This window comes from Cupressus sempervirens, chromosome 5 (genome assembly GCF_028749045.1).
Source record: "Cupressus sempervirens isolate cs-2001-9-10 chromosome 5, ASM2874904v1, whole genome shotgun sequence".
NCBI classification, from domain to species: Eukaryota; Viridiplantae; Streptophyta; class Pinopsida; order Cupressales; family Cupressaceae; genus Cupressus; species Cupressus sempervirens.
In genome coordinates, this window is record NC_143122.1 from 716,034,905 (window position 1) to 717,188,337 (window position 1,153,433).

The following is a 1,153,433-nucleotide window of genomic DNA, read 5'->3' on the forward strand; positions in this document are numbered from 1 at the left end:
TTATAATGATATTATATTACTTTAACATAATATTGAGTTATTTAGTTAGGCAAGAGCTTGCAACACAATGGTGAATTGTGAGCCTCTTAATTAGGAGGTCTTAGGTTCAAACTTGCTCAAATTCAACTAATAATTGAAATAACTAATCAAAATAAATAATAACTAACCTTTCCTTTGGCTTCTTTCCAATCAAAATAAAATATTGAGTTATTTAGTTTAATTATTTAGTAATGTTGAACTATTTTTGAAAAATTTGTGGATATATTAGATATATTTAAAAATAAGTAAATTTATGTGTTAAGCTGAATATCAATTATTTTTGAATTTTTTACCATGTGTTTTATTCAAATTTTATGATCAACAAACTTGAATTTGAACTTTACAACTTTGAGTACATATGATGACCAACGTTTTGGTCTGCTAATGCTTATGTTATTGCACAACTAGGTCTATTAGTGTATAAAGAGATTAGGTCTTCTTGTTGTTCCCAAGTCCCAACAACCTCCCTAGTACTAGGATATGGGAAATTAGGTTAGGGATGTGTCCTTGAATATCCCTTCTTATCTGTATTTTAATCATTCTTATATGGACACCTGAGGTTTAGGTACCTCATAAACAATAGCCTAATCTGAGGTAAATAGGCTTAATTCTTTTATGGGACCAATTGGATTATGAATTTTAAGTGAATTATCATGTATCTTAGAATTTGAGAAACCATTCGCTATTTACATTTTGGGATATACCTTTAAAATGTGTTGCCCCATTTTTCATCCTATACCCATTTTGCAAAATTGGAAAATTTTGTGTCTTAGTTTGGTCTAGGTATGTCTAGGCCTAGTCTTTCCTCAGGTGAAAAGATTCTCCATCAAATTTCCTATATTTTCCTTCTCTTGCATTTCATGGCTAGGTGGGTTTCTCCTTGATGTTGTATGGGTAGCTTAGTACATAATTTGATGGAGATTCTTGCATTTCATGAAGTTATTTGCAAAACTAGACTTGTTCACGACTTGTCTTACTTTTCCCATGAAAGAATGACACTTGTAGAAAATCAAATATGGCCTTCTCCTTAGTGGGTTTTTAGCCCATGAAGGTGATTCCCCACAGTGGTTAACAAATGAAGATCATGGATTGAGATAAGAAGATAACAAGTTGTTTTATGGAAAATCCTTTTTTTTATTGTAAAATTTTAGTTTGAAAAAAACTTGGGATCATCATGATGCTGAAAATCATCTTATGTAGAAAACCTAAAGATGACTTCTCCTCGACAGGCTTTCGACCCATGAAGTTTATTTTCCATTGAAAATAATTGCAAAGGAATGAGGCAAAGAAGTGGGCCCCCCTTTAACCTTTCACAATCCTTTTGTGGTTTTTTGAACCTTGAGAAAAGGTTAACTCAAGAGTTAGAATGTAAATAAAGCTTGAGAAGAAAATTGAAGATCGCCTTCTCCTTGGTAGGTTTTCAACCCATGAGGGTGATTTTTTGCATTGAAAAAGAGATCAACTTTTTAAATAGATTGGGTTTTCAAATTACGCATGAGGCATCTCAAGATGTTAATAGAAACAATATAACTACTCATGGAAAGGTATACTAGACAAAATCTACCTAAGTAGATATTTCCTTACAAAGTACTATGTTCTTAATTTTTTGAAACTAAATGGAAATGGGAAGGTAAATATGAAAGGAAAGAAAGTTACCATTAGGCCAAAAAAAATAGTGAAAGGACACCAAAATGTCAATTAGAGGCTCCCACATCTATTGATTCAATAGATTTATCCTTTAATTTGTTTGTGCAGTACAGATCTTGAAGATTAATGGGTGAATTAGGATTTCTATATAGAGGGAAACATAATAGTTTTTCAAATTAATGCTTTTTCCTGAACTATTATGCTATTAAATTGCACAATGTTTTCAAATCTCTTATACTTGCAAATTCAATCCTCTACACTTCATTCAAAGTTCAAGATTTTGATTCACTTCTTCCTTAGATAAAATGGCAACTAGATTTGTTTTTTTTGACAAGCCTAATGGAATCAAATCTACATTGTAGAGTTTCATAGGTACCTTACTTTGTTTCTATGACATGAAATATTTTCAAAGGAGGATCAGGTCAAAGCCAATTCATCCTATAACTGTGAAGCTCCAAGGAAATGGGCAAGTGGAAGCAACTAGGTTTCTAGTGGAAGTTCAAGCTCCTTAATTCATTGTTGAATGCATAAATCACTACAACTCAGATACCAAACAAATTCTTCAACTTGACCATATAGTTCTTATCTCTATTGATAGGAAAACTATGGTGAATTTCTTCTGAGTCTCAAAATGAGAGGAGCTTTCTGAGTTGATAGTAGGAGGAGCAATGTCTGAGTTCTCCTTGAAGAAGATTGTGTGGAGAAAATAAATTATGTGATACTAGTTTCAAAAACCATGGGGCACCAAGAGTAAGGTTCCTAAAACTCTATTTGGCACTGATCTCAAACCTAAGATCATAGACATTCTGATTCTCTTGCATAGATTGAAAGGTGAGGTAGAAAAACTCAATTTGGTTGAACAATATTTCTTTCTAGCACAAATTATCTATTTAGATACATAGTATGTTAATTGGGCCTATGAGGTAAGTGAGCATCTATCCATAGCCCTTAGCACTGTGAAGTTTTACAACACCTTTTATATGTCTTCTTTTCTGATTTATATGCTAGCTTCTCTACAATTGTGGCCAGGCCTTCCTAGAATAGAGAACTTTCTTGATGATGTGAAAAGCTATGAGTTCTATCCATGTTTGCAATTGCAAAATAGTTATGGAGAATATGTCAAGGTTAATGACACATTTATGGTAAGAATTTATAGGGGACTCCAAGGATGCTTGAAGAAGAGGTTTAGCCTAGAGGCAATGGCACTTATTAGTTAGTTTGGTAGCTATTTTATCTAGTTCTCATCCTTCTCCTATTTGCATCTTGTAGCTTTTGATGGATTTCCTTTGAAGCTGCCTAGGTATCTAAGTGATATGATCGTGCTGATAGAGATCATGAGGCAGGTGATCCAGGTGAGTGCATTAAGTGAAAGCCTAAAGAAGAAAGGGTATGAATTCCTTATGAAGAGTGGACCTTATAGTTGTGAGTATCATTTTGATGTAAAAAAAATGCTCAAAGCATTTGAGAATAAATATGAATTAGAGGTGTATGAGGTCGTGAGACCTATGTTCGACCCAGATGGTTATGCAAGAGATGTGTTGTAGATTGGGAGTGTGATCAAACATGTTAGCACTATTGAAGACTATTGGGTGAACTATAGAGATGAGCTTGAAAGTAGAGATCATGCTTTCACTAGGCTCATAGTGGAGTAGATTAAAATGTATGGTATCAACTTTGATGTAGAAGGCTTAGAAGACAATGGCCAAAATATATATATAGTAATACATATTTAACGAAGTGAAGGGGTATTCCTATCAATTCAAAGTATTTTGTAGATGATGAGGAGAATTTGGATATTATTATGGTTGGGGTCATCAAGAGAACAAGGAAGTGAGTTGAATGGACAACCAAGAGGAGCTGGAGCAAAGGTGTAGCCACTCAAGCTTCTCCAACAACTGTAACACATTCTTCATTCTAGAGTGCTACACAAGGCATAACAATAGCTACTACTAAAGGACCAACTCAACCTTCAAGTGGAGGTGATCAACCTCCAGACAAGAATGCCCCCTTAGCCAAGAACTATCATGATGGCTCCCTCCTAGTCATTGGAACCTAGACTAGTGCTACTACCCCTATTCTATCCCCACATGTCACACTAGTTGCATCACCTCATGTTTCTCTAATCCCTTCTCCCCATACCACTCTAGTTCCCTCTCCTCATCATAGCCCTATTCTGGTAGCAAGTGCTACACTTCTTTAACCAAGTGGATCTACAATAAAAATAGTAGATTTGGTGGATAGAAAGAGTAGTAGTAGTGAGTCTACTGAGTTTAATGAATTAGCAAAGAAAACTCTAGAAGTAGATAAAGGTCAGAGTTCTTCCAAGCTCATCTCTTCAGATCCAAAGAATCCTTTCTCTTCAGCTACTATGCCAATAACTCCAACTAAGAGGAATGTGTTTAGTATAGAATCACTTGGGATAGCCTCCAAGGTGATAGGTATAGACTCCTAGTTGGAGGATACTTTGCAAAGGAAGAGGAGAAGAAAAGATGAAAGCACTTCTATAAAAGACATTGTATCCCTCGTAGTTCATTTTGGATTTGCATTAGCAAAAGTAAAGAAGTAGAAAACCTTATCCATAGTTGGGAAAGATCCAAAAATAGGGTGCCTAACAATGGACATTGCCAAGCCCAAAAAAGAGGAAGGACTAAAGACATGAGTACTGATGATTTTACTCTACACTTTATGGACCTTGGAGAATCTAGGCATGACACCAAAGTTGACTTATGGATGTCAACCAACAAGATGATTGAGGGACAATTGGAAAGTTTAAAATTGTTCAAGACCAAAATGAAGGCTAAGATAGAAGAATTGAATAAGTTCATGAGATAGTTAGTCACTCCATTCGCAACCATCTCTGGAGTATTAGTGACCAAAAGTCCTACTGTTGCTAAGGTTCAGGCTTTCATCTCTCAACTTCAAGATGATAGGCATTTTGGTCAAATTGGTAAGGAATGGATTGAGAAGCTCAAATGAAAAGGAGGTGCTATTATAGAGAAGATTGGTAATGTTATCTTAAGGTTGGAAATGTAAAAAGATAACATCATATCAAATAGCAATGCTCGAGCTAGAGAAAGGGTGAAGTTTGATGATTACATCTCCTTCTTGAAGATGATCATTCAGATGAAGGCCAAGGAAGTAGTTAAAGAAAAAATCTTGCCAAAAGGAGATAAACATCTATTTGAGTGCATTCAAAGCATGCAGTTCAAGATGGACATGATCTAGTTAGTAGAGAAAGGGCTTAAAGAAATTGAGGATAAAGTGAAGAAGACACAAGAAAAAGGATTTGAACTTATGAAGGGATTACATACAGATTCACATACTAGTGGCCAAGGAAAAGAACTCATTGAGATCAATGTCATGCAGGAGAACTTTTCCAAATTTCTAAATAGTTTGTCTGATGTATCTTCCAATAGTCAAAACATTGTTACTAAACTCCAGGCACTCAACAGATGCATACACATGGCCGTAGAAGAACCACCAAATAACCTAAACCATGTGAAGGAGTTGGCTAGAGAGCATTCCAAATGGCTCTTAAGGTATACCAATATACATGTGCCTAGGCATGAAGAGCTCATCCCAATCATAGTTGCCACCAAGGCCTATAGAGAAAAAGTAGAAAAGGGGAATAAGTCAAAGTGATTCACATTCTACCTTTTCTTTTGTTTTCTTTTGTAATTATTGAAATGTGACAAATTGGTGCCTTGCCATCTGTCATTTTTGAGAAGATGAAGCGATTGAACTTCCATCGTAATGGTCATCTCAAAATTGTAAATGTATGAGATTGAAATATTAATAAAAGGTAGAAGAATTTATGGTGTGAGATACTTTATGTTGTAGAGACAATTGAATAGTATTTTATATCAATTTATTTTTGTTCCAGTTCTATCAGATTTAAAGAGAGGATAGAAAAGAGTTTCACTCCCCTATTTTGAAACAATGAATGAATGGGATAAGTAGTAACATTTTTCATTCAAAGAGAAATACCTTCAGCATTTTCCATTTGTTAATCATAGTTTAGATTCAAATTAACTTAGTTTAGTACTGCTTATTACTTTATTAAGCTTTGTGAATTCATAGGACATATGGATTCATAAATTGATTTAAATCTTTAGAAATTTTTAGTTGCCTAAGTTAGATCCTATTTAGGTCTGGTTTGGTTCTACCTCTTTTGTTCTCATGTTAAGAATACATCCTAAATTAGTTTTAGGAGGAAAACATAAATCATTGCTAATCTATTATAGGGAGTTATACCTACAAATTTAGAGAAAAGCCAATCCATACATAAGTGGCTTTCAACTATTTGTAATTAGATATTGTTCCAAGTTTTGGGTATTTAAGAGTTATAATTAAAAAGAACAAATCTGTTTACCAATAGATTTTTGGCATCTTTACTAGGGATACAAATAGTTTCTTGACTAAAAATCATATCTCATGAGGAAAAAAGGTACTATCTCATGAGAACATTATTCTAGCACTCCAACCTAATCTTGGTTTTCAAGATAATCAAGAAGACATAATTTCATCCCTTAATACATTTGTTTGGAGATATAGGAGGAACACTAAACATTATATGAACACTAGCCAAGTATTGGAAAAGAGGAAAAAAGAGCTGAAGCTTTGGAAGGAGCTATTCAAAGGAGGGACATCCAAAGAGTAGAAAGAGAATTGAGACAAGCAACTCAGAGACAAAGTTAACTTAGCATCTCGGAACAAGCAAGGTTCCTCAGAAGTACCAAGGAATAGGGTGAGCAAGACCCTATGTTTGATAAACTTACAAAGCTTGGTTTTCCCATATTATACATTCCAAAGTGGAAAGGAAAAAATAAAAGTCAAAGTAGACCACCTTACCTTATTAGTAATCAAGACACTAGTACTTCGCATTCTACCTGTCAGGTATTGGCCCTGCATGGAATTGCTACTCCTCAAGTTGTTAATTTCTTGCCACACTGCTAGAACAATCATGGATTCTCCATGGACCACAATAATAGGATCATTAGCACTAATAGATTACCATACCCTCTGAGGTGGTTCAAGGAATAATTTCCCAAAATTCTCAAGAGATTGGAAGGTTACTATAGATGAACATATTAAAGTGGCCTTCATCATAGCTACTCATGTCTTAGGTGTCAGACACATGGATGTTGTCATTAGATTATTTGTGGAAACCTTAATAGATAGTGTAGTAGACTAGTTCTATCATCTAGATGATGACTTAATAACTAATTGGGATACAATGAGAACAACCTTTGAGACAAGGTTGAAAACTGTAAAAGATGAACATGCCTTGTTAACATAGTTGACTTCCATTAAAAAGAAATCCACCATGAGTATGAGAGATTCTGTTGCCAAGTTCAATAAGACTATTAGCACAATTCCAATTGTTGATAGACCTACAACTAGTAATTTGAAAACCTTCATTATCAGTGCAATGACTCCAGATGTCAATTATGATTTGAGAAGAGAACATCCCATAGATTTAGTAGACACACAAAAGAAGGCAATTGAATTTGAAGATGATTTCATTTCCATAGGAAAATGGAAGTTAGAATTCAAACTAAATGAAGTTCCAGTAATACTACATCATCTGATGAAATGATTCAAAATTTTTTGAATGAATTGATAGTCATAAAAAGACAATTACCTGGATTAAGTAACTCTTGTTAGTGGAATTATCAAAATTTTCTAGGAAAGAACAATGATGGAAAATATCCACAACTCATAGGAACACAACCTAGGTTGCAAATTGAAGTAGCACCAAAGAAGGGAAACATGTGCATCATTCACTTGACCATAGATCACAATAGTGAGAGTTGTCCAAAGACTAGTAATATGATGTAGTTATTATCTACCAATAAATTGAACACTACAACTCCTTGTTTAGAGTCTAATTCATATTCAAATGGTGACTTTGGAAATTTAATTTTGCAATAGGAATTAAATTTTGAACCAAAAGGTGAATGTTATGCAACCATTGATGGAACTTCATATATAGTGCTTACTTGGGGCCAAAGACTAAAGAATCAATCCTCCAGTCATGCTCACAAGAATGATTCCAATTCTTCAACAAGTAATGTTCATATTCATCAAGGAATATACACCTTCCAAATGGGTAAGGAAAAAATACCTTTTGATTTTATTCAATTCTATGAAGAATTAAAAATGCAAATTTCCCCTATAGATTATTTGAAATCTCACCCTTCTAAGTCAAAAAGACTAGTAGATTGGTGTAAAGAGAACATATCAAATTTGAATCACAGTGTGATTTTTGGAAAAGGAGATGAAACTTTGACATCTAGCTTGTTTAATCAAGAGGATTCTACTATTTTAGCAACATCTCCTAGGAAAAAACCTAACCCATTTTATATTTCATTGTATATCAATGGGTGCAAGCTAAGCAATTGCATAATACATTCAGGTTCATCAGACAATGTTATGTCATATTTCGTAGCTAGAGCCCTAGGTCTCAACCTTACTAAAGTGCATAGGAGGTGTTATTTTATGGATCCTAAACAAGTCCCTTTGCTTGGGAAAATCAAAGATGCTTAAGTAGCCTTGGCCTCACATCTAGAGAAGAAACACTTATTAACCATTCTAGTAGTAGGTATTCTAGCAAGCTATGGACTTCTTTTAAGTAGGAGTTTCTACTAGGTTGTTAGGAGGAGAAATTAAAATGGATTGGTCTCATGTAGTTATACCTTTTAGGAATAAGAAATTCAAGTTAGAACCCAAAGAAAAGGAAAAATGTATGGTTCTAAAATCAGATGATCCTAAAGCCCAAATCCTCTATCAAGAGCTAGAATTTGGCAACTACATGTTACTTACTGAAGAGCCTCTAGATGAAAAAAGAGATGGAGATCAAAGTAAAGGAATTCTAAATGGGGACAAAGATGTAACAAGAATATAGACACTTGAATTTGATGGAAGTTGTGCCTCCTCAAGGTCTAGCACAGGTGTAGTGTTGATACCCCCTAAGGGAGAACCTGAGCCCTTGGCTTTCAAATTAGAATTTGGGAATATGAATAATACTATAGAGTATGAGGCTTTTCTATTAGGGATAATATCAGCAAAATAAAGAGGAGTAAATATCTTGAGAGCTTGAGGTGATGCAAAACTCATTGTCAAGGCAAATTAAAGAACAATATTTCATGAAAAATCACAAGTTAAAGAACTATAGAAATAGAGCTTGGGATGAAATAGAAGGTATAGATGCCTTTCCTATTGAAGCAATGCCAGGGGAGATGGACACCAAAGTTAATTCCCTAGCAGTTTCTACTTCTTTTCTATTACCTCATCTAGAATTCAAGGATAAGAAATACTAGATTGAGGTTTTGTGTCCAGCTTTTGTTCTAGACAATGTAGAGTCCTAGCAAGTTTTTGAAGATGATAAGAGCTTACAACTATTCCTACAAAATGACAAATTTAGCTCTGTACACAAGTCTAAGAATGATAATCAAGAAATTTCTAAAGTTGAGAAGAATCAAAATGATAATGTTCAATTGCGAAGTAATATCATTCCCCCATACTTTGTAGCCTTGGAAAAATTGTTCAATAGACATGATTCCTACAAAAAGTAGAAAAGGGAAGAAAGGGGACCTACCATTGGAGAATATGAGGGGTTAAATATTGGAGACACTCATAATCCTAAAATGATCAATATTGGGAAATGTTGTTGATCTGAAGAGAAGGAAACTACAAAACACCTCTTCATGGAATATCGGGATGTTTTTGTTTGGAGTTATGAAGATTTAAGAAGCTATCAAGGTGGGGAGGTAAAAAATCAAATTCCACTCAAACCTAATGCAATTCTTTTCTAAAAAAATACAAAGGAATTATAATCCTAAGGTCACAAATGCCACTTTTTGGGAGGTTGATAAAATTTTGAAAGCAAGAATCATCTACCCCATCCATCACTCCACCTAGGTAGCTAAGATAGTACCAGTCAGAAAGAAGAATAGAGAAATAAGGATCTACATTGATCTCCACAATTTGAACTAGGCATCTCTGAAGGATAATTTTTCCCTTCCCAATATCGATTACTTACTACAAACAGTGGCTGGATCTGAAATGATGTCTATGCTTGATGGGTTTTCAGGTTACAATCAAGTAGAGGTAGAAGAGAAAGACCATCATAAGATGATATTTACCACTCCTTGGGGTACATTTGCATACCATAGAATTCCCTTTAGAATCATTAATGCTGGTGCCACATTCCAAATATATATGAGAAAAATGTTTGTTGATCTAAAGGATTGGATTATAGTTATATATCTAGATGACCTCACCATGTTTTCAAAAAAAATTTAAAAAATCACATGGAAGATTTAAGGAAAGTCTTATAGAGATGTTGAGAACATGGAATCTCACTCAATCCAAAGAAATTAGTTTTCTGTGTCATAGAGGGAAAGCTCCTTGGTCATATAGTGTCTCAAGAGGGCATTAGAATTGATCTTGAATGAGTAGAGGCCATTCAAAGGTTAAACCTTCCCTCAAATAAAATACGGGTTAAGTCATTCTTTAGGTAGGTGAATTTCTTCAGAAGGTTTTTATCAAATTTCACAGAAACCACCAAAAATATTGTGGACATGATGAAGGGAAATTCAAATATCAAAAGTAATGAGGCAGGAAAGCAAGCCTTTCAAGATATAAAAACTACTATTGCTAATGACCCAATGTTGAGTCACCCGAAATTATAAGTGAAATTTCTTTGTTTACTGTTATGCTTATGAACTAATTTACCAGCAATAGTTATGCAAGACAATGATGAAGGTGTACAAGCTCCAATAGCTTTCATGAGCATACCCCTAAAAAATCATGAATTGAAATACTCATAGATAGAGAAGCATGCTTTTGTAGTAGTTAAAGCACATAAAAAAATTTGGTTTTATATATTGCATTCACATTTTGTTGTTTATGTCCTAGATGTAGTAGTGAAAAGTGTGTTGACAGTGGATAGTAGAAATTAGGCCTACCAAGCTAGAAAGGGATAATACAATGTGTAAAGCAATTGTAGAAAACAAGATCATTGAAGAATTAGAAGAATTAGGAGAAATGCAACTAGTGTTGGCAGTAGGTCTTCATGATTCATGGTTTGAAAATATTACTTATTTGCTAACATATGGAGAGTGTTTGGAGGGCCTAAATGCAAGACAAATAAGAGATCTTAACTTGAAAGTAGTTAAGTACATAATTTGGGACGGAATTTTTTTTTAAAAGGCTATTGATGGCACTTTTCTAAGATGTGTAGACAAATGATAGCAAGAAAAGTTGTTTAAAACATTTCATGATGAAGCTTGTAGAGGGTATTTTTCATCCTTAGTCACAGCTTTTAAAATATTGAGACATTGCTATTACTAGCTTGGGATGTTCAAAGATGCCTATTCCTAGGTGGAAAAGTTTGAAAAATGTAAGATGTTCACTAGGCATCCTCAATTGGCTACTCTACCATTAAGGCATGTCATCATTGAAGGACCCTTTCAACAATGGGGTCTTGATTTTATTGGTCTTATTAGTCTAACATCCAATGCTGGCCACTATTACATGATAATTGCAATGGATTACTTCACTAAGTGTGTGGAAGCTAAAGTGAAAAAGGAAACTACTTCTAAAGTAGTGTGTGAATTCATTAAGGAGAACATACTAGTCAAATTTGGCATTCCTATCAAATTAGTAATGGATAATGTGACCTACTTCTCTTCAATTGAGATTACTAATTTTTTTTTTGAGTATGGAATCACTGTTAGTCATTCATGTGATTATTTTCCACAAGGAAATGGTCAAGCCAAATCTAGTAACAAGAATTTGATAAATATTGTTAAGAAACTGGTCTTAGATAATCAAAAGACTTGGCACAAGAAAATTCATGAGGCACCGTGGTCAAACAGGGTGACACCTAAAAGAGCAATTGGCATATCTCCTTTTGGATTAGTATATGGAATTGAAGTTAATCTACCATTACCTTTAGAATTGGCTACAAATAAACTCATAATAGTAATCAAAGATGATATCTATAAAAATGCTCTAGAGAAGAGAATTTTGTATCTGAGAAAGCTTGAAGAGGAAAGAAAAGAAATGGTGCATCGCATCATACAATTCTAGATGTGGGTGAAGGATCTATTTGATAAGAAGGCTAAGACCACATAAATTCATGATAGGAGATAGTTTGTTACTTTGGGATAAGTGAAGTGCTCCAAAGGGTATGCATAAAAAGCTTGACACCTTGTGGAAAGGTCTATTCAAAATTCATCAAGGATTTGAGAATAATTCTTTCAAATTGGCTTATCAAGATAGAAAAGTACTACTTTTGACCTATAATGGGTAGGATCTAAAGCTTTATCAAATTGCAAATTGAGAATAGATAACCCCTATATTGTATTATCCTTAGGTTTAGTTTCCTTTCACATTTCCTAGTTAGTTTCTCCTCTTTCCTTTGTTTTCCTATTTTTCTCTTATTTTTGTTTTGTTGTGATCACCATCTTTTATTTTTTCAAAACCAAATATTTTGAGTTCCTTTCTTGGGTATGCTCTACTCAAGTCCCTAGTCAGAGCTAGCTATTGCCCCATTTTTCGTCTTGTACCCATTTTGCAAAAGTGGAAAATTTTGTGTCTTAGTTTGGTCTAGGCATGTCTAGGCCTAGTCTTTCCTCCTTAGGTGGAAAGATTCTCCATCCTTTCCTCCTCTCACATTTCATGGCCAAGTGGGTTTCTCCTTGATGTCCTATGGGTAGCTTAGTACCTAATTTAATGGAGATTCTTGCATTTCATGAAGTTATTTTCAAAACTAGACTTTTTTGTGACTTGTTTACTTTTCCCATGAAAGAATGATAGTTGCAAAAAATCAAATATTGCCTTCTCCTTGATAGGTTTTTAATCAATGAAGGTGATTCCCTGCAGTGGTTAACAAATGAAGATCATGGATCAAGATAAGAAGATAACATGTTGTTTTATGGAAAATCTTTGTTTTTATTGGTTTTACTGTGAGAAACACTTGGGATTCATCATGATGCTCAAAATAATCTTAAGTAGAAAACCTAAAGATGACATCTCCTTAGCACGCTTGCGACCCATGAAGTCCATTTTCCACCAAAAATAAGTGTAAAGGAAAGAGGCAAAGAAGTGGGCCCCCTTTTCAAATTTCATAGTCTTTTTGTGGTTTTTTGAACCTAGAGAAAAGGTTAACCCAAGAGTTAGAATGTAAATAAAGCTTGAGTGAAAAATTGAAGATTACCTTCTCCTTATTGGGTTTTCAACCCACAAGGATGATTTTCCACATTCATAATGAGATCAACTTTTTAAATAGATTGGGTTTGAAAATTACACATGAGGCATCTCAAGATGTTAATAGAAATAATCTAATCACTCTTGGAAAGATATACTAGACAGAATCTGGCTAAGCTAATATTTCCTTATGGAGTAGTCTATTCTTAATTTTTTGAAACCAAATGGAAAATGGGAAGGTAAATATGAAAGGAAAGAAAGTTACTATTGGGCCAATGGAAATAGTGAAAGGACACCAAAATTTCCATTAGAGGCTCCCACATATACTAATTCAATGGATTTATCATTCAATTCGTTCATGTGGTGTGGATCTTGAAGATTAACAGGTGAATTAGGATTTCTATATAGAGGGAAACATAACAGTTTTTCAAATGACCGCCTTTTCTTGAATTTTTATGGTATTGAATTACACAACATTTTCAAATCTCTTATACTTACAAATTCTATCCTCTATGCTTCATTCAAAGTTCAAAGTTTTGATTCACTTCTTTCTCAGATAAAATGGTAACCAAATTTGTTCGATTTGACAGACTCAATGGAATCAAATCCATATTGCAGAGTTTCACAAATACCTCACTCTATTTCTATGACATGCAAAATTTTCAAAGGAGGAGGTTGAGGTCGAAGCCAATTCATCCTATAACTAAGAAGCTCTGAGGAAGTGGGCTAGTAGAGGTAGCTAGCTTTTTGGTGGTAGTTCAAGCTCCTGAATTGATTGTTGAATGCATGAATCACTACAACTTAGATACCAGACAAATTCTATTACCTAACCATATAGTTCTAATCTCTATTGATACACAAACTGTAGTGAATTACCTCTGAGTCCCAGAATGGGAGGATTTTTTTGAGTTGATAGTAGGAGGAGCAATGTCTAAGTTCTCCTTGAAGAAGATGGTGTAGAGAAAAGAAATTATGTGATCCTAGTTTCAAAAGTCATGGGGTGCCAAGAGTAAGGTTCCTAAAACTCTATTTAGTACTAATGTCAAGCCTGAGATAGTAAACATTCTAGTTCTCTCATATATATTGAAAGGTGAGGTAGAAGCACTCAATTTTATTCAATAATATTTCTTTTTGGTACAAGTTATTTGTTCAGATATACAGTATGTTGATTGGGCCTTTGAGGTAAGTGAGCATCTATCCAGAGCCCTTAGCACTGCAAAGTTTTACAACACTTTTTATATGTCTTCATTTCTAATTTATATGCTAGCTTCTCTACAATTGTGGCCAGGCCTTCTAAGAATAAATAACTTTAATGATGATGTGAAAATCTATGAGTTCTATCCATGTTATCACTTGTAGAATAGTTATGCAGAATATGTCAAGGTTAATGATGCACTTACAATGAGAATTTGTAGGGAACTCTAAGGATTCCCAAAGAGGAGGTTTAGCTCAGAGGTAATGATGGTTATTAGTCAATTTAGTAGTTATTTTATCTAGTTCTCATCCTTCTCATATTTGAATCTTGTAGATTTCGATGGATTTGCTTTGAAGCTTCCCAGATATCTGATTGATATGATTGTGCTGATAGAGATCATGAGACCTATGTTCAATCCAAATGGTTATGCAAGTGATGTGTTGTAGATTGGGAGTATGGTCAAACATGTTACCACTATCAAAGACTATTGGGAAAATTGTGATGATAAGCTTGAAGGTAGAGATTGTGCTTTTTCTAGGCTCATAGTGGAGCAGATTAGAACATATGGTATCAACTTTGATGTAGAAGGCTTAGAAGAAAATGGCCAAAATATGTATAGTAATACATATTTAACTAAGTTTAGGGGCATTCCTATTAGTTTAGATCCTTATGTAGATGTTGAGAAAAATTTGGATATTAGGTTGACTAGGATCATCAAGAGAATGGGGAAGTTGGTTGAATGGACAACCAAGAGGAGCTAGAGCAAAAGTGAAACCACTCAAGCTTCTCTAGTAGTTGCAACACCTTTTTCATCCAAGAGTGCTAACTTAGGCATAACAATAGCTACCACTCAAGGACCAACTCAACATTTAGGTGGAGGTGATCTACTTCTCAACAAGAATGTCACCTTAGCAAAGACCTTTCATGATGGCTCCCTCTTGATCATTGGAACCTACACTGGTGTTGAAGGAAAGAAGATGAAGGAGACAAAGAATAGTGTTACTACCCCTATTCCATCCCCACATGTCACACCAGTTCCATCACCTCATGTTTCTCTAGTCCCTTCTCCCCATACCACTCCAGTTCCATCTCCTCATCATAACCCTATTCTGCTAGCAAGTGCTACACTTCTACAACCAAGTGGCTCTACAATAAAAATAGTAGATTTGGGAGATGGAAAGAGTTGTAGTAGTGAGTCTACTGAGTCTGATGAAGTAGAAAAGAAAACTCTAGAAGTAGTTAAAGGTCAGAGTTCTTCCAAGCTCATCTCTTGAGATCCAAAGAATCCTTTCTCTTTGACTATTGTGACAATCAATCTAGCTAAGAGGAAGACTTTTAGTATAGAAACACTTGGGATGGCCTCCAAGGTGATAAGTATAGACTCCTTGTTGGAGGATACTTTATAAAGGAAGAGGAAAAGAAAAGATGAAAGCACTTCCATCAAAGATACTGTATCCCTTGTAGTTTTTTCTAGATCTATATTGGCAAAAGTAAAGAAGCATAAAACCTTATTTATACTTGGGCAAGATCTAGGAATAGGGCACCTAACAATGGAGATTGCCAAGCCCCAAAAAGGAGGAAGGATTGAAGAAATGAATGCCGATGATTTTACTCTTCACTCTATGGACCTTGGAGAAGGTAGGCATGACAACGAAGTTGGATTATGGAAGTCAACCAATGAGGTGATTGAGGGAAAATTGGAATGTCTAAAATTGTGCAAGACCAAAACGAAAGCTGAGATAGATGAATTGAATAAGTTCATTAGATAGCTAGTCACTCCATTGGCAACCATTTCTAGGGTATCAGTGACCAAAAATTCTACTGCTACTGAGGTTTAGGCCCTCATCTCTCAACTTCAAGAAGATAGGAATTTTGGTTAGATTAGTAAGGAATGGATTGGGAAGCTCAAATCAGAAGGAGTTGCTATTGTATAATAGATTGGTAATGTTATCTTAAGGTTGGAAATGGAAAAAGATAACATCATATCAAATAGCAATACTCTGGCTGGAGAAAGGGTGAAGTGTAATGATTGCATCTCCCTCTTGAAGTTGATTATTTAGATGAAGGCCAAGGAAGTAGTTGAAGAAAAAATCTTGCCGAAGCAAGACAAAGCTCTATTTGAGTGGCTTTAAAGCATGCAGTTCAAGATAGAAATGATCTAGTTAACAGAGAAAGGGATTAAAGAAAAAGAGGATAAAGTGAGGAAGACACAAGACAAAGGATTTGAACCTATGAAGGGATTACATATAGATTCACAAACTAGTGGCCAAGGAAAAGAACTCATTGGGATCAATGTCATGAAGGAGAACTTTTCTAAATTTTTGAATAGTTTGTCTGATGTATCTTCCAATAGTCAAAATAGGGTTACTAAACTCCAAGCACTTAGTGGATGCATACATGTGGCCACAGAAGAACCACCAAATCAACTGAATGTTGTAAAGGAGTTGGCTAGAGAACATTCCAAATGGGTCTTAAGGTATACCAATATACATGTGCCTAGGCATGAAGAGCTCATCCCAATCATAGTTATCACTAAGGCCTATAGAGAAAAAGAAGAAAAGGGGAAGAAGTCATAAGTATTCACATTCTACCTTTTCTTTTGTTTTCTTTTTTAATAATTGAAATGTGATAAAATGGTGCCTTGCCATTTGTCATTTTTGAGAAGATGAACTAATTGAACTTCCATTGTAATGTTCATCTCGAAATTGTATATGTATGAGATTAAAAGATTAATAAAAGGTCAATTTTTTTTTGGTGTGAAGTACTTTATGTTGTAGAGACAATTGAATGGTATTTTATATCAATTATTTTATGTTCTATTTCTATTAGATTTAGTCTTTTGTTTTCTCTTTTGTTTGAATTGAAGAGAGGAAAGAATAGAGTTTCACTCCCCTATTTTGAATCAATGAATGAATGTGATAAGTAGTGTCATTGTTCATTCAAAGAGAAATCCCTTCAACATTTTCCATTTGTTAATAACATTTTAGATTCAAATTAACTTAGCTTAGTAGTAGCTATTACTCTGTTAAGCTTTGTGAATTCATAGGACATGTGGATTCATAAATTGATTTAAGTCTTTAAAAAAATGTAGTTGCCTAAGTTAGATCCTATTTAGGTCTGACTTGGTTATACCTCTTCTATTCTTGGGTCAAGAAACCACCCCAAATTAGTTTTAGGAGGAAAACATAATTGATTGCAAATCTATTCTAGGGAGCTATACCTAGCAATTTAGAGAAAAGAAAATCCATCCATAAGTGGCTTTTCAAGTATTTGTCATTAGATATTGTTCCATGTTTTGGGTATTTAAGAGTTATAATTAAAAAGAACAAATCTATTTACCAAGAAAATGTAACTGCTAAGTACAATGGGTAATTTCTTTGCCTTTGTGAGTTACTAGAACAAATAAATATGCAATTAATTTTAGTTCTATAATAACTGGATGCAAATGGTATGATTCCTCAAATTTTGTCATTTACTTAAGTGGAGGATGTGAAATGTATTTTTTAAGGCATGCGACTAAAATCAAAAGAAAAAGAAATTCAGCTTTGAATGAAAGTTATTTGTTGTTTCTTTTCCTTTGACTTATTTTTCTTAGTATATGAAGACAATTTCAAGATATGACTCACTTCTATATTTTTAATTATTGTAGATTTAGTTTGATGAAATAGGATCATCAAAGAAATAAAAGTATCATGCTTACAAGTTTTCTTTGAGATTCTAATAAGGTATATTTGAATTTCACCAATAGATTTACTGTGGTAAGACCATAATTTTCACCTTTAAGCACAATGTCCATTTCCAAGAATTTTCTAAATGTTTCTATTAGGTAAACTACTTGAAAAAAATAAATCCAAAATCAAATTTGGTTTTTTTTGTCCATTAGGTATACATGTCAACTATAAATTTTTACAAAATAAGACCAAAATATGATCAATTGCATATATTTGTTTAGCAAGAATGAAACTCTATATTTTTAGCATTTTCAAAAAAATAGAAAACAAAGGTTTTTTTTTAAATAATAAAATTTTCTCTCAATTTTTTTAAAAAAAAATGCAAGTTCATCCAATTTTACACATTTTGTTAGTTTACATCATCTTCAAATCCTAAACACAAATACCCCTTTTTTGTCATTATAGTTGAACAATTTAAGTTCTAATATCCTTTTCCATTGTAAAACATGACACACGTTTTTAATTTTACCCTAAAGTGATTATTTTCTTTCATGATGGAAGAAAATTAGTAGTTTAGTTTCCTATTAGAGGTGAATTTGAAAATAGGGTTGGGATTCACCCACTCTTTACTTTTTAAAGATTTTCTATTTTTGGAGATTTTATTGAGGAAGGATAGAGGTCTCTTCTCACTTCGGTTCATTTTCCATTACTTAGAGAAAGGTTGAAACTTTTTCTATATTTGAGGAGTTATGTATTGTATTTTTTTCTACATAAAAGTTTTGTAAATTTTTCTATAGTTGCCTTTGTGTATTGTTCATTGTCCATGTTGTATTGCTCTATGTTGATAAATTTCTATTGTCTTTTTTTCACTTTAATTTTGAGAATATGATTTCATGGGTGTGGAAGGACATCACTTAGCCTTTGAAGGAAAGTAGAGGCCTTCGAGTGAAGAGGTTAGTTAGGCCTTTCTCCTATGTGCATAATATCTTCCCTAAAGGAAAGATGTATAGGCATCTAGTATGGGTTGCATGTGTAAATACATTGTTATGTAGTTTGGTAGTGGTCAGGGGAGAATCTTTGTGAGAGTTTGTATTTATTTTGTATGCCTTCTAAAGGAAAATTTGATTTTTTTTGTTTAGATTTTCCTTGAGCTTTTAAGCACACCTTCACCCATTCTATTGGCTTCAATGGTAATCTATTGTATTGGCTCAAAAAATGGTGTTAAATGTTATATCCTATAATAGTTGTTTGATGTCTTTTTTCTTGATTATTATCCAGTTGCTATCAGTTCTCCATGCATAGTGGGAGGTCTCATAAAGACCTAGGTTGGGAGGTGACCTCTCCATGGTTTTAAGTTTTGTTTTCTACATATTCTCAAAATAGGTTTTCATTGAAGAAAAGCTTGGAAGGTTTCACTCTTTGTTGAGTATTAAGGATGAATTATTATGACTATTTGTAAAAGTTATGTATGCAAAGATCACATGTAGATCTTCATTTATGCAATTGTGATTTGTTGTAAAGATCCAAATATGGTGACAATATTAGAAAAGAAATTTCAATATGTGAATAAATTTCACTTCTAAATTTTTCTTTCAATATGATGTGAAAGTAATTAAAATTTATATCAATAATTTGTTAATGATTTGATATAATTTCTTAAAGTGTTTCAAAAATTAAAATTTAATAATGTGTGTGTGTGTGTGTGTGTGTGTGTGTGTGTGTGTCGTGTTCAAAATTTGGGAATGATATTAACACTATCAAAGGATGGGAAACTATGGTGAGAATTTTGAAATATTTTTTTTCAAGTAGTTGGGAGGAAGAAAGCCAAGGACTTGACAAGTAGGCAATGTGCACTTCACAATGCTCTTTTTGAAAATTAATAATGCATCCAATCATCCCTTAAACTTGGATGCCTTGGAATCATTTACCTTAACCAAAGAATCCTTGAGATGATTATATAATTCCAAGATATAGGGAGCCAAAATGAAAGAAATCATCAACTAGTTGGAGAATGGAGAAAGGGGTATGAATTTTTCTTTTATTTTCTAAGTTTAGATTTATCATATATGTGAAGGTGGAAAATCACATTTGTAATAATGAAGACATTCCTTAGGCCTTTTTAAATTTCTAATCAAAGTTCTTCACTTTGAAAGTTGATATGGTTTCAATGGAAATAATGAGGGATAACATCTATAGACCTATTCCTAGGATGACGATTGAAGATGATGGTCATATACTCAAACAACCTATACATTGGGAGGAAATTATAATTCTATTATGAATGCAAGTAATAAAAAGGCCCTAGGACCTAATGGATTTGACATTGACTTCAATAAGACAAATATAGATTGGATTTGAAATAATCTTCAATTATATCAACTTAAGCCTTATAAAATCATACATAAAGATGGTGATAAAACATTGATCAATAATGGGAGACCAATCAACTTACTTAATGTGTCTTATAATATCCTTACTAAGACCCTAGCTATGAGATTGGAAATAATTCACCATGAAGTGATCATATCCACCCAAATTGGGTTTGTCAAATGAATATTCACTTTTAAAATATGATTACTTGTTGGAAGGACATGGACTGGGAAAATTATTTAGGACAACAAGCATGCATATTTTTTAAAGATTATGGAAATCCTATGATAAAATCGAATGAGAATTTATCATGATGATGATAGAAGGATTTTGTTTCCTAAGATTCATTAATAAGATTGTTCTTACTCTCATGATTAATTCCACATCCTTGGTTAATATTCATGGGATAAGATTGAGTTCTTTTTCCCTATCTATATACATTTATAAAGGTTGTTTCTTGACTCCTACCTTGTTTTTCATAGCAATATATTGTGACATATAAATCCAAAGAGACAATTTAATATTACCAAGGGTCAAAGAGAGTGGACTTCCCAACCAAGAAGAATTGGAAAATATTCAGTTTTTAGAAGATATAGGTATTGTGGTAGAATTAGCTAAAATGAATGTTAAAAACCTACTAGCCAAATTGGATACCTTTTTTTCTAATCCATGAAAAAAAATATTAATAACTAAAATCTACCATAGTAGGTTGGGAGGAACATCCGCCAAACTGGTATGATGGCTTTTTGATTTCCTTGGGAGGTATGAATCAATAAGCAAGATACTTGTGGATTCTTTTTTTGGTTAACCCTAGCCAAAATGAAATGTGAGAGTGGTTAAACTATAATATTGAGAAGAGAATATCCAAGTGGAACAATAGGTTTCTATCCTTGGTTGTGAGAATTCAATTTTGATAGAAGGATCCTTTTAAACACATTGTTTACTACTACTCAATATGGTTCTCAAATAAAATTCATGTTAACTATGTTCAAAAGATGGTCTAATAGAAAGGGTAGGAAAAATAAGAATGTTGTTAAGTGGAATGGGGTATAATACAAATTGAGAAAGGTTTCCTAGCTTTAGAGGATGTAAGGTGGTAGTGTATAAAAGTTGTAATCAAATGGATGTCTAAGTATATTAAAGGGAATGATCCTTAAAAATTTATGACCAAGAATAAAATTTCTAGGGGTGGTATTTTTATAGAAATAACTTCGAAAGGATTGTATATCAAAAAATGTCATCATATAAAATGAAGCTAAAACTAGTAAGTCCCCTAGTGTTTCAATCTATATAGAAGGGTTGGGAGGAAGTTAGGCAGTTTTTGATAGGGAAAAACTTGGTGGATCAAGATCATAAGATCTGTGGGATGAAATCATTACCATAGAATCTTAGGAATAATAATAAGCCACTTTATTTTATTTAGCATTTATCTAAAAGAAAATGGAGCACATCTGGTATTATCAAGTTTAATGCTATCATCCTTTCTAATACCCCGCCAAGGGATCCAAAGAATTAACCTCGAATTTCACTAAGTTTGGTAGCAATTTTTTTTTACAAGAAAGTAAATACCACTTTATAACTTATACACAATAAAAGAAGCAATAGAAATGTCCATCTAAGAGTAAACATAACATACACAATAGATTACATTCTTGAAGGATCCCTTAATGTTGCATTACATCTAAATCAACTAACATTATTGAAATGATCTATCACAACAACCACATGAAATAATAATGAGAAGTCCAATGTTTATACATTACATTTCTAAATGCCCAATCATCCATTGTACATGTCACAGGGTATGAAAATCTTGAAATAATATACATATGTGGAATAAAGTACATCATCCTATTCTAATCCATGATACATCAAAGTAAAGATAATCACATGATACACATGATACATCATCATAGAAGATATAAACATCCATCATAAAAGATCAAACATAATAAACTAAGTGCATGGTTCCTCCCAACTATTAATAGTATCATTAGAACATCGTGGATCCTAGCCATCCCTCCGTGCGTAACATTTCATATCACCAAAGAGATCATCGGTATTAACATAGTAGGAATGTCACTCCTAACATATAGTACACCATATGGAGAAAGTAATCTAACATGCAAATAGAAGCATAAGATAACATCATCTAACATATGCTAATCATCAAAGAAAGGATACATATCCACCATCATGAAGGATGCATTAGCCATGATGTCTCAATAAATCTCAAATGATAAGAGTGGAAAAACACTACCACCCAATCGCGTGGTACCTAAGTGGTCCACTCCTACCGTGCTGAGGAGATAACCTGAAGTCCCAAACAGGCTATCCAAAACACTTAGCATAAACCTCTATAAGTCTAGGAATCCTAAAAGTATACTAACTCAAAGGTTCCAAACACAAAATCGACATCTAATTCCCAAAGATGCACAAAGACATGTAGGAACCTACTATGCAAGCGGGAAAGTATCATCGCATATATCATGTAGAAGTTACCTTGGTAGTTAACTAAACTCCATGGGTCCCTACTAATCCTCATGCGGCCACTAGTATCCTCTCATACTTATAAGGCATACTATGGAATGTAAGGTCACAACCATGCGTTCTCACTACTCCCATCCTAGTCTGTACAAGCACTCGAGGCATGGGCGAGAAAAAAACAATTATCTTTTTAGGTTCATTTAGTCAGTATTAGGTGTGAATGTTTTCACTTTTTAAACAACTTACAATTAGTTACCTTGGTAGCCTCTTAGGGCCTCGACCCCCATTCCAAGCCACTTCCCAACACTACAAGCAAATAACCTACCCTAAGCTCATGGAATCATAAATCTCAAAATCATTATAATCCATAATAAGAACATCAAATATGCACAATAAAAGCATCAAATCTCCATGAGCAAGCATCCATAGAAAATCATGACCACAATAGCTCCCTATTGGCAACTGAAGCATCACTGATAATCAAAAGTATCAATTGGTTCTCAATAAAAAATACATATCTCAAATCATACTGATCGAAGACTAAAAAATGGTTGAGTCAAAACATGTCACAACATGACATCATAAATCAACATTTTAGTCCCATCATGGTGACTAGAAAATAACCAAGGATAACTGATTGATGACTCAAAAATGGTTAGGTCAAATGTCTCATACATAAGAATTTCAGCTATAACAATCAGTAATTGCAAACATTACATAGAGCATTCCATTACATAACCATGGTTGGGTTAATAAAGATCAGAAATAAGACATCATCATGACATCACAATCATAACCCCCAAGCCTCTGGTAGACGTCCTATAATTGGTCAACACTAGTCAACCCAAAACCCAAAACAAAAGCATAAAGAAATGCACAATGCAAGCACATGTTTTGATTTTGCTAAAATTACATACTTGAATTAAGTGTGGAGGTTTCCAATTTTCTGTTTCCAAATTTTAGATAATAAATGGAGGAACATTTGTATGTTTTTCCCAACCCATGTATTTTTTAGATGGATAAAGGTTTTCCTTTATAACTCTAAAGAAAATCTATTTTCCAATAATATTTTATTTGTATAAATTTTATATTGAAAACTTCCCCCATTAACTATCAATTAAATTTTAAATCTTAATAGTTGAACTGCAATATTATAAAATAATTCATCATTATCAAAATGAACCTTTAATTTAAATCATTTATCAATAATAATTTAAATTTATTAATAACATATTTACATATTTACATATATACATATATATATTTATTTATATATAAATATATATATACATACATATATATATATATATATATATACATACATACATACATATATATATATATATATATATATATATATATATATATAAATACTTATTAATACTAACATTTCATAAAAAATGAAATTTAAAAATGAATATAATGTTCTCTTTATACAAACGTTGCCACATATGAATACAAACCATGGCACGCATGCCAGTACCCTGCAGTTGCAGGGGTACGTGGTACTTGCTGATGTCGCAATTCCTACGATCACAGGTACCCTATTGCGAACAAGTGCGGGTGCATGAAAATTCTATCCCCACTGCGCATCATAACTTATACCATATTGTTATATATATATTTTAAAAATACATTTTGAATAACATTTTTAAAACGTATTCAATTAATCATGATGTGATTTTATGAATTTGCTCACTGCAATATATGTGATTCGACTTTTTCAATTAAATATATATATATATGTATACATATTTATATATGTATATATATATATATACATATATATATATATAAATGTATATGTGTATAATATATATATATATATATATATATATATATATATGTAGATTTAAAAATATGAACATGTATATTTTACAATGAACATATACATAATTTATTTAAAGGTTTCAATTTTCAGAATTTTCCCATAAACTATTTGATCTCTAAATTTACTCAATAATTTTCTAATGGATTTGGCTACAATTTAAACCCTGGCCCCGTGTTCTCTTCAGATCTATGCATATGAATTTTTCTCAAATAAATCTAAACTACCTATATTGAGAAAGCATACAACCAAAATATGGAATTCCTTAGAAAACATATGGAAGACAAGAAGAAGACAGGAAGTGCAAGATGTGGAAATAGCATAAGTAAAATCACAAGAGTCTACTTGGATTTTGATGCTAATTCGCTCTTCCTCAAAAAACCCGTAGAGAAAGCTCCTGCCTTCTGCAAAGTTCCTGAGTGCTCCAATGCTCCAAAACACTCTCCAAATGCTCTCCCTAAGCTTCTAGGAATGCTTGAATATAAAGAGCTCTCAGGAAGCACCTAGAGTGTCTCTAGAAACAACTAGAAGGTGTCACCAACTAAGCATGTGTCTTTTCCAACCTTCTAGAAGAGTCATAAGGTTATAGACACCATGTGGTTAATTGGTGCACTAACCCCCGTGTTGTTGACATATGAGAAATAAAAAGGTACGTTAGCTCCTAGGCAAGCTTATAACTCCTATTTAATTTTTATATAGCTTTCATTTTAATTTTTATAACTTTTATTATTATTATTTATTTATTACTTTCTTAGTATTTAATAATAATAATAAATTTAATTTCTAATTTTCTTTTATTTAATTCTTTTATTTCTCAATTAATTCTCATTTAATTAATTATAATCAAAATATCAAAGATCATGATATGATATTAATTTTCTCCAAATAATTAATTTATTAATTAAATCCATTTATTAAGACTTAATTAATAGAAAACTCACCATAGACCTCCAAAATAAAATATAAAAACCCGTCATAGAACAATGCACACAAAATTAGTCTAAAGGGTTAAAAATCAAGAAATATGTCATCTGACACATTCGGTGGGTAAATATCTAGATACTTGTCCTACCTCAATAGGAAAAAATGGTTTAAGGGTTTAGGATTTGGACTTGAGAATGCATCTCCCTTCTCTTATCATTGAGATAGCGTAATAGGGTACACTCATCCTAGCAATTTAGGGAAGTCGATACTCGGTACTTGCAACCTGCATAAAAACCATGCATGTACATACAATATATATAATACTAAGCTAAACAGGCAATGGCAGGAAGTGGTGCATTGTGTAGATCCCGACTAGTAGGTGACTACGACTCCCTTCCTTAACCACATCGAAAATGCCATACAATAAGAACAAACACACACACCATACACATGCAAGTATGGGGTAAGTATCCTTAATAAATAAGTATCCTTAATAAAACACATGAGATAATAAACCATCTAACTAATCATCATCAATAACTGGAAGCAATATAATAATCATCATGCATACATGAAATGTAAAGTCTAAATGATCTCATCATATATCAACTGAATCCATAACATCATATCTAATAGTCTCGAAACAATACCACTAATCCATAAAAGTAGTCTAGCATAGTCTGATAATAATAGCAACAATGTATCTAGAAAGATGTGAATGAGGGTAGGCACTACATCTATGCCCCCTTGGATTAGGCTTACTCCTGGAAGCCTACAAACAAGTAGGGATATAACTCCCATAATCTAGTTGCATCCTCCCAAGTAGTTGAAGAATCATCAGTAGGGTCCCATTGGACCCTTACCTGCTCGATGGTTCGACCCCTGAGGGTCAACTCCCATTGCTCAAGAATATGAACAGGCTCCAAAGCCTGCTTCCTGTCCTCTACCTGCAACGCATTCCAATCAAGAACATGTACAACATCAGGGATATACTACCTAAGTACTGAAACATGGAAAACATCGTGAATGCGAGCTAGGTTGGGTGATAGAGCAATGTGGTAAGCAACCGAGCCAATCCTCTCTAGGATTTTGAATGGTCCCACAAAGCAAGGTGCTAGCTTAGAACCCTTTCCATATCAAATCGAATTATTTTGCGGATGCACTCTTAAGAAAACCTTGTCTCCCATAGCAAACTGCTTATTTGTCCTATGTGCATCAACATACTTTTTCTGCCTATCCTATGCCATAGTCAAGTGCTCATGGATACGCACTACTTGTTGCTCCATATCACGAAGCATCTCAGGACCCAATAGGATGCGATCCTCAAGATTGTCCCAACTCAATGGTGTACGACAAGGATGTCCATATAATGCTTGAAATGGTGCCATGCCAATAGAACTATAATACCCTTTGTTGTAAGAAAACTCCACTAGGTAGAGATAGTCCTCCCAATGTGTCTTCCTATCCATCACATACATCTATAACATATCCTCCAAAACCTGATTCACCCTCTCTATCTGACCATCTGTCTCTGGATAATATGCCAAACTAACATTTAATTGCACTCCAAGCTCATGCTATAGCGATGTCCAGAATGCAGATGTGAAAATAGGATCCTTATCAAAAATGATCTTTCGAGGAATACCATGTAATCTCCCAATGTCACGCATGAAGATATTAGCTACAGAAGCTGCTGTGTAGGAAGACTTGATTGGTGAAAAATGTGCCACCTTAGTCAATCGATCAACGGTGACCATGATAGAATCATAACGACAAACAGTCATAGGTAATCCTACAATGAAATCCATGGAGATGATATCCCACTTCCAAGAAGGAATGAGATTTGGCTGCAAAAGTCTAGCTGAGTGCTGGTGTTTTGCCTTGACTCTCTAACACTCAAGACACCTAGCCACAAAATCAGCAATGTCTCACTTCATCCCAGACCAAAAAAACAAATGTCTTAAATCAGCATGCACCTTCTTGACACCTAGATGTGCTGAGTAAGGTGTACGATGGGCCTCTGCTAGAATCAAGGTGTGTAGCTCATCCAAAAATGGCACATAAATCCTTCCCAAATGTCTCAAAAGACCATGTAATTCTTGAATGTAGCCTGCAAACTTACCCACCAAAGGTCTTCCTGAATCTATCTCTCTGCACACTTCCTGATACCAAGAATCTGTAGGAAGTACCTGAAGAATCCAACTCCTCAAATCCACACTAAGAGTCATAGATGATAACACATGTCTCCTACAACTCAAAGCATCTACCACCACATTCTCCTTTCCCTAAAATTACTTTACCTCAAAATTATACTCACATAGAAATTCCATCCATCGCCTCTGGTGAGCATTCAAATTAGGCTGAGTGAAAAATGTACTGAAGATTGCGATGATCACTGTGTAGCTCAAATCTGTGCCCCAACAAGAAATATCTCCACCTTGTCAAAGCATGAATTACTACTGCTAACACAAGATCATGCGTAGGATAATTTAGCTCATGATCCTTGAGCTTGCATGATTCATACGCAATCACCTGTCCATTCTGCATCAAAATTTCTCTAATCCCTTCTAGAGAAGCATCTGTACACACCATGAAATCACCTTCTAGATCAGGTACTACTAAGATTGGTGCATTGGTCAAAAGCTCCTTGAGCTTTTGAAAAGCTTCCTCACATTTCTCCATCCACACAAACTTCTTTCCTTTCCTCTGAAGAGAAGTGATAGGATGCGCTATCCTAGAGAAGTTTTGGACAAATCTATGATAATAACCAGCTAGACCCATGAAACTATGAATCTTTGAAACATTAGTCGGTGTAGCCCAATCTATTATCACCTAAATCTTTATAGGATCCACTGAAATACCATCACCTAAAATAACATGCCCTAAATACTGAATCTTTGATTTGAAGAATTCACACTTAGCGGCATTGGCATAAAGTTGATTGTCTCTTAAACACTATAAAACCAATCGCAAGTGTTCCTCATGCTCCTTTTGAGACTTAGAATATATCAATATGTCATCAAGAAACACAAGTATAAACCTATCTAGATAAGATCAGAACACACCATTCATCAAACTCATGAAAACCGATGGAGCATTAGTCAACCCAAAAGGTACCACTGTAAACTCATAATGCCCATAGCGAGTTTGAAAAGCAACCTTGTGAATGTCAGCTTCCTTAATGTGAAGCTTGTGGTATCCTGACTTAAGGTCAATCTTGGAGAATACTGTAGCTCCCTTGATCTAATCAAATAAGTCATCAATCCTAGGTAGAGGATACCTATTCTTATTAGTCACCTTATTCAACTATCTATAATCAATACAAAGGTGTGAAGAATCATCTTTGTTCTTCACAAAGAGCACTGGAGCTCTCCATGGTGATACACTAGGTCGAATGCTCCCTTTGGCCAGAAGTTCCTCTAGTTGAAGACGTAGCTCACCCAATTCCTATGTAGACATACAATAAGGAGATTTAGAGATAGGCTCCACTCCAAGAATCAGATGAATACTAAAATCAATGTCCCTCTTCTGAGGCATGCCTAGAATCTCACTTGGAAAACCATCTATGTACTCTTGTAAAAGCAGGTGATCTAAAGTCTTCCTTACATGATCTTCCTCATCAAGATCATTTACCATAACAACAAATATCTGACATCCCTTACAGAAACTTTTCTTCAATTGCATAGCAAAAATCATCCACATAGATATAGGCCTTGGTATCCCAACTATCTTCACATCATTCCCTTGGTCATCTTGGCATATTATAATCTTCTTCCTGCAATCTATACTAGCTCTATGAGATCCAAGCCAATCAATGCCTAAAACCACATTGTAGGAACCAAGGGGTATGACTCGAAGATCCACTATAGTAACAAAGCTTCCTAAGCTAAGCCCAAACTTATGAACTATAGAATCTGTGGAGACCTTAATGCCCAAAGCTAGTTCCACTTACCAAACATGATCTTGCTTCACCACATCTAGCTTACACTTAAAAACTATAGATGGTGAAATAAATGAATTTGTAGCTCCTTAATCTAACCATACTAAAAGAGATATACCTTGAATAGCACCTGTGGTCTCAACCACTATTCCCTGATGATCTGCCTGATGGTGATCTACTGCTACAAATACCTTATGAGTTCTACCTGCTTCACCAACTGTAGGCTCTGAAACTGTAGGCCTAGGTCTTGAAAACTGAGGTGCTCATTGTGGACATTGAGATGCATAATGCCCAATTTGACGACATGAAAAACATTCTGTATTTTTGCCAGATCTTTTACCCATAGGTGGTACATTCGATTGCTAATGATTGTTCCTGCTAACAAAAGGCTAACTGCTTTAAGCTGGCTGATTGGGCTGATTTTGTTTATTGTGCTAAGCATTGCAGTTGGTCTTGGAGTTAGAACCTTTGCCACCACCTTGAGCCTAAGAATTTGATCCCTTCTACTATTGCATCTGCTTAGATTTCTACTGATACTAATTCCCCTTAGAAAAAGAAGGCTTCATGTTACCACCTGAATTGTAGTTTCCTTTAGATCCTGATGCCGCTGGTGCTCCTACAAAGCCCCCTTGACCAAGGTTGAGACTTTTCTCAACAAGGATAGCTCAACATACCGCATCCTTGAGGATTTTTGGCTCAAATACCTTGACACCCCCAATTATACGATTATTCAAACCCCTAATAAAGTGTTGTGTCAACTAAGTTGAATTTTCACTGAATCCTAAAAAGGACATGAGCTCATAAAACTTATGCTTATACTCGGTCACTGACATAGTATATTGTCTGAGATTATGAAACTCATCTACCCTTTGTTGTTTCCATTCATCTAGTAGGAATCATTCATGGAAACTCTCTAAGAATAATTCCCACATGACATTGGTCATATTGATTCCTAGCTTCTTCTCCTCAATTGTCCACCAAGTGGCCCCAAAATTCTCCAAATTGGTGATCGAAAATCTTGCCTTAACATTGTTGTCGAAATACTGCATGGCAAAAATCTTGTTGAGGGAAATAAGCCAGTGTTCAACCACATAACTAGAACCTTGCCCATTTAAAGGCTTGACCTTGGATCTCGAAAGATCCTTCATCCAAGTGGACACAATGGACCTCTAATGATCCTTTTGAGGGCTCTAGACCTAGGTCTATGCTCTTGTTCTGTCTGAGATGCTTTGGGCTGATCTTGAATAGGAGGTAGATGTTCAAGAATAGTTTGTATCATTTGTCTCAAATCAACCTCTTTAGACTTAGCTTGGTCCTCTCTATGGCTCTCTTCCTGCTACCTACTAGCGTGCTCTCCTTTGCTCTCGTCATGAGAAAATTCCCCATGGGAAGACTCATGGAAACTGATAGCTCTACCATAACCACAACCTCTACCATGGCTTCTAATAGAAGACCTAGTCCCAAATACCATCCTACAATAGTACAAAGTACTATTACAATCAAGTTCTATTTCAGTTCACCTAGTTTCAAGTTTGAAAATATACACTTATCAGTTCAAAGTTCTAGTTGTTCTAAAATACCCAGAGTTCCCACTGTAGAAACTCGGGCTCTGATACCAAATGTAATGCCCCACCAAGGGATCCAAAGAATTAACCTAGAATTTCACTAAATTTGGTAGCCTTTTTTTTTTACATGAAAGTAAATACCGCTTTATAAATTATACACACTAACAAGAGCAATAGCAATGTCCATCTAAGAGTAAACATAACATACACAATAGATTACATTCTTTAAGGATCCCTTAGCATTGAATTGCATGTAAATCAACTAACATTATTGAATCCATCTATCACAACAACCACATGAAATAATAATGATAAGTCCAATGTTTATACATTACATTTCTAAATGCTCAATCATCCACTATACATGCCACAGAGTATGAAAAGCTTAAAAGAATATACATATGTGGAATAAAGTACATCATCCTATTCTAATCCATGATACATCAAAGTAAAGATAATCACATGATACGCATGATACATCATCATAGAAGATATAAACATCCATCATAAAAGATCAAACATAATAAACTAAGTGCATGGTTCCTCCCAACCGTTAATAGCGTCACTAGACCATCATGGATCCTAGCCATCCATCCATGCGTAACATTCCATATCACCAAAGAGATCATCGATATTAACATAGAAGGAATGTCACTCCTAACATATACTACATCATATGTAGAAAGTAATCTAACATGCAAATATAAGCATAAGATAAAATCATCTAACATATGCTAATCATCAAAGAAAGGACACATATCCACCATCACGAAGGACGCATCAGCCATGATGTCTCAATAAATCTCAAATGATAAGAGTGGAAAAATACTACCACCCGACCACGTGGTACCTAAGTGGTCCACACCCACTGTGCTGAGGAGATAACCTCAAGTCCCAAATAGGCTATCCAAAACATTTAGTATAAATCTTTATAAGTCTAAGAATCCTAAAAGTATACTAACTCAAAGGTTCCAAACACAAAATTGACATCTAATTCCCAGAGGTGTACAAACACATGTAGGAACCTACTATGCGAGCAGTAAAGTGTCATTGCATATATCATGTAGAAGTTACCCTAGCAGTTAGCTAAACTCTACGGGTCCCTACTGATCCTCATGCGGCCACTAGTATCCTCTCATACTGATGAGCCATACTATGGAATGCAAGGTTGCAACCATGCATTCTCACTACTCCCATCTTAGTCTGTACAGGCACTTGAGGCATGGGCGAGAAAAAAACAATTATGTTTTTAGGTTCATTTATTTAGTATTAGGTGTGAATGTTTTCACTTTTCAAACAACTTACAATGAGTTACCCGGGCAGCCTCTTAGGGCCCCAACCCCCATTGCAAGCCACTTCTAGACACTACAAGCAGATAACCTACCCTAAGCTCATGGAATCATAAATCTCAAAATCATAAAAGATAGTCCATAATAAGAACATCAAATATGCACAATAAAAGCTTCAAATCTCCATGAGCAAGCATCCATAGAAAATCATAACCACAACAGCTCCCTATTGGCAACTGAAGCATCACTGATAATCAAAAGTATCCATTGGTTCTCAATAACCAAAATATATCTTAAATCATACAAATCGAAGACTCCAAAATGGTTGAGTCAAAACATGTCAGAACATGACATCATAAATCAACATTTCAGTCCCATCATGGCAACTAGAAAATAACCAAGGATAACTGATAGATGACTCAAAAATGGTTAGGTCAAATGTCTCATACATAACAATTTCAGCTATAACAATAAATAATTCCAAACACTACATAGATCATTCCATCACATAACCATGGTTGGGTTAATAAAGATTGAAAATAAGACATCATCACAACATCACATTCATATCCCCCAAGACTCTGGTAGATGTCCTATAACTGGTCAACACTAGTCAACCCAAAACCCAAAACAAAAGCATAAAGAAATTCACAATGCAAGCACATGTTTTGGTTTTGCTAAAATTACATACTTAAATTAAATGTGGAGGTTTCCAGTTTTCTGTTTCCAAATTTTAGATAATAAATGGAGGAACATTTGTATGTTTTTCCCAACCCATGTATTGTTTAGATGGATAAAGGTTTTCCTTTATAACTCTAAAAAAAATCTATTTTCCAATAATATTTTATTTGTATAAATGTTATATTGAAAACTTCCCCCATCAACTACTAATTAAATTTTAAATCTTAATACTTGAACTGTAATATTATAAAATAATTCATCATTATCAAAATGAACCTTTAATTTAAATCATTTATCAATAATAATTTAAATTTATTAATAACATATTTACTTATTTACATATATACATACACACACACACACACACACACATATATATGTATATATATATACGTATATATAAATATATATATATATACAGACGTATATAAATATATATAAATACTTATTAATACTAACATTTCATAAAAAATGAAATTTAAAAATGAATGCGATGCTCTCTTTGTACAAACGTTGCCACATATGAATATAAATTGTGGCACGCACGTCGGTACTCTACGGTTGCAGGGCCCGCAGAGATAATGGTACATGGTACCTGCTGATGTCGCAGTTCTTGTGACCGCAGGTACCCTATTGCAAACAAGTGTGGGTGGACGAAAATTTCGTCCCCACTTTGCATCATAACTTATACCATTTTGTTATATATATTTTTAAAAAATACATTTTGAATAACATTTTTAAAATGTATTCAATTAATCGCGATGCGATTTTATGAATTCGCTCACTGCGATATATGGCATTTGACTTTTTCAATTATATATATATATATATATATATATATATATATATATATATATATATATATATATATATATATATATATATATATATATATATGCAGAGTTTTATCAAGTATCACAACATATATATTACAATGAACATATACATAATTTATTTAAAGGTTTCAATTTTTAGAATTTTCCTATAAACTATTTGATTTGTAAATTTACTCAATAATTTTCTAATGGATTTGGCTACAATTTAAACCCTAGCCCCATGTTCTCTTCAGATCTATGCATATGAAGTTTTCTCAAATAAATCTTAACTACCTATATTGAGAAAGCATACAACCAAAATATGAAATTCCTCATAAAACATTTTGAAGACACAAAGAAGATAGGAAGTGCAAGATGCAGAAATAGCATAAGTAAAATCACAAGAGTTTACCCAGATTTTGATGCTAATTCGCTCTTCCTCAAAAAACCCGCAGAGCAAGCTCCTCCCTTCTCCAAAGTTTCTGAGTCCTCCAATGCTCCAAAACACTCTCCAAATGCTCTCCCTAAGCTTTTAGGAATGCCTGAACATAAAGAGCTCTCAGGAAGCACCTAGAATGTCTCTAGAAACAAGTAGAAGGTGTCACAAACTAAGCATGTGTCTTTTCCAACCTTCTAGATGAGTCATAAGGTTGTAGACACCATGTGCTTAATTGGTTCACTAACCCCCGTGTTGTTGACATATGAGAAATCAAAAGGCACGTTAACTCCTAGGCAAGCTTATAACTCCTATTTAATTTATATATAACTTTCATTTTAATTTTTATAACTTTTATTATTAGTATTTATTTATTAATTTCTTATTATTAATTTAATTTCTAATTTTCTTTTATTTAATTCTTTTTTTTTCTCAATTAATTCTCATTTAATTAATTATAATCAAAATATCAAAGATCATGATATTATATTAATTTTCTCCAAATAATTAATTTATTAATTAAATCTATTTATTAAGACTTAATTAATAGAAAATTCACCATAGACCTCCAAAATAAAATATAAAAACCCATCATAGAAGAATGCACACAAAATCAGTCTAAAGGGTTAAGAAACATGGAATATGTCATCCGGTACATTTGGTGGGTAAATATCCAGATACTTGTCCTACCTCACTAGGACAAATGGTTTAAGGGTTTGGGATTTGGACTTGAGAATTTATCTCCCTTCTCTTATCATTGAGATAGTGTAATAGGGTATGTTCATCCTAGCAATTTAGGGAAGTCGATACCTGGTACCTGCAACCTACATAAAAACCATGCATGTACATACAATATATATAATACTAAGCTAAATAGGCAATGGCAGGAAGTGGTGCATCATGTAGGTCCCAACTAACAGGTGACTACGACTCCCTTCCTTAACCACATCAGAAATGCCATACAACAAGAACAAACACACACACCATACACATGCAAGTATGGGGTAAGTATCCTTAATAAAAGACATGAGATAATAAACCATCTAACTAATCATCATCAATAACTTGAAGCAATATAATAATCATCATGCATACATGAAATGTAAAGTCTAAATGATCTCATCATATATCAACTGAATACATAACATCATATCTAATAGTCTCAAAACAATATCAAAAATCCATAAAAGTAGTCTAGCATTGTCTAATAATAATAGCAACAATGTGTCTAGAAAGATGTGAATGAGGGCAAGCACTACATCCTTGATGGTAAGATCATGCAGTGGCATTAAATTATGAGAAAAATTGACATTCCACATTGATATTTGAGGGCATATTTTATTGTAAAGGAGGATTTTGTTGTTGTTAGGATCCCTAGATTCTGCAGTAAAGTTTTTCATATGATCCTTATGATGAGGTGGCTAGATGGCATCCCCTTACACTACACCAAGTCCAAGTTTGTTTAGAATCTCCTTTCCAATACCCTTGGTGATTCTGACCACCTCAAATGTAAATTGATTACTAACATTGACCCACAAATCTATAATAAGACTCTTTTTAAGAATTTGCATTCACCCATTGAACCTATAGTTCGGTCAAGATATGACATATCCATATGCACATACTTATTTTGTCTAAGCCTAATGATGAGCCCAATACTTTCTTTTTTCCTTAGCTCCGTAGATCTATTTTGCATATAATTTTTAATTTTTCTTTTTCAAGGGAGTTTATAATATCTTTGGTATTACTCTGTGTCATGAATTTTCTATTTTTCAAATCATATATATAGATATATATTTGGAATCGATAACACATGCAATATATTCTAGTATATTTTTTCTCCTCTCTTTCTTTGGTACATCTAGAAATTAATGAATGGGAATATTTTCAAGTATAGTCTTATAATTATTACTAAGTATATCTAGAGACTTGTATTATTTAATATTTCCTCTCATGTTACTATGACTTGACAAGTTACAAAAGAGACACTACTCAAAGTCATTAATGATAGTATTACAATATTCCAAATAGAGGGAGTTCCTTATGAGCTCAAGTCCAAGGATAAGGTGGACATTGACTTTGACTTCTCATTAAATTAATTCTTAGATCAAATAAGGAATAATATATTTATGGGGACCTCTTCCAATGCTCCCTCACTCTTAGAGGCCCATTAGATAGTTGTTGCGACACATACTAGCAATAAGATTCAACTATGCTTGGTTGTAGGCACCCCTCCACCACCTCCAACTCTTTCATGGGAAGCATAGACAATGAATCCTTACAATGTCATCATATTGGATGGGCTTAGTATTAATTGGGTTGATGGTCCTCTTCCATGGACCACTTGGTTCAAAATAGAATAAAAACTATGTATAATATTTTTTGTATAATTTTGGCATTGGCTTGATGATATGTACGTAAAGATAGATCTAATAGAGCCACAAATATTTTTGGTTTTTGTTATACAATATATACTATGGTGTATGTATATGGACATTCATGTAAAAAACTATATATATCTCTCTCTTTTTACCTTCTCTAATTCTCCCCCATTTTTAAAAGCCCCTTCAATAGCTCTTGCTACACCTACTAGAGACAATAGTAACCATGCTTGGTCTCAAGGACCACTCTAGAACCTTCAACTCTTCCATGGGAAGCATAAATGATGAATCCTTATAATTTCATCATATTAAATGGGCTAAATCTTAAGTAGGTTGATGACCTTCTTGCATGGACTCCTAGTTTAAAATAGATAGAAAACTATGTGTAATATTATTAGGATAATTTTGGCATTGTCTCTCAAATATGTATGCAAAGGTAGATCTAGTTGAGGGGTAAAAGTACAAAGCTATGTCACCTTTCAAGCTGACTTATCAAAATGATTGAATTTGAGTATTTCTATCTAAAAACCAATTTTGTTGAAACATATGATCTAGAAAAGTTCACTCTAGCTAAGTTATATATGGTCTCACACTTTTCCAATTGGAAGTGTCTATTAAATGCATGTTTTATACTACTTTGTATACAATTACTAAAGAAATATAATTATCTTAGAAAAATAATGTTTCAATAAATCTTACTATTGTTTATGATATTTTTTAATAATATATAAACATAATTTTATAGAGTTCAAAGTCAAGAATATTCTCATATAGATTTTATATTGTTTTAATTAGATATAGTATATTGTAATTAAAGAGTTCTACAAGTACATATTTTAATGATTGAGAAGATGTCAAGTTTGAGAAATGTAAAAATATTAAATCATATCAAAAAAAATTAAAAATCACATCACATTCTAGAGGAGAAAATCCTCTTTAAGAATGTATAATTTTTCTTTTGGTTAAAAAAGATTTGTTTCCAAAAATGTGGTGGGAGATGAAAACTATTGATTTCAGATGAGTTAATTTTGAATCATTATAAAAGATAAAATATAGATTTAAAGCCAATTTTTATTTTTGATTGCTCTAGCTATTTATGTTATCTATGAAATAATCTAAGATCAAATGGAAATAAGTTTATTTTCACATTATTTTGTGGTGGGAACTAGATCCCTAAATTTCAACATTTTCCAGCAAGTAAAAAATTGTATTTAAAATTAGGAAAATATATCAATTCTCATCCCAAATAATTATTAAAAATTATAATCCTAAAACTCATCCATTTCTACACATTTCATTAGTTTACTTCTTTATCAATTTCTAATTAATACTACCAGTTTTATGTCATTGAAGATGAACAATTATACTTTTGTTAGCCTTTCCCTTTATAAAAGGGTGACACAGGTTTGTACTTTTACCCAGAGCCACAAATATTTTTTATTTTTGACATACAATATATACTTTGGTGGATGTAGTTAGACATTGATATAACAAAATGCATCTCTCTCTTTACCTTAGATAATTAACAGAAAACTATTTGGTAGGTTGATGTAAATAAAATTTAGATATTAGGCAAATCCTTATATGAATATTAATATATTTCTTGTGATCTCTACACATTTTTCAACACCCTAGTTGAAATTAAATTAAAATATATAATTGATGTAAGTTGAGCATTTATTTTAATTGTATATTTATTATATTAAATAATGATTATTTTCATATGGCTTAGAAAGGGCATGTGAACCAATGCTAAACAACTAAAACCAATCTAGAATAGCAGCCTATTGGTCTAAGGAAAAGAATCAAAATAAAGAAACAAACAGTAGAAAAGATGTTCAACCTACCAATATCCATGCTTGAGAATGAAAATCACACGATTGGTTTCTACAAAGTATGACTGGGGAAACCCCTTCCAATGGAGAGTTTTCTAAAATTATTTTAAATGTTGTATAAGTTAGTATAGTTTAGTTGATTAAAAAAAAGTAATGTTTTAGAGGTAAAGTGACACAAAATAACTAATCAAAATAAAATCTTTTAACTAGACACTAAGAAAATCTAGAAAAGATCAAAGTTTAAAAGTTCATCTTTGTAAAACATCAAGAGCATTCTTCATAAATTATCTTTAAAATGAATGTGTTTAATTTCTTGGTACCTTTCATAAATAGGTCTATATAAAAAGTCCCACAATCAATAAAATAATTCTAAAATGAGAAACTATTCAAAGGTTAAACCAATTATTTAAAAGATAAAATAAGAAAATAACCTATAATAAATATTGAGGTCCACCTTAACTACTTAAATGGTTCCTACAACTTGTAAATTGATAAAAACTAGATACATGCAAAGCCCCAACAAGCTATCAATTAAGAGCCCGAATATAGTATTAAATTTAATTTCATATTTTACAAAATAATAATTTGCAACAAAATAGTACATATTTAGTACAAAATAAAACAATTTAGGCTTCTGATGAAAATAGTAGCTATGAAAAATAAACAACTATAAGAAGTTTGGCAAGATGTGGATTATAAAGTTCATATTATTGGAATTACAATGAATGACACATATGTTCTAGTTATTTTATAATAGTCTCTATTATGGCCTTGTATTCTATGAAGAAATACTTCAACGAAAAAAATTTCTCGAAAACCAAGTGAAACAATGGGCGCCAGGTTGCTTGGCACCTTAATGAGCTAAGTGATAGGTAATGCCAAGTTGCTTGGCAATAGTAGGCACTGAGTTACTCAGTCATTAAAGGAGATTCCTTAGTAACAATGGGCTCAGTCAACAATTAACTGAGTAAATTTAGTTAATAAAGGAACCAAGTGAGCTCAGTCAACTCAATCATGTAGTCGACTGAGTGAGCTCATTTGATATAATGACTAAGTGGTCTTGGTCAACACTAAGGTCAAATGGTTTGGTAAACATGGAAAGAACTCAGTCAACACTTCAATAAAGTTAGAATCAAAGAGCTCAATTGAAAATGGTATTGAGTAACTTTTTGATTATAGTCTAGTTTCTTCCACCATTAAAGCATAGAGATGTGAACAGAGAGTTACAACTCTATTTTGCACAAATGACAACCACAATGCATGATAGATAGAAATGAAGACCAAAAAAAGCCAAATAACTAGAGATTGACTAATATTATTCCTTACTTACTTTCTATTCAAAAACTTATTCAACTATTACAAATCTAGGAGCATATGGCTTCAAACCATAATCAAAGCACTTTAACATATTCTCTCTATTGATAATATACTTGTAGCACTAAATGGTTGCATACAATAAAGCCTGAAGCAATCATTGCTTTGAGAAGATAAACAAACTAAGCTTATAGAGAACAAGGAGATAAAATCCTATGTTGTTGCACACTCTAATCTTCTTCCTTCTTTCTTGCATCTTCCTTTTGCTCTCTGATTACTCTTCTCTTTTCAATTGATCTTTGTTTTCCTATTCTACATAATGAATGAGCATTCTTCCCTTTTTTCATGTCTCAAATTTTTTTTCCCTCTCATTTTAAATTTGAACTCACTTATCATGTTTAATGTTTCTTCTATGTAGGTGGGTTTTTGGCTCAAGGGACAAACTGCCAGTCTTCAACACTCCCCCTTTGTCCCAAGCCAAACAAATAAGGATCATTCCTAATCTAAATCAACTACACTAAGAGTTCTTCTTAAACACACATAAATTTCTATGCCTAATGGCTTAATAAAAATGTTTTCTAGCTATTTCTCAAACTTAAAAAATTCCATCTTGATTTCTCCATTCTCCACTAAGTCTCTAATGAAATGTTATATGATCTTAATGTCCTTTCTTCTTTTATGAATGTCCTGATTATTTGACAATGCAATTGAGGAAATATTATCACAATAGATTGTGGTTCCATCCTCTCACCTTTCATTTAAATATGCCAAAATTCTTCGTAGCCAAATAGCTTGACACATTGTTGCATTCGCTACTATGTATTCACCCTCTTCTGTACATTGAGAAAAAAATGGTTGCTTGTAGGTTGCTCATGAAATCACACCTAAACCCATATGAAACATATAGCCAAAAGTTCTCTTCCTATCATCTAGACTTATGTCCCAATCATTATTAGTGTAACCAATCAACCTAAAATCATTATTAGTATTATAAAAGATTCCATATCCCTTAATACCATTCACATACATTAGGATCCCTTTTATTGATTGCCAATGGGAATGCTTTGGAGTTTCCATGAATTTGGAAATCACACTTAGTGTAGGGATTATGTCAGGATGAGTTGCTATCAAATACATTAAACTTCCAACAATGTTTTTTTTATAATATTAGGTTCACATTTTTTCTCCAATCTTCCTTTCTCAACTTTCAACATACAATTTTTGGTGTTGGGGTTTCCTTACTATTTTTCATTTTGAATCTCTCCAAGATCTAATTTTCATATTTTTCTTGAGAGATGAAGATGCCATCATGCATTTTTTTTACTTCTATGCCTAGAAAGTACTTCAAGAGACCCAGGTCTATCATTTCAAATTCACTCTTCATGGCCTCTTTGAACTTACCAATTACATAATTATCATTTCTAGTGAAGATTAAACCATCTAGATACAAGACAACAATCAAGACCTTGCAATTTGTTTTCTTGATATAAAGTGTTGGCTTACCATCACTTTTTCTAAAGCCATTTCTCATCAAGTATGAATCAATCCTACTATACCAAGCTTGTGGAGCTTGCTTGAGCCCATAAAGAGCTCTCTTCAACTTATATACCTTTTATTCCTTACCTACAACTTCATAACTAGGTGGCTACTCCACATATACCTCTTCTTTCAATACTCCATTCAAGAAGGCATACTTCACATCTATTTGATATACCCTCCATTTATGTTGGGCTGCAACTTCTATGACAACATGCACAATTTTCGTTATTGTAACAAAAGCATATGTCTCATCATAATCTCTGCGATATTGTTGTCTATACCCCTTGACCACTAATTGTTCTTAATTCCTATCTATGTTTCTTCTAGAAATGCACTTGGCCTTGTAAACCCATTTAACTCCAATTACTGGTTTCTTAAGAGGTAAAGTAGTTAACTCCAATGTTTCATTTCTCTCTATAGCATCTATTTCCTCATCCTTAGATTACACCATTTCCCTTCTTTCATAGCTTATTCAAAATATATTAGGTCACTATGAGAAAATAATGCAAAATTAACACTCTCATCATAGTCTTCATTGTACCTTTCATCTTGGTATATCTCCCTTAGGCTCTTAGTCTTTCTTGGAAATGGGGAGGCAAGAGTGGGATTAGAATTTTTAGTATTTTTGAACTTCTATTATTTTGCATACCTACTTGGAGTTGTCTAGAGCTACTAGGTATTACTTCTCTACATGATTGATGTTGATTCCCCTTTTTTTATTTGTCCACAACTATGTATATTTGTTTCTCCATCATCTTGTTGATCACAAACTTCATCTTCTTCATCAACAGTCAACACTTTTCTTGAAGTTCTCAAAGATTGGTCTACCAAACCATCCCATGAGTAGTTTTTAAGAAACTCCACATGTCTTGAAATGATGATATTCTTGGTGATTGAATCATACAATCTATAACCTCTAAAGATGTACTTCGCACATTTTTCATCTAAATTTTTTCTTTGTTCATTTGGCACATGTGCATATGTTACATATCCAAACACTCTTAAGTGCCCAACTATCCATCTATGCCTTGACCATGCCCCAAGAGGAATCTTGTCATAGACTTCCATTGTAGGAAACTTGTTTATCAAGTATATTGTTGTTGCTAAAACCTCTCCCCAATACTCAGTTGGGAGCACCTTTTCTTTCATCAGGTTCCTTCTCATTTCAATAATTGTCATATTCTTCATCTCAACCAGTCCATTTTTCTATGGAGTATGACTGGTTGTATTCTCCTTCTTGATGTCATTTTTCCTACAAAAATTTACAAAAGAATTGTAGGTTTACTCCCATCCTCTATCCAACCTTAAGAAATTTACATAGTGTCCACATTCCTTTTCAACCAAGGCTTTAAATTCAACATATTTATCAAATGCTTCAGATTTTCTTTTCAAAAAAACACCCATTCCATATGACTAAAATCATCTATGAATATCATAAAATAAGTACTCCCCTAGTAGAAGTGGTTTACATAGGGCCAACTAAATTAGAATGCACTAGTTCCAATGGTGCCCTTGCACTTCTAGAATTACTAGAATTAAAGGGAAGCCATGTTGCTTGCCCAAAATACAAGCCTCACACTTGTCACATGAATTTAAAATATTTGGAAAACCTTCTACCATTTTTTTCTTGGACAATAAATTTAAACCAACAAGGGCAAGATATCCATACCTAAGATGCTAAATCTTGGAGGGGTCTTCAATCATGCTCTTTAGATCTTATTTCTAATGTAATATTGTACATGCATGCTTGGAAAATGCAACAATGACTTGAGCAGAGAATCATGTCTTTATAGTTAATGGGAACATTATGTTCTTTGTCATTTGCACTTGTACAACTATTTTTTTACTCTCATTCTTTCCATGAATGACACACTTGTAATTTTTCATCAACACCTTGTAACCATTTTGAATAATATTTCCAAAACTCATCAAATTGTGCTTCATAACTAGGGAAAAATAAATATTTTGTATCTCCATCTTCTCCCCTTGCTTGGTGAGGATCATGATAGATATTTTACCCATAAGTTTTGTTATTTCCCATTTTTATTTCAGACTTGAAATTTCTATCAATAAATGAAAATAAACATTCATTACCACTCATTTGGTTATTGCAATTACTGTCCAAGTACCGTACCTCAAGGTTTCCTTCTTCACCAATGTTACACATGATAAAGGCTATGGGATTGTTTGCATTCCCCATATTCGTTTCAAATTATTTTGAGAGTTTCTTTCTCCCTTTTGATTTCTTGCTCATCCTAATATTTCTCCTCTAGCATTCCTCTAACCATTTCTTTCATAACCTCTACTTATTGAGCCTCTACTAGAACCATTTCTTCCTCTCCCCCCACCTCTTCAATTTTCTTGACCTTTGAAAGATTGTTCTAGGGAAGATGTAGTTAACTTGTTAATCTAGTACTCATGGTTTTGAAGAGTACACATCAACTCATACATTGTCAATGTGGTGAGGTCCTTTTCTTCCTCAATGGTCATCACAAGATTGTTAGACTATTGAGGTAGACACCTCAATATCATCTCCACTATCCTTTGTTCTTCATACTCTTCTCCATTTGATTTGAGTTGGTTTATCAAACTACAAATTCTTGAGGTGAAATCTACAATAGGTTCATTATCATTCATTTGAAGGTTCTCAAAATACCTTCTAATCATTTGTAGCTTCACTATTTAGACTTTATCAGTCCCTTTGAAGTTTTTATCAATGATATCCCATTCTTTCTTTCAATAATTATTTGCTTCTATCTTAGGAAAGATTATTTTTTGCATGACTATCTCAATCAAGCTTAATTATTTTGCATCCCTTCCTCTTTACTCCTTTAGCTAAGTCTTTTGATGGTTTGTGAGGGAAGAATATTGTTCTAGGTTAGTTACACCGTTAAACCCATTCATCACAACATCCCACAAGTCATTTACAGCCATTATGATTCTCATTTTCTTTTCCCAAATGTCATATTTTTATCCATTATAGGATGGTGTCTATAGCATATCTATTGCACAATAATGTCAAAAACACTCAAAAAATAATGCCCAAGCTCATGAGGTTGTGGGGCCTTACAACTTTGATACCATGAAAAAAATTCAAGAATTTTTTTTCTCACCAATCAAGTGACACAATTGGTGTCAAGCTACATGAAACCTTAAGGAGTCAAGTGAGAGATAATGTCAAGTTTCTTGGTAGCAATGGGTGATGAGTTACTCAATCACCAAAGGAGATTGCTTGGAAATAATGGGCTTGATAAACACTAAGCCAAGTAAACTCAATTAACAAAGGAATAGAGTGAGCTACGTCAACTTGGTCAGGCAGAAGACTAAGTGAGCTTAGTCAACACAAAGACCAAATAGTTTAGTAAACATGGGAAGAACTCAGTCAACACTTGAACCAATTTAGAACCAAAGAGCTTGGTTAAATGGGTACTAGGTAACTTGATGACTAACTTACAGTTTAGTTTCTTCCACCACTAAATCATAGAGATGAGAACATAGACTTGCAACTCTATTTTTCACAAATGACAACCACAATGTGGAATAGATAGAAATGAAGACAATAACAAGATAAATAACTAGACATTGACTAAGATTTAATTTCTATTAAAAATTTATTCAATTATTACAAATCTTGGAGCATATGGCTTCAAACTAGAATCAAAATACTTTAACCTACTATCTCTATTAATAATATAAACTTTTAGTGCTAAATGGTTGCATAAAACAAATCCTAGAGCAATCACTTCTTTGACAGGACAAAAATAATGAACTTATAGAGAAAAAGGAGAAAAAATCATGTGCTATTACAAACTTTGATCTTCTTCCTGGTTTCTTGAACCTTACTTCTACTCTCTGATTACTCTACTCTCTTCAACTGGTCTTTGTTTTGTTGTTCTACATAATGAATGAACATTCTTCCCTTTTTTCTTGTCTCAAAAAATTTTTCCATCTCATTTTGAAATTGAACTCACCTACCATGTTTAATGTTTCCATCGAGTAGGTGGGCATTCGGCTCAAGTGTCAAACCACCAATTTTCAACATTCTATGCTTGAGAAGAGTAAAACATGTAAAATAATATATATTAATATCTTGTATTGTATTCATGTAACAAAATATGAATACATAAGAAGAACTAATTCTAGGTTTTTTGGACATCCATAGGCCAAAATACAATAGAAAATTACATCCTATCTTTCATGGAATATTTTTTCATAGATACATTTACCTAAAGATCATGGAAACTAATTGCCAATCCCATTTGATCTTGATATTACAAACAAGAAAAGTTCCTCTATGTATTATGTACACTTCCTCTACAAATATATCACACAAGTACAGTTTTCATAACATTTCATCTTTACAACTTCATTAAATAGTGACATAATGGAGAAGAATAATAGTTTGAAATGTATAGGAGTTTTTATTGCAGTTCTCTTATCATTAGAACCTTGAGTGGTTAGTACATTTACTATGTGGTTAGGGCCTAGTTGTAACATCCATGATCTTTATTTCAATACTTGTAGGTGTTTAAGCTTACCCTTCCATGGAGGGTATGAGTTTCAGTATGGAAGATAGTTTATAGATCTTTATAGTGCCAATGTTTATCAAGGTCTAGTCGATACTCAATTTAAAGCCACTTCATTAAGCAACTACACTAGTTTTTCTTAGAATAACATCTCTATTAAATGCTAATAATTTTTGTTTTACCATCTTATCGAATGACCATTCTTATCAAATAATGATTGTGGCTATGAATAAATAAATAAAGTGTTTTGGGTTTCTTTGATTGCCTATGTCATAGGAGAAGACTAGAAAAGGTAAGATTTAATTGAATAGGATCTCCATTCACTACTAACAAATGCATGTTTTATAGTCTTTTCCATCATACTTATCAAATGATGCTTGTGAGTATCAATAAAGAAAGTGTTTTTTTTTTTATCTAGTTGTGTACACTATATGAGAAGATCAAATATGCATCTTTTTTGCTTAGGTAATTTTATAAAGATTTGTAATATTTTTTGATTGAACTACATCTTTATATAAAACTTGATTTGTCTCTGGCCTTGTTGATTGATGGATATTTTTCAAGGTTTATTTTAGCTATATTTACCTTAGATATCTTGTCATTTCAATTTACACAACATAGGTTATGTATGATTATGGTTCAGGGGTATGTTTTCTTACATTTGTTCTAGGATATGGGAATGTGTAGGATCATGGTGTGCCAAAAAGTGACGATCTAAAAAATATGTAGTACTAAAATGCCTCACGCATTTAAAAATTTAATCTTGATTTTTTCCAACATATCCTAATACCAGAACAACATATTAATAGCTTTATAAGGCCTAGTATTTCTTTGGATATCTATCCTAATGGTCTACTTAAAAAGAGTCTCAAAAACATATTTTTGCCCTGTTCTTGTGCATTTCTTACTTCAAACATGTGTCTGATGACTTCATTTCACCCAAATTTGATGAAATAAAAAGGGTTTCTAAAGCATGTTCTTATCTTTCCATAAATGTAATGTCTATCAAATTACAACTTTAGTAAGTAATTATTATTCATTTTATAATGGAGTTACACATAAAGTGCTAGTGACACACTGATTGCAAATCAAATATAACTTTCAAATGATATAATATTTTAAAATCCAAAAAATGTGTCACATTATATACTTCTTCTACTATAATAGAAATAAAATAAAAATTAAATTATGTAAAGTTTCGAATTAGTTAAGGTTATCAGACACAAGAGTTTTATTATTCTAAAAATACTATAGTAGAAAGTTCATGATTAATTATCTTTTTGGAATAAAATAACCAAAAAATAGGTCTCACATTCAAGCATGAGTCTACTTCTTATGTCTAGAACCTTATTACAATATATATATATATATATATATATATATATATATATATATATATATTTTGTTAAGATGGTCACACATACGCCTATTTATTATTTTTGTCCTAAATTTTTTGTACTATTGCATCAAAACTCAAAATATTGACTAATGATTTTTTTCTTTCTTCAGATAAGGCCTAGTAGTTCAAAAATTAAATTCAATTTCCTATAGATTCTTTTCTCAAAACTTTTTAATTGAAAGTCCATAACAAGTTTAAAATTGCACATCAAGTTAATATAACCTTGAATTTCTAATTTTTCATTGCCACTTAAGGGCATAGTTTGGTTGACTATGATCTTGCACATACTCATATAATTTTGAAGAAATATTTAATTGAATAAATTTTAGCCTTTTTCATTAAAATTGAGGGATTTTTTTTTAGTGAAGTTATGTAAACTTAATTTTTAAAATAAAATAAAAATTATATTTAGTTTTTAGAATGTGATTTATTTTTTATGTACTTATGTAGTAGCCAAAAGAGGGGACTTACCCCCCTACTATCTAACCAATCCCTTTTCTAGATATATAAAACATCAAAAACATCTTAATGTTTAACCCCCTAGTATCAACATTCAAAGCACTAGTACCCACTTTACTACCCTTAACATTAATACTATGCCAAAAAAATAATGAGCAGTTGATAATACAAATGTTGCTTATAACATTATTATTATCAATAATAACTAAAAATGCTACCAAGGGCACAAAATTCATAGTTAAACATAACATTAAACAAAATAAAGTAACATCAAGCATAGGGGCTAGCTCTCCTACTTCTCCTCCAGGTCCTCCTACTTCTTTTCATAAAGATCCACCATGGTTGGTTTCTCAGCCTCCACCTTAATAGGTTTTTCCTAAAGAATATTGAGCCAATCATCCACTACGAAGTTATAGAGAGAGCGGGTGATCTCACTCTTTTTTACATTATCCCTTCTGTCCTTTCTCACCTACAAAAAATAAAGTGGTGGCCACTAAGTGCATAACTTTAAAAGGGAGTTCCACTAGGTTGTCAAACATTTGGCATGTGGTTTCCTAATTATCAGACGGGTCATGAATCATATACTCTAGTCTATCCAACTAGGTTTTACTCTGATCCTACCCATGGCTATGAAGCCCCTTCTCCCCCCTACTCTTAGCAACATCTTGTGTTGGGGCTGTCACATGTTCTCCTAAACTTCTATCTAGGGACAAGTTAGCTTCTAGGGTATTCAAAATGTAAGATGGGCTTGGAACCTCCTTAACCATTGAACCAAGTTGCATGACCTATCTCTTTCTTTTGGCAGACCTCCTTTCACTTTCTATGGACTTAGAGCTCACCTCTTGCTTGGGAGGTATCTTAATTTTTTCCATTTTAAGCCTTTTACTAGACCTCCTCATACATTTATTACTTTTCCTAGTATTAGTATCAGAGTCAATAGCTCTTATGTTTTTCCTATTACTCATGGACTTATTGTCCATAGTTTTTTAGGTTGAAATAGGGCTATAGTCCATGGAGACTTGGGGAGTAATCATAGCAAGAGGGTTAACTAGAAGAGCCAGATTGAGTGCAAGTTCGAATTTGTAAAGTTTGAACATGAAGTCCAAGTGTAGAATAGAAAAGGATTGCCTGTCCTCCCTCTTTCTCTTAACTTTAAACACACTATTCTTCATCAAATAAAAAATAAGATGCATGAAAGAAATCAATTCCTAGTTCCTAAAATGGTTTAGAATAGGAAAGTGGTAGTAATACAACACGTGGTGTCAATCTTCAAGGGTTATGTAGTGCTTAATTGTATAACACACAATGTCTCATGGTTTGGGTAGGTCCTCCCTCAAAAAGCCACCCCTCATCGTAACATGCTCCTCCTTGTGGAAAAAAAAGTTTCTCACTCATTTCATTGAAAACACTGGCCTTCTTTTGCCAACTCTTGCCCTCAAGAGACAACCCACCAACCATTGCAACGAGTTTCTCTATTCTTTTGAACACCACCCCATTAATGTTCACCTTCCTATTTTTCATATGCCTTAGAAAAGGCTTGTGAACTGAGGCTAAAAAACTAAAATAGTTCTAGAATAGCACCCTGTTGGCTCATTATTATATAAGATAAATAAACAAAATGAAGGAAAAAATGGTAGAAAAGAGTTCTTAACCTACCAATATCGATTCTTGAGAATGAAAATGTCATTATTAGCTTTCACAAAGTGTGATCAGGGAAACCCCTTAGTGTAGAGGGTTTTTGCAGTGCCTACCCCTAGTTTACATTCAATTATTATTGTCAAACACTTTTAGGCTAGTTTATGTTTATGCTTGATGATTAGTATCATTAGTTTCTAAATTATTGGGTATTCTTTTCATACTTAGTTGATTATGTGATGAGACTACTTGGTATTACTTTACTTCATGTATGCATGATTATACTTTGAAGATGATTATTTACAATGATCTCAATTATATGGTGATGTTAGTTAGATGGATTATTTACACATGATTTCTTATGAATACTTATGCCATACTACATGTGTATGGTGTGTATGTATGTTTTCTTTATGTATGACATTTTTTATGTGGTTAAGAAAGGGAGTTGTAGTCACTTGCTAGTTGAGATCTACATGATGCACTACTTCCTACCATTTCCTCTTTAGCTTAGAATATATGTGTTTGTACATGCATGAATTTTATGCAGATTGTAGGTATTGGGTATCAACTTCCCTGAATTGCTAGGATGAGAGTACCCTATTGCAATATGTCAATGGTAAGAGACAGGAGATAAATTCTAAGTCCAAATCCTAACCTTTAAACCAATTGTCCTAGAAAATTAGGACAAGTATCTAAGATGATTACCCATATAAATTCATCATATGACACAAATTCATGATTATAACCCTTGAGTTTGATTTTGTATGTGGTACTTTATGATGGGTTTTCATATTTCGTCTTGTAGGTCTTTTGTGATTTTTTTGTTAATTAAGTCAAATTAAAAGATTAAGTAATGACTTAGTTTAATGGAAAAATATTAAGATAATTTCATATTTAATTATACTTAATTAATTGGGAAATTAATTAAATAAAAATAATTAAATTTAAATAGAAAATTAAAGTTCTAATGTTGGAATGTAATAAAATTTATTTAATTTAATAATAATATATTTAGGAGATCATTTTTAAATAAATGCTAAATATTATTATTACTTAGGTTAATAAATATTATATTAAAAATGGTTTGAAAATTAAATAAAGAGTGAAAGAGAAAGTAATTTATAAAAGATATTTTAAATTGCATAAAGTATGCATGGATATTTGGAAAAGTTAATAAAGAGTTAAAAGACTGAGATCAAGGAGTTCCTTGGGTTGATCGCATAGTCAGTGTCCTAAATTTAGTAGAGAACTCCTTATCAGCAATGGAGGGTTCATTTTCTAGGGATCATGAATTTTGGAGAATGGAATTTTTCAGAGATAAGGTTTTGAGAGAAGATATTTCTCTGACAATCTTTGGGTGTTTGTGAATTAGTATCTGAACTAGGTAGATCCTTCTATTTTTTTCACCCAATTAATTATGTAATTTAATATTCATATCTTCATCATGATTGTGAATTTCTTTTCAAATTGCATTGTGATGAACTCTTAAATCCTTAATTAGAATTTACTAGTATTCATATCATTTGTTTCTATATATGTGAGCATTGAAAATATCAGTCAAACTCTCATTTTGTAGATTTAAAATTTGTAAATTAAACTGAGAAGGGTGTTGAAAGAAATCGATAGTTTATAATTTAAACTTTGTTGGTTTGTCATATTTTTCCTATCAGAGTATTGATACAATGTTTATTAAAATATATATATATACATAAAATAAATTATATAATGGGGGGCTTGTTCTACTTTAAAAAAATATATACATACATACATATATATATATATATATATATATAGAGAGAGAGAGAGAGAGAGAGAGAGAGAGAGGGGGGTAGGGCCATTAATTCCCCACACCCAAACCTCTTTGTCATAGTCATTACAGCTTGTGGATGGCAGGTGGTACTGCTACACATAGCAGTAGTAGTACTATTGCTCGTGATAGCAGTAACACCTATGGCTATAGGGATCAAAGGTCATCAGGCCTTTTTAAAATAAACGGATTTTTATTTTGTGTTCAATTTTTTTTTAATTATTTAAAAGTTTTGAATTATATTATAATTTATTTGTTAAAATTTTAATTAAATTAAAATTTAATTTAGTTTAAATATGATTTAATTCAAAGTTAGTTTTAATAAGATTTTTTAATTTTTTTTGGATCAGTAAATGACTAAAGCTGAGATTCTTTATTTTTATTTGTTGTAACTAGTTATTTTTATGTTTTAAGGAAATTTGAACCAAAGACCTCCCCCATGAGAGGCTCACAAGTTACCATTATGTTGTAGGCTCTTACCTAATTTTAATAAGATTTTATTAATATATGTATATATTTTTTATCAGTAAGAGCCTGAAGCCAAGGTTAATTTTTATTTATTTATGATTATTTATTATGATTATTAGATAATTTCGAGTAGATTTGAACCCAAGACCTCCAAGATAAGAGGCTCACAATTTATCATTGTGTTGCAGGCTCTTGCCTAGATTTTATTAAAATATTTATTAATTAATTTATTAATATATGACAAATAAATTAAAAAGGATTATTATTAAAATATAGTTATAAATAATTAATTGAAATAATTTAATTATTAATAAATCAATTGTTGATAGAACATTAAAAATTGATAATAGGGATTCTCTATTTAAAATTTAATAACATTAAATAATTTTCCACTAATTATTTAATAATTATTATTTAAAATTTAGGAAAAATCTTGATAGAGATAATGCTTGCTTTAAGAGCTTAAGGTAATAAGGCATTCATATTCAAATACGAGAATGGGTTAAGTTGTTAGGGTATATTGTAAACTTCATATATTTGAAAACTTACATGGAAACAAAAAATTAAACCTAATTATAAACTCAAACTATGTGTTGTCAAAATCAAACCAAACTAATAAACTGCATTGTTGTCTATATGATGCCTTATGTTTTGGGTTTTAGGGTTTGAATTAGCTTTTACCAGCCTTAGGACATTTACCAAAGGCTCAAGAGTTTTATGTTTGTGATGTCGTGATGATGTTTGATCTTGATCCTTTTATACTCAACCATGGTAATATCTCTGGTATGCTTTATGATGAGTTTGGATTTATTGTTCGTTATTGCTTTTAAGTGTTCTTGTGTGAAACTAAGATGAATGCCCTAACATTTTTGACTTAACCTTTTAGTCTTTGATCAATTATTTTTGGGATGCTTTACAACTATTTGTAAAGAACTAAGGTGTTATTATAGATTATCTTTTGATGCTTTCTAGTCACTTGTAGAGGACTAAGGTGAAAATTGTGATTCTTTGATTTGTACTTTTATGAGCCTAGGGTAGGTAATTTGTATGCTAAGTTGGGAAGTGGCTTGCAATGGAGGCCAAGGCCTAAAGTCACTCCCAGAGTAACCCATTATAAGTAGTTAATAAGTGAAAACACTGCACTAAATGAGAATAAAATTAACCTACTAAGAGTCTTGTCTTTCCTTGCCCATGCCTCAAGTGCTCATATAGACTAGGATGAGAGTAGAGAGGACACTTGGTTGTGACCATGCATTGCTAGTATGCCTTGTCAGTACACAAGGATACTAGTGCCACATAGAGTCTCTACGAGGATGAAGGATTGAAAGACTAGCCGAGTAACCCTAGAGTTTGTTTGTATGATGACACTTGCCCATTAGCAGTATAGATTTCCTATGCATCTTTGTTTTTATCTAGATCTAGAGGTCAATTTATCATGGAACCTTTGAGTTAGATTACTTTTAGGGTTTTCCTTGACTTAGATATTACTTTTTTATTTTTGGGATTGATATCCTATTTGGGACTTGAGACTATCTCCTTAGCATGGAGGGAGTGGACCTTTTTGGGTTACTATGAGGTTGGGTGGTAGTGCTTTGTATTTTTACCATTGAGATCTATCTGAATATTTTGTAGCTGGAGTTTCTTGTTCTACATTTCCTTTCATTCTATCTTGTGTATGATAATGGATAGTTATATCTTTATGGTGGATGATTTTTCTTATTGTATTGTACTTTGTTTCATTGATCTAAAAGGGATGATGTAATCTATTTTATAAAGGTATATTCTTTTAGCCTTTCATACCCTCTAACATGTACAGTGGATGATTGGGCATTCTCAATTGATTACCAAATGGCATTCGAAACAAATTTATATTATTTAAATGGACTAGACTTGTAGTTATTCTTTCATGTGGATGTGTTATTTGTTAGATTAAGTATTAATTAAATTTAAATGTGACTCAATGCCTTGGGATACTTAAGGAATGTAATCACTTATGTTTACTTATGTATGAATGTATGTTATAGCTTCTACTACTTTATGATTCTTGTACTTGTTATTCTTTGAAAAAAAAATGTTTGGCCAACCTAGTAAAACTTTAGGTTTAGTTCTTTTGGATCACTTGGTGGGGCATTACATCTGGTATAGAAGCTCAAGTTCTACATTGGGAGCTTTGGGCATATTGGAATGCCACTAGTTGTTAAATAGTTGAACTAAAATGAGATTTACAATGTTAAGTATATCTATTACAAACCAAAAACTCAAGAACTAGTTGAACTAAAAAAAAACATAAACTATTAGTTGTATATTCTCAAACTTGAATACTTAGACTTCAAAACTGACATATACTTAAACCTAAAATAGGCAAACTGAAAATTGAACTTATATTGTTTTCAAAAAACTTGTCTTTTATGTATGCCTTATAGTAGAATGTTTTATAGTTATTATAGCACCTTGTATCTTGAATATTATTGTAGGATGGTATCTGGGACAAGATCTTCAATTAGAGGTCATAGCCTAGGCCATGGTAGAGGACATGGATGAGGTAGAAACATTAGTATACATGAGTCTGTCCACGAAGGCCTTAATCAAGAAGAGGGTAGGGAAGAGCATGTTAGTGAGCATCAAGAAGAGAATCATAGAGAGCAGCAGGTTGACTTAGAGGAGGTTGACCTGAGGCAAATGATGAAGACCATCATGGATCACCTACCTCCTCTTGAGGGTGTTGGTCAAGATGGAGCACACCAGACATGGAATGAGAATAGACCTATCTCTAGGAGCCCTTGGAGAGACTAATAGAGATTAGTTGTAGCTACTTAGATGAAGGACCTTTAGAGTTCTAAGGTCAAACCTTTTAATGGGATGGGTTAAAGTTATGTAGCTAAGTAGTGGCTTATTGCTCTTGATAGGTTTTCTGCTATCAAAGACTTTGACACAATGTCAAAGTGAGGTTTGCTATTACTAATCTGGAACTCTTTGGAGCCACCTAGTGGGCTATCAAAGAGAAGAAACTAGGTATAAACATGAATAATTTCACATGGGAGTTATTACTAGAAAACTACCATGAGCGATTCCTACCAGAAGAATGGAACCAGCATAGAGAAGATGAATTCCACAACCTGAGATAGTTCACTATGACTATAGAAAACTATGAGTTCAAATTCTATGAGTTCATGCCCTATTTGGGAGTTAGTAATAAACCAATAGAGTTGGCTCAACATTTCATCAGAGGCTTAAACAACCATTTAGTTGGGGGTGTTAAGGTATTTGAACCTAAAACCCTCAAATATGTGGTACATTGAGCCATACTTATAGAGTAGAGTGTTAAACTAGGATAGGGGGCTTTGTGGGAGCACCTATAGTATCAAGATCTAAGGGTAATTAGGGAGCAGGTGGTAGTAGGAAACCTCCTTTCGAAGGTAATCAGCAATAGGGAGGATCTTATCCTCTAACTCAGAGTGGTGGTAGTGGTTCTAATGCCAAGAGCTATCATAACATTTAGTATAATAAGAAAAATTAGAACACTCAAACTACACAGAGAAACTAGACTTATGCTAGTGGGGGTAGTGTTCAATAGTCTAGTGCACCTAGAGTGCAGAGGAGTTTTGACAAAGAGTGTTTCTCATGCAGACAATGTGGACACAAGTCCTCCTATTACCTTTATTGGAAATCACATTTTTCAAATCAAAGACCTTCAGCTTCAAAACGTACAATTCCTAGAGATTGGTCTTAATGGAGTCATATCCTCCTATAGGGGGAATGTGTCCAATGGGACCCACTTAGTGAGTTCTTTAGTTTTACCTTTCTTATAGGCTTTGAAGAGAAATCCTAAGCCTAGGGGAGGTAGATGTAGTACCTGCCCCTAGTTTATATTTAGTTATTATTGCCAAACTCTTTTAGGCCAGTTTATGTTTATGCTTGATGATTAGTAGCATTATTTTCCAGACTATTGGGTATTGTTTTCATACTCATTTGATTATATGATGAGACTATTTGGTACTAGTTACTTCATGTATGCATTATTATACCTTGATGATGATTATTTACAATTATCTAAGTTGTATGATGGTGTTAATTAGATGGATTATTTATATGTGTTTTCTTATGGATACTTACCCCATACTATAGTCAATGTGGTTCAAGAAGGGAGTCATAGTCACCTGCTAGTCAGGATCTATATGATGCACTACTTCCTACCATTGCCTATTTCATTTAGAATATATGTATTTGTACATGCATATATTTTAAACAAATTGTAGGTACTAAGTATCGAATTCCTTGAATTGTCAAGATGAGGTACCCTATCGCAATATCTCAATGGTAAGAGAGGGGAGATAAATTCTTCATTCCAAAACCTTTAAACTAATTGTCCTAGAAAAATAGGACACATATCTAAGATAGTTACCCTTCCAAATTCATCATATGATGTAAATTCATGATTATAACCCTTGAGTTTAATTTTGTATGTGGTACTTTATGATGGGTTTTCATATTTCATCTTGTAGGTCTTTTGTGTTTTTTCTATTAACTAAATCAAATTAAAAGATTAATTAATGATTTAATTTAATGGAAAAATATCAAGATGATTTCATATTTAATCAATTGAGAAATTAATTAAATAAAAAGAATTAAATTTAAAGAGAAAATTATTGTTCTAATTTTAGAGTGTAATAATATTTATTTAATTTAAAAATAATATATTTAGGAGATCATTTTTAAATAAATGCTAAATATTATTATTACTTAAGTTAATAAATATAATATTAAAAATGCTTCGAAAATTAAAAAATAGTGAAAGAGAAATTAATTTATAAAAGATATTTTATATTGCATAAAATATGCATGAATATTCAAAAAAAAGTCAATAAAGAGTTCAAATATTATGATCAAGGAATTCCTTGGGGTGATTACATAGTTACTACCCCGAATTTAGGAGAGAACTCCTTATCAGCAATGGAGGGTTCATTTTCCAGGGACTTAGAATTTTGGAGAAGAAAATTTTTTAGAGAGAAGGTTTTGAGAGAAGAGATTTCTTTCACAATCTTGGGGTGTTTGCGAATTAGCATCAGAACTAGGTAGAACCTTGTGTTTTGTTCACCTAGTTAATTATGTAATTTAATATTCCTATCTTCATATGATTGTGAATTATTTTTCCAAATTGCATTGTGATGAAGTCTTCAATCCTTTATTAGAATTTACTAGTGTTCATATAATTTGTTTCTATATATGTGAGTATTGAAAATATCAGTAAAACCCTCATTCTGTACATTTAAAAGTTGTACATTAAATAGGGAAGGGTTTTGAAATAAATGGATATTTTAGAACTTAAACTTGCTTGGTTTGTCATATTTTTCCTATTAGAGTATTGATATAATGTTTATAAAAAGAAAATATATACATAAAATTAATTATATAATGGGGGGCTTGTTTTGTTTTTAAAACAAAATAAAATTTTTAAAAATATAATTATTGATTGAGGTGGGGGTAGGGCCATTAATTCCCCACACCCCAACATCCCTATCATGGCCATTAAAGCCTACGTGTAATAGGCGGTACTACTGCACACAACAACACTACTACTACTACTTGTAACATCAATAACACCTATGGCCACAAGGGTCAAAGGCCAACATGCCTTTTTAAAATAAATGCATCTTTATTTGTGTTCAATTTTTAGTCAAAAATTAAATTATTTAAAACTTTTAAATTATATTATAATTTATTTATTAAAATTTTAATTTAATTTAGTTTAAATATGATTTAATTAAAAGTTAATTTTAATAAGATTTTATTAATATATTTATTAATGAATATATCAAAAACTTATTAACATGTGATAAATCAATTAAAAAGGATTATTATTGAAATTTAGTTATAAAAATTTAGTTATTAATTAATTAATTGTCGATAGAACATTGTAAATTGATTATGCAAATTCTCTATTTAAAATTTCATATTATTAAATAATTGCCAACTAATTATTTAATAATTAATATTATTTAAAATTTAAGAAAAATCTTTATAGGGATAATGCACACTTTAAGAGCTTAAGGTAATAAGGCATTCATATTCAAATAAAAGAATGGGTTAAGATGTTAGGGTATAATGTAAATTTCATATATTAGAAAACTTACATTGAAATAATAAATTAGACCTAATTATAAACTTAAACTATGTATTTTCAAAATCAAACCAAACTGTGAAACTACACTATTGTCTATATGTTGCCTTATGTTATGGGTTTCAGGATTTGACTTAACTTTGACCTATCTTAGGACATTTACCAGAGGCTTGGGAGTTATGTGTTTGTGATGTCATGATGATGTTTGATCTCGATCTTTTTATACTCAACCATGGTAATGTATCTAGTATGCTTTATGATGAATTTGGATATATTGTTTATTATTGCATTTTAGTGTTCTTGTGTGAAATTGAGATGAATGTTATGACATATTTGACTTAACCTTTGTCTTTGATTAGTTATTTTTGGGATGCTTTCTAGTTGCTTGTAAAGAACTAAGGTGTGATTGTGGATTATCTTTTGATGCTTTCCAATCAATTGTATAGAATTGAGGTGAAAATTGTGATTCTTTGATTTGTACTTTTATGAGCCTAGGGTAGGTAATTTGTATGTTAAGTTGGGAAGTGGCTTGCAATGGATGTCAAAGACCAAAGTGGCTGCCAGGGTAACCCATTGTAAGTAGTTAATAAGTGAAAACACTACATTAAATGAGATTAAAATGAACCTAATAAGAGTCTTGTCTTTCCTCACCGATGCCTCGAGTGCTAGTATGGACTAGGATGGGAGTAGAGAGAATGCTTGGTTGTGACCATACATCATTAGTATGCCCTATCAATACACAAGGATACTAGTGCTGCATAGAGTCACTAGGAGGCTAGAGGATTAAAAGACTAGCCAGGTAACCCTAGAGTTGGTTCATGTGATGACACTTGCCCATTAGAAATATAGATTTCCTACATGTATTTTTTTTCCTTTTGATCTAGATGTTGATTTATCTTGGAACCTTTGAGTTATATTACCTTTAGAATTTTCCTTAACTTAGATATTACTTTTAATTTTTAGGATTGATATCATGTTTGGGACTTCAAACTATCTCCTCGGCATAGTGGGAGTCGAGTTGTTTGGGTTACCACAAGGTTGGGTGGTAGTGCTTTTTACTTTTACCATTGAGATCCATCTGAAGATGTAGTGGCTGGTGTTTCTTGTTCTACATTTCCTTTCATTCTATTTTGTGTATTATGATGGAGAGTTATATTTTTATGGTGGTTGATTTTATTTATTGTATTGTACTTTGTCTCATGGATCCAAAAGTGATGATGTAATCTATTTTATAAATGTATATTCTTTCAGCCTTTCATACCATGTGACATGTATAGTGGATGATTGTGCATTCTAAATTTATTGCCAAGTGGCATTTAGAACAAATGTATATTATTTAAATGGATTAGACTTGTAGTTATTATTTCATGTGGATGTATTATTTATTAGAGTTACTATTAATTAAATTTAAATGTGACTTAATGTCTTGGGATCCTTAAAGAATGTAATCTATTATGTTTACTTATGTATGGATGTATGTTAAGGCTTACACTACTTTATGATTGTTGTACATGTTATTCTTTAAAAAAAAATGTTTGGAAAACATAGTAAAACTTTAGGTTAGTTCTTTTGGATCCCTTGGTGGGGCATTACAGTTTTCTAAAATTAATTTAAATGTCATATTCAATTTAATATAGTTTAGCTGATCAAAAAAGTATTCTTTTAGAGGTAAAGTGACATAAAATAATTAATCAATTTTTATTTTTTTTCTAACTAGACACTATCAAACTCTAGAAAAGATAAAAGCTTAAGAATATCTTTTGTGAAATATCAAAGAACATCATTAGTAAAATACCTTTGAAATGATCATATTTAATATCTTGAAATCATTCATAAATAGATCCATACAAGATGTCCCACAATCAATAAAAAATTATAAAATGAGAAACTATTCAAAGAAAGATAGAATAAGAAAAGAACCTATAATAAATATTGAGGTCAATCTTAACTACTTAAATGGTTCTTGCAACTTGTAAATTGATAAAAATTAGATACATGCAAAGCCCCAACAACTTGTCAATTAAAAGCCCGAATACAATATTAAAATAATTTCATTTATTAGAAAATAATGAGCTATAACAAAATAGTAGGTCAATATTTGGTACAAAATACAAAATTTAGGCTTTCGATGACAATAGCAGCTATGAAGATAAATGACTGTAAGAAGTTTGACAGGATGTGGACTATAAAGTTTGTATTGTCAGAATAATAATGAAGGACACATTTGTGCGAGCTATTTTACAATAGTCTCTATTAAGACCTTGTATTCTATGCCCAAGAAGAGTAAAACATGTAAAATAATATCTATAAATGGCTTGCAGTATGTGCATGTAACAAAATATGAATACATAAGAAGAAACGATACCAATTTTTGTGGATGTCTGTACACCAAAATACAACTAAAAAGCAAAAGAGATTCTAGGATTTCTTTTTGAAAGTTTCTAGTGGTGCTCTACTAGGGTTTCTTGCTTCATGCAATCTTTCAATTTTTTGTGTACAACTTTTGTCTGAACTTTCCCTCTATTAGCTCCACTTGTCACACCGCATTTACAATAGGAGTTTTTAAGGCTAGGTTATAATGGCTCTGGCCAATGGTGAACTAGTTGTTTCTTGTGGTTTTCAAAAGGTAATCTTGACATTATCCTTCCTTTGTAAGAATTTGATGCTCCATGTGATTGGTTAGAACAACACACCTTGATAGGTTATTTTGTGGGTAGGCCTCCCCTTGAAGCTATGTTCTGAGAATGGGTTAACAAGTGCTGGACTCCTCATGGAGTCTGCCTTGATGCTATGCAAAACCTTACCAAAGGTTATTTTATTTCGCTTCACTAACCCCTCGTAGGCAAACACGGTCTTTAATAATAGACCATGGTTTTTGCGTTCTTCCTTGCTTTTTTTTCAAAAATGATCATGAGACTTCACAGTCTCAAATGATAAAAAGCTTAGGGTTCTTATTTGGGTCGAGTTCCTAGGTTTACCCCTACCTTGTTGGCCTTTCATTGAGTCCATTGCCAAAGCCCTTGGAAAATTTTTCACCAAGGAGCCTAAGAAATTCTTCAATGTCTACTCGCAACAACACATTTGCATAGAGGTGGATCTTTCAAAGGATCTCAAGGATTCTATGGAAACTCAAATTGGGACTACAACCTTCTCTCAAAAGGTTCTTTACTTGAACCTCCCCAACACCTATTATAGGTGTCAGTCTGTAGAACACAAGATCAAGGACTACCCTCTGGCTATGCCTAGGTTCAAGCCCATGCCTAAGGAGGTGCCTATCAAATAGGTCGACAAGAAAAAGGAAGAATGGGTTACTATTGGGTATAAGGGAAAGACTCCCTCAAATACCTTACCCCGCAAGTAGTCATATGCTGCACTCATCACAGTTCCTCCTTTCCCTATAGGAGCATCAATTCTAGTCAACATAGGGATGCAAGCAACGGACAAAGGAAAGACACCTGAAATTTCATAGGTTTCAAACCCTGCTAGCTTGCAGGGGATTAAGGCATTTGCCAAGGTTTCTACCTTGGCTGGGGTGCATAATAATCTTGTTGCCTCTTCCATAGTACCATCAGTGACACAGAATTCTCACAGTCCTCTTGGACATGTAGAGATACCAAAGGTGAAGCATCAAGCTGTAAGTCTAGAGGGTTTTCCATCTGACTTCAACCGTGATTCTACCTTCTTAGAGAATAGCCATTCCTCTCTTGAGGATGAAGATGATATGGAAGAGTTCTCATGAAATTTCTTTCATGGAATGTTCAAGGTCTCATAGACCTCCCCAAAAAGTATTATGTTTGGGATGTTCGTCATAGACTTGGTAATTTAGATTTTCTCTATCTGCAAGAAGTTAAATTTCTAGTTTCATGCTTGCTTTGGCATGCCACATAATTTGGCAAGATGGCATGATGTTTTCTTCCCAGCACAAAGCTAGCTGAGGTGGTGTAGTTACTCTCCTATCACCTCACCTTCATTCTTCTATTATTTTGCATAGTTCTGACTCCACACATAGAATTATTTGGCTTTTTCTTTCCATTAACAATCATTCTTTTGGAGTTATTAATGTTTATGCTGTCAATGATGCTATTGAAAGATCCTAGATGTGGGCCTGGTTGGCTGATAATTTTCCTCCATCCACTTGGGTTATGTGTGGGGACTTTAATATGGTTGAACGGGCCTTTGACAAAGATGACATTCTACCCTTTCACTGGAAAACTAGGGAAAGACAATCCTGGTATTAAATGCACAATCAATTGGGCCTTTTTTATCCCAATATCAACTGCTGCTAGGATAGTGAGGTTTGGCACACTTCGCCCAACTTTTGAACATCTTGATCGTGCTATGGTCACTGGGCAATCTTTTTTTTCATTTCTTGGCAAACTACTGTCCCCAAGGTGACCTAGTCTCAGTTCTTCCTCAACACATCTATTCTATTGCATGCTTCCACCCTCTCACACGTCCAATGTCTCTGGAATTTGGAGCATTGTCTGCATTCCCCAAGGGGATGGATTCAATGGTGGAATGATGCCATTACTAGAACTACTTAGTTCCTATGCATCTATGGGCATCATCTAGCTATATTCAGAATATAGTCTTATGAGGACAACACCCTTGCCCTCAAAAAAGCCTCTAAGGCTCTCACCTTCAACCCCTTTGATGTGGATCTACAAATTCAACTTGCCAAGCTTCACCATGACAAACAAATTGCTGACAACTATGCTGCTTGAGGAGCCCAAATCAAGGCCTGTCTCCACTAGTTGGAGGTTAGCGATAAGGACTTGAAGGAGTTCTTTCAGGCTCTCTAAGCTCGTCATACCAATTTTGGGATTAAGAAGATCAAACATGGAGCAATTGTTCTATCCAATCTCCCTAACATCTTGCAAGCATTCGTTCATCACTATGAGAATGTATTTGCTTCACAAGGAACTTTGGTTGCTTATGAGGAAGCTCTCAAAATGTGTATCTCTGTTACTCCAAACTACATAGTAGTTGACAAATGTACTTTCTGTGAGCAACTTCTTTCCCTTAATGACCTTAAAGAAGTAGTTTACTTGATGGCAAATGAAAAGTCCCCTAGGTGTGATGGATTTCCTTGGGAATTTTACAAACACCTCTGGGAGAAAATAGGTTCTAATCTACATAGAGTCTATCTCATAGCATATCATTTTAAAAGCTTAGGAGAAATTAAAAATTAAGGGAATATCAAATTCATACCTAAAGCTGGTGATCCTGAGGACATATGGAATTGGAGGTCATTTACCCTTTTGAATGTGTCTTATATGATCATTGCTAAGGTACTCTCTCTCAAAGTCAGGCACATGTTGCCTTTAATTGTGTGGCCTGAGCAAACTAGCTTCATCAAGTCCAGATATATTCTTGACAACATCATTGTTGTCTGGGAATGTATGGAATGGGCTCACAAGTCCAAGCAGCAAGCTATCCTTTTAAAGATAGATTTTTCTAAAGCCTATGATCACATTGAATGGCCCTTTATCTTGGCTATGCTTTACACTCTGGGTTTTGGTCCCAATTTCCTTTAGTCCATAGAGATGCTCTTTGGTGATGCTAATGCTTGAATTACCATCAATAATTTGCAATTTGAGGCTTTTGGACTTTTTTGTTCAATCAGGCAAGGTTTCCCTTTAGCTCTAGCACTTTATGTCCTTGTTGCTGAAGGTTTTGGATATTTGCTAGCTAATTCTCTATCTTTAGGGTTGGTTCATGACATCTCCTTGCTTAGATCTTCCTCCCAGTTAGTTAATGGACATTTTGCTGATGATTCCTTTCTTACTCTTCTTGAGGATGAAGAAAATATTCAAAATGCTTTAAATTGTTTGGACACCTTTTGTCAAGCCTCTGGCTCTACCATTAAATGGCATAAAATGCTCTACTATTGGTAATCATTCTTGCCAGCTCCACCTCGGCTCAGCTAGTTTCAATGGGAATGGGTTTCTCATAGGGAAATCTTTCACTTTCTTGACATTCCCTTTGCCTTCCAGGCTTCTCTTGTGGAGCTTTGGAATGATGTGCTTGCCAAGATTAGCAAAAAGCTCAAATATTGGATCACCAAGCTGCTTTCTCTTGCTGGTAAATTTTAGATTTGTTCAAAGATTCTAGTAGCCACTCATGTGTACTATTCTTCCTATTGGGCTCCCTTCAAAGCTTCCTATCTTAAGCTGGAATGTTTGCTCCAACATTTTCTTTGGGCTTCTGGTTTTGATCATCATGGTTTTCAGAGAGTTACTTGGGATTTTTTTTGTCTCCCAAGAGAGTCTGGTGGTCTTGGCCTACTCTCCACTTAGAAACAGGGCCTTGCTCTTTGTGCTAAATGGATTATCTGAGCTATTTCTAGAGATGAAGCCTAGAAGATTCTAGTTCGGCACTGCATTTCTTTGGACTCCCCTGTTAACAGGCCTACATGGAAGGGGATTAGTTTTCAAACCCTTCTCATCATGCATGAACCCATGGCCATATAGGGCTCATTTGTTATTAAGAGCATTTGGAAAGCCTGGGAAGCTATTAAGACTTGGCTTCATTAGGTTGGAGATGAGTTTCACAATGGGCTCTCCTTGAATCAATATAACATTTGGTGGTCTCCCCTATTTTCCATTCAAGGTACTTCCTTCACTAAGACTCAAGGTGCCAGTGCTTTGTTTTTTGTCAAACATGGCATCCAAACTCCTAAGGATCTCTTCTCAAGAGTCACCATGAGTTTTAGGTCATGGGAAGATATGCAAGCACAGTAATGCCTTGTCAGTATAGATCAACCAACTTTTGACCTTCTACTATCTTCCATCCCTATGCACTTAGTTCATAAGGTGGGGATTCAGACTATCCATCCCTGGTGGCATGATTAGAAGTGGTATCTTACCATTCCATTTTTCAATTACAAGCCCAATATGGGGTACATATGGCTTTCACCCCATCTTTTGATGGTGGACATGCTTAACCAACGATGGCATTAGCAATCTTTTCTTTCTCAATGGAGAAAACATTTTGACATCATTTGGAGTGCTATTATAGCACCCAAGATTGCCCACTTTGTTTGGTGCCTTCCCTTCCAAGGTCTTCCCCTAGGGCCTCAGCTTAAGGACATTGGGGTTCCTGATCCAAGATGCCTTTTTTGTGGTCAACCAGAGTCCTTTTTGCATATATTCTAGGTTTTTAAGCGTGATCAAAATTATTGACATTGGATTCATGATTTTTTCAAGCCTTTCAAGCCCGAACCATTTTCATGGCACATGATCCTGCTACTTGATTCCCCTAGAATTCCTCAGAAGTTCACCCAGATTTGGCATACCTTCAGGATGGAAATTAATTTTTCTCTGTGGAAAGAAAAGAATGCTATTATGTTCACTCATAGTTTTTTGGACGTTAACATTGCTATGTACACTAAGGCATGCATTTGTAACAATGTTATTATGCAGATCCAGGTGCAAGCTAACAAGTTTACCCTAGAAGTTGCTCACATGCAAGAGTTTTTAAATCATTGGAGCAATGCTCCCTGCACTATTTCCAGAGTGCCTCCTGATGCTTTGGCTGATATCTCGACCCCTCATGCCCTCATGGCTTCCATTCTTAGCACCAATCCTCAGGCTGCCACTCGCACATGCTGCACTCCTAGGATTCTTGCTACTACTCTCCTAGTGGTGGTGATGGCAGATGGAGGCACCGCTTTGCTTCCCCACCTGAAGTGGTTCTAGCTTGTCCTTGGATCCTCCTCTTGGTCCTCGGTGGGCACATTCTAGAAACTATCCTAACCTAGCCTTGGTGATTTCTCCTCTATAGCCCAAGGTTAAAGATACAGAGACTACCACTGATCTTGTTGCTGCTAATGATGACTAGACTATTCCCAACTCACCCCACAATCCCATTGATGCATGGGGTTTTATTAACAAATTTAATCCTCCTCCCTTAGCTGGCATTGCTTTGGCAGCCTGAGGATGCTTATTATGTTTTTTTTTTTGATGAATAGTTGTTGTTTCTAGTTGAGGCCATGTTTTTAAGTCTAGCTTCAGCTGTGTGAACTCTTTTATGGGGTGATCTTGTATCCCTCAACCTCTTTTTTGTGAATTGTATTCTTAGTATATTTTTATTAATAGAAAAGGACTATTCATAAAAATATAACAACTAAAAATCACATCCTATCTTTCATGGAATATTTTTTCATAGATACATTTACCTAAAGGCCATGGAAACTAAGGAAATCTAATTTGATCTTCACATTTCAAACAAGAAGAGTCACTATATATATTATAGCGATTCTTAACATTTATAATCATACAACTGAAGCTATCTTAACATTTCATATTTACATCTTCATTGAATAGTAACATAATAGAGAAAAATAATGATTTGAAAAACATAGGAGTATTGTGTGTCATGCTCTTGTTCTTAGTACATTTATTGTGTGGTCAGGGCCTAGTTGTAATGTCCAAGGTCTCTATTTCAGCATTTGTGGGTGTTTTAGCATACCATTCCATGGAGGGTATGAGTTTGAGTATGGAGGACAATATGTAGCTCTTTATAATGTCAATGCTTGTCAAGGTGCAGCCAAAACTCAATTTGGTGCCACTGCAAGCAGCTGCACCAGTTTTCCTTAGAATTGTGTTTCTAATTGAGATGTATCTTTATAGAAGACTTGATTTGACTCTAGCCTCTTTGATTGATGGATATTTTTGAGGGTTTCTTTTAGTTATGTTTACCTTATATATCTTGTCATTTCAATTTACACAAGAGAGATCATTTATGGTTATAGTTCAGGGGTGTAATTTCTTACATCTATTTTAGGATATAATTTTGAAGAAATATTTATTTGAATGGATTTAAGTCTTTGTCATTAAAATTGATGGATAATTTTTTAGTTGAATTCTATAAAATTTAATTTTTTAAATGAAATAAAAAATTGTATTTAGTTTTTAGATTGTGAACTATTTTTGATGTATCTATATAGTAGTCAAATGAGGGAGGCTGACTCTATGTTATAGAGGGTTGGAGACCAACTAGAAGTTACCCTCTACTATAGAACCAATCCTTTTTCTAGACATATAAAACATCAAAAATATTTTAACTTTTAACCCCCTAGTATTAAATTTCAAAATGCTAGTATCCACTTTACTACCCTTAACATTAATACAATGCCAAAAAAAGAACCAACTACTAATAATACATATGTTGATTATAACATGATTAATATCCATAATAACTAAAAATAACACCAAGGGCTTAAAGTTCATAGTTAAACATAACATTAAACAAAATAACGTAATAACAAGCATAGGGGCTAGCTCCCCTCCTTCTCTTCTAGGTCCTCCTCATTTTCATCATGATCATCCATGGTTGGTTTGTAAACCTCCTCCTTGATAGGCTTTTCTAGAAGACTCTTGAGCCAATCATCTGCCAATAAGCTATAGAGGAAGTGGGTGATCTCACTCTCTTTTCCCTCATCCTTCCCATCCTTCCTTATGTAGAGAAAATAAAGTGGTTGTTCCTGAGTACATCACTTTAGTAGAGAATTCCACTAGGGTCTTAACCTTTTGGCAAATGGCTTCCCAATTATCAAATAGGTCATGCATCAAATTATCCAGTCTATCCAACTCAATTTTACTCTAATCCTGCCCATTGCTATAATCACTCTTCTTCACCCTACTCTTAACAACATCCTTTCTTGGGAATGTGATATCTTCTCCTAAACTATGATCCAAGGATGGGTTATCTTCTAAGGTATTCAAAATGTGAGATAGCCTTGGAACCTTGTTAACCCTTGGACTAGGGTTTATGACCTTCCTCTTTCTTTTGGTTGACCTCCTTTCCCATTTTGTGGACTCAGAAATCACCTCTTTTTTGGGGGTATCTTAATTTTTTCAATTTTAAGCCTTCTACTAGACATCCCCATAATTTAATTACTGCACCTAGAATCAATATTGTAGTCAATAACACTTATCTTTTTCCTAATTCTAAGTGGCTTATTCTCAACCTTCTTCAAGGTTGAACTAGGGCTAGGGTCTATATTGACTTGGGGAGTAACCGTGATAAGAGGGTTAAATAGAAGAGGTAGGTAGAAGGCAAGTTGGAATTTGTAAAGTTTGAGGATGAAGGCTAGGTGTAGAATATAAAAGGATTTCCCTTCCTCCCTCTTTCTCCTAACTTTAAACAAACTATCCTACATCGAATGCAAAATAAGTTGCAGGGAAGAAATCAGGTCTTAGTTCCTAAAATGGTTTAGAATAGGAAAATGGTAATAATAGAACACCTAGTATTGATATTTTAGGGTTATGTAGCAGATGATGGCATAGCACACAATGTCCCATGGTTTGGGTTGGTCCTCCCTAGAAAATCCATCCCTCATGCAAATAGGTTCCTCCTTAGGGTGAAAAAAAATTATCATCCTTTTGTCATCAAAAACCCTGGCCTACTTGCACCAACTCCTACCCTCGAGAGACAACCCTCCAACCATTGCAATGGGATCCTCCATCATTTCAAACACCACATCAATAATGTTTAACTTTCTATTTTTCCATGTGTCAATAATTTTTTGGGACACATGTTCATCATACCCTTATATGCCCTCCATGAATGATAGAAAACCACCTTCATGAAGATAAACCCACACCGCCTCATACTTCATAATACAACCTTTGATCTTATCTAGTTTAACATAATCACTAGCACCCATGTCTTCAGCAAGTTTAATTACCAAATCTTCATTGTGTTCTGACATCCCCTTGTTGTAGGAGAGAACTCAAAATCTGGGGTCATTTAAAGATATTGTTAGTTTGTTTTGACTGATTAGGAAAGTACTATACATACTTCATAAATTCTTTGGGCCCTATTTTATTGGGATTTTGGGCTAACATGTAATTATTAATTATAACCCTAAAGCAGTAAAAATACTTGTATAAAAGAGCTTCGGGTTAGGGATTGTTTCATAGTTGTGATGCGAAATTGGTTCTTGCAACAGTATTGAGTTGTAAGGGATTATAGATTGTAATCAGGTTATAATCACTCGATCATAGTAATTTTGGACTTGTTGTCTGGTGGACGTAGCCCAGGGATTGGGTGAACCATGTTAAATATTGGTGCCTTGTATTCTTTTCTATGTGATCTATTATTTTTTGTTATTGGTTGTATTTGCATGTAATTGTTATTTATGTCCGTGGTTTAATCCTAACAGATATAATGTTAACAATGAACCGAAGAATGCAATTGATTCTCATCATAAGCTCACAATGCTTCTCATTTTCCAATCCCCTTCCATCTTGAACACATGTGAATGGTACCTTTCCCATCAAATTTAGCCATTGCTAGCTATGCATTAAGTGTACATAAGGGAATTTCCATTATTATTATTATATGCATCTCCCATCTATGGAAGACTTATTTTTCTAACTAAATCCACATGGATCATCCTCTCACCATAGAAGTTAATGCTCATGATGATGGATCCAAAAATTAACATAAACACAAAATCTTTCCAAATCTCAACTTTATGATTTTTCACTCTAGGGTTCTCTTGCTCACTTGGCTCAACATTATTTCACTATTCCTTGTACTTCATTGAATTTCACTGCATAGAACATGTTATCATTCCACCATCATTTGTGTGGATGTGGGATTTAGATGATTTCATCCCATTCGTTTATTCCTTCAACTTTATGATCCACTTTGCCTAGGTCATCCACATTGTCATTGCCTTCTTGATATATATGATCTATGTGGACTTTAAATTTCCCATTCAACACACTATCTTCCAATTCTACTTGCCATCTCCATACATCATAGCATTAATAATCAACATTCAATCTCTCTCAACAAAATTTTTATCGATTCTTCTAGACTTTGCTATCCTTATTCTCCATAATGGAGCCAAGGCTTCTGCATCATTTTTTGTCCACCCTCCCTACCATAGTTCCTAGCAAAGAAAACCACCACCTTTCTAGTATTATCCTAAATAACACCTCCAATTGGTGTTATCCTAGCAACGGTTAACCCATCAAAGTTAACTTTTAAACAAAATTGAATGAGGGTGCTAGACCGTTTTACATCTAGCATTGTCTTTAGAGTTGTCAAATCTTGCCACCTTTAGACCTAGGTCCCAAGAATTATCTCATCTCATATCTTGGTTCCTTGAGGGGTTCAAGGGGGGTTTCCAATGCTAGATATTACTATATTCTTTCAATAGACTAATCACTTGTTGAGCCACCACTTCACTACGAGATGTCTTGTAGTCAAATATGTGGTTTTTCTAGTCCGTCCATATTTTGCACACCATATAGGGGTGATGACTCTCAATAAGGTCTTGAGGTATGGATGGTTAGAGGGCCCATCCCAATAAAGAAATTGATGGAGTTTCTCATTTAAGAACCATTGAGTCTCCCACAAGGAGAATATCTCCCTCCAAAGCTCCACACCAAAGGGGCAATATATAAGGAGGTGTTGAATGGATTCCACAGCTTTATAACATAACACAATAATTACCCAGCTAGAATCCTCTCTTTTGTAGATTACCAATTGTGAGAATTTCCCTATGTAAAGCCTTCCACCACAAGAAATTTATCCATGTTAAGATCTAGGGGTGTCAAACATTCTTCCAATTCTTCAGGGCTTCACCATCCTCAAGATAGCAGGCATTAGAAGATTTCACCATGAACTCTCCAAATGTGGTAAGTTTCCATATCAAAGAATCTTCCAATGAGACATAGGGGATATGATAATTCTATAGCATCTCGTAAAGTTCCATAAGCATCCTTGTTTCAAGATTGTCCTAATTTTAAAGTCTTTTCCATTCATTTTCAATGTCAATATAATTACAAACGAGAGTACCATGGAGCTTGGTATAAGAGTTAGGCCTTACTAGGCCTAAGTTACATTGATCCCTTAGGAGGAGTGTTCATGGGAAGAATAAGGCCTTAGTTGGTGAATTAGGTCTGGTAAAGGGCTCAAAGAAACTTTGTGAGCAAAATCTATTTGTTTGGGTTGGGAATTAGTTTATTCCTTTTATTTTGAGTTAATTAAATCTATGTTATTGGAAAAAGTAGGGTAGTTTTATTTCTTGAATTGATCATTTGAAGGCACTTGGTGCATTAGGAACACCCTATCAATATAACGATTTTCAAGAATTTGAAGAATCTCTTTGATCAAGTTATCTTGAAACCCCAAGCTTCTACATAAAATTGTTGTGTTTTTTTATTAGTTTCTTAAAAATATAGGGTTCTTTCTTGAATTCTTTTAGTTGATCCTAATTCTTTGAGGGAGTATAATCCTTTTGTAAATCTTTTGAGTTGAATTGGTGTTCCTTAATGGTATAATAGAGGGCTCTATATCAAGTGGTAGCAGAGCAAGAAAATGGCCGAGGATGTGGGAGTTGGAAACCTATACAGAACAAAACATGGAATTGACAAAGTCTAAGAGAGAGAGATGGTAGATTTATACAAGAATTTGAAAGGGCTTTTATTTGGAGGAAAGAAGAAGACAAAAGGAAAAATAAAGTCAAGAGGATATAAGAAATTTTAAAAGGGAAAAATAAGCCCACATAGTAAGGAAGGATAGTAATTATTCCATATGTGAAGAACAAAAGAGGAAGAGGTTAAAAAGAGATTAATAAGAAGATGCAACATTTCAAGAGATCAAACCTAGTTGGTGGTTGAATGTTAGTAAAAATAAAGTAAGATAGCATGTTAAGAGGCTTGTGACAAAGAGGAGAGAGTCGAGTACGATTTTTAAAGAAATAAGGGAAGAAGAGGTTCATGAAGAAGCCTTAAATGTGAATGATGAGGGTGACTTGGAATGCCAAGAAGAATGGCATAAATGTGAGTATCAGTTTGTGGTTGATGTGGTCTGATATTTAGAGACTAATGTTGAAAAGGTGTGTTTTGAGAAGACTCCTAAATTGTGGTATGATGTGTTGAGAAAGGCCAACAATTTCTTTGTGTTATGAGGGCATTTAGATTACAGATTTGGGGAGAAATGCTTCTGATAATGAACATGATGGAATGTTTACTAAGCTGCAACAAATTGTAGGGTATAAATTTATTGCTTAGAAAGAGTAAACCTAAAGTGATGATAAGGGATATAGAGAGGGAGAAGCAAGCATGTAGAACCAAGGTCAAGCTTGAAGATCTATTCATCCCTAAAGTTAAAATGAGGCCTAAAATTTTCTCAAACATATTTTTCTTGTAAATGTTTCCAAGAGGACTTGGAAAGTTTTCAAACTTGGGAAGTATGGTGTAGGAGCACCTTGGACATGGAAGTTTACCAAGGGGTCACTTGGATGAGCCAAGGCATATGAAGTAAATAAGGACCTCAAAGGTTTCAAATCAATTTAATTTTTTCCATCAATGCCTATCAAATATAAAGGGATTCATAAAGAGTCTACATAGTCAATGTTGTCATAATAAAGAAAATGCCATTTAATGATCAATGGATCCAAAAGTATGAAATATAAGAAATAATGGAATGGGAGTCATAAAATAGGTATTCTTAATTATAGTGATAATAATAAAGGAAATTTAAATCCTTTTGGGTCATTGGAAAGAATTAAAATTGAAAATGAGGAAAATAATAAAATTTGAATTTAGAATGCATTTCCTAGTTAGTCATACATAGGACTTAAGAGTCTTTGTCAAGGAAAATTGTAGTATCAAATATATGGTTAATACCAAATGAGAAGTTATCAAATTGAGTTTTGGTTAATCCTCCAAGAGGCCTTAGTTTTCAAACTTATTTGGTGAGGGTTTTGTAGAATGCATATAGAGAGAGTTGCAAGGTCTAAAATAATTGGAATATCCTTGGTTTGGGAACAACTTATGATAGTGTACCAATTTTTAAGTCATTCTTGTCATTTTGAAGGGCACATGCTTTGTAATAGTGTCCAAATTAGGCCTAAAATAGTGTCAATGTTCCTATTTTGTATAAATTATCCAAAGGAAGGGTATATGCATTTTTTACATGTTATAGTACGTATAAATGAGTATTCAAAAAAGTAATTTATTTTTCTAGTGTTTTTGATAGTTTGGGTAGAAAAGGAGAAAAATAGTCCAAACAAACCTAGTAAACATGCCACAACTTGCATTGAATATGAATCAGCTTGCAATCTTCTGAAGTAAATATGAAACATCAAAATATACAAACTACCTACCTGGATTTTGTACACAATCACAGTTTCAAGTGTTATTTTTACAATAGGATAGATGATTTTTCATGTGAACTTGAATAGCTCCTATCTATAACACTCTTAGCTTAATGTATAAGAGTGTAAGCAAAAATCTAGGGTTGTTAGGAGCCATAATGATGTAGGAGTATCCAATGGTGTAAAGGCAGTCCTGTATCACCCAAAAATATGCTTAGTGTTAGTTTATGTTTAAAGTGTTTTTATTTCTAGATACCCATTTGGGTCAAATAAAGATTCCAACTCTCATAGTTCCACTATTGGTTTTTTGGGTTAGAGTTTTTAAGCACGTTGCAATAAGTGCCAATGTAGAAAATGGGTTATTTTGTAATTGAGCCATAATTATGATAAGTGAGAGGGTGTAGGCTTGAGGGATGGTTATATTTGTAGTTTTAAATACTCCACAAAAATAATTAGGTCAAAAGGCTTTATTGTATGAAAGTTATTATAGTTTTATTTTTCCTGGAGACCTCGTAAGAGAACTTCAAAGTCAGATTTGAGGCACTAAACAACCTTGTACGGGCCCAAAAATGGGGGACAAGTGAAGCTAGTCCATAGGGATATAGATTTCTTTTAGAGCTTTCCAAAAATGTAAATGGTTCATCAATCAAAGTCCCAAATCAAAAGTTATGCCTCCTGGAATTCAAACTACCATTTCTAGATTCTTCTAATTTTAGACTAGCTTTTAACATAATTTCTAAAACCTTCTATTTTGGTAGTGGATGCCAAATGGCATATTCTAGAATTTATTTCTAACCCTAAACATAATTTGGGTTTATTTAAGAATATTTTTGGCATTGTAAAGGAAGTTCTTGGTGGAGTTTGAGAGAGGGTACTGTGAGGAGGACTTTTCTCTAGGATCTAACCATTGTAAGCCCATAGGGCATGTCTTTGGGTCTACTTACATGTATTGAATGTAGTAGTAGAGTTTACTAATAATATTATTCCACTTTTTCCCTATTGCATTCATTGTCATTATGGTTTGTTTCCTCATCACATAAGTAGTCTAGGAAGATGAATACATGTTAGGAACTAATAGCTCGGAGGAGTTCAATCAAAGAAAATCCTAGGAAAGAAGTACAAATAGGTTTGAAAATAGATATCAGAGCCAAAATTGGTAGAGGAAAGGCACCTGAAGATGGGCACTAAGTCGGTACAACAAAACATCAAACACCAAGTTTGTGCATGTAGTTGTAACACTACAACATAATGATGCTACAAATTGGCTTGGTTATTTGGAAAAATCATTTTTAGGACCATCACTTTATTTCATCATCTATTAGAACCCTTGATAGTAGAGAAAAGTTCAATATAATATTGACAACAACAAATTTCAAAAGATTTTTTACCTTCACAAAATTAGGCTTTGATCTTTCAAACAATATTTGTTCAATCTTTATGTCATAAATTAAATTACAAAATGCAAGATACAATTCATGTTGGGTGAAATCTAGTGAATGTATTAGTTTTAGAAAATCTTCCTTAGGCCCAATCCTCTTCTTGATAATATCTCTTTTATGTAGTGAAGGAAAAGTATGATTAAGAAAAAATGTAATAATCAAGTTCTTAACTATTTCCCATATTATGTTATATTAAGGATCTCTATACATAAATTTCTGGTTTCTTTTCAATGTAGTATCATTCAAATTAATTGTCCTTTTCAAATTTCATGTGATATTGTCTTCCTACTATACCCAATATGAGATGAAAGTCTAGATTTTACTTTTACTAGATTTTTTTCTAATTTAAAATAGATGTTAATATCACTCTTCGTGAACTGTATCTATTTGGAAATATAGTTATTTTCCCAAAGGAATGCAAGACTTCCTTAATACTTTCAACCATATCATTTTGTAGGTTAGAATTTTTACTCTTTTTCAAGCTTGTACATATACCCAATAGTTTTAATGGAACTTATAACTAATCTTTGAGAAGTGAAATTGACAAAAGTTGAGTTTTTTCTAGTATATCAAAATTATCAAATTATGCAATTAGTTCATTGTCTTTTTATTCAATGTCCTTTTGGTAGTATGTGTACATTGTTTGGGATGGTACCTCAATTTTTTCACATACATTTCAATCAATTAATCTATGTTTTTGTAATTATGTTTCCTTATCAGCCTTTGAAATAGATTAAAATTCTTAATTATTTCTTAAAATTTTGTTGCAAGACTTTCTTTTTGAAAAGCAACCTTAAGAGAGTCTTAAGGGGACATGTATGTTCAAAAAATTTATAATTATCCCAATGAAATTTTTGTATTAAAGTAATGAGAAAGAGATATGCATACTTGTTTGACCTTGCAATGACCCTTCTCCAATATCCATTGCTTCAATTTCAAATTTCTCATATTTGACATTTTCTTCATGCAATTTTTCACACAACAACAACAAAAAAATTTCTTAAGGGGAAAGGTCTTCAAAATACATATTAAGTACAAAGAGATCACGCGCGCGCGCACACACACACACACACACACACATAGATATATATGTATGAATGTATACACACACATATATGTATATGTAGATACACACACACACACATATTGTGTGTGTGTGTGTGTGTGTGTGTGTGAGAGAGAGAGAGAGAGAGAGAGAGAGAGAGAGAGAGAGTACTTACAAAACCACTAAAAGGGGGGAGAGAGAGGGAAATCTCAAAGGTCCTAGATAAATTAACACATATTAGACTGTATACATAGAGCCTTATGGTGGTCTAGATATAGATAACATCTTAAGGGGATTCTGAGAGAGAGAGAGAGAGAGAGAGAGAGAGAGAGAGAGAGAGAGAAGTGTATAGAGACATATTTTGCTTCTCTCTCTAGTATCTTGATGATTGTTTTGTTCTTTTTCATGAAATCTTCTTCATCCAACCTTATTAGATCTTTTGTTTTCATTTCTTGTCTCTTTTGTTTGCAAGATTTGACAAAATAGGAAAAATACACTCCAAATGTCTTCCTTCTCAACAATGACAATTATCTAATAAATTTCAAATGTACAAAATGAAAAAAAAATGACAATTTTTATATATGAGAACCTAAATTGCCCAAAAAAACATGAAATAGGCAAACTCAAGTTCTGACCAAAAGTATGAAAGTACTTTTGATCCAAATAACTAGGTAAAGTTAAGCAAGAGCCTATAACATAATGGTAAATTTTCAGCGTCTCATCTAGGAGGTCTTGGATTTGAGGCTACTTGAGCTCAATAATAAATAATAATAAATAACCACAATACATGATAATAATTAATCTTCGCTTTGGCCTACTATAGATCTTAAAAAATATCTAAGAAAAGTTACTAAACTTGTTAATTTTACCCATGGACTTTTGATAGAAAGTACTTTCTATCAAAAGTAATTTCTTTCAATCAAAAGTTCTTTCTATCAAAAGTACATGATTAGGCCTTTTTTCCAAAGGCCAGAATCATCCTCCAGTTTTTCATGACTTTGAGGCTCAATTAGAAAGTTTAGATAGGATAGTGAAGATAAGCTATTCTGCATGATACAAGTTCTTAGAACGAGATTTTTGATGACTATAGATTTGATAAATTTTGAGCTATATATATATATATATATATATATATATATATATATATAAACTAAATATAGGTTTGCTAATAATAAAAAACCTTTCATATTTGACATTAAAAGCACCAAAAAATGTAAGAAAAATAACCAAATTCTTCATATCAAATTCCTCTTTCTATAAGAGAAAGAGATTCTAAAAATGAACAAATATGCAACAAGTTACATTCTTTCAATACAACATATCTAAAAACTAGTCTTAGGGGAACTTAAAACATTAGTAAAATATGAAATACTAAGGATAAAGAGACAAAACTAATTCCATTATTTCAATATAGATTCTATAAAAAAAATTAAAAAAATCATGTAGATATCTATTATAGAAAAATGTTATACATTTTAATAATAGTGTCATTCTTTTATAAACATTAGGTCTTTAGAAACATACTAATTTTTGTGGGAGAAAAAAACATTGAATCAAATAAATTCAAATACATACATACATACATAAACTTATGTATGCATGTGTGCGTGCGTGTGTGTGCGCGTGTGTGCGTGTGTGTGCGTGGGTGTGTGTGTGTGTGTGTGTGTGTGTGTGTGTGTGTGTGTGTGTGTGTGTGTGTGTGTGTGTGTGTGTGTGTGTGTGTGTGTGTGTGTGTGTGTGTGTGTTTGTGTGTGTCTAATTCTAAAACACTCTAATTTACTTCATCTTCAAATTTTTAATCATTTAGCAACAAAATGCATCCAAAAGTGGATGTTTTTTTTTTTTTAAATGTTAGTTGAGTGCCTATTTAGGCATAAAAGTGTAACCCACAATTGTGAGTCCACCTAGAAGTGTAAAATATTATTATTTGTCCCATATAATGACATTTCCTTTCTAAAAGGAATTATTTCTAAACATCTCTCTTAAAATTTGGTCGTATACTCTATTATTCAAATTAGTTACAAAAGGGTATGACTAAAAAAGAAAAGTGTAGTTATCATTTTGTATTTGATGCTTCATACAAATGATGTGATTTTATCATAGGAATATTAACCAGATGTAGTGATAGATCAAAACTATAGGAAAAGAAAAACTACTAAGACACAAGATGAAGTGGAAATTTTCATATACCTTCACCAAAAAATAGAATCCTAGTATGATGATAAATATCGTCAGATTTCTAATCCTAAAGGGGAAATCCAAGGGGAAAGATAGGATGAAGTTACTCAAAATTACAATGATGAAGAGGAAGATGATATTTAGTTTCTAGATTTTTTATTCATCACACAAAAAGTAATATTACACCTAAAGATATGATTAATAATAAAAAAAAGGCCTTTAGGGACTCATTAGATCATTCCAAATCAATGCAGAAAACATAAGTCCCCGTAGAAAGTTTGTTGCAAGAAATCCTTAATTCATGTATGGATGTTAATATAGGAACATCCTAGGTAAAAGGGAAATCTTTTTTCACCCAAATATATGTTTGTTTCTATCTTTTCAATTAGGGTTGTTTCTACCAAGAGTTTCTATATGTAGAGGTTCATACATGGAGGTTCATCTTAGATATATCATCATGCTAGTTGAGTTTCGTTGCCATATCATATTTATCAGTGAATTTGTTGAGGATTCTTAGCATAGATTTTTTATATCAAAACTTTAAGCTCAATTTTGAAGATTGTAGAGGCTCCAAAACAAGGTCAAACCCTAATAAATAGGCACTTGTGTTAGTAGCTATTGTAAGTTAGGACTTGTCATTTCTAAAAAGTGGTTCTAATAGCCCAATTGGTCTATAGTTAACAAGTTGTGACTTTTAAAAGTTGGGCTACATAAAATTATAATTTGAAATTTTTTTGGGCTAACTCTATTTAATAAATATGAAAAATAATGTTATTTTAGGGTTTGGTCGCCTTAAGGATTGGGCTAAATTCCAAAGCCTTCCTAAGTAGCAGAAAATTTCCTATATAAGGAAGGCTCATAGGGTTATCTAAGGAAGTTCTAAGTGGTTGTTTATGGTTTTGTCTTATAAAATATTGTAAGGAAATGTCCCATGTACCTTTGCATATTGTATTTACAAAGTCTATAATTCATTAGTTTCAAAGATAATAAGAAGATCATTTTATGTTCTTGCAAATTGCTATTGTTTCTCTATTTTTGTTTTTCTTTTGTTATTAAGGAGAGTACCCTTTATCGAATACTATTGGATTAGTAGTTCCTAAGTGTGTAGATAGATCATTGATTGTGACATAATATGCACTATGACCAATTTTTACATTTTACTAATAAGTGTAAAAATGCCTGCACTAAGGGAAATTAGTATAAAAGTCAAAGGTGTGACACCAAAGGTTATAACCCTCCATATACAAGTGCATGCATTGGAGGAAGAGATTTAAAAGAAGATGAATCTTGCAATAAGAGATGAAATTGAGGATGAATTAGAGGAAGAAGGAAATTTTTTTGATAAGAAAAATAGGTTTTACAAGGATCCTAAAACCCAAAAGTTGTTACAAGTTAGAGGGTTGTAAATAGAACAACAAAAGCCCGTAAATAGAACTACAGACAATAGAAAGGCTAGATTGAAAGAAAAGAAAAATTCCAAACAAGAAAAAAACCTACAGAAACCAAGAAAGCCAAAAGACAGAAATTGATAATCCTTTACTTACTCCTCCACCTTCTTTCCAAGGTCCTTCATAATTGATGGGGAAGGAGAAGGACCTAAGATTAAAGTCACCACATTTTTTGGAAAGGTTAACCTAGAGGAATTGATCAACTAGATGAATAAATTAGAAAGATATTTTGAGGATGACAGATTGAGGATCTTGGTAGGGTCAAGTTTGCAAAGGCTAGAATAAAGAGTCATGTGAAGATCTAGTGGTAGAATATTCAATTGGAGAAAATAGAAGATGAGAAAAGAATATCACAAGATGATATTGGATGGTAGAGAAATATAAGTGACAATTCATTCCTATTGATAATGAGCTTGATCTACTAAAGAAAATGCAAGGGTTGAAGTGAGTGAGAAGATCTATTGGGGGGTATACAATAGAGTTGTATCAAGTCCTCATCAGAATAGGCCATGCCAAAGATGACAATGAGAAAGTTTCCCAATACCATAATGGGTTGATGCCTAGTATTTAGGAAGATATAAGTCTAGTCACAATGAAAAGTACTAAAGATATATTCTAGTTTTCCCTAAGAATATGTTAGAAATATTTATAATAACTAAGATGGGGGTTGAATCAGTTACTCAAGGTCCTTAAGTACCACTTGAACAATTAAACACAAATAATCACTATTCTTGTCCTATTTTTTCTCGGTCTCTATTGTAAAAATATTGTCTTAAACATTATAACTTGCTTAAATTCATAATGAAAACATTATCAAATGTAAAGCATATAAATCATTCAACATAGATTTTGATAGTAGGATTTTATGTGGAAACCCAATTTGGGAAAAATACAACCAACATCACCACTTTTTCACTCTTTTGAAGTGAGCCCTATTAGGAGTGAACCATGTTTAAGGTTACAAAAAAAATTGTTAAATGTGACCTTGTTTAAGAATTTAATCACCCCATTGGGAGTGGCCTTGTTAGAGGACTTTGATCATTCCATTTAGAATGTCACCTTGTTAAAGGATTTACATAGACTATTAAGTCTTCCAAGTGATAGTTAGGTTAACCCTATCAAAAGGATTTCAATACAAACTATTTACAATTATTAGAAAGAAAATAGTAGGTTTTGATCTATGTGATTACAACTCACTTTTGCACATTCAGATCTCTATCCAGTCCTTATGTTGACTCACTAATAAGCCTTCCATTATCATCTCTAATCCTGATTCACTTCACAACCCTTCAAGCAATTAGTCCACTCTTCTCAACAATACTTAAGCTTTCTTCTCAGATTCACTTCTCAATATTAGCATCATCTATGTAAGCTTTCTTCTTTATCTTTGCATTGACTCACACACTTATGCATTTTTGACCCACCTCTATTTGTATGTTTCTCTTACATACACTTGCAACCATACTTCCTTCTTTGTTTGACTTTGTACCTCTTTCAATATGCAATTCATGCTTTGTTGTTGTCTATCACCACTATAGATCTTAGGGTTTATGGTTAGGTTCAATATGATTCATTGTATCTGTCCATGTTTTTGATATTCTTCTAGAAACTTGATCCATATTTTAGGTATTTACCTCATATACTCCTTGAATTTAATGATCCAATTCATCAATCTTATCTTCAACATGATTTGTAGTTGCAAAGTAGAAGTAGAAGTGGGTAAAAGTACAAAGTTGTGTCACATTTTAGGCTAATTTATCAGAATGACTAAATTTGAGTATTTCTATGTAAAAATCAATTTTTTTAAAACATATGATCTAGATAAATTTATTCTAGCTAAGTTATATATGGTCTCAAACTTTTCCAATTAGAAATGGCTGATAAATGCATGTTTTATACTAGTTTGCATCCAATTACTAAAGAAGTGAAATTATTTCAAAAAAGTGGAGTTTGAATAGCTCTTACTATTTTTATGATATTTTTTTAATAACATATAAAGATAATTTTATAGAGCTCAGAGACAAGAATATTCTCATATAGATTTTATAGTATTTTAATGAGAGATAGTATATTATAATTAAAAAAATACTATAAGCATGTATTTTAACACTCAAAAAGATGTTAGTTTTGGAAAAGAAAAAAATATTAAATCATATCAAAAAATCTAAAAGTTATATGATGTTCTAGAGAAGAGAGTCTTCTTAGAAAATGTGGTGGGAGATGAAAACTATCAATTTTAGATGAGTTGAAATTTGAATCATTGTAAAAGAGAAAATATATGTCTAAAGTTGATTTTTTTAAAAATTATTCTAGCTATATATGTTATCTATAAAATAGTTTGAGATCAAAAGGAAATAAACTTATTACCCTATAGTTTTGTGGTCAAAACCAAACCCCCAATTTTCAGCATTTTTTAGTAGCTAAAAAATTGCCTTTAAAAATTAGGAAAATATATCAATTATTATTCCAAATAATTATTAAAATTTATAATCCTAAACTTTATCCAATTCTATACATTTTATTAGTTTACTTAATTTTCAAATTCAAAATAATAATACCAATTTTATGTCATTGAAGGTGATTAGTTATACTTTTGTTAGCCTTTTCCTTTACAAAAGGGTGACACAGGTTAACTCCCAAGAAATCAACTTTGTTGGCTTGATCTAATGATTTCTTTGAATTCATTCTCATAGTGTCACTTAGAAATCTCTAAATTCTAATAGTCGGTCATCACTAACTTACTCATTTACTATAAGGCTTTTTGGCTTGGCATCAACTATCTTGCTTGTTTGATGCTAATGCTCTTTCAACTCTTGATTTTAGTAGCACTAATTGTAGCTCATTTGACACTAGCATCACTCAACATTCCTTAGCCTTTACTCTATTTCTCAGCTTGACTTAGCTTTCTTGACATAAACAATTCTTTTTTTTTATCAAAGTATATCTAATCAAATGTCCATTGTATCTTCCTTTTCATAACTCAAACTCTCCTCTAGGTGCTATTTTTATGAAAAGCTTCTCAAATCCTCTTCATCAATCAAATAGATATGACATTTAGACTAGGTAGCAATATGTTTTATCAATAGATTTGAGATTAATGAAAAAATAAAAAATTGTTCCAATTGTAAATTTCCAACAATCTCCCTCTTTGGAATTGATGGCAACTTCACAATAACTCAACATGTAGCAATACCAATTGTTACCATACAATCCAAAAGATTTCACTTTGAGCCTCTTTTTCTGAATTTCTCCCTCTTTGTATATTCTTTCAGTATCTGCCTCTTTGACAATAATCTTTTTTTTCCCCTCATTGTAGCATCTCTCCTTACTTATATCTTATCTCCCTCTTAACTATCTCTTTGTATCAATCTCTCGTTCTTTGACAATAATACAATAATCCCTCTTAACTTCTGAGTTATGTAGATTTTGCATGCCTAGTTGATTCCTATCATTTGTCTTTGACTAATCTAGTTATGTTGTACTAAATTATCTACCTTAGGCATGTCCCAAAGTAGAGATGTATTGCATCACTATGTATGATATTCTAATTAGCACATGTGATGCAATGCACCTCATCTTCTTAAGTAGCTTTGGTTAGGGAAATCGCCCCTAGTGTACCTCTAGGATATTCATGAGTATCTTTAGGTAAGATTTCTGTGAATATGTCAGCAATTTGTTCCTTGGTATTCACATATTCTAGCTTCACTTCTTTTGAAGTCATTCCCTCAATTAGTGATACTTGATAGCAATGTTCTTTGTCTTACTTTGAATCACTAGATTCTTTGAAATGTTGATAGAACTTATGTTATCACAATAGATAATCATTAGATTTGTAATTTCTTCTTTCATTCATTTTAGTAATCTCTTGATCCACATAATGTTTGAACAATTCACTACAACTTCCACATACTTGGCTTCAACTATTGATTGGGAAATACAATTCTACTTTTGCTTGTCCATGACACCAATCTCTTTCTTAGAAGGAATGCACCTCCAGTAGTGTTTTTTTTGTCATCAATATTCCCTGTCCAATATGAGTCAATGAATACCTTTAGTTAAAAATTGTCACTTCTTTTGTAATACAATCCATAGTCTTGTGTACCATTCAGATATCTCATTATCCTTTTCATAACTATCATGTGATTCTCCTTAGGATTCGCTAAAAATATAGCAACTATCTCAACTGCCAAAGCAATATTTGGTCTGCTATGAACAACGTACTATAATTTTCCAATCATGGATTTATATAAGGTTTGGTTCACTTTAGTATAATCATCATTATTAGATAAATTATTTCATTGGACATAACTGTACTTAGTGGCCTTGAATCTAGCAACTATCCTAAGAGACAATTCACTACTACAAAGGGTCAAAGAGATTAAGCTTTTCAACCAATAGGAATTGGACAATAGTCAAATTGTAGATGATTCAACTATTCTAGTAGACTTATCTAAAGTGAATATTTTAAACTTCCTATCCAAATTGGATAATTCTTTTCTACTCCATAAAATAAAATATTAATGCCTAAATCTATCCTACTAGGTTGGGAGGAATATCCCCCAAACTAGTGTCATAGTTTTTATATTTTCTTGGGAGGTCTGAATCACTAGGTAGGATACTTGGGAACACTCTTGTTGGGTAATTTTTTCCAACATAAAATATGAAAGTGGGTTAACTATAAGATTGATAAGAAACTCTCCAAGTGGAACAATAGGTTTCTATCCTTGGCTATAATAATTCAAGTTTGATAAAAGAATCAATTTACATATAATATATACTACTCATCAATATGGCTCTTAAAGAAAACTCATATTAACTATGTTGAAAAGATGGTCTGACATAAAGGGTAAAAGGAAGAGGAATGTTGTTAAGTGGAATGGGGTATAAGACAGAAGGAGAGAGGTTTCCTAGGTTCAAAAGACTTAAGGTGGTAGTGTATAGCCAATATAATCAAATTGATGTCTAAGGCTAGTCAAGGTATTTATCCTTAAAGGGTTATGATCAAGAACACAATTTCTAGGGGTACTCCTTTTACAGAAAGAACTTGTAAATGGTTGCACATGAAAACCTATTTTCAAGTAACATAAATCTCAAAGTGGGAATTTCCCTAGTGTGCCAATCTATATTGAAGAGTTGGGAGGAAGTTAGGTATATTTTGATAGGGAACAACTTGGTGGATCAAGATCTTAAGGCTTATGGGGTGAAATCATTACCATGAAATCTCGGGAGTAATAACAAGTCACTTTATTTAATTTAGAATTAATCTATGAGAAAATGGAGCACATATGGTATTAAAAATTTCAATGCTACCATCGTTTATTGTAAGATTATGGAGTGGCAAGAAATTATGAGAAAATTTGATATTCCCCATTCATAATAGAAGATAGATTTTACTGTAAAAGAGGATTTTTTGTTCTTAACCTCATTAGATTTTGTAACGAAGTTGTTCATATGATCCTTATGCAGAGGTGGCTAGACAACATCCCCTTACACTCCACCAAGATCAAGCTTGTTTAGAATCTCCTTTTCAATACCCTTGGTAATCGTGACCACCTCAAATGTAAATAGAGTATCAACCTTGACCCTCAAATTTATAATAAGACTCTTTTTAATCTTTGGAATTCACCCATTGAGCCTAATATTTGGTTAGGATATGGTATATCCTTATGCACATATTTCTATTGTCTAAGCCTGATGGTGAGCCTAGTACTTTCACTTTTTCTTAGCTCCTTGAATCTATTTTGCATATATTTTTTAATATTAGTTTTTCAAGGAGGTTTGGAATATCTTTGGCATTAGTTTGTGTTATGATTTTTCTATTTTCCAAATCATCTCTAGATATTTATTTGGAACTAATAAAATTTGCAATATATTCTAGTCAATGTTTTCTCCTCTCTTTCTTTAGTACATCTAGAAACTAAGGAATTGGGATATTTCAAGGATAGTCTTAGAATTATTACCGAGTATCTCGGGAGACTCATATTCTTTAAGGGCCTATTTGACTACGAGAATAAGAATATGGGAATAGGAATATGTATTATGAATTTGTTAATCTAGAATAGAAAATGAGAATACACATTTTTATTCTTTGTTTGGTTAGACAAAATTGAAAATTTTAAGTGGATAAATTTGATAGTGTTCTTGAACTTGTATCCAACATCAATTTCTATGACTATGGGGTTCTCAAAAAGAAATGATTTTTCCTCTTGGTGTCTCCATAGGCATTTTGCAGCATATTGTGGAAAGCTATGATTTTTATTTGGCAAGGCATGATCACAAAATCAACTCTCATATCATTGTAGAAATGCAAACTGATTATGAATGAATATCACTATGACGCATTGCAAGAAAGGGTAGGCATGGCTCAAAGAAAGTGCCCATGAAAAAATTCTTCACTTGATGCAAAAGAAAATGACAAAGGCCAAAACAACACATAAAAACTTGAGCACAGACCCAAAAAAATAATATATTCTTTTTGAAAAGAAAAGTGGAATAGGAATACATATTCTAATTCCACCTATTTAGGTGGAATAGAAAATGCCTTTTTTTTTGGCTAAAATTGGAATACATATTCCTATTTCCAAATTTGATTTGGTGTACCCAAACAAGGAATTTAAAATTTTAAGAATTTACATATGCCTATTCCACTTTTATTCCCATTGCCAAGTGGGCCCTAACATTTCCTCTCAAGTTACTATGACTCTACAAGTCACAAAATATATGTTGCTCAAAGTTATTAATGAGCGTACGACAATATTCGAGAGTGAGTTCCTTGTGAATTTAAATCTAAGGATAAGGTGGAGATTGACTTTGATTTCTCATTAAAGTAATTACTATATCAGATAAGGAAGAATATATTGATGGAGACCTCTTCCAATGTTCCCTAAGTCTTAGAGTGTCATTAGATAGTTGTTGCTACACCCACTAGCAACAAGAGTCAACCATGCTTGTTCTCAAGCACCCGTCCAACACATCCAACTTTTCCATGGGAACTATGCATTATGAATCCTTACAATGTCATCATATTGAGTCATCATATTGGATGGGCTTCGGATTAAGTGGGTTGATGGTTCTCTTCCATGGACTACTTGGTTCAAAATAGAATGAAAACTATGTCTAATACTTTTTTGTATAATTTTGGCATTGACTCAACAATATGTATGTAAAGGTAGATCTACTAGACTCACAAATGTTTTTTTTTTGGTATACAATATATACTATGGTGGATGTAGTTGGACATTGATGTAACAAAATGTATATCTCTCTCTACCTTATAGTTAATAGAAACCTATTTGGTAGGTTGATGTAAATCATTTTTTGAATATTAATATATTTCTTGTGATCTCTGCATATTTTTTAACACCGTAGTTAAAATTAAACACAAGTATATAATTGCATACAACTTGAGCAATTATTTTTTATTGAACATATATTAAATTATATACTGATTTTTTTATATGGCTTAGGAAAGGCTTGCAAACTTGTAAACCAAGGCGAAACAACTAAAATAAATATAGAATGATACTGTTGGCTCATTCTTTATATAAGGAAAATAATCAAAATGATGGAACAAAGAGTAGAAAAGAGCTCTCAACCTACCAATATCTATGCTTGAGAATGAAAATGACATGATTAGTTTCTACAAAGTGTGATTGGGAAAATCAATTATCAGAGAAAGTTTTCTAAAATTATTTTAAATGTTGTATTCAAGTATCATATTCTTTTAGAGATAAAATGACACAAATTAATTAATCAAAATAAAACTTCTAACTAGACACTATCAAACTCTATAAAAGATAAAAACTTAAAAATATCTTTTGTAGAATATCAAAGAACATTCTTCATAAAATACCTTTGAAATAAGTGTTTAATTTCGTGATATCATTCATAAATAGGTCCATACAAAATGTCTCACATTCAATTAAAATTTTATAAACTGAAAAACTATTCAAAATTAAACCAATTATTTAAAACATAAAATAAGAAAAGAACCTATAATAAATATTGAGGTCAACCTAAACTACTTAAATGGCTCCTGCAACTTGTCAATTGATAAAATCTCGATACATGCAAAGCCCCAACAAGCTGTCAATTAAGAGCCCGAATATAGTATTAAAACAATTTCATATTTCAGATAATAGCGATCTACAACACAATAGAAGTAGGGCAATAACTGGTACAAAATAAAAGAATCTAGGCTTCCGTTGACAAATAGTAGCTATGAAGATAAACCACTGTAAGAACTTTGACAGGACGTGGATTATAAAGTACAAATTGTTGGAATTGCAATGAACGACGCATCTGTGCAAGTTATTTTACAATAGTCTCTATTAAGGCCTTGTATTCTATGCCCGAGAAAAGTAAAACGCGTAAAATTATATGTATTAATGGCTTGTACTAAATGCATATAACAAAATATGAATACATAAAGAAGAACCGATGCACGTCCGTGGGCCAAAATACAACAGAAAAATCACATCCTATCTTTCATGGAATATTTGTGCATGGAGACATTTACCTAAAGGCCATGGAAACTAAGGAAATCCCATTTGATCTTGACGTTTCAAACAAGAAAAGCCGCTTTATATATTATCCACCCTTCCTCTACAAATACATCGTGCACAACTGCATCTGTCTTAACATTTCATATATACAACTTCATTGAACAGTAATATAATGGAGAAAAATGATGCTTTAAAATACGTAGGATTATTGTCTGTGATGCTCTTGTTTTTAGATCCTCGCGGCTGCAAGGGTTTTGCAGTTTGGAATAGCATCTCCATTCAATGCTAATAATGTGTTCTTTGCAAGCTTTAACAACGATGATTGTCAGTATGGATAAATAAACAAAGGGTCTAGTGTTTCTTTGATTCTGCCGTCCATAGGAGAAGACTAGGTCCAGGATAAGGTTTTAATTGATTGGCATCTCCATTCACTGCTAATAATGTATGCTTTACACGCTTTTCCATCATACTTATCCAACGATGTTTGTGAGTATGAATAAAGAAAGTGTTTTGTGTTTATCTGGTTGTGTACACTGTACGAGAAGATTAGAACTTTATAATTAAAGTATTTGATGTGTTGGTTAATAGTAGATTGATCAACTTGAGAGGATTTTGTTGATCAAACTCAGTTGGATAAGAATATGAATCAAAAAGACCCAAATGAATCAAGATTCAAAAATAAAAATCTAAGTTATGAATGTAATGATCTTATTTAGTATTTGTAAGAACCATGTCCTAATAAAAAATGCCACATCACATAAGACAAAAAAAATGTGGAAAAGAAACCAATCACATCCAAAGCTGAAATGTCAAGAACTCATACATAATCCATTATAACAAATTCAGTTTGTTTATCAACTCATATGAATTCAGCATAACACTATGGTGCTGACTTACAATGCATAAGCATTATAACTTACAAACTATGGTGCTGATTTACATTGTATGCCCATCTTATACATTAAGAAAAGTACATCTCAATCTTTTAGGATTACATTACCCATTAACCAGAGATTACATCAATTCATCAAGATTAAGGTACAAGACCATGAGAAAGGTTACTAGAAACTTGAGAGGGGTCCTTCAGTGTAGCTGCTCTCCAAAGCCATCAAACATCGTCCATCTGCTATCTAAGATGGGAGTATGGCCAAGGTGCTTTTACCTTGCCAACCACGGAGTGTTTACTCCCCTAGGATTCTTCCTAGCATGAAGAATACCCTAACCCTGGCACGAGAAGCCTAGATTCCTAGAACAAGATGGATGAATTGTGTTTTGCTTCTCTCAACTTGTTAGGTTCTGAAAAGTAGGACTCATTATGTCTTGTCTCTCTTTTTAGTATTGTTGACGAATTTATAGATTGGCCAAGCCATATCAATATTGCATTTAAGTAGTTCTTTTAGTAACATGTAGCATATATGCGTGACTATGCTTATTTCATCTTGCATGTGGGTAGATATGCTTTAATTAAAAGAAATGTACATGTGGGTAGATATGATACAATTTTTCTTTCATTGTATATGTGTTGATTTGTAGTGCTTTTTCCTTTTCCCTGTCACATTCTCTGATTAGGGTACTAGGCACAGGGATGCATGTAGTATGTTTCATTGCTACACCAGATCCATCCCACCCATCTTGTTTTGGGAAGCTAGGCTTCTCATGCCAAGGTTGGAGTGTCCTTCATATCAGGAAGAATCCTAGGGGAGTAAACACTTTGTGATTGACAAGGTAAAAGTGACTAGGCCACACTCCCGTCTCAAATAGAAGATGGATGACATTTGATGGCTTTGGAGAGAAGATACACTGAAAAACATATGTCAAGTTTCTAGTAACCTTTCTGACTGTCTTGGACCTTCATCTTGATGATGAGTTTAGTAACATTTAATTGATGTAATCTCTGGTTATTGGGTAATGTAATCCTAAAAGATTGAGATGTACTTTTCTTAATGTATAAGACATGTATACAATATAAATTAGCACCATAGTTCGTATGTTGTAATGTTTATGCATTATGAATCAGCACCACAGTGTTATGCTGAATTCATATGAGTTGATAAATAAATTGAAATTATTATATTTACTTAATGGATTATGAATGAGCTTTGGACTTTTCAACTCTAGATGTGTTTAGTTTCTTTTCCATATTATTTTTTTCTTATGTGATCTGCCATTTTTTATTAGGACATGGTCTTACATATGGAATCAAAGTTGTGTTTAAACCCTAGGCCCTTGGGCACTATGCTAACTCACCTTGATGTGTGTTAGCTATTTGAGTTATCACCTTGGCCACAAAAGCTAACCATAGAGGTGGGTCAAATAGTGGTGCATAGGCTAAGGAACCTAATGAGAGATTAGATCAGATATTGGTACTATTGACCCAATAGGAGGCTTTGTTACAACAACAAGGCCAAAGGATGGATAAGCTAGAGCATGAGGCTCGAGGTAGACATATTGACGAAGAGGCAAGTAAGTGTGATGAAGATTTGTGCTCTAAGGGCCTACGTAAGCTAGACAAGGAACTGAGAAAGAAATGTGAGGATGAGAAGTTGGTAGAGGCTCTTAGGAGATTTGAGGTAGAGTAGAAGGTAGAAGTCGACTATCAAATTGCTCTCATTTATACTGATAGGGTACATATAGTAGCTAACTTGAGAAAAGATCTCAAGAAATTTACTGCACCCATGTTTCATGGTAGAGATTCCAGGGAAGATATTGAGGCATGGATTACCAGTATGGAGAAGTATTTCTTAGTATGAAACTATACAAGAAAATCTAGAGAAGTTTGGGCCAAATTTCAGCTAATGGGTGAGGAAGCTACATGGTGGGAAAACATATGGGCTTAAAAGAGATTTCAGCATGGGGAGGTAAAATCGGAATAATTTCTATAGCTATTCCACAAATGATGGTTACCTCAACTATTTTATGACAAGAAATCATGAGATTTCTACAAGCTAGTTCAAGGGAACATGAATGTTACACAATATCATGAACTTTTTTGTCATTTGGAGGAGTATGTTCCTCAGTACTAGCATGATGAACTGTTTAGAACTTGGAAGTTTTTCATGAGTCTACAACCTAAGATATACACTAAGATCAAAATGTAGGAGCCTAAGACCATGGATTTTGCACTACGTAAAGCCCTTAGATAGGAGTAGAGACTAAAAGATGCATCACCATGTAAATCTTACAGCTAGAACTATAAAAGAAATTTCCACAATAACAAGTCATATCAGGATAATAAGGGTTATCAGGATGACATGCAAAAGTGAAATGTAAAGAAATAAAAAATTAGAAACATGAAGGATAAGGGATAGGATAATTGTGATAGGAACAAGAATAAGGAAAACTGGAATAACCACAAGAACTAGAACAATAGAAATAATATAAATGAAAATGGAAGGAATGGAAACAATAGGGGTGATCAAAACATGAATGATGATAGGAGAGGTGCTATGATAGGATGTTTTGTATGTGGTGGTAACCACTTTTTCTAGTCCAATTCCACAACAATTTGAAAGGAGTGACTTTCCACCACAACACCACATTCATGTTGCAATTGATCATAGGAAAGAAGACTATCAAGCCACTCCTATATAGATAACTAGTACACTTTTTGGTTAATGTGTGTCTATTGTTATAGATGTTGGAGCTACTAAATGCTCTTTAGACCCTAAGATAGTGGCTAAGATACCTATTAGGTTTGATTTTATGCATGAACCTTTGCCTATATAATATGGTAATAGGGTTGAGTGCAGGTTATAGCAATGCTTATTTTGCAGTGAGTTGGAACTCCCTAATTTTTAAATAGAGGTCAACCTATACATAGTGCCTTTGGGTTGAGATGATGTAATCCTAGACATCAACTCATTAAGTGAATATAAAGACTTAGTTAATTATTAGGATAAGGTGATTGAATACTTCGATGACACAAGTCATTCAATGATACTTAATAGTATTGAACAACCATTTAAATTGAGATAAATTTCAGCTATGCAATTGAAGAAAGTAAAGAGAAAGGGTTGTCAGTTACATGTTTCCCATCTTAATAATCTCAAAGAGATTCCACCTTAATTATAGCATCATCCTATTTTGTAGGAATTTAGAGACATGTTTCCAAATGATTTTTCCAAACTACCACCTAGGAGGGAGTTTGATTTCTCCATAGATCCGGTGCTAGGAGTAGAACATCAATCAAAGGTTCCCTACTACATGACTTCCATAGAAATGTATGAGTTGAACACTTACCTACAGGAACTCCTAGAGAAAGGTTTCATCTAACCCAATGTATCTCCATCAGGAGCTGTTGTAACCTTCATCAAGAAGAAGGATGGTACCTTAAGGTTGTACGTTGACTACCATATGCTAAACAAGGTGACCATAAAGAATCATTACCCTCTCCCACAAATTGATGAACTATTTGATTAGATGAAGAGAGAAACTACATTCTCTAAAATTAGTTTGAGATTTGGATATCACAAAATTTTGATTTGAGAGGAAGAAATACCTAAGACAACATTTAAAGCAAGGTATAGGAATTATGAGTTTGTAGTCTTACCTTTTGAACTAACAAACACACCTATCACTTTCATGAACCTAATGAACAAAGCATTTAGAGATTGTTTTGACAAATTCATAGAGATATTCATTGATGAAATCTTAATATACTCCAAGAATTTAGAAGAACATAAAGAGGACTTGTGCAAAATCTTACAATATTTGAGAGAGAGGAAACTATATGAAAAACTCTCCAAGTGTTCATTTTGTGAAAAAGAGATCCACTACTTGGGGCATATTTTATTAGTTGATGGCATAACAGTGGACCCCATAAAGATAAGAGTCATCCTTGACTTGCTAACTCCATAGAAAGTGAGTTAAATTAGGAGCTTTATGGGTCTTGTTGGGTATTATAGGAAATTTATTGAGTTATTTTCCAGCATAACAACACTAATCACATCTCTTCAAGAAAAGGGTAAAATATTTGAGTAGATAGAAGCATGTGAGAGAGTATAAATCAGTTGCTTGAGCAAAGGGTTACTACCGCTTTGATCTTGATTATACTGGATCCTAATGGAGACTTTATTGTCACAACCGATGCTTCACAAGATGGACTTGGGGGTGTCTTAATGCAGGATGATAAGGGTGTTTCCTATGAGTCTAGGAAGCTCAAATTGCATGAAGTAAATTATGCTCCACATGATTTAGAGTTGGCTATGATAGTACATGATTTATAGATGTGGCAGCATTACTTATTAGGGAAGCCATTTGAGATTAAAACTAATTATATAGGGTTAAGATATGTTTTTACTCAACCTAATTTGAATGCTAGACAGAGGTGGTGACTTGAATTACTTATTATATATGACTTTGGCATAAAGTATATTAAGGGTTAAGAGAATAGGGTAGTGGATGCATTTATTCATAGGGGGCATATCACCACTATCACTACATCTTGAACTTGTATGAGAGAGTCTATTCTTTAGTACCTTCTTGGAGATACCCATTATGAATGGGTGAAGTAAGGTTTGGACATCAATGCCTCTCGTTCATGATTTGATGATGACTCTTTTGATGATGATGGTGTGCTTAAGTACCAGAACATGATATATATTACCAATTGTGAAGGTTTATAGAAAGTCGCTCTTGAGGAGATGCATTGCACTCCATTTTCAAGGAACCTAGGAGTAAACAAGATGATGGCTGGTTTGAGATCATTGTACTTTTTTTTGGAACTCAAACAAGATGTGATAGAGTATGTTGCCTATGTTTGGAATGTTAGCATGTCAATTTTGAGCATATCCATTTGGTAGGTCCTCTATATCTACATAAGATTTGACGATATAAATGGAAGGTTATTAGCATGGATCTTGTACAGGATTTACCCATGAATTAACTCAAGCATGATCTCATCTTGGTTGTAGTCGACAAATTAACAAAAGTTTCCCACTTCATTCTTGGAGTATAAAGGATGGATCTCTAGTTTCGCCAAGGAAATTTATCCAAGAGATATTTCAACTATATGGTATTCTAGAAACTATCATCTTCAACAAAGATACCCGAATAATTTCTAGGTTTTGGACAACCTTGAACTCTACTTTGGGTACATGCCTGAACTTTAACACAACTTACCACCTCGAGAGTTACAAGTAGACTAAGAGGGTTAACCAGGGGATCAAAGATCTATTGTACATGTACTACATGGATCAGTAGTAGAAATAGGATGAGTATATTCTATCGATGGAGTTTTCCTATAACAAATCATATCATTCTTCCTTAGATATGGCTCCATTTGAGGCTCTTTATGGATGGAAGTGCAAGACTCTTATCAGTTGGGATAAGGTCAAGGACATGATTAGTATGGGTCTTTAGATGTTAAAAGAGATGGAAGAGTAGGCGATCTTAACCTATAGTTAGTTGCAAGAGGAAACTAATCGTCAGTAGAGGTACGTTGAAAAGAAACACACTTTTTGATAGTTCTAAAATAAGGATAATGCATTTTCAAAGGTTAGACTACAAAAGAGTTCAATCTCATTTAGAAAGAGCTCAAATCTTGCCCTAAGATTTGTCGTCCCTTTCCAGGTTTTAGAACCTGTCAACCCAATTTCTTATTAGCTTTCTCTTCCACCTCCATTAGCCCACATTCATAATATTTTCTATGTTTCTCTACTTTAGCCATATCATCCTAAGATATGCCATGTTCTTGTTGTAGGTACAGGATATAGAGGTGATGGCAGTTCAGCCCACCCGACTCATTGAGTAGTATACCATTAGGGTATAAAATAGAGACATCCTCTAGTATAAGGTCCAATGGTACCAATTTGGTGTGGCTAGTGCCACTTGGGAGGATGCAAAGAATTTATAGAAATCACTTCTCAATCCTTTTGTGAAGCTTGTTTTATTTTAGTTAGATATCAGTTTTGGATGTGTGTGTGCTTAATTTGTTGTGATTTGACATTAGGATGATGCCTCTTACTAGAGGGGAGGGATGTCATGTCTCATCTTGCAACTTTCCTTTTCTTTTCTTATTTGGCAATCGAGTCAAAGTTTGACCAATCAACCCTTTTTGTTTTCTCAACAATTAAGAAATAATTAAGTTATTTACCAATTTTGTAACTTAAAAACATTAAGTTGATTCAATGAGTAATCTGATTTAGAGATGGATGTATGTTATGAGAAGACACATTATATTCCTTATGTAATTTCATTGTATGATTCATGTTATGCCATTCACGAGTATATTTAATGTCTTATATCGATTGTATTATGTGTATTATTGACTCTTTTCTTGTTGCAAGTATTTGTGTGGTTGTAGGATCGACGAACTGAGGATGTGGTTGAGGTAGAGAGGGTTAGCCTCTCAGAAAAAGATGAGTGAGATGATCTTGCACCTACACCCACACACCACTTAGTTTAGCCTGATTTATTTAATTATTCTTTTCATGTCACATCTGATTCCTGAGGAAAATACATGTTAAGATAAAAATATATCTATGTTCAAAAGATAAAAGGTTCAATTTAATTGTTTAAATGTTTTATTTTTAGACTATGATTATATTTCAATTTCTAAAACAAATTGGGGTTCAAAGCTTGTACACAAATTTATGTAATTGTACTAGTTATGAAGTTATATATGAGACTTGACTTTCAAAATAATTTGGGATTTTTGTTTTTAAAGAACACAAAATTAGGCCAGTTATGTGCTTTTAGAGGTTAAAAGAGGGAACTCGAAGGCAGTCAGGGCTGCAGCTGAAACCGAGGAGTGGATGAGAAGCTGAATCAAGGAGGCAAGGAATGGACTTGGAGGAGGCTCAAGTTCAAAGGGAATAGACGTCTTTAGAACCCAGGTTCCTCATAATTCCTATGTACTGTAATTTTTAATCATAGACGATTATCTCCTTCTTATTTTGAAATAAATGCTTGATGGGAATTTGTGTTGGAACCACCTTTAAATTATGTGCACATTTGTTTTACATTATTGATCACCAATTCTCTAGGTGGTTGTATGCTTCATTGATATTCACCATAGAAGAAAACCAGAATGGTCACTAAGTTCAACAAGTTGAATGTCGCAGCTCCTCACATACAGTCTTTGGTTGAAGAAAAACAATAAGCTAACCCTGTGGTTAACTATATTAGTATGGAATGGTTGAAACCCTATGCTATGCCTCGAACAAAACTGTGTAATGTCGCTGGAACAGAGGATGTTATTTTATTCAATTTCATTTTGGTTTATCCTGTTGTGCCTTGAACTAGGCATCCAAATTCAGATGAGAGTATTGTTAGTAAAACACATGATAAAAGAGAAAAACACATCCTAATCTGCGGCAGCCAATAAATCCACCAGATTAGGAATGGTAACACAAATATCCATAATCACATGGAGGGAAGCGTTGTTGTTCTTTTTCTTATGGATAGCCAAGCTCGTGGTCAGGTTAGGAATGTACGTGAATCTCCGGATAATTTCTCTAAAAACTACCCAATTTCATCCAAGGAATGGTTAGGATTGTACAACAAAATAACAAGGATTTAAGGTCATAGTGTTTTATTATTTTAGGATATTTAGTTGTTCCCTTTTCACCAAAACTAAATGTTGAGGTTTCAGAAGTTCATTCTGGTGCGATTCAGATATTAGGAGCTTCTACATGAGATTGCTGGTTCATTTGATTCTTTGTTGATATTAAAATTATTGGAACGTGGTCACTCTGATTTGTTTTATACAGTTTCAAACTTCAATGTGAAGACATAATTTTTATTGAATTGGTAGTTGTTGCGAGTAGTGAACGGTAACTTGTGTACTATATTAGATAATCATAAAAGTAACATCGTGTACTGAATTAGACAATGTTGTTAAAATAGTAATAATGCCAGTTGATAATTCCTAATAGCTGTGAGTATTTTTGGGACTTAGTACAGATTAAAACTTGCCACTTTTTACCAAAACTATGACTATAGTATGTCTTTATTGGCTGGCCCTAAGGTTGTGTGTTGTTTCTGAATTATAAGTCCTAAAATGCCTATAATAGTAATACAAGAGCCATACTAATGCGGATATATGATCTCATAGAAACGTCTTCTACTTATCTTTTAGATAACTTTCTACCAAAAATGTTGGATTATGATTTGTTTCATGTAGTGATGTTGTGTAAAGGTAATCATTCGAGTAAAAACAAGGTGATGTGTATTTTTCAAGAATGTACCATCTATAGTTCTTAATGAAATGCATTTTATAAATAATGGTGGTGTGATTAGTTAACTGGCTTAATTTACATGACTGCTACTATATTTTATTTATATTCATGATAAGATTATGTTAATATTAGAAATCAGATTGAACAACTTTAGGTTCATCCCTTGCTCTTAATTGAAATTTACATATGGTATAAATTGTTTTTCGAGAGTGATGAGTATGAACACACACAAAGATGTTATTTTAAGAAATTTTGTCACTTTTTAGGTTCCTTAGAGATGTTGTTCTATCTTAAAACAATGGCATAGAATTGGAATCATCTTTTATTTCTATAATTGACTGAATTTGTGATTTCTTTGTTTATGATGTTTATCTCCTTGATGGTTAGGTGTAATGTGGCAATTGGGATAGTGGGGATGGATGCATTATGTTTTGCTTCTCTCAACTTGTCATTTTGATTACATTTTTTCTCTCTTTTTAGTATTGCTGACGAATTTAGAGCTTGGCCAAGACATTTCTATATTGCATTTAAGTATGTTATTTTCTAACATGTAGCATATGTGTGTGACTATTCTTATTTCATCTTCCTTATGGGTAGATATGCTTTAATCAAAAGAAATGTACATGTGGGTGGATATGTTACAATTTTTCTTTCACTACATATGTGTAAATGTGTATTGTTCTTTGATTTTCTGTTCCTACTTCTATGATTAAGTTGCTAAGAACAGGGATGCATGTAGTATATTTCACAGTTGTACCAAATCCATCTAATCCATCTTTTTGTGGGAAGCTAGGCTTCTCATGTCAGGGTTAGACCATTCTTCATGTCAGGAAGAATCCTAGGGGAGTAAATACTCTATGGTTTTTGAGTTAAAAGTACTTGGGCTACACTTGCATCTCAGATAGTAGATCGATGATGTTTGATGGCTTTGGAGGCTAGATACATTGAAAGATACCTATCAAGTTTCTAGTAACCTTAGTCATGGTCTTGTACCTTTGGTCTTGATGATGAGTATAGTAAAATTCAATTCATGGAATCTCTAATTATTGTATAATGTAATCCTAAAAGATTGAGATGTACTTTTCTTAATGTATAAGATGTACAAACAATATAAATTAGCACCATATTTGTATGTTGTAATGTTTATGAGTTGTAAATTAGCACCATAGTGTTATGATGAATTTATATGAGTTGATAAACAAATTTTTATTGTTATATTTACTTGATAGATCATGGACGAGTTCTTGACTTTTCAACTTTGGATGTGTTTGGTTTCTTTTTTGCATATTTTTTGTTCTTATGTGATGTGACATTTTTTATTAGGACATGGTTCTTACAATATTCTTTAAAATGGAATTATACTATCATATTGTGTGGTCCAATTATTTGTCAATATTTTTTTATCTTTAACATTTAATAAGTTTCCTATAAGTTTCCACGAAGAAATCCCAAGAGATTATTTTTTTATGTAAAATTTATAAGATTAATCATGAAACATATTGGAATGACTTTACATTCTTTTCTACACTATAAATTATTCTTAGGCCAAATTTAATATTAGTATATTTATGATTATAAATGTAACATGGAATGACTAAAATAGAATTTCTTGAGCTCCTATTCTCAAACCCTAATAAAGCTTGTTGCACATAAGAAATGGTGAAAACTAAAGATTCTTAGACATCGAAAGTAGCTTCAACTATGTCTCAACCTATCCATGACCCATGTGGTTGTCTATAAATAAAAAAGTGAGGGAAAAGGGATTTGTAGATTATTCCAAGGGTTCTTTTTAGAATGAAAGGATTTGTTTTGACGGTGAACCATCTATATCTGATCTTGGGGTACTAGGAACAAAGACCTCAGGTTCTTCTAGTATTGGGCCCCAATATTCATAACCTAATTTGTCCAATAGATAGAATGTTGTCTCTATGTAAATTAAAGGAATAAGGGTCAACATGCATAAACCATCAACTCCTCTAGTAATAAGTCAATCACATTTGAATTTTTGGATAACATTGTAGATGTGATAGATGATCATAAATGAAGATTAGTCATTGTTTTCTTCTTAAAAGGCATCTCATCAAAGAAAAATTCTTTAAATGGACCCAAGGAAACTAAGATAAAAAAGGCTAGCTAATAAATTATTTAGAGTTCTTGGTAGGTGATATGTAGATTATGCATTTGTTAATTCAAACCATGCTTAAAGAAGTCATCCATTGTGTGTCTTAGATAATTTGTGGTCAGAGATGTTATCTTGAAGCCTGGGATATGTATTTCCACCTAGTAGGAACCTCTAAATCTAAATATCCTCTATAGATGGAGCTACCTATCCTTAATCATTTTTTTTCTTTTTATCTTTACGTACAACATAGTTTCTCAATTAGGAAATTCCATGTCATGTAAGCCTAGTTCAAATAAATGGGATAGTTTGAAAGTTTATCCAAGGGTTTGTGTGGAAAAAGATCTAAACCATCCCCTTACAAATTCCATCAAGCTTTTAGGACCTAGTTTTGATTTCACTTAGCAGATTATTTATGTTAAAAAGCATAATACTTGATTTTACTATTGTAAAGAACATCTCATTTGTGATTTCCTCACCACAACATTCAACCAATTTTGGTTATTGAGCCTCATCTCTGAATTGAACCTTCAACTTCTAAATTCCTCTTACAACACTCTCCTCAAATCCTTATATTATTTAACATTTACCCAATACTACAGTTTATCCACCTTTTTCTCTCATTTATGATAACACCCATTTTAAGGATGTTCTACAAAATGGGAAAAGAAAATGAAGAGAACTCATCATGCCTCCCCTAGTCTCTAATAAAAAATACATCACTACCCCCTCTCAACCCTTTGCACTTCTTAGATATCCACCTACTAGCCCAAAATGCTCATTTACATATCATGATAGCCTTATGAAAAATCATATTTCACATCAAGAGAGAGACCTCCTATGAATGACTCTCTTGATCCTAAGTCCTATTGTCATAAAATCATATTAACACTCTCCTCAAAGATGAGGACATTTGTGACTCTCAATGATCTACTATTGTTAATCTCATTGTAGTTTTGAAAAAGTAGTGACAAAACACTTAGTCATTATGTAGCAAAGAATAGTGTAAGCCGAGTGCGTAGTGTATGTAAAGCATAAGTCTCTAGACAATACATGTTGAGTAATATGACAGTTGGTACCAACCAATCTAGCAATTGTTAATCTATTTAGGAGATGACTATCAACATAAAGAGAATAGTGAAGATCAAGCATCAGAGTCTATTGATGCCAAGTTACTAGTCTTTTACATAGATGTTTTTTATGGTAAAAATTTCTATTTAAATATTTTTTGGTTGATATGACCATGAATTTTCAATTATAAGAGATAAGGATATAGTCATATTACGAATCCCTATGCAAATACATGTAGCCAATCAGATAAAAGAAAGAATTAGGTGGCGATAAGGATCAACCACAACTATTGATTATGACGTAGCCCATTTCCATAATTCCTACTTAAAGAGGTAAACCCTAAAAGGGATTTAACATTATATGAAGAGAAGTATTACATGTACAAGGAGAGGAATGCTAAGAGAATAGTGAGCATTTCATGGTGGATATGATGGAAAAGTCATGGAACTACAATATAGAATTAGTTTAAGAAGAACATAGATAAGTGGTTAAAGGATAGAGGAGATAGTTATAATAAGGAGGAACATGAGATAATTAGTAAAGAGGAGATCTGGCATCAAGAAACAAGGTATTAACTGAAGGATCAGGTGTTGAATCATTTTGACAAGTGATACATAGTACATCTTTTTGCACAATATTCCTAACAAACTTTTGTAAATATCCTAATAGAGTGCTTACTTAGTTGTGAGTTTAGATCCTTTAGTCAAGGTGAGACCTAATATTCTTGTAATCCTTTAACATGGGAGAACATTCATAGGGTAGATCATAGCTTGTGATAAAAACTTTGTAGCCATAATTGACCACACTTTAAAACTACAGTTGTTAAAATTTGTGGGTGTCATCCCCACCCTAGTTTTACCTTCTCATTGGAGGGTTTTTGGGTAACCAAAATCTCATGTTTTATGTGCTAATTTATATTATGCTTTGGATGTGATGCATATTTACTTATTTCAATTTACATGATTAAGTTATGAGAAAGATGAATGGTGAATTATTTTTATCGTAAAATTTTGAAGTGTTGGTTCACTTGTTAGGAACCTGTGTGTTCCTTCTGTTTATTTTGTTAGAGTAGTGTTGTTGGACGCATATGCTTTGTAAGTCGTCCCGTGAGTATATTTTATTATCCCACATGCATAGGTAGTATTACTTTTCTAGATCGTACCCAGTATATAAGAATAGGTTGAGGCCCTTGATGGGCACGGACGAATTTATTGTATTGAGCTTGCTCAAAGGAGGTTACCCCCTCGAAGTGGCCTGCGATCAGTAGATTCATTCTGAGTTCTGCTATCACTTTGTATTCTGTTATTTCGAGCATTCTCACGATATTGCTATAAGGAGGTTCTTCACATCTGGTATCAGAGCACTCTCTTGGGCTCGCTGGGTGGAAATTACATCAAATTTTTTTTTTTCGGTCGTGGCCTTCAGGTTCCTCTCACTTCTAATATCTCTTGTTATTGCAATAACTCTTTTCAGTTGTTCTGTCTGTGAGTGAATTTTTCTAAGTCGACTGTTTGCTTTCTGTTTCTGCTCATACTTCCGCAGAACGTCTGCAATATCATTTCGCATACTTCCTTCCTTGGCGACCCAACCCCAAATTTTACATATCAAAGCCCTAAATCCCTCATTTATCTAATTTTAGGGTTTGCCCTATCTTTTTCACCTCTCATCCAATCGCCACCAAACTGAGCCACAAGATTCAATTCCTCATTTTGCTCCCTTATCCCTCTTGGACTGTTCGCCTCATTTCGCCTCCCTACCCTTGAAACCCTCATTTTTCTTTTTCCCTTGTCCCCAGATAGTCTCCCACCACCTGTCGAACACCCATTTCCTATATGAGTTTTACCCAAATCCAAGTTTTCCGTAACTAAAAAAGTTTTTGTTTCTCATCTTCTACCCATTCCAAAAAAAAAAAAAAAAAAAAAAAAAAAAAAAAAAAAAAAAACCTTGTTTTATGGTTGTTACGCGTACAGGAGCAAAAATCATGGAAGAGGAAATTGCATCCCTCAAAACCAAACTTCAAGATCTGGATGACAAAATTCTGGGTCTTAACTTTCAGCAGTCAGCCATGAGCCGAAACCATTCAGGAGATACTGAGTCCTCTTCTGGCAATTTCCGTGGACCAAAGCTTGATTTTCCACTCTTCGATGGTTCTGATCCGACTGGATGGATCTATAGGGCAGAGCAGTATTTCAGCTTGCATAATACTTTGGATAACCACAAAGTCCCCCTTGCATCTTTTCATTTGGAACATGAAGCTCTTCAATGGTTCCGTTGGTACATCAAGGCTAATGTAGGCCCAACGTGGAGAGAATTGTGCACCCTCATTTTGGAGCGCTTTGGCCCTAGTTCCTTTGATGATTTCACAGGAGCACTAACTAAACTGCGTCAAACAGGCACTGTAAGAGAATACCAGACAGAGTTTGAACTTACTTTCCCATTGTTATTCCCAATAATTGGTATCAGAGATTTGTTCTCTAGAAAGGAAAGTTTGACATATTTGGAGGAAATATCTTGAAGGTGGAAGTTTACAAATTGGAAAAGACTGTTGAGAACTAGAAGATTGAAATATAGTTTTTCCTACATCAACTCAAGGAGGCAAGAAATGAAGGGTAGTAGGCATTGAAGAAAAGAAAGGAATTGCCCATTCAAAAAAATGACACTCAATATCAAGAAGAACACACTACTAGATTGTTTGAGGAAAGGAACTCAAATGAGTTTGATGCATCAATTTAGATTTGATGGAAAATAATGGCACCCTAAATGAAGAAGTTAGGAATCTAAAAAGGGAACAAGAAACTAAATTAGTATTGTTATGTGAGACAACTAAATTGAAAGAGAAAATTGAAGAAGATAGAGTCATGATTGAAGAAGATAAAAGACTACTAGCTCCTAGACATGAGGAGAAGTCATCTGATGTGCAAAAGTTATTAAGCATTCAATTGGATTTAATGAATTAGCTAATGCTTGCAAATCAAGATCTAAATAAGAAAGGCATTGAGATTACAACTTTGAAACATAGAATCTCTTGCTATAGAATTAATGAAAGATAGAAAAGGAAAATCTTAACAAGCCTAGTGAAGCCATAAAGTTATTTGAAAATTTAATGGAAGCACCAAGATCAAATAATGACACTACTAGATTGAGACATTCTACCACTGAGCATGGAGAATTGTTTAGAAGCAGTTAACAAAGGAACAATAAGGGAAATAACAACAACCCACCTATCATCACTATTGAAAATTGGGTCACACAACAAATGTCTACAGGAGCAACACTTGAAATCAAAGCCCTAAGAAGAAATTTAAGGGACATTGTCATAACAATAAGAAGCAAGGACATTAGCCACATGAATGCAAGACAAAAATACCAACAACTAGCGATTTGAAGGATACTTTTACAACTGTTAGAAGTATGGACACAAGGCATATGAATGCTGATCCAAACCCAAGTGGACATCAAACAAGAAAACCAAGGTACATCATCATAGGAATTCTTATGATTGGGATTACAATACAAGGTATAATTGTCATTATTTTGGTGAGTATGGTCATATTTCTATAAATTTCATTAGGAGAAATTTTAGAGGTAATTACAATAGATGGCTAAATGAGATTCTATGCTTTAGTTATCTTAAGACTAGTCATGTAAGTAGAAACTATCCAATGTGGTCACCTGCACTAAGAAATGAATTCATAAAAGGTAAAGGAAAGGTAGATGCTGAGAAGGTAAGGACATAGATAAAAAAAACATGGAAAAAGAAAGAAGATTACAAAATATCAAGTCTAAATTATGTCACCTTATCTAATGGATCAAGTGATCACTCACCCCCAACTAGACAATTAAAGGTATGTGTGGAGCTGACATCTAAAATGATACTTTTGCATCAGTTCCAAGCATTCAAGTAATGGAAAGGATCTATCAACACATATTAAGATGCAATAAACTGATTAGAAGAAAGAGACAATCTATTGTTATGTTTTTTTCTTTGTTATTGCTGAGTATTGGAAGTATTGCAGTAAGTGTTGAGTAATGAGATACTATAGTGACTGCCAAGCTAACTATGATAGCTGAGTGAATTGAAAACCCTTTAGCAACCAAGCTTATAGTTGTATATGCATTAAGCAGTAATTGCAAGGTTTTGAAGGCTATATATTCACTTTTTTGAGTTATTTTCATTTACTAGAAGATCAAATAGCATGAAGGTGATTTAAGAAAGGGATTTTAGTGATTGTATACTAGACTCAACTACTACACTGTATTTTACATCAATTTGAAAATTCTTTCACTTGTTCCAACTTATACTATTTCACATTTTGCAAACCCTACAAAGTGAAAAATGGTAGCATGTTGAATGGTAGAAGTAAGAAAGGAAGGTAAAAATGTTACCAATGTACAATTGATCAGTAATGATGTTTTCCAACCACCATTTTGTGCAATTGCTGATATTGCATAAAAAGAAGATCTATCTAGTGCATTATCAACTATTTTTCCCAAGGTTTTGATCATTCAAGATGTAAGATGTTGTTACATATGCAAGGTTGGAGAGGTTGGAGACTTAGAGATTAGAGAAATCTATCAAAAGCTATATGGGAATGATGTTTTGAATGAAGAAAACAAATTGTAGAGTGAAAAGAATTAATGCATGCCTTATATTTTCCTCAAGTTTTTAAAATAGAATAGATAAAGACTGTATTGATCCAAATAAATGAAAATCAACTATGTTTAGATAATGGACCTATCAAAATATCAAAGAGGATTATTCATAGAGTGATAGGGTATCCTACCCTAGAAGGCTGAAGACATTGACGAGAAATGCACAAGAGGTAATTGAGAAAAATACTGGAGTTATATGGTATAAGAGGGGAATATAAATTGATACAATTGAATACCCTATTATTTCATTCATAGTAAGAGTGATAGAACATATATTCTACTAGTTGATCCAACTTAGTAGTGTGCCATGAATTGCTATTGACCTCGGTTACAAGATCACAAAGAAAGATTGGTGCAGGGGCACCTAGGTGGGCTTGTGATAAACCTATGGCTCCTAGGGTACTTTTCTTCTAGTGGTTCTAGCCAACACCACTAGTTGAATAAGAGATGTAACCTATTTAGAGATTGAGGTTAGTTAAGATGGGTAAGTGTCCAAAGGTTTAAATTGCTCCAAGTTGCTTAATTAAGCTTTATAAAACATTTTTGTGCTGTAAAGGGAAATAAGTTAAAATAGGAGTTTGAAGGTCCTTATTGTATGTTTTCTTACTAGGTAGGGTCTTTGGAAAGGTTTGGTGTCATTTGGAGAAAGTGTGAGAGTCATGATTGAAGAAGACAAAAGATGACTAGCTAATAGACATGAGGAGAAGTCATCTAATGTGCAAAAGTTATCAAGCATTCAATTGGATCTAATGAATCAACTAATTCTTGCAAATCAAGAACTAAATAAGAAAGACATTGAGATTATAGATTTGAAAACATATAATCTCTTACTGTAGAACTAATTAAAGATAGAGAAGGAAAATCTTAACAAGCCTAGTGAACCCATAAATTTATTTGAAAATTTAATGGAAGCACCAAGATCAAATAATGACACTACTAGATTGGTACATTCTACCACTGAGAAAGGAGAATTGTCTAGAAGTGGTTAACAAAGGAACAATAAGGGAAAGAACAACAACCCACCTATCATCACTATTGAAAGTTGGGTCACATAAAAAATGTCTAGAGGAGCAACACTTGAAATCAAAGCCCTAAGAAGAAATTCTAGGGACATTGTCATAACAGCAAGAAGCAAGGACATTAGCCACATGAATGCAAGAAAAAAATACAAACAACTAGAGATTTGAAAGATACTATTACAACTATTAGAAGTATGGACACAAGGCATATGAATGAAAATCCAAACCCAAGTGGAAATCAAACAAGAAAACCAAGGTACATCATCATAGGAATTCTTATGATTGGGATTACAATACAAGGGATAATTGTCATTATTGTGGTGAGTATGGTCATATTTCTGTAAATTTCATTAAGACACATTTTAGAGGTAATTAAAATTGATGGCTAAATGAGATTATATGCTTTTGTTATCTTTTAAGATTAGTCATGTAAGTAGAAACTATCCAATGTGGTCAACAACACCGAGAAATATTTGGAATGTCAGCAAGTTAACAGTTACAGTTTTATGCTTTCAAGCTTTTTGGCACTTTAATGGATTAGGTTAGGAACTATAGTTCCTTAAAGTGTTAGTAGAGATAAATATGAGATTCTATTCATTTATAGTTTTTGGTTTTGTGAAGTTCTAGTTGCTTGTAGAATTTATTTTGGTTTTTGTGTGTTTGCTTTTCTAATCCAGTCTTGGAGCAAGATGAAGTCATAACTCCTTCTCCCACCATAGGATTTGTATGACCTCTAGGGATATGGGAGGTGACTCCTTGTACATATATTATAGAAAATAAGGGCCCTTGGAAACAAAGTAAATGGTTTTTATGGTGATGCCCTAGGTGAGCCACAATCTGATGCAAAAGTGTTAGGAGTGGTTGAATATGTGTAATACTTCAACCATGGCATGTGAAGTGTTTATGGAAGGAGTGGAGAAACCCTAACTTCAAAAAAAGACTTTGGAAAAAGCTATATAGAGGGAAAAACCTTCTTGTTTGCAAATAACCTATAAAGCCCTTAAAGGGTTTTAGGCTAAAATTATGGTCATACTGTACTAACAAGTTGGGAACACTAGACCCCCAAAATCCTTAAGGTATCTAAAAAGGGTGTCAAGATCAGTGATTTGTTTGATCTCTTATTTAAAAAAATTGCAATTTAATTGAGTCCTACTTCATATAGAAGGCTAATTGCTTGTATCCCCATTTTAGGCAATTCAAGGAAATCTTGCATGAACTTTGGAACTCGAGTAGGATTTCAATATTTTTTGATCTTGTGGACTTTGTGGGTAATCCAAATGCCTTCTTAGGAGACATCTATCTATTTGTTGCATCTTTCGAATATTTGGAGTTAGTTGTAATGAGGAGAGTGATTGGTCTAACATTAGTGTGCACCTAGTTGAATTACCTAGGACCTCATTGCTAGTTTCCTATGGAGACCAGGGGAAGTCAACAACCTTATTAGGTCAATAAGAAGACCTAAGGAGACCCTAGAGGAAGATAGGGTGGGAGAAAGATTGGGTGTCACATTAGAGTGGTATTAGAGCAAGTTGAGGACTTGGGAAGTGGTGTATGTTTGTAGTTACTAGAGAGTCAGTGGATGAGTCAAGCATGGTGACTAATGTAGAACTAGCTAAGGAAGTTGATAAGAAGAAGGAGAAAAATAGACTCCTTGAAGTAGCCTTGGAAGAGGTGAAGATAAATATGGAAGAAGTTGTTGATGCAACTAAAATGAAGGAAGAAGAAGACAATGAGAAGGGTAATGAGGTAGCAGAAGATGATTTTGTACCTAAACCAAACCCTATCTTGAATGTAGAACCTTTCTTCAAAGCTATTAAAGCCCTAGAAGGGAAATCTTTGGAAGGTATGCCACTATTTAGTGGAAAGATGGATATAGATGCAATGATGGATTGGTTGGATGGTATGGAGAATCATTCTAAGTGTAAAGGGGTATTAGAGGCACAACAGGTCAAACTAGCTTAGTCAAGACTTAGAGGCTTGACTTCGACATGGTGGAAGTATGTAGAGGATAAGAGGACCAACAAACTAGAATGCCATGGTTACCAAGTTGAAGTAGAACTTCCTACCAAAACACTTTGAAATCCAACTTCATAAAAGAAGATAAGGACTAAAACAAAAATATTTAAATGCGGCCTCTTATATAGAGGAGTTTTAGAGGTTATGCCTTAGATTCAACAAGAAAGAAGAGGATTTAATATAGGTAGATAGGTATTTGGCTGGTTTGAAGTGAAACATCCAAGAGGAACTTAGTTTATGGGCACCTACCACTCTTCAAAGGTGCCATCAGCTAACCCTACAGAAAGAAAGAAATTAGAGAGAACAAAGAGGAGGATACAAAGGCAGAGGTAGTGAGCAGAGGAATCAAGGTGAAAACAAGTTGACAGAGCAAGCCATTGAAAGCACTCCTAGAGGGGGTTATAGCAAAGGGAAAGGTAACCAAGGAGGCTCTAATAGGGGTAGAGGATTAGGTAGAAGTAACCCATACATTTCTAGTATGAAATGTTACATCTATAGTCAATTAGGCCACCCTGTATATAGATGCCTTGATAAGCCCTCTTCTTCTAACCATGACAAGAGGATAACATATGTTCAAGAGGAAAACTATAGAAAGGACTTTGAATTGGACCACATAGAGTTAGAGAAGGGTGAAAATCCTATGTTTAGGAGGGTACTAATCAAGAAACTAGCTCATGATGAACCTAAGCATGGGAGGTCACTATTTAGGAATAGATGTAAGATCTAATGGAAGGTATGAAAAATGGTAGTAGACTCTAGATCTACTAATAATATAATATCAAGGGAGGTAGTAGAAAAGTTTAAACTAACTAAGGTGCCACATGTGAATCCCTACAAAGTGACTTGGCTCAATAAAGCTGGATAGAACTTATAATTGTGAATGAAAAGAAATGGGTGGATTTTTCTATAACAAGGTATAAGGATAGAATGTTGTATGACACCCTACCCATGGATGCTTGCCATCTACTATCAGGAAGACCTTGGAAATTTAATAGAGAAGTAGTATATGATGGAAGGACAAATTCCATGTCATTTAACAAGAGAGGTAGGACACTAAAAATCCAATCTTTATTGGAGGGAGAAGAGCCACAATCTATGGTGCCTAGTGTTTTGTTATGTAGTAGAAAGGAATATGTCCATGATCTCAAGGATGAGGAAGGTTAGGGTTATGTAGTAGTATTGAAGTCTGAAGGATAGGAGAATCTAGTCAAAAATCCATTACCAAAGGAGGTATGAGAAATGCTTGAGAAATAAAAAGACATAGTAAGTGGGTAAAAGAACAAACTTGTGTCACCCTTTGTGATATCTAGATGTGTTACATTTGAAATGCTTATGGTCGTACGAGTTATAACCAAACATGTTTCTATTGTACATACATGGTAGGTTTCCTTGTCAACATAGCTTGTATCGTTATGACAAAAACCCTTTCAGCGAAAAGGGTTTTGGCCATAATCGAGACACTTTATATAAATGCAAAAATCACTTTTGACTATTTTCGGCTATCATTTTAACTGCTAGTGGTTTAATAGGCCAACAAGGTTACTACCAAAATTGTTGCAGTTGAAACCATTTTGGCTATAAGGGTTTCGCAACATCCTAAGTGGCAGCCACACAAGCAAAAATAAGAACTTCTATAAACATCTCACTTTGAAGGCCAATTTGACCTACTAAAATTAAGGCATTTTAAAAACAAAAAATATACTTCTATAGGTCACAGAGTCAGGATTATGATTGTATAATTTTATTATTATTTTGATTATGGTTAATATGTTATAATTTGAAAATATTACAAGTAGGTATTTTAAGATTCAGGAAGATGTCTATTCAAAAATAGAAAAAAAATAGTAAAACATGTTAAAAATTTATTATTTTTTAATGCTACACTAGAGGAGAGATTCTTCTTCAAGAATATGTAATTTAAATATATATATATATATATATATATATATATATATATATATATATATATATATATTTGATGGAAAAAGTTTGACAAGAGAAAAAAAAATGTCAATTTCTGATAACTTTGACTTTGATCAATTATAACTTGAAAAATATTATCCAAATTTCAATTTTTCTTTTTTGGTGCACTGGGTATAAATTTCATCTCTAACATATTTCATAATCAAACCAAAATATGATCAATTACATATATTTGTTTGATAGGAAAAAAACTCTATATTTTTCAGCATTTTTAAAAAATTAAAAAATAGACTTTAAAAAATTAAAAATAAATAAAATTTGCACTCAATTAAAAAATAAAATTTATAGACATAAAATTCATCCAATTTTACACAATTCATTAGTTTACATCATCTTCAAATTGTAAACAAAAGTGCCACTTTTATGTCATTAATGTTGAAGAGTTTAAACTCAGATATCACTTTCCTTTATAAAAGGTGATACAGGTTTGTGCTTTTACCTAAGTGATTGGACTCCTACTACCCTACTTGCTAGAAGAGTCATAAGCCACCAAATAGACTTTGTTCCTAGTGCATCCCTACTCAAAAAAGTAACATACAAGCTCACTCCAAACCAAAACTTGGAAGTGGCAAGACAAGTGCAAGAATTGATGGACCAAGGTCTAATTCTAAAGAGCATAAGCCAATGTGCAGTCCCCATTTTGCTAGCATCAAAGAAAGGAGGGAAATAGAGATTATGTATGGAAAAAAGAGCCATAAATAGGATCACAATAAGGTATAGTTTCCCATACCTAGATTTAAATATCTCATGGATTACCCTGGAGGAGAAATGTACTTCACCAAACTGGACTTGAAGAATGGATACCACCAAATTCAAATTAAGAAGTGAGATGAATGGAAGATAACATTCAAACCATAGATGAGTTATATTAATGGCTAGTGATGTCATTTGGTCTCTCTAATGCTCCTAGAACATTCATGAGGCTCATGAAAGAAGTGTTAAAGATTTCACAAGGAGATTTGTGGTGGTGTAGGTATAGATGATATACTCATTTCTAGGAAAACAAAGTAGGAACACATCAAGCAATAGGAGGTAGTATTGTAGAGAATTCATAAGGAAAAGCTTGCTATCAACATTGAGAAGTGTGACTTCTTCAAGAATGAGCTTTTGTACTTAGTATTTATGGTGTCTAAAGTAACCTTAAAGATGGATCAACATAAGGTTGTTGCAATCCTAAACTATCCATCAACTACTACATCATTGAGGTAAGGAGTTTTCATGGCCTTACTCAATTTTATAGGAAGTTTATTAGAAAATTTAGTTGCATATGTGCACCTTTGCTAGAGACCAAAAAGGGTGGGGTCAAGTCCAAGTTTAGGTGGACCTTAGAAGATGAAAAGTCATTTGAAATGCTGAAGAAGTAAGTAGCTACCCAACTTGTTTTAAAACTAGCTAGTTTTGAAAAAAAATCTTCATCCTAGAGTATAATGTAGTTGGCCTGGTAGTAAGGGGAGTGTTGAATAAAGAAGGTAGATGAGTAACCTTCTTTAGTGAAAATTTCAATGAAGCTAAAAATAAATATTATTCCTACGACCTTGAAATTTATGCCTTAGTTCATTTCCTTAGGATGTGGAGGTACTATCTATTGCCCAAGGAATTTTTTGTATTTACTAGTAATCAAGCATTAGGTAACATCATCACTCAAGAAAGGTTGATTAATAGGAACTTGAAGTGGATGGATTACTTGTAGGAATTTCATTTCACAATCAAGAAAAAGAAGGGGAAGTTGAACAAGGTAATAGATGTCTTGAGAAGGAGGTTGTTATCTATCCAAAAGTTTTAGCTACATAGCATTGGGATAGAGTTCTCTAAGAGTCTCTATAAGGAAGATAAAGAATTTGCAGATGCATACAAGGTATGTTCTAATTTTGAGAACCACTTTCATAGCTAATTTTCTTAATTCACCTTACAAAATAGATTTCTCTTTAAGGGTAGTCAGTTGTGTGTACCAAGTGGATCCATAAGAGAGAACCTAATATAGAAGGAACACAATGGGAGTCTAAGTGGCTAGTTTTGTGTAAGAAAGGCTCTAGACTTGGTCCAAAGGTTCTAATATCAGCCTAAATTAGTCAGAGATGTAACTAGTTATGTGGAAAAATGCATGGTATATATGAAAGTTAAAGGAGGGCTAAGTAATGTAGGTCTCTATCAACCATTACTAGTTTGAAATAGGCCATGGGACTGTGTGAGCATGGATTTCATAGTTGGTCTAACCAAGATAAAATAGGACTATCATAGTATCTATGTAGTTGTTGATAGGTTTAGAAAAATGGGGCACTTCATTCCATGCAAAACTAACAATGATTCTTGGCACATTGCACATTTTTTCTTTAAAGTGGTTGTGAGGATTCATGGCCTTCCATTAAGCATAGTTTTAGATCAGGATGTGAAATTCATAAGTCACTTTTGGAAGACTTTATGGAGAAGACTTGGCACAAACTTGTTGTTTATATTAGCATACCATCCTCAAATTTATGGTCAGACTGAGGTTGTAAATAGGGTGCTAGGTAATCTCTTGAGGTGCCTAACTAAGGAGTATGCAAAAACATGGGATATGGTTAACTCTCAAGAAGAGTATGCATATAATGATAGAAAAAATAGGACCACAAGAAGAAGCCCATTTGAAATTGTCTATGGCGTGCATCCTGGAGGTGTGCACAAGTTCAAAGGTCTTGGAGGCATGGAATATAGGAGTGGGCATGTTGATGTTTTTTCTCAAAAATGAAGGAAATAGAAGAATAAGTGAAGAAGTCCATCCAAGATAATACTCAAAAGCTAAAAACCAAGGTAGATGAAAGGAGAAAGGACATCCAATTTTCCATTAGAGATTATGTCACGGTCCACTTAAACAAGACAAGATTATAGAAAGGTGTACCTACCAAGTTGTAGATGAAAAAGGTAGGACCTTGCAAGATCATAGAAAAATATGGGGCAAATGAATACAAGGTTGATCTTTACCATCAAATCTGGGCATATCTTCCTTTTTTAATGTGCAAGACTTGGTTTAGTTCAAAGATCCATGGGCTACTAATGCTCACAACAGTCAAGGACTTCAGGATGATTTGGAACCTACAATATTTTGTTCCACTAACAAGTTAGAAGTTGATAAGGTATTAGACCCTAGAGTCAAGAAAGCCACTTGGAACATGGTGTACATGGAGCACCTTATAAAGTGGAGAAATGAACTAGACTTAGGAGCCACATGGATTGTTGTAGAAGACTTTAAGAAGCTAGGCATCATCACAAACCCCTTGTCTATAGGAGTGACATAGCTTTTTCTCTACAAGGGAGTATGGTGTAGGTGAGCCAGGTGGGCTTATGAGAAATCTACATCTCCTAGGGTATTTTAGAGTAGTGATGCTAGCCACACCACTAGGTGAATAAGAGACCTAATCTAGTCCTCAATTAAGGTTTGTTAAAATGGGTAAGTTGTTGGAAATCTTCAAGACTATGCTAAGTTACTGAGAGGGGAGGGGTATATTAGTAACTTTTATAACTTCAACAATTTCAACTCTTAATCCAACAATCCAATTAGAATTTAATCCGTCGCATATAATCTGATCTAATTACATGCATAAGAAACTAAGAAAAATAAAGCATTCATAACACTAAGACATAAATATTTGGTGACCTAGAAACTTTCCAAATAGAAAGTGAAATTGAGGTGGGCATGATACCCATAAACTTTAGTACTATAGCATAAACTTAGCTTGTTAGAGCTTACATTGATCACTTATAGTGATCTACCTGATTAGGAGCAATAAGGACTACTAGGTCCACCTTGTGAAAGGATTTACAAACATACAATTAAGTATGCACTCAATAAAGAGATTTACAAAAGACTGTTAGGTTTACCTTGTTAAAGGATTTGACTGATCCACCTATTAGGATGAAATAGTAGATGATCTTTGATTTGCAACTTGGTTTGTTGAATAAGATTCTTTAAGTACAAATCACCTTGCTGTGATAGATATGACTTTGCTACTCCTTATACCACTATAGCCTTTGTAATTCACTCCTGCTCTTCTCTAATTATATTCACATAAATTTCATTCGCATTCACACTCCTTACTTATTTGGATATATGATACAATTCACTACATATATATACCAATCCAATTATACAAATTACAAAGTTGGCCACTATACAAGTTAACACAAATATTACAAAGTTGGCCCACATGAAGACTGTCAAGTTTTGAAGACTGATTGGGTGAAGTTTTGATACTTGGCATCCATTGTTAATGCTTGACATCATCATGCTCTTGGTATACATAGAAGCTCAATCCATACTGACCACTTCCAAGTAGTCTTGAACTCGGTCTACACTAGTGACTCAGTAGATATTATGAAACTCGTCATATAAACTGTCTCTTGATTTATATTGTATGACTTGGTAAATAGTATCACTTTGAGCTTGGTATAAATTGAGTTACTTGGTTAACACTGAGAAGCTTGGTTAACACTACACTCATATCACATACACTACAAACTTGTTAAACACTGCACAACTTAGCTTGCACTAGTAAACTTGGCATATACTAAGATGGACGATTTATATTGCTAATCTTTACTGTAACTGTACTACTTAGTAACTAGTAGAATTTTTCCAAAGGACTCAATAGCAATTGTAGAACTTGGTGACAACTAAAATTCTTGGCAAACACTGATAGCTGTACAATAAGTTTGGTAGCTATATATAATTCGAATAAGTGTGGACCACTAATATAAAACTTTATTGATATGTCAACAATCTCCACCTTTGGCATTGGTGACAAAAACACTTATTAGCCAAAACTAAATTCAAAAAGTGTCCTAAATACCTTTCATCCATCACCTTATGATACTAGCTTGGTAGAGTATATTGTTTTTGAGATTTTTCAAAATTTATTTTTTAAGGTACATATTTATACATGGTAAGGTTCTTTCATAAAGTATACTATACATCTTCTTAATATATACAACATATCTTACTATACATATCTTACTCCCCCATTGATTTTTTCAACTTATTACATTTTCTCTCCCATAACATATGTCTTTCTCCATACATATATCTTTCTCCTCCTTTTTGAAATTAATGCCATAAATATACTTTAGTTATTTACACAATAGCACCAAAATGAGATAAAAAAAATTGAATGTATCTTGAGAATGATTTCCAAGGTTTTATCCCAATTGCCTTGTAGGACCTTACATGTGTGAAGTGCAATTTGGAATTTTGTTGATAATTCTATCATATGGCCTAGAATGGAGAAGTTATTATCATGGATGAGATATTTTGAATGTAAAAAATGTTTCTATAGTGTATCCATGTTGGGAAGAATCATATTTTGTATATCTATCAATGTGGATCTCATCCTTGCTTCTACTCTAAGCAATTCTACTTGCATATTTGACAAAAATCTTATCTTCTTGAAATGTGTAGAGCTTGAACTAGGTCAAGTTGCAGCTACTGAGCACTATCCTTTAGATCTTCATCTATTTTGGACAATTTGTCCTTTATTTCCTTAGTAAACTTAGAAACATCACATAGCTTTCCAAAAAGTGATGACACATTTGTACAAGATGCTTCTAAACTACCCAAAATTGTAGAAAGTTCTACTTGATTTATAGCTATTTGTTGAGAAATGTGCTCTAGCACTTTATTATCAAACTATTTTTCTAATTTTTGCACTAGTTTTTCTTGTCCATCAGTATCTTCATTAAATTTATGGACTGCATCTACTAGCTAAAACAAAATTGGTTGAGAAGAATCAACTTTAATACCTATGGCCTCTTCCAAAATGTTCTTTGCATCTTCAATAATTTTGAATTCCTTATCTCTCTCCTCTCTTAGTCTTTTCTATTTAGCCTTCTTCTAGAGGAGTTCACCAAATGACTACATTTGGTCTGGAGTAAGCTTGGAAATTTCCCAATTTGGGATTACAATTTCTTCATCTAAATCAATTTCTTCCTTTGGCTATTTTCCTTTACTCATAAAATTTTGTGCTCGATTAAACCTTGGCCTCAACTATCCTTACACTTATTCCTTTTGTACCTAAAAAAAAACTAGTAGTAGACATGCTAAGACTAGCTAAAAAAATTGATATTGTGCTTATTGAAGGAATATTTATAGAAATACTTGAAGAATCTAAAATTGATGTACTCAAAACTAGTGTGCTCAAAACTAAAGTAGCCAACTCAGTTGATGAAGCAAGAGTTTGTAGCTTGGTAGATGAAGTGGAGGTCACTTTTGTTGATGATGTGCTAAGCTGAGTAGGAGCATGGAGTGATTGGACATTTGGATTGGTACTAGTGGTCACCATAAAACTTGTTGGGGTTGTCTCTGTGCTTGATGTTGTCACTAGTTTGCTTGGAGAGTGAGGAAGTTAGGAAATAACTATTGTGGCTATCTTAACTAGATTAGTTTCCTAATCATCTTGGTTTACTTCATCAGTGGCCTCTTGTCCTTGATCCTCTACATCTTCTTTGTTTTCAAAATGAGTTACTTCTTCAATATTTTCCTCTTCATCTTTCTCCTTATCCTCTCCATAAACATCATCATCATCTTTAAGATCAATTGGAAAATCACTTGGTTTGTGTAGTAGATAGATATTCTTCCAAGTGTTTATTACATTCTTTACAACATGTTCAATATCCTTCATCAAAATCATATAGGTATTAAATTTCAGAGTCAATTTTTCTTCATTTTTCTTCAGTGACTCTTTTACCTCTACATCTAATATGCTCGATAATAGTTGGCTCAAGGTTTTCCCATATATGCCTTTCATAGTTTTCATAGAAAATTCCCATTTTGGCTTCATATTTTCCAACAACTCATTAGGAATTTGAGAAACAAGCTAGTTTGGTGAGTATTTCCATTTTCTCATGTTATCCATCACCGGGTCTTCAATCTGCTCCTGCTACTTTGCTTTCTTGATTTCATACTTCAATGTTTTAAATTTTTTTATTCTGGCTCCTACTTCAAGATCTTTTAATCTATCTTGGAATGTGGGTGGAGGTTTTCTGAATACAATGCCTCCTCCTTCCTTTTTAGATTTCTTCCTTTAAGATCTTCTTGTGAATACTACAGTGGATGGCTTTTGTGGCTTGGTAAGAATCACCTTGCCTTTCTTACTTAATGGTTCTTCTTCCTTGGATTCTACCTCCTCCTCTACTTCCACATCTTCTCCTTCCTCATCTTCACCTTTTCCCTTAGAAAAAGTGTAGAACTGGTTTTCAATTTTGTAGTTCTCTTCTTACCTTTGTTTACCACTTGAGGGAGCTTTATTTCAAGTTCAATCAGAGCTTTTTCTTCATCATATGTACCAAAATATGTTTCCTTAGGATCAACTAGCTAATTCACAAGAGGTTAATTGACATCTTTAGTTTCATCAATATTAACCTCAGAACAAAGAGGTTTTACCCACACAATTCTAGGCTTAACTACTTGAATGTACACTTTGTCACAATCCACCATGAAACATAGATCATCCTTATAATCTTCGACTAGTTTCTTGGGGATTTAGAACCTATTGTTCATTTCCTCTTTGAATACATCAACATAATTATCCATAATACTATTATAGTTTTTACCCATTTCAGCAGTAATGTCATTTATCTTATATAACAAAGGCACATCTTTTCTCCAAACAAAAGTGCCTTTTGAAGGAAAGAACTTTTAAACATAAAAGAATAGACAAGTTGATAAGAAACCAAACTTACACAGGTTATTTTTTGATGCCCTTATGCTTTCCATATTTTTGTTGAATTGTTTCAACAATAGCTTGGCAAGGTCAAAAGATAAATTGTTCTTTACCACCTTGTATGCCAAGTCCACAACTTCACATAACACATTGTTCAACCTACTAGAACTACATATCTTATCCACAATGATATGAATACCAAACTTCAATTCCATATTTGAAACACTACTAATTTGCATTTCTTTGTCGTCCCATTCTACTTGGGTTTTCTTTTCAAGTTCTGCTCAACCTAGGGTTTTTGTCATTTTGGCTTTGGCTAGAATTGGGAGACTAGTGATTTGATGAATCATCTTCCTTGTGATCAATTCTTTTTGTTCCAACCACAACTATCCATTATGCACTAACCTAAGGATAAACCTAATCCATTTAACTTGATTTCATAGCGCATGTGAGGGATGGGAGTTAACCCTTTGGTTTCTAGGTGTTGGTCCTTAAGTTTCAAAACTCCATTTACACATAGTTGGCCTAAGGCATCATCTATTTCCAAAGTACTAATATCTTGAATAACACATTTGAAATGAGTGCAAATATCATTGATTAGAAGTACCTTTGAAGGTATTTGAGATTGTACTCCACTTGGATCTAGGGTTTCGGTGATTGTAGGAGTGAGCTTGAAATATAGTGCCTTCCATTACACTCCATGAAGCAACATGTCAAATTCATGCTTAACCTTGCTACTACTAGATGCCATCTTTACTTGGTAGGGTTTGAGAGAATTCAAAAAAATTCATTGGAAATTCCCTCAAATCGCTTGGAAGCTCTAAAGATCACACTTTCACAATAGCACTCAAAATTTCAAGGTAAGAAATGACTTAGATTTCATGCCTTTTGTTAAATTTTTTCCATAAATGCTTTAGTACAAAAGGTGGATTGACTGACATCATGTTGACAAATTGTCATCCACTATGATTGCATTAAATACTTGGCAATGTCTTTATGAGTTGGTAACCATATGCATCTTTATTAGTCCCAACCTTGCTTGGTAGAGTCTATGACCCAACCTTACTCGGTAGAGAAGATAAGCAGGTAGACACTTGTACTCAAAGATCCCTTTGTATCCTAAATATAGATTTGGATCTTTTTGCTCTTTCAATCTAGAACTATTTTGGATGTCTTCTTTGATGACCTTGTTGGCTCCTGATTTAACAGTTTTGAAAAGAACCAAGAAACTAGACAAATGCATCGAAGGCTAGCAACTTCCTATGATGAATGCACCTAACTGTAGTCTTGGGCCAACTATAAGGCATAACTCCTTCTTCACTTCAGGTTTTGCAAGACCTAGGTGGGTTAACCTCATATTCAATCGATATGGTACCAATGCAAAAACATATTCTTGAATCTATTTATTGTAGATTACAACCCTTATATCTCCTAATAACTCATGTAATAACATAGATCTATAGTAGCAAATTGTAAATCCCATGATATTCACAAGTTGAGTGAGGGCATCACATTTAGGTTCTTCAACATGAAAGGAAAATAACATCTGATTAATAATGTTGAATTCAACAAACCCTCAGATATGTAGTAGTAAGACTTAATGATCCTGTACCTGACCAGTGCCTAAACCATTGGGCAATTCCATAATTAAAAACATACATATGGATATCTGAAACATATATCTATCTTTTGATATTTGATCTATTTATTTAACTTGTAAATAGACATCTATGCTCAATCTAAATCTCATTCTTACATGATATCCTTCTCAATAAAATTGCAACCCTATTGATTCCCTAAAGAATTTACATAACTCCTTGAGTCATAAGCAATAATAAAACAACATACAACCTTAAGGGACTGCAACTATGACCTAAGCTCTTTGTTTAAAGATCATAAAACATTGAAAATTCACTGTGACTGGAGACAAAAATTAGAATGAAACTAATGAAATTCTTGCTCCTTTGTATTCATTTGCTTGAAATAATACATTCATATGCATGTAATCAAAACATGAAAACACCTAACACATTGGAACTTGCTTGATTATCCTTCCTATTATTGTTCATACAAGAGAGAATATGTTGAAAAATGGTTTCACAGTCATGGGAACACATCAAGACTGGAAAAAAAACTTTGGTATCACAGTAGTGTGCAAATTTTATCCAAAAGACCAGAACAGTTACAATGAGAAAGAAAGAGAAAGATATAGGAAGAAGTGAATTCCCAAATTTGTTATGCAACTAACATCCGTCCACTTGAAATTCAATCTCTTGCAACTGAATCACCTCTCTCTTCTTTCTACCATTGATCTAATTTTTGTTTTCATCATTACTTTGTAACTGATTTGCAAATATCTTTTGTTCAATGATGAAAACTCCTTTTGTTTCACCAAAATATCTAATCTGCCTCATGAAATGCTAGTGAAATATCAGTTTTTACTAAGTGAATGTGATTAGAATTTGATCTTAACTACATTTTTACTATGTTTTACTAATCCTGCAACTACATTTTCAGTTTTAGCTCATTTTACTGAGAAGGCCCCAAATTTCACGTTTCTAGCTATAACTTGAACCCATGAACTCCTATGCAAAAATGAACTCCATAATCAGAAAGTTCATCTTTTCACGATTCCAGAGATATATAACATTACATATTTAGCCTACCGAAAACCTCCTAAATTTTAGTTTGAAAATTACCCCACTCTACTAAAAACTCAGGTCTGCATCCTTGATACTTTAAATTTCAAAAATTTAAAATTGCCTAAAGTTTAAACTTTGGAAAATGACACTTTTAAATTTTAAAAAAATCTGTCGGGCATACCTACTCTTAAAGAAACAATTTAATAAATAACATTTTAAAGCTACTTGTTTTTTCCTCACTCCTTTAAATTCAGGGTCAAACTGGTTTGACTGCCCTTTTGCCACGTGGTAGTTCATGATTGGCTGATCTCTACACACCTGCCACTGGATTACCACATCATTACCTGAGTGGGCCCACTACCACATGTTAGTCACCTGCATACCTGCTTCACTTAAGAATCAAGCACTTCCATCTTGTGGGGATGTGTGGACCGTTGATCTGTCCACGTGGTAGCATCTTGTGCGTCTACCTTTGCCTGCTCTTGTGGCGCCACCTCACCATTAGTTAGGACCCATGCCACATGTCGACAGCCCACTTTCTCGCACTCATTATCTCCTAGGAACTTTGCTTTTGTGGGCTTGCGCCCACTGCATGATTTGGACACTTGGCACGATCATAACAAATCTTGTCACATCAGCAGCCTTTAGGAACCTTGCTTTTGTGGGCTTGCGCCCATTGCATGATTTGGACACTTGGCACGATCATAACAAATCTTGCCACAGTCTTGCATGTTTGTTTAAATTTTTTGACATCCTTGCCTCCCAGCTGACACTCATGTCTAACACATGGGGCCCCACACAACCTTGCACCTTACAAAAGCCTCTCACCTTCAATTCATATCTTATAGAGTGTTGTTGTATATTTAAACAACTCTAAAAATGTTTCCACAAAAATGTGGGATAATGCTCCTTTTATGCCGCTGCCTCTATTTTTTAATACTCTATCGATCTCGTCCTGTAGTTTTTGGCTGGCACCCATTTTGACTTTTAGTGATTCTCACAGTTCTTCATGGTTTCCAATCTAACCACTCAAACACAAAAACAAGAATCATTCTTTTTCACTGCAACCTCAATCAATAACAATAGCAACGGCTGCAACTTATGAAAAATGATGTTAGAAAAGTTGAATTATTTAAATATTTTGATGAATCGCTCTTCTTTCATTGTATGGTTTAATTTCTTGTGAGAAGGCATTTGCAGATGCTTCAACTAGAGCTTGCCTCACTTCTTACTTCTCCTCAACCCTATTCTGCGGCTTCTCCTTGGTGTCTAAATGCTGAGGGTTTTTCATTTTTCTTTGACTACGTGGCCGAAATTTGCTATGGTTGGGCGTGGACTGGGCTGAAAAGATGTCGCCCCTACTCTTTGGTTATCCTGCAACTCTGCCCATGTGGCTTTCTTTTTCTAGGCTGCCTGCTACTACTGGTATGATCTGCCTTCTCTTCTTTCAGTTTGTGAATTCACCTCTTGATGTGTGTGGGCTGTGTTTTCATGCTGGTGGCTTCCATATCTTTTTAACTGGTTGAAAATATCCATGAAGATGAAAGCCTTCAAGTCTATGTGGGATCTCCTGATTTCGAACGGCTGTTGTTTGATCAGTGATGGGGACTGCCTTGCTGTTGACTGTTGGTCCTCTACTATAAAAAATGCCCTTGCTCCATCCGTCATGGACAACTCTATTTATCCTCTGACTACAACCTTCTTCTATGCAGTCTTTAGTTATTTATGCAAATGTGGATGCCTCTGTATCTCGAGACTTCATGATTGGTAGTCTCAGTTACCTATCGTTCTTCGTCTTCTCTCCTGACAGTGTGAATTATCAGCTTGAAGATTGTACTATGAAATCGAACCATAATTCCTCGGACATCCTAGAAGGTTTTTATCTCCTCTCTTGCCATTGCTTTAAAGAAGACATTTTCAATTTTTTGAAAATAGGGTCTTCCTCTACCCCTCACGTCTAGCTTCCATGGTATTTTCAGAATATGTTTTCAAGTCATTTGTTTTATTGGGTCCACCTTGAAAGCCTCCATGAAATGTTAATTTTCATAAACTCAATTCCACCACCGATGACATCAACAACAGGAGATATTGGCCCTTTTTAAATAGGATCATCAATTATACAGCCCATTAACCAAAGCATAGTAAGTGACATAACCATGAGATTCCAAGCTTGGACTCAATCCAAATCCACCATCATATGACTGACAACTTAACAATATATCTCGATGCTTTGTGCACATCCATCCCACTCCAATCATTCAGCATCGGTATGAAGAGGAGTAAAGCTTCCACCAAAATTTTGAAGATTTTTCATTGATTTTAATAGGACCTTTTTATCCAATTAAGCTAGATCATCACCCATAGTTCTCAAATAGATAAAGTAGAGTAGATGCTCGCCAAGTGACCATCATTATTAAAGTTACCTCCATCCATATCCTTTATTATGTGGACTGGAGATCCTTCGATGCCATAAAAAAATTCATTTTTGTCCTCCTTATCTAAGGGTAGAATTTGCAAGTGATACACCCAATTGGTAACTTGTTTTGCATTCAACCTACACTTCTTAGTGCAACATTTTGTTCATCTAACTCTTCTCCAAACAAATTTAGCACTTTGCAATACAGTGTGCCTGAAGTCCTCTTTGACCTATAAGAGATTGAATCATCTTTATCCATAAAGTATGGATATCGCCTGTGTCTTAGATAATGTGGCATCAATGGCACCTTCCTATTTTAGGAAAATCCATAGCCTTGGCTACCAACTTTGCAAGTTTAAAACAATCCTCATCAAGTGCACCAAAATCACTTAGATCTGCCCTAACAATATGTGCATTACAAATAATGCCCAAACTATTGAAAATATAAACTTTACTTTTTAACTCAATTGGAAAAGGGCTAAATGGACAGTTTCAATCATGCATAACACTTATACATTCCTAGTTAATCTAATGTGGATAAGTCAAGCCCCAAGGTCGGTCTAACTAATTTTTTTTTTGTTTCAAGACAACTGATCCTTAAAATTAATCAATTTAGCATATCGAATTGATTGAAAACAAAATCCATCACTGAAACATCATTAAAACTAATTTTACCACTTATCTGCAAACTACAACTTTCTGCTCATAGGGGCTATCGGCTAGCTTTAAAAACTGACCTGAACATCTGACCAAGCTTTGAAATCTGACACGCTAATTCTTTGTTCCACACACTTTTACCATTTTGAATCTCATCTCATGAAGAATTCTTAATCAAAAGATATTGACTATCGAAGTTTCCTTCTTAAAATCACCAGCAGATAAATATGTCAGAAAAGACTAAATTGTGTTCGGATTTGGCTTCAAAAATTGGGTAAACTGACACTTGGGGGCACGAAAACTGGGGTATTGGTTCTTTGTCATGAGGAGAGTATGGATCTGTGATTTGGGCTCGTGAAAAATAATAGGACGTGAATGGCAAGCGCTCAAAGTAGGCTACTTGGAATTGCTGACTGGAAAAAATGGCAAAAAAACACTTTTTTGCAAACGGAATGGACTTGGAAAAGTGTGCAAATGGATTTTTCATGATTTGAAACTTAGCACACTTAAAGTATTTTTAGAGGAAAACACAAGGGTACAATCCATTTGACTTGAACTATCACGGATCTCAAGATATAACCGATCAATCTGCAAATGCTGACACCAGTAAAAGGATAGAAATTTTATTTGGAATCACATTTGAAAACTGATCAAAGCGATTCATCATAAGCTCAAACTTGAAACATAACAAGTATCTGATGTCTAAAATTCAAAACAATAGGAATTTTAGCATTTTGGTCAACTAGTCAAAAGTTATAACATGTCAAACAAGGCCTCCCAAAATTAGGTGCAAAGTGCAAATGCATGAAAATAGTAAATGACCAAGTTTGAGGGATTCAAAACCTAGTCAAATAGATTCGAAACGACTCAAAATCTAAAACATAGGTTCTTCGGTATGGACACTAGATACTCTCAAAGAGACAAGTCATAAAAAATTTTTGGGCATGAGATATTCAATGACAAACATAGCCTCCTATCGTTATTTGACACTTTGGTGAAAATGCAGATTTGACACTAGCTCAAAATGAGATTTCATAGAATGGCTCAAAATCTCAAATTAGCTTCATGAAATGCTTAGACAGGCTAAATGGAAGGTTCTAGAAACATTAAACACCTTAGGGGCCTCGAAGGTACAACCAGGTACATGTGCATTTATAGGCATTCATAAGGCTTGATTTGACTCAAAATTTTTAAAAAAATGCTCAAAATGGGAACGCAATTTTGAGCACCAACAGACCTAGTTCTAGTTTCTCCTTTGAGAACTTAAGTAGAAATGGCAGAGTCACCCAATTCTTGAGTGAATTGATCACCATTGCTTGGACTTGTATCCTTGGTAGATTTTGGAACCCATTGTTGTGTCATCAATTTTCAAATGTTATCAGCCTTTTTTTTTTCTCATCTTTAATTCTACTAGTATTCATGTAGTTCTTGGAAAGATGACCAAGTTCTATAGAAATGAATCATCTTTTATTAGTATCTCTTTTTTTCAAATGATGCTTTACCCAATTTATACCAATGTGTCCAAATTCTCCACAATAATGACATCTAAACCTAATGTTGTAGTCTCAACCAAATATTGCTTTCACAATTTATTCTGCTAGATTTAATATCTTGGTTTTGCATTTTGATTACTTGTGTCCATGTTTCTTGCATTTGTGACATTTTCCTTCAAATTTTGGTTTCTCTTTATGTTAATTAGCCTTGTGACCACGCTGATCGCAATTGTAGCACTTTCCATTGAATTTTTCTTTTTCATAGCTCCAATATTAGTTTGATGTATGACCTATTTTACCATAGTGATTGCAAATAGGTCTTTGATTCTTTTGAGCTCCTTGCTTGGATGATTCTCCTTCTTCTATATATCCAATTCCTACCTTTCCTTTTTTTCTATAGAGATTTTACTCATTCAATTGATTCATGTTTTCTTGTGATTTTATCATTCTTTCATTGATTTGCCTCCCAGAGTTTATATCATTTCGTAATCTTTCATTGATTTTCCTTTTAAAAATTAGATCATTTCTTATTCTTTCATTTTCAAATCTTAGGCTCATGATTTCCTCATTTGCATTGGAAAGCTGATCAATAAGGTCTACTTGTTGAAGGGATTGATTCTAGATTTTATTGTTCCTTCCATCTATCTCTTCTTTTATCTTGTTTCTGTACTCAATGATTTCACATAGTCTTATTGACTAAATCTCTTGCTCTCTTCTTAGTTTTCTTACTTCTTCTTCCAAGGGACCATTCTTTTCTAGGATTTCTTTGATTGCTTCATTGGCTTCATCTCAATTGGTTGAATGAAGGTCTTCAATTCTTTCTTCAATGTATAAATGATCATTCATTTGAATTGGAAATTTTTTTCTTCTTCTTAGGAATTGAGAGAGTTGCTCCTTTTCTTTCTTGAGTTGGTCAATGGCCATTTCCAAATCTAGGGATAAAAGCACAAACCTGTGTCACCCTTTTGTAAAGGAAAATTCTAACAAAAGTATAATTGTTCACTTTTAATGACATAAAATTGGTATTATTATTTTGAATTTGAAAATGAAATAAACTAATGAAATGAATAGAAATTGATGAATTTTAGGATTATAATTTTTAATAATTATTTGGAATAAGAATTGATATATTTTCCTAATTTTTATAGATAATATTTTAGGTGCTGAAAAATGCTAAATATTAGGGGTCTAGTTCCCACCATAAAACTATATGAAAATAAATGTATTTCTCTTTAATCTTAGAATATTTTATAGATAACATATATATCTAGAATAATAAAAAATAAAAATTGGCTTTAGACCTATAATTTCTCTTTTATAAGGATAAAAATTTCAACTCACCTGAAATTGATAGTTTTTATCTCCCACCACATTTTTAGAAACAAATCTATCCTAACCAGGAGAAGAATTACACATTCTAGAAGTGGAATCTCTCCTCTAAAACATTATATAATTTTAAAATTTTTTTGATATGTGTTGAGCAGTTGTTATGCTCGATGCTAAATGATAGGAATTCTTTCAAACTCCTCTCTTGAAAAGTCAATCTTTTGAATCAACTCCAAGGTTTCAGTCAATCTTGTGACCTACTAAAATCCTCTCAGTTGAAGATAAATGTTTTTGTTCACAAGGAGGCCTATGCTAGTTCATTTGATTTTGGATGAGATGTAGAATCTATTAGCTACTTCAAAATAAACATGCAAAAAAGAACTATGTTTTTGTATTTTTTATGTTTTCCAATGAATGCAATCTAACAATGCAACTAATATGAATTCTTAATTTAACAAAGGGTTAGTAAAGAAAATAACAAGTACTTTAAAGAAAATAATGTGAAAGTAAAATTCTAATGGACATAAGCTACAGAAACAACACATCTGCAAGTTAAGCTTTCGAAGAAATTGGTAGGTAACCAATGAAAATAGGAGCATTGCTTCCTTGATTCCACTGATGTAATCATCGATGGGAAACTTAATAATCATATGACGTTTCACTCTTTATCAAATCGCAAGGCCATAGAAAGTGTGCTCATTCTAGACAATGAGTTATGCAGGCATAATTTGGTGACTTCTTCTCGAGCTAGATACATTAGCAAAATTTGTAAAACCAATACAAACACTAGAATTAAAAGATCGCACAACTAGAAACAACACAATAACCTTTTGGTTTAATCACATTTCAATGAACACAAATTCACAAAACAATGACACATTTAGGTAATAATCACTACACTTCAAATGCAAGCACCAAAAGAATAATATTATTGTAGAATAAAGATGGCCCTAAATACATATTACAATCTAGTATTTATAAGAAATCATCTCCTCAATTTGTGTTGAGAGTGAGAGATAACTTCATGCAATAATATGCTTTTAATTTAATAAAAGAAACTAATTATATATAAAATAATAATCTAATTGGTGCTTAGTAGGACTCCGTCCATTTTTTATATTTATTAATTAGATGCATGAGCCTTGACATATCATAAAACAAAGAAATTATGAGAGAAGAAGAAGAAGAAAGCCTTCAGTTGAAGTGGAAGTGTCTGAAAGTATCAAAAATATAACATAATCCTTCACTGGACATTTTTTAGAGTTAAACTACTGTTAGAATGCATTTTTGGTGCATGGACAACTCTAATTTTGGAACTAGTAGTTAACTATCAAAGAACCTCTTGAAAAGTGCACCTTTGTAGAAGTGCACCAGCACACCTACTCACCTTTGATTTCTTCAAAAATCCTTCCAACACATTTTTGCCAAAAAGTGCAGTAGTTCACCAGCTCACCAACTCACCTCTAACTTCTCCAAAATTCTTCCAACACTTATTTTCCAAGAAGTGTAGCGACTCTCCAACTCACCAGCTCACCTCAAAGGTCCCTAATTCTTCCAACACTTTGTTGCCAAAAAGTGTAACAACACACTAGCTCATCTCTGACTTCTCCAAAATTCTTCCAACACTTTATTGCCAAGAAGTATATCAATTCACTAGCTCACCTTAAAGGTCTAAAAGTGCAAAATCTTACTAAGTGTCAAAATTGAAACTCTAGCATTTGGGTTTCTCTGTTAGGATCTAAACATAAACTAGGAGACTAGATAAGAATTCAATACAACTTAGACCTTGGACCAAGGCCTTTAAAAAGCCCAAAATAAAGTAGGGAGTCCCTATTCATGCTAGGTAATGGGGCATGCATTGTGGAACCACAACAAATAGCCTCACAAAAAGGAAGAAATGACAAAGGAATTTTTTCATCAATAAACATTCATTTGACATGTGTCAAATACCAACTGAATCGTAAACATTCAAAGCAAATTTCAAATGACTTCACAGTCAAAACTTCAAGTTTTAAAACCTTCAAGATCAGTGTGTTTTTACAGTATTTATTTCCTTCAATATCTCAGGATATGGTCTATCAAAATCTTCTAACAACTCATAAATAATCTTCCAACCCTCTTGGTACATTCATCGGGAATCTCCACAAAGGTCATTTTACTGATCCTTTTCTTAACCATATGAGAGAATTAGTTTTAGGGACCTTAGCAAGATGTCACTTTTCTTTTAAATTTCTTGGTAATTCCTTGAGTAATTGCTCCATGTAGTTCATAATGATATTATTTGATTCTTGGATGAAATAATGTTTTCATTTGTATCTATTTATCAAATTACCCCTTTTAGATCCTTTAGAATCCTTCAGTCTTAACATCATTCTTTCTTTCTTATTTTCTTTTATTTTCTTCTATATCGTCACTATGCTTAGACTATATAGCTAGGACATCCGTTTCATTTCTTGGATTCAATCTTTGGTGAACATCCCTTGCATTCCTCTTTTAGAACTTTTGAGAAGCTCTCACACCAAATAGTGATCTTAGAAATCCTTTGAGAATGCCCCTCTATTTGAACCAATAGGAGTTTTGACCATCCCTTGTTGCTTTCAACCTTGGTTTGATAACAACTGAGACAATCAATCTTTAAATTTGCAAAGTGTTGAGAACTTGTTGGTCTAGAATCCTGAATTCTAGACTGAAAGTCCCCCATTACTGCAAGTAACATCCATTCCTCAGTTGGTATAAGACACACAATTGTCAAAATGTTATGAAAAATAAATACAGCTTCTTGAAATCAGAACCAGAAGAGTAGTTATTTAAAAATCTCAAGACAAAATATCAAGTGAGCCTACCCCTAGACTGACACAACTTTGAAAATAAACATGTGACTGAAATAAAACACACAACTGAAAGCAAACACACTTGAAGAAATAAAATCTAACTAAATTTATTTATTTTAAAATAATCTTCTAGGCTTCAAAATAATGTTTCAAAAATTTCCCATTAACTGGCAATGGAACTAATTCCCCCTATAAGGAGCTAAGCCTAAAAGTGTTTTTGCCCAAAATTTTTGCGATTTGATAGGGACCAATCCACAAGCGTTGGAACTTGGTGTGGCTGCCTAACTTTTCTTTTGGCTTATCTAAAAGTAGAACAAGGTTGGAAATTTTGAAGGATTTTATTGTGGCTCTCTTGTCAAACTATCTCTTCATAACAATTTGATGTTTAGCCATGTGCTCCAAGGTGGCTATCTATTTCTCATCCATCTCTAAAAGATTCATCAATTTGATTTGTACTTTTTCAACATCTTCAGCATACCCACTCATGAATTTCAAAACAAGAATTCTAAAATTAAGTAGGAACACTGGCTCTTGTCCATAGGTAAGCAAATATGGAGATGTGCCCAAAGTGTTCTTGACCCATACATGATCTGTCCATAGAACATATTTGAGTTGATTATGCCAATTTTTAGGATTCTCTTTCAATAATTGTCTTATTACTGTGATCAAGTTCTTGTTTGTAGATTTAGGTACCACATTTCCTTATGGGTAATAATTTGAAGAGAACTTGATGATAACTTGGTTTTCAAATGCCTATTGAGTAAAGAATACTAATGCAAAAGCTGATTCATTATCACATACCAAGGTAAAGGGAATTTTGAATCTAGTAACAATGTGCTCCTCCAAGAAGTTCATTACCACCATAGCAATGCAATTTTTGAAAGTTTCTGCTTCTGTCCATCACATACAATAATCGATGTCTACAAGAATAAAAGTGTGTCCAGTTGACGATGGTGAATTAATAGGATCTATGAAATCTAGCCCACACCCTATGAAGGGGCGTACCTTATATACTGGCTATAATGGCATTGCTAGGTGTCTTTCTCTATTAGCACTAGTTTGGAAAAAATGACATGAACATACATGCTCAAAGGTGTCTTTGAATATAGTGGGCCAAAGATAAACTAACCTTAAAATAATATGAGTAGTTGCTTTTGTTGAACCATGCCCTATACCATACTTCTCATGAAACTATTCAAAAACTTCCTTTGCTTCCTAATGTCCTAAGAACTTCAGATAGATTCCTTCATAATTTATTTTGTACAACTTTCTGTCATGCAAAATATAGGACTCACACTTCATTTTAAGTCTCCTACACTATGAACTATTCATCCAACTAGGGCACTAATTCTATAGGAGGTAATAAACAATATTCTAGTACCAAACATTGGTCACTACACATTGACCAATATCAACTTGAGATACGATCATTTTCTTTTAGTCATTCTCATTCGCATTGTCAAACCTAAATTCCTTTTCATCCTAAACCTAGTTATCAACTATCATTTTTTATAATCCTTGACCTGCAACCAACCTCATGGGTTAAATTTCCAAATCAAATTCTCATAGTATTTCCATCCATTTCCCTCATCTTTCACCAAATTCCTTTTGCATGAACAATGCCTTTACTACCAAATTAGGTACAATTGCATATAGCTTACCTCTTAGTATGTAATGATGGAACTTATTCACCACCTTTATCAATGCAAAAGATTATTTATTGAGGTTGGAATAATTCAAATCATAAAAGAAATTAGTCTTTCATTTGTTACAGGATCCTAGCACATGAATGTTCTGAAGAAAAAGAATATATCTTAAAAGGTAACACATAATCAGGACTTACTAGCACTAGGGCTATAGAAATGGCCACTTTGATATCCTCAAAAGATTTGCTAATCTCTAGAACCCATTCTATCTTGGCCCCCTTTTTGAGTAAATCATTAAGGGGATGAACTATTTTTGCAAATCCACTTATAAATTTATTTACAAAATTTATCTTCTCGAAGAAAGACTTGAGTTCTTTTAGACTGTGGGGAGGTGATAACTTCAAAATAGCTTTGATTCTATTAGGATCAATGGAGATTCCATCTTTAGAGATAATATGACCTGTGAGCTTTGCTTTAGTGATCCAAAACAAACATTTCTTGGAATTAAGAGATATGTTGTACTTATAACATAACATCTATTAAATACCTATCTTAGATTTGCAATGTGAGTGCTTCTATCCTTTGAAAAATGGTTAAGTCATCCATGTAGATAACTATACACTTATTTATTAAACCCTTAAAAGATTCATCCATGGCTCATTGAAATGTAGGCCCTTCATTAATCAGTCCAAAAGGCATTCTCCTATAGGCAGACATCCCCCATTTAGTTGTAAAAGTTGTCTTTAGTCAATCTTCTTCATCAACCATTACTTGATTATATCCTGAATATCCATCCAAGAAAGACATCATATTTGAACCATTTACAATTTTTAAAACCTCATCTAGTGAGGGTAAAGGATAATTGTCCTTTTGAGATGCAAGGTTCAAGTTATGAAAATCAACACAAAGCTGAATCTCTCCAGTTTTCTTCTACACGAGAACAAAAATTGGCGACCCATGTGGAATGATGAATAGGGAAAATGATCTTAGTGTCAAGTAACTTCTTAACTTCTAACATTATTAGAGGTTCAAGAATAGGATTAACAAGTCTTTTTCTTTGCTAGAAAGGATTGGCATTTAGTTTCAAAGGGATACCATGGGTTATAATCGTAGGGTCATATTTCTTTAGCTCTTTGTAGCTCCAAGCAATAACATCTTTATACTTAATAAGTATTTCGAGCATATCTTCCCTTTCTTTAACATTGCACACTTTCCCTATCCAAACCATTCTTGGTTCTTTGTTGGTTCCCAAGTTGTATGCATCACATTCCTTGATCCCCTTTTCTTGGGACTTTCTTTTATTAAGCATTGATTCATCACAATCAAATATGCGCTCTACCTCAACCATTCCCTTAGGAATAGTGTTGGTTTACAAGTTTAGGATCCCATCTTCATCTTCAAGTTCATCATCCTCAGGTTTGTCATCTAGAGTGTCATCAATTTATTTCCCTTTAAAGTTGTTGTTGCACATGATAAACTTTGCAAGTATGTGTTAATCATGTTGAAAGACTTGAAAGTTTATAATATTGTTCAAAATAGATGGATCAGCAACCAACTCTACTTAAAATATTTTCAAGTTCATTCTTTTGATTGGTTTTAATGTACTTTCTAAAATAGCAAGAGCATCTACTACCATGTTTTTCCTCCTTGGAAAGGACTTTATGTTTAAAGCTTTAATACCATCCAGTAAATCCCATAATCTTTTCCTGTAAGCAATCTTTATCATTGTAAGAGTATAGCAATTTCACTTGTCATTTAACCAACTGAGAGTCTCCCTTAATTATGAGAGTTGTAATTCATTTCCCCAGTGCAAAGAGAATTCCTTAGATTAATGCTTCATATTCTGTAGCATTGTTAGTACATCTAAACTATAGTCAATATGCTGCATGAAATACTAACCTTTTGGGTTGACCAATTCAATACCTATGCCAACCACTAATTTGTATCTAGAACCATCAAATGAAGTGTCCAAATTGGATCCTCCTTAGGTTTTCTAAACTTGTGTTTGTTTGTCCTTAGCTTCTTTTTCACTTAAGCTTGGAACGACTATTTCTTGGGGACCCATTGTAACTTCTTGTGGGGTGGACTTTACGATTCTCCTTTATAACTTCTTGACAGAGGGAGTGTATATTTTTTCTTCTTTGTCTTGAATTTCCCCTATTATTTTTTTGATTTCATCAACTTTAGGTTCAGGATGAATGACTATTGAAGTCCACCCTTAACCTTTCATGTACCATCTTCTTCTTTGGACTTTGATCATTCTTGGGGGAGGAGAAGATAAACCTCCACCATCTGAAGAGGTATCACTATATGACAAATTTAGATCTTCGATTTCTTCTTCAATCCTTTCCATAGATTTAGATGAGTTTATATGACTTCAATTTTCCATAGGTCCATTTTCTAGAATTTTATTAACCTTGTCTTACATCATATGTGTTAACACCTTTGCAACTGCTTCTTAACACAATGAGCATTCAAATTTAGAGCTACTAACTTTATGTAATTGGAAAAGTCCTAGAAGTAGGATACAAGGGTTGATTTCCTCTCCTAAACACTATAAATTAGCCACCATAATATCTATGAATTGTGGCATGATCTTGTCCTTTGGGATTGGTATCTTGAGTTCTTTGTCTTGATCACTTGATATTTTGGTGGGAATTGTATCAAATGTTATCACTTTGTATGAGCCCTGATTTGATTATAGGAATGCCACCACATTCAAAGAATTATATTTTATAATCATTATCTTTAATTTGGGTTTTGCATCCATCTTAATTTGATTTTTCAATCCCTTTCATAGTAACCATAATTGAGTGAAATCTATAAAGAACCATCCTCTTAAGAATTTTGTTCATTCTCTACTCAAGAGTAACCCATATGTCTCTAGAATATCAACCACATGTATATCAATGTCATCTTGAATTTGGGGATCGACTGTCAATTTTATCTAAACATCTTTTAATATGCCAATGACTTTCACCTTCATTTTGTCCAACTATATCACTATTCAATTGGAAGGTTGAGTACTGAACCCTAAAATTTACACTATTGACAGTGACATGACATTACATGAGGCTCTTGAATTAATCAAGAAATTGTGAAGATTCTTCCCATATATTCTAATGTTGAGAAAAAATTAGGGCACCTCCACCTTGTCTTTAAACATAGTGGGCATTGCTTCCACAACATTAACTTGTTGGGATACTATCTTTTGAGGGATAGTGTTTGTATTATAAGGAGTCTTCATATGATCTAAATTCTTCATGAGAACTTCTCGTTGTTGTGGAAAATTTTTCAACATGTCAAGCATGGACATATTGGCCTTTGTTCATTTCAAGTCCTCTATCGCACTATACTTTTTAGTAGACCAAGAAAGATTTTTAATATTGTTGGTACATTTGCTTGGCTCTAATTTTCTTATCCTCCATATTGGTGGCCTAATTGGTGCAAAATTGTTACTTGCTCTTTGATTGGGGGGAGTTGGTTGTAAAGTAGGATGAATTTCATCTATCATATGTTATTTTCTACTTTTCATATTGTATGTATTTTGATTATCATTGCAGAAAACAAACATCTCTTCAGGCTAAAGGTTAGGTTCCTGGCTCAATGGGAATGATAATTCTTTGTTGGTTGGCTATTCTACTTGTGCATTCTATGCAAAATCATAGGATTCTAATAGCATAACATTAAATTATATAGGAGGAGAATTGTCATTTACTTGTGAACTTTGAGTTATCCCTTGATTCTCGTTATAGTACAAACCATCATTATTAGACGCATTTTGACCATTGTCATACTAATTAATATTTGAATACTAAACATTATTATTCTTATTGTTGACAAGAATGCTTTCATTATTCAGATGAGTGTTCCACTGTAGGTTCTATGTTTGGAAGCCATTATTATGATCAAGAGGATTGACATTGTTGCCCCAATTGTTGTTTCCTACATTATTGTTTTTGTTTCCACTTTAGTTCCTATTATAATTTTGGCCATAATTGTTATTGTAAGTACCAGTGTTGTTCCTTTGGAAGTTGTTATTTTGTCCTTAACAGTCTTAGATGATTCAATTTTTTGTTCATTTGCGACATAGTATTTTTCATCTGACCAAATTCGGAAACAAAGCTATTATCTACTTCAGTAGGTACTGTTGCCTTTTGCTCTTGAAGATGGCAACTTTTGGAGGTTCATACCTTGGGTATGTTAGAGTGGGGTCTTTTAGAGTAGGTGCCTATTGTAATGGAACTAGATTCATAGGTATGAATTGACTAGGCATCATGGGTACTCTGATAGGGTATGTTGGCATTCTTGTAATAACTTAAGTAGGAAGCATTAATCCTCCTCCATTAGGATTAGCTTGCTTAGTGAAGGTAATTACTTCTATGAAGACTTTATCCAATGTGTCAAAGTTTTCTATAGGAAGTCTTCTCAGAAAATAGCAGTAAGATGGTCCATAGAATTCTAATAAATCTGAATCACAACTTCAATTGGTATAGTGTATGGTGCTTCTAGCTTGTGATATTCCATGCGAAAGCGATGGTTGAAGGCATGAAATTGTCTTGGATAGGTCCCTATTGATTGATATGAATTTTTCATGTATCACAACTAGGTTGATAAAAGTTTTGAATTGTTCTACGAATAATTTTTTGAAAGTATCCTAATCTACAATACATCTAGGTAGTAAATTAATGTACCAATTAAAAGCAATTTCCCCCAAAGGGTAGGAGAATAAATGAAGAACCACATCTGCATTAGCAATCTATTTTCAATTGTAAATTTCTTTGAACACCTTGATGTGATCTTCAACAATTCATGTTTCTCCATAAATGAACCTTGGGAAAAACTTCTTGGGATTCTTGGGAAGGCCATGGTGTGTGCCTCTCAAGTTTATTGATTAATCTACAACATTTACAAAAAAGGCCATTGGAGGATTTGGTAGAGCTAAAGGTGGTTGTTTTGGAGGTGGAACTGTTGGAATATTTGGTGGTCCCCCAGGTGGTTAAAGTGGAGGGGGAGTTGAAGAAGATGATGAAATATTGAATGGAAGTGGTTGAATTCAAGATATTCCTTTGTCACTATGTGGTTTGAAAAAATGGGTAAGCTCAAGAAACTCATGTTCAATTGGTGAAGACCTTAAAGCTCATTGAAATAGAGATTCTAGATCGAAACCCTCCAATTTGCATCAACTCTAGAAAATAGCATACCTCTATAGAAGTACACTTTCTCAAAAAATGAAGCACACCATAGAATTTATTGAAGCAACAGACTAGCACATCAACACACTAGTGTACCAGCTCACTAGCTCATCAGCACACAGTGCACTAGCTCACCAATGCACCTGAATTTCTTAAAAAACTCAAAAATTTATTTTGAACTTTTTAAAAGGTGCAGAATTTTGAAATTTTGACAAATTTTTGTTCTTATTCCAAAAATCAAAACCAAGCCCTCCTTCTAGCGCCACTTCTATTGAGTTGTGATTATGCACGATGCTAAACCATAGGAATTCTTTCAACCCACTCTCATGAAAAGTCAATCTTGTGAATCAACTCCAATGTTTTGGGGAATCTTGTGACCTAATGGAATCTACTCAGTTGAAGATAAATATTTTTTTTTCATGAGAAGGCATTTGCTGGTTCATTTGATGTTGGATGAGATGTAGAATCTATTTGCTACTTCAAAATAAAACACACAAAAAACAACTATATTTTTTATATTTTTTATGTTTTCCAATGAATGCAATCTATCAATGCAACTAATATGAATTCCTAATTTAACAAGGGTTTAGTAAAGAATATAGCAAGTACTTTAAAGAAAATAATATGAAACTAAAATCCTAATGGACATAAGCTATGAAGACAGCATGTCTGTGAGTTAAGCTATCGAAGAAATTAGTAGGTAACAAATGAAAATTGGAGTAACACTTCCTTGATTCCATTGATGCAATCATTGATGAGAAACTTAAAAATTGTATGATGTTTCACCCTTCATCAAATTGCAAAGCCATGAAAAGTGCACTCATGCAAGACAAAGAGTTATGCAGGCATAATTTGGTGACTTCTTCTCGAGCTAGATACGTTAGAAAAATTTGTAAAACCATAACAAAAACTAGAATTAAAATATCTCACAACTAGAAACAATTCAATAAACTTTTGGCTAAATCACAATTTCATGAACAAAAATTCACAACATAATGACACATTTAGGCAAGAATCACTACACTCCAAATGCAAGCACAAAAATAATAATATTATTGTTGAATAACGGTGGCCCTAAATACATATTACAATCCAACATTTATAAGAAATCATCTCTTTAGTTTGTGTTGAGATTGAGAGATATCTTAATACAATAATATGCTTTTAATTTAATTAAAAATAATAATTATATACAAACAAGCAATATAACTATTGCTTAGTAGGACTCCATCGATTTTTATATTTATTCATTAGATTCATGAGCCTTTACATGTCATAAAACAAAGAAATTATGAGAGAAGAAGAAGAAGAAAACTTTCAATCGAAGTAGAAGTGTCTAGAAGTATCAAAAATAGAAGCTAATCCTTCATCGGGTATCTATCAGTGTTAAACTACTGTCAGAATGCATTTCCAGGGCATGGACAACTTTAATTTTGGAGCTAGTAGTTAACTATTGGAGTGCCTCTGGAAAAGATCACCTTGGAAGAAGTGTACCAGTGCACCTGCTCACCTCTAAATTCTTCAAAAATCCTTGCAACACTTTGTTGCCAAAAAGCTTAGTAGCTCACTAGCTCACTAGCTCACTAACTCAAGAGCTCACCATCTCACCTTTGACTTCTCCAAAATTCTTCCAGCACTTTGTTGCCAAGAAGTGTAGTAGCTCACCAACTCACTATCTCACCTCAAAGGTCCAAACTTCTTCCAATACTTTGTTCCCAAAAAGCGCAGTAGCTCACCAACTCACCAACTCAAGTCTGACTTCTCCAAAATTCTTCCAATAGTTTGTTACCAAGAAGTGCACTAGCTCACCAACTCACCTTAAAAGTCCAAAAATGCAAAATATTACCAAGTGTTAAAATTTAAATTATGGCTTCTAGGTTTCTCTGTTGGGATCTGAACACAAGCTAAGAGACTAGATAAGACCTTAAAATGAGTTAGACCCTAGACTAGGGCCCCAAAAAATCCCATGATAAAGTAGGGCATCCCTATTCCTACTAGGAAATGAGGCATGCATTGTGGAACCACAAAATTATGATTTAATATTTTTTTCTTTCTCAAAACTGACATCTTTTCGAATGTTAAAATATGTGGTTGTGGAATTTTTTAATTATAATATACTATATATAATTAAAACACTATAAACTCTACATAAGAATATTATTTACAATAAGATCTATAAAATTGTGTTTATATGTTATTAAAAAAATATAATAAAAAATAGTAAGAGTTATTGAAATGCCACTTTTCTAAAATAGTTTTATTTCTTTAATAATTGGATACAAACTAGTATTCAACATGCATTTAATAGACATTTCCAATTGGAAAAGTGTGAGACCATATATAACATAGTTAGAATGAATTTAGCTAGATCAAATGTTTAAAAAAATTCAATTTTAGATAGAAATATTCTAATTTAGTCATTTTTATAAGTTAGCCTGAAAGGTGACACAACTTTGTACTTATACCCCTACTCCTCATTATTAATAGCTTTGTCAAGTTTGAATATCTCCATGGCCTTGATCTTTGCTCAAGCTATTAATCTTTCTCCTAAGAACAACAATGCTCTAATACAATTTTTTTGAAATATTCATGACTATGCTAAGTTACTGAGAGGGGAGGGGTAAATTAGTAACTTCTAGAACTTCAACAATTTCAAGTATTAATCCAAACATCCAATTAGCATTTAATCCATCACATGTAATATGATCTAACTACATGCATAAGAAACTGAAAACATGAAAGCATTCATAACACTAAGACACAAAGATTTGGTGACCCAGAAACCTTCCAAATAGAAAGTAAAATTAGGGTGGGGTTGATACCCACAAACTTTAGTACTGTAGTATAAAGTTAGCCTATTAGACCTTACATTGATCACTTCTACTGATCTTCCCTATTAAGAGCAATAAGGACTGCTAGGTCTACCTCAGGGATTTTTTTAATGGCTATTATTTGCCAATTGGCTAATATGTCTCGATTGGGCTATAGAAATTGGCTAAAAAAAACATTGTATACTAGTTGACCGATTCACCCAGATTTTATAAAATACTCATATATTGGTCAGAACGTTCACCACTATTATTATGTAATTTCAATTTGGTAGTCAAGTTCTTCGCCCATATTTCTCTTTAATGTTTACTCTTATTTTCCATGGAATTAATTGAGTGTCTCTTTTGACGATCATCATTCGCCAAATTCCCATTTTCCTATGTGAATTTGTTTTTATGAGTGACACTGTACTTCACAGACAACTTACCTTGATATGTGTCAACATTTCGGTGACTACCTCGACAATTCTTCTTCCTTCAAGAAATGTTGGCCGAAATTACGCCTTAGATATTGATCTTGGATCATTAGACAGTCTGAGTTCTCAAATAATACATTTAACATAATTACATTTCAAAACATAATTCACCATCAATATTAATAATTTTATTAAAGAAAAAAATTATAATCGCCATTATTTTATAAAAGTTGTCTAAACTATTAAAAAATTCGCCACCAAATATCCATCGATTGACACATAATTCGCCAACACTATTAATTTTTTTTCACTCAAATGACAGGTGATTCACCACAATTTTATAAATTTTGGGAGGGTGGGGTTCCTTAAAGTTATCCTTGGTCCACCTTCTGAAAGGATTTATAAACATGCAATTAAGTATGTACTTGATAAAGAGATTTATAAAAGATTGTTAGGTCTAGATTGTTAAAGGATTTGACTGATCTGCCTGTTAGTAGATGATCTCTAATTTGTAACTTGGTTTACTAAATGAGATTCTTTAAGTACAAATCACCTTGATGTGATAGATATGACTTTGCTACTCCTTATACTAATGTAGCCTTTGTAATTTTCTCTTTCTACTCTTCTCTAAGTATATTTTCTTACATTGCATTCACATTCAAACTCCTTCCTTATTAGGATATGATACAATTCATTACATATATACCAATCCAATTATACAAATTAAAAAGTTGGCCACAATACAGGTTAACACGAATATTACAAAGTCATCCCACATGAAGACTCTCATGTTCTGAAGACTGACTTAGTGAAGTTTTGATATTCGACATCCACTGTCAATGCTCAACGTCATCATTCTCTTGGTAGACATAGGAGCTTGGTCCATATTGATCACTTCCAAGTAGTCTTTAACTTGATCTGCACTGATGACTTGGTAGATATTGTGAAACTTGTCATATAAAATGAGTCTCTTGATTTACATTGTATGACTTGGTAAACACTATCACTTCAAGCTCAACATAAATTGAGTCACTTGGTTAACACTAAGAAGCTCAGTTAATATTGGACTCACATCACATACATTGTAAACTTAGTGAACACTATATAGCTCGGGTTGCATTGGTAAACTCAACATATAGTGAGATGCACAGTTTACATTGCTGATCTTCACCATAACTGTGACTACTCAGTAACCACTAGAATTTGACCAAATGACTCCCTAGTAATTGTAGAAATTGATGACAATGAAAATGCTTGGGAAACACTGATAGCTATACAATAATTTTTGTATCTATATATAATTTGAATAAGTGTGTGTCACTAATACCAAACTTGACTGATATGTCAACATAAGTGTCCAAAGATCTAAGTTCCTTCTAGTTGCTCAATTATGCTTTATAGAGAATTTTTATGTTTCGAAGGGAAATAAGGTCAAATAGGGGCTTTAAGGTGCGTATTATATATTTTTTAAAACTAGGTAAGGCCTTTGAAAATGTTTAGTGTCATTTAGAGCATGTTTGAGCTCAAAATTGCAAAAATTACTTAAAATTACTAATGTTGTCATTGACAACATTGAAAACTTTTCATACAATCAAGAAAATTTCTAGTTGGAGACCTATAACTATTTGAAGAAATTTGGATATGAGTTAGGATGTGTTTATAAGGTCATCCTTGACCTTTTTTCAAGGTTGGGAGTTTCGAGGAATTCTAGTTTGTATAGACTATTAGCAAGTTAATAGTTATATTTTTGTGCCTTCAAGCTTTTTGGAACTTTAATGGATTATATTAGGAATTATAGTTGCTTCAAGTGTTAGTAGATATCAATGCGAGATTATGTTAATTTATATTTTTTAGTTTAGTCAAGTTATAGTTTCTCGTAGAAATTGTTTGGGTTTTTGTGTGCTTATTATTTTGAATCTAGTCTTGGAGCAAGATGGAATCATAACTCTCTCTCCCACCATAGGATCTATATGGCCTTTAGGATATGGGATGAGAGTCCTTGTACATATTTTACAGCAAAGGAGGACCCTTAGAAACCAAGGAAATGGTTTTTGTGGTGATGCCCTAGGCAAGCCAAAGTTGCATGGCTAGGGATCACAGTTTGATGCACAAGGGTCAAGAGTGGTTGAATGTGTGTAGTACTTCAAACAAGGCATGGGGAGTGTTTAAGGAAGGAGTGGAGAAACAAAAACTTAAATGGGAGAAATTTTGAATATTTCTATGGATTTTGAAGCCTTCTTGTTTGTAGACAATATGTAAAGCCCTTAAATCCCTCAATTTTAGGCTAAAATTGTGGTTGTATTGTACAGACATGTTGGGAACCCTAGACCCCTAAAATCATTAAGGTCTCTTAAAATGGTGTCAAGATCAATGATTTTATTAACCTATTATTTAGAAATTTTTGCAAGATAATTGAGTTTTACTTCATGTGGAGGGCTAATTGCTTGTAGCCTCATTTCAAGAAATTTGAGGAAATCTTGCGTGAGCTTTGGAACTCAAGTAGGATTTCAAGATTTTTGGTGCTTGTGGAATTTATAGGGAATTAAAATTTCTTATTAGGAGACATCTATCCCTTTTTGGTGTCTTTCTAGTACTTGGAGTTAGTTGTAATGAGGAGAGTGATTGGTCTTACATTGGTGTGCACCTAATTGAATTACCTAGGACCTCATTGTTAGGTTTCTAAGGAGACTAGGGGAAGTCAACAACCCTATTAGGTCAATTGGAGAGTCTAAGGAGACCCTAGAGGAAGCTAGGGTGGTAGAAAGATTTGGTGTCACATCAAAGATCATTCTTATGACCTAGTCGAGTTATAGCTTCAAAAACTATCTAATAACCTAGAAGCTATCAGAAAGGAAAAGAGTTCTTCATGTATATTTAGTTCACTCATTATCTACACATTATTTTATGTCTAAAATAATTTTCCTACATTTGGAAAGGTACTACAGAAGCTCGATATATCTATTACCCAACAAATAGGTGAATTCACTTAGTGGTTAGGAGAAAATTTTGATTCAATAATGACTAGTTATTTTGAAGATTTCAAGAAATCAATGAAGCAGAGATATGGAATTCATATATCTATAGTGGAGAAGCATTATATGAAATTTTTTCCCTGGTAAATGCCAATTATACCTATATTTAGGCAGCTATTCCAAGGGTTAGATGGTTGAGACCATTACCATATGAGATAAATGTTGATAAGGCATCCACAACTATCACTGCATTGTTGTTAGAAGAAATTAACAAGGTTGCTAAATCCTTTGGGAATTATGATGAAGCCAAATAGAGGATAACTATAAACTTTTAAACAACCACCACCATCAGAAAGAAGAACAAAATGGTAAAGAAATTGAAATAAAATTTTGGTAAAAGAGAAGAAGAAGAAGAAGGTCAAGGACCTTTATAGCTTACACAAGGACAAGGAGAAGATCATGCTTTAGAGGATGAAGGGAAGCCAATAAAGAACAAAAGAAAACTGAAAAGAAGAGGAAGGAACAACAAAAGAATTTAGATAAACCAAAGTGGAAAAGAAGGAAAAATAGAAGCCAACTGCACCTTTGACAAGGTCAACCACAAGGGTTGTCACTACACAAGCTAAGGAAGCTCAATTAGAAAAACATGAAAAGAAGGATGATACAATAGAGCCTAGCATTCTTACTAAGAAATTAAAGAGGAAATTGAAACTACAAGAGGGATCAAATAATGAGAAGATTGAATATGATAATAGTAGTCAATTCAAAGTGGTAAGCCATAATCCTTCATTTGATATTGAACATATATGTGACAATATTTAAGGAATACTGTAGATTTGTGAGGTTTTGAACATGTTGATTTTGATAAGTTAGGAAGTGGAAATTATAAAAATATTGAAGAGGTTATCTACAATATGATAGCCATTTTTAAAACCACTCTATTGGAGATTTCTACCTCTATTCTAAAAGACATATATGAGAGAGTTGAGTAAAAGTGGAAGTTTAATTTGACAACTGAAAAGAAAATCAGAGAGGCTACCTTAGCCCAGTTTATGTCTTCTTTGGATAAGAAAATGATTTCTAAAGCTATTGAGAAGTATAAAGGAATATTTTCCCCTAAATATAGAGCCTTTCACATTTTGAGAAAATAATTTGAAGAGATAGTAACCCTGAATGCCATACTATGGAAATATATCTATGGGTTGACCACAATAGTGTTGGAAGAGAAAGGGGAACAAGTGAAGGATGACACAATTGAGGAAGATACACAAGACGTCAATGTATCAAGCACCAATCCTCCACATGGAGAGAAAGAGATTCAATAGGACTTAGTGACTATTGTGGGCATCCCTATTAACTCTGTATAGAATGTAAATCCATTAAGTGAGGAGGATTTAAAGAAACTACAACATGAATCCACTAATACTATTATTCCATGAATAAATCCTAGATTGGTAAGGATTGATGAATCTCAAAATTTTGAGATTGTATCCACTGAGCCACAACAACAAGATGCATCTATTGTGCCCCTACATGTTGCAGAAGTTAAGGAGAAGGATTCCAATGAATAAATAATAGATCAAGGTGTAATCCTTGAATAGAAAGGTAAACTTGACCAAGAACCATCTTAAATGCCTATTGTTATTATTGAGATGAAAAAGAAAGGGGCAAATACCCTAGTAATATTACTCACAACTCTACAAAGCTAAGGGTTGCCAACACTTGTCCTAATTAACAAAAAATATAATGAAGGGAAAGAGGAAAAAGAAGAGAATCCTACACTCACCTCACCATAACCCATTGAATATCATAAGGAGGTTTAACAAAATAAGGATAATAAGATGACTGTTGAGATAGAGGAATAGGTAGCTATACATACACTGTTCACTTTACCAATTACTACACCTCCTCCCAGTAGCTAAACTCTTCAAAGGTTGAGTACTCAAGCTATGCCATTGCAGATATCAAGGTCAAGTACAAGTATACTTAAGAGTGATGAGAATACATCATTTGATGATGGGTGAACTCACAATAGTGGGTTACACTTTTTTGGAGGAAGAAATTCATCCAAAAATGTGCAAGACAAATTTTTGGCCCTAAAACTTTTGATAGAAACTCCTCACATAGTTTCAATCGAAACTTCTTTTGAAGGTAGTTTCGATCAAAACTAACTAAACAAATTTTTTTTTGGCCAAAATAGTTTTGATAGAAACTAAGTAGTTTCTATAGAAACTATTTTTAAGTTTTGATAGAAACTAAATAGTTTCTATCAAAAATAAAATATAGTTTCTATCAAAACTAGAAAATAGTTTCTCTAGAAAATAGATAGTTTCTATAGAAACTATTTAGTTTGTATCGAAACTAATTAGGCATGAAAAATTCAGCCTAAATAGTTTTGATAGAAACTAACTGAAAATAGTTTCTATCAAAACTATTAAAAAACTTTCAATAGAAAGTTAGTTTCTATCGAAACTAGTAAAGTATATGCATTTTTCAAAGCCTATAATATTTCCTATCATTTTCATGGCTTCCTGGCTCTGTTTCTATGTTTAGATGGAGCACTTAAGATATTTCATTTTTTAGGACACATGTACTCAAAACTAGCTTTCTAATGACTATGGATTTGATATATTTCAAATGGTTTAAGTATACATTTTTTTACATTAATTGAATAGAGGTTTATTATAAAAAATAAACCTATATATTGAATGCTCATGGAAAAATAGTAACTAAGAGAATAAATATTTTGAAAAATAACTATAGTCTCCATATTTGAGTCCTCTTTCATTCATAAAAAGAAATTTTGAAATTGGATAAATCTATAATAAGTTACATGTGTCAAAATCCACATATGTCCAAATTAGTGTTAGGTAAACATTAAACTCTAATAAAATATGAAATACTAAGGATAAAGACATTAGGTCACCTCTACGGTTTTTCTATGGATGTTAACAAGCTAAATTTGAAAGAATCACATTGATATCTATTGTAGAAAAAAAGTTGTGTGTCAAAAACAATGTCACTTTTTAAAAATCAGGTTTTTTTATAACATAGCAAATTTTTGTGGGAGAAAAATTAATTCAATCAAATAAATTCAAAAATAAAAATAAAATATATATTTAGAATCTCCATAGAAAATCCTAAAAGACTCTAATTTACTTCATCTTCAAATTCCTTACCTTTAAATGGCAATTTGCATCTGAATGTGAAAGTTTTCTTGAAAATTCACAATTAAGTGTCAGTTTAGGCAAAAAATTGCAACCCATTATTGTTTGTTCCATTTTAATTGCTCTACCCCAGTTTGATCCAACAATAATCACACTCAAAGAAATGGTTGTCTTTCAAGAGGCGCTATAGAGGAAATTAAGGCAAGAAAACTTGAAAAGGGGCATAAGAAAAAATAGGTAATACATGATATTAAAAATATTTTTGCAGATGCTTTTGATATTTTAGATTCATTTTCTAATAAGATGATCTTAGAAAAACTTGTTCATATAGGTTATAAGATAAAGGATGAAGATATAGAGACAAATGTAAAGTTATTGGAATGGTCTAAAAGAAAATTTCACACTAAGGTTATGGGCCAAATATCTAATGCCATTGCACTAAGACAAGTCAATTTAAAAACTAAGATGGAGAGTGTGGAGAAATTTTTTGATAATATTTTCTCTCTCTATAGAAAATAATGTGACATTGAAACCTTTACTAACGAAACTCAACAGTCAATTGACCACCTACAAGGAGATTTACAATTAGTATGTACTACATTGAGGCAATCTCCTGACACTAGTCAAGTTCATTTTCAAATATTATTAGTGACATAGAGTAGACTTGCCAAGTTGCAATAAAAAGGATGCAAATTTAAGATCAACTTTGATCAACATTTAGTCCATGTTGACCCCACACATGGAAGTTTTGTAGAAGGAACTAGCCTTTTTAGAAACATTGAGGAAGAAAGATTCTCATGTTTCCATACAAGAAGGTCTAGTAGATATGGCAAAAAATCTAGAAATACATATTCAATCTTTAGATGCAACCAGTAATAATTGGGATTCCACTTTGGGAATGATAATGAAACTACACAAACCATTTTTGGACAAATAAACTATAAGTGTACCACCCAAATGACATAAGTGTGAAAAATGGGACATTTAATTTTTTTTGAAGAATTTATAAATTTTGGAGAATTTTGTGAAGGTGGATATCTACTTAGAAGGATTTATAAAAATGCAATGAAGTATTTACTCGGGGGGATGATAAGGTATGGCAGACAACATCTTTTGCAAATTTTGAGAGTTTGAGATTTTTTTATAAAAGCCAAATAAAGATGATATATTGTCTAACTTATGCATAAAATAAAATTATCTAGTGAAAACTGACAATACATGCAACCAATTAAATAAAGCCACTAATTAGGCAATAATAAGGATCAACCACAACCATTGATTATGACTTAACCCATCTCTGTAATGGCTACATATAAAGGTAAACCCTAAGAAGGAATTATCATGATGCAAAGAGAAGTATTACATGTGCAAGGAGAGGAATGGTAAGAGAACAGTGAGCATTTTATGGTGTTAAGTTATGGAACTACAATAGAGAATTAGTTGTAAAAGAACAAACATAATTAGTGAAAAGATAGAGAAGATAGATCTGATCGAGAGGATCAAGAGACAACTAGTAAAGAGGAGATTTGACATGAAGCATCAAGGGGCTAATAGAAGAATCATGTGATGAATCATTTTGATACCTGTGATATAGAGTAAATATCTTAATATAGTAGTGTTAAGAGACTTTGGTAAATCTCCTAATAGAGTGCTTACTTAGTCATAATTTTAAGTTCTTTAGTCAAAGAGAAACTTAACAGTCTTGTAAGCCTTTAACATGGCATACATTTCATAGGGTAGACCATAGTTTGTGATAAAAAAATTGTAGCCATAATTGGCCACTTTACAATTGCTGTAGTTAAGATTTGTAGGTATCATCTGCAACCCACTTTTACCTTCTCATTGGAGGTTTTTGGGTAACCAAAATCTAATTTTTTATGTGTTTATTTATATTATGCTTTGGATGTGATGCATGTCACATATATCTTAATGCTTCAAGAAGTAAAACTAGTCAATCTTGTTTCGATGTCTCACTTCTTATTATTCAGAAAGAGGAGCATTTTTTCTATGCTAACAACTTGGAAAGTAGTGGAGAGGTTGTATTAGTCTTGGTCCATGGTAATCTAATTTAATTGTTTCCTTTATATTCAAATTATTGTGTGTAGGTAACTAGGGTAGTTGAAGGTACTACTTTGGGATTTTATTCTATAATTTATGTTCACACATCTTCATTTAAAAAATATACATTACGGGATTGGTTATGTACCCAATTTTTTATTATTGAGTGGTTACTTAGGGGAAACTTAAATATGGTCGATTACCTTGTTAATCACATTTAGTAAAGTCATCCTAGATTGCCTCCTATTAACTTTGAAGCTTCGAAACTTCATCAAAAGTCATTGGATGTGCATGATCCAATCTTTCCATTGTTAAAATTGAGAATTTCTCATGAGGGTGTTGGAAATGTAATGATGACTGAGTAACTGAGAGGGGAGTGTTGGCACGGAGGGGTGAATTAGGAACCACTTAAAACTTATTTCAATTAATACCACTTTATTAAATTAACTTATCTACTTAAATGCATGGAGCATAAATAAATAAGTAAGGCTATAAAATTTTGACACAAGATATGGTATCCCATAAATCCTCCATGTAAAAGGTAAAATTGGAGTCAGGATAACACCAACAATGCTTCACTACTGCAATAATAATGTTGGCCTATTAACCCTTACATTTGATCACTTCTAGTGATCTACTTGGTTAAGAGCAAGTAGGACTATTAGATCCACCTTGTGAAATGATTTATACAATACAATTAAGTATGCACTCGGTTAAGAGATCTTGTAAGGACTGTTAGGTCCACCTTGTTAAAGGATTTGAGACTGATACACTTGTGAGGACAAATCAGTAGGTTGATCTCTATTATGAAAGTTTTTTTGATGATGAAGATCATTTGAATAATATATTGATCACTAATTGTGATAGATGAGTCTACTTTACTTTTGTATTGCTTGATAGCCTCCTAATCAATCTGCTCTTTCATTTTCTTATGATAATTAATTATGCAACTCCATGATATATGTTTGGTTGAAATAAAGTATCTCCCTTAGATAACAATCCATATAATAAATATTCTTTATGTTAGATATAATAGTAATGTAGTAGTTCCATAAACAACTACCAAGTCAGCTCAATGCTAATACTTAGGTGATATGGAGACACTTGGGCAACATTGTTAACTTGGATATCTCTAGCACTTGGTTGAATCTAGATGCTCGAATCACCTTGATCACTCAAAAAACTTAGATGGCTCTATTCACACTAATCTAAAACTAGAACTCCAAACTAACTTAGTTTACACTAGGTCTCAGTTGACACTATTAGCTCAGTTCATACATGAGCTTGTTTAGCACTCTTCTGTCTGGTAGCTTGATCTATACTTACTTCTCAAGATGACTAAGTGTTTTGGAGCTAATTTACAATATGTATTACCATAGGGTCAACAAAGGGATCCTTTCATAAAATTTTTTGTTTGGATAGATTTAATATCTTGCCTAATTTGGTTATTCTTCAGGAAAATTTGTTTATCCAGACTTGTATTGTACACTTTCATATCAATGCCTCATATTCACCACCCTATCTGTTAATGTTGCTAATACTCTACCTCATAACCTCCTATAAAAATTGAACAGATCTCATCTTCATAAACAAGAATGTATTAATGGATGGATTTCTATTTGCAAAGATAAGATTAAACCATGGCATGATAAATGTATCTCCTAGTGTTAGGAATGAAAAGATATAAATAATAATACATGCAAATATATCCAATATCATAAAATAATAGTGCACACAAAATACAACACAAGAAACAAATATTTAACATGGTTCACCCAATCCCTAGGCTATGTCCACCAAATAACTAGTCCACTATTTTATTATACAATTTTTACAAACCAATTACAATCTATAATCCCTTATAGGTCAATACCACTATAAGAAGATACAATCTCATCATACATTATGAAATCCCTAACCCTAAGATATTTTATACAAGATTTTTTCTACTTACGAAATTAGGAGTAAAATAATTACAATATGTCAACCCTTGAAAAAATAGTTAAGGAATTATGGTGAGTATATAGTACTTCCATGATTAGTCTCCACAAACTAAAAATCAACTACATAGAACTAACTAGGATCTATATTAGACAACAATCTCTCACCTCGAGACTAATTCTATAGTAATACCACTACTCCATGAGGTTGCCACTAGATTGAACCACCTTGTACTCAACTATTCCTTAATTTTATTCAACCTAGATGACCAAATGAAGCTAAAGAGGAGTTTAGTTTCATCCTTGCCACCACCTTTGTAAATGTTTTAATTAGATTACCATCTATATTTATCTTGTCTAGCATTAACTGTCCATCATCAAAAACTAGTTGAATGAAATGGTACCATAGTTGTATATATTTTTTCTTTGAATATAGAGTAAAATTCTTGGAAAGTTGAGTAACACTCCAAATATCCATATGCATATAATTATCCCTCGATGGATCTCTCAGTTCTTCCATAAAGAATCATCTTCTTGGCTACCTTTGCAGAAGCAACATACTCTACCTTTATCGTGGATAAAGAATTCACCTTTTGTAACCAAGAAATCAAACTCACTACTATCCCACTAATGTAAATACATAACCTATAGTACTTCACATGGACTAATATTTTTTACCATATCCAAGTTAACATAGCCTTGTAAATTAGTAGTATAGCCCTCAAAATGTAAACATTTACTAGACAATCTTCTAAAATATCTAAGAATCCATTTGACTGCATTCCAATGCTCAATCCTAGAATGACTCATATACCTTCTAATAACTCCCACTGCATGTACAATATCTGGCATAGTATATACCATGCTATACCTTAAGCCACCTATGGATGAAGCATAAGGTATCTCTGACATCTTATCCTCCTCTTCTTATGTCTTTGGACACATCTCCTTAGTCAATTTTAAATGACCTAGAAAAGGTGTGTTGACAACTTTGACATTCTCTATAGAGAAATATTGCAACACCTTCTTAATATAATTATACTTAGATCATTTAATTTTTCAATTTTCCTATCTATGTAAATGTTCATGCCACGGAATTATTTAGCTGCCCACAAATCCTTCATAGAAAATGAATGTGTTAACTACCATTTTAAGCTCCTAATGTGATCCATGTTAGACCCAGCTACAAGAAAATTATCAACATGTAAACATAAGATAATGAAGATCTCATCATTTAACCTCTTAAAATAAATAGAATTATCTGAATGAAACCTAGTGTATCTATGTTCATGCATAAAACTATCAAATTTAAGATACCATTGGTGAGGTTCTTGATTCAAGCCATATAAACTTTTCTTCAATCTACACATTGAATTATCCTTACCTTTGACCTCAAATCCTCTTGGTCGTGCCATATATATCTAAAGGATTTGAGCAATAAAAATCCACAAGACCTAAAGAATACCTACATGTAAGAACCTATTAGAGAGAAGAAAAGACAAAGAAGAGCCAAGGGTTTTTATTTGAGAATATGGAAAATTATATTATCAAACTGAAAGAATGAATGAAATTTATAATTGTTCAATCCTTCTAGGAGGAGGCAATAAAACCTAAAATAGAAGCTCTGAGAGATAAATGACATTTAATAATTAATATTTAATTATTAAATATAAATTCAAGTGCATAAAGGGAAATCTTAAGAAGGGAGTAAAGGTAATTTAATAAATGAAATGAAATTAACCCTTTACTCTAATCCCCCCCCTTAAGATGAGAAACAACATAGCTACAAAAAATGCATGAAAAAGAAAGGAAAGTACAATAATGAAAGAAAACTTGGTTCCTAGTTACAAGTTCTAATGAGATACCCAATGACAACCAAATATCTATGAAATGGAGAAATAAGGAACACCACATGGGAAAAACCTATTCCAAAAAGGGATAGAAGAAGTTAAAAAGCAAGAAAATAAGGAAGGAAGCACTCATCATTAAGAGCTCCCAAACACAACTTCCTTCATCACAAGCATAGAGCACAATAGAAGATTTTTTAGGGATGCAAATGATTTAGTCAAGATGTCCACAACATACTTAGCAGTGGGAATGTACTCCATGCTAAGAGATCCATCCTAAATTAGATGCCTAATGAAGTGCATGTGAAGCTCAATGTTCTTTGTCCTTTGATGCTCAATTGGGTTATGAGAAATGTGTATATAACTCTTATTGTCACACCAAAGAAAGGTGGAACTATCTAAAGGAAATCCAAACTTTGTCATTAACTTTCAAAGCCATGAAATCTCCTGAGTAGATAACATAGCTGCCATGTACTTTGCATTGTATAGATGATAATGTGTGAGCATGCTACTTCTTGGAACCCAATGTGATAGGACTAGAACCAAGATAGAAGATAAATGTAGAAGTAGACTTGTGATCATCAATATCACTAGCCCAATTTGAGTCTGTATAACCAACAATATGATGATCCCCTGATATGTAGTGAATTTCATTAACATATAGTACTTTAGATATATCTCAAGGTACATTTGGAAGCTTTCGAATAACTTGTTAGCATGAATTTTTGTGATGGTACACTAGGGGAGTATCATAAGTATTAGAGATTATTGACATGTTCCATTCATGACTATGTTTGACATTGATGTTGGCATAGTAGTAAGTCTGTGAAGACTGGTCGAGTAGCAAATATATATCTTAGTTGTGTGGATAAGGTTTTGAGTGTCTTGATGATGAAGTTATATGTGCAATATGTAACTCAAATATGTATAGAAGTTGCACCTAATTTATAGAGCATAGTATAGAGATAGAGTATCTAAGAAGTCATTTATGATGTTTACATTATATCCATTGATAGTGATATAATATATTAATGTACAACATTCAACCTTGATTAAATGATTTAAACATACAAGAAAGTAAGCACTCTATTAAGAGATTTGAATAGGCATGTTAAGACCACTCTATTAAGAGTTTTACCCCAATTTATTTACTAGAATTTATTATTACATGATCCTTTGGTTAGCACTATGATACTGTATTGTAGATATTTGATTTTACATTATGATCTAGTCTCCTTATCTTATATACATTATTCTTTCCTTTATTGTTTGGTTTCTGTATCTAATAGTTTCTTTTGACTTATCAAACATATCGTCTCTTCACTTATACACTTGTCTATTTTCCCTCTCATGTTCCTTCCCTCACACAAACATACACACACATATTTACGGCTTTGACTCTCCTTAAAGAGAGATCTAGAGAAGGTTCAAGATCATGATCAATGATCCAAATTTATCCCTCTTGTCACTTAGTCCTTCCAATTATCTTATTGGTTAATTATTCTACATAGGGATTTATAACCTTTGAAAAAATGCATAAAAAACTCCTTAGCTATCTCTACAATCTTAAAATACTATCTAGAAGTTGTCCAAAATACTTTACATATGTGTTTCTACCATTAAAAATACATATGCCAATAATAGTTTACTCACCACTTGAATAACCTAAGACTCAATCATAATAGATATTCATGATGTCCCTCAGCCTCTGTATGCTTGACAATGTCTATGAAAATCAAAATGAACTAAATGTTCTTTTCTTGATGTCTTCTAACTTTTAATCACTACTTGACATAGACTAGCACTCCATCCATAATGAGCTTCTCGATAATCTAAGACTTTCTTCGGTCACATTTGTGTATAAACAAGTTTATAATCCTTGGCATTAATTGGGTGGCTCAGTCATAGTAATTAGTACTAGAATATAGTCAATAGATATAACTTGGGGAGGGGGCTTGAATCAATTATCCAACTATTATCACAATTATCAACCTTAAACAAATTTAGACATATGAGTAATATAAAATGAAACTATAACAAGATACTCATACACAATTAACAATAGATATATTAAGTAGAGAAACCCTTGATCAGAGGGAAAACCCTGTTGGGGATGGTACCCACAAGATGATGTACTAATATAAATATTCCTTGTTAGAGGATGGACCCTATTAGGAGTCTACTATAACATTCAACACATATTAGTCTCTATTAGGAGACTTTGAATCCTTGTTAGGAGTAATGTCAACCCTATTGGGAGTTATGGAAGAGAGCTAGACCCACTACCCAAACAACTTTAAGGTTAAGATCGATGAACCCATTGTCCAAATGATCTCTATATTATTCCTTTTAGAATAATAAAAATTAATTGTACTTCCTTTTTCCACTTCTATCCTCTCAACTAGTCTTGTGCTCCTTTAGATCTTGTAGATAGATCTCACAATTTGCATCCAATAATCCTTTGGATTATTTACATGTATTTAGTAAATACTCTTCTCCTTTTTTCACTTTGAAATTACTTTACAATGATTACACACTTAAAATACAAGGAAAACAAATTTCATTTATACCATATCTTTATATTAATTCCTTGAGTTGGCCTTGAGACTTTCGCAATTAATTATAATAAGATAATTAATTAATTACAATTATAATAGCATTGTTGTCTCATAGTTTATAAAAAAATTTATATGTGTGATACCATGCCTTTCAAACTCACTGATGTCATCATATGAATGTCCTCTATCACTATGTGACTATGGACTTGTTCATTGCATCTCAAATGTAAGAAAGAAATCAAACATTAGAACATTGTTCTCCAATAATTTATTTTTCTATTGATCTTAGTAAATTAAGTACAACTATTGTAGGCCACTTACTTAGAATCTATCCTCTTAACCATGTCATCAAGACATAGTCTAGAACATATCCTCAACTGTGCATCACTAGAAAATCAAACTATTGTCTATACCAATAAGATCTCTGACTACTATTCTCTAACCCTTTATAGAAACAATTCTATATTGACATCAATGACAAACATAGTCATGAATGGAACATGTCAATACTCTTCAATTTTTAGGATACTCCCCCAATGTAGTATCATGAACATTCATGCTTATAATCTCCCCATTTGGCATTGATGGCAGCATAGATGAGAAAAATCTAAGTTCCAAGAATACAAAACTATACTTCATCATTGTTGCTACTCATCTACTCAAATCCTATTCATCAATATAAAATCCTTTAGAAAACTACTCTATTCATCATCTTCTCGATTAACATCATAAGTTATTTACTAACATCTACTCAACTCAATGGGTATTTATCCTTCTTCTGGATAGACATCAAATGTTCACATCACACTAAATAATTCACAATATATCAAATGCATATTCCTACTTCCTTTTGTGAATCTTTCTAAATCTCCCTAAAGAGATATCTCTCCCTCATACATACTTATGAGTTCTTCTCCCCCAATACTTAGGAGGTTCTTTTATGTAAATTATCCTCATTTGACATCAACGTCAAAGGCCTCAATGATACATACCAATTGTTACAAATATTTCTTCAACTCTTCAATAAGCTTAAGTGTCCAAAGATAGTGTTGACTACCAAATACCAAATACCTAATGTCCTTAGTGACAGTACACAATAGATACTCCCACATACATGAAGCACGAGCATTCTGTACAATCTAATAGTAGTGCTCTATACTATTGGACTAATGAATTCTCTACATCATCCACTTAAAAATAGGCAAGGGCATAACCCCAAGCATACCTCTCAAGTACTCAAATGTATCTTTAGGCAATGACTTTGTAAAGATATCTGCAATTTGAACTTTGGTACTTACATACTCTAAGATGATCTCCTTTTCTACTACCTTCTCTCTTCAGACATGATACTTAATAGACATATGCTTCATCTTAGAATAAAATACAATATTCTTAGACATATTCACTATACTTGTTTTATCAAAGTAAATGATAACATGTCCTATAAACTCAATCCCAATATCCTTTAGGATTTGCTTCATCCACATAAATTGGTTACAATTATTTTCTACTTCAACATATTCTACCTTAGTTGTTCTCTATGAAATATAATTGTATTTCTTTCATAGCCAAGAAACTAATCTTCCTCCAAAAATGAATGGTCCGTCACTAATGCTCTTTCTTCATCTATATTGCCTAGCCAATTTACATTAGCATATGCACACAAAGTGAAATCATTTGATATGTCATACTAAGTTCCATAATCAAATGTTCTTTTTAGATATCTGAATATCCTCTTTACTACTGCATAATGATACTCTTTAGGATCAGTTTGAAATATAGCTATAATCCCAACTACATTTCTATATCTAGTGCAGTGTGAGTTAGATATTGCAATCCTCCAATCACAAATCTATACTTCTTCTTCTTAATTGCAGGTGTCTTATCCTTGCTAGATAAATCATGACCAATTATTATAGGTGTGCTAATAGGTTTTTAACTCTCTAATCCAAATCTCTTCAAAAAATCTTTTAAGTACTTAGCTTGTGAAATAAAATGCCACCACTAATCTTCACAATCTATAATCCTAGGAAAACCTTCATTTCTCCTATCATACTCATTTTGAACTCATTTTTATTCTCTAAAGAAAATTTATCACTTTCTTCATCATTTCCTCCAAATATTATATCATCAAAAAATATTACAATGATAAGTAAATCATCATCAACTTCTCTTGAATACAAATTACCATATGTCATACCTTTAACAAATCCAAGCTTTCTCAAGTACTTATCCAACCTTGTATACTAGGTTCTAGGTGCTGTCTTCAGACCATACAGTGATTTCTTTAATCTACATACCATCTCCTTTTCTTCTGTTAGAGGGAATCTATCAGCCTACTCAATGTATACTTCTTCAAATTCTCCATTTAGAAAATTTTACTTGACACCTATTTGATATACATTGAGCTTATTACTCACTGCACAAGCCAACAACATTCTTAGTGCTTCTATTCTAGCTATAGGTACATATTTCTCATCATAATCTATGCCTTCTTGCTATGAATAACCCTTGAAAACAAGTTTGGCTCTATTTCTTATAACTTCTCCTTGTTTGTTCATCTTATTCTTGAGTACCCATTTAGTTCCTAACACATTCTTGTCTTTAGGTCTAGGAACTAACTCCCATGTCTCCTTCTTTTTAGTTTGATCCAATTAATAATCACTCTTACATGCTTTATCTGCTCTTTTAGGCTCAATTTGAGAAATCGAACATAATTCCTTATTCACTTCCAATTATCTGCTCTAAAGGCTGATTGTTTATCAAATTATTGTTTGAGGTAGGAGTTGAGATCACAACTCTTATCTCATCTCTAGATTCAAGCCTCTACTCTCTTCTTTTCTCAACAAATAGCACATCATTTTGCAAATCATTGTTAGTTTCAAAGAACACATCTACATTTGGTCTAACAATTCTAGAGTTATCTTCCTCTTCATCTAAATTATAATGTACAATCTTTTCTTTGGTACCAAACTTTTCATAAATTATTACATTTTTGCATTCAACTACTATCTAAGTTCTATAGTTGAAACATTTTTATGCCTTTCTTTTCAATGAGTAGCCAAGAAACATACCTTCATTATTTCTAGGATGGAACTTACCAAGATCATCATCTCTCTTAATAAAACATTTGGTCCCAAATATTTTCAAATATTTCACTAATTGTGAGTGACCAAACCATAACTCATAAGGTGTCTTGCTCATACCTTTTCTCATATGTAGTCTATTTAGAGCATACAATATTGTATTAACTACTTCTCTTCAGAATGACCTATAAACATCATTCTCAAACAACATCAATCTAGCTATCTCTACTATTGATTTATTTCTTCTTTCAACAATACCATTTTTCTCAAGTGTTCTAGGTGAGGATAGTTTTCTTTTGATTCTATTTTCTTTAGAAAAGATGTTAAAATCACTAGAGGAAAACTCTCCTCCTCTATCTAATCTCAAACATTTTATCTTAACACTAGATTCATTCTCAATTCTATTCTTAAAAATCTTAAACTTCTCAAAATCCTTAAATTTCTCTTTAATAAATGTTATCCACATCATTCTAGTGAAATCATCAATGAAAAACATAAAATACCTTTCACCATAGAATCCTCTTGTTCTTGAAGGACCACTTGGATCTATGCGAATTATCTCCAACTTCCTTGTGGTAGAGAACTTCTTGCTAGGAAAACATACTTTCTTCTACTTAGCCAAAATAAATTCTTTGTAAACAAAATTAGTAGGCTTTTTTTAATCTTAGGCAAGTCTATAAGTATAAATGTGCTACTAACATTTACAATATTATCAAAGTTTATATGACAAAATCTCATATTCCATAACCAATTGTTATCAACTTTCACAATCAAACATGTCATTTGAGTAGGATTCAACTGAAATACATTACTTTTGGATCTAGTTCTAGTTGCAACCATGTTACCATCTTTATCCTTGATAATGTAGGTGTTCTCTTTGAACTGCAATTGATATCCCTTGTCCAACATTCAAAAAATTGTTCTTTAATCCATCAATAGAAAAAACATTGTCAATGTTAATCCTTCCATCTAAAGTAATGGATCAAAATACTATAATATGATTGGTTGCATTTTCACCAAACCTAACAATACCCCTATCATAGTTTTTGAACTTGACAAACTTATTTATAGCATTAGTCATATGATGTGAACAACATTGCCAACTATCCAATCAAATTTCTTTTCAACTTGGGAAATCATAGCTCTTTCTTATCTAATTTCTTTATCAAGATCATCTTCCTTGATAGCCACAAATCATAAATCATCATTACTTTCACTTTGACCTCTTTCATCAAATTCTTCATCTTTATTAGCATACAAATAGTTTCTATCTCTATCTCTTCTAGGCTTTAACTTTCCCTTATACGTTTTCTCTCTTTTAGGACTTTAGATGCATAATGACTAAATTCATCAAAACTCCAACATTTAAAGATTTTCTTACCATCTTTTTCTCTTCTCACAATAAGGGCTATAACTTCTTCAATATTCTTGTCCTCATATAGTCAGCTACTACTAGAAAAATCTCCTTGATTTCTTGCACTCGTTAAATTAAGTCGAATGTTTACGGTACTAAAAGATGTTTTGACTTTGGCTAGATCTCCAAACTATTTTAGATATACTTCTACAAATTCTAATCTTCCAAGTAATGTTTCCTTTGTGAAATATTTAGTGTAGTGAATTATAGGTTGAATCATCTGAACTACTTGCTTAAATGGTGGCATCAAGATTTTCAAGATCTTACATATTACTTTTTCATCTTCCTTGGTTCCATCAAGAGACTGAATTCCAACAAAAATCGATTATATTCCACCAATATAATATTTTATAGATTCATATTCCATCATCTTAGCATCTTGAAATGCACATACCCAATTTTGCAATCTCATTCTTTTTGCATGTGTATCACATTCAAATGTATGTTCTAATGCTTTCCAAATTTCATGAGATAATTGAAGTGACTTTACATGATTGTATTCATCAGCATAAAATTTAAGAGACCCCCTCCAAAAAAAGATATAAATTTTCAATCTTTCATTATTTTTAAAATAAAATAAAATTTATTGATGAATATATTGGAAATATAGATGGAGTAACTAAGATGGGGGGGGGGGGGGGGGGGGGGGGGGGGGGGGGGGGGTGGGGGGTGAATCAGTTACTACAAAAATAAATCCACAGATCCCTTACATTTCTTATAAAACTAGTTTCTACTATCACTTGGTAACCATACAGAAAATGTTGTAACTCAGTAGATGTAATGTGTATTAACTTATTACTAATCTTTAAGCATTCACAAATATGTAACATGCATGCATAAAATAAATAACATGAAAAAAAGAGACACCAGATTTAACTTGGAAACCCAATATGGGAAAAACCACCAAGTATCTAGCTACTAATTTTCATTCTTCTAAAGTGAACCCTATTAGGAGTCAACCTAGTTAAAGGTTACAAAACACACTATTAGGTGTGACCTTGTTAGAGGATTTAATCACCCTACTAGGAGTGGCCTTGCTAGAGGACTTTAGAACAATTCAATAGAACTGTCACCTTGTTAGAGAATTTACAAAATGGCTACTAAACCAACTTTGTTAAGAGATTTAGGAATCATTGCTACAATGATAAGAAAGTAAAAATGAAGTGACTTGAATGAGATGCAACTAAAATTTGTTGATACAAAACTCGGTTCTATTTCACTAGATCCTCTTTGATGAAATATAACTTGCTACTCCTCAAGGATATTTGATCCTTCTTCAAAATTCACTCACACTTTCTTCTTCACACAATCAACTCACGTGCATACTTGCTCATTTCTCTTATGAACTCACAACTTGACCTTTTATTTATACCTTACAAATTATCAAGTCAACCCATTTACAAGTTACATTTACCAATAATCATTACATTAGTCGACTACAAACATTACATGAAATAATTAAACTTAATTTTCCAAAATAATGAAATCCTTCATTGGTTGACCTTTTTCAATAAACACTGCTCTAGAAATGATTTCCAGTGTTAACCAACTAAAGCTTAGTAAACACTATGAACTTTGCAAAATCCTTTGGAGATTGAGTGAACTTGGTAAACACTAATTTTCCTTTGATCACCTTGTAAGCTTGGTATAAACTAACTTTTGTCACAAATTCTTTCAATGCCTGAGTGAGCTTGGTAGAAACTGTTTCCACAGTGTAACTTTTAGGAATGCTTGATAGGCTCTATAATTCACTTTGCTGACCAATTGAGCTAAGTAGACTCTATCTAATAACTGATATGACATTTGTGTACAACATCAAAGACAACATACACATGATCAATTATATTGAACAATCTCCCTCTTTAGCATTGATGGCAACACAACATGTCATAGCACAATGAAATTTTAGAACAAGTCTTTCTTGATAGAAGATTTCTTTCTCTTTGATTTTGTACTACAAACTTCTCTAATATAGTAATCTCCCTTTCTGAAGGAATTACATAGCTTCTTATCAAATAGTAAACTCTGTAGTAAATAGTTTCAAATTTTAGAAAGATATGATAGTATACTCTCCCTCTTTGATAACATATGCTAAAGACAACACATACCAAATGAGTAACAATGTACCTTAAGTATTGATTCATATGCAATGTTCCCTTGATTATGCTGCATCAACAAAAAGATCTTCAACTTGGTTCCTATTGATGCATCACTAAAACTTCATTTTAGTGAGCCTTAGATAGGGGAATGACCCCTAACTTACCTGTTAGATACAAGAATGCATCCTTAGGTAATGGCTTGGTCAATATGTCAGCAATTTGTTCTTTTGTATGGACATATTCCAATCTAATCTCCTTATCTTGCACTAGTTCTCTAACAAAGTGATACTTTATTGTAATGTGCTTGGTTTTGAAATCCATTACTAGATTCTTTGATATGTTAAGTGCACTTGTATTGTCACAAAACATTACGACTAGTTCCTTGATTCAACCTTCATGCCTTCCAATAACTACTTAAACCGAACAATATTAGAGTAGTTCATTGCTACTACAACATACTCTACTTCTGCTATAGATTGGGATGTGAAATTTTTCTTTTTGCTTGTCCAAGAAACTAGCCTCTTTCCAAGAAAGAATGCTCTTCCACTTGTACTCTTTCTATCATCAATGTTTCCTATCCAATCAACATCAGTAAAAACTTTCAAGTTTAGATTACCTACAAATTTTTACCATAATCCATAATCTTCAGTGCCTTTCAAGTATCTCAAGATCCTTTTGATTGCCATCATTTGATTTTCTCTTGGTTTTGCTAAAAATCATGCAACTATACCAATTGCAATAACAATATCAAGCCTTGTATGAACTACATACTATAGTTTTCCAATCATTGAATTATATAAGGTTTGGTCTACCTCTTTTGATTCAACATCCTTGGTAAGTTTTACTCTAGTACACATGGGAGTCCCAACTAGTTTACAATCTTCCATACCAAAATTTTTGAGTGTCTCTTTGATGTATTTAGATTGAGTGATGTAGATACCATTCTTGCTTTGCTAAATTTGAAGACCAACAAAGAATTTGATCTCACCAAACATAGACATCTCAAATTCCTTGTTCATTTTCTCTGAAAACTCTTTGCATAGATCATCATGCCTTGTAAGTAAAGTATCATCCACAAATATTTCTACCAAAAAAATCTTGTTATCTAGTCCTTCATTGATATATAAGATACTGTTATCATTAGTTCTCTGAAAACCAATTTGAATAAAATAGTTATAAAATCTTTCATAGCATGCTCTAGTGGCTTGTTTTGGACCATACAATTCTTTATGTAATTTGCAAACTATGTCCTTCTTGTCTAGATCAAAAAAACCTTCAAGTTGCTCAATGTAAACTTCTTCATCTAAAATACCATTGAGAAATGAAAATTTTCCATCCATCTGATAAACCTTAAATCCTTTCTATGTAGCATATGCAAGTAGGGTCTTGATAGCTTCTAGTCTTGCAATAGGAGCAAAAGTCTCTCCATGGTCTATTCCTTCTTTTTGAGAGTAGCCTTTACATACTAGTCTAGCTTTGTTTATTGACACCTTACCATCTTCATTCAACTTATTTATGAATACCCACTTAGGTCCAAACACATTTTTTATCTTTAGGCCTAGGTACAAGAGTCCCCATTTTATTCTTCTCTATTTTCTCTATTTCTTCATTCCTAGCCTCAATCCAACTTTCATTTTCTAATGCATCTTTGACAATTCTGGGTTAGAAATCATCATGTAAACAAGTACCTTTTAGCTTACTTCTTGTCATAGTACCTTTAGATTTGTCTCCAATAATCTAATTTGGTGCATGATGTCTCCTGACATACTTGGCTAATATAGGTTCCTTTCCTTTGCACTTCAACTTTAGTTTCTGGTTGTTCTGGCTCCATAGCATCTAAATGTGACTTGGGTTCCTGTAACTTGGTTTGGACTTCTTGTAACTCAGTGGCCGAAGACTTGGGAGTGGAAGATTCCTGATTGATAGATGTAGTTGGCACTATATCATGTTCAATGAAAATAAATCTCCTATAATCTTCTAGTTCTTTTTTGGTTTCTTCTTCAGTCCTTTTTGCAAACTCATCAACTTTCACATGTGTACTTTCTATGATTTTGTGAGTAGACAAATTCAAACATCTATATGCCTTACTCTTGCAAGAATATCCAAAAAATATGCCTTCATCACCCTTCACATCAAATTTACCTTTTCTAGATTCTTTCAAAATATAACATTTACTTCCAAATACTTTTAGGTAACTTATATTAGGTTTATAGCCATACCATAAATCATAGAGGGTTTTGAATAAGTCCTTTTTCAACTCTACTTGGTTCAAGGTATGAACTGTAGTGCTAATAGCTTCGTTCCAGTATTTGATAGCAATATTCTTTTCAATCATTACAGTTCTTGCACAGTCCATGATAGATATGTTCCTCCTTTAGGTGTTCTAGGAGCTGATACCTATGTTCTGATTCCCCTTTCAATGCAAAAGCTATTGAACTTATCGGAGATGAATTCACCACCTCTGTCTGACCTCAAGAATTTAAGTCTTTTCCCTCTTTCCTTCTCTACTCTGGCCAAATACCATTTGAACTTTTCAAATGCTTCTAATTTCTCTCTTAGATACATGAAAGTCATCATTCTAGAGTAGCCATCAAAGAAAAGAATGAAGAACTTTTCTCTAGTATAGCTCTCAATTCCAATAAGTTCACACAAATTAGTATGCACAATTTCCAAAATTTCTTCAGACTGATAGTTCTTACTTTTAAAGCTAGTCTTTCCAATCTTACCAATCTGATAATTCTTGCATAGACCAACATCAGGTTTCTTTATATTAGGAATGCCTCTTACTTTTCTAAATTTTCTTACTTTCACCAGGTTATCAAAATTCACATGATATAACCTTCTATTCCATAACCAAATTTCTTCAACTTGAGAAATAAAACATGAACATTCACCAAGTTCAGGATAGAACATATTACCTTTTGTTTGAATACTAGATCCAATCAGCTATCCTTTTTCATCTGGCAGTCTTGTTTCTCCATGCATGAATTTCACCTTGAATTCAATATTGATTATCTATGCCACACTCAATAGAATTTTTTTTAGTCCTTTAGCCCAGTAGGCATTATCACATACAAGCTCTTTGGTTAGTGAGATTCTTCCTCTTCTTTTTATGTAGCAAGGTTCGTTATTACCAAACCCCACACTACCACCATCAGAGTCTTCAAAATTTTGAAACTTTGTTTTGTCACCAATCATATGATGAGAACGACCACTATCTATGATCCATGTATCATTTTTTCTTATATGATAGATAAGTGCCATTTTATCTTCCTCATCATTATTAGATTCATCTTTCACAACAATGTAAACAATTTCATCTTCACTGTTATCTAAATCATTAGACTTTAGCCATGATAAATGTTTTCTTACCTTTGTCCTTGAATGATTTGAAATCTTTCTTGCCATTGCACTTGTGACTTTTTTTCTCATCCTTGTTTTGCTTTTTTGGGCACCTAGCAGCAATATGCCCAATTTCCTCACATGAAAAATAGATTAGAGGAACCTTAACATTGTATTTTCCTTTGCCTCTAGAATATTTTCTTGCTAGTAGATCTTCAACCACCTCAAGATCACTGTCAGAACTCTGTTCTAATTCTTCTTCACTTTCTAACTAAGAATCATTTATCTTCTTGCCTTTTTCTTTGAGTGAAAGCTTGGCTTCAAATGATAATTCAATGTTCTTGGAAGCTAGAAGATAGTTGTCATAGTTATCTAGCTCAAATGTGCTGGAATATTCAAATATGGAAAGAGTACTTATGAGACGGGGGGGTGAATCATAAGTATCGCACTTTAACCAATAAAACTTTTAACTGCAAGTAAACTGCGTACATGTAAATACATCAAACAAATATGAAACTAAACACATGCATCAACAACTCATAACACTAGAATTTGGTAACCTAGAAACCTTCCAAGAATAAGAAGGTAAAATTGGGGTGGGGATGGTACCCACAAAAATCACTGCAGCAATATTGTTCAACCACTTCTAAAGGCCTGCCCTGTTAAAGGCTTTACACTGTATCAATAGTGACCTAGTTAAAGGCTTTACAAACACTTAACATGAAGTGTCACCCTGTTAAAGGATTTTAATCACCTAATTAAAGGATCTACAAAATAGCTATTAAGCTAACCTATCACCATAGGATTTTCATTCTAATACAATTTCTAGAAAGTATTAGGTATAATGAACCTGATAGATTACAATCCTTGATTGCTGAATGCAGGAACCTTTTCTACTTTCTCTGATCTTGATCCTTTTGTGATTTGATAACCCTTGCTTCTAAAAGTAGATTTCCTTGTGCACCCTTGTATGTCCACTTATATTATCTTTACAATGAAATTTCATCTTCCTTATAAAGACTTCAAAGACTTAGGGTTAGATATGGATCTGCGATCCATATTGAATCTCAATTTCCCTCTCAATACTTGTCTTTTACTGATTGGTTGCATGCCTTTATCATTTTTCTTATTGGCTACATGTAGATTGCATAGGAAAGATAAAAGATTTGATCTTATCATTAAATCCTTCGAGATTTTCCTTATGTCAGCTACAAAAATTGTTTGCATCATAGTTTGTGCAATTACAAACTCTTATGCTGATATTCTGAGTTACTCGGCTCCTGAAGCATTGTTGATGCTCAGCACATGTTGTTTCCTGGATATCTCGTCACCTAAACAAAACTGTATCACTCGGCACCTACTATTACTCGGCACTTGTTAACACTCAACACTTGTTAATCACTCAGCACTTATTAACACTCGGCACTTGTTAATCAGTTGGCACTTGTTAACACTCGACACTTGTTAACACTCAGCACTTACTATTACTCGACACTTGATATAGCTCGGCACTTCATATTACTCGACACCTACTCTTTGTTCGGCATTGTTTAGTGGAAAAAATGGTTAATTATATTGACACTCAGTTGTCAAATTTATTCTTTAAGCTAACAATCTCCCCCTTTCACATGAGTGGAAAGAAAACTTAACAAAGATCCTTATGACTCCTTATTAGTTGATCCTATATGTACACTTAGTGAGTTCTATCCTGTTTTTGCATTCTGACTGATCAAAATTTGCTATCTCAAAATTTGCTCCCAAAATTTGCTAACTGCCCCTTTTATCATACTTATCATTTCATTATTTTACTTAACTCCCCCATACTTAATCTCATCTTATCACTCCCCCATACTTATTCTCCCCCTTTTTGACACTTATGTCAAGGGTCTTACAAGGAAATGCCAAAAATGTACTATTTACTTCAAGGAGTACCTTCAAAACTGCATCCCAATTTGCTAGTGCAACATCCAATGTCTTATGCTGGATGGAAATCTCTGCTGCTAGGTGTACAAGTCCATCAGATGAAGAAATATTGGGGTCTTTCTTGAGGACTGTCTCTGCATTTATCTACTCCTTGTGAAGTAGTTCCAAATGAGGAGTTATTGATGATTGAATTTGCATCAATTTAGCTTTTGTGGTTGCCTCCTCTGCTACTAGGACAGCTAACTCTCTTTGTGTGTGAAGCGATTGGGAAAAATGCTTCTCACTCTGAGCTAGATTTGTGGGGATTTGCATGCTAGAAATCGTCAAATTATTTTCCAAGCTCAGTATTTTTTGGCTAGTGTCCTGTGTGAATGTGGAAAAATCACACAACTTGTTGTATACGAAAAAGATGTTTCCTAGTACAGTTTTAACTGTTTTAATTTTCTTTGCCAGTTCTTCTTGTGAGAGTACTATATCACTAGATATTTTATTATTTACCTTGCCTTGGAACTTCCTTTTTGACCATTCGAGCAATCTGGTGTTTGTTTCCTAGTCTTCACTAGTCACCTAGTCAACTATATTAGATAGTTGCTCTATAATTGGTCTTGACTCATCTAGAGACTGTAAGTAGAAAGCTTCTATGAATATGTCTTTGATTTCATTCAAGGTAATCTTATGCTTGTGTTCTTTTCTTAATGCTTCTTGTCTCCTTCTTCTATCTAATGCACGAAGAATTTCATTGATCTTTTCTTTAGTAAGAGTGCTAGATTCATAATATGGGATCTTTATTTCTTCATCAAGCTCAGGAACTCCATAGTGAAGTTTCTTGCCTACCTTTGATGAGTTCAATCCTGGTGTCCTGATTTTGGTAATGCAACCAGTGTTTGTATTGCAGTCTCCTCCTTCTTCTTTGTCTCATCTTTTTCTTCAGCTTGAGTATCCCTTTTATGATCACTAGGTGGGGTTGAACTTGTTGGTTGTTCAGATGTTTCTTTTATTTCCCCTGCTGCTGTACTCGACATTTGAAGTGTATAAGTGACTACACTTGGTGAAAGTGGTGGTGGAAGAAATAGAATACCAATAGTTTGTATGGTCGAGGGTGGCACTTGTGCTTTCACCTTGACTATCTTTGTTTTAACTTTTGGATTCTATAATTCATCAACACTGACCAATATAGGATTTGAACTTAGTTTTGCTACTAGTGATGATTGGTCAAGGATTTCTAAATCTTCTGTAGTTAATGGATTGATGTTTGGATTTGAAGTGTCTGTAACATCTTTTATTTTTATAATATTTGCAGGTGTGATGGTGCCATGAGGAGGACTAGGAGGAGATATCTGTGTGTCTTGCATACTTTGATCTTGTGGCTCAGCTGTATCTTTCTCTTCCTCTTTCTCCTCTATATGTGCCTTTTCTTCCTTTTCTTCTTTACTCTTCTTCTCCACTTGTTCCTTCTCTTTTTCTTTGGTTCCTAACACCTTCTTTTCTCTTGTCTTGGCACTTGCATCTACCTTATATTCTTCATTATACACATCTTCTATTTTCTTGTAAACTATTTTCCACAATCTTGTGGATTTTGTAATTACCTCCTCAATTTTATTAAGTAATATGTTGAATGCTCTATGCTTGGGAGTGAAACTATTATTATGCCTTTTTACTGCATTTTTTACTTGATCTCTAGTCAAATCAGGCAACAATCTAGCTAATGTTGACTCCCTTATCTCCTTTTCCATTTGTAAACAAAAATGCCATTTATCCTTTACAATTTTATACAATTCTTTTGGCATAGATTCATCTAATTCTAGAGGTGTGTGCTTATATTCAGCCATCATAGCATACACAGATTCCTCTAATTTATTTTGCTCTTCTTTGGCGAGCTTAGAAAAATTTAGGTTCTTTAAACCTTTCAAATCATCATTCCTAACTTTTGAACATAATTTATCAACCATAGTCTGAGGTTTGTGTCTTACCACTTGAAATTGACCGTTGTCCTCTGACTCTGTCTTCTCCTCATCTGTTTTAGGCTGGGCAATAAATTTTCTTTTCTTAGACTTGGTAGTAGTCTTCTTTGAGTCTTTCTTCTCTCCTTTTGCCTCCTCTTGGGCTTTTTTTGCTGCAGCCCTTGTGGTAGGTCTCTTTGGTGCAGGAGCAGCTACTTTCTTCCCCTTCAATTGAGGAGCAGGAGTTGTGGCTTTTCTTTTAACTGGTGCTTCCCCGACTTCTTCTTCCTTAGCACTTTCCTCTTTATCTTCTCCTAACCCTTGAGTTAGACCTTGAGGTTTATCTCCCTCTTCTTTAATGTCTTCTCCTTCCTCTTCTGCTATTCCTTCTTCCACACCAAATTTTCTCTTGATTTGTCTCACCATTTTTTCTTTCTTCTTTACTACAGAAGAAGTCTTCAAATCTATTATCACCCTTGATTTAACAATGTCATAGGTTCCAAAAGCATTTGCATTTTTATTAGCTTCTTCTGCAAGGAGGGTTGTTATTGCTGCAGAAGCTTGATCAATATCAAGTTCATAACCTAGTGGCCTAAGCCATCTTACTCTAGGTATAACTGCTTATATACAGGTATAATCTATATCTACAAGAAAAAAAATTTCGTTTTCATATTTCTCAGTCAATGAGACTAGAATCCTCATTCTTTGTTTTAGGGACTTTTTGAAGTCCTCAAAGTAACTAGTCATTTGGGCATCAAAATTTTCACCCATCTGTTTAATGTATCCATTGATTTGTTCAACAATTGTTTTATCTGGACTCCATCTTACCTTACCCACAGAAGGGAATTCTTTCATCAAATAGAAAAATATGCACACCAAAATTGATCCAAATTTGCAAAGAGCTCCCTTGCTCTTCCTTATAGCTCCCAGATTTTCATTAATCTATAGAAACATGAGCTCCGCTAGATCATAAGTGCGATCCTTTTTTATTATCTTGTATGCAACATCAACTTCTATACAAGGTACACTATTTAACCTACTTGATTGATAGAATTTGTGTGAAATGATTCTCACAAAAAAATCTAGTAGGGGATCTGTGACTATGTCGATAGCCATTCCTCTATTGTTCCATTTAGCACCTGTGTTTTTCTCTATTACTTCCCTTTTGTCACTTCACAGGGTCTTTGTCTGATCTAGGGTTGGAATACTAGTAACCCTATGAATAGTTTTCTTGGTGAATTTTACTAGTCCTAACTCTAACCAAAAAGCTCCATCGTGTATTCTACTCAAAACTATCCGTACCCATTCTATATTGAAAAAATAAAAAATTCTAGGGTTTTGGTTAATCCTTTTGTTTCTATTATTGAGAACTCATCTTTCAGTCTTTTGTTCTCACATAGTTTTTCATATGAATTTTAGATTTCTAAATCTCCTATGGCTCCAATTTTTTAGTTATAACATCTGCAAACATCTTGGAACATAACAACTTTATCTGAAATAATTGATAATGCACCTGCAAGATCATTCGCGTATGCTACTTCTGGAATGGGCTTAAATTCAGGTAGTTTAACTTCATTGCTGACCAGTTGTATCTCATGACTCTCTCTACCCTTAGTGGTTGCTGACCTAGATGCCATTGTTTTCCAAACTAGGGTTTACAATTTAAACAATTTTATAAATTCTACGTAGCTTGGCACTTAAGTAAAATACCTCAAATAGATGAAACTTGTCCTGAATCGCTGTTGAAATCTTCACAAATGGCTTCTGAGCTGATCTTGATCTTCTCTACTCTTTTTGGCTTTGCTTCTCATTTGAATGGTGGGAAAATGATTGAAAATCAAATTTATGTACCCTTCAAAATAGAGTAATTAATGCTTAGTGCACTACCAACTGTCTACTCAGCACCTAAAGGGTTTCAACATGACTTGGCACCCATTGTGTTTCACTTTTCTTGGCTCCTATTGATATTTCATAGCTCAACATCATCTATCAACTCAATCACTATTAGCAACTTGGCACCTGAAGACAAGTTTGACAGATCTTGCAAAGTTCTCAATTTTGACTTAGCATCTTTGCTTATGCTAATTTCTTCTTTGCAGTTCTTCTATGTCTTGGGACTGATGTATGATATGACTTGGTTTATCAATCCCACACACTTATTCTTACTTAATTTGATGAAGTGTGATCACTTGACCTATTAGGTGAAGTGATCTCTGCACTTGATGTGCTCTACTCATCTTTCTTCTTCCATGTCTTATTCATTTCACTTCTGATATGTCCAACATCTATCTTTGCCTTTCCATTGCTGAATTCAGAAGTTGATGCCTTTCACGTTGTTGGGCAATTCCTACTGTCATGACCAATTTTTAAGCAATTGAAACTTGTAGTTTGACTCAACCATCTTTTTTAGTTCCCTCTAAAATGTGTTCTTATGCAGTTCTATGGTATATGTCCATATTCTTGACAATCATGACAACTGTACCTGGTGTTGTAATCCAAAAATTCATGGTTTGATGTCTTTGTTGGTTGATTTAATGTCCACATAGGCTTTGATCTACATTCAAAAGCTCTATGTCCATACTTTTTGCAATTATAACAATCTCCATCAAATCTTGATGTCTTAGTAGTTTTAGTTCTGCATTCATATGCTTGATGACCTTGCTTCTTGCATCTATGACAATGGTTTATACTTTTAGGTTTATCATGCTGATGGGCATTCTTGCTTCTACATACATTAGATGTATGTCCTTTCTTTCCACAAAAATGACATGTAGGTTTAACATCTTTACCTTTATCACTTCTTTGTTCTGCAATCTTTGATGATTCTCCAACTTCAGTGCTGTTGTATCCAAGTCCTGATGTATCATGGGTTGATCTTGGGGATTCCAGTAATTGCTCAAAATATTTGATGGCTTCACTTGACTTGTTGAGATTCTCTGCCACCTCTCTTTCTCTATTCAATTCATTCTGCATTTGTTCATTTTGCATCTTCAAAGTAGAGATCTCAATATCTTTTACATTGAGTTCATGATGAAGGTTCACCATTTGGGCAAGTGCATCCATCTGCATGTTTGAGATCCTTGTCAATTTAGTACATTTTTCTTCAAGTCTGTTTGCAAGATTTCTTTTGTCATTTTCCATCATGACCTTATTATCAACTACACTTTTCTTTTGTTTAGTAATTTCACATATCATTATGGCCTGTGATTCATGTTCCATCTTGAGAGATCTTATCTCCTCTGTTTGAGCTTTTTTTTTCTCCATCAGTTCTGCTATTGTTGCATCAAACTCTTTAGTGTCTCCGTTGGAAAATATGTTGGTGGTATCAATCTCTTTGTAGTTTATCTCATTTTCAGCTATGACTAGATCCTTCCTTTTTTTTTAATGAATTTCTCAACTTTTTTATAAATTCCTCCAAGCTATGCAAAGAAAGTTGCACATCTATCACCTGATTTTCAATGATCTTTCCAAGTTTGAAAGCTTCCATCTTTAGATCTTTTCCTCCAAGATGTTAAGCTTTTCCTTGTGAGAACCTAGATTAGCTTTGATACCAATTGTTGGAATATTCAAATATGGAAAGAGTACTTATGAGAGGGAGGGGGGGGTGTGAATCATAAGTATCAAACTTTAGCCAATTAAACTTTTAACTGTAAGTAAATTGCATACATGTAAATACATCAAACAAATATGAAACTAAACACATGCATCAACAACTCATAACACTGGAATTTGGTAACCCAGAAACCCTCTAGGAATAAGAAGGTAAAACTAGGGTGGGGATGGTACCCACAAAAATTACTGGAGCAATATTGTTCAACCACTTCTGATGGTCTGCCCTGTTAAAGGCCTGCCCTATTAAAGGCTTTACACTGTATCAATAGTGGCCTGGTTAAAGGCTTTACAAACACTTAACATGAAGTGTCACCTTGTTAAAGGATTTTAATCACCTAATTAAAGGATACACAAAATAGCTATTAAGCTAACCTATCACTATAGGATTTTCATTCTAATACAATTGCTAGAAAGGATTAGGTATAATGAACTTGATAGATTACAGTCCTTGATTGCTGAATGCAGGCACCTTTTCTGCTTTCTCTGATCTTGATCCTTTTGTGATTTGATAACCCTCACTTCTGAAAGTAGATTTCCTTGTGCACCCTTGTATGTCCACTCATATTATCTTTACAATGAAATTTCATCTTCCTTGTAAAGACTTCAAAGACTTAGGGTTAGATATGGATCTGCGATCCACATTGAATCTCAATTTCCCTCTCAATACTTGTCTTTTACTGATTGGTTGCATGCCTTTATCATTTTTCTTATTGGCTGCATGTAGATTGCATAGGAAAGATAAACGATTCAATCTCATCACTAAATCCTTTGAGATTTTCCTTATGTCGGCTGCAAAAACTTTTTGCATCATAGTTTGTGCAATTACAAACTCTTATGCTGATATTCTGAGTTACTTGGCTCCTAAAGCATTGCTAATGCTTGGCACATGTTGTTTCCTAGATAGCTCGACACCTAAACAAAATTGTATCACTTGGCACCTACTATTATTTAGCACTTGTTAACACTCGGTACTTGTTAATCACTCGGCACTTATTAACACTCGGCAGTTGTTAATCACTCGGCACTTGTTAACACTCGACACTTACTATTACTTGGCACTTGATATAGCTCAGCACTTCATATTACTCGGCACCTACTCTTTGTTCAACATTGTTTAGTGGAAAAAATGGTTAAGTGTATTAACACTTGGTTGTCAAATTTATTCTTTAAGCTAACACAAATGCAGTCAATCTTCCTACTATGGCCTCTAAATTTATGATGATTTGCTTCACATCTTCTTTCTTGAATTGCACAAACTTTAATTGCATAAATGAGAAGTAGTGTTCTAAGAGCTTTACTTACAACTATTTCCTCAATATCTCCTCCAGAAGCCTTGATAGAACTAACACTTGCTTTGGCTCTTTCAACATATTATGCAATGTTTTCATCCTCTCTCATTCTCATCTGACCAAATTGTCCTCTTAAACTTTCTTCTTTGGCTCTTCTCACATTGTCATCACCTACGTGGATTTCTTTCAACTTGTTCCACATTTCAAAGGTAATTTTTTAGTTCTTGATATCATCAAATTCTTCATAGCTTAGGGCAGATGCAATGTCTATCGTTATGGTGTTATGAGTTTTCTTCTTAGCAATGTCATTAGTAGATAATGCACCAGCAGGAGTTGTATATGCTTCATCTTAGAGATATTTCAATCTTGAATCTCAAATGGAAGGTAGATGGAGTCTCATGAGACCTTCCCATGCTGAAAAGTTATCCCTGTTAAGCCTTGGAATTTCACTCTTGTAAGACATCCTGATCTTTAGCTTAGATCCTTGAAATCCTTCCTACAAGCACCAAAAGCTCTGATACCAATTGTTGAAAATATAGATGGAGTAACCAAGAGGGGTATTTAATTAGTTACCACAAAAATAAATCCACAAATCCCTTAGATGTCTTATAAAACTAGTTACTATTGTCACTCGGTAACCACACAGAAAATGATGTAACTCAGTAGATGTACTGTGTATTAACTTATTACTAATCTTTAAGCATTCACAAAGATTTAAAATGCATGCATAAAAGAAATAACATGAACACAAGAGACATTGGATTTAATGTGGAAACTCAATATGGGAAAAACCACCAAGTAACTAGCTACTGATTTTCACTCTTCTAAAGTGAGCCCTATTAGGAGCAAACCTAGTTAAAAGTTACAGAACACATTGTTAGGTGTGACCTTGTTAGAGGATTTAATCACCCTACTAGGAGTGGCCTTGCTAGAGGACTTTAGAAAAATTCAATAGAAATGTCATCTTTTTAGAGGATTTACAAAATGGCTACTAAACCAGCTATATTAAGAGATTTAGGAATCACTACTACAATGATAAGAAACTAACAATGAAGTGACCTAAATGAGATGCAACTAAACTTTTCTGATATAGATCTCAGTTTTGCTTCACTAGATCCTCTCTAATAAAATACAAATTTGTTTCTCCTCAAGGATATCTGATCATTCTTCAAAATTTACTCACACTTTCCTCTTCACACAATCAAATCACTTGCATACTCGCTCATTTCTCTCATGAATTCACAACTTGACCTTTTATTTATACCTTACCAATTGTCAAGTTGGCTCATTTATAAGTAACATTTACCAATAATCATTACATCAATCAACTACAAACATTACATGAAATAATTAAAATTAATTTTCAAAAACAATGAAGTCCTTCATTGGTTGACCTTGCTTGGTAAACTCTACTCCAGAAATGATTTCCAATGTTAACCAATTGAAGCTCGGTAAACACTATGAACTCTAAAAAATCTTTTATAGATTGAGTGAACTCAGTAAACACTAATCTTCCTTCGATAACCTTGTGAGCTTGATAGAAACTAATTTTTGTGATAAAATCTTTCAATGTCTGAGTGAGTTCAGTAGGAACTGTTTCGACAGTGTAACTTTCAAGAATGCTCAGTAGACTTTGTAATTTTCTTTGTTGACCAACTAAGCTTGGTAGACTCTATCCAATAACTGATATGACATTTGTGTAACATCAAAGACAACACACAATTGATCAATTGTATTCAGTAAAATCTCACAATTTTTTTAATTTTAAATATTATTTATTTTGGTGGTTATTTTTGAATCATAAATTTTTATAATAATAGGAAGCTTGCTAATCATCATTGAATATTACAGATCAAAATTGAACATGTTTTCTCTCATGAAAATTATGAGGATAATTACATTATATTTTAAATCAATAGTGAAAACTAAATATTGGTAATATATCCCTAAAGTAACTAATAATTACGATGATTATTAGTGAATTAATTTAATTTATTTAATAATATATTATATTTAGGTGAATCAAATCTAATCATTTATCAAATATTGTGTCAAATCCTCTTTTTTTTTTTATGAATAGTCTTTTTCTATTAATAAATAATATACTAAGATTACAATTCACAAAAAAGTGCCAAGGGATACAAGATCACCCTATGAGATTTCATATGATCGAAGTCAAAATCAACAACTATTCATCAAAAAATACTATAAAAACAACCCTCAAGCAACTAATGTAGTGCCAGCTAAAGGGTGTGGTTCATCTCGATCATGAAATCCCCATCATCCTTTGGATTGGAAGGCAAGCTAGGAACAATCTTGCCATCAATAGCATTATTAGTGGCTTCGTCAACATCCTTTATATCAGGCCATAGAGGTGAAATGGCCAACTCCAAGTGAAAGGGCTACTTTCCAAAAACCACCCATCGAGAACGTAAAGAAGGAGCCATGGACTAGCCAATATGACCATGGGTTAGGAAAATTGAGTAGTGTTGTAATCCACCATCACCACTATTAGGAGAGTGATGGTAGAAAGCCTACAAATGTGGCATGTGTGAGAAATAGCTAGAAGAGTTGCACCCTTGATGACAACCTCTAAGTAGCATGGTATCAATTGAGGCATCTGGAAGAATTTTTGCAATAGTATAAGGGGCATTGCCCCAATGATTGAGGAGCTCTTGAAGATGGGCCAACTCAAGGGCCACCTTCTTTTCTTGTACTTGAATTTGAATCATTAAATTATTACAAATATATGCCTTAGTGTACATAGAAATATTTATATTAAGAAAACTATGAGTGAAAAGAACAACATTTCTATCTTTCCATAGAGTGATCCTAGGGAAGTCATCCAAAATAACCATATGCCAAGAAATGGTTTAGGAAAAATTGGCTTCAAAAATCATGTATCTGATGCCAATAATTTTTTGGATGTCTACAGAACCAAAAAAACATGCAAGAGAAGACTCTAGTTGGCCACAAAATGGACACCTAGGATTTGGAACCCCAATATGATTAAGCCGAGGCCAAAGGGGAAGACCTTGAAAAGCCAAGCATCATGAAAAATGAGCAATATTGGGTTCTGTACTGGTACTTCAAATAGTGTCAAAGAACTTTCTCCATTGAGAAATGGAAGAGAGCAAGTGCCATCTTTGGTTGAGTGTATCCACCATTGGTAGATGGGGAGAAATCCATCTATAACCTAGACTTGGCTTGTAGCTAGTAAAAGGAGTGGTAGGATACCACTTCTAATCATTCCACCAAGGTCTAATAGATTGGATACCCACTTTATGAATTAGATTACTTGGAATTGCATAAAGCAATAACTCAAAAGTCAATTGATCTGAACAAGAAAGATGGCACTATACTTGCATGTCTTCTTAAGATTTGAGACTCATGAAAACCCTAGAGAACAAATCTTTAGGAGTCTTTATGCCTTAGATTTTTTAATAAAATATATTATTGAGTGATTTTAAATATTTTAGAACTAAATTTAATAAAAATGTGGCAGTTTAGGTTTCATTAAATATTAAATTCTTAGCCAAATTACTAGTTAAAAATTTCTAAAATTCTCAAAATTACAAATATTCAGCACTAAAAAACACCCTAGTATTCATTCCGTAGAAGAGCTAATAGTAGGGCTTCTCTAGCTCTCATGTTACACATGAACATATCTGTCTTTGCCTCACTACATTCGTCAAGCTTATCTTCTTCCACAATCATCTTCTTATTCTTTATCAAGGACAACTAACCCTAACCCATGCATTATAGATGAGTCTTTATCTTCTCCTTCCAACATTCATAGTTAGCCACATAAAATCTAGGACTATCCTTTCTAAAAATATTTTCCATCGATCTCCCAAATTTTTTAAGATTATCCTCCAATGACCTGATGCACTGATACCAATTAATAGAATATATAGTCCATCAATCATCCAACTATTATCATAATTATCAACATTAAACACACCTAACCATATGAGTAATATAAACTAAAAACACAACAAGATACTCATACACAATTGACACTAGATATCTTAACTAGGGGAACCCTTGATTAGAGAGAAAACCCTAGTGGGGATGGTACCCACAAGATGATGTACTAAAATATAAATATTCCCTGTTAGAGGATGTACTCTATTAGGAATCTATTACAACATTTAGTATATATCAGTCCTTGTTAGGAGACTTTGAATCCCTATTAGGAGATTCCAACCCTGTTAGGAGTTGTGGAAGAAAAATGGACCCACTACCCAAATAGTTTGAAGGTTTACACCAATGAACCCACTGTCCAAATGACCTCTGTATTATTCCTTGTTGATCAATAGAAATGAATTGTACTTCCTTCCTCTATCACTTTCCTGTCAACTAGACTTCTACTTCTTAAGATATTGTAACTAGATCTTACAATTCACACCTAATAATCCCTTAGATCACTTACTCGCATTCAGTAAGAGCTCTTCTATAAGGCCCTTTCCCTAGTACCCTACTATAAAAATTAATAACATGAATATTATTAGAGATAGGAAGAGTAAGGAGATAAGATGTCATGTTTCTATCTCTTGTATATAGAAGGTAAATTATATACTATCACCATACACCTTATGATAGAATGATGGCAAGAAGATTTTAGGTTTTACATATTTCATGATTGGAATTTTCGTTATCAATAATAAACCTAAGATCGTATTGAGGCTGATATACGTTTTAGTCATTGGTGTGCTAAGTATCATATTTGGAATTACATTAGGTTGATATGCTAAGACCCTATGGAATAAAGACTTGAGGTGTCACAACTTAGAAACTATGTCGATGGGTTCATGATATTCTATGACCTATTAAGATAATTGAATTAGATGGTTATTATGGAAAGATGAATCAACAACCACACTTATGATATTAGTAATAGTCATAGATGAAATTTTTTATCAAGATTGGATGAGGGTCAACATGGGAGAAATCAAGATGACGTAATGTAATAAGTTAATTATTGTACAAGTATTATTAGGTGGATATGTTGATATTCATGAAGATAGATTTTATGGCCCTTAAAGAGTAATAAATTTATTTTATGATTGATTTTGAAAACTATATGACCATGGAAACATCCTAATCTACCTAACATAATTGATACACCTTATTATGTGTTTGATCTCATAATGATAATGAGATATTGTTAGTAATCAAACTATATTGATTCAAAGGATACTAGTCACAATGTTTTCATTTTGGTGATTTTGACCTAAGAAATGTATTCAAAACTAATTTTCTTGTTGTTTGACTTAACAATATAGATTCAAAATTTTATCACCATGATAGAAAATGAAATATAATATGATTTAGAATATTAAATTGATCATGATAGGGAAATATTAATGTTGATATGTAGATTTTGATATCTTAATGTTTTGAATGCTTTTCATATGAAAATGATTAGAAAAGGAAAGGTTAATTATGGAAATTCAAATATGTTGATTATGAAATGTTAAAATTTTCATGTATTTATACACATGTAATTTATACGATTTTTCATTTGGCTAGTAATGTTCAAGGTTAGTGTGCAAGCAATTGAACCATGGAACTTTATTAGGGAAACAAGGTCCAAAATTATGTGGACACAGTTTATCCAAGGCAAACCTTTAGAAGATTCAAAAGCCTCATTGTGATGGTTTTATTTTGTAAATATATACTTACATGTGTGTTATAAATTTAGTCTTGTAAATAAATTAGGGAGATGTCATGGTGATGTGTAATGTGTTTTAAATGTGTCACTTGACACTTGTAATTGTTTATGTGTTGATGACATGTCACTTAGGGTTTTCGTCATGCAAAAACTTAACCTTAAACAAAAGTCCCTTGAAAAGACTTAATCAAATAAACTTGGAGAAAGGATAAGATAGGTCACCATCAAGGGGAATTTCGAATTCAAACTTTAGAATGATTTTATAGGGCCAATATGTAGTCCCAAAGTTCCATTCTTGTGAAAATAAGCTACCCATATGTTAGCATAACATGCTAGGGTCCTAAATTTGATCATTTTATTGCTTAGCTAGCCTAGGGGATCCCTTATCCAATGCATTATCCCACTAATTCGAAAATTGAGTTGTCCCATGAGTCCATCCACATACTTCCACTTAGTCAAAAGTATCAAAGCTGGAAGGGACAAAGTTGTAAGAGATAGTGGAAGAGCCTTTTTATTGGAATTGAACAAACTAGTGGGGTGTTCAACTACTCTCTATGTTTAGAGACAATTAGGTTTTAGAAGGGGGAAGGAATAAGGAGAAAGAAGCTCTACAAAAAATTTCATTCTTTCCTTTAGCTTGGACCAAGGTTGGTACCGATGCCGTAATTCCCATTGCACTTGCTCAATGATATTGTTCTTTCTCATTTTGTGTTTAAATCCATGTATTGTGTTTGTGTTGAGATTGTGGATATGTGCCAATGTTTGTGATGAATTTCTCTTGAAAATTTTCTTTGTTTTTGAGTTTTGATTTTAAATGGGTGTGAAGGCTTCACTCACCCTTGGGAGGGAAGAGATGGCTTGGGTGAAGGGGTTAGTTGGGCTCAACATTGAAGTTGAGAGGTTTTCCTCTAGGAGAGGCTTTTTTTGTTCATGGAGTATGGGCTGCATTGAAGCCATATGCCTTTTGTTATGGTGGGAGCTATAAGTGCATGGATGTGATGAGGAAGATGCATTTTGATAGCCTTGAAGAGGCATTATGCAATTGCAAATGTATATGTGTATTTTGGATATGGCATTCTCCTCTTTGAAGAGCCCAGCTTCACCGATTGTTTTATGATTCAAATGGTGAATCATTGTGTTACACCTCAGAGGGAGCTTACATGTGTTGTAATGTTATGTTTTATGCATTGTTATTTCTTGAGTGTAACTCATTTAAGCCTTGTCTCCCTAGGTTGGTGGGTGGCTTCTTAAGAGCCTAGGATGGGAGGTGAGCATCCATGATTCATGTGTAAATGTTTTGCAAGTTTTGTGATTTTGGATTCAAGGAAGAAGTTTTTTTGTTATCCCCATGTGTGGGAGAAGAAGTGCAATATGATATGTTAGTTGATAATACACCTAAAAGGATGAAATCCTTCTTCATGTTATTGTATACTACATTGTAATAGTTGAACCCTTCATTTATGTTTTTGGGTATTGTATTGTAAAAGTGATATTTTCATATTATTTGAATCATTATGAAGATTTGTACCTTGAAAGGGATGAAGAAATTTGGATATTTCCATATGGGCTGTAATGCAAATTTCAATAGCATTCATCTAAGTGAAGGAATGGTAGAAAAATGATAGTCAAAGTAGTAGATAAAAGAGATTCTTTTCATATAATAGTCATTATCATTTTATGCTTAAGGCACATGTAAATATAGATTTTAGAATTATTTGACTCTTGAATCAATATAGGGAAGTGCATTTTAATATGATAAAAGAATTTCCAAAATGTATTTAGTTTGACAAGAAATTTCATTTAAAATGCATTATAAAGATTACACTATTTGGGGTTATAATAGACCTTGTCCAAATGTAAGATATGAAGTTGGTGCAATATAGAAAGTGATTGTTATGAATCAAAGTGGTAAACTACCAACTTGTCTTCTATGATTTCACAAGAGTGGTTTAAATAGAACTATCCATTGATACATTGATAATAGAATATTAGTGGAGAATTATTTACCAAAACATAAACTCACTCTCAACACATTAAGATAATGAAGATAAGTCAAGTAAGAGACATATTATTAACACTCATAAGAAAACAAAAGAAAATTTGGAAGTGTCCTTTGTATTCTCTAGAATTTGTATGGAGAAGTGAAAATAGTTCCCTTCCTATTACAAATCAATAAACTAATCAAAGTATATGCCCTAGGAATATTATTCAAAAAAATAATTTATAATCAAAGAAATAAATAAAATAAACTCCTTAAGTCTTGAGTCCCCCCCTCAAGAGAATCACATGACCCATTTGAAGTATGGTATCATGCCTTAGTTTTCAAACATTAATGAGTGGGAAATATTATATTGACTATCCCATATATTAGTTGACCCTAAGCTTTTGCTTACTTAGGAATTTGGTTAGCCAAACTAGGACAAGGACGGGTCATTATTACATAATAACATAGTATAGGAGTAGATTAGGTGGACGTGGGGATGAAGGGCCATATTCATTTGGTGGCTTCCCCTTCCTAATAAAATACCACACCTTGTTGGCCATCCCAAACTATCCTGTTAATGGCCCCACATGCCTCCCTAGACTTGGCCACTTGGAGGGTGGAAAGGTGTTGAGAATCATGTGACTATGCATGGAGGAAAATTTAAAAAGTTGTTTGGTCCACCATCCAAGACAAGACTTTGGGAAGAGGTCAACCAAGGAGAGTGCAGGGTGGTGAACGAAAAAAGTTGGTTGAATGTGTTAGTAAATATAGAGGATAGGGTAGTTAGGTGTTTATTTGTTAAGGGACAATTGTGGTTTAGGGGTAGCTAAAATAGTAATAGGAAATTTGGATTTAGTGATTCTATAGTATGTTTAAATGTTAGGAGTATAGATGGTTGTAGATTTGCATAAGATCAAATAGGTAAGTTAGGAAACATATGTTAGTAAATAAATTACAAAAAGTAATAATAGTATGTTGTAGTAGGCAATTGGCATACTTTAGTAGAAATTAATCTAAGTTGACAATAAATGATTGCTAATGACTAATGGTAATTAATTTTAGGGGATGCCTCAAAACTTTTATTATGAATTGATGGATAAGATTAACACTTAGTATTAAGGGATTATCAAGTGATTAGGAATTGTCTTTTATGCTTGTATTTGAGATTTAAATATTGATGGAGTAGAAATAAATAGAATTTGTAATGCTAACAAATAAGATGGTATTATTAAATTTTGAAAATAATAAGGATAAAATATTATGGATTAATTATAACCTATAAGAACATTGAATGAAAGGTATAATTCATGGTAGGTAATGGATAAAAGATTCTATATATATATATATAATAAAAAATAAGAAGATTAAATTATTTACTATGGGTCTTTTAACATAATGGTTAGTACTTAATTATAGGGTATCCTTTATGTTAATTATTGTACACATATATTATTAGTTGTACAAATAAGCACTAGATTTAGCAAGTTGTAAATTGTATAGCCATAGTCATAAAAAATCAATAAATCAATTATTTGAATAGGAAAAATTATTGTATCCCAATGCCATGACCATAAATAATTAAGTATGAATAGTTAAGTTGAAATGTAGTTTGAACATCTTCACATACAATGTGTTTCAAATTTTAATGGTGTTTAATACTCCATGTGATGGTAGAATTAAGTATGCACTATATCGAGACAATGGCAACTTAAGACCTTGCAAGTAAACATTCCCTTTTAGAGGATTGTTAACCAATCGATATATCATGACAAACAAACTATTAATTCTTGATAAATATTTGTAGTGAGAATTTATAAGATCATAATTGGATGCATCAAACTTAATATTTTGTAACAACAAATTGAGATATCATATCATGATGCCAAATTAGGAATAACTCTCCACCAACCTATAAGGGATTATTTAAAAGGATTTTTTGTAGTATGTTATAACCCTACAAATGTAATCATTACTCAATAACCTAGATGACACTATCTAGGACAATATGCATTAAGCTAAGTTTTATTTTTCCAAAAAAAAATTTAGTGGTATTTTTTCCCTATAATTTTTAGAATGACAAAATAAACTTAAACCACAACAAGATACTCATACACAATTAACACTAGATATGTTAACTAGGGAAACCCTTAATCAAAGAGAAAACCCTAGTGGGGATGTTACCCACAAGATGATGTACTAATTTATAAATATTCCTTGTTAGAGGATGGACCCTATTAGGAATCTATTACAACATTTATTACATATTAGTCCCTATTAGGAGACTTTGAATCCCTATTAGGAGATTCCAACCTTGTTAGAAGTTGTGAAAGAGAAATAGACCCACTGCCCAAATAGCTTCAACGTTAAGACCAATGAACCCACTGTCCAAATGACCTCTTTAATATTCCTTTTAGATGAATAGAAATTAATTGTGCTTCCATCCTCTACCTTTTTCCGATCAACTAGACTATTGCTCCTTTAGATCTTGTAACCAGATCTCACAATTCACATCCAATAATCCCTTGAATTACTTATTCACATTTAGTAAGCACTCTTCTTCTTTTTGCACTTTGAAATTACTTCACAATGATCAAAAACTTACAAACAAGAAAAAACAACTTTCCTTTATACTATATCTTTGAAATAATTAGACTTGAGTCAAAGTTGAGTCTTTCCCAATTAATTATAATAAGATAATTAATTAATTACAATTATAAAAACATTTTCAACTCATGATCTATACAAAAATTCACATGTGCAACACCTGGGCTTGCACACTCATTGAAGTTATTAAATAATTATCATCTGTGACTATGTGACTACAAACTTCTTCATTGCACCTCAAATTTAAGATAGCAACCAAACATTAGAATGTTATTCTCCAATACTCTATTTGTGTACTACTCTCAATAATTTAGGTACAAGTATTGTACACCATCAAATTAGACTTTGTGTACTTAACCGCATCATCAAGACATAGTCTAGAACATATCCTCAACTGTGCATCACTAGAAAATCAAACTATTTTTCGTACCAATAAGATCTCTAACTATTGTTCTCCCAATATTTATAGAAACAATGCTATGTTGACATCATTTACAAACATAATCATGAATTGAATATGTCAATACTCTCCAATTCTTTGGATACTACCCCAATGTAGAATCTATTAGAAATAAGAATTACTGAGAAGGTGGGGGTGAATCAGTAATCTACAAACTTTAGTTGCCAACTGGATATTATTTATTACTTTTAACCATACATAAGAATGTAAATAAGTAACACTGAATAGTAGTAGTAACCATGCACAAAGATGACTCATGACACCATATTTTGTTAACTAAGGAAACCCTAGCCAAGCAAAAACCCCATTTGGGATGATACCCACTAGGTAATATACTGAGATATATGTTCCTTGTTATAGTATGGATCCTGTTAGGAGTCAATGAGAAAATTTAGTATAGAGAATCCCTATTAGGAGACTTTGAATCCCTATTAGGAAATTCCAACCCTGATAGGAGCTATAGTACAGTAAATGTAGGATGAGCCCACTGCAAAAACATGCACTTCCAATTACAAGAAGAGCTCACTACCCAAATAAGTATTAGGCCTCTGGTATATAGATGTTTTACCTTCTTTCTTCATTGATCATTGATCTTCAACTTGATCTCAGATCACACAAATAGGTTCTCAAAAATTTTCTTATATCACTTCACAAAAGTTCACATATCATTTCTAACATATCACTTTACATCACAATTACTACACTTGAATTCACAAGATGTCCTTTGCATAAATACCATTCCTTTTCACAAGTTTTTTTTGGGTCAGCTAAGACCATAATATACTTTTACCACTTAGATTAAACATCAAGGATGTCATCCCCAAATGGTCAAGTAATTATTTTTTAAACAAAATAATTCCTTTACCTTTAATTCCACTATTCTATTTCACTGATAAAACATGAATCTCTCTTTTCTATATAGTCTATAATAATTTCTAAGGTTTTACATGTCATCATAAACATGTGTATTATGAATATCTAACTTTTCTATTCATAATATGACATTAGTGACAAGTTACATACAAAACAATACATTCTTGTAAACCAATTTCATACTTAGACAATTTGCTAGGTACCAAAAGTTAAGTATCTTTTTTTTTGAGGTTTCCTACAAGAATTTACATCATGTGTTGCCATAAATGACAAAAAATATATATCTTCATAAGACAATTTTCAAAAATCTCCCCCTTTTGCATTGATGGCAACAAAATAGGGAAAAATTGTTAAGTAACAAAAACTTGTCCAAAACATTACAGTAATACATTAATTATCTTTTACAACTTATCTATCTTACATATGCCTCCCCTTTTAATATGATTTCATACCTCACCTTATCCAAATTCTCCCCTTTACCTTATTTATAATTTTCTTATGCATCTTCTCCCCCTTTGACATCAATGACAAAGGTTAGAATGTCAAAAACTATACATCTGTTATCAAAAATTGTAATCATCTGCCTTAAGCTGATAATATTTTCACACAATTGTCAAAATTTTCCTTGAGACTATTTAGGCATTTTATCCATGTATCCTTGGTTGTTTCATCAAGGTGAAAATTGCACATAGGGCATATGATGCAATCTCAATTGTATTTAGATCAAAATATAAAATGTTTGAATAAGCATCCTTCTCTTTGACACACTCCTCCAATTGTCTCTCAATAGTAAATATTTTCAAAGCAATATAATTTCTAAATTCTAATACTCTCTTCAAAATTTGTTATTTTTGAAATTCCAATTTTCTAATATGACTAAGAACATTGGCCACTTGTCCTTCAAAGTCATCAACTTTGTTAGAAGGTTGTTATATCTAGTTTGATAGAGGTTCTAGCTCACTCACCATTCCTTCAATCTTAGTGTCAAAATTCTTGGTCAACTTATGAGATAAGGTACACTTAATGTACAATCCTTTCCATCTTGGTGACATTTCCAGAGTTCCTTGATACAAGTATCAAGACTTATCAAATCATTCTTGGTATTCTGACAAAAAGTGTTAAATTAATTACCATCATGTGAAACATGTATCTTAGACTCTACAATATTTAGCAAATTTGTAAATTCCTCATCAAATGATTTCAACACTACGTGTACCCTCTATTTAGGATCTACTTTTGTATACTTGACTGCCAAAGTACTATGCAATCTTTTAGTTACCTCCATTAAGGTTCTTTGTATGCTGTTTACTTTCCTATTCTTCTCAATATGTTTTGTTAGAGATGAGATCAAGTCAGTTTGATCATCATCATCACTTGTAAGACTAGCAAGAGAAAGTGGAGTAGATGAACGAGATGGTTCAGATTCATCTTCCCTTTACTTCTTTTCTACAACCTTTTAAAATCTTTTCTCTTCTTTCTCTTTCTCTTTCCTTTATTATTTTTCTTTTTATTTCCTTTCTTCCTCCTCTATTTTCTTCTTCCTTCCTTCCTCTATTTTCCTTTTCTTTTCTTCCTCAAATCTTCTTTTCATTTCTTTTTCAAGAAAATTCTACTTGGATTTTTCTATTTTTCTCTTTTCTACTTCTAATAGCCTCTTCTCCTCTTCAACTTGTTTTAGTTGGTCCTAAATAACCTTGGAATGAGATTCAAGCTATTTGGAACTCCAAAATTTTTTAGTATGATCAATGTTAATGGTAACCTTAGTTTGATCAATTTGCATAGTGTCACCACTTACTAGCACTTTTGAAATTCCAACTGCTAGTGAAGGTGTTTCCTTAGACTCGATCATCATCTGACTGATAGCTACAACTATATCACTTCTTATTTATCCATTTCACCCACCAAAAATAGAAATGGTCTCAACTTGTTTCTCAAGTAAGGTGCTAGATTGTTCAACAATTTCCTAACTTCTTTCTCATCATCAATCTTGCATATTGTCCTTATCATATATTTACAAATTTCTATGTCTACTTCTCAAGCTAGTGCCTTCTTCTCTATGATTATGTCATAGAACTTTTTATTTAGTATGCCTTCAATATCCTATGTTTCAATTTTTTTGTAATTATATATCTCATAGTAGAGATATATGTTCAATCTTTCTCAATATCATTAAATAGGTCATAAAATTTGTTCACTTGAACAAATTTTCCTTCATTAGAAATGGCTAAATTTATCTTGTCAATCTTTGGCTTCTAAGGTTTCCTTGATTTACTTGATGACTATTTATAAATAATAACTTTCTCTACCTATTTAACTCCTTGTTCTCATTCTTCTTCTTTAGTCTATTCCATAATTTTCAATAATTTCATTTGTCTTTTACTTGGTCTAGTGGCCTATTGCTTGACTCATTTAGTCTTTGTAGTCACAACTTCCACTAATCTTTTTAATTTCATCTTAGGCTCACTTGGTTTTTCAGCTTATACTACAACATATGGAATGCTCTATTCTAAAGATATTTATGCACTAGACACACCATATGGTTTCCCAACTATGGTTGCACATACATTATTCCTTGTTTAATGGTCTACCTAACTACCTGTGACACACTCTCTATCATAGTGGCCTCTATTAAAGCTTTCTTCATTATTATCTCAATCTTCTTGTGAGATGCTTTCTCTAAAGATGCTTGATGGGCTGATTTGTTAACATCTTCATATGTCCCAAATCTGTACTTAGCTTGGTCCTTCTTGGAGTTGAACAATAGATTAATATATCCAACTGCTACATCATCACTTAACTCATAACTTAAGGGATCAAGGAATGTGTCATAAGGTACTATGACTTGAAGATGAGTTAAATCTATGTCAACCATAATACACATATCATCTTTGAATCTTTCTACAATCGTAGATGCAATTTTGAATCTTTGTCTCATCCCATTCTAAAATGTTCTCATTATCAAATTTGAGCTCTCCGAGACTTTACTTGTTGGATGTCTTCTACATACATATGTAATCTTCTCCATGGTACATCTCTCACTACTCACAATCTTTGTAACTGATAAGTATGGAAATCTTATAAGTACATGAAAGAATTTATGATTGATCAATGATTGAAATCTAAACACACCATTCTTGGTCCTCTTGATTTTCTCTATGTTTTCAAGAAGACGCATTCTCAGAATTTCACTTAGATTAAGTTGTTCCTTCTCAACACAAATTTTCTAGGTTGCATAGATGAATCCTACTAATAATTCATCAATGTTAGAACTTGCAAATATAGAATAAGCAATGATTCTTCTCAAGAATCTTACATCACCATGTTTAATGGTGCTAATCACCATGGGATTTCCATCATAAACTACTTTTCTGTAGCTTTCAAATTTCTTCTTAACTAGTTTCTCACCTATAGGTACACAACCTTATTTTCTTAGACCAGCTACCTCATGAATAAGGTCTACTAGGATGTCAACTACATTTTCTTCCATCCATAGTTTTCCACCATGAATTCTACTTAGTATGATCTGATTCTATTCATCAATGTCCAAATCTCAATAGAAATGATATTTGAAAAGGTCTAGTTTTTTCATATGTTAAAATCCAAGCTTTACTGACATATCATGGTTAAAAACTATTTCCATATCTTTTTTCATATACTCACTCCCAATAGTTTCAATTTTTTTATTAAGATAACTTTCTACATCTTCCAAATACACTACATTGTTCAAAATAATGGATAATGTTGAATTAGGGTGTCCTTCTACAAATTTCAAAGAAACAATCTTCAATTTTGGTCTTTCCTCATTCTCACCATTATGAACTACTAACATATCCATGATTCTATCAAATATTTAAATTTTATTGAAGAAACTATGTAGATAAATGATAAAATAGATCTTTCTAAAAATAGGGTCTAATTCAAAATCACCTTGTCAAGTCACTTCTAAGTGCTCTATGCTTTTGATGTGATTGCAATGGAGTTTTAATCAAGTTTGCACTCCATTTTATTCAATGATTTCAAACTTACATTAATTGCATACTTTGCAAACAAACAAAACTTATCAATTACATTATAAAATCAAATATCTTCTCAAAACCTTTGTTCAATGTTCAAATTCTACCTGAAATTTACCATAGCTTTTTCCATCATGACAATGATTGAAGAATTTTTTCTCCACAAAATTCTCTATAAAAACATAATTTTCATCTTCTGCTAAAGAATTAACTTTCTCTGAAATAACAATAACACTTAATCCCTTCGTAACTAGTTTTGATAACCTCCAAATTGTAGGAAAGCTTCGATACCATCTAAACCTATGTCAATACACCTTTTCTGAACTTCACTATCCAAATTTTGATCTCTAGATGAAGTTTCAACTTTTGGTGTTATGAACAAGGTTAATTCAACGTAGTTAAATCAAACTTGATTATTGACTTTGATCTTGTTGTCTCTGCATCATCTAACTTTTCTTCATAAATATTCAATCCTTTCACAAATGCCTCATTAAGTTCCTTTCAAATTTCACTAACTACATTCATTTTCTCCTCATTTTATTTCTTAGTTCCAGAGTTCCTTTCATGGTCCTTCTATCATTTCTAATGTTTCTTCCATTATTCCTTCTATTTCCAAAGTTTCTTCCATTGTTACTTCCATCTTTGAAGTTTCTATCCATTCTAAAAATATTTTTTGTATGTCCAAAGTTATTGCATAACTAACATATTTGATTTCTACTTCTATGATTCTATTGATCAGTAGGTGGATGACAATTCTGAGCTATGTGTCCCAAGTTGTTAAACTTATAACACATGATCTTCCTTCTTTCTTCATAAGGTCATCCTTCTCTCAATGTCCTCCCATTAGATCTTCTTCTATATACATGGTTAGCATTTCTAGACATTCTACTATTCTTTCTATCATTATCATATTTAGGTTTCCTACAATCATTTTATCTATGACCCATACCATGACAATTATGACAATAAAAATCTGTAAAATGATTAAATCACTTATTTCTACAGCCTCTTTTTATATGACCTATTTCATTACATGAAAAACACTTACCTCTAAATTCATACTTGGTTCCTTTAGGAGATTCCACTTGATTTGCTTCATCAAATATCTCAACTTCCTTGTCTTGTGCAACTTCTTTAGTTTTATCAAAAGATTGACTAGATTCAATCTTGTCATCAGATTTTTCTTTTTCTTTAGGATCTAATATATTTTCAAATTTCTTTGTGAAAATGTTAAATAAATAACCAAGACTAGCCTTATCATAAGTAGGTCTCTATATTGGCATTGAATCATCAAGTGTTTCTTTGCTAGAATAAATATTCTCAATTTGTTCCTTACACAGAGTTAATTCATGTTTCACAATAGTGTTGTTCTTATGAAGTTCTTCATGACCTTCTTTCAATGTTTCAAATTCAAAGGTTTTCTTTACTAGACTCACACTAAGATCTATATTTTCAATCTTCAAATTAGATTCAACTTTGCTAGGATCACTCTTAAAAGTCAACTTTAGATTGGTAATCTTCAATTCATGCATCAAGATCTTGTACTCTATCTTTAGTTTTGAATAATCATCATTTCTAGTTTCAAATTTAGTAGATTTAGGCTTGGATTTGAGATGTCTAATCTTGTCCTTCAATTGTCCAATATATAATTTGGAATCTTCATATCTATCATTTATCTTATCTCTTTCTTTAGTAAGGAGATAAAACTTTTCAAGTGTTTCTGGAAGGTTCTTCATCAATTGCTCCATTATCCATAGGATCTTCATCAAGATGTTAAACCTCTTTTGATTATCTATGCTCTGATACCAATTCTTAGAAATAGGAATTACTAAGGAGGTCCGGGGGGCGGCGGCAGGTGGTGAATTAGTAATCTAAAAAATTTAGTTGCCAACTAGATTTCCTTTTTTTTTTTTTTACTTTGAACTATACATAACAAAGTAAACAAGTAATGATGAACAGTAATAGTAACCATGCATAAAGATAACTCATAACACCATATTTTTCTAACTAGAGATATATATTGATATATATGTTCCTTGTTAGAGGTTGGACCCTATTAGCAGTCTTTGAATCCCTGTTAGGAGATTCCAACCCTCTTAGGAGTTATAGTACAGTAGATGCATGATGAGCCCACTACCCAAACATGCACTTCCAATTACAAGAAGAGGTCACTGCCTAAACAAGTAATTAGACAACTAGTATATATGTGTTGTAACTTCTTTCTTGACTAATCTCTGATCTTCAACTCAATCTCATATCACTGAAATAGCTTGTCAAAATTTTTCATATATAACATATCACTTTACATCACAATTACTACACTTGAATTTGCAAGATTTTCTTTGCATAAATACCATGGCTTTTTAGAAATTTCTTTTGGGTAGGAAAAGACCATAATATACTTTTCCAACTTATAGTAAACATCTATGATGTTGGCCGTAATTGGTCAAGTAATTACTTTGTAAACAAAATATTTCCTTTAATTTAATTCCACTATTTTGTTTCACTAGTAAAACATGAATATCTCTATTTTATATTATTTATTTTGATTTTTGAGTTGTACACATCATCAAAAACATGTATACTATCTCAATCTAACTTTTTTAATCATAATATATTAGTAACATGTTACATACAAAGCAATACACTATTGTAAACCAATTTAATATTTAGACAATTCTTTGGGTACCAAAACCTAAGTATCTTTATTTTCGAGGTTTCCTACAATCATTTACATCATGTGTTTCCATAAGTGACAAAAATTACATATCTCCATTAGCCAATTGTTAATAGTATCATCAATATTCATGCTAAGAATTAGAAACCATCTCTTCCTATGAGGTGAATAAATGTTTGACACTAATAGGAAACATGACTTAAAGATGAACAATCCCCCCCTTGTCACTAGTAGCAAAATTATTTTGTTTTTCTCTACAATAATTCTTACCTTGGTCTTCATAAAGAATTCACTATATTCTACATCATATTTAAATTTCATCAAAAATGAGTAATATTACATTTTCATACCTTTGATCTTTCATCTATTTTTATTTCTGAATTTTCAACTTGTTTCCTATTGAATATCTAACTTGATTATTATTTCCCCTTTGTATATATATCTCTATTTTGCCCCTTATTTTTGCACTCATGGATTAGGTTTTTTCAAGATAAAACTATACTTATCCAAAAATGTTTTATATATCTATTAAAACATATCCAATTCATGATCCCAACTAGATCTAAAAAATTGTAAAACTTATATATTGATCTTTAGCTAAGAAGCTAGATAAACTAAATTGTTTGATGTGGAGAGATGCATATCTCTTTGAACTAACTCCTTTGTAGATGCTAGTTCTCTCTACATCACATCCAAATGAGGTCTCAACATATATTGGATAGAAATAAATTTGGCTCTCATGTCGTAATCTTTAGCCATTAACTTGGCTAATCTACCTTATGCAAAAGTCAGTCTATGGAAATGAATGGAGCTTGAAATTTCATCCATGCACAAAGAATATCTATTTGACTTCAAATCTGACTAAATCATATCAATAGACTATTGATTCTCTAAGCTAAAGAAATCATCATCACAAATCTTCTTAAACAAAGAATGAATATTTTGTATAACTTCCTATAAACTATGTAGAATGGTGGAAAGTTCAACATGTTTAATAACAATTTGTGATGAAACTTTCTCCAAAACATTGACCTAAATTTTTTTCTCAAACCACCTCATGAGATTTTCATTTTCCTTAATAGCATCATTATCACCATCTTATTAATATGAACTAATTATTTTATAATACTTATTTTTCTTAATGCATCAACAAAAATGTCTTTTATTTGATGAAATACCCACCTTTGTTGTTTTTCTCTTAGCTCCTCTTGATTTTTTCCTCTTCAATAATTCTTGCAATATTTCCATTTGATCAAATGCTTATCTCAGGTTCATACTTAGGAATTACAATGACCTTGCCCAATTTTATTAGGTTTCTAGGTGACTTGACATTTTTCTCCATCTTCCTTGAACCTAGTGTGCTAACACTCAACAATGTAATTTGAATTTTTTTTTATTTTAGCACTTGGCTTATGCATCTCTTCACTTATTATAGAAATCTCCTTCTAAGAAGGTGTAACCTATTGTATAGGTTTAGATGTTAATGTTTTGGTAGATGAGGTCACAATAGTCAAAAGTTTCACTAATGATTGTATTGCCACTTGCTCTTTAGGTTCCTGATCTTCCTTGGTCTTTTATGTCCCAACCTCCTTTTCTTCCTCAATGTGAGGTCCTAGGAATCATTTGCAAATTGATCTTCTAATTTCTCTTTCTCTTTCTCTTCTCCTTCTTTGTCAATTACAAGAATCAACATAGGTTTTGTGTGTAATAGTGTAATCATTACATTGCCCTATTCCTTAGAACTTACATCTTTAAAACTTTTCTCCTCAAATATTTCTATTGATTGATTTGGTGTTGAATCCACAATTAGTTTAATTTCATTCCTTGGATGATTTTGAATTTTTATTACCAGGGGATTGATGCATGATAGAGGAGTTTCTAAGGTTGCATTTCTGAATTATTCACTTTTGAGTTCTTCCTCGTTCAAGACATTAATATTTATCTTTGCTTCATTATGAATGTCTTCCATAGTGAAAACATCTTTTTGTTCATGTTCCTCTATATTTCTTCTTATCTTATCCTCTAGGTTATCTAGCTCATCATAATCTTCTTTATTGTCCAATTCCACAATTTTTGGCTCCTCCTCTTCTTCTTTTGTTGGAACTAACAACTCAAATGCCTTCTACTGCTACCTCTTCTATTTATTTTTTTAGCGATCTCATAAGCCCTTGTCTTTTGTATAATTTCTTTAGAAAACTCCCTTGGGGGTATAGACATGTGTGTCTTCCCTAAGTTTGGCATAGTATGAGCTAATGAATCTTCTTTGATTTAACTCTTCGTACACAATGCTCATTTCCACTTTGAATCCATCGTATTATATAATTCCTCTAGAATTACATTTCCTAAATCTCTAGGTTTATATTTAAACTTGATAATCATATTTAGCACTTCTTTCTCCACCTTTTCTTTATCTATCTTCTTGAAAGAATCATATTTAAGTTTCTTAAATTCTTAAATTCTTGCTTAATTTTTTATAATTGTCACATACCTGATCAATATCGCAGGGACATTGTCTAGGAATAATTTGTAATTTTCTCATGTTATCTAACTTTTTTTCTTTCTCCTTTATCCTCTTCATCATCATACATAATGATGTAGGAGCATCCAGAGGTATAAGGGCAATCATGTGTCACCCAAAAAAAAAGAGTACTTAGACTTAGTTTTTGTTTCATGTGTTTTCATTACAAGATACCCATTTGGGTCAAATTAAGGTTCCAACTCTCACAGTTCCACTATCAGTGTTTTAGGATAGAGTATTTGAACACTTGGGGATACGTCTAAATGTCGAAAAAAATAGGAGTATGTAATTGAACCATCATTTTGGTGAACTAGGAGGTGTAAATTGGCCAGATGAATGTAATTGCAATTTAGACATTCTAGAAAAAGAATCAGGTCAAAAGATCCCACGGTTTGAAAGTTATCACAATTTTTTAGTTTTTGGAGACCTCCTAAGAATGCTTCAAAGTCAGGTTAGGGGCATTAAATGACCTCAAAAAGGGCCAAAAAATGGGGGATGAGTGGAGCTGGTCCAAAGGGCTATAGAGTGCTTTGAGAGCTTTTTGAAAATGTAAACGGTTCGTCAATCGAAGCTATGGTTGAAAAGTTATGCCTCCCAGAAGTTTAGTTACCAGTTTTGAATTCTTCTAGATTTGCACCAACTTCTAACATGGATTCTGGAGCCTTCTACTAGGTCGGTGGATGCCTACTGCCACTTTCAAGAATGTACTCCAGTTTTGTGCTATTGTAAGCCCTTAGGGCATGTTTTGAAGTCTATTTTCTCTGTACTGAATGTACTAGCTTATTTTCATAGTTAATACAATTTCCCTTTTCCTGTTGTGTCCATTCTATGCTTGGGTTGTGTCCCCATCACATAATAACTAGTTTCCTCCTTGGCTTCTTTTACTAACAATAATCGGTCCCCTTGGTTACTTTTCTTATCTTTTGTGTTCCTTTACCCTTAAATAACCTAGTTACCTTTGCTACCTCTTTCTTTGTCTTGGAAGCTATAGGATATGCTACTTTAGATCCTAGTCTTTTGAGTCTTCTTTGAGGTGTAGAGATAGGAGGTGTAATATTTTTCTTCAAATTCTTGTTAAACATAGGATCTACAATCACAATTTTGTAATTTTTTGTGATTTTTTTTTGTCTCATAGATAAAAAAAGCCTCAGAATTTGTATGTATATATTTAGAGAACAAGGATATTATAGTTGTGGATATCTCATCAATTTTTACTTTATATTGCATAGGCCTTAGTCATCCAACCCTTGGTAATAAAGCTTATGCATAAGTATAGATAGTGTCCACTAGGAAACAAATTCCTTCATAATATTCATAAATAAATGACTTTTGGGTCCTCATCATGTTCTTCATTTTACCCTTGAACTCATCAAAGTATCCATCCGAAATAATTTCAAACTTTTTTCCTAATTTTTTAATGAAATCATTGATTTTCTCAGTTACTTGTTTGGTCCTATCCCACACAACTTTTCCAATAGTAGGTAATGAATTTTTCAAATAGAAAAATATACACATAAGGAGCGATTTAAACTTTAATGAATTATTTTTAGCCTTCCTTATGACTTCATGATTCACAACTAGCTATGTCCTATGGTCTTTCATGATAATATTTTATCCAATGTCTATTATAATTCATAGAACACTATTTAGTTGGCTTGACTGATATAGTTTAGGTGTAATCACATGCACTATAATAGTATCTATAATACCATCTATAGAAAGCCCTTGGCCTGTCCATTTTTCCTTTTTTTTTTTATTTGATAAGATTTCAAGGTGAGCATTGCATGGTCTTTACTTGATCTAGGGTAGGATACCCTATCACTCGATGAATTAATGCCTTGTTTATCTTTATTGACCTTATCTCTAGCCACATTTGCATGTCATGTACCCTACTTAACACAACCATTATCCATTTAGCTTTGAAAATCTTAGGAAAACCTAGGGCATGAGTAAGCCATTTCTCAGTAACAATACTATCCTCCACTTTGAGTACTCTAATTTCAAATAGGTTGTCATAGGTGTTCCTCAATTCAAAATCTTGAATCTCCCCTATCTCACACATATATCATGAGAAAACATCATGTACCATGATAAGGTTGGGAGGAATGGATAGAAAACCACATCATGCATCTCCAATCATTGCAACATCCAAATATGCCTTAAATTTTGGTGGGGGGCATTGATTGTTCCTTACAATCTATGCATTGTTGTCTTTCAAAACTTCATTTCCACTACCGGATGTAGATGAATCCATTTGTAACCAAGGTTTTGAAAATAATTCAACTACTTGACAAAAACAATTGAAATCAATTAACACACTTTACTTACTTATCTTTTCAATTCGTCGATGGTACATTGTTAATTCTCATAAAATTTCACACAAAATGTTCTTTCAATCACTTTGATCCACTCTATAGCTTCTCTAATTTCTTGTGAGTTAAAATGGTCTTCAAAATTTGATATAGAGCTCTAAATGGTTGAGTTAGGTCTTGAATAAATACTTTGTGCTATGATGAGTGTAGTACAACTATCTAAGTCTCAACATAAGACTTTGTTCACAATATGTTCCTTTCATTGCTTAGTCAAACCCACCACTTGGACTTGATGGGAGCTCTATGCACATAGAAATGCTTAGTGAATATAGACAATAATATTGATACTTGACACCTATTATGTATACGAACTCTATTCTCAATTCGTATTTCAAATCTATACTAGTACATCTTAATCTATGTAGATACGAACTTTTAACATATCTTATTAGGAAATAGTATATAATCTACCACTCAAATGTATACTTCCTTACATACCCTATTTTATTAATTAGAAGTAATATGATCACCTTATTCTTTGGATTGGAAACCTCAACTTCACTAATTCTGCTACTACTTTTTTCTTTGTTCTTTGCTAAGGTTTCATTCATCTAATTCCTTTTTTATTATGTATCATAATTCAATTTCCCTTGTTTTCTTCATTGTTATGTGTCAGTGACCATGTCCTATAGTTCTTTCTCACATGTCCAATCTTGTGATAACTATAGAAAAGTAAGATTCCATTCGTCCAACTCTTAGATTTACCTCTAAAAGGTGTCCTTATGAAATATTCTCCAATATATCCATATTAACCACAATAATGATAGTTATACCATATGTTGTAATGCTAGTTATATGAATTAATTTTCTTATTTGTATGCTCTTTCTTCCTGGATGTCCAATTATATTTTCCCTTGGATATAAATTCTTGACCTCTACATCCATAATTCTGACAATTGTATCAATGTCCTTCAAATCTAGGTGTAAAATATGTAGCACTAGTCTTTGATCTACATTCATGTGCTTGGTGTCATTACTTCTTACAATTAAAATAGTATCTATTGAATATTGGTTTAGGATTTTTCTTATCAATTGCAATTCCATAGATATTTTTTTGTGTCCCAACTTTCCACAATGATAATAAGTAGGTTTGGTCTTTGGTTTTGTATTTAGTTTGTCTCCACTCTTTGATGATCCTCCTTCCTTAGATATGTTCTTGCTATATCCTAGATCAAATGTGTCATTAGTTCTTGTGTGTGATCTTATAAGCTCTTTGTAATAAATCAGATATTCTTTATGTGTTTTCAACCTTTCAATGAATTCTATTTGATATTTAAGTTTATTCTTTGAACACTTTTTCTCAAATTTCAGATTAGCAATCTCAACTTTCTTTCTATTCTCACCTTGATTTGTTAAGAGCATTATGTTGTCCATATTAGACTATTTTTTATTGAGCCTTTATACTTCATTATTCTTTTCATAAAGTCTTGTAGATATATGATCTTTATCTTCTTCAGCTTTCCATTTCTACTCAGTCACTTCATATAATCTTATTGACTAGATTTAATGTTCTCTCTTTAGTGCTCTTACCTCTTCATTTAGTGTGTTATTTTTATCCAATAGGTCTTCTATTGCTACATCACTTTCACTAGACTTTCCATTGTCAAATATTCCTTCAATATCTTTTTGATATAGAGTATCATACTATTGGATAGCCAAGTATTTCTTCTCTTCTAGGATTTCCCTATATCCTCTTTTTCTACTTCAAGATGATGTTGTGTCATTTGGATGTTAAGCCTCTAATTCTCAATGATCTTTCCCCACCTATAAGCCTCCATCTCCAAGATCTTAACTCTCAAGTTGTTATATTTCTTCTAAGAGGAAAAATCCTCTACTACCAATTGTTTCAAGTTTATTGGGAAAGTAAGATATTAGGAGTGGGAATTAATCAAGATCTAAAAAATCTTGTAACTTCTTCAAACAAATAAAAAATAAAATGCATTCACCATCAACCCATCTGATATCTACATCAAGAAATATATAGTCATAAAATATAACACTGAAATATATCTAAGTGTGGATCACATCCATAAATATGAAATTAAATCTAAGAAAATAACACAAAAGATTTGGTTTCCCAGAAACCCTATAAGGTGAAGGTAAAACTAGGGTGAGGATGACACCCACAAATCTTCACTACTGAAGCAATAAAGTGTGCATGTTAAGGATACAATGTTTGGTCACTTCTAGTGATCTACCCTATGATGGATCTATCCTAATAAGAGCATAGAAGACTTATCCAATATAAATTTATTAAATGATTCAAAATTAAAACTAACTATTCACTTTGTTAAGAGAGTTGAAAAGGCCTATTAAGACCACTCTATTATGAGATTTACCTTGATTCACTTAACATAATGTATAAGTACATGATCATTTGTTTAGCACTCTAATGCTAGATTACTAATCATAACTTTTCAATTTTTTTCTAATCTCCTTATCTGATATGCTCCATTCCTTCCTTCATTGCTAGGTTTCTTTCTCTGATCTTTACTTCTCACTTATCAAACATGATGCTCCTTCATTTTTACAATTGGCTCTTTTATCTCTCTTGATCTTTCTCAAACAGACATGCATACACACACATATTTATGGATTAGACTCTCCTTAAATTTACAATAATAGGAGGTTTTAGATTGTACTCAACATTCCATATTTCTTTCTTTTTTTCTTATTCCTTCCATTTTCTAATTGATTGATCACCTTGTTGCTAGTTGGCTAGCATCCCTCACAAGATTGCAACATGGCTTAACTACCTCATTTGGTTCTATAGGAATATTGGTTGTATCAATCATTAATAGTTTGATCTTTTGGTTGAACAACAACCTTGCCCTTTCTAACAATTGGTCTCAGAGCTAGGTTGCAAGTTTGAATCTTACTGGCCATGGTGAGTGACACTAGGAGAGGATTGTTGGTAGTGGACCATCATCCCTCACAAGATTTGTGACATTGCTTAACTACCTCTTGTGGTTCTATAAGACTATTGGATCTATTAGACATTAACATGTCAATCTTTTGGTGCAATGAAAACCCTATCCTTTCTAGCACAACTTGCATAGGGATTGATAACCTTTAGCAAAACATGTAAAAAAACTAGTTAGCTATCTCGAAAATGATAAAATTAAATGTATATGTTGGCCAAATTTATTTACTTAAGTTTTCATCCCATCATAAAAATATATGATAAAATTAATTTACTCGATAATTGACTACCCTAACACTCAATCACAACTGATATTCATGGTGTCACTCAGCCTCTATATGCTCAACACAATCTATGAAACTTGAAATGAACTTAGTGGAAATATAAGAAGAGTAACTAACAGGGGAGGGGTGAATCAATTACTAGAAAAATAAATCCAAGATCTCTTTAGATGTCAGAACAAAATAATAAACTTTGAAAACTAAACTCTGTTGATGCTCGACAAACACACAAAGATGTTGTAACTTAGTAAACACTGAGAATTCTTAATATTTACATAACATGAAAATCTTTAGATGTTATTTTTGATTACTTAATACTTTAACTTAGTTTCAAATACATAAAAGAGATAACATGAACACATTTGACACCAAGATTTAAAATGGAAACCCAATTTGGGAAAAACCACCAATTGCAACTAGTTACTATTTTCTCTCTTCTCAAGTGAGCCTTGCTAGGAGTCAACCTTGTTCAAGGTTACAAAACATACTATTAGGTGTGACCTTGCTAAAAGATCTAATCACCCTATTAGGAGTGCCATTGTTAGAGGTCTTTACACAATTGAATAGAACTGCCACCTTGTTAGAGGATTTATAAATAGTTGTTAAGACAACTCTATTAAGAGCTTCAGATAACTACTACAATTGTTAGAGAGTAACAATGACATGACCTAATTTGGATGCAATTGAATTTTTGATTATAGATCTCAATTTTGGCTTGTACTTGATCCTTCTTGATCAAATGCATCCTTTTAGTTTCACAAGGATATTTTTCTTATCCTTCTAATTTTCTTCCTCTTTGCATCATTATATCTTCAAAATCTTCCACACACACACACACACACACACACACACTCAAATTCTTAATTTGACCTTTTTATTTATATCTTTTATATTGTCAATTTGGCTCAAATACTACTTAGAATAATTAATATTCATCTTCTCAGTTAGCTAGAACTATCAGATAAATTAATTAAACTCAATATGTCAAAATAAGAAAATCCTTCATTAGTTGACTTTGCTTCATAGTGTTAGTATAAATAATTAATTATTATTACAATTTACTTAAGTTTACTTAGGTTAATACAATATTTTATTATTTATTAGTTAGACACTTAGGAGAATTCATACTTGTATGAGTTGTCTTGTTGACAACACAGGAGTTAGCAGCTATATTTTAGCACATGGTGTCTACAACATCTTTTTATGTGACACACATATGTAAGAATTATCCTCTCATCATTTCACTAACTTCTTTGCTCAATGGATGATAATCCACTCTTTTTGGACATGTGCTTAGTTGTGAGGCTTATCACTTCACTAACTCCTAGTCATTCTAGAGGCCTTTATATATAGACACTCCTAGTGTGTATGTACATCAATTGAATTTCATATTGTTATTCTAATCATACATTATTGGTCTATTTTGTGCTCGCACTTCAGCTATTTAAACTTGCATGATTTTTCCCTAAGGAAAATTCTTACATGGTATCAAAGCTAAGGGAGCATCTCTTCACATGACTGTTGGAGTCCATTTTTGCTTCACCTCTCAGAGGACCATGATTCAAATCTAGAGTATCTATAGCTATTGGGAGCATCTAGAGCCAAACTAGACCTCACCATTGTGTCTAGTGGATCTATTTGGTAAATTTTCACTATAAATTTGCCTACCTTAGGCAATAGTCAAATCTAAGAAAAAATTCTTTTGCAAACTAGAACTAGAAAGCTGAATTTGCAAAATTGGTATATCTCTTTAGATCTATGAAATTAATTTCTCATATTTAAATATTTTTGTGTCTCTACATTTTTTCTTTTCAAATTTGCATTTTAATTTGGAAATTCTACTAAAAAATTGGCCTTTTAGGCCAGTAGTAGAGATTTTTATAGGACAAGATTAGACCTTGTTCTTCAAATTAGATATTGGCATCATATTCAAAAGGTCAAAAAAACCCCAAATTGACTTTTGTTTCACCAAAAATAGACATCTAAGAAAAAATCTAGAGTCAATTTCTTTTTGGAGGTGCAATGGTGATGACTGAGGAAGAATAATTGCAGAGGTGATTTGAAAACAGTAATACCACCCTCATACAGACTCCTTTTTCCAAGCATTTTTTTGTGGTATAATTTCATGATCTAAAAATTGGTGTAGGATGTTTGAGATCTCTATTCTCAAATTTGTATGCTAATTACAAATCCTAATCATTGCAACTTCAAAGGCTTAGTTTGGGCTCATCTGGACACATATTCAAGGTTCCATTTTTTTTGAAAGTGAATAATTCTTCCTCTACTTTCAAGATCTACAATCATATTATATGCTTGTGTGGACAGAAATACCACTTTCAAAAATAGGTCTCTTTTTGCTTTGTATTGCTCTAATTAAACATCAAATTTGTTTATATATCTAAGCTACATTACTAAGTACTAGATTTGAACTCCAAGAGGAAGTTGTAAATAGAAAAATTAGAAGTCCACTTTTTTCCATTTTCACAAGTGGCCTATTGTAAATGCATGACATATAAAGTGCCAAAAGTATCATTTTTGTGGGGTTATTTGATTTAATGAATAGGGGATTGTGTCTTGTGTTCTTGTGTCTCTCTTTCTCTCTTGCTCTTATTTTAATTTTTGCTTCATCGATTCACCTAAAATTTCACTTTTAACTTCATAGAATTATACTACATAAAAAGATATTGTATGTATTAGAGTAATGGAGAATGTTTTAAATCTATATGTTGATGGTACAACTGTAAAACCCACTAATCCTAATGCACAAGTTGATTGGAAAGTTAAAGACAACCAAGCTTTAGGAATTATTAGGAGTTGTGTTCATAGAGAACTCTTCTTCCACATTTACAACTTTAAGGATACTAAGGGTTCTTGGGAGAAATTTGAAGGGTTGTATGGTAAGGTGGATGAGGAAAAGTGATCCCAATTTGAGGATGATCTACTTCTATTGGATCCTAAGAATTTTGATAGAATTCAAGACTATGTCAACAAACCCAATGAATTGAGAACACTACTTAAGGATTATGGTAATCCCATGAAGGATGATAGATTGATTCATCACATCTTGAAGATGCTACCTTCAGAGTATGCCTCTCTTTTTTCAAGTTACAATGCTTATAGGTTGACCATGGGAAGTGCCTTCACTAAGCCTTCATTTGATGCATTTGCAAAAATTTTGATGTTAGAACTATCTAAGTTGATAGATGGGTAAAAGCACAAACCTGTGTTTACCCTTTTGTAAAGGAATAGGCTAACAAAAGTATAACTATTCAACTTCAGTAACTTAAAATTGGTATAATTATTTTGAATTTGAAAATAAATAAAACCAGTGAAATGTTTAGAAATGGATGAAGTTTAGGATTGTGATTTTTATAATTATTTGGAATAAGAATTGATATATTTTCCTAATTTTAATAGATAATTTTCTAGTTGCTGAAAAATGCTAAAAATTAGACGTCTAGTTCCCACCATAAAACAATATTTAAATTGATGTATTCCCCTTTGATCTTAGACTATGTTATAGATAACATATATATCTAGAACAATCAAAAATTAAAAATTGACTTTAGACCTATATTTCCTCTTTTATAATGACTCAAATTTCAACTCACCTTAAATCAATAGTTTTCATCTCCCACCACATTTTTCGAAACAAATCTATTCTAACTAGGAGAAAAATTATACATTCTTGAAGAGGGCTCTCTGCTCTAGGACATGATATAATTCTAAGTTTTTTAATATCATTTAATATTTTTTTCTTTTTAAAATAGATATCTTTTGGAGTGTTAAAATAGGCACTTGTGGAATTTTTTAATTATAATATACTATATCTAATTAAAACACTATAAACTCTATATGAGAATATTCTTAACTCTAATCTCTATAAAATGGTGTTCATATGTTATTAAAAAATAATAATAAAGAATAGTAAGAGTTATTGAAATGCCACTTTTCTAAAATAATTTTATTTCTTTAGTAATTTTATATAAACTAGTATAAAACATGAAAGTAATAAACATTTCCAATTGAAAAAGTGTGAGATCATATATAACTTAGCTAGAATGAATTTATCTAGATCATATATTTGAACAAAATTGAATTTTAGATAGAAATTCTCAAATACAATTATTCTAATAAGTCAGCCTAAAATGTTATACAACTTTGTACTTTTACCTAGATATGGAAATTCTCAAGTCATCCAAGTCTACAACATTGGTGGTAAGTAATGAGAACCAATCAAATCAAGGTGGAAATAGTTTTACCAATAGCAAGAAAAAGTAGTGAAAGCCAAAATCACAATCAGAGACTCAATAATTTTCCTCCTCACATGAACACAATTCTTCTCACAAGAAGAAGGGAAACAACAAAAAGAAGCATAAACTATGTTGTGCATATTGCAAGAAACCAAATCATGATGAGCATCATTGGAAGACTAATAGAATATATGAGTAGGTAAACCTACTTAGGAAGAACAAAATAAATGTGCCAAATACTTCCAAGGATTCAAATCCATCCACTTCATAGGAAAAATGGCAAGCACTTATGGTAAGTTCAAGCTCTTTAGTAGAATGTATTCTTGACTCAAGTGCCTCACATCATATGGGTTCTTCAAATGGACACTTTTATTTATTGAAGTAGTCTAAGGTACCTCACATCTTTGAAGGGAATGATACACAAGTGGAAGTTGAAGGGAAAGGACAAGTTGAGATGGAAAATTGAGAGTTCAAAGATGTTCTCTATGTTCCTAACCTCTACACTAATCTCCTTTAAATTTATCAAATCACTCACTATGGAGGTGGCAATAAATTTGAGTTCTTTCATGATTTAATAATGGTGCAAGATCTTAATGATGATTCATTGGTTGCAGTGGGTAAAGTCAATCATGACACAAGGATTTATTCTTTCTCAAACTTTGTTCCTAAGTCTCCTTCACATGTCTTGTTGACACAATCTCAATCACATAGTAAATTATTGCATGAGAAATATGGACATATTTCCTTCCACTATCTTCATCAACTTAGCTCAAAAAATATGGTCAAAGGTCTACCTACAATCAACATTTCTAAAGGTTAATTTTCAACTTGTTCAATGGATATGCATCTTGAAGAGAAGTGTAACAAAGGGAAGTCTTGGAGAGCATCATTTTTTCTTCTTCTAGTAGTCCTTTTTTCAATGACATCAGCTAGCAAGGGCCGCTATGTCCTCAATTTCATTGATGAGTTTTCATTCTACACATGGGTCTACTTTCTTAATCACAAGAATGAAATGTTTGATAAGTTTCTATCCTTCAAGAGTCATCTTGAGAAGCAATCAAGTAAAGCCATCAAGGTTCTTTGTATGGAAAATGAAATTAGATATCTGAACTCAAGACTTAGATAATTTTGGGAACTTGAGGGTATTGATCTTGAAACTCTAGTATCATTTAGTCCACAAAAGACAAATGTTGTAGCAATGAGGATTAGAACTCTTAAGTCAATGGCAAGTTGCATGATTCAAGCTAAGTCTCTTGATCCATGACTTGAAGTCAAAGCTATAACTAGTACCAATCACATCCTTAATAAGTCTCCTCATTATGTCTTGGATGAAATGACTCATTTTGAGGCATGTTGTAGAAGGAAACTAGTTGTGAAACACTCAAAGTTTTTGGTTGTCTAGTATGGGCACACATATCTTCAAGGAAATGCAAGGCACACCACCACAGCCTTGTACTTCCATTGGATATAAAGAAAGTGTTAAGACATATATACTTATGGATCATGTAACTCATGAGATATTCATAGAGAGGAATGTTCACTTTGAGTAAAGTTCACCTAGCTTATCGTCCAATCCTCTCCATAGTTCATACATTGTGGAAATTGATAGTGACAATAGTGATATTGATTCAACAAGTACACTTGCAGGGGATCCTATTGACAGATGTAGAATGAGGTCACAAAATTAGAAAATTTCACATGCATACATTGCTATAGTGATAGGTCCATGTAATTTAGTACAGTTTGGTACACCTTGTCTTCCAGTTCTAGAATCAAGGGATGACTACTTGATAGATATTTTAGGTTTTTTTGTAGAGTCCTACATTGAAGATTTAAGAGACATTATTGACAATATACATCTTCTCTTTGATGAAGATGATCTTTCTTTAGTTGTCATAAGGGAATACTCTAACCCTCTAGACCAATCTCTACGTGATTGACCTTTAAAGGTTGATATGATTGTGGATCCTTATGTACAGTAGTTGGAGGAGGTCTCTTTATCATTTGAGGAGATAGTTGTTTCTCTAGGATATATTCTACATCCATCCTTGCTAGATTTGAACTTGTTCCTTTTAGCATTGTTGGAAGGGATGATCGTTAGTATTGACATAGGGATAGTTGAGTAGGTTTTAGAGACACCATTCATGTTTAGGATTCTTTCTACACATTGGGGAAGCATCTCATATGTACCTATGACATTGTTTCTTCCTAAAGGTAGGAACACGATTTAGTAGTCATGGATCAACTTCTACATTCATCTTGGAGCAGCTATCACTGACTAACATTCTACATTTGGGGGGGTGGGGGGGGAGACTACCTTTGTCTCCTTTCTTCTTCTTCTTCTCTCTTATGGAAGGACTTTTTCCTCTTATATTGTTTTTTCCTTCTCATTCTTCTCTATTGTATATGCATGATGTATGTTGTAATGGTGGGGTCTTAACTACTCCATCCATTCATGCATCTTGTTTTTTCATCTCTCTTTTTGGAAGAGGTTTTTCTCCATGAGGTTTTCCCTCTTTCTAAATTTTCAAAGAGATTACATTATATTTGTACATGGGTACCTAACATGGCCTATTAGTCAAGACCTTTCATGAATTTTTTTATAGCTTTCATAAGCTTAAGTGCATTCCCCTAAGTTGCACTTAAGGGGAAGTGTTAGTGTAAATAATTAATTATGATTACACTTTACTTAACTTTACTTAGGTTAATGCATTATTTTATTATTTATTAGTTAGACACCTAGGAGTATGCATACTAATATGACTTGTCTTGTTGACAACATAGGAATTAGCAACTCTATTTTAGCACATGATGTCTACAACACAAGAGTTTGTATATTCATCTGAGTTATCATGTAGACAACACAGTTGTTCACACTCTAATTAAGCACATGGTTCTACAATATCTTTTTGCATGACACACCTATGTAAGCATTATCCTCTCTTCATCACACTAACTTATGTGCTCAATGTAGGATAATCCACTCTTGGTGGACATGTGCATAGTTGTAAGGCTTATCACTTCACTAGCTCCTAGTTATTCTAGAGGCCTTTATATAAAGGCACTCCTAGTGTGTATGTAGATTAATTCAATTTTATATTGTTATTCTAATCATACTTTATTGGTCCATTTTGTGTTAGTGCTTGAGCTTCTTGACTTTGGGTTATTTTTCCCTAAGGAAAATTCTTACAAGTAGACAATAACTTAGAAATAATTTTCCTATGTGAACCAACTAAAATTCAGTCAACACTACATACTAAAAAATCTCCTTGAAACTAAGTCAGCTAGATTAACACTAGTTCCATCCAATGTTTTCTTCATTAACCGAGTGAGCTCAGTTAACACTCATCTTCCATAGACTTTCCTTTGACACCTAAGTGAACTTAGTAGACACTGCCTTTTGAACTAGGCAAACTTTGGATTGCTCGGTAGCCATAGAAAATTATCTTCAATGGCCAATTGAGCTTGGCCTACACTAAATAGTAATGATATGTCATTTTTTTGTAATATCAAAGATGGTTCTCAATTAATCAATCGTATTCAACAATCTCCCTCTTTGGCATTGATAGAAACATCATGTCATAGCACAATGAAATTTTTGGAGCAAGAATAAAGTATGGAACATATCCTTAGTTTCATTCTAATTCTCATCCATGAGAATTCCCTCTATCATTGTGAACTTTTGTCTACTTTTAGTTTCTCCCTCTATCAAAAAACTTTTGTTTTCTAGTACTTTTGCCAAGTTCATTCTCCCTTTTGGACAATTCTTTCTAAGACAACAAACTTCTCTCTTTAATAACAAAATTTCTATGAGAAATGACATTAAAATTATCCCTCTTTGATATATCATTCCAAATACAATACTCAATGAATATTAATGTACCTCAATAACTAATTCATTTACAATATGCCCTTTCCAATTCTGCATCAACTAATTGATCTTCAATATGCTTTTGTTTATGCATCACTAAACTTCATTTAGTGAGCTTTAGATAGGGAAATGACCCCTAGCTTACCTCTTAGATATAGAAATGAATCCTTAGGTAATAGCTTGGTGAATATGTCAGCAATTTGTTCTTTTGTATTTACATATCCCAATCTAACTTCTTTATCTTGCACCAACTCTCTTAAGAAGAGATATTTTATAGCAATTTTCTTTTTTTTTGGTATGCATTAATTGATTGTTTGATATATTAATTGCACTAGTGTTATCACAATATATGGCTTCTAGATCCTTTATTTCTACCTCCATACCTGTCATTAGTTGTTTGAGCCAAACAATGTTATAACAATTAACTATTGCTGACACATATTCTATCTTTGTTGTGGATTGAGAGATACTATTTTGTTTCTTGCTTTTCCAAGATGCTAGTCATTTACCAAGGAGTAATGCAACACCACTAGTGCTTTTTCTATCATCAATACTTCCTTCCTAATCAACATTTGTAAATAATTTTAAGTACAAGTTGCCTCTCATTTTGTACCATAAACCATAGTCTTCAATATCTTTCAGATATCTCATGATTCTTTTGACTTCCATTGAATGATTTTCTTTGGGATTTGATGAGAATCTCACCACCATACTGATTGATAATGCAATATCAAGACTTTTATGTACTACATACTACAACTTTCCAATCATTGATATGTATGTGTTCTGATCTACGTCTTTGGAATCATCATTTTTGGAAAGCTTATGCCTAGTAGACATAGCTCTTGAGTTCCAACTAGTCTTCAGTCTTCCATTCCAATTTTTTTTTAGTATCTCCTTGGTATATTTAGATTGCATAAAGTAGATACCATCTTTATTCTATTGAATCTATAATCCAACAAAGAATTTTATCTTTCCAAACATAGACATCTAAAATTCATTACTCATTTCTTTTGAAAATGTTTTGCACAAGTCATCATTTCCTATGAATAAGGCATCATCATCAAATATTTCTACCAATACAATCATTTTTTTTGTTCGTTCTTTGATATATAGGCTATCATTATCATTTTTTCTTTGAAATCGATCTATATCAAGTACTTATAAAGTCTTTTATACCAAGTTTCGAGAGCTAGCTTGCGACCAAATAATGCCTTGAGTAATTTGTAGACCATCTCCCTTTTACTAGGGTCTACAAAACCTTCTGGCTATTCAATGTAGACTTTCTCATCAAGAATTCCATTCAAGAATGTAGATTTTACATCCATTTGATAAACTTTAAATCCTCTATAAGATGCATATGCTAGTAAAGTTCTAACACCTTCTAATCTTGCAATAGGAGAAAAAGTTTCACCATAATCAATACCTTCTTCTTGAGAATAACCTTTACATACCAACCTTTCTTGTTTTCAGATACTTTTTCATCTTCATTCAACTTGTTTCTGAACACCCACTTTGTGCCAATTACTTTTTTATCCTTGGGTCTAGGAACAAGAGTCTAGGTTTTTTCTCTCTCTCTCTCTCTCTCTTTGTTTCATTTCTTCATTCATTACTTCAATCTAGCTTTCATTTTCTAAAGAATCTTTGACATTTCTAGGTTCAAATTTAACAAGTAAACATGTACCTTTAAATTTTCCCCTTATCATTATTCCATCTTATTTGTCTCCAATGATCTAATGAGCTGCATGATGCCTTCTAACATATCTTGCTAACATAAGTTCTTTAGATTGACTAGTACTAATTTCATTATGAACTTTTATGTTAAGATTAGGTCCATTAGACTTGGTTCACTCTTAAAGTAGCTTGGTAGCTTCTATTTGTGACTTGGGTCCTTTAGATTGTGACTTAGGTTGCACTATCTACAACTCGGTAGCTTTTGGAGATTTTGGGGACTCGAGAGGTGAACCTTCCTTTCTTTCAAATAGATTTGGTAGGGTATCAAGTTCACAGTAAAAAAATCTTTTGTAATCCTTGAGCTCTTTATTACTTTCTTCTTCCCTCTTTTTTGCAAACTCATCAATTGTCACATGTGCACTTTCTATGATTTTATGAGTAGATAAATTCAAACATTTGTATGATTTACTTCTGCAAAAGTATCCTAGAAATATTCCTTCATCACTTTGACATCAAATTTTTCTTTTCTAGATTCTTTCAAGATATAAAATTTGCTACAAAATACTTTAAAGTAACTTACATTAGGTTTTTAGCCATAGCATAGTTCATAATGAGTTTGATTTGAATCATTCTTTAGCTATACTCTATTCAAGGTATGAATTTTAGTGTTGATTGCTTCCAATATTTGATTGCAACATTCTCTTCTGCCATCAATGTTCTTGCACAATCCATGATGGATTTTTTTCTTCTTTCAGTTATACCATTTTTCTCTGGTGTACTAGGGGTTGATACTTGTCTTTTAATTCCTTTTTCAATGCACATAATACATTGAACTCATTGGAGATGAATTCACCACCTCTGTCTGATCTCAAGCATTTTAACTTCTTTCTAGTTTCTTTTTTTACTCTTGCCAGATACCACATGAATTTTTGAAAAGCTTCTAATTTTTCTTTTAGATGCATTATAGTCATCATTCTAGAATAATCATCAATGAAAGGAATGAAAAACTTTTCCCCATTGTAACTCTCTGTTCCAATAGGTTCACATAAGTCTATATGCACAAGCTCTATGACTTCTTCAAAATGATAGTTTTTTGTTTTGAAACTAGTCTTTCCCATCTCACCAATTTGGTAATTTTTACATAGACCCATATCAGGTTTATTCAAGCTAGGAATACCTCTAACTCTTTTGTGTTTTCTTATCTTAACTAGATTATCATAGTTTACATGACATAGTCTTTTGTGCCACAACTAGCTTTCCTCTACTTGGACAATAAAACATGAACTTTCACTGAGATCAAGATGGAATAGCTTACCTTTTGTTTTCTTGCCAGATCCAACTAGATTTCCTTTTCTATCTAGCAGTTTGGCCTTCCCATTGATACATTCTACCTTAAATTCAATGTTATTCAACTATGCCATACTCAGTAGATTATGCTTTAGACCTTCAACCAAATAAGAATTACCACATATAAGTTCATTGTTTAATGAGATATGACCTTTTTATTTTATGCAACAAGTTTCATTGTTTCCAAATCTTACATTACCTCAACCATATTGTTCCACATGTTCAAATTTTCGTATGATGTGAGCAACGACTATCAATAATCCATGTATCATTTTTGCTAACATGAGAGATAAGTGCCATCTTATCTCCTTCATCATTAGATTCATTTTTTACAACGATATATACCATTTCATCTTCACTATTATTAGGATATTTAGACATAAAACAAGGCTCCTTACCTTTTTCCTTTTAGCTCTTCAATTCCTTCTTTCCTTTCTACTTATTACTTTTCTTCTCATCCCTATTTTTTGTGTTTGGACACATAGCCAGAATATGACCAAATTCTTCACAAGAAAAATAGATTAGAGGAATCTTGCCTTTAGAGTATTTCTTTGTAAATAGGGCTTCAACAATTTCAAGATCACTATCAGAACTTTTGTCATTTTCTTCTTCACTTCCTGATTGATTAGTCTTTGATTTCTTACTCTTTTCTTTGAGTGAGAGTTTGGCTTCAAATGGTGACTCAATATTTTTGTATCTAAGAACATAGTTATCATAGTTATCCAACTCAAAACATTTCAATCTTCCAACTAGAGTATCCAAAGTTTTTTTTTTTATTTGGATCACATCTCATTTCTTGAATGGTTGATACTCTAATTGCATAAATAGGAAGAAGAGTTCTAAGTACCTTGCTGACAACTATTTTATCATCAATGTCTCCTATAGATGCTTTGATTGTGTTCACACTTGCTTTGATTCTTTCCACATATTTTGCAATTTTTCATCTTCTCTCATTTTCATCTGATCAAATTGACCTCTAAGACTTTTTGCTTTGGCTCTTCTTACCACGTGATCTCCTCCATAGATGTCTTTCAGTTTGGTTCACATTGCATGAATTGTTTTACAATTTTTTACTTCATCAAATTCAACATTACTGAGAGTAGATACAATATCAATCATAATGATGTTATGATTCTTCTTTTCAGCAATGTCCTCCACTGATAATGTTCTAGTAGGAGTCTTTTATTTAGCATAAAGATATTTATAACCCCAATCATTGATAGTTTCTAGATGTAATTTCATAAGTCCTTTCCATGCTGGAAAGTTATCTCTGCTCAACTTGGAAATCTCTCTTCTATAAGACATCTTGGTCTTTAGCTTAGGTCCTTGAAACCTTCTTTGTAAGCACCAAAAGTTCTAATACCAATTGTTTGAAATATAAGAGGAGTAACTAAGAGGAGAGGGGTGAATCAATTAATATAAAATATATCCAAGATCCCTTTAGATGTTAGAAAAAAACAATAAACTCCTCAACAAATGTACAAATATGTTGTAACTTGGCAAACAATGAGAATGCTCGATAATTACTTAACATGCAAATCTTAAGATGTTATCTATGATTAATTATTACTTTAACTTAGTTGAGAACATGAAAAAGAAATAGCATTAACACATTTGATACCAAGTTTCAATGTGGAAACCCAATTTGGGAAAAACCACCAATTGCAACAAGTTACTTTTTTCACTCTTCTAAAGTGAGCCCTATTAGGAGCCAACCCTGTTAAAGGTTACAAAATACACTATTTGATGCGACCCTATTGGAGAATTTAAACACCCTATTAGGAGTAGTCTTTTTAGAGGTCTTTAGAAAATTCAATAGAATTTCCACCTTGTTAGAGGATTTACAAATAGTTGTTAAGCCAACTTTGTTAAGAGATTTAGATCACTAGTACAATGGTTAGAGAGTAACAATGACATGACCTTATTTGGATGCAACTAACTTGCTAATGACATATCATAATTTTGGCTTGTATTTGATCCTTCTTGATAGAATGTATCCTTTCAATTTCACAAGGATATTCTACTTATCCTTCTAGTTGGCTTCCTCTTTGCATCATTAGATCTTCAAAATTTTCCATGCATTCATACAAACACACACTCTAATTCTTAATTTGACCTTCTAATTATATCTTTCATATTGTCAAGTCAGCTCAAATACTACTTAGAATAATTAATATTCATCTTCTTAGTTGGTTAGAACCATCAGATAGATTAATTGAACTCAATATGCCAAAATAAGAAAATCCTTCATTAGTCGACCCTTCTTGGTAGACACTAACTTAGAAATGATTTTCCTATATTAACCAACTAAAACTCAGTCAACTCTACATATTAAAAAAATTTATTTGGCAATCGAGTAAGCTCAGTTAACACTCATCTTCCATAGACTTTCCTTTGATTCTTGAGTGAACTCGGTAGACAGTACCTTCTAAACTAGGCAAACTCTAGATCACTCGATAGCCACGTAAAACTATCTTCAATACTTGAGTGAGCTCAATATACACTAACTGATAATTATATGACATTTTTTGTAACATCAAAGATCATACACAATTAATCAATTATATTCAACATAAGTTTCTTTTTTTATGCTCAATGTTTGCTAACTTTTTGATGCAGGAGCATCCTAGGTGTAAGGGAAATCTTGCAATACCTAAAAATATTTTATTTCAAGTCTTTAATATTTTAATCAAGATAGGAGGTTACTATTTTTAGTAAGTTTTTTATACAAGCTCAAAATTTTTTGATTTTCTACATGAAGGTTCCTTTTAGAATTATTAGCCTACCATAAAAATCTCATTGCTCTAGCTTCAATATCAAAGAAGTTATTGCATATTTTCAATGGAAAATTTTGGAGGAAAATCATTTTTTGAAGGCCTTAGAGGCCCCATATTAGGTTTAGAAACTAGACAAATGGGTGCTTGTGTGGGTTTGATCATATAAATCAGAAGCTGAGGTTTCTAAAATGTGGTTAAAGTAGCCAATCAAAGAAACATTTTGAGAGTTATGGCCTTCCAAATTCAAGCTACACAAGATTCCTAAAATAAATGTCAAAGGTGTATTTTGCTAACTCTATATGAAATTTTAGTGTCTTTCAGCCCTAGATATTAAGTTTAAATGTCTAGAACCTTCCTGGGTGGCATAAAATTGCATATTTAAGAAATGCACAAACATTGTCTAGGACAACTCTAGGTGATAGTTCATACCTTGGTCTTGAAGAATACTATAATGAAGGTACCCATGTCAGTTAGCATATTGCCATTGTGAATATTGTAATTCCACATTTGTAACATTAAAAAAAAGCCCTTATTTTATTCTCACAATTGATGTTGTTTCTTAGTTTTTGTTAAGTATTTATGGTATTAAGGGGAGCAGCCTTTATCAAGTGGTATCAAAGATAGAGTTCTTGAGTGTTTGGGTAGATCATCAATTATAAGGTAGTTTACACCAAGACTATGATTTGGGATGAGCATGTTGATAGATCACTGATTGTGAGGTAGTTTGCACTAGGGTTTCAATAAAAGCATAAAGTAGCTTCCACAAATAAAGTGTGGCGAAAGAGTTGTAGGTGTTACACATAAGGCTTTTAGAGCCCTCCAAAGAAAAAATAAATAATTGGAAGAGAAAATGTGTAGAGGAATAAATCTTACTGTAAGAGATGAAAGAGAGAATGAGGATGAAGAAGAAAAAAATGCCAAAGTAGAGGTAGTTCTAAACATAGAGGAAGAGAGGATTTTTAAGACCATCTCCAAGATTGGAAAAATTCCTAAGTTTGAGTTTTCCATGAATTTTTAGGAAATATTAACCTAGAGGAGTTGATCTACTGGATCAATGAAAATGAAGAGCACATTGAGTATGAAGATATTGAGGATCCTAATAGGGTCAAGTTTGCATAGGCAAAATTGAAGGGACATGCAAAGATTTGATGACAAGAGATTTTGTTGGAGCAAAATAGAAGAGGAAAGGGAAAAAAAACACCTAATGGGATCAAATGATAGCTAAAATGAAGTGAAAAATCATCCCTGTAGATTAGGAGATTGATTTGTTGAATAAAATGCAAGGGTTGAAGCAAGTGGGAAAATTTTTCGAAGAGTATACCAATGAGTTCTACTAAGTTCTCACTAGAAATAGCCATGTAGGAGCTGATAAGGAGAAAATGGCCCATTATTTTATTATGTTAAGGCCAAGCATTCAAGAGGAGATGATTCTTCTTTGAGTGACTAGTATTGAGGAGATATGTCAATTCACCCTAAGAGTTGAGGAGAAGCTAACTAAAAATTTTGGTAGCAAGACTAATGGTAGAGGTCACAGTAGTAGATTTGGTCAACAATATTATGGAGACAAAAATGATGATTAGAAGAACAAGGATGAGGTTGGAAGTAGTAGTCAAAAGTAGAGGGGAAATAAATATAATCATTTCCATGATCAAAATAATAGAGATCAGAGAGGAAGACAAAGAGTTGCAAGGATCTAGAAGAGGGTTTTTGCATGGAAATTGTTTTCACTATAAAGAAGAATGGAATAGAGAATTTGAATGTTTTGAGTGCAAAGGAAGGATATATTGAAGAATAAAAGGTTAGGCCAGATTTGTACATGTTGGTGAAGATCTCAGATCATCACATTTTAAAGATGTTGAAAGAAGAGAAGTCCTAGTCTACAAAAGAGTCATACTGAGTGGTGAGAATGAACCTAATAAATGGAAGGAGTTTTTTTAACACTAGGTTCAAATGTGAAGATAAGTTTTGTGATGTGATCATTGATGTTGGAAGCACTAAAAATTTGGTGTTAGAAAATATGGTCACAAAGTTGAAGCTAAAGATGTAGATAACCCACATTCATATCATATTGCCTAGGTGCAAGATTACTATAAGGTTGTGGTTAATGAGCAATGCTTAGTGAAGTTCAAGATTACAAGCTACCAAGATGAGGTAGTGTTTATATCATACCTATGGACATATGACATATATTTCTGGGTAGGCCATGGTAGTTTGACATGCATGTTATACACGATGGGAAAACAAATACCTACACTCTAATGAAGGATGGAGTGAAAAATAGGTTGAAGTTATTGAAGGAGAAAGAAGAAAAGTTAGGTAGTGTTGCTAGATTATGTTTCATTGATGGAAAGGAGTTTCTCAAAGGTATGAAGCATGAGCATATGTGTTTTTTTGTAATTCCAATAGATGGTAAATAAAAAGTATAGGAAGTACCTTCTAAAGTTGCAGATATATTGGGAGATTTTTTAGATATTGTGCTAGATAATGTACCTGATAGATTACCCCTAGTGAGGAAGATCAGTCACTAGATGGATTTGATTCCAAGAGCTAGTTTTCCAAATAGTACAGAATGACACCAATAGAAAATAAATAGTTGAATAGAAAAGTTCATGAGTTTTTGTATAAGGGGTTGATTTAAGAGAGCTTGAGTCTAGGTGTCATACTAGTAGTATTAGCATTAAAGAATAATGGAGAGTGGAAAATGTGCATAGATTCTTGCACTATTAATAAGATCACAATCAAGTAGACATTTCTATTGCTAAGGATCGATAATATTATGGACTATTTGAGTGAGGCTAAGTATTTCACAAAGATATATTTGAAGAGTGGATACCATGAGATCTGTATCAGAGAAACAGATGAGTGGAAGACTTATTTCAAGATAAGGGAAGGGATATATGAGTGGTTGGTCATGCCCTTTGGTCTAACCAATGCACCAAGAACTTTCATAAGGCTCATGAATAAGGTACTGAAGAAGTTTTTGGATAAATTTTTCATTTTTTACACAAATGATATTATGATTTCTAGTAAGACATTGGAGGAGCATTTGATTCATATTCAGAAGGTGTTTGATAAGTTGAGGGAATAAAAATTGTTCATAAACCTAAAGAAGTGCATTTTTGTAAAGAAGGATTAGGTATACTTGATATTTGTAGTCTTAGTAGAAGATTTGAAAATGGACCTAGAAAAAGTGAAGGCTATCTTTGAATGGCCTACTCTAAAGAGTGCTATAGAAAATTATACATTTGCTTTGAAACATACAAGTGGGAAGTCTAATACAATTGTAGATGCTCTTAGTAGAAGACATTTTTTTTTTTAATACAAATGCAACTTGAGGTGGTTGGGTTCAAGGAACTCAAGAATTTGTATCCAAAGGATCCTAATTTTGGTTAAGCTTGGAAGGCTTATATAGAACATTTTACCCTTGATAGGACAATGTGGTTTGATTTCATGATCTAGGATAGTATGTTGTTCAAAGGAAGTTAGTTGTGCATTCCAAGTTGCTCAATGAGAGAGAATATCATTAAGGAGAAGCATAGTGGAGGATTAGATGGACAATTTGGTAGAGATAAAACCATTTCATTGGTTGCTAATAGTTATTAATGGCCACAGTTATAGAAATATGTGAAGAAGTTTGTATAGAGTTGTAGAGCACATTAGATGGAAAATGGAGTGAAGTAGAATATAGGGTTGTATCAACCATTACCTATACCAGAGAAGCTATGAGAAGATATCAACAAGGATTTTGTTCTTGGATTATCAAGGACACATTGTAGGCATGATTCTATTTTTGTGGTGGTTGACAGGTTTTCAAAGATGGGAAATTTCATTCCATGCAAGAAGACTAGTGACGTTGTTCATGTGGAAGAGTTTTTTTTTAGAGAAGTGGTGAGACTACATGGTTTATGAAGGATTATAGTTTTAGATCGAGATAAAAAATTTGTTGGTTGTTTCTAGTGTACATTATGGAAGAAATTGAAGACAAATTTAAAGTTTAGTTCATCACATCATCTACAAATTGATGGACAAATCGAAGTTGTAAACTAGAGTTTTGGAAATTCGCTAAGATGTTTGGTTGGAGACAAGAAAAAAGGATGGGATATGATTTTACCATAGGTAGAGATTGTATATAATAATTCTGTCAATAGGAATACTAGTAAATCACCATTCCAGATTATATATGGGAGTAATCCCAGAAATGCTTCTAAATTAAGGCAATTGGATAAAGGAGAGATAAGTAGTGCTAAAGTATGATATTTTCTAAACATTTAAAGAACATCCATGTAGGGGCAAGGAATAAAATTATGAAGATGAATAAATAGTATAAAAATAAGGAAGATGTGAAAAGGAGATATAAGGAATTTCAGATTGGGGATGAGGTTATGATTCATTTAAGAAAGAAGCATTTTGTAGTGGCTACATATAATAAGCTGAAGATGAAGAAGTTTGGACCATGCAAGTTAGTGAAAATGGCATGACTGAGGAAATGCTTATGAAGTGGATTTTCTTGCTGAATGGAATATTTTAATAGTATTTAATATTTTAGATTTCATAGAGTTCTATAAAGGAGGTGATTGCAATGAAATTTTAGAAATGTAGTGGAGTATTCCAACATCTAGTTTGACTATAAATGAGTTGAGGAGATACTAGAGAGTAATGTTGGAAAAAGTACATGCAATTAAATTTATGAAAATTACTTGGTCAAATGGAAAGGGAGGCCAGTAGAGGATTCGTCATGGATAGAAAAGGAGGAGATTAACCATCTTTTTTTTTCTATGAACACCTAAGACATAATGAAATCACTTCTCAAATTACCTCGTGTATCTGATGTAGGAGCATCTTGGGTGTGAGACCAATCTTGCATCATCCAAAAATATTTTTTATTTTTCACCCTTTTCTATTCTAATCAGGACTAGTAGATAGGGGGATTACTATTTATGGGATCTTACTAATTTTAGAAAATTTGTCATATAAGTTTAGAATGTTCTAATTTTCTACAAGAAGTTTCATTTAGAAATTATAAGCCTACCATAAAAATATCAATTCTCTAGCTTTAGTATTAGATCATTTATTATAGATTTTCAATGGAAAGTTTTTGAGAAAAATCTTTGAACTCCACTTGAAAGGTCTTAGAGGCCCCCAATGAGGTCTGAAAACTCGATGGCTAGGCACTCACTTGGATTCACTAAACTATCTATTCAATTCCTAAAATTTTTCTCATTATCAAATAGATTGTGCATGGATGTTTTTGTTCCAACTAATTCATTAAAATGATAGTTATGTGTTTTATCATCCTCTAAATCTAAGTAAATCCCTAGGAGCTGAGGTTTCTAAAAAGTGGTCATAATAGCTAATCAAAGCAATAGTTTGAGATTTATGGCCTTATAAAGTTGGGCTACTCAAAATTTCTAAAATAAATGTCAAAGGTGTATTTGGCCAGCTCTATATGTATTTTTAGGGTATGTTGACCCTAAGTATTAAGTTTTATTGTCTAGAACCTTCCTGGGTAACATAAAATTGACTATTTAAGAAATGCTCGAACAATGTCTAGGACAACTCTAGGTGATATTTCATAGCGTTGTATTGTAGAATACTATAGTGAAGGTTCCCATATGGCTTAGCATATTATAATTGTGAATTCTATAATTTTGCATTTGCAATGATAATAAGAAGCTCCTATTTTGTTCTCACAACTACTGATGTTTCTTTATTTATGTTATATGTTTATGGTATTAAGTAGAGTACCCTTCATCACTAGAATATAAACAAGTCCATAATCATTTGGACTACATTGGGTGGCTTGGTCATAGAAATGATCAATCAACTCTTCCTAGGAAATACATAAGTGTTTGACACTAACAAGAAACATGACTTTGAGATCAACACTTTAGTGTGTTTAGGTATTTTAAAAATATTTGATTAGTAAATAATACAAACTCTTGCTGGACTAGGTAGTACTTTTGATGTCTTAATACTCAACAATTGCATAAATTCCAAATCATAGGTAGAATATTTCTTCCTCCCTTCATTAAATTTTTAACTAAATGAATAGACATGCTTACCTTCTTGGCTAAAAATGACACCTATTCCAATATGGGAGGCTTCACATTCTACTTCAAATAATTTGTCAATTTTTGAAACTGCAATCATAGGAGCCTTGGTTACATTCTTTAAAAGATTGGAGCTTTCCTCAATATCCTTAATATTCTAAGCTCAATGAGGATATCCCTCAGGTGTTTTAGGTATATTTATTTTTGTTGAAAACCAATATGTCAACAAAATAAAAAATCAAATATTTATGACTGTAAGATCATAGTACAATATTCATGTATGTCCCCACTATTAATGTAAGTTTGGGACAAGTTATGCATGCATATTAAATGTTTTATTTTGAAAAATATTAAATTTAACTATACTATTCTATCGTTTATCTTAAACCATAACTTAAATATTTCTCCATATCATGATCAATAACCCTCTTAAGGAGCCTATGGTCCTCAATTATTTCTTTGTCTTCTATGAAGCACTCCCTATAATTTCCTTATTGGAAGGGACATTGATGTGACCACCATTATTTTTTTCTTCCCCCAAGCTCTTCTAGGGTCTCCTTATTTCATGCACTTGACCAAATAGGGATTCTACTCATCCTATTCTCCTTAACAATCTATTTAATAGATCCTAAACATTCAATTGGTGCACATCAATAATGTAGGAAAAACTTGCTTACTAACTTCCATCAACATATGTAACCCCAAATGCTCATTAAACATTTGAAATGGATGGATGGTCACATATAAATTTCTTTGGACTAACTTCAAGCTCCTCACTCAAAATAATTCTTGAAGCCCTAATCAAGTTCCTACTACTAAGTAAAAATACATTCAAATGCTTGAAATAGGGCTACAAGAATTAGCCCTCCAAATGTAGTAAAACCCAATTATCTTATAAAATACCTTAGCAAGTCATTAAAAAAAACTACCATTCCAAACACCCTTTTAGATTTCTTAAATATTTTGGGAGTCTGAGATCTCCAATTTGTCCATATAGTATGTGCACAAATAATAGCATTAAAATAAGGGTTTTGAGAATAATCAGATGCAAGACAATTTTTCCTTCCTTAGGTATTTTTCCAATTCTTCCCACTGGTCTTAGAGTTACTTCTTTACACCTTTTATCATATTCTAATCTTAGGTTAAAGTATCAAATGCATTCAACCAATCTAATTTCACTTACTCTTCTTTGTGATCCCTAACCAAGTTACTAGGATTTTCCTAGGGAATTACCTTAAAAAATCATCCACAAAATTCTAGGGCTCCATCTCCACTATGAAAAATGTAATTGGATTCATGGTCCAAATCCCTAAAATTTGCATAGATTCTAAAGTGGAATGTGGCCCTATGACTCCATTTGTATAGACAACCTGATTCAAAAAAATAGACTAATAGAATTCAAAATAATTAATTCAAAAATTAAAACGTTGTAAAGTAACAAAAAAAACTATTATGAAACTCCAATCAACTCATTCTAACACTTCTAATAAAAAAAAATCCAAAACTAATCAATTTGTAGACCAAAATAACTCAAAAGCATAATATTATTAACAATAATTTTTTGCTCAACCTGTATAATGCAAAAACTGACTTATCCAACCCTTTGATTAGGCTGAGAATGGTTTCATATAGGATTACCCTAGGTACTCCCATCTATTTTAGATAGTTAGAAGGCTCCAACTAAAAAGTTCCTCAATTGTAAGAAAATTTGTCAATGTTTTCAATGACAACATTGACATTTTTTGAGCAATTTTTGCAATTTTGAGTATTTGACACTCAAACTTTCTCAAAAATGATGTCAAACCATGCCAAAGGCATTAAATGGTTAAAAAACATATAATAAGGTCTCCAAACAGTTATTTAACCATCCTAGCCTTCAAAACCCCAAAATTGTTTAAATATCCTAATAGAGCAACATTGAGTAACTATGAGCAACTTTGCCTAAGCAACTCCACCTTAGGACTAGACCAGCCCTATTATTTACCTAGTAATGTGGCTAGCACCACTACAAACCAAAAACTTAAAGAAATACTAGGTCTTCCTTAGCCCACCTAGATTTCCCTACACCATACTCCAACATAGAGAAAAGTGAAGTCACTCCTATGGATAGTAGGTCTTGACTGATGCCTATCTTATTGAAATCTTCCTCTACAATTCATGTGGCTTTAGAGTCAGGTTTTCCTTTCCACTTGAGAAGGTGCTCCATGTACACCTTGTTACTAGTGGCTTTCTCGACTATTGATTCTAAGACATTTTTAACATCCAACTTTTTGGTGGAAGGGACTAGTTATAGATTCCAAGTCTTACGCATTAAAAACTAGAGATATGAACCAAGTCTTACACATTAAAAACTAGAGATATGAACAAATCTAATGGTAAATCCACCGTGTGTGCATTTGCCCCATATTTTGGTATGATCATGCAAAGTCCTACCCTCTTCATCTAAAACTTAGTAGGTACACCTTTCTATAATCTTGCCTTGTTTAAGTGCACCATGATATAATCCCTAAGAGAGAACTAAATGTCCTTTCTCCTTTCATCTATCTTGGCTTTATTATTTTGTGTATTATCCTGAATAGTCTTTTTGACTTGTTCTTGTATCTCTTTCATGGTTTGGAAAAAATCTTCACCATATCTACTCCTATGCTCCATTCCTCCAAGATCCCTCAACTCACACAAACCTTTATGATTCATGCCATAGAAAATTTCAAAGGGGATTTTACCTATCATTCTATTCATGCTATCATTGTAGGCATACTTTTCTTGGGGAATGATGACATCCCATGTTTTCCCACACTCCTTAGTTAGGCATCTTAAGTGATTACCTAGCACCCCATTGACCACCTTAGTTTGACCATCAGTTCGAAGGTGGTATGGTGATCCAAATGAAAAATTTGTGCCAAGTCTATCCCACAAAGTCTTCCAAAAGTGACTCATGAATTTCACATCTCTATTTGTAACTATTCTTAATGGAAGGCCATAAATTTTTACCACTTCTTTGAAGAACAAATGGGAAATGTGGCTTTCATCATTGGTTGTTTTACATGGAATGAAATGCCCCATCTTGTTGAACTTATCAACAACCACAAAGATACTATCATATCCTTATTTCATCTTGGGCAATCGTATTATGAAGTCCATGATCATACACTCCCATGGCCTATTAGGAACTGGTAAGGGCTTATAAAGACCTGCATTACTCATCCTTATTTTAACTTTCATATAAACCATGCACTATTCCACATACTTAATCACATCTCTAACTAGTTTAGGCCAATAATAGAATCTTTGGACTAGTTCTAAGGTTTTGCTAACCTAAAAGTGTCCAATTAGACTCCCATTGTGTTTATTTTGTATTCAGTTCTCTGTTATTAAACCCTTTGGTACACAAAATTGATTACCCTTAAAGAGAAACCCTTTTTTAAAGGTAAATTCAAAATACTTGCTATGAAAGTGGTTCTCAAAATCAGAACATGCCTTGTATGCCTCTACAAAGTCATCCTCCTTCTTGTAGAGACTCTTAGAGCTTTATATCCTAATGCTATGCAATTGTACCTCTTAAACTATCAACACTCTCCTAATCAATGCATTTTCCACTTTATTCATTAGTCCTTTCTTGTCCTTGATTGTTAAAGTGAATGCCTGCAAGTACTTAATGAATGGTGCTCCCCTTAATACCATCATAACAAAGACAAAGAAACAAAAACAAATGCAAAAAAAAAGTGGACTTCTTATTATCACCACAAATGTAGAATTATAGAATTCACAAGTACAATATGCTAATCCACATGGGTGCCTTCATTACAATAATTTGTAAAACTAAACTATTAACTACCACCTAGAGTTTTCATATGCAGTGTTTGGGCCTTTCTTAAATAGGCAATTTTATGCCATCTAGGAAGGTTCTAGATTCTCAAACTTAATACCTATGACCGAAAAACCCTAAAAATATATAGAGTCAGAAAAATACATCTTTTACATTTATTTTAGGAATTTTAGGTAGCCCAATTTTGGAAGGCCATAACTCTAAGAAAATTGTTGTAATTGGCTATTATAACCACTTTTCAAAAACATCAACTCTTAATCTACAAGCTCGAAACTACACAAGCACCCTTCGATTGAGTTTTTGGGCCTCACTTGGGCACTCTAAGGCCTCCAACGATGAGCCTAAAGATTTTTCTACAAATCTTTCCACTAAAAATCAAAAATAACTTCTCTAATACTTAAGCTAGAGAAATGAGATTTTTATGGTAGGCTTAAAATTCTAAAATGAACCTTCATGTAGTAAATGAGAACATTCCAAGCTCATATGAAAAACTTACTAAAAATTGTAAGCTCCTAGAAATAGTAACCACCCTATTTTCTAGTCCTTATTAAAATAGAAAGACTAAAAATAAAATATTTGTTTGAGTGATGCATGATTTCTCTTACACCAAGGATGCTCTTGCATCGAATACCCAAGGTAATTTGAGAAGTGACTTTATTACATCTTAGGTGTTCAAAGGAAAAATAAGATGGTTAACCTCCTCCTTTTCTAGCCATGATGAATCCTTTAGTGGCCCCCCTTTCCATTTGACCAGGTTACCCTTATAAGTTTTATTCCTTATAGTTTTTGGAATACAACTATCCAGTATCTCCTCAATCTTCTTTGTAGCCAAACTAGCTATTGGAATACTCGACTACGCTTCTGCAACTTCATCTCCATCACCTCTTTCATAATATTATATCAAATCTAAAATATTAAATATGCTGAAATATTCAATTCAGCATTCAAGTCTACCTCATAAGAATTTCCAAAATCATGCCTTTTAACTATCTTGCACAATCTAAACTTCTTCATCTTTAGCTTATTATATGTACCAATTGGAAAATTCTCCTTTAGCAAATGAACCATGATTTCATCTCTAATCTAAAATTCCTTATAACTCCTTTTCACATCTCTATTAGCCTTATACTATGTATTCATCTTTATGATGTGCTTCCTAACCTCCTCATGGATGTTCTTCTTCCTCACCTCCTCATGGATTTTCTTCAAACTTTTAACAAATTCTTTTTCTTTAGCATTACTTATCTCTCCCTTATCCAACTATCACAATTTAGAAGCATTTTTGGGACTATTATTGTATACAATCTAGGATGGTAATTTACCAGTAGTCATGTTGATAGAATTATTATATGCAAATTCTACCTATGGTAAAATAAGATCCCATCCTTTTGGTTTATCCCCAACCAAGCATCTCAGTAAGTTTCCCAAACTATGATTCACAACTTCTATTTATCCATCAGTCTTTGGATGATGTGATGAACTAAAGTACAACTTTGTCTTTAATTTCTTCCATAATGTATGCTAGAAATACCCAAAAATTTGGTATCTCAATCTAAAACTATACTCTTTGGTAGACCATGTAGTCTCACCACTTCTTTGAAAAATAAATCTTTTACATGAACAACATCACTAGTATTCCTACAAGGAATAAAATGTACCATTTTTGAAAACCTATCAACCACCACAAAAATAGAATCATTCCCTTGTTGTGTCCTTGGTAATCCAAGAAAAAAATCCATGCTGGCATCCTCCCATGTTATATGTAATGGCTGATATAACCTTGTATTTTTCTTTACTCCTTTCTCCATCTAACATACTTTACAACTTTGTACAAACTTCTTGACATGTTGCTACAACTATGGATAGTAATAATTCTCAATAACCAAAGCTATGGTTTTATCTTCACAAAAATGTCCAAGGAATCTTCCACTATGTTTCTCCTTGATGAGATTCCCTACCATTGAACTTTTTGGAATGCACAACTAGCTTCCTTTGAACAACATACTATCCTAGATCATGAAATCCAACCACTTTGTCCTATCAAGTGTAACAAGTTCTATACAAGCTTTCCATGCTTCACCAAAAGCAAGATCATCTAGATACAAAGTACTAAGTTCCTTTAACCCAACCACCTCTATCTACATTTTTTTCAACAAAAGTTATCTTCTAAAAAGAGCATCTACAACATTGTTAGACTTCCCACTCCTATATTTCATAACAAATGTATAACTTTGCAAAAAATCAACCCACTTCAAATGCCTTTGGTTCAATTTTCCATGACTATTCCAATATTGCAAAGCTTGATGATCACTATACAAAAAAAACTTTTTAGGAAGAAGATAATGTGTCAACTTCTTCAATACTTGAACTATAGCATAAAATTCATGATAACAAAAATAATATTTTCCTTTTGCATCATTAAACTTCTCACTAAAATAAGCAACAAGTCTACCTTTTTGGCTAAAAATAGCTTCTATTGTAGTACCACTAGCATCACAGTATACATGAAACACCTTATTAAAATCAAGAAATGCTAAAATAGGTTTCTCAATAACTTTATATTTCAATAGATTAAAAATATTATCTTCTCCTATCATCCACTTAAATTCTTTCCTATCCCCTCTCATTGTTTCAGTCAAGGGTCCTCAAATACTACTAAAACCTCTTATAAAATTTCTATAAAAACTAGGTAGACCATGAAAAGATCTTACCTCTTTTGCACTCTTTGGAGTAGGCCATTCAAGGATATTCTTCACTTTATCTAGATCCATTTTCAAACCATCTACTAAGACTACAAATCTTAAGTATACTAACTCTTTTTTTACAAATCTACACCTCTTCAATTTTGTCAACAACTTTTCTTCCCTCAATTTATCAAACACCTTTTGAATATGAATCAAATTCTCCTCCAATGTCTTACTAAATATCAAAATATTATCTAGGTAAACAATGAAAAACTTACTTAGAAACTCCTTCAATACCTCTTTCATGAGCCTTGTGAAAGTGCTTGTTGCATTTTTTAGCCCAAAATACATCACTAACCACTTGTATAGTCCTTCCCTTTTCTTCAAAGAAGTCTTCCACTCATCACCTTCTCTAATACAAATCTGATGATACCCACTCTTCATATCTATCTTTGTGAAATACTCACCCCCACTTAAACAGTGCATAATATCATCCATAATTAGCAATGGTAATCTATACTTGATTGTGATCTTTTTGATAGCATGAGAATCTATGCACATCTTCCATTTTACATTCTTCTTTGGTGCTACTATGGCTAGTACAACACATGGACTCAGACTCTCTCAAATCAACCCCTTCTGCAAATACTCATGAACTTGTCTATTCAACTCTTCAATTTAAGTTAGTGTCATTATGTGTGCTTCCTTGTTTGGAAAACTAGCTTCTAGAATGAAATCCATTTGGTGACTAATCTTCCTTATCAAGGGAAATCCATTAGGTACATTATCTGATACAATATCAAAAGACTTTCCCAACATATATCTACCACTTCTATAGGTACCTACTCTACTTCTTCTTTACTATGTTTTGGAATTATAGAAAAACACATATGCTCATGCTTCATACCTTTGAGAAACCCTTTTCCCTCAAATAAACATATTTTAGTAGGACTACATACTTTTTCTTCTTTATCCTTTAATGACTTCAACTTATGCTTCACTCATCCTTGGTCAAAGTGTAGGTATTTTCTCACCCATCATGTACATCATGCCTATAGAACTACCATGACCTACTCAACAACATATGACATATTTCCATAGGTATGATATCACATAGTACCTCATCCTAGTAGCTTCTAATCTCCAACTTTACTAAGAACTTCTTGTTGACCATGACCTTGTGGTCATCATGCACCCAAGCAATATAGTATGAACATGAGTGCTTTTGTCTCTTCAGCTTCAACTTTGTGACCATCATTATTGACACTATATTTTTAGTACTTCAACCATCAATGATCACATCACAACACTTATATTCACACCTACACCTTGTGTGAAGCAAACTCCTTTCATTAGGTTCATTCTCACCACTTAGTAGGACTCTTTTGTTAACTAGGGCTTCTCCTCTTTTGACATCTTTAGAATTTGATGATCCAAAATCTTCATCAACATGTGCAACTCTATCCTTGCCTTCTATTCTTTAATATTTCCTTTTTGGTGTAGGGAATTTTCAAATTCTCTATGCCCTTCTTCTCTATAGTGAATACATTTCCCACATAAGCCTCCTCTTCCATATCGTTGTCCTCTATCTCTTCCTTTATGATCTCTATTGTTCTAGTCATGGAAATGATTGGAATTATTTCCCCTCTAGTTCTAACTACTACCCCTAGCCTCATCCCTGTTCTTCTGATCATCATTATAGCCTCCATAAGATTGTCCACAAAATCTTCTATCATGACCTCTTCCACTGTTCATGTTGTCAAAATTCTTGCTTAGTTTCTCCTAAACTCTTAGGGAAAATTAGTATGCTTCCTTGGTACTATTCATTCTAACCAGACTTAGCTCATCCTAAATACTTGGCCTTAACCCATTGAGATAATAGGGCACTTTTTGATTATCATCTTTTGCATGGTCAGTTCTAGTGAGAAATCGGTAGAACTCTTTGTTATACTCTTGAAAAAAAAAAAATCTTGCTTCAACCCTTTCATTTTCTTCAACAATTCAAGTTCATAATCCATAAAAATTAATTATCTCTTTAGGTTAGCTATCAACTAATCTCATTCGGTGATTTTTTTATTTCCCTTTCAATTTTTCTCTAACTAAACCTCCTACCACTAGATCTTTACATGTTCCTATAGTTTCACCTTCACAAACTTGACCCTATAATGATCCTCAATATCTTCATACTCAAAGTACTCCTCTAGCTCATTGATCCAATCAACTAGCTCCTCTAGGTTAATATTTCCTATAAATTTGGGAACCTCAAACTCAAGTGTTTTTCCAACCTTGCAGATGGCCTTAAAAAGTGTCTCTTCCTTTGAGTTTAGAGTTTCCTTTGCTTCAACATTTTATTCTACTTTTTCCTCATCTTTCTTTAATTTCTTCTAGGAAGATTTATTCCTCTATGTATTTGTTCTTCCAAATCTTACATTTTTCTTTAGAGGGCTCTCAAACCCTCATATGTAACACCTATAGCTCTTACACCACACTCTCTTTGTGGAGGCATTTTCACACTTCCATTGAAACCTTAGTGAAAACTACCTCACATTTAGCAATCTATCTACATGCTCAATCCAAACCATAATCCTAGTGTAAATTGTCTCACAGTCCGTAATCTATCCACACACTCAAGAACTCTAGCTTTGATACCACTTGATGAAGGGTTCTTCCATTAATAGCATAAATCCATAATAGAAACAAAGAGACAACAAAAAATGTGAGAACAAAATATGGATTTCTTATTATCACCACAAATATAGAATTATAGAATTCACAAGTACAATATGCTAACCCACATGGGCACCTTCATTATAGCAAGCTATAAGACTAGCTTACAAACTACCACCTAGAGCTATCATAGACAATGTTCGGGACTTTTTTAAATAGGGAATTTTATGCCACCAGGGAAGGTTCTAGATGTTCAAACTTAATACCTAGGGCTGATAGACCCTAAGAATACATATAGAGTAGGAAAAATACATCACTGACATTTATTTTAGGAATTTTAGGTAGCCCAACTTTGGAAGGCCATAGCTCCTGAATCATTACTCTGATTGGATATTATAACCACTTTTCAAAAACACTAGCTCTTGATCTATAGGCTATTCAAATGGTGCAAGAACCCTTCCTTGTAGCCTTTGGACCTCATCTGGGAAATCTAAGGCCTCAAATGGTGAGCCCAAAGATTTTTTTATAAATTGTTCCACTGAAAATTTGCAATAACTTCTCTCATAATTAAGCTAGAGAAATGGGATTTTTATTGTAGGCTTATAATTCTTAAATGCATCTTTATGTAGAAAATGAAAACATTCTAAGCTCATGTGAAAAACTTACTAAAAGTAATAAGCTCCTAGAAATAGTAACCACCCTATCTACCAGTCCTTATTAAAATAGAAAACATTGAAAATAAAATATTTTTTTAGGTGATGCAAGATTGTGCTTACACCTAGGATGCTCTTTCATCAGTACATCATCCACTTCAAGTTCCTATTGCTCAACTTTTCTTGAGTATTTATGTAGCTTAGGGACTTATTATTAGTAAATTAAAAAAATTCCTTGGGCAATAGGTAGTGCCTCCACTACCTAAGGGATTGAACTAAGACATAGAGTTCAAGGTCATAGGAAGAAAAATTATTTTTGGCCTGATTAAGTTTTTCACTAGAGAAAACTACTGACCTACCTTCTTGTATTAGCACTCCCCCTACCTCTAGGCCACTTGCATCACACTCTAGGGTGAAGAGTTTTTCAAATATAGGTAGTTAAAAAATAGGTTGGTTAGTTGCTTGCTTCTTAAGTAGTTCAAATTAATTTTCAACTTTTGAGGTCCACCTAAACTTGGACCTGATCCCACCCTGATCCCACTAAAGCTTGTAATGAACTTCCTATAGAATTGAGAAAGACCATAAAAAATCCTTACCTCAATTGAAGTAGTAGTTGGTGGGCAGTTGAGGATTGCAACAACCTTCTCTTTGTCCATGTTCAAGGTACCCTTAGACACCACAAAGCCTTAATACACAAGCTCTTACTTGAAGATGTCACACTTATCAAGGTTGATAGCAAGATTTTCCTCATGATATCTCTTTAATACTCCCTCCACATGCTTCATGTGTTCCTCCTTGGATTTTTTGAAGATGAGTATATCATCCAAATACACCACTGCAAATCTTCTTGTGAAATCTTTAAGTACTTCATTCATGATTCTTATGTATGTGTTAGGAGCATTAGAGAGACCAAATGACATCACTAACCATTCAATGATCCCATTTGTGGTTTTAAATGTTGTCTTCCATTTATCTCCCTCATTAATTCTAATTCAGTTGTATCTACTCTTTAAGTCCAACTTAGTGAAGTGCATTGCTCCTCCAAGGTAATCCATGAGGTCCTCAATCCTTGGTATATAGAACCTATACCTAATTGTATTCCTATTTATGGCTCTTGAGTTTGTACACAATCTCCATTTCCCATTTTCTTCGATGCTAACACAACATGGACTACACATGGGCTTATTTTATTTTGTATCGAACCTTGGTCCATTAATTCTTGTACCTGTCTTGCCCCTTCTAATTTTCCTCTAATGTGAGCTTGAATGTTGCCTTTTTGGGTAAGGATGCACCTAGAAAAAGGTCAAATTGGTGACTTGTGACACTTCTAGGAGGTAGTTTAGCAGGAGCTCCATCACTTACTATGTCCTTGTATTTCTCTAGTAGCTCTTTTACTTTTTTTGGTAAGTGTAATTTAACTGCATTCTCTTCTCATTTGGACTTCAACACTACTACATAAATCTAGTACTCCTCATCCTTAAGGTCCTTCACAAATTCATTTCTACTACACAACAAGACACTTGGAACTTTAGTCTATGGCTCTTCTCCCTCTAGTAAAGATTAGATTTTGAATGTTATTCCTCCTTAAATGTGATCAAATTTTCCATTCCATAATAGACTTCTTCTCTATCAAATTGCCAAGGTCTTCACAATAGCAGATGACAAGAATCCATGGGTTGGATGTCACACAACAATTTTTCCTTATAGCCTACTATAAAAAAATCTACCCATGTTTGTTTATTGACTAGTATATTTTGACCCTTATTGAGTCAAATCACTTTGTAAGGATTCACATGAGGTATCTTAGTCAGCTTGAGCTTATTAACTACCTCCTTTGATATTATATTATTAGTAGATCTAGAGTCTATGATCACCTTGCACACCCTTCCTAGGATCTTACATCTAATCCTAAATAGAGCTTTTCTATGCTTAGGCTCATTAGCAGAATGTTGTTTAATCAACACTATTGTAAACACAGTATCTCTCCCTTTCTAACTCTATATGGTCCACTTTAGAATCCTTCTTATAGTTGTCTTGTTGATCATATGATATCCTTTTTTCAGGGTTAGAAGAAGAAGGCTTGTTAGGGAATCTATATGTTGGATGGCCTAGTTGTCCACAACTATAACACTTCATAGTGGAAAAATAAGAACTACTCTTACCTGATCACCTACATATATTTGAGCCTCCTTGGTTACCACTACCTCTTCCATAACCCCCTCTAGGAATTCCTTCATTGGTTTTCTTAGTAAGCTTGTTCTCACCTTGATTCTTTTTCTTATTACATCTACCTTCGTAACCTCCCCTTTGTCCTCTCTAATTTCTTTCCTTGCCTCTCTCTTTGAATTTGGAATCCCCTTTCTTCTTGTTATTTTCCTCCACCTTTAGGGCTACTTGATCACAACTTTGGATAGTGGTAGGTGCCCACAAACTTAGCACCTCTTGGATATTCCACTTCAAGCCTTGTAAGTATTTAGCCACCCTTATTGGTTCCTCTTCTTTCTTTCTAGATCTAAGAAAAGATCTATGAAACTTCTCTGTAGAGGAAGCCATGTCCAAATCCTTTTGTTTCAGTCCTTGTCTTCTTCTATGTAGTTGAATCTCATAGTCCCCTAGTAGGAAATTCTCCCTTAGCATAGTAGCCACGGTATTCCAATAGGTGATAGGGTTCTTACCCATAATAACCCTCTCATCTTGGACATACTTCCACCATGTCAATTCTGATCCTCTAACTCTTGACTTGTTCACTTTGATCTTTTGTGCCTCTAACACCCCTTCAAATTGAAAATGGTTCTCCATCCAATCTATCCAATCCATCATTGCATTTATATACAAATTTCCACTAAATAGTAGCACATCTTCCTAAGATTTTCCTCCTAGGAATTTAATATCCTTCAAGAAGGGCTTGCAATTCAAGAGAGGATTAGGATCAGGAACAACATCCTCCTTTGATTACTATTTACTCTTCTCATTTCCCTCTTCTTCCTTCTTAATTGCATTAGCAACTACATCCAACTTTACCTTTAGTTCTAATAGAGCCTCTTCAAGAACTCTATTTTTCTCCCTTTCTCATCAAATTCTTTGGCTAACTCTATGTTAGTCATCATACCAGACTCACCCATTCAATCTCTAGTAACTATAGACATACACCACTTCCAAATTTCTCAACTTGCTCTAATACCACTCTAATGTAATAACCAATCTTTCTTTCTTCCTCCAAGCTCTTCTACGGTCTCCTTAGGTCATACACTTGAACAAATAGGGCTTCTACTAATGATATGCTCCTTAGGACTCTATTCAATAGATCCTAAACATTCAATTGGTGTGCATCAATATGGTAGAACAAACTTGCTTACTAACTTCCATAACCACAAGTAACCCCAAATACTCATTAGACTTCCCAAATGGATGGATGATCACATAGAAATTTCTTTGGACTCCCTTCAAGGTCGTCACTCAAATCACTCTTGAAACCCTAATCAATTTCAAACTACTAAGCAAAAATGCATTGAAATGCTTGAAATAAGGCTACAAGAATTAGTCCTCGAAATGTAGTAAAGACATTTACCTTGTAAAAACTCTAAAAAATGGTAAAAAAAACTACCATTCCAAAAACCATTTTTAGAGTTCTTAAATATTTTTGGGGTCAAATATCTCCAATCTATTTGTACATTATAGGCACAAAATAGCATTAAAATAAGGGTTTTGAGAATAATCTGATACAAGATAGTTTTACCTTCCTTAGGCATTTCTCCAATGCTTCCTAATGGGCATAGGGTTACTCCTTAACACCTTCTAGCATATTCTAATCTCAAGTTGAAGTATCAAACACATTCAACCAGTCTAACTTCAATTGCTATACTTTACAATCCTTAACCAAGTCACCAAGAATTACCAAGGGCATCACCTTAAAAACTCCTCCATAGCATTCTAGGACCCCATCTCCACTATATTGAATGTACATGTAGTCATGTCCTAAATCTCCAACATTTGTACAAATTGTACTATGAGAAGTGGTCCTATGGCTCCTTTTGTGTAGACAACCTAATTCAGAACAACAAACTGATAGAATTCAAAATAATTAAATCAAACAACCAAAACCTTGTAAAGTAACAAACTAAAACTATATAGAAACTCCAATCAACTTATTCTTAAACTTCCAAAACAAAAAGTTTGAAATCTTATCCATTTGCAGACCAAAATCACTTAAAAGCATAATATTGTTCATAATACCTTGTTTCTTAGTCCATATAATGCAAGGAAAAACTTCTCCAACCCTTTGAGCACATTGAGAATGGCCTCATACAAGCTTACCCTAAGTTCTTCCAACTGTTTCACATAGTTAGATGGCTCCAATTGAAAATTTTCTCAATTGCACGAAAAGTTGTCAATGTTGTAAATGACAACATTGACAAATTTTGAGATATTTTTGCAATTTTAAGCATTTAACTCTTAAACTTGCTTCAAATGATGTCAAACTATGCCAGGGTAAAAGTACAAAGTTGTGTCACCTTTCAAGATGACTTATCAGAATGCTTGAATTTGAGTATTTCTATCTAAAAGTCAATTTTTTTGAAACATATGATCTAGATAAATTTATTGTAACTAGGTTATATATGGTCTCACACTTTTCCAATTGGAAATATATATTAAATGCATTTTTTATACTAGTTTGTATCTAATTAGAAAAGACATAAAATTATTTTAGAAAACAGACATTTCAATAATGTTATTTTTATGATATTTTTTTATTAACATATAAATACCATTTTATAGAGCTCAAAGTTAGGAATATGATCATATAGATTTTATAGTGTTTTAATTAGATATAGTACATTGTAACTAAAAAATTCTATAAGAACGTATTTGAACACTTGAAAATATGTCAATTCTGAGAAATAAAAAAATATTAAATGACATCATAACAAAAATTATATGAAGTTCTAGAGGAGAGAGTCCTCTTCTAGAATGTAAAATTTTTGTTTTGGTTAGAATAGATTTGTTTAGGAAAATGTGGTGGGAAATGAAAACTATCAATTTCAAGTGGGTTAAAATTTGAATCATTATGAAGGAGAAAATATAGGTCTAAAGCTTCTTCTTTTTTTCTAGTTGTTCTAGCTATATATGTTATCTATGGCATAGTCTAAGATCAAAGGGAAATAAATTTATTTCTATATAGTTTTATGGTGGGAACTAGACCCCTAATTTTTAGAAATTTTCAACAACTAGAAAATTATTTATAAAAATTAGGAAAATATGTTAATTCTTATTAAAAATAATTATAAGAAATTATATTCCTAAACTTCATCCATTTCTACACATTTCATTGGTTTACTTCATTATCAAATTTTAAATAATAGTACCAATTTTATGTCATTGAAGGTGAATAGTTATACTTTTATTAGCCTTTTCCTTTACAAAAGGTTGACATAGGTTTGTGTTTCTACCTGCCAAAGGTCTTAAATGGTTTAAAAATATATAATAAGGTCCTCCAAACACTTATTTGACCTTTCTAGCCTTCAAAACCCTAGAATATTCTAAATAGCCTAATAGAGCAACATTGAGAAACTTTGCCTAAGCAACGCCACCTTAGGACTCGACCAACCCTATTATTCACCCAATGGTGTGGCTAGCACCACTAAAAGCCAAAAAATCAAAGGAACCCTAAGTCTTCCTTAGCCCACCTAGTGCCCCTACACCAGACATTGTCTATCCAAGGCCCTTATCACATATGAGTATGCTAACATGAATAGAATATTCTAGCTTGATAACCATATTAAGAACATTGTCTTCCCAAAGGGCTCTCTTCATCTTAAGCTATCACTTTCTTCCAAAATGGACTCTCAATCTTTTTTATTCACCAAACATAAAACATTCATACTTTAAATATTATATCCCCTTTATTCACAATATAACATTCACACCCTTTGTTGGTAATTAATAAAAAAACATTCTTTAATTTTATCATAATAATAATAATAATAACAATAATATTTACAATCATAAATTACAATACTTAGAATAATTAAATGATAATAATCTTACTTATTCACCTCTTTACCTTTTATGAGTTACCTTTGAATTTGTTATCCCAATTTCCTTGTATTTATTACACTCTATGTTTTTTTTATACACAATGGGATATCTAATAGAGATGATGCTATTTCACTTCAACCATTAGTACATTCCTTTCATTTTATTTGCTACTACATATATTTTATTCCTAATTCCATCTTAAACTTCCTTTCTTTTACAATTTCCCTCCTTACATTATTTTGCCTTCCTTGTTTAATACCTTCAAGTTTGAAGTATTGTGACACTCTATATGTATTGATCCACTATTGGTATTGACCAATATGTACAAAATTATATTTACTACCTACCCAATACATCATAAGCTATTGATAATCTACAACGATATTTATAATTATATTATATTTATTTAATTAGAATATATCTATTATAATTAAAATTTTAATAATATTATTAATGATATATTAATAATTCTTTTTTTTTTATTCTACTTTATTTTCTCTATTATTGTTATCATTAATATTTATGATATTTAATCATTACTATAGGGAATACATATATTCATTTTTAGAATAATATTTGTTTAGACTATATTCATATCAATTAGCATAGGATTTTGATAGTCTATCCCTCCCAAAACAAATTATCTTCATAAAGTTATAATTTTTATTTAGTTTGTCAAATTTGAGTGAATCAATAGATCTTTTCCTCACCTATCTTGGAATCTTTCTTCAAGGTATTGGAACTAGTGTTCTTATCCATCTTGGGCTCTACCAATTTTGAGTGGACTTTCTCTACCTCTCTCATATTGACGATAAATAACTTGTATTCATGAATTTATATTGATCATTTGTATAATCATTTTTGAAGGATTCTTTATCACTTGTATTCAATAGTTTGTCTATTCTTGTCTAAGTTTTTTTATAATTTTACTTACCCTATAGGATGGAAAGATCATGCTTTTATACGACTACAATGTCACCACTATTAAAGTTAGTTTTGGAAAATCTCTACCTCTTAGAAATAGGTAATATCGACAAAAGGGGGAGGGATTAGTATTCTAAAAAGCTTTTTCCCATAACTAAGTATTGTTAATTTCTTTATAAAATGCATGTGAAAGTAAACCAACAATGGTGAACAATAAATATAACCATACACAGGAATACTCCACAAAAAAATAATTTTTTAACTAGGAAAACCTTGGTTAAGGGGAAAATCTAGTGGGGATGATACCCACGAAATGATCCACTAAACAAAAGAAACTGGTTAAATGAAGTACATATAGTGTCTCAGTCCTTGTCAGAGGACTAGGCCTTAATAAAAATCTTAGTCATGTTAGGAGTTTCTTTTACCTTGTTAGGAGTTGATATTAAAAAATGTATGCAAGATGAACCCACTGCCCAAATATGAAATTATAGAATATACTTCCTTTATAAGAAAAATGATAGATACCAAAACCTCTTATTTTTGTCTATTGTACTTTGCAATCTTCTAATCATACATCATATTTTGTGTCATATCATTCACATAGCACTTCACATATATATCATAGATCCACACTACTTTGCATAACTTGATCTTCTACTTATACCTTTTCCTTTTACAAAACTTGCCCCATCAACTTTTAAGCATTCACATGCTTGGAATAAAAATAAAAATAATTCTTTCCATTTGAGGTTTAACATCTAGGATGTAATCCTTAATTGGTTAAGTACTTATTTCATAACTAAAATAATTCCTTAACCTGTAATTCTTTTTCTACTGGTATGCTCTATTCTTCTCTATTCACTATCATTACTGATGTTTACTATATAACTCCTTCTGTATAATCTGTATAGTCTTGCACATATAGCCATGTCATCATGAAAATTTTTAATATGTGTCCTTAACTACACACATACCAAATATTACTCTATCATCTATACTCAAAAAAATTGTTGATGTGCTACTAGTGAAATTTTCTAATACTTAGTCAATTTTCTACATCTAACTATGAAAACTTTATCTATACATTGTGCCTTCTCATCTTGAGATAAATTTTTCCATAAATGAATAATCTAAATTTTCCAAATTATCTATATTTCCAAAAATCTCCCCCTTTGGAATTGATGTAAACATATGGATAAATTGGCTAAGTCTCAAAATGTTGTGAAAAAGATTTTCTTCAAAATTTGGCCTTCAATTTTTTTTAAAAACTTCAAAATTCAAAATTTTTTACCATTATAATGATATTTCCTTATAACTCCTAATAATTTATAATAATACTCCCCCTTAAATTATACTTTATACAATTTTATTGTACTTATCTCCCCCTTTGATGTCAATGACTAATGTAAATTTGGTTCTTTACTTCTTCTCTAGGTTGTTAATCAAGAGATACAGTCTACAAAACCTACTCTAAGATTCTTTAGGTTCTTCTCCCATGTATCTTTCACTCTCTCTAATATGCTAAGGATATCATATAACCCATAATATTCAATTTCGTCTACATTCAAGATCGAGTATATAAACTTATCAAAGGATGTATTTACTTTCAGATACTCCACCAGTTGTTGTTCAAGTGTGTTGATCTTAATTGATAGGTTTTCTCTCAAAAGTGAGAACATATTTACAATTCTTTCTCTATAACATTCTATTAGACTTATGCCATTACAAGTCTCATTGATCTGCCTTTCAATATCTTCAAATTTGGTGCTTGATTGGCTAAGCTAGTCATACAATGCATTAACTTCATTGTGTTTTCTTCTTACCTCCTCATCAATGTCCTTAGTGAAAATGAAGGACATGGTGAATTTTTCATACAATGTGATACCTTCAAGCTCATATCTCCCTAACTCTTTGATGGAAGCATCAAGAGGTCTTAAGTCATTCCTGATGTTTTGATACACTGTGTCAAATATTTGAGCATGATGCTTTTATTTCACTTGAATTAATGTCAATTCAAACACATTGGTGAATTCAGCATCAAAAGATTAAATCAATGCCTTAGATCTATCCTCTAGGTTAGGATCTAATAATCTCATTGTCACTATATCTTGTAACTTTTCTGCTACATCCATAAAAATTTTCTATGAACTCTTCACTTATTTGTTCTTGTTGACTATCTTATTAAGCTAGGATATCATATCTATCTAATCATCATCAAATGAGCCTATTAGAGATGCAAGGGTAAGATATGTTCTTGGCACATTTCTCTTCTTACTCTCCTCCTTTTTTTTTCTTCCTCTTCTTTTCATTTCTTCATCTTCTTTATTCTTCTTTTTCTATTCTTCCTCTTTCTTCCTTTTCTCTTCTTCTTCCTTATTCTTTTCATCTTCTTCCTTCTTCTTCTTCTTATTCTCCTTTTCCTTTTCTTTTTCATTTTTCTCTTCTTCTTCCTTCTTCTTCTTCACACCCTCCTTTTTCTTTTCTTCTTCCTCTTTCTTTCTCTTCTATTCTACATCTTTCTTTTTCTTTTAGTTTTCCTTCTTCCTTCTGTCCTCTTCCTCCTTTATTTTCTCTTTTTCTTTATCTACTTCTTCTTTAGTGCTGGAATCACTGGAGATATTGCTAATAATTTTTGGCCCATGATCCTTAACTTCAGTATTTTCAACTATAATCTTGGTACCTCCAATTTGCATGGTGTCTAATCCAATTGTGATATGGGTGTTGAAAATTGGCTAATGGAGATGTGTAATTATTGTCATTGATGGAAACACATGATGTACATGCTTATAGAAAACCTTGGAAATGAAGATACTTAGCATTTGATAATAAAAAAATTGTCTAAGTATGAAATTTGGTATACAATAGTGTATTGTTTTGTTTATAACTTGTTCCTAATGTCATATTATGACTAGTTTAGTTAGATGGAGATAGTATACATGTTGGTGATGTTGTGTATAACTTCAAAAGTTAATATGAACTTTATAGAAAAGATATATTCATGTTTTAGCAGAATAGGACAATGGAATTGAAGGAAAGGTTTATTTTGTTTACAAAATAATTACTTGTCCAACTAGGGCCGACATCCTAAATGTTTACTCTAAGTTGGAAAAATGTATTATGGTCTTAGCTGACCTAGTAGAAATTTGTGTAAAAGCATGGTATTTATTCAAAGGACATCTTGCGATGAGAAGTGGTGATTATATGTGCTAATTATGATGTTGAGCAATTATATGCAAACTTTTGTAAGAGTGATATATGAAAATTTTTGTAGAAGCTTCTTTGTGATCCAAGATCAAGCTAAAGATTATAGACTAATTGAGGAAGAAGTTATAATACCTATATTATAGAATTTTGATTAGTTATTTCTCTAGTGAGCTCTTCTAGTAATTAGAAGTGGATGTTTGGGTAGTGGGTTCATGTTACATCTATTGTACTACAACTCCTATCAAGGTTGGAATCTCTTAATAGGGATTCAAAGTCTTTTAACAGGGACTCCTTACATTGAATTTACTCACTAAATCCTAACAGGTTCCATCCTCTAACAAGGTACTTATATATCAGTATATTATCTAGTGGGCATCATCCCCACTAGGGTTTTCCCTTGGCCAGGGTTTCCCTAGTTAGAAAAATATGGTGTTATGAGTTAAATTTGTGCATGGTTACTATTAATGTTCAACATTAATTTATTACTCTCTTATGTATGGTTTAAAGTAAGAAATGATATGTAGTTGGTGACTTAAGTTTGTAGATTATTGATTCACCCCCCATCTCAATAATCTCTATTTCTAACTGTTACTATCAAAGAATAGTTACTTTGAAGAGGCTTAATAGTTTGAGTAAGATCCCTATGGATACAAAACAATTGATGAACCTTCATGAATCTCTTGAACAAATTGATCTCCTTACTAAAGAAAGAGATAAGCCACAAGATAGATATGAAGACTCCAAAGTATACATTGGACAATTAAAGGAAAAGATTGAACATCTCAAATCCAAGCCTGAATCTACTAAATTTGGGAGTAATGATGATGACTATTCAAAGATAAATACAGAGTACAAGATCTTGAAGCATGATTTGAAGATCACGAATCTAAAGTTGACTTTAAGAAATGATCCTACCAAATTTGAATCTAATTTAAAGACTAAGAATGTAGATCTTAGAGAAATTGTGACAAAGAAAATATCTAAATTTGAAACATTGAAAAAAGATCATGAAGAACTTAAAAAGTATAAAACTATTGTGAAATTTGAATTATCTCAATACAAGCAATAGCTTGAGAAGCTTTATGATAGCAAAGAAAAGCTTGATAATTTAATGCCAATATAGAGACCTACCTATAATAAGACTAGTTTTGGTTATCTAATTAACATGTCTATGAAGAAACCTAAGATAAGATCAAATCTGAAAGAAAAAGGTAAAATTGATGATAAGATTGAATCTAGTCAATCTTCTGATAAACCTAAAGAAGTTGGACAGGACAAGAATGTTGAAATTTTGAATGAACCAAAGCAAGTAGAATCTCCTAAGGAAACTAGGTATAAATTTAAAGGTAAGTTTTTTTTATGTAATGAAATAGGTCATATGAAAAGAGATTGTACAAATAAGTCATGTAATCATGTTAAAGACTTTTGTCATCATAATTTTCATTGGCATGGGTCATAAAGTAATTGATTCTAGGAAACCTATACTAGAATTCTTTTAGATTAATTGAGAGGAGGGGGGGGCGGATGAATCAGTTAATCAAGGTCCAAATGTCCAAAAATAGAACATTTCTCAATTCAGTGAACCCATTTAACATTATTAACCATGCAGGCATTCATTGTGTGTAAACCAAAATTGATATGTTATTGTTAAAGTAACATGCATAAATGTAAAGCACAAAACACAACATATCCATCAGTACACTTGACACAATGATTTAACATGGAAACCCAATTTGGAAAAACCCACCAGTAACCTACTACTCCTTTTTCACTCTTCTAAAGTGATGCCATGTTAAAGGGCAACCCTATTGAAGGTTACAACACACACTATTAAATTTGACTCGGTTAAGGGTTTTCAATCACCCTATTAAAAGTGAGCCTTGCTAGAGCACATTAGGTCATTCACTTGGAATGCCACCCTAATAAAGGATTTTCTAATGACTGTTAAGTCAACCTTTTTTCAAAGGATTTACCCTAATCTAATACAATTATTAGAGAGTAATAGTAGATTTTGATCTAATAAAACTTACAACTGTAGTTGTAGATTACAAATCACTATTCAATCCTCAACTTTGCTTAGCTTCTAGTCTTTGCAATTCTAACAACTTGAACACCCTTCAAGAACTCATCCTTCTTTAGCCTTATTGCTTAGCTTGACATAGTAGATTTCTTCATTTAGGTCACTTCATGAAGCAAACCCTCTTCCTTCTCCTTGTTAGATTTCCACATCTAGAAACTCTCTGACCTCCAACCAACCTTGCTTCATGACTAGACATCCCTACATATAAGGAATTATAACTCCTTTTCCCATTCATTATCCATCTCAAAAATTTAGGTCTTTGGTGGATTAGGTAGGATATAATGTATCTACCCCATATCTTGTCTTCTTTAGAAACTTCTCCTAAGATCCATTGGGATTCATCTCCAAAATGATTTACATAAGATTATGTGCCTACAGTTCATCAATCTTATCTTCCTCCTAATTTACAAGTTCCAAGAAAATAGACTTGTCAACTTTTATTTGGTGAATCTTTGATCTTTTTCATAATGCAATAGCTTGACATTATCAATTTACTAATGCTCAACATATACTGGGTTACTCAGCATCTACTAGAAAATCACTCGACATCAACTGAATTTAACTGGTGCTCAACATCTATTGAAATTCACTCAACATATACTACCTTGCTCGACACCTACTAAAAATTACTTTCACTTAGCTCCAACTAGCTTTTTGCTTGGCTTGCACTAACTTTGCTTGACACCTTCTATCAACTTGGTCAAGCTTAGCAAATGAACTTTGTCCAACTTCTTTCATTTGAAGTTTCTAAGTGTAGCCAAACATTTTGTGACCATAAGTAGATCATCAATACATTATGTTGTCACTATCTTAACTAATTTTTACACTTCAATACATAATCGTAACCCAACCTTTCCTCTAGGTACTTTTGTTACATCTTGTTGATCAAATCCTCCTCATTAATCAACTAAGTGATAGTACTTGAAACATATAAGCAATTGTCTTACCAATATATAGCAAGTTTTACATCAATGATAAAACAATGATTGAAAATACTTCTTCAACAATAACAATATTTCTACTCAAATGATCTTTCCAATCATATGCCAATAATCTCCCTCTTTGGCATTGATGACAAACCAAACTAATCAACTAGTCAATCAAATAATAAACTAACTAGGTTAAAATAGTAAGGCAATACAAAAAAGAAACAATAACACTTCTCTCTATCAACAACTCCTTTTTAGGTTACAAAATCTCACTTATCTGATTCGCTTTTGTCGTTGATCAGAAGAATACTAGAATATCTCCCTCTTTTTCTTTTTTGATTTCTCCCTCTTTCTTGCTTCTAGTCTTCTAATCTTCTAATACCTTTACTTCATTATTCTTCTTTTACACTATACTTTTCTCCCAAATGTACTTTCTCCCTCTTTGACAACAATGCCAAAGACATATACTCAATAGTTTGCATCTTTGATATATGCAGATATAAGCTTTTGCATGCTCTTCAATTTTCTCCCTCTATCACCTTGCTTGTGATTGATTGATATTTTAGCTCTATAATTACTTTAGGCAGTTTCCTAAAGTAAGATCCACTGCATCAATGTGTATCAAATGAGTACTAGCTTGTTTGATGTAGTGTACTCCCTCTATGTTTTATATAGCCTTTGATAGGTGTATAACCCCTAATTTACCTCTTAGATACTCATAAGCATCCTTAGGTAATGCTTTGGTGAAGATATTATCAATTTTCTCCTTTGTGTTGATATATTCCATCTTTACTTCTTTGTTTCTTGCTTGTCCATGTAACATGTCTTCTCCCTAAGAAAAATGCTCCTCCATTGGTGCTCTTTCTATTATCAATATTTCTAGCCCAATCAACATCATTGTAGGCTTCTAGCTCAAACTTTTCATTCTTCTTATAGTATAAACCATAGTCTTCTATTCCTTTCAAGTATCTCATTATCCTTTTCACTGCCATCAAGCGATTCTCTCTAGGATTAGCAAAGAATCTAGCAGCTATCCCCACAACTAATGTCATATTAGGTCTACTATCTACTACATATTACAATTTTCTAATCATGGATCTATATAATGTTTGATTGACCTTAGTTGATTCATCATTCTTTGATAGCTTGAGTGTTGTTACCATAGGTTTACTTACTAGTTTTGAGTCCTCAAGTCCATTGTCTTCAATATCTCCTTGATATATTTTGACTGAGTGATATGTATATATATACCATACTTTATTTGATATAATTTTAGTCCCACAAAGAATTTGATCTCACCAAACATTGACATCTCAAACTCTTGCTTAATCTGATTTACAAAATCTTTACACAAAGCATCTAGTCCTCCAAATATAATATCACCAACAAATATTTTAGACAATAGTATACCTTTTTCTTTATTTTTTTTCATCTACAAAATTGTTGTTATCATCTATCCTTTCAAATCCAATCTTAACAAGATAAGTATGAAGTCTTTCATACCATGCTCTTGGTGCTTGTTTCAATCCATACAAGGCTTTGTCTATTCTACATACCATGTTATTATTGTTTTTATCTCCAAACCCTTCTAGTTTTTCTATGTAGACCTCCTCTTCTAATATTCCATTAAAGAATGTAGACTTGACATCCATCTGTTAAACTTTGAAACCTTTGTATTAGCATAAGCAAGAAGAATTCTTACTCCTTCAATTCTTGCAATAGGGGAAAATGTTTCACCATAGTCAATTCCTTCTTCTTGTGCATACCCTTTGCAACCTAGTCTTTCTTCATTTCTTGTTACGTCACTGTTCTCATCTATCTTTTTCTTGAATATCCATTTTGTGCCAATCAGATTCTTGTCCTCTAGTTTAGGAACTAGGCTCCATATGTTGTTCTCTTCTATCTATTTGAATTTATTCTTCCATAGCCTTGTACCAATCACCATCTTCAAATGCATCTTTTACTATCTTAGGTTCTTTCACACTTAGCAAACATGATTCACCTCTCAACCTATTTCTTGTCATTGGCCTTGCATCCTTATCTCTAATAATTTGATTTACAAGATGGTGTCTTTTTGAAATATTTGGATAGTCTAGGCTTATTTCTTGTGGTTGCATTCTGTCTCTCAACTTCAGTATCACTATGTGCATCTCTGTTAGGTATTTTAGCATCTCTTTCATGTGTGCCAATCTCATGGGCAGATTGTGCATTTTCTTCATTTTGCAACTCGACATCTAAATACAACTCAACATTCACAGGATGTGACTCAATAATTGTTAAAACTTGTTGTTGACCTATTGCATGATTTCTAACATCTTCTTTACTAGGCATTCCTTCATAATAGTATGCAAATGTCTTGTAATCCTCTAGTTCTTTTGTAGGTTCAACTTCATGTGCTTCTATAAACTTATCAAAATTCACATTTGTACTTTCCACAATTTTGTTAGTATTAGTAATTAAACACTTATAAGCTTTACTTCTTGTGGAGTAACCAAGGAGTATACCTTCTTCACTCTTTGCATCAAACTTTCCACTCCTAACATATTTAAGAATATAGCATTTACATCCAAATAACTTAAAATATTTCACATTAGGTGGATGACCATACCATAGTTCAAAAGGTTTTGAGTGAGTACCTTTCTTTACTTGCACATTATTCAATGTGTATATTGCAGTACTTATAGCTTCTCTCTAGTATTTTAGGGAAATATTTTTCTCCATCATTAGTGTTTTGGCATAGTCCATTATAGATCTATTTCTTCTTTTAGCAATTCCAATTTGTGGTGGGGTCCTGGTGTTGAAATATAGATGGAGTAATTGAGAGTGGGGGTGAATCAGTTACCACAAAAACAAATCCATAGATCCTTTAGATGTGTTAAATAACTAGTTACTGCTATCACTCAGTAGCCACATACAAAAATGTTGTAACTTGGTAGATGCAAGTTAACTTATTAAGCATTCACATAGATTTAACATGTCTACATAAAAGAAACAACATCAACAAATGAGACAATAGATTTAATGTGAAAACCCAAGATGGGAAAAACCACCAAGTAACTAGCTACTAATTTTCACTCTTCTGAAGTGAGCCCTATTAGAAGCCAACCCTATTAAAGGTTACAAAACACACTGTTAAGTGTGACCTTGTTAGATAATTTAATCACCCTACAAGGAGTGGCTTTGCTAGAGGACTTAAGAAAAATTCAATAGAACTGTCCACTTTATTAGAGGATTTACAAAATGGCTATTAGACCAACTCTATGAAGAGATTTAGGAATCACTACTACAATGATGAAAAAGTAAACTTTGCAACTAAACTTTGCTATTATAGATCTCTACTATGCTTCACTAGATCCTCTCTGATTGAATACAAATTTGCTACTCCTCAAGGATATTTGATCCTTCTTCAAAATTCGCTCACACTTTCCTCTTCACATAATCAACTCACTTGCATGCTCACTCCTTAAAATTAGAATTCTCAAATTGACCTTTTATTTATACCATACAAATTGTCAAGTTGGCTCAAATACAAGTTACAATTATCAATAATCATTAAATTATTCAGTTACAATCATTACATGAAATAATTAAACTTTATTTCCCAAAAAAATGAAATACTTGATTGGCTGACACTACTCAATAAACACTACTCCAAAAATGATTTCCAATGTTAACCAAGTGAAGCTTGGTAAACGTTGTGAATTCTGTAAAATTCTTTGGAGATCGAGTGAACTCAGTAAACACTGACTTTCCTTTGTTGACCTTGTGAGCTCGATAGAAACTATCTACTACCACAAAATCTTTCAACACTCAAGTGAGATTGGTAGAAACTATTTCCACGGGATAACATTTAGGAATGCTCAGTAGACTGTGAAACTTACTTTGCTGACCATTTGAGCTTGGTAGACTCTATCTACTAACTAACATGACATTTCTATAAAATCAAAGACAACACACAATTGAACAATTATATCCAACAATCTCCCTCTTTGGCATTGATGGCAATACAACATGTCATAGTAGATAAAATTTTAGAACAAGTCTTTTTCTAACAGAATATTTCTCCCTCTTAGATTTTATTCCACAAACTTCTCAAATGTAGTGATCTTCCTTTGTGAAGAAATTACATAGCTTCTTATCAAATAGTAAACTCTCCATAATCAATTCAAATTTTAGAAAGATATGACAATATACTCCCCCTCTTTGACAACACATGCCAATGACAATACAAACCAAATAAGTAACAATGTACCTTATGTACTAATTCATATGCAATTTTTCCATAACTATGCTACATCAATTAATAGATCTTCAACTTGATACCTATTAATGCATCACTAAAACTTTATTTTAGTGAGCTACAAATAGGGTAATGACCCCTAACTTACCTCTTAGATAAAAAAAATTCATCCTTAGGTAATGGTTTGGTGAATATGTCAACAATTTATTCTTTTGTATGGACATATTCCAATATAATCTCCTTATCCTGCACCAATTCTCTGACAAAGTGATACTTTATTGCAATGTGCTTAGTTTTTGAATGAATCATTGGATTTTTAGATATGATGATTACACTTGTATTGTCACAAAACATAACTACAACTTCTTTGATTTCCATCTTCATGCCTTCCAATAATTGTTTGAACTAAACAATATTAGAACAATTTACTACTGCTGCAACATAATCTACTTCTGCTATAGATTAGGATGTGCAATTTTTCTTTTTACTTTTCCAAGAAGCCAACCTCTTTCCAACAAAGAATGCACCTCCACTTGTACTCTTTCTTTCATGAATGTTTCCTACCCAATCTGCATTAGTAAACACTTTCAAGTCTAGATTGCCTTCAAATTTGTACCATAATCCATAATTTTTAGTGCCTTTCAAATATCTCATGATCCTTTTGATTGCCATCATGTGATTTTCTCCTAGTTTAGCTAAAAGTCTTGCTACAATATCAACTACAAGAGAAATATCTAGCCTTGTATGAACTATATACTACAACTTTCCAATCATTGATCTATATAATGTCTAATCTACCTCTTTTGACTCAACATCCTTGGTAAGATTTAGTCCACTGCACATAGGAGTCCCAACTAGTTTACAATATTCCATGCCAAACTTTTTGAGTATCTCCTTGATTTATTTAGATTGAGTGATGTAGATACCATTCTTACTCTACTGAATTTGAAGACAAACAAAGAATTTAATCTCACCAAACATTGACATCTCAAATTCCTTATTCATTTACTGTAAAAATTCTTTGCATAGATCATCATTTCCTATAAACGAAGTATAATCCACAAATATTTCTACCAAAACAATTTTTTTATCTGATCCTTCCTTGATATACAAGCTACTGTTATCATTAGTTCTTTGAAAACCAATCTCAATAAGATAGTTATGCAATCTTTCATACCATGCTTTATGTAATTTGTAGACCATGTCCTTCTTTTTTGGATCAACAAAACTTTTAGGTTGCTCAATGTAAAATTATTCATCTAGAATACCATTGAGAAAAGTAGATTTGTGGTCATTTTCATTTATGACATTCTGATATATTATCATAATGAAAAGGAGCATGAAGAGAACCTGAGACAAGTATTGTAGAAGTTGAGAAATAACCATTTGTTTGGTAGCTTGTTGAATTGTGTGTTCTATAGACCTAAGATACATTATTTGGGTCATGTCATATTAGGTGATGGTGTCTCAGTAGACCCATCAAAGATTAGGGCCATCATGGATTGGCAAACACCCACCATTGTCACTGAAGTGAGGAGCTTTATGGGATTAGTAGTATATTACTGATGCTTTATTATGGGATTCTCTAGATTGGCACACCCAATCACATCTCTTTAGAAAAGGGGAAGAAGTATGAGTGGACAAAGAAGTGTGATAGAGATTTTCAAGAGCTCAAGAGAGCCCTCACAAGTGCACCAATCCTAGTAGTGGTAGATCCTTCTATAGATTTTGTGGTGTGCATAGATGCATCTTTAGATGGTATAGGGGCAGTCCTTATGTAGGAGGGACAACCTATTTACTTCAGGTCTAGGAAGTTGAAGACTCATGAACTTAATTACCCTACTCATGACCTAGAGCTTGCAATAGTTGTCCATGCCTTGGTAAGGTGGCAACACTTCCTTCTAGGTTATAGATTTGAGCTTCATTCAGACCACCAAAGCTTGCAATACATATTTACTTAGTTGAACCTTAATGCTAGGCAAAGAAGGTCAATGGAGTTCCTTTGTGAGTACGATTTTGATGTTCATTACATCAAGAGAAAGGAGAATGTGGTTTTCAATACCTTAAGTAGAAATCACCATGAGCTTTCATCTATGACTATTTGCACTAACTTGAGAGAGTGGATCCTACAACACTTGCCTATAGATGAGTTTTATGTAGAAGTTAGTCAGATGGTGCAGTCTTAGAGACCCTTAGAAGGGAAGTATTCAGAGTATTCTTTCAATTCTAATGGACTCTTGTTTCATAGAGGACATATGTATGTACCTTCCATTGGGGGTTTGCATGAGCTCATTGTACTTGAAGCTCACAAAGCACCTTATGTAGCACAACCCAATGTTAAGAAGTGACATGCAGATCTAAGGAAGCTATATCACTAGCCAGGCGTGAGAGTACAGATTGCTAGCATTTTTGTGAGATGCCTTCAATGTTAGAGGGTGAAGGTAGAACACCATCATCCCAATCAGTTTCTTCAGCCTCATGAGATTGTAGAGTGGAAGTGGGGTTCTATATCTATGGATTTTATTGTTGGTCTCCCCATATCATCTCACTACCATGATGCCATTTTGGTGATAGTTGACACATTGACCAAGGTTTCCCATTTTCCACCTATGTGTACCACATACACAACATGAGACATAGTTCAGGTGTTTTTGCTGGACATTGTTAGAGTTCATGGTGTTCCCTGTAAGATCATCTTTAATAGAAACTCAATATTCACTTCATCCTATTGGAGATAGTCGCAGGCAACATTGGGCACTAGTGTAGTTGCACCCCATCAAAACTAAGTGGTCTAAAGGTCTTCTAGGTCTTCACACCTTTTGATTCTAGCACTTTTGGTAATTAGACTCTTTCTTGCATATTGATCCTATTTGTGTGATCCTTTAACAACCTTTGGTGTTGATATAAACCAATTGTTTCATGAGGTCAAAATGATCTAGTAGTCTCCTAGGGTAATGATAAAGGTCTTAGGAAGTGTTAGAGTCTTTTAAAAGTCATGGTAGAGTCATAAAATCAAAATACGTTGCATAATTATGATAATAATGCAATATTAACATTATATTAATAAACTTTTATTTGTAAAAGTTCCCTCCAACGGTCATCACCTTAAAATTTTAGTTGGACCAATCAGAGGAAGGTCTTCATAAGCCTTTACATGTGGGTGGAAGACATATGGTGTAATATCTTGCTTTTGAATCAATAAAACTACTATTTTTCCTACAAAAGATGTTGCTTCACTGCTTATTGTATAGATTGTAAAGATTTGGTGGATTAGAGGATCAAGTATTATTGAAGTGTGAAGAGTTATCTTTCAAATGAGCCCACTCTAAGCCTTTGAATTGCAAGGAGGTTGGAGTTATAAGGCTTTTTGTAAAAGCTGGTTACAAACCCTAACCACCTAGGGTTTTAACTTGAAATGGCAATATCTCCCATTCCAATAGGTGGAAAAATCTGATTTTTAGGGAAATGGGAGACTTATAAGTTTACTTTATGATTTTTGAGGTTTTAGGGTAGGAGCTAATGGTGGTCATAGAGTACAAGAAAGGATGAGTTGGTATGTCTATGTGACAACTCTGCTACATACTGCAATTTGCTAAAATCCACACCTTGGGAATTGAGCCAAGTCATGAAACTTTGGAATCCCTCTTTTCTTATCTTACTTTAAATATTCCATGCATTTTTTTGGTCTCATTTCTTAAATCTTTGGCACTTCCTTTGTAAAATAGACCTAATTGGGGCAATTAGGCCTGTCATGAATTGCTATTTTAGAAGGTTGAAATGTGGATTCAGAACCTACCTTCTTGGAAGTGTATTAAAATCCATAAATTGTGCTAGGAAATATGTTTTTTCCTTAGGGTCTTTTGGAAAGTTTTGCATTTAAGACACAATTTGGTTTTCAGAGGGCTACTAGGTCCTTGCTGCATTATTAGGATAGAATAATGAAAGTGGGCCAAACTTGCTATTGGATAGTGATTCCTTAGGTTTTTGAGCATTATTTTATCCCCCTAGCATGTTGATAGATTTAAAGTGTGTGAATAAACCATTTGGTTGTGAAAAGTCAAGTCTTGCCAACCTTGAGTTGCATGGATTAACAATGGTTCCTTAATAGTGTTGCTCAAAATTTTGACCAACACAAGCTTAATATGTAAAAAGGCAATTTCTTGATGCCCATTATCATTTTATATCCTTGATGTGTGCATGGGAGAGTATTCTTGGGAAATTTCCTCTTTGACCTGCAAGTCAATATGATATGAACCCTTTCCCATTATCATTGTATATCCTTGATGCGTGTGCGGGAGAGTATTCTTAGGAAATTTCAATTGCATTTCTTTGACCTGCAATTTGATATGATATGAACCCCAAGCAAGGAGAACAGGTGATGATGATGAGTAGTCCCTAAGCAATTATAATGGATCGTAGAGGGTAATTACTGAAATCATTATTTTTGGCTATGGCAGTTTGAAGTGAAATTGTGTGTTTTTTCATGGCTATGAAGTCATTTGTTCTAGACCTTTTCTATCTCTACCCTTGGCTAATAGGGGTATGCTATTATGTTTTAAAACTAGTAGTCATGGACTGGGTTGTTATCTCCACACTAATTAGATCACCCTAAGCCCCAGATTCCAATCATATGAAGCAATCTTTCCAACTATTGCCCACAATTTTTTTTTGACTAGAAGACATGTACACTTATTCTAGTCCTCTTCTCTCATGTCAAGAAAACATAGGGTGAATCATCCCCTGGAATTAGGATTAGCTTCACTTTGGTCCATATGCTTTGTTTTTTGAGTCCCCTAACATGCAATTTCATTTTCTAGTTTTACATCTATCTTCCATTTCTTTTGTTCTTGCATCTCATCTATCATGGAGCTGCATTATCATTTAGTTTCATTTGTTGGTCAATTGATTCTATAATATAGATTTTTTATTGTTTTAATTGTTTTCATCTTTTCATTCTTATTGAGCTATTTTTAGCAATATAGAGTTCAAAAATATAAATTATGTAGGCTTAATAATTTTTTTGTTAATAATTTTCTAATTTAATTGTGTATCAATTTTTGCATCAATGCTTTAGATTGCTTTTAAAGTGCTAACAGAAAAAAATACTTACATTTATCCTTTAATCATTTTCATCATTTCATTGTCATTTTGCTTCATCTTGCATAATATTGACTTGTTATTCTATCCATTAATCATATTTATTGTTGCATTCATTTAGTTTCATCTTGCATCATACTGACCTATTAGTATATGCATCCCATCATAATCATTTTATATGACTTACCTTCATTCAAGTGCATTGCATTTAAATTTATTAGTCTAAACATATTTTCATCATCATAATAATCATCAACCATACATCATATATCTATTAACAATCATAAATACTGGTAGAAGCCATATATCATGCATCCATATATACATGACACTCATACATAATCATAATTAGGTAGGAATCTACATCTTGTATTATCTACATTAACATTATAACATTATAGATATAAGCATTGTATAGATCATCTATGTTCATATCAAATCATTCAGCCACCTATCATAACACATTAACCACCACCTACATCATCTCAACAATATTGAGAACACACATCCAGTCTCTTATCCTCTCGAAGGGACTGCCACATCCCTAATAAAACTTAGCCAAAATATTATACCCCTTACTAAGTGATTTTGTCACACAATTTGTAAGGTTTGCTTAATATTTGTAAGGTTTGCTTAATATAATCGAAGTTCTACAGTTTTACTTTGTACTTGCTGAATAATTTTGTCAAGCAGAAAAATTTTACTCTTTACTCACAAAGTAAATTTTTTATAAGGTTTTCTTAAAATAATTAATGTTTTAGTGTTTACCTACTAACAAAGAGCCATGAGAGTTGATCAAGGTTGATGTAGCAGTAGTGTTATTTGTGTTGTGCTTGTTCTTCCTCCTATCTACCCCTATAGGAACATTTCTTAGAGTTCCTCCAGCAATCCAATACCTTTGGCAATTCTTACAAAAATGCCTTGGTTAATTGACATTGTAGTTGTTGTAATAACAAAACTTGGTCTCCAAACTATCACACCTTGGACATGGGAGAAGCTTGTCAGGTTTTCTGGGCATCACTTTATCAGGAATGCTGCCTGAGCTGCTCTTTTTCCCATTTTCTGATTCACTTGTCTTAGTTTCCTCAACATTTTCCTGTGCTTTCTTTTCTTGAGACTCACAATCACTATTTTTAAATGAGGCTCCTTGATCATCCTAACTGGGTATTGAGGATTCATCATTTGTTTCCTGTGAACATGGAAAAACCTCTTGTTTGTAAGCCCATCATCAATGAATCCATCAATAGATATTTGAAAATAATTCAATCAACATCAGAATCTGAAGAGTGTGTAGGATCCATGGGATAAAAGAAAGATAAAAATAGATGTGCAAAATCTAAAATATGAATAACTTTCTCTTGCATCTTATCTACAAGTTATACAAATCTTATCACTCTCAAGAATTGAAAGAACATAGATTTATGGTTTTATTTGATAATTTAATAGCTTTTCTAACCATTTATGTACTATCCAGATTGATTTTTCTCTTCTATTTCTAATTTAACTACCTACTTACATGCCTAACAAGCAAGATTGTTAGACTCTATTGCTTTATTGAAAATTTTCTCATTCAGAATCTCAATGAATGAAATTAACAAAAAAGGCTTCAAAACACAAGACACCCTATCTGAATTCTCATGGTGGCAGTTAATGTTTATAATACTCAATTGAGTAGGGTCTATATGTTCATTGACATTCAATCCTATCAATGGTCTCCAAGTATAACTATAAAGAAAAATGATTATTTGATTATCCCTAAAAATTGATGCACCCATTTTTCTACCATGTTTTCATACCCACCATATTTTAAGTAAAAGCTGCTAGAGATTGTTGGAAAAGGAAAGAAAAAGTTGATTTTGATAAGGAAAAACATCTTTATCTTCAATGGAAGGTGTCAAGGAAGAGAAGCTTGCTAAGTTTATCAATAGCAAAATCATTGCAGATAAACACCACAAAAGCATTTGAAAGTGTAAGATCTGAGAGCACATAAACAACAATTTGCTAAATGGGTTTCCTCATACATTCTAAATTCTGATAGTAATCATATTCATATATCAAGGAGTAACTACAGGAGAAGAATATTAGATTGTGGACTATTGAAAAACACATGAACATACAATTACAAGCTGTATCAAGGTAGTGGAATTTTTTTTTCTCAACATTTGGATAAAGTTCTCAGAACATCTTTTGAAACCAACTCAATTCACAACCTTGCCCCACTCTTGTTTAAATCTTCTTTAAAATCAAAGGGTAGGTTTTTGAAAACTAAATTAGAATACCCATTTAAGCATTATAAATGTAAGTCTTGAAACCTCTTCTTCATGTTACTCTTCTGAAAGGCATTAAAATCTTAGAAACAACTGAGTTTTAGCAATGAAAAGATAAAAAAATCCATGAATTGTGTAATGCCCCGCCAAGGGATCCAAAGAATTAATCTAAAATTTTACTAAGTTTTCCAAACAATTTTTATTTTTTTTAAACATAAAAGATAAACCATTCACAACTTATACATAGTAATGGAAGCAATAGCAACAATTTAAATAAAAGTAAACATAACATACATAATAGTTACATTCTTTAAAGATCCCTTAACGTTGAATCACATCTAACATAACTAATCATCTAACATCACATCCTTATGAAATAACAATGATACATCCAACATTCTTACACCATATATGAGTGTCCTTTTTGTAATTACGGTTTAGTTTAGCTAATCATCCACTATACATGTTATAGGGTATAAAAGGCTTGAAAGAATAAACATCTACGTAAATAAAGTACATCATCATACTAACTCTAATCCATGATGCAATAACATAAATGAAACTATAATCTATACATGATACATCATCGTAAAACATATAAACATCAAAAAATATCAAACATAATAAACTAAGTGCACTATTCCTCCCAACCATTAATAGCATCATTAGACCATCATGGATCTTAGCCATCCCTCCATGCGTAACATTCCAAATCACCGAAGAGATCATTGGTATTAACATAGTAGGAATGTCACACCTAAATCATACTACATCAAATACAAAAAGTAATCTAACATGCAAGTAAAGCATAAGATAACATCATCTAACATATGCAAATCATCTATGTAAGAAACATACCAGTAAATAAATCCATCATAAGGTATATAATCTATCATAATGATCCAAGAATAGAATGGAGATAAATACCTACAAAGAATGCATCGGCCACGGTGTCTCTGATGGATCTCAAATGATAAGAGTGAAAAAATACCACCCGACTGCATGGAACCTAAGTGGTCCACTCCCACCGTGCTGAGGAGATAATCTCAAGTCCCAAACAAGTTATCAAAACCACAAAGAATAAATCTCTATAAGTCCAAGAATCTTAAAAGTATACTAACTCAAAGGTTCCAATTACAAAACTAACATCTACTTCCCAGAGGCACACAAAGACATGTAGGAAACCTACTATGCAAGCGGAAAAGTGTCATCGCATATATCATTTACATGTTACACTAGCAGTTAGCTAAACTCCATGGGTCCATATTGATCCTCATACGGTCGCTAGTATCCTCTCATACTGATGAGGCACACTATGGAATGCAAGGACACTACCATGCATTCTCTCTACTCCCATCCTAGTCTATACAAGCCCTCGAGGCATGGGCGAGAACCAAAACAATTATCTTTTTAGGTTCATTTAATCCCCATTTAGTGTGCAAATGTTATCACTTATTAACCAAACTTATAATGAGTTACCTTGGTAGCCACTTAGGGCCCCCCATTGCAAGCCACTTCCTGACACTATAATTAGATAACCTACCCTAAGCTCATGGAATCATAAAATCACCCCAATCCTATACAAGTGAATGGAAAGAAATACCAAAAGATAATCCACAAAAAAAATATCAAACATCCAAAATAAGAATCACCAAATCTCTATGAGCATCTAAAAAGCATCCATAGAAAATCATGACCACAACAGTTCTCTATTGGCAACTGAAGGCATCACTGATAATCATAAGTATCCATTGGTTTTCAATAACCAAAATATATCTCCAAATAAATCATGATATCTATTGGTTCTCAACAAGCAACCAAGAATATCTCAAAAGCATATTGATCAAAGACTCCAAAATGGTTGAGTCGAAACGTGTCACAACATGACATTACAAAGAAATAAATCAACATTTCAATCTCATCATCGTGACTAGAAAGTAACCCAAGGATAACTGATTGATGACTGAAAAGAAATAACAATCAGTAAATACAAACATTTCATAGAGCATATGATCACATAACCATGGTTGGATTTATAAAGATTGAGACCAAATAAGATCAACATGCCATCACATTCACATAACCCTCGAGCCTCTGGTAACAACCTAAGACTGGTCAACAATCTAGTCAACCCAAAACCCAAAACAAGAAGCATAGAGAATACACAATGCAAACACATGTTTTGGTTTACTAAAATCACATAGCTAAATAATGTGTGGAGTTTCAATTTTGTTTCAAGTATACTTCAAGTGTCTAAGTTTAATTATTTGACCTACAAGTCAACCCATTTGTTCCCCGATAGCATTATTCTTCCATTATTAAAATAGTATTCTAAGAATAACTTAAGGGTAAATACTTACTCATTAAACTGATCATCATTGACCTTTAATTAAATTGTTTTCTTTATTTAACTATGATCCATATTCTAATTGATTAACTCTTCTTTAATGTTACTTCAACTTTTCAACATAATCAGAGGATCATTACTCGTTATATTATAAGAGAGCTAATTATCAATCTTTAAATAAGAATATTATATAATTTTATTAAAATGATCAATTAAATCAATCAATTAAAATAGGTACACCATCTGTGACCTATTAACATTCTAATAGTTTTCAATTAAATATCACTAAGTCTCACCATTAAAATATTCTAAGGTCATTATTCAAGTCATGAGAGTACGACTTGTCAACTTCGATGTACATACTTCACAACATTGCTAGAAGAATTGATATTAGCATATCAATTAAAATTTGATTACATAACTTAATTATTAATTAAATCTAATTAATTCTAATTAATTAATTTAATTAATAATTATAAATCCAATTCTCTAATATTAATAATGACTTGTTAATATTTAATAACAAGTTATATTGGAAATCTTACTAATAAATCTATAATGACCACATTCGTCATTCTTTCAATGAATACTAATATTTCTTTGATAAAACAATTAAAACTCTATTATCAATTAAATCTAATTAATTCTACGATTAAATTAACTAGTAGCTATGTCAATAACTACATGATTATCAGTTGATAATAGTTTCGTTCATTAAGAGTCAACTATGTATCATTCCATCAATGTTCAAATTAGTACTAATAAAAAATTATAATAAATCTCCAATATTAATATCTCAACTAAATACTTCCTATGTTGGTTGATAAATAGATTAATTATACTTCTTCTACTATTAACTAAATTAAATTAGATTAGTTGATAAATCATATAAAACTAATGCATAAAAATAAGATTCTACTAAAGGAAGATTGTAATAATATCTTTAATTCATTCCATGCTTTGATATATTATTTTTATGAAGTTTAAGCATAAAGAACTCTTGGTTATGGGAAATGGAGAAATATTTGTCTTTGAATAAAGCAATTCGAGTACGAGGGCCATATCTCCCTAATGAATAGTTGGATCGATCTGAAATTGAAATATTTTAGAGAGGGCCAAGTTGTGCCAATTTTGACTAGAGCGATCGAATAAATTAGATCACAATAAAATTTTATGAATGACTGAGTTCGGGTCTAGCCAAAGGGTAGCGACAGGGCAGTTTGTGATGAATTAAGAATTTCTCCTAAATTGTAATTGTTCTCTAAATTTACCCATTCATCCATCTAATAGGTTTGTCTGTACGCATCGAAAAATATAATTTGATAGAAAGATTACATCTAACCATTCAAATTTTCAACTTAGAATTTTTATTTTTGTTTAAAATCTTGTCTATCTAATTTCACAATATAAATTTGAGCCCAAACCCGATTCAGATCTAATTTATTTTTTAAATTGAATATAGGGTTTTCTAATGAGTTCTCTATTGATTTCTTTTGCAACCAAATAAATACATATCTAGATTCCAATTTCAAATTATAGATTCAATCATAGAGAAGTTTCAGACACATATAATAGACATGATGAAGACATGAAGAGAGAGAGTGCAAATAGAATATGTGATTATCATGAGTGCACCTAGACACTAATGCTAATTTGCCATACCTCAGAAGTCCATAGAAATTCTCTTCCTTCTTCTCATACACAATTCCTCCAAAATCCAATCCAACCGAAATTTCCACCTGACTAGAAGTGCTTGAAGAACTATAGAAGCATGTAGAAACATATGAGCATCTAGAAGCATATGAGCTTCTAAAATGCATGTAAGTTTTGAAGCTTGTCCAAACACACTAGGAGAGCCTCTATTTAAAGGCCTATAAAATGTATCTAGAATGTGTTTAAAAACAACTCAAAGATAAGCATGACAACCAAGCATGAGTCTTCTCCTTCTAGATGAGTCATAAGGTTTTAGACACCATGTGCTCAAATAAAATGCTAACTCGTAAGTGTAGACAACTAGTGCATACTTAGATTGCAAACTCCTGCATTGTCTACATGACAACTCTCGAGAATTTGCAAACTCCTATGTGAAGAAACATTAAAATAATGCCCAATCATTAATATAATATTTACTTTACTCTTTCCAATTTAATTTATTTATTATTAAATCTTATGCACTAACTTTAATAATTCCACTTATTCTTATCTTAATATATTTATATTTACATCATGCAACCTTTAATCTTTTAATAATTTTAATATATTTTTCACTTTTAAATTTTATTTTCAAAACCATGCTAAAATATTTATTAGCTTTAATAATATTATTATTTAGTCATTTATTTAAAAATGAACTCCAAATATATTATTATTAAAATAAATATTATCACATTTCAAATTCAAACTTATAACTTTTATTTTCAAATTTAATTATTTTATTTAATTAATTTCTCAATTAATTAAATAAAATAAATATTAAAATACCATATTAATTTTCTATTGAATTAAACCATTAATTAAATCTTTTAATAAGGCTTAATTAATAGAAAATACATCAAAGACTCACAAGGGTAAAATACGAAAATCCATCATAGCTAAAATACATACAAAATCAAACCAAGGGTTTATATCATGAATTACGTTATCCAACGTATTCAGAAGGTACTCAACTCAGATACTTGTCCTAATTTTCAATTAGGAAAAATGGCTTCAAGGGTAGGGATTTGGACTTGAGAATTTATCTCCCCTCTCTTATCATTGAGATGATGTGATAGGGTACGCTCATCTTGGCAATTCAGGGAGGTCAATACCTGGTACCTGCAACCTGCATAAAAACTATGCATGTACAAGCACAATATATACACTAAGCTAAACAGGCAATGGTAGGAAGTGGTGCATCATGTAGATCCCGACTAGCAGGTAACTATGACTCCCTTCCTTAACCACATCAGACACTCCATACATAAGAGCAAACATGCACACCATACACATGCAAGTATGGGGTAAGTATCCATAAGAAAACACATATGGTAATAAATCATTTTACCAATCATCATTAATAATTGCAAACATTGAAAATAATCATCATGCATACATGAAATGTAGAGTCTAAGTAATCCCATCACATGTCAACTGAATCCATAGCACACTATCAGATAGTTTCAAAACAATGCTGCTAACCATCAACATAAAACTAGCCCCAAAAGAGCTCGACAATGACAGAAAAATGTGACCTAGGGGTAGGCACTACATCCATCCCCCCTAGAATTAGGCTTACTCCTGAAAGCCTACAACAATGAAAAACTAAGATACTCACTATGTGGGTCTCACTGAATGCTTTCCCTCCCGTAAGAGGATATGACTCTATTGAAAACACTACAATACACTTAGAGCAATATAATTCTGGTTTAATTATAAATCAAAAACTATATTGATCCAACATTCATTCTTTTAACAACTACTAAATTGGATCTCCTAATCCATACTAAACAAGAGCAACTTAATGCTTGCAAACATAAAAAAAGGTTTACTACCTCGAAACATAGATACAAGATACATGTTTTGCAACTAGAATGCGTTTCAATTTTCAGTTTTGCCCTCATTTAGGTTTAAGTAGAATTTTTAGTTTTGAAAGCTAAGTGTTGAAGTATGAAAAATATGCAAGTAATAGTTTAGATTCTATTTCAGTTTTCCTAGTTTCAAGTTTTCAATTTGAAAGAGATACACATGATAGTTCAAAGTTTTTGTTTTGTTCAACTAGTTGACAACTAGTGGCATTCCAATATACCCAGAGCTCCCAATGTTAAAACTCGAGCTCTGATACCAAATGTAATGCCTCGCAAAGGGATCCAAAGATTTAATCTAAAATTTCACTAAGTTTCTCAAACAATTTTTTTTTTTATAATAGGAAAGATAAACCATTCACAACTTATACATAGTAACAGAAGCAATAGCAACAATTCAAATAAAAGTAAACATAACATACATAACAGTTACATTTTTTGAAGATCCCTTAATGTTGAATCACATCTAACATAACTAATAATCTAACATCACATCCTTTTGAAATAACAATGATACATCCAACATTCTTAAACCATATACGAGTGTCCTTTTTGTAATTACATTTTAGTTTAGCTCAATCATCCACTGTACATGTTATAGGGTATAAAAGGCTTGAAAGAATAAACATCTGTGTAAATAAAGTACATCATCATACTAAATCTAATCCATGATGCAGTAACATAAATGAAACCATAATCCATACATGATACATCATCGTAGAAGATATAAACATCATAAAACATCAAACATAATAAACTAAGTACATGGTTCCTCCCAACCATTAATAGCATCATTAGACCATTATGGATCCTAGCCATCCCTCCATGCGTAACATTTCAAATCACCAAGGAGATCATCGGTATTAACATAGTAGGAATGTCACACCTAAATCATACTACATCAAATACAAAAAGTATCTAACATGCAAGTAAAGCATAAGATAACATCATCTAACATATGCAAATCATCTATGTAAGAAACATACTAGTAAATACATCCATCATAAGGTATATAATCTATCATAATGATCCAAGAATAGAATGAAGATAAATACCTACAAAGAATGCATGAGCCGTGGTGTCTCGAACGGATCTCAAATGATAAGAGTGGAAAAACACTACCACCCGACCGCGTGGAACCTAAGTGGTCCACTCTCACCGTGCTAAGGAGATAATCTCAAGTCCCAAACAGGTTATCAAAGCCACAAAGCATAAATTTCTATAAGTTCAGGAATCTTAAAAGTATACTAACTCAAAGGTTCCAATCAAAAAATAGACATCTACTTTCCAGAGGCACACAAAGACATGTAGGAAACCTACTACGCAAGTGAGAAAGTGTCATCACATATACCTTGTACAAGTTACCTTGGCAATTAGCTAAACTCCATGGTCCATACTGATCCTCATATGGCCACTAGTATCCTCTTATACTGACGAGGCATACTATGGAATGCGAGGTCACAACCATGCGTTCTCTCTACTCCCATCCTAGTCTGTACAAGCACTCGAGGCATGGGCAAGAACAAAATAAATTATCTTTTTAGGTTCATTTAATCCCCATTTAGTGTGTAAATGTTATCACTTATTAACCAAACTTACAATGAGTTACCCTGGCAACCACTTAGGGCCCCGGCCCCCATTGCAAGCCACTTCTTGATATTACAAGTAGATAACCTACCCTAAGCTCATGGAATCATAAAATCACCCCAATCCTATACAAGTGACTGGAAAGAAATACAAAAATATAATACACAAAAATAATCATCAAATATCCACAATAAGAATCATCAAATCTCAATGTGTGAGGCCTCGCCCCGACCCATCGTAGCATATTGATATATTACTCTTATTTTGTTATCCACAACTCGAGATGTCGAGACATTATCTGATGCTTAGAACATATTTTATTATTTCATGTCATGTGATTTTATTTCCAGATATATTTGATGATTGTCATTTAATGTTCATGTATATGTATGTTGATGAAATCAGCAAATGTAGGATTGAGATTTGATTTAAGATATTTCAAATGGTTAAGAATTATGTAGGATGAAGAAACTTTATTGATGTATGTTTTAATTTATGTGAATTCTGAATACATATACATTTATGTACATGTGATTTTATGGGACTACTGATGTGTGCAATGAGTGTTCAGATATTTAGCTGAGAAACCCTATGGAGGAACAAAACTGATCTCCATGTGCTAATTTTGGAAACCTTGTTGTTCGTAATTCACATAATTGTATTGTGTGATGTATGTATGCATCGTCCTTGTTCAGTGAGTGTTAATGTTCGTAATTATGTTATTTCAGTGTCGCTTGACACTCGTAAAATGTTTATGTGCCTCGGTGTGCTGTTTAGGGTTAATTGTTTAACCTTTGGATTCAAGTTAGTGTCAATTTTCTATTAGGTTCATAATTAGGGTTAGTCATCCCTAATTCGGATTAGTGCTTAATTTGCAAGTTAGAGTTGTTAGATGGACCTATCTCATTCCTAGATTTTATTTATCTCTAAACCTCTTTCCTTAGGCTTTTAACATGTTTTTATTCTAACCAAAGGGTATGGGTATGGGTTAGGGGTCTTTTCCAACCCCTAAGCCCCTTTTTTTGGCTTTTGAGGTCACTTAAAAGTCCCCTTTTTTGCCTTTGTGCCAAAATTGCAAGTGGTTGTCATGAGTTTTCTTACCCCAGCTCCTTTTAGGGTTTAACCATGATGTAGGTTGAGTTAGGAGTTTCTAAAGTGGCTAGTGGGTGGAGATAGTTATTGCTCCTTTTGGGTGGTTGAGTTGGAGGCTTATTTTAGAGGCCTTCCTTGGACTAGTTTTTTTTGTTACCCAATCTCTACATTTAGAGAAGTTTTCTTGAAGCTTGAAGGAAGGAAGGGGATACTCTACTCAAACTGGTTCATTTTCATTACCTCTTTGTGAAGGTAGGAAACTCCCATCTCCCTTATTCACTTTTTATGTTTTGTTTCATGTTCTTGTTACTTTGTTGTTGTTTCACTGTTGTATGGTTGTGGGTATGTTGGGAAGATTTTTAAACCATGTTATTTTGATTTTTTTCCTTTCTTGTTTATGTTTGCAATTTTGAGTTTCCTTGCATGGGTGTTTTGGTATTACTCACCCTAGGAGAGGGCAGAAGTGACCAATTTTGGGAGAGGTCTGTTTAGTTGGACTCCAACCTGTGTAGAGTCTCTTCTCAGGATGAGAAGAGGGATAAAGGGTAGGGTGTTATGGGCCCCTACCCGTCAGCACAAACCTGGTATGAGTATGGCAAGTTTAAATGGAAGAACAAAAGTTCTTGGTTATTGGCCCCGATTGGGCATCTGAATTGGTGTTGTGTTTGACTTCTCTAGTTGGAAGAATCCATGTCTCCCTAGTCTTGATTCATTGTGAATCCTATTGTGTAAACCACGTATGATTATGCATGCTTGATGTTCTTTTGGGTTTTGCTTGGTTGTCACCCGATCTGATATTGGTTTCCTCCAGGGTTCTTGAAATGAGATTCAGAAAACATTACAAACTCCTTGATTATGATCATGAAGAAAATTTGATTAAATTATTGAAATTTGGGATTGAGATCCTATTGTAAATTGTGTTTTTTAAACCTTATTGTTTATGGCAATGAAGCCGGGTTTTCTTCCTGATTCTTTCCCGACTGAGCCTTGAATCATGTTTACAAATAAAATTGGTATTTTGAGCATAATTGTTGGGCATGTGATTAAATTTTGTAACACATTATTTTTGATGGATGCACATCAAAAATTAGGTTGAAATGATGATAGTTTAGTAAGAAAAATTTTCTAGTTCTTTTTATGTTCAAAATGAAAATTATGATTGAGGAAAGAAAACAATGGCTATGGTTGATCTATTGCAATTCAAGTTATTTAGGAGATCAAATTTACCATGTATTATTGTGACCACCACCTTTGTGTAGTATAAGAACATCAAGGAAGAGAAGTCCATCGCAAAAATTTGGTTGTCTCATTGTCTTGGATAGAAACATCTCTCAAAAATTTAGAATACTTGATCTTTGAGTGATAAACAAAAGTATTTTCCAAACTAAATTTGATATCATAGCAGAGATAGTATTCATAGAAATGATTATCCTTGTTGATTATTATTATCATTTTGGTTCTAGTGTATAGTAGCTGTGAATGTACATTCAAATTTAAATTTGCATGAGAATATAATGTCTATCTTTGAGAAAGTGGTTTTTAAACTTCATAATGCATAGATAGGAACAATTCAGATAGTTTCATAGCAAGCCTTATCATGGAATGTATATCCATTGTATTAAGTTTAATGTTTGAATGTTAAGTGAATCACCATTTTTAAAGACTATACTTAATTTATAAATATTTTCAAATTATCCTTGCACTATTGTATATTGAGTATCCTAGATTACAAAAGAAGAAAATCATGTGTATAACATAAAATGAAAATAAGAAAGAATAACTTGTTGTAGGTGTCCATTTATCTCTCTGGTTTTTGTATGAAGAGACAATTTAATTTCCCTCATTGCAACAGAGAATATTTTAAAAGATTCCTTTGATATTTTGATTTAAGAATATAAAATACATTCTAATTTAAATAACATTTAAAATTGTTATGAGTAATTTTTGATTATACTAAATATCCTATTCCTATCCATCCTTGCTATCTGCAAAACTTTTTGCAATCAATGTGTGATGGACGTCAATTTTGGAGGGAGAGATTTTAATATTTTAATTTGGGCAGGTCATCACATGGGATGATGTCACCCCATGTCCCATCCTCCTGCACATGATAATAGCCGCAGTTTTCTTTGGTTGAAATAAGCCTTTATTGAGTTGCTATCGTAACTCATGCCTTACCCTTTTTGGCCACAAGTTTTTGTTAGAGAGGGGGCGGCTCTGCAGTTTGTGGCCTCGAGCAGAGCGCTGTTCCAAGGACAGTGCTTGGGAAGCGCTCCTTGGGAAGCGCTTGCCCAAGGGCTAGTGAGGCTAGGGTGTAGGTTAGTGTAGGGGGTTAGGGGTTTAGGATAGTATGAGTTAGATTTATTAAATTTTTTTTAAAGAGTTAATTGCTTTAGTTTCATGATTGTTAGAATTAGTTTAGATTAGTTAGTTTAGTTAAATTGTTTTTGTGGTTTAGTTATGTTTGTTTACATTTCAATATTTATATATATATATTTTTCAGTAGTATTAATTTATTAGTATATTTGAGTAATAGTCATTAAAGTTAGATTAATATGTAATTAAGTTTAGAATTATGATTGGTTGGTTTTATTAAAGTTAATTCATTTTGTTTTTAGATTAATTTAGTTGTTTTTATATTAATGTTAAATTATTTAGTTTTGTAATATAGTTTTTTTAGTATTGTTTTAGATATATGTAAAACTGAATATGATATTTAATTTAAGTTAAATTTTGGTTAGATTTAAGTTAAATCTTTGATTTTAGAGATGTTCATAGTAAATTGAATCTTGTTAATTTGGTTTTTAATAAATTGATTTATTAAATTAACTTTGTAAAAGATAGTTAGTATTAGATGTAAATATTAATGGGTTTAATTAAGATGGTTAGTCCCATGAATCATAGTAGACTAATTAACTATCTATTTAAATTAATGATCGATATCAATCTTATCACAAAAGTTTTAATATCTTAACGATGCAATCATCTTCATGTTATAACCTTAGGATGCGATGTAAGGAACCTGTACTAAAACTTCTATCTCAGTCATATCAAACGTAGAGCATGTTTAAATATTAATTATTAATCAATTTTCAAAAAAATGTTGTGTGTGTTTTTGCCCTCTTAGTTTGGGCATGACACAATGAGCATCTGAAAAGTATCCATAGAAAATCATGACCACAATAGTTCTCTATTGGCAACTGAAGGCATCACTGATAATCATAAGTATCCATTGGTTCTCAATAACCAAAATATATCTCAAAATAAATCACAATATCCATTGGTTCTCAACAAGCAACCAAGAATATCTCAAAATCATACTGATCGAAGACTCCAAAATGGTTGAGTCGAAACATGTCACAACATGACATCATCAAGAAATAAATCAACATTTCAATCCCATCATGGCAACTAGAAAGTAACCCAAGGTTAACTGATTGATGACTCAAAAATGATTAGCTCAAGTGTCTCATACAAATACATCTCAGCTTCACACATAAAGACTGAAAAGTAATAACAATCAGTAAATATAAACATTTCATAGAGCATACGATCACATAACCGTGGTTAGGTTTATAAAGATCGAGATCAAATAAGATCAACATGCCATCATATTCGCATAACCCCTGAGCCTCTGGTAACAACCTAAGACTGGTCAACAATCTAGTCAACCCAAAACCCAAAACAAGAAGCATAGAGAATACACAATGCAAACACATGTTTTGGTTTACTAAAATCACATATCTGAATAATGTGTGGAGTTTCAATTTTTGTTTCAAGTATACTTCAAGTGTCTAAGTTTAATCATTTGACCTAAAAGTCAACCTATTTATTCCCCGATAGCATTATTCTTCAATTATTAAAATAGTATTCTAAGAATAACTTAAGGGTAAATATTTACTTAATAAACTGATCATCATTGATCTTTAATTAAATTGTTCTCTTTATTTAACTAAGATCCATATTCTAATTGATTAACTCTTCTTTAATGTTACTTCAACTTTTCAGCATAATCAGAGGATCATTATTCGTTATATTATAAGAGAGCTAATTATCAATCTTTAAATAAGAAGATTATAATTTTATTAAAATGATCAATTAAATCAATCAATTAACATAGGTACACCATCCGTGACCTATTAACATTCTAATAGTTTTCAATTAAATATCACTAAGTCTCACCATTAAAATATCCTAAGGTCATTATTCAAGTCATGAGATTATGACTTGTCAACTTCGATGTACATACTTCACAACTTTGCTAGAGGAATTGATATTAGCATATCAATTAAAACTTTATTACATAACTTAATTATTAATTAAATCTAATTAACTATAATTAATTAATTAAATTAATAATTATAAATCCAATTCTCTAATATTAATAATGACTTGTTAATATTTAATAACAAGTTATATTGAAAATCTTATTAATAAATTTATAATGACCGCATTCATCATTCTTTCAATGAATACTAATATTCCCTTGATAAAACAATTAAAACTCTATTATCAATTAAATCTAATTAATTCTACGATTAAATTAACTAGTAGCTATGTCAATAACTACATGATTATCATCTGATAATAATTTCATTCATTAAGAGTCAGCTATGTATCATTCCATCAATGTTCAAATTATTACTTTACTAATAAAAAATTATAATAAATCTCCAATATTAATATCTCAACTAAATACCTCCTATGTTGGTTGATAAATAGATTAATTATACTTCTTCTACTATTAACTAATCTTAATTAAATTAGATTAGTTAATAAATCATATAAAACTAATGCATAAAAATAAGATTCTACTAAGGGAAGATTGCAATAATATCTTTAATTCATTCCATGCTTTGATATATTATTTTTGTGAAGTTTAAGCATAAAGAACTCTTGGTTATGGGAAATGGAGAAATATTTGTCCTTGAATAAAGCAGTTCTAGTATGAGGGCCATATCTCCCTAATGAACCGTTGGATCAGGCTGAAATTGAAATATGTTAGAGAGAGCCAAGTTGTGCCAATTCTGACTAGAGCGATCGAATAAATTCAATTACGATAAAAAGTTATGAATGATCGAGTTCAGGTCTATCCAAGGAGTAGCGACAGGGCAGTTTGTGATGAATTAAGAATTTCTCTTAAAAGGTAATTGTTCTCTAAATTTACCCATTCATCCATCTAATAGGTTTATCCGTATGCATCTGAAAATATAATTTGATAGAAAGATTACATCTAACCATTCAAATTTTCAACTTAGAATTTCTATTTTAATTTCAAATCTTATCTATCTAATTTCACGATATAAATTCGAACCCAAACCTGATTCAGATCTAATTTCTTTCTTAAATTGAAGCTAGGGTTTCTTAATGAATTCTCTATTGATTTCTTTTGCAACCAAATAAATACATATCTAGATTTCAATTTCAAATTATAGATTCAATCATAGAGAAGTTTCAAACACATATAATAGACACAATGAAGATAGGAAGAGAGAGAGTGCAAATAGAATATGTGATTATCACGAGTGCACCTGGACACTGATGTTAACTTACCATGCCTTAGAAGTCCATAGAAAGTCCCTTCCTTCTTCTCATACGCAATTCCTCCAAGATCCAAGCCAACCAAAATTCTCACGTGACTAGAAGTGCTTGAAGAAGCATAGAAGTATGTAGAAACATATGAGCATGTAGAAGCATATGATCACCTCAAATGCATGTAAGCTGTGAAGCTTGCCCAAACACACTAGGAGAGCCTCTATTTAATGGCCTCTAAGATGCATCTAGAATGTGTCTAGAAATAACTAGAAGATAAGCATGACAACTAAGCATGAGTCTTCTCCAACCTTCTAGATGAGTCATAAGGTTGTAGACACCATGTGCTCAAATAAAATGCTAACTCCTAAGTGTAGACAACTAATGCATACTTAGAGTGCGAACTCATGTGTTGTCTACATGACAACTCTTGAGAATTTGCAAACTCCTATGTGAGAAAACATTAAAATAATGCACAATCATTAATATAATATTTACTTTACTCTTTCCAATTTTATTTATTTATTATTAAATCTTATGCACTAACTTTAATAATTCCACTTATTCTTATCTTAATATATTTATATTTACATCATGCAACCTTTAATCTTTTAATAATTTTAATATATTTTTCACTTCTAAATTTTATTTTCAAAACCATGCTAAAATATTTATTAGCTTTAATAATAATATTATTTAGTCATTTATTTAAAAATGAACTCCAAATATATTATTATTAAAATAAATAAATTGTCACATTCCAAATTTAAACTTATAACTTATATTTTCAAATTTAATTATTTTATTTAATTAATTTCTCAATTAATTAAATAAAATAAATATTAAAATATCATATTAATTTTCTATTAAATTAAACCATTAATTAAATTTTTTAATTAGGCTTAATTAATAGAAAATACATCAAAGACTCACAAGGGTAAAATAAAAAAATCTATCATAGCCAAAATACATACAAAATCAAACCAAGGGTTTATATCACGAATTACGTTATCCAACGTATTCGGAGGGTACTCAACTCATATACTTGTCCTAATTTTCAATTAGGACAAATGGCTTAAAGGGTTGGGATTTGGACTTGAGAATTTATCTCCCCTCTCTTATCATTGAGATGATGTGATAGGGTGCACACATCCTGGCAATTCAAGGAAGTCGATACCCAGTACCTGCAACCTACATAAAAACTATGCATGTACAAGCACAATATATACACTAAGCTAAATAGGCAATGGTAGGAAGTGGTGCATCATATAAATCCCAATTAGCAGGTGACTACGACTCCCTTCCTTAACCACATTAGACATGCCATACATAAGAGCAAACACGCACACCATACACATGCAAGTATGGGGTAAGTATCCATAAGAAAACACATATGGTAATAAATCATCTTACTAATCATCATTAATAATTGCAAACACTAAAATAATCATCATGCATACATGAAATGTAGAGTCTAATTAATCTCATCACATATCAACTAAATCCATAGCACAATATCAGATAGTCTCAAAATAATGTTGCTAACCATCCACATAAAACTAGCCCCAAAAGAGCTCGACAATGACAACAAAAATGCCACCTAGGGGTAGGCATTATAAATGGTGAAGCTTGGGAATCTTATACAAGTAGAAAACTCCACAAATATCCTACACCACTCTAAAAGTGCGGCATTTTTCTAGATGGGTGTTGTATCTCAGTCTAATAAAAGGTCCTACTATCTCCACACACCCTTCTCCCATCTATCCTTACCGACATGCATCTTAGCAATGTTATGGTATTGTCTTCTATGTTTTAGGGCTTGATATGGTTGCCAGTATATATGCTCCCTAGAAGATGAGAATGCTATTGATTTTAGGTGATCAAGGGAGAATTTTGAGATGCCAGACTAAACAATTCTTTACTCTGTATTTTAGAATCCTATTTATTAAATATGTATCTTTCTGAACCATTCAAAACTTCAAAGCCACATCATATATGTGGATTGAGATGATTATAGGTATTTTTATCCCTCAATTGTCCTAGAAAATATCTAACATCGATCTTTTGATTGGATTTCAGGAAGGTTTCAATTTCTAATTCACTGAATGACCTTTGACCATTTTCCAGCAAATCCTTTTGCATAAGAAGCTTGAAAATAAAATTGTAATGGGGTATAATAATTGCAAATCTTAATAAAAAACTAGAGCCATATTATTTAACTATAGTTAACGTAACATTTTGTTCTATTGAAGTTTCATATACCCATTTGATGAGGATTTTTGTGGATATAGTTTTAAAATTTTTTTCTATTTGTTTCTTAGTAGGGTGTCAAATGAAAAATGGAAATAGAATACCTTTGACTCAGTGCCTTAGCAGAAAATCAATGAATAGATGGTTGTTTCCCAAGGATCAAGGTTTTGTGTCTAATATAATTGAATACTTCTTAGATAATTATTATTTAATTTGTATCAGTGAATTATAAAATTTCTAATTTATTTTCCATGCTCAAGAATTGATCAGCTTCTCTATGGTCCATCAGAGTGCTTGGAATATCAAATGTACTTGATAGTTGTTAGATTATGCTCCTTGCTAAAATTTGTTTTGTTTTCAGATGACGATCGACTCCACATTCTTTCACCTGGGAGAACTACTAGTGAAATAGATGTTGCCAGCATTATTGAGAAAGATTGCTTCTACAATTTAAGGAAGAGTTATTACTCCAAAATTTGCCTCAAATATTCATCATCTTGGTAGTGTGAAAGCAGTAGCTAAGCTCAGTCATAGGAAACTGGTAGGAATATAATTTTTAGTCTCTATTTTATCATGTGCCACCACACATGACTTTGTATAAATCCATCAAGTGGTATCAGATCATTAGCAAGTCTAATTGGGAGTTGATAAGTTTTAGGTTTCATCATCTAGGAGTCTTTTTCATCTTTAATGCACTGGTCCCTTTGTTCTCATCTAGAGGGACTTATCTAGTGTTCTCATAACACAAACAAGTTTCTTCATAGGATCACTCTCCTTGATCTAGTCAATTCCAAACTATATCAAAGTGCACATATCATTCTCATGTGCCACCATAGGCTCTACATCTTATAAAAATAAGCTCTGTCCCTCAATCCATCCATTGGATTCATCTAAGCAATCTTATCAACAAGTTATCAAATACTCACAATGCCCAATAGGCCCCAATCTTGTCTTCACTTTAACCAGGTATTTTCTCCACCTTCACTCACTTCATACAACTTCAATTAACCTATTCACATGGTTACCAAATCTTCAACTCATCATCTGATACCAAAACTCAATTCTAGCCCTTCATTAGGCCTATTCCCAATTAGCCCTGCCTAATCAATTTTTCACTATTTTCTCTCACCTTTCCCAAAAAACTCATAAAAAAAAGACCATATCTTGATATCCTTTTGGACACTATATAACATACTACAAATTCTCATGCTACTTCCTTGGACTAAATGCCCAAACCAACACTGATGCCCACAATTAGCCCTCTTTTAGCCCTCCTATTACAAAGCAACCACTAGGAGATATCATTCCCAAACCATCTGACCTCAAAAAGAGTTGTATCCTAACCCAAAATAAAGGATTTTCACATTCATATGATATTTCATAAATTTTTTCTTGTCCAATCATCAATCCCTCCTGTCTCGGTGCATAAGCCTAGGGTTTTGCCAAACTCACCTATCCAAACATTTCTAGACCTTCTCAATGGATCCAACACCTTCACTTGATCCTAACATGACCTTTTTTGCAATAAACTAAAGCCCTTATGTGGATGGAATCTCCAGACCTTGAGTGTTCCAACCACCAAGTGTTCCCGAACAACACTTTGTCTCAACTAGAGACCTTCTTCTCCAATCTCATTGCACATTCCTACATGAAAACAATACCTAAAAGAAGTACCATACATGTTTAACCCTCCTTCCAAAAGAAACAACCATCTACATAAAGTGGGAGGGGCTTTTACTCATTAAAACAACACAACATAGTTAAATTTGTGACGTGACTATCTTATTACAACAAACAAAATGACTTCTTTCTCTTAAACTCTAACTATCCAAATGTTACTAAGTCATGATCAAAGAATTATAAATATTTAGGATTTAAATACAAAGCTTTTTGATGCCAAAAGACTTACAAACTTTTAAAAAAACCAAATTGCATCAGTCACTATTTGTGACAGTTATAATGTGACAACAAAATACAAAATTTTATTGATTTTTCAATACTTTTACATTGAGATCTCTGACCATCATGCCTTGGACATTGAATACATTGTATTTATAAACTCCTTTTCCACCATCTAATTGTCCAAACTTCAAAAACTGACCAAAAACTCCTTTAACTATCTTGGGACAGTTTTGAACAGTTTTTAATATCTTTTAATAATAGCTCCTCTACTAATTGTTTTACCCTCGCTCTTTTAAGACTCAAATATTGATAAAACTTTTGAAACTAAGACTCTTCTAATACTTAAAGGACTTCTAGACTACTACTTAAACTCTAGACTCCATTATAGTGCCATAGGTGGCCTATTGTCAGCATTTGACAATGTTACATAATTTTTCCAATTACATTGGACCATGGAATTTTTGTTCAGGTTTCAACTTTTATTTTTAATGTTATCTGCATATAAGTTTTTGGCATTCATGCAAGGCATATGAATGTAACTTCAAAACTCATCTTACTTCGATAGTGGTACACTGGCTCCTTCATTATATTTATGGCTGTAACTTAGTTATCTTTCAACATATTGATATCTTCAATTTGCTAGAGTATATTTTGAGCTATTGGAGATTTCTATAACTCAATGGTCAAATCTTCTAGTTAAGGAGAATTGTAACCAACAATCGCTTTGAATGGAGTCATCTAAATTGATTAACGGTGTATTGTTTTAAAATTATTAATCATCATTATGGGATTTGTCCACATTTTTTGTTCATCTTCTAATTATATTCCTTAACAGGCTTTCAAGCCTCTATCCACTACTTCCAAGCCTTTATTCATGACTTTTTTTTCCCCCACATTCCATGGTGTTTCTAATATTGGAATGGCAGAAAATGTGGGAACGTGTCCTTGGTGACCGTAGAGGGTAGGAGGCCTTTTTTGTGTGGAAAAATGGGGGACATCAATAAAAAAAAGGAAAATTTTAAAATATTAGAATGTCAAGTATTTATATAATAATTTGTTCATCATATGCATTATATAAATGTTTCACATAACATTAGAGCTGAATTCAGAATTCACACAAGTTGACAAACAAGTTAATTAAATTTTTCTATTTTTGTTGTCAATGTGCACATACAACAAAAAGCTGAAGGTCACAACTACAAAATGACAAAGCGTAGAAATTAGGAACAAATATATTTCATAATTCAGAACATTTATGTATTTAGTATTACATCAAGCTAGTAATCATGCCCTCCCCCCCATGGCTTGGAAACAGTCCGCCTATGTGCTTATCCTTTGATTAAAAATCAAATATTTAAATAAATATAATAATAATAATGCACGCACCCATAGCTGGGGCTTTCATCAAAAATTTGCACCGCTTAATTTGTAATGACTATGAAATGAGCAATGACATTAAACAAATATTGTGAGAGCACTTTCTTTGTATAGGTGTATGGCGTATAATTATTAATGACTGACAATGATTATATGAGATATACCATTTAAATCTGACTACCAAATGTCAAATTTCTCTACTATATGTCTATCTTTTCATATGAACTGTAGATAAGTTGAAAAGTTGAGTCTTAAATTTATCAAGTTAGTTTTAATCAGTAGGTTTTTAATTGTGGCAATTTTTAGATTCAAATAGCTATATGTATCTTTAGAAGGAAGTAGAATGATTTTGATGTTACCAAACAACATTAATGGCAACTATAAGGAAAAATTTATGTTCGGTCAGGATTTTGTTAGTTACTTTAGAACTCTTACTATTACATTTTATCAGCAGATCCATACTATAGATTGGCTTTCTCACACAAGGAAAAGCTTGAATGTAAAATATAGTCAATGGTGTGTATTTGTGATAGTGATAGCAGATGCATTAATGATTATCCTTAGCTATAATTTGAATCCTATAGTTTGAAATCCATCAAGCATCTACAACCCATTTTGCATGTTGATAGCAATTTAACTTTCCTACATATAGTTATTATTCAAGAAACATCCTTCAAAATCTAATTTATGAATGTCTAATATGCTTCACTTAAGTTTTTCCTAAAACTTACATGTAAATCATTGATGTAAAAAACTAATGTCGTTATCTCTCTCTTGATCAGTAGGTTTTCCTATCATCCTAGTTTTTAAATTCAGCTTACTTTTTAGATCTTTATGTCTGATGAATATTGGGTCAGTCGTTGTCCAACTACTTCCATGATCCATCCTAGGTATTTGCTCACACAGAAAAAATTAGTGCTTAATTTTTCTATAATGTATTTGGCCTTATTAGTGTCTTAACATCATTTGGTAGAATTAGAACATATGAATGGACTTCGAGTTATGAGCTTTGAGCTAGGATTGGATAACTGTTTATAATCGGTTAGGATCTTTGAGTTTTAGCAATCTAGATAGGTAAGTCAAAAATAAAGAAAATAGTTTGGAATGGCTGTCTCCACAAATGAAATCCACCTATCCATGCTCTATGAGACAATTTAATCACCCCTACTTTCATACTCCACCCCTTTTTAGAAAGCCCAAAAGTAACAATTTTTTAAAAAAAATTTGTGACTTGGCACTATAGTAAAAGTTACTCAACCATAGCCTATAGTTCTAATCTTCATTTACTGTTTCGAAGATGTGTTTTCAAGCTGTAAGCCTATAGTTCCAATTTAAGCCAAGTGGATTTGCATATTTTATGTTTAGTTTTATATTTCACAACACTATCTCTATTCTATAATGTGCACACTAGGTGCGATCATTCATTTCATCCTTGATCAAATATCTCCTTGAAGCAATCTAATCAGACATGGTGTTGGATGTAATATTTCATAATTGAATTGTGATGGAAGTATGATATTTGGGACTTTGTTAAATGAATTGGTATCCTTTCTTTTCCTTTCATAGAGGCCCATTGACACCAATGTCATGAATGCCTTCAGTCAAATAATTCATGTTCTTTGTACATGTTTTGACCATTTGGATTAAAATATTTCATAGCAAGTTGATGGTGTAGAGAAGTTGCAGGTGTATCTCATGCACTGAGCCAATAGAGTCAAAGCCATTTTTGACATAAAACATTACATATCATGCTTTCCCATATGCATGTCCATCAATCAGCATTCCAAGCTCTATTTTGGGCATTCTATCAAAACATTTGATATCTTATTAATCCCATTGCACTATGCATTCCAAGTGCCAAGCTTTATCTTTACTAAGGCCATTGAATGGTTAACAATCTCTTTGATGTTTCTTGCATTTTCTTTGTACATCTATGCACTATCTCCATGATTCCATGTTTGGTCCTTAGCCTCTTTGCAATAACCACATGATTGATGATTGCCAAATAGTGCCAACATACTATGTGGAAAGGCCCTTTCTAGATCATATTTCAATGCAACAATTTATCAAATGGTGGTGCTTTGAGGGGACAATGATCATCTTCAACCATGTGACTTTGGCTCATTGCTTCAAATTTCTTAGAGGATATACAAATTTATTAACTGTAAATAGAAGGTATGTTCTTAAAAAAAAACCCACACTCACTGTAAATAGAAAGTATGGACTTAATGCATATTTCATGAGTTGTGGTTCATAAAAACCCATACTCATCAGCTTGAATTGTTTGTTTAATACCCAATGCATTGAGGTGATTCTTACAATTTGAATTCATAGTAACCATTTCTCATCAACATAAATTGTTTGTTTAGTACCCATTGCATTGAGGTGACACTTACAAGGTTGAAGTATTGCAACTTCCTAGAAGGTCTGCCCACTCAATTCCATGATGATCCAACTTTCCTTGACCATAAAGTTTTTCCCAAGATTAAGCCTTCTTAGCTTGCCATGCCATTTGAAAAACCTTCAACAAGTTATGTGCCTTATTTCAGAATTGCAGGGTTATTCTATGGGTGATGATGGTGCAAACCATGGGCATATTATGATAATAGTTGAAGGATGGAACACATGGCATAAATCTAAGATATTTATTTGTAGGTACATGAGGAAAAAGAGTAGAGGGTACAATCTAGTTGTAGGGTTTGCTAATGGAGTATTTAAAGATTGGAAGAAAAGGAAGAAGATTACCAATCCAAAGGGACTTGGATTGCTTTGATCATTGGGAGAATGATGCAGGAGCATCAAGGTCAAGGTTGAAGGCATGATAAGACATTAAAGTCTCAAGATAACCAACATAACCATGTTAGAACATTTGATGTAATAAGACCATGTGAAGGTCCTTTTTGATATGTTTGTAATAATTGAAGTTCAAGTTGTAAGCCATTCTTGGCATCAAGATGAAAGGACAAGGGTTATGTATGTAATGTAGTAAAATGTCATGGGCAAAGGGAGTCCTAGAATGTACTAGGTTGATAAATGGGGTCAACGAGTCATAAAATGCATATCAAATGCAAATAAATGCAATGTAATTGGAAAATATGTCAAAATGTTGCCAAACAAGCCACATATGGCACTATGGTAGAGTCATGGGATTAAGTGAAGGCTTATGAGTCCTTTAAGCATTAGAAAGGTCAATTAGTCTCAAAAATGTCACAAGAATTGAGTCCTAAAGCCCAAGGTTATCATAAAGGACTATTATTAAAGATATTAAAAATTGTTCTAAACTGTCCCAAGATAGTTAAAGGGAGTTTGGTCAGTTTTAGGGTGTTAGGAAATTTGAAAAAGATAAAAGAGAAGCTTATATGAAGATGATAGATGAATGTGTAAAGGTGTTGAGGAGATTTCAATGTGATAGCCTTGGAAAATCAATAAAAAAACTCTGTATTTCATTGTTAAAATTGTCACAGAATAGTGACTATGCAATTTTGTCATTTTTAATTGATACAAGCTTTATTTCACTTCAAATGTTTTCTTTGAATATGAAAATTATTGAGAAGGTTATTTTGTAAGTTTCTTTTATTTGTATACAGTCATTTGTAAAGGATTTTGCATAGGTAATAAGAGGTTGTCACTGTCACGTGACAGAACTTGACTGTCTAAGGCAAACTCAATGAATTTGACCCCTCCCACTATTGTATTGTATATTTAACTCATGGAAGAGGGATTGCTAATTTATTATGCACCTATTTGATATGATTTTGTATAGAGATATGTAGGGAGATTAGAGACAAAGATCTTTGAATGTGACAGGGTGCTATTTGAGGGTCACTAGGTGAATGGGATAGTTATGGGTTGGGAGATTCCATGCACATGAGGGGTATATTTTATTGCATAGAAGGTCAAGAATGGACCAAGAGAAGGTGTTGGATCCATTGTAAAGATCAAGAAGTGCTTGGAAAGGTTGATGTTCCAAAGAATTTCAACATCTAACCTTTATAGACATTTGAGTCCTAAATTCACGTCCCTTGATGTTAGGCCCAAATGGTCTAATGATTAATTTTTTTTAAAATTGTACAACCACCATGAGGAAAAAATTGCATAAGCTAATTGATTTGTAATTAAGTGAAATTTGAATTCTTCTTTTGACCCTTAGGCCAACCCACTTAGGCCTATTTTTCAACAAATTTCAATTGCAATTATTTCATGGCTAAAATTGTAATGATCTTAGGCTCATGAGTTTTTGAGATTTACCCATCTTTTGAGCTCACATGTTCTTGATTGAAGATTGCATTAATATGTTTCAATATTTTAGTCATCTTCATTAGTTGATGCATTAATCAGATTATTCATTTCTATTAGGATTAGTTATGGCATGCTGATGTTAGCACCTAAGTAACTTTCAGCTTGTGACATCTCTTTGAGGCATTTTGTAAATAACTAAGATACATTGTCTATAAATCCACATTTTACAAACATCTAGGCCTTCTAGAAATTATAGGATCATTTTAGTTACATTTGAAAACATTAATCAACAATTTCCATATGTGCAGATATAAACATTAACTACAACATGTCCAATTTATTTGCAGGTATATTTTCCTGTGAAGAAAGACCATGCCTAACAATATGAATCTAGAAAAAAATAATGAGACAATAGCTGCATTTTGGGCTCAGTTATGAAGAAAACCTGATAAATGTTATTGTCCTTACAAAAAGTGTAAGGGCTTAAAGAATCAAAGAATTCTAATGACAACAACCTAGAGTCATTGTAGGCAATATGGTCATGTTGAAGGGGGCCATGATTTTCGTCCATTGCTGAATGTGGATTTCCTACTGGAGGAACATGGAGGTGTGAATATCCAAGCTGAGGATAACACTCCCATGGAAGAAGATGAAAATATGCTAGAGGACATGATTGAAGAAGATGTTATTGGGCTAGGTGATGAAGAGGCTCACAATGATGGTACTAGCGAATCTAATAATAATGATGAAGATGGTATTGATATACCTTTACTTGAGAAGGCACATGAGCCGTTATATCAAGGCTCCCAAACAAATGTACTCCCGACTATAGTGTTGTTGGTGAACTTAAAGCTTATGAATAGTATATCCAATGTAGCAATGTCATGTATGCTAAGGTATGTCATTTTTGTCATCTTCAATGTTAGCATACAATTACTATTCATTATATAAACAATGCATATTTGTTTTTGTAGGTTGATTAGTGAGTTTTTGTTACCACCATCAAACATTTTGCCTCGTTCGTACCGACAATTATCTATCATTATGAATCAGATTAGAATGAAGTATCAGACAATACATGCATGTCCCAATGATCACATTCTATATCATAAACAACATGAATTTGCAATAGAATGCCTTGAATTTCATGTTAGTAGATATCAGTAAGATCAAATAACAAAAAAAGTGCATCACAAGGTTCTTCGGTACATTCCCATTATTCCACATCTTGAACGATTATTAGATGCACTAGCTTGGCACAATTTATGGATTACCATGCACACAATAGAAGTCAGGATGACATTATGCAAATTCCTATGGATGGTTCTTCATTTAAAGAGATACAAGAAACATGGTCACACTTTAAAGAAGAACCTCATAATCTAAAACTTTCATTGGCGGGGGATGGTGTCAATCCATATGGAGATATGAGATCTATTTACTCAGTATGGCCTATTTTTTTTATTACCAATAACATTCCTTCTTGGATGTCCATAAAGAGGGAGCACATAATTTTGTCAATGATTATGCCATGTATTTTATAATTTTATAGTTATCTAAATTAATTTATAAATAGTGCATGAAAATGGTTATAATAAATATGTAATGTTTAGGTTCTTTCAATTGCTAGGTAAATACCAAGTTAAAGATATGAACGTGTATATTGAGCCCCTAATTGATGAATTGTTAAAGTTATGGAATCACATCACTATGTATGACATCTCTAGATTGATAGGACATCGACAATTTCAATTCCATGCAATGCTTATATGGACAATGCATCATGCCCCTGGGCTAACTCATTTTTATGTTATGTTATATTTTTAAGATCACATTTTTTTGGTCTGTTATAGTGCTTACACATTACTATCAAATGCTTAAGTTGCGCATGATAATTGTACATGATCCAATTATACATGATCTTTTAGGTCTTTATACAAAGGGACAGTTTGCATGTGCAGTTTGTGGTCATCTTTCATTCGAGAAGTTTAGGAAAGCAAGTGTTTGATGAGTTTAGACACTTTCTCCACAATAATCATAGGTATCAAATTGCCAAAAAACAACTTTTCAAAGGGAAAGAAGAGACATCATCAAGGCCACGAAGAATGACACCTCATTTATGGAAGTTGGAATACGATCGACTAAATCATCGAGGTAATGTCCAATTTGTCATCCAAAGTTTATAATTTGTATTTTGATATTGTCTTATATTTACTAATGTTGTAATTGATGCTCATGAAGGTCATCAAGGCATCAATGACCAACTTCCTAGATGAATGAAAAGTTATCCTACTCAATTTAGTAGGTTACCATAATACAAGGATCTCCCAATCACGCATTTGTTTGATGCTATGCATATTAGAAAGAATGTAACAGAGACACTATGAAAAATGTTGGATGGAAAGCGTAATAGAGAACACATTGCTAAAATTTGTATTGACATTTATGAATCCAATCATGCACTAAAAGTTTTCATTGAATCAAATAGCAATGGAGACAACATAAATAAAAGTGCCTTTCCTTGGTTATTAATGGAGCAACAAAGTGATACATTAAAAGAAGTCATAAAAAAAAAAAATTTCCAACAGGATTTGCTACAAATATAGGCACTCTTCTACCAAAGAAAGGTGATTTTGGGCTAGGGTTGAAAATACATGATTGGCATACCTTCCTCAAGGTAAGTCACATTTTATATTTATAGTATATTTGTAAGATTGAATGTAGTACCAATCGCATTATTTAATAATATATTGAAATTATCATTTTTTAATGATTGCAGTTTGTCCTACCTCTATCCCTTTCACAACAGTTTGACAAGAGTATTAAACAAGTTATATACGATCTTGGAAAATACATGAGGTTAGAAGTGTTTTTTCTTAGATTTGTAGCTTTCTATCTAAAATCTATTGTATAATTTTATTTGAAATTTCCTTTATGTGTTTTTGCATGTTGAATCTATTTTAGGTGGTTATCATCTAAAGAAATTGATAAAAAAGATATAAAATATTGGAAGAGAAAAATTTCGCAGCTTATGTGTGAAATGAAAAAGTGTTTACCTCCAACATTTTTCAATGCTCAAGAACACTACCTCATACATCAAGTTGAGGAGATTGAATTGTGTGGACCTGTACAAGCTAGATCAATGTGTATGGTTGAGAGGCACTTGAAATTTATGAAGGGCTCGGTTTGACAAAGAGCACATCCTGAGGGTTCTATGATATACCAGACAATGGTGTATATTAGTGAATATCTTCCAAAGTTTGCAATAGGTAGATTGAGGAGTGTATCCATGTAGATCGCATTTGGGAACCCAACTATAATGAAAAATTCAAAGGGGAGTTACTAACAGGGAAAGGTAGATTGAGGAGGGTGAGCGTTAATTATAATTTATTTTTGTAATTTAACAATTCTTATCCATCATCAATATATATAAGTTGTTTCTAACTGGTGTAATTATCTTCTTTATAGTTGGTCATGAGTGAGATGCACTACACTTGTATATTGCAAACAATCTTAATTGGATGATAGTATGGATTGAACAATCTCAAGAAAATGGTCGCTCATTAACATGGAATGGTGTTGCATCATTGGTTAAAGAAGCTCATCGTAATGGAGATCCCAATGTTACACCAATGGTACTTGATCTAATACATGGCTTAAGAGATACAAAAGTATACATAAGATTACTAATCATGAGACATAAGTTTAATATTAACTCACAGATCAATGAGAAGATTCTTGACATGTTTGAATAATTGCATGTCAAACACCACAAAGCTATGTACTACCATGGCTATAAATTCTGCACAAAAAAAAAGATGAAATGAAGAAAACGTTTGATTTCAAGATAAGTGTTGTCTTCATGGTCACAATATTTCATCTAGAACTGACATACATCCTCAACAATCTAAAAAATTGATACTATGAAATTTTGGATGATATACTTGAGTGCAACTTTAATTCATTCAAAATAGTTCTATTTGTCATCAAATGGTTCAGGTTACGACTAAATCGAAATGATCCCGATAGGACTGTTATTGAATATGATAGTGAATTTACTATGATTAATACAAGGTCATTTGAGCCAGTCGGAGATGAGCCCTATGTTCTTCCAAGCCAATGCGAGAAAGTGTTTTACTTTGGTGTTCCACACAAACTAGGTTGGTCATTTTTTGTTAGACATGACCCAAGAGGAAGGCTGGTAAAGTATAATGTGATTGAAGAAGAAGATATTGAAGAAGCACAAGAGGAAGTAAATGATTATTAGGAACAACACTTACCCAATGATGAAGAAGAAGAAGATAGCAATGATTTTTGTCATGCTAACAATAATGGTGATAATGATGATGATGATACTAATGACGATCATGATCATGGTGATGAAGATGGTGATTATCATGTCGATGATGGTCATGATGACGATAGTGATCAAGAGGATGATGATGGTGATGAAGATGGTGGTGGTGATGATGATAATCAAAGTAACAAGTACGATGATGGTGATGATGATGATGATGATGATGATGATGACATGGATGAAGATAATGATGATCAATGAAATGTCTAGGTAGGATCAATGTCAACTATGATGGGGTCTTGTATGACCAATTTTTTCTTTCCAAACCATATGTGCACATATAAACATTAAGTAGAACATGTCAAATATTTTTTTAGATATTAACATTAGTTATGCTAAATTTTTAACTTAAGACAAATGATTTACATATACAATCTACTTTATTATTAATTAATTTTTGGTAAGTCTATTATTTTAATTTTTCTATTGATTTGTAAGACTTACTAATTTTTTTCACAAGGTGATATGGATGCACCATCTCAAACACCTTCAATAGAGCTAAACATTAATTATTGTAAATTTTAATGTTATTATAGAAACAAATGTCATATTATTATGTTCTTTTATTTATGGCTTTGGACTTATTTTGATGAAAGTATATGGACATTTGATGTCACAAATGATAGGAAAAAGCTACAATGATCGCTGATCAAATGCAATCTAAAATACGGAAGTCATATCTACATGACACAATGCCCTTAGTACTGACCCTATATTCATCACCCCACAAATTATGCAAAGATACACTAATGAACTTGTTAACATTATCATCAAGGGTGATAGAAGTGAGGAGAAAGAGGCACTAAGAATAGAATTGGGCTGTAGAATCCAATCTTTGAAGGTAAGTAGTAATTTAACTAAAGAAGTAATAGAAGTTCAATATATATATATATATATATTATAGTATCTTATGGATCATGATCTCTAATTTTATGTGTTCTTGTATATACATATGTGTTAGTTGTGACATCACATGGTGAACATGGTGAGGGTTGTCACTCACAACCTTCATGTAAGTAACACTTTGTTTGTTTTGATCAAAATTATAACACTTAACTTTTTTTTTGTGGATGTTTCTCGCTATTATCCCATTTGATCTTTATCCATTGCAAATGTCTTTGCTAACAATATTCTATTCTTCAGCTCATGATAAAGTGTGAACTCCTCCTTCAGTTGGTGGTCCAGTATTGTCTGCTGCATTGTCGGCACCCAGGACCATGCAAACATCATCATCTATGTCCACTAGAATTGGTAATACCTTGTTTTTCTATATTTTGTAATGTGCTATATTTTTTAATGTCTTTCTACAAGTTGATGAACAACAAAGTAGCATATTAGTGCTTAAATGATGTCTACAGAAGCTTGCATACACACACTATGCATGCATACATACATACATACATACATACATGCATACATACATACATACATACATACATACATACATACATATATACCCATACATAGAGAGATATGGACATAGGCAAGGAGGTAGACCAAAAGAGAGCAGTACTAAAATTGGCATTTAATTGTCATGATGTTTTAGTTGATAGACCACTAGAGAGCAGTACTACTGAAGCTGATCCATTTCCTGGAGTAGTTTGTGTGATTAGTACTGGTTCGTACGAAGGGACATTGTTGTTGAATAAGAAAAATATGTTTCCATTAAAAGAACAAAAGCTTCCAGGTGCTTTAAAATTTTTATTATTTAAAGTGTAAATTTAGTGTACTTTTACATTACTCATTTTGGACTAATAAATCCTTTATTTTTTTTGTAGGTAATAATGCTTTCTTTGAACATCTTTTTCATAGGACATTGAGAATATTTGGGCCCACCATACATAAAAGGTATGTAGTTTCATATCATTGCTACATAATTTTTCTTTTCTTCTATTTATTATAATATATTAAAGTTATTGATCTAACAATCTATTTGTTTTTAAAAAGGTGGAATTTACAAGCTCTGAAATTAAAAAATCAGTTGATTGCATGTATTGAGGAGAAATTTGGGAAAAACATTTTTGATACTGGCCTACTTCTAAAAAGAGTAGCAAAGCATATAAAGACTATGAGGGATCAATATAGAAGGGCTCTTAAGGATAACTCAAAGTACGACCATCCTCCTATGATTCCACCGATGGAGTGGAATGAAATAATAGAAGATGCAAAAGAGAAAAGGCTATGTGAAGATAGAGCTAATGAAGCAGCACGGGGCAAAAAGAGGTATGTCATTATAGTATTAAGTACATTATAATCATGCACTAATGATTGATATTTGTAAATATATAATGTAAGATGTTTGAAACTATTTATAGATTGAAGTCTCTCAACCTTAGGAGTCCCAAATGAATTTAATATTATATATGTTGTTCTCTTCTTTTTGATCAAATCAATGCTACATTTAATGTTTCCAAATTGCATAGCTTAATTGCAGAGCCAAATGGAAGTTGGGTGTCGTTAGCATTGAGGAAAAAGAGAGGTTGTGACACTTGTCATGAGGAGGGATGTTTTAAGAAAAGAATTAATAAAGAGTTCCGAAAACTTCTCCTAAGTGACAAGTGGCTTTCTATTACATGGTTTTAGAAAGATTCTCAAAAGGACCAAATCTTCCACCCAGAAAGTCTTGGAGTGAAATAAAGAGATAAATTTTGGTAGAAAGCTTGGTTATCTCATGTTGGATATTTTGTATGTGCTAAATAAATAATATTTATATCTAATATTATTTATGCAGGAGATATGCACAAAGGAAAGGTTTAGATAGTAGTTGCATATATACTAAATGTGGATAGTCCTTTAGGAAGCTGCTTCCTTTTGCATGTAAACTATATAAATACAAAGTCTTATACAAGATGAGACATATACTTAATTAATGATATTAATTTTAATTGTCACATGTTGTAATATAATAGTTTGAAATTTTGAATGCTTTGAAAGAAATATTAAATGTTGTCTAGGAATTGCCTAAACTAAAGTTTAGAGCTAGCTAACATCTTATGTGAAATATTTTCTAGGGATGTTGAAGTTCCATCATCTAAGATTGTTATGTTTTAGAGACTGATCAAAGGTAGTATTTTATTATGGCTTTTAATGTTTCTTTTGCATATGGTACCCATGTGGTGATACATAACATAATTAATTGTACTTGGCACAAATACAAATGTCAGTTTCACTACCATTTCTGTGAACAATATATTTGTTGTGCTTGCAATCAATTTCCCTTACTATTTTTTTTCATCCTAATTGTATAAACTTGTATAAGTATTTTCTTGTGAACCATATTGAATTAAAGGATGCTTTTCCTTGAACAGGGTTGTTATGATTTTAGCAGATGTATAAACTATCAGTGTTGGAGCTCTAGTTCTCATGACAGATTTTGAGTTTTTGATCACTTCATGTATAAATCTTTCAGGCTCTGAAGAAATTTCTGGATGGAGATGCCATATTAACATTAGATCCAAAAATAAATAGAAACCCTATTTCAAACTTGGTGATAGAGAAAGTTCTATAAGGAGTGGCTAAAAGGCTTGGAAGTGATTTGATTTTGATCAATCAAGTATACTTCATGTGTCCAGACTTTGTCTACTCAGAATTTAGCTCTTGTTTATGGCCTATTATTATTATGAGCTTTATAAGTTTATATAGTTCATTTCTCTGTTAAAAATTGCTATTACATTTTGGTTTTCTTTATGTTGTACATAATCCAAATTAAACTCATTTATTTCTTATTACAGGGCTACATTAACCTTATGCTTGAAAAAAGAAGAGGGAGCCTCATGTTATAAGAGTAGAACCACAAGAGCCATAGGAGAATGCCAAAGATAGTCATGATTTTCCTATTAGCATCATGACTATCTTCAGCATTCTCCTATGGCTCATAAGGGAGATCAGCTAGTGAAGATGCTCTATTAACTTTTAATATGCTTCATCGATGAGATTGCATTATATGAGATTCATTACTACACTCAGGAATGGGCTCATCTTCAAGATTGGAGATGAGCCCATTCCTGAGTGTAGTAATGAATCTCAAAGCTCCTTCTGCCCAAGCATATCATGTCCTTTGGATGATCTTTCTGAAGCTACATCAACATTGTATCCTTTAGGTGTTTGATTCTTCATCTTTCTTCTTTATTATTCTACAGAACAATTCTTATGGTTTAAGTTTTTTAGCATCAATTTGTAATTTCAGTCAAAAATCTCTATATATCTTTTCTTTCCAAATAAGGTTTCTTAGTTATTATGTAAATGTCTTTGCTTTTGCAGCTTGGACTTGAATTCACCACCAATGTTCTTTATACTCAGCCAACAATATATTTGTACCAAGTATAGTGCATTGTAATGGTATTGTTCATACAATGTTGATGTTTACTCAAGAAGACTATTTTTATTTAGTTTTATTCACCGAGTTTCCTTTTTAGTTTGATTTTGAGCTAGCGACGCTTGAGACTCAAATGCATACAAATGCTTCATGTAGTGTCCAGTCTCAAGCCCTGATCACTAGGCAAGCTCCTAACTCTCATTACAGTTTGCTTACTGCAATGTCACATCCAGTTTGCATGTGATTCTACTAACCTAAAGGATCCTTAACCACAAACAATAGTAGTCTCCTCTACACAAGATAATACAACTTTGTTTGGATTTAAATAAGAAATTTGCATCAACATTATTAGTGAGGATTTGTGTTTGCTCAAAAACTTCTTATCTAAGAAAGCCTTCTTGAGGGTTGTGAGTTTGTGTAATTCTCCTTTAGATCAAAGGTTCAAAGCGAGAATGTTGCTAAGACCATACTCAAGGTTACAAATGCATAGTGAACTAGTTTTTAATGCTTTTCACTAGCAATAAAGCATGTTTTATTAGCCCATTATCTAGTTGGTTCACCTTTATTTCAAATTTAATGTAGGGACAAGGAGCTTCTTGGTCAAGGTCTTACATTGAATGATGAATTAGATCACGTGCTAGGGAAACATGACTCCATTACTACAGGGTCTCCTATGACATGAAAAAGAACATCAACTCATGTGGCTCCTCTTGTCAGTGTCAACTCATGTAGCGCATGATTCATGTTGTCAATACAACTTCATAAGTTACATTTTCTATTTATGATTTTCATTTGGAATCCATTGTTTTAGTTCTAAGATGAATTTGGTAAAATTCTTTTTGAAATGAGTGAAAACTCTAAAATACTAGGATGTCCTTTGTAAGTTATTATTTTGATTATAGTTTTAGTTTTGTAACTTGATATTGTGAGTCACATGTGCGAAATTTTGAGTGAATGATGTTGAAAATTTTTCATTGGAAATATAGGCACAACCCTGGTTGAATGGAATAGTGAAGAAACTAAAAGAAGAGATCAAAGAAAGAAAATGAAAAGATGAAGATGACGAGGTTAGCATACATTTTTTTCTTTTTAAGTCCTAGTTGTATTATAATTCCATAATAAAATAGATTAGAGAATATTAACACATCAAATCATTTTCTATCCTTTATGCTATAAATTAGTATGAAGTCTCTTAATATGAATCGATCCATAGTTATACTTGAGAAAATGTTCATTGCAAAATAAGAGTTTTTAAACTTGATATTTTTAACATATACTTGATGTATGGATGCACCATTAAGTTCTCTATTATACATGCTTTAGAAAAACTTCAAATGCACCTACTCTACCTCTACCTACAATGTCATACTCTAGATTCTAAATCCTCAAAAAACACAATGTTCTGTTTAAACAACCCAAAAAAAATCTTGAATCAACAATACTTTATATCTCCTCTGAACTATACCAAGTATGTGCACCTCAGATTTTATAGATCAATAGCCACCAAATGAGGATAGAGTATAGGAAATGACATGGTGATAATTCTAGGGGAGACCTCAAGTAGGTGAAAGTAGGAGACTAAGCCTCAAAGGTGGGGCAAACAGAGCAAAGAGAACTAGATCCCTTGCTTACCAATTATGAAATGAAGAAGATAAAAGGGTGCAATAAAAGCAATGGCAAAGACGATGAAAACCTCAATGCATTTATACATTCTTTTATAGGCCCACACATTAGGGGTCTACTTTCCACCACTATTGAGACTCTTTATAGCCATTTTCCTCCTCCACCATGTTTTCTTCGTTCCTTGGAACATCTCAAGGGAAGAGCATCAACCTGAAAGTAATACTTGCAACAAAGAGAAGCACCATGTAGTTAGGACAGCAATGGGAAAAATTATGGTGCTACAACAATATAACCTTTAATATAGAAAGAATTCCATATTGGGAAGGAATGCTATACACCTTAATAATTGTCAGCAAAGATTTTTAGACTCCAGTGGTTAAGGATTGAGTGGTTCACTACTAGAGGAAATCATGAACTAATACACTACTTTTAGTTGATGATCACCAAAAATGTATGGTAAAGACAGGTCTACAACATTTTATAAAATGGATGCATAGATGATAGGAACAAGATCCTTCTTACCTTTTATGTGGATTCAAAGGATACATTAAGGTTCTTCAAGTCCTTATATGTCTCACATGAAGTCAAAAATATTGAGACTTTGTAACAACCTATTGGACAGAGTGATTCAATAGGTCAGGGTTGAGAATTTTTCCAACTCTCACAAAACACCAACTATAGTCATGGAGGGACTTATTCAATATAGGCATCACACTATTTGCTAAACTCATAGTCCAACACATTATATGGATCTGATGCTTAAGGACATCAAGAAGATTAAATAGGGAAAAAATATGGTTAAAGAGAATAGACAAATTAACAAACTTATCTACAACCATACTTGGGTCCTTGACTCCTTAGTTTGATGGGAAAACATACAATGTACATGATTTGTCTCAATCATATAACTAATTATATATTATTCATATTAGTTACTATTAATGTTTTTCAGGCATTCTATAAAATAGTTCACATGCCTTGTGTATGATATGACATTTTGCATGCATCTTGCACTCTCTCTCATCCAGCTGATGATGGATTATGTAGAGTGATCTGAAACCATGATGCTAGAAAACACAAAATCAAATCTAAAATGAATTTGCACTACAAATGGATTGTGGAAATTTGATATTAGTAAAATTGCATGCATGTCTACTAGGACAATCACAACTTAAACATATATTTGTCCTGGTAGACATGCATGCAAAATTAATAATATCAAATTTCCACAATCCATTTTTACTACAAGTTCATTTTGGATTTGATTGTGTGTGTTTTTTAGAATCATGGTTTCAGATCACTTTGCGTAATCCATTGTCAACCAAATGAGAGAGTGTAGGATGCATGCAAAATGTCATATCATAGGCAAGGCATGTGAACTGTTTTATAGAATGCCTGAAAAGAAATTACACCTAGCTATTGGTGGAAATTTCCACGTTCATTGGTTGAAATATCCACCAACACTTGGGTTTTTTCTACCTTTGTTGGTGGAAATTTCCACCAATGCTTAAATTTTTTTCTACCTTGGTTGGTCAAAATTTCCACCAATGCCTAAAATTTTTTTCTACCTTTGTTGGTCGAAATTTCCACCAACACCTAAATTTGTTCCTACCTTTGTTGGTCAAAATTTCCATCTTCATTGGTCGAAATGTCTACCAACGTCTAAATTTTTTTCTACCTTTGTTGGTCAAAATTTCCACCTTCATTGGTAAAAATTTCTAGCAACATCTAAATTTTTTTCTACCTTTTTTGGTCGAAATTTCCACCAATGCCTAAATTTTTTTCTACCTTTGTTGGTCAAAATTTTGACCAATTTTTGATTGAACCTAGAGAATGCCTTTGGATGGTTTTCAACCAATACATTGGTCATAATTTTGACCAACTAGTGAGTTGATCAAAATATCAACCAATGGGTTGGTCGAATTTGGTTGAAAACTGGGTCAAAAATTTGACCAATAAAGGTCAAAAAATGAACCCAAATGTACTAGTGTATTGTTAATAAGTGGGGAAAGAGGAAGAAAAAAATTACTTTTTTATGTTATTTAGTTATAAGGTCTTCCCATGACCATATTGAAAAAAAATATGATGTTGCTAATGATCTATCAGATTTTGATAACAAGAGAGTTGCTTTGCGACTAAAAGTTGTTTCTTATTTAAGCAAGTACAAGAATCAAAAATTTGATTTGTTTCCTCATGCCTTGGATAGAAAGAAAAAATTGAAAAATAAGGATGAATGGGCTAAAGAATTGGATGACCTATTCTGCCTAGGGATGAATAAAGTTGTAAATTAAAAAGGGCATGCTTGGTGGGCCACCATGATAGAGGAATTGGTTAAAGTCTTTTATTTTTTGACTCTTTGAAACAAGAATTTTTTGGTATTGATAATGAGGCTAACTATATACTAAAGAAGAAAAATGATATTCTATAGTTCAACTGGTCAGATGATGCACAATTTGACACCTGGATGGTAGATATCACTTTTGGTGAGAAGTTAGAAGAGGTTGGTATAGATGATGATGAGGAATAGAAAGATGAGGTGTAGATTATTGGCACAATAACACCAGATCCAAAAGATGTGGAATATAAAAGTCACCAAATGGTTATAGCTATAGGCTCAGAGACCCAAGATGTGGACATGAAAGAAGATCAACTAAGGATAAGAGTGGTTTTGATAGTTCAAAATGAAAATAGTGAGAACACACAAGTATGAGTTGATTTGCAAACATTACCACATGATTCATCATTGCTCAGCCTGGTGGCTGCATATTCAAAAGAGTCAAAATGGTGGTGGTGAATCAAGAAGAGCCAGTAACTAGTTGTGATGTAATAGAAATGGTACCTACCAAAGTATATATTGATGTGTTAACTTTTTGTTACATAAATTTTTTTTTTGGACACTTGTCATTTTCTCCAAGCCTGAAGCTTGTTGCATCTCACATTATATATGTGAGATCCCAAGGCTAGAGAAAGGGTCCAAAATTTGTATAATTTTTTTTTTGTTCAAAAAAGGTATAGTTAATCTAGTTGCATCTAGATGTGTTGAATTTATTGTCAAAGTTTTACTCTTTGATAATACATACAAATGACAACATTAGTAAGACATTCGAAGCTTCTGATTGAATTTCTATTGGTCATTGTATTAGTCATCTGAAAGGATAATACAAAGGGGTATTTGCATGAGATTTGTGTCATCAATTCCTATCTCCATTTTATGAGTTTGTTTACTTTGATGTCATTTGAACAAGGTTCAATTGATTGAATGCAATTTGGATGAGTTGTATGTTGATGCTATTGTTGCTTTTAATTCAAAGAGTTATATAAATGCTTCAGTAGATTAGTGAGGTTTATGGGTTTATAAATTGGATAAGTCATAATAATGGAAATAGGTGATTAAAATTGATGAATTCATTTACAAGTTAATTGAATTAGATCTCCCACCAATAGATAGTCTTTTTCCCAATGGATAAGACACTAGTCTCATAAATCATGAGTGAGTTGGTGTAAATTTTGCTTCTACATATCATATCAATCACAAATTCAAAATCATTCTTGTTCCATTTAATTTGGAGCTATAATGTTGGTCAGTACTCATTTATATTTTATTTCTAGATCTTAGGTAGCTGATATTCCTAGAAATAATTGTAAACTGAAGGAGAATTAGACCAAATTTTCTTATAAGGGATTCATATTAGTCTAAAATTATCATAAATTGGATAAACTGTGTATGTGTTAGGAATCAAAGATGAGAATCAGAATGAAACCAATATAATTGTTGTATATTAGTGGTTATCTAAAGCATCTCCTAGGTAAAACCACCTTGGTCTTGTAGAGCCTAAAGAGTAGGAAAACATTTTGTTGAAGTTGAAGTTGGTCCAAATGGTTTGTACATAGAGTTGTTGATAAGAAGTGGCTATTTCTTAGATTGTGTGAGTATTATCAATTTGGTATTGAGAATTATGTGGTTCAGTAGTTTTAAACACAAAAAAAATGGCGACTCTACTGGGGACAAGTGTTAGTATTAAAATTGTTAGATACTTTGGGAATTTCTTGTGGTTTTAGTGGAATTTTCTAGTGACAATCCTTGAGAATTTAAAAAGAAGAGGAACAAAAGCCCACACTACAGATGTATACTAACATGTACAGTCCTTGCGAAGGTGTCTTATCCACTAAGACAAAGTTACAATCCCAAAACAAATTTTGATTGGTTGCATTCTATTTTCCACTTTCCATCTTGACAATCCTATGACATTTTGCTCGGTCAACAAGATTATTACATTACTTTTCCCTTAGGTGGGTGGTGACTCAAAAAGGTTTTAACCAATGTCAAGTTTAAGAACATTTTACATCATGGGAAGTGTGAAAAATACACAGGAAAATGTATAGAAAAACCCAACGATTAAGTTACAAACTAATCTTGCTCCTAGAGGTAAGAAAAATGAGGCTATGCAAGGAGTCCAGATGTAGAAGGGAAATTTCTCCTAGGAGAAAATGGCAAGAGAAAATAATGCCTACCATTCTAGTGCTGAAAAGGAACCTTTCTGCAAGGGTCCTAGATCTCATCCTGGTTTATCTGATGATGATTTCTATAACACCTTTGAAATGATATGTCAAGAAAAAGTTGTGCAACCAAATGCACTTAGTCTAGAGGATAGGATTAGTAACAATCTTTTGCAGCATAGCACAAACCCTTTCATGCCATATTACTCTCCCAAAAGGGAAAGATAGAAATATTTAGATCTAGAAAGCTTTAATGATGAGAAGATCTCTAGTTTTGAGTTTACTATTCCTAACCTTGATGAGAACAAAATGTTGAGAATGCAACTTGTTGAGAAAGAAGCCATTGATAAGAAATTTCAAAAGGAAAGGGAGGAAAATATCATGAAGTCTTATGAGGAAAAGCAAGAATTACTTAGGAGAATTGCTACTTTGAAAAAAAGGAATGAGACAGTAGCTAGTGCTTGGCAGCCTAAAATTGTGGGTGAAGTTGAACAACTTAAAATAAAAGAGCAAAAGCTACTAAAGGATCAAGATCTAAACCAAGAGGTTCTTGTGATACAAAAAATGAAAATTTATAAGACCTTAGATGTTAAACAAGATGTAGAATGTGTTGATGGTGTCCAAGATAAGGGAAAACGAAAGGAAGTTGGTATTAAGATAAATGAACAAACAAAGTCCATCTAGATCCATCATTCTTTGTCACCTTTTGATGTTCAGTTAGAAAAAAGGAGGAAAGAGAAGGATGCTTTGGCTAAGAAGTTGGAAATCGTAGAAAATGAGGCATCCATAGCTGAGATGAATAACAAGATTAAGTTTCTAGAAAATTCTAAGAAATAATCTGTATTTTATCCTAAAGATAATGATAGAACAAATATTGCAAATCAGAATACTACTAATTTGTCTACTTCTTTCTTGTCTTCTTCATCATAGAAAATGGATCCCAATAAATCTATTGTATATCATAGTACTAGTAATGCTTTTAACAATAATGAAAGAAATGTTGTCAATTCTTCTAAGGTTGATTTACAAAGAAGACCTATCTAGTTAGAAGGCTATAGACAAATATGGTTTGAAGGTATTCTTGGTTTTCTTAACCCTATCCCATAGGAAATGAGGAAAAGATTGCCCAAGTTTTCTGGAAATAACGCTATTACTCATGAAGATCACTTGAGAAATTTTGTTGATATTATGATTGATTATGAGGTTGAGGCTAAAGATGTTATCATGAAGTTATTTGTTCAGTCATTAACTGAAGATGCTAGGGAATGGTTCAAGAGACTCCCTGAATCATCTATTGCAAATTGGAAAGATATTGAATATTGTTTTAAGGAACAATATGGTGACGAAAAAAACCCAAATTATATTCTAAGTGAGTTCAATAATATTAAAAAGTTGGATAATGAATCTATTTCTAACTTCAACACCAGGTTCTAGAAGAGGATGTATAAGCTAATGCAAGCCATGCTAGTTGATGACAAGGTATGTATGATCAGTTATTTGAATGCCTTTGATGGTAAAATGACATATTAGCTTAGGGATAAGGAGCCTAGAAATTAAAGAGATGCTTTTAGAAATACTATCAATATAGAAAATAATTTGAGGAGTTTAGGGAGATTAGAGAACAAAAGAGATGATCCTAGGTTATTTGGGAGTAAGGGAAATAGAAAAGAAGAGTACAAATCTACAGGAGGAAAAAACCAGGAGCCTAGTGAGTGAGTAAAATTTTGAATGCTATAAAAGGTTTGAATCTTTCTCAAGGAAAAAATGATAGGAATCCCACTAAAAATAAGGTCCCTTATCAGTCCAATTTTGGTAGATAGAATAGACTACAAAATTTCCCTTATAACACTACTTGGAATGATGGTCAACCCAATGTTCTTCCTCCTAAGAACACTAGTAACAAGGTTTCCCATGATTCTTTATCAAAAAATTCCATAAATGTGGTAGATGACCCTAGACCCACTAACGAACCCACATGGTGTTTTGTTTGTCAGTTACTTCATGCTTCTGAATATTGTGCAGTAGCTTTGTCATTTTTTGGAAATCAAACTGAGGTAGAAGAAAATCAAGAACATGGAGAAAGTAGTGATGATGTAGGATGTAATATGTTTGAGTCACTTTATGACCATTATGATAGTGATGATCATGACAGAGAAGTAGTTGAGCAAAGAAAGTTTCAAAATCATACGTAACAATAGGTATTTTCTAATGAGGAGACTGATGCCGAGGACAATGTATGTAACATGGTGTTTACTAGAGAGGAGGTGATACTAAGGAAGCCTTCTAGAAAAGAAGTTGATTAGATCACTGCTAGTATGATAGCTCAAGTACAAACTAGACATATGGGTCATAATGTTGATGATGGTAAGGTAGCCAGTATATTTATCAAGAAAGCTGACCCTAACAAAAAGGAAGTTGTAAAGCCTAAAGAAATTCCTACTATGAAGGTCAAAATTTCTAGTAAAAAATGGGAACCAAATAAAGGAGAAAATCCTAAGGAGTTAGAATTCTCAAATAATTTGCCTAAGAAATTTGATGAGAAGGCATCAAATGTGATCACTATAAATGACAAGAATCATCAAGGTATTTCTGATAAACATCATGAGAAGAAGGATATGACTATTGCTAATTCCTTAGATTCTTCTATAGATATGTTTAATGTTCTATCATAGATTACTGTTAAAGTTCCCTTGTCTAAATTATTAAGGATCCCTAAACACCAAAATAAAGCCATAGCATGGTTGGGAAATACTTATGTAAGAATGAAACAAGATTGCAATGAAATTCATGATCCCAAGCAAGGAAGCAAAGGAAAGATAAAAGACAAAGAAGTTGATGTAGTTGTGTCTCAAATCCCTTAGATTTTTTTGGATAACTCTGTTAATGAATGCTTGGGAAGTGTTGAGCCATTTTTCTTGAGTATTTTAGTGAATGGTAAAACATTAAAAAATTGCATGATTGATTTTTCTGCCTCCAATACTATTATGCCTTTTGAAATAATGAAGGAACTAGGTTTGAAAGTTGATACTAGTTAGGGAAGATGTTGTGCCATGGATAAAAGAGAAGTGACAATTATAGGTACTATTAATGCCTTACCATATAGACTAATAGCTTGCCCAAACAAAGAACTTAGTATGAGTCTGTTGGTTGTTGATATCCCACCTCAGTATGGTATGTTATTATCTAGGAAGTGGAGTCCTACCATGGGAGGAAGTTTGCAATGTGGTTTATCATTTGCTATTTTTAACATTCATGGGAATTTGGTAAAAATAAATAAAGAACCAAAGAGCATACATATGATAGAATAAGATATTGAGGATGATATTACAAATTGTGTGGATGTAGATGTCAATGCATTCAGAGCAAAGGTTATAAGTTTGAAGAAGGGTAAGCATAAATCTCAGATGGAAGTAGAAGCATATATTGTTGGTGTTTGAAAATGTTACCCATTTCCAATTATCCTAATGAGAATATGACACATCTAGGGGTAGCCAACTCCCATCTTGAACACATCATTTTAGACATCGAGCCAACTATAAATCCTAACCCATCTTCACTTTAGGCTCTACAAGACCTAGGCAGGTGGACCTAAGATTCAATCAATATGGTACCAGTGAAAAGACATACTCCTAAATCTATTAAGAAGATAAAACCCCTCATATCTCCTAATGACTTATGTAGTAACGAAGAAGTGTAGTAGAAAATTACAACTGTATGGAATGCACAAGTTGAGTGAGGGTTAAACTATTCTAGCTCTTCAACATAAAATGTAAAGATGATTTGAATTTGATTTGATTTTATATGGGAGGGGAAAGTGGATGAAGACCAAGTATGAACAACAAACTTGTGATCCTGTAACAGATCAGTGCCTCATCCATTGGGAAACTCACAAATCTCCTTCATGCATTTTGGATATCTAGAACACATATCTTATTCCAAGAGTCTAGATCTATCCATTTACCTTGTAAATTGGATATCAATGTTCAATCTAAATCTCATTCTTACCTGATATCCTCCTTAATAGACCTACAACCCTATTGAATCTTTGAAGCATTTACATAATTCCTTGAATTACAAGAAACAATGAAGAAACATATAAACTTAAGGGACTACAAGTATGATCTAAGATCTTTGTTCAAAGACCATAAAACATCATAGCTCAACTGAGAAAGGAGACAAGATTCAAACTAAAACTAAACATTTTCTATTCCTTGTGTTGATTTCCTTGAAATAATACATAAAAATGCATGAAATTAACTCATATTGAACCTAATCAACCACGTTAAAAAATGAACAAATTCTATCATACAAGAGAGAAAATGGTGGGAATGAGAAACTGATGGGATGGGAAGGAGGTATCACAGCCAAAGCAAAGCTTCATGGCCTAGAACAAACACATCCCAAATCTTCCATTTAGAATTCATCCATTCCAAGGCTAGTTCTACTAAATGTCTTCATTCTAGACAAAACTTTCCAAAATTTCCAACCCTTAAAAAAGAGAAGAAGAAAGCATAAAAAGAAAGGAAGCAATTCCTTAATTCATTATGCAACTAACATGTATCCCTTCAGAATTCCTTCCCAAGAAGCTAAAAAGAATCTCTCTACCTTCTCTCCTTAACTTCTAGGATCAAATCCTTTCATTTTACCTCTCAAAGGCATCAAAATCTCAAAAACTTGATGAAAGAATGTAACTGATTTTGGTGTTAAAATGAAATCATGGTAAAAGTGAAAAACTAGTTACAATATGACCTCTAGAATGCAAGAAAACTGCTAAAAGATGATTTTCTCCACATTTAGATCCAAACAAGCCTTTAAATATGTCTTCTTACCAACACTGATGCTCAATGATGAAAATACCCATTCTGCTGAGAACGCCCCAAAATTTACAAATTGCCCTATAACATGAACCTATGAATACCTATGCACAATCTAACCTCATATTCAAAAATTCCATCTCTTCCCAACTCTTGTGGTATATTGGAGCACTCATTTTCAATAAAAAATGCTCCAGTTATGGCCCTCTGAAGTTGAGGTCTCTGTCTCATGGTTTTGCATACATTTTGCAAAAATTTAAACCTTTTACAAAGTTCAAACTATATTAAAGTTTTAGACTTTATTTAAATGACTTGCACATTGAGGGAAAAATAATAAAATATTAAAATTTATATTTTCTCAAATTTTCCCACCATTCTCCATCTGAGTTAAACCTATTGACCAATCCCATAAAATGTGTCAAGATGTGATTGGATCGAACCTACATAGCTAGTGCCACATGGCATCACCTGATTTGTCCTTATCACTGCCATGTTATCATGCCACCTAATCTCACCACATCATACTTGCAATGTCACTATACTTAACTAGTGAGAACCTTCAGTTAGTGGCATAGCAAATGCTGCACGATCATCCATGTGTCACAATCTCAACACTCAGATTCCACATCAGCATCTCATCATCTTGTTGGCTACCACTTGGCACTACTTGTTTTACTACTACATGGGAAGCGGGACCCATGTGGTCATTTGAGTTTCGCCAGATTTTTGAGTTTTTTGGCAATTCGCTATGTCGCTAGCCAAAAAACCTTCAATTTTCCTACTAGTAAGGTAGTGACTTGCTAGATTTTGAGACTTTTCCAGCCACCTGGAATTTGCTAACATCATCATTTTTAATGTGCATGCTTGTTCAAAATATTACTTGTCTTTGACCAACATCGGGCCCACTTGTGTAAAAGGCTTCCAAAAGCCTCTTTCGTTAAGTCATACTGCATTGTTTGTGCTTTAGCATTTAAATATTAAAAACTTTTTTCATGACACCCATGTGGGATAAAGCGTGTGTCCTTGCTTGTGTCTTTAAACATTGTTTTGTGCTCCTTTTCCATTAGGTGTCTTCTTTAGACATGGTGACATCCTTCATCTTCATGCGTAGTGGGTCACCTTTTAACAAGGCATGATCTCCTTTTTAATGGCATGGAACTTCATAGCAATCTTGATTTTTCAATTTACTGTGAGTCGTGGTCTGTTCTTACTCACTTTGGCATTTCTTTCTTCAAACTCATGGGGTTTCTATTCTATTGCATGTGGCTACCTATTTATAGGCATGGATCTTCCTTTCCTTTGCTTTGACTCTTCTTTCATCATTGGCATGTTACATCATTAATTTTGGGTCTTCATCTTTGCATGGGTGATCTTTATTTTAACATGTTGTGAACCTCCTTCTAGCATGGAACTCCCTCTAAATTTTTTGCCTTTCCTTTTTTATGCCACCTAGAGTCTCTTTGTTGTTGGACAACTTGCTCCTCTTAAGCTATGGACTACCTCTTTTATCTTCTCATGACTTGGTCTTCAACACCTCCTCTTTTCATGTGTTTGCCTTGCTAGTTGCATGGAGTGTTTCCTTTTAAAAACTGTGGCTCTTGTTTATAATATGTGAACTTCCTTTTGTTTGACTGCCACTTCTTTGTTTTACTTTTCATGATGCAGTCTTCACTTCACATCCCTGCCACTTCCCTTTTTTAATTTTTCCTATTGCTTTCCTCAACTAAATGTGTGAGTTGCTTTTGTTCTTTTCTAGTGTATTCTGTAGGCCTCCTCTTTCTTAAAAAAGGGCACCCTTGTTCATTTTGGCATGAGGGCTCTTCTATATTGCTACTATTGAGTATTCTTAAGCTGTGAGTTGCCCCTCTTATGCATGAATTCTTTTTACTTTCTACATGGATGGCTTGGGCTTTTTAAATTTCCCTTTTTTTTAAAAAAGAGACTGAGGGAGAATTAATGAATTACTGATGGAGGCTCCTTCTTATGCTTGGCGACTTCCCTACTGGCTCTCCTTCATCACTTATACTTCCATGTATATGACTTGCCACTATAAAGCCATGGGTTGCTCTTAACATGCCCCTTTTAACTGCTGAAGCAACCCCTTCCCCTGTTGCCAAGCTTGAAAGTACTTCACGCTTTCAGTGGTGCCAAACAGAAATTGATCTAGATACCAAAGGTTTTTAATGCAGGCTCCATTCTGATGATTAAAATATGCATTGTTGTAAATATGAAAGTTTCCTTGTAAAAGGGGCATCTCTTAACACATGTAAAAGCCTCATGATTTATTATGAGAATGCCCTAGACCACAAAATGGTGCAACGAATACTTTAGAACCGAGATGGTGGACTCATAATCTAGGTGTCCATATGTTAGAATTTTGCAATAGAATATTAGACTACAATAGTTTCATTTTGAGACTTCATTACATTTAAGCACATCCCAACAAGAGAAACATACTTAATTATGTATTTTATGCTCATCATGCATACATGAATTTTTAATAAAAGATGCTTCGCTATATCGACAATCATCAATCCCCCTATCTGAGCTAACTTGTCCACTATAATAAAACATTGATACCCATATTATAATTGAGGCTTCCTTCAAACTATCTTAAAGTCTCTGGAGTTAGATCAACCTGACGCAATTAGTCAGGCTTTAAAAGTGGGTCTGGCTAAAAAATTATCATTTTAAAACACCTGAACTATGAAACTGATCCATTAACCATCTGGCACTGATTCAAAGCAAATTTGACCTTTGATATCTCATCAAAAACTCATTTTATCATTTTTTGCCAACTATCAAATTTGCAACAAGAGGTCCATTGTCTGGCCTTAAAAACTAATTTGAACCTCTGACCAGGCTCTGAAATCAGACACATTGATTCTCTGTTCTACATACTTATACCCTGTCAAATCTCATCTCATTCCAAATTTGGGGTCAAAAGATATTCGCTATCAAAGTTGACCTCTCAGAACTGCCTGCAAGAAAACAAGTCAAAAAACAATAAATTGGAATTGGATTTGGCTTTGAAAGCTGGGTAAACAAACACTTGGGAAAATGAAAATTGGGGTGTTGGTTCAATGTCATGAGGAGAATATGGATCTATGATTTGGGATCATGACTAAGAATTGGGTGCAAATGGTGAGCAGTTTAAGTAGGCTACTTGGAATTATTGACTAGAAACAATGATAGAAAATCAATTTTTGCAAATGGAATTGACCTAGAAAAGTGTGGAAATGGATTTTTTCAATATTCAAAAATTGGCATACTTAAAGTATTTTCAAAGTAAAACACAACAATACAATCCATTCAGTATCACCTATCACAGATCTCAAGATATAACATCATGAACAAGAATACTGACAAATCTAAAAATGCTGACACCAATTAAAAGTTAGAAATTACATTTGGAATTGCATTCAAAAACTAATCAAATGGATTCATCATAAGCTGAAACCTAAAACATAACAAGTCTCTGACCTCTAAAATACAGCACAAAAGGAATTTTAGCATTTTAGTCAACTGGGTCAAAGTTATAACATGTCAAACAGGTCTTCCCAAAATTATGTGCAATGTGCATCAGCATGAAAATAGTAAACGACCAACTTTGAGGGATTCAAAACCTAGTCAGATGGATTCAAAATGACTTGAAATCTAAAACATAGGTCTCAAGAATGGATACTAGACACTCCCAAAGTGGCAAGTCATGACACATTACTAGGTGCGACATATTCAATGACAAAAACAACCTCTTGTAACTGTTTGACACTAGTGAATTCAGAATTGACAAATGCTCAAATGAGAAATCACAAAATGACTCAAAATCTCAATTTAACTTCATTGAATAGGTATACACACTAAATGGAAGGTGTTTGAAACATTAAACACCTTATGGGACTCAAAGGTACAACTAGGTAGGCATGCATTAAAAGTGTTTAAAGGGTGATATTTCTCCAATGGTGCTCAAAATTGACCATGCAATTTTTAGTCCCAACAGATACAAAAATAGATAAGGGAGATTTATGGACCATGTTCTTGTTCTTTTATGGATCAGGTGCAAGTATTTTGTTGATATCTCCAACAAGGGTAACATAAAAAATTTCTTTTACTTTAAGTTTCCCTTGTACTAACAACATAGCAGAATATGAGGCTTTACTATTAGGCCTTAGACTAGCTCATAAGCATGGGATAAAATTTTTACATGTTATAGGAGATTCCAAATTGGTTGTATTCCAAGTAAGAAATGCTTATGCGTCAAAGAATAAAAGATTAAAACAATACATAAATGTGGTATGGGATATGATTGAATGTTTTGATGCATTTGGGATAATTTAGAAAGATAGAACTAACAAAAAAATAGCTGACTTGCTAGTAAATATAGCAATAAAACTTGATGATGTTACATTCACTGGCATATCCAAAGCTGAGACTCAAACTAGACCCTCTCTTCTTGATAATTTCTAGAATTGGCAATGTTTGAAGATGATAGGGATATTATGAGACTTTTGAACAATGAAAATGTGTTGTGAGGACAAGAAATTGATTGTGTAGCTTATGTAGAAAATATAAATGGAAAGGATACCTTTTTTGGGCAGGAAATTGTGCAGTTAAAGACAAATAAAATCCCAAATGGTCTAGTTGTTTTAGAAACTATTTTTGACAACTAAGACAAGTCATAAATTAATACTAGTGAATATAATGCCAAAGATCTAAAGGAGGTAAACTTGGGAGCTTAGGAAACATCTAAAAAAGTATATGTTGGTATGAAGTTGTCTCCTAAAATTAGGAAAGATCTGATGGACCTACTAAGGAAGTATAGGCATGTGTTTGCATGGTCATATGATAATGTAAAATCCTATAGGGAAGATCTTTTTTGGCATGGGATCCCTTTGAAACTAGATGCTAAGCCTTTTAGACAAAAATAGAGGCCAATAAATCTTACCCTCGCTCCCAAAATGCAAGAGGAATTGGTCAAGTTAAGAGATGCTGGGATTATAAAGCCTATTAGACATTCCTCTTGCATATCCAATTTAGTTCCTATCAGGAAGAAAAATGGAGACATAAAGTAATATGTTGACTTTAGGAATCTTAATATATCTTCATTAAAGGATAATTATGGATTGCCAAATATGGAAGCTATGTTGCAAAGCGTTACCGGTTCCAATGTCTGTGATGGATGGATTTTTAGGCTATAATCAAGTGGTTGTTAAAGAATTAGAATAGTTCAAGACTACTTTTACTACTTTATGGGGTACTTATGTTTATGTCAAGATGCCTTTTGGGCTTACTAATGTTGGGGCTACTTTTCAAAGGGCTATGGACATGGCTTTTGTTGATATCATTGATAAGTTTCTAGTTGTGTATCAAGATGACCTTAGTGCCTATTCCAAGGATCAGAATGATCATTGCATACATCTAGAAAAGGTATTTATTAGAGCCCTTAAGTATGGTATTTATTTGAATCCAAGGATATGTAGTTTTGGTGTTTTGAGGGAAATTTGTTAGGACATCTAGTTGGTAAACATGGAGTGAGGACTAATCCCAAAAGGTTAGAAGCAATAGACAGGATTCAAAAACCCAAAAGTGTTAACAGTATCCAATCATTCTTTGGATAGATCAACTTTCTTAGGAGATTTGTGACAAATTTTGCAGAGATTAGAAGACTTATATTAAGGATGCTAAAGAAAGGATATGAGATAAAATGGGAAGGTGAACTTAGCATGGAATTCTGGAAGATCAAGTAGGCTATTAAAGATGCCCCTATTCTCAAAGCACATAATTATGATAAACCCATGCATATCTTTTCTTTTGTCTCATTTCACACTATTGCTACAGTATTGTTACAAAAAAATGAGGAAGGTTATGAGCAGCCCATTGCAATTTTTAGCAAATCCCTATAGGAAGCAGAACTCAAGTATGATATAAATGAAAAAAAAAGCATATGCACTAGTGAAAGGAGTCAAAGCCTTTAACTGTTACTTAATGGGAGCTACTATTATTGCTTTTGTTGCTAATACTACTATGAAGGATATTTTTTGACAACAAGAGGTATCTAGTAGGAGATGTAGATGGATTAATAGGATACAAGAGTTTAACTTTGATATTCAGATTACCAAACTGGTTAGGGGTCAAGCTTTGGCCAAATTGATGACAGAAGCCAATTTAGAGGCAAACCAAATTAACCAATTTGATGATAGTTGCAGGGATAATTTTTTTCATATGGATACTTTTGATTGGTATAGAGATGTGATTTATTATTTTTAAAACATGAAATCTCCATTAGGGTTAACAAAAAACTAGAAAAGGTCTCTTAAATTGCAAGCTATAAGGTATGTTATAGTTCAAGGTCAATTGTAGTGGAGAAACATAGAAGGGGTTCTTTTTAAGTGTGCAGATGAAATTGAGTCGAGAAGGATTTTAAAAGATATGCATGAAGGTGTATGTGGTGGTCATTATATGGCAAAAACTACTACCCATAAAATTTTGAGAGCTAGTTTTTGGTGGCTAACACTTTTCAGAGATGCACATGAATTTGTGAAAATTTGTGATACTTGTCAAAGATTTAGTGGAAAGTTAAAATCTTCTAGGAGTTTACCATTGAGACCAGTTGAAGTGTAGGCACCATTCCAAAAATGGGGAATTGATTTTATAGGTGAGATTACAAATAGATCTAGTGGTGGACATTCATGGATCTTGGTAGCTACCGATTATTTTACCAAGTGGGTTGAGGTAGTCCCTACTAATAATGCAACAAGTAAGGTAGTCATTAATTTAATTTCAAACAACATTGTGACCAGATTTGGATGCCCATAGAAAATTGTGACTGATAATGCTATGTGTTTAAGATCGGATGAGGTATTCTCCTAAGCTTTAACTTCTCAACCATATCAAGAGAAACTAAATTCTTAGTAGATCCTGAATCAATAATAACTTTACATACCTTACCTCCAAATTTGCAAGTAGTGCTAAACATAGTTTTCCTTTGTGGTGGTTCCATGGTACTATGCAATTTCAAAAGTGTTCTTCTCATCATTAAAATTTCTCCTCTTTTACTTACACTATCTAAGTCAGCCATCTCCTTCTCTTGCTATTAATCATCTTGTGCCAAATGTGTTCTTCTTTCACCTTGTGAACTTGAACTAGCTTTATTTGGACACCTAGATGCATAATATTCCTCTTTATTGCAATTGAAACAAACAATTGGACTTGCCCTTCTGCCATCAAATCCACCTCTTGCATTTCCTCGTCTACCTCTGAAGTTACATCTAAAATTTCCTTCACTTTGATTGGTTTCTTTCTTTATCTCCCGACGATCTTTTTTGTTTTGTCCTCTTCCTTGGAAATTTCCTCTTCCCCTTTGATTTCTTCCTCTTCCTCTGCTATTTTGTTCTTGCCTTCTTTTCAATTTGGCTTCCATATTCAATGCCACTTGATAAAAATTTTGTATTGTATCTGGACATAATAAATTAAGTTCTTCTTGAATGTTGAACCTCAATCCATTGAGATATCTAGCAACTTTTACACTTTCACATTCACTCTGCTTTGCCCTCAAGCTTGGTTTTTGGAATTCTTCAGTATAGGCAATGCATCTAGCTCCTTTTGTCTTAAAATTTGTCTCCTTCAATGAAGTTGGATTTCATAATCCTCAGGTAATTATTTTTCTCTCACCTTGGCACACATTCTTTCTAATGAAGTTATCATGTTCTTGCCTTCTTTGACCCTTTCTCCTAGAATGAAATTCCACCAAGTGAGGGTTGGTCCCCTCAACTTTGACTTGGCAATTTTTACCTTATCATTCTCAGCTATATTTTCACATTCAAAATGGTTTTTCAAGGCTTTTTATCCAATCCATAATAGCATTAGCATCCATCTTTCTTGAGAAGATGGGTAGGTCACCTTTGGAATCCTTCTTACCAACTCTTTCAAGGGCTTCTATAAAGTATCTTTGACTATAGGTAAGTTAACCACCTCCTACTCAGGGGTATCCTCTTCTTCCCCTTCTTCCTCTTGCTCTAAGGAAACCTTTGCTTTATTTTCCATCTAGCCCTTCATCTTCTCAAATTCATCTAATAACCACTTATTGATTTTCTCCTGTTCTTGCATCTTCTTTGCCAGTTCAGCATTGGTGACCATGTTTGATGTTTTAGCTTCTAACTTTGATCTAGACATAAAATCTAATTTTCTAAGGAGCTTTCCCCAAGCTCTGATACCAAAAATGATGCAAAGATAAATTCAATGGAAGTAATATAAAAAAGGAACCAGCACCAGCAAGAAATATATATTAAAATTTCTTCTTAATTAATTCTTCAAATGAATAGTAAATACATTTTCTCTCCTACATATTTCTTCCAAAGACTTGCATATTCCAAAGACTTGCCCTAAACCTAAACCTAAATCTAAAACTCTATTTATACTTGCTAAGACAGTCTATAAAAAATTCTAGATTATTACAAAATAGGAAAACTAGTCTATAGAATACTCTAGATTGATATAGAATGGGGAAGAATGACCCCACAATGATCTGAACAAATTCAAAGAAAATATCTTATCCTAATGACAAAATTAGAATAAATTTCTTGAGTCAGTACATGCATAAAACTTGACCTAAATACTTTATGTCAATGCTCCTACACCACATCTTTGGCTTGGATCTATGAAACCTTCAGGATGTTCAATGTAAACTTCTTCAAGTCTAAGACTCCATTCAAGAAATTTTATTTGACATCCATCTAATATTGTTTGAATCTCTTTTGTCTTGCATATGCTATAAGTGTTCCAACTTCTTGAAGTCTTGCAACAAGGGAAAATTTTTCCCCATAATCCATTTTGTGCAAATCAAATTTTTATATTTGGTTCTAGGAAGAAGAGACTGATTTTTAATATTTTCTATTTTCTCAATCTCTTCATTCATAGCTTCTATCCAACTTTCATTTTCTAAAAAATATTTTCAAATCTAGAATCAACTTCACTAAGTGAACATGTAACTTTTAATTTGTTCCTTGTCAATATGGCTTTTTTCTCTTTCCAAATAATTTAATTAGAAGTATGATTCCTTCTAACAAATTTTGCAAGCCTTTGATCTTTCTTACTTGATTCTGAACTTGGTTCACTTGGTTCTTCAAGATCTTCATATCCTTTATCTTAGGTTCCTCTACCTAATTAGGTTGTAACTCAAGTAGTACTAATTGTGATTAGGGTTGTATTACCTAGGGCTACAACTCAAGTTGATCTAACTTTGGCTCGGGTGCCTTTATCTATGACCCAAGCTAAACTGCCCATGAATTTTTGGGTTCACTTTGTTTCTGATTGGATTTAATCTTCTAAGGTATGATTTCATGTTCCTCTTAATAATGGAAATAAATTTTATAATCTTCAGGCCCTTTTTTCTCTTTTCTTTACTTTTTTCTACAAACTCATCAATTTTCATATGTTTATTTTCTATGACATTATGGGTAGTAAGATCTATGCATTTGTATGCCTCACTTTCATTGAAGTATGCTAGTATATTTCATCATCACTTTTTGCATCAATATTTCCTTTCCTTACATCAATTAAGATATAACATTTTCTTCCAAATAATTTAAGATAACAAACATTAGGATTATAACTATACCATAATTCATAAGATCTTTTGTTTGTACCTTTCTTTAATTGAACTTCACTTCAGTGTATGTACTTCTATGTTTATTTCTTCTCTCTAGTATTTTGTGTAACTTTCTTTTCTATCAATAGTGTTCTTTCACATTCCATGATGGATTTATTCCTTCTCTCTTCTATTTCATTCCATTCTAGAGATTCGGGTGTTCATACTTTTATTGTAGAACTCATTGAATTCATTTGAGATGAACTCTCCTCCCATATCCAGTCTCAAGTAGTTTAAATTCTTCCCTATTTCTTTCTCAACTCTAGCTAGATACAATTTATTTTTTAAAGAATCATATTTATCCTTCAAACATATTACATTCATCATTCTAGATTGATCATCAACAAATAAAATGAAATAACTATCTCCACAATAACTTTCTATACCAATTGGCCTATAAATATCTCTGTGAACAAGTTCCAAAACTTCTTTAGAATTATAGGAATTTCTTTTGAAACTTCTTCTACTAATTTTGTCAATTTGACATTGTTTGTACATACCCATGTCAAGTTTCCTCTGGTAAGTTATGCCTCTTACTCTATTTTTCTTGTTTATGGTGATCAATTTATCAAATTTAACATGACACATTATTTTATGCCATAGCCAACTTTCTTCAACTTGAGCTAAGAAACAAGAACTTTTATTGAGATGTAGGTTATAGATAATTCCTTTAATCTGATTGCCAGTTCCACCAAGTTTTCCTTTTCCATCTAATAGTTTGTCTTTTCCATTCACGAATTTAACTTTTAATTAAGTATATTGTTAAACTATGTTACATTGAGTATATTATATCTTAATCCTTCAATCCAATAGGCATTTTCACATTTAATTTCATTAGTTAACACTATGATTGATTTTCCTTTTACATATTAGGGTTCATTGTTTCCAAATCTGAAAATTCCACTATCATATTGTTCCAAATGTTCAAATTTTGTTTTATCACTAGTCATGTGATGAGAACAACCACTATGTATTATCCATGTATCATTTTTTCTAGCATCAGAGATAAGTTCCATCTCTTCATTTTCCTCATAATCAAATTTATCTTTAACAACAATATAAACTACTTCATCTCCATCATCATCACTATCAAAATCTTTATCAATGTAACATTATTTCTTTCCTTTTCCTTTGTAGTCATTGTAGCTTTTGGAGTATTTCTTTCCTTTGAAATTTTTGAACCTCTTTTAATCTTTATATTCTTTCTTTGGATAACTTACAAAAATGTGACCAACTTCTTCACATGAGAAACAAATAAATAAAATATTTCCTCTAAATTTTCCTTTTCCTCTTGCTTCCATTCATTCTAGGAGAGCTTCAATGACTTTAATATCTTCATCTGATCCATATTTTTCTTCATTTTCAACTTATTTTCCTTTTGAGTTCCCTCCTTTTTTACAAAGGGTTAGTTTAGATATGAATGCAGTTTCAAGGGCATTCAAAAAGGAGCATAATTATTATATTTATCCAACTCAAAAGTATTGATTCTTCCCATGAGAGTATCTAATGGTAACTCATGTGCTAGATTGCATCTCGTCTCGTGAAAATCTAAAAAATTAGTTGCATAAATAGGAAGAAGAGTTCTTAGTGCCTTGTTGATTACTATCTCATCATTAATTTAACCTCTTGTAGCTTTGATTACAATTAGACATTTGATCATTTAACTGTATTGAGCAATATTCTAACCTTCTTTCATTTTCAATCAATCAAACTTCTCTATTAAGTTTTCTTCCTTAGCTCTTGCACATATTTGTCACCTTGAGATACTTTCTTTGGATTTTTCTACATGTCAAATACAATAGGACAATCTTTTATTTCATCAAATTTAGAACAGTTCAAAGAGGATTTTATATATCATTCTCATAATAATGTGATTTTTTGCTTATTTTATTTTCTCCATAGTGATAGGCTTGGGTGGTGGAATATATTTTTTCTCTAGGTAGAATACACCAACATCAACAATGCTTGATATATGAAGTTTTGCCAACTTCTTCCATGCCAAAGAAATTCTACTAAGTTTAGCAATCTTCCTTCTATAAGACGTCCTGATCTTTAGCTTACGTCTTTCAAACCTTTTTGTACAAGCACCAACTACTCTAATACCAATTTTTGGAAAGGTAAGAAGAGTAACTAAGAGGGTAGGGGTGAATCAATTATCACAAAAATTAATCTATTTCCCTTAGTTGTCACTACACACTTCCACCTACAATTGAATAGTTTGGTTAACACTAGGATATTATTAATACTTAGTTAACAAAGAAATATTATGATTTATTACACGCTTTTATCCTTTAGTAATTGAGTTGTAGAAATTTAAAGTTTAAGAAAATAACATGAACATAGATGACACCAAGATTTAATGTGGAAACCAAATTTAGGAAACACCACCTTGCAACTAGTCACAATAAGCTTCATTATTCTAAAGTAAGCCATGTTAGGAAATAATCTTGTTAATAGTTACAAAATTTACAAAAATTTACAAAATGATTGTAAACTAAACTCTCTTAAGAGACTTTCATACTACTAAAATGGTTAGAAAGAAACAACAATTTGATGTGGTGTACAAAGAAACTTTCTTTTTAAATTTAGATCTTTGTTCTGGCTTGAGTTCTAGATCCTTCCTGATGAGATGTTTGTTTGCACTTTATTACTCTACCTTTTTGTCTTCATTCACATATCCATCTTTTTCATATTCCACTTATTATGCAATTTACACTCACAACTTGGCCTTTCTTATATCATAAGCTAGGAAAAACTGGCTTGAATACCCTTTCCAAACATCAATAAACATCCAAATAGCTAGATTGAATTAATAAAATATTTGACAAATTCTTTCTATTGTCACTCAGTCAATACTAGGACTTATACATAGTTGACATTCTAACTTCTCATTGCCTGACCAATCAGTCAATACTAATCTCCTTTGATGCCTGACCACACAATCAAAACTACAAGAAGAAATTCATTCATTAACCAACTACTCAGTTATTATTGGAAGGCTTCATTACCCTATTGCTCGGTTAATATTGCGATATACATGGTTAATATTGTAAACCCTATATTGATATGTTAATACTAACATTTGTGTAAATATCAATGAAAATATACAATTGAATAATTATTTCCAACAATTACCATCTTGAAAAAGGTCCTCAGCACTAACATCCTCATATTCTATTTCTAACTCCTTATCATCAATAATATCTTTTTATTTCTTAGCAGTAATAGACAAATCCACCTTCACTTCAACTTTTCTCAGTTTACCCTTTTTCTTCTACTCCCAAGCTCATTACATGGCTCACCCATTAGATATATTATAGAATGAACAAAGTGTTACACATTCTTCTTAATATAATTTGCAATGACGAAAAGAGGGGCCTCATTGAAAATGGGCTTCCTTGACTTCTTTCTATGAGAAATAATATTTTGTATTAAAGAAAAAAGAAGAGAATATGACAAAGAAACTCTCCTCTTGTTTTTATAATGACTCATAAGCATAAAATGGAAAGAGTGTACCCTATAATACATACCATCCAGAGTAATGTACTCTTATAGGTAGAAAACCCCTACTCTAGATTAATTTCAAGGAATCAACAACATAAAAGCCACCCAATTTATTAATTTTTATCTCCTACTTAGTAAATTTTTTTTTTTTAATTTCAAAAATATCCTAATATAATATAATCATATGTTTAGTTTTAATTCTTGTTACTTCAATAATGACCTCCTCTGTAATTTGGAGACTCCTAGCTTGAGTTGTTGATTCATTAGTCCACCCATTCATAAAATTTTCAATAACCTTATCTTTCAACCATGTAATATTTTCCAAGTAAGGAGTAAGAACCCCCTTCATTGTCTTATCACAAACTTAAGGTTTCTTTCTCAAATTTTTATAGTTATATGGCAACTTATACTTTAAATAACCTCCAAAGTTGGCATTCATAGATGCACTAACAAACTAATCAATGGTACAATTTGAATTAGGATTGAGGAAAATCAAATAAATCAAGTTAAAAAACAACAACATACCACATAGAGTGTATCAAAAGATCCCAAACATGAGAATGAAACCACGTTCCGTGTAGATATTTAATATTTTTCTTAATCATATATTATTATTATAATTAATGATATTTAGAAAATAGACACATATACTATGTGCCTTACCATAAATAGTAAAAACCTTTAAATCATTTTATAATTTTTATTTCTCATGCCAAGTTATGATAATATTAGATCTTACAACCAATTTGGCAATTTTTCAGCAACCATATTCAATTTCCTATAGAAATGTGATATAAAAACAATTTTAAATTTGTTGATTATATGTTTGGCTTCAATGATTTTATGAAAAATTGTCTATGAAGGGGTGTTCTCATACTTAAGAAAATTAAGGATGTTATTAAAATCACCCTCAATCTATATCTTCCTACAATGATGCCTATAATGCAACCTATGGCTATGAAGAAGACCCATAAATTTAACTGGATGATTAGATTCAATAACTAGTAGAAACATGGATTCTTGTTTGATAGAATTTATGGATTTATACATTTTCTTTTGAAGATATATGGTTATTCACACTTATGACAAACAATTATGGTAGATTCATTTTTTTGGTATTTTTAGACATTTTATTATTCCTAATTAGAAGTTTGTATGGATGTGTATGGTTATTATTGAACATAGTAATTTTGTAGGCTTTCCACAATCAAGAAGAAACCTATGGTTTTGTGGACACTGAAGAAGTATTTGTAGACTCTAGTTCCTTTAATGTGTTATTGGATGATCTAGATTTTTAGTTCCACATACATTGCTTTTGCATATTAAGAGGAGATGTGATTATTTATTTCCATGGGTATGTTGGTACATCACTAGGCAGGTTAGCATGAATGCTAATTATATCCCTTTGGAGGAGTATCCTAAGAATTTCTAGAGCATTTGGGAGATTATTAACATGATTTACATGTTACATTTGGGTATGTGCGGAATCATGGTGTGCCAAAAAGTGGCAATCTAAAAAATCTATAGTTCTGAAATATCTCAAACCATTTCAAAATCTATTCCAACTTTTTTCCCACCCACCATAATACTAAATGAAAAAATTAATATCTTTACAAGATCAACTATATTTTTGGATACCAAACCTATATGGTCAACTTTAAAAACATCCTAAAAATGCACTTTTGGCTTGTTTTTATGTGACTTTTACTTCAAACATGTAGTTGATGACTTTTTTTCACCAAAATTTGATGAACTGAAAAGAGTTTTGTAAGAATGTTCTTATCTTTCCATAAATCTAAGGTTTGTCAAATTATGAGTTTAGTAAGTAATTATTACTTATTTTCTAATGGAGTTACATATAAAATGTTGACTGATACACTACTTGAAAAACAAGTATAACTTTCAAATGATACAATAATTTTTAAATCTAAAAGATGCATCACATTCTATGTTTCTTCTACTATAAGAAAAAATTGAATTTTAAAGAGTTTTGAGTTACTTAAGGTGATTAGATACAAAAGTTTTTTAATTTCAAAAATACTAAAGTCAAAAATTAATTAATTGTTATTTATTTAGATTAAAAATACCTAAAAATATGTGTCACATCTAGGCATGAGTCTACTACTCATATCTAGAATATTATTAAAAAATATTATCATTTGGTTTTGATTAAGGTGGTTAGACATACGTCTACTTCTTATTTTTATTCTGAAATTTTTGTAATATTGCATTAAAATTCAAAAATTTGACCAATCAATTTTTTTTTTTTGACATAAGTCCTAGTAGTTTAGAAACTAGATTCAATTTTCTAGAGATTCTTTTCTCTTAACTTTTTGATATAAAGTTAATAACAAGTAGAAAATTGCATGTCAAGTTGACATAACCCTGATTTTTTGATTTTTTATTGCCACTTAAGGGCATAGTTTGGTTGACCATGATCTTGTACATACCCATTCATGACTATGTTTGTGATTGATATCAACATACAATGGTTTATATGAACATTGGTAGAGTAGAAGATAGAGATTGAAGTCATGTGGATAGAGAATTAATGATCAGGACAACCATAGTTTGTTGGTCTTAGATTGGTTTTGACAATTGAGTGTCAACACACTTAACAAATCTCTAATTTGATGCCAAGTATAATACAAGTGATGAGCTACAATATGTGTTGATTTAGAAATCCAATAGGTGTTGACCTATTGAGATGTCGAGTAGATAGACAGTACTGAGTGACTACAGGTGCCGAGTGAACAATATGTGTTGAGTCACAATTGATGCTAAAGTAGTATAGATGCTGAGTGATGTATAGGTGTCGATCAAGATATAAATATAGTATGTGCCAAGCACTAGTAATTAGTGTGTGCCAAGCATTAGAAAATAGTGAGTGCCAAGTGACACGATTTTAACATGTGAGTTTGTGCCTTCACAAACTCAGTTGTAGATCATGTTGCATGCCAACTAAGAGACAAATTTTGAGTCCTAGAAGATAAGATCAAGTCTATTACATTCCCTATGTAATATGCATGTAGCCAATAAGATAAATGTAAAGAATTGAGTAGGAAAGATGAATGAATCTTGATCATAGATTTATACCTAACCCTAAGTATTTGTAATGTTTATAAGGAGATAAAAACCCCTTAAGTAAGAGTGATGTAGAGAGAGAGAATTTTATGGAATGCATGACAGAATGCTAGTGAAGTTAAAATGGGTGTAAAGTCTTAGAGGAGGAATAGTATTGTAGAATTTAGTTTATCAAAACAGAGCATCAACACTTCACACAAAAACTTATCAGATTAGAAAGGATTAGAATAGAGTGAGCAAAATAAGGATTTGGAATTAGCAATTGAAGATTGTAAGTCATCATATTAATACATTCTACTACATACTTTCTAACCATTATATTAGGAGAATGAAAATCCTATGAAGATAGTTTGGCTTAACAACTATTTTATAGAACCTTTAACAAGGTGATAAATCATTTGGCATGGTGACATTCCACGTGAGTATTTGTAAATCCTTTAGACAAGTCACTTTTAACAGGGTGTAAAGCCTTTACCAGGGTAGGTCTTTCACAGAGTAGACCATTGATAATGGTCAAACTTTTTAACCTTAACCAATTACATATTGATGTAATGATATGTTGTGGGTGTCATCCCCACCCTAGTTTTACCCTCTCATTCTAGGGGGTTTCTAGGTGACCAAAATCTTCTATTATGTGTTTTCATGCATGTCTATACTTTATGTTTCTTTGATATGTTTACATGCATGCAATTGATTTTAGCTAAAAGTTTTTGAGGTTAAAGTGTGTTACTTCTGATTCACCCCCCCTCTCAAAAGTAATCTTCCTACTTGTAAATTTCAAAAATCGGTATCAAGGCCAAGTTCTCACAAGGGGAAGCCTTAGAGCTTAGAGAAAAATATCTAGAGATGGATGTCTACAAACTTGGGAAGATCATAGAGAACCAAGAGATTGAGATAAATCTCAGTTTGCATTCTCTTGAAGAAGCTAGGGAAGAGCTGAGGAAATCCCTAAAAAGAAGAAGAGAGATTGCCATAGCTGAAAATGACACACGGTCCAAGGAGATTGACACCTCAAAATTTTTTTCCAATGGAGATACCAAAGAGTTTGATGTAGCACTAGAAAACTTAATGGATAATAATAGAGCTCAAGAAGAAGAGATCATATCTCTCGAGATTGAGCAAGAATCACAAGCCATGTTTTTTTGTGAAATAACTAAATAGAAGAAAGGAGTTATTGAAGATAAGGCTATGATAGAAGATGACAATAAAAACCTTGCCAATAGATTTGAAGAAAAGTCAATAGAGCTCGCAATATTTTTCAACATGCATCTAGACACCCTAAGCCAAATGATGAATGCACATCATGGGTTGAATATCAAGGACATTGAGTTCTCCACACTAAAAATGCAAAATGAATGACTACAAAATGACTTGAGAAGAGAGAAGGATATTGAATAGAGCTTCAAAAAATATAGTGAAGCCATCAAGCACTTTGAGCAACTACTAAAATCATCAAGATCCAACAATGACACTTCAGGACTAGGCTATACTAGCACTAAACAAGGAGAGTCATCAAAGACTACAGAGGAAAGAAGTGACAAAGGTAAGAATACTAAACCCACTTATCATTTCTGTGGTATAAAGGGACATAGACCTAATGTGTGCAAGAGCAAGAATGCCAATTGCCATGACAAACTTAAGAACATGAGTCACTGTCACAAGTGTAATAAGAAAGGTCACCAAGCACAAGATTGTAGGACTAGAACCATAAGGATACCAAGATTTGAAGTTCACTACTACAATTGCAAGAAGTATGGGCATAAAGCCTTTGAATGCAAATAAAAGCCTATGTGGACACCAAATGAACTAGCAAAGACCAAAAGACTTGGACATCACTACAATTGGACTGCAACACTAGGCAGAGTTATCACTAATGTTAGGAGTATGGACACATTCCTGAGAACTACATTAGAAAACATTTCAGTGGCTACTACAATAGGTGGTTGAGTCAAACCATTTGCTTCAGTTGTTTAAAGATAGGACATATCAGCAAGTATTGTCCAACTAAGTCAAAGGCACCCAACTTTGAGTTCAATAAAGGAAAAGAAAAAGTTGATGTTGAGCACATTAGAGGAGAGATGAATAGAACATGGAAGACAAGAGATGGAGGAAACACATCTAATGGAGGGATCACTTCACTCAAAAGGTAAAGTGGTCACTCTTCATCCAACTAAATAAAAGAAGGTGTATGGGACTTATATTCAATGCCTTATCATACATCAGTTCCAAAAATAAGTGAGCACTACAAAGAATAGATCATCATGAATGAAGATGCAAAATTGAAGTGTTGCCAAGTTACCTTTGGATGTTGAGTAAACTTCCTTCATATGCTGAGTTTCTTGTCAAAAATAGTGTGAGCCAAGTTAGTAGTGGAAGCCAAGTGAAAGGAACTTTAGTTGAAGCCAAGTACTGCAAAAATTCTTTGGAAGTTGAGTGGATAGTTGTAATTGCATTTAGCATTAAATGTTATGAAATTAGGTAATATGATCACATTTTGAACAATTTTTCATTATCGCGATCAAAGAAAAAGAATGAAGAAGAGCACATAATGACTTTAAAGTAGATATTTGAGTAGTTGCAAGAGATTTCAACACATATTCTACATAATTTCATTGATTTGAGGTATTTAACTTGTGCCGAGCTAAGTAGTTTTCAAATTTTTGTGTAAAAACCCTAGATAGCAAAAATGACCTCCATTTCTAGAAAAGCCCAAGAGAAAGAGACTTTTGAAGTCTAGCTAGTACCAAATGAGGTCAAACAACTTGATTTGAGGCCAATCACAGAAGTTGCATATAAGAATGACCTAGTCAGAGCCGCATCTATTATTCCTCCTAAGGTAGTCATGGTGTAGGATGTTAGGAGGTGTTACAATTGCAAGGTAGGAGCAGTAGGAGATATGGAAATTAGAGAAGCATAAGATAGACTATGTGAAAATGTCCTAGATTTCTATCATCATGTTCAAAACTTAATGGATTTGAATCATTTTGAGTAGAATACATGATGGAAGTTTATGGTTAGAGGATGGCCCAATAAAGATTTCAAAAAAGGATCATTCATAGGGTAACAAGGTATCTAACAATAGAAGAACCCAAGACATTAAGAAGTGATTCCAAGGAGGCAATTGTGAAGAACACAGGTGCTAAGTGGAACAAGAGAGGCATGGCAATTGATACCATTAAAGACCCTCTTATTGACTTTGTTTTTAGGGTGATCTCACAAAAAATTTATTAGTCTAGAAAACTTAATAGTATGCCCTATACAGAAGTGGATGTAGGTTATAAGATAGTTAAGAAGGATCACACTTATGACCTAGCAAAGCTATAGCTATTATAGATCATGGAAAACCTTGGAGCAATAAGAAGATCCAAAAGTGCACAATGCAAGTTTGGATCCATTTTGATTTGCTTATTCTTTTATGTGCAAAATGAATTTCCTTATTTTGGAAAAGTAAGTTGGAAGACTAACAGGTCAGTGGTTGTCCAAGTAAATGAGTATATAGATAAAATTGGAGCCAATTTTGATACAATAATGACTAGTTATTTTGAGGATTTTAAGAAATTCATGAAGCAGAGACGAAGGATACTAGTATCTCTTGTTGACCAACATGTAAATGATATTTTCTTCCTTGTTGAGATAGTTTACACTTATATTCAAGCTTCCATACCAATGGTTAGATGGCTCAAACCTCTTGGCTATAAGATTAATATAGATGAAGTATATGCTACTATAACAACACAATTAGTAGAGGAAATTGACAAAACTGCTAAACCATTTGGGACTTATGATGTTGTCAAGTCCAAATTTTAGATGGAGTTGAAAACAACCTCTACAATTAAGAAGAAAGACAAGTTGGTAAAGAAATTAAAGGCCAGATTTGGAGAAGGGGTAGTAGAGGCAGAAGAAAAAGAGGTTGAAGAAGAAGAAGAAGAACAAGGGCAAGGGCCTTTAGCATTAACTCAAGGCATGGGTGAGGATGCCAAGGAAGTAGAAGAATCTGAGGAGAAATATGAAGAGGAAGCTCCTAAGGCTGAGGATAAGTAGAGAAAGGCATAGAAGCCACCCACTACTCAGCCCATATGAAAGAAAAAGGCAAAGGTGAGCCCTACCAAGCCTACAACTAGAGAAGACACGAGCCACCGCTAAGGTGGCCAAGGAATAAGAAAAGAGGAAGCAATGAATAGAACAAGAAGACCAAACATAGAAGAAACAAAGGAGGAAGTATGTGGAACCTCCAAAATCTAATGATGGAAGGACAAAATATGAAGATAATAGTCAACTTAGAGTGGTAAGCCACACGCCTAAATCTAACTTGGAAAACACATGTGACAATGTAAGGAATAATGTAGATCTATTAGGATTGAAAGGCATTAAATTTAATAAGTTGTAAAGGGAACAAAAAAATATGGTAGAAGAGTCCATCTATAACATGTTGGCTAAGTTCAAAAACACCCCTCTTGAACTAGACAACACAATGCCAAAATAATTGTACTCCATTGTTGAAAATAAATGGCACTATTGCTTAAACAAGGAGAATAAAATAAGAGAGTCAAATCTAGCTCATGTAATGCCTAAATTGACAAAAGGTCAAATCATTAAGGCTAGCAAGAAGTATGGGAGCAGATTTTCTCCCCAATATAGAGCCTTCAATGTTCTTCAAAATAATATTGAAGATGTTGTGCAAAAATCAACTCTTATGTGGAAAGTCATCTATGGCCTACAAAAAATGAAAGAAGGTCAAGAAGATGCCTTTGAGGGAAGAAATGAAAATAATGAAGAGGAGAATGAAAAAGAGGAAGAAGGAGAGAAAGAGAAGGATAAGGAAGAGGTTACTATGGAGAAGGTTGTACAAAAGGACAACATGACAACAACTAATTAGCAACAACAAGAACAAAGTGTGTAAGATACACAAATGCCACCTCCTAGCCCTCCATAGGTAACACCCACACCTATAGATCCAGTGGCAGTTAGAGATGTTCCTAACACTTTTGGTTAGAATATTAACCCACTGATTGTAGAGGATCTCAAAGAAGATCCTTCACCAAACCTTCCTCTAAGCACAATTATGCACAAATCAAGTTTTGGTGAGTGTGGAGGAACTTCAAAGAGCTATAGTGGAGATTCCCAAAGAGAAGGTGAATCCACAAGAACCACCATCACATCCTCCAACATCTACAAGTGGACAATCACAAGAGCAAGTAGTACATGTCACATTTGCTAAGGTTGATTCCGCAAACCTAGATTCTTCAACTATCGAGGAACAAAAAAAGGAGAAAATAAGATAACAAGATACCTTTATCACTATAGCAAAAGGTCAAGGTGCACCTCCTCTGTTCACTATAATTGATCAAGGTAGAACTAAAAAGAATAAGGAGGAGAGCTCTAAAGAAAAAGAGAAAGAGGCAATCCAAACATTGATTAATTTTCCCACTCAAGGGAACCCCAACAAGCACTCAACAACAGTTGAACACTGGGGTAGTACCACTATAGATATCAACACTAGGCTCAAGCTCCACCAAAGTAGCAAGGGAACTTAACTATGGAGACCCTATACTTGAGAAGAAGAACCAACAAGAAATACTCAAGAGTGAGTATAAACAGAAGCAAGCTCTGATTGAAATATAAGACATATTTTTAGATGCATTCATCTTACAGGTACCTGATGAGAGAAATCCCATCATGGAGCAATTTTGTAACATAGTGGACCAGGTACAAAGTGAAGACCTAGATAACAATGCAAAATTTCTTGAATGGTCTGAGAGGAATTTCCAAATGAAAGTAAATGAGAAAATATCAGGTGAGATAGCACTATCACAAGTTGAATTGGCTAAGAAAATTGAGAAGGTCAAATTAGTACTTGGGAACATTTTCTCACTATACTCTAAACTGTGTGATTCATCACTATTCACACAAGATACTAGCCAAAGAATATTGAGCTTGGAAAGGAACTTGAAGGTATCAAGAATTCAATTACCCAAGGATCTAGCTCAAAGTGAGAAGCATTTTTCCACAATGCTTCTCACTCAAAGGGAGTTAGTTGTACTAAGAGTAGATGAGGCCAACGTCAAGGCCAAATTGTTACAAACTAAGTCAACAAGAAACCCCCATATGGAGGTACTTCACAAGGAACTAGCCTACACTGAAATTTTTTTGAAGAAAGACCCCAATCTTTCAACATTAGATGGGCTAGTACACCTTGCAGTATAGATAGCCATCCAACTCAAAACATTGGAGATTGCTCTAGATAATTGGGATGCTGGTCTCAAAATTATTATGGAGGTAAATAAAGCCTTTTTGGAAAAGTATTCTATTACCCCATATGAACCCTTTGACATAAAAGTCAAAAAGGGGGAGATAATAAACTAAGGGGGAGACAATATATTTTTACATTCTTTTTGGGTGAGAATAAATCTAAGGGAGAGATAGTAAATTTTTTGAGATAATATATTTTTTCATTCTTTTTGGGGGAGATAGTATATTTTTGAGGAAGATACCCTATAAAACCAAAAAGTTGCAGACATAATAAAGGGGGAGACTAAATAAATTGGGGAGTCAATGCAAAACAGACAAAAATAGAACATATAGAACTATGTAGTTAGGGCACACCAGACAAGGTGGAGATAAAGCATATCAACATGAGACAAATCTAGCATAAAGTGTATAATTTTTGGTTATAGTAAGGTACATCAGCTCAAGGGGAGCTTCAAATTTTGAAGGTACAAGTTCTTTATAAAATTTTGAATAGTTTTTGAAATTTTGTACATGTGCGGAACAAGTGTGTATTATACTTGTAGAGATTAGATTGAAAATTCTTACTTACATGTGTTTGACACTCATGTCAAAGGGGGAGATTTTTGGTCTCAAATTGGTTTTGATAATTAAGTTTCAACACACTTAACAAATCTCTAAGTTGATGCCGAGTATAATACAAGTTTTGAGCTACAGTATGTGCCTAGTTAGAAATCCAATAGTTGCCAAGCTATTCAGATGTTGAGTAGATAGATAGCGTCAGGTGACTAAAAGTGTTGAGTGAATAATATGTACCAAGTCACAATTGATGTCGAACCAGTATAGATGTCAAGTGATGTATAGATGCCAAGCAAGATAGAAATATAGTATGTTTCGAGCACCAGTTATTAGTATGTGTCAAGCATCAGCAAATAGTTAGTGCTAAGTGACACCATTTTAACATGTGAGTTTGCACCTTCACAAACTCAATTGTTGATACTGTTGCATGCCAACTAAGAGATAGATTTTGAGTCCTAGAAGATTAGATCTAATCTATTACATTCCCTATGTAATCTACATGCAGCCAATAAGATAAATGTAAAGAATTGAGTAGGAAAGATGGATGAATATTGATTGTAGATTCATACCTAACCCTAAGTCTTTGTAATCTTTTTAAGGAGATTGAAACCCCATAATTAAGAGTGATGTAGAGAGAGAATTGTGTGGAATGCATGAGAGAATGCTAGTGAAGTCAAAAGTTTTATAAAGACTTAGAGGAGGAACAATATTGCAAAATCTAGTTGGTTAGAACAAAGCATCAACACTTCACACAGAGACTTATCAGATCATAAAGGATTAGAATAGGGTGAGCAAAACAAGGATCTGGAATCAACAATTGGAGAATGTAAGTCATCAAATCAATACATTCTACTACATACTTTCTAAGCATTGTATTAAGAGAATGAAAATCCTATGAAGATAGGTTGGCTTAACAACTGTTTTGTAGAACCTTTAACGAGGTGATAAATCATTTGGCATGGTGACATTCCAAGTGAGTGTTTTTAAATCCTTTAGATAGGTCACTTTTAATAGGATGTAAAGCCTTTACCAAGGTAGGTCTTTCATAGGGCAGACCATTGATGGTGGTTAAACTTTTTAACCTTAACCAGTTACATATTGCTGAAGTGATATGTTGTGGGTGTCATCCCCACCCTAGTTTTACCTTCTCATTCTGGAGGGTTTTTCGCTGAGCAAAATCTTGTGTTATGTGTTTTCATGCATGTCTTTACTTTATATTTCTTTGATATGTTTACATGCATGTAATTAATTTCAGCTAAAAAAATTTTAGGTTAAATTGTGTTACTTCTAATTCACCCCCCATCTTAGAAGCAATCTTCCTACTTGTAAATTCCAAAATAGTCAAGGACATGTTTGATGCTATGATGAGATGGTTTAGTATGTATGAACTAAGTTGAAGACATGCAGAAGATATGATTGATTTACATAGTGCAAGATATAGATAGAGTACCTAAGAAACATTTTTTGATGAATGGATTATGTCTTACCAAAAATAGGATCATGATATGCAAGGTTAGAAAGTAACAATAGATAGCCTCATGATGACATTAGTGAGTGTGTAAGGTCATAGGTTGCACATGTCATAAGTTATAAAGACTGTGAGCTCACATGGTTGTTTAATTGTAAAATAATTAGTTATCTTAATGATGAGGTATTATTATAATTAATTGGGAAAGCCTTAAGGATGACACAAGGAATTTTTTTGAGGACATAATATAAAGGAAGGTATTTTCCTTGATTGTAAGTATGCATTGTGATTGAGATCCAATGATAAAGAGAAAAGTATTTGGTAAATGCAAGTAAGTGATCCAAGGGATTATTGGATGCAGAAAAGATGATTGAACTATTAATACCCTGCATTGAGAAGTTCACCAAGGAAGATTTGTTTGGAAGATTGGTAGCAGTAGAATCAAGTTTGAGGTGGTCTAAAGAATGGACCAGAGTGGAGATAGCATTTAGTACATTGAGTATTTGTCCCTATTTTACAAGAATTGCAAGCACAAATGGGGACTATGCTAGAAATAATAGATCTAGATATGAAGAAGACATAATGATTGAAGAAGGAATACCCCTTCTTGTGAGAAGAGAACTAGATGATAAGGAAAAAATTTAATGATGGAATTGTAATAAATTTGGTTATTTTTTGTCCAAGTAACCTAAAAGAGAGAAAAAGTATAAGAGGAATTTCAAGTCTAGAAGATCTAGAGACAAGTGATGATGAATTAGGATTTGTGACTATAAAAGAAGAGAATTCTGAAATTGAAGTTAGATAAGAAAAAAGTGCTAGCTTCTCAAGTTGAACATAAATCTGATTGGATTATAGACACTGGATGTTCACATCATATGACTAGTGATATGAAGAAGTTTTGAAGTTTAGAAATCATGATGGAGGAATTATTAAAGTTGGTAACAATTCATCTTGTTATGTTAAATGGATATGATCTATTACTCTTGATAAAAAGAATAACACTGAGGATTTTTATTTTGTTGTTGGATCTAAACATAACTTGTTAAGTGTTGGACATTTGGTCGGTAAAGGCTATCAGTTATAGTTTATAGAGATGAATTGCATTATCAAGGATAACTATTATAATTTGACTGGAATAGGTAGAAGATCTAGAGGTAATGTTTTTCAATTGAATCCTACTAAGATGACTTGTTTGGTTGTGAAAGTGGTTAAGATTTGGTTGTGGCATGGAAGGTTTTGTCATATAAACTTTGATAATATTGTGAAGGCCAAATGTACATTTGTAGTCAAAGATCTACCTAAGGTCATGAAGCCTACTATTGTGGTTTGTAAAGAATGCATCATGGATAAATATAAGATGGTTTCTTTTCCTAGAAAGAATTTTAGTACTATAGAGAAGTTGAAGATTACGAATACAAACTTGAGTGGTCCTACAAGAACAAGAGGATTTTGTGGAGGAGGGAACTTTATGATTTTTGTTGATGATTTCACTAGAATGATGTGGGTAGTATTTCTTAAAGAAAAATATGAGGCATTTGAAAAATTTAAGATATTTAAGAAAAGAGTTGAGAATGAATCTAGTGTAAATATTAAATGTCTGAGATTATATAGAGATGGAGAGTTTACTTCTTGAGAGTTTAACATGTTTTGTGGAGAAATTTGAATTAAGAGAAAATTGTCAGCACCCAATACCCCTAAATAAAACTGGGATACCAAAATGAAGAAATAGATCTATATTGGAGGCAAAAAGAGAAATGATGTTTGGAAAAAATATACCCAAGACATGTTTGAGAGAAGTAAACACAACAATATACACCATGAAGAGAGTGCATATTGTAAAAGGTATGAAAATGACTCCTTATGAACTATGGTTTGGACATGCACCATTGATGAAGTGTTGTTATATAAAGAGAGATGATGACATTGGTAAGTTTGATCCAAGAAGTGATGAAGGTATGTTCCTTGTTTACTCATTCAAAATAAAAGGGATTTGAATCATTTTAACAATTTAGAAGACAATACTAAAATAAGTATTCATATTATAAATACACAATAAATAAGACCATATGAAGACTTTTATTTATTATTAATAGTAAAAGTGTCATACAATTATGGATAATTGGTAAGTGAGATGTATGCCTAAAAATCAATCAAATTTGGAAAAACTTGTGGAAGATTTGTACGGACTAGAGTTCATAAAAGTTGGGCAATCCTGTGATTGAGATGTATGTCCAAAAAATCCATAAGAGATGGATAATCCCATAGATGAGATGTATGCCCATAAACTCCATATACAAGATCTGATATAAATTGAACATCTTGGCAAACAAGTTTATGTACATCTTGTCCTCTACATTAAATATGATTTGCGCCTCTATATATCCTGATCAAAGTTGAAAGGTCATGCCATTTAAATCCTTCTCAAAAATTGAATGGATAATTCAAAACTAAAATGTAATTACTTAATATAATATTCTAGCTTAATTCTAATCACAAAGTTTATAGTTCTTTTAATAAGAGGACTAAGATAGTTTTTGAAATTGGAAATGTAAATATAGATGAAAATTTTGGAGTTAAAGAGAGAATGTGTGATTATACTTCTAGTTATGAGGAAGATAATCCTATTCTTTTTAGAAAAATATTGAGTTTTTCTTTGAGACTAATAATGACTTGAAGTATGGTGTACAAATTGTTGAGGAAAGAGGATACAAGATGATTGAACCAATATAAGAGAAAAGAATTAAGATAGAAACTCCTACACCAAACAAGTTTTTTACAAAGAATGACCCCATTGAATAAATTATTGATATTGAAGACAAAGAAGTGATCAAAAGAAACATGGTACATGATGAATTATGCTTAATTTATCAAGTGTAACCTAAGATTGTAGATAAGGCATGCAAAGATGATCACTGGATTCAAGAAATGAAGGAAGAATTAGATTAGATTGTGAAGAATGAGATATGGGAATTGGTTTCAAGGCTAAAAGACAAGAATGTTAAAGCAACTAAATGGGTATTTGGGAATAAGATGAATGAAAAAGGTGAAGTTGTGAGAAATAAAGATAGATTGGTATGCAAAGGATATCAATAGAAAGAAGGAATAGATTATGAAGGAACATATGCCCCTATAGCCAAAATGGAAGTAGTACGAATGTTTTTAGCTTATGCATCAAGTAAGTAGTTTAAAGTGTATCAAATTGATGTAAATTGAGCAATTATGAATGGAGAACTTGAAGAAGAGCTGTCCATTCAGAAGCCTGAAGTATTTCATTTGATAGAAGAAAGGGAAATGGCATAAGGACTGAAGAAAACATTCAATGGTCTAATTCAAGAACCTAAAAATTGGTATGCTCTATTGGATAAGTAGTTGGAAAAACTTGGATTTTCTAAAGGTACAACATATAGTAAATTGTATTTGAAATAAATTGAAATTGTTTATTGACCATTGTGATATTTTTTGATGACATAATCTTTGGAGATAATGATGAAACAAGTTATAAGTTTTCCAATGAAATGAAGAATGAGTTGGAGATTAATATGATTGGTTAGATGAATTTTATCGTAGGCTTATAGATTGTGCAAAATAGAGATCATCTTTTCATATCACAAGCTAAGTATTTGAGGACTTGTTGAAAATATTTGTCTTGGAAATTTGGAACCATGTTGCTTAACTAGTCACAAGTTATCTAGTGAAGATGAGAAACCTAAAATTGAGTAGAAGAAGTATACATTTATGACTTGAGGTTTTCAATATCTAAGTCGCACCAAACTAGATATAGAAAATATACTTGGGATAATAGTAATATTTCTAGATGATCCTAAAGAATCTCACTATATACCAGTAAAGAGAGTTATTCAAATATCTTAATGGTACACTTAATTTTGGATTATAGTATGATGAAGTGATTTCACTTTATGTTCTTATACTAATTTGGATTACATAGGTAGTATCAATGATAGAAAAATAACTAGTGGTGGAGCATTTTTCCTTGGAGGATGATTGGTTTCTTGGTTGAGCAAGAAATAAGATTGTATTTCATAGAGTATAGCTAAAATAGAGTATGTAGCACCAACACATAATTGCAATCATATCATGTGGATGAAGTAGATGCTGAAGGATATTGGGATAGAATTCAAGTAGAGTCTATTATCATACATTGTGATAACATAAGTATAGTAAGTATAGCTAAGAATCTTATGTTGCATTCTAAGACTAAGCATATATCCATTAATTATCATGTTTTGAGAGAAAAATTGGCAATGAAAGAAATGATATTGGAGCATGTAAGTAAAAAAAAGAGAAGATTGCATATTCTTTACAATTCCTTTCCCTAAAGATATATTTGAGTACTTTTGAGGTATGTTTTAAGTTATGCCCCTCCCTAATTCTAAGTAGTTGATGTAAAGATTACATTAGTTTAGTGGTATAGAGCACTATTGTTTGACTGGAATAAATATTGATGCTTCCTATATGGGGGATCATTTGAGATAAGAAGAGTCATCAAGGACTCTTGGTAGTTGCTTTAGAATAGTGTCTTTGGACACTTCATTTGATTCAAGACTTGGAATAGATGATTAACATAAAGAAGCCTTTGTCATTCATGTCAACAAGGGAGAGTAAGCATAAAAAATGTCTCTTTCGTACTATAGTAGAGAGATTGCATAGTGAATTACCATTTATGGGGAAGAAGATCCTCTAATGGGGAAAGGATTGAGTAATAGGGGATATATTGAGATCTCCTATGTTTGAATAAAGGAAAGATTGAGTTCTTGATGTCAATAGGGTGAGAAAATGTGAAAAATTGAAGCCGATCCTAAAGAAAGAGATGTAGAACAAAGTAGTGTTCTAGAGGATTTTAGATTTGAAAAGAAGATAACAAGAACAACAACATAGTTTTGATTTGGAATTCTTTGAAATTAGATGCTTTTCATCTATGTTACTATCAATGGCAAAAGAGGAGATTACTAGCATGATTTCTAGTTTTATTCCTTTGGGGTAGTATCTTAAGCATTTCTAGACTATGTGGGAGATTGTTTCATGATTGACATGTTATATTTGTAACAAGATTGTTTCATGATTGACATGTTATATTTGTAACTATTTTTTTTACTAATGTCAACATAGTAAGGTTTTTGTGAAGATTTGCAGAGTAGTAGACAAAGATCAAGGTCATATAGATAGAGAAATGATTATTAGGTCAAGTGAGGTTAATGAGATCTTCAATTCCATTTCCTAATGACATGGTTAAGTGCACATGAAATAATTTTAAGATGTGCAAAATTTATGGTTGATTTATAGAGAAAAGTATACAAATAGTGTACCTCAGAAGCAGTTTTGGATGAATTGATTATATCTCTTAATAAAGATAGAATTATGATGTGTGAGGTGACACAAAAATAGTATACATCTTGAAGATGATGTTAGTGATTGTGCAAGGTCTAAGGTCACTTGTGTGAAAAGTTGTAAAGATTGTGAGTCAACAATGTTGTGTAATTGTAAAATAATTAATTATCTTAACAAGGTCTTATTATAATTAATTAGTAAAGCCTCAAGATGAATCAAGGAATTTTTTTTGAGGATATTATACAAAGGAAGGTATTTTCCTTTATTGCAAGTATGTATTTTGATCGAGATGAAGTGAGAAAGAGAAAGGTATTTGATAAATGTGAGTAAGTGATCCAATGGATTATTGGATGTTAAATTAGTGATTTGGTATTGTTATTAGAAGGAGAAAATAAGTTTGGTTGAAAATATAGAGGAAGTTCAAGTATAGTTCATTTCTACTATTCTACATAGTATAATAAATAGATTAGTTGGATAGTGATTTCAATGATCTTGGCACTAAAGCTGTTTGGATAGTGGGTCCATATACCTTCTACAACTCCTAATAGGGTTGGAATCTCCTAGAATGGATTGAAACCCTCCTAAAAATGATTGATATATATTGAATCCTAACATTGTTCATCCTCTAACATGGAACATTTATATTAATACTTAATTTTTTGGGTACCATCCCCATGGGGGTTTTCCCTTTGATCAATTATTTCCTTACTTAACATATCTGGTGTTTTAAAAATATTTTAAAGAAAAAGTAGAGTATCCACCATATTTTATTAATAATAATCTGACTAAATAACTCCCCTATGGAATAACTAGTAAGAAACCTCAGGATCATTGTTATATACAATTATATATTTGATAGTATTTAGTTACATATGTAGTTACATAAGATATCCAATTGGAACTTGGAGATTTTTACAAAAACTGGCACTTGAAAAATTAACCACCAACTAATGCTAGTCTATCCCATAGATTATATTTCTATATCACCCTCATAAGCTCACTTTTTTGAAAATAACATGGGTTAATGACTTTCTCTCTCAAAAAAATATACAGGGGCACTGATTGAATGAGGTCTAGAGCATTGGACATGAAGATGGTTATAAGTCAAGTGCTAGGAAAAGGAATTGTCAAACATGCCATGACAAGATTTCTTTGTTAATTACTAAGTGAGTAGTAGTCTAATTTTTTAGTGAATGGAAGACAAACATGACATCAAAAAATTCATCCTCAATATATGTAGGCAAGACCTCTTCCATCCCTAGAGCTTGTATCTTCAGTATATAATTTCTTGGCAACACATCATGGTGATACTTGCTGAGTTGTCTACATTTCAAGATCTTCCTAGTCCATATCTCCATCATTGCAAATTGGACTAAACAAAATGATTGATGTGTAAGTGTGAATGAGGAAATAAAAAGAGGGTGTACTCCCATCATTCGAGCTATAAATTACCCTATGTGTAAAATCTCCCTAAATCTTAGGGATTAATTAAGTTGATTTCCATTTGTACACTAGGAATGAACAAAAATATTCTGGGAATGCACTTCCTCATAGCACCTGCACCAATTGAAAATTTAAGTTGCCAAATTCACAATCTGATCTGATGAGGAGGTTTTCATATATGAACAAACTAGATCCTATATTTTAGGGTCCTAATTAATGAGTTCAGCAAGTGCAAGTGACTTCATGTCTTAGCCATCGCATGTTATATTAGCAAGCTATTCTGCCACTGCATTTCCCTTGTGAAGGGTATGAGATATGTATATTTCATCAAAGGAATCCAAAAGGAACCAAATTTTCTAGAAGATATATCTTAATTTCTAGCTATGTGTTTCTCGTTTTATGTAGCTATTGATTATTATCAAAGAGTCCCCTTTTATTTGTAGTCAATTAAATCCTCTCACTGTAACCAATGTGAGGCCCATGAATTTCCCATGTGCTTCCACTATGTTATTCATACCACAAGGAAGAGGGAACAATTTTAATTCTTTAACTACTCCATGATGATCTCAGATACATACACTTGCTCCTTAATCACCTAAGTTACCTCTAGAGGATCCATCAAAATTTAGTTTCACAATCCCCTCAGCTTGAGTGAGCCAATGAATTAGTTTACAATCTTGTGAATCTAATTTATGATTTCACTAATACCAACCAAATGGTACATGAATGTGTTTCCATTTCCTTGGAATCACACTATCCCAGCTTTTCATACATAGGTTACACTTAAGCTTTGAATGACTAGAGTTCACCATTTCAGAAATTGACTTTTCCAATTTAGATAGGTTTACTTCAATTATAGAGGAGATTTTGTAGAAGATTCTTTTATTGCACTCCCACCAGATTGTACACATAACCAATGGTGGTATACATGTCCATCATGCAAAAAATAAGGAATTTGGGTATAATTCTATCCAAAATTGGAACAAGTCTTAGAGATTGCTTGGCAATGGCATCAAATAATGAAGTTTTCTTCGCACAAAATTCCAACAATGTTGTGCAAATGTGTAGGATAAGAATAAATGGTCTACACTTTTTGATACTTGGCCACACAATAAGAAATTAAAAGGTTGTGCAATCTTTAGTTTGTAAAGTCTGTCACTGGTTAAAACCCTAATTTTCAATGCTAACCATGAGAAGTAGCCTACTTTGGGTAATTTTAATTAGCTTCAACAAAATTTAAGTTCTCAGTAGGAAGGAGATCTGATTTCCTATTGTTGGATGATGTTATACCTATCCTTAATCTTGTAACTGCCTTCTTTTTTAGGGGCCCAAAGCACCTTATCATTTGTATTTGATAAGTACCTTGTATTTTTTGAGAAAATCTTTTCCAGTAGTTGGAAATCCTAAGGAGGAAGATTCAAATATGATGGATCTTTCCAGATCACCTTTCTTGAATGTTCATAAATTGCAGATACATAGTTATTAGGAGTGAAACCAAGAAATTTTCTAATGCAATTATCATGTGATCCGCTTCTTCCATCATGCTTAGTGGCAAGCCCAGTTCCATGAGTCATGTGAAAATTTAACTTGATACCCACTGTTAACGTCTCAAGAAATATAGTTAGTTACAATCTCCCTTGAGGCTACCATGAAGTCCCATATTGTTGAACCTTTTGGAGGATCAAGGATGGTCAAGATTCGAACAGGATTGCTATTTTCTAAATATTTTTTCTACATGATTTGACACCAAATATTGTTGGGCTCAGAATAAATTTTCCAAATTAACTTTCCTCCAAATGCTTTTATCCTTTTATGAAGATCATGAATCCTCGGTCAACCAAGTTGTTTTTTTGTGTCATATAATCAAGTGATACTAATGGAATTTTCTTTTTTGCATTCATATTTTTTGTCCATAGGAAATCTCTCAAAATATTTTGCATTGATTTAATAACTTAAGAGGGAGATTTGAGTATTGAAAGATAATAATTTGGAATTGTTGAAAGTACTATCTTTATAAGAAGGGTTCTGGCTTGGAAGGAAAACCACCTTTCTTTTCGTACAACCACTCTTGATTTGATTCTATCAATAATTGGCCTCGAATAGCTTGTTCAGTTGGTTCCTACAAAGAAAGGAATTCCTAAATAAATTGATGTCAAAAACTCTATTGTGAAGCCTAGAATATTGACAATCTTGTTGGCAATTATCTGATTTGTATTAAACAAGTAAATCTTAGATATTTACAAATTTACTTTCTGATTTTGGATTGATGTGTATAAATCTAGGATTGTTTAATCTATTTTTCTTTTGAAACTAAAGAAGTTCCAAACAGAAGGGTGTCATCTAGAAATAAGGTGTGGGTAATGAAAATGCTTGTTTCACTCATATATGCACCTTTCCATAGTCTTGTAGTCTTCTTATGTTGGATGTGTCTACTAAAAGATTCAACCATTAGTATAAAAAGAATTAGGGATAGAGGATCTCCTTGCCTAACCCAATGTGTCGATGAGAAGAATCCCTTTGGAACTCTATTAATCACTACTAAAAACAAGGCCCCTAATACAAAGGCTCATACACATTTACACCATGCTTTTGAGAATCCAAATTTGTGCAAGACTTTAAATAGGAAATTCCAGTAGACCCTGTCGTATGATTTCATCATATCTAGCTTAATGAAAAAATTTGAAGTTTTTCCTGTACTAATGAAATGGAGTGTTTCATGTGCTACTAGTGCTTCCTCCATTGTTTCCCCACCAGGGACAAAACCACCATGATGCTGAGATACTAAACTTGGAATTAATTACTACATTTTAAAGATATATGGCTTTTGTAATGATTTTGTAGACCATATTACATAAGGATATAGGTATAAACTCTACAAAGGTCTTAGGTACTTTCACTTTGGGAATAATAGCTATATTTGTAGTATTGAAGTATTTTAGCATGGTCCTATCAGATCTTGATTCTTCAATAACTCCCAATAGGTTCCACCCTACTATGTCCCAACATGTTTGGAAGAAGAGAGTTGTGAATCCATCTAGACTTGGCACTTTATCTAGAGGAAGGGAGAAGACTACTTTACTTAGTTTCTAAGTTGTGAATGGTGCCATTAGCTTGGTGTTATCTAATTTTGTAACAATAGATGGAATGGGTGCAAGAATATTTTCCTCTCAATCAACTAAGTAGGGATGTGGGATTTGGGGGGCCAACAAGTCTTTAAAGAATCTTACCCCTTGATCTTGCATGCTTTGGGCATCTATAATTGAGGCACCTATCTCCGCATTATTGATTGAGAAAATGTGGATTAACAAGTGTATATAATAATTATAATAATTAAATATCTAATTCACCTCTCATTCTCAGTTATAATTCTAGAATTTACTTTCTAACAAGACACTCAACATTTTTTGAAATTTTTTTTGGATTCATAAACTATAGTTATCTGTGTGGACATAGCTAGAAAATTGGTTATGTTCTTGATTTAGTGATCAAGCAATGTTTTAGACTTGATTGTTATCTTTAAAATCATATTTTTTGTGTCAAATAAATAATAATCAATTTGTGTCCTACAATACTTAGATCGATGAGTTGTGAAGTTGCGTTGGTTGATCACATATTTAGGTACAATGAGATCACCTTTATGTAGATCTATATCTACAAGATTTTATTGGTGTAGTTTATTTGAGGCAAGATGATGGATAAAAAGTGACTAGTTGGATATTAAGTTGTAGGATTGTATTTCATGAATTATTTTCTCTAGTTTAGAAATCTTCATTCACTTATGTGATGTCTAGACCTTGAAATTTTTTAAGATTTCAGATATGGTGTATCATATACCTAGGGAGCTTAAAATCAAGATATAAGGCAAGATTTAGGAATGATTGGACATTCTTGACATGATGATGGATTATTTTCTTTAGTGTTGCATATATTTGGAGATATCTGTACATCCTATTACTATAAAATTGCTCCTTTATCTTTGCATATAAACCAGTTGAGGATGTGTAACATATTAGAGTCATAGATGCCCCTATAATGTTTTGTTAAGATGTTCATCATGCTTGAAAGGTGATTTTGAGTCAGAGTATGGTAATGTTATGTCATAGTATACTTTCCATTGGATGTTACTTGTTTGAAATAATATATAACTCTTCAAACTATGGTTTCCTCATTTTGAGCATGTGATCTCCAAGGTGGTGCAATTTACATCATGATATTACATTTGGTTATTGATTCATATAGTTAAAACTTCTTAATTTTTCTAGTGATTTCTTGTTGAATTGGGTTCATTTATATTAAGATTAATGAACTTTATGAGTTTGTAGAGATGTATTTAGAGCTAAAAATGGGTTGATCATTTTTCTCTAATGAATGAGAGACATGTTTGTTTGATGGTTACTATTTATGAGATGTTAGTATAATGTCTCAAGAGCCTACACCTTTGTTCAACATGAGCTCAATGGTGACCTATAATGACATTATTGTTCAATAATTTATGTTTATTTTGATATATTGGATTAGAATTATCATTTCTCACTCTTGGTATTTGTTGGAGTTTTAAAACTACGTGGTAACAAAGGCACTAATACCAAGATGTAGAGGAAAGGTCACAGTCCAAGGGTTAGCTATTCCCCATCTTCAATAGAGAATTCTTCAGATCTAGATCCAACTTTAACAAAATCACAGGGATTCTCTACACTTCAAGCTCTATAGGGCTTAGGTGGGTGCACCTTAGGGATGAAATGATTGCATGCTTGATATTCTCTTCATAATTCACTAACTAATATTATTTCCTTCAAAATCTATCCCTTATAGAAGAAATGGTCTCAATTCTTCTTAACCTATGAATAAATCTTGATTATAGAAGTTAAGACACAAAGAGAATTATTCCAAATAACTGCTGACTAGAAGTTTTATCTTCAAACAATAAAGTAAAAGTTGATTTGATTTTAATTTTATGCTTCATGCAACCCCATGATTTCTTCAATATGCAACTGAATAGATGATCAATGCCCTATCCATTGGTATTCAGAGTCTACCTAGTAAAACTTTGACCTTAGCAATTTCCTTAGAACTAATTCTATTAGAAATTAACCTTAAACCCTGTTCTTATCAATATCCTTCTTATATGATTAGAAATCTTACCAATTTATTGAAGCATTTTCTTAATTACTTGAATTAAACGAAATAAAAAATTGATATACAACCTAGCCTAGTTGCATTAACTTGCATGAACCTTTCTCATTTAATCACAAGATAATAAACACATAAAAATGAAGACATATTTTATAGTAAATAGATATGGAAAGACATTCCTTTTATATTACTTCTCCTTGGAAATCATACAATACTAGTATAAAGCCAAAATACTTCAAGACATGACAACTTATCATTCAATGTTCACATATATTCTTAGATTTACAAATTAACACATCATAAAAAATAAAACAAAGACTAACTGGACCAAATGGAGAATAGCATAACACTAGAAATTACATGGAATTTGGAGCTCAACTCCACATTCTGGAAATCCTTTTATATGAGAATTTCAAAAAAATTTAGATGGGAGGACACATGTCAAATTTTAATTAGAAAGAAAATGCAAAGATATTTTTCATTCAGTTATATTAAAAAATTCTTTGTATCTAGATACAAACTTTGGATGCAGCTACAAAACTGGCAGGTGTCACTTATCAGTAGGTATCTGTACTATCATTTTGTTGGTATTTATGCTCATATCATTCTCTTTTCTTTATCTTGTTTCCACTACCTCTAACTACATCCCTACATTACCTAGTCACTATCAACAAAAAGTAGAGATTTGATATATGTAATGACCTCCCATATGGAAATGTTAATATCCACATCTGGCCATGTGGCATCTTGGATGATATCTAAGTCACCAATATTTTTATTCCACTTAGTATCAGTAATAACTTTTAACTCTTATGTGACCTTATTAATATTTCACTCTATTATGAATATAAAGTCAATCATATCATAGACAACTATTACATCTATCTCATTATTGCAAAAATCCATAAACCATGGATGTTTCAAAATATCCTCAAAAGAGGACCATTATTGCCACTCTTTGATTATTCCATCAACATCAAAGATAGTAGGAATAAAAATTGGAATCCTTGCAGCAATTTTTTTCATCTTACCCTATATTAATTTCATTTTTTCTAAGAAAAAACTATCCAATTCTTCTACTTTTCTAATAATCTTTTTGGCATTGATAATTACTACCTTAGGAAACTCCTTCTTTTGGGGTAATAGGGGAACCAAATTATCAAATAATTTTGTATATGTTCCCCATGTTGTGAACAAAGGGGATAGAAGTTATAATGCTTTTGAGCACTAAAATGTAGCTCCTTGCATTGAGATATAACTACTATGCACATTTTGTGACCCAATTTGCAAAGCATCTATATTTGCCATCATGAAGCTCTGAATTTTCCTAATTTCCACTTCTTTGGCTCCATCCCATTCATCAATGTCCATATATTGGCTCCCTCCCATATTTTCTACATCAACCTTTATTTGGATTGCTTGGTCCTTTACCTTTATGGTAGGTCTTACAATATTTTTGATATTTCTTGTCTCTTCTTCTAGGGAATCCACCCTCTATTCTAGGATATAAGTTCTTTTCAATTATTCTTCATACTTTTTCCTAGCATCAATGGATATGCTATATGTTTGAAAGAGTTGTTCTTCTAAAAAATCCATTTTATTCTTCCCCATCATTGATGCTATATTTTGCAATTATATTTTGCAAGTTATGAGTCTAATCAATGGATACAATATTGACATTCTAGAATATCACATTACCTTGGGGGGACTCCCTTATCTCCATCAGGGCTAGCTTATTCTCCTTAGGAGTCAAACTCATTATAGTCATTGTCCTATTGAAAACGTAAGAAACTAGAGCCTTGCAACTCACCAGCAATGTTGGTTTCTTTAAAGGACATTGACATGTCCTATTTCCTGATCTAATCTAACAAGAAGGGTGAGCTAATCTCTCATCTAGGAAAGAGAAGAACACTACTTCTAGCTATAAGTTATCTAAATTCCTCTATTATAAGGATCTCACTACTGGGTTCATTATCTTGCAACCTCTACACTAACTTAGCAATTTTCTTGGGTGAGTAACCTGGCTGCAACTGTATGGTAAGCTCATTTTACTTAACCTTGTATAAGAAAGACTTGAATTCATAATATTTCATGAACTCTTGAGCTTGAATGATCTACTCAAATAACATTTGAATTTGCAATTCAGCCTCGTTTAGCATCTTTTCATGTTCCACATCCTATTTTAACAAAATGTTGTGCCATATTGTATCAAATATTTTTGATCCTTCTGGAAAAATATGTAATGAATTTCCCTCGACCTTGCTAGGGATGTCAATCATTTTTTTTTCTTCCTTCCCTTTTCCCATGAAGAAATATCTAGCTAATCATCTTCAACCTCAATGGTTATAACATCCTCCTATTAAGGGATTTGTGGCTCAACTTTATCTCTAATCTCAATAGGAACCTATTACATTATTTGATCAAAAGTGTCTAGGCACCTATTGTATATATCTAAGTAGGATGCCTCATGGTACAAATTCTTAAATGATGGATGAGCTACCTTCATGGATTCTTCAATATTTATTATCCTACTCCATCTTTGGGTTCTATCTCTACATACCTCTATCTACAAATAGTTCATTATGTAGTCCTCTTCCCAATTAGGTTTGTTGCTAGGGAGAGTATATTTTCTCATTTGCTTCAAACCATGCCTCATCAAATTGTTTGGATCATAGGTTCTAGTAGGAGCTGAGGGAAGTTTGAATTCTCCCATATAGTGGTCAATCTCCTCTATAGCATATTTTTGTATTAGAAAGTCTCCTATGTTTTTATTCCTTCCTACAAATGAGCCTCTTTTAATAGTAGGGCCTAGATACTCTTTATTCAACATAATCATTATTCAAAAAAATTCTAGATGGCCTAATCTCTAAGGGATATATTTTAGAAATACATGTGAGGGCTATGGACACCCAAAAAAACTTTATAATTGACAAATTTTTAAATAAATAGAAATGAGCACAATCATGGCTAAGTACCTTATCCCCACTTGGGAAATTAAATGTTCTATTTAACATCCTTACACCTCTAGGTACTTTTTAAGTTATATCTACTAACATAGTTGTAATAGGGAGAACAAAGTGATTGTAAAAATCAATAAAACTAGAATAAGGATTAAACCTTTGCCAAAAGTGAGTCCACATCTACATAGGGAGATTCTCTCCATTATCTTTAGTAGCTACAATGAAGTTTGGATTGATATGCCTCATTTTTTTTATAGAATGATATGCATCAACAATGAGTAGTGGAAGAATCAGAAATTCCCAAGTTTTCCATGCTGAGCAACCACTATCTCATCATGTATCCTATTTATGATATACTCCACAAAATCATACCAAACATTGTGATTTGGATCCTAAATATTTGATGTAATGATATATATGTATCCTAGGAAATTATTGGTACCATCAATTCATATCACCTTGTTTATCCCAAAGATAGTGTACCTAAAATACTTTCCAAAGAATTCCAATGGCATTAGGTCTCCTACCTTTTTTAGCATGTCATCCTTCTCCAAATTTGACTTGAGGATGTGCCTATTCATGATGTTTCCAATAAATAAATCCTTTGAATTTTTGAATGTTTCATTCATCTTCTTGATTTCAATTGCTTTTTCCATAGGCTCACCTAGGTCAAAAATCTCAATGAAGGTCTCCCTATCTAGTCTACATAGGATACACATGTCCTTCCTATGGAAAGCTTTAGTAGTTAGATTGTAGGACTTGATCAATATTTTTGTTAGATCAACATCCACTATTACTTCTAGCATTATCAAATTTTCCATATTCCTAACCCACAAGATATAGAAAGGTGTCTTTGTACATACCTTTTATGATGGAAATACCAAAAAAATTCATTTCCATTTGTATTTGGTACAATGACATCTCTACAAAAGGAATGTGTATCTCTAAAAACATGTGCATTCAAAGTATGAACATATGATGACCCTAGGAGAAAATATATCCACTCCTCTACATACATTATTCATAACTTTAGCTTTTCTTGTTCAATAGCTTGGGAAGATTCTTCCACATCAATCTTAGATATGATTTTACTTCTTCTTGTGCCATGACTTCTGTAAATTGATTCTTTACAATAAACTTTGTCAACTTCAACTTCTAAAAGCTCCGAAAATCTCTTAACACTCAAATTTTATCTATGAATTATCCAAAAGATTGTAACTCACAATGACATTATATCAACTTATTAATAGAGGACAATTAGCAAAGAAGCATTTATGTCTATTTATGTTAACATTTGTGAAAAATCTCAATTTCTTTAAAAAAAAGCCAAAATCTTCTTATACTGTCATATTTTCCAAATTCTTTGTGCACTTTTGATAGGGAATTGCTTTGAAGTCATAATAAGGTCCTTTAATAGTCATTTATTGTATTAAAACTTATAACTACAAGCTTGTGATTTCCTTTGTTCACCATTCCATAGTCATCATTTTTCGTAACACTAAAACACCAGTGACTAGGCGATCATAGCTTTACACCTATTTTACTTGCCTCATGGTCTAATTACTACTTCTAGCTCTTAACTACATGAAGGGACACCTTAAACATATGAAATTTCTTTATCTTTAATCACACAATCTCTTCATTCCACTAAATGTTATACTTATTGCATGAGACCGCATGACTTCCTTTAGTAGTAATTAAGTCATTGGTTTACACACCTTTCAAACTTTGAGGTTTTTACTCCTACGACCATACGATCAAAAAATACATGTAGTTCAACTTTAAGACTTTGCCGGGTCAGCTTGGTTTATCTAACAACTTTCCTTTTTTATTGTGTGAGAAAAAGACATTTATGCTCTTTTCATCCATTTGATGCTTCATCGTCTATCCTTACTAATACTTCTTTAACATCATGACTGAGTGATCTACTTAATTATGCTTTGATCTTAACCGATTTTCCTAGTTGAGGTTTTAATATTTCTTTTGATCATTAGTTTTTGGACCCCACAAATGAGTATTTTAACCTATTTCACTTCTATATAGTTTGTCTCAAGAATTTTCTCCTTGCGAAGGTGCAATCACATATATCTTTCTTATAAGTTGACGACATCATTGAGTCACTAACATAATTATCCATATCTTCTTTGCTAGTGTAATTGAGTGATCAATCATTTCATGCACCTTGTAGTAGTGATCACCAAGTCATGAATTATTCCTTTGACTACTTAAGTAACATCACAACTGTGTGATTTAACAATTTCCTAACCCTTTTGCCCAGTCACATTTCATTTTGTATAACATTCATCTATGACTTAACTTCCCTGACCATGCAACTAGGAATAATTTTAACTTCCCTGACCATGCAACTAGGAATAATTTCAATTATTTTAACTTGGTCTCTCCTTCGTAGTCAAACCTTTTAACTATTTAATCAGCCCTATGAGCATTTGACCAAAGGTTCTTTTTGAGCTTCTAATTGTTTCTCCTAGTCATAGTTATTCTTCAAACATTACCTTTTGATGCCATGACTATGCAAACAAAAGTATTCACCCAATCATTTTTATAGTTATTTACATCTTTATTAACTACATGACTGCATCACCACACAACTAAGGCTTGATTATTTATTTCTCTCAGCTATAGTATAAAAGGCAAATAAGATTCTGACTGCTCTGACTAGATGATCAAAAGAAACTTCACCACTTTGTCAAGTTGCACCTTAATAGGAAATTATATTATGATGAGCTTTGATATTTTGATCAACCTCCATGACCAGGTCATGCACTCAAAATTTTCACAAGCCTTCATTAAATGCTAAAGTATTAAGGAAAAATACAACTCTTTGAAATATTTGGAATTTTGAAAAGGCTAAAAAGGGGCACAAACTTAAAACAATGGTTTTCTCACTAGGGAAATTTTTTTTATAAAACTTAAAGGAAACCCTAAGTGCTAAGAAAAGGCTAATTTTATCAGATTTGGTAATTTATCCAGAAGATTAAGCATATTACATCAAAACCCTAACTACTTATTTCAATTTAACAAATTTATACATTAGAAGCTTGGAATTTAGGCAAATTGAAAATGAGGTTCAATAGTGACTCTATCTAGGGATGATGGATAACTTGTATCCAGGCAAGAGTGTAGAATTTCTAACAAAAGTAGACTAGATGTATATAAAACTCAAGATGATAAATTCTTAAGAGAACATGCTTGACTAGGCAAGGGAAATCACATAGTAAAACATTGTATAAAGAAAATAAACTATAAAAGAATATGCACAAATATTTATAGAAAAAGTAAAGAAAACCCTTACTATTGTTCATGGAAAGACAAGAATTTTAAGAAAAATGCCTCTTCAAGAACTATTCATGAAATTTTAGCTCAAGAATATCACCAGATAGTTCTTTTATGAAATATGAATCTCACCTTTGTTACCATGGATCTAATATGGGCCAAGCAAGATGGGGTCAAGTTTACCATACTTTCCTTTGTCTTCTAGTCTAACATTCCATAATAACACTAACTCTTCAGGTGGAAAATTCATCTCTGATGCTTTTCTATCATAGAAATACTTCATTTGTCCTTGTAACTTTACATTTTGTACAGAAGCATCTCTCCTTATTTCATCCAACTGTAATATGTTATCCATTCTTAGTTACATTTCATTAGTAATATTTTCATCATATTCTTGGATAAATTTATATTTTCCATTTAGATTGTTTTGAGGCAATCTTTCTTAGATCTCGTAAACTAAATCAAAAGTGGCACAACCAATAGCTTTTTTCACTATAACCCTATCTTCTCATAATGCCATAGGAACCTTAGAATCCCAAGCTTTCTTATTATCTCCTATAAACCTCTTGATGATAATGAGTAATCTTTTATTGCTTGATTCAACCTTACCATTTCCCTTAGGGTGGTAAGGTGATGAGGTAGATTTAGTCATGTAATATTTCTTCCAAAAAAAAATTATACTCATTTGACATAAAGCACAATAACGTTATTCAATATGAATATGATTACTAATTTTCTTGTTTCATTCTTGGTAGAAATTGATTCTACTGATTTTTTGAAGTAATTAGTGGCAACGAGAATCCAAGAATGCCCTCTAATGGAATTATTTGAGATTTCACCAATGAAATCAATGCCCCATTGCTAATAAGGTGCTTGCACCTTGATTGGCTTCAGTGGTAGATTTCTAAAAATATTTAACTTCCCACTAAATATTTGACATGCATCATAATTCTTTACTAATTCTTATGCATCCTTGAATAATGTTGGCCACCAAAAACTAGACCAAAGGATTTTGTGGGTTGTTTTTATTTTCCATATAATGACCCCCACACACCGCTTCATGCATGTCACTCAAGAAATTATGTTTTTCATCTTCATTTACAAATTTAAAAAGAACACCTTCCATGTCTTTCCACCATAATTGGCATTTCACAATGACATAAATGATAGATTGTAACTTTAGAGCTCTCTTCTTATTTTCTGTGAGTCCTTGTTGAACATTCATATGTTGTAGATAGAAAACTATATCTTTTTACCAATCTAAAGTGTCCATGTCACATAGATCACTCCTACAGTCTTCATCAAGTTGGTTAATCTAATTTTCTTCTAGATTAGCCTCTTCTATTAGTTTAGAAATGCCTTCATCTCTAACTAACTTGAGTAATTTGGATATCAATGTTAAATTCTTGGATCCTATTGATCAATCTACACCTCTTCTCTAATACTTATTGCTATGATAAAATGTCCTTCATTGTAACACTTGGCACAAATATAATTAAAGCGGCCCCATTAGATAACATCTAAATTCCTTTACAACCTTAACCAATGCATATGCTTGTTTTTCATTTATATCATATCTAAGTTCACTAGCTTGCAAAGATTTGCTAGAAAATGCAATTGGTTGTTCAAAGGCTTCTCCATTCTTTTGCAATAAGATAAAAACTATATGAGATGAGACAAAAGAAAATATGTGCATAGGGTTTGCATAATTTGGAGCTCTTAAAATAGGGGCATCCTTAATGGATTTCTCTATATTATTGAATGTCATGCTTGGATCTACATCCCATTTGATCTGAGAGACTTTCTTCAACATCTTGGAAATAGGCCTACTTACCTCTGTAAATGTTATGACAGATCTTCTGAGAAAATTTATCTACCTAAAGAATGACTGAATGCCTCTTTCATTCTTTGGCTTATGAATTTTATCTATTGCTTCAACTCTTTTGGGACCAATTTTAACTCATTCTTTTCCAAGTAAATGGCCTAGTAGCTTACCCTCTGTAACAAAAAATGTACATTTTCTAGGATTTAAATATATTCCAAATTTCAATTCTCTAATAAATACCTTCTCTAGGTGCATGCAGTGATCATTCTCATCTTTTGAGTAAGCAGTTAAATCATCCTAGTATACTACTACAAATTTGTCAATAATATCTTTGAAAGCTACATGCATAGCTCTTTGAAAGGTACCATGAACATTTGTTAAACCAAATGGAATTCTACTATAAACATAGGTACCCTGATGCATTATAAATGGAGTCTTATACTATTGTAATTCTCTAACAACAACATAGTTATAGCCTGAAGTTACCCTCTATAACATTGCCTCCATGTTTGGCAATCCATAATTTTCCTTAAATGAAGATATATCTTTAAATTTCTAAAATCAACACATAAATTAATATCTCCATTCTTTTTTTCTATTTGGGACTAAATTAGACACCCAAGATGAATGCCTTATAGGATTTATAATACCAGCATCTCTAAGTTTTATCTATTGTTCCTACATCTTGGGTGTAAGAGTGCGATTGATTAGTCTTTTCTTCTGTCTAAAAGGCTTAGCTCCTTCTTTCTAGGGAACTTCATGTTGAAAGACATCCTTTTTTAAATCTTTAAGGTCATCATATGACTAAGAAAATACATGTTTGTATTCTCTTAAAAAACCAAAAAACCCTTGTCTAATCTTAGGGACTAATTTATTACCAATGTATAACTTCATAGGTGTTTCACTACACTAGGCCCTAGATTTACTTCTTCCATATCCTTAGTATTAGATTCTTTGTTTTCTACTTTAGATATATCATATATGTCAAAAATAGTCTCCAAAACAACCAACCCTTTTGGGATCTAGTTGTATTTTAATTGCACAACTTCCTGACCAAAAATAGTCTCTTTACCATCAACATTCTCAACATAAGTTGCACCTTCAATTTCCTGCCCCCAAAACTAGTCTTCACAATTCATGAATCTAATTATATCCCTATCTTCTTCAAAGAGCTACATATTCATAATATTACTAGGGATAGATGGACTATTTTTTACTTTAACATTTGATACACTAGAAAATGAGATATCAACTAGTTCAGTAACTACATTAGCTAGTAGGTCCACCATTTTTTTGTTACTTCTATCCTTCTAGGCTACTCCAAAAGAATCAAAATATTCAATTATATCCCAAACAACAACCATTTATGTTTTCAATCTTCTTATTCTTTGAAATATAGACTCCTCTAAGTTGAGAAATGATTAATTTTGAATCACCAATAACGTGCATTTTCTTAATTCCATGGCTTACTGCAACTTTTAACACTAATAAAATTGCTTCATACTTAGTAATGTTATTGATACATGGAAAATTTAGAGTAATTGAACATGTAAATGTATTTTTCGTTGAAGATATAAACACTACCCCAGCTCCTGATTCCTCCTTAGAACTTTCCCTATCAAAATACATATTCCACAAGTTCTATGAATCCATATAATAGGTAACTTCTTGTGTAATCAATAATGGGGGCTTCCCAACTTCTTGAATAACCAATTTAGCTCTTAAAGAGCTAACATATGTATCCAGCAAACATGTGATATCTTTGTCAACACTATCTTCAAAAACATAAGTAACCCTTGGTTATCCATCAATTTTGATAGCCTTGTTACCTATATGAATGGTGGGATATGACAAGTCACATTGTAGGATACCTCTCATCATAGCACTCCATTTTCTAGAGAGTATAATTCCATAATGGGAGGAATATCAACTACAAGGATTGTCATGCTCATTTAAGCATCAGGATAGGCAACCAATCTAAAAGGAAATGCATTAATGGTACCTATAATAGACACTTTCCTTGCATTCATTGCTCTACACCTATCTTGCTTGGTGTCAACTTATAAGCCGAGGGCTTCCATAACTTTGAAAGTCATTATGGTATTGTATGCTCTTGAATTTATCATGCAATTTTTTAAGGTTCAGCCATTTATGACTAAATTGAGGAAGAAAGGATCAATATCTTGCAAGTAGGCTATAGATGAGTTGTCCAAATACATCTGAGGTATTTTAGACATCATTTAATTATCTTCTATTACAAGTGGTTCCTATTGCATGACTGTGGGTTTTTTCTCAACAATAATATTATTTCCTATCCCACCCAACCAAGCAAGAGCCTTATTTTTATGTTCGTCTATTCTAAAAATTTTAGACAACGGAACCTTGACAATAATATGAGATAACATGGATATCATGTCTGTTAGATCATTAATAGTAGGCTTAATAAAAATACCTAGAGCTAATACTATTTGAGTGGTAGGCACTATCATTTTCTTCATGACATTAGATTTGATTTCTTGTCTTACACACTAGCATTGACTATTTCAACATTCTAAAATTGAACTTTCTTTTTAGACTCCTACTTCTTTTCCTTACTGTCCTTAACTTTAAATGTCATTGTACTATCCTTCTTACTGTCATCAGTCATCTTATGAGTAATATATTTGATGGAGATGCTAGAGATCTTACTACTACCATTGCTAAAAGTTCTATTTCTTAGATTATAATTATAGTGCACTTGGGATATAATCTCTACTATGATCTTATCAAACTCTTCCTTGGATGCTTTTCTCAAGTTCATATGATCAAAACCTAATGATATAGTGCATACCTTGTCTTCATCATGATTTTCATCATCTAAAAACACTTGTTGATGATGTATGTGATAAAAATTTAGATCTAGTCTGCAACATCATTCTTAGGTTCTTCTAAATTTGAATCTTCACAATCATCACATAAATTTACTATGTTTTGACTTAGATAATCATGAATTATTTCTTCCTCTCCTTCCTTTTTTTGTACATGTTCAATTGTAGCAAAAAATTGAGCTAATATAGAATAGTCAGGGGAATGAGGGGATTGGTATACAACACACCAAGGCACATCATCTATCATATTCATAGTATTCCTTTAAAGAGAATCTAGTGTACCTTTCTCCTTAGTGCTTTGAGTAGGATTGGGGATAGGCTTGCAAACTTTCCTCTAAGTGGTGTATGGATAGTTTTGAATTCTAGGCTGCCTATTATAATGGTTGTTAAGCTCAATTTTATCACCATTATTCTACTTATTGGATTTATTGGCTGATGGATTCATATTCTTAAGAAAATTTAATGCTTTACCCATGGTGTCCTTCTCATTCTTCTTACTTGTTGTAGGCCTATCACCTGTTTTCTTATCATTCCTTGGATTAACAATTTAGGGCCATCTCTTCTTCCTAGCTTACAATAGGACTTTCTATTGTTCTCAATATTCATTACCATCTTGTAAGAATCTCTTATTGTCTTAGTATCCTTATCCCTTAATATGTATTTCATCTTGATATCAAAAGCATTGAAATATGTAATGAGGCATACATCTTCACCAAGTCTCCTCTCTTGGAAGAGATTATACATTCATTTTTGAAACCTTACATTGAAATTAAAAGTGGATTCATTCTAATTCTTTTTAATACATTTTTTATTTCATTCAACATGAAACCAACATTGATATTATCCCCATACTAATCTTTAAAAGGTTTCTCCAAGTCACTCCATGAACTAATGCTATTATCAAGCAATCTTCCAAACCAATCCCTAGCATCCTTGTTAGTGAATGCACAAACAACTTCATGGCCACATCTTCATGCTCCACTTCATATTCATTGAGAATTTCTATAAATGTTCTTAGGAAATCTTCACCAGTAATGGTATTGTTGACTAAAAAATTTATAACCTTATCTCTAAGATCATAGGAGATAAGATGTGGGAACCTGGGGATGCCTAGAAATGAGATCTATATATACTTTTCAATGTGTATTGGTCTTTTTTGAAAACCAACAAATTTGATGTACTTGTGGTTGTTCCTCGATTTTGGACAAGAATCTAAGGTTGTTTTATTTGATCAACAACAAGGATTTGTGTACTAGAAGTAAAAAATGAGACAAGGACTGAATGAGAAATATTTTGGCTTGGTATCACCAGTCCACAAGTGGGAATAGAAAGTGTGGTTTGTAAGGACATATCTAGACATGAAGCTAATGCAAAATTGGTTTTAATAAACTAATTTTTTCTTCTAGTTTTTAATTGCTTATGCTTCATTTTATATTTTCTTAAGTGCTTTAGCTAGATCTTCCCTTTCCTTCTTAGATTTTTCTAAGTGTAATTATAGTTTAGACATGGGAGGATTTGTAGACTTATTTGAGATATATTGAGGTTCATTTATTTGAATTCCTACAACTTTTTGTTTTCCTTTATCAGAAGTTTTTATAGTCAGATCTATAAGTTATTTCTCAATGGGTTTGTAGGATTAAATTTGGGATAGAATAGGACCTTCCTTTTCATTTAGGATTTTTTCCTACTTCTGTACATTAGATCTCAACCCTTCAAAATATTCAAATACATTATAATTTATTTTGGAGGATCTCTCTTCCAAGTTCTTGTTCTAGTCTTTCAGATTGCAACCATTCTTCTGAGCAAGTGACATCTGTCAATAAGAGTTTTAATAGTAATTTTCTCTTTTTCCTTTTCCGAATGAATGCATTTGGTTTCTTCATCAACAAACCTTCTTCTAACAACTTCTCAAAAATTAAGTAATCATGATCTATGGCTATTTCTTCAAATCTACAAGGTCATCCAAGTCTATCAAAATTATCTCAATATTAGGGACTTTCTCAAGATTTGGTTGATTGGATTCAATACTTATGGATCTGAGACATTGGTGCATCTCTTCCACAACATTGGATCTAAAAATAGTATCTCCTGCAAATGATACCATTTTGTTTTGATAAAACCCCTCTTCATGATAAGGCATTTGAAAATATTACCAAAGAGCCTAGTGGTTTCATATTTAGAGCTATGAGATGAAATCTCCTTCTTAGCTTAGGGCTAGTATTGTGGGCTATCTCTAGGTTTCCAAGTATGGCTAGATTTTCCTTTCTTTTTAGACCAATTATTTGTACCACCCTTTGGTAAATATGTATACAATGGGGTATCTAGGTTTTCTTTTACATAAGCTCATGCATCTTTCCTCGTATCATCCATATTCCACTTTTCTAATATAACCACTAGTACAAACACCTAAGATTGAGGCACCACCCACTAAGGGAAAATACCTTTATTTGGCTAAAAGACAAGGAAATTCTATGAGGGAACTTTTCTTTAAAAAAACTAACAAAAGGGACCAACCCTAATATACTTTCTATTGTATACTTTCAAAAAATAACTCTATGCAGCCAATAAGGCACTTTACAAACCCATTCTACATCATAGAGATTTTGTGGTATTGGAAATTTCAAGTCCTTAAGGTCAATTTCTTAGAAGCAACCAAAACGAAAGCACATACTTACAAAATAATAGGATTATGATAGTAAATAAGGAATTAGAATAGAGATTCTGGAACTTCAGAGTAGAGATTCTAGAACTTCGGAGTTTTTCTCTTTCATTGACTCCCTAATAGAATTCCCTTTTTGTTGGTGTTTTAAAACTACTAGGAAATAAAGGACCTACTACAAGGATGTAGATGACAAGTATTAGTCAAAGGGTTAGCTACTTCCCATCTTCAACTAAAAATTCTTTAGTTTTGGATTCAAATTTTAATATAATCAAAAGGATTCTCTACACTTCAAGCTCTCCAAGGCATAGATAGGTGCAACTTATGGATGAAATAACTAGATGCTTGATATTCTCTTCAAAATTAACTAACTAATATTCTTTCCTTTAAAATTCTATTCCATTTAGCATAAATGGTCATAATTCCTCTTAATGTTCCAAATAACCCTTGATTACAATAGATAACTATAACACAGAGATTACTTCAAATAAGTGTTGACCAACAATTTTATCTTCAAAAAGTAAAGCAAAATTTGATTTTATTTTAATTTTATGCTTCATGCAACCCTATGATTTCTTCAATATGTAATTGAACAAATGATCAGTTTCTTATCCATTGGTATTCAAACTCTATGTAGTAAAAGTTTAACCTAATTAATTGCCTTATAATTATAAATATTAGCAATTAACCTTAAACCCTATTCTTATGAATATTCTTCTTATATGATTGGAAATCCTACCAATTTATCTAAGCATTTATTTAATTCCTTGAATTAAATGAAACAAAAATTTGATATACAACCTATCCTAGTTGCATTAAATTGCATGAACCTTGCTCATTTAATCCCAAAATAACTAACACATATAAATGGAGACAAAATTTAGAATAAACAAATATGACAGATAATTTAATTTCTTTTGTATTAGTTCTCCTTGGAAATCATAAAATATTGGTAAAAACTCAAAATAATTCAAGACATGACAACTTAACATTTAATTTTCACTTTTATTCTTAGATTTACAGAGGAATACATTAAAAAAATTGACAGAAAGACTGACTTGACCGAGTGAAAAATAACATAACATTGAAAATTTACATGGATTTTGAACCTCAACTCCACATCTTGGAAATCCTTCTATGGGAAGGATTGCAACAAGCTTCAGATGTCAAATTTTAATTATAAAGAAAATACAAAGATATATATATATATATATATATATTCAAACATTCTTTGTATTTGGATCAAAAGTTTGAATGCAGTTGCAAAACTAGCAAGTGACACTTATCAACACGTATATTTAGTATTTTTTTGTTGGTCTTTAAGATATTATTGTTCTCTTTCTTTATCTTGTTTCTACTTCCTCTTACTGCATCCTTACATTGCCTGGTAACTATCAACAGATGGTAGATCTTCAATATCAACAATGACACCATCTTCAATATCAACAATGACTTCCCATATGGCAATGTTAGCATCCACATCTAGCCATGTGGCATCTTGGGTGATATCTAAGTCACCAATATTTTTGTTCCACATAGTATTTGTTATTTCTTTTAACTTTCTTGTGACCTTACTCATATCTAGCTCTATTTTGAACATAAAGTGAAACATATCATAGACAACTATTACATTTGTCTCATTATTGAAAAAAATTATAAACCCTGGATGTCTCAAAGTATCCTCAAAAAGGGAGGACCATTCTTGCCACTCTTTTATTATTCCATTGGTATTCAAGATAGTGGGAATAAAATTTGGAATCCCTATAGCAATTGTTTTCATCTTGCAATGTACTAATTGTATTTTTCTTGAGAAAAAACCATGCAATTCTTTTACTTTACTAATCATATTTCTAGTGTTAATAATTATATCCTTAGGTGGATCCTTCTTTTGGGGTAACAGAGGAACACAGTTTTCAAAGAATTGTGTATATGGTGACCATGTTGTGAACAAATGGGATAGAAGGGCTAATGATTCCAAGCACTATAACTTAGCTCCTTACAGTGAGATATAACTTCTATGCACATGCTACGATATAATTTTCAAAGCACCTATCTTTTGCATAATCAAGCTCTGAATTGTCTTGATTTCCACTTCTTTGGCTCCATCCCATTTATCAATGTCCATATACTACCTCCCTCCCACATTGTTGCATTAACCTCTATTTGGATTACTTGGTCCTTTACCTCTGTGATAGGTCTTGCAATATTTTTGAGGTCTCTTGTCTCTTCTTACAGGTTAGCCACCCTCTATGCTCAGATATAAGTTCTTTTCAATTATTCTTCATACTTTTTCCTAATATCAATATATATGCTATATTTTTGGAAATTTTGTTCTTCTAACAAATCCATTTTGCACTTCCCCATTTGCAATTTATGAATTTGACCACTGGATATAGTAGTGACATTCAAGAATATCACATTACCTTGGCGGGACTCCTTTATCTTCATCAAGGTTGTCTTATTCCCCTCAAGAGCCAAACTCCATGTAGCCATTTCCTTGATGTCAATGTTAATTTAAGAAAATCCCTACAATTCCCTAGCAATGTTGGTTTCTTCAAAGGACACTGACTTGTCCTATTTCATGATCTAATCTAACATGAAGGATGAGCTAAGCTCCCATCTAGGAAAGAGAAGCATACCTCTTCTAGCTACACAAACTCTAGCTTCCTCTATTTTAAGGATCTCATTGCAAGGATCACAATAAAGCAACCTTTGCACCAACTCTATAGTATTCTTAGGTAAGTAACCTAATTGCAACTGTAAGGTAAGCTCATTCTACTTAACCTTGTATAAGAAAGACTTGAATTCATCTAATGTGACAAATTCATCATCTTTCATGAACTCTTAACATTTTATGATCTGGTAATCTAACATCTTAACTTTACAATTTAATCTTTTTTGGGATCTTTTCATGTTCCCCAAACTATTTAAAAAAAAAGGGTGTGCCTTATTATATCAAATAATTTTAATCCTTTTGGAAAAATTTGCAATGCTTTTCCTTGACCTTAACAATCAAAGGACACATTTGAAAAGAAAAATTATCTTGCTCCAACTTTATCTTTTGAGAGATTTAAAAGGTTGCAAATTAAATGGCTTAGATAAGAAACAATTGCTTGATATAGCATGGAACAAATTGATATTTATGCATAAAGATGAATCAGAAACATATCAAACTTCTTGCCATCCTAAATTTGATTTATTCTAAGAGCATTATTGATATTACTAGAATTGATGTAACAGATATAATTATTTATATAAATTTATCTCCATTATTTAAAGTAGTTTAGATATAAGGTTTAGATGGATGATATTTGTTTGATCTAAATAACATCTACCAATGGTAAATAGTTAGCCTATCATATGGGAGGCTTTGGTTCAAATCTCTTGGAACTTAACACATAATAATAATTAATTTCAACAGTAAAATAATGAATAAACTAGACTTCAGCCCATTACCTATAAAAAAAATTGGTCATATTATGACAAGTGAGTATACAGGACAAGTGTTGAAGTTCTTCAATTGTTTTACCTACTGCCTGTGCACCTAAAGCATAAATTAATTACAAAGATGCATAGTTATGGCTACTACAAGTTGTCAAGAAAGAAAGTGTATTAAGGTTTGATGATGTTGAAATTCTTCTTACTAAGGTAAACAAATTAAATTGTGAAAAACATGTTTTTTTACGAGATTTTTTGTGGTTTTAAAAAAATGGAGATGAAGACCATGAAGAATGATTGCTATTTCTAATGAATTGCCTTTTGTGCTATGACAATTAGGGGTATCATAACCAGAAACTTAAGGATTTTTTTCTGCTATACAAGACATGTTGCTAGTAAAACATATGTACATGCTGAAGATCAGAACTCTATCTATTATTTTCCATTTTTTTTAACAAATTGAACCCAAATAGTGTTGGGAAACCTTTAGTAATCGTGACTCACTGTAAAGGAGGAAAATAGTAAATTAAAATATAGTCCTACTTATTTCCACACAAGATGGCATGTAGAAGTAAACATATAAACCTAGATCAATTAGTTCACAAAATTATTTAAACATAGCTTACTACATATGCATGCTGTAATCAAGAATATCAACTAGAGAAACAAAACCATGGGTTGACTTCTACAATTAGCTCTATACATCCAAACATTATTGGCTTGCCTGCAAGTAGCTCAACAATTATGTAACCTACACTCCATAGATCAACACCTACACCATAATTTGTAACACTTAACAAAATTTCTAGAGGATGATACAAAAGTGTAACCACTCGAGAAATTATAGCTACTTGTGATCAAGATTGTAAAATGCTACAAGTCCAAAATTAAATCACAAATTGCATTGGGTATCCTCCTCTTTTTGTACCTATTATGCACATTTCACAATTAAGTAGGGCATTATGGAGACATGATAATTAAAACTCAGCAACTAGATAAAACACTTCTTTGATCAAAATTTAAGATTTAGATGTACAATTATTTTCTTCTATTCCATGATCCTATCAAGCACATTCTACCATTAAGTATAACTTTGTTGAGAATAAACTACTCTATGGGAATGCAAAACAATCTAACAAATACAAAAAGCATTTTGAACCACTTGCAGGATAGTCATCACAAACCAAGTTCATACAAAATCTATATTCAGATAGTATTCAATTGATTTGCTAGTAGAAAAGTGACATCCCAATCAGCTTTCATTCAACTTTATTAAAAAGGTCATTTCTCAAGGGCCCTTGATGTGATCAGAATAATTTTATTATGATTTAACTTCGAAACATTAAACTAGTGGGTTCTAACCATTTCTTCTAAACTCACAAATTGACTATTGAAAGTAGATGAACTCATAGAAGGAATTAAATGTATCATCTTTGGTCATACTAGGTGGTTTAGGTGTTAAATATCAGCTTCAAGATGCCTTGATGTAGTTTCAGCCACATTTTCTCTTCTCAAGGCACCCATCAAGGTAGCTTCCAATGACTTCAACTATAGAATATGAGTCCAAAAGTAATTTATATCAGACTTCAATGACAATGATCTTTTTTCACTTATTTTCTGTATAAATATACAGATGTCAAGCACTTATAAAAGTTACATCTTTGATGAGGGAAAAACTAGACACAAACCATAAAGTTGGATTAATATTTGCTATAATTGTTGTTTTAGAGTTGACACCAAGTGACTCCTATAAAAAAAAAGGAGTAGCTTGCATTACAATTAGACTAAAAAATGAGAAAAGAAAAAGCTTGCTTCACTTCAATTTGCCCCAAAAAATAGAATAAGAAAATAAAGAAACAAGAAAGCAAGGGAGTAGCTCAAATCCATCAACATTAGTTTTATCACCTGAAGTAGAAATGTTAGCCTAGAATCTCTATATGGAACATGGCATTGCTTTCCATTAGCCACATCGACTAGAATCATAATCACAAGGTTGCACATGTAGGGAAGAAATGCTTGAATAAAATTGGGATTATATCATTGTTGTTATTCAAAAATATAATGCAATTAACTATGTGTGGTGAATGAGTGACAAGTGTGTGTGTGTGTGAGAGAGAGAGAGAGAAAGAGAATTAATATTTTGGAACTCTTGTTTATCATTGGAGTTCAATTCATTCATGCTTATCATTCATTTATGCCATTAATAAATGTTGATACTCTTCAGCTAAATATTTGATGTATGTATATAGTATGTCCATAGAGTTTCATGTAAGGAATCTTCACAATTACCCAAGAGTTGAAAAGTAATTATTGATGTTTGCAACTTCTTTTAGGCGTTCACCCTCTGCACTAGAACTTTTTTGCCTATTTCATAATAAACTAAGCCAGGCGACACAACAAGAAGAAAAAGTTAAAATGCAAAAAGTCAAGAGCTAGTAAGTACAAATATTAACAAAAGCATTTCTAATATACCTTTTTGAACTAGCAAGATCCACTAGGTTAAGCCTTTCATAGCGAATGTTGGTGATAGAGTCCCTTTCCTAGTGGCTTTCAATAACACATGTAAACACACTGAAATATTACTCTCACGATTTATATTAGTTGCTGAAACCTTTGTATTTGATGCTCCCTATCAATCATAAAGAAATAATAACAATCTTTAGAGTAAGTTGCAAACTGATTAAACTATTATCATAACCAAAATTTGATCAAGTTAAATTTATAATGAAATATATGGTGTACCAGAAACATAAGCTGAACAACATCCTGTACACTTTTAACTCCAATCTCTATAAGATTATCAACATATACACCTTTTCTAACATCTCCTCACAACTGTAAAAAGAAAAATATTTTTTGCATTTTAGAAAACAAAGTCCTATGGAATATGATCGCAAGCACAAAACATATTGTTTAAAGGAGAAAAATTATTTGGTTGGGTGAAGAACAACTCAAACATTTCTTTTGTAGACTAGTTAATGAAACTTCAATAAAAACATGGCACTGAATGCCGCAAAAGTGATAAATGATGTCCAGAAAAGTAGATATTACTTTAAAGAGGAATAATTGCCAAAAATGTTAGCATTTAACAGAAGAAAACTTATTAAAACATTATAAATTGGTGGTTTACTTGTAAAATAGTTCATTATAAATTTCAAGAAAAGAGCATTTTGAAACATATCTCAACTGCTCATGCACATGGCTTTCTTCTTCCTGCATTCACAAGGAAAGCAATTATGCCAGGCATTCACACACCTATACAAATTAAACAAAAAACCTAAAATACTGAAAATCAAAGAACAAAAAATATTATAGCTCTGATCCGTGCAAACAAGTACTCAAAAATTTGAGGAGTCACTCCACGATTTCCACTTGGTCTCTAGTCTAATTGATTTATATCACTAAGCATTGTATGTGTTTTTCCACTTCCCGTCTACACAAAAATATCTCATAAATCAGCATGAATGAAAGCAAATTACATGAATATGTGTTTTATAGCATGAAAATACCATCCACTAAAATGTCACATAACTATGTATCAAAAATAATGGCATACAATTGTGAGTCATAAATATTGAGAAGGTCCAAAACACACCTGACCATAAGCAAACATATAGTTATTGTAACCTAACATGCAGTTTTCCGCCATTGGCAAACCAGTCACTTTAAATAGCATCACCTGCATGATCAGAAAAAATTCAAATAAGATTGTAATCATAAGATGTCCGATCAAATATGTGATTATATGTATGTATACCTGTGTTGTTGTTTCATAGGCGACATGATCAAATGTGAAACGTGTTTCAAGAGGACTAAGAAAAGTAATACTTTGGGCACTCGCTTGCTTCAAACACTGACTGTACCCTTGAGAAGCTACTTATGCACTATTCAGAGGCCGTATTGGAAGTAAAACCTATAGAAAGAAATAAAACTAGAATTACAAATAGCTAGAAATGTAAGTTGAAAATAAAGTTTCTATCTTTTCAGCCCAAACACTTTGCTTAATGGGAAGAAGAAAATACAGATTCATCACCTGCACATTGTGATACATCCAAAATGAAGGATCTTCCTTGAGTTAAAAATGTGGCACTTCAACAGTATTTACCACTGTAGGTGTTATTGATGTAATAGCAAGAGTTTTACATACATGACCAGTTCTTGTAGTTGAGTTCTAAGAAGTAGGAAATCTAAAACTGTTGGTGGTTGTGCTTGTTAAGTTTGAGGATCTCTAATAGATAAAACAATTATAATGAAATGGAACTCTTACTAGTACAATAGAAGAGTAAAGTATGTCTTCAAATAACGATGATCTCTTATTGATCTGGTTCAGTATCTCCCTTTTGTGATCCGCTGAGAATATCAACTATAACCTAAATGTGATCTGAATGTTGTATGCTACTGCAGGTTAGATTTAAGTAAGATATACTGAAATTAATAACAAGGTATTATTTGCAGATCGCTGGATCCTGTATGCCATGAATCGATTACATTCCTCAGCGATCTGCTCTCTTTAAATCATGACCCCCGTAGAGTCGTGCCTCTTCAGTGGGATGACCAACTGTCCTTTAGTTAAGACAAACTAATTATAAGTAATGAGCTCGATCTCAATATAAGTAATGAGCCTGATAACAATACAAGTAATGAGCCCGATAACATTAATATGCCAATACAAATAGCAATTGCATTACTGCTTTAATATTTAGTTGATCATACTACCGATAGGCAACGTGTTGCAAACATATATTATTCCAAATACATATACACATAGACAAACATATACATACATACATACACACATATTTATTTATTTATAAGTAGCAATGACAGTTTGTCTCCAGATATTTCACTACAATTGTGGATACTGCCTTCCTTTAGTGATATTGGTTTCATGTCTTTGTGTCCAACCAAACCTATTTTTTTAATTCAAATTTTTAGTTGAGGATGGTACAGATCCATTTTTTTGTGGTGATCTAAAAGGAGGTAACTATGAATCATCAGCCTCTGCACAACCCTTCCCTTTGGTTTTGGTGGGAGTTCCATCAAATCTTTGAGAACTAGAGAAATTCTTTGAACAAAGACTTGCAAGTTTTTGTTGCTATTCAAAAATTGGGCAAAGGGGTGCCCTCGTAGAACCAGCCATTGCTGTTGAAGGAAAATTAGAATCAGATGGCTTTTCCAAGCCATTCTTAGTTTCTTCCTCTGGAGTATGTTTTTGAGAAGTTCTATGGAAAATCCTTAGAGAATACATTTCGTGCAGCATGCTATTTTTCACCCATAGAATCATCCATTTTAGTTAGTAATATAAAGCACTCTTTCAAGATTGGATGATGAGATCTAAATCATTCTACAATTCTTGAGTAGAGGAAACACCAAGGAAACAAGATAGATAATACTTCTGAAATGGTATGACAACCTCTATAATTTTCCAAAATGTAGAATATTGAACTTAAGGGAACCTTTAAAAATTGAAACATCATGTAATATCACACTCATATGTTGTTTTTCAAACCAAAGGTTCCAGACAGGAAAACAAAAAGCATTTTACATCTTGCACAATTTTTTTATGGGAAATAAATTAATCTAATACTTAAGCCAAAGTAAGAAGGCACATTCAAGACCCTATTATGATTCAAACCAAAGATACTCTTTGACCTCATGTTATTTGTGCTTGCTCCCCATGGCTTATTCTATCTTTTCTTTGTTCCTTCTGTTACTCTCTACTCTAATTCTTATTCTTCTTTTTCTCTATCTCCTTTTTATCTCCCCAAAATATGATTGTTTCTACGACAAGTTAGAATGGATCTTAAGTCAATCTAGATAGACACAACATGAGTTGTTGAATCTTGAATGAAAATGGCTTAGAGCTATGAAGACTTGTTGTAACTCTTCATGAGATATTAGATATATGTTATGATGGATGTATGGGATAGCTTGTGTTGGATGCATTATGAGATTACATGACATTCTCTTTTTATTGGAATTAGCTGTACACAAGTTTATTTGATTTTTTTCAATATACCACTCAATTATGTGGCGTATCCAATAGATGTAAAGGAAACTCTTCACCTAATTTGATTAAAGAGAAAAGACATTGATCTCCTTTGGATAAGGATGCTTCACAATTGAAAGATAGTATCCTATCTTCATTTCCTCGAAAGAATTTCAAAGATATCATATAAGATCGTCCCTATGATCTACGAAGGAACATTGTAACTCTTCATGAGATGTTGAATATAAGTTATGATGGATGTATGGGATGGATTATGTGGTGGATGTACTATGAGAGTACATGAGTCTAAGGATGACTCATGTTGGAAGTCATGTATACAGATGAGCATTATGCATTGGAATGACATATTAGATCATGAAATTTCTTTTTAGGTATGAAAGGTAGGATACCATCTTTCAGTCTTGAAGAATCTTTGTCAAACATTAGGGATCCATGTGTTTTCTCTCTTAATTGGAATCAAGTGTGTAGAAGTTGTGTTTCTTTGTTTCAATTATCACTCAATTATGTAGTGTACCCAATTGATACAACACAACCTTTGCACTTGATTCAATTGAAGAGAAAGGACATTGATCACCTTGGATAAGGATGCTTCACAACTGAAAGATGGTTTTTGCATCCATAGTTCACTGTATTTAAAGTGACAATCACATTTATTCTCCAACCTGATGGTTTGTTAATGAACAATGATCACTTATTTCTCTGTTAAAACTAATTAAAAACCAGTGCCACCAAACCAAGATGCTTTTGATTTAATATCTTAACATATTTTAGATAATGGATCTTAGAATCATCAGTGCATAGAATAGATACAACAAATTTAACTATCAGAAAATATAAATATGACTTATTTCAACGTATTTGAAGCATTTCTTACATAATCTCTTTATAGTATATTTGACTTATTTTTGAAGATTCATTTGCATAGCATGAAAGAACATTGACTCCTCACAATTGTGGTTTTTGTGGGATTAGATTTCATTAATAATGAGGAAGATATCTATGTTTTGTGTAAGATTTTTGTAACCCTTGCTAGGTAACTAGTCAAAAATTCTAATATTATGGAATTTGATAGTAAATTCAATAATCTTTCATTTGGTTTTGAATTTGCATTGAAAGTGGTTCCATGTGAGAATGTCATGATGCCCTAGTGGCTTAAAATAGTAAGATCTGTGTATTTTAGTTGTAACAAGTCTTATTAATCAAAAGAATATAAGAGTTTGTGAAAAATGACAATAGGTTAATAAGGAAGAGGAAAATTTAATGGGTGCTCTATACTCTGGGTGGATGTTCCAATGAAGATAAAAAATATAATTTACATGAAAACTTTAGTTTAGTTGTATAAATATTCACAATAATTTTGGAACATTATTCTTCTGTGAAGTTTGATTCACCAATTCATTAAGGATTATGAATTGGAACGACTAAGGCTTCCTTATGTTGAAGATTCCAAAAGTTGAGATTAAATGAAATCTCATTAACATGCTTCAAATGTTAACAGTAAATATATATTCCTTGTTATAAGTAATAGACAATATTATGTTATTGTACTTCACTGTTGATTTCTCAAGGATATTGTAAGAGTTTGATAGTGCTTGATGCCCAAAGATATCTAATTCAACATTGGAGGTATTATATAATGAAGATTATAATGTCATTGTGATAATGAGTTCACTGATTGGTTTCTGACAACAATGTAAGAATCTTGTTTGTTAGAATGCATATTTGCACAAGGTATGTTAATAATGAACCTTGGCAATAGAGTAAAGGTTTTGTGTGTGTAGGTTATAAGGACATTGGACAAGGATCTTGGATTGATAAATATGTTTGAAACCTTGAATGGACTGAATGAGATTTTATTGATAAGGTATGATTTATTGATGATTAACTTGATGATCCTTTGAACTAATGCTCTTGAGAAACATTTCAGCATAGTGAATGACGATCTTGTGAATATGGTGATTGAATAAGGGCAATAAACCTTGAAGGATATCAATTAAGGATAGGATTCGGGGACCTATTATAAGTGTCTTGAACTGAATGATTTCATGATGTTGCCTCTAGAATAATGATTTTATATAATGAAATTTAAGATCTTAAAATAAAAGTCAAAAAAGCATATAGCATGTTAAGACATCAAAAGTCATTTAGAATAAATAGCCTTAAAAGAAAGACTCAGTCCACAAATAAAAGCAAAACAAGCATAGCATGTTGAAACATAAAAGTAATTTTAAATATATAGCCTTAAAAGGAAGACTTATGATACAATGACAATTAGAAAAGTGGGAAAAAAAAATTAGCAAATTAAGTACAACAAGACCGCCAATTAGATATGTTTTTGTACCATCCTTGCATACTCATAATATTTAAGACATATTTTTCCAGCAATGCAATAGGTTGTTTGATCTACTGATCATTGAGAATCGCACAACTTAACATATAGCAAAGACCTATGCAAATATGAACCCAAGAATAATTTTCACATAAATTTATAATCTACAAATATGAACAGAAATCTAGTTTTCTTGTTAACTAAAATCTAGAACAAAAACCAAAACAAGCATACTCAGTTGACTGTAAACAATTACACTCAATACCCACTTTTTAAATATTGGGCATGGTCTTTTTGATCATGAATACAATTTCAAAGAAAAAGTAACAAATTAAATACATCAAGACCACCAACTAGATCCACCTTTGTGTGATTCATAATATTTAAGATAAAAATTCCAGCATCACAATAGGGCACTTAATCTAATAATCATTGAGAATCAAAATATTGAGCCTGGTCTTTTTTATCATGAATACAATATCAATTAGAAAAGAGGGAAAGAATAAGTAACAAATTAAGTACAACAGGACCACCAATTCGATCTGTCTTTGTGTGATTCATAATATTTAAGACAAAAAAAATTCCAGCACCATAACAGGTACTTAGTCTAATGATCATTGAGAATTACACAATTTTAAATATAGCAAAGCCTATACAAATATAAACCAAAGAATAATGAATCCCTATGGCTACAGAAAACCCTGATCCCCTGACCAGATTTTTTTGGTAGCTGTAACTTTCGACACAATTCTACTTTTCTAAGAAACCCACATTTTAACTGACATCGTGCTTTCTTTTCTAAGAAACACAACTTAAATTTTGAAGTCCTGGGCAAAAACAGAAAATGCAATAAAATAACAAAATAAAATCCCAAAATGTTTCACAATTCTCCAATTTAAGTAGTTAACTCCATTTGACAAATAACATAGAAACTCTTACAACGCACTTCCTAACAATTTAATTGAATAATTTCCAAAATTGCTTCACACTTTCATTAAAAATAATTAATTACGAACTCCTAATTCCCAATTACGAGTGGTTATAAGTGGTTATACAGCTCGCCTGCTTACAATTTCATCAAATTCAAATTCATTTGTATTGCAAGCTGTATCATGAATTTTTTTCATCAAAATATCAGATCCATCATCGGAATGATAGAAGTAAACAGACAAGGTGAAAATAGATAATAACATATGAAAAGAAATCCACACGTTTCAATTCTATCATCATGTGTTGATTTAAACGTATATCTTCAACTGAAGTCAGCTCATCTCAGATACGGTAAAGAACATTAGATCATATATGAACTTTTTCAAATGACGATTTCCATTTTCTCGTATAACTGATCCTCATATACCTCTCAAGGCTCGACGACCTCCAGCCCAAACTTATGCAAGTCCAGCAGAATCTATCACTCCTAATTTGGTAAGTGAGCATCCCTAATGACTATTGAATATTGCCAAAATAAGGGTTTAATCTAATTTAGCATCTGGAATTGCAGAAGCTGAGAAAAACGAGAAGGGAAGTTCAAATATAAAACATTAATACAATAGACAAGCTTCTTAAGCCCTTTTTTGGTTGACCCGTTAACATCATAGATGTTGATTACATTAATTATTTATATCATTGATTAATTTTCTTTCCTTTTTGGTTGACCACTCATCCAGCTTAAAAAAAGACACTAGATTTCATGGTAGAAGAGAGCTGCTAATTAAAAACCCTATGTCTGTGGCGAGGAAATAAAACTCAAAATAAATGAATAATATTTTAGCACATTAATCCACCGACAAGCAAAGCAAAAACCTCTTATTTTAATTATTAGAAGCCAATCACAACAGCGATATCAGATTCGGCAGAAAGGAAAAATAAAAGCGAGGACCAGAGCACCAGATAGTGAAAATTAGAAAGCACCCTTTTCAAGATGCGCTCAGATTATTTGCAAATATAGATCGCAGCAAGGAAGCGAGAGGGAAATAAAGCCGTCAATCAGATTAAATCTTCACATTACCATAATTTTACAAAATCAGTAAAGTGTTCTATAACCATGTCTTAAAATTCAAGACAAATGTGTGACGAGAAAATCATGTATATGTCAATAGATCAGTAAGCAAGAAAACAGCACGTACCTCACCGAATGATCTTACACCATTAGCATCCTGCACCACGCCGTTTGTTTCTTCGGCATCAACGGCAGTCCGAATTCACTTACCATTGGCTCAAATTCAATTGATGCAAGTGGGGATGAAAATCACGGTTTGTAGAGGCTTCCGTCCAGAACTTGATCGTTTGCATGTTCTAAAATGTAGCAGTAACTCATTGTTAAAACAAGACTGAAGACATGGGCAATGTTAATGAGAACTTTGCAATCATATTGCACAATAAAGAGCATTGCCATTTACCGAGGGTCTTGGTTTATACAGTGCTTCACCTCGTTGACTGCTGAAAGATGGGATCGATTCGCATTTCTAACCCTTAGCTGCCTTTACCTCAAAAAGCTCCTGCGCCAAATTTTGTCTTCTTTTTTTTTAATGTTATGAACCCGAGTTGGTCGAAATAATTTTAATCGGCATAAAACCCTAGTTTGGTTGAAATTTCGACCAACACAGGGATAAAAATTTAGAAAAACATGAAATAATAGGCCAATATGGCCTTTGGTCAAAAATTTTGGTAGAAAAACAAGGTGAAATGTACTAGTGTATAATCTCAGCAAGCACCTACAGCAGGCACTTATGCCATTATCTAATAAAAATTGTTGAGGCACATGTTGTATCTATCTAGGTAGTCTTCCTCATAGTAAAAACCCTTAAATGACAGATCAAATACCTTCATGCCTTCTTCAATCTTCATTCTCCTACTCCATGTTTGGGTTCTATCTCTATATACCTTTGTCTCCAAATAGCTCATTATGTAGTACTCTTCCCAATTAGGTGTGCTGCTTGGGAGAGCATATTTTCTCATTTTTTACAAAGCATGCCTCCCCAAATCATTTGGGTCATAGCTTATAGTAGGAGCTAAGGGAAGTTTGGAAGAGTTTGAATTCTCCCATATGCTGGTCAATTTACTCTATAGCATATATTACTATCAAAAAGTATCCTATCTTTGTATCCCTTTCTATAAAAGAGCCTCTCTCAATAGTAGGGTCTAGATACTCTTTATTCAACATAAGCATTTGCCAAAAGAATTCTAGTTGACCTAATCACTCAAGGATATATTTTTGCAATACACGGGGGGCTGTAGAGACCCAAAAACATTTACAATTGAGAAATTTTTAAATAAAAACAAACTAGCCCAATCATGGCTAAGTACCTTATCCCCATTTGGGCAAGAAGATGGTCTAATTAACATCCTTACACCTCTAGGTACTCTTTCAATTATATCTACCAACATATGTTTGCTGATACCAGAATGGTTTGGATAATTGAGTGTCAATACACTTAAGCTATTTGCTAAGATCATGTTGAGCTAGCAACATATGTTGAGTATAACATATACAAGTGTTGAGTTACAATAGATGCCAAGTTAGAAAGATAGTAAGTGTTGAGTCACTCAGGTGCCGAGAAAATAGATAGTGTCGAGTAAGTATATGTGTCGAGGGAACAATAAATGCCTAGCATAATTAGGTGTCGAGCCAAAAAAAATTCCAGTATATGCCAAGAAACAGTTTTATTAGCAAGTGCCAAGTAACATAGTATTGACATAAGAGCTTGTGCCTTCACAAACTAAGATGTAAATTTTTTTGCATGCTAGCTAGTGGATGGATCTTGAAGCTTAGAGATAAGATCAAATCTATTTGATTCTTTATGTAATCAACATGCAACCAATTAGAAAAATTGAATGCTAAAGAGGCGAAAAGGATGAATCTTAGCCTTAGATTCTTTCCTAACCCTAAGTCATGAAAACCTTTTAAGGAGGTTGAAGCCCCATAATTTAGAGAGTAGATTATGATGCAAGTGAGTGAAGAACAGAAGGAGTAAAGGGGTGAAGTGATAAGAGGGCATTCAAGGTGACATAAAAAAATAGAGGAATTACAATATCAATTAGCAAAATAGAGTATCAACATTACAACAGCTTCATATCAGATTGGCAATGATCAGATTGAAGAGAACAAGTATCTGAAATCAGCAATATTAGATTGTAAGTGATCATGTCAAACATTCTACAATACTCTCTAACAATTGTATTCGCATAGTGAAATCCTACGGGCTTAGGTTGGTTTAACAGCCATTGTACAAATCCTTTAACAAGCTGACATTCCAAGTGGATGTCTTGTAAATTCTTTAGACAGGTACACCTCTAATAGGGTGTAAAGCCTTCAACAAGGTAGGCCTTCAATAGGGCAGACCATGGTTCATGGTCAAACTTTGTAACCTTGACAAGCTACATTATTGTTGCAGTAGTAAGTTGTGGGTATCATCCCCACCCCAATTTTACCTTCTTGTTTTGGACATTTTTTGGGTGATCAAATATGGTGTCAAGTATTTTCATGCATGCTTTTACTTTCATGTTATTTGAATATGTTTCATGCATGTATTGATTAATGTTAAAAGTTTCATTGGTTAAAGGTTGGTACTTCTGATTCACCCCCCTAGAAGTATACTTCCCACTTGTAAATTCTAACAATTGGTATCAAAGTTAAGTTCTCACTAGGAGGAGCATTACAACTTAGAGAAAAGATCTAGACATGGAGGTCTACAAGCTTGGGAATATTATAGAGAACCAGGAGATTGAATATATCTCATTCTACATTCTTTGGAAGAAGCTAGGGAGGAATTGAGAAAATCTCCAAAAAGAAGAAAATACATTACCATAGCTAAGAATGATACACAATACAAGGAGATTGACACAACTAAAGTATTTACTAATGGAGACTCAAAGGAGTTTGATGCAGCAATAGTAGACCTAATGGAGAAGAATGAAGTCAAAGTAGAAGAAATTAGAACTCTCAAGATTGAACAGGAATCACAAGCCATGATGTCATGTGAAGTGACTAAACAGAAGAAAAGAGCTATTGAAGACAAGGCCATGATAGAAGATGACAAGATAAACCTAGCCAATAGACTAGAAGAGAAGTCAATTGAGCTTGCAAGAAGATCCAACATGCAATTGGATACCCTAAGTTAGATGATGAATGCCCATCATGAGTTGAATATCAAAGACATTGAGATCACCACACTGAAGTTGCAAAATGAACAACTACAAAATGATTCGAGCAGAGAAAAAGAAATTGCAGAGACCTTCAACAAGCCCAATAAAACCATCAAGTACTTTGAGCGACTACTAAAATCTGCAAGAGCCAACAATAAGACATTAGTTCTAGGCTATACTAGTACTGAAGAAGGAGAATCATCTAAGACAACTAAAGAAAGAAGTGACAAAGCTAAGAACTCAAAACCCACTTGTAATTTTTGTAGAAAGAAAGGATATACTACTAATGTGTGTAGGAGCAAGAATACAAATCAGCATGACAAACTTAAAACCATGGGTCGTTGTCATAAGTGCAATAAGTAAGGTCATCAGGCACATGACTACAGGACTAGAACCATTAGGACACCAAGATTTGAAGGAAAATGCTACAATCATCAAAAGTATGGACATAAAGCCTTTGAATGTAGATCCAAGCCTATGTGATCACCAAACAATCTAGCAAAGAAAAAAATTCATGGACACCACTACAATTGGGGCTACAACACTAGGCAAAACTGTCACTACTGTCAAGAGTATGGACATATTCTTGAGAACTTCATTAGAACATATTTTAGTGGTAACTATAGTAGACGGTTGAGTCAAACCACTTGTTTTAGCTGCCTAAAGATAGGTCACATCAACAAGTATTGCCCAACAAAGTCAAAGGCACCCAACTCTGAGTTCAACAAGGGAAAAGGGAAAGTAGATGTTGAACACATCAGAGGAGAAATGAATAAGACATGGAAGAGAAGAGATGTAAGCAACACATCTAATAGAGGGACCACTTCACCTAATAGGTCAAGTGGTCACACCTCATCAAACTAAGCCAAAGAAGGTATGTGGGATTGATATTCAAATGCTTCATTATACATCAGTTCCAAAATAAGATAGTACTATAAAGGATATAAATAACATGAATAAAGATGCAAGTTTATGAAGGAAAATCCAAAGTTAAATCTTTAAGGTTTTCATATTGTTGTTGAGTATGAAAAGTTACCTTCAAATGCTGAGTGAATGATAATGCATGTTGAGTTGTCAGCCAAGACTAGTTGGAGCCGAGTGAAATGTTGTTTCTGAGCGAAATTAATGTTAATTACTGTTGAATAATGCTAATTTCTATTGGAGCTGAGTAAGGGTAATTCCTATAGCTTCCAAGTGAAGTGGAATTTGCAATGATGCTAAGTAAAGTAGAAATTATACATAAGCCAAGTTAACAGTTGTGCATGCACTAAACATTAAATGTGATGTATAAAAGGGTATAAGGTAAACTTTTCGATCATTTTTCATCATTTGAACATAAGAAAAAGATTGAGCAAAGCGGAAAAGTTATTTCCAAGAAAAGACGAAGTATTTGTACAGATTTCAACAATAATCAAATGTCATTTCATCAATCTAAGGTATTTCTCAAGTGTTGAATTACAATGTTTCAAAGTTTGTTAAACCCTAGTTTGTAGAAATGGCCTCTAGCTCTAGGAAGCCTAAGGATAAGGAACCATTTGAGGTTCATGTAGTCAGCAATGAAGTTAAAAAAATAGATTTTAGGGCCATACCTAAAGTTGCATACAAGGATGACCTTGCTAGCACGTTATTAATCATTCTACCAAAGGTTGTTATGGTTCAAGATGTTAGAAAGTGTTACAATTGCAAGATTGGAGGGATTGGTGATCTAGAGATACAACAAGATTACAATAAGTTGTGTGACAATGGAGTGCTAGAAGAAGAATTTAACATTGTTGAGAGAAAGGGACTAACATGTACCCTAGATTTTCCCATGATCTTCAAGACAGAGTGGATTAGGATAATTTTGAGCAAAATCCATGATGAATGTTTATGGTTGGAAGGAGGGCTTGTCAAATTGACAAAAAGAATCATACATAGGGTCATAGGTTATCTAATCGTAGATTGGCCAAAGACCCTGAGAAGTGACTCCAAGGAAGTCATTGAGAAGAACACAAGGGCATAATGGAATAAGAGAGGAATGACCATAGAATCCATCAAGGATCCACTCATAGAATTTGTAGTAAGAGTCATATCACACAAATTCTACTAGTCAAGCTAACTGAACAGTGTGTCATGCATTGTAGTGGATTTAGGATATAAAATTGTAAAGAAAGATCATACATATGATCTAGTAGAATTGCAACTGTAGCAAATTATGGAGAATTTGGGAGTAATAAGAAGATAAAAAAGTGCTCAGTGTAAGTTTGGTTTGAATTTTGATATGTACATTTATTTTGTGTTCATAATGAATTTCCCTCTTTTGGATAGATAGGTTGGAAGACAAATAGGTCAGCTATTGTATAGATAAATGAGTTTATAGAGTAGATGGGAGACAATTTTGAGACAATTATGACTAGCTATTTTGAAGACTTTAAAAAATCTATGAACCAGAGGTGAAGAATTCAAATTTCCTTAGTTGAGTAGCACATCAATGACATTTGTTTCCTAGTTGACATTGATTATACATATATTCAAGTTGCAGTACCAAGAGTTAGATGGCTAAGGCCATTAGGGTATGAAATAAACATTCATGAGGCATCTATAGTAATCACAACATTTCTTGTACAAGAAATTGTTAAAAGTGCAAAACCTTTTGGCACTTATGATGTTGTTAGTTCAATAGTTGACATGGATCTAAGAACAACATCTGTATTGAAAAAGAAGGATAAGTTGGTCAAGAAACTCAATGCCACATTTGGAGAAGGAACTACTAGAGACAATGATGAAGAAGATGATGAAGATGAAAAAGAAGAAGAAGAAGAACAGGGCCAATGACCACTTTCTTTGACACAAGGCATGGGTGAGGATGAAGAGGAAGAAGGTGTTGAGTAGGAACAAGCCAATGAAGCACCTAGAAAAAATGAGCCCAAGAACAAAAAGGTTACTACACACCCTCCAACCTAGCCAAAGAGAAAGAAAGTAGCCAAACTAAGCCCTACTAAGCCTATTGTTCCCATCACAAGAGCCACTACAAGGGATACTACTCAAAAGGCATAGGAGAAAATAAAAGAAAACAAGAAGGCTACCAAGAAACAAGGACCAGTAATGAAGAAATTGAGAAGAAACTATGCTACTCAACCTAAGTCTAATGAAGAAAAGATAGAGTCAGAGGACACAAGCCAATTCAGAGTGGTAAGTCATGCATCTAAATCTGATTTAGAAAATATTTGTGATGATATTAAGGATAATACAAACTTAACTAGCTTGAAAAGTATGATTTTGGTAAGTTGAGCAGAGATGATCAGAATATGATTGAAGAATTAGTATATGCCATGATGGAAAAGTTCAAGAACACCTCACTTGAATTTGATAATTCAATGAAAAAAGATTTATATTCTATTGTTGAGAATAAATGGCATTATTGCCTCAATATGGAGAAAGAAATAAGAGAGTCTACATTGGCACAACTGATGCTAGAATTTTCAAGAGGATAGATAACCAAGGAAAATAAGAGGCATGGGAACAAATTTTCCCTAAACATAGAGCCTTCAACATTCTCCCAAACAACATTGAAGATGTTGTTAATAAATCCACAAAGATGTGGAAATTGATATATGTTTTAACCACTGTTAAGCAAGGAGAAGAGGATCCCTTTGAGGGAAAGAATGATGAGAAAGAGGAGAAGAATGACAAAGAAGGAGAAAATAAGAAAGAAAAATGGGATAACATAGTGGAGGTGAAACAACAAGGAAAAGATAAAGTAGCAACAATTGAGGAGCAACAAACAGAATAGAGTGTTCCAGACACACAACTATCACCTTTGAGCCCTCCACATGACACCTCTACACCTATAGATACAATAAATATAAAGGATGTTCCTAAAAAATCTAGTCAAAACATCAATCCATTAACTATAGAGGATCTTAAGAAGATCCTTGACCAAGCTTCATTACAAGAAAAATTGTGCAATAACCCTATTTTGGTTAGTGTAGATGACTTGCAGAAAGTTGTAGCTGATTTGATAGGGGACAAGGTAAATACACAAGAACCACCTTCTAACATCTCTATAGCTACAAGTGGACAACCTACTATGCAAATATCAATAGACACATCTGCAAATTTTGACTCCATAGTTCAAGTCATGATGATTGAACACAAGACTCAAAGCATATAGGAGAAAGAGCCTACAAAGGAGAAAACAAGATAGATGGATACTTATGTACCTATTACACAAGTAATAGGTGCACCACCCCAAATAATTGTGATTGATAAAGATAAGTTAGAGGAGGACAAGGAAAGTCCAAAGGAAAAGAAGTAGGAAGAAATTCAAACATTAGTAAATCTACCAACCACTAGAACTCCTACAATGCTTTAGAAGTTGAGCACTAATGTTATGTCATTGCAAATCTTAGCACTAGGCTCAAGCTCCATAAGAATTTCAACGTTACTTCACTATGGAGACCCTACACTAGATGACGAGATAGTCATTCCTAAATATGACTATGAAAATATAACACAAGAATAGATAAACATCATGCAAGAGGCCTTAGAGAGGAAAAAGAAAAAAAAGATACTCACAAATGAGTACAAACAGAAGCAAGCATTGCATGAGATGAAGGACATCTTCTTAAATGCCTTCAGCTTGTAGCCACCTGGCGAGGCAAAGAACATATTTGAACAATTGTCAGATATTGTTGACCAACTAACAAATGAGGACCAAGATGCAAATTTCAAACTAATGGAATGGTTTGAGAAGAAATTTCAGGCAAAGCTCAATGAAAGGATATCTAGTGAAATAACACTATCATAGGTAGAACTAGCTAATAAGATAGAAAAGTGAAGAAAGTACTCGAGAATATATTCTGATTGTACACAAAATTGTGTGATCCTTCAATATTCACACAAGAAACCAGCCAAAGGATATTGATCTTGGAAAGAAACTTGAAAATATCTAGCATGCAATTGCCACAAGATCTAGCTCAAAGTGAGAAACACTTTCATACAATGCTTCACACTCAAAAGGAACTAGCTATATTGATAGCAAAATAGGCTAATATGAGAGCCAAATTAGTTCAAATTCAAGCTGCCTTGACACCCCACATGGATATTCTACAAAAGGAACTAGCTATGGAGAAAATGTATTGAAGAAAGATCCAAATCTTTCAACTTTAGATGGCTTAGTTCACCTTGCAACAAAGATAGCTATACAAATTAAATCCCTGAAAGTTGCATTACAAAACTAGGATGCTGCTCTAAGAATTTTGATGGAATTTAAACAAGGCATTCTTGGCTAAATACTCAATCAGAGTATAGACCCTTTGATATAAGTGTCAAAAAAGGGGGAGAAATTGTAAAAGGAGATAAAGAAGCTAGAAGGAGATTTAATCTGCAAGGGGAGACATGTGAAAGGGGGAGACAAAAAAAATAGAGAAAAAGCAGAGACAAAGGGGGAATAAACAAACAATAGGGCATATTAGAACATATTAGCACAACGAGTATTAGATTGAAAATCAGCACAAGGAAAATCTACTAAGAGAGATTTTTGATATAGAAAAGGCACATCAACTTGGGGGGGTTACAAGATTTTGAGGCATATAGTCCTTCACAAAATTTTGAACAATTTTAAGGTTTTGTATACATGTCAATATGACTATATTATCGACTCATCATGTATATCGACTCATCATGTGTAGTTAAGTGTTTTTGACACTCATGTCAAAGGGGGAGATTGCTGATCTCAGAATGGTTTTGACAATTGAGTATCAATACACTTAAGCTATTTTCTAAGTTCATGTCGAGCTAGCAACATATGCCGAGTATAATATATACAAGTTCTGAGTTACAATAGATGCCAAGTTGGAAAGATAGTAAGTGTCGAGTCACTTAGGTACCGAGAAAATAGACATCACCAAGCAAGTATATGTGTCGAGTGAACAATAGATGTCAACCATAATCAAGGGCCAAGCCAAATAGAATTTAAGTATATTTTGAGCAATAGTTTTATCAACAAGTGTAGAGTAACACAGTATTGACATAAGAGTTTGTGCCTTCACAAACTAAGATGTAAACCATTTTGCATGCTAGCTAATGGATGGATCTCGAAGCTTAGAGATAAGATCAAATCTATTTGATTCCCTATGTAATCAACATGCAACCAATTAGAAAAATGGAATGCTAAAAAGGCAAAAAGGATGAATCTCAGTCATAGATTCATGCCTAACCCTAAGTCACAAAAACCTTTTAAGGTGGTCAAAGACCCATAATTTAGAGAGTAGATTAGGATGCAAGTGAGTGAAGAAAAAAAGGAGTAAACGGGTGAATTGATAAGAGGACATTCAAGGAAACTTAGGAAAATAGAGGAATTGCAATATCAGTTAGCAGAACAAAGTATCAACATTACAATAGCTTCATATCAGATCAACAAGGATCAGATCGAACTTTAACAATGATCTAAAATCAACAATATTAGATTGTAAGTGATCATGTCAAAAATTATACAATACTCTCTAACAATTGTATTAGCAGAATAAAATCCTATGGACTTAGGTTGGTTTAATAGCCATTGTATAATTCCTTTAATAGGGTGACATTCCAAGTGAATGTTTTGTAAATCCTTTAGATAGGTACACTTATAACAGGGTGTAAAGCCTTTAACAGGGCAAGCTTTTCACAAGGCAGACCATGGTTCATGGTCAAACTTTATAACCTTGACGAGTTACATTACTTTTATAGTAGTAAGTTGTGGGTGTCATCTCCACCCCAATTTTACCTTCTTTTTTGGAGGGTTTTTGGGTGATCAAATTTTGTGTTAAATATTTTCATGCATGCTTTTACTTACATGTTATTTAACTATGTTTCATGCATGTATTGATTAATGTTAAAAAATTTATTGGTTAAAGTTTGGCACTTCTAATTCACACCCCACCCCCCCCCCCCGCCCCCCTCAAAAGTATAATTCCCATCTTGTAAATTACAACAATTTTAATATAGAAAACAATGTCATTGTAAAATGAAATGAAACTAACATAATGATAAAACCTTTTCCAAAACCAAGTGCACATCTACATAGGACGGTTCTCTCCATTATCTTTAGTGATTTTAATGAAGTTTGGACTAATATACCTTATGTTCATGTACATAATGATATGCATCAACAATGAGTAGTGGAAGAATTTGAAATTCCCAAGTTCTTCTTGCTAAAAAGCCACTATCTCATCATGTATCCTATTTATGATATACTCCACAAAATCATACCCAACATTATGATTTGGATCCCAAATATCTAATGCAATGATATATATATATATATATATATATATATATATATATATATATATATATATATATAGCCTAAGCAATTATTGGTATCATCAATTCCTATCACCTTGTTTATCCCAAAGATGATGTATCTAAAATACTTGCAAAAGAATTCCAATGGCATTAGGTATCCTACCTTTTTTGGCATCTCACCCTTCTCCAAATTTGATTTGGGAATGTGCCTCTTCATGACATTTCTAGTAAATAAATTCTTGGAATTTTTGAAAGTTTCATTCATCTTCTTCATTTCAATTTTTTTTTCATAGGCCCACCTATGTCAAAAACATCAATTAAGGTCTCCCTATCTAGTCTACATAGAATACTCATGTCCTTCCTATGAAAAGCTTTAATTATTGGACTGTAGGACTTGATCAATGCCTTTATCAGATCAACATCCACTATGACTTCTAGAGTTATCAAATTTTCCATGTTCCTAACTCACAGGTGACAAATAGGTTACTTTACATACTTATTATGATGGAAATACCAGAAAAAATCATTTCCATTTGTATATTGTACAATGACATCTTTGTAGAAGGAATATTTATCTCTGAAAACACGTGCATCCAAAGTTTGAACATGAGAAGACAATGGGAGCAAATATACCCACTCCTCTATGTACATTGTTTCTAACTTTGGCTTTGCTTGTTCAAAAGCTTGCAAAGAATGTTAAACATTAATTTGATCTATGATCTTACCCTCTTCTTGTGCCTTGACCTCTGGAAATTTATTCTCTATAACAAACTCTATCAATTTCAACTTCTTCAAGCTCCAGAAATCTCTTAGCACTCAAATTTTATCTCTAGATTATGCAAATATTGTAACTCAAAATGTTCATATATCAACTTATTAATAGAGAAAAATAAGCAAAGGAGCATTTATGTTTATTTATGTCAACGTGTGTAGAAAAACTCAATTTTTGTAAAAGTGCCATAATCTTCTTGTACAGCTAGCTTTTCCAAAAAAATTATGCACTTTTGAGATTCTTTAAAAATCATTTGTTGAATTAAAATCTATCCCTGTGACCCTATGACTCCCCTTATTCACATTGTGTATTCATCATTTGCCTTAACACTTAAACACCAGCAATAGGATGATCATAGCTTTACACCTCTTTTTGTCTAATCACTTCTTTTAGCCATTGGATGCTCAACTAAACATCTTAAACATCTGACATTTCTTTATCTTTAATAACACAATTGCTTCATTTCACTAATAGTTATTCTTAATGCCCACAAGCAGTCAAATTCCTTTAGCAGTCATTAAGTCACGACTTCGCACACCTTTCAAGCTTTTAGGTTTTTACTCTTGCAACCATGCAATCAAAACATCACATGTAGTTTGACCTTAAGGCATCACCAGGTTGTAGTTTTGTTTATCTAACAACAAATTTGCTTCGCAACTATGCAAGGAAAGGATATATATGCTCTTTTGGTTCAGTCATTGCTTCACATTACTAACACTTCTTTAACATTGCAATTACGTTATCTACCAAATTGTACTTTGATCTTAACTGGTTCACCTGGTCAAGGTTTAGATATTTCTTTTGATCCTTAACTGTACAACCCCATGAATGAGAATTTTAACCTCTTTCATCTCTTCATAGCTTGTCTGAAGAATTTTCCTCTTATCACCAGAAAGGTATGATTGCATATATATCTTTCTTATAAGCTGACTACATCAATGAGTCGCTAAATTAGTTATCCTTATCATCTCTAATAGAATGACTATGGTATCAAACATCTCATGCACCTTGCAATAATGGTCGACAGGTCATGACTTATTCCTTTCACTGCTTGAGTAATATCATGATTGCACGGTTTTAATAATTTCTTAACCCTTTCACTCATTTGCATTCCATTCTGCATAAAATGACTTAAGCACCCCAATCGTGTGACTTGAAGTAATCTTAAGTATTTAATCAGCCCTGTGACCATGCAACCAAAGGTTCTTTATGAGCTTCTAACTATTTCACTCAGTCACGATTTTCCTTCAAACTTTACCTTCTGATTAACTATTTCACTCAGTCATGGTATAAAAGGCAAATGGGATTTTGACTGCTTTGAGTAGGTGATTAAAGGAAACTTCACCGCTTCATCAGGTCGCACCTTGAAAGGACATTATATTATGATGAGCTTTGACTATGTGATCAACCTTGATCACCAAGTCACACAGTTCAAATTTTCACAAGTCTTCATTAAATGCCAAAGCATTAAGGAAAAATATAACCCTTTCAAACATTTGAAAATTAAAAAATGCTCAAAAATGGCATGAACTTTAAAAAAATGGTTTTCTCGCTAAGGAAAACAATTTTATAATACTTCAAGGAAACCATAAGTGCCAAGAAAAGGATAATGTTATCAGATTTGGGGTGTTAACCAAATGATTAAGCACATTACAACAAAATGCTAACTACTTATTTCAATTCAACAAATGCACAATAGAAACTTAGAATTTAGGAAAAGTGAAAATAATGGTCAACACTACACTCAATGGTTTATCACTTTATAGTTATTTTCCTTTGTTTTTTATTAAATGGCCTATAATAATAATAGGAACCTAAGTCCAAATTCACAAATGCAAAGAGAAATGCCCATGGTCATTACAACTAAACATTTTTCCAAAACAACTAGAACTAAAGTACATATCACTCACACAAAGTGATAAAAATACACAAAGTTTTAATAGTTTAAAGTTGTAATACATCATAAGTACTTAATTTCAATTCACTTTAAAATTTCAGAGAAATATATGTTAGAGTAAGAATGGACACCGTAAACTACTTAGAACTAATCAAAGTTTTAATACCTTTGCAAGAGGTAATCAAAAGATCAAAACAAAAAAATAAACTAAGCCTTTTTAATATCATTTCAATCTTTAATTAGTAGGAAGAGACCCCCTTGCTAATCAATGACATATTTAGCCTCCTATTTCAGTTCCTTCTCGTTCTTAGTCATGTCTTCTTCCTTTATCTTCTACAACCTACTTTTCTAGTGACCATACCAAGAACCATTTTCTACATTATCTCCCTTAGGATTCTACAAATAGATTAAAAAAAAACCCCCAATTCAAGGTTTGTGATAGTATACTAGTAGATTTGATCAAGGGAATTCATTTTGATCTATGGAGAATCCATTTTACTAGAAAGCTAGTCTTCAAGATCTTTAACCTGTTGGGAAGGGCTTCTCTTTGCAAATTCCAAACACATTCTTCATCATCTTAGCCCTTTTCTAAATTTTTTGTATCACTGGCCTCAATTGGAATAGTTTGTCTCTAAGTAACCCCTCCTTGGTTAACCTCAATTATTACCTCATCTTTAACTATTTATGCATCTTCATCCTCCCCATCGTAGATAACATCTATATCATCTTAAAATGGAAGCACTTCCATTTTAAGAGTGTTTACCCCTTTGAGTAAGTTGTCTGGGGTCATTTCAAGCACGTTGAATGGGTCTTGACAAGGATATGATTATCTTTCCCCTATTCTATTTTTCTCTCTCTATTTTCAACCTATTTTTGACAAACTGCTCTATGAAACTGAGGACTTTGGCCTTTGGGTCAAGGAGATCCTTATAGGTCTAGATAGACCTCAACCTTGATCTAGGTTAAGGGTGACCTTGAACTTGACCTAAGTCAGCATCAATCTCATCCCTAACCCTAGGTTCTCTTATTAATTTCTAGGTATTCTAGGATCTCAAACTTCAAAAAGTTTCTTTTACCACTTTTGGGTAAACATTTTTAGGTTTTGGAATGGTAAACTTTTAAATTTCATTTAGTCTAGGTCTATTCCTAGGGGTTAAGGTTAAATGGGATTTAATGCTTCTATGTCGGCCTTCTCTAGGAGTTAGTGCTCTAGATATCTATATAAGAAAGCCTTCTCCTCTCATTTTTCTCTAAGTAAGTAATTAATAAGATGCATTGTGATATTAGGTGAACTATTCTCTTTCTAAATCCATTATTCCATGAAGTGAATTTCTATCAATAATTCAAGTGTTCAAGCATCTAATTCATCAAGGAGGACCATTGTTAGCCATTGAAGGATCCAATCTCTATGGAGCCCTCTTGTTGAAGATTTCTCTATCTAAACTCATCCAAGCCTTCTTTTATGTGCAAAGATATATTCATGATTCATGTTGAAGATCTAATGACATTGATTTTAGACATCCTACATCCTATATACATTCTACATACATTTGGAGCACCTATACTTGTAGATTTAAGGATTTGAATCCTCCACAAGGATTTCCACATAAGCAAGATGAATAGTTCCCTTTTCTTTATTTATGCATATATATTGTTTCAATTATATTTTAAGGTTAATTCCAAACTAGGGTTTGATTGAGGAAAATTCCCCCCATCCAACAAATAAACCATTTTACTTTCAAATAAAGTGTGGAATAATGAATTGGAGGGCAGATTTAGATACCCTTTTCATCGAACTTGGGAGATCCACAAAGAAAAAATGTGTCATAGTAGTCCAGTTCAAGGTTGACTTTTTAGGGTATAATTGTGCCCTAGGGTAAGATTGTGCCTAGCCAACAAGACCAAGGTCAATTTCTTTTCAAAAAGATAATATATTTTGACATTTCCAGTCCGGAGCCAGTTGCATATTTTCCAGAAACTTCATGTAGACATCAAAAAATAGCATTTTTCATATTCAAGGTGCATATTTGTAATTTATCTATTTTAGGTTTTTGGCACATACACTCCCATAATAGTAAGATCACACATAACCCCCATCTTTCTGCCTATTTTTTTATCACCTGATCAATTTCTACATTGAACACCTTCTTGTGTTCAATAAATTTGGATCATTCATTTTGAAAATTAGGGTTAGGAAGAGGGTTTCCATTTTCTTTCTATTCAACACTTTTGTCCTCAATATAATATGCATCCTCCATTTCTTTGGTCTCAGTCTCATCCCCCAAATTATTTATAGCCTTGAGTAACATGTATTCCTCCATACCAACAAAAATTTTCATCTTCTCATCCTTTGTTATTTTTTTTTGTTTCAGCATTTTCCATTCCTAGTCTTAGGAGCTTAATCTCTATCTTTCATAATTATTGATATTGAGATGTGGTCAATTTTTTTCCAACGATTTTTTATGAGTGTAGGATAATATTATTATCTCCTTGAGGTGAATTTTCATTCTTGTATATAGTAGGAGATAGTAGATGGCTAATTTACCAATTTATAAATAATGGGGCACATTTATCTTATTTGAGAATATTACATTCATGTAGATACTTAATGTTATATTCTCTTTAGGCTTTTGATGTTCAAAAATTTGGGATTTTTTTGTGTCTTTTCTATTGAGGGTATGGACAAGGTTATATTTGGCATTATTAATATTTTGAGCTGTTAGTAGAATGATAAGTTGTTTTTTATGTTTTGCAAGTTCTCTCTTTTGTATTGGTTATCTTCTTGGACATTGAAAATCCCTTAGCATTATCTTTTGAGATCTTATGAAGATATGGTGATCAATACTTTTTGTGAAATATTATATCATTCACTTTATTTCTTGGTGTTGATAACATAGCTCCATTATCTTTTACATTTATTGAATGTAGAAAACATGGGAGAGTCGTGGATACTAGGTTAGAGAGAACTATTTCTTGCAATAATTTTATTGTGGGATTTTCATATCTATGTGGATGATTCTTGGTACTACATGCTTATACTTTAGATTTATCTTGAATAGTATACTTTTCTTTCTTTTGATATTTTGAAATTTATTTTACCCAACTAGTGTGAGTTCTCTTTTCTTTTTTGTCTTCATTGGTTGGTTTTTACATATGACTTAAAGTTGGAGTTTATGGATTGGTTATGTTGGTGGCATGATTTTGGTGATGTTGGATACCTTTAAGGTATGGATTATTGGATGAGTCAACTTATTTTGTGGATATTATTTACAGTCATATGGCTTTATTAGTTTTAGTAGAAATATTATTTTGACCGTTCTAGATAGTATTTTATGTTTTTTTGGGTGGATTAATTCATAATTTTCTTGGGATTTGAAGTTGATGTTGTTAATTATTTTTCACAACTCATATAATAGTTGACTAGTGGTAATATTTTATAGCCTTTTTATCACAAGCATCTTGTGCTTGCGTAGTTTTGGATAGAAGTTTTGATAGAGCAAAAGAGAATTTCTATGACTTGCAAAGTTTTTTTGGTTGCTATATGATGTATAAATCCATCAATTTGACTCATTAGAATTTGATATTGTAGACTCTTTCTTGGTCATCAGAAAGTAGAAGAATGTTGGACCTGAGTTGTCTCAACCTTGGAGTTCTAATATGTTGATTTATTTAATTTATTGATTTATCTTAAATCATTGACTTCCTTGATTGACATTTAATTAGTGAGACTTCTTGGTGAGGTGATATCCTGCATAGCATGCAATGGTATCAAATTTTTCTTCCTTTTGAGGAAGTTCATGACCACTTGAAAGATATTAAGTTTTGGAAAGATATCATTTTGTTTGGATTGTAAAATGATAAATGACAATATCCTATTAAGATTAAAGAGTCTTGGTTTACTATTTCTATTAAACATTGGAGTTATATAATAGAAATTTCTATTCATGCTGAATTTTATGTTTGAGAAGTGATGTGAAGTTGCAAAGGTACCTATTCTTAGTCGTGGTAATTTAATTATCATAATTGTATTTTATGTGGAAATATGACCATTATGGATGAGATAAGTGTTCTTTCCCTAAAAATATTTTTGATAGATCATGTCTCTATGTCTTGTAGATGGTTTTAGAAACCCTGTGTACCTACCTCTTACATTGAGCTTTGTATATTTTTGTGCCTTACTTGATCTACAATGTGATAGAGTAAAGGAGTTCATTATATAGAGTTATGTTGTAGGATATTCTCTAGAATAAAACCAAATTTAAATCTCCATTCCAAGGCTTAGAGCCTAGATATTTATTGTAACTTCTTGTTGAATAATACTTTTCTCCAATATTTTCAGAGTCTTTTTTCTCTAAAAGCGTTTTCTCATGATAATTTTTGTTTCTTTTTTGTCTCATTTCTATAGTTTTATGTGTCTAAAAAATTAAGTTTTACATCATAATGGTGTTAAATTTTATTATATTGCATTCAATATTTCAACTATGGAAAATTTCCTACATGTGTTTTCACTTTTACGAACTAGAAGAGGGGTGAAAATTTATTAAGACAAAGTAAGAAACAAAAAGGAGAGCTAAACATGCAGCTCTATCTTGAGAAACAAGGTCATCTAACTCAAGAGATAGATCTAAGTGAAGCTGCCACCTATCCACAATATTCCAATCTTGAGTATGATTAGATGCCCATTTGAGAAAATAATCAGTAGCTCTATTCCATTATGGAGGAATATAATTAAAACTAACAGTCTTTAGAGAACTACAAAAGAATATAGTTTTATTAACAACTGAAGCCAATTTCTAACTAACATCCACAAGCAACTATAAAGCAAGAAAATTCACACCACTTGATAGTCAGATTCATGGATGACTTTGCACTATCTCCTATAACAACATTTCTCTGAAGCATGTAAAAGGCTAGAGCCCACATGAGATTATTATTATGACAAACCTTATGCATTGAAAAAATAAATTAAACTTCTCTAGAGCTAATTGAGCCTTGCCCTCAATGCTAGGAGGGCTTTGATTCCCCCAAGAAGAACCATCAACAATGACTTTGAGAACTCTGAGTGGAGGAGATTATCAATCACCCACATGGTTCACCTATCTCGCCTATCTCTTCCCTTGATGTCTATGATGGTTCGAAACTTTACGATACCAATATCATGTAGCCCTTGAGAACCCGTCTTGCAAATGAAAGTTGAGGCATACCCAAATAACTAGATCACCAAGATCCATACCTCCATCTAACTCAAACCTTTCCTAAATAGTTTTCTAAAGAGAGTGCCAAATCTTTCACCAAAGATACATGACACTAATTTAGACATCCTGAAAGATTCTTTGGTTCCTCTACAACTAGATATGTCAAAGAATTAAAGAGGGACCAGCAATCTATGCAACCTTGAAGGGAGAACTCTCTAAGCAATCTGAAAACAAACTATATAGCCCAAACTTTTCACCAGTTAGAAATTTTCACTTTTACGACATCGATGTAGTTTGGACATTTTTATTTATTTTTGTTTAAAAGAGACTATATAAAAAAATTATAAGATGCTTGATGTGCATACTAATTTAAAATGGTTGTATGATAAGCCCTTGTTTCCCTTAAATATTTTGAAGGTGAATAAACACTTAGGAAAGGTTTTGGACATATAGAAGAACTCACTAAATAAGAATAAATTTGTGAAATGAACATCAGTGGTGAAATTTTTTAATTTAGATTTGTCACATACTTGGAAATGACAAAAGTTCCCGATGATTCTTAAAATTTTTGAGAAATATTACTCCTTCTAGATTAGATTTCTAGCGCCCCATTTCAGCTGAAGTCATTTGTTAGTTTTTTTTTTTTTTTTTTGGTTAGAGGGGGAAGTGAAGCAATTTGAGTTGGATATTTAACAACTTTTTTTTTATTCTTTAAAGGATAAAAGTTCCCAATATTTCTTTAAAAATTCCATAAATATTCTTTTCCTTCATGATCAGATTTCTAGTGTCCCATTTTTGTCAAAGATGTTGGTTTTTTATTTTTTAGTTCGAAAGGTGGAATGAAGCAACTTGAATTGGATATTTAACAACAACTTTGTTTTTATTCTTTAAAAAAAATTTATAAATTTTGGGTTTGAGAAAATCTTGAAGTGATGTTATATATTATTTAAAGCCTAAGAAATCAAGAAAATATTCTTTCCTTACTTGCTAAGTAAAACTTTCAGGCTCTATGTGTGTGTGTGTGTGTGTGTGTGTGTGTGTGTGTGTGTGTGTGTGTGTGATTATAGTAGTAAACTTGTATTAAATTGGATTCTATTGTATTCTAGAAGATAAAGCTTGTTGTTTGGCTAAATAGAAGATCCAATAGTTGCAGGCTTTTCCCAAAGTTGGAGTTTGCTGGGTATATCTATGTTATTGTCTAATGGTGTTTGGGTTCTTCTTTTCTGCTTCACTATTTAAGTTTTACTTAATTTATCTGAAGTATTAATTGTTATAAATCAGTTAGAGTTTCCTTTTGTAAATTTATTGTGCAATTAATCAGTATTTGGGTTATAAGAAAATAACTCAGAGCTATGACCTCCGCATATAGAGCTAAAATATGACATAGATTAAAATATATATATTTGTCTTTATGACTATGGCAACAAATGATTGAGGAGATCATCCTTTGGCGTTGGGTTGGCATGGTGTGGATCTAGAGAGAATGGATGAGTTGCCTAGAGACATTGAGGAAATGATTTCTCCCATATACTAAGAGAAATAGATTTCTTGTATATCTTGTGAGGAAGATATTTCCAAGAGAAACTAAGGAAGAATGGTAGAGAAATTTTTTAGCAAGGGAAGCAGAGGCAATTATTATTGTACATAGAAATTTCTATACTTCCAACTTTGAATTTCTTAGATTCTTCCCAATGCAATTTTTAGAATAAGTTTTATTGTGCACATTCAGTAAGAGTTATTTTTGTATAACTACTATGAAAATCTTATCATTCTCTTTAAGATGGATAAAAGGTCTAGTTGTAGGTTTTTTTCGTTTGAGATTGAGTGAAAAATTGGATACTGAAGATCTAGTACTTTCCTATTGGATAAAAGATAGCAGATATAGTGACAAATCTTTGGTAAAGAATATGTTTGTATTCTTCATGGATAAGCTTAGTGTTGTGCAAAATACCTTCCTCACTAAGAGGGAGTGCTAATTTTTTGTTGTTTAGCTTGGAAGGTGAAGTGAAGCAACTTGAGTTGGATATTTAACAACAGCTTTGTTTTTATTCTTTAAAAGAATATTCTAAGTTTGTGAGTTAGTAGGAAGTGATTTTATATATTATTTAAAGCCTAAAAAGCTTTTTGTTAGTCTAAATAGAAGAGACTGAATAGAAGATCCAAATGTTGCCAGTTTTCTCCCAAGTTGGGGTTTCTTGGGCATGTGTTATTGTTTAATGGTGTTTGACTTCTATTATTTTGCTCTCGCTATTTAAATTTTAGTTAATTAACCTAAAGTATTAATTGATATAAATCAGATAGAGTTTCCTTATGTGAATTTATTGCATAATTTTTTTTAAAAATAGTAATAATGAAATAGTCACACGTAAATGGAATGTAAAGATTCCATAAAATTCAACAATGAAGATGAAAATGTTTACGCAGATACAGCCACTGTAAAAAGTCTGAAAGTGTCTGCAGATTTCATCCACTGTAAGAAACCTCCAAGCTTAAAAGCTTTCAAAAGTTTCTTTCAATAACGGAGTCCATATACAAATCCTAAACAGTGAGGATACATCTCGATCATAAGGAGAGATTAAGATATTCAATTTATTTAAGAAGAGATAAATTTTCATAGACTTAACAGACAATACAAGGTAAAAATATAGCCTCATCTTCTTGTACGGTAGACAAATTAGAAGAAACACAAATCAGCTTGTTTATTAATACTCATAATCATGGTTGTACAAGTATGGTAGTCAAGCTTGTAAAGATAAGACTATTAGCACTGAAACTCATGCTCTTCATGGAGACCCTCGACGTTGCAACCAGGCCCTGACCACACAGTAATTGTACTACCCACTCAAGGCTCTAAAACCAAGAGCATGACAGACAATAGTCTTATGTATTTCAAAGTAATATTCTTCTGCGTTACGTTGCTATTAATTGATGATGTGAAGATTGAAATGTTAGTACGGATAGCTATGTAACTGTTGTGTGATGTATTCATAGAGGATGTGTGGTATGTTGTGATGGTTAAATTGTTGAGTTGTTATTATTGTTATCAAGGTTCAAATCTAATGGAATGAGGTTTCTCATTTGTGATCGCATTGGTTCATAGCTCCAGACCAATTATCTAAAGAAATGGTCAATCTTTTTGAAATAATACAATAATATATGAAAAAATTAAATAAAATTTAATGATGCCAAAAGAAAATACACAATTTTCTCCCTTAAAATACGTAAATAAATATTTTTTAATAATAAATAGATATTTATGTATATTTAAAAGATATTTCAATTTTATTTTCTTCAAATAATATTTTTAATAATATTTAATTTTTCTAATTATATAGAATCTATTTTTTAATGATTTAGTAATTTATTTTTCTTACATACATCCTATATTATAATAATTAGCTTTTAATTTAAAACTTAATGTAAATTTTGAATAAATCTTTTATAATAAAGTTTTTGTTTACTATGAGTACACTCAAAATATCTTACTTTTAAAAAGTGGTAAGCAATAAACATTGCAAACATACAAATTACCATCGTATTATCATCCTAACTAATATATTTTAATTATTTGTAACCAACTATACAAGTCTTCACCTTATTGTTTAGTATATTCTAATTTGTTTTTTCCCTTCAAATATTTGATGATTTCACTTCATCTAATTTCCACCTTCTCTAAAATCAAAAGTAGACCTATATTTTTAACTATAGTAGTTCTCATCATGCCTAGATAACTAACCAATTATCTTAAATATTTCATGGTAACCATATTTTTATTCATTGATCCTTTTTAACTTCAACCTGATTTTTTTCATAGTTCATGCTAATGGCTCCTCCCTTTTTTACTAGGAGTAATTATCCTATTACATTTTCTTTCTATTCTTCTAGATATATTTTATTATTGCTTTGGTTTTAGAGTTGAAAAATTATTACCTAGTTTTCTCTAACATTGTGCTATTTAAAAAATATATATTTCTTAATCTTATTTGGTTTTTATACCTAGTGTTTTGTTGTCTATGGTTTCTGTTTCTTTTATGTGAAGAGTGTTTCTTAGTATTTTTCCTTTCTAACGTATTAATAAGTAGTTTACCTACTTGAATTTTAAAATCTAAGAATTCAAACTATGTGATATGGATCTTGTAGAAGAATCCATCTATATGTTGAAGAATACCGTAATCAATCCATGAGTAATTTTATGTTCACTTTTTCACTTGAAATGTAAACGATTGTGTGCTGGTATGATTGCTATGATGTACAAACAAAGATTTGATTAAGGGTTGCCAATATATATTTAAACACCAATGAAGTAAGTTTAGGAATCTCCTATAACGAGGATGAGGACACAAAAATATGAGTCAACTCTAAACTAGGAAGATGAAAGGTTCACATCAAAGTAAACTAGGAGTTAATATTTGCAAAAGGGTGGATGCGCACCAAAATGAATTAGAATAAATATTTTTAACATTAAAACTATATTATTTTTTATTAGTAAAAATATAATTGATTTCTTTAAAGAAACACATCATGCTACATCTTTTAATACTTCCCTCTCTAAAAATCATAACATGCATAGATCTTTTAATACTAATTATTCCTCTCTCCTTGCACAAGGCAAGGACTCAAGCTTTGTAGAGCCCTTGTTTAATGAGTTTTACTCTTCTCTACCATAAACTATAGACACTTAATAGAGAGTATTGTAAACTAAACGACACATATATGTCAGTAATTGAAATTCAAAAAACTTGTGGTTTATGAAGAAAAATCACACAAACATAGGAAACATGAAAGAGGTGGGAAAGGTGGATTATTCATATATTAAAATTTATTATGAATGCCCATTATTAATTCTTAAAGTTATTTATGTTCATAATCCTTTTTTTGTTGGAATCATAATTTTTTTTTAAAAGTGAAGATTATTAAGGGAAAATGAGAATAAAAAAGGAGAGCTCAACAAGGAGCTCTATCCTAAGAAACAAGATCATCTAACTTGAGACATGGCCTTAAGGGAAGTTGCCCCTTGTCCACAATATTTCTATCCAGAGCATAATCAGATACACATTGGGAAAAACAATCAGCAACTCTATTCCGTTTGTGAGGAATGTAATTAAAACTAGTAGACTTAACAGAAGTACAAAAGAGAAGAGTTTGATTAAAAGCTGAAGTCAATTGCCAATTAACATCTTCAAGCAACTGTAAAGTATGAAAATTCACAACCACTTCAGTCAGATTCACAGATAACTCTATGCCACCCCCTCAAAAAAAAAATACTCCTCAACATGTAAAATGGCCATATCCTCCATTAGATTATTACTATTATGTATTGAAAAATAAAATTGAACTTCTTGGTAGTTGCATTGGGCCACACCATCAATGCCAGTAGGACCTGGCTTCCCCTAAGAAGAACCATTAGTGTTGACTTTGAGAACTATGAGTGGAGGAGGTGACTAATGACCCACATGGTTCATCCATCTCTTCCTTTGACATCTTGGATGGTTTGGAACTTTATGATACTAATATTCTTGAGCCCCTCAGAACCCATCTAGAAAATGAAAGTTAAGACATCTAAATAGAAAGATCACCAGGATCCATACCTCCATATAACTCAAACTTTTCCTAAGTAGTTTCCTGAAGAGAGTGGGAGAACTTCCACTAAAGATGTAAGACACCAATCCATAAATCCTAAAAGACTTATTGGTTCCTCTCCAACTAGATATGCCAAAGAATAAAAGGAGGACCAATAATCCATGTAGTCTAAATAGGTGGAGCCTTGGGGGGGGGAACTCCCAAAGCAATCCAAAAACTTGGACAAGGAGAAAGCATGTTGACAATAGAAACCCCTAGCACTCCACCAAATATTCCATAACTAGGTAGAAAAGGAACAATTGAAGAAGAAATGAGATATAGAATACTCTCCATTACCACACAAAACACAAAAAGATGGGCCTTGGAACCCATGTTTATAAAGATTACCCCATGCAAGACATTGGCTATGAGCCACCAACCACATAAAGAAATTACATTTGGACCAAGAAAATGTATTCCAGTTTTTTTTCCACTAAGGGACCTCAACATCCCCTAACAATTGTCAACTAAAATCCTAGTACCTAGTAGAAACAAAATATTGACCACATAGGGTAACATCCCAAGCCAAAACATTTTTCCCTAGCAGAGAATAACACTCCCTACCAACCAAAATCCTAGAATGGTTTTGGCTATTTGTCTCTGAGACCCTAGAAGGCCAATATAAAGAGCACTTATACCTATATCCAATAACAAGACCTAGTCCATAAGGAGTCTTATAATGAGCCATTGTATCCCATCCAGCAACAAGAAAAGAATCATGCAAAGTCTAAAGATGATGGTAAATGTATAAGATGGAAGGCCTAACATCCCATGCATCAAACCAAAAAAAAGCCAAAAAAGGCCCCTCTTAACCAATTGAACACCGATCTTGAGAGTATGCCACACCATAGAGCCATGACCTTCAAGAGGAATCATGGAAATAGACCAAGGACCAATGCCTCTAAAATACTTATGAGTAACTATATGATCTCAAAGTTTTTTTTTCAAGAGTATAATTTCCAATAAAGCTTAGTAGCCAAAGCTTTGATACTCAAGATAGAAGATTAGAGGTCAAGACCACTTGCAAACAATCTCAAAACTAATCAAACTCTATTTAGATTCATGCATATTACCTGCTCTAAAGGAATTTTCATAAAAGAGAATCAAATTCTTTGAGAAATTAAATAGGAGCAACCTCAACCATGCTTCTGTAAATAGCAAGAGCCGTAATAACATATTGAAGAAGGTTAACACAAGCAATGCTAGATAGTTATCTATGGGTCTAGTTATTTACCTTCTCCTAAAGCTTGGTAATCAAATTCTACGAAAAGAGTCATGGCTTCCACGAATAGCAATAGCAATGCCAAGATAAGTCAAAGTGAAAAAACCAATCTAAAACCTTAGGGTGTTAGGAATTCTCTACTAAATAGGATCAAGGCTATTAAAGAAACATATAGAAGATTTGTGTTCATTAACTTTCTGGCATGTTGCTACTAAATAATATTCAAAGTATGCCATAAGGCTTCAGCTTATAAAACTCAAGAAATTCCCACAAAAGAAAAGTTGTCAACAAATTGAAGATGAGAAATAGATGGTAAACCATTCCTCCAATAACACCCCTAGATACAGTTCTCAAACACCTAATACTTAATGAAAATTTTCAAACCCTCTGGCATAATAATGAAAAAAGATAGGGGGAAAGAGGATCACCCCGGAAGAAACCCCTAGATTCACCATATAACTAGGAAGGTTTGTCCTTAAGAAGAATGAAGAAAGAGGAAAAAGTGATGCAACTCATATTCCAAATCACCCACTTTGAGCTAAAGCCAAAGGCAAGAAGAATATTCCTTATAAAGCTAAATTTGACTTTATCATAGGCCTTATCCATTCCTAACATAATAAACATAGATTGCTCCCTTGATCTAGCCATAGAGAATATCTTTAGATTAAATAAATTACCCATCTAAGATTTTTGTTCTTATAACAAAACCTCCTTGTTCTTCTAAGATAATAGTAGGCAACTAATTTTTAAGTCTCTCAACAATCAACTTAGTAATAACTTTGTTAGCCACACTAAATAGAGCAACATGTCAAAAAAAACTTACTTGATTAGCCCTATCTTTTTTTGGAATAAGAGCTAAGAAAGTAGAATTTAGTGCCCAAAGCATCTACTTGCTAGATTAATATTCCTTAACAACTTCTAAAAATTTTTGATTAATAATGTCCCATAATTCTTGAAATAATTCAATAGGAAATCCATCATGGCCAAGAGATTTTTTTTAAGGCATATGAATGACCACTTCCTCCAACTTAGAAAAATAGATTGGGTGCATAAGATAATCATTCATTTACTGAGAAATAAGAGTGGGAATCCAAGCCAAAATAATATGTTCTTCATTATTAGCAAGAGAAGAATCGTTAGAAATGAGTTTTAAAAAGTACTAAGTAGCCTCTTGAAAGGAAATTGGTAAGAAAGATTACTGGATACCATCAAAATTAACCAAAGAAGACATATAGCTCAAATTCCAATGAGATCACAAAGCTTTCAAGAAAGGGGAAGTGTTTCTATCACCTTCCTAGAGCCAATCAACCCTGTCTCTTTTCTTCTAGGATATTTCCTCCTAAACTTCTCATTGTTGGAAATATTTAGAAGCAAGTGATTCATCCTTAACCAAATCCTCTAAGAAACCAAGATCCAAAATCTATCTAGTAATGACATCTAGAAACTCTTGAATGAGCCCCTTCATGGAGTGAAGTTTACCAAAACAATCTCATTGCTATCTCTTGAGCTAAAAATTAAAATATTGAGGTTTTTTAGAAAGAGAAAACATAGCAGTACCAAAAGTAGGGTCACCATCCTTCTAGCAGCTAGAAATAAGATCATGAAGAGAGGAGTCTGAAGACACATGAGTTGAAATGTGAAATGAGGATTTTGAGGAATAATCACTCCATTAGCAAAAAATTGAATAGGCCAATGATGAAAACCCCTCTAGTCTAGAATTTCAAAAGAGAGGGTGAGGGCACCATGAACCCAAAATAAATAAGAAATATATCAAGATGTCCTAAGATAGCATCATCTCCTTTCCTTCTATTATTCCAATTAAAGAGAACATTAGTGAGATTAATATAAAAAAGATGCAAGAGATCAATATTCTAGTGGAAAAGATCATATGAAAGCCCTAACCAAGACAACCCACCCTACTTCTCTTCTAGAGTTGAAACTAGATTGAAATGCCCCACTAGCACCTAAGGATGGTAAGGATGAAAGTATCTAACATGATTGGTGTGCTTCTAGAATTTCACCTTTCCCACAAAATTGACAAGTGCATACACATTAGTAATTAGAATCACCTCAACATAATCCACAAAAGAAGCCACCATAGATAGAGCTGAACCAAAAGATACCCAACCAAGCGGATAAATTTTTTAAGGATCCCAAAAGATAGCAAAACCACCATGCATCCCCATAGCCTGAACATATTGACATTTCCCACAAGGCCAAATACTTGAGGTAAATCAATGCATAGAAAACTCCACTAAAAGCTTTGTCTTTTGGACTCAAGAAAATCTCTAGAGAAGGATCAATCACCAACTCATGAATAGCCTTTTGTCAAGGGATGCTATTCAACCCTCTAACATTCCATGAGATAGTGATCATCATTAAGGAGGATGGGGGAAATTAGTATCCAAGGATTTCATAACACTAGACTCTATCAACATATCTCTTGTAAGTCTAAGGTTTTCTTAGTTTTATTGGGCCCACTCTTTAGAGGATGAGTAAACAAAACCCTTTGAAAAGTTTATTGAAAGAAGCCCAAAGGGAAGGGAGACCCATTACCATTACATGAGCACATCCTAAGCTAAGTCCTCGAGAACACCAACAATATCATGAGGCACCATAGGAGTCACCAAAGCTCCACACTCAGGAGTAATAGGGAGTTTATTGGTTTGATGAACTAAAACTTGAGATTCTTCATATGAATCATGAGGTAGAGCTTCCCCATTTCAGACCAAATTAGTTGAGATACTAGGAGGAATATATCCTCGAAAACCATACTTTCCAGCACCTCACATCAATTAAAATGAAAATTTATCAGCTAATTATTGAAGGGCTTTTTCTAACCATGACCCATATCTCATAGGCCAATAGGAATATAGCGATCTTTATCCAGGTCAATATCATTCAATTGAGTCTTCCCTTTTCCTTCATTATCTTCTCGTGCATGCCCCTTAGCTATGTCATCTATTTGAGCATTATCTTTTCCTATAAATTTCAACTGACCACTATCATTGCTAGTAGCAGAGAAGTCTATCCATTTAGAAGTTGATATACAAGCTCATTGATGCTGAAAATTAACATACTCATGACATATCTTAAATAAAAAATGAATTGATTCATAGTCCAATTATTTCACCTTAGAAGAAGACCCACGAAAAACTTCTACATAATTTAGTAGTAGTTTATTTAAATCAATTTCAACACAAATTCTGGCATAAGAGAGAACATTTTTATTGAGCAATTGATGCATAATCACAACCATCTTTCCAAGTGAAGAAACACTTTGATGAAGAATGTCTTGACAATAGAATTCAAGTGGAAGATGTGGTAGGTGAACCCACACTAGAAACTTTGAGGGGAGATCCTCAAAAAAAAAATCTTGAATGCCAAGGTTTAACATATAACCCCACATGGTTTTAAAAATAAGGATCCCCTTCAAAAAAATCATCCTAATTAGACATGTGAGAGAAACCTACAAAGAAATAAAGATTCCCACCCAACGTGATCTCCATTTCTCCTTCCACATTCCATTAATGATGGATCTGAATGCAAAGAAATTTACCTATTAAGGCATGCTTAGTCCACTACTAAATGTCCTCTAGCACTGCCTCTAGAGGAATAACCATAAGTGGGTGATCATGACTTTGTGGCAGATAACGATTAACCTTTTTAAGACTAGTGCTCTCATACACATAAAATGAGTGAGATCTCATTAAATGCATGTTTAGAAGAGAAAATGCATGTGCAAAAAAGACCCATGCATTTTCAATAAGGAACCATCTATTACCACCAACGCACAAGAAATTCTGGACCCAGGATTTCAAGTAGATTTCTTATCCATGTTGTTTGGTAGAATCAAAGCTGTCATGGTAGCATTTGTACCATCTAATTCCATAATTTTCCCAAATGCCTATAGCTGATTTGTCTAAACTCCCTTCTTAGCTGAAATAGGGTTTGAAATACCTCATTTTCTAACTTGTTTCTTCAAGTTATTAGAACCTACAACCATTTTGTTTATTTCCCTCTCCTCCACTTAAGTTTTCAGCATCCTATTTCCAATTTAAAATCATGAGTATCATTTTTTCTTTTATTTTCAGATTGTTACCTTTTTAGAACTTGGTCATATAGAAAATGAAAGTGATTTTTTAAATTCTATTAGGGGTTTCTATTAGGATATTATCATGTATGTACCAAATTCTCAATGTTAAACATTTTGATTTATTAATAATATTTCTCTATGTTACTATTTTTCTTTACCTTTCAATTGGGTCGGGTGAAATCTAAATTAAAATGTTTTATCGTTGCACTAAGTGAAGTGAACATTATCAAGTTTTTTCTCAATGATGTCTTTTGTAATGATTTTATAAATGATTTATATTAAGAGTTTTTTATTTTATTAGAGTTTTGACTATTTTATTAATTTAGATGCTATTTGAAAATACTGAAATTTAGAATTAATAATAAGAGATAATCTTTCAAAGTGTGGGTTTCCATTATAGAGTGAACTAAATTTAATGTATTTTTCTAGTCTTTGTTTCTAATTATTTTATGTTCTTTTATATATTTTTTAATAAAAAAATTGGCATAGAAACTTGTCCTTTTAAATGGGTGAAGAATTTTTTGAATCATAGAAGATCTAGATAAATAAAACACTAAAAATTCTCCAGGTTAGAACATCCCTTCTTAAAAGTACAAATGGAGTTGTTTCTAAGAAAGAAACATCTCTCAAATTCATTGAATGGAAGAAATAATTGAAAGTTCTTTAAAAAATGAAAAATTAGATAAAATAGTTAATTTTTAAGTCAATTATCCATTGAAATGTTTACACAATTTTAAAAATTTTAAAATTCTAATCATTTAATTGTGTTTAATTTCCTATTCACCCAATTTATTTTTATAGGCATTAATTCTTATGATGAGGTCAATGGAGTTTTATTACAATATTCTTTACAAGATAGATAACATAGACATGCAAAAAATAAAATATAAACCCTTTCCTAGTGAGCCATTAACTACTATAAATACTAGTAATAGAAAAAGAAATTGAGAATGAAGAGGTATTAAGTATTATATATACTAGTAATAGAGAAAGAGGCACAAATAGTCATAGTTGAGAGTTTGTACATAGATTGGAATCTCAATAAATTTTTATTTTTTTTTTGGGTTAGCTTTAGGCTTTAGATATCTTTTGGAAAAATCTATTTTTGTTAATAAGATCAAAGTGATTCCTCTGTCTACGTTACCTTTTAGACTAGTTAGTAAGATAAGATACCCTTTAATATATTGTGATTTTTGCTTTTTACTTTAGATCTACTTTTTAATTACTTAATTATTATTCCTAAAAATATTCATTATTTTCTCAAATACATTATTTTCTCTATCATGAGTGGAAGGGAATTGGACATAAATATTTTTTCAACTTCAAAGTGATCCATTTTCTTTGTATTCCTCTTTTATGAACTCTTAAAATTCAGTCTTCACAAGAAGAAAGAAGAAACTATTTATCTTGGCAATTAAATTATAAGCATATCCTAAAAGGTTTGTATCTTTTATGTAAATTTTTATTTCAATTGTTCTACCTATAAGGATGCATATTTAAATTTGGAAAAAAATTATTATAATACTATTCATACGCACCCCCCTTCCTATATCAAATATTTAGAATTTTTAAAACACTTTTTGAGTTACCCAAGTTTATTTTGTAGACCCTTAGGTCAATAGCCAATGGACATGATTTAAGCATTAGATTTGTTCATTAAAATCCTATACACTTCAAACTATATCGAACTTATGTAGATTTTAAATTATATGTGTCCATGTGTATGTACACACACACACACACACACACACACACACACATACACACACACACACACACACACATATATATATATGTATATATATACATATATACATATATATATATATGTATATATATATATATACATATATACATACATATATACATATATACATATATACATACATATATACATATATATATACATATATACACATATACATACATATATACATATATATATATATATATATATATATATACATATATATATATGTATATATATGTATATATGTATATATATATATATGTATATATGTATGTATATATGTATATATGTATATATGTATACGTATATATGTATATATGTATATATATATATATATACATATATATATATATGTATATGCATACATATATACATATATGTATATATATATATATGTGCATACATATACATATATGTATATATGTATGCATATATATATATATATATGCATACATATATACATATATGTAGATATATACATATATGTATATATGTATGCATATATATATATATATATATATATATACATATATGTATATATGTATGCATATATATATATATGCATACATATATACATATATGTATATATATATATATGCATATATGTATATATATACATATATACATATATGTATATATATATATATATGCATACATATATACATATATGTATATATATATATGTATATATGTATATATGTATATATGTATGTATGTATATATATGCACACACACACACACATATATTTGTCTATATATATACATCTCTCTCTCTCTCTCTCTCTCTGTATATATATATATATATATCAATGAAATTATTCATATAAAATATAGAATTTCATTAAAATTGAATCGATTTTCTAAGACTAAACAATTAGCAGCATGGGATTTTGAATTCAAGATGTCATAACAATATAGTCATTGAATATCCTAATTAATAGGGTAGCATTAGTTCCAAAATGTCTATATAAATTCAAATAACTTTATAAATTTCAAAATTTATCCCTAATATTGACTTCATTTGAGATGAGAGATCTTGTGGATTAATGTAAGTTGAATCTGGGCATGGTGGAACATGAGGCTAGTATTGAAGTCAACTTGGGAGGCATTGTTGAAAATCAAAATGATCATAATGACTGTAATGAGGACAGGGAGAAAAATCAGGAGGAAAAACACTACACTAAGGAAGAGGAGAAAATGAACATAGAAAAGAAAGTCATTCTTTGAAGGGTTAAAGATCTAGTGGAATACCTACATGATAGCTTTGGAGCCATTTAGGATAAAATTGATTCCCTAGACAAATTATACAAACATGTCATAATAAACATTGAGATGTTAATCTTTGCTAAAATTATATGTTGTATCTAGAGGAAGATTATGGAAAGAATGGTCCTAGGGCTTTTATGAGAAAGAGAAAGAATGAGAAGGAAGGACCGACTTTTAAGGAGAAGGAAAAAATATAGGAGGCTAGAAACATTATAGGTTTGAAATTGGAGCTTAGCCAGATGATTAAGGACTTGAATGACATTAAAAAATTTTAGTCCCTCTTTTTGCTTTTGTTTTGGGTTAACCTCTTAGGTAGTTGTTAATAATTTTATTAGTATTAATTTTAACATGATTTATATTTTTATGAATTTATACTACTTTAAGCATTTTAAGTTTTTTTGTTTCTAAGAACTTGTAGATTAGTAAGACTATATGTTGTTACAAATATGTTAATGGAAGATAGTTAATAGATCCCTATATTTTGGATATATTTATGTCATTGCAAGTTATTCTTTTTCTTTTTAGTTTGATGCAATATTTAATTAATTTAATTACTATTCTTTTGATTGGTATTAGGAGTTTTGGTACTTCTTGGATGTTTTATTATTATTATGAGGAGTTACTTCTATGTTGTCTCTAGTCTTTCTTGTTACCTACTCAACTATAGTGATCCCAGGATGTGCCTTTTTGTATTTTTTATCTTTCAATTCAAAACCCTATCCCTTCCTCTTTTATCAAAAATATGAGATGAATGGTCTATTCATTGTGGTATACTCAAAAATAATTTTAAAGTTTCATAAAAAGTATGATATAATGTGAAGAAATTTTGAAATTTTAGAATATGTTAAAATTATCATTCTTGTGTACATTGGTTTATATATTAGTTGATAGTACTCTTTGATAGTTTATTGAATGTTTTATATTCATAGTGAGAGTGTCTATAGTTGAAAATTTTCTAAATGATACCCTCTATCTTATAAAAGATTATAGAGTAACAAAATATTTACAGTTCAAAATATTCAATAAAAGGTTTATGCATTATAAATTTTTGAATGACAGTTATTTAAAGCAAGAATATAATGGTCTTCAAAAATTGAGTACTATTTACATATTGAGATCAATTATACTCATTATAATTTCTTATGAGTTTTGCATGTGATCTATTTATGACAAAAATAAAAGTTAAATATTATTGAGCGTGTATATAAATTTTATACTAAAATTAAATAACTAAAAACAATAAATAAAAACCTAAATCATGTATTCAAGTATTTCAAATTTCACAATTTTTTATTATAGAATTAAACAATTCAAGTGAATATAATAATATTTAAAAAATGAATCACAACTCCCATTGTTAGAAAAAATGATTTTTAATTTCTAAATTTTAAAATAGAAAGAAAAGGAAACATAATTCCTTATAAGCACCACAAATGTCACTTGATACCCTTTATTACTAAAACACAAGTACTAATCTTAGTTTAATTTTTTCATTAAAAATAGTGGATGGGAAATATTAGGCAGACAAATCTTCTTGGATGAAGGATGTTGTAGCTACTTCCACAAGTTAGCATCTTCAATGAAGGTTTTAGATTGGATTCCCCTAGGATTTGTTGTCCTAGCATTGACAATATCTTCTCTATTCTTCTTCTTAATATTTTGGCCCTTCATTTTAGAATGTTGTAAAATGAAAATGAAGTTGAAGTCAAGGGAAGTGTGTCATATTCTCCTTTCTCTTCCAACAACATTGAATCATTATGGCCTTTACAACGTTTCTACATTAAGGACTAATCTATTTCAAATGGTCGGGTGGTCATAAGTTTTTAATAAGGATATATGTCACTCTACTTGACCTCTCTTTACACTATTGAAGATGTAGAAAATACATTTTTTTAAAGTTTAGAGTTTATAAATTAGATACTGTACTTTCAACAAAGAGAGTTTTTTTTGGTCAGGATATAAAGAGTTTAGTTTTCATTTCCTCTCTACCAAGAGTTTGTCTCTTCTTTAATCTTTCATTGAAGGAAGATATCTATCATATTGTTGTCTTTGTAGCTTTTTCTATCATAAATCTCCCCTTTGTCTTGGCAAGTGGAATCCTTGATTTCAACTTCTATCTCATCCTACTCAGATTTTCCCTATGTGGGCTCATATTATTTATTTTCATGTTCTAGGATGAGGAAGTGATTCAAGGAATTTATAAGTCTTTTAGAGATTCTTAGCTCTTGGTAATATATTACCTATTTTAGAGGTGCTAAATTTCTAGCTCAGCATGTTATCCAATGTTTGGAATATGTAAAATTCACTCTATTTTGCCAGAAATTATGCCCAATTGGTCATCACTACTCAATTCCGTAACAAATCTAAATGCCCCATTTATAAGAGCCCAAAGGGGCCAAATTATTCTACTACTAAGAAGGTCTCATAGGAGGGGGTAAGGTTTCTTATTCCGTCTCTTTTGTTCTTCTTGTTCTACCATTTTCTACAACTCTTTTAAGGTTTACTTATGTTAAGATCCACTGCAAGCCTCCCATGTCCTCCTTATTTCCTCCTCCCTTCTTCCCTATTATCTATCCTCTATTTTATTTTGAACCTTTTTTTTGTCTCCTTATTCGCCCTCCACTCCTTCTTCTTCCACCTACTTTTAGACTTCTCACCTCGCCTTCTTCTCTATTTCCCTATTATGTCCTTTAATATCCTTGTGTAGGGTTTGTACTCCCCACTTATCCTCATTTTTATAAATAAATAGATTAGGTAATGTGAGCTACCTCAAGAAGATCAAACATCATATTTCTAGGATTTTTACAAGAAGTAGTGGTGAAAGCTATTCCAAATTACTGGTAGAAATTTCTTGACCATTATTCCTTTAAATTATTAGGTATAGATAGAAATAAATAAAGATTACATGAAAATATATTCATTATTAAAAAATTATAAATAACAAAAAATATAATACAAGACACAAAGATTTAACGTGGTTCACCTAGTCCTTCAGTTATGTTCACAAAAGTGTAAGTTTGGTATTCCTATTATTGAGTGATTTTCAACCTAATTACAATTACAATCCATTGAAAGTCAATACCAATGTAAGATTCTACTCTATTATCATACATAATAAAATCCCTAGCCCTAACACCTTTTATACAATATTATTGCCTCTTACAAATATAAGGCTAGAATAATTCATCCAATATAAAAAATTAATGCATGACCGATTTTACCTCATCTCAAGCACTCTTATAGGATCATACATGTGATATTTTTCCTTACCCTTAGAATATGGGTTGTACTCCCACACCTTAGTAAAAAAAAGTGTGGAGAACACAAGCTAAATTAAGTAGAGACAAATTAACCTCTGAGTATGATTATCCTCTACATGAAGACAATATTCCACTTAGAGTCTAATCAAACTTAGCACCAATAATCAAACTTAGAGGAGTTCAACTTTTACTTTTTAATTTCCTTTGTAAATGTATATGTTGGACTATTATATGCATATATCTTTTCTAGCTTGAAGTGTCCATCATCCAAAACTCCCCAAATAAATTTGTATCACAACTAAAAGTATTTGTCTTTAAATGTAGAGGAGAATTATTAGCATGATGATTGGCACTTTTTCTATCTATAAATAGATAGTTGTCTACTTGTGGTCGAACTCTTCCATAAAAAATGATGTCATATAATCTCTTTGGCTTCCTCTAAACTAGCAACATACCCTACATCTATAATGGATAAAAAGTTCACCTTCTATAACCAAGAAATCCAACTCATTATTGAACCAGCAATGGTAAATGCAAATCATGCAGTACTCTACCTAGTATCTAGGTAGCTAACAAAACTTAACATAGCCCTCTAAATCAGTAGTAGAGCCCCAAAAAATGTAAAAAAATATTAGATGTTTATCCCAAATATCTAAGAATGTGTTTGATTTCCTTCTAATGCTCAACCTTGGGATTACTCATATACCTACTAAGAACTCCCACAACATGCACAATACTTAGTTTAATACACACCATGGTATACATTAAGCTCCATGCAACTAAAGCATAAGGTACCTTAGAAATTTTGTTCTCCTCTTCTTATGCCTTTGGACACATATCCTTAGTCAATTTCAAATGACTATGAAAAGGGGCGTTGATAGCTTTGGCATTCACCATACAAAATATTTACAACACCTTCTAAATATAGTCATCATGAGATAGAGGTAGTAATATGTTCTTCTTATCTCTATAAATTCTCATGCCAATGATATGTTTTCCTTCACCCAAATCCTTCATAAAAAATAAATTTTCTAACTATTGTTTCAACCTCTATATGTGATCCATGTTAGCCCTAGCTACAAGGATTTCATTACCATTTAGAAAAAAATAATGTATCTATCATTAGCCAACATCTCAAAATAAACACAATGGTCTAAATGGCATGGCATGTATCTATGCTCAATGATAAAAAATGTCAAATTTAATATAATATTTTCTAGGTTCTTTCTTCAAGGCATATAAAATTTTCTTAAATGTGGACACTAAATTCTTCATTTAAATAACCTTGAGAAAAAGAGTTTTAACATCAAGCTATTCTAAATGAAAATCTTTATTAGCCACAATACTTACAATAGTAAAAGTTGAAGTCATTTTTACAATTGGAGAAAATATGTCATCAAATTTAATGCCATTTTTTATGAATTTTAATCACTTTAAAAATAACCTAGATATAAAATTTTTCTTACCTCCAACCTCTTGTTTAAGCTTCTAAACTCACTTATTCTACAAAGCTCTTTTACCTATAAGAAACTTACTCAAATTCCAAGTTTTTTTTTTCGTAAGGATTCCATTTTGTTCTTCATTACAAACTTAAATTGAATCTTTAGATTTAGCTACTAAAATTCATTGTAACATTATAGTTTATCTTGATTTATTTATAAAAATGAAAAATAAAAGAGGAAGAAAATCTTTGTAGATGCTTACTTAGCCTTGTTGACCATGTAACATTCAATAGGGTTTTCTGTATTAATTGTGTTTGTTGTTATAGAGCATAAGGAACTACTGGAATATAATCTTTTGGAGTATCATCCATTAGTACACCACTTTCTCATTGAATATGACATCGCTGCTTCTTAAAATTTTATGATTTTGAATATCCCAAACTCTATAGCCAAAATCGTCAATTTTATATTCAACAAATACACATTTATTAGATTTATCTTCCATATTCGTTCTATTTTGAGAATCCATATGTGCAAATGCTTCACAAATGAAGTTTCTTTAAAAAAAGAAAATTGCACCTTCTTATTAGTCCACATTACTTCTAGGAAGCCATGACCCAAAGGAATGGAGGGAAATATATTGATTAAGTATATAATAAGTAATAGCCTCTACCTACATATTAAATATTATCTAAGAATCAAACCTCGTACTCTTTAAATGCTCCATATTATCCTAACAACACATTAAACCACTTCATTTTCTTGTGAAGTCCTTGGAATAGTTTCTTGCATGCATATAGTAATAAAGTAGAAATAATCTTTAAAAAAAAAATTCTATAATATACATTTCTAAGAAATCTTAGTCTTTTATACGTGTCATTCTTAACCAAGCTTTTTCATTTCTTAAAAGTTACAAATACATCAAATTTTTATCCAAGGAACTAAACCCTTTCTTTTCTAGTGGCATCATCAATGAATGTAACATAATAATGAGACCACAAAGGGAAGATACCCGAATTGGTCCCCATATATTTTCTCAATTTCATTTTCCTTCCCACTCTTTACAAAACTGACTCCTTTTTTTCATAAATACAACTTTCACATTAAGCCATATCAACACATTTTATACCTCACAAAACTTTCATTGACTGAGGTAATTCCATACATTTGTTTCTCATGTTCAAAATTTTATTGGGCCATAGTTCTATTTAGAAATCTACAAAAAATTATTTTATGTGATTCCTACTCATTTGTAATAACTATTCTTGAACATTAATTTTTGTTTAAATAATTAATGTATAAGGAACATTATGACCTATAAAAAGGTATAAGATGCCTACTTTCACACCCTTCTCTACTGATAAGATATCTTTTCAATCCTTCTAATGTTTATCATTATAATAAATTATGCCACCATCATCATCTAGTTACCTTGGTAAGACTAAATTCCTACTTAGTCTTGAAAAATGTCTTACCTCATGTAGTAGCCAATCATCCCTATTTTACAATTTAATCTCAATTCTTTCATTTCTAGCAATCAAATAGGGTATATTGTCTCCCAAATAAACTATCCCAAAATCCCCTAGGGGAAAATTAAAAAAATATCCTCTATGTGGAGTAGCATGAAATGAAAAGCATCCTCTTCAGATTTAATACTTACCATTTCTAATTTCTTGTTTCCATCATGTTTATCTCCTTCATTATTCTTCTAAGACTAATAGTTTTTCATCTTATGCATAGGTTTCTCATAGTTCCAGTAATTGTTTGGTGGTTTGTATTAAGATTTTTTTCCTTTGATAATTTTTTTCCATGATTTCCATAATTGTTTCCTCGCTCATTCATTCTGCATCTATTTCGTGTTTTCAAGACACTTCCTAATGTAGATCCACTTGATATTTTTCAATGCATATACTCACTTAGAATGATGCATACCACATCATCTATTTTTTAGAGTATTAAAGAAAGAAAAAAGTAGTAGCCACATCCATGACCAATCTGTTCCATTTTTAGGAAAATAATATAGAATGGGAAATTTCTAATTTCTTTATCAAAATTGACATTTACAAAAGATAAATGACTGGTAACCATTATAAACTCATTCAGATCATCAAAAACAGATCCATCCTCTTCCATATTAATAATAAATAAAGGCTTTATGAGAAATAAATTATTTGAAGTGAAAGACCTTTCATATATAATTGGCCAGGTTTGCATCAACTATTTTAACGCCTTCTCTTTCATAATATTAAATGCAACCAACTGTGTCAGAGATAAGCAAATACTTTGAAGTGCCTATATGACTGGTTCCTATTTTTTGGTCGAAATGAACTCCATATCCACATATAGTTAGATCCAAAAGAACAACACTTTTTTTTTATTTCAATATTACTAACAGTTGACATGTCTCATTAAGTAATCGAGTTATGATTAGTGTTAATAGGGCTATTAAAAGAGTTATGTATAACCTGATTGATTTGATGAAACCGATTGAAGGATAGGAATATGTGTGATAATCAAGCATACCATACAGAACATTTATTATGCACTGAGAATAATTGAATACAACTTTTTCACATAAAAGAATGAATATATACTTCATTCTTCACTTTGTATTGACAGGAGTAGATTAGAATTTTGAGCGAATTTGAGCAATTTGTGTTTTCTATTGTGGATTGAAAGTTGAGATTTTGGATTTGGTCAAGGATTTTAAGAAAAAATAAAATTGGAGTATACAGAAAGATAGTTAAGCTAATAAATCAAGTATCTACCGAAACCCTACATAGCGAAATGGCTTCAAATTATGCATCTGCAAAGACTTAAAAAGTCAAAACGGTTAGATTTATAAAGAATGGAGGCTATTAGACGCCAAAATACAAAAACATCCCAATGTAGCAGTGAACATTGATAAATGTTGTGCCCTGTCCACAAGCCTGCATTTTTCTTGTATGTGACACTAAAACATTTTATCATTGCAAAATCAGAAAAGTTAGAGATCTTGAGCTTAGAGAGACCTATGAGAAGATTTCTGTGTATGGAAATCTAAAAGAAGAACATAAAAAATTTTGAGACAAAGGGGATTACAAATCTACTTCATCTTGGAAAGGTATTTAAGACTGAATGGATTCGTATTGTTTTGAGCCATGTTCAAAATATACAAATGTAGCTGGAAAAACTGGTAAACAACATTAGAGATGTCATACATATGATTATAGGATATCGAATTATCAAGAAAGACAAAGATATTATACAAGTATCAAATAAAACACCAAAGAACAATTGGATCGTAGAGGTCTAAAAGTGGAATCCATTGAAGATCCTGAAAATATATTTTCTATCTACATTGTTGCCTATGACATCTATAAATTAACATGGTCTAATAGCGTGCCTCGAGGAGCCATAAATATGGCATTTAAATTTTCAAAGAAAGGATTAAAAATAGACCTTTCCAAACTTCAATTGAAAAAATTATCAAATAACATTAAGATAATTTAAGTTCCAAAATAAAAAACCTACAAGTTTCGATCATTGTTGGCCTGCATATTCTTTTACGTGCAAAACTTTTTCCCTGTGATTGGAAAAGTTAATTGGAAAAAAGATAAACCTGTCACCTACCATATTAATGAGTACATTTGGAGCTTAGCTTATTATTTGGATGATATAATGAAGGAATATTTCAAGTAATTAAGAACAACAATATATGAAAGATACATAATTCCACCCAGATTGGTTGAGAAGTATGGGAAAGCTATTTTTTTTCGTCTTGATGTTGATGAAACTTTTTTTTCCTTCTTGATGTTGATGACACTTTGATACAAGTTGTCAAATTTAGGTTTCTCTAGTTGGAACCCTTAGGATATGAAGTTGATATTAATCAGGCCAGCAAGGCTATTGATAAAACTATTATACCTTTTGGTACATATAAAGAATCAAAGGAGAAAATTAAGATGGACATCACTACCGCCATAATTGAGATAAAAACTTAGAAGATAATTAGCAATATTAAAGGAAAATTCGGTGAATATGATAAGCGTTCTTCTCTAATTCTTACTAAGGGAGAAGGTGAATACTTTTAGCAGAAATAATGAAAAGGAAAATAAAATATTCTTGTTGAATCTGAAAAGAAACTAGCGAAGAGAAAAGCGCAGGCTGCACTCTCTAGCCCTAAGAATCCAAGGTCAAGGATACGTACTACTATTATCGCCAAGTCACCACAAAGAAAGGAGTCTCCAGAATTGTTTAACATACACCAAAGACATATGAAAAGAGTAATCATAATTTCTAACCTTTCAGCAAACACACTCTGAGAAATAGAACGTTGATTCTTAAGGTGGAAGATGAAGATAATGGAAAAATAGAATCTGATGATGTTAATCAATTTAGAGTTGATGTACATAAAATACCCATAATAGTTGATGAAATGGAAAACACAATAAAAGAAAATGAAGGTTCATCAACTTTTCAATATGTGATGCACGATAAAATGAATGATGGAGACAAAGAAAAGATTTAAGATGCCTTAATTGATATGATGGAAAAATAAGAACACTCCTACTATTTAAATTAAAAATATGATTTCGAATGAAGTATGCGAAAACATTGAAAACAAGGGGTAGTGTACCCTAATAACTAAAAAGAAAATAAGAGAAAGATCATTGGTTGTAGTAATGCCTAATCTTAATATTATAGAAATGGTGAAAAAATGAATAGAAATAATTAAAATTATGAGAAAATTATGTAGTGTTGATATGGAAGATCAAAGAATTTGGAAATAAATATAAAAAATCAAGGATGTTGAAGAAGTGTGACAAATAGAAAAAAAATGCTAATCACATTGAACTGAATACGAAAGAAGATGAACATGATAACATTTCCCCATAATATTTCATTGATTTAGTATATGAAATATTAAGAAATATAATTTGGAGAAAATAAAATGTCACTATTGAAGGTATAACATGAAAAGATCCAATTGAAGGAATAAAGAAGGATGTAGATGTCACAATTGACACTAAGTAGTATACTAAAGGTCTAACATCTATCGAGTCAACTCATGCCTGTATACAAGGATTTGCACCTGTTATTGTTCAAAATAAATAATATCGTAAGCCTAAAGTACAAAATGTAAGTAATATTCCTGTTGGTTCTTTAGATACTTTACCTAACACCATTTTTAATGGATAAAGATGGAGAGAAAAGTGACACAAATGTAAGCCAAAATAAGGACGAAGCTTAGAATATACAAGGGAGAGATAATAGAAAAAATGTAGATACCTATAAGAATGATGTTAATACTAAGTACTGCAATACACAAATAGGTGAGGAAATAAGTGAACACAAAGAAAATGATTTGACTATAGGTATAAGAGAAATAGCCCACAGACCTGAGTGAGAGAAATATTGGTCAAGGCTAGTCAAATATGGGAAGGGAGAAAAAGAAAAGTAGTTGTCACAATCAAGATTTAAAAAACAAATTCTATATCATCATACATTGATTGATCCATCTACCACGATACAAGATGCAGAAAAGAGAGAGGAGAAATTGAAATAAGAGGAAAGAAATATAGTGATCAAACTGAAACTACTCCCAAAGAAATAGAGGATACACTTCATGTGCTATCATTAAAAACTATAATAATTATAACTATTTATCAAATTAAAATGAAATACGATGTATACAATTAGATAAATTAGGAGGCTAAATTTTTACTTCCACAACAAGTATCTGCAAGTACAAATACAGTTGACTCAAAAGGAAGCAAGTTGAAGGTGAAGAAGGAGACTACACTAACTATTAGGTTCAATCCAATCACATTAGATGATGTGCTAATAATAAATAACTAGAACCCAAACTTCAATGTCAAATGATTGCAAATGAGCCAAAAATTGACCATGTAGCCCTTGAAACTTTGCTATAAATTCTCAGTGCTTACACAGCTATAAGCTTGGCACTAATAGAAATTTTGAATCACTTGGCTTCCATGTAATTCCTACCATGCTTGGGAACAACACCAAGCTCAACCAACACTACCACCTTTGATAACTCAGCAACAACAAAACTTTCACTCAGTAGCAACAATTAAACTTTTCATGCTTGGTGGTAACATGAATACTTATAAATTTCTTCTACATTCTAACCAAAAATTTGTATCTTACTTCATGCATATATGATATTTTCAAAATTGAATCCTTGGAACTAATGTATAATTAAACTTTGAAATATCAGTCCCACACATACCTTTTGATTTCCTAGTTGGGGTTGTTGTGATCACCTGATCCATTGGATGAAGTGATCCCATCTAAGCTTGATGTGCTTCAATCTTCTTTTTTCTTCCATGTCTTGTCTATCTGCATTTTGACTTATTCAACATCAAACTTTCCTTTTCCTTTATTGAATTCACTATTAGGTGCTCTTAACCTTGTTGGATAATTTTGACTTATGTGACTAGGCTTCAAACAACTAAAACATATAGTTTGACTCAACTATCTACTGTAGTCACTTCTGAAATGCATTCTAATGTAATTCTCAGCAATATGTCCATACACTTGACAATAGTGACAACTATACCTTGTATTGTAGTCCTAATTGTAGGATCTATTAGTATGGTTTACCTTAGCTTGCTTGTTTGATGACTAGTTAGGCTTGGATCTACACTCATATGCTTTATGTCCATACTTCCTATAGCCGTAGTAGTAGCCATCAAATATTTGTGTGCTTGATGCCTTCATGTTCCATTCAGCTACCTAATGTCCTTGATTATTGCACTTATGACATTTACCCATGAATTTTTTCTTAAGGTTTTAATTTGCATTATTTCTCATGCAAACATTTGTTGTATGACCTATCTTACCACAATTACAGGGAGTAGGTTTCTAGTTCTTACTTTTCTTTCTTCTTTTATGACCACATTTAGATGATTCTCCTTCTTCAGTGTTGGTGTCACCCAATCAAGTAGTATAATTGTTAGATCTCATCAGTTGCTCAAAGTACTTGATAGCTCCACTAGGTTTGTTTAAACTTTCAGAAAATTCTTTTTCTCTTTTTAGATAATTTCTCAGTTGTTCATTATGCAACTTCAAGGTTGTAATCTCAATATTCTTTCCATTCAATTCATAAATAGTAATCAACATTTGATTCATTATTTCCAGTTGCATTTGAGAAATCCTATTCACCTCTGATCTCTTTTCATCTAGTCTATTGGTTAGGATCCTTTTGTTGTCTTCAATCATGACTTTGTCTTCCTCAACTTTTCTTTTTTTTTTCTTAGTCAACTCACATAAAAATATTGATCGGACTTCTTGTTCCATCTTCAGATTTCTGACCTCTTGAGTTAGGGCACCATTCTTTTTCATAACATCTATAATGGCTAGATGAAATTCACTTGAGTTTCCATCCACAAAAAATTTAGTAGTCTCTTCCTCTTGGTAATGTGTATCATTCTCTTTAATAGCTATCTCTATCCTTCTCTTCAATGAGCACATTAAATCATCTCTTGCTTCATCCAACTGATGTAGAGAAAGCTAGATTTCAATCTTCTAATTCTCAATAGTCTTTCTCAACTTGTAGACTTCTATCCTCAAGATCTTTCCTTAAAGCTACAAACATTTCATTTTTAGAGAAATATGCTCTGATGCCTATTGTTCGAAATAGAATAGGGAAAGTAAACTCTAAGAGGTGAGCGGGTGGGGGGGAGGAGGGGGGTAAATTAGTTTTTCTAAAGTTTGGCCATAAAATAATTCACAAACATTCATTACACAATTTTGTTTTAACTGAAATAGCTAGCTAAACATATTCATCCATAGCATGAAATCAAATAACATTCAACACATATATGACACAATATATTTGGTTACCTAGGAACCATGTAATGAGAAGGTAAAAATGTGGTGGGGATAACACCCACAAATCTTCACTGCTATAGTTGTAAAGTGTATCTAATGAAGGCTATAATGTTTGATCATAAACTATAATCTACCTTGTGAAAGTTCTACCATGTCAAAGACTTATATTATTATTAGATCTTACCCTGTTAAAGGATTTCAACACCTTGTTAGAAGTGTGCATGATTAAAGGACTAAAAACTTACAATGAAGTGAGCACCATGTTAAAGGATTTACAACAACTTATTAGGACTACTCTATTAAGAGATCTAACTGATTCACATTCACCTACAATAATGTCTTAGCAATGATCCTTTGTTTAGTACATTGTTGCTAGATAACAAATCACCTATTTGCATGTATCCTTGATCCCCTCTTATTGGATGTATCAAATCTCCTCTAACTGATTCTACAATGTATAACTTGATTCACAACTCCTTGGTCACCGTGAATGATCTATTTGCATATGCAAAATTATCTCTTTTTACATACAATTTTTAGGGTTTTTCTTCCTTAAGAAGACCTAGGTGACTTAGGGTTAGGTATGAATCAATGATTGTGGTTCATCCACATTTTTGCTTAAACCATTCATTTAACTAATTGGTTCCATGTGCTACGTAGGGATCCTCAATATAAATTTGTACTTATTATCTAGAATCACAAAACAATCCTTAAGTCAGCTAAAAAATGGTTTGCATAGAAGTTTGTGCCATTATAAACAACTATGTTGATGCATCAACTTTTGAGAGTCATAACTGTTGACTCAAATGTGGGTTTTAGCTAAAATTTTATGGGCAATTGCATGAGGAGAAATTATTTGGATTGTTGATCAAGCTTAGCTTAATAGGTGTCTGTTATGACCATTTTTTGGGATCCTAAAATTTCATCTTGACCTCCAAAATTGAGTTTTTGAATTTTTTTCTAGTTTTAAAAAGAAAAAGTTTTTTTTTCCATTTTTGGTAATTTCCAAAACCCATCCTATGAATCCTTATTTTTCCCAAGAAAAGCCCCAAAATAAAGCAAGATGAATTTTCAACTAATCCACAAAATTAATAATATTATTTTGGATTTATTACAAAAAAATAACTTTCTAAAAAACTAGAAAAAAACACAAAAACTCAATTTTGGAGCTCAAGATGAAATTTTGGGCTCTTGGAAATATATGGAAACAACCAAATGTCAAGATGATCTCATGGTAATCTGAATAACTCCTCCTCATGCAATTTTTTATAAAATTTTGGTCAAAACCCAAATCTGAGTCAAAAGTTATGACTCTTGGAAGTTGATGCATCATTCTCCCCTTCTCAAAAGAAACACATCTCCTGCAAGTGGCTATCTATGATTTGTTGCAATTTTAGTGGATCCAACTACATTACTACCTACTTTGATAACCTTGTACTTTTTATTTTAGGTTACCCATCCCACTGTATCGGGTTTCTATTTTGATGCCCATGCCTTGTGGTGGTAGTCTACTTGTTAAGAATTTCGGCAATCTTTTCTTTCTTCTTATTGGGGAGGAAATGTTGTCAATCCAATCCTTGGCCATCATCTAAATTGGGAACATCTCCATGGAATGAGTATAAATTATAAACATTAACAATAGGGGAAATGTCAAGATTTTTTGGTAAGTTGACCTCATAAGCATTAATCTTTTTGATGATTTTGCAAGGCCCAAACTTTGTATAGTTCAATTTATAACAAATTCCTATAGGAAACAATTCATTCCTCAAGTAAACCATCACTAAGTCACCAATAGAAAATATTTTTGGTCTCCAAGTAGCATCTTTAGAAATCTTGTAATTCACATTATTATCCTATAACTTTTGTCTCACATCTTGTTGGACCTAGTGAAGGTGTTCAACAAAGGCAACTCCCAAGGGAAGTGATACAAGATCTAGAACACCTTGAGGTTTTCTACCATAGAAAATTAAAAATGGATTTTTTTGGTGGATCTATTAACAAAAATATTATAGGAAAATTTGGCCTCAGGCAATGCCAAGTCTCACTATTTAGGCTTCTCTCCCACAATGCAACGTAATAGATTTCCCAAACTTTGATTAACTATGTCTATTTGTATATCCATTTGAGGATGATAAGCACTACTGAAATTTAACTATGCTCCTAATTTCCTCTAGATATTCCTCCATAAATGGCTCAAGAACTTAGTGTCTCTATAAGAGGTAATGGTCTTTGGAAGGCCATGTAAGCGAACAACTTCTCAAAAGAATAGTTCAACAACTGTAGTTGCATTGTTGGTCTTTTTGCAAGAAATAAAGTGGACCATTTTTAAAAATAGACCAAAAACCATAAAAATATAATCATTACCTCACTAAGTGTGAGAGAGATCCAATATAAAATCCATACACAATCCATGGATGGGTGGGTACTGATTAAGGTATGTATAATCTTGTATTTTGTGAATGTCCTTTAGCCCCTTGATAGATTCTACACCTTGCCACATATTTAGTGATGTCCCTCTTTATCTTGGGGAAATAATACTTATATTCAACCAAGTTTATTGTTTTGTCCTTTCCAAAGTTTATAACTAGTCCACCATTGTGAAATTCCCTAATAATATTTTCCCGCATGGATCCGCTTGGCATACATAGTTATTTAACCTTAAAGAGGAAACCATCCTACATAAAATAGTCACCTATCACATTATCCAACTTACCAGAAGATAAAGCCTTTAGTTGTTATATAATTTCCCATCAATCATCATTAGTTTCATACAAGGCTTTAATAGCATTAAAACCAATTATCTCTATTTCCATTATGGTTAATAGTGTAGCGTGCCTACGCAAGGCATCAGAAACTTGATTTTATTTTCCAAAATTATGTGTCAACAAAAAAGTATAACCCTATAAGAAAGATATCCACTTTGAATGTTGATTATCCAACTTCTTTTGTGTGTTAAGATATTTCAGACCAATATGATCAGTAAACAACACAAACTCATGTGGGACTAGATAATTCCACCAATGTCTTAATGCTTGAACAATTGCATAAAATTCTAGATCATAGGTAGAATAATTATTTCTTACTTCATTCAATTTCTCGCTAAAGAAGGTCATAGGCTTACCTATTTGGCTAAGAAAAATACCTATCCCAACATGTGAAGCATCACACTCTACTTCAAAAACTTTGTCAAATTTTGGAAATGTCAATATGGGAGCTTTAGTTACATTTTTTTTTCAAGAATTTAAAACTCTCTTTAGCATCTGGTATCTAAATGAACTCCCTTCCTCTGGTATAGTCTAATAAGGATGCTATAATGCTGCTAAAATTTTGGATAAACTTTCAGTAGAAAGTTGCAAATCCATGAAAACTTTGTACTCCTATTATATTGGAAGGACTGGGCCATTCTAGGACTTCTCTTACCTTTTCTAGATCCATTTGAACACCACCTTGAGAAATGACAAAGTTGAGAAAGGTCAAACTAGTTTGCATAAACCTACACTTCTCCAAGTTCATGAAGAGCTTCTCCTTCCTAAAGACACTCAAGATGATTCTCAAGTGTTGTAAGTTTTCTTCCTTTCTTTCACTATAGATCATAATATGATCAAAATAAACTACAGAAAACTTAACAATGTAAGGTCGCAACACTTTATTCATCAACTGCATAAATGTGCTAGGTGTGTTCGAAAACCCAAAAGGCATAACCATCCATTCATACAAAGCATATCTTGTCTTAATCTTTGTCTTCCATTCATCTCCCTCTCGAATGTGGATTTTGTGGTAGCCACTTTGGAGATCAATCTTGCTAAAGTACTTAGTCCCCACTAATTCATCTATATGTCCTCTATTCGAGGAATAGGAAACTAGTACTTAATGATAATCTTATTGATTTCTCTATTATCAGTGGACATCCTCCATGTGCCATTGTTCTTTAAAGCAAAAAATGTGGGTACTGCACATAAACTCATGCTTTCCTTAACTAGACACTTTTGCATCAGCTTTATCACTTGTTTCTTCAACCCTACATGTTGCATTGGATTCAACTAATAGGCTACCTGATAAGGCAAAATTGCTCCAAGAATAAGATCAAGATGATGTTGAATATGTCTTTTGGGTGGGAGGCCATGAGGTAGTTCCTCAAGAGAAACATCAACAAACTTCTCAACATTAGAATTTAAAATATTCTTTAGCATCTGGTGTCCATGTGAACTCACTTCCTCTAGTATAGTCTACTATGGGTGCTATAATGCTACTAAAATTTTGGATAAACTTTCTATAGAAAGTTGCCAATCCATGAAAACTTCATACTCTTGTTATACTAGAAAGTCTAGGCCATTGTAAGATTTCTCTCATACCAAATGATGCATCAACTTTTGGGAGATGTAACTTTTGAATCGAATGTGGGCTTTGTCTTTTCTTGGGAAAATTGGGATTCGTAGGATGTATTTTAGAAATTACCAAAAATGGAAAATTCTATTTTTTCCAAAAACATCCCCAACTAAGGCAAGAGGAACTGCCAACTAATCCACAAAATCAAGAATATGATTTTGGATTTATTACAAAAAAAAACTTTCTAAAAAATTTGAAAAAAAGTAGAAACCCAATTTTGAAGGTCAAGACAAAATTTTAGGCTCCCAGATAGGGTAAACTTTAAAAAGCCACCTCCAAAAATAGATATAAAATATTGGCAAATCCTTCATTATTTTGAAAAAAAAAATTATTTCTATCGGTGAATCTCTCAATTTTTATTCTAACTATGATTAATATTGTCGATTATTTTCAAATCATAATTTTTTTGTATAAAATATTTACGAATCTCAATATTAATAGGAAGTTCATTAATCTCCATGGAATATTACAAATCAAAATTGATCATTTTTTTTTCTCGTGGAATATTATGAGGATAATTACATATACTTTAAATCAATAGCGAAAAATAAATACTGGTGATATATCTGTAAAGTAATTAATAATTGTGATAATTATTGGACAATTCAATTTTATTTCTCCAATAATATATTATATTTAGGTGACTCAAATCTAATCATGTAATGAATATTGTGGTGAATATTTGAACTTAAGATTTTCAATAAAATAAATTATTGAGCAATTTTGAAAAACTATGTCAATTTAAGTTCTATCAAATCTTAAATTATTAGCCAAATTACTAGCCAAAAAAATTGAAAATTATTCAGTTTATGAGTATTAGCCACTAAAAAATACCCTGCTCCTAGAAAAATGTTGAAACAACCACTGAGCTTGATCAACAATTTGAATATGTCCTGCTCATGCAACTGCCTATAAAAATATCAACCAAAACCCACATTTGAGTCAAAAGTTATGACTCATGAAAGTTGGTGCATCATATGTCCAAAAATGTTTTATCTAGCACATGAAGTTTTTGATGCTCTGCATCAACTATATCTTCAATGTTGTAACTCAGCCTCTAATAGACTCAACATCCATTGATCACATTTTACTTAGCATTAATTGTCTACTTGGCACTTGAGTGACTCAACACTTACTAGTTACTTGGAATATATTGTATATCTCACTTGACATATACTACTTGCTCAATATGAACTAAATTTTGTCTTGTAAATGACTTAAGTGTATTGTCACTCACATGTCAAAACCAATCTGAGATAAACAATCTCCCCCTTTATGGCAAAAAAATACTTGGTCATGTATGAATATCCTTAACTTACAAGCATAACTTAGATAGTCTCCATTTAGTACTTCGCATACATACAAAACTTCAAAACTTCAAAATTTTGCAAAACTTGTGACTTATCAATTGTAAAATTTTATAACTCCCCCTGAGTTGATTGTTCTTTTTTGAATTTGAATACTCATGCTGAGTAAATCTGCAACATCATTGTATTGTTTTATTGACTCCCCCTTAGTTTGGACTTCCACAAAACTTATTGAGTCTCCCCTTGTGTCTTATTCAAAATTCATTCAACCCCCTTTTGACACTTATGTCATGGGTGGCACACGAATAGTGAATTTTTCCAATAATGATATATGGACCTCCAGTATTAGCTTTAGTGTTGCATCCTAGTTGTCACATGCTACCTCTAGATATTTGATTTTAATAGCTATCTCAAAAGAAAGGTTAGGTAGGCCTTCGTGAGCAAAAATATGTCGATCTTTCTTCATTAATGTTTCAAAAAAGGGTAGTTCCTTGTGTAACACCTACATGTGAGGGGTCAACATGGATTGAATGCTGATAAGTGTAGCCCAAATGTTGGCATCTTGAGCTTGCAATACTGCTAATTGACTTTGTGCTTACAAAAAATTTCTAAAATAGACTGACTTTGACTAGGAGATTATTGTAATATTTTACTTGTTGACTTCAAATATCCCTCCAAGTGATTAATGTGTCTCTACATTTCTTGTGTGAATAAAGGTACATCACACAACTTTGTGTAAAGAGAGAAAATGTTCTCCAACACTTTCTTTGCACCATCAATTTTGGTTTCTAACTCAACCTGACTAAGAGCAATGACACTTGATGTATTTTCAGTTACCTTGGCATGGAATTTCTTTTCAAACCATTCAAGTAATTTAAGATTTGTGTCTAGGTCTTCATCATTTACCTTCTCCACGATATTTTCCAATGACTCAATGATTGGATTTGTTTGATCTAGTGTAGATAGTTTGAATGCATAAATACATATGTCCTTTATGTCATGTAGTACTTGTTTCTATCTATGCTCCCTTATGAGAAGTTCTTGGTGTTTCTTTATAGCTAGAGAATCCTGCAATATGGCCATTTTCTTTACGGTGATGAATGCGATCTATCAAACTTTGGAAGTTTAATCACCTCATCTAAGTTGATATTACCATAATATGTAACTTCATTAACCTGATATGTGCTAGGACTAGGCCTTGATGACTATGATGGTGTAGCTTCTACTTTTGGCCTATGAAGTGCTTGACTAGGAATAGGAGTAGTAGTATGTGAACCCTAATAAATTAGCATTGCTCTTGATATTTCACAAAAGTTGTCAAAATTAGAAGAAGGATTGTGACTTACCACTTTAAATGGGTTTTTGTCATTTGACTTGTTCCTCTTCTCATCTGATTCATTTAGAGCTATATATTTTCTTCTTTTCTTCTACTTATTTTTTCCTTCCTTAGCATTTGTAATATCTCTATTTCTTTTAGGCTTTTGAACTTCTTGAGCTTTCTTAGTAGTAGCTCTTGTGCTATCCCTTGTGATAGAAATTGTAGGCTTTTATTGTGAAAGTTTCAAAATATTCTTGGGTTTTCTTGCTATTGGCTTCTTTTATTTTCTCTTCTTCTTTTCTATAGCAATAGGTGCTTCATTGGCTTCTTCTCCCTTGACACCTTCATTAAATTCTACTTCTTCTTCTCCTTGGTCCTCACCTTGTCCCTATGTGAGAGCAAGTAGTGCTTGGGTAGGTGTATCTCCTTCATCATCTTCATTATCCTCTTCCTCTTCATCTTCTTTTGCCTCTTCACCAAATTGTTCCTAGACCTTTTTCACAATTTTTTTCTTTTTCTTCATCATCTAAGCTATCTTCAAGTCCATTGTTATTTTAGACTTGGCAACATTATAATTTCCAAATATAGTAGCTTTCTTATCTACTTCCTCTTCTAGTCAAGAAGTGATGGCTGCAAATGCCTCATCCACATTAATTTCATAAGGATATAGCCTAAGCCATCTAACCCTTGGAATAAGAGCTTGAACATAAGTGAAATCAACATCAACTAGAAAAAAACTTCATTGAAATGTTTTTATACTAGTGATACTAGTATTCCCAGTCATTGTTTCATAGAATTCTTGAAGTCTTCAAAATAACTTGTCATCATAGTCTCAAATTTTTCTCCAAGTTGCTCTATGTATTATCCAATCTACACTGCAATAGACCTATTGGTCTTCCAAGAATATTTTTCAAATAAGGGAAAAGTGTTGTGCACATAGAAAAATATATAAACAAGTATTGAACCACATATGCATTGTGCACTTTTTGTCTTTCTTATGGCTCTGAATATTTTTGATAAATTTTGGAGTTGTAACCCCATATTCTTTTCAATTTCCTCTTTTGCATCAGTCCTCATAGTCCTTTTTCTATCTAGGGTAGGATAACCTATTACTCTTTGAATAATTCTCTTTATGATCTTGATAGGGTCATTTTCTAACCATACAGAGTTGTCATGTATTCTGCTTAGAACTATCTTAATCCAATCTCTCATGAATACATTAGGTAAATTTATGGCATGAGTCAACCCTTTTCTCTCTACAATTTTGTTTTCCTCTTTCAACACTCTATTTTCACACAATTTTCCATGCAAGTCTTTGATTTCCATGTCTTCTATACTCCTTGTCTTACAAGTGTAGCAACACCTTACATCTTGTATCATTAAAACTTGTGGTGGTATCATAGATAACGTACTAGACGGGTCTCTTTTGTATGCAATATTAGGAATTACCCATAAATGTTTTTATTTAATATCATTACTAATCAATTGAACATTTAAAATTAAATTTCCTTCCTTAACCCCAACAATAGAAGAGATAGATGACATCACAACTATCTAGTGTTTGCATAACATGAAACAACATAGCTTAGCCCATGATAAATACCTTGAAAAAAATGATGTTTTGTGGAAAGTACAAGTTGAATTTAATTTTTGAATTCTTGAATCAAAATCTCCAATTTTACTTATGCTCTTCATGCTCTCTTCAATATCAAATGATCACAAATGAGTCAAAAATCAACCATATAGCCCTTGAAAATTTACAATAAATGATCAATTCTTACACAATTGTAATCTTGGCTCCAATATCTATTTTGGCTCTGTTAGATTCCATGAATTTCCTACCATGCTTGGCAACCATAGCAAGCTTGACCAATACTATTGCCTTTGATAGTTTGGAAAGAACTAAACATTCACTTGGCAATAATAGTGAAATTGTTCATGCTTGACAGTAACATGAAAAATTATAGATTTCTTCTAAGTTATAACCAATTAATACTTGACATCTTACTTCATACATACATTATCTTTTTAGAACTGAATCCTTGGAATTGATGTATGATTGGAGTTTGAAATATCAATCCCACACATAGCTTTTATTTCCCTAGTTGGCGATGGTTTGATCACTTGATCTAATGGATGAATTGATCCTATCTGAGCTTGATGTACTGCAATCTTCCTTTTCCCTCTATGTCTTGTTTATCTACACTTTTACTTCTTGACCATCGACCTTTCCTTTTTCTTTATTGAATTCACTGCTAGGTGGTTTTGACCTTGTTGGACAATTTTTGCTAATGAGGCTAGTCTTCAAACATGTATAACATGTAGTTTGAGTCAACCATCTACTATAGTAACTTCTTAATATGTTCTAGCACAATTCTCAGAAGAATGTCCATACTCTTGACAATAGTGACAATTATAACTTGTATTATAATCCTAATTGTAGGATCTGTCAGTATGGTTTACCTTGGCTTGCTTGTTTGATGACCAACTAGGCTTGGATCTACACTCATATGCTCTATGTCCATACTTCTCATAGTTGTAGGAGTAACCTTCAAATCTTTGTGTGCTTGATGTATTGGTTTCATATTCATGTGCTTGACATCCTTGATTGTTGCACTTATGATAGTTACCCATGTATTTCTTCTTAGGGTTTTGATTTGCATTTATGCTTTTACAAATATTTTGTGTATGACCTATCTTACCTCAATTATGACAAGTAGGTTTGTAGTTCTTACCTTTGTTGCTTCTTTTATCACCATTTTTAGATGGTTCTCCTTCTTGAGTGCTAGTGTAACCCAATCCAGTAGTATCACTATTGGATCTAGGAGATCTCATCAATTTCTCAAAGTACTTGATGGCTCCACTAGGTATATTGAAACTTTTGACAAATTCTTTTTCTCTTTTCAGATAATTTCTTAGTTATTCATCCTACAACTTCAGATTTGTGATCTACATATCCTTTACATTCAATTCATGATTGGCAATAATCATTTGATTCATTATTTCTAGTTGCATGCGAGAAATCCTATATATCTCTAATGTCTTTTCTTTTGATCTATTGTTTAGTATCCTTTAATCATCTTCAATCATGAATTTTTCTTCTTTCGCTTTATTTTTGTGCTTGATCACCTTACATAGCAATACTAATTGGACTTCTTGTTCTATCTTAAGATTTCTAAACTCTTCAATTAGGGCACCATTCTTTTCCATCACATTTTTAACTACTACATCAAATTCACTTGATTTTCCATCTACAAACAATTCAGTAGTGTCTTCCTCTTGGTAATGGTTATCTTTGTCTTCAATAGCTAGATATCTTTCCTTCACTTCAATGAACGCTTTAAATCATCTCTTTCTTCATTCATCTGATGCAGGAAAGATAAATTTTAATATTCAAATTCTCAGTAGTATTTCCTAACTTGTAGACTTACATTTTCAAAATCATTCCTCAAAGCTATAAAGCTTTCCTTTCCATAGAATTGTTCTCTAATACCAATTATTGGAAATACAATAGGGAAAGTAAACTCTGAGATGTAGGTTGGGTAGAGGAGTGAATCATTCATTCTAAACTTTTACCATAAAATTATTCACCACATATTCATCTCACAATTTTTATGTAAACTGAAATAGGTAGCTAAAAAAATTCATCCATAGCATGAAAGAAAATAACATTGAACACATATATGACACAAAATATTTGGTTACCCAAAAAACCTTTAATGAGAAGGTAAAAATGGATGGGGATGACACCAAAAAATCTTCACTACTACAAGTGTATCCAAAGAAGGTTACAATGTTTGATCATAAACTATGATCTACCCTATCAAAGGCTTACAAGATAGTTAGAGCTTACCCTATTAAAGGACTTCAACACCCTATTAGAATTGTGTCTGATTAAAGGACTTAACACTTATACTGAAGTAAGTATCATGTTAAAGGATTTACAATAGCCTATTAGGACTACTTTGTTAAGAGAACTAATTGATTTACCTAGTCAAATATCTTAGCAATGATCCTGTGGTCATGACTCTTTCTAGATAACAAATCACCTCTTTACATGTATCCTTGATCCTCTCTAATTAGATGTGTCACTTCTATCCTCTAAATTCTTTCTTCTATTCCTCTCTAACTAATTCTACAATGTATAACTTGATTCACATTTCCTTAGCTTCCATGAACACTTTTTTTGTGCATTCAAACTTCTCTCTTTTCACATACAATGTTTAAGGTTGGTCTTACTTAAGAAGACCTAGGTGACTTAGCTTTAGGTATGAATCAACTATTGTGATTCATCCATTTTGCCACTAAATCCATTTCTTTAACTGATTGGTTGTATGCACTACATAGGGATCCTCAGTATAGATTCATACTTATGATCTAGAATCACAAAAAAATCTATAAGTTGGCTAAAAAAGGGTTTACATAGAATTTTGTGCCATTAAAAATAACTATGTCCCAAACTATTTTACTTGGGACTTGAATTCTCTAATGCTTGACATCTACTATATCTTCAATGTTGTAACTCAACCTCTGAATGACTTGGTATCAATTAAACACTTGGGATTTGATTCACTTGGCATCAATTGTCTTCTTGACACTTGAGTGAATCAGGACATATTGTATATATTGCTCAACATATACTACTTTTTTGGCATAAACTAAGTTCAATCTTGTAAATAAGTTAAGTTTACTGTCACTCATATGTCAAAACTAATGTGAGATTAAAAAATTGAAGAAAGAGCACAAGAAAATCAATATTCTTCATGATGTGGGAGACATACTACTATAAATTGTGCTAGATATTACATTGAAAGAGAAGACTCCATTGTTGGACCAATTAGTGCAAATTTCTTAGAAGCTCAATGAACCTATATCAATACTTAGTCTAAGACTTCTTATAGGACTTCAACATGAATTGTTAAGACGAGAGAATATTCGGAGAGGATATAATTTCCATACATGCAATGCATCTACATCATCTTGAGGGAATGAAGAAGTATAGTCAGATTGAAAAGGACTTAGTTGCTTCATTAAACTTATTAGTTGTGGGTCATATGAATGTGTTGGATACAATTAAGTAATTGTGTATTGTCTTTGATGTTACACAAATGCCATATCAGTTATCAGACAGAGTCTACCGAGTTCTATCGGTCAGGAAAATAGTTTATAGAGTCTACCGAGCTCAGTCGGTCAGTAAAGCCTTTTGCAGTGTATATCGAGCGTTCCTGTATGTCACATGGTGAGTTAGTGTTAACCGAGTTCGCACGGTAAGCTAAGGAAAGTTTAGTTCTTATCGAGATCACTCAGGTATCAAAGGATTTTGTAGCGGACGGTTAGTGTTAACCGAGTTTGCACGGTAAGATAAGGAAAGCTTAGTTTTCACCGAGCTCACTCGGTAGTCGAAGACAGCTTTTACCGAGTCTAGTTAGTTTCCAAAGGAAGTGGCAGGTTTACCAAATTCCCCGGTAACTATAGTTTTTACCGAGTTCTGCCGGTTAAACACAGGAAGCAGTTTTTTTTTTTGAGCAGAGTCAGCCAATGAAGAATTTTGTTTTGATTGTTAGTTCAAGCCGACTTTGGAATATGTTTTGTCAATTTGGTTGGGCCGACCTGGTATTATGTATAGTATATAAAGAGGTGCTCAAGATGCAAAAAAGTGTGGAATAGAGAGTGTATACGAATAGTGCAAGGAAGAGACTTGTGTGTGCCTAAGCAGAGTTGAGCAGAGGGAAATCTTGGAGCTGCAAAGATATATTTAATCAGTAAGGATCTTGTGGAGCTAAACTGAGATCTGTATTCAGCAAGATAAGTTGCATGTATTTTCAGATCATTCATTGTTGCTTTCTAACCATTGTAACAGTGATTCCAAAATCTCCTAACAGAGTTGGTTTAACAGCCATTCCATAAATCCTTTAACAGGGTGGAAATTCAGTTGAATTGTTCTAAAGACCTCTTACAAGGCCACTCCTAACAGGGTGATTAAATCCTCTAACAGGGTCACACCTAACAGTGTGTTTTGTAACCTTTAACAGGGTTGGCTCCTAACAGGGCTCACTTCAGAAGAGTGAAAATTGGTGACTAGTTGCTGGTGGTTTTTCCCATATTGGGTTTCCACGTAAATCTGGTGTCTACTGTGTTCATGATTACTTTCTTTTGCATGGTCGCTTATTTTAGTAAATGCTTAATAAATTAACTAAACATCTATCAAGTTTTAAGCAGTAATTTATGTGTTTACCAAGTAGCAGCAGCAACTAAGTTTAAGGCATCTTTGGGACTGATGAAAATGTTTTTGTGGTAACTGATTCACCCCTCCCCTCTCAGTTACCCCATCTTCATTTTCCAACAGAATGATCTAGTAAATAAATTACAAATAGAGAAGCAAACAATTGGGCTAGTAAAGAAAAATTGGGACAATACAATGGCCATTATGTTTAAGGATCATAAAAAAATTCTTGATCTTTTTGAATAATATTCAAAGTAACTATTTCTATTTTTTAAATTGTTTACCATAAGTGTCAAAAAAGGTAAATATTATAGGTTTTGTTAACTACATAAAGAGGGATATACATTGGTATGTGTGTATATCCATGTAAGGAGTTATAAGGATAAGGACATATAAGGAGGAGATATTAAATAATGAAATAGGAAAAAAAATACGAAAGATGTTTAAAAAGTATTTTGAAAATCACATGTTATATAGAGGAATTATGTGTAGAGGGGGAGTTGTAAAAATTTCAAGCTATTTTTTTGCATGTTGTATTAACCACTAATTTCAAAGGGGTTAATGTTAATACAATAAAATATCTATGTTTCCAATTATTATTATCCATTAGTTTATACCTAATAATTTTATATCAATAGAACACTAAAATCAAAAATAATTTTTAATCATAACTAAACCCTAAGAATGCCAAGTCACTATTAGGATTTAAAGAGACAAAAATTTAAATTACCTACAAATATAACCAATATTATAAAATAATAAAGTACTCAGAAGAGAAAAACAAAAGACAAATATTTAACATGTTCGCCCAATTTGTGGGCTACATCCACCCAAAAAAGAGTTCAATACTCTTATTATCCAATCATTACAATCTAATTACAATCTATAATCCCTAAGACTTCAATATCACTACAAGAAGCTACTATTAGCTCACACATAATAAAATCCCTAATCCTATGCCATTTTATAAAAGTTTCAATACTTAAATAAGGTTTGATTAGTTAACCTAAAAACTACTTGATGAGTTATCCTTGGCCACTAGTTGATGAGTGAACTAAAAAATCTTTGATGAGTCACTATATATTATGAAAAGCATACAATACTTCCTAAGTATTTCACCATCTATAAAATTATTCAATTTGGGGATTGATGAAGGCCCTACACTAAACTACTTCACACTTAGACACTATTCTTGTAGCAATACTACTAAAAGATGAGGCTCCCACTATATTGAACCACCGTAGACCCAATTCTTCTTTTATTTTGTTCATGCTAGAAGACCACCCAAAGCTAAGGATAAGTTAAAATTATCCCTTATCCCTACCTTAATACACATATTTTTTGGATTATTATCTATATGTGTCTTTTCCAATTTTAATTGTCCATCATCTAAAACTAACTTGATGAAATAATATTGCAACTATGTGTGTTTTGACTTTAAATGTAGCACAAAATTCTTGGCAAGAAGAATGATACAATGAACTATAAGTGTATAGATAATTATCCTTTTGTACATGAATATTTGAATCCATATCATCTCCTTGACTTCCACTATAGTGGCAACACACTCTATCTCTATAGTAAATAAAGGTGTCACTTTCCATAACCAAGAAACCTAGCGCACTATTGTCTCACAAATAGTATATACATGACGTATAGTACTCTACTTAGTATGAAGATCCCCTACCAATTTTGAGTAAACATATCCTTGCAAATCAAATATATAATTTAATGTAAACACTTGTTGAGTGTCCTAAAATATATAGAAATTTGTTTGACTTGATTCCAATGCTTAATCCCATGGTGATGCATATAATTGCTAACAACTCCCACTACTTGTGCAATATGTAGCTTAATACATATCATAGCATACATTAAGCTATGTATAGTTGAAGAATATTGCACCTTGGACATCTTATCATTCTCTTCTTGTATCTTATCTCATATATCCTTAGTCAATTTCAAAAGATCACGAAAGGGTTACTGACAACATTGGCATTCTCCATAGAGAAATGTTGCAACACCTTTACAATATAATCATCCAAAGATAGAGACGACTTCATTTTTTTCTGTAGCTTTACAAATTTTCATACCAAGGATTTATTTTTCTCCTCCAAAGTCCTTCATACAAAATGAATGTGATAACTTTTCTTTTAACCCCTTAATAGTATCCATGCTAGACCAAGCTACAAGAATATCATCAACATATTTCAACATTAAATAATGTAGCCATCATCAACCTTTTAAAATGAATACAATGGTATAAGTTACAGCTAGCATACCAATTTTTGTGCATAAAAGTTTAAAATTTTAGATACCATTATTAAAGTGCTTTCTTAAAGCCATATTAAATTTTCTTCAATCAACATACTAAAATCTACTTGTCATTGATCTCAATTCCCTATGGCTATGTCATATATATTTATTCATCTAAATCACCAAAATAAAATTTATTTTAACATCAAGATTCTCCAAATACAAATATTTATTAGCCATAATACTTAAAACACTATCAATAGAAGTCATTTTAACAATAGGAAAATGTTATCTCATCAAAATCAATGCTCTTTTTTTCTTTACAAATCCTTTTCTAATGAACCTTGGATTAAATTTTTTCTTACCTCCATATTCTTCTTTCATCCTATAAACCCATTTATTCTATAAATCACTTTTACCTATAGGTAACTTACATTAATCCCAAGTCTAATTTTTGAGCAAGAATTATATTTCTTCTATAACTATAGACTCCCACTAAATATTTTTATCATCTTTCTTGGATTCATCGTAACATTTAGATTGACTAGCATTTGTCAATAAAATAGAATATAAATAAGAGATAATTTATCTAGATGTCTACTTAGCCTTGTTGATCATGTAATATTCATTGGATTTGTGGTATTTTTTGTTGTTGTTACAAGCATAAGGACCTACTAGAACATCATTTATTGAGTGTTTTCTAGTACTACATGATAATTTTATCTCTTTTCATGTTGCTACAATAGACCTTTATACAACATTTTCTTAATCAATATGACATTCCTCCTTAAATATTTATGATTTTCAAAATCCAAAAGGCTATAACCAAGTTCATGAATTCCATATCCAACAAATATACATTTCTTTGACTTAGGTTCCACCTTAGTTCTATTTTCCAAATCTATATGTGCAAATTCTTCATTATGAAAGGTTTTGAAAAAAATTAACTCAACATCTAACCAATCCATGCTTCCTATAGAATATGACAACCCAAAGGAGTAGAGGAATATCTATTGACTAAATATACAACCGTATTAACAACCTCCACCTAAATGTCTAAGGTAAGCCTTGCATGCAACCTCATGCTATTTTCACTCTCCATTATTTCATATTCATGTGTTCAATGACTCCATTTTCATGTGGAGTCCTTGACACATTTTTTGTCTATGAATACCATTAGTGGAATAATAATTTTCACACTACTTACTTTAATACTCACCACCATTAGCAGATCTAGGAAATTTTTTCTTTTTACCAGCCTCATTTTCAACAAAGTATTTTCATTTCTTCAAAGCTACAAATCATTTCTTTCTAAGGAAATAAAACCCTAATTTTCTATTTGTATTATCAATCAATGCAACTTAATATTTAATGAGAGCCATTAAGCAAAGATAGCTAAGATGGTCCCCATACATATGTATCCACAAGCATTAATTTCTTATATTTTCTTTTCCTTCCCATATTTATTCAAAAAGCTAACTCTCTATTATTATCCATACACACTACTTTCACATAAATCTATACTAATACATTTTAGACCTAGTAAAATTTTATTTCAATGAAGTAATTTCACAACTTTTTCACTCATGTGTCCAAGCCTATTGTGCCATAGCATTTTATCAAAAATTTCTCACATATGTTTGTTTCCCTTATCAACTATAAAAAATGTTCTTGAAAATTTATTTGTATCTGAAAAAATTAAAGTAGAAGGAACAATATAACCAATACAAAGAGATAAGGTGCCTTCTTTTTAAACTTTTTCTATGAAAATGAACAATCCTTTGAGTTTTTATCATTAAAAGTAACTGTGCAACTATCATCACCAAGTTACCCTATTGTAATTTAATTTCTACTTAGCCATGGAACATGTCTTACCTCTTGTAGTAGCCACTGATTCCCATTTTTCAATTTAATCTTGATTTTTCCCATTCTAAAAATCTAACAAGTTTCATTTTCTCCCAAATAAACTAGCCCAAAATCCACATGGACATAATCAAAACAATAACCTCTATAGGGATTAGCACGAAATGAAGACCCTAAATATAAAATCCATTAATCATCAGTATTTTATAAGGAAAGAAAAAAATCACCCTCTTTATATTTATTACTTACCACATTGGCTTCATTGTTTCCATCTTATTTGTCTCCTCCATTGTTCTTACAAGTCTAGTAATATTTCTTCTTGTGCCTTGATTTCTCATTGTACCGACAATGTCTTCGTCCTCTAGATTGAGACTTCTTTTCCTTTCAATTTTCTCTTGATTTCCTATGATTTATGAAATTATTTCATCTCTCAATTGTTTTTATCTCTAAGAATATGTTATCTATTAGTTATCAATCACTTCTAAGTCATTTACTAGGCAAGATTACAAGGTCATCACTACGACTGAGTTATCTAGTAAAGGTTAAGCATATACTGCTTATACTAAGCATGATAGTGATTTTTGAGCATTTAGTAAAGACCAATAAATATAGTGAGGATAGAGAAAATTGATATATTATCAAGTGCCAAGAAAACAAGTATATGGAAGCTGAGTAACATCATGAAAGTTTATACATGATTGAGCATCATAGCATTTGAGTGTCGAGTAGTTTAGTTTTGACATATAAGTTTGTAATTGCAAAAAATCACATGTAAACTTTTTTGGATGACATTTCTATGATATTTAATATTTGTAGATCTAGATAAGAAGTTGATTTGTAGACCGAGATACAATTCAACCAATAAGAAAATGGGATGTAAGTAGAAAAAGATGATGAAGTGTAAGCCCTTGGTCAAGATATAGAAACTTCATGTAGCATATATCTAAGGTGGATTCTAACCCGAGAATCAGGTGTGTTGAGGATTTGATATGCATAGAGAGTAAATATTCTTGTAACAGAATGAAAAAAAAAGTTTCAAGGACAAATCAAGCAAAGAAAAATCATAGAAGTGAAGGACTAAATAGAGTTACCATATAAGGATATCATATTAGAGATATAGAAAAGAAGAGACCAAAGATAATCTTGCAAAGAAAACAAAGGGTCAAGTATTGAATCAATTATTATTAATAAAGATAGGGTACCTATCTTAATAGAGTACTCATAACAGATCTATGATAAACCTCATAACAAATTCCTTACTTCATTGTGAATGTAAAATCATTTAACAAGGTGGAACCTAATATTATCTTAATATTTTAATAGTGTTGACATTTCAAAGGGTAGATCATATTTTATGAGAAAATATTCTAACCCTAGTAGGTTAACTTTATTGTTGCAATAGTGAAGATACGCGGGTTTCATCCCCACCCAAGTTTTACCTTCATCTTGAAGTGTTTCTGGGTAACCAAATCATTGTGTAATGTGTTGAACTCTTTCTAGATGTGATGCATTTCATTTATGTTTCAGCATTATAGTTTGAAATTTTAGATTTAATGTATGAGATGATTTGGATATAAATTTATTAAATTGGTTTTGAAGTTAAAAGTTAATATATTGATTCACCACTTCACCCCCCATCCCACCCCTATTAGTATCTTATTTCCCATAAACTCATTCAAAAAATTGGTATTAGAGCTCATTTCTCTTGCCAAGAAGCCTAATAGCTAGAGAGGATCAGATCATGGAGATGGAAGTGTCTAAAATGGGATAAATTATTGAGGATCAGTTGACTGAAATCTAGAACATATTGTAATATTTAGGAGATACAAAAGAGGAGTTAAGGAAAACCATAAGGGGAATAACAGAGATATCTATTCATCTAAATGATACTCAATACACAAAAGTTGACACTAAAGGACTATTAGATAGTTGAAATATTGGAAATAATTATGAGGCATTGACAAAATTTCTAGAGAAGAATAGTACTCTAGTAAAAGAAGAAAAAAATATCAAGACAAAATATGAAACTCAATTACTCAAACAAAAGAATAGAGAAATGGAAGATAAGCTCATAGCTAAAGAAGAAAAAAGATAGATGGCTAGCAAACTTGAACTAAGATTATATGAAGTTTAGGAGCTTACAAATGATCAGGTAGATATGATAAATCAATTAGTAATTACAAATCAAGAAGCAAATAGAAAAGATTTGGAGATCACAAATTTAAGGCTATAGAATGAATGATTGAAAAGTGAGTTAAGGCATGAAAAGGAGCTCATGAAGAGATAAAATAAATGGAATGAAGCAATCAAGAACTTTGAAGAATGATGAAGTCACCTACAAGAAAAGACACCTTTGGACTTGGGTACATCAAGTAACGTTTATCCATTGAAGAAGCTGAATCATCCAAAAGTTTCGAGAAAAGTAATGCAAAGTCAAAATGAAAACCTATATGTCATTAGTGTGGGAAACTTGGTCATAGAACCAATATTTTTAGGAGAAAAAATGGTAAGAAAATTCCTAAACCTAAACCAAGTGGTAATTCTTTTAATTACAAGAAAGAAGGTCATCAGGAACATAAATGTAGATCAAACAACAACGATTCAACTAGAAAGGTATCTAAATACCAAGGTCAATGCCTCAATTATCAAAAGTATGGAGATAGAGGTCATGAGTGCATACTTAAGAAAATGTCAAACTAGGCACCTAAAAAGAAAAATCAAATAAGGAAAGGAAAATCCTACAATTGGGATTACAATACATGGTACAGTTATAACTATTGTGGGGAGTATGGACACATTCTAGATAATTGCATCAAAACACATTTTAGAGGAAATTACAAGAAATGGTTAAATGGAGGGATATTACATTTTTTAGTTGTCTAAAAGCTAGACACAATTGCAGAAACTATTCATAAACTAGAACATCAACACCATCATTGAGTAATGGAAGTGAAACATGAAGGAAAGAAAGCATTGATAAAAATAATAAGAGATGGAAGTAGTAGAGAAGATGAAACTGTGATCTCCCAATATGATGGATCAAGTGATCACACCACATTTCACTAAAGAAAGATATTTTGTAGGAAATATATACTTAATTTTATATTCTACCTCAGTTCCTAGCATAAAAGTGATGAGAAGTTGCATTTTCATAAATACAAATGCATTACAAACTGTTAGAAATAGAAAATCACAAAGTACCAAACATCAATAGTACAATTTATATTGAATGAGCCTTGTAGTATGGATTGAGTTATTGAGGAAGATAACATACTCACCAAGTAAATTGGTTATGATTGAGTGAATAACCTTGACCAAGCAAAAATGGAGACTAAGACAGTTGTTGTAAACTAGTTAAGTATAAAGACATTAATTGAAGACCTAAAAATCAAATATTAATGGTATTTATCAAATTTAAACATTATTTTCTACTTGCCATGAAATCAAAGATATTAAAAGATGATTTCAAGGCAATCAAAGTGATTTTAGCAACTAGAGAAAATAATCTTAGCAGATTATTAAGAAATTTGTGAAGCAAAGTAAGTACCACTCTTAGTGCCAAGTAAAATATTCAGTGAAGATATTTGTGATTTTAAAAAAAAACCCTAGTTATAAATGACACTTGAAAGTAAAATGATGAAGGATACTAGTGCATAAATCATAAGGAAAGATCAAATTCTTCCATCAAGCTTCACAAATTCAGTTAAAATAGAAACCCTTGCTGATGATATTGGATCTTTGTCATCAGTTCCACCCAAATTCTTAATTGTTCAACATATCATATTTTGGTATCAATGAAAGATTGGAGAAATTAGAGATTTTGAAATAAGGGCAGCATATGACAAGCTATGTGTTGATGGAATTTTAAAAGAAGAATTCAAGATTGTTGTTGACAAAGGGCTTACCCATGCCCCTGGATTTCCTAAAATTTTCAAGGTCAAATGGAACAAGATTGTGCTGAGCCAAGTTTATGATATGAAAATTTGGTTAGAAGGCGAGTCGATCAAGATCACCAAGGAAATAATTTGTAGGTTAACTGGGTACCCTACTTTGGATCGACTAAAAAGAGCATAAGGAGTGTAAAAAGGAATGAAAATAAATGTTTTGCCAAGGTGAAGTGGAATGCTCATGGAATGGCAATCAATGGAATTGATGATCCATTCATTGAATTTTTTTTCATGTGACTACACAAAAATTCTATCAATCTATCATATTGAACAATGTAACTTATATAGCAGTTGATTTGGGCTAAAGATTATGAACAATGATCATTCATATGATCTTGCCAAGCTACAACTTCACCAAATTATGATGAACCTAGAGGCAGTGAAGAAATCAAATCTAACATCTCTTGTAAGTTTGGTTCCCTATTAGTTTGTATATTTTTGTATGTACAAAAATATTTTCCTACAATTGGAATAGTTGTGTGGGATAGGAATAGGATTGTTATGAAGTAGCTAAGTAACCTAATAAATAGGTTGGGACAGAATTTTGAAGTACTAATAGAGAACTACTTTAAAGAGTTTAAAGTTAAGATGAAAAATAGAATTAGAATTTAAAAGCCAGTTGTGAATAAATACTATGATGAAGTATAATTGTGGACATAGATTTTGTGTATGCACATGAAGTATTACCAAGAGTAGCATGGTTAAGGTCAATGCCCTATGAAGTAAATATAGATGATGTAACTATAGTAGTCACTACACTCTTAGTAGAAGAAATAAATTCTAGTATCGAGCAACTCAACACATATGAGGTTGTTATTACAAAGTTAATTGTTCAATCTAGCACACCTAAGGCATAGAAGAAAAGTAAAAGAAAGGTTGTTGAGGCTAGTAATAAATAATAGGGATAAGGGTCAAGACAACCCACATAGGCTAAGGAAAGAAAAGGAGAAGAGTTTGCAATTCTGAAGCCAAAGTCTGCTAAATAGAAAAATGTTATTTTAATAAAACCTAAGGTCAAAGTAGACCTGAAGAAATACATCCAAGAAATTGTGACACCATAGAGGTGAAACAGAAAGGTGATTATCACATGTCTTACCTATTTATTATTAGGAATGTTAGAAACAATAGTCCACCAAGATAACCAAAAGGGGGTGTGAATCAATTATCCAACAATTAAAACATTTATATCCTTTAAGAAAACTTAACCATTCAACCAAAGTAAACAATGACCATAATAAAATACACATAGACAATTTCACCAAATATGTTGACTAGGGAAACCCTTGATTAGAGATAAAACCCTAGTGGGAATGATGCCCAAAAGATTATGTACTAATATAAATATTCCTTGTTAGAGGATGTACCTTATTAGGAGTCTATTACAACATTCAACAGACATGAGTCCCTATTAGGAGACTTTCAATTCCTATTAGGAGATTCCAACCTTTTTGGTAGTTGTGCCAACCCTATTAGTAGTTGTAGTATAATGTATGCAAGATGAGTCCACTACCCAAACATGCAATTTCAAGTATAAGAAGAGCTTGCTACTCAAACATGAAATTTAATGTTATGTTCTTCTTTCCATTATTATTTCAACTGAACCAATCACTTTTATACCTTCTAAACTAGGTCACGAACCTCAAATCCAAATATCAAACCCTAGATCCCTCAGCAAAACCTTAGAAATGAAGGTTCCTTCATGTTTTCTTTACTCTGCTCAAATTTGCATTCCTCTCTTGTACTGCTTACAAAATTACTTATTCATATCATACTTAATAAAGGAAAATGTCCTTCCTTTATACCGAGTCCATAATACAATTACTTAAGTCAATTGTTAGACCTTTCTTAATTAATCATTATAGGACCACATTAAGACCACGTTACACTTAGTGGTAACATTAATGTTCCACCTTTCAACTTGAATAACTTTCCATACATGTAATATTATGATGAGCTAACTTAGCCACATCATCACAAACATGTCTTCACCACATCCTCAACCTAGATTCTCAAAATAACAACTTTGTTAAGAGATATAACAAGTTTACCAGAACATGCCTTTGTAAACTCTATCTCAAAACAAACATCACCAAAACTTACATAACTTCTTCCAGACTTATCATTTACTCTTCTGAAATTAACTCCATATACTAGATACTTAGAAGTCTCTCCCATAACCTTGGATAGTTAGAATAGTCAATTGGTCATCTGCACCAACTTGATCTTTCCACTATTCTTCTGTTAGATACCATAGGAGACCACAATTTTGACATCAATAAAAAACTTAGTCATGAATGTAACATATCATCATAGTAGCATGTCTACAATACTCCCCCATAGGAATACATTCAACATTCATGTTTCAACAATCTCTCAACAAGGAAGTCCATCAAAGAAGAGGAAGCAAGCAAAAGATCAAGAAAATCCAATGAGAAAACTAGTTGTTGTATAAGATAAAAAAGAAGATGAAGAAAATGTTGAGTCTAATGAAAGTAGAAAACTTGAAGGAGTGAAGGGACTCCCTCCAATGATTTTGGATCAGGTATGTGCAAAACTAATAGAATAAAAAAATATTCTAGGACTCAAAGATATATAATATGATTCTTTGAATAGTGATGATCAAGGTAAGCTTGAAAACATAATTTTTGACATGATGATCAAGTTCACTCACACATCCCTTGAATTGGGAGTTGGATTTCTAGTTAAGCTATACCAAAGAGTGGATGCTATGTGGAAATGGGAATTTTCAACTAAGAAATAAATAAGAGTGACAGCATTAGTGCAAGTTATGCCAAATTTAGGGAAGACTCTTATGTCTATAGCCCTTAAAGATTTTGTCAAGAAGTTTATTCCAAGGTATAGGGAATACAAAATTTTGAAAAATAAAGCTCACAAAGTTGAGGAAGATATCACTAAAATACAAAAAGAAGCATTTGGATTTTTTTCTCCATTTGTAGAGGTGAGGGGAGGTCTATATGCTATTGAATTTGAAGATGAATATAAGAAAGAAGTAGCCAAGCTAACAAATGATATTTAAAAAATTGTCAATAGGTGTGAACAAAAATATAGTATAACAATTAAAGACAAAATTGACACCTGTCTACCTAATCCAAATATACTGATAAAAGTGGAAATTCAATGATTAATGAAAGACTCAAGAAAACTTTGTATGAATCCAATTTTGTTATATATAGTTGAATATCCAAAGCTTTAAGTCAAGAATAATGATGATGTTACTATCACATTAGTTACAGAGGCTACAAGTGTCGAGTAACTTACTAAGAAAGTATCAATTGTATACACACCATTAACTTGTATGCCAATTTTGCACAAGGAGGAAAATTTTGATGAAGTTTCAAGAATGAAATGAGTAGAAGTTGAATTGAAATAGAAAGAGAAAGATGCTACTAAATATCTTATTAAATTTTTGAGTGCAAAGGTTGCAGAAGCTACAAATGTGACACTTGTACCATAGATGATTTATACACTAGTGAAGTAGCCAAAGTTGAGATCAAGTGAAAAGGGGAAAGAATTACAATTTTCAGTACTTAGTGATATATGCTCAAGATCTCACTATAATACTCCTATAGAAGAGGAAGATCATTAGTAAGTCAACATTAATGAGGTAATTAAATTACCTAAGTATGATTTGAATAATCTTACCCTAGATAAAATGCAAGAGTTTCAAATCTTGTTGAGCCATAATGAAAAATAAGAATAATTGAGAGGAGAGTAGAAGAGAAGATAGGTACTACATATTGTCAAAGATATTTTTACAAATGCATTTGGAATCAAAGATGTAAGCACTCAGTATATAACCTTGGACAATCTAGTGTATGTCGTTGATTAAATCCAAACAGATAATGTAGCAACAATTGAAAAGTTATTACAATGGTCTAAGAGAATAATGGAGCACAAAATGTTATAGAAACTCTTAGAGAAACTTGTAAAGAGACAAGCTAAGATCTCTACATCTATTACATGATTTGAATTCTTTTTTGAAGACAATCAATTCTTTATACTTGAAATTGTGTGATGTAGATTTTTTTACAACAGATATTACACACTCATTAGAGCTATTACATGTAGACATAGAGCTAATGTTATCACATATGGTAAGATGCAAGTTCAATCTCATCCTCTTATAGTTAACTAACATTTAGTCAAAAGAGGTTAGCCAACCTCACCACTATAGTTATAAATATAAGGCACAAGTTGACATTTATTAGACTTCAATTATTGTCACATAAGGAGATAATTCAAAAGGAAATCTCTATTGTTAGAAATATTTTTAAGAAATAGAAAATTTTCTTAAACATTACAAGATTCATTGATCTAGTTTCAGAGCTAGAAATTCAATTTCAATTTTGGAAAAGGTATAGGAAATATGGAATAAAGACTATGCCAATATTATGGCAAGTCATCAACAAGTCTTTGATAACTATCAACTAGCACCAAAAGCCCTACATTCCATGAGTGAAAAAACAAGGGGAAATGATATAATGAGAAAGGGGAAGAGATGACATAAAGGTAGAGATACGAAATAAAATGGGATATTAGAATAAGATAATGTGTAGATCAAAGATCAGATATCAGATTTTACAAAATCAAACATGGTCTCAAGAGGAGTGAATGAAATGATTTCATGAAAAAATGTTTTTCCACTAATGTTAGAGCCGGATATTATTGATATCTAAGTCTATGTTATCTATTAGTGTCCATATACTTACTCATTTACTAGGAAAGATTACAAGGTCATCACTGTGATCGAATTATATAGTAAAGGTTGAGCATACAATGCTTATACCAAGCAGGATAGTGATTGTAAAGCATTTAGTAGAGATTGAACAATCTAATGAAGACCAAGCATATTGACAAGTTATCAAGTTCCAAGAAGCTAGTTATATAAAAGACAAGTAACATCATGAAGGTTTATACATGACCAAGCATCAAATCATTTTAGTGGAAGGTAGTTTAGTTTTGACATATAAGTTTGTAATTCCACAACCTCATATGTAAACCATTTTGGCCAACTTTTCTATGATATTTAATATTTGTAGAGAAAATTTAGAAGTTGATTATGCAACATTAAGGAAGGTAATGATCCCAAGGTATATAATTCAACCAATAAGAAAATGACATATAAATAGAAAAAAACATCTAGAGACTTCATAGAACATCTATTTAACGAGGATTCTAACACTTGAATCAAGTTTCTTTAGAAGTTGAGATACATAGAGAGTATATGTGCATGTGAAGGAATAGAAATAAAGTGTCAATGATAGATCAAGAAGAGAACAATTAGAGTAGTGAAGAACTAAATAAATTTATCAAATTAGGAGATCATATCAAAGATATAGCAAAGAGGAGACCCAAGATTGGCTTGTAGAGAAAAATAAGGGTCAGGTACTAAATTAGTTATTTTTAATTGAGATAGGGTAAATCTCTTAGTAGAGTCATCTTAAAATATCTATGTAAACCTCCTAATAGAGTCCTCACTTCATTGTAAGTGTAAAATCCTTTAACAAAGTGAGACCTAATAGTGTCTTAATCTTTTAATAGGGTAAAAATTTCATAGAATAGATCATATCCTATGATCAAACATTGTAACTCTTATAGGCCAACTTTATTTTTGTAATAGTGAAGATTTGTGGGTTTCATCCCCACCCAAGTTTTACCTCCACCTTGAAGTGTTTCTAGAAAACCAAATCATTATGTTATGTGTTGAACTCTTTCTGGATGTGATTTATTTCATTTATGTTGTAGTATTATAGTTTTAATTATAGATTTAATATATGAGATGATTTGGATATAAATTCATGAAATTTGTTTTGATGTAAAAAATTTAAGATCATGATTCACCTCCCTCCCCCTGCCACCCCCCCCCCCCACCCCCCCCCCTCCCCCTACCCCCTCCCTCATACTATCTTGTTTCTTATATACTCATTCATCAATTTATTCTACCTCTACTTTGTACATTTAAAAGACTCCCTGAAGTAGATCCATCTAAGTTTTTCCTATGAGTTCCCTAACACATAATAACACCATCACATCATTAAAACTTTGGATATTAGATCTAGACACAAAATTACTCACAACCATTATGAAGCCATTCCACCTTTTATGAAAAAGAATACAAAATAAAGAGATCCCTAATTTCTTCATAAAAAATTATAAAATTAAAGAAGAAAATTGATGGGTAACAATGTTAAACTCATTTAAATAATCAGAACCCAATCCATCTTTTTTCATCTTCATCGTAAAAAAATGCATTGTGATAAATACCTTATTTGAAGTAGATGGAATTTCATAGATCTTCACTAAGGCTTGCATCAACTCCTCATTTATCTTCTCTTTTTTAATATTAAATGTCACTGATTGTGTTAGACATTAATGGCTACTTCTAATTTCCTTTCTACCACAAATATACCTATTCGTATTTGTCATAATAGTTAATTTCTTGGACTTCCCTTACAATGGCTTGTAATGCCTTGCCAAGGGATCCAAAAGAATTAACCTAAAGTTTCACTAAGTTTAGTAGCATTTTTATTATTTTTGAAACATGAAAGTTAAATCATTCACATCAATGGCATAGTAGAGGAAGCAATAACATCATTCAACTAAAAGCATACATAACAGGTTACATTCCTTAAGGATCCCTTAATGTTGAATCACATTTAAATTAACTAATATTAATTCCATCTAATACCACATCCACATGAAATAATAATGAAAATTCAAATGTTCTTAAACAATATACATTTGTTCCAAATTTCCCTTAGTAAATTAATTTTTAGAATGCTTAACAATCCACTGTACATGTCACATCGTATGAAAGACTTAAATGAATATACATATCCAAAAATAAAGTAGATCATCCTATTCTAATCCATGATGCAAGTGCAATAAAGTAAATGAAACTGTATACCATACATGAAAGATCCAACATCATAAAGGATATATCATCCATTACAAAAGATAACCATACATCATAAACACAATTATCTAAGTGCGTAGTTCTTCCTAATCATCAATAGCATCATTAGACCATCATGGGCCCTAGCCATCCCTCCATGCATAACATCCCAAGCCATCAAAGAGATCATTGGTACTATTGAAATATGGATGTCACTCCTAAAACATGCTAGAACATATGCATAAAGAAATATAACATGCAATAATAAAGCATAAGATGATCCTACAAAGCAAATAACATCATCTATCACATGCTAATCATCAATATAAAGAAACATGTCAGTAAATAACATCCATCATAAGATATAACATCCAAGAATATAATGAAGGTAAATGCCAACAAAGAATGCTCTAGCCATGATGTCTCAAACAGATCCCAAATGGTAAGAGTGAAAAAGTACTACGACTTGACTGCATGAGACCTAAATGGCCCACTCGCACCGTGCTGAGGAGATAATCTCAAGTCCCAAATAGGTTATCAAATCACGTAGCACAAGTACTTTTTAAGTCTAGGAATCCTAAAAGTATACTAACTCAAAGGTTCCAACATAAAGGATTGACACCTATACCAAGAGGCACACAAGACACGTAGGAAACCTACTATGTAAGTGGGAAAGTTTCATTGCACAAATCACACTAGAGTTACCCTAGTAGTCTGTCAATAGACCTCGGCCCCCTAGTGATCCCTATGCGGCCACTAGTATCCTCTCATACTGACAAGGCATACTACAAAATGCAAGGTCACAACCAAGTGTTCTCTCTACTCCCATCCTAGTCTATACTAGCACTCGAGGCATGGGTGAGAACATATAATTATCTTATTAGGTTCATTTAAGTTAGTATTTAGTGTAATATTTTCACTTATTAAATAACTTACAATGAGTTACCTTGGCAGCCACTTAGGGCCTTGACCCCCATTACAAGCCACTTCCCGACACTACATCTAGATAACCCACCCTAAGCTCATGAAAACAAAAAATCGCAAAATTACCTCAATCCTATACAAGTGACTAGAAAGCATCATAAAGATAATCATAATATCATATCAGTTCTTTGTGAGCAACTGAAAAGAATCAAATGACAATTCACAATATCCATTAGTTTTGAATGAGCAACTGGAGGATATCTCAAAATAATACTGATCAAAGAATTCCAAAATGGTCAAGTCATACATGACAGATCATGAAATCATCAAAATCAACAAACACTTCGATCCCACCAAGGCAACTGGAAAATAATCCAATTACAACTGATTGATGACTCAAAAGTGGTTACATATATCACAACTTACACAGGAAGACTAGAAGCAATATCAATTAGTAAACTACACACACCATAGAGCATGTCATTGCATTACCATGGTTGGGTTTTTAAAGATCAAGATCAAAGATATCAGCATGACATCACATATCATAACTCCCAAGCCTCTGGTAAATGTCATATATGGGTCAACAATCTAGTCAACCCAAAACCTCAAAACAAATAGCATAGAGAAAACACAAAATGCAAGCACATATTTTTGGTTCGTTAAAATCTCATAGTTGAATTAAGTGTGGGGTTTCAGTTTTCATTTAGATTTAGATATCAGGTGAAGGAACATTTATACATTTTTTCTAACCCCCCATGTATTTGTTTTGATAGATCAAAGTTTTCCTCCATAACTCTACAAATTTTCTAAGATGTTCTAGGAGTATTTTCACATATTCACTATATGGGAAAAGACCCTCCCCCTCTTCATATTTTAAAATCAATTTCTCTATACTACTTTAGGAAGGATTATTCTTTTAAATTATTTATTGTTTTCAAATAATTTACAATCTCAATAGTTCATAAAACATCCACCTAACCCTTAATTAATCTAATTTACATTAATTTCTAAATATAAACTTTATCATTGAAAGATATCTATTAATTTAATAACTAAATGAATTTCCATTAACAAATTATTAATAATTAATAATTAAAAATCATTAATATATAATAATTAATATTTAAAAATTATTAATATTTAATAACAATAATTATTAATAACATTAATATATATATATATATATATATATATATATATATATATATATATATATATATATATATATATATATATATATATATATATATATATATATATATATTACAACACATACTAATCCCAACATTAATAAAAAAATTAAATAATGAAAAATGTACCTTCAAATTATAGGCCTGCCATGGGTACGCAGTACCCTACTATCGACACAAGGTACTAATTAAATGGGAAATTAATTAAAAATCAAAATATCATAATATTATAATTATTTTTTTCAAAATAATTAAATCATAAACTAAATATTTTAATTTAGACTTAATTAATAGAAAATTCGCCAAAGACCTCCAAAATAAAATATGAAAACCCATCATAGAAGAATCCATAAAAAATTAGTCTAAGGGGTTAAAATCATGAATTATGTCATCTAACGCATTCAAAAGGTAAAACATCTCAGATACTTGTCCTACCCTTTTAGGAAAAATGGTTTAAGGGTTTATGATTTGGACTTGAGAATTTATCACCCCTCTCTTACCATTGAGATAGTGTGACAGGGTAAACTCATCCTAGCAATTCAAGGAAGTCGATACCTGGTACTTGCAACCTGCATAAAATCCATGCATGTACACACACAATATATATATATATATATATATATATATATATATATATATATATATATATATGCTGAGCTAAGCAGACAATGGCAAGAAGTGGTGCATCATGTAGACCCTGACTAGCAGGTGACTATGACTCCCTTCCTTAACCACATTAGAAACACAATACATAAAGAAAACAAACACGCACACCATACACATGTAGTATGGGGTAAGTATCCATAAGACAACACATATAATAATCCATTTAGCTAAACATCATCAATAACTAAGAATGATCTAATCATCATCATGCATATATGAAAAGTATAGTTCAAGTAATCTCATCATATATCACTAAATTTGAAACACAATATCTGATAATCTCAAAACAATGCTACTCACTATCAAACATAAAACTGGCCTAACAAAGTTTGGTAATGATAGCAACAATGCAACTAGAAAAATGTGAACTAGGGCAGGCACTACATGGCCTTCGTAGATCCTTTTGATAAACACAATCCTCCATTTTTATTTTCTAAAAGTGAATATTTTTTCAATTAAACTTCTCAAACTTCAGCTTAGCCTCATCTTCTGCCACTCCCACAAAACCATGAGACTCTCACTCAATCATAAGACCTTCCAACAAAGAATAACCGAAAATACCCTTACTCTAATACTACTTGTCAGAATTAATAAAGAGAGAAAACAATTACATACAAATATAAACAATTTCAAAAAATAATAAAGTGAACAGAAGAGAATACAAAAAGAAAATATTTAATGTGGTTCACCCAATCCATTTGCTACATCAACCAAATAACAAGAACAATATTATTATTATACAATGTTTAGAATGAGATTATGGGTGAATGCACAAAGTCAGGTTGCAATTCTGTGAAAGTTAAATCTGTAGAATGAGACCTTTTAGAAATGGGTGCTTGATTTTTTTTAAATGGGCACCCATTTTTGGCTCTGGTACCCGACCCTAAATTTAAAAAATAGGCACCCATTTCTCAAAAAATTAAAAATTTGAATTTTTTAGAAACATGTACCCATTTTATAAAAGTTAAAAATGGGTACCCAATTTTTTAAAAATACCCGTTTCTAAAAAAAATTATTTTTTTAAGTCTTGGGGGAATTTTACATGCCACTTTTAGTTTTTCAAAATAGGTACCCATTTTTTGAATTTCAAATAATGGGTGTCGATTTCTTACAACATGAGGTGGGATTTTTTTTTTCCGCCACAGATTTTGGTTTGGGTCAAGCTTGGTGAGACCAAGCCTATGCCTTGGCCTCTCAAGATTTGGCTAAGGCATTGAACTGACAAATTCATGCCTTGCCATAATTTTTAGAGGGTCTTCCCGATCTAATATGTTTATGAAATAGAAACCCATTAGAGCTCTTGCTGTCCTAATTTCATAAATATAAATTTTATAGTGTTATCATCTTATTTACTATTTTTAATTTTTTTTTAATCAAATGTGGTACCTAAATTTAAAATAGCGACATTTAGTAGAACTTTCATAACATTTTTATTTTATGATTTTCCTTAAATTAATTTATATGACATCAATCTACATTCAATTCTTTTGAAGTTAAAAATGAAAAAATTGAAAAAAATTAAAATTTGATCAAATAATGGTGTCCCTACACAGAGGTTTTAAAATTTACCTTTATAGCCAATTAAAAATTAATTTTAAAAAAACATTCATTAAAATTTTCAAGAAAAATATTCTCATCAATCTTTCTTGTGTCAGGTAACTTTGTTTAAAAGGATTCATAAAAATTCATTTAGTTGTGTCAAATTATGGTGTTAGTATATGAGTGTGGTATATCTTGAAACAAGCAATTTGAAAAAGTGGTTTTAAATAAAGATCCATATCAAAAAAGTAATTTATCATATGTGTATACAAATAAATTACATATTCAAAAAGAAGATCCTATGCACTACAATTTTTATTTCTAAAGTCTTTTTTTTTTTTAATGTCTAAATGGCTTAAATTTTAGTATCAATTGACAAAATATTTTAAAATCAAGAAAAACACTTCAACTTTTTGGCCAAAAGTGAGACCCAACTTCTTGCACTGACCCTTATGTTCTCTAATCCCTTATAGATCGATACCACAAGAAGAAGCTATTATTACCTCACACATAATGAAATCTCTAACTCTAATCAATTTTATACAATATTTTCCACCTACAAAATACCTTGCTAGATAAATATGAAAAGTTAATCTAAAAACCCCTTGATTATTCAACCTTGGGAAATGGTTGATAATTCGATTCAAAAATCCTTGACGAGTTAGCCAATTTGTTTTCAATGTGATTCTTTAAACCCCAAAGAATATATGAAAAGTGTACACTATGTTTACTTGATGAATAACCACATATCAACAATGACAACATATTTACGTAGAAGAGTGTGTGTGTGTGTGTGCGCGCGCGTGTGCATGCACCAAGTTGTATAGAGGTCACTTACAAGTTTGAATTGGCATAGAATTTGATATGAAATGATCATACCAAGTGAGGAATATGGTTTGCATAGATTAAGGCAAAATTTTGAAAATATTTATTGGCAACTATAAATTGACTATGCATGATTGCAAGGGAGAGAAGGCCAATTACAATGAAGAAAGAAAAAGTCATAGAATTAGGATTATTCTAGATCATTGATTTTAATCTATGATACATTCTAGAAAATCATGAAACCTAAATCAAGTTAGAGATCAAAGAGGCATAAAAAAACTATTTAAGGACTTATAAGGAACACTTTAGAGTTATTTCTATGATGAGATTTGTTGTTGTAGTAAAGTTATGATGAGAAGGGCTCGATATAGAAGGATGGACATAAATTCAAGAAGCATAAGGAAAAAATTAATTTATTAGTCACAAGATATGATATATTAGTGAGAGAAGAGGGATATGATAAAGAAAAGTAGGCTTCTACTACACAAATAAATTTAGTACTATTCTCTAATCTTTGTAGTATATTAAATCAGTTCACAAGGTAGACCAAACAATCTTGTGTAAAATCACTTTACCGAGTACACACTAGTACAATGTTATAAAATACTTTAGTAAGATAGATCATAATAGATATTTTTTTGTTACTCCTATTAGTATAAGTTACAAGAAGTGACACCACATTTTAACCCTAAGAAGGAGCTCACTTACTATAGCAGTGATGGATTTATGAGTGCCAACCTTGATGTTCTTTTCCCTCTTACCAAGAATTTTTTGTATGACAAAATACTTGTCTTATGTATAATGATCTTATGGTATATGTTTATGTTTTCATATAAATCTATATTAGATAACATTCTTTCCAATTATAGGTTTCAAGATTACTGTTATATGTTTGTAGGGTTACAAAAAAGGACAAAAGCATTGCAAATTTAGTTCGTGAGTTAATTTTTTTAGAGGATATTGATTCACCCCCCACCCACCTCCAATATCCTATCTTTCCATAATAACCCAACATCAGTCTCATGTCATAATACTTAATGGTAGACTTTGAACTTTATCACTTACCAATTCTTATCTCCTACATATACTAGTATTAGCTTGTCCTACACTTGTTTAGCAATAACATAGTCTTTACCATCGTCAAATTCAAAATCATTCAGGGAAGAACCAATCTAGATATCATCAACCTATTGTGTTATTTCTTTTAATTTATTTTATCAAGTTTTATTGGAGGATTTAATGGTGCATACTAGTGTCCAAATAGTGTAATACATAGTTTTCAATTCCTAATAGGTGCAATTTGATTTGGCTTTGGATGAAGATTTATTATTATTATTATTCATCTTAGGTACCCCTCTCTTATACATCTTTGGATTTTTAGTTTAAGTCAATTAAAAATTTCTCCTTCAAGCACTTAGTTGTAATACAAATGTTAGATAGGTAAGAGGGGGTGGATTAGTTATAACTAGTAGTCATGCAAGCCTTAAAACAATTTTCAACAAATGTATCCACTTTAACTTTTAAGATAAGTATCTTGGTAGAAAAATAAAAAATCCAACTCAATCTTCTAGAAAATTGTTAACTTTTTATACTGGGTATTAAAGTAAAAAATTTTGCATACCACATTGCAAAAATATATAGTAAACATGAAAATAACATTCACAAAAAATAACATCCGTACTTAAATTTTTTAGTATTGTATTAGGAGCCAACCTTGTTAAAGGTTACATACAAATTGTGAACATGACCTTGTTAAATTATTCACACAAGATCAGCTAGAGCTTATTACTCCTAAACTTTCTATATAGTTTCATTCTCTAAAGGACTTACAAAATGTTCAATATAATTTTATCATACAATGCATTTTACAAGTAAGATTTGTTAGGTCCAATCAGTTAAGACACGTTCTTCCATAATGGTTAGAGAGTAACAATGAAATGATCTATTTACAAGAACACTACCTTTTCTTGTTTAGATCTCTACTTTTCTCATCCTTGATCCTTTTCTCATTGTGTTTCTTTCTTACTCTTCATTTTTCTTCATCCACTCAATCACACATCAACTTAGCAATTCTCTTTCTCGATCATCACAAGGAAGTTCTTTGCAATTATCCTCTAGCACTTCTCTTGATAAGAAATAATGAACAATGTGATCATTGCTTAAATTTTTTATTTATTTTTTCTACTTCACTTGATCCTTCCATGTTTTTCCACTTAATCACAATTTTCAAATATGCATCCATCTTACATTCATTGAAATCAGACATTGGGGTATCATACTTTCACCTTGACCATTGTTCATTAATTCAAATCTTCAAATCTCCTTTATCAAAGCTTCTTATAATTTCTCCAATCATTGATCTCATTTCTAACTTCATCCTTACCTTTAAAATTCTTAAATAATGTTAGTTTAATCAAATGTCAACATCAAATTAAACATTTTATGAACTATCCTTCCTTTCCATTGTTTGGTTAACACTACACTTCACTTAGCCAATAATAGAATCAGTTAAGGATGTTCTTACTCAATTAATACTACACATCCTTTACCTCATCATCTAGAGCTTAGAAATAATTGTAATAAGTTGGTTAATACTGGGATTTTTTATTCACTAACCAAACTATCTTTTACTTCATCAATTAATAACTTGCATATACACGATATCGATACTTAATCAAATTATGTCAAATAATCAAACCAACATTATAGTATCAAATTATAACTCATTCAAGTGCCTATTGAATTCCATACACTTATAAACACTTACATAATTATTCTACTTTCTACAAATTGGCTTCATCAGTTAAAATCTCTTAATTAATCAAATGATACAACACTCTACTATATTATCATATAAAGTCTAACAAATTAGGCATAACATTGATGATATCATAACAATTGATATCACTCTTTCACACACATTATCAATATTATTAGCTAGGGCTAGTGTGCTAAAATAAATTGTCTATAGAAAAATTTAGTAATTTAGGTTGGTATGGTCCTATTTAGCAAGTATATCTTAATTTTACTTTGTTACAAGGATTTCTCCTTGGTAATACTTAAAATATAGATATTCTTATTATTTTCATTGAAAGTAGCACCATATATGCTATTTATGTTTTCTACATGTCAACTATTCAAACCAAAGACCTTGATGTACTATCAAGACAAGATTTTATTTTTCTAGAGTTAGAAATTTAAAAAAATGACAATACTCCTTAGTTGAGTGGGGAAGTGTTTGTACCCTTAAAAAATTTATGCCCTTAATGTTCATGGCTCTCATTTTCTAAATATTTATCTTCTCTCCATAGTCATCAAGAATCTTCTATATTTTTTAACAAATTGAACTAAAATCATGAGAGAAAAATATGTACAAAATGAAATTGGAATAAGTTTTTGGACTACCCTCTTCTTAGTAGTTCCAACATTTGGTATTAAAATGGAGAAATCCATCCTTGGTCTCTATCAAGGTTGTCTCTGGATGTTTGGTGATGGACATTTTATTAAATTCTAGATGTATTCTTGGATCACTCAACCTTCACTGAATTTCCATTCTATCTTTCTTGTGCTATAAATTCCTACATAGAGGCTAGATATTTAAGTTAGTGATGATTTGGATACCCCTATTTCTCCCATAATTTCATGATTGAATCTAGACCATTTTAAGGATTACTTTGTGGTATTCTTTATCTATTACTTTAACTTCTAAAGTCCATAGCATTCTACATGCTTTCTCAATTGGATTGTTATTTTGCAAATAAAAACTCTTCTGAGGTCCATTTTTTATTCCAATTTGAGTGAAGAATTTTATTGATAAAAAACATGGTCTCTCAAGTTGTTTCCAAAAGTTAGATTTGATGCAAGCAAAGCATGAATAACTAGGGCCAAAGGCTCACCCAACTATCCAAACCACCATGCAAGAATTAACACAATGGAAGCAAACACAAGGAACATCAACCGAAGGAGGAAGAAGAGTGAAATAATTTTATTGATTCATCAAAATATCATCATACATGCCCAACTATAAGGCCTTTTAGGTTACAACCAAATAAAAATACATTCACATTCAAAGATCCAACAAAAAATTCGTGCTTTCAAATTCTGCTCTACAATTTGCTCCCAAAAACATGGCTAACTCTAAGCCTAAAAACTTTATATATACTTGCCAATATGACTTACAGATTATTCTAGAACATTACATAAGAGGAAGGCTGACCCAACAATGGTTTGGACACATCCCAAGAAAAGATCTAAACATAAATGTCATGATCAGAATATATCCTACAAGTCGGCTCACCAAATGATGACACTCAGCATAATTTGGGTAACTTTGTACATGAAGATTCACTCGGCATACACTGGGTAACTCAGCACATGAAAGAATTCCTATAGTAACTCGGCACATGAAGGAGTTGATAGGCACACGAAGTAATTGATAGGCACATGAAGGAATTGCTAGGCACATGAAGGAATTTCTATAGTTGCTTGGCACATGAAGGAATTGCTAGTAACATGAAGGAATTTCTACAGTATCTAGGCACATGGCACCAACTTGTAGAATGAACAAAAATGAGTATGATAACAAGGCAACCTAGGATGATCCTACATCAAGATTATTATTTTTGGTTGTTTTTCACAAGAAGATCCTCACACAAGATAAATTATAGAAGAAAATAATTTGGTAAAATTGAATCTCTATGGCTCACTTCTAGATAATCTATAGTGGGTAGGTAGGAGTGGTATTATTCAAGATGTGTGTAGAACCTTACAAGCATATTATATGGTGAATTTAGGGTTTCAAACTATCTATGTAGTGGAGGCTTATGTAGTTTACAATGGAGTTAAGATAATCATTGATCATGGTTACCAAAAACTTGTGGTAGAAATATGCATGTTAAATATCATTGTGACAAATACAGAAAAGTGTAAAGAAGGATAAAAAATGAGAAACATTTTTTTTAAAGGCATTTTAATTGTTGAACTACAAATTTTCCAATGGAGACACATTTTTGAGAGGGTAATGGAACCATGGATCATAAGACTACAATATAAGGAAGATTCAAATAAAATATTTTAATTTTGCATGATTTCTTTTTTCTTTATGAGGGTGTTTGTGTAGGGATTGGTAAAGATATTTCCAACCTAAGATATAATAAAATTATCTCTAACATTAATGATGAAAATATTTATCAAGTACACTCTTCAGATTTTGTGTTCTTTCTTTAAATTTTTTTAGTTAGAGAAGAAAAGAATCTCTAAGATAAGAAACTTTTCTATGGGTCTAGTTTTTTTCAAATGACTATACATTCTATATTATATTGAGGTATAGTTTTGTTGTTTCTCTATAAAAAGTATGGTGGGGGATTTAAATAAAAATCAATCAAACATGTATGAGAAAGGATAAAAGGATGAGGTGTGTAGAGTTATTATAGGTGGTATGTTTCACTGTTATATTTAGGGGGTTTCAGATTTTAATCCTGACGAGTCTCAAAATTTTATAGATTGGTGGTTAGTTTAGAAAGGCATATCTAGTGCAATTTTTTTTTTCTATGTTAGTCTAAACCATTTCCACCATGAAATATTTGAGCACAAAGTGTAAATAACTATAAAGAAACTCCAAGGTGAATTAGAACAATGATGTTTTTTTAAATTTTGTCTTAGACTAACTATAGAAGGTGCCAAGACTACAAAATGTATTCTCTAGAGAGAAACTATCAGATAAATGAAAAATTGTAGTGTTCATTCTTATTAGGTATATTACTCTGAAAGGTAGATAAAAATGCTTCTATTCTCATTTATTTTCTATGGTAAACCACTTTCAAGGTGGCATCACATTCTACTTATCTTTTTGAATTTTTTCCCCTTTTTTGTCATAATTTATGGCCAAGGCTAAATAGAAGGATATTGTGTTTAACCTTCAGATCTCATTTGAAGAATTCATATATCCCATTATAATAACCTACTTTAAGTTGGGTCTTCTCCTTTTCTCTTTATTTAACTTAACAATGACTCTTTTGTCTCTATTTGACCTCAAGTAATAACTCATGATTTATCCTTCTCCCTAGCTCTACTTGGGTGAATCATCACAAAGATAAATATAAATCCTTGTGTGCTTATCATCCCAATGACAATGATCAACCTAATTTTTGACTTGAACTATCTAAGGAGTTGGCTTCTCCACAATCAATTAAATTAGCATGAACCAAAAAGATTCCACAACCAAATTTTTGCAACTCAAAATTGAAGCTTTGATTTTGAGTACCAATATGAAAACCAAGTAAAATTAAGCCCCTATAAGCAGTTTTCATGCATATGTACCCAACTATCATTTTGAGGCCCATGATATGATTCATGCATCTAAAAAATTTCATTTAGTATATGCATGCATTCTATAATGATAGTTTTTCATTCTGAGGCACTCTGTGAATAACTGTCATTTGGAGCATTGCTCAAATCTGCATTTTTGCCTACATGTCAAATTGTGAGAGAAGGCCTAGTTTACAATCAAATATCTTGCACCTGGTTAAGCCTCATAAATCACTACTTTGACAATTTTTAGTATGCAAATCAGAGAACCAATGCTTTAGATTCTGAATTGTTTCAATATGGTTTGACTAGGTTTTGAATCCCTCAAATTTATTTGTTTACTATTATCATGTTGATGCATATTGTTTAGAATTCCAGGAAGCCCTATTTGATCAGTTGTAACTTTGACAAAGTTGATCAAATTGAGAAATTTTATTTGCATTGTATTCTAGGCATCTGAGACATGCTATATTTCAATTTTGAGCTTATGAAGAATCTATTTGATAGTTTTCAAATGTGATTCTAAAAGCAATTTTTGAAGTCTTACTAGTGTCCAAAAGTGCAAATTGATCGATAGCCCTTTTTGGGATGTCATTGCTTATAAAATGTATTTTTTTGAGCCAAATAGATTATACCACTATGTTCTACTATGCAAATAATTTGAGTGTGCAATTTTTCAAATCTTGACAAATCCAGTTGCACACTTTCCTAGGTTCATTCCATTTGTGAAACTCATTATCTTGCTAGTGCTTCTAGTTTTGTGATTCAAAGTACCTGTTACCTCTAGTTTTACCATCAAGAATTTAAATTTGAAAGTGCGGCTTGTGCAGCAGTTAGTCTTGAATAAGTATTTTAATGTTACAACCTGCAAGTTTTTGGCCGTCAGATCTAAGCGGTGCCTACAGTTGGCGCCATCGCGCTATAAGGGAAATGCACGATATTTATTATAGCATGATGATGCCGTGACGACACGTTGCAGGGGTGGGTCCGACATTTCGCAGGTCGAAAAAGGTTCTTAACGCCCTTGGCACTTTTTCGCTATCGCATATCGGCCAAAAAATCTCCATAGCGACATAGCGCCCGACAGAAATAGTCACGGTGGCAAGTTTCAATGACCGGCAGAATCAGGTGTTGTGGTGACAAATCAGAAGGAACCACGTGTGCTAGGTCAGAGTTCCTATCGGCACGACAAACATAGTCAGGGCTTACGATCACCATCGTTGGATCAGCTCCGATCAACGGTAAGCGCCATCGCACTATGGAGGAGTTGTGCGAGGGTTATGACAGCGACATCACGCCCTGGTGATGCGTGTCAGGTGGGGTCGTGTCTTAAGGCGATGCCAGGTATATCGACATGGAGGGCGGAAACACGAAGAATGACGAGTCCTCATGATCGTCGGATTGGGTCGCATTGACGGATGACACCATCTCGCTATGGCGGAGATGCATGGATGTTATCATGTCGACATAGCAACCATCCGCCACGTGGATCAACAGGAACAACTCTCACCAAGGATTTTCAGGTGTCATCCAGAGTGCGGTGCAGTTGCAGACATGGCGCCGGGTGGGATGGGTCCGGTCGCAGATCGCAGAGGACGACAGGTCAGAAGTTTCATGGTGGTGGGCAAACAAGTTTCACTACCAGAGGTTTCAAAAAAAGGCGAGGTGCCATGGCACATATGGAAAACCCATGCATTTTTCGATGGCGACATAGCGCCCAAATGAAAAGTTCACCATGGCAAGGAATGATCAGACGGATAGGTCCCAGTGGGTACCTTGCAAAGTGCAGTCAACGTGGTGAATCGGATGGGGACACATGTAAATCTCAGGGCACACTGTCAGTAGGCGCTATGGCGCTATGGGAATTTGGTCTCAATTTTTGCATAGCGACATGGCGCCTAGCTGACACGTGGTCGCTCTACGGATCAGGTCTTGGGTTGCAAGCTAGTGTTTCATCGAACCAAATAGGGAAGTGCCATGTGTATGAGTCAGTGCATAGTGTACAGCGGGGCCAGTAGTCTCAGCATGAATGGTGAGTCTTCACGATCGTCGGATCTACAGGGATCTACAACTGGCGCTGTCTCGCTATCGAGAGTTATCCGAGAGTTAACGTCAGTGACATAACACCCATGTGCCACGTGTCCTGGTGGGGCCACATTTCATGCCGCTGGTGCAGTTAGATTCAAGTAGCCAACAGACCAACAAGGAGATGCCACGTACCAGCGGGCCTGGCAATTCAATAGCGAAGGTGGGTCGCAGGAGGTCAAGTTTTGTGACCGTCAGATTGGAAATGGATCAGCAGCAGGCGCCATCTTGCCATGGTCAAGTTGCAAGGTTTTTTGCATAGCGACTTGGTGCCCTTTTGCCATGTGTCGGTGGGGTCAAGTCTCGCCAGGATGCGTCGCTGAGCTGGTGCCAAACAGAAGGGGCCCAGTCACACGAAAAGGGTGGTAAGCACCCAGTCAAACGTAAAAGACTGCCAGGGTGGCGAGATTGAAGGTATGATTGGCCTGCATGGCCCAGTTGGCTCGTCGAGCCTATTTGGCTGATCGATTTTGATGGGTACACAGATCATGAGTGATGAGAAATCTGAGTTTTGCCACAATCTGATAGTGAGATTAATTGCTACCAATTCGGAATGAATGCCAAGCGCAGGAAGACACTCCATCCATCCGGTTGATCCATCTACCATGTCAGGGAATGTTGTGGCGCCGATCCTGTCTTCTCCAGGCTCTTTCCTAGAGGGATATAAGATTTCTTGGTATGCAGGCCATGTTCAGATCAGATCTTTGATTGGATTCTCAGGATGGAAAGTTAATGCCAGTAGGTGAGAAGTGAATGTAATGCAGAAATCTTCAGTTATGCCTAATCTATAAAGGAAATTTGGTGATTTGTTCTTAAGGTCGACTCTTCTTGATTTTCTCTGCTGTTGCTTGCAGACTTGCGGTGTAAAATCCCTTTGTCTCTGAGCTAGATAAACATCCTGTATCATCTCTTTCAGCCATCAACATGTATGTGTATCATTTTTCCTCTCGTTGATGCATTGTTGAGATCAGTGGTCTGCATACTATATCTATCTTTGGCCTATTGAATAATATACAAGTGAAATCTTCTATTCCTGGTGTTATTCAGTTGGTCTCCTAATCTGTATGTGGTTGTTGGTTGATATAAGTCTGAATTAATGTATGACCTTGAATGTTACCCTAGTTCCGTAGTGCATATATGGGCAGAAAATGAGTCTGAACACTCTGTTTTGGTGCATCACCGCCTTAGATTAGACTAGGTAGATTTTCTTTAATGTTCTCTTTCTCCCTTTCCCTTCTGAAAATAGATAGGTGCACCCTGACAGTAAGAGGAATCCGGCCTTCTCTGGAGACTCAACCTCGCAGCTCAAGTCCCACAGCTTGGAGGTTGTTTCCATGTTTCACTAGGTTGTCCTCGCGCATAGGACTTGGACAAGGGTGCAAACCTATGTGACAAAAATTTTTGGCATGCCCGGTGGGACTCATATCAGAATATTTCAGGTCTACTGGTGTCAAGAAGAAAGAATTCCAGAGATAAATGCTAAAGAAGTAGTGCTGGCTTCAGTTTTTGAGCCTTTAAGAGGCTGATTCTTCAAGTACTTGGCAGCTCTGAACATCAAAAAAGTTTGGTTCCAGACCAAGTTTGCAGTAATTCATGCCCAGGACTGAAACAAGGGCATCTTCTAGAGGTAAATTTCAACATCAAGAGCTTTCTCTTTCAAATCCTAGGAGAAGAAGGACTAGAACTTCATTATCACTAGTTAGGGCTAGAATAACAGTTGATATACCTATAAGATCTATCTCCACTCCCCCTACTGTTCGAACTCAGCCTAGATTGCCATCAACAATCATCAATAGATCACTTGTTTATATGGCACAGCCAAGAGTTTATGCTTTTGCCAACTTTAATGGTGGAAGTCCTCTGTTGTTAGCCCAAAGACATGATATACTAGTATCTGCACTAAAAAGTATACCTGATTTTACTGGTGAAACTTCTATTTCCCCTTTAGAGCATATCCAAGAGGTAGCGAATGTCTGCAATATTCATGGTATTACAGAAGACGATGTTGCTGTCAGACTTCTAGCCTCATCTTTAAAAGGAAAAGCATTATAGTGGTATAGAGCCTTAGCTCATGGTTCCATAACTGATTGGGATGGACTAGGAGCAGGATTATGCAAACATTTTGAGGATAAGAGTGACCATTTGTCACTACTAGAGCAGCTGACTACAATAAAAAGAGCCCCCCATGAATGTATGACTGATTTTAACTACAGATTAAAAAAGATATGGGATAGAATACCTACTATAGTGAAACCTACCCCTGGTAATGCCTTCTTGCATTACCTTAGATCTTTCAACAGTGACATTGCCACCACAATTCAAACAATGGGAGGGGATACATTACCGAATGCTTATGAGACAGCTATAAAAGCTGAGAACATCCTAATACAAGGAGGAAAGTTGGCTCCAAGGCCTCCTATGCCTTTCTTTCCTGATGTTCCCAACCACCAACCAGCGATAGCCCCCCTTCCTACAATTTCTACATCACAAGCCCTTACTCCAGTTCCCCAAGCTTCCACATCCTCAAACGAAATAGATGAACTCAAGGAAATGCTCCAAGGTCTAGTGCTGAATACATATAAAAGAGAGAGGACTCTGGATAAAAAATTGCAAGAGCAGAGGAAGGAGTTGAAGGACCAAGGGAAGAGATTAGAGGATAGTTTTTCTCTAATACAAAAAATGAGTAACAAGTTGGTGGCCTTAGAAAGGCAGAAAGTCCAAAGTGGCAAGCCTCCCCAATTACAACATCAGGCTCCAAGTGGTGGTAGGCCTCCTAATCATTGGAATAGCCCTTTTGATCAGAATAGGCAAAATAGTCATGTTGCTGCTTCAAGCTCAAATCAGAATAGAGCTTTAGTTTCTGAAAATAACTTAGCCCAAGATCAAGACTTATGTCCTTCATGTAACTATTCTTATGCCTACTGCCTATGTCAGAAGGCAGAATCTTATTTGGCCCTAACTGTCCAAGAGCTCGCAGTAAAGCAATCATACAAGGAAGATCATCCCAAGGAGGCCTCATATATTCAGAGGCAGGGTGATTTCTCTTTCATGAATCACCAGATGGAGGAGCATTGTAATGTAAACCAGGATTCCGTTGCTCATAACACAAGAAGCAAGAAGAGAGCTATGGAACTTACTGCCCCCGTTTCTCCTAAGCAGGCCTCAACTTCGAGTGTTATACCTCATACACAAAAAAAAATGAGCAGACAAACACTTCACAACAGCAAAGGCAAGGTCCAAGAAAGGAGGATGCAAGTGATCCCTATGTTGCTCCATCTCAGCCTCTCATGGGTACAGCTCCCAAAGTTTCCGCCAAAATTCCTAATACACCCTTGAGTGTGGTGGAACAAATGAAGAAAACCAATGTAAGCATCTCCATGTGGGATGTAATTGCCACCATACCAATACAGAAAAGGATGCTGCAGCAAGAATTGGAAAAGATCGAACCCAAAGATCAGTCATCTACCATGGAGAGTGACACTAGTTTAGTACAACCATTAGGTAATGTGGAGACAAATAAAAAGGTTAGACCTCCTCCATTCTATGTTTCTCTGATTATACGGGGCAAGTTAGTCCATAATTGCATGATAGATTCGGGGGCTAGTAGCTCAGTAATGCCTAGGGGTGTTGCTGATGCTTTAGGAATGAAATATGAGCCCATTATTAGGGATGTGTACAACTAGATGGGAGTACTGTCAAAACCGTAGGCATTCTTAGGAATGTGGAAATGGCCCTGCATGCATGCCCTGGTTGTACTGTGATTCAAGACATATTTGTTGTTGAAGTCAAGCCCTATTTTGCCATCTGTCTTTCAAGAGACTTCACTACCCAAATAGGTGGATTCATATCTATTGATTGGTCTTATATGTCATTTAAGACCAAATATGGGGCCAATGCTTCAATTAGAGAAGAACCTCAAGCCCTTCATCACACTGAACCCTACACTCCCAACTTCATTAGTATGAATTGCCCTATTTTGGAGATGGATGAAAATGACATACTAAATGAGCCTACCACCTCCATAGTAGAGATTCCTAATTTCTTCTTAGATGAGTGGGAAAATACATGTTAGTTTGAGCCTATGTTGGAAACTCTTGAGACAGGCCTTAGTACATATTGCATTATAGAGAAGGAGGCTCAAATTCCTGATCTTGTTGGAGCTAATGGTGACATAAGTGGAATATGGAGTATGTACTTTGATGGCTCAAGGAATAGAAATGGATCAGGGGCTGGTGTTATGTTGGTCTCTCCTGCACAAATAAGATACTACTTCTCTTTTAGGCTCCAATTCAGTTGTACCAATAATGTGGCTGAGTATGAATCTTTGATCCAAGGTCTCCTACTTGCCCAAAAGAGGGGAATTCTAGCCTTGAAAGTATATGGAGACAGTGAGTTGGTAGTGAACCAAGTGAGAAATCAGAATATCACCAAAAATGGTCTTCTCAAGTCTTAAAAAAACAGAGTCTGGGATTTTCTTGAGGGTTTCCAAGCATTTAATATCCAGAGTACTCCTAGGAAAGAAAACAAATTTGCTGATAGACTTGCAGCAGCGGGTGCATCTTATGATATGCCAGGGAATCTTGAGGAAAATAAGAAGCAAAAAATAAGGGTGGTAGTAAGGCTTGCTGTTCCTGATAATAATACTCATTGGCAAGTGTTTGAGTCTGATGATCAGATTGTGAGTTTCTTACAGAATGAAGCAGAATTTTCAGAAAGAAATTAGTCAAGACTACAAGATCAGTATGGTGATCAGATCATTCACCTCAGTTCCAACAAGTTGCCCAAGGGTCTCATTACCTTGGAGAGTGTCTTTAATCCTAATAATCAGTCAAGAGGAAAAGGAATGAATCTAGCTGCAGAAAAAGATGATCATGCCCCAGTTACAATTGCGGATGGAAAATCTCTTAACATGGGGAAGGTATGTTCTGAAGTGGAGCAAGAAAATTTCATTCATCTATGTCAAGAATTTAATGATGTGTTTTCTTGGACATATGATGAATTAAAGGGGTTTGACCCTAGTTTGTTTCAGCATACCATAGATTTAGTTGATAGGGTCAAACTAGTAAGGCAAAAACAAAGGCCAGTGAATCCCAAGATTGAACCCTTAATGAGGAAGGGACTATCCAAGTTGATTGAAGCTAACATAATTTTTCCTATCAAACACTCATCATGGGTGGCTAACCTTGTCCCTGTAAGGAAGAAGAATGGAGAAATCAGATTGTGTGTGGACTTTAGGGATCTTAATCAGGCTTCCCTTAAGGATCACCACCCTCTCCCTTCTATGGAGTAAATTCTATCCAAGGTCAGTGGGTCAAGGAGGTTCTCTTTTCTTGATGGATTTTCTAGTTATAACCAAGTGTTGGTTAAAGAATCTGACTGATATAAGACAACATTTACTACTAAATGGGGCACCTATGCTTATTGCAAGATGCCATTTGGACTAACAAATGTCGGTGCCACATTCCAAAAGGCAATGGAGGTGGCTTTCAAAAGATTAATCGACAAGTTTGTCTTAGTATACCTTGATGATATAACTATATATTCCAAGAATGTAGAGGATCATCTTGATCATTTGAGACAGGTATTTCTAAGATGTAGAGAGTTTGGGGTTTCCCTCAACCCAGCCAAGTGTGTCTTTGCTACAAGCCAAGGAAAATTACTAGGACACATTGTATCTAAGGATGGGTTGACCATTGATCCAGAAAGAACAAAAGCAATACTTGTCCTTCCTCTCCCTAAACACAAGAAGGGGCTGCAAGGTTTCCTTGGTAGGATAAATTTTGTAAGAAGGTTTATTCCTAATCTTGCCATCATGGTGAAATCCCTCACAGCCATGCTTAAGAAAGATATGGTCTTCTCATGGACCAAGGAGGGGAAGGAGAGTTTTGAAGAAATTAAGGCAGCCATAGCCTCAGCCCCCACTCTCATGAACCCAAATTTTGAGAAAGATTTCATCCTCTACACTTTAGGTGGTGAGTCAAGTGTTTCTGTTGTCTTGACTCAGACAAATGACAAGAATGAGGAGCAGCCCATAGCCTTCTTTAGTGAAGGGCTCAAGGAATATGAAGATAAGTATAGCTTTGTTGAGAAGCAAGCCCTTGCAGTCATTAGAGATTTGAAGAAATTTAGAAACCTCTTATCCCACAATAGGATCCATTTGTTGGTGCCCCATGCGAGTGTAAAATATTTCTTGTTAAGCAAGGACATCAGTGAAAAGAGAGCTGGATGGATCACTAGGGTAATGGAATATGATGTTGATATTCAAATTACCAAGTTGGTAAGAGGGAGAGGATTATGCATGGAAATATTATTAGGTCAGGATTCAGATGAAGGGACCGCTATGGTAATTGCAGAGCAGCAGGAGGAAGGAAATGTTAATGCCCCAAGGAGTTGGATGGATGACATGAGGAATTTTTTATCTGGGAATGGATACCCTCAGGGATTGGACAGAGCTAAAAGAAGACAATATAGACTGCAGTCCATTCCCTATGTTGTGATTGATGATATCCTATTCAGGAAGGATTTTAATGGGACCCTATTGAGATGTATTGAAGAGGATCAGGTTGAGAGGATGATTAAAGAACTTCATGATGGCCCTGATGGTGGCCACTTCTCTGCAAGAAAAACCGCCATGAAGATCATGAGAGCTGGATATTACTAGCCATCTCTATTCCATGATTGTTATAGGTATGTGAGAAAATGTGAGAAATGTGCCTTTTTCTCAGGCAAACAAAGACTTGCAGCTCTTCCTCTTCATCCTATTCAGGTGGATCAGCCCTTCACCCAGTGGGGGTTGGATTTTATAGGCCCCATTAATCCTCCATCTAGTGTAGGTCATAAATGGATCCTTGCTGCTACCGATTATTTCACTAGGTGGACAGAGGCAGTTTCCTTGAAGGATGCTACAGAGCCATTAGTTGTTGAATTCCTTGATGGAATTGTATTTAGGTTTGGAGCTCCTTCTACTATCATTTCAGATAATGCCAAATCTTTTGTTGGAACCCAGATTTGTGCATGGGCAATGAATCACAATATCTATTTGAGCACATCATCAAATTACTGCCCCCAGGGTAATGGTTTAGCTGAATCTTCCAACAAAAATCTGATCAGAATCATAAGGAGAGCGATAGAAGACAATCAGAGGGTCTGGCATAAAAAATTAAGGACCACTCTGTGGGCTGATAGGATAACACCCAAGAGATCTATTGGAAATTCACCTTTTGTGCTGGTATATGGTAGGGAGGCCAGACTTCCAATCTCATTGGAATTCCCATCCTTGGAGTTGGCTCATCAGCTAGAATTGGTTGAAAATAGTTCTATGACAGTGAGAATGGCAGAATTGATTGAACTAGAAGAAAAGAGAAACAAAGCTATGCAAACCTTGGAGATACACTAGCAGCAAATGAAGAAGAGTTTTGATAAGAAGGCAAGGGCCAGAATCTTCAGAGAGGGAGATCTAGTTCTCAAGTGGGACTCAGACAGAGAAAAACCAGGAAGGCACTCCAAATTTGATCCACTATGGACTGGCCCTTATTTGATCTCCAGCTACAAACAGGCCAATGCGTTCTAGCTAAGCAGGCCAAATGGTGAGATTCTGCCCATTCCAGTCAATGGGATCCATCTAAAGCCCTGTTTCTGAAAAAGTTGTGAATCCTTGTACATAGTTAGTTTAGTTGCTTCCTGTTTGTTCCTGTTTTGCAATAAGTGCGCGTGCATATGGCTCACTTCTTGATTCACCAGTTCTCAAAGTTTTGACAAGTCTCAAGTTGTTGAGAAGGTCTTGTTTTTGTTTCCAAGTCACAGAGATAGAGCCAGAGTTCAAGGGTTTTTAATGTTTTGATTTCCTCATTAAGGGTTAGGGTTTCTTGCAACTCTCAGTTCCGTACCTTCCAGGCCCTCTTTTTCGACTCCATGGCCCAATGGATCATTCTCAGGCACTGGTCATGCATTGAGCAGGCTCATGCCCCCTGCAAGTCGCCAGAAGTGTTACCTATGGTTTTACCACCAAGAATTTAAATTTGAAAGTGTGGCTCGTGTAGCGGTTAGTCTCGAATAAGTATTTTAATGTTACAACCTGCAAGTTTCTAGCCATCAGATCTAAGCGATGCCAATGGTTGGCGCCATCGCGGTATAAGAGAAATGCACGATATTTATTATAGCGCGATGACGACCTGACGACACGTTGCAGGGGTGGGTCTGGCATTCCACGGGTCGAAAAAGGTTCTTAACACCCTTGGCACTATGTCGCTATCGCATATCGGTCAAAAAATCTCCATAGCGACATAGCGCCTGATGAAAATAGTCACGGCAGCGAGTTTCAACGATCGGAAAAATCAAGTGTTGCGGTGACAAATCAGAAGGAACCACGTGTGCTAGGTCAGAGTTCCTGTCGGCACGGCAAACATAGTTGGGGCTTACGATCACCACTGCCAGATCAGCTCGAATCAACGATAAGTGCCATCATGCTATGGAGGAGTTTTGCGAGGGTTATGATAGCGACATCATGCCCTGGTGATGCGCGTCAGGTGGGGTCATGTCTCAAGGCAATGCCAGGTGTATCGACATGGAGGGCGGAAACACGAAGAACGACGAGTCCTCATGATCGTCGGATTGGGTCGCATCGACGGATGGCGCCATCTCGCTATCGTGGAGATGCACGGATTTTATCATGGCAACATAGCGACCATCTGCCACATGGATCGACAGGACCAAGTCTCACCAAGGATTGCCAGGTGTCATCCAGAGTGTGGTGCAGTTGTAGACATGCCGCCAGGTGGGATGGGTCCGGTCACAGATCGCAAAGTACAGCAAGTCAGAAGTTTCATGGCGGCGGGAAAACAAGTTTCACGGCCCGGAGGTTTCAAAAAATGGTGAGGCGCCATGGCGCCAACGAAAAACCCATGCATTTTCCGATGGCGACATAGTGCCCAAACGAAAAGTTCACCGTGGCAAGGAATGATCAAATGGATAGGTCCTCGTGGGTACCGTGCAAAGCCCAGTCGACGTGGCGAATCAGATGGGGACACATGTAAATCTAAGGGCATGCTGTCAGTAGGCACTATGGTGCTATAGGAATTTGGTCTCAATTTCTGCATAGCGACATGGTGCCTAGTTGACACGTGGTCGCTCTGTGGATCAGGTCTTGGGTTGCCAGCTAGTGTTTCGTTGAACCAAATAGGGAAGTGCCATGTGTATGAGTCAGTGCACAATGTACAGTGGGGCCAGTAGTCTTAGCACGAATGGTGAGTCTTCACGATCATCGGATCCACAGGGATCTACGACTGGTGCTATCTTACTATCGAGAGCTATCCGAGAGTTAACGTCGATGACATAATGCCTGTGCGCCACGTGTCATGGCGGGGCCACATTTCATGCCGTCGACGCAGTTAAATTCAAGTAGCCAACAGACCAACAAGGAGATGCCACGTACCAGCGAGCCTGGCAATTCAATAGAGAAGGTGGGTCATGGTAGGTCAAGTTTTGTGACTGTCAGATTGGAAATGGATCAGCGGCAGGTGCCATGTCGCCATGGCGAAGCTGCAAGGTTTTTTGCATAGCGACTTGGTGCCCTTTCGCCACGTTTCGGTGGGGTCAAGTCTCGCTAGGATGCGTCGCTAAGGTGGTGCCAAACAGAAGGGGCCCAGTCGCACGGAAAGGGTAGTAAGTGCCCAGTCAAACGTAAAAGACTGCTAGGGTGGCGAGATCAAAGGTATGATTTACCTGCATGGCACAATTGGCTCATCGAGCCTGTTTGGCTGATCGATTCTGATGGGTACACAAATCATGAGTGATGAGAAATCTGGGTTTTGCCACAATCTGATAGTGGGATTAATTGCTACCAACTTGGAATGAATGCCAAGTGCAGGAAGACACTCCATCCATCTGATCGATCCATCTACCATGTGAGGGAATGTTGTGGTGCCATTCTTGTCTTCTCCAGGCTCTTTCTCAGAGGGATATCAGATTTCTTGGTATGCAGGCCATGTTTAGATCAGATCTTTGATTGGATTCTCAGGATGGAAAGTTAATGCCAGTAGGTGAGAAGTGAATGTAATGCAGAAATCTTCAGTTATGCCTAATCCATAAAGGCAATTTGGTGATCTGTTCTTAAGGTCGACTCTTCCTAATTTTCTCTGCTGCTGCTTGCAGACTTGCGGTGTAAAATCCCTTTGTCTCTGACCTAGATAAATATCCTGTATCATCTCTTTCAACCATCAACATGTATGTGTATCGTTTTGCCTCTCGTTGATGCATTGTTGAGATCAGTGGTCTGCATACTGTATCTATCTTTGGCCTATTGAATAATATACAAGTGAAATCTTCTATTCCTTGTGTTATTCAGTTGGTCTCCTAATCTGTATGTGGCTGTTGGTCGATATAAGTCTGAATGAATGTATGACTTTGAATGTTACCCTAGTTCCGTAGTGCATATATGGGCAGAAAATGAGTCTGAACACTCTATTTTGGTGCATCACCGCCTTAGATTAGACTAGGTAGATTTTCTTTAATGCTCTCTTTCTCCCTTTCCCTTCTGAGAATAGATAGGTGCACCTTGACAGTAAGAGGAAGCCGGCCTTCTCCGGAGACTCAACCTCGCAGTTCAAGTCCCACAGCTTGGAGGTTGTTTCCATGTTTCACTAGGTTGTCCTCGCGCAAGGCCTTGGACAAGGGTGCAAACCTATGTGACAGTAGTACCTAAATTTTAACAATTGCCAATTTTTTCCCAATTATTCATCATGAGATCAAAATGTGTAATCATATTCTTCATATGACACTATACCAATGCTCCAGATCTCATTTCCCCAAGTGTAAATTTGACTTTATTTTAAAACCAAATCTAAATGCATTGTTATTGTTTTTTAACATGTTTGATTGCAAGTAGTTGGAAAAATACAACTTTGAGTATTAATAACTTTTGATTGAGTTATCTTCATGAACTGATATTTTGTAGATTGAAAGTGTGTTAAAACAAGAACAAGTATGTCAAGAAGTAAGAATATGTTAAGTGTTTAAGTCCTTTCTAAAACCCAACTCAGAGGCCTTCGTGGTAGAAAATTGTAGTTTGCAAAAGAGCGAAAAAAATGAGTTCTAAAAGATGCATTAGCCATCAAGTTCAAATATAATCTATGCTAGGAATTAAATAGATTGGTATGAGGTGTCAGTTGTTTGAGAATGAAATTTTATTAAGGCTGGCCACCATGTGACCCGACTTCTCTAATTAGGATATTTTATTTTGACAAAGTATGGTCATTCGAATAATGTTTGAAATGGTAAGTGGGATTTTAATAATTTTAAGGATGGTATTCAATATCATCGAAATCAATAAATGTGCAGGAACAATATTGAACATGTGAAAGAGAGGCACATATCAAAATTGGTTACGGAACAAAAATTTAATTTAGCATGGTACAAAATTCACATAAATAAAATCAATTCTGTCTCAATTAGCTAAATGTTGTAAAACTAAAGCCATAGAGATCTCATCTACCGAGATATCTCAATATCATTTCTCTATTTATAATCACTTTTGTAATTACGTAAGTAAAAGCGACTAGCTCACTAATTCCATATGAGACCACATTATACTACCTAAAAATAGCTTCGATAGTGGTAAAGAAAAAGGGGAGTCATTTTTGAGAGTCTCAATTAAACATTTTACATTTGGTTGTCCAATGTGGATAATTATTTCAATTAGTATTAAAGAATTGCATGGAATTTTTGCAAAAAGAAATAAAATATACTAGCAATAGACTGAAATGCTATTCATTTTTGGTGAGGAGCCTGTGTCATATGTATTGAATCTCCTTTTTACTTTTCTTGACCTCTCATATCCTCTCACGTACTCAAAATGATGCCTACTCATCTTGCAAGTGTTTAACAAGGGGCAGAACACTCTGAAAGACATCAAAAGGTGATTCTTAATGCTTTGAAATAAAAAGTGCCCATTTTCAATGTGTCTATGCATTCAATGGATAGTGTAGTCTGAAGACAATATTTTTTTTCCAAACTCTTCCTTGAAAAAGATAAAGATGGGAAATAAAATGCTTGATATGTTTTGATTGGGTTGTGTATTTTATGAGAAGGATGATTTGGTAAGCATGACGTTCAGTATGAACACTAATGTATAATTCACAAGGTGGTAAGATAGATCTAATATCTTGATGTATGAGATATGTCATTGATATCCTAGATGTGTGTTGTGATTCATGGAGTACCCAATGATTAGGGCACTAATCATAAACAAGATCAATTCAGCTTGTTGTTGCATATGTGGGGTTTCTCTAATTCAAAATGAAATAATCAATTATCCATTTTCCTTTTGTGTTTAGGAGTTGAAAGGATACCCTCACTCAACTTGTGGACTTGATAGGTTTTGTAACTTTATATTGAATACCTCTTTTATTGCATGAGTATAGGAGAAATAAGAGTTTAATATTCTATGTATAGATTCAAATATATACTTTGGTAACTAGTACCATATGAGTGAATCTATAGGTATACTCGCCTAGGTTTTGTAGAGCCTAAAGTAGAAGGATTTCATCCTTATAGTTGGCATGGGTTCTTGATAAATTTTATCTATCTTAGGAGATAGCTTCCCTTATATGAATTCATGCCTTGTCTACATGGTAGTTGAAATCACTATTAAATTAGGACCCAACAAAACTCCCCCTCCAAGTTCTTCTCCCTTCACCCAAGGTCTAGCATAACTAATATGGTCATACTAGTATGCCCATAAGGTCATGTCCCTCATTCTCACCTTATTCCATTGGGAGATCCTATTTAATTCAGAGGTCATGGTGAGAAAAGTGGATGATTTATGCATTTTCCTAAATAAACAAAATGGTTGATATTTTATTTATATATTGATTGAATAAAATTCAATAAACTTGAATTTTTTACTAAGATGGAAAGAAATATTTGGGATTGGGGAAGTGGATAAGGGGATGTTAATCTCTAGGTTATAGATGATTTTGATCAAAATATTAATAATAGAGAGATGATTGTGGACAAATTATTGAGTTGAAAAATTTAGTTCTGTAGTAGGAGTAGAAAATGGAGATAATAAGTATGAGATGTTTTCTATAGCAAGTCAAATTGGGATATTGGTATCAAAATTTAAAGATGTAGTTTTTGAGTTAGACTCATTAACTTAGATGTTTCATGATTAGTGGTTGACTTGAACCCATCTATGATAAGAATAAATAGAATAGTCAACACTCCTTGGATCTAGGTGATGGTCACATAGGTAAAGCACCAAGATAGTTTGAGATATTATCCATCCCCCTACTACTCCAAATTGAGCATACTTAACTATTGAGTTCCCTCCATGATTAAACTCATTTTTCATGTAACCCAATTTGGAAAAACTTCACCAAGAGTTGTTCATTATGAAAAATTCCTTAGTAAGCCCCTCAAGCTCCTTAGTTGATAAGAAGAGATATCTTCCACAAAAAATTAGATTGTGATATTGCACATAGGATTCAATTGTAGTTTATAAGCCAAACTCATTGAACCTTATTTCATGACTAGTGGTTCACATGAACCCATCTCTCAAGAGATTAAATGGAACACTTAGCACTCATTAGATCTACATGATGCTCATAGAGGTGATACATCGGGACTTCCTAGGATGTCAACCATCCAAGTTGTACTCTAGTTCAAGCATGCTTAATTAAGGATTTTCCTCCATGGTTAAACCCATTCTTCTTGCAACCCCATTTGTAAAACCTTCACCAAGTGTTCAATGGATCTACATAGGAAATGTTTTCCAAAGAAAACATTATTGTGATAGTGTAATTATGATTAAACTATGTAGCTTTTGAGTCAAACTTATTTACCTATGTTTCATGATTAGTGGTTCCAAGAATCCCATCTTTATAAGATGATTGGTATTGTTACCAACATGAGGGAAAACCAGTCTCAACTCAACAAACAAGATGCTAAGTTAAATTACAACAAAAGTATGCTAGAAAAAACTAGAATCTCTATTAGTTCCATGCAGAGAGAGCTGGAAGAATGAAATCTTGAAGAAAGTAAAGTGAGTACAGATTATATTGTCTCTTGTCTTGTGACTTTTTCTTAGATTCATAAGCATGTCTCCTTCCTCAATGAAAGTTCTCAACAAGTAGTTGGTGGGATGCTATGTTTTTTCCCACGTTCATTGGGTATAGTTCTCTTATTGTCATTTGTCAAGTTTTAATTTTTAATTGAATTCTAGTCAGTTCATGTTAGTTTACTTTTTTGAACTCACACCCCTAGTGAATTCTATGTGGGTTGTTGTTTAAGATTTGATGTTATTATTTGGATAGAATTGAAAAAGTACTAGAGGAAATTAAGCATAACATAGGAAGAAACTTGGTAGGTAATGAGGTAGTTAAAATATATCCTTGGTAGGCAAGTACTAGAGGAAATTAAGCACAACATTGGAAGAAATGATGTGTTTCCAAAATAAGACACAAATTTCTTATCCACATGCTAACATACAACCTAAACACAACAACAACTCACCACCAATTTTGGGCTCTACAACTTTTCATTTCCCACTCAATTGATATTTTGAATTTGGATGAGTGTGGATTCCCACAAGGGGTCGGACCTAGTCTCAGATCCCTGCCTAGACCTACATCTTGTTTTGACTACTACTAGGGTTACCTAGGGGAATGTCGAAGTTGTGCATCCTATTGGGGGGTGTCAGTGGAGTCAACGACTCTATTTGTGGGCTAGGAGATTCAAATGAGTCATAAAAGGGCTCTTTTGGTGGACTAGGAGATCCAAATGAGTAATACAAGAGCTTTGTTGGTGGGCTAGGAGATTCAAATGAGTCATACAAGAGCTCTTGGTTGGAAGGAAGTGGTTCTTCGAGAGAAGGCAACTAACATCCTGACGGAAGCTCCCAAAGTGATTAGCGGTGAGGAGGGGGTAGAAATAGTGGTACTAGATAGCTTGGTTGATAGTGTGTCATCTAATCTAAAGTTCTACTTCATAGGTATATTTGTTCCTTCCACCCATCGATTGAGATGTTTAGGAAGTGGGTAAGTCAAGGATGGAATTTGAAAGGGAGTGTGATGTTCTCGACCATGTCGAGAGCCCTATTTTTCTTTAAATTTAAAGTAGCTGAAGATATGACAATGGTGATGGTTGGTTCCTAGTCATATGGAAAGCATAGCTTAGTGGTGGCTAAGTGGCATCTAGCATTAGATCCATTGAAAGAAATGAATCAGGTGGCTCTAGTCTAGGTTAGGCTACCAAGCCTTCCACTTGAATTTTGGGATAAGAGGATCCTGAAATCCATTAGGGATTCCTTTGGGCACTTTGTGGCTATGGATATGATAACTTTATAGAGATCCCAACTAGTCTTTGTGAGGTTTAGTGTAAATGTGGTGGTGGGAACTTCCTTACTTGAGTCTATTACACTAAGCTCGAAGTGGGGAAGGAAGATTCAACCCATCATTTATGAGAATGTGGGTTTGTTTTTCCAGAAATGCTCATCATTTGGGCATTTGATTATCGATTGTAAGAAGTCAGATAAGATGGCTGAGGAGAAAATAGAGGAAGAATTTGAAGGTGGGTCTTCTCCTAAGGATTCAAGGGTGGAGGGAGTTGGGTCTCTTCAAAGTGGCAAGTTGGTGAATCCCCCTAGGATGGAGCTAGAAGTTATGAATTCTCAAGTGAAAAGGGAGAAGGGGTTGGCTTCCCCTCCTAGGAAGGAGCAAAATGAGAACCCTAAATTTGTGTTAGGGAGGGTTAGGATGGAAGTGTTGGAGGGGAAGTCTTGTTCAGTTTGGGACTCAGAGAAACTTTGCACACAAGAAGGAGAGATGGGGGGATTGGACGAAGGAGAAATTTATTCTTTTCCCTTTATGCAAGGCATTGAGGATTTTCTCAGTACCCATTCAAGGAACTTGGCGATTGAGGAAGTTTTCAGAGGGGAGATTGATAAGGCCTTTGAGGAAGGCGAGGTGAATGACTCAAAGGAGGAGGAGGTCACCAGAGTCCTTTTCTGGAATGAGGATGAACTGCCAAATAAGATGGTGGATATGGCCTAGCTGGACAATAAGGAAGGGAAGTGGCAAACCCAAACAAGATAGACAAGGGTTTTAAGGAAACCTAAGATGATAGTAGAATTGAAGTTTTATATAGGGAAGTTAGGAAAAAAAGTAAGAGAGTGAAGTAGATGGAAAGGGAGGTGGCAAGTGGTAGGTAAACCACTTTGGAATCCCTAACAAATGGTAGAAAATGATTATTCTATCATTAAAATAACTATGATTAATTTGAATAATATTACAACTTATGTATGGCTAGGGTTGAAAATTTGTTATACTAAAGTAGAAGGTGCATCATGAGGAGTGGCTACCTCCTGGAACCCAGATGCTAGTAATGCTAGTCTAATCTATAATTCTAAATTCTATCTTAAATTCAACATAGTATGGGTGATAAGATATGGAATATTGCTAATTTTTATGCTTCTAATACTAAAAATGTTAAACACATCTTATGGGAGGAGCTACTGGTTTTTTTCTCTCAAAATAAGAGCACCTTTTGCATGGAAGATTTTAACTCGCCTTTGTACCTTGCAGAGAAAATTGGATGAATGATTGATTTTAATGATAGTATGAAGGATCTAGCTGATTTTATAAATAATAATGATTTATTAGATATGGAGATGCATGGTGTGAAGTTTACATGGTCAAATAATAGGAAGGTGCTGACCTTATTCAAGTCAAACTGGATAGACTTTTGGTCCTGGCAGGGTGGGAAGGATTGACTTCCTCCTCTCTTACAAGACTACCCAAGATAGTATCGGATCAATGCCCCCATCATTTTTAACTAGAAGGAAGATTCCCTATGGGCCCCAAGACCTTTTAGATATGAAATAATGTGGCAATCCCATCTTGACTTCAGCTCTAGGGTGGCTGAGTGGTGGTGGATTAGGATTGAAGGGATAATGATGTATAGACTCTTTATTAAGCTAGAGAATGTTAGAAGAAATGTGTTGCCCTAGAAAAAGATATTTTGGTGATATCTTCAAGACTAAGGTTGAGGTGGAAGGGAAGTTAGTTGAACTCCAAAAAGCTATGGGGAAGGCATAACCATATGTAGCATTTTCTAGGAGGAGAATAAATAAAGAAAAGTGTGGAAGGAAATGATGATTAGAGAGGAGACTTACTAGAAGCAGAGATCAAGGGAGTTATGGCTTAAAGTGGATGATAGGAAGACTGTTCCTTTTCATAGATCTACCTCAATTCATAAATGAAGAAGCACTATTGATAATATCAAAGATAAAAATAATGTGAAGCTAAATAAACCTAAAGAGATAAGGACCTGGGTGATGGCTTACTTCAGAAATTCATACCTAGAAGAGTAAAGAGACTTCAGGGAGGAGGAAAGGAAATGGCTGATTGATTTTATGCCCACGATGATCTCGGTTGTATAGAATAAGGAGCTAGTTGAAATGGTGACTGAGGAGGAAGTTCATAGAGCTATGTTCTCTATGAAAGCTTATAAATCCATAGGACCTAATGGTTTCTTGTCAGTGTTCTTTCAAAATTTTTGGGAGCTTATCAAGTTGGATCTCCTTCAGGTGGCTCATTATTTTTTTAGAACTAGGAAACTTCTTAAACAATTCAGTAGAACTTTCATTGCACTAATCCCCAAGGTGAAAGACCCAGAGGTCCTTTGTAACTTTAGGCTGATTAGCTTATGTAACACTATTTACAAGACTTTCTAAAAAATTCTAGTGAATAGCTTGAAGCCTCTGTTACATAAGTTCATAGGCAAAACCTAGGGCTAGTTTGCCCTAGGGTGAAAAATCCTGGATGCTTCTATAATGATGCATGAAGTCTTGCACTCTATTGGTAAAAGAGGTAATCCTGGTATGGCCTTGAAACTCAACATCTATAAAGCTTGTGATATGATCAATTGGACTTTATTGTATAATTTTATGGAAAGGATAGGCCTTAGTCAAAAGGTTATTAGAATGGTGAAGTCAACTATAGAAACTATCAGCTATTCTATGATAGTTAATGGGTCATCTTGGAAAAATTTTGGAGGGGAGAGAGGAATTAGGTAGGGTGATCCTATCTCTCCCTACATGTTTGTTATGGTTACTAAAGTCCTCAGGAGAGCATTCATGAGAAAGTTGGAGGGGTTGATAATCAAGTGAATTGAACCTACATCCATGCTTCCTCCCAAAGTGATTCAACAGTTTGTGGATGACACCTTTCTTAGTGGGGAGTCCTTGGTGGGTGAAGCCAGAGCTTGGAAGTTAGTGTTGGAGATATATGTTGTGAATGTAGGTCAAAAGATCAATTTTGATAAAAGAAAAGTGTTCTTCTTTAACACCCCCCAACCTATAGAAAAGGATTGTTAATATTCTGGCATGCAACATTAACTATGAAAGATGTGAGCAACAACTTTTGGAATGGCATTCTAAAAAGAATGGAGAAAAAGATGATTAGATGGAAAGGTAAAACTTTGAGTAGTGCAGGAAAACTGCAACTATTGATCTCCTCCCTCCAAGGATTGCTAGTGTACTTCCTCTCCTTAATTAAAATTACTCAGTGTATGGCTAATAAATTGGAAAAAAATCAATGTAACTTCCTTTAGTCTAGAGGTAGCAAGAAGATTAGAATAAATTTGGTCAGTTGGGAAACATTATTCAAACCTAAGTGCATAGGAGGAATGAGAGTAAGGAAGATAATTGATAGGAACAATGTGCTTCTCACTAAGATGGGGTGGAATCTGATGAAAGGAGAATCCAATTGGTGTAATATTATGAGATTTAAGTACCTTGAAAATTTGATGTTTTCTCAGTGCACCTAGAAAAATGATCTTCCTATGGGTTCTAAATCTGGGATAATATTGTGAATAATAGAACCCTTTTGAAGGATGGAGTTAGGTGGCTTGTGGGGAATGGTTACCAGATTAATTTCTAGGATGATTCATGGCTTATAGATAAACCTTTATCAAAAACTAAGTTTGGGTCTCTCTAGTATCACCTACAGGAATAGGGGGTCGAATGGTAGCTGATTTTATTTGCCCAAGAAGAAAATGGAAAAAAGAAAAACTACAATAGAATGATATGTTTGGAAGGGAGATTATCGAAGAGCTTAATTCTTTGCTGGAAGAGTATAGGATCCTAGGAAGGGACATAAATGATGAGTTTATTTGGAAGGCTACCTTGGCAGGGGAGTTCTCAGTTAAATCTACCTACAAATTAATGTTCGACAAAACTCTTGAACCTAATGACTAGGCGAATATTTGGTTTAATCACTTAATTGTGAAGATCAATATTTTCTAGTGGACCACCATTCACGGGAAAATTCTCACTATTGACAACTTGATGAAGCAAGGGTTTCAAATACCAAATGAATGCTATATGTGTAAGATGGAGGAAGGAAGCTTCAACCACTTATTCCTACATTGCAATTTTGCCTTTAAGGTGTGGGGTAGAATTCTTCAGAAGCTAGAGGTGAATTAGGTGGTTAATGTGGACATGGGGCATTTGGTGAATTGACATGGCCCCTTCACCCACCCCCTCCTTATAAGTCTATGGAAGATTATTCCCTCCCATGTTTGTTGGGGCATTTAGAAAGAGCAAAATAATGGGGTGATCAAGAATAAGGAGAGGGAGGTGAATGTCATGGTGGAAAGGGTCTACAAATTGATAGTCAAGAATATTACTTGCAACAAATGGAGAAAACTAGTGTTTCCCCCTTCCACCCTGGAGGTCAGAGTGGCCAAGTGCTAGTCATTGGAGGAAGGAATTATGGAGATTGATAATTCTAATATTATGGCTACAAAAAAAACCCTATGGAAACCCTCGCCTACTAATTGGGTCAAACTCAATTTTGATGGAGCTGCCAGAAAGGAGGGTTCAATAGGTGGAGGGATAGTTAGTGACAGTAAGGGAACGATGTTGTTGGAATATACTGACCTATTAGGGAAAGTTTCAAAAAAACCAATAGAAGTGATGGCTCTGTATTGAGGCTTAAAATTGGTCCTAAGTTTGGGACGGAGGGAAGTGCAAATTGAAGGTGATTCTAAAATTATTATTGATACTGCTAGAAGTAATATGTGGGAGTAATGGGAAATCAAACGGGTGATTGGTGATATCAAGTACCTATTAAACATCTTCAATAGGTTTGATTTGAATCACATATTTTGGGAGGGAAATACCATGGCAAATGGAATGGTAGTGATTGGCTTTAAGCTAAAGGGACTTAGATGTTGGAGGAATTTGAATTCTTTGCCAAATTTGGTAAGGGATTTAGTGAGTCAGGAAGTGAAAAATGATGAGTCCTAGCTGGTTATTTTGCATTTTGTTATTGATCTAGTGGGGTAGATATATCCTAGATGCATAGGTGATAGGGAGGAAAAGATCGGGTATGAGTAATAATAAATACTAATGGCCCAAAAATTGAAAGTTTGAAATGGGGTTATTTTATTTATTTCCCTATATGTGTCTCATAAACAATGAAGATAAAATAATTATTTTTTAAAGGGTTAATGTGCATTGGGAATGATGGAAATGATTGGGGAATAGATCGTGGTGGCCAACACGTGATCTTTCTTACTAATTTGGATGGCTTCATTATTACTATCAATTTCGGTTATCACCTCTACTTTTGGGTTTTTTTGCCTAAGTGTGAAGTCTTTTTTAGAAAATGTGGCTAGGTTTTGAAGAAAAAGAGAGGATAGAAAAAAATTGCAAAGATGGGTGGTGATTGATGACAATATGAGGAAGCCCTTGGTGTGGTACTTACTGAAGGAGGGGGGTTTTGTCTCATTCATGGAAGCTCTTAATGGGCATGATAAGAATTTCTCTATGAAATTTGTTAACTCTTGGGAAAATCGTAGAGTTATGATAAATGGTATCTCATTTTATGTCTCGGAGGAGGTGATTGCTTTGGTGATGGGCTTGGCTATGAAGGGTAGGAAATGACAAAAGGTGATGAGGGCGACTGATGAAATGATCATGCAATGTTTTTTTGTGGAGGGTGAGGAATTGATTTGTCATAGAGGAGGTTTCATGTGGGAGAAGCTTCTTGACCCATGGAATGAGGTTTGTTTGGTTTTGATGAAGTATCTTACCCTGGAAGGAAGGTATGGTGTCGGCTACTACTATTAGTTTCCTCTCCTTAATCATTTTCATCATCAGGGTTTTATTTTTCTTCCTTTCTTCTGGATGCATAAATTAGAGGATGTTATTGTTGAATTGAAAGAAACAATAAGAAAGGGAGTTAATTTTACCATTTTACAGTAGGATTTAAAGTTGTATCAATTCCACCTTGCCTTGGTCCCCCCTAGGATAGTGTAAATTGACATTCCAGCCCACCTGAACCCTCGCCCCAAATGGTTCCCCTTAGGATCATGGGTCCTAGAGCCCCTACCCCACAACTCTCACCTAGTGTGTCCCTGGTGAATCCCTCCACCATGGGAAAAAAAGTAGACAGGATAGAGGAAAGGAAAAGGTGCTAGTTGAGTCGAAGGAAGAGGTGAGAGGGGGTAAGAGGAGATCGGGGAGGTTAGCAAAATCTAATGCTAAGAGGAAGTTGAAGGAGGGAGTCTCACAAGAGGAGGAGTCAGATTTTGAGGATTCGGGTTGCCTCAAATGGAGAATGAAGGAAAAAGTGGTAAACTTTGTGGAGGGAGGTATGGAGGAGGTGGAAGAGGAAATTTCAAACTCTTCTAGGTCGGACTCGGGAGAAGGGATGGAGAATAAGGAGGTGTCACATATTTCAGTGATAGTGAATCTGGGGTGTGTGGACCTAAAAAAAGATCAGTTCCTTGATATGATGGATAGGATGCCTTTCCCAAAAATGATCTACTCCCCTATTAAGGTTGTTCCCATAAATGCTACTAACCCCCTAATTGTGTAGGGTACTACAAAGTCTGGTATTGATGGCCATCTGGGTGAGGTGCAAAAGGCTAGTAATGAGGTGTGAGAGAGAATCCAAGTGTTGGAGGAGTGAATGCGCCTGCTAACCAAGTTTATGGTAAAAGTGACACATGTGACTGCTACCACTTTGTGCTTACTTAAGGATGCTGAAGGGGAACTGTCTAAGGATGACTCTAAGATGCTTTTTGATTTCTTGATGGAAGATTGGGCAAACATCCTCCTAGGGAGGAAAGAGACCAAGAAATCTTAAGGGTTTCCTCCTTTTTCTTTTTATTCTATTAATCTGCTGGTTTCAGGACCTTTTAGGTTGCAAGGCTGTAATGCCTTTGTTAATAATATTTTCCTGTAGTTTCTTAAGTTTGATTATATACATTTTGTTTAAGCCTGCTGATACTTTCTTAATTATAGTTTTGAACTTTATTTTTGTTCCAAGTAGCAATAGGAGTTAGATTAGTTTTGATGATTTTCCACTGGTAATTGACCAGTTTGTCCGTAACGAACTAGCCCCTAATTTTGACTGCTTTTAATTCAAAAACATACAACCGATAAATTGAATGCAATTCCTTTTCCTCCCAGATACAGATCTTTTGTAAGTACACCTCCTAGACACAAGAGGACAGGCAGTCGGGATTTTTACATTGCGGCCAAATAAAAACTGATACAATTTCATTGTTGACGTTACAAATAATCAGAATCGCGTCGTTGCGTCAATGAAACCAAATATTTCTGTATAAATAGAACACGAAATTCCTTCAGCTATATATCTAATCATTTCTCTGGTATAACTAAATTTGATTCAGACATCATGAAGAAAACTAATGTTTTAAAGCCTTCTGTGGGTAGTCATTTTACCGTTTGGTCGGGGCCTGATTCTAGCAACCAGGCTTTTCGTTATCGAGACTCTGCGTGTTCCGACTTTTCATTCCAAGCAGGATATGAGTTTGTTTACGAAGGACAATCTGCCTCTGCTTATAGTGCTGCTGGTTGTCAGGGCACATCAGATACTCAGTTTGGAAATAGTGCAAGCGGCTGCACTAGTATTCCATTGACTAGCGTCTTCATACACTGCTGATACTGAACGCTTAATCCATAATACAAGCCCAGCTACTGTGACTGTTAGAATGAATAAATAATGAGTTTTGTTGGTCTTTCATTGTGTTATTGTCTGAGTTAGAATTCGTTTGTTAAATTTCATAAAATGTGCATCCCGTTTAGTGAGTAGAATGCGTCCATAGAGGTAAATTCAGTAGGGTTTGCATCTCTCTATTGAAACTGTTGGGAAAGCAAAGAGTGTGAAACACTTTCCCAATGTCAAATTTAACTGAAAATATGTAAGACCAAAATTGTAAGATGTTCAGTTAGATAAAATATCAGACAGGAGATACAGAGAAAACAACTGATATAACATGGGAAATCTGTTCCCAAAAAACCTACCACTTAAAACCTCCAGCAAACTTTTGTATTACAGTAACAGATTTACATAAAACAACTCCAGATTTTCACAAGCTCAGATTACCTTTACAGTGGGGTCACCTCCACCGTACAATATCGTGGATTCATACTCTTCACCACAGTACCATATGGTCGTCAATCCAACAAAACCGTGTCTATGTTAAATTTATGAGGATTCGACTCACCCTTATTTGCAAGCTTTCTTCTTGATTAGTTTTCTTTAAATGTTAGACATATGTATAAAGGTCGCCATTGTTATATGACAAAGGTTTGACGGCCACGTATGGAATTTGATGGTTGTATTGGCCACTGAATACCAAGGCATAAAATTTCTTGTACAGTATTAACAGGTTAACTTTTTATAAAATGGTCAAAATTTATTAGAGTTACTATATTTAATATTTTTTAAAATAAAAAAATTTGTTTTAATATTAGTATGTTAATTAATAATTATTTATTTATTTATTATTATTAATGTCATTAGGCATTCTACAATGGTACAATGGGTGGAGTGAGATGGTGTGAGGATGTTAATGTTAACTTTTATTCTTTTAGGTTAAATTTGACAACCATTTACATGTCAAAAGTTCAACATAAAATATTTATTTAAATCATAATATTTGGAAATATAAATCATCTTTTTTTGAGAATTAAAATAAAAAGCTCAAGTTAGTAAAAACCTAAATAAATAAAGATAAAGGAAATATAAATAGTTTTATATGTAGTAAATTAAATTATAGCATTTCTTTAGATAGATTTATTTAAGATATCTATACTAGTTTATCAAACATATGTATTTAGAAGCATACAAATATTATTAATGATTGCTTATATTATATTGATAATATGTTTCAATTTAAGAACATTATTAAGTTATTTATAAATTTAAAAAATCAAATTCGAGATCTAATAGTTTCTATAATAGTTACTACTTTTAAAGTTATGCTTATATCAAAACAAAAACTTCAAAAAAAAAATGTACCTAATTTCTATCATAAGATAAATTATTAATAAATATTTACTAGAATTATTAGATTTTAAAATAAGATTTAACTTATATAATTATAGAATATTTATTGTTAAATATTGTAAACGTGGATTTCAACGCCCCTCTTATTGTGTTTTGTGTGGTAATGGAGAGGAGTCTGTCTCCCATCTGTTCTTCCATTGCTCCTATTCTACTCAGATATGGCACCTTTGGTGGCGCGCTTGGGGTTGCTCGTGTCGGCATGCTTCCTCTTTGCCTGAGTTCTGGGCCCGCTTGGGTACTGCTCCCTCCAAGTCTTCTTTTCTCCATGCTGCTTGGATTGCTGGCCCATCTTTCATGCTTTGGCATATCTGGTTGGAGAGGAATCGTCGCATATTCCAAGATGTTCGGCTTGGTTTTTTGCATCTTTGGTGGAAAATATCACATTCTCTTCAGGAAACTATTCTTGTGAAGTGTGAGCTTGATGGGGGTATGGATCTGGTTGATCTTGCTATCTGTAATCACCTCAATTTTCATCTGCAGGATGGGGTTGCAGCTCATAGGTTTCCTTCTATGCCCAGGCAGCTTCATCATCAGAGGAAGGGTCGAGCTAACCAGGATGGGCACTGGACTCCTCCTCCCTATGGAGTTCTAAAAATTAACACTGATGGTTCTTCTCGTGGGAATCCTGGTCCGGCTGGTATTGGCGGAGTGGCTCGTTGTAGTTCTGGGTATGTTAAATTTTTCTTCTCAGTTCATAAGGGTGATTATACTAACAATCTCATGGAAGCTCAGGGTATTTTATATGCTGTGGAATAGTGTTGCTTCCGGGGATGGAGTAAGATTATCTGTGAGTTTGATTCTCAGGAAGTGGTGAACATACTTTCTTTGCAAGAGCTTGAGGATGTTAGTTGGCAGCTGGCTACTGTTGTTAAGAAGATTCTTTTCTTCTCTTCCTCTTTTCAGTTCATTAGGTTCACATATATTCCTCGTGAATGGAATAGAACTGCTGATTGTTTAGCCAAATGGGCATCTAGTCATGATCCGGGTTGGAATATTAGGGATAGGAGGCAACTGTCCTTTGAGATGGTGCAAGAATTTGATGATCTTGTTGCTCAGGATCGAGCTCCTTGTTGAGCTCTCCTTGTTGTATTCCTTTCTGTCTTAATAAATTTTTACCCCTCTTTTTGCGAAAAATTAGGTCTTTAAAAAAATTTAGTGATATTTTAATTGAATTTCTTGACCATCAAAAATCTTATATAATATTATATTTAAATTCTATATTGGAAACTATAAGAAATTGTATTAGTTATTCTATATTTTCTACTTTATTTTGTCAATCTACTCAAGATACATTGTTCATGTATATGGTGGACTACATAAAATAATTTTCATTCATCTTTTGAGTAACTATAAGTTTATAAAAAAAACCATTATCCAAATCTTAAAATTGTAATTTTAATGAATGAGATAGTAGTTAGACATTGTTAGTTGTTGGATTTTAATTAAATTGTTGTTTCATATCTTTAATTAGTACCTTGCACATTTTTTTTAATCAATGTTCTCCACAATATTCAACATTATTATCTACTACATTTAATAGTAAGTAAAATTAATAGAATCCAAGGATCTAAAAAGATCAAAATTATCTTGTCTAATAGCCAAAGCTAAGTGATAACTAACATCAAATGTTTGAATTCCAAAGAAGGAAGACTTCGTTTTCACAACAAATATCCTTTCATATAAGAAAAAGACATTGAAATTATTCATATTACTAACAATTTTGCAATTAATCTAATAGTTGATTTCCTAGAAGAATAGTTATAGAACACATAAGATTCATTGGTTATACATTTTATTCAACCATTAATGTCAAAGGTTTTATTAGCTAACTTAATTTGAGATTTTTGAGTCTCATGCCCCTAGTCATAAACTATGTATTGTATTGTGAGAGGCCCGAAAATTAAGCTTTAATCATGTTATTATTATTATTACTAATTTGGTAGGCAACAAGATTTTATGTTGTTGCATATATTAGTTTTGGCAAAATTATTCACATAACAAAGATATATGTAAGATGTATAAAATATTTATTTATATCGTGTTGAATATTACCATGTTAAAAATTCTCTCAAAGTTGAAATTTTCCTCTTATATCATATTGCATAATTAACAAAATAAAATTTGGTGACGTAGTATATACAACATCACATGAACCCCTAATAGTTCAAAAAATGATCACAAATGAACTTTTTTTTACCTAAGATAATGAAAATTGTATGTTAATGGGATGGTTGTGGCCAAGAACTCCAATTTTTTTTTTTTTTTTTTAATAAATAATGCCAAGATATCTCCTTATGATTGAATTGACTCACACATAGCTAAAAGAAAGATTTCTCCATACAATTGATTGAATTGATTGAGAGTTGTGTCACATTTTGTTTTTAAGAAAATGAAGGACAAAAATATTATTTTCCAACTTAGACCACCTAAAATTTGCACTTATAATTTCATTCTCAATTTTAGCAAATAGTCAGATATATTATTTATAGATGTAAGAAAATTTGATTAATTACAAATTTTTTTAAGTCAGGTCAATAAGATGTCACATATTTAGACCAAACTCAAAAATTATATACATTTTTCTACTTCGACAACTTGAAATGGTAACACATGGAGGAAATTTAATATTTGGTTGAGCTATAGAGCAACAACTTGAGAAATATGAAAAACATTATGTATTTGTTTATATTGGTAACATTAATATTTTTCAACAATTTGATAATAGTTGTTGAGTTTCTTTAGTTATGATGGTAGATTTTTATCATGGAAATAAAATATCGGTATTGCTAGGTATTTATTTATTTTTATCTATAATTCATAGAGGATATAGAGTTGATAATTTATGATATCGAATCTTTTGGACAAGTTATCTCTCTCTCATGATGCATTTATTAATGATAATTGTAGAGTTGGTCAAGAAGTTGGCTTATATTTCCTATACTCATATTTTCTCTTGGAATAAAGAGTAAAAATAGGTTGTAAGGGGGCCCAAAACTCATTACAAAAGTTACATTAATATTTTCAAAAAAATCCACAAGAAAAAACTAAGCTGGAGCTACTCCAAAAAAATGATTTAAAATATCAGCAACAAACATAACCAGAACCCAAACCAAAAAACTAGCAAGGAACAAAATCATAGAAGATCATGCCAACTATTTAGTAGTGGATGCCATCTTTTATTTAAGTCTTATCATTCTTGACACATCAATTCTTATATCAATGAGATTTTAATGGGGCAAAGAAGCCATCTTCTTATTGGTGTTACATGCATACACTCTTCACAACCAACAACTTGCTTAGAGGAGTCCCCAACATCTACATCCAACACAACTTTGATGAGTAAATTTGGCTCCCAAATTAGTTGTAGAATCCTAAAGGCGAGTATGAATTTCACAAAGCCTTACATTCAAAGATATATAATTCAAATTAAGGCTTTTAATAGAGTGAAAATTATTATTTTTAGCTTGCAAAAAGTATAAAGGCATACCCTTAGTAGTCTATAGGACATTGAAAGCTAGTTCTTTTTAATGCTATAAATCCTCCATGAACAGCCAAATATTTGATATAATTCTTTAGAATAACTAAGAGGGGGGGTGAATTAGTTATTCAAGGTCCAATGGAACTTTTTCTACAAATCCTTAATGGCGCATAACTAAAATTATCATGCATGCAATTTGAACATTTAAACAACTATGAAAAGTAAACATTCATCACACCATAATACTGAGAATTTGATAACCCAGAAACCCTCCAAGAATAAGAAGGTAAAACTGGAGTGGGGATCATACCCACAAAATAACTACGCAATTGATTTCAACCACTTTTGATGGTCTGCCCTGTTAAAGGCCTGCCTTGTTAAAGACTACAACACATTTTTAAATGTGACCTTGTTAGAGGATTTCACCATACTATTAGGAATGGGCCTGGTTAAAGGACTTTGGAACCTTCACTTGGAATGTCACCCTGTTAAAGGATTTACAACATGGCTATTAAACCAACCTACATCCATAGGATTTATTTTAACTGTTACATTTGTTAGAGAGTAACAATAATGGATTTTGATCTGATACAACATATCTTGCAGATTACAGATCACACTTCAGTTCAATCCTTTGCTTGGCTTTAATCACTGCAGCTCTATAAGCTTATCATCTCAAGCTTCATCACCGTGAGTCTTCTTACTCATCATACCAATGCAATCGTATCTATGGTCACCTATCGAAGTAGAATATATGTTCTCTCTTCCACCTTAGCACCTTCTTCAACAACTCATGCTTTCATGCTCGACCACTACTTTGATTCGTGACCTTATGACTCCTTAAATAGAAATTTGGAATACCTTTCCCACTCGATTCTCCATCTCCAACTTTAGGGTTTCAATAGATTAGGTAGGATACAATGTATCTATCCCATATCTTGCTCTTATCTAGAAACTTCATCTAGAATCCAATTGTATTCACTAAAAACATTTTACATAGTGTTCTATGCCACCAGCTCATCATTCTTATCTTCTTTCTGATTCACAAAATTCTAGATAACTACCATGTCTGCTCAAATCTGGTGAATCTTTGATTTTCAAAATAATGCAGCAACTCGGCATTATTATTTTACTAATGCTTGGTTTCTTCTATGTTACTCAGCACTTGTATCTTGCTCGGCACCTATATCTTTACTTGGCACATGTTTCTTGTTCGGCACCTGAAGACTGCTCGGCACCTAAAGATCACTCGGCACTTGATCTTCACTTAGCATTTTATCTTCACTTGGCACTTGAAGACTACTCAGCACTAACTAGGATTTAGTTAATCCTTGCATCTTTGATATGTCTTGGTCTGTCCATCCTCTGTGTCTTAGAGTATGTCATCAATACACTATTTCATCAATGGCTTAGCTGATCCTTATACTTCATTACAACATCATAACTTCAACCTTTCTCTAGGTACTCTAGTTACATCTTTTTGATTGCCACCTCCTTGTCAATCAACCAATTGATAGTATTTGGATTACTAAAGCAATTGTCATTCCTGTAAGTAGCAAGTTTGACATCAATGACAAAACAATGATTGAAAACATTCTTTAGCAGTTCCATTATTCTTCATTCATGAGCTTTTCAATCATTTCCAACAATATTTATCTCTTCCAAATCAATACTCTTTAGGAGAAGACTGCATTGCTCAACCTCACCCATGTCTTTTTTCCTAGATGGAATAAATACTTATTCCTTCTTGTAAGTCCTAAATTTTTTCTTCTCCTAAAAATTAAGTTCTAGGAGGGAGTAGGGTCATAATGATAAATTGAATGTTAATAATATAATAAAATAGAGCTTTCTCCTCCTAATAATCATCACCATCATCATATATTTTCTGATTATTGACACCACTCCAAGTCGGTGAAGGTGTTTCTCCTAAGACTGGGGAGAGGGAGACCAAATCTTTTTGTTAGTGGAACTAGGATGCACTTTGGAAGTAATCATCTTCTTCATAGATCCAAAAGACTACACATTCCCCTCTTCCTCCACTATATTCAAACTACCAATACGTGCCCCAATATTACCATTGTGAGATAGATCCTCAACAATAACACCATCTTTCTTCATTTTTATCTCCTTGTAATCAACAATATCTTTTTTTTTCTTAGTAGCAGTGGATAAATTTAGGTATTTTTAAACTATAATCCATATCCCCTTTTTTTTTTTATTCCCAAGATTCTTAGATGGGTCACCCACCACATGTACACTATAATGAAAAAGGTTTAACACACTTTTCTTATTTAATCTACAATGTTAGGAATAGGGGCATCATCTAGGACAAGATTCCTTTCCTTATTTCTAAGGGAAAATATGTCCTAACTTAAAGATAGAAACATTTAAGATGGGAGTCAAAGCTCTCCTCTTTTGAATAACATATCTTTTATATAACATATTTTTTTATGTAGAGTTTGAAAATATTTGTCTTTTATATTCATTGATCTTGAGTTATGGTCAAATCATTTAGGAGGATTCATTATGATCAATCGATAGCATAATTATCTACTTGAGGTGATTTTTTTAATTTCTGTTCATAGTAGGAGATAGTAGTTGGTTGATTCTCCAATTTATGGAGAATTGAGTATTTGGATTTTATTTGATGATCTTACATTTGTGTAGATACTTTACATTATATTATATTTTTTCTCTTGAGGTTGAATAGCTTTAGATGTTTTTGTGGCTTTTCTCTTGGGGATATCAATGAGGTTATATTTGGCTTAACTGAATTTTTGAGTTGTTTAGGGAATGGTGTCTTATGTGATTATATTTTGTAGGTTTTCTCTTTTATTAAGGTTATCATTTTGGATGTTAGGATTCCCTAAGCATTGTTGTTTGAGATCTTATGGAGTTATGCTAATCAATTTATCTTTTCAAATATTATAACTTGTACTTTCCTTTTCTGTGATAACATGGTAGGTCCATTATATTTTTTATTTTTTGAATGTAGAAACTATGGAAAACATGAAAATACATGAAAATACTAGCTCAAAGAGAACTATTTATTGCAATGATTTTATTGTAGGATTTACATATCTCTTTGAATAGTCCTTGGTACTACATGGTTATACTTTTGATTTATTTTGATTAGTAGATATGGTTTGCCTTTGATCTTTTTGATTTTAAAAGTACTGGGAGTTTTTGTTTTTATTTGGTCTTCACTAATTTGTTTGTACATGGATTTTGAGATTATAGATTAAGACTTCATTATGTTGGTGGCAAGATTTTAATGATATTGGACACATTCAAGGTATGAATGATTAGATGCGTTAACATATGTTTTGGATCATATTTTGAGTAACATGGTTTTTTTTATCTATATTAGAGAAATCAATTAGGTTATTATTTTAGATAATATTTTCTTTTTCTTTGTGATGGATTAAATTATAGTTGTGTTGGGATTTGAAATTTATGCTATTGATGCTATTGTTAAAATCATGAGCTTAGTGGACTAGTGGCAATATTTTCTAGCTTTTTTATAAGAAAGATCTTATGCTTCTGCAATTTGGGAGACGAATGTTGGGATTAAGATGTCTCCTCCATAGATTCCAAGATATTGATTTATTCAATTATCTTAAATTATTGTTTGTTTCATTCACTTAGTTGGACCTCTTGGTGAAATGACATCTTACATGGTAGGTTATGATATGATATTTTTCTTATTTTTTGAGGAAGTTGATGACTATCTTAAAGGTACAAGTTTTTAAAAAATGTTGTCATTTATTTTGGGTGATTAATGCATGCTATTAGACATGATGACCATTATGGATGTTGTGGAAATAACATGTTTCATAAATTATGATAGAACATACCTTTAATGTGTTATAGATGGTTTTGGAAACCATATGCACCTACCTCTTATGTTAAACTCTAATATTTTGGTGTTGTTTTTCATTTATAATGTCATAGAGAAGAGAAGCTATTTAAACTAAGTTAAGTTGTAGGATATTCTCTAGAATACAACAATATATAAATCTCCATGTGAAATCTTAGAGATGGATATGTACTATAATTTATTGCAAAATCATCTATTGGAATAGTATTTTGTAGTTTGATATTTTTTATTTAAATGAGTTTTACCATAATTTTATGTTTCTTGTTTGTCTTATTCTTCTATTTTTATAATTCTAAAATATTAATTCTATAGATTATAATGAAATTTTTTAAAACTTCCTTCAACATTTAAGTATGAAAAATGAATCATATATATTTTCACTTTTATAAAATAATAGTATGTACTTATTTTGTGTTTTATTAGAAACCATATAAGACATTAGTACAATCTAGATGTGCATACTAATTTTAGGTAACTTTATGTGATGCCTTCATTTCCCTTCACAATAAAGTAGGTCAAGAAACAATTTGAAAGATTTTGAAGCAAAACATACAAAAGTACACACTAAATAAGAAGGAATTTGTGCAATGAACGTTAGTCTTAAAAAATTTCAATGTAGCCTAGCCACATTATACTATCCCAAAAGGATAAATATTCTCAATGGTTCTTTAAAAAAGAACCAATATTAGTCCTCTTTCTAGATTAGATTTCTAGCTTCCTTCTCCTAATAATCATTGCCCTCATCATCTACTTTCTGATTATTCACACCACTCCAAGTGGGGAAAGCTGTTTCTCTTAAGGTTGGGGAGAGGGAGACTAAAAATTATGATTAGTGGGATTAGGACACACTTGGGAAGTAATAATCTTCTTTATAGATCCAAAAGACTACACACTCCCCTCTTCCTCCTCTATATGTAGACTACCAGTACCTGCCTCAATATTGCTAGTACTATGAAAAAGATCCTAGACACTAACACCATATTGTTCCATTTCCATCTCCTTTCCATCAAAAATAGTTTTTAATTTCTTTTTAGCAGGGGACAAGTTTATGTCTTATTGAACTTTAATCATATCCCCATGTTTTTTCTATTTGTACGATCCTTAGATGGGTCACCCATCACATGCACATTAGAATGGAAAATGTCTAACATAGTTTTCTTATTTAATCTACAATGAGAGGAATAGAGGCCTTCTCTAGGATAGAATTCCTTGCCTTCCTTTTAAGAAAAATGATGTTTTGACTTAAAGACAAAAAATATAGGATGGGAGACAAACTTTCCTCTTTTGTATAACATATTTTTTTTAATGTAGATTTTTAAAATATTTTTCTTTTATATTCATTGATCTTGAGTTGTGGCCAAATCATTTTGGAGGATTCATTATGATTGATGGATAGCATCATTATCTCCTTGAGATGAATTTTCATTTTTGTTGATAGGAGATAGTAGTTGGTTGATTCTCCAATTTAAGGAAAATGGAGTATTTGGATTTTATTTGAGAATCTTACATTTCTATAGATACTTTATACTATATTTTATTATTTCTCTTGAAGTTGAATACCTTTAGATGTTTTTGCGGCTTTTCTCTTGGGGTTATGAACAAGGTTATATTTGGCACAGTTAAAATATTGAGGTGTTTAGGGAATGATGTCTTATATTCTTATCTTTTGTAAGTTTTCTCTTTTTTCATGGTTATCTTTTTGGAAGTTAAGATTCCCTAAGTATTGTTTTTTGAGATCTTATGGAGCTATGTTGATCAATTTATCTTTTCAAATATTATCACTTGTACTTTCCTTTCTTGTGATGACATGGTAGGTCCATTTTCTTTTTTATTTGTTGGATGTAGAAAATATGGAAAACTTGAAAATACTATCTCAGAGAGAACTATTTCTTGCAATGATTTTACTGTAGGATTTACATATCTTTGTGGATAGTCCTTGGCACTACATGGTTGTACATTCTATTTATTTTTATTAGTAGACATGGTTTTCTTTTAATCTTTTCAATTTTACAATACACTAGTAGTGGGAGTTCTTGTTTGTACACGAAGTTTGAGGTTGGAGATTATGACTTCCCTATGTTGGTGGTAGCTTTTTAATGATATTGGATACATTCAAGGTATGAATTATTAGATGGGTTAACATATGTTTTGGATCATATTTTGAGTAACATGGGTTTGTTATCTATATTAGAGAAATCAATTAGGTTATTATTTTAGATAATGTTTTCTTTTTCTTTGTGGTGGATTAAATTATAGTTTTGTTGGGATTTGAAGTTTATGATATTGATGCTATTGTTAAAATCATGAGCTTAGTGGACTAGTGGCGATATTTTCTAGCTTTCTTATAAGAAAGATCTTATGCTTCTTCAATTTGGGAGAAGAATGTTGGGATTAAGATGTCTCTTCCTTAGATTCCAACATTTTGATTTATTTAATTAGTTTACTTATCTTAAATTATTGTTTTTTGTCATTCACATAGTGGGACCTCTTGGTGAAATGACATCTTACATGGAAAGTTATGATATGATATTTTTCATATTTTTTGAGGAATTGACAAATATTTGAAAGATATTAGGTTTTCAAAAAATTATGTCATTTATCTTGAGTGATTAATGTTTTGTATCAGACATGATGACCATTACGGATGTTGTGGAAATAGTGTGTTTCTTAAATTAATGTAGAACATACCTTTAATGTGTTATAGATAGTTTTGGAAACCATATGCACCTACCTCTTATGTGAAACTCTACATATTTTGGTGTTGTTATTCATTTACAATGTCACAGAGTAGAGGAGCTCATTAATCAAAGTTAATTTGTAGATATTCTCTAGAATAAAACAATGTATAAATCTCCATGTGAAATCTTAGAGATGGAAATGAACTATAATTTAATGCAAAATCATATAATGGCACAATATTTTGTAGTTTTATTTTTTCATTAGAATGAGCTTTATGATGTAATTTTATATTTCTTGTTTGTCTCATTCTTCTATTTTTATAATTATAAAATATTAATGTTATACATCATAATGCAAGTTTATTACATTTCCTTCAATATTTCAAGTATGAAAAATCCACCATGTCTATTTTCACTTTCATAAAATAATAGTATGTACTGATTTTGTGTTTTATTAGAAGCCATATTTAAGGCTTTCTCAGAGTCTAGATGTGCATAGTAATTTTAGGTGACTTTTTGTGATGCCTTGATTTCCCTTCACAATAAAGTAGGTTAGGAAACAATTTGAAAGATTTTGAAACAAAACATACAAAAGTACTGAAATAGAAGGTGCTAAATAAGAAGAAATTTTTGCAATGAACGTTAGTCTTCAAAAAATTCAATGTAACCCAGCCACATTATACTATCCTATAAAGCTTAAATATTCTTGATAATTCTTAAAAAAGAACTAATATTAGTCCTATTTCCAAAATATATTTGTAGCTTCCTTCTCCTAATAATCATCACCCTCATCATCTACTTTTTGATTATTCACACCACTCCAAGTGGGGGAAGCCATTTCTCCTAAGGTTGGGGAGAGGGAGACCAAAACTTATGATTAGGGAGATTTGGACACACTTGGGAACTAATTATACTCTTTATAGATCCAAAAGACTACACACTCCACTCTTCCTCCTCTATATGTAGACTACCAATACCTGCCTCAATATTACCAGTACTATGAGAAAGACCCTCATCACTAATGCCATCTTGTTCCATTTCCATCTCCTTGCAATCAACAATATTTTTTTATTCCTTAGTAGCATGGGAAAAATTTATGTCTTTTTCAACTTTAAATCCATATCACCTTGTTGTTTCTATTTGCAAGATCCTTAGATGGGTCACCCATCACATGCACATTAGAATGAAAAAGGTCTAGCACACTTTTATTATTTAATCTGCAGTGAGAGGAATAGAGGCCTTGTCTAGGATAGAATTCCTTGCCTTCTTTTTAAGAACAATTTTGTTTGACTTAAAGACAAAAAAGTATAGGATGGGAGAAAAACTCTCCTCTTTTGTATAACATATTTTTTTTTATGTAGATTTTTAAAATATTTGTCTTTTATATTCATTGATCTTGAGTTGTAGTCAAAGAATTTTGGAGGATTCATTATGATTGATAGATAGCATCATTATCTCCTTGAGATGAATTTTCATTTTAGTTGATAGTAGGAGATGGTAGTTGGTTGATTCTCCAATTTATGAAAAATGGTGTATTTGGATTTTATTTGAGAATCTTACATTTTTGTAGCTACTTTATATTATATTTTATTTGTTCTCTTGAGGTTGAATAATTATAGATGTTTTTTGTGGATTTTCTCTTGGAGTTATGAATAAGGTTATATTTGGCACAATTAAAATATTAAGGTGTTTAGGGAATAATGTCTTATATGCTTATATTTTGTAAGTTTTCTCCTTTTTCATGGTTATCTTTTTGGAAGTTAAGATTCCATAACAATTGTTTTTTGAGATATTATGGAGATATGGTGATAAATTTATCTTTTAAAATATTATCATTTGTAATTTATTTTCTAGTGATAACATGGTAGGTCCATTATCTTTTTTATTTGTCAGATGTAGGAAACATGGCAAAATTGAAAATACTAGCTCATAGAGAACTATTTTTTGCAATGATTTTGTTGTAGGATTTGCATATCTTTGCGGATACTCCTTGACACTAAATGTTAATACTTTCTATTTATTTTGATTAGGAGGCATGGTTTTCCTTGGATCTTTTTAATTTTACAATACACAAGTAGTGGGATTTCTTGTTTGTATTTGGTCCTCACTATCTTGTTTGTACATGGAGTTTGAGTTTGGAGTTTATGGTTTGTTTATGTTGGTGGCATGAGTTTAATGATGTTTCATACCTTTAAGGTATTAATTATTAGATGGGTTTACATATATTGTGGATCATATTTTGAGTCATATGTGTTTGTTATCTATATTAGAGAAATCAACTAGGTTTTTATTTTAGATAATGTTTTATGTTTCTTTGTGGTGGATTAAATCATAGTTGTCTTGGGATCTGAAGTTGATGTTACTAATGTGTTTTTTAAATCTTGAGCTTGGTGGAGTGGTGACAATATTTTCTAGTCTTTTTTACCAAAAAGATCATATGCTTGTATTTGTGATAGACTTTTCTAGCCTTTTTTATCAAAAGTAATTTGGATAGAGTAAAAGAGGATGCATTACTATTTCCAAAGTTTTACTTGTAGTTTTGATCATATTTTTTCATCAATTTGACTCATTAGAAGTTGATGTTGTAGAATCTTGGCTCATCTTTACAAATTGGAAGAATTTTGGTATTAAGATGTCTCCTCGTTAGATTCCTAACATGTTGATCTATTTAATTTATTGACTTATCTTAAATTATTGTTTGTTTTCATTCAATTAGTTAGACCTCTTAGTGAAATGACATCTTAAATGGTAGGTTGTGATATGATATTATTCTTATTTTTTGAGGAAGTTGATGACTATTTGAAAGATATCAAGTTTACAAAAAATGTTGTCATTTATTTTGGCTGATTAATGTATTGTATCAGGCATGATGACCATTATGGATGTCATGAAAATAGTTTGTTTCTTGAATTATAATAGAACATACCTCTAATGTGTTATAGATGGTTTCAGAAACCATATGCACCTACCTCTTATGTTAAACTCTACATATTTTGGTGTTGTTGTTGATTTACAATGTTAGAGAGTAGAGGAGCTAAAAAACCCAAGTTAAGTTGTAGGATACTCTCTAGAATACAAGAAAATATAAATCTCCATGTGAAATCTTAGAGATGAAATATGTACTATAATTTAATGCAAAGTAATATATTGGTCCAATATTTTTTAGTTGATATTTCTTATTTGAATGAGTTTTCCCATGTAAATTAATGTTTTTGTTTGTTTCATTCTTCTAGTTTTATAATTCTAAAATATTAATTCTATACATCATAATGCAAATTTATTGTATTTCCTTCAATATTTGAAGTATATAAAATCAACCATATCTATTTTCATTTTTATAAAATAATAGTATGTACTTATATTGTGTTTATTAGAAACCATATAATAAATTACCACATGGTAGATGTGCAAACCAATTTTATGTGACTTTGTGTGATGCCTTCATTTCCCTTCAAAACAAGTTCAACAAACAATTGCAAAGATTTTGAACTAAAAAATATAGATATACTCACTAAATAAGAAGAAATTTTGGTCAATAAACATTGCCCAAACACATTATACTATCACAAAATGAAAGAAAATTCCCATTTCTTCTTAAAAAGAAGATGTAATACTAGTCCCTTTTCAATATTATATTTCTACCATCCCCTTTCAGTTGAAGCAACTAGAGAAAAATGAAATGGTTATGAAGAAATGGAAGGTATGGATTTCATAAAATTTAACAATGAATATGAAAGTGTTTATATAGATGATGTGGCACATTTCATCTATTCTACAAATTTCCATAGATGATGCAGGACATTTCATCTGGATTTCTTAAACATTATGCACAAATAATTGACTCTAAGAATAAAAGTGCTAAATGGTCAATTTGGACTATTCAATGCTGATTTTGTTTGAAGTTTAATTTGTTCCTTAGTGTAGCCCATTTAATTTCATATAAAAGAGAAGCCTGAATATTTTTACACAAACAATGTGACACATTTCATCAACTATATAATGAGAAGCATCTAAACTTAAAAAGTTTCTAAAGTTTCTTTGAACAACAGATGCCAGATACAAATCCAAAGCAATGAGGATACATCTTAATCAAGTGAAGAGATTTAAATATTCATTTTATTTTAGAAGTTTTGGTAAACAAATTTGTCACCTAGAAAATATGTGATTTAGCCCAATAAAATATTTGGCAAATAAATTTCTCCAATTGTTGGATAGGCCCTTGATATCTGGCCTTCCTCTGAAACTCTCTCATAAGATAATATTTTGATTTTTAAATAACAATGATTACAACTTGAAAAATGAAAAGAAAATTGTTGATGACGAATGCACCACACGACATCGATGTTTCCATAAAATTGTTGTACATTTCTAATGAAGCTAAACAAGAACTATGCTTGAGATTGATCATTGATACAATGCTAATTTAATAATTCATGAATACTTGCACAATATCATAAAAATATTCATTATATAGAATTGATACTTTAACAATTTAGAAGAATGGGAATGGATCCAAATGCATGTTTGTTTATTTACTTGCACCAAGGAAACTTTAACATATGTGTTCTCCTATTCCAAAATCCTAAAAAGTCCTCTATTACATTAAGATACATTAATTTATAGCTATCCTAGAATAACCAACTTTTTGGGTTCGTAACTACTCAAAAATTTATAGTTTGGGTGAATCAGAATTACCAAAATTTAAGCTATAAAACTTTTAATTGAAATCAATACATGCATGTAAAATTTCTAATTAACATGAAAGTAAAGGCATGCATAAAATATATAACACAATATTTGATCACCCAAAAACCCAACAAAATGAGAAGGTAAAATTGGGATGGGGATGACACTCACAACTTATCACTACAACAATATGTAAATTGTCAAGGTTACAAAGTTTGACCACTAGCAATAGTTTTCTCTATGAGAGGCCTACCCTGTTAAAGGCTCGAACACCCTGTTAAAAGTATACATTTCTAAGGATTTACAAAAAATTCACTTGGAATGTCACCATGTTAAAGGATTTACCAAATGACTGTCAAACCAACCTATCTTCATAAGATTTTCATTCTCCTAATACAATTGTTAGAAAGTATAGTAGAATGTGTTGACCTAATCACTTACAATATTCAATTGCTAATTTCAAATTGTTGTTCAATCCATCTAATCTGATCCTCTTTGATCTGATATGATTCTGTATGAAGTATTGGTACTCTATTTTTCTCAACCAATTTGGTGATTCCCCTATTTTACTAAGTCACCTTGAATGTCTTCTTCACCCTTTTGTTCATCGCTCTCTTTCACTCTGTCATTCCTCTCTTAAACACTTGCATTATGGACCTTTTTCCTTCTTAAAAGGTTTTCATGACTTAGGGTTAGGCATGAATCTACGACTGAGATTCATCCATTTTTCCTCTTGAGCATTACAATTATTTGATTGGTTGCATGCAGAGAACATAGGAAATCTAATAGATTCGATCTTATCTCTAAGATTCAAAATTTGTACATTAGTTGTCATGCAACATGATTTGCATATGAGCTTGTGAAGGCACAAACTCATATGTCAATATTTTGTCACTTGAAACTTGTTGATTACTGATGCTCGACACATCCAAAAAAATTTTCTTGCTAGGCACCTATAGTTTACTTGGAAAATATACTGACTCAACATATATTAGTCACTCAATAGTTGAAACTTGCTTGGCAGTATCTATATGCTTGGCATCTGAATGACTTAGCACTTGTTGAATTTGTAGCTCAACACATATTGTAACTCAGCATCTATATTATACTCAGCATTAACTTAGAAAGTTTCTTGAGTGTGTTGACACTCAATTGTCAAAACCAATCTAAGATCAACAATCTCCCCCTTTGACATGAGTGTTAAAAACACTTAACTATACATGATGAATCTAATCTCTTCGATTATAATATACATTCTATCTGGCATATATACAAAACTTCAAAATTATTCAAAATTTTGTGAAGGACTTTATACCTTAGAATTTTGTGTCTCCCCTTGAGTTGATGTGCCATAACCTTATAACAAAAATCTCTCTAAGTAGATTGATTTGCTTCTACTGACTCTGCTTATCTTTATTCAAAATTCTAATAATCTTTATCTGATGTAACCTGTTATGTTCTATTTCTTTTTGTTTTCTGCCCTCTATTCTTTTCTCTATTTATTTTATTATTTCTCCTTTCATTTTGGCTCCCCATTTTCACATGTTTCCCCTTGCAAATTGAGTGTCCTTCTGGCTTTTTGATATTTCTCCTTTTGTTTCAATTTTTCCTGCTTTTTACAATATTTCTCTCTTTTTTGACACTTATGTCAAAGGGTCTTATATGCTGACTGAATATCTGGCCAAAGATGTTCTTGTTCACTTCCATTACAATTCTCAGAGTAGCATCCCAATTTTGTAGTGCAACTTGTAGTGATTTTATTTGGATGGTTGTCTCTACTGCAAGGTGAACTAGGCCATCTAATGTAGAAATATTAGCATCTTTCTTTAATACATTTTCACCATAGGCTAATTTTTTTTGCAAAATTTCCATGTGAGGGGTTAGGGAGGCTTGTATTTGCACCAATTTGGCTTTTGTGTTAGCCTCTTCTACTATTAATATAGCTATTTCCTTCTGAGTGTGAAGTGTAGTGTTAAAATGCTTCTCAATCTGAGTTGGATCTTTAGGCAGTTGCATGTTTGATATCTTTAAGTTCCTCTCCAAACTCATTATTCTCTGGCTGGTTTCCTATGTAAAAATTAATGGATCACACAATTTTGAGTACAATGAGAATATGTTCTCAAGTATTGTCTTCACCTTTTCAATTTTCTTGGTCAACTCTACCTGTGATAATGCTATCTCACTAGATATTCTTTCATTCACCTTTGTTTGAAACTTCTTTTCTGACCATTCTAATAGTTTGGCATTTGTATCAAGGTCTTCATTCTACACCTAGTCCACTATATTGGATAGTTGCTCCATAATGGGCTTAGTTTCATTATGTGACTACAATCTAAAGGCATCTAGAAAGATGTCTTTTATCTCAATTAATCCTTGCCTCTATTTATACTCATTTCTGAGTATCTCCTATTTGTTTTTCCTATCTAGTGCCTCTTGCACTTCATTTATCTAATCAATGCTCATGGTTGCATAGTCATACTTGGGAATGACTATTTCTTAATCTAGTGTATGGTCTCCATAGTGAATAACCCTTGCAACCTTTGTAAAGTTTGAACCTGTTGCTGAAATTTGAAGTGGTATTGCTCCAGTGCTCAACTTTTGAGGCATTCTTGTTGGAGTCCCAAAGGTTGGTAGATTTACTAATGTTTGAATTGCTTCTTGCTCTTTTTCCTTTGGGACCTCCTCCACTATTATTCCTTGATCAATTACTATTATCTATTGTGGTGCACCTTGTACTTGTGTAGTAGGAACATAAGTATCCATCTATCTTGTTTGGTCTTTTGTTGGCTCATCGACAATTGTAGTGATTTTATTTGTGGAATCAACCATGGCTAATGTGTCTACTGTTATCTGCTCCATAGGTTGTCCACTTGTAGCTATTGGGATGTGATAAGATGGTTCTTGTGGATTCACCTTATCCCTTGTGATGTCAGTTATATCCATTTTTAATTCTTCCACACTAACCAAGACTGGATTTGTACACAATTGTGCTTGTAATGTAGTTTGGTGAAGGATCTTTTTGAGATCCTTTATAGTTAGTGGATTTATGTTCTAACTAGAATTGTTAGGGACATCCTTCAGTTTTATTGTTCCTGTAGGTGTAGAAGTGTCATGTGGAGGACTTGGAGGTAGCAATTGTGTGTCTTGCACACTCTATTTTGTTTGTTGTTCTTTAATAGTTGCCATATCATCCTTTTGAGTTTCCTTCTCCACTATATCATATGCCCTTTCTTTTTCACCTTCTCCTTCCTTATCATTGTCATCTTCTTCTCCACTATTTCTTCCCTCAAATGGATCTTCCTCTCCTTCTTTGATAGTTGTTAGGCCATAAATTAATTTGCACATTTGAGTTGACTTTTTGACAACATCTTCAATCTTATTCTAAAGAATATTAAAGGCTCTATATTTAGGTGCAAATTTTCTCCCATGCTTTTTATTTGCCATGGTAATTTTCCCTTCTATAAGCTTAGGAATTACTCAAGCCAATGTTGACTCTCTTATTTCTTTCTCCATATTAAAGCAATAATGCCATTTATTCTCAACAATAGAATACAACTCTTTGGGCATTGAATTGTCAAGTTCAAGTGAAGTGTTCTTGAACTTGGCCATATCGTGTAGACTAATTCTTCAACCATGTTTTGTTCTCTTCTACTCAACTTATTAAAATCAATGCTCTTTAAGCTAGTTTAGTATGCATTATTTCTAACATTATCACTTATTTTCTAAATTAGACTTGGTGGTGTGACTTATGACTCTAAATTGGTTTGTGTCTTTGGACTCTGTTCTCTCTTCATTTGAGTCAAGTTAAGCAACACATTTTATTCTCAATTTCATCTTGGATGGTCCTTCCTACTCTGTAGCCTTCTCTTTTTCTTCCTCCTTACCCTCCTTATTTTTAGCTCTTGTACTTGTCCTTGTAGTAGGCTTAGCTAGACTTGGCTTGGCAGTCCTTTTGGCCTTATTCTGAGCTATCAATTATTTTTTAGCTTTTCTTTTCTTTGGATCTAGCTTAGTAGGTTCTTCCTTGGATTGCTCTTCCTCCTCAACACCTTCTTCCTCTTCAACATCTTCCCCCATGCCTCGTGTCAAGGCAAGTGGGTCCTATCCCTATTCTTCTTCTTTTTCACCTTCATCATCTTCTTCTTCTGATTCTATTGTCCCTTCACCAATTTTAGTCTTAATCTTTTTGACCGTTGAAGTAGTTTTCAACTCCATTTCTACCTTAGACTTTACCACTTTAAAAGTGCCAAAAGGTTTTGCACTTATATCAATGTCTTTTGCAAGCAATGCTATTATTGCTAGTGATGTCTCATTAATGTTAGTTTCATATATGAGTGGCCTTAGCCATCTCACCTTGGTACTATTGCTTGGGTATATGTATAATCAATGTCAACTAATAAACAAATGTCCTTGATATGCTATTCAAGAAGAGAAATAGGTATCATGAGTCTCTATTTCATAGACTTCTTAAAGTCTTCAAAGTAGCTAGTCATTATGGTTTCAAAGTTTGCCCCATCTGCTCTATGTATTCATTAACCTATATTTCTATAGACCTATTTGTCTTCCAACTTATCTTACGAAAAGAGGGGAATTCATTTTGAACATTGAATAATATGCATATCAAAATTGATCCAAACTTACACTAAGCACTCTTGGATCTCCTTATTCCTCCCAAATTCTCCAAAATCTATTGCAATTGTAGTTCAGCTAGATCATATGTATGATCCTTCTTGACAATTTTATATCCCACATCAACTACAATGCAAGCTACACTATTTAGTCGGCTTGACTGGTAGAATTTATGAGATATGACCCTACCAACAAATTCTACAAATGGATCTCTAATTGTGTCAATGGTCATGCATCTTTTATTGCACTTTGCCCCAGTGTTCTTCTATATGGTTTCTTTTGAATCACTCCTCAAGGTATTTGGGAATTCTAGGGTTGGGTACCCAGTTACCCTATGCATGATTCTTTTTGACAATTTAATAGGTCCATCCTTCAACCATAGGCATCCATCATGAATTCTACTTAGCACAAATCTTATCCATTCTGTCTTGAAAATTGAAGAAAAATCTAGGGCATGGGTTGAGCCCTTCCTTTCAACAATATGGAATTCTTACTCTAATACACCATTCTCACAAATTTTATCATAGGCATGCCGAATCTCCATGTCACCAATTGCTCCAATTTAACAATTATAACACTTTCTGACATCTTGCACCATGACAACGTTAGGTGGAATAATAGACAAAGTGGTAGCAGAGTTATTTTTGTATGCAACTTTAGGGATTGGTCTAAAATCTAGTTGTTTAACTTCATTTCTGACCAATTGAACCTCAAACAGTTCCTTGTCCTTGGGATTTCTAGAGCTAGATGCCATTTCTAAAAACTAGGGTTTCAAGATATAAAAATTGCATAACTGTGTAGCTTGGCCCTAGAGTAAATACCTTAGATCCATGAAACAATGCAAAATCTTGGTTGGAATATTCGTAAAGCATCAATCTCTGCTTGGAAATCATTTATGTTCTCTTCTTGCTCTTGCTCTATGTTCTTAATGATGAAAAAATGATCAAAAACTTAACCTTATACCCTTCATTACATAGCATTTAATGCTTAGTGCATATACAAGTGTCCATTTGGAACCTTATGCAATTCTATTTCACTCGGCTTCCATTTATTTTCCAACACCCAACACTCACTAGAGTTTCCCTTACTTGGCTTCAATAAGAATTTCCATTCACTCAGTTGCTACTACTAACTTTAGCTCCTACTACTTTTGGTAGACAACTCGGCACATACTAGGATTTTACTAGGCATCTAAAGGAAACTTTCCTTACTTAGCAACAATGTGAAAATTTTGAAGATTTAACCTTGTATCTTTATTCATGGTGATCTATCCTTTTCAGTGCTAATTTATTCTAGGAATTGATGTATGATAAAGCATTTAAATATCAGTTCAACATACCTTCTTCTTCTTAGTTGGATGAAGTGTGACCATTTGACATTTTAGGTGAATAAATCCCTTCCTTGGATGTGCTACTTCCATCTCTTCTTTTCCATGTCTTATTCATCTCTCCTCTAATGTGTTCAACATCAACTTTTCCTTTTCCTTTGTCAAATTTAGAGTTGGGTTCCTTTGACCTTGTTGGGTAATACTTGCTGATGTGTCCTATCTTTACATAGCTAAAACAAGTGGTTTAACTCAATCACCTACTGTAGTTGCCACTGAAGTGTGGTCTTATGCAGTTCTTAGGAATGTGTCCATATTCTTGACAGTAGTGGCATCTTTTCCTAGTTTTGTAGTCCCAATTGCAGTGAGTTCCATGAATTTTTGTCTTCACTGGTTGGTTTCGTGACCAAATAGGCTTGGATCTGCATGCGAATGCCCTATGTCCATACTTCTAACAATCGCAATAGCGTCCTTCAAATATTGATGTCTTCATGGTTTTAGTCCTGCATTTATGTGTCTAATGTCTTTGCTTATTGCACTTATCATAGTGACCTATGGTTTTAGGTTTGTCATGTTGATTGACATTCTTGCTCCTACACACATTAGCAATTTGTTCTTTCTTACCACAAAAATGACACGTGGGTTTTGATTTCTTACCTTTGTCACTTCTTTCTTTAGCAGTCTTGGATGATTCTCCTTCGTTAGCATTGGTATAACCTAGTCCTGATGTATCATTGCTGGATCTTGGAGATTTCAGTAGTTGCTCAAAATATTTGATGGCTTCATTAGGCTTGTTGAAGCTCTCTACAATCTCTTTTTCTCTTCCTAGATCATTTTGTAGTTGTTCATTCTATAACCTTAATGTGGTGATCTTTACATATTTGACATTCAATTCATGATGAACATTCATCATTTGGCTTAGGTGCCAAGGTGCATGTTGGAAACTCTTGCAAGCTCAATTGACTTTTTCTCCCATCTGTTGGATAGGTTCCTCTAGTCATCTTCCATCATGGCCTCATCGTCAATGGCACTTTTCTTCTTTTCAGTCACTTCACATAGCATCATGGCTTGTGATTCTTGCTCAACCTTGAGAGTTCTGATCTCTTTTTCTTAAGCTCTATTCTTTTCCATTAGGTCTGTAATTGTTGCATCAAACTCCTTGGAATCTCCATTTGCAAACACTTTTTTGGTGTCAATCTCCTTGTACTATGTATCATTCTCAGCTATGGTGATGTCTTTTCTTCTCTTTATGGATTTCCTCAATTCTTCCCTAGCTTCTTCAAGAGAGTGTAGAATGAGAAGCATTTCAATCTTCTGGTTTTCTATAATATTCCCAAACTTGCATACTTCAATCTCTAGATCTTTTCTCCTAGCTATAAGGCTTCTCCTTGTGAGAACAAAGCTCTGATACCAATTATTGGAATTTACAAGTGAGAAGTATACTTCTAAGAGGGGGGTGAATCAAAAGTACCAAAAATTAACCTATAAAACTTTTAACTGAAATCAATACATGCATGTAAAATTTCTAATTAACATGAAACTAAAGGCATGCATGAAAATAGATGACACAATATTTGATCACCTAGAAACCCCTCCAAAATGAGAATGTAAAACTAGGGTGGGGATGAGACCCACAACTTATCACTACAACAATATGTAACTTGTCAAGGTTACAAAGTTTGACCATCAGTAATGGTCTGCCCTATGAGAGGCCTACCCTATTAAAGGCTCCAACACCCTATTAAAAGTGTACCTTTCTAAAGGATTTACAAAATATTCACTTGGAATGTCACCCTATTAAAGGATTTACAAAATGGTTTTTAAACCAACCTATCTTCATAGGAATTTCATTCTCCTAGTAAAATTGTTAGAAAGTATAGTAGAATATGTTGACCTGATCACTTACAATCTTCAATTGCTAATTTCAAATCACTATTCAATTCATTTTGATTTGATCCACTTTGATCTGATATGATTTTGTATGAAGTGCTGATACTTTGTTCTGCTCAACTAATCTAGCAATTTCCCTATTTTACTAAGTTGCCTTGAATGTCCTCTTCACCCTTCTAGTCTTTACTCTCTTTCACTCTGTCATTCCTCTCATGAACACTTGAATTATGGACCTTTGTCCTTCGTTAACATTACAATTATTTGATTGGTTGCATGCAGACAGCATATGAAATCTAATAGATTCAATCTTATCTCTAAGATTCAAAATTTGTATATTACCTATCATGCAACATTATTTGCATCTGTGTTTTTGAAGGCACAAACTCATATGTCAATACTGTGTCACTTGACACTTGTTGATTATTGATGCTCAGTACATATAGAAATTTTTTCTTTCTCAACACCTATAGTTTACTCAGCACATATACTAGCTCAATATCTATTAGTCACTCAATAGTTGAAACTTGCTCGGCACTATCTATCTACTCAGCATCTAAATGACTTGGTACTTGCTAAATTTCACGCTCGGCACATATTGTAACTCAACATCTATATTATACTTGGCATCAACTTAGAAAGTTTCTTAAGTGTCCATTAGGTCTGCAATTGCTGCATCAAACTCCTTAGAATTTCCATTTGCAAACACTTTTGTGGTGTTAATCTCCTTGTACTGTGTATCATTCTTAGCTATCGCAATGTCTTTTCTTCTCTTTATGGATTTCTACAATTCTACCCTAGCTTCTTCAAGAGAGTGTACAATGAGCTTTGTTTCAATCTCTTCATTCTCTATAATCTTCCCAAGCTTGTAGACTTCCATCTCTAGACCTTTTCTCCAAGCTACAAGAAGATTGGTTTTGACAATTGAGTGTCAATAGTTGAGTTAGGTTTACCTTATATGATCTAAATTATTTGATGACCTATGCCAAAGCCTTGTGTTTGATGATAATCAAACTCTATATTTTTAGCTTGCATAGATCTTGTCTCTTCTAACTTCATCCAACTTTAGGACATAACCTGGTATGTTTTGAAGACAGGAGTCTAATGCTACTGAGAGACTACTCAATCTCATGATAATTTTAGCATCTAAACTTTGTTTACTACCAAGTTTAGTGCTTATTTTTACATCTATGCATTCCAAAATGGAATATATGTTTGGATCTTGAGTGTGTTCACTAATATGGATACCTTCTACAATCATTGGTATATTCCCCAATGCCTTATTTTTTAGTAGTTTGCAAGAGTTTAAGAATTCCACCTTAGCATATGTAACCTTGCCTTCCTAAAATATGCTTGATGCTCATTCTTTCATGCATTTTATCCGTGCTTTCATGATCTTACCATAATTTTGGCATACTCCTATGTCTTGAATAGTTTATTCATCAAACATCTTCTTGGCATCTCCTATGATCTCTATAGATGAACTAGGGTCTGAAAAATAAATAAAGGGCTCAAATGTGACACTTGAGTTGATTCTTAGCTTGTTTAGCTCTCCTTCATTGTTCCATTAGGATAGTAGCTAACACTTGAAAATTATTCTTTTCTCCCTTGCAAGTGGTCCAACCTAGATTCTCTTTAGTTATGTTGAAATCAGCTTTGTCTACTTCATTTATATTGTTCTATGTGACTAGTTGTGCAATTTAAAAAAACAGGCTTCCTAAGGTAGAATTCATCACCAACATAAATTCTATTCTAGTTTTCTTTACCTTCATACCCTTATGCACTAAATCAACTACAACATCTAGATTTGGTATTTCCAATTGGACCATCCTTTTCTTCTTTCTCTCCAAACATTTTTGTAACCAAGATGTTGAAATATTGGTAGATGAGTCAATTATTGAAGGAACTTATAAGACTCTAGATGATAAATCCAAGTTATATACATTCTCTACAACTGGCACCTCTTGAGTTGCTTCCACACTTTCAAGAAATAATGAGTATGTAGGGGATGCTATCAATTTAATCATCTCATCTTTGAATGATGATGGTAAAGCATTCATCTCAAGAGCTTCATTTATCATTTTCTAGATTGGTTTTAAAGTCTTCTCCTTTGGTTTTGATTACGTCTTCTTGGTGATTGTGTTGACCTCACATGATAAAACTAGATCAAATGCTTTATCCAAATCTTCACCATCCTCTCCACCTTGTGTGCTATGTAAAGAACCTAAAGAAGTAGGAATAGAAGATGGAATGGCTGAAATTGATGTACCTTCCTAGGAATTATTACTTTTCTTTGTACACTCTTCTTGTTGATGTAGTAGCCATGGCTTGTTTGAATTTATTCTTGAACTAATTCTTAGTTTGTTGAATAAAAAAGAAGGTCCTTTCCTTGAGGTCTTTCGATTCTAATAGAGACTAATTAATGTATGACAATTCTAACAATTGTATATGCTCAAAGAAGAAATGATCAATTACATTTGGTCCATCCTCTTTTCTACCCATCACATCTCATTCCATTTTGTAATAAATAATTTGTTTCATAGTGAATCTCATCCAATTCCTTCTTCTCACTTTGAAGTAATTGTCATAGTTCACCTAGTAATCTTCCATTATAGGGAAATGAAGATAGCTAGGTCCTAGTGTCATGTTGTTTATAACATATCCACTACCATTAAATGGGAAATGTCTATAGGAAGAGTATAAATTCATCTTCACCATATATCTTTTGATATTTTGAGCATCTAAGGAAGAAAGACAACTATAGTACCCAATAGCAATTGGGAAAGAAATTGATCCTTTGTTCCTACACTTCTTCTTTACCTAACAAATCTGGCTACAGAGCACCAACTTGTCATCTTCAAAGTGAGGCAACATAAGAGGACAATCTTGAAAACCTCCAATGTAGATGTAGGTGAATTAGGGGTACTATATGGGAAATCTACCATATGTACCTGATGAGACTAGCTGCTTTAGGAGAAATTTGGAGTCCTATATCTCTATGTAGCACTCTAGCTCTGAGCACAGAAAAAGCATCATTCACCCTATGGAAATATATGTTGCTTTATTTTAATTTCAACTAGGGGTAATAATTAAAAATTTACATGGTTAAGATATACTCTCCATAAGGATTAAGACTATGCTATGAATTCATACTAGCAATTGTATACATTAGGTACGAGGACATGTAAAACCCCTAATTGGCATTAAATTTAGTTAACTAATGATGAAGGGAATCAGTAATAATTTCTCCCTAATTTATAAATTGTTTTCTAGTAGTGATGGTATTGATGTATAAAAACATCCAATCCTGAAAGTCTTCAACATTTTGATTTCCCACTATCCTATTGAGGAGAATTATCATATCAGAAATGTCTTCTTTAAAGATATTTCTATGCAGTGCTCTTAGTAACTATGACTATCCTCTTCTAGGTTGATCTAGTCAATTCTTAGCAATAGAATTCAAACATGTCTTCTTTTTTTGATGAAAGTGCCCGTGAGAATTTTCTTTAGAGATTTCTATGAATTCTTCTCTTATTGGTAGTCTAAATGTGATGGAAATAGACACTAGTTCTAGCCTTGCCACAGTATTACCTCCTAAGGTCTTGATGTCTCTAGAATTCCTATCATACACCTTGAAACATTCCAAAACTAGTTCCACACACTAAACTACAAGTAGATGTCCTCCTGCATGAGCTAGACCATTGTCCAATGTTCATTATGTAAGAGGTGATCTACCTTCTTCGCTCATCATTTGCCAAAAATCTGCAATCTCCATGTGTCCTATATTTGGATATGATATCTCAGGAAGTATGCTAGTGTATTTGGATATGATATCTTAGGAAGTATGCTAGTTAACATTGCAGGAGGCTCCTTGCCTTGGAATTTGTACCTCATGTTATTGCGTATCAAATTCCTTGATCAATGTTCTTCTGACTTCATATTTTTAAACTATTGACTTCAAAGCACACTCAAAACCTCAACTTTGTGTTTTGGTTCTAAAATTGACCTGAAGTATTATGTTAAACAATTCACACGCCTTTCTCTCTTTGGTTCAAGTTCACTACTTGATTTGAGAAACCACTTTAACTAACATTTTTCTTGTTCACATCTTAGTATCTAATAACTAATTGATTACAATTGTGTTTGAGCTGAGAACTACATATTCCTAATTTACCTTCTATCAAAAAGCTAGCAACACATCTTTTCCTTCATACTTTTGAAAGTTTATATATATGCATGCCTTTGACCAATGAATCTTCCTTGCGTAGATTTATTTCCCCTTGACATTTCATTAATAGTCTTCAAGATATTGATTAAAGATTTCTGTCAAATAGTATGTATGCTTGCAATCATACCTCTTCATAGTATTTGTCCATGTCCATGTATTATGTGCATATATTGATGAGCACTATGTCTATTGGCTTACCCAACACTGTTCATATTATCTAGTGTGTTTATTAATCAATGATCTCTTATCAAGAGCAGCCATAGAGGAAATATTTTGGCATATGAGGTGTTACCATTGTTAAAAATTTGGTTGATTACATCGAGCAACATCTTTTATATTTTTGGCTCTCATGGATTACAAGAGTGAATGTACTCATTCCAATACTTGATGTGCCTTGCCCCGTGTTGACAGAACTATTATCACATTCGGCTCTTCCACCTACTGCTTGCTCTTGTTACTCATCAATCTCACAAACCTGCTTCTTACACTTGGTGTCTTGACTCATACATTGTCACTGCCAAACAACTCATGTGCTTGTTTTTGTCAAGAAATATGAGGTGTTGCCACCCAACAAGGTATTCTATCAAACACATTAAAGGTGATGTCTACACTTCTAGATGCTTTCTGATTATATGAATTTGGCCCTCATTCGAACAATGCACATGCCTTGTTTTATGATTGACAGAAACATTATAAGATTCGGATCTTTCACCACATTACTTGCATCTATCATTGCATTTCCTTGAAGACATAATGCAAAACATTTCATTGATAATCTAATATTGAGAATGTTTTTTTTATACAGGTCATCATACATGGGATTTAAGATTCATTAATACCACTCTATCAAACAGTAGCTTGCACTTGATGGCTTGGATCTCACATTGCTAAAAAATAACTCATGTGCCCTATCTTGGCTCTCAAAGTAGTGGAACATGAGGAAACATTAGGTAAAATAGTTTTTGGACTTTTCATGAAGCTTTCTTGGCTTGGAACATAATACCAAATAACTCACATGCTTGGTTCCACAGTTAATAACTGCATACATGCATATGTGCTTCTTATTTTGGTTCAGAATTTGTATCTTGCTAGGAAATTCTCTCTGCACAATTAGAGGTTGATAACCACTTGCAATCAGAGGTTAATAACCACCTCCAACTTGTATATTTTGATTGAAGACACATCCCAAACCTAAACCTATTTTTAGAAGTTTGATAAGTTAGAGAGAGGTAGTATGTAGTGAGAGATGATACGTGGTGAGAGATGGTTTTGGTACAAAAAGTAAGAAAAACTTTAGTATGGGGAGAGAGAAAAATTTGAGTACGTAATGAGCGAAAAAATCATCCTTAACATATTCCTCACTTAGAAACTAAACTTTTTTCTAAACCCACAAAGGCGTTTATCAAGGCAACAAGAAGAGATATAAATCTTCATAGACTTAACAAACAAGTGAAAGTAAACATTAAGCCACATCTTCTGGTATGGTAGACAAAATAAAAGAAACACAAACCAATTTGTTTATTCATAACCACAATCATCATTTGATAAGTATGGTGGTCAAGCTTGTAAACCTAAGATTATTAGCACTGAATAGCAATGCTATTCCAAGATAAATTGGTACAACCGCTTGCTGTGGCACCAAATTGTGTATCGGATGCACCTTGACAAGCATTGGCATTATAAAGAGCTACTAACTATTATCCGTTCTCAAACTCATACCCTCCATGGAATGGTATGCTAAAACACCCAAAACTGCTGAAACATATACCCTTGTTGGAATAAACAAAGTCATTGGAATAAGCCAAGTCTACGTCATTCTCCTATTTCAACTGAAACTGCAGTTAACTCCACCATGTATGTACATGATTGAATATGTCTTCAAACACTTGGCATGTGTGTTGGTGCTGTCACATTACACCATCCACATGTACACTCTAAACTCTTCATTTGTAGATGGAAGTCCTCTATTTATAAAGGCTATCTAATCTGTATTATTGTTCTGCTAGATCTATATGAATATTGAAAGTTATATTTTTTGTGATCTGTTGTCACCATTTTTCATAGTTCTATTTTTCATCATGGTATCAGAGCTATTAGAAATTTTGAATTGTAATTTTATTTGAATATGTTGATGTTTCAATTTTGATGAAAGACAAAAATGTGTCATAATATTTTACAAGACCTTGCAATAGATCATACTATTGCTTGTATGGTGAATCTCTTAAGACAATTACAACAAACACTTTCCCCATCTATGCTTGCTTCAACATGGTCCTCCTTGCAATCTCAGTAGCAGTTGGCTTTGCAAACAATTTTATCTTCATAATTTATTCCCATTGTACTCCTGAGGATGGATGAAATTTTATCTTGGGTCTTTAGTAAACTAGTTTGTTTAGATTGAATTACCTAAGCGGGGGTGTTGATCATTCTTTTCTGTAGTCAATTCATTTCATGAAGGCTTTTTGTAAGGCAGTTATGCAATATTCAATGTCTAAAAGAGTTTTTTTAGTCAGTCCCATGTGCCTATAATATGAAAATGGGTTTAGAGTTATTGTATTATATCTCTCCCATGTGGCAAAGAAGTGTAGGTACTTTGAAATGTGTGTTGCTGTTGAGGTTTAGAGCAAGAGTTTTTTCAAACTCTTGTATCTTGTTGGATATGGAAAGTGAGCTCTTTGAAATGAAGAGAATCTCTAAAGATCAAATAGTGATGGTTGTAGCAAGAGGTTCATTATCGGGTGTACTCGACACACCAAAAGTTTTTACATATTAATGAATCATGTATCTAAAAAATATTTCTATAGAACTAGCAAGCACAATGACTGGGTACCCATGTGACTCAGTAGATGGATTATTTTTCATATGGACTCAATATTATTTTGCATAAGAAAAGTTTAGAGCTAGTTTCCTCATTATTGGAACAATATTTTTGTGAAGTTTAAATGGCTTGTGGTAATCCAAAACCACTTGTTTAGGCCAATCTATTAAATGGTTTGTGGTAAGCCAAAACCACTTGCTTAGGTAAAGAATGGTTTGTGGTAAGCCAAAACCATTTGTTTAGGTGAAGAATGATCTGTGATAAGCTAAAATAATTTTTTTAGGTGAAGAAGGATTCGTGGTAAGCCAAAACCACTTATTTAGGTGAGAAACCTGTAACTTTTGAAAGGTTTGTGGTTTTATAATAACACTTGTTTGGGTGCAAAACTTAAAAGTTTTTTTGAAAGTTTTGTGGTAAGTCAAAACCACTTGTTTGGGTGAGAAAAGGAAAATTAATTGCATTAGTTGGGGCAAATCCCAAATGGTTATGGGGTCAACTAGTTAAAAATCCATATCATATAGACACAAGGAACAAACTGATAGTGAGAAGGAAAACTAATTCTTTTTATGTTGTAAAATGGTTAACTAACAAGGCTCAATGCCAGGACCTATTTTATTTAAAATTATTATTGTAATTTCTTCCACATAGGAGTCTTTAGTGGTAGAAATTAAAGGAGGGTATTGAAATAAACAAAGTCATTGGAATAGACCAAGTCCATCTCATTCTCCTATTGCAACTAAAACTGCAATTAACTCACGATGTGTGTACATGATTAAATATGTTTTCAAACACATGGAAAAGTTGTTAAGTGTTAGTGCAGTCACGTTACACCATCTACATGTACGCTCTAGACTCTTCGTTTGTAGCTAGAAGTCCTCTATTTATAAAGAGTATCTAATCTATAGTTATATTTTTTGTAGCAAGGTTCTAAAAACAAAAGCATCACAAATAATAGTCCTATGTATTTCAAAGCAGTGTTCTTCTCCATTACGTTAAAATTCAATGAAGTTGTAAAGATGAAATGTTAATACTGATAGCTAAATAATTCTTGTGTGATGTATTTGTAGAGGATGCATGGATAATATATAGAGTGTCTCTTCTTGTTTGTAATGTCAATATTTGATGGGTTGAGCATTATAGAAAGAACCATACCTAGCATGGGTTATTTTGCCCTTCCATGACTGCAAACATATTTTTCTCTCTTGTTTGTTGGCCTGTGGAAACAAGGAGTGGTATTGATTCTTCCTATGCACTATCATTTTTGGGCGAGGTTACATATGGCTTGTTCAGTGAGTTTTACTCTTCTTGAGCATATACTACAAGCCAGATTATTGTAAACTAAAGGGAAAATATGGGTCGATGATTGCAATCCAAACAACTTGTTCTTTAAGAAGAAAAATCACAAAACATATGAAATGTTAGAGGTGGGAAAGGAAGGTTCGTCATATGTTCACATTTATGGGCTTGTGGTGGGCAGTACACAATTGTATTTACTTTATATATTTTCTTCTCTAAAGTTTTTCCTATAAACAAATAGAAAATTCTAATTATGTCGAGAGGCATTCTATACAATCATAGCACAAATACCCAGCATGAGAATATGCCAAAAAAGATTCTTTGTCATTAAAAATGAATTGGGAGCAGTTACAAACTTCCAAATTAAATATTAAAAAAGAATTCCCGAAATAATAGCTAGCTGAAATAATAGGAAGCCAAATGGAGGCTGAAATAATAGGGCCCGAAAAAGTATGGCTCGAAAAAGTAGGACACGAAAAAATAAGGGCGAAATAATTTCAATATGATTTTTTTTTTGTTAAATATAATTTTGCATGCACATTCATCCGTTTTTTTGTGAAGAGATGTCTGTTGGGGGATATGAGGAGCCTCTCAGAAGTTATAAAACCAAGGCTCACCATTTCATTTTCATTTTATGTTTTTTCAGGAAGGAAGAGGTGGAGGTTATTGGAGGATTAGATTGGAGTTTTTGAATAGGAGTAGATTGAAGTTTTGGAGTAACATTTTTGCAGGTGAGATTTCTATTTTTTATTTACATTTTCATTTAGATTTAGATGTAGATGTAAATTGAAATTCAAAATTAGTTATAATATTCTACTTTGATTTAGATTTCAATTTTAATTAATTTCATTTAGATTTAGAATTCTATTCATATCTATTTAGCCTTGCATTTTATAGTTTAGTCTTGCATGTTTGATTTAGATTTAGATTTGTATTCAAAATATATTTGATTTATATATTTTATAATGCTTTTCATTTACATATTTTAAAAGTGCATGTTTCAAATTAGTTTTATATTTGAATGTTTCACAATAGTTTTACATTTGCATGTTTCTAAGTATTTATATTTTCATATTTCAAAGTATTTATATTTTCATATTTCAAAGCATAATTTTATCATTAATCTTGATGAGAATGCCACCATATCAATACAATTTATATTTTATTAAAGTTAATGATTTATTTAAAGTAGATAAATCATATATTTAGTATATATTTTATCATTATTGAATTATAAAATAAAATAAAATTCTTGAAATAATAGCTAGCCAAAATAATATTAAGCCAAATGGATGCCAAAATAATAGGACCTGAAAAAATAAGGCCAAAAAAATAGAACCCAAGAAAATAGGGCTGAAATAACTCAATTAAAATTTTAAATATAAAACATTTTCTTTTTTTTTAAATATATTTTTGCATGCACATTCATGCTTATTTTTTGTGAGGAGTGGGGGAATTTGAAACAAATTCGTGGAATGTCAAAAGACATCTATTGGGGGATATGAGGGTTCTCTCATAAATTATAAAACAAATGCTCCTCATTTCATTTTCATTTTTTGTTTTTGCAGGGAGGAAGAGATGGAGATTATTGGAGCAGTTAGAGTTTTTGAATAGGAGTAGATTAAAGTTCCATATAGTTTAGCCTTGTATGTTTGATTTAGATTTAGGATTCAAAAACTATTTGATTTAGATATTTGATAATACATTTCTTTCACAAATTTTTAATGTGCATGTTTCAATTTAGTTTTCCATTTCCATGTTCTACATTAGTTTTAAATTTGCATATTTCAAAATACTTTTGGTTTCCATGTTTTAGATTTGTATGTTTCATAATAGTTTTATATTTGCATGTTTCAAAATATTTATATTTTAAATGTTTCATAATTAAATTTAATCGTTGATGTGGACAAGAAGGTCACCTTATCAATAAAGTTTGTATTTTATTAAAGTTAGTGATTAACTTAAAATAAATGAATCATATATTTAGTTTGTATTCTTTCATTATTTAATTAGATTATATATGTGCTTTATTTAAATATTTTTCATACTATATATAGATTTTTACTAATATTTATGTTTGTAATGTTTGAAAAGTGGAAGACAATGCCACCATATTTCAGACATTACAATCTAACTATTTCATTTGAAATAGTTTTGATTTTTATTTATGTTATTTTGAACATTATAAATTTGAAATAATTTATGTTAACTATTAATAATTTTTCATTATGATTATTTCCATATGTTGATTTTTGTTTATAAGTTTGCAGGTTACTATTTGAGTTATGGATACCTCGAATAGAGAATCAAACATTATTGGATACTAGAGCCTAACTACATCAATGATCTCAAATGATTTCTTTGAGATTGAGTTTGAAAAATGCCTACAAATAATTAAAGAGGTGCACACAACTATAATTAAAGTTGTAGAGAAGCAATATTTCCAATTGACTATGTTGAGGAAATGGAAGAAATGCATATGGAAGATGCATAAAAATTTCTGTGTGACACATCTACAAAAGTGGATGGATTTCCCTCAATGATGAAAGAACTATTTCACAACCATTGTTCAAATAAAGGTCACAAAAGAATCCTAATCATTGAATAATGTGACATGTATTTACACCATCACAAATATTTTTTTTGTATATAGTTCATTTTTGCCTCCGGTTTCAAATTTTTACTTCTAATTAGTTGTATTGGAAATTTTATTTCCCCATTGTTCAATGTAACTTTCATGGAGAAGAGAACAAGAAAAAATAAATTTATTGTTGTACGAAAAATTTCTTCAATGGATGTGGTTACTAAATATATTAATTAAGAAAGAAAATTATAAGTCTAAATAGATTTCTTAATGATAGGGAGATTTATTGATTACAATTCTTAATCATTGCAATCAAAATTGCATTAGCATTATTAAAAATTCAACAATATATAATGTTCTCACATTATTATGGAGAAATAATTTTCATAAAATTGACTCTTATATATTCTTTCATACTTTTAACATCATCTGAATTGTTGTGTTGGGACTTATAACTTCCCTTTCATGAATTAATTTGTCCACTATTCAAGTCATTTGTATAACATATATCCCAAATTTTAACATAGTTGTACTCTAAATACTCCAACACTACACCTAAATCTCATACTTCCCTTAACCCTGTCCCTTATTTTAGTGTAACATTTAACCACTTATTAACCCTATCCATAACACCGAGTGTCATATAAATGAAATTGTAAACCTTGGATCCTAACTTTAACTCTTACTCTATATATGATTGTACTAATCATTTAGTAAATTATATACCTTAGCCTAACCCTATATGTACAAGTAACTTGAAATAATATATATTTTTTAAAGTGAATATGTATATAGACACACCCAGGGAGAGAGAGAGAGAGAGAGAGAGAGAGAGAGAGAGAGAGAGAGAGAGAGAGAGAGAGAGAGAGAGAGAGCATACCTGTAGAAAAGAAGGAGCTCATATTATGTTTCTTATAGAGGCATGTTTTATGTAGAGAGAGAGAAAAAGAGATTATGAGGTGTATCTAGAGAGTAAACACACACACACACATAGAGAGAGAGAGAGAGAGAGAGAGAGAGAGAGAGAGAGAGAGAGAGAGAGAGAGAGAGAGAGAGAGAGAGAGAGAGAGAGAGAAAGAGAGAGAGAGAGAGAGAGAGAGAGAGAGAGAGAGAGAGAGAGAGAGCATAAAGGGAGAGAGAGAGAGTAGGAGGAGTATCTAGAAAGTAGGGTCAGAGAGATAAGTGGGTGTATCTAGAGATTAGAGAGACAGATTAGGGGGCATTACTAGAGACTATAGAGAGAGAGGGTATATTTAGATAGTGGCGGGAGATATTAATGGATGTAGTTAGAGATAGAGAAAGGGGAGAAAGAGAGGGGGGAAGGGATTACAGTATTAAAAAGGTTAATAACTTGTATCACAATAGCACTAATCATGGGCACTATAATAGAACTAACCCATATTAAAATTTAACTTGTCAGTTATCCTAACACCAAGGTAAAGTGTAATTATACCACCAACATCAGCTATAATATGATTAGCAACCCAAAAATTATCTTAACCGCAATAATAACACAAACCCTAACTCTAACTCTAACTCTAACTAGATAATTCTAATTTTAACCCTATCCCTAACCCTAACCCTAACTCTAACTCTAACTCTATCTCTAACTTTAATTCTCCCCCTAACCCTAACCTTAATCCTTTATAATCCTAAATCTAATGATAATTCTAACCCTAACCCTAATTCTAGCCCTAGTCGTAAGCCTTACTATAACTCTAATTCTAACTCTAATGCTAATTCTAACCCTAAATCTAACACTAATTTTAACCCATATTCTAACTCTAACCCTAACTCTAACTCCAACTCTATCTCTAACCCTAACCCTACCCCTACCCCTAATTCTAACCATAACTCTAACTCTAACTCTAACCCTAACTATAATTATAACTCTAACTCTACTTGTAACCCTAACACTAACCCTAACTCTAACCCTAATCCTACCCATAATCCTAATCCTAACACTATATATAATGCTAATCCTAACCCTAACACTATATGTAACTCTAACTCTAATCCTAACCCTAATTCTAATCATAAACCCATTCCTGATTCTAATGCTAACTCTAACTCTAAACCTAAATCTAACCCTAAATCTAACCCTAACTCCAACCTTAACCCTAAACCTAACCCTAACCCCAACTTTATCTCCAACTTTAACTCTGACTTGATCCCTAACTCAAACTCTAATTTTAACCCTAACCCTAACCCTAACCCTAATCCTAGCCTCAATTCTAGCCCCAATTCTAATCCTAACACTAACACTAACACTAACACTAAAACTAACACTAATTATAACCCTAACCCTAATGCTAACCCTAACTCTAACCATAACCCTAATTCTAACCCTACCTCTGACTCCAACTCTTGTGCTATTTGTAATTCTAACTCTAACTCTAGCTCAAATCCTACCTCTAAATCTAACCCTAACCCTAACCCTAATTCTAACCCTAACTTTATTTGTAACCCTAATTCTAGCCCTAACCCTAATTGTTACCCCTACTCTAACTCTAGCTCTAACTCAATTTGTAACCCTAATTATAGTTGTAACATTAATTCTAACCCTAACCCTAATTCTAACTCTAACACTAATTGTAACTCTAATTCTACCCCTAATCCTAACCCGAACCTATATAACCCTAACTCTAACCCTAATTCTAACCCTAACCCTAATTCTAGCTCTAACCCTAACCTAATTCTAACCCTGACTATAACTTTGTTCCTAACTCTAACCCTAACTATAACTCTAATGCTAATGCTCACCCTAACCCTAACCCTAACCCTAACTCTAACTCTAATGCTAATTCTAATCCTAACCCTAATTCTAACCCTGATTCTTACCCTAAATCTAACTCTAACTCTAACTCTAACCCTAACTCCAACTCTAACTTTAGCTCTAATTCTAACCCTACCTCTAATTCTAACCCTAACTCTAACTCTGACTCATTTTGTAACCCTAACCCTAACTTTGACTATAAACGTACCCCTAATCCTAACCCTAACACTATATATAACTCTAACTCTACCACTAATCCTAATTCTAATCCTAATTCTAGCCCTAAATCTTACCCTAACCCTAAATCTAATCAGGTAACTTGAACCTTAACCCTAATCTAACCCTGACCACAACTCTATCTCTAACTTTAACTCTAACTCTAACTTGAACCCTAACTCTAACTCTAATTCTAACTCTAACACTAACACTAACACTAACACTAACACTAACACTAACACTAACACTAACACTAACAGTAACACTAACACTAACACTAACACTACCTCTAATTTTAACTCTAACCCTAATTGTAACCCTAACCCTAATGCTAATCCTAACCATAACCCTAACACTAACCCTATCCGTAACCCTAACACTAACCCTAACCCTAACTCTAACACTAATTCTAATCCTAACCTTAATTCTAACCCTAAATATAACCCTAACTCTAACCCTTATTCTAACTCTATCTCTAACCCTAACTCTTATTATAACCCTAACACTAACCCTAACTATATTTGTAATCCTAATTCTAACCCTCACCCTAATTCTTACCCTTACCCTAGCCCTAACTCTATCTCTAATCCTAACTATATTTCTAACCCTAATTCTAACCCTAACCCTAATCCCAAATCTAACTCAAATTTTAAACCTAACCCTAACCCTAACTCTAACTCTAACTCTGACTGTAACTCTAACCTTGGCCCTAACTCTAACTCTAATTGTGAACCTAACCCTAACTCTAATTCAAACCCTATCCCTTATCCTAATTTTCATCTTAATGCTAACCCTAACTCTAACTCTTACCCTAACTCTAACACTAACTCTAACCTTAACACTAACCCTAACCTTAATTCTAACCTTAACCCTAACCTTAACTCTAACTCTAACCTTAACCCTCACCTTAACACTAACCTTAACCATAAACATTAATTTGTCCCTCACTCTAACCCTAAATCTAACTCTACCATAATTGGACTCTAACCATAACCATAACCCTAACTTTAATCTTGGCTCAAAACTTTTCGCTAACCATAACTCTAGAACCTTAACCCTTACTCAAGCCCTAACCCTAACCCTAACCCTAACCATGTCACTACTATAACCCTAACCCTAACCATAATCATAAGTCTAACCCTAACCTTAACCATGAGCATAACTCTAACCCTAAACTTAACCATAAACATAACTCTATCCCTTACTCTAACCCTAAATCTAACTCTACCATAATTAGACTCTAACCCTAACCCTAATCCTAACTTTAATCCTAACTAAAACCCTAACCCTAATCCTAAATCTAACCTCAACCCTAACTCAAACCCTAACCCTATCCCTACAATAACCCGAACTCGAGCCCTATAATAACCCTAACCCTAATCGTAATCATAACCATAACTCTAACCCTAACCTTAACCATGAGCATAACTCTAACCTTAAATCTAACTCTACCATAATTGGACTCTAACCCTAACCCTAACCCTACTTTAATCCTGACTCAAACCCTAACCTTGACTCTAACCTTAAGCCTAACTCAAACCCTAACCCTAACCGTAACCATAACTCTAACCCTAACCTTAACTATGACCATAACTCTAACCCTAACCTTAATCATAAACATAACTCTAATCCTAACCTTAACCATAACCATAACTCTAACCCTAACCTTAACCATAAACATAACTCTAACCCAAACATTAACCATAACTCTAACCCTAACCTTAACCATAACTCTAACCCTAACCCTAACTCTAGCCCTAACCCTAATGCTAACCCTAACCCTTATTCTATCCCTAAGGTTAACATTAACTGTAATGGTAACTTTGTCCTTAATCATATATCTGTGGTTGACTATAACATTTTACATTACAATATGCCAAAAATAAATTTACTTTTTTAAAACTATAATTCGACCAACTCTAACCCTAAATATAACCCTAACTGTAAATCTAACTCTACCATAATTAGACTCTAATCCTAACCTTGATCCTTAATTTAACCTTCACTAAAACTATAACCTAACCCTAACTCTAACCTTAACCATGACTCAAAACTCTAACTCTAAACTTAACCCTTACTTTAATCTAGATGAAAACCATAGCCCTAACCCGAACCCTAACCTTAACCCTAACTCAAACCCTTACCCTCACCTTAACCCTGATGTAACTCTATATACAACCCTAACTCTAAATATAAACCTAACCTTAACCATCACCCTAAAACTAACCCTTTCTCTACCCCTTTCTCTAACTCTAACCGTAAATCTAAATTTAACCCTAACCCTAATCCTAATTTTAACCCTAATTATAACCCTAATTTCAACTCTAACTCTAGCCCTTATTTGAGCTCCAATTCTAACTCTACCTTTAACTCAAAACCTAACTCTAATTCTAATCCTAACCCTAACTATATTTGTAACCTAAACCCTTATTCTTACCCTTGCCCTTACCTTAACCCTAACCCTAACTCTAATTCTAACCCTAACTATATTTGTAACCCAAATTCTAATGCTAATCCTAACATTAACTCTAACTCTAATTCTAAACCTAACCCTAACTATAACCCTAACAAGATTCGTAATCCTAAAAATAACCCTAGCCCTAACCCTAATGCTAATCCTGACTCTACTTGTAACTCTATTCCTGACCATAACTCAAACCCTAACAATAGCCCCAGCCCTAACACTAACCCTAACCCTAACTATAACTCTACTCTTCAATATAACATTTTATGTAACAATATGCTTAAAATAAAATTGAATTAAAGTGATGCAAATAAACACCATATATAGAATTTAAAAATAAAATATTCAAGAATAATTTTATAGTAAGTTTACACTATTACATTTTTATAGTAAGTTTATACAATTGTATTTAAAAATAAATAAATAATTCAACACTAACCTTTAAAAAATAGAAAAAAAATTTAAAATACTTTTCCTGTTGCACCACAATTGCCACTAGCTTATATATACCTCTATATATAATACGTCGAGAGTAATCATTCTCAAGGCACCTATTTTCATTTTCATAAATCCCAACTGTGATTAAAATAATCTTGGGATTAAATGAAAATAGGCACCTCGAGAACAATTACTCTTGGCGTAATATATATAGAGGTATATATAACCTAGTCTTATAATTCTTAAAGTTTAAAACATTTTTTTTGGCTAGAAACAATCAAAAAAATTCTAATCTTATAATAGTTCAAGTTTCCAATACTTTTTTTCATAAGCTCATGTACAATTTGAAAAAAATATCACACTTTTTTACAAATAGATTAAACAATCAATCAATCTGCATACAAAATAATCAACTTTAAAATAATTCGTAAATATTTCATTAAAAAATTAACATACAAACATATTTTTTATTTCTCCAACCATTTCACTATTTTTAATTTCTTACAAAATATCCCACTATTTGAAATTTCTTATACAATTTATTCTAACATTGTTAGATACTATTAAATTTTCCTCTAAATAACACTTGTTAATTCTTAAAGTTGTTTATTGTATAACAATTTTTGTTGTTGCAACCCTAAATTATTTTATTTTTAACTAGAACTAATACCCTATTAGAAATAGGGCATTTTAGTTTAGCTTTTGATTTATTAATCATATTTTTTCTATATCATTATTTTTCTTTACCTTTCAATTGGATTTGCTGAAGACTAAATTAACATGTTTTCTTGTTTAGTTGAGTGAGGGCCACATTAGCAAGTTTTTTGTGAATGATGTCTTTCTCAATGACTTCATAAATTATTCATTTTAAAGATTTCTTATTTATTAGAGATGTGACTATTTCATTAATTTAGATGGTATTTGATTGTATTGAAATTTAAAATTGATAACAAGAGATAATATTTTATTGTGGCTGTAAACTACAATAAATGTGTTCTTTTAGTTTTTATTTTCAAATTTTTTTATTTTCTTTTATCTAATTTTTTTAATAAAAAATTGGTGTAGAGACTTCATATTTCAAATGGGTGCAATTTTTTTAGAATCATAGAATATGTTAATAATTGAAACATTTAAAATTCTCTAGGTTAGAACATCCCTTCTAGAAATTACATATTGAGTTGTTTCTAACCAAGAAAAATCTCTCAAATGCACGGAATGGAAAGTCCTTCAATAAATAAAAAATTGGATAAAATAGGTGAATTTTAAATTTGTTATTTATTGAAATGTTTAAACAATTTTATAAATTTGAGAGTGTATAATGTCTAACCATTTAATTGTAATTAATATCTTATTCACTGGAGTTGATTTTAATAGGCATTAATTTAGATCATGAGATCATGAGATCAATGAAATTTTACTACTATGTTATTTTCTAGGCTAGATAAAAAATAACCTTTTCTAGTGAACCATTAAAAGGAAGTATCAACTATTATTAGTGGAGAAACTCTTCAGTCACATAAAGACCCATATAAATTATTAGTTATAACAAAAAAATGTCACTAGATTATTCGAAGTTCTTGATAAGAAGAATTTAAAGAAAATATATAGCAATCTTAAAAGGGACCTGTTGGTGTTTGAAAATGCTAGAGGGTTTTCAATTATCCCACTGAGAAAGTGACAGGTCTAGGGGCAACTAACTCCCATTTTCAACATGCCATTTCTGACAATATGCCAACTATAAGGCATGACCCTTCTTCTACTTCAGGCTCTGCTAAACCTAGACAAGTAGACCTTAGATTCCAATGATACCATACCAGTGCAAAAACATATCTCTAAATCTATTAAGTAGATGAAAACCCCTTATATCTCCTCAGAACTCATGAAATGACACATATCTAAGGTAGCTAAATGCAAACCTATGACATACAAAAGCTGAGTGAGGGTTAAACTTTGATGCTCACTTCAACATGAACAACTGAATTGATTTGATTTAAAGATTTTGAATTCAACAAAACCCCTAATATGCACCAGCATGAACAAGTGATCTTGTAAGTGACCCATGCCTTATCTATTGGGTAAATCCATGAATCAAATGCATACATATGAATATTTGAGACATATGTGTATCTTTAGATATCTAATCTATCCATTTAACTTGTAAATGGACATCTATGCTCAATCTAAACCTCATTCTTACATGATATCCCCATCAGCAAACCTGCAACCCTGTTGATTCTCTAAAGCATTTACACAACCTCTTGGGTTATAAGCAACAATGAATTAATATACATCCTTAAGGAGCTGCAACTACAACCTAAGCTCTTTGTTCAGAGATTGTAAAACATTGAAGATCACTGATAAAGGAGATGAGAATCAAAATGAAACTAATGAAATTCTTGTTCCTTTGTATTAATTTCCTTGAAACAAGACATTTAAATGCATGTAATCAAAATATGGAAACACCTAACAGATATGAACTTCTTGTATTTATCTTCCTACTGCTATTCACACAAGAGAGAATTGCTAAAAAGTATGTAGTATCATAGCATGGGAACATATCAAAACTGGATCCGAAACCTGGTATCTCAGTAGTGATTGGTTTTTCTCCAAAGACTGGAACCCTTACAATGGATCAGAGAAAGAAAGATATAGACAAGAAAGAAGTCTTGGATTGAATTTCAGAATGACAAGTGTCCACTTGGAATTCAATCTTTTTGCACCTGAAAGCCTCTTTCATTTCTTTACCCATTTGATCTGATCTTGTTTCATCATTTTCTGTAACAAACTTGAAAATATCCTCTGTTTAATGATGAAAACTCCTTTTTCATCCAAAATATCTGATTTGCCCACTGAAATGCTAGTCAAATTTCAATTTTTACTAAATGAATCTAAACAAATTTCAACCCAAGTTGAATTCTCACTACATTTTAACCATACATCAAGTCATCACCTCATTAGAAATTAGTTCTAAGCTTTGATACCTGAATTTAGTTACACAATACGAATCCAGAAGGAAACCTCCTGTAGCTCAAACAGACTACTACTTGTGAAAAAATTGACCTCATATTTGGAAAATTTAGATCTTCCTAGTTCCAGCGGTATATTGGAGTGCATATCTAGCCTCCCGAAAATGTCCAAAAGGTCAATTTGAAAATTGCTCCTCTGTTATAGAACTAACGTTTGCAACTCTAAATTTTTAAAATCTTGAAAATTTTAAAAAATTCTAAAGTTGGAACTTTAGATAAAAGCCCTTTTAAAATAAAAACTCCTGAACGTGCATTTTTGCCTGAGAAAAGAATAAAAATATTTTTTTTGACTTTCACATTTTTCCTTGGCTTTTAAATCTGAGGTAAAACCTCTGTTGACCAAGTGCCACGTGGCACTTTGTGATTTGTCTAGACCTATGCATCATCTTCTAACAAGATCACCATGTCATCATCTACTCTCGGCCCAGTGACATGTGGTGAAATACTACTTTCTTACATTTTTTAACTAAAGTGCAACTTTTTGTGGGAATGCGGGCACCACAAGATCTGCCACATGGTAGCATCCTGTGCCTTTGCCTAAACCTACACGTCACTCACCACTTCATTGCCCACAAAGTACGACCACCTCATTGACACGTCACCGCACTCGAGACCCACCTACCACATGGGTGTACCCCTCTTTCTCGCATTATTTAACTATCGTGCACCTTGGAAATGCGGGGAAGTGGGGCATCCTCAGATCAATCCATGTGTCATCATCTTAAGGCATCGTCACTAAATCAGCGCGCCTGTCTCTTGGTTCAATTTTTTTCCTTTAGTCACACACTAACATCATTTCCAACTGTCGACTGGGGCCCACACAAGCAACTCGTGGCCTTCAAAAGCCATTGTCTTCCAAGACAACATAGATGCTATGTGTTGTTAAATTTAAACAATTAAAATCATCGTAACAGGGGCAATGTGGGATAATTATCTTTGCCCCTGCTCATGACTACAAGCTGTCCTCAGGTGGCTTCCTTTACACATAAATTCAATGCGTGTCTAAATTCAAATGTGCTCTCAAATGTGAGGGTCCTCTTAAGACCTAGCCTCCTCATCCTCTAAAATCATCTAATAGCAGGTAAAGGTGCCAAGGCTTTACGCAAACTTCCTTTTTTAATGGCATGCATGAGCATCCTTTTCTGCTCTGGTCTAGATCACTGAGCTCCTCTATTCTGAGTGCTTTTTACTTTTAAAATTCTCCTCCTTATGTGTGGGATTATACTTCATCAAATTTGGCTTTATTGTGTGGGTAGCCTCTCTTATTTTCAATAGTGAAACACTGTTAGTCATGGCTATTGGTGGCCTCTTTTGTTGTAGGATCTTTCTTAAGATGTGGGCATTTTGCCTCTCTCCAGTGATTATTTTGCTAATATTGTTGCCAGTTGTGTGCGTGCCTCTGCTCATAGCATGGATTTCTTGTTAAACTACCATTGACCTTCTTCAGACTGCCCTTGGTCTTTTATTTATTGTTGCTTCCATCACTACTGCCTCCATCTTCTTTCTTAGCATGGAGTGGCTTTCGTAATTTGGACGCTATTGTCTGCAGTTTTCTTATATAACATGGGCACTTTCTTAGTTAGCAGTTTTGGTTTTTTTCTTTTCCTTTTACGTCGTAGGCACTTCATGATTACTGTGGGAGCTTTAATGCTGGGAACGCCACTAGTGAAGTCGTTCCCTACCTTCAACTTGGCATCTATTCTGTTCTCCTTTTTTTGCACATTAAAACTTGCCTCCCCCTTCAATGCGTGTGACCTTCATTAATGCATAGAGATAAATAAGAGCATCTATATCCTGCATTAGGCATAAATCTATGGAGCTAAACTATTCATGGTGACTCCATTTCAAGACGTCAACCTTTCTCTTTGATTCATAGCTGCGGCTTCTGCGAGCTCTTTTAATTTCCTTCTCTTTGTGTTGATTGTGATTTCTTAATCCCTTGCATGGCCCTTTTCTAACTGGAGTTCTCTTTCTTTTTTGTATGAGAGGGTTTGTAGGTTGATTGTAGTTTCTTCCTTTACCTACAGGCTTAAGAGAAATTTTGATTGACTCTCTCGGATGCCCACTAAAACTTTTGGCTACGGGTACTTCCTTTTAACTAGTCAACAGTTGCTTTTTAATCATGTCGATTGCTTTTTGCTTCCATTTCTTTTAAACAATTTGCAGAGGCTTCCTTTGGATTCGCGTGGGCTTTGCTCCTGTTTTAATGCAGTTGTTTGATGGCCTGCATCTTCATCTTTATGCTGGCTTCCTTTTTATGCATTTTCCTTTTGCAATAACCTATACAACATTGAGGCTGATGCAGGAGCCTAATCTTTAACAACATCAATATCTCTTTCATCCACTAGTTTTGATAGCACAACTTTGGCATCTTCATTCTCCAAGATGGATCCATCTATTTCCACATCTCTTATATTGTGAACTTCTTGAAGGAGGCATTCATGCTTCAAGTGTAGAAGTCCTTCCTTTTCATCTTTGAGAGCAACAACAAGCTCCTCTCACACTTTCAAATGAAATGGTATTATATGTGCTACAACAAATAACTTCTTTACTTAGTCAAAATAGGTTCACCCTCATACTTCAATCATATCATCACCACTTATATTTCTTTTACATTATGATACTTTAATAACGCAAATCCATTCCAATCACAATTAATCATGTTGAAAACTTCATCATGACTTATAAATTTGATAGCATTAGTCAGGCCCCAAAGTGGGTCCAGCTAATTTTTTTTTCGTTTTCAGACACCTGAGATGGAAAATTGATCAGTTGAACATCTAATACTGACTGGAATTGAATTCGAGCACAAACTGATCCTTAAAACTCATTTTATTACTTTTTGCTAGCTATCATTTTTGCGCCAGGAGGTCCTTTGACTGGCCTTAAAAACTAACTCAAACACCTGACTCGGCTCTAAAAACTGGCACACTAACTCTTTGTTCTGCACACTTGCACCTTGTTGAATCTTGTCTCATGATCAATTTGGGGTCAAAAGATATTCATTGTCGAAGTTGCCTTCTTAGAATCACCTGCATGAAAACATGTCAAAAAGTGCTAAATTGGGTTTGGAATTGGCTTGGAAAACTGGGCAAATGGACACATGGGAGAACGAATACTCGGGCAATCGTTCTTTGTCATGAGGACATTATGAATCTTCAATTTGGGCTCATGATGAATAAATAGACGCATTTGGCAAGCGGTCAAAGTGGGCTACTTGGATTTGCAGGACAGGAAACAATGACAAGATAACGATTTTTACAAATGGAATGACCTTGGAAAAGTGTGCAAACGGGTTCGTCAAGATTTGAAAACTGGCACACTTGTAGTATTTTTAGTATAAAACACAAGGAAACAAACCATTCGATCTCACCTGTCACGGATCAGGAGATATGATGTCACGAATAGAGGTTCCAAATAATCTACAAATGTCGACACCAGTAAAAAGTTATAAATTATGTTTTGAATTGCGTTTGAAAATTGATCAAACAAATTTTTCATAAGCTAAAACGCGAAACATAACAAGTTTCTGATGTCTACAATACAATGCAAAAGAAATTTTAGCAGTTTGATCAACTAGTCAAAAGTTATTACAAGTCAAACAAGGCTTCCCAGAAATGTGTGCAGTTTGGAAATGTGCAAAAATAGTAAACGACCAAATTTGAGGGATTCAAAACCTAGTCAAACGGATTCAAAATAACTCAAAATCCAAAACATAGGTTCTCGGGTCTGGACACTAAGCACTCCCAAAGTGGTGAGTCTTGAAACATTTTTGGGTGTGAGATATTCAATGGAAAACATAGCCTCCTGTCGTTGTTTGACACTGGGGTAAAAATGCAGAATTGACATTTGCTCAAATCAGGACTTCGCCATTTGACTTTGAAGGAAAAATTATCATCATGGAACACTTAGACATGCCGAATGAAAGGTGTTAGAAACATTAAACACCTCTTAGCCTCAAATTGATAGCTGGGTACACATGCACTTAAAAGCATTTATAGAGATTAATTTTCTCAACAATGCTCAAAATTGACCATGTTGTTTTGAGCACCAACAGTGGCTCTGTCTGGGGATGCATGCCCCTTATGGGCATGGCAAGATTCCAGATCTTTGGGTGAAGCAGACCACACACTTGAACTTCAAAAACTTTCCTAAATAGCTTTATTTGAAATTAGGAAACTACTCTAACTACCAAAATTATGTACACACAATGGCTTCGGGCCACTGAACTTCAACAAAACTATTTACCTCTATCGTAAACATAATTCCCATCTGGAATTTCATGAGGTAAACTAAAATTTCTTCTCCCATTTTCACCAATCAGATTAGCATCATGTAACGAATCACTTGGCAAAATGAAATCAACATCTTCACTTTCATAATGCATGTAAAAACTTGGCATAACTTTAACCCCTTGCTCAATATGAAAGATAACATTAGCATGCTCATGAATATTTACATCAAACTAAAACTCATCCCTATTGACTGATTCATGCATGTTGTCTATCAGAAATGCAAAGTGCTCATTCTCAATTTCAGAAAAAATGTTATATATATCATGCATTTTTTACTCACCTTTACTTTGCATTTCCTCAAGTGTTTCTAACTGAATGTCAAAAGAGCAGTCAGATTTATCTTCACACATAACATCCTCATCATAGTATGAAAATATTTCGTAACTTTCTGATGTATCTTCATAATTGAAATGCTGATTTGTGTTTACCTCATTTGAATCATCAAAGAACTTACTATGAGGTATTGGTTTCTCTTCAAAGACAACTCCATCAAGCATTTCCTCTTCAAACTCACACAATACAATGTCATTAGAAATTTCAACATAAGAAATGGAAGAACAATATTCTAATTTATTGCAGTAGTATGACAATGTATCACAATTTGCATCTAACCCCGCTAAACCTGAAACCTCCATGTCATCTTCAAACAATGGGTTAATGACTCCATGCAATGATCCTTTTTGAACATTAGGACAAAACATGGGTTAGTCATCCTCACAAGCATCATCATATAAAGCGTTATTATAGACTTTAAAATCTCTACCCACCCTATCCTCATGGAAACTTTCAGCATATGAAGAAAAGTTAGAACTATATGAAGACTCCTTTTCTATTTCTTCTACCAAACATATAGTGTCTACCGTTACATCCTCTTTATCAACTTGTTTAGGGTAACCATTATGAAAACACTATGAATTAGTCCTAAACACTGCACTAGATGCTGGATCTTTATTGTCTGATGTAAAAGCATTTGACAATTCTTCATTGGAATCTTCAAATTCAGATTCATTAACTGGACTCGACATCTTCTTATCTTCATATCTTGGAGACAAATCACTCATAATTTCTTCATTGGCTAACTGATTTGTATGATGCAAAAACTAAGATGCACTTTCCTTTTCAGAATCAGAGGAAGAATTCACACCTTCAGCTTCAGATGAATGCTCACTGCCATCATTTCTTTCTTCTTCCCAATCAAAATTAGATTCATATGAAGGAGAACATACAGTGTCTTTTCCTCACTATGATTCGAGAAACCACTCTCATCATCTCTTTCATATGATGCTTCTTCATCGTACATCGGGTAAACAACTTTATTGTCATCATTTGGAAGATGACTTTCAGCTTCTTCATACCCACATTGAGATTCATATCTTTCTAATTCATTATTAACATAATGCAACCTCTCAATAAGGGAATTCAATTCTTGCCTATTTGATTGATTAAAATAATACATCTTACCATTTACTGCTGAAACATCATCAACATGTGCATTCTGTTCTTCTAATTGTGGGTGAGATGACTGTGATTCATGCTCTTCACTTTGTGTTAACTCTCCATGGCATGTCGGATCAACAACATCAAACTCATGATTAGAGAGATAACTTTCAGCCTTCTCACTTGCACGAGACTAAGATCTTGGTTCAACAACTTCAAAATTGGAAACATCAGTAACATCATCATACACATAACTATCATGAGAAGAAATTTCTATTGTAACTAATGCTTGATCTATAAAATCAACATGTCACTGAAACCTATTAGAGTCTGAAATATTATTCACTGTTGTAGCATCATGAACATATGTGTTTCTACTTGCAACTAGACTAGCCTTTCTCATACACACATTCTGATTTAAATTCTCAATCTAATTAAAACCTACAGCAGGGGTGTTGACATTCTGTTTTGAAACTGAAACATCAACACTATGTTCCACTTTTCTTTCAAACACATTATATCGACAATCATTCAAGAAAAAATGACCTCTAGTCAATCCATACTTCATATTATTCTCAATATCTCTAGCGGTCATAAAAGCCTGATATAATGTTAGCAGTTCTTTATCCCTTAGTAGATAATTTATTTTCTTATCAAATGCATCAAAATATATAGCTAAACACATTTGATCATCAGGTCTATAAATATCAAGGATTTCATTCAAAACTTTTGCAAATCTGATGTTAAATTGAGGAACAATTTCATCACTCCCAATGTGAATGTTGAAAAAATTATCATAAGAATCAGACATGCTTACCCGTTCTCCAAATTGCTCCATGAAGGAGGAATGTAAATCACTCCAAGATGAAATGAAACACGTTGGTAGAAAAGAAAACCAGTCCCTAGCATCACCTTCTAAGGTCTAAACAAAAAGCTTCATGTGCAAATCCTCATGAGCAATTTCGTAGTCACCCATCAAATCAATGAACAACTCAATATGATGATGAGCTGAAACAAGATGGTTCCCACTAAACTTAGGCAAAATTTTCCTAACATCATTAGGAATGACATTTGGGAAACCATGAATACCATTGAAATTCAATGGCATAAACTGCTTGGTAGAAATGGATCTAGGCATTTCATTAACTAGCTACATCCTAGGTGAACTGAATCTTGACATTCTTAACAAATTTGAACCTCATTCACCTATAACAACTTCTAATTTATATTTTGCAGCAGATCTACACCCTTCTACCCATTTCAAATTATGAAATACACTTCACCACTTTTAAAACAACCAACTAAAATTGATCTAATGAAATGTATAACCTTAAAACCATTTTCCTCTTCTCAGTGCTGAAACTTCACTTGACAAAGAATACACTTGTATAACAATCAATTTTCATGAAAGGAAAATACATGAAAATGAAAATACCTTTAGTGTTGTTGCACGAAACTACCGATCTGCTAATTGGCCTAGTGCTAACATGAATTCCTCACACCATTGATCATAACCTTACAGAGTCGCCATCTCGTTGAGGAGAGAAGTGAAATCACAGTGGTGATTTGCATTTATCAATTCAAAAACTTTTAACAAAAAATAAAACAACACTTTGAAACTTACTGGTCAGAAACTTATATAGATCTCTCTTCTTGCTTGAAAATTCACACAACTTTTAGATCTGCTTATTTCAACTGAGAAATCTTTGAAAGCAATTACACAACCGATCTACACTAGTTTAGAGATCCTTTAGATAGAGTTACCACTCACTTACATGAGAAATATTTGAAATATAATTCATAACACTATAGATTTGAATCGTCACTTTGTAGAATTTAAAACATTGTAAAGAGAGAAACCCCTTTTAAAAAATTCTGACTCTAAATTACAATAGCACCTTGAAAAACAAGAACCGACTAAATTGATTGAAGATAAAACTTAGTGACAACAATCTGCATTCAATCCTTCAAAATTACTACTGCAAATGGATAAAAATTCACTAGGGTGCATGATTTGGAGTAAGAAATCTAGAAAGAACATCAGAGAATTTACTGCTGAAACTTTTTAATGCACTTCTCTTGCTGTATTGAATCTCTTCTTTTCAAATTCCTAGGGTTTGTCTTAAATTTGATTCAATATAGTCTATAGCAGAGTCGTCATCTTGTTGGTGTTTGAAAACACTGGAGGGTTTTCAATTATCCCACTGAAAAAGTGACAAGTCTATGTGCAGCTAACTCCCATTTTCAACATGCCATTTCTAACAATAGGCCAACTATAAGGCATGACCCTTCTTCTACTTCAGCCTCTGCTAAACCTAGGCGGGTAGACCTTAGATTCCAATGATACCATACCACTGTAAAAACATATCTTTGAATCTATTAAGTAGATGAAAACCCCTTATATCTCCTCAGAACTCATGAAATGACATAGATCTACGGTAGCTAAATGCAAACCTATGACATACAAAAGCTGAGTGAGGGTTAAACTTTGATGCCCACTTCAACATGAACAACTGAATTGATTTGATTTAAAGATTTTGAATTCAACAAAACCCCTAATATGCACTAGCATGAACAAGTGATCCTTTAAGCGGGTAGTGCCTTATCTATTGGATAAATCCATGAATCAAATGCATACATATGAATATCTGAGACATATGTGTATCTTCAAATATCTAATCTATCCATTTAACTTGTAAATGGACATCTATGCTCAATCTAAACCTCATTCTTACATGATATCCCCATCAGAAAACCTACAATCCTATTGATTCTCTGAAGCATTTACACAACCTCTTGGGTTATAAGCAATAATGAATTAACATATAGTCTTAAGGAGCTGCAAATACAACCTAAACTCTTTGTTCAGAGTTTATAAAACATTTAAGATCACTGATAAAGGAGACGAGAATCAGAATGAAACTAATGAAATTCTTGTTCCTTTGTATTAATTTCCTTGAAACAATACATTTAAATGCATGCAATCAAAACATGAAAACACCTAACAGATATGAACTTGCTTTATTTATCTTCCTACTGCTATTCACACAAGAGAGAATTGCCAAAAAGTATGTGGTATCACAACATGGGAACATATCAAAACTAGATCCAAAACCTGGTATCTCAGTAGTGACTGGTTTTTCTCCAAGACTAGAACCCTTACAATGGATCAAAGAAAGAAAGATACAGACAAGAAAGAATTCCTAGATTGAATTTCAGAATGACAGGTGTCCACTTGGAATTCAATCTTTTTGCAACTGAAAGCCTCTTTCATTTCTTTACCCATCTGATCTGATCTTGTTTCATCATTTTCTATAAAAAACTTGAAAATATCCTCTGTTTAATGATGAAAACTCCTTTTGCATCCAAAATATCTTATTTGCCTGATGAAATGCTAGTGAAATTTCAATTTTTACTGAATGAATCTGAACAAATTTTGACCCAAATTGAATTCTCACTTCCTTTTAACCATACATCAAGTCATCACCTCGTTAGAAATCAGTTTTGAGCTTTGATACTTGAATTCGGTTACACAATAGGAATCTGGAAGAAAAGATTCTGTAGCTCAAATAGACTCCTACTTGTGCAAAAAATGACCTCATATTTGGAAAATTTTGATCTTCTCAATTTCGGCGGTATATTGGAGTGCATATCTAGCCTCTCAGAAATGCCCAAAAGGTCGATTTGAAAAATGCTCCTCTGTTATAGAACTAAGGTCTGCAACTCTAAATTTTTAAAATCTTGAAAAATTTAAAAAATTCTAAAGCTAGAACTTTAGATAAAACCCCTTTTAAAATAAAAACTCCTGAACATGCATTTTTGCCTGAGAAAAGAATAAAAATATTTTTTATGACTTTCAAATTTTTCCTTGGCTTTTAAATCCGAGGTAAAACCTTTATTGACCAAGTGCCGTGTGGTGTCTTGTGATTGGTCCGGACCTATGCATCATCTACTGACAAGATCACCACATCATCATCTACTATGGGCCTAGTGACATGCAGCGAAATCCTACTTTCCCACATTTTTAATCTAACGCGTAACTTCTTTTTGCGAGAATGTGGGCACCACAGGATCTGCCACGTGACAACATCCTATGCCTCTGCCTAAACCTGCACGTCACTCAGCAATTCATTGTTGACAAATTAAGCCCACCTCATTGACATGTCACCACACTCAGGACCCACCTGCCAGATGGCAACAGCCCGCTTTCCCCCATTATTTAACTCTCGTGCATCTTAGAAATGCAAGGAAGCGAGCACCCTCAGATCAATCCATGTGTCACCATCTTAGGGCATCATCGCCAAATCAGCGCGCCTATATCTTGGTTCAAAATTTTGCCTTTAGTCACACGCTAATGTCATTTCCAACTGTCAACTGGGGCCCACACAAATAACTCATGGTCTTCAAAAGCCATTGTCTTCCAAGACAACATAGATGCTATGTGTTGTTAAATTTAAACATTAAAAATCGTCGTAACAGGGGCAATGTGTGATAATTATCTTTGCCCCTGCTCATGACTAGAAGCTATCTTCTGGCGGCTTCTTTTACACATAAATTGAATGCGTGTCTACATTCCCATGTGCTCTCAAATGTGAGGGTCCTCTTAAGAGTCGGCCTCCTCATCCTCTAAAATCATCTAATAGCAGGTAAAGGTGCCAAGGCTTTATGCAGACTTTCTTTTTTAATGGCGTACATGAGCATCCTTTTCTGCTCTGCTCTAGATCACTGTATCCTTCTGTTCTGAGTGTTTTTTACTTTTAAAATTCTCCTCCTTATGTGTGGGATTATGCTTCATCAAATTTTGCTTCATTGTGTGGGCGGCCTCTCTTATTTTCAATAGTGAAACACTATTAGTCATGGCTATTGGCAGCCCCTTTTTCTGCAAGGTCTTTCTTAAAATGTGGGCATTTTGCCTCTCCAGTGGTTTTTTTGCTAATACTATTGCTAGTTGTGTGCGTTCCATTGCTCATAGCATGGATTTCTTGTTAAACTACCATTGACCTTCCTCAGACTACCCTTGGTCTTTTTGTTATTGTTGCTTCCATCATTGCCGCCTCCATCTTCTTTCTTAGTGTGGAGTGGCTTTCTTACTTTGGACACTGATGTCTGCAGTTTTCTTATATTATGTGGGCACTTTCTTAGTTAGTGGCTTTGCTTTGTTTATTTTCCTTTTACGTCGTAGGCACTTCATGATTACTGTGGGAGCTTTAATGCTAGTGACGCCACTAGTAAAGTTGTGCCCTGCCTTCAACTTGGCATCTATTCTGTTATCCTTTTTTTGCACAATAAAACTTGCCTCCCCCTTCAATGCATGTGACCTTCATTAATGCATAGAGATAAATAAGATCATCTATACCCTTTGTTAGGCATAAATCTATGGAGCTAAACTATTCATGGTAACTCCATTTCAAGATATTAGCCTTTCTCTTTGATTCATAGCTACGGCTTCTGGGAGCTCTTTTAATTTCCTTCTCTTTGTGTTGACTGTGATTTCTTTTTCCCTTGCATGGCCCTTTTCTAACTAGCGTTCTCTTTCTTTTTGGTATGAGAGGGTTTGTAGGTTGATTGCGGTTTCTTCCTTTACCTACAAGCTTAAGAGAAATGTTGATTGACTCTTTCAGATGCCAATTAAAACTTTTGGCTGTGGGTAGTTGCTTTTAACTAGTCAACGGTTCCTTTTTAATCATGTCGATTTCTTTTTGCTTCCATTTCTTTTAAACAATTTGCAAAGGCTTCCTTTGGATTCGTGTGGGCTTTGTCCCTATTTTAATGCAATTGTTTGATGGCTTGCATGTTCATCTTCATGTCGGCTTCCTTTGTATGTATTTTCCTTTTGGAATAACCTATACAACATTGAGGCTGATGCACAAGCTTGATCTTTAACAACATCAATATCTCTTTCATCCACTAGTTTTGATAGCATGACTTTGGCATCTTCATACTCCAAGATGGAGTTAGCTGTTTCCACATCTCTTATATTGTCAACTTCTTGAAGGAGGCATTCACGCTTCAAGTGGACAAGTCCTTCCTCTGCAACCTTGAGAGCAACAACAAGTTCCTCTCACACTTTCAAATGAAATGGTATTAGATGTGCTACAACAAATGTCTTCTTTACTTAGTCAAAATAGGTTCACCCTCATACTTCAATCATATCATCACCCTATATATTGCTTTTGCATTATGATACTTTCCAATCGCAATTAATCATGTTGAAAACTTAATCATGCCTTATAAATCTGATAGCATTAGTCAGGCCCCAAAGTGGTTCTGGCTAAGAAAAAATTCGTTTTTGGACACCTGAGCTAGAAAATTGATCAGTTGAACATCTAATACTGATTGGAATTGAATTCGAGCACAAACTGATCCTTAAAACTCATTTTATCACTTTCTGCTAGCTGTCACTTTTGCGTCAAGAGGTCCTTTGACTGGTCTTAAAAGCTAACTCAAACAACTGACCAGGCTCTGAAAACTGGCACACTAACTCCTTGTTCTGCACACTCACACTTTGTCGAATCTCATCTCATGAAAAATTTGAGGTCAAAAGTTATTCACTGTCAAAGTTGCCTTCTCAGAATCACCTACATGAAAACATGTTAGAAAGCGCTAAATTGGGTTCAAAATTGGCTTGGAAAATTGGGCAAATGGACAGATGGGAGAATGAATACTGGGACAATGGTTCTTTCTCATGAGGACATTACAAATCTACAATTTGGGCTCATGAAAAATAATTAGACGCATTTGGCAAGCTATTAAAGTGGGCTACTTGGATTTGCAGGAAAGGAAACAATGACAAGATAACGATTTTTACAAATGGAATGACCCTGGAAAAGTGTGCAAACGGATTCGTCAAAATTTGAAAATTGGCACACTTGTAGTATTTTCAGTATAAAACATAGGGAAACAAAGCATTCAATCTCACCTGTCACAGATCAGGAGATATGATGTCACAAATAGGGGTTCCAAATAATCTACAAATGTTGACAGTAGTAAAACGTTATAAATTGCGTTTGGAATTGCATTTGAAAATTGATCAAACAGATTCGTCATAAGGTAAAACGTGAAACATAAAAAAAATTTGACGTCTACAATACAATGCAAAAGAAATTTCAGCATTTTGATCAACTTGTCAAAAGTTATTACAAGTCAACCAGAGCTTCCCAGAAATGTGTGCAATTTGCAAATGTGCGAAAATAGTAAACTACCAACTTTGAGGGATTCAAAACTTAATCAAACGGATTCAAAATGACTCCAAATCTGAAAAATAGGTTTTTGGGTATGGACACTAAGCACTCCCAAAGCGGCGAGTCTTGAAACATTTCTTAGAGCTAGGTATTCAATGGAAAACACAACCTCCTGTCACTGTTTGACACTTGGGTAAAAATGTAGAATTGACATTTGGTCAAATCAGGACTTCGCCAAATGACTCGAAACAACAAATTATCATCATGGAACACTTAGACACGCTGAATGAAAGGTGTTAGAAACATTAAACACCTCTTAGGCCTCAAACTGACAGCTGGGTACACATGCACTTAAAAGCGTTTAAAGAGCTTAATTTTCTCAATAGTGCTCAAAATTGACCATGCACTTTTGAGCACCAATAGGACCATAGGAAGAAGGGGGTTGAATAGGAGAGGTACATCCATGTAATTATATTTAGATACTTTCAATAGTTCTAGTAAACACTTTTGAAGAAAAATAGCTTTTAGGTTTTTCAGTTTGGATTAAGAACATGTGCAATAATAGTTTGCGCAACAGAGGAATGGGGAATTCAAACATTATTTCAATTTTCATACTGTTCGATGAAAAATGAATGGGTAGTTTAATAATTATTTCAATTTGCATATTGTGTGACAAAAGATGAATTAGGAGTTTAATAATTGTTTCAATTAAAATTTTGGGCTATTATTGAATATTAAGAATACTATGTGTTTCTTTAAATTTGATTGGATGTTGTTTTAGTTGATTCAGTGGGAGCTTCAATTGATTTTAAATACTAACATACAAAGTTGATTGTTATTTGAATAATAAGAATGCGATAAATCTACAATTTAGAATTCAACCATTTATGCAGAGGAGAATTGATTTCAAAGAATGATTTTAAGAGATATTTAAAATTCTTAATTTATTGATTCCATGAATTTGTATTTAAAAATTAAATTTCAACCTATTACATACTCAGATTTGGGGCTGCTATATTATTCATATTTTCAAGAACTTCCAATTGACTTACACATCACATACTAACAATTCAATCCGGCTGCTATCTTTTGCACCATAAAATTATACTTTCCACTCTCTGTAACTAATTTGTCACACTAACAGTTCATCGTAATTTTTCATAGCACCTCACCTTACCCACATATTGCATCAATTGGGTGTGCAGGGCGTGATTATTGTCTTTGGCTATTGAAATATCTAGACACGGATGGTAAACTAGAGAATAATTTTGAGGAGAGATTGTGGACAAGAGTGTATCGAAGCAATGCGCATTAGATGTGTTTAAGGAAATGAAAGGGTGGGATGATTTGAGACCTTCCATCAAAGGCATAGATCAAAGCTTAATATATGAATGTACAAGTTGCCCGTTGACAAGTGGAATGATGAAAATGGAAGAGTTATGCTTATCAGGGATGATATATTTTTAATCTATATTGAGCAACCTTTAATTACGGAAGACTGTTTTTAGGTAAAATGAAATATAATAGTTTTAGTACAATGCAGCAGTACATCAAATGTATGGGAATGAGAGGAAGGACAACTTCCGACGATTCATATTGGCTATTGCTGGAATTAGAGAAGGCATTCAAGACTTTCCACATGGAAAAGAGCATTGAAGATGTCCTTAATAGGTAACAATAACTGCTGTCGGTGCGCTTCATTTTCTCTTAAAAAAATTTCTTTGTATTTTTGTAAACAGTTTTTTTTCCCAATGGCAGGTTTGAAATCAAGAGAACCTTACCAAATTCATAAGATTCAAAGATTTTCCAGCGAATGAAAAAAATCGAAGAATCATGAAGTAAGAGAATGAATATGAGAGACGGTAGGTTATTTGGCTTTGGTAGTGAAGTATTTTGTATTGTTCGAGGATGCTTAGAATTCCATAACTTTCATTTTCCCAATGCATTATACATTTTGCTCTTTATTTACTATTTACCAGTTTGTCGCATGTACAAAGCTTATTCAAAAATTCAAAAATATATCTATTTATAAAATTAGGACACAGTGTCATGTCCCCTATTCAAATAATTAAAAATAAATAAACTTTGTTAAGGCAGGCAGGCTCCAAAAAGGTGAAATTTCGGAAAAAGGGGTTAATCTTTGGAAACCAATGGACTAATAAATAAAAAATTATTATTAAATTATATTTTATTAACCCCTCTTGGACGTGAGTTAGGGTTATGCCTCTTTAAAAAGGGTTTTGGAGGCATTTTGGGCTCATTCTACATCTTGATTCTTGCTAATTTTCTTGTTGTTCTTCAGAGGCTGCCAAACCTGTGGAGAAGGAGACCCAAGAACGGGAGTTTGCAGGTTTCCAGGAAGGCTAAGGACGGGAGTTTGAAGCCATTCCATGCGCATGCTCATACAGAGTTTGCCCTTGTGCTGAATAGTGCCGATTTGGGTGTTTTCGGGGATTGTTTTTGGTTTGAATTTGGGTTTTCAGTTGAGTGTTTCATATCAGTTTGGTTTGCTGTTGTATTTCAGACTTTATGATGTTAAAATAGAGCCGAATATATGTATTGGGTCGTGATCAAACTTCTGAGATAATTTATGAGTGTTTTTTGGTGTTTTCGGGCATTTTGGTGTTAATTTCGGGAGCCCGATTGAGCATAGTTTTGCTCTACATTTGTGATCTGTTGTGTAAGGGCTGTACAAATCTGGAAATGTCATTTTGTAGGCTGTTATGCTGCTGAAATTTCTGTAAAAATGTCCATTTTCAGATTTATTAACAATTTGTGAAGTTGTGAAGTTTTTTTGGCACTAATTTGGACATACCCGATTTGGGTTTTATTGGAGAATTGACAGATCTTTGTAATATTGGTTGTTTGATTTTAAAGTTCTGATTTGAGGCTGGAAATATCATAAAAAATTAGTAAAGGGACATTTCAGTGGTATCAGAGCCGTGATCTTGCCAGCCTGAGGGTTTGTAGAAGTTGCATGTCAAGTTTTGATAACTACCCAGATCTTGCATGTCATATTTTATGATTGCATGCAACTAAGTGAAAGAGAAAAAAGATATTTGCAGCGAGAAAAGAATAAAGAAATTTTGATCAAACCCCCAGTTGAAAGCAAAAGTACAAAATCCAAGGAAGAAAAAAGTATGGCTGATCCAGATGAGATGGCAAAGAAATTCTTCCAAGACATCCAAAATACTCAGAAGCAAACAGTGGATGGTTTGGCGGAAACTAGAGAGGCTTTGCGAATATTGACAGAAAAATTACAAGGAATTGCATCTATTAATGAGAAAGGGAGCACTTCAGAGGAGCCGAGAAATGGGAGATCCACACCATCTAAATCATCCAAATCTATTTTCTTGCCTGCAGATGAGCCACCAGTACCAAATCCAGCCATTAATCCAGTGGAAGAGGTTACAGGTAATTTGATTACATTAAGAGCTACTTACAATGGCTTAGATGATGACTTTCGTAGTTCAGTTCCTTTTAAAGAATATGTGGATATGATGAACGCTTTGATGCCCAAGAAAGAGAATAGGAGGGAGCATGACACAAGTGGAAGAGAGCTCAAAAATAAAATAAGCAAGTTTATAGCGCCTACTTTTGATGGAACAAATAAAATTTCAGCTAGAGCATGGCTACAAAAATTACAAACTTTCTTCACACTCAACCCCATACCGCGGAGATTATGAGTTATGTGATGACTTCTATGTGGTTGGTATTGGGGAGACAGATCTTGTATTGGGTGTTCAATGGTTGCACTCTATCGGAGGCTATTACATGAACCATCAAACTATGGAGTTTAAATTTCATTCCAATGGGAAAAAAGTCATATTGAGAGGGTTATCAAATGGAGCACCTAAGGCGGTCTCTGCAAAGAGGATGGAGAGGACTTTTCGAAGAGGACAAGTAACATGGGCAGCAGGAGTCATAATCCAACCAACAAGCTCTCCCAAGAATCAAGGTAATTTCCATTTTGAAATTCAAAATATTCTTGATAAGCATAGTATAGTTTTCAATGACTTGCCTCCAGGATTACCACCAGATAGAGGTTTTGAGCATGTTATAGAGTTAGAACAGGGTGCCAAACCAGTTATAACAACCCCATACCGCCATCCAAGAGGTTATAAGGAAGAAATTGAAAAAAACTATTAAAGAACTCCTGGACATGGGATTCATAAGGCCTAGCTCTAGTCCATTTGCATCATCTGTGGTACTTGTCAAGAAAAAGGATGGTACAATGAGAATGTGTATAGACTACAGGGCTCTAAACAAGAAGACCATAAAAAATAGGTATCCCATACCACGCATAGATGAACTCATTGATGAGTTACATGGTGCTGTATACTTCTCAAAAATTGACTTAAGATCAGGCTACCATCAAATCCGAATGAGGAGTGAAGATGTGGAAAAGACTGCTTTCAGATGTCACTATGGGCACTTTGAATTTCTTGTTATGCCATTTGGACTCACTAATGCACTAGCAACATTCCAATCTTGTATGAATAAGGTATTCAGTCAGCATCTTCGAAAATTTGTTTTGGTATTTTTTGATGATATCTTGATATACAGTAAAACATGGGAAGAGCATCTAAAGCACATAGACACTATTTTGGGAATCTTGGAGCAGCAATCCTTCTATGCTAAGCTATCTAAATGTGAGTTTGGTTTGACAGAGATCCTATATTTGGGACATATTATAAGCTCTAAAGGAGTACAGGTTGATCAACAGAAAATCCAGGCAATTTTGGATTGGCCTCCACCCACTAATCTTACACAGTTGAGAGGTTTCTTCGGGTTGTGTAGCTACTATAGGAGATTTGCCAAGGGATTTTCTCAGCTTGCTGCCCCCTTGACTGATTTGACAAAGAAAGGAGCTTTTGTTTGGACAGAAGAGGCACAAAAAACATTTGATAAGCTTAAGGAGGTAATGAGTTCATGCCCTGTGCTTGCAATTCTAGATTTCTCTTTACCTTTTGTTGTTGAATGTGATGCTTCAGGAGAAGGTATAGGGGCTGTCCTAACTCAAAGGGGACATCCAATAGCATTTGAGAGTCGAAAATTAAATCAATCAGAGAAAGGGTACTCCATCTATGATAAGGAAATGTTGGCAATCATGCATGCACTTCATAAGTTTAGACAATATTTGGTATGTGGGAGATTCATTGTAAAGACAGACCATAATAGCCTCAGGTTCTTCTTGAACCAAAGGGATTTGAATGATCGTCAACAAAAATGAGTAAGCAAATTGCAAGCTTATGATTTTGATATTGAATACATGAAAGGAAAGAATAATGTGGTTGCTGATGCTCTCTCAAGAAAGCCCACTTTGTGTTCCTTATCATCTATCTCTGCTGATTGGAAAGTCTCCATAATTTTAGAGTATGCTAAAGATTCATTTGCCACCAAGATTTTGGATAAGTTAGTGGATGATAACAGGTACAAGGTTGTTGATGAATTGATTTATTACAAGAACAGGATCTTCTTAGTACCAGGGTCAAAAACTAAGGAGAGGATATTGAGGGCTTTTCATGACACACCTTTGGCTGGTCACCAGGGATACTTCAAGACATACAGGCAAATTCGAGAGCGGTTTTCATGGAAGGGTATGAAGGAGGATGTCCTTAAACACATTAAGGAATGTATGGTATGCCAACAAAGCAAGAGTGAGCAAAATTTTCCTGCAGGGTTGTTGCAGCCACTTCCTATTCCTGAACAAAAATGGGAAAGTATTTCCATGGATTTCATCACTGGGTTGCCCAAGGTTCAAGGTAAGGATTGCATATATGTGGTGGTAGATAGACTAACTAAGTATGCACATTTCTTTCCTATCACATCTGATTTCAAGGCATCACAAGTGGCTGAATTGTTCTTCAAGGAAATTTTTAGATTACATGGTTTGCCTAGAAACATTGTTAGTGACCGGGACAGTAGATTCCTTAGCTCTTTTTGGAAGGAGCTCTTTCATTTGGCAGGAACTGAACTCACTCCCAGTACTAGCTATCACCCTCAAACAGATGGACAAACAGAGATAGTTAATAAATGGATAGAAGGATATTTGAGGAACTATGTTTCAAATCAACAACATGCTTGGGTGAAATGGTTACACCTAGGGGAGTATTGTTACAATACATCTCATCACATGTCTATTGGTATGCCTCCTTTTCGTGCTCTTTATGGTTACGATGCCCTTTCCTTTGTTGATCTAATACTTTCCGATAGCAGAGTACCCGCAGCAAGTGATTTCATCAAGCAAAGCCAAGACATAATAAGGTCCCTCAAGGATAATCTACAACATGCACAAAACCAACAAAAGATATATGCTGACAGGAAAAGGATTGAAAGATCTTTTGAGGTGGGAGATTTGGTATTTGTTAGGTTGCAGCCATATAAGCAAAGCACCTTGAAGAGAAGTGGGGCAGAGAAACTCAAGCCAAGGTTCTATGGGCCTTATAAAATCATCAAGAAGGTAGGAGAGGTAGCTTATGAATTGGAGCTCCCACCAAACAGCAAAATACATAATATTTTTCATGTATCTTGCTTAAAGAAGGTTATAGGCCAGCAAACCATAGTATCTACAGAATTACCACCTCTTGATGATGAAAGGAAATTAGTTTTGATACCAGAAGAAATTTTGGATACAAGAGAGAAAAGGTTGAGAAATAGGAGCATCATAGAGCATTTGGTCAAATGGAAAGGATTACCACTAGAGGATGCAACTTGGGAAGGAGAACATATTCTTGAGAATTCCAACCTTCATTGCTTGAGGACAAGCAATATTTGGGAGGGGAGGACTTGTCATGTCCCCTATTCAAATAATTAAAAAAAAATAAACTTTGTTAAGGCAGGCAGGCTCCAAAAATGTGAAATTTCGGAAAAAGGGGTTAATCTTTGGAAACCAATGGACTAATAAATAAAAAATTATTATTAAATTATATTTTATTAACCCCTCTTGGACGTGAGTTAGGGTTATGCCTCTTTAAAAAGGGTTTTGGAGGCATTTTGGGCTCATTCTACATCTTGATTCTTGCTAATTTTCTTGTTGTTCTTCAGAGGCTGCCAAACCTGTGGAGAAGGAGACCCAAGAACGGGAGTTTGCAGGTTTCCAGGAAGGCTAAGGACGGGAGTTTGAAGCCATTCCATGTGCATGCTCATACAGAGTTTGCCCTTGTGCTGAATAGTGCCGATTTGGGTGTTTTCGGGGATTGTTTTTGGTTTGAATTTGGGTTTTCAGTTGAGTGTTTCATATCAGTTTGGTTTGCTGTTGTATTTCAGACTTTATGATGTTAAAATAGAGCCGAATATATGTATTGGGTCGTGATCAAACTTCTGAGATAATTTATGAGTGTTTTTTGGTGTTTTCGGGCATTTTGGTGTTAATTTCGGGAGCCCGATTGAGCATAGTTTTGCTCTACATTTGTGATCTGTTGTGTAAGGGCTGTACAAATCTGGAAATGTCATTTTGTAGGCTGTTATGCTGCTGAAATTTCTGTAAAAATGTCCATTTTCAGATTTATTAACAATTTGTGAAGTTGTGAAGTTTTTTTGGCACTAATTTGGACATACCCGATTTGGGTTTTATTGGAGAATTGACAGATCTTTGTAATATTGGTTGTTTGATTTTAAAGTTCTGATTTGAGGCTGGAAATATCATAAAAAATTAGTAAAGGGACATTTCACACAGTTCTACTTTGTCATGGAAACAAGTGATTTTTTAATTAAAAAAAAGATTAAATATTTTTATGCAAGAAAATCAAATAATTTTAAATTCGTATGAGTTGATTAAATTAATTCAAAGTTCACCACTTCTTTTTTCTTACTTTGAATAAGAAATTCCTAGCTTTGCCAAAAAGCTTAGGAAATTTAAAATATTTATGAACAAAATAATATATTAAATAATAGCAAGACATAAGTGTTAGATTTTGCATGTGACTTCCTTCAATTTTACACATTATTTAGAGTAAAGATTCAAAGAAAACTGAGTGTAGATTAGATATCTTCAAGTATTGCGTCTAATATGTAGAGATGATAGAGAACAATTCTTATAAACCTTGAACTATTTCAGCTTGATACAAAATCAAATTTAAACCCCCAAACAATCATAACATCAAATATATTTGAGAAAAATGCTTTCAAGAAAAAACTTGCTCCAATGATGATATTTAACTATATTATTAGCAACAACCAATACCTATAATATAATGTTCACAACAATTCTCTTCAATAGTAAATACAATAAAAAAACTATGGATAAAAACGCACATAGAATATATTAGAAGGAAACTATCCTATAATATAACTTACAACAAGCAGCAACAAATCTATAAAGGATATCACTAGTACGAAGTGCCCATGGCTTCCTAAACTAGCTCTACTTCAAGCAAATATGTGGTGTCATAAGTAGAAATGAAAGGAAGAGTGTCTAGATGGTAAGTAAATTATCTCACTAAAATGCATAGGTACCCAACCACTACATCTATCTAGTACATAGGAACATATACTAAATACATAGATCACTCCATCGAGCCAATGAAGCATAAGAACCAATAGAAGAATTCTCCCTAATGGAGATAAGGGTGAGGTGACTGAAAAGTAAAAAAATGAGCCAAAATAACTGCATGTTAAGGAACCATGATCAAGATGTTGTTTCTGGTATTCATACTCCTGCTTCAGACTGCCATGGCACCACCACCGAACAAATGCCCATGCAAGTTTGTCCTGAAGGTCTTCCATGAGGTAATCCTGATATTGTCCTTCCTTTGCAAGAATTTGATGTTGCATGTGACTAGTTAGAACAACATACCTTGATAGGGTATTTTTTTGGTAGGACTCCCCCTAAACCTATGCTCAGAGAATGGGTCAACAAAAGCTGGACTCCTCATGGAGTCTACCTTGACGCTGTGCAAAACCTTACCAAAGATTTTTTTTATTTTTCTTTGCTAACCCGTCGCAAGCAGACGTGGTTTTTACCAACGACCCTTGGTCTGTGTGTTCCTCTCTGCTTGTTTTTCAGAAATGGCCCTGAGACTTCTTTGTCTTATATGATAAAAAGCTTAGGGTTCCTATTTGGGTCGAATTTCCAAGTCTACCCTTGCCCTACTGGCCTTTTATTGAGTCTATTGCCCAAGCCTTTGGAAAAGTTGTTACCAAGGATCCAAAGAAATTTTTTAATGCTCGCCCTCAGCGGCGTGTTTGCATTGAAGTTGATCTTTCTAAAGATCTCAAGGATTCTGTGGAAATTCAGATTGGCGCTCAAACCTTCTCACAAAAGGTGCTTTACTTGAACCTACCTAACACCTATTATAGGTGCCAGTCTATGGAACACAAGATCAGGGATTGGCCTTTGGCCACGCCTAGGGTCAAACCCCAGCCTAAAGTGACGCCTATCAAATAGGTCAAAGGAAAAAAAGAAGAATGGGTTACTGTTGGGCACAAGGGCAAGCCTGCCTTGAATCCTTTGGCCCCCAAGCCATCCTATGCAGCAGTTATCATGATTCCTCCTGCTTCCATCGAAGTGTCAGCGCTTGCTAGCATGGAGATGCTAGCAGCTTCCATTACACTTGTTCTGATTTCGCAGGTTTCAAACCCTACTGGTTTGCATGGGATTAAGGTGGCCGCCAGGGCCTCGTCCTTGGCTGGGGCTCGTTCTCCTCTTGCAATCTCTTCCATAGTACCACCAGAAACAAGGCATTCTTGTAGTCCTCCTAGACATGCAGAGATATCAGGGGTAAAATGATAGGCTGTAAGTTCAGAGGATTTCTCATCTAACTTCCACCCGATTTCTACCTTTTTGCAGAATAGTTACTCCTCTCTGGAGGACGAAGATGATATGGAAGAGTTCTCATGAACTTCCTCTCTTGGAATGTTCGAGGTCTTACAGACCTCCCCAAAAAGTACTATGTCTGGGATACCCATCATAGACTTGGGAATTTAGATTTTCTTTGCCTGCAAGAAGTTAAGATTTTTGGTTTCATGCTTTCTGCTATATGCATGAAGCTGGCCAAGGTGATGTAGTTACTCTCCTATCACCTCATCTTCATTCTGCTATTATCTCACACGGTTCTGAGCCCACACACCATATTATTTAGCTTTTTCTTTCCATTAACAATCATTCTTTTAGAGTTATTAATGTTTATGCCTCCAATGATGCTGTGGAAAGGGCATAAATGTGGGTTTGCCTTGCTAACAGCTTCCCACCAGCTACTTGGGTCCTGTGTGGGGACTTCAATATGGTTGAAGTGGCCTCTGACAAAGATGGCATTTTGCCTTTTTGTTGGACAGCTTGGGAAAGAGAAGCCTGGTTTTACATGCATCATAAATTAGGCCTTTTTGATCCCAATACTAGCCGCCGTCATGATAGTGGGGCCTGGCACACTTGGTCCAATTTTTGATTCAGTCCTGACCGCATATTGAAATATCTTGATCATGCTATGATCTCGACGCAATCTTTTTTTTCCTTTTATGAAGATCGTGATCTACCTGTCATTCCCCTAACAGATGTGATGTTGTCAGACCACTATCCCATTTATTTTGGCATTTTTTGGCAAACAGATATCCCCAAAGTGGCCAAGTCTCAATTCTTCCTCAACACGTCTGTGTTGTTGCATGCTTCCACCATCTCCCACATACAACATGTCTATAATTTGGAACCACGTCCACATTCCCATTGAGGTTGGATTCAATGGTGGAATGATGCCATTACCAGAATGGCTCAAATTTTGTGCATCTACAGGAATCAAGAGGCAATTTTTAGAAAAAGGTCTTATGAAGCCAACACCCTTGCCCTCAAAAAAGCCTCTGAAGCACTCACCTTCAACCCCTTTGATGTGGATCTTCAAATTCAGCTTGCCAAGCTTCACCATGAAAAGCAAATTTCTGATAACTATGTTTCCTAAGGAGCTCAAATCAAAGCTCATCTCCATTGGTTGAAGGTTGGTGACAAAGCCTCAAAGGAGTTCTTCTAGGCTCTTCGAGCCCGTCATACCAATGTTGGGATTAAAAAGATAAAATAGGGAACTGATGTTCTTTCTAGTTTTCCTGACATCCTGCAAGCTTTTGTTCTTCACTGTGAGAAGGTCTTTGCTTCGCAGGGCCATTCAGTTGCTCAGGAGGAGGCTCTCCAAAAGTGTATTACTGCTACTCCAAACTACCTTGCGGTTGAGCAACGTGCTTTCTGTGAGCAACTTCTTTCCCTTCGAGACCTTAAAGAGGCAATTTACTCCATGCCAGATGACAAATCCCCTGGGTGTGATGGACTTCCCTATGAATTTTACAAACATCTTTGGGAGCAAATTGGTCTTGATCTGCACAAAGTCTATCTTGAAGCATACCATTCTAAAAGCTTAGGAGCGATCATAAATAAAGGCAATATTAAATTCATACCTTTAAAAGCTAGTGATCCTGAGGACATCTGCAACTAGAGGCCCATCACCCTCTTGAATATGTCTTATAAGATCATTGCTAAGGCGTTCTCTCTCAAAATCCACGATATGCTTCCTCTAATTGTGCGGCCTGAACAAACTGGCTTCATCAAATCCAGGTATATTCTTGACAACATCATTGTTGTCTGGGAAGGTATGGAATGGGCTCGTAAGTCCAAGTAGTAGGCTATCTTTTTAAAGATAGATTTTGCTAAAGCCTATGATCGCATTGAATGGCCTTTCATTTTGGCTATGCTTCAGGCTCTAGGTTTGGGTCCCAATTTTCTTCAGTCTGTGGAGATGCTCTTTGGTGATGCTAATGCTTGCATCACCATCAATAATTCACAATCTAAAGCTTTTGGACTTTTTTGTTCCATTAGACAAGGTTGTCTGCTAGCTCCAGCGCTTTATGTCCTTGCTGCTGAAGGTTTTGGTTATTTACTTGCTGACTCTGTGTCTTCAGGACTGGTCCGTGGCATTTCCTTGCCTGATTCTTCCTCCTAGTTAGTCAATGGTCATTTTGCTAATGATTCTTTTCTTACTCTTCTTGGAGATGAAGAAAACATCAAAAATGCTTTAAATTGTCTAGACACTTTTTATCAAGCCTCTGGCTCTACCATTCAATGGCATAAAATGCTCTGCTACCGATAGTCTTTTTTGCCAGCTCCACCTTGGTTTAGCCAATTCCAATGGAAATGGGTTACTCATGGAGAAATCTTCTACTTTCTTGGTATTCCCTTTTCTTTCCAGGCTTCCCCTATGGATCTTTGGAATGCTGTGCTTACAAAGATTAGCAAAAAGCTTGATTATTGGATCACTAAGCTGCTTTCTCTTCCTGGTAAATTCTAGATTTGTTCTAAGATTTTGGCTACCACCCATGTGTATTATTCTTCTTGTTGGGCTCCCTCCAAAGCTTCCTATCTCAAATTGGAACATTTTCTTAGAGTTTTTCTTTGGGCCTCTAGTTCTAACCATCATGGTTTTCATAGAGTTACATGGGATTTTTGTTGTCTCCCAAGGGAATCTGGGGGTCTCGGCCTACTTTCCACTCAGAAGCAGGGCCTTGCCCTCTGTGCTAAATGGATTATCAAAGCTATTTTTGGAGATGAAGCCTAGAAAATTCTTGTTAGGCATTGCATCTCTTCAGGCTTCCCTGCTAATAGACCAGCGTGGAAGGGGATTGGTTTTTAGACCCTTCTCACTATCTGTGAACCAGTGGTCATACAGGGCTCTTTTGTTATTAAAAACATCTGGAAAGCCTGGGAAGCTGTTAAACCTTGGCTTTGTTGGGCTGGTGATGAGTTTTGCAATGGGATGTCCTTAAATCAATAGAACATTCAGTGGTCACCCCTATTTGCCTTCCAGGGTACTCCTCTTGCCAAGACTCAAGGTGCCAGTGCTCTACATTTCTTTAAATGTGGCATCCGCACTACTAAGGACATTTTTTCAAGAGTCACCATGAATTTCAGATCATGGGAGGATATGCAAGTTCAATACCGCCTTGTTCGTGTCGATCGCCAGACTTATGACCTTCTGTTGTCTTCCATCCCTGTGCACTTACTTCATAAAGTGGGGATTCAGTCTGTTCTTCCTTGGTGGTATGATTGGAAGTGGTTTCCTACCACACCATTTACCAATTATAAGCCCAATATGGGATACAGATGGCTTTTGCCCCACCTTCCAATGGTGGACACGCTTAATCAACAGTGGCATTTGCATTCTTTTCTTTCTCAATGGAGAAAATAGTTCGACACCATTTGGAGTGCCATTACAGAACCTAAGATTGCACACTTTGCTTGGTGCCTTGCCTTCCAAGGTCTTCCCCTGGGGCCTCAACTCAAGCACATTGGGGTTCCTGATCCCAGATGCCCCTTCTGTGGCCAACTTGAGTCCTTTTTGCATATTTTCTGGTTTTGCAAGCGTGCTTAGAATTATTGGCACTAGATTCATGATTTTGTCAAGTCTTTTAGGCCCGAACCTTTTTCATGGCACATGATCCTGCTGGGTGATTCCCCCAGATTTCCACAGAAGTTCTCCCAAATTTGGCATACTTAGAGGATGGAAATTTTGTTTTCTATATGGAAAGATAGGAATGCAGTTTTATTCACTCACAGTTTTTTGGATGTTAACATTGCAATGTACACTAAGGCATGCATTTGTAACAATGTCATTATGCAGGTAGAGGTGCAAGCTAATAAAGTTTCCCTGGATGTTGCACACTTAGAAGAATTGTTAAATCATTGGGGCAATGCTCCTTGCACCATTGCCAGAGTGCCTCTGGATGCCTCAGCCGATGCCTCCTCGTCTGGTGGTCACCATTCTCGATGCTAGTCCTCTAGCTACCATTCACACATACCACACTCCCAGCGTCCCCACCACTGCTCTCTGAGTGGTGGTCATGGTGGTTGGAGGCACTGCTCTGCTTCCCCACCACGTGGTGGTTCTAGCTAGTCCCCGGCTCCCCCCTTGGGCGAGCTTCTGGCTGATCTCTGGCTCCTCCCCCTAGATGGGCACACTCTGACAAGTTTCCTCAACTGGCCTTGGCAATTTCTCCTCCGCGGCCAGACAAGAAGGATGTAGAGACTATGACTACCCAAGACCTTGCTGATGCTGCTGACAGCTAGACTGTTCCTAGTCTACCTCACAATCCCATTGATGCATGGGGATTTCCTAATAAAGATGATCCTCCTCCCTCTGCTGGTACTGCCTTGGTAGCCTGATGTTGTTAAAAGGGTTTTTTTTTTTTGGATGAATAGTTTATAGTTTCTAGCTGAGGCCATGTTGTTTATTCTGGCTTCGGCCATTTGAACTCATTCGCGGGGTGATCCTGTATCCCCCAACCCCTTTTTTGTGAATTATAATCTTAGTAAATTTTATTAATTGAAAAGGACTATTCATCAAAAAAAAATTATATGTATTCCTAATTTTTTAATTATGATTTTATGTGTGTATATATACATGTACATATGTATACTAGATTTTTAGTAGCACTAAAATTTTATTTGACTAATACAGTTTATAAAAAGTTATGTATATTTTATAGAAAAAACAATATCTTTAAGAAATTACCTACATATTGTCAATTGAATATCTAGATTTATATATATCTTTACTAGTTCAAAGATCACTACATCAATATTATGTAAAATCTATTCAAAGCTCACTACATTTTTCTTCTATGTTCAATTATATGTATTTTATTTCATTTCTAAAATGATAATTAATTTTCATGTATTCTTAATTTTTAAATTATGAATTTATATGTATACATATAGATTTTGTGTAGTACATTATAATGTACTATCATAAAATTTTATTTGACTAATATATTTTATAAAAGATTAAATATATTTTATAGGAAATAATATCTTTAAGAAATTACCTACATATTGTCAATTGAATATCTAGGTTTATACATATCTTTACTACTTCAAAGCTCAGTACATCAATATTGTTTCACTACACGATTTCTAAGATTGTTCATCTCAATTTATATACATATCCACTATCAAAAATAATTTTTGAAAAATTTGTTTTACTCTTTTGTGTTAAAGATTTAAATTTTTGACATATTACAACTAAAACATACCAAATTAACAAAGAAATAAAAATATCTCATAATCATCTTAAAAAATAATAGTATGTAGAGTTAGTTACTGATGAGTAAATAAGTAAGGGAAGAAATATTGTGTGTGTGTGTGTGTGTGTGTGTGTGTGTGTGAGAGAGAGAGAGAGAGAGAGAGAGAGAGAGTAATTAGATAAAAGTAACACACACACACACATGAGGTTCGAAGAGAGTAGTTACATAGTGTAGAGAGGGTTTGAGATATAAGGCAAAGGTAAATAAGGAGTAAGAGATAGTAAGACGTGGGGAGAGAGGGGGGTGAGAGAGAGAGAGAGAGATAGAGAGAGAGAGAGAGAGAGAGAGAGGGAGCAGCCTGACAATTTCTCTCACATTTGATTTTAGTAAGTCTATTAAAAATAAATTGTTTGAAGTATGAAATCCATCATGTAATAATCATTATATTTTAAATGATGTCAAACTTGCTACTTGCTATTGATACAACTATTTTTTTTTCTAAATGCTATTATTTTTTTGATTGATGAAGAGGATTTGAAAAGGAATGATTAAAAGAGTACCTATCGAAAGGTTGAGTTATATGGTGTATAGAAGGAGCACTAAGTCAAAGTAAGACATGGATGATATGATGTATTGTTTATCTACTCGAAGCTGAAGTTGATGGATACACTAGCTAAGTTAGAAGAAGGAAAAAAATTGTGTCTACTAAGCTTGATTGAGTGCTCAGTTTGAGGCGAGCAATGTTAGTTCAAGCCAAGGAGAAAATCAGTTAGTGCCAAGCAAAGTGAAGAAAAAATTTACATTGAGTGAATTGAGTGTGTGCCAAGTTATAGTAAAAAGATAGTATGTGTGGAGTAAAGTTGAATGCATGCTGAGCAACCCAGTATGTGCCAAGCATTAGATCCTAGCTATTGTCAAGTGACAACAATAACATTTTGATCAAAGATTTTCTAAATTGGGTTGATGAAATTGATTTCTTGAATTGTGTGAAGCATGTGGAAGATTATCTTGATGAGCTAGGGGTACATAATTCAAGATAAAGCATTTTGAGGTGAATTCAAAGAGAATTGTAGAAGAATTTCTAGAAGAAACAAAATGGAAAGAGGTAACATTCAATGAATCTAACCTAATCCTAAAATGGAAGATTGTAGTTGAACAAAAAAAGACCTAAATTGGGATACAAGCCAAAAGCAACAATTGGCACGTGTGAGAACCTAGGGAAGACAAGAAGTCTAGGGTGTTGCTTCATATGGTGGTTGAATAGAAGAGTTTGCAATTGGAATGCAAATCAAGAAGGCTTAAGAGGATGAATGCTTGAAGGGTGAACGAGTTGTCAAAGATGAAGAGTATGAATGCAAAGCATGATGGAGGACTAAAATAAATATCTATGATCTGCAAGTGAGTTGTGATTTGTTATAAGATCAAGTCCTACTATTACTTTCTAATCATTATAGTAGTTTAGAACAGATCCTTTCAATTAAGGTTGACCTAATAGTCATTTTTTAAATCCTTTAACTAAGTCATTATAAAGAAGTGTTCTAAACTCCTCCAAGGAGGATCAGTCCTAATAGGGTGATTGAAATCCTTTAACCAGGTCACGTTTTATAGTGTGTATTATAACTTCTAATAGGGTTGGTCTTTCACATGACATCACTTTAGAAGAGTGAAAATTAGTAGCATGTTACTAGTGGGTTTTCCCAATTTGGGTTTCCACATAAAATCCTTGTGCCAAAATGTATGAATGATTTTGAAATGTTTAATGTTTACATTTCTACAGAGTGATATTTACCTATTATAGTGACCTACTAAGTTATGGAATTATTAGATGCATGCATGATACATGATAAGGATATATATGGATATGAATTTCTTAACTTCTTAAAAAAATTATCTTGACATTTGCACCTTGGATAACTAATTCACTCTCCTCCTTAAATATTTTGAATTATTCCAAAAATCAGTATCAGAGAATTGGTGTTTCTAAGGAATGGTTTGAAGGTACTAGAAACTAAAGATCAAGAATTCCAAAAGAGAAGTACCCAAGTTTAAGAAGGATAACTTCCTTGCATGGAAGAGTTTGATGAAGCTACATCTAGGAGGACTTGGAGACTATGCATAATTTACAATTACCACTAGGTATGTTGACCCTACTAGAGACCATATTGTTGATGATTTAAAAAAGAAGAAAGAACACAATCACGTAATGTTGGAGATTGCTTCTGCCCTAAGCTACATAGAGTTTGATGACATCAAATGATTTGATTCATCTAAGAAGGTGTGGAATGCTATAGAAAACATCTATGGAGGAGAGAAGGAGTCTCAAAGGCAAGTTTGATGAAATGAGAATGCATGGAGATGACAATATAGTTCAATATTGTGCCAAAGTAAAAGAGGTTGTCAATGCTATTAGAGGAGAAACTAGTATTATTGAAGATGAGACGATGATCATAAAAGTATTGAGAACCCTATAGCCTATCTGCACTATTAGAGTCTCCATGATACAAGAACTAAGATGCATACACCTGGCAATGATCTTACCCTTGAAGGACACATGGGTAGATTCACTACCTTTGACTCTAATTTTGATAATTTTAAAATTGAAAAATGTTGAATCTTCTTTCAAAGCTAAATTATCACTAAAAGAGCCTAAACAAAAGAAATAAGAAAAGGTCAAACATGTTTCTAGTGAGTATGGGACAGATAAAGATAATGTAGAAGAGCTTAGCAATGCTGGCTAGGAGATTTCATAGAGGCAAAGGAAAATACAAAGATAAATTACCTATCATATGATTCAATTATAATGAGGTTGTCATATTGTTGCAAGGTGTCTTGAGAAGAAGAACAATAGGAGTGGAGATAAATATAGAGAAAAGAGAGATGAGAACAACAAAGATTGTAAGGAAATATGAAAGAAAGAATGCTACATTGCTGAAGAGGAATCTAATGAAGAATCTGATGACCATGATGATGAAGTTTTCTATGTTTTAATGAGGGATTATTCTAATGAAGATGATGCAACTTCTTTGGTGTCTTATGTAAACAAGAGTGACAAATTAATTATTGACAATGGTTGTTCAAATAACATGATTGGAGATAAAAGTAATTCCAATTCTCTTGTGCATTATGATGGTAATAGTGTGAGATTTGGTAATGATGCACCATGTTTTATCAAAGGAAAAGGATCAATACAATTGGAAAATAAAATCATATGTGACAATGCTTACTATGTAGAAAGAATTACTATAGTTTATTAAGTGTGTCACAATTGAATAGTGTTGGATGTAAGGTTGAGTTGGAAATAGAAAAGAAAATATTTATGATTATGATGGAGAACTAATTTGAAATGGTAATCATACTAAATGTAATCTATTTTATCTTGACATGAACGATGCTACATGTCTTTTTGAACAATTTGATGTTGTGTGGTGATGGAACAAAAGACTATGTCATGTAAATTTTTGATAATTTGGTTAGTATTAGTAAGATGAAGAGAGTTAGAGGTTTTCCAATTAATGTGAAAAGAGAAAAAGATGACAAGTACATTATCCTATTTGTTGATGATTAATCTAGGATGATGAAAAATATTTTTTTGACACAAAAATTTGATGCATTTTAAATGTTAATGTGTTACTTGGCGAGAGTTGAAAAAGAAAATGCCAAGGGCATGAAATGTCTAAGATTTGATAGAGGTGGAGAATTTACATCAAATGATTTTGACATATTTTGTAGTGATAGAGGAATTGAGGGACATGTTTCTACACCTATGACCCCTCCAAAAAATGGGATTTTTGAAAGGAGAAACATGTCAATAATGGACTATGCTAGAACACTAATGATGGAGATGAATGTTGCTTTGAAATACTAGAGAGAAGTTGTTAGTACAATTTTCTATAACTTGAACCAAGTACAAGTCAAGAGAGGTACAAATTTCACACCTTTTGAACGATGGTATGGATACTCACCCAAAGAAAAATATTTTATGGTATTTGGAAGAAAGTGTTAAATTCTCAAGGACAACACGAATGGTAAATTTGATGCTAAAAGTGAAGAAGGTATATTCCTAGTCTATTCCACAAGAAGTAAAGATTGAAAGTGTTTAAATACTAACACTAATAAAGTTCTGGAAAGTGAAAATATGATGGTTGATGAATATATAGAGGTACATGAATTTAAACCTATGAAGCAACGTAAAGACTACAAATTTTTTTTAATAGTTCTATGAGAACATGAGCGATAGTGAAGCTATGAACCAAGTTGTAACTATCGAGTCACATACAATAAATTTTGGGTTGCATTCAAGAGATGAGTTGTATTCAAGAGTCAAGTTCCAATCATAAGTTGAGGTACATTCTAATACTGATATTAGTGTACATGAAAGGAATGTTGAGTTACCTGATAAAGAAGTGTAGAGTGATTATTATTGTAAAATGTAGAGAAGAACTAAGATTTTCAAAGTATGTGAGAAGACATCACCCTGTTAAACAAATTATTGGAGATAAAGAGGCCATACCAAGGACAAAAAAAGTTGAGAAGTGATACATGTTTCCCAATAGTGGATGAGCCTAAGTTGGTGAAGGATGCATTAGAAAATGTTGACTAGAGTGAAGCCACGAGAGAAAAGATTGATTAGATTATGAAGAACAAAACTTGGTCACTTGTACCCATGCTAGAGAACAAGAATATTAGTTGAACCAAGTGGGTATATAGAAACAAACTAGATGAGAATGGTGAAGTCACAAGAACTAAGGCAAGATTAGTTTGCAAGGGGTGCGCTCAAGAATAAAAAATTGACTATAAACAAACATTTGCACCTATTGCAAGACTAGAAGGAGTAAGAGCTTTGCTTTCTTACTCTACATAAAAAGTTTTCAAAGTTTATTAAATGGATGTGAAATCTACATTTCTGAATGATATATACTAGAAGAGGCAGTTTATATTGAACTCCTGAAGGATTTTTTGATTCAAACAACAAGATCATGGTATGTAGATTACATAAATATTTATATGGTTTAAAGAAAGCTCCAAAAGCATGGTATGAAAGGATTCAAAATTATCTTGTGAAGATTACTTTTGAGAAGATTGATGACAACAACAATCTATACTGGAAGACTGAAGGAGGTAAAGGTATTTTACTAGCTGAAATTTTCATTGATGATATCATATTTGGAGGACAAAATATATTGTGTAAGATATTTACTAATGAAATAATGAGAGAATTTGATATTTCCATACTTGGAGAGATTATGTTCTTTGTTAGTTTTCAAATGTATCAAATGAAGTATGGTATTTACATTACTCAATCTAAGGGTAAAAGCACAGATCTATGTCACTATTTAGGATACCAAAACCTATTTTGGTCAAATCTCATTTCTCAATCAAAACCCAATTTTTTCAAAAACTAAAAATACCCTTTTATAGATCTCGAATTCAATATAATCATTATATAAATTTTTGAGTGTTTTGATTAGTTATAATATGTTATAATCTCAAAAAATTATAAGTCACTATTTCAACATTTCAAAAGATGCTCCCTAAAAAAAGGGAAAAAAAGAGAGTAAATCATATCAAAAATAAAATAAAATTATATTTATCTCTAGATGAGAGAGTCCTCTTCACAAATATGTAATCTTTTTTCAAGAAGGTATAAGTTTGATAGGGAAGTTTTGAGGGGAAGGAAAAACTATTGGATTCTGATAAGGTCAAGTTTGAGTACTTATAACAAAGAAAATATACGTCAAAAATATTTTTATTTTTTTTGTTCCCTAGCTATACATGTCATCTATAAGATATTTTCAAATTACAACAAAAAAAGATGATATGCATATACTTGATTGACGAGAACTACACCCTATATTTTTTATAGTTAAAAAGGGACTTCAAAATAAAAGAAAAATGAATAAATTCTTACTCAAAAAAATTATAAAAATTATAACCATAAAATTCATTCAATTCTACACATTTTGTCAATTTATATCATCTTCAAATTCTAAACGCAAATACCATTTTTTTTTGTCATTAATGTTGAATTGTCACATTCTAATATCTCATGTCTTAATAAAAGGTGACACAAGTTTGTGCTTTTACCCCTAAGTATGTGAAGGAAATATTAGAAAAATTTTGTATGGAGGATTCAAAACTAGTTAGCACAACTCTGGTCATAGAACATAAAATATAAAAGACTAGTAAGTCTACTAAAGTAAATCAAACATTCTATAGGTCTATGATTGGAAAATTGCAATGTGCAGTTCATAGAAGACCTAACATTGAATTAGCTTTTGGTATTATTGAAAGATTTCTATAAGCCCCAAGGAGAATCACTTGATGATTTTTAAAAAGATTATGAGATATCTGAAAGGAATATAAGACTATGGTCTATACTACAAGAAAAATGATAAGTTTTAAATAAGAGCGTATATAGATGCTGATTGGACAGGCCAAAATATTGATTATAGAAAAAGTACAAGTAGTCAAGCATTTTTCTTGGGAAAAATACTAGTCTCGCGGACTAGTAAGAAATAAAATTGTATATCAAAATCTACTGTTGAAGCTAAATATGTGGCTTCTATAATGAATTCTACAAATATGTTATGGATCAAAGAGCTACTCAAAGGCATGAAGGAGGAAATTATGGAAATTGTGATACTCTATTATGATAATATGAGTTCTATAAACATATCTAAGAACCTTGTGATGCATAAAAATACATAGCACATTGCAACCAAGTATCATTACTTTAGAGACTTGGTTCAAAACAAAGAAGTGAGAATGGAATATGTGAATACAAAAGCATAAATAGTTGATATATTCACAAAATATTTACCTAAGGATGTTTATGAGCATCTAAGAGATAAAATACGGGTGATTCCCCTATCTAAATGCACTTAAGAAGTTAGAGTAGTGCCCTACATCAACTGAGTTGATTGTTATATTTTACAGTTTGATATAGTGGATCTTAATTTTAGAGCTACCTAAAGTAATCAAGGTGTTAGAACAAAAGATCAGTCACTTGAATTGATAACATCTACATGTTGAGATGATGAGTCTTTGACATTATTGTTAAAGAGGGAGATATAAATTGAAATAGGGAGATTTAACCTATAGAAGATGGAAAGATACATATTGGAGAGATAACCTAAAGAGGGATTAAGTCAAAAAGTTAGGAGATAGTCAAAGAGAGATTAGAGAATAGATAGAGAGATCTACATGGATAAAATACATGAATAAGGATATACCTAGAAAGAGGAGAGATAGATAGTACAAGGGAGATATGAAAGGAAGTTAGAAAGAAGGAGATATAAGAAAGATACACTAATGGAGAATGAAAAAGATCATATTAACCTACATAGAGGAAGGATTCATATAGATAGTGGGTGAGATTTCATTATAAAGTATTAATTTTTTTTGGTAATGTAGTTGGTATTGGTTTTCCATCAATACCAAAGAGTGAGATTGTTGAAAAAAAATTGTTTGAAGTATGAAATATATCATGGAACACTGGGCCTTATTTTTTCAATGATGTCAAACCTTGTATGTTGTAGTGAAACAAATTCTTTTTGGTCTGAATGTTATAATTTGTTTGATTGATGAAGCAGATTTGAAAAGAAAGGATAACAAGAGTACCTAGAGAAAGGTTGAAGTATATGGTGTATAAAAGGAGTACTAAGACCAAGTAAGACATGGATGATAAGATGTTTTATTTATCTACTCAAAGATGAATTTTATGGATACACTAGCTGATTCTAGAAGAAGAAGGAAAACAATTTCTATTTGCTAAGATTGACTTAGTGATTAGTTGGATCCAAGTGATGTTAGTTCAAGCTAAGAAAAAAATTAGTTAGTGCCAAGAAAAGTGAAGAAGTCGTGTATTCCAAGTGAATTTAGTATGTGCCAAGTGAAGCTCAGTGGATGCCAAGCAACGTAGTATGTGTCGATCATCAGGAGCTAGTTTTTATCGAGTGACAACAATAAGATTTTGATCAAACATTCACTAAATCTAGGCCAACAAATTTTGTTTCTTGAATTTTGTGAAGTGTGTGGAAGATAAACTTGATGAGCTAGAGGTACAGAATTCAAGATAAGTTGTTTTGAGGTGAACTTAAAGAGGATTGTAGAAGAAGTTTCTAGAGGGAACAAAATGAAAGGAGAGAAGATTCAATGAATCTAACCTAATGCTAAAATAGATGATTGTAGTTGAATGAAAAAGACCTAAATTCTCTTTATAATTAGATACAAATCTAGAAGCAATAGTTGGCATCTATGAGAACCCAAGGAAAAAAAGAAGTCTAGTGTCTTTCTTCATATGGTGGTTGAATAGAAGAGTCTACAAGTGGCATACAAAGAAAAATGGCTTAAGAGCATGAATTGTTGAAGGGTGAAGATGTTTTCAGAGATGAAGAGTATGAATGCCAAATAGAATGGAGGAATAAAACAAAGATCTTCAATCTACAAGTGAGTTTTTATTTATTATCAAATGAAGTTTGCTTGCTACTTTCTAATCATTGTATTAATTTAGGATAAATCCTTTGGAATAAGGTTGACCTAATAGCTATTTTGTAAATTCTTTATCTATTTGACATTCTAATGGAACATTTTAATATCCTCTAACAAGACTCACTCCTAACAGGGTGATTAAAATCCTTTAACCAAGTCATATTTAACAGTGTGTATTGTAAACTTTAACATGGTTGGTCTTTCACATGACATCACTTCAAAAGAATTAAAATTAGTAGCATGTAACTAGTGGTTTTTCCCAAATTAGGTTTCCACATAAAATCCTTATGTCAAAATGTGTGAATGATTTTTTGATCTTTAATGTCTACATTTTTGCAAAGCAATTCTGATCTAAGACAGTGACCTACTAAGATATAGAATTATAAGATGCATACATGATAAAGGATAAGGTGATTTATTGATATGAATTTGTTAAGTGTGGAAAATTTTTATCTAAAACATTTGGACCTTGTATAACTAATTCACTCCCCACCCCTCCTCGCCCCCTCCCCCCCCCCTACTCGCCCCTCTTAGTAATTCTAAATTATTCCAAAAAAGTCATCCTAATAGATGGAACCTTGACATTGTTTCTTTTTCATATATCTTGTTGGGATTACTATATGTTCTACACCCTTAGGATGATTTAATTTATGTTATTGTATCTATGTTGTTGATTATTTTTATTCTTGATTTTTGTGATTATGATGTATTAGATGGTTTGACTAAGGTTTGTGCTAGTGGGGACCTTCATTTATATGATATCATGAAATCTTGTGTGTGTGTGTGTGTGTGTGTGTGTGTGTGTGTGTGTGTGTGTGTGTGTGTGTGTGTGTGAGAGTGTGCACACGTGCGCGTGAGAGAGAGAGAGAGAGAGAGAGAGAGAGAGAGAGAGAGAGAGAGAGAGAGAGAGAGAGAGAGAGAGAGAGAGAGAGATGATGATGAATTGACCCAGTTTTCCACTCCCATTTGATTTTAATATGTCATCTTGATGGATGAAACCTTAACATTCTTTCTTTTTAAGTGATCTTGTTTGGATTACTAAGTGTGCTAGACCCTTGGAGTGATATTAGTTATCTTATAATGCCTGCATGATTGCTTATGCTTATGCCTAATTTTTTAAATTATGATGTATTAGATGGTTTCTTTAAGGTTTGTGGTAGTAAGGGCCTTGATTTATTAGGTATCATGTTTTTGTTTTATGAGTACTCTTCAGATATAAATAGTGGTTGCATTGGGTATTATTTGGCACGTTCCATTTGACTTGGGTCCAATACTAGCTTATATATACCTCCATATATATTACGCCGAGAGTAATTGTTCTCAAGGTGCCTATTTTCATTTAATCCCAAGGTTATTTTAATCATAGTTGGGATTTATGAAAATGAAAATAGGCACCTCGAGAATGATTACTCTTGGCGTAATATATATAGAGGTATATATAAGCTAGTGGCAATCACGGCGCAATAGGAAAAGTATTTTTTCAAATTTTTCTATTTTTTAAAGGTTAGTGCTGAATTATTTATTTATTTTTAAATACAATTGTATATACTTACTATAAAAATGTAATAGTGTAAACTTACTATAAAATTATTCTTTAATATTTAATTTTTTAATTATATATATGGTGTTTATTTGCATCACTTTAATTCAGTTTTATTTTAAGCATATTGTTATGTAAAATGTTATATTGAAGAGTAGAGTTATAGTTAGGGTTAGGGCTGGGGCTATTGTTAGGGTTTGAGTTATGGTCAGGAATAGAGTTACAAGTAGAGTCAGGATTAACATTAGGGTTAGGGCTAGGTTTATTTTTAGGATTACGAATCTTGTTAGGGTTATAGTTAGGGTTAGGTTTAGAATTAGAGTTAGAGTTAATGTTAGGATTAGGGTTAGAATTTGGGTTACAAATATAGTTAGGGTTAGAATTAGAGTTAGGGTTAGGGTTAAGGTAAGGGAGAGGTTAAGAATAAGGGTTTAGGTTACAAATATAGTTAGGGTTAGGATTAGAATTAGAGTTAGGGTTTGAGTTAAAGGTAGAGTTAGAATTGGAGCTCAAATAAGGGCTAGAGTTAGAGTTGAAATTAGGGTTAAAATTAGCATTAGGGTTAGGGTTAAAATTAGATTTATGGTTAGAGTTAGAGAAACGGGTAGAGAAAGGGTTAGTTTTAGGGTGATGGTTAATGTTAGGTTTATATTTAGAGTTAGGGTTGTATATAGAGTTACATCAAGGTTAAGGTTAGGGTAAGGGTTTGAGTCGGGGTTAAGGATAGGGTTAGGGTTAGGGCTATGGTTTTCGTCTAGATTAAAGTAAGGGTTAAGGTTAGAGTTAGAGTTTTGAGTCATGGTTAAGGTTAGAGTTAGGGTTAGGTTACAGTTTTAGTGAAGGTTAAATTAAGGATCAAGGTTAGGATTAGAGTCTAATTATAGTAGAGTTAGATTTACAATTAGGGTTATATTTAGGGTTAGAGTTAGGGGTAGTATTATGGTTAAAAAAAGTAAATTTATTTTTGGCATATTGTAATGTAAAATGTTATAGTCAAACATAGATATATGGTTAGGGACAAAGTTACCATTACAGTTAACGTTAACCTTAGTGATAGAATAAGGGTTAGGGTTAGCATTAGGGTTAGGGCTAGAGTTATGGTTATGGTTTGAGTTATGGTTAAGGTCAGGGTTAGAGTTATGGTTATGGTTATTGTTAGAGTTATGGTTAAGGTTTGGGTTAGAGTTATGTTTATGGTTAAGGTGAGGGTTAGAGTTATGGTTATGGTTAAGGTTCAGATTAGATTTATGTTTATGATGAAGGTTAGGGTTAGAGTTATGGTCATAGTTAAGGTTAGGGTTAGAGTTATGGTTATGGTTAGGGTTAGTGTTATAGTAAGGCTAGGGTTAGGGTTTGAGTCAGGGTTAAGGTTAGAGTCAAGGTTAGGGTTTGAGTCAGGATTAAAGTAAGGGTTAGGGTTAGGGTTAGAGTCCAATTATGGTAGAGTTAGATTTAAGGTTAGAGTTATGCTCATGGTTAAGGTTAGGGTTAGAGTTATGGTTATGATTAGGGTTAGGGTTAGGGTTATTATAGGGCTCGAATTAGGGTTATTGTAGGGATAGGGTTAGGGTTTGAGTCAGGGTTAAGGTTAGATATAGGATTAGGGTTAGGGTTTTAGTTAGGATTAAAGTTAAGATTAGGGTTAGGGTTAGAGTCTAATTATGGTAGAGTTAGATTTAGGGTTAGAGTTAGGGATAGAGTTATGTTTATGGTTAAGTTTAGGGTTAGAGTTATGCTCATGGTTAAGGTTAGGGTTAGACTTATGATTATGGTTAAGGTTAGGGTTATAGTAGGGACAAGGTTAGGGTTAGGGTTAGGGTTAGGGCTTGAGTAAGGGTTAAGGTTCTAGAGTTATGGTTAGCGAAAAGTTTTGAGCCAAGATTAAAGTTAGGGTTATGGTTATGGTTAGAGTCCAATTATGGTAGAGTTAGATTCAGGGTTAGAGTTAGGGACAAATTAATGTTTATGGTTAAGGTTAGTGTTAAGGTGAGGGTTAAGGTTAGAGTTAGAGTTAAGGTTAGGGTTGAGGTTAGAATTAAGGTTAGGGTTAGTGTTAAGGTTAGAGTTAGGGTTAGAGTTAGGGTAAGAGTTAGGGTTAGCATTAGGATGAAAATTAGGGTAAGGGATAAGGTTTGAATTAGAGTTGGGGTTAGGTTTACAATTAGAGCTAGAGTTAGGGTCAAGGTTAGAGTTATAGTCAGGGTTAGAGTTAGAGTTAGGGTTAGGGTTAGGTTTAAAATTTGAGTTAGAGTTGGGATTAGGGTTAGGGTTAGAATTAGGGTTAGAAATATAGTTAGGATTAGAGATAGAGTTAGGGTTAGGTTAAGGGTAAGAATTAGGGTGAGGGTTAGAATTAGGATTACAAATATAGTTAGGGTTAGTGTTAGGGTTAGAATAAGAGTTAGGGTTAGGGTTAGAGATAGAGTTAGAATAAGGGTTGGAGTTAGAGTTAGAGTTAGAGTTAGGGTTATATTTAGGGTTAGAATTAAGGATAGGATTAGAATTAGTGTTAGAGTTAGGGTTAGGGTTAGTGTTAGGGTTAGGGTTAGGATTAGCATTAGGGTTAGGGTTAGGGTCTGGGTTAGTGTAAGGGTTATGGTTAGGATTAGCATTAGGGTTAGGGTTACAATTAGAGTTAGAGTTAAAATTAGAGGTAGTGTTAGTGTTAGTGTTAGTGTTAGTGTTAGTGTTAGTGTTAGTGTTAGTGTTAGTGTTAGTGTTAGTGTTAGTGTTAGAGTTAGAATTAGAGTTAGAGATAGGGTTCAAGTTACCTGATTAGATTTAGGGTTAGGGTAAGAGTTAGGGCTAGAATTAGGATTAGAATTAGGGTTAGTGTTAGAGTTAGAGTTATATATAGTTTTAGGGTTAGGATTAGGGGTAGGTTTATAGTCAAAGTTAGGGTTAGGGTTACAAAAAGAGTCAAAGTTAGAGTTAGGGTTAGAATTAGAGCTAAAGTTAGAGTTGGAGTTAGGGTTAGAGTTAGAGTTAGAGTTAGATTTAGGGTAAGACTCAGGGTTAGAATTAGGGTTAGGATTAGAATTAGCATTAGAGTTAGAGTTAGGGTTAGAATTAGGGTTAGGGTTAGGGTTAGGGTAAGCATTAGAGTTAGAGTTATAGTTAGGGTTAGAGTTAGGAACAAAGTTATAGTTAGGGTTAGAATTAGGTTAGGGTTAGAGCTAGAATTAGGGTTAGGGTTAGAGTTAGGGTTATATAGGTTTGGGTTAGGATTAGGGGTAGAATTAGAGTTACAATTAGTATTAGAGTTAGAATTAGGGTTAGGGTTAGAATTAAGGTTACAAATATAATTAGGGTTACAGATTGAGTTAGAGCTAGAGTTAGGGTAAGAGTAACAATTAGGGTTAGGGCTAGAATTAGGGCTACAAATAAAGTTAGGGTTAGGGTTAGGGTTAGATTTAGAGGTAGGATTTGAGCTAGAGTTAGAGTTAGAATTACAATTAGCACAAGAGTTGGAGTTAGAGGTAGGGTTAGAATTAGGGTTATGGTTAGAGTTAGGGTTAGCATTAGGGTTAGGGTTATACTTAGTGTTAGTTTTAGTGTTAGTGTTAGTGTTAGTGTTAGTGTTAGGGTTAGAATTGGGGCTAGAATTGAGGCTAGGTTTAGGTTTAGGGCTAGGGTTAGGGTTAGAATTAGAGTTAGAGTTAGGGTTAAGTTAGAGTTAAAGTTGGAGATAGAGTTGGGGTTAGGGTTAGGTTTAGGGTTAAGGTTGGAGTTAGGGTTAGATTTAGGGTTAGATTTAGGTTTAGAGTTAGAGTTAGGATTAGAATTAGGATTGGTTTTATGATTAGAATTAGGGTTAGGATTAGAGTTAGAGTTACATATAGTGTTAGGGTTAGGATTAGCATTATATATAGTATTAGGATTAGGATTATGGGTAGGAATAGGGTTAGAGTTAGGGTTATTTTTAGGGTTACAATTAGAGTTAGAGTTATAATTATAGTTAGGGTTAGAGTTAGAGTTAGAGTTAGAGTTAGAGTTATGGTTAGAATTAGGGGTAGGGGTAGGGTTAGGGTTAGAAATAGAGTTGGAGTTAGAGTTAGGGTTAGTGTTAGAATATGGGTTAAAATTAGGGTTAGATTTAGGGTTAGAATTAGCATTAGAGTTAGAATTAGAGTTAGGATTAGAGTTATAGTAAGGCTTAGGGCTAGGGCTAGAATTAGGGTTAGGGTTAGAATTATCATTAGATTTAGGATTATAAAGGATTAAGGTTAGGGTTAGGGGGAGAATTAAATTTAGAGATAGAGTTAGAGTTAGAGTTAGGGTTAGGGTTAGGGTCAGGGTTAAAATTAGAATTATCTAGTTAGAGTTAGAGTTAGAGTTAGGGTTTGTGTTATTATTGCGGTTAAGATAATTTTTGGGTTACTAATCATATTATAGCTGATGTTAGTGGTATTATTATACTTTACCTTGGTTTTAGGATAACTGACAAGTTAAATTTTAATATGGGTTAGTTCTATTATAGTGCCCATGATTAGTGCTATTGTGATACAAGTTATTAACCTTTTTAATAATGTAATCCCTCCCCCCCTCTCTCTCCCCCCTCTCTCTCTCCCCCTCTCTCTCTCTCTCTAACTAAATCCATTAATATCTCCCCCCACTATCTAAATATACCCTCTCTCTCTATAGTCTCTAGATACACCCACTTATCTCTCCGACCCTACTTTCTAGATACTCCTCCTACTCTCTCTCTCTCTGTGTATATATATGTGTGTGTGTGTGTGTGTGTGTGTGTGTGCGCGCGCGCGCGTGCGCTTGCTCTCTAGATACCCCTCATAATCTCTTTTTCTCTCTCTCTACATAAAACATGCCTCTATAAGAAACATAATATGAGCTCCTTCTTTTCTACAGGTATGCTCTCTCTCTCTCTCTCTCTCTCTCTCTCTCTCTCTCTCTCTCTCTATGGGTGTATGCATATACATATTATCACTTATAAAAAATATAATATTATTTTGAGTTACTTGTACATATAGGGTTAGGCTAAGGTATATAATTTACTAAATGATTAGTACAATCATATATAGAGTAAGAGTTAAAGTTAGGATCCAAGGTTTACAATTTCATTTATATGACACTCGGTGTTATGGTTAGGGTTAATAAGTGGTTAAATGTTACACTAAAATAAGGGACAGGGTTAAGGGAAGTATGAGATTTAGGTGTAGTGTTGGAGTATTTGGAGTACAACTATGGTAAACTTTGGGATATATGTTATACAAATGACTCGAATAGTGGAAAAATTAATTCATGAAAGGGAAGTTATAAGTCCCAACACAACAATTCAGATGATGCTAAAAGTGTGAAATAATATATAAGAGTTAATTTTATGAAAATTATTTCTCCATGATGATGTGAGAACATTATATATTGTTGAATTTTTAATAATGCTAATGCAATTTTTATTGCAATGATTAAGAATTGTAATCAATAAATCTCCCTATCATTAAGAAATCTATTTAGACTTATGATTTTCTTTCTTAATTAATATATTTAGTAGCCACATCCATTGAAGAAATTTTTCGTACAACAATAAATTTATTTTGTCTTTTTCTCTTCTCCATGAAAGTTACATTGAACAATGGGGAAATAAAATTGCCAATACAACTAATTAGAAGTAAAAATTTGAAACCGGAGACAAGAATGATCTATATACAAAAAATATATCTGTGATGGTGTAAATACATGTCACATTCTTCAATGATTAGGATTCTTTTGTGACCTTTATTTGAACAATGATTGTGAAATACTTCTTTCATCATTGAGGGAAACTCATCCACTTTTGTAGACGTGTCACATAGAAATTTTTACGCATCTTCCATATGGATTTCTTCCATTTCCTCAACATAGTCAATTGGAAATATTGCTTCTCTACAACTTTAATTATAGTTGTTTGCACCTCTTTAATTATTTGTAGGCATTTGTCAAACTCAATCTTGAAGAAATCATTTGAGATCATTGAAGTAGTTAGGCTCTAGTATCCAATAATTTTTGATTCTCCATTCAAGGTATCCATAACTCAAATAGTAACCTGCAAACTTATAAACAAAAATCAACATATGGAAATAATCATAATGAAAAAGTATTAATAGTTAGCATAAATTCTTTCAAATGAATATGTTCAAAATAACATAAATAAAAATCAAAGCTATTTCAAATGAAATAGTTAGATTGTAATGTCTAAAATATGGTGGCATTGTCTTCCACTTTTCAAACATAACGAACATAAATATTAGTAAAAATATATATATAGTATGAAAAATATTTAAATAAAACACATATATAATCTAATTAAATAATGACAAAATATAAACTAAATATATGATTCGTTTATTTTAAGTTAATCACTAACTTTAATAAAATACAAATTTTATTGACAAGGTGACCTTCTTGTCCACATCAACGATTAAATTTAATTATGAAACATTTAAAATATAAATATTTTGAAACATGCAAATATAAAACTATTATGAAACATACAAATCTAAAACATGGAAACCAAAAGTATTAAATGAAATATGCAAATTTAAAACTAATGTAGAACATGGAAATGTAAAACTAAATTGAAACATGCACATTAAAAATCTACAAAAGAAATGTATTATCAAATATCTAAATCAAATAGTTTTTGAATCCTAAATCTAAATCAAACATACAAGGCTAAACTATATGGAACTTTAATCTACTCCTATTCAAAAACTCTAATTGCTCCAATAATCTCCATCTCTTCCTCCCTACAAAAACACAAAATGAAAATGAAATGAGGAGCATTTGTTTTATAATTTATGAGAGAACCCTCATATCCCCCAATAGATTTCTTTTGACATTCCAAGAATTTGTTTCAAATTCCTCCACTCCTCACAAAAAAAAAGCATGAATGTGCATGCAAAAATATATTTAACAAAAAGAAAATGTTTTATATTTAAAATTTTAATTAAGTTATTTCAGCCCTATTTTCTTGGGTTCTATTTTTTTGGCCTTATTTTTTCAGGTCCTATTATTTTGGCATCCATTTGGCTTAATATTATTTTGGCTAGCTATTATTTTGAGAATTTTATTTTATTTTATAATTCAATAATGATAAAATATATACTAAATATATGATTTATCTACTTTAAATAAATCATTAACTTTAATAAAATATAAATTGTATTGATATGGTGCCATTCTCATCCAGATTAATGATAAAACTATGCTTTGAAACGTGAAAATATAAATACTTAGAAACACGCAAATGTAAAACTATTGTGAAACATTCAAATCTAAAACATGCAAACCAAAACTATTTTGAAATATGTAAATCTAAAGCTAATATAAAAAATGCAAATATAAAACTAATTTGAAACATGCACTTTTAAAATATGTAAATGAAAAGCATTATAAAATATATAAATCAAATAGATTTTGAATACAAATCTAAATCTAAATCAACCATGCAAGACAAAACTATTAAATGCAAGGCTAAATAGTTATGAATAGAATTCTAAATCTAAATGAAATTAATTAAAATTGAAATCTAAATCAAAGTAGAATATTATAACTAATTTTTGAATTTCAATTTACATCTACATCTAAATCTAAATGAAAATGTAAATAAAAAATAGAAATCTCACCTACAAAAATGTTATTCCAAAAATTCAATCTACTCCTATTCAAAAACTCCAATCTAATCCTCCAATAACCTCCACCTCTTCCTTCCTGCAAAAACATAAAATGAAAATGAAATGAGGAGCCTTGGTTTTATAACTTCTGAGAGGCTCCTCATATCCCCCAACAGACGTCTCTTCACATTCCACGAATTTGTTTCAAATTCCCCCTCTCCCCACCAAGAAAAGCATGAATGTGCTTGCAAAATTATATTTAACAAAAAAAAAAATCATATTGAAATTATTTCACCCCTATTTTTTCGGGCCCTATTTTTTGGTCCCTATTTTTTTGGGTCCTACTTTTTTGGGCCCTACTTTTTTGGGCCCTATTATTTCGGCCCTATTATTTTGGCCTCCATTTGGCTTCCTATTATTTCAGCCAGCTATTATTTTGGGAATTCTTTTTTAATATTTAATTTGCAAGTTTGTAACTACTCCCAATTCTTTTTTATTGACAAAGAATCCTTTTTGGCATATTCTCGTGCTGGGTATTTGTGTTGTGATTGTATAGAATGCCTCTCGGCGTAATTATTGTTTATTCATATGTTTGACCATGTTAACTTATATTTTTATGGTGTAGTTTATATTATTGAGTAATTTTTATTACTTCCATTATTAAATACATAAATAAATAGAAAATGAGTTACCCATATTAGATTGATGGACTATTCTGTTATAGAAATTTAGCTTGTTCACTGTGGTACACTTATAAAAATATACTATTTTAAAGGTTATTTTAATTATTATGTAAACAAAATTAATTAGATGCTTTATTAAATGGTCACACATTATTGTCTCTTTCACTATTATAAATTTTACATCTAGACTTGATTGTGCTCATTTATGGTGCATAAAATATATCCCAAGTATTCACATATTGAGTTGGTTATTTTTACTATTCTTGTTGAGCCAATATCATCCTTGTATGCATGATGTATCTTTATATTTATTATTTTAACCCTCTAGTAATTGGTAAATCTTAATTCATAATGAATTATATTATGATACCAGTGAGTGTGTCTGTGCATTTATAGTTTTGAAATTGTCATGGAAATTATTGAATTAAATGTTGATTTATGGGTTAAATGGATTTTAATTAATTAGTTTATTTTATTTTATTGTCATCTAATTTTGTATAGTTAGATTCCAATTAAATTGAAATGGTATAATTTAATTTTTCAAGGGATAATAAGTTTATAAATTTACTTTAGTATTCTAATTTATATTTCACTTTTATGGAAGTTCTTATATTAGGAAAATTTTGGTTTCTATTCTCAATTTTAATTGGTTATTACTTAGTTCTAGAGGAAATTCCTCAAAACTCTATCTTGAGAATTCAATGTTTTTCTCATTACGAGTGTTTGGCTTGGTGGATCTTTGAGAGAATGGTTTCATTGGATTCATATTTAGATTACTCTACTACATCAATGTTTTCATTCAATTTAGAGGCCATACTATTTACAATGACATTTCTCATTTTTTTTCATTTTGGCTATGATGTAGGGCTTTCTAGTTTATTTTTTTACAATTCATTTTAATCCATTCTTTCAATTGCTAAATATTAGTGAGAACTAGTACTCCCCTCCACTTTTATGCAATTCCACCACCTAGTTGGATCAATGTGTAGATATTTTACTTTTAGTATGTGAGTTTTAGTTTTATTGTTATGTTGTTGGGCTTGTTCAAAGTGTTTCAATCCAAGATTTTATTTTAAAATTGTAATATTGTGTGGATTTAGACCAATGGATTTTTATTTTATCAATATATTTAATGTTTTATTTTTGGGTAAATATGACATCATCTTGGTTTGGGTTCCATCTTGTGTTTTTCCATTTCTCTATTTCTCTTAATTAGAGATTTGATCTTGTAGCCCTTGTCTAAATTATTTGGATCATTTAATTAGAATGGTTATAGCATATGTTGCAGTATTTTATTTTGTGATCCAAATTTGTGTTTTTGTACTAGATTTTGTGGCCTTCTAGTTCTTTCTAAATTTGTTCATTTGTCAATTTCAACTTATTTTATGAATTTTGTTGGACCCTTGGTATTGTAAGTATATTCTAGATTTGGGGTTTTATTTTCATTATTATCTAAGAAGTTTAAATTTTGGACTCTTTATTCTTGCCTCATTTTGCATGTCATCCATATTTTGTTAGGATTTTGGTAGTGTCTTTTTAGATGGATGAAATTGATTCTATTAAATGTTTCCTTGAATGTTACATTCTTTTATTTCATGGACATTGGGATTCATGTAAAATCCATAATCTTGAAATGATTCTTCATTAAGTTCATCATACTTGTATTATTCTTGCACTCTCATATCCAACCATGGGATATGTTATATTGATTATATACATGAAGATGGCTTTTACCACACCTATGTAGGAGCATCTTGGGTCTTTGAGCGATCTTGCATCAACCAAAAATATTTCTTCATTTCTATACTAGCCTAGTAGTCAAGAACTAGCCATCATTGATTTTTGTTTTAGATTATGCATAGTTGATATGATATGGATGACCTATCCTAGATTCTTCTCCCAAGTGTACATATTTTGATATTTCATATTCTTTGAGTTTTGTTTCATTATTTATGGTTGTTTTTTCCTACAATTTTCTTTGATCAAGAATAAGATTGAAAATAAGTTCTTTTTCTTTGATTTTGTAATTTCTTCTTTGTATAAGGGTATAACCTAGAAGATCTCATAGTTGAGCATGTTGTTTTCTTATTACACGAAGCTAAATAATTTGACCTCTTGAATTGCAGCATATGGCCTGTTGTTCCTTGTTTTTTGCTTAAGTAAATGTACTCTATATTTAACTCTTAGCAAGGGTTACTTGGGATTTCCTCCTTTGGCATCCTAGTTATGCATTATGTGGTATTAGAGCTAAATTATTTCTTGTAAATTGGTTTGTAGATAACCTTATTGATATTTTTGTAGGGTGGTAGATGTGACATCTGAACTATAACTTGCATAAATTTATGATCTTGCATCATAGCTATTGTCAAGATGGTTCAAAGTAGAGGAAATAGAGATAATTTTATTATGGACATGTTGAGATGGATTGAAGAAAGACTTGAAGCTTCCTAGGAATCCCAATAAAAAGCTGTACATATTGAAGATGTTATTTTTTGGAAATATTAAAGATATAATAGGTTACTGAGAGGGGAGGGGTGAATCGGTAACAATAAAACTTTTAAGTCAATTTAGAATAACCATATACAACATTCACTCATCTAGCATGCTGCATAAAAGAACTATCAAACATTTAAACCATATATGCACAAATATTTCATGACCCAAAAACCTTCCAAAATAGAAAGTAAAACTGGGGTGGGGATGATACCCACAAAGCTTCGTTACTGCAGTATGAAGTTGGCCGGTTAAGGCTTACAATGATCACTTCTGGTGATCTGCCCTGTTAGGAGCATAGAGGATTGCTAGATCCACCTGGTTAGAGGATTTACAAACATACTTTACAAGTATGCACTCTGTTAGGAGATTTGAATAAAGACGATTAAGTCTACCCTGTTAAAGGATTTACAAGAATTATTCACTTGTTAGGATGAACCAACAGATCAACTTACAACTTGACTGGATTCTTTATTGTAGATCACCTTTTGTGATTGATGAAATCATTTCTGCTCCTTGTAGACCTTGTTGAGTATTCTTTACTGCTGATGAATTCATATATCATATCTTATGTCCCTCTTTTGTGCAATATTCTATATCTTGTATATCTTTCTTGTATCTATATGTTGAATGATATAATACATTACATATTTATACCATTCCAATCATTATTCATGCAAGGTCAACCAAACACAAGTAAACAAAATATAACTGAGTTGGCCAAATAGTAAAATAAACTCTGGTTCTTCAGACAGACTTGATGACCTTCTGATACGCAGCATCCACTACATTACTGGGCATCATCATGCACTCAGTAGAGGTAGGGGCTCAGTTCATACTAGTCATACAATGTTGCCTAGAACTTGGTAACCATTGGTGACTCAGTAGATATAGTGTCACTTGGTAGAAACTAACTTCTTCGTTAACCTCCTGAGCTCGATTATCACTGAGTCCTTCCTCACTCGATCATCACTGAGTGCTTCTTCACTCAGTTAATACTAAGTGCATCTTTACCCGGTTAACACTAAGTGCATCTTCACTCGGTTAACACTAAGTGCTTCTTCACTCGGTTTGAATTATGTCTTTAGTGCTCGGTTTGAACTGTATCTTTAATGCTTGGTTAGAACTATGAGATGAGTGTTGTCACTAATGGAAAATAAATTTATGCCAACAATCTCCCCCTTTGGCATTAGTGATAAAAAAAATTATGATTCAATGTTTATGTGCAAAAATTGACATACAGTACACATATCTTTCTTACATGTATCTCCCCCATACAATATGCACAGTTTACACATATCTCTAGCACAATTATCTCTTGGAGTGTACTATCTCCCCCTTTTTGACAATAATGCAAAATTAAATAATATATTTACACAGAGATTCCAAAATGAGAGATAAAATCAAAATGTACCTTGAGAATAATAGCCAATGTCTTATCCCAATTTTCTTGCAAACGTTTGCTGGTGGAGAGTGCTATTTGAACTTCTGCAGAGAGTTCAATCATATGATTTGTAATTGAGAAGTTTTTGTCATGAATCAATGTTTTGGAATGGGAAATATGCTTCTGCATTGTGTCCATGACAGGAAGGATCATATTTTGGATGTCAATCAGAGTACACTTGATCCTTGCTTCCTCTCTCAATAATTCTGCCTATTTCATTGACAAAAATCTTATTTTGAGATGATGGGATGAACTTGAACTGTGGTCAAGCTACAACATTTGGGCACTGACCTTCATATCCTCATCAATTTTATTCAACTTTTCTTTGATTTCCTTAGTATACTCGGTAACATCACAAAGTTTTCCAAAAAGTGAAGTTACATTAAAGAATGTTCAAAATTACTCAAAATTGTAGACAATTCTACCTATTTTAATGTAATATGTTGAGCAATGTGCTCAAGCACCTTATTGTCAAATTTCTTCTCTGCCTTTTCAATAATTTTTTCTTGGCTGAAGCTATCCTCATTGAATTTATATACAGCCTCTTCTAACTGAATCAAAATGTGTTGAGTAGAATCTACTTCAACACCTGTTGCCTCTGTTAGAATATTCTTAGCACTTTCAATAATACTATATTCCTGGTCTCTCTCATGCCTCAGTTGTTTTTGCCTTGCCTTCTGATCTAATAGCTAACTGATCATTCTCATTTCATCGACTAATGCATTATCCAGATCTATCTTAGGAATGACAATGTCCTTATCCAAGTCTATTTCCTCATCCACTGCCTTACTAGAAAACATGTATCTATTTGCTTTTCTTGCAGTGGCTTCACCTTTTCCCTTTGAAACTGAAACAATAGTTGATGAGGCTAGATTGGCTAACAAAACTAGAATAGGACTGACTAGAGGAAGACTGAGAGAAGTGCTAATAGTATCAAAAATTGATGTTCCTCCCAAGATTGATGTATAGGTTAGAATGGGAGAACTAATAGATTTAAAAATTGGAGCAGATGAAATTGTCAAAATTGAAGTACCAGTGGGTACATTTACTATACACTCTGTAGTAGAAGTTGATATGCTTGATGAACTTAGTACTGTAGCGGATGATGACTCGGTCAATGAAGATGGTTGTAGCTCAATTAATGAAGTAGTAGATACTTGCATAGATGGTACTTGGATCTGAGAGTAGATAGGTGAAGATTGAGTAATTGATGAAGCTGTTGTGCACACAATCTCACTAGTAGAAGCTATCTCCACAGTTGATGTAGCTACTTTAGGTGGAGAGTGAGGAAGAGATGCAATGACTTTGGCTGCAATTTTTACAGGATAATCTTCCTCCTTAGCTTGTTCATCTTCTTCTTCCTCCATTTCATCTTCCTTGTCTTCTTCCTCAACATTTATCATCATTGAATGTAGATCCCCTAGAATATCTTCAATATCATCATCATCACTGTTGTCATTGTCCTTGATTTGAACAATATCCTCATTGGATTTATGTAGATGATAGATATGTTTCCACATATTTGTTGCATCATTTACAACATGCTCAATGTCTTTGATTAGTATCAAACAAGTGTGGAATCCAATCATCATATTACCTTCATGATCTTTCAACGATTTCTTCACTTCTGCATCAGTGAGACTTGGCAAGATATTTTTCAGGGTTTGCTCAAAGATATCCTTGACAGTCTTGATTGCAATTTCCCATCTTGGTTGCAACCTCTCCAATAGCTCTTTAGGGATCTGAGAGGCAATCTCGTCCGAAGAGTATTTCCATCTTCCCATTTTACTCGATACCAGTTCCTCAATCTGCATTTTCTCCTGTTATGTTCTTGTTTCAAACTTTAATGCTTTGAAGTTCATGAAGCTAGTACCTTCTTCTAATTGCTTCAACCTTGCCTCAAATGTGAGTGGAGGCTTGACAAGTATAGGTTCCTTCTTCCCCTATCTTGTTCTCCTCGAGAAGGCTGCAGTAGCTTGCTTTTTAGGTTTGGTGACAATCATCTTACCTTTCTTCGGTTAAGGCTCCTCTTCTTTTTCCAACTCAGTTTCCTCTTCTTCTTCATCATCTTCTCCTTTCCCTTTAGTAATCATCAGAGGACCAAGTTCTATTTTTAGCTTTGCAATCTTCCTCTTTCCTTTGCTAATGACCTAAGGGATTTTGATTTGAAGCTCAATTCTGGCCTTAGCTTCATCATAAGTTCCAAAGACTGGTTGCTTTGGGTCTACTAGTTCATTCACTAGTGTTTCTATGATATCTCTGGTTTTATCAATATTGACCTCATAAGGAAGAGGTTTCACCCATGCAACTTGGGGCTTGACTGCCTGTATGTATACTTTGTCACAATCTACCATAAAGCATACATCTTCTTTGTATTCCTCAACCAGTTTAGGTGGAATCCGGAACCTATTGTTCATTCTTTCCTTAAAATCTTCAAATTAATTATCCAAAAAACTGTCAAAATATTCACCTAACTCTATAATGAACTCATTTATTTGATAAAGAACAAGAATATATTTTCCCCATACTACTGATCGTTTTGATGGAAAAGACTTTTGAACATAGAAAAATAAATAGATCAAAAGTGAACCGAATTTGTAGGAGTTGTTCTTTGAAGTCCTTATGCTTTCCATATTTTTATTAAATTGAGACAAAAGCAATTCAGATAGATCAAACTCAACATTCTTCTTTACTACCTTATATGCTAAATCTACTGCTTCACAAGGTACACTGTTTGGATGGCTCGAACTGTAAATTTTATGAGCAATGACGTGAATACCAAATCTTAATTCAGCATTAGCTACTGTACTAAGCTTAAGTCCTCTACCATCCCATTCTTCTTGGGTTAGCCTTTGCAATTCTTCCTAACCTAGGGTTTTAGTAGACTTAGCTTTGCTCAACATGGGAAGGCCAGTAATCTTGTTAATCATTTTCTTTGTGATAAGCACTGGTTGCTCTAACCACAATTGCCCGTTGTGAACCTGACTAAGTACATACCTAATCCATTTAACTTGAAAATTCCTTGACAAATGTGAAATGTGGGTTAACCCTTTTGTTTCAAGATGCTTATGCTCGGGTTAAAAATTTCCATCTACACTCATTTCTCCTAGGGCATTATCAATTTCTAGCTTTCCAAGTTCTTGAATGGAACATTTGAAATAGAGCGAATGTCATTTATAAGGAGTACCTTTGGAGGAATTTGAGACTGAGCATTGTTAGGATCAAGTGATTCTGCAATTGCCGATGCCAATTTGAAGTTCGGTGCCTTCCATTCCACACCGTTAACCAGCATTTCTGAGCCTTTCTTTGCCTTGGAGCTGCTACTTTCAGATGCCATTATTGCTCGGTAAGTGAAGAAAAATTTTGACCAGATTCTTCGCCCTTTTTAAAATTTGCTTGAAATTTCTTTAAGCTTTCTCTGGAATTGTAGAAGATAACTTAGCTCAAAGTTCGTAGTGAAGAATGAGATCAAATTTTTCCCTTTTTGACAAATTTTTTTTTTTCTCATAAATGCTTGGTACGACGATAGATGAAATGACAGGTTTTCATCCACTTGCTCGGTAGATACTATCAACTCAGTGATCAAAAGAAAACATTGATGTACCGACCTAACTCGGTAAGGTCATGAACTGACCTTGCTCGGTTGATATAACTCGATAAGTGAAACTTTATTGTACCTAACCGAACTTGGTTAAGTCTAGGATCAAAGTGTATCTGAATACTATTTTGATCATCTTTCTTCTTGTGGAACTATTTAGGATAATTCTTGGAGGATGTAGTTCCATACTTTCTTTTATGAATATTAATAAAAAATGGTGGAGTCACTCATTTCTTGAGTGATATTGCCATTGCTTGACTTATCTTGTTCGGTAGATTTTGGAATCCACTGTTGCTTCATTTGCTTGTGAATGTTGTCTGCTTTGATTTTCTTCTCATCTTCAATTCTTTCTATATTCATGCAATTTCTAGCTATATGACCAAGTTCTATACATGTATAGCACCTTACAATAGTGTCCTTCTTCCTTAGGTGATGTCTTGCACAATTTATGCCATTATGTCCATATTCTCCACAATACTGACATCTGCACCAAGTGTTGTATTCCCATCCAAATATGGCTTTGACAAGTTGTTCAGCTGGATTGAATAATTTGGATCTGCATTGGAATGCCTTGTGACTATGTTTTTTGCATTTGTGATAGTTTCCTTCAAATTTTGGTTTTTCTTTGCACTCATTTGCTTTGTGACCATGCTGATTGCAATTGAAGAATTTACCATTGAATTTTTCTTTTCCATTGCTCCAGCATTTGTTTGATGTATGACCTAACTTTCCACACTGATTACAAGTGGGTTTTTTATTCCTTTGTTCACCTTGTTTGGAGGATTCACCTTCTTTCTTGTAACCAAGACCAGCTTTACCTTTATGTCTATAAAGATTTTCCTCATTTTGTTGATTTAATTGATTTATATCTGCTTGGGATTTCATCATTCTTTCATTGACTTGCCTTTCAGAAATTAGATCATTTTCCAAGCTTTCACTGATTTGTCTCTTAGTTCTTAAATCATTCTGTAGACTTTCATTTTGTACTCTGAGAATCTTGATTTCTTCATTTGCATTAGAGAGTTGGTCTATAAGGTCTTTATGCTGATGGGATTGATTATGAATTTTATGGCTTTTATCTTCCAATTCTTCTTGTGCTTTGTTTCTTTGTTCCAAAACTTCACATAGCCTAATTGACTGTATTTCTTGCTCTCTTTTAAGCTTTCTTACGTCTTCTTGCAAAGATCCATTCTTTTCTAGAAGTTCTTTGATTGCCTTGTCAGCTTCTTATGAACTACTTGATGGTAACAAATCTTCAATCTTTTCTTCAACATAGTGATGGTCATTCATTTGTCTTGTAAGTTCCTTTCTTCTTTTTACGGATTGAGAAAGATGCTCCTTTGATTCTTTGAGTTAAACCATGGCCATTTCTAGATCTAACTTTTCATTTTCAATAACTTTCTCTAGTCTGAATATCTCCATAACTTAGATCTTCGCTCAAGCTGTCAAACTTTTCCCTGAGAACCAAAAATTTTTGATACCAATTGTTGGAAATATTCAAGATATAATAGGTTACTGAGAGGGGAGGGGTGAATCAATAACAATAAAACTTTTAAGTCAATTCAGAATAACCATATACAACATTCACTCATCTAGCTTGCTACATAAAAGAACTATTAAACATTTAAACCATATATGCAGAGAGATTTGGTGACCCAAAAACCTTCCAAAATAGAAAGTAAAACTGGGGTGGGGATGATACCCACAAAGCTTCGTTACTGCAGCATGAAGTTGGCTGGTTAAGGCTTACAATGATCACTTCTGGTGATCTACCCTGTTAGGAGCACAAAGGATTGCTAGGTCCACCTGGTTAGAGGATTTACAAACATGCTTTACAAGTATGCACTCTGTTAGGAGATTTGAATAAAGACGGTTAAGTCTACCCTGTTAAAGGATTTACAAGAATGATTCACCTGTTAGGATGAACCAATAGATCAACTTACAACTTGACTAGATTCTTTATTGTAGATCATCTTCTGTGATTGATAAAATCATTTTTGCTCCTTGTAGACCTTGCTGAGTATTCTTTACTGCTGATGAATTCATATATCATATCTTATGTCCCTCTTTTGTGCAATATTCTATATCTTGTATATCTTTCTTGTATCTATATGTTGAATGATATAATACATTACATATTTATACCATTCCAATAATTATTCATGCAAGGTCGGCCAAACACAAGTAAACAAAATATAACTGAGTAGGCCAAATAGTAAAATAAACTCGCGTTCTTTAGACAGACTTAATGACCTTCTGATATGCGGCACCCACTACGTTACTTGGCATCATCATACACTCGGTAGAGGTATGGGCTCGGTTCATACTAGTCATACAACGTTGCCTAGAACTTGGTAACCATTGGTGACTTGAAAGATATAGTGTCACTTGGTAGAAACTAACTTCTTCATTAACCTCCTAAGCTTAGTTATCATTGAGTCCTTCCTCACTTGGTCATCACTGAGTGCTTCCTCACTCGGTTAATATTGAGTGCATCTTTACTTGGTTAACACTAAGTGCATCTTCACTCGGTTAACACTAAGTGCTTCTTCACTCGGTTTGAACTGTGTCTTCAGTGCTCGATTTGAACTGTATCTTCAATGCTCGGTTAGAACTGTGAGATGAGTGTTGTCGCTAATGGAAAATAACTTTATGCCAATAGTTATTGATGATTAAGAAGAAGCACTTAATCCTAATCTTGAATTTGAGGTTAAAAAAGATTGAAAAATGGTTTTTGAGAGGTTTTTCTAGGGATAATTCTAGACCTACTATTAACCTTTCTTTCTATGATGGAAGACTTCAGAATAATTTGGTATTGGACTAGATCTCTGAGATGGATAAATACATTAAGTATCAAGGAACTCTTACTAACAAGAAGGTGAAGATAGTAGTCACAAATTTGAAGGGTTATCCTTCACTTTGGTGGGATCATTTGCAAACTAAGAGATAAAATAGAGGAAAAGAAAAGATCAAGAAATGGATGAAAATGATTCAAAAAACAAGAAATAAGTTTCTGTATGTGGATTACATAGGCTTTTTTAAAGGAAAATGCAGAATTTGAGACAAAATGAAATTTGTGAGAGAATACATTGAGGAATTCTACAAGTTGGATATCTGATCCGAACATGTGGATGATGAAGGTTAGAAAGTGACAAGATACCTGAATGGTTCAAGGGCATAAATTTAGGATGAGATCAACTATTTAAATATGGATAGTGAAGAAGAATCATTTTAGTACGTATTGAAGGCTAATGAAAGATTAGTGAAGAAAACTAACCAAAGAGAAAGAAGTAGAGGTGGATAATTTTAAAGAAATAAAGGTAGAACCTATGGAGTAGGTAGAATATTTTATAATACAATGAAAGATAGAGGAAAGACAAATTGAAAAGAATAACTTTCTAGAAAAAGAGGTAATTATAAAAGAAATAGCTACACTAGTTACTCTAGGAATAACAGTGGTAGAAAGAGATAGGAGAGGTCTTGGTGTAAACGAACTTATTTCAAGTGTCAAGAAGAAGGATATATATATTTTGAATGTACATAGTAGAGTTAATGGAAGAAAGACATTGGGTTGTGGAAAAGTTGTTGGAAACCCTTATGAACCTGAAATTGATTAGAGCCCAATGTTGAGAAGGACCTTGTGGAATGAAGAAGTTGGTGAAGAACTTAACCTGAGAAAAATTTTGTTAAGATATAGATATAAGATCACTAGAAAATATTACAAAGTAATAATTTATAGGGGAAGTTTTGATAATTTGACATTTAAGGATCTAGCTACAAAGTTGTAGATGTAGAGATTGAGACATCCTAAAGCCTACATGCTACTTGGATCTAGAAAGAGCATAATGTTCTTGTAATTGAACAATACCTAGTTAAAGTCAAAATTTAGAATTATCGCGATGAAGTGTTTTGTGATATTATTCCAATGGATCATTGTCATATTCTTTTGGGTAGAGATTGGAAGTATGATTGACAAGCTTTGCATAATGGCATATAAATTAGTATAGTATTTTGTTAAAAGGAAAGAAACAAGTATTGTTAACTTTGGTTTAATCTTTTAAGAATAATCAATGTACCACAATCATAGTATCTTTGGCTGATGGAAAATGGTCCACTAGAATCATAAAAACAAACCAAATCCTTTTTTTTGGCTTGAATCCTTGAAAGATAGAGAAACAAGATAAATTATAAAATGCACATGAGATTGAGTCTTTATTGGAAAAAAATTAAGACATAATTTATGATAATGTACCTAATTATTTTCCTCCTATGAGAAGCATTAGTTACTATATGGATTTGAAATAGTTGCTAAAAATAGTTAGCTAAACAGACAAGTGTGAAACTTTCATGAGAAATGTCTAATTTGAGAAATTCTAAACCTTTGTACAATGCTTATTGTATAGCACCTAAGAAGAATGGAAAATGGAGAAAATGCACTAATTTTAGACCTATAAATAAGATAAAAATGAACTATAGATTTCCCTTGCCTTTAATGGATGACATAATGAACTATTTGAACCAAAGAAGAACACCTTGAGCATATCAGACAAGTATGATAGATATTGAAGCAAGATACATTTCTTATTAACTTGAAAAAATATTCACTTTTTAGAGTTGATGGTTTGAATATAGATGCTACAAAGGTAAAAACTATTCTTCAATGTGTTGGAAATATTTAGGACTAGCTAGGTTACTAAAAGTGGAGGGGTGAATTAGTAACCTCAAAACTTTTCATCAAATTCAGAACTTAATTGCATTAATATTAATAAATCTGAGCTAATGCATGCATAAGAAATTGAGAATCATAAGACACCATGAACATAATATTTGGTGACCCAGAAACCTTCCAAATGGAAAGTAAAATTGGGGTGGGGATTATACCCATAGAACTTCAATACTATAGTATAAAGTTGGCCGGTTAAGGCTCACATTGATCATTTTTGATGATCTACCTTGTCAAGAGCAATTAGGACTGCTAGGTCCACCTTGTTAGAGGTTTTAAAAACATACAATGATGTATGCACTCAGTCAAGAGATTTAAGAAAAAACTATTAAGTTTACCTTTTGAAAGGATTTGAAGCTAATTCATCTGTTAGTCTAAAATAGTAGATCTCTAACTTACAACTATATTGCTAATTGAGATCCATTGAAGTACTAACCTCTATGTGATAGATATAACTTTGCTGCTCCTAATATGGCCTTACAATACACTTACTTTGCTATTAATTCACATTCACATGCTTACATTCAATCCACATTTCATATGTGTCATCAAAGGAAATGATATATTATATATATCGATCTAATTACAAAGTCGGCCATTACACAAGTTAACACCAATATTACAAAGTTAGCCCAAATGTAGATACTCAGGTTCTAAAAATGGACTTAGTGAAGTTCTAATGCATGGCATCAACTATCATTACTTGGCATTGTCATGCACTCGATAGAAGTAGAAGCTTCATCCATACTAATCACTTCAATGTAGTTTCAAACTCAGCATTCACTAGTGACTCAGTAGATACTATGTAACTTGGTATAAACTAAATTCCCTATTTACCATGACTATACTCGATAGACACTATTCTCCATTCAACTTGGTTAACACTTGCTTTGCTTGACTTAAACTGTTAACTCTGTAGAAACTATAAAGCTAGGCAAACACTGAGCTACTCAAGTTGAACTATACTACATGGCAAACATTGTATACTGAATCTAAATAAGTGTTGTTACTAATAAGAAACTTGACTAAATGTCAACAGTCTCCCCTTTTGGCATTAGCGATAAAAAAACTTATTATCCAAAACTTATGTACAACATAGTGTGATACTTAGCTTGGTATAGCATGCTGATGTTTGAGATTTTTCAAAATTTGTCTTTGTAATTCTGATATATATAATTTTTCTTTGCATAATTCTCCCCCATACAATGTACATATCATGTTAGGTATAGTGACATACAAACTGTATTTCCCAATATGGTATCTTTCTCTCTTGGTATTTACAAATATCTCTCAATATCTCTCCCCCTTAATTATATATAAATATCTCTCCTCCTTTTTGATAATAACACCAAAAATTTATACACAATCTATCTACATGGAGACACCAAAATGTGAGAGAAAATTAGAATGTACCTTAAGAATGAGAGTTAAGGTCTTATCCCAATTGTCTTGCAAAACTTTGCACATTTGTAGAGCAACTTGCACTTCTACAGGGAGTTTGATCATGTGATCTGCAATTGAGAAATTATTGTCACCGATCAATGTTTTGGCATAGGCAATGTGATTCTACATTGTATCCATGATGAGAAGGATCATATTCTAAATATCTATGAGTATGGACAAGATCCTTGCTTCCTCTTTTAGCAATTCTGCCTACATATCTGATAAGAATCTAATATTCATATGATGTGCAGAGCTTAAATTGGGGTCATGTTGTAACTATTTTGCACTAGCCATTAGCTTTTCATAAATTTTATTCAATTTTTTCTTTATTTCCTTAGTATATTTAGTAATATCACATAAATTTGCAAAAAGTGATGTTACATTTGTGTAAGAGGTTTCAAGACTTGTCAAAATTGAAGAAAGCTCTACTTGCTAGATAGATATTTGCTGAGCAATGTGCTCAAGCACTTTGTTATCAAATTTCTTTTCTACTTTCTCAATCAATTTATCTTGACCACTAGAATCTTCATTAAATTTGCTGACTGCCTCTCCTAATTGTAACAAAATGTGTTGAGAAGTATCAATGTCAACACCTATAGCTTTAGTCAAAATGTTCTTTGCATCCTCAATAATCTTATATTCTCTATCTATCTCTTCCTTGAGTTTCTTTTGCTTCGCCTTCTTTTGGAGAAGATGACCAACTATATGCATTTGATTGAAAATGATATTATAAAAGTTCCATTTTGGGAATTTCAATTTCCTCATCCAAATTTATATCTTCATCTATTTCCTTTCCACTAATCAAAAGTCTTGGTTGAATCTTCGGTTCAACTATCTTTGAAGTTAATGCTTTAGAACCCGGAATAGAAACTATAGTGGAAACAATAGGACTAATAGTGAAAATTTGTACAATACCTACTGGTGGAATACTAACTGGAGTACTTACAAAATCCAAAACTGATGTTTTTATCAAACTTTCCAAAACTAAAATATTTGCAAGTGAAGTACTGACAGAAGTATTTACAACTAAAGCACTTATAGGAGTATGCACAACTGAGGTACTTATAGAAGTATGCACAACTAAGGTACTTACAAGAGTATTCATAACTAAGGTTGCTAAAACTATACTTACTACTAAGGAGCTTAAAATTGTAAAACATTTTGTATCCATTGTTGATGCTAACTCGGTAACTAAAGAATGCTACAGATCAGTAGATAAAGTGGTAGACACTTCTATCAGTAATGTGCTAAGTTGAGAGGTAGCAGGGAGTGATTAGACATTTTATGTATCAATGGTTGTTACAATCAAATATATTGAAGCTGTCTCTAAGCTAGATGATGTTGCAAGTTTTTCTAGAGGGTGAGGAAGTGAGGCCATGATAGCCACAATTATCTTGACTGGGTCGATCTCTTCTTCTTCTTTCTTGGCTTCTTCTGTAGCTTCTTCCTCTTTTTCTTATTCATCATCCTTTATTAGCTCCAAATATTCATTTGCATCAATTGTGACAAATTGAGTAGAGTCTTCATCATTTTCTTCATCCTTGTCACTATCATCACCATCATCTTTGATTTCAATAGGATATTCACTCAGTTTATGAAGATGAAATACATTTCTCCATAGGATTATAGAATTCTTTACAAGATACTCTATATCTTTCATCAAAAGTAGACAAGTGTTGAACTTTAAAGTCATTTTGTTCTCATTGTCTTTTAATGCATTATTTACATCTGCATCAGTTAAGTTGGGTACCAACTATTTTAATGTTTGTGCAAAAATATCTTTGATAGTCTACTTGGTGTTCTCCCATCTAACCTTGATCTTATCTAACAAAACTATCAAGACATGTGATGCTAGCTAGTCTAGAGAGAATTTCCATTTGCCCATCTTGTCCATGACTAGATGTTCAACTTCTTTCTACTCTGCTAGACTCCTTGTCTCATACTTGAGTTCTTTAGAATTGTGCACTCTAGCACCTTTTCTTATTATCTTTAGTTTTTCTTGAAATGTAAGATGAGGTCGGTTGAGATTACATCACTACTTTCTTTTCCTAATTTCTTCCTGGATCTCATTGTAAACATTGCAGTGGATGGCTTTGGTGGCTAGGTGATAATCACCCTATCTTTTTTCCTTACTAGCTCATCTTCTTTTTGTGATTCCTCTTCATCCTCTAATTATTCCACACCTTCTCCTTTACCTTTAGTCAACATAAGATGGGTGCATGCTATTCTCAATTTTTTTATCCTCCTCTTGTCTTTGTTTACCACTTATGGAAGCTTCATTTTAAGTTCACTTCTTTCTTTTGCCTCTTCATAAGTTCCAAAGTAAGGTGTGTTTGGATCTATAGGCTCATTTAGTAGGGCTTTAATGATTTCCTTAGCTTCATCGATGTTAACCTCATATAGAAGAGGTTTTACCCACACAACTCTAGGCTTTACTGCCTGAATGTAGACTCTGTCACTATCTACAATAAAAAAAACATCATCCTTATAGTCTTCAACTAACTTCTTTGGTATCCTAAATCTATTATTTATCTTCTTTTCTTTGAAGGCTTCAAAATAGTTATCCATGATACTAACAAAATTTTTACCCATTTCAACGATATATTCATTAATCTGATATAAAATCACCATATCTTTTCTCCATACAATCATGCCTTTAGAAGGGAAAAAATTTTAAACATATAAAAAAAAACATGTCAAAAATGAACCAAATTTGCATGGGTTATTCTTTCAAGTTCTAATGCTTTCCATGTTTTTGTTCAATTGCTTCAATAATAAATCTGTTAAGTCATATGACAAATTTTTCTTCATGACCTTGAAAGCTAAGTCAACTACTTTCCATGACACACTATTGAGTTGGCTCAAACTATAAATCTTGTTTGCTATCACATGGATGCCAAATTTTAATTTTGTATCAGTTACATTACTAATTTTCATTCCTCTACCATCCCATTCGGCTAGGGTTTTCTTTTGTAACTCATCTCGACCTAGGGTTTTAGTGGCTTTAGCTTTGGTGAGCATGAGGAGACTAGTAATGTGATGTATCATTTTCTTGGTGATCAAAGATGGTTTTTGTAACCATAGTTGACTGTTATGAACTCAGCTTAGGATATACCTAATCCATTTGATTTGAAAGTTATGAGGTAGGTGAGGAATATGAGTTAAAAATTTCTCTTCCAAATGTTTATGTTCAAGTTTGAGAATTTTGTTCACACAATGTTCACTTAGGGAATTATTCATTCAACACCTCACACCAACATTTTAGAACATTTCTTTTCCTTGTTATTGGTATTGGGTGCCATGATAACTCAATAAGCTGAGAAATTTTTTGACAAAACTTTGCTGCAAATTCTACTCAAAGTTGCTTGGATGCACTAAAAATCACTTTGTTCGCAGTATTTAATTCTTGATGAAAATTAAGTTGATTTCCTATCTTTTTGATAAAAATTCCCATTAATGCTTAGTATGGTGGGATCCATGATGACATCATGTGTGACAACCTATCATCTACTATTTGTACAGATTACTTAGTGAAAGCTTGTAACTTGGCAACCAAACATAACCATGTTATTCCTGACTTCCCTTGGTAGAGTCTATGACCCCACCTTGCTCAGTAGAGAAGTCAATTCGGTGATAATTATTACCAAACTTATTGAAGATCCATCTGTATCTTGAATACCGATATGAATCTTTACTTCCTTTTAATTGGAACTATTTAAGATGTGACATTGAAAATGCAGTTCTAGTTCTTCCTTAAGAACTTAATTGGAAACGGTGGAGTCACCCACTTCTTCAGTGACATGACTATCATCACTTGAAATAGCTTTCTTAGTAGATTTAGGAATCCATTTCTATCTCATCTACTTCCTAATGCTATTTACTTTTTCTTCCTTTTCATCTTCAATTCTTCTTGTATTCATGCAATTCTTAGCTATATGACCAAGCTCAGTACATGTGTCACATTTTATGGTGGTATCCTTTCTTCTCATGTGATTTTTAACAAAATTCATGCTAATGTGTCCATATTCTCCAGAGTAATGACATCCACACCAAGTGTTGTAGTCCCAACCAAATATTGCCTTTACAAATTGTTTAGTTGGATTGAATTACTTAGATCTACATTTAGATGCCTTGTGACCTTGTTTCTCACATTTGTGACACTTTCCCTCAAACTTTTTTTTTTTTTTGCATTCATTAACTGTATGACCATGTTGACTGTAATCGTAGCATTTTTTATTGAATTTTTCTTTTCCATTACTCCAACATTTGTTTGATGTATGACCTATCTTACCACAATGATTGCAGGTAGGTTTTTGTTTCTTTGTGCACCTTGTTTGTAGGACTCCACTTCTTCTTTGTATCCAATTCCTGCCTTACCCTTTTTCTTATTGAAATTCTGCTCATTTTTCTGATTCAGTTAATCCATGTCTTCTTGGGATTTCATTATTCTTTCATTGAGTTGTTTTTCAGAATTTAGATCAATTTTCATCCTTTCATTGATTTTATTTTCAGAGTTTAAGTCATTTCTTAACCTTTCATTGATTTTTCTTTCAGAGTTTAGATCATTCCTTATTCTTTCATTTTTAGATCTCAAACTCATGATTTCTTCATTTGCATTGTAGAGTTGATCAATAAGGTTTTCTTGCTGAAGGGAATAATTTTTAATCTCATTGTTCCTTTAATCCAAGTCTTCTTTTTCCTTATTTCTCTGTTCCGAGATTTCATACAATCTTATTGACTGATTTTCTTGTTCTCTTTTCAATTTTCTTACTTCTTCTTGCAAGGAACCATTGTTTTTCTAGGAGTTCTTTGATTGCATCATTTTCTTCATCTGAATTGCTTGAAGGGAGAAAATCTTCAATCTTTTCTTCAATATATTGGTGGTCATTCATCTGATCAGCAAGTTCCTTCTTTTTAGAGATTGGGAAATATGTACTTTTGCTTTCTTGAGTTGAGCTATGGCCATCTCTAGATCTAACCTTTTGTTGTCAATAGCTTTGGCAAGTTTGAATATCTCCATTTTCCTTGATCTTTCCTCAAGCTATTACACTTTATCCTGATAACCACAATGCTTTGATACCAATTGTTGGAAATATTTGAGACTAGCTAGGTTACTGAGAGGGGAGGGATGAATCAATAACCTCAAAATTTTTTATCAAATTCAGAACTTAATTGCATTAATATTAATAAATCTGAACAATTGCATGCATGAAAAATTGAGAATTATAAGACACCATGAACACAATATTTGGTGACCCAAAAACCTTCCAAATAGAAAGTAAAACTAGGGTGGGGATGATACCCGCAAAACTTTAATACTGCAGTATAAAGTTGGCCAGTTAAGGCTTACATTGATCACTTTTGATGATCTGCACTATTAGGAGCAATTAGGATTGTTGGGTCCACCTTGTTAGAGGTTTTACAAACATATAATGGAGTATGCACTTGGTAAAGAGATTTAAGAAAAAATGTTAAGTCTACCTTGTGAAAGGATTTGAAGCTAATTCTCCTATTAGTATGAAAAATAGATCTCTAACTTACAACTATATTGTTGATTGAGATCCTTTGAAGTACTAATTACCTCTATGTGATAGATATAACTCTATTGCTCCTGATATGGCCTTACAATACACTTACTCTGCTACTAATTCACATTCGTGTGCTTACATTCCATTCAAATATAAATCCAATTACAAAGTTAGACATTACACAAGTTAACACCAATATTACAAAGTTGGCCTAGATGTAGATACTCAGGTTTTGAAAATTGACTTGGTGAAGTTCTTATACACAATGTCCACTATCATTACTCTGCATCGTCATGCACTCGGTAGAAGTAGAAGCTCAATCCATACTAATCACTTCAACATAGTTTTGAACTTGGTATTCAATGGTGACTCAGTAGATACCATGTAACTCAGTATAAAGTGCATTCCCTGTTTACCACGACTGTACTCAATAGACACTATTCTCCATTCAACTTAGTTAACACTAGCTCTACTTGACTTAAGCTATTAACTCAGTAGAAAATGTAAAGCTCGAAAAACATTGAGTTGCTAAAGTTGAACTATAGTGCATGGAAAAAATTGTATATAGAATCTGAATAAGTGTTTCTACGAATAACAAACTTGACTGAATGTCAATAGAGTGGCCCACAACTAAGAATGATAAGTTCAATCATTTCATAGATTGAAAAGTTTCTATATAAATTTTGTCAGAAAGTTGAAATCTTTTTGTAATGCTATGAATAAGACTATAAGAGAGGATAAGAGGTATTTCAACTAAACCCATGGAGCAAAAGAGATTTTTGAAACATTGAAAAAAAGGAATATGGAATTACCTACACTTACCTTGTCTAATTTTAGTAACTTGTTTCAAGTTGAATGTTATTCTAGTGGAAGTGACATTGAAGTTGTTTTGAGTCAAGAAGAAATATATATATATTTCTTTAGTGAGAAGGTAAATTATTCTTAGAGGAAATATTGTGTTTATAAATAGTAAACATTAAAAAAAAAAATGATAGAATACTTTATTCCTAAAGATTTTGTGTTGTACACTAACCTAAATAATTTGTAGTATTTGGGAAGTCAGAATAAAACAAATGAAAGACACATGAAGTAGGTTGATTATTTGCAAAACTTTTCTTCTCCATTGAAGCAAAAGAGTTGATAGTCAAATAAAGTTAATTATTCTTTGAGTAGAAGAGGGAATTTTCTTACACATATGAGAGCTAGAGGTTTCCATTTTTGATGATTTTAAAGTGCTTGTAAGAAACTGATCTCTATTTTGAAAAATTGCAGCGATATTATAAAGATCATATTGTGAGAGTTAAGTGGATTGATTATTTCATTTAATAATACATGTTGTTTAGAGGAGTTTAGTATTGCATACGTAGATTACCTATGGGAGATAAAATTTTGAAGGAGAAGCATACTGGAGGACTTCTAGGAAACACTGGGGTTGATAAAATGGTAAAATTAATTTTTGATAGGTACTTTTAACCAAATATTTATAAGGATGTGTAGATATTGATTAGGAAATCTTGAATTATTTAAATGAAGAAGGGACTATTCAAAGTTTGGGATTGTATTCACCATTTCATGTACCTAGTAAACCTTGGAAAGGTACCAGTAGAACTCAAAGAGGTGATGATTCTATCTTTGGTAGTGGTTGATTTTTTTAATGATGGCTCATTTCATACCTTGTAAGAAGATATTAAATATAGTATGTGTGCTTGAATTATTGTTTAAGGAAGTGGTAAGATTGGATGGCTTTCCTAAGACTATTGTTTCAAATAAATATACTAAGTTTATTAATTATTTCTAGAGGAAACTTCAAAAGAAGTTGGATATAAAGTTGGAATTTATTTCTACATTTCATCCATCAATATACTGAGAAATTGAGGTTTTTAATATAAGCTTGGTTAACTTGTTGAGATGTTTTGTTGGAGATAAGCTTGCTAATTATGATTTGATTTTGGTACAAGTTTAGTTCAGATATAATAGTTTTGTGAATATGAGAACTTAGAAGACACCTTCTAAGATAGTTTCTATAATGAATCCTAAAGGAACTATTAAATTAAGGGATCTCAACACTATTTCATGGAGACTTTTCATGAGGAAGCGAAAAATAACTTGGAAGATAGTAATTTGGAGTATAAAGAGAGGAAATAAAAGGTAGAGACATAAACAAATTTAAAATTGGAGATGAGGTTAATATTCATTTGAATGAGACCATATTTTTAGTTGGTACCTACAACAATTTGAAAATGAAGAATTTTTATGATTGTAAGATTCTGACAATGTTTGAAAATGGAAATGTTTTTGAAGTTGAATTATCGTCAGATATTGATATTTTAATTATATTCAATATTGAAAATATCTTTGAGTGTTTGGAGTAAGATAATGAATTGAAAATAACCTAGATTATGCTAAGAAGAAGACATAAATTATTGAGAGGATCTTGAATAGAAAAATAAGAAATAATACTAGAGGAAAATACTACATGGAATACCAAGTTTAGTGACCAAACAAACCAGTTTAAGAAGACTTCATGGATTACACAAGGTGAGTTGGATCTTTATGAATCATGTCATATTATCATGAATAGGTAAATAAGTAATAACATCAGCCTTACCATGTTTTTAGCTACAATAATATATTAGATATATAGTCTAGATTTAAGAATTGCACTCAACCACAAAAATAATGACTATTGTCTTAAGATTTCTAATTATGTTTTCTCTAGGAAATTAACCATAACATCACAAAATGGGGTTTTTAATTAGGGAATTTTTGTGTAGAATGATGAATGTATCCTCCTATAACATATCCTTCTTTTTAATATTCTTAAAACTCCTTTATAACTAGATAATAGATCTTATAGTTTAGCTTTTTTTTTGTCCTAGCTGTGGGCCTGTTGTTTTGGGCTGGCTTTTGTCAAGCAATTTCAATGATGCTAGAATTTTTTGAATATTTCTATATTTGATATGCTGTAAAAACTTTCAGGTTTTAGGATCCTTGTAAAATCTATTTTACTTGATCAAAAACTAGAAAATAGATCTTACCTCAAATGGATGGATTTTTACCATCCACAAAGTAAAGGTAGATAAGGATGACCAAACTACTAGAAACCTATAAGAATACAACCAGCTATACCATAAAGTTAAAATTAATCTCTTTTTCCATAAGCACTCAAGTTGTTTACTTAATATACACTTACCATTCATTTGTATCAATTTGTGACTATTATTTTTTAGCAAGTGAATTGACAACTTGCATGATTTCAGTACCTTTTTCAAAATGTCTATATTATAATCCTTTCTTAAAAATATCTATAGTAAACTAAGTCTTCATTCTATTAGAAACAATTTATAATAAAAAATAATAACCTTCTTATATAAACTTTCACATTTTTCTTCTATTGGCATACCCTTGGCATTTTCTTTGGATGCAAGTGCTAGTATGCAAATCATTTTCATGAATTTTAAGCCATTATAATATTATAAAGTTAAGAAGAATATAAAACAAAACTCTTTGAAAAAGCTTGGCCAATGTTCAAAATGAAGACAAAAATATGATGACTCTTACTAAATTTTGATCAATCATTTTCCATAATGACAATAATAGAAATGCCTAATGTCATAAAACTGTAGGATGCAATTCTCTAATTGTGTGTTGTCTTTGATGCGACACAAATGTCATATCACTTGTGTTTCCCCAACATTTTATGGAGAGTTTAATTATATTAATTAATTGAAAAGAGGGAGATTAATACTCAAGAAAATTCAAACTTCCTCTCTTCCCATACTTTTCTCTAATAGTAGGGAGAGAAGCTGGATTGCACAAAGAGATTGAGAAGCAAGTAATATTACACAGCGCAGTTGTGAGGAGGAAGTGTTGAACTAAACTTAAGAATATATCTGAAAGCATATGGAGTTTTGATAAATTGTATTTGGTCTCATATCATGGAAAGTAAGATTCCTACAAAAAAAATAGAGGTTCCAAATAGATCTCTAAATTTTACTTGATTGTATGTTCACCCATTGACAACTGATTTCTTTTTCAATCAATCATTTACTTATCATGGGTGTCAAGCATGGAGTACACACAGGGTTTTGGGTTATCACCTTGTGAAGTGAGCCATGTAGTGGCATTTGATTCAAGCACCAATGCATACCATGGAGTAGAAAGAGCTTCACATCATTCTTTGACTTCTAGAAACTACGTGGAGTATGGAGAACTTATTAAATACATATATGCAGATAGAGGACTCCTCTTGCGACAAGTAATGACCAATGGTATCGATCATCGAAAAGTCTAAAGTCTATAAAGATACATTCTCCAACCCCACCTCCATCTCCTGGTTTTTGGATGTTTTGTTGAAGGAGGAATATCATGAGTTGATGAAAAGTGAATGCCTGCCAAAGTAAAGAAAACTTTGGATGTCATTAGTATGGAGCTAATGTTAATTATGATTTGTATGAAAAAATGCCTGAGGTTGATATTGGTTCTTGCTCAAAGAAGTAAAAGTGAGTGAGGTCACCATGTTTTGATAATCATTTAAGGAAATTTCATGTAGTTCAAAGAGATTGAGTGGCTAGTTAAATCATTATTTCACAAATCAGCATACCACAAAAATATGTTGTTCTAGCTCAAGCACTCTTGATGATGATCATGGTGATAGCAATTGTATGGTTGTTAATGGGTGTGGGAATTTTTATTTTAATTCAACTCTATATAGTTGAACGGGATTTCAGAAGAATATATAGGTAAAAGAGAAAGTTCCTTCAAGTTCTCCTACTTCTTATTCCATGAGTTATGGTTGGACATGAAAAGTTGGAGTTGTAAAAGTTAGAGTTGGTTACGAACCATGTCCAAGTAGTCCAAACTCTAACGTTTTGGGTAGTTATGAACCTGAAAAGTTTTTTAATCTAGGATTGGCTATAAATTCCTAAATCTCAATGTAATAAGGGACTTTTTGGACTTGGATATAGGGAAACACTAATGCTCTAATCATAAAGCAATTTTTGGAAAGTGTGTACATTTGTTGTTTTTGTGTAATCAGTTATTTCTTTCTTTCTTGGTGCAAGAAATAAAAGGAAGTACATTTAGCCTTCTCTCTCCAAGTAATCTAGATTGTTAAAGTGTTGATTCATCTATGATTACTTTCATGGTATGATGTGAGTATTTGTGGATGGTTGAATTAGCATTGTGTTGGTGAAAGTTCTCAAGCGTAGTCCTTGATAGCTCTCATTACTAGTTTGCATCATTTTTATGAAAATGTTGAAGGCGTGTGGTGCATTTGCTATCAATGGTTTTCCTTCCTATTTTCTAATTTCTTCTTATCTTTTTTGAAAAATCTAAAATTTCATTTTACGAGGGAGCTACCACTCTAAACGCAGAGGAAGGCTAAATATCAAGGGCCTATCCCACTGTTGTGAATGGTTTGCCACATACACTCCATTGGGCAATTTCTACAGTGACAAATCTGTTTACCAATAGATTTTTGGTGACTCTGCTGGGGATACTGAATAAGAAAGATTGATAGTCGCTTGTAATGAAGCACAATGGTTCTTCCACATGAGAAAATTTTTCCTGTTCTCCAACCAAACCTCGGCTTTCAGGACACCCAGGAGAATATCATCTTAGAATTGAGCACTCTAGCCTGGAGGTGTAGACAAAGTGCACAATAATATCATCAAGCAAACCAAGTTCTTGAAGAAGAAGAAGAAGAGTTTGGAGAAATCTTGTGGAGAGTCCCTATTGGTTAGAACATTGTGGTTGTTGAAAGGATAGTGGTCATTCCAAGAAGGAATAGGCAAAATCTTGGTCACATCCAAGGTCAAGTAAATAACAATCAGTAACTCGGCTGATGAAGGTACCTTCCCTTGAATGAAGGTTGGCGACTCTATTTTGAAGATTGAATATTGGCAACTCTATCTGAGGTTTGAATTTAAAGCATGGTTTCGTACAAAGGGAAAGTGGAAAGTGATAGTGACAGTGACTCTGATGAGGAATATTTTTCCTATCCAAAGAAACCAATTCCTAATGAGCCTTTACGAGTAGATTTCTTGAAGAATTTTTATGGTCGCAGAAGGCTAGATCCAAGAATGGTTCATCCTTACTTGCTGCAAATTTTTTAGAAGATCAAAGAAGATGATAGAAAAGAATATGGGTTTCTTTCTCATTATCTAGACTCCTTCTTGGAAAGAGATTCAACATATAAAGATAAATAAGGCCTTGCTAAAGTCAGCAATTAAAAATAATGGGAATTTCTCTCATTCACCTGTTTCTCGACAAAATCAGATTTTCATTGGTCCTAAGTAGGCTAGCTTCTTGAAGAGTTTCTATGGTGGGCGAAAACTAGATCCAGAAAAGTTCCATCCATCTTTGTTCCAAACTTTGCAAAAGATAGAAGAAGAAGATGGTAAAGATTATCAATTTTTCTCTCACAAGACAAATTCATCTTTAGAAAGAAGTTTCACACGTGAGCATAATGAAGAACTTGATCATAAAAATAATTCATGTGAATCGAGAATGGATAATGGTGGTCGGAGGAGTAGCCCAAAGCCTACCCCTATTGCTCATCAAAATCATGCTTCCATTGAGCCTAATCAAGTTGAGTTTTTAAAAAGCTTCTACAACCATTCACACTTAGATCTTGACAAAGTACATCCTTGTTTACTTCAAAAACTGTGAGAACTTGAGAAAGAAGACCCATGCAAGAATTATTTTCTTTATGAGAGAACATCACTAGATCCAAATGTCTCATCTAAGTCTTCATGCATGAAAGAAGACAAGGATTCTATGTCCAATCAAGGAGATGGTCAAGAAACAATGTCTATGGAAGAAGAAGGGTCAATTAATGTATCAAGACGTCATTGTGAAAATTCCAAAACCTAGGAGAATATATTCAATCATCTCAATCCTAATGAGAAAGAGAAAGAAATATCCAATATTTCTCAAGAAACTACAAAAGATATGATTAAAGATGAGGGAAATGCAAATCAAGATGAATTTCATACTACTTTTATTCCTACTTGGTACCTAACTGCTTCAGATGATGACTTCCTCTGTGGAGAAGACCTTCTTATTAGTTGACCCCTAATCATTAATGATGGGGATTCTCTTGATGAAGTCAACTCTTTAGAATATTCTTTACAATCTTCTACAACTAGTGGTGAAGAACTAACCTCAAGTGAAATCTTGCAGACATCTCCATTAATTCCTGAGATGGAAGTCTTTACTTTTGATGATGTTGAGGAGTTTGTAGAAAATGGAATGATCATCACAAGAGTAGAAGATCATTTTCAAAAGAGAGATGATGGGTTGTCAAGAAATACCCTTCCAAGTTACATGCAAGTAGAATATGAAGTTTTCCCATTTTGTGAAGACGGTCATCAAGAAAAATTAATGCACCAAGCTTGTGTAAACATTGATGAATATTTAGTGACAAGTACAATAGACATGGAAATAAAAGATAAGTTTCAAGTAAGAGGAGATGACACATCAAAATCTCACTCTTCCTCATGCATGAAACCTGAATTTGAAGCATTCAAGTTCACAAGTGGAGACTATACTGAAGGAAACATTGTGATGGTATCTTGCACCAGGGGAGTACTTGGCCTTGAAGAAATGTGTTGTGATCTAATGATTCAAAAATGTGAAAATGAGGGCATATATGATGATGTTCTTTTAAAAGAATTTCCCTTGCATTGATATCAACTGATGATCAATTCTCTTGATCGAATAGATTCATTAGAGCATGTGTGCACCAAAACGAAAAAGATGATTGTTTCTCCTTTGAGTGATCTAATGGGAAGAAATACATCATGGGAAGATTCAATACAACAAGGATGTGCATTCATATTGGAGTAATTTCATAGAGAATACAAACAAAATTATTCTCGTGGAAAAGGAGGAGTGTCTGGTGCCAAAAATAAGTTCAGGAATTCATGATGACCAATCACTAGAATTTCAAGTACAAGGATTGTCAAATAGAGAAATAGATCATAAATGCATTTAGGAACTGGAGAGCCTTATCCTCCAATTCTTTCAAAATGAAGTCATCAATGACATGCAACGTGAAGCTAAGTTGATTCTGAAGTTAGAGATTTTTTATGAGACATGGTTATTTGGATACATTCCTTTATCGAGTGATGTGAGGCATGCTAAGAATATTAGAATTGGGATTCCAAGAGAGAACTTACACCTGAGTCCATAGGAACTTGAAAGTTGCCACATGTTAGCATGCCATGGTATCTATTATCCCCAGCCAGTGAATGGATTTGCATAATTATACTTTGAGTCACTAGAGCTAGGGAAACCTGCCCTGTACATATCTTAGCTAGGAGTTTTTGTTCTGCCTTCCTTTCTTTTCTGTTTGTTTGTGTTCCTATTTTTGTTGTGCTTAGTCCCTTTCTCCTAAATTTATCTCCTTTTGTGGTGACTCTATAGCCCTTGTGATAAATCACTATCATTTCTTAACTCTGGGTTCTTTCAGTGTCTTGTATAGTCCTTGTCCCCAGATAGAGTCAGCTGTTTCCCCAACATTTTATGGAGAGTTTAATTATATTAATTAATTGAAAAGAGAGAGATTAATACTCAAGAAAATTCAAACTTCCTCTCTTCCCATACTTTTCTCTCTCCACGTACTAAAAACTTTAGAGAGAAGTACGGGTTAAGGTTTTGGGTTTGGGTTTTTACTCTCTCTCCTCCAATTTTTCTCTCTCCACGTACTAAAACCTTTAGAGAGAAGTAAGGGTTAAGGTTTTGGTTTGGGTTTTCACTCTCTCTCTCTCTTCTCAATTTTTCTCTCTCCACATACTAGTAATATTCTCTCTCCCCATACTCCAACTTTTTAACCTAATCCTAACCCAAACCTCCCAACCCAAACTTCAACTTGGAAACAACTACTAACTGGAAATAAAATTCATTGAAATAACCTGAAGGATTGGTTTTATTTGTAGAGAAAGTACTTGCAAGTGGATAAGGCACATGAATGAAGAAACAAGTAGCACAGTCTCATCGTCAGAGGTTGCAGTCCCATAAGATGTTATGAACATCAAGATATTTAATATTGCCAGGATGGGGTTGTAGTACAACCAAATCAAATACATTGACAAATGTGGAAACATGGAATCTTATGTGGGGTGCGCACAATATGTTTGACAAATTACCTCTGGATATATCGCCTTGTAGAGTACAATAACCAGAGACTATGGAATTGTGTTCATTCTTTAGCTGGCTTTTCTCCAGCCACGATAACAATGCAAATTGTTGGAAGTGATAATGAATGTGAGAAATAGAGGAAGATTTTGAATGATGATCGATGTGCTATTTGAAATACCACCTCAGGGAACAATGGTCTTAGATTTGGAGAACACCCTCATCTACTCAAGCTCCACAGTGATCCCCAGTATGACTACACAATCTCTATGAGAGGCCATCAGGAACACTCAGCTCCTAATACTATCACATATTATGTAAATAAGAGGCCTGGTTTGGACAATCTTTTGGCAGAGCTGGAGAAAACTATGAGATTGTTTTGTATACCTATTATACTCGTGAGCAGGCAGACCCTATTCATGATAAGCTTGACATTGGTTTTCATCTCCAGCCTAACTATAAACAATGTAAGTGACATATTTGACCAAATCTTTTTCATTCTTCATGGCTCAAAAAATAGGATTTATTTTAAATGCTTGCGGTGAGAAAGGAATCCTCCCTCAGATAGTGGAAGCAAGTACATGGTCACTTTGTAAAGAGCAGATTCGAATTGAAAGTGACTATGGGTAATAGATTGGTGGATTCATATGGAAGATTAAATCAAAGGATGCACGTAAACGGTTTGGCATCATGTTCGAACAAAATCCAGTTTCCTAGAACGCATTGATTGTAGGATACATTCAGAATGGATATAGTGGAGAGGTATTGAGTATCTTCTCACTATTGCATCGAGTGGGTAGTAATTTTGGATCCGTGGATGATCATGCAATCAATAGTGACTCGGTTAGACTCCTTGTGGTCCTTTCTCTACCACGAATGCTATTCCAATGGTGAAGAAAAAGTAGCATCTATATCCTCTATATTGGTAGGAGACAATGTCGGCTTTATGCTAATAGTAGGGAGAGAAGTTGGATTGCACAAAGAGATTGAGAAGCAAGTAGTATTACACGGTGTAGCTGTGAGGAGGAAGTGTTGAACTAAAATTAAAAATATATCTGAAAGAATATGGAGTTTTGATAAATTGTGTCTGGTCACATATCATGGAAATTAATATTCCTACCAAAAAAATAGAGGTTCCAAATAGATCTCTGAATTTTACTTGATTGTATGTTCACCCATTGACAACTGATTTCTTTTTCAATCAATCATTTACTTATCATGGGTGTCAAGGATGGAGTACACACGGGGTTTTAGGTTACCACCTTGTGAAGTGAGCCATGTAGTGGCATTTGATTCAAGCACCAATGCATACCATGGAGTAGAAAGAGCTTCACATCATTCTTTGACTTCTAGAAACTACGTGGAGTATGGAGAACTTATTAAATACATATATGCAGATAGGGGACTCCTTTTGTGGCAAGTAATGATTGATGGTATCAATCATCAAAAAGTCTAAAGTCTATAAAGACACATTCTCCAACCCCACCTCCATCTCATGGTTTTTGGATGTTTTGCTGAAGGAGGAATATCATGACTTGATGAAAAGTGAATGCCTGCGAAAGTAAAGAAAAATTTGGATGTCATTAGTATGGAGCTAATGTTAATTATGATTTGTATGACAAAATGCCTGAGGTTGATATTGGTTCTTTCTCAAAGAAGTAAAGGTGAGTGAGGTCACTATGTTTTGATAATCATTTAAGGGAATTCCATGCAATTCAAAGAGATTGAGTGGCCAGTTAAATCATTATTTCACAAATCAGCATATCACAAAAATATGTTGTTCTAGCTCAAGCACTCTTGATGATGATCATGGTGATAGCAATTGTATGGTTGTTCATGGGTGTGGGAATTTTTATTTTAATTCAACTCTATATAGTTGAACAGGATTTTAGAAGAACATATAGGTAAAAGAGAAAGTTCCTTCAAGTTCTCCTACTTCTTATTCCATTAGTTATGGTCAGACATGAAAAGTTTGAGTTGTAAAAGTTTGAGTTGTAAAAGTTAGAGTTGGTTACAAACCATCTCCAAGTAGTCCAAACTCTAACTTTTTGGGTAGTTACGAACCCGAAAAGTTTGTTAATCTAGGATTGGCTATAAATTCCTAAATCTCATTGTAATAAGGGACTTTTTGGACTTGGATATAGCGAAACAGTGATGCTCTAATCATAAAGCAATTTTTGGAAAGTGTGTACAATTGTTGTTTTTGTGTAATCAGTTATTTCTTTCTTTCTTGGTGTAAAAAATAAAAGGAAGTACATTTAGTGTTCTCTCTCCAAGGAATCTGGATTGTTAAAGTGTTGATTCATCTATGATTACTTTCATGGTATGATGTGAGTATTTGTGGATGGTTGAATTAGCATTGTGTTGGTGAAAGTTCTCAAGCATAGTCCTTGATAGCTCTCATTAATAGTTTACATCATTTTTATGAAAATGTTGAAGGCATGTGTTGCATTCACTATCAATGGTTTTCCTTCCTATTTTCTATGTTCTTCTTATCTTTATTGAAAAATCTAAAATTTCATCTTACGTGGGAGTTGCCCCTCTAAACTCAGAGGAAGGCTAGAGATCAAGGGCCTATCCAACTGCTGTGAACGGTTTGCCACATACACTCCATTGGGCAATTTCTATAGTGACAAATCTATTTACCAACAAGTTGTCAGTCAGTGCTTACCGATCTCAATTGGTTAGCAGGATAATTTTCCTTATCTACCGAGCATTCCTAAAGATTAGTCTATGAAGACTGTGTCTACCAAGCTCACTCGAGCATTGAAGGAAATTATGGAAGGAAGTAGTGTTAACTAAGTTCTCATGATTAACAAAGGAAAGATGGTTAAAGTTAGTGTTCAACAAGTTCACTTAGTTGCCAAAGGATTTTGCAAGTTTGCAATGTTAACCAAGCTTCTATTGGTTAACACAGGGAATCATTTTAGGACCAGTGTTTACCATGTTGGGTCAGCTATCAAAGAATTTTGTTGATTTGAGATATGAAGTTTAATTATTTCAAGTACTAATTCCACCCAACTATGGTAATGATTATTGGTCATTGTAATTTGTATTGAGTTGACTTGACAATATGAACAATATGACTATAAGGTCTAGTTGTGATTTTCACATGTATGCAAATGTATTGATTGATTGAAAAGGAAAGTGCATGAGCAAATTTGAAGGACGATTAGATATTGTTGTGGAGTAGCAAAGTAATATTCGATCAAGAAGGATCTAGTATGAAGCAGAATAGAGACCTGTAGTCATCAATTTAGTTGCATCACAATTAGGTCATTTCATTGTTACTTTATTACGATTGTAGTAATGATCCAAAATCTCTTAATGGAGTTGGTTTAATAGCCAGTTGTAAATCCTCCAACAAGGTGACAGTTTCATTGAATTGTTTTAAAGACCTCTTACAAGGCCGCTCATTATAGGGTGATTACATCATCTAACAAGGTCACACCTAATAGTGTGTTTTGTAACCTTTAACTAGGTTGGCTCCTAATAGGGCTCACTTTGGAAGAATGAAAAATAGTAACTAGTTACCTTGGTGGTTTTTCTGATATTGGGTTTCTACATTAAATTTGTTGTCTCTTGTGTTCATTTATTTTCTCTCATGTTTACAAATTATTACTATTGATGTTAAGTCTACTAAAGTAAAAAATACTCTGCATTTACCAAGTTACAACATTCTTTAGTATGTTTACCAAGTGATAGTAGTATGTAAATTTGGTCAGACATCCTAATGATCTACGAATATATTTTGTGGTAACTGATTCACCCACCCTCTGAGTTACTCTATCTATATTTCCAATAATCGGTATCAGATCTTTTGGTGCTTGCAGGAAATGTTTTAAGGACCTAAGCTAAAGATTATGATGTCTTACAAGAGAGAAATTCCAAAGCTTAACAAAGGAAAATTTTCAGCATGAAAGGGACTCATGAGACTTCATTTCACTTCCATTGGTGATTCAGGCTTGAAATACCTTGATGAAGAATACACAACTCCTACTAGTACATTATCTATTGGAAATATTGCTGAGAAAAATAACCATAACACCATGATGATAGATATTGCATCTGCTCTTAGCTATGAAGAATTTGATGAGATTAAGGACTGCAAAAATAATTTTGAAATGTGGAATAAGATAAAGGACATCTATAGTGGTGATGACAATGTGAAGAGAGAAAGAAAAAAACCTTAGAGGACAGTTTGATAGATGAGAATGAGAGAAGATGAAAATGTTGCCAATTACATGGAAAGAATCAAAGCCCATGTCAGTGCAATTAAAACATTTGGAGGAGAAATCAAGAAACAAACTATTGTAAGTAAAGTTCTCAGAACATTCCTTCTCATCTATGCAGTTAGAGTATCAACTATTCAAGAAAGGAGGTGTGAGACAGATCAGAAGTTAACTTTGGATACCTTAGTAGGAAGATTAATAGATTTTGAGTTATACAACTTTGACAAATATGTTCTGGGTTCCAAAAATATTGAGTTTTCTTTTGAGGCCAAGCGTTCGCTCAAGGAGAAAGGCAAGAAAATAAAGGGCATTTAGTTAGAAAGTGAACAAGAATTAGAGGAAATTTCTGATAGTGATCTTGAAGTTGTTGAAGATTTATTTACAAGAAAATATTCTAGAGGTAGAGGAAAATACAAAGGTAAAGTTCCCCTAATCTATTTTTCATGTGAAGAAGTTGGTCATATTGTTGCTAGGTGCCCAAACAAAGATAAGGATGAGAAGAAGAGTCACAAATAGAAAGGCAAAAAGGATTTCAAAGGTCATAGATCATACAAGGACAAAGGTAAGAAAACTTGTTTTATGGCTAAGGATTCTAATAATAGTTAAAATGAAATAGTTTACATTGTCGTAAAAAATGAATCTGATGATGAAGGAGATAAGATGGCACTTATCTCTCATGTTAGCCAAAATAATGCATGGATCATAGATAGTGGATTTTCACATCATATGACTAGAGATAAAACAAAGTTTGAACATTATGATGGAGGAAGTGGAAGATTTGGAAGCAATGAACCTTGTTGTATAAAAGGGAAAGGTTGAATTTCATTAACCAAAGAACTTGTATGTGACAATATATATTGGATTGAAGGACTAAAAATTAATCTATTGAGTGTGGTACAACTAATGAACATTGGATTGAAGATGGAATTTATGCATGGCAAGGCAAGACTATCGGATGACAAAGGAAAACTGATTGGATCAAGAAAACAAACAAAAGGTAACCTATTTTATGTTGATCTTGGTGATGCTCATGTTTTATTGCTCAAGTTGAAGAAAATTGGTTATGGCATAGAAGGTTATGTTATGCAAATTTTGATATCATGGTGAAAATAAGAAAATTTAGTAAAGTAAGAGCTATTCCTAGTTTGAAGAAACCGGATGTTGGTTTATGCAAGAAATGTCAAATTGGTAAAATGGAAAAGACTAGTTTTAAAAGAAAAAACCATCAATCTGAAGATATCTTGGAAATTGTGCATACTGATTTGTGTGGACCTATTGGAATAGAAAGCTATAATGGAGAAAAATGATTTATTCTCTTTGTTGATGACTACTCTAGAACGATGAATGTTATGTATTTAAGAGAGAAGTTGGAAGCATTTGAGAAATTCAAATGGTATCTAGCAAGAATAGAAAAGGAAACAGGGAAAAGATTGAAATGCTTAAGATCAGATAGAGGTGGTGAATTCATCTCTAATGAATTCAACAACTTTTGCATTGAAAGAGGAATCAAAAGACAAGTATCAACCCCTAAAACTTCTAAGCATAATGGAATAACTGAAATAAGAAACAGATCCATCATGGATTGTGCAAGAACTTTGATGATTGAAAATAATCTTGCTATCAAATTTTGGAAGGAAGCTATCAGCATTGCAGTTCATACTTTGAATAGAGTTTAGTTGAAGAAGGATTCATATAAAAATCCCTATGAATTATGGTATGGCTATAAACCCAATGTAAGCTATCTAAAACTATTTGGAAGTAAATGTTATATCTTGAAAGAATCTAGAAAAGGAAAGTTTGATGTAAAAGATGATGAAGGTATATTCTTAGGATATTCTTCTAGAAGTAAGGCATATAGATGTTTAAACTTGTCTTCTCATAAAATCATAGAAACTGCACATGTGAGAATTAATGAGTTTGCAAAAAGGACCAAAGAAGAAAGCAAAAAGGAGCCAAAAGATTACATGAGATTTGTTTACATTGAGCTTGATACATTGCTAGACATATCTATCAATAAAAAGACTTAAATTCCTAAGTCTTCCTCAGTCACCAAGTTTCTAGAAGTTCAAACTAAGTCACAAGGACCTGAGTTATTATCTGAAGTTACTAAGCCGATGCCTACTAAGTCGAAAGGACCCGAGCCAAAAACAGAACAACCAAAGCAAGAAGTTGAAATTCAAAATGAAGACAATGCAATTCATTCAAAAGGAAAAGAACCTATATTGGCTAAGTATGGTAGAAGACATCATACACCAGATCATATTATTGGAGATAAAATAGAATGTACTATGACAAGAAGTAAGCTAAAAGGTACATGTTTACTCGCTAATTTTGAACCTAGAAGTGTTAAAGATGCATTGGAAAATGAAAGTTGGATTAAGGCTATGAATGAATAAATTGAACAAGTAGAGAAGAAAAAAATGTAGATTCTTGTACCAAGGCCCAAAGACAAAAAATTGATTGGCACAAAATTGATATTCAGGAATAAGTTGAACTAAGATGGTAATGTATCAAGAGAAAAAGCTAGATTGGTATGTAAAGTCTACTCTCAAGAAGAAGGTATTGATTATGGTGAAACCTTTGCTCCTGTTGCAAGATTGGAAGGTGTTAGGAGCTTATTTTCATATTTAGTACATAAAGGATTCAAAGTATATCAGATGGATGTTAAATTTGCATTTCTCAATGGTATTCTTGATGAAGAAGTCTAGATTAAACAAGTAGAAGGTTTTATTGACCTAGATAAAAGGGACATGGTTTGAAAGCTGTAGAAAGCTTTGTATGGTCTAAAACAAGCACCTAGAGCATGGTATAAAAGATTACATAACTACCTTATGTAGATTGGTTTCCAGAGAACTAATAATAATAGTAGTTTGTACATCAAGGAAGGACTAGGTAACAATGTTGTATTGGCATAAATATTTGTGGATTGCACTCTATTTACCAGGAATGATGATCTATGCAAAGAATTTTTAGAGAAAATGAACAAAGAGTTTGAAATATCTATGTTTGGTGAGATTAAGTTCTTTGTTGGATTGCAGATACAACAGAGTAGGAATGGTATCTACATCACTCAGTCTAAGTATATCAAAGAGATACTCATGAAGTTTGGTATGGAAAATTCAAAACCAGTAGGAACCCCCATGTGTGTTGGAATAAATCTTAATAAAGATGATGAATCAAAAGAGGTAAATCAAACCTGGTATAGATTAATGATTGAAAAATTATAGTATATAGTTCATACAAAACCTGATATTTCTCTTGCAATTAGGATAGTGGCAAGATTCTTAGCTCAACCCAAAGAAAACCATACGATGGCAATTAAAAGAATCTTGAGATATTTGAAAGGCACTAAAGACTATGATTTATGGTATAAACTTGGGGGAAAGAGTACAAGTGGTAGAACATTCTTTCTTAGTAAAAGTTTGGTATCTTGGACAAGAAAAAAGAAAAATTGCACATCCCAATCCATAAAAGAAGTAGATTATGTTGTAGTAGCAATGAATTGTTCTAATATTGTTTGGTTTAAAAATTTGTTGGAAGGCATGAAAGTTGAGATCAAACAACTAGTTCTCATGTTCTATGATAACACAACTGAAATTAACATATCAAGGAATTCAGTGATGCATTCCAAAACCTCGCATATTGCAATAAAATATCATTTTTTAGAGAATTGGTGTAGGACAAAGAAATCCAATTGGAATATGTCCATACAAAAGAACAAGTTGCAGAAATATTTACCAAGGCATTACCTAAGGATGCATTCTTGTATCTAGGAGGCAAGTTAGGGATCATTCCCATATCTGAAGCAACTAAGTAAAGCTTTAGTGATGCATAAATAGGAACCTAGTTGAAGATAAACTAGTTGATGTTTCATAGTTAAGAGAACATTGCATATGAATCAGTACTCAAGGTACATTGATACTCATTTGGTATGTGTTTTCTTTGGCATGCATTATCAAAGAGGGAGAGTTTACTAACATATCATTCTAAAATTTGTTTTGAGAAATAAGCTATGTAATTCCTTCACAAAAGGGGATTACTACATAAAAGAGAAGCTTGTGGTATAAAAATCTAAGAGGGAGAAACTTTCTATCAGAGAAAGTCTTGTTTTCAATTTTCATTGTGCTATGACATGTTGTGTTGCCATCAATGCCAAAGAGGGAGATTTTTAGATACAATTGTCTAATTGTGTGTCATCTTTGATGCCACACAAATGTCATATCAGTTGTCAATCACTGCTTATAGAGCTCACTTGGTCAACAAGACAATTTTCCTTGTCTACCGAGAATTATTGAAGATTACTCTACAAAGATTGTATCTACCAAGATGACTCAGCTATTGAAGGAAATTAGGGTAGGAAGTAGTATTAACCAAATTCTCATGGTTAACAAAGGAAAGATGTTTAGAGTTAGTGTTCATTGAGTTCACTCAGTTGCCAAAGGATTATGCAAGTTTGCAGTGTTAACCAAGCTTTTGTCCGTTAAAACAAGGAATCATTTCAGGACCAGTGTTTATCATGCTAGGTTGACTATCAAAGAATTTTGTTGATTTGGGATAATAAGGTTTAATTATTTCAAGTATTGATTCTTGCTAACTATGGTAATGATTATTGGTCATTGTAACCTATATTGAGCTGACTTGACAATCTAAAAGATATAAATATAAGGTCAAGTTGTTGTTTTTGCATGTATGAAAATGTATTAATTGATTGAAAAAAAAAGTGTGTGAGTGAACTTGAAGGATGGTAAGATATCGTTATGGAGTAGCAAAGTAATATTCTATTAGGAAGGATCTAGTATGAAGTAGAATAGAGATCTGTAATCAGCAATTCAGTTGCATCACAATCAGGTCATTTCATTGTTACTTTCTTACCATTTTAGTAGTGATCCAAAATCATTTAATAGAGTTGGTTTATTAGCCAGTTGTAAATCCTCTAACAAGGTGACAATTCCATTGAATTATTTTAAAGACCTCTTACAGGCCACTCCTTATAGGCTAATTAAATCCTCTAACAAGGTCACACCTAATAGTGTGTTTTGTAACCTTTAATCCGGTTGGCTCCTAACATGGCTCACTTTAGAAGAGTGAAAAACAATAACTAGTTACATTGGTGGTTTTTCTCATATTGGGTTTCCATATTAAATCTAGTGTCTCTTGTGTTCATTCCTTTTCTCTCATGTTTGAAAATTATTACTATTGATGTTAAGTCTACTAAAGTAAAACTTACTCTGCATTTACCAAGTTATAACATTTTTTAGTATGTTTACTGAGTGACAACAATAAGTAGTTTTGGTCAGACATCCTAAGGATCTGTGAATATATTTTTTGGTAACTGATTCACCCCCCTCTCTACCCCCTCCTCCCCTCTCTTAGTTACTCCATCTATATATTGATCAATTTAACTGAATCCAAGATTATGAATGGCTATTTTAAACCTACAACATAGGTCAATTTAAGATATATGTGTTTGTTAGCAAGGAGGCCTTTGCTAATATCTGTAAATTTTATAGAAGTTTGAAAGAATGTAACAAAAAAGAAATATAATTTTTGTATTTTCAAATATCATGATCAATGCAAATTCGAACAATAAAACTATAAGAATTCTTATTCTAGCCAAGTGTTCAAAACAAATTTTTTGAGATAGGATAACAAGAAATTAAAGAAAAATGCTGAAAGTAAAACTCATAAAGGACATAATTAATAGTAACAATATGTCTACAAATTAAATTTTAAAAATGATCCAATAGAAAAATAATAAAATAAGGAGAAATGTGTCCTAAATCCTACTGATGCATTTGTCAAAAGCAATAATGAAAACCAAATGATGTTTCATAGTTCATCAAATCATGTAGCTATGAAAATTGTGTGCACATGAGACAAATTGTTATGCAAGAACTTAAGGAAATCCTTTCTCCAATTCGTCACAATATAGAACTTTGTTCAAAAATATGAAAAATACTAGAACCAAGTGATCGTGTGAGTATTATAATACAACTAGACTATTGGTTTATGTTACCCAATTTTCTATCCTATTTATTTTGCTCTAAGTTGATGTCCAGTCAATGTCCAATTTGATTCTATGTCTAGAATGCCTCTAGGATGATCTTTCTTCTCATCATCCCTTTTCAACCTAATGTATGTGGCAAATCAAATGAGTGTTGTGCTAGTTAAAGGCTACGTGATTTAGTGTTTGGTGTGTCACTATCTCCTTAATGACAAGAAGGTCTATAAATCTTAATGATTCATCATTTGAAGATTCAAAAGGATTTTGAAGATAAAGATTTGCAGTAACCACATCTCAATGGAAGATATCAAGAGTGATTGAACTCAAAATGTAGAGATATCAATTTGTATTGGTAGCCTATGTGGATGAGTGGAAAAGTCAATCAATAGAAAGAATGCATGTCATTGGTTAGTTGAAAAGTTAGTTGTTCTTAGAAATGGATTATTGGCTATTGGATGAAGAATAGAACAATAGTTTCTATAGCATCACAAGTGGTTAGTCATAACCTAAGGTTAACACTATGAAATAGAAAAATCAAGTATGCATAGTTTTGCAAGATTGTGAAATGAGTTAGGGGTTTAAGTTGTGAAATTATGATGAAATTAAATAGTTAAATCAACTAGTTTTTGCAAGTTCTCATGCAATTAAAGTTAACTTTAGAATAAAGTTGCAAATATGCAAAAAAATACAATAGCAAAGTCATGGCAGAGATTGCATGGTCATAGCTTAGTGGTAACCAATGGAAATCTAACTTGTAAAAGTGTGAGAAAGAGAACAACATGACATGTGGAACAAGTGGACCCACATTGTAGAGCATAACAAAGAGTTAAGATAATTCATCCTTGGATATTAGATCTAAAAGATCAATGCTCACCACACATTTATAAGTGATTAAAGATAACACACAGTTAATGTGGAAAAGCAATAGAAAGTCATTGATCTCATGGTCATACCTGGGTTGATAATGACTTGAGGTTACTATCATGACATAGTGAAATATGAAGATCACATGGTCACTAGAAGTTAAGGGTAACCTAAAGTTAAGGTGGTGACATTGCAAGAGATGACACTAGTCAAGGTAAACAATTTTCCCAAGGTCACCAACTAAGGAGTGTTCAATATATTTTAAGTTGTGACCTAATGAAAGTGATAATAGTTAACCACAAATGGTCATTGTAAAGTTGTAGGTAACTTGAGGTTAATCTCATGATAAAGAAACAATATGTGTTCATATGGTCACAAAGGGTTAATTATAACCCAGAGTTAAGACAGAAATAGAGCAAAAATTGATTGATCACATATCACATTAGAAGAAGATATTAGATGAATAATAAGAAGCCATGAGGAAAAATAAAAAGCATTATTATGTTTTAATCCTGATCATTAATTTGAGATCAATGGTTGGAATTCAAACTTGTGGCAATCATTGGAGTTCAAATTATATGAATATGGCACCAAGAATAGAATATGAAGAAAATGAAGATTTTCATAGGTTTCCTGAAGCAACATGAAGATATATGGTCATCATATATTTTAGAAGTGTCATGAAGTCAAGATCATTGATGGAAAGGTGCCACGTTCCCATACCATGCTTTAGACTAGATATTTTTATGTTTTATTCCTAATCTTCTTTTTATTATGTTACTATTGCTTTGCTAGAATGGAGTGATTACTAAAAACTATAAATGTAATCTCTTTTGATAATACAAAGGCCAGAAAACTTGATGGTGAATTGGCTCTGTCATTCCATTTAACTAATTTATTTTCATATTTTGTTGCCCATAGATTAGTTCTACAACAAGAGTTGAAGGGTGATTACATGTGATTCTATGATCACCTTGTGGATTCTATTTCACCATGTTATTTATAGTGTAAGTAATTTTATTTAATTTTCACATATATTTTTGCTTCTCCTTTTGTTTAATCCATGCCATGTTAGTAGTAGTTTCATTGTGAATTGAAGAATAAATATGGTTGAATCTATTAGTAACTTATTGGGTTCTATTTCATCCAAGTCTAATAGTTAAAAGAATTCCATTTGCACTCATGTTCATCTCTTGTATTTAGATAATTAATCTACAATTAGAATAGGATTCAAAGTAAGAAATCTCAAGATAATCTATTGTAGTCATTACATTGGGTGTGATTGGTTGTCCTTATCTATTTTGCCTGAATTGTTTGTAACTGCAAGAAATTTTGTTAGGCTTTACTTCTCTTAGGTTAAGAGCTTATTATACTATAAACTTATGATCTAATAAAGATATATTCATTGCATATCATTGTAAATCTTAAGGGAGTCATACCTTGTAATTTAGAGGGAAGTGATAGAACACAAACACTGAGCCATTTGTTGGTACAATTCTTTTGTCTCTCTAGAACATTAGGTATTAAAAAAGTCAAGTTATAAAATCTAATAAGAGAACAAACTATTAACCAAATTTTTTTGGAAACTTTACTTAGAATAATTCAAATGAAAGAGCTTGAGGAATTTCTCTTCATAATTAGTTTGCACTCTAATTCCATATAATTGAGCTACAAGATAGGTCTTATGGAAGTAAGGTGTTTTCCATAAGAACCTAATACTAGTTTTACTACCTCAACCTACAAGAAAAGAAGAAAGTAATTCAAAGTTAAATACTGGAAAAGTTTCCTTGATCACTAGGATTAAGGTAAACTCAGAACACCATTTTCTAAGGATTTTATACATCCTGGATTCTAGGTACACCAAGACTGCTAAGGAATAAGGAAGGATTGACCCAATATATAAGGAATTCAAGAGGGTCAACTTTCTTATTCTAGAAGATATTTTTAGAAGAGGAAGAGCATGTGTAAGGGAATTGGAAGCTAAATAACTTCAAGAACTCTCTTGTTTGTAGTTATTCCTACTAGAATAAATAGAATTCAATCTTCTTGTCCTTATGTTTCTAAGACTTCTATTACATCTACTTTTGATGATTTTTTGATTGGTGCAACACTCCCTATTTTTGTTACTTTCTAGATAAACCAAATCATTATACCAGCAATTATGGCACTTCCTTGGGGAAATCCAATTGGTCCTCTCACCCTAATAGGTAATAATGATTTTCCTAGAGCATCAAGATGACACCATCTCTACAGAATAACACCTAAGTTCTTTTCATAAGGCCTATGGTGTGGTGAATCCTTAACATGAAGATGTGGTTGTTAGGATGTTTGTGGATACCCTTGTAGATAATGCTGCTGATTGGTTCCAAGACTTACCTGCAAGATACATCACAAATTAGAATAGTATAAAACAAAGGTTTGAAGAATATTACGAAAGTATAGAGGATGCACAAGTATTCTTTCTATAATTGGCACAAAAAAAGAAGGAACTATTAGTTTCTATGAGAGAATTCAATGAAAATTTTAATAAACTCATCAAAAGAATACCTACTATAAGTGCACAAATAGATGACTATAAGAAGACATTCTATATCAGCTCTATGCCCCTGATCTAGGACATCAAATTAGAAGAGAAAATATACCAAAATTTTAAGCTACACTTATGCTAGCTATGGGGATGGAATATGACATGATAGCCTTTGGTAAGTTGAAGAGATAATTTCAATCTACAACCACAGGTAATGTAGCTAGGACTTTAAGTAACAAAGAGGCCATGCTCCAAAATTTTTCTAATGAGATTATTTCATTGAAGAAATAGATGAATAGGCCTACTCATTCTTTTCATCAACCTTATCAAAAATGTTCTAGACATCCAAATGGAGGTAAGATCTTGCAAATACCACTAGCTCAACAATGGTTAACAATTGAAGCTTCTTGAAAGAGACAACATATGTGGGCTTTTCACCTAAGGGTAGATCATGATGGAGATAAATGTGATGACATGAATATATATAAGGTGATGGTAGACAATAAAGAAAAAAAAATTGAATATCTTGAAAGTTAGGATGAATATTCTCCTTGTAGTGATTGTGAGAACATTTTTTCAGAGTATGAATTAGATTTAGAGACAAGAGATGGCTCTTTTGTAACTCTAGATAGACTTGAGTTGATAGTTATCACCAGAGGTTAGGAGAATAGAAATCAATCCTCTAATGTAGTGCCTACTAAAAATATTACATCATCAAAAAAAGTTGATAAAGAAAATGGCATGGCACCTCCAAGTTCACATAAGGAGCATAGGGATAAGTCATCTAATTCCTTTGACATAATACAATACTACGAAGAGTTGAATTCATATATCTCCACTGGATTACTTTAAGTTTAATCCTAATCAATTGCAAAGGCTATTTAAATACTGTAATAATAAAGATGGAAGTCATAATGGTATGACTGCTAATGTTTATCATCATATTAAAGCTAACACTAGTGGAACATCTCTGAATAGTGAAGATATTGTACTTTCAAATTTGTTTCAAGAAAAAGATTCTATTGTCTAGGAAACCTCTCCTTTTTACATTTCTATTTTTTATCAATAGAAATAGGTTGATTAAATTTATCATAGATATAGGAGCTTTTGATAATGTAATGTTTTCCTCTATAGCTAAAGATCTAGGTCTTTTAGCAACTAAAAGCTTTGGTAATTGTTAATCAATAGATGCATAACATGTACCCTTTCTTGGATAGATAAAACATGTTGGTCTTAGATTGGTTTTGACAATTAAGTGTCAACACACTTAAGAAAATTCTAAGGTTGATGCTGAGTATAATATAGATGTTGAGCTATAGTATGTACTTAGCTAGAAATTTAATAGGTGTCGAGTGAAATTTAGGTGCCAAACAAGTTTCAAGTGCCAAGTGATAAGTGATGTCGAGTCACTATAGGTGCCAAGAAAAGTATAGGAGTCAAGTGAGACAGAGTTACTATAGGAGCCAAGCAAGACAAAATTTCTATATGTGCTGAGCATCAACAATCAGTAAGTGTCGAGTATCACAAAATCAACATATGAGTCTGTGCATTCACAAACTTAGATGTAAACCATTTTTGAGCTAACTCCAGATGAATCTCAAAGGATCTAAAAGATAAGATCAAATATTTTAAATTCCCTATGTAATTAGCATGGAGCCAATCAAAATATGGAGAAAGCATGCAACCAATATGTAAAGAATCGAGAGGGAAAAGAAGGATGAATATTGATTGCAAATTCATACCTAACCCTAAGTGTCAAAAACTATTAAAAGGAGGTCGATACCCCATAATTCAAAGAGACAACATCGAGAGGATGTATGTAAGAGGTCATGAATGAATACTAGAAAAGTTTTGAAGGAAGTAAAAAGCGTGTAAGGACTTAGAGGAAGAGTAGCATTGCAGAATCAAGTTGATCAAAATAGAGCATCAACACAACAAATAGAGAGTTATCATATTAGGAAGGATAAGATCATACTAAGTAGAACAAGGATCTGTAATCAATAATTGAAGTAAGAACACCAAACCTACTTGTCATTTTTGTGGTAAGAATGGACATACCTCTAATATGTGTAGGAGCAAGAATGATCATTAGCATGACAAACCTAAAAATATTGGTCACTGTCACAAGTGCAACAAGCAAGGACATCAAGCACATGATTATAGGACTAGAACCATCATAACACCAAGATTTGAAGCTCATTGCTACAATTGCAAGAAGTATGGACATAGAGCTTTTGAGTGCAGATCAATGCCTATGTGGACACCTAATGAACTAGCAAGGGTGAAAAATCATGGACATCACTACAATTAGGATTACAACATTAGACATAGCTATCACTATTGTCAAGAATATGGACACATCCATGAAAACTACATGAGAACACATTTTAGTGGAAACTATAGCAGATGGTTGAACCAAACCACATGCTTTACTTGTTTGAAGATTGGACACATCAGTAGGAACTACCCAACAAGGTCAAAGGCACCTAACTTATAGTTCAAGAAAGGAAAAGAGAAGGTAGATGTTGAACACATCAGAGGAGAAATGAATAAAACATGGAAAAAGAAAGATGAAAGCAACACATCCAATGAAAGGATCACTTCACCCAAAAGGTCAAGTGGTCTCACTTCATCCAAGTAAGAAAAAGAAGGTATGTGAGACTGATACGCAAAGCTTTATCATACATCAATTCCAAAACAAGAAAGTAATGAAAAGGAGAGATCAACATGAATAGAGATGCAAAGTTAAAACTTCAAGTTTTTACAAGTTTTGCCGAGTTTCCTTTAGATGCTATGTAAAATCCCAGTACATACCAAGTTGTTTGCCAAAGCTAGTAGAAGCTGAGTGGTTATTTGCAGCCAAGATGGTAGTGGAAGCTGAGTGAAGGAAAATTTTAGTTGAAGCTAAGTAAGGAAAATGCTAGTGTATGTCGAGTGTTTGAAAACCAATGGAAGTTGGGTAGTATATCAATGCTTAAGGTAAACACATTAAGCATTAAATGTTATGAATTAAGGGTATATGATTGAATTTTGAATCATTTTCCCTTATCACGAACAAAGGAGCAAAGATGAGAAGAGTGTAGAATGATTCCCAAGTAGAATTTTGAGCATTTGAGCAGATTTATATGATGATTCAAACTGTTTCATTGAATCCAAGATATTTATACTAGTTCCAAGCTATGTAGTTTCAAATATTCTTCGTGATTAAACCCTAGTTTGAAGAAATGGCCTCTAGTTCTAGGAAACCTCAAGAGAAAGAGCCATTTGAAGTCCAACTAGTGCCAATTTAAGTCAAGAAACCTTATTTTCAGCCTATCCCTAAAGTTGCCTCTAAAAATGACCCAACTGGAGCCCTATCCCTAATTCCTCCTAAGCTAGTAATGGTGCAAGATGTTAGGAGATTTAATAACTACATGATAGGTGCCATAGGAGATATGGAGATCAAAGAATCTTATGATAGAGTTTCCTACTATCTTCAAGACAGAATGGATTAGAATTGTGTTGAGCAGGAGTCATGATGGCAATTTATGGTTAGAAGATGGCCCAATCAAAATATCAAAGAGGATTGCTCATAAGGTAAAAAGGTATCCAACCCTAGATTGGTCCATAACCCTAAGGAGTGACTCTAAGGAAGGTATTGCGAATAATACAAGAGCCAAGTGGAACAAGAGAGGCATGACCATAGATACTATCAATGATCCTCTTCTTGATTTTGCTGTTAGAGTCATATCCCACAAGTTTTTATCAATCTAGTAGACTCAACAGTGTTTCATGCATTTCAATAGATGTTCATTATAAACTAGTTAAAAAGGATCATAATTATGATCTAGATGAACTACAACTGTAGCAAATCAATGAAAATCTAGGAACTATAAGAAGAACTAAGGGAGCCCAACGTAAATTTGGTGCAATTTTGATTTGTATATTTTTCTATTTATAAAATGAATTTCCATCTTTTGAAAAAGTTAGCTAGAAAATAAATACGTCCATTATAGCCTAGGTGAATGAATATATTGAACAAATGGGGGAAAATTTTGAGACATTAATGACTAGCTATTTTGAAGATCTTAGGAAATCTATGAAAGAAAGACTGAGGATACCTATTTCACTAGTGGATCAACATGTAAATGATGTTTTGTTTCTTGTTGAAATTGATTACACTTACATTCAAGTAGCCATACCAAGGGTTAGATTTCTTAAACTTCTTGGTTAAGAAATAAACATTGATGAGGCATCTTCTGCCATAACAACTCCACTAGCAGAGGAAGTGGATAAGAGTGCACCAAATTTTGGAACATATAATGTGTTGAGGTCCATAGTGGATATGGAGTTGAAGAAAACTTCTATACTTAAGAAGAAGGATAAATTAGTAAAGAAGCTCAAGGAAAAATTTGGAGAGGGTACAATAGAGGCAAAGGAAGAAGATGATGAAGAGGCAAATGATGATGAAGAGTAATAGGGGCAAGGGCCATTAGCATTAACCCAAGGAATGGGTGAAGATACTGAAGAAGAAGAAGGTGCTGAGCAAGAAAAAGAAGCACCTAAGAAAGAATCCAAAAAGAGGAAAGCACAAAGGTAGCCTATTACATAGCCTAAAGGCAAGAAGAAAATGGACAAGCCTAGCCCAAAAAAGCCTACCACAAGGGCAGATACAAGGGCTACAACAAAGGTAACTAAGGAACAAGAAAAGTAGAAAGCTACACAACAAGGAGGGCCAACAAAGAAAAAGAGAAGAAAATGTGTTGTACCTCCAGAGTCAGATAAGGAGATGGCAAAATCTCATAATGAACAATTCAAAGTGGTAAGTCATACCACTAAATCTGACTTAAAAAATATTTGTGACAATATTAGGGATAATGTAGATTTGTTAGGGATAAAAGATATTGACTTTAATAAGCTAACAAGAGAAGAGAAAAACATAGTGGAAGAATCAATTTACACTATGATGGCCAAGCTCAAGACTACTCCACTTGAACTTGATAATACTATGCATAAGGAGCTATACTCTATTGTTGAAAATAAATGGCATTATTGCCTAAACATGGAGAAAGAAATAAGAGAGTCAACATTGGCTTGTGTGATGCCTGGCCTCACAAAAGGTCAAATAAAAAAGACAAGCAAGAAATATGGGAGAAAATTTGCACCCAAATACAAAGCCTTTAGTATTTTGCAAAATAAAATAGAAGATGTTGTGAAGAAGTCCACCCTTATATGGAAAGTGATTTATGGTCTTTAGATAGTCAAGGAAGGACAAGAAGATCCTTTTGAGGGAAGAAATAATGATGAAGAAGAAGAGGAAAATGGAAAGGAGGGAGAAGGAGGGAAAGAAAAGGAAGAAGTTGATGTGAAGAAGGAGACACAAAAAGGTAATATGGCAATAGGAGTAGAGTGTCCAAGACACACAACTACCACCACCTAGTCCTCCACATGAAACACCTACACCTATAGAAATAGTAATTGTGAAAGATGTTCTTGATACCTCAAGTCAGAACATAAACCCATTAACTATGAAGGATCTTAGAAGGATCCTTCACCAAATAACTTTGCAATCATAGTTGTGTACCAATCTAGTTTTTGTAAGTATAGAGGAACTTTAAAAGGCTATAGCCATGATAACCAAGGAGAAGGTGAATACACCAGAACCACGTTCACAAAATCCAATAGCTACAAGTGCACAACCATAAGAGCAACAAGCAAAAGATGCATCTGCTAAGGTTGATTCTGTGGTGGTAGTAACTTCAACTACTGTGGAGCAAGAAAAGGAGCGAAAAGTTTAAAGGGATACCTCTTCTCCTGTAACACAAAGTCATGGTGCACCTCCTCTAATCACTATAATTGATCAAGGTAGAACTGAAGAATATAGGGAAGAGGAGAAGACCCCTAAGGAGATAGGAACAAGAGGCAATAGAAACATTTATCAATTTTCCTACTACAAGGACTCCTACTATGCAATCGAGCAATGATGCAACACCATTGCAAATATCAACACCAATCTCAAGTTCTACCAAGGTAGCAAGGGTACTTAACTATGGAAACCCTACATTTGACAAGGGGATAGTTATACCAAATTATGGCTATAAAACAATGAACATAGCATAGATCAATGAAGTACAAGATGCATTGGAGAATAAGAAGAAGAAAGAAATACTTAGCAATGAGTATAGGTAGATGCAAGCATTGATAGAAATTAAAGACATCTTTCTTGATGCTTTCAGCCTGCTAGTACCTAATGAGACAAAGCCCATCATGGAGCAACTATCCAACATAGTGGACCGGGTACAAAATGAAGACCTAAACAACAATGTCAAATTACTTGAATTGTCCAAGAAGAAATTCCAGATGAAGGTAAATGAGAAAATATCTAGTGAAGTAGCACTTTCTCAAGTTGAATTGGCTAAAAAGGTTGAAAAGGTGAAAATAGTACTTGAGAATATATTTTTATTATACTCCAAATTGTGTGATTCCTCATACTTCGCACAAGAATTAGGCTAGAGGATATTGAGCTTGGAAAGGAATCTCAATGTATCTAGCACACAACTACGAAAGGATCTAGCTCAACATGAGAAGTATTTTTCTACAATGCTTTAAACCCAAAAGGAATTAGTTGTACTTATAGTAGATGAGGCTAACATCAAGGCCAAGTTGATACAGATATAGTCTACAATAACCCCTCATATGGAAGTTTTGCATAAAGAGATGGCCTATGTAGAGAATGTTTTGAGGAAAGATCCCAATCTTTCTACATCAAAAGGCATGGTACACCTTGGAACAGAGACAACCATCGAACTCAAAGCACTGGAAATTGCATTAGACAATTGGGATGATTCTATGCTTCTATGAAGATCATAGTGGAGGTAAATAAAATTTGTTTTGTCTAAGTATTCCATTCATTCATAAGAGCCTTCGACATAAGTGTCAAAAAAAGGGAGATAATAAGATATGGAGGAGATATAATAAATTGGGGGAGATAATAAATGAACCGAAACCCAAAGGAGGAAATATACCCAAAGGGGGAGTTAATAAAATTTTGAGTTTTGCGGTGAAATAAGGAAATAAATCCAAAAGGATACAAAAACTACAAGGAAGATGTGTAAAAGGGGGAGAAAAAACATAGCAAATAGAAACATAAGCAAAGGAATGATAAGGAAGAAAATGAAAATAACATCAAACAAATCTAGCTTAAGGAATTTTGGATATAGAAATGGCACATCAACTCAGGGAGGGTTACATTTTTTTGAGGTATATAGTCTTCAAAAAAAAAATTGAACAAGTTTTTTGAAGTTTTGTACATATGCTAAACAAGACATGTATTATACTCATAGAGGTCAGATTAATAATGTTTAGTTAAGTGTTTTTGACACTCATATCAAAGGGGGAGATTGTTGGTCTTAGATTGTTTTTGACAATTGAGTGTCAAAACACTTAAGAAAATTCTATGGTTGATGCAAAGTATAATATAGATGTTGAGCTACAGTATGTGCCAAGCTAGAAATTTAATAGGTGTCGAGTGAACTTCAAGTGCTGAGCAAGTTTCAAGTATCAAGTGATAAGTGATCCCAAGTCACTATAGGTGCCAAGCAAAGTATAGGAGCTAAGTGAGAAAAAGTTACTATAGGAGCTGAGCAAGACATGCTTCCTATATGTGTTGAGCATTAGCAATCAACAAGTGTTGAGTAACACAGAATCAAAATATGAGTTTGTGCCTTCACAAACTCAAATGCAAATTGTTTTATAGCCGAATCAAGATGAATCTCAAAGGATCTAAAAGATAAGATCAAATATTTTACATTCCTTATGTAATCAGCATGTAGCCAATCAAAAAAATAGAGAAAGTATGCAACCAATAGAAAAAGTGTAAAGAATCGAGAGGGAAAAGATGATTGAATATTGATTGTGGATTCATGCCTAACCCTAAGTCTTGAAAAACTTTAAAAGGAGGTCAATACCCCATAATTCAAAGAGAGAGTATTGAGAGGATGTATGTAAGAGGTCATGAAAGAATGCTAGAAATTTTTTGAAGGAAGTAAAGAAGGTGTAAGGACTCAGAGGAAGAACAACATTGTGGAATCAAGTTGATTAGAATAGAGCATCAGTATAACAAACAAAGAGTTATTAGATCAAGAAGGATTAGATTAGACTGAGAAGAACAAGGATCTAGAATCAACAATTGAAGATTGTAAGTCATCAGATCAAGACATTCTACTATACTTTCTAACCATTATATTAGGAGAATTAAAATCCTATGATCATAGGTTGATTTAGTTTCCATATTTTAGATCCTTAATAGGGTTGTAAATCCTTTAATAGGGTGACATTCCAAGTGAGTGTCTATAAATCCTTTAGACAAGTCACCTTTAATAGGGTGTAGAGCCTTTAATAGGGTACGCCTTTTATAGGGCATACCATTGGAAGTGGTCAAATTTTGTCACCTTAATTAGTTACATATTACTCTAGTAATAATTTGTGGGTGTCATCCCCACCCCAATTTTACCTTCTCATTTTGGAGGGTTTCTAGGTGACCAAAATCTTGTGTAATCTATTTTCATGCATGTCTTTACTTTTATGTTACGTAGATGTGTTAGATGCATATGAATGATCTTTGCTAAAAAAGTTAAAGGATTTTATTTATGATTAACCCCCCCTCTCGGAAGTAAATCTTCCCACTTGTAAATTCCAACAAAACATACTCAAGTTGTCCTTGTTGCCTACCCTTCCAAGAAACTTAAACTCGCCATTCTAGTGGAAGACATCACTACAAGTTATGAAATGCTTCTAAGTAGAAGTTTTTTCATGGAAATGTGGGGAGAGATAAAACTAGACTGGTCCTATGCTATTATTCCAGTTGGGAACAAGAAGGAGAAACTAGAACTAGAAGAAAAATCAAAGTTGAATGTTCTAAAATCTCATGTTTGTAGGTCTCAGATCTTGTACCAAGAAATATAATTTGGTAATTATATGACATTTTCTAATAATTTTGGCATTTAATAAAAACTAGAGCTAGGTAGTGTTGAACATTTGTGGATTTTACAATTTGATGGCAGTTGTGCCAATGTTGGTTGAGGTCTAGGAGTAGTGTTGCCATTACCTAGTGGGAAATGAATTTCTTAGAATACAAGTTAGATTTATAGAATACTAACAATAATTTAGAGTATAAAGCCCTTCTCCTTGGTATAATTGTAGCAAAACAAAAAGAAGTCAAAATAATCAGAGCTTAAGGATATGCATAATTGGTAGTGAGACAACTCAAAAACCAATATGTAGTAAAGACCTAAAGATTGAAAACTATCACAATAAGTTATGGGATGAAATCGAGAGTTCAGATGCTTTCTCAATTATATCAGTACCAAGTGAATTTAATTCAAGAGTTGAATCTTTGGTAGTCTCTGCATCACTACTCTTACCACATCTTGATGTTAAAGTTTAAATCTATAAAGTGGAAGTTCTATTCATGCCAAGTATTCATGATAATCAAGATTCTTGGTAGGTATTTGAGGATGAAAAATACATACAATGGTAAAAATACAAACTTGTGTCACCCTTTTGTAAAGAAAAAGGCTAACAAAAGTATAACTATTCATCTTCAATGACAACAAATTAGTATTATTATTTTGAATTTGAAATGAAGTAAACTAATGAAATGTGTAGAAATGGATGAAGTTTATGATTATAAATTTTAATAATTATTGGGAATAAGAATTGATATATTTTCCTATTTATTATAGATAATTTTTTATCTACTCAAAAATGTTGAAAATTAGGGGTTTACTTCCCACAACAAAACTATATGGAAATAAACTTATTTCCTTTTGATCTCAGACTATGTCATAGATAACATATATAGTTAGAACCCAAAAAAAAAATTCGGTTGTAGACCTATATTTTCTCTTTTATAATGATTCAAATTTCAAATCACTTGAAATTGATAGTTTTCATCTCCCAGCACATTTTTAAAATAAAATTTATTCTAACTAGGAGAAAAATTATATATTCTAAAAGAAGACACCCTCCTCTAGAACCTCATATAATTATTAATTTTTTTTATATCATTTAATATTTTTTCTTTCTCAAAATTGACATATTTTTTATTGTTAAAATACATGCTTGTAGAATTTTTTATTTATAATATATTATATCTAACTAAAATACTATTTGAAATATAAGTGGAGTAACTAGGGGGGGAGTGGGGGGGGGGGGGGGGGGGGGAGTGTCGAATCAGTTACCACTACAATGAATCCTAGATCCCTTAGATGTCAACTTAAAATTCAAATTGATAAAAACTAATTATTGTTGATGCTTGGTAAACAAACATAAATTGCTTTAACTCGGTAATAATTATCCTTAAGGTGTAATCAGTAATTACTTAACCTTAATTTTCATGCATGAAAGAAAAGAAATGAACACATGATACACTAGGATTTAATGTGGAAACTCAATATGGGAAAAACCACCAATGTAACTAGTTACTATTTTTCACTCTTTTAAACTGAGTCATGTTATGAGCCAACTTGGTTAAAGGTTACAAAACACACTATTATATATGACCTTGTTAAAGGATTCAATCACCTTGTTAGGAGTGGCCTTGTAAAATGTATTAAAAAAATCCAATGGAACTACCACCTTGTTAGAGGATTTACAAATGGCTATTAAACCAACTCTGTTAAGAGATTTTTGATCATTGCTACAATGGTTAGAGAATAACAATGAAATGATCTGATTGTGATGCAATTGAATTGTTGAATCCAAGTCTTTGTTCTTCTTAAAATTGATCTTTCCTGATTGAATATTACTCTTCTCCTCCACAAGGATGCCTGCTTATCCTTCAAGTTTGCTTCCTCACTTTTATCTTTCAATTCAATCAACACACTTGTCCACTATTGAAATCACAACTTGGCCTTATACTTATATCATCTAGATTGTCAAGTCATCTCAAATACAAATTATAATGACCAATATTCATTACTATAGTTAGCTAGAACCAATACATAAAATAATTAAGCTTCTTATACCAAAATAATAAAATCCTTCATTGGCCGACCTTGCTGGGTAAAAACTATTACTGAGACAATTTCTTGTGTTAACCAATAGAGGCTTGGTTAATACTCCAAACTTGCAAAAATCCTTTGGTAATCAAGTGAGCTTAGTTAGCACTAACTTCATTCAACTCTTCCTTCATTAACTGAGTGAACTCAGTTAACACTCTTTTTCGCATAATTCTTTTGATGCTCGAGTGAGCTCAGTGGACACTACTTTTGCATAGAGTAAACTTAGAATGTTTGGTAGACAAGGAAAATTGTCTTGGTGACCAAGTGAGCTTGGTATGCACTGACTATCATTTGATATGAAATTTTTGTAACATCAAAGAAAACACACAATCAAACAATTGTATCCAACAATCTTCCTCTTTGGCATTGATGGCAACACAACATGTCATAGCAAAATGAAATTTGAGAACAAGAGTCCCTCTGATAGAACATTTTCTCCCCCTTTGATTTGACACTGAAGGCTTCTCCTTTATTACAATAATCTCCCTCTGTGAAGGAATTACAACACTTTCTCCTTCTTCAGATGATAAAAACAAATTTCAAAAAGATATGATAGTTAACTTCTCCCTCTTTGACAACACATGCCAAAGTCAACACATGCCAAATTTGTATCAATGCACCTTGAGTATTGATTCATATGCAATATTCTTTTGGCTAAGTTACAACAACTAATTAATCTTCAACTTGGTTTCTGTTGATGCACCACTAAACTTCCTTTAGTAAGATTTAGATAGGGGAATAACCCCTAGCTAACCTCTTAGATACAAGAATGCACCCCTAGGTAATGGCTTGGTGAATATTTCTACAATCTGTTCTTTTGTATGTACATATTCCAATCTAATTTCTTTGTCCTACACTAGTTCTCTGATAAAGTGATATTTTATAGCAATGTGTTATGTTTTGAAATGCATCACTGGGTTTTTTGATATATTAATTGCACTAGTGTTATCACAATACATGACTACAATTTCTTTGATTCAACCTTCATTCCTTCCAATAATTGTTTGAACCAAACAATGCTAGAACACTTTACTACTTCTACTATGGATTGGGATGTACAATTTTGCTTCTTTCTTCTCTAGGATACCAACCCTTTACCAAGGAAGAAAGCTCCACCATTCGTTCATTTTTTGTCATCAAGATTTCCTACCCAATCAGTATTAGTGAACACTTTTAGGTCTAGATTTCCTCCAATTTTATACCATAACCCATAGTCTTTAGTATCTTTTAGATATATCAAGATACTCTTGATTGCCATGATGTAGTTTTCTCTAGGTTTTGCTGAGAATCTTGCCACTATTCTAACTGCCAAGGCAATATCGGGCCTTGTGTCAAGTACATACTGTAATTTCCCAATCGTTGATTTATATAAGGTCTAATATACTTCTTTGGAATCATCATCTTTGGTATGCTTTAATCCAATACACATGGGAGTTCCAACTAGTTTTCAATATTGCATTCCAAACTTCTTGAGTATCTCTTTGATATACTTAGATTGAGTGACATAGATACAATTTTTTTTTCTGCTATATCTACAATCCAAAAAAGAATTTTATCTCACCAAACATGGATATCTCAAATTCTTTGTCCATTTTTTCTAAAAATTCTTTGCATAGGTCATCATTCCCTATAAATAGAGTATCATCAGAAATATTTTTTCCAACACAATCTTTATATCTGGTCCTTCCTTGATATACAGACTATTGTTATCATTTGTTCTTTGAAAACCAATCTATATCAAATAGTTATGTAATCTTTCATACCATGCTCTAAGAGCTTGTTTGAGACCATATAGTTCTTTATGTAATTTGCAGACCATGTCCCTTTTGTTAGGATCAAAAAAACCTTTTTGTTGTCTAACGTAGACTTCTTCATCAAGAATGTAGATTTAACATCCATCTAATATACTTTGAATCCTTTGTGTGCTGCATATGCAAGTAAAGTCCTAACATCTTCTAGTCTTGCAATAGAAGTGAATGTTTCACCATAATCAAAACCTTCTTCATGAGAGTAGCCTTTACATACTAATCTTTATTTGATTCTTGATACTTTTCCATCTTCATTCAACTTATTTCTAAATACTCATTGTCTACCAATCATATTTTAATCTTTAGGCCTAGGTACAAGAGTCCAAGTTTTGTTCTTTTCTTTTTGTTCTATTTATTCATTCATAGCCTCAATCCAACTTTCATTTTCCAGTGCATCTTTAACACTTCTAGGTTCAAATTCAAAAATCAAACATGTGCCTTTTAATTTGCTTCTTGTCATTGTTCCATCTGATTTATTTCCAATAATCTGATTAGGTGTATGATGCCTTCTAACATACTTAGCTAATACAAATTCTTTTCTTTTTAATTGAATTGCACTATCTTCATTTTGAATTTCAACTTTAGGCTCAGGTCCTTCAGACTTGGTAGGGATTAACTTAGTAGCTTCAAAATGTGACTTGGGTCCCTGTGACTTGGTTTGCACTTTTTGCAACTCAGTAACTATGGAGGGATTGGGAGGTGAAGTCTCCTTATTGTCAGATACAATTGGCAATGTATTAGGTTTGAAGTAAAAAAAAATCATGTAATATTCTAGTTCCTTTTTGCTTTCTTCTTCAGTCTTTTATGCAAACTTGTCAATTCTCACATGTGCACTTTCTATAATTTTTTGAGTAGACAAATTCAAACATTTATATGCTTTAGTTCTATAGGAATATCCTAGAAATATGCCTTCATCACCTTTTACATGAAATTTTTCTTTTCTAGATTCTTTCAAGATATAACATTTACTACCAAATACTTTTAGGTAACTTACATTGGGTTTGTAGGCATACAAAAGTTCACATGGAGTTTTATTTGAGTCATTCTTCAACTATACTTAGTTCAAAGTATGAATTTCAGTGTTAATAGCTTTCTTCTAGTATTTTATAGCAACATTCTTTTCAATCATTAGTGTCCTTACACAATTCATGATGGATCTATTTCTTCTTTGAACTATACCATCTTTCTCAGGAGTACCAGGGGCCGATACATGTCTTTTGATTCCTCTTTCAATGCATAAATTATTGAATTCATTGGACATGAATTCAAAAACTCTGTTTGATCTTAAGCATTTCAATCCTTTTCCTATTTCCTTTTCTATTCTTGCCAGATACCATTTGAATTTCTCAAATGCTTCTAACTTTTCTATTAGATACATAATAGTCATCATTCTAGAGTAGTCATCAACAAAAAGAATCAAGAATTTTTCTCCATTATAACTTTCTATTCCAATAGGTCCACATAATTCGGTATGCACAATTTCCAAGACATCTTCAGATTGATAGTTTTTGTTCTTAAAACTAGTCTTTCCCATTTTGCCAATTTGACAATTCTTGCATAAGCTAACATCTAGTTTCTTCAAACTAGGGATACCTCTTACTTTTCTAAATTTTCTTATTTGTACCATATTATCAAAATTTACATGACATAGTCTTCTGTGCCATAACCTCATTTCTTCTACTTGAGCAATAAGACATGAAAAATCACCAAGATCAAGATAAAATAAGTTACCTTTTGTCTGTTTTCCTGATCCAATCCGATTCCCTTTTTCATCCAATAGTCTTGCCTTACCATGCATGAATTCTACCTTGAATCCAATGTTTATTAGTTGTGTCACACTCAGTAGATTATGTTTTAGACCTTCAACCAAATAAGCATTGTCACATACAAGTTCATTGGTTAATGAGATACAACCTTTTCCTTTTATGCAACAAGGTTCATTGTTTCCAAACCTTACACTACCTCCATCATAGTGTTCAAAATATTCAAATTTTGTTTTGTCTCTAGTCATATGGTGTGAACATCTACTATCTATGATCCATGTATCATTTTTACTAAGATGAGAAATAAGTGTCATCTTATCTTCTTCATCTTCTGATTCATCTTTTACAACAATGTACACTATTTCATCGTCACTGTTATTAGAATCCCTAGCCGTAAAAAACAAATTCTTACCTTTGTCTTTGTGGGATTCATGACCTTTGAATTCATTTTTGCCTTTATACTTGTGGTTCTTCTTGTCATCCTAGCTATTTTGGTTCTTTTTTCCTTTATACTTGTGGTTCATCTTCTCATCCTTGCTATTCTCATCCTTGATCAATTTCTTCACATGAAAAATAGATTAGAGGAACTTTACCTTTGTACTTTCCTCTACTCTTGGAATGTACTTTTCTCTACTCCTCGAATGCTTCTATGCAAGTAAAGCACTAACAACTTCAAGATCACTATCAAAACTTTCCTTGGTTTCCTCTTCACTTTTTGACTAATTGTTATTTATTTTCTCCCTCTTTTCTTTCAGTGAAAGTTTGGCTTCAAATGCAGACTCCATACTTATGAAAGCTGGAGCATAATTCTCAAAGTTGTCTAGCTAAAATGCTATCAATCTTCCTAGTAGGACATCCAAGCCTAACTTTCTATTTGAATCACACCTCTTTTCTTGAATAGTAGACACTTTGATTTTATAGATGGGAACCAAAGTTCTAAGAATTTTACTTACAATAGTTTCTTTTTTATTTCTCCTCTAGATGCTCTGATTGCACTGATACTAGCTTTGATTCTTTCAACATATTTAGCAGCATTTTCATCTTCTATCATCCTCATCTGATCAAATTGTCCTCTAAGACTTTTTTTTTGGCTCTCCTTACATTTTCATTACCACCATATATATCCTTTAGCTTTTTCCACATATCAAAAGTAGTTTTATAGTCTTTGATCTTGTCAAATTCATCATAGCTAAGAGCAAATGCAATTTCAATCATCATGATGTTATGGTTCTTTTTCTCAACAAGATCTCCAACAGATAATGTACTAGTAGGAGTTTTGTGTTCTTTATCAAGGTGTTTGTAACCTCAATCACTAATGATAGCTAGATGAATCCTATAAGTCCCTACCATGCTAAAAAGTTGTTTCTATTTAGCTTTGGAATCTCTCTCTTGTAAGACATCTTGATCTTTAAATTAGTTCCTTGAAACCTTCCTACGAGCATTAAAAGATTTGATACAAATTTTTGGAAATATAAGAGTAACTAAGGAGGGGGGGTGGGGTGAATCAGTTACCACTGCAATAAATCCCAGAGTCCTTAGATGTCAACTTAAAATTTAGACTGATAAAACTGATTACTGCTAATGCTCGATAGACAAACGTAAATTGTTGTAACTTGGTAATCGATTATCATTAAGATGTAATCATTAATTACTTAACCTTAATTTTCATGCATGAGAGAAAATAAATGAACACATGAGACACAAGAATTTAATGTGGAAACCAAGTATGGGAAAAACCACCAATGTAACTAGTTACTATTTTTCATTCTTCTGAATCGACCCCTATTAGGAGCCAACTAGGTTAAAAGTTTAGAGGATTTAATCACCCTATTAGGAGTGACCTTGTAAGAGGTATTAAAACAATCCAAAGGAATTTTTGCCTTGATAGAGTATTTACAAATTGCTACTAAACCAATTCTATTAAGAGATTTTAGATCACTACCACAATGGTTAGAGAGTAACAATGAAATGGCCTGATTATGATGTAACTAAATTTCTAAATCCATATCTCTATTCTACTTAAATTTGATCCTTCCTAATTGAATGTCACTCTTCTGCTCCACAAGGTTACTTACTTATCCTTCAAGTTCACTTTCTCACTTTTCTCTTTCAATTCAATCAACACACTTACACACTCTTGAAATCATAACTTGACCTTATACTTATATCATCTAGATAGTCATGTCAACTCAAATATAAATTAGAATGACCAATATTCATTACCATAGTTAGCTAGAACTAATACTTAAAATAATTAAGCTTCTTATGCCAAAATAATAAAATCCTTGATTGGCAGACCTTGCTTGGTAAAAACTAGTCCCGAGATGATTTCCAATGTTAACCAATAGAGGCTCGATTAACACTACGAACTTGCAAAAATCCTTTCATAACCGAGTGAACTTGGTTAGCACTAACTTTGTTCAACTTTTATCTCGTTAACTATGTCAGCTTGGTTAACACTCTTTTCTACATAATTCCTCTGATACTCAAGTGAGATCGATACACACCACCTTTGTACAGAGTAAACTTAGAATGTTTAGTAGACAAGGAAAAATGTCTTGCTAACCAAGTGAGCTTGGTATGCACTGACTATCATTTGATATGACATTTGTGTAACCTCAAAGACAACACATAATTAAATAGTTGTATCCAACAAATACTATAAAATTTATATGAGAATATTCTTGATCCTGAGCTCTATAGAATGGTGTTTATATGCTATTAAAAAAAATATCATAAAAAATAGTAAGAGTTATTGAAATGCCATTTGTATGAAATATTTGCATTTCTTTAGTAATTGGATACAAACTAGTATCAAATATGCATTTGATAGACATTTCCAATTGGGAAAGTGTGAGACCATATATCTCTTAGCTAGAATGAAATTATCTAGGTCATATGTTTGGACAAAATTGATTTTTGGATAGTAATACTCAAATTCAGTTGTTATGATAAGTCATCCTAAAAGATAACAAAACTTTGTACTTTTACGCATAACAATTTTATAGATTTTTACTTTGAAGGAAACACTAATTCAAGTGATGAATTAGTAATATATGGAAAAAGGAAACAAGAGCCAGAAGTGATTCAATTGAAAGGTAATAAGATTCCTCCTCATCTAATTTATTTTGAAAATCTTTCTAATAGACATCATGCATACATTAATAGAGAAAGAGATAAAAAAAAGGAAAATTCTATGTTGAGTATGATGGAAGTAATATAGGGACATAAATCCATCCAAAAATATTAAACATAGGAAATTGTTGCACACAAAAGGAGAAGACAGAGATTAGAAAATTAGTCACTGAGTTTCAGCATGTATTTTCTTAGAGCTGTGATGATCTAAAAAATTACATGGATGGGAAATTTAAACATGAAATCCCTCTTAAACTAGAAGCAACACCATTTAGATAGAAACAAAGGAATTATAACCCTATAATTGAAGGAGCAACCTCAAAGATATTGACAAAATGTTATAGGATAGGATTATATATCCTATTCATCACTCTACTTGGGTTGCTAACATTGTGCCAGTGAGCAAGAAGAATGGGGAGAAAATGATTTGTGTTGATTTTAGAAATCTAAATCAGGATTCTCTCAAAGATAACTTTGCACTTCCCAATATGGATAATCTATTATAGACTATTGCAAGGTCAAAAATGATGTGCATACTAGATGGCTTTTTAGGATATAATTAGATTATAGTAGATGAAGCATATCAATTTAAAATTTCCTTCACCACACCATGGGGTATTTTTCCTATAGTAGGATGGGTTTTGGCTTAATTAATTCAGGTGCAACCTTTCAACGTGGTCTAAATTTTTATTTTGGTGATTTGAAAGATAGATTCATTTCAATATACCTTGATGATTATCATATTAAAGATTTAGAAGGTGTGCTACAAAGGTGTAGAGATCATGATGTCTTACTAAATTAAAAAAAATTTAGTACTTTTTGTAACAGAGGGAAAATTAATTTTTTATTTCGTATCCCAAGAAGGAGTGAATATTGATCTAGATAGAGTTGAAACCATTTAGCAATTAAGTCTACCATTGAGAAAAACTGGAGTAAAATCTTTCTTAGGTCAGGTAAATTTCATAAGGATGTTTGTGCCTGATTTCTCAAAAATAGTTAAGTGTATAGTTGATATGGTGAAGGGTAATAAGACTTTCAAATGGAGTGATATTGGAAATAGGGCTTTTGAAGACATCAAAGGTGCTATTTCCAAAGCCCTTGTTCTTGCTCATCCAAATTACACTAAAAAAATCATCATATATTGTTATGCATTAGAACATAGCATGTCAGACATATTGATGTAGGAAAATAAAGAAGGAATACAAGGCTTAATTTCTTTCATGAGTATGCCATTAATTAATAAGGAATTGAGGTACTCAAAAATGAAGAAACATGCATATGTTGTGGTGAGAAAACATTAAAATTTTAGGTTTTATATTTTATATTCTCATTTAGTGACATATGTGTCAAATTTTGTAGTGAAAAGTATATTGATACAACAAGAAGTTGGTCAGAATAATAGAGGAGCTTGGATAGAAAAGGTCCAAGAGTATGATATTGAGATTAATCCAACCAAACATGTATAAGGAAATGCACTTTGTAAAGTTTTGGTAGAAGATCAAAAATCTAAAGAGGAAGATACTCTAAAGTTTCTCATGGTATGTCTTTAGGATCCTTCTTTTTTAAATATTGCATACTTTCTGACATATGGTAAATGCCATGAACGATTGACTCCTAATAAAATGAGTGATCTAAAATCAAAGACCTTAAAGTATGTAATTCGTGATGATGTCTTGTATAAGAAAGCTATTGATAGTACATTTTTAAGATGTGTTTGATAAGGAGCAGCAGGTAAAGTTGTTAACATATTTTCATATAATGAAGCATGTGGAGGAAAATTCTCTTCCACAATCACTGCAATTAAAATCATAAGGTATGGCTATTAATTTCTTGGTATGTTTAAGGATGCATATAAGTTAGTTTTCAATTGTGAGAAATGCAAGATGTTTACTGGTAAACTTTAGATAGTTGCCTTGCCTCTTAGGCCAATAGTGATTGAAGTTCCTTTCCATCAATGTGGTTTAGATTTTATAGGCCCAATAAATCCTCCTTGTAGTTAAGGAAATTCTTATATACTGACTACAATAGGTTATTTTAGTAAATGGGTTGAAGCCAAACCAATGAAGAAGACTTCATCAGAGGTGGTATATGATTTTCTTGAAGAATATATATTGGTCAAACTTGGAGTCCTTATAAAATTGATAATGGTTAATGCATCTTATTTTTCTTACTTATAGATTGTTGAGTTTTTTTATAATAATGGTATCCAAGTTGGTCATTGCTTTGATTATTTCTCTCAAGGGGATGTGTAGGTTGAATCTAGCAATAAGAATATGATTTTAATATATTGAAGAAATTGGTCTCAGATAATTAGAAAATTTGGTACAAAATGATATGTGATGCTTTATGGGCTAATAGAACCACACCTAAAAGAGCCATTGGTATTTCACCATTTGAGATAGTTTATGGAGTAGAAGCTAATTTTCCATTAACCTTTGACTTTGTTGCATGTAAATTAAAGACTATGATTGAAGAGGATGTTTTCAAATATAGATTAGAAAGAATAATATTTTATCTTACTAAATTGTAGGAAGAAAGGGAAGAAAGGGTTGATAGAATTACTAAACATCAGGGAAGGATCAAGAAGTTATTTGATAAAAGAGAAAGACCAAGGAAATTTAGGGAAGGTGTTTTGGTCTTGTTGTGGGATAAGAGACATGAACTAGGAGGGATAGATTATCAGTTTTAGTCTTTGCAGAAAGGTCCATTTTAGATCATACAAGTGAACTAGAACAACTCTTTCAAGTTGGCATATCCTACTAGAGAAACCCCACCATGTTCTTAAATGTGGTAGGATTTGAAGTTGTATCAAATGCTAAATTGAAAGTAGGTAACCCCTGACTAGTAGCCAATTAAGTAGGTTTTTCTTTCGTGAATTTTTATTTAGCTTAGTTTCTCACTTTCTTAGTTGGTTGTTGGTGCTTCCCTAGACTAGTCTATTCTTTTTGGTTGACAAGTTGTCGTCTTGTTGTATGAAACTAGAAAATGCTAGGATTCTTTCAAGCATTGTAATGCTTATCAATGTAGAGCCAACTATTGCATAGTTTTGAGTCCTATTCATTTTGCTCTAAGTTGTAGTCAAGTCAATGTCTAGTTTGAGTTTATGTCTATAATTCCTCTAGGATGATCTTTCTCCTCATCATACCTTTTAAAGATAACCTATGCTGGAACTGATATGAGCATTGTGTAGGGTGAAGGCTACATGATTTAGGCTTTTCTGGGAAGTCATATGCATATCCTTAATGAGAAGAAAGTTTGTAAAGCTTAATGATTCATCATTTGAAGATTCAGAAGAATTTTGAAGACAAATATCTTCAATAACTATTGACATATGATTGAAAGGATTATTGCTGAAAGAGATTATTGAAAGAGGGAGATTGTTGAAGCAAAAAATATGTTTCAATCATTATTTTTTCACTGATGTCAAACCTGCTATTTTACTGGTAAGAAAATTTCTTATAAGATCCAAGTACTATCACTTAGTTGATTGATAAAGAGGATATAATCAATAAGATGTAACAATAGCACCTACATGAAAGGTTGAGTTATGCTATGTAATGAAGTATAAGGATTAGTTAAGACAATGGTGAAATGATGTATTGATAAGCTACTTGAGGTTACAAAGGCTGGCTACACTTAAAAACTTTAGAAAATTAAGTTACACAAAGACTGTCTGCAAAGCTTAATCAAGTTGATAGTAGGTGCCAAGCAAAGTTAGTACAAGCCAAGTAGAAAATTAGTTGGTTTCGAATAAAAGAAAATTATAGTGTGTCCTGAGTAAAATAGTTGATGCTAAGAAATATCATATCTATCAAGCATGAGTAAAACATATTTTATGCAAAGTGAACTCACAGTTGAAGCCAAACCATGTAGTATGTCCTAAGCATCAGAAGATTGATAATGCCAACTTGCTGCATTATTACAAAAGTCAAATATTCACCAAATCTAAACCAACAAGTTTTTTTTCTTGAAGTCTATGAACCATGTGGAAGATAAGGATGATGAGCTAGTGGTACAAAATTTGAGGTTAACCATTTCTAGGTGAATTCAAATTGATTCTAGGAGAAGTTTCTAGAAGAGACAAGATAAGGGGTGGATATGTTGTATCCTACCTAATCCATTCAAACCCTAAAATGGAAAATGGAGAACAAAGTGAGAAAAGTATTTTAATTTCCTATTTAAGGAATGTCTTGTCATGAAGTAAATACTATGTGGGAATCAAGGGGGAGATATTGAAAAGTTCAGAGAAGACCAAGGAAGAATAGGGATAGAAGTTGAGGAATCTGCTTTGTCAAGTGATGAAATAAGAGATTGCATTGGCATACCAAGAAAGATAGCTTAAGGAGATATACGCTTGAAGGGTAAACAAGCTATCAAAGCTAAAAAGGATGAAAGCCAATATATTGAGGACTAAATTGTGATCTAAAATCTACAAGATAAGTTGTAATTTGTATAAGATCAAAGCTCTATTGTTACTCTCTAACAATTGTATCAGCTTAGAGTAAAATCCTTTGGACTAAGGTTGACTTAACAGTCATTACAAAATCCTTTAGCAGGGTGGCATTCTAAGTGAATGGCCTAAAGTCCTCTAATAAGGCTCACTTTTAATAGGTTGTTTGAAATCCCTTAACTAGGTAACATTTAATAGTGTGTGTTGTAACCTTTAACATGGTTAGCCTTTCACGGGGCGTCACTTTAAAAGAGGGAAAGGAGTAGCATGTTATTGGTAGTTTTTCCCAAATTGATTTTCCATGCTAAATCATTGTGTCAAGTGCATGGATGAATCTTTATGTTTCATGCTTTTATTGTTGCATGTTGATTTAGCAGTAATCTACAAGTTTTAGTGACAAGATTGGATGCATGCATAGATATGAATGTTTAATGGGTTCACTAAGCAAAGTGAAAAAGTTTTATTTGTACATCTAGACCTTGAATAACTAATTCAACCTACTCTTAGTTATTGTAAATAATTCTAACAATTGGTATCAGAAGTCATCTGCTAAAGAAGACAAGATTGAAGGTACTAGAAGCAAAAAGATCAAGATGTCCAAAAGAGAAGTACCCAAGCTTAACAGAGACAAATTTCCTACATTAAAAAGTATAATGAGACTACATCTTGGAGGAATAGGAGACAATGCACAATTGACCATCTTAGTCGAACATGTTGATCGTACTAGAGTTCCTACTAGAGAAGATATGAAGAAAAAGAAAGAACACAATTAGGCAATGTTGGAGATTGTCTCTGCCTTTAGATATGCATAATTTGATGACATCAAAGGATGCAATACTGTAAAGAAGGTGTGGGATGCTCTATACACCATCTATGGAGGAGAAAAAAATGCTCAAAGAGGTAGGTCAAAGAGCCTCAGAGATAAATTAGATGAAATGAAAATAGAAGAAGGTGAGAACATTGCTCAATATGTTGCTAGAATAAAAGAAGTAGTTAGTGTAATAAGAAGTGTTACTAGTCAAATAGAAGATGATACTATTTTAAGAAAATTCTTAAGAACACTACTACTTATTTATGATATTAGAGTATTTGCAATCAAAGAATTGAGATGTATCCTAGGAAAAAATCTAACTCTTCAAGGTTTGGTAGGTAACTCACTACTTTTGAGCTATCTAACTTTGATAACTACAAACTAGAGAGTCTTGAATCTAGTTTCAAGACTAAGTTGCTATTGAAAGATTCTGACATGAGGAAGTAGAAGAATAAAAGAAAGATAAAACATGTATCTAGTGATAGTGATACTAATGAATAAGATGTTGATCAACTAGAAGCACTGCTAGCAAGAAGATTCCACAAAGGAAAATGCAATTTCAAAGGTAAGTTACCCATCATTTGTCTAAATTGCAATGAAATTGATCATATTACTGCTAGATGTCTAGAGAAGAAAAACTACAAAGGAAGTGAAAAATACAAAGCTAGAGGAAATGAAGACAATAAAGATTACAAAGACAAAGGCAAGAAGTGGTACACTACTAAGGAGGATGATTCTGATGAACATGATGATGAAGTAGTTTATGTTGCAATGAAGGATGAATCTAATGAAGATGAGACAAGTGCACTTATGACTTGTGTGAACAAAAATGAGAGATGAATCATTGAAACTGGATGCTCATATCACATGATAGGAGATAAAAGTAAGTTTGTTACCTTAAACTATTATGATGGAAATAGTGTTAGATTTGGTAATGATACTCCATGTCTAATAAAAGGAAAAGGTTCCATTAAACTCACAAAAAATATCTCATGTGACAATGGGTACTATGTTGGAGGACTGAATTATAATCTGTTGAGTGTATCACAACTAAGCAATTCAAGATGTCAAGTTGAATTTGGAAATAGTACTACCAAGATATATGACACAAATGGGAAATTGATAGGAAAAGTAGAGAAAACTAGAAGCAATCTATTTTACCTTGATATAAAAGATGCTAGTTGTCTCATTATGAAATTTAATGATGTGTGGCTATGGCATAAAAGGTTATCTCATGTTAACTTTTATAACTTGATTAGTATAGTAACATAAAGAAAGTAAGAGGATTTCACAAGATGAAAAAGCCTAATAATGTAATATGCAAACAATTTTAGCTAGGTAAAATGACTAAGTCAAGTTTCAAGAGCAAAAATTATACCTCAAAAGAGATACTAGAGACTGTTCATACTAAGTTATGTGGACCAATAGAAGTACAAAGCTACAAGGGAAACAAGTACATAATGTTATTTGTAGATGACTATTCTAGGATGATGATAGTCATGTTTTTAAAACAAAATTTTGATGCCTTTCAAATGTCTAAATGGTTCTTGGCATGAGTTGAGAAAGAAATAGACAAAAGTTTGAAATGTTTGAGATCAAACAGAGGAGGAGAGTTCACATCAAATGAGTTTGATATGTTCTATAAGGATAGAGGAATCAAAAGACATATATCTGCACCAAGGACCCCTCCACAAAATGGAATTGTTGAAAGAAGAAATAGCTCAATAATGGACTATACTAGGACACTTATGATGGAGAAGAATGTTTCTCTAAAATAATAGAGAAAAGCTATAAGCATAGCTTTCTATACCTTGAACCAAGTGCAAATCAAGAAAGGTACTGATTCAACACCTTTTGAACTATGATATGGATACTCATCCAATGTAAAATAATTTAAGGAATTTGGAAGAAAATGTTACATTCTTATTTAGGTAGTATAAATGGTAAGTTTGATGCAAAAAGTGATGAAGGTATATTCCTTGGCTACTCCACAAGATGTAAAGCATACAATTTTTGAAATACTAACACTGAAAAAATTGTGGAAAGTGTAAATGTAAATTTTGATGAATACATAGAAGTTCATGATGCTCAACCTATCAAAAATCCAAAAGAATACAAATAATCTGTATACTTCTATGAAGGAATGTCTACTAAAGAGGAAATTGCAAATCAAGTTGGAAATCAACAACAAGTTTTAGTAACTTCCAAGTCGTATCCTATGAATGCTGAACTTATTTAGGAACTAAGCTACACTTAGGTGTCAAGCTACAGAATGAAGAAACTACACATTCTGATTCTGAGGTTTGTGTATAGGAAAGAGATGTTGAGATGCTTGACAGAAATATGCATTGTGACTCTAAAGCTAAAAGACAAAATGAAAAAATAATAGCTGAACCAAGATTGTCAAAATATGTTAGAAGACATCATCTTGCTGATCAAATCATTGGAAACAAAGATGCTAGATCAATGACAAGAAGTATACTAAGGAGTGAATCATGTTTTCTAAGCAAGAAAGATCCCAAGATAGTAAGAGATGCACTAGAAGATGATGACTTCTGCAAAGCCATGGAAGAAGAAATTGAGTAGATAGAGAAAAAAAAACTTGGAGTCTTGTTCCAAGACCAAAAGAAAAAAATGTGATTGGTACTAAGTGGATATTTAGAAATGAGTTAGATAAAAATGGTGAAATCATAAGGAATAAAGCAAGAATTGTTTGCAAAGAATATGCACAAGAGGAGGGAACTAAAAAATGAGAGACATTTGCCCCTATTGCAAGATTAGAAGGAGTAATAAATCTACTTGCATATGCTTCCTACAAAGGATTCAAAGTTTATTAGATAGATGTTAAGCCTACATTTCTAAATGGCATTCTAGAAGAAGAAGTCTACATAGAAAAGCCAAAAAGATTTTTTTATGAGAACAAAAAGGATATGGTATGTGAACTACAGAAAGCTCTTTATGGTTTCAAACAAGCACCAAGAACATGGTATGAAACACTTCATAAGTATCTTGTGAAGATTGGATTTGAAAGAACTGATGATAACAACAATATGTACATAGAGACAGAAAAAGGTAAATGTATTCTATTATCTAAAATCTCTGTTGCTGATATAATATTTTGGGGATAGGATGCTTTATGCAAGGATTTTAGTAATCAGATGAAACTTGAATTTGAAATGTCAATGTTTAGGGATATCAAATTCTCTGTGGGGTTGCAAGTATATCAATTGAAGTATGGTATATTTATCACCTAGTCAAGGTACATCAAAGAAATATTGAAAACATTTGGACTAGAAGATTAAAAACTAGTAAGTACACCTATTATAATAGGACACAAGCTATCAAAGAATGATGTTTATGCTGAAGTGAATCAAACACTATACAAGTCTATGATTGTAAAACTACAATATATTGTACATTGTAGACCTAATATTGCATTATCTATAGGGATAGTTGCAATATTCTTTGCAAATCCAAGAGAGAATCATTTAATGGAAGTGAAAATAATAATGAGATACTTGAAAGGAATAGAAAAGTTTGTCCTATACTACAAGAAGAATGAAAAGTTTGATTTAAGAGACTACATTGATGTTGACTAGGGTGGCTATGTAGGGTATTTGTAGGATCATGGTGTGCCAAAAAGTGGCGATCTGAAAAATCTTTAGTTCTAAAATATCTCAAAACATTTCAAAATTTTTTCCAACTTTTTTCCCATCCACCCTAACACTAAATGAAAAAAATTAATATCTTTATAAGGTCTACTATATCTTTTGATACGAAACCTATATGGTCAACTTTAAAAAATCCTTAAAATGTGCTTTTGGCCTATTTTTATGTGACTTCTACTTCAAACATGTAGATAACAACTTTTTTTCACCAAAATTTGATGAAATGAAAATGGTTTCTTAAGAATGTTCTTATCTTTCCATAAATGTAAGGTTTGCCAAATTATGAGTTTAGTAAGTAATTATTACTTATTTCCTAATGGAGTTACGTATAAAGTGTTGACTCACACATTACTTGAAAAACAACTATAACTTTGAAATGGTACAACATTTTTTTAATCTAAAAGATGCATCACATTTTATGTTTCTTTTACTATAAGGAAAAAATGAAAAATTGAATTTTGCAGATTTTTGAATTAGTTAAGGTGGTTAGACATGAGAGTTTTTTATTCTAAAAATACTAAAGTCAAAAATTAATTTATTACTATTTATTTAGAATAAAAATACCCAAAAATATATGTCACATCTAGGCATGAGTCTACTACTTATATCTAGCATATTATTAAAAAATGTTATGATTTGATTTTGATTAAGGTGGTCAGACATACATCTACTTCTTATTTTTGTTCTAAATTTTTTTATAATATTGCATTAAAAATCTAAATTTTGACTAATCAATTTTTATTTTTTTGAGATAAGTCCTAGTAGTTTAGAAACTAGATTCAAGTTTCTAGAGATTCTTTCCTCTCAACATTTTGATATAAAGTTAATAACAAGTAGAAAATTGCATGTCAAGTTGACATAACCCTGATTTTCTAATTTTTTTATTACCACTTAAGAGCATAGTTTGGTTGACCATGATCCTACACATACCCTATAGATAATAGAAAGAGCATCAATGGAGGAGCACATTCCTTAGGCAACAGACTAGTTACATGGACTAATAAGAAAAAAAGTTGTACCTCACAATCTATAGCTGAAGTTGAGTATGTTGGTGCTGCTATAGATTGCACAAACATTGTATGGATCAAGCATCTACTCAAAGGAATGAGGGAAGAAATAATAGAACCCATGATACTTTATTGTGATAATACTAATACTATAAATATATCAAAGAATCCAATGATTCACACCAAGAAAAATAACATTTTCAATCGAGTATCATTACTTGAGAGAGCTAGTTGAAGATAAAGAGGTCAAGATGTAGTATGTGAACTCAAAGGAATGAATTGTTGATATCTTCACAAAACCATTACCTAATGATGCACATGAATATTTAAGAGGTAAGTTAGGGATGATACTCCTATCAAAGGCTATATAAGTAACATGAGGATTGCCCTACATCAAACAAGTTAATTGTAAAATCTCACAATTTGATGTAAAGGATCTTACTTTAGGTGTTGCCTGAAGTAATCAAAATGTTGAAAACTCCAAAACAATCACAAGAAAAGTGACAAAGGGAGAAATTGAAGATACTGCAAAATTATATATCTGCATGATGAGATGAAAAGATGATATGTCTTTGACATTGTTGTCAAAGAGGAATAAATAGTAGAAACTAATCAAAAGAATGATCAAAAGATCATTGGGGAGATTTCAAAAAAAATTAAGGATAAAGAGAAAAGAGGGAGGAATATCAGAAATTGATATTCACCTAGGAAAGAAGTTTGTATGATAAGGGAGAAGTCTTAATCTACCTAGTAAGAGGGAGCTACAAGAAAGAAACTAAGAGAGTGTCATAAGTAAGAATTTTGTAACCTAATGGAAGATGCTAATAGAGGGAAAAAGTTTTGATAAAAGTTTTCATTTTGGTATTGTCTTACTATTTTAACTTAGTCAGTTTGATCAAGAAAAGTGTTTTACCAATCAAGTGATTTAGTTGATCAGTTTGGTTTGCCATCAATGCCAAAGAGAAAGATTGTTGAGATTTGATTGAAAATCATTGTTAAAAGCGATTATTGAAAGAGGGATATTGTTGAAGCAAAAAAAATGTTTCAATCAATTTTTTTTCACTGATGTCAAACCTACTATTTTTCTGGTAAGACAATTGCTTATAAGATCCAAGTACTATCACTTAGTTGATTGATGGAGAGGATTTAATTAATAAGATGTAACAATAGAACCTAGGGGAATGGTTGAGTTATGGTTAGGTAATAAAGTACAAGGATTAGTTAAGACAATGGTGAAATGATGGATTGACAATCTGCTTGAGGTTACAAAGGTTGGCTACACTTAGAAACTTTAGAAGACCAAGTTATACAAAGACTATCTACAAAACTTAACCAAGTTGATAGTAGGTGTCTGAAAAAGTTAGTACAAGCTTAGTAGAAACTTAGTTGTCACCAAGTAAAATAAAATTCTAGTCTATGTCGAGTAAAATAGTTGATGAAGAGAAACATAATATGTGCTAAGCATTAGTAAAAAGTAGTTGATGTTGAGTGAACTCACAATTGATGTCGAGCAACACAGTAAGTGGCAAGCATTGAAATATTGATAATGTCAAGCTGTTGCATTATTAGAAAAGTCAAGGATTCACCAAATCTAAGAAGAAAAATTTATTTTCTTGAAGTTTGTGAACCAAGTTGAAGATAAGGATGATGAGCTAGTGGTACAAAATTTGAGGTAAACCATTTCTAGGAAAATTCTAATGGATTTTAGGAGAAGTTTCTAGAAGAGACAAGATATGGGGTAGATACATTGTATCCTACCTAATTCATCCATACCATAAAATGGATGATGGGGAACAAAGTGGAAAAAGTATTCTAATTTCCTATTTAAGGAATGTCTAGTCATGAAGAAAAACCTATGTAGGAATCAATGGGGAGGTATTGAGAAGGTTAGAGAAGACCAAGGAAGAATAGAAACAGAAGTTAAGGACTCTACTTCATTAAGTGACCAAATAAGAGACTGCATTGGTATACCAAGCAAGAAGGCTTAAAGTGATATATCCTTGAAGGTTGAACAAGTTGTCCAAGCTACAAAGTATGAAAGCCATGAAAGATTGGGGACTGAATTGTGATATAAAATCTGCAAGATAAGTTGTGATTTGTGTCAAATCAAAGCTCTACTATTACTCTGTAACAATAATATCAACTTAGAGTAAAATACTTTGGACTAAGGTTGACTTAATAGTCATTAGGAAATCCTTTAACAAGGTGGTATTCCAAGTGAATGGCCTAAAGTACTCTAATAAGGATTACTTTAAAAAATGTGATTGAAATCCCTTAACTAGGTCACATTAATAGTGTGTGTTCTAACCTTTAACAAGATTGGCCTTTCATAGGGCATCACTTCAAAAGAGTGAAAACGAGTAGCATGTTACTAGCTATTTTTCTCAAATTGGGTTTCAATGTTAAATCATTGTGTCAAGTGTGTGGATGAATCTTTATGTTTCATGTTTTTATTATTGTATGTTGATTTAATAGTAACTTGCAAGTTTTAGTGACAAGCTTGGATACATGCACATATATGAATGTTTAATGGGTTCACTAAGCTAAGTGAAAAGGTATTATTTGTACATTTGAACCTTGAATAACTAATTCACCCCACCTTAGTTATTCTAAAGAATCCTAACAATAACCACATTTCAATGAAAGATATCACGAGTGATCAAAATCAAAATATAGAGAAATTAGTTTGTATTAGCAGCCAGGGTGGATGAGCAAAAAAGTCAATCAACAGAAACAATGCACATCATTGGTTAGTAGAAAAGTCAATTATTCTTAGAAGGGGATTCCTTCGTGTTAGATGAAGAAAAGATCAACATTTTATGAAATTTCACAAGTGGTTAGTCATAACCTAATGTCACCACTATGAAAGAGAGAAATCAATCATGCATAATGTCACAAGGTTATGAAATGAGTTAATAGTTTAAGTTGTAGAATTGCGATAAAAATAACTAGTTAAATCAAATATAGATATAGTAACTTCATAATAAAATTATGAATAGGTGAAATATAAGTTGCAAAAGTGTGACAAAGAGAACAATATGACATGTGCAGCAAGTGGACCCATATTGCAAAACATAACAAATAGTTATGATCTTCCATTCCTAGCCGTTAGATCTAAAAGATCAACTCTAGCTACACATTCACAAGTGATTAAGTATAGCCTATAATTAACATAGTGAAGTAGAAAAAGTCATTGATTGCATGGTTGCAGCGGGCTAAACATGACTTAAATGAGTGTCACAATATAATGACAATGGAAGATAGAATGGTTAGTGAAAGTTAAGGGTAACCCTAAGTTAAGGTTGTGACAATACAAGAGACAATAATGGTTAAGTTAAATAGTTTTTACAAATTTGCCAGGTTAGGAGCATTCAATAAATTTTAAGCTATGACTCGATGAAAGTGATAAGAGTCAACCTCAAATGGTCATCACAACCCAGGTAATTAAAATAACCTGAGTCTATGTCATGATAAAGAGAAATTATATGTTCGCATGGTAACAAAGGGTTAATCATAACCCAGATTTAAGGTAGCAATAGTGTAAAAATTGATTTATCATATCATCACATTGGAGGAAGATATTAGATGAATAATAAGAAACCACAAGGAAAAATAAAGAGCATGATTATGTTTTAATCCTAATCATTAATTTGAGATCAATGGCCAAAATTCAATATTGCAAAAATCATTGAAATTCAAATTATATGAATATGCCACCAACAACAAAATATGAACAAAATGAAGGTTATTTTTAGGGTTCTTGAAGTAGTATGAAGATAAACAATTGTCATATCTTTTAGAAGTTCTGTGAAGTCAAGATCATCAATGGAAAGATGCCATGTGTCCATACTATGCTACAGATTACATACTTTTATATTTTATTCCTATTCTTCTTTTTATTATTTTATTGTTGCTTTATGAGAATAAAGGGATGATAAAAAACTATAATTGCAATCTCTTTTGATAATACAAAGGTTGGAAAACTTGATGATTAATTGGCTCTATAATTCCATTTACCTAATTTTATTTTCATGTTTTGTTTCCCATAGATTAGTTATTCATTTTAAGAGTTAAAAGATGATACATGTGATTCTTTCATCACCTCGTGTAGTCTATTTTACCATGGTATTTACAATATAAAAAATTTGATTTAATTTTTCACATATGGTTCTACTTCTGCTCTTGTTAATTTATGACATGTTAGAAGTAGTTTCATTGTGAATTGAAGAATAAATGTGGTTGAATCTATTAGTAAGTTGTTGGATTCCATTTCATCCAAGTCTAATAGTTAAATCAATTCTATTTTACCCTATGTGCATCTCTTCCTCCTTTCCTCTCTTGCATTTAGATAATTAATCTACATTCAAAATAGGATTAAAGTCATAAAATCTCAAGATAACCTATTGTACTCATTCCATTGGTCATGATAGGTTGTCGTCATCTATTTTGCTTGAATTATTTGTGCCTACAAGAAATTTAATTCATCTTTAATGCACTTAGGTTAAGAGCTTATTTTTCTATAAACGTATGACATGATAAAGACATATTCATTGCACATCATTGCAAATCTTAAGGGGGTTGTACCTTTTAATTTAGAAGGTAGTGATAAAACACATACACTAACTCATTTGTTGATAACACCCTTTTGTCTCTACAAAACATTGTGTATTAAAAGAGTTAGGTTATAAAATCTAATAAGAGAAAAAATTGTTAACCATTAGTTTCATCATTATTCATGAATATAAAATTCATAAAGGATAAACAAATTTTGGAAAGAAATGGTACAAACAGAATGAGGGCATCAACAACATATATTATTGCATTGAAATATCATCCTTGAATACATATTACAACTTTTATTTAAAAGAAATCCTATAATTCATGCAATTTTGGATCAAGGGTTTTTTCCTTGTAAAAAGTATGGTAAAATCACTAATTTTAAGCATATTATGTACAAACAAACTTCTAACTAGGTGCTAATAAGGCCAACACTCTTAGTTTTATTTATTAAATGGTGCATGAGCCTTTAAAATAACTTTTAAATGACATAGAAAAGAAAATAACTTTAAATTACCATCAAAATGTGGTTTTTGTGAGTAAAATGATATAAAAAAATCTAAGTGACCTTTAAGTGTTAGTGTCAGAAAAAAACATAAAAAAATGAATGTAGTTGTGCACCTTGGGATGTTGTGTACCTTCACACCTTAGGAAGTTGCACACTTGAGCACCTTTGGAAGATGTGCACTTGTGCACATTGGTAATTCTATGAAACTACACAAGGTTTCTAGGTTTTATTCTAAAAGTGACTAGCGATTCTCTAGGGAATTAATTTATCAAATCATTGATGATTTATGCATTACCTCTACTCCAACATCAGAATGGTCTTGAGCTACTTGGGCTTCCTTGACATAAACTCCTAAGGTTCATGTGTTGAGTCTCATTATAAGAGTTGCATAGTATGTGGAAATTGTTTAGCTTCATGTGTCCAAACTTTGTATCTTTAACCTCCAAGTGCAAATTCTAGAAACAAGACTTGCGTATGACTCCTTTGTAAATGAATGTTACTAACATAGGTGATATCTTTATTGTTATTGATGATGATGATGTTAGGATAATCTACACAAAACTAATAGATATCAACATAAGTCAAGTTTTTAGGAGTAAGTACTCCAAATGGCTTAAAAAAGAAAGAAAAAAATCCTAAGACCTAGAAATACTCATAAAAAATGCAAGATATTGGTTTTGTAGACATGCACACGTATCTAACTGAATAGGGTGCACAAGTGTGCTTGATGGAAGAAAACAAGTAATGGAGGTGAATAGTGTATGATGTGTGCAACTTGTACATGGCAGATTCTGGAGAGATGGTAGTAAGCACATAGATGTACTAACTCCTTTTTTAGCATACCTTGTGCCTATGCTCAATGTGTGTACTACAAAAATTCTATCAAAGACTAACTTTTCTTTCCACTAGATTTGGATGATGCTACCAATTACTGACTACCAAAAAAAAACCATGGTACTATTTCTCTTTGAGGCATCTCAAAAGACATCATATTCTAAAAAGAAGATTTCTAGTACCATCATCAAAAATGGGGCATGTGTTGTGTAACCAAAAATAATATCCCTAACAAAAGGAAGAAATAAAAAAGGCATTTCTAAGTTATCACTAAGTACCCTCATACCTCGGAAACCAAAAGTGATCTAAATAACCAAGACTAATCTTCATTAACTAGTAAGGGCTTCAATAATATTTGAGAAACCCATTTATTTGATCTTTTATTTTTTTTAATTTTTTTTTTTTGCCAGAAGGAATAATTTTTATCCTTTTATTTGAGCTTTCAATTTTTGAAAGCCTTAAACTATGCTACTAGATTGCGTAAAATTTCTTGATCTCTTCACTTTTCCCAACTCTCATTATTTTTGTTCATCACTTTTTTTGAAAATTTACATGCCAAGAAGTAATTTAGGAAGGATTTGGAAACCATTTTCACTCATAACAATCAACTTCAATGATTATTAATCATTTCACACATCCATCACCAATAACTAATGTATCACTCCTTAATTGTAAGAGTGATGAGAATGATCAACTTCTGATGTCAGATTAATAACCAAAGACTAGTTGTTCCTTCATTAGACTTGTATAAAAGCTCTTATAGGTTAAAATCCTTAAGTTCTTTCACTAAGAAATACCTCTTCAAGAAGTCATAACCATTTGGGATATATCACATATCAAGAACAATCCCAACAAAACACACTGACTGACTAACTCAAACACTAAAAAGACAAAAGAAAAGAAAAAAGATGCAAAAACCTCATCAAAACTGACTCAAAACAAAGAAAGCTAGAACTTACATAATTGGGCTCAAAAGAATAGAAATATTGTATGCAAAAACCTTTAACAATAAGAACAAGGGTTAGTTTTTGATAGATTTCAAATTCAGTGCAATAATAATAACTAACCCATAATAGGTCTAAAAGATGATGAATTTCCTTTATACTCATTAAAATTGAATCTAGGTAATCTTGGTTAAAATTTTGGCATAAATCACATAATATCAAAATTTGTAACAACTCTCCATGGTTTTGATTAATCCAAAGGATTTTTTTCTTAATATTAACATCATATTCAAACTTAAAATCATCAAATTGAGAGGAATAATGGAAATATATCACCTAATTATGTAAGTTCTTGACCATAGGGGTACACTCATGCATAATCTAATTTCTCTTTCTATTGGTCTTACCTCATGGTACACAACTCCATCAACACATGAAAACATATGCCTTGATGGTGTAATATGGCTATCAAAACAAGACTCGAGAAATAGAATATTGCAATCATGATTGTTGTTATCACCATCATTAGGATTAACCCATGAATTATCACCTTTAAAAATGTTAGTACAAGAAACCTCATTAATAAAATCTCCTTCTTAATAGTAGTGTTCATCAATAACATCAATCAAAGTGTTTTGTCTCTTAAGCCTCAAGTACATCTATTTTGAACTATAGTTACCTTCCATGGTGATATCCCAAGATAAATAGATTTTAGGACAACTTACTTCAAAATGTAACCTCAATGGATGAATCATGCATCAGTTTTATACTATGACATTTGATATGTTTAAGGAGTATCCCCAACTAGACATTTCTTTAGTCTAGAATGATACCAAATTAAGCACTATGTCTATCTCTTATGATCATGTATCTTGTCTTGGGGGAGATATCTTAATATTATCAAATGAGGGATCAATATCATTGCAAGAAGAATTGGTATCTTCTTTTTCACTACTTAATAGAAAATTTTTAGGAACATTGGATTTTTTTGCATTTCCATCATTTTCTACAACATTAAAAAAATGAAGCTCTATAGATTTTTGTAACTACAAAATCTTTAGCATCCTCAAATTATTTTTTCATATCCAAACACATTGCAAAATCATTTAATATATAGTATTTTTATTATTTATAGAAATTTCAGCAGGCTAATTAATTTGTGCTAACACATCTAAAACTTCATTTCAACAACTAGCACATTCTTAACTCATAATGACTCTCTTAATAAAGATGATAATAGGTTGGAAGAAAAATGATGTTTGGACTCTAACCTTGTCAAAGATGCTTTAATTTTTTTGTTACATTATACATAAACCCTTTGAGGATCTCCTATTTTATATTTAATTCCTTTTGGAGTGTTAGGGTAGTGTTGGGTATAGCCCCATAAAGCATTTGATTGTAGAAATTGGGAAAAGTGGAATGTAATCAAAGAGTTAAATGATCCATTAGTGACCCTTCTCTACTTCTCAGTCTTGGAATGTTCCTATTATTTGTATGTTATGCATGTATTCATGAATATTTAGGCTCTTCCTCTTCATTGAGTGGTAACAAAAACTTCTCTTAACTATCTTTGTAACTTTTTTCTCTTGTGTATTTATCATATGATTTGAAAACAACATAGAACTAAAATGAAAAGGTTGTTCCTCCATGATTTGGGGATGCTGATATGAAACTTTATTATTATCATATCTATTTTACTTGTTCTCATGCCTATAATATTATTATTTTTATTACTAATGTTATCATAGGAGCCATAATTTTTACTCTAGTTTCGAGAATAATAGTTTTGGGTAGCAAGCTATCTTGGATAATTGCTTTGATTTCCAAATGAAGTCAACTTCATTTTGTTGATTTCATTGGATAAATGATAAATTTCCTTCTTTAAGTCCTCTATCTAACTAACTATATTATTGTTGATTTTATTAGGTCGATTAAATCTTTTCTCAAAGAATGAAAACTTTTTGGGTTCTTGCCTTGAATATGTGATTTTTAGTAGTGGAGAAGAAAAAGCCTATTGTAGTTTTTGGTTCTTGATTTGAAAATATTTTTACTACCTTTTGTAACTTCAAAGGATACCTAGCAGATGGCTAAAAATCATAATGGCCATTCCAAAATCAAATCAATATGGCCAAATATTAAGACTTCTACAATCTTCTTCCCTTTGAACTCTACAAAATCTAGGTGGGTATACCTAGGAATTTATGATTTCCCTAGGAATTTAAAATATAAATTGCCGTTTAGAAGAAAAATGCCTCTAATTCTTCTAAGTCAAGGTATTGAAAAGGAAATAGAAAAATCCTAATTCTTCATATCCTTAAAAATTTTGAATTAAGTGCAACATTACTCTTTAGATCTATAAAACCTTAATTTAAAGATTTGATTGATTAATTTTCTCACTATATAATCCTTCCAAAACTTATAAACCCTAAAACATGACCAATATTTTATCCATTAGGGTTTTTAATCACAAATCTTGACACATAATTCATATCTATCCTATCACTTGGTGAAAAATGAAAATAGTACTTAATCTATATCCCATTCTTATCACAATCTTCCTCTAAATTTTTTCAAATTTCCTAATTTTTATAGTTAATCTACATTGTCCATTAGAGTACTAGAAAATCATGAACTAAGATATAATAAAAAATGAATTCCAACTAAAATTTAATTGACTTTATCATCAAACATTAGAAAAATAAAAGCAAAAAAAAGAAGAGACAAGAGTCTTATTAAATAACTAGGTAGTAAGTTTGTTAGTATTATCTTCTTCAAAAATATATAATTCAATATCAAATTTAGTGGGAAAACTCAAATAGATTTAGCATTCTAACTTTTCACTTTAATCAAGGATATTTTGGAACAATAAGACTATACAATTATGAACTAATTCATAACCACAAAATATACAATCATTCTAACAAAATGAAAATTTGGACCCTTGTTTATCCTTGGAAACTCAGTTATATAGGGCGAGTTGCAATAAGATTTAGGCGTGGAGATTTTTATACATGTCAACATCTTATATGACACAACAACCTTAGGAAATTATTATGGCAATACTAACCTCGTAATAGGTTGATGTGATAATTATGAATTCATGCAATCCCATATCCCTTTCTTGGTGTTTTCTATATTCTTGAGATATTCTCATGTTATTGCTTTGTTGTTAGGGAATCTTTGGGACCTAATGGTATATACTTCTTCACCCACTCTTCAAACTCATAATCTAATGGCAAAGTATGTCCTAATATTTGATCTTCCACCTACTTGTAAGAAATATATTTAATCATGGCTTGAGTGACTTTCTTTTCAAAAATTTCATAGAATGTTTCTAAACTATTCAGTTTGGACATACATTCTTGAAAAAGGCACATGTCAACATCTTCTACTATCTTGTTAACTAAACTATTTATTTTAGTTATTTCCTCAACCCTCCATATAGAAAAATATTTGATGAAACATTCAAAATGGATGTGACTAGTGTGTCTTCCAAATATTCATCTAGTCCTTCATCTACACAATTTTTCTTTTAAGTACCTTTTTCAAAAATGAAAATTTCTCAGAGATTTAACAATTCTTACTATTAAGTCATAACATTGGGAGAATGATTAGAGTAAACTCTCACATAAGTCTCAAGATACCTTATATTTTCAAGCCTTCTTATCCATTTCTGATATGTATGTTTTACTAATTTTCTATTATCTCCCATTTTACTAACAACTAACTAAAGAAATTTATAGACTTCATGAATTAAAAAATTATTTAAGTTAACTCTCTCAAAAAAAATTACAAAATTTCTAACTATAACTTGCTTGTTTTAATATGACTCACTCTACTTACTTTTTAACTACATCCAAAGGTCTATAAACTCCTTTATTAATGCATCATCAAACCTCACCATTTTTTATATAGTTTTCCTAGGAGGTACTATTAAAACTATTTGAAGAAATAGAAAAAATTGTCAATTGTCATGATGTGGTAGAATCCCTACTAAATGTTGTTGTTGTTTCTAATTGTCTAATCCTTTTCTCTAGTGATCTTATTTTACTTTGGAAGTTAGCATTGTCCTTTGTTCTCTATTTCTATGCAACATATACATGATTGTATTTTCCTATAGCTGTTCATATTTTTTCTATTTTATTTTAGCCACATTATAGATATATGCCATATGATCCTACAAGATCTTATTGGAATGGATAAGCTTAGCATCTTTAATTTTGTGTAACACCACATTACCTCTAACTCCACTATCTTTAGCAATTGGTTGACCTAAATGGGAGAGAGAAATAGACCAAGTGGCCAACACAACTAGTTCTTCACTAAACTACATCATAAAAGTGGATGTTTTTGCCTCTCTTTTGGGTGTCATTAACCTCATATCCTTCATGACAGAATCAAAATAAATTACATCCATGCTATTGATGTTTGGAAGTAATTGGATTGCTAATTCTTTCACTATCTTCTTTCATTCTTATGGGCTAAGGGCATTAAAATTGACCATCATTTCTTTCTCTACCTCTTTTCCAATGTATTTTGGGTCTTCATGTTGGTATTTCTAACTATTATTGTCTATTAGTGTCAAACACTTAGTCATTTACAAGGAAGTGTTAGCTGATCATCACTATGACCGAGATATTCTATATAGTCTAATTCATTTACATAAGCAAGTATGTACCAAGCTCTATAGGAGTTGAATAAGTGTATGGTTACCAAGTATTTTCTATACAAGAAGAGATCAACAATGACAAAGCAAGTTTCAAGAATACAAGTGTCAAGTTACATAGTATGTGTCGAGCACTATATAGACAAACCAACATAAATCTCAAGTTTTAGAAAATGGTAAAGGCCAAGCAATGAAGAATCTACATGAAAGTTAGGAATGGAATAGATTTTGAGGTTAAAGAAAATTCAAGAAGATATTGAATAGATTTTGAGGTAAAATTTTGATGTTTATAGGTTGTTATAGAGATTTTTATGTGTGAATGTGATGGATTACATATCCCTATGTTTTGTGATCAACAATTCAAATTGAGAGAATATAATGGAAGCATCTAGAAAACTCTTTAAATAGAGAAGATCTTAACCTAGATCAGTGAGAGAGAGAGAGATAGTGAGAGTTGAGAAGTATGGAATAAAGAAGAGAAGTGTATGTATGTGGACAAGGAGTAATATACAAATAGTGAAGTGAAGGATCAAGACAAGATTAGAAGTCAGTGAAAGGGTTATGTTATCACTTAATAAAGTGACTTATTCAAAGTATTGAAGTGAAAGGGAAGAAAAGTATTAAAATATCAGAGGAGAGATCAGTTAGCAAGGAGAAGACTCAAAATCATCTTATGGAGCATACCGAGAGTTACGTATCGAGCCCATTCTAACTAACTTGAATCAGGGTAAATCTTTTAATAGAGTGGTCTTAACATATCTTTGTAAATGTCCTAACAAATTCCTTACTTTATTATAAGTATTAAATCCTCTAACAAGGTGAGACCTAGCAGTCTCTTAATATTTTAACATGGTAGACTCCTCATAAGGTAGATTATATTTTATGATCAAATATTGTAACCATAATAGGTTAACTTTATTACTACAGTAGTGAATATTTTTGGGTGTCATCCCCACCCTAGCTTTACCTTCACCTTGGAGGGTGTATGGGTCACAAACTTTATATATGTGTTTATTTTCATGCATGTGATAGATTAGATTTAATGTTATAGTAAGTTTGTTATTACAAGTTATACATGCATAGGATAACTAGTGAATGTGTGGATGAATTGGTGAAAAGTAAAAGTTCTGAAAATTGTGATTCAACCCCCTGCCCCTCCCACATTAGTATTTTGGTTATCTTGGTCATAACTCCACTAGTTAAAAATTGGTATGAGGGTAAAAGAAAAAACTTGTGTCACCCTTTTGTTAAGGAAAAGGCTAAGAAAAATATAACTATTCACCTTCAATGACATAAAATCTGTATTATTATTTTGAATTTGAAAATGAAGTAAACTAATGAAATGTGTAGAAATGGATAAAGTCTAGGATTATAATTTTTAATAATTATTTGGAACTAGAATTGATATATTTTCCTAATTTTTATAGACAACCTTTTAGGTGCTAAAAAATGCTAAAAATTAGGGGTCTAGTTCCCACCACAAAACTATATGGAAATAAACCTATTTCCTTTTCATCTCAAACTATGTTATAGATAACATATATAGCTAGAACAATCAAAAATAAAAATTGGCTTTAGACGTAGATTTTCTCTTTTATGATGATTCAAATTTCAATTCACTTAAAATTGAAAGTTTTCATCTCCCACCACATTTTTCAAAACAAATCTATTGTAACCATTAGAAAAATTATACATTCCTGAAGAGGAATCTCTCCTCTAGAGCATGATATAATTTAATTTTTTTAATATATGATTTAGTATTTTTTCTTTCTCAAAACTGACTTCCTTTCGAGTGTTAAAATATGTGCTTCTAAAATTTTTTAATTACAATAAACTATATTTGGTCAAAACACACTAAACTCTATATGAGAATATTCATATCTTTGAGCTCTATGAGATGGTGTTTATATGTCATTACAAAAATATCATAAAAAATAATAAGAATTATTGAAATGCCACTTTTCTAATTTTTTAAATTTCTTTAGCAATCAGATGCAAACTACAATTAAAAATGCATTCAATAGATATTTCCAATTGAAAAAATGTGACACCATATATAGCTTGGATTAACTATTAATCTTACAAGCCTTGAAACAATTTTGAACAAATGTAAACAATTTAAACTTTGAGATATGTATCTTGATAAATATATAAAAACTTTAACTTAATCTTCTAGAAAACCGTTAACTTTATATACTAAAGTATCAAAGTAAAAAATTCCTTCATACCAAGTTGCAAAAACAAATAGTAGACATGCAAGTAATATACACCAAAACTAACATTCATACTTGATTTGTTCAGAAATCTTAAATTTTCATTCTTCTAATGTGAGCTCTATTACAATCCAACCTTGTTAAAGGTTACATACAAATTGTTAATATGAACCTATTAAATAATTTACACACAAGATCACCTAGACCTTATTACTCCTAAACTATCTACAAAGTTTCATGCTCCAAAGTACTTACAAAAAATTCAATATAATTTTTCTATACAATGGATTTATAAATAAGACTTGTTAGGTGCAATTGGTTAAAATATTTTCTACTACATTGGTTAGACAATAACAATAAAATGATTTATCTAGAATAGCAAATCCTTTTCTTGTTTAGATCTCTACTTTTAGCATCCTCTATCCTTTGTTCATTCTCTTTTTTCCTTCTACTTCATTTTTTTTGATCCACTCACTCACACATCAACTTAGCACTTCTCTTTCTTGATCGTCAAAAGGTAGTTGTTCACAATTATCCTCTAGCACTTCTCTTGATAAGAAATAATGAAAAATGCGGTCATCACTTAAGTATTATTATTTTTATTGCTTCACAAAATCCTTCCATGTTTTTCTACTTAATCACAATTTCCAAATCTTCATCTATCTTAGATTAAATTGATATAGACACTTGGGTATCACACCTTCACCTTGAACATTGTGCTTTAACTTAAATCATCAAATCTCCTTTATCAAACCTTCTTATAACTTCTCTAATCATTGATCTCATTTATAACTTCATCCTTATCATTGAAATTCTCAAATAGTCTTAATTTTCATCAAATGTTAGCATCAAATTTTATATTTCCCAAACAATAATTCATTTCCATCCTTTGGTTAACATTACACTTTTCTAGGTCAATACTACACTTGATTAACAATGTTCTTAATCACTTAATATTACACATCCTTTATTTCATCATCTAATGCTTAATGATAACTCTAATAGCTTGGTTATTTCTAGGATTTTTTATTCACCAACCAAACTAGCTTTTACATAATCACTTCATAACTTTCTTATACATGATATCAATTTTTAATGAAATTGTGTCAAACAATAAAATTAACATTATACTATCAAATTCTAACTCATTCAAGTGCCTATTAAATACCATACACTTATAAACACTAACATACTCTTCATCAATCAAATGATATGCCACTCTACTATATTAGCATCTAATGTCTAATCAATTAGGTTTGACATCAATGACATCATAACAATTTATATCACTCTTCCAAATTCATTATCAACATTATCATTTAGGGATAAAAGATATTGTCTATACAAAAGTTAGTAAGTTAGCCTGGGATAGTCTTTTTTAGCAAGTATAACTTAATTGTACTTTGTAACAAGGATCTCTCCTTAATAGTACTTCAAATATCAATCTACGCTTATTATTCACATTCAAAGTAGCACCATATATGCTATGTATCTTTTCTACATGTAACTTATTCAAACTAAAAATCTTGGTATACTATCAAGAGAAGATTTCATTTTTCTAGAGTTAAAAATAAAACAAAAATACAATATTCCTTAGTTGAGTGGGGAAATATTTGTACCCTTAAACAAAATAATGTCCTCAATGGTAATGGATTTCATTTTCTAACTATTTATCTTCTATACATGGCCATCTAGATTCTTATGTATTTTTTAGCAAATTGGACTAACATCCCAAAAGCCCGATATTTACAAAATGAAGTTGGGAATAACTTTTTAGACAACCCTCTTCTTACTATTTTAAACATTTGGTATTAAATTACTAGTTTTGACACACACACACACACACACACACACACACACACACCATTTGATCCCTAATTGTCCTCATACTTTAGTTCTCTCTCATTTATGTCCTTCTCACTACTCCTTCTCTACCTCATATGTCTCTCTTTCCAATTTATCCCATTCTCCCCCCTCTCACAATACATTCCTTCAGATCATCTATTTCTATCTCATGTATCTCACCCTATTATATCTATATCTCTTTTTCATGAATTAAAGTCATTTTCTTCTACTGTCTTTATCTACTCTATGCACTAATTATCCTCTCTCTTAATCTATATCCAACCCTTCTCCTTATGTTTCTCCACCCGCTTTCTCTTGTTCATCTCTACCTGCCTCCTCCCTTTCTTGTCCTCTCACATTAATTTCACCCTCATAACCATATATTTTTTCCTCATGTAGCTAAAACTATTTTCTTTATCTAACTCTCTCTAACATATCTCTCTCCTTGTATTTCTAGCCAGTCACTGGACCCCAACTCTCTCTCTCTCTCTCTCTCTCTCTCTCTCTCTCTCTCTCTCTCTCTCTCTCTCTCTCTCTCTCTCTCTCTCTCTCTCTCTCCACACACACACACACACACTCACAAACACCATATTTATGTTTTCTATTCCCTAATTATCCCCATACTCCAGTTCTATCTTGTCTCCATCCTTCACACTCATGTTTCTCTAGCTCACATGTCTCCCTTTCCCATTTATCCCATTCTCCTTCCTCTCACACTATATTACTTCTACCTCATGTATCTCACTATATTATTATTATAACTCTTTTTCATGCATTGTAGCTATCTTCTTCTATCATGTTTGTCTACTCTATGTGCTAATTATCCTCTCTCTCAATTAATATCTCACCCTTCTACTTATGATTGTCCCTCCTATTTCTCTTTCTCATCTCTTCTCTCCTCCTTCTCCCTTTCTTGACCTCTCACACTAATTACCCCATCTTTACCATCTCTTTTTTTGTCATGTGGATAAACCTCTCTCCTTTATCTAACTCACTCTCTCTCTCTCTCCTCTAGCCACCCCCAACCCTGGCTCTCTCTCTCTCTCTCTCTCTCTCTCTCTCTCTCTCTCTCTCTCTCTCTCTCTCTCTCTCTCTCTCTCTATCTCTCTCTCTCTCTCCTATATATATATATAGTTACCCTAGTTCACTATCTCTCATTCTTCTTTCACCATTGATTTCTCTCTACTTACCCCAAACCTTTAACTATTTAGGTTTAATATTTAATTTTTTTTACTTCTATTGTGAAGGTTTAATTATTTAGGTTAGAATAATTCTAAATAATTTTTTTGTTTAGAGTTAAGTTGTTTTCATTATTTTATAACATTTTTAAAGTAAAATCCTAAATAGAAAGACATAATTAATCATCCAAATATTATAGTACCCTTAATTTTGATATAAATATTATATTTATTAATAATTTAGTTTTGATATCTCTAGAATATTATTAAGAATAATATATTCTAATGTATAGTTTAATGTCTTCATTCAAGTTGTATTATTAAACTAAACAACAATAGGGTCATAATTTTTTATATTTTTCTATCTAATAGCTTTTAATTAGAGCCAAATCAATTTCTACAAAATATATTCAATCAATATCTTGTATTTTTTTTAAATCAATATGAATATTTTTTATATATATTATAACTTTTATTAATAATCTATTTTGAAAATTTAGTAAACTATTTCAAACCATTCAAAATGAAAATATTTAATTTATTATGTATAGTTATGAACTTAATACTGTAACTATCCAATTATCCTAATTGAAATGCACTCTAATAGTTTTATTAAAATGCACTTTTATTTTATTCCATAATATGGAAGGTCTTAAACACACTTTTTAAGAACAATAAGTAGTGAGTATTAGAAAAAATAATAGAACTATTTATCGCTATGTAAACAAGGTCTATAATGAACAAAATTTACATTTTCAAGGATACCTCATAAAGGAGGTCTCTACAGAGATGTTTTGTTGAAATGATTGAAGAGATACTATCTTTTGATCTATGATACAACCAAACAAGCATGGTATAAATACAGGAACCCATGGTAGTGGCACCACCCTACATAAAATTTGAGCACACCAACCCAACTATTGACATACAAGTGTATTAAATATAATATGTATTTTTATTTATGAATTAATAGTAATATTTTAAAGAAAACACATTAAGAAACGACCTCATGTTTCATAAAAAATTCAACTGTAAAAGATTTTCATACAAAAATAAATTTAGATTTTGACATATCAGATAAATGTACTTCAAAGAACATTTTGCCAAGAAATACAATAAGAATTTTGATATAAATATTTGATCAATCAAAAAAATATTCCAAAAATTCAAAAAGTTTGATCAATCAAAAAACTAATTACAACTTACAATTCTAATAATTTCAACTAAATTACAACTATAAGTCTAACAAGTAATAATCTAAGAAAGTTAAGCTAACAAAATTAGAAATGGAAATAGTTACAATGAAACCACTTTATATATTTTAGGTTTCAAAAATTGATGAAAGAATATTTAGAAATAAATAAAAATTATTGAAATGAGATGACCCTATCTAGTTATATTATACTAGTATATATATATATATATATATATATATATATATATATATATATATATATATATATATATATATATATATATATATATATATATATATATATATATATATATATATATATATATATATATAATGCCAACAGTCATCCTTCTCGAGGCACCTATTTTAATTTAAATCGCAATGATTTTTTTGTGTTGGATACGATTTGAATTAAAATAGGTGTCTCGAGAAGGATGACTCTCGACATTATATATATATATATATATAAGCTAGTAGCAGTCGCCGTAAATATGGAAGATATGATAATAATTTTAATATTATATATATATATATATATATAAGTATATATATCTAAGTTTAACCCTAACCCTAACTCTATCTCTAACTTTAATTCTCCCCCTAACCCTAACCTTAACCCTTTATAACTCTAACTCTATCTCTAACTCTAATCCTAACCCTAATTCTAATTGTAAACCCAATCCTAATTCTAACCCTAACTCTAGCCCTAACCCTGAATCTAACCCTAACCTCAACTCTATCTCCAACTTTAACTCTAGCTTGATCCCTAACTCTAACTCTAATTCTAACCCTAACCCTAACCCTAACCCTAGCCTCAATTCTAGCCCCAATTATAACCCTAACACTAAAACTAACACTAACACTAAAAATAACAGTAATTATAACCCTAACCCTAATGCTAACCATAACTCTAACCATAACCCTTATGCTAACCATAATCATAGCCCTAATTCTAACCCTACCTCTAACTCCAACTCTTGTTCTAATTCTAATTCTATCTCTAAATGTAGCTCAAATCCTACCTCTAAATCTAACCCTAAACCTAACCCTAACTTTATTTGTAACCCTAATTCTTGCCCTAACCCTAATTATTACCCTTACCCTAACTCTAGCTCTAACTCAATATGTAACCCTAATTCTAACTCTAACTCTAATTGTAACTCTAATTCTACCCCTAATCTTAACCCAAACCTATATAACCCTAACTCTAACCCTAATTCTAACCCTAACCCCAATTCTAGCTCTAAACCTAACCTAATTGTAACCCTAACTATAATTATGTTCCTAACTCTAACCCTAACTATAACTCTAACTCTAATTCTTACCCTAACCCTAACCCTAACCCTAACTCTAATTCTAACCCTAGCTCTAACTCTAATGCTAATTCTAATCCTAACCTTGATTCTTACCCTAAATCTAACTCTAACTCTAACTCTAACCCTAACGCCAACTCTAACTTTATCCCTGATTCTAACCCTAACTCTAATTCTAATCCTAACTCTATCTTTGACACTTTTTTTAACCCTCACCCTAACTTTGACTATAAACCTACCCCTAATCCTAACCCTACCACTATATATAACTCTAACTCTAACACTAACCCTAATTCTAATCCTAATCCTAGCCGTAACTCTTACCCTAACCCTAAATCTAATAAGGTAACTTTAACCCTAACCCTAATCTAACCCTGATCACAATTCTATCTCTAATTTCAACTCTAACTCTAACTTGAACCCTAACTCTAACTCTAATTCTAACTCTAACTCTAATTCTAATTCTAACTCTAACTCTAATTCTAATTCTAATTCTAACTCTAATTCTAATTTTAATTCTAACTCTAACTCTAATTCTAATTCTAACTCTAATTCTAATTCTAACTCTAATTCTAACTCTAATTCTAATTCTAACTCTAACTCTAACTCTAACTCTAATTCTAATTCTAACTCTAATTCTAATTCTAAGTCTAATTCTAATTCTAACCCTAACTCTAATTCTAATTCTAACTCTAACTCTAACTCTAATTCTAACTCTATCTCTAATTGTAACTCTAATTCTAACTCTAACTCTAACTCTAATTCTAACTCTAACTCTAATTCTAATTCTAATTATTTCTCCATGGTGATGTGAGAACATTATATATTGTTGAATTTTAAATATTGCTAACGCAATTTTTATTGTAATGATTAAGAATTGTAATCAATAAATCTCCCTATCATTCTAACCCTAACCCTAATTTAACCTTGATCACAATTCTATTTCTAACTTTAACTCTAACTCTAACTTAAACCCTAACTCTAACTCTAATTCTAACTCTAACTCTAATTCAAATTCTAACTCTAACTCTAACTTGAACCCTAACTCTAACTCTAATTCTAACTCTAACTCTAATTCTAATTCTAACTCTAACTCTAATTCTAATTCTAACTCTAACTCTAATTCTAATTCTAATTCTAACTCTAACTCTAATTCTAATTCTAATTATAACTCTAACTCTAATTCTAACTCTAATTCTAACTCTAATTCTAATTCTAACTCTAACTCTAACTCTAACTCTAATTCTAACTCTAATTCTAATTCTAACTCTAACTTTAACTCTAATTCTAACTCTATCTCTAATTGTAACTCTAATTGTAACTCTAACTCTAACTCTAATTCTAACTCTAACTCTAATTCTAACTCTAATTATTTCTCCATGATGATGTGAGAACATTATATATTGTTGAATTTTTAAAAATGCTAATGCAATTTTTATTGCAATGATTAAGAATTGTAATCAATAAATCTCCCTATCATTCTAACTCTAACTCTAATTTAACCCTAATTTAACCCAAATTTAACTCTAACTCTAACCGTAACCCTAATTTAACCTTGATCATAATTCTATCTCTAACTTTAACTCTAACTCTAACTTGAACCCTAACTCTAACTCTAACTCTAATTCTAACTCTAACTCTAATTCTAATTCTAACTCTAACTCTAATTCTAATTCTAACTCTAACTCTAACTTTAACTCTAATTCTAATTCTAATTCTAATTCTAACTCTAATTCTAATTCTAACTCTAACCTAACTCTAATTCTAACCCTAGCCCTAATCTAACCCTGATCACAATTCTGTCTCTAACTTTAACTCTAACTCTAACTTGAACCTGAACTCTAACTCTAATTCTAAATCTAATTCTAATTCTAACTCTAACTCTAATTCTAATTCTAATTCTAACTCTAATTCTAATTCTAATTCTAATTCTAATTCTAACTCTAACTCTAACTCTAACTCTAATTCTAACTCTAATTCTAATTCTAACTCTAATTCTAATTCTAACTCTAACTCTAATTCAAATTCTAGCCCTAACTCTAACTCTAACTCTAACTCTAATTCTAACTCTAACTCTAATTCTAACTCTAAATCTAACTCTAACTCTAACTCTAATTCTAACTCTAACTCTAATTCTAACTCCAATTATTTCTCCATGATGATGTGAGAACATTATATATTGTTGAATTTTTAATAATGCTAATGCAATTTTTATTGCAATGATTAAGAATTGTAATCAATAAATCTCCATATCATTCTAACCCTAACCCTAATTTAACCCTAATTTAACTCTAATTCTAACCCTAACCCTAATTTAACCCTGATCACAATTCTATCTCTAACTTTAACTCTAACTCTAACTTGAACCCTAACTCTAACTCTAATTCTAACTCTAACTCTAATTCTAATTCTAACTCTAACTCTAATTCTAACTCTAACTCTAACTCTAACTCTAATTCTAATTCTAATTCTAATTCTAATTCTAATTCTAACTCTAATTCTAACTCTAACTCTAACTCTAACTCTAATTCTAATTCTAACTGTAATTCTAACTCTAATTCTAATTCTAATTCTAATTCTAACCTTAACTCTAATTCTAATTCTAACTCTAACTCTAATTCTAACTCTAACTCTAATTCTAATTTTAACTCTAACTCTAACTCTAATTCTAACTCTAACTCTAATTCTAACTCTAATTACTTCTCCATGATGATGTGAGAACATTATATTTTGTTGAATTTTTAATAATGCTAATGCAATTTTTATTGCAATGATTAAGAATTGTAATCTATAAATCTCCCTATCATTAAGGAATCTATTTAGACTTGTGATTTTCTTTCTTAATTAATATATTTAGTAGCCACATATATAATCTAATTAAATAATGACAATATAAACTAAATATATGACTTGTTTATTTTAAATTAATCACTAACTTTAATAAAATACAAATTTTATTGATAAGGTGAACTTCTTGTCCGCATCAACGATTAAATTTAATTATGAAACATTAAAAATATAAATATTTTGAAACGTGCAAATATAAAACTATTATGAAACATACAAATCTAAACATGGAAACCAAAAGTATTTTGAAATATGAAAATCTAAAACTAATGTAAAACATGCAAATGTAAAACTAAATTGAAACATGCACATTAAAAATCTGCAAAAGAAATGTATTATCAAATATCTAAATCAAAAAGTTTTTGAATCCTAAATCTAAATCAAACATACAAGGCTAAACTATATGAAACTTTAATCTACTCCTGTTAAAAAACTCTAATTGCTCCAATAATCTCCATCTCTTCCTCTCTGCAAAAACACAAAATGAAAATGAAATGAGGAGCATTTGTTTTATTCTTTATGAGGGAACCCTCATATCTCCCAATAGATGTCTTTTGACATTCCATGAATTTGTTTCAAATTCCCCCACTCCTCACAAAAAATAAGCATGAATGTGCATGCAAAAATATATTTAACAAAAAGAAAATGTTTTATATTTAAAATTTTAATTAAGTTATTTCAGCCTTATTTTCTTGCATTCTATTTTTTTGGCCTTATTTTTCCAAGTTCTATTATTTCAGCATCCATTTGGCTTAATATTATTTTGGCTAGCTATTATTTTGAAAATTTTATTTTATTTTATAATTCAATAATGTTAAAATATATACTAAATATATGATTTATCTACTTTAAATAAATCATTAACTTTAATAAACTATAAATTGTATTGATATGGTGGCATTCTCATCCAGATTAATGATAAAATTATGTTTTGAAATATGAAAATATAAATACTTAGAAACATGCAAATGTAAAACTATTGTGAAACATTCAAATCTAAAACATGCAAACCAAAACTATTTTGAAATATGAAAATCTAAAACTAATATGAAACATGCAAATATAAAACTAATTTGAAACATGCCCTTTTAAAATATGTAAATGAAAAGTATTATAAAATATGTAAATCAAATAGATTTTGAAAACAAATCTAAATCTAAATCAAACATGCAAGACTAAACTATTAAATGCAAGCCTAAATAGTTATGAACAGAACTTCAATCTACTCCTATTCAAAAACTCCAATCTAATCCTCCAATAACCTCCACCTCTTCCTTCCTGCAAAAACATAAAATGAAAATGAAATGGTGAGCCTTGGTTTTATAACTTCTGAGAGGTTCCTCATATCCCCCAACAGAAGTCTCCTCACATTCCACGACTTTGTTTCAAATTCCCCCATTCCCCACAAAAAACAAGTATGAATGTGCATGCAAAATTATATTTAACAAAAAAAAAATCATATTGAAATTATTTCGCCCCTATTTTTTCAGGCCCTACTTTTTCGGGCCCTATTTTTTCGGGTCCTACTTTTTCGGGCCCTACTTTTTCAAGCCTATTATTTCGTTTGGAACTCTCACCAAATCTTATTGATTGCCAAATGGCATTCCATATTTTACTTTCGTTTGTAACTCTCACCAAATCTTTTTGATTGCCAAATGCCATTCCATATTTTAATTTCTTTTGTAACTCTCACCAAATCTTTTTTCCTTACATAGATTATTCCTTGGAATATTCTTTGTGCTGGGAAGTGTTGCTGCCATTGTATATGCCTCTCGGCATAAAAATAATAATCAAAATATTTTATATTTATATGACATAAGAGAATGCAGTAAATTGTACAATTCACTGAGAATGGAAAATAAAATTTCATAGATTTTAAAATTTCATAAACAAATTTCATAGGTTTGGAATGTCCACTTTTTAGCTGAGAGGCTTTAGCCTGGAGGCTACTTCAGTCTCATAGGCGACGTCCCTTCAATGCGTGCAACAATAAATCACCATAAATATTTAATTAACAAAATTATAAAAAATTAAATTATAGATGTTCAAATTAGCTACTCCGTTCTAAGTTAAAAAAATGTTCCAAGGATAGCTCACCCTAAAAATTTGTGTGGAAGGCAGTTGCATAATACGATTGGCCCAAAATTAGGGTTTCATCCTCGCAAGATACAATTTATGATTAACTGGTACAAATTTATTTGCAATGGTTTTGTTTTGTGGCAATAAAATCATCATTTTCGGTAACAGTTTCCATAACTATCTCGGCTAATATTATCATCTAGCTGCACATTGTTATCATCTTTACAATATTCAATGCGTTCTGTAACCACGTATTATCCCTTTCTTATTCTACATTTCAATATCATCACTCTCTTCTCTGATAGGGAGAAAAGTATTTCAAGCACTCACAACTATCCTTAGCTAGATTTGTATGGTCTTTTCTTTTCTATTGTCTTTCTCTCTTTATGTTCTGTAAGCACGTATTATCTGACAATGTATAATTTATTTTTTGAAAAGTTGGGTGTGGCTAGAGATCGAGAGATACCCAGTGGCTGGAGATTGGGAGTCTTAGAATACAGTCATGGACCTGACCAACAACGACATCCACCACATAAAATGAGGGATTTTATTGAGAAGCATTGGATTTTATAGACATTTTTCTACAACACCAAGCCTCACCACTCCCACTATTCCCATCCTCTGTGTCTTATTTTTGCCTTTGTTGCTGCCGTAGCCAATTACATTGCTATGGACCCCCAACATAACGTATAGCAACCAAAATGGATTCTGTTAGTTTTGAAATGGTTTTCATACTTAGGGGAGCATGTAAAAACCTTATCTTGTGATTTAGTTTAGAGGCTTTTGGCAGTACTATGCCTTATTTTCACCTCCCTTTATTTAAGTAATATATATTGCAAGCTTTATTTCAAATGTACAGTAAGAGGATGTGTGGTGAAAAAAAGATGCCAGCGTTGTGATGATGATCCTCAGTTTTTTCTTACAACATACCATGGGACTCATAACCATCCATCTGATAATATTCACTCTTCTACTTTGAGAAATTCCTATGATTTGTGGAATCAGCTCCTACAAGCAGAGCTTTCTGCTGAAGCTCCTCCAAATATGTTACAATAAATCTTTTGTTGCTGAATTTGACTATTGCAATATATTTTAGTCTGCAACAACTTTTCTTTTATATCAGGCTTCTAACGTTTTATGGGTGGGTTGATACTGAGCTGAAATCCCTCATTTTGTAAACTTTGTGTGTTAATATACCCCTTTATTGTGTGCTGGTTACATACAGTTGAAACCCAGTAATGAAATCAGTTTAATCTAATGTTATTTTCCTAAGTATGTTAATTATGTATCTTAAAATTAATGGTGTTATATTATATGGATAGTTTAGGTCAAGTAACAAGGGGAGAAACTATAGGAGTTGATAAAGGAAGACTGATTCTCTCCTACATTGTTAACCTACCTTTCTAGGCAAAGATTAGAATAGATTATACATTTTATATGGATATTCTATTGTGTCTTTCTATTTAGGTCAACAAACTAATTGAATAGATCCAAGATACATTGAAAACTATTAAAGCTAAACTTTAGGGTGCTAAGTATTAATAATGTGTGCTCTAAGAGTCAATATGGACTAACTTTAGCTATATCTACATTTTAATTTTGTATATAGATATGTGCTACTAGAGTCACATAAGTATCCCAATATTGCGCTCCAATCACAACCTTTAAAAAAAGTTTTATCCTTCAATTACGTCCAAAATACTCTATGTGAATTATTGAACATTTTTTTTTTCTATTACCATTTCATTTAAATGTTCAAGTTGTACTTATTTATTTATTTATTTATTTCTATATTTTTTTAAATCATTAGATTGAAATGTTTTACTTAGAAAATTAATAGTCTATACAATATTTCAAAGTTAAGCTCTACAACATGAATTACGGCATGAAAGTAGAAGTGTGTTTCGATGAAGGGGGTTTCAGTGGAGCATGGTTCCCTGCGACCATAATTGGATATGTCATCAATGCACAGAGGCCTAAGTTTATCATTGAATATAATAGTTTTATATCATATGAATGGACCCATGGGTATCCTATAGATGAATTATATTCTACATATATTCAGCCTTTACCTCTGGTTGTTAGTCTACCTCAAGATATTTCTGTGCATTTGGTTGTTGATGTGTTCGAAAAGAATTGTTGGTGGATAGGTTTTGTTGTAGATAGTTTTGAGTCTCCTTTGAGTCACCAAATTTTTTTTGAAATATTCTTTCCACATAATTAGACTCTTCAAGCATATTCTCGTTCTCAATTACATCAAGCCCATGAATGGGTTAAGGGAAGATGGATACTAAAATAGTAGAGAGAATATGACATTGTATAAATTATGTGGAGATCCATATTTCTTTGAACTTGTCTCACCTTTGACATAATATAAACTATTTTTTACGAGACAGATATTTTATTTTCATTACACTTCTTCCTACCATAAGAAATTTCTTGCATCAATTATTTTATATTGTCTACCTACAATTTTATTTCCATGCTTTAATATTTTATTGCACTACTTTGTGTCATGAAATATTTCTTTTCTAATGAAAATGGAAGATTTGTTCATTTTATATTCATCAAGAGTTTTTCTTTTTTTTTATATACTTTATATATAGAAACATCAGTTTCTCCTTAGGTTTGTTTGATTATTTTTTTGAAAAATATTTTTTTTCAGGTTAGAAAGTTTATATTGTTCACAATGAAGTATAAATTTACGAGGAATCTTCAAAAGTTTAAGTTTGATTCAGCTTACCAAGAGATAAGAGACACGAATTTGGATTTCATTGATATTATGGAATTTTCAAATATAATGAAAAGGGGTGAGGGAATGTCTCTTTTGTGGAATAAATTGAGAACTTCAGGACTGGTTGAAGCAGCTACATTTCCTATTTCTCTTCAATCCGTTGAATTTATTTTGGCATGTGCACAACATTACGATGTAGATGATAGGAAAGTAAACAATTTGTAGGGTGTAACATTGCTAGATAATACACCTAAAATTGTAAGAGAAGCATTCAGTATTCCACATCATGACCAATATGCCATTGTTGACAAGAAAATTGCCAATGATTACTATTGTCAATCCAATTCAATTGCAAGACAATTTATGAATGATAAATTAATACATCAACAGAGTACAAATATTAAAAAATTGGCCAGAGGTCAGCACAAAGTTGATTTTTTAGAAGAGGGTAGAGATTACATCACTCTATTAAGCATGGTTTTTGGATTTCTTGGCTCGACTCATTTTTAGACATGGATGCTTTATTTCATCCACAAAATTTGGAATAGAAAACAGTTTGATTGGACATCAATTATTAGCAATTGCTTACATGATAAATTAATTGATGTTCTTAGCAGCAAAAAATTCTATATGACATCCTATTTGGTGTATTTATTGGCCATGCAGAATATATTCTTGGGTCTAAATAAGAATGATAGGTTCAGAGAGGTTCAGCCTAGAGTTTACAACTATTTTCCTCAATTGGAAATGATCGAGAGTGAAAAGCATTTTTGTAGAGTAAATGATGCTTTCACGTTCAATATAGTACAAAAACTTAATGATGAATTGGAAAGAAGAATATCCAATGAATTTGCTGATGAAATTGCAAAATATGGAAATTGGTTTATCCAATTTTGGACTTTTACCTATATAAGAGTGTTTGGCTTCCATGGTTATCCATGGAAGTTGCCATGTTACCCTTCTGTTAAAATCTTACTTTTGGAGTTGTGTAGACAAATTGTTCAAGTAACAAGACAGTTTGGGGATCAATCCCTGCATTTATTTGAATTTCCAATAACTATTGGTAATTACTCTTGTGCTAATCTTGATGTAGCAAAAAGTGCAGAAATAGATGTTGCTCATCTCAGAATTAATACTATTGGTGATGTGTGATATAACTTTCATCTAGTAGGAAGGATAGCTGCAATTGTAGAGAAAAGTTACAAACACCAACCTACTTTAGAGGACCACTGGGCCAATTGTGTAAATGAGAAACAAATAAGAAAATGGGACTACTGTAGATTATCAGTGGAGCTCATATGATCCTGCAAAGTTCATAAGATTGCAAAAGACATAGAAGAAGATGGGAATCAGTTGCATCCACTATATGAAACAAAAAATATTTTTGATCTCCAAATTGATTCGATAGATTGGTACTCTCAAGAAGAAACTTTGATTGAAAGTCAAACAATGGATGTGATATTGTTGTCAATAGAGTGGCTCCAAAATCCATTTACATTACTTCCAATGCACTTAGTATATCACACGTTTGAATATCATATCAAAAATTCTACAAATGCATTGGATTTAGTAAGAGACATTGTCACATTGAACCCAACTATCATTTTAGATGGAATTCCTAGTGTGAATAATGATTTAATCATCAATGATGATAATATAGGTGAGGATGAAGGTTTTTCAACTCATATTCAAGTTGGGGTCAACAATGTGAGTTCTAATCGTCTAAAGAAAGATCAAGATTTTCAAATTGAATCTCCATAAATTGGTAAAGATACATGCAATGTTCTCTATCACTAGAGAAAGAAACAATGTTATTTTCAGAAACAAATAATAAGGATGGAATATACACTATTTTTATAGAATGGAGAGATGATTTGTAAATGTTAGGTATTTGCATGATTCAAAAGACAGTCAAACAATATAAAAATATTCTTGACAAGGTACTTGTGGCATGGGAGATTGATGAGACAATATTTGTAGAGCTTGATTTTTTAAATGAGGATATTCCAATCCTAAAAAAAGTGAAGGAAATGCATGCTGATCAATTAGTCTCAATTGGTATTATTCATAGAAAATCCTCACTTCAAGAATTGCTAAGGGTGTGTAATTTGAGAAAATCAACACTGATGAATTGTCATAAAAAATTGCACACAATAAAAAGTCTGCCAGATATATCCATGACAGGGATACAAAAGTTCATGGAAGGTTTGGGTTGTAATTTGTTTGATAGTTCTTATGATTTGTGTTCCACTGATAAGGTCATTCAACAATTCTCAGAGTCAATGCGAAAGAAAATTTAAAAAGAGGACATTGATGTTATGATGGTGAAAAAAAATATGATATGTGATTTGCAGGCCCAAAGTTTAGATTTAGTGGATACTATTAAAAGTGTAAAAAATATTGTTAACTCTGTCAACGCGAAGCTCAAGTACCACTTGGGTCCTAACAAAAACATGTTGAGAGAAGTTGTTAGTGCATTTGCATGACACTTTTCTATATAGAGAAAAAAATAATGTCAACAAACTTACTTTTATATGCCAATGATGAAACAATAATTTTATACAAACTAAAATTTTTTGTTTCTGTAATGTAGTTCTCATATTTATTTGTTTGGAATGTATTAGATTTAAACATGTCATGATGTTTTACATATAATATCACTATTAAATAGTGGTTTCATTTGTAATTAATACAATGCGATCCTTTTAAAGACAATGTGTATTTTTTTCATACTTTGATAATTTAATACTTCAAATGATATTGCTAGATTAGTTATTTGTTAAAATTTTGTATTCATGTGTTGTCCAATTAACATCAGTTAAATAGAATCTTTATGTAAAAATTAATTCTCTGATGTATTAAAAAGTTCATTATGTTTCTCATTATATATATATTATTTTATAGATAGTATTCAACTTAATACAAAAGGGGGGAAAAATTATTGTGATTATATCATTGAAATGTAATAGTAACAAGGATAAAATATTGTCAATTTATATGTAAAAGAATAACTAGAACAATTATTTTCATTGATATTTTTAAAAGTTTATATGCTAATACTTTCTACTTTTTTGGAAAATACATTATAATCATATTTAATTGTGTAAAATTTTGTAGTCCTCTATTGTATTTGAAATTGTAGAAAAATTAAAGCTAAGGGATATAGTCTAAATAGTACTTTGCTTATTGATTTTTAGCTATGCCACAAAGACGTGTCAATTTTCAGTCTAAAGATGAGAGAAGACAATATCAAAGAGAATATAGGCATAGACAAAAAGAAAATATGGATGATACAGAAAAGGAGAAACAACATCTACTCTATAATGAGAAATGAAGAGAGAGATATGCTAGAAAAAGACAACACATGATGGATACAAAAATAAATAATGAATATAAAATTATAATGAGCACAAGCAATTTAGGTAGTCCAACTATCTCTAAAAATTATAGACCATCAGAAGTTGAAAATGAATAACTCTCAATTACATCTTTTAAATTTCCTTCTATAGAGAATGGCATGCTTCAAATATCTCAAGATCAAATGGACTATATATCATGTGAACATGGAGAGGTAGCTAAAAGCGAAAAACAAAATAATTGCACTCAGCATAGTGTTCAACAAGATGAGCATAATGCTAGACACATGAAGCAAAGAGTGTTGGAAGGAACACAGTGGAAACATGTCAAAAATAAATGTGGGTAGAAGGAATTGTAGGAGACAATATCACAAAGATTATAGAAGACAACGAATAGATGAAATGAATGAAGTTTAAAAGGAAAATAAATATCTCATTCGCAACCAACAAGATAGGTAACGTAATGGAAGAAGAAGAGCACCAAGAATATTAGAAGAAACACAAGCCCATAATAATAGTTTGACAACTACATTAGTGGGTGAAAATGATCATCCTACATTGAGAGGTGTTGCACCACTAAATTCTATGGATGAGAACATGAGTAAACAAAATGAAGATGTTGATTGTGGTGTAGAGACTGAGAGGAACTCCAATGAAATATTTTGAAATAGTTATCAAAACCTTCAAAAACTCTTTCGAAATAAATTAGATAATTTGGTTATGCATACAATGTGCTACATATGTCAGGAGTGTTATGTTGGCATTAAAGTTAATCATACAAAAGAAGGTCCAATCTATAGTCATTGTTAGAAAGAAAAAGGAAATAACAGATTCTCATAAGAAAATAACATGAACCTGGGTTTACAATCACCTGAACTTGCAAATTTGACTCAAGTAGAAGAAATGTTAGTTGCATGTGTAAGTCCAATTTTGCAAGTAACACATTCAATAGGGGGGCAATATAAATACAAGGGACACACAATAAGTTTACAAAAATTGAACTAAAATTTTGTGCATGATGCCTCATTACCATGTTTTCCATGTAATATCTAAAACGGGGATGTCTACCAAAGTGATGAACACTATACCAAATTAGATGCTTCACATATTCCTGAAGGTATACTCTTCGTAGACGCAGCTCCAACTAGTCACATTGTCCATTTGGAAACAATGTTGGAAAGGCCATGTATTAATGTGGTTTAATAAATATTATTAATATGTTGTTGAAACTTAATGTGGTTTAATAAATATTATTTATAAAATATTATTTTGATGTTCATCATTCTCCATGCACATTGTACTTCTTTTATAATTTCTTTCTTCTTTTATATAACAAAAAATTGTTGGTAAAAATTTAACAAAAAAAAAAGAATGTGGAAAGTATAAGATTGCCACTAAATGTTTTATTATTGTTGTTCATCAATTATTTGTATTTAATACATTGTGGGAACTTAAAATGGTTCAATAAATATTATTTATAGAATAGATATAAAATATAATTTCTCTCCTTTAATACTTTTATTTCTATTTTCAAATATTAAAACGAAAAAAATGTTGACGCAAAGAACGATTAAAGTTGATGACACATATCATCACTTTGATCTTTAGACAATACATGCTCAGGAAAGAACAAATTATTTATTTTGTAAAAAAAATCTTTTAGAAGCAGGGTTGTTGAAATTTTATCCCCCAACTCTTCAAAATTTTGGTCACTTCTACCAAGATCCTGATTTTTCATATTTGGTTTGTTATGAAGACTGTGACCCTGTAGAGCTTTATTTTGTTCCTACAGAGGTTTGGATTGAGCAATCTCCTTATCCACTATACTCTGCAAAAAAATGACCCTATTTGGCTAGAAAAAATGCTACGGTCTCCACAAACTAGTACTCAATGTCTAGTAAACTATCATTTTCATGGTCAAATTTTTAGATTGCAATTTGGTGGATTACAGAACAACCTATGGAATCAAGTTGTAGTAGATAGGTGAAGACCTCAAGGGGTCTTCCTGACTCTACCAATCCATGAAAGAACAAGGAAGATTGTTGTAGAGCAAATACCAACACGGACACAAAATAGTTGTGATTTTCTTGAAGAATAAGGCGAGCAGTTAAAAACACATGGTGTTTGTGACGTAGAACTTATGAACATCTCTATTGGTTCAATATTTTAGATCCTACAGACTCTATTTTGTTTCAACAAAACATTGTTCAATTTGATGATGATAGTGATTCTAATTAGAATATTTATCTACCTATTATTTCATGCAAACAATGTAACTTTGGTGTTAATATAAAATTGGTGAACATTCCAACTATCTTTATATGGATTATATATAAAGTTTATTAAAAATATATAAGTTTACATTCAGATATTCTATATGAATATTTTATTTTCACAAATATATGATTTATATCCTTTTGGGTGTACTAATTTGATGTATGGTAAGTCTTAACATTTTTCTAGTTGACATATGCTATCTTTTCAACTCACTTATGTCTCAAAATCAATATGAATATTATTTAATAGTTGTACAAAAGACCTTATGAATATGAATATGTCACAAATGCATATTATTTAACAATTTTAGATACAATCACGATGCTTTATTTCTAATGTTTTTAACTTTTTTTTTTGGCCTTTCAGTTCACATATGTTGTCTTTTGAGTTGACCTATGTTATATGTTACAATCATTTATCTCAAATATATATTTTACAAAAAAATTTCCCTTCATCTATGTATCTAGCTCAATATGAATATTATTTTCCTTCTTGTCATTTGGGTTTTTCTATATTTGTATTATATATGTCTTTTCTTCTTTAATTGATAAATAATAATAGAATTTGATTCTTTCTTCAAATATTTCCATGTTTAGGAACAATTAAAAAATGGATTTATCAGACAATGACTCTAAAATCATTGCACCAAGTCTCATTATTGCTTTAAACTCAGATGGCTCACCTCAAACACCAATTGATAAATGTGAAAAGTCTATGCTACAATGTTGTTACCAAATGATTCGACATTTTGAATCTACAACATTGTCGGTAGATTATGTTTCAGATAATCATATTTTACGAATGCGGATTGTTGTGGATAAGATACAGGAGATGTTTAATTGAGTATCTTGATTTCCAAAATATTTGGAAGAAGTGCAACGTGATCACAATGGGAATGAAGGCCATAATACTATTCTCATTGGTGACTATTTTATAAGGTCATTGCATCGTAATAATTAGTTTGTATCGTAACTTTTTATGGTTGGAGTTGTTTACAAATATGCTTACAATTCATATCCATGCCTGATAGAAAAGACCATAGTAATGAAGTATATATACATAATCAATCACGTTTATGTTTTGTGGCATATCTTACACTTTCATTTGGGTAGAATTTGAAACATGTATTTTTTTTCTTATATTTCATGATTAGTAATTTTTATAGTTGGTAGTAGTGTATTGAAGAGATATGGATCATTTTATACAACTTACAAATAATAAAATTATTGTTTAAATATAAAATATAAATAAACTTTACAATTAAACACTCATCCACCATAGAAAACAATAATAATATTATTGTTTAAATATAAAATATAAATAAGCTTTACAATTAAACAATGACTTTAATTTGAAACTCATTCAAAATCTAATGTTATGCTTTTGATTAGAACAGAATTTGGAGTTGACTTGAGTGCAAAGGGATCAGACAAAAGAAGGATATCGGGGGAAAATATATAAATATCTAAACTTTATATACCTTAGAACCACTAAGTTGTGTGCCAATTTCATATTCTAGCAATAAAAAAATAGAGCAAAAAAAGAAGGAGACTAGGCCAAAAACCATTTCAAAAGCATCCAAACTAGGTTCAAAACCTTGCTTTGTGTTCATTTAATATTTTGTTGACATTTTTATGTGTGTCTTTAATTTTGAAATTGAATCAAAATATATTTTTATGCTTTTCATTACAACAAAATTTTGAGGTGACTAAAGAGTAGGAGGTTCAAAAAAAAGGAAAACATTGGGACATAAAATAAAAATATGTCAAACCATTTTGAGTAGTTACCCATACATTCAATTAGGTTAAAATTTAAGTCTTAAAACTAATTTTTATTCTTTATATAATCCTATAAAACTTCAATTATATATATAAACACACACACACACACACACACACACACACACACACACACACAAATATAATAAGAATAAAATTAAACCTACATTTTTTAAGTATTCAACTAAGCAACTACAACCCCAAACCTACATTAAATTAGACCTATTTGTCAAATTAAAAAAATGGTCTTTTACATAATAGAACTATAGAATTTCATATTATAAAATTGACCCAAATAAAATCATAACCTTAAACCTAATAAACTTTTAAGTGGTAAGTAATCCTAAACATAATACTAAATCAACTAAACCACATATAATTAACACTAAACTAATTTTAACTACAATTATAAAGCACAATAAACTATATAAATATTATATAATTAAAGACTACATGTTAAAAAATAAATCTAGATGTGATAGACAAAAAAAATTAAAGACAACCTAAAATTAAAAAATAAATCTAGATGTGATAGACTAAAAAAATTAAAGACAACCTTAATTAAAAAATAAATCTAGATATGATAGACTAAAAAAATAAAGAAAAATATTTTTGTCGACCAAATGATTAATCTAATGTTATATAGTAAATTATGTTAAAAGCTTACATTTAGGAAAGTAATCCTAAACATAATACTAAATCAACTAAACCCCATATAATTAACACTAAACTTATTTTAACTACAATTATAAACCACAATAAACTATATACATATTATATAATTAAAGACTACATGTTAAAAAAAAAAATCTAGATGTGATAGACTAAAAAAATTAAAGACAATCTATAATTAAAAAATAAATCTAGAAGTGACAGAATAAAAAAAATTAAAGACAACCTAAAATTTAAAAATAAATCTAGATATAATAGACTAAAAAAATAAAGAAAATTATTTTTTTGACCAAATGTTTAATCTAATGTTATATCATAAATTAAGTTGAAAATTTACTTTTAGAAAAGTTGTATCATCATAAATTCTCTTAACAACTCCACATATGACACACTAATAAAATTAGTGTTTGATTTAATTTTTAATGTGATATGAACACCATTCTATTTCTATTTTTTAAAATACTTGAACAATAGATTTTCTATTAAACCAAAATAAATGATAATACAAAATCAAAGTTAAAAGAAATGCTAACCCCAATTGATTAAAAATTCATTCTTAGTGCTAACCCATACATTCAACTAGGTTTATTTTGTTTTGTCTAAATCCTAATTTTTTATTAGTTTTTCTACACACACAAGACACATACACATATATATTGAAGAGAGAGAGAGGAAAAAATAAACCAACCTATACTCTAACCACTAAATAACCTTAAATACACTAAAATGTTAAACCTTTCATTAATTCATTACATAATAACCCTAGCATAAAGTACACCTTATTAGTGACTAAATGTTGACCCAAATTGAATCATAACCTTAAACTTAATAAACTTATAAATGATAATGAATCCCAATCATAATAATAAATTAACTAAAAATCATATTCTTAACACTCAACTAATAATATTAACTGTCACTATTCTTTTAACTTCCCCTCCCAATGCTACTAGCTATATATACATTATATATTTATATAATATATATACATTTAGCCGAGAGATATTGAGACTTTAATTTACACACAAAAATATTTATACTAAAAAATTAAAGCCTTGATATCTCTCGGCTAAATGTATATATAATGTATATATAACTAGTAAATATATATTTAAGCATTGATGTTGGAGTTATGCAGTGTATGGTTCATTTCAACTACACTATACATATGAATTTTTGTTCAATATAAGGTTTTGGTTAGAAAGTAGTGTTGAAAATAAGATAATCATTCCAACTGCACTCATAGAGCATTATCATTCAATATTCAAGGGTAACATTAATATTTAAAGATATTTAGAAATATATTTCACTCATGCCTCATGAGATGACATCTTCAAAAAATAAATATATAATAATTCCTTCTAAAATATAGAGAAATTAATATGATCAAAAGAATAATGGATTTAATTGCACAAGCATGGAGAAAATCATTCTTTTAAATTCAAAATGACTTAAAATCACAAACTTCTATTGTAAAGAAAAAAATAAAAAATAAAAAATTATGAAAGAAATTATGCTAAAAAAATTTTTTGATTTATAGAGTGTCACAATTTTCCAGAGTTTCACAAATTTCAGTTATCCGTAATGAAAATGTAAATTCTCTCTAGTAATTATTTTAAAATATTAAACTTAATTTGAAACTAATGTGTCATTACAAAATTTATAAAAATATGTGCTCATAATTTTTTTCCAATCAACAATAAGAAAAACCTTCACCCTAAGATATTTCATATATACATTTACAAAATTTACTAATAATATTATATTTAATAGGCATTTGAAAAGATATTTTAAAATGTTATGAATAAAATTATTTTTAATTGACATAATCTTTTTCTGAAAAAAAATGTTTTGCTCACCTAGAATAACCTAATAGAGAAAAAAATGAAAGGTTTACTTAGTTGTTTCTTTTACTATCAACTTGTTTTGTGACTTCAATACTACCTACCATAGTACAATTTGGACTTAAATTTGTTGTGGATATAAAAGTTAAAGTTAGAATAGAATCAAATAAGACCAACAACACACTAAAAAATAAAAGATTTAAAAACTATTAGAATTAATGAGCTCTATAATTAGCAACAAAGCACTAATTTAAACATGGAGGCTACAGTGAAGTAGATGTACAAAAAGAGCTAGTAAATAAATTACATACTTTTACTTTGTGAATCTTTACAGAGATGATGATAGATATAATCAGATTATCGAATAATGAACCACAAACAAATTTCAAAATGCATTTTGATATGATTGATGAAGAATTAGTTCAAATTCCTTCATGACCCATCATTAGAAATATCATAATATATAGGAGATGCAGAAATAAAAGAAACCATCCAAATAATTTATTGTGGACTTAAAAAGTGAAATTTGGAAACAATTAGGTGACAAAAGAGATGGAGAAGAGAGAAAGAAGTGAGGTAAAAATATAGGAAAGAAAAAGCTTTGAATATTTTGAGAAGCCAAGGAAATGTTGTGAGAAAACTTCTCTGATTCTTGTTCTAGAAAAGATTTTTTCTAGTTAGTTGAAACATGCCTTCTTTAGGGTTACTAGACACCTTATAGACCTTTCTTATAGCTTGAATATAAATATGCCAACATTAATATTTTGATATCCTTAGAATGCAACTAGTCTTAGGAAAAAGACCTCAACACTACTGATGTTTGCAAATATTGCTGGCATTGAGAGACTTTGGCAATGGTGAATGATAGCTTCAAACCAACTTATCAAATTGTTGGTTCTCTAAATTTCTCAATGGGTTTTTAAAAAAATTATTTGAATGATGATTTGGAGTGATTCCTTATCTAATTTTCTTTAATGTTATGTACTTAGTTTGTCCTCTAAAATTAGAAATGATGTTATGTGACATCGATTTCCTTGAATTATAGTTACAATAGAATTATATGACATAAAAAATTAAACAAATAAAATTATATAATTTTGTATCCATGAATTTCACATATTTTTCTCTCTCACATTGGTTTCCAGTCCTTCATAGATTTTAGGATCTTTATGTGACTAAAGAGACTCTTGGCTAAACAAATTGTGTTCACTAGAAAGAAACTATTCGATAAATGGAAAATTTTTAGTGTCCATTCTTATTAGATATACCAATCTCTCAAAGGTAGATAAAAAATCTTCTATTCTCACTTACTTTCTACGGTTAACCACTATCATGGTGGCATAACTTTCAATTTTCCTTTATGGTTTTTTCCCCTTTGTTTGACATAATTTTTGGCCAAGGAAAAGGAGAAGGATATTGTGTCTAACCATTAAGATCTCCTCCAAAGAATTTATATATCCTATCATAATTACCTTCCTTAAGTTAGGTCTACTTTATCTCTCTATTGATCTTAACAATCACTCTTTTATCTATATTTGACCTCAAGCAATAACTCAGGCTTTATCCTCCTCTCCTATCTCTACTTGAGTGAATCATCACAAAGATAAATGTAAATCCTTGTGTATTTATCATACTAATGATGATGAACAATCTAAAATTTTAGTAGACCTATCTAAAGAGTTGGATTTTACATAGTCCATTAAATTAGAATGAACCTAAAAAAATCCACAACCTACTCTCTCTCCAAGTTTGTTCCCCCTTTACCCAAAGTCTAGCACATCTAATATTGTTGTACTAATATGCACATAAGCTCATGTCCATAACTATTGTCTTACTCGCTTGGGAGATCCTATTATTTGGAAGTCAAAATGATAAAAATGTAGGAATTATAAATTTTCTTAAATAAACAAATTGATGTGAGAAAATGGTTGATATTTTAGTTGTCTATCAGTTGAAGAATATTCAATAAACTTGAATTTGTTAGAATTGCTTTAGAATAACTAAGAAGGGGGGTGAATTAGTTATTGAAGGTCCAAATGTCCTATTCAAATTTTTCACTAAATTTAGTGCACTAATTCAACCATTTATTCATCCAAGCTTTAATTTATCTAATCAACAAGTTACTATAAATCAACATTCAGGTATAACACACAAGAAATCAACACATGACACAATGATTTACGTCGAAACCCAATTTGAGAAAAAATACTAGTAATATGCTACTCAATTCTCACCCTTCTAAAGTGATGCACTATAAAAGGCATGCCCTATTAAAGGCTTACAACACACTGTTGAATGTGACCTTGTTAGAGGATTTAACCACCCTGTTACAACTTTAGAACAGTCACTTGGAATGTCACCCTATTAAAGGATTTACAAATGGCTGTTAGGCCAACCTAAGTCCATAGGATTTTTAGATCTAATACAATTGCTAGAGGGTATTAGAAAATATTAACCTAACTACAATATATAACTTATCTTGTAGATCTCAAATCACTTCTTAGCTCATACCCTTGCTAGGCCTTCAATCTTCGCAACTCTTGATAGCTTTCCCTCCTTTCAAGCTTTGTCCCCTTCAGTCTCCATACTCAATGTACGAGTGCAATCATCTCTTCATGACCACTTGTAGAAGTAGAGCCTCTATGTTCTTCCTTCTCATAGATGTCACCTCCTTGACACCCTTTCAATCACTTCACAGATTTGACTCTTTAGCAGCAATAGTATCAGTAACTCTTTGCTTCTTGGTCTATTACTTCTTAAATAGAAGTCTTGGAATACCTTTTTTTCTTGATTCTTGCATTTTTCAATTTCAATTTGCATGGATTAGGTAGAACTCATTGCATCTAACTCATATTCTATTTCCTCTAGAAACTTCTTGATTAATCCTTTAGAATTTCCTCAAAAATGGTTTACATAAGATTCTATGCCAACAACTCATCATCCTTATCCTCCAACTCATTTGCAAAATTCAATGCAACCACTATGTCGGCTTAGATTTGGCAAATCTTCATCTTTTGAAATAATGCAGTAGATCGGTGCTATTAAAATGTTGGTGCTCGACACATACTATGTTACTCAGTATCAACTGTAATGCTCAGCACATGAAGATCACTCGGCGCCAACATAATTTTTTTTGATTCTCAACACCTGATCTTTACTTGGCACTTGAAGTTCACTCGAAACACACTAGAAATGTCTATTACTCAGCATCTACTAAGAATTTCCTCAACTTCAACTAACTTGCTTGGTACCCACTAAAGATCTTAGTTTAAGCTTTGCAGTCAACCTTGTTATAACTTCTTCCTCCAATGTTTCTAAGTGTGACCAACCTCTGTATCTTTGAGTATGTCATCAATAAATTACTTGACCATTTTCTTAACTAATCCTTGTACTTCATTACAATATCATAATGCAACCTTTCCCTTAGGTGCTTTTATTACATCTTGTTGATAAAATCCTCTTCATCAATCAACTAAGTGATAGTACTTGGATCTTATAAGAAAATATCATCCCTAAAAATAGTAGGTTTGACATCAATGACAAAAAAATGATTGAAAACATTATTTTACAAAAATCTCCCTCTTGGATTTTCAACAACAATGAGCTTTTTAATTAAATTTCCAACAATCTCCCTCTTTGGCATTGATGGTAAACCAAACTGATCAACCATCAGACTAAACCATTCAACCACAAGCTTACTAGGTTAGAACAGTAAGTCAAATGTCAAAAAGTGAATTGTAACATCAAATCCCCTTCTTCTATTCTCATTTCACTTATTCCTCTTTGCTGATGTATCCTTGTACCATGTCTTTCTCCCTCTATATTGCTCATCTTCTATTGTTCTGATCAACCTCTAAAATTTCCCTCTATCTTTATTTTAGTTGACTACTTCTCCCTTCTTTTTTGATCCTTTATCTTCAACAGTTTTTGATTAGTTGTTTACTTCTCCCTCCTTCACACCAATGCCAAAGACATATTAGCACCTTAATATGTAGATGTAGCTCTTATAGGTTCATTTAATGTCTCCCTTTGTCACCTTGCTTGTGATTGATTTGGAATTTTAGCACTTCTACTACTTTAGGCATGGATCTCAAAGTAAACATCTTCTGCATCAATGTGTAAAATCTTCAAATTCAACATATTTGATGCAGGGCATACGTTATTTTTGGTTCAAGTAGCCTTAGCTAGGGGTATCACCCCTAACTTACCTCTAAGGTAATCAAAAGCATCTTTTGGTAGTGCTTTTGTGAAGATGTCATCAATCTGTTCTTTTGAGCTAACATATTCCATCTTCACTTGTTTGGCTTCCACCAGCTCTCTTACATAGTGATACTTGATTGCAATATGCTTAGTTTTAGCATGCATTACTGGATTCTTTGATATGTTAATGGCACTTGTATTATTGCAATAAAGTAACATAGGCTCAATTACCTCTTCCTTCATACCTTGCAGCAAGTATTTGATCCATACAATATTAGTACAGTTTATAGTAGCTGCCACATATTCAGCTTCAACAATAGACTATGAGGTGCAGCTTTGCTTTTTGCTTGTCCATGTAATCAACCTCTTTCCTAAGAAAAGTGCTACCTTGCAACAAGTGTTTGATCCATACAATATTAGTGCAGTTTATAGCTGCTGCCACATATTCATCTTTAGCAATAGACTATGAGATGCAGCTTTGCTTTTTGCTTGTCCATGTAATCAACATCTTTCCTAAGAAAAGTGCAGCTTTGCTTTTTGCTTGGTGCTTTTTCTATCATCAATGTTAACTCCCCAATTTGCATTAGGGTAATCTTTCAACTCAAACTTCTCATTTCTCTTGTAGTACAAACCAAAGTCATCAATTCCTTTTAGGTATCTCAATATTCTCTTCACTGTCATTAAGTGATTTACTATGTACAATATATTGTAGCTTGCCAATCATTGACCTATACAATGTCTAATTTACTTTAGCTCATTCATCATTCTTGGATAGCCTATGACCTGTTGCCATTTATGTGCTGACTGGTTTTGAGTCTTCTAGCCCAAATGTCTTGAGTACTTCCTTGATGTACTTGGATTGGGTCACAAACATGCCATGCTTCAAATGATGTACATGTAATCCAACAAAGAATTTGATTTCTCCAAACATTGACATCTCAAATTCATGCTTCATTTGATCAACAAAATCTTTGCATAAAACATCTTTTCCTCCAAATATTATATCATTGTTGCCCCACTTTTCATTATATACAATTTTTGTAAAGTGGAAAGTGAACTAATGTCATGTTTTGTCAAAGTCTGGTCAATAGGTCTTTCCTCTTTAGGTGCTGAGTTTCTCCATCGGGTTTTCATCTTTTCCCTTCTCCCACTATGAAAAGATCATTCAAATGATGTCATGATCTCACAGTGAGAATCATTTTAAAGTCTTGAAAATGATCAAAATAGTGATCGACAGAAAACAAGAAAAGAGCTTCTCTGTAGCGGATTTCAAAGTTAGAAATCAATTTTTTAAAGAGGTGTATGTAAAGGAATTGAGGATGCCAATCGGCCCCACCTCTCACTTGTGAAGTTAGTTTTGTGTTTTCTAGAGGCTTAAAATAAAGTGAATAGGGCAAAGGAAGTAAGACAATGAGCATTGGCAGAAAAACAAGTTTCTTCTTCTCCATTGCGAGTTTTCTCACCCAGAAGGTAAAACTCCGCAGGGATCCATAGCTGCTATTTGTAGGCTGAAACAAGGATATGTAAGTCACATAATCATTAAATCATTCAAATATCATTGATTTTTCATAGAAAAAATTACTCAAAACTCATTAGGATTAGCGGGATAAGCATCAGCAGAAAACGCAGAAGTAGCTTCTCCTCTGGCAGACTTCGAACCAAGAGGTAAATTTTTTGCAAAGGCCCAAATAGAAAGGTAAAGTTACTAAGCAGGCCCCATTTTTTTCTCTTGAAGCCTCTTTTATGTTTCTCAAAGGTTTTTAGTAAAGTGCTTAGGGTAGAAAGGTAAAGCTTAAGAGGAAAATTGAAAATCTGCTTCTTTGCTATGGGTTTTCTACCCTCGAAGGCCATTTTTTGCATTTAAAAGAAATTCATTCCTAAAAGCATGGTAGGTATGTAATTTGATTGTAGATTATTTTGGGCAAGTAAATAGAAGCAAATCAATGAATTGATAAGGCTTTTGCAAGCAGAATTGAGTTAAGCAAATTTTTCCCTAGGGAGTTCTCCATCCTTGTTTTTTCGAAAGATGGATGAAATGGAAAGTAAACCAATAATTAATGAGTGTTACTGTTGTCACTTAGGTTTGCACCCTTGTCCAAGGCCTATGCGCAAGGACAACCTAGTGAAACATGGAAACAACCTCCAAGCTATGGGACTTGAACTACGAGGTTGAGTCTCTGGAGAAGGCCGGCTTCCTCTTATTGTCAGGGCGCACCTATCTATTCTCAGAAGGGAAAGGGAGAAAGAGAGCGTTAAAGCAAATCTACCTAGTCTAATCCAAGGTGGTGATGCACCAAAACAGAGTGTTCAAACTCATTCTTGCCCTAGGGTAACATTCAAAAGTCACACACGTCCGGATTTATATCGATTAATAATCACATACGGATCAGAAAACCAACTGAATGACACCAAGAAAAGAAGATTTCACTTGTATATTATCCAATAGGCCAAGATAGATACAGTATGCAGACCACTAATCTCAATAATGCATCAATGAGAGGCAAAATGAAGCACATACACATTGACCACTGAAGAGAATGATACAGGATGCTATGTAGCTCAGAGACACAGGGATTCTACACTGCAAGTCTACAAGCAGTAGCAGAGAAAATCAGGAAGAGTCTACCCTAAGAACAAGTCACCAAATTGCCTTTATAGATTAGGCATGATTAAAGATTTCTGTGTCACACTCACTTCTTACCTATTGGCATTAACTTCCCATCTTGAGAATCCAATCGAAGATCTAATTGAATCCTGGCTTGCATACCAAGAAATCTCATATCTAGCTGAGAAAGAGCTTGGAGAAGATAGAAATGGCGCCACAACATTCCCTGACATGGTAGATGGATCGACTGGATAGATGGAGTGTCCCTCTGCACTTGATATTCACTCTGAGTTGGTGGCAAGATTATGAAATCAGATCCACGGTAAAAATAAATAAATGATTTCTATCCTTTCTGGTTCACGAAATAGCAGGGTCAAAAAGGTCAACCAGGTCCACATGCTGACTGGGCCACGTGGGGCAAACACTTTCCTCCCCTTTGCCACCCTGGCAGTCCTCTTCACGTGCTGACCACACCTTTATGTTTGACTGGGCACTATGTCGCTATGGTCGCCATGCCCTGAAGTTCCTAATAGCGACATAGCACCCAACAATTATCTCTATCCGTGGTGGTACCAAATTGTGACTGCGATGCCCCAACCAGACTGTATCATTGACTTGGCAACTTAACTGTCAATTGTAACTGTGATGTTAAATGCGCATCCAAATCCAGGCCCACGACGACATGCGGCGCATGGGTGCTAACTCGCTATCACAAAATTTGCGTGGTTTATCCATGGCGAGATAGCGCTCGCCGCTGATCTTCACAGATCTGACGGTGTAGAACTCACCCCTAAACTGTGCTGGTTGCGTTGAAGATCTAGTGCCACCTCATGTCTATGTTCTAATCTGGCATATGTGGTAGTCCTTCATTGGCCGTAATGCTAACCACCGTCGGTACACCTTTTCGACGATGCAGTCTGCCCGTCGTGAGACTTCCGACCTGTCGTGAACTTTTTAATCTACGACCAGGCCCATTCCACTTGGCACCACCTCAGCGATGCATCCTGGCAAGACTTGGCCCTACTAAAATGTGGTGAAAGGGTGCCATGTCATTATACTAAAAATCTTGCAACTTCACCATGGCAAGATGGCGCCTGCCGCCGATCCATTCTAATCTGACGGTCGTGAAACCTAACCTCCCGCGACCCTCCCTCCTTTATGATTCGCTAGGCCCATCGAAATGTGGCGTTAGCTTATTGGTTTGTCGGTCACCCTGAACCTAACTATGCCAACAGCATGAAATGCGATCCCGTCAGGACACGTGGCGCAAGGGCACCAAGTCACCGATGTTATCTACCGAGCTATTCTCGATAGCGAGACAGCGCCAGTCGTAGAGCTATTCTAATCTGACGATCATGAAGACTCGCCATGTCTCTCAAAACTACTGGGCCTGCTGAACGCGTGTTGTCATTTGATTCATTCTCTTGACGCCGATTGGTAAGACCTAATTCCCATCGACACGTGGAAGATGGTTGCTATGTCACCATGTTAAAACCCGTGCATCTCTGCCATAGCGAGATGGTGCTATCCGCTGATCTGAATCGATCTAATGATGTGCAAGGAAGATCATTCCCCTCAGCGTATCGATGAATAAGAACTGGCCACGTATCAACGGTCTAACTAGTCCTCGCTGACATCCTTGGACCCACGAGGCCGCGTGTCCTTCAGGCACAATGTCGTTAACATAAGACTCGTGCATATCTTTTATAGTGCGATGGTGCCTACCATCGATCCGCCCTGATCTGACGGTGGAGATCTTACCTTTCCATGTACCAGTGACGCTGAATAAACTCTGACTTGGAGGACGTGGTCGCTCTTTATTGGCCCAATGAAACACCTCCCTAGTCTGACAAAGCACCAACTCGGAGGGTCCGTATTTCCTTGACCCCTCCTTGCCATGGTGGATTTTTCGATTGGGGGCTATCTCGCCATCGAAAAATGCATTGGTTTTCTGTTGGCGCCATGGCTCCTTCCCGTGTTTTGAAACTTCCGGTCAGTGGAAACGTGTCACCCGCCAACATGAGCATCTCCGTAGGGCGCTATGTCGCTATGGAGATTTTTTGACCGGCATGCGATAGTGACATAGCACCTGCAGTGCTAGAAAACTTTCCCAATCTGCCCTCTGTTGTAGTCTGCTTGTCGGGCCCACCAGACACGTGTCAATTGGGCGCGATGTCGCTGATGCTAACTCTTGGGCAGTTCTTGATGGCGAGATCGCGCTGACCATTGATCTTGCTAAAATCTGACGGAGAAGATCCTACGGGCTGTGAAATACATCATAAGGTCCGATCTTGGCATAAAAAATAATATCTCCACAGCTAGCCGTTGGCTGAGCCGAACATTTAAAATTTAAACCTTTGGCGGGTGAGCGAAAGGTAACAGTTACCATTGAGCCAATGAAAATAGTGAAAAGGCAAAGATAAATCTGTTAGAACCTTTACATCCACCAATCCAACGGATTTACCCTTAATTTCACTCGTATGGCATGATTTATGAAATTCAACGGGCAAATCTAGGGTTATTTTATAAAGAGAGAAGTAATAGATTTTCAAACTACCATTTCACTGTTATACTATTATATTGGATAATGCTTTAAAGTAATTTTCAAAGTTACAGAGTTTGCTTCTTGTATCATCTACAATTGTTTGAATTTTTGCTATCATACATCAAATAAAATGGCAACAAGATTCATGGGTTTTGATGGATTGGCTTGAGTTAAGTCAGCGTGGTCAACTATCACAGATACTTCACTATATTTTTATGATATGCAAGATTTTCAAAGGAGATTAAGAGCAGAGCCAGTTCATCCCATAATGAAGAAACTTTGGGGAAGTGGATTAGTGGAAGTAGTTGGGTTCCCTATAGCAGTACAAGCCCCAGAGTTGATTTTGGAATGCATCAATCATTATAACATGGATATAAAGTAGATTCTATTACCTGACCAAACAGTGTTGATTTCAATTGATCATCAAGCAGTAGTGAATTGCTTACGAATTCCAAAATGGGAGGAATTCTTTCATTTAACGATGAGTGGAGCTATGTCTAAGTACTCTTTGAAGAAGATAGTTTTGAGGAGGGAGATCATGCAGTCTTGGTTTCAAAAGCCAAGGGGAGCTAAGAGTAAAGTCCCTAAAACTCTTTTCGGTACAGACCTCAAACCAAAAATTGTTGACATTTTGGTTCTGTTGCATCAACTCAAAGGTGAGGTAGAAGCTTTTAATTTTTTAGAGGAGTACTTCTTTTTGGTGCAATTAATTTGCTCAAACACACAGTATATTGACTGGGTGCATGAGGTCAGTGAGCATCTTTCTAGGGCTCTCAGTGTAGCCAAGTTTTATAATTCATTTTATATGTCCTCTTTCTTGATATACATGTTGGCTTCTCTTCAATTATGGCTGGGACTCCCTAGAATTGAGAATTTTCCTAATAATGTAAAAAAAATTTAATTTTTGTCCATGCTTGCAATTACAGAATAGTTCTGTAGAATACATCTAGGTAAATGATGCATTCACCATTAGGATTTGCAGGGAGCTCCAAGGGTGTCCAAAGCGGAGATTTAGTCTAGAAGCAATGGCGAACATCAACAAATTTGATGGTTATTGCATTTAGTTTTCATCATTTTCTTATTTGCATCTTGCAACATTCGATGGATTCCCACTAAAGCTGCCCAGGTATCCAGATGATATGATCATGCTCGTGGAGATCGTGAGACAAGCAATACAAGTGAATGTGTTGAGCGCTAGCCTAAGGAAGAAAGGGTATGAATTCCCTATAAAAGTTGTAGCATACAGTTGTGAAACTAGATCAGATGCAAAGAATATACTCAAAGCATTTGAGAGTAAATACAAATTGGAAGAGTATGAAGTAGTAAGGCCCATATTTGATCCTAATGGATATGCTAGAGATGTGCTCCAAATTGGAAGCGTAATCAAACATGTGACAACCATGGAGGATTAGTGGGCAGATTGTAAGAATGAACTGGAGAGTCGAGATCATGCCTTTGCCAGATTTACAATTGATCAGGTAAAGACATATGGTATAAATTTAGACATTGAGGGATTGGAAGGTGATGGTCAAAATATGTACAACAATACATATTTGACTAAGTTGAGGAATACTCCCATTAGTTTTGAGCCGTATGTTGACATAGAAGAAGACTTCAATGTCATGATGACAAGAATTATCAAAAGGACTGGGAAGTGGGTTGAATGGACAGCTAAGAAAAGTCAGAGTAGGAGCAAAACTACTCAAGTTTCTCCACCTGCAACTACTACAACTTCAACTCAAAGTGCCACACCCAGTGCTATTGCCACTACTACTCAAAGACTAGCCCAATCTATGGGAGGAGGTGACCAGCCCCCAGAGAAGAATGTTCCAATAGCCCCAACCTATCAAGGTGGATCGCTACTAGTCATTGGAGCTCAATTTGAAGCTGAGAAAGGAATGGAAGAGTAGAAAGATGGGTCTCCTACTCTAGTATCACCTTTGAATGCCACTCTACCCCCATCTCCTTAGCCTTCTCCAACTCCATCTCCTCATGTCAACCCTATCTTATCTCCTCATCATAGCCCTACACTAGCTATAAGTGCTCCTTTTCTAAAGCCCACTAGTTCTCCTATTCAAATAGTAGAGATTGGAGATGATAAAAGTAGTAGTAGCAAATCCACTGAGTCCAATGAAGTTGCAAAGAAAGCTCAAGAAGAAGAGAAAGCTCTAGGTTCATCTCAGCTCCTTTCTCGAGATCCAAAGACCCCCTTTTCTGCAGCTACAGCAACAATGACTCTAGTGAAGAAGAAAATGTTCAACATTGGATCACTCACAAAAGCCTCCAAAATGATTAGTACAAAGTCTTGGCTTGAGGATACTTTGGAGAAGAAGAGAAAAAGAAAAGATGAAAATTTTCCTTCAAAGGATGTTGTATCTCAAGTGGTTTTCTTAGGATCTTCCTTAGTAAAAACTAAAAAGTAGAAGACCTTGTCAATATTGGGACAAGATCCAAAAATAGGGCACTTAACTATGGAGGTAGAAAAACCAAACAAAGCAGGGAGAATTGAAGATATGACACTAGAGGACTTCATTCTACACTTAATTGATCTTGGAGAGGCTTGACATGATACAAAAGTAGGCCTATCAAAATTGATTAATGAGGTGATAGAAGAGCTACTAGAGGATCTCAAGTCATTGGAGGTCAAAATGAAAGCAGAAATAGAGGAGTTAAGAAGGTTCATCCAGCAATTAGTTGTTCCATTGGCAACTATTACTGGTGTGCTTGCCACTAAAAATCCTTCAGTAGAAGAGGTACAAGCCTTCATATCAAAACTCCAGAAAGATAGGCATTTTGGCTAGATTGGAAAGGAATGGATGGAGAAACTCAATGTAGATGGAGTTTCCCTAATCAATCAAATTGGGAATATTATCCTCTGGCTAGAAACTAAAAAGGATAATATTACATCTAACAGTAATACCTTGGCTGGAGAAAGAGCGAGATGCATAGAATGTATTTCTCTCCTGATGATGGTTATTCAGATGAAGGCAAAGGATGCAATTGAAGAAAAGATTATTAAGAAGGGAAATGAACCTTTGAATGAATGGCTCCAAAATATGCAATTCAAGATGGAAATGATTCAAGAGGCTAAGAAAGGACTCAGAGAAATAGGGGACAAGGTGAAGAAGACCCAAGACAGAGCATTTGAGCTTATGTGAGGATTGCACACTGAGTCACAAACTAGTGGACAAGGGAAATCCTTTATTACTATAGAAGTGATGAAGAATAATTTTTCTATATATTTAAGTAACTTGTCTGGGATAGCTTCAAGAAGTCAAAATAGAGTAACAGAGCTACAAACACTTGGTGGATGCGTGCACGTGGCTACTGAAGAAGTGGCAAGTCAGCTAAATGAAGTAAAAGAACTAGATCTAGAGCATTCAAGGTGGCTATTGATATTCACCAACATGGAAGTGCCTAGTCACGAGGAGATGATCCCAATTATAGTGGCTACCAGAACATATAGGACGAAAACTGAAAAGGGGAAGAAGTCCAAGTGACTCAGATTACCCCCTTTTTCATTTTTTGTTGTATATTTTTAAATCTTTGTTAATATTGTGATATGATAAATTGGCATCTTGCCATTTTTCATCAAGAGAAGTTGAACCAATTAATATTCCCATTGCAATGGTCATTTCTCAAATCCTATATGTATGAAATTCAATGATTAATCAAAGGTCAAATAATTTCTGGTGTGAAGTACTGTCTGTTGCAGAGACAATTGAATGGCACTTTGTTTCAATCATTTTCCATTCTAGTAGGTACTATGACTAGTTAGTATTTCCTTTTTGTGTTACAGAGAACTAAGAAAGAATAGAGTTTCATTTCCCCTATTTTCTAAAATATGAATGAATGTAATAAGTATTGTTATAATTCATTTGAAGAAAGGATTCTGTAATTTTTCCTGATTCATCAGTCATAGTCTAGATTTGAATTTCAATTTTTTCTAGTCTTATGCGAATAGATTTATGGATTCATAAGAGGTGTGAATACATGAATTTGTTTTAGTATTGAGAAGTATTTCTTGCTTGAATTAAGTTCTAGTTAGGCTTAATTCATTTTGCCTCTTCTGCTCTGGGGTTAAGAGCATAACTCACATTAGTCTAGGAATTAAACATAATTCCTTGAACATCATTCACATAGGGAGTTGTACCTCAATTTATAGGGAAACTAGATATTCTTAGAAATGGCTTCCCAAGTGTTGTGTAAAGTTGTTCTTTGTTATAAGTTTGGGCACATAAAAAGAGGAAAAGAAGAAGGAAAAAATCTGTTTACCAACAATCATCAACAAAGATTTTTTATAACAAAATGTCTTTACCTTCTTTAGCTTTGATGTACAATTTGTTGTTGTCATCTGTTCTTTCAAATCCTATTTTCACAAGATATTTGTGCAACCTTTCATACCATGTTGTTGGTTTTTGCTTCAATCCATAAAGTGATTTGTGTAGCTTGTAGACCATATACTTGTTCTTCTCATCAACAAATCCCTTTGATTATTCTATGTAGACTTCCTCATCCAGTATACCATTCAAAAAAGTAGACTTCACATCCATTTGGTAGACTTTGAAACCTTTGTATGCAGCATATGCAACTAATGTTCTTGCTCCTTCCATTCTTGCAAGAGGGGAAAATGTTTCTCCATAATTCAGTCCTTCTTCTTGTGCATAGCCTTTGCAAACTAGTCTGACTTTGTTTCTTGTTATCTCACCATTCTCATCAAGTTTGTTTCTAAACACCGATTTTGTACCAATCACATTCTTGTCAGTTTCTCTGATAGACCATGTTTTGTTCTTCTCAATCTAATCTATCTCTTCTTTCATGGCTTTATACTAGTCATCATCTTGTAATGCATCTTTTACTGATTTGGGTTCAACCTTGCTTAGCATACATGATTCATTTCTGAGCCTATTCCTTGTCATTGGTCTAGCATCCTTGTCACCAATGATTTGATCTACAGGGTGATGTCTTCTTACATACTTGGCTAATTTGGGTTAAGTCCTTCTTTCCATGTTTGATCCTTCAGCTTTAGTGTCATTTCATTCTTCTTCTTCTAGCATTTCATCATTCTTTTCTTGCATACTATTTTTAGAATCAGAGTGTGCATTTTCTACATTCTGCAACTCGGCTTTTCAATGTAGCTCAACATTCACTGGTTGAGACTTGACAGATACTGAAGTTTTTTATCGATTCCCAACTTGATTTGTAGTATTGTCTTCAACTGTCATTCCTTCATAGAAGTATATGAAGGATCTATAATCCTCCGTTTGGTTTGACTCATCAAACTGAACTTATGCATGCTCATCAAAATTTACATTTGTAGTCTCCACAACTTTGTTAGTGTTAACAATCAAACACTTATATGCCTTACTTCTAGTGGAGTATCAAAGAAATACGCCTTCATCACTTTTTGCATCAAACTTTCCATTTTTAGTATCTTTTAGAATATAACATTTACAACCAAATACTTTGAAATGTTTAATATTAGGTGAATGACCATACCACAATTCAAAAGGTGTTGCATTTGTACCTTTCTTGACTTGAACTCTATTTAGTGTGTAGACAACAATACTTATTGCTTCTCTCCAATAGTTTAGCACAACATTTTTCTCCATCGTCAAGGTTCTAGCACAATCAATCAATGACCTATTTCTTCTTTCAGCAATGTCATTCTATTGCGCAGTTCTTGTTGCAGAATTTTTCCTTTTAATACCTTTGTCATTGCAGAATAGTTCAAACTCTCTTGATGTGAACTCACCTATTATGTATAAACTTAGGCATCTTAGGTTCTTTCCTATTTCCATTTCAACTCTATCCAAATACCAGTTGAACATTTGGAATGCATCAGATTTTTTTTTTAAGAACATAGCAGTCATCATCCTAAAATAATCATTTACAAATAGCATTATGTATCTATCTCGTAGGTAGGTTTGTACTTCCATTGGACCACATAAGTCTATATGAACTAACTCTAGTACTTCATTGGAAGTTTATTTTTTTCTTTTGAAACTAGACTTAGTCATCTTCCCTAGTTGACATTGTTTTCACATTGTGTTTTTAGGTTTCTTCAACTTGGGCAACCCTCTGACTTTTTTCTTCTTGCTAATGTTAATTAGATTATCAAAATTAACATGACAAAACCTTTTGTGCCACAACCAAACATCACCAAGTATAACAATAAGACATGTTGCATCTTCCATATCTAGTTAAAATAGATTACTCCTAGTTTGTTCACCCTTTCCTATCAAATTTCCATTAGTGTCATAGATCTTGGCAGTTTTATTTCCAAATTCAACTTTGTAACCTACATTTCTTAACTGTGATACACTCAACAAGTTGTAGTTCAATCCTTCAACATAGTATGTATTATCATATGAAATTTTCTCTGTAAGCTTGATAGAGCCTTTTCCTTTGATTTGACATGGGGCATCATTACCAAATCTAACACTATTTTCATCATACTGAGTAAAGGTAATGAACTTACTTTTATCTCTTTTCATGTGATGTGATCATCCATTGTCTATGATCCACTTGTCATTCTTGTTCACACAAGTAACCAATGCTATTGCTTCATCTTCATCTTTATTTGACTCATCCTTCATGGCTACATAGACTACTTCATCATCATTCATATCAGAGTCTTCTTCAACAATGTAGCATCTCTTACCTTTCTCCTTGTGATCTTTTCTGTCATCTTCTCTTTTGTTCTTGTACTTGTTTCCTTCTTTATAGTTCTTCTTCTATGGACATCTTGCAGCAATATGACCAACTTCATTGCAATTGAAACATGTGATAGGGAGCTTACCTTTGAATTTTCCTTTACCTCTATGGAATCTTCTAGCCAGTAGTGCCTCCAACTATTCCACATCTTCCTCATCTGTATTGCTATCATTAGATGCATGTTTTCCTTTTCTTCTTTTCTTTCTTAATGTATCCTCCTCAGTATCTTTTATTGTCATCTTGGCCTTGAAAGAAGATTCAAGGTTCTTAGGTCTGTAGTTGTCAAAATTGGATAGCTCAAATGCAGGCAATCTTCCTACTATTCTTTCAAAGCTTAGTGTGTTCCCTTGTACACACCTCAGCTCTTGGATGGCTAAAACTCTTATAGCATAGATAGAGAGTAGAGTTCTTAAGTATTTTTTGATAATTGTTTCCCCTTCCAATTTTCCACCTAGACTTCTTATTGCACTCACCACTACTTTCATTCTTGCAATGTATTGTACAAAATTTTCTCCTTCCTCCATCTTCATGTCATCAAACTTTCCTCTTAGACTTTCTCTCTTTTCTCTCTAGACATTCTAATCTCCTCCATAGATATCTGACAAGGTTTTCCACATCTTGAATGCAGTTTCACAGTCTTTCATGTCATCATATTCAGCATAGTTAAGTATAGAGGCAATCTCCAACATTGCTTGCTTATGCTCCTTTTTGTTCAAATCAACTGTAGTGATAAGTCCTACTGGAGTTACATGTTCTGTTCTAACTGAGGTTTTTGCATAGTCACCTATTGATCCAAGGTGCAATTTCATTAGACATTGCCATGTAGCAAAGTTGTCTTTGTTAACCTTCGGAACTTCTCTCTTGAACATCTTGATCTTCTTACTTCTAGTACCTTGAATCTAAAATAGTAGATGGCTCTGATACCAATTGATAGAATTTCTTTAGAATAATTGAGGGAGGGGGGGGAGTCAATTAGTTATTCAAGGTCCAAATGTCCTATTCAAATTTTTTACTAAGTGTAGTGCACCAATTCATCCATTCATTCATCCAAGCTTTAACTCATCTAATCGGCAAGTTACTCTAAATCAACATGTAGGTATAACACAAAAAAAATCAACATATGACATAGTGATTAATTTGGAAACCCAATTTGGGAAAAACCACCAGTAACATGCTACTCAATACTCACCCTTTTGAAGTGATGCCCTATGAAAGGCCTACCCTATTAAAGGCTTACAACACACTATTAAATGTGACTTTGTTAGAGGATTTAACCACCTTGTTAGAAGTGGGTCTGGTTAAAGGACTTTAGAACATTCACTTAGAATGTCACCCTATTATAGGATTTACAAATGGTTCTTAGGCCAACCTAAGTCTATAATATTTTTAGATCTAATGCAATTGCTAGAGAGTATTAGAAAATCTTGACCTGACTACAACATACACCTTATCTTGTAGATCTCAGATCACTTCTCCACTGATACCCTTGCTTGGTCTTCAATCTCTGCAACTCTTGACAGCTTTCCCTCCTTTCAAGCTTTGTTCCCTTGAGTCTCCATACTCAATGTACTAGTGCAATTATCTCTTCATGATCACTGATAGAAGCAGAGCCTTTGTGCTCTTCCTTCTCTTAGATGTCACCTCCTTGAAACCCTTTCAATCACTTCACAAATTTGGCTCTTTAGTAGCAACAGTATCAGAAGCTCTTTGCTTCTTGGTCTATTACTTCTTAAATAGAAATCTTGGAATAACTTTTTTTCTCGATTCTTCCATTTTTTAATTTCAATTTGCATGAATTAAGTAGAATTCATTGCATCTAACCAATATTCTATTTCCTCTAGAAACTTCTTGATTAATCCTTTGGAATTTGCCCGAAAATAGTTTACATAGGATTCTATGCCAACAAAGCATCATCCTTATCATCCAACACATTCACAAAATTCAATGCAACTACTATGTTGGGTTAGATTTGGTAAATCTTCATCTTTTTAAATAATGTAGCGACTTGGAACTATTGAAATATTGGTTCTCGACACATACTATGTTACTCGGCATCAACTGTGTTTTTACTAATGCTCGACACTTGAAGATCACCTAGCACTAAATGAAAATTTTCTAATGCTTGAAACTTGATCTTTACTTGGTACTTGAAGTTCACTTGGCACACACTAGAAATGTCTATTACTCGACTTCTACTAATAATTATTTGGCTTCAACTAACTTGCTCGGCACCCACTAAAGATCTTAGTTCAAGCTTTGTAGTCAACCTTGTTACAACTTCTTCCTCCAATGTTTCTATGTGTGACCAACCTCTGTATTTTTTAATATGTCATCAATACTTTACTTGACCATTGTCTTAAGTAATCCTTGCACTTCATTAAAACATCATAACTCAACCTTTCCCTTAGGTGCTTTTGTTACATCTTGTTGATCAAATCCTCTTCAGCAACCAACTAAGTGATAGTTCTTGAATCTTATAAGAAAATATCATCCCTAAAAAAAAAATATTGACATCAATGAAAAAACAATGATTGAAAACATTCTTTTACAACAATCTCCCTCTTTGATTTTCAACAACAATGAGCTTTTCAATCTGATTTCCAATAGAATTTTTGACTAAGGCAGAGAGAAATATTTGGGATGGGAGAAATGATTAAAGGGATCTTAATCTCTAGGTTAGATATGATTTTGATCCAAATATTAACAATGGGTACATGATTGCGGAAAAAATTATTAAACCAAAGAATTCCGTTCGATAGTAGGAGGGAAAATGGAAATGATAAGTATGAGATATATTCTATAGAAAGTCAAAATTGTGATATTTCTATCAAGATTCAACTGTGTTGTTTTTTAAAGACTCATTAGCCTAGATGTTTCATGATTAATGGTTGACATGAACCCATCTACCATTGTAAGAATAAATAGAATAGTCAACACTCCTTAGATCTAGGTGATGCTCATAGAGGTAAAGCACCAAGAAATCTCGAGAGGTTATCCATCCTGCTACTACTCCAACCTAAGCACACTTAAATACATAATTCCCTCCATGGCTAAACTCAATATGCTTCTAACCTAATTTGGAAAATCTTGACCAAGAATTGTTACTTAGGATCCATTTCTTAGAATCCCATTAAGCTACTTAATTGATAAGTAAGAGATATCTTCCACTACAAGTCAAATTGTGATATTTTTATCAACAATAAACTGTGTCGTTTTTGAGTCAAACTTATTGACCCATGTTTCGTAACTAAAGGTTCATGTGAACCCATCTCTCCTGAGAATAAATGGAACACTTAGCACTCATTAGATCTAGGTAATGTTTGTAGAGGTGAACCATTAGGATTTCTAAGGATGTCATCCATCCAAATGCTACTCTAGATCAAGCATGCTTAACTAAGGATTTTCCTCCATGGTTAAACTCATTCTTCTTGCAAGCCCATTTGTAAAACCTTCACCAAGTGTTCAATGGACCTAAGTAGAAAATGTTTTCCAAAGAAATTCTAATTGTAATATTGTAATTATGATTAAAGTGTGTAATTTTTTAATCAAACTCATTTACTCGTGTTTCATATTTAGTGGTTTCAAGTAGCCAAAATTTCATAAGATGATTGATAATGTTACCAACATGAGGGAAAACTAGTCCTAACTCAAAATAAAATATGCTAAGTTCAATTACAAGAAATTTCTTCTAGATAAGACTAATATCTCTATTAGCTTCATGCCAAAAAATAATCTAACAACATATATTGTAAGTGTCACTAATAAAATGATTAATATCCATATTAATTAAAATTTCCACCAAGGGCATAAATTTCATAATAAGCAATAACATTATAAAAAATAAAATAAAAGAAAGTGTGGGGCCTAGTTCCTCTCTTTCTCCTTGAGGTCCTCATCCTTCTCATCAAGATCCTTCATGGTTAGTTTCTCCGCCTCTTTCTTGATAGATTTCACCACCTAAATCTTAAGCCAATTATCCACTAGGAAGCTATGTAGGAAGTAGATGGTCTCACTATCTTTTTATGCATCCTTCTCATCCTTGTTCACTTGCAAAAAATACAGCATGGTGGTTTTTAGATGCATGTCTTTAGCAAAGAACTCTGCAATGTTTTAAACCTCTTATTATAGGGATTCTTGATTATAAACAAGGTCATGCATCAATTTCTCTAGTATGTCCAAACAAGTTTTACTTTGACCCTGCCCATGACTATGATGTGCCTTCTTTCCCTTGCCCTTAGAAGCATCCTTCATTGGGGAGGTGATATATTCCCCCAAGCTTTTATCTACATATAGGTTCACCTTGAGGGTGTTTAAAATGTGGGAAGGGCTTGGAAAATCTTTACCCCCTGAGCTAGGGTGAATGACCTTCCTCCTCGTTCAATTTGATCTCCTTTTACTCTTCATGGATTCCAAACTCACCTCTTGTTTGGGGAGTGTCTTAATTTTTTTCATTTTAATCCCATTGATGGTTCTCCTCATAGCTTCATTACTCTGCTTAGTATCAGTATAGAAGTAAACAATAATGATGTTTTTCCTATTACTCATGGTATTTTTGTCCATACTATTAAGGCAGAATTAGGGCGAGGGTTCGTTGAGACTTGGGGAGTAACAATGGCAAGGGGGCTAACAAGAAGAGGTAGGTTGAGGGATAGTTTGAGCTTGTAAAGTTTAAAAATGAACACCTAGTGTAGGATATAAAAGGTCCTTACTTCCTACCTCTTTTTCCTAACATTAAACACACTATCCTCCACTAAAAGAAAAATAAGGTGTGGGAAGGAAGTGAGGTTCTTGTTCATGAAATGGTATAAAATAGAAAAGTAGTAATAATACGACACCTAAAATTGTTCTTGGAGAGTTATGTAGTGCATAACAACATATCACACAATGTCCCAAGGTTTGGGTAGGCCCTCCCTCTAAAAACTACCATGCATGTGAATAAGATCCTCCTTAGGGTCAAAGAATTTCCTCAAGCTTGTTCCATCAGAAATCCTAGCCTACTTATACCAAATCCTTCCCTCGAGAGATAACCCACCAACTGTAGTAATGAGTTCCTCTATCATTTTAAACAACACCCCATTAATGTTTACCTTTCTATTATTCTAAGTGTTGATGAATTTTAGGGACACGTCCTTATCATACCCTTCAATTCCTTCCATGAACATTAACAAACCACCTTCCCATATATAAACCTAGGCCACCTCACTATCCCTAATACAATCCTCAATCTTATCTGGTTCAATTGTTAGACATTTTTAGTTGTTGGGTCTTAATAAAATTATTGTTTCATATCTTAAATTAGCACATTTAATACATTTTTTTCTAATTTATGTTCTCGAAAATTCACTAAGGATGTCAACCAAAAATTAAACTCATGGGTAAAAATTTATTCAATCACAACAAAACACAACCCTACATATATTTTGAATATTAGTTGACAATATTCTTTCGAACAATGCTACAATCAATAGGTAGTCCAATTAATAGAATCCAAGGATGTAAAGAGATAAAAATTATTTCGTCTAATAGCCAAAGCTAAGTGATAACTAACATCAAATGTTTGAATTTCAAATAAGAAAGACTATTTTTTTCACACCAAATATTCTTCCATATAAGAAAGAAACATTGAAATAATTTCATATTGCTAATAATTTTGCAACTAGTCTAACAATTGATTTCCTAGGAGAACCTTTACATATATCAAAAACTATGAAAGCATAAAATTCATTGGTTATACATTTTATCCCAGCATTAATGTCAAAGACATTATTAGCTACTTGAATTTAAGATTTGTGAATCTCATCCTTCTAGTCATAAACTATGTATTTTATCATGAGAGGCAAGTTTGTGAGTGCCCTAAAATTAAGCTTTAATCATGTCATGTCATCATTACTATTTTTAATATGAACAAGATTTCATGTTGTTTCCTATAATAGTTTTTGCTAAATTATTCACATAAGGAAGATATATGTAGGAGGTATAGAATATTTATTTATATCATGTTGAATATTGCCATTTTCAAATTCTCTAAATTTAAAATTGTCATCTTATATCATATTTCATGATTAACAAAAGAACATTTGGTAAGGTAGTATATACAGCATCACATGAACCCCTAATACTTGAAACCATGATCACGTATGAATCTTTTTTAACTAAGATAACATAAATCTTATGTTAATGGGATGGTTGTGGAATATACCTCCAACATTTAGATTTTATTTTTTTTACAATATATAAATTTAATGTTTCTAATGTGTCTACATTTATAAATTTCTAGTTTTGTATGGGAGATGCAATTATAGTGGATAGAAAGAATGTGCATCTTAACCTAAAATATCATTCTTTTATAAGGGAAGAGAATTAGAAATATTTGAAAATATATCCCTATAAATGAGTATGAGTATGCCTTATTTTATAAAAATATAATAGATAAATTTCAATTTTTTTGTTTGTTAATTAAGTGGACCCAATATTTAGGTGAATAATCCTATTTGATAAAGCATTAACACTTAAAATGGTCCTAATTTATTCACGCTCAATATTTCTAGAGGTAGTACCAATTTCTCCCCTCGTAAAGGCTTTATGAATGGATCAATTATACACTTGTAAATTTATCAATGTCTCCCCTCATAAAGATATTAAAAGTTTAAGAATTTCAAATAAATTATTTCCTTCTATGTAGCAATTCAGTGTCAAAAAATATTGTGCTATACATAGTCACTTTTTCCCACTCCACCTTCAATTTATAAATATAATTGGAAATCGATTCAACACAAAGATATCTTCCATTCCTTGGGTATCCCTTTCACCTTTCAATTCTCTATTGTGGACCTTTGTAACTCTTTGGTTGCTAAGATTTTAGAAAAGATGGGTACCTAGTTCATTGACCTTCTTTATTTGATTAGTAGATTACAAGATTTTAAATGTTTCCCATGTCCATTAATCTTCACATTGGGCCCCTCCTAAGGCCTCTTATTTGAACATGGTGAAGCTCATCACATAAATACTCTTGGATTTGCGATTTTATCACCATGGTTTTAATAGAGTCACTTCGGAGTCATGTTATTTGCCCAAGGATTGTGGAGGTCTTGGCCTTTTTTTGCCTCAGAAATGTGGTATATCCATACATGCCAAATGGGTATTTTGTCCCTTCACTAGAGATGAAGCCTAGAAAATTCTCCTCAAGCATTGTATTTCTTCTATATTTCTATTCAAGAGACCCACTTGGAAGGTAATTAGTCTTCAAACCCTTCTCATTACACCAAAATCGATACAAATCCATGGCAATTTTTTTGATAAAAGCATAAGCTATCAAGTCTTAACTTCATGATATATGAGTATATTGCATTAGAAAATATGATGGGGCAAAATTTAAATTTCAAAAAAAAAAATTGTGGAGGAGAGAGAAAGTGATAAAAATTAGAGAAAAAATAATAATGGAGAAAATGAAGGGAAATGACATTTTATTTACCAAGGTGGCATTTTAGAAGTTTGTGGAATATTCCTTATTCAATATTTCCTATCAACTTGACTTATGGCTTGAAGGGTTACCTAATAGGAGTTTTAGTTTAATGTCCTTTTATCCTAGGATGACTTGTGGCCTAGTTTAGTATAGTAGAGGGTCTTGTGGAGTCTATAGTCATTTTTCAGTTCAACATAAAGTGGCTAAGAAGAGAAAATTTTATGAATAGAGCTAGTAGATGTGGCTTGGGAAACAAGAATTTTTTTGGTTGCTTGCAAGAAAAATATTATATTCTTCTATTGAAATTCTCTACCAAATTGTAGATCTAGGCTAGCTAGGGTTTCGATCTCACAAGATCCTATACAACGATTATTGTATTTGCTAATTCATTTGGCCATAACCCGGAAGGCCCTACATCTGAGCATATCAATTGAAAACATATTGATTATATTATGGTAATCGATATTATTTTGGATTTAAATCTTTTTTTATTTTTTGTTCTTCTACTATTTGGTTATATGTTGGGGGCTAGGACATCTCCTTGGGGGATTCTCCTACCTTGCACTTCATCAAGTGGTATCAAAGAAGAGTTTGATCATGTGGTGGGTTGTTCCTTGTGGAGCCATAGATATATTTGTCCTTAAGTATCATATCATGCTTATAACTTACAATTGCACAGAACTAGTGGATGAATCATTTGTTAGGAAGATGGAAATTTGATCTTGTTGATTGAAGGTTTGATCTAGTTGGTGATTTTTAAGAATGTAGATATTTGAAGAGGGTTTACAAAGATCTTTGAAGATTCCTCTAAGAAGATTCAAGCCTGGACTAATTGTAGATCTCTGTGATGTGGTGAGACTTTTATTTTAGAGATATTTTCTCAATTGGAATCTAGTTTGACCGATCATGTTAAGGTAGGGATATTTATATTTCATAAAGATCTAGGGAGTTAGAGCCTAGTAGTCTAGAAAAAGGTGGTCTAGCTAGTTAAGAAGATAGTCCAGTGGAGAAAACACTTTTCTATTAAGGAAGAGCTAAAATATGACTCCCATAAAGTTAAAGAGGATATTTATTTTCATGAGAACTTATTATAAATGTTAGAAGACATATAATTTAATCAATTTATTTCATACATTTAGGGATGATCACTTCTTTCACATTGTTTTAAGTGTTGTCGTTTTCATCAAAACTTGTTCCTTGAAAGAATGAACATGATGTAGATATTTTAATGAATATTGTAGAAAGTGTATTTCTCAAGTATTTAAGAACTATCCTACAACATGCTTGGGAATTTATTAAAATCATCATTTTTTTAATAAATTAAAGAGTGATTATATAAATAAATTTTTGATACTTGTGAATATATTTTTCATATAGCCACTTTTGTAATTCATATTATCATTTGTACTAACCAATTTTGGATTCTAAAACTATGGAAATTAGAGATTATAGGAAATAGGGAAACTGTTAACAGGTTGAAATATCTTGAGGAATTTGTAATTGGGCTTTACATAGAAGCTATCAAATTAAATTTCATTCTTTCGGAAGGTTACATTAAAAATACAATGTCCATCACTAAAAAGTTTTTCAAAAGATAGTATTTACATAAATATTATATATATAAAAGATGTTGAGAGATATCCATGCTTTAATTTGTGCCCTCTCATGCACCTCTCTCTCTCTCTCTCTCTCTCTCTCTCTCTCACACACACACACACACACACACACACACACACACACACACACACACACCATATTTATATTTTCCAATACCTAATTATCCCCATTCTTTACTTCTATCTCATCGCTTTATTTCTCACTCCTCTTTATCTACCTCACATGTTTGACTTTCCTATTTATCCCATTCTCCCCCCCGCACAATACATTCATTTAGATCATCTATTTCTACCTCATGTATCTCTCCTTAATATAATTATATCTCTTTTTCATGCATTATAACCATTTTCTTCTACCATATTTATCTACTCTAAGAACTATTTATCTTCTCTCTCAATCTATATCTCACCCTTCTCCTGATGTTTCTCCCCCTCTTTCTCCTTTTAATCTCTAACCTCCTCCTTCTCCATTTCTTGACCTCTAACATTAATTTCCCCCTCACTACCATCCATTTTTTCATCATGTGGCTAAATATTTCTCCTTTACCGAACTCTCTCTAACATATCCCTCTCCTCCTATTAGCCAACCATCTACTCTCTCTCTCTCTCTCTCTCTCTCTCTCTCTCTCTCTCTCTCTCTCTCTCTCTCTCTCTCTCTCTCTCTCTCTCTCTCTCTCTCTCTCTCTCTCTCTGTGTGTGTGTGTGTGTGTGTGTGTGTGTGTGTGTGTGTGTGTGTGTGTGTGTGTGTGTGTGTGTGTGTGTGTGTGTACACACCTTATTCCACTATTTTCAACTCTTCTCTCACCATGTATTTCTCTCTATTTACCCCCTATCTCTAACTATTTAGGTGTAAGATCTATTTATTTTTAACTTTTATTGTGAGGGTTTAATTATTTAGGTTCTCCATTTAGGTGAGTATAATTCTCAATAAAGCTCTAGTTGAGAGTTAATATTTTTTTTATGATTTTATAACATTTTTAAGTAAAACCCTAAATAGAAAGACATAATAAATTATCCAAATATTATAGCGCCTTTAATTTTGATATAATATTATATTCATTAATAATTTTTATTTTTGTATCTCTGATATTATTAATATTAATATATTCTAATGTATGGTTTAATGTCTCAATTTGAGTTGTATTATTGAACTAAACAACAATAGAGTTATATATTTGTCGATGACACCTTGTTTTTTGGATTAGCTAGTGTGAAGGAAGTCAAGAACGTGAAGAATGTTCTAAACCATCAGACAAAGATATCAAGAGAAAAGATTAGCATTGCTAAATCAAAAAAAAAAATGTTCTTTACTATTGATGGTATTTCAAAGAAGGTTAGAAAGATTTTGGATTTTGAGCAAGATCGACTACCTTCTACATAGTTGGTTGTCCCATTCTTTATGGGTAGTAACAAAGTCTTTTATTGGAAGAATCAAAGCTAGAAATATGTCATGGTAGGTTAGATGGTTGTCATTGTCTAGTAGAATTCTCTTAATTAAGTTTGTCCTTGTTGCTATCCCAAATTATTACTTCTCTGTATTATCATCACCTAGTAGTATGATTAAGAAGATAGAAGGTATAATTTGAGATTTCTTATGGACAGAGAATAGGTCATGAGTTAGAAAAAATTTGTTAATATCATTTAAGGAAATTCCATATGAGAAATCTAAAGGTAGGATTAGTTTTCCAAATCTAGCTTTGAGAAATAAAACTTTTGGTGGCAAGTTGATTTGGTTTATGTATGAGAAGGTTAAGGAAAAATGGTGTAGAATCATGCAAAGGAAATTTTTAGATTCATCAAAACCTTCTAAAATTTTTACTATTGAAATTTTACCTAAAGGCTTAGGGATTTGGAATTTTATGGTGGATTCACGAGAATCGGTCACTTGATACTTGTCTTGGAAAATTAACAATAGGATTAATGCACCTTTTTTGGGAAGACTTATGGAATGGTTATCTAGATTCAATAAAATTGCAATCCTTCAAGGCTTGGAGCTAGATCTTTTGTGATCAATGGGGTTCATGTATTGCAAATTATTTTTAATTTCTAGACCTAGTCACAGGTTTAGTTACTTCGAAAAGTCTAGATAGTTTATTAATTTTAGAAAAGGTCAAAAAGGACTTTTGTAGCATGTGTAAGGAAAGAATTGTCTTAGTTTCTAATCAATAAGATGAGGTTTAATGGATCCCTCGTTAGAAGGGGAGATACTCAATGAAATTAAAATACATGGCTATCAAAAGCTTAGAAGTAGGTAATAGGATGTCAAGGACACTCAAATTCTGCTAGAATCTAGTTGTTGTGTCAAAGGTAGGATGTTTTTCTTGGTTTCCCCTGAAGAAGAGAATAGTAACTAGGGATAAATTGAAGAAGTTGAAAATTGTGAAAAATATTCAATGTGTTTTGTATTTGGAGGAAGACAAGTTAGTTGATCATCTTTTTGTTCAATGCAAAGTGGCTTAACAATGTTGGGTCTTCATTCTTTAGAAATTAAATTTCATGATGCATTTACCAAATACATTATGGGATATGTTCTAGGATTAGCCATGCCTAGAAAATCATTCTTTTTTCTCTTGTATTTGGAAATGTATTCCAGCATTAGTAATTTGGGCAATATTATGGGAGAGAAATAAATAAATTTTTAGAAATCAACATTTGAATGTTGAAGGAGAGTTGTTAGCTTTAGAATCCTTAGTGGGGGAAGTAGTTTTATCTTATGAAAGAAAAACTATTGACCACCTAATTGTTATAGGTTGGGACATTATGTTGTCAAATAGATGGATTAAATTACCTTGTCTGAGCTATAATTTCATTTCTTCAGGCCCATGTGTTAAATTAAATAGGTAGGATGTGAGATTGATGATAGTTGTTCAAGAGGTAATCCTGGGGATTCAGGGGTTTGGGTGTTTATTAAAGACGATGAAGGTAATGTGGTGGAAATATTGTCACAAATGATTCTAGCAGGAACCAACAATAATGAAGAATCCTTAGCACTTTTATTTTGAGTAGAATTGGCATTAAATTTAAGGATAGAAAATATTCACATTGAGGGAGATTCAAAATTGGTGATTAATTCATGTTTAAAGAGAAAAAAAGTTAATTGGAATTTTGGTTATATCTTGAAAAAATCTTTGATCATCATTGATATGTTTAAAGTGGCATCTTTTTCTCATAGGAGAAGGGCATCAAGTAGCAGATAATTTGTCTAATCTAGGTTGTGATTTACAGAGGGAAGAGATGAGGATCACAAATTTTTCTTTAGGGATTTTTCCAAACTTATTTAAGATAATTGATCATGATAAACAAAATATCTAATATACTATAGTATTTTAGTTCAGGAAAATGTTTTTACTAATTAATAGATCAAAATGGGTGTTTCGTGTGAAAACATGTGAATTTTACTAGAGTCGAGATAAGTGATCATTTGGATTTTGAATTTAAGCCCATCATTGTATAATTTGAAACTCATTCTAGGGTACAAATTAGTGTGTTCTTATTCCAACTTGCAATTACACAGATCTTAATATTTTATTTAGGCTACTAAAGGTTTAGTATAATTATAAAGGAGCACTTTTGGACATTATTAGGAGATTTAGCTAGGGATTTGGCTTTAATGTTGGTATGCAAGTAGGTCATGGAAGTACATTATGTGGGATTAGTTAGTATAATGTAATTCCTTCATGGAAAATGAAAGGATTTGTTTTTGATGGTACTAGATTATGCCAGGGAGAGGTGGCAATATTTTTTTATTGTAATTAAGGTTCACTCATGTGATGAAGCTATGTAAGAATGTGGTCTTGCATTTGAAATTATACTTTTTTGAGTAGTTTGTTTATGGTAAAAATTGAGTGCTTGGCTAAGGGAGGGTTATGGGCCAACCGAATAGCCATATGAGTCCTCTCTCTTAGGTGGTTGGGGGGGGGCGGGTCATTGTAGGCCCATAGAATAGTAGTGGTAACCACCGACAACTAGAGGATGCAAGAAAAGTTTTTAGAGTCTTCATTAAGGATAAATCTTGGGAAAGTCCATAGCTAGGTCACATGTTGCAACAAGAGTTACAAGAAGTTTTAAAAATGAATTGGGTATATTGTTAGAGGTGTATTATGGATTTTATATAGGCCCATATGTCTTTTTTCCATTACTTATGAGGGTCATTCTTCTATCTCAAATTCTCTCCTATTTTCTTACCTACTTTGTTGATCTCATTTAGGATATGGTCATAGTTGAGAGTCTTGTAGAGAAGGTAGTTCGTGGTAGCTTTACTGGGAAGGAAGACATCAGGGTATCTCTTTGAAACTATGACTTGGCAGTGGGTATGGCACCAATCGAGGGTATGACTGGAATTCAAAAAATTAGAGGTGATGTTTAGTTTATTCAATTTATGTGGCTATTTTTGAAAGATTTGGTCGAGGGAAGTCTAGGGCTAGTTAATCATATTATCTAGCATTATAGAGAAGTTATTCCCTCATAGGCTATTGAAAACTTGATAGTAAAAGTGAGGGTGATAGACGAGTTAATAAAGCATGTCCATGAGGAAGAGGGAAGCAATAGTGTTGACGTGGCACAAAATAAGACTTGGGGGTTTTAGATAAGTATATTATTTACATCATACAAATTGATAATCATCTAGTGCACTTGGAGCTGGCAGAAGGAGATGATCTATTACCTAAGGAGTGGAAGCAAATTTAAGTGTTATGTTTTCTTGTCAAAAAGTTGTGGATAGGTAGGTAGTGCAGTTAATCAAATTTTTGAATAAGATGATTACTATGGTTTCTAAGATAAGCTTCAATTAGTTCTTTCACCATGGGCAGTATTCTACACATTTTGAGGTTCTTGATTTGGTTATACACCTATGATGGAAATTAGGTTTGGAGTCTATTATTTTTGAGAATGGTAATAGTAAAAATATTTTGGCCTAAGCTTGTGATTTTTTGGTAGCAAGTATGGATCTTTCTCAAAGTATGGTTTTTTTGGAGTTGTAAGGTAATAAGGACATTTTGATATTGTGAGATTGTAAAGGTTTTGAGTAGTGTAAAATAATAACAAGTGTATAAGGATTCTAATTCATCTAAACTTAAGTCACGTATGTCTTTGTAAATTCTAGTATGTATCTTACATTATGGGTTGTAATTGGTAAGGACTGAAGGGTTTCTTGCTATGTTCTTCCCTTTACTAGCCATTGAACTGGCTTTTTATTAATATGTGTGTGTGTATATATATCCAGTGGCATGCCAGTTTTCCCCAAAAACAAATAAAAAATAGAGTTATAATTTTTTAATTTTTCTATCTTAACAAGTTTTAATTAGAGCCAAATTAATCTCCACCAAATACATTCAAAATATACCTTATAAATATTTTTTAATCTATACCAATAATTTATTTATTTGTTATAATTTTTATTAGTATTCTATTTTGATCTATTAGTAAACTAGTTCAAACCATTCCAATTAAAAATGTTTAATTTATTATCATAAAATCCAAATTGTATTTCTTTTATTCTTCTTTTATATATTATAATGAACTTAATACTATAACTATCCAATTATCATATTTGAAATGCACTTTCATAGATTTATCAAAATGTACTCTTATAGTTATATTCCATAATATGGAATATCTTTAACACACTTTTTAAAAATGATAATTAGAGAGAATTAGAGAGAACAATAGAATTATTTCTCCCTATGTAAACATCTATAATGAATACAATTTACATTTTCAAGGCTACCTCCTAAAGGAGGTCTCTATTGAGATATTCTATTGAAATGATTTAAGAGGTGATATCTTTGGATCTATGATACAACCAAACAAGGATAGTCTAAATGGAGGAACCCATGGTAGCAACACCACCATACATAACATTTATTTCACTTTGCGATCAGTAGACCAGTTGCCAATATTCATATTTGAGCACACCAACCAAGCTATTGATATATTGGTATATTAATTATAATATCTATATATTTTGTATGAATGCATGGAGATAGTTTAAATAAAAAAACATTAAGAAAATTTTGTGCTCTTACTTCTAGGTATTTTTGAAATGCTTTCCCCCACAACTGAGCTACCAAATCTTGACCTTCCTAACAATGATGTTGAATAGACAATCCTGAAGAAGAAGCCTAAAGGAGGATATAATGTGGATGTAGAGTCATCCATTAGGATTGGGAGACCTATAACTAGGAATGCACATCAAAAGGAAATAAAGAGGGACATAGCACATGAGAAATAAAAAAACACTGAAGGAAACTCAATACCATAAAAGATGAAGCTCATATCTTGGAATGTGAGAGGGATGAATAACCCTAGGAAATAGTATGAAATTAAAAAATGATTATATTGCGAGAAGTTAAAATGACTTGACAAGTTTTCTCTAGAGTAGCTACATACATTTGGCCAGGGTATAAATTTTCTTTTAGTGAGGCTAATGGCACCTCTAGTGGAGTTGCTACATTATGGAAACCAGACAAGGTGGTGGGAATGGTCACATATATTAATCCTCATTATTTGGTCACGAGTTTCACTTCCCATCCTCTTAGTTGGAATCTTTTCAATTTCTATGCCCCTAACACTATGAATGGTAGATTGGCTATCTGGGATGAGGATACTAAAGTGGTGAAGACTTTGAGAAAAGAAATAATTGTGTTTATGGGGTATTTTAACACCCCTCTATATCCATCAGAGAAATTTTGTGGTTTGGATGACTTTTATGATAGTATGCAAGATTTTGAGGGCTTTCATGGAAGGAATGACTTGATTGATATTGATCTTTAGGGTTTTGTATTCTCTTGGTCAAATAATAGATTGGGGAAAATTTTGATTCAGGTTAGACTTGATAGGGCTCTTATTTCATCTGGTTGGGATATTCTTCAAGATTCTTCCTTAAAGGCAGAGTTGAGGATCATTTTGGATCACTCTATGCTAGTGTTTTCTTGGTTGGAGAATCAACCTACTAGAAAAAGGTATTTTAGGTATAAAATCATGTGGCGCTCACACACCAAGTTAAAAGATCATATGGCATGGTGGTGGAAGGATTTGGTTGAGGGAATGACCATGTTCTGTATCACCAAAAAACTAGAGTGAAACCCAAAATAAGTGTAGGTTTGAAGAAAATCCTCATTTGGCAACATTTCCAAAGAGAATAAGTCTATTGAGAAGAAGTTGGAATCCCTCCAAAAATAACTTATTTTGTGCAAATAAAATTTTGAACAATAGTAGGAGGAGAGGGAGTGTTGGAACTGATGGAAGACACTCCTAAATTAGTATGAAGATTTCTAGAAACAAAGATCAAGAGTTCAGTGGTTGGAGGAAGGTGACAAGAATATGACATTCTTCCATAGATCAACATCAAGAAGGAAAAAACATAACACCATAAACATGTTGGTGGATGGTAATGGTTAGGATATTAATCATATGGAGGAGATAGAAGGTAAAGTAAATCTCTATTTCAAGGAGCTCTATAAACCCCTACTGTGTAGGTCAATAGTAAAATGCAAAATGATATCTTGAGATATTTTTACTCGATTGTGAATAACCATATGAATGAGGAAATGAATGCTAAGGTCAAGGAGAAGGAAGTCAAAAAAGTCATGTTTAGCATGAATTAGTACAAAACCCCTACTCTTGATGGTTTTCCCCTAACTTTTATTAGGAGTTCTGACATATGGTCAAGTATGGTTTGATACATGCTACCAGAGATTTTGTTAGAATAGACAATTATTTGAAGGAACTCAACTAGACGTTGATAATTCTTCTCCTTAAGACTAATAACCCTAGTCATCTGGAATACTTTTGACCTATTGGTTTATGCAACATGATTTATAAAATCCTTGCCAAGATTATGGTAAATAGAATCAAGCCCATCCTTGATAAGTTTATTGGTCCATAACATAATGCTTTCATCTTTTGAAGGAAGATTTTGGATGTCCTCATAAATATAGATGAGGTTCTCTAAGGATAGGAGCAAGAACCTAGGGATAGATCTTATTTAATAGATATTTCTAAAGCTTATGATAAGGTTAGAAAGTAATTTTTTATTTCTATTCTCTCTAAACTTGGTTTTAATGAAAATATTATCAAAATTATAAAAAGGTGTGATTCATATTGACACCTTTTTGGTGCTTGTTAATGGGACTCCTAAATGATTTTGTTTCTTTGTTCTAAGGGTTGCATCAAGGTGACCCCTATTCCCATATCTTTTCATTATTGTGGTAGAGGTCTTTGGTAGAAATTTGATTTCCATGAATAATGTTGGTAGGTTAAGAGGTGTTAGACCTATATCCTTTTGTCCTCCTAAAACTATTCAGCAATTTGTGGATGACAACTTCTTATTTTGTATCTCCTCCATCCATGAAGCCAAGGAGTGGAAATCTATCCTAAATCAGTGTGTGGTGGTCTTTGGACAATGTATAAATGATTAGAAAAGTAAAGTGTATTTCTTCAACATTGTTGCTAGCCTAAGAGGTAAGGTTACTCAAATTCTAGAATGCTAGGAGGCATTTATCTTAGACACTTATCTGGGCTCTCGATCATGATTAAAGAAGTCTAAAATCAATTTTTGAATGATCTTTTTGAATGCTTCCATAGAAAATTGGTAGGCTAGAAAGGCATGATTTTGAGTAGCGTCAGGAACCTCCAACTTCTCTCTAATTCTCTATAGGGTATCCTTATTTACTTCCTTTCCATTTTCAAACTCCCTCGTAGATTCAAAGATATCCTTGAAAAAATATAGTGCAACTTCTTGTGCTCTGACACTGAAGAAAGAACCAGGATGATTTTGGTTAGCTAGGAAAAAAATTTTCATTGACCTCAGAGGTTTAAACATAAGGAGGATTTGACATATGAATAAGGCCCTTCTAACCAAAGTTGGCTAGAGTTTGATGAATTGGATGGGTAATTTGTGCATCATTGAGAGAGCCAAGTACCTTGGAGGAGAATCTTTTTATCATGCCCTATGGACCCAGGCTCTCCCTTAAGGCTCTAAAATTTGGAATAATTTATGATACACACTAGGAAAATTTTGAATATGGGGTGTCATTGGACTATTGGGAGTGGTGACACCATTGATTTCTAGGAAGATCAATTGCTCCAAGATTACCCACTCAAGCACACTAAATTCCTCCCATTCCATGAGTTTTTCACTAGAGCTTATGGATCCATGATCTGAAACTATATCATCCAAGATTGCCAATGGATTGGGATCTAGAACTAGGCTCCTCTAGGGGTGGGTCTTGCTGTGGAACTTCAAAACCTATTGAACAATTATAGGACCCCCTCATTCTAGTTGAGGACTCCATGCTTTGGAATCTTACTCCTTAGGGGACTTCAAGGTGACGTTAGCTTATCTATGTTGCCTTAATGGTGGGGTGGTCAAGGGAGATTATTGAAAGGTCTGGCACTCATGGATCCTTCAAAAGATTAAAATTTTTTCTAGTGGATGGCTTACATGGTTCTATCCGTATTGGTGAACAATCTCCAAAGGAGAAAGGAGAGGATGTCAAATTGAAATTTTTTTCTCCTTTCTCTTTAGGATGTGAAATATATACTACACCTTCTTATTCACTAACCTTTTAATCTAGAGGTGTGGAAGGAGGTACTTGTCTTATGGAGAATCTAGTTGTATCATAATGAAGGTTTGTAATAATTTGTTCACTAGAATGGCTTATCTTCACACCCATACCTTAATAAGTTATGGTTAATAACTCCTTATGTTTTATGGGAAATCTAGAAGGAACTAAATAGAATAATATAGAGGGATAAAGATGCTACTAGTTTGGGGGCAGCTCAACACATTATCAAACTCCTAAAGAAATAAAGTGTAATCCGATGACAAAAACCTACCCACACCCCTCTCCCTAGGTAGACTTGATATGTAGTGGGCTTCCATATGAGAAGTGGACCAAATGCTAGCACAATATGATAACTCCAAATCCTTGTTTAGGAATAATATGGTATGGAACCCACCCCTTGAGACATGGTTTAAGCTTAAATTTGATGTCTTGTCCATGATGGAGAGTTCTGCTACAAGGGGTGTTTTATGTAAATATATAGGGAAAATGGTTATGGCTTATTTTAGAAACTATTGAGGTGGCTCAAATAATAAATCTAAAGCCTTGGCTCTTCTATAAGGACTAAGACTTGTGAGGAAATGTGGAATTAATAGGCTGATGGTTTGAGGAGGTCAAATGCTTATTATCAAAACTGCTAAAGGGAACAGTCAAAGTAGTCGGTTAGTCAAGATGATTATTGAGGAAATTTTTAAGTTGATGAAGAAATACTAGGAAATCCATGTGGATTATATTTATCATGAAGGTAATGCTGTAGTGGATGAGTTGGCTAAATTTGGACATACTGTCACAATGCTAACTAAATGTGAGGACATCACCCTAATTCCATCATTTTCTAAATTTTTGTTGGAATGTGAGTTTACTTCTAACACTAAACAATAAACACATAAATTTTTTGGGCTTCGAGAAACCTTGTGGCCTTATGATGGCTTTCTATTGCCTCTACATTTGCATCTTGAGTATATTTTATTTAACTTCCAAAAACTACCTTACCCGCAATATGATAATGCCAAAAAAATTAGAGGAGTCAGTAGAGAAATTTCAAGAGTTGGTGGTTGGGTTGGGTGGCAGTATGGGCACCAGTTATCATATTGAACCTATGGCAGTGGAGGAGTACATTCTTAAGAGTGAAGTGACAACTATTTATCTATGGGAAGGTGGGATGTTACCCTTTATGGAGAGGATTATAATACATGAGGAAAACATCTCTATGCAGTACTTCAATTCATGGAATGACAGAAGGTTTGTTGTCAATGTGATGAGTTTTGAAATCACTAAGGATCTTATAGTTAGGGTCAGTGGGTTTCACATGGGTGGAAAGAACTAGTGCAAATAGGCTCATGTGAACAATGAAACCAGCCTGGATAAATTCTTCAACTTTAATGAGGAATTCATTCATATGCATGGTGGGTTTTTTAGGAAACACATTTCTAGGCCTTGGGAAGTCATCTGCTATGCTATTATAAAATACATTATCCTGGAGGATCAATTTAAGGTACTTTATTTTTACCATTACCCCATCCTCAACCATTTTATAAATCTAGATCAATTCTATTTTCCATTCCTTTTGTTGAATTCTATGTAAGATAATATTTTCAAGGCAAAGAGAACTTGAAGGAGGAGGGAAAACCATTTTAAGTCATCCACTAGGGTTTCATAAATAAGTTGTATAGCAACCACGTTGCCCAAAATTTGCCACTCTTGGTTAACCCTCTAGCTAGTGCTACCCCCAAGTCTCTCTTGATATTGGTCATGGCCCTAGCCATAGAAAAATCAAGAAAACCCCCAGTCTTGAGGTCAAGATTAGTCACATAGAATTTGACACATATACTAGGAAGAAGAAAGAAAGTTCTTGTAGATCCAAAAAATGCCTCCAATTGGAGAAATTAATTCCCCTCCCAAAAAGGTCTTCATCTCAAATTCTTCTAAAAGTGATATTAAACCCCCTAACAGGAAGAAACCCCACCAAGACATTGGGAAGAAGCCTAGCTACAATCCTCCCAACCCATCCCATATTTTTGATATCCTAGATGCTAAACCTTCTCTAGCTAGAAGAGGTGGTGAGGACATTACTTCCCCATGAAGGACACTCCTAAAGTGGGGGGAAAAAAGGAAATCATAGCCATGAACAGAGTCACTACAAGGGTCAGCTTGATAGGCTTGAATAGTCAATGAAGGATTTGGTTGATATTCATACTGGCATCTACCAAATATTTTAAACCTTGGCTAACTTCTCCACTAAATTGATGTATCTCATGGCTACCACCCTTTACCTTCTACAAGTGAATAAGGATATGAATGACTTCAGAAAGGAGAGTGAGACTTCCTACTCCATAGACGGCTTCCTGGTGGAGGACTGGATGAAGGTCCTCCTGGAGAAACCTATCAAGGAGGAGGGGGCGACTATCGATAGGGATAGACTTGAGGCCAAGGATGTTGAGGAACTAGATAAGAAGGAGGGAAGTTATCCTTATTGATTATTTTTCATTTTTCTATAATTTTACTTTTTAATCTCAACTTGATGCCCTATGTGGCATTTTGTTTTTTGTATAAGTGTACTTGTTGGACTAATAGTAGTAGTATGTTGTTTTACTACTGGAAAAATTTTCCTATTTATCTATGTGATCATAGTAGGACTTATGTTGTTAGGGTTGTTATTAATTATGTTAGTTTTTTGAAGTATAAAATTAGAATTGGTTAGATAATAGGGGAGGTAACCTTTGACTAGTCTTTCATCCTTTTTACACTCTAGGGTCAGCCCCCCGTCTCTCTTAGCTACTAGCTATATACTTCAAAGATCTCATGCTTCATGCACAATTCAATTGTGAAAGATTTTCATACAAAAATAAATTTTGATTTTACATATTGGTGAATCTATTTAAAAGAACATTTTATGGAGAAATGGAATAAGGATTTTGATATAAATATTTGATCAATCAAACAAAATATTTCAAAATTCTAAATTCTAACAATTTCAGATAAACTACAATTACAATTAGTAATGATCTGTGAAAGTTAAGTTAACAAAATAAAAAATGAAAATAGTTACATAGAAACCATCCCATATATTTTAGGTTTTAAATTTTAATGAAAGATTATTTAGAAATAAATGAACATTATTCAAATGAGATGGCCCACTATAATTATACTATAAAATAATAATCAAAGTATTTTATATTTATATGATCATAAGAAATTCCTACAAATTCTACAATTCATTTAGATCGGAAGAATAAATTTCATTGATTTTAAAATTTCATAAACAAATTTCATAGGCTTGGAGTCTCCACTATGAAATTGGTACGCCTTTAAGCAAAGTCTCTAGGCTAACCAAAATATCAAATATAAAAAAGGTATAAAATAAAATGAATTTTATGATCGATCTAAAGGTGGGGCTAAAAATTAAGAGTTGGAACATTTTACGTATTCCAATCCAATGACTTATTTCCATTCAAATTTAGGTTTGAGAATTGATGTTGAAGGCATACATTGAATGGTTCATTACAACTATATTATAGATATGAATTTTTGTCCAATGTAAGGTTTGGGTTGTAAAATAGTGTTGAAAACAACATAATCATTTCAATTGCATTCAGAGAGCATGCTTCATGAGAGAATGTTTTCGAAAAACAAATATATAATATTTCTTTCTAAAATATAGAGAAATTAATATGTTCACAAGAATATTCAATTTAATTGTACAAGCATGGAGAAAATCATTTGTATTAATTCAAAATAACATAAAATCACAAAGACCTATTGTATAGAAAAAAATAAAAAAATAAAAAATTGTGAAATAAATTATTCTTAAAAATGTTTTTTGATTTACATAGTATCACAATTTTCTAAAGTTTCACAAATTTAGGTTATCCATAATGAAAATAAAAAGTTTCTCCGGTAATTATTTTAAAATATTAAACTTAATTTTAAACTAACGAAAAGATATTTCATATATACATTTAAAACAATTTTACTAATATTATTATATTTAACAGACAATTAAAAAGATATTTCAATAGTTTATTAATAAAATTACTTTTAATAGATACTTCAAATATATCAAAATGAATCTTTTTAGAAAAAAAATATGTTTCACTCACCCAAAATCCCCTAATAGAAAAACAAGCAAGATTTACTTTGTTGTTAATTTTACAATCAAACTATTTTGCCACTTCAATACTACCTACCACAGTACACTTTGGATTTAAATTTATTGCGGACATAGAAGTTAAAACTAGAATAGAATCAAATAAGGCCAACAATACACTGAACCCTTGGAAAATAGAATATTCAAAAACTGTAAGAATTAATGAACTCTATAATCACCAACAAAGCACTAATTTAAACATAGAGCCTATAGTGATGTCACCCGATGTACAGAGAGAGTTATTAAATAAATTGCATACTCATACTTTGTGAATCTTTAGAGAGATTATGATACATATAATCATAATATCAAATAACAGACCGAAAATAAATTTCAAGATGCATTACAATATGATGGATGACAAATTAGGTCAAATTCCCTCACAACCCATCATTAGAAATATTATAATGTGTAGGAGATGCCGACGCAAAAGAATTCATGTTCATGTAAGATCTACGAAAAGGAGAAGACAAGGAAGAATTCTTGTTCATGTTCGTGTAAGATCTAAGAGGAGAAGGGTTTATGGAAGATTTCACTAGGCAAGAGGAAACCATCCAAATAATGTGGTGTGGACTAAACAAAGGGAAATCCAGCAATAATTAGGTGACAAAAGAGATGGAGAAACTAAGGAAATGTTGTGAGAAAGTTTTTCTGATTTTTTTTGGGGAAGATTGTTGTTAGATATCTTAAACTTATCATCTTTAGGGTTACTAGGGGCCTCATAGACCTTATTTATAGTCTCCATATAAATATTTCAACATTAATAGTTGGAGATTCTAATGACCTCAACTTTGGTGATGTTTGCAAATGTTGCAGGTATTGAAAGAATTTGATAATGGCAGATGATAACTTCAAACCAACTTATCAAGTTGTTGGTTCTCTAAATTTCTCAACAATTTCTTAAAAAAAAAGTAAAGCCTTAGTTCTCTAATTTTTCAACGGTTTCTTAAAATAAAGTGAATGATGAAGCTGAAATAAATATAGATAGAAAAAATCATGGCTCAAACTCTACTAAGTACGCTATAAATCTCACAAGATGGTTATGGTTTGAAACTAATTTAAAGAATACCTCTTTGGTATTTATTTTTACACGTACTCAGAATCAAACTCAACATTCATATTTGTCAAGCGAATAAGTAAGGTTTAAGATTATAATTTCATGTTAAATTTCATCACAGATAGTAAACTCTCTCAAAACTCAAATATTTATTCTAAACTAAACATAAATAGACCTAAATGATAATGTACTCAAATGCAATAATTTAATATTTAATAAGAAAAATATACATATTTTATGAAAGAAAGTAATGCAAATCCATATTTTAATATACACATTTTGAGCATTAAATATATTGTGTTTTCTTAAACTCTATCTTTCCAAATAATCAAAGGGGATATATAAATAAAATTATTGTACTTTGTAAGATTTTAAAGAATACAAAACTTGTAGGAAAAATGTATCCTATTACCATTATGAATTATTTATGGGCAAAAATTAATTTACAATAAATTAGTTTTACAAAAAAAAGAAGTGCACCCTCGTCATCTTTAGCATGTTAATTTGGTCTTCCCTTAGAAAAAACAAAATCAAAAAGACCAAATTTAGGAGAGAAATAAATTCATAATTACTTGTGAACTTTTACAAATTTTCATAATTACTTGATGTCCCATTCTCTTCCATTTACTTGTAATGAAATTACTTCAAGATAGGAAAAAAAAAACGGAGAACTTAAATGTCAATCTTTTGTAGTTTGTAGCAATTTTAGCCTTTTAAATGAATTCTCTCTAATTTATTTGAGATTGACAAGCATATTCCAAAGGAAGTAATTTTATTCAAATAAAATTGTTTGAAATGTGAAATATCATTGAAAGATGATTTGTTGGAAATGCTTTCATATGCAACAAAAGTACATATTCAAGTAAAATTAAAATATCTTTATATCTTTCAATATCCACTATATTGGGGCCATATGAAGAAGCCATTGTACATATATGTTCATACACCAAGGAATAAGAGACATGAGTCTTTGTTAAATTTGTCTCTCTCTTAGAAAATCTAGTCAAAAAAAAGTTGCATCTTATTATATTTCAACTATAGTCAAGCATAATGCTAAATAAAGAACTTTTGATTTTCTAACAAATCTCTCTAGAAAAACCTCCATGGAAGCTTCTATCCTACCATTAGATTTCTCAACATCAATTACAAAAATCCAAAAATCTATAGTCCATTCACACATTTTGTCAAGTAAAATAAAATGGAGCCAATATATTCCTCTAGTATGAAAGAAAAATGTTGAAGCATATAGAGGATGCACATAATCCATATTGTTAATGCCACTGACAAAAGATATTCAATTTTTCATCAATTTAGTTATTTAATTACAAAAAAAATGCTCAAAAATTAGATGTAAACAATCAAAAAAAAAAATCAAAACCAAATGTTAAAATCTTGTGGCCCAGTTTTCATTAATAGACTAATTGAAAAAAAAAAGATGAATATTATAGTCTCCTTCCTTAAGATAGGACTAACAAGTACCATCATAGCTTTTATACTAATTAGAAATTAGAATTTAAATATAAAATTTAATACTTTAATAATAATATTATATATATTTTGACAAGTAACATTATGATTTTGTATTAATATTAAAAGAGTAAGAATTAAAATATTTCCATATGCAATTTGGCCATTGTCCTTACATACATTTATCTACCCATCCAAATGGCCATACATATTGTTTGTACGAAAAAATAGAGCATAAGCACACTGCCACAAACAGAATAACACTCAAACCACGTAGCCACACAAAAAGAAAACAAAAAGGTTTCTTGAGAGCTGACAACAACCACGTCGACCATTATCCTATGGCTAGTCCTTGAACCAAAGAGCTACCTCCCCATGCGTGAAAGTTGGAGTGGCTCGATGGTCTAATACAAACAAAGGCCTTAGCTTCCCATGCAGAACTTGGCAATTCTTCCTATTGTTTTCTCTTGCTTCTTCCATCAAAGAAACATCCACCAACACAAACTTTAACATGAAATCACCCCCTTCCTTTGGATACATCCTCCCAAGATGATGTTGTAGGGCCTTCCCTGATGTTTGCATGCTCTTCTACGGTGTTGCCTTCTTGAAACCATGCTTGTCCTTGACCGACACCCAAATCCTCCCTAGTAGGAAGTCCACTATCTTCCTTCATCCTTGCTCTACCTTGGGTATGTTCACCCCTTTTGGAATTTCTGAGAACCAAGTTTCCAGCTGCTGAATAGAGGAATCCCCACCACCAATTAATCTCCATGGCTCTTTTCCCATCTCTATGGCGACACCCAAAACAACTTGTTCCACTAACTCTTCTAACATCAATAGCCACTATGGGTCGATACATGCTACCACAACTTAGAAAATTTCTTCCCTCAAACCACTCACCATCAATGCCAACACCACAAAAGTGAGGCCACATTCAAATTCAAATGCCACTTCCTATAATCTTCTAGGTAGTCAACACTGTACATCTGTTGAATGCCCTCCAAGAAATCTGGGTTTCCAAACATGAAAATTTTGTTCAACTGCTAGACTATAATCTTACCATCATATGTTTGCATCTAGCTCTCTAATCCCAATACAAAATTTTCCACCATTTCTATCTCCCTTGTTGAATACTCTATAAATTTCCTAATATTTCCTCCTTAAATTACTTTTCTTTGAACACTCTACAAGAAAGCATATGCTAGGGTGCCTAAAAGTGATAATACCAACTAACATGCGCTGAATATTGTGATCTCTGCATACCATTTAATGAATGCCATCAGGGGTTGGAGTTATAATTAAATTTACAATCCACATATTATTAGAAAGGTCACATTATTTTTATCTTTTTATTTGGCCACAAAATAATTCCTCTCTTTAATCTGAAATGAGAAGTCTAAGGTCTTCAAATATCTCATTCTGTGTCAACAATGTTGCATTTGCACCCATGTTGGCTAGCTTATCTACCACCCTATTTTCTTCTCAATAAGTACAGGAAACCTAAAATCTTCAAATTCCATTAACAATCCTCTGATCTTCTAAATGTATTTTCTGAGTTGCCATACTTCCAACTTCCCCTTCTTTATTCCATTAATGATGATCTCTGAGTCTCCTTCAAGATGGACTCTTCAAATGCCCAATTTAGCTCCCAAAACTAGATCCTCTTTTGCAACAAACTCAGCCACATTATTCATGACATTGCTTAATCATTCGTCACTGAAGGCAAGAGTGTTTCCCATAAGATCTCTTACTACATACCCACACCCCTAGACTCCTTGATTACCCCTCGTTGCCTCGTCAAAATTTATTTTAACCCACCGTTCCTCTGGTGGTGTCCAACATACCTTTTCCCTATTTGGATTAGGATTATCCCTACCAAGCCCATTAACAGGCTAGAATTATAATATTATATATTAATTCAAAAAAATTCTATATAAAAATTAATAACTAAACATTAATTTTTTTGTAGTTAGATGTAATTGCTAAAATTAGTTAAAAAATCCATGCTACTTAGGATGATAGTATATGACATAAAATGGAAAAAAAAAAATTATTTATTCATTTATTTCAATTTTTTTAATTTTAAAATTTTATTTCTCATCTTGGACCACCTAATCTTTGCACTTATAACTTCATTCTTAATTTTTAGCACATAGCTAGATATATTATTTTTATAAGTAAGAAAAATTAATTAATTATAATTTTTTGTAAGTGAGGTCAATGAGATGTCACATATGATAGTAATAGTTTAGTTCTGTTAGCATAGAGTAGTTGAAAATTAATATGAAAAATATTATGGATTTATTAATATTGATGACATTTATATTTTTTAACCATTTGATAATAGTTGTTGAGTTTTTTAATTAATGATATTGATTTTTTATTACAAAAATAAAATATTTTTTCAATTATAAATACTATCATGTCCAAAACTATATATTTATGATCGTGTTGAAAAATTAATAAAATTTAATATGGGGAAGTCTTGGATAAAAGTGGTCAAATATCATCAAATGAAATGAATCGATTATCATTAAGCTACCTAACTGAAATATCACAATATAACAATAAATTAATATATTAAATTTTTAAACATTTAATTAATTAGAAAATAATTCATTGGCATTGGTTGATTGGTTTCAAACTAAATGAAGTGAATGCAATAGTACTAGCATAGTGCAATAGGAATTTGCACAAATACTTAATACTTATATCTATATGTATACATATATATTTCTATATGTTTAGACACATATATGATGATGTGTATCAATACAAAATTGAATTTAATAAGTAATAGAATATTTATAAGGAGTGAATAAGAATTTGATTATATAAATTATAAATCATACAATTCAAGTGTAATTTTAAAATTTGATTATTATTGGCACAACATAAACTCAACTTAACAAATTGTTTAAAGAAAGAAAATATAAAAAATAAAAATAGTAGATTCACTTACAATAATCTTTTCTTATTGAATTAAATTTAGAGAGGAACAACATATAGAGATGAGAGTTTGAAGGAATTTTTTTAAAGAAATTTTAAAAATAAATTTATTGATAATTGATCCTTTGATAAATGTAATTTTTGTCATTGGTATATTTTTCAGGACACGTCAAATAATTTTGAGTGAATGTGATGGAAAAGAAAGTGGAGTTGGTGATTGATCTAGAGATACATGAGTGTTTCTCTTTGTTATTTGTAATTCATAGAGGCTATGGAGAAGATAATTTATGATATGGATGTTAAAGTTATAGCTTCAATTAGATTGATTCATTATTCTTATTGGTAAATAATCACTTCCTATATATACTTATCCATGTTGAATAATATATATTATTATATATAATACATACATATTATTGTATATTATATATAATTATATATATACACATACATACATACATACATACATACATACATACATACATACATACATACATACATATATATACATACATACATACATACATACATACATACATATACATATACATACATATATATATACACACACACACATATACATACATACATACATACATACATATATATTAGAGTATATAATATATATCATATTATATATTATTATATATATTATATAATAATATACGATAGATAGAGTTATTTATATTTCTAATATATTAATATCTTAACTAGTGATGATTAACCATAGAGACATGTCTCTTCATTAGACATGTCTCCTCCTCTCTTATTTATAAAACTTCATTTTCATTTGGAACACAATCAATGTAATTGCAATTGTTAGAACATTTTTAGAGATCCTAGAAACCAACAATAGAAGCTTTTGGATCAGTTATCTCTCTCAAGGTGCATTTATTAGTGATATTTGTCGAGTTGGTTTAGAAGTGGTCCTATATTTCCTATACTCATATTTTATTTTGGAATGAAGACAAAAGAGTAAGTTTTTAGGGGATACAAAACTCATTATAAAAATTACATTAATATTTTCAAAAAAATCCCCAAGAAAACACTAAGATTGAACTACTCCAATGCTATGATTAAAAATACCAGGAACATATATGACTAGAACCCAAACCAAAAAACTAGCAAGAAAACAAAATCATAGAAGATCAGGCTAGTTATTTAGTAGAGGATGCCAACTTTTCTTTAAGCCTTATCATTCTTCACACATCAATCCTTAATATCAATGAGATGTTAAGGGGGCTAAAAATCCATCTTACTATTGGTGCTACATGCATACACTCTTCACAACCAACATCTTCCTTAGAGGAGGCACCAATATCTACATCCAAGATAACTATCACCAGACATTCAACCCTCAAATTAGCGATACCATCCTAAAGGTGAGTATGAAATTCATGAAACCTTGCATTTAAATATATATAATTCAAATTAATGCTTGTAATAGCATGAAGAGATTCTATTCTTTGGCTTGCAATTGTTAGTTTAGGTAGCTTGGACAAATGTTCATCCATATGTGATTCATTAGCAAATAATTATTTTACTAAATAATGGGTTAGAGTTAAGACACATATTTGTTATTAAATTGACTCCTAGAAGCAATAGTAACCTATTGGTTAGGTTGTTTTAGTCAAGAAGCAACCAGAAACTTCTTGGTTAGGTTTCTTTGATCAAGAAGCAACTAGAAACCTCTTGGTTAAGTAGCATAAAAGGGGGTCAAGGGGGGAATTTGGAGAACAATAAGTTGTAGAAGCATTTATATTGTTAGAAAATGAGTTTGTAGTGATAGAAAATAGTCTTGCAATGTTAGTAAGGGCACAGTGATAGCAGTGGGGAATATCAACAGGAGAAATTAGGATGTTGTCTAAATTTTTCTAGTGAGAGCAAAGGAAGATTATATCACTTGATTCGTTGAAGTTAATATATTTTCCATCTCAAGAACTAGTTTTCACTTAGGGGTTTTTCTAGGGATGATTTGTCCAATATTGCTTTCTTTGTGATTGTAAATTTATTTCCTTATTTTATTGGTGAAGTTGCAATTGTTTTATTTTTGGATATTAGCCATGAATTTATTTTCTACATTTTAATAATAATTTATGATAGGATATTAATAATCAATGGCTGCAATAGTGTTAATTTTCTCATCGTATCAAATCATTGTTGAGGGTAGAAGAGTTTTTGCCTAGGAAATAAATTAAGGGTTGATCCCTTTAGAATTATTATTTCTTTAATCCCTTGAGATGGCTTTAGCTAGTTTGAGAGATCAAGATAGATTAGATGGTGCCTCAAATTTTTGCATCTGGAAGGACCAACTTTCTTTATTGGATCTCAAGACAACATTCCTTGATGGTTAATTGAAGTAGGAGATATACATAGAGAAACCATAAGGCTTTGTACCATATAGTAAAGAGATCCACATGTGTAGATTGAAGAGAGTATTGTACATCTTCAAGTAGGCTCCCAGAGCATGGTATGAATGCATTGATACATACTTATAGGAAATGGGCTTTCTAAAGAGTGAAGTAGATGCTAACCTCTACTACTTGGTGGTTGGTGGTGAGATTCTCATTCCTTTTCTTTATGTGGATGAATTGTTTCTTAAAGGTGCACTAGGGTTGATAGAGGATTGCAATAGGGATCTTGCAAAAGAGTTTGAGATGAAGGATTTGTGACTTATGTACTACTTTCTTGGCTTGGAGGTCCAACAAATAGATGGAGATATTTTCCTTGGTTAAGGGAAATAATTCATTCAAATCTTGAGGAGATTTATGATGGAGGATTGGAAAGCCATGTATACACCCATGATCATGAATTGGAGGAAGGTAGATATATCTTGAGAGAAGGATGTAGATCCCACTTTATATAGGCAATTGATTGGTTCACATATGTAATTGACCAATAGTAGGCCATATATTACATTTGCAGTGAACTCATTTAATCAGTTCATGGTTGAACCAAAGATAGTACATTGGACAATGACCAAGCATGTATTGTGTTATTTCCATGGTACAATTGAGTATGAGATCATATATATTTAAAGTGAAGGCATCAAATTGATAGGCTATATTGACATAGATTAGGCATGAAGTACAATAGACAAAAGGAGCACTTAAGAGCATTGTTTTAGTTTGGGATCAGAAATTGTATGTTGGTTTAGTAGGAAGCAAAAGTTTGTGGCTTTGAGTTTAATAAAAGTAGAATACATAGCAACTAGCATGGCAACATGTGAAGCTATATGTCTTTGATAGTTTTTCGTAGCCTTGTTTGGTCATAATGTTGAGACTACTATGATACACTACAATAATTAGATATTCATCAAGTTTTCTAAGAATCTAGTAATTCATGATAGGTCTAAACATATAGACATCAAATATCACTTCATCACATATTTTGTACAACAGGGGTGGTTCAGCTATAGTACATACCTATGGAGGAGTACGTAGCAGACATTTTGGCAAAGCCATTGGGGAAGATGAAATTCATCTTCTTCAAAGATAAGTTGGGTGTCATGTAGAAAAACTTCCTTGCTAAGAGGATTGTTAGTCTAGGTAGCTTGGGCAACTATTTGGCCATATTTGATTAGTTAGGAAATAAGTGTTTTACTAACTAATGAGTTAGAGTTAAGACAAATATTTGTCAATTAATTGACTCCTTCTAGAAGCAACTAGTAACATATTGGTTAGGTTGTTTTTTAATCAAGAAGCAACTAGAAACTTCTTGGTTATATTGTCTTTCATCAAGAAGCACCTAGAAACCTCTTGGTTAGTAGTATAAAAGGGGTTCAAGGGAGGTATTTGGAGAACAAAAGTTGTAGAAGTATTTGTAGTGTTAGTAAATGAGTTTGTAGTGATAACAAACAATCTTGCAGTGTTAGAAGGGGTAGTTTGATAGTGTTGGGGATAGCAGTGAGGAATATCAGCATGAGAAATCAGGAGGTTGTCTAAATTATGCCGGTCAGAGGGAAGGAATTTTGTATCTCTTGATTTTTTTAAGTTAATTTATTTTCCATCTATAGAGCATGTTTTCCCTTAGGTATTTTTCAAGGGATGATTTTTTCAAAATTATTGTTTTCTTTGTGATTGTGAATTTCTTTTGACATTTTATTGGTGAAGTTGTAGTTGTGTTATTTTTTCATATTAGTTGTGAATTTATTTTTGACACTTTAATAATCATTTATTGGAGGAGATTAATAATTAGTGGTTTCAATAGTGTTAATTTTCATAGTAACAAGTATAAAGAAACACCTTTAGCAATTTGAAGGACACCTAAAGCTAGTTTTTCTTTATCCTACAAATCCCCTATGATGAGTCAAAAATTTAGCTCTTCTAGATCAATGATCTTTAGGAGAAGAGTACACTACTCAACCTTACCCATTTATTTTTTCTTAGATGGCATAAATACTTATTCCTTCTTCTTCCTAATTTTTTTCTTCTTCTCGATAGGAAAATTCTAGGAGGAAGCAGGGGCATCATGATAAATTAAATGGTCAAATAAAACATGAGCTTCCTTCTCTGAATAACTTTATGATTATTTACACCACTCCAAGTCGAGGAAGGTATTTCTCCTAAGGTTGATGAGAGAGACCAAAAATTATGGTTAGTGGGATTACAACACACTTGGGAAGTAATCATCTTCTTTATATAACCAAAAGACTACACACTCCCCTCTTCCTCCTCTATATTCAAACTACTAGTACTTGCTTCAATATTACCATTATGAGAAAGATCCTCAACTCTAACATCCTCTTTCTCCTTTTCCATCTCATTTTCATCAACAATAGTTTTTTTTTTCTTAGTAGAAGGGGACAAACTTATGTCTTTTTCAACTTTATTCCATATCCTATTGTTGTTTCTATTCCCAATATCCTTAGATGGGTCACCCATCACATGCACATTAGAATGGGAAAGGTCTAACACATTTTTTTTCTTTAGTTTGCAATGAGAGGAATAGGAGCCTTGTCCAAGATGGGATTCCTTGTTTTCTTTCTAAGAACACCGACATTTTGACTTAAAGACAAAAAATATAAGATGGGAAACAAAATCTCCTCTTTTATATAACGTATTTTTAATTTTTTCCTCTATGGGTAAGGTTTCCTAATCTTTGCCTTCACTTATGGCTAGATTCAATCTTGGAGGTTGTTGGGGAGGCCCTAAGGGATTTTTTGTTGGTTGACTCTGCATCTTCCAATGTGTTTCAAACAATGTATGCTTGCATTCTTGTAGAGATAGACATATCTAAGGGGCTTCCAAAATTATTTAAATCAAGGCCTCTCCCAATGGCTCTTGGATTTAGCTAGTTGATTATGAGGGAATTCCATTCAGATGTCTAAAATGCCATATGACTAGCCACCTCATAGTGTGATGCTCCTCTAGAAAGGTTAGATTGAAAAAGTCACCTTCTTGGTGGAAGGAGGTTTTGGATGATTAGTACACTGTTTAGAAAGCTCCCTCTGTTGGGGAGGTGTTGGTTGATCTTCTCAGGATTCTTTAGAGGCATATTTTCTTGCTACTCCTCATGATTTAAATGTTTCCCCTATGGTGGTGGTCAATACTCTTGTCCATTCTTTGAATGTTGTTATTTTTTATTTGTTTGATGCTCCTCATCTGGCTCTGGCTCTGGGGGGAGTTATTTCCACTCTTTCATGTGGTGGTGGTACTTCTTCCCTACTTGAGAGGGATTTGGGAGATGCTTGTGGTTTGGATGACTTTTCTTGATAGAAGGCCGCTAGGATGGAGGAGGATTGATGAGAAAAAGTAGAATGAAAAAAAGGTCAAGCCCTCTTTTCCATCATTTGATATGTTTTTACATTCTCAAAAGATGAGATCTAAAAGTAAACCTTGATGCTTAGATTTTTTTCCCAACTACTCATCTGGTCTTTTTTGAGCTTGTCCCCTTTTGTTTTAGTTATCCTGGTCTCTTTGGCGTGTTATTTTGTAGTTTTACATGGTTCGAGATTAAATGTCTTCTTTTGTAAACATGGGCCTTAGGATCCTATTTAAAACCTATTTAGGTGGTAGTAGTGCACTATGTTATCTATGAGGCCACCCTTGTTGCCTCATTTTGTTAGATGACCTATTTCATCTAAGGTTTGTTATTTTTAAGTTTGGGCTATTGAAAATTATAAGATCTATCAAGGGTTTCAAGCACCCTTCAAAACCTATTTTCCTTAATCAAAAACATATTTTCCATTTCAATTGCTATCTTTTTTAAATATTTGTCTTTTATATTTATTTATCTTGAGTTGTGGTCAAATTATTATTGAGGTTTCATTATGATTGATAGATAGCATCAACATCTCCTTGAGGTGAATTTTCATTTCAATTGATAGTAGGAGATAGTAGCTGGTTGATTCTCCAATTTATGGAGAATGAGTGTTTGTATTTTCTTTGAGAATCTTACATTTGTGTAGATACTTGACATTATATTTTATTTGTTCTCTTGAGGTTGAATAGTTCTAGACGTTTTTGTGGCTTTTCTCTTGGGGTTATGAATGTCATTATATTTGACACAACTAAAATATTGAGATGTTTATAGAATGATGTCTTACATGCTTATATTTTGTAATTTTTTCCCTTTGTCATGGTTATCATCTTTGATCTTAAGATTACCTTAGCACTATTTTTTGAGATCTTATGGAGTTATGGTGATTGATTCTTCTTTTCAAATATTATTACTTGTACTCTCTTGAGTGGTGATTACATGGTAGGTCCATTATTATTTTTATTGGTGGATGTAGAAACTATGCAAGATTTCAAATATTAGCTTAGAGAGAACTATTTCTTGCAATGATTTTGTTATAGGATTTGCATATTTTTGTGGATATTCCTTGGAACTACATGATTATACTTACTATTTATTTTAATTAGCAGACATGGTTTTCTTTTGATCTTTTCTATTTTACAATAACCAATTAGTGGGAGTTCTTTCTTGTATTTTTATTCACTAATTGGTTTGTACATGAATTTTGAGGTTGGAGTTTATAGCTTGTTTATATTGGTGGCATAATTTTAATGATGTTGGATACCTTCAAAGTATGATTGATTAGATGGCTTAACATTTGTTGTGGATAATATTTTGAGTTACATGGAGATTTTTTTAATCTATATTAGAGAAATATATTAGGTTGTTATTTTAGATAATGTTTTATGTTACTTTGTGGTAGATTATATCATAGTTGTGTTCAGAATTAAAGTTGATCTTGTTGATGCTTTTGTTAAACTCATGAGCTTAGTGGAGTGGTGGCAATACTTTCTAGCCTTTTTTATTAGAAAGATTTTATGCTTGTGTGATTTGGGACTATAATTTGGATAGAGAAAAAGAGGATGTGTAATGATTATCTAAAGTTTTAGTTGTAATTGTGATGGTGTGTTTTCATCAATTTGACTCATTAGAAGTTGATGTTGTAGACTCTTGGCTAGTCTTCACGAAGTGAAAGAATGTTGGGATTAAGATGTCTCCTCCCAACATGTTGATTTATTTAATTTATTGACTTATTTTAAATTATTCTATGATGTCATTCACTTAGTGGGACTTCTTGGTGAAGTGACGTCTTACATGGTAGGTTATGATATGATATTTTTCTTATTTTTTGAGGAAGTTGATGACTATTTAAAAGATATCATGTTTTGAACTGGTGATGTCAAGTGATAAATGTATTGTGTCAAGCCTGATGACCATTATGGATGTCATGGAGATAACATGTTTCTTAAATTATGATAGAACTTATCTCTAATGTGTTATAAATTGTTTTGGAGACCATACAGACCTATGTCTTATGTTGAATTCCACATACTTTGATATTGTTGTTGATTTACAATGTCATAGAGTAGAGGAGTATATTAAACCAAATTAAGTTGTAGAATATTTTCTAGAATACAGCAAAATGTAAATCTCCATGTGAAATCTTAGAGCCTAAAAATTTATTGTAACTTGTTCAATAAATTTTCCCATGTAAATTTATATTTCTTGTTTGTCTCATTCTTCTAGTTTTATAATTCTAAAATATTAATTCTATACATCATAATGCAAGTTTATTACATTTCTTTCAATATTTGAAATATGAAAAATCAACCATATATGTTTTCACTTTTATGAAATAATAGTATGTACTTATTTTTTATTTATTGGAAACCGTAATAAAAAAAATAGTAGATTTTAGATGTGTATAGTAATTTTAGGCAACTTTTAGTGATGCCTTCATTTCCCTTCACAACAAAGGATGTCAAGAAACAAATGCAGAGATTTTGAAATAAAACATACAGAAGTACTCACTAAATAAGAAGAAATTTGGACAATGAATGTTAGTCTTGAATTTTTTTAATGTAGCCCAGTTACATTCTTTCCTGGAAAGGATGAAAATTCCTAATGATTCTCTGAAAAATTAACTAATATTAGTCCTCTTTCTAGATTTCTAGCATCCCCTTTCACCTGAAGCAACCAGAAAATAATGAAGTATCCCCTTTCACCTGAAGTAGCCATAAAATAATGAAATAGTTACTATTGTGGGCTTTTCTTACCATCACCCCATTGCAAATGGGGGGCCTCCTTTTGTCTCTTGGTCTTGTCCTTTTGGCTTTAGTGCTTGGTAGTATTGGGCTCAATCTTCTAAAATTCTCTCTTTCAAATGAGAATTGGTAAAATTGGCCAGATGTGGAAAGGGTTGTCCATGTGGCTCTGAGAATGGAAATTATTTTCTTGTTTGAGAATTGATTGTCTTGACTTACTATTTTAGAAAGTCTATTTTTAGTAAATGTCGCTGCCTCTCAGATTGGCCTTATTTTGACTTTGGGACAACTTACTATTTTTAGAATTTCTATTTTTGGTAGGTATATTTCTACAACAAGTGAGCTATGGTTGATAAAGAGCAAAAAGGTTACATGTGTCTATATCCAAAAGAATGAGCAAGCATGATAGTCAATCAAGAAAAAAATGGTTAAGTCTAGAATCACCCATGAAATATTCAAAAGTAGAAAGGCATGAAAATAATAGGAAAAATGGTTGTCACGAAATTTTTCCATTGTGGACAAAATCCAAGATTACTCAAATATCCTGCCATGGAAAATAATGGTTGTTGCAAAGTTCTTCCATCATGGACAAAATCCAAGATCACTCAAAAATCCTGCCTTGGAGAAAAATGGTTGTTGCAGAATTCTTCCATCATGGAAAAAATCCATGATCTCTCAAAATATCCTACCATGGAGAAAAATGATTGCCACAGAATTCTTCCATCATGGACAAAATCCACGATCACTCAAAAAATCTAGCCTTGGAGAAAAATGGTTGTTGCGAAATTCTTCCATCATGGACAAAATCCACGATCTCTCAAAAAATCCCGCCTTGGAGAAACATGGTTATTGTGAAATTCTTCCATCATGGAAAAAATCTATGATCACTCAAAATTTCTACAAGCAAGAGAATTAGAAGCCATGGAAGCAAAATGGCTAAGTGTTGGAATTTTCTCCTTCATGAAAGTAAAAATGGCTAAGTGTTGGCAATTCCTCCTTCATGGAAGAATAAATGGGTAAGTGTTGGAAAATTTCTCCATCATGGAAAAATGAAAAATGATTAAGTGCTGGAAATTTCTCCTCCAGATCTTGAATTTCACCCTCTTCAAGTGTGTACCCAAAACTAGAAAAATGATTGATGATGATAAAAAAAAGGGGGAATTCTTCAAAATGTAAGAAAAGGCATAACAATGAATTGAAAGCATTTGAAGAAAAAGGAGGAGAAAGCTCTAGTTCTAAAAATTCAAGAAAGATGCTCAAATCAAAAATTCTAGTACCAAGATCAAAGTACTAAGTGATCCGGTCGTAGACATTCAAGGTTCAAATATCAAAGTTTAAATCCAAAAATCCAAGAACATGGTGAAGGAAGTTCAATATGAAGAAATTCTAGAGTAACATAATCATCAGCAAGGGATTCCAATCCATTTTAGGGAGATAAATTTCCAAGCAAGTACATGGAAGACGAGAATGTTCGAAGAGAGATTTTCAGAAAAGCCAATCAAAGTTGGATCTTAGTTAAAATGACGTAGTTGGAAAAGACTCGAGCTTATATGGCCTCCATCATCATTTCATGGCATCCAATCATCTTTGATGAAGAGCTGAGGTCTCCAAGTCAAACTTCTATACATTCAGAGAATTGAATCAAGAAATATTTATTCAAGGATGATTGAGCATTTATTGAGTAATGGACATGCATGGTGGATATTTATTGCACCCCTCTTCTTCCTAAATGAACATGCATAGTGGGCATTTATTACCCACTATAGTAGTGGATTCCTTGTTGTATTAATGTAGATTCCTTTCCTTTGCCCTAACCATAATTAGGGCTAATGTGGCACAATCTTGGCCATCAGTTATTGTGATCATCCGGGCCACCTATTTTAATCAAGGACCTATATAAAGGCCTCATTTCTCATTTGTAAAGGGGAATTTCTATGATATTGTTGCTATGAGTTACTGAGATAATAAAGTTTTCATTGGAGTTTGGTGAATACTTGACGTGTCTTAGTGCTTGCTTGTTCTCTTAAATTTCTTCAATTAGATTAAGTGTAGCCTAGTTAATGTGTGGTGATTGCAATGAAGAATATGATGGTGTATTGATGAATTCCTTTGGTTCATACTTTTGACGTTTTAGTGATTCTAACTCATTGTGCAAAGTTAGCCTGAACCCCTTTCATGCATATGATTAACTTCTATCATTCATATAAATTGTTCTTCATGATGGCGTATGCGGTGATATGAAAATCTTTGGCATAACTCTTGAAGATTGCACTAGTTCACGCTTAGTTGTGGTATAACTTGGCAAAGCGAAATTCGATAAATTGAGAAATTTGTCCACTAGAGTACTATTTGTTGTTATCACTACCCTTAGGATTAGAATAGAATTTATGAACCCTATCTTATTGAATTTCTGCATATTTTGTGAAAACTCCAAAAAAAGTACTCCATTGCAAAACCCTAAGATAGCTCCCACATCTAGTATGGCTTGAAATGAATCTGAATAAACACATAAGGCCCCTTGTGATCATCAGCAAATCACATCAACCACTGATCTTATCCACAGTCAAGACCTGGCATTAAAGGAACCTTGAAGTCATTGTATGATCTTCTAGCAATCTTAGCATACACAAGACTTTATTCAAGAGAGGATAATATATTTCGGTATTTTGTTCTACTGTTTGGTGATTCATAAAACACACATCAACAGTTACAATGAAATGGACAATAGAGATTCCATACAAATTTAACAATGAAGATGAAAGTGTCTACACAATAAATGTACAACCCACGCAAAACTCTAAAAACAAGTGCATCACAGACAATAGTTCTATGTATTTCAAAGCATTATTCTTCTCCATTACATTACTATTCAATGAAGTTGTAGAGATGAAATGTTAATACGGATAGCTAAGTAATTCTTGTGCCATGCTATTGTTGGAATAATAAATATCTTCACCTCATGCTGCAACTGAACTGGTGTTCTATTCAATGGTTATTGTTGACTAAGCAGATGTGTTGTGCACATTCCCTATTCTCCAGCCAATGATTGATTAAAACTATGAGTGGTGTCAACCTAATTATTGTTTTAATCAATCCTTGGCTGGAGAATAGAGAATGTGCACAACACATCTGCTTAGTCAACAATAACCACTGAATAGAACACCAACTCCAATGCAGAATGAGGTGGAGATATTTATAATTCCAACAGCTATTCCAAGCAAAACTGGTGCACAAGCATCGGCATTATAAAGAGCTATGGACTGTCCTCCGTACTCAGAACAGCCACAATTGCTGAAAAGGACATCCTCGACGTTACAACCAGGCCCTGACCACAGACAATGTTAATAGCGACAGCTAACTATTTCTTGGGTGATGTATATGTAGAGGATGTGTGGATAATATATAGAGCGTCTCTTCTTGTGTGTAACGTGAATATTTGATGAGTTATCCATTATACAAATAACCATACTTAGCATGGGTTATTTCGCCCTTCTATGCCTGCAATTTTTTATTTTTTTCTGTTGTATGTTGGCCCGTGGACACAAGGAATGGCATCGATAGCTTGTTTAATGAGTTTTACTCTTCTCAAGCATAAACTAGAAGCCCTTAATAGAGAGTACTGTAAACCAGACGGCACATATGTCTCCGTAATTGCAATTCGAATAAATTGAAGTTTACGAAGAAAAAATCACAAAAACGTAGGAAATGTTAGAGAGGTCGGAAAGGCAGGTTCGTCATACATAAAAATTTATTATGAATGTCCATTATCAATTCTTTATGTTCGTAACGGTTCATTTTGTTGGACCCGTAAATTGTTTTATTTTTTACCAGAACCCCACCTCTATGTTGGTCTAGGTGAGCTAACCTATGCATATGGGAAAATTAAGATAAGAATGGAAGTAAAGAAAAGTGAGTGCAAATATGTTCAAGAGTAAGCAAGCTTGAAATAACAACACAATATTTCAACACAACATTAGAATGTTATGATATGACAGAGATAGGAGAGAGCTTCCTTTTAAATGAATGTTTAAGAGGAAAACGATGTTTCCAGGAAAATTAATTTTACTTTTCAAAATAAAGATTTTTCTGGTATAAAAAAATTGTCTATTCAAGTGTATACAAAAATACCTTTCATTTTATTTTTACAATAAAGAAACACATTTTCGTGTGTGCACTTAGAATTAAAGAGGATTTTGGGATTTTTTTAAATTAAAAAGGGACAAGTTCTTGTAATTAAATAGAAGACTTAAGAGAAGTTCATCAAACCATGGGATAAAACCAAATAAATAATAAATTGTTGTTTTGATCAAAGATGAATAATAGATAAATTATGCAAAATTTCTAGAAGGGGGCTCATAGTCTAGAAGACCATTTTTGGATCATCACAATAAGACACTTGTAAATATGATTTATAAGACAAATTTTCAATGAGCATTCTTTATGTGATATTTATTCATTAGGAAGTTAGATTTATTAAGTAAAATAGTCAAATTCATATAAGGATGTATTATGTAGCACAATTCTATTACTTCACTTAGTTTCTATTATCGAAACTTCCATAATGATGGGATGGGTATCTTTCATCTCAAGAAAGATTCTTGGGAAGCTTAATAGCTTTGTGGTAGGTTGGTAAAACAATCCTACAAGATTCTTTCATTTGTGTTTCTCAAGAAAACTATGAAGCTTCTGTTAGAAAGGTCATCATGTTTAGGATATTTATGGTTTTCATGTAATTGATAGATGGTTTCTTAGGCATAGTAGGTTAGTTATTTGTTGTGTCAAGTAAAATTTTTATTTGTGAACTTTAAAACATGTCAATTTTTCTTCTTTAGTTATATTTGTATATGTATTCTTTTAATTATTAGATAATACTATTTTGGACTTGTCAAAACATATTGATCTTGACTTTTGTACATCCATATGTAATGGAGGTTTGCTGATGTGGCCCTTGTTATTTAGGTGCATTCCTTACGCTATTTATCCAATATAATTTAAAAAGACTACATCATAATGCTCACATTTCATACTTTAAGAAAGAATATAATAATCATTGAGAGAAGGAATAAGAGGATCAACACAATCATGTTAAGGATGAATCATTCTTACTAATTGATTTTTTCATCTCATAGATCCTAATCATTGAGATTTGATGGAGAAATAATTTTCCTCTTGCACATCACTGAAACATTCAAATACAACATCTTCATAAAAATTAAGGAGATTCCTTATCAGTTCAAACTAATTTTAAAGAACCATTAAAAAATAAACCTACTTAGCAAAATTCTTTTGATTGATCCCACCAGATTTGCTAAATATGCAATAGCTAGATAATACTTGGTTGCTACATCTTCCTTGGTAGCTACTGTTAGTGTCCCGACTCAAAGCATTTGATGATTTTATATTGACAAAAAAAAATATTTTAGAAAAATCACTTAAGAAATTCCAAACATTACCATTTTTAAGCTATGAAGTCTAAACTCTCAACTTTTATCTAGCATCATTCTTACTTGTACTAAATTAAAATCTTTTGAAATTGTTGGAAACTACAATTGGTTAATTGTTATGTTTTCATTGATGTCAAAAATTTCTTTTAAGATGGTTCCTACCTAAGTAGAGTGTCATATCAAGATGATTGATGAAGAGGATTTGAGAAGAAAAGACAATAAGAGAACCTAGTTGAAAGATTGAGTTATGTGGAATTACAATGGGCACTTGATTAGTTGGACTTTGATAAAATAATGTGTTGTTTAATCATAACACTAAGTGGAGAAGATAGTTGAGTTGAATCCTAGAAGAAATTATTAATGAAGAACAAATACATAGGCTAAACTGATCTCCAAAGTAGAAGATTAAGGAACTTATAGTTTTAGCTAATTCATACTAGTATCAACAAAGTAAATAGTAGAAGCCAAGGAAATATAGTGTCGACTAAGCACCAGCAAAGATAGAGTATCATAAAAGTTAGACCAAGTGAAGATAGTGTAATTTGAGCAAGAAATTTAGTGATGATTGAGTTATGTAGTGATGACTAAGACCGAGGAACATAGTTTTGGCCTAGTGTCGGTATTTTTTATTTTGTGAAGGAATTAATATTCTTAGCCAAGATAGTTTGAATTCTTGAAATATGTAAACCCTATTGAAGACAAGGATTAATGATATGTATCATTTAATGAAAGAGAAACTATATTTGAGCATTTCTAGGCATGGATTTGAAGAGAAGTTTTGAGAAGTTTCTAGAAGAAAAAAGAGGAAAGAAAATAATTGAAGGATGTGATGAATCTAACCTAAACCTAAGATCAATGATGGTGTTTAAGTCAAAAAAGATCAAAGTTACCTATTTAAGGAAGCATGGGGATTAACGTAAAAGAGGTTAGTAGTCACTAATTTTGTTGACCAGTGAACTTAAGAAGAAGATTGTAAAGATACGAACATTAAAGGAAAAATGATTCCTAATTTCTCCACATGAGAATAAGTCATCCTCAACTTGTTATAAGATTTGTGTTGCTAAATTTCCTCTTAAACACCTTCACCTTGACAAATTCAAATAATTGATATCAAAAATAAATGAATTGGTTACATAATAGTGATCACTTAGCTATTGTTCTTTCTAGGCACTTCATGATATCCTTTTCCTCCTAGTCATAAAAATATATAATTACATGATCAAGTATTAAGGTAGTTAATTTAGATATTGGCATGGTTCCAAATTGCAAGTAAAATTTATTCATTAGAATTATAATTAAATGTCATAAAATGTCTACTAGAAATATTTTAAAATATTTATATTCATTTATAATTACTCTATCATAATTCTCTTTCACACCCTCTTCTATATTTCTTAGGAGTAATCAACCTTTCATAGGCTTCTGAGAAATTCTAAACTAATACATTCATTCTAAGTGTCTAATTTGGTTAAGTTCATTCACTAGCGCAAGTGGGCTTCATAGGTTAAATTCTCTCTATTACAAGATGATTCTGAAATAAAACAAATTTCAAAATAAAAGATAAATAAGAAGCGATAAATCCCGAGAGAGAATGATATTTCCATAAGAAAATTTTTGAATTGTTAGATTTGCCGTCCCATAAATTAACAACAGTAAAATCTCCTCAAATCGTTTCTTACAAAATGTTTCGCACAACAAGACGTCAGAAAAAACACGACGTGAAAAACACTAGTTGCAGGCCACGGAAAAGTGAAGCGATAATTACTAGACACATCTCTTGTAGCTATGTGAAAACTCATTTTATCTGTTATCTCGACGTTGCAAAGAAGAGTCACTGTATGAAACCTACTCCCGATCTCTATATACACGGCACAACTAAAACGTCCCTACGCGAAAACATTTGATATTTTGATTACATATTATTTGAACTTCATGGAGAAAATTAATGTAGTGAGATTTGTGGGAGCATTGATTTCATGTCTCCTGATTTTAAAGCATTGTGGGGAAGGGAGTACTTTTACAGTGTACTCAGATTCTGAATGTAGTACTGAGGGTCCCAGGTTTAGCTGTGGGTGCTCTAGCATACCCAGATTCGGTGGATATGATTTTTCTTACGATGGAAAAAATACAGCCCTTCTTTACAATGCTGATGCTTGCCAGGGTAAAATACATACTCAACTAAATTCGGGTCAATCCGACTGCAATGACTATGGGTGGAATAGCATCTTCGTTGGCTGCTTATAGTATGCTCTCTGTAAACTACAAGCATAACAACTAGTGCAATCCAAGTATTATTGCAGTACAATTAGTGAAAGTGTTTTGTGTCATAGTTTTACTTACTATGGGAGGACTTTTATTTAGGATTTTCATGTATTGCATCTTTACACTTGAAACTAGCAAGCTTTTTATCTGGCCAACTTCCTGACTAGTGAAAGTGTGATGTGTCTTAGGTTTTACTTACTGTTGGAGGACTTTGATTTACGATTTTTATCTTGTCAGGCTATTATATTAAGTATCATTAATGTATTGCATCTTTACAGTTGAAACTAGCAAGCTTTTTATCTGGCCACCTTCTTGACGAACAAGTGTAAGTTAAACGGGTCAATTTTATATTGGATCACTCGTAGTGCATGCATCTCAAATCGATGTGGAATGTTTTGTTTAAATGTGCAGTGATCACTATCGAATGTGTTGAATATAAAGTGCTAAATTACTGTATTTTTGTTTGTTATACAATATTTAAATTTAATTTTAATTTTTATCAAAATTTAATTTTATGTGCTGTAAGGCTTTGCTTGTACATATATTCATATCTCCAAAAATGTATATTCTATAAATGATGACAAGCAATGGTAAACATCGAAGTCTTCTTTTTTTGGGCTTGGCAAGTAATTTGTAGATGTAATGAAGATTGTTTACGAAGGGATGCACACTTTTTGTGGTCATGGAGTGATCTTTAATTGATAGGATGAATTTTTTTCAAATTTGATTTCTTGGAAGTGATCAAAACATCTTGAGTTACAATGTCAAGAAGCAAAGGTGTGTGGAATCGCTTCTTACACTAATCTTGAGAGGATCATTATGCAAATTCAACTAACTATTGCAGAGATCTCAAGAAATGTGTCATAACATAATCAAAATAACAATGAACACATAACACAATGATTAACATGGGGAAACCCTTCTAGGAGAAATACCTCACCCTTCTAAACCTGCACAATGTATTCTCAAATCAAGAAGATTACAATACACTTGCAATGCAAGTTCCTACAGGAGTACATCACCACAACTCCAACTCGGACTCAAACTCAAAGAGACTCCTTCTAGCACCTAGTCTTGCAAACAAAACTCGATGATTCAAACACCTCCCTAGGCCCTCCTTTTATAGTGACTTACAATTTGGAAACTATTTGCGGTCTTACAAACCATTGGCCAAAATCATGGTCAAAACAACCATGCCACATGTTACTCACTTGTCATTTGTAACTCCAAGAATAATACTTTTGTCAATAATTTTGTTCTCTAGTTTAGATCCCCATAAAATTCATATAATGAGTTTTTTATACTCTAAAAAAAAACCTCTTATATTTTACTAGGGACAAGAAACATTTTTAACAACTCATACACCTTTTTCCAACTCATAAACATGTGGAAAACTATAACAAACAAATTCTAGAATTTTTCACAAAAAGCTTGCAAGGTTGAGACACAATTCTCAACATATAGTTTATTAAATAATTATAAATGTGATCTTTCTTAAGTTATTAATCTTGTGATACATTTTATGCAAGTGTTTTAAGCTTCAAGTGTCTACATAATTCAATATGAAAGTAACTATAATTTGAGACTATTCAATATATTTATACAATTTATGTTCCCTTTTAATATTACATATAACTAATTTATAAGGATCACTCGTTGAGAATTTATTTTGAATAGATAGAAAAGATAATATTTATTTATATTATTCCTAAATTTTAATTGATGATTTTTTATCATTTAAATATGTAAACATACAATAAATGTAGTTTGTAAATAAAATATCACTTCTAAAATTATATAATAATTAATGTAATCTGAGAACTTATATCTATGTTGATTACAATATCCATTAGTAAGGAAAAGGAAATGTTTATTACAATATCTATTAGTAAGAAAAAGGAAATGAGAATACTAATTTTAGTAATTATAACAATCATTCAAAATTTGTGCCATATGTAAGAAACTACATTGAAAATGGAAAATCTAAGATCTATGCATTAAGATTGTAAAAAAATTGTTCAAAATAAGATATATTTTTTAAGTACATTTGGTCACAACATGGAAGTATGAACATATAAGAATAACGAACACTTTAAAAATTAGTAGATCACTTCAAAAGAAGTTTATATGATCCTAAAACTCACCTCAAATGTTGCAAAAATAGGAATTATGATTGATTTAGAGCATAATTTTGATTATATAAACCATAGATATTTTTGTCTAAATTGGTGGAGGAATAGCTTGGGTAAGTAAATTTTAATGCCCACCTACATCAAGAAAGACAAAGTAATGAATAAATTACTAGCTTAGATTATTGATGTGCATATCAACGTTAAAGGGCTTGAAGATAGGGTTGATTCAGTAACGAATAATCAAATGAAATAGGGTCATTATACTTTTTCTTTGTTTATCATCATTGATATTGTGATGATAAATTTAGCAATGGGTGTTGTTTTGGGATATAGAAAGATGACGAAAGGAACATAAAATTGTCATAGAAAGACCTATAGCACTATGAAGATCCAATCTAAACCTATATCATGACTAATAGAAGGAATACATACAATAGATCTTATGGAAAAGTAAAATAATATTAATAGAACATGCTTAGAACCTTTTGGGAAAAGAAAAGGAAACGTTTTTAATTCCAAAATAATTTTGATTTTATTAAAAATATTTGAACAATGAAATTACTAGGAAGGTTAGTTATGATTCCACAAAGTTTGAATTTAAAGTATTAATTTTAATATCTATTCCATGTTAGTTTTATTTCCCTCCATTTAAATTTATTATGTGAGTGGGTTAAAAACATGGTCCATAATAAATGAAAATTTATCAATCTACAACAGTAACTTTTTAAAAAAAATTGTTGTTGGCACTTGTTTCCAAATTCTTGTAACTACTTAGGTTTTATTTTTATTTTTAATTAAGTAAGGGGAATATTTAAAGGCCAGAAGACAAGAATTCATTATTGTAGACTTTACCATGGTTTTCTTACTCTTGCGATGTTATGAGATGTGCTAGACTTGTATTTTCTCCCACTATGCTATTGTTGATTATGATATTTAGTGTTTCCAACAAGCTTATAATGGAGATTAATGGAACACACTAGAAAAGATACTATAACAAAGTGTCCTTGAGATTTCTACAATTACATTCTACCCCAAAAGTAGTTTAGAATTTGTATACTAAAAAATATTCCATTTACAATTCTTTGGATAGAAGAGAGAATTAAAAGAACTATAATATCAAGAAAAACATAAGATTGATAAATGGGTTTTAGTAGAATATGCCAAGGCTCTAAAGATCTCATGTTTGATGAGGTGATATGTTCATAGCTACTATAGAACCAACTTAGCATATTAATATGTTCGTGGAAGAACTTCTACCAACATTTTATCTCTTCAAGTATCTTCAACACCCACTCTACCAAGCTTCCATATCATGGCTGGGAAGATAGAAGAATGCAGTGGAAGCATATTGTACCCTTACACCTATAAACATTCTAAGGTTTTTAAGAAGGAATTGATATGTTACACATGGATGGCACCATTAGATACTACTGGAAAATTTAAGTTTGGAAAAATAAGCCAATTTTAACTATTTAACAATTTTAGTCTAGAAATAAACTTTTAGTTTCTGATATTTAAGCCATCCACACATAAAGACATTTTCCTCCAATAGGAACCTCCAATCCTCCCACTACATCTCCTTTAATTCTAGGTAATTTGAAAGTGTTCCTAATATTGTTTTCTTTACCTGCTATTGAATATTTTAGATTTTAGCAATGAGACCTAAGTTTATTTCTACACTCTACTCTACACAAAATAAATTGACATGTCTAACACAAATAGCCTTAAGGTCTCATTAAATTATTTTCGTCATCTCTCAAATTAGTTGATCCCATGCTCTTATCACAAACATATATTTTACTTGATATTATTAAGTACATTATCATGATCTTTCCCTTCTATACAAATATGTCTCCTAAGGTTTTATTGCACTATGTAGGTATTTTTTTCATCAAATCTATCTGATCCTACTTTGTTACATAAACATTTTAAAAGTACTATATGTTTAGTTCCTGTAGATATAGGGAAAAAGTTTCAAGGGCAGTGTCATAAACTTTGATGAATGTTCTCCCCTGTACGCAATAGCATGTTTGAATTTTTATTTTTTATTCTTTATGTTAGTTTCCTTGGTGTAGAATTCTCAGAGGTTACCCATGTTTGAAGGTGGGCAGAGAAAGAAAAAACTAAAATAAAATGAGAAACCTTTGTATTATTATTTCTCTGCCTGATGATTTCATCCATTACATCTGCCTCTATTTATAGAGGTCTGAGAAACATCTATAGCCATACAAATTCATGGTAGGAAATATTTGGAATGCATGGCAGTCGAAACATCACATTTAAAAAGAGGAAAGAGAACAATATATATAGAAGGGCAGTGAGAAGATTTGATATTAAATATGGTGGTTGAAAATTATGTGAAAGCCTAGATTGTTGATAGTGGTGGAAATTACCACATGCCAAAACTCCCCCTGAATTTGTACCATTAATTACATCAAAGTTTATAATATTATCTAGTCTCAATGTGGTTTTCCCTCTTTTGAAAAAAATGATTCTTTGATAGTGCAATAGGGGACTTGTTGTCATAATAGATTATAGTAGACTCCTCTTGCACATGCATTAGATCATTCAAGACTCTTCACATCCATACTACTTGACATGTTGTTGATGCATAAGCTACATATTCTTCTTCAACTAAAGAAATGGTCACAATGGGTTGCATCTTTTGTGTCCTTGCCACAATACCTATTCCAAGGTGAAATGTATATCCAGATGTACTCTTCTATCATCAATACTTCCTGTAAAGTCATTGTCAGTATATCCAACGAGCTGAAAATTACCTAAAGAAGAATATATTATGCCATAATTTATAGTTCCTACAATTTATCTCAATATTATCTTCCCTACTTAGCAATTTGAGTTCTTAGGTGAATCCATAAATCTAGAAATTATACTCATTGTATACATAATATCAGGCCTAGTTGTTGTGAGATACATCAAACTACCAAGTAACTTTCTAAATTGAGTAGAATTAGATGTATAAATAAAAAATTTCATAGCTTAGTGAACCGATAAAAAATTCATTTCCACGCATGCATCCATAATATTATGCAATCACTTAAACTTGTAGGTTACTGTCAAATCAACTTACAGAAAATCTAAAGCATGAAACATAACAGATTTATCAACACACTTGACACAATGATTTACATGTAAACCCAATTTGGGAAAATGACCTATAACATGCTACTCCTTTTCACTCTTCTAAAGTGATGCCCTATGAAAGGCCAACTCTATCAAAGGTTATAATACACACTGTTAAATGTGGCCCTATTAAAAGATTTCAATCACCCTGTTAGGAGTGAGCCTTATTAGAGAACTTTAGACCATTCACTTGGAATACCACCCAGTTAAAGGATTTAAAAACAAATGTTAGTTCAACCTTAATCCAAAGGATTTACCCTAGATTGATACAACTATTAGAGAGTAACAGTAGAGATTTGATCTAATATAACTTATAACTTCTCTTGTAGATTACAAATCTCCATTCAGTCCTCAATTTTTCTTGGCTTTCATAACTTATTAGTTCTAATAGCTTTTTCACCCATCAAGCATTAATATCCTTAATCTTTCTTTCTTAGCATTCCATTGCAAACTCTTCTCTTAGGTCACTTGATGAAGAAAAACCCTTAAATTCTTGTCTCCCTTAGGTTCTCGCAAATGACTAATTTTCTTCATGACCAAACATTCCTATAAATAGGAAATTAAGATATTTTCCCACTAATTTTCCATCGTCAAAATATAGGGTTTGGATGGATTTAGTAGGATACAATGTATCTACCCCATACCTTATATCTCTTATAGAAACTTCTTCTAGAATCCATTTGAATTCCCCTAAAAATAGTTTACCTCAATTTCTATGCCACTAGCTCATCAACCTTATCTTCCTCTTGGTTTACAAAATTCAAGAAAACAAACTTGTCTACTTTGATTTAGTGAATCTTCAATCTTTTAAATAATGTAGTGGCTTGGCATTATCAACCTTTTGATGCTCATCACATACTAGACATTGCTTGACATCAACTGTGAAATCACTCGATATCAACTGAAGTTTACTGATGCTTGGCATCAACTGTTTTGCTTAGCATCCACTAGAATTTTCTTTTACTTAGCTCCAACTAACCTTCTACTTGGCTTGCACTGACTTTCCTCAACATCTACTATCCACTTGGTTAAGCTTAGCAGACAAACTTTGTCTAACTTGTTGTTCTAAAATTTCTAAGTATAACTAGCCTTTGTAACCTTAAGTATATTATCGATACATCATATAATCACTATCTTAATTGATCCTTGTACTTAATTACATAATCATAACTCAACCTTTCCTTTAGGTGCTATTGTTACCTCTTATTGATCAAATATTCTTCATCAATCAACTAAGTGATAGTAATTGAATCTTATAAGCAATTTTCTTACAAGAAAATAGCATGTTTGACATCAGTGAGAAAGAAATGATTGAAACGCAATCTTCTTCCACAATCTTACTCTTTCAACAATCTTTCTCAGCAATGATCTTTTCAATCAAATCTCAACATCATATTCAATCTCATTATCTTCTCTACTTAACTTTTTTTCCCATTTTCATTGGTGTAGACTAGACTAAAATTTACCATTCTAAACTATCTTATAACATCTTGTGCATATTTATTTTGGGAAAAGAAAATACCCTTGTCATTTTGTGTTACTTCAATACCAATAAAATATTTCATCAAACCCAAATTTGTCATCTCAAATTCTTTCTTCATTGCTGATTTAAACATATCAATGGAAAGATTACTTGTAAAGATAAAATCATCAACATACAAGCAAAAAATCAAAATTTTAACTTCCTTATTGAATTTTGTGTATAGTGTTGGCTCACTAGTGCTTTTATTAAATCCATTCTTAATCATATATGAATCAATTCTTCTATACCATGCCCTCGGTGCTTATTTCAACCTATAGAGTTCCTTCTTCAACGTATAAACTCTATATTTATGTTCTTTGATTTCATAACCTCGCACAGTTGTTGCACATCAACTTCTTCTTCCAAATACCCATTTAAGAATGCTGATCTTACATCCATTTGATAAACCATCCATTTGTTTTGAGTTGCAATAACTAGTATCATTCTAATAGTATCTAGTCTAGCTATGGGTGCAAAAGTTTCATTAAAATTAACCTCATATTCTTGTGCAAACCCTTTAGCTACTAGTCTTACCTTATATTTATCAACTTCTCCCTTTTCCTTTTACTTAGTTTTATAAACCCATTTTACACCTATGCATTGTTTATTCTTAGGCAAATCAACTAGTTCCCATGTGTCATTTTTGTTAATAGATTCCATTTCATCATTCACTGCATTCATCCATCATTCTTCTTTAATTGCCTCTTCAGGATATATAAAATCTTGAGAAAATAAAGAAAATTTTGATTGTAAATCTATCCTATCCCCTTATTTATAAATCTCTTGCAAAATTTTAGTTTTATTGTTCTTAATCCTTAATCTCAATTATGCAAGTGTAGGATTAGAGTAATTACTTACTTGTGGACTTGTAGATTATCCTTGGCCATCTTCCATTTGTGTGTTATCTCCATGTGTACTTCTTGATAGAGTTCCCATTGCTCTTTTGTTTGACCTACTTGATTCTCTTGGTCTTTTCCTCTTGCTCATAATATGGTATTGGAGGTTCTCATGTATTTTTCACTTGTTTATATTGCCATCCCAAGATTCTTCTTCTTTGAACACAAAATCTCTAACTATAATCAATTTTATAGTTATAGGATTAAATAATTTATATTCCTTAGATTGTTTGTCATAAACAATAAAAGTACATTTTTAAATCTTATCATCCAGTTTACTCCTTGTTTCTTTAGCAACATGTGCATATGCAATACAACTAAATACTTAAAATGGGAAAAACAATGATACTTACCACTCCATCCTTCTTGTGGAATCTTGTCTCTTACAATATTTGGTATACTCCTATTAAAGATATAGAAAACAAAAGCTATTGCTTCATCCCAATATTAATTTGGTAGATTCTTCCTTGTCAACATCCTTCTTTCCATTTCTATTATTGTTCAATTCTTTCTTTCAACAACACCATTCTACTGAGGTGTGTAACTTGTAGTGAACTAGTTCTTTATTCTATGATGCCTATAATAATCCAAAAAATCATTTTACATGTATTCTCCCCCTCTATCTGACATTAATATCTTAATAGATAGAACACTTTTCTTTGTCAACAAATTTTGTAAACTCCTTAAATTGGCTAAATGTTTCAAATTTATATTTAAGAGAATAAACCCTTGTCTTCCTACTAAAGTCATCAATGAATGTTTGAAAATAAATACTCCCCCCTAATGATGGTTTTTGCATAGAACAACATACATTAGTATGCACAATTTCTAAAGGTGCCCAAGATTTATATGATATTTCTTTCGGAAAATTTTCCCTATGTTTCTTAGCTAAGATACAACTTTCACATTAACTAAATGGTCCTTGAATGAGGGGTAAACCTCTTACCATTTTCTTTCTCTACAATAAACTCAATCCTTTGAAATTTAGATGATCATACTTGAAATTCCATATCCATGATAGATCTTGACATGCTGCCTTGAAACTTCCTTCACTCTCCTCCTTCCCTTCACTTTTCATGTGAAGTAGAAACATTCTATTGTCTATCATTTAAACCCTTGCAATGACCATGGTACTAGGAGAAATATCAAATATAGTTCAGATGTTATTTTCAAAAACAACTTTATAACCTTTTTGTGTAAGTGGCTTCAAACTTATAATATTATGCTTTAAATTGAGTACAAAATACATGTCAAGAATAGATTTCTTCTATGCTATCATCGCCCAATTTCAGTTTTGATTTGATTGAGGTATCCAAGCTTTTAAATATTTTCTATTTCCAATCATGTTATTTCTACAACCACTATCTAGAAACAAAATATCACTTGAGCTCTCTTGAAATACATGACATGTAATGAACAATGTCCCTAGACTATTTTTTAGGAAAAAATTGTATTTTGTTTGCTTACATGTGTTTGCTTCTTTTGGAATTCATTTGTTAAGTGACAAAGCCTCTTGCAATAATAACATTGGACATTTGCTTTTTATGCTTTTCTAATACTTGATTGTTATTTCACCTCCTTGAGCTTAAATTTTGATTTCTCCTTACTTCTTGATCAAAAATCCTTTCATCTCTTTGATAGTTATTTCATCCTCTTCACTGTCATTTGAATCCTGGATTTCCTCTTGCTTCTACCAAATATCATTTGTGTTTTGAATGCATTCTCCAATGAAGTATTATCAAGCCTGATAAACCTATATTCATGGTTTTTTAATGACCCAAACAACTCATCTATAGATTATTTTGACAAATCCTTAAATTTCTTGCTTTCCACAACAATATTATCAAATTTAATAGGCAAGATTCTTAAGATATTTTCTATAAAAAAATTAATCTGTTAGATCATCACCATTTAACCTTATTTATTAACCAAATTCATAACTCAAACTGAAAATTATTCTACTAACTCAGAATCTTTCATTTAGAGGTTTTCAAAATCTCTCCTTAATGACTACAATATAGATACTTATACCATTCATATACCTTGATATTTTGTTCCAAGGGTCTCCCATGCGTACTTGTTTATTTTAGCTCCATTAATCCTTGCAAGAACAGTATCATCCAAAACTTCTTGAATAATTTTAAAAAACCCTTATATTTTTTTTCCTATTTTCCTTGAGTTCATCCTTTTGATTTGTAGTTAATGATAATTCATCCAATGGCTCCACAAATCCATTCACTAGAATCCCTAATAACTCTTGGGAATGAAATACTGTTATCATTCTAAATGTCTAATGATCATAATTCTTGCCAAAAAATATTGGAGTCATAAACTAATTCATTGTTGATGTCATACTTTCAAAACAATTTTTTTTTCAAAATACCCAAATTTCTAAGTACGACAGTAGAATCAATAAAATGATCTCAATTGAAAAAATTCAAATCCCCACCTCCTTACAATATTAATGAGTTAAAAAAATATTTAGCTCATAAGAACATAATTTAAAAGTCAAAAAGGTGCCTCAAATTCAAAATAAAATGCACTTTCTTACTGTTGGACTAATCTCATATGTTTTCCACAAGAATTGACAAGGATTCTATTTGCAAAGTATCTCCTTTTGACTCCACAATCTACCTAGGCTATGATACCATTACGAAGGTGGTAAGAGTGATGCATGTAAAAGGTATAATCTCCAAAGGATATCTTACTATCCCTTCCTAGGACCTACTCAAGACTAGGGTAGAGGTGATTGGTCTCTTCCACACACCAACTTCACCCTCTCAAACTTTCCCTATCTTCCAAGTAGCCTAAAACCTTCAACAAGGCAAACAAACTCTCACACACCTCACTTCCTTGTACCATCTAGGATCTAAAGCTTCTACACACACCAATACACCCTTATCCAAATTCCACCAAGATTCATGATGATCTAATAGGTTATGAGCTTCTTTCTAAGCCAAATTTACATGTTACACTAGGAGGCCTAATATGGGTTTAATCCTAGTAGCCCTATTTCATCCAAAATATCACAAAACTTCACAAACGTACAAAAAATCCCCCAAATGAATTACATAATCATATTGAGATAAAATCCTATATCCGAATCCTCAAGATGGGTTATGGGTCTCAATTTCTAACCCCTTAACCCTCAAGCCCTAGTTTTTAGGCTTTAAGGCTTAAAATCATAGTTTGAGCTTCTAGGCTCCCAATCCTTGAACCAACCTTGAATTTTCTTCTTCCAATACCATTTACCTTATCCTGCCTTAATATATACTAGATTTTGATTCTCCGTGATCTATTTCTTGACCTCTATAATAAGATTCCAGAGTGTCAACATGTTGAGCACTCAAACAAGATAGACCCAAATAAAGATATAAAACCATACTACTTTCACTGATGTCAAAAATGTGTTTTCATCAAGTATGAGAATGTGTTTTAATCATTATATTTTCACTGATGTCAACCATACTACTTTCTAGTAAGACAACTGCTTAGATTATTTAAGTACTATCATTTGTTTGATTGATGAGGAGGTTTTAATGAAATAAAATAACAATAGTACCTAGAGGAAAGGTTGAGTTATGGTATGAAAAAGGAGTGCAAAGATCAGTTGAGATAGTTATAACATAATGGATTGATTATCTACTTAAGGTTGCAAAGGATGGATACACTGATTAATTTTAGAAGAACAAGTAAAATGAATTGAGTCTAGTAGGATAACAATCTACATAGTAGGTGCAAATAATTGTTGGTGCAAGATGAGCATAAAATCAATTGGATCCAAGAAAAGTCAAAATTCATTGTATGTTGAGTGATACAATGTAAGCCGAGTAATTTTTAGTTGATGTCAAGAACCAGTAAACTCTAATTCATGTCGAGTGATTTGATAATGGATGTCGAGAAACACAATATGTGTCAAGCATTGTAAGAAAGTTAATGTTGAGTGAAATAATTATGATAAAGATTGTTAATTCAATGCATATGAGCTGACAAGTTTGATTTCTTGGATTGTGTGAATCATTTACAAGGTAATCTTGACGAGCTAGTGTCACAAAATTCAAGATAAATTATTTTGAGGCAAATTAAAAAAGGATTGAAGAAGAAGTTTCTTGTAGGGAATAAAATAAAAACATGGGTAGATTCATTGAATCCTACCTAATCCTACCTAACCTTAAAATTGATGATAGAGGTTGAATGAAAAAAGATCATAATTTACTATTGATGGAGATATTTGGTCAAACACAAAGTTTGCTATGTGTGAGAACCTAAGAAAGACAAGGAGTCTAAGGTATTCCTTCGTTCAATAACCAAATAGAAGAGACTATTATTGGAAAGAAAGTATAGATGACTTAAGGGTATGTATTGTTGAAGGGTGAACAAGCTATCAAAGTGGAAGTGTGTGAAAGCCAAGAGGAATGGATGACTAAAACAAAGATCTATAATCTACAAAGTGAGTTGTAAAATGTTACTAGAGCAAGCTTTACACTTACCTTCTAATTATCATACTAGTATAGGGTAAATCCTTTGGATTAAGGTTGGCCTAATAGTCATTTTTAAATCCTTTAACCGAATGAGTGAATAATCTAAATTCCTCTAACAAGGATCACTCCTAACAAGGTGATTGAAATCCTCTAACCAGGTCACATTTAATAGTGTGCATTGTAAGCTTTAACATGGTTTGTCTTTCATAGGGCATCAGTTCAAAAGAGTGAGAATGAGTAGCATGTTACTGGTGGTTTTCCACAAATTGGGTTTCCACATAATTATTGTGTCAAATGTGTTATTGAATTTGTTACGTTTCATGCTTACATTTATGCAAATTTTCTTTGACAGTAACCTACAACTTTAAGTGATTGTATGATCTAATGGGTGCATACATGGTGAATATGTTTTATGGATATGGGTTCACTAAGTTGTGAAAGGTTTTATTTATACATGTCACCTCTCATAATAGGTCAAGATAATCACACACCATTCCTCTATCAAGGATATTATTTCCATTGTAAGAACTATCTATTGCATTATGAAAATCCATTTTGAATTCTCAACCCAGGGACACAGGACCTGAAATAGGTCATAGTTCAATATGTGCACTAAGTTCCTTTAAGATTCATAACACATATGTTGTAGGAAAGTAAAATACATGAAATAAATTTATACTACTGGCATAGCATAATAAACACACTTGGACTATCAACAAATAACTATAGAAACTACAGAAAAGGGAATTCTAAAATAGTTAATAGTTCAAACATCCACTATGATCATTTTCCACAAGTGCTATAGGAACTTCACAGTAACGATGTTACTAGATTAATGAAGTAAATCTATCTTAAATAGGAAATTACAATAAAAAAAATCTATTCTACCTCCCAAGTGGCTCCACTTGGTTGGCTTTAGCTAGCTAAGAACACAATAGCTAATCCAAAATTACTCTCTCATTAGAATTCTTATTTTGGTACATGGGTAAACAATTCATAGAGAACAGAGAAAACAACTTTAAAATCCTTTCTAACTTTTTCAAAAACTCACTAACTCCTTACGTACTAGAAAATCTTCCATATATATAGAGAGAGAGGATTGGAATTTATTACAAACATAACATAAAAGCTCGTGAGAAAACATCATTAGTAGAAAAAGGATGGGATGTCAATCATGACATTTGGAAATAACATAACAAGTTGGGTTCTCCTAGAATAACTCCTCGCAAATTGGGCTTATCATCCAGAACTCACCCGCACTTCTCATGCTATGACTGGTCTTCATTACTCCTCCTTTAATGTGGTTCTCTCCACTCTTTGTACCACTTCGCCATTTCCTAAAATTTAGAAACATTTGAACACATACAACATTTCTACTCTCATTCAAATATTAAAACATAGCTTAAACTATTTATATGAAATAGTGCACTTTATATATAATATTAAGCAAGGTATGTTATATCTATTATCCATAGGTTTAATAAGTTCTAACTACATTTAACATAAGTTCTCAAGACATTTAAAATAGATATAGTGGAAATATTTTTTACAAGGCTCAAAGAGTAAGTTCAGACTATATCAAAAACTATATCGAATTTGAGACATTAATATACCTCATCATCTACCTCCCACTATTCAAATGCTTTTCCTCAGGCATTTTACTTATTCATCATTGCTCTAAAATCTCCCACTATTGTCTTCCCCAATTTCCCACTTTTGAAGGTATAGAAATATCCTCTAGAGCATCTCTAGTGCTCACCCAAGTGTTCTTCAACAAATGGATCTAAACTATTAGCATTGCTTTCATACAAGGGCCAAAGAAGGGTAGGAGGTTGGAAGGTTAGTGGCATCCATAACTCTTTACTAATTTTCCTTCCCAATTGCATATATTTAGCCACTCTATTCACTGTTGCTTCAAAATTAATAGGGTTGTGTGGTTCAGCCTTCTTCAAGGACTCTACCAATTGACTCCATCTATTTATAAGTCTTACAATTGTTCTCTATTATGCGAAATTAGGAAGTGTCTAATACTTTCTATAATCTATTTCCCTTTCTTCAACACTTTCAATCTAATTTCCAATTTTAGCCTTCCACAAGTTAATTTGAACTAATCTCTCAAGAGGTCATAAGGCTTGTGGGATTTAGCCTGGAGTGGCAGTGGCTCAAAACTTTCAAGCTCTCTATAGGTATCCAACTATCCATCATAATTTGTTTCATTTTGCATCCATGACATTGGAATCCTTAAGTGAACATCTCCTATGTAAAGTAAGGGATTTCACTCTATTTCTTGTGAAATTATGAAATTATGCAAATAGAGTTCACACAATAAGTTTTTTTTCCATGGGGGAAAAGTTTGACACACATTATAAAAATCTCGAGAGTTCTTAAATTCACAATCAATATTTCTCACTATCATCATCAACTAAAATAATAGAAACTATTCTTTCAAACACATAGCATACACCCTTGGGGGTGGTCTACAGGCTAGAGCCTGACCAACTAATGTTAAATCGTTGTTCATTTGTTGCTTATGTTTTTCTAGTTGCTCTTTTAATGATTCATTTTCCTTATCTCTATAAAATATTACCTTTTTCATCTAGTCTCTCTCTTGTTTCCACAAGGCTTTCTCAAAAATAAAATGGTTATGTAGACCAAACAATATTGATTGAATTGTTGATGATGGCAATTCTTGAGTTTTAACTTTCCTCCTTTTCTCTTTGGCAACTTGTTGGAAATTTTGGGTGTACCAGGAAAACTTATAAGGTATAAGGGAAACATTGGAAACTTCAAGAATTGATGCCGTGTCAGGTTGCTCATTGCTAGGTACTTTTCTCAAATAGTAGAAGGATTTGATTGGCACATTTCCTAATTCTCTTGTAGTGTCTCCTTTACAAGCTTAGTTTCATGTATTTTTATATTTTGGGACTCTAATTACACAAGAGAATCATTTGTGGCATTTTTGAGTTCTGACTCTATCTTAGATTTTGAAATTGGGACATTTGGTTTTTCAATAGAAGTTGAAGATACTCAGCCTTGCATATGAGGGCTTCTACGTACAAGAACTTCTTCAACTTTAACAACTTTGTGGGTTTGTTTTAGTTTAGGCATGACTGGAGTAGATGATGCAAGATTAGTTGTTGTAGGAAGAGACCTCTTCCATTTTTTTACCTTAATAGGGGATTTTGTACTTCCTTTTCAAGGTTAGGGCTAACCTTACATTTTCCTTTATCCCTAGAAGATCTTGGCATGTCATCTTCTAAATCAGGCTTACTGGACTTATTAGGAGAGGGTTCTTTTTCCTTCTCACTTGGACTTCGAACTGGATCTATGGCTTCTTCCTCATTTTCTAAATTTTGAGGAATAGGGTTGGCTTGAGGCTGTAAGGTCTTGATTTCAACAAATTCTGCCCATGAAAAAGGGAGGGATCCTTAAGAGATCTTTCAACTAGAAGCTTAATGAAGGCATGATGGGAAACAAAATTTTTCCTTTCCTTTTTAGGTTTCCTCAGCACTTATACATAACATATTTTAAATAAAGTTGGGAACATTGACTTCCATGTTATGCCTTATACAATTAAGCAACTTAAAATGATGAGCATGCAAGTTCAAAAACCTACCTTCATAGGATAAATATTTGATAATGTGGGTTACTAACTTTGGATATGGAGGTAGAAGAGAAATTATCTTCCATCCCTATTTTGCAATGTCCAGTTAAGGGTTGTCATGCTGAGAGAACTATGCCCTTGAAGATCTGGCATCATGTTCATTTGGGTAATGTTCCCCAATTGTCAGTAATCCCATGACCTCTGCTATCCTTTCCTCAGTAGAAACCACTCTTAATCCCCAAACTATGGCATCTCCTTCATCAAATATCATCATGAACTCCATTTCCACTTCCTCATTGAATTATGTTAATTGAAGGAAGTAACTGAGCCATCGACAAGCATGAAATCATTGAACTGCATCAATGTCAGTGAGTAAAATATTATGAATGATTGGATCATATCTCTTTAGCTATCCCCCAATCTTCAAAATATCTAGTTTCCAGCTTTGCCACTATGACAAATTGTTTCCCTTCTTACCACTACAATTCCATCTTTCTCTACACTTTAGAATTAATCCTCAAAAAAAAAATGCCATATGTCATTATCAGTTCTCATAATCAAGACCCCTTTATTTCTAGCATGTACAATAATGATACATAAATGATAAAGGACATTAAGAATTCAACTAAAGGTGTTCCCATATTAACTCTTAGTCCCTTCGATCATGCCCAATATAAGAGATATTTTCCCAAAAATCACAATAAAAAGGTACAATAGATAGAGAAAGATTTTAAAAATTAATGAAATGAAAACTATCAAACTACCACCGAAGTAAATTTTGACTAGGAGAACATGGATTTGAAATTTCAAAATTAGTACACTTTCCCTACCCTCCACAAAAATTTGACAAGTGTCCACACTTTATAAATTTTTGCATGGGAAGGAGAAACTGGCTTAAGTCTTATATGATATATGTAATATAGTATTAGATATAAATATGGAAACCTAGATTTTAAAAATGAATAAAGACTAAAAAAAATTGTTATAACTGAAATTTGAGAGTGTCCATTCGCATGCAAGTTGATGATGTGGAAAAGTCTGATAAGTGCAAAAAATGTTGATGGTTCTATTTGTTGGAAGCAAGAAAAATAGAGTGTGGGTGACGTGGAATATGGGTGGATGGTAGATAGAGAAATGAGATAAGTTGATGTGAAGAAAAATAAAAGTGAATGGAAGAATGGGGCCTCATATTTAAATGAGGTTTTATTATGAAGGTTCCTAATATTCTATCATAGTATGGCTGTAGGAAGAAGATTTTCATCTTCTGCTATAGGAACTGTGTTTAGCAGAGCCATTTTATTGGTTGGTTGGAATTGTTGTAGGAATTGTGCTTTATTCTATTGCCTATGATAGAGATATAGTCTATGGCCATTTTCAAGTCACTTAAATTGAACAACATCAATAGTTGTTAGTTGCACTGCACCATTGTCAAAAACACACTAAATTTCATAAGGCCCTAACCATCAAGTCTGTAATTTCCTTGGATTCTCTTTGAAGTGAGAATCATCGAGGACCGCCCAATATCCTGCTTGAAATTTTTTATTCTTGATATGTGCATCATGCCACTAATTTTTCTACTGTTGAATAATTTATGTTCTTTCTAAAGATCTCTCTCATATTTGATCTAGTAAATTCAAGTGGAGGAGTCTCTCTTGTTGTGCAATAGGAAGACTAATGTTCAACTCTAAAGCAGTACATAGTGTCTTGTGCTCAAACTCAATGGCAAACATTACTAGTTTACCATAGACAAGCTCAAATGGAGTGAATCTAGTTGTTGTCTTCCATCTGGTTTAGTATTGCCCAAACAACTTCCATTAATCTGCTTGTCTAATCCTTCTTATGAATGTGCATTATTTTTGTCAGAGTGGCTTCAAGTTCTCTATTGGTAACCTCTACTTGTCCATTTTCTTTTGGTGATAAGGACTGGATTTACGGTGCCTTATGTTGTATTCCTTCATAACCTCAGTGATCAAGTTTGATGTAAACCGAGTTCCTTGATCTATGACAAGTTCTCTGGGAACTCCATAACAAGTATATATTTTCTCCTAAAGGAACTTAGCTACTCTCTCATCTCTAGCATTTTTCATTGCTCTAACTTCTACCCAATTATAGGATTTTCCACTTGACGGTGGATCAATTGGGCCTATGAATTCCATTCCCCACTTATAAAAAAGTGTAACTATTATTTGTAGAGTGAGTGGAATTTCATTAGTTTTGGTTGATCGGCCCATCCTTTGGAATTTGTCACAATTAGTCATACATGTCATTGCATCCTTATGTAAGGTTGGTAAGTAATACCCTATTGTAAGTATCTTCAGTGTTGTTCTTTTCCCTGTAAAATGGCCTCCACATGGTTCATCATGACACACATGCAATATATCATATATCTCATCTTCCTTAACACATCTCCTCATGACTTGATCTAGTCCTACCTAGAAGAGATTGTTAGCTATCCAAGAATATTTAAATCTTTTCTCTGCTAGCTTTGTCCTTTCTTTATGAGAGAAGTGTGGGGGAAATCTATTTGTCACAAGATAATTTGCAATGCTTACATACCATGGTGTATGTGTTGCTATATGGAACAAATGCTCATCTGGAAAGGTGTCTTCAATTAGAGGTTGTTCTTCATTAAAAATGGTCAATCTAGACAAATAATCTATAACTATGTTGGATTTTCCTAGCTTATCAATGATAGTAATATCAAATTCTTGTAACAATAATAGCCATCTTGCCAATCTACTAGTGACAATTGGTTTGTTTATTAAATACCTTATAGTTGAATGATTAGTATGAACAAAAAAAGGATATCCAATCACATAATGCCTAAATTTCTTTAATGCATAGATTACAACTAAAAGTTCTTTTTCAATTACTGTGTAACTTAGTTTGGGTCCATGAAGGTTTTTACTAATAGAGTAGATGGTATTCTAAAGATTAGCAGGCTTTTGCACTAAAATAGCTCGTACGCCATAGTCTAATGCATCAGTATGAATATGAAATGGAATTTACCAATTTGGTCCTTGTAAAAATGGTGTTGTGGTGAGGAGTTTCTTAAGCTGTAGGAAGGCTTCATTATATTTAGGTGTCCAAATAAATTTAGGTTCCTTAGTCAACAATGTGTACAAAAGACCAGCTATTTTGCTAAAGTATTTTATGAAACACCTATAATATCTAGAATGACCTAAAAAAGATCTTATATGTTTTAGTTTTATAGGTATGGGTAGTGTCAGAATTACCTCTATCTTGGTTGGATCCACTTGTATTCCTACAGTTGATATGAAATGACCAAGTACCACTACTTAAATGAGCATGAAACATTTTTCACTATTAAGTGCCAGATTATGTTCTTAACATCAGATAAGAAATTTTTCAAGATTCATCATGGCTTCTTCAAAGGTGACTCCAAATGTTGTAAAATCATTGATATATATTTCCATACAATCATATGATATATCAACAAAAATTTTGATCATAGCTCATTGAAATGTTGCAGGGGCATTACACAAGCCAAATGGCAAAATAGAATATGCAAAAGTACCCAATGGGCATGTAAATATGGTTTTGTCTTGATCTTTAGGAGCAATACTTATTTGATTATAACCATTGTACCCATCTAGAAAAGAGAAATACTTCTTTCCAACCAGATTGTCTGAAACTTGATCTATGAATGGTAAAGGAAAGTGATCCTTTTTGTTTGCCTTATTAAATTCTCTATAATCTACTTGAATCTTCCATTTTCCTCCCTTTTTAGGAACTATGACCAGGGGTGATACCCATCTACTATCAGATATAGGATAAATAAAACCAACATCAGGCAATTTTTGCAATTTTATTTTAACTATTTTCCTGAGGGCTAGATTAATCCTTCTCTGGGGTTGATGGAGTGGTAGGCAGCCTTGATTGATGTATATTCTATGAGTACATAATATAGCACTCAACCCTTTTACATCCTTATAATCCCATGCAAAAGCCTTTAAGTATTTTTGAAGTAGTTTTGTTAATTGTTTCATCTATGTGGAAGATAGTTTGGTATTAACATGGAAATTATGAGCTTTTGATAGTTCAATAGTAGTTGCAGACTCAATTATAGTAGCTTCAAAGATTTGACTTGTATATAATTCACGTGGTAAGAGTTGATGAATAATTTCAAGCTCTTTAAGAAGAGTAAAAATCTCATTACATTCCTCATATGTGGTTAATTCTAACATGGAACTATCAGATATATCTTTTTCTACCACACAAGTGTTAGTAAGAATACTCTAAATTACTAAATTATCTTCTTGCAACTTTAGGAAAGATTGTCTATGTAACATCATAAGTTGTGCTATAGAGTTTAATTCTTCTTCTCCATCCCCTAAATTTGGCCAGATAGATGTGGTTAAATCTAGTTGTGGTTGTTTTGGAGGATACAAAAAAAAATTCTTTATTTCTTGACCATTAGATATGGTCATATTCCTTGACCTACAACTTATATTTGCATCAACTATAGCTAATCATGGTCATCTTGGAATGATAGGGTAACTAGATAAATTGACTTTGGGAGATAAAATCATAAAATCTATAGGGTACTCTAGAGAGTGTAGGATTACAACTATTTCTTCTATCATCCCATCAGGAGTGACAGTAGAACTATCTTCAAGTTGTAGAATTGTTGGAGTAGTTTTCAATCCTTCTATTTTCAACTTCTTCATTGTATCCTTGGTCATAATATTTATAGCAGCACCAAGATCAATTAAAGCATTTTTAACAAATTGACCATTTATAATCACATTCACAATTGGACTACCTAGATCAAAATATTTAGGAATGGTCAGTTTTCCTAACACAATGTTAGCCAATTTTCCTACAACGTGGATTGTAGTTGGGTCCTTCTTCTTCCTCCCAAACTTCTTCAAGTAGGCTTCTCTAATTTCTTTGCCATAGATATGAACATCTTTAATAGATTGGAATAGGGGTATTTGGACATGCATTTTCTTTAACTTATCAATAGTATCAAAAGGTTGTTCCACTATTTTCACAAGTTTACTTTGTACAAGTTTCTTTGGAAAAGGAGGTCTGACTATCAACTAGGCTTGAGATGAGCTAATTACATAAGTTGGGTCAACCTCTTTAGAAAATAAAAGTTTTGATGCTATAGGAGTATCCAGAATTCCAATTATAAAAGGTAGTTTAGGCACTCATAGAGTTGTACCAAATCTCAAGTGTATATTTCCAACATTCAGAGCATAAGCAAGATATTGTTGAGGATCACCAGAGTACATGGGTTGTTGTGACTACTAGTTATTTGTATTTTGTTGAGATTGTGTAGGTAACTAGGTCTACTTTTGAGGTTTAGGAATTGCAAGTGGTGGCATTAGTGCAAGTTTTTGGACTAGAGGTGGTAATTATGGATTACCAATGTTTTGGTTAGGCCACTGTTGAGGTCCTCTCCATCGATTTGTGGACTACCAATTCCCTTGGGGTTGTTGTCATTGGTTCTACTAGTTTTTCCATTGAATATTTTCTTGGCTTGGCTAAGAAGGTTGGGAATTCTGAAGCCATTGAGGCTATTGTGGATTATTTTTCCAAGCATTATTCCAATTAGGTTGACTATATTGTAGAGGACCTTGGGTATTATAGTTTTGCCATTATCATATAGATTTTAATTTTGTAAAGGGTCCTAAGGCATACCTTGATGTTGGGCCCATGGCCAATGTTGAGCCACAAAAAATACTTTCTTTTCATCTCCATATACTTTGATATACTTAGTTGGAAGATGCTGGTTTTCCATGCTAGTGACCAATTTGCATTTGCAATCTTTCTTTTGCTTCCAGTAGTGTGGGTAGTGCTTAGCTAATTATGCCTTAGCTTCTACATGCTTCTTCCTTGTAGTCATTGTGTCAAGATGTGTAGCAACATCATTTATAATATTTTTCTTGAAATCTAAGAGTAGGTTAGATATCTCAAGCTTTGAAATACCCTTACTGATTCCTTCAATAGTTGTAGTCTGGTGTCCTTTTCCTTTCTTCATTGTTGATCTTGAGTAATCAAGACAAATTTTCTTGAGGTCATCCCAAGAATAGTGATACACATCTCTTCCAACCATTAAGTCTAAAGCTTCTAGGCAACTACCATTCACGTCTCTCAAAAAGACTAGCTTTTGTGAATCCTTGGACAACACATGCTGAGGGTTCTTTTGCAGTGTATACAAGAAATGTGAAACATAGTCTTCCAATATTTCTTCCTCCTTTTGTGATATCTGAAACATATCATCTTCCTTTGAATCATTTGCTTTGTAATACTCTTTATATTTTTTCAGAAACATAATTTTCATTTCATCCCAAGTACCTATTGCATTGGCTCCTAAACCCATGAACCATCATAGAGTTGACTCTTTCAATGTTGTTGGAAATAATTTGAGCTTATGGGCATCAATATTTTAGTCAAAGCTACAATAGAGTATGTCAAACTCAAACAAGAAAGTATCAGGATCTTCAGTTGCAAGGCTATAAAAATTTGGAAGAGTGTTTAGAGGTATATTTTTGAGATTAGCATTGGTTACAAGGTTTGGGAGAAGAAATAGAAAAGTAGGTTGTGAAAGTACTAGAGGTATTGGATTATGAGGTTGCTACTAAAAAGGAACATTAGGCACTAGATTGTTAACAACTAGTGGATTTGGAATAATACTATGAAAAAAACTAGACAAAATTTTAGCAAAAGGTTGAAGACCCCTTGTATCCAAAGGTTCTACTCTTGACAACAATTGTTTGGGAAAAATAGGGCTTGCATCTGAAAAAGGAAACTCAACTTCTTCTTCAATTTCTTTGTTTAGATTAACAGGTTCTTGTGGAAGAAATCTCGCATATTCATCTCGTTGCCTACCTCTTCAATGCATGTAATTGTATTGATGACTTGTAAATCAAACATGCAAGCTTGTAGTTTCTAACTAACACACTAATCTAAAAAAATAAAGGACTCATGAAAGTTCCTATTGTTAGAGTAAATAATTAATTAATTATTAATTATTTATTCTATTACTTAAGCTTACTTAGGTAAATGCATTTATTTAATATTTTTTATTTAATGCATGTAGTGGTTAGTTGTTGACAACACGGGAGTTTGTTCCCTTCTAACATGTTCCACCTTTTGTAGATATGTGCTGAGTTGTCATCCTTATCTTCTACCACCTTCCAAATTATTCTACAAGCTTCCATGAGCTCTTTATATACGGGCTCCCTCATTTTATTTTCATAAGGCATTGTGCATACTATAAATACATATTCTTCTTGTGTTTGCACATATTGTCTCTCATGTCCGTTTAGGGTTTTTCTCTTGCTCCATGCTCTTCCTCTCCTTAGCTTCTCTTTGACAAGTTTTTGCAAGCAGGTGATCTTGGGCATCTTCAAAGTTGGCTTTCATCAACTCCAACATGGTATCAGAGCCTTTCTACTGCTGCTTCATTGAAGATTTTTGAAGCAGTGATTTGAAGTCACAAACCCTAGTTTGTTTGTGGAATTTTTCTTCAAATTAGGGGAATAGGGATTTTCAGCCCAAACGGACATCACCATTGGATCCAAAAGGCCATTTGTAGTCAGGATTTATATAAAGCTTTTCATTTTTGGAGATAGAGCTATGGGAGGCAAAAAAAATTTCATTTCAGGAGGTTTCATACTACTATACAAACGATTTGGCATCAAATTTTTTTTAAAAAAATAATCACAATGCTCAGCGGCCACCGCGGGGCTGCCCGCGCTCCACCCGAGATAGGCCACACCACTCACTCTGTTGGTGGCACCCGCTTCTTTCACCACCTCAGTGCAACCCGTTTCAACCATCGCCCGCTCGCGGAGCTCCACCGGTGGATCTACTGTTGCTCAACTCTACTGCAGCTCGTCTTGGCTGGCCTTTTCACCCTATTCACTGTCCGCCTATCTCATTCCACATGGAGCCTCACTTTTTTGACATGTGGAATGGTCAACAGAGCTAACAGGGATATTCTGTCCACTCATAGCGAACCAGAAGCTGACACGTGGTAGGTCTGCCATGTAACACATTGCCATGTGGCCCCTGCCATGTCATATCCTCTACCATGTGGCACTACCCCGTGGCAGCCATGTGGCTCTTTTTTACAGCGATGACCTCCAAGCCGTCAATTTTAATACTGTGACTTGCTGATGTCAGTAGTGCATCAACCTTGCATGCACCTCTCCTAATTTTGTTTTGGAGCTACTTATGGTTTTTTGGCCATAACTTGAGCATACAGAGGTATTTTTCCGATCCGAAAGAAGCACCGGAAAGCTGGTTCCAAAATGGAGACATTGCTATAGGTATATTTAGGTTTTGATGCTATTTTATTGGCCATTTTTCAGTTGAAATTTAAAGTCCTATTTTTGACTCTGGCATGCATATCTTTTGCATCTCATGCCTGTTTTTTGAAAAAATTATATTTTTGAAAAGCTAGTTCTATGACCTTTTGAAAAATATAGTCCTTTTTCTTAGTTTTTGGCCCTTGCTCTTTCTATCATAGTTTTGGCATTTTTGCTATATGGTGGATATCTTGAGTGTTTTAGGCCTGAGGATCGTTTTCCTGGCATGGTTCCTCTTGTTTTCAGCTACACTTTCCTTTTTTGCAGCTCATTTTCAGTTTTGATCATTCTAGCTATCATTTTGAAGCACTTTTATGTATCAAACTGAGATAAAGTGCCACTTTTGCATTCCAGGGATCATGAACGTTGTTTTGAGTCAGTTGTACATGCACTATTTTCATAAAGCACCATGGGGGGTGTAGTTGTTTGTTGTTTTAGGCATTCTCTCTTTGTAAAGTGAGTGTCTCTTCCATGACATTAGCCCATGCAGAGTCACTTTGACCGTGTCTTTATAGGTGTCTGTACCTCTTTTCCTCTCTCGTCATTCTTGGTTCATCTGTGGTAGACTTTGGCCCACCTTCTTAGTTGTCTGTCATCACACCCCGTCTACATTAAGGGGGGGATATGTTGTTGTTCTAATGCATCTGTGGTTCAATGGTTCGATAGTGTGAACTATGTATTTAGTGGTTGATCCTATATACAAGGTGATTGCAATGGCTGGCTACCTATGCATTTCAGTGAGATGGATCATCTACCATATAGACATGCTCGGTTTGTGCCTTCTTCTTCCATGGAGGTTCTTTAGATCAACAGTTTGGGATATTTGCGGCTTCTTCATGCTTTAGTGATGCTTCTTCATGATCACTCCTTGTTTCTATTTTAGGGGACATTTCCCTTGTTGGAGGCTTCTTCAGTTCTTCACTAGGTTACCTCTTTTTGGGGGAGGGTTTTTCCCACATGGTTTTCTCTCTTTCCCTACTTACAAAGGTTGCATTTTTTTTACATTGTACTTGGGTACCTAAAATGGCCTAGTTGCTGGGACCCATTCTGCATTCATCTTAGTTTTGTGAGCTTAAGACATTTCCCTAAGTTTCACTTAAGGGGGGGTGTTAGAGTAAATAATTAATTAATTATTATTTATTCTATTACTTAAGCTTACTTAGGTAAATCCATTTATTTAATATTTTATATTTAACGCATGTAGTGGTTAGTTGTTGACAACACGGGAGTTTGTTCCCTTCTAGCATGTTCCACCTTTTGTGGATATGTGCTGAGTTGTCATCCTTATCTTCTACCACCTTCCAGCTTGTTCTACAAGCTTCCACGAGCTCTTTATATATAGGCTCCCTAATTGTATTTTCATAAGGCATTGTGCATATTGTAAATACATATTCTTCTTATGTTTGCACATATTGTCTCTCATGTCTGTTTAGGGTTTTTCCCTTGCTCCATGCTCTTCCTCTCCTTAGCTTCTCTTTGACAGGTTTTGACATGCAGGTGATCTTGGGAATCTTCAGAGTTGGCTTTCATCAACTCCAACACCTATTTTGACACCATCCCTAATAACACCACCAAAAAAATCACCTCTCATAATAGGTCAAGATAATCACATAGTATTCCTCTATCAAGGATATTATATCCATTGTAAGAACTATCTATTCCATTATGAAAATTTATTTTGAATTGTCAACCCAGGGATGTAGGACTTGAGATGGGTTAGCATAGTATGTGCACTAAGTTCCTTTAAGAGTCATAATAGCTATGTTGCAGGAAAGTAAAATGCATGAAAGAAATCTATACTACTAGCACAGAATAGTAAACAGACCTTGACTATCAATAGAGAACTATAGAAACTATAGAAAAGGGAATTCTAAACTAGTTAACAATTGAAACATCCACTATGATCATTTTCCACAATTTTTGTAGGAACTTTAGAGTAAAAATACAGTAGGAGTAATGCAGTAAATCCATATTAAATAGGAAATTACAATAAACAAATCTATTCTACCTAAATCTATTCCAACTCCCAAGTAGGCCCCCTTAGTTGGCTTCAGCTAGCTAATAACACAATAGGTAATCCAAAATCATTCTCTCATTATAATTCTTCATTTGTTACATGGTTGAACAATTTGTAGATAATAGAGAAAACAACTTCAGAATCCTTTCTAACTTTTTCAAAAACTCACTAACTCCCTACATACTAGAAAATCTTCCATATATATAGAGGATTGGAATTTATTACAAGCATAACATAATCAATCATGAGAAAACATCATCAATAGAAAAAGGGTGGGATGCCAAACATGATTTTCAGAACATTGATTGGGCAATAGAATAACGGTTAGTAGTTAATGTAACAAGTCAAGTTTACCTAGAATAACTCCTTGTAGACGTGACTTATCATCCAGAACTAAACCACACTTCTCATGCTATGACCATTCTATACTACTCCTCCTTTAATGTGGTGCTCTTCACTCTTTGTGCCAATTCTCCATTTCCTAAAATTGGGAAACATTCAAACACATACAACAACATTTCTACTCTCATTCAAATATTAAAAAATATCTTTAAATATTTATATGAAATATTGCACTTCATATATAATATTAAGAAAGCTATGTTATATCTATTATCCATAGGTTTAATAGGTTCTAGCTACATTCAACATAACTTCTCAAGACATTTGAAATAGATATATTGGAAAAAATTTTCACAAGGCTCAAAGAGTAAGTTCAGACTATATCAAAAACTATATAGACTTTGAGACATTAATACGCCTCATCAATACATATGGATGTTTTATAAATTACTCACCCTCTGACCCCCTCTGATCTCAATTTTTCTAAAGAATTCCAACAATTGGTATTACAGTCATCTTTTTAAGAGGACTAGTTTGAAGCTACTAGAAGCAAATGATCAAGATGTCTAGAAGAGAGGTACCAAAGCTTAATAGAGATAAAAAAAATCATGGAAAATTATGATGAAGCTACACCTGGGATGTCTTTGAGATCATACACAATCTATAATCATCATTGAGAATTTTGATCTTGCTAGAGCCCTAACTACTGAATATCTGAAAAAAGAAGAAAGAAAATAACTAGAGAATGTTGGATATTGTCTCTACCCTAAGTTATGTCTAGTTACAGAGTGAAGTTGAGGAACATTGTGATTCTAAGATTAGTATACATGAAAGAGATGTTGAACTTCCTAATAGAGAAGTTCATAGTGATTTCAAAGTTGAGAGACCAACTAAGGAAAATAGAGTAAAACTTAGATTGTCAAAGTATGTCAAGATACGTCACCCTATTGCACAAATTATTGGAGATAAACATGCAAGACCAATCACAAGGAAGAACTTGAGAAATGATACATATTTTCTTAGCATGTGTAAACCTAAAAAGTAAAAGATTCTTTAGAATATATGGATTGGAATAAAGCCATAAATGAAGAGATTGAATAGATTGGGAAAAATAAGACATGGACTCTAGTTCCTAGACTAGAAGATTAAAATGTGATTACCACCAAGTGGGTGTACAGAAACAAGTTAGATGAAAATGGTGAAGTCACAAGGTATAAGGAAAGATTAGTTTGGAAGGGATATGCACATGAAGTGATAGACTATGTAGATGTTGGAAATATAAGAGGTGTAACTAAGAGGGAAGGGGTGAATTAGTTACCAAAAAAATAAATTTCAGATGCCTTAGATGTTAGTACAAAATAAACTATGAAAACTGAACTCTGTTGATGCTTGGAAAACACAGAAAAATGTTGTAACTAGGTACACATTGAAAATTCTTGAAAAATACTTAACATAAAAATATTCAGATATTATATGTGATTACTATTACTTTAACTGAGGTTCAAACACATAAGAGAAATAGCATGAACATATTTGACACCAATATTTACCATGGAAACTCAATTTGGGAAAAACCACCAATTACAACTAGTCACTAATTTTCACTCTTTTAAAGTGATCCTTTTTAGGAGCCAAACTTGTTAAAGGTTATAAAACACACTATTAGGTGTGACCCTATTAGAGGATTTAATCACCCTATTAGGAGTGTCCTTGTTAGAGGTCTTTGGACAATTCAATATAAAACACCACATTGTTAGAAGATTTACAAGTAGTTGTTAAGACAACTTTGTTAAGAGATTTAGATCACTGCTACAATGGTTAGAGAGTAACAATGAGATGACATCATTTTTGATGATACTAAATTGCTGATTCCAGATCTCAATTCTAGCTTTTATACTAGATCCTTCTTGATCGACTATATCTTTTTAGCTTCACAATGATATTCTTCTTATCCTTATAACTCACTTCCTCTTAGCATCATTAAATCTTAAATTATCTTCCATGCATTCACACATTATAAATCTTAACTTGACCTTATTTTTATATCTTCCATATTGTAAGCTAGCTAGAATATAACTTAGAACAATTAATATTCATCTCCTTAGTCATCTAGAATTTAAAGACAATTCAACTGAACTTAATATTCGAAAATAAGAAAATCCTTCGTTAGTTGACCCTACTCGGTAGACACTAACTCAAAAATGATTTTCTTATGTCAAGTGAGCTCGATTAATGTTGCATATTTGCAAAGTTTCATTTGGTAATTGAATGAGCTTGGTTAACATTGGTTCCATCCAATATTCCTTCATTAATCTAGTGAGTTTAGTTAACACTGAACTTTCACAAACTTTCCTTTGGGACTTTAGTGAACTTGATAGATACTTCCTTCTAAACTAAGAAAACTCTAGAATGCTTGGTAGAGACATAAAACTATCTCCAATGCCTGAGTGACCTTGAAATAAACTAACTGGAAATGATATGATATTTTTTGTAACATCAAAGAAAATACACAATTAATAAATTATTCCAACAATCTCCCTCTCTAGCATTGATGGCAACACAAATATCATAATGTAATGAAATTTATAAAGCAAGAATAAAGTAAGGAATTACCCTTAGTTTCATTATTATTCTCATCCATGAGAACTCCCTCTATCAGTGTGAACTCTTTCTTTCTTTAGTTTCTCCCTTTGTCAGAAAACTTCTATTTGCTACAAATTCTTCTGCTTCCTTTAATATAAGACCAAGTTCATTCTCCTTTTGTACATTTCTTTACAAAATTTCTATGAGATATTTTAGCAAGCTTCTTCCTCTTTTACATCTCATGCCAAAGACAATAATCAGTGGATATCAAAAATACCTCAAGTACTAATTCATTTGCAATATTCCCTTGTCAATACTGCACCAATCAATTGATCTTCATCATGCTCTAGTTGATGCATCATTAACCTTCATTTAGTGAGCTTTAGATAGGTTAATGATGTTGGCATTATGTTGTATTTTTCATTAGTAACAACACTTATTCAATTTTGTATGGTTACCAAGCTCATCACTCAGTATACAGTTCACACCAAGCATTTAGTGGTTGCCAAGTAAGTTCATTAGTTAAGCAGTTCACGCCAAGCATTCTTGAAGCTACCAAGTGAGTGTGCAGTCCAATAGTCTTTACCGAGCCTAGAGTAGTCACTGAGTAGATAGTGGTCACTAAGCTTCATAGTGTCTACCGATTGATGGATGTGTAGTGTTTACAAAGTGAAAGCAAGGTAAACAAAGGATTTAGTATCTACAGAGTCTCCAATGGTCACCGAGTTCGAAGCTACATTGTGTGATTAGTATGGACTGAGATTCTACTTCTATCGAGTGCATGATGATTCTGAGTAATGTAGTGGATGTCAAGTATCAGAAGTTCACTAAGTTAGCTTACTGAACCCAAGTTTCTACTATTTGGCCAACTTAGTAATATTTTGTTTACTTGTGTTTTAGCCAATCTTGTAATTGTAAATATTGGAATGGTATATATGTAATGTATTGTATCATTTGCAATGTAGAAAATGCATAAGGGAATCAAGGAATGGATATATAATACTTCAGGAAGAGTGAATGTGAATCAATAGTAGAGCAGAGTATTCAAGAAGGTCTACAAGGAGTAGTAAAGTTATATCAATCACAAGAGGTGATATGCACTTCAAGGATCTAATCAACAATCAAGTTGTAAGTTAGATCCACTATTTCATCCTAATAGGTGAATCAATTTTCTAAATCCTTTAGTAGGGTAGACTTAACAGTCTTTGTTTAAATCTCTTAATAGAGTTCATACTTCATTACATGTTTGTAAAACCTCTAACAAGGTGGATCTAGCATTCCAAATTGATCTTAATAGGGAAGATCATTAGAAGTGGTCAATGTAAGCCCTAACAGGAAAACTTTATACTATAGTAGCAAATTTTTGGGGGTATCATCCCTACCCTAGTTTTACTTTCTATTGGAAGGTTTTTGGATCACCAAAATACTGTGTTCATGTGTTGTGAATGTTTATCTTTTCTCATGCATGTAGTAGATTAGATGAATGAATGATGAATGAATTAAGTGTTGAATTTGTGAAAATTTTTGAGGTTACTGATTCACCCCTCGCCTCTCAGTAACCTAGATAGTCTTGATTATTTTCAACAATTAGTATCAGAGTTTTTTGATTCTTAGGATAAAGTTTGATAATAAGGTGCTTGAGCACATCACTCAACACATTTCTATAAACCAGGTATAACTATCTTCAATTTTTAACAATCTTAAACATTCTTTTTCCAATGTGACATCACTTTTCACTAAGCTTTGTGATGTTATTGAGTATACTAAGGAGATCAAAGAGAAATCGAATAAGATTGATATAGATATGAAGGCCAGTGCTCAAAGGCTATAGCTTGAACCTAGTTCAAGCTCATCAGATCACATCGAGGTGAGACTTTTGTCAGATATGCAGGCAGAATTGCTAAGAGAAGAAGCTAGGATCAGGTCCACACTAATAGATATCCAAAATATGATCCTTCTAGTTATGGACTCAATGCAAAAATGTGTTGCATATTAAAAAACATTGGTCCATGATAACAATTTTTCTATTGCATATCATATGATTGAACTTTCTATATAAGTTCAAGTGGCACTCACCACCTGCAAAATTTTGCAAGACAACTAGGATAAGACTTTAGCTCTCATTCTCAAGGTACACTCCAAGTTTCTCTCATATTTTGATGTATCTATTTGAATATATTGCATAACTCTTTGACATTATTGTCAAAAAGAGGGAGCAAGAGATCATAAGAGACTTGTGGAGATAATAAGGGAGAAAAATAGATTGATATATGTTTACAGAGACTATGTATATATTATGTCATATGTATGGGAGAGATATGTACAAATGTATATACAACAACTTTACAAAGATCAATTTTGAAAAATCAAAAATCAATATGGCAGTGTACATAACGCTTATAAATGTTTTTGTCACTAATGCCAAAGGGGGAGATTGTTGGCATTATGTTGTATTTGTCATTAGTGACAACACTTATTCAATTTTGTATGGTTACCGAGCTCATCACTCAGTATACAGTTCATACCAAAAATTTAGTGGTTGCCAAGTAAGTTCATCAGTTAAGCAATTCACACTAAGCATTCCTAAAGCTACCGAGTGAGTGTGCATTCTAGCAATGTTTACTGAACCTACAATATTCAGCAAGTAGATAGTGGTCACCAAGCTTCTAAGTGCCTACTAAGTGATGGATGTGAAGTGTTTACTGAGTGAAAGTAAGGTAAACAAAGGATTTAGTATCTACCAAGTAAAACTATATCTACCGAGTCTCCAATGGTTACCGAGTTTGAAGCTACATTATGTGATTAGTACGGATCAAGCTTATACTTTTGCCAAGTGCATGATGATGTTGAGTAATGTACTAGATGTTGAGTATCAGAAGTTCACCAAGTCATCTTATTGAACCTGAGTTTCTATTATTTGGCCAACTCGGTAATATTTTGTTTACTTGTGTTTTAGCTGACCTTGTAATTGCAAATATTGGAATGGTATATATGTAATATATTGTATCATTTGTAACGTATGAAAATGCATAACAGAATCAAGGAATGGATATGTAATGCTTTGAGAAGAGTGAATGCAAATTAGTAGCACAACAGAGTATTTAGCAAGGTCTATAAGGAGTAGTAAACTTATATCAATCACAATAGGTGATCTATACTTCAAGGGTCTAATCAGCAATCAAGTTGTAAGTTAGGTCCATTATTTCATCCTAACAGGTGAATCAATTTTCTAAATCCTTTAGCAAGGTAGACTTAACAATCTTTCTTTAAATCTCTTAATAGACTCTATACTTCATTGTATATTTGTAAAACCTCTAACAAGGTGGATCTAGTAGTTCAAATTGCTCTTAACAAGACAGATCATTAGAAGTGGTCAATGTAAGCCCTAATAGGCCAACTTTATATTACAGTAGTAAAGTTTTGTTGGTATCATCCCCACCCCAGTTTTACTTTCTATTTGGAAGGTTTCTGGGTCACCAAAATACTGTGTTCATGTGTTGTGAATGTTTATATTTTCTCATGCATGTAGTAGATTAGATTAATGAATGATAAATGAATTAAGTGTTGAATTTGTGAAAGTTTTTGAGGTTACTAATTCACCCCTCCCCTCTCAGTAACCTAGCTAGTCTTGATTATTTCCAACAAATGAACCCTAGCTTACCTCTTAGATACAAAAATACATCCTTCGGCAATGGCTTAGTGAATATGTCTACAATTTGTTCTTTTGTATTTGTGTATTCCACTATTACTTCTTTATCATGTACCAATTCTCTCAAGAAATTATATTTTATAGAAATGTGTCTTTTTTCGTATGCATTAATAGATTCTTTGATATGATGATTGCATTGGTTTAATCATAGTATATAACTACCGAATCCTTGATCTTTATCTTCATACTTGTCAATATTTGTTTGAACCAACCAATATTAGAACAATTGACTAGTGTTTCCACATATTTTGCCTATGCTATGGACTAAGAGATATAATTATGTTTCTTATTTTTCCAAGACACAAGTCTTTTAGTAAGAAAGAATGTTCCACCACTTGTGCTTTTTATGCCATCAATAGTTCTTGCACAATCAACATCCATCAATACTTTTAAATCCAAATTGCCTCTTATTTTGTATCATAAACCATATTCTTCATCACTTTTTAGATATCTCATGGTTCTTTTGATTGCCATCATGTGGTTTTTTTTCAATTTTCTAAGAATCTTGCCACCATACTGACTACTAATGCAATATCAGGCCTTGTATACACTACATACTGCAATTTTTTAATCTTCTTTCATCTTCATCTAATCAAATTTTCCTTTAAGACTTTCTACATTAGTTATTCTTATATTATCATATCCTCCATAGATGCCTTTCAGTTTAATCCTATTGATTTTTTGTTATGCACGATGCTAAACAATAGGAATTATTTCAAACTCCTCTCTTGAAAAGTCAATCTTGTGAATCAACTTGAAAGTTTCGAGCAATGTTGTGACCTACTAGAATCCAATCAGTTGAAGATAAAAAAAAAAATTTCACAAGGAGGCATTTTCTAGTTTGAATGAGTTTGGATGAGATGTAGAATCTATTCACTGCTTCAAAATAAACACAAAAAATAACCATGTTTTTGTATTTTTTTATTTTTTATGAATGCAATCTAATAATGCAACTAGTATGAATTCTTATTTTAACAAGGGGGTTAGTATAGAAAATAAAAATAACTTTAAATAAAAAAACATGAAAATAAAATTGTAATGGACATAAGCCATCGAAACAACATGTCTGTGAGTTAAGCTTTTGAAGAAATTGGTGGATAACCAATGAAAGTAGGAGCATTGCCTCCTTAATTCCACTAATGTGATCATCGATGGGAATTCAAGAACTATAAGATGTTTCACTCTACATCAAATTGCAAGGCCATAGAAGGTACACTCATGTGAGATGAAAAGTTATGCATTAACAATATGGTGATATCTCCTAGAGCTAGATATGTCAACAAAATTTGTAAAATCATAGAAAACATTAGAATTAAAAGATCACACAACCAAAAATAACATAACAAACTTTTGGCTCAATCACAATTACATGAATATACATTCTCAAAAATATGACACATTTAGGCAAGAATCACTACACTCTAAATGTGAGCACTAAAAGTGTAATATTATTGCAAAATAATGGAGACCCTAAATACATTTTACAATCCAATTTTTTTATAAGAAATCAGATCTAGGATCATACAAGGTGATGGTATTTGACACATTTCCTACCAAAATATCAGAAAGTGAAGATAAAGAACTCAAGAGATGGATCCCAAAGGATGAAATCATGATGCATCTCATAGATAATATGGTGGCTAATTTATAGTGTTTAGGAGAGCAAGCCGATCCTAACATCCTAATTCTTCCAAGATTTTTTTGATTGTATAAAGTTATTCACTCCAAATTTGAATGTTGATCATGTTAGGAAGCAATCGCAAAGGTATTAACACACATGATGAGAGACAAAAATTATAAAATTCTATAAGATGAACCCGCAAAAAGCCAAAGTCCTATAAACTTATTTCTATCTATGGAATAGGTTGAAGAAGAAATTAAAGATCTAAATTTATCATATAGTGATACTTCTTCAGATGGTGGAGGTTTATCTTCTCCTCACCCAGGAATGATTAAAGTTCAAAGAAGAAGATAGTACATAAAAGGTCAAGGGTGGACTTCAATAGTTGTCCATCCTGAACCTAAAGTTGAGAAAATCAAGGAACTAATAGGGGAAATTTAGGACAAACAAGAACAACAATCCCTCCCTCTATCAAGAATTCAAAGAGGGGATTCATCAAGTCTACCTCGTGACAAGTTGCAATGGGTTCACAAGAAACATTCATTCCAAGACCAAGTCAAAGAAAAGTTGAGGAAAAATAAACACAAAGTTAAGAAACCTAAAGAAAATCATATCTAGATACTTCACTTTAATCATTTCAAATGCAGATCTAGAGCTAGTATAGGTATTGAGTTGATTAAGCCAAAAGGTAAGTCTTTCTACATAGCATATCAATTACAGTTTAGATGTACTAACAATGTTGCAAAATATGAAGCATTGATCCAAGGACTTCTCTTTGCTCTAGAGAAAGGAATTTATGCTCTCATAATCAAGGGAGATTCTCAGTTAGTCCTTCAAAAAGTGAAATCAATATATTATTGCAATGATAAGATATTTCTCACTTATAGAAAAAGAGTATGCGATTTAATGGATGATTTTGAATCTTTAAAAATAAGGTCTATTCCAAGGAGGAAAAATATGGTGGCAAATGCTCTCTCTATTTCAGCTAGTGCATTACAACCAGTCGAGAGAACAAAATTGAAATGATTTTTGATAGATTTTGTTGTTGCTTCCTCTATTCCAGACAATATCACAAATTTTCAAGCCTTTTAGGATGATCAACATATACTCAAATTTATCATGTGCAATGGCCATTTTGAAGGACAAGAGATAGACGATATTCCAAAAGATAAACCTAAAAATGATGAACTTGAAGATGAATATGGGATGTTAAATCTTAAAATTAACATTATTCCCAAGGGAATGGTTGAGTTAGATTGCATCATTGATCATGATGAATCAACACTTAATGGAAAAATGACCCGAGAAAAGGAGACCGAGGAATTTGACTCATACAACTTAGGTAATGATGAAGATCCAAGAATGGTATAGATAGGAAAAGTGTGCAATGTACAAGAAAGGGAAGACATGCTCAAACTACTTACCAAATATAAAGATGTTATTGCTTGGAGCTATGAAGAACTAAAAATATATGATCCTAATATTATTATCCATGATATCCCATCAAAGCTAGATGCCAAACCTTTTCGTCAAAGACAAAGACCTATTAATCCTATCATTGACCCACTAAAAATGAAAGAAGTCCAAAAACTTCTCAATGCCAAGATCATCTTCCCCACTTGTAATTCTACATGGGTGGCCAATTTGGTTCATGTATGGAAGAAGACTAGATAGATTCTTCTGTGTGTCAATTTTTGTAACTTGAATGTGGCATCTTAAAAGGACAATTATCCTTTACCTTTACTATATGAGGTTCTAAAAATCATAAATGGTTCAAATATGATGTCATTCTTTGATGGATATTTAGGATATAATCAAGTGATGGTTGATGAAGAAGATCGACTAAAGACAACTTTTACAACTAAATGGGGAACTTTTGCCTACAGAAGAATGCCTTTTGGACTGATTAATGTATGAGCTACATTTTAGAGTGCCATGGATGAAGCTTTTAAGGGATTGATCAATAAATGTATAGTTATCTTTACGGATGAATTGATGGTCTCTTCCAAACACTGAAGCACTCACATTGCTGATCTAAGACAAGTATTCAATAGGTGTCATAAGTATGACATATCTCTAAATCCCAAGAAATCTTTATTTGGGGTCACTAAAGGAAAGCTCTTGGGTCATGTCACTTCTAAAGCTGGGATCTCTATTAATCCTGATAGAATTAAGGCTATTCTAAAACTATCACCTCCTCAGAGTTGAAGAGAACTCAAGTCTTTCTTCAGGAAGATAAATTTTGTACAAAAATTCATAAGTGGATTTGTAGAGATAGTTCGTCCCCTTAATGATTTACTCAAAAAGGGGGCTAAGACAAAATTGGGTCAAAAAATTAAAAAAGCATTTGAGGATATCAAAGTGGCCATTTTCACAACCTTAGTACTAGTAAGTCTTGATTATGAACTACCCTTCAAGATATATTCCTTTTCTTTAGAAAATTTGTGCACTAGGATCTTGATGCAGAAGAAAGAAAAGGAAGATGAAAGGCCTATTGCTTTTATGAGTTTTCCTTTAAAAAATGCCAAGTTTAATTATTCCAACCTTGATAAATAGTCTTTTGCATTGATCAAGGTAGTAAAGAAGTTCTTTCATTATATACTGAGAAGTAAGGTGTATGCAATTGTACCTGATCTGACAGTAAAGACATTATTGATGCAAAATGAACTTAGTGAAAGGCAAGGGAAATGGATGGTGATACTTCAAGAATTTGATCAAGAAATAAAGCCTATGAGACTAGTCAGGGGTCAAGGGTTATCAAAGATAATAGTTGATAACTAAGTTGGATTTGAGAAGAAATTCAAAATTGGCAATGAAATGGGAGAAAATGATATTATCTCACGTTGATATCGATCAAGGTGTAGTGACAGATGTCTGGTACCAAGATATAGTTTACTATCTTCTACAAAATTAGTGCCCTAGTTGGATGAATGGTTCATAGCATAGGGGACTCAAAATGAAGTGCAAGTCCTATATGGTACATGTAGAAAGTTATAAAAAAGGAACTATGAAGGAATCTACCTAAAGTGCTTAGGACATGAGGAAGCAAAGGAAGTTCAATAATAGTTTCACAATAAGTAAGGTATAGGGTATGGTTCTGTAGAGATGACCACTCATATGATTTTAATATCGGGTCATTTTTGGCCCACGATATTCAAGGACACTTTTGAGCACATGCATTCTTGTCATGTTTTCCAAACTAGTACTAATAGAGAAAGACATCCCATGATGCCATTACAACTAGTGTATGTGTTTCACCCCTTCACAAAGTTGGGGCTAGATTTCATTGGTCTAGTCAATCCACCATCATCTACGGGACACACTTATATACTCAAAGCCATTGATTATTGTATGTAATGGGAAAAAGTAGCAACTTTTAGGAATTGCACTGCTAAAATGGTAATAAACTTCTTGGAAGAACACATCGTTACTAGATTTGGGATGCCATTTGTCCTTGTATGTGATAATGGATCATATTTTGCATTAGTATTCTTGACTCAATGGGCATTTGAAAATTAGGTTATAATCAAGTTCTCTTTGAATTATTGCTTGCAAGGAAATGGAGTAGTTGAATCTACAAAAAAGAACTTGATCACAACAATAAGATGATTACTGAAGGAGAATCCTAGTGATTGGCATACACAACTCAAATATACTTTATGGATAGATCAAGTGAGATTCAAGAATAGTTTAGGGACTTCTCCATACTTTCTGGTCTATGGACAAGAGCCAATATTCCCACTTAATCTTAGGATTCCTATTCTAAAATTCATGAGTAGGTACGCTAAAGATGCTAGCAGAGTACAAATTAGATTGACAAATCTTTTGGAGATGAATGAGAGACAAAGAACTGCATTGGAACACATGGCTAAACATCAAACTATTGTGAAGAGGTGGTTTTAAAAGAGGGTCATGACAAAATCCTTTAGAATTTTCAACCTTGTTCTACTTTGGTATAAGGTGAAACAAAATTTGGGCAGCCACATCGAGTTTCAATGCTTCTAGATTGGTCCTTATCAGATTGTGGAAATTCTTGGGGAAAATACTTTTAGGCTTAGTTCCTTATAGGGGGAATTAGTTCCATTGTCAATTAATGGGAAATTTCTAAAACATTATTTTGAAGTGTAGAACTCCAAAAAAAAAATAGTTAGATTTTGTTTTTATAGGTGTGCCTATTTTCTACAAGTGTTTTTTCTTTGAGTTGTGTGTTTTCTCTCAGTCGTGTGCTTTCTTTCAATCTTGTGTCAGTCTAGGGGGTAAGATACACTCAAGATTCTTCTTACTAACTACTATTTTGGTTCTGATTTTAGGAAGAGGTATTTCTTTGTCAAAATATTTTGATGATTGTGTGTCTTATACCAATTGAGGAACAAATTTTACTTGTAGTAATAGGGGACTTTAAGTCTTGAATATAGGATTATAGATTAACAAATTCTTATCATATTGAAAATTTAAAAATTGATTGTCTCAGATGTTGTCAAACTAAGGTTGAAGGTAGCAAAGGATGGTCCAAACCCCAATTTGTTCAAATAGAGGGGTCTTCTCAAAGGATTGCTAAGATCATTGTTTGGCATGAGAGGTTATAAAAAATTTAAAAGAGGAATAGAAGGGATGTTCACAAAAGGATTGAATCTGAGAAATGACACTAATGTCCTGACTACAAAATTTAAGCATAGTCGAGATTCAAAAGAAAATAAAAAAGAAGAACAATGGTGTTAAGACTAAAGGATTCTAAGATATCTAAAAAAGGCAAATAGATACAGATTTAAATGAGTTATCTAGTACCAAAGCACTACTTCATCTAAGAATCAAGTGATGAAATTAAAAACCACATGGAGCAATTATTTGAAGGATTGCCAAAAATTCAAAAGAAAACTGACATCCTGCTAAGAACCCTCGAACTGATCCTCTCATTTAGTCAAGCAAAGGATTAATGAGAAACCTTCACAAGAAAGATTCTTTCTGAGTTGTCAAAAGATATTGATAGACCACATCATGAGATGTCAAAGGGAATGAATACACAAAGTACACATAGAGCTTAGAGGTTTTAGATCCTAAAATTTTGACTATGAAATCATTTGAAATACACTTAGAATGGTTAGGATTTAGTTGGTGTTTGACACATGATGGTGGAATGTTTGCTGATGAAGAAATGCCTATCATTTCTTCCTTTTTGTCAAGGCTATTTTTTGTAGTTATACTATATGCACCCCATTTCTTAATAGAAATGGGAGCCCCCTACTTTTTTTTTGGCATTTTGGATTCCTAGTCTAGGATCTAAGCCATTTGGAGAGGCTCTCCTATCCCCTTAGTTGGTATTTAGTCTCATCCAGGTAGTTTTTTGTTTAGAATTTAGACATTTTTCTAGGTTAGAGGGATTTTTTTGCAAAAAATAGGTGCACCAGTGCAACAATTTAAGTGTGTTTCTATACCAAAGTGAGGAAAAGCTCTTTCGATAAAAGTGGTCATAGTTGCATAGTTGCGTAGCTACAACTCCTCAAGAAGTTAGGGTCTATAAAACCTTGACTCCCCTCAGCATAGCACCTACCTTCACTTGTCTTCCTCTCTCCTCGCATCTCTATGCTAAGTGCATCGCTGAAGCTGTAGCTCAAACACATGAGCTTTGCTAAGACTTTTGCTGCATAAACACCGCACCTCTGAGGTCACTAGTAGAATTTTGATAAATAAATGACTATGTGACTAAAAATTTTAGTTGCAAGACTGAAAAATTTAGTCACACGACTAAAAGTGATCAAATTCTAGTAATATTTTACAATGTATGAGTATACATGACTAAATAAATGATTAATTTTTCCATGAGGTAAAATCACAAGCTTAGACCAAGATAAGTGATCAAATAAATGACTAAATAATTGGTCACTAATAATTAGTCACCCAAACAAATGACTAAATGAATGATTCATAAGTTCTTTTATCATGTTAATACATTCTTTAACATTTTTATAACTTTTATTATTGATCAATGGAGTTTTTATCATATAAATATATTATTATCAATGAAACTCTTTAAATGTCCTCTGAATTGATATTGAGCTAGGAACAAACTCAAAATCGCCCAATTCCATACTCAAACTCCTCAAAATATATCTCTTATAAACTAACCTAGATCAAGAAAATAAAAAACCCTTCATCCCCTTAAAAGAAAACCCCAATTCTATCTCTCCATGTCAAAAAGACTAAATATCAGTTAAGAATTTAATTATAATCTCAACATATAATTTTTATTATCCACATCAATGTCATGTAATACTCTATAACCATCTTTATAAAATATAATATTATTTAATATATTTTTGTATTAGTAAATAATGATAATCACTATTTAATTAATTTTAAACATTGAAATAGATTTATTTAATAATAAAAATTGTATATTTTATGATTAAAATTATATTAAATAATAATTATATATTTAAAAAACTTATTAATAGACATAATTTACATACATCAAATGTTCATATTACACATACAATCCATGAGATTCATTTTAATAATAATATCAAAATTTCTAAAGGAAAAAATGCCCATGACTATCAGATATGTTCTGGTACATGCACCTAATCATAAAGCCCTGGGAAAACTTAGAACAAATCAACTTAGTAAATACACTACCCTCAAAAATATAGTATACTACCACATTAATATTCTAGACCATCAGACCTAGGAGAAGATTTCCTTATCTGCTAGAAAAGAAAATGAGAATGTTCCTCCTTACTAAAAGGTTGTGAATTAATTTTCTAAGTGACACTTTGTATTCATGAGCATTAGTATGGATTAGGTGCATATTCAACATAGGAACAATTGTTAAGGTGTAGTGTTTAAAAATAATGATATTACTATCAATATTTAACTATATAATTTTCGAGTCAAACTTATTGACATGTATGTGTTTATGATTTGTGATTTACATATTGAACCCATTTAAACTCATCCTCAGAATCCAAAGGCCACTTTATTAACACTAGTCATTGAATTTTTTTTAAACTAAAAAATGAAAAATTAAATTAAATAATATTTATGATTATTAATTGATCAAAATAAAAATTAAAAAATTTAAGATTAAAGTAAAAAAAAAAAATATTAATAAATAAAAATGGAGTGTCTATAATATAATAAATAAATAAATAATAATAATTAAATCATTCGCCCATTTTCAAGCCATGTAAATCAAAGGGAGAAAACTCAATTCATCTTTCATTCATGCAAAGGACCGAAGATTGCCACAATTATTTGCGGGAAAAAAATTAGTCTTTGAAAGGATTTGCGGCAAAGAGAAAAATTGAGGGCTATTTTCAAAAAAGAAAACTTATTTTGCCTTCCTTAGCATCTTTTCTTGATTGATAAATGGTGAGTTAGCACTTCTTTTCTTTACCCTATCTGGCTTTGAGGGTGGATTCTTATTCTACAATTTTGTGCGTGTTTATTTTGGGTGCTGGGTGTTTTCTGCTTTATTAGGGTTTGTAATAGAAAATGTAACATTAAATGGAGTCACAGATTGCTGGTCTATTTTTGCACATCTCATTTTGTTCATTTATATGTTTGGGATATTTTATAAAGCAGGATCGACTCTCTAATGTTGACGCTTCAGAAACACAAAAACGTAGCATGCAAACACACACTAGCATACTATTAGAAAATCTCTTCAGACTCAACCAGTTACAAATATCACTGCCACACATGATGCATCAAAATTAAATAAAAATGACAATAATCTATATCCCTTACAAACTTGTTACTTGCTTCTAAATTGACATTATAGTGTTATACCTCTCCTGGTTTTATTTAGAACATGCTGAAATATGGAGAACCAAAATAGCACAATTTTTTGGTATAAAAGATACTTCTAAAAACCTCAACACACACTGAACATTTCCATAGGAAGAATATTAGTCTGATATGGAATTGGCAGCATCCACTGGTCCGAAACAAATCAGTTTTGGTAATATTATATTATGCTAACAATAACCCATCAATATCACAATTTTTTAATTAACATTAAGCTGTAATGATGAGGAGGGAAAATGAACCCCAATACAAAATCATTAGGAACTCATCTTTTCAACCTTTTTTTTGGTAAAAAACCCTATCATCACATCAAATGGATTAACTTTCTAGGTCTTGTACCAAACCCACACAAACCCACACACTTGCACTCATCATTTTAGTGTTCCTCAATCTCTAATCAAATCAGATCACGTTCTTTGATTAGTGTTATTGCCTTGTAACTTTTGTACCCAACTTCCTTTGAATCCACGCTCAAATAGGATCTAAACTTAGATCAGATCCTTAAAATTAGGCCTCTAGAAATCTATTAACATGGAAGACCTCTACACATTGTGTGGAAATAACCAGCCCACTCAACACTATGAAACATTATTGCATTTAGTCAATGTCCCTAGGACAGTCAATTTTCTTATTGACAAGACAATCACATGAAATCCTCCAATAGGATGTTCCCATCTATTGTTCTTAAGCCCTCTGTCACCATGATACTTCTCAATCCTCCTTAATGTGACTAGATTCACTTCATGACTACCTAGGCCTATTAGTAATTACCATTCACTTACGCATCTTTGATCACAAATTTGAAATGTTGATTACATATTCACTAGATACGACTCACCATCAATAAGATCCCTTTAATAAGTCTTTACCTTCAATCAATCCTTGGACCTTAATCCATTTGGATCTCTAACACCTACTCACTTTGGATTTTTTTCATACTTTTCTTATACTCCCAACTCTTAATATTCACCAATCCTTTACTAATTTGGAAGCATCTTTGATAAATCTCACTATCTGTTATTACAGTCCAACTCATTATTATAAATAGTTATCAAATTAGACCTTGCCTTGATCTTACAGGCTATACTCAAAGTGTAAACACTTTCTCACATCCCTTGCAATATTCCAGTTTTGATCACAACTAGATCATGTCAGAAGTACCTATTTTCTGATTACTCATACTTAACATCCCTTAGTAGTCTCACCTAATAGACCCTTGATTTGGACCAATATTGCACTTTTAGAATATCCCAATCTCCTCTTTACAAGGGTATACACTTCTTGCCTTTCATTGTCAACCAACTTAACATTGACTCTACTTCATCCTTCAGTTACATGACAATTCCTTACTGTCATTCTAACACTTATCAGCATCTTCACAATAACATTCACAAAACATAATGTGCTCCAAGGTGTCACCAAACCTGAGAATACTAAACTATGCACAAAAATGTCTTAATTTGAATTGCAATATGGTCATCCTAGACCGCGATGTACTACAACCAAAATTTGCCTTTTCAATGTCAAGCATTCCTAGAGCACAACCATTTCTAAAAAGCATACCTACTCAAAAATGTCCAACACGCTTTAGACACATCAACAAAAAGCCATGTACAAAACCTAGACCAAATGACTCATAACACCCAACAAAAGATCTCAATGAAAAATTAGTAGAGCACACTCCAAAAAAGGGGATGAGCACAATATGATAAACTTTTAAATTCTTTTGTAGAAAATCTCTTAACCAAACTAGACATAATGGAAGACACAAACAGAGGTGCTGCTCCAAAAGAAATTGAAATAGTTGAAGGGGCAAAATTACCTTAAAATCCAGCCAATAATGATTCTTCTGTCATGAAACACAATAAGATATAGGTATTACACAGACAAGCAACATGCATTACAAAGAAAAATTAAAGTGATCCTCTTACAAGAAAAAACCAGATCTAGACACTTTAGAAATGCTACCTTAACAAGACTATTGAGAACAAACATATACATTACTATAAAAGATCTAAGCTTTCCATTTATCAACAAAGGTATAGTCATCATTACCAAACTAGACACATTATCATGCAAGATCTAAGTTTTCAATTAATTTTCTGATTATAGCGAATTTCCACAATCTATAAAGATTATTTAAGAGAAGAATCTCAAATATAATATCAAGGCTTGTTCATAAGTTTTAACATGAGGTTGCAACATACTTGCTTCCAAGGGATTTTAATAGACCTTGGAGAAGTACTGTGTCTCAATTTTACAGTAATATTGATGCAGTGGAAACACAAACAACAATAGTTATATGTATGCTATTATTTTTAGAATAAATTCAACTTCTTAGAGACAAAGATCAATGCTTCTATGATAAGCAAAAACTAAATATTTACTGGATCTCTTTCGAAACCCCTATTTCTGCACTTCCTTTCTTCCACCCATTTCATCAAACAATTTTCTTATAACCAAGTCCCTGCAATAGATGGTCAATTTGCACTGTATTTCGTCAATCCAATTCTTTTCTTCAAACAATATTAGAATCAACTCTTTGGAATCATTTTCATATAAAACATAGCTGAGTATGAATATGGATTAAAATAATCACACAAATTGATTATATAAAGCCCAACTCCACTATGGGTGGAATACCAAAGATTCATGTATTCCAAATATTATGCAGCAAATTACACTATGTTTAAACTAATGTTTGCAGCTCAAAGACCATTCGATAACATGCGACCAATAATCATCCATGGAATGAATTATTGCATCCCTCACAATAGTTTTGATGCCCAAAAGAGAAAAATAATAAGAACTGATTACGTGCAGTCCAATATCAAAGGACCTCCCACTTCATTCAAACTAATTTCTTGCCACTAAATTGATGACTTGTGACACCAAGCATATACTAAGCCAAAAAAATAATATGCAGCCCATTTCTTTCTGTTATAAACATTCACAAACAATGGAACTTGTAGCTACAACAACCGAATGCCAAGGATTATTTCAGATTATTTTTTTAAAACAGATTTTAGCACCAAAACACTGGCTATGTTTGGCGAAGTCAATGCCAAGTCAACTTGGTAATTGGAAGCCCAATTGTTGTAGAAAAGAACATAAAGAAAATTAGGGTTTGAAACTGAGGCAACCCATTACCAAAGAAGATTTTCAGATTTGTGTAAAACTGATTTTTTTTGCAGTAAAACAATGTCTCGTCTCAACCAAGAAATTTCTAAATCATTTTGGTAATATGCAGCCCGACTGTTGCAGCCGTAGACATAAATAGAGTTAAATCTTAATGCCTAGAATAGTCTGATATTATCCCTATCAAATGTAATGGAAAAACCAAAGTTTTAAATCTGATTTCCACGTGAAAGCAGAATGATTTTCAGATTTATGTAAAACTATTTTTTTGTACAAAAACAATGTCTTTTCTCGACAAAGAAATTTCTAAAGCCTTTTGGTAATATGCAGCCCAATTGTTACAGCCATAGACATAAATTGAATTATATCTTAATGCCTAAAACCGTCTGATATTATGCTTATCAGATGTCATGGAAAAACCAAGTTTTAAATCTGATTTCCATGTGAAAGTAAAAACATGTAAAACAAGGGCTGCAGTGCAGCATAGTTTCTATAATTTGAGAATTGTAAAAAATCTGGTTTAAAAAGGATAATTTTAAATATACGAACTCAAAAGAGATAACAGATCACAGGTCAGTCAATTTTTTCAAATAGTTTAACCTTGTATTTTCTTCCAAACTTTCTCAGTTTCTTTCTATTTAAAATATTATATTTTGTGAACCCTTTTAACCTTATTACAGGGTAGAACCCAAAACATCAGTCTTTTAGCCATAGTTCACTAATTAGGTATGCAAGTCTTAACTGCCTAGTTAAATTATTAAAAAGTTAAGACAAAAATTGTTTTAATATTGCAATTTATATCTCTCACTATTTGGATCAGGCCTGTAGTTTGTTAATTTTATGTCTAATCATTATTTGACTACCCTTCCTATATCCTGTGGAGAAAACTGGTTAATAAAAAATTGTAAAATAGAATGCATTCAGGGAGTTGTATCTCATCACAGCTAGGGCTATTAAAGTACATCCACATTTCATGATAGATTTACGCAGCCTTATGCATTTTCATAGCCATAGAGTTGGATTTGATGAGGAAATTCAAAATTACATGATCAAGATCAATCTGTACAACACTCATTTACTAAGACAAAAACTTCATAGTTCTCAAATATGCACAATGTATGGAAATACTTTTAAACGCTTTCATAATGGCATGGAAGAGAATGTATTTTGGATTCTCATAGTGGCCTTGTCACTTGGCACCCATAACACTTTTCAAGTAGGATGTTAATTACAAACAAGCCATGTATAGTTTAAAAGTAATAAGTGTTTGAGATCGTGGAAAGAAAGAGTATTACTAATGCAACTGATCCCATTGGCATTGGCCCTGTTTCTAAATTAACTAATGCCTTTGATGATTAAGCAGAATAAGATTTAGATAATTGCAAAGGAAATAGATCTATGTTAGAAAATGCAACCAAAGAAAAAACAAAATTGAAATAGTGACAAGTATGAAGAATCAATATGAGCTAGCAACAACATGAACTGGTAAGAAAGGGTGCCTATCACCTAACACATTTTTTTTACAAAATAAGATAAAAAACTAGAGAAAAACTAACTCCAAGGGCACAACCAAATCGTTAAGAACAAAATATAAATTAGATACAAAAATTTATGCTGAAACTAAAAAGTGCCATGCAGAAAGTGGGAAACCTATTCTGTGGTGGGATTTGACATGAATTCAATAAGCAGGTATTTCTATTCTTTTTGCAAGATAGCATTCATAGTTGAAGGATGATGCCACTTTTATCTAGGAAGGATCATGCTGGAGTGTAGGAGAAGCTACTGTTGGTTAAACACTGTTTCACTTAAATTGGCAATAACACCTAGGAGAACCAAGAGGATACTCTATTCCCTTGAATGTTAACCCATGTTAGTCAAATAAAAAATGTTTTCTTTAAATTACTAGTGGGTGATAGGTACAGTCTCGAAATTGCCTTGAACTAATTCTTTTATTTATTGTATACAATTATAGACCTTATGACCATGTTTACTTACTTCCTTACTCTTGGTTACAACCTACCATGGGGTAACCATAAGCCATTTCCTAATCTTATCATCAAAGTCATAAAATGAATTAAAGATAAGATCAATGGATTAAGAATGTGTAGTGTTATTGATTAAAATTATATTTTGGAGACTGCATTTTCTTTATATCATATTGGCTTTATTTTGTATTCATATTCTATGTAAAGTCATGTGTTGTTTACAATTTTCTACACATCATATACATGTGTGTTTCCTTTCAAGCTATTATCTTTCATTGCTAACTTAATCATATAGAAGATAGAACCAATCTTGTCTTGGTATTTGTCTAACCAAGATATTAATCGTTGGAAGTTTCTATGTTGAGACATGCACAAATAAATTAATAATATTATTAATCTATATAGTATTTATGAGTTCCAATTTTTTTAGAAGAATATTTTACCTTGACTAATGAAAAGTGAATCTTCATCATAACTACTACATTAACATTGCATTATATTTTTAGCTATCCATTACCTATATAATTTAATGTGTTATTTTTTCTTTCTTTTTATAGAAATGTATTGATAAAGTCAAAGAAGGGGATAAAGTTAAGGTTTTGGATCTATATGATGGCAATGTTGTGGCTATTGGGCGGATTCATTCTTTGTCTATTTTACATGGAGCCAAATACAATGGAACTGGAGATGCCAATGTAAATATTATAAAGATCGCAAGTAATGTTCTGCTTGCTTATAAAGACAAAATAGATGGAGATGTTCATCTCAAAGAGGAAGAGGGAACCTTCACACAATGACCACATAAGTATTTGTAGAAAATGACATAGTTGATCAGTGCTATTATAATGTTCTATTTGTTAGACATTTTTGATAATTTCTTTATATTGTAGTATTTTGAATGTGTTTAAATATTTTAATTATCAAGGTGTATTTAAAAGAGTTTGAAACTCTTAGATATTTTTTGATATTTTTTATTATATTTATATACTCTTCATATAATGTTGACATATTATAACTTAAATATATTCTTATTATATCTTTTATTGCATATTACCTTTCTTTATCATGATGTTGAATCAATCTTTTCATTTTAGTATGTTGTGTAGCTTGTTCATGTGTAATATTTTCATTTTCTTTTATGTTCTAGTTTAAGTCTAATATTATATTTTTTGTATTTTGAAATTTATGGCATTGAATAGATTATTCATTTCATAACTATATTTGCTACTAATTAATAGAAACAACCAATAAATAACTAAATTTACTAATGACTAGTTAACAACAATCAACTACCAAATGTATTACCAAACCAACTACCAAATTAATGACTAGTTAACAACAATCAATTGATAAGTAGGAGATGATTTCCACAGCTAGTCAAATTGTGATGTGAATATCAGGATTTAACTGTGTGATTTTTGAGTCAAACTCGATGACCCATGTTTCATGAGTAGTGATTCAACATGAATCCATCTCTCATGAGAATAAATGGAACACTTAGCACTCATTGGATCTAGGTGATGCTCACAGGGGTGAAGCACCGGTTCTTCCCGGGAGGTCACCCATCCCAGTACTACTCCAGCCTGAGCGCGCTTAACTACGAAGTTTCCTCCACAGTTAAACCCAAAGCTTGCAACCCCATTTGCCAAATAATCTATGAAATGTATTATCCAATTAACTACCAAATTTATTACCAAATAAATGACTGGTTAACAACAATCAACTACCAAATTTATTACCAAATCAACTACCAAATATACAATTATTAATAATGATCAACTACTAAATAAATGACCAAATAAATGATCAAATAAACTATCAAGTGATAACAATAAACTACCAGGTAATAACAATAAACGATCAAATCAACATCCAAATCAATGACTAAAATAGGTTGATCATAGATTTGGTCATGAGATAAATGTCCGACAATAAACTATTATTGATCACGTGATCAAAATTAGTCACATATCTTAAATTTTAAGTAGTTTATTTAATCATATATTGTTATTTTTGTACTAGTGGGTGCACCCTCCACTTCTCATTCCTGACCTACACACCACACAAATGAAAGAAGTTAGAACAAAGTGGAGGTGTGTAGTAGGACACCCAATTAGGTGCACTGGTACACACCTTCCCTTTTGAAGAACATGATGCCTTTAAAAAAAAGGCATACACCCAATTGGATGCACATCAACACACCTACCCGGGTGTGCTGATGTGCACCCATTCTATAAAAACAAAACAATAAAAACCTTTAAAAATATAGCTTGAACACCAAAATAAGGTGCACACTAGTACACCTAATTTGGTGCACTAGTGTGCACCTAGATAGTAATAGAGCCAAAAAAATCAAAAAAATCAAAAACATGTTTAATAATTTAGGTGCACAGTAGCACACCTTACCTGGTATGCTCGGTGCACTATATTCTATTTTTTAGGTTAAAATAATTTTTTTATATTTTTTGACGAGTTTCACATTTTAGATTTTGTTTGTATTAATGGTAGGGTTTAAATTTTCCATATTCTTTTCAATCTTAGACTAATGGGTCCTCTTTCATGCATATAATTATATAATGATATCCTCATTAACTCCTTCAGGCAAGAAAATGGCACTTAAACCCATCATCTTCAAGTTCCGAGTTTTTCCATCAAAGTTGAGGTTCCAAGATGACTACTTAGAGATCAAAGATATAGACTTAGGACATACTAATTTGGGTGAGTTCCTAAAGATTTTTAATAAACCTACTGAGAGGTCTACTATGGTCTCTGCATTGATCCAATTAGGAGTGGTGAATGTAGCTTCACACCTGATGTCAATACAATCTTCAGAGCTTGTCATGATGCTTGCATAACACTTTGTTCTTGAGGAGAGGGTTATGAAGAGTATAATTGGGGAAATTTTCGTTGACCTCTAACTTAACAACATTAAGAATGTATTCCATCTCCCATGTATAGATCAATTCATCAAGCTTACCCATGAACAAGTAGAGAGGTGGTATTGAGAGAATATTCAAGAAGCCTTAGAGATCATTCAATCATCCTACCTTATGGAGAAGAATCCTTTGGGAAAGAAGATTGGTAAAGTTGACATGACCAGAGGATATATGAAAGAAGATATTAGATACTCAATTATACTTCTAAGAAGGGTTATGGGTTTTCCAACAATAGGGCATCTGAACATTTTTATGGTGTATTTTATTGAGACCATGAAGACAACAAAGATGCTACTTGATTGGGCCTCTACTTTGAGTGAAAATTTATGTGAACAATTGGAGGTGGTAAAGGACAAAAGAAAGTTCTATATGATATCATATTTGGTGTACTTGTTGGCCACAAGGGTGATAGACTATCCAGGGTTGTACAAGAGAGGTAGTATGCAAGATCCTAATGCATGGCCATACATTGGCTACCCTCAGTTGGTAAAGAAGATGCTCTCAAAGTAGAGAAAAGAGTACAAAGTTGTTAATGATTTCTTCATATTTGGCATAATCCATTTCATAGAAGGAGACTATGCGAATAGATTATCTAATGATACAATGGCATAGATAATGGCACTTGGTGCATAGTATATTCAATTTAAAATATTTACATATCTAAGAGTAGATTGTACCATGGTCAATGAAAAGAAGCTTCCAAGGTACCCTTGTGATATACTTGTCCTCTTGGAAATTGCTTGACCAATTGAGTCTACATATGATAGAGTTAGAAAACACAATATACATTTGTAGACATAACCTTTGACCATAGGACCTTTTCAAGTGAAACAAAAGCAAGATATTCCTTCTTTTAAATGTGAATGGAATCAATATCCCTTGAAAGAGTACAATTCTCTATGCCCATATTTTGATAATATTAGGTGAGTACATATCTAGCAGGTAAAGCATTCACACATGAAGAAGCCATCAAGGATCACTAGATGAATGCTACAAATGACTATGATGTCCGAATAAGGAATTATTATAGAATGACTTTGTACTTGGTAGGAAAGAACTTAAAAATAAAGATTCCATTGAAGCTATTGCAAGGTGAGGCACGTCATTAAAATGATGCATGATTGGATCAAGAAACCATTTAAACTTGATCCAATACTTGAGACAGTAATTTTCCATGCATAAGCCCACCCAGCCAAAGGTAGAGCAAAGAAAGTCACCATCCCTACCTTTACAACCTAGTCACTAATAAGGCCTGAAATGGTATACCAACTTGACAGACCACTTGGATACTATCACCCCTAGGAGATAAAAGGAAAGGGCAAAAGAAAGAGGAGTTCTCACCAAAAGTCGAGCTAGAGGAAGGTGGAATCCCGACACCCCCATAGCAAGAGGAGGTAAATGTACAAAGGTCCAAGGATATTGGGACATCACAAGTTCAAGATGACCCAAAATTGCCACAAATTTTTGCACCTACCCAAATAGAGACATAAGTTGAGTTTCAAGAGGTCTCTCCACCTTGACAAATAGAACAGGCATCTCTTCTGCACCTAAGAAATGATGAAAGGTCAAGACTCTAGTCAAGAAAAGGCAAAGGGTGATCATAAGAGTAGTGCTTTCCCCATTTATTCTTGAGCCAATTCTTGAAGGAGAAGAAGAAAAAGAGGAGGTTGATGAGGATAATGTGCCATTAAATAGGATAACTTGGCTAGCTAGAGCCATAGAACAAGAGAGGAGGAAAAGTTCTACTGCTACACCACCATCAATTCTAGAAGAACCTTTGCAAACAACCACCTTAGAGGATAAAATGTAGTAATGGATTGATGAGGGGGATGTAGAGGGCATTTATGTCTTTAAGATGTCATATTTTGATTTCATGCTAGTAGGTACTAAATTGGTGGGAGATAAGATTAGGGATACACCAACAAATGAACCCCAACAAGAAGACTAGACTCAAATGCCACCAGAGTCAGAGGGTCCTGAGATAACTCCTCTGTCCCTATTACAAGTCAAAATTATGGATAAATGCTTTGCTTCTCCTCTACCACCAAGTTTAGAGGAAGAACAAGTTCAAAAGGAATTGAAGGAAGAGCCATAGAAAATAGCAATTGATGAACTGTCTAAGAAGGAAAAATGGTCAAATATCCTTAGCAAGCTTCTAAAGATAGTAAGGTGAGAACTGTGGGTTCCATAGAAAGAGAGATCACTGAGGATGAGCCATTATAGAGGGAGAAATCCATAGAAAAGAGTGATAAGGGAAAGGAGATCACAAAATAGACTTCTTCATCATCTAGAGGTACACCTTCAATGGAGTGTATTTCACAGTTGTTACAAAAAGAGATGATAAGGAAAAAAGAAACAATTCAATGCTGAGTAAGAAGACATGATAGAATTGATTGAATTTATGAGAAAACCTAAGTCCCCATCAAAGGAAGCAAGATCCTTAACATTCCTCAAGAATGATCAAAACCAAGATTTATTTGCACAAGTGGATGTCCTTCCTTCTAATGCACACATATAAGATTTGGATCTGTAAGACTATTAAATCAAAGAGGTTATTCTTGGGAAGACTACATTCGATAAAACCAAGCTAATGATCACAATGGTTATGAAGGAGGTCCTTAAAAGCTTAGAGCAAGAAGGGGCAGAACTCATGACACTTCATAGGAAAAATGAAATCCTGAAAGGATGTTTAGCCAAAGTTGTTGGTCCCTTGGATCTCGAACACCCCGAGAAGACTTTGAATGCTACACTTGATAGAAGAGATGAAGGGGTATAGTTAGATCCATTTTTGAATGCCTGTCAACAATGTTAGAGAAGTTTTGGGGAAAAGGGTGTGCTTATCATCCAAGGAAATCTAAAGCTACTTGATATTATGTAGGAAAATATAGATAAAATGGTAGCAATTTTGAAGCAAGATTTTAGTATCATGCATGAGGTACATGCATGGGTAAAAGATTTATAGATATTGTGGGTAATAAAAGGGCAAATATAAAAAATGTTTATGGATGTATATACTATGAAAGAGTTAGATTTTATTGATGATTGGATAGAGAAAATAGCAGATAGCAATAAAGTAATGGATTAATTACATGCAGAGATCTACTGGCTCAAGGACCAAGCCCAAGAACAAATTTTGGAGGTAGAGAAACACTATAGTGATGCATGTCTAGACATATTTCAAGATGATGCATGGGAGAAATTAATGCAAGTAGAGGTAGTAGTAGAGAAATTCAAGAAATTTTCTGAAGAATTTTCTAGCGATGAGGATATTTGGCAAGAATTTAGAATAGAAGAAGCCTTCTTAGAGTTGGATACCAAACTTGAGGATTTTGCAAAGACTCATATAGAGGTAGACAACTATAGGAAGAAGTTTAAAGATAAGTATAACACCTTCAACTTACCAGATATGGAAAAAATAACCCAAATTAATGAGAAATTCAAGAGCAAGCATCTAGACATAGCTCTAGTATAAAAGGGGACTAAACCAAGAAGCTTGAATTTCAATTTTTATACTAAGTAAAATTTTGCATTTTTGGACCTTTTGAGGTGCACTAGTGCCTTGCTACATTCATCTTTTTGTGAATGTATGTTCATGCAATGTTGATTGAGCCAATATTTTATTGTGTTATGTATGGTTGTGTGATCTTTTAATTATGTTGTTTGCTACAATTTTACAAATTATGTTGATGTATCTAGCTTGAGGCGAAATCACCATAGTGTTCTTTCATAACTTTTCGTCTCGCATGAGCACACCTTCTAGGGCCTTGCAATTTGATGAAGAGTGAAATATCTTATGATTCTTGAACTCCCTTCAATGATCGCATGAGATGAATTAAGGAAGTGTTGCTTCTACTTTCATTGGTTACCCACCAATTTTTTTGAAAGCTTAACTTGTAGGCTCGTTGTTTCCATAGCTTATGTCAGTTAGGATTTTATTTTCATGTTATTTGCGTTAAATTTCTTGTTATTTACTTTACTAACCCCCTTGTTAAAATAGGAATTCATACTAGTTGTATTGTTAGATTGCATTCATAAAAAAAAGAAAAATACAAAAACATAGTTCTTTTGTATGTTTATTTTGAAGTAGAAAATAGATTCTACATCTCATCCAAATCATTTGAACCAAAAAAGGCCTTCTCATGAATAAAAACATTTATCGTCAACTGGGTGGATTCTAGTAGGTCGCAAGATCACCCAAAACCTTGGAGTCGATTCACAAGATCAACTTTTCAAGAGAGGAGTTTGGAAAAATGCCTACCATTTAGCATCATGCATGATGAAAAATCAACAAATCTACACATCATAAGCTATTTAATACAGTATTTGACTTCATCAAATTCAGCATAAAAAAGAGAAGATGCAATGTCAATCATCATGAAGTTATGATTTTTCTTTTCAGTAATATCTTCAACTCATAATGCTCCAGTAGGATTCTTGTATTTAGTATTAAGATACTTGTAGCCCAAATCACTCATAGTTTCTAGATGTAACCTCATAAGTCCTTTCCATGCTACAAAGTTGTCTCAATTCAACTTGGGAATCTCTTTTCTGTAAGACATCCTAATCTTTAACTTAGGTCATTGAAACCTTCTCTACAAGCACCAAAAGATCTAATACCAATTTTTAGAAATATAAGAGGAGTAACTGAGAGGGAAGGGGTGAATTAGCTACTATAAAAATAAATCCTAGATCCCTTAGATGTCAATACAAAATATACTCTAAAAACTAAACTTTGTCGATGCTCGATAAACACATAGAAAAATGTTGTAACGTGGTAAACTCTAAAAATGCGTGACACATATTTAATATGAAAATCTTAAGATATTACTTTTTATTTCTATTAATTTAACTTAGGTAAAAACACATAAGATAAATAGAATGAACACATTTGACACCAAGATTTAATGTGGAAACCTAATTTGGAAAAAACCACAAATTCTAACTAGTTATTGATTTTCACTCTTCACAAGTGAGCCTGGTTAGAAGCCACCCTTGTTAAAGGTTACAAAACACACTATCAAGTGTGACCTTGTTAGAGGATTTACAAATAGTTGTTAAGCAAACTCTATTAAGAGATTTAGATCACTACTACAATGGCTAGAGAGTACTAATGAGATTACCTAATTTTGGATGCGACTAAATTGTTGATTACAAATCTAAATTTTTTCTTGTATACTTGATCCTTTTTGATCAAATGTAGCTTTTCATCTTCATGAGGATATTCAGCTTATCATTCTAATTCACTTCCAAATAGCATCATTAAATCTTCAATTATCTTATGCATTCACACATCCTAAATCTCCACTTGACCTTATATTTATATCTTCTATATTGTCAATTCAGCTAGAATATAAATTAGAATAATCAATATTTATCTCCTCAGTCAGCGAGAATTAGGAGATAATTCAATTGAACATAATATGCCAAAATAAGAAAATCCTTTGTTAGTCAACCCTGCTCTATAGACACTAACTCATAAATGATTTTCTTTTGTTAAACAAGTGAACTCATTTAACACTGAATATTCACAAAGTTTCTTTGGTAATTGAGTGAGCTTGGTTAACACTCAACTTTACATACTTTCCTTTGGAAATTGAGTGAACTTGGTAGATATTGCCTTCTGAATTAGGAAAATTTTGGAATGCTCGGTAGACATAGAAAACTATCTTCAATGCCTGAGTGAGCTCAACATACACTAACTGGAAATGATACGATATTTTTTGTAACATCAAATAAAATACACAATTAATCAATTGTTACAATAGGATAAAAATTCAATCCTATTGTAAGATTGGAAGGAGTATGAACTCTACTTGCTTACTTTGCATACAAAGGTCCCAAAGTTTATCAAATGGATGTTAAATCTGCATTTTTGAATGACATGTTGGAAGAAAATTTTTATATAGAACAATTACAAGGATTTTTTGATGCTAACAACAAAAATATGGTATGTACAATACACAAAGCTTTAGATGCTTTAAACAAAACACCAAGAGCATGGTATGAAAGGCTTCACAATTATCTTGTGAAGATTAGATTTGAAAGGCCTAATGATAACAACAATCAATACTTAAAGACAAAGAAAGGAAAATGTATTTTACTATCTAAAATTTTTGTTGATGATATCATATTTGGAGGTCAAGATACTTTATTTAAAGGTTTTTAAAATGAAATGAAGAAAGAATTTGAGATGTCTATGTTTGGAGAGATCAAGCTCTTTGTGGATTTGCAAGTACATCAGATAAAATATGGTATATACATCACTCAATCAAAATATGTAAAGGAGATACTGAAAAATTGTGGACTGGAGGATTCCAAGCTAGTAAGCACACCTATGGTGACAAGACATAAATTGTAAATTAATAATGATTGACCTAAGGTGAATCAAACATTGTACAATTCTATGATTGACAAATTACAATATGTAGTACATAGAAGACCTAATATTGCATTATTTGTAGGAATATTTCTAATATTCTCTACTAATCCCAAGGAGAATCATTTGATGGCTATTAAGAGAATAATGAGATATATAAAAGGAATCGAAGACAATGGTTTATACTACAAGAAAAACGAAAACTTTAGACTGAGAGCCTACACTGATGTTGACAGGGCTAGAAATATTTATGATAGAAAGAGCACTAGTGGAGGAGCATTTTTTTAGGAAAAAGGCTAGTCACATTGACTAGCAGAAAAGAAAATTGCATAAAGTTGAATATGTTTTTGTTGTAGTAAATTGCACAAAAAATTTATGGATCAAATAGCTACTCAAAGTTATGAAGGAGGAAATCATAGAACTTGTGATACTTTATTATGATAACACAAGTTCTATAAATGTATCTGAGTCTTGTGATGCATACAAAGACTAAGCACATTGAAATCAAGTATCATTACTTGAGAGAGTTAGTTAAAGTTAAAGATGTGAAGATGGAATATGTTAATACAAAAGAGAAAATAGAATATCTTCACAAAAGCATTACCTAAGGATGCTCATGAGTATCTAAGAGGTAAACTTTGGGTGATACCCCTATCCAAGGCTATTTAAGAAGCATGAGAAGTTCCCTACATCAAACAAGATGATTCTAGCATATGTTATAAATTGATGTAGTTCATCTTACTTTAGAAGTTTCATAAAGTAATCAAAGAGCTAGAGCTACAAATCAATCACAAACTAAGTGAAAGAGGGAGAAACTAAAAAATGTTCATATCTGCATATTAGGATGACATATTTTTGGCATTGTTTTCAAAGAGAGAGATATTAGAGGAGATATTGGGGGAAATATTATATAGATAGAAAATACATGAAGAAATCCAATAGAGATAGAAGGAATATGGAATATTTAATTAGATGGAGATAGTGTACCTGCTCATTACTAGAGAGAAAGAAATGAATAAATCTATCTAGCAAGAAAGAAATAGTACTGAGGGAGATTTTGGCTTCCCAATTAGATCAATAATTTGGTTCTAAAAACACAACTCATGGATTTGACATAAAAAATGAATAGTTATCTTTCTAATAGAGAAGGTTCATTCAAATATTCAACCCAAGAAAATATACTTGAAACAAATTTGCAAAGTATATGAACCATAAAACTCTCTAAGATATTCTATTTCTACAAAATATAAACTATAAAAATGCTGAAAAAAATCTAAGTACACAATAATGCCTATAGGAAACTACATAGTAATGGCTACAAAAACCATATAATACCAACTTTGTGTGTGTGTGTGTGTGTGTGTGTGTGTGTGTGTATTTATATATATATATGTATATGTATATATGTGTATATATATGTATATGTATATGTATATATGTATATACATATACATACATATATATACATATATATATATATATATATATATATATATATAGATAGATAGATAGATAGATAGATAGATAGATAGATAGATAGATAGAAGCTTATTGAATATCTAAAAAGCATCTAACAAGTGTCTCATCATTATTTTAAACAAGGAAGAGATTTATTAGAAAACTAATGACCAAGTGTGCTGATTTCTTGTTCCACCTTTTTAGCAGTCCACTCAAGCACATGTTTCTCCTTTATTATTTTGGATTAAATCAAACCATTTTATCAAGTTATGTTCCTCCTTTTATCCTTTCAATATCATTTTGAAAATATTAATTTCATGAATAAACATGGAACTTAGGATCATTTTATTGAAAGTGGGTTTATGCTCCTTGAAAATGTGCCACCTTTTACTTAGTCAACTTCTGATCTGTGGTGCTCATTAACTATTCTGAACTAACTCAAATGTTGAAAAGGTTTTTCCACCTTATTTTCATCTTTCTAAATTTGTGTAAGCCATTCTTAATTTCATCAAGAATTGAGAGCAATATACCTATTTTATTGAAATTGACTTTTTGACTTTTTTGCATTTCCTACAATTGTTGATTATTGACAAGTGCCAACTTGCTTTTCCTTCTTCTCAGTTGCATGAACAACTAAATTACCTCACAAAAAATATTTTAATTACCTCAATATTATTATACTTCAAAAATAACCACTTATCATAATAAATTATCATAATTTAGAATTAACTAGCTACACATACAAATGCTAATCAATAAATCATTTATCATTTATCATAGTTAATGCTTCATAATTCGGGTTAATTTATGGAAATGGCTTGGGAATATATGGAAACCATGGGGTAAATTTTTATAGTAGATAAATATAAATATTACATTTTATAGGCTCATCATTCCCCCCAGCTAAAATCTTGCTTGTCCTAAAGCAAGGGACAGGCATTATATTGTCATGAAAGCTATTATCATTCCATACTTTTTTTCCCTCTCTTATCCACATATTTTTCACCAAGAATATAGGAGATATCCTAAAAACATGCATGAAATGTCATCCTATAATGGACTATGACAATAATACAAGGCACACAAATGTTCCCCCCTAGCTAAAAGGTTGTTTATCCTCAAATGATAATGTATGTATGGGGGTAGTAAATAATCACTTATGAAGCATGTAATTACAATAATGATAATTGAGAAACAAAATACAGGGTAATAATAATCAATTACCATAAATGATAACTATTGTGAATAAATGGAAATCATAAACCTAGAACCATTTGTGTTGTTGTGAGAAACTTTAAACTTTGCAAATAGCTAAAAGTACAGGTCTGTTGATTATTGAAATTCAAGTCCCTCCATGAGTATTGCATATTTAACATGACAATATCTTCATACTTTCTAAAAGTTTTATTTTTGATCACATAGTAGTTGCTGCTGGATTGTCTATTAAATCAAAGAACAATGGCTTAGGACTGATTTTTAAAACCAAATAGTAGTTGTTGTAGGACTGATTGTTGCAACATGAAATCTACAAATAATACCAACTAGAAACCATCATTGAATAGAACATTATTGACATCATGAAGACTCAACTATTCAAAAGAACTTTTGGAAACATATACAAATGCTCTCTTTCATAATTAGAAACTTGACTCACTTAGGCATTTAGAAAATGATTTGAAATGTGAGAAACCAACTAGATGCAAACTCCTCAAAAATAGTCATTGAGACAAGAAGAATAAGGAAAAAAACTAAACTAGATAACTACTAACTCTAAGACACCGTGTAAGGACACTTATTGAATGGAAAACCTACCCTAACCTATCCTAACCTAAACTAACCAAATAACATGACCTATTCAAACAAAACCATTTACCGGTTCTTTGAAGTATCTTCCTCTTCTCAAAATCTTCCAATGCTTCACATGCTTATGAACAATTGGAAATAGTTTCAGAATTATTTGAAACTTAATATGCAACAAAATTTGTGGAAAGACATTAGAAAACTCACTTGCTACTTCATGTTGATAGTATATATTTTTTTGTTGAAGTGCATAAGTAATATGAAATATTTCTCCTCTAGTTTCAGCTACATATTTATCTTTATCTACAATTGTAACTTCTTGCATGGCTTGTCAAGATTTCTTTACCTCCATATGATTGGGATATCTAATAGGACACCCTCATGAAAGAACATATTTTGAAACCTCCTTATTGGATTTGTGTGGATGAGATGCTTCTTCATCCTCTTCTTGACTTTTAAAAACTAATTTTTGTGGCTGATTTGGTAAAAGTATAGGAATTTTTTCACCATCTTCATAAGGCTCATAGTTTTTCTCTACAAAATATGTTGGTTTTACATCTAATGTTAAGAAAAACTCCTCTAAATCATTCCAAAAATGATCTTCAATATCTTCTTTACTTTTCATCATGAGATGACTAATTTTCACTTTATTACCATCTATTCTTGAAGTAAGAATTTTGATTTGACATCACATTCATCATTAACAACAACCTTGTGTCTAATGATTTCTCCAATTTGAAAAATAAGATTGTCTTGATTTGACTATTCATAAATCCGTATTTTTTCATTAATATGTGAAAAAATTTCCTCTATGATGCTAGAGAACATGTCTTCATTAATTTCTAAACTTCCTCAAAATGGTAATAGATCTTCATTCTTATTCTCCATGGATCTAAAATCCATATTGTGCTACTATAAACTTTTCTAATCATAAGTGGTTTGAATACAAAATAAGATTCTAGAAAAATGATAAAAAGATGCTAAAAACTTAGAGACTCTCATAGCTTGGCCTATCCCTAATAATGGTGCCAAAAAAATTTCCTTCCCAATTAGATCAATAACTTGGTTCTAAAAACAAAACTAATGGATTGGACACCCAAAACATAGAGATGGTTCATTTAAATTTTCAATCAGAGGATGTATACTTGAAACAAGTCTACAAAGTATTTGCACCATGAAACTCTCTAAGATATTATATTCTTGAAAAATATAAACTATAACAATTCTGAAAATAAATCTAAGTACACAATAATGGCTACAAGAAGTTGCACAATAATGGCTGCACGAACTGTATACTACCAACTTTATATATATCTATGTATCTATGTATCTCCATATATGTCTGCATATCAAATGATTGATTAAAAATTTTAAATATATAAGATTATTGAATCTCTAACAACCATCTAACAAGTGTCTCATCATTCATTTAAACAAGGAAGAGACTTATTACAAAAGTAATGAGTAAGTGCACTGATATTTTGTTCCACCTTTTCAATAGTCCACTCAAGCACATGGTTCTCCTTTCTTATTTCAAATTAGATCAAACCATTTTATGAAGATGTGCTCCTCCTTTTCACCTTTTCATATCATTTTTAAAATATTAATCTCATGAAGAAATGTGGAAGTTATGTGCATGTTATTGAAAGTGGTTTTCTATTTCCTGAAAATGTGCCACCTTTTACTTAGTCAATTTCTAATCCATGGTGCTCATTAACTATTCCAAACTAACTCAAATTCTCAAAATGGTTTGCGAACCTTGTTTTCAACTTTATAGATCTATAAGAAATTCATAATTTCATTAAGAATTGAGAGAGATATGTCTATTTTACTCAAACTAACTTTTTGACTTTTTGTGCATTTCCTACAATCACTAATTATTATTGATAGCTTCTCCTTCTTCCTAGCTGCATGAATGACTTAAATACCTCAGAAAGAATATCTTAATCACCTTACAATAATTATACTTCAATAACAACCACTTATCATAATAAATCATTCTAATTTAGCATTAACTAGCTACAAATACAAATGCTAATCTATAAATCATTATCATAGTTGATGCTTCATAAATCAAGTTAATACATGGAAATGGCTTGGAAATATACTGAAACCATGGGGTAAAGTGTTATAGTAGATGAATATAAATATGACATTTTATAGGCTCATTAGGTGATATGAGAAGTGATCAAGAGGGATTCATAAGGATGAGTTGATTATCTATTGATCATAACAGAATTATGTAACTTATACAGAAGATGAAATCTACTAGTAGAGGAAGAGATTTCAATACAAGGAATTATTTTATTTTTGGTATTATTATTGTTTGTACTAGTTGAACTGGTTTTCTATCAATGCTAAAGAGGGAGATTTTTCAAAATAGATTTATACAACTATGAGTATGTGTTTCAATCATTGTTTTGTCATTGATGTCAAACTTTCTACCTGCTACCTACTTAGATGATTTAAGTACTATCATTTGTTTGATTGATGAAGTAGTTTTAATCAAATTGAATAACAATATGACCTAGAGGAAAGTTTGAGTTATGGTATGAAAAAGGAATATAAAGATCAGTTGAAACAATAATAACATAGTGGATTGATTATCTACTTATGGTTTTAAAGGATGGATACAATGATTAAGTTCAGAAGAACAAGTAAAATGAATTGAGTTTGTTAAGCTTAACAATATGCACAATAGATATTGAGAAATGTTAGTGTAAGCAAAGCAAGAAATCACTCAGATCTGTGAAAAGTCAAAATTTAGTGTATGCAAAGTGATATAGTGTAAATCGATTAAAGTTTAGTTGATGTTGAGCATTAGTAAACTTTAATTCATGTTGAGTAATTTTGTAGTGCATGCGGAGCCAAGTAGTATGTATTGAGCATTAGAAGCAAGTTAATATCAAGTGACAAAATTATGAGAAAGATCATGAATTTGATGAATCTGAGCTAACAAGTTTGATTTTTTGGATTGTATAAATTGTGTGGATGATAAGCTTGAAGAATTAGTGGCACATAATTCAAGATGAACCATTTTGAGGTGAATTCAAAGAGGATTAAAGGAAAATTTTCTAGATGGGAATAAAATCAAAACATGGGTAGATTCATTAAATCCTACCTAATCTCACCTAACTCTAAAATGGATGATAGAGGTTGAAGGAAAAAAAATCTTAATTTACTATTTATAAAGATGGATGGTCAGAAGAAAATTTTTTCTTGTGCAAGAACCTAAGGAAGATAAGTAGTCTAAGGTATTTCTTCATTCAATGAAAAAACAAATGAGACTACTATTCACAAGTGATGCAAGAAGGCTTAAGGTTATGGACACTTGAAGGGGGAACAAGCAATTAGAGCTAAAGTGTGTGAAAGTCAAGAAGAATGGAGGACTAAAATAGAGATTTGTAATTTGAAAAGTGAGTTGTAAGTTGTTATCAAATCAAGCCTTACTATTACTTTCTAATAATTGTACCAGTCTAGGGTAAATCCTTTAGATTAAGGATGACCTAACAATCATTTGTAAACAATTTAACTAGGTGACATTAGGAGTGAATGATCTAAAGTCCTCTACCAAGACTCATTCCTAACAGGGTGATTGAAATCCTCTAACTAGGACACATTTAATGATGTGCATTGTAACCTTTAACAGGGTTGGCCTTTCACAGGAAATCACTTTAGAAGAGTGAGAATGAGTAGCATGTTATTGGTGGTTTTTTCCAAATTGGCTTTCCACATAAAATCATCGTGTCAAATGTTTTATTAAATCTTTTATGTTTCATGCATACATTTCTGTAAAGTTTGTTTGACACTAACCTACATGTTTAAGTGATTGTATGTTCTAATGGATGCATGCATGATGAATAGGTTTTATGGACATGCGTTCAGTAAGGTGTGAAAAGTTTTATTTGTACATCTGGACCTTGCATAACTAATTCAACCCCCTCTTTGTTATTCTAAAGAATTCCAACAGATTCTTGAAAGATTCAAACCATAAACATATTCTACATCATAATACCTTCCTTCACACCCAACACCAAGTATTTTCACCATGGGAAGTGGAAAAGATTTAATTATTTTGTTCATTTCCTTATTACAGGTTACAGTAAACAATAGGCTAGACAAAAATCCAAATTCAAAATAACATTCTCTTATTCAATCAAACTAACTATTTCCTTCACCAATAAATTTTTTAAAAAAATTCTAAAGTCATAACCAACAACTTACTATCATCATGCTACATGAATTAGAAAGATACATGTTCACTGTGCATAATTTTTCATCCAAAAAGATGCATATTTTTCATTCCAAATCTATACCATCTCATTCCAATCAAACTAGAATAAGTCACCACCCTTGACCTTGCAACTTCATCCATTCATGCTCAATCTAAATAAATTTCTTAGTGTTAGACTTCCAATTTGCAAAAAAAATTGCAAAAAAGTTGGATAACAATTTTTTTTGTAATTTTTACACAAACCTTACATAAAAGACTTCAAATGCCTATAAAATTATACCAAGATATGTAAAAATCTTATGAAACATGAAAATGAGGATTTTTGGTCAACTCCCAATATTTGATCAATGGTTGACCACCCTTTGAATTTCTTATAACCCTATTACAACATGGAGACAATTTTCATAAATGCATAAGGAGATTGCCTAAATTATCCTATGTCATCTTGGACACTTATTGACCCATTACACTCTCCTTGTTGTTTGACCACCTTATTTAGGACCTAGGGCCCCTATGCCATACTCTCCTAGTTGTAAATACTAAAGTCCCTTACATTTTCAAATGCTGAAGAGTAGTGCCATACTTGATGATATATTCCCCTATCATCTAGACTACCTCCACCTCAGGTAGGCCTTGACATTTCACCATATATTACTTTTAAATCTTGTTCCTAGTCTTTTTTATTGTCTTGGTATCCAATATACACTCCAACAACAATGGTTGGGTGGGTGGGAGATCCTTCATCCATTGTACTTCAACATTTTCCTGCTTACTACTACTAGAATCCATGTTGTTGTCCCTTTTGTATAATTTTAGGTCCGCAACATTGAAAATGGGTGATATGGAAATCCCTTATAGTAGCTCCAATTCATAAGCATTGTTCCCATATTTATATAAAATTTTGCAGGGACCTATCTTTTTCATCTATAGTTTGTTTCCTAGTGATTTAGGTAACCTATCCTTGTTAAGGAAGGTCATCACTAGGTCACCAACCTTAAAATGAATCTCCTTCTTCTTTTGATTGGCATTGTCCTTGTATTTAGTTACTAATTTCTCAAAATGATTGTTGACTTCATCATGTCCTTTCTTCATTAATTTAGCAAGTTTCTCCCCTATTACACTTCTAGACTTCATGTCTTGCAAATTCATTAGTTCTATGGGTCCTCTTGGATGAAGCCCATATATTGCTTCAAAAGGTCCTTCCTAGTGATCTATTAACTGAATCATTATATGCATATTCATCTTAACTACTTACCTGATCCCAAACCAAACCATGTTGTTTTGTGAGATCACTAATCAAATTTTCCAAGGACCCATTCAACCTCTTAATTTGGACATTAGTTTGAGGGTGATAAGCTAATGAATAAGCCAACTATGTGCCAAATTTCTTCCATAAGGTTCTCCAAAAATGCGTAATGAATTTGGTGTCTCTATAAGTCACTATTTTCATAGGAAGTCTATAAATTTTAACTACTGCTTTGTAGAAAAGGTTTTCAATCTAAGATGCGTAATGGTTTCTCCTGCAAGGTATAAAATGAGCCATTTTTGTGAACCTATAAACTACTAAGAAGATCATGCCTACTCCTCTAGTAGTTTTAGGTAACCCAAGGAAAAAATCCATCCTTATGTTGTCCCAAGGTTCAGTAGGTATTGGTAAGGGCTCATATAAGCCTACATTATATGACATTCTTTTGGCTCTTTGGAAAATTAAACAACTTTCCACATATCTCCTTACTTCATTCTGCAATCTAGACCAATAGTAGAACCTTGTAACTTGTTCTAGTGTCTTGTCTACTCCAAAATGTCCTTGAAGAGCCCTATTGTGTTTTTCCTTGATGATGTTTTCCCTCATTGATGACTTAGGTATACATAAAATATTGCCCTTAAAAAATAAAGCATCCAACAAAACATAATCAAAATATTCACCATGAAAATTGTTAGCATACTTAGAACAAGTCTTATAGACCTCCTTGAAATAAAAATATTCTTTATAAAGATCCTTTATTTTCTCCAATCTCACACTTTGTAGTTTGACTTTGTGGACTACTAGTACCCTCTTGTTCAAAGCATCTACTACCTTGCTTATTGTTCCCTTTTTGTGTTTGATTGAAAATGTAAATGCCTCAATCTACTCCACCCACTTAACATGTCTATGGTTGAGTTTATCTTGCCTATTTAGGAAAAAAAGCGCATCATTATTAGTATATACTATGAACACCTTGGGCATGAGATACTATTTCCATTTCTTTAATTTTTGAAGCATGGAGAACAACTCAAGGTCATAGGTCTAATATTTTTTGTTATCTTCATTCATTTTTTCTAAAAAAAATGAAATGGGATGGTTCTCTTGGCTAAGGATTGCCCCTATAACATACTTGCTAGCATCACACTCCACATTAAAAATTTTGTCAAAACTAGGTAGTGTTCAGGTGGGTAATTTTGCCACTTCCTTCTTCAAGAATTAAAAAGTTCTCTCAAGTGCTTCAGTCAACCTAAACTTACATTTTATTCCTCCTTTTATGGTATCAATTATAGGAGCTACTATCCCAATTAAACCTCTAATAAATTGCTTATAAAAGGTAGCCAAACCATGATTGATCCTATGATCCCATACTACCTTAGGACTTAGCCAATTAAATATAGCTTCTACCTTGCTAGGATCCATTTTTATGAATCCTTAGGAAATAACAAAACCATGATAAACTAATTCAGACTTAAAGAACTCACACTTTTCCAAACTGAAGTGCAACTTTTTCATCACCATTTATAGATGCTCCAAGTGTTGTTCTCTATTCCTACTAAATATAAGAATACCATCTAAATATACTATTACTAATTTTCCAATGAATTATACCAAAAATTCATTCATTGATCTCATGAATGTGCTAAGTGCATTGCTCGAGCCAAATGGCATCACTAAGCACTCGTATAGTCCCTCATTAGTCTTAAAAATTGTTTTCCACTCATCCCCTTGTCCAATCCTAACTTGGTGATATCCTAATTTCAAATCAAATTCAGAGTAAACAAATGATTCTCCTAGATAATCCATTAGATCTATTCTAGGCATGGGAAACCTATACTTGATTGTAATCTTATTAATTGCCCTTGAATCAACACAAAGCTTGCATTTTCTATCATTATTGGGTGCTAGAACTTATGGACATGCACATGGGCTCAAATTTTTCCTCATTATTCAAAAAATACACAACTTATCTACTTACCTCTCATTCTACTATGGTATGAGCTTGTAGGCAAGCTTTTTGTGCTAGGTTGCACCAAGTGCTATGTCAATCTAATGACTTATGCTTCTGATAGGTGTTAAAGATTTTGGTTTCTCCTCTGTAACTATGGAAGGATACTATTTTAGCCAGCCTAAAAATTTGTAGGCATTGGGTCCTTACTTCTAACTTCTTCTTTTGGCATGGCAATGAGATCATATGCTTGAAAATTATCATCCTTACTCATCTGTAATAACTCCTGACCCCCTAAAAAATTTGACTAATCCATCATCTTAGTCCATCACCATATGATCAGGTAAATTATCCATCTTGAATTGTATACCACTCTTCTCTATTATAAATTTATTCCTTTCACCATTATGATGAGCCTTTACATCAAACTATGATGGTCTTCCTAGGATAAAATGATAGGAATCCATAGAAATGATCTCACATAGCACCTTAGCCTTATACTCTCCAAGTTCAAATTCCACCCATGCTTGTTCTTCAACTATAAAAATATGGTTCTTGTTTAACCATTAAATACTATGGGGGGCCATATGAGGTATCCTCTTGAGTTTACATTTCTCAGCCATTTACAAAGATACAACGTTGTCTATTGATTTAGAATCTACAATGATTTTACACAATTTTTCATATGCCTTACCTTGATTTTTGAACAAGGATTTTCTTTATGGTCGCCTTTTCTTCAAAGGTATTTTTAGAATAGCCCTCCTTAACATCATAATTTTCCCCTCCAAACACTAGTGTTGTGTTTCCAATTTGTGTGGAACTATTACTGTACCAAGGTTCATCAGTCATAACCAACAGATTCCTTATCTCTATTCTAATTAGGAGGATTTGTACTCTTAACTGGACATTGAGCCATTGTATCCCATTTATTCCCACATGAATACCACTTATTGATTCCATGTCCTCTACCTTGTCCACCTTCATAAGCTCTACCTTTGTTAAATAGCCTCTTTTACCCTCTGAATCCTTGATTTCCTCTTTGTGAGTTTTCAGCTCTATTACTATTTTAAGCATTTTATTTATTGTCCTCTAGCCTTCTATGGAAGTTTCCTTTTCCCCTTTCTTGATTAGTTCCTCCTCCTCTACCCTTGGGTAAAAGTATAAAGTTGTGTCACCTTTCAGGCTGACTTATTAGAATGACTAAATTTGAGTATTTCTATCTAAAAAATAATTTTGTTTAAATATATGATCTAGATAAATTCATTCTAGTTAAGTTATATATGGTCTCACACTTTTCCAATTGAAAATGTCTATTAAATGTATGTTTTATACTACTTTATACCCAATTAATAAAGAAATAAAATTATTTCAAAAAATTGACTTTACAATAACTCTTACTATTTTTCATGATATTTTTTTAATAACATATAAACACCATTTTATAGAGCTTAAAGTCAATAATATTCTTATATCGTGTTTATAGTGTTTTAATTAGAGATAGTATATTGTAATAAAAGCATTCTACAAGCACGTATTTTAACACCAAATAATTTATCAATTTTTAGAAAGAAAAAATATTAAATCATATCAAAAAAATTAATAGTTAGACAACATTGTGGAGGAGAGAGTCATCTTCCAACATGTATAATTTTTCTTCTGGTTAGAATAGATTTATTTTGAAAAATGTGGTGGGAGATGAAAACTATCGATTTTAGGGGAGTTGAAATTAGTATCATTATAAAAGAGAAAATATAGGTGTTAAGCCAAAAAAATATATTTATTTTTCTAGCTATACATGTTATCAATAACATAGTCTAAGTTAAAAGGGAAATAGGTTTATTTCTATAAAGTTTTGTGGTGGGAACTAAACCCAAAATCTTTAGCAGTTTTCAACTGCTAAAAAATTACACATAAAACTTAGAAAAATATATCAATTATTATTGCAAATAATTATTAAAAATTATAATCCTAAACATCATCCATTTCTATACATTTCATTAGTTTAACTCATTTTAAAATCATAAATAATAATACCAATTTTATGTCATTGAAGGTGGATAGTTATGCTTTTGTTAGCCTTTTCCTCTACAAAAAGGTGACACAAGTTTGTGCTTTCACCATCGTACTAGAATGTTTTTTTCTCCTTTTTATCTTCTTTTCAATCCTTACTACTAGCTGAAAACAGTTTTTTATTGTGTTGGGGCATAGGATAGCAACTTTCTCTTGTATGTTATACCTCAGACCAGTCAGATATTTGGCCACCTTCACACTATCTATCTCTACCATCCTTGATCTGATGTAGAGTCTATGCAACTCCTTAGTGTATGCACTCACACGTATCTCGTTTTGCCTTAAATTTTTCCTTCTCATGTATAACTAGACTTTATAGTCCTCTAGGACATAAGTTTCTTTAATCATGTTAGAAATTACCTTACAAGTGGTAATTCTATTCTTTCCTTCTTTCACTCTATCCTCCTAAATAAAATTCTAGAATGTGAGTATTGTTTCTTTTGTCCTTGACTAAGCTAACCTTACCTTCTTCCATTCTATTATTCCATGACATACCAAGTGACTCTTAAGAGACACCATCCAATCCATAATACCGCTAGGATCCATCTTCCCCCCAAAACTAGAAGTATCAATAGATTTGCTCCCAAAGGTCTATAGGGACTTTTGCAAATATTTCTTGGTCTATAAGGATGTTGTTATACTCATCATCAACATATTTTTCTTCTTCTTCACATGTCTCTTCTTTACCTTTATTGAGGTCTTGCCCAATCTTCTCACTAGCTCTCTCCCCTACTACTATCTTTCTTTCCAAATGTAATAACCTATCTTTCAACTTTTGATTCTTTTATTTCTTCTCTTGAAGTTTCTTAGCCAATTCCACTTTCTTCATCATTTTGTCTATCTCTAATGTAGAACTTTGCTTAGGTGCAAACATCCAAACTAAGTTTTGATGCCTCTTATGATGCAAGTAATAGTTATAATCCCCAAAGGATATCCTACAATCCTTTCCTAGGACCTACTCAAGACTAGGGTAGAGGTGATTGGTCGTTTCTACACATCAACTTCACCCTATCAAACTTTCCCTATCTTCCTAATAGCCTAAAACCTTCAACAAGGCAAAAAAACTCTCACACACCTCAATCCCTTGCACCCTCTAGGATCTCAAGCTTCCACACATGCCAATACACCCTTCTCTACTATTCCACAAGGATTCATGACCATCTGATAGGTTATGGGCTTATATCTAATCCAAATCGACAAGTTACACTAGGAGACCTAATAGGGGCTCAATTCTAGTAGCCCTGTTTCATCTAAAATAGCACCAAACTTCAATAACTTATAGTAAATCCCCAAAATGAATTGAAAAATCCATATTTACATTAAAAAAACTATATCTAAATCCTCAAAATGGGTTCTATATCTCAAATTATAACCCTCGAGGCCTAGTTTTTAGGCTTTGAGGCTTAAAATCATATTTTGAGCTTCTAGGCTGCCAATATTGAAACCAAACTTGAATTTTCTTCTTCCAATACCATTGAAATTATCCCACCTTACTAACTATTAGAGATAAACTCCCCCATGATACTTTTCTTCACCTTTGAAATAAGATTTCAGAATGTCAACATGTTGACAAGTCAGATTGGATAGACCCAAATGCTGATATAAAACCACAGTTAGGTAGAGTTTGGAAAGATTAAAACCATAAAAATATTACAAATCATAATACCTTCCTTTACACTGAACATTGATTAGTTTCACCATGGGAAGTGGACAAGTTTTATTATTTTGTTCAAACCCTTATTACATGCTAGGGTAAACAACAACCTAGACAAAAATCTAAATTCAAAATGACTTTCTCTTGTTCGATCAAACTAACTATTTCCTTCACTACTTAAAAAAGAGTACAAAATTATAAAATTATAACCAATAACTTACTATCACCTTTCTATAGGTGTTAGAAAGATACATGTTGATTGTCCATCGTTTTCACTCCAAAAAGATGTGTATTTTTCATTCCAAATACTTACCATGTCATTGCAACCAAACTAGATTGAAGGTAAACAGTTTATATGTCACCACCCTTGAACTTACAACTTCATCTATTTATGCTTGATCCAAAAAAAAATTTGACTATTAGACTTCTCATTTCCAAGAAAAATTGCAAAAAAGTTGCATGAGATCTATTAGATTTCCACAATCCATGCTAATGTGCTATCAAATTTCTGGATTTGATTGTGTATAATTTTTTTTACACAATCAAATCTAGAAATTTGATAGCACAAAAAGTTGCATGACAACTTTTTTTGCAATTTTTGCGATTTTTACAATATTTACTCAAACCTTACATAAATGACTTCAAATGCCTATAAAATTATACCAAGGCATGTAAAAAGCTTATGAAATATGAAAATGCATAATTTTGATCAACTCTCAACATTTGACCAATCATTGACCATTCTTTGACTTTCTTATAACCTTATCACAACATGAAGACAACTTGCCTAAATGGATGATGAGATTGCTTAAATTACTTTGTCATTTTGGACACTTATTGACCTCCTAAACTATCCTATTTGTGTTTGAAAAAATTATTTAGGACCTAGGGCCCCCACCCTAGAGAGATAGAGAAAACTAAAATAAAATGAGAAAGCTTTGTATTATCGCTTCTTTGTCTAATGATTATATCCATTACATTTGTCTCTATTTATATAGGTCTGTGGAAGATCTAGAACCATGCACATTCATGGTAGGAAGGATCTAGAATACATGGAAATCAAAAATCACAATTAAAAAGAGGAAAGAGAATAGTGTATATGGAAGGGGAAGTTTCCATATTAAATATGGTGGTTGAAAAAATAGGGAAAAGTCTTCATTGTTAGTGTAAGAATTTTCCTAAGGGAAAAATTCACCTAGGAACTAAGAACTCAAACACAAGCACATAGTAGACCAAAAATGGATATGATCAATTAATCAGAGTATGTTTGAATACATTGCTTTGTTCAGAATGTGATCTTGAAACACACTAGGAGTGCCTATATATAAAGGCCTCTCAAGAAGCACCTAGAATGTCTCTAGAAACAACTAGAAGATAAGACAACTAAGCACCTTATCCAACATTCTAGATGAATGGATAAGAATGAAAAAGTTTCATATGTGTGTAGAAGATTCCTATGTTGTAGAAAACATGTGCTTAAAATAGGTGCGGACCCTTATGATGTCATCAAGACAACTCACAAGAGTGCACAAACTCCTCAGTGTCTCACAAATAAAAATGATGCAAAATAATTAAATAATACATTAACCTAAGTAAACTTAAGTAAGTGTAATAAGTAAATAGTTATTTACACCAACACCCCCACTTAAGTGCAACTTAGGGGAATGCCCTTAAGCTTACAAAGTAGGATGAAGATGCATAATGGGTCTCAACTACTAGGCCATGTTAGGTACCCATATACATAATGAAAATGAAAATCTCTCATAAAGCAGGGAAAGAGGGAAAAACTCATGGGAAAAAACCCTCCCCCAAAAAGAGAGATAAATAAGGATGCATCAATGGATGGAGTGATCAAGACCCCTCCATTATGACATACATCCATGTATATACAAGAAAGAATGGAGAAGGACAAAACCTCCTATGAGGAAAAAGTCCCCCCAGAAAAGGAGAAGCAAGAGACAAGGTAGTCCCCCCCCCCCCGCCCCTTAAAAGTAGTACATTGATCAGTGAGAAATGCTTTGATGTAGAAGCTGATCCATGACTCTATATGATGTTCCTCCCCTTTGGAAGAAACAAGAGCAAGAGTACCTATGAGATGCATCCCCTAGATGGAGAAGGAATCTCTATGATGACTGGTATCTCTAAAACCTATTCAAAAGTGCTTGTGTTGATACTGATGATGGCTTCCTCCAAAACTACTGAAGAGAAGAGCAGATTGAACAAGAAAGGAGGTAGAACTTGTCTCAGGAAACCAATAGTCTTCTCAACTGATGAAGAGACTTCGTGTAGATGTTGTAAAGAAGAATCCACAATCATGCCAATCTGGAAGGATTGATCATGTAGAGCATGGAGTTGAGGGTCAGAGTGGGCCCTCGCAACAATTGTAGAAGACTCCTTAGCAAAGAGAAGTGATAAATCATCATAAAAGTCTCCCATATCTACTATGTGTGACTCAAAGAATAGAACTAAAATATCTAGCAAGAAATCATCACTTGGAAGACGATGAGTACCCTGTAGTTTTGAAGTACATGAATCTGTCACTGCAGCAAAGGATGAAGCATCCACCTCAAAAAGAAGAAAAATGTCATCAAAAATGTCTCCCACATCTTCAGTGTGAGACTCCATGAACAACTGTGTAATGTTTGAAAGGAAGTCTTCGCAAGAAGGTAGAGTAGGAAGACATAAAGTATCCTGCTGCACTGATTCTAAAGCATCTGTGGCTGAAATAGGATTAGTAGGAGCAATAGGAGTTGGAGGTGTGATCTCATCTGAGGAGGAGTCAACTACAACTGGAGGAATGAGATCTTGTGGGAATGGAGGAATGTTTGGATCTCCATAAGTCTCCCAAAGATACATCCAAAAAACATATGGATCAGATGACTTAATGTTAGACATTGTATCCAAAATTTCATTAAGCATAAAGAGAAAGAGAGTACGCCAAATGATGAGACTCTTGTCAGGATGAAACTCAAGATCTAACACATATGGCAATACATTGTGCTAAGATCGATATCTAACCATAAGTTGACTCTATTCATTATAGTTATCTAGTGTCAAGTAGATCAAATATGACTCTTCCATAATGGACCAATCAAAGAAACCTCCAAAAAATCAAGGAAACCCCCATGAAAAAGATGATGTTGGCACTTGAAAGCCACTTGCCAATTTAGGGCCTATTTTTTAAAGTAGTATTTCTGTTTACAAAATCTATAATGTGATGTAGATCTGAAAAGTAGACAAAAAAATATGCACTTTCAAAGAAAATGGAACCTAATTTGGAGTCCAGATGAGCCCATACCAAGCATTTTATGTGGCAAAATTTGAGATTTTGGAGTTGCAAAAAAATTCAGAAATAGAGATCTTAAACCACCTACACTAATGTGTAGATCATGAAATCCTACTCCAAAACAAAAAAAAATTGCTCACAAAAAGGAGTCCATATGAGGAAGATATCATTGTTTGAAAATCCCTGCTGCTGTTAATTTTTTTGAATCACCGCCGTGCCTCCAAAAAGAAAATGGCTCTAGATTTTGCCTCAGATGTCCGATTTGGATTAAACAAAATCTGATTTGGGGGTTTCTGGACCTTCTAAATGTGATGCAAATATCAGATTTGCACCAACAAGCTTCAATCTTCACCTACAAAAAATCTCTCCTATGGCCCCATGGCCAAAAAATTTCCAAAAAATAATGCAGATCTAAAAAAAATAGTAGAGATGCAGATGAAAAAAAGTAGATCTAAAAATTAAATGTACAGATCTGAAATGATCATACCAATTGTACAAATCGGTCCTTCGAGTGTCATTTTGCAAAAAAAAAAATTCCTCACAATCGACTTTAGGCCATGATAGGCATGTTTATAGTTGATTTTCACCGGTTCAGCATTCCAGACACAATGGTGAGGTCAGATCTTGCTCTAGACACTTCCAATTTCTACAGCACTCCGAATTTAGGCTGAGGTGATGAAGCAAGCAAGGTCTCCAATGGCTATGTGATGAGAAAGTCTCCAAGTTGCTCTGATACCATGTAAGAATTTCCCTAAGGGAAAAATTCACCCAGGAACTAAGAAATCAAGCACATAGTAGACCAAAAATGGATATGATCAATTAATAAGAGTATGTCTGAATACATTGCTCTATTCAGAATGTGATCTTGAAACACACTAGGAGTGCCTATATATAAAGGCCTCTCAAGAAGCACCTAGAATGTCTCTAGAAACAACTAGAAGATAAGACAACTAAGCACCTTATCCAACATTCTAGATGAATGGATAAGAATGAAAAAGTTTCATATGTGTGTAGAAGATTCCTATGTTGTAGAAAACATGTGCTTAAAATAGGTGCGGACCCTTATGATGTCATCAAGACAACTCACAAGAGTGCACAAACTCCTCAGTGTCTCACAAATAAAAATGATGCAAAATAATTAAATAATGCATTAACCTAAGTAAACTTAAGTAAGTGTAATAAGTAAATACTTATTTACACCAACAGTTAGCAATGATAGAAATTACCACTTGCCAACAGTGTTCTCAGCAAATGCAAGTGTCACCATGTCTTTATAAACTAATGGGACCCTTGCAAGCTTCTATGCAAGAGAAGGTAGTGGAATCAACACACTTGTATTGGGGTTGTTGTTTTAGTGGGCCTCCTTACTAGATGGTGGCTTACAAGAGAGGTGGAAAAAATTTGGACCATCTACTTTTAGCTCTATTGCTACTGTGTTGATGATATTATTAGGTTTGCATTTGTGCAATCAGGTTTTCCAATGCCATTTTTACATGATTCTCTACATGCACGGAGGCCATATGTAGGTTTCTTAGGGTTTCTTTGACCTCAACTTTGGTTATAGGAAAAACTAATAAAAAAGGAAGAATTTTTATTATTTTTAAAATATTATGATCTTTTCAAACTATCTTGTAAGAGTTTTCTATAGTGAGAGGAAATATTTCCCTGTACAAAAGGAGGTTGGAGAGATTTAAATCAAGTTCATCTTTACCTTTGGTTACTTTTTGTGTCATTCCCACTTTTTGTGATATTTGTGATATAATTTCCATATCTTGTCTATATGCATATACATACAATTGATAGTCTAATGATGTTTTTGGCCTAAAACTAAAGGAAGACTTACCATGTGGTCAGACCTTCCTAGAAGCATCCTATTACCCTAGTATCCTCAAACGAAGCCAAAACATTTACACAAATCTCTAGGAAAAGAAAAATCCTTTGGTGATAGTACGATGTCAAGTCTAATTATTCAATCATATTCTACTACTGATACCATTGGCATGTGACATAAATGTAAAATGATTATATCTTTATTTTGTAAGGGGGCTCAAACTGTAAATTTAGTAGTTGTTGTTGAAGGGATTTTCTCTCTACATCACCTAATCATTTTCATTGTTTTGATTCAATTTTATTCTGAGAAGCCATATCCATTACTATTAATTTCATTGATTATTTTTTGAGACACAAATCTACATGTTTATAGGTTTTATGCTTTCAATTCTTTCTATTACTTATCTCTAATTGGTCTTTCTTACAAGAACTTCAACTTGCAGATTTAAATGACATATCATGTTATTTATCCTCTTTAAGTTTATTCCATCATTTCTTCAAAATGAAAAATATTTAATCTCTCATCCCCTAAGTGTTTTCTATGCATTTCTACATTCTATTGGCTCCTATTTAAGTGTTTTGTTGAGCTCTTAAAGCAGATATGTTGAATTGGAAATTATTATTTATTCTTTGGTTTGACTTTGTTCACCTATTCATCATTTCCTATAGTAGCTCTCCCATCTACTTGAATAAACTGTATGATTGAATAAATGTGTGTTTTGTACTTTATTTTTGGAAGAGATGATCCTAGAAAAAATGAAACAACAAAGTCATATGCTCTTGTTTTAAACGGCCCTCCATAAGATTTACATTCATGATGGTGACATACCTATCTCCCATTATACAAACCAAAACCTACTAATACCCTAATCTCCCTAGTGTGAATAAAACATCTAATGAATAGCCAACACCATGAAATAGAGGTTAGTTACATATTCTAGTGATACAAATATGATAATTTTGACAATGAAGAATATATGTCATGATATAGATCTAATTTCTTTTATGGATACTTATCTTAAGAATCTATTATTGTGATGGAAAAAATGGTCATAAGAGAAGAAAATGGATAGTGTAGGTCAAGGAATGCACAAGTGAAGGACATGATTTTGGAATATTAGACACAAACCAAACCTAATAGGAAGTCTATCTGGGCATACTTGAGCTATTAGATGGAGACTTGCCTAACTAAAGTTTGGAATTGTGAGCAAATAAATTTGAGGGAAAAATCCACTCATTGTATGCAAGAGCCACATCCTTTGTTTTAAATATTGTTTAAATAAATAAAACATTGGAAATCCTTATTAAGTAGAAGTCAAAAGATAAATAAACAATGATTAATATGGTCGATCTAGATTTGAATAAAATTGCTAAAAAATTTTATCAAGAACCCTATTTATAATATTAAAACAATGATCAAGATAATGAAAAATTTATTAAGTGTATACAACTCAATCAAAATATTTTATGTCAAATCAATGATGGCGACAAACAATTCCATATATTTTTCCTTCTACACAACCTAATGATGAGAGGGATACATTATGAAGTAAAAATATGTCTTCTGAAACAAGTCATTTGAAGGTTTTTTATAATGATTAATAGAACTAATTATTATTAAGATTTTAAACAAGTCATTCCAAGGTTTGAGTAAAGTAGATTGTATCTCATCAGAAAAACCATAAACTCAATATTATGATTTTAAAATTGGCTATGCTTTTTGAATATATCTAACCAACCATATTAGATATTATTGGTATATGTTTTCTATGTAACCCATGTGCTTCTATATTAAAGAACAATATAAGATTTCTATAGTTATTGTAATTTTTGTACATATCATTCTTTAGATCAATCTATTACTATTGCTCTTTTCAATGAATATTTTCCACCATAGTTCTTTATCCTTGGACAATCTACCGAATAAGACTTTCTTCTAATTTTATTGCCTTTTAAAATGTTTGTTTTTCTATATTTCAAACTATATATATGAAGATACATGGAAAATTGATTAACAGTTTCCAAAATATTATGTAGCTGAAGGGTTGAGATAAGTTCATCATTAGTGTTGTTATTTTGAAGAAAGAACCTTTAACATTGGATAGATAATCTTATAAATCTCATGAATAGAATCATTTCTAAATTCATTTTTATATCTAAAGCTTCTAAGAAATGTCATTTCTATTTTGAAAGTTTTTACTAGTATCTACAAAGTCTATGTAGCAGAGTTCTAACTATTTCATTTTAATTTATTTTAAGCTTTATTTTAATACAAAACAAAAGAAATTGTCAATAATACATGCACATTCTAGTAGCTTCCTATTGATTACCGACTACTAGCCCTCATTCATCCTATTATACTCCTTTTTAGTTCTAGCTAATCCATAACAAAGGTAAAGAGAGAAAGTAATGGATAAGATTTTTGGGCTTATCGAATGCTATGTTCAATCCCAAATATATAATATAAATATAGAAGACCAAATATATAGGTTGATGTACACAAATTAAAATTCAAAACAACTAAAATGTATAGGTATATCCAAAATAATATAATCTATCTACAAAATAATTTTGAGTGCAGTACCATATAGCTACTTCGTCTTTTGAGACTTCCACATTCTTTAGATAACCAACCATCATGAGTAGTGCAATCATATACATGAAGTCAGCATTTTTAGGTCCAATAACATGTCACAAATCAAATTTGAATATAAAACCTCAAAATATTAAAACATATTACATTCTAAGAAATAAAATTGTGATTTCATTGAGTAAACCCATCATAACAATCCAAGACAACAAAAGACACAAGAGCCTTGCCAAAATGTGAAATGCACTACATTAGACATGCCTCTAGTACTATTCAAAAAGTTTGTTAGGAGTTGTTCTATAGGTTACACATGCATCCCATCACATTCTTCCTTTGTCAAGCAACTCGATGATGAGTTTAGAAAGAAAATTTTGCAATAAGTTACAAGATTCAACATGTAGGGAAGCAACACATGCACATATTGTAAATTTCTAAAACCTTTACCTAATATTTATGTCATGCATTCTACTAGAACTTTATTTTGTAGGTTATAGGGACACTCAAGGCCAAAAATACACATTTTGAACTTTACAAAATGTGTTGCAATGTATATCATTGATCACTATCCTTTGACACTTTAGCTTACCTTCATTCTATGGATTGCACTAACCATGCACCCTACAAAACCTACATGGCACCACAGTTAAGGTGATATTGATTGCCCCTTACAAAATGATCTACTCAAGAAATATTCCCCATGGATCACAACAATCCCATATGACCAATACTAGAAAAAACATGTCAAAAATGGTATAAAAATTATTGAAAGTTTGCTTCTATGGCATTTAACATTAGCTATCAACAACACCATTCTAAATATTATCAGGAACTAACCACTAGGGTTGTAAAATACACTCATTCTAAAGCAATGTGCTAGACCCAACAGGCACCTCCATTAACTCTATTTTACATAACACCACTACACACAAAATACTTGCCCTAAATTTTTGTATGCCATATGGTACAACTAGTATAGTTTGTTGAACTAAAATTATGAACCTATTTTTACATATACTTCTTTTTCCTTGCATTTGATTATCATGGCCTATATCTTAAAATTTAAACATGGAACTGGATATTCTAAATGGTTTGTTGCATAGTTATGCTTCTCCTTTGTTTATACTAGACAAACCATGTAATTGGTGTGCTCCCATTTTCCTATTCAATATATGAAGCAACTTATATTGATTATGTTTTTTGTATGGTCCCATGGTGCCATGCATGTCCTATTTTATGTTAAATATATGGATGCAATTTTGAAATATTTTTCGTTACTTCTACTAAACAAAATGATGAGTTAATAATATTCTTACATAAATGAGGTTATTTCTCTTTCTATGAAATTGTAAAATATGTCTCCTTTCAAATTATAAGACTTAATACATTTTTTTTCTAATTGAGGCTGGGAACCATATGATGTTTTTTGTTTCCCATATACTATAGATAGGACATTGGTTGTAAATCTACATTTGTAATTGTGATCCATATATGTAACAAAAATGGTGAATATTATGGCTGAAACACTTTAACTATTTCATTTTAATTTATTATGGTGAATATTCTAACTATGAGAATGGTAGGAAAGAATTATTGAATTCAGCTATACTCCTACCAATTGCATTTCCTTGTTAGTCTTCAAACTCTTACCTTCAATATTGTGAGAATCATTTCTTTAAGGAATACTGGTATTTTTCTTCTTCAATTTTAGAATTTGGATAATCATTTGGGGAAAAGATATTATGTGAAAAGTTTAGAAATTTCAAGAATTTCCTTAGAAAAATAGTTATTATTTACTATCTATATTTTCTTTTTTATTATACTTATGGCATTAAATCAACAGATTGGTTGGATATTTTAACAGAAATTTCATATAATTATATATAGTGATGGTGGTTAATCAAGTCTTAACTATTGAAGATCTATGCCTATTGATATATATGTCTTACTATATTTATGATATTCAAGAATCTTTTATTGTGCTACAGGCTCGTACACCAACATGCCTAGTTTTGTTCCCAATGCATGTGTCTCCAATGAGAGACCTAATATTCATTTGTTTCTTTTTAGTTGCATTTACTTACAATAACTCTCTAATTATCTAATGTATATTTTGTGTGCTTCCTGTAATCTTCAAAACTAAGTAACAAAGATTTGTAGAAGAAATTATGTGTGTGTGTTTATATAAATTACTCATCCACCCTTAGAATCTTTTATTTAGTTTGGCCCGATTATTGAAATTTTGATTTTCTTATAATACTTTCTCTTACTTGATAGTGTAGTAATAAATTATGAAATCATTGTTCACTACACAAAGGAATAGAGATATTTTAATAAACATTAAGACTAAAGGAAATAGGAACAAAGTGGATATAGAAAATATTAAAATCAACCATGGATAGATCCAAGCTTTGCTAATAAATATAGAGCTTGAGATCTTTCCATTCTATGAGCTACATAGATCAATCAATTCAAATAAGAAAATATCAAACTAAACTTCTACAAATTAGAGTTCCTACTCATACAATAGATAGAAAAATAAAATAGACTATTGCTATTACAAAATAAATAAACCTACACTTCTTATTTGAATGAGATACTACTCATAAGAAGCATAGATAGTCAAAACTCATATCCAAACATTGAAGTTGAGCTCTACAATTTCACATGGATGAATATGGATAACTTGTAATATAATAGATTATTTTGAAGCATATTAAATAATAGGTATTATCAACCTTGGAGACAACAACAATAAGATAAGATAATTCAATTCTAACTCTTTAGGTTCATTGCATGTTGGGATTACTATTCACAATAAACCAACACCCCCCCCCCCCCCAACTAGCACCACTTAGTATTCCCACACAATTTGGTAGGTGCTCAAATATTTCTCCTCTTAGTGGCTTAGTGAAAATATTTGGATATTGATCTTTGGATCTGTAGTAATCCAACTATAGATATCCATTGTTAATTAGTTCCCTAATGAAATGGTATTAGGTATCTATATGCTTGTTCATCTTATGAAATATAGGATTCTTGGATAATACAATCACTAAGTTATTATCACAAAAGATCTTTGTTGCTTCCTCCTATTTATTCCTCAAATCTACTAGCACTATTCTAATCCAAATCACTTGACATGTTGTTTCTATTGCTGCTACATACTCTACCTCTGCCAATGAAAGAGTCACAATAGGTTGTTTCTTGGATGCCAAAGATATTGCAAACATTCCAAAATAAAATACAAAACTAGATGTACTTTTTCTATCATTAATGCTACCTGCACAATCACTATCTATGTAACATGTGAGTTTGAACTCATCAAAAATTGAATAGTGAATTCCATAATTTCTCGTTCCATTCATATATCTGAAAATTATTTTCCCTTCTTGCCAATGAGAGTCTTTTGGAGACACCATGAACCTTGAAATAAGACTCACACCATATATTATATTTGGCCTTGTAGCAATTAAATACATCAGACTACTAACAAGTCTTTTGTACAATGTTAGATCAACATTGGATCCCTTATCATTTTTTCTTAGCTTCAAGCTTGTCATAACTAGTGTTGGTGCTAATTTTGTATTTATCATATCGAACATTTTAAATATATCATTATCATATTTTTCTTGTGAGATGAATATACCATTCTCATATTGCTTCACCTCAATGTCAAGAAAGTACTTCATAAGACCTAGATCAATCATTTTTAATTCCTTCTCCATTGATTCTTTGAACAAGTCAACTAATAGATCACATATAAATATCAAATCGTCAAAATATAAACACAAAATTAGAATTTTACCTTGTTCATTCATCTTTTTGTATAGTGTGGACTCACTGTTGCACCTAATAAATCCATCTTGTATGAGATAAGAATCAATTCTACTATACCACGCTCTAGAAGCTTGTTTGATCCCATAGAGTGCTTTCTTGAATCTATCAACCTTACTTTCATGTCCTAGAACTTCATATCCTTATGGTTTCTTCACATATATCTCTTCCTCTAGAAACCATTTAAAAATGCAGATTTAGCATCCATTTGATATACTAATCACTTGTTTTAAGCTATAATTGCCAATATGATTAGCAATGTGTCCAAATGGGCCACTGGAGAAAATGTTTCATTATAGTCAACTCTAGGCTATTGTGAATATCATTTTAGCACAAGTCTTTCCTTATGCTTTTGTATATGTACATTTGCATTTATCTTCTAGTATTATAAACCCATTTTACTCCTATCACATATTTTCCTTCTGGAATATTTACTAAGTTCCATGTATGATTATTTTCAATAGCATCCATAGCAAGTTGCCATTTTAATCATTAACTCCATCCTAAAATTTAATTGGATCATCTACTTGCAAAAATAATGCAAAAATAGAAATTGGATCAACCTTATTCTTGCCTTAATCTTTATCATATATGTTCCTTAAGCTTCTTGTTCTTGGTCTCCTTAAGATTGACAATGTTTCACTTGGAGTAGATCTTGAATCATGTGGGCTTGATGGTCCTAAACCAAGAGTTCTTATTGGAGATGGTATATCTTTTCCTCAACTCTACCAAGTTTGAGTGAGTATATAAGGAGTTGTGATGGCAACACTTGTTGGACTTGTAACTTCACTATCCTCTTGCAGAAAATTACTAAAACATTAACTATTTTATCTATGCTTCTATCCGAAGCTACTTCTTCAATTAATTTTACATCTCTACTTATTATCACTTTTCTAGTTAGAGGATTCTACAACTTATAAGCTTTTGTATCCTATTTATAACCAAAAAATATTCATTTTTCTCCCTTGTTATCCAATTTCTTTGTCAACTCATTTGGGATGTGAGCATATCCTACACATCCAAATTCTTTTAAATGAGAAAAATTAGACTTCTTTCCACTCCATGCTTCCTCTAAAATCTTATTCATAACACTTTTTTATTGGGCATCTATTCATTATGTAGATTGCACATGCTACAACTTCTTCTCAATACTCATTTGACATATTCTTAGCCTTCAACATACTCTTGGCTATGTCCATAATAGTTCTATTCTTTCCCTCTGCAACACCATTTTGTTGTTGAGTGTACTTGGCATTAAATTGCTTTTGTATTCCATGATCTTTGTAAAATTTGAGAAACACATTTGAGATGTATTCACCACCTCTATTAGTTCTTAATACTTTAATATAATATCCACTTTGCTTTTCAACTCAAGATTTGAATTGAAAAAATATATTAAAAATAGCATACTTTTGCTTTATGAAATAAACCCATTTCTTTCTAGAATACTCATCTATATATGTCAAGAAATAAACACTTCCACCAATTAAGGGTGTTTGCATTGGTCCACACAAACCAAAGTGAACTATCTTTAAGGGCGCATTTTCTCTAATTGACTTGGCAATAGGAAAGGTCTCTCTATATTGCTTTCCCAAAATGCACCCTTCACATACTTGATCTATTCTATCTATCAATGGAAATACCTTTGACCTTAATCTTTTTATGTAACAAATTTAGGCCACTAAAATTGAAGTGTCCAAATCTTAAATAACAAAGCTAGTTCTCATCTTTTATTTATGATTCAAAATCTACTTGTGATAAATCTTGAGTGATTTCTTGTACAATTTTAACCCTTAGATTTGGTGTTATTCTTAAGCGAAACATTTTATTGTTCATCATTTGGACTTTTTCTATTAACTAATTTGCTAGAAGTTGATCCAAGATTATACAATCTTTGATTTTGAAAGAAACACTATATCCCTTTTGAACAAGTTTTCTAATTCTCATCAAACAATGTTTTAATCTAGGAGTAAAATAAACAATAGAAATAATATTTTTCTCGGCCTCTTTAGTTAGAATGTTGAAATTCCATTTTCCCATTGCTAACACTTTATTATAATTTACTAGAGTTACATATTATTTTATGAACTTATCAAAACTTGAAAAGAATTCTAAATTACCCATCATATGATTACTACAACATGAATCTAGAAATTAAACATCTTTTAGACTCTCTTGTGCAAGATTACATGCTAGAAACAAGCTACCTTGATTATGATTTTCTCTCAAAAAAATAGCATTTTGCTTGTTGGAATCAAATTGTCCTTTTCTGCATTTACTTGCATAATGACCATATCTTCTACAATAGTTACATTAAACTTGAGATTTGTCATATCTTTTACATTGAGATTGATTTTGACTCAAATTTTGTTTGTTTCCAATTCCACTTGGATTGGTTGGGCTAGTTCTTCCACTTCTATATGAATTTCTTTATATGCCTCTATTTCTACCTTGAGAAATTGTGACTTGTGACTTAAAAGCATGCTCCAAATAAGAGTTAGAAGAAAACCTAAGTCTATGCTCATGAGAAATTAGAGAGGCATGAAGCTCATCTATAAAGTATTCAGAATTTTTTTTGTTTCTTCTATAGTCACAACAATAGATTCAAATTTTGTAGGTAGACTTCTTATAACCTTTTCAACTAATCTTCTATCTTCAAGAGTATCACCACGAGATCTAATTTGACTGACTAGTCCAATAACTTGAGTAAATAATGAATCTAAAGATTTAGATTCTTTCATATACATTATTTCAAAATCTCCTTTTAACCTTTGTATTTTTGCAATTGTAACTTTATCCATACCTTGGTATGCAGTTTGAAGAATATCCCATGCTTTCTTTTATTTTCTTGTTGTTGAAACTCTTTGAAAAAAGCTCTCATGTATTGCCTCCCTTTGAAAAATATTCTTAGGTATTTCCTAGAAAATGTAGAAAAGAACTTTAGAATCCTTATTTCTATTATCCTTTAGTGAATGCTTATCTTCTCGGGACAATGCTCCACATACAATTGCATCTGCAGGTTCAACATATCCATTCTCTACAAAAGACCAAGTATATTGATAGCTAAATAAAACTCTAATTTTAATTGACCAATATTCATAATTATTTCAATTAGGAATCTAGAAATTTGAAAGACTTTTACTAGAAGATGATGCAATTACCTTGGCTCTGATGCCAAATGACAGAAATAGGAAGATAATAGATCTAGATTTAATATAAAAATAAACCATAGATTTGAATTGAATATAAAGCTTGAGATATTTTTATTCTATGAGAGACATAGATCGATCAATTCAAATAAAAAAATACATAAAGAATAGATTAAATCTTTCTATCACATGTAACAAAATTACTCAACCATAATCTTCAACACTTATTACAAATGTAGAACTCTTACTCTTAAAAATAAAAATGAACTTCTTCAAATTAGAGATTTTGCTAATACAATAGACAAAAAAAGAAACTAAACTCTCACTATTGCAAAATAAATAAACCTAGACTTCTTAGTTGAATAATTTTCTACTTATAAGAAACATATATACTATTCTGTTTTTTCATGTTTTCTATGTCACTCAAGGACCACTATTTATAGTCAAAACTCTTATCCAAATATTTAAGTTAGGTTCTACAATTTCCCATGGCTACATATGGATAACTAGTAATATAATAAATTATTTTTCAGCACATCAAATACTAGATAAGATGAACCTTGGAGAAACAGACCACAAGATAATGCAATTCAATTCTGACTCTGTAGATGCATTGGTTGTTTGGATTGCTATTCCCAATAAAAATGTCCAATTGGCAAAGAATTTCTAGGGTTTATTAGATATACCTTTCATTATTGATTTGAAATGTTGTCAAAAAAGTTATCTTAAATGTCCTATTTTGTTCTCAATATTATATGCTTAAACTAGTTTGATAAGAAATATGTCTCCATTGCTTTGCTAACTAGGATGAATTGGTTGAATTTACCTTTTTTATTGAGAGATTTATTTTTCTTTATAGCTTTGAAATTGACATTAAGATTTTCTATTTACCCTCATATTTTCCTTATAAACTAGACTTGGTGTATATTTTTAGAAAGCGATCTTTGTTTGTAATAATCCATATACATTCTCTTAGCTAATTAGTTTTAACATTTTCATTTTGAACAATAAGGAGTTATAATTATGCACTCCATGAAATTATGTTTAAGGTAAATTCCTCCATAAAACTTAGGATTATGATATTGTCTAAAATCCATACCATCTACTCTTTTGAGTTGACTATTTTTTGATAATAAAACATGATACTCTTTAATTTTTAATTATTGTGAATTGGTATCAATATGAATGAATGGTTGTTTTGTTGCTTTGATAATAATCTTGTGTTCACCATATGATTTATATAAGAGTTTTTTTTCTAATTTTTTCTTTTCAATATTTCTTATAAGATTTTTATTGATGAATGAGTTATATGTATTAAATAAAATAGTTACATTTATGTAAGAATGCATTATGTAGCCCAAGTATACATTACTTCTTTTAAATTATCTTTTTTAAACTTCCTCCATGTAGGGTTTTATGTGAAGCAATTTTTTTGGGGAGATTAATAACTTTCTGGTACAGTGGTAATCTCTTCTTTGTGCTTCTTGAACAAGTTCCAAAGCACTCCTATCAAAATGGTCATCATGCTTAGAACATTTTTTATATTCTTGTAATTGACTGATAATGGCTTGGGTATACTAGATTAGTTATTTATTAGATCTATTTAAAAGTAACTCTATAAATTTAAAGGATGTTAATTTATATCTTCGTCATATTTGTATATATATTCCTTCAAATAATACATAATATTTTTTTTACTTGTCAAAGAATATTGGGCTTGATTTTTCTAGACCTTCGTGTTATTTATGGAGATTCATTGATGTGGTACTTGTTATCTAGGCACAAATCCTTACACTATTTATCCACTATAATTAAAAAGAGAACATCAAGATGGTCACTTTTTATGCTATAAGAAAGAATAAGATGATCATTGAGATAAATAATAAGTGGATCAACACAATCATGTCAAGGATGAATCGTTCTTACTAACTGACTTATTAAATTTGAATTAATTAAAATATTCATCTTATAATACTATAATTTAATCATGAAATATTCATGGAGAAATAAACATCATAATGGACACCACTTAAACATTCAAGAGGAATATTATAACCAAGTGAATAGATATTAATAACATGGACAAAACATATGAAGATGATATGGATAATTGGGCAACTAGCTACTTTTAGGAGACTTACAATCAACATGTCCAACCTCCAAACCTAGATACAAGAGATGGGCTATTAAGAATAATAGAACAAGCCGTGGTTGAAGGTATGGACTATGACTTGGTCAGAAAAGTCAATGCCAAGGAGGTTTAAAAGGTTGTTTTCTCCATGGATCCTAAAAGGCACCAGGGCTTAATTATTTCCCCCCAGCCTTTATCCAAGAGTTTGGGAAATCATCAAGTATGACTTGGTTCATGCTACTAGAGGCATTATAAGAAAAGGGAAAATCTTAAGTGAGCATAATAAAAAATATATAGTCCTTGTTCCCATGAGTGCTGAACCCTTGAGGATGAAATATTTTAGACCCATCAGTGTATGTAACACTGTGTATAAGATTCTATCCACAGTTTTGGTTAATCATATAAATCCCATTTTAGACATATTCATTAGCCCTTCCCAGAATGGATTTGTACCAAGCCATCAAATCGTAGACATTATTATTAACTCTCATAAAGTCCTTATTTTATGGAGAAGTGTAATAACCTGAGTATGGTGATGAAATTAGGTATCTAGAAAAGTTATGACAAGGTTGGGAAGGGATTCCTCTTAGAAATCCTATCCAGACTTGGATTTTGGGAAAATATTATCCTAATTAAGAGAGTCGTTGTTAAATCAATTGAATTTAATGTCCTCAATGATGCACCATGAAATTAATTCAATACTAATATTGGTCTTAGGAAAGTTGACCCCATTTCTCCCTAGTTGATTATTATTATGGATAAAGTTCATGGAAGGAATTTTATGGCCTTGGCTAAGAAAGGAAAAATCAAAGGCATTAAACCCACCACAACTTTCCCAACTAAGGTCCTACTAAAATTTAGTGATGGTAGTTTTCTTTATGGATTATCCTCCTTAAGGGAAGTTGCATTCCAAGGCAAGTTTCTAGATCATCATTCAAGTTCCTCTAGCCAACACATAAACAATCAAAAGAGAAAATTGTACTTCTTCAATACTGAGAGAGATCTCCAATGACAAGTGACCAAAGAAATCAATTGCAATATGACCACTCTCCCATATACTTACCTCAGTCTCCCATTTATTGTCAAGGAGGTCACCCTTTAGTAATGGAACTCGGATTTGGAATGCATGTAAATGTAACATGAAAAATGGAAAGGGAAAGTTCTTAGTACTATGGGTAGTTTATAGTTGTTATGTGCCCCTCTCCAACATATACCTATTTATTCTCTATCACTATATAAAATTTATAGTAGACTTAGTGATATTAATGAGAACTTTAGTACAATTTATTGTGGGTGGGAATTGAAGAGAAGTACAAGATAAGGCTTATGGCATGGGACCAATTCTACAAACCCAAATCCCAGAGAGGGGTAGCTTGAGGAGAATTGTAGACCATAATAGATCCCTCATGGATAAGATTCAAAAACTCCTTTTTAGTATATTTTATATACTAATAACCTCCCAACACGTTCTAGAATATGGACTAACATTGTTATCAATTAGAGACTACTGAAGAAGTGAGTGAGATGAGTGACTAGGGATGAGATATATAGGTTGGATGAAATCCTCTAAATAAAACTTCCTATAGCATGATAAAAAACCTTTGCATGAAAAATCTCAGTTAAAGTTTAATCAACTATGATGACAATAATGTTAAATTTTGTAAACTAAACTATAGAGGATAGAACCAAAATCTTATTTGATTCATGGAGGAGATACAAGGCATCATTGAAGGAACCTAAATTCCTTATTTTCTAGATGAGGATTCCATAGTTTGGTATTTGAATTCCTTAAGAGAATTTAGTGTCAAATCCACCTATAATTCTATTATTTGTCATAGGGATAATGTATAATACTAGAAATATGTTTGGAACCTACAAATGCTCCCCAAGATTAACTTCATTTGGTGAGGTATTCTACATGGGATCATTCTCACAATTGACAATCTAAAAAAAAGTGGCTTCCAATTTTTGAACCAATGTTATTTGCATAAAAATGAGGAGAAATCCATCCCCATAGTCTAGTACACTACCCCTATGAAAATATTTTGTGGACAATAATTTTGAACAAGTTTGGGCTTTAGTGCATCTTTAGTTGTGACCTCTTTTAGTTTATTTTTTATTTGGTAGGTATCATTTGCTCACTTCCTCATTATTAGGAGTTTATGGAATGTTATACCCCCATATGTATGTTCACACTAATGAAAGGAGTAATTACATACTTACAAAAAAAATATCCCCCTCTTTTGTCACTCTGTGAATCATGATCAACCTCCTCAAGGTATGTGTTCCTAACTAGAGATGTAACTCCTCTTCCTCCACCTTGCATCCAACATGGATTGGATACTAGCTAAGAAATGGTGACTTCTGGATTTGATATCTAAATTTGATAATGATTAAATTATTGTTAGATAGAAGGTCAAATAAAATTCCTCCCCTACATCTTGGTTTAAACTCAATTTTGATGGTTAGACATGGAGAGGATTTGTTTTTCTTGGAGGTATAATTTGTGAAAATAAAAGTAGAATTATGGTGGCTGATTCTTACAATTATGGGTAAAATATAAGCAATGTTGTAGAGGCCATCGAGCTATTTTCTCAAGTTAAGACTACCAATTCAATGGTGATTCCCTATTTGATAGTTAATGGCAACTCATGTTCATCATTGAGGTGATTGAAATTCATAGAAAAATAAATTGGAAAATGAATTTGATTATCATTGAAACTAATGTACTCACTCAATATTTTGGGAAGTGACCATTCAACATGTCTATTGTCACAAAAACTAAGTGACAGATGTGCTGACAAATTTGGCTAGGAGATGATTGAAATAGAAAACTAGTTTAATGTTGACATGTTTCAAACTCATATATAGTCCCTTGTGGAAAATGATTTAAATTAATAAGGCATTGTTACATTGTACAAATGTTATAAATGGGCCCCTTTTTGGGTCATTATTATCATGAACACCTCATGGGAGCATGAGTGCTTTTTTGAATGAGTTGGAAAAGGGTAAACATACCTTGATTAGGCTTCAAAATTGCTACCACTTTTAAAATTTTTAAAGATTGAATGACATCTTTGAGATTGTCAAAGCTTTAAGTACAAGATTTGTAAATAATGATAGTGAGTTTTGTGGTGGCGGTGGCTGGCATTCAAATTGGATTACTTATGGTGATTATTACAGTTCATGGACTATGTCTTCTTCTTTTCAAAAAATAAAGGGTGATTTGGATATTAATCACATAATCTTTAGCCATTTAAATTAGTTCAACACCAAAAACATCTGTGCTAAGTCTTCTATTTCCATTTTAAGTCCTCTTGCTACTAAAGGTTAGGCTACGCTAGATTCCTTTGAAGGCATGAGTGTTTATTTTTGGTGAGAACAAGTACATGTTGAACCAAATAAAATCTATGAAAAAAATGGAGAAGCTTGGTTTTTTTTAAGGGGTTTTGTATCCATCCAGTTTTTCAATTCCTAGAATAACAAATGTGTGGTTGTTAATGGGATCTCTTTTGAGATTAGTGATGAGGTCATTGCTAAGACTTGTGGGCTATACTTGGATGGAAAAAAGTAAAGAAAGTAGAGAAGGGGTTATGATGAAGTCAACCTTAACTAGTTCTCCCATGCCAACAAAAGTTTGAGTTGTGATCATGGACATTTTTGAGAGAGGCCTTATCAGATCTTTGCAAAGAGGTATGTTATGCCATCATGCACTACACCTCTTTTGAAGATAAATTTTATATTTTATATTACTACATTCCTAGTGTACACTAGTTCAAAAATCATGACCCATTTCATTTCCTTACCATATCCTAGACTCCATGGAGGACAATATAATCAAAATTAGGAATAAGATGAAGAAAAGAAAGACCAATACTATTTTGCATCATGCTTTTATGTTTAAATTGTATAATATTCATCAATCCCTTTACCCCACAAGCTTATTAATGTCTAGGTTATATTTCCAAATCGAGATTACCTCCATGTTTGATACAAAAAAGCCTAAGTCCACCCTATCACAATGACTCAAATAGATAAAAATGGGGAAAGATATCCAAATTGTCAATTTTGATTTTGAAATAAAGGTTAGGAGAAGGGGGTAACTTAGAACTGAGAAGAACATTGCATTGGAAAAATCCAATGCTAATTAAGACTGCCCTCCATGCTTGTATTTGGTAGGGAGAAAAATGATTAGGCCTCACCTTAAAAGGGAAAAAAGGAAGGCTAAAAGAGAAAAATATATAGAAAATGATGAGGACAACATAGTAAAGAAAAACACAAGGTGGAGGAGACTAGCCCAGTGAATAGTCAAGTGAACCCCATGCTTTCCAATGTGTTGGATACCTTCAAGAATGAGGTTGATACCCCTATGCAGATAAAATATGAGGAAGAAAAGGGAGATACCATTACTTCTCCTACCTCTCAACATTATAAGGTTAAGGAAAAGAATGGTAATGACACTTAGGTGGCCTATAATGGTGATAGTCATGGCCAAAAGGAAGATTTCCCTAGTTTGGATAAGAGTAACAAGAAGCTTTGGGAGAGTGATGCAATATCATCCTTGTTTGGCTTGCAATCCTATAGGATAGTGCAGTTTGGCTTTGGAGTTGGAGGACTTGTTCAATGAGGAAATGGTACTCGATCATTACTAGGTGGCTCGTGGTTTTTGTGTTAACTGAGTGACTTAATTAATGAAGGTGTTTGATGATTTTTGAGGCACTTGGCATAATATTTGGCTCAATCCACATTGGGAAATCGATAGTAGTATTTCCTAAGTTAGCTAGGTCAATGAAGGGCCTTGGTTATGTTTGAGGATTTTTTGATTCTCGGTGGTGGTTTTTGACATGTGGTCATGTCTTGGTTCCTATGTTTCCTAAGTTGTCAATGAGTTGAACTTTTGGCATTTAATTTGGGTTGTAGCTATTTAATGAGTGTTGCATCCAACTTCCATCATATGCATATATTTAATGTAAGGGTTATTTTAAATTTTAATGGGATAGAACAACCTTTGTCTTAGTTTGGTATAAGTATGAGGTCTTGTGGACTTTTTAGTGATATAACTCATTGAGCTTGCAGAAGAGGATGTGGGAGAAGAGTGGATTTTTAGAAGGGCTAGTAGTTGAGGCTTGGGAAACAAGGAGATTTCTTGGTGGGCTTGCAAGCTCAAGTTTAGATCTTCCTTAGAGGATTTTACCAATGTGTGGTTCTATACTAGCTAGTGTTGAGATTGGATTTTGAAAGATCTTACAACACTATTTGTGTAATTGTTATTACATTTGGCCAGAACCCATAAGGCCTTATAGTCTAATGCATTGCATGTAAATAGTTATTTTATGAATAAAGAGTTGTATTTTGTATAAGATGATGTATCTTGTATTATGTTTCTACTATGTGGTTTTTTTTGGGCACTAGGAATTTTCCTTTGGGGATTCTCCTACATTGCACTATGTGAAATGGTATTAGAGCGTAGTTGTTCATGAGTTTGTAGCCAGGGTGCCAAAGTTGAGGTAGTTTGCACTAGGACTTGGGTAAATATTGAAAGAGAAGGTTGATCTCATGGAGCTAATTGATCTTTTGGATTTATGTATTTATTGCTTTGGGTTTGTAAAGGATCTTGGAATATGCATCCAAGAATATTCAACCCTAGGATGATTGATGATCTCTATAGTGCTATGGAAGAAAGGCTCTGATAGAAGATGGTGTTGATGAAGATTGATATGATCATTGAAATGATAAGTATTATAGGTGGTATGCCAAGAATGTCAGTACTACAGATGGTTAAGAGGAATTTTTTGAAGGATTTAAAGTTTCTAGATTGATTGGTGAGGATAGAACTAATGTGGTGGAGAGAACTATGGGAAATAGAGCTAGCTAGCTTGCTATACTTGGATCTTAGTTGAAGTTGAAGCATAAGATGGAGGTTTCTAATTTTTTAGGTACTTTGAATCCTAAAGACATGATTGATTGGATTGGAAAGTTGGAAGGCTACTTTGAGCTTGAGGATATTCAAGATCCACATAGGGTAAGGTTGGCAAAAACTAAGTTGAAAGGACATGCAACTCTTTGGCAGAAAGAACTACAAAGAGATAGAGAGGAGGAAGGTGAAATGAAGATCATTAGATAGATATTGATAGTGACTAAACTGAAGGCTAAGTTCATTCTTTCTAATTATAAACTAGTGTTATTTAAGAGGTTGCAAAATCTGAAATAGAAAGATATAACTTGGAAGGATTATATTAAGGAGTTCTACATGTTGACTATTTGGTTTGGGCATAGAATTGTCAAAAGAGAAGGTATCTTGGTACATTAATGGTTTGAGATTATATATCCAAGATAAGTTTAGTATATCATTGAAGATTGATTCAGTTTAGGATTCTTATTAGTATTCCCTTAAGTAGGAAAATAAGTTGGAGAGGAAAATTCAAGGTAACTTCAGAGGGAAGTAGAAGAAAGACTACTTGTCAAAGCCTAAACTGGGTGCAGAAGATGAACCAAAACCATTTGATCCTAAGAGGAGAAAATTTAGAGGTGAGTTTAAGGGTACTTGCTTAAGATGTCATAAAGAAGGACATAGAGCTTATACTTGTCCTTAGGCTAGTGACAAGAGAGATTCTATTATGAATGAGGATGAAAAACATGAATGTCACCCTAAGAAAAGAGAGCATTTACTAGCTTGGTAAGTACTGATTGGTTAGAGGACATTGTATTATCGTCAGATGACTAATTTATTTAGGAATCATTATAAGTTTGATGGTAAAGTTTGTAAGGTGATTGTGGATAGTGGTAGTATAGATAACCCTGTTGCTAAGGAGATGGTTCAAAAACTTTGTTTCAGAAGAGTGAGACATCGTTATCCTTATAAGGTTGGCTGGTACAAGGTGAGCATGCTTTGGAAGTGAGTAAGCAATGCATTAATGATATCTAGATTGGGTAGTATAAGGAATAGGTATTGTGTGATATTGTTGACATGAATAGTTGTCATTTGTTGATTGGTAGACCTTGGCAATATGATTGCAAGGTTGTGCATGATTGTGTCAAGAATGTGTGAAAGGTGGCAGGAAGAATTCCTTGATTTCTTTGTAGAATGAAGAATTCAGTAGTAGGAACATGAGTATTGGCAGCCAAGTTGAGCAGAAGGATTCTAAGAGGGTTACAAATCAACATGGAAAGATGACCTGTAGCACATCAAGGATGGATGTTAAGAAGGAGAAGTGGAACAAGGTAAATAGTTTGCTAGGTAAGGACTTGGAGGATATGCATGTGAAGAACCAATTTGGGATTTATGTATTGAATTCCAAAATATGTTCTTCTAGCTATTGAGAATACCTTTTCAAATTTGGGGTGTCTAATGCAAGAGCATCTTTGGTTGGCTTGAAATTCTATAGGATGATGTGCTTTGGCTTTGGAGATGGAGGACTCTATGAGTGAAGAGATGGTACATGGTCATTACTAGTTGAATTCTAGTTGTTGTGTTGACTGAGTAGATCGATTAATGAAGGTGATTGACAATGCTTGGGGTAATCAGCCTATACTGTGGCTCAGTTCATACTAGGAACTTGATAGTAGTGTTTCCCAAATTATCTTAGTCAATAAAGGGGCTCAGTTATGCTTCACGATTTTTTGATGCTTGCTATTGGTTTCTGACACTCAATCATGTCTTAGTTTCTACCTTGTCATTATTGTCTATGAGCCAACCTTTTGGCTTATGCAAATACTTAATGTAAAAGTTATTTTAATTTGTAATGGGTTAGGCCAACCTATGGTTTAGTTGGTTATAAGTAATGGGTCTTGTGGTGTCTCTAATGATATTATTCATCCATCTTGGACAAGATGATATGGAAGAAGAGAGAATTTTGAGAAGGCCTAGTAATTGAGTCTTGGGAAACAAGGATATTGCTTGGTGGGATTGTGAGCACAAGTTTAGATCTTCCTTGTGAGTTTCTACAAGAGTGTGGTTCTGGACTAGCTAGAGCTGGGATTGGATCTTGAGGGATCTTGCAAAACTATTTGTGTAATTTCTATTGTATTTGGCCAGAACCCAGAAGGTGTTATAGTCAATTACATTACATGTAAATAATTATTTTATGAATAAAGAGTTGCATTTAGTATCAGATCATGTATCCTATGTTGTATTTCCATTGTGTGTTATTTGTTGAGGAATGGGACTTCTCCTTTGGGGATTCGCATGCCTTGCACTATGTCAAAGAGGTAGGATAATGTGGAACTAAATTTTGATGAGGAATCTATACTCATGGTTGTATTCATGCACTTGACACCTTCTATCCTATACTTTCTTAGTGCTAAGATGAAGGTACTTGCTACTCTAGTGGTGGTCAATATTGGTGGCTCATTATACATATTTTTTGCAGATGATGGGCTCCAAGTGTTGTTGGAGTAACTAGAGGGGAGGGAGAAGGAACATATAGAGCTATCTCTCTATTTTTTAGTTTCTAGTTTTATGTTTTTAGCTTATGCACTCAATTAAGGAGGGATTCATTTATGATGTTTATTTGGAATTTACATCTTTACTGGTACCATGTAAAGATTTATAATTATGGTTGCTATTACTATTAGACATAAAATTTGGGATACTCTAGTTTGGGGCTTTTTAATATTAAGAAAGGGGGGATGTTAAGAATGTTTGATTTTGAACTTCCAATCATTTTAGGACATTTTGATCTCTGGGTCTTCCTCCATATTTTGGTTTTTTTACAATAAAAAAATTCAAATAAAATATCTTCATAAAAATAGAAGAAGTTTCTTATTAATTCAAATGGATTCTAGAGAATCTTGAAAGAGTGGACCTACTTTAAACCTACCTAAAATTGTTTTGTTAATAATACTTTAGGAACTCACCTTTTATTCTTCCACACTTAGCCAAATGGTGTCCATCTAAGTAGGCAACATCTAGACCATACTTGACTGCTACAACTTCCTTTGTAGCTATTAGTGATATATTGTCTTCAAGAATATGATCATTTTATATTGACAAATAATAGGATTTGGTGAAAATGCCTTAAGAAATTCCCAAACATTTACAATTTTTTGGTCAGAGGTCCAAACACTCAATACTTAGCTAGCATCCTTTACGCTTGTGCCAATTTGAAACATTTTGAAAGAGGATGTGTGCATAAGTCATATCATGACAATCTATAGTTTTTATTAGATATATATTTAGAACTTCTCTTGGAATGCTTAACATCCCCCACATTTTCATAAAATGGGAACTTTAAAAGTAAGCATGAAAACTCATTCAAGTCTAATGGAGGCATGGCTACTTAAGAAAGACATGTGATTAGTTTGACAAATGCCTCTAACAAAAATATCCTCATTGAATGCATTAATTTGAATATATGTAGAAAATGGCTAGTTTTAAGATACTTTAGAAACTTTAGAGAATATGGAATTAAAAGACATAAACCAAATTATTTGGTCACCACTATCATCTCTAAGTTTGTGCTATAATAGGATCTTTGCAATAGGTTATCAACACCTATGAAAGTATAGTGCATGTTCATATGTTCTTTTCCTACATTTGAAGATTTACAAAACCCTAGTAGCATGTGTGGAAAACATGAAAGAATTGACTAGGAAAAGTAATATCTATGAGAAAAATGAGTTCTCAAGGATTACAATAATTGTAGGGTTTTCATAGAATGTTTTAATTTTGTTTGAAAAGATTGAGAACTTTCAAGTATATGTAATTAGGCATTTTCTTCTACTCCTATGCAATATTTCTAGCTTTCTTTTCTACCCTTTTAGTTTTCTTAGTCTACCTTCATTGACATATATGGACATGAAGGGAAAAATGACAAGTGTTCCATTCTTCAGTAAATGCATAAAATTTTCTAATGTCGTACTCTTTTATTTATAGGGATGTTCAATTGTACTTATAAATTATTTGTGTACCCCTCTCAATAACTTCCGACCGAATAGGCCCATAGGAAACTGAGACCATCTTGATTTGAGTACATCAAAAAGTTCCCTTATTGATTTCTAATTCCTCCTTCCCAAAATAAGTCATCCTCAACTTATTAGAAGGTTCTTTTTCCTAAATTTTTGAAAATTTAGTTTATTAGTCAAATTAATTTCCTTTTTGAGAACCTTCATCTTGGCACATTCATACAACTCAGTATTTTTTTATTTGATCAACTTGAGATAAATTTGCATAACTTATGAGAAAATACACAAAAATATTCTCACAAGTTGGTCTTTCTCTCAATTCCATCCCCTATTTTCAATTTATGGATTGATTTTTTGAGAAATTTCAATATTATACCATTAAGTACACATATTTAATTTCAAATTCTTTCCAGATATCGAATATAAATTAAGCTATAACAATCATTCTCCTATATATGTTCCATTGTCCTTTTGTTAAATCAATTGAACTCGCATACCATATTGTCCTTACACTAATTTATTGTAACCTAAAGGAGACTATTATAGATCTATGACTTCTTTATTGGTTATAATTTATATAGCTCTATTTGAAAAAATGTATACAATAAAATTTCAGTTGTGAACTTTAGCTATATTATTGACATCAATAATAAATGAAGTAGTTGCATAACAGTCAGCATTTAGCTATTACTATTATTCATTACTATTGATAACGTTGTACTCCTATTCATAAAATATATAATTACACTTTCAAATATTAAGATAATAAGTTAGATGTACCATGATAGCAACCACACTAGACATGTTCCAAATTGCATGTAAAACTTAGTCATTAAAATTAATAATAGTTAATGTAAATTTCTACTATAAATATTTATTTTATAATTAGTTTATCCTCAATATTTCTTAGGACTAGCAAACCATTCCATAAACTTAAAATCCCTTTGAGAAATTCTACACTACTACATTCATACTAAGAGACTAATTTACTTAATATAATTCAGTAGTGCAAAACTAAATCTAGAATCAAGTGGGCTTCATAGGCGAAATTCCCTCGTATAAGACGATCTTGAAAGAAAACAAATTTCAAAAGAAACGATTTCAAAATAAAATGAAGAGAGAAACAAGAAGCAATCAATCCTAAGAGGGAATGACATTTCAAAAAATAAAATTCAGAATTGTTCGATTTGCCGTCGCAGAAACAACACAATCTCCTCAAATCGTTTATTATAAAATGTTGCGCGCAAGAAGACTTCAGAAAAAAGACGACGTGAAAAACACTAGTTGCAGGCCCTGGGAAAGTAAAGCGATAATTACTAGACACATCTCTTGTAGCTCTGTGAAAACTCATTTTATCTGTTATCTCGACGTTGCAAAGAACAGTCACTGTATGAAACCTACTCCCGATCTATAAATACACGGCACAATTAAAACGTCCCTACGCGAAAACATTTGATATTTACATTACATGTTATTTGAACTTCATGGAGAAAATTAATGTAGTGAGATTTGTGGGAGCATTGATTTCATGTCTCCTGATTTTAAAGCCTTGTGTGGAAGGGAGTACTTTTACAGTGTACTCAGATTCTGAATGTAGTACTGAGGGTCCCAGCTTTAGCTGTGGGTGCTCTAGCATTCCCAGATTCGGTGGATATGATTTTTCTTACGATGGAAAAAATGCAGCCCTTCTTTACAATGCTGATGCTTGCCAGGGTAAAATACATACTCAACTAAATTCGGGTCAATCCGACTGCAATGACTATGGGTGGAATAGCATCTTCGTTGGCTGCTTATAGTATGCTCTCTGTAAACTACAAGCATAACAACTAGTGCAATCCAAGTATTATTGCAGTACAATTAGTGAAAGTGTTTTGTGTCATAGTTTTACTTACTATGGGAGGACTTTGATATAGGATAATTATGTATTGCATCTTTACAGTTGAAACTAGCAAGCTTTTTATCTGGCCACCTTCCTGACTAGTGAAAGTGTGACGTGTCTTAGGTTTTACTTACTGTTGGAGGACTTTGATTTACGATTTTTATCTTGTCAGGCTATTATAATTAGTATCATTTATGTATTGCATCTTTACAGCTGAAACTAGCAAGCTTTTTATCTGGCCACCTTCTTGACCAACAAGTGTAAGTTAAACGGGTTGATTTTATATTGGACCACTCGTAGTGCATGCATCTCAAATCGATGTTGAATGTTTTGTTTAAATGTGCAGTGATCACTATTGAATGTGTTGAATATTAAGTGTTAAAATTACTGTGTTTGTGTTTTTGTTTGTTGTTCAAAATTTGTATTAATTTTTAATTTTTATCAAACTAAATATTTTCTGTGCTGTAAGGCTCCGCTTGTACATATATCCATACTTCCAAATATGTATACTTTATAAATGATGGCAAGCAATAGTAAACATCATAGTCTTCTTTTTATTGGGCCTGGTGAGTAACTTGTAGATGTAATGAAGATTGTTTGTCAAGGGATGTACACTTTTTTGTAGTCATGGAGTGATCTTTAACTGATGGAATGAACTTTTTCAAATTTGATTTCTTGGACGTGATCAAAACATCTTGAGTTACAATTTATTAGATAGTTAAAAATGTGATCTTTCTTAAGTTATTAATCTTATGATACATTTTCTATAGGTGTATTGAATAATTCAATATGAATGTAAATGTAATTTGAGACTATTCAGTATATTTATACAATGTTCACTTTTAATATTACACATAACTAATTTATAAGCATCACTCTTTGAGAAATTATTTTGAATAGATAGAAAAGATAATACTTTCTTAAAAATAATTCTTAACTAATTTGTTTCATCATATTTAATTATATAATTCTTGAATTTTAATTTATGATTTTTTATCATTTAAATTAAACATACAATAAATGTACTCTATAAATAAAATATCACTCCTAAAATTATATTATAATTGAAGTAATCTGAAAACTTATATCAATGCTGATTATAATATTCATTACTAAAAAAAAGGAAAGGAGAATACTAATTTTAGTAATTACGACAATCATTTAACATCTACTCTATATGTAAATAACTACATTAAAAAGGGAAAATCTAAGATCTATGCATTAAGATTGTAAAAGAAAATTGTCAAAATAAGACATTTTTTTGAAGTACATTTGGTCACATCATGAAAGTATGAAAATATCAGCATGTTCAAATTAAGTATATCACTTCAAAAAAAAGTTCATATGATCCTAAAACTCACCTCAAATGTTGCAAAAATAGAAATTATGATTGATTTGGAACAAAATTTTGATTATATAAATCATAGATATTTTTGCGCAAATTCATGGGGGAATAGCTTTGGTAAGAAAACTTTACTGCCCACCTACATCAAGAAAGACAAAATAATGAATAAATTACTGGCTAGGATTGTTGATGTGCACGGCAGCATTAAAGGGCTTGAAGAAAGGGTTGATTCCTTAGCGAATAATCAAATGGCGCAGGGTCAATATAGTTGTTCTTTGTTTATCGTCATTGATATTTTGATGATAAATTTAGCAATGGGTTTTGTTTTGGGATACAGAAAGATGAGGAAAGGAACATAAAATTGTCCCGGAAAGACCAGTAGCACGGTGAAGGTCCAATCTAGACCTGGATCATGACTAATAGAGGGAAGTACATACAGTAGATCTAATGGAAAAGTAAAACAATAGTAATAGTTGCCTAGAACCTTTCGAGAAAAGAGAAGGAAAGGCTTTTAATTCCAAAATAATTTTAATTTTATTAAAAATATTTCAACAAAAAAATTAGTGGGAAGGTTAGTTATGATTCCAGAAAGTTTGAATTTAAAGTATAAATTTTAGTAACTGTCCGATGTCAGATTTGTTTTCCCTCCATTCAAAGTTATTATGTGAGTGGGTTACTAGAATGGTTCATAATAAATGAAATTTTATCGATCAGTAACTTTTTTTTTTAAAATCTTGTAACTACTTAGGTTTTATTTATTTATTTTTAGTTAAGAAGGGGCATAAGCTGATGGACAAAAGGTACGAATTCATTGTTGCAGACTTTACCAAGGTTTTTTTACTCTTGCGACGTTATGAGACGCGCTGGATTTCGATTTTCTCCAACTGCGCTGTTGTTGATTATGACATTTAGTGCTTCCAACAAGCACTGAAGTGCTCTTGAGATTTCTGCAATTATATTCTGTTCCAGAAGTAGTTCAGAATGTGTATATTACAAAATATTTTAAAATGGAAATAAGAATACTTATTCTGGAATAAAATGGAGTTATGTATTCTTATTTTTGTTTGGTTCACTCAGAATTTGATGCGGAGTTCATGGACTCAAAATTTTATGTTTTCTAAAATAAAAAAATTGGAATAGGAATACGTGTTCCTATTCCACCTATATAGGTGGAATAGCAAATGTTCAGTTTTGGGCCAAAATTGGAATACGTATTCCAATTTTATTCCTATTCCAATTCTGATTTGGTGCATCCAAACAAAAAATTCAAAATTTTCAGAATATACATACATCTATTGCACTTGTATTCCTATTGCCAAATGGACCCTACAGATCTCATGTTTGACGAGGTGGGATATTTGTTGCTACTACAGAACCCACTTAGCATCTTAATCGGTTGATGGAAGGACTTCCTCGAAACCTTTTATCTCTTCAATTATCATTTGCCACTTCTTGGGTGGGCTTTGCCTGAGGAATGCTTCTTCAACATCCACTCTACCAAGCTAGAAAGATAGGAGAATGCAGTGGAAGCATATCGAACCCTTACACCAATGCATATTCTGATGATTTTAAGAAGGGATATGTTACATATGGATGGCTAACAGACAAATCAAGTTTACAAAAATAAGTCGATTTTAACTATTCAACCCTTTTATTCTAAAAACAAACTTTTAATTTGTAAAATAAACTTTTTTAATTTATGATATTTAACACATAGAACATTCTATTAAAGACATTTGCCTCTGATAGGCACCTCGAATCCTCCCACTATGTCTCATTTAATGCTAAGCAATTTGAAAGTGTTCCTAATAGTTTCTTCTTTACCTGCTATTGAATATTTTAGATTCAAACAGTGAGACCTAAGTCTATTTTCACACTCTATTCTACCAAAAAAAAATTGACATGCATAACACCAGTAGCTTTAAGGTCATTTTTTATTGTTTTCGTCATCTATCATATCGCTTGATCCCATGCTCTTATCACAAATATCTCTTTTCCCTGATATCATTTAGTACATTATCATGATCTTGGCCTTCCATCCGAATATGTCTCCTAAGGTTTTATGTTGCACTACCTCGGTATCTTTTTCATCAAATCTATTATGATCCTACTTGGTTACATAAACATTTTAAAAGCACCATATGTTTTGATGATGTCTATGATTCGACTAACGGATGCATTACCCCCAACACGTTGGTACCTATTAATTCTCTTTAAACTAAGAAAAGAGAAATGCACCTACATTGTAGTTCCAAATTAAGCTTTAGCCCCCCCAAAATATTCTCATGGGACCTCCAACTCCTTAAATATAGAGCCCAAGCCCCTCGCCCCCCTCGCCCCCCACCCCCCCCCTGTGGGACCCTAGGGTTAAATGTCTCTCTAGTTCTTCAATGTATCTTTTCTACTCATCCTTGTAATCTTCAAAACTATGTAACAAGGCTTTGTAGAAGAAATCATGTGTGTGTATAGACAAATTATTAATTTTATCTGCGAAACATTGTATATATTAATTAGAAAAATTGTTTTAAAAATGCATCTTGGAGAAATATACTAGTGATTACCTAATACAAGAAAGGAATGTATAAGAAAAAATCAATGCCTCAAGAGTAGAGAGCTAATAGAAAAAATCCCAAAACCATGCCTAGAGCTCATATGAAGACAAAAGTAGAGCCCAAAAATCATTTGTTCAAGAGTAAATGCCATAAACTAGAGCCCCAAAATCACCATCAGTGTTCTCATCTACACTAAAATAATGAGATCATGATGATAAAAAGAAGGCCATCCAATGCAAATACAAGCCCACATGTCCCTGAACTATATATGAAATCTCAAGAGAACATGAGAGATCCATAAAACAATAAACATATGTAACCAAAGAGAAATCCAAACAATTTTGCTCTGAAATCCTTTAATGCTAGCAACCGCCAAGATGAAGGCTAGAGTTAGAAAGGTTTATAAAGATGTTCTTTTGAGATAAAATTAGATCAAGGAAGATAAGAGGATTGGTGTGGAGAAAGTAAAGAATTAATAATAACCCCATCAATTCTAGATTGGCTACACAATAAGCTAAAAAATTGTCTTCTCTATAAGTATGCATAATATAACATTCAAAGATTGATTCAAGAAGGCACTAGACTTGATGCATTATATACTAAATGGACTTATTATATACATGATGTTTAATACATGCATTGATAATAATGGCGAAGTCCCTTCCATATGTAATCTAGGCATAGACAATGATTTTCCAAGTTTCAAACTAAAGATCAAGGCTAAGGCTTCAATTATGTTATTGGTACCTAGAGGGAGAGGAGAAGATTTATCTACAATGACTTGACCTTTAAAATCTCTAATGACTTTACCATAGCTAGATTTACATGGATTACAACTAGAAGCCCCATAAAAATTGAGTTTATAATAATGTTTACTTGGGGTGATCCACTTAGTTTGTGCCCAGACCAAAGGTACTTTTGATGGGCATAATGGAACTAGTAGATGAGGAAATACAAAACCTTTCCAATGTTGAATAACATAGCTTTCCTAGGAGGAAAAAACATTATTACCCTTATACTTACTATAGGATTAACAAGCTTGACAATTCATCTTTCTAATCCTTTAGGGCCTGTTTGGTGAGCGGAATAGGAATATGTATTTTGGAATAGAACATATTCCTGTTCTCCATTTGGTTCAGCCAATATTTGATGGGAATTTGTAGACCCAAAAATTTATGTTTTCTAAAATTTTTTAAAAATGGAATAGGAATACGTATTCCAATAACACCTATTTGGGTGGAATTGCAAAACCCCATTTTTGGGCCAAAATTGGAATACATATCCCTATTTTACTTCATATTCCAATCCCATTTTGGTGCATACAAACAAGGAATTCAAATTTTTTGGAATACGTATTCCTATTCCGCTCACCAAATGGGCCCTTAGAGCTTGGGAAATTGAAGATAAAATTTGTCTAAATTTTTTCTTATTTCTCTCCCACCAAATAACCAAGAATACTAAGGCATGGATACACTTCTAAAGACATGAAAATATTGATTTAGTATATAAAGGTTGGCATGCCTGAAAGAGATCCCCAATGGAATTAGGTAGTAGCATAGAAAAATTAAGTTTATTGAGAACAAAATGCCAACAATCTTGGGAAAAAGGACAACTTAAGAGGAGGTGATCTATTGTTTCTATATCTTGGTGACAAAGTACACAGTTAAAAAAATTAGAGATATTTAGTCTATGAAGATGATAACTTGTTAAGATCTGATGCTTTAATTCAAGCCATGCAAACATCCTAATTTTGACATAAGTGCATTATTCTAACAAAAATTAAAAGAATGATATGTACTTTCATTATGTGGATTTTGTTGAAGTGATAAATATCATTTCTTTATAGAGTATTTACAATCTTTGACTAGAGCCCAAAAGAGGCAATTTAGACATAAATACTTTCCTTTTAACTAATATTTGTTTCAAAGAAGTAGTGTAATTATGAGATATAGGAAGAGTTGATGGATCTTTCCAAGTATCCACTCCTATAAATCTATGTATAACTGAGACATAATTTGTAAAGTCCTTTAAAGAGTTAAGAGATAAAACTAGGTGGGGGGGGAGGAATCCATTCCAAGAATCAAACCAAGTACTAATTTTTCCACGTTATTCAAATAGTTCTTTTGTAAATGTCGACACCATATAGAAAAGTTATATTATTTTATTTTATTCTATTAGGTAATGTTTTACCCATGAGCACTTAGATGGACGTGCAACATGTAAATATTCCCATGGGACATACTTGATGAGATGTATTCTAATATTGTGATAATATTTGATGTAATTATTTAATATTAGGGAAAAAAATTTAAATGTCAAATATTGAATGTGGGGTCAATGGGTTAGGTACCACATGGTTTTAGCACATAGTTATGTAACACCACTTCATGGTTAGGTGGAACTTGTTACTATATAAGTAGCCACAAGGGTAGATGTTGTATGCACAAGACAAAAGGAAAAAAGACAAGAGTCGAGAGGGCATAGGCTTGACAGATAAGCCAAGGGAGCATTTGTGAAGGTTGGAAGGATGGAATAGGATGTGTGGATTCATGCTTGTTCACATGGATTGCTTGGTTGTAGTTATGGCATTGAAGGCTTCCATGGTTGTAATGTAATGGTATTTTTCAGAAAAATACATGGTGATAGATGCTTTTGGAGGCTGGGTTTTTTCCCTCGAGGGTTTCCCAATGAATATCTCGTGTCACATTTTTTTGTGGGTATCTTGTCTATTCTCTTGCATGTGGATTTTAATTCTGCATTTATTTCACATCTATTATGGGTTAAGTGGAAATGACTATATTCTTTGTTGCAAGTTTCCTTACACATACATTTGCCAAACTAATTTAGAACCAAAAGCCATAGTCCTATTAAAAATAGATATAAGGGGTATTTTCTTCTTTCCGTTCAAATTTGTAACCAAAGAAATGAGCAGATTAAAGTATCAATTTTATAGATGATGCCTTTAGGAAATTGCAAAATAGAGAAATAATAATTTGGAATGACTAACAAAACAATTTTAATAATCAAACAGAAAATAGAAAAGGGGCCTACTTATTTAGGGTTTGATAATTATGAGCAAGATTGACAGCATAAATCTCTTAGATTTTTTATAGTAAATCCAATATACTAAATTGGTATTAAAATAAATAAAAAAGTGGATATCCAAAAATAGTAAAGGTTTCAAAAGACAAACTATGTATGAAAATATAATATTCATATCAAAAATAGGGAGGATTTGAGTAGAAACAAATTGCAAAGAGGACTCTATTTTTCATTGCAAAACCACAATGCAAATAAACATGTATAAAATAAGTCAAGTACATCAAAAAAAAAAAAAAACGGAGAGCATCGAACAAAATACAAAAATATTTTAGACTCGAAATTGAAAAATAATTTATTTATCTCGATTCTCATTTAAGTTGAATTGGAATTCATTTTATAATCTCACAATTGTAATCGAAGATTAAATTGCTAGCTTTAGGGGTAAATGAGAACTAAAAAATTCGATTCCATTTTCATTTCTTGAAAAGAAATGTACAATATTTCAACTCAAGGATTTGACAATGACCATACCATCTTTGGTTCCTCCAAACAAATGAGTGTTTAATGATTTGTAATAAGTACCAACACATTTTACATCTATTGTACTAACACAATCTTTCATATGGATGAAATAGTTCATCATATTTAAGGACTCTGTAGAAGTTCCTACTATAATGATAAGAAAAAAAGACAATTCTTAAACATCACACACTAAGGAAGAAAATAAGCTTAAAAAATTAATTCAACTTTGACATTTTAACACTTTTAACCTAAAAATCAAACCTCTGTAAAAATTATGTTATCTAATTTTATTTTTCAATTTAGAAAAAAAAGAATAGACGTCTTTGACAAATCGTGTTCAGCTGGATAACAAAACACGGGAATAGAATGGGACCTAATATTTATTTTATTTGTTAAATATATCTAGAGGAAAATAAAAAATATCCTTTAAGAAACCAAGGGCGGACCCGGAAAGCGTCGAGTAATAAAACGCTGAAAATAACGATAAGCAGTGAATTCCTAAGAGGGAGCGTTGTTCGCGAGAACAAGATTTTAATTTTTTCCCATTTGCCGTCCGGCACAAACAACAGCAAATCTCCTCAAGTCGGTGATTCGAAATGTGTTTGCGCAGCAAGAAATTGGAAAAGACGCTGTGAAAAACAATTAATAGCAGGCCTTGGAATCCCAAAGCGATTCATAACAGACACACCTCTTGTAGCAAACTCTCATTGAATCTGTTATCTCGAGGTTAAAAGCAAGACTAACGATATGAAACCTCCTGCCCTTCTATAAAAACACAACACAATTATTTCATCCCTACACGCAAAGATTTGATAGATACATGTGCATTTAATTTGAACGTCATGGAGAAAATTAATATAGTGACATTTATGATAGTATTAACCTTCTGGTTCCTGATATTAAAGCCTTGTGTGGGATGTAGTAGTAGTTTTACAGCGTTATACCCAGAGGCAGATGAATGTAGCACTGAGGGTCTGAGCTTCTATTGTGGATGTTCTAGCATACCCAGATTCGGAGGATATGGATTTGTTTACGATGGAACACATCCTGCCCTTCTTTATAATGCCGATGCTTGCCAGGGTGAAGTACATACTGTACTTGATTCTACTCAGTCCGACTGCAATGGTTATGGATGGAATAGCGTCTTCATCGGCTTACCGTAGTCTATGCCTTCACTGAATTGCAATCCAACTATGCCAGTGTTAAGAGTAATGAAATTGGTTTGTGTTTTATTTATTGTGGGAGCACTTTGATTTAGGATTTTTATCTTTTCTAAAATTTCTTATTTAGGATGATTTTGTATCGCCTCTGCTATCGAGATGCATCCTTAGGGTTGAATCTAGTCGGATTTGTATCTGGCCTTCTTATGGACCAATGATTTCAAGTTAAACATTTGGATTCTGTATTTGACATTTCGTAACATTTGCATGTCAGATCAACGTTTGACGTGTTTTCTTAAGAGCATGTTCAGTATTTTTGAAGGGATCGAGTATTGAAGGGATTGAGTATCGTGGTTGTAATTGATGTGTGTGTTTTCATATATATGGCATACAGACTACAATTTTCCTTTATTTTAAAATTATATTTATGTGCAATAATGCACGATCTATAAGCTCAACAAAATCTAGAACAATCAAAATCGAAAATAAAAACATGTGAGGTTTATTCAATGGTATAATTACTTTATTCTTTAAATATACATAAATCACAATATAAAAGTCAACTATTTATTTTATTTAAATAAACATAGTTTTGTAAAATCATTTAGTTTTTAAATAAGTTATGTTTGTGTTCTTTAATTTCCTTGAACAAAATAATATTTGAGCCTTATATTTTGAATAATCATAAACATGTGATGCAATAAAGATGACAAAGCCATAGTTATGAGAATATAAAGTTTTTATAGAGAGGAATGCTCTTGATATAATAATTGTTTCACATTAATAATTATTAGTTCATGTCTAAGATTAGTAACTATTACAATTTTTTGTATCTGAATATTCATTGGATAATACCTTTGGGGTCTTATACACCCAATGACATACGTTGTCATGAAATGCATTGGAACCAACCAAATGCATCCCTAGGGGTCCTAGGACCCCTAGGGACATACGTTGTCATGAAATGCATTGATAGGGGTCATAGGTTAACCTATCACCCTTCCTGATGCATTGAAACCAATAAAATATGTCCCTAGGGGGCCTAGGACCCCTAGGGACATACATTGTCATGAAATACATTCATAGGGGTCATAGGTTAACCTATGATCCCTCTCAATAGACTAGAACCAACCAAATGCGTCCCTAGGGGGCCTAGGACCCCTACTGACATACGTTGTCATGGAATGCATTGAGATTAGAACAAAAAAAATGTGTCCCTAAGGGCCCTTTGTTGTCATGAAATGCATTGATAAGGGTCACAAGTTAACCTATGACCCCTCTTGACACATTGAAACCAACCAAATGTATCCCTAAAGGGGTTAGGACCCCTAGGAACATGTTATAAAATGCACCTATAGGGGTAATAGGTTATCCTATGACCCCTCTAGATGCATTAGAACCAACCAAATGCATCCTTAGGGGGCCTAGGACCCCTAGAGACATACGTTGTCATGAAATGCATTGAGAGGGGTCATAGGTTAACCTATGACCCCTCTTGATATATTAAAACAAACCAAATGCATTGCTAGAGGTCCTAGGGCCTCTAGGGATATATGTTGTTTTGAAAGTCGTTGATAGGGGTTGTAGGTTAACCTATGGCCCCTCTCAACGTATTAGAACCAACCAAATGTGTTGATAAGGGAGCTACTCGAAGGGTTATTAAAACCTCTTTGGTAAGTCATCATTTGAGAAAGGCTAGATATATGAGACAAAGATATATTGACTCGAACTTAAATCATACTACTTTGATAAGAGCACTTAGTAGATAAGAGAGAATTGATGATCCTCAATTACCGATGATTATCTCATTTAATGAGTTACTATGATGATCTAACTTATTTAATACAATAAGTTACTAATATTTTTAATGATATTAGAATGTAGGTACATCATGAAGAGTAGCCATGCATGAAGATAAAAAGCTAAATAAGGAGCAAAATGAAGAAAAATCTATTCTATTTTTGACACTACAATTTTTGACAATACTTTTATTGACCCTACAATTTTTGACACTACTATTTTTGATGCTACAATTTTTGGTAGTTGGGTATTGATGTAATAATGATAAAACACTTGATATATTGTAAATGTAAACTTATTGATTTAGTGTAATAAAAAAAGATGATTTTACTTAATGCAATTTATGTGGTGGGACCTGAAAATGATGATTTTAATACATGCTAACACCAAACATGCATTGTGCCAAATGTCAAAAATTTCAGAGTGGTAAAAAATAATGTTTTTTCTTTTAATACTAACTCTAGTGACACCCTTTTTTCGGCAGTAGAGAACCTTCATCATTCACAGCCATGTCGTACCAAGGAGTCTCCAAGGTGCTCTAAGTGCATTGTGATGTCAATCTTCCAAGAGTCGTAACTTGGAACTTGTGAGGGCTATCGATTAAACATCAAATGTTACAGAACAGTAATGCCAAGGCCTAAAATAACCAATCTCATTTCCAAAAGATCACATTCTATTTGGATTCGACACAGTAATCTAGCTCGATGCCAAAACTCACAATGTGCCTCAGTTAATAGGTGCATCATAGCATAAGTTTGAAATTGTTGATCTCATCGAATCATTAGCACCATTAGCTTCAAATGGGTGGGTGAACCCTAGTGACACCCTTGTTCTAGCTGTAGAGAGCTTCCATCATCTATGGCCACCCTATACCAATAAGTCTCCAAGGTGCTCTAAGTACGTTTCGAGGTCGATATTTCAAGGGTCATAACTCAGAGCTCGTCAGGGATATCGATAAAATTTTAAATGCTATAGAATGGACATGCCAAGGCCTAAACTAACCTATCTCATTTTCAAGAGATTACATTATGTTTGGATTTCGACATAGCAATCTCGCTTGATGCAAAAACTTGTAGTATGCCTCAATTCATAGGTGCACCATAGTGTAACTTTGAAACCACTGGTCTTGGCATTGAATTGTCAGTGCCATTAGGTCTAGATGGGTAGGTGAACCCTAGTGACAACTTTTTTCCAATTGCAGGCAGCTTCCATTGTCCGCAGCTACCGTGTATCGAGGAGTCTCTAAGGTTCTCTAAGTGCATTTTGAGGTTGATCTTCTAAGGGTCGTAACTCAGAACTCATGAGGGATTTCAATGAAATCTCAAATGCTATAGGAAAATCATGCCTAGGCCTACAATAACCTATCTCCTATTTAAGAGCTCACATTCCATTTGGATTCAACACAGTGATCTCGCTCAATGCCAAAACTCATAGCATGCTTAAGTTCATAGGTGCACCATAGCGTAACTTTGAAACCACTGATCTTAACATCAAATCATCAGTGCCATTAGCTTCAGATGGGTAGGTGAACCCTGGTGACACTATTTTCCTATTCATGAAGAGCATCCATCATTCGTGGCCACCCTATACCGAGGAGTCTCCAAGGTGCTCTAAGTACATTTCGAGGTCAATAATCTGAGGGTCATAACTCGGAGCTTGTTAGGGCTATCGATGAAATGTTGAATGCTATAGGACAGTTATGCTAAGTCCTAAAATAACCTATCTCATTTTCAAGAGAGTACATTTTGTTTTGATTTTAGCATAGTGATCTCACTCAATGCCAAAACTCGCAGTATGGCTCAGTTCATAGGTGCACCATAGCATAACTTTGAAACCGTTAATCTTGGCATTGAATCATCAGTGCCATTAGCTCTAGATTGGTGGGTGAACTCTATTGACACCCTTGTTCTAGCTAGAGAGAGCCTCAATTGTCCACGGCCACCTCATACCGAGGAGTCTCCAAGATGCTCTAAGTGCATTTCAAGGTTGATGTTCTGAGGGTCATAACTTGGAGCTCGTGATGGCTATCAATGAAATGTCAAATGCTATAGGATGGTCATGCCAAGGCCTAAAATAACATATCTTATTTTCAAGAGATCACATTCCATTTAGATTCAACACAATGATCTTGCTTGATGCCAAAACTTGTAGTGTATCTTAGTTCATAGGTACACCATAGTATAACTTTGAAATCATTGATCTTGACATCAAATCATCAGTGCCATTAGCTCTAGATGGTGGGTGAACCCAAGTGACACCCTTGTTCCAACTACAAAGAGTCTCCATCGTCCGTAGCCACCCCATACTTGGGAGTCTCCAAGGTGCTCTAAGTGTATTTTGAATTTGATATTCATAGGGTCATAACTCGGAGCTCATGAGGGCTATCAATTAAATATTAAATTCTATAGGATGGCCATGCCGAGGCCTAAAATAAACTATCTCATTTTTGAGAGATCACATTCTATTTGGATTCTGCACGACAATCTCGTTCTATGGCAAAACTCATAGTGTGCCTTAGTTCATAGGTGCACCATAGTGTAACTCTGAAACCGTTGATCTTGGCATCAAATAATCAATGCCATTAGCTCCAGATGGGTGGATGAACCCTAGTGACACCATTTTTCTAACTATGGAGAGCCTCCATTATCCATGGCCACCCTGTACTAAGGAGTCTCCAAGTTGCTCTAAGTACATTTCGAGGTCAATATTTTGAGGGTTGTAACCTGAAGCTCGTGATGGCTATTGATGAAACATCGAATGCTACAGGATGGTAATGCTAAGGCCTAAAATAACCTATCTCATTTTGGAGAGATCACATTTTTTTTGGATTCAGCATAGTGATCTTGCTCGATACCAAAACTTGTTGTGTGCCTTAGTTCATAGGTGCACCAAAACATAACATTGAAACCTCTAATCTTGGGATCAAATCGTCAATACCATTAGCTTTGAATGGGTGGGTGAACCTTAGTGACACCCTTTTCACAAATGTGGAGAGCCTCCATTATTTGCGGCTAGCTTGTACTGAGGAGTCTCCTAGGTGCTCTAAGTGCATTTTGAGGTCAATATTCCAAGGGTCATAACTCAGAGCTCATGAGGGCTATTGATGAAATTTAAAATGCTACAAGATGGTCATGCCAAGGCCTAAATAACCTATCTCATTTTTGAGAGATGACATTCCATTTGGATTCAGCACAACGATGTTGTTTGATGCCAAAACTCATAGTGTGCCTCAATTCATAGGTGCACCAAAGTGTAACTTTGAAACCGCTGATCTTGGCATCAAGTAATCAATGTCATTAGCTCTAGATGGGCAAGTGAACCCTAGTGAAAGCCTTGTTTCAACTACAGAGATCCTCCATCGTCCATGGCCACCCTATACTGAGGAGTCTCCAAGGTGCTCTAAGTGCATTTCAAGGTCGATCTTCCAAGGGTCATAACTCAGAGCTCATGTAGGCTATTGATAACCCCTTACCAAGTTTGATGAACTCATATAATTAATAATTTAAAGTTATAGAAAAAAATTGCTCAAAATTGCAAAATTTGCAAAATTGTAGTTTTGCAACTTTTTCTTGCAAAGTGAAATTGAGTGCAAAGAGTGAGGGGTTTGAGCATGACCATACAAGGTTGGAAACACCATATAAGGTGTGAAAAGATACAATGCATTAATGAAGCTAGTTTACATAATGATAGAGTGCATTACTCGATGGTTGGATTGAGGGAATGAAGTATGGTTCAAAACTTATGAATGATTGTGTTTGGGTCTATACAAAGGACAAAAAGAAGGTGTGTTTTGGATGATTTGGTTCATAAGCTTTGTTAAGTGAATCAATATGGGTAATTTGATCAATGTAAGAAATGTATAGATGTTATTGATATGGATATGTTATTGGGGAACCATGTTAAAAATGTTTGATCCAATCAAGTCTTTTAGGTTGGGATATTTTGAGGTTATGTTGAAATTAAAAAGTTGTAGTATGAGGATAGTAACAAAGAGAAGGGCTAGTTATCAAATATTATGAGTCTAGGAATGCGTTCATGGTTGGGAATAGAATCTGTGGTTGAGAAGTGGAGTCCTTAAGTGTGTTGAGATTAGATTTGAAGCCAAGGGTTAGTTTTCAAGGTTGAAGGTGGAGTTTAAAATCAGATTTGGGGTTATGTGAACCTTGTGTAGGAGGTTGACAAGTGTGTTTATGTCATGATAGCACTTCAAGTTAAACATTGCATCCAAATTTAACAATAAAGATTTGTAAAATGTTATTCACAAAATATTGCATTTGAATCAAATATAACAAACATGATCAAAATTAATGATATTCTATAAACACAAATAATACACATGATCCATGAAAAATTGAACAATACTAGATACTAAATTAATATGTATATCATTGTGTACATAAATTACAAAAATATATATCAAAATACATGTATCCAAGTTCATAGCATGCTAAATTTATAACATATAATCAAGAATACAAACAAAAGTTGGTTGATCATGCCATCAGAATGTGTATAATATCAATGTTTTTGTAAACAATGTGGCATATGCCATCTCAAAATGTCTGATGATGCATCCTATGACAACTATACTATCCTAGAGTGTTGGTGGATGATCAAAATGTAGCCTCTTCGCTGAACTAGGTGGATTGGATGCCTCCTACATTAAAAAAAATGGAAAACCCAAAGTTAGAATACTAAATTTATATGATTCTTTGTATCTAACATTGAATTACTCAAATGCATAATGATCTTTTCTTTAATGAAGATTTATACTATTAAAATTTCATCATGAATACATCTCTTGTCAACCTCTTGCACCAGTCAGGAGTCCTCTCATATGCCCTCAGCAATGCTTGTACCTCACTGATTATGGCATGTGTATGTTTAAATATGTTTGTCAGATGAATCTACAACTTAAACTATAACATTATAATTCATAGCATGCTAAATTTATAACATATAATCAAGAATTCAAACTACAACTTACTAGTGTGGGATTCTCCTAGGGATATAGTGGTTGTATCATCAAAGATAGAAAACTCTCCCATCCAACCTCGTGTGCACTAGGAGTTTCCTATGAGATACAAAATACTAGTTGTTAATATCACATAAATTAGTTTTTAATTTATTTATGAAAAAAAGGAAACTAAAAAATAAATGATACTTATACATACAATGGGGCTCTTAATGCGAATGAAAATGCCTAAGCACCTACAACATAGAATCTACATGGGCTCATTGCCAGTAGCCATGCCCTATACAATAAAAAATTTAATTAAATTTCATTTCCATAAACATTTTACAAGAATGCACAAAAATTTAATCAAATAGAAAGAACCTAACTACCTTTCTTTTGTCAATGGGTCCTGGCTCATCCCTTACACTTTGTCCCCCAAGGACGGGTGGTACCTACAAGATAAAAGAAAGATTAGAAACCATAAACCATATATGCTACAATATCAAATAGGAAAAACAATGAGAACACAACATAATGTACTGTAGATGTCTCGAGGCCAAATTAAATAGCCGAGAGCATGGCATCATTAACCTGTCTCAGCTCCTCCTTAGTCATCAACTAAACATGAATGAAGATCACATACATGTATAAGTCAGTATGGCTTAAAAATTAAAATTACTCAATTATAAAGATTAACTTTAAAATGCATATGTCATTAAAAAAAATGTATACATGTACCGACATAGAAGGAGTCCATGCCTATGCATGTCCCTCCTCTCTTGCATCAGAGTCTATAGCCTCTGCACGTGTGTCTGGTGCATCCTCATCAAATACAATCTGATACCTAGAATGATTGCCTATGGGACCCAGAGAAATATTCTTGAAAATTATGCAAGTATGGAGCACACAAACATGTGATGAGCTCATCGGTGACAAACTTGCACTAGCATCATCAACAGAAGGAGGAAACACTGACCTAGCCTACGATATCAATAGGCTATTCAATCGATGCATGGCTCTAATAATGTAAGAGCTAGCCTCTGCAATGATATCAGGATACTACACTTGAGGGGAGGGGGGGGAGACATTAGTATGGGAACAAAAGTGCCATCTTTCTTTTGCTGGGAAGAGGGTCTATCTTGAGGAGCTCCTAATCCTACACCCATGTTGGGCTTCATGCTCCAGTAGTTCTGTTGGAAATAATCAAGACTTAGCTAGGTTACTGAGAGGGGAGGGGTGAATCAGTAACCTCAAAAACTTTTATAAATTTAGCACTTAACAATATAAATCATTCACCATTAATTGATCTACTTTACTGCATGCATCAGAAACTAAAAGATAAACATTCATGGCACATGAACACAGAATTTGGTGACCTAGAAACCTTCCAAATAGAAAGTAAAACTAGGCAGGGGATGATACCCACAAAAATTCACTACTGCAACATAAAGTTGGCTTGATAGGGCTTACTTTGACTGCTTTTGATGATTTGCCCTATTAGGAGCAAATAGGACTGCTAGGTCCACCTTATTAGAAGATTTACAAACATACAATGAAGTATGCACATTGTTAAGAGATTTTAAAGAAAGGCTATCAAGTCTACCCTATTAAAGGATTTAAGACTAGTTCAACTGTTAGGATGAAACAATGGATCTTACTTACAACCTTATTTATTGATTAGATCCTTGAAGTAGTAATCACCTCATATGATAGATAAGACTCTTCTACTCCTGAATTGACCTTAATGAATTCTTTACTCTGCTGTTGATACTCATTCACATTTATCAAACATCTACTTAGCATTCTTACATTCAGTTCTTCATTCCTCAATACAATGGTATGATAAAATACATCAAATATATATACTAGTCCAATATTTACAATTACAAGGTTGGCTAAAACACAAGTAAACAAAATATTACCGAGTTGGCTAGATAGTAGAAACTCGAGTTCTGTCACTAATGACAAATAAGTGTTGTCACTAATGACAAATATAACTTAATGCCAACATTCTCCCCCTTTGGCATTATTGACAAAAACACTTATAAGACAAGACTTATGTACACTAACATATTGGTTTTTGATTTTTCAAAATTTATCATTATAATGCTGTTGTATATACATTTGCACATATCTCCCCCATACATAATATATACATAGTCTCTCTCCATTTTATTCTATACATATATCAATCTATTCTCTTCCGCTTTTTCTCTCCACAAAATATCTCTTACTTTCCCTTTTTAACAATAATGTCAAAGAGTTATACAATATATTCATAAAGAGACACCAAAATGTGAGAGAAGCTCAGAGTGTACCTTGAGAATAAGAGCTAATGTCTTATCCTAGTTCTCTTGCAAAATTTTGTATGTATGAAGAGCTACTTGAACTTCTACTAAGAGTTCAATCATATGGTCTGCAATAGAAAAAATGTTATCATGGATAAATGTTTTAGAATATGCAATATATTTTTGCATTGTGTCCATGATTGGCAGGATCATGTTTTGGATGTCTATTAATGTGAACCTGATCCTTGCTTCATCTCTCAGTAGTTTAGCCTACATATCTGATAGATATCTCACGTTAATGTGATGTGTTGAGTTTGAGTTGGGGTCAAGCTACAACCTTTGAGAACTGGCCTTCATATCTTCATCAATCTTATTCAATTTCTCTTTTATCTCCTTAGTATACTCGAAAACATCACATAGCTTGGAAAAAAGTGATGTTACATTTGTAAAAGAGTTTTCAAGATTAACCAAAATTAAGGGTAGTTCTACCTAATGTATGGAAATGTGCTAAGCAATGTGCTCAAGCACTTTATTATCAAACTTTTTCTCTACCTTTTCAATTAACTTTTCTTGTCTGGTAGAATCCTCATTAAACTTGTGCACTACCTCCTCTAACCACAAAAAAATGTGTTGAGATGAATCCACATCAACACCTATGGCCTTTATTAGTATATTCTTTGCACTTTCAATTATTTTGAATTCCCTGTCCCTTTCATCTCTTAACTGCTTTTTCCTTGCCTTCTGTTCCAAAAGCTGGCTAACCAATCTCATTTCATCAATTGTAGTAGTATCAAGATCCAACTTAGGAATTAGAATCTCTTTGTCCAAGTCTATATCATCATCAATTTCTGTTCCAGTAATCAGAAGTTTAAGAGATGTCCTTGGTTCTACTTCTGATATTACTATCTTGGACTTTGGAATAGAGACAATTGTAGAGATAGTTGGACTTGTAGTGAAAAGTTGAATAGGACCAACTAAAGAAATACTTGCAGGAGTGCTAAAAGAATCCAAAATTGATGTATTAATAGGTGGAATGCTGACTAAATTATTTACAACCGAAGAACATAATAGAACAAAAATTGGTGCAAGCAAAGTTGTAGTAGTCAAAATTGTAGAACAGGATGATGAACTTACTGCACATGCTACTAATGAAGTTCCTAATTTGGTGGCTGAAGAAGAGGGCTATAGCTTAGTAGATGAAGTGGTTTACACTTCCATTATTGATACCCAGAGCTAAGAGGTAGAAAAGGGTGATTGAGCAGATGATATCTATTGATGTTACAATCACACTTGCTGAAGCTCTTTCTATGCTAGATGATGTAGAAATTTTTGGTGGAGAGTGAGGAAGGAAGGATATAACTTGTGCAACTATCCTCATTGGATCATTTTCTTTATCTCCTTCCTTATCTTCCTCATCAACTTCTTCCTCTTTATCTTCTTCATCATTCTTTAGTGCCTGATAATCCTTATCATCAAAAGTAACACAAGGTGTGTTATCTTCTTCATCATTGTCACTATCATCATCATCATCATCTTTGATCTCCATTGGATCCTCACTTGATTTATGCAAATGATAAAAATTTTCCCAAATAGATGTAGCATCCTTGACTACATGCTCAATTCCTTGACCAAAATCAGACAAGTATGAAATCTCATCATCATTTTCTCTTCATTTTTCTTCATTGCTTCCTTATCCTCTGAATTTGAAAGATCACATAGCAATTTTCTCAAAGTGTTCTCAAATATATCTTTAACTATCTGCATGGCTACTTCCCATCTAACCTTGACTTTGTTTAACAAGACTATAGGGATTTGTGAAGCAAACTGATCAGGAGGGAATTTCCATCTTCCTAACTTGTCCATGATCAGATCTTCAAATTCCTTTTGTTCTGTAGGAGTCATGGTTTCATACTTAAGTGCTTTGAATTGATTGATTCCAGTGTGGGGCCCATTTGCCGTTGCACCAAAAGCCATGACTGTTAGTGAACATGGAACACAACATAATTAACCACCTGTGGGCAGGGGAGCGCATCGTATCACCCAACAATCTCCCCCTCGACGTGCATACCAGGTGCTTATGCGGGTCGGGAAGGCACTGAGGAGATTTGAACCCATGACCAAGCCAAAACCAGGCTCTGATATCAATTGTGGGGCCCATTTGCCGTTGCACCAAAAGCCATGATTGTTAGTGAACATGGAACACCACATAATTAACCACCTGTGGGCAGGGGAGCGCATCACATCACCCAACATCCAGCACCTACTCTCAATTTATTAAGTCTTTCTTGAAATGTGGGAGGAGGCTTAACAAGCGCAACATCACTATCTCCTTTCTTCTTAGATCTTCTAGTGAATACAATTGTGGAGGTCTTAGGTGGCTTGGTGATAATCATCGTGCCCTTCTTTTTCTCGGGCTCTTTCTCCTTTTTTGAATCCTGCTCTTCATCCTCAGACTCTTCATTGTCTTCTCCTTTGCCCTTTGTAATCATAAGACAAGCACTTGTAGTTTCTAGCTTGGCTATCTTCCTCTTGCCTTTGTTTACCACCTAAGGTAGCTTAATCTCAAGCTTTATTCTGGATTTTTCTTCTTCATATGTTCTAAAGATAGACAACTTTGGATCTACTGGCTCATTGACTAGGGCTTCAATAATGTCTTTTTATTCATCAATGTTAACCTCCTATGGAAGAGGTTTCACCCATACAACTCTAGGCCTAGCTGCCTAGATATAAACTTTATCACAATCAATCATGAAGCATACATCATCTTTATAATCTTCAACTAGTTTTGGAGGAATTTGAAACTTGTTGTTCATCTTCTCCTTGAAATTCAAAATAATTATCCATAATGCTTTCAAAAATTTCACCCATTTCTACAATGAATTCATTAATTTGATACAAAATGGGAGAATCTTTCCTCCATACAACTGAACCTTTGAATGGGAAAAACTTTTGAACATAAAAGAAAAGATAAGTCAGGAAAGAATTGAATTTTCTTCATGATCAACATAGGCTACTCTAACCATAACTAACCATTATGCACACAACTCAGAATATACCTAATCCACTTTACTTGGAAATTCCTCGGCATATGCAGGATATTGGTTAATCCTTTGACCTCTAGATGCTTATGCTCAAGATTCAAAGATTCATCAACACACATTTCTCCTAGGGCACTGTCCATCTCTAGGGTTCCAATTTCTTGCATAGTACACTTAAAATGAGTTCAAATATTATTAATAAGGAGTACCTTTGGAGAAATTTGTGATTGAGCTACATTTGGGTTGAGTGACTCTGCAACTACTACTACCAATTTAAAATTTGGTGCTTTCCATTCCATGGCTTTCACCAACATTTCAAAACCTCTTTTCGCCTTGCTACTGCTATTTCTAGATGCCATGGTTACTCAGTAATGAGAAAATTCTTCAAAAAAATATTTGCTACAAATTCACTTGATTGCTTGGAGGACCTTAAAAATCACTTTGCTCTAGGTATATTGAAGTCATGGTCAAAAATGAAATCGAATTCTGCCCTTTTTGATGAAAATTTTCATTAATTCTTGGTGCCATAATGACATACTGCATGATAGACTATCATCCAGTGACTATGCTCAATAAAAGCTTGTGACTCAGCGATTGAGCAAAAATTTAATTACTCTTGACCTCACTTGGTATGATCTAGCCTCATTCAGTGAAAATAGATGTTAAACTTCTGTGATCCCTCTATATCTACAATATGAATTTGGATCATTTGCTTCCTTTCATTGGAACTACTCAAGATATGGCTTGTAGATAAAGTTCCAGTTCTTCCTTAAGAACTTAATTGGAAATGGTGGAGTCACCCACTTCTTGAGTGACATGACCATCATTTGAATTGGCTTGCTCGGTAGATTTGGGAATCCAATGCTATCTCATTTGCTTCCTGATGTTATCAGCTTTAGCTTTATTTTCATCTTCAACTCTACCTATATTCATGCAATTCTTAGCTATATCAACAAGTTCAGTGGATGTATAACATCTTATTGTACTATCCTTCTTTCTTAAGTGATGCCTTGCACAGTTTATGCCAATGTGTCCATATTCTTCACAGCAATGACATCTACACCATGTATTGTAGTCCCAACCAAATATTTCCTTGACAATTTGTTTAGTTGGATTGAATGGTTTAGATTTTCATTCTGATGCCTTGTGACCATGTTTCTTGCATTTGTGACATTTACCTTCAAATTTTGGTTTCTCCTTACATTCATTAGCTTTATGACCATGTTTACTACAATTGTAGCATTTTCCATTGAATTTTGCCTTTTCAATCCTCCAACATTTGTTTGATGTATGTCCTATCTTACCATAGTGATTGCAAGTAGGTTTTTGATTCCTTTGAGCACCTTATTTGGAAGATTCGCCTTGTTCTTTGTATCCAAGTCCTACTTTACCATTTTCCCTATACGGACTTTGCTCACATTGCTGATTCAATTGATCCATATCTACTTGGGATTTCATTATCCTTTCATTGAGTTGCTTTTCAAAATTCAGATCAACTTTCAATATTTCATTGATTTTTTATTTGAATGCTTAAATCATTTCTTATCCTTTCATTTTCAGATCTCATATTTATGATTTCCTCATTTGCATTGGAGAGCTGATTGATAAGACTTACTTGCTAAAGGGATTGATTTTGATTTGCATTGTTCCATGCCTCAAAGTCTTTACTTGCCTTATTCCTTTGTTCCAAGATTTGACACATTCTTATTGACTAGATTTCTTTTTCACTTCTCCATTTTCTTACCTCTTCTTGTAGAGAGCCATGCTTTTCTAGGAGTTCTTTGATTGCCTCACTTGCTTCATCTAAACTAATTGAAGGGAAATAACATTCAATCTTTTCTTCAAAATAGTTAAGGTCATTCATTTCTTTTGCAAGTTTCTTCATTCTTTTTAGAGATTGGGAAAGATGCTCTTTTTCCTCCTTGAGTTGAGTTATGGTCATCTCTAGATCTAGCTTCTCATTTTCAATTTCTTTGTCAAGTTTGAATATCTACATTGTTCTTTGATCTTTGCTCAAGCTGCTAAACTTTATCCTAAGAACCACAAAGCTTTGATACCAATTGTCAGAAATAATCAAGACTTAACTAGGTTACTAAGAGGGGAGGGGTGAATCAGTAACCTCAAATTTTTTTATAAATTCAGAATTTAACAATATAAATCATTCACCATTAATTGATCTACTTTACTACATACATCAAAAACTAAAATATTAACATTCATGGCACACGAACATAGAATTTGGTGACCCAAAAACCTTCCAAATAGAAAGTAAAACTGGTGTGGGGATGATATCAACAAAACTTCACTACTATAGCATAGAGTTGGCCTATTAGGGCTTATATTGACCACTTTTGGTGATCTTCCCTCCTAGGAGAAAATGGGACTGCTAGGTCCACCTTATTAGAGGATTTACAAACATACAATGAAGTATTCACTATGTTAAGAGATTTAAACAAAGACTATCAAGTCTACCCTATTAAAAGATTTAAGACTAGTTCACTTGTTAGGATTAAATAGAGGATCTTACTTACAACCTTATTTTTTGATTAGATCCCTGAAGTACTGATCACCTCATGTGATAGATAAGACTTTTCTGCTCTTGAATTGACCTTGTTGAATTCCTCACTTTGCTCTTGATACTCATTCGCATTCATCAAACATCTACTTAGCATTCTTACATTCACTTCTTCATTCCTTAATACAATGGTATGATATAATACATCATATATATACACCATTCCAATATTTATAATTACAAGGTTGGCTAAAACACAAGTAAACAAAATATTACTAAGTTGGCCAGATAGTAGAAACTTGGGTTCTATAAGCTGACTTGGTGAACTTTTGATACTCAACATCCACTACATTACTTAGCATCATCATGCACTCAGTAGAAGTAGAGGCTCAATCCATACTAATCACACAATGTAGCTTTGAACTCAATGACCATTGGAGACTTGGTGGATATAGTGTCACTCGGTAAGGACTAATTTCTATGTTTACCCTGTTGAACATTGTAAACACTACTCAACCATCACTCGGTTAACACTAGCTTCACATTACAGTAACTAATGACTCAGTAAATACTACGAAGCTCAGTGACCACTATCTGCAACTACTAGATTCCACACTTTCTATTTTCACTCGGTAGCTTCTAGAATGCTCAGTGTGAACTGTGAAACCTAGTTATCATTGGATTGCTAAAAAACATTGGAGACTGAATAATGAGCTCAGTAACCATATAGAATTGAATAAGTTTTGTCACTAATGAAAAATATAACTTAATGCCAACATAGTTCACCTTGAGACTCAACACAAATTCTACATACAATTTCCTAAGGAAATAAAATGGCACCTCTAAATTGCTATGTCAAAAACCATCCACCAACGATCTCGAAAGTTGGTACGTATGGTGTCATTTGTGCACCATTTAATGTATAGTTTGGGCTTTTTGTGGTCTACTGGTAAACTGGTTTTTGGGTTCGCAAAAGGAGCAACCAAATCATCTTTACTTATATTAAGGGCTACAACCTCATCATAGTCCAACCCATCATCTAACATCTCATGCATTTTGTCATGCCAATGAAGAGCAAAATTTTGTTCCTTGGTAAGTGTTTCAATGTTATGCACTATGGTGTTTAACATGGATAACATAGGAGCCAATGCGAGTACAATATTATATGTTATTCACAAAGCCCTCAATTTAGTGAGATTTTCAAATATCACATTCTTGATTCAAGGAGGGTTTTGAGAGGGTAAAGGATCATTTGGTGGATGATTTTGAGGGGGCATTGGATCGTTTGGTGGGGAGTTATAAGGAATAGTATTCCTTGCCTTAGTATCATCATTTTGGTCAACCATACCTATTAATTCACAAAACATAATTGATATTTTTAAAAAACCTAAATTTTAACAATTTCTATAAAAAAAACCTAAATTTGAGGAAAATTCAATCAAAACTAACAAATCTATAATTAAATTTATTGAAAACAATAAAAAAAACTTAGTCACTTACCTTATCACGTATCCATTTTACAATCGGATATCCGAGTAAAAAATGTGAATAACACTATCGAAACAACAACCATTTTGTTTTTTTTTAAAAATATATATATAAATAATAGCATATTTATTTAGTATCCAATTTGATATTGGATACCTGATATTATTGGATATCTAATTTTATACCAAATATTTGATAATATTGGGTATCCGATATCAAATTAGATACCCGATAAGGCTCGGGGCCTACTTTTTTACCTTTGGTATCAGAATGGGTGTAAAAAAGTCAGAGTTGATTTTGGAATGCTTTTAGACATTTTCCAAACTCAATTTTTTCACATCACCACTTTTTGGCACACCATGATCCTGTACATACCCATGTAACCAATACTATTAAATGCATTAATTATCTATTTAATCACACTAATTTACTGTATAGTCAGAGGTTGGCTAGAAAACCTGCTTTGATACCACTAATAATGTCTTCCAGTAGATACATCATGATTTAGGTTTTATCTTTCTTTATTTTTTAAATTATACTTTTCTCTATTTTATATTCTTCCTTCATGTACTAGGAGTTATCAAGACTTTGATTTCTATGATATATAGTTTCTTGTATCAATAATAATTAAATTTAAGCCTCAATAAATCTCGCCTCCCTAAATCTCAAATGAATTATTATTTAATTTTAATACAATATTTTTATATCATCTTAATTAATCTATTTCAAAATAATATATTTATTAAAATTTAAAATAATTCAAATATAAATTAGGTGATGAATATAATATTATTCAAAACAATATAGATAATTTATTTTTAGAAACACACACATATATTTCTTTATGAAATATAATTTAAATACATATAATTTTATAACTTTAGATGATTTAACTAATAAACATAATACTACAAATAGAACTTTGATAATTTAGATACGAATTAGGATTTCTTGCATCAATCGAACTTAACCATTGTATTTAATTGATTTAGTGTTATGAATTAATTTAAGTAAATGTTTGGGTTTATTTTCATTTAGTAATATTCTTAGATATTAATTTTGAAATTGATTTTGTTGTGTAAATTATCTATAATATGGAGGTTGAACTTAGTACCTGGTGTTTCAATGTATTTAGGATTTGGGTTCCATATGGTTTTCTATTACGAAAAATAACTTTTTCGTGGTTTTTTTCGTAGTAGTAAATTCAATAGGACAAATTTGTTAGAGATTAATTTAGTTTAATACTCAACTATGTCTAGGGTCAATTTATTTTACATAACCATATGTTTTGTTTTATTATTAGACTAGCTTTTAAAATTTAGTGTAAGATTATGTTTAGTTTTAAATTTAGTCTTATCTCTTAATTTAATTTAGTTGAGCTAGAGTTTAGTCCAATTTAGCTTAGTTTACCATTTCTTTTCTCTTTCTCTCTCCTTCTCACCATCTGTTCCTATTTTCTCATTCTCCCTCCCTTTCTCACCATATCTCTTCTCTAGCTCATCTCTATACCATAAAACTTCTCCCTTTATCCATTTCTCACTCTAATTCTCACCATCTATCACCATGATTATCATCTTTCTCTATCTTCCTCATGCCTCTCACCTTCTTCCCTCCCCTCTCTTTCTCTCTCACACACACACATGCACAAATCTCTCCCCTCCCTAGCCTCACCATTTCTCTCTCATATTTACACTTTTATGTATATGTCATGTTTTATACCCTCTTCCTATTCTCCCACACTTCCTCTCTTAGACATGTATCTCCTGAAATTAATCCTTTCTACCTACCTCATTATTACCCTCTTTAACTATCTACCCCCACATCTTCTTGTTATCTCTTACTCCATATTTATCACATATATCAATCTCTCCCAGCTCACCCACTCAATAACTCTCTCACATGTTCCCCTTATCTTTCCCACACACATGAATACACCCTCAACTCTCTCTCTCTCTCTCTCTCTCTCTCTCTCTCTCTCTCTCTCTCTCTCGCTCTATTTCCCTCTAATTACTCTCTTATATTATATATGTTCCTTATTTACACCACATCTCTTCCTCCAACCTCTCTCAAATAAATGATTAAACTTCACAATGTTAACCAATCAAACTTCATCATAACATATATTTATTAATACCTATAAACAATATTTAGTGCCTATATTATATTTAAGGATTTAATATTTAATTTTTGCATTTTCTAAATTATAATATTATAGAGTTCAAGAAGTATATATGAAATAATAGTCCAACTTGTTTATAGACACAACATTACTATTATGTAATATTTTAAAAAAACTCACTACTTTTTGTAGGAACTTAGTTGATCTACAACCTTTTTTATATAAGGAATTAACATTAGATATAAAGAGAAAATAGCTTTGAGAATATTATTTAATATATTGGAATTGAAAGTTTTGGTCATGATTTTAATTTTAATTATTTTAAAGATTACTTTTGTTAATTGAGAGTTAAAATCAAGCTTTCTAACACTTTTTCTACACTATTAAATTGCAAAATGTTGATCTCCTTGGAATAATACTTAAGAATAGCTTGGCTTGGGTTTGTTTCTAGGTACAATTTAGGATAAAGACTTTTTCACATTTTCTCATATTTTTCATGCTATTTAAAAGTTTATATATATAAAATCTTCATTAATATATGTAAGATTAAGAAAGATTTAAAATAGTTCATTCTCTTAAAACTAAAAATATTTCAAAAATATACATCATAATTTTGAAGGTTAACCTTTAAAATCTCTTTTACATTTCTCTAAGATGACATTCAATTCATTTATTTAAAATTAATGTTGTAAAATTTAAATAAAATTGCTAATAGTTACTGATCATCATCTTTTTTAGAAAATTAAAAAAAATTCAAACAAACTTTGTTTAAAAATTCATCTTTAAAAATACTCATAAGTAGTCATTTTACATAAGACATTCAATAATTAATGACTTGTAAAGAAGGATTTTTATTTATTAATAATAAAAATTATCAAAATATTTATTTAATATATAAGAAAAATGTGTAGATTTTAACAATTATTTAGATTTTCAATTTGCTTGTCTTTTTAATTTATTGATACAAAGTTGCAAAATTAGAATACTGTGGATAATGATAAATTACCACTAGCTTTATAGGACATTTTGATATTCTAGATCTATATTTATTGTTCTCTTTGACATGCAAATGTTTAACTTACTAATTAATAAACTAACAATCTAAATTTGTTAATTATACTAAAATAAAAGTTATTATTTTAAAATTTTCATATTGATAACATAATTTAATGTTAACTAAATCATTTTCTTTTTTTGTTCCACATGTGGATATCATTTTTGGTTGATATATCCAATAAACTATGTTTTTCACCCAATTTCTAAAATCTATAATTGCTTGCAATACCACCTTTGAATCCTCATACTTTTCCTCTAAATTTAGGATTGCATTAAAATTACCTACTATAATAAAGTTATGTGTGAGGTTTGCTTCTAGGAAAGTATTATTCTCATCACATAGTAGAAAAATTATACAAGTTCTTCTTCAAAGGAATTCAAGCAATATAGATTTGGGACTTTAGTCATGGATTATGCCACATGCTAGATCAGATCATTATCCAGTTAGAATAGAATCATTTGAATACATAAAACCATTTAGGAATCCATTCAAATCTGAAAAAATGGTGATTTTTAGACTACAAATTCATGGATAATATAAAAGAATAGTGACAGGATGGAAACTTTAAAGGATCTAAAACGTATTTCTTTGTCTCCAAACTAAAAATTCTTAAAGAAATATTTTTAAAATGGAATAAAACACAATTTAACAACATATTTAAAGAAATAAAATAAAATAGAAAATCTTAAGAAATTAAGTAAAGAACCCATCTAAAGAGGGATGGACAATGAAAAGTATAATAAAGAAAATGAATTAGTAGTTAAACAAGAAGATATATTAGTGAGAGAAGAGGTTATCTGGTGACAAAAGTTAAGGGAGAAATGGTTAGTATAAGGGGATCAAAATACATGGTTCTTTCATAACAACTCTCTTAATTAGAGATCAGTAAACAAAAGATTTAAAAAGATAAAGAAGGAAAGGAATATATAGAAAAAGACCCCTCAAAAATAGCAATAGTTTTAGTGGATTATTATTAAAATATTTTGAATAATTTTGACTATTCTAACCGAAAAACACAAGAAAAGATGTTGAAAGTAATACCTAAACTGGTAACACCACAAGATAATTTTTTTCGAATAAACTGTTCACTCTAGAAGAAAATAGAAATGCTCTTTTCAAACATAACACAGGAAAATCACTAGGACCAAATGACTTCCAAGCCTTCTTCTTTTTGAAATGTTGGGAAATCATAGGAATGGACCTCTAGAAGGCAACTAAATCTTCAAGAAATGTAGGATCATTATTATCAAAGATTAATCATACCTTTTTTAAATTGATACCCAAGACAAAGATCCATGAAGAATGTGGAGGCTTTAGACCTATTGTACTATGTAATATCATTTACAAAATCATATCCAAATTGCTATCTAATATTGTCTTAAAAGAATTCTTCATTTCCTCATTTTAGAAGAACAAACTAGTTTCATCCCAGGTAGATCTATCCTAGATGGAATTTTGATCATTCATGAAACTATTCACTTAACAATCCAGAAAAAGGAAGCATGTATTCTCATGAAATTAGATATACAAAAATCTTGTGACATGGTAGATTAGAGATTTTTTATGTAAAATATTAGATGCCTTTAAGTTCTCTCATTATTGGGTTAATATGATATTCAAATGCATATCAACTCCAAAAAATTCACTTTTAATAAATGATCCTCTACAAGGCTTTTCAAGCATTTCCACAAGAATTCACCAAGGTGATCCAATCTCCCTTTTTTTAATTAATCATCATGGTAGAAGCCTTAGGTATAGCAATAAAGAAAGCCCAAGATGAAGGTAAGATTAAAGGTATCACTATAACAGAAAATACCACAAATGTTACTCATCAAAAATTTGTTAATGACACAATCTTACTAAGAGAGAGTACAATAGAAGAAGCCATAAAATTTAAACAGATTGTACCAAATTATGTGGAAGCATTAAGGAAAAATGTGAATGCTAATAAATCTGAAATGTCTATCCTCAACAATTCTCCTAAAATGGAAGATTACATTTGAAATTTCATGGGATAGAGGAAGGGATCCTTTCCATGAAAATACTTAATAATATATTGTTGGAACTATGGTTAGATAGATGTCTGAAGTATTTTCATTTATGAAAACATGTATTTGTATTTCATTTATGCAATTAGAGTTATAAAATTGTCTTAGAAATTAATGGACAGTTTGTAGTAGTATAGAGATAGATACAATATGTATGGATGACAAACTTTGAGTTCTCTCATGCGTAGTAGAGGTTAGTTAGTTGAAAATTTCATGATGAAGAATGTGAACACATAGACTTGTATGGACTATACAACACAAGTTATAGTTGAATTACCAGTTCAAGTAATTAACAAAGTAGAATAGAGCATGTCAATAAATTAGATTGTATGGCTTAAGGAATTATTTTGGTAATAAATTAATTACTTAATAATGTTGAGTTAACATCCTAAGTTATAATTAGGAAAGTATATGAAAGAATGAATGCCAACAAAGAAGATTTTTGGTAATTTACAAGTTATATATGAGGATCATATCTTGCACAAATAAAGTGTGATATGGGAAGTGTTTTGATGTACATGTGATGTGAACTATTGTGAGACTAGTATATATGATGTGTGAGCCTTATGTGATGTGAAATATGATGTGTGATAAAAGCAAGTGTGAGTTATAGTCATGAAACAAGTATTGTATGTATCCCTAATTTCATGAATGAAATTAATTGTATAATTATATATGAGGGAAGTGGGCTCTTCTTTCATGCATTGTATTTGATCTACCAACTCCTAATAGGGCTGAGGATTTTAACAAGGCCTAGTCCTCTAATAAGGACACGAGATGATATATGTATTTCATATACTCTTAATAGGGTCAATATCCTTAACATGATTCCTTTTTTAAGTGGATCATCTTTTGGGTATCATCCCTACTAAGAAAATTATATGTCCCAAATTATACCATATTTTAGCTTTCGTATAAGCTTTCACACTCATCTTAATACCCATTTTATATTCCATTTTCTCCTTATATGTTGCATATGATCTAATATTTATAAGTAATATTTAATCTAGTTATTAGATAGAATATGTGGACAAATATATGCAATTTTATTTATCTAAGATGTTGATAATATGTTATGGTTCTTCCTATCACCCACTATGCATCTTCCTATAGCTATTTCACCAATATAAAGCTCCATCAACTCTAAAATGGATACATTTCCTACACATATCATCCATCCCACATGAAAACATGGAGAGGACGTTGAAGACTAGTGGAGGACACATTTTTCCAGCTACATAATTCTTATAAACATATTAGCTACAATACTTACTACATCTCTATGGAATTATAATTAGAAACATTCTCTCCGAAGGCACAACTACATTAGCAATGGAAAGCCTTCACAAAGGTAAAGGCATATTAGTCAGATTATTTTTTGGAAAAATCTAATTGTTATTATTAAAAGTAGATTCTTCCAAACCATTTTAATAATCATGGCTCAAAATAGTGGATCAAAATAGTATGGTTTGTTGGAGTGATAATAATGTTGGCTATTCAATTTCTGGTGTATTGTTATACCAGTTATTATTTGTATGATCCATGTCATCAAAATAGTTATAGCTATGTATATATATAGGTAGCCCAATAAGATTAAAATGTACTATTCTTTGTTAAATATGAAGAATGAAATAATACTTCTGATGATTAATCCAATGTAGAGATGCATAGTCTATTCACTCACCTTGCAAACTAGAGAATAGGCCCACAATTGAAATTTTTGGTGAGGATATTAATATTGTATATTATTTTACATTGCACACTAGTGATTTCTATAGCTTAAGTTTTGTGTGCTTGATTCACAATAGAATAAGATTTCAATTTAAAATAATAGTTAGTTCATATTAATACATTTACAATCTGATTAATATCATAGTTAGGTAAGACATATTATCACATTCTCATTAATATATAGATTATTAATAACAACCAACATATTATAGATTTGCTATCATATTTTCATTAAGAGATAAATCAATATATCTATATCATATTTATATTAGCAAATTATTATATTAGATCAGTGATATGGATGGTATTGGTAGTGTTTCTTCTATATTAGTTGGATTTGTGAATTGTTACATTTGTTATTATCATTGTTTCTATTTCTAATATTCTTGTCCCTAGGTTGTGACAGTTCCTGTCATTGTGATTTACTTGGGTTTTCATATATTTTCTTTTGTGTGTGGTAGTTGCATTCATATTCTCTCATCTCCCAATTATCATCCCCTGGTGGCATATTTCTTAAACACCTTTTGCAAGCTTACACTCTTGGATTGACACATATAGACAAGTTAAACTTCATCATCAATTGTTAATTTCTTTATATTATTCTCCCCAGTGTTTGCCTATCATTTTGGCACCATTGTTGGGGAAAGGTGTCGAAGGCATGTTAGTTTGATGAGTTCAGTTAGAACAATGTGTTATAATGAAAGCTTTTGCAACTAATAGCCTTGCTAAAGTAATTAATCTTAATTTACATTGCTTAAATCATATAGATGCATTACCTAAGAGTTTTTTTTTTGAGTTTGCAAGTAGGCTTAGAAATTAGATTCATTATTTTCATTAGAAACTGGATTCAATTTTATATTATCATTAGCTTTTGTGAGCTACTGGTAAAGAAAAGAGACTTTTGAAGAAATATGTTTAAAAAATGCATTTTCCAGATTGTTCAAGTATATCAATTTTCTATAAAAATTGTTTTAAAAATGCAAAATTTGAAGGGAACACAAGAGGCAACATGTGCTTGGCATCGGGGGTGTTTCACCTTGGGCGCTGCCTCAAGACTCACAAGGGGAATTAACCCTTAGCCCACTAGTGGCTTCCATCCCCAAACTCCCACCTTCTAATTTAAAAACAAATGAAGAAATTGGTGGGGAAATCACACTAACTAAAGGTGATATCTTTTTACCTTCTCTACCTAATAAATGCATTTTAAATGCTCTTGATCTTTCATTATCATAGGTATGTGCTAATGTTAGAAATTCTTTAGAATAACTAAGACTGGGGGTTGAATCAATTATTCAAGGTCCAGATGTCCCAATAAAACTTTTTCACCAAGTGTAGTGAGCCCATTAAACATTTCATGCATCCAAGCTAAACATTTTAACTAGAAAGTTATTGTTAAATCAACATGCAAAAATAAGACATGAAAAATGAACACATAAGACAATGATTTATGTGGAAACCCAATTTGGGAAAAACCACCAGTAACATGGTACTACTTTCTCACTCTTTTAAAGTGATTCCTTGTGAAAGGCTACAACACACACTATTAAATATGACTCAGTTAAGGGATTTCAATCACCTTGTTAGAAGTGAGCTTGGTTAAAGGACTTTAGAACATTGACTTGGAATGCCACCCTATTAAAGGATTTTTCAATGGCTGTTAGGCCAAACTTAGTCCAAATGATTTTCTCTAATTGATACAATTGCTAGCGAGTATTCAACAAGGGCTTTTGACTTGATACAACTTACAACTCAACATGCAGATTTTACATCTCAATTCAAATCACAACTTTGTTTGGCTTTCAGTCTCTGCAACTCTAACAACTTGTCCACTCATCAATCTTTTGTCTCGATGACTCTTCCTGCTTGTTGTGTCAATGTAGTCACCTTTGTGGTCACTTATCAAAGTAGAGTCTTTGTACTCTATTCTTTCATCTTAATGCCTTCTCCTTGAAACCATACACTCTATCCAACCACTCTTAGCTTCATGACCAACAACTCCTTAAGCAAGAATTTGGGAATGCTTTTCTGCTCTTATTTCCCTCACTTAGATTGGGCTTTTAATTGATTAGGTCAAATACAATGTATCTACCCTTATCTTGTTTCTTCTAGAAAGTTCATGTAGAATCCACTTGAAATTGCCTAAAAATGGTTAATCTCAAATTCTATAACACCAGCTCATCATCCTTATCTTCCACCTGGTTCACAAAATTCAAGATAACAAACTTGTTAGCTCAGATTTGGTGAATCTTTCACTTTTCAAGTAACACAACAACTTGACACTATTTACTTTTTGATTCTCAACACATACTGACTCGGCATCAACTGTGAATTCACTTGGCACCTACTAAATTTTACGGATGCTCAACACCTATTACATTTGTTTGGCTCAGCCCCTAAACTTGCTCGGCACCACCTACTTCACTTGACACACACTAGAATTTGCTTTTACTTGGCACCTATTGGTTTTCTATTTGGCATGAACTAACTTTGCTGAGTACCCACTAATAAATTTAGTCAAGCTTTGTAGATAGTTTTGTTACAACTTTTTCTTCTAGAGTTTCTAAGTGTGGCCAACCTCTGTACCTTCAAGTAGATTATCAATACATCTTTCACCGTTGTCTTAACTGATCATTGTACTTCATTAAAAAATCATAACTCAACCTTTCCTCTAGGTGCTATTGTTACATTTTATTGATTAAATCCCTTTCATCAATCAACTAAGTGATAGTACTTGGATCTTATAATCAATTGTCATTCTAAAAAATAGTAGGTTTGACATCAGTGAGAAAATAATGATTGAAAATATTCTTTCATCAACAATCTCTTTTTCTCAATAATGATCTTTTCAATTATCTTTCAACAATCTCCCTCCTTGTCATTGATGGCAAACCAAACCAATCAACCAAGTTACCTACAAATTAACTAGGCTAAAATAGTAAGGCCAAATGCCAAACAGAAAATCTTGTTCTTAGAGCAATGTGATTTTGAGGATGGATATTTAATTGTTTTTTTCTCTAATTACTACAAGAAAGATGCCCAATGTATATGCCCAAACAACCACAAGCACAAGGTGAATGAGATGCAAGCTATTTATAATCCTTATCATGATAAGGGTGGAAGTGATGAAGTATTCCTTATAATGGATGAACAATCTCAAGCACCAACTCAAGAAGATCATGGTATGCATTATGTTGGTAACATGTATTGTCACTCTATTTTATTACAAATCCAACATGTTTCTTCAAAAGACACTTCTTTATATAATATGCATAATAAATAAAATCAAGAATACTCACAACAACCACTATACCCATCTTTACTATCCTCGTTCAACCCATCCTATTTATTCCCATCTACTTTATGTCATTCACACTTTTTATCATATTCATTATCTCATTCAAATCATATTCTACCCATTCCACCATATCCACCAAAGGAAACTATATTGCCTCATACAACACTTCATAATAAGATGGTTGGAAATACATATAATTTCAAGTATTCAAGGGCCCCTATACAATCTAATGGTTGGCTTGAATTTGGTAAGTCAACATTGGAATATATCAATGCACTTAAGGAATGGTATTTTGATTTAATTAAATTATAGGAACAATACTATTTATTCAATTATAATCAACTATTTTCTTCTTTTCCACTTAGTGAAATCCAAATACCCATAAATGAGCCCATACTTCAAACTACATAAATTTTAATTATTGGACTCATAGGCATGCATGTTAATGTTTATCATTTGCTAAGTAATATGAAACCATATGGATTCCATATTCCATAAACATACCCCCATATTTTCTAAATTTTTATTTTTATACTTATACATATTAGTAATTGGAGGCCTATGGTTAAAATGTGAATCCCTCACATACTTGTTGATCTAGGACCAATAATTGATTAAGCACACTTATAAGGGTTTTTATGCATTAATGGTCAAAATTTTAAAACTAGATAATTATTATTCCTCATTGTTGATTCTTTCCATTTTCCTAAGATGACCAAATAAAATATGGATGATTTATTTATCAAGGATCAAGGTATTAATATCTATGTATTCTTCATTCTTCATTCTTGCATCTTACAATGAACATTCATTAAATACAAGTACTATATCCATTTCTTGATTCTTTGGATAATTCAAATTCCCTATGCTTTTATAACCTATAGTTAATTTGGAGCACATCTATTGAATTATTACAATATATTATTTATATATCATTCAAAAAGGCTCAAAAAATTCTAATGATGTGTTACTCCCTTTGTGTTACCTAACTTCTTTGGTTATTCTAATTATTTTGCAACCTTGTAGCATTAAGTTAAGCTGGGGGGTATCCCTTTGATTTTTTTGTTCTTGGATGATTTCTAATCAAGATTCAATGATTGCTTTGTTGGTCTTTTTAGTAGACCTCAACATGTGACACATCAACAATTCAAGGTATGTGTTCTAATGTTAATTAGCATTTCTATTATCTAAACACAAGTTTTTATTTGTGTCAAACATGTATTCCTATTAATAACTATACCTACTCCTTGTAAAAATGCATTACTCACTTAATAATAGGGTTATTAATTGGATAAAAATTACATTACTATGCTTGATATCCTTGATTTTGAGAATATGGTTATAGGTCTATTGTTCTAGTGAGGTCCAATCCTAGTTAATATTGTTTTTATACACAAGCATTGCATAACAAACTATGTTGGTTTTGTTACCATTGTGTGGGGTTGCTAGCTATCCAGTTGACACATAACTATTTCAATTGTGCTACACTATTCAAGATCAAAAGAAGATTTTGGCATAAGGTGTTCATTACCTTGAGATGATATTTATTTTCTTTGGTGATTTAACACGTGGAGGAAAATATGCAACTTGGTCTATGAGATTCATGATAATTTTTGAGCTCCACATCTAGAAAACATTTGAAGATATTGTAGATCATCACACTCCTTCCTCAATTTGTGTCTCCTCTTTGAAATATTATCAATTTCTAAAAATTGGTATCAGAGCTTAGCTACTTAGAAGAGGCATATTAACTTGAGTAAGATCTCTATAAATATGGAATATTTAAAATTTTATCTTGAAGAAGCTATTGAGAAAATTGATCTTCTGATATAAGAAAGAGATAAGCTAAAAGATAGATATAAAGATTCAAAAGTCTACATTGATGAATAGAAAGATAAGATTGATGATTTGAAATCTAGGAGGGAATCAAATGAACAGATTAGTTACAATGGTGAAATAGAAATTTTTAAGAAATAAAATGATATCTCAAATCATGAGTTGAAAATTGTTGAACATAAGTTGAGTCTTAAGAAAAATGATAGTAACAATGAACTAGATTTGAAAACAGAGAATACAGATCTTAGAGCCTAATTGAGTCAAGTAACATCTCAATTAGATTCTATCAAGATAGAACATGCATAACCAGTAGAGTACAATATTATTGTGAATGGAGAATTGATACAAGATAAGAAGCAATTAGAAATGCTTTATTCCAGTAGTGAGAAAATTGATGGTCAAATATTTAGCAGAGACTTTCTTATGATAATACAGGCCTTGGATATCTTATTGAAAAATAAGCCTAGAAAACTAAAGTTAGAAAATAACCAAATCTAGCCATTGAAACCTTTAAGTCTAAAGAAAGTGATCAAAGTAAGATTGAATCATGCATATCTATGAAAGTATCTAAAGAATTTGAACTAATTATTTTATCTAAGAAAATATAGAAATTTAATGGACCTAAGCAAGTTGGATCATCTAAATAAGTTAGACATGAATTTATAGGTAAATATTTCATATGCAATGAAGTTGGTCATATGAAGAGAGATTGCATAGGTAAGTATTTTACACCCACTATTAATTTCTATTGTTATAATTGTCATGGTTAAGGACATAAAGAAGTAGATTTTAATAATCCTAGGTTTGATAATAGTAATGGAAATAGTAGAATGTTTAGGAATACTAACCTTGTAGGAAATGAAAAAGGAAGATCATAAAGTAGATCCAATGATGTAGAAAGGTTTAATGGTCAAAGGAAGGATATTGAATTTTACATATTACAAGGAATTACAAAGCACCTAAAAATAAGAATGGAACCAATTAGAGAAGGATTGCAGTTGTATTTTAGTTATGCAAAAACTTTGGACACACAGTGAGATTTTGTAGAATGGGTAGAAGGATATTCAATAGGAACCCTAATTATACAAGGAATAATAATAGAAATAATAGAAGGAATGAGAGCACTTAGAAAGAAGAAATCAAATAGCATGTTGATGAATTCAAGGAAGTATTTGTGAAAGCTAGTAATCAAGAAAGTTCTCATACTATCTTAGAAGAGAAGTATTTTGATGCATTGGATGGAAGAATGAAGTCAACATTTATTTGTGACTCACTCTATCTAAATCAAGCATTTTGAGTAGAGACAAAGTGGCAGTTAGTCAAACCCAATCTTAGAGAAGGAATTGGAAATTGTGTAGCCAGAAGAAGATAGAGCACATAGAGTAGAAGCTATGTTCAAGTGCATAAATTTTTTTATGATCATAGTAATTTATGAGGAAGAAAACTAGTTTATTATTTATTAGTGAAAACTTTTGAAGTTGTAGAAGATGCACATTTAATGTGAAGCTTGAATTTGAAATGATTTAATGAGTCCAAACAAGATTAAGAGTAGCATTTGATCATGTAAAAAATTTGAAATAATTTGCGATTGACTTGACAGCAAATTGAAGTGCGAATAAAACATTTTAAAGTGTAAAATTGAAGAAGCCCTAAAATGCAACATTGAAGGTATTTTTATGAAGCTTTAATTAGAATTCTTAGTATCAATAGTTAGCAATATGGAAAGTTAGTCAGTTTGTGATATTAGTGAGATAACTAGGTATAAATTCAAGAAGCACCCATTTATTTGACTCCGTGATGATTACTTAGAAGAACTTTCTCAAATCTTGCCAAGTGTACTTCACATAGAAGATGTTAGAAGTTACATACACTATAAATTTGAGAGTATTGAAGATGAGGACATTCACAAGGACATAGGAGTTATGTGGAATAGTGACCTATTACTAAAATCTAAGTATGCATACATGAATGATTTGAACTTGATTAAATATATGTTCTACATAGAATTTGATAATCATAAATGCAGCAAAATCATTCTAAGCAGAACCCATGAAGAAATGTTTTGGGTAGGAGATGCACCTATTGTAATTGGCAATGACCTAATTCATAAGGTTACAAGGTCGAGCAATGAATGATGTAAACCTATAACTAATAGTAATGTAAGAAAGGCAATTGAGACAAACTTGAAAACTAATTTTGATGGAAGGAACATGAAAGTTGACCTAATCCAAGATATTGGAATCAGAATACTGAGTAAGATTGTAGGTTATAAGTTAAATCATAGTTCTAGGGTAAACTCAATGCCAAGAAGATTATTCCATGCAAATTATGTAATGATAGTTAAGGAAGATGAAATAAAGAAAGAAGAAAACATTGAAGAAAAAGAAAGAAAGAAGAAGAGAAAAAGGAATAAGAGAGAAAGAGATAAGAAGAAAGAAAAGAAGAAGAGAGAATGAAAGAAGAGGAGAAAGAAAAAAGAAGAAATAGAAGAAGAAATAAAGAAACTTGAAATATAGGAATATCTAAACTTCAGAAAAAGTAGAAGATTATGATGCAAGAATCTACATTCTTCCCCAATCTGAAACATGTAGAAATTGATTTTGGGAAGGTAGTCTTTTAGCATGAAGCTCACATATCTTTCATCGCACCAATAATTATACCCATCGCAATAGCTATTGTAGCAATAACAGATAACCTTTTTCCTGTATCATGTGATGATGATGATGATTAGAAAGGTCTAATGAATTATTTGACAAAGCTACTCAAGAAGAACAAGTTTGTAAAGACCTTAGAATGAAAATTAGTAGAAGTGTTGGAAAGGATGCAAAGGACAATTTACACCATTTTAACAAATCCAAACTTATAGGTAAAGACAAAAGAATTGATGAAATCCTTTGATAATGAGTTCATAACCTTGTTTGACATTGCCTTAGTTCAAGCACAAACATATCATGATGCATTACTATTTAATACAACGTGCACAAATGTAAGAAATGACTTAGAAACATTGGATGTATCCATTAAAGAGTTACGAAAGATCATAGATAAAGGTAAGAAATTGTATGGAAAAAGCACAATGTGATACAATTATCTATCAAATTTTGATAATCAAATCAAAGGCCAAATGAGTGAGCTTCAAACACTCACTCTCAAATTGTAGTGCAACTAGAGGCAAACATTTAAGACCTTGGAATAGAAAGGGAGATAATTCATAGTGCTATAAGAGGCATTTAAACTAATAAGTAGAAGGTAATCATGATATTCTCTACTCTTAGAGAATTTTTTTCACCTAAAATAAGCATTTTGCATAGGCAATTGGAGGAATATCTTCTAGCTAAGACATCCTATGATAAATTTTCCTATATTTTCTTGAGTGCAGTTGAAGTGGCATTCTACGCACTTTGCACACTAATCAGTATATTTGATATAGTCAAGGAAAACTTGAAGAAGTATTTTGATAGAGTAAAACTTAGTTTCATAGATTGTGTATTGAGAATATCAAGATGAATAGAGGAAGGGAACACAATTTTGTAGGTACAACTTTTTGACACCTTTGTTATTGATGTCAAAGGGGGAAGAAGTATATGTATAGAAAATTGTATATGTATATGTTTGTTTATGTGAGGGATAAGTATGTTTATGTACATGTAAGGGGGAGCTTATCTATGTACTTAAGAAATCATTGTAAAGGAGTGATAAGGAATGTAATGATCGATCAAAACATGTTCATAATTTTTTTAATTTTGAAAGCAATTTTCTGTAGTTAATTTTTGTATTTATTTTGTTTTGTATGACATCATTTTTGGACTTAGCCAATTTTTCCCAAATGTTTCCATAAATACCAAAGGGGGAGACTTTTGGAAATATGGCTAGATAGATTTCTAAAGTATTGTTATTTATGGTAACATGTATTTGGTATTTCATTTATGCAATCATAGTTAGAAAATTGTCTAAAGTGTTGGATAGTTTTCCACAGTAGAGAGACAGATATGATAAGTATGGATGAAATACTTTGAGTTAGATCATGCATATTGTTGGTTAGTTATTTGATAGTGTGATGATGAAAATTTTTAGTATGCAGACCTATATGGATTTTATGATGCAAGTTACAATTGAATTACCAGTTTAGGTAATTAACAAATAAAAACATAGCATGTTAGTAAATTACATTCTACGACTTTAGAAATTATTTTGGTAAAAAATAATTTACTTAATCATATTGACCTAACATCCCAAGTAATAATTAGGCAATTATATGAAAGCATCAAGGCTAATAGAGTAGAGTTTTGGTAATTTGCAAGGTATATATGAGGATCATATCTTGCATAGATAAAGTGTGATGATGCATATGTGATGTGAACTATTGTGAAGCTAGTATATATGATGTGCAAGTCATATGTGATGTGAAGTTCAATGTGTGATCAAAGAAAGTTTGAGTTACATCAGTGGATCAAGTATTGTATGTATACTTACTCTTGTGAAGAAACCTAATTGTATAATTGCATGTTTCGGGTAGTCGAATCTTCTTGAATACACTATGTTTGATCTACCAACTCCTAACAGGGTTGAAGCAACTTCTAATAGGTTTGAGTCTATTCCTTTAACAAGGACTCAAGACACTATGTATATTTCATAAACCCCTAATAGGGTCAATATCCTTAACAAGATTCCTTTTTTTAGTAAATCATCTTGTGGGTATCATCCCCATTGGGGTTTTCACTTGGCCAGGATTTACCTAGTTAACAAATAATGATGTTATGAGTTATTTTTATGTATGGTTATGTTTATTTTTCAACATTGTTGGTTTACTTTCATATGTAAGTTAAAAAGTAATTACAAATATTTAGTTGTGGGAAAAAGCTTGTAGGATATTGATTCAACCCCACACCCCCCCCTTCTTAGTACTATCTATTTCTAAAATATACTCAAAAAAAGGGATAATGAAAACTAAAATGTGGAGACAAAGTTGACAAAGAGATGAAAAGTTAGAAAGGAAAATGGTTAACTAAGGCTTGAAGAGGGACATAAATCAAATCTATTGTGTTTGATATTCGAACATATTAATTGTCATATCCCCCATTACCCAAAAGAATCAATAATAATTAGAAGGGAAACTCAAAAATTCCTTTCAGAGTGGAACTGGAGATAAAAAGAAATTCGCATTAATTGAATGGGAAAACATTTGTGGACCAAAATAATTAGGTGGTTTAGGAATTAAGAATTTTGACTAGAAGAATGAAGCCTTTGGAGGAAAACTTGTCTGATGAATGTATCAAGCGGGAGTTAGTAAATGGGCAAAAATATTATATAATAAATGCTTGAATATTGAAGATCCATCCTCATTATTAAGAACCAAGAATCCACCTTAAGGATTAAAGGCATGGATCTTTATGATCAAGTGTTGAGCCTTGATTAGTAAATATGTAACTTGGGATTTAGGGAAAGGGGAAGAAGCTCTATTTTGGGAAGACTCATCGGATGGGATTCCAACTATAAATAGTTTCAACATTTCCCCTAACATCAAAAATACATTACAAAATTTATGGGGTAAATAGGGAGCTAATTATAAATAGTTGACAAGTGTGAATGGTGAAAATATATGGTCATGAAAATCTCTACAAGGCACATGCCTGACTTGTAAAGTAAAAGATGGCTTATATCAAATTCTTAAACAAAGAAAGGTCAATCTTAAAGATAGAGAAGATAGACTCATATGGGGAGCTTCAAAATATGGGCAATATAGGGGTATGTGTAGGATCATTGTGTTCCAAAAAGTGATCATCTAAAAAATATGTAGTTTTGAAATACCTCAAAGCATTTCAAAATCTACTCCAACTTTTCTTGTACCAATCTTGGTACAAAACCCAAAAATTAATACCTTTATAAGGCCTAATCTATCCTTGGATAGGATCCCTACATGTTCAACTTAAAAAATATCTCAAAAAATATGTTTTTGGCATGTTCTTATGCATTTTTTTACTTCAAACATGTATCTGACATCTATTTTTCCACCCGAATTTAATGAAAAAAAGTGTTTCTTAAGAATGTTCATAGCTTTCCTTAAATGTAATGCTTGTGAAATTATGAGTTCAGTAAGTAATTATTACTTATTTTCTAAAAGAGTTATGTATAAAGAGTTGATAGAGACACTGATTGAAAAACAACTGTAACTTTCAAATGGTACAATATTTTTGAAATCCAAAAGATCCATTATAGTCTATGCTTCTTCTACTATAAGGAAAAAAAGGAAAAACTAAATTTTACATAGATCTAAATTAGTTAAGGTGGTTGAACACAAGAGTTCTTTTATTCCAAAATTACTATAGTATAAAATTCATAATTAATTAATTATTTAGAGTAAAAATAACCAAAAATTTACATCATATCCAGGAATGTGAGTCTAATTCTTATATCTAGAACCTTATTAAAAAATATTATCTTTTCATTTTGATTAAGGTGGTTAGACATATGTCTACTTCTAATTTTTGTCCTAAATATTTTGTACTATTGCATTAGAATTAAAAAAATTGACCAATAATTTTCCTTTTCTTTTTTTTAGATAAGACCTACTAGTTTAGAAGCTAAATTCCATTTCCTAGAGATTCTTTTATCTCAACTTTTTGATAGAAAGTAAATAATAAGTTGAAAATTGCACGTCAAGTTGAAATAACCCAAATTTTCTCATTTTTCATTGCCACTTAAGGGTATAGTTTGGTTGACCATGATCCTGCACATACCCACTATAGGGCAATGAAAGGATATAATATTGTAATCAACTATCAAAGATGGTAAAAGATAAGTATTCTTATTAAACTATGTTGGGGTCAATAGGTTCTTGCCAAAGGAAGGTATCTCTTTATGGGCATCTTCAAAGAAAGGTATCCTAACAATTGATAGATTTTACAAGATGAGTTTTGAAGACCATTTGAGATGCAGATTATGCAAAGGAAATGAGGAAGTAGTTGATCACCTTCTTTTTCAGTGCCCCTATGTGAAATAATGTTGGTATTGGCTTCATAAAAGAAAAGTTGGATCTCTCCTATAGCTAGGGACATATATCGTCATCTAAATGGATGGCCAAATAGTAATAAATCCAAGATTTATGATATATTATGGAACATATCTCCATCTCCTCTTATGTGGCAGATTTGAAAAGAGCATAATAGGTAGATATTTGGCAACAATGATCTCAGTATTACCTCACTCATTAATAAAGTAGAAGCATGCATAATAGAAGTCATTAATAATCATCTAAGAAGATCATCAAAAGAAGAAGGAACCTTTTATAATTGTCTAATAACATCATCAAAAGAAGAAGGAACCTGTTATGAATGGAAATCCTTAATTAAAGTAATTGTGTCAACCTTATTAATCACTCATTTGTCTATCATATGGAAAACTAGAAAGAAAGAGAAGTACGTAGATGGGAACCACCACCATTTAGGTGGATGAAATTAAACTTTGATGGAGCATCTAGTGGTGACCTGGGTATGGAAGGTATATGATGTATTATACAGTTTGATTCTTGAAATTATATCATTAGGAGAGACAAACCATTGGGAATTGTAGCCAATAATATGTCAGAACTAGAAGCTTTACAAGGACTCAAGTTGAACCTTCAATTTGGAATAAGGAGACTAATCATAGAAGGAGATTTGAAAATTATTCTAAATTCTGTAAGAAATAGAAAAAATCCTATTTGGATTGTGAACTCAAACCTATAGAATGATCTTAACATCATTGATATATTTGAAGAAACTAGAATACAACACATTTATTGGGAAGGAAACATAGAAGAAGATCTTCTAGAAAATAAAAGTGTACAAGGAGAGTGATTCATCACTTAAGATTCAGATAATCATCTTTGATGTTTCTCTAACTAGTCAATTTGTAAAACTATTTGGGTTATATATATAGTGCATCATCTAGTTTATTCATAGCCTATAAGATTAATGTGGTTTTATTTTCCCTTTCATAAGTATACGAATTTTTTGGTTTATAATTCTTCATGCTTAGCAAAGTCACAATTTATAATGATGATCAATAGGTGATGTATGGTATTATGTTCTTATAGATCTTTCTAGGGTATCTAAGTTAAATATTTAATATACAGCTTTGGGTTTATTTCTATCATTTTCATTAGAACTTGTTAGGTGTTCTATGTTTGAGGGGTAGAATGGATTCTTTCATTTGTCTAATAATGCAATGTAGGTTTGTGTTATCCATTCCCCCCAATTCAACCCATCACTAATATCTGATTTGAGAGACCTTCAATGGTCTAGGTTCTGTATAGACGGTTAACATCACTAAAGTTGGTAGTTAACAATTCATGTTAGCTTGGTTTCTTCATTGACTAAGCTAGCTTGATTTATTCTTGGTCAGGTTGACTCATGCTATGGTGTTCAAAGACTCTTTTGTTTTTGTGAGCTATCTACCCATCTTCTCAATTGTGTGAGATGCTACCACACATTTCCATTCTGACATTTCTTCATATGCCAGTGTCTCTATAACACTCCAAATCCTTAAATTTCCTAAGCTGCTCCCACACATCTTCATTTCAGCACTTGCTCATGCTACATTGTTTCTTCAATGCTCTGAAGCCTAGAATTGTGTCATGCTGCCACATGTAACCTTTTTGGTGTTTCCTCACTCGATAGTGCTTCCACAAGCTCCAAGACCTAAAATTGCACCACCTGGCGGGGGTCCCAACCTTATGTGCTATACACTTCCTTCATTGGGAGGAATCTCCTCTTAACATCTTATTTTTCCACTGGAAATAAATCTAATATGCATTGATGACTACATTTTAATCTTTGATTGGGAGATCCAAAGTGAGCCTTAAATAAATGTATTGATCTAGCTTTCTACCTTTATTATGACACTTTTTAGTATGATCATAAATAATCATTAGGTAAATTGAGTGAGAGAAAAAAGAGTAACATTAAAATAATTTAGAAATTAAAAGTATAATGATAACAAATCATAATTATTAACTTTAAAAATTAATAAGTAGACCTAAACATTTAGTAATAAATTTTAAAGTGGAAATTAAAGTATACTTTATTCTCGAATTTAGTAGGAGGTCTTTAGATTATAAGTGGTGAGGAATAACATCTGAGATCATATAACATAATTTAGTAAGAAGTATAGAACTAATATAAGGATAAAATAATTAATTGAAGTTGATTAGACCCTTTGATTTTAGAAAATGTAGAAGACATGTCAAAGCTTAGTTTATAAATATTAGCCTTTAAGGAATGGAATCAATTAGCATGAGCTAGGCTCTTAAACATCAAGTTTAAAATTAGTCCTGCATTAGATCTAGAATTCAATATATTTTATTTTTTATTTAGAAACAAATTATTTATTGACAGAAAGTACTAACATTGTAATCCCCTGCCAAGGAACCAAAAAGAAATTAATCTAAAGATTCACTAAGTTTGTCAAAAAACAAATTTAAAAGATAAAAACCTAACAATATAATTTAGTAGAAGCAAAAATTACATACAAAAAAACAATCCATAAAATAGTTTACATCTCTTAAGGGCCCCATGACATTGAATCCAATACTAAATCCAATATATAAAAAATTGACCATCATATCATAACTAAAAGGATGAGTCCAGTTAAATAATATACAATTAGATAAGATGCCACTTTCATTGCTTAACCATCCACTATAAAATTCACAAGGTATGAAAGGCTCAATGAATATGCATCATAAATAAAATATATCATCTCATAAGATCTCTGAAATCAAATACAATATACTAGAGTATAACCATCCAACATAAATATAAGATATGATAGAAAGGAACAACTTCATAGATACATCCAGCAATGGCATCCAATGGCCAAATCTCAATGGTACAATAAAATGCACTACCACTTGACTTCGTGGAACTTAGATGAGCCACTCCCACTGTGTTGACGAGATAAGCTCAATTCCCATACTGATATCAATCTCAAAAGTCAAGTCCAATATCTAGGTCAAGGAAAACTTGAAAGCAATCTATCTTGGAGGTACCAAGATACAAATGACATCTAGGAAATCTATAATATAAGTGGGCAAGTTTCATTGCATGAGCCAACTCTAAGGTTACTCGTACATCCTCTTTGGACACTAGTTACCTAGTGTCTCTATGTGGTACCAGTATCCTTTCATACAGATAAGGCATACTAATGGAGCAAGGTTGCAAACAAGCATCCTCTCTACTCCCATCCTAGCCTATACTAGCACTCGAGGCATGGGCGAGAAAAGACAAAAAATCTTGTTAATTTATTTCAAAACCCATTTAATGAAATATTATCGCTTAATAAAATAACTTAAATCGAGTTACCCAACCAGCCACTTTGGGCTTCGACCTCCATTGCAAGCCACTTCCCAATGTACACATAGATTACCTACCCTACAATCATAATAGTACAAATCATAGAATCATAGTTTTCACCTTAGTCTTTTACAAGCAATTGGAAAGAACCTATAGATAAAACATAGTATTCACCTTAGTCATTTACAAGCAACTAAAAAGTACCTAAAGATCAATCTCAATATCTTGGCAGCCCTATACAAGCAACTGGAAAGCATCAAAAGGTAAAATACAACAATAACCTCTATCCTATACAAGAGAATGGAGAGAATTCAAGGATAACTAATTGAAGACTCAAAGGTTACACCATAAAAGCCACATTATTCACCTTAGTTCTACACAAGAAAACTAGAAAGCATCACAAACATCCAAATGAACTCATCATAGAAAATATGCAACACATCACCATGGTCAGGTATAAAAGATTTTATACATAAGCATCATCATGACATCACCAAAATAGTAACTCATGGCCTTTGGTAAACATCCAAACTGGTTGACACTCTAAGTTAACCCCAAATCCAACACACAGAAAATCATACAATTGACAATGTAATTTCATAGTTTTTGTTTGGTTTCAAAAATACACAATTTGATTTAATAGTAGGATTTAAGTTTACATTTTTGTTACAAGTCATTGATTTAGTAAAGTTTACAAATTTCCCTTATAATTGAATCCCTTTTAATAAATCAATAATTATTTAATTAAATGAAAATCTGATTTAAAATAAAAAATTCAAATATAATCTTATTCGTTTAAAACAGAGAAACCATTTTTGAGAAAAGCTCATAATTTTAAAGCTAACATATAATTAAATTCATCTTAACAAAATTAAATAATTAATATTAACTATTAAAATAATAATAATTAAATATTAATAAATAATTTTTATTTATTAATAATTATCATTACTATAGTTATAAAATAGTATTAACCAATTTAATATAATTTAATTAATTAAATTTTATCTAGTTTAATAACAATTAAAAATTTACTATAATAAAAAATTATTAAACTATTAAATTTATTGATTTTAAATTAATTAGTAAAAAAAACTATTACAAAATAATAATAAAATAGTAAAAAGTGAGTTTAAATGTCTATTAGCCTAGGCATTGTTGTCGCCACAGAGCCGTTGCTCCAACAACAACAAGATACTATTGTATGATAATACCTACTACTATGGTAGCAACAACACTTGTCATGCAGCCAGCCTATACTATGGGTGTTGAAAAGAATTGATTAATTGTGTATTATCTTTGATGTTACACAAAATGGCATATCATTATGAGTTCATGCATGTTGAGCTCACTCAGGCATTGAAGATAGTTTCTTGTGTTTGTTGAGCATTCTAGAGTTTGCCAAGTTTAGAAGATAGTGTCTAACGAGTTCACTCAGTTAATGAAGAAAATGTTGGATGGAACCTGTGTTAACAAAGATCACTCAGTTACCAAAAGAACTTTGTGAATATGTAGTTTTAATCAAATTTACTTGGGTAACATAAGAAAATTGTTTTTGAGTTAGTGTCTACCAAGTAGGGTCATCTAATAAAGAATTTTCTTGTTTTGGCATATTGAATTTAATTAATTTATTTTCTGGTTCTAGCTGATTGAGGAAATGAATATTAAGTATTCTATGTTGTACTCAAGCCATGTTGACATTGAGTAAGATATAAATATAAGGTCAAGTTGTGGATTGAATGTGTGGATCATAATAGAAGATTTGAAGATACTTAAAAGAAGCGAATTGGAAGGATAAGCAGAATATCCTTGTTGAGTTGCAAAGACACTTTTGATCAAAAGGGATCAAGTATACAAACCAAAATTGAGATTTTTAATCAGTAATTTAGTTGCATCAGAAATTAGGTCATCTCATTGTTACTTTCTAACCATTGTATCAGTGATCTAAATCTTTTAACTGAGTTGGCTTAACAACTATTTATAAATTCTCTAACAAAATGACATTTCAAGATTGAATTGTCTAAAGACCTCTAACAAGGTCTCTCCTAATAGGGTGATTAAATCCTCTAATAGGGTCACACTTAACAATGTGTTTTGTAACCTTTAATAGGGTTGGCTCCTAACATGACCCACTTCAAAAGAGTGAAAATCAGCAACTAATTGCAAGTGGTGGTTTTTCCCAAATTAGTTTTTCACATTATATCTTGGTGTCAATTGTGTTCTAACATATTTATTTTATGGGTTTGCAACTAAGTTAAAGTAAGATTAATCACAAATAATATCTTAATTATTTCATGTTGAATAGGCACTGAGTTATTTAAGGATTTGTCAAGTTAAAACATTTACTAGTGTAAACCAAGTGCACATGTGCTTACCGAGTAACAAAAAAATACAATTTGATCACATTTTAATTTGTATTGACATCTAAGGGATTTGGGATTTTTTTGGTAGTAACTGATTCACCCCTCCATTCTTTGTTACCCCTCTTATATTTCCAACAATTGGTATCAGAGCATACGAGTTTATCTTGCTATTTGGATCACATCTCATTTCTAGAATAACATATACTTTTATTGCATAGATAGGAAGAAGGGTTCTAAGTACCTTTCTTACCATTGTTTCATTCCTTCTCATTTTTATCTGATCAAACTATGCTCTAAGAATTTTAGCTTTGGCTCTCCTTACATTGTCAAGAGGCTACTAAGTTGTTGCCAATGCAAACTGAGCCTGATGGACCCGAGTCATAGACAGTGGGACCTAATCTTGATATAGAAGATCATGAAGAGGCTAGTGGAAAAAACTCCAAATCCAAAGTACCTATGCTAGCAAGATATGTTAGAACACATCATGCACTTGATCAAATCATTGGAGACAAGTCAGATGGAACAATGACTAGAAACAAATTGAACAGTACATGTTTGCTTGATGAATTTGAAAAATGTTAAAGATACTTTGGACAATGAAAGTTGGATTGAAGCTATGAATGAAGAAATAGAATAGATAGGTGTGAATAAGACTTGGACTCTTGTTCCTAGACCCAAGGATAAAAATGTAATTGGAAAAAAGTGGGTTTTCAAAAATAAGCTAAATGAAGATGGAGAAGTTTCCACAAATAAAAAAAGGTTAGTTTGTAAAGGTTATTCTCAAGAAGAAGATATTGATTATGGTGAAACATTTTCTCCTATTACAAGATTAGAAGGTGCTAGAACTTTACTAGCATATGTAGTAAGTAAAGGATTTAAAGTTTATCAAACTGATTTAAAATTTTCATTCTTGAATGGGATTCTTGATGAGGAAGTATACAGAGAATAACTTGAAGGTTTTTTTGATCCTAGCAAAAGAGACATGGTTTACAAATTACACATTGCATTGTATGGTATCAAGAAAGCTCCTAGAGCTTGGTATGAAAGAATTCATAACTACTTGGTAACAATTGATTTTCAAAGAACAAATGATAACAATAGTTTGTATATCAAAGAAGGAGTAGAGAAGAAGATTGTATTGGCGAAAATGTTTGTGGATGACACTTTATTTATAGGAAATGATGACTTATGCAAGGCATTTTTAGAAGAGATGAGTAAAGAACTTGAGATGTTCATGGTTGGAGAGATAAAATTCTTTGTTGGATCATAGATCCAATAGAAGAAAGATGGTATCTACATTATTCAATCTAAATATATCAAGGAGATATTAAAGAAATTTGGAATGGAAGTTTTGAGACCAGTTAAAACACCTATGTCCACTTGACATAAGCTTCCCAAAAATGATAAATCTAAAGAGGTAGATAAAACCACATATAGATCAATGATAAGAAAATTACAATATGTAGTACACACAAGGCTTGATATTGCATTAGCAATTGGTATGGTGGCTAGATTCTAAGAAAATCCCAAAGAAAATTAGATGATGGTAATCAAGAGAATCATGAGGTATCTAAAAGGTATTGAAGAACATGGATTATGGTACAAAAAGAAAGGCAAATTTTATTTGAAAGCATTCATAGATGCTGATTGGGTAGGAAGAATTGATGACAGAAAGAGCATCATTGGTGGAGCAATCTTTCTTGGTAAAAGACTAGTGTCTTGGACAAGAAAAATGAAATTTTCTATTTCATAGTCCACAAAAATGGCATAATATGTGGTAAGAGTAGTTAATTATTCAAATGTTGTTTTGTTCAAGAAATTGTTGGCAAGTATGAAGATTGAAATCAAGGACCCAATGGTTATATTTTGTGATTTAAGACCAATGGAATTAATATATCAAAAAATCCTATGATGCATACCAAAACCAAGAACATTGCTATAAAATATCATTTTTTAAGAGAATTGGTACATGGTATAGAGGTTAAGATTGGAATATTTGAGTGCTAAAGAACAAATTGTAAACATTTTCACTAAGCCATTACCTAAGTATGTGTTTATGTATATTAGAGGAAAATTAGGGGTCATTACCCTATCTAAAGCTCACTAAATGAATTTTAGTGATGCATCAGCTAGAGCATGTTGGAAGATCAATTAGTTGATGCAGTATTGAAAAGAGCACATTGTATATGAATCAGTACATTAGGTACATTGATATTCACTCAATATTTTTTTTGCAATGAGATGTCAAACAGGGGGAAGTTTGTTGACATATCTCACATAAATTTTATCAAGAGCAATATTATATATTTTGACATATGTCATAGAAGGAGAACTTGGTCTAATATCAATGAAGGAAAGCTTGCTATCAAAAGAAGATGCTAAATACACATTTTTGCTGATAGAGGGAAAACATGAAGGTAGAGGGATTTGACACTGATAGAAGGAGTTCTCATGGATAAGAATTAAATTTAAACTAAGGATATATTCCTTACTTTATTCTTGCTCTAAAAATTTCTTTGTATTATGACATGTTGTGTTGCCATCATGCCAAAGAGGAAGATTGTTAAAAGAAATGAATTAATTTTATATTTTCTTTGATGTAAAACAAATTTTCATTTTATTTCTAGTAAGTGTATGTTGAGCTCTTTCGGGAATTGAAAATAGTTTCCTATGTCTACCAAGCATTCTAGAGTTTGCCAAGTTTAGAAGACAATGTCTACTAAGTTCACTTGGGCAAAAAAGAGAAGCTTGTAGAAGTTGAGTGTTAACCAAGGTCACTTGAATAATTAAGATTTTTTTTGGATGGAACCAATGTTAACCAAGCTCACTCGATTACCAAAGGAAATTTGTGAATATGCAATATTAATCAAATTCACTTGGATAACATGGGAAACCACTACTAAGTTAGTGTTTACCAAATAGGGTTAACTAATGAATGATTTTCTTGTTTTGGCATATTGAGTTCAATTAATTTCTTTTTTGGTTCTAGTCAACTGAGGAGATGAATATTAAGTATTATAAGTTGGATTCAATTTGACTTGAAATTGTGTAAGATATAAATATAAGGTCAAGTTGTGGATTGAATGTGTGGAACATAATAAAAGATTTGAAGATACTTAGAGGAAGTGAATTGGAAGAACAAGTAGAATATCCTTGTTGAGCTTCAGAGATACATTTGGTCAGAAGGGATCACATACAAGCCAAAATTGAGATCTATAATCAGTAATTTATTTGCATCAAAAATCATGTCATCCGATTGCTACTTTCTAACCACTATAGTAGTGATTTAAATCTCTTAACCAAGTTGGCTTAACAACTATTTATAAATTCTCTAACAAGGTTACATTTCAAGATTGAATTACCTAAAGACCTCTGAAAAGGCCACTTCTAATAGGGTTACACCTAATAGTGTTTTTTATAACCTTTAATAGGGCTGCCTCCTAACAGGGCTCACTTCAGAAGACTAAAATTAGTAACTAGCTGCAATTGGTGGTTTTTCCCAAATTCAATTTCCACGTTAAATCTTAGTGTCAATTGTGTTCAAGCTATTTCTTTTATGTGTTTTCAACTAAGTTAAAGTAAGATTAATCATATATAATATCTTTTTTTTTTCATATTAAGTAGTCATTGAGTTATTTCAATATCTACTAAGTCACAACGTTTGCTAGTGTAAACTGAGTGCATGTGTATTTGCTAAGTTACAATAGAATATAGTTTGATCATAGTTTAATTCATATTGAGATCTAAGAGATCTAGTATTTATTTTTGTATTAACTAATTCACCCCTCTTCTTTGAGTTACTCTTATATTTCCAAAGTTGGGTAGGTGGGGAAAACATGGTCCAACCCACCATTTTAATATTATGTGTTAAAATTATTAGAGTAAAATCACCGAGTGAGGTAAAATCATCGAGTGAGGTAATTTTATTAAAATGTATATTTTCTAAAATAATCTTGTGATAGATCTAATAGAAAAATTAGAATTAATTAATCAAATTTTACAATTCAAATCTTCATTCCTTTCCAAACCCTACCCATACCAAAATACAAATATCCATAATTTAGAAATGAGTGTTTATAATTTTCAAAGCATATATAGATATTTATCAATCAACAACTAACAAATTCACATACAAGGGTTTCAACCCATTTCACATTCTTAAAAAAAAATCATCTAAAAACAAAGAATACATAGATTTTTAGGAATGAATCTACTGCACAACCCACAAAATCCTACTTGGATTTGATGCTAAACAACGAATGCATAGAACTCGCAAGTGAATCATTTTTCTTTAGGTCAATCCTCTTGTTAGAAATTAGTTCCTCCAAACATTAGTATCGAGAAATGAACTCTAAGTTCTTAGTAAAGAATTTTTCTCCAAATTAAGGCTTCAATTTTGTAATCATGCAAAACCCTTTTCCTTTATTATTTTGTCATATTTTAATTTCATGCACCAACTTTTTCACTTTAATTAAAATAAATTTTATTTAAATAATTCATTTCTCTCTTTTATTAAATTATGAGATGTTTTTTATAAAAATATTTATTAACTTATGTAGTAATAATAGGGTATATGCATCGAGTTGTGGTGCCAAAAAGGTGACATGGTTTTTTTTTTTCCTAATTTCAAATGTGCTATTTGCATTATCAAAAAGTTATATATGATGGGTTGCAAACCTGCAGCCCATCATTTTTATCTTCATTTTTTGCTATTCCCACAGAGAACAGCGCGTACATGGGTCAAAAACCCAAGTTTTCACCTTCTTTTGCAAATATGCCTCCTCACCAATGAAATCGAAGACAACAAGCACACGTGTGATGATACCATAAGTGATATTAACTTAACTTTCCATTGTTTAATATATTTTTCATATTGTTTTGTAGGTTTTTTATTGTTTTGTAGGGTTTTTAAAAATTTCATTTAGATTTGTTTATTTATTTGAATTTCAATTGATTTTTTATTAGGAAATGTCCATAATCAATCGAAAAATCCACAAGAGCCTCAAAACCCTCAAAACCAAAACCTTCCTCAAGAAGAAAAAAAAATTCCATAACCCAAACCAATTGCAAGACCTCTGCCAAACACACAAGAAAATATAATAAATGAAATAGAGAGAGGCAAAATTGAATTAGAAAGACTCATTGCTTGGTTGAAAGAATCTAGACAAACCAATCCAATGAGGGCTCAATTGACATCATTGCTCAAATCCTTTAACATCCAGATAGCCTCAATTAGTGGTCAGTTAGATATTTGTCAGGTTAAGAGGGATGAACAAAAAATATTTTATGCAAATAAATTTTCATATGAAGATGTTAAAAAAAAAAAAAGAAATACCAAAAGGTAGTATATGTGCATTATTTAGAAAACCCAGTGAGCAAAATACTATTAGAGAGGGTACTAAATGATTCCCCATCCATTGGTGCATACACAATGCTATTAGAAATTTTTTTTGGCATAGATAGTGGATGGTTTTTGATGTCCCTCCTTGCAACAATCACGAGGTCCCCATGTATTTTTTGAAGAAATTATATTGTGAGTTTGTCCTTGGGGAGATCCCCAATTATTTTGATATATTAGACTCCCAGGGTAGAGGTGGGGGGTCATCATTTGAGAGGCTAGGAGCACGTCATGACCCTAATTTAGTTAGGGCACCTGTGGTCAAGCCACAACGCGAGCATGTGACTATTCCTTTAGTTGTGAAGGAACATGTAGAGGCTAGCACTCTAGGGACCATTAATGCTTTGAAGCAAACCCTCATCCATTCCACGAGCCCATTAGTTGAGGGGGAGCCTTCTGTGCATCGTGGTTACATTTGCACTTCATGCAAATCCCTATGCACATTTGGCACTCATGCTGGAGATGGTGCGGATGATGGGCTTGTCACTGATTAGTTCCTGAATGAGACATTTGGCATTGACACACAGGTAAATTACTATTATAATTTACTAATTTGATCACATTTCATATGTATAGTGAATGATTAATTAATTAGCATCTATTGACATTGTTCAAAATTCAGGGTCAGAGTGTTGCTGGGCCCAGCAGTGATCCTCTAGGCCCATTTTTTGTCCCTTCCACGAGTCCTAAGGTATGTATCAATTTAATAATTTTAATTAATATATATATTTATTAAGCAATGATATTAAGGATTGACAAAAAAAATTATGCATGTGCATCAGTTCTCCACAGGACCCTCAACCTTTACCACAAACTCAGAGCATAGACATCATACGAGCTTCACACAGGTACAGTTGTTTCATGTTAATTTAATTCATTTGATTATATTTATTTTATGTTTCATGTTAGATGTAATGTGTATTTTATGACATGCAACTCATGATGTCGGACACACCTCGTTATCTATGATAGTCTGTTGATAGTGGAGTGGCTGCAACTGCAGCTAGCTCACAGCCACTAACAGAGGTATGAAAATTTTTTCTTCATTTTAATTGTTGTTTATAATAGTTAATCTCAAAATTTCTAATGTTAACCTTTTTTTATATATTACTATAGCTTTTATGGTTTTTACACAAGCAGTATGTATGTTAGGCCTACTTATACTCTTTTAATTATGGATGGAAACCTTGTTTTTGTTTTACTAAGTGGTAAGGGGTAGTTTTTTTTAATGGTTATTTTTTGATAGTAGGTCAGTTTGTTATTAAAGAGTCAGCCCCCTAGTTTTGGCTACTTTTAATTCAAAAACTAGGAGTGAAGGTAGAAGTGGTAGTGAAAGAATTAGATAAAGAAGAAGTAGGAGCGTATATTGAAGTTAGAAGTAGAGAAGAAGTAGGAAAATAAAATAAAGGTATGATGACTAAGGGTAGGAGATAATGAAATTAAAAGTAAAGATAGGAATAGAAGATTAGTTGTATTCCAAGTTGATTGCAACTAGGAGTAGGACCTACAAGATGGAAGTTATATGTTTTCTATAAATAATAGTCAAGTTTAAAGATATAATTGGTGATTAGATATACTCACCTTGGTCTAGTAGAGTCATAAGTGCAGGAAAATTTTTGTTTTAAATTAATATTATTCATAGGCAAAAGTCAAATGTTGAACTTGATGATAGAACTAGGCATATCCTTAGGATTCAAAGAGGCTATAGTTTTTGGAATCAACACCATCAACTCTCCTTCACTATTTCTTTGGGATGAACGGAACTAGCATAACAAAATTCTATATTCTTTCATTCTCGTCCTCCTCCTCTCATACAAAATAAACTTGGATAAGATAACTTACTAGACTTTTGGATTCATGGCCCTTCTCTCTTCTTTTCATACTCTTATAGCTATGCTAGTGGGATAAATCATTGAGTATTTTTTATTTTTTCTTTTTTGCTCTTTCTTTTCTCAAGTGACCACTTGAGCTTTTTCTATAGCTTTTTCAACATGATCGTTGAGATTGAGACATTTTCTTGAGTGAGGTCTCTTCAACTAGTTCACTTGGAATCTTAGTAAGCTTTAGGATTTTGTTGTTCTTTTATGTATCCTTGCAAATGAATGTAATAGTTAATATTCTTTGTTTGGGAGATTTTGTCCTTTAGCTTGGTGATATTTAATCTCCTTGTAGTTTTCCCAAAATCTTTACCTCTTTCTCTTTTTTTCTTCTACTTTATTGTGTGCATGAGGTGGACACATGCTTCCAATAAAGTGGGGACTACATGTATCATTTGAAAAAGTAAGAAGACTTATTTGGTATTAATTTTAGCCCCATTTTAATATACATTATGGGTTCCTACATTGATTTCATGCTCTCCTAACACTCATTGGACCTTCAAATTATTATTTAAATCCTATACTGATTTATTTTCTTTAAAAACTCAAGGTTACCCTTATCTATAAGTGTGATTCTCTATTTAAACTTCAATCAAATAATTCCTTTCATTTATTGGACCTTATCTTACCATTTATGACATGTATTTTCTCTCTAAACCCAAAAAAAAGTTGTTAGATCAAATTTCACATGCTCTAAATATCTTGGAGCCACAATGAAAACTTGGGTTGGAATTGGTGGGTATAAGATGACTTTGGTGATATTTACTTGGGTAAAATAGTTTTGTTGGTGATATGTGTATTTATAAGTGATTATTGAATTGTTGTAGGGTCTCGTCATGCCTGATTGTCCATGAGCATTTGAGGTGAACTTACATAGTGACTATTTGTTGGCAGTAAGAAAATCATCGATTTTTTGTGTACATATATTTGATTTCAATGTATAATAAATATTTATTCATATCTACTTTCTTTGTATTAGTTGGAGCTGGAGAAGAGCCTCAACAAAAGGCTGAGTGAGTGTGTTATGAGGGCCCTATCATCTCCATTGTCTCCCTCCACACGACGGTAGAGGACCTCTAGAGACTTGTTTCCTTCCCCTCGTGGGAAGGAAAAGATGTAGTTGATCTAGACATGTATATATATAGGCATCAGTGGAAATATTCGATACACATTTGATGTATATGACATTCTATATTTGATGTATGACATTTATTTGATGTATTGCATTATTTGACTTACGACATTATTGGTTAATATATATGCTATTTTTGTTCATATACGACATATGATACCATATGTTTGTTCATGTATGACATTAAATTAGATATGTGCATGTATGAAATTAAATTCAATGCCTAATCTATTCAAAACTTTGATAGAATATTGATTAACAATAAACTTTATCATTGTTTAAGCATAAGTTAATCATTTGCAATATGTCATCGTCATATGATTTATGATCTTGTTCATGTTTAAAGTTTTCCTTCTCTATCATTTTTTTATCAAGTTTAATTCAATACCTAATTAGTTTTAATTTTTGATACAATAGTAGAGAAAAGATGGATTATTTGCAAAAAAAGTCATTTTAAAAATCATAAATGTAACATAATCACTGATAGTTTTATGTGTTTTCATACATTAATAATTGTAACATAATCACTAGTTGATTGGAATGTGTTGTTATTATTCTATAGTAACTAGATTAAGGTAAAAATAAAAGTTTAATAAATAGTTGTGATGTATAAGAAAGAGAGATATCTCACATGAGAGGGGGACGAATCTAAGATGACACATAAGATACTTGTAAGAGGGAGCTATACTTGTTAACGAATTTACAATGCATGTTACAAAAAATCATAGAGCATCTTTAAAAGGAAATAAAAGAGTATGACAAGTGGAAGGAACATGTTGTTTTGTAGACTCGTATTCAAATTTGGGTGTTGATTTTCTAATGAAGGATTCAAGCACTAAAATTTGGTAGTTTTGGCTCATGTTATCATTTTATCTCACTCTATCTTGTATCTCACTCTCTCTTATTCCCCCCCTCCCCTCTCCTCTCTTCATATTTCTATTTTTTTCATATCTATGTAGCCATCTATCCTTTTCATCTACCCCTTACTAATGCAGAGATGTTGAACAAGAAGTGAGGTTTAAGAACTTTCTTGTTCCTAATCTACCAAACTAAACTTGTGGCCTTCCTAATATCTCACTCCTTTAGGATATCATTTTTTGTGGCCTATCTAAAGTGATAGGGTCATTTATGAACTCCTCCAAGGTGAGTATTTCTCCAATCAAGATCTTGCACCTTTTATTTTTAGGGACACTAGCCCTATTCCAAGCCAATAGATGTAACTCTTCACCAATGGCTTTACCAAACCCAAGTTTCTATTGGGACACCTTCCTTATGTTGAACTGATTGAGAATCAACTCTTGGTTTAACCCTCCAATTGTCATACAGTACAAAATCTTGACTATCATAGAATTCCTTATAGGTATCCTAATCTGATTTTTTGGACTTAAATTCCTCTTAGCTTGAAATCTAACTATTCTATGGGTAGATTCATACCCACTTTGGAAATTTATTTAAGACTCTGAAGACTAGATTCCCAATTCCATTCCTATAGCACCCAACCCATGTAAATTACATAGACCTAATAAGGTCACACTAGGTTTGGTTTTCAAAGTAATTACTAGATAATTGGTGAGTGAATTGGTGCATGGCCTTAGACCTCCTCTATTCACCAATATTTATCATCTTCAAATTATGATGAAACGCAATAATGTTTCCACCTTTTTTCTATTATATATTCCCCCTTATGAAAATACTCATAGAACTAATAAACCATTCATCTCCTCCTTGCAACACTTCTCTACTTAATGTCTTTGCTTGACTCATATCTTAACTATAACAGTTCTCTCCCTGAGTAGCATTTGCCAATAGTTCGTTTATCCACCTTTGACTCATGTCTTCTATTTTTACATCACTACCTTTGATATAAGTCCATTCAATATTTTATCTTCATTAACAATTTATCAATGTTTTAAACTAAATTTCCAATGTTGTTAACTAGATTTCCCCTTTTCTTAACATCTTTAAAGTTAGTCAATATTGATTATCCATTGTCACATAGGAATAGGACAAGGTTGGTGATAAGGTTTGCCTGGCCACCTGAAGCTAACAGAGCAGACAATTTGATCCCACGATGAAAGGTGAGAGAGATTTGGTAGTTGGCAACTTTTTACTAGCCAACACTGCAAGTTTCAGCATCACCCAAGATGGCATTGTAAAATGAAAACAGAATGTAATCTCCAAAATGTGAGAGAGGTTATTCTAGGTCTCTACAACATGGTCCTATAGGAACTAGAATTGCATCCATACCTTGCACAAGCTTCGAGATATTCCCTGTCAAAGATCGTACCCCTGTGGGATTTAGTGACCCTTGGGGACATTCTAGTTCGGTGTGCCCAAGAATGTTTGATCACTAAAGGGTATAGGATGAGGTTGAGTATAGGGTTTACCTGACCACCTAGAGCTAATAGAGTAGACGGTTCGATCCCATGATGAAAGGTGAGAGAGATTTGGCAGTTTGCAACTTTGTACTAGCCAACACTACAAGTTTCAGCATCACCCGAGATGGCATTGTAAAATGAAAGTAAAATGTGATCTCCAAAAAGTGAGAGAGATTATTATAAACCTCTACAAAATAGTCCTATAGGAACTAGAATCACATCCATACCTTGCACGAGCTCTAAGATATGCCCCGTCAAAGATTGCAACCCTATGGGATTTAGTGACCCTTCGGGACATTCTGGTTTAGCGTGCCTAAGAAAATTTGAGTGCTAAAGGGGATAGGACAAGGTTGAGGATAGGTTTTACCTATCCACTTAGAGCTAATGGAGCAGACAGTTCGATCCCACGATGAAAGGTGAGAGAGATTTGACAGTTTGCAACTTTGTACTAGCCAACATTGCAAGTTTCAGCATCACCCGATATGGAATTCTAAAATGAAAATGAAAAGTGATCTCCAAAAAGTGAGAGAATTTATTGTAGGCATCTACAACATGATCCTTTAGGAACTAGAATTGCATCCATACCTAGCATGAGCTCTGAGATATGCCCCATCAAAGATTGCAACCTTATGGGATTTAGTGACCCTTGGGGACATTCTGGTTCGGCGTGCCCGAGAACATTCAAGCGCTGAAGGGGATAGGATGAGGTTGAGGATAGGATTTACCCAACTATCTAGAGCTAACAGAGTAGATAGTTTGATCCCACGACGAAAGGTGAGAGAGATTTGGCAGTTTGCAACTTTGTACTAGCCAACACTGCAAGTTTCAGCATCACCCAAGGTGGCACTGTAAAATGAAAAAAAAATGTGATATCCAAAAAGTGAGAGAGGTTATTGTAGGCCTCTAAAACATAGTCTTGTAGGAACAAGAATCACATCCATACCTCACATGAGCTCCAAGATATGCCATGTCAAAGATCGTAAACCTATGGCATTTAGTGACCCTTGGGGACATTCCAGTTCAACGTGCCCGAGAATGTTTGAGTGCTGAAGTAGATAGGACAAAGTTGAGGATAGGGTTTACCTGGCCACCCAAAGCTAATAGAGTAGACAATTTTATCCCACGATGAAAGATGAGAGAGATTTGTCAGTTTGCATCTTTGTACTAGCCAATACTGCAAGTTTCAGCATCACTCGAGATGGCATTGTAAAATGAAAACAAAATGTGATATCCAAAAAGTGAGAGAGGTTATTGTAGGCCTCTACAACATGGTCCTATAGGAACTAAAATCACATCCATACCTCACATGAGCTTCGAGATATGCCCTGTGAAAGATTGCAGCCTTATGGCATTTAGTGACCCTTGGGGACATTCCGGTTCGGTGTGCCCGAGAATGTTTGAGCATTGAAGCAGATAGGATGAGGTTGAGAATAAGGTTTACCTAGCCACCTGAAGCTAATGGAGGAGACAGTTTGATCCCATGACCTTTTTTCCACTAAGTTGCAAATTTGAGCAACTTTTACAACTTTCAACAATGCAATTTTGCACAAAAAGTGCAATTTTTACATTTTTCACTTGATTCCAATTCTAACTAAGAAAAGGTTCGGAAAAAGTAAAACCTCAAAGGAATATAGGAATATAGATAGTTTTATGGTTATTTCCTAAAGGTTGCTAAATTGTTGCAAAAGTTACTAATGCAACTTTGCAATTTTTGCATTGACAACATTTGGGTGAATTATGCATTTTGGCTTGGAGGGTATGGAAACTAAAACGTGTTGATGGGAACATGCTAGATAGGGTAGAAAAAACCTATTAAAGCCTAAAAAAATCTTACAGTTGATTATTTGTTGGATTTGCCCATCAGGACCTAGAAGGGTCACTTGGCACATTGTTATAAATTTGCTCATTTTGGATTGTTACTTGGGTCCATCACCCTATCCTCTACATCAGGATTGATCCTAGGTTAGGGGTGGATAGAAAAGACCTATAAAGGTATTAAATAATTTACTAAGGCTATCAAAGCCTCTAAAAGATGTAAAAGACACTAAAAGTGCAATATTTTATAAAATTGCCAACATTGGCAATATAAGCCAAAATGGGCTTAATCAAGTTGTAATGCCCCGCTCGGAGATCCTTGGAACAAGGATGAAAAACAAGCTAGAATATTTTTTTTCCCAAGTGTAAGTGCACATGATAACAACATACACGGATCATACAGATCGCAACGGAAGACATAACACCCATCCTAACACCCAACGGATCTCCAAACGTCACCACTAACCAAAAGACAACCAAAACAACATAAGAGATCAACCAAGCTAAAAGATCAAAATAGACTCCTGAAAAATGGCTAAGTCTAAATTCTGAAGCCCTGAAATTTCCTAGAATCTTAATCTTAGCCCATAGAGGTCTGAAACCCATCTGAAATGAATCGTCGCATATATTAAAATATATCTTAAGTATAAGTAATAAGAAATTAAATATACGTCAAGGATATATTTTAAACCTCGAAGGACTACAACAGAAACTCAAAAATTGAATTTCAAAAGAAACCTCCTGAATTCAAAATGCAACAACATAGGCTTGAAGAACACCCAAAAGGGTATCCAAATCAACTCTCAAAAAGATCGAAACACTACAAAAAGTGCTTGCTGGTGGCACGCGCAGGTTTTAACCAAAGGGCGTACGACACTTTTTACTAAGGGAGGGCGACACTTCTCTCTTAGTGTGTGCGACACTTCTCAAGAAGGCATGCGATACTGGAAAAGTATCACGCGAAATTTCTCATGAAGTCATGCAACACTCTTCCAGTGTTGTATGATACTTCTCTAGTAATGCGTGTGATACTTTATAGTATCATATGACATTCTTTGTATGGGCATGCGATACTTTAACATTGTCACACAATGCTGAACAAATGTCACCCATACAAAACCAAAAGCACTTCCAGGACTCAAAAAGGGGAAAAAATGACAAAATAACCTCCACATCGAGGAGTACTGGATCCACATCTCAAGGCCAGAACACTCGAACCAAAATTGAGTAACTGAAATACAAAAAATGAAATCTAACCATCTATCAAACAAAGAAGGGAAAGAATAGAAAGGAAACATCACAACAACTAAAATAACATCGCAATGAAAATAATAACCAAGTAAGTATGTGGTTCCTCCCAACCATCAATGGCATCATAAGACCATCTTGGGCCCTAGCCATCCCCTGTGCGTAACATCCCAAGTCACCGATCAGATTATCAGTGCTGTCGTGATATGGACATCACTACTAAACATGCTACAATATAAGTAAATGAAATCTAACATGCTAGTAGTAACATAAGATAACCCTGTAAATAGATAACATCATCTACTAGATGCTAAAAATCATAACAAGGAATGCGTAAAGCCAACATCATGTAACATGGAACACAACATCCCAATGAAAGCATAAATCACTAGAAAGCATACTCCACAAATCAAAGTACCAAGTGACACATCCAGCAATGATCATGCTAGAACAATAGACTGTCTCTGTACACCAGTCCCTAGCAGTGGTGAAGGTAGCTACACCTCCCAACCACGTGGCACCCATAGGTCCACACCCACCATGCTGATGGAGATAATGATCCAACCACACAGACACAAAGCAACAACCATGGCTAACACACATGCCAAGCAATATGATGATTGAATCCAAGACAAAGATGATGCATAAACTACGGGTCCTGGTCAGACACCTTAATGGGCTACTATGTAGGGACTGACATCATGGAGAGTCGCTTGGCATCAAAAGCCCAAGCTTAGATTTGTGTAGCTCAACTCCCTCAATGAAAGGCCAATACACTGTGTAGCTCAACTCCCTCAACAGAAGGCCAATACACAAAAGTACCATTTATTATCTTTAATGTTATTACCACCCCAAGTTTTAATTTAATTATCACTTATATAAAACTTCCTCTGCTAACTGAGAAGTAGTCACCAGGTTGCAGGATAGAAGCCCCCTCCATATGCTACCCTACCCTACCCATGCTCATCCAACGATGAGTGCCCGAAGGCATGCAAAATCCCAACCCAACCCCAATGATCACAACTTTTGAAAGTACCACAGAAGGTCAGGCCCCGCAGGTCACCCAACAATGTACATGTGTGTGGTGCACCACCATCACAGAGATCATACACAAGGACAGGATGAGAATGCAAATAGAAGTCAATCAACCGAACCAAAATTGGGATGACAGATGCTACATGCATCCCAAAGAAATGAAAGATGCAAAAGTGTTCCGACTGGTATCCAAATAGATCATCCAAGTCCATGAACCACAATGTGCCGAGAAACTCAAGAAAATAGGTCGGCACACAAAATGAGGGAAAAAACTCCAAATTTTGGAAAAATTCCAAAATTAAAAGCCATTTGGCCTTTGGGTTCAAAAACCCCAAAAATCCAAAAATAATTGGAAATGGACACCGTATGCAAAAATGGCCAGCATAACGGCCCAAAAACCCAAACCCCCATTTCAAAAGCAGGTAAAATGTTCATACCTGACCAACCGGGCAGAACTAGCATCCAAAAACAGAGGGGAACACTAGTTCATAGCCTCCTAAAATAATGCTACAAGAAACGGAAGCAGAAACAGAGCAAAAACCTTAAAACGAGAAGGCCCTACCTGACAGCAAAATGGGCCGAAACTGAAACCCGTAGAATAAAATAAATACTATGCCGAAACTGCTAAAATTGTCAACAAAGTGAGAACTCCTCGATCTGAATCCAACGAGACCAACCTCGCAAAGATCCCATGCTCACAGCTTCCGCAACGAGCAAAACAATAATCCTTTAGAAGAGGATTTCCAAATTTTCTCTCCAAACTCAATTTTCCAAAATGTGGGAAGTGAATAATGAATTCACTTTTCCAATATTTATTCATTTTGAGTGAATAGCTAATAATGGGAAATACCTAGCTAGAGTAGTTAAACCTCGAAACAATCCAAAAGAAAACAGGTTATTATCCGTAATGGAAATTCACCTAAGGCAAAGCTGCCAGAAATTAAATCCGAAAGATTAAAACCCCAAAAACCCAAAATTACAGAAAATCACTTAACACTTTCGTGATGAATGTGAACTTCTAAATGCACAAACATGTTCACTAGTCTAATCACATAATGCAACTGAGTTCGGATTTGCTAATCACCAAAAGGTTTTAGTATAAAACAACTAATAAGGATACGTCGACCATATAGGAGCGACATTGGCAAAATATGAATAGCTAGATCACTAACTCCATAACCCACTATTAGGGATATAATTCCTGCACATTAAAACACATGATCAAGTGCAATTGCATATAACATAATAGCCAAATCAATTAAAGCATTAAATAACTCATTAATCCATTTACACCACTCACATTCACATTAATCATAAAAGATGAGAATGAAGTAAATAACCATAGCATAGAATCCATCTCATAACATAGTCAACAAATAGGTCCAATACATGATATAACCAGATAATCAGTTATCATAGATCTACTATCATCTCAAAATAACATCAACATGCAAATATGATAAACTGAACAGCATAGAAACAAAGCATCTATGGTACGAAAATCAAAATATAACATTCGACCCTCAGGTCGTCTCAAGGTACAAATATCAAAAGAGTATCAAGTATCTCTCGAATAAAAAATAGACAAGGTACAGACTGCAAACACGAGAGGCACTACATCAATCATGTAAAGGGTCCAAAGGGAGGTTTCATTTGGTTTTGAGAGTCTAAATGAGTTTAAAACCTCATTCCCATGTGTGGGAGACAAGTTTGGGTAGTCAAAATTGATTGCTCCAAAGGTTGATTTAGTGTTTTCTCTAAACAAAAGTTTCATTTTACATTGGAATTCATCTAATATAACCAAAGTGAAGGTGTTTGAACCATTTGAGGATTCTAGAGATGTTGCAAAGTAAGATTTCTAGAAAGCCCTAGGGTAAAGGGGCTAGAAAGGAGGGTTTTGTAAAAACCATTGTAAAGTTGATCATGAGACCAAAAAAATAAAAGAATCCTTACATTTGAGTCATCTCTTAAGACTGTTTTGGGTCATCAGAGTTCCAAAAGTCAAGGGATTGTGAGTTGCTTTGTAAATGGCCTTAAACTAGGCCTAGTTGGCAGACTGAAATAGCTAGTTTTCAGTCTTTATAATAGTTGGTATGTACTAGGTGCATGGTGCATGGTAATCTAGCCTTCTAGTGTTGTTAGTTTTGATTGTTCTAGAAAATCAATTTCAGTTTGGTATTGGAAATAGTTTGGAGTTGGAGGACAAATGATCTTGAACAAGCTTCTAGCCTCAACTACTAGAACTCATTCCATGCTTTCTCCTAGCCTCTTAGGGTATTTCTCCTATACCCTTTTCCAAGGGAATCTTCTCTCTATTCCCTTATTACACTAATCCTCACCAATCAACTCAAAACTCTATTTCACCATGGGGTCTCCCTAGTGTTCTCATTGCACCGTTCTTCACAATTGGCATCCAAGAGTTCATTCTTGGCTATATTCAATTCCAAGGCTTGTATTATGTCTTATTCAATAGTTTTTAGGATCACTAAGTGGATTGGAGTATTGGGTTTCCAATCGATTTGCAGATTGCATAGTTAAGAGGGCTACTAGAACTAATAACAAATTAGGCATCCAAAACTGATTTTTGGCTTATATCTCCTCAAACCCTTAAGAAGAAATCAAAAAAAATTTATGATTTGGGTACCCTTTTGGCTCCCCTTGAATTTTTTTTAGGTCTACAACACCCAGGTCATCCGTACAAGGGATTCCCAAAAATATGCCAATTTACAAGGGTTTCTTGTTTGTATGAATAGGAATATAGAGGGTTTTTCCTTTCACCACTCAAATGGACTCTAAATGACTAATCTTCTAGAATTAATTTCCTTCACTCACCACTCTTGCCTTCCATGATTTTGTATTGCACCCAACTAATAGGGAGAGAAGGGATGAATCAATCACTAATTCATGTTTTCGGTCTACCTCTGAGACTTAGGGTGTCCTCCAAGATCACCACATGGATTTATAGTATATTTTTCAAGAAAAGATCCCCCAATCCTAAACCCTTCTCCACTATCTTGAGAGGTTTTCACTTCTTGCTACGTGCCAGGCTGCCATTCTCCATGAAGATCATTCAAAACCTTCAATCAAACTAGGTCTTCTTGACCAATCTTACCAACCACTTGTATTATCATGCAAGGAGTCTCACACCCTTGCAATGTACTCCTTTATCTTGTAGAAATAGGTTTTTGAAGCCTTCTTCTTTACCGATTTCAACAAATTGCTCCAAAATAGAGCTACAAGGAATCAAAGGAAAACATGTTGTCCTATCTTGTTTGTTGGCCAAATGGATTGGTGGAGCACTATCCTTTCACCCAAAGAATCTCCTTTCACTCCTCTTCCAACATCCTTCAACAACCTGCAACAAAATCCATAATCTTGCAATGTAAAATGCTTATTTATGCAACTCTTCCCTAATCGAGCTTGCTTTGGCTCGCCTAGGGAAAGAGATTAAAAATGCTTGCTAGCATTTTGAAGGGCCTTGATTTTTCCTACATATATTAAATTGAGTGTACTCACTATCCCCAAAAGGTCATATAATTCCTAAGGTGGGATGGTGAGTTATCTCATTTTCTTTACAAAGTGTTGTAAATTGGACAACAAACTACCTAAAAACAAAAGATTTTTATAACTACCAAACAAAATGCTTTCAAGCCAAACTTCCTAAATAAATTTTTTTCTAAATCATGCCATCTAACATTATATCAGGTACAAAATGCAAAAAAAATGAAGGAAAGCCTCAAAACTGAAGAAAAAACTAGTCTTTTTGCTCTCAAAATGCATGCTACAGAACTTGTTTTTTTTCAAAATGACAACTTCTTCCTCACTTTAGGGTTTGGGAAGTCATTATACTTCCTCCTAGGTCCTTTTCTCCCCTCCTAATGTTTTGCATCAGCCTCTTTATATTTTAAAGAAAAAAACTCCAATTTCTAGCAAAGCACAGCATTTTTTTCAAAAAATGCAAAATTGCAATAGAGCAACTTTTGCAATTTTTCTTGCTTACATGCCTTTTTACACTTCCAACTTGTCAAATAGGTCACCCCTTAGCAATTTCATGCTAGAGACCCTTTCAAAATAAATCTTTATCTTTATCAAAGCATCTACATTCCATACACTATCAAACCACATGAAAACAACAACCCTATCAATCCATTAAAGGTGTGGATGAAGGATGAAATCAGAAAACTGTCATCAAAATGCTTAGTTTGCTCTTCATTCCAATGCCAAAATTCATACAAAAGCATGTGCCAACCATCGAAATGACTTGGATTGGTCTTAAATACCTCTTACCCACCTGAATCAATAGATCTCATAGGTTTCCAACTAATTCTTGAAGCCCTTATAAAGATTTAGCACTTTTTGTTAATGTTGTCAAGCAAGTTTGCAAACTTGCAAAGTTGCCAAGTGCAACTTTTGCACTATCGAATTCCTGTGGCTAGGTAGATGGGTGTGAAAATATGTTTTTTTAGATCATGATAGAATATTACCATAGCCTGTATAGGGCCTTGGGTTAGAAATATTGAGAGCTTCTTTGTAAGTGAAGGGTAATTAGGCCTATTTTGCTAAATCCATAGTGTTGGATCAAATAGTTGGTCCAAAGGAACTATAAATGAGATTGGTATATGTTGTCATACTCCAATCGTATTATTTGTAACTATAATTTACTTGTATAGGTTTGGGAGAAATTGGTGAAAATAAGGAATTACCTAATTCATAGTGATACTAAGATCAAGCCTAGATAATGTCCAAGTAAGGGGTTTTGAATAAACCTATTAAAGATATACATTTAGAATATTGAAAAAACCTAATTGAGATATTTGAAGACCTTAGAAAGAGTTGGGACAAGCCAATAAATTTGGTAACCCAATTTGAACATTTGGAGGGACCCTTGTGGAGAAGGGTAGGTATTTAGTTTAATGGTTTGAATCTATTCTTGAAACAAGTCATTTGCTGAATGTTTATTACTTCTTGGGGATCTAGTGATGTAGAAGCATCTCCTTGGGACCCTTTTGAATACTATAGCACAAGGAGGATGAATATATGATGTGGTCTTTCATGAAATAAAGCTTAAATGCTTAAAAAGCATATATTTGTAATAAGTCCCAAAAGGACAAAATTGTGAAATTCTTGCATTGTAAGAGAAATAGAGAGTTCATAGGTTAAGAAGGGCGTTTTATGGGGTCATATAGTTTTTCATCGTCATATCATGTCATTTGATAGGTTATAGGGTTCCAAAAGATCATTTAATGCTTGTTTTAGAGTTGTGCAAAGTCAAATTTTCAAACTTAATGGTTAGTTGCTATTTTGGAGGGAAATGCAATAATTTGAATTTGGTTAAGGATAATCATGTGTAACCACCTGGAAATGGTTTAGGGGTCCCTATAGCATCTATATAAGGTCAAGAACCTTCATTATATAGATGAGTATAGAGATTGTACGGACTGCTCCACAAATGGAATAAAAAGCCTTGTTTTGAGTACATTTTAAAGATTTCTTTGTGTTTTGAGTTCCAATCTGATAGGAGTAAGTGTTATGATCATTTCCATTGATGTTTAACACTATTTCATGAAGAAATACTAACTTTTCATTTCATTTTGTTAACCTATTATTCACTAATTGGCTGGAAACTCACATTTTCAAGCAATTTTGAGGGTTTTTACTAATAATCATGGTCATGCCATGATATATTTTTGCTTTTTTTCATGGGATGGCTCAAATCTGTTAGAATATTCAAATATGGAAAGAGTACTTATGAGAGGGGGGGCGGGGGGGGGGGGGGGGGGGTGTGAATCATAAGTATCACACTTTAGTCAATAAAACTTCTAACTTAAAGTAAATTGCATGCATGTAAATACATCAAATAAACATGTAACAAAACACATGCATCAATAACACTTAACACTAGAATTTGGTAACCCAGAAACCCTCCAGGAATAAGAAGGTAAAACTGGGGTGGGGATGGTACCCACAAAACTTACTGCAGCAATATTGTTCAACCACTTCTGATGGTTTTCCCTGTTAAAGGCCTGCCCTGTTAAAAGCTTTACACTGTATTAATAGTGACTTGGTTAGAGGATTTACAAACACTTAACATGAAGTCTCACCTGGTTAAAGGATTTTAATGACCTAATCAAAAAGATCTTACAAAATAGTTGTAAAGCTAACCTACCACCATAGGATTTTCATTCTAATACAATTGCTAGAGAGTATTAGATACAATAAACCTGATAGATTACAATCGTTGATTGCTGAATACAGGCTCCTTTTTTGCCTTCTCCTGATCTTGATCCTTTGTGATCTGATAACTCTTGCTTTTGAAAATATATTTGCTTATGCACCCTTGTATATCCTTTCATATGTGTGTTTACAATGAAATTTTGTCTTCCTTATAAAGACTTCAAAGACTTAGGGTTTGATTTGGATCTACGATCCATATTGATTCTCAATTTCCCACTCAATATTTGTTTTTTTTTTTTATTGGCTGCATGCCATTGTTAGTTTTCTTATTGGCTGCATGTAAGTTGCACGGGAAAAATAAAAGATTCAATTTTATCATTAGATCCCTCCAAGTTTACCTTCTGTCAACTGCAAAAACTGTTTGCATCATAGTTTGTGCAATTTCAAACTTTTATGTTGATCTACTGAGTTACTCGGCTCCTGAAGTATTTCTGATACTTGACACATGCTGTTTCCTAGATAGGTCAGCACCTGTTGTACTTGGCACTTGTTATCACTCAGCACCTATTGTACTCGGCACTTGTTATCACTCGGCACCTGTTGCACTCGACACTTGTTATCAATCGGCACCTGTTACACTCAGCACTTGTTACCACTCAACACCTATTACACTCGACACTTGTTATCACTCAGCACCTTATCTCACTCAGCACTTACTCTTGATCTTGGTTAAGTGCATTGACACTTTGTTGTCAAATTTATTCTTTAAGCTAACAGTCTCCCCCTTTGACATGAGTGGCAAAAACACTTAATTAAGATCCATGTGACTCAGTAATTTATCCTACATTCAAAATTTGCTATCTCAAAATTTTCTATCTCCCCCTTTTATCATACTTATCATTTCATTCCTATACTTAACTCTCCCTTACTTAATCACTTCTTATTACTAACTTATTACTTATTCTCCCCCTTTTTGACACGTATGTCAAGAGTCTTACAAAGAAATACCATACTTAGCCAAAAATGTGCTATTTACCTCAAGGAGTACCTTCAAAGCTGCATCCCAATTTGCTAATGCGACATCCAATGTCTCATGTTGGATGGCAATCTCTGCTGCTAGGTGTACAAGTCCATCAGATGAAGAAAGATTGGGGTCTTTCCTGAGGACTGTCTTTGCATTTATCTGCTCCTTATGAAGTAGTTCCAAATGAGGAGTTATTGACGATTAAATTTGTATCAATTTGGCTTTTTTGGTTGCCTCCTCTACTGCTAAGACAGCTAACTTTCTTTGTGTGTGAAGCGATTGGACAAAATACTTCTCACTCTAAGCTAGATCTGTGGGGAGTTGTATTCTAGAATTTTTCAGATTGTTTTCCAAGATCAGTATTTTTTGGCTAGTGTCCTATGTGAATGTGGAAAAATCACACAACTTGATGTACAGGGAAAATATATTTCCTAGTACAATTTTAACTATTATAACTTTCTTTGCTAGTTCTTCTTGTGACAGTGCTATATCACTAGATATTTTACTATTTACTTTACCTTGGAACTTCTTTTCTGACCATTCAAGCAATTTGGCATTTGTTTCCTGGTCTTCATTAGTCACTTGGTCAACTATATCAGATAGTTTCTCTATAATTGGTCTTGACTCATCTGGAGATTGTAAGCAAAAGGCTTTCGTGAATATATCTTTAATTTCATTCAAGGTAAGCTTATGCTTGTATTCTTTTCTTAGTGCTTCTTGTCTCCTTCTTTTGTCCAATGCACTCTGAATTTCATTAATCTTTTCTTCAGTAAGAGTGCTAGATTCATAATATGGGATCTTTATTTCTTCATCAAGCTCAAGAACTCCATAGTGAAGTCTCTTAACTACCTTTGATGAGCTCGAGCTGGTGTTCTGATTTTCAGCTGTAATCCATCTATGCTCAGCTGTTGAAGAGTCTGTGTTGGAGTACCAGATTTTGGTAATGCAACCAATGTTTGTATCGCAGTCTCCTCCTTTTTCTTTGTCTCATCTTTTTCTTCAGCTTGAATATCCCTTTTTTTATTGCTAGGTGGGGTTGAACTTGTTGGTTGTTCAAATGTTTCTTTTATTTCCACTGCTGTTGTACTCGGCATTTGGAGTGTATAAGTGACTATACTTGGTGGAGGTGGTCGTGGAAGAAATAGAATACCAGTACTTTGTATAGTCAAAGGTGGCACTTGTGCTTTTACCTTGATTATCTCTATTTTAACTTCTGGATTTCGTAATTCATCAACACTGACCAATATAGGATTTGAACTTAATTTTGTTACTAGTGACGATTGGTCAAGGATTTCCAAATCCTCTACAGTTAATGGATTGATGTTTAGATTTGAAGTGTCTATAACATCCTTTATTTTTATGATATCTGCAGGTGTGATGGTGGCATGAGGAGGACTAGGAAGAGAAACCTGTATGTCTTGCATACTTTGATCTTGTGGCTCAGCTGTATCTTTCTCTTCCTCTTTGTCCTCATTATGTGCCTCTTCTTCCTTTTCTTCTTTACTCTTCTTCTCCACTAGTTCCTTCTCTTTTTCTTTGGTCTCTGATACTTTCTTTTCCTTTGTCTTGGCACTTGCCTCTGCCTTGTATTCTTCATTATATACATCTTCTATTTTCGTGTAAACTATTTTCCACAATCTTGTGGATTTAGTAACTACTTCTTCAATTTTATTCTGCAATATGTTGAATGCTCTATACATGGGAGTGAATCTATTATTATGCCTTTTTACTGCATTTATTATTTGATCTTTAGTCAAATCAGGCAACAATCTGGCTAATGTTGACTCCCTTATTTCTTTTTCCATTTGTAAACAAAAATGCCATTTATCCTCTATAATTTTATACAATTCTCTTGGCATAGATTCATCTAATTCTAGAGGTGTGTGTTTATACTCAGCCATCATAGCATACACAAATTCCTCTAATTTATTTTTCTCTTCTTTGGCGAGCTTAGAAAAATTTAGGTTCTTTAAACCTTTTAAATTATTATTCCTAATTTTTGAACATAATTTATCAACAGCAGTCTAGGGTTTATGTCTTACCACTTGAAATTGACCATTGTCTTCTGACTCTGTTTTCTCCTCATCTGTTTCAGGCTGGGGAATAAATTTCCTTTTCTTTGACTCAGAAGCAGTCTTCTTTGAGTCTTTCTTCTTTCCTTTTGCCTCCTCTTGGGCTTTTTGTGCTACAACCCTTGTGGTAGGTCTCTTTGGTGTAGGGGCAGCTACTTTCCTCCCCTTGGATTTAGGAGCAGAAGGAGTTGTGGTCTTTTTCTTAACTGGTGCTTCCTTTCCTTCTTCTACGTCAGCACTTTCCTCTTTCTCTTCTCCTGACCATTGAGTCTGACTTTGAAGTTTATCTCCTTCTTCTTCAATGTCTTCTCCCTCTTCTTCTTCCACGCAAAATTTTCTTTTGATTTGTCTCACCATTTTCTCTTTCTTCTTTACTGCTGAAGCAGTCTTCAAATCTCTTATCACCTTTGATTTGACAACATCATAGCTTCCAAAAAATTTTGCATTTTTATCAGCTTCTTCTGCAAGTAGAGCTATTATTGCTATAGAGGCTTGATCAACATCAAGTTCATAACCTAGTGGCCTAAGCCATCTTACTCTAGGTATAACTGCTTGTATGTAGGTATAATCTATATCTACAAGAAAACAAATATCTTTTTTATATTTCTCAGTCAATGAGACTGGAATTCTCATTCTTTGTTTCATGGAATTTTTGAAGTCCTCAAAATAACCAATCATTTGGGAATCAAAATTTTCACCCATTTGTTCAATGTATCCATTAATTTGTTCAACAATTGTTTTATCTCGATTCCATTTTACTTTACCCATAGAAGGAAATTCTTTCATCAGATAGAAAAACATACACATCAAAACTGATCCAAATTTGCATTGAAATCCTTTGCTCTTCCTTATAGCTCCCAGATTTTCATTAATTTGTTGAAACATGAGCTCTACCAAATCATAAGTGTGATCCCTTTTGATTATCTTTTATGCAACATCAACTGCTATACAAGGTACACTATTCAACCTGCTTGATTGAAAGAATTTATGTGAAATGATTCTCACAGCAAAATCTAGTAGGGGATCTGTGACTCTGTCAATAGTCATTCCTCTATTGTTCCATTTGGAACTTGTATTTTTCTCTATTACTTCCCTTTTGTCACTTCGTAGGGTCTTTGGCCGATCTAGGGTTGGAATACCAGTAACCCTATGAATAGTTTTCTTGGTAAATTTGACTGGTCCTGACTCTAACCAAAAAGATCCATCATGGGAAAATGATTGAAAATCGGATTTATGTACCCTTCAAAATAGAGTAATAAATTCTTAGTACGCTACCAACTGTGTACTCAACACCTGAAAATTTTCGTCATCACTCGGCTCCCATTGTGTTTTACTTTACTCGGGTCCTATTGATATTTCATAGCTTGGCATCAACTATCAACTTGGTCATTGTTAGCAACTTAGCTCCTGAAGGAAAATTTGATAGATTTTCACAAAAAAATTTCAATTTTCACTTAGCATCTCTGTTTATGCTGATTTCATTTTTGCAGTTCTTATATGTCTTGGGATTAATTTATGATGTAACTAGGTTTATCAATCCCACACACTCATTCTTTGCTTAATTTGATGAAGTGTGATCACTTGACCTATTGGGTGAAGTGATCTCTGTACTTGATGTGCTAGACTCATCTTTCTTCCTCCATGTCTTATTCATTTCACTTCTAATATGTCCAACATCTATCTTTGCCTTCCCATTGTTGAACTCAGAACTTGATGCCTTTGACATTGTTGGGCAATTCCTGCTGACATGACCAGTTTTTAAGCAACTGAAACATGTAGTTTGACTCAACCATCTTTTGTAGTTCCCTCTAAAATGTGTTCTTATGTATTTTTTTGGGATATGTCCATATTCTTGACAATAGTGACAGCTGTACCCGGTGCTGTAATCCCAAAATTCATTGTTTGATGTCTTTGCTGGTTGATTTACTATCCACATAGACTTTGATCTACATTCAAAAGCTCTATGTCCATACTTTTTGCAATTATAACAATGTCCATCCAATCTTGATGTCTTGATAGTTTGGGTTTTGCATTCATATGCTTGATGACCTTGCTTCTTGCATTTATGACAATGATTTATGCTTTTGGGTTTGTCATGCTGATGGGCATTCTTGCTTCTTCAAACATTAGATGTATGTCCTTTCTTTCCACATAAATGACATGTAGGTTTAACATCTTTACCTTTTTCACTTCTTTGTTCTACACTCTTTGATGATTCTCCAACTTCAGTGCTATTATATCCAAGCCATGTTGTATCATGGGTTGATCTTGGAGATTTCAGTATTTGCTCAAAATATTTGATGGCTTCACTTGATTTGTTGAGATTTTTTGCCACCTCTCTTTCTTTGTTCAATTCATTCTGCATTTGTTCCTTTTGTATCTTCAAAGTAGAGATCTCAATATCTTTCATATTGAGTTCATGATGGAGATTCATCATTTGAGCAAGTGTATCCATCTGCATGTTTGAGATCCTTGTCAATTCAATACATTTTTCTTCAAGTCTATTTGTAAGATTCCTCTTGTCATTTTCCATCATGACCTTATCATCAACTGCTCTTTTCTATTGTTTAGTAATTTCACATATCATTATAGCCTATGATTCATGTTTCATTTTGAGAGATCTTATCTCATCTGCTTGAATTTTATTTTTCTCCATCAGTTCTGCTATTGCTGCATCAAACTCTTTAGTGTCTCCACTGGAAAATATGTTGGTGGTATCAATCTCCTTGTAGTGTATATCATTTTCAGCTATGGCTAGATCCTTCCTCTTTTTTAATGAGTTTCTCAATTTGTTTTTGAATTCCTCCAAGCTATGCAGAGCAAGTTGCACATCTATCACTTGATTTTCAATGATCTTTCCAAGTTTGAAAGCTTCCATCTTTAGATCTTTTCCTCCAAGCTGTTAGGATTTTTTTTGTGAGAACCTGGCTTGCTCTGATACCAATTGTTGGAATATTCAAATATGGAAAGAGTACTTATGAGAGGAGGGGGTGAATCATAAGTATCACACTTTAGTCAATAAAACTTCTAACTTAAAGTAAATTGCATGCATGTAAATACATCAAATAAATATGTAACAAAACACATGCATCAATAACACTTAACACTGGAATTTGGTAACCCAGAAACCCTCCAGGAATAAGAAGGTAAAATTGGGGTGGGGATGATAACCACAAAAATTATTGCAGCAATATTGTTCAACCACTTCTGATGGTTTGCCCTGTTAAAGGTCTGCCCTGTTAAAGGCTTTACACTGTATTAATAGTGACCTGGTTAGAGGATTTACAAACACTTAACATGAGGTGTCACCCGGTTAAAGGATTTTAATGACCTAATCAAAAGGATCTTACAAAATAGTTGTAAAGCTAACCTATCACAATAGGATTTTCATTCTAATACAATTGCTAGAGAGTATTAGATACAATAAACCTGATAGATTACAATCCTTGATTGCTGAATGCAGGCTCCTTTTCCGCCTTCTCTTGATCTTGATCCTTTGTGATCTGATAACTCTTGCTTCTGAAAATAGATTTGCTTATGCACCCTCATATATCCATTCATATGTGTGTTTACAATGAAATTTCATCTTCCTTATAAAGACTTCAAAGACTTAGGGTTTGATTTGGATCTACGATCCATATTGATTCTCAATTTTTTGCTCAATACTTTTTTTTTTTTTTTGATTGGTTGCATGCCATTATCAGTTTTCTTATTGGCTGCATGTAAGTTGCACGGGAAAAATAAAAGATTTGATTTTATCATTAGATCCCTCAAAGTTTACCTTCTCTCGGCTGCAAAAACTGTTTGCATCATAGTTTGTGCAATTTCAAACTTTTATGCTGATCTACTGAGTTACTTGGCTCCTAAAGTATTTTTGATACTCAGCACATGTTGTTTCCTAGATAGCTTGGCACCTGTTGTACTCGACACTTGTTATCACTCGGCACCTGTTGTACTCGGCACTTGTTATCACTCGACATCTGTTGCACTCGACACTTGTTATCATTCAGCACCTGTTACACTCGGCACTTGTTATCACTCAGCACCTGTTACACTCGGCACTTACTCTTGATCTTGGTTAAGTGTATTGACACTCAGTTGTCAAATTTATTCTTTAAGCTAACAAAATCTAACATGTAAATTATAGATATGCACTAACATTTGCAGTTAACAAGGTTTGAAGGATAGCTATCCACTAACATGGGTGAAAATTGGTAGAAAAGGGGTTGGTAGACTCAAGTAGCAGGAGTTTGGCCTTAAGGTGGGCATGGGTAAATTTTTGAAACATGTTTGGAATTTTGAAGTAAGGATTTTTGTACTACCAATTGGATATGAAAGTTATGGCACGTGTGAGATCTAGAAAGCCCTAGAAACAAAGGTTTCAAGAGGGAAAATTTGGGGCTTTTGGGGTTAGGGAGCCTTTAGACTGAAATTGATTGTGGAATCTTCTGATTGAAGGCATTTTAGGAGCCTATGCAAGTTTTGGAGTCTATAAATTAAGTATTTCTATCAGTTGCTTTGTAAATGCATCATTGCTTCATTGTTAAAGATAGGGTCATTGTGAAGAATCTATGATATTTTCCAAAGGAGTCTCATCTCAGTTTTATATATGTTTTGTATGAAAATAAAGGGTATCTAAAAAGGTCATTTTTTCAAATATTCTTTTGAGAATATCAAAAGTTAAGTCCACATTTGTCTTGCTGCTGTCACAGAATTGAAAAGTTGCATTGACAGCATTGGGGTACATTGTGCATTTTTTCTTAAAAGGTATTGAAACTTAAAGGTATTGGTTGGAACATGTTATAATGGCCAAAAAAATCCTATTGAAGCCTTGAAACCCCCTGGAGTTGACCATTTGTGGGATTTGACCATTAGAACCTAGAAGGGTCACTTGGCACATTATTACTAGTTTATTCATTTTGGGTTGTTTAAAGGGCTCATCATACTTCCCTCTGCATCATCTAGTTTGACTCCTCAATTAATTGGTATCAAATCTAGTAGATCTATTGAGGGGTGCAAAATTAGTTACTTGTGTTGTAGATTGTTATATTGAGAAGATGCCTCCAAAAAAAATATAGAAGGAGATACAAGAGCTGATATAAGCTACTAAAATAATGGATAGAGAGTTGAGGAAACAAAGAGACTAAGATGAAATAAGGTAAAGAGAACTGAGACAAGTAAGCAAGTAAAATGCAACCATCTTGGAAATCTTGGAAGCTTTGGAAAGGATTCCTACGAGGGATGTGCATGAAGAACAAGAAAGTGATGCTTAAGCACTTGAGAATCCTCATGGAGAGGATGGAGGGGACTTAGATCTTGAAGAAAGATGGATGATAAGGTTTTTGAAGATTTTTCAATGTGGTAGAAGAAAGACAATAATTGATTTCCATATCTATCATGGCAAGATAGATAGTGAAGAGGTTTTCGGGTTGATAGATTCCCAAGAGAACTATTATAATTATGGAGATATAAGTGAAGTAAAATAAGGTGAAGCTATACAAAACATAGCTAAGAGGGACAACATTGACATGTTGGAGTAGTGTAATGGAAAATAGCTTTTGTAAGGGTGGAACAAACATGACCAAATGGTGAAGGATGTGCCTCTTCCATCAAATAATACAATCCAAAAATAGAGGATAAGGAATAACTTGAAAGAAAAGGAGATGGATTTGATGACCTACATAGAGGAATTTCACAAGTTGAGCATAAGAGGTGGATTAAAGCATAAAGATTAAAATTTTGCAAGGTATCTTAACGGGCTCATATAAAACTTGTAAAATTGGATTACCTTGATTTTTCCTAAGATTCTTAGATATAGTTTCCAATTGGCTATAAGTGCATAAGATATGGTCAATAGGAAGAAAGATAGACAAGAAAGTGGTAGAGGAAATGAAAACAGAGGAAAGGGAAGAAAAACCAATAATATAGGAATAGGACAAGGAAGAAATGACAAAGGTAATGAACCTTTTTTTCTTATCAAAGAGGAGGCTATAGAGTTGGAGGAAGATTTTGTTTACGTAGAGGAACATGGATGTTTACAGGAAGGGTAGGGAACACATCAATTAAGTGTCAATTAAATGATCAAGGTGAAAGGAAGATTAAGAAGAGGGTCAAGAAGTTAGAGCACATAGAGGTTCAGATCCGTATGCTTAACTAATTTTAGAGACCAAAGGATAAATTTTGATTTTTATAAGGGGAAAACAAAAAAAGTGAAACCAAAGCTATTAACTTTTAGAGCACAATATAAGAGCCGAGATAAGTTGTGAATGACAAGAATTCATCTAGGTTCCAATGATAGTTTAGTTTCATATGAAATGTTGAAAATTTTATATTTGGAATGGTCACCACACAATAGGCCATATAGAGCATCACATTTAAGTAGTGATGATTTTCTTAAAAGATAGATGACTATGAGGTGACTATCCTAAATTGAATGACATATGTAGGAATTGATTTGAATCCAGTTCTATATGATTGTGCTCTACTTTAAACAAATGGAAGTTTTGAGCATTATAAATCTATTTCAAGTCATTAGAATGTGACTTCCCAGAAGTATGTACTTATAACTATTTTAAACTATGTCAAACTCTTCATGAAAGCTATGACCCAAATGCATCACCATTGTGTTGAATCTTCTAATATACATCTCCATTAAAATATGTTTGCTGGTGTAAACCTATGAGGAATTGTTGGTCCCAATTCAATTGTGTGTCAATATTAGGAATGTGACCAATTAATGCTACAAACCTTAGTATTGACATAATTTAACCATATTGTGGGTTGAATTCAATTGGGTTTGGAAATAAGTTATTATTAACATATGTATGAACTGCCAGAGCAATTCTAAATATAGTAGATAATATCCTTCCATGTTTGATATTGTATGCAAATTGAAATTTCTATTTGTCATTCAAAGCATGGTAAAAAATTTATCCTAGGAATTCTATGCTAAAAAATATAGTGTAGAAACAACCATTACTTCATAAATCACTTCAATTCAATCATTACATTGTACAAAAAACCTCATTAAATATGTCACTTGAGCAACCTATTTTCCTTCTTACTTTTTGATGATTGTGATCCTCTGCAATTCTAGGCATAAGATGATTAGTGTACAATGGTACTTGAACAAAGCACACTAATAAATATTGAGGATGTGAATTGATAATACCATTTTGTAGATGATTTTGGCATCTCACCCTTTATCACTTGTGCATCAACTTTATTAGCCCTCTTCTTTGGTGACCTACAAATAAAGAATTAGCACAGTAAAAAAATCTAAGATAAGATTAAAAAAATGGTTCCTATTAAAGAACCTAATATAAATTCAAATAATGTATCTAGATTCTAAAAAAATAAAAAACTAAATTTCATCACTTACACATCATAACAATATGGTCCACCTTAGTCATGTGATAGTCTTGGGGAAGAGGTTGTAACATTGTATTTGGATCCAATTGATCACTTTTTATCTCTCTACCTCTCTCCCTATTCAATCTAATGAGCCAACTGGATCTGCTCGACATTTTAATGTCTCAAGTATTGCCTCATGGTCTGACTTGCGAACTTTCCAAAGAATCTTATTATGTGGTTTTCCACCATATTTTATCAAGTGAACATTTGATGCAACAAAAAGGTTTGAATAATGAAGAATCTTCCTCTCTGTTTGCCAATCCTCGAATAACCACAAGTTAGGATTCTTCATAGGATATCATCTAAGGCATGTGCCTATTACAACCACTGCACCGACATGGTACTCTAAACCTTCACCATCTATATCCGAGTGATCCAATTTTTTTTTGGCTTCAACACAATGACACAAATAATAATCTATCCCTTCTTCATTATCTTCAAGTGCAATAACAACAAAAATATGACCTATAGTGAAAAATGTACAAAATGCAGTCATTAATTCAAAAAACACTTGGGTAAAAGTTATAAAGTTACATATTGAAATTAAAAAGATATATATATATATATATATATATATATATATATATATATATATATATATATATATATATATATATATATATATATATATATATATATATATATATTACTAGGTTTTACTAGATCTGACAAGCAGTCAAAGTCAATAGGTGAATCCATCTCTACCATTTCCAGTGCTTGTGGGGGACGATAGGTGTCAATTGGATCCAACACCCATATATCCCATTTGTCCACCCATTCAATTGACTCACAGTCATCCCAATTTTCCTCTAAACATGATGGACAATAGCATGCCATTTTTCATGTGTGGATACTCCATGAACCTGCATCAGAGCTTCTAAAAGAATGTAACTCACTAGATCCTATTAGTGTGCAACAATCTTGATATAGTGCAATGTTAGTATTATCTATCAACCAAAAAAATCTATGAACTGTACACTCACCTTCCTTACCTAGACCCATTGTAGCGTTACACCATTGGACAATGGTTTTTGCATTTATCAATTTTGCTCCATCTTTTTACTTTAGTTTTTCATGAGCCAAGGCTTTTTAAATGCATTTTCCTGCACCATCATGCTCTCCCTTACCATGACCAGCCGCTGTGAAATTTCACATATATTGAATTCTACACAACCTGTGCATCTTGCTCAACTAATAGAACATCCATGCATTCTTGAATTGATATGCACAATTGTCTGACCAAATAATGTGTTGATGATATGATATGCCCCTATTAGCCAAATCTTCATAAAATAGTTGAAAACAACCATGTATGAACTCTATAGAATGTGATCGATCATCGCTGATGTAAAAATGGTACTCCCTCAAAATCTTCCTATCATCCTCTGTACTTGTAGGTGAATGCATGAATGTTATGTGAACAACTATGGAAACCTGTTGAGATGTATAATACTTTTCTTACACCTCATTTTGTGGTCGTAGTGTGTAGTTCTCTGCAAAATCAACAACCGAAACAATGGTATCCAATGGAAACATATCCTTGCACAACGTGAATTGCAAATTCAACCATCGAGCTCTATGGGTATGCCTTGCATACTCGTAAATAATCTTTTCATGAAAAATCTTCATGAACTCATACACTAGAATATTTTCAATAACTAGATCACATCTTTTACCATGTTTCCCATCTTTTAGAGCATATGTCACTGTCTTGATTTTTTCGTAATCTACTATTTCATTTCCAATTGCATGCGTACTATCCATATGTTGAAAACTTGATAAAAGTTGCAAAGAACCATAAAATAAGTACGTACCATACAAGCATGATGTCTTGTAAAATTGTTGGTTGTCCCCTATTTCACATAAAATATTGGATATGAATTCCCTGGAAGATCTTGGTGGATCTTTTATGTCACAATCCTACAAAACAAACTCAGAATGCAAAACTACGCATATATGCCTAAAAATATTAAAATGATTAGAAAATTCAATATGTATCCTACAAAAACAAGTTATGCATGTGTGATTTATCTTCACATAAAAAGGTTTACCCATCTCAAAAAATCTTTGACTTATTCAAATTTGAGGATACGTACCAATAAATTTTGCAAAAACTTGTGTCTGAGTTGAGCCCAAAAAATGTTTCGCATGTGGCTCGCAATTTCGGCTACCAATCCTCCTTCTTACAAGATCTCTTTGATTAGGAGAAATACATGTATTATTTTTCCAAAAATCTTCGATCAATGATTTCAAGGCTTCACTAATTTCTTTATCCTTTTGTGGTAGTCTATCACTAAATGTCCATAACTCATTTTTTGTTGGATCTTCTAATCTCTCATGCCTTAGCATGGCTCTCCTTTGGGTACCTCTACCAATTTTTAATGTTTTTCTTGTCTTTCTCATGAGTCGAGCTTTCTTCATTTGGCTACTTACTATTGTCGATGTGAGTACTCGTCTTGTCATATTACTATCTTTTGTGTGTGATTTAGAATCCACTTTGTTATAAGCACTCATTAGATTCTTTACAATATTTCTTTCATTTGAATTGTCCATCATTCTTAGCCCAAGAATCTTCATGATAGGCTTAAATTTCAAATTTCTCATCATTTCAACAAATAATTGGTATTGACCTATAATATTTAATTCTTCAAAAAAAATCTCCACATACTATTAACTTTTCTTTGACAAGTACGCTTGCTAATCTTGTCAGGCATTGATTTTAAAATGTTAGTATCAATATCAATCAAATATTTTGGTCTTCTAAAATGAATTCTAGAAGGTGTTCTAATCTCTTCAATTCTCTCAAAATTTTGAACATCAATATAAGATTGAGTGTATTGTGTACCTTGAACTGAAGATGATGTGCCTTGGTAATACGATGTAAAAGATGGAATATCACCTACTTGATGTGTTGATGCTGTGCTTTCAACATGACATGATGGAGTGTGTATATCTTCAGATCTACAAATTAGTGTCTCTTCTACATGAGAGGATGATATGCCTTCAACATTGGAAGATGGTGTAGTGGATGATATGACTCCAACATTGGAGGATGGTGTAGCTTCACAATTCAATTGTCTTCTTGAGCGTAACAATCTCATTCGTTCTCTTTGTCTTTCTAATTCGTCCTCTTTGTTTATTTGTACTGGTGGTTCTTGATCCTCTTTGAAAGTCAATTCTTCATTATTGCTTTGTAATTTTTTTTTTTCACATAGTAATTTCATTTTATCTCTTTTAATTGCCAAATCTCTCTCCCTATCTTCATTTGTTTTAATCTTTGGTTTCATCCTTTGCATGATGACGATTTCTACATGTCAAATTATTCAAACATCTGAATTACTTAAAATGTGTAAATTACAAATTATTCAATTACATACAAAAATTATAATTATTTGAATGAGTATACAATATATATCAAATGACTTGTAAAATTTCTAACCATTTTGAAATAACATTTCATTCAAACATACAATTTTCAATGAATTCATTATATATTAAATAACATGTCAAATTATAATCAAATTTGTATCTATACATTGACAAACAATATTTAAAATGGATTGCACTAACCTTTTCTATACAAGGAATATTCAAAGTCTTCAAATCATGTATCTAATGATTGAATTTGGTGTTTTCTAACTTCCAAAAGTGTTGAAATGGTGTTTCCTATGTTGAAACTCATGATTTCTATTGGAATAAGAGACCAACAGACCAAAAGCAAGAAATGGGCCCCAAGGTTGGTTTTTTACCATTTTTAGGTGATTTGAGATAGTGCATATGCACTATAGCACATATGCACTATAGGGCGTATGCACTATGTGAAATCACATCACTCTCCATCCTCCCTACTCCCCATCCTCCCTACTCTCTATCCTTCCTACTCTCTCTCCCGTCTCCCATCCTTTACTCTCTCTCTCTCTCCTTCTCCCACCACCTACTCTCTCTACCTCTCTCACCCTCTCTCCTCTCCCATCCCTGACTCTTTACTTCTCTCACACAAACTCTTATCCCCCCTATCTCTCTCCCTCTCCCTCGCCTACCACCTACTCTCTCTCTCCTCTCCCATCCCCTACTTTGTCTCTCTTACACACATTCCCATTTTGCCTATCTCTCTCCCTCTTCTACTGCCTACTATCTCTCTCTCTCTCCCTCTCTACTCTCTCTCTCTCTCACTCTCTCCCATCTTGTACGAGCTCTCTCTACCACCACCTACTCACTCTCACACTCTCTCCGATTCCCTACTCTGTCTCTCTTACACACACACTGCCATTTCCCCTCTCTCTCTCCCTCTCCGACCACCTACTTTCTCTCCCCCATCCCTTGCTCTCTCTCTCCTCTCCCATCCCCTACTCTCTCACACTCATACTCTCTTCGATCCCCTACTCTGTCTCCCTCACACACACACTCCCATCCCCCCTCTCTTTCTCCCTCTCCCACCACCTACTTTCTCTCCCCCATCCCCTCCTCTCTCCTCTCCTCTCCCATCCCCTACTCTCTCACACTCACAGTCTCTCCCATCCCCTACTCTGTCTCTCTCTCTCTCTCTCACACACACACACACTCCCATCCCCCCTCTCTCTTTCCCTCTCACACCACCTAATTTCTCTCCCCCATCATTGTACTCTCTCTGCCACCACCTACTCTCACACTCTCACACTCTCTCACATCCCCTACTCTCTCTCTTTTAGAGATACACACACTCTTATCCCTCCACTCTTCTTCTCTCCCATCCCCTACTCTCTACATTTGTCACACACACCCCCATCCCCCTATCTCTCTCCCTCTCCCTCTCCCACTCCCTCTCCTACTGCCTACTATCTCTCTCTCTCTCTCTCTCTCTCTCTCTCTCAAGTTCTCTTTCTTCCTCTCTACTCTCTCTCTCTCTGTGTCCCATCCCTTACTATCACTCTCTCTCTCTCCCATTCCCTACTCTCTCTCACGCTCTCCCATCCCGTAATCTCTCTCTCTCTCTCTCTCTCTCTCAAGTAGACTCTCTCCCTCTCTACTTTATCTCTCTAATCCCCTACTCTCACTCTCTCTCTTCTATCCCCTACTCTCTCTCTCTCTCCTGCCCCCATCTCATACGAGCTGTCTCTGCCACCTCCTACTTTCTCTCAAACTCTCACACTCTCTCTGATCCCTTACTCTATCTCTCTTATAAATAAATACACATTCCCATTCCCCCCTCTCTCTCTCTCTCGCAGTCCCTATCCCACTACCTACTCTCTCCCGTCCCCTACTCTATCTCTCTTACATGCTTCCATTCCACCTCTCTCCCCCTCCTACTCCCTCTCCCACCGCCTACTATCTCTCTCTCTCTCTCTCACTCTCTCCCTCCCTCTCCCATCCCTCTGCCATTGCCTACTCTCTCTATCTCTCTCTCCCTTCTCTCATTCTCCACTCTCTCTCTCTCTCTTTCACAAACACACACATCCATCCCCCCTCTCTCCTCTTCCTTTCCTTACCTTTTTCTCTCACTTTCTCTCCCTCTCCCACTCCTCTCTCTCTCTCTCTCTCTCTCTCTCTCTCTCTCTCTCTCTCTCTCTCTCTCTCTCCCTCTCTACTCTCTCTTACATTTGCACACTCTCTCTTATCCCCTACTCTCTCTTTCTCTCTTACACACATTTCTATCCCCCCTTTCTCTCCCTCTCCCACTCCCTCTCCCATCGCCTACTCTCTCTTCCATCCCCTACTCTCTCTCGAGCTACTTTGTCTTCCCCCTCTCCCATTCCACACTTTCTCTCTTTCACACACATGCACTCCCATCCTCCTCTCTCTCACTCTTCCTCTCCCACTCCATCTCCCATCGCCTACTCTCTCTCCCCCATCCCCTATTCTTAATCTCTCTCTCCCAACCTGTACTCTCTCTCACGCTTCCTCTCTATCCCATCCCCTACTTTCAATCTCTTTCCCCCATCCCACACTCTCTCTTTTCCACCCCTACTCTCTCTCACACTTCCTCTCTCTCTGCCACCCCTACTCTCTCTCCCATCGTATACTCTCTTTGCCACCCCTACTGTTTCTCACTTTCTCTCTCCCCTCTCCCATCCCCTACTTTCTCTCTATCTCTCTCACACACACATGGTCATTCCCTTCTCCCCCCCCCCCCCACCTAGTTCTCTTATGAAATTTAGGTCTTAATAGTGTGTGTGCACTATAGCACGCACACGCTACTGAGAAATTATGTTTTAGATAGTGTGTGTGCACTATAGCACGCACATGCTACTGAGAAATTATGTTTTAGATAGTGCGTGCCCACTATAGTACGTGCATGCTATAGGGTACACACACTATTGAAAGCTTATTTTAACCCAAGCCTAAGGCTTGGTTTTGCCTTGGAGATCCAACCCAAAGGTTTGGAGTTTATGAACAGGTCTGAGACATGTTTTCCAGCAAACATACCAAAAATGATTATTTTTTCTAGTGTGAGCCCCGTCAAGATTCCTCGTGGTTGGGTATCGATAAGATCAGGTTACATAGCATTATAGGTTTCTGTGTTAGCTATCTAACCATATAATTTGTTTTAATTTGAACTATTTCAAACCTTTCATCTATCATTTCTTTTGAATGTATGTTCATTTTTTGTCAAAAACCACCATGTACTAATTGGGCTATAGATTTTAGCTCGTTCATCAAATTTTGCAACAACTTAGTTTTTTAGAAACTAGACTCCATTCTACACACTTTGAAAAAAAAAGTTTTGATTTTAGATTAGTTTTCAATTATTTCTAGGGGGAGCACACAGATATTTCACATTTTTGGGATGTGTCTAGTTAAAAATCTCATTAAAAAAAATAGACATTATAAAATTACCTGAAAAAATTGGGATAAACTACATAGTGTTAAGTAACTTTTGACCAAAGTGATTAAAGAATTTCAAAAAAAAAGTTAAAATTTTAGGGGGGGCACACTTTGTACTATGTTATGTTTTTTTGGAATAAACAGTACCACTTTTGGTGGCCCCCTTTTTTGAGGACCTAAAACTAAACCATTTTGAAAAAAAATTAGTAGTTTAGAAACTAGATTCAAAGGAAGTATGACTTTTTTTTTTTCATATCTTAAAATTTTGAGCGTAACTATCTTCAAATTCTTGTTGAAATTCAAAATTTGTAGATTTCAGGAAAAAGGTGTCCACTTATACCCCCCTTCTGGCACCACAACTTTGTGCACTTACCCAATATTTGGAGTTTATTATAAAAATGAAACTCCTAAATATATTTTTATGAACTTTAATAAATATGATTACATTGAAATTAGATCTTTAATAAAATCTTTAAATTTAATTATTTTATTTAACTAATTTCCCATTTAATTAAATATTTAATTTCCTTTACAAAATTTTCATTAAATTAACTTTTAATTTTATTTAATTATAACTAAAAATCACAATAGACCCACAAGATTAAATAAACAACTAAATTGAAGACAAGGAACATAATCAAACTCTAGGATCAAAATCATGAATTCACATCACTTAACAAATTTGGAAGGGTAAAACTCAGATACTTATCCTACTTTCTAGGAAAAGTTGGCTTAAGCACATGATTAAAACTCAAGAATTATCTCCTCACTTTTACCACTAGGATACTATGATAGGGCATGTTCATCCTACAAATCTAGGGAAGTCAATGCCCAATACCTGCAATCTACATAAAATCCATGTATATGCATACACATATAATCTAAAATAAATAGGAAATGGAGGGAAGTGGTTCATCATGTAGGTCCCAACTAGTAGGCGACTATGACTACCTCCATCAACCACATCAAAAATTTCAATCATAAAGAAGAATATACAACATACACATGCAAGTATGAGGTAAGTAACTATTGAACTACATATAAATAATCCATCTACTATCATCATGAGATAACTGAAAATCACAAAATGAACATACATAAATCATCATCAAAATAGTCATGAACACATGAAATAACTAACTCATTTGAGTCTTATTTAACAATAAAATAACTATGAGAATGGTTGAGTGGAGTTCAAAATGGTGATTGGTGTTGATGAGTTGGAGGCTTGTACTAGTACGTCCTATCATGGTGGAGTCAATTCTTGGCACTTTTGAGTTGGTCATGCAATTAAACAAGGGCATGGGACATGCATGGAGGTCTTTGAGGACTGTGATATTATTTGTGGTTTCCTAATGAGTAAAGAGGATGTGACATTTGCAGGGTCTCCTAGTCATCTTCCTCAGTGGGTTCTACGTCAAAGGGTTTGGAGAGATTGTGTGAAGCCAACACAATCTGTTGGGCCACAAGTTTGGCAGAATCATTCTTCATGGGCTAGGCTTTTTCTACTGATGGCTTCTGTCTTCAAAGGCATTTTGGGATCTCATCCATCTATGACTAGTTTTTTGACAAAATCCCTTGGTCCTCTTCCTTGGCTATAGGATAAGCAATGTCAATTGCCTGCTCAAAAACCCTATTGCAAGAAGATTTTTGATCGGCAACCACCATTTGATATTTGTAAGGATTCTCAACTAGCATCACTTTCTTTAGTGTTTCAAGGAAGCCCTATTCCAAGGTCTATGTCCTCTTTGAATGAAAATCATGTTTAGAAGGTTTCTTCTCATTCTTATAGAGCTGTCTTCATTCCAAAGTCAATTGACATGGATCCTATCCATCTTTTTCCCTCTACCTTTGAACAAGCTAGGCACATTGTGATTCTAAGTAGCTCACCTTGCTAGCTATATAAGCCTAGGTTTCTATTCCATTTGACTTGATCAGTGAAAAGGTGGTTGGTTTGCATTCTATAACTCTTATTGGTACACTCCAGTCTATGATAGATTTTGACTCCCTCCTTTCTTGGGCCAGCCATTACTGGGTGGGGTTATCTGAACTTTTCTTGCTAAATATAGATTATCTTTCTTTTGTAGTAGTTTTTGAGACTAAAGAGAAAAGATCTATAGTGCACAAGTTTAAGGGTTGGTTATGTAATGGGATTGGTATTACTACTATGGCTTGGACACCTCATTTTGATTCCTCCAAGGATTTTCCATGATTTTTCCTCAGTGGGTGGCATTTCCAAATCTTCCACTAGAATACAGGGACCCCGTTTTGATTGATATTTTTGCTAACAAGTTGGTCATCTTTGTCAGGCATGATTTAAAACCATTTGGGCATCCTCATATGGTTGTTAAGGTGTGTATACTAATGCAAAAGAGAGTTAAACCCCCAGTAGAATTTGTTATTTGTTCAAAATTTGGGGTTTGGATACAGAAAATTTAGTATGTGCAACCAATGATTGTTACTATGAATGCAAATTCTCTAGGTCATTTTATGCATCAGTGTAAAGATTGTCTTCTAGTTTCTCATGAGATTTTTCAATGCTTTAGCTCAAATCTACTGTTCTCTTCATTTGATGAGTGTCAAATGGATTCAAAATTGAACTCCTTGCAACTAGTTTTGGGGCATCATACTTCTACTATTGAAGGTGGTTTTGAGGCTAAGATGAAGGTGTCATCCCTTGGGGTTAATTTGGGCCTAATTGCTTCAATGTAGCTGGTTCCTGAGTCTCATTCTTTTGGCTAGGATTCTTTCCCATCACATGTATTTGAGATGTCTCCTATTCAAGTTCTCTCCCTTCTCCCTCCTTCTTTTTCTTTTCTTTTTTTGATTTCCTTTTTGGGTGTGTTAGGCATGTCTATTTTTTCCTTCTCTCTATTTGGTGATTCTAGTTTGAATTTTAGAAATCCACTTCTTTCTACTACTTCTTCTCTATCCCTAGTTTTCCCTAGTAGCTTGGGGTCTAGTTTGGTTGTTCTTCTCATGGATGAGTTGGGTATTATTCATAAATTTATTTGCTATAGCCAACCATTCATTCCTATTTCATCTTCTTCCAGTCCTTTGAAAGATGGTCATGAGACCTACTTGCAGTCTCGTAGTATCATCATTTTAGTTGCATCTAAGGATAGGGATGTTATTTTTTTGGAAGGAGGGATATTTGGTTTTGACTCTCCTGAGCATAAGGGTCCATCTACTATTGATGAGTTTTAAGAACTTTCCATCTCATAGATGGGATCATCTAGTGTTATGTTAATTCTGGGTGTAGTTAAGACCCTAAAGAAAAGGGGGTGTAAACCTCTTGCTTGTAAAGTTAAAGAGGAAATTGAGATTAGAATTTAGTCAATCCTTTTGGATTATTTTTCACCTATTATTCAAACTCAGAGTACATCACGATCTCTAGTGGCACTATGAGGATTTTATCCTAGAATGTTAGGGGCTTGAATTCTTCAGAAAAAAGTAGTAGAGTTAGGAAGTTTCTTCTATCTTCTCAAGCTAACTTAGTTCTTCCTCAAGAGTCTAAACTATCTCAAGAATCTTTTCATAAATTTGTCAATTGCTAGTCCTTATGGGAGCATACATGTGTTCCTTCTTTCGGTGCTTTTGGTAGTCTTATTTTGTTGTGGAAGAACAAACATGTCTCAAGGGTGCCTCTGATGTCTCAACCTAATTGGAAACTCATTAAAGTTAATTGATTAGAATTTAAGTTTTATGTTATCAATGTCTATGGGCCTTCTTTAGTCTAGCATAAATCTTTAGTATGGCATGCTATTGTTGATCAAATTAGTAAATTAGAGGATCTCCCTCTTATTATTTGGGAGGGGGGGGGGGTGGGTTAGTGCCATTTCCTCACCCAATGACAAAATTGGGGGCAATGTTATTGCCTCAAGAATTATAGAGGATTTTAATTTATTTATTCAGAACAATAATTTAAGTGAGGTATCTCTCATGAATGGTGATTTTACTTGGTCTAATTGTAGATCTGCTAACCCCATATCATCCAAATTGGATGGATTCCTGATCTCTCTAGATATGAAGTTACTTAATTTTTTGTCCTCAGCTCAGATTCAACCATGCTCTGAATCTGACCATTTTCCCATTTCTTTGGATATTAGTAAGCCAAATCTTCCTAAAGCTAGGTCTACCTTTAAGTTTGAAAGCATGTGGTTTACTCATCCTCATTTCTAACAATGACTTATGTAATGGTGGATTAGTTTTCCATTTTGCAAAGGAAATAGAATGTTTCAAATTGTAAATAAGTTATCTTTTCTCCATTCCAAAATTTGTGTCTAGAATAAAGAGGTCTTTGAGAATGTGTTCCATGAAAAGTCTAGGGTTGAGAGTGATCTCAAAAGTATTGCTGATCATATTATGAAGTTTGGGATTGACGTAGACCTGTTAGCTAAACAAATATCTCTTCAAGGTTATTGGGAAACTTTATGTGCTAGGGAGGAAATTTATTGGGGATAGAAGTCTAGGGAATTGTGGTTAAGAGAGGGTGATAAGAATATAAAGTTCTTCCATGCCTAAACTAAGATCAAGAAGGCTTCCTCATATATTTTTTCTATTACCAATGCCTCATCAAGTGCCAAGTTGGTCTCTTAGCAAGATATTTGTAATGAGGGAGTTAGGTTCTACAAAAAAATACTTTCCCTGAATAAATGTCTGAGAGAAAACAAGGATGATAGGAACCTGTTGTATTCTATTCATTCTCTTGTTTTTTATTTTGATAATGAGTTCCTTATGAAACCTTTTGCCATCGAAGAGGTTCATGTGCTTGTTTTATCTATGGCTCTAGATAAAATGCCTAGTCCTAATAGATTTTCCATCTTGTTTTACCAAAAATGCTAGGATGTGATTAGTTTTGATCTACTTTTGCTTCTATAGGAATCTTGAAAGAAAGGGTACATTCTAAAAAGTCTCGATAAAATGAATATCATCTTGATTCCTAAGGTGAGATCTCCTACAAAATTTGCAAGTTTTAGACCTATTTCTCTTTGCAACTCAATATATAAGATTATTACTAAAGCTATTTATCTTAGGCTCAAATCCCTAATCCCTAGTCTAGTCTCTCCTTAGCAAGGAGGTTTTGTCCCAAGTAGGGATACATCGGATGGGGCTCTGGTTGCATTGGAACTTCTTCATTTGAATCTTATTAAATACCTATGTTTGTAGCATATTTAGATATGATGAAAGCCATTGATAAAGTGGATTGGGAATTTCTTTTGGCTGTTTTAGGAAAATTTGGCTTTTCAAAACCTTGGTGTAAGTGGATTAAAAATTGTCTCTCAAGGGCTTCATTTGCAATCATTATTAGTGGTATGCCTTCACCCTATTTTCAAGCTACCCAAGGGGTTCCCAAAGGTAACCCACTCTCCCTATTTTTATTATTGAAACATTGAGTAGAGTTATTCTTAGTCAAAAGGCCTTACCTAATTTGTAAGGCATTCATATATCATATTCTGACATTATCATCACTCACAATTTCTTTTTTGATGATACTCTTCCTTTTGGTAAATCTTAGATTAGGGAACCCAAGTGTATCAAGAATATTTCAAAAATCTATACTAATGGGTTTGGTCAAGTCATTAACTTGAACAAATCCAAAGTCTTCCTACTTTTTACACTCGAGTGAATCAAGTTCAGGATAATTAACATTCTTAGTTTCTCATGGATGAGCTTCCTTCTCTTTACCTGGGGATTTTATTCTTTTTGGGTCCAGTGAAACCTTCATTTTGGGATAATGTAATCAATCATTTGAAGGGAAGGATTTTAGCTTGGAAGGTGAGGTGGCTTTCTCTTTTTGGGAGAATTTTATTTATCAAAACAGTTCTTGTTTCCATTCTAAATTATTATCTTTCAGTTCTTCAAGCCTCATCCTCTGTTATTGCTTAGATGGAAAAAATCATTCGAAACATTTTGTAGTCTTCTAATATGAATAATGCTAGAAATATATCTCTAATTTCTTTACAAAACATGTCTTTATCTAAATCCTATGGTGGGGTTGTGGTTCAAAACATCTCTTTACGGAACCAAGTTTTTGGGGGTAAACTTGTATGGAATATTTATTTCAAACATCAATAATTATGGTGTCAAATCATGCAAGATAAATATCTTGATTCTAATTGCTATCATAAAATCTTCACTATTTATAATTTTCATGTAGGGTTGCCTACCTAGAATTTCATGATGTCTTCTAGGGCAGTTGTCACTAAGTTCTTGTCTTGGTAGGTTCATTTTGGTTTTGATGTTTCCTTTTGGAAAGACTCTTGGAATGGTAGTCCTCCCTTGAGTCATAATTCCTCATTTGAAGAGGCTATAAAAGCTTCATGTAGTAGTTGGGGTAATCATCTAGTAGACTATGTGGATTATGTTCAAATTGTATCTCACAAGGTTTTTTGAAAACATCCTTTCTTGTTACCTATTAGGAGTGACTTGACTAAGCATTTTGATGCCATCCTAGCTAGTAGAGTGGTTTTATTATCCAAAGGTTCTGATAAATTAATGTGGTGTTCTACTAAGACTAGTCTATATTCAGTCAAATCAGGCTATGAGACCCTATTGGGTTTGTCAGAACAACATGATTCAAAGTGGGCTTTCAAGTTTTGTTTGGTTGAGAGTGTTTTGCCAAAAGTAGGAGTTTTTTCTTGGTTGGCCATTTAGGGTAGAGTTTTGACTAGTGATAGGCTTAGTAGATTGCATATTATAGATTCTTTCAAGTGTGTGTTGCGTGGTCTTCATATGGAGACAATTGACCACCTTTTTGTGCACTGTCCTTTTTCCATGCAATGTTGGTACTATGTTTTGGCAAAATTGCCTCTTCATTTCCCTTTTCCTAAGTCTCTATTGGATCTATTCTAGCATTAGCTAACTCTATTTTCCAATTATATTTTTTTGTGTCTATGGTTTATTGTCCCTTCATCTATCATCTGGTCCATTTGGTGGGAACAAAACAAGAGATTTTTTTGCGAAGAGATGTCTGATGTGAGTAATGTGATTGTTACAATAGAGTGGCTTATCTCTAAATTAGTCAATATCTTTGTTAATAGTCATTTCAAGTGTAGTGGTAGTTTCTCCTCCTAGGATAGTTTTATCCTTCAAAAATGGAAGCTAATTTCTTTGCCTTCTCCTATTTGCCTCAGATTAGGTCTATACCGATTTGCAGAAAGTGTATTCATTGGAAGCCTCTTGATCCTCCATTTGTCAAGCTTAATTTTGATGGAACTTCTAGAAGGAATCATGGAAAATCAAGGATCAAGGTTTCCTTCTATAATTAGTTTGGTGTGTTACTAGCTTTTTATGAAAAACAAATTCCAATAGGCACCAATGATATGGCCAAATCTATAGCTCTTATGGAGGTTTTGATTTTGGATAAACATATGATATTTTCTAACTTACATATGGAAAGAGACTCTTCGGTAGTTATTAATGCATGTATCTAAAGGAAAATCAATAGCTAGTCTTTGGATTATACTTTGCAGTGTATTTGGAATCTCATTGATGCTCTTGATAACATTTTTGTTTTTCATGTTTTCAGGAAAAGTAATATTTTGGACAATAGGTTAGCAAATATTGGCTATGATGTTACAGTCTTGGATTCTCATTTGTCTAACTATTTGATAGATAGGTTTCCTTGTATTGCTTCCATCATTCAGAGTGAATCTTAAATATTTCCTTGTTGATGGGATTTATTGGTTTGGTGCTTGGATGGCTAATCTCACTAGCTATGTTTTCTTATGTAGATATAACTCTTTTCTCAAGTTATGTGTGCATACACTTCAGTGGTACTAACCATGTTAGCATCAAGCTAGTAATTGGCATCTAGCAACAAAGGTGTGTGTTATGAGTGATACGGTTTCCTATTTGGTGTGAATTACTAAGTAGATGCTAGAATGTTTTGCCTCTTGATATGATTATATTATGCATATCTTTTTGGACACTTGGTAAACTTGGAAATTGTGTTGTATTCTTCATCCTAGCATTGGTTTAATGATTGACATCAAGTGGGGAAAATTTAATTGACTCAATTAAGGAAGTGTGCTCTTAATTACTTTATTTGGATCTATTCATCATACCTTCTCTTTTTGAGGTGGACTAGGTGACATCTTTGATCATGATTCAGGCTAGCTACTATTATAATTCCCTATGGCACCACCATAATTCTTTTGTATTGAATTATTTTTCTCATTGGGATTTGGTATCTAGACTTTATCATATTTTATTCCATAATTAGTGTAGTTTCTAGCTAATTGGGTTGTGTGGCTAATTGTTCTGTCCTATATCACACTGGTGATAAGTACCTAATTTGTGGGAACTATCCTACATGTTATGTGTTTAGCTTTATTGCATATTTTCCACTTGCATGACTTGTGTGGCGCTTATTGAATCTGATTGTATATCTTTTGTCATTATGGTTTTTGAGTGGGAGTTTTTTAGATTGTTGGTTCTTCATTTTCTTGTGATGGTCTAGGTGGTCAATTTGGGTTTTGCATTCTTTAAACCACTTATCATTGTGGTAGTTTTGGCAATCTTCTTTATTTTTTTGTCTTTGGGTGGACATTTTTGGCTGCTAGTGCTAGTTTCATTGTGATCCATTATGTCAAGTCAACAAAGGTCACTGGTTGGCGTTAGCTTCCTAGTGGATATCTATTTGACCTGTTCTTCTCTCCATATGGAATATTATCCTAGGAATTATATAATATTTTTGGAACCGGAAGAGTGGGAGCAGTTGTTTCTTGGCTGGATTAAGGATGACATGCTGTTAACTTTTTTCTTTCGTGACTATCCTCACATTTGTAGAGGAATCAAGAGGATCATTGGGCATGAGATTTTATTTCCTGTTGGTAAAAGGTTAATTTATCCTTCTCACATCTTGTCAATTTTCTTGTCCAATTCTATGTATTTATTGCAATCCCCATTTCATGTGGAGTTGATAGCTACTAGATTTATTAGACCAGTTTATTTGCATGGCAATAAGCTTTCTAAAGCATCTCAGAGATATGATCTTTGGAGTGGTGCTACCCTTGTTGGGAGCTTGTTCCACCATCATGCACTCCTTAGAAATCATAGTATTTTTAGGGTTTATGAAAGTATCAAAAAATCTCTTGAGAGGCAATCTTTTCATCTAGTGAAAGTTACATTGCAGAAATTTGGTGGGGGTTTTCCAAAGAATTGTGTCAATAATGTGCATCAGATTGTCTTTACTTTACTAGATCTACTAGAACATGATTCGTTTTAGGCATCTACGCCTCCTGTAATCATTCTTGATACTACCACCCCCGATCTTACTCTTAAGCTTGTGAATTTTGCCCCTATGATAGGGGATATGGAGGAGTAATTTTACTTGGTTTGTGTTCTTTGGTTTTGTTTTTTCCATTTTTATGTGTAGGTTTCTTCATTGGGTTGTATCAGCTTTTCATTCAGTAGTGGATTTGGTTGCTTTGGCTCGGGTTTGTAGTTATTTTTTAATTGATTTTTGCTGGAACTTCATATAGATTATAAAATTTTATAAATGTATATTCTACTTATATTGTAAATCTATGTAAATGTGTACATCCTATTGGTGTTTGAAACTACTGAGCAACAAAATGCTCAATAGAAAAATGAAAGTGCTCATATAATCTAAAGATTAGCCAATTCTTATAATCAATTACACAAGTAGATCATCTAGACCCAACTTCAATGAAACTAAGGATGGTTTCCTACTCTTTAGGCTCTGCTAAACCAAGATGAATGTGTTAAGCCATAGAATAAGCACTTTGAAAAGAATATCTCAAGATTCTTATAATGCCTTCATAAGTCTACAATCTGTAGAGCTACTATGCAAGGATGCAATTGGATGGCTTGAACCAATTTTTCAACAATGGGGACCATATATGCAATTCTTTGATAGATTGATACCCTTGTTAGCCAAAAAGCCAGATCTCCTAGATAAGGTTTTTTCTATAAAGGAGGGTATGGACAAGGTGAAAGACCTATTGCAATTTTTCATAGGGAAACTGGCAGCCATACAAAATAAAATGAAAGTATTAATAAGTGGTTTTCATTCTTTGATTCTTTATGTTCTTGATTTTGATAGCAAAGGAAGGGATTTCAATTAATGGTCTAGTTCTTTTGACCATATTGTAGACTTGCCACAAGTGGCATCCATCTTCCAAGAAGATATTGATGAGTGTATTTTTAATGAACTTATTGACACCCTATTTGAGATTGAAACTAAAATGAGTAGGTTTACTACTGAGGGGAAGGTGATTATTGATGCCATATGGCAAAAATTTGTTGGTGAATTAACAACAACCAAGACTTGTGAATGGACCACCAAAAGAGAAGTTATTGTTTGGGAAGCAATCATAGAAATCAAAGCTTTACCAATAGGAAGTAGTTAGAGAAAGAGATAAAGTCAAAGATTTAATGCTCCAGCTTTCATTTGTAACTATTTTTCTATTTTCTTTTGAAAAAGGTGTCCAAATATTTTGAAAAAAGTTGTTATACTCATTTTTGTAAAATGACACCTACCAATCACAATTGCCCTTTGCTTGTTGCAACTCATGTTATATAAATGAGTTGTCAAGGCATTGTGAGGGTCTAAAAATTTTGTATGTTTCCAATTTTCAAGAAAGTACATTTAGTCTATTCTATGGCTTAACACATTCATCATAACACTTTTCTTAGTAACATTTTCAGATTTAGGAGCCTCTATTTTCACACTTACTATAGGTATTGGCATTGTTACCCCTATAGGTATCTCCTCTATTTGGACCACTACCTCTGTGGTGTGCCTTTCTTCTTCCTCCTACCTGGGTGCATTTTTTGCTTTGAAATTTTCCCTACAATTCTTTGATTCTCTATTTCTATACATGGCTCATTTTGAGCTCTTCTTCATACAATTTGTTGATGTCAAGACACTCATTCTACACTATAGCTAGCTTATCCTTGATTGCATCCACCTTTACCTCATTCCTGAGAGAAAAGTGTTTAACCAAGCTAGATATTTATATCCCAGTAATGTTCTCTAGTGTCCACACAATGATGTTGCCCTATGCAATTTCCTGTATATCCATCATTCTAGGATTTTTGGTGTCAGGGGCCACACTCCACACTGCTAGGGTTTTTTTGTCTATGTTCAATCCTAACCCTCTCTCTAATTCTTCACTATTAGTGGCTTCATAACTTATGGCCTTGTCTTGTCTTCTCATTTGGTCCAGAACAAAATCCCTCTCAATATCCCCATGTTGTATTAGAATCATACCACTCCTATTTACCAACTTTTTGGCTTATGCAGAAGTCATTGTCTCGCTCTCAAGATCATAGACTAATAGTTTTTCAACTAATTCTTTGTTCTTCTCTGGATCCTCTTTGGGCATGAGACTCAATGTGAGCTCATTTTGTTTTATTTTGTAAAGAAAACTTTTAAATTCTAATGATTTGATAAAATCATCATCTTCCATGAACTTTTCTTATTGAATAAGCCTATCATCCAATCTTGATGCTGCAATCTGGAGATTAGTAAAGGCTTTTCCTACCTCTATAGCTGCTTGATGTAAATAATTTTTCCTAATATCAGCAAAATAATCAGTATTTCCTAGCATTACTTGTAAGGCTCTCCTTACCACCCTCTCTGGGATGTGCATTGTCTTTTACCTTTTGTTTCCTCTGGGCACCCAAGCTAAAGTTGATGGTTGCTCCTCTTCCAACTCAATCTCTAACTGCACATCTAGCTTAGGGGATTCTTTATTTATAGTGGCTCCCTTTGGCTCATGTGGCATTTGTGACATGATATAATCAAAATTATCCACTATTTTTCTTAGCTTGCCAGGGTATGGAACCTCTATATAAAAACCCTTAAAGTAAGGGCTGGTCTTTTTCAAGGCCTCCTCTACTTTCCTTATCTCTTCATATTTCCTTAATATTTCATCAACCTCCCCTGTTGCTACTATGTTTGCAATTAAGTCCTCTATAGGGATTGGCTTGCTTGGAGGTAGGATGTATCCCCTAATAGCCTTGACCTCATTTGTAATATAGTTATCAAGGTCATACATCCTATAGGGCCTAGTAGAAAATTTATACTGGCCTAGGTATTCACTCAACTCCTCATATGCATTCTTTCCTATCTCAAAATCTCCCACTTTAAAGGTTCTACAGAAAAAAGTAGGCTTGTGCAGAGAAGGAGGGATCATTTCTTTATTCATCAATAAAAATTGTCAAAAGAACTCAATAATGACCAATCTAGGGGGTAGATATTTAGGTAGAAGGTGAGGAGGCTATAGGCATGCATAGGCTCTCATCAATGTGCATTCTTTGAATAAAAAGATGCTTCCCCAATTATGATCTAGTTTGGTTTTCTCATCTAAAAATGAGGGCCTAAGTAAAGTCTTCAAACATTTGGTGCCCTAAAGAAAGTATGGTCTAATTGCCTCATGATAACAAAATTGAATAAATTAAAAAACACAAGTGCATTTGAATAATGAAAGTTTTTATCCCAAATTTGAGTCCATAGTTGCACAGGTAACTCACCAAATTCATCAGAGATTTGATTAATAAAGTCTAGGTTGATGTAACCAATGTTGTGAAACATAATAAGGTGCATCAGTAGTGAGTAATGGTGGAACATGAAATTCTTCATTTCTCCCTTCTTTGCACTAATAAGCTGATTATGCATGCTATCCATGATAAAGGCTACATAGTCATAATCCTTATGATGGAAGGGGTCCTGTATATCACATGCCATCAAGAATAGGGAACCATAGACACAATCTTCTATACCATCATTCCCCAACACTTTGTGTAGCCCATATATTGTGTTCTTGAAATAATTCTTGAATCTTCTTAAGGGCAAAAAATCCCTCACTTTTCTTGGAATCATCCCGACATTTTTGATATTATAAGGGATGTGGTGCAACATGAAATTGTTTAAAAATTATGTCTTATTAATCTAAAATTTCCTCTATAGGTCTTCGAGATCAATAGGCACATGCATGTACCCTTCTAATCCAAAAGCTTCCATAAAAGAAGTTCTATCTAGTGTGCACAAAAAACTCCGATTGTTCCATTGAAATGTCCTAATAACTAGATTATAAAAATTTATCAATGCTTTCAAAAAGTCTACATCAACAAATACTTCTGGAAATATTAGTTTTTCCATGTTTCTATTCCATGGGTTACATAATGGCAATTTCTCTATTCTGTTCTGGTAAAAATATAAAAAGAAGTTGAAACTGTCAATTCTAGAGCACTGTGCATCCCTAACTAAGAAATAAGGGTTTCTAAAGATGTGGTCATTAGCTGAGATAGTGTTTGATGACCCTGGAAGAAGTTTCAACCAAGCTTCAACATGCTTGTTGGGTTTCCTAACCCTCAATTTCTTCTCAGTTTTGGTAGTACTCTTCTTTCTTTTCCCTTCTGCTATGATTTCTACCACATCAGCTCCTTTGTCTTCAACCTCAACCTCTTCTTTAGGAACCTCTTTGACTTCTTTGTCAGCCATCTTTTCTACAAATTTTACTTTGAATCCTTATACAGTAACACACAAATCAAAAAGCTATGGATACTTGAACAAAAGTTCCAGAGCAAGAACACAATTTATTTAGAATGGCAATATTCTAGAGATTCAATCAAATATTTATGTTTTAATCATTTAGTCCATTGACTTTTTAATTAATTCTACATGCATGATCATTTAATACCGCCTTCGTAGGCTAACACCAAGAGATATCAACTGTGAAATTTGATCCTGATGTCCTTTTCAATTTTTATTTTACTTGGCTATGGTGATTTTGTCCTTTTCTAAACTGGCATGACACTTCAGCAGCTTTCTTTTCAAATTCTAGTCTTTCGCTCTTACGCTGACTCAAGGTCTTTCAATATTCATAACCTTGGAAACACCTTTGGAAAGCATTTACATTCTTCTTGTGATGCTTCAAATCATCCCAAGCATAGAAGCATTAGGGCTCCTTTAACACTACATTGGAATTTCCTTTACGCCTTTATGTGACCCTTTACACCATAGAATCTCAAGATTTTACAGCTAACATCTTTGCTCTTACATATCAAACATTCCTTGTGTGAGCATAAAACCCTTGCTACTATCTTTTCTTTACCTTTTGCGCTCATACGTACACGTATCTGTAGAAACCTTGAAAAATTCCTTCACATTGCTCTGCTCACTTCATTACTTGGGACATCATAACTCTTTAAACATTCATCCTTTGGTCATACGATCTAGGCTTTACCTATGGCACTGTAATGCCTCTCAACTTTTCTTTATTCCTCCTTTACATTTGCACAAGTTACCTTATCCTCGTAACACTAAAAATATTTTACAGATGGCATCCCACTCTTACATTTCCCCTTTCTTGTAGAACTATAAAGCCTTGTCTTCATTTCTTCACATTTCCTTTTACACTCATATGCTTAAACCTAACTCGTAACCATGGAGAAAGCATAAAATAGTTCTTTATTCATATGCTTACCTTGCAAGCATAAAAGTGTAATGATAAATTTTCACTTTTCATTGATGAATGACCTAGATTGCAGCATAAAAAAATAGAAAATAACATCTCCATTGATTTTCAGCACATGCAAAATTAAGAACTTAAGTTGTCTTCCATGCAAGTTGGGCCCATTTAATGTTTGTGACATGTCACCATTTGATTGACTTGCACTAGGGCCCATCTAACAACTCAACAGGTCCCATTTGAAGTGATCACTGTTATTATATGGCTTTACGATTGTCTATGAGCCCAAGGAACATATGCATACAAATAAAACTGAATCTTACTTTCACTCCTATGCATTCCTTTTACTTGTAGAACCATAAAATACTTTATGCACTCTTAAAAACCATCCTTTACACCATGCCAAGGCCTTATGCTCTTACGCCATTCATTGGAACGTAGGTGTGTAGATTACAAATCAACACCTTTTTGCCCTTTTACTAAACTATTTACTCGTACTCCTATAAATCGGCATGACACATCTATTCAAAACCTTTTACGATCATATGCTCAACACTTTATCTATGATCAAGGATATCTCTCCAAGCTTCTTTTGCTCACTTTCTCAATTATTCATAATAAAGCCATAAAACCACTTTCAAAGCACAAAAAGCCTTTATGTTTCTTCACTCAAAGACCAAACATATGATTGGAGACACCCATTAAGAACTATTCTGCTACTATGAAAAGGAAAAATGTATCCTCGTAAAAAATGAAGTACTTTACACTTTTACATTGCATTATAAAACGCAACCACATAAACATGAAGTAGAAGTTATTTCACTCTTATGTGAAACCCTACACCGTAAGATTGTAATGGGAAAAATTTAAGTGCTTTACAGATATTTTTGAAAATTTGAAAGGAGACCTAGGGTTTTTTCACACTTAGGGTATTTTAATGGCTATGTTGAGAGACAAACCTTGAGGATTTAATAGAATTCAACAACACATGAATCAAGGCATGCCTAGGGTAACCTAAAACTATGAAAATTATGAGAAATGGAACCCTAATTTGCAAAAAATAATGACCTAACTAATTTTTCACCAAAATTTCAGACTTTTTCTATACTATGAAAAATCAGACCAACACATCCTTGGTACATGCTCCTTCTCTACTTCTTCTACTTCATCTTGATGGGGATAATGAATGGGGTTTTTCTTCCTAATTCTTTTCTCTAGGACCTCCATATCTTAGAATATAAATAAATAAAAATAAAAATGTGTGTGTGTGTGAGTGTGTGTGTGTGTGTGTGTGTGTGTGTGTGTGTGTGTGTGTGTGTGTGTGTGTGTGTGTGTGTGAAGTGGCATTGTCACTATTTTGGAAAAAAAAAAATGTAACTTGTCAAATATATTAACTGAGTATGAAATAACATCTAATCAAATACAATAACAAAATATTAATAATCATAAAAATAACATAAAACTAGCCTAAAATAATTTGACAAAATAACATGAAAAGAAAACTAGGGTAGGAATTATAAGTATTTCAAAAAAAAGCCTTGAGTGGTTTGTGTTTCTAGACAATTACTAAGAAATACTTCATCAATATAGCAAAAAGTATAATAGAGATTTAAGAGAATGAACATGACCTTGATTATATACACTAAGGGATTTCAAAAATAATAATTCCACAAAAGATGAAAAGGAAGAATGATCTTCACAAATATAATTGTATTAGAGAATTAGTTATTAAATCATAGATAAAGGAGTAATTTAGCATAGAAAGGTTCTAACATGACAATCACACTCTAAAACTTGGGAATGCCCCTTTTATTTATGTACTTTGTAAAGGACTAATATCCTAGGCAATATTAGAGGTTTTATTCTCTATTAGTAAATGAGCCTTTGGTCATTTATTGACCCAAAAAAGATAAAAATGATTTAATATTGAATGATTTTTAGCATTCAAAACTATATTAAATTTTAACCTAATCTGAATTCACCTCTTTACCTATCAATCTTCAACAATGTGAGTAAATCATTCAAATAATTATAAATATTATTTTTTTCATTTTTCATAACACTATGACAGAAATATTAAATATATTTTGGAAATTTTAGCAAACAAATTGTCTTCCAAAGAAATACATACAAATTAAATCTAAAGTGCCTAGATAGGAAGACTGAATTGACACTAATAGTTGGTTCACTTCACTATTGAAAAGTGTAAGTGCCATTTGAATATATTTAGGTACAATTACCCATATGTGATTTACAATGAATTTGCATTTAAACAAGATACATATATGTGTACTTCTACCTTAAAGTACTTAAGGTTCTCTCAACATACTTTTATGTATGGAGGAATGCTTTCGGAGATTACAGATGAAATTAAAATGAATAGACAAACACAAATTTTTCTAGATCCTTTAGACTTGAAAAAAATAAAATCAAAGGAAACTAAAATAAATACTAATAAAGAATGTTAGTTTGAGATGAATAATAACCAATACAACTAAGCAATTGACATGAAAGTTATGCCAAAGTTTAAACACTTGGTTTTAAATTGTCCAATGTATTGATGTATATATGTCTTTGTCATCTGGCTCAATGTCCAAAATGATAAAATAAGATTAAAAAATCTTCCTCTTCCTTATAAATTTCCCCCTCAAAAAAATGATCCCCCTTCCCTACAATAGCACACAATCTCTAATTCAGACGATACAAACATTTGCCTTCTCTCTCTCTCCCTCTCTACCTATTTTGTTGGTGTAAATAATTATTCACTATTTACACTTACTTAAGTTTACTTAGGTTAATGCATTATTTTAATATTTATTTATTTGTCCCCTAGGAGTATGCAAAATCTTGTGAGCTTTCATGTTGACAACATAGGAGTTCGCACCTCATTTATGCAAATTGTGTCTACAACATAGGAGTAAGCACTTTATTTAAGCACATGGTGTCTACAACATCTCCACACATGGGACACCTTTTCATGCTTATCCTCTCATTGTTGCACATATATTCATGGACAAAGAAGGACGTGTGTTTAGTTGTCAAGCTTATCTCCTAGAACCTTCTAGAGATATTCTAGATGCATATTAGAGGCCTTTATATGTAGGTACTCCTAGTGTGTACAATCATCTAAACATATAATGATGTATTAGGACATGGTATGATAGATTGATGATACTCTTTTTGCCCTATAGTTGTGCTTGTGTTCTAGTTCTTCGATCTTGGGTGAATTTTTTCCTAAGGAAAATTCTTACATGGTATCAGAGATTTTGGAGAATTTCTCTTCACGTAGCCATTTGAGACCATTTTTGCTTCATCACCTTGACCTAAATCTAGAGTATCACAGTCATTGGGAGCATCTAGAGCTAGATCTTACCTCGCCATTGTGTCTGGAATGTTCATTTAGTGAAAATTGGCTATAAATTTGGCTATCCTATGCCAAACTCAATTGTGAGGCCTTTTTTTTTGGCAAATTAGCACTTGAAGGCCCAATTTGCAACTTTGGTATGGTCATTTTTTAGATCTATTTAATTGATTTTTGGATCTAAGTTTTTCTCTGCTTTTTTGGATAGATTTTTTGGAAAGTTTTTTGTGGCTAAGTGGCCCTATAGAGAATCTTTTTTTGTACAAGCACCAAGCAGTTAGACCTTGGCTATACACACTGCACATCTTAGTTTATTCCATCAGTGGGTGAATATTCTACACGGCAGTACCTTGGCAAAATTGGTGGACCCAACACACACTTCCATGGATTGGCTTACACACAAAGTCCAACGACCTTGCCTAAGACTTGACAAACCAAGCCCACACTCTAGTGGGCCTTGCTTGTTATTCATTATACAAGCATTGTGCTTTTTAAACTACTCCATAGCTAGCCACATAGGCAATATGGGATTAAATCCCAACATCACCAATGACAACATCAAGTTTATTGCACCACATAAGCATTTCGGTGACATGACAAAAGCACATCTTGGCTACTACTTTATTGATAACTCTGGTGGAAAATAAGCTTTCCAACCCTAGTAATTTTGTCTCTAACCCACAATCTGAACATAGCCATGACAACCATAGAACCATCTTTTGGTGACTGTTGCACACTTTTTTAACAGCATACATGCCCACTTTAATACCAAGAAAGTTTCCACACAACCCTATTAGACCCCAAACACTGACACATAAAACAATCTACCACTGACACATCAGCTCCTCTACTCCTGTGGACCCTACCCACATCATCTGTGATGTCTACTAACATAGCTAAGCAGTACTTGTGTACACCTATCATGTGGACTATAGTTTTTTTGCCATGTGGACTACTATACGATAGTCATACTACCATGTGTTCCTTTTCTAGCTAGCGTAGATTCTATACTACCATGTAGACTTGACTAACACAACATCAACACATCATCACATTTGTACCGTATGACTGTGCCACATCACTCGGAGGGCTATTTTTTCACTAATGTTAGTTGGACACAAAGTTAAATTTGATAGCCATCTGACTATCATTCCCAAGCCTTTTCTAACTATAGTGATGGCCATTTAATCATCAAATTTAAGCTCATAGTTTTCTACCAAGAATCCTCTTCAAATGCATTTTTGATTTGGTAGCCTGACTTTAAGAGGCCATAATTTGGTCATCTAAACTCCAAATTAGGTGCAATTTTTTTGATTTTGGGTAGAATTTCCTAAATTGTTCATTGGTACTATTCTTTTTTGGTTTTGGTGCATGGATTTGTTAGAATTTGTGTCTTTTGGCAACCGTGCCTATCCAATCCTGCATTCTACAACTTGAAACACTTTGTACAAGCTCATCTAGAGTCCTTTTTAGGTTTCATTTATTTTGAAAGTGTGTTATGTTTCATCTACTTTCTAGTTCTACAATCAGATTATAGGGTTGTGTGGACAAAAATATCACTTTCAGCATTAGGGCCTTTTTTGCATTGTAATGCTTGATTGCTTTTTAGAATTGTTGTATATCTAAGCTATAGTGCTTTGTTTCATATTTAGGCCTCAAAAGATAGTTTTAACTAGCAAAATTAGAAATCCATCTTGTACATTTTGACAAGTGGCCTATTGTACACACACCACTTCTAAAGCTTTGAATCATTCATTAAGGAGGGGGGGGAGGGTCTTTCATTTTTCTTGAATATTTGGGGATTACATTGATTAGTCCATAATGGAAGAGGAAGATTTAATTATCTTGACACTAGACAACTATCAAGAATGGAGTCAATTGGCTATAAATATATTTTTGTCAGCATAATGCACTACCATATGTGAGAGCACTTACATACAATGCTAACACTTTTTCTATCATTAGTAGTTATCTCTTTCTATATGTGGATATGGAGATTCTGGGTTCACTTATTGACATGAATTCATCTAATCCATATGTTTTTTGGATTTATCTTTTGGAGATGTATAGTGATCCACACATTCCTCCATTCCACAAAGATCTTCTACCTCTAGTTGTAGTTGCATCCTCTCCAAATGAGATCACACCTCCAGATGCCCCTATTGCTCCTACTAATCCTATTCTAGCCATAGATGCTTTAGATTCAATGTAGTAAGAACCTTCATGTCTTCCTACTTTACCTTCATGTGACAACTTTCTTCCAGACATAGTAGCATTGTTCATGGAGTCTCACATTGAAGATATGGGAGACATCCTTGATGATATTCATCTTCTCTTTGAGGAAAATTCATCATGTATTTGCATAGTGAATGATTCATGTCCTTCAGCACAATAGGGTACACTTTGTCTTCTAGTTCTAGCCTCAAGTGATGAATTCTTAACTGACATTATAGGTTTGTTCATGGAGTCACACATAGCCAATTTGGTTGACTTCTTTGATGATATACCACTTCTCTTTGATGAGGTAGATCCTTCTCTAGTTGTTGTGAGGGCTCACTTTTACCCTCATGTCCATTCTTTACATGATTAGTCTTTATAGGCTAAAGCGATTGTGGATCCTTATGTAAAATAGTTGTAGGCAGACTCTCTTTCATTCAAGGAGACTATTGGTTCTTTGAAATAAGTTCTACAACAATCCTCACTAGATCTGCATTTCTTCTCAGTTCTTATCAACAGTTTTGCAACCACCATCAATATTGACACATTGACACTTGAACAAGTTTTAGAGACATCGTTCATCATTGAGATTCTTTCCACACATAGGGAAAGAATCTCACCTATACCTCTACCATTGTTTCTTCCAAAGGGGAGGAACATCATTGAACAATCATGGATCAACTTCTACATTGGACCATTTCTCACTGGTTGGCACCTTACATTTAGGGAGGGGGGGGACGACCTTGTCTCCTTCTTCTTGTCCTTTATGGGGGGTACTTTTTCCTCATAAGGGGTTTTCTCCTTCTCCCATTTCTTTCTTGTATATATTTGATGTATGTTTTAATGGGGGGGTCTTGATTACTCCATCCATCCATACATCTTTCATCTCTCTTTTTTGGGGAGGGTTTTTCTGATGAGGTTTTCTCTCTTTCTCTACCTTATGAGAGATTGCATTTCATTATGTACATGGGTACCTAACATGGCCTAGTAGCCGAGACCCATTATGCCTTTTCATCCTAGTTTTTTGTGAATTTAAGTGGATTCCCCTAAGTTGGGCTTAAGGGGGGTGTTGGTGTAAATAATTATTCACTATTTACACTTACTTAAATTTACTTAGGTTAATGTATTATTTTAATATTTATTTATTAGTCACCTAAGAGTATGCACACTTCTTGTGAGTTATCATGTTGACAACATAGGAGTAAGCACTTTATTTCAGCACATGGTGTCTAAAGTGTCTCCACACATGGGACACCTTGTCATTCTTATGCTCTCATTGTTGCAGGTACATTCATGCACAATGGAGGATGTGTGCTTAGTTGTCCAGCTTATCTCCTGGCACCTTCTAGAGACATTCTAGATGCATCTTAGAGGCCTTTATATACAGGAAATCCTAGTGTGTACAATCATCTAAACATCTAGTGATGTACCAAACATGCTATGATATATTGATCATACTCTTTTTGGTCTACAATTGTGCTTGTGTTAGAGTTCTTTGAAATTGGGTGAATTTTTCCCTAAGGAAAATCTTACATATTTAACTCCCTTGTCTCTCAATGATTTCTTTCAATTTTAATATCTAATTCTAGGAAGTTAACTCTTTTCTTCATTTATTTTCCCATTTTATTTATTTTGCACTCCTGTCTTTGGATATAATTTTGTTGATTTTAGAATAAATACCAATAGATTATTAATCCCTATATTATCTGACCACCTTTCATTTATGAAATGAGTCATCCTATTAAATAGGGTATTTGTATGACTAGTTCTTTCACTTTATCTACATGCTTGGGCGCTTAGAATTTCACTTGAGATATTAATTCTATTTATTCAAGTGGGAATTGTTCGATGGCTTATGGTGTTTTCCAATTGGTATAACACTTGACTCATTTCATCTTACAAGTACCTATGCCTTTAGGTGAATAGTCTCTTGGATTTATCTACATGATGTTAGGTATGATTTTAATAGGATGTTTTCATAGGGACCATATTCTCGATCCATATTCCTTGGGAAAGATCCTTTCAGTATCAACATTCTATCAAATGATTATCATGTTCCATCTGTGTTCCACCATAAAGGGTCAACCAAAATCTATCATACTGAGATCTTGATCTAACATCCCTCATGGTTGATAATGTATTTGATACCACTACTATTTGCAATGGGACTCGACTATGATTTCTTCCATTGCATTTGTGGAAGCATGATTCAGTCTTTTTGTTTGAATCAGTACCTATGGACATTATTTATGTAGTGGGTATGCTAAACACCAGTGTATCTTCCTTGTAATCTATTGCATCATCTATATTAACATGCATTCCATTGCCATTCTACTAAATAATTTACGTGTATTGTCAAAGTTCCAACCATGGGGGGCTGGGTTCTCCACAAATGTTCATGAGAATTTATCAAATGCTAGATAATTCATTATGATGATTGTTGACTATGCGGGTGTGAATGATTTTCATTTCATTGGTGATCCACTTTTGTCTACTCACACACATACCTTCTCCCAAGAAGCTAGAGATCACACTTGTATTTTGAGCACCATGTGTTCCCTTCATCTTCCAAATGGACACTTTATCAATAATTCACAAATATGAATTCAACACCAAAATATCCATATTGGAATCCATGAGCCATATGGATTTTTTGAGTATATAAATATGTTAATTGCAATTTTAATCTTTTAAATTTTTCATAATCAAGCTCTCCAATTCATATATTCCTATGGGAGTGCATTGTGCTTAGTGTAGATAGGAATATTGACCATCAAAAATGATTTTCTAATAGTTGATATATGGTCTTGTTCCATGCCTATAGGGACTCATGGCTATTTCAAAAGAAGGTTAGCATATATGCCAAGAAAATCACTTTTGCATACACTCCATTTGACAAATGTCATTTCATCAAACATGTCTCATGTACTCCCTGAGACCCCTAGTTTGATTCTCGAAGTCATTGTCTAACATTTATCAATTGGGAAGCATCCTCCAAGATTGATGGATATGATTCATTCCTCCTATTTTACTCTTTCTCAAGCCACAAGTCACTTCTCTCATAATTACATTACCTTCATGGTGATTACAAGATTTTTCATCCTTGATCCTTATGACAACCACAATGGGAGAATATCAATTTGGCTAGAATAATGAAGGGACTTTTCACCCATTGGGGGACTATCATTATTATATTTAATCTCTACTTGCTTATTATATTATGTCAATAGGGCATACTAAGGGAGTAACTAAGCTAAGATGAAATTGCTTCATCCTCTTGAATACATTTGGAATTGCTTTATCCAATGATTAATCTAGCATAATTGGAATCATGATGAGCTTGATTGAACTAGATTAAATCTCTTGAATTGAAACTGGCACTTTGAACTTGATTTTGAATTGGAATGTACTTCTAAATTTTATGAAATTTAGAATCCTTGTTTATGACATTCTGACAATGATATTGTACATTTTCAAAAAAATTATCTGAACAGACCCATTGTGTCATATCGAACCAATGAACCTTTTTGAAATGCATATTAGACCTTTGAACTTGTTGAACCATCTGAACTTTGAAATCTAGTGCAAGTAAGAATTTGAAACCCTGAATTGGAATTTGAACTGCAGAACTCAGATCATGGAAACAAAACCCTTAGTCAAGTAGATACCTTCGAAATTGACCACATTTTGACCAATTTTGTACTAGAACTAACAATCTGAAACTTCATCTCCGAACCATGAATCTTATGAAATCATTCTAAACTTGGTGAACCTTTGAACCACTAAACTTGTTCAATAGGTACAAAGTGGTTTAGGACTGCTTTGTACCATCTAAACCTATTTTCTCAATCCCAAACCTTGGCACATGTGTCCTTTGGTTCTTTTTTATGACAATTAATCCTAAAATTTCTTTCATAAAATATGACTTTACATAGTGCTTTTCAATATTGATTAGGCAAAAATCAAAGAAAACAAAGAAAATGCCATTAGGAAGACTAGATTTTCAATGTCAAAATTGGGGTTCAAAACAACAACTAATAGGAAGCTAAGTAGAGGAAACATCATTGAGTCTCATGGCACAAATTACCTATTATTCAAATGTAACTAACATTTTAGTCATTTTCTTTAAATGAATATGGCATCAAAGCTAATATTAAATCCTTAACTTATTCTTACTGATATGTGTTGGAAATATTCAAGATATGACAAGTTACTGAGAGGGGAGGGGTGAATCAGTAACTTTTAAAATTTCAAACAATAAAACTGCATACTGATATATTCACCATTCATCCAAGTAACCTATTGTAAGCATGAAACAAAATCATTTGCAACACTTGAACACACAGATTTGGTGACCCAGAAACCTTCCAATAGAAAGTAAAACTAGGGTGGGGATGAAACCCACAAAGCTTCGTTACTGCAGTATGAAGTTGGCCGGTTAAGGCTTACAATGACCACTTCTGGTAATCTACCCTGTTAGGAGCACAAAGGATTTCTAGATCCACCTTGTTAGAGGATTTACAAACATACAATAAAGTATGTACTCTATTAGGAGATTTACAAAAGACTGTTAAGTCTACCTTGTTAAAGGATTTACAAAAACTGATTCACCTGTTAGAATGAAACAGTGGATCTGATTACAACTGATTGCTGATAAGATCCGCTATGCTCTGATTCACCTTGATGTGATAGATAAAACTTTTTTGCTCCAAAACTTGACCTTGCTGAATACCTTCACAACTTAGCACACATACTTTCGCACGCATGTATTTCTTTCACACTTTCGCATTTTTCATTCATTACCATTACTATTACCATTATATTTGAATGATACAATACATTGCATATATATACCATCCAAATAAACAATACATGCAAGGTCGGCCAAAACAACAAGTGCAAATCTCTATACAAAGTCGGCCCAAGGTAAAAACTCGGGTTCACTGAACTGACTCAGTGTCCTTCTGATACTCGGCGTCCACTGCGTTACTCGATAGAAGTGAAGGCACGGTCCATACTAAACACTTCGAGTAGTTCTAAACTCAGTAACCACTGGAGACTCAGTAGAAGAGATGTCACTCGGTGAACACTTCTATCTAAACTGTAGCTCGGTGATCAAAGGAAACACTCGATAGAACCTTGTGACTCGGTGATAGTTAGTTTCCTTGATAACCATCTGAGCTCGGTAAAATTAATTTCCTTGATAACCTTAGGAGCTCAGTTATCACGAAGTTCTCGATCAATACTAAGTACATCTTCACTCGGTCAAAACTGATTCCTTTCTTTACCTCGAACACTCTGTAAACACCGGCTGCTTTGTTCACCTCGATCACTCGGTAAACACTGACTTCTTTGTTCACCTCGATCACTCGGTAAACATTGAGAACTAGGTAAAGCTTGGCTTACAAAGGAATGTCCGATGAGAGCTCGGTAAGCATTCAGAATCCAATAAGTGTTGTAACTAATGACAAAAATGTATCATAATGCCAACAATCTCCCCCTTTGGCATTAGTGACAAAAACACTTATGAGACAAAATTTATCTGACATGCTGATGACTGATTCTGAATATACATAGCTTCATTATATACAACTAGCTGTATATCTCTTCCTTTGTATAATTTCTCTGAAAACACTTATTCACCCATAGTATACATATCCAACAATAATCTCCCCCTTTTTGACAATAATGCCAAAGAATAAAAGAATATATATACTTATATAGAAACACCAAAATGAGAGATGAACTCTGAATGTACCAGAAGAATAAGCTGGAGAGTCTTATCCCAATTCTCTTGCAAAATTTTGCAGGTGGAAAGAGCTACTTGAACTTCAGCCGAAAGTTCAATCACATGGTCTGCAATAGAGAAGTTATTATCATGGATTAATGTCTTTGAATGTGCAATGTGCTTCTACATTGAATCCATGATGGGAAGGATCATGTTTTGGATATCTAAAAATGTAGATCGGATCCTTGCCTCTTCTCTCAACAGCTCTGCCTGATTCTCTGACAAAAATTTGATCCTGAGGTGATGAGATGAGCTTGAACTGGGGTCAAGCTTCAAGTTCTTTGCGCTCACCTTCAGATCCTCATCAATTTTATTTAGTTTCTCTCTTATTCCCTTAGTGTACTCGGTAACATCATAAATCTTAGAAAAAAGAGATGTTACATTATTAAAAGAATTTTCCATATCTGCCAAAACTGAGGTTAATACAACCTGATTTATTGCAATGTTCTGGGCAATGTGCCCCAACACCTTATTATCAAATTTCTTTGCTGCACGTTCAATCAGCTTTTCTTGTCCGGAGGCATCTTCATTGAATTTATTAACTACCTCTTCCAATTGAATCAAAATGTGTTAAGAAGTATCAACATCAACACCTATAGCCTGAGTAATTATGTTCCGGGCATCCTCAATTATCCTGTATTCCTTATCCCTTTCCGATCTTAACTGCATCTAAGTAGCCTTTTTCTCAATAAGTTGACTAGCATACCTCATTTCTTCAATGGTAGCATTATCAAAGTCAATCTTTGGAATTACTATCTCTGTGTCCAAGTCAATGTCTTCAGGAATTTCCTTTCCAGTGATCATAAGTCTTAATGGTTGCTTTTGTTTGACTTCTGAGATGACTAGTTTGACCTTTGGAATAGACACAATAGTAGAGATAGAAGGACTAGCAGTAAAAATTGGGATGCTTGAGGGTTGAGTGCCAATAGGAGTATGTACAGGGTCAAAAATTTGAGTACTAGCCAAAAATGGTGATACACTCGGTAATATATTATCTAAGCTTACTGTGCCTGAAGTAGATGGCGACAAAATTGTAGAACAAATTGGAGTAGTCAAAATTGGAGAACTCACAGCAATACCAACTGATGATGATGGAGTCGAGGAGGCCAACTCGGTAGATGAAGAGGGGTGCAGCTCGGTAGATGAAGAGGGATGCAGCTCAGTAGATGAAGTGGTAGTCACTTCCACTAATGATACCTGGAGCTGAGATATGGCAGGTGTAGATGGTAAATCTGGTGTAGATGAACCTACTGAAGCTGACTCCAACCTTGATGATGTCACAGGTTTGGCTAGGGAGTGAGGAAGGGATGCAATAACTGCTGCTGCAATTTTTACCAGATCATCCTCCTTATCTTCCTCTTCAACTTCTTCCTCTTTCTCTTCTTCCTCTTTCTCTTCCATTATTGCATGCAACTCTCCTAGTGTAACTATGATGGATGGAGTGCTATCTGATTCATTACTTCTGCTGCTGCTGTCATCATCCTTTATTTCTACCGGGTCTACACTGGGCTTATGTAGATGATAGATGTTTTTCCACATGTTTGTAGCATCATTTACAACATGCTCTATATCTTTGATCAAAATCAAACAAGTGTGGAATCTGATCATCATTTTACCTTCATAGGTTTTCAATTCAGATTTTACCTTTGCTCCAGTGAGACTAGGCCGAAGATTCTTCAGGGATTGCTCATATATATCTTTTACCATCTTGGTGGCTAACTCCCATCTTGACTGTACTCTCTCCAGTAGTTCTTTAGAGATATGAGGAGCAATCTGGTCTGGGGAGTATTTCCATTTTCCCATTTTGTTAAGTACCAGTTCCTCAATCTGCATTTTCTCTGCATCAGTCCTTGTCTCAAATTTCAATGCCTTGAAATTTGTGATGCTAGCTCCTTCTTCCAATGATTTGACCCTTTGCTCGAATGTAGGTGCAGGCTTGACCAATACAGGTTCCTGAATACCTTTTCTTGTCCTTCGAGTAAATACTGCAGTAGGCTGCTTCTTGGGCTTGTTAATGATTACCTTGCCTTTCTTCTTTGCCGGTTGCTCTTCTTCTGATTCTTCTTCTCCTTCTTCTTTTTCTTCACTTTCTTTATCTTCACCTTCTTTATCTTCACCTTTTCCCTCGGTGAGCATAAGAGGACCTATTGCAATTTTCAGTTTGGCCACTTTCCTCTTACCTTTGCTGATGGCCTCTGGAATTTTGATTTCCAGTTCAATTCTGGCCTTTGCTTCATAATAAGCACCAAAAATCTGTTGCCTTGGGTCTACTGGCTCATTTACCAGTGCTTCAATGATATCCCTTGTTTCATCAATATTTACCTCATATGGAAGAGGTTTCACCCATGCAACTCGGGGTCTAACTGCCTGTATGTACACCTTGTCATAGTCAACCATAAAACATACGTCATCTTTATATTCTTCAACAAGCCTAGGAGGAATTCTAAATCAGTTATTCATCCTCTCCTTAAAGTCTTCAAAATAGTTATCCATGATACTATCAAAATTTTCTCCCATCTCTGCTATAAACTCTTTAATCTGATACAAAATTGGGACATCTTTTCTCCATTCTATGGTTCCCTTTGATGGAAAGAATTTTTGTACATAAAATAGTAAACATATTAACAGAGATCCAAGTTTACAGGGGTTACTCTTCGATGTCCTTATACTGTCCATATTCTTGTTTAACTACTTCAACATTACTTTTGACAGATCAAACTCAAGATTCTTCTTTACAATTTTCAGGGCCAAATCCACAGCTTCACACGGTACACTATTTAACCTGCTGGAACTATATAACTTATATGCAATAATATGTATGCCAAATCTTAGTTCTGGATCTGTTACAGTGTTAACCTTCAAACCTCTACCATCCCACTCAGCTAGGGTTTGCCTCTGTAACTCATCCCGTCCTAGGGTTTTGATGGTTTTGGCTTTGCTGAGCATCGGGAGACCCGTGATTTTGTGAATCATCTTCTTGGTTATCAAAACGGGTTGTTCCAACCACAACTGACCATTATGCACTCGACTCAAGATATACCTAATCCATTTGGTTTGGAAGTTTCTAGGCATATGCGCGATGTGAGTCAAACCTTTAGTTTCCAAATGCTTGTGCTCGATTTTGAGAGAACCATTTACACATAACTCCGCTAGGGCATTATCCATGTCCAATGTCCCTATTTCTTGAATAGCACACTTAAAATGAGTGCGAATGTCATTCACGAGGAGTACCTTGGGTGGAATCTATGATTGAGCTCCATTGGGATCGAGTGATTCAGCGATGGCAGGAACGAGCTTGAACGTAGGTGCCTTCCATTCCATTCCCTTCACAAGCATTTCAGAACCCTTCTTCGCCTTGCTGCTGCTGGTGCTTGCGGATGCCATTGCTGCTCAATGAGTGAAAAGGTTTCGTAAGAATACTTCACTGGAAAATCTCTTCAAATCGCTTGAACTCGCTTGAAAGCCCCTTTTTTTGTGTGTAAATCTCGAATTCGCGGTGAAAAAATGAGGTTGAAATCTGCCCTTTTGATGAAAAATTCACCATTAATGTTCAGTACGGAGGTAGTTGTGATCAACAGACTATCATCCACTAGCTCAGCTTAAACTTTGCAACTCGGTGACCAAAAGAAAATAGGTTAAACAAACCTTAACTCGGTAAGAGAAGAACTAACCATGCTCGGTAAGTGCAACTTGGTGAAAGAAGCCTTATTGCACTTGACTGAGCTCGGTAAGGTCATGTACCGACCATGATCTTGATGTATCTGAAATACTGATTTGATCATATTTTCATTCTAGGACTACTTAGGATATTGCTTTGTAGATACAGTCCTGGTCTTATCCTAATGAGTCTTAATTGGAAATGGTAGAGTCACTCACTTCTTAAGTGACCATTCCATCACTTGAATTATCTGGCTCGGTAGACTTAGGAATCCATTGCTGCTTCATTTGCTTCCGAATATTGTCTACTTTGATTTTCTTCTCATCCTCGACTTTCTTTATGTTCATGCAATTTTTAGATATATGACCAAGTTCTGTACATGTATAACATCTTACAGTGGTATCCCTTTTTCTTAGGTGATGCCTTGCACAGTTTATGCCAGTATGACCATATTCTCCACAATAATGACATCTGCACCAAGTGTTGTAGTCCCAACCAAATATTGCTTTGACAAGTTGTTCAGCTGGATTAAATGATTTGGATTTGCATTGTGATGCCTTATGACCTTGCTTTTGGCATTTGTGACATTTACCTTCAAATTTTGGTTTCTCTTTGCATTCATTGGCTTTGTGTCCATGCTGATTGCAATTGTAGCACTTTCCATTAAATTTTCCTTTTCCATTGCTCCAACATCTGTTAGATGTATGACCTAACTTACCACAGTGGTTGCAAGTAGGTTTTTGATTCTTTTGAGTACCCTGTTTGGAGGATTCACCTTCTTCCTTGTATCCAAGGCCTGCTTTACCATTTTGTTTATGAAAGTTTTCTTCATTTTGCAGATTCAATTGATCCATGTCCTTTTGAGATTTTACCATTCTCTCATTGACTTGTTTTTCAGAGATTAGATCACTTTGTAAGGTTGCATTGATTTGCCTTTCAGTAATTAAGTCATTTCTCAAATTCTCATTCTCAGATCTTAGATTCATAATTTATTCATTTGCATTAGATAATTGAGTTACAAGATTTTCAAGCCTAGAGGATTGATTATTCCTTACCTCTAAGTCTTCAGCTGCCTTGTTTCTTTGCTCCAAGATTTCACATAGCTTGATGGACTGGATTTCTTGTTCCCTTTTGAGCTTTCTTACTTCTTCCTGTAGAGATCCATTCTTTTCTAAAAGTTCTTTGATTGCTTTGTCAGCTTCATCTGAACTACTTGATGGTGAGAGATCTTCAATCTTTTCTTCAACATACTGATGGTCATTCATTTGCCTTGCAAGTTCTTTTCTTCTTTTCAAGGATTGTGAAAGATGCTCTTTTGCTTCATTGAGTTGAGCCATGGCCATTTTCAGATCTAGCTTTTCATTCTCAATAGTTTTGTCAAGTCTGAATATCTCCATTGTCCTTGATCTTTGCTCAAGCTATGAAACTTTTATCTTGAGAACCTTATTGCTCTGATACCAATTGTTGGAAATATTCAAGATATGACAAGTTACTAAGAGGGGAGGGGTGAATCAGTAACTTTTAAAATTTCAAACAATAAAATGACATACTGATATATTCACCATTCATCCAAGTAACCTACTGTAAGCATGAAACAAAATCATTTGCAACACTTGAACACACAGATTTGGTGACCCAGAAACCTTCCAATAGAAAGTAAAACTGGGGTGGGGATGAAACCCACAAAGCTTCATTACTGCAGTATGAAGTTGGCCGGTTAAGGCTTACAATGACCACTTCTGGTAAGCTGCCCTGTTAGGAGCACAAAGGATTGCTAGATCCACCTTTTTAGAGGATTTACAAACACACAATAAAGTATGTACTCTGTTAGGAGATTTACAAAAGATTGTTAAGTCTACCTTGTATAAGGATTTACAAAAACTGATTCACCTGTTAGAATGAAACACTGGATCTGATTACAACTGATTGCTGATAAGATCCGCTATGCTCTGATTCACCTTGACGTGATAGATAAAACTTTTCTGCTCCAAAACTTGACCTTGCTAAATACCTTCACAACTCAGCACACATACTTTCGCACGCATGTATTTCTTTCACACTTTCGCATTTTTCATTCATTACCATTACTATTACCATTATATTTGAATGATACAATACATTGCATATATATACCATACAAATAAACAATACATGCAAGGTCGGCCAAAACAACAAGTGCAAATCTCTATACAAAGTCGGCCCAAGGTAAAAACTCGAGTTCACTGAACTGACTCGGTGTCCTTCTGATACTCGACGTCCACTGCGTTACTCGGCATCGTCATGCACTCGGTAGAAGTGAAGGCACGGTCCATACTAAACACTTCGAGTAGTTTTGAACTCGGTAACCACTAGAGACTCGGTAGAAGAGATGTCACTCGGTGAACACTTCTATCTGAACTGCAGCTCGGTGATCAAAGGAAACACTCGATAGAACCTTGTGACTTGGTGATAGTTAGTTTCCTTGATAACCGTTTGAGCTCGGTAAAATTAATTTCCTTGATAACCTCAGGACCTCAGTTATCATGAAGTTCTCGATCAATACTAAGTACATCTTCACTCGATCAAAACGGTTTCCTTTCTTTACCTCGAACACTCGGTAAACACTGGCTGCTTTGTTCACCTCGATCACTCGGTAAACACTGACTTCTTTGTTCACCTCGATCACTTGGTAAACATTGAGAACTAGGTAAAGCTTGGCTTACAAAGGAATGTCTGGTGAGAGCTCGGTAAGCATTCAGAATCCAATAAGTGTTGTAACTAATGACAAAAATGTATCATAATGCCAATAATATGGACTTAATTATAGGATTTAGTAAATTCAACTAAATAGATTAGAAGACATTCCTATGATTTCCTTCCAACTCCATATTGACCTATCTTAAACTCCCCATTATGATTCCCATACAATCACCTGAGAGTTCAATCATTTTTAGTCTAGGTGAAACTCTAGATAGATTAGTATGAACAAAAATGAGGCACCACATACAACCAATTCATAATGTCATGAATTTATATATCCCCTAAAATCTAAAGATTCACCTTTGGTAATTCTATTAGTTTCTCTCACATATATTCCATGTTCTAAAGAAAAATTCCAAATCATTTTTTGTATAGATGAGAAGACTCTTGGCACACAATATAATGAATATTAAATTCCTCTTAGATTAGAATGTTAATCATAGATTGGCTTTGACATATGAGTGACAATACACTTAAATCATTTATGTAGTTCATGTTGAAAAAGTAATGTATGTCGAGCATAAGTTGTTAGATAGTATGTGTCGAGTAACTAGTAAGTGTCAACTCACTCAAGTGTCAAGAAAACAATTTATGTTGAGTGGTTCAGATGCCAAGTGATCAATTTATGTTGAGTCATTTATAGGTTGAGTTACAACATTGAAGATATAGTGGATGTCGAGCATCTAATACTTCAAGTGTCGAGTAAAAAATTTGGATAGAGTTGTTAGTAATGGTAGAAACTGCTATGTAAACCATTTTTTAGACAACTTAAGGATTATGTTTCAATTCTAGATAATAAGGATGAATCTATATTGAGGATCCATGTGCAGTATATGCAACTAATTAGTTGAAGGGATTTTTTAAGTGGAAAAATGGGTGAATCACAATCATTGATTCATAACTAACCATAAGTCACATAGCCTTATTAAGGAAGACAAACCCTAAAGGAGAGATAGTGTTGAAGGAGAGGAGAGATAATTTTTCATGTGCAAATAGAGCATTCATGGTTGCTAAGGAGTTCTGAATTGAGATAGATTGTAGAATCAGTAAAAGGAGAACAAAGGAAAGGAGTTAGAGGAAAAGAGTGAGACATTAGATTAGAAAGGATCAATAACATATTAGGAAAGAGGTGATATGTTATCTAGTAGAAAAGTACAAACTACAGGATCATTGGAAAGACATTCTAAAAGGTGAATTACTTAAATCTCTTAATAGAGTAGTCCTAATAGGTTGTTGTAGATCCTTTAATAGCGTGCTTATTTCATTGTTAGTTTAATTCCCTTAATCAAGAACATTTCTAAGAGGGTTTTGAAATAATTTAACTAGGTAAGCTCCAACAATCTCATAAGCCTTTAATAGTATTGACCTTTCACATGGTAGATCTCATCCTCCCTCACTGCAAAGATGGTTGCAAAACTGGTGGTCTTCAAATTTCAAGGTATTCCATCGAAATCACACTTCCAGGATACACATTCACAAATTCAAGACACTGAGTTAGACCATAATGACTAGAATGCATTCTTAGTTCTATGCAACAAACCAAATGAGAGGCCCCCTGAAATGTCCCTTTTCTGATTTTACATGATATTTCCAACCTTTAATCAGATCTTTAAGATCAAACAACTAATATCACAAAGATCCTCCAAATTTCTCAAGAAACCCCAAATCGGGTATGCCAGAAATTGTGCCAAAAGCTTCACAGCTTCACCAATTACTAATAAATCTGAAAATGGAAATTTTTACAGAACTTTCAGCAGCATAAAAGCCTACAAATTGACATTTCCAGATCCGTATAGCCTTTACACAACAGCTCAAAAATGTAGGACCAAAACTATGCTCATCGGGCTCCCGAAATAGCACAAAATATGCCCGGAAACACCACAAGAACACTAATAATCTATCTCAGAAGTTTAATCACGTCCCAATATATATATTCAGATCTATTTTAATAGCTTAAAGTCTAAAATACAGCAGCAACCAAAACTGATATGAAATACTCAACCGGAAACACCAAACTCTTACAAAAATACACCCGGAAACTCACAAATCTGCACTGTTCAGCACAAAGGCAAACTCTGTATGAGCATGCACATGGAATGGCTTCAAACTCCCGTCCTTAGCCTTCCTAGAAACCTGCAAACTCCCGTTCTTGGGTCTCCCTGGAAACCTGCAAACTCCCGTTCTTGGGTCTCCTTCTCCACAGGTTTGGCAGCCTCTGAAGAATAACAAAGAATGAGCGAAAATCAAGTCTGGAATCCCCCCAAAATGCCTCCAAACCTCTTTAAAAAGGGCATAACTGTAACTCACGTCCAAGAGAGGTTAATGAAACATATTTTAATAATAATTATCATTTATTAGTCCAACGGTTTCCAAAGATTAACTCCCTTTTTCCGAAACTTCACTTTCTTGGGCCTGCCTGCCTTAGCAAAGATTTTCTTTTTTTAAAATTATTTGAAAAGGGGACATGACAAGTCCTCCCCTCCCAATCATTGCTTGTCCTCAAGCAATGGTTGAACAATAAACCAATCAATCCACCTGGATCCCAAATGTAGTCATGAACTATACTACTACCAATTAACATAGGCTCCTGCAATATCCTTTGCAATATGACCAAGAGGAATCCATAATCAAATTGACAATTATAGCTCAACCAAACTCCAAAATCACCACTACCACAAACAAAAACCCATGAGGCACAAACTCTTAGAACATCAGAACCCAAGTAAAGTGGACAAATCAAACTACCAACACAGTAAATACCATCAACGCATCCCACTGGCCTATATGGAATGTACAATCCAACTCTGAAACAATGGTGAACCCTCTTGAATGAAACTGTACCAAGTATGGAGAATCCACACACTGTACAACTCCTGCAGTCAACACAACTCTGCAAATCATCGGCCACTATCTCATAACCATAACTCCCATACACTGCTGATGGTGAAAAGACATTACAAGATAAAGAGTAAGAAATGGAATCCAAACCAAATTTGTCTACCATCAACTCCTCAGCACAAGGATCAAATGCTAACTGATGTACATACCCTGCAATATAATGTTGATAAAAAAAACCAACCTCAGTCAACAGCTCACCATGAAGAAGTGATACAACCCACTGTGACTGATCATCAGCTAAGTCAAGAGATGTCATAGCCAAAGGAGTAGAATCAATAACAACACCTGCTGAAGCATCACTCTGAAACTCCTGCTCTAAGTCATGTATTATCAAGCTGTCAACTGTAGAACCTATCGCCATGTCATGCCCATCACAACTCTCATCTTGAGGCATCAAATTGTCCCATAACTGATGATAAGCACTAGGAACCAAAGTACATCTCTGTATCATCATCTCATCAACATGGTCATCAAAGGTAGATAGATGAGCATACCTCACAGTGTAATGCCGATAGAATGCACCAATCTCAGTCAGTGGCTCAGACTGCAATCCAGATGTAACTAACTGCAATCGATCATTAACCAAATTGGAACTGACTACTACCTCTGAAGACATTGCGAAGGGAGTAGTATTACTAGTAGGAACCATGCCAACTATCAGCTCACCAATGTCACACATGGTCTTTGATACAACATCTCTAGTCTTCGTGCCATTAGTACTAGAGGTCACCACCATGTCAGGCATACAACAATCTGCTACAACACCCAACTCAATTGAACCTAACTCTAGTGGGAATGAACCTGATATTCCAATGTTAGTATCAAGAATGGATGCATCCCCATCTCCACTGTCTCTGACAATCTCGGCCATGGACATCCTCGGATCACCAAACACCACTGCTTGTGACTGTATAGAATCAGGTGAAGACTGTAGTCGCTCTAACTCCATGGTCACCTTAGCCAAATGAAACTGTGACTCCTTGAAAGCCAACTGTGTACTCTCAAGAATCTCAGAAGTCACCACAAGCTGCTCAGTAATCTCACTCACCTCATCTTCCTTGGCCAACAATGCATCATATGTTGTACTGCCCCACTTCATAAGATAATCTCTGTCGGCTACCAACTGCATATAATCCTGTCTCAGAATCTGGATAGCCTCCCATAAAGAGTGGAACTCTGTCAAGGAAAGATAACTGCCTCCCTGCTCATCACTAGTAGGAGAACCCCATCCATAAACTGCTAACAACTGATGAGCAGCATCGAAATGCTGGCAAGTGATAGCAATGTCTTGGTCACTAACTCTCAACTGATTAGACACATGATGGCACTGGCTTGACTGTCTCCTACAAACCTCCTCTGATGCACTGTCTAAAGGAGTATCCTCAAAGTTACTAGTCTCTAGAGTATTACCATCCATATCCTATGAATCAAATCTAAAACTCATATCAACATACAGAGTATCAAAAACATTAGCATTTCTGTCCAACTCCTCTATACCCAAGGAAACTAAGTCTTCAAAATTGCCCATTGCATCCTTCTGGATGTCATCAATGCCAATATGATCCTGGGACTCATCTATACACACTGCCAAATATGAAATATCATCAACACATTCCAACAAGTATGGCCGACTGGATATATGAACAAGGCCCAACATTGGTGTATAAAAACTAATACCAACATCAGACAAGATACTGGCACAAGAAAAGACAACACCATGTAATCTGCTAATCAAATCCATGATAGCACCCAAACAAACACTGCTACCAAAAAGTGTTAAAGATATCCAGTCAACTGAATCCCAAATGCCAATATAACAATCTCGAGTCCATATCCGTAAACTAGAATCAACTGGTAACTCAAGAAAACTCCTCACCTGAGTAATATGACCAATACCAACTAACTCCACATACCTGTCATGATGAGATAATGAAGTCACAATACTATCTTGGTTCACCTTCAGCTGGCTGGAGAAATCATGTGAAGTACTACCAGGCTCAACCTCATGTGATGAAGCATCTAACTGTGCCTGGTACTCTTTCTCAGCAAAGTCATGAATGCTCAATGTCTGCTCATCTCTACCAGGTATCTCACCATCCTGCACAACAACATCCTCATAATCATCATCTGAACCCACTACACTGTTGTCACTGCCTGTTGTAACTATACCATCCTGAATACCTGTGGCATCACCCTTTGACAACCTATAAACAATTGTCTCAATTTGAGTATCAAGTTGACCGTTACTATCAATCTGTGTAATATCCTTTCCCACCACCTCCTGTGGCAGAGTAGAATCTGAGACCTCTACCTGGCTATCAGCTAGTTTCTCAAACTCCTCATGCAAGTTCTTGGAAATTGTGTCATCTGTCCTGTGAGAAAATCTGCCAAATAGAAATCCAGTCAACTTATCCACCTTAGCTGGGTCAGATAACATGTCATTTATACGGTGGTGCTCAACCAACTGTTTAGACATGTCATGGCTTATTTTCATAAGTTTATCTCGAATGTCTAAATAACCATCCTTTCTATTATTTTGACTCTGGCTATCAATTGTCCAAGATTGTTCCCTCTGAGACTCTGTACTATACCTGTCCATTCTGGATAAAGTAGAGTGTAACCCCAATAGGATATAACTTCTTCAAACACCAAGAACTAACATGCAAATGATTAGAAGTAGCATGCAACCATAGATTTGGACATGCAACTGATTAGAAGCAACATGCAACCACCAAATTATGACATGCAAGATCTGGGTAGTTGTCAAAACTGAAATGCAAACTTCTACAACCACCAAATTCACCAAGAACTAACATGCAAATGATTATAAGTAGCATGAAACTATAGATTTGGACATGCAACTGATTAGAAGCATGCAACCACCAAATTATGACATGCAAGATCTGGGTAGTTGTCAAAACTGATATGCAAGATCTGGGTACTTGTCAAAACTGAAATGCAAACTTCTACAACCACCAAATTCAGCAAGAACTAACATGAAAATGATTAGAAGTAGCATGCAACCATAAATTTTGACATGCAACTGATTAGAAGCAACATGCAATCATAAATTATGACATGCAAGATTTGGGTAGTTCTCAAAACTGAAATGCAAGATCTGGGTAGTTGTCAAAACTGACCTGCAACTTCTACAAACCCTCAGGCTGGCAAGATCATGGCTCTGATACCACTGAAATGTCCCTTTTCTGATTTTACATGATATTTCCAACCTTTAATCAGATCTTTAAGATCAAACAACTAATATCACAAAGATCCTCCAAATTTCTCAAGAAACCCCAAATCGGGTATGCCAGAAATTGTGCCAAAAGCTTCACAGCTTCACCAATTACTAATAAATTTGAAAATGGAAATTTTTACAGAACTTTCAGCAGCATAAAAGCCTACAAATTGACATTTCCAGATCCGTATAGCCTTTACACAACAGCTCAAAAATGTAGGACCAAAACTATGCTCATCGGGCTCCCGAAATAGCACAAAATATGCCCGGAAACACCACAAGAACACTAATAATCTATCTCAGAAGTTTAATCACGTCCCAATATATATATTCAGATCTATTTTAATAGCTTAAAGTCTAAAATACAGCAGCAACCAAAACTGATATGAAATACTCAACCGGAAACACCAAACTCTTACAAAAATACACCCGGAAACTCACAAATCTGCACTGTTCAGCACAAAGGCAAACTCTGTATGAGCATGCACATGGAATGGCTTCAAACTCCCGTCCTTAGCCTTCCTAGAAACCTGCAAACTCCCGTTCTTGGGTCTCCCTGGAAACCTGCAAACTCCCGTTCTTGGGTCTCCTTCTCCACAGGTTTGGCAGCCTCTGAAGAATAACAAAGAATGAGCGAAAATCAAGTCTGGAATCCCCCCAAAATGCCTCCAAACCTCTTTAAAAAGGGCATAACTGTAACTCACGTCCAAGAGAGGTTAATGAAACATATTTTAATAATAATTATCATTTATTAGTCCAACGGTTTCCAAAGATTAACTCCCTTTTTCCGAAACTTCACTTTCTTGGGCCTGCCTGCCTTAGCAAAGATTTTCTTTTTTTAAAATTATTTGAAAAGGGGACATGACACCCCCAATGGTGTATGCACTTATAAGATTGAGATTAGTAAACATAGCTACACACCTAGTTTTAGTACAATCTTTTGAGCTAGTTATGGAATTGGAAAAAAAAAATGTTTTGAAGGAAAGAGTGGAAAAAATCATAACAAAGGAGATCATCTTAGATCTAAAGCCCAAGAACATTAAGAAAATTTTCTATCTTCTAAGGGTAGATCAATATATAAGACTGGCATACCATGAAGCAGAAAGGTGGTATAGAGATCATGAATAGGAAGCCACAAAGATTATTCCATCTTCATATCTCATTGATAGAATGCCTCTTGGGTGAAATTTAGGGAAATTAAATATGATAAGAGGCTATATGAAGGATGATATTAGACATCCCATAGTGTTCCTAAGAATAATCATGGGATTACTAGTAGTGGGACACTTAAACATATGGATGGTACACTTAATTGAAACCATCAAAATGACAAAAATTCCAATTTTTTGGACCATAAGTCTTAGTGAGAATTTGGATGAAGAGCTGGCAGTGGTAAAAAATAACCCAAGGTTCTATATGACATCTTATTTCGTGTATCTGTTAGCAAAAAGAATTACAAATTACACAGGGTTGTTTAAAAGGTACAAATTGCAAGATACTAATGTATGGGCTTATGTGGTATACCCCCATCTAGTGAAGAAGAATCTCTTGTATCACAACAAGGAATGTAGAATAGTCAATGATGCCTTCATTTTGTACTAATTGTGTGTTGATTTTTTTGTCGAGTCTATGTGAAGTCCTAAGTTCAATTCAAAATTTTGGGCCATAGTTATTCAAGGTCTAGATGTAAAAATAAAAATATTCGTAGCTTAGTGAACCCATATCCATAAAAAAAATTAGGAATGCATCGAATGGATCGTACAACTCTTAAACTTTGTACGTTATTGTCCTAGGTAAAAATAACTTTGCAAAAATGTAAACATGAAACATAACATATTCAATAACACATTTGACACATTGATTTTACATGGAAACCCAATTTGGGAAAAACCACTTGTAACATTCTACTAATTCTCACTCTTCTAAAGTGATGCCACATGAAAGGCCAACCTTGTTAAAGGTTACAATACACACTGTTAAATGTGACCTGGTTAGAGGATTCCAATCACCTTGTTAGGAGTGAGGCTCATTAGAGGACATTAGATCATTCCCTTGGAATGTCACCTAGTTAAAGGATTTATAAATGACTATTAGGTCAACCTTAATCCAAAAGATTTACCCTAGACTGATGAAATGATTAGAATGTAACAATAAGGCTTGATCTGATAACAAATTACAAATCACTTATAGATTACAAATATTTGTTTCAATCCTCCATTCTACTTGGGTTTCATACAGTTTGGCTCTAATACCTTGCTCACCCTTCAAGAATTCATATTCTTAAGCCTTCTTGCTTTGCTTCCCAATATCAGCCTCTTATATTCAACCATTGAATAAAGCAATACCCCAAACTCCTTGTCCTCCATAGGTTCTTGCACAAGACAACCTTTTCTTTTGACCAACTCTCTCTATAAATAGATATTTAATATCCTTTTCCGTTCAACCTCAATCATCCATTTTAGGGTTAGTTACAATTAGGTAGGATACAATGAATCTACCCACTTTTCCATATGGATCCTCTTGAAACTTCTTCTTCATTCTCTATTGAATTTTCCTCAAAATATTTTACCTTGAATTCTATGCCACCAACTCATCAGAGTTATCTTCTGCATGCTTCACACAATTTAAGAAAATAAAATAGTCAGCTCAAATTCATCAAATCTATGATTTAACATGAAGACTAGCACTCGACATCAATATGTTATCACTCAGCTTCCATACTATTCTTCCACTCGTCCTCAAATAGTGAACTTGGAAAACACTAAAGTTTTCTGATGCTTCACACCAATTAATCTTTATTTAGCTTACACTAAGCTCACTCAGCATACATTGATTTTTCACTTTACTCATCTCCAACTCATTTTCTACTTGGCTTGTACTAACTTTTCTCTAAACCTACTGTCCACTTAGTCAAGCTTGAAAGACTCAATTATTCTTACATGATCTTCTAGACTTAATCGATATATCTGACCTTTGGAGCCTTGTGTAGATAAAAAATACACTATGTCATCAATGTCTTAACTAACCTTTGCACATTATTTTTCATACCATAACTCAACCTTTCCTCTAGGTAGTCTTGTTAATATATTCGATCAAAACCTCTTCATCAATCAAACAAATGAAAGTACTCAAATTAACTAGGCAGTTGTCTTACCAACAAGTAGTACGTTTGACATCAATGACAAGATAATGGTCAAAACACATTCTCATACTTGTATCAATCTTTTCTCATCATTGGGTAGACTATTTCCTCCATAGGATTCACTCTAGCCACATTATTGAAGGTAGTTAAGATAACTACTAGTTTCAATATGCATCTAGAAGTCACTACAAGAATAGAGGTATTATGAGTCCTCTATATATAGGATCGTAACACATGTTTCAATCATGCATATCAGTAAAAATTATCTTTTCCCCATCTAATATAGTAGTCTTTCTTTTTTATTAAAACAAAAGAAAGAGGGATCCAACTAATGGGATAACCAAAGAGAAAGCCCAAATAGCAAAAAATAGATATAGTTAAACATTAGTACATTAATAGCATATTAACAATTTATTAATAACATATTAATAGTGACTAGTACCACAAGACTAGATGAAACAATTTTTGGGTCTACCTCTATGAAACAAAAATGATTGGAAGTGACTAAGCCACCAAAAATTGTCAACCTTCTCAAAGATCATCATGGGAAAAGACCAAATGAAAGTTGTAAGCTTTAACCAAAAACTAAATTAAGGGAGCAAAGTGATCCCTTTAAAACATCAATTAATCACCTCATCACATGGAGAAATGAAACTAAAAGATAATATAATTAAACTTGACAATAAACTAGAAGCTTCCCAAGAAAAAAAATTTAAAAAAACTTTGGAGAGGGTAAGATTTAAAAAGATCTTAATGTACACAGCAATAACTTAGATATTGCTCTAATCCCCAATTGTAGTCTCCCTTTTCATGTTAATATAAAAGGGTCCACCCTAATAGGATTATTAAGGAAAATGAACATAACCATAGAGAAGATATGAAAAGACTAGCTATCAAACTTTATATAGAAGAAGAGAGCCAAGAAAATCTCAAATAGCTAAAGCTTAAGAGGAGCCACACCAAAAAAATCTACCTCAATAGGATAGATGTCTTCCTCTACCTTCACAATAGAAGTCACCACCTCAATACAAGATTCATTGACCTTTATAGGAATTGTGAAAGAGGAAGCCATCCAAATGTACCAAACCCATTATGATGATTCCTTATTCATCCCTATTTGGTCTAGGGGGAACCAAACAAGGGAACTAAGAGGAAACAACCTTGATAATAATCAATAAATCACCATGCTCACCACTTGTATGGAGTGGGGATAAACCAAGGAAGAGGTAGCATCACTGAATAGTTACAACCCACTGATGCTCCAAGTGGAGTGAAGACCAAACATAAAAACAAAAGGAAAGGTCATCTACAAAAGCCTTTCCACACCACTATAAGAGCAAATGAAAATAATTATATAACAATCCATGACAATGAGAGCATCCACCCATCTAGCATATGAGTCAGTTTCCTACCCCCACACTCTAGTTAAGAATAGAAGAACTATCTATCTTTGGAAATGGGAAAAAAACACCTCCAAGTAATTCCACACCATCACTTCTCTAGAATGAAACTAGAGAAAAGAAAGTGAGCAAGCTAAATCTATAAATTTTGCATAGAAATTTAAAAAAAAAGGTCACAACATAGACCCAACACTTAACTAATCATTGCTATTATGCCCTTACGAGTGCCTTATCTAGAAAATTTCAAAATTCTTCAAATTTCATTCAAAATACTTTAACTCCCCTTGAGTTGATTTGTGCCTTGTCATTTTTGCAATCAAAATTCTATGTTGATTGTGCTTGGTACTCTTTGTCTTCTGCCTTGTACCTGTGTCTATTTCTTATGGAATTTTTATGTTTGCATCAGAGCTATTTTCCATAAGAGTGCCAAAATTTCAAAAAAAATTATCTCCCCCTCTTGGCTTTCAAAATTTATAGGTATTCTCCCCCTATATTATATCTTCCTTATATTTCACTTAAATCCCCTTTTATTAATCCTCCCCCTTTTTGACACTAATGTCAAAGGGTTATAAGGAGTAATACCATATTTAGCCAAAAATTGTTTTTTACCTCCATTATTGTTTTTAGAGTTGCATCCCAATTCTCAAAAGAAAAATCTAATGACTTGTGTTGGATGGCAGTCTCTACAGCAAGGTGTACAAGTTCATCTAGGGTAGAAAGATTTGGATCTTTCTTTAGGACTATTTTTGCATATGCTTGCTCCTTGTGGAGAACCTCTACATGTGGGATTATGAAGGACTAGATTTGTACCAATTTTTCCTTTATGTTTTCCTCCCCTAGTATTAATACAGCTAATTCCCTTTATGTGTGAAGCATTTGTGCAAAATGCTTCTCACTTTGAGTTGGATCAATAGGTAATTGCATGCTAGGGATTTTTAAGTTCCTTTCCAAGCTCATTATTCTTTGATTGGTTTTTTTGTGTGAAATTTGAAAAGTGACACAACTTCCTATACAATGAAAAAATGTTTTCAAGAACAATTTTAGCCTTATCTATTGTCTTGTCAAACTCTACATGTTCAAGTGCAATTCCACTTGATATATTTTCACTAACCTTGCCTTGAAACTTTCTTTCTGACCATTCCATTAATTTTACAATTGTATCATGGTCTTCATTAGTCACCTGACCAACTATATCTAATAGTTGTTCTACTATAGGCCTTGTTTCATCTAGTGGCTACAAGCTAAAGGCATCCATGAAGATGTCCTTTATCTCATTCAATGCTTGCCTGTACTTGTATTCTCTTCTCAATACTTCTTTTCTCTTTCTCCTATCTAGCGCACCTTGTATTTCATTTATCTTTTCTATGGTGAGGGTGCTAGATTCATAAGAGGGAATGATGATGTCTTCATCAAGTTCAGGATCTCCATAGTGAAGTATCCTGGCTACCTTCCTAGATCTCAAGCCTCGTGTTTGAACTTGCATTGATATCATTTTAGTGCTCGGCTTCTGAAAAGTCTAAGTGGGAGTACCAATTTTTGGTAATTCAACCAATGTCTATATTGTAGCTTGCTCCACATCTCTTGTCTCTTCCTTCCTCTATTTTTATTTCCCTTTATCTTTGACAATTGTCGAGGGTGAACCTATTGACTATTCTTGTTTTCCTGTATCTTCCCCTATTGCTGCACTCGGCATCTAAAGTGCATCACTTACTATTTTGGGTGGAGATGGTGGTGGAAGTAGTAGGATTTTAGTAGTAGTGTATGTAAGAGGTTTTTTGTTTTGCTTCAACTTTTCTCTCTGAGGTAATGCTACTACTCTCTATAGTTCATCTACACTCAACAATACAAGGCTTGTACACAATTGTGCCTATAAAGTATATGGGTGAAGGATCTTTGAGAGACCCTCTGAAGTTAAAGGGTTGATGTTTTGACATGAAGTGTCAACAACATCCTTTCTTTTTATGGTCTCTACAAGTGTGGTAGTGGCATGAGGAGGGCTAAGATGTGGCATTTGTGTGTCTTTCACACTTTGCTCTTCATGTTCATCTAATGCCTTTTCCTCTCCTTTTTTTATATTCTCTTCTTCTTCCTCCTTATTTACTTCCTCTTCTACTCTTCCTTCCTCACCTTTCTTCTCTTCTTCACTTTTCTTCTCCTCCACTTTTTCTATTGTCTCGTTTGCTTCTTTTTTCTTTGAGCTAACCTCTGTCTTGTATTCCTCATCAAATACATCATCAATTGACTTGTATATTGACTTCCAAAATTTTGTAAATTTATTTACAACATCCTCTATCTTGTTTTCGAGAATGCAAAATTCTCTATTTTTCAGGAGAAAATTTGATATTATGGCTTTTATTTGCCTTAGCTATTTGACCTTTAGTCAGTTTTGACAATATTGTAGCTAGCATTGATTCTCTTATCTCCTTTCCTATTTATAGAAAAAAAATGCCACTTGTCTGCAACTATCTTGTATAATTCCTTAGGCATTGTACTATCTAACTCTAGAGGTGTGTGCTTGTATTTAGCCATCATTGCATACACTGATTCCTCTATTTTATTTTGCTCTTCTTTATTGAGCTTATTAAAATCTACAATCTTTAAACCATTCAAGTTTTCTTTTCTAATAAATACACATAAGTTGTCAATGCCTGACTTTGTGGGATGACTTACCACTTTAAGCTGGTTGATATCATCTGACTCTATTCTTTCTTCATCTAAGTTAGGCTAGGCAACATATCTCCTTCTCTTTCTTGGTTCTTCACTAGTCTATATTGTAGCTTTCTTCTTCTCTTTGGCTTTATCTTTTTCCTTTTGAATTGTAGCCTTGGTGGTAGCCCTTGTAGTAGTCTTCTTAGTTTTAACCTCAATGGGCTTTGTCCCCTTCTTTGTCTTGGGTTGGGATGTAGGCTAAGTTTTGGCTTTCCTTTTTGTGGTTTTGGCTTTAGTGGGTGCTTCCTTGGCTTATTCTTCCTTAGCACCTTCTTTGTTGTCCTCTTCTAGGCTTTGTGTCAATTCTTTTGGCTCTTACCCTTGTTCACCTTCTTCATGACTATCACCTTCTACTTCTTCTACCTCCTCTTTTCTTGCTTCTCCATCAATATCTACCCCAGATGTCTTCTTTATTTTTCTTACCATTTTATCTTTCTTCTTCACTACAAAGGTTGTCTTCAAATCTATTACCACCTTGGATTTGACAATATCATAAGTGCCAAAATGAGAAGCATCTTTTTCAATCTCTTCTGCAAGTAAAGTAGTGATTGTAGCTGAATCTTGGTCTACATCAAGCTCATATCCAAGTGGCCTAAGCCATCTTACTCTAGGTATCATGGCTTGGATGTAGGTTTAATCTATGTCAACTAGGAAACAAATATTGTTTACATATTGTTCAACCAATGATACTAGTATCCTCATCCTTTGTTTCATCAACTTCTTGAAGTCCTCAAAGTAACTTGTCATCTGAGCATCAAAATTGTCTCCCATTTTCTCAATAAACTCATTGACTTGTGTGACAATTGTCTTGTTTGGATCCCATCTTACCTTTCCAACTGAAGGAAATTCTTTCATGACATAGAAAAATATGTAGACCAATGGTGATCCAAATTTGTATTGAGCTCCTTTTGATTTCCTTATGGCTCCCAAATTTTCATTGATTTATTGTAGCATGAGCTCTACTAGATCATAAGTGTGATCCTTCTTCATAAGTTTGTATGCAACATCTATTGCTATGCATGGCACACTGTTCAATCTACTTTATTGATAGAATTTATGAGATATGACTCTAACAACAAAATCAATTAGGGGATCAGTGATGGTATCTATGGTCATTCCTCTATTGTTCCATTTGGCACCAGTATTTTTCTCTATGGCCTCCTTTTTATCACTTCTCAGGATCTTAGCCTGATCTAGGGTTGGGAATCCAGTAACCCCATGAAAAAATTTCTTTGTGATCTTCACTAGCCTTGTTTCTAACTAAAATGATCCATCATGAATTTGGCTTAACACTATGTGAATCCATTTAGTCTTAAATACAATGGGGAAATTTAGGACTTTAGTGAAACCCTTCTTCTCAACAATTTGAAACTCCTCCTTCAACATGCCCTTGTCACACAACTTATCAAAGGCATTGAAAATTTTTGGGTCACCTATGGCTCCAATCTTATAGTTATAACATTTCCTAACATCATGGACCATTACTACTTTGTCTAGAATGACTGACAAAGCACCAACTGGGACATTTTTATAGGAAACTTTGGGTATTGGTCTAAATTTGGACTATTTAGCTTCATTGCTAACAAGTTGAATCTCATGATCATCTTTTCCTTTTGTGGTTTTTGACCCAGATGTCATCTTAACAAAACTAGGGTTTAATATTAAGTAAACTTTCAAATACTGTATAGCTTGACACTTGATGAAATACCTTTAAATTGAAGAGTTTGGGTTGGATTGCTATTGAAATTGGTGCAAATAATTGAAAATCATTGTTTGGTCACCTCTTCGCTCTTCTCATTTTCACTCTATGTTCAAATGGCTCAAAAATGAATGATTTTCAACTTTATTAGGTATGAAAGCTACCATTTATTGCATAGTGCTTATAGTTGTACACTCATCACTTAAAGGTTTTAGTATAACTCGAATCCCATTGTATTTTATTTACTCAGCCTCCAATAGGTTTCTTTCTCACTCGACTTCAACTATCAACTTGGCATCTATTGGAAAATCGACATCCATTGGAGCTTCACTCAACATCTAAGAGTAACTTGGCAGCTTCTTCAAAAATTGTCTTGACATCTTTTCTCATGTAGATTGCTTCTTTGCAGTACTTCCTTATTCTTTGGAACTGATGTATGATTTGACTTTTTATATTAGTCCCATACTCTTTTCATTGCTTAGTTAGAGGAATTGTGATAACTTGACCTCTTAGGTGAAGTGATCTCTCCATTGGATGTACTTGCTCCATCTCTTCTTTGCCATGTCTTTTTCATTTCTATCCTGATGTGTTCCACATTAACATTTTCTTTACCCTTGTTGACTTCTAGCTTGGGTGCCTTGGCCTTTGTTGGGCAATTCTTGCTAACATGTCCTATCTTCAAGCAACTAAAACATGTGGTTTGGCTTAACCACCTACTGTAATTCCCATTGAACTGTCTTATTATGTAGTTCTAAGGAACATGACCATATTCTTAACAGTCATGACAACTTTTCTTGGTATTGTAATCCCAATTGTAGTGGTGTACATTGTTGTTTCTCCTTGCAAGCTGATCAGGTGTCCAAATAGACCTTGATCTGTAGTCAAAAGCTCTATGTCCATACTTTTTGCAATTGTAGTAGTGACCTTCAAATCTTGGTGTCCTCATGGTCTTGGTTCTACAGTCTTGCATTGAATGTCCTTGCATGTTACACTTGTGATAGTAACCTTTGTTTTTGGATGTGTCTTGTTGACTGGTCTTTCTACTCCTGCAAACATTAGAAGTGTGCCCCTTTTTATTATAGAAATGGCAAGTGGGTTTGGTGTTCTTACCTTTCTTGATCCTTTCTACTGCAACCTTGGATGATTCTCCTTGTTTAGTGCTGGTGTAATGAAGTCCTAAAGTATCATTACTAGCCCTTGGTGATTTTAGTAATTGTTCAAAGTACTTGATAGCCTCATTGGGTTTGTTTTAGCTTTCTACTATCTCCTTTTCTCTCTACAATTCATTCTACAATTATTCATTCTACATCTTCAAGGTGGAGATCTCAATGTCCTTCACGTTTAGCTCATGATGGGCATTCATCATTTGGCTTAAGGTGTCTAGCTGCATGTTTGAGATCTTTTCAAATTCAATCAAATCTTCTCCTCTAGCCTATTGGTGAGATTTCTCTTGTCATCTTCTATCATGGCCTTGTCTTCAATAGATCTTTTCATTTTTTTAGTCACTTCACAAAGCATTATGGCTTGTGATTCTTTTTCAAGCTTGAGTAATTTGATTTCTTTAGCTTGTACTCTATTTTTCTCTATCAGTTCTGCTATTGTTGCATCAAATTCCTTGGAATCTCCATTGGTAAACACTTGTGTAGTATCAATCTCATTGTATTTTATGTCATTTTCAGCTATGGCTATCTCCTTTCTTCTTTTCAAGGCTTTTCTTAGTTCCTCTCTGGCTTCCTCTACCTTGTGTAGAGTGAGGTGCACATCAATCACTTGATTGTCAATAACCTTCCCAAGTTTTAAGACTTCCATCTTCTGATGTTTTTCTCCAAGCTATTAGGATTCTCCTTATGAGAACTAGAAACTTTTCTACCAATTATTAGAATGTTAAAAAAGGGAAGAGTACTTCTGAGAGGGGGGGTTGAATCAGAAGTAACTAGTTTTTATCCTTTTAAAACCACATAATTGAAAGTAGTGCTCATGCATGTAAACATATAAGCAAACATGAGATGAGAACATGCATCAACACATAAAAAAAGAGATTGGTAACACATAAACCCTTCAGGAATAAGAAGGTAAAACTGGGGTGGGGATGACACCAACAAAAATCACTCTAGCAATATATGTTCAACCAGTTTTGATGGTCTACCCTCTAAAAGGCCTGCCTTATTAAAGGCTTTACACTGTGTCAATAGTGACCTAGTTAGAGGATTTACAAACACTTTACATGAAGTGTCACTCTGTTAAAAGATTTACAATAGGTTGTTAAATCCACCTAATACATAGGATACATAGGATTTTCAATCACCTTCTCCAAAGGTGCTCCTACCTAGCTTTTAAACTAACCTATACAATGGTGAGAAAGTATTAGAACATTTGACCTGATAGTATGCAATCTTCAATTGTTGGGTTTAGGTACTAGATCTACTCTTCTTGTTCTGATCCTTTCTTGATCTGATCTTTGTATGTGTTCCTTGTCCCTTTTGTTGTTCTAATCAACTGGATATGAAATTGCTGCTTTGTTCATCTATGTCTTTCCTTCTTCTCACTAAAATTTTACTATAATCTCCCCATACACTATTCTCATCTATATCCCTAATGATTTTTTCAACCTCCTTTAAATATTGTGAAGACTTAAGGTTAGGTATAGATCTACGATCCACATTGAATCTCAAATTCCCACTCCTACCTTGGACTTTTCTCATTGGTTGCATGTCTTCTACATTTATCTAATTGGTTGCATGATGATCGCATAGGGAATGTAAAAGATTCATCCTTATCCTTCTTCTCCTTTGAAATCCCTCTATGTCAGCTCCAAAAATTGTTTGCATCTTAGTTTGTGAAGGCACAAACTATTATGTTGATTTTGTGTTACTCGACACATATTATATTGCTGATGCTCGACACATGAATGTTCCTATATTGCTCAGCACATGTTACATTTCAGGTTTACTCAGCACACGTTATACTTTGTGTTGATCGACACGTATTATACTCTATGTTTCTTGACATATGAATATTCCTAAATAACTCAACACATACTATGCTCTGGCTTGCTCGGCATCTATTACTTTCTCGACACCTAAAGTCACTTGTCACCTATTAAAATACGAGCTCGGCACACACTTTGGTACTCGGCTTCAATACAAAATGTGATTAAGTGTGTTGACACTCAAATGTCAAAACTATCTAAGGACTAACACAGTGTACAAAACGAAATCCTTAAGAAGAAGATAATGTCTCAAATTCTTCAATGTCTTAAATACAGCATAAAATTCCTAATCATAAATAGAATATTTTTTTTGGCATCATTCAACTTCTCACTAAAATAAGAAATTGCTCCTATAGCAATACCAAACCTTGTTATTTAAATTTAGAATTGCTAAAATAGGTTGCTTCATAACTTTTTATTTCAATAAATTTAAACTCTTATCTACTTCTAAAATACACATAAATTCTTTCCTATCTCATCTTATTGTTTCAATCAAGGTTCCATAAATGCTACTAAAACCTCTAATGAACTTTATATAAAAATTATCTAGTCTATAAAATGATCTTACCTTTGTAACACTCTTTGGAGTAGGCCATTCAAGGATAACCTTTACCTTCTTTGAGTCTATTTTCACACATTCTACTAAGATAAAATATCCTACCTATACACTAATTCTTTTCCAAACCTTCACTTCTTTGGGTTTATCAAAAAAATTTCTTCACTCAACTTTTCAAATGTCTTTGGAATATGCATCAAATGCTCCTCCAATGAATTAGTAAAGATCAATTTATCATTTAGGTAAAAGAGGACAAACATGCCCAAAAAATCATTCAGTTAATTCACCCATGAGTCACATGAAAGTGCTCCATGCATTGGTTAGCCCAAAAGTCATGAATAACTACTCATATAGTCATTCCCTTGTCTTGAAAGAGTTCTTCCACTTATCACCTTCTCATATGTAAATCTAATGGCATGCACTCTTTAGATCTTCTTTGTAAAATACAAAGGTCCATTCAAATAGTCCATAATATCATCCATCCTTAGTAATGTAAATCTATATTTGATTGTGATATTGTTGACTGCTTGAGAATCTATACACATCCTCCATTCTCCATTCTTCTTTGGTGCTAATACTACTGGTACTCTACATTGACTCAGACTCTCTTGAATCGACACCCTCTATAACAACTCATGCACATTTTTGTTTGACTCCTCACTTTTTTCTAGTATTATTCTATGTGCTACCTTTTTTAGAAAAGTAGCTTTTGGAATCAAATCCATATGGTGACTAATCTTCCTTACTAGGATTAATCCATTAGGTACATTATTTGACATAATATCAAGAAACCCTCCCAATAAATCTATAAATTGTCAAGGTACTTCCTCTACTTCTTCTTTATCATTTTTTGGGATTTCAAAAAAACACATATGTTCATGCTATATACCTTTGAGAAGCTCCTTCCCATCAACAAAACATATTCTGGCAACAATACATGTCTTTTATTTTATATCCTTTAATGGCTTCAACTAATGTTTCACTCTATCTTTGGTCACAGTGTGGATATTTTCTCACCCATCATGTACAAAATGCTTCCCAAACTTCCACTATCTACCCAATAATATATGACATATGTCCATTAATATGATATCACAAAGAAGCTCATCATAGTAGCTTTCAATCATGAACTTCAATGAGCATTTCTCATTGACCATGACCTTGTGGTCATCTTGCATCTAGGAAATATAGTATCAACACAAGTGTTTCTACCACTCCAGCTCCAAATTTGTGACCATTATTTCTAACACCAGATTTTTGGTACTTCCATCATCAATTATTATGTCACAAATCTTATCTTCACATCTAGACATTGTGTATACAAGTTCCTTCTTTAATTAGGTTCATTCTTGCCACTCAACATGACTCTTCTGTTAACTAGGACTTCTCCTCTTTCCACATCTTCAAAAAGTGATGATCTAGCATCTTCATCAACATGTGTAACTCTAGCCTAGGCTTCTTCTCTTTGAACTTTCCTTCCTTACCATGGAGATCACTAAAATTCTCTATGCCTTTCTTCTCCACAGTAAAAACATTTTCCACAAAGTACTCCACTTCTAAATCCTTGTCCACTACTTCTTCCTCTTTGATTTCTAATTTTTTAATCATGGAAAAAATTTGAACTATTCCCCCCATGTTTTAACTAATACTACTTTCCTTATCCTTGTTCTATTGATCATCATTTTTGCCTCCATATGACCTCATGTAGGGTCTTCCACGGTGACCTCTTCCACTATTTTTGTTGTCAAACTTTTTTCTCATCTTCTCCTCAACTCTTAGGGAAAATTGGTATTCCTCCTCAATAATTGTCATTTAAACTAGGTTCAACTCCTCCTAAATTCTTGGCTTTAACACATTATGATAATGGGCAATAATCTCCTTATCAACTTACACATAGTCTATTCTTATGATAAATTTCTAGAAATCCTCGGTGTACTCTTGAATAGATCTTCCTACTTGCTTGAACCCTTGCATCTTCCCATCACTTCATTTTAGCTATCATTCATTCCCATGTGGTAGTTTTTTTCTATCCCTCTTCTATTTTCCTCCAATTGGATCTCCTACCACTAAATATTTGTTGGAATACTTTAGAATAACTAAGATTTAGGGTGAATCAATTATCCAAGATCTAGATGTATAGATAAAACTTTTCACAACTTAGTGAACCCATAAAAAATTTATCATCATGCATGCATCCATAAGATTATGCAATAACTTAAAACTTTGTAGGTTACTATCAAATCAATTTGCAGAAATGGAAACATGAAACATAACATATTCAACAATACATTTGACACAATGATTTATGTGAAAAGCCAATTTGAAAAAAACCACTAGTAACATGCTACACTTTTTCACTCTTCTAAAGTGATGCCCTGTGAAAGGCCAACCCGGTTAAAGATTACAATACACACTATTAAATGTAATCTTTTAAAAGGATTTCAATCACCTTGTTAGGAGTGAGCCTTGTTAGAGGACTTTAGACCATTCACTTGGAATGTTGTCCAGTTAAAGGATTTTCAAATGATTGTTATATCAACCTTAATCCAAAGGATTTACCCTAAAATGATACAATTATTTGAGACTAATAGTAAGGCTCGATCTGATAACAACTTGCAACTCTATTTTTAGATTACAAATCTCCTTTTTAGTACTCTATTCTAATTGGCTTTACACATTTCAGCCCTAGTAGCTTGTTTACCATTGAAGCATCCATACCCTTAAGCCTTTTTTCTTAACATGCAAATGCAGACTCTTTTCTTAGGTCACTTGATGAAAAAATGCCCTTGACTTCTTGTCTTCCTTAGGTTCTCGCATATGATTAGTTAAGATTCAATGAATCTACCCCATATTTCATATCTCTTCTAGAAACTTCTTCTTCAATCCTCTTTGAATTAACCTCAAAATAGTTTACCATGAATTTTGTGCCACCAACTCATCAATCTTATCTTCCACCTAGTTCACACAATCCAAGAAATTAAATTTGTCTACTCAAATCCATCAAATTCATGATCTTTCAAATAATTTAGCCACTTCACATTAACTTTCTTTTGATGCTCAACATACACTACATTGCTTCACATCCTCTATAAAATCACTCAGTATGAACTAAAGTTTATAGGTGCTTGACATAAACAAAAGTTTACTTGGCATCCACTATTTTTATTGGCATACAACATAATAGCCTTTTACTTAGCTCCAACTAATTTTCTACTCAGCTTGCACTAACTTTACTTGACACCTACTATCCACTCAGTCAAGCTTTGTAGAAAAACTTTGTTTAACTTGTTCTTTTGAACTTTCTTAGTGTAAAAAACCTTTACAACCTTAAGTAGATTATTAATACACCATGTTACCATTGTCTTAGTTAATTCATATACTCATTTACATAACATAACTCAACATTTCCTCTAGGTGCTATTGTAATATCTTTTGATCAAATTCTTTTCATCATTCAAAAAAGTGATAGTACTTAAATCATATAAGTAGTTGTCTTAAGAGAAAATAGGAGGTTTGACATTAGTCACAAAAAAATGAATTCAACATATTGATCATACTTGTATCAATCTATTCTCAACAATCTCCTTCTTCAACAATCTCCCTCTTTGGAATTGATAAGAAACCAAACTGACTAGGTTAAAATAGTAAGACCAACAAAATACCAAAAAAAAAAAAAATTCCTCGTATTGAAATCTCTTCCCCTATCAGCAACTTCCATCTTCTGAATAGGTTACAAAAATCTATGAATTACTTCTTATATCTCCCACTACATTATCTTCCTCTTTATAGGTGGATGTGATCAGCATATACATTATTCATTAGTCAAAAAAATTTCCTCATATTTTTATTTAGGATTTCTCCCTCTTTTCCATTTAGTTTCAATCTTTGATTGCTCCCTCTTTGTTGTATATATCTTCCTCTAGGATCAATTTAACTCTTGTGTTTCTCACTTTTTGACAACAATGCCAAAGAATTAACATTTCAATTTTGAGATATAAATTTATTTAGTTTCTCCCTCTCTCACCTTGCTTGTGACTAATTTTTAGTTCCAACTCTTTGATTACTTTAGGCAACTCCTAAAGTAAGATCCATGTAACCAACCTCTTGCTTAAGAAAAATTCTCCTCCATTGGTGCTTTTCCTATCATCAATGTTTCCAGCTCAGTCAACATCAGTATAGGCTCTTAATTCAAATTTCTCATTTTTCTTATAGTATAGACCATACTCCTTTGTTCCTTTCAGATATCTCATTATTCTCTTTACAACCATCAAATGATTCTCCCTAGGATTAGCAGAGAACCTTGCAACTATCCTTACAGATAATGCAATATCAGTTCTACTATGTACTACATATTGCAATTTTCCAATCATAGACTTGTATAATGTTTGATTCATCTCAGTTGAATCATCGTTCTTTGACAATTTATGTCATGTGACTGTAGGTGTAATTACTAGTTTGGAATTCTCCAATCAAAAAGTTTTCAGTGTTTTCTTGACATACTTTAACTGAGTGATATATATACCATACTTCATCTAACATACTTGTAAACCCATAAAGAACTTGATCTCTCCAAACATAGACATCCCGAATTCTTGCTTCATTTCATTTGCAAATGGCTTACATAAAGTATCTTGATCTCCAAATATTATATCATCAACAAAAATTTTAGATAAAAAAATTCCTTTGCCTTTTTCTATCTTCATGCATAGATTGCTAATTCAGTTTCTCCCTTTCTCACCTTGCTTGTGATTGATTTGTAGTTCTAGCTTTTCAATTACATTAGGCAGCTCCTAACGTAAGATCCACTGCATCAATTTATAACATATAAAAATCAACTTGTTTGATGTAGGGCACTCCGTTTGTTACTCAGATAGCCTTTAATAGGGGTGTCACCCCTAGTTTACCTCTTAGATACTCATGAGCATCCTTAAGTAATGCTTTTGTGAAGATGTCAACAATTTTCTCTTTTGTGTTAACATATTCCATCTTCACGTCTTTGTCTTGAATTAATTATCTCAAGTAATGATACATGATTGCAATGTGCTTAGTCTTTGTGTGCATCACATGATTATTTGGTATATTTATAGCACTTGTATTATAACAATAAAGTGTCACCGGTTGAGTTATCTCTTACTTCATACCTTTGAGTAGCTATTTGATCCATAGAATGTTTGTACAAATTAGAGTAGCAGCAACATATTCAACTTTAGTAGTAGATTGTAAAGAGTAGTTTTTTTTCTTACTAGTCCATGTAACCAAACTCTTGCCTAAGAAAAATTCTCCTCCATTGGTGCTTTTCTTGTCATCAATGTTTCCAGCTCAATCAACATCAGTATAGGCTCTTAAATCAAATTTCTCATTTTTCTTATACTATAGACCATACTTCTTTATTCCTTTTAGATATCTCATTATTCTCTTTACAACCATCAAATGATTCTCCCTAAAATTAGTAGAGAACCATCCAACAATCCCTATAGACAATGCAATTTTAGGTCTTCTATGTACTACATATTGAAATTTTGCAATCATAGTCTTGTATAATGTTTGATTCACCTTAGCTGAATCATTTTTCTTTGACAATTTATGTCATGTCACCATAGGTGTACTTACTAGTTTTGAATTCTCCAATCAAAAAAATTTCAATGTTTTCTTGACATACTTTAACTGAGTGATGTATATACCATACTTGATTTGATATACTTGTAAACCCACAAAGAACTTCATCTCTCCAAACATAGACATCTCAAATTCTTGTTTCATTTCATTAGCAAATGCCTTACATAAAGTATCTTGACCTCCTAATATTATATCATCAACAAAAATTTTAAATAACAAAATTACTATGCCTTTTTCTATCTTCATGCACAGATTGTTGTTCAGATCAGTCCTTTGAAATCAATCTTCATAAGATACTTATGAAGTCTCTCATACAATGCTCTTGGTGCTTGTTTCAAACCATATAGAGTGTTGTGTAATCTACATGTGATGCCCAAAATACAAGGGCAAAAACACATGTGAATTTTTTTTTTAAAGATTAATAACACCACTAAGTTTGATATGTTTGTTTTCACAAGTTTAAGTATAGGCATAACGTAAGAAAGATATTAGTTCTCCTAAAATTTTCCTAACATTCCATTTAGTTTATAATCATCATCCAAGAATAAATCGTTAAGTTAAACCATCATTATTAAAATAATTAATTAAGTTAAACCATCCAATTTTAATTAATTAAAAGATCTAACACATTATTTCTTTTATTTACTTTTAAAATATTATACTCAGAAAACAATACTATATCACACCCACTAGTAAACATAATTTACAATTGACCAAAAATAATAATTATCCCCATAATTAAATTCTTCTAATAACTCATAATTAAATCTAACATAAACAAAACATCTTGTAATTGTAAACTAAGACTAAATAATAATAAAAATAATACAATTAGTTAACGCTTTAACACTATCTAAATTATTAAAAAATCAAGTTTAAACATTAAGATAAATCTATTATCCTAAAACTTTAACTAAAAGTATATATTTAAAAAAATAATAACTAAATAAAATTTATTAAACTTTATAAATTAAATCTAACACTAAACTACATTACTAAAATAAAACTAAAACTAACCAATTTCTAAATTAAACTAACCTACTAACTAACTAAATTTAATTATAAAAGAAAATACTAATAATAATAATTATTAAAAACATTAAAATATACGAATATTTTAAAAACATATTCAATTACTTGAAATTAAAACCAACTAATTTTCTTAAAACTACAAACAAACTTACTAAACTAACTAAAATAAATAAATTTAAACAAAAACTAACATCTAACATCCCACTCCCCTTAACCCTACCCTCATGCCTAAAATTCTCCCACAGAGCCAAAGGTTTTAAAAAAAAGTAGCCAAAAAGGAGAGTACTCCTAGGAACATGTGGAGCCAAAGTCATCGCACATGTTTGCTGGCAAAATTCGTAGGTTTCCAGGAAGGAATTAAGGAATGTTTTTGTCAAACTCATTAAATGCTAGCCCAACTTTAGTTCATTTCAAAAAAAAAACAAGTCATGAATGACATAGAGCACGTGGGTACTTACTCTAGCCATTTGTAAATTCGCCTAGATGGAGGGGCGCCTAGATGGAGGGATTATGATACTTATTTATGTGTATAAGGTTTTCTAGGTAAGAATTTGATAGATATGAAACTATTTATGATTTAAAGTTAAGTAGATAGGATCTATAGGATATTTAGGAATTTATTTTATGTATTCATATTTTATTTTATTTATTATTTTTCTTTTATTTAATTTGAAACATTTACTATGTTAAATTAGATATTTAGAGAATCTTTAAGATTCTATGTTCAAGAGAACATTGAATTTTTTTCCCCATATAAAGTCCAGGGAGCATATTTGCTCTAGGAGGGGTTTTTTTTTTTCTAGTCCATTTTTTTGTCTAAGTGTTAATTTTGAATGCAAATTATTATTTTTTTAACAAGGGAGGTATATTTCTTTTTCTAGTTGGATTTGAGAAAAACATAACTATTTAATCAAGGGCAATATTAGTTATTTATTTCTCTAGCATTGATTATAATCATCGAGTTTAATAATTTGTTAAACAATAATGTAAGATTATTTTATCTCTTCATAATCACGAAAATAAATTGAAGTCCTAATCATAATATTTAATTTTTGTTAACCTATTTTGAACTTAAAATTGCATAACTATATTCCATTATTTTATCCAATTAACATAAATCAACTAAATGTAGTTTCAAAGTATATAATGCCATAATAAGGTAAAATATCATCACATCTAATTTCATGTAAACATATGCATCAACTAAAATACCAGAAATATCATATGCAAGAATATTACTCAATTTTTTTTATTGAATCACCTAATTCAAAGGCTCTGCTAGGAAAGAACAAAGAAGAAAACCTGACATTGTAGCCATTTCCACAATAAGTTAAAAATAGCATTTTTACATAGGATTTCTATCGTGAGGAGAAATCTCCCAACATAACTGAATTTCAATAATAATTTTGAATTTCCTTCTTCGCTCCACAATAGGGAAACTATTACGAAGTCTACAACACATCACGGTGATCATGGAGAGAACAAAAACTGACCGGGAGACAACCATTCTTAGCATGAAGATAATTTCAAACATTCACTCCCATCCAAGTTTACACAACAGGTTCGTCATTGAACGAGACTAGGGACAAGGTGGATTTTTCCAACAAGAGATGTTGGCCACAACACCATAATAGGTGCCCTTTAAGGGCTATAAGCTCAAGAACTTTTGTTATTCCATTTCTTAAATTCTAGAACTCAAAACATTGTTTGTACTACTAAGTAGGGGCCCATAACACCCTACTCTCTCTCTCTGTTTTCTCATCTTGAGAATAGACTCTGCATTGTCAGAGTCCAACTAAATACCTCCTCCTATACATGGCCAATTCTGCCCTATTTGAGGGTGAGTAATGCCAATACAAACCATACAATCCATTCAAAAATAAAACCACAATAACAAAGAAAAATATTTATCAAAAACCCATTTCAATCCCTCCCAAACATATACAACAAACACACGAACATGCATATGCAAAAAAAATTACTTAAGCATAAAACACAACATGAATTAAAAGAACTTGAAGGCTTTCTACCTTCATAATGAAGGTATGGCAATTGGAAATTTTGAGATGAGCTTCCCTTCCTTCTCCTTCTACTTCAATCCTGAATTGCTCTCTAAAACTAGAGGTTGGGTGAACACTCCTTCTCTCTAAAATTTTCCTCTAAAGAAGAAACTAACTCAACCACCTTCAAAATGTAATAACTCCCCCACTTGCCTAAGGTTATAAAGACTTCTAACTCAACTTGTCATAAGGCTAACCTCAAGGTGGAGTTAAACTTATCCAACTCATGGTGAAAACATTCAATTTTCACAATAAAGCAAAAATGAGGTTTTTGGGCGACCATAAAAGTCAAAAAAAGGGGCTAGGGGTGGAAAACACCCCCAACCCATACCCATACCCCATAGGTACTTAGTTTTCATGATTTGTGGCTTCTAGGACTAATCTTGATTACTAACTAATTAGTACAAAGGACACTAATGTAGTCCAACTTAGATCTTTAGGTTACTTGATTAATCCTAACTATCATGTTCAAATGAATATACAAATCATGAATGTCAAGTGACACTATAAAATTACTATTACAAAACATTAACACTTATTGATTATAGAATGATACATTTATTCAACTCACGATACAAATAAAATATGAACAACAGGGTTTGCATTATTTGTTACACTCAACCTTGGTTTCCACAAATGGTACGTAGTGTTCAGTTCTGATTCTTCATTAGTTTTCTTGGCAAAAATATCTTGTACACTCATTACACACATTATTAGCACAAAAAAATTATAATTATATATATATATATATATAACTTATCAAGGAAATCACCTAAATTAAAACATTCATCTTTCAAATTTAACTAGTTTTTAATTTCATTTCTACTCATATTCTTAACCATTAAAATTGCATAATAAAAGTGTCAATTCTGCATTCACTTTGGGTGCTACATCATTAGTATACATGTTCATAAAACATTAAATATACTATTTAAACATCTGAAAGTAAAATATCACACAACATAAAATAATATAATAATGTTTAGTGTATTCAATAGTGTCTTGACATCTCGAGTCATGACTATGAAAATATAAATGTATCAACTATGCTATGATGGGTTGGGGCAAGGCCTCACATCCTCTACCACTAGGCATGAACTTCCTCCTAGAGTTCATCAAAAAGATATGGCTACTAAGATCACATCCATGCTACATCCTCCCATGAAGTCGTGATGTCATCATAACAACCCCACTAGACCCTAACCTGGTCCAGCTCTCAGACTCAAAGAGCTAGGGTCTGTTGGACAATAAAATGGATAGGCTCTAGTGCTAATTGTCCATCTGACTCCATCTATAGGGCATTCCAATCTATAATATGAGACTTGTCATATATATCCTCTAAGTACTAAAATATGAAACACATCATGGATGTGGGACAAGTTAGGTGGCAAAGCTAGACAATATGCAACTAGTCCTATCCTCTCTAGGATCTTGAATGTTCCAATGAACTAAGGTGCCAACTTAGAGCCCTTTCCAAATTAAGTTGGACTCTTGTGCAGTTGCACCCTCAAGAAAACTCTATCTCCAACCTAATACTCTTGATCTATCATCTTCGCATTAACATACTTCTTCTGCCTATCTTGTACCTCTCTCAAGCACTATCTAATCAGGGTCACCTGCTATTCCATTTTCTTGACTAACTAAAGGCCAATAGATAATCAATCCTCAATCCTATCCCAACTCAAGGGCATCTTGCAAGGTCTTCCATACAAGGCTTTATAAGGAAATGTATCTATGGAGGAATGGTGCCTATTGTTATAGGAAAACTTGACAAGATGTAAGTATTCCTCCCATTTGACCTAATGGTCCATCACATACATGCATAACATGTCCTCCAAAACTTGATTCACTCGCTCAGTCTGATCGTTGGTTTGAGGATGGTACACTATGCTAAAATTGAGCCTAGTGTCCAATGCTGCCTACATTTCTCTCCAAAAGGATGAAGTGAATAGTGAGTCTCTATCAGAGATGATCTTATGGGGAACACCATGAAGTCTAACAATGTCCCACAAAAACACTTAGGCTATTTCTCCTGTTGTGTATGTAGTACACATAGGCAAGAAATGGGTAACCTTGGTCAACGTGTCAACTATCACCAAAATGATATCATGGTGGTGAGATGACATGTAAAGACCAACAATAAAATACATAGATATAGGATCCCACTTCCACTCTGCAATCTCATGAGGATGAAGAAGCCCACCATGATGATGGTGCTCTACCTTCACCCTTTGACACTTGAGGCATCTTGCAACAATGCTAGCAATATGTACTCTCATGCCTGGCTAGTGAAACAACTATCTCAGATCTACATGTAACTTCTTAACACTAGGGTGTACTACATAAGGTGCTCTATGAGCCTCAAGTACAATAAGCTCACACAAACCCCCAATGGAAGGTACATACATACATCCTCTATGACACAAAGGTCCATCAGACTCCAAGGAATACTTTGAATACTTCCCTTCCCAGGGTCTTTGAGAATGCACCATTTGACTAATTTCAACATAAAGCTCATCTACTGGCAGGTACTGTAGGATCTACTCTCTCAAATTGGTGCAAATAGTCACAAATGATAGCTCATGACACCTTCTACTTAAGGCATTTGTAAGTATATTCTCCTTTCACTTGATGTAATAAACATCCAAATATACTCACAAAGGAACTTCATCCACCTTCTTTAACTAGCATTAAGGTTTGGCTGAGTAAATATGTATTGCAAGCTTTGGTGGCTTCAATGAAGCTCAAATCTATGACCTAGAAGGAAGTATCACCACCTCACCAAAGTATGAACAACTATTACAAGATCTAGGTAGTGAGTAGGGTAATTAAGTTCATGAGTCTTCAACTTCTTAGGCTCAAAAGAAATTGGTCATCCATCTTGCATAAGGACAACCCTTATACCATCTAAAGATGCATCAATGCACACCACAAAATTCATAGAAGGATCTAGCACTGCTAGGATTGGTGCACTCATAAGGGCTCTCTTGAGATCTTGAAAAGCTCTATCACACTTCTTTTTCCACTTTTACTTCTTCCCCCTTTCCTAAAGAGATGTGATTAGGTGTGCCAATCTAGAGAATGCTGTAATAAAGCATTAGTAATATCTTGCTAGTCCCATAAAGCTCCTTACTTTAGTGACACTAATGGGTTTTGGCCAATCCGTGATGGCCCTAATCTTTGATGGGTCTAGTGAGATACCATCACCTGATATGACATGACCAAAATAATGTATCTCGGGTCTATAGAATGCTCACTTTGACAACCTACCAAACAAATGGTTCTCTCTCAACTTTTTTAATACTTGTCTCATATGCTCTGCATGCTCCTTCTCATCATGAGAATATATCAGTATATCATCAAGGAAAATGACCAAAAACTTATCCAAAAGGGTACAGAATACTCCATTAATGAGGCTCATGAATATAGTTGGAGCATTTGTGAGGCCAAATGGTACCATGGTGAACTCGTAGTGACCATACCTCATATAGAATGCAATCTTGAGGATATCACTATCCATAATTCTCAATTTATTATAACCAAACTTCAAATCAATCTTTGAAAATATTTGGGCACCCTATAATTGATTGAAGAGATTATCAATTTTGGGAAGAGGATATAAGTTCTTGATGGTTACTTTGTTCAAATATCGATAGTAAATACACAACCTAAGTGATCTATCTTTCTTTTTTATGAGGATCATTGGTGCACCCTAAGGTGACACACTAGATTGAATATGCCCTTTCTCTAAGAGTTCCTCCAACTGAGTCTTTAGTTCATTGAGCTCATCACTAGTAATCCTATATGGTTCTCTCAATACTGGCTTAGCTCCTAGCACAAAATCTATGTGAGAGTCCATTGCTCTAGGTGGAGGCATACCAAGGAGCTCTAAAGGAAACACATTTGCAAACTCTGGCAACATTGAAAAATCACTTAGGGATAACGCTCCCTCTAAATCTTCCTCTCTGTCACTAATGGTGATAGTGAACAATTGACATCCATTTTGCATGCATTGTCTAAGCTACATAGCAGAAATCATACGAAGGGATACTAGTCTCTTTACTCTAAATATCACTCTAGAGATCCCAAACTTGTCCAAAAATTCTACCCTCTTCTGTTGACAATCTATCTTGGTGTTGTGGGCATAAAGCCAATCCATGCAAAGGAAAACATTAGAAGAACCTAGAGGAATAATGCATATGTCATACATTGTGGTCATGTTTCCAATCTGAATTTGGCAATTATGCACCATGGAACTAACTGACACTCTAGCTCTTGAGGCCAACTCTACTTCCCAATTGACATCTTGTCTAACTACAACTAGCCCACAATGCTCCACTACATATGGAGATATAAAAGAGTCAGTAGCTCTAGAATCAAGTCAAACAACAACCATACTACCTTGTATTATACCCGTGGCATTGATAACTGTGGCTTGATGCTTAGCCTAGCGATAGTCAACTGTTGCAAAAACTATGTGGGATCTACCCATATCACCAATTCTTAGCTCTGAAATAGCCCCTCTTTGACCACTGGATGACTATCCCTATAGAAAATCTCTAGCTATATGACCCATGCCACCACAAGTGTAGCATGATCCTTAGGTATAAGACTGTACACCCTATGATGCAGATTATTGTGGGCCTCCTGACCTACTAGATCCATTGTATCCACCCTTGGAAGACTGTTGAGTCTTCACTAACTATGATTATGGGGCTTGTACCTTCTGATCCTATTTGAGACCCTGTGACTACCACTATTAGGGCTTGGAGCCCTGATAAGCCTGTAAGGGCTACTACTATTGCTACTGCTAGGGCTTATGTTGCTAAGACTATTGGCCCTTAGATGACCCTACTATATTGTTATGATTCCCTTTCCAAGGGGGTTTCTACTGGGTAGATTTTTGGTTCTAAGACTGATCCCATGACTCCTACCTACCTCGAGTATCCCTAGCAACTAGTGCTATCTCAACTACCTATCTAAAGGTGGTGGGGAAGGCCAAACGGACTACACCCTGGAGTCATAAATTTAGTCCCATGATGAAGTGATGTACTTGCAATTTCTCATCCTTTATGTATTCAACATATGGAAGGAGCTTGAGAAACTTTCTCTCATACTGAGCTACAATGAGACACCTCTGATACAGAGAATGAAATTCCTCTATCTACTTCTATTTGAAGTGCTCAAGTAAGTACCTCTCCCAAAATCTCTCCAAGAATGACTCCCATGTGAGGGTATCCATCCTCACTCCTATAATCTCCCCTTGATGCCACCAATTGGAGGCATCTCCCTTTAGTTGATGGACTGCTAGACATGCCTTTAGATTACTCCCATAGGAACATAATCCAAAGTACTGCTATAGACTATGTAACTAGGCCTCTACTACTATTTTGTCAGTGGAACCAGTATAGTATCGTGGCTGGAGTCATATCAACTCCCTAATATCATCTCCTACATGTCTAGGAGGTCTATCAAGTGGTGGTCCTCTTTGATGTATCAAATTGCCCTCATGCTCACATTGTCCCTCTACCTACCTCAGTATGTTGACTCCTACTCCTCTCTTTGCCATTGGCCTGGCCTCCTCTAGATCCCTCTACTTCCTCTTCACGAATCTACTACCCTACCTATACTATAGGTGGTAGCCTCTATTAGACTACACCAATCAAAGTCTAAAGGGCATCCCAAATATACTGATATGGGTTTGGTAGTGGTGGTAGTAGAGGTGGTGGTGCATCCTCCTGTCCCACTCTACCAACTCTAATCCTATGACCTATGCCTCATTGGTTGCTTTGTGTAATGGGAGGCATCCTACAAAAAATTAAATTTTAGATTAAGTTGAAGAAAAAGTGGCTTTAGGTTCCCAATGTTGAAACATGGGCTTTCATACCAAAATGTCATGCCCAAAATACAAGGGCAAAAAGACACATAATTTTTTTTTTTTAAAGATTAATAACACCACTAAGTTTGATATGTTTGTTTTCACAAGTTTAAGTATAGGAATAAATTGTTAAGTTAAACTTTCATTATTAAATCGATTAATTAAATTAAACCATCCAATTTCAATTAATTAAAAGAACTCATAATTAAATCTAACATAAATAAAACATCTTTTAATTCTAAACTAAGGCTAAAAAATAATAAAAATAATATGACTAACCAACACTTTAACAATACCTAAATTATAACAAATTCAAGTTTCAACATTAAGATAAATCTATTATCCTAAAACTTTAACTAAAGATATATATTTAAACAATTAATAACTAACTAAAATTTATTAAACTTTATAAAATAAATCTAACACTAAACTACATTATTAAAATAAAACTAAAGCTAACCAATTTCTAAATTAAACTAACCTACTAACTAACTAAATTTTAATATTAAAAAAAATACTAATAATTATTATTATTACTAATATTAAAATATACTAATATTTAAAAAACATATTAAATTACTTAAAATTAAAACCAACTAATTTTCTTAAAACGACAAACAAACTTACTAAACTAACTAAAATAAATAAATTGAAACAAAAACTAACATCTAACATCCCACTTTATTACTAACCCACCCCACTCCCCTTAACCATACCCTCAGAGCTAAAATTCTCCCACACAAGCCAAGGTTTTAAAAAGATGCAGCCAAAAAGGAGAGAAATCCTAGGTTCACGTGGAGCCAAAGTCATCTAACATGTTTGCTGGAAAAATTTGCAGGTTTTCAAGGAGGAATTAAGGAATGTTTTTGTCAAACTCATTAAATGCTAGCCCAACTTTAATTCATTTCAAGAAAAACAAGTCAAACATGACATAGGGAGACGTGGGTACTTACTCCAACCAGTTGCAAATTTGCCTAGGATGGAGGGATTAGGATATTTATTAATGTGTAAAGTTTTCTAGGTAAAAATAAGATAGATACAAAATAATTTATGAGTTAAAGTTAAGTAGATAGGATCTATAGGATATTTAAGAATTTATTTTATGTATTCATATTTTATTTTATTTAATATTTTTCTTTTATTCAATTTTAAACATTTACTATGTTAAAAGAGATATTTAGAGAATCTTTAAGATTCTCTATTCAAGAGAACATTTAATTTTTTTCCCCATACAAGATCCAGGGAGCATATTTGCTCTAGGGGGGTATTTTTTTTTTTCAAGTCCATTTTTTTTGTCTAAGTGTTAATTTTGAATGTAAATTATTATTTTTTTTACAAGGGAGGTATTTTTTTTTGTCATTGGATTTGAGCAAAACATAACTATTTAATCAAGGGAAATTTTTTTTATCTCTAGCGTTGATTATAATTATCGAGTTTAATAATTTGTTAAAAAATAATGTAAGATGATTCTCTCTCCTATTAATCACAAAAATAAATTGAAGTCCAATCATAACATTTAATTTTCTTTAACCTATTTTGAATTTAAAATTGTATAACTATATTCCATCATTTTATCCAATTAACATAAATCAAGCGAATACAATTTCAAAGTATATAATGCCATAGTAAGGTAAAGCATCATCACATCTAATTTCATGTAAACATATGCATCAAATGAAATACAAGAAATATCATATGCAAGAATATTACTCAATTCTTTTTATTGAACCACCTGATTCAAAGGCTCCCCTGAGAACGAACCAGGAAAAAAACCCAACATCGTAGCCATTTCCATAATAAGTTAAAAATAACATTTTTACATAGGATTTCTATCCTAAGGAGAACTCTCCCAACATAACTGAATTTCAATAGAAATTTTAAATTTCCTTCTTGGCTCTACAATAGGGAAACCTATGAAGTCTGCAACACATCACAATGATCATGAAGAGAACAAAAACTGACTAGGAGACAACCAATCTTAACATGAAGACAATTTCAAACATTCACTCCCATTCAGGTTTACAGAATAGATTTTTCATTAAACCAAACTAGGGAGAAGGTGCATTTTTCCAATAGGAGATGTTGGCCACAACACCATAACGCTTTCCCTTTCGGAGCTATAAACTTAAGAACTTCCATTCTTCTATTTCTTAAATTCCAAAACTCAAAATATGGTTTGTGCTAATGAGAAGGGGCCCCTCTTTCTCTATCTTCTTGTCTTGAGAAGAGACTCTACACTGTTTGAGTCCAACCAAAGACCTCCTCCCATACATGGCCACATCTGCCTTATCCAAGGGTGAGTAATGCCAATACAACCCATACAAGCTCTTCAAAAATTAAAGCAAAATACAAAAAAAAAAAAAACATTTAAGAAATACCCATTTCAATCCCTCCCAAACATATACAAAAAACACATGAACATACATATGCAAACAAAATGACTTAAGCATGGAACACAACATGAACCAAAAGAGCTTGAAGGCTTCCTACCTTCACAATGAGGTTATGGCAATTAAAAAATTTGAGATGAGTTTTTCTTCCTTCTCCTTCTCCTTCAATCCTAAATTGCTCTCTAAAACTAGAGGATGGGTGAACACTCATTCTCTCTCAAATTTACCTCTAAATAAGGAACTAACTCAACCACCTTCAAAATGTAATAACTCCCCCACTTGCCTAAGGTTAAAGAGACTTCTAACTCAATTTTTCATTAAGCTAACCTCAAGGTGGAGTTAAACTTATCCAACTCATGGTGAAAACATTCAATTTTCGCAATAAATCAAAAATGGAATTTTTGGGTGACCATAAAAGTCAACAAAAGATGCTTGGGAGGTGGAAAATTCTCCCAACCCATACCCCTACCCCTTAGGTACTTAGTTTTCATGAATTGTGGCTTATAGGACTAATAAGGGACCTAACAAAAGCTTGAAAATTTTTGGACTTTCTAACAACCTTAAAAAATGTAGATTATTTGCTAATCCTAATTAGGGTAATTAATCTTGATTGCTAACTAATTAGTACAAAGGTCACTAACCTAGTCCAGCTTAGATCTTTAGGTTACTCAATTAATCCTACCTGTCATGCTAAAATGCATATACAAATCACAATTGTCAAGCGACACTATAAAAACACTATTACAAAATATTAACACTTATTGATTACAGAATGATACATTCATTCAACTCATGATACAAATAAAATACAAACAACGGGGTTTACATCTTTTGTTATACTCAACCCTAGTTTCCACAAATTGTACATAGGGTTCAATTTCAATTCTCCTTTAGTTTTTTCAACTAAAATATCTTGCACACTTATTGCACACATCAGTAGCTAAAGAATAACACATGCAATTTTATATATATATATATATATATATATATATATATACACATACACACATATATATATATACACATACACATATATATATATATATATACACATATACATATATATATACACATATACATATACATACATACATACATACATACATACATACATACATACATACATACATACATATATATATATATATATATAACTTGTTAGGGAAATCACCTATATTAAAACATCCATCTTTCAAATAACTAGTTGTTTATCTTGTTTCTATTCATATTCTTAACCATTAAAATTGCATAATCAATATGTTAATTCTACATTCACTTTATGTGCTACATCATCAGTATACATGTTCATAAAACATTAAATAAGCTATTTCAACATCTAAAAGTAAAACATTATGCAACATAAAATAACATAATAATGTTTAGTGTATCTGACAATTTCTCAACATCTCAAGTCATGATTATCAAAATAATAATGTATCAACCATGCTATGATGGGTCAAGTTGAGGCCTCACACTACATACCATGTTCTTATTATTAACATCAACAAATCCTTCTAGCTATTCTATGTAAACTTCTTCTTCTAATATGCCATTTTGAAATGCAAATTTAACATCCATTTGATAAACTTTGAAATTTTTGTATGCAGAATAAACAAGTAGAGTTCTTACTCCTTCTAATCTAGAAATAGGAGAAAAAGTTTCTCCATAGTCAATTCCTTCTTCTTGTGCATAACCTTTGTAGTCTAACCTTTGCATAACTTGGTGTCAATCAAATTTTTGTATTCTGATCTAGGAACTAGAGTTAATGTTTTATTTTTCTCAATTTGTTCAATCTCTTCTTCCATGGCTTTACTCCAATCCACATCTTCTAAGGCATCTTTCACTATTTTAGGTTCTTTCATGCTTCACAAACATGTATCATTTCTCTATTTGTTACATGGCATTGGTCTAACATCTTTATCTCCAACATTTTGTGTAGCAAGGTGATGCTCCTTGACATATTTAGACAATCTTGGTTCAGCTCTAGTTACTTCAATTGATTCTTCAAATTCAGAGTCATTATGTACATCTCTATTAGGGAGCTTAGCATCTTTCCTATGTACACTAATCTCATCGGAATCAAATTTTTCTTCAACTTCACTCTGTAACTCAGCATCTTAGTGTAGCTCAATTCCTAAATGCAGCTCGACATTCATAGTATGTGACTAGGCAGTTACTAAAACTTGATATTGGTTTGTAGCTTGATTTGTAGCATCTTCTTCAATAGGCATACCTTCATAAAAAATTACAAATGTTTTGTATTATTCTAGTTCTTTGATAGGTTTAGCCTCATATACTTCTGTATATTCATCAAATTTTACATTTGCAATTTCCACAACTTTGTTAGCATTAGTATTTAAACACTTATAAGCTTTACTTCTTCTAGAATATCCTAAGAATATACCTTCTTCACTTTTTGCATCTAGTTTACCATTCCTAAAGTCTTTGAGAATATAGCTTTTGCTTCCAAATACCTTAAAATATTTTACATTGGGTGAGTATCCATACCTTATATCAAAATGTATTGAATGAGTACCTTTCTTGAATTGTACATGGTTCAAGGTAGAGATAGTTTTAATTATATATTATCTCCATTATTTCAAAGAAAAATTTTTCTCCATCATGAATCTTCTAGCAAAGTCCATTACAAACCTAATCCTCCTTTTAGCAATTCCATTTTATGGAGGGGTTCTCAGAATAGATGTTTGTCTTCTGATTCCTTTGTCATTACAGAATTTCTCAAACACATTTGATGTAATTCCCCTCCTCTATCAAATCTCAAACATTTCATACTTTTACTTGTTTCCTTCTCAACTCTTGCTAAGTACCACTTAAACATTTCAAAAGCATCAGATTTCTATTTTAGAAACATAACTATCATCATTCTAGAATAATCATTAAGAAATAACATAATATACTTATCTCCTTTGTAGCTTTGCACTTCAATTGGTCCACACAAGTTAGTATGAACAATCTCTGGTAATTCTTTAGAGAACATGAGTTTTACTCATAAAATTTTACTTTGTCATTTTTCCTAACTATCATTGTTTGCACATTATATTATCAAGTTTCTTTAGCTTACGAAAACCTCTAACTTTTATTATGTTATTGATACCAACCAAGTTATCAAAATTAACATGGCATAACCTTTTGTGCCATAGCCACACATCATCAAATTTTACAATTAGACAAGTAGCATCCTCTATATCAAGATAGAATAGATTATTCCTAGTTTGATCACCCTTTCCAATCAATTTCCCATCATTGTCATATATCTTATGAATCTTGTTTTTTATCTCAACCTTGCATCTTGAATTATTCAATTGTGAAACGCTCAATATATTATAGTTAAGTGCTTCAATATAGTATGCATTGCTGCATAAAATCTTTTCTGTGAGTTTGATATAATATATTCCTTTTATCAAACATAGTTCATCATTACCAAATCTTAAACTATTTCCATTATAAAAATTCAAGGTAATGAACTTAATTTTGTCTTTTGTCATCTGATGTGAACACCCATTGTCAATGATCCACCTATCATTCTTGTTCACACAAGTTAGAAGTGCAGTTCTCTCATCTTCATTAGATTCATCCTTCATAGCAACATACACCACTTCATCATCATGTTGACCATATTCATCTATTGTTTCCTCTTCAGTGATGTAGCAAGACTTTATTCCTTTATCTTTGTAATCCTTGATGTCTTCATGTCTTCCACTTCTGTACTTGTCACCACCTCTATAGTTCTTCTTCTCTAGACATCTACCAACAAAATGACCAACTTTATTGTAATTAAAAAAGATGATAGGTAATTTATCTTTGAAAATTCCTTTACCTCTATGGAATCTTCTTTCTAGTAGTTCTTCAAGTTGATCTACATCCCCCTCATTTGTACCACTATCATTGAACACATACTTTATCTCATTTTTTATTTTTCTTCTCTCTAGGTTCCTTCAATGACAACTTAGTTTTGAAAGCAGATTCAATTCTTGAATTGCAGAAACTCCAATAACATATATGAGAAGCAATGTTCTTCAAACTTTTCTTAGTATGGTACCATCATCTATTATGTCATTAGCTCCTCTTATTTCATTATCAACATCTTTTATCCTTGAGGCATATTGATCAATATTTCACCTTCTTGCATTCTCATATCATCAAACTTACCTTTGAGACTTTCAGATTTGGCTCTTAGAACAATAGTGTCTCCTCCGTACATGGTGGTTAAGGCATCCCACATTTTATTTGCACTATCAAGACTTTTGATATTATCAAATTCAGCATATCAAAGGGTAGAGGAAATCTCCAACATTACTTGGTTGTGTTCTTCCTTCTTTTCCATATCCTCAGTAGTCAGGGCTGTAGTAGGATCAACATGTTGAATAGTAATTTTAGATTGTGCATGATCTCCAAGTCCTCCAAGGTGTAGCTTCATAAAACTTTGTCATGGAGGAAATTTATCTCTATTAAGCTTGGGTACATCTCTTTTTGACATCTTGATCTTTGTGCTTCTAGTACTTTCAAACTAGTCCCCTTAAGCAGATGGCTCTGATACCAATTGTTGGAATATTTTAGAATAATTGGGGGGGGGGGGGGGGAGGGGGGTGAATTATTTATCCAAGGTCCAAATGTATAAATAAAACTTATCATAGCTTACTAAACCCATAAAACATTTATCATCATGCATGCATCCATAAGATTATGCAATCACTTAAAACTTTGAAGGTTGCTATCAAATTAATTTGTAGAAATGATAACATGAAATGTAACAGATTAAGCAACATATTTCACACAATGATTTACATGTAAACCCAATTTGGGAAAAACAACTAGTAACATGCTAGACTTTTTCACTCTTCTAAAGTGATGCCCTATAAAAGGCCAACCCTATTAAAGTTTACAATACACATTTTTAAATGTGACCCCATTAAATGATTTCAATCACCTTATTAGGAGTGAGCCTTGTTAGAGGACTTTAGACCATTCACTTTGAATTTCACCCAGTTAAAGAATTTACAAATGACTATTAGGTCATCCTTAATCCAAAGGATTTATCCTAGGTCGATATAATTATTAGGGAGTAACAATAAGGCTTCATCTAATAACATCTTATAACTCTATTTTAAGATTACATATCTCTATTTCAGCCCTCCATTCTGATTGGTTTTCACATGTTTTAGCCTTGATAGTTTGTTCACCCTTCAAGAATTTATACCCTTAAGCATTCTTCCTTAACATGCCAATGTTGACTCTTCTCTTAGGTCACTTGATGAAGAAATGCCCTTGACTTCTTTTCTTGCCTAGGTTCTCACACATGAAAGCCTTTTCCTCTAACCAATCATTCCTTTAAATAGGAAATTAAAATCTTTTTTCATTCATGCTTCATCATCCAATCTAGGGTTACGATAGATTAGGTAAGATTCAATGAATCTACCCCATATTTCATATATCTTCTAGAAACCTCTCCTTTAATCCTATTTGAATTTATCTCAAAATAGTTTAGGATGCATATTGTGTCACCATCTCATCAATCTTATCTTCCACCTAGTTCACACAATTTAAGAAAGCAAACTTGTCAACTTAGATCAATTGAATTCACGATCTTTCAAATAATGTAGCAACTCAACATTAACTTGCTTATGATACTCGACACACACTACATTTCTCAGTATCCTCTTTAAAATCACTCAACACAAACTAAAGTTTACTGGTACTTAGAATCAACTAAACTTTACTTGACATCCATTGTTTTGCTTGATATACACTAGAATAGACTTTTATGAGTGGCTCCAACTAATTTTTTGCTCGGCTTGCATTGACTTTTCTCAGCACCTACTATCCACTTGGTCAACATTTGTAGACAAACTTTGATTAACTTGTTCTTCTAAACTTTCTTAGAGTAACCAACCTTTGCAACCTTAAGTAGACTATCGATACACCATGTTATCACTATCTTAGCTAATTAATATACTCCTTTACATAACATAACTCAATGTTTCCTCTAAGTGCTATTGTTACATCTTTTGATCAAATCCTCTTCATCAATCAAGTAAGTGATAGTATTTAAATCATATAAGTAGTTATCTTAGTAGAAAATAGAAGCTTTGACATCCATAATAGACTATTCACACAATTATGAACTCTAGCTCTGATACGATTTGATTAAGATTTTCACCCTTAATACCATAAACACATAAGAGAAACAAGTAAATAAAAATAATTTTCAAGAAAAAAAATATGAGATTCTTATTATCATCATACATGCAGAATTATAGAATTCAACATTATAATATGCTAACCCACATGGTCACCTTCGTTACAATAACTTACAAGACAAAGAAATGAACTATCACCTACAGTTGTCCTAGACATTGTTCGAGTATTTCTTAAACATGAAATTTTATGTTGTATTAAAAGGTATTCACATGTCCCTTTAATTTCACCTTCACAAACTTGACTCTATCAATATTCTCAATATCTTCATATTCAGATTACTCTTCCAATTCATTGATCCAATTGATCAATTCCTCTGGGTTAAGATGTCCTGAAAATGTGGGAACATCAAACTTAGGTATTTTTCCAATCTTAGAAATGGCCTTGAAAATGTTTTCCTCCTTTAAGTTCAAAACATCATCTTCTATTACTTAATCAATGATTCCTTGATCTTCCCTTTCATCCTCACTTTTTTCACCACCTACAATAATATTTATTCCTCTATGCATTTTTTATTGCAATTCTTGCATTTACCCTAGAGGGCTTTGAAACCCTTAGGTGTAACATCTACAACTCCCCGAGTGTGTTTCCTTTGTGGAGGAATCTACATGCTTCCACTTAAACCCTAGTACAAACTGCCTCAAAATCAGTGATATGTCTACATGAATAGTCCAAACCATGGTCCTAGTACAAACTACCTCATAGTCGATGGTCTATTCACACAATTATGAACTCTAGCTCTGATACGATTCGATGAAGATTTTTGCCCTTAATACCATAAACACATAAGAGAAACAAGTAAATACAAATAATTTTCAAGAAAAAAATATGAGATTCTTATTATCATCATACATGCAGAATTATAGAATTCAACATTATAATATGCTAACCCACATGGTCACCTTCATTACAATAACTTACAAGACAAAGATATGAACTATCAGCTAGAGTTGTCCAGGACATTATTCGAGTATTTCTTAAACATGAAATTTTATGTTGTATTAAAAGGTTCTAGACACTAAAAAATAATACCTAGGGCTGACACACCCTAACAATAGGCAAAATACATTTTTAACATTTGATTTGGAAGTTTTGGTTGGTCCAATTTTGGAAGGTCATAACTCTTTAACTGTTTGTTTGATTGGCTATTCTAACCACTTTTTCAAAACACCATCTATTGATCTACAAGATTGGATCTATGCAAGCACCCATCTGTTGAGTTTTAGGCCTCATCTAGGCATATTTAGGCCTTCAACTACGAGCATGAAGTTTTTATACCAAAATTACACACCAAAAATATGCAATAAATCCATGAATACACATGATATGGTACTAAGCCTCAAATGGTAGAATGATATATCCAAGATGAATATTCACTTTTGAAAGTAGGACATTCCAAGCTCATATGACTAACTTACTTAGTAGAAAGCGTCCACAGGTAGCAACTCCACATTAGTACAATGCTTATAATTCAAACAATTAAAATGCAATATTTGTGGTTGATACAAGATTTCTCTTACACACGGGATGCTCTTGTATCACAATGTTGTGCTACTAGATAGTTTTTAAAATAGTTCTTTATCCATCTATTTGCAATATTTATATGACCATTTATGTTATAATCATAGGTCATGGTTTATATTAACTTTATTGGTACTAATTTAAAATAATTCTCCTATAATACACTAATATAGTAAGGATCTATGTCACTAACAATATTCCTTTGAAGACCCTATTAATGGTTAATACTTTTATGGAAAAAAAATTCTATTTGTGCTACCCAACTATCTATGATACTTGGATAATCAATCTACTGCAACATAAATGTAATCCTTAGTCTAAAGATTAGGAAGAAGATAATAAAGTCTATCTAAATTGTTTACCATTTTGTAGTTGAAATTGATAAGGGCTAAAGTAATGCTTTTGGATGAGTGGGATCATATTTTTTGATTTTTCCAAGTAAAACATTTTGTGACGTATTTTAACAATTTGAACCTAGCCACCATCTTGTAATTTTGACTTATAGGAAACCTTTCATACTTTCTAGATATAAACTTCTATGGACCATAAGTATAAAGATTGAACTTGTGAATTGCACTCCTTCAATGAGGAATATGTATATATACATATATGTATGTATATACACACACACACACACACACACACACACACACACACACACACACACACACACATATATAAATATATACAAATTTATTTATTTATTTATATGTATGTATATATATGTGTGTGTGTGTGTGTGTATGTATGTGTGTGTGTGTGTGTGTGTGTGTGTGTGTGTGTGTGTGTGTGTGTGTGTGTGTGTGTGTGTGTGTTTGTGTGTGTGTGTGTCTATATATATTTGTATGTGTGTATGTGTGGATGCAATCAAAAGTAGAGTGGATCTCTAACCTCAATGTTTTTCTCCATCATGTATTGATTGTATCAAGGTGCTCTCCCAATAGGTGCTCAACTATCTTCCAATAATAGAACAACAAATGGAGCATCTACATAAATTTCCTTGAAGGGAAACCTACTGGCAATTGACAAGTAGTATTATAGTACATTACAACCACAAATAAAACCAATAGATGCACATTGTATGGATTTGTTAGATGTATTACATTTGAAAACAAACGATTTGAAGTAAATGGGTAATGCATATTAGAAATGATCTAATGAGTACTTTTAATATATCAATGGCATGCTATTACTCATCCTTCCAATTAATTCTCCATTCTTTATGATGCACTCCAATAGATCTTAAAACTATTACAATCCATGATTTGTGAAACTTTTGTAATTTCATCACTTATTATATATCAAAAAAATGCATTTATATAAGCATTTGGGAGTATGGTCCAATCAAGATTTGTGTAAATTCTGTCCTCATATATTTTAATTGAACCATGTGCACGAATAATATATCCTGAATAAATAATATCTCTTATTTGAGCTTCTTCGAAATTTAATGGATAGAGCTATATGTTCTTTGATACGTAGCATAGATCCCTCACATTTTGTTTGTAGATCGTATTATAATTAAGAACATAATAATTTTTATTTTTTTTTAAAATTACATTATTATTTGTTAATTTAAATGTTGTTTATGCAAGACTATAATTTAACTAATACATTAGTCAATCCCAAGGACAATTCCTATAAACTCATGTAGTGATCATACTAGAAATGAAATTATGTCTTTAACATATTTTCCTTCATTATGTTATATAGTGATATTTGAAATGATGTTCAGTGTTAGAGGATCAAAATTCACTCTAGAGATCATTAAAAAAAACATGTATCCTTGAAACACATAATTTTTTCTTTACTATCTTATTTTTCAATGCTAAATACTCAATACACGTCTCGTGGTTCTATCTGTCTTCTTCTACACCAAATCTCTAAAAGATGTAAAAGAGATAGAACTAGTTTTTTTTTTCTCTTGTCAAAGAGATCCTAGACTATAATTTTGATCTCATATTTGACTTTATTGGGACGATGATGTAATAAAATTATCACTAAGATTGTATGAATATCCACTAGGATATAGATTGTAAATTTTAGACACATTGTACTAGAGAGTGACTCTTGATTTTCTAGAATGAATGGGCATGGGATAGAGACCATAATGATATATTATTGGGTAGAAGAGTAGATCTATGTCACCATTTATGACCACTAAACCTGGTTTGGTCAAATCTCTTTTCTCTATAAAAATTCAACCTTTTTCAAAATCTAAGTATACCTTGTAATAGATCTTAGATTCAATATCATCATTATATAAATTTCATAGTGTTTTGATTACTTATAATATGTTATAGTTTCAAAATATTATAACTGAGCATTTTAACATTGCATAAGATCACTGAAAAAAGGGGAAAATATATTATATCATCTTTAAAAAAATTATGTTTATCCCTAGAGGAGAGAGTCTTGTTCAAGAATATGTATTATTTATTCAAAAAGGTTTAGATTTAATTGGTAAGTTTTGATGCAAGGAAAAAAAATTTGATTTCTATAAAAACTTTGAGTACTAATAACAAAGAAAATATACATAAAAAATCAATATTTATTTTTTTGTTCCCTAGCTATACATTTCTTCTATAATATTTTTCAAAATTAGAGAAAAAAATGATGATTTTCATATACTTGTTTGATGGGAACTACACCCTATATTTTTCATAGTTAAAAAGTTACTTTTTTTTTTAAATGAATAAAATCTTAATCAATTTTTAAAAAAATAGACATAAAATTCATCCAATTTCACACATTTCGTGAGTTTACATTATCTTCAAATTCTAAAAACAAATACCATTTTTATGTCATTAAAGTTAAAATTTTGGCATTATGGGATCCTTTTTCTTTATAGAAGGTGTCACGAGTTTTTAATTTTATTGTTCATCATAAAGATTGTTAGATGTCTAGCCAGATTAAATTTAGAGGAGGTTGCAAGAGATTAGAGAGAGACACTTGATGATACCTTACTATATTTATAAAGTTTTATAGAAGTTTATATTATATCATGGTTTTCTACAATTTAGCCAAGAGGATATATGAGGTTGATATAAATTTTTCATTTATGGCCATACATACTGACAATGAAGAAGGAAAAATATACCATGGAATTTTGGATACTTGGACTTAGAATAAAGTCCAAGTGTTATCCAAAAAAAATGCAACAATTGAGTTATTAAATTAAGAGCCATTTACTGGAAGCACTTGATGTTATTTTAGGTTAAGGGGAGGTAGTACATGATATATAGGGAATGTGGTTAATATCACTAAATATTTGAATATGTATGGATAGAGTTATGTAATTTTTTGTAAGTATAGGTTATGACAGGTAGAATAGACAAATAACAAAGTAAAGAAATTTTGGTTTAGGGATTGTTTTGCTTTACCAAAAAATTGACTTAACAAGGTTGGGATGATATCCTAGATGTTATCTCTTATTTAGTATAAAATAATTTCAAGTTTTGGGAAACATGCAAGCTATTGAAGACAAACTAATTAAGAAGTTTGTTATAAAGGAAGACATTTTTTTTTTGTTATTGTGTGGCATTGTATTATCAGGATATGATGCTTAAATTTGTACTTTCTATTATCAGTATTGATGCAAAATCCTTGATACTACATTATAGTATGGATGCATGATCAAATTTGGTAAGAGAGCTACAAAGGACAAATGAAACATTGAAGACATCGACATTGTCAACAAGGTTTTCTTATTTGCACCTTTTATATCTAGATTATACTATTCTATATGCATATTTGTGTAGTGATCTCACCTTGCTACTTTTTCTTGTAATACTATCTCTAACAAGGCTGAGGATTCTAACAAGGACTAATCCTCTAATAAGGAAAAATACACAATATTGATGTAATATACTCCTAATGAGGTGAATATATTTTAGAGGATATTTTTTTGCTTAGGATCATTTTGGGATACTATCCCTAATAGGGTATTCCCTTGGCCATGTTGGTCTTAGATTGGTTTTGACAATTGAGTGTTAACACGGTGAAGAAATTTTCTTAGTTGATGCTGATTATAATATAGATGTCGAGTCACAATATGCACTAAGCCAAAACTTAAACAAGTGTCGAGTCATTTAGATGTTGAGCAAAAAGATAGTGCCGAGCAAGTTTCAATTGCTTAGTGACTAATAGATGTGGAGTCAGTATATGTGCTCAGTAAACTATAATTGCCAAGCAAGACTAAATTTCTATAGATGAAGAGTAAGACAAAATTTCTATATGTGTCGAGCATCAGTAATCAATAAGTACCGAGTAATATAGAATTAGCATAAGAGTGTGTACCCTCACAAACTAAGATGTAAACCATTTTTGAGCCAACATATGATAAATCTCGATGGATCAAGAGATAAGATAAAATATATTTGATTCAATATGCAATCAACATGCAACCAATCAAAAAAATGGAAAGATTTGAGTAGGAAAATGGATGAATCTCAATCATAGATTCATACCTAACCCTAAGTCATGAAACCTTTTTAAGGAGGTCAAAACCCCATAATTCAAAAATGCATGAGAGAGTATGTGAGAAGAGAATGCATGCATGGAGTGAATACTAGAGAAGTTTGAAGGTAGTGAAAGGGGTGAAAACATTTAGAAGAATGATAGCATTGTAGTATCAAATTAACGAAATAGAGAATCAACATTTGATAAACAAATCACATCAAATCAAAGAGGATCAGATCAAAATGGATTGAACATCAATCTAAAATCAGCTATTGAAGATTGTAAGTTATCAAGTCAACACATTCTACTATACTTTCTAGCCATTGTATTAGGAGAATGAAAATCTTTTGAAGATAGGTTGGTTTAACAGTCATTTTGTAAATCCTTTTATAGGGTGACATTCCAAGTGAATGTTTTGTAAATCCTTTAGGTAGATACACCATTAACAAGGTGTTGGAGCCCTAAATAGGGAATGCCTCTCACAGGGTAGGCAATTGCTAATGGTCAAACTTTGTAACCTTGACAAGTTACATATTGCTGCAGTGATAAGTTGTGGGTGTCATCCCCACCCTAGTTTTACCTTCTCATTTTGGAGGGTTTTTGGGTGATCAAATATTGTGTTTTCTATTTTCATGCATGCCTTTACTTTCATGTTAATTAGAAATGTTTCATGAATGTATTGATTTCAGTGAAATTTTTTATAGCTTAAAGTCTCGTACTTTTGATTCAGCTGCCATCTCAGAAGTATTCTTCCCACTTGGGAATTCAAAAAATTGGTATCAAAGCCAAGTTCTTACAAGAAGAAACCTTATAGCTTGAAGAAAAGGTCTAGAAATGGAAGTCTACAAGCTTTGGAAGATAATGGAGAATTAGAATATTGAAATACATCTCATTTTACATTCTCTAGAAGAAGCTAGGGAAGAAATAAGGAAATCCCTAAAGAGAAGAAAAAAAATTGCCATAGCTAAGAATGATACATAGTGCAAGGAGATTGACACCTCAAAAGTGTTTGCCAATGGAGATTCCAAGGAGTTTGATATAGCAATTGCATACCTAATGGAGAAGAATAGAGCTCAATCAAAATAAACCATAACTCTTAAGATTGAACAAGAATGACAAGCCATGATGTTTTGTGAAGTGACTAAACAGAACAAAAGAGTCATTGAGGATAATGCTATGATAGAAGATGACAAGAGAAACCTTGTCAATAGACTAGAGGAAAAGTCAACTGAGCTTGCAAGAGTTTCCAACATGTAGTTAGACACCCCAAGTCAAATGATGAATGCCCATCATGAGCTAAATGTCAAGGAAATTAAGATTTCTGCACTACAGATGTATAATGAAAAACTAAAAAATGACTTGATAAGAGAAAAAGAAATTGTAGAAAGCTTCAAAAAACCTAATGAATCCATCAATTACTTTGAACAGCTAATAAAATTACCAACATCTAGTTATGACACTTCAGGACTAGGATACACTAGCACTAAAAAAGGAGAGTCATCTAAGACTGTAGAAGTAAGAAGTGACAACGGTAAGAACACAAAAACCACTTTTCATCATTGTGGTAAAAAGGGGCATACCTATTATGTGTGTAGGATCAATAATGCCAATCAGCATAAAAACATGGGTCACTGTCACAAGTATAACAAGCAAGGTCATTAGGTATATGACTGCAGAACTATAATCATCAGGACAACAAGATTTTAAGATCACTGCTACAATTTTAAGAAGTATGAACACAAAGCTTTTGAATGTAGATCCAAGCCCACATGGTCATTAAACAAGGGAGGAAGCCATGAAAATTCCTATAATTGGGACTACAACAATAGGCATAGTTGTCACTACTATCAAAAGTATGGAAACATCCCTAAATATTGCATAAGAACACATTTTAGTGGAAGCTACAATAGATGGTTGAGCCAGACTACATGCTTTAGTTGTTTGAAGACTAGTCACATTAGTGAGCACTGCCCAACAAGGACAAAGGCACCTAACTCTAACTCAAACAAGGGAAAAGGTAAGGTAGATTTTGAGAATGTTAGAGGAGATATGAATAAAACATGGAAGAAGAAAGATGGATGCAACATATCAAATGAAGGGATCACTTCACCTAAAAGGTAAGTGGTCACACTTCATCTAACTAAGCAAAAGAAGGTATGAGGAACTAATATATAATGTTTTATCATAGATTAGTTCCAAGACAAGTCAATACTACAAAGGATATAAGCAGCATGAATAAAGATGCAAGTTTATTGTTGAAAATTTATCTTCAGTTGCCAAATGTAATCATAGTATGTGTTGAGTTCTAGGACAGAACTAGTGGAAGTCGAGTGATTAGTTGATGTCGAGTGAAGGGAAATTCTTATTGAAGTCTAGTACGGGAAACTTTAGTGAATTCCAAGTGTTGGAAAATCAATGGAAGCCAAGTGAAATAGAATTGCATAAGGAAGCTGAATGGACAATTGTATATGCACTAAACATTAAATGTTGTGAAATAGAAGGTATAAGTTCAATTTCTCTATCATTTTTTCATCATTGGAAACATAAAGCAAGAGTAATAAGAGCATATAAAAAAATTCCAAGTAGAGATTAAAGATTTTGTGAAGATTCCAACCAAGATTTAGCATCATGTTTTTTATTTGAGGTATTTACACTAGTGCCAAGATACACAGTTAAGCAATTTTTATGTCTTGAAACCCTAGTTTAAAGAAATGACATCTAGCTCTAAGAAACTCTAGGACAAGGAGTTGTTGAGATCCAATTGGTTAGTAATGAAGTTAAACAACTAGATTTTAGACCAATTCCTAGATTTGCATACAAAAATGACCTTGCCAAAGCTTTATCCATTATTCCACCTAAAGTTGTGATGGTGCAAGATGTTAGAAGGTGCTATAATTGTAAGATAGGTGCAATTGGTGACATGGAGGTTTGGGAAGCATATGACATACTTTGTGAGAAAAGGGTATTGAAGAGAGTATTTCAAATTGTTTAGAGGAAGGGCTTAACTCATGCCCTAGATTTTCCTATAGTATTTAAAATGGAATGGATAAGAATTGTGTTGAGTAGAATCCATGATGGATGCCTATGGTTGGAGGATGGATTGATTAAACCGTCAAAAAGAATAATAAATAGGGTAACCAAGTATCCAACTCTAGAATGACCAAAGACCCAAAGGAGTGATTCTAAAGAAGCCATAGAGAAGAACATTGGGGAAAAGTGGAACAAGAGAGGGATGAAAAATTTACACAATCAAAGATCCTCTTGTAGAATTTGTTGTTAGGGTCATATCCCATAAATTCTACCAGTCAAGCCAGCTAAACAATGTACCTTATATTGTAGTTGACATTGGATACAAAATTATCAAAAAGTATCATACACATGATCTAGCTAAACTTCAATTACAATAGATTATGGAAAACTTGGGAGCCATAAGAAGATCCAAGGGTGTCCAATGCAAATTTGGATCAATTTTGATATGCTTATTTTTATATGTTCAAAACTAATTTCCCTCTTTTGGCAAAATATGTTGGAAAAAAACTAGGTCAATAGCAGTATAGGTCAATGAATACATAGAGCAGATGGGTGCAAATTTTGAAACTATAATGACTAGCTACTTTAAAGACTTTAAGGAGTCAATGAAACAGAGACTTAGAATACATGTCTCTCTTGTCAAGTAGCATGTCAATGACATTTGTTACTTAGTGGCATTGATTTCAAATACATCCAAGCAACAATACCAAGGGTGAGATTGTTGAGGCCACTTGGATATGAAATCAACATTGATGAGGCATTTGTAGCAATAATAACTTTACTTGCAAAAGATATTGATAAAAGGGCTAAACCCTTTGGCACTTATGATGGTTTGTAATATTTTCCAAAGAGTATTAGGACCCCTAGGGTCATATGTCATCATGAAATGGGTTGAAGGGGGTCATAGGTAACCCTATGATCACTTTCAACCCATATGAATGATTCTAATATCTCCCTAGGGGTCCTAGGACCCCTAGGAACATATGTCATCATGGAATGTTTTGAATCGGGAAGTCACCCTATGACCCATATGAATGATTCTAATATGTCCCTAGGGGTCGTGCGACCCCTAGGGACATATTTCATCAGAAAATGTATCAAAGTGGGTCATAGGTCACTCTATGACCCCCTTTGACCCATATAAATAGTTCTAATAAGTCCCTAGTAGTCGTAGGACCTCTAGGGACATATGTCATAATTAAATGTATTGAAGGGGGTCATAGGTCACCCTATGACCCCTTTAGACCCCTATGAAAAATTCTAATATGTCCCTAGGGGTCCTAGGAAACCCAAGGCAATATATGATCATGTAATGTGTCCAAGGGAGCCATAAGTCACCCTATGACCCCCTTTGACCGATATGAATGACTAGGATCCCCTAGGGACATCTGTCATCATGGAATGTGTCAAAGGCGATCATAGTTTATCCTATGACCCCCTTTGACCCACATGAATGATTCTAATATATCCCTAGGGGTCCTAGGACCCCTAGGAACATATGTCACCACGGAATGTGTCGAAGCGGGTTATAGGTCACCCTATAGTCCCCTTCGATCCATATGAACTATTCTAATATGTCCCTAGGGGTCCTAGGACCCCTAGGGACATATGTCATCATGTAATTGGTTAAAGGGGGTCATAGGTCACACTATGACCCCCTTCAACCCATATGAACAATTCTAATATGTCCCTTAGGGTCTTAGGATCCCTAGGGACATATGTTATCATGGAATGCGTGAAAAAAGGTTTGACATCACCCAATGACCCCCTTCAACCCATATGAATGATTCTAATATGTACGTAGGGGTTCGAGGATCCCTAGGAACATATGTCATCATGGAATGTGTTGAATGGGGTCATAGGTCACCCTATGATCCCCTTCGACCCATATAAATTATTCTCATATGTCTACATGTAGTGAGTGGAAGGGGGTCATAGGTCACCCTATGACTCCCTTCAACCCATATAAATGATTCTAATATGTTCCTAGGGTTCCTTGGACTCCTAGGGACGGACATATGTGATCATGTAATGGTTTGAAAGTTGTGATAGGTCATCCTATGATGCCATTCGACCCATATGAATGACTCTAATTTGTCCTTAGGGGTCTTGGGACCCGTAGGGACATATGTCATCATGTAATTGGTCAAAAAGGGTCATAGGTCACCTTATGACCCCCCTCAACACATATGAATGATTCTAATATGTCCTTGAGGGTCCTAAGATCTCTAGGGACATATGTCATCATGTAATAGTTTGAAAGGATTCATAGGTCACCTTATGACTCCATTCGACCCATATAAATGATTCTAATATGTCCGTAGGGGTCCCAGGATCTTAGGGACATATAATTTCATAAAAATGTCTCAAAAGTAGTCATACATCACCATATGACCCCCTTCAACCCATATGAATGATTCTAATATTTCCCTAGGAGTTCTAAGACCCGTAGGGACATATGTTGTCATGGAATGTATTGAAGGGGGTCATAGGTGACCCTATGAACCCCTTTGACCCATATGAATGATTTTAATATGTCTCTAGGTGTCCTAAGTCCCTTGGAGACATATGTCATCACGGAATGGGTCAAAAGGGTTCTTAGGTCATCCTATTACCCCCTTCAACCCATACGAACAATTTTGATATGTCCCTAAGCATTCTAGGACCTCTAGTGACATATGTCATCATGGAATGTGTCGATGGTGGTCATAGGTCATCCTATGACCCCATTCAACCCATATGAATGATTCTAATATCTCCCTAAGGGTCCTAGGATAACTAAGGACATATGTCATTATGGAATTATTCTAAAGGGGCCATAGGTCACCCTATGACCCCCTTTGACTCATATGAATGATTGTAATATGTCCCTAGGTGACGTAGGACCCCTAGGGACATATGTCATCATGGAATGGATTAAAAGGAGTCATAGATCACTCTATGTCACCCTTTGACCCATATTAATGATTTTAATATGTCCCTAGGGGACTTACGACCCTTAGGGATATATGTCATCATGGAATGGGTCAAAAAGGGTCATAGGTCACCCTATGACCCCCTTGAACCAATATTAACAATTCTAATATGTTCCTAAGGGTGCTAGAACCCCTAGGAACATATGTCATCATGGAATGTTTCAAAGGGGGTCATAAGTCACCCTATGACCCCTTTCGACCCATATGAATGATTCTAATATGTTCCTAGGGGTCGTAGGACCCATAGAGACATATGTCATCATGGAATGTGTTGAAGGGGGTCATAGGTCACTCTATGACCCCCTTTAACTCATATGAATGATTCTAATAAGTCCCTACTAGTCATAGGACCCCCAGGGACATATGTCATAATGGAATGTGTCGAAGGGTGTCAGAGCGTGTTAGACCCATATGAATGATTCTAATATGTCCCTAGGGTTCCTAAGACCCCTAGTTTAATATGTCATCATGGAATGTGTCGAAGGGTGCCATAAGTCACCCTATGAACCCCTTTGACCTATATGAATGACTAAGATACCCTAGGGACATCTATCATCATGAAATGTGCTAAAGGTGGTGATAGGTCACCCTATGACTCCTTTTGACCCATATGAAAGATTCTAATATGTTCATTGGGGTCCTAGGACCCCTAAGGACATATGTTGCCATGTAATGGGTTGAAAGGGGTCATACTTCAGGCTATTACTCCCTTCAAACCATACAAATGATTCTAATATGTCTTGAGGGGTCCTAGGACACCTAGGCACATATGTCATCACCTTCGACCCAGATGAAGGATTCTAATAGGTCCCTAGGGGTCCTAGGACCACTAGGGACATATGTCATCATGGAATGTACCGAAGGGGGTCATAGGGTGCCTTCGACCCATATGAACAAATTTAATGTCCCTAGGGGTCCTAGGACACCTAAGGATATATGTCATCATGGAATGCGTTAAAATGGGTCATAGGTCACTTTATGAGCCCTTTGACCCATATGAATGATTCTAATATGTCTATAGGGGACTTAGGATCCCTAGGGACATATGTGATCATGGAATAGGTTGAAAGGGGTCATAGGTACTCATATGAACAATTCTAATAAGTCCCTAGGGGTACTATGACCCCTAGGGACATATGTCATCATTGAATGTGTTGAAGGGGGTCATAGGGTGACCTATGACCCCATGGGACTCATGTGAACGATTCTAATATGTCCTTGCAAGTCTTATGACTTGTAGGGACATTAGTTGTCAACCCATATGAAAGATTCTAATATGTCCCTAGGTGTTTAAGGACCCCTAGGAACATATGTCATCATGGAATGGGTCAAAAGGGTTCATAGGGCACCCTATCACCTACTTCAACCCATATGAATGATTCTAATGTATCTGTAGGGTTCTTAGGACCTATAGAGACATATATCATCATGGAATGTGTCGACCCATATGAATGATTATAATATGTCCCTAGGAGTCTTAGGACCCCAAAGGACATATGTCATCATGTAATGGGTGCTCGACCCATATGAATGATTCTAATATGTCTCTAGGAGTGCTAGGACCCCTAGGGACATATTTCATCATGTGATGGTTCGAAGGGGTTGATAGGTCACCCTATGACCTCCTTCAACCCATATGAATGATTCTAATATTTCTCAAGGAGTTCTAGGACCCCTAGGGACATATATCGTCATGAAATGGGTTGAAGGGGGTCATAGGTAACCCTATGACCACCTTTGACCCATATTAATGATTCTAATATGTCCCTAGGGGTCCTAGGACCCCTAGGAATGTATGTCATCATGAAATATTTTGAAAGGGGTCATAAACACCCTATGAACCCCCTCGACTCATATGAATGATTCTAATATGTCTCTAAGGGTCGTGGGACACCTAGGGACATATTTCATCATGGAATGTGTCAAAGGGGGTCATAGGTCACTCTATGACCCCCTTCAACTGATATGAATGATTCTAATAAGTCCCTAGTAGTTGTAGGACCCCTAGGGACATATATCATAATTGAATGTATCGAAGGGGGTCATAGATCACCCTATGACCCCCTTAGACCCATATGAATGATTTTAATATGTCCCTAGGGGTCTTAGGAAACTTAGGGTAATATGTGATCATGGAATGTGTCGAAGAGAGCCATAAGTCACCCTATGACCCCTTTTGACCAATATGAATGACTAGGATCCCCTACAGACATCTGTCATCATGGAATGTGTGAAAGGTGGTCATAGGTCACCCTATGACCCCCTTTGAGCCATATGAATGATTCTAATATAGGATATATGTCACCATGGAATGTGTCAAAGGGTGTCATAGGTCACCCTATGACCCCCTTCATGAACTATTCTAATATGACCCTAGGAGTCTTAGAACCCCTAAGGACATATGTTGTCATGTAATTGGTTAAAGGGGGTCATAGGTAACCCTATTACCCCCTTCAACCCATATGAACGATTCTAATATGTCCCTCGGGGTCTTAGGATCCCTAGGGACATGTGTTGTCATGGAATGAGTCGAAAGAGGTCATAGGTCACCTAATGAACCCCTCCAACCTATATGAATGATTCTAATATGTCCCTAGGGGTCTGAGGACACCTAGGGAAATATGTCATCACAGAATGTGTCGAATGGGGTCATAGGTCACCCTATGACCCCCTCGACCCATATGAACAATTCTAATATGTCCCTAGGGGTCCTCATAGGCCGACATGTAATGGGTGGAAGGGGGTCATAAGTCACCCTATGACCCCCTTCGACCCAAATAAATGATTCTAATATGTCCACATGTAATGAGTGGAAGGGGGTCATATGTCACCCTATGACCCCCTTCGACCCATTTAAATGATTCTAATATGTCGCTTGGGGTCCTAGGACCCCTATGGACATATGTGATCATGTAATGGTTTGACGGTGGTGATAGGTCATCCTATGACCCCATTCGACCCATATGAACGACTCTAATTTGTCCCTAGGGGTCCTAGGACCCCTAGGGACATATGTCATCATGTAATTGGTCAAAGAGGGTCATAGGTCAACCTATGATCCGCTTGAACCCATTTGAACGAGTCTAATATGTCACTTAGGGTCCTAGGATCTCTAGGGACATATGTCATCATGGAATGGTTCGAAAGGGTTCATAGGTCACCCTATGACCCCATTCGACCCATATGAACGATTTTAATATGTCCTGGACCCGTACAGACATATATCGCCATGGAATGTGTTGAAAGTAGTCATATGTCACCCTATGACCCCTTTCAACCCATATAAACGATTCTAATATGTCTCTAGGGGTCCTAGGACCCCTAGGGACATATATATTATATTTATAGATTCTTATAATAATAACATAATGTATTATTATATATTAATAACATAGGTCATAATGATAATAATATATTATAGATTTTAATTTATTGATGAAAATATTAAATATAATATAATATAATATAATATAATATATTACATTATTATATTTAATAAAAATATAGTAAAAGTAATAAAAATATAATATAATAGTATATATTATATTTATAGATTATAATAATAATAACATAATATAATATTATATATTAATAGATTATATATTATATCTTTACATTACGTTATTATATATTATATATTATGTAATATTATATCTTTACATAGTCATATAACTCAAATAACTTATAACTCACAAATTCAAATTACATCATAACCTACAAATTCATTTTTCCCTCCAAATTGTTTTGGACGGGTATCGAATATCCGATCTGAAATTGGATATCTAATCTAAAATCAGATATCCAATATACTGGCATGATTTTTCCAAAAATATTCCTTGTCATTGTAGACCCAAGAACATCACTTTTTGGGGGTCTTTTTTACATGATTTACAAAATGTCACGATTTTGGGCCCAACCAACCAAAAAAAGTTTGATAATATGCCCTTAGGATTACGATATTGTCATTTGAATGGGAAGCAATAGTCATCGAAAGGCTAAACACAAAAGGAAGGTATCCAATGAAGACATTGTGGCATATAGGGAAATGGACCAAATGGAACACCGAAGGAAAAGACAATGTTAAATGTCAGTCAAGTTGATGATGAATTAGTCAAAGGTGAAATCATTGAGTCAGATAATGAAGATGTGTAGTTGGAGAATGAAAATGTACCAATTAAAAATGATAATGCTGGAATTGAAAATTTAGAGAATGAAAATTTCAAGACCATCCATCATCTATGGCCATCTCGTACCGAGGAGTCTCCAAGGTGCTCTAAGTGTGTTTGGAGGTCAATCTTTCGAGGGTCATAACTCAGAGCTCATGAGGGCTATCGATGAACTATCAAATGCTACAGGACGATGATGCTGAGATCTAATATAACTTATCACATCTTTTAGGGATCATATTTTTTTTTGATTTGGCACATTGATTTCACTCGATCCCAAAACTCACAATGTGCCTTAGTTCATTGGTGCATCACAGCGTAACTCTGAAACTACTGATCTTGGAATCAAATTGTCAATGACGTTAGCTTTGGGTGGGTGGGTGAATGCTAGTAACACCAATGTTTCAGCCACGGAGATCATCCATCGTCTACGACCACCCCATACCGAGGAGTCTCTAAGGTGCTCTAAGTGCATTTTGACGTTGATCTTTTGAGGGCCATAACTTTGAGCTCATGAGGGATATCGATGAACTGTTAAATGTTATAGGATGGTGATGCTAAGACCTAAAATAACCTATCTCATTTTTGATAGATCACATTTCATTTGGATTTTGTATAGTGATCTTGCTCGCTACCAAAACTTACAGTGTGCCTCAGTTCATAGGTGCACCACAACATAACTTTGAAACCACTAATCTTGGCATCGAATCATCAACACCATTAGCTCTGAGTGGGCAAGTGAACCCTAGTAACACCCTTGTTCTAGCCACAGAGACCATCCATCATCCGTGGCCACCCCGTACCGAGGAGTCTCCAAGGTGCTTTAAGTGCATTTCGAGGTCGATCTTTCGAGGGTCATAACTCAAAGCTCGTGAGGGCTATCATTGAATTATTAAATGCTAGAGGACGGTGATGCTGAGACCTAAAATAACCTATCTCATTTTCAAGAGATCACATTCTATTTGGATTTGGCATTGCAATCTCGCTTGATGCCAAAACTTGCAGTGTGCATCAGTTCATAGTTGCACCATAGCGTAACTTTGAAACCGCTAATCTTGGCATCAAATTGTCAGCAACATTAGCTCTAGGTGGGTGTGTGAACCCTAGTGAAACCCTTGTTTTGGTCATGGAGACCATCCATCGTTCACAGCCACCCCATACCAAGGAGTCTCCAAGGTGCTCTAAGTGCATTTTGAGGTTGATCTTTCGAGGGTCATAACTCAGAGCTCATGAGGGATATCAATGAACTATCAAATTCTATAGGACGATGATGCTGAGGCTTAAAATAACCTATCTCATTTTTGAGAGATCACATTCCATTTGGATTCAACATAGTGATCTCGCTCGATGCCAAAACTCACAGTGTGCCTCATTTCATAGGTGCACCACCGGGTAACTTTGAAACCATTGACCTTGGAATTGAATCATCAGTTCCATTAGCTCTTGGTGGGTGAGTGAACCTTGTTCTAGCCATAGAGATCATCCATCATCTGTGGCCACCCTGTACCGAGGAGTCTCCAAGGTGCTCTAAATGCATTTTGAGATCTATCTTCTGAGGGCTATCGATGAACTGTCCAATGCTATAGGATATTGATGCTAAGACTTAAAATAACCTATCTCATTTTTGAGAAATCACATTCCATTTAGATTCAGAATAGTGATCTCTCTTGATGCAAAAACTCACAGTGTGCCTAAGTTCATAGGTGCACCACAATGTAACTTTGAAACCCCTAATCTTGGCATAAAATCATTAGCACCATTAGCTTTGGGTGGGTGAGTGAACCCTAGTGACACCCTTTTTCCAGCCATAGAGACCATCCATCATCTGCAGCCACCACATACTAAGGAGTCTCCAAGGTGCTCTAAGTGCATTTTGAGGTTGATCTTCCAAATGTCATAACTTGAAGTTCATGAGGGCTATCAATGAACCATTTGATACTACTAGATGGTGATGCTAAGGCCTAAAATAACCTATCTCATTTTTGAGAGATCACATTCTATTTGGATTCAACACAAGAATCTCACTCAACACAAAAACTTGTAGTGTGGCTCAATTCATAGGCGCACCACCACATAACTTTGAAATTGGTAATCTTGGGATCAAATAATCAATGCCATTAGCTCTAAGTGGGTGGGTGAACCCTAGTGACACCCTTGTTCTAGCCATAGAGATCAGCCATCATCTGCAGCCACCTCATACTAAGGAGTCTCCAAGGTGCTCTAAGTGCATTTTGAGGTCTATCTTCCGAGGGTCATAACTTGGAGCTCATGAGGGCTATTGATGAACTATAAAATGCTAAAAGATGGTGATGATGAGACCTAAAATAACCTATCTCATTTTCAAGAGATCACATTCCATTTGGATTCGCCACAATGATCTTGCTCGATGCCAAAATTTGCAGTGTGCCTTAGTTCATAGGTGCACCATAGCATAACTTTTAAACCACTAATCTTGGCATCGAATCATTAGCACCATTAGCTTTGAGTGGGTAGGGAAACCCTAGTTACACCCTTTTTTTGTCCATGGAGACCATCCATCATCTGCAGCCACCTCGTACTGAGGAGTCTCCAAGGTGCTCTACATGCATTTTGAGGTCAATCTTTTGAGGGTCATAACTCAGAGTTTGTGAGGGCTATCGATGAACCATTAAATGCTACAGGAGGGTGATGTTGAGGCCTAAAATAAGATATCTCATTTTTGAGGGATAGTAACAAAGTGAAAAAGGTTTGATCCAATCAAGTCTCTTAAGTTGGGATATTTTGAGGTTATGTTGAAATTGAAAATTTGTAGTATGAGGATAGCAACAAAGTGATGTGCTAGTTATCAAAGATTATGAGTCTAGAAATGAGTTCGTGGTTGGGAATATAATCCATAGTTGAGGAGTGGAGTACTTAACTATGTTGAGATTATATTTGAAGCCAATAGTTAGTTTCAAGGTTGAAGGTGGAGTTTAAAATCAGATTTGGGGTTATCTGAACCTTGTGTAGGAGAGGTGTGTTTATGTCATGATAGCACTTCAAATTAAACATTTCATCCAAATTTGATAATAAAGGTTGTTAAATTTTTATTCAAAAATTATTTCATTTGAATCGAATATAAAAAAGATAATCAAAATTAATGATATTCCATAAACATGAACAATACACATGATCTATGATAAATTAAACAATACTAGATACTAAATTAATATGTATAACATTGTGCACATAAATGATAAAAATATATATCAAAATAGATGTATCCATACACAAAATTTTACACAAATATATATCAAAGATCATGTATCCATATACAAATTACTCAAATATATATCAAAATTCATAGATCCATATACAAAATATGGCTGATCATGCCATCAGAATGTGCAAAATATCAATGTTTCTATAAAAAATGTGGCATATGTCATCTCAAAATGTCTCATTATGCATCCTAAGACAAATATACTATCCCAAGGTGCCAGTGGATGATCAAAATGCAGCCTCTTTGCTGCAGTAGGTGGATCGGATGCCTCCTACATAAACAAAAAGGAAAACCCAAAGTTGGACTACTAAATTTATATGATTCTTTGTATCTAACATTTAATTACTCAAATGTGTAATGATATTTTTTGTAATGAAGATTTATACTATTAAAATTTCATAATAAATACCTCTCTCATTGACCTCTTGTACTAGTTAGGAGTCATCTTGTATGCCCTAGGCAATGCTTCTACCTCGTTGATTATGAGTTGTGTATGTTCAAATACATTTGTTAGATGAATCTAAAACTTAAACTATAACATTATAATTCATAGCATGCTAAATTTATAACATATTTAATCATGAACTCAAACTACAACTTACTATTATAGGCTCCTCCTCAAGATAGAGTGGTTGCATCATGAAATCTACATAACTCTCCTATTGAACCTCATGTGTACTAGGAGTTTCCTATGAGATACAAAATAGTATTTTTTAATATCATGGAAATCAATTTTGAATTTATTTATGAAGATAAAAAAAATGATACTTATACATACAATGGGGCTCTCGATGCAAATGAAAATGCCCAATCGTCTATAATGTAGAATCTGTACAGGCTCATCACCAGTAGCCACGCCCTATCTACAATAAAGAATGTAATTGAATTTCATTACCACAAACATTTTACAAGAATGCATTGATATTTAATCAAATAGAAAGCACCTAGTTACCTTTCCTTTGTTAATGTGTGCTAGCTCATCCCCCACACTTTGTCCCCTCGGGACAGATGGTACCTACAAGATAAAAGAAAGATTAGCAACAATATATGCTACAATATCAAATAGAAAAAACAATACGAACACAACATTATGTACCATAGATGTCTCAAGGCCAAATGAAATGGCTAAGAGAGTGGCATAATCATTTTTTCTAAGCTCCTCCTCGGTCATCAACTAAACATGAATGAAGATCACATACATGTATAAGTCAGTATGGCTTAAAAATTAAAATTACTCTATTATAAAAGTTAACTCTAAATTGCATATGTCATAACAAAAAAATGTATACATGTATTAACACCGAAGAATTCCATGCCTCTGCATTCCCCTCCTCTCTCGCATCAAGGTCTATAGCCTCTACGCGTGTGTCTAGTTTATCCTTGTCTAATAAAAAATTTTAATCAGGAAGATCACTTATGGGACCCAAGAAAATATCCTTGCACATAATGCAAGTGTGAGGCACAAAAATGTGTGATGAGCTAGCCAATGATGAACTGGCACCAACATTATCAACATGAGGAGGCAAGACTAACCTAGCCTGAGATATCATTAGGCTACCCTGCCTATGAATGGCTCTAATGGTTTGAGAGCTAGCCTCTGCCATAATATCAGGATGCTGCACTCGAGGAGGGGGGGAGATATCAGTGGAGGGGACAAAAGTGCCAGCTTTCTTCCACTGGGAAGATGGTCTATCCTAAGGAGCTCCTAGTCCTACTCCCATGTTGGGCTTCATGCTCCAATAGTTCACTTTAAGTTTCAACACAAATTCTGGATATAATTTTTTAAGGAAATAAAATGGCATGTCTAAATTACTATGTGGAGGGATATCAAAAAATGCCAACCAATGATCCCAAAATTTTCACGTATGGCATCATTTGTGCACCATTTAATTGATAGTTTGACTTTTTTTTGGGTCAACAAGTATACCCATTTTCGGGTTCGTAAAAAGGCTAACCAAATCCTCTTTGGTTATATTGAGGGCCGCAACCTCATCATAGTCTAAACCATCATCAAACATCTTGTGCATTTTATCACGCCAATGAAGAGCAACATTTTGTTGTTTGGTAATGGTTTCAATGTTATCCACTATGGTTTTTAACGTGGATAACATAGGAGCCAATGTGGGTACATTATTATATGTTCTTAGAAAACCCCTCAATTTAGCAACATTTTCATTTATCAAATCCTCGATTCGAGGAGGGTTTTGAGGGGGTAGAGGATCATTTGGTGGAAAATTTTGTGGGGGCACTAGATCATTTGGTGGGGGGTTACAAGGAATATTATTGCCTACCTCATTGTCATCATTTTGATCAGCCATTCTTATTAAATTGCAAAACATAATATATATTTTAAAAAACCTTAATTTTAACAATTAAAAAAAAAAAACTCTAGATTCAACTAAAACTAACAAAATTATGATCAAATCTATTCAATTTATGTTAAAAATGATTAAAAAAACAAAAAAAAGACCTTTTTATTGTATATCGGATTTGATATCCGATATTCGATTGCAGGCTTGTAAACTAGTGTAAAAATGAGCACACAGGTCTGTTATTTTTTTTTAATATTGTGTTATAGATATCGAATATCTGATATGCGCTAGTTCATAATGCTAGCTATATTATATATTATATTATAATGTATTATATTAATTTTTAATTATTATATTTTATTATTATATTATATTATTTTTTAAATTATATTATAGTATATTTTTTATTATAATACTATATATTAGGTAATGTATTATATTATATTATATTATATTATTATATTTTATAATTATAATTATTATTATATTATAATAATATTATATTATTATAATATAACATTTTTATATTATACTATTATATAATATATTATACTATTATAATATAATAATAATAATATTATGTTATAGTATAATTATTATTATTATATTATTATTATAATATTATATTATATAATATTACGTAATATATTATACTATTATAATATAGTAATAATATTATTATATTATAGTATAATATATTAGATATATTTTGTTATCGGATATCTGATATAAAATTGGATACCCGATAAGGCTTGGGCCTTACTTTCCAGGTTTGGTACCTGGACAAGTGAAAACAAGTCAGAGTGGATTTTGAAGTGCTTTTAGACATTTTCAAACTCTATTGTTTTCACATCGCCACTTTTTGGCACACCATGATCCTGCACATACCCATATGCTAACCCAAATGGGTGCCCTCATTACAGTATTCTACAAGACTATGTTGCAAAATACTACCTAGAGTTATCCTAGAAAATGCTTGGGTCTTTCTTAAAGACATAATTTTATATCACCTAGGAAGGTTCTAGATGCTCAAACTTAATACCTAGGACTAATAGACCCTAACAATACATATAGAGTCGGCTAAATACATCTTTGACAAATTATTTTATAAATTTTGGTAGTCCAACTTCCAAAGGCCATAACTCTTGAACTATTTCTCTAATTGGCTATTATAACCACTTTTTAGGAATGCCAGCTCATGATCTATAGACTTGGAATCATGCAAGTGCACTTCCATTGAGTTTTCAAACCTCATCTGGGTACTCTAAGGCCTCCAATGGTGAGCCTAAATATTTTTCTTCATATTTTTCCATCGAAAATCTAGAAAAACTTCTCTGATACTTAAGCTAGAGCAATTAAATTTTTATGGTGGTTTATAACTCTAAAATGAACCTTCCTATAGAAAATAAGAACATTTTGAGCTCATATGAAAAATTACTAAAAATAGAAAGTTCCCATAAATAGTAACCACCCTACCTACTAATCCTTATTAAAATAGAAAAGACTAAAAAGAAAATATTTTTGGGTGATGCGAGATTTCTCTTACAGCCAGGATGCTCCTACATCACCTAGTTGGGTATAAGTAGTGGGTTTTGTGGAGTCTTTAGCCATTATCATCCACCTTCAAGAAGAGGATGAAGGGTAGATGCAGACTTTGAAGAACTAGTAGTTCCAGCTTGAGAACCAAAGGATTGCTGGGTGGACCTAAGGTTACAAGTGTGGATTTTTCTTTGTGCTCTTATCGAGTTGTAGTACTTGATTAGTTGGGATTGGGAATGTAATTTGGATCTTGGTGTGATCTTGCAAAACTAATATTTTAATTGTTGTTTGTATTTGGCCCTAACTTGGAAGGCCTTACAGCTAGGTATATTGCATGGAATCGGTTATTTTATAATAAAAGGTTATGATTTGTTATCAGATCTTGCATTATTGTTTCTTGTTGTTGTATTTCTATTGTGTGGTTATTTCTTGGGAGTTAAGACATTTCCTTTGGGGATTCTCCTGCCTTGCACTATACCAGACGGTGAATAAAATGAAACCAAATTTGAATTCAACTATTAGCTCTATTCATAATGGATTTGTTCCAAGGAGGTAGATCTTAGATTCTTTGATGGCCTCCCATGGGGTACTACACTCTATGGAAAGAAGTGGTAACCCTATACTAGCCTTGAAACTTGATATTTCTAAGGCCTATAACAAGATGAGAAGGAAATTTCTTATTAAAATTCTTAGGAAATTTGGGTTTGAGAAGAATTTTATCACTCTGATTAAAGAAATGACAAAAATAGTCTAGTTCTTTGTTCTTGTTAATGGTTCCCTAGGGAATTTTTTTCTTGGTGGAGCAAGGGATCAAACAAGGAGATCCAATAACACCTTACTTGTTCATCATGGTTACTAAGATTCTTGGTAGGAAGCTTCTGGCCTTGGCATCTCAACATGAAATTATGGGGAATAAACCAACATTGAAATCCCTCCTATTGTTCCACAAAATTTTTTTTATGACACCTTTGTTTATGGAATGTGTCCCATAAGGGAGGCAGAGGCATAGAAAAATACTCTTAGTGGGCATGTGGAAGTGTTTGGGCAACATATCAATTATCATAAAAGCAAGTTATATGTGTCCAATAAAGAGATGGCTCTCTAGCAAAGATTTATGATTGAGTTGCAATTTTAGGTTGTGAATATCCTTGACACTTATCTAGGTATTCCCCTCATGGTCATGGAAGTGACTCCCCAACTATGGAATATTATGGTGGAGAGAATGCAAAGGAAATTGGTAGGTTAGAAAAGCAAGATCTTGAGTAATGTTGGTAAACTCCAATTACTGTCAGCCTCTTTACAAGGCATTCCTATTTGTCTTTTATGTTTTATTTAAGATATCTATAAATTTTTGGGATAATATTGAGAGAATAAAATGAATTCTATTATGGGTAGGAATGGAGTAAAAGAAAAAGATAAGCTAGGTTAGTTGGGACAAGGTATGTAAACCGAAATCTTGAGGAGGTCTAAATTTGAGAATAATTGGAGATCTTAACAAAGCCCTTATGATGAAGGTTGGTTTGAAACTATCCCAAAACTTGGCCCCTTGGTGTTTTTTTATGAGTGATAAGTACTTGACTCCCATCCTTTCACCCACGATCTCTTTAGGGAAGGTTTATCGGTGGGTTCAAGGATATGGAGTAATATTATCAAGAAAGAAAACAATTGAGAGGGGGCATAACATGGAGCATTCGAGATGGAAACTAGATTAGATTCTGGAAGGATATTTGGATTGGGGAAGTTCCCTTAGTTGACATCAATTTTTCTTCTTTAAAGGGGAGGGGGAAGATTAATATGATAGAATTGGTGAAGTACTTCATCCATCACAGATAGTGGAATTCTCTCAATACTGATGACTTCTTCAGGACTGATAAAGTCTTATCTAAATAATTATACACTCCCCCAAAGGAGATTTTTTACCTCATTCTTGGTGTTGGAAAAAATAATACGGGATACAAATTTAACTAGGGAATTTAATGTAAAATTGGCTTATATCTCCCTAATTGGCAAGGAAGGATCTTTAGAGTGGAAGAATTTTTGGCATTCCTACTTTTTCCCCATGATTAATTTTTTCTAGTGGTCAATTATGCATAACATCATTCTCACAATTAACAACCTTAAGAAGTGTGGCTTTCATATGTGCAATAGGTGTGTGTTGTGTTTCCATGATGAAGAGTCCTTCCCTCACCTTTTCATTCACTTCCCTTACTCTATGTAGGTTTGGAAGACTTTTCTTATTTAGATTGGAATATTCTAGGTCTTCAATAATAAAGTTTCCCGATTTATCTTTAGATGGTAAAGCCCTGTACACCACCCCCTGGAAAAAATGATATGGAAGGTCATTTCCCCCAATATCTACTGGAACATATGGAAAGAATTGAACAATCATATCTTTAGAGATACAAGTACCCCCCTTCCCCCCAAGGGGTGGTCATATGTAAATGTATGAAAGGAATAAGTAAGGGTGCCATAAATTGACACCTCCCCACCCCCTTGCTTAAATTGAGCATGACTGGGGAAATATTTGTGGCATCAACTAGGTTATTGAGAGAGTTGATAATTATAAGCTCAAGGAAAGGTTGCAAACTTAATGTCAGCCACCTCTCCCTAGCAAGTTTAAATTAAAATTTGATGGGTCTAAGCATGGGGAGGGTAGTACAGTGAGAGGAATAATTTGAAATTCTCAAGATGTTATAATAAGGGGATAGTATAGAAATTGTGGCAACATTTCAAGTAATGAGACAGGAGCGCTTGGGCTCTTGTGGGGAATAAAATGAGCTAGTAGTATGGGAATTCATAATTTTTTTGTGGAGGAAATTGTATGTTAGTCATTAAAGTTGTCAAGGGGGATACTAAGATGAGCTAGCATGCCACATCAATTATCAGGGATTCTTGAAATATTCTCAATAGTCTTAATGATGTTAGGTTACAACATGTCTATAGGTAAGGTAACCAAGTGGTAGACAACCTGGTAGGATATCTAGATACAAAGTCATAAATTCTTTAGTTTGGCAGAATAAGAAAGACCTTTTAGTGGTGATCAAATTGCTTGTTCAAAAAGAGTCCTTTAAATGATGGAGCATAACTTGACATATGACATAGTTTTTCTTGTCATGATGGGCTTAGGGATGGCTATTTATATGACCACTAACTATGTTGCTTGTTTAGTGGGTTGCATCATGATGACAATAACTTTGGAGGAGGCCATTATGTTATTAAACCATTTTAGCACTACCTCTAGTAAAAAGTTGGCAATTATTACTTGTGATTAGAATAAAAAAGCTGATGTCTAATTCAATATTTGGGATGATATTTTACATCATCCAAGATTGATTTCCAAATCTGAAGACTGGGCTTCAAATTGAAAGTATGGATATATTGTGATCTACTAAATTAAAAGTAATTATTATTTTAAATTAAAAGTTATGGTTCCTAAATGGCCTTTATTCACATGGGGTATTCATAATTTTAAATGCCATTTTCTCTAGTGTGAGGATCTAGATCTATTTTTTCTCAATAGTTTGTTCAAATAGGTGAAGGATATGACAGCCTAACTTAAGGAAGGGTAAGAGGATATGTTTGAGGATCTTGTAAATGACAAGGTTATGGAGGGAGAGAATTCAAGAATTGAGAAATTTGTTACAAAATACAGAGTGACATGGTCTCATTTGAGGGAAGGTGGTTTCATCCTCTTCATGGAAAACATCGAGGGCCATGACAAGATGGAAACTTGGTAGTTTCTCAACTCTTAGAAGAAGTGTTGGTTTACTATCAATGTGATCTCCTTTGAGGTCAGAGAAGATTTCAAAACTAACAAAATTTTCCTCTCAAAGGAATGCAAATCATGGAGGAAGCAACCTAGAGTGATAGATGATATGAGCCTTTGGAACTTTCACTCTGACAAAGCCCATGTTCGCTTCTATGGTGGTTTTTCAAGGGACAATTCTTGTGATTAACTTATTATGTATATTTTTTTTATTTAAACTAATTACATTACATCCATAATAATTGAATGAATTTAAATGTATTAATAAATTCTATAACATCATTTACGGGTTTGTCAGAACCCAACACTCCAAACTTTTCTTGTTCTCAAGCAACAATATATTATTCACTTATAATTAAATAAGAGAGTTTGGTAACTTATATTGAACAATATTTCAAGATAATTTTCAAAAGTTGTATCTCATCACATTTAAAAATATTTCTTCATTTATTCATTTTCCTTACACAATGCCAGGATCATGCTCTAATATCGATTGTAATGAGTCCTACTTGGAGGCTATCAATAATAAAAGTTTAATATCCATTTTTGCATAGGAAACTTAATAAAATTTACATAAAGAGTATTGGAATTATAATGAATTTAATAATTAGCATGGTTAAATAATTCATTCCTTATTTCTCCTAGTATACTTATCATATAGAGAGCATTTATTTAACTATCATTGAGCAGTTGACACCAATACAATCTCTAGATTTACTGTGCCTCTCCCTACCAAGCACAATCTATCAACTCCTAGTATTATATGCTTCCTTGATCTTGCTTGAGCATGTATATGCTTGATTTCTTAATTTACATATATGCCAAATGAAGTGATTGAGGGTGTTTACATAGGATTAGGATTAACATTCTCTCATTGGCTAAGCAAGGTAATAACTTAAGTTCATATTGAATTCCAAGAAGGGACCAATGAATGGGACCCAAAATGGTACCTTTTTAGGGGTACACTATGGCCTTGATTGGTCCATTGAGGGTGTCCTCCACCCCTAATTAGTTGGGGGTGCACTCCTCCCATGACAACTATGTATAGAAACCCTTGGGATAGTCTCCACACCCTAGAATAGGTCTCAAAATCCAAAAATCAATTCCATATTCTAAGCATATCTCATTTTTATGTAAAAAAAAATATTTTCATTAAATGAAATGAAATGGGAGAACCTATGTAAATATATTCTACCTCAGGTTTTGCATTGTAGGATAAGAATGCCAAGGCTGACTTATTATCTCCTACCTTGATTCCATTTAAGAGGAACATAGGATATAGGTATGAATACATTTTAAATAAATTTTATCATTAAATTACCATAAATATGTGTTAAGCGGTCATAAATTAATGTTATTCCAATATATGATGGTATATTTATTTACTAATTTATCTTGATATAAACTACATAAATATGGAAGATAGATTAAATAAAACTTTAAATAATAGAGAAAGGAGTACAAAAAGGTCTAGAATCCATTATCCTGCATGAAAGAGTTAGTACCTACATCTTGCAGAACATATGCTAGTAAAAATCTAGATTCACCTAAATCTTAAAAAGAATGATAGTGTGAGGTTCATAGGTGTTGATATGCCCCTTATTTTGGATTTCTCTTTTTGGAAAGTTAAAATAGGGTGATATATCTAAGCCTAGGAACCAAAAATGAAAATTTATGAAAGAGACCTTTAAAAATAGTGATGAAGTTATCAACACTTCTCTCAAGAAGATTCAAAGGTAACATAATTGAATCATGATACCAATGCTTTTGATAGTGATAAAATCAAAGTTATCTAGCCGAGTTATGATAGAAAGAGTGAATGGCTATTCCAAGTGCATAGAAGTGAAACCCTACTTTACCTTGAATGCACTTTGAATAGAGGCCTTAACAATCATTTTTTACCTCTTTAGTTTGAATAAGTTGATGAGAAGTTGTGTTGAAGATGAAGAAGGAGCTAGAGCCACTATGGACGGGGGTTCTAAGATTAATCATTGTAGTAAGTTCCCAACTACCTAAGTTAAGTGCTAAGGTAGAATGATTTTTTCCTCAATATGCATGTTTCTAACTTTTTAAATGTATAGTTTTACTTGATGTATATTTCATAATTAGAGGAGATTCTTACTATCATGATGGTTATATGTCAATCCTGATCATTTGAGTCCACCCTAATAATGTAGGACAACCTTGATCAAGGGGGGGTCATACTCAATTAGTGGAGGTTATCCCTGATAATGAGGATATTGACCCATATTTGGAAGAAGTTGACCCTATCCAAAAGAATTAGACTAATTGATAATGTGATACTAATGTCTAATTTGATGTGATTTATAGGTTCCATAATGTGATAGTAATGTCTAATTTGATATGATTCATAGGTTCCAATGTCTCTATGGGAGTATCAAATTTTACAAGTGATACACATCATCTTAGATAATATGAATAAAATGAGTGGAGGGGTTATCTTACTCCTTTGAGATGTGGCCCTATATTGGTTAGGCCAACTTCTATACTTGAGTTTCTATCATGTCATGATTCTATCACTGATAGAGCAATGGGACAAGAACACCTACACATTTTATCTCTCCATAGGAGAAGATCATTACACCATGAGCTTAGAGGATATATATAAGATACATCACCTTCCTGTCTAATTGCTTCTAGTGAAGCTTAATGTTGTTAGAGATACACAATAGATATTTATAGATGACGAGTATTGTATAGGAAGAAGGTCGCTAATGAAATCTAAAAAAGAGAAGATGGATCTACATGATATTATATAAGCTAGTACTCCTTTGGTGTGATGATGGATATTTCGTATATTAAGCTTTATCATGACCATAAATGGTAAGAGGACAATATTTTTATCACCTTTAATACATTTGGTCTGAGAAGTGGAGAGAGATTAAACATTGTTTTCATGGGGTAGGAGTATGCTAGCTACTTTGTATGTAGTGTTGATCACATTCACAAAATACCAAATCTAGACATTTGGAAAGTATGCACACTATTACACATATGGTTATTGAATAATTTTAAATGCACCAAGCCAATACAAGTTCATGTAACTCTTGGTTAGAGTCTTCCAAGTGTTATGCATATCCTCTTTCCAAGATGTGGCAATTCAGAGACATACCACTTTTGAGAGTTAGATTTGATTATAAGCAAGGAGATGAGATAGTACCATACCTCTAGACTGTGGAATGTATTGATACTTCATATTAGATGAGATACTCATATAGGAGGATATTTCTAGACGAAAGAAAAAGTCTTATAATGATGTCATACTACTGTGATAGATTACTAAGATATTTTGTCTTGCATCATGGAGTACCAAGAGGAGTTGTATGATGTGTCCATCCTTAGACATATATTCAGAGATATGGAGCTAGACATCAACCTATAGTAGATGATATCATCTGTAGTAATACAAAGGATAGAGAGGATGCTCCAATGACAATAGAGTTATATGTTAGCTATATAGAGGAGTAATCCATTATTGGATGAGACAAGGAGTGAGATCCATCTTTACAATAGACTATCCCACAAGAGATTTAAATCCATTCTATAGAGCTTAGTAAGGAATTATATAGAGAAGGATGAGGCCATGAGAAGATATTCAAGAGATGGGGGATGATGACTAGCTAGCATATGAGATTAGAGACAAAAACCCTAGCAGAGGATGCATTTTTAAATGAAATGTCCCCACCAGATCATGTGATGAATGAGGAGGCAATGTTTACTATGCCTGCTATACCATTATGATCGCAATGGCCATGGTCTTAGAGTGATAGGGTACTCCTCTAACCTAAAAAAAAAAATCATGTAGAAAGTAGTCTTTCTATGCCCCCACCTTGGACATTAGAGAGAGACCAAGATATCTCCAACAGGGAACCAAGTAGGGTTTTAGAAATAAATAATCATAGAATACAATTAGATTTTGAGCAAAAATACCATATTAATGAAATGATACATGCTATAATTATAGTGATGTAGAGAGAAACTTAAGGATATTTTTGAGTGAGGTCATAAAAGATCTAATTATATAGCTTCATGAAGGACCATCCAACCATTCTATTGAGGTGAAAGAATACAAAGGTTTAAGTAGGGATTCTAATATATTTTCACTCATTTCTAGATAGATAAGACTAAGAAAGGAGAGTGTGGAGAGACTTGAGTATCATATAGAAGAGTTGGGGATTAAGCTACAAGTTATGTGAGAATTCATGACTAAGCATATCTCTTCCAGTAGCTATATTCATGACACTACATCCTAAAGGTCATCCTCCAACAATATCTAGAGAGATTGGGGAGTTATTACCTAATGGAGCACTGAGATAGATAGAATTAGATAGAGAGATGATACATTGAAGGCATATTTTGTATGATTCCTCCATGTATAGAAGACACACACACACACACACACACACACACACACACACACACACACACATGCACATGCGCCCACATGCGCACGCACACACATGCACCCACACGCACGCACACACACATGAGAGAGAGAGAGAGAGAGAGAGAGAGAGAGAGAGAGAGAGAGAGAGAGAGAGAGAGAGAGAGAGAGAGAGAGAGAGAGAGAGAGAGAGAGAGAGAGAGAGAGAGAGAGAACTTTTCCTATGGTTGATGTTTAATAAATTGCACAAAAAAATAGTAATAAAGAAAATACTAATATTTCTAGATTAATATCTACATAATTTTAAAACATGTTAAACTAATAAAATGCTCTAATTATTCCATTAGGAGAAATATAAGTATGAAAAGAAAGATAAGATAAACATAATAAAATTGAAAATACTTAATATTAATATGTTCCTTGAGAGGAACACCATCCATATCAAAAATCTTGTATTGAGTAGAGCCATAAATTTTAGTAATCTCAAATAGACCTAACCAATTAGGACTGAATTTTCCTTTATTTTTATAAAGGACAAGATCACCCACAAACAAATCATTGAAGTAATCTATTGTTATAATGCATTTGAATATATTTATGATAATATCTTAAGTATTCCAATTTAGTGAATCATTTTAAATCTAACATCTCTAAATCTTGTAAACGTTATTCTCTAAAAATATCTTTATCAATAATTCAAAGAGAATGAGTTTATAACTTTGAAGGCATGATGGGATCTATACAATACAATACGTTATAGGGTGAGGCAGCTATTTTAGTCTACACACTAGGCCAATAAACTCATAAAGAATATATTAGCTAAGTATACTAATCTTTCCCATGCTTTTCACTATTTTTCGTAAGATTTCCTCAATGGTTAGATGCTTCAAATTGACTATTAGATTGAGGATAATAAGGACTAGAAAAATGTTGATAAATAAAATATTTATCCATGAATTTATTAACTTTTTCTTTTGAAAGATGTTCTATCAGTAATAATAGTAGAAGGAATACCAAATCAAGAAATGATATTATAGAGAATAAAATTACAAATAACTTCTTATGCAGTAGATCAAAGAGGGACAACTTCAACCCATTTTGTGAAATAGTTAGTTTTTATCTAAATGCAAGTATATCTTTCTGAAGAGGGATGAAAAATAATACCAATAAAATTTGGACCCCAAATAGTAATGAAAGGCCAAGAAGCTATCTTACAAGGAAGTGCATTAGTAGGAGTATGAATAAAATTATGATGTTGACACTATTGACATTATGGAAAAAAGAAAAAGAATCTTGTTCCACGGTATTCCAATAACATCCCATTTTGAATAACTTGTATACCGATGAATTTCCACCAAAATGTCCACCATAAGATCCATGATGAGCTTCTTGTAAAGAAATTCAGATTTCATTATTTCCTAGCTCTATCTTAGTTTAAGTGGTCATCATAATATCTTTTGTATAGAGTGTATGCCAAGATAATATATTGAAAAAATAGTTTTATAATATAATTATAAAGAATTTTTAGAAGAAGATTTAGGAAATTTTTCATCTTTGAAGTATTGAAAGACATTAGGAAATCATTCATTAGAACTTAGATTGCAACACTAAACTGTCGTGGGACCTCCTTTTCAAATAATAGGTTCTAGGAGATTATGAATAATGAATTAAAAATATTTATTATCATGAATATATAACAAGGATGGCACACTATCTATAGTATTTGTATGCCTAATATCCTTGCAAGGATCTAGCTAAATGTCATAAGTTGGGAATATAGTCAATAAATCAAAATCTAGATTCAAATACTTTGTGATGTTATAATTATTATATTGATATAAAAACTTAATTTTTCACGCAATTAATTGTGAGTCACCAAAGATATTTAATATCATAATTTAAATGGATAAGGAAGTTCGTAGTCAAATAATAAGAGCCTCATATTTTGAAATGTTATTTGCATAGGAAAATATTAGTTCATATTAAATAGGGATCAATTTCTTAGAAAGGATAACAAGAATCACACCCACCCTAGAAACAATTTTACACCTAGATCCATCAAAATACATTTGTACTAATTCATCCTTATCTATAGATAATATTCCTATATTAAGAAATTCAATAGGATTGATAATGGCTTGTGAAGAAGGAGCCCCAGCTAAATGATTGGTTAAGGCATTCCCTTTAATAAATTTCTAAGATATAAATTTCAAATCAAATACCATTAGAAGCATAACCCATTTTCTAATTGTACAAATAAATCTATATTAGAAAAAGGATGCTTTAGAGGGTCAAATTTCATAATCATGTAAGATTCCATATTAAGAAGATAGTATTGAGGTTTTTGACATGAAAAAACTAGGGAAAGACATTTTTTTTTTTTTTGTATATCATATTAATTGATCCAAATAAGACTAATATAATACACATGATTCTATTTACCATAATCATCATGTTGATTAAAAATCAAACTTAATGTGTTCGAAGAAGATGATGTGTAAAGATTAAAAGGTTTATCACACTGTGTAGGCTTCAAGATAAGAAGATTAGTAAGATAATCATTAAAATTTTGAAATTCTTATTGATGTTCATCATTCCAAGAGAAGGTGAAAATTGTTCTTCAGGAATATTGGGAATGGAATAGTCCTATCAACCAAGTTTGAAATAAATCTTCAAATATATCGCATATTTCCTTGTTGAATCAGAAGTTGTGATATATTCTTAGTAGAAGGTATATAAACAATAACCTTTATATCATCAGTATTGACTTCAATTCCATGACTAGTAATAATAAATCCATGTAGTTTTTGGTATCAACACAAAAGGAACACTTATGAAGATATAACTGCATGCTATAACTTTGTATGCATTCAAAGATATTTCTCAAGATAACCACATGTTCTTCACACTTAATTAATTTAGTAAGAATGTCATCAGTATAATTCTAAAGAATCTTATGTATGTAATTATGAAATATAAGAGTCATATCACATTGATAAGTTTGAAACCATATTTTTTAATCCAAAAGACATCATAACCTCAAAAAAGGTTCCCCAAGGTGTTATAAACGTGGTCTCGTATTATTCACATCTTAAATAAAACTAGATGGAAAAGAAACAAATAGAACATTGATCTAGGGGGAAAAAAATGGCTTTTCAAAAGATGAAGATAATACTCAATAAAGAAAATAGGAGGAAGAGATGGAAATGTATTCATAAATTCCAAAAAGGAACTAATAGTATCTACATTAGGTGATGTAACTAAAAGAGTAGACAAAGTACTTTGCAAATATTCATGGTAGGTAAGTGAGGTTTGAAGGAATTCTCAAAGAGAAATATAAGGAGGTGTAGGTCATAACTTCCCCACCAATTCATACTTTTTTAAAGAATAAGTTAAAAATAAAGGTTTTTGAGGAAGCACGAGTTGAGATGGTGGTAAAGAGATAGGAATAATGGGTTGAGGATAATTCTAAGTGAGATAATAATGTGAAATAGTATCTAGATCAATTAAAAAGATAAATGGCTCTATAGGTTTAACATTAACAGTAATCTTAGGATAGCCCTTAATAGTCATCAATAGTTTTCCATAAAGTATGGGAGGTGCACCACTAGAGAAAATAATAATAAAAAGAGGCAATTGTGCACACAACTTATCCTAAATAGTGATTGAAAATATGTGGAAGAGTGTGGAAGTGGATCTTGAGATGCCACATCCAACACATCCTCCTTACAAGAAATATCCTTGGGTATAAGTGCAAAGTTGTGTCACCTTTGAAGTTGACTGATCAGATCGACTAAATTTGAGTATTTCCATTCAAAAATCAAAATTTTCAAACATATGATCTAGATAAATTCATTCCATCTAGGTTATATATGGTTTCACACTTTTCCAATCGCAAATGTCTATTACATACATGTTTTATACTAGTTTGTATTCAATTACTAAAGAAATATAATTATTTTAGAAAAGTGACATTTCAATAACTCTTACTATTTTTTATGATATTTTTTGAATAACTTATAAACACCATTTTATATAGATCAAAGTCAAGAATATTAGCATATAGAGTTTATAGTCTTTTAATTAGATATATTATATTATAATTAAAAATCTGTATAAGTACAGTTTTTCACACTAAAAAAATGTCAATTTTGAGAAAGAAAAATATATTAAATCATATAAAAAAAAATTGAAACTAATATGATGTTCTAGAGGAGAGAGTCCTCTTCTAGAATGTATAATTTTTATTTTGGTCAAAATATATTTGTTTTGAAAAATGTTGTGTGAGGTGAAAACTATCTATTTCAAGCGAGTTGAAATTTCAATTATTATAAAAGAGAAAATATAGGTCTAAAGCCAATTTTTGTTTTTGAATGTTCTAGATATATATGTTATCTATAACATATTAGAGATCTAATAAAAATAATTTTATTTCCATATAGCTTTGTGCTGGGAACTAGACCCCTAATTTTCAGTGTTTTTCAGCAACTAAAAAGTTCTCTATAAAAATTATGAAAATATATCAATTATTATTCCAAATAATTGTTAAAAATTGTAATCCTAAACTTGATCAATTTATATACATTTCATTAGTTTACATCATTTCAAAATTCTAAGTAATAATACCAATTTTAGATCACTGAAGCTGACCAGATATACATTTGTTAGCCTTTTCCTTTAAAAAAGGGAGACACAGATTTTTGTTTTTAACCCCTTATCTAAAGTATCATTCCTAAAGATATTATCAAAGCATTCATAAATAAAAATGAAACAAAATACAAAACAATATTTTATTTTTAATATTTTTAAAATAAGAAAATTAAAATGCATGCAAAATGTACTGTGGAATGCAATATTAATCTAGGACCATAAAATAAATTATTTTAAAAGGATATCTAACATAAATATCAAAAGTGCAAATGACATAATAAGTTGGGTTCATAGAAAATGTGTAAGGGAAAATGTGAATCAAGAAGACTAACCCTAATTTCATCACACAACCACACACAACTCAAAAGGATTGAGTAAAAGGAAAGAGATTCATTCAAACAAAAATTCAACAAATATGAAGGTAGGTAAAAGAATGCAACTCATGCCTAGAATCTTAACTAGTTAATTCCATATCTATAAATGATATATAATGCAAAGTAATGCAAGTTCTAAATAAAATTCTGAAATGATTAAGAGGGATAATGATACATATCTTAGAGACTTGAACCTAGACTTTTGTGTGTTATGATTTTATAGAGATGAAAGGAGTTAGATCTTAGCATGAAACTACAAGGAAAACAATACCTAGAAATTGTTTGGCTATCTATTGAGAGAAAATAAAATGATCAAAGGAAACTCAACCAAAATTAATATGTTAGGGGTTGCCTATTTGGCCTTGATGAAATGTACATAATGTTGGTTTTAATTTTATAGATCTAATAAATGATAAAAAGGGCACTCTAGATAGTGATTAGCTTTTTCTTTCGAGATTTCTTGATATCTAAATTTTAGTGTATTTGGTTGCTATGTAGGGCTTTCCCTTAGTCAACCCCTTGATTTTGTAGTCTCCACCTCCATAGATAGTTGATATGTCAAATATAATGTGGGTGATGCATGTGTATGAGCTTAGAATGTGTTATATGATTATTTGATCTTTTCTGAGTGTGTATGCTTGCTTAGTTGATTTCCATATATGCCAAATGAAGCAATCAAGAGTTTTTATATAAGATTTGGATTATATTTCTCTCAAATTTTGACTAAAAATAAATAAACATAACTATGGACTAAACCCCAAGAACAAACCAATGACTAGGACCTAAAATGTGACATGTTTAGGGGTACTCTTAAGCCTTGATTGGTCCATTAGAGGCATATTTCACTCTTGATTGGTAAAGGATATATTGCGCTCCTAATAACTAGGTACAAAACTATTGAAAAACTTTTGGGACCCTACAACAAGTCTCAAAATCTAGAAATCGGGTCTATTTTTCAAGGAATTCTTGTTTTAGTGTAAAAATGTAGTAATGTTAAATGAATTAAATAAAATGGTATAACCAAGGTAAATAGATCCTACCTCAAGTTTTACTTTTAGGATATGAATGTCAAGGATGACTTATAAGGTCCTACCTATATCTCATTTAAGAAGATGATAGGAGAGAGTCCTGAATACATTTTAAATGAAATTTAATCATTAAATTTCCTTAAATAGGTACTAAATATTAATGATTTGATGTGCTTCCAATTTAGGACAATACAATAATCATATAAATAAATTGGAGTACCTAAAAACACATTTTGATTCCAAAAAATCACAGTTCCTTCAGAAGTACCATTAGTGTTTCTCCCCAACAAATCACCATTTTGAAATATTTGATTCTTTCCACTCACTCTTTTAGCACCATAATTTATTAGAAAATAATCATATCTAGTGTATGGCCTATAATGATATTCCTCAAGATATCCTTCTTATGAGGTTTATTTAACCCTCTTATGTTCCAAGATATAATCTTCATTTCTTTTGGAGTAAAATCTTAGATGGTAGCATGTTTACCATCCACTATATTTTGTAAGCTTTCTATTTCTCTTATTTTCCTTTCTATTCTTTTACCTATGAGATTCATAGGGGATCCTACATCTTCTTTATAGGACCAATGAGTAGATTTTCTTGAAGATGTAAAAGATCAAAGATCCTTCTCCACCTTCTTCCTTGTCCTTTGTGATTTGTTTTCCTAGCATTCAGGAGCATTCTCCTCAGCTATGATCTTCCTTCTATTATAGGAAGACATATTATTAAGGATAGATTATATGAAATATAAATAATTATTTCCCCTAAAAATTTTCATTGTTTAGCATCTTAAAACATAATGATTCTATCTAAGCTTGACAAGGAATCTTCCACCGTAAAAGTTTAACCAATGAGGCTCTGCTGAATTTTCCCTTCCTCCTCCTCACAATCCTAAGAGTGAGGGACCAATGTATCAAGGTTCTCTTCCTTGGATTCAATGATAAAAAAATTTATATTGTCATTATAACCATCATACCTTTCTTCTTTTTGATCAAAGTCCTTAACATCTTTATGATCAAAGTCCTTGGGATCTTTAGGCTCACAGGTATTCACCATGCCAACTTTCTTTTATTCCTTGGAAGAAAACCTCTATCATTACCAATATCTTGATTCCCAACTTTCTCAGAGGAATCATTAAACTTATCCTTGCTAATATCGACATCCATACAATTTACTAATTTTTAGTCTTTCACTTTCCATACTTTTTTCTCCTCTGATATTTTCATTGGACAAAATAGTTTGGCCTCTATTTTATGTTTCTTAGGATATTTCTTATCCAAATGGGCCCTTTTTTTCATATATAAAGAAAGAAAAAGGTGAATGTTCATAGATCACTTCTTCAAACAATTATCCAACTTGGAAAAAATATTAGTCTTCTTAGGAAAATTAATTATTTGATGAACATTAACACAAACCCTAGCAAAAACTAGGGAGTCATATGATCCATACAAAGTAGCTCTCCAAAATTACAAGCTAACCCTTTAAAAAAATGCTCATTACAATATTGCAAACAAAGACTTAGAAACCTCATGTAGATGGGAACTATTTGAAGAAAGTTTCATAAATATCAATATTGGGCTTCCATTTTTTAAAATCCAAAGAGTTTTTATCAAAAATGTAGGTGACCCCACAAAGAGCATAGTTTAGATCTTCTTTCTTAGTGAATATGAAAGAGAAGAACCCACAAGGAATATAAATAATGATAACTTGACCATTTATCTTCAATTTACACTTAATAGTTGTATAAACTACTTTAACATTGGGTTGAACTCCCATAAATTTTTCCATTAGCATAAGCTCCATGGCCAAAATTGAGTGATCAACCAAGGAGTCTGGGATATTGATTTTAAATTCAAATTTTTTAACATGTAACAAATGGGAATATAGAATTACCATTTGGTTTGACCCCAAAAAGGGAAGACCATTTCTCAGGATTAGGAGACGTTGTTGTATTATTTTGATTATTCCCTTCCCGATGGCCACATAGTACACCATTTTGTGGATCTCCAAGAGGGATGGAGGAAGGGACCCATTCTTGGGCCTCATTTAAGATTTTATCTTCATATGAAATGTTATTTGAGTCACCTCCAAAATCAAACTTTTTAACCATATGAAAATAATCTTTTATGATTGAACTTATCATCTAACTATGAGAGTAATTCACTCACAAAAATTGATAGTACTAAGAGAAAAACCTCAAATGCACACCTATTTGTAACCTATCTCCCTATAAATTTATATACTAGCATAGACTGTAAAAGCCTAAAAAATATAGCTTTCCTGGGTATCTAAATGGAGAGAACCACTAAGACAAGACTACTATCACTATCAAAAAATACTTCACAATAACTACGGATGATCATAAGCTTTTCATAATTGATCAATTAGTAAAAGATAAAAAAATGTAAGGAATGTAAAAAGTTAACATAGATAATCCTTTTGAAGAGGAAAATTGGGGGATTTTGTTATTAAATACCATGTCCACTTGATATGAAAAATGTGGGTATGTGTAGGATCATGGTCAACCAAATTTTGTTCTTAAGTGGCAATAAAAAATCAGCAAATTAGGGTTATGTCAACTTGACATGCAATTTTCTACTTATTAAAAATTTAATATCAAAAAGTTGGGACAAGAGAATCTTTATAAAATTGAATTTAGTTTCTAAAATACTAGGTCTTATCTAAAAAAAATAAAAGTTGATTGGTTAAAATTTTAAATTTTAATGCAATAGTAAAAAAAATCAGGACAAAAAAAAAGAAGTAGACATATGTCTGACCACCTTAATCAAAATAAAATAGCAATTTTTTTTTAATATTATTATAAATATAAGAAGTAGACTCATTCTTATATGTGACACATATTTTTGGTTATTTTTTATTCTAAATAAATTATTAATTATTAATTTTCTACTTTAATATTTTTGCAATAAAAAAAACTCTCGTGTCTAACCAGTTTAACTAATTCAAAACTCAATAAATCTATATTTAATTTTTTTTCTTGATAGTAGAAGAGACATATAATGTGATGCATCTTTTGCATTTAAAAAATGTTGTTCCATTTTAATGTTATAGTTGTTTTTGAAGTAGTGTGTGATGAGGAGAGGGCATTGAATAATCTTCAAATCTATTTATCTCATTATCTTTTTATATAAAACAATTTCCATTACCATTTCTTCATATTTTCATGACAAAAAATCATTTACATTTCTTGCAAATAACAATAAAAAGAAACCAATTTATGTTCACTGTTATAACCTTCCTGAGAGAGATCAAAAGCCGACAGAAGGAAAAATAAAGACTTAATAAAAATACATTTCATTTAATGTCAAAGTCAACAAAACATCAATGGCTCTCTGGTTAGAACTAGAGAGCCCAATTTCCTCTCACAACCTATTCATTATTCCTCTAACCACTATGTTGATCTCTCTCTACTATTACAATAATGTCTTTCTTTTAAAGACAACGTGAAATCGTTAGAACCGTTTACCTTCCTATGTCCCTTCTGATCCATATTTGAATTTTCATTACAAATTTCATATGATCTCAATTACAATAACATAATAAATAAACCATTTCGCATTATGGTTCCAATGACTTAATAAATAAATCATTTCGGAGATGAATTTAAAAAATTTAAAATTAATAGAGGGAGGTGCCCCTGCACCAGTGTGTCAATCAACACTTTATTTATGTAACTCCATTAGAAAATAAGTAATAATTACTTACTAAACTTTTAATTTGACAAACCTTACATTTATGGAAAGCTAAGAACATTCTTTAAAAAAAAATTCATTTCATCAAATTTTGGTGAAAAAAAGTTGTCAGCTACATGTTTGAACTAGAAACACACAAGAACAAGCCAAAAACATATTTTTGGGACATTTTTTAAGTTGACAATATAGGGTGGGAAAAAATTTGGAATAGATTTTGAAATTCTTTGAGGCATTTCAGAACTACATATTTTTTCAAATCACCACTTTTCAACACACCATTATCCTACACATACCCATGTTTCTTTCAAGTAAACTTAATTCTAAACTTAATTAGCATCATGTAATTGCTTTGTAGTCAAATATCCTCTATTTTTTGTCTAAATCATTTTCTATCAAGAATGATACACCTAATGAATGTAGTTTATCTTTGAATAAATACAATAAATAGGAGGTGAGTTATTATATTTTATATGATAAGGAGAACTTTGTAGTTATGCATAACTTTTCCAAATTTATAAAGATACTTTTTACCAATAAATTTCCATGACAACCAACCATAATAGTCTAAGATACTTGGAGGGTAAGAATATAAATAGAAGGAAACATGAATAAGTAAGAAATATTTATTCTTGTGATTTTAATATTAAAAATTGGAAGGGTAAGAAGATTTTGGAGGCTAATGCTTTGTGTAGGAGGCTCATGATATGATCCTAAAGACACATTTCTATAGATTAGAGTAACCAGGAGAATCATAGGCTTGTTGGCAATCCTACATGTTGGTGTGTTTTGGCCTTGGCATTAGAAGGCTCTATTGTCACTTAGGTTTGCACCCTTGTCCAAGGCCTATGTGCGAGGACAACCTAGCAAAACATGGAAACAACCTCCAAGCTGTGGGACTTGAACTACAAGGTTGAGTCTCCGGAGAAGGCCGGCTTCCTCTTACTATCAGGGCGCACCTATCTATTCTCAGAAGGAAAAGGGAGAAAGAGAGCACTAAAGCAAATCTACATAGTCTAATCTAAGGTGGTGATGCACCAAAACAGAGTGTTCAAACTCATTTCTGCCCATATATGCACTATAGAACTAGGGTAAAGTCCAAAAAGTCATACACATCCAGACTTATATCGATCAACAACCACATACAAATCAGGGAACAAAACAAGATAACACCAGGAAAAGAAGATTTCACTTATATATTATCCAGTAGGTCAAAGGTAGATAAAGTATACGAACCACTGATCTCAACAATACATAAATGAGAGGCAAAATGATGCACATATACATTGATGGCTGAAAGAGATGATACAGGATGCTTATTTAGCTCAGAGACAAAGGGATTTTTACACTGCAAGTCTGCAAGCAATAGCAGAGAAAATCAGGAAGAGTTGACCTTAAGAACAGATCACAAAATTGCCTTTATAGATTAGGCATAACTGAAGATTTCTGCATTACATTCACTTCTCACCTACTAGCATTAACCTTCCATCCTGAGAATCCAATCAAAGATCTGATTGAAAATGGCTTGCATACCAAGAAATCTGATATCCCTCTGAGAAAGAGCCTGGAGAAGATAGGAACAGTGCCACAACATTCCCTGACATGGTAGATGGATCGACCGGATGGATGGAGTGTCTTTCTGCGCTTGGCATTCATTCCGAGTTGGTGACAATTAATCCCACCATCGGATTTGTGGCAAAACCTTGATTTCTCATCATTCATGATTCGTGCATACATTGAATCGATCAATCAACAGGCTTGACAAGCCAACTGGGCCATGCAGGCCAATCGCACCTTCGATCTCGCCACCCTGGCAGTCCCTTTTCATTTGACTGGGCGCTTACCACCCTTTCTATGCGACTGGGCTCTATGTCGCTATTGGAAAAGTCTTCAAAGGTCTCGATAGCACCATAGTGCCTAAGGGTTTCAACTTGACCACGCCACCTTTACCATCTAACCGCAACCGCGCGCTAACTGCTACGTCGACTGCGATGATCGCAATGACCACCATCTATTAATCATCTTACTTACTGCGCTTCCAAATCCGAGCCTACGAGGACACGCAGTGGATGAGCACTAACTCGTTGTCATAAAATTTGCGTGGCTTCTCCATAGTGAGATAGCGCCTGCCTTCGATTTCCATAGATCTGATGGTGTAGAACTCGCCCCTGCAACGTGCTGATCGTGTCAAGAAGCTGTTCCCATGACATGTCCATGCCCTGACCTGGAATGTGTGGCGATTCCTGATTCACCATGGACCTTCCAATCTGCGACTAGGCCCATCCTGTTTGGCACCACCTCAGTGATGCATCCTGGTGAGACATGACCCCACCGACACGTGGAGAAAGGGCGCCAAGTCGCTATGCCAAAAAACCTTGCCGCTTCGCCATGGCGAGATGGCGCCTGCCGCCGATCCATTTCCAATCTGACGATCACAAAACTTGACCTCCCGCGACCCTCCTTCTATATTGATTCACCAGGCCCACTGATTCATGGTGTCTCCTCGTTGGTCTGTTGGTTACTTAAATCTAACTACACCGGCAGCATGAAATGTGGCCCCGCCAGGACATATGGCGCACGGGCGCTATGTCGCCGATGTTAACTCTCGGGAAGTTCTTGATAGCGAGACAACGCCAGTCGTAGATCCCTGCAGATCCGACGATCGTGAAGACTTGCCATTCCTTCTGAGACCACTGGGCCCGCTATACGCTATGCACTAACTCATACACATGGCACTTCCCTACTTGGTTTGACGAAACACCAGTTGGCAACCCTAGACCCTGAGATTTACATGTGTCCCCATCTGATTCGCTATCCTAACGTCGGGCTGACAAATTGCGCTGCAGAGTACTGACGGGACCCATCTGCCTGATCATTCCTCACCATAGTGAACTTTCCATTTGGGCACTATGGTGCCATCAAAAAATGCATTTGTTTTCCGTTGGCGCCATGGTGCCTTGCCATTTTTTGAAACCTCTGGGCCGTGAAACTTGTTTGCCCGCCACCGTGAAACTTTTGACCTACCGTACTCTGCCATCTGCAACCAGACTCTGAATGACACCTGGAAATCCTTGATGAGACCTAGCCCATGTCGATCCATGTGGCAGATGGTCGCTATGTCGCCATGATAAAATTTGTGCATCTCCGCCATAGCGAGATGTCGCTTACCATTGATCCAAACTGATCCGACGGTGGTGATCATAAACCCCGACTGTGTTAGTCGTGCTGACAGAAACTCTGACCTAGCACACGTGGTTCCTTCTGATTTGTCACCATGACACCTGATTCTGCCGGTTGTTGGAACGCGCCGTTGTGAATATTTCCGCCGGGTGCTATGGCACTATGGAGATTTTTCGGTCGATATGCGATATAGCGCCAAGGGCATCAAAAAACTTTTTTGACCCACCGAACGTCGGACCCACCCCTGCAATGTGTCGACAGGGCGTCATCGTGCTATCATAAATATCGTGCATTTCCTTTATAGCACGATGGTGCCAACCGTCAGTACCGCTTAGATTTGACGGCCAAAAACTCGCAAGTCGTAGCATTAAATACTAATCCGAGACTAACCATTGCATGAGCAATGCATTCAAATTTAAATCCTTGGCGGTAAAACCAAAGGTAACACTTCTGGTGACTCGCAGGGGGCATGAGTCTGCTCAATGCATGACCAGTGCCTAAGAATGATCCATTGGGCCATGGAGTCAGAAAAGAGGACATAGAAGGTACGAAACTGAGGGTTGCAAGAAACCCTAACCCTTAATGAGGAAAATCAAAACATTGAAAACCCTTGAAACTCTAGCTCTTTCTCTGCGACTTGGAAACAAAAATAGAAACTTCCTCAACAACCTAAGACTTGTCAAAACTTCAAAAACTGGCGACTCAAGAAGTGAGCCATGTGCACGCGCACTTATTGCAAAACAGGAACAAACAGGAAGCGACTAGACTAACTATGTACATGGATTCACAACCTTTAGAAATAGGGCTTTAGATGAATCCCATTAACTGGAATGGGCAAAATTTTGCCATTTGGCTTGCTTAGTTGGAACGCATTGGCCTATTTGCAACTAGAGATCAGATAAAGGCCACTCCATAGTGGATCAAATTTGGAGTGCCTTCCTGGTTTTTCTCTGTCTGAGTCCCACTTGAGAACTAAATCTCCCTCTCTGAAGCTTCTAGCCCTTGCCTTCTTATCAAAACTCTTCTTCATCTGCTGCTGGTGTATCTCCAAGGTTTGCATAGCTTTGTTTCTCTTTTCTTCCAGTTCAATCAACTCTGCCATTCTCACTGACGTGGAACTATTTTCAACCAATTCCAGCTGATGAGTCAACTCCAAGGATGAGAATTCCAATGAGATTGGAAGTCTGGCCTCCCTACCATATACCAGCACAAAAGGTGAATTTCCAATAGATCTCTTGGGTGTTATCCTATAAGCCCACAGAGCAGTCCGTAATTTTTTATGCCAGACCCTCTGATTGTCTTCTATCATTCTCCTTATGATTCTGATCAGATTCTTATTGGAGGATTCAGCCAAATGATTACCTTGAGGATAGTAGTTCGATGATGTGCTCAGATAGATGCTGTGACTCATTGCCCATGTGCAAATCTGAGTTCCAACAAAAGATTTGGCATTATCTGAGATGATAGTAGAAGGAGTACCAAACCTAGATACAATTCCATCAAGGAATTCAATAACTAATGGCTCTGTAGCATCCTTCAAGGCAACTGCCTCTATCCACCTAGTGAAATAATCGGTAGCAGCCAAGATCCATTTATGACCTGCACTAGATGGACGATTAATGGGGCCTATAAAATCCAACCCCCACTGGGTGAAGGGCTGATCCACCTGAGTAGAATGAAGAGGAAGAGCTACAAGTCTCTGTTTTCCTGAGGAAAAAGCACATTTCTCACATTTTCTCACATACCTATAACAATCATGGAACAGAGATGGCCAATAATATCCAGCCCTCATGATCTTCATGGCAGTTGTTCTTGCAGAGAAGTGGCCACCATTAGGGCCATCATGAAGTTCTTTAATCATCCTCTCAACTTAATCCTCTTCAATACATCTCAACAGGGTCCCATTAAAATCCCTCCTGAATAGGATATCATCAATCACAACATAGGGAATGGACTACAGCCTATATTGTCTTCTTTTAGCTCTGTCCAATCCCTGAGGGTATCCATTCTCTAATAAAAAGTTCCTCATGTCATCCATCCAGCTCCTAGGACCATTACCATTTCTTACCTCCTCCTGCTCTGTTATTACCATAGCAGTTTCTTCATCTGAATCCTGACTTGATAACATTTCTTTTCATAATCCTCTCCCTCTTACCAATTTGGTAATCTAAATATCAACATCATATTCCATTACCCTAGTGATCCATCCAGCCCTCTTCTCACTGATATCTTTGCTTAACAGGAAGTCTTTTACACTTGCATGGGGCACCAACAAATGGATCCTATTGTGGGATAAGAGGTGTCTAAATTTCTTTAAGGCTCTAATGACTGCAAGGGCTTGCTTCTCAACAAAGCTATACTTATCTTCATATTCCTTGAGTCCTTCACTAAAGAAGGCTATGGGCTGCTCCTCATTCTTGACATTTGTCTGAGTCAAGACAGCAGAAATACTTGACTCACCACCTAAAGTGTAGAGGATGAAATCTTTCTCAAAATTTGGGTTCATGAGAGTGGGGGCTGAGGCTATGGCTGTCTTGATCTCTTCAAAACTCTCCTTCCCCTCCTTGGTCCATGAGAAGACCATATCTTTCTTAAGCATGGTTGTAAGGGGTTTCACCATGATGGCAAGATTAGGAATAAACCTTCTTACAAAATTTATCCTACCAAGGAAACTTTGCAGCCCCTTCTTGTGTTTAGGGAGAGGAAGGGCAAGTATCTCTTTTGTTCTTTCTGGATCAATGGTCAATCCATCCTTAGATACAATGTGTCCCAGTAATTTTCCTTAGCTTGTAGCAAAGACACACTTGGCTAGGTTGAGGGAAACCCCAAACTCTGTACATCTTAGAAATACCTATCTCAAATGATCAAGATGATCTTCTACATTCTTGGAATATACAGTTATATCATCAAGGTATACTAAGACAAACTTGTCAATTAATCTTTTGAAAGCCACCTCCATTGCCTTTTGGAATGTGGCACCTGCATTTGTTAGTCCAAATGGCATTTTGCAATAAGCATAGGTGCCCCATTTAGTAGTAAATATTGTCTTATATTTGTCAGATTCTTTAACCAACACTTGGTTATAACCAGAAAATCCATCACGAAAAGAGAACCTCCTTGACCCACTGACCTTAGATAGAATTTGCTCCATAGAAGGGAGAGGATGGTGATCTTTAAGGGAAGCCTGATTAAGATCCCTAAAGTCCACACACAATCTGATCTCTCCATTCTTTTTCCTTACAGGGACAAGGTTAGCTACCCATGATGAGTGTTTGATAGGAAAAATTATGTTAGCTTCAATCAACTTGGATAGTTCCTTCCTCATTAAAGGTTCAATCTTGGGATTCACTAGCCTCTGTTTTTGCCTTACTGGTTTGACCCTATCAACTAAATCTATGGTATGCTGAAACAAACTAGGGTCAAACCCCTTTAAGTCATCATATGTCCAAGAAAACACATCATTAAATTCTTGACATAGATGAATGAAATTTTCTTGCTCAGCCTCAGAACATACCTTCCCCATGTTAAGAGATTTTCCATTAGCAATTGTAACTAGGGCATGATCATCTTTTTCTGCAGCTAGATTCATTCATTTGCCTCTTGTCTGATCATCAGGATTAAAGACACTCTCCAAGGTAATGAGACCCTTGGGCAACTTGTTGGAACTGAGGTGAATGATCTAATCACCATACTGATCTTGTAGTCTAGACTAATTTCTTTCTGAAAATTCTACTTCATTCTGCAAGAAACTCACAATCTGCTCATCAGACTCAAACACTTGTCAATGAGTATTATTATTAGGAACAGCAAGCCTTACTACCACCTTTATTTGTTGCTTCTTCTCTTCCTCAAGATTCCCTGGCACATCATAAGATGCACCCACTACTGCAAGTCTATCAGCATATTTGTTTTCTTTCCTAGGAATGCTCTGGATATTAAATGCTTGGAAACCCTCAAGCAAATCCCAGACTCTGTGTTTGTAAGACTTGACCAGGCCATTTTTGGTGGTATTCTAATTTCTCACTTGGTTCACTACCAACTCACTGTCTCCATATACTTTCAAGGCTTGAATTCCCCTCTTTTGGGCAAGTAGGAGACCTTGGATCAAAGATTCATACTCGGCCACATTATTGGTACAACTGAATTGGAGCCTAAAAGAGAAGTAGTATCCTATTTGTGCAAGAGAGATCAACATAACACCAACCCCTGATCCATTTCTATTCCTTGAGCCATCAAAGTACATACTCCATATTCCACTTATGTCATCATTAGCTCCAACAAGATCATGAACTTGAGCCTCCCTCTCTATTATGCAATATGTACCAAGGCCTGTCTCAAGAGTTTCCGACATAGGCTCTAACTAACATGTATTTTCCCACTCATCTAAGAAGAAATCAGGAATCTCTACTATGGAGGTGGCAGGCTCATTTATTACGTCATTTTCATCCATCTCTAGAATAGGACAATTCATATTCATGAAGTTGCGGGTGTAGGGTTCAGTGTCATGAAGGGCTTGAGGTTCTACTCTAATTGAAGCATTGGCCCCATATATGGTCTTAAATGACATATAAGACCAATCATCAGATATGAATCCACCTGTTTGGGCAGTGAAGTCTCTTGAAAGACAGATGGCAAAATAGGGCTTGACTTCAGCAACAGATATGTCTTGAATCACAGTACAACCAGGGCATGCATGTAGGGCCATTTCCACATTCCTAAGGATGCCTATGATTTTGAAAGTACTCCCATCTAGTTGTAACACATCCCTAATAATGGGCTTATATTTCATTCCTAAAGCATCAGCAACACACCTAGGCATTACTGAGCTACTAGCCCCCGAATCTATCATGCAATTATGGACTAATTCGCCCCCTATAATCAGAGAAACATAGAATGGAGGAGGTCTAACATTTTTATTTGTCTCCACATCACTTGCTGGTTTTACTAAACTAGTGTCACTCTCCATGGTAGATGACTGATCTTTGGGTTCAATCTTTTCCAATTCTTGCTGCAGCATCCTTTTCTGCATTGGTATGGTGGCAACGGCAGCCCACATGGAAATGCTTATATTGGTTTTCTACATTTTCTCTACCACACTCAAGGGTGCATTAGGAATTTTGGCGGAAACTTTGGGAGCTGTACTCATGAGAGGTTGAGATGGAGCAACATAGGGATCACTTGCATCCTCCTTTCTTGGACCTTGCCTTTGCTGTTGTGAAGTGTTTGTCTGCTCATTTTCTGTTTGTGTACGAGGTGTAATGCTTGAAGTTGAGGCCTGCTTAGGAGAAAGGGGGACAGTATGCTCCATAGCTCTCTTCTTGCTTCTTGTGTTATGAGCAACGGAATCGTGGTTTACATTAAAATGCTCCTCTATCTAATGATTCATGAAAGAGCAATCACCCTCCCTCTGAATATATGAGGCCTCCTTGGGATGATCTTCCTTGTATGATTGCTTTACTACGGGCTCCTGGATAGTTAGGGCCAAATAAGATTCTACCTTCTGACATAGGCAATAGGTATAAGAATAGTTACATGAAGGACATAAGTCTTGATCTTGGGCTAAGTTATTTTGAGGAACTAAAGCTCTATTCTGATTTGAGCTTGAAGTAGTAGCATGACTATTTTTCCTATTCTGATCAAAAGAGCTATTCCAATGATTAGGAGGCCTACCACCACTTGGAGCCTGATGTTGTAATTGGGGAGGCTTGCCACTTTGGGCTTGCTACCTTTCTAAGGCCACCACCTTGTTACTCATTTTTTGTATTAGAGAAAAACTATCCTCTAATCTCTTCCCTTGGTCCTTCAACTCCTTCCCCTGCTCTTGCAATTTTTTATCCAGAGTCCTCTCTCTTTTATCTGTATTCAACACTAGACCTTGGAGCATTTCCTTGAGTTCATCTATTCTGTTTGAGGATGTGGAAGCTTGGGGAACTGGAGTAAGGGCTTGTGATGTAGAAATTGTAGGAAGGGGGGCTATTGCTAGTTGGTGGTGGGGAACATCAGGAAAGAAAGGCATAGGAGGCCTTAGAGCCAACTTTCCTCCTTGTATTAGGATGTTCTTAGCTTTTATAGCTATCTCATAAGCATTCGGTAATGTATCTCCTCCCATAGTTTGGATTGTAGTGGCAATGTCACTGTTGAAAGCTCTCAGGTAATACAAGAAGGCATTACCAGGGGTAGGTTTCACTATAGTAGGTATTCTATCCCATGTCTTTTGGAATCTGTAATTAAAATCATTCATACATTCATGGGGGGCTCTTTTTATTGTAGTCAGCTGCTCTAGTAGTGACAAATGGTCACTCTTATCCTCAAAATGTTTGCATAATCCTGCTCCTAGTCCATCCCAATCAGTTATGGAAACATGAGCTAAGCCTCTATACCATTGTAATGCTTTTCCTTTTAAAGATGAGGCTAGAAGTCTGACAGCAACATCATCTTCTGTAATACCATGAATATTGTAGACATTCGCTGCCTCTTGGATATGCTCTAAAGGGGAAATAGAAGTTTCACCAGTAAAATCAGGTATACTTTTTAGTGCAGATACTAGTATATCATGTCTTTGGGCTAACGACAGAGGACTTCCACCATTAAAGGTGGCAAAAGGATGAACTCTTGGCTATGCCATATAAACAAGTGTCCTATTAATGAGTTTTGATGACAATCTAGGTTGAGTTCGAATAGTAGGGGGAGTAAAAGACAGATCTTACAGGTATATCAACTGTTATTCTACCCCTAACTGGTGATAATGAAGTTCTAGTCCTTCTTCTCCAAGGATTTGAAAGAGAAAGCTCTTGATATTGAAATTTACCTCTCGAGGACGCCCTTGTTTCAGTCCTGGGCATGAATCACTGCAAACTTGGTCTGGAACCAGACTTTTTTGATGTTCAGAGTAACCAAGTACTTGAAGAATCAGCCTGTTAAAGGCTTGAAAACTGAAGCTAGCACTACTTCTTCAACATTTATCTCTGGAATTCTTTCTTCTTGACACCAGTAGACCTAAAATATTCTGATATGAGTCCCATCGGGCGTGCCAAAAACTGTTGTCACTTAGGTTTGCACCCTTGTCCAAGGCCTATGTGCGAGGACAACCTAGTGAAACATGGAAACAACCTCCAAGCTGTGGGACTTGAACTACGAGGTTGAGTCTCCAGAGAAGGCCGGCTTCCTCTTACTATCAGGGCGTACCTATCTATTCTCAGAAGGAAAAGGGAGAAAGAGAGCACTAAAGCAAATATACCTAGTCTAATCTGAGGCAGTGATGCACCAAAACAGAGTGTTCAGACTCATTTTTGCCCATATATGCACTACAGAACTAGGGTAAAGTCCAAAAAGTCATACACATCCCGACTTATATCGATCAACAACCACATACAGATCAGGGAACCAAACAAGATAACACCAGGAAAGGAAGATTTCACTTATATATTATCCAGTAGGTCAAAGGTAGATACAGTATGCGGACCACTGATCTCAACAATACATCAATGAGAGGCAAAACGATGAGCATATACATTGATGGCTGAAAGAGATGATACAAGATGCTTATCTAGCTCACAGACAAAGGGATATTTACACTGCAAGTCTACAAGTAGTAGCGGAGAAAATTAGGAAGAGTTGACCCTAAGAACAGATCACGAAATTACCTTTATAGATTAGGCATAACTGAAGATTTTTGCATTACATTCACTTCTCACCTACTGGCATTAACCTTCCATCCTGAGAATCTAATCAAAGATCTGATTGAACATGGCCTGCATACCAAGAAATCTGATATCCCTCTGAGAAAGAGCCTAGAGAAGACAAGAACGACACCACAACATTCCCTGACATGGTAGATGGATCGACCGGATGGATGAAGTGTCTTTCTACACTTGGCATTCATTCCGAGTTGGTGGCAATTAATCCCACCATCAAATTTGTGGCAAAACCCTGATTTCTCATCATTCATGTTTCATGCATCCATCGAATCGATCAATAAACAATCTTGACGAGCCAACTGGGCCATGCAAGCCAATCACACCTTCGATCTTGCCATCTTGGCAGTCCCTTTTCATTTGACTGGGTGCTTACCACCCTTTCCGTGCGACTGGGTGCTAAGTCGCTATCGAAAAAGTCTTTGAAGGTCTCGATAGTGCCATTGCACCTAAGGGTTTCAACTTGACCGCGCCACCTTTACCATCTGACCGCAACTGCGCACTAACTGCTACGTCGACTGCGATGATCGCAATGACCGCCATCCATTAACTGTCTTTCTTACTACGCTTCCAAATCTAGGCCTATGAGGACACGCGGTGCACGGGCGCTAATTCGCTATCATAAAATTCGCACGACTTCTCCATAGCGAGATAGCGCCTACTGTCGATCTCCGTAGATCTGACGATGTAGAACTCGCCCCTGCAACGTGTTGGTCGCATCAAGAAGTTGGTCGCATGACATGTCCATGCCCTGACCTGGCATGTGTGGCAATTCCTGATTCGTCGTGGACCTTCCAATCCATGTCTGGGCCCATCCTGTTTGGCACCACCTCAGTGACGCATCCTAGCGAGACTTGATCCCACCGACACATGGCGAAAGGGTGCCAAGTCACTATGCCGAAAAACCCTACAGCTTCACCATGGCTAGATGGCGCCTTCCGCCGATCCATTTCCAATCCGACGATCACAAAACTTTACCTCCCACGACCCTCCTTCTCTATTGATTCGCTGAGCTTGCTAATATGTGGCATCTCCTCGTTGGTCTATTGGTTACTTAAATCTAACTGCACCGGCGGCATGAAATGTGGCCCCGCCAGGACACGTGGCGCATGGGCGCTATGTCACCGATATTAACTCCTGAGTAGTTCTTGATAGCAAGACAACGCCAGTCGTAGATCCCTGCAGATCCGACGATCGTAAAGACTCGCCATTCCTTCTGAGACCACTGGGCCCACTATGCGCTGTGCACTGACTCATACACATGGCACTTCCCTACTTGGTTTGACGAAATACCAGCTGGCAAGCCAAGACCCTAAGATTTACATGTGTCCCCATCTGATTCGCTATCCTGACGCCGGGCTGACAAATTGCGCTGCAGAGTACTGACAAGACCCATCTGCCTGATCATTCCTCACCACGGTGAACTTTTCGTTTGGGCGCTATAGCGCCATCAGAAAATGCATTGGTTTTCCATTGGCGCCATGGTGCCTCACCATTTTTTGAAACCTTCGGGCCGTGAAACTTGTTTGCCCGCTGCCGTGAAACTTCTGACCTGCCGTACTCTGTGATCTGCGATTGGACTCTGAATGACACCTGGCAATCCTTGGTGAGACCTGGCCCATGTCGATCCACGTGGCGGATGGTCGCTATGTCGCCATAATAAAATCCGTGCATCTCTGCCATAGTGAGATGGCACTTACCGTTGATCCGAACTGATCCAACAGTAGTGATCATAAAGACCAACTATGTTAGCCGTACCGGCAGAAACTCCAACCTAGCACACGTGGTTCCTTCTGATTTGTCGTCGTGACACTTGATTCTGCCGGTCGTTGGAACTCGCTGTCGTGAATATTTCCGCCAGGCGGTATGGCGCTATGGAGATTTTTTGGTCGATATGCGATATAGCACCAAGGGCATCAAAGAACTTTTCTGACCCGCCAAACGCCAGACCTACCCCTGCAACGTGTTGACAAGGCATTATCGCGCTATCATAAATATCGTGCATTTCCTTTATAGTGCGATGGCGCCAACCGTTGGTACCGCTTAGATCTGACGGAAAGAAACTCGCGGGTCATAGCAATAAATACTAATCCAAGACTAACCGTTGCACGAGCCACGCATTCAAATTTAAATCCTTGGTGGTAAAACCAGAGGTAATAGGCTCAATCCAAGGAACAAGTGTCGCGCAGTCATTACTGAGTAGTTTTAGTTATAGTGTTAACATAGATGTTTGGTTGGAAAGGCATTACTTAGTTATGTCTTGGTGGTACTCTATTGATGATGGTACTCAGCATAGACTAGAAGCTCAGTTTATACATCATGACACAATTATACTTGGTGGTTGTGTTGACCAAGTAGCTTGGTCAATAAGGGGGCTTGGTTGATGGAGGACTCGACACATACAGGTAATCGACAATGCTTATGTGAACTTGCTTATACTTGGTGTGGTTTCTTTGATGCTCAATTTAGTCTTGGTTCTAAGTTAACAGATTTGTTTATGGATCAACTCAAGAAATTAATTTGAGTTGTAGGTATTTTATATGTGTTGCAACCGACTTGTGGCTTACATGGGCATTTAATGTAAGGGTTTATTTTAATTTTTATTTTACTAAGCCTACTTGTGGCTTGGTTGGGTATAAGTAAGGGGGTCTTATAGAGCCTTTGGTCATTATCATCTAGCTTGGAGAAGAGAATGTGGCAGAGGAGTAAATTTTGAAGAGCTAGTAGTTGAGGTTGGAGAAACAAGAAGATTTCTTGGTGGGCTTGCGAACAAAAGTTTAGATCTTCCTTGGAGGTTTCTCTGAGAGTGTGGATTTTCACTAGTTATCTTTTGGGGTAAATCTTAAGGGATATTGCAGAACTATTACTTACTTTGTATTTGATTGTAACTAAGAAGGCATTACACCCTAGCACCCTGCTTGTAATCAATTATTTTATGAATAAAGAGTTCTATTTGGTATCAAATTGTGTATCTTGTGTTGTGTTTCTAATATGTTATTATTTTTGGGGAACCATGACATCTCCTTTGAGAATTCTCCTACCTCTTACTGCATTAGATGGTATTAGAGTACAATTATTCTTGAGCATGTAGAAAGACTGCCAAATGTTGAGGCAATTTGCACCAAGACTTGGGGTGAAGATTATCTTATTGAAGGTTGGATCTTGTTGATTTGTTGTAAAGGGTTTGTGAAAATCTCAGAAGATTTATTTGAGACCATTGGACCATAGGGAGATTGAAGATCTCTATGATTTTGTAGAAGTGAGGTGGTAGAGAAGATTAAATCAAAATTCAAAAATGAGATGGCGCTGATGAAGAGTCACGTGATCATTGAGATCATAAGTCCTATAGGTTGTGTACCTCAATATGTGGGAACTAATGATGGTTGCTAGGAAGTTCCTGAAGGCTTTGAAGTTTTTGGATCAACTGATGAGGATAGAATTGATTGTGTGGAGTGACCTATGGAAAATGGGGCTAGTCAATTTGCTAGGCCTAGATCTTAGTTGAAGCTTAAGCATAAGATGGATTTCTAATTTGTCGGGCTATTTGAATAGTAAAGACCTGATTGATTGGATTGGTTAATTGGAAGACTATTTTGAGGTAGAGGATATCGAAGAACTACTTAGAGCAAGGTTGGCAAAGACTAAGATAAAGGAAAATGTTTCTCTTTGGTGGAAGAAATTGCAAAGAGATAGAGAAGAGGAAGGTGAAATGAAGATCACTAGATGGAGATTGATGTTTACTAAACTAAAGGCTAAGTTCATTCCTAGAGATTATGACCTTGAGTTATTTAAGAGATGTGAGAATCTGAAGTAGAAGGATTTTTCTATGAAAGATTATACAGAGGATGTAAAGTTTGCAATGTGATTGTGGATGGTGGTAGTACTAAAAATTGTGTTGCTAAGGAGACGGTTCAAAAAATTGGTTTGAGAAGAGTGAGACATCCTTGTTAATATAGGATTGGCCAGTTGCAAGATGAACATGCTTTAGAAGTGAGGGAGCAGAGTCTTGTTGATTTCCAAATTGGGCAGTATAAGGATCAAGTGTTGTGTGATATTATGGACATGAGTAGTTGTCACATATTTCTTGGTAGAACTTGGTAGTATAATTTCAGGGTTGTGTATGATTGTTTGAAAAGTGTGATTACTACTGAGAAAGGTGGTAGGAAGTATTCCCTGATTCCATTGTAGAATGAAGAACCTGGTAGGAGGAACGTGAGTATTGGTAGCTAAGTTGAGTTAAAGGATTCTAAGAGGGTTAGAGATTAGGATGGAAAGAAAATCTATGGGACACCAAGGATGAATGTGAAAAAGAAAAAGTGGAATAAGGGAGAGAGTGTGCAAGTTGAAGACTTGGAGAACATGTATGTGAAGAACCAATTTGGGATTTATGTGGTGAATCCCAAAAGATGTTCTTCTAGCTACAGAGAACATCTTCATGGACTTGGCATCTCTGATGTAGGAGAATCTTAGGTCTATTGGAAATCCTATACATTGTTTCTTTTTTACCTTGGAGTTAAGTGACTCGATCAAAGCAATAGGAGTGGCTTGGTTATTACTAAGAAGTTTTGGTTGCAATGTTAACTGAGTTGCTTGGTTGGAAAGAAATTACTTGGTTATGTCCTAGGGGTACTTGGTCAATGAAGGTACTTGATGTACACTAGGAGCTTAGTGTATACTATAGGGCTCAGTTATACTTGGTTGTTGTGTTGACCAAGTAGCTCAGTCAATAAGGGGGCTTAGTTGATGGAGGACTCAACATATACTAGTACTTTAACAATTCTTATGTGAATTCAGTTATGCTTGATGGTTTCTTTTCTACTTGGAATGGTTTTTTTGATGCTTTGTTTCATTTTTGTTTGTGGGCCAACTTGAGAATTTAATTTGGGTTGTAGGAATTTAATATGTTTTATAGCTGACTTGTAGCTTACACTGGAATTTAATGTAAGGGTTTATTTTAATTTGTATTTTTCTAAGCTGACTTGTGGCTTAGTTGGGCATAATTAAGGGAGTCTTGTAGAGTCTTTGGTCATAATCATCTAGCTTGGAGAAGAGGATGTGGTAGAGGAGCAAACTTTGAAGAGCTAGTAGCTAAGCCTTGAGAAACAAGGAGATTTCTTGGTTGGCTTACAAGAACAATTTTAGATCTTCTTGGAGGTTTCTATTAGAGTGTGGATCTAGACTAGCTAGGGTTTGGGTGGGATCTTGAGGGATCTCACAAAACTATTACTTGCTTTGTATTTGGCCATAACCGAGAAGGCCTGACAACCCAACACATTACTTGTAACTAGTTATTTTATGAATAAATAGTTTCATTTGGTATTAGATTGTGTATCTTTTGTTGTGTTTCCATTTTATGGTTATTTGTTGGAGGCTAAGACATATCCTTTGGGGATTCTCTTGCCTCTCACTGCATCAATCATATACTAGTTCAAGTACTCTAAAAACACTTTTACTTGGGCACTCCTAGAAATACCTCAAATTAGATTTGTTAGAGTTTCATCTAGAAAGGCATCAAAGATAAGGTGCTAAAATATATCAAGGATTGTCTCACCTGGTAGAAAAAATAAGTTATATTACACTCATCCAAAAATAAAAGTGTAGCTCTTGTCAATTTGTACTAAAAAATGGTAAAATATTTTGATAGAATTTATTACTATTACTCTTAGTTTTAGGGTAAGGATTACATTTATGTTGTAGTAGATTGATTAACCAACTATGTTCAATTATTTTCTTTCCCATAGATATTTTTCTAGTGAAAATAGAGATTTTGTTCCTTCAAAATATTATTCACTTACATGTTCTTTCATACAACATAATTAATGATATGGATCCCTATTTTATTAATGTATACAAGGAAAGTTATTTTGAATTAGTAGCAAGAAAGTTAACATAGACCATGATCTATCATCCTAAGATAGATCATTGTATGGACATTATGAATAAATGGTTTGAGGGTTATTTAAGGAACTATCTAGTAACACAACAGAGACCATCAATCGACTAGCTTAATTTGGGGGTGTACTATTATAATACCACATATCGCATGATAATAGGTTTCCCTTGAACACACTTTAAGACTATGTGGCTACATCATTTGTTGATCTAGCATTGCTAGATAGTGGAGCTCCTGTTGGGTGAGAACAATCTTAAAATTAGTACATGCTTTAGACAAGAATTGTGCTAGGAGATCTACTCTACCTTTAATTGCATCCATATAGACAGTCCTCATTGAAGCTTAAGTGGAGTTTAGAGATTTAACACTTATTTTCATGGGCCATTAAAGGTGATATAGAAAACATGGGAAGTTGTTTAGGAGTTAGAAATAGAGGAGGGCAGTCACATGCAAAATGTATTTCATGTTTTGAACCTTGAGAAGGCGGTAGGAAAACATATCATTGTCTCACAAGATATTTTGCCCATTGATAAGGAGGGAAGGCTTGCAAGAAAATGAAAAATAAACATTAATTTTTGAAAAAGAAATTGATATCAAACATGATCAAATATTATTTAATTCAATAGAGGATAAAATGTGGGAGGGTAAGCATATTGTGAAACACTCAAACATGCAATTGCTTGAGGTTAAGAAATGTCACAAAGAAGATATTGTTTTATCTTCTACTACTAAGAAACATTTTATTATTGCCATTAAATGTGTTAGTCCACAAGAGTTAATCGTGACAAAAGTGGGCTGACTTCATGTGAGATAGTTAACCCAACAATGGTCCCAATTTAAGTCATTGACTTGTGCATCACTTAAATCTAATATTTAATTTCATAACTTGTATTTCTTGACCTTCTCTTATTACATAAAAGATTTATTTGTTAATTAACATTATTGTCAAATTTTTAAATATAATAACAAGCAAATAGATTGAATCAAAGAAGACAAAACATACAATAACACAGATTTATCATGGTCTCAAAAAACTTGCCTACATCCACACTCCAGCAAGGAATTACTTGTATTAATCAACCGAAATATTACATGGGCTGCACACAACCATTATATAGAACTCTACACATATGAAGAGTCAAGAGGGAGAATGAAATGACATATGACTATTGGGCTTCGTATCCCAACAATCTCCCATGTGAAGTCCAACCGGTATAGTAGTGTGACATCCCCTGCATCCCATTTGATTTCAGAGAAGAATGAATCCTTGAGACAACATCAAGGCCACCAGACTTTGCTCCAGCACATTCTAAATGAGTCTTCTCCATTTTATTCTAGAGCTATAAATATCTCGACGTGGTCCATACATCTACAAATTCTTTGTAGGATTCTCATTTCTCAGTCCATCATTTGACCAAAGACCTAGGTGCATAAGAGAATCTTGTTTACTCCTAATCACACCCGTGGATCCCAAGTCATCACCAAACTAGATAGATTCATTCTCTAAAGTTTGTATTTCTGTGGCTATAGTGATTTTGTTGAGAGATTTCATATTTAGTAGGAATATCCATGGCCCATCATCTGCCACATAATGTCAAACATCTCTTCTTCTACTAGAAACTTCCCATGCTCTTCAAAATATTCTAGTTGCAGCATCTTATAAACTTTGGATGAGTTTTTTTTTGTGTCTTTGAGGTCTGAACCAGAGATAAGAGAAGTCATTTTATAATATGCCAACACCATGCATTTCACAGACTTTTCAGTCTTATCTTCTCTTGTTTGCTTCCACAATTCTTCCATGACAACTTTCTTATTTCGTGCATCACCATTACCCATGCACTGAAGAATTGCATTAAGCTTATTTTTAAAAGCCTTGAAATCTTCTAATTCATCTTTAGGCTTATTTTCCCAGCCATCCCACCAATGCACATGGTGGATTCTTCTGCTTTTAGTAGGCATAACCTCAACCTCTACCGAGCCCAAATTTTCAAGAAATTCGTTAATGATAAAATCAACTTCGCCGTCTTCCATCTCTACTCTAGCATAAGCTTGGCTCTAATACCAATTGTAAATATAATATCGAGTAAAGAAATTGAATCAAAGAAGACGAAACACACACTAACACAGATTTATCGCGGTTTGGCAAAACTTGGCTATGTCCACACTCCAGCAGGGAATTACCTGTATTAATTAACCATACATTACGTGAGCTGCACACAACCATTATATAGAACTCTACGAATATGAAAAGTCAAGAGGGAGAACGAAAAGTCATATGAAGTTGTTGGGCTTCATATCCCAACAGAATTCAACTTATTTTGTGTTTTGGATTCTTCTTTAGGAATATAACTTGCAGAGGCAGTTTCGGAGATCAATGAGATGAATTAGTTTTTTAACTTATTGGTCTAACCAAATTTATTCTTCTGTACAAAATCAGATCATATTAATCAATCATCTTCAGTAGGACATATTCAAGCTTATCTTCAGAGGTTAGAAATACACCAGACTTACAGACTAAAACGGAGACATCATCTTAAAAAAATCCTAGATTCAAAGCTATCAGCTTTATAATCACCAACTACAATTCACTACTGAAATATCTCAACCAGTTATCATGGGTAATTCCACTACCGATGCAAAGTAGTTTGAAACCTAAGATCTTAATTCAGTGAAGGCGGTTTGGTTCCAGCTTGCACGGAGCATAGTCACTACAGTATGATTGACATATTACAAATTGGCTATTAACTACAAGCAAGGATAAATGTTGATTATCAGAGCCAGCTACAACCAGCTATTACAAATTGTCTATTAACTATTTCATCCCGTCATAACAGAAGCCATGAAATCTGGATACATCATTTGTAAATCAGCATGTTCTTTATTCACCAGTGGCACATAGATTCAAATGCAATAAAAATATACTATTGATGATCAATGATATGCTTGTAGCTGGTTGTCTCTAACAGGGTTATATGGTGAATTACAAGTCAACGGAATTATTGTTTCATTAATTTTTCACATTAAATAAACAATTGATAAGAAGCAAGTCGTGTAATATATTGTTCGTTTGTCTAATTATACAATCATTATTCGTGACTGTACCTTGGTGACTAAGTCCATGAACAACAATACACAAACGAAAAAGCTCTTTTTAAAAGGTGCATAGTTTTACAAATTATTTTTTATTTAATTGTTAGAAATAACAGACTCCAATTAAGATTTTTGATTTCAAGTTTGATTGTTATAAAGCTTGATTCATTTTTAATTGCTTCAAAAACCTTCTCAACATGAATTCAGAGAATTTGATAATATCATCATTTTGTAAAGAACAGAAAACAAAACTCTCTTTATTATTATCGGAGTGAATGTAAAGATCTATTAAAGGTTATCTTGAACAGTATTTTATTAATTAAATTTTTTCTTAAATGAATTGTTTCCTAAATCCGTTCTTAGATTTTAGAAAATCTGAATCACTAAAAGTATGATAGTTTAAAGTATACTTCTAAACATACCCTTCCATTACAAGGTGTGATACATACAATAGGAAGGGTAGATAATCAAATGAAAAGATAACTATACGAGTACATCCCAATCCTAAAAACCAAATGGAGAGATAACTATAAGAGTACGTACCAATCCTAAAGACCAAATACGACACCAGATAAAAATCCAAACTCCTCCTATACTAGGCACAATAACAACTGTGTTCGTTCATAGAAATACTCACTGTTGGATATCAGTAGCTGTTAAGGCATAACTTAGGACAAGTCTATTAACACTCAATTCTTCCGCTCGTCCACTCGACGCCAGTGCAGTTCTGTATACTGGCAATGAGTCCAGTCAATGATCCATCCTCGCAATTGTCAGAATAATAAAGAATAGGTTCCATAATTTCGACTTTTTCTCTTTGTATCGTCAAGATAAGGGTTGAATGATTTGTCCTTCAGCATTTCCAAGGCATGCAACAATTTGTTTATTCAGGCCGTCGTTTCCGGCTATGTACCCTTCACTCTGAAATATATTTTTAATTATTAATGATTGTTTTCGTTGATAAAGGTAAATTGTTTCATAGTAACTTCCATCAGTATACCATTTTTAAAAATTTCAATTGAAAAAAAATAATAGATACTAATGGAAAAGGGACGGCAGCAACATAAATCATCGAATGGGTAGACAATATCTATGTTTATCTATGTTTTCCAATAATATATGCAAATTTAATTTATATAAAATAATTATATAGGAGTTATATATAGTGATTATATATATTTAACAATGTTAGGGAAACTATACAGATATAAAGACTTAATATTATTATTTTAAAATTTTGAAACCATGATATCTTGGCATTTGTTTATATATTATTGAATATATGTATTCTAAGTAAGTGGCAACTTTGTTGAAATCAAATATATCATTAATTTAAATATTTTAAATAAAATAAATTTAAATAATTTGCAGAATAGTTTTTTATTCGGTCTAATGTTAACTAAAATTTAGTAGTCTTATGTTATTTATTTACAATGGTTTTTGTGAATGTCTTATATTGACTTGAAATCTACTTGAAATTAGCTAATCATTAATAATAACAAATAATAATACAAAAGTAAAAAATTGTAGACTTCTAATTTTTTTAATCTTTTGAAAGTCAAGATTTAAAAATGTTCTAGATTTGAAAATAATAATAATAAGAAAATATGTAAACAATAAATAATTGATTAAACTTTTAATGTTATTTTTAAAAAATATTATTTTTACTTTATTATTTATTAATATTGAAATTTTAAAAATATTGTTATGCTTAAAAATGCACGTGCTTCACTTAACCTTCCCTACAAGACTTTTATTGACTCCCATAGGTATCTTTTTTATGTGATCATGGCTCTCTCCTCGCGAAGGTTAAAGCTAAAGACATATATAGAATCCTCTACCATGACTCCTCCATCATAGACCATATTAATTCCACCTCGTATGATATTAATCCTCATTAGTGGGGGAAACCCTTGAGAAATTCTACAAACCCCCCATACCCTGTAAAGTGGCAGCTTATGCTTGATAGGCTACCAATTAGGTCTCCTCTTGGTAATCATGACCCCTACATTGTGTGTAAGTTGCCTGAATCTATGAGACATATCTCCTTTGATTGTACTTTTGCTAGAGAGGTTTGGATGCTCTTTGGAATCATTGTAAAGACATATACAGAATCATCAACCATGACTCCTCCATCATAGACCATATTAATTCCACCTGGTATGATATTAATCCCCCATAGTGGGGAGAAACCCTTGAGAAATTTTGGAAATCCCCCATCCCCCCTAATATCAAATATTTTAATGGTAGTCTCCCAATCAGCTCTCCTCTTGGTAATCATGACCCCTGCCGAGTGTGTAAGTTGTCTAAATCTATGAGACATATATTCTTTTACTTTACTTCTCCTAGAGAGGTATGGATGCTCTTTGGAATCATTATGACTGAACATGTTTCTACTTCTAATATTATTATTGGATATATGCATGGTCTTAAAAAAAGAAAGATGCTAACTTGTTCTAGCAAATCCTTTCTTCTTACATCCTTTGGTTTATATGGAAATTTAGAAATGAGGATAAATTTCAAAGCAGTGGTAGAATACTTACTAGTTTTCATCGAAAACTCATATATTTTAAAATTATTTCTCAGGTCTGTTGTATGATGAGATTTGAGAGGGAGAAGCTGGTGAGATTTCTTCAAAATGGTCACAACATCATGTTTATCTATGAAATGTAGGATGGCTTCAAGTGGGCTAGCATTGCCAATGATCAACATACCTTTGATGAGGCACTTAAGAGGCTGATTAAGGAAATCAGAGATATGAGAGGGCCATATTTTGACAAACTCGAACTATTCACTCAAATTCTGGAAGGAAAGAAAGTGGTTTGGATGGAAGGAGCTACTGGTTGGACCTCTTGGATTGAAGACTACAACAATACACTATCTTAAGCTTTTCCTGTCCTTTTGTATATTCTGAGCTCTGACTGTTATCTTTTTTTTTTTTTTATGTATTGGATTCGATATGATACTTTGGGGTTGAGGCTACACCTCTGATTTTAATAGTTAATTATTTTTAATAATCCTAACAATAGCTTGATCTTCACATTTGATTAGTTAAATTTACAGTTAGAGTAGAATTTTCCTTGGCAGTGTAATTTTGCTTTAACTCAATTTAAGGTGTATAGAGCTGAAAAGATGCATTTATATTTGTATAGGGTGATTGATTATTTAATTATCTAGTTCAATTTGGTTTAATATTAAGTTTAGACTTCTACTTGTTTTATTTTGAAAGGGAAAGAAATATATTATTACAAAGGAGAATTTGTTTTTGAAAATGTTTTTAAAAATTCTTTGAAAATGTGGGATTCAAAATGTAGATAAACTCTTTTTATATACTAGAAAATTACTATAATGAACTTAACTAAATGAGGTTATCATTGAAAAAGAATTTTTAGGTTGAATGAAGTTAAGTGATGATTTAGTAGATGATCACTAAGAAACTTGGTTGTAACTAATATTGTTTGTTATTAATAATATATTTATTCTTGCTCCTATGTATATAAATTTAGTAAAGATATATATTCTAGATTATACAAATAGAGAAATTTTTTTTAAAGTACTCTTTCTAATAAAAAATCTAATTAAAACATTTAAAGAAAAACGTATCTAAATTCTGATATATTTCTCAAAGGCCTGAATCTTCCAATTAAATCCTGAGTTACGACAAATATTTATTTTTTGGAATATTCTTTAACCCATTAACATGAAACATGTCAATTCATATAGCATGAAATAAAATTTTGACAAGAGCAATCTTCCCATTAATCTGAAAACATTAATTTTTTACATAATAATGTATTTCACAGATCAAACGCTCAGATGTGCTGCACAATGAATTGTGGTTTGTATTTATCGAGGAAGATGTCGACCTCTTTTGTTTTGTCGTAAAGATAAATGTTCGATGATTTATTTTGTTCTGCATTCCCAGGGCTTGCGAAATTATTTTTTTTTAGCGTGTCGTTTCAAATTATGTACCTTTGACTGTGAAATATTGTTTATTAACAATTATCTTTGTTGATAAAGAGGAAAATTGTTTCCTAATACGTTCTATTCATAGATATTTTCGCACCCAGCTTGTTTGAAACAAAGGAGGTATTATCTTTTGTAAACAACATCCCTATATTTCCAAATAATAATATTTTCAAAGCGAATCATTCTTTTTTATTGATATTTGAGGATAAATACATAATTAGCCTATAGAACGTCGCAATCCATCTTGTATCTAATAAAGTGGACAAGTAGGTCAAGAAACAATCTCAGGAAACCAAGAATGCACTGTTTTCTCAAAAATACGGCTAATGAATAATAATTTGACATAATTAATGTTCTTATTATTAACAAATCTGATTTTCCACCCTCCCAATCTACCACAATATCAGTTCATATATTAATCAAAATAAAATTGAACTATATCATATCAAAATAGGCATTTGTTAGCTATAATTTCAAATTTGCAAAATTCAAAAACTTAACATCAAAATCCATGTGCTAAAACCCCAAAGCAAAAATTATTCAGATATCTTTAAATGATGAGCCTATTTACATCTAAAGGAAAATTCAATGGTTGTTAGTTATGCTATTTCAAGAAATGTGAGTTACCTTATAATGGTAGTCTTATTATCTCAAATAAATTTGATAGAAGGAGGCTTAATATTTCAAAAGATTTTGGTATTTTTATCATCTCAACCTTAAAAATTATGGTTGTTAAATAGGAGTGTGCAAATGCTTCACCTTTCCCTATACTTAGGGGTGTCAACAAGATATGCAAATAATATTAAAAATAGTTGTCATCACAAAGATTATTATGGGTGTAAAGGATTGAACTTCGCAACCTTAAAAATTTTCTTTACAAACAAAGGATGTCGAGTGGCAGTTTTGTTCACAACAAGAAGGTGTCAAGTGATAGGAAGATGGTTCTGAGTGAACTCGGCACACTAAGGAGCCGAGTGAGATCGGTAGTAAAGGAAGCTCTGCACAAGATGATGTTGAGTGATCATGGTCATTGAAGGAGGGTGGAGCTTGGCAAGCTCAACACACACCCAACACCAAGATAGAGTGGACTTAGTATAAGGTTAATGAATAATAATATGACATAATTAATGTTCTCATTATTAACAAATCTTATTTTCCACCATCCCAATCTACCACAATATCAAATCATATATTAATCAAAATAAAATTGAACTATATCATATCAAATTAGGCATTCATTAGCTATAATTTCAAATTCACAAAATTCAAAAACTTAACATCAAAATCCATGTCCTAGAACCCCAAAGAAAAAATTATTCAAATATCCTTAAATGATGAGCCTATTTGCATCTAAAGGAAAATTCAATGGTTGTTAGTTATGCTATTTCAAGAAATGTGAGTTACCTTACAATGGTAGTCTTATTATCTCAAATAAATTTGATAGAAGGAGGCTTAATATTTCAAAAGATTTTGGTATTTTTATCATCTCAACCTTAAAAGTTATGTTTGTTAAATAGGAGTGTGCATATGCTTCACCTTTCCCTATACTTAGGGGTGTCAACAAGATATGAAAATAATATTAAAAAAAGTTTTCATTACAAAGATTATTATGGGTGTAAAGAATTGAACTTCACAACCTTAAAAGGTTGCTCTACAAACAAAGGATGTTGAGTGGTAGTTTTGTTTGCAACAAGGTGTTGAGTGATAGGAAGATGGTTCTGAGTGAACTCGGCACACTAAGGAGCTGAGTGAGCTCGGTAGAAAAGGAAGCTCTACACAAGATGATGTCGAGTGATTATGGTCACTAAAGGAGGGTGGAGCTTGGCAAGCTCAACACACACCCAACACCAAGATAGAGTGGACTCAATTGACAAAGAAATCGAGTGAACTCAATATAGACCATAGATAGAAGGTTGGTGGACTCAGTAGAAACAACAAGACTCCCACAACCTGAGTTGATAGAGGAAAAGCTTGTTTAAGGAGTGAACCGAGTGAGTTGTCTACAGACTTACAGTCTGAGCATTTCCACCATTAAAACATAGAGAAGGTAACAATGAAACTTACAAGTATGAACTTCTCAAATACTATGTACCATGCAATAATGAATAGAAAGGAGACAACAATGAATCAAGACAACTTGATCGATTAGTATGCCTCCTTGCTTGCTTTATATTCAACTAGGTTAAACTATTACATTATTTGGGAGCATCTGGCTTCAACTAGAAAACACAGAATACTTCAACTGATAAAAACTAATCTTAAATTTAGAGCACTAAGAACTACATACAATAAAGACTAGAGAAATCATTACTTCACTAAAAAACAAGAGTTGACTTACAGAATGACAAAGGGTTTCAAACACATGCAATTGCATACACTAAAATTGAATCTTCCTTCTGATTCCTCCTTTGCTCTCTGATATACTTCCCTCTCTGACTAACTCCTCTAACTGATTGAACTAATAAGATTCATTCCTTTTATCTGGTTTCAAAATGTTTTCCCTCTCTTTTCTAGATTTCAAACTGACCTACCAAATTAATAAATGTTAGGTGGGTAGGTGGGCATTTGGCTCTAGGGGCAATGACTTTGTCACTTCAAATTTATGACACTCCCCCTTTGTCATAAGTTGAACAAACAAGGATCACTCTTGATCCAAATTAACTACACCAAGACTCCTTCTTAGGTGCAAAAAAGTTTTTATGCCCAAAGGCTTAGTAAAGATGTCTACTAGCTACTACTCAAACTTGCAAAAATCCATTTTGATGTCTCCATTCTCAACCAACTCGCTAATGAAGTATTATCTAATGTCTACATGCTTGATTCTCCCATTGGAGAGTGGATTCTTATATAACGCAATTGAGGAAATGTTATCACAAAAGATTGTGGTTCCATCCTCTTGCCTTTTATTTAAATCTATGAAGATTCTCCTTAACCAAATAGCTTGACATGCTACTTTATTAACTACTATGTATTCAGCCTCTACTATATATTGAGTAACAATAGGTTGCTTCTTGGATGCCTATGAAATTGTACCCGATGTCATATGAAACATGTATCCACAAGTGCTCTTCCTATCATCTAGACTTCCAACCCAATAACTATCAACATAACCAACTAGCTTAAAATTATTATCTGCAGTACACAGAATCCCAAATCCCTTGGTAACTTTTACATACCTTAGAATCCTCTTTCCTACTTGCCAATGGGAATCCTTTGGTGTTTCCATGAATCTAAAAAATCTAACTTACTGCATGCATCATGCAAGGCCGAGTTGTTGTCAAATATATTAAACTACTAACCATACTCTTTTATAATGTTGGACTCACACTTTTTCTATAATCTTCCTTGCTCAAATTTAGACCTACTACTATTGATACGGGGGTTGCCTTGCTGTTCTACATTTTGAATGTCTCCAAGATTTGACTTGCATATTTTTCTTAAGAGATGAAGATGCCATCATGCATTTGTTTTACTTCTATGCCTAGAAAATACTTCAAGAGAGCTAGGTCTATCATTTTGAATTCATTCGTCATGGCCTCTTTGAACTCACCAATTAGGAAATTATCATTTATAGTGAAGATTAAGTCATCTACATACAAGAAAACAATGAACACCTTACGATTTTGTGCCTTGATGTAGAGAGTGGGCTCACCATCACTTTTGCTAAAGTCATTTCTCATCAAGTATGATTCAATCATATTGTACCATGCCATTGGGACTTGCTTGAGCCCATATAGAGCTCTCTTCAATCCATACACATTGCATTATTCACCTACAACTTCATAACCAAGTGGCTGCTCCACATATACTTATTCTTTCAATACACCATACAAGAAGGCAGACTTCACATCCATTTGATATACCTTCCATTTTTGTTGGGTTGTAATTTCTCTGATAGTATGCATGGTTTCGCTTCTTACAACTAGGGCATATGTTTCATCATAATCTATGTCATAAGTTACTACTTGTACCCCTCAACCACTAAGCATGTCTTATGTCTATCTATTTTTCCTTCAACATTGCACTTGGTCTTATAAACTAATTTTAGTCCAATCACTTATTTCTTGGGAGGAAAAGTAGTTAACTACCATGTCATATTTCTTTGAATAGCATCTATCTCCTCATCCATGACATTACACCATTTATCTTCCTTCATAGCTTCTTCAAAATAAATTTTATCACTATCAAAAAATAATGAAAAATTAACACTCTCATCATAATATTCTTCATGCCTTTTATCTTGGTATATCTCTCTTCGACTCTTAGTCTTTCTTTTTAATAGGGAGGCGAGAGTGGGATCTAAATCTTTAGAATTTCTATTGCTACTATTTTTTTATACTAGCTTAGGGTTGTCTTGAGTTTCTAGAAGCTGTCACTTAGCAAGTAAGAGGTTGCTTTCCTAATCCATGTTTGTTGCTCCATCATCTTGCTGACCACCAATGTCTTCTCCTTCCTCACCAATACTCGACACTTTGCTTGAAGTGATTGAATATTCATCAACCAAGCCATCCTATCATTGATTTTCAAGAAACTCCACATCACTTGAAATGATGATCTTCTTGGTGATTGGATCATATAGCCTATAAGCCTTTGATTCTAAGCTATAAGCAGTGAATGTGCACTTTTGATGCACTGCAATGCAAGAGAATCCCCAAAGGAGATGTTCTAGCATGCAAAAAATAACCACACAATGGAAGAACAAATAACAACACAAATAATTAGATCCAAAATAATTCCAATTCTCATAATATAATCATTAGATTTACATCGAACATACTAGGTTGTAAGGTCTTCCGAGTTATATCCAAATACATAAACAAGTACAATAGTAATTTTACAAGATGCCTCAAGATCTAATCCCAACTCTACCAAGTCCAAATCCACACTCTAGTAAACACGTCCAAGGAAGATCTCAACTTTTACTCACAATCCCAGCAAACAATCTCCTTGTTTTCCAAGCCACAACTACTAGCTCTTCAAAGTTCACACCTCCTCCACATCCTCTTCTCCAAGCTAGATGATTCATAATGACAAGACAAGGCCCTCTACTTATACCAAATTGAGCCACATGTTGGCTGCTATAAAATTAGATTAAATAAACCCTCTAGCCACAAGCTACATTTAATAATGCCACCTATTAAATGCATTTTCCTTCTCTTCTCCATTTTTTATTTATTTTAATTTTTTTCCTCTATATTTTGTCACTTTCTCTCTCCACAATTTATTTTTAATTTTTAATATTTTTCAAAAGAAAAATAAAATTATTCCCCCCTTTATTTTCTGATGCAAGATGCTCCTGCATTAAACTCCCGAGGTAGATAGAAAAGTGTGTCCCACAATTTGACACTAGAAGAAATATCTACAGCCATCTTCATCTTCACCAAAGGCTTCCACTCCAATAGAGGAAAGAAAACCAATATGTAAATCATCCACATCTACATCACTTTGTCAAACACTAAAATCTCAATCATCCAATCAACATGCTCACTCTCAAGAACAGAATGAACATAATGTTTCATCAAAAAACCCTCATCCACATCAACAACCAGTGAATCCACATTGGTAGCAAAAAACTCCATACAACAACAATATGTAGTTTCCATTAGCATAGTCTAAACTCACAACACCATCGGTCTCATTGCTCACAACAAGATGTTATGCAATAGTAACCAATCATCCATGACTAACTACTCTACAATATCCATGTCAAACTCAACAAACTAATCATGAAAACCAATCTCCATCCTAACATCAACAAGATTAGGAATATCCTAAGCAACAACCTTCAATTACTCTGCAGGTTCTATATAAGGATCCACAAACTAATCAATAAAACCAAAATCTTCAACCTCAACCTTGTGATGCCATCTTCCCTCTTGAACAACTCTTCTAACTAGTGAGACAACTCTCTTCTAGATTGGTAGACTCCAGCTCCATAAATCTCTATGAAACTCAACTATCACTTCCTTAACTCGATCAACCAAACTAGCTTCATACTAAGTAGACATCTCTATAAACCTCTTTTTCGCCACATCATGGAGATTCAAAATCATCCCAAGGTCCAATCTTCTAAGAGCCATCTTCCAAGATGCATCTACATACATCCTCCTAAGGTCCTAGTGCAAATTGTCCCAACTTTAGCAATCAATCTACATGCTCAGGAACAACCTTCCCTCTGATCCCACTTGATGCAATGCAAGGCAGGAGAATCCCTAGAGGAGATGTCCTAGTCCCCAACAAATAAGCTTTGCATCAACCTCACACCTCTTTCATCTAGCTTCCTCCTTTTTTCCTTTGAACATGAGCATATGCTATACATCCAAACACTCTCAAGTGCTCAACTATCCATATATTCCTTAACCATGTCTCAATAGAAATCTTGTCACGAACTGACTATGTAGGACACTTGTTTATCTAATACATTATTGTTGCTACAACCTCTCCCCAATATTCAATTGGGAGGCCATTTTCTTTCATCATGGTTCTAGCCATTTCAACAATGGTCCTATTTTTCCTCTCAGTCACTCTATTTTGCTATGGAGAATACCTAGTTGTAAGCTCTTTCTTGATGTCATTCTTCCTACAAAAGACTACAATTTTTTTTGGAGGTATACTCCTCTCATGTATCCAATCTAAGGACCTTGAGATAATGTCCACATTCCTTTTCATCCAGGGCTTTAAATTCAACAAATTTATCAAATGCTTTAGATTTGTTCTTCAAGAAATAAACCCAAGTCCTATGACTGAAATCATCTATGAACATCATAAAATAAGTACTTCCCCCAATAGAAGTAGTTTTCATAGGGCCTAATAAATTAGAATGCATTAGTTACAATGGTGCCCTTGCCCTTCTAGAATTACCATAATTAATGGGAAGCCTATGTTTCTTACCCAAAATATAAGCCTCCCACTTGTCACGTAAATCTAGTATGTTTGCCAGAACATCTACCATTATTTTCTTTGACAAAAAATTCAAAACAACAAAGCCAAGATGTCCATACCTAAGATGCAAAAACTTCGAGAGGTCATCAATCATGCTCCTAAGAGTTCATTGCTGATGTACTATTGTACATGTATGCTTGGGAGTCACAATACTAACTTGAGAAGAGAAACATGTCTCTATTCTGAAAGGGAACATTTAGTTCTTTAACATTTGGATTACTAAAAGAAATTTATTACTCCTATCCTTCTCATAAATACCACACTTGTCATTTTCCATCAATACCTTGTAACCATTTTAATCAATTTGTCCAAGGCTCATCAAATTGTGCTTCATACTGAGGGGGAAAATATACATTTTTTTATCTCCCTCTTCTCATCTAGAATGGTGCGGACCATGATAGATCATTTTCCCACTATTCTTTGATTTCCCATCTTAATTTCAAATGTAAAAGTCCTATTAATGAAAAAAATAAACTTTCATTACCACTCATGTGGTTGCTACAAACACTATCTAAGTACCATATGTTTGGGTTTCTTTCTTCACCAATGTTACACATGATGAAGACTGTGGGGTTGTTTTCATTTCCCATGTTCACATCAACCACATTTGTATTCTATCTTGACTAATCTCCCTACTTCTTTCAGCATTCACTTGCATAATTCCTAAACTTATGATAGTAGTAGAATTTAACATTGCTCTTATTGGTGTTGCAATTATTCTTACCTTCTCTAGAGCTTTATTGAGAGGTGATTGCTCCCTCTTGGTTGCTAACTTGTCTTGAGCTTTCTGCACTGGCATTTTTTAATCATTACTTCCTCAACCTCTACCTCTTGAGCCTCTACTACAGCCATTTCTTCCTTTTCCCCTACCTTTTGAATTCTCTTGAGACTTGAAAGACTACTCTTGGAAAAAAATTTCTGATCTATTGATCTGGTGCTTATGTGTTTGAAGAAATCCCATCAACTCATCCATGGTCAATGTGGTGAGGTCCTTTTCTTGCTCAATGGTCATCATAAGGTTGTCATAGTTCTGAGGTGAAATTCTTAATATGTTCTCCACAATCCTTTTCTCTTCATGATCTTCTCCATTTGATTTGAGTTGGTTTATCAAAGTGGAGATTCATGAGCTAAACTCTACAATAGGTTCATTTTCCTTCATTTGAAGGTTCTCAAACTCCCTTCTGATCATCTTTAGATTTACTAATTTTAATGTATCAGCCCCCTTGGAGTTTATCTCAAGGATATCCCATGCTTCCTTTTTGTAATTTGCCATTGCAATCTTGGGAAAAAAAGTCTCTGTCATTGGTGCCTCAATCAGACTTAATGCTTTCACATCCTTCCTTCTTGACTCCCCAACTAACTCTTCTATGGATTTCTAATGGTAGCATATTATGCTGGGATCGTAACATCATTGAACCCATTTATCAAAAACTCTCACAAATCATTAGCAACAATTATGTTTTTCATCTTCTTTGCCCATTTATTATAATTATGTGCATTAAAGGGTGGTGGCTACTACCATATCTTTCATGCATCTCCTTCCATGTTAGATATACCCAAAAAATAAATGCCCTAACTCACTATGGATGTGGGACCTCAAAGTTCTTATACCATGTAAAGAATTCAACTTATTAACCTAACAAATTTTGTCAATAAACAAAGAATGTCAAGTAACACTTTTTTTAGCACAAGAACATGTCGAGTGATAGGTAGATAGTTTTGATTGAGCTCAACACACTAAGGAGTGGAGTGAGCTTTGCAAAAAAGGAAGCTTGTCACAAGAAGATGCTGAGTGAGCTCAATCACTAAAGAAGAATAGAGGTCAACAAGCTCAAAACACACCCAACACCAAGATTGAGTGGACTACCAAGTGAACTTGGTATAAATGACAAATAAAAGGTTGGTGGATTAGTAGAAACAACAAGTCTCACACAACCCGACTTGGTAGAGGAATAGCTCAGTTAAGGATGAATCGAGTGAGTTATATATAGACTTATAATTTGAGAATTTTCACCATTAAAATATAGAGAAGGTAACAATGAAACCTCCAAGTATGAACTTCTCAAATAATATATATCATGTAATAATAAATAGAAAGGAGACAACAATGAATCATATATTTTCTTTCTTTCTATTCAACTAGGTTAAACTATTACAAAACCTGGGAACATTCAGCTTCAACCAAAAAACAAAAAATACTTCAACTAATAAAACTAATCTTAAACTTATAGTAGTAATAGTTGGCAATGTAAGAGGAGGAACTAAGAGGGGAGAGGTGAATCATTTACTACAAAAATAGATCCCCGATCCCTTAGATGTCAATACAAATCAAAACTTTGATTAAACTTTATTTTTTTCTAACTCAACAAACACACATCTACTCGGTTTACACTAGCAAATGTGGTAACTTGACAAATACTGAAATAAATTGACAACTGCTTAACATTAAAATTTTAAGATATTATCTATGATTAGCCTTATTTGACTTAGTTTTAAACATAAAAGAAATAATATGGACACAAATAACACCAAGAATTAACGTGGAAACCCAATTCTTGAAAAGACACCAATTGCAACTAGTTACTGATTTTCAATCTTCTGAGGTGAGCCCTATTTAGGAGCCAACCCTATTAAAGGTTACAAAATAGACTATTAGGTCTGACCCTATTAGAATATTTGATCACCATGTTAGGAGTGGCCTTGTTAGACCTTTTTAGACAATTCAATCGAGAAATGCCACCTTGTTAGAGGATCTACAAATAGTTGTTAAGTCAACTTTGTTCAAAGATTTAGATCACTACTACAATGATTAGAAAGTAACAATCTAATGACTTGATTTCAAATGCAACTAGATTGTTGATTACAAATCTCAATTCGGGCTTGAATACTTTATCCTTCCCAATTGAATGTATCTTTGCATCTCAACAATGATACTCTACTTATCATTCTAACTCCTTTCCTCTAAGAATCTTCAAATCTTCTGTTATTCCATATATTCAATTCTCAAATTGACCTTATATTTATATCTTACACAATGTCAAGTCAACTAGAATACAACTTAAAATACTTAATATTCATCTCCTTAGTCAGCTAGAACCAACAAATAAATTAATTGAACTCAATATGCCAAAACAAAAAAATCCTTTGCTAGCCAACCCTTCTCCATAGACACTAACTCATCAACAATTTTATTGTGTTAACCAAGTGAATTTGGCTAACAATGCATATTCACAAAGTTGCTTTGGTAACTAAATAAACTTGATTAACACTAGTTTCATCGAACATTTTCTTCATTACGTGAGTGAGCTTGGTTAACGCTCAACTTTTGCGAATTTCTCCTTGTCGTCTAAGTGAACTCAGTACACATTATCTTCAGAACTTGGCAAACTCTAGAATGCTTAGTAGACATAGGAAACTATCTTTAATACCCAAGTGAGCTTGACATACACTGACTTGAAATGATATGGCAATTTCTATAACATCAAAGATAATACACAATTAATGAATTATTTTCAATAATCTCCCTCTTTGGCATTGATGACAACACAACATGTCATAATACAATAAAATTTTTAGAGCAAGAATAAAGCAAGGAATATATCCATAGTTTTATTCTGATTCTTATCCATGAGAACTCCCTCTACCTTAAGTTTCTCCCTCTGTCAGTAAAACTCTGTCTTCAACATCTTCTTCTAATAAAAAAACATTTTGACTTTGATATCAGATCAAGTTCTCCCTCTTTGACATCTCTAGAAATATATATATTCTCCCTCTTTATAAAATTTCTATGAGATATGACAAAAAAATTCTCCCTTTTTGACATCCTATGTGAAACACATTATTTAGTGAATATCAATGTACCTCATGTACTGTTTCATATGTAATGTGCCCTTTTCAATGCTGCATCAACTGATTGATTTTCAACATGCTCTAGTCGATGCATCACTAAATTTCATCTTAGTGAGCTTCAAATAGGGGAATAATCCCTAACTTACCTCTTAGATAAAAAATTGCATCCTTAGGTAATGGCTTAGTGAATATGTCTACAATTTGTTCTTTAGTATTCGCATATGCCCATCTTACCTCTTTATCTTGTACCAACTCTCTTAAAAAATGATATTTTATAGAAATTTTCTTGGTTTTGGTTTACATCATAGGATTCTTTGATGTATTAATTGCACTGGTGTTATCACATAATATAACCACTACATCCATGATTTCTATCTTCATACCTGCCAACAATTGCTTGAACCAAACAACATTTGAAAAATTAACTACTACTGCCACATATTTTACCTCTAATATGAACTAAGAAATATAATTCTACTTCTTCCTTGTCGAAGACACTAGAGTCTTTTACCAACAAAGAATGGTCCATCGCTAGTGTCGTTCTTGTCATCAACACTTCCTACCCAATCAACATCCCTAAATGCTTTCAAATCCAAATTGCCTCCTTTTTTGTACCATAATCTATATTCTTTAGTACCTTTCAGATACCTCATCATTTTATTGATTACCATGATATGATTTTCTTTGGGATTTTTTGAAAATCTTTCCATTGTACCAACTGCTAATGCAATATCAGGCCTTGTGTGCCCTACATATTGCAATTTTCCAATCATTGATCTATATGTGGTTTGATCTACCTCCTTCAAATCATCATTTTTGGAAAGCTTATTTCTAGTAGACATAAGTGTTCCAACTAGTTTTGAATCTTCCATTCCAAACTTATTTAGTATCTCCTTGATATATTTGGATTCAATAATGTAGATATCATCTTTCTTCTACTGAATTTGTAATCCAACATAGAATTTTATCTCTCCAAACATGAACATCTCAAATTCTCTACTCATCTCTTCTAAAAATGCCCTGCATAATTCATCATTTCTTGTAAATAAAGTGTCATCCACAAAGATTTCTACCAATACGATCTTCTTGTCTGGTCCTTCTTTGATATACAAACTGCTTTTATGATTTATTTTTTGAAAACCAATTCTTTATCATGTAGTTATGAAGTCTCTCATACCAAGCTCTAGGAGCTTGCTTGAGACCATACAACGCTTCATATAATTTTTAGACGATATCCTTTTTTCTAGGATCCACAAAACCTTTAGGTTGGTCTATGTAAACTTCCTCTTCAAGAATTCCATTCAAGAATACATATTTTACATCCATTTGATAAAATTTAAATCCTTTATTTGTTGCATATTCTAGTAAAGTTCTAAAACTTTCTAATCTTGTAGCAAGAGAAAAATTTTCACCATAATCAATACCTTCTTCTTGAGCATAACCTTTACAAACTAACCTTGTTTTGCTTCTAGAGACTTCTCCATCTTCATTTAGCTTATTTCTAAAAACCCACTTTTTGACAATTAAATTTTTATCCTTGGTTCTAGGAACAAGAGATCAAGTTTTATTCCTTTCTATCTATTCAATTTCTTTATTCATAGCTTCGATTCAATTTTCATTATCCAAAGCATTTTCATTGATCTAGGTTCAAATTCAGAAAGCAAACATGTACCTTTTAATTTGTTTCTTGCTATTGTTTCATCTAACTTGTCTCCAATGATTTGATTAGGTGCATGGTGTCTTCTGACATATCTTGCTGACACGGGTACTTTGGATGTAGAATTTGTTCCACTAACCTCTTCATGATCTTCTATATGAAGATCAGGTCCCACTTTCTGTGACTTGGGTCCATTAGACTCAATTTTCTTTGGTAACAACTTGGTAGCCTCTAACTGCAACTTGGATCCTTCAAACTATGAATTGGGTTGCATTAGTTGCAACTTATTAGCTTTTGGAGATTTTTTGTACTCGGTTCAAAATAAACAAATCTGTTGTAATCCTTAAGTTCTATTTTTCTTTCTTCTTCACTCTTTTATGTAAACTCATCAATTCTCACATATGCACTTTCTATGATTTTAAGAGTGGATAAATTCAAACATTTGTATGCTTTACTTCTACAGGAGTATTCTAGGAATATGCCTTCATCACCTTTGACATCAAATTTACCTTTCTTAGATTCCTTCAAGATATAACATTTGCTACCAAATACTTTCAAGTAACTTACATTAGGTTTGTAGCCATACCATAGTTCATAAGGAGTTTGATTTGAGTCTTTCTTCAACTATACTCTATTCAAGGTATGCATTGTAGTACTAATTACTTCCTTGGACTATTTTAATGCAACATTATTTTCTATCATCAAGGTTCTTGCACAATCTATGATGGATTTGTTCCTCCTTTCTGCTATACCATTAAATTGAGGTGTACCAAGGTATGATACTTGTCTATTAATTCCTTTGTCAATGTATAATTCATTGGAAATGAATTGACCACCTTTGTATGATCCTAAATATTTTAGCTTCTTTTTAGTCTCTTTCTCTACTCTTGCCAGTTACCAGTTACATTTTTGAAATGCTTCAGACTTTTCTTTTAGATGCATTATAGTCATCATTCTAGAATAATCATCAACAAAAAGAATAAAGTACTTATCTCCACTATAACTCTCTATTCTAATAGGTCCACATAAGTCTATATGAACTAGCTCCAAGACTTCTTTTGAATGATAGTCTTTTCTTTTGAAACTTGTCTTTCACATCTTACCAATTTGACAATTTTCGCATAGGCCCTTATTAGGTTTCCCCAAGCTAGGAATACCTCTTACTCTTTTCTTCTTTCTTATCATGATTATATTATCAAAGTTTACATGATATAACCATTTATGCCACAACCAAGTTTCTTTTACTTGAGAAATAAAACATGAACTTTCACTGAGATCTAGGTAGTATAGATTACCTTTTGTTTGTTTTCCAAACCCAACCAGATTTCCTTTTCTATTCAGTAGCTTGGCCTTCCCATTCATGAATTCTACCTTAAATCCAATGTTATTCAATTGTTCCACACTTCGTAGATAATGCTTTATTCCTTCAATGCAATAAGCATTATCACATCATAATGTTCCATGTGTTCAAACTTTGTTTTATCACTAGTCGTATGATGTGAGAAACCACTATCAATAATCCATGTTTCATTCTTGCTAATGTGAGAGATAAGTGTCATTTTATCTCCTTCATCCTCATATTCATGTTTTACAACAATATATACAATTTCATCATCTTCACTACTATCTAAATCTTTAGCTATAAAACAAGATTTCTTACCTTTTTCCTTGTAGTCCTTGAAATTATTGAAATCCTTCTTTAGTTTGTACTTGTTGCACTTCTTTTCATCTTTATCTTCTTTTTTTGGACATCTTGTAGCAATGTATCCAACTTCTTCACTAAAGAAATAGAATAATGGAATTTTACTTTTATCTTTTCCTTTTCCTTTTGGATACCTTCTTGAAAGTAATGCTTCAATGGATTCAAGATCACTATCATAATTATCATCCTCTTCACTTAAAGATTGTTTTCTTTTAAATCTTTCTTCTTTCTTCTTGAGTGATACCTTGACTTCAAATGTAGAGTCAAGATTGTTAGAACTAGAAGTATAATTTTCATAGTTATCTACTTCAAATGATGTCAATCTATCAACAAGAGCATCCAAAGTTATCTTATTATTTGGATCATATCTCTTTTCTTGAATAGTATACACTCTAATTTCATAGATAGGAAGAAGGTTCTAAGTAACTTGCTTACCATAGTTACATCTTTAATTGTTCCTCTAGAGGATTTGATAGAACTAACACCAGCTTTGATTATCTCAATATATTTTGCAATGTTTTCATTCTTTCTCATTTTCATTTGATCAAAATGACCTCTTAATCTTTATTCCTTGGCTCTTTTTACATTATCACAACCTCCATAGATATACTTCAGTTTGGTCCACATGTCATGAGAAATAGCACATCCTCTGACTTCATCAAATTTAGCATAGTTAAAAGTTGTTGCTATGTTAATCATCATGATATTATGATTTTTCTTTTCAACAATTTCTTCAATAGTCATTGTACCAATAGAAGCTTTAGAAGAATGGTTAAGTATTTTAAACCTTAATCACTGATGGTTTCCACATGCAACTTCATAAGGTCTTTCCATGCTACAATATTTTCTCTACTCAACTTGGGAATATCTCTTTTGTAAGGCATCCTAATCTTTATCTTAGGTCCATGAAATCTTATCTGCAAGCACCAAACACTCTGATACCAATTGTTGGAAATATAAGAGGAGTAACTGAGAGGGGAGGGGTGAATTAGTTACTACAAAAATAAATCCTAGATCTGTTAGATGTCAATACAAATCAAAACTATGATTAAACCATATTGTTTTCGTGTTGTAACTCAACAAACACACATGTAATTTGTTTACACTAGCAAATGTTGTAACTTGACAAATACTGAAATAAATTGACAACTACTTAACATAAAATTCTTAAGATATTATCTATGATTAGCCTTATTTAACTTAGTTTCCAACACATAAAAGAAAAAGCATGAACACAATCGACACAAAGATTTAATGTGGAAACCCAGTTTTGGAAAACCCACCAATTGTAGCTAATTACCAATTTTCACTCTTTTAACGTGAGCACTATTATGAGTGAACCCTATTAAAGGTTAGAAAATACACTATCAAGTGTGAACCTATTGGAGGATTTGGTCAACCTATTAGGAGTGGCATTGTTAGAGTTCTTTAGACAAATCAATCTAGAAATGCCACCTTGTTAGAATATTTATAAATAGTTGTTAGGCCAAATTTGTTAAGAGATTTAGATCACTATTACAATGATTAGAAGGTAACAATGAGATGACCTAATTTTTTATGCAACTGAATTTCTGATTAGAATCTCAATTCTAGCTTTTATACTTGATCCTTCCTGATTGAATGTATCTTTGAAGCTCAACAAGGATATTCTTCTTATCCTTCTAATTCTCTTCCTCTAAGCATCTTGAAATCTTCTATTATTACACATATTTAGTACTCAAATTGTCCTTATAATTATATCTTACATAATGTCAAATCATCTTGAATATAAATTAGAATACTTAATATTCATCTCCTCAGTCAGCTAGAACCAACAAACAAATTAATTGAGCTTAATATGCCAAAATAATTAAATCCTTCATTAGCTGACCCTTCTATGTAGATAGTAACTTAGAAACAATTTTCCTATGTTAACCAAGTGAATTCAGTTAATAATACATATTCACAAAGTTCCTTTGTTAACTAAACGAGCTTTATTAACACTAGTACCATCTAACATTTCATTCATTAACTAAGAGAGCTTGGTTGACACTCAACTTCAATGAATTTCTGTTTGTCGCCCAAGTGAAATCGATAGTCATTGTCTTCTCAACTTGGCAAACTCTAGAATGCTCGATAGACACAAGAAATTGTCTTTAATTCCTAAGTGAGTTTGACATATACTAACTAGAAATGATATGGAATTTTGTATAACATCACCAACAATATAGAATTAATCAATTGTTTTCAACAAGAGTTGCATACAATAAAGCCTAGAGCAATCACTTCTTCACAAGAAAACTAAGAGATGACTTATAGAATGATAGAGAGATTCAAAAAAATTCAATTGCATACATTGAAAATGAAGCTTCCTTCTAGTTCCTCTTCTTCTCTCTGATCTGTTGATATTCTTCCTATCTATTCTCTTCAATCTTCTTCTCTCCCTAGATAACTCCTCTAATTGATCAAATGAATGAGATCATTCCTTTTATCTAGTTTCAAAATGTTTTCCCTCTCTTTTCTAGTTTTCAAACTCACCTACCAAATTAATGAATGTTAGGTAGGTAGGTGGATGTTTCAGTCTAGGGGCAATCGACTGTTGTTGCTTTAGGTTTTTTACAATGAGAACATGGTATATATCCCAATAATCAATTCTCTTAGATATCATGTTTGAAGCAAACAAAGGCAAAAAAAATCTACTTATGTTAAAATATATTGTGTATCATGGAAAAGATACTCTCAAACTCTTTAAGATATGACCTAAATTGAAGGTTTCCCTATACCAAAACCTCATGACATCAATAGTATATGCGGTAGATCCTAGGAATTAATTTGAAAAGAAAATTACCTATTGAAGCTCTAGTTAAAGCTATGCGCACTACTTGAGTTAATCAAATTCTTCACTTATGAAAGATTAAAATTAAAAGAAAATTTTATTAATAATTTCTTATTAGGCTTCTCATCGAAAGTGGACTTTTCAAGATATTAGTAATTATTCTCCTCTCTTATCATAGTGCATAATGATGACATCGTGTGATTTAATCATATTCAAATCCTTCAAAAGAATCTGCAATCTCCAAATCCTTTTCTAAGTACCATTTAATTTAATATGGAAAAGTTTTTGAAGATTCTTATTTATGTGGAATAATATGATTATAGTGCAATGTTATTGGGTGCTTGTAAAAGGGTTTTGAAAGTTTATGAAAAAATTGATAAAGCAGGCAACTTTTATTCAGGGCTTCAAGAGGTTATAGAAAGACTCCTAGAAGGGAAATTAAGCTTGAGAAAAATGAATCAATTTTAACTATTTAAAACTTTTATCATAATAATAAATTCTTAGTGAATTATTTTTAAGCCATTTATGTAAGAGCATCTTGGGTTGTACTACTATCCTACATGTTTTCAGTTTTTACCTTGCTGATGAAATTGTGTTTTTTGGATTCTGGGTGCCTGTTGTAGACCGCGTAACTAATTTTTCATAACTAATGATAGGATGTATAGTTTTAATATTGAAGAGGGCCTAGTGTAGTATCTATAGTCCTAGAAGAAAGTTCTAACTCCTTATAAGTTGGGAGATATGGCAATTCTCTTGGAGCATCAATTTCTGGCAGTTCTACATGATAGTTTTTTATGCTTGACTTTTGTGATGGACTGACACTTATCCTTGAAAATTTAGCCTTTACATACTTAAGGGGTTTTAGAGGACCTAAAATACTACCCACAATGTGTAGCACAAGTTCTAATTCAACTAGAGCTAGGAGATATTGTAATTTTGCTAAAACATCAATTTTTGGACATTTAATTGCTGATGCAGGCTGACTTGTGGCTCTAGAAGAATTTAATGTTAGGTTTATTTTCATTTAATATTTGCTAAGAGCCACCTTGTGGCTTCTCTATGTTCTAGAACTATCCCTAAGCCTTTCTAGCTAGTATAAATAGATTGTTTAGGATTAGAGCTAGGATAGTTTTAAGAGATGATTTGAGAGCAAAATAGCAAAGCTTGAATTTTCTACTGGATCTTGGATTTGAATGTATTTGTATCTGGCCATAACTAGAAGGCCTTATAGTTGGGCATTTATGTTGAATATTTGGAGGATCAATGAAAGTTTTTTTCTCTTCCTCCTTTGGTTGGTGATTCTATGTGTTAGATTTCCACTTTGTTAAATCTTGCAGGGTGGTTCAAAGAGTTGGGTGTGCCATTGGCCCTAGTTTTCCCTATTCTTCCTTGCATCAAGTGTTATCAAAGCTTGAGGTTCAGCCTTGTGGTGATATTATTGTGTCGAACCCTTATTGTGATTTGGTTGTAGGATTACAAATATGTGGATTTAATCTATAACTTGAAGAGGTTTATGATCTTGCAGGAGCTTGATTTGTAAAGATGGTTTGTGGTAGACAAAATTTTGATAATGCTATATTGGATCATTTGAGAAAAATTGCAGACAAATTAGATGTTGTAGAGATAGCCTAGATGTGAGGAGCACATCTTAATGATGTAAGTGATGATGAAGTAGCAACACCAAACCATAATCCAGAACTTGAAGAAGATTAAGATGAGGAAAGATTGTTGAGAGTATTATCTAGGGAAAATTCAAAGCCTATTGTAGAAGTTGTTCCTTATGATGAAAAATTAGATACCAATGCTATGTTGGATTGGACCTTAGATATGGAGAATTTCTTTGAGTATGAAAATACTCTTGATAATAAGAAGGTGAAGATTGCAGTCACTAGGTTGAAAGGTCATGTTTCACTTTGGTGGGAGGATTTGTAAATTGATAGACAAAGGAGAGGAAAGGAAAACATCAAAACTTGGCCAAAGATGGTGAAAAAGGTAAAGAAAAAATTCTTTCTGGCTGATTACCAAGTTATCTTGTTGAGAAAGATGAAAAATTTGAAACAAAAGGACATGAGTGTGAAAGAGTATACCAAGGAATTCTATAGATTGGACATCAGATCTAGACATGTGGATGATGATGTTGAGAAAATTAGGTACATAAATGGATTGAGATCAAGAATTCAAGATGAAATAAGTTTTGTCAAGTTGGAAAGTGTGGAAGAATCATACCAATATGCCCTGAAAGCTGAGCAGATCTTGACAAACAAGAATGAACAAAGACAAAGAGGTAGAGGTGGTAGATTCTAGAAAGGTAGAGGTATATCTTATGGTGAAGGTGGAAAATCTAATAATTTTGTATAGGATAAATGAAAATCTAAATGGAAGAATGATGTCAAAGACAAGACTGAGGGGAAAGGTGGTAGTTCATATCAAGGAGGTACTAGATCTTACTAAGGAAGAGGCAATTCTTATCCTAGAGGTGGTTTTCATGGTAATTGTTTTAGATATGACAAAGAAGGCCATAGATCTTTTGAATGTATATATTTTTTAAGTGGGTAGAATAATAGAAATATTGTGATTCAAGGAGACATTGAGAGTTCACCAAGTGGACCTGATGCTAGAGAAAATTTGATGGTGAGAAGAACCTTATGTAATAATGGAAGTAATGAGTAACCTATTTTAAGGAGAAGTCTTTTCAAGACTAGATGTAAGATGGCTAGAAAATGCTACAAGGTGATCATTGATAGCAGAAGTTCAACAAATTTGGCATCAGAAGAACTGGTTACAAAGTTGCAATTGCAAAGGCTGAAACATCCGAAACCTTAACATGTTTCATAGATCAAAAATGAGCATAAGATATTGGTAAGTGAGAAATGCCTTGTGAAGTTCAAAATTGGACATCACTTTGATGAACTTTTGTGTGATATTATGCCCATGGATTGTTGTCAAATTTTTTATGGTAGACCTTGGCAATATGATAGATATGTTGTACATGATGGAAGATTGAATCAATACACTCTTTAGGTAAATGGGAAGAAACAAATATTGTTGCCTTTGATTGAAAGTCTAGATGAGGTCAATTGTACTACAATAAAAATTTGTATGGTTAATGAAAAATAATTTGAAAAGGAAGTAAAGAAGAATCAAGTTTGTTTTGTTATAGTTCATAGAAGACGAAGTGTTGGTAGTAATGACCAAGCAACAAAAATTTGGTAATGACAGTGCGACAAAAGAAATTGTAGAATTGTTGAAGGAGTGTAAAGATATTGTTGTTGATGACATTTTGATAGTTTACCTTTAGTGAGGAGTATAAGTCATTATATAGATCTGATTCCTAGAGCTAGTTTTCCAAAAAAATCACCATATAGATTGACATCTACAGAGAATGAAGAAGTTAATAGAAAAGTGCATGCGTTGTTGCAAAAAGGTTTGATCAAAGTAATTTTGAGTCCATGTGTTGTACCTACTATATTAGGACCTAAAAAGAATGTAGAATTGAGAATGTGTAGTAATTCTAGAACTATTAACAAAATCATAGTGAAATATAGGTTTCCTTTGCCAAGGATGGATCACATAACGGATTGTTTGAGTGGAGAAAAGTATTCTACCAAGATTGATTTGAAGAGTGGTTGTCATTAGATCAGAATAAGAGAAGGTGATGAATGGAAGACCACTTCCAAGACAAAATATGGTTTGTATGAATGGTTGCTTATACTTTTTGGTTTGACTTATGCACCTAGTAGTTTCATGAGGTTGATGAATGAAGTCCTGAAAAGATTCTTGGGTAAGTTTGTGATTGTTTATTTAGATGATATTATGATATTTGGTAAGACTAAGGAAGAACATCTTGAGCATATTAGACAAGTATTGCAGAGATTGAAAGAGGAAAAGTTGTTGATTAATCTAAAAAAATTGTTATTTTATGCAAGAGGAGATTACATATTTGGGATTTGTGATTTTAGCTGATGGATTGAAGATGGTTCTTGAGAATGTTAAAGCAATTTTGGAGTGGCCTGCACCTAAGAATGTCAGTGAGGTAAGATCATTTCATGGTTTGGCTAGTTTTTACAGAATGTTTGTAAAGAATCTTAGTATTGTTTGTAATGCTATGACTGAGACAATAAGAGGAGATAAAAAGGAATTCAAGTGGACACATGGAGCTAATAAGAGTTTTGAAACTTTGAAACAAAAGGTTGTTGAATTACTTGTATTGGCTTTACTCAATTTCAACAAAGCATTTCAAGTTGAATGTGATGCAAGTGGTAATCCAATAGGTGTTATATTAAGTCAAGAAGGTAAACCTGTTGCTTTCTTTAGTGAAAAGTTCAGTGATGCTAAAAGGAAGTATTTTGTGTATGATCAAGAATTTTATGCTATTGTTCAAGCATTTGAGAAGTCAAGACATTATTTGATTTTTTTAAGGAATTTGTGCTATATACTAATCATAAATATTTACAATACTTGGGAAGTCAACATAAATTGAATCAAAGACGTATGAAGTGGGTTGACTATTTGTAGAATTTTACATTTGTAACCAAGCACAAGAGTGGAGAGAGTGCAGAGCACCAAATCTAACAAATCAAATAAGTATGATGAGTATTTCATTCAAGAAGGTATGTTTTTCAAAGGTATTTAGTTGTGCATTCTTAGAAGCTCTATGAGGCTGAATTTGATTAAGAAAAACCATAGTGGTGGATTGGCTAGACATCTTGGAATTGATAAAACATTGAGTGTTTTGAAAAAGAAGTATTATTGGCCACAAATTTATAATGGTGTTTAGAAATTCATAAAGGTTTGTGGATTTTTTCAAGTTGCAAAATGAGTGAGTCAAAATATTGGTTTGTATACACTTATTACTGTTCTTGAGAAACCTTGGAGTGACATCAATATGAATTTTGTTCTTGGGTTGCTTAAAAAAGTGAAGTGGTATGATTTCATATTTGTTTATCGGATGGATTTTCTAAGATGGCTCATTTCATACCATATAAGAAGACATTAGATGTTGAGCATGTTGTTGAACTTTTCTTTAAAGAGATTGTGAGATTGCATGGATTACCAAGAAGTATTATTCCTGACAGAGATAGTAAGTTTTTTGGTTATATTGGGAAGACTTTATGGAAGAAGATGGGTACTGAGTTGAAGTTTAGTTCCACATTCCATCCAAAGATAGATGGATAGACAAAGTTTGTGAATAGAAGCTTGGGTAATTTGTTAAGATGTTTAGTTGGGAATAAGCCAACTAATTGGGAGATGGTATTGGCACAAGCTAAATTTGTATATAATAATTCTGTGAATATGAGTACATGAAAGAAAACTTTTGAGATTGTTACTAGAATACACCCTAGAGGAGTATCAAATTTGAGAGATATTGTTGGTGAAGAAAAGAGAAGTGTTGCAGGAGAAGATTTTTATACTTTTATGAAATCTTTACATAAGGAAGTGAAGTTGAGGATAGAACAAAGTAATTAGAAGTATAAGGAGAATGCTAATTAGTCTAGGAGACATCGTGATTTTTTAGTTGGTGATGAGGTGATGGTTCATCTGAAGAAGGGAAGATTTCCAGTTCGAACATATAGTGAGTTGAAGATGAAGAAGTTTGGACCTTGTAATATCTCAAAGAAGTTTGATAGTGGAAACACTTATGAAATTGAGTTACCTAATCACATGGATATATCTCCTATATTCAATGTTGCTAATTTATACAAGTATCATGAGTTAGATGATTAGCTTATTGTATCAGAGGACTATCCTAATAGTTAGATTGAAGAATTTGACTAGATATTGGATCATAGAATTGGTAAGAGCACAAGCAGAAAATATTAATATAAATATCTGGTGAAGTGGATGAATAGAACTATGGAAGATGCTTTAAGGATTTCTCAATCTGAGTTAGATTCAGCTCAGGTTGTGACACCTTAATGATTTAGGAGAATCATTTCTTCCAACCCTAGTTCTTTGATGTAGGATAATTTTGGGTTGTACTGCTATCTTACATGTTTTCAGTTTTCACCTTGCTGCTGAAACTGTGTTTTGTTGAAAATGTGTTTTCTAGTTTCTGCGTGCCTATTGGAGACTGTGTAACTAATTTTCCATATTCGATGAGAGGTTGTGCACTTCATGGATTGGAGATGGCCAATTTCTATATATGATCCAAGGAAAAATTTCTAACTCCTTATAAGTTGGGATATATGGCAATTCTCCTAGAGCATCATTTTCTGGCAGTTCTGCATAATAGTTTTCTGTGCTTGACTTTCTGGATGGATGCACACTTATCCTTGATGAATCAAATTTTTCATAATTAAGGCTTTGTAGAGGACCTAAAATAATTCCCATAATTTGAAGTGTGAGTTCTAACTCAACTAGAGCTAGGAGATATTGTAATTTTTCTCAGACATCAATTTCAAGATATTTAGTTGCTGATGCAGGCTGACTTGTGGCTCTTCAAGAATTATTTTTTAGGTTTAATTTCATTTAATATTTGTTGAAATTTGACTTGTGTCTTTTCTATGTTCTAGAATGATCTGTAAGCCTTTTTGGCTAGTATAAATAGAGTGTTTACGCTTAGAGCTAGGACAATTTTAAGAGATAATTTGAGAGTAGAATTGGAAAGTGTGAATTTTCTATTGAATCTTGGATTTGAATTTATTTCCATCTGGTTGTAACTAAGAAGGACTTACAACTAGGCATGTATGTTGAATATTTGAAGAACCAATCAAAATGTTTTGCTCTTCCTCCTTTGGTTGTTGATTCTATGTGTTAGATTTCTGCTGTGTTAACTCTTGTAGGGTGGTTCTAAGAGTTGGGTGTGCCATTGGCCCTTGTTTTCCCTATCCTTCCTTGCGTTAGCCATGTGCTCTTAAAGATTAAGATTAAAAAACCAACTAAGTAATAACAATCATTAAATGTTTCCCAAATTGTTAAAATTAAATTCAAAAGGTTGGTGGTGATGCCTAGAAAATTACATTATAAAAACTATTTTTCTCCCTAATTTTCTTTACAGGTGATCTAGTATATTTTGGAATGAAGACTACAAATATAGGTAAATAATTCTATTTTTAATATTACTATTTTGAAAATCCTCCTATCCATGTACGTAAATGATTAGCATGTTACCTAAAAAGGTTTGAGCTCTTTTAATGAAGTATTATAGTTCCCTTTGTTAACCATGTTATAGGTTGTGCCACAAAATGGGAGCTTCAAAACATGTTATTGACATCCATCGAAGCATAGAGATGAAACACTTATTTTATCGGATGTAAATGTTGAAGATTTTCTGAAAATAATCAAGACAAATTAGAAGCTTCAGAATAGGTTAGTGTCATCCCTAAAAGCATAATGACAAAGAATTTTTTAAAAATAGGATATTGGAAATGTAACTTTTGTACATGCATATAAAATCAGAAATGATAGGCAATGCATATTTTGACAAAAAATGTGGAATAAGTAGATGATACTAATATTAGAAATAGTCCAACAAAATGAAGGATAATAATGTGCTAACTTCACCTTCACCACTATTATCTCAATTTGGAATGATGAGTTAACTTCACCCTCACCACTGCTGGAAATAGTTTAGAATGCATTGTACTTAGTTTTTATCATTGTATGAGTTTTGGAGCTGATCCCTACAACCATAAATAACTATTTAGATTACAAGTTGAAGCAAGGAGTTAAGTCTCAATTCCATAGAAGTCCGTGGATTGAGATCATGCTCTTTTAGAAATCAGTACCCATTTTAGGCTCGGGTACCCAATCCGAAATTTAAAAAAAGGGCACCTTTTTTTTGAAAATCGGGTACCCATTTTGCATTTTCAAAAAATGGGTACCCATTTTTGAAAACATAAAAAAATTGTATTTTTTAGAAATGGGTACCAGTTTCTAAAAATTTAAAATTTTTTTTATTGGGGGGGATTTTATATGCCGATTTGACTTTTTTAAATTAGGTGACCATTTCATACAACATTAGGCACAATTTTTTTCTCCTACCTCATATATTGGTTCGAGATAGGCTTGGTGAGACCAAGCCTATGCCTTGAGCTCTAAAGATTTGGCTAAGGCATTGAAATAACAAATTCATGCCTTACCATAATTTTTAGAGTGTCTTCCCGATCAATTCATTTTATGAAACAAAAATCCATTAGAACTCTCATTGTCTTGATTTCAAAAATATAAATTTTATAGTGCTATGATTTTTTTAAACTATTTTTGCATTGTTTTTTAATGGAAGGTGGTACCTAAATGTAAAAAAGTGAAGTTCGCTAAAACTTTAAAAGGCTTTTTACTTTATAAGTTTTCTTAAATTAATTTATATGTAATGAATCTACATACAATTCTTTTAAGGTTAAAAAAAATAATAATTAAAAAAAGTGAAATTTTGATCAAATTATGGTTTCCATACAGAAGAGGTTTTAAAATTTACCTTTATATCCAATTAATATTTAATAATAAAAAATAATTCAATAGAAAATCAAGGAAAAATATCTTCGTCAATCTTAGCTGTATTAGGTAACTCCCTTTAAAAGGATTTACAAAAAATCATTTATTTGTGTCAAATTATGGTGTTTGTACACAAGAGTTTTATGGTCCTGAAACATGCATTTTGAAAAAGTGGTTTTTAAAGATCCACAACAAAAAAAAAATCTATCATATAGTTACACAAATAAATTACATATTCAAAAACTAGATTTTGAACACTAAAATTTTTATCCTTGAAGTTTTTTTTTAAATTTTAAATCTCTAAATGCCACAAATTTGGACATCAATTGACAAGAAATTTCAAATATAGGAAAAACACTTCCACTTTTTGCCCAAAAGTGAGACCCAACTTCTTGCACTTACCCTTGCATGTAGTAAAAATTGAACTGCTATTACAAGTTGTTTAAGTGGACATTCTCCATCATGATTCCTCTCTTTTGGCATGTAATAAAACTACCACAAGTAGTTAACAACTACATGATCATCATAGGTTTCATATAGTAGATAGTTTTCTTTATTATTGTGTTTCTATTAAATAGACAATGTTCTAATATCTCTTTGTATTGATTACTACTACTGCAATAAAGAATTATTACTTTTTGTTCCTAAAACAAAGAATACCTTGTTTCAAAATAGAGATCTCCTTTCTCTTTGTTTCTATGTGTCTATTTCTCTTTCATTTTCTACATTTGGTATTAGAGCTAAATTTTTTTGGAAGACAACAACATGGAAAACAATTTGCATATCCCAGAGTTTGATGGAGTTAATTACCAGTATTGGTCAATCAAGATGAAGATATTTTTAATTGGGCAAGATTATTTGGAGATTGTTGAATCTAGATATGTAGAGCCTATGGATTGGGAAAATCTCCAACCTAATGATAGGAGATTGAAGAAAAAAGATGAGAAGAATAATGCAATGGCATTGTTTCACATTCAGATGGTTCTTGAGAAGAGCCTATTTTCTATAATTTTTGATGCACAAACAACAAAAGAGGCCTAGAAAACTCTAAAAGATGCTTACCATGGCAATGATCAGATCAAGGCTATGAAGCTACAAACCTTGAAAAGAGAATGCAAGAACTTGAAGATGAAGGAAATAGAGAATGTGGGAGATTTTTGTGGGAGAGTCAAAGATGTGATTCATAAACTGACCACTTTGGGTGAATCTATGAGTCAAGAGCATGTGATATAGAAGTTATTAAGATCTCTAACCCGAAGATGGAATACTATAGAAATTCTTATGGAAGAAAGAAAAAAATTAGCTACCATGGAATAGGATGAGTTGGTTGGATGTCTCATATCACATGAGGATAGAATAAGTGAAACTTCTAAAAGTGCTAATGAGAAGGCTTTTTATTCCCAATTGCAAATTTCAAAGAATGATGGTGCTACTAGCACATAACTGCATTCAAAACCCAATAGAATAGAGTGACTAAAAATAAGAACCATACTATGGTAGAAATGGCATGAAGCATGTTACAAACCAAGGGTTTGAGTAATTCTTGTTGGGTTGATTTAGTTGCTACAACAATCTATTCTCTCAATAGGAGTCCTACAAATGCCTTGGATAAGATGACTCCATATGAAGCATGGTATTTGAAAAGGCCTAATGTAAATCATTTTAAAGCTTTTGGTTATTTCCCTTATGTTTATATCCCTAATAAAAATAGGCCAAAGCTAGTTGCTAAAAGTGAACCATGCATTTTTTTATGTTATATTGAGGAAAGCAAGGCTGACAAATTATTCAATCCTATTACTAATAAGATTTTTGTTTTAGGAGATGTGAGTTTTGATGAAGGGGGAGTTTACGGTCATCAAAAAGGCCACATTGGAAAGACAAAATCAGTTTTGGATGATGATATTATTTTTTGATAATGATAATGAGCAGCTAACTAATGGATCTATTTTAAGATCACCAAGCCCACCAATTAATCCCTCACCAATTTCAAGAGATAGCCCATCCTCAAGTCCTCAAAGAAAGGTAAGCAGATTAAGTGATATCTATGAGAGGTGTCATAATCAAGTGCATGAAGAAGATCCAATAGGTGAGATGGTAAAAATTTGAATTACTTGCTAAAGTTTATTTTGAGCCATCATGTTTTGAAGATGTATATACTAATGAGGTTTGGATGCAAGAAATGAATGAAGAGATGGATTTCACTCATACAAATGACACATATGATCTTGTAGAGATTCCACATGACAAGAAGAAGATTGACACAAAATGGGTCTACAAGACTAGGTATAATAGTGACGGGAGTATTGAAAGATACAAGACAAGATTGGTTGCTAAAGTTTTCACTCAAAGGTATGACATTGATTATGAAGGAAATTTTTCACCAGTAGCAAGACAAGAAACTTTGATGATGCTAATCTCTCTTGCAACTCAAAAGAAATGGAGTATTCATCACATGGATGTGAAAACTTCCTTCTTGAATGGGTACTTAGTAGAAAAGATCTATGTGGGATAGCCACAAGGTTTTGAGATTCAAGGCAAAGAAGATCATGTTTACAAGTTAAAGAATGCTTTGTATGTTCGAAAGCAAGCACCAGATGCATGGTATGCAAGAATTGATGGTATTCTTAGCAAAATGGCTTCCAAAGAAGTAAGAGTGAACCTACCCTTTACTACAAACAAGAAGGTAATTATATTCTCATTGTAAGCTCGTATGTTGATGATTTGTTATGTATGGATAGTAGATCAAAGATGAAATACGCATTCAAACTTTCTATGATTAATAAATTTGAGATGAAAGATTTAGGTCTCATGAACTATTTTCTTGGTATGGAGGTTTATCAAGGTAAAGATAAAAAATTTATTTATCAAGTAAAGTATGCAAAGGATATGTTGAAAAAGTTTGATATGGGTAATTTTAAACCTCTTTCAACTTCAATTTCTCATGGAATTTAATTATGTAGAAATGATAGTACTAAAATTGTTGATGATACATCACATAGAGGCATAGTTGGGAATTTGATGTTTTTAACACACACAAGGCCTAATATTGCTTATGTAGTTTAATTGGTTTCAAGATATATGAAAAATCCTTCAAAGGAACATATGAATGCAGCCAAGAGAATTTTGAGGTATGTGTAAAACCCAATAGATTTTGGCATTCACTATTCTTCTAATAAGTTTGAGCATGTTGGCTTTAGTGATTCAGATTGAGGAGGTAGTTTGGATGATTGAAAATCTACATCTAGTAATTTTTTTTCCTTGGGTTTTGGTTTAATCACATCGATCTCAAAGAAGAAAAGTATTGTTTCTCTCTCTTCTAGAGAAGTAGAATCTATTGTGGTCACTTTATCTAGCACACATGATTCATGGATTAGAATTTTTTTTGAAGAAATTGGATAGATACATGTTCAACCTACTGTAATATTTTGTGACAACATAAGTGCCACTAAATTGGCTAAGAATTTGGTTCATCACAGCAAGACTAAGCATTTTGATCTGAAATAATATTTTATCAGAGACTTGGTGTAACAGAAGGTGGTTGGATTGAAGCATATTAATATGAAGGAGAAAATCATAGATATCTTCACAAACACTACTGAAAATAATCAAATTTTAACACTACAAGATATGATTGTTAGTCCTCTCAGCGTCAAGGGGGAGTACGTGAAGGTTAATGATGTGTTAACTTCACCTTCACTACTATTATCTCAATTTGGAATATGAGTTAACTTTACCTTCACCACGGCTAAAAATAGTTTCAAATGCATGGTACTATTTTTTTTTGTTGCATGAGTTCTGGAGCTGATCTCTACAACCATGACTAGTTATTTAGACTACATGTAATAAAAATTGAACTTTTGTTAAAAGTAGTTTAAGTGGGCATTCTCCATTGTGATTCCCCTTTTTCAGCATGTAATAAGACTATTAGAAGTAGTGAACAAGTGTATGTTCATCGTATGTTTCATATAGTATAGTTTACATTATTTTTGAGTTGTTATTAAATAGATAATCTTGTAATATCTCTTTGTATCGATTACTACTATTGTGATATTGATTTTTTTATTTTCTACTCCTAGAATAGAGCATACACTACTTCAAAATAGAGATGTTGGTCATGTTTATTTCTATGTCTCTATTTTTCTTTCATTTTATACAGATAATTGCATACTCTAGTCTTCAAAAAAATTTAAAGACAATAATTTGTAGTAGAATTATCAAGAGTAGGCATTCAAATTTCCTAGGGAATTAGGATTAGAAGGGTTTTCCTACATCCTTCAAGATTCTTTTTTTTTAATATTAATAAAGGGAGGCCCGAAAATCATTGTTTTATTTTAATTAGTAAATTTTGTAGGTTAATTATTATTGTGACACTTTTTAGATGTCATCTTTCAATGAGCAATTAAAACAATTTGTATGAACAAGTCATAACTTACCACAATTTTATTTTATCACAAATTTTATGTCTATATAGTATACATGAATTTTTTCTTTAACTTGATAAATTGTAATATAGTGATTTAGTTTCCACATGATTCACTAAATATACTTTAATTTTATATGGGACTAATTCTAATAGATGTTTTTAAGATGTCACTCTAACTACTACTATATTATGATAATATATTGTATTCAATAATATAGTAATAAAAAAAATTAACTCATCAGAGATCAATTGAAAGTTATCACCATTAGTTTAGACAATCTTTTTTCTAAATATAGAAAATCCACCCTTAAGTAAAGTAGTAAAATAATCATTGCTACAAACCTTGAAAGTATTAACATTATACATAAACGTGGCCATAGGATACAAATTGGCCATTAAACTAGTCAAGTAGATAAAACCAAAAAAAGCCCAAAGTCCAAGCATGTAGTTAACTACCATAAGAAAAAACCTAAATAGGAATCACATTCGCAAGAGGTAATCAATCACTGGATCCTCAGAATCTTCTTAAGTGAAACCAATCATTGTCCAAGAAGTCATACAGGGAGAAAGTTGTCTCCACCTCCTTATGCTCAGTTGCACCATCCTTGTTAGTTTGCATGAGATAGAAGAAAGTATCCGCCAAGTTCATAACATGCAATGATAAATTGACAACCCTACTAAACTTATCCTCTAGGCCAAAATTCTTTTTATCAAGTCAGTAATGAACCACTCCAAACTTTCCACCTCTGGATTTCCCTACACTTGTTCATCTATTCCCACCATGGCATCCATCAGTTGAGTGTGATCCTCTAGCTCCCTACTCTTTTAACCCTATCTCCCATAGTGATATTTTCCTAGTTATGGCTGGCCAACTTACCCATCCTAATTGGTGAAGTGACTATTCCCTTCTCTTTAACATTCTCAACTTTCCCAGAATCTATAGTTTTGGTGTTAGTTTTGAAAGTGTTCAAAATCTTGGAGGGAAAGGGACTATCTGGACCCTCTTCCATGACATCCTCATTATCATCCTTGCTATCAATTTATTCCTCTTCCTTCTCTCTATAATTCATTCTAGTAGCCATGCATTTAGGTCTAGGGTTAGACTTATTTCTAGAGTTCTTTGACTTAGACATGCTAGGAGTGGTCAATTTATTTTTGTCTCGGCCTTTTTCTCAACTAATTAACACTCTTCCTAAGTTGACACAAGTATTACTAATTTATAGGATTTTAATTTATTCCTTCTTGATTTTCCTAGCTAGGGCACTAGGGTCAATCATGGGTTTGATCAAGGGAGAAGAAGTATGGTCAGCAACATTCAAAGGCAAAGGGTTTAGGCTCTAGATCTAAGGGTGAAGGATTTTGTAAAATTTAAAGAGACAAAATAAGCAAAGCTTGATGATAAAAAAAAATAGATTTTTCCTTCTTCATTTCTCCTCCTAATGTTCCCCACATAGTCCTCTATGGAATTTAATAGGATAAAAGGGAAGGAAATATAATTCTTGTTACATAAATGGTTAATAATGGGAAAGTGGTAATAGTAAAAAACCTTGACTATATGCTCCATAGTAACACAATGCATTATTATAGAGAAGACCATATCCCATGGTTTAAAAATATTTTCCCATATAAACCCACAATGAAGATGGACTAGGGCTTCATCAGAGTGAAAAAAGTTGTTGAGGCTCATGTCATCTGCCACTCTAGCATACTTTCTCCATGATTTTCTTTCCATCGATAAGCATGTTGTGTTAGTTATGAGATCTTAAAAAAATTCAAAAGAGGTCCCATTAACCATAACTCTACACTTTTCCATGAGTTCATGAACCTTTAGGTAACCTTAATGTCATGGCCCTCGATGCATTGTGTGAAAGGGATGAATGCACCTACCTTCAAATATGACTAGGCAACTTTGTCTTCCCTAACTTTTTTCTCAAATCTTAGTGGATCAATTCTTGAATTTTCTCTCTCCACCACTTCTTATTCATTTAGGTCTAGAATAAGATCTTATTCTTATTATTTAAGTTAAAGTTCCATACCCTCTAGCCACTTTGAAAAATAGTTCAAAAAACCAAAGCCAAATCCTCACACACTAGGCAATGAAGTTTGAAATTATGAAAACTCCAAGTGAATAAAGTCCACTTAGCTTCCATAGGTTTTGAGTTAGGATAATAATTTCCCTTAAGTTTCTAGATCATAATATTTCTATGATTTTCTTTTGAAGCCCAGTCTCAAGATTTGGAAATCCCTCTTGGATGACATAAAAAATTGTCATAAATTTTGCATTGAATGTTTTTTTTCCACTTCCCATCACAAGTAACGATGATCCAATTTTTCAAAAGGTTGCACCACATTTATTTATATATGATTCCTCATCCAAAATTAGTGTCATCATAACATGGCCCACCAAAGCCACTAAATAATTAGTTGTCATGCTAACAACCATCACCAAACTTGTCGTGAAGAGACTATTCCTATCATACATCTAAAAATTGTACTCCATCATTTAAAGTAATCTTTTTGAACAAGCAATTTCATCTACACTAAAATATCTTTCTCAATCCACCACACTTTTGCATTGGTGACCTAGTATTTGTATCCCATTATGTTGTCTTGCACTTGATTTCCTTCCCTATAGAAGTGTTTTATCTTAAAGTCATTAAGATCATTCAAGATACACTAGCCATCTCTGATAATTGATGCGGCATTCTATCTCATCATAATATCCTCTTGGTAAGAATTAATGAATAATTTAGGATCTCCTTTCACAAGTAAGTTTTGAACTCCCATGCTACTAGTTAATTCCACTCCCCAGAAGAGCCCCAGTCCTTCTGTATCATTACTAAAAAATAGTTCCACATTTTCTAGGATATCCCCTAATATATTCTTCTCTATAATCCCTAATAATTATTCTAGTTGCATCACCCTCCATGCACTTAGACCAATCAAAATCTAGTTTCAACTAATTTAGGGAGTATTGTGATTACTTTAAATAATCTTATTGATGTCTTGTATATTGGACCATTTCAACTCAACTTGTGTGGGACGAGGGGATTGAACTAAGTAAGAATGCTATTTTCATTTCCAATTTAGGGAACCCTCCCTTAAACCTCTCAATATTTTGGATATGACTACTCTCAGAGAAGTACATGTATCTCCAAAGATATGGTTGTTCTATTCTTTCCATATGTTCTGGTAGATATAGGGGGAATGACCTTCCATATCATTTTTATCAGGGATCAATATAAAGGGAATTGTCATCCATGGATAAATTGGGAAACATCATGATTAAAGATACATGATATTATGAGCTTCTTAATTATAGTTTGCCAAACTTGCATGGAATAGTGACCTCGTGGATGAAAAGGTGAGGGATAGATTCTTCATCATTATAACACAACACATAGCTATTACACATCTAAAAATGGTTCATCCTAAGGTTTTAAATGATGAGGATGTTGTTCATAACTAACCACCAAAATAAATAAATTTTGAGAAGAAAGTAGGAGTGCAAAACATTGTCCCACTCTAAAACTCTAGCCACACCAATTATTGTATTGTATGCCAATTTCACACTTAATTGTCCACTTGAGATTTTATCCCATATTATTTTATCCATCTTAGGAAAGTAGGGGAAATGACTTCCCTTCACAAGAGCACACAATTTCTCATATAAGACTTTTTCCTCCTTTGTAAAGTTACTAGTATCAAAGGTCTTCCACTCTTTGTGAAGGATGTAGTTCTTCACCTTTCCCCACATCTTGATTGCCTCCTTCTCTTTTAAGGTGGAAAATTTTATTTCTATTAAGGGAGTTAATTGAATCCACTTTTACTTCCAAAATTTGACCCAATTACTATCACTAATGCTCCTTATAATCCCCCCACCTTAAGTGTTTTCTTATCTTGATGATATTATTCCATCTCCTTGAGTCAACTTGTAGACCTTCCCCAAAGACAGCCTATGGGAAAGGTCTGGACTCATAGAACTTATCTCTCATAATTTGACACCAAGGTGTTGAGTCTTGGGTTAGTGTCTGACCAACCTTCATCATAAGGGCTTTGTTTAAATCTCCAATTTTTTTCAGATTCAGACCCCATTGAGATTTTGGCTTACATACTTTGTATCCTCTAATCCTATCCATATAAAATTTCACTAAATTTTCTCAATAATATCTCTAAATATACTAGAAATATTAAATAAAGATAGAAAGAATACAAGAATTCCTTATAAATGGGCCAATAATAATTGAATTTTTCTAGCATTATTGAAGACCTTGTCTTTCCATCTTGCCAGTTTCCTATGGATCCATTCCACCATAGCATTCTATAATTAGAGGAAGACTTAGTTAAGTGTAAGAGAGGTTCATAATCTAACATTTAAACTCTCTAGTTATTCTTAACTAAAGAGCCATCTTAGCATTGAAAAAGTATGACTTATGTTTGTGATAATTGATGTATTTCTCGAAAAAAAATTCGTACCCTTTTAGAGTTTTCTTCCAAGTATTATCCTCCTTGATGGAAGAGATTGAATATAAAAAAGTGTCATTGAAACAAAGTATTGTAGTACTTCAGCTAGGAGGGTCTAAGTTGTTTTGATCCCCATAATCTCACATTGAGATGTCAAAGCGATGAGGTTCTTACAAGGAGTATCTACAACTATTATGAATAACTAAGATGATAGTGAATCTCCCTATAGAAGCCCCTTCTCTACCATTAAGAAAGGCCCAGGGAACCATTTGCTAATATAGATAACTCAATAGTATTTGTCATTTCTACAATTAGAGTGATAAAGTTCTCCCCAAACCCAAATTTGCTAAGAATTTTAAACTGGAATTCTCTTCTCACCTTATCATAAGCCTTTGAAATATCAAGCTTCAAAGACATTGTAAGGTTCTCACTCCTATCCATAGTGTGAAGGACTTCATGGGGGGTAATCACAACTTCTGGGAGTTTCCTCCCATGAACAAATCCATTTTGGATAGAGCTAATAGTTTTAACCATAATAAAAAATTTTGTGGTCACAATCACCTTAGAAAGTATTTTGTAAATGGTATTAAAAATGTTTATCAGTCTAAACTCTTCAAGCAAGGTGGGGTCACCAATTTTAGGCATCAGCACAACAAAAATATCATTTAGCTCTCTAATTATTGTACCTATCTTAATGAAGTCCCTCATTACATGAACTATATTATAATTGATAATCTCCAAAAATTCATGAAAAAATGCTAGGAGAAGACCATTGAGCCCAAGGATCCCATAGAAAAGTATATCTTCTTAACTTCATCCTTCATTTCCTTACTCATTAGATCTCACTTGGTTCTATCATCAACAATAATATGTATAACTTCCAGTAAATCATTAATGCCACTAGGGATAATGTGAATTTTTGGGGGGTTCTATATATCTCAAGAGTAACTGGTAGTCTACCTCCCAATTTCCTCCTTATCATTGAGTTCAACATTATCATTATTGATAAACTTCCTAATAGTGTTTCTTTTATGATTCTTAGAGGCATTCACTAAATTCCCTAATATTCATGCTCCTATATCCTTCAAATAGCCATTGAACCGTTGATCTTTGTTTCCAGAAGATTTCTTCCCTTCCAATCACTTGACTCCATTTCTTCATCCACCCTATTCCTCCTCATGGGTAGACATTGAAAGTTCACCTTCTTCCATCCTTGCTTTAAATTCCTCTAGCTTACTTTAAATTTATTTTTTTCTTTTTCTGAAGATATCACCAAAAGATGTTTTACTCCAATTAATAACTTCCCTTCTCATAATTTGAAGCTTTCTTGTTATCCCAAACATATCATTCGTCTAGATTTTTGTGTTCCACCATGAGTTAGCTTGATCCCTAAACTAAGTGTGTGAATGCCACATTATTTCATAGAAGAAAGGTTTCCACGTTTGATGGTTGTTGATAGACCAAGTAGAAGCATAGAGTTCTATGAGATAGACCTTGAGAAAGACTAGAGAAAATTTTGTAGCAAGATATCCCAATCTACCAAAATAAGGACCTTATTAAGCCTTACTCAGATAAGATTGTTTCCCATGAAATTATTGGGCTAGGTAACTTGGACTCCCTGAAGCTCAACATCCATGAGATCATTTCTACTCACAAATCCCTTTAGATCTTGCATTCTCTTGAAAACATCATCCAAACCATCCTTCTTTTCTGATGGGTACAAGGGGGTATTAAAATATCTTGTGCACATTATTTTGACATCCTTCGAATTCATCATGAAAATGAAGGCTTCTTCCTAGATCTAAAAGGGGCCTCCCCTCATATTAGGGGCATAAAAATTCAATATAACCCATTTATTGACATCCTCTTTAAACACAACCACAACAAAGTGTGGGTGACAAAGGATATCCACCTCATTGAGGTAATTAGGATTCCACATAGTGCTAATACCCCCTAATGCTTAAGTGGCCTTTCTATAGACATACTTTACCCCTTGCCATATGTAGTTGGAAGTCTTATCAAAATTTTGTTTACATGTCTTAATTTCCTAACTTAAACTATTTCTATCGTATGATATTTGATAATAGATTTCAAAACAAATTGTTTCCTTTGGCTAAATTCCCTAATATTTCACTAAATTAATTTAAGTTCTTACCTCTTTGGATATCCTCCAAGGTTCAATGTGTCCCATTTGAAATATTCTGAGAATTTTCCTTCTTTCTTTCTACCTTTGTTGGAGGCCTTTTATTTTTTGTCTATAAGCCTACATTTTCCTTGGGTTGGCCATGCCCCTTTCTTTTAGGTTCTTTGCACTCCACTTCCCTCCCCAAAGGGGTACCCAAAAATAAGCATGGAGAACTAAGCTATAAGGAAAGTTGGATCTTGAGATAAGGAATATTAATGATTATAGTACCTTGTGAAGAGGAGCAACTCGACCCATCTCACCCATGATTCCTCTATTTGATGCCATGGTTCAACAATGGCTTGCATTCCCCTTCCCTCCACAACTTCTACCTAAAGCTTTGAAGGGTATAAGGGAGCATTAAAATCTCTTGTGCACATTATTATTGCATCATTCCAATTCCTTGTGAAAAAAAGAGGCTTCTTCCTAGATATAGAAAGGCCCTCCCTTGTATTAGAGGCATAAAACTTTAGTAGCACCTATTTATTCACTTCCTCTTTAAAGGTGGCTGCAAAAAATTGAGGCTTAAAGAGGAGCTCTACCCCATTGAGGTGATTAGGACTCCACATAGTGAAAATGCCCCCTAATGCTCTAGTGGCCTCTCTATTGACATACTTTACCCCTTGCCCTATGTAGTTGGAACTCTTCTCAAAGTTCTCTTTATAGATCTTAACTTCATAATTAAGAACTCTGTCTATCTTATGATATTTGATAATAGATTTCAAAACAAATTGTTTTCTCAAGATAAAGCCCCTAATATTCCATGAGATTAATTTTATTTCTTACCTATTTTGATATCCTCCAAGGTTTGATGTGTCCCATTGGAAATATCCTAAGAGATCTCCTTAGTTCTTTCTACCATTATTGGAGGCCTTCTAATTCCTTTCTCTAACCCTACATTTTCTTTAGGTTGGTCTTGTCACTTTACTTTAGGTTCTTGCTACCCCACTTCCCTCCCTAAATGTGTATATAAAATTGTAGATGGAGTACTCAGGTCTAATGAAAGTTGAGTCTCAAGACAAGGAATACTAACCATTATAGTACCTATTAGAGAGGAGAAACTCAACCCATCTCCTTGCATCTTACCATCCATCTCATCCATGCTTCTACTAGTTGATCATGTGGCTCAATAATGGCTTGGGTTTCTCTTCCCTCCACAACCTTTATCTGAAGTTATCCTTCCTCTAAGGGTTCTACTAGCCGAAATTGCTTCCAACCAAATATCAAATTCAAATGATGGGTCACTCAACTATCGCCTAGTGTATCAAAATTAAAATATTTGAAAAGGCTTCATAAAATATTTTTAACCTTAGATATATCTTTTTTATCCTAAGTCTCATGGCCCTTATTTTCATATTACGCCTTCAAGGTTTAAGTTATTTGATTGACTTGAGCTAGGTATACATCTTTCCTTCCTCGCTTGACCACATTAGTTATTTGATTGACTTGAGTTAGGGTTCTAAAGGCATGATTCTTTTGTGTCATGTAGTCACCCCAAGTTAAGGTAACCTTGAGTTTAGCACTATAATCATGCGATGGTCATGTTAAGTTGGAATGGTGCGATAAGAGAAAAACCTTTAGTAGTTCAAAGATGTATTTTGTGCAGTCATATTTTCCAAGATCTATAGCTAGTGCACTATCATGAAGAGTTAAGCTAGAACTCCAGTTAATGTTGTGATCAAGAAATTTCCTTTGTTTTGATTGTTTGTAAGGTTAAGGGGTTGACCTTAGGTTAAGGTGGTGATAGTGTAAATATAGTTAAGGATCCTAGTTATTGCTTGGTCATAGAGGGTTAAGTTTAATGTGTGGTTAGTATAGTGAGGCCATGAAGCACCTTGTTCTCTTGGTCACTATAGGTTAAAATTAACCTTGAGTCAAGGTGGCAACTAAGAGATAACAGTTAATGTACGATTTGGTCACATAGTCATAGACATTTAATGTTATGACGAAGGAAAGGTGGAAAAGTTGTGATTTAATGAGAAGGTCAAAATAGGAAGACTTCATAGGCTAGTAGAAAGAAATAAAGCTATTGGTCCTCATGGCTCTTCCTAGACGTTTGACCCATTTTGACTATTCACTTCTACTAATTTGTCAAGCCAACCATCTAGGATAATGATGGTTTTCTTGTGTGATCTGATCCTCTTATTGATTCCAACCACTCCTAAATGAATGTAGTGCTAAAAATAATGAAGAAACACTCAATCACCCTAATCTTATCCATCTACTAGATAGAGTGTTAATGGATGCCAGTTCTCAGGATTTTATGGGTAAAATACTAGATTTTCATATATTTTGAAGTGTACCAAAGATCATATCTTTTTGATCTACATGATTTTTCTCTACAATTTTGATGGTAGTAGTTATACTTTTGCCTTAGGGTAGAAGTTTCAATGTTATGCATGATCTCTATAAAAGGCAATTGTAAATACTTGTAAAGGGTTTTTCCCTATTCAATGATGTTTACTTGTAGTAAGGTCTTGGTGTCTATAATTTTATTCCTTGATTTCCATTAAAGAAATCGTTCCCTTCCTAACCTCTTCTTGCCATTCAGTATTCTTGCATCTATCTTGCCTTGTTTTGAATGTTTCTTTCTTGTTTTAAGGTTCTTATGTTGTGTCCAAGTTGTTGATGCTTGTTGTATTGTGAAGATGCCTTTCCTTTTAGCACTTGACCAATTCTAAACTTACATGTCAGATCTTTGAAAATACAATAGAGCCAAGATCTATGTATTTGGACCTTTCATTTGATGTGTTGTACATATAAGAGCAGAGTCCACCATTCAATCTAGGTGCATCATCCCCTTCTAGATTAGAACAGGTAGTTTGATTTCATGCATCTCCTCCATTTTCCTCTCAAGAGTAGTTAGCTGCATCTTAATTGTAAGGAAGCCAACCTTCTCTAAAGACTCAACCTCATAGTTCAAGTTCCATAGCTTGGAGGTTGTTTCCATGTTAGACAATGCTTCTTGAGAAGTATTCCCTCAAGCTACGGTGCATTCTTTTGTGTCAAAAAGTTCACTTGGCACCTCCTTTGTTACCTCCTTCAAGGTAGTAATATCTATTGGATCTTTATCCTCTTCTTGGTTAACCCTCCCATCCTCTTCATCAACTACTCCTCAAAACCTAAATTTGTGATGCCCACATCCTTTCTATCTCCTTACTCTTTGCCTCAATCTTCTTTATGGAGCCTTTCTTTTCATTGTAACACCACATGACCATACCATCTACATTTCTAGTAGTATAGGCAAGCATCTTCATAACTAATAGCTTACGTCCATGTTCCCTACTTTGAGTTAAAGATGATACTATAAGGGATGGTATTCTTGATTGCCACATTCACACAAAGCCTTGTGAATTATAACATGGACTTGTTTTGGATAACAACATCAACTTTGATGAAATGACCAAAGGAGTCCAAAACCCATTGAAAGATTTCATCATCCTATAAATTTGAATGGTAGGCTTGGAAGGTGAATACAAACTAGAACCATCTTCTACAGATCTACTCTAGGATTGAATTCAAGTTTCCATTTAGCCACAACCATATTCTATTTTCTCAATCTTCAGGAGCCCACCAAAATCTAGTTTCAATATTGCTCATTTGAAAATTTAAAAAGGAAAAGTTCCCTTGTCATTGCCACAACCATTATAGAGCCTTTCAATCTCCACCTATTAGAGACCTATTTCCTCACCATGTCTATGGTGGGACTCTAGGATATGAATCTACCTACAAGGCTTAATGAGAAGCCTTTTGAAATGTTTTCTACCACCACATCTAGACAATAAATCTCTAGAGAAGAGTCCCCATACAAGATAGTTAGGGTAACATTAAGTTTGGGTCCAAAATCCATTCGACCTACCAATACACCTTTCCATCTTAGGTTAGAGTTTGACATGCCAACCCCCTTTCCTTGAAACTTGGTCTCAAACTACTATAGAAATGGAAGATCCATTGTGAGATCCATGACATTTCAAGAAGCCAATCTCCTAGCACTTAAGCTACACCTATCGTCAAGCTTGCCCCCATTTTGCATAACCAACTAGAGCTCACGGTAGACCACCTAGTTTGGAGAAGCCTAATTTTCTTGCATAGAATCAACCATTAATATCCAAAAATAAGTTTCAAAGCCCAAATGATTTTTTTTAGAAATGTTGGTTCAATCATATATAGTTATACTTGAGATGTTTAAAATTAAATAATTAATAATGTAACATTTCATTTTTTTTAATATTATAATATTTCTAAAATATATATATATAATAATAATAATTTTAATTATATTAAATTATAATGTAACTACCAAATGAACTGTCAAATATACTACAAAAATTAACAAATAAACTACTAGGTAACAACAATGAAAAAACAAATCAATGAACAAATCAATGATTAAAATACTTTAGTCATCAATGATTAAAATAGTTTATTCATAAATGTCTAGCAATAAACTATCATTGTTTACATGATAAAACTTTTCCATATATCTACAATTTTTCATAGTTTAATTGTTCATTTTTTTTGTACTAGTGCCTTCAACAACTAGCTATTGAATTTTGGAATTCTAAGCTATCTTTAGTCCACAAAAGAGGCCCAATAGTTCAACCTCATTACTTGAAACTTTCCCACAACTACTTGTGTATCCCTTATTGTGGACTCCCTATTCATCTTAGATAATTCCCCCAACGATTGACCATTTTCTCCTACTTTAACCATCAAAATTTGGTGTCCACCAACTCTAGAGGGTCCAGGGGGGTGACTTCCATTCACTCCCCTTCGTTTCTTGGACCTTTGATTTGTCCACTTTTTTGACTAAGTGGTATATATCCTATACTAATACCCAACACTTATCTAGTTGAATAAGGGGATGGGGCATGTTTTCCATCTCCATATCAGAGAATATTATTTAAATAGCTCCATAATTATTTGGAAAACCACATTAGGTCAGGAAGATTTTTCCCTAAATATATGGTTACTTCTCTCTTTCCATATATTCCAACACACATAAGGGAGGTGTCTTTCCCTATCATTTTAATTAGTGGATGGTGGGAGGGGAATCTCTAGTAAAGGATGAATTGATGAACATCACTACTCATAACCCATGAAATATTCAAGTGATTAAATAATCTCCACTATATCTTAGTAGAATAGGAGTACTGAATTAGAAGGTGGGAGATGGTCTCTTCCTTGAAGCTAACAGGTTGACCATTTTGAAACCATGCCTTTTGAGATTATGAACCATGAGTATACTATTGTGCATAACATACGGAGTTAGAGGAAGTTAATTTCAAGAAGAAGGTGAGTCTTCCAAGCCTTCCTCCCATTCGAGGCCCCAGTGTCACCTATAATACTAATATACATCGATTTCATGCTAAATTCCCCACTAGAAGTTTTGAAATTTATTATAGAAAGGATTCATTTCAAGGTTTTCATCATCGAGTTTCATTTCATTCCCACTTAAATTATTTGTGATAATATTTAAAAAGAACCTACTCAAATATATCCATTCAATGAAAGAGAAATCTATCCATTGAATAAGAGAGTAAAGTGTAAAAGGACTAGCTTGGAGGTTGGTGGAATAAGAGGGCCGAGAAGTTTGATTATCTTATTTTGTCATCTCACTTTAAAATGATGTTTGTATGAGAAGATTTTTTGGCTCTTCTTTCATGCTTCTGTTGGAATATTCAATTAATGGGAAGAATGCTTTTGAGAGGGGGTTGAATCAAAAGTTGTAGCCTTTAGCCTATTTTAAATGCTTAATAACATATAATTGAAATTAACATGCATGCATATAAACATTAAACAATCATGAGAAACAAACATGCATCACCACATAACACTTGAGATTTTGGTAACCTAGAAACCCTCCAGGAATAAGAAGGTAAAACTAGGGTGGGGATGATACCCACAAAATTACTGTAGCAATAATGTTTAACCACTTTTGATGGTCTGCCTTATTAAAGGCATGCCCCGTTAAAGGCTTTACACTGTGTCAATAGTGACCTAGTTAAAGGATTTAAAATACTTCACATGAAATGTTACCCTATTAAAGGATTTAATCACCTTTTCAAAGGATGTACAAAATAGCTGTTAAGCTAACCTATCAACATAGGGTTTCCTTTCAAACACAATGGCTAGAGAGTATTAGGTATAATAAACCTGATAGCTTACAATCCTTGATTTTTGAATATAGGCACTTGATCGACTTTCTCTGACCTTGATCCTTTGAGATCTGATATTTGTTTGTATCCCTTTCTTTTTTCTGATCAATTGAATGTCTAACTACTCCTCTCTTCCTCTAAGTCTTTGTACTCTTCACTCTGAACTCCACTATAGTTTCCCCACACACTCCTTCATCCATTCATAATACAATGAGATTTTGTCTTCCTTTTAAAGACATTTGAAGACTTAGGATTACGTGTGGATCTATGTTCCATATTGAATCTTTGTTTCCTACTCATTCCTTGCACATCATTTATTGGTTGCATACCTTCTTCATTATTTTTAATTGGTTGCATGTATTTTACATAGGAAAAATAAAAGATTCGAGCTTATCTGTTTGATCCTTCTAGATCCTTCAATGTCGGCCATAAAAATGGTTTACATCTGAATTAGTGAAGTTACAAACTCATATGTGCATTCTATGTTACTCAACACTTACTAATTTTTGATGCTCGAAACATGTAAAGAAACTATCTCACTCACCTCCTGTTGCATTTCTATTTTTCTTGGCATCATCTGTGACTCGACACTTAAATATCACTTGGCTCCTATATCATGCTCAGCACCTGAAGTCACTCAACACTTGATCTTCACTCAACACCTAAAGGCTGCTCGACACCTAAAGATCACTTGGCACTTGATCTTCACTTGATATGTAAAGGCTACTCGGCTTCAATGTAGAAAGTGGTTTAGTGTGTTGGCATTCAAATGTCAAAACCATTATGAGAGTAACAATCTCCCCCTTTGACATGAGTGTCAAAAACACTTAACTAAGAATTATTTATCTGACCATATGATTACATTCACTAATCTTCTTAGTATGTATATAGAGGTTAAAAAAACTTGATCAAAATTTTGTAAGAAACAATATATGCCACAAAATTATTGTAACTCCCCCTAAGTTGATTGTGCCATTATCTATTTTGTCTTGGTAACCAAAATTGTTGTGCTGAATATGTCTCATGTTGAATGCTGATATAACATTATTTCTCCCCCTTTATCTAATCTCCCCCATTCTCTTTATCTCCCCATTTTTGACACTTATGTCAAAGAGTTCTAAGGGTTAATACCATATTTCACCAAAAATGTACTATTTACCTCCATAATCATCCTGAGAGAAAAGTCCCAATTACTCAAAGCAATTTCAAGAGATTTGTACTAGATAGTAGTCTCTACAACAAGATGAACAATACCATCTAAAGTAGACAAATTAGGGTCTTTCTTTAGAAATTTTTTTGCATAGGCTTGTTCCTTTTGGAGGATTTCCAAGTCTGGGGTGATGGAAGATTGAAGCTATAGCAATTTGGCTTTGATGGTGTTCTCTTCTATTGTCAATTCAGCCAATTAATTCCTTCTGAGTACGAAGCATTTGAGAAAAATGCTTCTCACTTTGAGTTGGATCCTTAGGTAGATACATGCTTGAAATATTCAGATTCCTCTCCAAGCTCATTATCCTCCGGCTAGCCTCTTGTGTGAAATATGAGAAGTCACACAACTTTTTGTACAATGAGAATATATTATCAAGTACCTATTTGACCTTTTCAATTTTCTTGGCTAGTTGAACTTGTGATAGTGCTATTTCATTTTCAATTTTCTTATTTACTTTCCCTTGAAATTTCTTTTCAAACCATTCCATTAGTTTTACATTGGTCTCTTGGTCTTCACTTTGTACCTGATCCACTATATTGGCTAGTTGCTCCATTATGGGCTTTGTTTCATCAGGTACCAATAAATTGAAAGCATCTAGAAATATATCCTTAATTTATACTAATGCTTGCCTCTGTTTGTACTCATTCCTAAGTATCTCTTGCTTCTTCTTCCTTTCAAGTGCCTTTTTCACTTCATTCATTTGGGCAATGGTCATGGTGTCAAAGTCATACTTGGGAATGACTATCTCTTCATCATGAGTAGGGTCTCCATAAAGAAGTAACCTTGCAACCTTGGTAGAACTCGAGCATGGTATAGATATCTACAATGGTACTGAAGAGCTTGGCTACTATGAAGTTTCAGTGGGTGTCCCTATTCTAGGAAAGTTGGCCAATGTTTGAATTTCCTGTTGCTCCTTCTCCTTAGGGCTCTCTCCTTCCTTGTTATGTTCTTTTCTACCTTGATCAATGATAGTTATCTTAGGAAATGCACCTTGTGTTTGTGCTGTAGATATAGAGGTATCTTTCTATCTAGTTTTCTCTTTTTCTGTGTCCCCTTTAGGTGTACTTACTAAAGTGTCAACCTTAGTAGTTGTATCTTTGACTTCATGCTCTTTAGGTTGAGCACTAGTAGCTATAGGAAGTTGTGAAGGAGGTTCTTTTGGATTCACGTTTTCCTTGGTAATTTCAGCTACTACCTTTTGCAATTCCTCTACACTCACCAAAACAGGGCTATTACACAATTGTGATTGCAATGTTGTTTGGTGAAGAATCTTCTTGAGATCCTCTATAGTGAGTTGATTGATTTTCTGACAAGAGGTGTCAGGAACATCCTTGTTACAGATTCTATAGGTGTAGTTGTAATATGTGGAGGATTAGGTGGTGGTAATTGGGTGTCTTGGACACTCCGTTCTTGTTGCTAGTCCTCAACTATTGCTTGTTCACCTTCTTGGGCATCTTTCTCCACATCTTCCTCTTTTTCACTTTTATCAATATTTTCTTCTTCATTTCTTCCTTCGAAAGGGTCCTCTTCTCCATCCTTTCTTATATTCAATCCATAGATTACCTTCCATATTTGTGTTGACTTTTTGACAACATCTTTAATTTGATTCTGCAGGATACTGAAGGCTTGGTATTTAGGTACGAATTTGCTTGCATATTTCTTCCTTGCCTTATTGATTTGACCTTTTGTAAGGTCTAGCATTACATGAGCCAAAGTTGACTCTCTTATTTCCTTTTCCATTTTGAGGCAGTAATGCCACTTACTCTCAATTAATGCACTTAACTCCTTGGGTATTGAGTCATCAAGTTCAAGTGGAGTGGTCTTGAACTTTGCCATCATAGTGTAGATGGAATCCTCAACTATGTTTTGTTTTTCTATAGACAACTTATTGAACTTCATGGTCTTAAGAATAGGCAAATCTGCATTATCTCTAATATCATTACAAATGCTTTCTAATCTAGATGAAGTGGAGCGTCTTACCATTCTAAATTGTTCTTCATCAAATTCTATTTCTCCTTCCTCTTACTCATGTGGTGCAATAAAATTTATTATGTTCTACTTTACAAGCCCACCTTGCTCTATTTCCTTCTTCTTTTCTTGTTCCTTTTCTGCTTTGTCTATTCCCCTTGTATTTGCCCTTGTAGTTGGTTTTACTAGGTTAGGTTTTGTCATAGTTTTATGTGCCTTAGGCCATGCAACTGGTTGCTTCTTTGCTTTCCTTTACTTGGGTTCAGCCTTGGGTGCATCCTTCTCTGCACTTTCCTCTTCTTCAACATCTTCACCCATGCCTTGGGTTAATGCAAGTGGTCCTTGCTCTTGCTCTTCTTCATCTCCTTCTGCTTCTTCATCTTCTTCATCCCCTTTTGTTGTTCCTTCACCAAGTTTTTCCTTTATCTTTTTAACCAATTTATCCTTTTTCTTGAGCATGGAGGTAGCCTTTAACTTCATATCCACCTTTGACCTTACCACATCATAAGTGCCAAAGTATGGGGCACTCTTGTCTATCCCTTCTACCAATAATGCAGTTATTGTTGTAGATGGTTCATCTATGTTGATCTTATAACCAAGAGGCCTTAACCATCTCACTCTTGGTATGATGGCTTGTACATAGGTATAGTCAATATCTACAAGAAAATAAACATCATTTACATGTTTCTCTACTAAAGAAACTGAAATCTTGACTCTTTGCTTCATTGATCTCTTAAAATCTTCAAAATAACTTATCATCAGTGTGTCAAAATTGTCTCCCATTTGTTCTATATATTATTAACTTGGGCTATGATAGTTCTATCATTTCTCCAAGAAACTTTTCCAAAAGAAGGAAATTCATTTTGAACTGAGAAGAACATACAAATCAAAATTGCACCAAATTTGCATTGGGCACCCATTGTCCTTCTTATAGCTACTTAGTTTTCATTAATTTTTTGTAGTTGCAACTCTGCAAGATCATAAGTATGATCCTTTTTCACCAATTTGTAGCCTACATCTACTGCAATACAAGGCACACTGTTGAGTCTATTAGATTGATATAATTTATGGGCAATAACTCTAACAACAAATTCAACGAGAGGATCTTGAATGGTGTCAATTATCATTCCTCTTTTATTCCACTTGACACCTATTTTTTTCTTAATAACCCCTTGGAATCACTTCTCAAGGTCTTGTACTGATCTAGGGTAGGATATCTAGTTACCCTATGAATGATTCTTTTCATGATCTTTATGGGAACATCTTCTAACCAGAGACTACCACCAGGAATTCTACTTAACAAAAGTCTACATTCTATCTTAAATACGGTGGAAAAACCCAAAGCTAGTGTTAACCGCTTCCTCTCAGCAATTTTATATTTGTCGTTCAAAACTCCATCAACACACAAATTCTCATAGGCTTCCCTTATTTCCATATTTTATATGGCTCCTATCTTATAGTTATAGCATCTCCTTACATCCTTAACCATTACAACTTTTGGGGTTATGCGGGAAAGGGCTTTGGCAGGATCGTTCTTACATGCAACTTCAGTGATGGGACATAAATCAGGCTGCTTAACCTCATTAGATACTAGTTAGACCTCAAACGGCTCTTTGTCATGGGTTTTCCTAGAACTCAAAGCCATTTGTGCAAACTAGGGTTTCCTTTAAAAAGAAATATGAAACTACGTAGCTCGGCACAAATGAAAATACCTCAAGATCAATGAAAATGCATTGTAAGAGTTTGGAATCTACTTAGAACACTGGATTCTCTGCTATGAAGTCACTCCACTCTCTTTCTCTTCTTTGCTTGTCATTCACGATGAAAAGAAAGATTAAAATCATGATAATATACCCTATTTCGATCACATTAAATGCTCAACTACCCACTCAACTTCTGAAGGATTTTTAACATTACTCGCCTTGCACTGCATTTCCACTTCACTCAGCTTCCATTGGAGTTACTCAACTTGGCATCAATCATCAACTTGGTCGCTGTTAGGAACTTGACACCTACTAGAGTTTTACTCGACCTCTGATGACAACTTGACATTTTTGTAAGAATCTTCATATTATGACTTGGCATCTTTGCTTATGTGGATTTCTTCTTTTCAGTACTTCTTTTTCTTGGGACTGGTGTATGATATAACTTTGCATATCAGTTCCATGCATCTATTCATGTTTAGTTTGATGAAGTGTGATCACTTGACCCATTGGGTGAAGAGATCCATTCACTTGATGTGCTGCACTCGTCTTTCTTCTTCCAATTCTTATTCATTTGTCCTCTTATTTTTTCAACATCAATCTTTTCTTTTCCTTTGTTGGCTTTAGTTTTTGGTGCTTTTGATCTTGTAGGACAGTTTCTGCTGATATGACCAATTTTCAAGCAGCTAAAACAAGTAGTTTGACTTAGCCACTTGCTATAATTCCCTCTAAAGTGTGTCCTTATACAATTTTTAGGGATATGTCCATATTCCTGACAATAATGACAGCTTTTCCTTGTATTTTAGTCCCAATTGTAATAGTTTACATAGTTGTTCCTTCTTGCATGCTGATTTGGTGTCCACATAGGTTTTGATCTGCATTCAAAGGCTTTGTGTCCATCCTTATTGCAGTTGTAGTAGTGACCTTCAAATCTTGGTGTCTTGATAGTCCTAGTTTTTCATTTATGTGCTTGATGTCCTTGCTTCTTGCACTTATGACAATAGCTTGCACTCTTAGGCTTATCATGTTGATGGGCATTCCTACTTTTGCATACATTAGAGATATGTCCTTTCTTACCACAAAAATGACAAGTAGGTTTGGTGTTCTTACCTTTGTTGTTTCTTTCTTCTATAGTTGTGGATGACTCTCCTTCTTTAGTACTAGTATATCCTAATCCTTGAGTGTCATGGCTGGACCTTGGGGATTTCAGTAACTGCTCAAAATACTTGATAGCTTCACTTGACTTGTTGAGATTTTCTACTATTTCTTTCTCTTTCTTCAATTCATTCTATAGTTGTTAATTCTACATCTTTAAAGTAGAGATCTCAATATCTTTCATATTGAGTTCATGATGAAGGTTCATCATTTGGGCAAGTGTATCCATCTGCATGTTTGAGATCCTTGTTAATTCAATACATTTTTCTTCAAGTCTATTTGCAAGATTCCTTTTGTCATCTTCCATCATGACTCTGTCCTCAACTGCTCTTTTCTTTTGTTCAGTGATTTCACATAACATTATGGCTTGTGACTCATGTTCCATCTTGAGAGATCTTATCTCTTTTGCTTGAACTCTATTTTTCTCCATTAGTTTTGCTATTGCTGCATCAAACTCTTTAGTGTCTCCATTGGCAAACACTTGTGTGGTATCAATCTCCATGTAGTTTATATCATTTTTAGCTATAGCTATCTCCTTCCCTCTTTTCAAAGATTTTTTTAATTCCTCTCTAGCTTCCTCTACCTTGTGTAGAGCAAGATGCACATCTATCACCTAGTTCTCAATGATCTCTCCAAGTTTGAAAACTTCCATCTTTAGATATTTTCCTCCAAGCTATTAGGCTTCTTCTTGAGAGAACTTGGCTCTGATACCAATTGTTGGAATAATCAAATGGGAAGAATGCTTCTAAGAGGGGGGTGAATAAGAAGTACTAGCCTTTAGCCTATTTTTAATCCTTAATAACATATAACTGAAATTAACATGCATATATATAAACATTAAACAATCATGAGAAACAAACATGCATCACCACATAACACTTGAGATTTTGGTAACCTAGAAACCCTCTAGGAATAAGAAGGTAAAACTAGGGTGGGGATGATACCCACAAAATTACTGCAGCAATAATGTTTAACCACTTCTAATGGTCTGCCCTATTAAAGGCCTACCCTGTTAAAGGCTTTACACTATGTCAATAGTGACCTAGTTAAAGGATTTACAAAAACTTCACATGAAATGTTACCCTATTAAAGGATTTAATGACCTTTTCAAAGGATCTAAAAAATAGCTGTTAAGCTAACCTATCAACATAGGGTTTCCTTTCTAACACAATGGCTAGAGAGTATTAGGTATAATAAACCTAATAGATTACAATCCTTGATTGCTGAAAACAAGCACTTGATCTACTTTCTCTGACCTTGATCCTGTGAGATCTAATATTTGTTTGTATCCCTTGCTTTGTTCTAATCAAATGAATGTCTAACTGCTCCTCTCTTCCTCTAAGACTTTTTACTCTAAACTCTGAACTCCACTATAGTTTCCCCATACACTCCATCCATTCATAATACAATGAGATTTTGTCTTCCTTATAAAGACATTTGAAGACATAGGGTTAGGTGTGGATCTACGATCCATATTGAATCTCTATTTCCCACTCATTCCTTGCACTTTTGTTATTGGTTGCATGTCTTCTTCATTTTTTTAATTGGCTGCATGTAGTTTTCATAGGAAAAACAAAATATTCGATCTTATCTATTTGATCCTTCTAGATCCTTCAATGTCAGCCATAAAAATGGTTTACATCTGAATTAGTAAAGTTACAAACTCATATGTGCATTCTATGTTACTTGACACTTACTAAACTTTGATGCTTGGCACATGTAACAAAACTATCTCACTCAGCTCCTGTTGCATTTCTATTTTTCTCAGCATCATCTGTGACTCGGCACTTAAATATCACTCAGCTTCTGTATCATGCTCGACACCTGAAGTCAGCACTTGATCTTCACTCGACACCTGAAGGCTGCTCAGCTTCAATGTAGAAAGTGGTTAAGTGTGTTGGCACTCAAATGTCAAAACCATTCTGAGACTAACAACTTCTACATTTTCTTTCTAATGCTACTTGAAACTTCATTTTTTGTATATATTTGGGACATCATATTATACTTAATATGGATTATTTTCATACTAGAGTCATGATGTATGATTAAGAATTGTATTGTTTCATTGTCATTGAGCACTAATAGGGATGCATAGAATATCTAAGGAATCATTGTTGAGTAATTCAAGATTTGTTTTATTTATCACACCTTTGTGTGTGTTAAATGATAGCTTGATAGAGCCTTTTGAAGTTCATAATTTTTCACTTCGAAAGAATATTTTCAAAAAAATATGTATTAAAATTATGTAACTAGCATGTTTTTCTATGTAAGAATTAAGGTAGGTTCCCTAAGGTAGATTTTATTTCTATAGGATCAATCTATAATGGGATAATTTTTAGATAATATATTTCTAAATATATCTATACTTCATTTCTGATAAATAGTTAAAATTATTAGTAAACTATAACTAGTCAATAATTATATCGTGTTCTATGTAAGGGTGTATTGTTTCACCAATAAACTAATAAAATGTTTATCAAAATTTCTAATAATTAAGATTATAGATTTCTTACTTTAAATATATTAACAATGTATATAAACAAATGTGATTTAAATGAACACTAGCTCCGCTATAAGGCTAATTAGGAAGATTCCATTTTACTATGTTTTAAGTGAAATAATAAGGTAGATTAATGGATTTTCTTTCCCTATAAGAAAATAGTTTGGATCATTTTAAGAATGAATGATAAGGAGGTGTGATTTTTCTTTGTGTATCCTTCTAATGATTAATAGATAATAATGAACCTCTTGTATTGGATTACCTAGTTGTAAGAGATAAATTTAACTTTAATCATTGGAAATGACTTAGTAGGATTGAATTCCTCTTGGAAAAATTTCAAGGATCTAAGTTTGGATGGAAAGGAAAAGAGAGGTGTTTTTAACACATTGATAAGAAAGAAGAGGATGTTTGATCCTTTAAAACTATGGTACATATCATACAATTCTTAGCAAGGATCTAAAAGGAATTATTGTAGTCATTTGAAAGAATGACTATGTTTTGTATTGCTAGAAAGTTTGAAACAGTCCACAAAGAGGTTAGAAAATGGATAAAATCTTCATTTGGAAACATTTTTAAGGAAAAGAAGCCTACTAAAAACAAGTTGGAACCTCTTCAGTATTATCTCTCACGAGGTAATGCTAATGTTTAACAACGACAAGAGGAGCAGGGTGTCAAGATAGGTGGAAGACCCTCCTAAATTGGGATGAAATCTTCTAGAAGTAGAGATCTAGGGTTCAATGGTTCGAGGAGGGTGAACAAAATTTAATCTTCTTCCATAGATTGATGTCAAGGAGAAAATAGAGGAACACCATAAACATGTCAGTTGACATTAATGGTCAAGATATAATGGATGGAGATGAGATATATATTACTAGGACATCTACAACCCCCTAGTTGTTCACATCAATAGTAATATGCAGAATAATATTTTAAGGTCATTTAATTTGGTGGTGAATAATTAGATGAATGAGGCCATGACTAATAATCTCAAGGAGGAGGAGGTAAGAAAGGTAGTGTTGAGTATAAATAAGTACAAAGCCTCAAGACATGATGGGTTTCCCCTAGCCCTTTTTCTGGAATTCTAGGATACTATTGAGTATGATGTGGTTCATGCGGTTGATCACTTCATCAAAACATGAAAGTGGTTGAAGGAAATTAATGAAACATGCATAATTATTGTTCCTAAGATAGATGACCCTAGATGTTGAGAAGATTTTAGACCCATTAGTCTCTACAACATTATCTATAAAATTCTCACCAAGACTATGGTTAACTAGATCAATCCCCTACTTGATAGGTTTATGCAAGAAAAGAGATGAATAACTAGGGCCAAAGGCTCAACCAGCTATCCAACCACCCTGTAAGAGTTAACACAATAGAAGAAAACACAAGGAACAATACCAAGGAGAGAGAGAACAAGAATATCTTTATTGATTCATCAAATAATCAGCATAAATGCCCAACTGTAAGGCCTTTTGGGTTCTGACCAATTACAATACATTCATATACAAAGATCCAATAGTAAATTCGCACCTTTAGTTCAACTTTAAAATCATCTTCGCTGAAACTTTCCTAACTCTAAGCCTAAACATTCTATTTATACTTTCCAAAATGGCTTACAAATCATTCTAGAACATTACATAGGAGGAAGGCTGACCCAAAAATTGTTTGGACTCATCCCAAGAAAAGATCTTAACATAAATGTCATGAACAAAATAAATCCAGCAAGTTGGCCCATAGAAATAATGTCCAAATACTGACACTCAGCATACACTGGGTAACTTGGCACATAAAGAAACACTCAACATACACTGAGTAACTTGGCACATTAACAAGCACTCAACAAATGAAGAATCACTCAACATACACTAGGTAACTCGGAACATGAAGGAATTGCTACAGTAACTCGAGACATGAAGAAAATTGGATTGCTAGGTAGATGAAGAAAATTGGATTGCTAAGCACATGAAGAAAACTAGATTGGTAGGCACATCAAGAAAACTAGATTGTTAGGCACATAAAGAAAATAGAATTGCTAGGCACATGAAGAAAATTAGATTGCTAGGCATATGAAGGAACTGCTAGGCACATGAAGGAATTTCTAGGAACATGAAGGAACTACTAGGTACATGAAGGAATTTCTACGCACATGAAGGAAGAACTAAGAACATGATGGACTGCTAGGCACATGAAGGAACTACAAAATGAATAAAATGAGCAGGATAACAAGGCAACCCAAGATGCTCCTACATCAGACAATCGAGGTTGAAAGAAATGATTCTCCTAAATCATTGAGATGTCCCAACCTGAGCTGAATCCAAATTAAATTAAGAAATACATGAAGCATCTTCACAAGGTTTGTTCTTCCACTTCACCAAATATTCATAGTAATCTTTTCCTATTGTTCTCTTACCAACTCTTTGATCCAATATATATTCAACTTCTTTAATCTACTTCTTAGGATAATCATCTGATACAACAACTTTACCCTCTAACTCATGATACCTATACAAATCAGCAATATTGAATATAGGAGATATATCCATGTCATTAGGTAACTCAACTTCATAAGCATTACCACTGTCAAACTTCTTCAAGATCTTACAAGGTCCAAATTTCTTCATCTTTAGCTTACTGTATGTTCCAACTGGGAATCTTCCTTTCTTCAAATGAACCATCACCTCATCACCAACTTGAAAATCATGGTGTCTTCTAGACTGATCTGAATTCTCCTTATACTTTTGATTACTTTATTCCAACCTCAACTTCACTTCCTTATGCAAAGACTACATAATATCAGTAAATTGTTCTCTTGTAGTTCTTTTCTTTTCTTCACTAGCAACATCTCTCAAATTTGATATACCTCTAGTATGAATTCCAGTAGCAATCTCAAAAGGTGTCTTCCTTATACTGCTATTCACAGAATTATTATATGCACATTCAGCTTGTGCCAATACCATCTCCCAATTACTCAGCTTATTCCGAACAAAACATCTTAGCAAATGTCATAAGCTTCTATTCACCACCTCTATTTGTCCATCTGTTTGTGGATGGAATATAGAACTAAACTTCAATTCAGTACCCATCTTCTTCCACAAAGTCTTCCAAAAGTATCCAACAAACATACTGTCTATGTTAGAAATAATACTTCTTGGTAATCTATGCAATCTTACAATCTCTTTAAAGAAAAATTCAGCAACATGCTCAGCATTTGATGTCATCTTACATGGTATGAAATGAGCCATCTTAGAAAATCTATCCACTACAACAAATATGGAATCATACACTTTCACTGTCTTAGGCAATCCAAGAACAAAATCCATACTAATGTCAGTCCAAGGTTTCTTAGGAATAGTAATAGGTGTATACAAACCAGTATTTTGACTCACCCCTTTTCCAACTTGACAAACTCCACAACTCTTTACAAATTTCTGAACATCCTTATACATTTGTGGCCAATAATACTTCTTTTTCAGAAAACTCAATGTCTTATCAATTCCAATATGTCCAGGTAATCCACCACTACGCTTTTCCTTAATAAGATTCAACCTCATCGAACTTCTAGGAATACAGAACTAAACACCTTTGAACAACATACCTTCTTTAATGAAGTAGTCATCATACTTACTTATGTGGTCTGTTAGATTTGGTGTTGTGCACTCTCTCCATGCCTTAGAAAAATTAGGATCAACATCTTACAACTTTTTCATCTCATCAAAACCAAGAACTTTAACTTTCATTTCAATTGACAAAGAACGTCTTCTACTCAATGCATCAACAACTCTGTTAGTAACTCCACTCTTATGCTTGATCACAAATGTAAAACTTTGCAAGTACCCAACCCAATTCACATGTCTCTGATTCAATTTATGTTGACTTTCCAAGTATTGTAAAGCTTTTGTTCAGTATATAACACAAGCTCCTTAGGAATCAAATAATGTCTCCACTTCTTGAATGCTTAAATAATAGCATAAAACTCTTGATCATACACAAAATATTTCCCTTTAGCATCATTCAAATTTTGACTAAAGAAAGAAATAGGCTTACCTTCTTGATTTAATACAACTCTTATTGAATTACCACTTGCATAACATTCAACTTGAAATAATTTTTTAAAATCAGGCAAAGCCAATACATGTAATTAAACAACCTTTTGTTTCAAAGTCTCAAGACTCTTATCAGCTCCATGTTTCCACTTGAATTCCTTTTTATCTCCCCTCATTGTTTTAGTCATAGCATTAAAAATAGCACTAAAATTCTTTATAAGCTTTTTGTAAAAGCTAGCCAAACCATGAAATGATCTTACCTGACTCACATTCTTAGGTATAGACCATTCCAAAATTTCTTTAACCTTCTTAGGATCCATCTTCAAACCATTAGCTGAAATCACAAATCCTAGATACAAAATCTCCTCTTGCATAAAAGAACACTTTTTCAAATTAATTAGCAACTTTTCCTCTTTCAACCTTTGCAATACTTGTCTAATATGCTCAAGATGTTCTTCCTTAGTCTTATTGAATATCAGAATATTATCCAAATAAACAATCACAAACTTACCCAAAAATCTTTTCAGAACTTCATTCATCAACCTCATGAAAGTACTAGGTGCATTAGTCAAACTAAAAGGCATAACTAACCATTCATACAATCATCTTTTGTCTCTAAAGGAGTCCTCCATTCATCACCTTCTCTGATTCAAATATGATGATAGCCACTCTTCAAATCAATCTTGGTAAAATACTTTGCTCCACTCAAAAAATCCATTATGTCATCCATCCTCGACATAGAAACCTATATATCACTATTATCTTATTAATGGCTCTAGAATTAGTACGCATTCTCTATTCTCCATTCTTTTTAGGTGCTAATATAGTAAGTACAACACATGGACTCAAACTTTGATCTCTAGTCAAACCTTTATGGAACAACTCATGCACTTGTCGATTAACTTATTCATTCTCTATCGATGTCAATCTATATGGTGCTTTGTTTGGAAAACTAGCTCCAGGAATTAGATCCATATATTCATTTATACTTCTTACAAGAGGTAAACCATTAGTAATATCATCAGTAATAATGTCTTTATACTCATTCAAAAATTCTATAATTTCTACTGGGACTTGGCTATCACTATCTGTTGTCACTCATTCATTACTAGCTTCTACTACTTAGCCATTACTACCAACACTCGATCCTCTAGGAACTATGGCAAAATAGAATTGATTCTTTTTCATTTCCTTTTCAAATTGTTTCCCATTAACCATCTAAATTTTTATAGCAGTACAATTAACCTCATCTGGACTTTCAATCAAAGGCAATAGTTTTTGTTTCTTCCCATTTACCCAAAGAGTATATTGATTCAATCTTCCATCATGTACAACATATCTATCATATTGCCAAGGTCTACCAAACAAAATATGACAACAGTCCATGGGCATAATATCACACAAAACTTCATCAAAGCAATGCCCAATTTTAAACTTCACAAGACATTGCTCACTTACCAATATCTTATGCTCATCTTTGATCCATGGAACATGATAGGGTTTGGGATGTTTTAGCCTCTAGAACTGCAACTTTGTAACCAGCTCTTCTGATGCCAAATTTGTAGAACTTCCACTATCAATGACCACTTTGCAGCATTTTCTAGCCATCTTACATCTTGTCTTGAAAAGACTCCTCCTTAAAAAAAGTTCCTCATCACTTCCCTTATTACATAAGGTTCTTCTCACCATCAGATTTTCTCCAGCCTCAGGTCCACTTGGTGAACCTTCATCATCTCCTTGAATCATAATATTTGTGTTACCTTGCCCACTTTCAAAGGATCTACATTCAAAAGATTTATGCCCGTCTTTTCCACATCTAAAACAATTACCATGAAATCCACCTCTAGAATAAGAATTACCTCTTCCTTGGTAAGAACCAGTGCCTCCTTGGTAATAATTACCACTTTTCCATTCGGTCTTGCCTTTTTCATCATTCTTCCATTCACATTTTCATTTATCCTACATAGAACTTTCAGATCAACCACCTTCACCATAAGATCTAGCTCTACCACTTTGTCTTTTTTCATGCTTCTTTGTAAGATCTCCTCGGCTTTCAAGGCATATTGATATGCTTCTTCTACACTTTCAAACTTCACAAAACTTATTTCATCCTAAATTCTAGATCTCAATCCATTAATGTAAATTGCAATTTTCTCAACATCATCATCCACATGTCTAGATCTGATGTTCAGTCTATAGAATTCTTTAGTATACTCTTTCACAGTCATGTCTTTTTTACTTCAAGTTTTTCATCTTTCTCAACAATCTAACTTGGTAATCAACAGGAAGGAATTTTTTCTTTACATTATTCACCATCTTTAGCCAAGTTCTTATCTTCTCTTTTCCTCTCCTTTGTCTATCAGTTTGCAAGTGCTCCCAACATAGTGATGCATGACCTTTCAACCTATTGACTACAATCTTCACCTTTCTATTATCAGAAGTGTTTTCATAATAAAAGAACTTCTCCATATTAGAGATCTAATCCAACACAGCATTGGTATCCAATTTTTCATCATAAGGAACAACTTCTATAGTAGGCTTTGAATTTTCCCTAAACAACACTCACAATAATCTTTCCTCATCTTGATCTTCTTCAAGTTTAGGATTATGGTTTGGTGTTGCCACTTCACCATCATGTGCATCATCAAGATGTGCTCCTCTCCTTTGGACTATTTCCATAGCATCTAATTGGGCTGAAATTTGTCTCAATTGATCCAATATAGCATCATTAGCATTTCTTCTACCACAAACCATCTTTACAAATTAGGTTCCTACAAGATCGTAAGCCTCTGCAAGTTATAGGTCAAATTTGCAGATCTGCCACCCTACAACCAAATTTGAATCGGAGTTCTGCACGATCCAATCTCCATAAGGATGAACCTCAAGCTCTGATACCAATTGACATAGGAAAAGAGATGAATAACTAGGGCCAAAGTCTCACCTAGCTATCTAAACCAACCCACAAGAGTTAACACAACCAAAGAAAACACAAAGAACAACACCAAAGAGAGAGAGAGAACAAGAATATCTTTATTGATTCATCAAATATTTAGCATACATGCCCAGCTATAAGGCCTTATGGGTTATCACCAATTACAATACATTCATATACAAAGATCCAATAGAAAATTTACACCTTCAGTTCTACTCTAAAATCCTCTTCACTAAAACTTGCCTAACTCTAAGCCTAAATATTCTATTTATACTTGCCAAAATGGCTTATAGATCATTCTAGAATGTTACATAAGAGGAAGGCTAACCCAAAAATAGTTTGGACTCATCCCAAGAAAAGATCTTACATAAATGTCATAAAAAAAAAAAAATTCCACAAGTCAGCCCATAGATATCATGTCCAAATACTGACACTCGGCATACACTGGGTAACTCGACACATGAAGAAACACTTGGCATACACTAAGTAACTTAGCACATGAAGAAACACTTGGCATACATTGAGTAACTCAACACATGAAGAATCACTCATTATACATTGGGTAACTAGACAGATGAAGGAATTACTACAATAACTTGGCACATGAAGGAATTGCTATAGTAACTCGGTACATGGAGAAAATTGGATGGCTATCCACATGAAGAAAACAATATTGCTAGGCACATGAATAAAACTAGATTGCTAGGCATATGAAGGCACTGCTAGGTACATGAACGACTACTAGGAACATGAAGGAACTACTAGCCACATGAATGAATTGCTAAGCACATGAAGGAACTACTAGGCACATGAAGATATTGCTAGGCACATGAAGGAACTACTAGGCACATGAAGGACTTCTAGGCACATGAAGGAACTACAAAATGACAAAAATGAGCAGGATAACAAGGCAACCCAGGATGCTCCTACATCATAGGTGTATAGGACAACACTATAATGGTTTTGTACTGAGGTAGTAGATTGTTGATGCAGTCATAGCCACACATCAGGTTATTCACTCAATACAAAGGAGCAAGAACCAATGTATGGCCCTTTAACTTGATATTTCCAAGGCTTATGATAAGGTCAAGAGGAAATTTCTTTTTGGTATCCTGAATAATTTAGGATTCAATGAGAATGTTATCAAAATTATCAAGAGTTCTATGAACACTATCACATTTTAAGTTCTTATTAATGAGGCTCGCAGAAGATTCTTTTCTTTCTTCCAAGTTTGTGACAAGATCACCCCCTATCACATTATGTGTTCATCATTGTGGTAGAGGTGCTAAGCAAAAATTTAGTGGCCATGGCTAACTCTAGTAGAATGAATGGCATCAAATTTATGTCCTTGTACCCACCACAATTTATCCAGTAATTTGTTGATAACACCTTCTTGTTTTTTATCTCTACCTTCCATTAATTTAGGGAGTTGAAATCTATTTGAATCACTATGAAATGGTTTTAGGACTATGCATAAACTATAGGATAAGGAAAGTGCATTTTTTAATACAAACACTAGTCTAGGAGGAAAGGTGACCAAAATACTAGAATTCTAGGAGACAAGTCTTTTGGATACCTATCTTGGCCTTCAAATCACAATTAAAGAAGTTTCCAATCAATACTAGAATGGCCTAGTTGAATTGTTTCAAAGAATGTTGGTGGGATGGAAAGGAAAGATCCTAAGTAGCCGAAGGAAACTCTAGCTTCTCTTAGCTTCTTTGCAAGGCATTTTGATTGATTTTCTCTAAATCTTTAAAATCCCAATTAGATATAGAGACATTATTGAAAAAATTTGAATAAATTTCTTATAGTCAAGTTTCAAAAGAGAAGTCTAGGATGAGCTTGGTGAGCTGGGAAAAAGTTTGCTGACTTAAGGCCCTTAGATGTTTGAATATAAGGAGAATAGTACATATGAACAAGGCTCTCCTCACTAAGGTTTTTTGGAGATTAATAAACTCCATGGTTAGTTTGTGCTACATTTTTAAGGTCAAATATCTTGGAGGGGACCCATTCCATCACTTCCAATGGACCCATGCTCTCTGACAGGATTCTAAAAGTTGGAACAATATGGTGCACACCCAAAATATTCCAAAGATGTAACTCACTGGATTGTACAAGATAGAAACAACATTGACCTTTGGAAAGACCAATGGCTCCAAGATTACCCCCTCAAGCATACTAGCCTCCATCCCTTGTGTGAGGCTTGTACTAGACATAATGGTACTATGACTTGAAGCTAGATCATCATGATTCACCAATGGAAAAGAATATAGAATCAAGAGTTTACTGGGATGGGCCTTTCCCTACAACTACAAAATATTCTCCAATTTTATTAGATTCCTTTCATGGGTATGTGTAGGATCATGGTGTGCCAAAAAGTGGCAATCTAAAAAATCTATAGTTCTAAAATATCTCAAACCATTTCAAAATCTATTTCAACTTTTTTTCCACCCACCCTTATACTAAATGAAAAAAATTAATATCTTTATAAGGTACACTATATCTTTTGATACCAAACCTAGATGGTCAACTTTAAAAACATCCTAAAAATGTGCCTTTGGCCTATTTTTATGTGGTTTTTACTTCAAACATGTAGCTGACAACATTGTTTTCATCAAAATTTGATGAAATGAAAATTGTTTCTTGAGAATGTTCTTATCCTTCCATAAATGTAAGGTTTGTAGAATTATGATTTTAGTAACTAATTGTTACTTATTTTATAATAGAGTTATGTAAAAAGTATTGACTGACACACTACTTGAAAAACAACTATAACTTTCAAATGGTACAACATTTTTTAAATCCAAAAGATGCATCACATTCTATGTTTCTTCTACTATAAGGGGAAAAAAATAAAAAAATTGAATTTTGCAGAGTTTTGAATTAGTTAAGGTGGTCAGACACGAGAGTTTTTTTATTCCAAAAATACTAAAGTCAAAAATTAATTAATTATTATTTATTTAGAATACAAATACCCAAAAATATCTGTCACATCTAGGAATGAGTTTGCTACTTATATCTAGAATATTATTAAAAAATATTATCATTTGATTTTGATTAAGGTGGTCATACATACGTCTACTTCTTATTTTTGTTCTAAAATTATTGTAATATTGCATTAAAATTCAAAATTTTGACGAATCAATTTTTTTTTTTTTTGAGATAAGTCCTAGTAGTTTAGAAACTAGATTCAATTTTCTAGAGATTCTTTTCTCTCAACTTTTTGATATAGAGTTAATAACATGTAGAAAATTGTATGTCAATTTGATATAACCTTGATTTTCTAATTTTTTATTTTCATCTAAGAGCATAGTTTGGTTGACCATGATCCTGTACATGCCCTCACCCTAGTTGATGACTCTTTGGTTTGGATACTTACCCCTTCGGGTGACTTCAAAGTCAAATTAGCTTAGCTTTGTTGTCTAAGGGGGGATGTGGCTCAAGGGGATTGGAGGAAGGTCTAGAACCCTTCGATCCTACCAAAGATAAATTTCTTTTTGTGGATGAGCTTTCATGGATCTATCCTCACAATTGATAATCTACAAAGGAGAGGGTGTCAAATAGCAATCTGTTGTGTTTTATGTTACCAAGAAGGGAAATCTATCCCACACCTTCTCATCCACTACCCTTTTGCGTTTGATGTGTGGAGGGGGGTCCTTGTGTTGTGGGAGGTCTAGTGGTGTCCTAATGTGAACATACATCAATTTGTTCACTAGGACAGGCCGTTGTATCACCCATATCTCAAAACCCTATGTAGAATAATCCCCTCATAAGTCTCATGGAAAATTTTGAAGCATCAAAATATCTAAATCTTCAAGGACAAAGCCACTACTAGTTTGGTAGTGGTCTAATAGGTTACTAGACTCCTAAAGGAATGTAGTGGTATCTTGTGATGGAAGACCCCCCCAAACCATCTAGGTAGACTTGATATGAATTGGGTGTCTACTTGAGACTTAGGCCTAATGGTGGCATAGTTTGATAACTCCAAAGCTCTAGCTAAGCATAGAATGGCATGGCACCCACCTCTTAAAACATGGATAAAACTTAATTTGGATGGGTCATCCATAGATGGAAGCACTACAACTGGGGGTGTTTTCTAGAATATTATGGGGGAGCTAGTGGTTTCTTATACTAGAAACTATAGAGGGGTCTCGAATAATGAAGTAGAAGCCTTGGCTCTTTTGTGGGGAATGAGAATTGCAAGAGCTAGAGGAATTAACATGTTAGAAATTAAGGTGGACTCAATGTTAATTATTAAGCAATTATAAGAGAGGGCCAAAGAAGCTGAAAGATCAAAATGATAATATATGAAATTTTCAAGTTGATGGAGGGGTGTCAGGAGATTCATGTGGACCACATTCACCACGAAGCAAATCGTGTGGAAGTTGATTTGGAAAAATTTGGCCATAATTTCATGTGTGAATAATAAAATGAGAGGATGTCAGCCAAATTTCATCATCAACTCAAGTAATGATGGAATGTGAGTGTACTTCTCATAACATTGTATGAAATATTACAAAAAGTGGTGCACCTTTATGAATCCACATGGGCAGGAAGGACAATGGATTTTCATTCATAAAGAAAAATTTTGGTAAGATTGCATGAGGATTTTCTTTTGAGATCCTCTCACCAAGAGTCTTAATTATTTTTGGGAAAGGTTGAGTGGCATGGATTTGTCTAGATATTAAAAAATGACAAAAATGGATGACAATGAAACTTTAATGAAACCCTACCCAAACTATAGGTGGAGATGGTTAATTTTGGAAGGAAAGGTATTGATCACATGTGCTACTGAGAGAGGTTTTTTCAATTTTTGGGAAATCTTGTGAGCTTTTGAAGGATTTTTGCTATGTTAAAAATTTCAACATGGGTGCAATTTATTTAGCCTATTAGAACTACCAAATATTGGTCTGTAATAAGGAGATTTTAGGAAAAACTAAGAAATTGGTGTTTAAGTTGGGTGAAGAAATGGGTACCAATGAGCACATTGAACCAATGGGGGATGAGGCTTCCATCTAAATGAGTGAAGCTATGGTGGCCTATCTTTAGGAAGGTAGATTACTATCGTTCATGGAAGCAATGGAAAAACTTGATGAGAACATCTTGATACAATCCTTGATCTCTTAGAATGAGTGGAAATTGAACATCAATAGGATAGTGTTTGAAATCATAGAGGAGCTTATCACTAGGGTCAGAGGGTTTTCCCTAGAGGGAAAGAATTGACCCAAGAAGGCTAGGGTGAATGGTGAAACTATTCTGAGGAAGTTCTTTAAATATAATGAGGAGTCAATTTACATGTGTGGTGGGTTTTCCAAAGAGGATTTGAAGCCTAGGATGTGATTTGTTATGTCATTATGAGGTAAAAATACCCTTGAAGATTTGTTATAGGTACTACATTACTACCATTTCCCCATTCTCAACCATTTCAGGAACCTTGATCAATTTTTTTTTTGTACCTTATTTAGAATTCCATGGAAGACTATGCCTTTAAGGCTAGGAAAAATAAAGTGGAAGGAAAAGCCTTCTATATCATTTACTAGGGTTTTATGCACAAACATTACAAACACCACATTGCTTTAAAAATTTCACTTATAGTCAACCCACTGGCTATTGTTACTCCCCAAATCTCAAGGGAACCTAGCCCTAGCTCAAGCCATGAAAAAGTCCAAAAAACACCTGGCTTTGATGTAAAAAAAAGCCCCACTAAGTTACATACAGACATGAGGAGGAGTAAGAAAACATCTTGGAGAGCTACTAAATGATTCCAAATGGAGAAATTCAAGTCCACCCTAAATATTTCTTTAGCTCTAAGTGTACTAAGATTGAGAAAAATCCCACCAAAAGGAAGATGCCACATGAAGATAGTGGAAAGAGACATATCTCCAGCCTACCTAGTCCCTTGCACATCTCAAAAACCCTAGAAGTCATCCCATCCCTAATTAGAAACACAAGGGAGAACATCACCTACCTGATGAAAGGCACTCCCAAAGGTGGGGGGAAGAAAGGAAAACATAGCTATGGCTAGAGCCAAAGCAAGGCTTAGCTTGAGAGGCTAGAGCATTTGATGAGGGAGATAGTGGATACTTGCATTCACCAAAAAAGTGACACCTTACTTGAATTCTAAAAAAATTCCATGCACTTGGCTACCACTACTCTCTATTTCCTACAGGTGAATAAGGATGAGAAGGATTTGGGCAAGGAGAGAGAATATACTTGCTCCAATTATGGCTTCCTGGTAAAGGATTGGTTAAAGACACTCTTGGAAAAACCTATGAAAGATGAGGAGGTCTAATTAAACAAGGAAGAGCTCAAGGAGAAGCAAAACGAGGAACCAAGAAGGAATGCAAACAATTAGCCCTGCCTATGTTTTTTATAAATATTTATGTTTTTGATCACTCTAAACTTGGTGCCCTAAGGGTTTTTTTATATATGTATATGATTAGGTACTAGGCTGATATTAGAAATATGTCTCCTTGCTACTTGTATATTTTTCCATTTTATTAGTTGGTTAGTAATAGGGCTGATGGTAAGGATTTCTCTATTTTGGAGCTTTTTTTTTTTTTTTTGAAGTATAAAATAGGTATTACTTAGATAAGTGAAAGGTAACCTTAAACTAATCCTTCAACCTTTTTTTACTTTGAGGTTAGCCCCCCTTTCTTTTGGCTACTATTTAATATTTCAAAAACATGTACTCAAATAAATAAATTTCAAGGATGGGAATTTGAAAAATCAATGGAGAATATTTCTTGGAGTTCTTTATCACAATAATTCAAGAAGTTGAGAGAAGAGATATTGCTTAAAGATGAAGGAATTTTTCCATAGAATTTATTGAGACCTATATGTAGATATGCCAAGGAGCTTTGATTCCAATCAAAGATGGGATTGTGCCTACTAAGATTGCAAACAAAAGAAAGAAATAACAACAACAAAAAATGTATAAGAGAGCATGGAATTTCATAATGGAAAGATCAGCCTAAAATATTTTATAGGCATCAAAATATCCCTATAATTCTCTCTATGCAATTGCTACCATTTCACTATTCTAGTGCCTCCTATGACACCAAAGCCACCTTGTTCCATTCATACAACATACTCATTGTAAGAGATGCTAACATTAAATGATTGTGGAGCTTACATAAATTCAATTCAATTTCTTGATTTGAACTCTACATGTACAAGGTAAAATATAAAGATATAATTACAGCATGCCCTATTAATTTTGATGGCATATGTGATTTGATAGATACCTAAAATTATGTATAACAGAGAAAAGAACAAAATTGTAAGTTAAAATTATTATCCTTCAAAATGTATCTAGAAATGTATAAAGAGAGCTATTTTTTTAATGTACGTTAATGTAAAATATGAAAAATGGAGATTTTGTGAGATTCTACAAAAATTATTTAGTACTCAAACCAAATTAAATCTAAATATAGTTCTACCAAATGTATGGATGTTACACTCTAGAGGTAGAGCACACTCTAAATTAATTCCCACTATCAAACAAGTGTAATTATTAATTTTGAGAGTGATTATAGGACATGTTGACTGAATTTTTTCACAATTATGATTGAAAATATCAATCTTTTAATAGCACATTTAATAATATGATACAATTTGATTTAATTTTGACCATTATATGATTTGATATGATACAATCTAATATGATTTTGGTTTACACTAGGAAGGTGTAAAATTAGTTTTCTTAATGATAAGAATATTAATTATATCCTATCAAGAAAAACTATTCATTAGCTATCTATTTTAGAAACAAAAACATTTCTAAGTTGGGTTTTGATGAAATCCCAAGTAGTATATCATGCCATCTAATTACATATTTGTTGTCAAATATCAATAAAAAACATTAATTCACTTTCAAAATATTATTCAATAAAAATATATTATTATTTTTTACAAATGGTACAAATTTCATTTTCTTCAAAAAGAAAATATTGGTATGCAAATATCTAGGGATGGAAGTTGTTAAGAAACAGTTTAAATCCATCACAACAAAAATAGTCATTAAGAAAATCCAAGTATTAAAATTATTTAGTTCCAAATGGTGGCATGAAGTTTGATTAATTTTATAATACTTAGTGATAGGCCACAAATTTGATGGTCGTAATGGTCATCTTGACTATAATTTTTGTAGACTGTATAGAGTGACATGCTATAGTTTTATAAAACCCTCAATATGACACTTTACATTAGCAATAAACTATAAAAATTTATTAGAGGCTATATATATTTTACATTATCATATAAATATATTCTATTAATATATTAATATATATATATTTTTAACTAATAGATATGGATGTTTCTATTATTAATAAATATGAATTTAGAAAGTTGCTATTATTAATAACTATTATATTAATATATAATATATATTATTTTTCTCATATTACTAATTAATAATAGTAGCATATGTAATGTTTCTATTTTTTGTGTGATATATTTATGTTAATTTAAAATCTTTCTAAAATAAGCATACAAATCTTTATAAAATTTGTCTAGATAATTTGAATTTTTTTGCATGAATTATTAATTTATAGTTACTTTCTCGTTCTATTTGTCTATTTAGAAAAAATAAATCTATATGATTTACTATGTATTATTAAGTTTTGTTTTTTGATCAGTAATAGTTGAAGCCTTGTATTATATAAAATAATAAAGAAATACAGAATTCTTTGTTCAAGCAAGCATTGGTAGGAAAGATTGGCATAAGAAAACCTCCAGGCTTGCTCGTGACCAAGGTCCTATATTATATAAATTTAAAAGGGGCATACCCTAGTACAAGTTTTCAGAAGCATTTCTTCCAAAGTTATACATAGTTTACAATATTCTTCTATCTTGATTAATCAAGCATGATTTGTGAGAATAGAGAGTTCGAGAGAAAACAAGATTTCCAACTCCAATCTTCAAATGATTTGTAAAGGGTCAGGTCTAAAAATCTGCATGACAAACTCAAGACCACCCTTTCGGTTTTAGTCAAAATAATATAAGCGAGAAAAAAGAAGAAGAAGTCAAACCAGGTGTCCAACATAGACACCAACTGTAATGAGCTATCTATGTAGATCTAAAGATGCTAAAATTGGAATCACATCTCTTTATCCACATTTTGTGCTTCTTAATTCAAATTAGTAATTATTTGAGCCATATTTATTTAAATACCTTGTTTTTGACAAGATTTTTATTTTTTGTGTATTACAATGTATAAATTCTTGGGAATCATGTTTACGTTATTACATAAATGGTCATCTTAAATATTGGTTGCAATATTTTTCTTATATTTATTCATTACTCGCCATATTTTTAGTTTCTTATTTTGTTATTTTTTGTCTAATCAAAACCCTCTACTAAGATAAATAAATTTTTTCTTAGGGATTGCAAAATTTGATTCTTAATATTATTGATCTATAAGGGATGATTTCAAAGGTCAAAACTTGATACATAATTTGACATGTCTGATTCCAATAACTTCCTACTAATTTACTTTTGTCTAAGCCTTCTAAAGTATAAATCATCCTCTATTTCATAAAACCTAGAATGATCATGATCCAAAGTTTGGGAATGGAATAAATCATGAAATGTCCACAACGGATGCCACTATAACAACATAAATGTGGTAAATGGGGTGAACTCCTAAACATAGAAGTTAATTGTATATATTTTATTAATAATAGTTAATATTTACAACCATATATCTCCATATTAGGACAACCACCCACTGCTATGAAGCTTGTATCCTAATATTTCAAGATATACCTAACTGCTATTACCAAGATATGAATACCTTGAGGTAATAGGTTAGTAGTAGTTAAAATGGGAAAAATTGACCCAAGTCTGAAAGAACATATGCTATACATAGGCCTAACCATAATCCCATATAGAAAATCCTACACTCAAGATCCACTACAATACTATCAACATACTAATAAAAAGGTATAAATCTCATCCTTCTTAATGCATACTATAATAATATCTGAAGCTTCTTTATTGCTGGTCACTAGGCACCCAAGAGGAAAGATGAAGGTAGGTTGCACTTTGCTACATTTTTACAAATTGGAGAGAATGAATTCTACATTCTCCATATTTTCCAAATCCACCTTCGACTCCACATGAGCTAAATAGAGGTTAAGGTAGTTTTGGGGCCATACCACATTCAGCTCAACCACTATTCCTCTCCATCATAGAACAAAGAAAATATTCACCTCCATCTTCTTCCACACTTGGTAAAACTTGACATTGTCCCTAATAATCATTATGGGGTGTCTGAATACCTTAGCTAGACCTAAGCTTCTTGACGGGTGACATATATACCTATGTGAGAGGAATCCTCTAATTAGTGATGCTTAAAACAACATGCTCCAACCCTTCTAGCCAAGTTGGATCAAAGATGTTGTGAGCCATGTTTATGATCAAGTCGTGCTCAACATTTTCCCTAGATAAACATGTTATAAAAGACCGAATATAGAATTGTTCATGTGCCATGTATAATCATAGTTGAATGTTTGTTCTCCTGAGACCCTACTAACTACTACCCTTGATAGATCATCCATAGGATTCAAAATTGTATTCCATCTTTTAGGTTTGACATTTCCCCTAAAATCCATAGTCCTAGCTTCTAAAGCATGGAAAATGATGATAGGAGAGTCCATACTTAACCCTACATAGTCCAACTATAAACATAAATAACACTTGAAAATATATCAGGGAGATACCTCATTTATAGGGAGAAGTAGATGAAAGCATTGGAAGGTTGGTCAAATAATGATGCTAATTTTCTTTCTTAACTTAATTACAAATTTACAATGTTTTCTCAATCATTACTCAATATCTGATAAGTTTTTTTTATATTAGGTAATTATTAAATTATAATATTTGTCAATGGGCCCTTGGTGTACTAGAGAAGTTCAATGGCTCACAAAGAGCCCACCAAGGATCAAGTCTAGCTAAGTGCAAGGCCCAAAGATATCATAAGAGATGAGGTTGGAATTGTGCCTTTGGCAGCATGGATGCTCATTAGTTCTTAGCTCTTAGATAAAGAGGTTTTAGGCATGTTTGGGCCCGTATAGGGTACCTAAAACTTGTTTTTGGATGACCTCTCTCTCTCTCTCTCTCTACACACACACACACACACACACACACACACACACACACACACACATATAGAATTATATTTTATTGTTTATTGAAAATTGATATTTACTATGTATTATTCCTTTATATATTTTATAATCTAAAAATATATAATATTGATTATTCAAAATTAAAAAAAAATGACAATCAAAATATATCATTGAACGTAAAATGGAAGGTATCAAAATGACAAAATTCTCATTAAAAAAACATATGCTAGGTAGGGGTGGCTATCAAATTCTAGCCCTACTTAGTAACATATATCATTATATAAAATGTATACATTATTTGTATGATAAAATATAAGATATTTTAATAACATAAAAAATGTATATATATATATATATATATATATATAATGTGTGCGTGTGTGTGTATAGACACACACACATATATACATATACATATACACATACATACATACATACATACATACATACATATATATATACATATATATATATGTATACATATATATATGTATACATATATACATACATATATATATATATATATACATATATATATATGTATGTATATATGTATACATATATATATGTATACATATATATATATGTATGTATGTATATATATATATATATATTTATACATATATATATGTATACATACATATATGTATGGCTACATATATATATATGTATGTATACATATACATATATATATATATATATATATATGTATGTATGTATATGTATGTATATATATATATATGTATGTATATGTATGTATATATATATATATATATATATATGTATGTATACATATATATATGTATGTATATATGTATATATATATATGTATACATTTATATATGTATGTATATATATATACATATGTATATGTATACATATACATATATATATGTATATATATATATGTATATATATACATATATATACATATATATATATATATGTATATATATACATATATATACATATATATATGTATATATATATATATGTATATATATGTATATATATATATATACATACATACATACATATATATTGAAAAAAAAGTACCTAAATTGAACCTACATTTTTTCATATCATGTAACCATAGTATTTTATGAGAATAACCCCTCCTGTCCTCTTCAAATGGCCTACCAAAATTAACTTTTTAGATCCCTTACATTTATTTTTTAATTTAATTATTTAATAGTGAACAACTTATGATCATTAATGATTTTCTGGAAGTAGTCTTTTATAATAATTGTAGGCTTGCTTCAGTGGTGTTCTCCCTTTCAATACCTAGGAAAATTAAAATTTAGGCATTTATAGCCTATGCTAGTATACAAATTTGCAAACTGGAAGTTTTAAAAAGGTAGGAGATGAAAGTGATTCTGTCATTGTTTTTAATTTTTGAAGGATGTTACTCCCCTAGTTAGACAATAATTTAAATTATAAAAGGTTGTCTTGATATGGATAGCATCTTTGATGATGTCATTACCTGTCAAGTCTAATGTAAGGTAATTTATGTGGAAAAAATGCATGAAAAAGTGGACATTAAATCAAAATTTGAAATTGAATAGAATATTAATGAGGATCCCATCAAATATCTAAAGGCTTATTTGTAATGATAATGTTGGTTTCTAATGGTAGTGTGACTTTGTAAATGATGATGGTATATGTACAAGTACATTTTCTTGGGAAGAACTATTGTGTGATGAGATAGCCAAAACTTGTAGGTAGTTTCATATTGGCTTCCTTTTAAAAAATATTGGAAGGCCCTAGTACCCTAATCAAGGATGAGTATGGTTCAATTTTATAGAACCTACTTTTTTGAAACAAAGGACAAATATTGAGATGGCATAGATTGATCTATAGGTGGGTGGCTTGATAGGACATACATAGGCTTCATGGTATCGATGCTATGGTTATCAAGTCCTTTTCTTATTGCAAAAAATAATGCTTTTTTTGAGTTTATAGCCTTCAAAAATGATGCAAGAGCATCCTTTGAAAGTTAGAAATCGTATGTGTAGAGTCTTCGGGCTAATATTTTTTGAGTTATGGTTTGCACACTTGGGGTTGTATTCAAGACATAATGGCCAATATTTTCCTAAGTGAGTATAATGATTGGAGTTATCCTCTTGGACATAGAGCCATTTTGGTGACTAATCGTCACGTGTTCTTAATTTACTAATAGACTTTGGAGATTATTTCTATGATCTTCAATCTAAGGGAGTTGGCATCTGTGGTCTATGATTTGGACTATTTTATGGCACATGGACCTATTCCTATGTGTGTGAACTATTACATGGTCTTTTTAGTTAATTATTTATTTTAAACTTGGGGAATGTCCTAAGTATTTTATGTTCTGTTCCAAGTTAACTTGATTCTTGAGGGTGTATTTAATGTGAGTGTTTATTTAATTTTTTTTATGCTAGACCTATTGAGGAGTCTAGAAAGATCATTATTGATTTTAGTATGGAGTTGTTGAGAGGAGAAAAGTTTGAGTATAGCTAGTAGCTAAGTGTGGGCTTGGGAAACAAGAAGGTTTCTTAGTGGCTTGCAAGTACAAGTTTAGATTCTTCTTTTTGTTCTCTAAAAGATTTTGTATTTGGGCTAGCTAGTGGTTTGATCTTGTGAGGTCTTACAGAATTAATATTGTTATTTCTTACATATTTGGCCATATCTTGGAAGGCCCTATAGCTAGGTATGTTGAATTAAAATCCTATGATTATATTGTGCGAGTTGCAATATTTAGATCTAAATAATTGTGTTATTTTTTATCTTCTAATGTGTGGTTAATTGCTAAGGGCTAGGACATCTCCCTGAGGGATTCTCCTTCCTTTTACTACATCAAATTATATCATAGAAAATGTTGGAGCTATTTGATCTTATGGATTTATTACTTTGGGTTTGTGAAGAACTTAGAAGATTACTCTAAGAAGATCAGACCTTGAGACAATTGATGATCTCAGTGATGTCGAGGAGATCATGATTTAAAGGAATGTTAGATCACATTTTATATTACAAATGGAATTGATGAATAATGAGATCATGAGAGCTATTTATACTGTACCTAGGAATTTGGTTAGTGGTGATGGTTATAAGGAAGTTGTTGATGACTTTGAAGTTGCTAGATCTAGTAGAGAATAAATATTGATCACTTGAAAGACCTATAGAAGATAGAGTTGGTCAATTGGATAGATCCAAATCTTAGCTAAAATTTAAAACCAAATGGAAATTTATAGTTTGTCAAGTACCTTGAATCCTAAAGACATGATTAATTAGATAATTGAATTGGAAGACTACTTTGAGTTATAGGATATTAGTGATCCACTTAGAGTGAAGTTAGTAGAAACCAAGCTAAAGGTATATGCTAATTTTTGGTGGAATGAATTATAGAGAGATAGAGAAGAAGTGAAATGAAGATCACTAAGTGGAGATTGATGGTGAAAAAATTAAAGGCTAAGTTCATTTCCTCTGGTTATGAACTTGAATTATTTAAAAGATTACAAAATTTGAAGCAGAAGGATTTTTTTGTTAAGGATTATATTGAGGAGTTCTATAAGTTGACTATTTGATCTGGACATAAATATTTATCTGACAAAAATGTGGCTAGATATAATAATGGCCTAGGAATAAATATTCAACATGAGGTTTATATGTTGGGTATTGCTTTAGTTGAAGACACATATTAGTATGCTCTAAGTAAAGAAGAAAAGTTTAAGAGAAGACATCAAGGTAATTCTTGAGGGAATGAAAAAAAAGGAACATTTTTAGAAGAATAAATAGATTACTAAAAATGAAGCAAAACCTATTGAACTAAGGAAGAGAACAACCAAAGATACATTTAAGGGTACTTACTACAAATGTGGTGAACAAGGTCACAAAGAATTTGACTGTTCTACTACTGACAAGATGGTTGGTGATAGAAAAACTATGTTATGAATGAGGTTGACCAAATGATGCATGAACTTGAGAATGATGGGGAGAAATTTTTAATCTGAAGAATGTTTCTTGGTAAGAAGATGTTCGAACTTGTTCAAAGGAGGATTTTTTTTAGGACTCATTGTAAGTTTAGAAGAAAATCCTTGAATGTAAATTTTGTTGGTGTTAGTACTAATAATGTAGTTGTTGAGGAGATGGTTCAAAAACTTTGTTTAAGGAGAATAATACATCCTTGTCCTTGTAGAATTAAGTTTTATTTGATATTTTGGAAATTAGTTCTTGTCACATATTACTTGGTAGACCTTGGTAGTATAATTCCAAGGTTATGCATGATGTTGCCAAAAATGTATTTATTGTTGAGAAGGGTGGGAGGAGGCATTCCCTAATTCCTTTCAGAATATAGAAATATCTAGGAGAAACATAAGTTTTAATAGACAAGTTGAGATAAAGGATTATGAAAGGGTTAGAGATGATAGTTCTATAAATGGAGTTGCAAAAGTGGAACAAAGCTAGGAGTGTACAAATTTGTGTGGTGGAGGAAATGTATGTGAAGAACATGATTAAGGTTAATGTGGTGAACCTTGAAAAATGTTCTTTTAGTTTCTAAGAACATCTTTTTGATGTAATTGGGCTGACTAATGCTAAAGCATCCTAGAGAAGTTATCATCTTGGAATTAGAGCCATCTTGGTGACTATTGGTTGCATGTTCTTGGTTTACTTTTAGACTTTGGAAATTTTTCCATGATCTTCGATCAATTAGTATGTGCACTCTTGGATTTGGATCGTTGAATGGCATGTGGACCTATGTCCAATTTTACGAACTCTTATGTTGTCTTTTGAGTTAATTATACATTATAAACTTGGGATCTATCCTATGTATTCAATTATTTTATATATTTAACGTTATTTTCCAAGTTGACTTATGGTCTCAGGGTGGATTTAATGTGAGTGTTTATTTAATGTCTATTATACTAGGCCTCTTGTGGCTAGGTTAGTATAAGTAGAGAATCTTGACGAGTCTAGAAAGATCATTATTGAGATTAGTATGGATTAATTGAGAGGAGAAAAGTTTGATTATAGCTAGTAGCTAAGTGTGGGCTTGGGAAACAAGGTTTCTTGGTGGCTTGTGAGCACAAGTTTAGAGTCTTCTTGAGGTTCTCTACCAGATTGTTTTTCTAGGCTAGCTAGTGGTTAGATCTTGTGAGGTCTTGTAGAATTACTATTTTAATTGCTTATGTATTTGGTTGTAAGCCTTATAACTAAGCATGTTGAATGAAAATATTATGACTCTATTGTGGGAGTTGACATAAGTGGAACTAAATCCTTGTGTAATTTTTTATCCTCCATTGTTTGGTTATTTTTTGAGGGTTAGAATATCTCCTTTGGGGATTCTTTTGCTTTGTACTACATCAACAAAAATGTTAATTAAGAGCTTGTAAGAAACATCTTTAATTTTTAATAGAGGGTAGAAAATTATATAGGAGAAAAAATGTAAAAGTGAAGTTGTGGAATCTATTTTCATAGCATGCGAAAGATAGAAAATGAGGAAGAATATTGATTGGGTTTTGATAGAAAATACCTTCTAAAAATTGGCATCATGTGTTATTGACTAACCACTTGTTTACTTATCCTTATGTAAGAATAAATAAAATAATAATCCTAACTAAACCATAGTAAAATCAAACATAAAGCCAAATTAAGTATGAAAGTCAATTAAAAAAAAACTATAAACCAATATCATGGTAATGTCAATATTAACAAAATATTAAACTATAATTAAATCAAATAAACTACTAAAATATAGTTTATAACTATAATTGAAAACCTAACCCTCATGAAAAATTAAATTGAACCTTTATTATCAACATCAAAATAAATTGAAGCCTCATCCTAATCTAAATGAAAGGAAAATATTGAATCAACATTTAAACCTTAATTATAACACTAAATCAAACAAAACCATAATCCTTAAACTAGTTGAAATTTTTAAAAAAAAAATTCTTATCATAAAATATGTTATACTTTATGAATAAAAATGAACCAAACTCAAAACTCAATGGAAACTCAAGTTAAAGATATAGTAAAATTAAACCCTAGTCTCAAACTAAATTAAGAAGGAACTTTTCTTCAAAGTGGACACTAAGAAAAAATGAGCTCTAACATCTTGAATTAAATGAGATTGAATCCTAAAAATCAACAACTAAAATCCTAACCTTAAACAATATTACATTTAAACTTGAAATTACATATAATCATTAAAATTACAAAAGATTGAATTGATAAAAACTATTATATTTAAGATATTTCATTTACTCAATCAAAATTAATTTTTAATTAAATAGATATAAAATGTAAATCATACTTGAGAAATCTAACTCTTAGTACTAAAACAACATTCAAGCCTTATTTCTTGTTAATGGATCCCCTGGAAACTTCTTTTCTTCCTCCCAAGAATTGTGTCAAAGTGACCCTCTATCTCCCTATCTTTTTATTATCATGGTAGAAGTTTTAAGTAGAAATTTAGTTTCGTTAACTAAATTTGGTAGAATTAAGGGCATTAAACCTGCTTCCTAGTGCCCCCTGCAAGTTTTCCAATAATATGTAGATGATACTTTCTTATTGAACATCTCATCCATACATGAAGCCAGAGAATGGAAGGACATTCTAAACCACTATGTGTTGATCTCTATAATATGCATTATATATTAGAAAGAAAAGTTGATTTCTTCAACAGCACTACTTGTTTGAGAGAAAAGGTGACAAAGATTCTTTGTTGCAAGAAGGCATCCATCCCTAACACTTATCCTAGCCTATTGCTTACCATAAAGGAAGTCCCCAACCAATGTTGGAATCATATGGTAGAACACTTTCAATGGAAGTTGGCAGGCTAGAAAGGAAAATTTTTGAGTAATGCTAGGAAACTCCAACTTCTCTCTGCCTCTCTATAAGATATATCGGTATATTTTCTCTCCATGTTTAAAATCCCTGGTAGATTTAGAGATATTCTTGAAAAATCTAGGGGAATTTTTTATTGTCTGGTTTTGAAGACAAGACCATAATGATCTTGGTGAGTTGGGAGATAGTTTTTCGTCTGAAAGCTCTTAGAGGTTTGAAATTAAGAATAATTGACCACTTGAATAGGGCTTTCTCAACCAAAATTGGTTGGAATTTGGTGAACTATTAGGGAAGTTTGTTTAACATAATATTGGATAAATATCTTAGAGGGTTGTCTGCTCACTAATTCCCTTAGGCACAAACTCTCTGCTAGGGGTTCAAGATCTAGAACAATGTTGTTAATACTTGAAAGATCCTAAGAAAAGGGTGTCACTAGATTTTAGGGAATGGTAATTCTATTGACTTCTGGGAGGACCAATGGATTCATGATAACCCCCACATGCAAACTAAGTTTATATCTCTATGGGAGGGATGTAATAGATTGTATAGCCCCTAGACCCAAAAATTTATCACCCCAAATAAACAATGGATTACCTTCTAGAACCTTAAGCCTAGGGAGTTGGGCCATGCTCTTGAGCTGCGCGACCTCTTAAGAAAATATAAGATTTCTTTAAGCCCTATGGAGGACTCCTTAGTTTGGAAACTCACACTCTCAAGGGAGTTCATAGTTAAATCTACTTACCTATGTGACCTTGCGGGGCATTGAAGCAACACAAGCTGATTGATGCAAATCCTGCACCCTTGGATCCTACCTAAGATAAACTTCTTTCGGTGGATGACCTTGCATGGTCAATTCTCATTATTGACAACCTCTAGTGTAGAGAGTGCCAACTCACTAATTGCTGCATTTTATGTCTCCATGAAGTTGAATATGTTACTCACTTCCTTATTCACTACCCCTTTGCCACAAAGGTTTGGAGGGAAGTTCTTTCTTTATGGGAGGTTCAGTGGTGTATGGATAGAGATCTAAAAGAGTTTGATCATTGGGATGGCCTGACAGACCACCCATACTCAAAATCTTATGGGAATTCCATTCTCCTACCATAAATTCTAGGGAATATCTGGAAGAAGAGGAACAATGTGATTTTCAAGGACCATGCCACTACTAGTAGGGGGTAGACCAATTTACTATTAGACTGATAAAAGAATTCAATGGGTGTTGGTAGTGGAACCCCCCTCCCCAAACCCACTCAGAGAGCTTGATATGAAATGGGTGATGACTTGGAATGTTAGCACAATTATGGCTCAATTCGATAATTCCAAAGTTTTGGAGCTAGAAAGAAGATGATGTGGTAACCCCCCATAACTCCTAGTTAAAGCTAAACTTTGATGGTTCAGTTGTGATGGGTAGCACTATAGTGGGAGGTATCCTTTGCAATAGTAAAATAAATATGGTTGTCGCCTACATGAGTAACTATGAAGTGAGCTCTAATAATGAAGCTAAAGCATTGGAGCTACTTTGGAGGCTAATAATTGTAGGAGCTCAGGGTATCAACAAGCTGGCTTTTGAGGGAGACCCAATGTTAATCATTTAGGTTGTTAAGGTTGAAGGAAAAACTAACTGGTCAATTAAAGTTATAATCAATGAAATTTGAAGGTTGATAGAGAACTTCCAAGAGATCTATGTTTCCCACATATATCATGAGGGGAATGCCATCACAGATGGGTTGGCTAAATTTGGCCATGGTGTCATGCACACCTTGTGCAATAGGATTTCATTGTATTGCTACCATCATCAACTTAAGTTGTGTTTGAAAGGGACCATACCTTAATAAATATCATATGAATAATCAAAATAGGTGGTAGGCCTTCTTTTCTCCATGTGTGCATGTGAACATGACGTTTCATAAAGGGATTTTTTGGCACAATTGTTTACTTATTTGCATTGTGGTTTCAGTTACCATGAACATTGATTATTGTCATAAAAGGATGTGGTGGATGGATTTGGAAAGATGCAACAAATGATCTAATAATGATCAAAATGATAGGTTAATGAATTCCCACAGAAGATACAATTGGCAATGACCATTTACAAAAGAAAAAAGAATGCTCGCACATGCTATGAAGAGTGGTTTTTTGTATTTTGGGAGACATTATGGTTTTATGATGGTATGCAATGCCTTTTCATTTTATTTTCTAAAAATCTTCAATTTATATTCAACAACATCAAAACCTACAACAAGACTATGTCATTTAAAGAATTAGTGGTTCATTTGGGTGAAGTTATGGGAAATAGCAACCAAATTTAACCATAGGTATGGAAGATAACATTCATAACTGTGCGGTAGTGATAGTGTAATTGCAGCAAGACAACCTTTTATAGTGTATGGAGGGTATGGTTAAGCATGATGAGGTAATATTGATGCAATTTTTTCAAACCCAGAGGGATGGGAAGGTGACTGTCAATGGCATGAGTTTCGGTATACTAGAGGAGACCATTGTGAGGACTAGTGAATTTTCTATGGAAGGAAAGAACTAGCAAAGGTAGGACAAGGTCAATGAGGAAGCTAGTCTATGCAAATTATTCAAAGCAAAAAGAGGAACTAGAGAGAATGCGTGGAGGGCTTTCTCGGGTAGCACTTCCTAAGACTCCAGGAGTCATCTACTATGCTATCATGTGGTATATCACTTTAGAGGACCATTTTTAGGTACTATACTACTACCACTTCCCCATCCTAAATCATTTCATGAATCTGGATGACATCTCCTTGTCATTTTTGTTATTGCATTCACTCAAGGATAGTATTTTCAAGACTAGGAGGAAACACAAGGAAGGGAAAACCTTCTACCTCATCCACTAGGGCCTGATGAATAATCTTTACATCCAACATCTTGCCATGAATCCACCACTTTTGGTTAACCCTCTTCCCACTATCACCCCTCAAGCCTCCTTATCGCTGGACCTAGCCTTACCCATAGGAAGTTCAAAAAAACCCTCACCCGAAATGACAAAATTAACCCCAAGGTTAAAATAATCCTAATTGAGTTAGATTTAGACACTTGGAAGGATAAAAAAAGTTCTAGTAAGCCTAGAAAATTCCTCTAGATGGAACAATTAAATCCCCCTCCATGCATGATTCCAACTCTTACTCCTCCAAAAATGATGCAAAACATGCTAAAAAGAAGAGAATGTCTCAAGAAAAAATAACCTACCCCTAGCCCCATGAGTCCCTCCCTTGTCTCTAACACCCTCGAGGCTACTCAGTTAGGAGTGGGGGGAAGATATTACATCACTAAGGAAGGAAACCCCCAAAGGTGTTGAAAAGAAAGGCAAGCATAGCCATAGCAACGTGAGATTGGAAAGGCTAGAGAATTCCATGAAGGACCTGACTGACAACCATATTGCTATCTGTGAGAGGTTTGAAACCTTCATGGAGTTTCCACCAAGGTCATGCACTCTATGGCCACCATCTTATATTTTTTGCAAGTGGACAAAGATGAGAAGGATTTAGGCAAAGTCAGTGAGACCACTTGCTCCATCTATGGGTTCTTAGCTGAGGATTTCTTAAAGACCATCTTGGACAACTAGGTTAAGGCAGAAGGTGAGGCTAGGGAAAAGGATGTGCCTAAAAAGGATAACAACTACGAGCTTGAAAAGGGTACCTAGCCCTATGTCTTTTGTTTATTTTTGTTGTGTCTATGGCTAAATTTATGAACTTGGTACCCCATGGGGTCTTTATGTTTATGTGAATTAAGGGGACTTATAGCAGATTTTTTTTTAAGGGTTGTCATTTATTTTACACTAATAGTACTATTAACTAGACTATGGACATATATTATTTAAAAAAAATTAAAGTTGGTATTAGTTAGTTGACTGGGAGGTTACCTCTGGCTATTTTTTCAGCATTTTTGTACACCAGGGTTAGCCCCCTATCTTTTTGGTTCCTATCAATTACTTCAAAAAGACTTAAGCCTTACTACAAACCTATTAAAAAGTGTATGCTAATCTATACAAAATTTAAATCCATCCCTCAAAGGATTTTTTTGATCATACTAATATTAAACCAATTTAAATCCCAATAGTAAAATAAATTGATCCCTAGCCCTTGATCTAACAAAAAAGATTGACACTTATAAAAGAAAATATAGAATAAATTCTAGCCACATCAAGAATAATGCCACACATATTACCAATAGAAAAATAATGAAAATGGGGATCAAATTTTTAGACATAACTGTACTATATTGCAATAAAAAAACTAGGTCATTAGTTTCTAATTCATCTATCTTATTTGATTATAAAAGACAAGTTCTCTTTTCCTTATAAGATCTAAATTTTAATCAATCTAATTTGTAAATAATATTTACACTCTAATTAATTATTTTCAAATAATAAATGATAAATGAATGTAAACCCTTGAACAAACTTAAAGCACAACTCTACAACTAATTAAACATAAAATAAAATTAAACCTTAATGATAAATACAATACATTAAAGGTAACACTGTAAGAAATTAGACCATAATTTTAAACAAGATTTAACACATTTTGTAACAATAAGCTTAATTTGAAAGAAATCCTAAACATAATTGAACATTAATTCAAATTGAACCCTATCTCTATTTCATGGACATCAAATCTATATATTAGATAAGACAAAATCTTGAAACTTATTATAATTAAATATTAAAATGAATTGACCCCTTTACTGAAACTAGATCAATTTCAATTTATAAACAAATTTAATCCCTAACTATAACACTAAAAAAAAAATCATTATTTTAAAAGTAATTAAACCTTAAACCAAATGGAACCCTAATCCTAAGAAAATCAAAAAATAAATCCCCAAGACCTCCCAAATAAGAGGGTCACAAATTACCATTGTGTTATAGGCTCTTGGCTAGGAAAAATAAATAACATAAGACTAATAATATCAAAATTTGATGGTGTGATGTATTTTTCATCATTGTCATGTCTTCAAACTTAATTCTCCAACTTTAGCTTCAACTTCCTCCTTCAATTAACCTGATACAACTCCACAGTAAATGCTAGCTTTGATAATACTAACTTCTTTCATGCAACATTTCATCTCTTCCATGCAAATCAAAGAAGGAGAAAATTTTCATAGGTAAGCCAAATGAAACAAGTCATTTTGCGAAGCCTAAACTAGGTTTGATGAATGAAGTGTTGAGTTCATTAAAGATATTGCATTAGCAATTCCTAGTTAAACAACTTCTACTTTGGTATAGGTGTGAGTTCCTCTAATTAATTTGAATGAAAATATTATAATTCTCTTGGATTCATTTGGGTGGGAAGATCAAAGATTAGTTGTCCTCTGTGCTATTTATTGACTTTCAATCATTCTTTGTCAAGGTTACAAATTTGATCATTTGTAGATAAAATCATATGGTTAATTAACGTATCCAAAGACATGTAAAAGGAATTTATTTATTAACCAAGAGAGGAGGTAGTTATTTTGCAAAATCCATAAACGAAAAGACTATTTGTAATGGGGGGAAAAGCTTTTGCAAAGGGAAAACTCTATTGAAATACAAAGGAACTTTCAATCAACCTGAATTTGATGTTATGTGTAATTGCTTTTGAGTTAGTATATTCTCAATAGATATTGAAGCATATATTTTTGTTCATATGTTGAAAATGCTCTTCTAAATTATGATCATAAATTTATCATATGGTAAACTAGTGATTCTTTTATACATCAATGTGAATCCATTAATTTGTTTTAAATAAACATGTTCATTTCATTGTATCTTGATTTGGATGTATTTGTATGGATCAACAATTTGTATTTAAGGATTAGTCATATATCTATTTTTAGATTGCATATTCATATCTTCTTTTAGTTTTATTTTATCTATTTGTACTTTTAGGTGAAAAGTACGTAAAATTAGAAGTATGCCCATCATACGAGGGATTTTCCCCACAGAAACCCAAAGGAAATTTGTAGGTTGATAGTGATCATTGCCAACCTCTCTAACTATTGGCACAATTGTCACTAATCACAAGGAAAATATGGTTATTCTAAAGAAAACATTCTCCTAAGTTTATATAAATCATCTATAGATATAATTGCATTGCCATTTTTAGTATATGCTTTTCAAATGCATCAATCCCCTCTCATATATACTGTGAATGAGACATGGAGAAACATGTCTCCTCATGAGACATGTCTATCCATTATAATTAATATAATATCAAACTAGATATTACCTCTCTCTCTCTCTCTCTCTCTCTCTCTCTCACACACACACACACACACACACACACACACACACACACACACACACACACACACACACACACACACACAAAGACAATCTCATAGATTTAACTAGCCGAAGCTACGAAACATCAACACTATTAACTCAATGTAAAAAATGGCTTCTAGAATGTCAACTCATTTGACTACTTGGTTTATTGAATGCCAACTCATTGGACATTTGATAGTCATCTCATTTGACTTTGAATATCAAATCATTCAATATTTGAATGTGAACTCTTTTGACATTTGCTAAGTGGTTAAATTTTCATAAGGTATGAACTTGCATTCTAATAATGCATTGTTCACAAATGATGTCATGCAGTTTTTTTTTAAGTAATTAAAATAGTAAGGTAAAATTTCAATATATCCCTTGAATGTGTTGAAGTGATGGTGTGTACCACTACTAAGATACTCCACATCACTTCATAGAAGCTTTCTTTTATGGAACTCTAAATCTTAACTACAATTCCTGTATAGTTTGATGAGAACAAATTTATTTGGCCAACCAAATTAGTACAACTTTCAAAAAGTTCGTATTAATCCTACCATTATTATTATATCGGTCATTTGTAGATATAATTGTATTTCTATTTTTGGTATATGTTTTTCAAATGCATCAAAACTCCTCTCATATATATTGTGAATGAGACATGGAGAGAGTAAATGTCTATTATAAATAGTAAAATAAAAAATTAGATAATACCTCATATATTAAAAATATATAATTAATATACATGTATATATATATTATATTTCACACTTTTATAAATTATTTATATATATATATGTATATATATATGTATGTATGTATATATGTGTGTGTGTGTGTGTGTGTGTGTGTCTATATATATATATATATATATATGTATGTATGTATATATATTATATATATATATATATATATATATATATATATATATATATATATATATATATATATATATATACATATATATATATACATATATATACATACATATACATATACATATATATATACATATATCTATATGTATACATATATGTATATATATATGTATATATATACATACATATATATACATATATGTATAATATATGTATACATACATACATACATACATACATACATACATACATACATACGTACGTACGTACGTACGTATGTATGTATGTATGTATGTATGTAGTCTCATAGGTTTAATAGACTGAAGCTACTGAACATCAACACATTGGTAATGACAAATCTATTTACCAACAAATCAAAAGTTTATTTCGAAAAGAATTAAGTGGATTCAAATCCTTTTTGAAAGATTAGAGCTTCTTGAATCCTCGAACCTCATCCTTATTTATTTAAGTAAAAGTAGTATTTGATTGTTGATATCTTGAAAAGTCCACCTTTCAGTTTTTATGGTAGTTTTAGAAGCACATGAAATTTCCGATAAGCAATTACTAAGAAAATCTTGTTAGATATTTTACTTTTCACTTTTAAAGGTCAAGCATTTTGGTAACTTAACCATTGCTTATGAACTTCAACTAGAGCATTCAAAGTTTCCATTTTCTTTTAATATGGGTATATATTTTGCTTTTAAAATGGGTATAGAGTGGTACTTTTACTTACATGAAGATTTGGTTTAGAGTGGTACTTTTACTTTCAATTTAGATAGTAAGGGCACCATTATAAGCAAAGTCCCTAGGTTAAAATAGCATAATAAACAACAAAGCTCCTTGTTTAAGGATATTGAAATATTTTTGGCTTTGTTGTTCTAGTACAAAGATTTTGATGTTAATTTTTTTAATTTAACATATTTAAAATCAGAGCTAACAAGTTAACAAGTTCATAATTTGATACCATACAATTCTAATTTATTTTGAACAATATCAGATTTGATATGACACACTTTGATGATTGAAAGTTCAAAAACCAGATTTCTTACTAATAAGAATATTAATTATACCCTACACAATAAGCCCGTGGCTATACAGCCACGAAAATGCACCTCCTTTATCTTGCTTTTTGTAACTTTTGAAAAAAATTAACTAAGTCCTCTCCTTCGTATGAAAGTGCATTTTCGTGGCGGTATAGACGTTGCCATACAATAATACTAATATTTAGATGTATTTCTGAAAAAAAAGTATTGTATTTCTCAGCTGGTTTTCAGAGATGGTTTCTGGCCTACTTTACCACTTTACCGGGTACAAGATGGATGGCAACGTCATTTAGGTAAAGAAACCCCCCTAATATATCCCGTCGGCTAATTATGTATTTATCTTCAAATACCAATAAAAATAAATGCTTCAATTGGAAAATATTATACTGAAAAATATTATAATGTTGTTTACGAATAAACACTTTTGCATCAAACAAGCTGGGTGCGAAGATAACTACGGATAGAACGTATAAAGAAACAAATATCCTCTTTATCAGCGAAATTAATAATTAATAAAATACATATTTCACAAGGTACACCTAGTTCGAAACGATGGTCTAAAAATAAATTGTTGCGGGCCTTGGAAACGCAGAACAACAAATCATCACAAATCTTTATGTTGACGAGAAAACTAAAAATAAACTCGTCACGATTGAACCTATTCTTCCTCAATATATACAATCAACAATTCATTGAGCAGCACATCTAGATATTTGATGTGTCAAATAGATTGCTATGGAGAAAGTTCTTGCTTGGAGATTAATGGGAGTATTGCTGTTGATTTTGAAACCTTGTGTGGGTAGTGACTTTACTATGTACGAAGGCCCTGGGTGTCGCGCCTACAGCGAATATTTCATTGGTTGTTTGGATCCGACTGATTGTCTTAGCATTTCCTACCACGGAGGATTTGAATTTGAATACAAAGGACAGGTTGCATATCTCTATAACTCCAATGATTGCACTGGTCAGGTACATACCGTACTTGCTGCCAACACAAAGGACTGCAGTGGTTTTGCGTGGAATAGCTACAAATGCATTTAATAGTGCAAGTGACTATTTTTTTTTAACAAAATGTATGGTTGATGAAATTTCAAAAAGGCTTTTTTTTTTTTTCATGTTTCTTGAAGAACTTAGCCCGTGCTGATAAGATTGGCTTTAACAGTTATAAATATCCAACTTTTACTATTGCAATATATAGGAATACTGTTTTCTGTACGACTTGTTGGATTTAGTATACCAAAAAATACATTAAGAAGTTTTATCTTCTGTTGTTAAATTTCGCCAAATTTTTGTTTCGTCATTATAATTGAGATGTATGCCACTTTAATGATTGAATGCTTTATAAAAAGGCGTATTTCAAGTTCAATGTACTAAATCTATGGAGTTTTTATGTATTAGGAAGTTAAATTTATATTTATCTACGGAATCTCAAAATAACAGGGTTGAAGAAAACTATTTTAAATATGCAATTATAAGAGAATACAAGGGTCGAAATTTTATTTCATGCTATGTGATCTGACATATGAAATATAAAGCAATTTTATTGAATTTTATGCTTGAGGGAAGGGGAGATAGGGAAGATATTCGTGAGGTTTTTAGACATGTTCATTAATACGGGTCATATGATGTTTGAATCATTTAATTTTTATTTGATTCTAAATTTTTCAATATGGTAGTTCTTCAATGTTTATTTATGTTATTTTATTGTACTTATGTTTATAAAAAATATATATTCTAATTTATTCAAATATCTGAAAGGAAATTATTAATCATTTTTCATTTTCATCTTTTTTATGTGGTCATGATTAATCAACAAACAAAATGCACAAAACACAAAAAAACAATAAAAATAAAAAGTCAAACATGATTCTTTTCCAGGTTCACTAAAATACAGCTAAATTTTCTCAAAAAAAATGTTGATTTGATAACAAAATATACCAATCATATAAAGATCAAATGCTGAAAATTTCAAAAAAATCATTGTGTTTTCATTTTTAGTCAATGGTGCAATATGTACGAATTTCATTTTGATGTGTTTGGATAAAAGAATATCCTCTAAAATAAAAACATGTCATCAGTGGCAACTCTAGAATTAAAATGGAATGTTTAAGCCTTTGAAAAATATATTAAGATTTTTGTTTCATCTGTTTTAATTAGCATTCAACTTCTAAAATAATATATTTATCCCATCTTCACCTCTTGGTTATAGCCTATAATAAATATCTTTGCTAAATTAATATAGAGAAGAATAAGATTAAATCAAGCTTTTAATAGTACATGATATCCACAACAACTAAATCTCTTATTAGTCATCTCCTAAATCAACAGTGTCATTCAACCCAAAATGCTTAATCATTATAACATCATTTAATTAAATTCAAAATTAAAAAAATTTCTCACATAAAAAAGAATTAATAATTACTTTTTGAAACCCAGATTTAATCACAAAAAATTAGACGACATTCTCGAAAACAAATTTTCCACAGTAATAACAGATACGTAATCCCTATCAAAATATTAAGCAAATGATGATGACAATTCTTTAAAGCACGTTAAGTATATTTCAATATCACATATAATACTATCCTTTTGAACATAATAGCTCCTCGAATTTTGAACACACATTACTAAGAAACATAACATTCAAACTTAACCAATTACATAACTCATCACACAGTGGGTAGTAAATTCAAAATAGATAATATTTTACTGGTTCTATGCAGCTCTAAATCATACTCTGGTAAGTATTTAAACCTTAAATAACAGCTCAATGTAATTTAGAAACTAAATACAGAATGGAACCTTTGTCTTTCTCCCGACACTTGCCTTTGGCCTTTTCACCTTCTTCTGGGTACAACTGGCAAACTTTCACTTCCTTTCCCTCGGTACTATCATATTCACAACTTGGAAATAGAGTTGATCTAGGTTTTCAAACTTCAATAATGCAGGCACTCTAAATTTCGAGCACTATAGGTAATCTACTAACCATTGGCTATCATCGTATGGTATTATCTAAAACATGTGTGCTTATATGTGTATCTATTTTTTTGGTCCTCCTTCTTTTACTAATCAAAATTCTTGTCTCCTGATATGGTTTCGACTGAAAAATGTGTTAAATCATTCATTGGATTTAGAATCCAATTCCACGGTTCTGGTGTAAGAGGTCCTCTAAATGCCATTATTATGCTTTCTAGGTTGTAAAAACCCTTCACATTGGTTTATACATTCATATCCGTCCAAAGCTATCTAACAGGCCTGTTTTTAATTGGAGAAAAAATATTGAAAAGGATTTATCTCTCAAACACATATTGCTAATTTTATCAACTAGCTTAAATATATCTATATATATATATTACGCCGAGAGTAATCGTTCTCGAGGCACTTATTTTCATTTAATCCCAAGGTTATTTTAATCACAGTTGGGATTTATGAAAATGAAAATAGGTGCCTTGAGAACGATTACTCTCGGCGTAATATATACATATAGGTATATATGAGCTAGTGGCAGTCGCGGCGCAAAAGGAAAAGTATTTTTTAGTTTTTCTATTTTTGATAAGGTTAGTATTGATTTTTTTATTTCTTTTTAAATATAGTTGTATAAATTTACTATAAAATAGTAGTACTATAAATTTAGTTAAAAGTTATTCAACATTTTATATTTTAATTCTTATCACTTTAATTTAGTTTTATTTTAAAGATATTGTTAGGTAAATTGTTATATTGAATAGTAGACTTAGGGTTAGGGTTAGGATTTTAATTAGAGTTAGGGTTAGGGTTAAGGTTAGGGTTAGGGTAACGACAATGGTAAAATTAGGGTTTAGTTTGCTATTATTGTTAGGGTTAGGGTTAGAATTAGAGTTAGGGTTGAGGTAGAGTTAGAATTAGAGTTAAAATAAGGGTTAGGGTTTTAGTGAAGATTAAAGTAAGGGTTAAGGTTAGGGTTAGAGTTTTGAATTGGGGTTAAAGTTAGAGTTAGGGTTAGGGTTTTAGTGAAGACTAAAGTAAGGGTTAAGGTTAGGGTTAGAGTTTTGAGTTGGGGTTAAGGATAGAGTTAGGGTTAGGGTTTTAGTCAAGATGAAACTAAGGGATACAGTTAGGATTAGAGTCTAATTATGGTAGAGTTAGATTTATAGTTAGAGTTAGAGTTAGGGTTAGAGTTATGGGTATGGTTAGGGTAAGGTTTAGGGTTAGTGTTAGGGTTAGAATTAGAGTTAAGGTCAGGGTTAGAGATAGGTGTATAGAAAGGGTTAGGGTTAGGGTTAGCTTTAGGGTTAAAATAATTGTTAGGGTTAGAGTTAAAGTCCAATTATGGTAGAGTTAGATTTAGGCCTACAATTAGAGGTAGGGGTAGGGTTAGAGTCATGGTTAGGGTTAGGGTTAAAGTCTAATTAGGGTAGAGATAGATTTAGGGCTACAATTAGAGGTAGGGTTAGGATTAGAGTTATGGTTATTGTTAGGGTTATGTTTATATAGAGATAGTGTTATATATAGAGGTACCATCAGGGTCAAGGTTAGCGTAAGGGTTTGAGTTAGGGTCAAGGTTAGAGTTAGGGTTAAAGTCTAAATATGGTAGAGTTAGATTTACAGTTAGAGGTAGGGGTAGGAGTAGGGTTAAGGTTAGTGATAGGATTAGAGTTAGGGTTAAGGTTAGGATTAAAGTTAGGGTTAGGGTTAGGGTTATACATAGGGGTAGAGAAAGGGTTAGTATTAGGGTTAGGGTTATGGTCGAAGATAGGGTCAAGTTAAGGGTTAGAGCATGAGTTTGACTTAGGGTTAGAGTTAGGGTTATATTTTGAGTTAGGGTTATAGTTAGAGATAGAGTTACAATCAGAGTTTGGGTTAGAATTACAATTAGGGTTAGGGTTAGAGTTACAAATAGATTTACTATTACGAGTAGGGTTTGAATTAGGGTTAATGTTAGAGTTAGGGTTAAGGTTAGAGTTTTGAGTCAAGTTTAAGGATAAATTTAGGGTTAGAGGTAGGGTTAATATTAAAGTAAAATTATGGTAGAGTTAGATTCATAGTTAGAGTTAGGGGTACAATAGGGTTACGATTATGATTATGGGTGGAGTTAGACAAAGGGGTAGAGAAAGGGTTAGATTATGGGTTATGTTTAGGGTTAGGTTTATATATTGAGTTAGTGATATATATAGAGTTAAATTAGGGTTAAGGTTAAAGTATGGGTTTGAGTCAGGGTTAAGTTTAGAGTTAGGGTTACAATTTCAGTCAGCATAAAGTTAGGGTTAGTGTTAGGGTTATATTATAATTATGATAGAGTTATATTTAGAGTTAGAGTTAGCGGTAGGGGTAGGGTTAGGGTTAGGGTTAGTATTAGAGTTAGGGTTAGGGTTAGGGTTAGGGTTAGGGTTAGGGTTAGGGTTAGAGATAAGGTTAAGGTTAAGGTTAGGTTTAAGTTTATGGTTAGAATATGAGTTAGCATTAGAGTTAAAATTAGAGTTAGGATTAGGTTAGGCCAAAAGTAGGACAATGGTTAAAGGTACAATTAATGTTAGTGTTAGAGGTAGGGGTAGGGGTAGGGGTAGGGTTAGGGTTAGAGTTAAAGATATGGGTAGAGAAAGGGTTAGGGTCATGGTTAGGGTTAAATTCTAAGTTACAATTAGCCTTATAGTTTGAGTTAGGGGTAGACAAAACATTAGAATTATGGTTAGGATTAGGGTTAGGGGAAAAGTAGGACCACAGTTACAATTACATTTGTTGTTATGTTTAAAGTTACATTTAAGAGGGTAGCTTGTTCTCCTTAGACATGCCTCTTACCATAATAGAGCAATATAAGGATTACAATGTTCCTTATGTAGTTTTATAACTTTATTAGTTGCATTTATAAATAGACAATTGATTAATGTTAATTATGCTTAGCATGAATAGTGTATAATGAAGGATTACTAAATGTTATTCAGGTAATGATTGCACTTAAAATGAGTATAAAATGAATATTATGCTTTAGAGTGGATTAATAGTTAGAAATAAAACATCAATTTTATACATAATTTAATGATCAACATATCAATGATATATCTCATGTTAAAGCTTCAATAATACAAACACAAAGGTCAAGGAAAAAGATTTGAAATATTTGCAAGTATAGTTGAGAAGAATTTGAGCTAAGAAGTTAAATCGTTTATTTATTCTTTTGATACATAGATGAAACGAGAACAACATCTCCTAGTACAATTCTCTAGATAAAGTAATAAGTAAAATACTAAAAATTGTGAAATCATCATATGGACCATGTGTATAGTTCTCCATAATGATGTAAGTACATCACATATTCTTTAGAGATTAAAATTGTATTACGACCTTTGTTCGTAATATGATCATCATAGACCTCTTTCATCATGGATGGAAAGCATCTACTTTTACATATGTGTTGCATACATATTTGGCAACATCTTCCATCTCCATTATCCTATGTCTTGTACATGATCAATAGATAAAGGTGAATTCTCAAGAGCTTTTACCATAGTTGTACAACACTGTTTAATTATTCGTGCACACTTCTAAAACTCTATCTCATAAAAATGATTTGATTCTACTGAAGAAGTCAGACTCATGTCGACAATGCTTGACTGTCTATCAGAGGCTTCCATGCCTTAAAAAAATTATGGAAAACAATTTAGAAAGCATTATCACGAATTTAAAAAAATAGAACAAATGTATACTTAATGAGAGGGATGAATATTTTATATCAATAATGGTCTTGAAAAATAGAATGGGTCACTTAATACAATCAATTGTGGAGAAAATGAATATAAAACCAAATTGTATTAAAATTTGTAATGAAACTTTGGGTATTGAAACATGGTAATATTATGACCATTCATGGATAGTGAAGAATAGACAAACATAGATTTCAAATATTGAGTAGCAATGTATTGGTTGAAAGTAATGAAGAAAAAATATTATGATTTATTTCAATTGAAGAATGGCTTTATAATTTGAATTAATATTATAACCTTAATTTGTGGACCCAATTGATGATCATAGTTAAATTTACAAATTAGAGAATTAGTATAATAAAATTTCAGCCTAATGGTACTTGCAAGTATTAAAATGTGCAAATAATAAGGTTATCTGTTGGAGTTGAGGAAAGCCAACTCCGAAGACGCCCAAGATCACCTGCATGCGAAAACCTGTCAAAGAGAAGCCATGAAGAGGAAGAGCATGGAGCAAGGGAAAAACCCTAAACGGACATGAGAGACAATATGTGCAAACACAAGAAGAAAATCTATTTACAATATGCACAATGTGTTATGTTATGATGTTAATACAAAGAGGGAACCCGCTTATAAAGAGCTCATGGAAGCTTGTAGAACAGGCTGGAAGGTGGTAGAAGATAAGCTTGACAACTAGAAGGGAACAAACTCCCATGTTGTCAACAACTAACCACTACATGCATTAAATATAAAAGTATCAAATAACTGCATTTACCTAAGTAAGCTTAAGTAAATAGAATAAATAATTAATTATTAATTATTTACTCTAACACCCCCCCTTAAGTGCAACTTAGGGAAATGTCTTAAGCTCACAAAACTAAGATGAATGCATAATGGGTCCCAGCATTGAGGCCATTTTAGGTACCCAAGTACAATGCAAGAAAAGATGCAACCTCTGTAAAAGGGGAAAGAGAGAAAACCATGTGGGAGAAACCCTCCCCCAAAAAGAGGTAAGAAGCTAGTGAAGAACTGAAGAAGTCTCTAACTAGGGAAATTGTCCACTAAAATAGGAACAAGCAGTGATCATGTAAAGCAGCATCACTGAAGCAAGAAGAAGCCGCAAATCTGCCAAACTGCTGATCTAAAGAACCTCCATGGAAGAAGAAGGCATGAACTGAGCATGTCTATATGGTAGATGATCCATCTCACCGAAATGCATAGGTAGCCAGCCACTACAATCCCCTTGTATATAGAATCAACCACTAAATACATAGTTCACACTATCGAACCATCGAACCATGGATGCATTAGAACAACAACATAACCCCCCCTTAATGTAGATCGGGTGTGATGATAGGCAACTGAGAAGGTGGGTCAAAATCTCCTACAAACGAACCAAGAACAAGGAGAGAGGAAAAGAGGTATAGACACCGATAAAGACACGGTCTAACTGACTCTGCATGGGGCTAATGTCGCGGAAGGGACACTCACTTGACAAAGGGAGAATGCCTAAAATAGCAAACAAATAATCCCCCCCACGGTGCTTTATGAAATAGTGCATGTACAACAGACTCAAAGCAACGTTCATGACTCCCAGAATGCAAAAGTGACACTTTATCTCAGTGCAAAATAAAAAAGTGCTTCAAAATGATAGCTACAATGATCAAAATTGAAAAAGAGTTGTAACAAAAGAAAGTACAGCCGAAAACAAAGCAAACCATGCCAGGAAAATGATCCTCGGGCCTAAAACACTCAAAATATCCACCATATAGCTAAAATGCCAAAACTATGATAGAAAGAGCAAGGCCAACAACTAAGAAAAAGGACTACATTTCTGAAAAGGTGAGAGAACCAGCTTTCCAAAAATATAAAGTTTTCAAAAAACTGACATGGGACGCAAAAGATATGCATGCTGGAGTCAAAAATAGGACTTCAAACTTCAACAGAAATAACATGCAACAAAAATGCATCAAAACCTAAAAATACCTATGCCAAAATTTCCGTCTCAGAACCAGCTTTCCAGCACTTCTTTCACATAAAAAAAATACCTCTGTATCCAAAAGTTATGGCCAAAAAACCAAAGGTAGGTCCAAAATGAAATCAGGAGAGGTGCATGCAAGGATGATGATGCAACACTGATGTCAGCAAGTCACGCGATTAAATTTGATAGCTTGGAGGCCGTCACCACAAAAAGGATGATGACGTGGCAGGGGCCATGTGGCAATGTGCCACATGGCATGCCTGCCATGTGTCACACTCAGAATAGCGCTGACGAGGCACGGGTGCTAACTATGCCGGTGATCGAGACACGAGCGGAGGAGCCAGCGGAGGTGGCTGCAAGGGCGGCGAGGTGAAAAACAGTGCCGACGGAGGTCTGCAGTCGGGCGGCGGAAGACCTACTGGAGACGGAGCTGTTGCGACGGAGGTGCGCAGGCCACGCAGTGGTGGCGTGGCGGTGGCTGCTGGGTGGCCGCCCTGTGGAGTGCCAATTTATAATTTAAAAAAAAAAAATTTCAACCTTGCATCCGTACAATCCGTACGGCAGACCCTGGAGGCTTCAAAAAATCCCCAAAATTGCCCTGTGTCCAAAATCAAATTTTTTTATATGAATCCTGACTGCAAATGGCCTTCCAGATCCAATGGTGATGTCCATTTGGGCTCAATGTGCTCCGAAAAAATGTTGATCCCCTGATTTGAAGAAAAATTGCACAAACAAACTAGGGTTTGTGACTCCAAATCATGGCTTCAAAATTCTTCAACGAAGCAGCAGCAGGAAGGCTCTGATACCATGTTGGATTTGAGGAAAGCAAACTCCGAAGATGCCCAAGATCACTTGCATGCAAAAACCTGTCAAAGAGAAGCCATGAAGAGGAAGAGCATGGAGCAAGACAAAAACCCTAAACGGACATGAGAGACAATATGTGCAAACACAAGAAGAAAATGTATTTACAATATGCACAATGCGTTATGTTATGATGTTAATACAAAGAGGGAGACCACTTATAAAGAGCTCATGGAAGCTTGTAGAACAAGCTGGAAGGTGGTAGAAGATAAGCTTGACAACTAGAAGGGAACAAACTCCTGTGTTGTCAACAACTAACCACTACATACATTAAATATAAAAGTATTAAATAACTTCATTTACCTAAGTATGCTTAAGTAAATAGAATAAATAAATAATTATTAATTATTTACTCTAACATTATCATGTTAGATTGAGCATATCAAATTATAGTTTTCATTAACTATGGAATATGAACTATCAATGTGCATAATAAGAATAACAATGTAATAGTTGACGATGATGATCACATAATGTAGTAGAAAAGATAAATATTTATTATTAAATAATATGTTTCAAAACATCAATGATTTTCAAGACTTCTTAGTCTACATTCATCTACTTTTCTCTTTGAAAGTTGTTTCCCACTTTTCATTTTCTCATAACGGTCGTATGTAAAGGGTAGCATTATCCTCAAACCTTCTAGTGACTTAACACGAGATATGCCCAAAAATGTCAATCCTGCTCTTTCTCTTGGACCTATGTCAATTGTGGCTTTTGAAAGAGTTAGCCTTTGAGATTTGTGAATACTCAACGCCCATGCCAACCTTAATGGTAGTTGCAAGGTCCTACCCCTCTGCAATGGTGCTATTAGTATTATTTTTGGATGGTGATCATCAAATGGTACTCCAGAGTAATTTTCAAATTCAACTATAACATATGATGGTGGCTCAGGTGGAGCAGTTCCTAGTTTGTAGACAATATCTCTGATATATCCCAATGATTCATTCACAAGACCAGCTTCTATCCATAGATTTGTAGTCAACATTACTCTTGCATTGCTACTAATCAATAACTCTATATCAAGTTCCTCACTTGATAAATCTTCATTTCCATTACCATTCCTTGACTTGGTTGCAAGGCTACGTGCAACTGGATGTCTTAAAGAATACAACATCCTCATGTTATGGTTACGAACATTTTCATTTGTAGAGAATAAATGCACTACCTTATCAAAGTCATCATTGCTTGCAACATCTAATCTTATAGGTGCTCGTGTCATAAGCAAGTTCCAGTCATCTATTTGTGGATTCACATCTCTCACATTTGTGAGAAGCTGACAAAATCTTTGCTGTTGGAAATTTTCTCCATCTTGCCTAAATAATTTATTTAGTGTAACCACTGTCTTGAATTCCTGCCATAATAACTTTGCCTGCGTATTGCTATCATATACTGGTCTATCATTAACAGGAGGTAATTGCCCCAAATCACCAACTAAAATAATAGATACACCTAAAAGATAGTTGCAAAATTTTTAGTTACATATATAAAGTAAAATCAAAAGGTATACATTCTATATGACCAATCTTAATAAGAATTAGAAGATATTAATAACACCATGTGATGTACGGAAAGGGATACCTCAAAAGTTTATGTCTGATGTATGCGGGAAGGCTTGTCTAAGTCGATTATCTATATTTTCCAGCATGTTCTGGCCAATGAAGCTCATTTCATCAATCAAAATATATTTGATATATTTCCATCTCTTGTTGAAAGCTTGTAAGTCTTGTCCCTTGTAGTTGAGAAAAATCTGTAATTGGAATTCTCAACTTTGAATGAATGGTAGATGCTCCTATATTGAAAGCTGCAACTCTAGTTGATGCAAGCAATAGAAGAGGAGAAGGATTTGTCATCGATGCCATTTGAAATAATTGATTGATGGCACCAGTTAGATAAGACTTTCTTGTTCCTGCTATTCCTTGAATTATCATAAACAAAGGATTTCCCACTTGATTGCTATGGTACTGTGTCAGAATAATGTCAACTGCCTTTTGTTGCTTGTGACTAAGAGTTGTAAAATTGATACACTGTGGAATGTCATCATACTTAAGAAATCCATGCTTTTTCATTTTAGGTATGAAATTTATTGCTCGGATTGTCTCCTCTTCACTTTGATATGCACTGCACCAATTTGTGTTTCTATCAATATCTCTTCTTCCCAACATGTCAATATCAGAAACTGGCATATGTTGACCACGATCTAACCTAGATATTATTTCCCATTCATGTAGTGTAGTATTTTCCTGAATGGCTCCATTATCTTCTGTCTCTGAATCACTTAAATGTTCATTATTTTGTGCATGTTCTTGCCTTCGGACATGCCAAGGATTATAGTTGAGGGAGTCCCAATTTGCTACTATAGTATCATCATCACAACCAATGTCTCTCTCAACATTATGAAAAGGTTTGTATTGTAACAACTCAAACAAACAAAAGTTCACCCACTTATTAGAATCTCATGGAGGAATAGAAAAATACCTAGGAAAAACTCTAACAATAGTTTCTTTCTTTCTTGGCCCCCATTTATTATCTCCTCTTCTTTTAGGATTATATAACTAGGACCTTGCTGCATCAATCAAACTGATACCTTCCATACAAAGTGGTCTTGTTTTATAACCATCAACAAAAGATTTTGTGAGTTCTTCCTCATTTCTGTCATCATTGATTACCATACGTTTGAAAACTTCATGTGAGACATTAAGATTGACAAAATTTCTACTACACTCCACCAACGAAAGTTCTAATAACATATGGCATATTTCTTGAGCTCCAATATCTCTTTCTATAACTGTCTCTGTTAAAAGCTTTCTATATGCCCGTGATGCTAAATCATCAGGATTTTGAAGATTTGGAAGACGCATCAACATTTGTTGATATGTTTCAAGCTTCTTTATGCTTTTGTTGCATACTTTGCAATATATTTGATAACTACATGTCTTCAAAGGACAGGTTGCCAATCAACATTAGCCCTCCACAATTGCATTATGTATCGATTGTGTGTATTAACTCTGTCATCATTTCTTGCTGGTTCAATTTTTTCTCACCCGATTTTGCATCGGTATATAACTTTGATCCCTCCAAATTTAATTGCCAAGGAGCATTATACCTAAAACATTGGTGAATACATATCTAGTTAACCAAACTTGTTAAAAAATGTGAAATAGACAATTTATACATAATTTTTTTTTAATTTGATTAACCTACAAACCATTCTTCCTCTTTTTTTATGAAGGCATGCTCCCTCCTTACAAATAGTGTGTCTCTCAACACAATTGAGTATCTGTTCATAATCCTGGTCTATATCCATCTTAGCTAGTTGCATTGTATGCTTCAGGCATGGATGCTCACCAAAATTCTGGAAGACCTATAAATGATAATTCATAGATTATTCTATTGGATATAGGTGAGAAACACATATTAATATTTAACTCATTTATAATATGAAACTTACATTTATGTTTCTTTGATGTGGATCATGTCTAGGATTGCAAGCATGAGTAATGGAGTCAAAATATCTCTCAGCACATTTTTGTTCATCCTCATTTGACCAATTAATAGTGTCCATAATTGGTGCCCCTTCGAGCCATAAGAAGCCATGAACATGAGGTGAACCACGATGTTGCCACTCATATCTACACAAAATGTCCTTTACTTTCATACCTTTTTCAAGTATTTCTTTCTTGAACATTATATTCCTTAAGTGCATGTAAAAAGTGACAATATGTGGATAGTCGATGATATTCTTCCTTCTCCATCTTTGAGCCTCTCGTGGATTAGTAGGTGTTGTACCTGGCATTAGTGCATGTAAATCAAGCCATTGCATATTTGCTGCACTTAACATGAAGAAAATTGTAGGTGTGCCAAGTTGGTCAAGCAAGTCAGTTAATTCCGCTTTACATTTTCCCCAATATGATCTTGTTCCTCTTAGACTTGTTCCAAATCACATTAGCCTATCTGTGAGATTATTGCGAGGCATATTTTCCATATTTTCACGCAATTCATGAATAGTTATTGGCATTTTTTGAAAGCTCCTTTTTGCAAAAAATAGATGCTGAACTTTGTGCGCGATGTCTCATTACCATGTTCTGCACAAAATACCTAAACCTTGGATGTTTTCCAAAGCGATGATCCCTATATTTGATTAAATGCTTTACAAATTCATGCAAGTATACCCACTTCATTCTAGGCTCTAACCAATCACAACTTCAATTTGGAAACAATGTTGGGAAAGCCATATCCAACAGCCCAGATGTGACATACTCATTGATAGGTGATGCACCTATAGATGCCCACTCAATTAAAGCAGATGGAATTGCATCAGGATTATTAACCCAAGCATGAATTAATTCCATTTCCCTTTGAGCATTAGGTGGCCTTGAAGCCATTGAGTTTGTGTGCTCAATTATATAACCTTCATCTGTCTCCATGAGAGGACCTAGGAATACAACTTCATTTGCATCAGAATCAAACTCCATGTGCACTGTCTTTAATCTATGAAAAATATTCTCATCCCTATTTGAAGGCAAGTCATTAAGAGCACTTTCATCTATCCTGACATCTGCATAAAATTTATCATTTTCAACTTTGTATTTCAATGCTCTATAAACACGATCCCTATTCACAGTAAAGTTATATCCTATACCACGTTGATCCCTTCTTCGAACAATGATGATTGGTAAATGATCAATTATGTGTGGCAAGACTTTTGATAATTGTTCAACATGTTGAGAAAAACTAATGGTATGTCCTTTATACTTATACTGACCGCCAGTTGCATGTGTAACTTGCAATATAGGGTTTGCACATGCAATGAGCATCTCTTCAACTTGACTTAAATTTGCAACCTCTGGTGGTTGACATCCTGGATCCATATTATTTGAAGATGAAAACCTATGAATTCCTATCTCTTGATGACACCTATTGCATATTGGACCCTCACTGGTGCTATATACTTTCATTCCTGCATATGACTCCTGACAAACATAACACAACTTTGGTGTTTTCAAACTATCTATCTGATATCTAAACTACATTTGGAATCTTCTAAATTCATATTGAAGCATACCATTTGGATTGGGCATGTTTTCTCTATCACCTTCTAATTCATCATTCACATGGATTTTACTTTCATGTTGTGGTGTTTCTGGGACACGTTCTACAGATGGAGACCCTTCATACTAAACATTTAGTTGATTGTTTGGATCTATAGGATGTTCATGTATGTCACTTTCTTGCACTTCAACATGTTGTACTCCACACCTTTGTGTATCTGGAAGGACCCTGTGAGAAGTACATTGACAATTATTTCTTTGTACATTTATGTTCTCTCTTTCATCATTTTCTAGTTGTGCAACTAACACTTCAGACCTTCTTCTACAATAACTTTGCCTATTTCCTTGATTTAATGTTATTCTTTGTTGTTCTATTTTATTTTCTATTTGTTGTTGTTTTTGTTGTTGACGTCTATGGTATTCTCTGCGATATTCTCTTTGATATTGCCTTTGGTATTCTCTTCTTGCCTCCTCTGATTCAAAATTTAACCTAGGTCTCACCATAGCTAGTACAAAACTAATATTAGTGAATTAAGCTATATTTTTTATGACACTAAATAATTTTCCATAGAAACCATATAAATTAGTGAACTTCATTTATTAGAATGTGTATATGATTTATTTAAAGCACACTTTATTTAGTAGACATCAGAAAAATTATAGCAATGAAGATTATTATATAAGAAGTTAAATTTATATATAATGTTTGCACGAATGACGAAAATTTATATTTAAAATGAGTAAAATCAAAGTATCTGTGAATGGAGACAAACAATTTAAAGATTTAAAGATTGTTGAAAAATATATTAATTAAGAATAAATGAAGAAAGTATGAACAATAAATAAGAGAATACATTAAAAAAATTATGAAAATACATTTTGTTAAAGAAATATACAAACATGAAGATATATAATGATTTTTTTATTATGAAACATTGGATACATCATGTAAATATATTATTTTATTTATGAAAACCTTGGATACATCATTTTTAAAAACAATGGTCTAAAAGACCTTTTATTGCAAAACACATGTATACATGATGTCAAACTTTGCAATAGAAAATGGCAACACCAAAAATAATAAGCAATCCACTTTATGAGACAGTGAATTCCCATTTTCAAATAAAATAGAGTAATACCCAAAAAAGATGTTGACCTCTACTAAAAAAACCCAATAACATATTCAGTACCATTGTCTTAGTATCCACCTTCCATTAACCCATTCATGAGATCGACATAACTGCACTTGAGAATAGGGTTGAAGAGTTTGAGTATGTGGAAAGTAAACTTCGTAAAATTATCATTGACTAAGTGGAGACTTAAATTTATCAACAACAATCCCTGACCACCAAGAATCATTCTCGAAGACATCTACTGCAAAATCCAATGGGATGTACTATGGAAGAGAA

General features: G+C 33.1%; 1 protein-coding gene across 1 annotated transcript; it reads left to right on the top strand.

Moving 5' to 3' along the window:
- Nucleotides 1–726,290: 726,290 nt before the first annotated feature.
- LOC149557998 (antimicrobial peptide 1-like) lies at nucleotides 726,291–726,602 on the top strand. Its single transcript, XM_089830544.1, has one exon. The coding sequence runs from the start codon at nucleotides 726,291–726,293 to the stop codon at nucleotides 726,600–726,602; it is 312 nt and encodes a 103-aa protein (XP_089686670.1).
- The last annotated feature ends 426,831 nt before the right edge of the window (nucleotides 726,603–1,153,433 follow it).

Coding starts and splice junctions, on each gene's coding strand:
- LOC149557998 (XM_089830544.1), top strand. CDS start 726,291: ATGGAGAAAATTAATGTAGTGAGATTTGTGGGAGCATTGATTTCATGT.